This window comes from Neofelis nebulosa, chromosome 16, assembly GCF_028018385.1.
Source record: "Neofelis nebulosa isolate mNeoNeb1 chromosome 16, mNeoNeb1.pri, whole genome shotgun sequence".
Lineage (NCBI taxonomy): Eukaryota > Metazoa > Chordata > Mammalia > Carnivora > Felidae > Neofelis > Neofelis nebulosa.
In genome coordinates, this window is record NC_080797.1 from 63325313 (window position 1) to 64290760 (window position 965448).

General features: G+C 47.3%; 20 protein-coding genes and 11 long non-coding RNA genes across 59 annotated transcripts; 11 read left to right on the top strand and 20 right to left on the bottom strand.

Annotated features, from left to right (window-relative positions):
* The first annotated feature begins 3838 nt into the window (after positions 1-3838).
* On the top strand, positions 3839-136122 carry VPS53 (VPS53 subunit of GARP complex). Of its 2 annotated transcripts, XM_058705403.1 has the most exons (22): positions 3840-4012; positions 6050-6130; positions 15903-15952; positions 17619-17685; positions 40796-40882; positions 44327-44442; positions 46635-46754; positions 57001-57079; positions 59898-60041; positions 60496-60638; positions 63279-63420; positions 77206-77307; positions 84321-84415; positions 94276-94518; positions 97565-97712; positions 103861-103943; positions 104895-104973; positions 118244-118392; positions 122537-122606; positions 133428-133565; positions 135082-135186; positions 135692-136122. In XM_058705403.1, the coding sequence occupies exons 1-22, from the start codon at positions 3926-3928 to the stop codon at positions 135860-135862; spliced, it is 2499 nt and encodes an 832-aa protein (XP_058561386.1). In that variant the 5' UTR covers positions 3840-3925; the 3' UTR covers positions 135863-136122. The 2 variants fall into 2 exon arrangements, with proteins under 2 accessions (XP_058561387.1, XP_058561386.1); XM_058705404.1 differs by lacking the exon at positions 77206-77307 and having other exon boundaries at positions 3839-4012.
* LOC131498297 (uncharacterized) lies at positions 76827-79521 on the bottom strand. Its single transcript, XR_009255366.1, has 2 exons — positions 79309-79521; positions 76827-77125 (listed from the first exon to the last, which is right to left on the bottom strand). It is a non-coding gene; the product is annotated as an uncharacterized LOC131498297 (long non-coding RNA).
* On the bottom strand, positions 113160-118214 carry LOC131498298 (uncharacterized). 2 transcript variants are annotated; one of them, XR_009255368.1, is made up of 4 exons: positions 118025-118214; positions 117851-117937; positions 115896-116193; positions 113160-113781 (listed from the first exon to the last, which is right to left on the bottom strand). It is a non-coding gene; the product is annotated as an uncharacterized LOC131498298 (long non-coding RNA). The 2 variants fall into 2 exon arrangements; XR_009255367.1 differs by having other exon boundaries at positions 117851-118214.
* A 19307-nt stretch (positions 136123-155429) lies between the features above and the next one.
* On the top strand, positions 155430-161720 carry RFLNB (refilin B). Its single transcript, XM_058702885.1, has 3 exons — positions 155430-155776; positions 158527-158636; positions 160476-161720. Exons 1-3 carry the CDS (start codon positions 155561-155563, stop codon positions 160804-160806), a joined length of 657 nt encoding a protein of 218 aa, XP_058558868.1. The 5' UTR covers positions 155430-155560; the 3' UTR covers positions 160807-161720.
* Positions 161721-165816: 4096 nt separating this feature from the next.
* On the top strand, positions 165817-186179 carry LOC131497352 (uncharacterized). The gene is made up of 3 exons (XR_009254915.1): positions 165817-170811; positions 184702-184910; positions 185495-186179. It is a non-coding gene; the product is annotated as an uncharacterized LOC131497352 (long non-coding RNA).
* LIAT1 (ligand of ATE1) lies at positions 170807-174363 on the bottom strand. Of its 3 annotated transcripts, XR_009254914.1 has the most exons (3): positions 173734-174029; positions 172626-172752; positions 171254-171358 (listed from the first exon to the last, which is right to left on the bottom strand). XR_009254914.1 is itself a non-coding variant. In XM_058703560.1 (2 exons), the coding sequence occupies exons 1-2, from the start codon at positions 174263-174265 to the stop codon at positions 170898-170900; spliced, it is 681 nt and encodes a 226-aa protein (XP_058559543.1). In that variant the 5' UTR covers positions 174266-174363; the 3' UTR covers positions 170807-170897. The 3 variants fall into 3 exon arrangements, 1 of the variants encoding a protein (XP_058559543.1); XM_058703560.1 differs by lacking the exons at positions 172626-172752; positions 173734-174029 and adding an exon at positions 174049-174363 and having other exon boundaries at positions 170807-171361; XR_009254913.1 differs by having other exon boundaries at positions 171260-171361; positions 172626-174040.
* Positions 186180-209563: 23384 nt separating the features above from the next.
* RPH3AL (rabphilin 3A like (without C2 domains)) lies at positions 209564-346870 on the top strand. Its single transcript, XM_058702946.1, is given in 11 exon segments — positions 209564-210215; positions 210671-210768; positions 254424-254535; positions 260196-260339; positions 262293-262422; positions 290402-290488; positions 320891-321065; positions 341091-341204; positions 342948-343063; positions 343065-343094; positions 345670-346870. Coding segments are annotated over 11 exon segments (1476 nt in total). The 5' UTR covers positions 209564-210087; the 3' UTR covers positions 346012-346870.
* Positions 346871-375352: 28482 nt separating this feature from the next.
* Positions 375353-406527, top strand: DOC2B (double C2 domain beta). 2 transcript variants are annotated; one of them, XM_058702947.1, is made up of 10 exons: positions 375353-376296; positions 384466-384545; positions 385129-385155; positions 386643-386717; positions 389052-389161; positions 389342-389468; positions 392117-392274; positions 402634-402715; positions 403638-403734; positions 404412-406527. In XM_058702947.1, exons 1-10 carry the CDS (start codon positions 375924-375926, stop codon positions 404546-404548), a joined length of 1266 nt encoding a protein of 421 aa, XP_058558930.1. In that variant the 5' UTR covers positions 375353-375923; the 3' UTR covers positions 404549-406527. The 2 variants fall into 2 exon arrangements, with proteins under 2 accessions (XP_058558930.1, XP_058558931.1); XM_058702948.1 differs by lacking the exon at positions 385129-385155 and having other exon boundaries at positions 375359-376296.
* A 14945-nt stretch (positions 406528-421472) lies between these two features.
* Positions 421473-476183, bottom strand: YWHAE (tyrosine 3-monooxygenase/tryptophan 5-monooxygenase activation protein epsilon). 3 transcript variants are annotated; one of them, XM_058702951.1, is made up of 7 exons: positions 475997-476183; positions 434771-434970; positions 430442-430548; positions 429575-429781; positions 427075-427211; positions 424137-424183; positions 421473-422474 (listed from the first exon to the last, which is right to left on the bottom strand). In XM_058702951.1, exons 1-6 carry the CDS (start codon positions 476058-476060, stop codon positions 424176-424178), a joined length of 723 nt encoding a protein of 240 aa, XP_058558934.1. In that variant the 5' UTR covers positions 476061-476183; the 3' UTR covers positions 421473-422474; positions 424137-424175. The 3 variants fall into 3 exon arrangements, with proteins under 3 accessions (XP_058558934.1, XP_058558933.1, XP_058558932.1); XM_058702950.1 differs by lacking the exon at positions 424137-424183 and adding an exon at positions 451260-451354 and having other exon boundaries at positions 475997-476158; XM_058702949.1 differs by lacking the exon at positions 424137-424183 and having other exon boundaries at positions 475997-476181.
* Positions 466321-471018, bottom strand: LOC131497045 (uncharacterized). The gene is made up of 2 exons (XR_009254735.1): positions 469190-471018; positions 466321-468964 (listed from the first exon to the last, which is right to left on the bottom strand). It is a non-coding gene; the product is annotated as an uncharacterized LOC131497045 (long non-coding RNA).
* Positions 476184-486805: 10622 nt separating the features above from the next.
* LOC131497044 (uncharacterized) lies at positions 486806-504126 on the bottom strand. Of its 3 annotated transcripts, XR_009254734.1 has the most exons (4): positions 502908-504126; positions 490578-490733; positions 488448-488556; positions 486806-487190 (listed from the first exon to the last, which is right to left on the bottom strand). It is a non-coding gene; the product is annotated as an uncharacterized LOC131497044 (long non-coding RNA). The 3 variants fall into 3 exon arrangements; XR_009254733.1 differs by lacking the exon at positions 486806-487190 and having other exon boundaries at positions 487591-488553; XR_009254732.1 differs by lacking the exon at positions 486806-487190 and having other exon boundaries at positions 487591-488556.
* A 4691-nt stretch (positions 504127-508817) lies between these two features.
* On the bottom strand, positions 508818-534847 carry CRK (CRK proto-oncogene, adaptor protein). Of its 2 annotated transcripts, none has more exons than XM_058705739.1 (3): positions 534445-534847; positions 522947-523482; positions 508818-511469 (listed from the first exon to the last, which is right to left on the bottom strand). In XM_058705739.1, exons 1-3 carry the CDS (start codon positions 534683-534685, stop codon positions 511332-511334), a joined length of 915 nt encoding a protein of 304 aa, XP_058561722.1. In that variant the 5' UTR covers positions 534686-534847; the 3' UTR covers positions 508818-511331. The 2 variants fall into 2 exon arrangements, with proteins under 2 accessions (XP_058561722.1, XP_058561723.1); XM_058705740.1 differs by having other exon boundaries at positions 511327-511469; positions 523117-523482.
* A 3969-nt stretch (positions 534848-538816) lies between these two features.
* LOC131496827 (uncharacterized) lies at positions 538817-540729 on the top strand. The gene is made up of 2 exons (XR_009254652.1): positions 538817-540061; positions 540286-540729. It is a non-coding gene; the product is annotated as an uncharacterized LOC131496827 (long non-coding RNA).
* A 437-nt stretch (positions 540730-541166) lies between these two features.
* MYO1C (myosin IC) lies at positions 541167-565538 on the bottom strand. 4 transcript variants are annotated; one of them, XM_058702534.1, is made up of 32 exons: positions 565325-565538; positions 557448-557603; positions 557216-557331; positions 556452-556650; positions 556291-556371; positions 554732-554911; positions 554552-554650; positions 554242-554355; positions 554084-554155; positions 553681-553800; positions 553475-553557; positions 553148-553253; positions 552950-553030; positions 552557-552648; positions 550037-550131; positions 549910-549956; positions 549721-549801; positions 547379-547484; positions 547152-547269; positions 545948-546061; positions 545792-545868; positions 545372-545440; positions 545189-545273; positions 544934-545093; positions 544567-544650; positions 543755-543848; positions 543605-543660; positions 543343-543478; positions 543195-543265; positions 543008-543105; positions 542834-542933; positions 541167-542378 (listed from the first exon to the last, which is right to left on the bottom strand). In XM_058702534.1, the coding sequence occupies exons 1-32, from the start codon at positions 565397-565399 to the stop codon at positions 542352-542354; spliced, it is 3192 nt and encodes a 1063-aa protein (XP_058558517.1). In that variant the 5' UTR covers positions 565400-565538; the 3' UTR covers positions 541167-542351. The 4 variants fall into 4 exon arrangements, with proteins under 4 accessions (XP_058558517.1, XP_058558519.1, XP_058558518.1 ...); XM_058702536.1 differs by lacking the exon at positions 565325-565538 and adding an exon at positions 564359-564509; XM_058702535.1 differs by lacking the exon at positions 565325-565538 and adding an exon at positions 559489-559665.
* Positions 565539-567567: 2029 nt separating this feature from the next.
* INPP5K (inositol polyphosphate-5-phosphatase K) lies at positions 567568-586018 on the bottom strand. Of its 4 annotated transcripts, none has more exons than XM_058704619.1 (12): positions 585847-586018; positions 583937-584044; positions 583513-583621; positions 579463-579579; positions 578972-579147; positions 578345-578456; positions 577587-577696; positions 570672-570858; positions 569662-569799; positions 569315-569398; positions 569042-569146; positions 567568-568840 (listed from the first exon to the last, which is right to left on the bottom strand). In XM_058704619.1, exons 1-12 carry the CDS (start codon positions 585897-585899, stop codon positions 568781-568783), a joined length of 1359 nt encoding a protein of 452 aa, XP_058560602.1. In that variant the 5' UTR covers positions 585900-586018; the 3' UTR covers positions 567568-568780. The 4 variants fall into 4 exon arrangements, with proteins under 4 accessions (XP_058560602.1, XP_058560606.1, XP_058560605.1 ...); XM_058704623.1 differs by having other exon boundaries at positions 583513-583614; positions 585847-586005; XM_058704622.1 differs by lacking the exon at positions 585847-586018 and adding an exon at positions 584177-585748.
* Positions 586019-586250: 232 nt separating this feature from the next.
* On the top strand, positions 586251-587296 carry LOC131497921 (uncharacterized). Its single transcript, XR_009255214.1, has 2 exons — positions 586251-586504; positions 587050-587296. It is a non-coding gene; the product is annotated as an uncharacterized LOC131497921 (long non-coding RNA).
* On the bottom strand, positions 587190-628493 carry PITPNA (phosphatidylinositol transfer protein alpha). The gene is made up of 12 exons (XM_058704624.1): positions 628230-628493; positions 624505-624535; positions 619450-619595; positions 615057-615148; positions 610936-610943; positions 609806-609880; positions 607510-607593; positions 605542-605619; positions 605281-605391; positions 604380-604502; positions 590828-590896; positions 587190-589798 (listed from the first exon to the last, which is right to left on the bottom strand). Exons 1-11 carry the CDS (start codon positions 628247-628249, stop codon positions 590852-590854), a joined length of 813 nt encoding a protein of 270 aa, XP_058560607.1. The 5' UTR covers positions 628250-628493; the 3' UTR covers positions 587190-589798; positions 590828-590851.
* Positions 628494-638948: 10455 nt separating this feature from the next.
* Positions 638949-679370, bottom strand: SLC43A2 (solute carrier family 43 member 2). 4 transcript variants are annotated; one of them, XM_058705618.1, is made up of 14 exons: positions 679260-679370; positions 678186-678383; positions 669247-669454; positions 667902-667957; positions 666451-666527; positions 652221-652313; positions 650693-650826; positions 650407-650609; positions 649806-649952; positions 646553-646691; positions 645123-645252; positions 642978-643051; positions 641552-641675; positions 638949-641037 (listed from the first exon to the last, which is right to left on the bottom strand). In XM_058705618.1, the coding sequence occupies exons 2-14, from the start codon at positions 678343-678345 to the stop codon at positions 640876-640878; spliced, it is 1707 nt and encodes a 568-aa protein (XP_058561601.1). In that variant the 5' UTR covers positions 678346-678383; positions 679260-679370; the 3' UTR covers positions 638949-640875. The 4 variants fall into 4 exon arrangements, with proteins under 4 accessions (XP_058561601.1, XP_058561600.1, XP_058561599.1 ...); XM_058705617.1 differs by lacking the exon at positions 679260-679370 and adding an exon at positions 678781-678895 and having other exon boundaries at positions 638949-641021; positions 641605-641675; XM_058705616.1 differs by lacking the exon at positions 679260-679370 and adding an exon at positions 678781-678894.
* Positions 679371-686645: 7275 nt separating this feature from the next.
* Positions 686646-698448, bottom strand: SCARF1 (scavenger receptor class F member 1). 2 transcript variants are annotated; one of them, XM_058705266.1, is made up of 11 exons: positions 697984-698448; positions 697594-697655; positions 697242-697343; positions 695848-696373; positions 693413-693631; positions 692875-693003; positions 691962-692065; positions 691355-691475; positions 689908-690029; positions 689677-689823; positions 686646-688767 (listed from the first exon to the last, which is right to left on the bottom strand). In XM_058705266.1, the coding sequence occupies exons 1-11, from the start codon at positions 698199-698201 to the stop codon at positions 687908-687910; spliced, it is 2610 nt and encodes an 869-aa protein (XP_058561249.1). In that variant the 5' UTR covers positions 698202-698448; the 3' UTR covers positions 686646-687907. The 2 variants fall into 2 exon arrangements, with proteins under 2 accessions (XP_058561249.1, XP_058561250.1); XM_058705267.1 differs by having other exon boundaries at positions 688522-688767; positions 689677-689786; positions 697984-698440.
* A 107-nt stretch (positions 698449-698555) lies between these two features.
* On the bottom strand, positions 698556-702245 carry RILP (Rab interacting lysosomal protein). The gene is made up of 9 exons (XM_058705268.1): positions 701752-702245; positions 701584-701677; positions 701393-701499; positions 701056-701301; positions 700607-700734; positions 700095-700217; positions 699333-699416; positions 698966-699052; positions 698556-698934 (listed from the first exon to the last, which is right to left on the bottom strand). Exons 1-9 carry the CDS (start codon positions 701977-701979, stop codon positions 698829-698831), a joined length of 1203 nt encoding a protein of 400 aa, XP_058561251.1. The 5' UTR covers positions 701980-702245; the 3' UTR covers positions 698556-698828.
* A 744-nt stretch (positions 702246-702989) lies between these two features.
* On the bottom strand, positions 702990-735112 carry PRPF8 (pre-mRNA processing factor 8). Its single transcript, XM_058705265.1, has 43 exons — positions 734985-735112; positions 734671-734781; positions 734010-734178; positions 732470-732634; positions 732173-732391; positions 731833-732045; positions 731581-731706; positions 731395-731500; positions 730306-730496; positions 729781-729900; positions 729501-729690; positions 729246-729365; positions 729002-729136; positions 728515-728644; positions 727917-728113; positions 727187-727393; positions 726896-727059; positions 726617-726743; positions 726285-726477; positions 725822-726009; positions 725418-725656; positions 725037-725183; positions 724636-724846; positions 724316-724432; positions 712549-712796; positions 712268-712447; positions 711938-712073; positions 711649-711818; positions 711380-711509; positions 711109-711255; positions 710458-710618; positions 710078-710269; positions 709527-709764; positions 709267-709395; positions 708036-708149; positions 707783-707956; positions 707291-707484; positions 706333-706572; positions 706097-706238; positions 704053-704193; positions 703778-703917; positions 703471-703673; positions 702990-703326 (listed from the first exon to the last, which is right to left on the bottom strand). The coding sequence occupies exons 2-43, from the start codon at positions 734768-734770 to the stop codon at positions 703172-703174; spliced, it is 7008 nt and encodes a 2335-aa protein (XP_058561248.1). The 5' UTR covers positions 734771-734781; positions 734985-735112; the 3' UTR covers positions 702990-703171.
* Positions 713006-723312, bottom strand: LOC131498231 (uncharacterized). The gene is made up of 2 exons (XR_009255347.1): positions 713338-723312; positions 713006-713084 (listed from the first exon to the last, which is right to left on the bottom strand). It is a non-coding gene; the product is annotated as an uncharacterized LOC131498231 (long non-coding RNA).
* Positions 735113-740987: 5875 nt separating the features above from the next.
* On the bottom strand, positions 740988-747485 carry LOC131497254 (uncharacterized). Its single transcript, XR_009254840.1, has 3 exons — positions 747056-747485; positions 742676-742828; positions 740988-741068 (listed from the first exon to the last, which is right to left on the bottom strand). It is a non-coding gene; the product is annotated as an uncharacterized LOC131497254 (long non-coding RNA).
* A 2865-nt stretch (positions 747486-750350) lies between these two features.
* LOC131497493 (uncharacterized) lies at positions 750351-754594 on the bottom strand. The gene is made up of 2 exons (XR_009254988.1): positions 753149-754594; positions 750351-752898 (listed from the first exon to the last, which is right to left on the bottom strand). It is a non-coding gene; the product is annotated as an uncharacterized LOC131497493 (long non-coding RNA).
* A 289-nt stretch (positions 754595-754883) lies between these two features.
* TLCD2 (TLC domain containing 2) lies at positions 754884-757765 on the bottom strand. Its single transcript, XM_058704311.1, has 4 exons — positions 757279-757765; positions 756810-756892; positions 756524-756606; positions 754884-755960 (listed from the first exon to the last, which is right to left on the bottom strand). The coding sequence occupies exons 1-4, from the start codon at positions 757446-757448 to the stop codon at positions 755508-755510; spliced, it is 789 nt and encodes a 262-aa protein (XP_058560294.1). The 5' UTR covers positions 757449-757765; the 3' UTR covers positions 754884-755507.
* Positions 757766-758736: 971 nt separating this feature from the next.
* Positions 758737-764463, bottom strand: LOC131497370 (uncharacterized). 2 transcript variants are annotated; one of them, XR_009254922.1, is made up of 2 exons: positions 763403-764463; positions 758737-761364 (listed from the first exon to the last, which is right to left on the bottom strand). It is a non-coding gene; the product is annotated as an uncharacterized LOC131497370 (long non-coding RNA). The 2 variants fall into 2 exon arrangements; XR_009254923.1 differs by having other exon boundaries at positions 763352-764463.
* A 4392-nt stretch (positions 764464-768855) lies between these two features.
* WDR81 (WD repeat domain 81) lies at positions 768856-783421 on the top strand. Of its 3 annotated transcripts, XM_058705024.1 has the most exons (10): positions 768856-772809; positions 776903-777010; positions 777271-777461; positions 777580-777770; positions 778084-778249; positions 778338-778503; positions 779174-779860; positions 780536-780681; positions 780962-781141; positions 782178-783421. In XM_058705024.1, the coding sequence occupies exons 1-10, from the start codon at positions 769134-769136 to the stop codon at positions 782496-782498; spliced, it is 5832 nt and encodes a 1943-aa protein (XP_058561007.1). In that variant the 5' UTR covers positions 768856-769133; the 3' UTR covers positions 782499-783421. The 3 variants fall into 3 exon arrangements, 2 of the variants coding, with proteins under 2 accessions (XP_058561007.1, XP_058561008.1); XR_009255298.1 differs by lacking the exon at positions 782178-783421 and having other exon boundaries at positions 768859-772809; positions 779174-779874; positions 780962-781094; XM_058705025.1 differs by lacking the exons at positions 780536-780681; positions 780962-781141; positions 782178-783421 and having other exon boundaries at positions 768860-772809; positions 778338-778448; positions 779174-779618.
* Positions 783422-784181: 760 nt separating this feature from the next.
* Positions 784182-791933, top strand: SERPINF2 (serpin family F member 2). Of its 3 annotated transcripts, XM_058705032.1 has the most exons (11): positions 784199-784302; positions 784668-784876; positions 785482-785551; positions 785726-785764; positions 785885-785947; positions 786244-786445; positions 786931-787074; positions 787189-787392; positions 787895-788037; positions 789934-790138; positions 790806-791933. In XM_058705032.1, the coding sequence occupies exons 3-11, from the start codon at positions 785486-785488 to the stop codon at positions 791216-791218; spliced, it is 1479 nt and encodes a 492-aa protein (XP_058561015.1). In that variant the 5' UTR covers positions 784199-784302; positions 784668-784876; positions 785482-785485; the 3' UTR covers positions 791219-791933. The 3 variants fall into 3 exon arrangements, with proteins under 3 accessions (XP_058561013.1, XP_058561015.1, XP_058561014.1); XM_058705030.1 differs by lacking the exon at positions 784668-784876 and having other exon boundaries at positions 784182-784302; XM_058705031.1 differs by lacking the exon at positions 784668-784876 and having other exon boundaries at positions 784235-784349.
* SMYD4 (SET and MYND domain containing 4) lies at positions 788413-859859 on the bottom strand. 3 transcript variants are annotated; one of them, XM_058705026.1, is made up of 11 exons: positions 859617-859859; positions 858354-858499; positions 840208-840352; positions 833871-833960; positions 831217-832351; positions 818021-818203; positions 816949-817112; positions 814881-815013; positions 813928-814044; positions 813614-813737; positions 788413-788787 (listed from the first exon to the last, which is right to left on the bottom strand). In XM_058705026.1, exons 2-11 carry the CDS (start codon positions 858485-858487, stop codon positions 788514-788516), a joined length of 2499 nt encoding a protein of 832 aa, XP_058561009.1. In that variant the 5' UTR covers positions 858488-858499; positions 859617-859859; the 3' UTR covers positions 788413-788513. The 3 variants fall into 3 exon arrangements, with proteins under 3 accessions (XP_058561009.1, XP_058561012.1, XP_058561011.1); XM_058705029.1 differs by lacking the exon at positions 788413-788787 and adding an exon at positions 797219-798166 and having other exon boundaries at positions 859617-859858; XM_058705028.1 differs by lacking the exon at positions 788413-788787 and adding an exon at positions 811571-812261 and having other exon boundaries at positions 859617-859856.
* Positions 798878-810000, top strand: SERPINF1 (serpin family F member 1). The gene is made up of 8 exons (XM_058705033.1): positions 798878-798983; positions 802894-802982; positions 804776-804974; positions 805633-805788; positions 806197-806400; positions 807469-807611; positions 808959-809169; positions 809613-810000. Exons 2-8 carry the CDS (start codon positions 802902-802904, stop codon positions 809870-809872), a joined length of 1254 nt encoding a protein of 417 aa, XP_058561016.1. The 5' UTR covers positions 798878-798983; positions 802894-802901; the 3' UTR covers positions 809873-810000.
* Positions 859860-859998: 139 nt separating the features above from the next.
* RPA1 (replication protein A1) lies at positions 859999-939086 on the top strand. Of its 2 annotated transcripts, XM_058705978.1 has the most exons (17): positions 859999-860154; positions 878658-878708; positions 880222-880300; positions 880962-881070; positions 892211-892299; positions 915656-915748; positions 919310-919445; positions 921071-921173; positions 923275-923343; positions 923483-923675; positions 923835-923974; positions 924697-924845; positions 927276-927408; positions 930672-930848; positions 933062-933169; positions 936463-936549; positions 938063-939086. In XM_058705978.1, exons 1-17 carry the CDS (start codon positions 860122-860124, stop codon positions 938168-938170), a joined length of 1857 nt encoding a protein of 618 aa, XP_058561961.1. In that variant the 5' UTR covers positions 859999-860121; the 3' UTR covers positions 938171-939086. The 2 variants fall into 2 exon arrangements, with proteins under 2 accessions (XP_058561961.1, XP_058561962.1); XM_058705979.1 differs by lacking the exons at positions 859999-860154; positions 878658-878708; positions 880222-880300; positions 880962-881070 and adding an exon at positions 883597-883703.
* Positions 939087-965448: the final 26362 nt, after the last annotated feature.

A 965448-nucleotide genomic window follows, 5' to 3' on the forward strand; every position in this document is an offset into this window, starting at 1 on the left:
AAATTGACAGGCACATGAATTTGAAAGACCTCACTGGATGTCATTAACAAAGGCTATTTTAAAACTACTTAATACTTCCATCCTAGTGAGAAACATTATGAAAATTTATTTGGGGGTTACTGGATTTTCTCACTTTATTTTGATGCTGTCCTGAGAGATGCACCCCATAAATCCCCTGTGGCCTACTGTGCTCCTCCTTTAACAACCCCCCCCCCCTTTTCCACTGCCTATTACAGGGTAGGGCTTCCAAGGTATGTGAGTAGGCTTTAAGTATTAGAGACTGAATTTATGCATCAGGTGTAATTTCAAGTGAGAAAATGTTTTCTGTAATACTCTGTCATCAGCTATACCCCATCCCACTGCATCACAGGAAAAAAATTGTGAGAATATCACATCCTCCTTATTTTCATATCCAAATTTCTCATATATGTAAATATCCATATTTTATCTTAAAACCATATAATCTGTCTCTCCAGACTGCCTCCTTCCATTTCCCTCTTTCGCTTATCATAAGTAAGTCTAGCCTGTCATTACTTAACGCCCTTTTTTTAAATGTAGGGTCCACCTGTATCTCTGCTCTTTTGTCTTCCTACACTTTTTGTACTGGACAGCTTTCTTAAACCCAAGCTTATATTCATTACTAGTATCTTATCTGCAAAGAGGGAGAAGGTAAATAATTGAGTTGGGAGCTTCAGAGTAGGGAAGCAGGGGGAATGCAATTGAGTTGACAATGCATAAAGGACAAGCAGTGGAAACTGGATACCATGAATTTGGACTGGAAACCGTCATCCTTGTTTCATGACCTGCCACAATTATGCCCACTTCTCAGAAGCAGAGGAAACGAAAATGAGGGGACTAGGGCTGATAACAGGCATGCTAAACTTGGTCATGTCATTTCTCTGCTCACAATCCTTCCAAGGCTTCTCATTCCTTAACATGACCTTCAGGAGCCTCCATCATCTGGTACCACCTATTTCTCTAGCCTCTTCTTTACCATTCTCCCCTTGGCTTTCAAAGTCCCATCCCCCGGGCCAATTTCTTCCATCCTCAAGGCTTCTGCACACACCATTCCTTTCATCTGTCACCTGCGATTCCTCTCACCACCCACCCTTTGCTTCAGCTTAAAATTCATTTCCTCAGAGATGCCTTTCCTGACCCCCAAATCCAATCAGAATACTCTTTCAAAATAGTCTTTCAACGTATGCTTTGTCTTTCATTATGTTTATTTGTATGAATACTCTTTTCAGACATGGAAATAGCTCTGTGGAGGCAGGCACTTGATCTATTTTGTTGACTGCTAAATTTCCAGCACCTAGCCTAGTGCCTATCACCAGCAAGAACAGCAGGAACATGCATTCATTCATTCAATACATATATTGAGTTTATTGAATGAGTGAGTGAATGTTTGGAAGAGTTAGCTATGGGATCTTGGACAAGTTATTTAATTTTTTTTAATGTTTATTTATTTTTGAGAGACAGAGAGAAAGACAGAGCCTGAGCGGGAGAGGGCAGAGAGAGACAGAGGGAGACAGAGAATTCAAAGCAGGCTCCAGGCTCTGAGCTGTCAGCACAGAGCCCAATGCGGGGCTTGAACTCAAGGACCGTGAGATCATGACCTGAGCTGAAGTTGGACGCTTAAGTGACTGAGCCACCTAGGTGCCCCACAAGTTATTGATTTTAACCACGTCTCCATTTTCTCATCTGCTAAATGGGGCAATGATACTAACTTCCAACCTCAGAATGCCATGTGGGTTAAAAGAGATAATGCATGCCTAGCATGGTGCCTGGCATATGGTAGGGGCTAGGAAATGTTAGCTCTTATCATGATTAAAAAGCTCTATGAGCAACCAGAACTCTTGTATATCACTGGTAGGAATGCAAAAAGTATACAGCTATGTTGGAAACACGGTTTACCAGTTTCTTACAAAGCTTAACACAGACTTTCCATACAACCCGGCAATCCCACTTCTAAGCATTTACCCCAGTAAAATGAAAACTTTTGTTCACACAAAACCTGCACATGACTGTTCACAGCAGCTTTATTCATCATTGCCAACAACTGGAAACAACTCAAATGTCCTTCGACCAAAGAATGGAAAAACAAATTGTGGTATAGCCGCACAGCAGAATAGCACTCAGCAAGGAGAAATGAACTACCGATACATGTAACAACATGGATGAAATGCAACAGCTTCACGCTGGGCGAAAGAAGCCAGACTCCAAAGGTGACATGTGGTATGATTACATTTATATGACATTCTGAAAAAGCCACACCGTAGGGACCGAGATCAGGTCAGTGGTTGCCAGGCAATGGGGTGGAGCATGAGGGAATTTGGAGAAATAATAGAACTGTCTTAGGTGTTGATTGGGATGGTAGTTACATGACTATACGCCTTTAACAAAACTCATGGCGTTATAAACTGAAAGGTGAATTCTACTGGATGTAAATTATGCCTTAATACGAAAGATGGCAAAAAATTCCAATCAGGTGGATCAAATTTTTCCTTTCAAAAAAAGTATTATAAAAGTACTACAGGCTATTGGTAGACATTCTGGAAAAATATAGAGTGTACTTTCCATCACCTGCAGAACAGTAATATTTCTTTGATGTCATTTTTATATGTGCAAAATACACATACATGGGGGCTATACTGTACATTTTTGCTCTCTCAAATGTACGTTTTACTTCCTGAAACATATTAAGCACGTTTTTCCATGACATTAAGTAACTTTCAAAACCATAGTTTTATGAGTCAGTACTATTCTATCGTATAGCCGATTTATATTTTTAAGCCTTCTCTTATTGTTAGAAATTGCTTTCACGTTCACTACAATTTTGATAAAATTAAAAAAAAAAAAAAAGTTCAGCGGGCCCAAGGACTCTTCCATTTTGTAAATGCACAATGTTTAACTGGTAAAACAACTCCTCTGGTTGGCTACAATTGTCTCATTGTTTTAAGCGTCTGGAGGAAAAGCAGTTCCACAGGAAGATCTGGCCTCTCTTCCCATCGTGGTGCATGAGGACTAGACACCCTAATATTACCTGTATTACTAGCTTAAATTTGCATAGCGCTTTTTATATTTAACGCTCACCACATCCTTGCAGGGGAAGGGGCAGATGCAGTAATTTGCCCAAGAACCCACAGCTTATCAGTCGTGGACTGGGACTTAGACTCCAGATATTCGGAGTCTCGGAAAGTAAACATTTCCCCAGCGGCGGAGCGCTAATTTGGCTCTTCCCCCTTCCTCCACTAGGGAGAGGCTGCAGACACCCCCAGAAAACTCTGCCTAGAGGCTTGGCACACGGGGAACTTAACTCTGTCAAGTGGACGCTGTCCCTCCGACAAATTGTCCTTGGCAACATCGCCACTTACCAGCTGGGGTCATTTCTCCCCCGGTGGCAGGGGGACACCTACTGCCACTGACCAAGGGGGCCCTGGGAGCGGTAGGATCGCCGGCTTCGCGGCCTGCGAGGGTTGCTGTCGGTCGGACGCGACGCTGTCGGGGCTCACCCTCACTGGGGGGTCCTGCCGGGGGTGGGGAGGCGGCCAGGACCTCCCCAAAACCGGGGCCTCCGTCGGGGGGGCCGCCCTCGGCGAGGTGGAGCGTGCCCCCACACCATCTTAAGGAGAGCTGAGGACAGGCAGGGGTTGCGGGACCACTGGACTGCCCGGGGAAACTCCGGGGACGTGACAGGAATGCCTCCTCCGCGGTCGCAGAGGTCAGTCCTCCACTATCCCAGAGTGCCCCGGATCCCGGAAGTGCCCTGCTTTCCGGAAGTGCCCGGCAGGCTGAAGGAAAGGAGGTTTGCCTGAGCGCTGCAAAGAGAGGGCTGTGGTTCTGGAGCGCGGGGGCGGGGGGCGGGGGGCGGCTGGAGGTGCTACTCGGGGTTGAGGTGAGCGTCGGGAGGGAGCTGGGCGGAGGGATGATGGAGGAAGAGGAACTGGAGTTCGTGGAGGAGCTGGAAGCCGTGCTGCAGCTCACGCCTGATGTGCAGCTCGCCATCGAGCAGGTGAGCGTTCCGTGCCCTGACCGGGCAGGAGAGCGGAGGGTGGGGAAGTCTGGGGGTGGGACCCGAGGTGGGATGGGGAGGAAGCAGTCTTTAGACGGAGAGGTGGGAGCTAGGCGCCGAAGGGAAAGGACAGGTTTGGGGGGAGGTGGTGATGGGAAGGGGTTGCTGAATCCAGGGGAGGGAGAGGACCCTTTCTAGGCCTTGATTGTCTTTAGAGGATGAGGCGTCCTGGTGAGTTTGGGCAAAGGAACCGCGCCTCCTGAAAGCATGAACCTGGAAGAAGGGAGTTCGTGGATACCAGCGTCAGATGTGGGGGATTATTTACCAGGCTGGTGTGCCGCTGCTCCCGCTTCTCAGTCTAGCCTCTTGTGAGGGACTAGGAATTGAGAAGGGGAACAACTTTAACACCTGCAGCGGGTCACAGAGCAGAGGGGACAAGGTTGAAAAAGGACCCTTTACCGTACTTAAATGGTTGAGAATTTCTGCTGTTGATTAATTTGGATTAGGTTGAAGAATATTCCTAGGAGGCCTTCCTTCCCTTCCGGAACTCTTTGGTTGACTAAATTCTCCTTTCAATTTTACTGGGTTTTTAAGAGTAATTGTATTGGAAATAGTGACTTAGACTTCTGTGCAGGATTTTGCTTCTGATAAAGGGAGAGGATCTCCGTTAAAGGAATTGGTGTAGGGGATGAGATTTAAGAAAAGGAGGGTTGTGCCATATTTAATGACCACTGGGAAGTTTTTTGAAATAAACCATTACTACTACCATTGCTAATAGTTAATATTTTTTTGAGCATTAATACTGATTATAGGTCTGCCACTGTACTAACTTATTTGTATTGTCCCATTTATAGATTTTTGGATGTGTGTTTTTCTACCAGTGGTTGGATTACCCCATACAAAGGACACTTGGCACATCCTAAGGATGCCAGACCACTGGGCAAAGGTTTTGTTGTTCAGGCCACAGCTCCCCACCAGCCTCCACCTGACAGAAAAAGACGTACATTTCATTTTCTCTTTGGACCTAATGGGCCCTAATAGAAGAAACAAACAACGCAGTCAGTTACGGTTTGGCAAGGATTTTAGAAGAGTGTATTTTTGCTGTTTCTTAAGAAGACTGAGTTCTAGCATAGGTTTATCTAATGAGCAGACATCAGAAAAGAATTGGCTTCCCAGAATGACTGTCTTGAGCTGGTGAAATCCAGTACCCAGGGCATCACTCCACTGCTTTCATAATCTACCTTGTTACATGTTATTCAAGTTGTAGCTTTTGAAGGGAGTTATTTTTCAGAGGCAGTGTTCTTTCTTCTGCTAAAGAGATGGACAGTTCCTGAATGCAAGCTCCATTTCCTGACACTGTCTGAAGCATAAAAATTGCTTCAGTGCAAAGTGAATTCCAGTACTAAGCCATCACAGACATATGCATAAGTCTTTTACCACACCTTCCTTAATACAGCCATGTCATCAGCTGGTTTAATCTGATAGTGGACAAAGCCCATTTATTTTCCCTTGTCTGTGGAATTTTGTTGATATCTGTGGAACTTGCCACTGTTGCACATTCTGTTAGTTGCACCAAGATGTTAAAATTACAGATGTTAGTGAAAATCAAAGATTTACTTTAACAGGTATTTTCCCAAGCAGTCGTTGGGTGTTAAGCCTTTAAAATGAAAAAAGGCTGGGGCGCCTGGGTGGCGCAGTCGGTTAAGCGTCCGACTTCAGCCAGGTCACGATCTCGCGGTCCGTGAGTTCGAGCCCCGCGTCAGGCTCTGGGCTGATGGCTCGGAGCCTGGAGCCTGTTTCCGATTCTGTGTCTCCCTCTCTCTCTGCCCCTCCCCCGTTCATGCTCTGTCTCTCTCTGTCCCAAAAAAATAAATAAAAAATGTTGAAAAAAAATAAAATAAAATAAAATAAAATAAAATGAAAAAAGGTATGTTTCTTGCTTTCAAAAAATTTACCATCCAGTAGGAAGGAAAGAAAGAATACATTAAACAAGACAGAAAGATGACAGTTATTTTTTAATCCCCTGTCTTTATACAGGTGTTTCCAAGCCAGGATCCTCTAGATCGAGCAGATTTCAATGCCGTGGAGTATATCAATACCCTGTTCCCAACAGAGCAAGTGAGTATAGGGTTTCCTTCATTTCAGTGGCCTCTGGCTCATCCCCAGTGTTGTGATTGCTGTGTTATACTGCATGATCTAAGGAGACTTGATAAACAAATGAGAGTTAAATTCAAATCATTGTAACCGGTTGGGGTTTGGTGGGGGGTTAGCTTATACCAAATACTGTTGTGTGAGAGTGGAATTCTTTGTATTGTGAGCATATTATTAGAAATTGTAATGGGGCGCCTGGGTGGCTCAGTCACTTAAGTGTCTGACTCTTGATCTCAACTCAGGTCTTGATCTCAGGGTCATGAGTTCAAGCCCTGTATTGGGCTCTGTGCTAGGCATGAAGCCTACTTAAAAACAAAAAAAAACAAAAAAAAAAAAAAGAAGAAGAAGAAAGAAATGCTATCTTTAGTCTGTAAGAGTCCCCTACATTTTCTGTGGTAAATTGGGAGGTAGAAAGGATTTTTAAAACTAATCGGGAAGAGTGGGAGTGAGGTGGGGAGGATAAGCCTGGGGTCATAAAGCTACTCTCACTCCTATTTTGAGATGCGAATTTTCAGACTTTGTTTTTTATTTTGTTGTGTTGGGTGGCTTACCTATACAGATGGGTTTTTCTTACACAGTTGTTTTTTGGGTGTTTAGGTGAGAAGTAGAGAATTAGAAGCATCAGAGTCAGGAGAAAGCTAGAGTTCTTTTTGGTAATTCATTTATGAATTCAGCAAACGTTCCGTGGGCACCCGACAGGTACCGGTCACCAAGCTAGGCGCTGGGGGCACAAAGAAGAATAACACCCGGTCCATGCCCTTGAAGTGTACATGATCAAGGGCGGGGGGCTGGAGGAGAGACACTGATGAATGCTGTGGGGGAGGTATTGAATGGTTTAGTGAGGAACAAAGGAACATTCTTCCTAAGAAAATCAAAACCTCAGAGAGGAGGCAGGCCTTCTGCCAAATCTTAAAGGAGTCATTCCTTCATTTAGTCACACACATTTTTATGAAATGTCTACTAAATGCCAGGCACTGTTTAGAAACTGGAGGGAAATGGTGTGGCAGGCAAGTTCCTAGTCTTGTGGAGTCTAGGGTGAGGAAGAAGACAATAAACAAACCAACAAATAAATATATAAGAAATTATCAAGTGTCGTGGATAGTATGGTAAACAGCAGGTGCAGCGGGGGTGGGGGGCTCCTTTAGATAAGTGGCCGGGGAAGGGTCTGTGTGAGGTACTTCCCTTTAAACTAAGACTTGATACCTATGAAGGAGCCAGGCCTGTGGCCGTCTGGCGGAACACTACCCTAGGCAGAGTCAACTGATGGGCAAATCTAGGATGACAGGGAGAGAAGTTCATTCTAAGCACGGGACAAAGGCTCAGAGATGAGAAACACAGAGTGTGCACAGGGAACAGAGCCTCCTAGGAGATAAGGCTGACGGGGTTGGCAGAGCAAGGGTCCTGAAGGGACCGTGTTCTCTAGGCTTGCAGGCTCCGCATGCCTCTCAGTGAAATATTTTCCACACAGCTCATTGTCACTGGGCCCAGTTTTAGGTTTGTACACACCCTCAAAATATTAGGTACATACTCTAGTAGCAGTCTTAAATAAATTAGGTTTTAGTAGTGTTTGTTACATAAATAATAAAAACAGAGGTTTTTGTCATGTACTGTCAATAAATATACTATATCCAGCCCCCCCAAAATAGAGATTTTAATGTTTTCTTTTCACACTCTAATGGGCATTATTGCAAACCCCTTTGGGATGTCCACACCCTGCGCTGGAGACAGTGACTCTAGGCAGTGGCTGTTCACTTACGGACTTTAGATAGCCTGGGGGGCTCAGTCATTTAAGCATCGACTCTTGATTTCAGCTCAGGTCATGGTCTCATGGTTTGTGAGATTGAGCCCCATGTCGGGCTCTGTGCTGACAATATGGAGCCTGCTTGGGATTCTCATTCTCTCTCTCTCTCTCTCTCTCTCTCTCTCTCTCTCTCTCTCTTTTTCTTTCTGTCTCTCTCTCTGCCCCTCCCCTGCACATACCTTCTCTTTCTCAAAAAAAAAAAGGACTCTTGACAAGGTAATGACTGGATCAGATTCACATTTAAAATATTCCATCTGGCAGCAGAGCAGAGGGTGAGCCAGGGGAGACAGAACTGGAGGCAGGAAGACCAGTTGGCAGATCACCTACAGGGGACGATAAGAGCCCGAGTGAAGACTGGGATTCAGAGAGCAAGTCCACAGAGCCATTTAGGAGTCCGAAGACTGGTTGAAAGGATGTGGAATCTAAAATTCCTTCCTTTACCCACCAAAACACACTTCCTCTGCCCAGTTTTCTAAGAAATCTGGGCCTAGCGGGTGAACAAGACAGATGGGGTCCTTACCAACCCAGAGCTTCTGGTCTACCTTCACAGGTAATAAATACACCATTAACAGATTATAAGCGAATTATTATGGCTCTACAGTAGCCTGTTGGTATAATTATGATTTGCTGCTTGCTCTCTAAAGACCCCTAAGTTCTGCTACAACTGTGATAATAGTTAACGTTTATTGAACACACAGACACCGTTCTAAACGTTTAATAGTGGTGTTATGAGAATAAGGAGGCACAGAGGGAGAAAGAGTGCTCAGCCTTGCCATGAAGGAAGCGCACCAAGTACTGTGGGAGCAGAGCACACGCCGCCTTACTTAGTCTCAGGGACCCAAAAAGACTTCCCTGAAGAAATGGCATTTCAGCTGCACGTTATACGCCAAATGAAGGATTTTTTTTTTTTAATTAAAAAAAATTTTTTTTCATGTTTTATTTATTTCTGAAAGGGAGAGACAGCAGGAGCAGGAGCCTGAGACAGGCTGTCAGCCCAGAGCCCAACATGGGGCTTGAATCCATGAACCACGAGACCATGACCTGAGCCAAATTTGGACACTTAACCGACTGAGCCACCCAGGCGCACCCAAATGAAGGATTTTGAACTTTGCTCTCTAGCCTGGCAGAAGGAGTGGGTCAACACCAGATACCTTTAAGCTAATTTGGGGATAAGGAGGAAGAGCAGGCTTTAGTGGTAAATAGAGTAGGAGTGGGGTGTAAGGGCAAGCTAAGTTTTGAACATTTGGGGGCCATTCCGGTGGAAGTGTGGATTTGGATATTTGAGTCTGGAGCTCATAATTCTCATAATTGTTAATATTTTTGGCATATATCCTTCCAAACTTTTTCTTTTATTTTTTTAATTAAAAAATTTTTTTTAATTTTTATTTTTTGAGAGACAGAACATGGGCACAAGTGGGGGAGGGGGCAGAGGGAGAGAGGGAGAAGGGAGAGAGAGAGGGAGGAAGGGAGAGAGAGAGAGAGAGAGAGAGAGAGAGAGAGAGAGAGAATCTTAACCAGGCTCCACACTCCGTGCAGAGTCCAATGGGGTGCTCAATCCTGTGACCCTGGGATCATGACCTGATCTGAAATCAAGAGTCGGGTGCTCAGCCGACTGAGCCATCCAGACTCCCCCTTCTAAGCTTTTTCTAATGAACATATTTGGGGCGCCTGGGTGGCTCAGTCAGTTAAGCATCTGACTTCGGCTCAGATCATGATCTCATGGTCCGTGAGTTCGAGTCCTGTGTCAGGCTCTGTGCTGACACCTGGGAGCCTGGAGCCTGCTTCAGATTCTGTCTCCCTCTCTCTCCTCCCCCACTTGCCTTCTGTCTCTCTAAAAATAAATAAACATTAAAAAAAATTTCTAATGGACATACTCATTTTTTAAAATAAAGTTGGAGAAAATGGTGTGATTCTGTGTGATTGTCTTTTTTGAGATTTCACAGATAGCCTTTAGAGCTCATTGTTTAGTGTGAAAGAGGAATTCTAGGAATTAGCTGGAGGTAGAAATTTGGGAACAACTTGTATAAAGACAGCAGTTTTAGCTGTGAAAATACCATTTGCCCCACTGTATCAAGAATGCTGACTCATCAAAGCAAAAATAACTGTTAGTTTTGGAAATTACATAGGAAACCACCAGGTTCTCACTTCTTCCTGATATGTTTTTATATGTATTTGATTTTAAACTACTGAAGGTAGCAACTAGACATTTGTCATTCCACAGATGTAGTTATATGTCTTGTCTAATCGTACCTCCATGTACACGATAACGTGTAGTGAAGTTTCTTAGCAATGTAAGAAAATTTATGATACAAGGTTGCTTTTATTTCCCCGACCCCAGATTTACACTTAGCAGTTCATTTTCCAGCCCAGATTCCCATGGTCTGTAATGACAACGTAATAGAAAATAGTGGCATGAATCATAATGTCTTTCACCTGTTGCTAAATCTTGGGCAAAACCCATCTCTACACCTCATGGACCTGCAGCAGATACTTCTGAGTCGAGTTTAGAATATTTAGGGGCGCCTGGGTGGCTCAGTCAGTTAAGCGTCCATTTTCAGCTCAGGTCCTGATCTCACGGTTGGTAAGTTCAAGCCCCATGTCAAGCTCTGTGCTGACCTCTTGGAGCCTGGAGCCTGCTTTGAATTCTGTGTCTCCCTCTCTGTCCCTCCTCCATTCGTGCTCGCTCTCTCTCTCTCTCTCTCTCTCAAATAAACATGAAAAAAAAAACTTTAAAAAATTTGAAGTAGATGTCAGTGTATCAAGAATGAGTTTAGGGTCACTCTAAGGAGGAGGATGTGTATGCGGTGTCTGTTGAGTAGGAGCGGCTTGCGTGTCAGTGGTTGCCTGGAGATATGTGCCTGGAGGCAGGACATCCCCAGGTAGTTCTAACTTACTAGGTCCATGTGGCAGGAGCTCAGCTTGCTATATTTATAGGGCTCTTAGGGGTAGTTCTGAAGAGTAGCCAGGTTTGGTAACAAAGATCTGGAAAACTTTTCTAGTCTCCTAGTAGAAAACTGAAGATAATCATTTGCCATGTTTTCATTAAAGGTTTGATTAGGGGAATCTAGGTAAAATCTATAAAAATAAATATAAAACTGATACAATTAATAACTTTGACAGAAGAGTCATGTGGAGCTGTTTCTAAAGATTTTTTTCTAAAGAATTTTGAATGACCCCCCCCCCCCAATGCTCTGGATCTGTGTTGTTAAGTGAAAACAGTAAGATGCCAAATTGTTTCTCATGCCAGTTTAATTTTTTTAAGCCACATATTTGCTTAGAAAGAACAGTAGAAAAATATACCAAAACGCTAATGGTGATTATTTTCTGATGGAGGTGCAGTGGGAAGTTCTGTATTTTCTGTAATTAGCAAGAATTGCTATTAGAATCAGGAAATACTTTTCCATCATTAAAACATTTTTAAGTCATACAACTGTACAACCACCTTATAACCAAACTAGATGGGTGATTCTCAAAGAGCAGATGTATCACCTCCACCCAGGGTCACCAATCTGGATTCCTTTGGGGCATTTCCCCAACACCAGGGGAGTCCCTCCACCCCGTGAGGATTACTAACCTAGCAAGGAGTGTGCCACATCCCTTGGATATGTGGGATGCCTAAAAGTTAGGTTGAGGATCTAACTTTAGAGGTAGCATGGTTAGGGGTGCCTGGGTGTCTCAACTGGTTAAGTGGCCGACTCTTGATTTCGGCTCAGGTCATGATCTCATGGTTTGTGGGTTCGAGCCCTGCATCAGGCTCTGCGCTGATAGGGCAGTGTTTGCCTAGGGTTGTCTCTCTTCCCCTCTCTCTCTCTCTCTCTCTCTCTCTCTCTTTCTCTCATTCTCTCACTTTCTCAAAAATAAATAAACATTAAAAAAAGAAAAAAAAAGCATGGTAGAGTAAGAAAGAGCAGAAACCCAAGAGTCAAGATTGACCCCAACCAAGTCCAGCCGTGCTGAATGTTATATACACAGCCTTGGACAAAACATCCATCCTTTCATAGCCTAATCTCCCCCCCTTCCCCCCCCCCCCCCCCCCCCACTGAATAGAAAATAGCATGCCTAGTGTGGTTGAGAAGATTAAGGGAAATCATTTCTGTAGAACATCTAGAAGAGTATTGTGTAATGAATCCACATTAAACGTTAGCACCCTTTCCTTGCTGGGGAACCAGCAGAAAATCTGGAAGATGAAGGGAACATGGTCACCAATCGGTCTAGGTAGCATGTGGTCAAACATGATCATTTTATATTTTTAAACATTAAAAATTTTTTTTTCAATGTAACTTATTGTCAAATTGGGTAACACAGTGTGTAAAGTGTGCTCTTGGTTCTTGGGTTAGATTGCCGTGGTTCATTGCTTACATACAACATCCAGTGCTCATCCCAACAAGTGCCCTTCTCAGTGCCCATCACCCATTTTCCCCTCTTCCCCCCACTACCCCCATCAACCCTCAGTTTGTTCTCTGTTTTTAAGAGTCTCTTGTGGTTTGCCTCCCTCCCTTTCTGTAACAATCCCCTCCCCCATGGACTTCTGTTAAGTTTCTCAAGATACGAGTGAAAACATGGTATCTGTCTTTTCACTGAGCATAATACCCTCCAGTTCCATCCACGTTGCTGCAGATGGCCAGATTTCATTCTTTCTCATTGCCAAGTATTATTCCATTGTATATATAAACCACATCTTTATCCATTCATCAGTTAATGGACATTTAGGCTCTTTCCATAATTTGGCTGTTGTTGAAAGTGCTGCTATAAACATTGGGATACATGTGCCCCTATGAATCAGCACTCTTGTATCCCTTGGATAAATTCCTAGTAGTGCTATTGCTGCGTCGTAGGGTAGTTGTATTTTTAATTTTTTGAGGAACCTCCATACTGTTTTCCAGAGCGGCTGCACCAGTTTGCATTCCCACCAGCAGTGCAAGAGGGTTCCCGTTTCTCCACATTTTCGCCAGCATCTGTAGTTTTCTGAGTTGTTAATTCTAGCCGCTCTGACCGGTGTGAGGTGGTATCTCAGTGTGGTTTTGATTTTTTTTCCCTGATGATGAGTGATGTTGAGCATCTTTTCAAGCATGATAATTTTAGAACATTTCTTTCCGGTCTTTTAATAGTTGCATTTTAGTGTTTTCCTCTTACTAGCATGTTACCGTAAACGATCTTTGTTGTTTTGGAGCCTTCCTGCCCAGCATCTCCAGTAGTGTAAAAGTCCACCGCATCAATTTGGCTTGATTTATTTTAACTTTTCTACTGTGGCCGTTTAGGCCATTCCCATGTTATTGCTCTTTTAAATGCAGTTGGACATCCGAAGGCATAAATATTTTGAATTACTCTTCCTAGAAAAATTGTGATGGCTTAAGCAAGACCTTCATGTTTAAGGAGTTAAATTTAAGCATTGGTTAGTGTATGTAGCACCCCAAATCAATATTTACTGTTGTGGAATAACCTCCAAGTCATATTGTTAAGTGAAAAAAGTACGATGCGGGACAATGTGCATTGTATAAAGAAAGGGACGTAAGTTATGGACATGCTTTAAATTTAAATACATAGACTGTTTCTAGGACAGTACAGAAGAAGCCAGCTCGGAGCCATTACCTCTCAGGAGGAGAACTGGGGCGGACGGGCAGGACAGGGAGAGAAGAAGCCTAGCTTTTCACTAATTTATCCTCTTGTACTGTTTGGCTTTTTGGTTACGTACATGTTTTACCAATTTCTTTTTTGTTTGTTTTTGTTTTACCGATTTCAAATAAACTATAATTTTTAATTTTTGGTATAGTTATCCATTGGTATAATGAATTTATGGCTACCTTTCACCCAGATTCTTCAGATGTTAACATTTTTTTTAATTAAATTTTTTAAAATGTTGTATTTATTTTTGAGAGAGAGAGAGAGAGACAGAGTGTGAGCAGGGGAGGAGAAGAGAGAGAGACACACAGAATCCAAAGCAGGCCCCAGGCTCTGAGCTGTCAGCACAGAGCCCAACACAGGGCTCGAACCCACAAGCTGTGAGATCATGACCTGAGCCGAAGTCAGATGCTCAACCGACTGAGCCACCCAGGCGCCCTAGATGTTAACATTTTTTAAATAGTTTTTTTACAGTACTCCCCCCCCCCCCACCAATTTTTTTTTTTTTTTTTTAAGGAAGAGGTTATGCCCAGTTTACACATGAAGAAGTATACACTCAGGCTAAACAGATTGCCCTCTATACATAGAGCATGTTTGTAGTGGCAGCACTGTGCCCAATGTAGGTCCTCCAACAAACTCAGCTCCTGTGATTACACTGGTGGTTTATACCCAGTCCGGTTTTGGGGTAACTTGACAGCTTCCTCAATTAAAATAGTTACTAAAATCACTTCTGTTTTCTGACATTCATTTTCACCTTAGTCTGGATTTCTGAAAATTCTCAGTAACCAGTGGCTTTGTCAGAACAGTAAACAAAGATGTAAATGGCCTGGTCTGACATCTCACTTATGACCTGGTTCTTTTACCAGGCCTGCTCTTGGCAGGCTCCTGGCCTTCTCCTGCCACCAGAGGCTGCTGGTAATAATTAATAAGCACAGTTCCTGCATCACCCTTGCTTCCTTCTGAGGTAAAATAGCTGTTGAGGGGAAAGGAAAGAGGACTTAAAAAGTTGTTTTTTGAAAACTTGAGTTAAAATGGTGTTATAAAATTGTGCAATCTCTATTCCACTAGGGGGCACCATTTCCTTGCATTTTCTGCTGGCTAAGGTTGGAAATAGTCCACTTGTGTGTCATTGTCCTAAAACACGAAATAACTGTATTATAATTACAATAGCAGCGGGTAGCCAATATAGAGCAGTTAGAAAATACAGGTAAAAAGAAGAAAAAATTAGAATCCCTTCTCAGATTGAAATTACTGCTACTGATTTCATAGATTACAGCTACCAGTATAGATTCCAAAGCTACCAGTGTTTTTCCTTCGATGTTTTTTTCTAATGGATCTACAAACTTCGAAAAAATAGATTTATTTATTTATCAGCGTATAACATGATGTAGAGGAGTACTCAAGTCTTAAGTGTACAATTTGATGAATTTTCACAAAATGAATACAGCCAGGTAACCGCCATTTAGAGAATAAGACATTCGTGCGACGTCTTTAGATGGACCCCTCTTGCCTTCTCACAGTAACTACCTTCTCCAAAGATAGCCGCCATCCTGGCTCCTGACATGAAAGAATAGCCTCACTCATTTTTGGACTATATAAAAGGAGTCATACGACATACGTCCTTGTGTCTGGCTTTTTTGGTGCAACATTATGTTAGTAAGATTTATTCCTCTTGTTGTGGGTTGTAATCTTTCATTTTAGTTGGTGTATTTTGTTATATGAACTTGTCACAATCCTATATGCCAGGGGTCAGCAAACGTTCTGTAAAGGGCTGGATAGGAAATATTTTAGGCATTGTGGACCATTCTGTCTCTGTTGCAACTATTCACCTCTGCGTTTGTGGCTCAGAAGCAGCTGTGGATAATATGTAAATGAATGGGCATGACTGTGTTCCAATAAAACTTTATTTACTAAAAATAGATACCAGGCTGGAATTTGTAGTAGTTGCCAACAACTGTTATACTTTTTTTTTTTTTTAACTTTATTTATTTATTTTGTGAGAGAGTGCAAGTGGAGGAGAGGCAGAGAGAGAGGGAGAGAGAGAATCACAAGCAGGGGACACGAGACTCGATCCCACAAATGGCAAGATCATGACCTGAGCCGAAATCAAGAGTTGGATGCTCCATCCACTGAACCACCCAGGCGCTCCATCCCAGTGAACCACCCACTCTTTTTTTTTTTTTTTAAAGTTAAAATTGTATCACACTATGATTAATTTTTTTGAGCTGTCATAAATAGCCTCGATAGCTCATTATTTCCCTGTAAAGGAGAAATTCTAGAAAGTGAAGTAATAGCTGGCACTTTTCCTTCTTTTTGTAGTCTCTGGCAAACATTGATGAAGTCGTGAACAAAATTAGACTGAAAATAAGGTAAGTGACACCATATGATTATTAATAGTTGATGAAAAGTATGCTGTTGATTTTAATCATATTCTAGATCACACTTATCTGTTAGAACCCTGAAATCTCAAGTTTGCTGTTTATGACAACTTAAAAAAAAATAATTCCTTAACTGGATTTCCATATGAACCTTGTGGCAAAGAATCGGATTTTTTTGGTCAGTCTTCAAATTATTTCTAAAAAGGGAAGGAAGCTTTAACAGGCTATTCAAAATGGTTGGTTACAAAAGGGGGTAAAAGCACTTTTTCTCTATTTTAATTAGTTTTATTTCCTTAGCAGATTGACCTTTTTTTGTACCTCCGAGTCTTAGATATGAGGATGGGTTTATATATGAATCCCTGGGCCATATACCAGCTATCAATATGGTCAGATGTGCTCATTGGCGTCTGTGGTGACCGAAAGTTAAATATTAGGATTAATCTGGGATGTGCTTGCCAGAGTTAGACGTCAGGAGTCCTTCCTGCCCAGTAGCCTGGTTCTGGTTTATCCATGTCTGGATTTCCAGCTGTGACACATGGCACATGACACATGGTTGATGTCAGTACTTCAAATATCTTTTTTTGCATTTGTTTTGTTTTGTTTGATTTTTTTTTTTTAAACGTTTATTTATTTTTGAGACAGAGACAGAGCATGAACGGGGGAGGGCCAGAGAGAGAGGGAGACACAGAATCCGAAACAGGCTCCAGGCTCTGAGCTGTCAGCACAGAGCCTGATGCGGGGCTCAAATTCACGGACCGTGAGATCATGACCTGAGTCGAAGTCAGATGCTTAACCGACTGAGCCACCCAGGCGCCCCGTTTTGTTTGACTTTTGATGAAGAGAAGCCTCACTTTGAATCCAGGAGATGATTTCCTTTTTCCCTTACGACCTTCGGGCCTTTCAGTGAAGACCTTTGCCATGAGTGTGTTGTTCAGTCGGGTGCCTTAGGACGTGCAAAGACACCTCTTGCTTCGGCTTTGGTGGGCTTCGGCTCTAACAGTTCTAGCAGAGACTACTGAGTTGGCCAGGATTTGCACAGGAAAAATGGTCCAGAAATCACTGCACAACAACATACCTTTGAAACATTCTCTGAACGGAAAGTGGAATTAAATGGGTATGAATGTCTCTGGTTGAGGTGCCACCAAATGGCCCGTGTTGGAACTGGAGTCCACAGATCCACCTCCTACACAGGTCGCAGTCAGGGCCCAGAGGATGAAGCACCGATCCCATATAGCACCCCGGCTCCTTAGCCCTTTAAGGTTTCTAAGGATGTGCCTGGGGATTCTGTGGGGGGCAGTTTGAATTCTCTGACTTGTTCCCATAGAGTTTCGGCAACATCGCCATTCCTGGTTTTCTCCATTGAAAAATACTAAGTTATGTTGGTGCTTTCGGACAGCTCTGAATAATAAGCAAGAATAGGCTTCTTAAAAGGCAGAGACTACTCATCAGCCTATGCTGGACTCGGCTTCTTACACTGCCATTGCTGCCTTAGCTGGGGTCCGAGGCCTCAGTCTTCCATCATTCAAATTTGTGTGGTTCTCTGGATAAGGAGGTGCCCCCTGTGGGAGTTGATGGATAAGTTACCAGCTGTTTTTCTTTTGGTCACCCTAGAGTAGAGATTGTTTTAATGATTTGTATCCCTGAACTTTTTCACTAGGAGACTGGATGACAATATTCGAACTGTTGTAAGAGGTCAGACGAACGTGGGGCAGGATGGCAGGCAAGTAAGTAACTTGTTCCTCCATATTAATCATATCCTCCTGATTTCTTCACCACCCAATGACCAAGTGACCAGAATGCTTGTGGAGAGCACTTTCTGATCTGTCCCCCATGCGGCAGGAAGTGTGCATGACTTGTGTCACTACTGTCAGAGGTGGGCTGCCTAAACCAGCAGTGAGCTCTCAGTCAGCGTCCCTTGAACCAGGAGCATATGGGAGCACAGCTCACCCGGGCCAGTGCCATGTAGGCTTAAGTGAGAAAACTGAAGTCTCCTGGTCTCTCTCCACAGTGTCAGACATGGATTCATGTCATAGTTGTATAGTTCTTTTTGGATCTAGCTAAGGAGGGCTGTTGGAAGGGAATGGAGGGAGAAAGGGGTGTGTGGGGAGGAGGCAAGCTTCCACGACTGAGGGGCCAGCTGTTAGCTATTAACCATTTTCCTTTTCATTTGGATTCTCTTCTGTTTAGGCATCTTATTTCAGAAATTGCTGTCATAACAGAGATGCTGAGCATGCCTTTTCTGGTCTTATGTGCAGTTTCTGCTGTTCCCTTTTCAATACTAACTCCTTAGGTCAGTGTGTGCCTCTGTGATAGTTTCAGTTCTGTTATTTGTCCTCTTTGACATTTTTTAGTGCAGCTATTTTCTTAAAATATACATTATGCTACCCGAATTTTGGGCGGATGGGAGGTGTCATCCTACGTATAAATGTCCTGCTCTCTCTTATTCCTGGTTCCTCTGCTAGTAGCTTATAGGTATTATGTGTCTCTTTTACGTTTTTAGTTTTATCCATGTCTCGATTTCCCCTGCGTTTTATGACTAACTTTGCTTCCTAATAACCATCTTCCATTGGCCCATTTGTAAGTATCTCTTTCCTTCCTTGTTGTCATCAGCAGCAGTATTTGTATATAGACCTGTTTCCTAAGACTGATCCGATTTCCTAGTCCCTGCATCGTTCTTAGCCCTTATTGCTTTGTTTTTGTCTATTTAGGTTTCTTCTATGAAGCATGGCTTCTTTGGCAGGTGAGGCCTGTGTACATGGGGCCCTTAGAGGTAATAGAGAGTAACAGTGTAGCCTGCGAATACCCCAGCCTCCTTCTGCCCTTTATCTTTCCTTCTATATGTCTGGCCTTGTCATCTATCTCTTCAGAAACCTCAGTGGCCTCTGTCTACCAGATTGAATCCAAGTTCTTCTATTTGGCATTCAAGGCCTCAATCTGCCTTTCCAGTTTTGTGTCCTGCTGAGATCCTTAGAAGGCTTAGTGCTCCGCAAGCACCATGCTTTCTGAACCCATGCGTTTTACTTTGTTTTGTCTGAAATGCTCCCTCTCCTCTTTTTCTTCCAGTAACTTCATTTCAAAATCTACCTAAGACCCAGCTCAAACACTGCTTCCTCCATGAAATTTTCTGTTTAGCTCATCTGGATATACAGGAATTGGAATTTTAGACCTAGAAGGGACTTGGAACTCATCTGGTCCACACTTCTCATGAGCAGATTAATCTCGATACCCCTTAGCTACACGTATATCCTTTCTGCCCACAGACTCCCAGGCCTGTGCGTGTACTCTCCTTTGACTTACTAGCGAACAAATCTTTCCCTCTCAACTAGTTTATAAGCTCCTTGAGGCAAGAACTAAATCCTCCCCATCCTTGTATTTCTCTCAACACATAGTTCACGTGCAGTAACATTTTATTCAACGGTATTGAACATTTGGTCTATGTGAGACTATTTATTTATTGTAAATAAACAAAAGCCCTTTACCATGAAACATTTTGATCAGCGTGTGTCCCTATAAAGTTGTTTACAGCTTGATTTGTGTGTGCCCAGTCTCGAATGACTACTCTTTGAAATAATGACACACCTTTCTAGTGTGATTTCAACCTGCACTTCGAACGGCTCACTGAAATACTTAACGAGAGCGTCAGGTGTTTAAAATTCCAAGAACGTGAACCTAACGTGAAGGACGCATTGAGACTTTTTGTTGGGTCATGCCATGTAGAGGTGTATCTTGCAGTTAGTTATTTATGATCTGACCTGCGGTCACAAACTAGCAGTAGTGACAGGTCGGGCCCCAAATTAGACCGCCCGCGGGAATGTCGGCCTTCGCCACCTTCACGTGTTCATAGGTGACAGGTTGATGCAGCAGGGCCAGGTCCGGTTTCAGAGAGCAAGACCACATTTTCAAGAATGTTTAGATAGCATTTCAATCTGTGGTGGAATTTTGTGTTCGTCTCCGTAGAATCCAGACAGAGAGGAAGCCCAGAAGAAATAATTGCTTTTCCTGTCATCCCCTCCATCTATCTTTTCCAACAGTTTGTAATGCAAGCTCGAATAGAGACTTTTTTTTTCCAGGGAGCTTTTGAGTCCCATTCTTGTCAGCCCCTATGGGTAAAGCCTTGCTATCCAGCCCTGGCTGGCTGGTGGTTTGCTGAAGAGAGACTCCATTTGCCTGGCACAGACTTGGGAGAATTATGGATGTTCCAAAATACTGAGTTTTATAGGTCGAGAGGCCCAAGATTCCCCTCTTCCCTGGAACAGAGTAAAAGTTTGCTTTCAGAACTTGTTTCCTAAGCTCCTGAGGAACACTTGGGAGGAGAGCAATATTACGGGCAGGAGGAAATTTTCATTTTATAACTTTCACCTTGATTGTGTCCAACCAGAACCAGGGTGCTTTTTAATCTGTAAATGAGAGGGAATGTTTATTTCCCATTCGTGGTGTCTTGAAAGATTTGTTTTTAGCAAACATTTTTGAAAAGCAGTGTTTCTAACTATAAAATTATTTTTGGGGAGGCAGTGACTTAGAAATTGAAGACACAGGAAGGCACTTCCTGTAGTTTTTTGAGAATTCGGAACCAGCTGCCCGGTTAGCATTCTGCTACACATTTTGGAGAACTTTGGATCGTTGACCACCTCCTACGTGGCAGACGAACTGGTTTAGTCTGTGACCTCTTCTAACCAGACTGTGATGCTCATACAGAGTTAATACAGCACAGAATTCTCCCCATTTTCTTCTGCTGAAATCATCAGGCCAAAGCTTTAATTAAATGCCCACATGTTTCAAACTTAGTGGATAAGATGAGTCAATTCCACTAATACAGGATCTGATATGCTACAAGCCTTACGCAGCTTCCCAAGAATTAAAACAGACAGCTTGGCTGAGGGGGGGAAAGAGGTGAATAGAGGAGTGGGTTAGAAAAAGAGAAAGCTGGTATGTGACATTTCGAGAGTGGCCAAACGTTGACCAGTTCCCAGTAAGTTCAACTGAGAAGCACCGAGAGGGTTAGCCACTGGGCTTCTGTCTTCTTGAGTGGAGCTTGGCTACAGTGTTACTGTTGCATCAGAGCAAGACTAAGGTTCGGGAGGGGAAGAAATTGTTATTGCCATCTCCAGCTCAGCTCACCAACATTCGGTTTTTAAGAAGCTTCAAGTATCTGCAGTACAACCTTCCTCCCAGTTCAGGAATCCTTTCTATGGCATCTCTGACATTTCAGTGTCCTTCTGCCTCTGCTTGGACACTCACGATGATGGACAACTCGCTCCTTTGTTGTTCCACAGGAGAGGTTCGGTCTTTTCCAGTATCCAACAGCTTTAATTGTAAGAAACTTCTTTCCTTCTTAGACTGAACTGAAATAGTAAAATAGACCTCATTGTAACTTCTCATTGCTGAGTTCTGCCAGCTGGACCGGTGTGTAATCCCTTTTCCTTATTATAGTTTCTGAAATTTTAAATGGATATTATGTTCCTTTCTTACTGTTCCTTTTTCTAGGCTAACCATTCTTAGTTTCTTCAGCTTTACCATCTGATCCTTTTACGATCTGATCCTTGATCATCCTGGTTACCTTACAGTTTGTCAGCATCATTTTTTTTTTTTTTTTTGAGAGAGAGAGAGAGAATGAGAGAGAATGAATCCTGTCAGCATGGAGCCCCACATGAGACTCGAACTCACAAGCTGTGAGATCACGACCTGAGCTGAAGTCAGACGCTTAACCAACTGAGCCACCCAGGCACCCCTGTCAGCATCATTCTTAAAACATGGTTCCTGGCCAAGAGGACACATACTGTGTGGGCACACAGTGGGACAGTTTACCTCCTTGTTCTAAACTGGGGTTGTTAACAGGGGAACCGGGGGCTCAGGGACTGTCAACTTCCTGAAATTAACTATTCATTTTTGTATGGATAGACTTATTTCTGAAGAACAGATTCATTGATTTTTCAAAATTCTCTTAAGGAGTCTGTGACGCTTCAAAAGTTAAGGACCACTGGTTTAGACCCTGTTTTCCCATTCATTCATTACCTTGGATTTTGGGGTGAAATTTTGGGCCATGTCATGTTGTTGGCTTCTACGGAGTTGGCGGTTGTCTGAAATCCCCAGGTCAGGAGTTTCAGACAGATGCTCACAGCGCTAGAAAAGTAACCTAAATGCCTTCAGCAGGCCACTGTGCGTCCATGTGTATCCACCGGGCGAGTAAATGCCCTATCTAAAGGGGACAGCCACATCTCCGTTCTAACCAATTGTTGTCATGTCTGAATGCACACCTGGAGATGCCAGACCTATCAGGTTTTCAAGAGAAGCCGGAAATCCGGATTTTTGTGCGACTCTCCACATTTTTCAGTGTTGGCTTGGTGTTTTTCACAAATACTGCAAAGGCCAAACAAAACACATCTGTGCCAACAGTTCGCAACATCTGCCCCAGGGCTTTTTTCATATGAACTACTTTTCAACTTTCCTCTGTTTGTTTAAGAAATTCTTTTGAAATCAAGTGCTGAACTTTATGTTGTCCCCCCCATTTCATCTTGCTAGTTTTGCTTGATTACCCCAGCCAGTTGAGACCTTTTGGAATCTTGATGACTTCCCCTTTTTATCATTAGCACATTTGCCAGACAAATTCTGTGTCTTGGCTCACGTTGTAGACGAAAAGGTTGAACAGGATGGGTTCATAGCCACGTGGCACGCTATTAGACACTTTCTCTTTTCTTCCTTATCCTCATTTTGGTACAAAGTGCCAGGCCCAGAAAACAAAGAATTTCTTCCTGTCCTTGGTATCTGTCCAGGGCCATGTTTCTTAAATTTTCCATGTCTCCATTTTCCTCAGATAATGGGGGGCTAATCATACTTGCCTTCTCTCTTTTCATGGAGACATCGTATAGATTTATTAACTAAATCAGTAAAGCATGTTGCCTTCCAAGGAGGAACTGTTCTTTGCTTTTCATCCTCAAAATTAGGCTATCGTCTAATTCAGGCGTTAGAACAAAAATAGCTGTGCTCCCCAAGACCCTGAACTAGGTAGATGGCGGGAGTTCATAGCATAACATTGATCTTCATTTTGTGGGATTATGAATTTGTATTTGTCAGCTCTCTAGGGAGATGGTTTGAATTTGTCCCCTCAATCACTTCAAATTTATCCTCTCTTATCCTCTCTGAGAGGAAAATGAAGCCCATTGATGGAAAAAAATAAATGGCATTAGTATTAAAGGGGCTATAAATAGTTTGAAAAGAAAGCGGAGGGGGGCACTGTCACTTGCTTCCTCCTGCTGAAGCATACTAAATCTAAAGCAATTGAGCTTTTTTTTCTTTTTTAAAATTTTTAATGTTTATTTATTTTTGGAGAGAGACAGAGCATGAGCAGGGGAGGGACAGAGAGAGAGGGAGACACAGAATCAGAAGCAGGCTCCAGGCTCTGAGCTGTCAGCACAGAGTCGGACGCGAGGCTTGAAACCACAAACCCTAGATCATGACCTAAGCCGAAGTCGGACACTCAACTGACTGAGCCACCCAGGTGCCCGAGCAATTGAGCTTTTAAAGCATATGCTCGAATTTGTCCATTAGTGACCGAGAATGGTTAGGCATTTTTTTTTTTTTTTTTTTTAGTTTTTTTTGGAATGACATTTTCAAAATGTCTACAGACAACACTAAACTTCAGAAATTGCTGAGACCTGGGAGTGCCGGAAGCCCTGTGACCACCCACTGGGGCAGTGGAGTCAGGTTGTGGGGGTTCTCGGGGCTTTGCGCCTCTCCGGCAGCCTTCCGTTGGCGAGTGGTGCCTCTGGTTTTGATCGAGGCTCTCCACCGTTCTCCAGGCAGCATTTCTTACATCTGGTGCAAAGGTTGGCTTGCCTTTATTTGACAAGTCGAATCTGAATAAGTGTTCAGTTTTGCCTACTTGTCAAGCACTGCTGACTGTAGTTGAGGCAAGGACTTGTAGTGACGGTTCAGTCTGATCACCATGCCTCAACCCTTTTATGGCACGTGAGCCTTACCAGCACTTCTCGGCAGAGTGATTTGTTTGCTGCATATTGGAACCCTGGCCACTTGCCTTCTATGATCTCTGATTTTAAGACAAGCTGTAAGGAAGTCAAATAGCTGTCCTCGCTCTCCTCTGTGGAGAGCGAAGAACTAAAAAAGGGCGCATTTTATTTGAATTCACTAAGGATTGGGGTAATTGGACATTGTCACTGATATAACATTGGATGGCATCCTGGTCAAATGAAAACACCTGAGCTTTGAATTTAAATTTTGGCTCTGCCCCTGGGTGTGACCTTGGACAAGTTTCTTAACTTCTCTGAGCGGAGGGTTCTTGTCTGTGGTATAGAGACAGTGATAACTGCTTCAGGGTGGCGGGGCTCTGTGGTGCTCAGCAAATGGCCGAGATGGTGCTGCTGCTGCTGCTGCTGCTATGACGTAACCCCCTGGAATATCCCAATTCCGTGCATCCAGGCACTTGTCAAGTTCCTGTGACTTTTCCATCACCTCCACTCCTTTTCATTCCTAAAGCCCTGCTTCAGAGCCACTTCAAAGGCTCTGCAAGCCTCCCTACTGTCCCTCGGTGAGCCGGTGAGCCGTTGTCTGTGAATGAAAATTGCAGCACCGCTTACCTGTGGCCCAGAATACCTGCTGTTCCATCGGGGGTGGTGAAAGGCTCTGTTCTCTTGTCCTGGCCTTACGACCCGCATCAGACTTTTGCCAGGGCTGCCCCTCCCCCAGGGGTTTCAGGCTCTTGAGAGGTGTGTTCCAGCAGTGGTTCTCAGGGCCTCACGCCCTTCCTGCGGTGCCTGCTCAGAGTCCACCGACTCTGCTCCAGGAGGAGGCTCTCTCCGGTTTCCCACTCTGCAGCTTTTCTCACGAGCACGCAGCCAAGATCTCCAGAAAGAGCCGCAGAGCGGGTGCGAACCGTTCTGTGCAGGCAGCTCCCAGAGGTTCTGTACTGTCGTGCTAGCCCTGCACTTGGCCGTCAGTCATTTGTTAGAAATTTTAGCGGATTCCTTCCTGTCTGCTTGAACAGCTCGGCCACACGTGAGATGGTCCTTGCTTGTCCCGAGCTCTCTGATGGATTCAAGGAAAGTTGTGATTTTTTTGGTTTGTGTATTTTTTTTCTCACTGTTAATATAAGAGCAATGCTCTCTCTGGCTTTCTGCATCTCTGGCGAGGGCCCAGCTGACCAGTGGCTTTCAAGGTGGCCTGGTATGATAAGTTCATTAATAAGGTTTTAGATTCTACATTGCAACTAATCTTTAAGAATCTACCGCTTTTTGAGTTTTGATGTACTTTCAAGGAGGATTATCAACAAGCCCAGGGAAAAGGTGTTAAAATATTTCTTTCTTTTCTTTTCAGTTTTTTTTTTTTTGCCTTCTATTCAGATTTTATTTATTTTTTATTTTTTTAAATTTACATCCAAATTAGTTAGTATATAGTGAAGCAATGATTTCAGTAGATTCCTTAATGCCCCTTCCCCATTTAGCCCATCCCCCCTCCCACAACCCCTCCAGCAACCCTCAGTTTGTTCTCCATATTTAAGAGTCTCTTATGCTTTGTCCCCCTCCCTATTTCTATATTATTTTTGTTTCCCTTCCCTTATGTTCATCTGTTTTGTCTCTTAGAGTCCTCATATGAGTGAAGTCATAGGATTTTTATCTTTCTCTGACTAATTTCACTTAGCATAATACCCTTCAATTCCATCCACATAGTTGCAAATGGCAAGATTTCATTCTTTTTGATTGTCGAGTAACAACTCCATTGTATATATATAATACCACTTTTTCTTTATCCATCCATCCATCGACGGACATTTGGGCTCTTTCCGTACTTTGCCTATTGTTGATAGCGCTGCTATAAACATGGGGGGGGGCATGTGTCCCTTCAAAACAGCACACCTCTATCCCTTGGATAAATGCCTAGTAGTGCAATGGCTGGGTCATAGGGTAGTTCTATTTTTAGTTTTTTGAGGAACCTCCATACTGTTTTCCAGAGTGGCTGCACCAGCTTGCATTCCCATTTTTAAAATTTTTTTATTGTTTATTTATTTTTGAGAGAGAGTGTGTGAGCTGGGGAAGGGGCAGAGAGAGGGAGACACAGAATCTGAAGCAGGCTCCAGGCTCCGAGCTGTCAGCACAGAACCCGACATGGGGCTGGAGCTCGCAAGCCGCAAGATCATGACCTGAGCCAAAGTCGGACGCTTAACCAACTGAGCCACCCAGGCGCCCCACTTTTCTTTTTAAACAAATTTTTTAATGTTATTTATTGTTGAGGGAGACAGAGTGTGAGCGGGCAAGGGGCAGAGAGAAAGGGAGACACAGAATCCAAAAAAAGTTCCAAGCTCTGAGCAGAGCCCAACTCGGGGCTCGAACCCACGAACTGCAAGATCATGACCTGACGCTTAACCAACTGAGCCACCCAGGTGCCCCAAAATATTTCTGTCTTCTCTAACTACTTATCTGTGTGAAGCCGCATTTTCATCATATTTTTCAACCACACAACATATCACAGCAGAGTCAATACAGAGGCCTACAATGAGAGTCCAGCTGGTCTCTCTTAAAGTAGATGCTGAAGATATTCACAAAGGCATAGAAATGGTGCCATTTTGGGGCGCCTGGGTGGCTTGGTCGGTTGGGCGGCCGACTTCGGCTCAGATCATGATCTCACAGTCTGTGAGTTCGAGCCCCACGTCGGGCTCTGGGCTGACAGCTCAGAGCCTGGAGCCTGTTTCGGATTCTGTGTCTCCCTCTCCCTCTGCCCCTCCCCTGTTCATGCTCTGTCTCAAAGAAAAATAAACGTTAAAAAAAAAAAAATTTTTTTTTTAAAAAGAAAAAAAAAGAAATGGTGCCATTTTTGTGAAATTTGTTTTGTTTAGGGGGAATACAGTTATTTTTCATAAAGACATGTTACTTATGTTAACATATAATGAGCTTATTGTTATTTTTTTTTTTTAAGAATTTTTTTTTTTTTAATGTTGGGCACCTGGGTGGCTCAGTCAGTTGAGTGACTGTTGATTTCTGCTCAGGTCATGATCTCACAGTTTGTGAGTTCGAGCCTCGCATTGGGCTCTGAGCTGACAGCATGGAGGCTCACTCAGTAAATATTGAGTGCCTTCTTTATGCTGGACACTATTCTAGGCATTGAGGATAATGCAATGAACAATGCAGAGAGACCCTAAGTATGACATTTTTTCACTTCCAGAATCTGTGACTGTTAAGGAGTTATTCTTGTGACCTTGGCTCACTAAGCATGTTTGCCAGAAAATTGAAACTGAATTTTATTAAATGCCTTTTCAGCATCTACTGATATAATCACATGGCTTTTCCATCTAATTGATTAGCTTAGTTTGGGGTTTTATTTTTTTAACATTTAATCCTACCTGCTGAATCATTGTGTTATTGTCCTTTTAATGTGTTGTTAAATTCTGGCATTTGCATCTGGGATTTTCATTCATGTTCAAAAACTTCAGTCCTCTTGATGACTGAATAATATTCCACTGTATGCACGTACCACATTTTTGTGTATCTGTTCCTCTGTTCCTGGACACTTGGGTTGTCTCCACCTTTTGGGTGTTGTGAACAATGCTGTAATGAGTACTGACACACAAATATCTGTTTGAGTCCCTCCTCTCAATTCCTTTTAGTATATGCTTAGGCATTGCATTGCTGGATCATATGGTAGTTTTTAATCATTTCAGTGTATTTAATCTCTTTGGAAACATTTTTGTTCCACATTGTTCTGAACTTTAATAGATTTATTTTTCCACTAGACAAGCGTACATTCGTATTTTATCTTTATTTTATCCATACAGACTGTGTTTCAGATTAGCTGTAGAGTCATAAGCTTTTGTGTTCAGGACCTAATAATGGTGATGCTGTCCCCTCCAAAAAAGAAAACTACCACGATTATTTCCTTTAGCTAAGAAGTCCAGCAGTTGGACTCTTTCCTCCCTGACCTTAGAAACACATCAAGTCCCACTTGTGTGCTGCATGACTATTGAAAATGGTTTTAGGAAAATAGTGTGCCAAGAAGGAACACTGAAGTTTATTATTCTTCTGAGCCATCCCCATATAAATTGGCACTCCTCAGGAGCCAAGAAAGAAGGTCAAGCATAACTTTTGCCATCTGCTTGTTTCCATGTTAAAGGCAGTCACAAGTTTAAACTAGAGTCTCTACATCTAAAGAGGAAAATGCCATTCATCACTACTGTAACTGCTCTGGCTATTACCCAGGTTACTCTTGCTTTTGACTGCTAGTAGTTAGTGACTTGGGAAGGAAAATTCCATCCTTAGTTTGAGGTTGCACGTTAGAAAAATTGCTGACAGGGCAAAGCTTTCTGGGTTTCAGATCCTTGACACAGTAAGTCATTCAAATATGTTTAAACAATGGATGGAAATTTGAAACTCTGTCTTCATGTAAGAACTTGACCTCCTTTTTGCTCTTCCTTTTTTCACCCATGGAAATACAGGATTTAGAACAGTGGGAGTTCAGTGCTGTGGTTGTTCTGTCATCATTTCCATTTATAAATCCCAGTGAGTCTGTAATATAGCTATAAAATGTCTTGTGCTGTAGTTTGGGCTCTGAGGTCTTCTCTAGAAGAAGATTAATTTTGTAAAATTAAAGATAATGCTTTTCTTAGTCTGTTTTGGTTTGGTGTTCTATAGTCTTCTAGATTAAAGCTCTGAAACGTAAGAAACTATCATCCTCCATACAGTATTGGGTCACATGCCAGGATCTTTGATTTTTGTTTCCATGTTTATATTGTAAACTCTGAACAGATGTTGTGTTGGTCTCTAAGTGTTGCATGTGATACCTGGAGTATGGATGTTAGGCAAAATATATTAGTGCTACTTTCATAATGGCCTCCAAGCATAAGGGGGACATTTCTTGGGAGATGTACTTACTGACAGGTAAATTTGATGACCCAAATACTGTCTTCTATAAAGAAAAGAGGTGAACTGAGGGGTCTTTATCCCATCTCAGACCGAATTACTCACCTTTGTCCCCTTGTCATACCTCTGAACTTTTCTTGTTCTCGGTCACATAAGAACAGTAGGGACGGGTAGCCAACGCCTACTCATATGGTAATATCATTTATGTAGGCCAAGTGCTACGCTCTTTTTTTTCGTTGAATACTTGGAGATTCTGATCTTTGGAGATTTCTGGTGACTGGATGAGCATCTTGTGGTCAGGTTCCAACACATCTGTCAGCTCTGGAGTTACCCAGACCTCTAGAATTAAGAGTGTATTGTTGTAGGAGAAATGTGTCTTTCTTGATTGATTCACTATAAGCAGAGACATGTTAGAGTTGCTTTGACAGAAGGTACATTTTGAGTCATTTGTCTTGATCTATAATGTTGATGTTTTATTACAATATAAGCATGTTTGTCTTACATTCTACAAAATATTTGCTGCAATATTTCCAAATTACTTGATGTAATATAAAATGGGTATAATTCTCTCCATTTTACAGGTGAAGAGGCAGGCTCAGATGATAGGTTCTGTGACTTGCCCCAAATCACAGTCAGTGAATCCCAGGTCCAGATTTTCTGCTTCCCAGTATGCTGTGTACTTGTCCATCCCAAATTCTCTTTTGAAATAGTGACAGGTTTTTTTTTCTTTTTGAGAGAAAGAGAGGGTGCAAGTGAACCAGGGGCAGAGAGAGAGAGAGAGAGAGAGAGAGAGAGAGAGAGAGCATCCGAGGAGGGAGTGAGAGAGAGAGAGAAGCGGGTCTCACCCAAAGTGGGACTCCTGTTCACCCACAACAGGGCATGAGCTCACCCAGTGTGGGACTCAAACTCATGAACTGTGAGATCATGACCTGAGCCAAAGTCAGATACTTAATGGCTAAGCCACCCAGGTGCCCAACAATGACAAACTTTAAAAGCGGATTTGATAATCACTGTTCACAACCTGAAAAGTTAAGTGGTTCCCAAGGGAATCCTAGCAATGACAGTGACCCATGGCCTTGTTAACCAGCTAGGCCCCTCGCAATGACAGTGACCATGGCCTTCTTAACCAGCTAGGTCCCTCGCAATGACAGTGACCATGGCCTTCTTAACCAGCCAGGTCCTTCACAGCATGATGAGGAGGCTAGGCAGAGAGAAGTGCTCAAGGCTGAAAGGAGAGAGCTGAGTGATCTGTGCACACCGGTAGTACTGGAGAGAGGCAAGAGAGATGGGAGGAGATCATTCAGATGGAACCCCAAGGGGGTCCGTGGCCTAAAGGGCTTTTGGTACAGAAGGTACCTCCAAAAGTCAGCTGAAGGAACATCCAGTTGTCAGCACAAAAGGTCGTTTTCTTCTGAATGAAGACTCGTGATATAGATGGGACTTTCTAAGTGACTAACAAGTAATAGTAAAATATGGGGGATTAGAACTTAACATGGCAACTGGGAAGTCCCAGCTGCTTGTGGGAAACCGTCCTTTGTTAAGCTGGGACAAATTGTTCCTTTAAGTGTGCCCCATTTCCTAAAATATTGAATTTCTCTACCTTTTATTCAGCTGAGACGTTTGTTTAAACACTTCCTTGGCGTTGCCATTTGGAGTTTTTGCTCTCAATGTGCTTGTCCCCCAGGGTTATGTTTCCTCAAAGGGAGCTGAGCTCGAATGCATTCACCACTCCCAGCTATTTCGGGGCTAACATATTTTAAGTTATGGGTGATAACAGATACAAGCAGAACTTTCAAAAGTAAATGTTTAGTCTTGTTTGGGCACTGCTGGATTTGTGTCCTAGTCTTGCCTTGTGATTTTAACTTCTGGCTTGTCTCCTAAAAACAATAAAAAAGATCTCTTTGGTTCATGTTTTCAGTGGCTGTGGTTTGCAGAAATCATAAATAAAAGTGACTTAGGTGGAACGGAGCATTTTAACAAATAAGGTGCGAATTAACTCCTTTTGCCCTTTACATTCTTTTGGTTCACAAACTTGGAAAGAAATCTGTTTTTAAATAAAACCCCTTTATACTCAAGATTTCTGAATGAGCAGTGAAGGAATTGGTGTTAACGCCAGTGATTCTCATCTGATGGGTGCCCATCCAGCCTTTGACCATGACTGCCAGACCTAGAAGATATGTGGTGTGTTCCAGGGTACAGGGAAGCTGTACACGTGCGCCCATCCATAGCCATGAGATTCCCGTAGCCTCTGCTGCTGTTTGGCACCGTTATTGGGAATGGGCTGCATTGTTAGTATTGCTGAGGCTTCTTAAAGCACCTCTCCTCCAGCTGAGGATGCCCTGTTTCCATAGCAACAGCTCTTCATGATGCCAGGGTGGCCAGCAGTATCAAAACTAGGGACATGCCATAAATAAAGGCTACTTATCTACCTTCAGTAGATGCCCCTTGCTTTCCAAATGATTCTGGCATTCTTTACTCATACCTCTTTGTATCATTCTCACCTTACAGTTTTTTCTATTTCTTACATGTATTCCTTACAAGCTCTTTATTTTTATTTATTTATTTATTTATATTTTTAAAAATTTATATCCAAATTAGCATACAGTGCAACAATGATTTCAGGAGTAGATTCCTTAATGCCCCTTCCTCATTTAGCCCATCCCCGCTCCCACACTCCCTCCAGTAACCCTCTGTTCTCCATATTTATGAGTCTCTTATGCTTTGTCCCCCTCCTATTTTTATATTATTTTTGTTTCCCTTCCCTTATGTTCATCTGTTTTGTCTCTTAAAGTCCTTATATGAGTGAAGTCATATGATATTTGTCTTTTTCTGGCTGACTAATTTCACTTAGCATAATACCCTCCAGTTCCATCCATGTAGTTGGAAATGGCAAGATTTCATTCTTTCTGATTGCCGAGCAGTACTCCACTGTGTATATATACCACATCTCCTTTATCCATTTATCCATCGATGGACATTTGGGCTCTTTCCATACTTTGGCTATTGTTGATGGTGCTGCTATAAACATTGGGGTGCCTGTGTCCCTTCGAAACAGCACACCTATATCCCTTGGATAAATACCTTGTAGTACAATTGCTGGGTCGTAGGGTAGTTCTATTTTTAGTTTTTTGAGGAACCTCCATACTATTTTCCAGAGTGGCTGCACCAGCTTGCATTCCCACCTTACAAGTTCTTTAAAGACATGTCCCCCATTTAGTGATCTTTGATTCTCAGCATCTATCATAGTATATATAATCTTACTTTTTATTGAAGGAGTGAATAAAAGATTGAAACTTTTTTTCCTGGAGAATGTTTCATTTTCAACATGGTTCAGAGGAACAGTTTCCCTGATTCTGCATATGCCTGCAGATGTTGAACTTAACCAGCTTACTTGCAAACTCTAAAGGATGGGTTAACAGCCTTTGGCTATTGAAGTGATAGTCACATTTGAAATATTGTACTCTTCATCTGGGGGATCTGGGAATGATATTAATAGTGGCCTTTTAATGAGCCCCTTTTATGAGCTGAGTCCCCCGTCAGGGTTCTCTCTGGTGCAGAAGACAAAATCCCAGTTCAAGCTGGCATAGGCCAACAGGAGGATTATTTGAAAGGCGCTTGTGTCTTGTTTTGAAGAAGTTGAAGTCAGACCATGGAATAGCAGTGTCGCAGCTCACCTTGTCAGACCAAACAGTTGAAGCCCGGATCGGAATAATGCACCCAATTTTTCTGTATCTGTCTCTCTGCCTGTGTTTACTTTATCATCACTACCTGGAGACCAGCCTCTTCCCCTTTCTGGGGAACCTCGCTGCTCTCTAACTCAGCTTCTCATTTGGGGCTCCCGCCAGGCAGAGATGACCTCTCTTTGCCAGTTTGTTCTGGAAAGTCACAAGAAAACTATCTGGCTCAGCTTGGACCAGGCCTGCTTCTGAGACAGCCGACTCTAAAAGAACACAATGAGAGGAAGATTCCCAGGAGGAACGAACTGGGTAAACAGTTTCAAAGGTGTTCATAATAAGCCCTGCATTCCTTCCTAGCAGAAAGGCTTTGAGGTAGGAGCTCCTGTTCTAGAAATGATGAGCCTGTGCCTCCTGGAGGTAAAGTGGCTTGTTAGAGATCACACAGTAAGCTGCAAGGGCAACACTCAAGTCCCAGTTTGCTTGTTCGAAAACCCTTGCCTTTTACTAATACAGTGCATTGCTTTTCCGAACAGAAGGAAAGGAAACGGCAGACAAGTGTGGAATTGGACAACAGAAATGATAGCAGAGTGGTGGGAAAATACAATCTTCTTCCCAGGAGCCTTGAATATTAGCACCTTAGTTTTTCAAGGAACATAAAGCCCTACTAGTTCTTCTGAAAATGAGCAACGTTTTCTTCCTTCCGGCAGTGGTGATAAATGGGATCTTCGTTCCAAATCTCTTAAAGGCTGCCTGTGAACCCACAGGATAAAGGCAATATAATTCTCTTATAACAGAGCAAACTCCAAAATTACATGCATCCACGTGCCAAACGGGATATTAATTTCTCAAGGCATTTCCATTGGATCAAATCTCCTCTGTCTATACAGGTAGCGCGTGATGGTTCTGGACAAAAAATTAAAAAGATGAAAGAGAAAAGCAGTGGAGTCTGTGGTGCCAGGTCCCATGCTGCTTATCTTCTGTGCACATGACCCAGCGTGGCTTTGGTAGCCTGTTCAGAGTCTACTTTAGGAGGCAAGGAAAATTAAGAATAATGGGTACAGGGAATGGTGCACAGAGATAGCCTGATTGGTTCTGCTCAGTCTTCAGAGCTAGCCCGGTAGGTTGCTTTGCATCTCCCAGCTGTAGAATTAGGGTTTCCAAAGAGGACTGCTGTAGTAACTGCTGCTTAGTAATACCCTCGAATGCAGGCTGTAGCCACGCTTTCGATCTCAGTTTAGAAATTCCGGTAAGGGTAGGGGCGCCTGGGTGGCTCAGTCAATTAAGCGTCCAACTTCATCTCAGGCCATGATCTCGTGGTTTGTGGGTTCGAGCCCCGCATCAGGCTCTGTGCTGACAGCTCAGAGCCTGGAGTCTTTCAGTTTCTGTGTCTCCCTCTCTCTGCCCCTCCCTTGCTCGTGCTCTGTCTTTCTGTGTCTCTCAACAATAAATAAATGTAAAAAGAAAGAAAGAAAGAAAGAAAGAAAGGAAGGAAGGAAGGAAGGAAGGAAGGAAGGAAGGAAGGAAGGAAGAAGAGAAGAGAAGAGAAGAGAAGAGAAGAGAAGAGAAGAGAAGAGAAGAAAAGAAAAGAAAAGAAAAGAAAAGAAAAGAAAAGAAAAGAAATTCCGGTAAGGGTAGATTGAAAGCAGACATGTTTGGGTGATTAGTTCTGTTTTTAATCTACATACAGCTTGGAATGGGAAAGTAGCCACATTTTATTTTAAAGAGAGTCTAGGGACAGTGCCAGAATCTATCTCTCTGCACATTTTCTGATCAGCCAGGTAGTAAAAATATTTTAGTGTTACTTAAAAATAAAATCCTGATGATTCTTCCAAATTACAAAATGCTCTTCCTGTGTAATTGATTACTAGAGATTAGATATCAAACAGTAGGGTGTGTGTTGAGAGTGGACTTGCTTAATGGAAGAGGCTTCAGAAGAACCCTGTTCACTCTGGAAAATGAATTGTATTAAATTTCCTCGACTTCAGTACATTGTTATAACGAGCAGAAGTTTTCCAGCCTGGGGAAAAAAAAAATCTGGCAAACAGTTTATCTTTCTTTCAGACTCTGAAATAGAAGATTGTGTGAGTCTTACTTGTTTGCTGGAAGAAAAACGTGGTACCTTCAGCAGAGACCGTTCTGGTAGGATGCCAGATTAAGAATAAAAGAGAACTGTGGATAGAGACTCTTTCTCTGAGAAGGGATCGTGCACGCTTCTTCAGACCCTACTTTAAGTATAGAACCCGGTCCGTTTTGCCTTTTTACCTGAAAGTCTCTGTCTTAGCATATTTGGCTGGAAGATGGTGCTTCTCATCCTGTTAGAGCATCACTAGGTGTGGCATGACCAACAATATCACAGAATTCTGTGCGGGCTGTGCCCTCAACTGTCAGTCCTTTCTGGTGGCCAGTCGCCTTTCAGGCAGTGCTTTTTTACACCATGAGCTGACATTTTTTCGAAGGCTGCAAAGGGTTTAGAATTTACTGACCCCTTGCAGTATCCTGGCCATGAGACTCCTTATTAGCCAAATAGATAACATTTACAGAAAGTGTGACGGTGTGTTCTTGAACCACTGCCGGTAGATGTGCCCGAGGTTGGGGAAAGGCGAGGGTGTCGGTCAGCACACCCCACTCAGAGTGGTGGTCTCGGCACTGCTACCCTTCCGACGAGTGCCCCACAACAGTTGGGATCGGTTGGCAAGTATCTGTCGAGTTCCACCTGTGCTCCAGCTCTGGTTGGATGCTCCAGGTGATGTGACCATATGATCAGTCACCAGAGTCACTTTGCAGCCTGAGCTCCTAATAATTATACCGAGACAGTCGCCATAAACTGGGCCTGCCCCTCTGGCAACCAGAATGGGTGATTGCCGGAACTATAGGGGATATAAGAATGCCATGTGTGTCATCGGTCTGTACTCTGGAGGACGCTTCTAGTCTTGTTTAGAACTCGTACACGAAACAATCCGAGAACAATATAAAAAGGTCCTTCTCTTCTGTAATTGTCCCATTACTGCCCCCCAGCCTCCCAAATCAGTTTCTCCTTTTTTGTTGAGTCGTTCCCACACTAGACCTGTGCAAGCACCTCTCATCTTCAGATCTTCCTCCCTTCACTCCATCGGTTGACCCATTTTTCTTGTCTTCTCATAGCAAACACTTTTTGAAAAACACTCTACACCAGGGGTCAGCAGACTTGTTTCCTGCTAAGGACCAGATAGTAAATACTTTAGACTTTACCAGCCATGTGGTCTCTTAACAATTCCTCGTCTCCGCTGTTGTGTGGTGAGGGTAGCCATACATGATACCTAAACGAATGGGACTGGTGTGTTCCAAACATTATTTATAAAAACAGGTGGCACACTTCCTCACGTCATCACTGTCCACTTCCATCCCCTCGACTCCACTGAAACTGTTCTGGGCGAGGTCATCAGCGACTTCCTTATTGTCAAATTCAGTGGCAATTCTCCATCCTAACTTACATACAATTTCAACAAAATAAGACACAATCTCTCTTTTCCTCCTCCTTCCAACACTCGTTTGGCTTCTGTGACACCACCGTCCCTCATTTTCTCTCATGTCACTGGTAAAACAGAGAATCCGCATCTTTTTCTCCCTTTTTCTTTTCTTCTAGACTGCTGACCATTGGAGTGCCCAAGGACTCAGCCTGGGCCATTTTCTCTTCTCTTTGCTGTCTTTTCTCTCTTCCTGGGTGAGTTCTATTTCTATAGACTTAACCATCGCCTATAAGCCGATAACTTCTAAATTTGAATCTCCAGTCTGCTCCTGTCTTTCAAACTCCAGACACAGATGTCCAGCTTGAGATGTCTTGGTGTCCCCACTGGACATCCAGTGGGCTGTGCACCCCTAGCATATTGAAATGGAACGCTTGATTTCTGATCCCACCACCACCATACACACCTGCCTGTCAAACCTGTTCCTTCTCCTGTCTTCCCTCCTTAGTTAAGGGACACATTCACTGGCTTTTTGAACAAAGACCAAAGAGTAATCCTTGATTCTTTCCTTTCTCTCATTATCCACATCCAGTCCATCAGTGAGTCCCGTGGGTCATATCTTCCTACAAATCCCAGTCACTCGCACCTCTTCCCCTCACCATTGGCCACCTGCTCTAGACCGGCACCGTTTTTCACCTAGAGCACGGCAGCCCTTCCCAGCGGTCTTTTCTTTCATTCCTGCCTCTGGATGGCCCCTGCCACCCCTGCCATGTAGCAGCCAGGGCCGTGTTTTACATATATAAGCCGTTTGCCAGTCCCTGTTTAAAGCCCTTCAGTGGCTTCTCATTGCATTTTGAACAAAATCCCGTGGTTTTACCAGGCCTTTGGGGCCCCCCAGGCTCTGGTGCCTACCTGCTTCTCCAAATTAATCAGCACTTCCCACTCCGATTCTACCGTGCCATCCACTGCCTTCCTTTGTGGTCTTCAAAACGCCAAGGTCTTTTTCTGCAACAGGATCTTTTATTTGCTGTTCTCTCTACTTGGAGTTCTCTTACTCCAGATCTAAAAATGTTGACTCTGCCTCATCCTGCAGGTCCCAGTTCATACACTATTTCTCAGGAAACCTTCTGTGACCACCCTGCTTATCAATTCCTTCATCACACCTGTCCCTCTCTGAAATTTTCTTCTTTGTTTCTTTATTCAGTTGTTTTTCCAGTATCTCCTCCAACCTGTTGCTTCTCGAAGTAAGTTCCTTGAGGACAGGGAGAGGGACCATGTGTGTCTCATCTCCCAGTGGTTCCTGGTGCTTGGAGGAGTACCTGGTACATGGAAGCTATTCCACAAATATCTGTTGAATGGTAGAAGAAGTGAATTAATGAAACGCTGACAGATGTAGTTGGGACCATAATTGCCGCAGGAATTCAGTGTCACAGTTCAGATACAGCTAGTCTTCAGTTACAAGACCGTGAAGGTCTGCATTGCTGGAAAATGAGAATTTATTTATGATAGAGTACGGATTTGACCCAGTATTTTTTTTTCAGTATGTGAGGATTGCAAACCTAATTTATTGTTGCTTAAAAGAAGGTCTGCAGTTGAAATGTTGGCACAGCCATAAACTACATAAATGTGTTGCCTGACTACCCTGAGAGCAAAGGTGGAGCGTGTGTGTGTGTGTGTGTGCGCGCATATACCATAATTGATTTTAAAATTCAAGTTAATAAACGTGTATTGAGTACCTACTGTATCATTCTGGGCACTGCCCCAGGTGTCCATAAGTCACAATGGATGAGATATGGTCCATGCCTTCTAGGATGTCATGGTCCAACCAAAAGACACCCTCACAAAAAACTTGTTATGAATGTTAAGTTTACATGAAGGATCACAGGCACCCAGCAGATGAATGAATTGATTGTACCCTCTGCTGCATATGTGTTTGTTTACATATAGAGAGGGTGTTGGAAGGGAAGGGGAAGTGGGGAAAGGGTGGGGAAAAAGTGGCATTTGAACTAAGTCATGGGAGATAACAAAGATTTGCACGCTCTCGGTAGCTGTATTGAACATTTTATTTTGAAATTTTACTCCTTTGGTTGTGAATGGGCATTTGATACTTTATTCCTTTTTATCATTTTAATTTTGTTAGAACTTGATTTTGGTTTCTCACAATCTTATGAAATCTGAAGCTGGGCAGTATGGTAGTAGGCAGTGCTCAAAAGAATCTTGTTCATATCCTGGTTTTGAGGAGGTGAATATTTGAAGTGAGGAAGAAAATTCTTGGGGGCTGGAGGGGTGGAATGAGCGGATGTGGATTCACTCAGGGAGCGGCTTAGGCTAGGAAGCATCAGATAGTGGGCAGGCCTGGTGGTTGTGCTGAGAGGGAAAGGCGTGGCCAGAAGGGAACGTATGCGCGTATGTCCCTGTATATCTGTACATATATGCATGCATGCATTTGCTTAGGTGGTCCCGAGCCCCGGAAATAAACCTAATATTTGTGCAGTTTTTACATCTGTTATGTCATTGAATCTTCCCAACGACCGTCGAAGTAGGTATCGTCATCACTACTCTGCAGACGAGGAAACAGATGCCCAGAGAGGTTGCGCACACAGTATGACAGCACAGGCGGGCCTCAAAGTGCTGCCTGCCGGTCGGAAAATACAGGGTTAGGGTTTTCTTACACCGCCACAGCTGTCTCAGGGGTGCTGGATCCTAGGATGTCAGGAAACTGAGTGGAAACACTGCTGAGTGAGAGGGGGCATCCTTTTGGGGCGAACGGGATTGAGAGGAGCTGCTCAGCATGATCCATTTGCATTCCATCCCCTCTTTTGATTGTTTCCTGCATTTTAGGTAACGTTTCCCAGGTTAGGAATTTTGGGCCCTGATAGCAATGCCGACTGTTGTCTTAAGCCCAGACTTTCTGACGATTCAAATCCTGTGTCCAGGTGGCAGAAGCTACAAGTACAAAAGCTTCTTTGCCTACAAACCCCTGTAGATACAAGTGAAGTGATCCCACAGAGCAAACACACGCTGACCCGGCACGCCCCAGGAGGTGCGAGCGGCTGCCTGAACGGTGTCCCCTCAGACTTGCAATAGGGCTAAAGACACAGCTTCTCAGAGTACCCTCTGGACATGCATTTTAGGAGCTGTAACACAGTCACATGTGAGGGCTCCGCGTACTTGTCCCCACATGTGAAACTCCTGTTTGGAACTATGCCACACACAAGGACAAGGAGCTCCAGAAGAAGAAAGGGTTCCCAATATCAGAAGAAGGGGACAGCCTGGGAAGCCTACAGAGGAAAGAAAGATACGATCCCTGCCTCCACCAAGGAAGGAATTTCCAGCAGAGGAAGCCAGCTCAAGTTTCTTTTGGGGGATGTTTTCTAAGTACAAAAGAAAACGTATTCATTCATGGTCTCGAGGTGGCTTTCTCATTGGGTACAGCTGAATGCAGAAGTCCAGTTAATTCTGTCAGGGCTTTTGTCATTCTCCCTTTCTCTCAGCTCTGCTTTCTTCCTGCCTCTGGAAGGCCCTCTCAGGAAGGCACCTCTTTCCCTATGCAGGCTGAGAGGGAACATAGCTCTAGGGTGACATTGGTCTTATCATTACATTCATAAAGGGCTTGTGAGGCCTGGTTAGGACAGACCACTCTTAAATCCAAAATAAATAAAGTGTGTTTGATGTAATGAAGTATGAGTTCTTCTGCTGGCTGCTACATCTTTTCTAAGTACATATGTTCTCCACATGTGTGCTTTTAGTGCCCTGACAACTCCTGAATGTTGCTTCCCCCTCCTCGCGGGAGCAACTCTGGTTTATCATACTTTAAATGTGTGGCATCCATCTTAAAGGTTTTTCAGTAGAAACATTTGGCGCACGGGGTGCCTGGGTGGCTCAGTCGGTTAAGCGTCCAGCTCTTGATTTCGGCTCAGGTCATGATATCATGGTTTGTGGGTTCGAGCCCTGCGTCAGGCTCTGCGCTGTGTCAAGTTGCAGAACTTGCTTGGAATTCTCTCTCTCTCTCTCTCTGCCCCTACCCCACTTATGCTCGCACACACCCCCTCTCTCTCTGTCTCTGTCTCTGTCTCTGTCTCTCTCTCTCTCTCTCTCTCAGAATAAATAAATAACTTAAAGGTTTACCGCAGTTCTGGAGTCCCCATGCACAGTTGATTTTGTTGAAGGCACAGTCTCCTGGAACTTTCAAAGTTCAGAGTTTCTCCCACATTAGAACCACCTCTGTCTCTCTCCGAGCTTTAAGGTTATTATGCACACATGTATGCACACACATGTGCCAACATGTACAGATGTGCATGTTTTATTCCTGTGTTGTCATCAGTAACATGGAGTCATCACTAAGATGGAGGGAGATAGTTTTTTGTTTTTTTGTTTTTTTGTTTTTTTTTAATTTTTTTTTTCAACGTTTTTTATTTATTTTTGGGACAGAGAGAGACAGAGCATGAACGGGGGAGGGGCAGAGAGAGAGGGAGACACAGAATCGGAAACAGGCTCCAGGCTCCGAGCCATCAGCCCAGAGCCTGACGCGGGGCTCGAACTCACGGACCGCGAGATCGTGACCTGGCTGAAGTCGGACGCTTAACCGACTGCGCCACCCAGGCGCCCCAAGAAGGAGATAGTTTTTAAATTAAAACTTTATGATTCAGGTTGGCAAGAACCTTGTGTATTTGCCTGTATCCAAATGCTAGAGTGAGTCCGTCTACTATTTGGGTCCAGTAAAACTGCGTAAGAACAATGAGTCAAGAGCGCGCGTTCTGGTAGGTTTCTTCTGAAGCTAGACTCGATTATAGTGCAGTGACTGGGTGCCGTCTTGTGTTGCTTCTTGTTTCTCATTTATTTCTTTTATTCTAGGCACTTGAAGAGGCCCAGAAAGCTATCCAGCAGCTCTTTGGCAAAATCAAAGATATCAAAGACAAAGCAGAAAAATCAGAGCAAATGGTGAGTTTAGGTTTCTTCCTGACTTTCTTGCAGTAGAAGAGGAAGTTCGGTTCTTGTCCAGTCACACTCATGAATGGGCTTTTTCTCCCACTTGCTGGCAGCCACAGCACCCACGTCTCGAAAGCAAGCCCTGTGCGTACATTCCAGATCAGTTCCAGAGGAGCAGCTAGACGTGCAGTGACTCACCATCCCTGCTGCCCTGCATTCACAGCCCTTTTTTAAATAGGAAAAGTTTTCTTCTTTCCCCAAAATAGTGTTCTAGTCATTTTGGATTCTTTTCTCGAGCATTTGTTTATATCACGTATCTCTCAGTTAAGATCCACGATATGTCATGAAAACTGGTACTGGAATTGGGAGGTGGGACGGATCCTGCCACAGTGCATGCTTATGGTTTTGGTGAAGTTGTCCTTTGACAAATCTGTGTCCTCCGGTGATGTGCTCAGGAGGCCCGCCCACTGACGGAGAACCCAGCCTCACCCACTCCTCCTCCACGGCAGGCACTGTAACATGTCAGCTCCCGCGCACACATTCTGGCCACATAATGTAATGTCTCTCAGTTGTCTCTGATCTCCAGTTTCCTCAGCTGTAAGGTAAGAACAGTAACACCTGCCTCAAAAGCTTGTTGTGGAATTAAACATATGAAGAGCACTGGGCATAGTACGAGGCTTGTGATAGGAGCCGTTACTGATGTCATTGCCCCCCTACTTCTTTTGGTTATAAAAACTCCCAAATCCATACAGTCTTTCCTCCCCACATCCTGTTACAATTTACTCCAGGAACAGACCTCATGTGTATCCTTCAGCTCTCTTCGGTGGCCATGTGGCAAGATAGGGAAGGACATGGAGTGGGAGGGGGGTGGGCAGTTTGATAGAGTAGTGAAGAGAAGTGAAGTCTGAAGTCAGACTGCCTGGGTGGGGTCCAACCCCTCTACTTACTAACCGTGTTATTCAGCCCCTCTGTGCCTCAGTTTCCTCACTGTAAAACGGAGATGACCGTCCTGGGTACATCATAGAATTGTGGGGACTAATTGAGATGACGTGTCACACATAGGCCCAGAGTGAGCATCAGTTGTTGCCGTCCCTCACCGTCAGCTCTTCCTGTTCATTCTCCCAGGCAGGTGGTGTTACAGACTTTAACTACCAAACCAAGAGTCAAAGGAGGAGATCTCTTTTCAGAGGGGAAAATAAATAATGATAATATTTGTACTTTGTCAGAGAATTAAATAGTCTTTGATAGAGGCTGTGTGTCATCAAGGAGGGATTCGGATTTGTGGTTCTTTCCCCCAGGATGCACTGCCCCCAGCACCATCCGTGGGCCATTGAAGCATGGAAGTTAGTAGATGTTTTATTTTAAAGCAGTTTGCTTTCCTGGATGGTGCTTTGCTAAAGGGAAGAAGAGGTAGGACCGAAGAGAGAACGGATATTTGTTGCCCTCCAACAGTGTGCCAAATACCGTGCCATGGATGTCCCTTTATAGTGGGACAAGTGATCTCATTTAGCCCTCACAGCAAATTTACGAACTAGGTTTTATTATTATTTGTATGATTACCCATCTTATCAATGAAACTGAGACTCAGTGAGGCCAGGCAGCTTCTGTAGGACACTGGACGTGCTGAGATTCAACCCTGGAGCTGCCTGACTCCAAAACCTATCGCGTCATGTTCTGTCCTTTTTTGGCTACCCCTGGGTAACAGTTAAGTACGTTAACTAAGGGTGTTCTGTTTGTGTCGCGATCTCTGTGACTTTGTCCTGAGCATCCCTTGCTTGAGCTGCCTTTAAGGGTGGTGTCTAGAGAAGCACAGGATATGTGATGGGGAGAGACGGGAGGTACTGGGAACAGAGAGACTAGTCACCTCTGGTGCAGAGCAAGGGGTGTCTGAAGAAGTAGAAAGGGTCAGATTTTGTGATGAGGCACTGGACGAGTACTCAGGATTTAGTGACTAATGATGCAGGAATGAGAAGAGTCATAGATGACTGTGACTTCTAATACAGTAGTTAAAGACCCCTGAGCTAACAGACCCAACAGAGCTAAGGAACCTCAAAAGAGGTGCCGGGATTTTTCTGTAGGAAAGAGGGTAATGATTTCAGTGTTGGAAGTGGGTTGTCAGATTCTGGGGCCAAACTCCCGTATCTAGTTCACTATACCACTCCTGATCTTCTTTTTCCCCAAACTCAGTTATTCTGTGAAGAATAACAGGTTCTTAATCTGTTTTCCGCCCTGGGCAATAGAAGTAGAGATACTGATAGCCTGAGAGTGACAAGAGAGAGCAGGCATGATGAGGAAGTCCCTGTGAAAGGACTTTTACTGCTAAGATCCAGGTCAGCTCAACAGGTTTGTGGGTGTTGAACTAAACTGGGAGGGTTATGATCTTCACTCTATGCGTTCACCCCGGATGATCGAACTCTGAAAAATCAGATCACGTGAACATAACTCACTACCAAGCTTTTAACTTTTTTTTTTTTAAGTTTATTTATTTATTTTGAGAGTCAGCACGCACATGCACGTGAGCTGGGGAGGGGCAGAGAGAGAATCCCAAGCAGGCTCCGTGCAGAGCCTGACTCAGGGCTCGACCTCCGGAATCACGAGATCATGACCTGAGCCGAGATCAAGTTGGACGCTTAGCCAACTGAGCCACCCAGGCCCCCCTCCTCCTAATCGTTTTTAACTATATACAGTAGTTTAGTGGAACATTCTGCCTCATTATTAGCAAAGCTGGAGAATTGTTCCCACCTCACTGCTGAATGTGCTTTTCTGGTGACTAAAATACACTTGTATTCCCAGGTACAGAGTTTCTTTCTCTTGGATCTTCTGGGTCAACACTGTCCGAATTCTACCCCCCACCCCCCCCCGGCCCCAATTACCTTCTCGGTTCCTGAAGACCTTACATCTCATCTAGAATAGTACATATTAAGTGTATTACATTTTAGTCTACTTGAGATTTGAGAGCAAGTCTTTCCTTGCTGGGGATCAGACAGTAAAGTCTATTTCCATGAATAAAGACCATCTCAGTAGAAGAGCCAACTAATACTGTCCATTGTATTGAACCTGATAGCCCTGTCAGAAGTCATACTTTTCTAAAAAAACAAAAACCTTGTTCAAGAGGAGATGCGCTGAACTTGGCTCCTGGACCACATGCTCCATACTAAATTGCTATTTGGATCACTCCACTTGAGGTGAAAAAGAAAGTTCATGTCGTTCTCGCAATTGAGGATTTTGTACCCCTGGGTAAAGTCTTCTGAAGAAATGCCTGATGAAATTCAAATGGGCTGATTGGAGGTTATTTTGATTATACATTATGAGAATGTCCGTGTTTTCCCCAAGGGCTAACCGGAGGTTTTTTCCCCTTGCTTCATTTGCCTTATTTTCTTACAGGGCTTCTTGCAAATAAATTTAACATCTTTCTTAACCTTCTTCCTTTTTCTCCTGCGGTTTTTCGATATTTAGGTTAAAGAAATCACCCGTGATATTAAGCAGCTAGATCATGCCAAACGCCACCTGACCACCTCCATCACAACGCTGAACCACCTGCACATGTTAGCAGGTGGCGTGGATTCCCTTGAGTAAGCAGCATCAACTTTCTCTTCGGGGTCCACCGCTAGTGAATGTGCCATGTAAAGAAAATGGCAGCATAGGGTTTGGTTTTTTTTTCCTCTTACTTCTCAGCCAAGTACTTCTGCCCCACTTCCTGCAGATTGGTCTCAAATGTTAATCACCATTTTGGCTTTGTTTGTTTGTTTTTGTTTTTGTTTTTTTTTAATTTTTTTTTAGCGTTTATTTATTTTTGAGACAGAGAGAGACAGAGCATGAACGGGGGAGGGTCAGAGAGAGGGAGACACAGAATCTGAAACAGGCTCCAGGCTCTGAGCTGTCAGCACAGAGCCCGACTCAGGGCTCGAGCTCACAGACCACGAAATCGTGACCTCAGCCGAAGTCGGCCGCTTAACCGACTGAGCCACCCAGGCGCCCCAACCATTTTAGCTTTGTGCCCTTTGGTGTTCAAAATGTAACAAACACCTGACGCTTTGAAGTGAGGTGCAAAGGAGTATGAAAGGGACCCAGACAGCACGTGGAGCATGACTCTAAGAATACAAGTCATTTAAACGTGTCAAATCTCTACCATTAAGGCCAGCAAGGTCATTCAGGACTGTAACGGCTCCCTGCAGCCTCTGCTTGGCAAGTTTTCCAACTTACGTTGGGCTGAGTCTCACTGCCGTTGGATGTTCAGTAGAAAAACAGAGCTTGGATTTATCATTCATCCCACCTTTTTTCTCCAACCCACTTTTTCTTTTTTTTAAGGTTTATTTATTTTTGAGAGGGAGAGAGCACATGCACAAGTTGGGGAGGGGCAGAAAGAGGGAGAGAGAAAGAATCCCAAGCAGGCTCCGCACTGTCAGCCCAGAGCCTGATGCCGGGCTCAAACTCATGAACCATGAGATAATGACGTGTGCTGAAATCAAGACTCAGACGCCCAACTGAGCCACCCAGATGTCCCCCAACCCACTTTTTCAAGGTCTTTTTCAAAGACTGTAGCATCCTGCATGGTTTTTAGAGGAGCTATAGGGAATGATGCACGAGGACATTAGAAACACCATTAAAACAAAGAGCTGGCTATTTACCGCAAGAAGCAATCCAAAGGCCTGTTTTACTAGCACAGTTCTGACATGCCGGTTCACTTCTGTGGTCTGTCTCAGGCTGAGAATTTCCCCCTGCCCCAGTGTCAGTGTAGTCTCACGTATAGACAGCGAAAGAGCATCTGCACAGAAATTTAGATGCAGCATCCAAAGTTGGGGGGATGAAGGGGTCAGACTCCTTCCTGGTCTCTCTAGGCATTGTGTGAGCTCCAGCGAACCCTGGCCCATCCTCCCGCAAGCAGTGATCAGAGAGGTGAGCCGGCCAGTGAGAGACTAGAGGAGCTGTTTCCTTGTCTGTTGCCCCAGATGCTGTGGTTCCCACCAGACTATCAGACCGGGCAGTGGTAGCAACATACCATGTTTGCTTGAGCTTGGTCCTGTCTTTTTAAAAGCCTCTTTTTTTTTTTTTTTTTTTTTTTAAATGCCTAAGGGAAGTCATAAATTATACATTATTTTAAAAGCTCCACCCTAGTGAAAAATTTAGAACTAACAGTTTGTCCTTCCTTGTGTAACTGTTGATTTTATTAGCCTTCTTTTATTTAAGCTTCATTAACATTAGTAGTAGTGAAAGTAGACCTATCTGAGACAAGAGTTGCTTAACATTGGCTTAAAACCTACAGATTTGAGTTAAATACATATAAACACCCTTTGTTGTAGGCTGGGATGATGTGTTCTGTTTGCCCCTAAGCTGTAATCCTCAGATAGTAACATTCTTATCCCTCATCTCTGTTAAAAGCCTGCTAATCCCATAACATCCAACCCAAATCCATAGTCTTCCTAGATTTCCCCTCCCCCACCCCTCCATCATTCCCACGTTCTTTTGTACCTCCTGTATTGCATAACTTGTACTTCTGTGTAGACTCAGTTTGTCCTACTTGGTTTTAGTTAGATGTGTACTTGGCTCTCTCTCTGTCTTACTAAACAATGTCACCTTGAGGATTTTGACTAGGTCTTATTTTTTTCACCAGCAAGGCACAGGACCTTACGTATTCAGTGCTCAGTAGTACATGGTCACCAGATCGAGTTGATCTCTATTTTGTAGTTCAGAGTAGATTGTCCTGCATCTGTGTCTTGTGTCCTCAGTGTTTTTCTAGCGTTCTCGACTTCTTATTTCCTTGCAGAGCCATGACCAGGCGAAGACAGTATGGAGAAGTTGCTAATCTTCTTCAGGGTGTGATGAATGTTCTGGAGCACTTCCACAAGTACATGGGAGTTCCACAGATCCGGCAGCTTTCTGAGAGGTAAAGTGTCCTTGGAGAAAACAATCACCTGCTTTAAGAAAAGACCGTGCTAGGATGCGCTTCAGCACTTAGCTCAGTATGTTCACTGCAGAATCTTGTAAGAAAGAACCTCAGATGTCATCTGATCTGTCTCTGTGTGACACAGATATCCTGTCTACCATATCCCTTACCGACTCCTTACCATATCTTCTAAAGCAATCTATATTAGATAGTTGTGGGCCCGGCATCCCAGGACGGGCAGCTGGAATGTTGTATGTGTAGACAACTCTTGGCTGTCCACATTTATGAGAAAAACTCTTCCAGTTGTCTATTTCCTTGTAACAAATCACCACAATCCTTAGTGGTTGACAAACAACAGTTATTTTACTCCTGTAATTTGGCCTTCCTCAGCAGAACAGCTCGCCTCTGCTTCACGCAGCATCAGCTGAGGTGGCTCAGGAGGGGCCTGAAGGATCCATGACTCACTCTCACGGCTGGCAAGTGGGTGCTCATTGTGCACTGGGAGTTCACCTGAGTTGTCCTCCATGGGCTGTTTGGTCTTCCTCATGGCCAGGTCCCAAGAGAACCAGACCTTGGAAGTCCCATAGCATCATTCCTAGTCACAAGGCTGCCAGGATGAGGGAGGAAGGAACATAGTCTCTTCTAAGCCACCTCTCCCAGTGGGGGGAATGTCAGAGTCCCACTGACAGAAAGGGCACGTGAAATGGGCAATATTGCCGTGGAAGTCTTTGGAAAATCTTGTTTGCCACTAGAACTTCAGAGGTGACAAAATGATGACTTAGCCTCTTCTTTATTCTTACCTCTGTTGAGTTCCAATCCCAGATTCAGAACCAGTAGAAAGAAAGGCTGATGCTTAGAAGGAAGATGAAGATTCTAAAGGGCAGTGGGAGGGGGGTGAGTTCAGTGTCTTTTCTGTTAGAAAGAGGGCAAGGAGAATACCGAGAAGGCAGAGATGATCATGATTGACAAATCCTAACCTTTCTTGCCACAAAGAAGAGACAAGGGGGCTGGAACTTAGCAGCAGCCATCATCTTCACTTCTGCCTTCTTAATGAGGCCTGATTGCTACAGGCCTCTTTTTCCTCACGTTTCTGTATTTGTAATCCTATAAGTAATTGTATAAGTGATCCAGGGGTATGTTTTCTTTATTTTAACAAAAGTCAGGCGTGCCTGGGTGACTCAGTTGGTTAAGCATCTGACTTCAGTTCAGGTCATGGTCTCACAGTTTGTGAGCTTGAGCCCTGCGTCGGGCTCTGTGCTGACAACTCAGAGCCTGGAGCCTGCTTTGAATTCTGTGTGTGTGTCTCTCTTTCTGCCCTCCCCCGCCGTCCTCAAAAATATACAGATGAAACCTAAGTGCCATTTAGCTGTGCCTCTACCTATACAGGGAGTGACTGTTATCAATTTAATGTGTATCCTTCTAGATCTTTTATCTGTGCATTTACATAAGTCTATAGTTTCAGTTTGTGGTTTTCTTTTCTTTTATTTATTTTTTTAAAGTTTATATATTTGAGAGAGAGAGAGGGTGGGTGGGAAAGGGGCAGAGAGAGAGAGAGAGAGAGAGAGAGAGAGAGAGAGAGAATCCCAAGCATGTTCTGTGCTGTCTGCACAGAACCCAACACAGGACTCAGTTCCACAACCGCGATATCATGACCTGAGCTGAAATCAAGAGCCAGATGCTTAACTGACTGAGCCACCCAGGCACCCCAGTTTTCTTTTCTTTATTTATTTTTTAAATTAATTTATTTGTCTTGAGAGACGGAGAGAGAGAGAGAATCCCAAGCAGGCTCCGCACTGTCAGTGCAGAGCCCGATGCGAGGCTGGAACCCACGAACCGTGAGCTCATGACTTGAGCCAAAGTCGGATGCTTAACTGGCTGAGCCGCCCAGGCACCCCTTGTTTTATTTTAAATAAATGGTTTCACACCATATGCTTCATTCTGAAACTTACCTTTTGGTTTTAACCTCTCGTTGTATTTTAGAGATTTTTCCACATCAGTATGTACACACCTGCCTCGTGCTTTTTAATTGATACCTGGAATTCCAAAGTACAATACACTGCAGATGATTTAACCATTCTTACATCACTAGATTGTTTGCTTCTGATTTTTTAAATCTACCCCTTTTTACACATCTGTAAATATTTCCCTAGGAGAGATTTTGGGTCATGGGTAGCGTACATTTAAAATTTTAATAATGACTTCCCATTTGCCCTCCCAAGAGACTTTTTTTATTTATAGCACTATCTGGACAGTATCAGTACCCATTTCCCCATACCTTCAACAATGCTAAATGGTCAGTTTTCCGATTTATTTAACTGATGGATGAAAAATAACATCCAGTTCCTTTCATTCTCATTTCTCTGCTAACTACTGAGAGTAGTTTTCATTTAATTATTGACTATCTGCATTTCCTTTGAAATACCTGTTTGCCCATTGCCTCTTTGAATATTGAGTTCTTTCTTTCTTTCTTATTGTTTTGTAAAAGTCTCTATATATTCTGGACATTAATGCTTTGTCAGATCTGGTAGATCTTGCCTGTAAAACCATCTGGATGTGTTACCTGTTTTCAAGGCAGATCTTTGACTCTCACTGTGATTTCTTCCGTGGTAATTGGTCTATTCGGGATTCCTACTTTTTAAAAAATTGTGTTAATATACACATAACATAAAATTTTAATCATTTTTAAGTACACACTTCAGTGGCATTAAGTACATTCACAATATTATATAACCATCACCACTTCTATTTCTAAAACTTTTTCATTACCCCAAACAGAAACTCTTACCCATTAAATAGTAACTCCCATTACCTCCTCTCCCCCACCTCTGGTAACTTCTGTTTTACTTTCTGTTTCTGTGATTTGCCTAGTCTAGGTACCTCATATAAATGGAATCATATAACATTTGTTCTTTTGTGCCTGGCTTATTTTACTGAGTACAGTGTTTCATGGTTCATCCATGTTGTAGAATGTGTCAGAATTTCATTTCTTTTTAAGGCTGAATATTTCATTGTAAATATATATGATACAGTTTGTTTATCCATTCATCTGTTGATGGACACACAGGTTGCTTCTACCCATTGGCTGTTGCATGATAGACTAGGCAAATCTACTGTCTGGCGTTTCTTATTGCCTATCAAAAATCTGGTCAATCTGATTCTTACTCCTTTATAAGATCATCTGTTTTTGTTTGATTTTTGTTTTGCTCTGGAAGCATTTGAGATTGGGGGTGTGTGTGTCAGGAATTTTACTAGGGTATAGGTCTCTTGTCCTTCATGTTACTCTGTACTTACTGTCTCTTCAATATAAAGACTTGAGTTTCAGAAATAGAACTGCCCTACGACCCAGTAATTGCACTACTAGATATTTATCCAAAGGATACAAAAACGCTGATTCGAAAGGGGCACATGCACCCCAGTGTTTATAGCAGCGCTATCGATAACAGCCAAATTATGGGAAGAAGCCCAAATATCCATCAACTGACAAATGGATAAAGAAGATGTGGTATATATATACAATGGAGTATTACTCAGTGATCAAAAAGAACGAAATCTTGCCATTTGTAATAACATGGATGGAACTAGAGTGTATTATGTTAAGTGAAATTAGTCAGAGAAAGACATATATGATTGCACTCATATGTGGAATTTAAGAAACAAATCAGATGAACATGGGGAAGGGAAGGAAAAATAAGATAAAAACAGAGAGGGAGGCAAACCATAAGCGACTGTTAAATACAGAGAACAAATAGGGTTGCTGGAGGGGTGTTGTGTAGGGGGATGGGCTAAATGGGGGATGGGCATTAAGGAGGACACTTGTTGGGATGAGCAGTGGGCGTTATAGGTAAGTGACGAGTCACCAAATTCTACTCCTGAAATCATTATTACACTATGTGTTAACTAACTTGGATTTAAATAAAATTTAAAAATTTTTTAAATAAAGACTCATAAGTTTCTTAAGTTGGGAGAAATCGTTTTCTTCTTTTTCTTTGAGTAGTTTCTATGCATTGTTCTCTATTCTCTCTCTTAGTGGAAAGAATTCCTATTGCACGAATATTGGAACTTCTAGATCTGCTGCCATATTTCTTAATTTTTCTTTCCTACTTTGCATCTCTTTTTTCCCCCTTTTAAAAAGGCTGAGTTCCTCAACTGAGCCTTACTGTTTTAATGTATTCCTCAGTCATGCCCATTCTGCTGTCTGGCCCAGGTGTTGAGTTTCTATTTCAGCAGTCCCACTTTAATCTTTAGGATCTCTACTTGATTCTTTTTTCATGGGCACAATATCCTCTTAAATCTCTCAGGGTGTATAGAGTCTGTGTATTTTGAAGCTCTGAGTTTCTGTTTCTGTTCTCTTTCTTTGTCCTCTGATAGAAGGTCTTCGGTTTGCTGATCATGGGACTCTCTTTCTTGGTATTAGCGTTCCTCTGGTGTTGGGTGATTTCTAGCCGAAAGCTCACTTTTGGCTTTCAGATTCCGTCGTTCTGATCAGGGATGCTCTTTTACTGCCACCCGCCAGTGACGGAGAGGGGGCTGTGCTGCTCAGCTAAGTGCCGCAGGTAGCTCTTCTGAGGTGAGGTGGGGCTGGAACTGCCAGGTGGAGAGGCCAGCGGCTGATCTTCTGGGCTCGGGGCTCCCTGCCCTGCCTGGGTGTGTCAGCCCTCTGGCCACTGCTGGGGTTCTCAGACGCATACCCACTCCTGACCTGGCCGCACAAGGCGGGGGCGCAGACCCGGACACTGGCTTGGTGACTCCTCCTGCAGGAGCCTGACATACCCCGCTGGCATTCACTTCCTGCTCTTGGTCTCCACTACCCTCATGTCTTTCATGTTCGAAAAGCAGTTTTCAGCAGTGATTTCCTTCTTCAGTCCTGTGCTCCCAGGCAGTCCAAAGAGTTTCTAGTGTGCCACTTCTTTTCTTGCCTGGTTCTGGATTTTTATTAAAATCTTGTCATTATGTCTAAGGATTTGGGGCACAAGGGGAGATTGCAGCAGGTACTCAGTGTGCCGTCTTCTAGTGGCAATGCCACAGAACCATTAGGGAATGGAAGAACCAAACTTGGCAGAATCCTAGGGAAATCACCACCCTTTCCCCCATCCTTCCTAACTCCTCCACACTTAGAACTGGCCGGTCGCCATATCACCCTGGGGTCACAAAGTAGCCAAGGGTGCAGACAAACCGGTCCTTAGGAGCTGCCAGAAAGAAGGAAGCTTGGATGGAGAAGGCAGACTTGTGCTCAGGGGATGGAGGAGGAGAAGGGAAGGCACTATCCCCTCCCTTCACCCTCGTGATAATCCAGAGTTGATCTTTTTCCCAATTCACTTTATTCTGTCCTTCATTTACCTAAAGGATGTATACTATGGACTTTCTATATCCTAGGCCCCATGCTGGGGTACTGAAGGCACAAAGCAAGAAATACATATGCTCTGCCCTCAACGAGTTCACCATTGTTGTGCGGAAAAGAGAGACACTAGTAGAAAATTTTAGTGTAGCATGCATATAACAAAACTGGTAGGTACTGCACAAGGAATAGCAGGACCTCAGAAGAGGAATTGAAAGACTCCGCCTTTGGGGGCTGAGGGCAGTGGTGACAGAAGAGTTCAGTTTTCATCTGGTCTTGAAGAATAGGTAGGATCTTACCACCAAGACAAGAAGAGAGGAGGAACAATAGGAGAGAGAGAGAGAACATCATGGTACTTTGGGAGACAATGGAGTGTGAAAGGCTACGTAGGTAGGTAGGGTCAGATTTTATATGCCATGCTAAAGAGCCCTTTATTTTGTGGACAGTGAAAAATCTTAAGCGGGGAGAGGCATGATCTCATTTGTGTTTTGTAAAAGTCTGATGGATTATAGGCACAAAGGACTGGAGATTGAGACTATGTTCTAGCCTAGAAAAGATAAGAACCTTACCAAGACAGTGGCCATGAGGTCAAGGAGATGTGTGGAGGGATTGGTTACCAGTTGGTTGTGTTGGATAAGCATTGTTTGTTGTTGTTGCTTTAATTCTTTTAGAGAGAGCTAGAGTGAGTACAGGCAGGGGAGAGGGGGAGAGGGAGAGGGAGAGAGAGAGAGAGAGAGAGAGAGAGAGAGAGAGAGAGAGAGAGAATCCTAAGCAGGCTCCACAGTCAGCATAGAGTCCGACACAGGGCTTGATCCCAAACCGTGGAATCACGACCTGAGCCAAAATCAAGAGTCAGACGCCCACCCAAGGTGCCCCTTGGGTGGGCATCGTCGATGGCAGAAATACGGCAGAACTGAATTCTATTCCTAATTGTCTGTAGGGACAAACAAGACATACAAGAGGATGCACTCTTTTAGGACTCTTCTTTTTAACGTTTTTCAAAGAGGTGGTTTTATACATTTGAAGGAACTTTGTGATCACTGTTGTAAGACATTCTCTTCAAAAAGAGAAAATCTAACATTCTAGTAGTATATTTCAGGGCTTCTGCCATTCATTATCACGTAGGATTGCTGCAAACACAGGAGGATTCATTTTTCTTTCAGTTCATTTTGCAGCTTCCGTTTGCAAAACTTTTGTGTTGGTGATACAGAATATGTGCTATTAAGTAACACCAAAAACAACCCAGGAGGAGAAATCTCTTGTTTTCAGTGCTTGACTACAATTGTTTTTCAAGAGGTACTAAAAGTTTGAGGAAAGTCCAGATTTCTTATTTTTAGCATCTTTTCTGGTGAATTCTCCTCCCTTATGTTTACATAAGTGATGGTGGAACCATCTGGAAGTGATAGAAGTAGCTGTTTGTGGGGAGGGGGGAAAGCAGCAGAGTCACACCCTATGTGTTGCTTTAGTTTCTCCAGTTTAATAGCTTGCTCTCTGTAAATCGCAGAAGTCGCATGAAAGGTTGTGACCTTTGCCTGTATGTTTGAAATATGAAGTTAATGGACCTTGATTTGAATATACCTGTTTCTTCCAGCCACCCTTCTAGAAAATGCTTAGGGGTGCCTGGGTGGCGCAGTCGGTTAAGCGTCCGACTTCAGCCCGGTCACGATCTCGCGGTCCGTGAGTTCGAGCCCCACGTCGGGCTCTGGGCTGATGGCTCGGAGCCTGGAGCCTGTTTCCGATTCTGTGTCTCCCTCTCTCTCTGCCCCTCCCCCGTTCATGCTCTGTCTCTCTCTGTCCCAAAAATAAATAAAAAACGTTGAAAAAAAAATTTAAAGAAAATGCTTAAATATTAATGTAGCATTGAAGGAAAGATTTTTTTTTTTAATATCGTCTTTATATTTCAAGCCTCCTGGTTCAAGAATATCCATGAAAGCAACTGTTTCTAGTAATCAGTCGATATTTCCTGAGAAAGAGTTGAAGATTCTTGCATTCTCCTGAAACCTGTAAAACCCTTGAACTAAAAAAAATATTGTAGAGGACTACAACTCACTTTTTATATGAGAGAGATACCTGGCAGGTTGGGGAGAGGGGGTGTCGCATGGTGTAGCAATGAAAGAAATTGGAAAATGAAAAGGTCTGACTGTGTGACTTTGACAAGTTCTTTCTGAAGTTTCAAAGGTACAAGGGCTGTGCTTGACGATCTCAAATTGTCCCACTGAATCACTCTGATTCTGGGGTGGGATTCTTTACAGAGCCTGTCTGTTTGGAAATAGAGCATCTGACTAACTTAATTAACTGTTCTGTCCAGTGCAGACTTTGGGAGGTCAGCTTATTGTGAAGTGCCCAGGGTGTTTTCTTTGGGACAGCCGTTGACAAGGTAATGGAAGCGTCAGGGTTACTTTATCCACAGATGTCTAAATAATTTTTATAATTTCCTGTATCCTTCTGCTACCACCCAGTGTGCAAAGGTCACCTTTGAGCAACCCCTCATCAGATGGTGTGGAGGGTACTAGAAGTCAGTTGGTTGACCTTCCTTTCTGATCAGCACGGCGACTCCTCTGTTGCCTAAGTGATCAACACCGAGTTGTCACCACCGAAGCAGACTGAGCTTACTTGGATACCAGGAGGAATTTTTATTTACCCTATTCTCTGTTAGTTGTAGGTAAATTTCTGTTCTCTGTTAGTTGTAGGTAAATTTCCTAGCCGCTTTTATGAAAATCATGGTAGTTCAACTCTTTTCTGCCAACAGAGTCTCAGCCAGTCTCTCTTTTTACGGAACTTACTTTCATCATTAGAAGAGGAACGAGTTAGGCCCAGGATGTGTTCTCTTAGGGTTGACTGCTTTCTAGGATCCTGTTTAGACAACTGAGCATAAAGACTGTATTACATCTCACCCTGAAAATGCATGGAATCGTGGTTTGGGATTGGCATTAATTCTACATCCAACTTGCAGCCCCCTGTGAAGGTGCCTGCCGAGCCCACTGGCGCTGGAAAGGTGGGCTCTGGGCAGCAGTCAGTCCTGGAGAGGACAGCGGAAGGCATCAGGTACAGGCCTGCATCCCACCCTCTTACTTCACAACTCTCCCTAGTTGTGGCCCGTGTTGGGGACATGACTGATTTACATGTGGCTCACTGGTGGCATAGCTAGGTCTGCGCTCCTAAGACGTGACTTTGAAACTGGATTGGAGAAGATGGCCAGGGGGTCTACAAATCACACCCTGGTTCTTCCCCTCTCTTCTGCGCTCTGGGAGTACCAGGCCTTATCATAGGCTCCGGTGGTCTTTTCAGGCACCCCGGCAAGAATGTGGAGTTCGGGGATGATGGGGTGGGAGGGGTGAAAGAGGCAGAGCTGGGACCTTTGTGTCACTGAGATGCTCAGGAGCCCTGAGAATATGACATGAGTGTCCCTGACTTGGGGTGGAGCTTCCCCTCCAGGGATTGTCCCCGTGGCTCAGGAGGGAACCGGGGCTGTCTGTGTGCTGCCAAAAGGCAAGCAGGAACAGCGGGGCCTGAGGCTCTGGAAGCTGCCTCTGTCTTGTGACCTGGCGCCAGGGGAGGCTGTCTGCCTGGCCCGTTATGTGGAGTCACAAGACTTTGAGGTACAGTTTTACAAAAGCAGGTTCTCTTCTCTCCTGTCAGACCTCATACTCAAGGCACGTTTCCCATTGTCGGTTGGGCAACTCTGGACGGCGGGCCCTGATTGTGATTTGGGGGCCGTCCCAGTAATAATAGCCTTATCTCTGTCACTGAGCAACTAAAGAGGCTGCAAACCCACTTACAGGAATGGTTTTAAAAATCTTGAAGATAGTGGAAAAGCCCTGGAAAGAACGTGCAATAAAGCATACTTACTCTGCCACAGAAAAAAACAGATTGTTTGGGGTCCTGCCTGTCCCCTCATTTAAAAAAAAAAATTCTCAGTAGGTTGCCAGCCACAGCTGAATAGCCAAAGAAATTGTGGTTTTGAGCTGTTCACTATTTCTAGAAACTTTACAAAGTTAATTCCAAAGCAACAGGGTGGAGACCAAAAAAGGAAGAACACTATTTTATGGTGCTTTTAGCAAAGGTGAAATATTTGCCTCGGGCTCAGGGCAGTCCAGCTCTGGGGGAATGGCTGGTGCGAGGCATCCAACTCCTGGCGGCTGGGACAGGATAGGATGTGATCGTTGCAGGAGGTGCTGACACGCCATTCCTTTCTCCTCCTGGCCGCTTCTCCGTCCTCCTCTCATTGAAGCCGACACCTATTTCTTGAGCTCCCGGTATACATGCAGACCACCAGGTTAAGTCCTGACCGCATCCCTCTTTCGAACTCGTTTTTGTTGTCCATCAGTCTTCTGAGTGAACTTCATCTTCCTTCCGTTGGCCTTCACTCCCAAGTGGTAGCTCATTTTATCTTTCGGATCTTTTTCCTTTTTCCTTTAGAAAACATTCTTTTCGGTTTTTTGTTAAAACTTAGGATCCTGGTGTTGGTTTCAGGGTTGAAAAAAACATTTCCGAGGCAATATGGAGCCCTCCTGCATTCTGTACCACAAGGAGCACGAGAGAAATTGTAGTGGTAATCCAACATGAATTTCTATTGGATTGGGCATTATAACAGAGCATTTTCCCACAGCATAACTACCCCCTGATGACACTTTATAAAGATTAACATATACTACCCCACACCAGGTCGGGGGTGGCCTCGAAGAACTTTGGGATATAGAAAATCCATCACGAGAATAAATCCAATGACTGAGTCCTGGTCATAAACCTGCCACTAACTAGTGTGTGACCTCTCTTATGTAGCCACACCTCCCCACTTCCCTGACGATCTCTAAAGACTTCTACAGTTCTGACCCTTATCAATCTTTGCATAATTACTTATGGATATATGATAATTACACCAGGCAATGACATGGTCTCTTTTCCCTCCAGAGTGAAAGCCGCCCAGACTGAGTTAGGACAGCAAATCCTGGCCGATTTTGAAGAAGCATTTCCTTCCCAGGGCACCAAGGTATTGTTTTGCATTTTCCCTCTAGTCAGACATTATCACCATTCTTGCCTGATTCACACTCACTACGGTTACTCTTCCTTTACCATTCCAAAAGTGTTGGCTGGCTGCCACGAGTCTGTTTGCTAAAGGTTCAGGGCAGTGAGACCGTCTCTGATTTTCACTATCCCAAAGCAATGTTGATCTTCATCTATGTTCTTCCAGCATCAAAAAGTGAGGATTTATTTTGGTTTAATTTAATGTGTGTCAAACCCAATATCTCGTCTGCCCAGTAAATTCCTTTTTTCTCATGGCTGTGTTAAAAAAAAAAAAAAAAAAATCTTCAAGCCGCAGTGTTTTTTAGGATCGTTACATAACTTGCTGGTTTCAGTTTGGTGAAAAGACAGCTGGGAGGAGCATCCGCAGGCTTATGTAACTCTGAGTGACACAGTTAGGAGATTCACTTTTAATGATCAGAATCCTGTTCTTTCAGATTAATCCCTTTAGCTCTCGCTGGTGGCATGGCTGTTTGTGTTGTGTCTGCGGAGCCCGCAGTATTTCGCTTGTGAGCTATGGTTACACTTCTCCCATAACAAGCCTTGCCTCACTTGGCTGTCATTGTGCTTGGGTAACTGCTTTTAGCTCTATCTTTCAGACTGTAGCAGATGTAATCTTAATGCTTTGCATGTGTTGGGGAGACAAGAACCTTCAGAAGCTTGTTTTCTCTATTATTTGAGCTATTTCAGGAGAAGGAATTATTCAACACAAATGAACCAAAGCACACACAGGCAAGCAGCATTCCTCACTGCACTTGGTGGGTGGAGATGGGGATATATGTTCATTTACGGAGCCAAGGAACGTTTCCTGGACCCGCTCTATAATTCAATAACTGGAAATATCTTAATCATTTTTCTTTGTGCTCCATAAAAGAAACTTAGGAAGTAGGTGGGAGTAGCTGCCCCAGCTTTGTAGATGACTTCCTATAGGAAACCTGCTCTTGATTTTAAAGTCTGCAAATATTATGGCTGCCTTCTAGTAATCAGATATTTTATTTGTAGAACATGTTCCTTTCAGGACTTTGTTCTCTTTCTTCACTTGATATAACGGTAGGATGTGGATGTTGGAAAGCAATCCTGTAAAAAGGGATTGTAAAATATTCACAACTTATAAGCACCGTTCTTAGTGTCCCAAGTCTGTTTTACTATATGCTCTGCTATCTAGCCCAGTTTCAAGAAGTTTCAGAAAGATATGAATGAAGACCAGCTTAATTATTTAGAAGAAACTAATCATGACCTACTTTATGTCTTTTTCTCAACTCCACATGAAGTTCAAATGGTTTTCTTTAACAACTTGCTTCCTTTTTCTGCAGCTGGGTAACTTAGTTTTTCCAAGTTTTCTTTTTTCCTTTTCAGTGGCTGTTGACTTTTCTTAAAGGCCTTGTGTTGCTATTTCTACTTCACAAATAGAAATTGAGATTTTTTTAAATGTAAGTTTGTTTATTTTGAGAGAGAGAGAGAGAGAAAATACAACTGGGGAGGGGCAGAGAGACAGGGGGTAGAGAGGGAGAGAGAATGCAGGCAGGGAAGGGGCAGAGAGAGAATCCAAGCAGGCTCTGCCCTGTCAGCACAGAGCCTGACACGGGGCTCGAACCCATGAACCATGAGATCATGACCTGAGCCGAAATGAAGTCAGATGCTTAATGGACTGAGCCACCCAGGCGCCCCAACACTTACAAAACTCTTGAACTTCAGTTGAGATAGATACACTGGACAGAGTTTACCCAAAAAAAATCATGAAGATTTGGAAGAACGTCAGCCATCGCCTAATTGAAGTCCATTTTTTTCATTCATTTTTCAGATGAGTTTCAGTAACTGTGCGAAAGCTACACAGCTGTTTAGCCAAGCCAAGAGTAGATTCCAAGTGTTCTTTTTGCTATAGTTCACTCAGCCAACCATGTTCATTCAGTGAGCTACTATAAAGAAAAGTTCAGCATGTCAAATTGCTTTCAGTAAGAACAAAGGCCTTCCTACCATGATGTATGAGTATGGCTCCTCGATAGCCCTTCTCTTGCTTTTCAGATCAAAAGGCCCAAACCATAATATTTACCTTTGGTTACCTGTCTGAGTAGTTGACTGTCAGCAAAACAAGTCTGGTGGTTTGGAAGCTGGTTTTAGATTTTAAATGCTACTGCACTGTTTGGCACAAATAAAGCACCTGGGAACAGGAATCTGAGGTTGGAGTCAAGGGGATGTGGCACATGTGGAGTGAGACTGGTGTCATTCTGAATTTTAAAGCTTTTCAGCAAGGTGCGGCGTCTGGGTAGCTCAGTCAGTTAAGCGTCCAACTCCAGCTCAGGCATGATCTCTCAGTCCGTGAGGTCGAGCCCCGTATCAGACTCTGTGCTGACAGCTCAGAGCCTGGATGAAGCCTGCTTCAGATTCTGTGTCTCCCTCTCTCTCTGCCCCTCTCCCACTTGTGTTCTCTGTCTCTCTCTTTCTCTCAAAAAACATTTAAAAAAAATGTAAAGCTCTTCAGCAAGGTGATTTCAGTTTTTGCGTTCAGAAAGCAGAATTCCCCGTGACCATTGCTGACCCTGTTTCCAAAATGTCTCCTTGCTGATTCACAGAGTAGCTTTTATATGGGCTACTGCAGACTAGCTTAACAATTCTTTCATCGAGTAACAAGTAACTAAAATATCCATCCACAGCAGAAGACTAAGTGTCAGGGGAGTGGAAGTAATAATAACTTCAAGAGAGAACTAAGAAGTAGCAGCTGTCAGAGGCCATGAGATTTAAAGGTTGTTTCTGGCCCTTGAACTGGTGTGCGTTGTTTGTTTTACCAGAGGCCAGGAGGACCCAGCAATGTCCTACGAGATGCGTGTCTGGTTGCTAATATTTTGGACCCTAGAATCAAACAGGAAATCATCAAAAAGTTTATTAAACAGCATCTGTCAGAATATCTAGTACTTTTTCAAGAAAACCAAGATGTAAGTATTAACCAAGTGAAATCAGATGTTACATTTGAATTTTATTGAAAATTAAATGCTCTGCTGATTTATATGTTGTTAGTATTACTGCCTTAAAACGTTGATGGTTGAACTGTGAGGGGCTGACTGGACAGTTCAGTAGTTCTTAACCGTTTTGACGTCTCTGACTCTTTGGAGAAATTAATGGGAGCTACAGATCCTCTCACCAGAAAAATGCACCCATGCATAAAACTGTGCATGCAGTTTCAGGAAATTTACAGACACCTGAAGTCTAATCGTAGACCAAGTTAAGTACCTCTGGATCAAGTGAAAAAGTAGCCTAGATTCTTTAAAACTGTGAGAAATGAAGAGACTGGTTTTGTTTTTCTTGGTTCTGTGTTTCTGCTTGTTTCCTTAAACTGTCAACACTGCTTCTAAGCACTGGGTGGCTTTTGTTCCCTCCCTTCCTAATAAGGTTGCCTGGCTGGACAAAATCGACAGACGCTATGCCTGGATAAAACGCCAGCTCGTGGACTATGAGGAGAAATATGGCCGTATGTTTCCACGTGAGTGGTACATGACCGAGAGGATCGCAGTAGAATTTTGCCACGTCACAAGGTAGATTCTGTTTTTAGGCTGGTTTTACTGTTAATTGAAATCAATTGAAATTGGTCGATTGAAATCAATCCCCTGGTCTCTAGGGGCTCCGTGTTGCCTCGTGCATCGGGTGCCACTTCCACCTTTTGTTGTTGTCGTTTGAAAGTCACCATTTTTTTTTAAACATTTATTTATTTTTGAGAGATAGAGAGAGACAGAGCACAAGTGGGGGAGGGGCAAAGAGAGGAGGAGACCGAGACTCGGAAGCAGGCTCCGGGCTCTGAGCTGTCAGCACAGAGCCCGATGCGGGGCTCGAACTCACAAACCATGAGATCATGACCTGAGCCAATGTCGGACGCTTTAACCGACTGAGCCACCCACGCGCCACTAAAAGCTACCATTTTAATGAGAACTTTTCCTGTGCTGGACTCTCTCCCTTTAGGAGACCCTTTTCCTGTTGAAAGTCAGATTTTATATACCCAAAACCAACCCCTAAACTCCAGCTGTGGCTGTATTTCAACTTCTTCAACTTCAGAGTTCCAATCCGAGAGGAGAGAGAATGTATGTGGAGGAAGGGGAAAAACTTCTAGAAAAAAAGGTGAAGAGGAGTACATGAGAGCCCTGGGCTAGTAGCCTGTAGCCAAAGCATTCGTTTTTCCCGTCACGAGTAATATATGTATAACACAGCAGCTGCATCTGCTCCTGTCTTTGCTCTAGCGCTTTCCTTTGGCCTAACCCTTGCCTCGAACACTCTGCCTTTTCTAGTTAACCTGCTTAAGGCTCATCAACCAGATTTCCCTGTGTTATTCATCACCCCACATTTTCTCCTGTGTCTCCATCACATATATCAGCATACAGTGTATATATCTGTCATCATTTTGCTTTTCTGACTTGCTACATAGGTAGCTCTGTAGGGTCAGGGCTAGTGTCTACCTCATTGACATAGTAGACACTCGGGAAATATTTGTCGAACACATTTCCTGCCCATAACAGTGTTTTTATAGTTTTTGGATAGTTAATAGTATCAGCATCTGAATGTTCTAAGCATTCTAAAGACCTTCTCTCATTCATCCTGTCTACAGTTTCTATGAATGTCACCCAGGGCCAGATAGCTCATTTATATTGACGAATTAAAACCCAAGAAGGTTAGATCTGTGTGTCCATGAGAATGCTAAAACTGTAGTCAAAATTTTTTATTCTGTATTTGCAGCTATACCACAACAGTGTTACCACCCGGTAACTGGGTTTTATTAGTTATCTATGCCCTTCTCGCAGTGCACAATTACATTAATTCCAGGCTAATTAAAAAAAAAAGTCTCATGTCTAAGCATAACTCGACCTTTAGAATAATTCATGGTAGGCATCTTTCTTAAAATCATAGAGTACAATTAAGTTGTATGCTTAATTAAGTTGTGTTTAAACACAATGGGGGGATTTCTTAAGGGATTTTGCCTGTTGATTTTAGTTTTTTTAATAGACTTCATTTTTTTAGAGTAATTTTAGGATCACAGCAAAATTGAGAGGAAGATATGGAGGTTTCTGATATGCTCCTGCCCCTGCCCATGCATAGCCCCCCTGCTACCTGTACCCCCCACCAAAATGCGCATTTGTTAGAATCGATGGACCTGCATTGACACATCCTCACCACCCGGAGCCCACAGTTTACCTTAGGGTTCCCTCCAGGTGTTGTACGTTCTATGTGGCTGCTGTTTTCAGAAGCACATTTGCAGCCATAGGTTTAGATAACCTTTCAATGTTGATTTAAGGACACTTGTGGTTGTCACTTTCTACGTCCTGGTTAGCCAAGAAAGCGAATTCCTTGAGAAATTGGTGACTGATTCTCTGCAGCGTCCAGTTCAGTGACTTTTGCACACTAACTCTGAAAAGTGAAGCCTGCAGGAAACTGGGAGTGAGCTAACGCCACAAATCCGTTGTAGCAGCTAATGCCAGTGCTGCTGCTGTTGCTGCCAGGCTTTCATTGTTGGAATTTTGGCCACCGTCCTACAGACACATAATTCTCAAGTAATCTCAGAGGCTCTTTGTTTCATCTTGCCATTTATTTGTATGGGAAGATGATCATAGCCCAGTACTTACTAAGAGCTCTCAGGTCACTGCTCCCTTGCGGCTCCCATCCTGAAACCGCACTGGAGTGGTACAGAAGCTTCGCAGGTGGGAACCACCGAAGCGTGGACACGTCACTATTCACACGGGGGTTCTGGTCTCTCACGTGTGTTTCCAGGGTTCCTGCTGTCTCGTTGGAGAGATGGTGGTTGAGCTGTTTGGAAGAGGGAGCTTTGTGATTCAGTAATTGACGGCTTGTGCCATTGTGTAAAATACATGCGTTTTTATAAAATACTGAGTAAGTGCTTTGTGGATATTATTAACAAGTTATGGAAAGATAGAAAAATCAGAGTAACCGTATAACCAAATCGATCTCCTTAAATCCTTGATTTATTTTTTGACTAGGGGATAATTTCCCCTTAAAATTCTTATTTAGAATATGTATTTCTGCTCCCCAAGCATTAAACTTAGTTCGTGACAGACCTCAGGATTTGAAATGACCACATGCTTTCTGTTTTTTTAATATAAGCTACAGCCATTTACTTTACCCTATCTTGAATGATCAGTTCTTCTGACAGCGTTTATCTCTTTGTTTTGAAGGACAGAACTCGCCAAGATTATGCGTACCAGAGCCAAGGAAATTGAAGTGAAATTGCTTCTTTTTGCTATTCAGAGAACAACTAACTTTGAGGGGTTTCTTGCAAAACGCTTCTCCGGGTGCACCCTGACAGATGGAGCTCTGGTAGGACCTTCCTGAGGGAGGCTGGGACATGAAGTCAGGGTGTGCGTGCTTGGGCTTCACATTAGTCTTTAATCCGGTGGTTCCAGCCGGTGGCTCGAGTGCTCAATCCCCCAGTCCAGATATTTCGCTCAACTCGTGTGAGTGGTGACACAGAGTACTCTGTGGGTTTACTGTTTCCTATTGTGCGATACTTCACGTCTTTAGAATGTTCTGTCATCATTTTACGATGTTTTGCTCCATTTTACAGACTAGTAATTTTGTGAGTCATAGAGGCCTCACTTACTCACAAATACCGTATTACTCTATCAGCTGTTGAGTTTTATTACAATTAGGGTATGTTTTTACTTTAGAGTTCGTTTTCTTTTTTTCTTTTTTAAATGTTTATTTACTTTTGAGAGAGAAAGAGACAGAGTGTGAGCAGGGAGGGGCAGAGAGAGAGGGAGACACAGAATCTGAAGCAGGCTCCAGGCCCCGAGCTGGCACAGAGCCCCTTGCGAGGCCTGAACTCATGAACTGCAAGACCATGACCTGAGCTAAAGTCAGATGCTTAACCGACTGAGCCACCCAGGCATCCGTAGACTTTGTTTTCTTAATGTCTCTGGTGAGCAAACCAGGTCAGTGTGTCCCTGTAAACCTCAAAGCCAAGTGTACAAACCCACATGTCAGGGAACTACTAAATGATAAAAACACAAAAGTATGCACGCAGGCCTGAGGCCCGTGCACCTCCATTAGGAAGGCGGAATGTAGTGTTGTTAGTTAACATCGCTTAGTGTCTGTGTAACCAGACACGAGCTCCAAAGCGTCTCTCTAAAAACTGTTTTTGGAAACCCAGCCTCCTTGCCAACACATCAGTGTGCTTTCTTCAGATTTCCTATCCATGAGGAAACCAAATTTTTATGTTTTATGTAATTTCTGTTCACATCGTCACATACACGCACACACACACACACACACACACACAGACTTTGAGCTTCTTGCATTCAGGAACCATGGTTGATTCATTTCTGTTCCCTGTCATGCAAAAAATACACAGACCTTGTGCAGGCAGGCAGGAGTGAAGAGGGAAGGACAAAATAGGGAGGGAGGAAGAAATCAAAGTTGAAAGAGTCCTGCTTCTTATATTCTTTTAAAACTGGTAACAACAGAGAACTGATGTGACTTGGTAGGAAAACCCTTGGACCAACAAGTCAAGAGATACTTGTGATCCAGTCCAGACTCTGCTAGAATTCAGTGAACTGCCTTCTCTGTTAAACGAAAAGCAGAAACTGTCCTTCAATAACATTGTGCTAGGGGAAACAAGACATCAAACCCAGAAGCCACAAAGAAAAGTACTAAAAGATTTCACGACATAAAAAGAATGAAAGAGACCATTAACGTAACTAATGGGTAAACAAGAAAGTAGGAAATAAAAATACAGTTTAAGCTATAAGACAAATGATTAATATCCAACATAAAAGAATTCTTCAATATCAGTAAGAAAATGGCAAGTAACCAATTAGAAAAATGAGTACAGAGCCTAGCAAGAAATTCACTGAAGAAATAGTTGGCCAGTAAACTTGAAAAAAAATAGAAGAGGATACAAATGTTCTTACATCAGGTTGGCAGAAATGTTACAAGACTAACAATACAGTGGCCAGTATGCAAATACGTGCAGCCTTTCTGGAGACCAAGTCGTCATTATGTAATCAAAACTTTAAATGCGCATGCCCTGTGAGGCAACAGCTTAACATCTAGAAAGGAGGTCTATAAAAAAATCTGTACATGTATCAGAAGATGTACCAAGAAAGAGGTGAACTGCAGCCTTAAAAGGGGGAAAAAAGTGGAGGTTTCTATGTTTCTATGTTTATCATTGAAAAATGATTACATAAAATGTAATATAGCCATACTGTGGAACAGCGGTAGAATGGGGTCTCGATCTAGATGTGCTGTCATAGAAAAGAAACCCCTCACATACACTGTCTAGTGGAAAATGTAAGCTGTAGCCCAGTACATATGGTGTAATTCCTCTTGATGTAAAAAACAAAAAGCATGCTTATGTATGTATATGTGTAAGAAAAAGGTCTAGAAGTGACAACAGTGGCTGTCTCTGGGGAAGGAAGTTGGAGACGGTGGAGAGGTCCCAACATGGGACTTGAACTTACAACCCCAAGATCAAGAGTCGCACGCTCTACCAACTGAGCGAGCCAGTTGCCCCTGCAACACTCAATTTTAAGGCAAGACCATAAGGCCCTACCTACTTAGGGAAATAAAATACAAGGGACCACAGAGCACTCTTTCCATACTTAAAAAATAACACTACATGTGTATACTCCTCTGCTTGTTACTTCATGTTCAAAATTGATTTCTTTTTAGTAGTAACGAAAAAAATAAGCCACGAAACAAATGAAAATGCCCTTAAATAAACTGCAGGTCACAAAAGGAAATAATAGGTAATAGAAATGTGACTGAAAGAAGAATGCATTTCTCTCCTGAGACCTCTTTGGTTGACCTCAGCAGCTCCTGATATTCTCTCTGCCCTCCCCAAGCCGTTTCTGGCCTGGTTTCAGACGGACACTCATCTGGCTCTGGGTTTAGCCCCACAGAGGTCTGCTTGCGCACAGGAAGCTTAAGCATTGAACACAGACCCCATCCGACAGTGCCCCACTGTGCACCCATGGCTTCCAGCCAGGCAGGGTCAGGGGAGCCAAAGGATGGGTTTGTCCAGCTGACTACGGGAAATAGAACCCCGTGGAGGCTGCTTGAATGACACCACTGCCACACAAACACCTGTTTTGCGCCATTCTTCTCCTTCTCTGACTGGGCCCTACTTCCTGCTGGTTTTGCTTTTACATTTAGGAGGCTCTGGGATTACAGGGAAACAGATGGCCCCGTTGTATCTGATGACCAGGAGAGCCTGTAAACTTGGAGCTGTCGCCTCTCATTCATGCTAGGAAATGCCCCACAGGTCCAAAGAGGCAGAGTAATGTGGGGGCCAGGAAGGCCCCCTTTGGACAAGGTGAGCCTAACAAACAGGATAACCCTGTAGAGACCATGAGAAACTGGGAGGGGCTGTGTGAAGACCACGCTTTTTTATAGAAAGTAGGTACAGGAATGCCAAAGTGGCAGTTGCCCGACTGTAAGCACCTTCTTTCTGTAGGGGAGGAGAGGGCTTGGGGGTGCTTGTCTCTCGGGGCAACATGTCCTCCCTCCACTGTCTAGGCTCCTGGGCTGCAGCCTTCTGTCTCCCTGTCTCCTGGCAGGTGCTGCGCTCTGTCGGGTTGGTCATGGTCAGATGGGAATGCTCGAAACTTTTTTTTTTTTTTTAAACCAATTTCTTCCCTTTTTTGTCTTCTGTTTTGAAAATTTTCTGGCATAATTGATTTATAAATTTCTCCAATTGTTCAGTTGTTGCTTCTTCTCCTGTCAAGTTTGCAAAGAGTTTCAGGTTACAAATCCTGGGCCAGAAAGTCCTGCTGAGCTATAAGCTCTTTATTCATCCCTCTCAATGGGGTCAGCAGTTTTCTCCACAGACTTCTCCAAACCATTCAACTCCTTTGGATCAGACTCATACCCCGGACCATTCTTTGTTTCAGTTATGACCCAGCAACCATTCTGCATTCCAAGTCCTGACAGCAGCTGCTCCATAACCTTTAAGGATTTCTGCTTAAAGATTAGTTAGTGGAAAGGCAACAACTCCAGTGGCCTCCTCAACAAGGCAGGCCAGGTCTTAGAGCATCGGTTCATTGCAGCCCTGCCTTGGGAATATGTAAATGTTGTGCTTCTCACTGTAGGTGATGTTCACCCTGAAGTGAGCCTGAGGTGCCATCACCTTGCTGTGGCCCAAGTGGGGCCTTCACCTGTAGCCCGTAGGTCTCAATGGCAGGGCCACTGGTAGATTAGTCATGGCCACTGACCATGCTCCCAACAGACAGTGTTGGGAAGGGGTGGCCTGGGCTAGGCTGGGCTGGGGGTCCAAGTGGCCTGACTCCCCAGTCTAGCTGCTAGGCACCCCACCTGAAGACTTGCTGCTCCCTGTCTCCTTACACCCTCCCTGAGCTATCTAGCTTTTTGGAAATTTTTGTGGTTACCATTACTTCAGGGCATCAGAATAAACTACAAAGTAAACCCAGGTATATCTTGATACCCTATAACATATACCAAATTTCATAGAAAGTCAGTGAATTCCTTGCAAAGTTATGGGACAGATAAGTCAGCCAAGGAGTCAGTTGACCAAAGACCCTCGCAGGCCCACCCATGCCTCTCACTGATATTCAGACCCTGTTAAGCCCCTTGCTGACTGATTAACAATTAGGGTGAGCTATAGCGGCGATGAACTCACCTGGAAGGACCTATCACAGTCCAGTGCCTCTAACTGATCAGTGTGATAGGTCATCTTTGGCTCTTTTTTAACAGATGCCACTTTGACATCTGTTAGAAATGTCCACTGAAAGAACTTTAAGGACAGGGTTCGTCTGGTTTTAGGTACTAACCCTAACACAGTTACAGCATCCTCTGCTGTAATTTCCTGGAGGAGGTGAGCTACCATTGCTTTTTGCTAATTGCCTAAGCTCCTGGCCCTTAAGAGGGATTCAAAATACTCTGTAAATTAAAATGCCTTGAAATTAAAAGCAAATGTCTGGATGTGACTTAACTGTACCTACATTCTCCAAAATCTATAAAGAACTTAATCAAACTCAGCACCCAAAAAACAATCCAGTGAAGAAATGGGTAAAAGACATGAACAGACAAGAAGACATCCAGATGGCTAACAGATGCATGGAAAGATGCCCAACATCACTCATCATCAGGGAAATACAAATCAGAACCATAATGAGATACCACCTCACACCTGTCAGAATTGCTAAAATTAACAATTCAGGAAACAACAGATGTTGGCGAGGATGCAGAGAAAGGGGAACACTTGTGCACTGCTGGTGGGAATGCAAACTGGTGCAGCCACTCTGGAAAACAGTACGCAGGTTCCTCAAAAAATTTAAAATAGAACTACCCAGCAATAGTACTACCAAGTATTTATCCAAGGGATACAAAAATGCTGATTCAAAGGGGCACATGCACCCCAATGTGTATAGAAGTGCTATCAACAATAGCCAAATTATGGGAAGAGCCCAAATGTCCATTGACTGATGAATGGATAAAGACGATGTGGTGTGTATATACAATGGAATATTACTTGGCAATCAGAGAGAATGAAATCTTGCCATTTGCAACAACGTGGATGGAACTAGGATGTATCATGCTAAGTGAAATAAGTCAGAGAAAGACAAATACTGTGTATGATTGCATTCATATATGGAATTTAAGCAACAAAAGAGATGAACATAGGGAAAGGGAAGAAAAAATAAGATAAAAACAGAGAAGGAGGCAAACCATAAGCGACTGTTAAATACAGAGAACAAATAGGGTTGCTGGAGGGGGTGTTGTGTAGGGGGATGGGCTAAATGGGGGATGGGCATTAAGGAGGACACTTGTTGGGATGAGCAGTGGGTGTTATATGTAAATGATGAATCACTGAATTCTCCTGAAACCATTATTACACTGTATGTTAATTAACTGGGATTTTTTAAAAAAAAGCTATATCAACATGCATTATTAGTGACTCAATGATTAGATTCAAGGTAAACACTGTATTTAGCCTCTACAAAAGCAAAGTAGACTGGGTTAAGTTTTTATAACTGGCTCGCTGTAGTATTTTTAATAAAATTAAAATTTTTAATAAAATTAAAAAATTCCCGGGGCGCCTGGGTGGCTCTGTCGGTTGAGCGGCGGACTTCGGCTCAGGTCACGATCTTGCTGTCCACGAGTTCGAGCCCCACATCGGGCTCTGTGCTGACAGCTAAGAGCCTGGAGCCTGTTTCAGATTCTGTGTCTCCCTCTCTCTGACCCTCCCCCGTTCATGCTCTGTCTCTCTCTGTCTCAAAAATGAATAAACGTTAAAAAAAAAAATTAAAAAAAAAAATTAAAAAATTCCCCATTGCATAAGTTGCCTTTCTAAATAGAATCATCCTTTGCCTCTAGGGGTCATTTCAATATACATTTATACTGGCCCAGTTTTTTAAAGTACATTGTAAATATACAAGCTGTAGATGTGATTTTTAATCACACAGTTTAAACATAACGAGAGCCCACACAAAGCAGCTTGCCCTATACCTCAGTCTTCCAGCAACTTAACACCTGTGTCAGGAGACTGCGCAAGTGGAGGAGGGCAGGGTCTTAGTGGTTCTGCCACAGTACAAGGACCTGGGTCCTGAGCACGGAAGGAGCTCTCCTTTGATGTTTCAAAATGTTTTATAAATGCTTTATTTGAATAGCATCCTAAGAGGATATTATCGTCTGCTTGTTTGTTTCTGATAAGAAAGCAATACACGGTCAAGATAGAAAATGTAGAAATTATAGCAAGAATGGAGAAGGAAAAAAAACCGTCATTTATTTTCCCATCATTCAGAGGTGAAGATTTGGGGTTCATTTTCCACAGGCGAAATTGCACTTTTAAAATAGATTTTTAGGGGCACCTCAGTGCCTCGGTTCAGTGTCCAACTTTGGCTCAGGTCATGATCTCATGGTTTGTGAGTTCGACACCGCGTTGGGCTCTGTGCCGACAGCTCAGAGCCTGGAGCCTGCTTTGGATTCTGTGTCTCCCTCTCTCTCTGCCCCTCCCCTGCTTGCACTCTATCTCTCTCTCAAAAATCAAAGATTAAAAAAAAATTTTAAATATATTTTTAAATTGAAATGTAATTCATATAACAAAATTTCACATAATACATTTAAAGTATACGGTTCAGTTGTTTTTAGTATATTCATAAGGTTATGCCAGCATTCCAACTATCCAATTCTAAGACGTTTCCATTGTCCCCAAAAGAACCCTGCCCCACTCCCACTGTAGCAGCCACTTCCAATTTCCTCCTTCCCCCCCAACCCCAGCCCCAGGCAAGCACTAATCTATTTTCTGTCTTTATGGGTTTGCCTATTCTGGATATTTCATATAAATGGAATCTTGTAATATGTGGCCTTCTGTGCCTGACTTTCTTCACTCAGCATAGCGTTTTTAAGAGGTTCATCCATTGGGTAACACGTATCAGTATTTCAATCCTTCTTTTTTTTTTTTTAATGATTTAAAAAAAATTTTAACATTTATTTATTTTTGAGAGAGACAGAATATGAGCAGGCAGGGGCAGAGCGAGAGTGGGACACAGAATCTGAAGCAGGCTCCAGGCTCTGAGCTGTCAGCACAGTTATATGTTTATTTTGAGAGAGAGAGCAAGAGCAGGGGAGGGACAGAGAGAGAGAATCCCAAGCAGGCTCCACACTCAGCACAGAGCCTAACTCAGGGCTGTATCCCAGGAACCCCGACATCATGATCTGAGCCGAGATCAAGAATTGGCTGCTTAACCCACTGAACCACCCAGGCGCCCTTCAGTCCTTTTCATGGCTGAATCATATTCCATTGCTTGGGTAGATGCTTTAAGCCATTTATCAGTTAATAGACATTTGAGTTGTTTCCACTTTTTGGCTGTTACAATGCTGTGAACATTAATGGACCAGTTTTTGTGTAAATATGTTTTCAGTGTTCTTGGTAGTCTACCCAAGAGTGGAATCACTGGGTTACATGGTAACTCTGTGTCTAACTTCTTGAGGAACCATCATTGTTTTCCACAGCAGCTACGCCATTTTATATTCTCACCACATGTGTAGGGAGGTTTTGATTTTTCCACGTTTTTGCCAGTAGTTACTACTTTCTGGGTTTTTTTGTTTTTTAATTACTACAGCCATCCTCATGGATAGAATGTAGTATCTCATTGTGGTTTTGATGTGCATTCTCCTAGTGACTGATAACACTGAACATCTTTTCAGTGTGTTTATTGGACTTCTTCTTTTGAGAAATGTCTATTCAAGTCCTTTGCCCATTTTTTAACTGGGTCGTTTGTATTTTTCTTGTTAAGTTGTGAGAGGGTTTTCTAAAACAATATTTTCTAGATATAGTCTATGATAGATCAGCTGCATGGTTTGTAAATATTTTCTCCCATTCTGTGGGTTGTCTTTTCACTTTTTTGATAGTGTCCTTTGATACACAAAAGTTTTCCATTTTGATGAGATCCCACTTTTCTAGGTTTTTTTTTTCTTTTGTTCTTTGAGTTTTGGTGTCATCCTCAAGGTCACAAACATTTACCTATGCTTCATCCTAAGAGTTTTATAGTCTTTGTTCTTATATTTAGATCTTTGATCCATATTGTTTGTTTGTATATATGATGTATAAATACAATTTTTAATGTTTATTTATTTTGAGAGAGAGAGAATGCCTGAGCGTATGTGAGTGGGATAGGGGCACACAGAGAGAGAAAGAATCCCAAGCAGCTGTGCTGAGAGCACAGAGCCTGATGTGGAGCTTAATCGCACAAACCGTGAGATTGTGACCTGAGCAGAAATGAAGAGTTGGACGTCTAACCACCTGAGCCACCTAGGCACCCCATGATGTGTAAATACAATTTTAAAGCTTACTTTCCTTCGTTATGTCAAAGCTCAAGTGGTTTCTCGATCAGTATATAATACTTCATTATATAGATAGTCCAGAATTTCCTTAACTATCCTTTTCTTGTTGGACCCTTAAGTACTTGTCATTTTTTCACTACTATAAATAAGGTCATGGTGAACACAGTTTTGTTCACATTGGAGATTATTTTCTTATGATACAAGTTGAATGAATTACAGGGCCAAAAAGTAGGAGTATTTTTATATTTAAGATAGCCTCTGGTTTTTTTTTTTTTTAATTTTTTAGTGTTTATTTACTTACTTTTGAGAGAGAGCACAAGTGGGGGAGGGACACAGAGAGAGACGGAGGCACAGAATCTCAAGCAAGGATAGCCCTGTTTTAAACTGCTTTCTGTATTCTTGTCTCTTATAAATGCACCTGCCTAGTCTCCCAGCACTGAATCTTGATGTTAGTGACAGTTTGTTAAAATTCAGAAGAAATAGTTACTCTGCTTTTCGTGAAATTCATGGTGCTCATGTATTGATGCCTGATGTAAAGGGGTAACTGCCAGATTAAAAAAAGGCAAAGCAATCCGAAAATGTTTCTTTAGAGTAATACATGCTTCGCCTCCTAGGCACACACTCAAGAGAATTGAAAATTCTCCTGTGTTTGTACAAACACTTGTACGTGAATGTTCATGGCAGCACTATTCACGATAGCCAAAAAGTAGAAACAACCCAAATGTCTATTAATGGACAAATGGATAAGCAAAATATGGCATATCCTTACAGTGGAATATTATTCAGCAAAAAAAAAAAAAAAAAACAACTGAAATACTGATATATATTATAGGATTAACCTCCAAAACACTGTACTAAGTGAAAGATGCCAGACACAAAAGGCCACATGTTATATGAATCCATTTATATGAAATGTCAGGGATGGGCAAATTCATAGAGATAGTAAGTAGATTAGGAGTTACCAGGGATTGGGGGAAGGGAAGGATTGGAAGTGACAGCTAGTGGATATGGGGCCTCCTTTGGGGTAAAAACGGTTCTGGGACTAGATAGATAGTGGTGATGGTGGCACAGCTTTGTGAATATACTGAAAATCACTAAATTTTAAGTCACCAAAAATGGTGAATTTTATGTTAATCATGTATCACAGTTTTAAAATACTAAGCGTTTTAGAAAATACCGAGTTTAGTTATAAATCATCTTCACACTTCAGATAACTTGTCTACCAAAAAAAGAGAAGAGAGAAAATAGCTTATTAAAGCTCAAACAGAATAAAATATTTTAAAAGGACAACCTCTTCCTTCTTAGTTGCCCTAAATCCCTCTCCCCAGAGATGTCCACTGTTTAATAGCTTGAGACCCTCCAACAAGCATACACGCACAAACGCACAGGTTTCTTTGTTTTGTTTACAGAAAATAGAAAATGTTGCCTGTGTGTCCAAAGAAGATTTTAATGAGTGTTTCCCATCTGACCAGGATTTATTCACAAAGTTTTTCAAGGCCGCTGTTTGGGCAGAGCCTTAGGAAAAGATGAAAAATTGAATCAGACAGGTGCCTATGGTCTAGCGGAAAAAGGAGCCAATGTGTAACAGTCACAGTGTAAGATACGAGCACGGTGTACCAAGAGAGGTCCCAGTGATACTAAAGCAGGTGTGCAGAGCCCTGTGTTTACAGGCCTATCAACTGGAGCCTCCAGGTCATCTCTTTAAGGACGAATCAGGAGTGGGGCTGAAGTAAAGCATTTATGGAATAAGAAGTACAGAGATTGTGGAATTTTCGTCCTGTAACTGAAAGCTTTCTCCTCCAGGGAGAGGAAACAGATTGGTCTTAAATTTCAGAGTGCCTTCTCTGATCACTTGAAGTGTCCAGCTAGGGCCTCAGGAAAGCATTTGTGCAGCTGGATCCCGATGCAGACACACTACTGACTAAAGCCGCTTTCTCTCTTCCAGTAGTAAATTAGACAGGTTGGCCGGCCTGTACACCTTATTGTTTTGGAGGTGTTGGGAACGCCATGTGGTTTAGTTAGGAGGAATTAACTTTCTATCCGAAGAATTTTTCTTTCCTGTATGGACTTGAAATCAACTGTCCTCATGGCAAAAAGAATGAATTCTTGTAACATTGGAAAGTCGTTCATTTCTTGGCAATTTTTTTTGTTTTATTTAGCAGCCCCAGAGCTCATGAACTGTGTCATTTGAGTTATTTCTAATCTAAACCCAAACCTGTAATTCTTTATGGCCTGTGACAGCTGCAGAGCAGAAATGAGAGGCGTGGTGTGGTTGGCTCTGACAACAGGGCTCTTGCATAGAAGGCTTCAGTTGTGCTGGTGATTGCTGGCTGCAAAGATTTAGGCTTTCATCACTGCAGATGAATCTGAGCGCTGAACTAGCCCTCCAAACAGCAAGCATCTATATCCGCCCTTCAGGGCTTTCTCCTCCGTTTACCATAGAGGAAGGCAGCAGCTCAGCACCTGCCTGTGCCTTTGTAATTTGATGGACCCATTATTTTAATTTCCTGGAGATAGCCCAAAGAGGCAGAGAGTAGGGACAAAATCCTATTTGTGATTAAAGGAATTCTTTTTTTTTTTTTTTTTTAAGTTTATTTATTGGGGGGAAGGGGGAGAGAGAGAGAATCCCAAGCAGCCTCTGCCCTGTCAACGCAGAGCCCAACACTGGGCTTGATCTCATGAACTGTGAGATCATGCCCTGAACTGAAATCAAGCCTAACTGAGCCACCCGGATGCCCCTAAAAGGGAATCCTTTCTACCACACTTCGGAGCCCTGTGCTCCCACTTCTTCCCCGTCTCAGAGATGCTCCATTGAGAGGGGCACAGCCACAGTTCGACCCCTTTAAACACTAATGAGAGCCCCCACCTACTGAGCGTTCCTAGTGCCAGCCGTGGTGTTGAGCCGCTTGGTACACGTGTCATGCTTCACCAACACGGTCTCATTTGATCCTCACGCAGCTCTGTGTGGTGGGCATCGATACCCCTCGCAAAGGAAGAGCTGAGGCTTGGAGGAGCTGAGCAGCGTATCCAAGCGATAGAGCACAGACACAAACCCAGGTGTGTCACTCCCTTAATGGTGACACCAGCCATATGGTTGCTCTGGCCAAAAAGTGACTGACCCTTGATTCCTTTCTTTCCTTCACCTGTCCCCCAGTCCTCTTGGCTTTATCTCCTAAGTATGTCCCAAATCCGGCTGCCTGTGTCAGTCTCCACAACACTGGCTTAGTCCAGTCCTGGGTCAGTCTTTGCTTGGAACCCTTGGAACCAGCCTCTTAAACTGGTCTTCGTGCGTTACAGTCCATCCTCTCCACAGCAGTGGAATGATCTTTTAAAAATCGAAACTAGGTCACATCACTTCCCTGTTTAAAACCCCCCAGTGACTGCCCAGTTGCATTGCGAAGAAAATCTCACCTTTACCACGGCCCACGGAGGTCTGTGATTGGGCTCCTGCTGCCTCTCTTTCTTCATGTCCCCTGTCCTCCTCCCTGTCCCTCGGACTCACCAAGCCTGTTCTAGGCATTGCACGAGGTGCTAAGAGTGCTCTTTCCAGATCTTTGCCTGACTAGCTCCTTCTCATTCTGGTCTCTGCTCAGATATCACCTCTTTGAAGGGGCCTTGTCTGATCACCTGTATAAAGAAGCACTTGGAAATATTGTTTGAAAGATACATTGCTTTCTAAAAATAGCCCAGTTCTAAAAACAAACTATTTCGGGTTAAGTTTATAGGGACTTTTTTCCCCTTAGCAGGCAAAGCAGCCAAAGTTTGGAGTGTATACATTTTAAATGTTTACTTGGTAGTTACACCATATTGTTTCTCAGCAGGATACTGTAGAAGTCATTGTCCTACTAATGGTTACCTTAAAGCTAATGCATTGATCACAAGGTTTTTCTCATACAGAGTCTTTATCTAGCAACATAACAGCATCTAAGTGTTTGGGCCAAGAATTAAGTAGTTTACATGAGTGTAAACAGAATGGGCTTAAAGCCTAAACTGGACACTGGTGTGGCTTGTGTTTTTTGTGTTCAAATTGTTTATATTTTTCTGGATTGTTTTTGTTTGTTGTTGTTTTTTTTTTTTTTCCTTGTATCTTCATCTGATATCCTAACACTTAACAAAGTCATTTACTCTGTACAGTCCATGTGCTGTCCCTCTTAGCTTAGAGGGTTAGTTCAAGTTTCTCTGCTGATATATGTGAAAATGTCACATTTAGAAACACCCTCTCCACCTGGCTTCTTGTCTCCAAAGAGCCGTTCCTTGCCCCTTCCCCTGACCCCCAGCACCAGCCAATCCCTTTTCTCCTCCTTGTCCACTTAGTTTTCTTTCTGCTAGGACTCCCAGCTCCCTGACATAAACAACATATTCAGGTCAAATTTGTAAAAAAAATTCCAAAGAGCTGCCTCAGTTCTGTTGTTGCACTGGAATTATCATCACCATTGTCCCTTGTATGTGCCATGTGCCCCTTCTCCCCTTTTGCACACTTCCTCCCATCTGATCCTTCAGGTAGTCCTGTACCTGTGACCTCAGGCTGCTATGGCTGAGAGAATTTAGGGGATTGGCCAGCGCCGAAGAGTTGGAGCTAAAGCCCATACTTCCTGCCTCCAGCTTTCCCACTAGCCTGTGTTCCCACTCAGGGACATATTTTAACAGAGTATTCATCATCAGGACCTAGGAAGTAATTTTTCCCTAGGAGATTTTGTTGTGTTTCCGGTAATGGGACTTATTTGGGAAGAGACTCCTGTCTATAATCTAGAACACATAAGATTAGCTTTATAGTTTGTTCTTGAATTCCAACCCATCCAGCATTTTGATTCATTCATATTCGGGGAGCAGCTAGTCAATGCCAGGCACCAGACAGAGGGTGAGGAAGACAGACATGATCCCTGCCATTACAGAATCTAGTGGGGATAAGACAGACAACTGGGTATTTGCAATATTTTAATAAATACCTTGGTCTGGGGACATACTGGGTAGGATAGAAGCATGTAGCAGGGGCATCTAACCCAAACTTGACAGATGGGGAAGGCTTCCCAGAAGAAGGGACTTCTGATTTGAAGGCTGAAGGAGGAATGAGAGTTTTAGCCAGATTGGGTTTGGGGTGGGATGGGCAGTAAGGTTTCAGGAAGATGCAAGACAGTTTGAAGGCCAGGAGGTGAGAATGTGGTCCATGTCGTCTCCATTCTTGCTCATTACATCAGATTTCGTGATTCAGCTGTTGAAGAGACTAGGAAAAAAGATTGATGGCAAAAGGTATTGAGGGTATACTCAGGTAATACCTGTCTCTTTCTCATGTCTTCTTGACAGAAAAAACTCGAGTCTCCACCCCAATCGACCAATCCCTTCCTGGAAGATGAACCAGCGCCAGAAATGGAGGAACTGGCGATAGAGAAGGGAGACTTAGATCAAGTAAGTCCAGTTTGCATCTCCACATGTGACCTACCCAATGTTTGCTTCCGATTATGGGTCTGCTCGCTCTAAATATGGTCCTTTGGCTCTTGACCACATGCAGAGATGACAACTTTGGTGGTCTTAGAGAAAGCCTTTATCTGAAAACTGAATGGAAGAACAGCCCGTCCTGCCCACCTCTGTTCCCCAAGAGCTTCCCCACTGGAATGACCGACACGCACAAGCTTCATTGGCCCGTGCAGTGCAGCGGTGGGAACTCCGCCCTGCCTTGTCCATCACCTCCGGTGCCTGCCAGCCTAGCCCTCGATGGTGTCCTTGTCTGTCCGGTGACCACACCAGAAGCTCAGCAATCCCCCGTGAAGTTAGCAGCACCATCAGCTAGGAGAGGCCTCCACTCAGTGTAAGCCAAGCACTTGAGGTCTGGAAGCCATCGGGGCGGCCTGGAAACATCCAGGTGACCAATGGCATATTTGGAGAGTTACTTTTCAGAGCACACTAACACTTTCATTTCCTTTGGATTTTCTTTCCAACTCTAAATTTCCTCTCCCTCCATCCTATAGAATGGTGTTGCTGTTTCACTGCCATTTTATGGCAGAGTGGTTAGAGCAATAAATCAGACCTCTTCCTGTCTGGATTAGCGATCCCTCCTTTTTAATTTTCTACACTTGGCTGCTCGAGGATTATTTTATAGTGTTGTTTTGCTCCAGACACCGCCGAAAGGGGGCTGGCTGGGAAGACCAGCCTGGGAAACCTGTAGCCATGCACTTTGCAGCTAACCCTGCATTCCTAGCACGGTGAGGGTAGGTGGACGATCGTGGCAGGAGCCGAGAGAACAGAATTTCCAGGAGCAATTCCGAAGCAATGTGGTGGAATGTGTCTGGTCCACTGATTAAATAATTGTAATAACGTGGATACTTCACATTTTCATGGGCTTTATAGTTTCAGATTCTTCTACATGCTCCGTTCCATTTCCTCTTCCCAACCCCTGCCTCTCTCTTTGTAGGGTTCTATATATGAGCTGTAGTGCGTGCTGCTCAGAGAGGTCAAGTGATTTGCCCAGGGGTACAGCGTTTGGGCGTGGAAGAGCAAAGACCGAAAGCAAGGTCTAGAAGTCAGAGACTAGAATTCCTTTCCTGGAGCTCTTTCACTACACCGGGGTGTCTCAGTGAAAAGTGGAGAACACAGAAATGAACCCCATGAATACAGGCGGATACATAAACTGGAAGGATACCTCAGGGCTATATCCCAGAGATCTGTGGGATTAGGTATAACTGATTTAAAGCCATCATATCAACTCTTGTGGGAGAAAACAGATTTCTTCCAACTAAAGAAATGCATCTCTCACATTTGGAGAGGAAGGACCCCGATAGGAAGGAGTCTGGACGTAGAGTTCGCTTTTCTGGTGTGTCCTCTACCCACACTCCGTCGCCTGCACCCGTTTGAGCTTTGGGTGGTAGTTCTGTTTTCAGGGCTCTGTGTCTTTCAGGGCAGCTGGTGGCTGCCATGAAAAGTTATCCCTTTAGCCAGTCATCTCTGGATGTCGTTAAACTGGATTATGACAGCAGCCCCTGTTACTACGAAATCGGTTTGGTAGATACGATATGATTTGTCTCCCTCGTGGAACTGTTTGCTCATCCTGGAAGCCAGACGTTATTGTTGTAAGGACGAAGACTGCTCATTCCAAGGACACAGGACACAGATCCAGGGGGTAGGGCAGAGCCAGACTCTGGTCCACTGTTAACTGACCATGTGGTAGGTTTTTACTGTCTCTAGACTTACCTAGTTTTTTTCGTCTTTAGAGAGAGCCTGTGGTTTTCAAACTATATTCCTTGGTGCCCCATCCCATGTCACTGGGGAGTTGGGAGGAGATCAGGGCTCTGAGTCCCTCCAAAACAGAGCAGTTCTGTTCTGAGTCACATCTGTCATGGAATCCTTTCAAACCAGGGGTTTGAGATCTGTTTAAAAAGAAAGTACCAAAAACCCCTAGGCTAGATGACCCACCTGCAGTTTCCTTGGCCATTGCTTGTCAGTGAGGACACGTGTGCACCAGTGACTAAGGCCTCCTCACATTCCGTCCCCAGCCTCCTGCGGCCTCCCCTGCCCATGTCTTGCTGGTGGTCCATTAAGTGGGAGCTCCAGGATCTCCGTCTTCCCAGCCACTTACTGGCTTCTGGAGTTGGGTGCGCAGGAAGCGCGGGAGCCCATGGGGCCTCAGGGAGGAACTCCACAGGGTGTTAGGTGAGCCGAGCCTGCGGTTGTCTGGGGTTACCCAACTCACTGCGTCACTGCATAAGTAGACAGTTGGCCCGCAAGGTCTAAGGGCCTCTCCCTGCTCGCTCCTGGAGTGTATGCTGTTGAGAAAGGGGTGTGAACTCGAGAAGAGGTATTTAGTTTGAGCAGTCAGTTGCCATCCTACTCCCAGTGTTAAAAAACGGCATCCGAAAGGGGACTGAAGGTGCCCAGAGACAGAGAAGAAGCGAGGAATTTCTGGTTTAAAAACATACCCTTCTGGTGATCCAAGCAGTTAGATTTAATCTCTTTACACTGGATAGTAATAAAAGGAAATGGGGCCAGCTGCACAGCTCCTTACTGTGACAACAGTAACCTTCTATTATTCCATCTAACTCCGGGAGGAAATAACTTAAACATCTGCGGCTTTTGGACAGAATTCACACACTCAGAAATGCAGCCCGAATGCTACTGCTAAATGACTTAGTATGTACTTTAAGCTGAGAATCAACCCTTTGGGGAGCTGGCCGGTGCGAAGGGAGACGCCAGTTTGAGCTGAAATTCCAGCACCTCTTATCTAAATAGGAGCACAGTCATAAAGCAGCTATAGGCCGGAGCCAGCCCTGTGGACAAAAATCAAAAAGGAAACTTTGGGCAGTCCCTCCCATTATTCCCCTTTTGCTTCCAACTCACACTAAAAACGCTGCAAGGGACCAGGAGGCGAGGTGTTGGGTCTCCGCTCCCTGCCAGGAGCGGCATTAGTGGGCAGTCACCTGCCATAGGGTTGGGACGCCCGCGCGGTCTGACGATGTTCTGTGGGGTCCGAGTGTTGTTCCATGGGGCCTCATCGAGCACATGGCCTGTGGAAGACTGACCATGATGAGATTGCTGGAATAGCATGTAGCTGTTTTCTTTTATCCCTTAGACTCTGTCTTTTTATGCGTATGCCGAGCGAGCTCCTCAGACTCTCCTCGACACAGATTTTTATCATATATTGCTTTTGCACGCACATAAAAAGGAAAATAAGAGCGAAATAAATAGGTTAAGATACTCCTAAAACAACTTCACAGTCAGAGTCCAAGTCTCCTGTACCACTTTTTAAAAAATCTTTGTATGCTGGGGCTCCTGGGTGGCTCAGTCAGTTAAGTGTCTGACTTCAGCTCAGGTCATGATCTCACGGTTTGTGAGTTCGAGCCCCGCGTCAGGCTCTGACAGCTCAGAGCCTGGTGCCTGCTTCTGATTCTGTGTCTCCCTCTCTGTCTGCCCCACACTGGCTTGCACTCTGTCTCTCGAAGAAGAATAAGTGTTTTTTGTTTTTTTTTTTTAAAAAGCTTTGTATTTTTAAATAATTATAAAGTCATAAGTAGTTGCAGAGTGCAGAGAGGTCCTGTGTACCCATCTCCTCCTAGCTTCCCCCAGCGGTGACAGCTACCATAACTGTACTGCATTATTAAATCTGTGAAATTGATTCTAACCCCTGTTGTACTCAGGCTTGGAGGTCTGCATTTTCCCACACTGTTGTCATCCAGGCCGTCCAGAGCACGGGTGATGTGCCATTGCTTGAGTGCTCCACCACCATCTCTGGGGTTACCTGCCAGGCCGTCCACAGCCATCTCTCAAGCTTTTTACCGTTATTTCTTGCTTTTTAAAAAGAAAATACCAAAATTAGAGAAAAGTCTTAAGAATATTGCAAGAGGGGCGCCTGAGTGGCACAGTCGGTTAAGCGTCCGACTTCAGCCAGGTCACGATCTCGCGGTCTGTGAGTTCGAGCCCCGCGTCAGGCTCTGGGCTGATGGCTCGGAGCCTGGAGCCTGTTTCCAATTCTGTGTGTCTCCCTCTCTCTCTGCCCCTTCCCCGTTCATGCTCTGTCTCTCTCTGTCCCAAAAATAAATAAAAACCGTTTAAAAAAAAAAAAAAAAAAAAAAAAGAATATTGCAAGAACTCTCAAGTATCTTTCACCTGGGTTTACTAATTGTTAGCATTCTGCTACATCCGCTTTATCATTTCCTTTTTTTCCTTCCTATTTCTGTCCCCCTCTGTCCCTCTCTCCCCACTTCTTTCTCTCTCTCTCTCTCTTTTGGAACAGTTTAAGTTAGCTGATATCATGTCCTTTACCTCTAAATATTCCTGTGTGCATTTCCTAAGAAGAAGGTCATTCAGTTAAATCACCACAGATCGAAATCAGAACATGTGTTTCAGTGCAGCACTATTACCTAATTTGTAGAGCTGAAATCTCATAATGTAGCCGTTCTAAGGTGATAACTTAAACTGTTGTCAGTAATTGGAAAATTGCACATAAATTAGTGAACAAAACCAAATTCAAAATATACACGTTGATTTAAAACGTGACAACATCTAGAGTGCCTGGATGGCTCAGTCGGTTAAGCATCCGACTCTTGATTTCGGCCCAGGTCATGATATCGTGGTTTTTGGGATTGAGCCCCATGTTAGACTCTGTGCTGGCAGCATGGAGCCTCCCTGAGATTTTCTCTCTCTCTGCCCCTCCGCTGCTCATTCTCTCTCTCTCAGAATAAATAACCTTTTTAAAAAATGAATTTAAAAAATATGACAACATTCTGTATTACATAAGTTATATTCCAGTTTATAATTAGCAGAAGGTATCCTGCAGATGTATGAATATTTTGGTCAAGGGAAGAACATGTAAATAAAGGGGATAATTATAATCCTTATAATGATTATATTTTTTTAATAAAAAGATACTTGGGTGTTGTAGCTATATTTCCTAATTCTAAAATCAGGACACCTAGTCTTAAAAAAGTTAGACAAATCAGACTTGCCTCTTCATTTAAAAATCACCTTATTGAAAAGAATAAAATACTAAAAAATAGGTAACTGACATGGAAAATGTAGAACAAATAGGTAAGGACCACCGCCACGCAGCCATCATACTATGTCATGGATCCGCCATGTTAAACTGATGGACATGTGGGAAAAACTCCTGGGGCACCTGTGAAATGAAGGTGGAACTTTGGATCCAGAGTTCAAACTCCACGAACCCAGTCTTGGGAGCCTGTTGTAGTCTCACTCTGAGACCTGACTTTGGCAGTGGCTTTGGGACAATAAGGGAAAATAGCCCAGATTTTAGGAAGCACCAGAGTTTCTAAAAATCTTGCAAAGAAACAACAACAACAACAACAAAACAAAAACAAAAAAAAGTAAAGACATGGAACTCTCAAAAGGTGAAAAGGGAAGAGAGCTAAATAGGAAATTGAATGGGATATGTCTAGAGTTGACATTTAATTTTTGGTGTTCATTTCCAGTTTTTACAGATGCTTTTAACCATTAGAGTGTTTTATTTTTAAAAATTACTAGAAGGGAATCATTCTTTCTGTCTATCATTAGGGGCTCAGCTTTTCCTGTATTTATTAAAAGATATGAACAGCTCAATTCAGCAAGTATGTTGTGGGTATCAATTTATGCCCAGTTTGTACTTTAGTATCAACCCCAACAAGGCGTCAGGGTCCTTTTGTTGGTGTTGGACAATAAATAGAATTGACGTTTTTTAGGAATAGAACAAAATATGTAGGAAGATCTTCGCTTATTTTTTTAGAGATTTAGAAAAGGAATTAGGGAGCAAATATAGTTTTTTAATGCTTGCCTACCTACATGGTCTGTATGTCAGTGGTTTTTAAGTATCAACTGGAGACCAGTGCTAGCCCTGTTTTACACTGGTCCAAGGCAAAAAATAAAGACAAAACTGCCTCCTGCCTGCCCAGCTAGCAAGCTGGTATAGGGTCACCAACTGTCTGAAAAGGAAGGACTGCCCTCATGCTGGTATGTTCTCCCTATAAAATGTTTGGGTATAAAATACTCTTTTTTTCAGGAACCTACCGAGAATGGAGAGTAGCAAAATAAAAAGTCAGCAACGCTATATTGGTCCCTTATGCTTCTTTTTCTTACATTTACTTGTCAGTGAAATTCATCAATCTAGGAACCATTGCAGGAAAGCAATGCTATAATAGAAAATTCTAGTTTAGGAGATAGGAAGCTTCACTGTGTGCCTTTGGGCAGGCCGCTAGAACCCTCTGAGCCTTCCGTTCTTTGGGCGTAAAGTAGTAGTATTAATTCCTACTCTGAGGGTTGTTGTGAGGAATAGATGAGATGTTACTTCATATTAAAGCGCTTGGTCTATGATAACCGTCAGTAAATGGAGGCTATCAAAAATAGATCACATGGGCGCTCCTGGGTGGCTCAGTCAGGTAAGCATCTGACTCTTCGTCTTGGCTCAGGTCATGATCTCACGGTTTCATGAGGCGGAGCCCCACATCAGGCTCTGCACTGACAACATGGGGCCTGCTTGGGATTCTCTCTCTCTCCCTCTCTCTACCCTTCCTGCGTGCTTGTGCGCGTGCGCTCTCACGCTCTCTCTCTCAAAAAAATAAAGTTAAAAAAAATAGATCACATGAAGGCACTTTATAAATTTTAAAGCACTGTACAAGTATAAGGTACTGTTATTCTCCAGGATTTAAAATTTTAAAACATCAGTGAGATGATGAATAGCTTCCAGATCAAAAGCGCGTGTGTTATCAAAGTAGCAATAAATCTTTCAACATGCGAAGCAAGTCAGTGATGCTAACAAAACTGGCTCATTGTTCACAAACTGGCATGAATCATAATGCAAGACATAGTCCCAGTTTAGTTACGTGGAGTGCTTTTAATCTGTGTTAGGAGTGAACTTTGAAGGGATGTTTTCTTTGAAACTGCTTGAAAACTTGCAAAGATGGCTCAAGTATAGGTTTCTTCTTTTTTTCCTTCCTTTACAGCCAAAGAAGCCTAAAGCCCCAGACAATCCGTTTCATGGCATTGTTTCCAAGTGTTTTGAGCCTCATCTCTACGTGTATATTGAGTCCCAGGACAAGTGAGTGATGAATACTTTGCTGTTTTCTACTGCATTTCTCCCTCCTCCGGTCACGGGTGGGCCTCACAAGGGCATGACTCCTTCCAGAGGCTGAAGGAGGGACTTGGCATGGCTCCTGTGACGCCCTCTGGAAACCTGCTAAGGATATTTTTTATATGTTACGAATGTTATCACTCATTGGGTTCGTAAATCTTAGAAGCCTGAATCTGACTCAGGTAAGCTCCCAAATGTATCCCAACAATCCCTTCCCCTGTGTGCACACGTCAACCCACAAGCCTTGACAATGTCAGGTACTGGAAACCAGAGAAAGAAAGCCTAATCTCTACTGTATATGTTTTCAAGTATCATTTGCTTAAGTTTTCATTGCAAAATAATTTAGACTTACAGAAAAGCTATGCAAAATTCTCATACGCCCTTCCCCCAGAGAATGCTACCATTTTACATTACCGCGGTTATCAAAATCAGGACAGAAACACTGTGGCATGAATGTCCATTTTCTGGCCTGAGATCCCATCATGCATTTAGTTATCAGGTCTCTTTAGTCTCCTTTAACCTTGAATATACTCCCTCAGTCTCTCGTTAGTCTCTCATGACCTTGACGCTTTACAGAGTACTGGCAGATTACTTTCTGTATTTGTCTGATGTTTGCTCTTGATTAAATCCGGATTATTGCATCGCAGGCAAGTATACCATAGAGGCGATGCTGTGTCCCTCTCGGTACGTCATAGCGGGAGACACACCATGTGGACCTGTCCCCTCAATGGTGATGTCAGCTCTGATCACTTGCCTCTGGTGGTGCTCACTAGCTTTCTCTACTGTGCAGCTACTATTTTTCCCTTTGTGATTAGTAAGTATCTCACGGTGGGACACTTCGGGACTACGTAAATACCCTGTTTCTCCTCACACTTTGCCCACTCGTTTTGACATGCCCTGATGATTCCTGCCTGAAGCAATAATTTACTGTAGCATTTGCCAAATGTTCATTTTCTGTTTCCATCATTTCTCCCGAATTAATTAATTGGAGCTATTCTGTAAGGAGGCGCTTCAGTATGGATTCAGTATGGGTGGATTCTTCACTTCCTTTCATGGATTATCAACCATTTAATATATATACTTTTTACAAACTCAGGGGTTCTCAGAAATGTCCACAAAGCAGCCCACCACAGCCAAGTTTCCTCACCCCCAGGGAAGTATGTTCAACCTCCAGTGTCCGTAATTCACGCAAAGGAGGAAGAGCCCTCCTCATCCCTGAATCTCTGTCCCCAGCCAGAGGAACTGTTGAAGGCCCTTCCACGCAGGAAGGCAGAGTTTGGAAAGGTCAGGTTTCTGGAGACAGGCTGGCCCTGGCTCTGAGAGGAGGCCTTGTAGCCTAAAGAACACACTTGTGAGGACCAGACGGTGGCTCATTGCAGGGAGTGCAATAGCGTCTGTGAGAAATTTCTCAAGAGGAGTTCTCTGGGAAAGCATTTAGGTGCTGAGATTTAGTTTTTTGGTTTTTGTTTTTAATCCCCCCTGTTGTGTGGGTTAGCAAATTCTTGTTTCCGAATATGTTTTGGAGGTAAACCGTAAGATTAAGAGATTATTTCAAGTGGAGTCACTACACAGAACATTATTATTATTTGCCTATTTGATTTTATAGATCGCGTCTACTCTTCCCCTCCCAGATTACAAAATGTTTCATGTTAAAGCCTTAGAAAATAAACTTTGTAGAAGAGCTTCTGTGCTAACAAAAACAACCTCCCGCCCCTCCCACGCCCCCCCAGAAAAAGAGTTGCTTTCACATTTCACCTTGTAGAGCCAGTCTGCCTCCTCCTCTCTATCCATTGGGCTCATGTCCGAAGGCACACAGAAAGGCAGTTATTAACTATTGCCATTTGCTTCTTCGAAACACCATTTTCTGTGTTTAAAAGTTTTTTCTCAGGATGTTAATAAGACACCTCGAGGGGCAGGGGAATGATCAGTTATTTGCCTATTAGATTAACAGATCTTAGAGCAGACCACTTGGATGACTATTCTTGGACAAAGCCCGTCTTCTCTCATCAACCCAAACTCTTTATTTTTCAGAGGGTTTCAAAGCCATCGGGTCCCAGGTTTAAAGTGCATATCGGAGATAACCACATACGTTCCCCAAATCCACCTGGTCTGGAGAGTCATTTTTCTGAAATATTACAATCGTGGTATCTACTCTTTTCACATGGCCTTGATTCATATAAAGTGTACTCATTGTCCGTGCTATTTCAGGCAGAGAGCCAGACCTCCCTTCCATAGGGACTCTCCATTTCTCTGTGAAAAATGAAGTGCTCGCCACTCATCCTGCCGTCTGGCCTCACTGGGATGTTTCCACAGTGCTGGGGAAGCAGTGGGAGCTGCTCGTAGGAGAACTGCGTAGGTTGTGCTCTTGTCACTCCAGAATAAGCAACAAAGGCTTGAAGTAGAAAATAGAGTTCAAGAAATCCATTTCCTCAGCTTTTAAAGCAGAGAATCGGGCAAAATAATGCCTAAAGCTGTGTGGTGATTAACCTTTTTTGAGTCATAGATCCCCTTGAGAGTCCGATGAGACTGTAGACTCTCTTGCCAAAAAAAAAAACGCAAAAAACAAAAAAAATCACATAAACCCCCCACTATTTTGAGTACAATTTCAAGGGGTTCTGCAAAGCCCTTTCTCCCTTTTGTCAGAGAGTCTTAAGGCTGGGGAAGAGACTCAGGTGGGGACTGATTTTGTACATGTTACATTCTTGTAGCTCTGACTCAGAAATCTGCAAGGGAGGAAAATCTTAGACCATTCACAAGCTCCCAGATGACAGAGACCCAGCACGGTCTTGTGGAAAGAGCGTGGGCCTGGATGCCAGACAGACCTGGATTTGAGTCAGAGCTCCGCACTCACTAGCCTGGGACCTCAAGCGTGGTACTTGACCTGTCTGAGTTTGTTTTGTCCTCTCTACAGTGAAGTTAGTACTGTTCCCCTCACAAGATTAGTGGCGAGGGTGAATCGAGGTGACGTGTTGGCATTTGGCATAAGTGGGCAGGAACTGTGCCTGCTGCCCCCCGCCAGTGGTCTTGTTCCGGACTCTTAAGCGGTTGTGTGGCCCGATCAGTGTTCCCAGCTTTTCACTGGGCCTGGCATGGGGTCTGCCGTCTCCTCTCCCCAGCCTCCCACCTGCCCAAGGAAAGTTCTGGTGGCACCTGCCCCCACCAAAAGCCAAACAGCGGTGGGAGGACTGCAGAGCCGGCACCTGGTGAGGGGGCAGGAAGCAGGATATTCCCAGAGCCATCTCCTCAGCAGGCTGGGCGAAGCTGTCCTTCTGTGCATTAGGTGGCTTTCTCAAGTTTTGTTTATGTGCAAGAAAGAAGTTAATAATAGAACTTTTACTCTTGGGGATGTAGTGATTTTCTCTTGGAGATTTCCCCACGTCAACACTTCCTCCAGATCGTAGGTGAGAGGGCCCCATTCCCCCTTCATACCTCAGTGTGCGTTTCCTGTAAATAAGGGCACCGTCCACCTAACCACCATATACCTGCGAGCATCAGGAAGTTAACTTGATCCGCCATTACCATTTAACTCACGGACCCCATTCCTCTTTACCAGTTGTCCCGATCAGGTCTTTTCTGGACCCAGAGTCCGTGCCAGGATCACAGGATGCATTTATTTGTCACGTCTCTTTGATCCCTTCCATCCAGAAAAATAACTCATTCTTTCTTTATCTTTCATGACCTTGAAATTTTTGAAGAAGCACAGGCCAGTTTGTGGAATGTCCCTCAGTCTGCGTTTGGCTGTTTCCTCATGATTTATGATTTATGCAGAAGTAGTGCCGGGCTCTTCTCGGTAATTCATGTCGGGAGGCACACTGTCAGTTTGCCCCACAGCTTGTGGTGTTCACTTTTATCACTTTAGATGGAGTCCGCCGGGTTTCTCTATTTATTAATAAGTCATTAATAATTAATAAGTGTCAGGAGAAACGTTGAAACCATATAAATAGTCTTTTTTCATCTTTCACCTCCCCCTGATACTTGTCTGAATCATTTATTACTAACATCGTTGCCAAATGGTGATTTTTCTAATACTGCCATTTCTTCTACATTTATGAGTTGGCATTATATTTTAAGAAAAAGCTTTCTCTCTTCCCCATTTATTGTATCAGCACCTACTCGTCGATTCCTATTTTATTCAATGGGTTATAGCTGTTATTACCTTTTTTTAAAGCTTATGTTGGAATAAATTTAAACCTACATAAAAATTTCAAAAGTAGTGCAGATTTCCCGTATTCCCTTCTCCCCAAGTTCTCCTAATGTTAACATCTTACGTAACCAAAAAACATTTCTCCAAACCAGCAAGTTAACACTGGTACAGTACTCTTTCCTAAACTCAGACTTTATTTGGCCTTCACCAGTTTTTCCACTGATGTCCTTTTTCTCTTGCAGGATCCATCGTTATTTTAATGCTCAAATTGTCCCTGATTTGGCCAATGGAACCCCCCCTCCGAGCTGGTTTTTCGTGCTTTTTGCATATTCCTGTCATTTCTGGGGCACTTCCTTTCTGGCACAACAAAATATACCAGGCCCATCTTGTACTTTCCCACCCCAGCCCTGGAGTCATCTGTTTTTCCAGGATCCCTTGTTTCTTTGATGGGGAATGATATTTAGAAACTAAGTTCCGGGCATCAAGTATGTTCATTACTCCTCGGATGTCATGCTTCTAGGTCCTCGCAGCTGAGAGAGCTGAGAAATAGTTGTATGTATACACATACATGTTTAAACACATGCATCGGTATCTGTTTTTATACCAGCCTATATCAGAACCTGTGAATCTATGCTGGAAACTCTAATTCTGCTCTAACACCACAGGATTTATCTTAGCCTCCCCCTTTCCTCGTCTATAACTACTTTCTGCAACAGTGAGAAACTTGGCGCCCCCCCCCCCCCCCCCAGATCTTCCGTGTGTTTACTGATTTGCTCCATTTACCTGTGTGTGATCCATCTCCCAGTTGTGCTCAAGCCATACCTGGGCTTCCCAACCCCACTGGCCACACCAGAGCCAAATCCTTGGCCCCATCCTAAGGGCAGGAGAGGGAGGGGGTGCAGATCAGTTTGGGTACCCTCGGTTTAACAAGTCCTGTAACTTCCTGGGGACCTGAAGCCGCTTTGCCCATGCTCACCTCCTTGCCAGCTTTGACTGACTGCCTCTCCCCGTGCCGTCACCACTCTGCCTTCCAGTTGGAATATTGTTGCTAGGGATGCCGACTGCAGATCCACCGGAAGAACTGCCCTGCTCGTCCTTTACTAATACTGCTCTGCATTGGTCTTTTCTTCCTGGGTCATTTCATTGATCAGCAGAACCCCCAGCAGTAGTTCGTGTGGGCCCCTGACACATTCTCGTACATCTTGCTCAGAAAGCTCAAGCTACAGGGGAGGGGGTAAAAGATACCATCCACATCTGTGACATGTTCCTTTAAGCCAGAGAGCAAGTGAGTCGGCAGCAAGCACAATTCCATCTCTCTGTGTAGCACTTTAGTGTTGCAAAGTCAGAGCACAGTAGAGTAGATAGAGCTGGGCTTGGGAGTCAGCCATCCCCAGGTTCAGAGTCTGGCTCCAACAAATTCCGTGACCCAGGGCAAGTTACAGTCTTTTTCTCAGCCTCAATTTTGTCATTTATGAAGTGGAGATAATAACGCCTTCTCTTCAGGGCTGTTGGGAGGATTACGGGAGATTGAATTTCTGATGCACCCAGCACAGTGCCTACTTTACAGGCTTATGGCCTCTTGGGAGTCGGTGGTACCCGCTGTGAAGACATGAAGCTGGCAGCGCTTTGCTGTGGGAAACGCAGAGGAGCTTGTAAACCAAACCGTAGGTCGGGCTTTTCCAATGTGTGACTTCCGCCTTAGGCACGTCCCCTCCTCCTTACATCCTCCCTTCCACACATCATAATCTGTGCTCACTTCCGACTCCGTGCCTTTATTCTCACCTGAGTCTGCTGCGAAATTTTCTCTCTAGCTGCCTCTAGTTTCCTTTGTCTGAAACAAATTGTTCCTCTTGTCTGTACTACAAGATTAGCATGCAGTTGCTGTCTTGAAATCTAAATATCATGAGCATGAGGGTCCTATTCCCCCAAATAAGATCAAAGCTTCTAATAGGCAGATGCGTGTCTTAACCCCCACACCCAGCAACACCTTAATCAGAGCTTGACCCTTCATAAACTCGTGCTTGATTGTACTTGCTTTATGGTGTAAAAGACGCCTCCTTGTGATTCCAATCAGCAGGTCGGTATGCTACAACGTTCCTTTCTCTAGTAGTCCTGCCAGAAGGTCTCACCAAAACTCAGGCTAGTGTTTGGCACCTGGAAGAAACGACAACCTTTGCTTTTTTTTCTTCAGTTGAACTCACTTATGTCTCATATGCATGGCAAACACAGCCCAGAGCCTTGCACGTGCTAAATGCTCAGCTGGAAATCGATGGACTGAACCATCTATGCTGTGACATGTCAGTTACTCGTTTTCCAGTGTCTCATGTGGCTTAGAAGCACGCAGGCGCAGAGAGTGGAGATTGAAGGGAGGGAAGCTTATTCTAACGGATTATGTCTCACCTACACAGAGAGCAGTGTCAGAAGTGACTCGGGAGATGGCCTGCAAAGTATGGGTGGTCTTTTAGAGGGTTTTTTTTTTTTTAAGTGGAAATTTTCTTTATGCTCTATGAGTTTAATTAGTTTATAATCTTATTGATCGAGTTGGCTCAGAAATATAAGGCATTTGAGTAGGTATTCTGACTTCAGCTGCTAGCGGAATTAGATAAGTGGTTAAAGTAAAAAGCACTTTGGTTTTTTTTGTGTTTTTTTGTTTTTTTTTATTTTTTTTTTAACGTTTTATTTATTTTTGAGACAGAGAGAGACAGAGCATGAACGGGGGAGGGGCAGAGAGAGAGGGAGACACAGAATCGGAAGCAGGCTCCAGGCTCTGAGCCATCAGCCCAGAGCCTGACGCGGGGCTCGAACTCACGGACCGCGAGATCGTGACCTGAGCTGAAGTCGGCCGCTCAACCGACTGAGCCACCCAGGCGCCCCAAAGTAAAAAGCACTTTGGAGCTCTGGCCCCTCTTTTGGTCAGCAGTAGAGATTTGGAGGTTAGAATCTCTCCTAAGAAGACTCAAGTGGAACCCTTTGCTTTCCTATTACATGCTCCCCTCTACTGCACCAGCCCCTGCCCCGTCTCCACTCTCCTACCCTTCCATTCCCATCCTTCAGGAACAAAGCATGGGGGCTGATCAGCTGCATACATATTGGACACCAACATAACTGAAAGATTAACCTCACACGTAAACGTGACAGGTGGGCCTGGGGAGAGCAGAGGTCCCGGAAACATTATCCGTCCTCTCAAGGAGGATATGATAACATATGAATTGCAGACGATTCTCCTCTGTAGCAAGCACCTTTCACCTTTTGTACCAACTTCAGCTTATTAGAAGTGACTGGCCAGAATGCTCTCTCAAGACAGATTCTGAAATTACACCAAAGACCAATGAAAAAGAGCCATTCTTGAGAGCATTGCCGGCTGTGGGCCCAGGATGGGAGAAGGTCGTCATGTTTCTTGAACATTTGACATCCTTACACTGTATGGTAAAGTGTTAAAAAAAAAAAAAAAAATGATAATACAGTGTCAGTGTGTTGCAGATGACAGAAGTTGAAACTGAGACAGAGGAATGGTGTGAGTAGGGGTTGTCTGGGTGAGCCCTGAGTTGCGCCTGAGAGAGGTGGCAGGAGAGCATCTTGGCCAGGGGAGGCATCCAGGCAAAGGTTCAGAGTCAGGGATAGAGATGGAACAGGGGGAAGTAAAGGGGAGTCTGGCTAGAGTGGAGGGTCACTGAGGAAGAGAAGTGAGAGACTCAATGGAAAAGGTGGGGCAGGAAGAGGTGGTGAGGAATGGGGGTGGTGGCACCGCAGCTTTCGAGGTTAACTAACAAGGTCCTCCCCTGCTTGCTAACCATCCTCACAAAGACCCAGCCTAGGCCTGAAGTTCTTTGAGGGCAGAGTGGCTACATCTGGATGTAATAAACTTTCAATAACAACAACTCCTGAGTAAAATGTCAGTTTTCTCCTCTGCTGTGTGTGGTTCTTATCTTTTTCTTCCTGTTATATAAATACATTTTGAAAGCACAGCCTGGGTGGCTCAGTCAGTTAAGCATCCCAACTTCAGCTCAGGTCATGATCTCACGGTTTGTGGGTTCAAGCCCTGTGTCGGGCTCTGTGCTGACAGCTCAGAGCCTGGAGCCTGCTTCAGATTGTGTGCCTCCCTCTCTCTCTGCCCCAACCCACTCGCATTCTGTCTCTGTCTCTCTCAAACGTTAAAAAAAAAAATGAAAAGCACAGCTGGATTCTTGTAGCCTTGGACAGCAACCTAGAAAGATGTAAAATGTCAAGGGGTGGAGGGACCCCTCCCATTTTTCATACAGCACGACTGTGCAGGAAGCAGTGAGTAGAGCCCCACTGGATCGTAGCTACGATGACTCAACACGACGGAGCAAACTCAGTGATGTTTGAATGGGGAGTGGGGGGACAGCTGCAACCATGCTCACCATCGTGACCTGCTACAAGCCGGTGGCTGCCCTCCCCTCCCCTCTCCCAAGAGCTTTTACACCTTTGATTCTGTAAGTTTTAAGGAGAAACTGCATTAAAAACATCAAGAAAGCCTTAGAATATTTCTTTACGGTTTCTCTTTGTTTTGGCATCTACCTCGTGGGTAGGTTAGTGATACCAAATATTTCCTGACATCATAACCTTTTTGTGTTTTCAGAGGCAGTAAGGTAGAGGGGTTAAAAACATGAGGTTTGAGCCAGGCTGTTTGGTTTTGAATCCTGGCTCCCCCCACCCCTCTTGCTGTATGACCTTGGACAAGGTCCTTAACTTTTCTGCACCTTGCTTTTTGAAAATGAGGACGGTAATAATACGTACTTCATAAGGTTATTGTGCAAATTAAGTGAAATGCAATGAAATAACACTTACAAACTGCCGACATGGTGTGTGCCTGATACATCATAAGCGTTCAGACAATGGTCTCTATCATTATTTCATTTGGGGAAAGACGAAATGATACTTACATGGTAGCAGATTCTAGGCTCAGCTCTGCCACTAAATTATGTGACAAACTTTATAGACCTTACTTTTTTCATCTCTTAGAGAGTCCAGTAATACCTTACCTCTCTCACAGAGGCTTGGGGTCAAATGTGATCATGAAATGCCTTGAAAAGTATAAAGCAGGGGCTTCCTGGGTGGCTCAGTCAGTTGAGCGTCCGACTTCAGCTCAGGTCATGATCTCATGGTTTATGGATTCGAGCTCTGCATCAGGCTCTGTGAGGAGAGCTCAGAGCCTGGAGCCTGCTTCAGATTCTGTGTCTCCCTCTCTCTCTGCCCCTCCCATGCTTGCTCTCTGTGTCTCTCTCAAAAATCATAAACATTAATTTAAAAAAAAAAAAGTATAAAGCAGCACACAAATGCCTGTTATTCTTGCTGCTGTTACTGTAAGAGGGCTGGTGCGATAAAATGGGTCCAATTTTATTTATTTTATTTATTTTTTAAGTTTATTTTTGACAGAGAGAGAGAGTGCGAGCGTGAGCTAGGGAGGGGCAGAGGGGGAGACACAGAATCCGAAGCAGGCTTCAGGCTCCCAACTGTCAGCACAGAGCCTGACGTGGGGCTCGAATCCACAAACCGCGAGACCATGACCTGGGCCAAAGTCGGACACTTAACCGACTGAGCCACCAGGCGCCCCTGGGTCCAATTTTAAATGTAAAAAGCATTAGGAATGATTTACTCATGGCAGTTAAGCACATTTGCTTTATCTTTCTTGAAATAACATGGCAGGTTTTCTTCCTTCTAGAAACCTTGGAGAGCTGATAGATCGGTTCGTGGCCGATTTCAAAGCCCAGGGGCCACCTAAGCCCAACACTGATGAAGGGGGTGCTGTGCTCCCCAGCTGTGCTGACCTCTTTGTCTACTACAAGAAGTGCATGGTGCAGTGCTCTCAACTCAGTACTGGGGAGCCGATGATCGCTCTGACCACCATTTTCCAGAAGTACCTCCGAGAATATGCCTGGAAAATCCTCTCTGGCAATCTGCCCAAGTGAGTGCTATTCTTCCTGGTCCGAGTGGTGAAGTAAGATTCTGAATATGCCTAAATATGGGAATCTGAGGAAATCTACTCCGAAATAGTTTACTGAACTGCTAAGAGCCTCAATGAGGAAAATACCCTTAGGCCTGAGTTCCCAAGGGCCTGAGACTATTTCCTATCTAATGGGATTCCACAGCTGATCAAGACTGTTAGAGGAAATGCCCACCGTGGCCACCAGCATAGGTCAGATCTTCCCACAGTGGACTCAAGGGAGTCCGTTCCATTATGTATATCTTTAATTGACATGGTTTCAACAATAGGTTGTTAGCAAAAAAAAAAAAAAAAAAGGTAGGGCGCTGGTAGCAGTAATTTTTAAACAGCATGGGCAATTTCATTCAATGATTGCATACCCTGGGGTGATAAGCACATGGGAGGCAGTAATCTGCTTTTCCCTCGAGCTGAGTGCATTCCAAAGTCTCTCTTATGGTATCTGTGTCTTGCTATACTGGACAGAGTCTAGTGTTTAAAGATCTGGTAGGATTTGGGGGAAGGGCGTTGCGTAGCACAGCCCCTAATTATAGTGACTTCATTGTATTTATTCTGGGACATTAGAATATTGTTATATTGCTTACTAATGGAAATTAATGGTGTTTGACTAGAGCTTAAAGATTTTTGGTTCCATAGCAATTTCAATTATAATAATGCGATCTAAAGTGATGCTTTGGGGGCGCCTGGGTGGCGCAGTCGGTTAAGCGTCCGACTTCAGCCAGGTCACGATCTCGCGGTCCGTGAGTTCGAGCCCCGCGTCAGGCTCTGGGCTGATGGCTCGGAGCCTGGAGCCTGTTTCCGATTCTGTGTCTCCCTCTCTCTCTGCCCCTCCCCCGTTCATGCTCTGTCTCTCTCTGTCCCAAAAATAAATAAAAAATGTTGAAAAAAAAAATTAAAAAAAAAAAAAAAAAAAAAATAAAGTGATGCTTTGGAACTTAGTATTTATAAATCATCCCCATGGCCAAATTCAATAATTCTGGAATTAGTTGCTGTTGTTTTCACTAAAATGTATTGTATATGGGAGTTTTATGTTATTTGGAGGAAAGAAAATAAAATCCTTATGCTGTAGCCAGAGATTGGAAGTAAAAGATATATTTCGCCGAGAATTTCTTTGACCACGGTAACATTTTTTTAATTTTCAATAACTTTTATTCTGATCGTCAGAATAATATAAATTTATTATAGTTTAGAAAACACAGAAAAGCACAAAGACAGAAATAAAAGTCAGCTATCATCTCACCACCCAGAGAAGACAAATTCAAATTTTTGGTATATGTTTTTCTGTTGTTTACTTACATATGTAACGTGCGTGATTTTGTGCTCTTGCTCGATTCGCAGTGCTGGGACTATACAGCCTGTAGTTTTAAACCCTGCAGCTTTCACCTAACATCATCCTGTGAGCATTTTCCCACGTGTCCCAGCAGGAAACAGTGTACTCAGCTAGGGTGTTGTTACCAAAGCATCTATTCACAGAAATGGGGGCACGGTGAAAGGCACCAGCAGAGGATTCTGAAGCATCCAAATACCAAGGGGGGGGGGGGTGGTAATTGTTAACTACTTTAAAACTCCCTTGAGCGCCTGGGTGGCTCAGTCGGTTGAGCGTCCGGCTTCGGCTCCGGTCATGATCTTGCAGTCTGTGGGTTCGAGCCCCGCGTCGGGCTCTGTGCTGACAGCTCAGAGCCTGGAGCCTGCTTCGGATTCTGTGTCTCCCTCTCTTCTGCCCCTCCCCCACTCATGTTCTGTCTCTCTCTGTCTCAGAAATAAATAAACATTAAAAAAAAATTTTTTTTTTTAATAAAAAATAAAAAAATAAAAGAACTCCCTTGAGAGCCAGGGCTATGGACAAAAGGCTGCCCCACAGAAGAGGGCCACGGTGGCAGAGCTGAAGCACCACACTGAAGCAGAGGGAGCAGGAGGCCTTGTTAGTACTCAGCCTTCTCTCTCCCCTCTACCTCTCAAGCCTGGGTGATAGGTCTGTAGAGGTCAGTCTCCTGAGCCATAGAGGAGGGAAGAGAAGAGCAATGAATGGATCTGGGAGGCCACCAGACACCGTCCAACACTAGCACATCGTCATCGAAACACTTCACGATGTCGTGATAATCCAGCATACAGAAGAACCTCACCTCACTTCCGAACTTCTAAGTGATCATTTAGGTTGGTTTCACTACTTTAGTTATTTTAAGTAACACTCAGAAAAGCATCCTTGAACAGCAGTGGAACCACCGGGTCAAACAGTGTGAACCTTTTTTTTAAGCTCCTGAAATATGCCTCCCGAAGTTTTTACAACTCAGTACTCTGGACCCATAGTGCAAGAGAGGGTCAGTGTCCTCACAACCCTTGTAAGTGCTGGAAATTAAGATATTTTCAAATCTTTGATTCCCAGTAAGACTTGGCAGTTTTAGGGTTACCTTTTTTAACGTTTTATTTTTACGGTAAATGTCATTGAGTTCTTTTAAAAAATTTAGAATCTCACAGTTGAAATAGCAGGAGGTTTTATAACTGTATTTTTATATTTTGTGGACACATGATTAGATCAGTAGGAAGGTGTGAGATAGTCAGGCTTTGGGCAGCAGCCATGCTTTAACATTCACTTTGGTACCCCTCCACAAGCACAGCGTACACATTCCTGTGCAGAAGTTTCCTAACTGAGAGGGGCAATTGGAGAACCAGCTTTTGTGCTACAGAACTCTCGAACTTTCCAGATCAGGAGATTCTAAGCTAAGCAGAGAAGTCACTCAGCCGCCTTCTCTGTGAGTATGAGAGTCATCTTCGTTCATGTGACTGATTATTGGCTTGCTGTTGGAATCGTCTCTTCCTACTTCTGATGGTCAGAGAATTTAAACAGATGATAGTCAAGGTAAGGTCAGTAGGAAAAGGACTCAGTGTACGTAGGTTTGTTTGGGCCATGTCCAGCCTTTCCTTCCCCCTTTTCTTTGTCTTAAGATGTGCAGCTACCAGTTTAGGAAGCAAATAAGTCCCAGCCTGACCGGTTCCTGTTCCTTTTCCTCAGAACCACAAGCAGCAGTGGAGGGCTGACCATCAGCAGCCTCCTCAAGGAAAAGGAAGGCTCAGAAGTGGCCAAGTTCACTCTAGAGGAGCTCTGCCTCATCTGCAGCATCCTGAGCACAGCAGAGTACTGTCTGGCCACCACCCAGCAGGTGAGCTGCCCACCACCTCCTTTTCCTGACCCATTTGGGCCTCCTAACTCAGTGGCTGAAACTGTGGGCCCTAACAAGCCGTGTACAACCTTGGTCAGCCACATAAAGGTGGGTCACAGAGGAAAATTTGCAGTCCAGCCGAAAGACGGCCCAGGCAGCCATCTTACAGAAGAGCCTTGTTAAAAGGAGACTAGGCAAGAAAGTATGACTGGTCTCCCCCAGAGTGGTTTAAGTTCCTCAGAGGGCATGCCTTCTTGAAAGTAGGTCAGTAGCACTGTCTCCCGTAGGAGAAAAGTAGCAACAAACTTAACAGTGCTAGGACCCGGCCTTTGGTGGTGATGAGTCACAGCCAGTGATCCCATGCTCAGAAGTGTTACTGGGCTAAGCAAAATCCTTTGGGCTTTCATGTGTCTCCTGAAATGCACATAGCATTCTCAGCCTGCCTAAACAAACAGCCATTGTTTGGACGCTGACGTTCAGGAACTATGAAGCAGGAAAGGGTGATGCCTCTGCTGGAGCTCCCCATTAGCAGAAGGAAGACCCAGAAGAATTTTCCATTCAGCCTTAGACGTGGGATTAGAAGTTCCTTTTCACATTTGGTCTGGAATTCACCTAAGGCCAAGAGAAGGAAAATAATTGGAGAAGGTTCTGCTCTTCCCCCCCTTTTGGGCTTATTATTTACACATGTCTGGATCATAGGAAGGTAGTCATAAATTATGGTTCAGACGGTACAGCTTGGAGTGCCTGTGAGCCAGAGCAAGACTACAGGAGGCCAGAATAAGAAGCGTTCCCCCCAAAACTTCACTGTAAAGGTTTGGCCTCAGAGCCAGAGACGGCAATCCCTTTAGCCCCAAGAACCCCTAGGGCAGGACAGCAATATTGATGAAGACCTCCAAGGCAGAGAGGTCCCAGAGTTGTGTGGTGAAGAAACACCATTTAACTGTTTTGCATGTGTGCAGAAAAGGAAGGCATACACACATGTGAATAGAATTTTTAAGATTATTTGTTTATTTTGAGAGAGAGAAAGAGCGTGTGCATGCCTTGAGCGCAGAGCCCAACACGAGGCTCGAACCCACAAACTGTGAGATCATGACCTGAGCCAAAATCGAGTCAGACGCTTAACTGACTGAGCCACCCAGGTGCCCCCAAAATAGAGTATTTTAAAAGTAAAATAACCATGGTACCAAAGGGGGAAAAATACAAAATTAATGATTCTTGGGGCGCCTGGGTGGCTCATTCAGTTAAAGCATCCGACTCTTGATTTCGGCTCGGGTCATGATTTCACAGTTCATGGGATCAAGCCCCACATTGGGCTCTGTGCTGACAGCATGAGTCTGCTTAGGATTCTCTCTTTCTCACTCTCCCTGCCCCTCCTCTGCTCACGAGCTCTCTGTCTCTCAAAATAGATTAATTAAAAAAAATTTTTTTAGCCTTTATTCCCTCTTGAGAGAGACAAGGCATGAGCAGGGAGGGACTGACAGGAGGACACAGAATCCAAAGCAGCCTCCAGGCTCTGAGCTGTCAGCACAGACCCCGATGCAGGGCTCAAACCCACGAACTGTGAGAGCATGACCTGAGCCGAAGTCAGAAGCTCAACGAGCTGAGCCACCCAGGCGCCCCAATAAATAAATATTAAAAAAAAATAACTCTTAATCTCACCACCATCAAATAATCATATTAGCAATTTGGAGTATTTTCTTTCAGTCCTTTTTCATGAACATAGTTTTGTATGCTACAATCATTTTTTTTCTTTCTGAGAGGCAGTTTATTTAGTTAGTTTGTTCATTTATTTTGAGAGAGAGAGAATGTGTGTGTGGGGGGGAGGGGCAGGGGAAGAGAGAAAGAGAAGGAGATAAAGAATCTCAAGCAGGCTCCACACTGTCAGCGCAGAGGGACACGGACCCTAAGATCATGACCTGAGCCAAAATCAAGAGTCAGATGCTTTACCACCACAATTTTGTATGCTATAATCTTAATTTACTTCACTCTTACCCCTTTGCTGTTTTTATTGACATCACAGCATTAGCATTTCTCCTGTTGCTATGATATCTTCATTACTAACAATGTTATAGTTCTGTAATATTTCATTAAGGGACAATACCATAAATGATTTAACAGGATCCTGCATAATTATCTGTGCTGTTTCAGGTTTTGCTTCTGTAAGTAAATTCTACAAAGAATATCTAATGTGTTTTGCATTATTTTTCTAGAACAGATTCTTTTTTTTTTAATGTGTATTTATTTATTTTGAGAGAGAGAGAACACACAAATGGGGGAGGGGCAGAGAGATTGCTGAGACAGCGAATCCCAAGCAGGCTCCACACTGTCAGGGCAGAGCCCAACACAGGGCTCAATCCCTCAAACCAGAGATCATGACCAAAGCAAAAATCAAGAGTCAGATGCTTAACCAACTTGAGCCATCCAGACACCCAGATTCTTAAAGGTTCTAGAAGTACTAGTGGGCCAAAGACCATTTTGATGACTCATGATAGATGTAGCCAAATTTTTTTGTTATAAAAAAATTATTTTTGTTGATTATAAAAGTCAGTACATTCTTAGCACCTATACTGTGATCTCTAAATACTATTTTCCCCTAAAAGAAACCAGAGATTCCTGCAGAAATGAGTAATTCCAGGTCTGGGACACAAAATGTACAAGATGAGCCTGGAGCATCATGTTGTACAAAAAGCAAGAAAAAGATCAGAGACTGTGAGAGTCCTTTCAAAAGGATTCAGGAGCCATAATGGGCTTATTGTACAGAAAGATGTGTGCAAGTCCTAACTACCAGTACCTGTGAATGTGAGCCTATTTGGAAATAGGGTCTTTGAAGCTATAATCAAGTAAGGATCTGAAGAAGAGATTATTTTGCATTTAGGAACCCTAAATCCAATGACTGGCATCCTTAGAAAGGAGATGGCATCCTTAGAAAGGAGAGGAAGATCTAACAGACACAGGCAAGAAAGCCACGTGAAGACAGAGGCAGAGATTGGGGAGATACGTCTATAAGCCAAGGAACACCAAGGATTTCCAGCAACCAGAAGATAGAAGAGAGGCGTGGGATAGTTTCTCCCTCAGAACCTCCAGAAGGAACCTGCTCTGCCAACACCTTGGCTTTGGACTTGCGGCCTCTGCAACTGAGAGAATAAATGTCTGTTCTGAGCCACCAGGTTTGTAGTAATTTGTTCAAGCAGCCCTAAGGAACTAATACAGGAGCCTGCCTGAATACACTCTGCTGGTCAAAGGTGGGTTGTAGAAGCATCAATGAGAAGTTGACGGCAGTACATTGAAAACATCAGCTGTGTTTAAATCCATGTGGTTACAATGATTTGTTTTGTTTTGTTTTGTTTTGTTTTGTTTTAAGTTTACTTACCACCTTCGAACACACTAAGGAACCACTGGCGTGAATTGAAAACTGGTACAGAGAAAGTTCTTATCCTGTCTTTCCTATTTAACTTAGACTTCAGGATCATGAAATCATTGACAATGGGAAGTATCTCTTTATAGCAGAAGTCTAGCTAATAAGTGAATGTCATTCTTTTATACCTCCTAATGAAATAATGGATCTAGGCATTGACTGTCAATGGCTGCTGACATCACAAAAACAGAGACAAGCGAACATCGTGTATCCGCTGATAGAAATACACAACACCATCATGAAGTAGTTTTCTAAAAAAGAAGAGAAGGAAAAAAAGAACCTGAATCTGATCAAGCTTCTACACGAAACTACAATTCAAAGAAAATACAAGGAACAAGGAACATGTTAATTAATACCCTGTGGCTACAATCAACAAAATCCAACTGTGGGAAAACTACAGAGCAGACAATCCAGTTTCCTTAGAAAAAAATGGCAGGAAGAAGGCAAGAAGAAATGGAAGGAGATACCTTAGAGACAGGAATCCAAGTGGTGCAGGGCGCCTGGTTAAGTGTCTGACTCGAGTTTAGTTCAGGTCATGATCTCACGGTTTGTTAGTACAAGCCCTGCATCAGGCTCTGCGCTGACCGTGCAGAGCCTGCTTGGGATTCCCTCTCTCCCTCTCTCTCTGGCCCTCCCTCCCTCACATGCATTCTCTCTCTCTCTCTCTCTCTCTCGCCCTCCCTCCCTCACATGCATTCTCTCTCTCTCTCTCTCTCTCTCTCTCTCCCCCCCCAGTCTCTCAAAATAGATAAACTTAAAAAAAAAAAAAAAAAAGATCTAAGTAGTGAAGAATTCAAAAATAAAACTTGGAAAACAATGCCAATAATGTCTCACTATTGGCTCATTAATTGTAACCCTTTTACACTTAACGCCTGCATAGGGTGTTGCTTTCACTCATCCAAAGAGATCTTTATGAAGCCTTTACTATGTACCAGGCATAGTATTTGGTGTTAATTAACAGAAGTGAACAAAGTAGATGGTTTCTTACCGTCAGGGGACTTAGAACTAACGGAGAAACCAAGATGATAATAATAAGCCACGATGTAACTTCAGTCTTGTGGTGAGTGCTGGTTAGGGAGTTGCTTACTCAAGTAGCTGCTCAAGGAAGGCCTCTCTGAGGGGAGCTGGTATTGAAGCCGACACCAAGGGTTGGGAGGGGGACTGCCAGGGGAAGAGTGAGGAAGGGTTGGGAGGTGGGGGTGGCGAAGCAAGGAGCCTGGTTAGGAGGGGTGAGCAAGGCTGTTTCAGGGAGAGGAAGCGGAAAGTGTGAAGTGTAAAGGCCCTGAGGGGGAGAGACTGGGTGCGTTCCAGAACCTTAAGCCTTCAGAGTAAGTGAGGCCAAGCAGGCAAGGGGGAAAGCCAGAAGTGGGCCGGAGAGCCAGAGAGGACCCAAATCACGGTTAGAAAGTTTAGATTGTATTTTCAGCGTAACAGAAAAAGGCCGCTGAAGAGTTTAAGCATCGTAAGCCTGCGCTGTCATTTGCTCCACTGGCCCCTTATAAATATGTGAACTGTTTCCAGCTTGTCACTAACATAAGCAAGACCACCAGAGTGTATGCTTTAAGAAAAGAGGATCTTGGGGTGCCTGGGTGGCTCAGTCAGTTACGTGTCCAGCGGCTCAGGTCATGATTTCCCGGTTCGTGAGTTTGAGCCCTGTGTCAGGCTCTATGCTGACAGCTCAGAGCCTGGAGCCCGCTTCAGATTCTGTGCCTCCCTCCCTCTCTGTCCTTCCCCTGCTCGCACTCTATCTCTCTCTAATATAAGTAAACATTAAAAAAAAAAAAAAGAAAAGAGGATCTTACCTGTTTTGTTCACTGAGTAACTCACTCTGTTACAGAGCCTGGCACAAAGCAGGTTTTCTGTAAATTTTGGTTGAATTAACGAACGCTGCAAAGAATACTCGCGTATCTCTGTATATCGTTCTCGTTATTCATTGAAATATATCTCTAGGTGTGAAATTGCGGTTTTAAAGAGTGTGTGTATTTAAATTTCTGCTTTTTAAATAAATTGCATTCCGGAAAGTTACACTAATGTACACACCCCTAAGAGCATTTTTAAGTTTAAGACAAAACATTCATTATTAGAGTTTGTGTACTCAATAGCTTTGGGAGTGCTAGATGAGTCAGTTCCCAGGATGCTTGGAGATGTTTACAATTCCCGGTCAGTTGTCTTCTTCTTTGAGGCGGTTGGGAGCATGGCCAGTGTTTGGCTGTAGGCTGATGAGGGCAGCCTGTGCTTTTTTTGTTGTTTACCTGCGTATCCCCAGCACCTTCGCATAGTGGGTGGCCCATAGCAGTGCTCTCAGTGAATACTTTCACTGATTTTACTGCCACTTAACCACCAGAGGCTTCCAGTGCTGGTGAGCAAGCCTGCAGTTCATGGAGCAGGGAGGAGCCTAAAAACGGGGGTCTTTTTAAAATTAATGAAGTGAATTGCCAGTGTGTCATAAGAAACGAGTGCAGCCCAGTGCTAAAGGGCACAGGTTCTAGAGGAAGTTTGACTCGTGGCCCTACCACGTACTGTCTTGGGGAGGTCACACCTCCACTTTCTCTTCTGTAAAATGGAGATAATAATAGAATCTTCCTCCTTGGGTTGTGAGGATTAAATGAGTCAGTACATGAAAAGTGCCTGGAATTGTACTGAATCATCAAACTCGGTACATGTTAAGTATTCTTATTTATAGCACTCCTTTGGATAATCGTTAAGCATGTTTTTCTCTCTTACTGTTAATAGCTAGAAGAAAAACTCAAAGAAAAAGTTGATGTGAGTCTGACTGAACGAATCAATCTGACCGGAGAAATGGATACGTTCAGCACGTACGTACCTTGCACATATTTGCTTAAGGCCTGCCCTTTACCCCTCACAAAGCAGAATGTCTCAGGCTGTCGGCCTTAGGTCACTACAGAACTTCAGAGGTCCCCCGGGCCTCCTGTTGCATTAGGATGATTCTCCAGTAGCCACTAAGAAAAAGCATTAGAAGTTGGTGCCTCCCACGCTGCCTTCTCATGAGCAGTCATTTTTAGCATACGGGGCCTTTACTGTTGCACTACTGACAATAACAAAAAGAGAAGTCCTCCCTTGGCCATCCTTGTAGGAAGGTCAAGTCCAGGGCCTCCTGTCTGCCCCCCGCCTACCCCAAATCCACAAAGGGCAGCCCTATCTGCAGTGTCTTCCAACAGGAAATGTGAGCATCTTGACTTAGGTGGGGGTAGGGGTGGGGTGGAGGGTGTCTGTCCAAGAGGTTCAAACTGGAAAGCCTTCTCAAAGTAGTCCTTTTGCCAGTACGGCCTGCAGTTCATTTGTTGTGGTCAGTAAATAAGACCGGGGCAGGCCAAGCTTCAGCCTGCACATCAAGCACTTACCGAGGAAAAGTCAAGATTCTCCTCCTAAGTTATTTCCTCTCCTTTTCTCAACTTTTTTTTTTTTTTTCAAGTTCTGATTTAAACATTTGGGGCAAATAGGTGCTTTTGAAGTAAGAAGTGAAGAGGGATTCTGGATGGAGTGATCAGGGGGACTAGCCATAGAATTTTGTGATCTGACTCAGTGGGCACACACCCAAATAGAGGCCAGGACACGGAGCAAGAAGGAAGGGCTGCAAGGCTCCTCCTTGTCATCCGTTCCCTTTTGAAATCAAGCTCGAGTTCTTCTGAAGAAATGATGAATCTAACTTTGAGACAAGTCCCTAAAAGATTTGGCAGGGGCCGTGTTGGTAATTGAGAAAGTTAGTCTTTTAAAGTCATGACCACAGTGATGTGTTTGACTTGCAGTGTCATCTCTAGCAGCATCCAGTTGTTGGTTCAAGATCTCGATGCTGCCTGCGACCCTGCCCTCACTGCCATGAGCAAGGTAAGGTTTGGGGAAGTGCCTCTTCTAGCCCTCCAACAGGGACCCCCGGTGGTTCCTGCCAGCCCTTGCCCGTAGCAGCTTGAGGTTCTTCACTGCTTCAAGTGTCAGCAGGGAGGAGGATGGAAGTCCTCTAGGAAATCAGTTTATCTTGTACTTTAGGTCAGTTGCTTGTTCTCTGAGAACGAGACAGGGAGCAGGTGTGTTTGGTAAGTCCAAAGGAGATGTCTTTGTTTAGCATCTGATACATGCTGAAAATGTTCATGTGGTCTCAGCAGAATGGGTGGTTTTGTTAGCGCTTATGGCAGGAACTTCTGGCTCTTTCTCAGCTCTGGTATCAGTACAGGATTATTTGGTCAGGTTGTGGACATTGGTTTTCTAATGTCATGGTGGCCCATCAGTCAGCCCTGGGCCCTCAGTTCCCTCCTTTAGCACGTGCTGCCTCATGTTACCATTTGCCTTTTACTTGTCTGTGTCTTTTCTTCCTAAAAGGATGTAAATTCCTGAAGTGCCTGGACATATAGGATCTAGAAGAGTCTCTTGTTTGTTGATTAGTTAAGTTGTAAACGGGCAGTTCTTTGTTGATTTTTAACCCAAGTAACATGATGCCGTCCACTCTAGAATTTCTAGAGCAGGGGTCAGCAAACTACAGCCTATAGTCTAAATCTTACCCATTGCCTGTTTTTGTAAATAAAGTTTTATGGGAACACAGCCATGCCCATTCACGTATATATTATCTGTGGGTGCTTTTGTGTTACAGTGGCAGAAGCAAGTAATGAATTAGTAAATAAGTAATGATACTATACAGCTCAAAAAGCCTAAAATACTTCCTGTCTGGCCCTTTACGGAAAATGTTTGCCAATGCCTGTTCTCGAGTTATCAAACTCTTGTAGCATTCTTAAACTCTGAAGAAAGAACTTCTCTGGAGAGCCTTCTGGCCAGTAGTAGAGTACAGTGGAAAAAACACTGGCCTCAGAGTCAGAGGGACCTAACTCTTCTCATTTTTTTCTCTGGGGCCATTGAGCAAATGACTTAACCTCTCTGGGCCCAAATGAACTCAAGTATGTGAAATGCGGCTCTGTGCCTCCCAGGATTGTCAGGACGGAACATGAGAATGACTGGCCTGGCGCCCGTAGATGTTGGTGCTCTTGTCGGGAGGAGTGGCCGTGTCACAAGGTTGTGTAAGCACACATTTGGTCTGAATTTGGGTTTGTAGTAGATTGTAAATATTTAACAAAAGTAGGACGAAAACCAAAACTTAAGCTGCAGGGTTTTAGGAAGCTGAGTGGGGAGTCCTGAATAGCTGATGTCACAAAGTTTCTATTCAAAAAGCTGATGCTTTCCACCAGTCAGATGTGCGTGTATATTTCCAGTATTCTCGGTGTTTATGAGCAGAACATGAGCAGGCAAATTGAGGCTAACCCATTTTCTTAAAGGAATATGGCTCTGAAGATTCATCTTTGGGCTCTGATTATCCCCTAGTTGCTGGTGAACATGCACCGTACCCTGCATCTGATCTGTTCCAGCTGCCATCTCCCCTGAACTGCCACACACTTTAGATTGGAATGCAGCTGGGGGAAGAATTTTTACATTTAACAAAGGAAGAGGGGATTTTTTTCCCCCAGTAAAATAACAGTTGTAGGGGGGTTTCACACTCCAGGTGTTGCTTATATGAACTGTCAGTTCATTAGTGGATTTCCCTCAAACTTCCCCCCACCCACCGCCCCGGACCACCACCCATTTCTCTCCAGACCCACACCAGCAAATATTAACAGAGACCATACCTCCAGAATCTTTTGTTTATATCATAGGAAAACCACAGACTAGGGAGCGCAGCAGCTGGGAAGCCATTGGTCTTTGTCTGAGCCTTCTGGAGTTCTAAGGAAATGAGATCCATGTGATGAAAATGACCAGATACAAACAAGCCGAGTGGTCACAAATTGATTCAACATACACTCTTTGTTATTTGTGCCTGCCATCCTGTTTTGTGTAGTTTCTTCCAGGATTTTTTTTCAAACTTCTATTTTGTGATCATGCTTATTTCTGTCTCTGATTCCACCGTTTTTGCTGCTAGTTGGACAGTTCAATTCAGACTCTATCTAGCACGGTGCTGGGAGTTACAAGGCCGGGAAAGACATGGACCTTATCCCAAGGTGCTTAGATTCCACAATGTGCGGGATAAGGGATGTATGAGATGAGAGGAATGCCCAGGTAACAGCAAAAAAGGTATGAGGAAATCAGTATGTGAGAGAAGTACAAAATGTGCCCTCTTTAAAAGAGGAGAGAGTTCATCTCTCTGTTCACATCAGGTGGGGAAACAAAGAAAGCCTTCCTAAGGAAGTGGCATTTGAAACAGACCACAAGAGATGGTGAAATTTAGAACGAATTTGCGATGAAGAGGGCATTCCAAACAGGGTGACAATATGAGTGAAGATTTATAAAGTTAGGAAAAGCTCTGAACTTTGTCAAAACTACCAATCTCGTTACCCATCTTTGGAGTTTCACAGAGCACTCTGCACTCATGCTTCCGTAGTCAAGATCGGAAACAGGAAATTGACTGCCCTCAAGGGGTGTCTATCCTGGTGGGGAGAAAAGTTCGAAGAATTGATGCTGTAAATAAATGGATTTTATAAATAGTGAGAAAACGAGTGTTGGGCTTGCCAAAGTGGAGTGGAGTTAGAGGATTCTGAGCTGGTGAAAGAAGGCTTGACAAAATGGGTGGAGCCAAGCAATTTAATTCTGTTATTCAGCTGGGAAGACACCTCATTCTTGTCGAAGGCACCCCCTGGGTAGCAGGTAGAGCTTCCATTATTTGTCCCTTCGCTGCCTTGTTCATTCTGCCACCCCTGTGCATATACCTGTACTCCAGCCTCCCAGCCACTCAGCCACTCCTGCTCCCCTGGATGCATTACTTTTTGGGGATGGGGCAGCTTCCATGCATTTCTCATTCTGTTCTTTCTGCCTAGAATTCCCTTCCCATTATTGCCTGCCCAACGAGCGCACCCTTTAAGATCTAGTTCCAATGTCTGTCCCCTTTTTAAAAATCAAGGTATAATTCGCATACCACAGAATTCACCCTTTTAAAATGTATAATTCAGGGGCGCCTGGGTGGCTCAGTCAGTTGAGCATCCAACTTCGGCTCAGGTCATGATCTCACGGTTCATGAGTTCAAGCCCACATTGGACTCTGTGCTGACGGCTCAGAACCTGGAGCTTGCTTCTGATTCTGTGTCTCCCTCTCTCTCTCTCTGCCCCTTTCCCACTTGTGCTCTGTCCTCTCTCAAAAATAAGTAAACATCACAAAATAAATTTTAAAAATGTATAATTCAGTAGGTCTTAGCATGTTCCCAAGACTGTGCAACCACCGCCACTAACTCCAGAATATCTTCATCATGCCAAAAAAAGAAACCTCCTACTCATTAGCAGTCACTTCTTATTTCCCTGGCAGCCACTAATCTACTTTCTGTCTTTGTATTTGCCCGATCTGGACATTTCACATAAATGGAATCATACAACATGTGGCCATTTGTGACTGGCTTTCTTCACATGGCCTAATGTTTTCAGTGTTACTCTATGTGGTAGCATGTATCAGGCCTCCTTTTTATGGCTGAATACTATTCCATTGTGCAGTTAGACCACATTTTGTTTATCCATTCATCAGTTGATAGACATTTGGGTTGTTTGCGCTTTTTTTTTAAGTTTTATTTATTTATTTTGAGAGAGAGAGAGAGAGAGCACAAGAATGGGGGAGGGGCAGAGAGAAAGAGGGAGAGAGAAAGAATCTCAAGCAGTCTCCATGCCGTTAGCACCGAGCCCAACTTGGGCTCAATCTCACGAACCACAAGATCATGACCTGAGCCAAAATCAAGAGTTGGACGCTCAACCGACTGAGCCGCCCAGGCACCCCAGGTTGTGTCCACTTTGTAACTTCTATGAATAATACTATGAATATTCACGTACAAGCTTTTGTATAGATATGTTTTCAGTTCTCGAATATATACCTAGGAGTGGAACTGCTGTATCATGTGGTAGCTCCGTGCTTAACATTTTGAGAAACTGCCGAACTGTGTTCCACAAGTAGCTGCACCATTTTACGTTCCCACCAGCAACAGTCAGGAGTTCTAAAATGCCTGTATCTTTACCAATGCTTTATTTTTAACATAGCCATTCTATCTCATTGTGGTTTCAGTTTGTATCTGCATTTCTCCGATGACTAAGATGTTGAGCATCTGTATATCTCTTTTGAAGAAATGTCAGTTCAAGTCCTTCATCCATTTTTAAACTGGGTTGTCTTTTTATTGTTGAGTTGTAAACTTCTTTTTATAGTCTGGATAACTATACTCCTTATCAGATATATGATTTGCAAATATTTTCTCCTTTTCTGTGGGTTGTCTTTTCACTTTCTTTATTGTATTTATTTATTTATTTGTAACATTTATTTATTTTTGAGAGAGAAAGACAAAGACAGAGTGTGAGCAGGGGAGGGGCTGAGAGAGAGGGAGACACAGAATCCGAGGCAGGCTCCAGGCTCCAAGCTGTCAGCACAGAGCCTGACACAGGCCTCGAACTCACGGACTGCGAGACCATGACCTGAACTGAGGTCAGACGTTTAACCGACTAAGCCACCCAGGCGCCCCTCAGTTTCTTGATTATGTACTTTGAAACACTAAAATTTTTAATTTTGTTGAAGTCCAGGTTTTATATTTTTTCCTTTGGTACTTGTGCTTTTGGTGTTCTAGCCAAGACACCATTGCCTAATCCAGAATTACAAAGATTTACACCTGTATTTTCTTTCAAGTTTTTTGTAGCTTCAGCTCTTTCCATTTGAGCCCTCAATCCATTTTGAGTTAATTTTTGTATATGGTGTAAGGTAAGGATTCAGCTTTTGTTCCTTTGCATGTAGATATATAGCTACCCGGTACCATTTGTCGAAAAGACTTTTCGTTACCCATTGGATGGTCTTGACACTCTTGTTAAGAATCAGTTGACCGCAGATGTACAGGTTTATTTCTGGACTTTCAATTATATTCCATAGATCCATTATGTCTGTCTTTATGCCAGTACCACACTGTTTTGATTATTGCAGCTTTGTTCTTGTTTTTGTTTTTTTAGGGTTTTTTTTTTAATGTTTACTTATTTGAGAGAGAGAGAGAGAGAGACAAAATCCCAAGCAGGCTCCGCATTGTCAGCACAGAGTCCGATGTGGGGCTTGAACTTACGAACTGTGAGATCATGACCTGAGCTGAAGTCGGACGCTTAACCAACTAAGCCACCCATGTGCCCCAATTATTGCAGCTTTGTAGCAAGCTTTAAAATCGGAAAGTGTGAATCCTCCAAGTTTATTCTTTTTCAAGATTGTTTTGACTATTTTGATCTCTTGCAATGTCACCGTTTTTGTCTTCCCCGCAGTGTCCTTCTCTGTGAAGCACCACAGTACCTAGACCATCTCTCTACTCTGTTATACAATTCTTTTTATATCTGTCTCCCCTGTTAAGCTTTGAACAACTTGAGAGCTGTGTCTTGCTCACTTTTGGATCTCCATGGCATAGCTTAACAGTAGTATTCCCTAAATGCCTTTGACGGTAAAGAGGGCAAGAAGAAGAAAGAACTAAAGTTTGTAGACACCCATTTGACCAAAGAATGGTGACAAAGTGAGTCACAGATAACCCTACTGAACGGATTTAGCTGGACAGAGCTGGTAGACATAGAGTGTCTCTTTAGGAAACGGCAGGATCAGAGACCCTGAAACCTTTCGGCGCATGCAAGTGCTGTTGAAGGTACGATGCTCCTTGATAGTACTCAATAGCAGGGCTCCTAACTTCCAACAAGTAGCATCCTGGAGCTGGTTGAAGGGAGGTCGGAAATAGGAAATGCCCACATCTAGCTGTTCGCCCCCTAAGCGTGGGCAAGAGCCCTGCTGCTAGAAAAGGAGAAGAAAACACAGAGTGGCAAAGTTTGGTAGAAAATACACAGGAACAGCCTAAAACAGGCCAGGCCTGTGTGAAGGAAGTAAAATATGGTAAGAGTTTAGTGGTCTCTCTGAAACGATAATTTTGAGATTACAGTAATGTGGATAAGTTATATCAAAATTTCAGACCATTTTTCCCTCCTGTGTTGCATTACTTTCTTAGATGAGCTCTGTGAGATAATAGTAAGTGGTTATTTACATGGAGCACTTTATCGGGAATCAGCACCCAAATGCAGTATCTCATTTAATTCTGACAATAAATGTATAAGGTACCTCTCTTTCACAGATAAGGGAACTGAAACTCAAAGAAGTTAAGTCCCTTGTCCCAGATCTCTTAGCTAGCCTGTAGGAGAGCCAGGATTCAAATTCAGGTCTGTCTCTCAGCTGGATTATACTACACCATACATACAGAATGAGCAAACGTGGAAACTGAAGCCAAATTAGCTTCAGTAACTTGCCTGAAAGTAGAAGGGCCCTAAGTCAGTGTGTGCCCGGGACTGCTGGGCTCACGAAAATCGTCATGCCTACCTGACCGCGAGTCTTCAGGCATTCACAGGCACCCTGTTGGATGTCTGTCTTCAGCTTTTCTCGATCTGACACTGTGACTTTCCTCCTGGGGACGAAAATGGGCTGAGCAGCCAACCCAGGCGTTCCAGCCTGGTTCGCATATTTGTCACTGAAAAGGAAGGAATTGTCTTTCTGGTGTGTGTGTTTTCCTTTTCATAATACGCCCAAAGCCACGTAGTAGCCTTGTAACGGTGAAGCCAGAAATAAAACCAAGTCTCCCCAGTTTTTGAAAAGGTAATTGTTTGAAGTGCTTTAGGAGAAATACGTTGTTTGAATGTAAATTCTATAAATCTTTAGCAATTAGCCATTGTAATTAGGCTTTACAAGTAGGATCTTTAAAAATTCTATGGCTTCCTTAAAAAGAGACCATTGGTCCCATGGTACCCTCCTCAAGGTGTCCTTTTTCCTGGGGCTACTCACATCACTTGGTTGAAAGAATCTTAACTCTCGGTCCAAAACCAAGCACACTTAGCTTTTGCCCATTAATAGTAGTTTTAGAAAAAAACGGAAAGAAGAAACTGAACAAATTAAATTTCCTTACAGTCTGGCATGTAATTTCTATTAGGTTTCAAGACTGAACGTGTGCTAATCTAGGAGGCTACATTACTATCCCCCAAAGACATTTTGAAATAGCTAGAACAGTCCTCAAATCTGTTCTCATTTTCCTCTGTCATTGAAATGTAGATCTATTACAGGAGGCCCGCAGAACTCCATCATAAGAAATCCTGAAGTTCACCTTCCACTTAACAATCTATGCACATCTTTCTTTTTTATAAAAGATTTCTTGGGGCGCCTGGGTGGTTCAGTCGGTTAAGCATCCGACTTCGGCTCAGGTCATGATCTCGCGGTCCGTGAGTTCGAGCCCCGCGTCAGGGTCTGTGCTGACAGCTTGGAGCCTGGAGCCTGTTTCCGATTCTGTGTCTCCCTCTCTCTCTGACCCTCCCCCATTCATGCTGTCTCTCCCTGTCCCAAAAATAAATAAACGTTAAAAAAAATTTAAAAAAAGAAAGATTTCTTTTTTCATTATGACCAAAGCAAATCACCTTTATTGTAAACAATTGTATAAAAAATACAGATTTTTAAAAAGAAGAAAATTTAAGTCACTCGTATTCTTTTTAATTTTTTTTTTAATGTTTATATTTATTTTTGAGACAGAGACAGAGCATGAGCAGGGGAGGGGCAGAGAGAGAGGGAGACACAGAATCCGAAGCAGGCTCCAGGCTCTGAGCTGTCAGCACAGAGCCTGATGCGGGCCTCGAACCCACGAACCACGAGATCATGACCTGAGCTGATGTCGGACGCTTAACCGACTGAGCCACCCAGGCGCCCCCAAGTCACTCATATTCTAGCCAATAGATTTATGTCAGTCTTTCTCTTTATGCATATAGTGTTTAAATAGAAGTTTATACTTTATATACAGCTTCATAACTTTTTTCTCATTTAGCAGGTTTTAATAGTTTTCTGTGTTGTTTAATCCAGAGCTACTGTATTTTTAGTGATTGCATAGTATTCCATAGGACAGAGTATTTATTGTTAAAACCGTAGCAACAGTTAACATTTACCATGGAATTAATACCTGACAGGCACTGTGTTAAGAGCACTTAACGTGTTATCTTTCAACAACTGTATGGATTACAGATATTATCACCCCAATTTGTATAGCCAAGAAAACCGAGGTTCGGAGAGGTTAGGTAGGTTAGGTAACTTACCCAGGTCACACACTTAGCGGCTTGCACAGGACTGGCAGACTCCACATTTCCTCACTTTAAGTATTCCAGTGGAGTCCTGCCCTTAAAATGTATGTCATCAACTCAATTTTGATCATTCTTTCCAATTATTCACGTTTAAAAACAGTCTGGTGACGGACAACCTCATAAATGCGCGTGTGTGTGCATGTGTGTGTCTTCTAAACATTTGTAATTATTAGCCCCAGATTAATTGCCTTAAAGGGAATTGCAGAGATCAAAAGCTATGTAAAATGCTAAGACTTTGGGTAGATACTTTCAAATTGTATTTAAGAAAAGGTTGTACAAATTCACCTTCCCATTGGCCTAGCAGTAAGTAGGAAAAATATATATTTATCTTCCGAAAGCCTTTATTACTCCACTTTCTGTTCTGGGTCTTGTTGGTTTTCCCGTCGGAGTCAAGGCGCATGTGTCCTCTTCCTCTGTACCGCCATCACCTCTGCCACATCACCTGCGTTCGTGCAGCCTCATACAGAGATTTTGCTCGCTCCAATTCCTTCCGCTAATTTCAAGTTCGTTTAGGGTGGTAACACTTTTTTGGAAAGCAACATGGTAAAATGGAAAGAACATGGATTTCAGAGTCAGACAAACCTATTTCTAGATCTCAGCTCTGTTAACTTCTCAGTTATGTTTCATTAGGCAAATCCCTGTCCTCAAGCTTCATTAGGCAAATCCCTGTCCTCAAGCCTGTCTTATCTATAAAGCAGGAGTAATAATACCTCCCCTACTGTATTATTGTAAGCAGGAAGTTCATGTGAAAATGTCAGTCACATGATGCCCGGTACATAGTAGGTGCTCAAAAAATGTTCCTTCTCCCTTTTTATTCCCCACACAGTGCTGGTCCAGTGTTATGCACACACAAGGTACCTGTAAGTGTCGCAGGTGCTTGTTGTAGGAGTAAAAGTAGCCCAGACAAGCTTTAGAGTATGTGTGTGTACCTGGGCAAAGGCCAGTGCTTGGGGCCAGTGGCCCAGCAGCCTACACCATAATGCTACACTCCGATTGCCTGAAATGTCCCCAGATTCCGCATGCCTCAGTCTATGTTCTGTATCTCTCTAGTTCCATGATCAAAATGAATAGGTGGGAATTTGAACTTGAGGAAAATTAGTTTCTCAGGAGGCCTCTTTCCAAGCTTCATATAGCAATAGAGAAAAGTTCCAAAGTAAGCTACTTATGGAGCTTTGCTCTCTGACTGGTGGATTGGTCAGAATTCTCTGCTACAGTGGGCCTTCTCTAGAAAGCAGTTATTCTCCCCAGCCTTCCTGTGAAGCATTAGCATCAGTCACACACTCCTTCCTCGGGTGGCAGAAACCGTGGTTGTGCCCCTGCCCCTGTAGCCTCTTCTGTAGCTAAGTGTGATCATTTCCTTGGGTGCTGCTTCTGTCAATCCTGTATCTTAGTTACAGCTTCTTTTGCAAACTGTTTTTCTTCTTGTTTATATAGTAGCAGTATTATGCAACCCCACCTACACTAAAAGCACAAGAGGAAAACTTTAAGTAGGGAGGGGTAAATTCTTTCTTTTAAGATTTTATTTTTAAGTAACCTCTACACCCAACACGGGGCTCGAACTCACAACCATTGGATCAGGAGTCACATGCTCCTCCAACTGAAGCAGTCAGGCACCCCTGAAGGGGTAAATTTTAAATGTCAAATGCAAAGTTTACCTGGAAAAGTCAGAATCTTATTTCTACTGATGGCTTTTCATGATGTTTGTTCTTCCAGTGCAGGCTAATTTTTGTTTCCTTTTTTGACAGAGAACTTTGCTTGATCACTGTATATTTCATTAGCTTCTCCCTGAGAAACGGGGCTTGGCTTGCATTAAGGCCCAGGAATTGCTTTTGTTACTTTTTTTTTTTTTTTTTAAACAATCGTCTTGGAAACAGCCTGGTGTCGTAGTGCTTGGGCTTTAGACAGACTTGGGTTGTCTCCACTGTGTTATTTACCAGCTGTGTGACTTTGGGCAAGTTACCTAACCTCGTTGAGCTTTTGACTTTCCTCATCACCAGATGAGCTCATGTGTGAATAGTAAATGAGATAATGTATACAAAGTGCCAGGCAAAGCAACCTGCATACGGTGGGTCCTAATGTCAGCGTCTTGGGCCATTCCGGTTACAACTTAAACCCTAAGTTGTCTGGGATGGGCAAGCATCAACCATCTAAGGCAGTGACTGGACAGAATCACTGCTAATTACATTTTGCAGATTTTTTTTAATAGTAAAGCCAGTGTCAACTTTCATTGTTCTCCAGTACTGTAAATTGTTTACTGACATGGGGCACCTGGATGGCTCAGTCAGTTAAGCGACTGACTCTTGATATCAGCTCAGGTCATGATCTTGCAGTTCATGAGATCAAGCCACTCAATCAGTGCAGAGCCTGCTTGGGATTCTCTCTTTCCCTCTCTCTCTCTCTCTCTCTCTCTCTCTATCTCTATCTCATAAATAAATACATACATACATACATACATACATAGTTTTCTTATGTCATTAAGCTGACTTAAATTTAAAATCCCAAATCTACTTGACTTTTGCTAATACTTTTAACTTGACGAGTGGAGTCATAACTGACTATTAAACCAAACCTGATCTTTTCACATATATTCCAAATGTGGATGTGTACTGACATGGCCAGTAAGAGGGTTTAGCTCACCAGTGAGAACTTGAAGTCCAGCGTCCCACGCTTTGTCTTGCTTCAGAGCTGCTTTGTAATCAATGACAGGGCACGTCACCACCTCCCTTTATGGTTGTCTTCTGTTAATGGAGAACTGTGATGTGTAGATAATTACTTATCAACTTTGTGAGATGCTGAAATGTAAAATGTTGCCAACCTGGACAACAGTAGTCATTACAGTGCAAGAGCTTGGTGGCCGGTAGAGGAAGGGGCATCGAGCCCTCTTCCTGGGTTGCTGTGTTTACACAGGGCCTTGGGCTCCACGTGGTGCTGCCAGCTGGGGAAAAGAAGGTGAGGTGCAGACATTAACAGCATCTGTCAATTTTGGCCTCACCCCATGAGCTCATTTAAGATCTCCTGAGATGCTTTTTGTTCAGATGGGTCAAATCTCTAAAATCACATGGGAAAAGAAGCCTTTTGAATAAGATAAAAAGATAATGGAGGAAAACATGACACATAGCCAAAGCATTAGAATATAAAGTCGGTTCATATTAGAACCTTCTACTGTTCCTCCATGGTTTGTTTCTAATTTTCCCCAGTAAAAAATTAGAGACTTTTTTCTATCTGGCACTTTGTTGTGAAACCTTGCATAAGACTTAATGTCGCTGGGCCTTGGTTTTCTTATGTGTAAAATGAAGACAGAAGTTCCTTCCTGCTTTTTTATATGCTTACACATACGTAAAGCTTTTAAAATATAAATATCTGCTGATTTGGGGGCACCTGGGTGGCTCAGTCGGTTAAGCATCCGACTTCGGCTCAGGTCATGATCTCACGGTCCGTGAGTTCGAGCCCCGCGTCGGGCTCTGTGCTGGCAGCTCAGAGCCTGGAGCCTGCTTTGGATTCTGTGTCTCCCTCCCTCTCTCTCTTTTTCTCTCTCTCTCCCTCCCCCCTCCCCCACTCACGCTCTGTCTCTCCAAAATGAATAAACGTTAAAAAAAACTTTTTTTATTAAATATCTGCTGATTTGAAGAAACATTAGAACAAAACATGGAGTCATTATAGCTTCCCAGGAGCTGGGGAGCCATCCATGTACAATATGATTCTTTTAAACAAGTTCCCTCAGTATTGAATTTTTCCTTTCCCCAAGAGCTCTATAAAAACACTAGTTCTCTTGCCAGAGACATCAAGGCCTCAGAACTACCGCCCTCCTTCTATGAACATATTATATGGTTTGTGTTTGGCTTAGGATCTTTTTAATAGCCCAGCTCCATTCTGAGAGGCTGACTCAGCAGAACTCCTCCAGCACATTCCTGCTCTTTTCAGGATTAAAGTGCCCATTTGCTGCCAGCTTCGGGGCAGGCTGGGAGCCCACACTGCCTCTCTTCTCCGGTACGCATCCAAGCGGGGAGAGGCTCCACGGCGCTCTTCTTGCCCTGTCTTTCCGGAGCATGTCTCCTGATTCTCCTCAGGTGGTTAGAGCTTGAGCCAGTCAGGTACCTCATTTGTGTCCGTGGCCTGCCCAGGGACCACTCAGGTCCTCTCAGTGATGCTGGTGTGCCCCCCGCCTGCCATTCACACTACCCCGGGTGCTTCCTTCCTGCCCTGTTCCACATGCCACTGTCCTACCCTCTCATCTGCCCCCTCGTACTTGCCAGACATCTTTCCTTTCCCTGGACTGAAACCCCAACATAATCTCGAAGGTTTTAGGAGTAAGGTTTGAATGTTTTGCTATGGAAGAGTTCAGTTACGTACAAAAGTAGAGAAAACAGTACCACAAACCTCATGGACCCATCACCCAGCTTCACCGATGTTTCATCTGCTCCTCCTAATCCTAGATTATTTTGAAGCACGTCTCACACGTCCCGGCATTTCTAGCTCCCTTTTTTCAAAATCCTCACCTCCTTACCGTTGACTTGAGAGAAAGGCCTAAGTAACTCTCGTCCACGTTTCATTTCACTTAGCCCAACCACCCCTCGATCTCCCAAGCTACCAACCTGCTCAGAAATGGATGTGCCTCCGCTGTTCTCCCACAGTCCTTTCCCGGTGCGACAGCGGACAGCGGTGCAGTCCGGTTCACCTGCCTGGCGAGGGTTCCATTACAAGTTGGCCACTTAGAGGGGCAGGGAAGGCTATTTGAAGCATGAGGGGGACAGTGTAGAAAAGGGTACCTGAGTCACATCTCACGGATAAGGATGAGGTGGGTCTGCTTGCTTTTATTCACCATCAGCCACTACAGACGAAGTAAGACAAACTGCCCAAAATAAAATGGCAGCTGTGGTCGCAAGCTCTTGCCTCACTGTCACTCCACCTGCCCTTCCCCAGCGACGCGGAAGACTGTCCTCCCGCGAAGGATCTAAAGACTTGTCCTCCCTTATCTCTGTTTGCAGATGCAGTGGCAGAATGTGGAGCACGTTGGTGACCAGAGCCCTTACGTCACCTCTGTCATCCTTCACATTAAGCAGAATGTCCCTATCATCCGCGACAACCTGGCCTCCACCCGGAAATACTTCACTCAGTTCTGCATTAAATTTGCAAAGTAAGTCCTGGAACATTCCCATCACTGGGTTATTCTGAGTGCCACACTTACCGCCAGCATGCTCACCACCCAGGTGTCCCGCCATCCAGCTGGAATTCATTCTGGTGCCTGTAAACAAACATTTTTTCGTGCTCCAAAGAAGGATAATAAAACGAAGTCCACTACTCAAAGTCATAGACAACAGTAACAGCAGGACAGTCACCAACCACATGAAGACAAACTCAGATGAACTGGGGAAACTATTGTTTTGAATTAGGTGGACATAACAGTGCCCCTGCCTCCCCACAGGTTCGGATAATTAAAATTATTTTTCACTGATTTCAGTTATATATTTTGTCTCTCCAACTAGATTCTAAACTATTTTTAGGGTAGGGACCGTCAGTTCTACTTCTTTGAAGCCTTCTCTTCCTCCTTCCCCATAGTACTTATTGCTGGGGCTGCCAGAATTGATCTGCTGCTGGACTTCCTGGAGTCCGGGGAAGGTACTAGAAATTGGGAAGAGCAAGTCAGGGAGCCCCACTGCCAAAGGACATGTAGTGAACACTGCACTGCTTGTCTTTCTGCTACGTCCTTGTGTGTGGCCATTTCTGGCTTGACGTTTGGAAGTGGGGATACGGTTTGGGCCTTTGCCAGTCAGCATCTGGCTGTAGCACTGTTTCCCCCGAGACGAGGCAACGGAGAGGGTCAGTGCCTCCTCCGACCAGCCAGCCAACACGCGTCTTGGCACACGCCGCCAGGAAGGGCTTCGAGAAGGTCAGCCTGTTCCCAGCTACTGTATTTAAGTTGTCCTCATCCAAGTCCCAAAGGGGGGTTTAGGGCTCCAAGTTTCTGTCCTCCCCAGATCTCTCCCGGCTTGTATTCAATTAAGGCCTTCTCTCTCTCCCTCACAAATAAACCCGAAGGAACAACGGTTATGGAGAGCTTGTGGCATGAGCTTCGTTTCCAGTTTGTCAAGAAAGGATCGAGTGGACTCCCCGGGGAGGCATTAACGTTTGCAATATGGTGGACGAACCGGGAGTTGACATTCCCTACACCCTCTGAGTGCTCATCGGTGTGTGTTAAAAGCATTGCTGATAAATCATGCTGTGACACTCCCTGTACCCTTGGTAGAAACAGTCTCTGTACAATTTCACTGTGGCCCAAAATCTCCAGTATGGTTGCACAGGGGTCTGAACTAATGTTAAAGAGAACAAGGAGTCATTTACTTAGCTAGTCCCAGTATCAGCCTCACGTTCTGTCAGAGCCCTTTGATTTTATTGCTAAGCTTCTATTGGATGAGCTAGGAAGACGATGCCCATCTCTCATATCTGGAAGTTTAACCTCTGATAGGAAAAGTGGTCTTCTGATTTAATCCATGGTACCCTCTCATCCTTGTAAATCCCAGCCAAAGACTAGAAACCTCAGAGATGGCGCTGTGAGAAGATCCTTCCCCATCAAAAGCAATGGCCGCCACTGCCCCTTGGGGCTGGAGCAGCCTTGGGCAGTTACCCATCACATTGCCAGCACCTCTCCCCACTATGACATGTCTCTGGTCCCTAAATTTTCCCCACCCCACCCTTGTAGACTAGCACACAGAGCCAATTCAAGCGTACAACCGAAGCCCTCTGGAGAGAAGTAACTTAGGTAATAAAATGTACCATTGTGATTAGTCATGAATTCAATGTCATGTTTTTTGTTTGGCCTGGCTCTGATGTAGAGCACTGAAGAATCCCTTCTGCATGGCCCCTGTTCTCCCTCCTGGTCAGCAGACCTCCCCCTGGATCAGATCTCTAGAGTTTAGGTTTCTTTCCCTTTAACTTCCTCTCTTATCGCATCGATGCAAGCCATACGTGTTTCCTTTTGCCTCCATTTGGTTTCTGAAGCAATAGCAGTCTTTCCTGTTTTGACATCACAGTCACAAGCAACTTCCCTCATCCACTAAGCCGATTCTCTTCCATTCAATAATGGGGATCGTAAAACAAATCTCTTAATAGTGGTTGAGAGGATAAAATGAGAGGTCTTGTGTAAACTTCCGTGCTGGTACCAAGCTGACATTCAAAAAGTGGTAGCTGCTACCATTTTAATTTGTTATTACTTATTATTTATTTAACATGCAGTCATTTGAGCACCTGCTCTGTCCCAGACATAGAATTAAGTGCTTTGGCTTAATAGACGTGGTCCCTGTTTTCATTTGCCGTACAGTCTAGTGGAGGGAAATAAACATGTGAGCAAATAGCATCATGAGGAAGTTTCTGCTAGGCTAGAGGTCTGTGAACTCTGTGTAGAAGATGGCGGAGGTGACTGAGGAGAGGCTTCATAAGGAGAGAGGTCCTGGAGCAGGGTGCAAGAGCTGTGTGGGTACTGACCCACAAGGCCGTAGGGAAGGGCATTCTGGGCACAGGGAGCCGTGTAAGCAGTCACAGAGGCAGTAAATAGCCTGCAGGATCAAGCCTAGGGGGCCACAGCTTAGCATGAGAGGCTAGGACAGAGAATCAGGACAGTCATGGAAGGTGTCGTCTGCAGCCATTTCAAGAATTTGAATCAGGGAAGGGGCTTGAGCATATGGCATCTGAAAGAAATCCCTTTGACAGCCGATGGTTACCAAAGATGAGGCCGAAGGCAGGGAGCCCGGTTAGGAAACAGTTGAAAGAGCTCAGGTGGGAAGAGGAAGAGCAGCAGTGTCAGGAGGCTGGGTGAGGGAGCGCCGGGGAAGGGCTGGGAACTGATTGGACATTGGGATGGAAGGCTGAGGGAGCCGGCTCAGGTCACTCCTGGTTTCTGGCTCAGGTGACAGGGTAACGAGATCAGGTCCACTGAGCCTGGGTTCCAGGGTGGGGCTGAGTCCTGGCCGTGCTGGAATTGAGGTGCCAGTGCTGTTCCAGTGAGATGGCCGGTACTTCGTCGGGTATTAGACATTAGAGCGGGCACCAAGGTACAGGAGACGGCGTAGAGAGACCCAGGAGGGTGGAGTCATGGGCCTGAGAGCAGCTTTTGAAGAGTAGGCGATGAGGGTGCTAGCCAGCCTTTCTCTTGACCTCCACATCCTGTTTTATTGTCGTACCTTCGAGGGCCCTGTGTTCCGCTGGTCAGTCCAGTCTGCATCTGCCCTTGATTATAGGCATTTCAAGTTCCCACACCTTCCATTCCGCGCCAGTACAACTCAGCTTTCCCTACTCAGGCCCTGCAGTTTGTTCTAAAAAAGGCCTCATGATCTATAAAAATTACTTCTCCCTTTCCCCAAACCAGTTGCCCTTCAGTCCCCAGTAAATTTTTCAGAGATCATGTATTTTTTCCCTTGTTCTGACAGTTACTCCGTTAGCAATTCCTTCCTATCTTTGCATTTAACACCCTATAACCACGTCACTATCATGTCTGTTAGGGTGATTTTCAGCTGCTAGTAATAGAAGCCTGACTTAAACTCACTTAAGCATAAGGTGAACTTTGTATTTCTTGTAACCAGGAGATCAGAGGTAGGACACATCCAAAGATGGTTGCTTCAGTGGTTCGGCAATGTCATTAAGGACCCACGTTCCTTATGCCCCTGCTCTCCTTGGGGCTGGCTTCATCCTTAGAATGGTGGTAAAATGGCAGCTCTAGATGTTTTATTCAAACACAAGAATACCCTGAAGAAGGAGAGAAACTCTTGCCCGGGCCATGCAGTGAAGTCCTTGCCTCCAGTCCGATTGTCCAGCTTGGAGTGTGTCCCCCATCTCAGGACCAACAGCAGTCAACAAGGGAATGCCATGCTCTGATTGGCTGAGGCTAATCAGAACTCACCTCTGCAGTTTAGGAGCGATCAGCTTTTCCCCATCATCTCAAGACCTGAGTAAAACCGGGACTTTGGCTGGAAAGAAAAAGAAGACAATGGATGCTGGGAGGCCACAGTAGCATCTACTTCAACTTCTCAGTTTTTGTATAGAAGGAAGTGAGGCCTTAAAAAAAAAGTTTCTGGGGCACCTGGGTGACTTAGTCGGTTAAGCGTCCGACTCTTGACCTCAGCGCAGGTCTTGACCCCGGGCTCGTGAGTTCAAGCCCCAAGTTGGGCTCCATGCTGGCCATGGAGCATACTTTAAAAAAACAAAACAAAAACCAATTTCTACAGTCCTTTACCAAAGAGAGAATGAAGCCTAATTTGTCCCTTTTTTTTTTCTTTTTTAATCCACAGCTCCTTCATTCCCAAGTTCATCACTCATCTCTTCAAGTGCAAGCCAATTAGCATGGTGGGAGCAGAACAGGTGAGATGAATTGGTATAGGGCCTTTTCCTTATGGCTTTTGTCATAGATCAAACACATCTTTCTAGTAGGGATTTATTCTGGAGAAATAAAATTGCTGATTTCCCCTGTTTGGGGGCAAAAGGAAGACCTGGCAGCTTAATGCATCCACTCATTTAAGACATTTTTGTTGAGCACCTACTAAGTACCAGGCATTGTGCTAGGTGTAGGTATACCACAGTGAATAAGGCAGAAAAGATCTCTCCTTCATGGTGCTCACATTCCAGTAAGAAGAGACAGATTAATATATGAGTTAACAAATAAAGTAGAAGATAATTTTAACTTAAGTAAGCTAAAGGGTATAAAACTATGTTCTGTGAAGGAATTCTCTTAGGGGCATGAGGGACTAATGACTTTTTTTTTTCTTTTAACTTTTATTTATTTATTTATTTTGAGAGAGAGAGAGCAGGGGAGAGGCAGAGAGAGAGGGAGACAGAGAATCCCAAGCAGGCTCCACACCATTAGCACAGAGCCTGACGTGGGGTTCAAACTCATGAACCCTGAGATCATGAACCGAAATCAAAGAGACGCTTAACATGCCTGAGCCACGCAGGCATCCTGGGAGTAATGGCTCCAGACTGGATGCTCAGAGAAGTCTTCTCTGAGACCTGGGGCTTGAGAGGACTAGGAGAAAAGGGTCCAAGCAGAGGAAGCAGAGAGACTAATTATTTTAGATCCCACAGTGGCTGGGCAGAAGCCACTTAAGAGTAGCAAGCAAAGAAAGGCTTATCTTGGGGTGCCTGGGTGGCTGAGTCGGTTGAGCACCAGACTTCAACTCAGGTCACAATCTCAAGGTTTGTGGGTTTGAACCCCACCTCGGGCTTGCTGCTGTCAGCTCAGAGCCTGGAGCCTGCTTCAGATCCTCTGTCCCCTTCTCCCTGCCCCTCCCCAACTTGCGCTGTCTCTCAAAAATGAATAAATGTTTAAAAAAAAAAAAAAAGAAAGAAAAGAAAAGAAAGGCTTATCTTCTTGGTACTGAGAAACTGTTCACCTCACCCAGGAAGCTTCCTTGATTCACCCCCTATGTTCACTTCAGTCCTTTGCTTCAAGACATCTCTTCACAGATTGTGTCACCTCAGCACTCATGAGTTGAGTTATATGCTACAGCAGAGTCACTTCTTTTCAGCTAGCACCTATTCAGACTGTCAGAAATTTGAGCAGCTTGAATTTGGAGAACGGTTTAAGCTGCTTTAAAAACAAAAACAATAAGGGGCGCCTGGGTGGCTCAGTTGGTTAAGTGTCCGACTTCGGCTCAGGTCACGATCTCAAGGTTCATAGGTTCGAGCCCCATATTGGGCTCTGTGCAGACAGCTCAGAGCCTGGAACCTGCTTCAGATTCTGTGTCTCCCTCTCTCTTTGCCCCTCCCTCTCTCTCTGCCCTACCCCACTCATGCTTTGTCTCTCTCACTCTCTCAAAAATAAACATTAAAAAAAACACACACACAGTAATATTCAGCACGCAGTTCTTGAAAAACACCTATTTAGATACAGACTTTTCATGTACTGATAAATAATTTTCATGTATTCATTAAAGTAAATCCTCTCTAGACCTCTGTGTAGCAACATTTAACCAATTTGTTACTATTTATTTATTTATTTATTTATTTATTTATTTTAATGTTAATTTTTGAGAAAGAGGGAGAGACTGAGCACAAGCAGGGGAGGGGCAGAGTGGGAAGGAGACACAGAATCCAAAGCAGGCTCCAGGCTCTGAGCCGTCAGCACAGAGCCTGATGCGGGGCTCGAACTCACAAGCCGCAAGATCATGACGTGAGCCGAAGTCGGACACTTAACCAACTGAGCCACCCAGGGGCTCCCCTCTTATTTTTTATATTTGAAAGAACACCCAGTTACGTTTATACTCTTTGTAAGTGGATGGCCTTCCTAGGTTATGAAAAGAAGCACTATGATGTAAGCATTGAGACCTTGGGTTCCGGAATCATGGAGGTCCGAAGCTGAATCCTATCTCTGCAACATAGCAACCCTCTGTCCTTAGACAAACCCCCCCAGCACTTTAGTTTCTCCATCTATAAAATGGGGATAATCATGGTACCACCTTACAGGATAGTTGTGACGATTAACAAGACAGTGCACAGAAAGTGTTTGGCGCAACGTGTGGCCCATGGTAAGTCCTCAGCAAATGCCAGCTCTTACTAATTTAAGCATTCTCAGACCAAGGCCATGGCTCATTTCTGCTTTCAATGCCCACCTCCCCTCGCAGTGACATCTAGTTGATACTTGCCACAGGCTATCTGGCTGACCAGCTTCAAAAGTCAGTCAAAAGTATTGTCTCAGAAAGCTTCCTGGGAGGTTGCATGGATTCAGACAGAGGCTGGTGGACTGTATCTGACGATAGTTTTGGTGTTTTGAAATTCTTGACTCCTGAATGTCATAAGCGTAGGACTGATTCTCTCCATTGGAAACAGTGGAATAATGCCCCAGCACGTCTCCAGCGTCACTGGCACGTGTTTACTGGGGATTCATTCTGTTCACCTCACTGTTGTGTATATTCAGAGAGGTTGTGGAGCACTGATCTGTGTGTCTGAGAGAAGCTTTAAATAGAGTTCTGAGGTACTATCTTTCTGTGTCTAGACTTGAAGAAGCCACTGGGACATAAAGTTGACTGGTTAGAAACACGTTTTCATGAGTTTGCAGCTTTGCCCAGGCCGTGCTAGCTGACTTAGTGTCTAATAACCATGATATTTTCATACTGTCACCTAAATCCAATATCATATCTATGTTCCTCAGATTTTCTCTTCTTTAAACGAATGTTAAAATAATCAGCTGAGACTCAAAGCCCATATCTTCAGAAAAATATCAGTTTGGCCAGTATTAACTTCTGCTTTGAGATGTGGATGAGAAAACCATCTGTGAAGCTGGAATTTTCCTTTATTTACAAGGCAAATAGGAGTGGGTGATTAAGAGAGCCCAGCCTGGGAGAGGGCATGGGTAGGAACTGCAGGGCAGTGTGAGCCTTGATGGAGTCCCACATGAAATTGAGGTTTGGCCGGGTCCATGCTTGCCCTGAGTATCTGGGCTTAGAAACCCAAGCAGCTGGAGGCGGGATTACTCAGGCAGCAGAACCATAGGAATCAGGTAGTTAACAAAGACTGAAACAGATTCTGACTCGGGTCCTGTATCGGCTGTAATCCAAGCTTTAACAAAAGCTGTAGAATTGAAAGCTAAGATTCAGCCTAATCTCAGCTGCCTCTGCTTTGCCACAAAGGTACTAGATCCTAAATTTAGATAGCCTTCAATACTTGTGCTGAAAGTAGGAAAGGGGACGTCTTCCTGCTCTTTATTCTCTTCCTGATTACTCCACGAAGTGAATTATTTATCTTTGGGCCCCAGAGCCCTCTTGAGCAATTGCAAGGGCACATGGAACTGAACCATACCGATATTTGTAATGCTTCGTGCTAGTTTGTGATTTTTCAGAGAATCTTATGGGATTTGCAGGGTCATTAATGAGTCCTGCAGCAATAGTAGCTGTGACTGAGCGCACGGTAGATGGAAATGGAATCCGTTTGCCCAAAATTACCATAGAGGAAGCATCACAATATGGTGTGGTAAAAAGGACCCTGAGACTTGGGGTCCAATCCTTCCTGTGCTCTTAATGGCCCCTGTGATCATGAGTGGTTGCTTCCCTGCTCTGGGCTCAGTTTCCTCATGTTTAAATACGAGCACTGAATCAGACCCTCACATGGCCCTTCTAGATTTATCGTATTACGGAGTCTGAAATATTTTGAGCAATAGATTGCCTGTGAAGCTATTTTCTTTTCCTTTATGTTATCTTTGTAATACCACATTGACTTAGTTTGTATTGTGGTAAACATACACAACATAAAATGTACCGTTTTAAGCATTTCTAAGTGTACAATAGAATTAAGTGCATTCGTGTTGCTGTGCAGCCATCCACCATCCACCTCCAGACCTTTTCATCTTCCTAACCTGAGACTCCACTCCCGTTGAACAGTAACTTCTCATTCCCTCCGCTCTACTTCCTGTCTCTATGAACATGATGCTTTAGGTACCTCCTGGAAGTGGAGTCGTACCAAGTCTGGCCTTAGGTGTCTGGCTTGTTTCACTTAGCGTGCCTTCAGGTTTAGCCATGTTTCAAAATTTCTTTCCTTCAGGCTGAATAATAGTCCATCATATGTACATACACTGTACTTTGACCACATTGAACTTTTTAAAAATGCACATAATTCAGAACCATCTGGAAAAAATATTTAAAGCGAGTTTTAGATTTTTTTCTTAAGCCCAAACACCAAGGAAAGGGGAAAAGAGAATCAGGTAAGCATAATGGCGGTTGGAAAAATGAGAAAATAGGATGGTTATTCTTGGGCACAGTTCTCAGTTAATCTCCTAAAAGTGGCAGGGCATTTGTAAGCATTCTTTAAAAAAAAAAACAGAAAAACAAGTGGAGGGGCCCCTGGGTGGCTCAGTCAGTTGAGCGTCTGACTCTTAATTCCGGCTCAGGTCACGATCTCACAGTTAGGTGGTATCGAGCCACACGTCAGCATGGAGCCAGCTTAGGATTCCCTCTCCCCCTCTCTCTCTGCCCTTCCCCTACTCCTACACGTGCATGTGCTCCCTCAAAATAGATTAATTAAAAACAAATTTTTTTTTTAATGTCAGTTCTTCCAAGACTAATCCTTAGATACAGTAAATCCCAGCAAGGGTTGGGTTGAGTTGGGTTGAGTTGGGGGTAGGTGGGAGTGTGGGTATAAATTGATAAGTTGATCTAAAAGTTAGATAGAGGGGTACCTGGGTAGCTCAGTTGGTTAAGCATCCGGCTTCAGCACAGGTCATGATCTCACGGTTCATGGGTTCGAGCCCCCCCATCAGGCTCTGTGCTGACAGCTCAGAGCCTGAGCCTGCTTTGGATTCTGTGTCTCCCTCTCTCTCTGCCCCTCTCCCACTTGCACTCTGTCCCTCTCTCTCTCTCTCTCTCTCTCAAAAACAAATATTTAAAAAAGTTTTAAAGTTAGGTAGAAATGCAAAAGACCAAGAATACCTAAAATGCTATTTTTAAAAAAGAACAGAGTTGGAAGACTTAAATCTCAGGCTCTCAAGACTTCTTTTATTTTTTTTTTTTTTTTCAACGTTTATTTTATTTTTTGGGACAGAGAGAGACAGAGCATGAACGGGGGAGGGACAGAGAGAGAGGGAGACACAGAATCGGAAACAGGCTCCAGGCTCTGAGCCATCAGCCCAGAGCCCGACGCGGGGCTCGAACTCACAGACCGTGAGATCGTGACCTGGCTGAAGTCGGACGCCCAACCGACTGCGCCACCCAGGCGCCCCTCAAGACTTCTTTTAGTAGGGCTGTGTGGTACAGGCAGCAGAGACAGATAGGCCAGCAGAACAGAATCTAGTTCAGAAATAAACACACACACATAGAGACACTTGATTTATGACCAGGTGGCACTGTAATTCAGCTGGGGAGGGATGGTCTTCTTGATAAACAGTGCTGAGTAATTGGATATCCATATGGGGAAGAAAATTAATCTTGACCTTTACCACACACCATATACAAAAAAATCCGTTCCAGCAAGGACATGGAGAAATTGGAACTCTCATACACTGCTGGTCAGAATATAAAATGCTGAAGCCATTGTTGGGAAACTTTGGCAGTTTCTCAAAAAGTTGAACATAGAGTCACCATATGACCCAGCATTTTCACTCTTAGATATAAAACCAAAAGAATAGAAAAAGTACGTTCACGCAAAAACTTGTGCACAGATGTTTACGGCAGCATTATTCATAGTAGCCAAAAGGTAGAAACAACTCAGACGTGTGCCAGCTGATGAGTGGATGAACAAAATGTGGTATAATCTCACAAGGGAATATTATTCAGCCGTAAATAGGAATAAAGTACTCACTCTTGCTGTAACACAGATGAACCTTGGAAACATGCTAAGTGAAAGAAGCCAGATACAAAAGGCCTTGTACTGTATGATTCCGTTTACATGAAATATCCAGAATGGGCAAATCTAAAAGACAGAAAGTAGATTCATGGTTGGTGAGGGCTAGAGGTGGGGAGGAGAGAAAGGGGTGTGACTGCAAAGGGGCAAGGGGTTTTTTACCTTACCACGGGGGGGGGGGGGGGGGGATGAGATGTTCTGGAACTACATAGTGGTGATGGTTGCACAACCTTGTGAATATACTTAACTAAAAACACTGAACTGTACTTTTAAAAGGCGAATATTACTATATACGAATTGTATCTCAGCTTTTAAAAAATCAATTCCAGGTAGATTAAAGCTCTAAAAGTGATAAGACAATAAAGCTTCTGGAAGATATAAGAAAATATCTTTATGACTTTGAGTTAGGCAAAGATTCCTTAACAAAACATTGAAAGTACTAATCGTCCAAGAAAAGATTATTTGGAATAATTACAATTCAGAACTTATTTTCATCAAAAAACAAGCTACAGAGTAGCAGATGATAGTTGCAATGCATACAACTAACAAAGTACTCATTCTCAATATATTTTTAAAACCTCTGACATATCACTTATATGTGAAATCTAAAAAAACAAAAACAAAAAGCACAGACTTGGAGAATAGAATGAGAGTTGCCAGGGGCTGGTGGAAGAGGGAATATTGGGAGATGTGGGTCAAAGGGTACAGACTTTCAGTTACAAGATGAATAAGTTCTGAGGACCTAATATACAGCATGGTGACTATAATTAATAATAGGTATTTTATGTACTTGACATGTGCCAAGAACAGGTTGTGAGCGTTAACACCACACACACACAAAAACGATTAATTGCCTTGATCTTGGTATCACTCCACAGTATATATCCATAGCAGGTCGTCACATTGTACACTTTAAATATATGTAATTGTATTTGTCATTCTTCAATAAAATTGAAAAAAAGAAAACACTAAAAAAAACCCCTAATAAATCAATTAGAAAAAGATGATCAACCAGTAGCAAAGTGGCAAAAGACTTTAAATAGGCAGTTCAAAAAGAAGATACCTGGAAAGCCGATAAATGTATTATTAATCATCCAGGGAAATGTAAATGAAAACCACACTGCTATCAGAATGGCCAGAACGTAAAAAGACTGGCAATACCAAGTGTTGGTGAGAATGCGAAGCATCTGAAACTTTCATACATCGCTGGTAGGAATGGAGATTGGCACGGCCACATTGGAAAACTGTTAGGCCATCTCTACTAAAGTTAAACACGTATCTGTCTACCCCATGACCCAGCAATTCTACATTGGGCAGATTCCACCCCGAAGAAATGAGGGTGTATGCATCAAAGACATGTACAAGAACGCTCATAGCAGGGTAATGAGCAGTAAACTAACACAGAGGGCAGAAGAGTAGTTACCTTTGTCGGGAAGGCGGGGAGAGCACTGACTGGAAGAGAACACGAGGGAGCCTTCTGGAATACCACAAATGTCCTCTATCTTTAATTAGACAGTAGAGTGTCTATGTATGTAAAAGTTTATGAGGCTATACACTTGGTTTTCCTATACTTTACTGTATGAAGCTTTCATCTAAATTTAAAAGGGGAAGAAAGGAGGGGCGCCTGGCTGGCTCAGTCAGTGGAGCATGCACCTCTTCATCTCAGGGTTATGAGTTCGAGCCCCGTGTTGGGCATAGAGATTACTTAAAAGTAAAATCTTTCAAGGAAAAGAAAAAGGGCAATATATGTTAACTAACTTAGACATAAATTTAAAAAAGAAAAGAAATGGCATGTCTCCTCACCTTGGTCCATTCGTTCCTTGTATCTTGAACTGTGCCACCTCATTGAAGAACTTAGCAGTGTGCACGTGCTTCTATGCCTTCTAGGCGTGTGCCTTGATCTTCTCTTCTTAAGGTCTTCATCACTAGTGCCAGTCACGATGTCCCCCAAGAGTTGTAAGAGGCTTCAGAAGTGAACCCTCCAAACTTTCTGCTGCTGGGTGATGACCTTTCACGGGCATGGGGTGCTGGCCAGCCTTACGCCCCAAGAGCACACCAAGAGCTATAGCATCCCAAAAATTTTCTCTGAGGCTCAAACAAATTTGGCTGATGGCCATCTCTTTCTCCAGTGCTTCATGCCTAAGAAGATGAACTGCTAGCTATTTTCGAAGGGGAAACCCAGCAGATTTTCATGATAAATGGGGCCTTTCACCTGCACTTCCTATAGACAGCTGCAAAGTCTCTGTCAGACTAACTCTTGCCTTTTCTGACTTCATTGCTTTTTGTAAAACCTGAGACCAAGGTCTCCATCTGTTCAGCTGTCTGGTGAGAACAGAATTTTATTGTGACTGGCCAGGGACTGAAAATGTCATCTCTCTCAAGATATGGGAGACCCAGAGAATTATGTCAAGTTCGTTCAAAACTCTTCCTGTCACTTAAGACTATACAATTATTTATGCATATAATATATCTCTGGGAAGTAGGAAGTGTAGAAAAAGTAGGAAGTATCCTCATGTGTTTTAAAACCTAATCGTGTTTTTCCCACTGACAAATAATGCTAAGACATGGCTTTGATTTTGACAAGCCTCTGAAAATTTGCTACATGGAAGGTAAAGTTGAATCCTCACCAAGCGTCAAATAGCATTCCATAAAACAAAAACAAAACAGAGAAGGAGTGACAAAAAGAGAAAATATTAATATTCCCAGTTAACAAAAGTATAGGAACTAGTGTCAGGAACACTGGTGTAACACGTAGCTGGGTCAAATCTTAACATGCTCTAGTTTGCTTTAGTTTTTCTTATAAAGGAAATCCTACAATTACTACCGAAGCCCGCTGTGGACTCTACCCTGCCATTCCCCTCCCTCCGTGCCCAAAGGTAACCATTATTCTGATCATGATTTTTATCATTCCCGTGTGTATTTTGGTATGTTGTGTGTGTATATATTCTCAAATGATACGTGATTTTGTTTTGCATTTTAAAACTTTATGCAAGTGGTACTAAATGTATCATTTCCCCACTTGCTATTTTTGCCTAACAATGTTTTTTGAGATTTAACCACATTGATACATGTTGTTTGAGTTCATTCATTTCAACTTCAGTATCTTGTTCCATTGCACGAATATGCCACTATTTGTTTGTTCGTTCTGCTGTTGATGGACATTTAGATTGTTTCCAGTCTTTTGCTTTTACTTTTTTTTTTTTTTTTAATGTTTATTTATTTATTTTGAGAGAGAGGGCATATGTGTGTGAGCAAGCGGGGGAGAAGCAGAGAGAGAGAGAGAGAGAGAGAGAGAGAGAGAGAGAGAGAGAGAGAAAATCCCAAGCAGGCTCCATGCTGTCCGTGCAGAGCCCAATGAGGGGCTTAATTTCATGAACCATGAGATCATGACCTGAGCTGATATCAAGAGTCAGACGCTTACCTAACTGAGCCACCCAAGGCACGCCCAGTCTTTTGCTTTTATAGACAGCGGATGCAGGGAACATTTTTCACGGGGGCAAGAATTTCTCTCAAGGATGTAAGTGTGAGGGCTGTGTTATGGGTTATGCACATGCACGAGCAGGAAATATTACTGAATTCCCCCCAAAGTGCTTTAATTTATACTCTTACCACAAGTGTGAATTTCATTGCACCGTATCCATGCCAACACTTGGTATTATCAACCTTTTTACTTGTGCCTATCTCATGATTATGAAATGGTATACAATTGTGGTTTTAATTTGCATTTACTAGATTACTAATAAGGTTAACTATCATTTCACTTGCCTTGTAGGCACTTCAGTTTCTGCTTCTGTGAGTTGCCAGTTCAAACCTTTGCTCCACTGTTGGTGTTATTATTGCTTTGGGGTTGCTGATCTTTTTCTTGTTGATTTATAGGATTCTTTATGTGTTCTGAATGGTATTCCTTTGCCCGTACCGCACATACGCTTTTCTAGTTTGTCTTTTTCCTTTGCTTATGTATCTTTGATATAGCCTCACTTTATTTTAAGCGATAGATTTTTTTTTTTAATTTTTTTAACGTTTATTCATTTTTGAGAGACAGAGCAGGAACAGGGGAGGGGCAGAGAGAGAGAGGGAGACACAGAATCCGAAGCAGGCTCCAGGCTCTGAGCTGTTAGCACAGAGCCTGACACAGGGCTCAAACTCAGGAACCTCGAGATCATGACCTGAGCCGAAGTCAGACGCTTAACCAACTGAGCTACCCAGGTGCTCCTAATTTAGTTTTTAACTGGCAGAAATTAGACCACATTTTTTCTAGCTTTATTGAGATATAATTGGCATATAACATTGTGTAAGTACAAAGGATACACAGTGTGTTAGTTTGATACGTTAATATCTTGTAAAATGATTCCCGCCACAGCGTTAATTAACACCTCCATCCTGTCACATAATTACCATTTCTTTTTTGTGGTGAGAACATTTAAGATCTACTCTCCTACCAACATTTAACTGTGTCATCTTGGTTTTTTCCTGGGTAATGGGAATTGTATGTAACAAATGTTTTTCCTTTTATATTTCTGTTGATTTTCCAAATTCTCTCCATCAAGAATGGAGAAATCAGGAAAATGCTTGCTTTTGCTTTTGGTTTTTTTGAGAGAGAGAGACAGAGCATGGGGTGGGGAGGGGCAGAGAGAGAGGGAGACACAGAATACGAAGCAGGCTCCAAGCTTTGAGCTGTCAGCACAGAGCCCCACGCAGGGCTCGAATTTGTGAACCACAAGATCATGACCTGAGCCAAAGTCAGACACTTAACTGACTGAGCCACCCAGGCGCTCCAGGAAAATGGTATTCATCAGCATAGGTATACTAAGTGCTGTGTCCCCATGAAGTGGCTAGTAATCTGCTTCATTCCCACAGCTGCTGCTGGACACCCATTCCTTGAAGATGGTCCTGCTTGATCTACCTTCCATTGGCTCACAGGTGGTGAGGAAAGCACCTGCCAGTTACACTAAAATTGTTGTGAAAGGCATGACCCGGGCAGAAATGATACTCAAGGTGGGTCTTGTGTCTTCCTCAGGGTTTCTATTAAAAGGAGCTGGTTATCTAGTGGTTTATTCGAAGGACTACTGGTTTTGAAAGTACAGATGAGGGCTGTCCTCATCAGCCCCAAAGGATTGTCCACATTCTTTGGCTGGACCAGATTTGGGCCTCATCAGAGATTGTTGAAAGTCAGTGGACAGTTACTCAGAGGATCAGTAATTCTTTGTGACAAATGAATTTTTCGTTGTAATGGGATTCTCTTGTAGGATTTGGCCAAGATTGGAAATTAGGTGGGGCTGTCGCTGTGAATCAGTGTCTGAGTCAAGGATCTCTTTACTTCTCAGCAGGAATTTAGCCCAGCTATCAGTTACTCACTTTCCCACATAAACCTCTTTAGCTTTCTATACCCTGCAACTTTCCAGGAACTCCAAGCAGATGTTGCAGTAACTGAATCTGATCAGCAAATAGGCTTTAACGGGGGCTTTAGGCCCCGTTTAACAAACTATTGTATGTGGGGGTGATGATATGGAGAATGTCTGAAGCCTTGAGCACCTGCATCTGATTTTCACCTGCACTTGTTGAGAACAGAGGGGGGCCTGTTTGGGGGAGGGGAGAAGGCTGGAGAACAAATGGAACCATCATGAAATGTTCCTAAAAGTACAGGGCCTGCAAGCTCGTCAGGCCTGCCTCCCAAACAGAATGGCTCGAACGATGGCGGGAGTGAAGAGTAGCTATGTCCCATCAGTGGGACCAGGTGAGGTTCCTGCACAGACCTTGAGCCCAGGCCGGAGGAAACTGGAAGCGGCCTAATCGGCTTCTTCCCCCAGCTGGCTCACTCACCGGAGAGGGGAGCGTGCAGTTGGGGAGCGATCTGCAGGGAGTGTCTGAGTGAATACTGCTTGTCACCCTCTGGTCCATTCTCAGGAGTTCCTGCATTCCAGAACCAAAGCGGAATGGATCTGAAGATTGTGATGCCCTCAGTTTCCTTCTGTTTGCAGATTAATTGACAGTTTAAGTGCATGTAGTTAAATGAAGTTCAGATTTTAAGTCTTGAAAGGCAACTTTGGGATTTTTGTCCTTGAGAAAATCCATTTAGATCTATGGGTTTCGTGAGTCATTCCTCAGGGATAAAGACGCATTGGGACAGTAGGAGCAGGTATCATGAACCCCCATCTCAGAACAGGAGGCTCTCCGGCACAGCGTTTCACAAATGGTCCCGATACTTAAAAACCACGTGGGAGGACCCCACCCCAGGTCTCTGAGTTCAGATCTTCAGGGGAGGCACCTAGAAATCTACACTTAAAAAGCAATCCAGGTGATATTTATGCTTTAATAAATTTAAGAAACATTGCTGTAATTGAACGTTGAGATGAAATAGGCCGTCGGGACATTTCTGAGTTTAGGGTTGCTGCCGCTTAAGGAAATCTTGCAGAATCCATTTTGTGGTCAGCTTGCAAGTAAGGAAAAATGATCCCCTGCTTTCCAGTCATGAGTTTTCCTGCAGGCCCACTCTTGTCTCCCTCCCCTGCAGGTGGTGATGGCCCCTCACGAACCGCTGGTGGTGTTTGTTGACAACTATATCAAACTCCTTACGGACTGCAACACAGAAACCTTCCAGAAGATACTGGACATGAAGGTTAGCTCGCTGTCTTGTTTTGTCCACACTTGCACATCCTTCTCACACGCAGTGGTTCCTAACCAGGGGGTTGGATACGGGCTCCTGGGGAGCTTTCTCAGAGTGCATCTGCCTAGCCCCAGACCACAAACCAGATTCTAAGACGTCTTCTGAGGAGAAGGACCCCGGACAAAATAACTTCCTGACTCTGCTGGTACCTCCGAGCCCCATGGAGAACCAAAGGCTCAGCAGAGGCTGGGGGCGGAAGGAATGAACTGTCCCTTCTCTCCGCCCCTTCTTTCTCTCCTTTCCTTTCACCCGTTTTTCCCGTTTTTCTTCCCTCCGCTCTTCTCTCAGGCTACTACCCACGGCAGGCAACGCCCCCGAAGGAAGTGTTCATCTTCAGCCTAGAGCAATTATGCTGTTTGCACAGCCGTGGCTAACAGCACACAAGATATTGCACTCTCCCCTAGGGACTTACTGGGGCCAGATGTCATGATTACCCTCCTTTCTCTTTCAACTTCAGGGGCTGAAGAGAAGCGAGCAGAGCAGCATGCTGGAGCTCCTGCGCCAGAGGCTCCCCACCCCGCCGTCTGGGCCAGAAGGCTCCGGCTCACTGTCACTGCTGGCTCCGACACCAGAACAGGAATCCTCTCGCATCCGCAAACTAGAGAAACTGATTAAAAAGAGACTGTAGGAGCATGCATGGGGCACTGTTTTCCCTGGCTGGTGCCCCTCAGCACCCGGCTGCCTGGAAGCACCCCCCACCAATCCTGCATTCCCCCTGACTCTCAGATCATCAATCCTGAAACCTCCTGGGACATTTGGGTTGTTCATGTGTCTTCTCTATGACCTGTCTTAATTCTTGTCCTAATCAAAAAGCCAAGCAAGGGCAGGGTGATAAAAAGGCTACAGAGTTGGTCTTTGATTCTATAGCAGAGGCAGCGGTGGGTGAAAGGGCCCTGCGGTTCACTTGTGTTCGTGAGCTGCTCGTCACTGGCTTTACAGCCTCACCTCTGCTGTCATGCCTTCTGGCACGTGGCCCTATCTGCCCCACCTGGCCAGACAACATGGGTAGAAGCCCTGGATCTCACCCCTTCCTCCACTTGCTGCTGTGGGAGGTTACCCCTGCAGCCAGACCCTAAGATTTGTGCTCCCTGTTCTGTGGGCTTGGCTCTGGGGCCTGAGCTAATGCAGTGGCACATTACAGCTGTAGGACATTCGTCTTGCCTGATGAAGGCAGTGGAAGTAGGTGCATTCTTCCTTCTAGATCCATCTCCTGGCATGTATTGTCATGCCTAGGCCAGGTTATCTCAGTAATCTCCGGTCCCCTCTCTGTATGTGTCTCAGGAGAAAGTCCCTCTGTGTGTCTCACCCAGGAAGACTGTATGTGCTAGGCCTCAGAAGCAGGTGCCCTCTGTGCCCTGGGGCTCCTTGCCTGGGTATGGGGGTACACCCATATCTGCCTTGGAGAGAGGATTCTGCTCGGCATACTCACCGCATGCTGTAAGCAGATTATTTTCTCCATTTCTTTATTCCCACTCTAGCCCTGACTTCTAGGGGAGGGATTGCCTTCTGTGAAAAGAAACTAGGAAGTTTTCCTAGAAACCTTGTCCTAGGCTTTCTCCTCAGATGATGCTGTGGGACAGCACAGGAGGCCTGGACCCTCTAATCCCCTTCCTGGCCATGTATTTTCAAATACATTTTCATGTATTTTCACACCCACATTACTTTCCAGAATGATCTGAAACAACAGAGGTGATGTGAGGTGCCAGAACGACATACCTTCAGAACAGAATGTTGACCTTAAACACCTGCTCAGAGCCTGCGCCAGCCCAGAACACAGCCTGACCCCCGGCCTGCCCGGCCTGTCCACTGGCTCTCAGCCAGCATGGCTTTGCAGAAGAGAGCTGCCCCCTAGAGCCGCTCAGTCCCCACATCATCCTGCAGCATGAGAACGGGCAGCATGTCAGGTAGCTGCCCTGACTTGCCTGGTTCAGTGGAAACCGGGCCTCAGTTAACCGGGACCACAGCCTCAGGGCAGCCGCCTTTCGTGTCTGCACTGTTCGGGAATTCTGAACAATGTGTTGGCCAGGTGGGGAGAGAGCGCTGAGGAGGAAGGAGGAGCTCTTTACAGAAAATGCACATAACAGGCCCTCAGGATAAAATTGGGATATCAAATAGCGCTCAAAAATGAGTTTTCAGGATAGAGGAAGTTTCCTGAAAATCCATAAAACTTGTGACAGCCATAAAGGAGGAAACTTTAAGGTTTGAAACCCAGACCGGGAACTGATTATTTTTCCCTTTCTTGTTTTCCAATGCAACCAGTCTGTGCGGCGCCCCTTCCCCTCCATCAGCCTTGTCCCAGACTCAGCCCATCGGCCGCAGCTTTGATCCCAGGCCTCACTTCTTCACCGGCTTCCAGTCTCTTCTTGCTAGTCAGTATGACTCGTATGTGCTGAGCGTCTCAAACTGGACAACACCGAGAAGAAAGTAAGAGGTGTGACCTTTGGCTGAGCTCTCTTAGGGAAAGATTGCTAAATGAGAAAAGTGCAGAAAGGCCGGGGAGGGGACGGGGCGAGCGCAGGCCGCACACTGCCCGGACTTCACTTTGCCGGGACAGCCGTCCTGCTGCCCCGGTGACGCCCCACAGCGCGCACTGAGGGAGGTTAACATTCTCTTCCTGCCCTTGAAAGAAGGGCTGATGGGCCCATCTCCAAACAGCACAGGCACTTCAGCCATCTGTCATCAACCTGGGGAGCCGGGAGAGCCAGTGGACTCTTGCACCTGGTTCTTGTCACTCTCGGTGTTTATAGACCCGCACTTCTCTCTCTGGTTCGTTCTGAGGAGTTGTTTTCTGTACGGCTCCGTAACGCATTGAGATGTCAAGCTGCTGTTTCCCCCCGTTGGTGGTCACAGCCAGGGAAGTTGCTTTCTTGATTTATTACATTGTCAGTAATCTCCAAGGAGCCCACAGATGTCAGTAGGAGTTATGCTAAATGTCTCGTTGATAGAGTCTGAATTCCGCGTATGCATCTTCTAAAGACTGCATGTTTCTCAACTGGGGGTACGCATCAGAATCACCTGGGGCCCATTTTACAAATACAGTTGCCTGGAGATTCTGAATCAGGAAGTCTGGAGTGGGGTCTGGGCATGTGGGTGATTGGAACATTTACCCTCCTTGTTAGAAACTATTGCAATAGAGCAACATTTGCTTTATCAAAGTGTTCCCGTAGCACGTTTTCGTGAAGATTTATTTTTCCCAACTCTCTAAGCAAGTGTAATTACTGTATCGTTGAGCTGGTACCAACATGGGAAAGACTCTTTGCTAACATCCAGGGGCTTTAATTTGAAGCTTGTGTTGATGACAGGGACCATGCCAGAATTGTGCTGTCCCCATACAGACTAAGATTCTTGCCGTTTTGACAACCTGGCCCCAAAGAGAAATTTGATATATGATTGTCACTTCAAAATAACATACATAAAGGAGATAAAAACAGTAACAAAGAACTCTGTTATTAAACTAAATTAGATATTGTGCCCATTCCTCCCCCCCACTTTCTCTAACTCTTAAAAAAAAAACAAAAAAAAAAACAAAAAACAAAAAAATCTTGAAGCCACTTTATGTGGTTAAAATACATATTGGTAATTTATAATTGATGAAGATCTACTTTTATGGACAGACTTCCTGATAGCTGGCTTAGGGGTGGCCAGGCCGGAGAAACTTCTGTCTGAATCATAACCATGTGATAGGAACCACAGTGGGTGGACAGTGTTTGGACCTCCAAGTTCGGTTCTGGAAGTGAAACTGTCGCCACTCCTCCCTCTCTTAAAGACCCAAGAACTAGTACCTAGGACTTTCCCCCCAGAAAAAGGTGCCTCCTTTCTCAAGCCGAGGATGGCTCTTGGGTGCAGATCAACCGTGAGTGAGAGCAGACTGCGAGGGAGCAGGGTGACAGTTAGGACCGGACAGGGCGAGCAAGCACGTCTGCGGCTGCTGCCTGATGTGGGGGTGCTCCTCCAGCCCATCCTGAATTGCTGTTGGACAAGGAAGCCTAGCTCCCTGTTTACGGAATGCTAGGGGAAATGCCAAAAGGTCACAGCTGGAAATGTAATTCCTCTCCCTAGGAGGAGAAATCTCCAGAATAACTGGCTGGCTGACGGTGAGAGCAAGTGTTTCACACTTCTCTACTCCAAGTCAGATTTCTAAAAATAAAATCATTAGAACTGCATCGGGCCATTTAAACAATAGCCTTGGAAACACGGACACATGAAAAGTTGGCATCCGGTTTATATCGTAAATCTCAATTTCCAGTCTGATCCTAGTATTTATCAAAATAGATAGCCTCCCAGACCCTCAAAGTTCTATACTTGTGGGAGATATCAATTTCCTTAAAATAAAGGGACTGCTTTTTTGTGTAAATATCTTTCATTTCCCCCATCTGGAAGTGATTTCGTGGTGCATATTGGAGCATAAAGTACTACAGTTAATTAAAGCATTACTGGATGTCATTTGCTAGGGTGTATTTCCTTACTGATGACAGAAAACAGAATGGACAATAGGAAAGAATCAGGAAGCCTGTGAACCTCGGGCCCTCCGCAGCGTCTCCCCTTCTCCCCGGTGAAGATGTGCCCCTTCCCTGACGGCCAAAGGAAGCAGTGCCTGAAAACAGACTCGTTCATCAGCACGGTCCTGGCACGTCCAGTCTGCTGGACACCTCTAAATACGCGTAGAGTGTGTTGCGTCCGATCTGGAACCCTTCTTGTGCTCTGAATTTCTGTCCTGTTGACTTTCCCTTCTCCACCTTACTGTTCCGGTCATAGCCTGCTTTTCCATGTGACTGCAGATGAGTTCTGTCCTGTACACAGTAAGTTAATCCTGTTTCCGTAATAAGTGGGTGGGCATTTTGCAGTGAACTTTTTGGGAAGTCTGGCGTTTCCTTCAGCGGTGGAAAATCTGTTGCAGCACTTCCATTAGGCTGGCTTCAAGAGCCTTACCTAGTTTCCATTCATTATTTCCACCCCCTCCCCACTAAACTGGGGCACCCAGAGATCAATCTGATGAGAAAAGAGACTTTTCCTTAGAACCCTCCAGAAGAGCAGTGCGAGGTGGCTCGCCTGCCCCGTTCTCGTCCTTGTCACCAACATAACCAGCCACTGGAGAGCAGCAGGGTAGGAAGAATGTGTCCATCTGAAACAAAAGCAGCCTGAGACTGGAAATTTCTACAGAAGGACCTGGTCTCCAGGTCCGGTTACGGCACTTTGACTTGACATTGGACGAGTCCTTAGTCCTCCGAACCTTAGTTTTCAGGATCTGTAAAAGGGGATTATAATTAATAGGACTGTGTAGGTCACAGGAGACCAGGTTGCGTGCTCTGTCAGCCATCAGGCAGCGTGAAAAACGAAGTAAATGTCCATTATCGCTCGCCAGGCCTGAACCACCAGTGCCCGGCCTGGCTGGATGGTGGGTGGCCATAGGGCTTGTTCTGTCCCTGGACTGACTTGAACAAAATGGCCAGGTGACAACATAACCATGCTGCTGTGTGCAGGCTGCCTCGGGGGTGAGCAGCGGAATAGCTAGTCTTTGCCTTTAAAAAAAAAAAAAAATTGTAATGTCTATTTATTTTTGAGAGACAGAGAGAGACAGAGCGTGAGCAGGGGAGGGGCAGAGAGAGAAGGAGACACGGAATTCAAAACGGGCTCCTAGGCTCCGCACTGTTAGTGCAGAGTGAGCCCGAAGCGGGGCTCAAACTCACGAACCGCGAGATCGTGACCTGAGCCAAAGTCAGACGCTCGACCGACTGAGCCACCCAGGTGCCCCAAGTCTTTGCCTTTTCAGGTCATGCTTGTGATATCCAACTTACTCAAGCGTTTTAAGACTCTCCGAACCCTCTATTCCCCTTGTCCTAACAGCTGCTATTTCCACAGTATTTAGGGATAACCCTACAGACAGAAAAGAGCTTCCTCCCTCCTGGTGGTGTTGGCTGGGTGGAAAATGTGGCACGTTTTCTCTGAAGGCAAATTAGAAAGGTTGCCAAAGGCTCCCTTCCAAACAAATTCTTTAAATACGCTGTCTGGTGTCCATAGACCAGACTTCAACTGGCCATTCATGGCAGGGACAGAATTCCTGCCTGCCCTCCTTTTTTTTTTTTTCCCTTTCCTACAATACCCAAAAAACTACGTAAGAATATCTTGGGACAGGCAGAGGTTCACCAGCTATTTGCATTACTTTACAGTTGCCTTTCAAAGAAGTTTAGACCTTTCCCAAGGCCAGCTGAATCCCTATAATCTGGGTTTTCAATCCGCTTTGGGGATATTGATACAGAGAATGCTAAGTGATAGAGGGATATTAAAGTTAAACAGGGTTCAGCGCTTTGTCCCCTAGGGATGTTTATCACTTAATCTCAGGGCTCTGGTAGCTTCTGCTCAGTAAGCAAATGGAATTTGTACAATTGCCGTGCCTCCTCCCATTTGGGGTCATTTTTCAAAAGTGAGAAATTAAGAACAGCTTCTCCACAAACTTTCCTTTGCTTCTGAGGCCAAGGAAATTATTTGCAAAGCGGGCAGCCACTTTCAGGAGAGCCAGGTGAAGTGATGGAGAGAAACTCTATCTTCTTGTGCATGTTTGCTCTGTGCTGATGGAAAAGAAAGGCGGTTCTCGGGGAGAAGGGAAGCAGACCAGCTGCTGGAGAGACCGCGTGCCCCAGAATTATTCCCAAACTAAAGCACTGTGGCTGGGCTGCCTGGAGCAGACCCTGAAGAGCATTAGCAGGCAGACAGAAAAATAGCCAATGTTGTAGAAAGAAAAACGTGAATTCACACACAGAGACACCCCACGACCTCGTGCCCATGCCGGTTGCCTCCCTGGCACGGCTCTTACAGTATTCATGCCGTTGGCACTACAGGTGGCTGGCTGTGCTGTCACAGGAGGGCGCCCACTGTAGGTGAGGTCCCAGCTGGGTTCGTCCGGGCCCTTGGCTACCCATACTGTCGGGCAGGCTGATCATCTCTTTGATCGTGAGGGGGACCAAGGGGTCTGCACTCTTCCGTGCTCTCTGTATCTGGACGGGAACCAGCTGCTGAGTATTTACTGCATCCTGAATACGGGGTGCTACCTCGTGGGATCAAAATCGCCGCTAAGCAGGTGTGGCCAGCTCCATTCTGTCGACGTGGACCTGGAGGCCTGGAAGGCAGATGCCACTGCCACGGCCAGCAGGTGGTGGTGCCAGGGTCTGACTCCTGTCTCGGTCCATCCATGCTCTTTGTGCCACACCTGTGGCTTTCAAATTCACGAGACACCATTTTACGTGGGACTCTCGCTCTACAGAACAAGTAGTTTATTAATACGTGTTACAAGTTCAAGTGACTTTGAAAGCAAATCAGAGAGAGAGCATTGAAACCACTGCAGTAAATAGAAAGCATTTTATTTTTTTATTTTTATTTATTTTTTTTTTTTAAATTTTTTTTTCAACGTTTTTAATTTATTTTTGGGACAGAGAGAGACAGAGCATGAACGGGGGAGGGGCAGAGAGAGAGGGAGACACAGAATCGGAAACAGGCTCCAGGCTCCGAGCCATCGGCCCAGAGCCTGACGCGGGGCTCGAACTCACGGACCGCGAGATCGTGACCTGGCTGAAGTCGGACGCTTAACCGACTGCGCCACCCAGGCGCCCCTAGAAAGCATTTTAAATCTCAGGTGATGGATGACACTTTATCAATCCCGGCATCCAACTTATTTCTGTGCTTGGCTTTGGTTGCACAGAATACAGAAAGCTTGATTTAATCCAGCTTAGAATTTGCAGCTAACACAGTTCTGTTTTAACAGCCCTCCTTGCAATCCCAGACACTCTTCAGTTACACAGATGTGACAAGGACTCTTGATCCTGAGGTCTACGGGTACGTGAGCAGCCCTAACGGCACAGGTTAACACACAAAGGGTCTGTATCATCGTACGTTTGCACCCGAGACACATTTGAGGATGCATGTTGTACTGTTACAGTCTTGAATATTTAGGTATTTTTTAATATGTTTATTTATTTAGTTTTGAGAGCGAAAGAGAGAGAGCAGGTGAGCAGAGGAGAGGCAGAGAGGGAGAATCCCAAGCAGGCTCCGCATTGTCAGCTCAGAGCCCGACGCAGGGCTCGATCTCACAAACCATGAGCCGAAATCAAGAGTCAAGACACTTAATTTGACTGAGCCACCCAGGTGCCCCAAATGTTTAGTTTTTAGAATAGGTTTTAAATATGCACTCTTAGGGGGGGCGCCTGGGTGGCTCAGTCAGTTGAGCGTCTGACTTCGGCTCAGGTCATGATCTCACAGCTCTGAGTTCAAGCCCCACATTGGGCTCTGTGCTGACAGCTCAGAGCCTGGAGCCTGCCTCGGATTCTGTGTCTCCCTCTCTCTCTGCCCCTAACCCACTCACATTCTGTCTCTGTCTCTCTCAAAAATAAACAAACATTAAAAAAACAATTTTTTTTTAAAATGCGCTCTTAGGCAGAAGTTAATATTGAACCTTTGTGGAGCTCCTTTGCCCACCAGAACATCTCTGAAGAACTCCAGATTCACCCAGAAGTCAGTTTGGAAGCTGCTACCCTCATTAATAGCTGCCACGCATGACTTTTCTGACCTCAGGGTGGAGTGGGGTGGGCTGGGGGGCAGCGTCACCTTTGTACAGGAGAGAGCACCGTTTCATTTGAAATTCACTACCCAGTCAACAACACACCTGACCCATCACCCAAATCCCATGTGGAGAACCCTGGAGGCCACCTCCTGGGGTTGGCCCTGCCACCTTTAGGAAGAACATCAGGGGCCCCTGGGTGGCCTCAGTCCAATGGGCGTCCGACTTCGGCTCAGGTCATGATCTCTGTTTGTGAGTTCGAGCCCCACATCGGGCTCTGTGCTGACAGCTCGGAGCCTGGAGCCTGCTTTGGATTCTGTGTCTCCCTCTCTCTCTGCCCTTCCCCGGCTCACACTCTATCTCTCTCTCCTTCAAAAATAAACAAAGGGAGGGAGGGAGCGGGGGGGGGGGGGAAGGAAGAAGGACATCAGAAGGCAAGGAGCCCCCCGTGCAAGGCAGCTGTGCTCTAAGAACAAAACCGTGCCAACTGGAAGGGACGGCGGAGGCTTGGACACCATTTGAGGGGAAGCCCATCCTTCTTTCAAATCTCCCACGAGCCCCACAGGTTACACCTGTGTATTGGTGCTTCCCCAACCCCCTGGGACTTGAAACCTAGAAATGGTAACATTTGTGCTTCTGTCACCTCACGCTTGGGCAAATGGGGTGCTAAGGCCAGAGGTGATGGGCGCAGGGACTGTGGCTGCTTCAGGGTGCCCCCACACACAGCCCCATTGCTGAGGGGATCGGTGTGGTCATTTGCTGCGCATTAGTTGTAGCGGTGGCTTGGCTCTGGGGTCGGGAAGCTCCAAGTCGGAGCGTCAGCATTAGGTAGCATGTTTACTTGTTTTTGGAACGTCGGTCAAATTCTCTTTTGCAGATGGGAAATTGAGGCTCTGAGCGTTTCAAACACTTGCTTTCTCCCCATTATGATCCCACCACCCTCCCAGCCCCCATGATACTGCTGTTGTTTTTGTTATCATTTCAGATGAGAGGGACAGCCTCTGCCTGCATCCCCCACACGCGTTTCCTCTTATAAGGTATCCAGTCAGCTACTTTCCAGAAATGTTTCTTGGAGGTCGCTGATGATCTTGCTAAACTTCCATTCTCTGTGCACTCTCCATTTATTTGATGAGTCCTCCCCACCCCTCCCCGGGAATTCTCCCGAAACCCCCGTGATGCCTTGCTTTCTTGTTCCAGTCCCTCTTGGTCTCCTTCACTGGCTCTTCTTGACCTGAGTGAGCCTTGACTGTGGTCAGGCCCCAAGGTCTTCACTCCAGATTCCTTCAGGCAATGTATTCATCACAGGTGCAAACACCTGCTGTGCCTTCGGAGGTTTCTCAGATTTTTAGCTGGTGTCCTTCCCCTCAGCCCACCTTCACGTCCCATCATTAGCTCCTGTGTAACCCCCAGGTAGGCTCAGCCTCCTTCCTGGAACCCCCCATGTCTCTGTGGCACCACCTCCCTTCCCTGGCTCCTGCATCACCAAGCCTTAGACTCAGTCGCACTTGACAACTCTCACTGTCAACCAATATGGTTACTTGATCCTTGATCTCTGAATTATTAATCAAGAGAAAATGCAACTTGCCCCAGCAAGTCAAGACTGTGGGCCCCCGGAAGGCCTGGGAGGTGGGGTTTCAGCATGGGGAAGCCCCTCTCCGTGGTCTCCGGACTGGGCCCAGGGACTTCCTCTTCGTTCTGAGGCTTTCTCAGAAGGAGCTGCTGTGAACCTCACTCCAGCCAGTCTCCTGTCTCCTAACTGGCAACACTGATGGTTCTGAGTGTTTCCTGGGCTGCTGCTTCCATTTTCTTTACCTTATAAAATGTTGCAACAGTAATACTCCTCTTTAAAGCATCATATCGGTATTGCTGTTAATAAGTTAAAACAGTGTGGCAAGATACAGGGGAGGCAGGGTTGGGTGGCTCAATCAGTTGAGCATCCAACTTCGGCTCCAATCATGATCTCACGGTCCATGAGTTCGAGGCCTGCGTCGGCTCTGTGCTGACGGCTCAGAGCCTGGCGCCTGTTTCAGATTCTGTGTCTCCCTCTCTCTCTCTCTGCCTCTCCCCTGCTTGCTCTCTGTCTCTCTCAAAAATAAACATAAAAAAATTAAAAACAACAATGTGGCAAGACATCAAAAGCCCTGCTCTCCTTCTAGACTTTGTCTCTATACTGTGGGGGGTGGGGGGAAGAGGGGCTTTTGCCAAAAAAAAAAAAAAAGTCAATAGTAAGCAGCTTAACAACAGAATTTAAGACATCTTGTTCTTCAGCATATAGAGATCTATTGATTTAAGTGACTGCCTGGTATTTTATAGTTCAGATATATCACTGTTGATTTAGCTAGTCTCCCATCAATCTATAAACAGGTGGTTTGTATTCTTTGGCTGTTAGAAACACCTCATCGGTGAGGCTCTGTGTAAGTATCTTTGCTTACTTGTTCTCGTCTTTTTGTAGGATACTCTTCTAAAATTGTCCTGTTCCCCTTTAAAGGATGTGCACATTTAGAAGGTTGCTAGCTCTTTACCAAAACATCCTCCACAGAGATGGTTTTGTTGCACACTGTCCTCGATGGTGTGTGTGCCCACTTCTCCACATCACTTGCCCTGGATATTTTTTCCTGCTCCTTGATCTAGAGGATGTGGTTGCAGCTGTGCCCAAGGAGACCCAGGAAGCAGAAGTTCCCCTTTGGGTTTTGTTGCATAAAACCAAATGTGACCCAACTGGTGCCGTATCATGTTGCAAGAAAGCTTTCTCATTAAGCGAATGACCTGTGGCTTCCTTCACGGTCAGGGCTGCTGGAGGACGTGCTTTGTTGGGTCCCTCATGACAGCAATGATTATCCTCTGTGCATGAGAGAGGTGATAGTTTGATGTTAAATTGGGCATCCTTCCTATTCCTCTGTACCTCTCCACTTTCCCCACCACTCCGGGAGCAGGCAGGGTGTCCTGTGTGCATTTTCCTCAGGTGCGAATGGGGGAAAGGATAGAGATGGAATAGCTTAAATTCCTAGCTTCAGACCTATATAGACTTTTGTGATTTTGTAGTAGAGAGGAAAGTCTTGAGTGGTCTTTAAAGCCGTGGTTGGCAATGCAAGAGTGTTGGGATAGCATTTTGTTTTGTTTTTGTTTCTTATTCTCTTTTGTAAAGTATTTTTTTAAGTTTATTTATTTATTTTAAGAGAGAAAGTGCAAGTCAGGGAGGGACAGAGAGAGAGAGAATGAGAGAATCCCAAGTAGGCTCCACATTGTCAGTGTAGAGCCCGATGCAGAGCTCAAACCCACGAATGTGAGATAATGACCTAAGCCGGAATCAGACACTTAACCGACTGAGCCACCCAGGTGCCCCTTGTTTCTTATTCTGAACCTGTACCTTTAATTTTTTTTTAAGTAATCTCTGTGCCCAATGTGGGGCTCGAACTTGCTACCCTGAGATCAAAAGTCGCATGCTCTACCAACTGAGCCAGCCAGGTAGGTGCCCCTACCGTTAAATTTTAAGAGCCAGGGCACCTGGGTGGCTTAGCTGGTTAAGCAGCTGACTCTTGATTTTGACTTAGGTCAAGATCTCACAGTTCGTGGGACCAAGCCCTGGGTCAGGCTCTGTGTGGCAAGCCTGGCATTTTCTCTCTCTTCCTCTCTCTCTGCCCCTCCCCTGCTCACACTCACCCTCTTGGTCTCTCTCTCTCTAAATAAATAAATAAATAAATAAATAAATAAATAAACATTAAAAAAATAAATTTTAAGAGCCAAAATTCTGGAGAACTTTGCTTACAATCCACGCCATCATCACAGGACAGTGGATTTTGACATAAGTATCTTTTTCCATTTTAAAGGAGGATTTTGACGGTCAGGAAAGGAAAAACTAGAGGGAATATGACTAGGCAGAGAGGCTGAAGGTCACTGAAAAGAAATCCAGAACCTCACCACTCTGGGCTGAGCCCTCTGGGGGTGGAAAAGACCCCCCATAAGTGTGAGGGAAGTCCTGATCCAGAAGCCATTACCCGGCTTCCAGTGATCAACCTAGGAGACCACAGACCCCATAGAGAAGCCCTGTGTTCAACAAGGCACCCGAAGGAAGAGAAACTGTGTGTGAGGGTATTATGTAGACAGACAGGCCTGACAGAGGTGCACCTCACAGAGTCCCTCACACTCCCATCGTGGGGAGGTGACGGCTCCCAAGCCCCCTGAGTTCCCAGAAGTAGTGAAAGGGCCAGCTCATTGGAAGATACCTTAGGCTAGGGCAACTGTGATGCGGAACAGGTGGCCTATGGATATTGAAAGCAGAAGGTAGCATTCCAGGGCCCAGGAAAACAAGCTATACTTTAGTGGGGGCCAGAGAGAGAGGAAGATGACCGTGGACCAGGCACTCATCCCAGCCACCCCATCCTTGCTGCCATGATGTTCTATAAACCCCTCCAGATGCCACCCAGGCAAAAGAGAAAGACAAGAATATTAATTACCCAAAGCCACTAGTCATTTCCAGAAGAGAAGAAACTACACTGAGTTAGTAAGACCGTTTTCCATTGAGAGAAAATGGCATAGGAGCTAAACTGAGTCCAGTTAAAAAAATTAAGAGTATTAACCTTTCGTCTGCCAGTGTATATAGTCACAAAACAATCCCCATTACAAGTGAAGAAGAAAACTAACAGCTTGTGGCCGCGTACTTGACATGGCATTTCCAGCCGAGAGCATGTCTAGACTAAGCCAGCCACCCTAACCTTTGCTTCCCTCGATCACCTTTGCAGGATGCATGTCCGGGAGTGGAACTAATTGACTCCAGTAGGGATTGAACTTGGAGCCCTGGCCAGGTCTGCAGCGCTCAGTGCTCTCTACCCAGTGAAGTTAAGGCAGAAGAGAAAGATGACCGCCAAAGCTCTGCGACGAGGTCTCAAGATCTAGTCCCAGACTGTTAGGCAAACTCAAGGAAACGTGACTGGATTCCAACATGCCCTTTATCCCCAGTTTAGGTAGTTTATCCTGGGTGTGGCCACCAGAAAGCTCCCCAGGTTGACCACGAAGCAGGTAGCATTTGGTAGAGAGGATGCGTTAGGGTCTACTTCTCGGTAATCAACAAAGACCATCAGAGCTCCCAGCCTTCACCTGTTGTTCCTTCTGCCTTCTCCCCGCCCCTTCCTTGCCTGCCTGTTTCATACTTGGTGTGCTAAGATCAGCACACATGCTACTTCCTCCGGAAATCTTTGCCCAAGCTTCGCCTCCCTTCCTCCCCAGGCCAGGTGGAGGCCCCTCTGTGCTCGCACACCCTGCCTCTCACAGAGTAAGCCCTTGGTAGGTGCTGGTTGAATGAATGGGTCTTGTGGGAGAGCAGGCTTACTCAAATGAATTCCAAGCGGATTTTGGTAAGAGCTACCAGCCTTGGGAGTAGAAGTGAAATGCATTCTGGTGGAACAAGGCCAGGAGATTGCTGGTAAATAGTATTTCAGTGAGGAGCCCAGAACCCAGATTTTTTTTTTTTAATGTTTTATTTATTTTTGAGACAGAGACAGAGCACGAGCAGGGGAGGGGCAGAGAGAGGGGGAGACACAGAATCCGAAGCAGGCTCCAGGCTCTGAGCTGTCAGCACAGAGCCCGACGTGGGGCTCGAACCCACAAACCGTGAGATCATGACCTGAGCTGAAGTCGGACGCCCAACCGACTGAGCCACCCAGACACCCCTGAACCCAGATTTTTTACTGTCCGTGTGGGATGGAAGGCCCGGCCGAGCTTGTGTTAACTGCTCTTTTGACTACAAGCGTATAGAAGGACAGGCAGGCATTGTGTCCTATGCAGAAGGCCTGTCTTGGGATGTGGAAGCTGATGGCGTCTGGCATTCTAGAAACTCCTGCTTCCAATACCACACACTAACACCAGAAGGCCCTTTCTCTGATACTTTACCTGGCGGCTCTGGCCTGAAAAGCCTGCCAGGCAGACAGACAGCCTTGATGTAAAGGAAGGTAGCTGATCTCCCTGGGATATCAGAGTCCAATTTTCAGTCTTCAAAAACAAGACGTTGAGATGGGATTTGGGTGATATTTGATGGTTGTCTGGTGGAGCAGAGGTCCCCAGCTGAGGCTAGAGTTGAGTATCTTCATCATCCCCAGGTCCAGACAACCTCTTTCCGTGCAGGACCCTGGAGCCTCTAAGAGAAGGGGCCAGAAGGACAGGCCTGACTGAGGGGAGAGAGATTTGGAATTCAAAGGGGGGTTTTGGTTTTGTTTGTTTGTTTTACTATTTGCCTCTTGGCCTAGCCCTTCAGGGTTCAAGTTTGAGTCCTAGGGCAGGAAGCAGGCATAAAGGAAGCCACACTGCTCCAGGACCGCACTACAAATATAGCCTCCCCCCACCGCCCGTGTTGGCAGCAGCAGCCCTCAGGGCTCCGGGTAGCGCCTGGTAAGGGGCAGCGGCATGGCTGATGGTGGTCTCCGCAAGGGCAGCCTGCTGGGGGGCCGTGGTGGGACACTGTCACATGACTTAGCAGAACCAGAAGCAGGGGCGGTAGGGGCAGGAAAAGGGAAATTAATAGCAGGCATCCCATGTGTATGACCAGATTTATTTATGAGCACATGAGAGACACCTTCAGAAGTTTCCAGAAATGCTTGTCCGTGCTTGGGGTCATCCTGCAAAAGTGCAAGGTCAAATTCCAGTTACCCCCCAGCGATACTGCCTGGGAAAACAGGAGACACACTTTCTTCACGACCTCTCTTCCCTCATCAAGTCCTTCCCCCACCCCTGGCTAATTTTCAGTAAAGACTCAAAACTGAAAAACATTTCTTCAAAGGCACATAAATGTCTTCAGCAAGTATCAAGAGATTCCAGTTGTACATAGCAGCAAACCACAGCCGCCTCCTGCCTGCGTGTATCCTGCTTTGAATTCGGGGGAGGAGAGGAAAGCACTTAGGGGCCCTGGCTCCCAGGAAGGACACCATGGGTCAGACCATCACTGTGGAGCCAACTGGCCGCCTCCACGGGCTCCCACTCACCATCTCTTCCCACACAGCCCGGGCAGGCCGGCGTCCCCGGGTGGTCCTGAAACACCATGGCGTCTCGAGGCTGCCTTTGGAGCGTGGCAGCGCGGACCGGCCATCTGTTGCCCAGGGACAGTGACAGCACACCCTTCTATCATGTCTTTCAGCCAAGGAGCCAAGGGGCTTAACTTCAATTGCTCAACTAAGGGCTCTTTTTCTGGGCTGCAAGTCCTGTCCAGTGTGAATACGCAGAACGGAGCCAAGAGTGCAAGTGTATTGACGCAGGTCCAAGGAGGCCATGTGCCCCAGCTCTCTGCAAAATCCCATCTGGGTTTTATTTTGCAGAGGCCACGGCCCTTTTCTGTGTAACTAGGGAGCATTTGGGAGCACAGCTCTCAGCTTACAAATCAGGAGCCCTCAAGGACGGAGTCGTATTTGGGGTCACAGGGCTCTCCCCCCAGGGGACACCAGCCTGACTCCATCCTAAGCTGCATGCAGTTTCTAGGTTAGTGTCGCCAGCTGTGCTGGACCAGGTGTCTTCCCACCTGACCAGGTGGTCTCCCAGTTGAAAGGTCACAAAAGGAGCTGAGCCAGGGGGGTCGGGTGGGGGGGCACCTGGGTGGCTCAGGCGGTTAAGCATCCAACTTCAGCTCAGGTCATGATCTCACAGTCCGTTAGTTTGAGCCCATGTCCGGCTCTGTGCTGACAGCTCAGAGCCTGGATTCTGCTTCAGATTCTGTGTGTGTGTCTCTCTCTGCCCCTCTCCTGCTCAAGCTCTGTCTCTGTCTCTGTCTCTGTCTCTCTCTCAAGAATAAACATTTAAAAAAACATTAAAAACAAACAAACAAAAAAAAACAGAAGAAGAGGAACTGACCTGTTCCCTCAGGCCCACTTCAACCTGAAATTGCTAAGCCAGAACTTGGGTGTCCCTTGGCTCTATGGGGCTCACACCACCTTTGTGAGTGTCAGGGCTCACCTGACCAATCCTCACCAATGCCTGTGCACACACTCCTGTGAGTATATCTTTTTATTCAGTTCCTTTTTTTTTTATTGAATATGGCAGGTCCCTTTCAATGTTCTTTGAAAACTCTAATCTTAATCCCAAAATACTTATGGAAATAAAGTTTAATTTAAAAAAAAAGCATTTTGGTTGATACAGGTGCATGTGAAGGAAAGGGAGGGACCTGATTCAACACTAAGGCAAATCCACTGCTCTGTGAATTCCAGAACTCCAGGGCCCAATGCGCTGGGACTGCAAGGTGGCACGGGGCACGGGGCACAGGCCAGCATGCTGGAGCCGTCGCTGTTTTTAATCCTCTGGCTGGCTGGGTTTACTGAAGACAGGCTGTTCCAAAACAATAAACAGCAGCAGTTGTGGGGGTCCTGCCCTGTTCTTGTCTGATTCAACTCTATTCAGCCATCAGCTTAATTTAGTGCAGAAAAAGGGAAAATGCAGGACTGGCATCATTGTTAGGCATCTTTTTTTCCTCAGACCCTGCTGAGAAAGGCCCCAGGCCAGAAGCCAAGTCCTCTGAGGACACCGGTCTCTGTGAACCAGGCAGGGGGACAATGGCCCTGGCACGCTCTGAAAAGACAGCTTTGAGAAGAGTCCACTCTTAAGCAGGCTCCATGATCTTGTTTTGTTTCGTGTAGCTCCCCCCTGATTTCTAGGTGTGCCCCAGCTATGCCTCAGAAGAAGGCCTCAAAGCTGGACTGGGAGGGGGCAAAGGTGGAATCCATCATCCCTCCCAAGTTTTGGTTAGAGATTTTTTAAAGAAACATCCCGTGGAAAGCAATCTGGAATAAGATGTAGGACAATGATGAGCCCAGGGAAGTGGGGATCTTCCAAAGGACCACAGTACATTTACAGCATGAACTCATTGCTCAGGGCTGAGGAAATACAACTGATTTCCAGTCTGAGCTACATGGCTCCCTTTGAGTTACAAAGGAAGTCCCCCTGCTCTCCCACCCAGAAGGACACGTGGTCAGGTTGAAGTTGGATAATTTCTGTTGTAAGAAAACCTCTGCTCATCTCCATCAGGAATGCCATGAGTCGACGGAGATGCCTGTGCAGGCAGGATGTTCCCCACCCTCTCCTTGGTCCCCATGTGGCTTCCAGTCAGCTCGGACTTACCTTGAAGCTCTTTAAGGATAGTCTAGCAAGAGTGTACAAACCTTGGGTCCTTCCTCTTTGTCTTTTGATTGGCTGGGAGCCAACGGAGGGTCAGAGTTTGGTGCAGCTTATTGGGAGAGGGTGCACCTGTTTCACGGGAGTCTGTCTGGGACCCTGGTCTCCAACTCTACTTCTCCATCAGTGTCCAGACCCGGAGCTGGATACCTCTTCAAGCCCCTCCAGTTTCTTGTGTGTGTCGATGCTGGGTTCCTCTGTGGGGAAGGAGGCCGTGGTGGGCCATCAGCTTATGCTTTGGGAACTCCTTGGTAGTTGTCCTGGGTGAGGGCCAAGGATATCCTCTGGATTCAGAAAGCCCTGACTGAGCTCTACTTGAAGAGTTCCTGATATCCACTGTAGATTTGAGGAGCTGTTCTTGGGGATCAGACAAAACTTTGGCAGGATTGAGGTCAGTGTGTGGATGCTTCTCGGGTCCACTTTGATGGCCAAGAGGACTATGTGAAATCCTGGGCCATCTGCTTGATGACCCTGGAGCCAGGGAGGAAGGGGTGCCTCAAAGGCGTCACTCTGATCTGCCTGGCTCCCACAAAGCCAGGAGGTTCAGATCCCCTGGCTCACTTTGGCAGCTTTGATGTCTCTGTGGATCTTCTGTCAGAATGTGGATAATCTAAATGCTTCAGAATTTCCCTCAGAGGGTGGCAGCGCTGGGCTCCCGGGTTTTAGCAGGTGCAGGTGGAGACCCCTCCCAAGCTCCCCACAACAGACCGCACTTCGATGGAGAGAGCTGGGGCACTGGCCTAACATGCCAACGTTCCACAGTCTCACACTCCACCTCTTCCTGGCCGATGACCTTGAAGGCCATCACCTCCTTGGAGCAACTGCCATCTTCCTGGACACCTTTCCTAACCTGACCAGGATTAGGGAAGAGTTCTTAGGATCTACCTGGGAATGCTGGGGGGTGAGTTCCCTCCAGGGCGCTGAGTCCTCCTACTGCCAACACCCCATGCTTGCCACAACCCCGAGAGGCACTGCCAACCCTTTTGGGATGCCCCACTTGAGGCAGGGCAGTCTGGGGTGTGCACATGGTGGGATCAACATAGCCACCTACTTGGCCCATCTCACAAGGCCCATTGCTAACAGTCCGTCGTTGAGCTAACACTGTGCTCCATTGACTTTGTAATCTATTCCCACGGGCCCTAAATGAAAGAATGACCTCCCGGTACAGAGGTACCTGCCAGGTTTCTTTTCCAGTGACGAAACCTTGGGGACCATCCAAGACAAGGTGCCTTGTACCAGCTATGTGACTTGGACCGAGTCAAGCCCCTTTTCTGTTACCTGAAAATGATGAGGTAAGGAGGGTAGGAGGGCTGAAGTTTGCCAGCAGACCTCTAACATCTACTCACTTTAGATTCTGACTTTAACAGGTCCCAGGCAGGACAAGTATCCTTTGTTTTTGCCAGGATGCAGACTGGCTGCCATCGTGGGGCATGCACAGAGCTCGCCTCTCCTCCGGCCAGGACACACCTCCGCCCAGAGCTGGCACCTGCCAGCTAGGTCTAGGCACACCTCCTGCTTGAGGCTCTGAGCTAAACACCCATCAGAAACTCCCAGGGTAGGGGGGCTGGTGGGGGTGCGAGCTTCCAATACGTAACTGATAATCACGGAGGTCTCTGTGAGCAAAAGCACTAGATTTGAGAATAGCTACAGCTGACAGCTATTGAAACGAGTTCCCACTCAGGGCCTCTCTGTCAAGCCAAAGGAGGGAGCAATCCCCCAATCTGGTTTTTAGAAAGGAACTTCCCTGAATGAGAAGCTGTGGCCCCCACCGGAGAGCCCCCGGCCCCCCGGACAGCCAGTGGGCAGCCTGCTGAGCTTGTCCAAGTCCTTCAAGGTTCCGGTTCGCGCCCACTGCAGAATTTCCCTGTCTGGTGTGGTCACAGCCTGTTCAGCAGAGCAGCCAGGCGAGGGGGGTGGTGTCTCCCCACCCCCGAATCTCCTGAGGGTACTCGGAGTAGGTCCTCTTTCCCTCCGGGGCAGAAATGAGAGCCAGAGACACACTGAGAGCCCGCCCTGCTGAGCCAAGAGGCGGCTGGAGCCATACGAAGAGCATTAACTATTAATAATTTCCAGTTGTTTGCTCGCTGGGTTCGGCCGGCTCCCCAAGGAGCCTGAGTCTCTACAGGCCGGGACTCAACTCTGGCTCCCCCGACCGCCAGGACTAGCGCCCGCCGGGCTCTGCGGGGCCAAGGCCAGGGAACAAGGCGCCATCGGGAGCCTGGGGCGAGCAGGCTCCAGCACCTGTAGCGGGGCGCGGGGCCGGTCGGGGCCGGGGCGCCTTTCCTCCCGCTGCGAGGCCCGCCCGGCGCTGCCGGCACGCCCGGATCGGCAGCTGCGGGCGGGCCGGGCTGCGGTGCGGAGCGCCGCGCGGGCGACGCAAGGCGGGAGCGCAGCGGCCCCTGGCGCCGAGGCTCGCAGCTGGGTCAGTGCGGGTCGGGCCCCGCGCGCCGGGCGGGGCGGGGCGGAGGGCGGGGCCCGGAGCGCGGCTGCCGGCGAGACCCGGACGGCGCACGGGCAGCCGGCAGGGAGGGCGGCCGGGCGGGCAGCGGCCCCGGTCCGCGTGTGAGCTCCTCGCGCCCCTCGCTCGCCCGCGGCCCCCGGCCCCCGGCCCCCGGCCCCGGCGCGCTCACAGCCATGGTGGGCCGGCTGAGCCTGCAGGATGTGCCCGAGCTCGTGGACACGAAGAAGAAGGGCGACGGCGTCCTGGACAGTCCGGACTCGGGGCTGCCCCCCAGCCCCAGCCCCAGCCACTGGGGGCTCGCGGCGGCCGGGGGCGGTGGCAGCGGCGGGGAGCGCGCGCCGGCACCCGGGACGCTGGAGCCCGACGCGGTGGCGACCCCAGCAGCCCCGGTGAGTGGCTCCGCTCCGGCCCCTTCCCTCCCCATCCCACCCGCAGCCGGTTCCCGAGGGGCCATCGGCCAGCCCCGCCGGCCCGCTCGGGGCGCGCTGTCGGCGCCGCCACCCGCCCGTCGGGACGGCGTGGCCATCGCCGGGAGCTCGGGGCGGGAGCGCGGCGAGAGCCTGGCCAGCTGGAGCCGGTGGCTGGAAAATTGTCATCGCCTGGGAGGCGCGGGAGCCCCGGGAGAGGCGCGCCGCCGCCTCCTCTTTTCGGGGTGGCGGCCCCCGGGACTGCGAGTCTACAACTCGGCCACATTCCCGCCCGGGTCCGGCCGGAGAGGGGCCCGGGACACGGAGAAGGAACCCCAGCCTCCTCCGTACTGCGGGCCTGGCACCTCCGCCCCCCGCCCCCACCCGGCTTTGCCCCTACGGGGGGGGGGGGGCGCCTCCCGAGGGCCTGGCTCCTCCTGGCTGGTCTTGGGGGAGAAGGGTGTGCTTCAGCTCCCTGTTTCAGGGAGCAAGGGGGCGGGCAGCCTTTGGGGACCATGTCAGTGGCGTGGAAGACAGCCTTTGAGAAAAGTTACCCCATGAGCTTCTGGCCTCCTGGTGTCCCCTCCCCCACCTTGTCCTGTCACCTAACGCCTGTCTGACTCTAGATGGGTGGGAGGAAACTTTCAAAAAGGAGTTCTTTTCTTTTATTTCAAAATTTGTATTTAAAGAAAAAAAACACCTAGACTTTTTTGCCTCAGGAATCACTCAGGTGGTGTTTATTGCCTTTCCCTAGAGCTCATGGGAAGCCACATCCTGCCTAGAGCCAAGGCCCAAAGTGGGGCTCTCAGCCCCCCTCCCTTCCCCTTGGGGATGGGTATTTACAGCCTCTCCCGGTGGAGTTGTCAGTGGCTCCTGCTGTTCCTTAAAGACCTATGCACTTTCATGGGCGTGGAATTCTTGCCCCACTGACCCTGTCTCAGAGACCTCCGTGTACTCTCTCATTTCCGTTGGAAGGCAGCACTTGCTTCAACTTGGCCTTCAGAACCCTTGCTGTCTGGCACACCCCTGACCTTAGGCAGATACATGCATTGGTGCCTCCGATGCTGCTCCCTCTACCTGGCATGTTTTTTCCCTCCGGGCCCATCCCCTCCAACCTCCCCCAACACCCAGCTGCCTTTTTGACCTATCAGAGCTCTGCTGGCCCTTCAAGCGCAACTTGTCACCTCCTCTGGGAAGCCTTCCTGGATGCTTCCCTGAGCCAGGCCAAATCAGTGGCGTGGTCCCCGTTCCCTGGCGGCACCTTGTTCAAGCGTCTGTTGGAACTCCTGCTGCGTGCACCGTCCCCAGCCTGGACCTGGGCCAAGGGGTGTGCTCAGGGAGTGTCTGTTGAGTGGGCAGGGTGAGGCAGCTGAGAAGGCAAGGCAGGGGCAAGAGAACTGAGTGCTTGTGTGGATTCCTGGCTGCAGTGTGAGTGTTAAGAGTTGAACACCTCCACTCCCCGTCATCCTGCGTCCTGCGGCCCTCAGCACTGCCTGAAGGCGCTCCCTGGGTTGAGGAGAGCTGGGGACAGAGTAGGCCTCCCTGCCACCACTTGGGGGCTGTTTCCGCAGCTCTGCAGCAGCCAGTGCCCACACCTTCCCCTGCCCCTCCTCCCCCCGCCCACGGACCTTAGTTCCCATCCACAGCCCCTCCCCCAGCCAAGGCTTCTTAAGCTCTCCACCCGAGTTCAGGAGCTGGACCCTTTGCCCCTCCCTCACCTGCCATGGTCCCCTTTGACTTTGGTGTTTCTACCCTACACCCTCACTTGACACTCTGCCTGGGTAACATGATAACAGTCTTAGAGCCTACCTTCTAAAAATGTCTGCTTCCTTCTCTATCCTGGAAGAAGTGGGGGCCGGGCCGCCACCTCCACATCCTGGCGGGAGTGTGGCTCCTACTCTCAAATTAGGCAGAGAAAATGACAGATCGCTTGTAAACCCGGGACTCCAAAAGGCTGCTTCCCGTGAACACTTAACACAGAAGCCCAATTCCAGTCAAATCGGGTGAAAACTAGCCCCTGTGTCTAGGACGGGACTGTCCCCCTTACTCAGGCTACTTGATGAATCAAAGTTCGGGGCTTGGTGCAGGCTAGAAGCCCGTTAACCTCCAGGAATGCCGTGCTCTGGTTTCTGAATGGTGGAAGATGGGGTCGAGACCTTTGGGGTGTTCATCTTCCCAGTGAGTTTATGGATCTCTGCATCTTTGTTGGGTGTAAATGTAGCAGTCCCAGAGGCAGAGAAGGCGGCGGGGAAGTTGGAATCTTCCAGTGTGAAAAAATTCCTGGTAGAGTTTAGTTTAGTTTTGTTTTGGCCTTTTCTGAAGTATTGCTGAGACAATGACAGCGTTGGGGGACACGTAATTGAGGGTTCTGGTTAGTGAGGCCCCAGTTCATCGAGGTTTTCTCATCGCCTTGCCGTGCGATGACGCAGCAGCCCCAGGGTCTGACCAAGGTTGTGACACTGAGCTCCTCAGCCTTTCACAAAACCTCAGTGATGGAAAGGGGCATCCCCTTGGTGTGCAGATAAAGTGACAGGGCATGGGATGTGACCCAGATCTCCTGGCTCCCCATGCAGAGCTCTTCCCGTGCTGTGGGGCAGCCCTTCTCCGACATCGTTGCCAGGAGGAGGACACAGATCACAGTCGGGTCCATCAGCAGGAAGCTCAGAGCCAGGACCTCTGTGGGGGACGCGTCAGACCGGCCTGTGGTCTAACTGCCTTCTCCATCCTCACAGAATCCAGCATCTCTCCCCAGCCCCCTGGCCTTCGCCTGCTCGCCAAGGCTCTGCCCCCTGTCCTTTGGCGAAGGAGTGGAGTTTGACCCCTTACCACCGACAGAAGTAAGGTAAATATAGCAGGCCCTGGTCTGATTGGATTTTGTCACTTTTCATGTTTTGGTCCAGAAAGTAATGCTTGTTATTTTAAAAAAATGAGTTAACCACAAAAGCGTGCCAAAGACTTTTCATAGTTTATTGGGTACCATTTCGGATTTCTTTGTGTATTCTCACCAATTAAATACATAGACACAGCTCTTAAAATAAGAACAAGATCGTGTTATACATAAAGTCCGCCCCTTGCTTTTTGCATTTTGTGTATCATGACCATCAGATATTTACAATTTTGTAATAAAATAATTCTTCTTTCAGAAGCTGCTCCCCCCACCCCCATTCCCCACCCCTGCCTCAAGGTGCAATAACCTTGTCTCCAATTACAATTTCACTTGCAATCTGAAAGTACCATTCTTCCTTTGGGAATTTATCTCATCCAGGATTACCTGGGGGCAGAGATTCACTGAGAGCCTCTGTTAAAGATCTGTCTTTTCAGAGAAAGGAATTTTACTTTTGGTAGCTGGTGGGTTTTTTGCTGGAGTCTCAGTTCCCTTAATACAAAGGGCCCTTTTATGGGGAACAAAGGCGGCTCACCAGTTTGGAGGTGAGCGGTTCAGTCCTTTATTCCTGGGGAGCTTGTATTTTGAACAAAATGAGGACATGACTTCATGACATTAGCTTCCACCAGCCTCGAACCTACTTGCCTAAGGAGAATGCGTGTTTTCATCCTCTCCATTGAAAAGAATGCTAATTCTTACCCCCTGACCGGTGGGTAGGGGGCACTGGTGTGGGTAATGCTGTGTGATGCTCATTCTTATTTCAAGATCTATGAAGCTGCCATAATTACTCAGTAAAATGAACTAATGCTTTGCTTACATTTAAGAAAAAAAAAAAAAGAAAAAAAGGTAGGTTCCAAGTTAGCAAAGAAGGACTTAAATTAAAAAAAAAAGTAGAATATGGATGTTAATTTATTTTATAGAAATCAAGACTGTAATTGGCTTTGATTGATAAGGTCAGATATCGGAGTCTCTGGTTTGAGGGGGTCTCCAAACCGAAGGCCAAGTTTGGACCAAGTACTAGTACTTGGTATCACTGAACTTTCAGAACCAGCATTCAGGATTCCTGGGTTCTGTCCTCCTCTCATTAAAGAACTGATGGCGGGTGTGCCTGGCTGGCTCAGTCGGTAGAGCGTAGAGCGTGTGACTCTTGATCTCAGGGTTGTGAGTTCAAGCCCCACGTTGGGCATAAAGCTTACATTAAAAAAAAAAAGAAAGGAAGGAAGGAATAAAGCAAGCAAGCAAGCTGATGGTGACTTCAGGGGACAGAGAATACAAACCGTTCACCCCTAGTAAAGCTAGAATCCACCTCGTTATACCACCAACAGCACTTGCTGCGTGTTAATACTCTGCTCCGTTCTTATTGGGCACCTTTTGCAGAAAGAGGAACCAAGGCTTGGGGAAGTAAGGTGACCAAGCTCTCCTAGCTTAAATTCACCAAAACTCTTGGACTCCAGGGGCTGCGGCCCGCAAAGGGAAATAGTGCATGCAGGGTAAACTTTGGGATCTGGCACACCTGCATGTAAACCCCAGCCCCACTCACTACTCACTCCCACTGTGACCTTGACCTCTGCACCTCCGTTTTCTCTCCCAGGGTAGTTGGTTCAGTTAAATTAGATCCTGGAAGTGAAGTGCTTAGAACTGTACCACACAGTAAGTGCTTCAGCTCCTTGCTGCTTCTGACCAGAGTAGCCACATCTCAAGGTTTGCACCACACGAGAGGATCAGGGTCACGGTAGGGACCCCTGAGCCCCAAGCTCAAGGGGAACGGCTTCGTGCTGCCTTATATCTCCCTCCCAGGTACACTTCCTCGGTCAAGTACGACTCAGAGAGGCACTTCATTGACGACGTCCACCTGCCCCTGGGCCTGGCAGTGACCTCCCGCAGCCAGACAGTCACCTGCATCCCCAACTGCACGTGGCGCAACTATAAGGCCGAGGTGCGCTTCGAACCCCGCCACAAGCCCACCCGCTTCCTCAGCACCACCATCGTCTACCCCAAGTACCCCAAGACCGTCTACACCACCACTCTGGATTACAACTGCCGCAAGACACTGAGGAGATTCCTGTCCAGCGTGGAGCTCGAAGCCACAGAGCTCCCGGGCAGTGATTGCCTCTCGGACGAGTGCTGACTCAAGCCTGGGTGGGGTTGGACCAGCTCCTCCGTTGCCCTCGAGTGTGGCTCGTGGCTCGCGCCCCAGAGGAGTCTGACCTAGAGATACCTCTAAGCCCAGCCCGGGGAAGGAAAAAAATGTCACGGCCTCGTATTAGAACCATTGAGAGAATTTGGTTTTTACAAATGGTCAAATTGTTTTCAAAAGGAGTATAGTGTTAGTTTGCTGCTGCCCGGTTTCCCCAAAGTCTCAATCTGATGAGAAAACAGGAAGCCAACTGAAGCAAAAGGAAAACGGCCCCAGTTTGAAATAGGGAGGGAGGAGCGAGCTCTTCTTCTATTGGTCAGCTGGCCTGAGGAAGACCGTGGAGAAAGTCTCTGGGATGGAAAAAGTGAGTTTGGAGACATTTCAGCCTGAGGTGTCTTCCCTGAAAGCGGTGCTAATTCAGTGAGCTGTGACATCCATATGGGTTCAATCTGTGGAGAGCCGAGCTTCATGCCATATTTTTTTTTCCGTTTCCATTTGTATTTCCTGTTCACCAAAACTCTCGGAATTCTCGAAATCTTTTTCATGATATCAAAAAACCCCAAACCACAATATAAGTTGCCTTAAAAGAAAGAAAGAAAGAAAGAAAGAAAGAAAGAAAGAAAGAAAGAAAGAAAGAAAGGGAAAAAGTTTCACCCTGTTCTCACCTCTTCAGGAGAGTCAGGTCAAACTGGCCAATTTGAGAGCAACGGCTTTGTTCTTATTCCTTCCACCCATTAGTTCCGAGCTTGGGCTCTGGCAAAGTGCCTTGAACCCTTGGCATCTGGTAATGTGTCCACAGGCTTGTGTAACTCTCCTGATATGTATTTTGGGGTTTCCAAATACTTTCCTATTTTTTCATAAGGCAAAACATAGCAGAGGGCCCTTTTGAGAGAAACAGCATTTTTTTTTTAATTTTTTTTTTTTAACGTTTTTATTTATTTTTGAGACAGAGAGAGACAGAGCATGAATGGGGGAGGGTCAGAGAGAGAGGGAGACACAGAATCGGAAGCAGGCTCCAGGCTCTGAGCGGTCAGCACAGAGCCCGACGCGGGGCTCGAACTCACGGACCGTGAGATCATGACCTGAGCCGAAGTCGGACGCTTAACCGACCAAGCCACCCAGGCGCCCCGAGAGAAACAGCATTTTTAAAGAATGCTTAGGGAAACTACTTTTGGGGATTCCACGAGGGAGTTTTGCTCACGGTGGGAATGGACGGCCACACCTAGGACTTGCCGCTGTCTGGGAGGGGACAGAGGTAGATGTTTCTGGTAATCTGTTTCATCAGGATGGCTGTCCTCTCTCCAGGGATCCTGGGTCAACTGCTTTTCAGACTTTGACTGACGGCGTCCACACTGCAGAGAATTTCACCAGTACCTTAGGTCTAAGCCCAAAAGCAAGAAAATCACTCCATCCCCGCTCCGGGTGAAGGAAGGGTGACTTCAGGATAGGGGTTAATGTCACAAGTCAAACTCCAAAATCGGGCACTGTCGCGATGGTACATATTTCTCGAAAGTGCTTATTTTAGTGTAAGTGACAATCAGGGCATTAGGTGCGGACGGAAGACACTTCGTGAATTCGGCTGAACTGGCCTCAGAAGCAGAAATGGCCGATGGGCCGGAGGGTGCGGTGGGCCAGGCTGTCTCTGGCTTCGGCTCCCTGCCCACCCTGCCTCCTCCCTGCCCCAGCGTGTACTTCTTCCTGCCTCTCCCTGAGGTTTTTGAGTGAAGAAGGTGGCAGATGGCTTTTGATCTTCCACTATTGGAAAGAACATTCCACGGATATTTCCTTTGAATACAACCACATTCTCTCATGTGCTCGAGGGTTATAGGGTATCGTAAATCCGGATTCCCGCTGTATCTTTGGGTTTCTGTTGATGGTTTCTGTGTGTCCTGAGAGCGAAATTGACAACTCTGTAAGTACCCTGGAGCCACAGCAGGGACCTTTGTTCTGAGGAGAGCAGGTGTGCTGATAATCACTCTCCTTTAACGTTATCGGAAGCCTCTCGAGCCAATCTGTCCGGTGTCCTCTTCAGCTTTAACAATGTTTGGTCTGTCGTGCCCCTGTTGGGACGCATCTCTCGGTGGAACCTGTGGTCGGGTCCATGGTCCTGAGTGTGCCGTAGCGAAGTTGAGCCGGAACCGGTAAAGGGGCCCCCTGGGATTCCACACCCCGCTCCGTCATGCAGAGTAACAAGTGCTGTCTGCTTTTGGAAAATTACCTGGCATTTCTTGACAAACACGAATTTTCCTCTCTGATCTCATAATCTTATCATTGAAGACAAGTGGTAAATGTAATTTTTAAGTTATGTTAAGAGAATTCCCAAGGCTTTGCTCTGGCCCAGTGGGGACACTTGAATGAACTCAGAACAGTACTGTGGACAGCATAGCAGGAGAGACACGTGGGAGAACATAGCCTTTGAACACACCCGCGTTTTGAGATGTCCATACGAGATTTGTTTGTTTTGGGGGTTGGGTTAAGTTCGGGAAAATCATTCTAGGTGTGGAGAGAATCTGAAATGTATCAGTAAAGTAAGTAGAAGGGATCGATTGTGAATGTGTAATACAAATGGAAAAGCAGGTTTTAAGTTATTCACTAGGGAACCAACTGTAGTTCTGTCTCACCTTTTCTTTTTCTTCATACCTGCTTTCTGCAAGTTGCAAGAAAGGAAGCATATGAAGATGTGATGGGACACTTTGGTGAATAAATGACGTTGATCTTTGGTGGATTTGTGTTAGTTTACAAGGTGGAAGCAATGATTTCTAAAACTTGCTCATTAAAACCAAACATTCCTAAGCATATCTGAGAGATACAGTTTACTTATTAAGTAAAAAGTCTTTGGGGCACCTGGCTGGCTCAGTAGGAAGAGCACGCGACTCTTGATCTCAGGGTCGTGAATTTGAGCCCCACGTTGGGCATGGAGCCTACTTTAAAAAAAAAAAAAAATGTCTTTTTTCTCAGTCTCTTAACTTATAGCTTTCACGTAATAAAGCGGATTTGTATTTTCGGACAAAAGTTGTTTTCTTTTCAAATTCAGACCTGTTAAAAAGAATGATTACCTTTTCATTCAACTCTTTTCCTGTTTCTAACCTTAGGAGATCCAGAAGAGCATTTGACAAAAACTACTTTTTCAATTTATCTTGACATCTGTCCCGTTCCATTTTGCTTTGTGACTTCTTCATTTAACAATAAATTATCTTTAAAGAAACAAAACTTAGAGATGCCTCTCTTTTTTTAAAGTAAAATTGTGGGGCGCCTGGGTGGCGTAGTCGGTTAAGCATCCGACTTCAGCCAGGTCACGATCTCGCGGTCCGTGAGTTCGAGCCCCGCGTCGGGCTCTGGGCTGATGGCTCGGAGCCTGGAGCCTGTTTCCGATTCTGTGTCTCCCTCTCTCTCTGCCCCTCCCCCGTTCATGCTCTGTCTCTCTCTGTCCCAAAAATAAATTAAAAAAAAAAAACGTTGAAAAAAAATTAAAGTAAAATTGTAATGTTTTGGTGAAGAAACGTGAGAAGAACAGCTCCTCAACTTGAGAAATTTTAAGACGTGATTGTGCTCTAATCATATCACATTTCTGTCGGGAGAATGCATTCCCCTAGGCGTACAAGAAGATTTCACAGGGACCCCTCGGCACACGCGGTTTTAAAGAATTTGTTCCCAGATTCAGTGTGTACTCTTTCCTGAAACCCATCTGCCCTGCAGCTGTGACTGGGCTGGTCCTTCCTCCCCACCTCCCCTTTCAAATTGCCTCTCTCCCATTTTGCAGAAGAAATACATGTGTTAGTGTAACACATTTTAATTTTATGGTGGGATGTTGCTCTGGGCTGGAAAAACCCATAGGCACTAGACAAAGGGACAGAAACCTCGGTATCAGGGCACCAAAACCCCACTGGAGGGATTCATGTCTGTCATTGTACTACACATAATTTCGTCAAGAACGAAGTATGGTACCAGAAGCAAGATTGGCCTGTGTTGGGAAGTTCTTCCTTCCGACGTCTCATAAAGTGAGGCAGTTGAAGTGATAACTCTATTCATTTAATACCCACAGTCTCTTCAATCTCAGACTGTTGCCTTCCCTGAAGGAAAGTCCCTGTGGGCAAAGCGTTGATAAGAAGAGAGTTGATAGGAAATGTGAAGGCGTATTATTTCATTCAAGTGTCAAATTCACGGCAAGGCTCTGTGCCTTATCTGTTAGTCCTCCAGTTACAACTCAAGTATGTCCCAGGAATGCATGTTATCATTTCTATATTATCATACGTATGTATATTTAAAGCCAGTCTCTTTTTATTTTATTTTTTTTTTAAATTTTTTTTTTCAACGTTTTTTATTTATTTTTGGGACAGAGAGAGACAGACCATGAACGGGGGAGGGGCAGAGAGAGAGGGAGACACAGAATCGGAAACAGGCTCCAGGCTCCGAGCCATCAGCCCAGAGCCTGACGCGGGGCTCGAACTCACGGCCCGCGAGATCGTGACCTGGCTGAAGTCGGACGCTTAACCGACTGCGCCACCCAGGCGCCCCAAAGCCAGTCTCTTTTTAACAGAAATGAAGTCTAATTTGGCTGGTAGGGATGACAAGAACTGATATTGCCACTTAGGTTATATAGTGTAAATTTCCCATAAAATGAATGAGCTAATAGCAGTTTCAAGGTTTTGTTGGAAAAATATTTAAAGTAAGATTAAAGCTATAATTGTGTACGTGTGTGTGTGTGTGTGTGTGTGTAGAGAGAGAGAGAAGCAAATACATGTTGAAATTAATATTTCACTTTTCCCTCGAAAAGTATCTTTCTGAGAATATCAGATTAAGCTGGTATCTCAAGGGAAAAAGTAGTAGGTGTAATTAACAATATGATAAATCTTTTTTTTTTTTTACTTTAAGTTTGTTATTTTTGAGACAGACAGAGACAGCGTGAGCAGGGGAGGGGCAGAGAAAGAGAGAGAGAGAGAGAGAGAGAGCGCACAGAGCCCAATGTGGGGCTCAAACTCATGAAACTGTGAGACTGTGAGATCATGACCTGAGCCAAAACCAAGAGTCAGATGCTTAACCGACTGAGTCACCCAGGCACCCCTAATAATATGGTAAATCTTAGGAAGCCTTTTTGGTATACTTCCCAGAAATGCGAAAAATGAATGACCTTATTGATTAGGTAACAAATCATATTGCAAAAAAAACCGCCTCTTTTCAAAAAATTTTTAATGTTTTATTTATTTTTGAGAGAGAGAGAGAGAGAGAGAGACAGAGTGCAAGCAGGGGAGGGACAGAGAGAGAGGAAGACACAGAATCTGAAGCAGGCTCCAGGCTCTGAGCTGTCATCACAGAGCCCGATGCGGGGCTCATACACGTGAACCGTGAGATCATGACCTGAGCCGAAGTTAGACACTTAACTGACTGAGCCACCCAGGTGACCCTCAAAATTAAATTCTAATAATTTTGTTTTAGAGTATAATCACTACAAAGTGTTTTGTGCATAACACTACTTCCCAGAATTCTTTCTATGGACCAAAAGGAGGTTCTGTGATCAAATAAGTTTGGGAAGGCGTGCTGGGTGGCTCAGTCAGTTAAGCGTCCAACTCTTGGCTTCAGCTCAGGTCATCATCTCACAGTTCACGAGATCGAGTCCCACACTGGGCTCTTGTCAATGCCGACAGCATGGAGCCTGCTTAGGATTCTTTCTGTCTCTCTCTGCCCCTCTACTGCTCTCTCTCTCTCAAAATAAATGAATTAAACATTAAAAAAAATAAGTTTGGGAAAATGAAAAGCTGAAAATACCAAATATGTTCATTGCAGGGCTCTTTAGAACACCCACATTAGTGGGGCACCTGGGTGGCTCAGTTGGTTAAGCACCTGACTTCGGCTCAGGTCATGGTTTCACAGTTCATGGGTTTGAGCCCTTCATCAGGCTCTGTGCTGAGAGCTCAGAGCCTGGAGCCTGTTTCGGATTCTGTGTCTCCCTCTCTCTCCACCTCTCCGCCACTAGCACTCTGTCTCTCTCTGTCTCAAAAATAAATAAATATCAAAACAAAACCGCGAGTGTTTAGAACACCTGCATTAGTCAGCTTTTGCTGCTTACCAGCCACAAAAGCGCAGTGGCACACAGCAGCATTAATTTCTTGTGTAAAAGTTTGTAGGCCTGATAGGGCAGTTCTGCCCAAGGTCAGGTGTTGAGTTCAGGTTCATTCCACTTGTCTCTGAAGCAGGCTAGAGAGATTATCTGGGGCACATTCTTCTCATGCAAGAGGTCAAAAGATCCCAGAGGAGCAAGTAGAAACATACAAAACCTCTTAAAGTTTGCACTAGGAACTGCCACCCAGTCACTTCCATGCATGTTCTATTGGCCAAAGCAAGTTGCATGGTCAAACCTAACATCAGTGGGTCAGGGAACCATACTTCCCCCATGAATGTGGGAGGAGTAAATATTTGCTGTGCAATAAATTACCCTAGCCTTTAATATGATAATGTGGATGGAGAATCTTCAATAGGGAAAATCTAGTTTGCAGAATATTCTAAACTCCTTGGACCAGAGGACCCAGGAGCATTTCATGGACTAATGAAGGACTAAAAAACCTAGCACTAATGTTTTTTGAAATGCACTTTAAGAAATGCTGGTATAAACCATGTATGACAATCAGAGTCCAGTCAGCAAGGCCCAAATCATACTAGATATTTCCAGCAGAGGGGATTTCATACAGAGGATTGATCACACAGGTGTCAGCAGGCTAAAAGAACAAAAAGGGGACCCTGCAGTAACCCCAATTATCAGTCACTGTGTGGGGCAGTTCCCACTCGTAGATTGATCGAGAAATAGCACAAATTACCAATGCCATGATTTGCATACAGATCTCACAGGCACCGAAAGTATACTAAGGTAATATTAGGAACAACTTTATGCCAATGAATTTGACAGCTTAGTTAAAAAGGGGAAATTCCTTTGACAAACTTATCTTACCAAATTGACACAATGAAATAGAAAATCTGAAGAAAAGATACATCAAACTCTCTATATATAAACTTCTGTTCTTCAAAGACTCCTTTAAGAAAATAAAAGGTAATCCAGACAAAAAAAGATTTACATCTGACAAAGGACTTATATCCAGAATATACAAAGAGCTCCTACAAGTCAACATTGAAAGATGAACAACCCTGTTAAAAATGGGTGATGGGGGCACTTGGATGGTTCAGTCGGCTGAGCATCCAACTCTTGATTTCAGCTCAGGTCATGATCTCACGGTTTGTGGGTTCAAGCCCCACGTCGGGCTCTGCACTGGCAGTGTAGAGCCTGCTTGGGATTCTCTCTTTCTCTCTCTGCCCTTCCCCTGCTCACACGTTCTCTCTCTCTCTCTCTCTCTCTCAAAAATAAACATTAAAAATACATACATATTTTTTAAATGGGCAAGGGACTTGAACAGACACTTCACAAAGGCAGATACATGGATGCGAAATGAGCACACGAAAAGGTGTTCAACATCATTAGATGTCAGGAAATGCCAAATAAAACCACAACGAAATACCAGGAGATAGTTATCCAAGAGAAATGAAAACGTGTCCAAAAAGGAGCACACTCATGACAGTTTTATTCACAAGAGCCATATGAGGTAACTGCAATGTGTCCATTTCACAGTGACTGAAATGTCTGTGGCATATATTCACAAGATGGAAAACCACTTCATAATAAAAAGGTTCCAAGTTCCAAGTAGGCACTTTTTTGTTCGGCCCCAAAGCCCCCCAAACACCAGACTCTGAGACCCTGGCTTCACTCCTCCCACATTCCCTCTTGGCTGCACCCCAGGAGTTTGTTTTGTGGCTTCTTTGAATTGGCCAGCCACTGAATCCCCATTTCTTTGTGAAGCTCGCCCTTTGATGAGGTGAGCTCTACACCAGCACCAGGCCCGTCTCTCCAACAGCTGCGGAGTTACCCCGGCCCAAAACATCATCGCCAAAACTCTATGGATTGCGTGCTTCCCAGGGGGCGAGGCGCTATGCCAAATGCCCTACGTAATTATTGCATGTGATTCTCACGGCACTGAGGTAGGTATCTGCGTCCCTCTTTCCAGATACGGTGACTCATGCTTGGAGAGGCCATTCCGTGTGCCCGAGGTGACACAGCCCGCACATATAGTGGGAAAGAGAGAAATTCGGCTCTGACGTCAGAACTCATCATTTCCACCACTATGCCAGACTGTCTCATAGCAGAAAGGTGACCACAGGCCATCCCCACTCTCACCACCCACGGAAAGAAAGCTCTAATGCAAAGCGACCAAGACATCCTGAGGCCACAGACTCTTCCGTGCGCCGCACTCCCTCAGGCACACTGTGGCTGACCCGAAGACCACGGGAGGTGCAGCCCAGCTTTCCACCCTCTGCTGTCTTCACCTTGAGCACTAGGGTGTCGGGCAAGGTCCTGTGGCTGAGCATTAACACACGTCCCCTGTCCTCCTCCCCTTGGGGCCGCGCCAAAGCCCACGTTCCCTTCACGTGATTCCATGGTTGCCCTTCAACCTGGATGGCCACGCAGAGAGGGCCATTGCTGTCTGCTCGAGGGCCCCTGCCAGGGGGGCTCTCCAGGGGAGGACAGGCCTCTTCTAAACGTGAAAACTCTGTAAGCAGCCGTTTAAGGCAGGAAGAAGGCTGCTCGGTCAGCTGGGGCTAACAGGGACCAAGATGACCACTTGTGCTTAACTTTCAAAAAGGCATTGTGATGTTTTGTACTGGCTTTCAACTTTTCCTGAGTACACTGCAGGTCTTTAATTCCTCAGAAGACAGGGACCTGATCTTAGACCTCCGCTCTGACCCTCTTGGGCCCTACACTATGCTGCATAGAAACTACCCTATCCCTTGGACCCCTCGCGAGGGCTGCATCTTTGTGCCTGAGGGTGATCCCCGTGCCCCCAACGGAAGTAGGCCTCAAGGCCCACACGTTTGGCAGGCTGGAAATGACAGGAAATTAACACCACCACCACCACCCCCCCAGCACCACAGCTCAGCCAATGCCTGTGGGCAGTATAACAGCCCAGCTCCCTCACTCTCGGGCTGGATAAGCTCCCGTTACCCAGTATGGAAACTGGTTTAACAGTGTCCCTGGACTGATGGTCTTTCCCTCCTGTGCCTTCTCTACTGACCTTTCCTTTACCCCCCAAATAATCTAGTTGCATTTGGGTCTTTGTCTCGGGGTCTGCTTCTGGAAAACCCAAACTAACCCAACACATGGCCCTCGCTCAATAAATACTCGTGCGAGGGAAGGATATTAATTTAGGACGAGTAGCATAGTAAGGTCTTTTTAATCCTCCAGAACTTTGCTTAAAATCCCATTTTAAGGGATTAGAGGACAATATATATATATTTTTTAAGCGAGGTAAACTTGGTATATAACATTACGGCGTTCCAGGTGTACATTATAATTCAGTATTTGCCCACACTACAAAGTGATCACCACCACAAGTGTGCTTACCATCCATCACTGAGCAGTTGGGCCCCTTGACCCATTTCCCCCGTGCCCCCACCCCTTCCCCTCTGGCAACCAGCAATTTGCTCTCTGGGAGGACCATATTTAGAAGAGAAGCAATATTCCTTTTGAGACTTCTCATAATTATCTCCCAGGGTTGGAGTTCTGGAACTCAGTTATTTTGACAACCACATCAGGGCAGGGAGTGTGTGTAATTTAAAAAAAAAAAAAAAAAAAAAGGCTCCAGGATATTTGAGGCACTTTTCTCGGGCCCAGAGAAGCATGCTGTGTTTTACCCGTTAAATTAGCTTAAGATTTAGAACTGAGATCATCTACACACTTTCTCTTTCTGAGGGGAAGATGACAGACATCTGCGACGAGAAATTAAGTAAGATAGAGATGCCAACTTGTCTGAGAAAGAAACAAAAAATCCTGAAGCAGCTCTGTCCATTACACTGCGGAGGTTAAGGGACTGCGGTTCCCCCGGGCGATTCGGACGCCCTGGTGGAAGGAGAGAGGCCGACCCGCCCGACACACCAGACATCCGCTTCCTTCCGATGGAGGTCCGATTTCTTTTTATTATTCTTTTCTAACGGGTAAACCTGTGGGGAGGACAACGCGCAAGCCGGTCAGTGTCGGGGGTGGATGGTCACTCTGGCAGAGCCAGGTCAGAATGTGTGACGGTGCCTCGGAAGAAGGGATCGGGGTGGTGGGCTTTCCTGCCGTCGGGGCCACGGTCTGTCTCCGGGAGGTAGGGTCGGCTCTCCGGGTCGTCCTCAGCGCACGGGTCAGGGTGGAGGCCCTTCAGGGCCAAGAGCCGGTACCGCTTCCTCCGGTTCAGTTTATATACGCGAATCCTTTCTTTCTCTGCCTCCGGGTCGGCGAGAATTCCATCCCAACGCAGGCTTTCGTTGACCTGCTTGGCGAGGTGCTCTTCTATTTCAGCGACAGAGCGGAGACTTCGAGTGGAGGAGTAAGGGGGCGTGGGCTTGCTTTCAGCTTTGTCCTGCTTGCGCTCTGGCCTCGGGCCGGGATCTTTGTGGGGCCTTAAGATGTCGTGGAAGGATGAGGACAGCTGCTGATTCTTCAGGCCTCGACCCTGATGTTTATCTGCTGAGCAGATGAAAGGTGTTAGCGGTTGTCAGCCTGCCGCCTGCCCTCCGCCTGCTCGGTTGCGATGCCCGAGTCACCAAAGATGTGAGGGGGTGGAGGCCCCTGGGGACCTAAAGCTCAGCTAGCCAAGCCCACCAACCTGTACACACGCACTGTCTCTATGCTTTCCGTCAGGTCATTTTGCAGGGAGGAGGAACCATTTATTGAGCACATACTGTAGGCCAGGTCCTCTGGATAAAGTCTATCAGCCCTATTTTCCGGCTGAGGAAACTGAGACTCCAGAAGTCTTAACGGGGGCACCCGGGTGGCTCAGTCCATTAAGCGGCCGACCCTTGATTTGGCTCTGGTCATGATCTCATGGTTTGTGAGTTCGAGCCCTGTATTGGGCTCTGTGCTGACGGCACGGAGCCTGCTCGGGATTCTCTCTCGCCCTCTCTCTCTGCCCCTCCCCTACTCGTGCTCTTTCTCTAAATAAATAAATAAATGAATACTTAAGAAAAAAAAGTCTAACTCAAGCAACGTCACATAGTGAGTGGCAGGACCAGGATTTGAACACAGGCCTGACTCCCAGTGCCCTGTTCTTTCCACCATGCTCCACATGCACATCGAGGTACCTTCCGCTTCCAGGAGTCTCTACCCCTAGTGCAGACTTCTTCATGATGGGAGAAATGGAGAACAACAGAGACGCTCCCTACATCTGATTGTGGAAAGCAATATTATGCCAAGCCGGAAAGACTTCTGCTTCGTGGCTTGTACTGATATTTCTTATATTAATAGCATTTCTGAATTGTAGAATACTCATATAAAATACTATAAGTTACGGGTCTTTCATCAGCTCATCCTTCTACTTTTGGGGAGACAGAAATCCCTCCCAAAACAAGAGAAAATAAGAAAAAAAAAATCCCGTCTGGGCATTTCTGTATCTTCCTACTCCTCAAAAACAACTCGGTGTCCCCTGCTGACGGTATGAGTTACATGCCATTACAACGTCTCGAGTCAGAAGCTAAGCCAAAAAGACAAGAAGTTTCCCAGTTTGGTTTTGGAGATACACATGGGGCTTTTGGACCTAAACTCCAGAACTTCTTTCTTACCTTTCTGTGAAGATTCCACCCGCAGGAGCCATTATAATCTTCCCGTGGCTCCCTCCCCCAAATACAAGGACCACATGGGGAAGGCTGCTGTTCCTTCTGCCCCCAGCTTGCCAGGGGGTACCAGCTCTGCAGGCCAACGGGCCAGGGCCCAGGAACTTGAACCAGGGACTAACCATGATGCAGGTCAGGGCTGCTGTGCCAGGATCAAGGACGGTCCCCAGAGGGGGACCACACAAGTGACAAAGGCAAGTGCATTCCATGTCAAGGTTGCACTCTCCATAAAGTGGGTGCTCAGTGCCTCTGTTGAGAAATCGGGGGGGATGGGCGGTTCTGGGAGAGGAAATTTGTGAGATACAGGTAGCCCATGGGATTGTGGCATGTGTTGCTGTGTGTATGTATGTGAGGTGTCCATAAAGTTGGAGAACCTGAGGGCGTAGAGTCACATGCGTGCAGGAAGTGTCTGGGGTGGGGTGGGGTTTATGAATGTGTGTGTGTAGCAGAGGACCCATGTGTATGTGTAGACTGGGAAAGGCTGTGCCTGATGGGGTATCTGTACTTGAGTTTTATTTGGTGGTTATACTGATATAAGGGGGTTGTTGTTGAGGGTGTTGGGGAGTATAAGAGTATGTAGCAGTGAGCAGTGACTAGTGTGATGGTGTGTGTGTGGCTGATGGCTGGCCCTGGCAAAGGGGGGGGGGTGGATGGAAGACAGTCTGTGCAGTAAAGATACTTTATATGCATTTACAGGATGTCTAACATCTAGGGCAGGTGTCCTGAGCACGAGACAGAAGGCAAAAGCCTGCGTTTCTGAGCATGTTGGTCACTAGTGTCTTAGTATTTTAGGATTGGGGAAAGTGTGTGTGTGTGTGTGTGTGTGTGTGTGTGTGTGTGTGTGTGAAGATGAGGGGATCTCTGCAGGAGGGCTTGAAATTTCTGTGGGCAAGGCGGGGATATTTAAGATTCTGAGTTCCAGCTGAGGGATTAGGAAATTGAGAGGGTGTCCGTGCAAAGCTGAGTTGCTGTGTGGAGCTGGGACGCTCTGTGGGAATAATGCTGCTATGTGGGGGATCTCTGTGGGGTAGAGGGTCTCCAAGGCTGTAGAAAATTCTCCATGCAGGATTTGGGGTCTCTGTGGACACCTATGGTTTTTATGGGTGGGGCTGGGGCATCACTGTGTTGCGTTAAGTGGGAGGACCTCTGGGACTGGCGAGTTTCTGTTTCTGGTCTGAAGTGGTCCTGCAAGTAGATGAGGGATCTCTGGGAGGAGTGGGGAGAGGTGACCTTGGAGAAGAAACCCTGGCATGGGAGGGGCGCCTGGGTGGCTCAGTCGGTGAAGTGTCTGACTTCGGTTCAGGTCATGATCTCCGAGGTTGGAGGTTGGTGGATTCGAGCCCCACATCAGGCTCTGTGCCGTCAGCTCAGAGCCTGGAACCTGCTTCAGATTCTGTGTCTCCTCTCTCTGCCCCTCCTCCGCTCATGCTCTGTCTCATTCTTTCAAAAATAAATACATGTAAACTAAAACATTTTTAAAAAAAGAAAAGAAGAAAGAAACTCTGGCACGGGAGCTGAGGCTGCCGCGCTAGCTGCGCCTCTTACCGTCCCCCTTGCCCGACCCTTTCATCTTCTTCTTCCTTTTCTTCTTCACCTTCTGTTTGCTCAGTTCTAAGGCGTTGCCTGCTATGGGGGGCAGTTTGGCCCTCTGCGAGCTCGCAGTGTCACCCTCTCGCTCCTCCTCCTCCTCCTCCTCCTCGTCGTCGTCGTCCTCGCCCTCTTCGCCGTACCCGGATGCCCCGGCCCCACCGCGGCAGTCCATCCGCCCTCCCGGCCGCCACCTGCGCCTGGGGCAGCCCAAGACCCGCGGCCGCCGAGCTCGCGGCGGCAGGAGCTAAGCGCCAGCCCGGGGCCACGCGTCTCCATGGCGACCGCCCATCGCGCGTGCGCAAGCAGGAAGCTGCCGCCCAGGAGCCGCCCGTGGGAGTAGGCGTGCGCATGCGCTTTTCAGTCTGTGTGAGACCTTGGCCCCGTCCGCGGTGAGTCCGGGAGGAGGAGAGAGATTCTAAAGCTTGGGCTGACGCACGCGTTCACTTCTGTGCCTTTTAAAATGCTGTTGGTTGTCTACTAAATTTTTATCTCCCAGCTTCCAGTCTCGGTCCGTCCTCCCGGGCCTTGCAAGCCCAACGCGTCTCAAACAAACCTGTTTCCCCATGGTTCTCCTGGAACAGAGCAGCTGGACGGGCAGAAACCTTCCCCGACATTCTCCCTGTGCCCTTGCCTAGGCTGGACTCACGGTCATGCTTGGCACTTGAACTTCTGGACCTCCCACCTAAATGGTCTCTCTGCATCCAAACCCTCCTCACAAATTCTTTATCCTCAACCTGCTATAATGAACTCTTCAAAACAATTGGCTAAATTTCACTCTCTTGCTTAAAACCTTCCAGTGGGCCCCCCATCACAATACCTAGCAAGACTGAACTTTGGGGTGGCCGAGTGGCTCGGTGGGTTGAGCGACTGCCTTCGACTCAGGTCGTGATCTCATAGTTCCTGAGTTCGAGCCCCGCATCAGGCTCTCTTGGCTCCCTGCTGTCAGCACAGGGATCCTCTGTCCCCTGCCTATGTCTGCTCCGCCCTCGCTCTCTCTCTCTCTCTCTCTCTCTCTCTCTCTCAAAAAAAGACTGAACTTTAGCGTGGCTTACGAGGCCTGGTGTGATCTGCTTTTCTTGCCGAGCTTATCCACCACAGATTGTTTTCCAAAAATGAGTGTGAGAGTATCTCTCATCCTCCTGTGCTCTTCTAGCCTCCTACCACTTCCACATCAAGAGACAGAGTCTAAGTCATGCCCCTTCAATGTGGGTGGGTTGGTTGACTCACTTGTAACCCATGGAATGGGAGGAAAGTGCAGCTGTGGCTTCTTGGCCAGGTAGTGCAAAGTAATCAGCAGCATCCATGTTAGCCTTGGAGACCTCAGCCCCCTGGAAGGAAGTCTGATACCTTGAGGCTGCCATGCTGGGAAGAAACCCAAACTAGACCACATGGAGAGACGGTAAAACTATGTGAAGGAAGAGAGAGAGGCCCCAGCTGCTCCAGTCCCCCTTTTCCACATCCAGCCGTAGTCTCACTGCAACAGCAGACCGCCTCCCAACCCCCAGCCCAGGCCAGCCCCACGAAGCCAAGCCCATCCTGACGTCCTGACCCAAAGAAGTTGTAAGAGACAAAACGATTGTAATTGTCGACAAAACTAAGTTTTGGGGTAATAAGACATGCACCAATAGGTAACCGGCACATCAGTTTTTTATTTTAGCCATTCTAGTGATGAGGTTTTGGGGTGATGGTGGGGGTGGTGGCGTTCGGAGCTGACGACCCAGAAAGAATTCTTGAAGACGTCTTTGGTGAAAAAAGATGATTTTAGTAAAGCACGGGGACAGGACCCCGCGGGCAGAAAGAGCTGCGCTGGTGTCGTGTAGAGTGACTGCTTATATACTATGGAATTGGGAGAGGTAAAGACAAAAGGGAGGCCTCCAGAGGGACTTTGATACACTAAAGAGGACGCCTAAGATGCCTGAGGCCTTGCTGTTGTCTAGCTAAGGTTGTTTTCCCTCTAGTAAGACATTAACGTTAGGACAGTAGGGCGTTTCTGGAGAAGTGTTCTACTCTGTATTTGCCTCAAGTGTTTGTCAATGGGCGGCAGGTTATAAGGAAACTTAATTTTACCTGCCATTTCCTTCTTGCCTTTGTTCCCACATCACTATGGAGGGGGGATGTTGGGGCTCCAGGAATCTGAGTCTACAGGTTTCTGGAGATGAGGCTACTGATAAGATTGCCTTTTTCTTGTAATTTACTACGATATTTGTAAACTGATGGAGACTCATGTCCTGCGTGACTGTGCTCTGTTTTCTTTCCTTTCCTTTGTCCTTGGGCAGCCGGGGTGCCTGAGGAATATCACGCACCTCCCACCTGGGGGGAGGGCGGTGCTAGCTTGTGCTTTGCCCTCAGCTTGCCTTATGGTCGGTCATCACTAGTGTGTATGAAGTTGTATTTCTCTGTGGTTGTAAATGCCATTTCCCTCAGAAGCAATTTTTTATTTTTTAAATGTTTTTCTTTATTTGGGGAGAGAGAACGTGAGCAGGGGAGGGGCGGAGAGAGAGAGAGGGAGACAGAGAGTCTCAAGCGGGCTCCGTGCTGTCAACACAGAGCCCGACTTGGGGCTGGAACTCATAAACTGTGAGATCGTGACCTGAGCTGAAATCAAGAATCGGATGCTTAACTGACTGAGCCACCCAGGAGCCCCAGTGAGCACTTTTTAAACTGCTTATTGGCCATTTGTGTATCTTACTTTGTGAAAGTGTTTGTTGAAGTCTTTTCCCATTTTGTAATTGGAATGTTTATATTTTTAGTGTCAATTTGTAAGAGTTCTTTACATGTCTTGGCTATAAATCCTTTCTCAGTTTTATGGCTGCAAAGACATTTTTCCAGGTCTGCAGCTTGTCAATTATTTTCTTGTGTCTTTTGATAAGCAGACATTATGGGGCACCTGCGTGGCTCAATGGGTTAAGTGTCCAACTTTGGATCAGGTCATGATCTCACACTTCGTGAATTTGAGCACCACATCAGGCTTTCTGCTGTCAGTGTGGCGCCTCCTTGGGATCCTCTGTCCCCCTCTCTCTGGCCCTCCCTGGTGTGTGCTCTCTCTCTCTCTCTCAAAAATAAATAAACGTTAAAAAAAAAAAAAGCAGACATTTAAAATGCTGATGAAGCCATTTTATCAGGTTTTTTTTCTTTTAATATCCTCCCCAAGGAGTCTTTCCTTACTCTTACTCCTTTTTTTTTTTTTTCTTTCCTTACTCCTAATCACAAAGATAGTCTTCTGCTTTCTTCAAGAAGCTTTATGGTTCCCTGGTTCATTATTTTTCCAAATGGATTTCCAATATTTTCAGCAATTTTCTTTTCTTTTTTTTTTTTCCCAGCAATTTTCATTGAAGAGATACTTCTCTCCCCATTGACTTGACTTGGCATTTTTTTTTTTTTTTTTAAATATCAACTAACGTATATGTCTGAATCCATTTCTGGACTCTATTCTGTTCCATCAATCTATTTGTCTCTCCTCCCACTGATACCGCATTGTCCTGGTTATTGTACGCTTTACAGTAAATGTCGATGTCAGGTCATGTATGTTTTCCAGCTCTGTTCATTTTCAAGATTGTTTTGACTATTCCAGAGCTTTTGCTTTCCCATATACATTTTTAAATCATCTTGTCTATTTCCGTAAAACAGCCTGCTGGGATTTTGATGGGGATTGCATCACATCTATCAGGTTTGGCACGGCACTCTTTTACTCAGTAATGACAGTCATTAGTACTGATCCACACACAGGCATGTGTGGACACATTACTCCTCTGTAAAGGACTGTTCTGTTGTTCTGTAGGTATGTCCTTAGTCCTCTCAGACACTGGCAAGCTCCCTAATGTGTCCGGCACAACTCTACATACCGAGTGCTTGGAATCTGCCTTTTGCCTGTCTGCTTTTGTCCCTAGGAGTTAAGTGAAATGTAAATGACAGAGACCCTTTGTGCAAATGATCACCTGCCAATAGAGACGTCAGGGTTGGCTTTCCAGGTACTCTGCCCTATTCCCCCTGGTGCTTGTAGACAGGTGCTTGGAAAGGCTGGCTTCTCTTCCTTTCCAAGAAAGGCTGGCAGGTCTTCCTCTCAGCTGGTCCTCCATGCCTGGATGTTCATCTGGCAGGAGGCAGCTTGACCATTTTGATTCCTGATTTTAGTGAAGGTTGCATAGAGGTTATGTTGAGCCAGCCAGTCAGCTTTGAAAGAGAAAATTCACATCCAGGAAAGGAACATACTGTTGAATGATCATAAAAAGCTCTTGCAAGTAGAGATTGGGGAAGTATATCCCAATTTGACTGATGAGGAATCAGAGATGCAAAGTGACTTGCTCCATCTCTCTCTGTTAATTAGCTACCGTGTTGGGCCTGAAATTGTAACTGAACTAATGTGAGTTCCCTCCTTGGTGAGTTACAGGTAGAGACTACACCAGCTTGAGGTGTCAGAGAAAGGAAACTTTGTTTGCAGCAAATAGGGAGATCAGGGGAGTAAGTTCCAAAAATGTAACTTGGGAAGCTGTGACTTCCCAAGCACGAGTATGTGGGTTTCTTTTGTTTAGGGTAGGATGAATATTCAGAAAGAGGAGTTGTGTCATTGTAGGTAGAGGTGGGCATAAGGTCAGGGAAAAGTGCCTATGCATGCATTGTGTGTGATGTTAATGAAGTTCAGCTCCTTCTTGGGTGGATATTTTAGAATTACAATGAGGTAGAGACAACCGTTGGTTACTCCAGGGCCCATCTGCACAGTTGGGAGTCGTGGTTGAGCTCAGACTAGTCTGGGTGGTCAGGGCTGTCCTTTCAGTTTTTATCATGGGATGCTATGCCCGTGGGATTTTTTGCCTGAGTTAAAAGACAAGCTGGAAATTGAGTGCCTGGTTCAATCAGTACAGCATGTGACTCTTGATCTTGGGGTCTTGGGTTTGAGCCCCATGTTGGAGCTAGAGTTTACTTAAAGAAAAATAGGCTGGAAAGAAGACTTAAGGAAATGTGGGACAAAGGTGAGTGGGTACATGCAAGGGTCAGGTCTTGGGGTCTTGCTGGTGACAAAATCCACATTCCTAGTTCTATATCTCTTGCAGGAGATCAGTTGATTTTACAATGATGTTCAGTGACCAACAGAAGAGGATGATAGTATTTTCATTACTTGTTTCAGCTTCCTTGTTTATACTTTCTTCTTGTGGTCTCAGTGGCTGGTATTGTTTTGAGCAGGTAAGAGCTGAGCTTCCTTTTCAAGGGTCAAGTTTTCCCTTTGGCCAGCCCTGATGTGGGCATGCCTTGGAGAGCTTGGGACTTTATCCCTTCCTGCTACCTGCTTAGCCGGGTCCCTCCAGCTGGCTGGGCTGATGGTTCCCACTCTCTGCTCTGCCCTGCCCAGCCCACTTTCTCCATGCTGTTAGTTTTTTTCCCCCAAGGCCACTAGGCAGTTTCTACTCTTCAGCCGCACCAGCCTTAGACTTGGGCAAGTGGAGACCCTGCCCTGGGTCTTGTACTTCACAGGACCCTGTTCTGACTCTCCTCCAGCTGTCTCCCTAAAGAGCAGGAAGTCTGTGGAATTAAGTGGTTCTGCTAACCTCGTCCCTCTCCCCCGTCCTTTTTTTTTTTTTTTTTTTTAGTTTATTTATTTTGAAAGAGAGACAGCACACATGTAAGGGAGGGGGAGAAAGAGAATCCAAAGCAGGCTCTGCACTGTCAACACAGAGCCTGATGCGGGGCTCCAACCCACGAACCGTGAGATCATGACCTGAGTCAAAACCAAGAGTCAGATGCTTAGCCAACTAAGCCATCCAGGTGCCCTCCCCCACCCTTTTAGCCCATCATCTGAGTCCCTGGCACCTTGGACTTTATTGCCTAAATGGCCCCAGCCCATGTGTAGGGGCTGTCTGGGCCTCTTCCCTGGCCCTATCCTCCCAAGTAGCTCTAGGCCAAGGGCAGCATAGATGGAAACTCCTAAGCTGACTGAGGTGTCCAGACCTATGCATTCAAGGACCTTGTCAGTGCAGGATGGAGCCAGGAATGGTAAGAAGAGTGGGCAGACCACGGGCTGGGTGCAGAACCCCAAAGGCCCTGAGATTTTAAATTCAAATCTAGCTTTCCAGATTGTTATGAAGGTAGGAAATAGTGCATATTTTATTTAACAGTATGTTCATTTAATTTATAACTTTTAATATTTAGACATATGGTATGTGGGCCTCCATTTCCACTCTTGCCCCGGGCTTTACAACTGTTAAGAGCAGGTCTGCTCTTTTCTTTCCTCCTTTCATAACCCACTCTGACCGCTTCCTGATATTCAGTTGTTAAATAACAAAAATTCAACTGAATAAATGTGAAGAACTAATTGGTTTTATTAATCTATTTGTGAATTGGACAGCATCCCATTTAGTAAGTAGAGAGATGTCTGCTGAGCTGAGCTAAACAAAAGAAAAGTTTTTAAATGCAGACAGAGGGAGGGAAAAAGGAGAAAGAGAAAGGAAGAGAAGGGAAGGAAGGAGGGATGGAGGGAAGGAAGGAAGGAAGAAATTTATTAGCAAGAAATGCATTGTTTAGGCAAGATTGCCCTCCTAAGGCGGGAGGAAGGGGTCTATCAGTATATTTCCTAGTATTGACCAGGAAATTCCATGTGGCCTGGTTAAAAGCTACATTCCTGGGGCGTTGAAACTGCAGTTAGGTTAGGTATTAAGCCTTGGTTAGCTGACTTGGCCTAAGTGACACCATTTTGGACCTGTGGTTTTCTTTTTTACACGCTTCATATCTCATGTTATCTAAAAAAAAAAAAAAAAAATAGAGGAAAAACCCTACAACCAGTTATATAAATTGCACTGTATCCATATGGTGGAGTCCCTGGGAGCTTCTGAAACAGAATGAGGCAGTTTGATTTAGGCTGATTCGGGACAGAGGCCAAGAGAGTGCTCATGGAGAAGTGCAGAGCAGCATAAATGGTTTGCTAACACCTGTTACCCCCGCCCTCACTTCCCTTCAGCCCCACTGAGCTCCTTGCTGCTTCTTCAACATGCTGAGACTCTCAGCTCAGGTCTTTACACATGCTGCCCCCGGAACATTCTTGCTCTAGATGTCCTGCCTTTATTCCAAAGGGTACCAGAATAAGCCACCCGCAAATAGATCTCTTTAGAATATGGTTTATTTTGAGCTAAAGGCCATTGAGAACTAGCAGACACAGGAAAAGCCCTAAAAAGCTCTTGTAAAGGAAATTGACATTTATAAAAGAAATTTACATTTGTAGAGAGGTCTCCCTCTCCCATTCCAGAAGTGAACTCTTAATTCAGAGAAGTCACTGGCTGAAATAGACATAACAGACCTTACTAGGCAACCCTTGCTTACCATACTTCTGCTGGTCACCTTCCCATACTCCCTCCCACACGGAAGCCCAAAATCCCCTTTCCTTTGTTTAGCCTCAGATGGTATATAAGTCTCAAGCACCTGGACCCTCCTGAGTCACATTTTTTCTATGTAAACTCTGGTGTGCACCTAATTAAAACTTTTATTCTCTTGTTAACCTGTCTTCTATCAGTTTTTAATTCACAGGTCCTAGCTACCAAATCTTGGAGGATAGAAAGAAAAAGATGTTTCGTCCTCTACAATTCAAATATTGCCTTATCAGGAAAGCCTTTCCTGACTGCTGTCCCTGAGGGTCCTTTATTTTCTTTCAGAGCACTTACTGCCCTTTGACATATACATCTAGTTGTTTATGTGTGCCTCCTGTGTCTGTCTCTGCTAGAATATGAGCTGGGAGCTTTGTTTTGTTCACTGCTGGACCTCCAAAACCTGAAACAGTGCTTTACATACAACAAGCACTCAGTAAATACTTATCAGGGGGCCTTGGCTGGCTCAGTTGGTGAAGTGTACGACTCCCATCTTGGGGTTGTGGGTTCAAACCCCACATTGGGTGTAGAGATCAGTAAAAATAAATAAACTTAAAAAAATAGGGGCACCTGGGTGGCTCAGTTGGTTGAGTGTGTAACTCTTGATTTCGCCTCGGGTCACGATCTCACAGTTCCAAGATTGAGCCCCAAGTCGGGCGCAGTGCTGACAGCATGGAGCCTGCTTGGGATTCTCTCTCTCCCTCTCCCTCTCTGCTTTTCCTCCTACTGGTGTGCATGCACACTCTCTATCTCTCAAAATAAATAAATAAACTTAAAAAAAAACAGGTAAAGTGGTTGTCTCTTCAAAAGGGGGGAAAAGACAGTTTCACCTTATTTTCTTTTGTGATGCTTGACTTTGTGGCCACATGCATATAATACTTATTTTTCAAATGATTTCTTTTTTTAATTTGAGAGGTGGGGGAAGAGGGGCAGAGGGGGAGAGAGAAAGAGAGAGAGAGAATCTTAAGCAGGCTCTACACTCAGCATGGAGCTGGACTCTGGGCTTGATCTCATGACCCTGGGATCATGACCTGAGCCGAAATCAAGGGTCCGATGCTCAACCAACTGAGCCACCCAGGTGCCCCTCAAATGACTTTTTTAAAGTTCCATAAATTCATCAATAGGAATGAGAACTAAGAACTTGAAAAATGTGGTTGAGTCCCATGATGGGACTGATTTTATTTTACGGGAATGAAAAACAAGCAAACAATGGTCAAAGGTGACCACATGGATGGATGTCTGAAATGCTGAACAAAAACATTGCAAAAGAACACAGAGAAGCAACTTTGTAGAGACAGAAAGCAGATCCATAGTTGCCAGTGGGGAGGAAGAAGGGGGACACAGAAAATAATTGCTTAATGGATGTGGAGTTTTCTTTTAGTGTGATGAAAAATTTTGGAACTAGAGAGAAGTGGTGTTTGCACAACACTGTGAATGCACTAAATGCCACTGCATTGTACATTTTAATACTGGGAACTGTATGTTATGTGAATTTCACCTCAATTAAAAAACATAGAGAATGTTACAATTTACATAAAGCTGAAGGCATAAAAAGACAATATTATATATCATTTTAAGATGCACAGGTATATAGTAAAAGTATAAAGGAACACCGGGGAAACTGGAAACACTAAATTCTAGATACAGTTACCTCTGGAGGTTGGGAGATGATCATGACTGAAGGTTACAAGCAGAGCTTCCACTGGATTGGAAACATTTCATTTCTCTTCTCTTTTCAAATTTTTTTTAAAAAAGTTTCTTTATTTTGAGAAAGAGAGTACGAGAGGGACAGAGAGAAACAGAGAATCCCAAGCAGGGTCCATGCTGAGCAGAGCATATCCAAGTGCCCCATCTTTTTTTTTTTTTTTTTTCTTTTTAAAGTAATCTCTACATCCTGGTGCACCTGGGTGGCTCAGTTTGTTAAGCATCCGACTCTTGATTTTGGTTCTTGTTATGATCTCATGGGTCGTGGGATAGAGCCACAGAGCCTGCTTGGGATTCTCTCTCTCTTTCTGCCCTCCCCTCCCCCGCTTGAGGGCTCTCTTTCAAACATTTAAAAATAAATAAATAAATACATCCCACATGGGGCTTGAACTCATGATGAAGATCTTGACCATGATCAAGAGTCCCATACTCTACCGACTGAGCCAGCCAGGAGCATTTCTTCAGGTGAGTAGTGGGTACGTCATATACGTATAGTTTATATTATTCTTTATACCTTTCAGTATGTCTAAAATATTTTTTAAGTTTTTACTTTTATTTATTTACTTAAATAATCTCTACACCCAGTGTGGGGCTTGAACTCATGACCCCACAATCAAGATTCACATGCCCTTCCAATGGAGCTAGCCAGGCACCCCTGTCTAAAATATTTTCTAAGCAGGGTTGTCTGGCTGGCTCAGCCAGTAGAGTGTGAAACTCTTGATCTCAGGGTCATGAGTTCAAGCCCCACTTTGGGCATGGAGCCTACTTAAAAAAAAAAAAAAAAAAAAAAAAAAAAAAAAAAAAAAAAAAATATATATATATATATATATATATATATATATATATATATATATATATATTTTCTAAGCAATTCAAAACCTCACACAGCTCCAGCCTATCCATTTACTTAGGATCCTAGTATCTGCTGAATTGTGTTGCCTCCATTTATATGTTGAAGTCCTAACCCCAGTAATGCAGAATGGGAGTGTATTTAGAGATAGGATCTTTTTTTTTTCATTTTTTTAAAGTTTATTTATTTTTGAGAGAGAGAGAGCATGTGCAAACGGGAGGGGCAGAGGGAGGGAGACACAGAATCTGAAACAGGCTCCAGGCTCTGAGCTGTCAGCACAGAGCCCAATGCGGGGCTCGAACCCACCAACTATGAGATCATGACCTGAGCTGAAGTCGGATGTTTAACCGACTGAGCCACCCAGGCGCCCCTAGAGATAGGATCTTTAAAACAGTGATAAATAAAAATGAGGATATTCGAGTGGGCCCTAGTTCAATGTGACTGGCATAATTATAAGAAACTGGGACACAGGCATGCACTGAGGGACAACCATGTGAGGACACATCAAGAAGGCTGTCTACCGGCCAAGGAGAGAGGCCTCAGGAGAAGCCACCCTGTCAGCACCTTGATCTCAGACTTCTGCCCCCAATAAACGTGGGAAGTAAAATGCTGTTGTTTTAGCCCCCCGGTCTGTGGTTCTTTGTTGTGTTAGGCTAAGTAGACTCATATGGATTTTTGTCTCCCCCCCCCCACCCTGGTTTCCCACAGGCCACAGTTTTCCCTCTCCACTTCCCATCTTCCACCTTATATGAGGCTCACTGCATGACTTCCTGCTATGTTTAGCCACCAGGGCAGACAAAATACAGCACAGAAAAGGGTGGGAAGGCCCAGGGATCTGCGTTGGCTGAAAGACTCATCCTCCCATCTCCTGTTTTTAGCATTTTAAAAACCCATCTTCAGATCTGGACCTAGACCAGGTAGGAGCTGGGGTTCCAGGGGGAGAAACTGGCAGTGATCATGCCAGGAGCTTGGAGAGCAGCTTGGGGCTGACTGAAGACCTGGGGGATGTGGGAAGGCCCCCAGCTACCCACCTGTCCCACCCTGGCTGGCTGTGTCCTGTGCTGGTTACTTGTATGGGCTCTGGGACCAGATTGCTTGGATTTGAATCCTGGTTCTGCTGCTTACTTGCTGTGTGACCTGGGGCAATACTTGACCTTTCTGTGCCTCCGTTTTCTTATCTTTTAAATTGTGATTATGAGTACTCACATCCTAGAGTTGTTGAGAGGATTAGATGAGTAGTTTGAAAAACTTTTAACATAGTTCCTAGCGCAGCACGTGAGATAGGGAAATGGAAGACTGCATAAAAACCTGCTTTTTGCTCCTTTTCCTGCTTCTGTTCTTGCCAGGACCTGCACCCCCACTTTTATACACGCCTGAGAATGCAAATAGTGTATGTCGTCCTTATAAGGGACCAGGAGTTAATGATTTCTTTAGGATAGAACATGTCTAAGGAAGGGCCATGCGAGGGTGTCAGGAAGAAGCTATCACATGTGTTTTGCAGACCACCAGCACTGCACGTCTCCACATCGAGTCCCCCAGCTCCGTGGAGTAACACCTGGGCTCCCGTCTTTGTCCTAACCAGTTCCTGGATGCCTGAGAGGACAGACACACCAGACCACCGTCCTCAGCAAAACCCCCCAGACCCGACACAGAAAGGCAAGACTCCGTCCTTTCCTTTCTGAGTGTCCCACTCCATACCTGCCCTCTCTCTGTGCAATGAACGCTGCCTTCACCTTCTGCTGGCTCGCATTTGATTTCCATCCTGTGCTCGGCCAGGGCCCTCTGGGCTGGTCCTGCGGGACCCCCACTGGGTCCCCAGAGCTGGCCTGCCAACATCACATGTATAGTGTCGTGTTTTGTTTTGTTCTGCTTTGCTTTAAACTTCACGAAAGAGGTCTTCAGCTGCTTCCATTTTGGCTTCAAACTTTGTAGTTTATCGTCTTGCCATCTTGTCTCTTGGCTTAGGCGGAGGACCCTGCAGGCAAACCATCCCCTGATGGGAACCGAAACTACCCCCTCAGGCAAGGACTGCCCTGAGCCAGCAAGGCCCTGCCGGTGGTTCACTCTAAGACTGTGAATATTTGACCTTGACTGCCTACCTGCTCCTACCCACCCACTTTGCCCTACCTTTTCCTGATGGAAACCTGGAAGTATTTCTGGCACTTTGGCGACAGTATTTGAGACCCTAGTCCACCGTTTGCCCAGTGTTGACCTCAGAAAATAAATTCCTTTTTTGTTTCTTTTTTAAAATGTATTTATTTACGTTGAGAGAGAGAAAGAGGAGTGCAGGAGCAGGGGAGGGGCAGAGAGAGGGAGGGAGAATCCCAAGCAGGCTCCATCCTGTCAGCACAGAGCCCCACTCAGAGCTCAATCTCACCAACCATGAGATCGTGACCTGAGCCGAAGTCAAGAGTTGGATGCTCAACAGACTGAACCACCCATGTGCCCCCTTTTTAAAAATTTATCTATCTATCTATCTATCTATCTATCTATCATCTATATATCTATCTATATCTGCAGAGAGAGGGAGAGAGAGAAACTTTGTTTTACTACCACTCTGTCATCAGCGGCCTGGGCTGAACCTGGTCTTACTGACACCCCTAGAGCCAGGTGCCCTTGCACGCCCCCCATGTCCATGTCATTCAGATCAATATTTATTTCTCTAAACAAAATGGCCTGGGTGCAGTATCAGTGATAAGACATTCTCAACTCCCGGCTGATTCTAGAAATGACGTTTATTTCTGGAAAACACGATTTTCAGAACATTTTGTGCAATGTGTGGAGCCAATGAGAGGGACACTTGTCACCAGGCCTTAGCACTATGGGTGTTTTCCTCAGGATCTGCCTTGCAATCACAGTCACCCAATGAAGATTTCAGCCTGGCCCGGAGGTGGGTGCTTGGATACTCCTGGAGTATTTCCCTTCCTGTAACTACAGGGAGCTTTGAAATGACACCTGTCATTCACCGGGTAGCCCTGAGCAAATAGCCCTGACTACGACCACCGTGGCCTTCAGGTCCTGCACAGCCTGGGTGTCATGGAAACCCAGGAGAGGGCTCTGCTGGTGGAATGCAGGATCAGGGGTCTGAAGAAGGTTTGTGATGAATGGACTCTTCTCCACTCCTAGACCAGCAGCAGAAGCGAGGGAGCTGATGCATTTCAGTGTTGCCCTGGCACCAAGCAGACAGTGTGTTGGAATGGAGAAGAGCCAGCACTAGAGACGGCTCACATTGGAACCCTAGGCCAAGCACTTACTAGCTCTGTGACCTTGGGTGTGAGAAATAAGCCCACCGACTCAATCAAAGGAGGGACGCGGAGGCTCTGAGCACAGTGAAGTGAGGCTTTTAATCAATGTCCTTGCTAGAACAGGTGTCTAATGAACAGACACACTGGGGGCGGTTTCAGCAGACGATTTATTCCTAGCGTGCAAGTCCCTCCCCTGATTCCTCATTGGCTGAGTACCACAGAGGTTACAGCCTTACCCGGATGTCGCCTATGCCCATGTACTGCAACAAGTAGTCCGATTGGAACAAAGGTGCGTTCCCTGAGGTGATGCAGAGACTTTCAGTCCGTCTTCTCCTTGTTCTTTGGCGCACGCTCATTGCAAAACCAATAAAAATAAGCCCTCGAAATGGAGAGGAGAAGAACCAGGAAGTGAAGTGTCTAAGGGTTTGGGACTCCGTTGTGGGGAGTGCATACATATTTCCAGCAGGCTGTGAACCTACTGTTAGCTAGACAGCAGCGCTTTTATTTGGTACTTCTGAAAATGAATCATCTCCCTTACTTCTCACGTTGGGTAAGTGAGCTTAGCTGTTCCAAGCCCTGGTCCCCATACCAGTGAAATGGGGACAATAATGGCACCTCAGAGATAACGCACGGAATGTAATTACTCGGGGTTTGTGTGCTCCACGAATGGGATGATTTGTTATTTATTCACGCCTGGACCATTTTTGCTGTCTTTTCAGGTCGCTGGTCCCAGGAAGTTGGGCCCCCCCCCCCCCCCCCCACACACACACTTGTGGGTCTGTTTGCAGGGCCCCTTCCCCAGACTCTGTGTAATTAAGTGCTGGGACCCTTCTGTGACTGTAGTTTCCTCTGGAATGTTAAGCGATTACATCCACATTTTGCACCCTCCCCCCCCCCCCCCCTGCTGTTTCCAGAACTCAGAAGATCCACGTTTCTTTCTGTATTAGTTATTGTTAAGGACAGCTGCCATCTCTGTAGGACGCCTGTTGCCTCTCTAGGGCCTCCCTGACTGGGCAAAGGGAGATCCTTTTGTATGAGATCCAGGCCTTATTGGCTGACAGCTGACCTATTGCCCTCAGGCTTGCCTTTGTGGACTGATACTTAATGGCTGAGTCACAAGGCCTGTTTATTCTAAGGTGGCAGGGAGCCCTAAGGCTCCATCTTACCCAGAACATTCCTGGGAAGTGTTACAGAAAAATAAAGCTGGTTATTAGTTAATGGTGGTAAAGACAGATTTTTCAATAGTACAGCAATAGAGGAAAGAGTCTGCTTTAATATAGAACTGAGTTTGGTTCTGAGCTGTGTACGGGTGACATGGTCTTTTAAACAGAATGGGTCGTCTGCGTGGCTAGTCGATTGAGTGTCCGATTCTTGATTTCAGCTCAGGTCATGATTCCAGGGTTGTAGGATCGAGCCCCATGTGGGCTCTACCCTGAACATGGAGCCTGCTTAAGATTCTCCCCCCTCCTGTCTCTCTCTCTCTCTCTTTCCCTCCCCCGTCCCTTCCCCTGCTCACTCGTGCTCTCTCTCTCTCTCTCTCTCTCTCTCTCTCTCACTCTCTCTCTAAAATAGAAAATTAAAAATTAAAAAAAAGCGGGGGGAGAATGAGGGAGTAGGGACAGGGAGCAAGTGGAGGCTTGAGCAGAGTCAGAAAAGTAAAAAAATTACCAAAGGCCAGAAAGTGGTCAATATCAAAGTGATTAGGCCTTTAATTTGGCACTTACCCAGTCAGGCTCCTACTGTCCCACAGAGACTGGGACCCAGGGACCGTGTCCTTCCTGATGGTTATATTGCAAAGGATTGACTCCCAGGTCCTTGAGGAAGATGCTCCTGGGTTCTAGAAGGTACACATACATCTGAAAGGGACAGAGAAAGAATATACAATACCAAGTTTTTAAAATAAATGCTCTAAGAAAACGGAGGACAGGGGCCTACGGCAAATGTTAGGTGGCACTAATAGTAGATTCTTTTGTTTGTTTGATTGTTTGTTTTGAGACAGACACAGGGTGTGAGGCAGGGGTAAGGGGCAGAGGGAGAGAGAGAGGGGAGAGAGAGAGAGAGAGAGAGAGAATCTCAAGCAGGCTCCAGGCTGAATGTGGAGGCCAACACAGGCAGAGCTGATCCCACAACCCTGGGATCATGCCTAGACCTGAAGTCAAGAGTCAGACACTCAACTGACTGAGTCACCCAGGCGCCCGGACAAATGGCAGATTCTTTTGGCAGCCTTGAGCTTTTCAGACAGGAACTCAAGGGGCACCTGGCTGGCCCAGTCAGTAGAGCATGTGACTCTTGAGCTTGATCCCAGGGTTGTGAGTTCAAGCCCCACACTGGGCTTTGAGCCTACTTAAAAAAAAAAAAAAAAAAAAGGCACTTAAGGAACTCAAGGAGGGCTGGTCATCCGGGTGACATAGTGACCTTGGGCTGCTACAAGCCATACCAGATACTTTTTCAAGTCTCCGTGTGGAGGGAGTGGACAATCTTGTTCACATTGAAAATTGCAGTTCTTAGAGGCCAAGGTTGAGGCCTCGTCCAGAAGTAGGATCAGAGGAGCCTAATAAAATTTGGTCAAGGTGCGAGTCTTTGTCAATAGGAAGGTAGAAGTCAAGGAGGCTGTTCCTGCTGAGGTTACTAGAGGCTCGCAACTGAGCAATGTGTCTGTTCCAATGCTCTACATGTGGCGAAAGAAGAACCAAGGGAACAACGAATCAGGCTGGCCTCTGTAGAAGAACATAGATTCTCTCTTCAGTGGTCTCCTGCTAGTGGACTCCCAGCCCTTCCTGATAGGGTTCACCTTGGTGTGCATTGGAATCCTTGGGAGAGTATGTTAAAATGTGATTCTGGGGCGCCTGGGTGGCGCAGTCGGTTAAGCGTCCGACTTCAGCCAGGTCACGATCTCGCGGTCCGTGAGTTCGAGCCCCGCGTCAGGCTCTGGGCTGATGGCTCGGAGCCTGGAGCCTGTTTCCGATTCTGTGTCTCCCTCTCTCTCTGCCCCTCCCCCGTTCATGCTCTGTCTCTCTCTGTCCCAAAAATAAAATAAAAAATGTTGAAAAAAAAAATTAAAAAAAAAAAAAAAAAATGTGATTCTGGGCCCCACCTCCAGATTCAATACAGGGCCCGTGAATCTGCATATTTAACAAGCCCTCAGGTGCTTCTGACACAAGAGGCCACTTTTGAGAAATTGGCTTAAAGTATAAACATAGCCTCCCCAGGTGCCTCCCTGACTCTCTTGGTTAAGCATCAGGCTCTTGATTCCGGCTCAGGTCATGATCTCACAGTCATGAGCCCTGTGTCCGCCTCCATGCTGGGCATGGAGTCTTCTTGGGATTCTCTCTCTCTCTCTCTCTCTCTCTCTCTCTCACAAACAAACAAACAAACAAACATAGTCTCTCAAATAGATACACAGACAACCAGAAACCTTCTTCAGGCAAACACCCACAGTAATGACCTCTTGCCCAAGAAACTCCAACAGCATCATGCATTCCCCAGGCAGCACGATCCTACATACGCCATTTCCATATTGTTCTGGAACTCTCTGAGCACTGCCAATCTCATGGGAGCGAGTGCTTCTCTGACATCATCCAAGACATCCTGCATACTTCGGGCTTCAAGATTATTTTTTGTCTTTTAGCCATAGGGGCAGTTTCAATAAATGTCAGAGAGCAAGATGGTAAAGGCCTTGCAGATGGAAATTCTCGAGTCCCAGGAGACTGCTGAGAGGCACTCACCAGCTTATGCCATAAGCCCCCGTCTATGCCCTACACAGGGCTACCACACAGAGCATTTGTCCCCACCAGCACTCCACATTTTCTTCTACACTGGGTGGGTGCAGGCAATCTTATTTGTTCCCATTTTGCATGTCTAATTAATTTTTTTTTATTTTATACATTGTTTAATCAAAGTTTTATTGAAGTAATCTCTACACCCAACATGGGGCTCGAACTCAGGACCCCGAGATCAAGAGTCACATGTTCTTCCAGTTGAGCCAGCCGGGTGCCCTGGCATGTCCAATTACTACTGCTTGCAGGGTGGATTCCCATCTCCTCTATTTGACAACCCCAGGCAGGGGAGACGTTCCCCAGTCAGACACAACGTCCATCTGATGCTGGGTGACCCGGAGGCGTCCGCTCAGCCCATCCACCAGACATCATTGAGGGTCTTACTCCTGTCCCAAGAAAAGAATTCAAGGACAGACCAGAGAGTGGTTGAGCAGTGCGAGGGAAGGGTTTATTAAAAAGAGAGCACCTTCTGGAGATGTGAGAGCAGGAGAGCGCAAGAGTCAGCTGCACCCAGGGTTTGGGGGCTCTTTCATTGACGATGTTAACTGCGGGTAGAGTGGAATATTTATTATTTGGGGAGGGGATTTCTTTGGGAGCAGAGTCTTGCAATTTTTCCTCCTTACTTGGTCAGGGTCTCAAGGCCTTCTTTGTCTGGGGCCTGTCTGGTTTGATCTGGCTTCTTGTGGCCCTGCCTGTGGAATGCTGTGAGGGCAGGTTGCTAACTGTCCCGATAGCAGCCTCAGCCTCCAACTCCCCATTTGTTGGCCTCCAGGCATCCGGTTAAAAAGCCTAACTAACCACAGCCTCTGACACATCCTCATAATACAATCAGGTGAAAGAGACCTCAGCACTTCACAAAAAGCCTGTTCAAACATTTCATTTTTTTTTCCAAAAATTTTTAATGTTTGTTTATTTTTGAACGAGACACAGTGCGAGCGGGGGCGGGGCAGGGAGAGAGGGAGACACAGAATCTGATGCAGGCTCCAGACTCTGAGCTGTCAGCAGATCCCGACTCGGGGCTGGAACCCACGAACCGGTCACTCGCCCCGATGCGGGGCTCAAACCCACGAGCTTTGAGATCATGACCTGAGCTGAAGTCAGTCGCTTAACCGACTGAGCCACCCAGGCGCCCCATTTCTTCTTTTTTAAGTAGGCTCGATGTCCAACGTAGGGCTTGAACTCACAACCCTGAGATTAAGAGTGGCATGCCTTACCAAGTAGCCAGCCAGGCATCCCCATTCATCCTGCTTCTTAATAACCATCCAAAGGTTTCCATTCTGCTGGGTAAGTCCCATGACTTTTCCTTTCTGTTTCCTCTTTGTTTTGCTCCTATAAATATTTACTTGACTCGTCTTATTTCTTAATAACCATTTAAAAATTTCCACCATACTCGAACCAGTGCCTAGGCTCTGCCTTTCCCCATTCTCTCATTAATTAATCTAATGTTTTTACTAGTTTTTACTATTTTTTACTAGTGTCAGTAAGACCCATGAGGGGAAGCTGAGGCGGCAAATTTGATAAGGTTTCCAGAACCTGTTGCATCCACGCGACTCCTGAAACAGAATGCTACGGGCACCAGTGACAGTTGCAACAAAGTTTATTACAATGAGAGGCAAGGCCGACCGATCAGGACCAACACTCTTGATAAGAGTGTGGCTGACCAATCGGGACCAACACTCTTGACAAGAGTGTGGCCTCGAACAGCCGGGGTACAGAGTTTTTAAAGCCGATCACATCGTTTTATCATTATCTGGGAACAGAACAGAGAAACAGTTCCCAGACGAGCTAGAAACAGTTGCCAGATGAGTGAGAAACAGTTATCGAATGAGGTGATTATTTTAGACTCTCTGCCGCTAAGTTGCAACCAATGGATCTCTTTGACCTTGTCTCTGACGCTCTTTTTTGAGGTTTTGTTTCCTTCATTGGTAAAGCCTGATTCACATGAGTATGAAGTATGATTTACAAGAGTAAAAGCAAGGCTGTTATCTTTTGACCTTCAGCGTCAGAACAAAGTTGTTATCTTTCAAGCTAAGCCTTAGCCCTACAGTACAATTTAACCCTTACAAACCAACCCTCAGTTTTACAGCAGTGAGGTTCTATGGGGTGCCCATGTAACGGTCACTCCATTAACCCTGGCATTTATCATGATCTGAGTAATGGGCGGCGAATATCCGGGTCGTTGTAAAGCTGTCCCCCATGACTTGCTGCTTCGTCTGCGGTGCTCTACTTGGCATTCATAGCAGAGGACAGCCTGTCCCATTCTCAGGGTAAACAGACCTTACAGTGGCTTTTATCCAGTCCACCAGGCTGGCTGTTCCCTTGGGAGTAAGCTGTTTTGTGTCTGGGTTATGTATCAAGTAGGCTGTGCTGTTCCCTAGGGACCCGTGGGTCCTGCATCGACCCCAGCATGTTCTTCTACTCTGCAGCACTCAAAACCAAAGACAAAGCCCCCAAATTAGTTACTTCCACAATCCATTTTGCTTCAAGTTCCTCTGGAAGCTGACGACACCAACCTATAAAATTTAACAGCTCCTTCATACTATACCCCCGGTTTCAGAAGTGTCTCAGTTTTGCCCTCCCCCGACATTGACTACCTTCCTGGTAGCCAGTGAAGTCTTAGAAATCCTTTCTGTTGTCACTGCATACTTTTTCCTTTGGTGGGGGGCTTCGAGGCTAGTAGCCGAAATTTAAACTGACCCAAATCTGAGCTTAGCCTAGCATTAAAGTCCATCCCAGAACTCTGAATTTCATTTTAGCTATTACAGATAGTAACCAAAGGACTGAGTATTTTGCCTTTTTCTTACTAGTTTGCATTTCCTTATACATCCTGTGAACCATCTCCCTGGGAGTTGGAGCTCTCTCTAAATTCCATTGATAACTTTTACCTCTAGTAACTGAGCACAGCTACTGATTCAGACCATCGGGGACCACCTAGGAGTCCACGGTTCCTCACCCCCAGCCTTTTATCATTCTCTTCCCAAATTACACCCACGAGCCAGGGCCATTCTAGCAAATCCCACTTGTTTTTGACATCAACTGAAGGAAAATTTTGCTTCGTTTCCTTTTAAACACATAACACTTCTGGCACCAGATATATGGGTTTTTCCACACCAACCAAGTCTCCAATTCTCGGCAGACGCGAGCTGAGTGTTTTACAATTTAATTTAATTCTGACACTAATTGCCCAGAGGTAGCACAGACCTCACAAATTAAGGGCTCAATCCCACAAGACCTCTCTACCCCCACGCCCATTCAGACGCCAATACAGATCCAGGCCTCCCATGCGTTAACCTGATCAGTTATAAACTGGGCGGGGGGGGGGGGGGGGGGGGGGGAGGGGTCACCAATTTATTACAAAGGATATATGGATATATTAAAGGATACAAATGCAGGGTGCGTGGGTGGCTCAGTCGGTTGAGCGTCAGGCTCTTGATTTCGACTCAGGTCATGATCCCAGGGTGGTGGGATCAAACCCTGCATTGGGCTCTGTGCTGAGCGTGGAGCCTGCTTGAGATTCTCTGTCTCTGTCTCTGCCCCTCCCCTGCTCGTGTACTCTCTCTCTAAAACCAAAAATAAAATAGAGGGTACAAACGAACAGCTAGATGAAGAGATACATAGGGAAGGGGTGTGGGGAGGGATGCCGAGCTTCACGCCCTCTTGGGGCGTCACCTTCCCAGCGCCTCCATGTTTTCACCAACCTGGAAACTCTCCAAACCCTTTCAGTTAGGATTTTTGTGGAGGCTTCCTGATGTAAGCACGATTGGCTAAATCATTGGCCACTGATGATGAAGTCAGTCTCCAGTCCCTTTCCCTCTCTGCTCCCCAGAGGTGGGGCTAAAAGGGCCAACCCTCTAATCACGTGGTTGGTTCCCCTGGCAACGGGCTCATCCATCCTTAGGGCATCCTTAGGGGCTTTCCAAAAGTCACTCATTAACGTAAACTCAGGTGTGCTTGAAAGGGGCTTGTTATGGACCAGAAAAGATGCTCTCTCACTTCTATCCCTCTGGAGCTGTTTCAGGAGCCTGGGACAAAACCTAAATATCATAACAAAAGATGGCCCTAGAGTTCTTATCACTTAGGAAACATAGACGGGTTTTAGGAGCTCTGGTCAGGAGTCAGGAAGAAAACCAACATATGAGTTTCTTCTTCTTTTTAGAAAATATTTATTTTTGAGAGAGTGTGTGCGCACAAGCGCATGCAAGCAGGGGAGGGGTGGAGAGAGAGGGAGAGAGAGAATCTCAAGCAGACTCCCCGCTGTCAGTGCAGAGCCTGACACAAGGTTCGATGTCATGAACCGTGAGATCGTGACCTGAGCCGAAATCAGGAGTCGGACCTTCAACCGACTGAGCTACCCAGGTGCCCCTATATTTCTTATTATATCACAGTATCATGGTGGGGAAGACACAAATCTCCCATACAGAAGAATTCCAAATAAATTATGTAGCTACCCCACTCTCAAGGAGGAGGAACAGAACATCTCACTCCTTAAGTGTGGGCCCTGCATAGTGACCTCCATGGAGAGAGTAACTTTGGAGAGGAGAGAGTAACTTTGGAGAGGAGAAATCTGATGGACACCTCAGCCAGGTGATCAAGGCCAACAATCGACAGTGATAAATTATGGCAACAGTCATGAACCCTTGATATGATGGGAGGAAAATGGCTCTTTGCCTCTATGGTCCACCTCCTCAAACCCATAGCTCCAGTGTAGCCACAAAGATATCAAACAAATCCCAACAGTGGGGCGTCCTATAACATACCTGGCAAGTCCTTCTCAAAACTGTCAAGGTCATCAGAAACAAGGGAAGTTTATGGGCGCCTGGGTGACTCAGTCGGTTAAGCGTCCGACTTCGGCTCAGGTCATGATCTCGCGGTTTGTGAGTTCAAGCCCTGCGTCGGGCTCTGTGCTGACAGCTCAGAGCCTGGAGCCTGTTTCAGATTCTGTGTCTCCCTCTCTCTGACTCTCCCCCGTTCATGCTCTGTCTCTCTCTGTCTCAAAAATAAATAAACGTTAAAAAAAATTAAAAAAAAAAAGAAACAAGGAAAGTTTGAGGAACTGTCGTAGCTAAGAGGAGCTTAAGGAGACATGACAATTAAGTGTAAAATGGTATCTTGGATGGGACATAAAAAGGATATTAGACAAAAACTAAGGAAATCTGTGTAAGCTCAATTTTTCTGTAAATCTAATGCTCTTCTACAAATAATCTATTAATTAAATTTTTTTAAATGTTTATTTTTGAGAGAGAGGGAGAGCGTGAACAGGGGAGGGGCAAAGAGAAAGGGAGACACAGAATCTGAAGCAGGCTCCAGGCTCTGAGCTGTCAGCAGAGTCCGACTCGGGGCTTAAACTCATGCACTGGGAGATCATGACCTGAGCCAAAGTCAGGTGCTTAACCAACTGAGCCACCCAGGCACCCCTGTTCTGTAAGTTTAGACCAACTTGTCCATGCTGCCTGATCCCCATCTCTAATCTACTGAAAGTGTCATAGGAAACATACAGAAGGAGCTGTGGTTTATTGGATCACAAGGTCTCAAAGTGCCTTGAAGTAAGGAGAAGTGAGTTTGAGCTTCAGTCACTAATTTCTGCCAGGGTGTCTCTGGGCATACACATGAGCGCATCTATAACCTGAGGACCTGAATATCTATGCCACAGGTTATTACATCTGTCAGTGGCACTTGGAAATATATGGAACTCTATAATGAGGATGCATTATATTCATAAAGTCTTCCCCCTGTGGGAATGAATTTGTATAAGCCAATATCTATTCACCCTTCTCTCACAGATTCAATAGAAAAGAGACGTCTTCACACGCATGCAAATAGATTGCTGATTCTCTCTCTTTTTAATTTTTAAATGTTTTTATTTATTTTTGAGAGAGAGAGAGAGGAAGAGAGAGAGAGAGACAGTGTGCGTGGGGGAGGAGCAGAGAGAGAGGGAGACACAGAATCCAAAGCAGGCTCCAGGCTCCGAGCTGTCAGCACAGAGTCTGACGTGGGCTCAAACCCACGAACTGTGAGATCATGATCTGAGCCGAAGTTGGACACTTAACAGACTGAGCCACCCAGGCGCCCTGGGAAATAATTCTTAATAACCAGGTTGTCAGCTGGGGCTCCCCCAAGCCTTGAAATGAAAGCAGGCTCCGTCCCTAATTTGAGGCACTTGCTCTTTCAAGGCTCTCTGCCTCGGGCCTCGCCCTGTCCTTGGCTGTTGTGCACCCTTGAAACTCAACACTTCTTTGAGTTCTCCACCCAAATCTATGCACACAGAAGTGTCAGGTATAAATCTTTTCTGGGTGGTCAGCGATCCAGAGAAAAGTCAGGTCCCCCCACAGATGGTAAGTGCACTGTCACAGGCTACGCAAGCAGCATGTGGGCGACTCCTGGGGGGGACGGTTTTGGGCCCGGTAGGTGGGGTAGCACTTGTGGAATCCCTGCAGCTTTGGTCATTCAATCCTTACAGCAGGACTATTATGAGGTCTCTTTCCGGAATAAAGAAACGGAGACTTAGCCACTAGCTACCTTGGTGATTTCAATTTAAATTAAGCACAATTAAATGAAATTTAAGAATCCATCTCATGTGACTAGTGGCTGGTGGACAGCATAGCAGTACAACATGTCTTTAATTGCAGGAAGTCTGCGGGACGGTGCTAGCTTACAGAGATTTGCTCACATGGCCAAGATCACGACTCCCACGGGGAAGATCCAGATCCGAAATGGAAGTCAACCCCAGGGACTGGTGGGGGCTGCTGTGTGTCTGGAAACCAGGACTCTCAGGTTTGGTTATCACTCGACTACTGACTTTGGGATTATCTCAGGAAATTATTTCATATATATATGCATATATATGTATATATATGTATATATATACACACACATATATATGTGTATATATATATACATATACATATATATATATATATACACACACACATATATATGTGTATATATATATACATATACATATATATATATATATTCTTTTTTTTTTTTTTTTTTTGTCTAATGGCTTTCCTGGTAGAGTGAAGGGTCAAAGAGCTTCAGCGTGGCCCCTCCATTCTTCCCTGACCCCCACCCTGAGGCTCAGAGGCAATGAAAATGGAGAACATTGATCGCACAGGTTCTTGAACTGGTGGAGGCAAGACCCCAGGCCGATGAAAGCTTTAGCTTTTCGTCGCTGTTTCCCTCAAGGACTGGAGCAAGTTGCCTCCGTTTGCCCCTCCATCAATGGAGGATTCGTCCACTCAACAAACTGACGTGGAGCTCCGGCGGGTGCCGGGTACCGTTTCAGGCCTCCCACCCGCCCTCCCTTGGCATCCCGGGGTTGTTAGAACGGCTCGTTTTGGGCTTTGGGGACTTGAAGCTGCTTGTGGAAAAGAGTGATGCTTGCAAACCAACAACAAGAAGGGGCCCTGGAGACCCGTCCGCGGCGAACGTCGCGGTGCAGCGGGACCCTCGCCCGCCAGGTGACCTCAGGCCCGGTTCTCCCGCGCGCGCCGCAACAGGTCTCGGGGCGGAGAGGGGCGGGGCGGGGCGGGGCGGGCGCCTGGGTACCTGCGGCCGCCGGCAGAGGGCAGCCAGGGAGCGCGCCCGGCGGCAGGGCCGACCCCCGCCCCCCACCCCCCAGGTGAGTGTGGCCAAAGTGGGGCCGCCTTCTCGTCCGGGGCGCAGTCTCGGGGGGCCGGGGGGTGCGTCTGGCTCCCGGCGGGGCGGCCGTGGAGCGGCGGGCGGGGCCTGGGAGCTCTTGGCTCTCGGGGCGGGGGCGAGAGCCCCGGGGGCCGGCGGGGCGCTGGCAGGCCCTGGCGCCGCGCTCCCCTCCCCGCCGCGCTCGCCGCCGGTCTCTCCCGGAGCCCGGGCTGGACCCGAGCGGCCGCGGGCAGCGCCCGGGCCCGGGCCCCGGGACGGCGTGCGCTCGGCGTCTGGCCCGCTGCCGGCCCGGGGCCCTTCGCGGAGCGGGTCGTGCGCCCCGCGCTGGGGGGGCGGCGGAGGCGAGGCGGGGGCGGCCGCGGCGGGGAGGGGGAGGGCGGGCGAGTGCGGCCGCAGACGCCAGGCGGCGCTGGGGTGAGCGTTCCCCGCGAGCGAGTCAACAAGTGCCGTGTTTACCGAGCACCCGCCGCGGGTTGCGCCGCCGGTCGCCCCGCCGGGGCGCGCACGTGCGGCGGGAGGGGCCTCGGTGTCGCCGCGCCACTGCCCCTCTGCGCTCGACCTTGCCCTCGTTGAGGATCCCGCTCTCCGGGTGATAGGCTTGGGGCTCCGCGGTGGGCCCCGGCCCTAGACGTTTGGGCCCTCGCCCGTAGTTAGGTGGTCGGGAGTGGGATTCCCATGACACGTTGGTGCCCAGGAGCGTGTGAGTGCGGGATGGAGGTGTTTCTCACTGGCCAGACGGGATTCTTCTGTCACTCTGCCCACCTCTTTCGGCCTGAGAATCTTGCCCTGGGTTTGCTTTCTAACTCTCCGGAAACCCACTCCAGCCACCTGTTTTTCCCAGGCAGAAGACTTGGAGGAAGTGTTGAAACCAGGGTGCCTCGCTGCGTTCGGGATGAAGGCTCTGGGCTCATAGTGGTGCCTATGACACAGCACTATTGCGGCGGAAGCCCCCTTTCTTCCTTTCTTGGGCTCTAGCAAGGGCTCTGTTGGGAGATCTGGGACGTTTGTCCCTTGCCTGGCTGGAAGGCTGAGGACCTGATTTTCCCGTCTGGGTGGTCTGTGTACCCCCCCCCCCCCCCCCCCCCGCACCTCAACACCCCAGGTTGTTCTAAGGACAGGTGTGATGCAGAAGATGGAAACCCATCCTCAGTGAGATGAGGGCCAGGGAGATTGTGGTGACAGATCAAGTTCCATCTGTGCTGCTCCATGGGAACCTTTGATCTTCCTAGCAGCTGGGGGTTGGAGGAGGCAGGGGTGGCCCTGTGGCACCCTGCAGAGCTAGGGCTGCAGTCCCTCCCCACCTTCTTGAGAGAATGTGCCCCTACGGGGTCTCCACGCCCCTCATCCTCCTGCCTGTGACATCCACTTGGCTTCCCATCTCTTGGGGGGAAAAACACGCATCGGAGCCCTAAGCTTCATTTCCTCTTTTCTCTCGCTGTCACATTTTCCAGACAAGTGCTCTGCACCTGCCGCCTGCCTCTCAGCTCCACGCCTCCCCTCTTAATCCTCTGCAGCCTGGCGCAGCCTGGCCCCACCACTTTGCTGAAACTGCTTTCCTGAAAGTCATCTTGTTTCCAAACATTGCTCTTTTGCTGGCCTCGTCCTTCTGCCTGGGGAGCAGACCCCCGTGTGCTTGTGTCTTCTCCGCAGCTTCTTTGGTGTGATTTCTGGGGTACCCCACTCTCCTGGTTTTGTCCTTCTCTATTGTTCTTTCTCTTTGGACCCCTCTTCTCTCCTTAGCGGGGTGTGTTTTGAGGTGCTGTGCTTAGCCTCTGCAGGAGTTGTCTCCGGGAGCCCTCAGGGGAGCTGCCCTCTCTGGGTTCTGGCTCCAGTCCTGGCTCCTTGGATGCCCCGGGGACACCCCAAACTCGGCACCTTGGAGTCTGGCCTCCTCCCAGGCAGCTGCTCTCATTTGCTCCTCAGCAGTGGGGTTCCCTCCCGAAGTGTGTCTGAGCCTCTGCGGTCCATCTGCCAAGTCACCTGTAGACTGATGGTCCCTGACTACTCTGTCTCTGACCTTCCCCCGCTGAGAAATCTTCAGAGGCTCTGGGTTTCCTCCCGCACAAAGCCTAGCTCTTCTTCCCAGATTTGAAGGCCCCTCGGTCGTGTGTCCTCGCTCTCCCAAACCAGTTTCCAGTCGTGCAACTTCTTCCCTCCCTCTGTGGTCAGCCCTTTTGCCCTTACCCTTTGGGATCCTGCTCAGTCACTGTTCCCCTGGGAAAGCTTTGGGGAAAGCTGGCTGCACTGGGAGCCCCTTTCTTGGCCTTCCCTGTCTACCATGCCCTCATGCAGCTGTCTGCCTGCTGGTCTCCAACCCTTCGTGTCCCTGAAGATCCCCAGGACCTGGCACCCCGTAAACACTCAGTAAAGGAATTCCCACCCCCAGACGTCTGTGAATACCTCCCTGTCGTCCTTCAGGGTCTGGCTGAAAGTCCACCTCCATCCTAGACTGTTCCAGTGTTCCGGATTCCCATCCATCCACACTCCTGCTGGGTTATTGATGGATTCATTACAGTTTGTGCCACCCAATTTAATACTTTGTTCTCTGCCATTAGCCTCCAGTTGTATCATGGGCGTGAGAGATGCTTTTCCGGCTCTTGATCATAGCAGCTGTTTGTTGAGTGGTCATTAGGAATGGGGCGATGTGCTGATCTTTCCAGGCAGTTCCCTTGTGTGTGTTATCCTCTCAGTGCCCAGAGGGGTGGGCACTGCGATTATTGTCTCGTTCTGCCCCTGAGGGCTCAAACCCAGAGAGCTTCAGGGACCTACCTAAATCACACAGCTTGTAGGTGGGCAAGGGTGGAGGTTGGGACTCGGATGTCTGACTCCCAAGACTTTTCCAGTGCTAGGATTTGCAGTTCGGGGAAGCGTATGTATGCTTCAGTCCAGGGCGTGTTCTGTGTCCTCTTGGCACCTGGCCCAGGTGTGTGGGATGTGTTGGTGGCCTGGTCAACTGGTTGCTTGGGGACTCCAGGAAAGGACTTAGTAACAGAACAGATGGTTAATGGTGGGATAAGTGACTCAGGGAGGCTGTGACATCTGCCCCGAGGCCTTAGAAACAGCCTATGTGTTTGTCTCCGTGTGTGTGCGTGTACATGTGTCTTAAGTAAAAGTTGTGGTACAGAGAACCCTGCAGCGCCCGTGGATAGTTTGGGTCTTTTCGGTCCCTTAAGACAATTTTACGTGCTTTTTTTTTTTTTGGTAAACAAAATCAACCCCACCCTCCCAAACAGTAAGGCCTTCAACTAAGTTTCCGAGTCCTTCCTTCCCTCTGCCGGTCACTGTCATATGAAAATGAGTTCCTGCTGTGAAATACAGTTGCCATGGTAACCACTAGTGTGAGGCCCTGCGTCTCTTGCTCCTAGGTCTCTGCACTGTAAGCTTCCAGGGGCTTTTTCCGTCTTCTTCTAAAAACACACACTACTCCGTTTCACAGTCCTTTTGCGTGGACGTTACAACATTTTGTTTTTTCATGCAGTGATTTCTGGGCCATGTCGATGCTCTGGCAGCTTGTCACTGGCCTGCCGGCACATACCGTTAATAATAACTCGAGAACAGTGCCCCTGGTTTAGGTCATATTTTGAGTGGCATCCATTGAACAGTGGCTGTGGCCGCGGCACATCCTCGGGGCCTGGGGAGGCAGAGGGAGAGAGCGGTGTGGTGTGGTAGGGAGGGCTTTTGGGTGCAGGTCTGCTCCACTTGGAGGTGGTGAAATGGTTTGTCTTCAGCTGCTGTGTCCTGTGTTGGAGTCTTGCTCAGCTCTCCTGGCAGGGGCCGCCCAAAGCGGGGTGCCTCAGGGGTGCGAAGAAAGGGTGCCTTTGGGGGCGCCTGGGTGGCGCAGTCGGTTAAGCGTCCGACTTCAGCCAGGTCACGATCTCGCGGTCCGTGAGTTCGAGCCCCGCGTCAGGCTCTGGGCTGATGGCTCGGAGCCTGGAGCCTGTTTCCGATTCTGTGTCTCCCTCTCTCTCTGCCCCTCCCCCGTTCATGCTCTGTCTCTCTCTGTCCCAAAAATAAATAAAAAAAAAAAACATTAAAAAAAAAAAAAAAAAAGAAAGGGTGCCTTTGGCGTTTATCATAGCTACTGACGTTGATGGAGCATTTACTGTGCGCGGACACCGTTCCCTTATTTAATCCTCAACCAAGCGAAGTTAAAAGTGCTATTACTGGGGCACCTGGATGGCTCAATCAGTTAAGCGTCCTGATCTCAACTCAGGTCTTGATCCCAGGGTCGTGAGTTCAAGCCCTGTGTTGGGCTCTGCGCCGGATGTGAAGCCTGCTTAAAAAAAAAAAAAACAACTATTATTATGCCCATTTTATATGTAAGGAAATTGATGTATAGAGAACTTAAGTGCTTGCCCAAGGACACACAGCAATAGTCCTAGGAAGTGTGACTCCTATGGCCAGTACCCTTATTTGGTGCCACGCAGAAGCTGGAAGGACTATGTTGAAAGAACGAAAGGGTGAATTGGAGAGGTGGGACAGGTTGTCTTTCTCAAGATTGGAGGCCTAAAGCAGCAGTTTTCAAACTTTTTTTTTTTTTTTTCAGTTTACGACTTTTTATGTCTTACGGGCAAAAGACGGTGGTGAAAAATCATGTACTAGAATGTTTATAGCAGCACTATTTGTAATAGCCAAAGAACTGGAGAGCACCCAATGCCCAACTGGCAGTAGGACGGACAAATAAACTGGGGGGGAGTACACACAGTGGAACATTCTAATTTTTTTTTTTTTAACGTTTATTTATTTTTGAGACAGAGAGAGACACAGCATGAACGGGGGAGGGGCAGAGAGAGAGGGAGACACAGAATCCCAAGCAGGCTCCAGGCTCCGAGCCATCAGCCCAGAGCCCGACGCGGGGCTTGAACTCACGGACCGCGAGATTGTGACCTGAGCTGAAGTCGGACGCTTAACCGACTGAGCCACCCAGGCGCTCCAACACAGCGGAACATTCTAAGCGAGGATGAACAATGTGCAGCCACATGAAGCAACATGGCTGAGTCACATAAGCCAAGTAATTGAGTTTACTTAGCTTTTCCACAAGCAGCGAATGTTCAGACTGCACAGTTTTTCACCGGTGCAAACTGCCACAGAGACTGTCCCAGAACTTTCCACGTGTGCACACATGCCGGGGGTTCTTTAGGGCAGATCCTGAGCAATAGAATCCCTGTGCCATAGGGCAGGTGCATTTGTCATTTCAACGAATTGTTGTCCACTGTGACATTCCTTTCCAAGCCTCAGATCCCATGGCTTCATCAATCTGATCCCTGTGAAATTTCCTCTTGTCAGTTTCAGGCAGGCATTTTGGTCTCGCTGGCATACTCTGTGCCTTGGTTTTGTTCCATTGCTCTTCCTTCCTGATCATCACCCAACAATGCGATGGCCCGTCCCTGGTCACTCTAAGCACAGGCCAGATGGCCCCCCCTCCTGGCTACTCTGTGAGGGGACTCTTAGCTGGGAAGGAGGCCCTTGTAAATCCAAGATGCCACATTTCTGGGAGTCGTAGGATGTGTAATCAGTGAATGAGAAGGGGGTGGGGACCAAGCAAGAGGGAACTTTATAAACTCCGGCATCAACTCAGCTGCTTCGACAATCACATCCAAAGATGAAAAAGCCCTAACACATAAAGTAGTCATGAGCACAGCTATGTGAGTCAGGCAGGGCTGGGTATATATATATTTTTAAGTTTATTTTGTGAGAGAGAGAGAGAGGGAGGGAGGGGCAGAGAGAGAGGGAGAGAGAATCCCAAGCGGGCTCCGTGCTGTCAGCACAGAGCCCGATGCGGGGCTCTATCTCATGGGCTGTGAGATCATGACCTGAGCCAGAATCAAGAGTCGAAAGCTTCACCAGTGAGCCACCCGGGCGCCCCCCAAGGCTGGATATTGATGATCATTCACTCTCCTCACCAGGTAAACACACCATAACTTTGTAATGATGCCAACAGCCATTACTGCAACACCCAACCGATTAACTGCTCATGCTATACTAGGTGCTTTTACATAAGGTGCTCGCTCCGTAACGGCGGTCTTGCATAAGGTGCCCTGGTATTTTTAGCAGCATGTAACTGCCATACGAAAGGAGACGCTCTCCCAGCGAATGCCACTTACTTTACAGGCTGGCGTGGTCCTTGAAATGCCGATGTTTTACAGGCAGCTCATTGCTGTCAGAGGGTTGAGGATGTCTGTGCCGAGGGCTATAACACCAGCTGTCTTCTGCCATTTCTCCGGGCCAGCTTGACACCCCACAACCAACAGAAGGTGACACGCATCGCCTTGCTGGCCCCCAGGCATCACGGCAGTGAGAAAAGGGCCACTTCACTGACTTGGCAGATCCCAACAAGCCACGTCCTAGCTTAGCAAGCTCTCTCCAAACCCGTCAGAGTGGCGGGGGACAGGAAGAAACCAGAGCTGATGTGGCCCTGCTTGCACATCCCCAGAGCTTCCCGCCCCCTCCCTCCCGCCAGACCCTGGGCACCCACTCTCATGTCACCTCCCAGTTGTCACTAGAAATCCAAGGTTCCAGGTACAGTGAAATCAAAAGTATGGTGGGTCTGTATTCATGTCCCGGGGTTAGGGTCACTGCTGCCTTTCTTCTGGTTTTGCTAAATCTTATCCACACACACAGAAGTACACATATTAAAATTGATGAATTTTGACAATGCGAACACACCTATGTGACCAACACCCAGCTAAAGAAAACAAACATTACCAGCCTCCCAGAAACCTTCCTCGTGCCCAGGAACCCCCTACACTGACTTCCAACATCTTTATGTGAACGGAATCCCATGGTACCAGATATGCGTAGCCAGGAAGGGTGGCCGTGTGATACAAGAAAACTTTCCTCAGTGCATCTCTGAGCTCAGTTGGACTGAGACATGCTCTCCACATAGTGTTTTGCTTTTAAGGGCAGCTTGTGTAGGTAGAAATTCTTCCCTTTTTTGAGCCGAGATCTGCCTCTTGTTCTGCCTCTGAGTCTGTCCTTTTGGAGCCATTTCAAACAAGTCTTCCTTTCTACAAGGGGCAGGGTTTTCACTGATGCAAGATCCCTCTCATGCCTGACTCCTCTGGGCACAAATACTCTCTGCCTAAAGGCGTCCTTTGTAGACTATGGGCTAATGCGGGTCATGCATTCCAGAACCTAAAGTGTGCTGGGCACCTGGTTCATCAGCCAACCTCCTCAAGTTTTGCAGACCACGGCCCTCTGTCCCTGATGCTGCTTGACCATGACGTAACACTTCTTCAACATAATGGTCTTTTGAATTACAAAAATAATTCACGTTGATCGTGGAAATTTAGAAAATACACAAAAACACAAGAAAATAAAAGCCAGTGATTCCAAACCCCCAGAGATAACTGTTGTTTAATGTTTAAAAATTGAGATCATTCTATATTAGTGATTTTACAACCTGCATTTTGTTTACTCATCCATAACAATAGTGACTGACATATATGTAACACATTTTTCTTTGTTCAGTGTCCTCCTCCTCCTCCTCCTCTTCCTTCTTCCTATCATTATTATTAAACATAGAGAAGTTTCTGTGTGGTATTGTGGGCTGGATGTTTCTGTTCTCCCCAAATTCATGTGTTGAGGGACACCTGGCTGACCCAGTCAGAAGAGCATGCAATTCTTAATCTCAGGGTTGTGAGTTTGCGCCCCATGTTAGGTACAGAGATTACTAAAAATAAAATAAAATTTAAAAAGTTCATATGTTGATGCTCTAACCTCCAGTGGGATGGTATTTGAAGATGGTGTGCTCAAGCAGGTAGTTCCGATTAGATGAGGCCATGAGGGTGGGGCCCTCATGATGGGATTAGTGTCCTTATAAGAAGAGACCAGCTTCCCCCCTCTCCCTCTCCCTCCCTCCCACTCTGTCATTCTCTCTCTCTCTCTCTCTCTCTCTCTCTCTCTCTCTCTCTCTCTCTGCTCTCCTTGCACAGAGGAAAGGCCAAGTGAGCACACAGCGGTCAGGCCCCTGTCTGCCAGCCTGGAAGAGAGCCCATACCAGGAACCAAGTTAGGCAGCACCTTGATCTTGAAACTTCAGCCTTCAGAACTGCAAAGAATCAACATCTGTTGTTTAGGTTGCCCAGTCTCTAAGGCAGCCTAGCTGACTGATAACTGTGGCTAAGTCCTTTCATTTATGATTTCTTCCTCTGCTTGAGGGTTCGCAAGGACTTCCCCACCCCAAGGTCAGATAAATATCCACCTGTATTTTCTTCTGGTTCTTTATTTGGTGTCTGCTTTTCCATTCACCGCTCTCTTTTACGTTCAACTCTAATCCAATCGAAACTTATTTTGGTTTATCATGTAAGATAAGACCCTGATTTTATCTCTTTACAAACTGTCGCCAGTTCTTTCCATTTAATTTCTTTTCCCACCGGCTATATTTTAAGTTTAAGTGGATTTTTTGAGTATATGTTACGATCCTGTTGTTCAACAGATACAATTGCACACCTGAAACTAATATTATACTATGTGTTAACTAACCGGAATGAAAATAAAAACTTAAAAAAAACCCTGCAAAATTCAAAAGATACAAAAGACAAACAGTGAGATTCTCCCTCTCTTATCCCTTAGCTTCCTGGTTCCAGAAAGGTGTTACTAGGAGCTAGGCGTGACTAGGTTATAGATTTTGGTTTTGGACCCTAGGTATCCTTCCCCCTCCTCCGGATGGGGGCTTTATTATAGTGCACAAACGTGTAAGCTTCCAGGCTTTCTGTTTCTTCCATGACCTGTCTCTTTTTCCTCTACGATTACATTTTTTATTTTTATTTGTTAAAAAAATTTTTTTAATGTTTATTTATTTTTGAGAGAGAGAGAGACAGAGTGCAAGCAGGGGAGGGGCAGAGAGAGGGAGGCATAGAATCCGAAGGAGGCTCCAGGCACAGAGCCAGACTTGGGGCTCACACTCACATACCATGAGATCATGACCTGAGCTGAAGACACTTAATGGATTGAGCCACCAAGGTGCCACCAATTAATTTAATTTTAAAAATTAAAATAATTTTTTAAATTATTTAAAAAAAAATTTTTAACATCCGGTAGTGCAGATTCTTTGTTGAAATTTGCTTGGCTATGCTTGCCTGTTTATTCATTCTGTATGAAATTTATAATCATTTCATTGTTTTTCTACAAATATCAAGAGACTCAAATTTGGAATTATATTAAATTGTATAAAATAATAACTGCATCGAGTTTTCCTATCTAGAAATATGGTCTGTCCTGTATTTATTTATGCTTTCTTTCCAGTCATCTCTTCTTTTGTAGCATGCAGTAAAGTTTCATAGATTTCTTTATGAAGACTGTAAACATTTCTTCTTTAGTTTGTTCCTAGGTGGTTTATGTTTTTTGTTGCTTGGGAATAGGATCTTTTTTTTTATAAACATTTTATTTTCACCTGGATATGTTGGAATATAAGAAGTTATTAAAAAATTATTGTGAGGGGCATGTGGGTGGTTCAGTCGGTTAAGCATCCGACTTTGGCTCAGGTCATGATCTCACGGTTCTTGAGTTCAAGCCCCGTTGTGGGGCTCTGTGTGGACAGCTCACAGCCAGGAGCCTGCTTTGGATTCTGGGTCTCCCTCTCTCTCTGCCCCTCTCCCGCTTGCGCTCTGTCTCACTTTCTCTCAAAAAGTAAACATGAGAAAAAAATTTTTTAATTATTGTGAAATGGACGTATAAAAGAGCACATAAAACATTTTTTTTACAGTTTAAATAAGAATAATAAAGCAGACATATGCCTAGCCAGCTTAAGAAATAGAACACCTTTAGAAATTGCTTTTACACCTCTCCTTAAATGGATCTCCCTCTTTCCCTACCGCCTGGGGATGCACTAACCTGGATTTTGTTACAGTTATTAACCTTCTGTCCTTTATAGCTTTCCCATATGGGTTTATGTCCTTAAACAATACATTGTTTGCCTTTTGTATGCGTTCAAAGTTTTATCAATTGAATCACACTGGATTCCAAATTTTATTTTTACTTATTGATTTATTTAAAGTCTATTTATTTTTACACTTGATCTTAGCCAAAAGGCTGAGAAGCAATTAAAGTTTATTTATTTTTAATTTTTATTTATTAAAATTTTTTTTTCAATGTTTATTTTTGAGAGACAGCGTGTAAGTGGGAGAGGGGCAGAGAGAGAGGGAGACAGAGAATCCCAAGCAGACTTCACCCTGTTAGCGCAGAGCCCGATGTGGGGCTCGATCTCACGAACCATGAAATCATGACCTGAGCCGAAATCAAGAGTTGGACGCTTAACCGACTGAGCCACCCAGGTGCCCTTACATATATTTTCTCTTACATGTCTTACTTCTGTTAAGAGTGGAATTGCTGGGTCATAGGTTAGGCCTAACTTTTTTTTTTTTTTTTTTTTTTTAAGAATAAGGTCCATTCAGAAAAGCACACACATCCTTTCACGTCAGCCAGACCTGGCTTCTGTTGCTCACAACCACAGACTTCCGGTGGGTACAGCATGCCAGACCATTAGCCCCCACCTTTTAGTGGATTGTGTCCCTCATATTGCTAGCATCATCTTAGCAGTAGAATCTGCCTTTAACCAATCCCTGAGTTTTTACACGATCCCTTTTGAACCCTTGGATTCCTGGGCTGACAAGGTGAGCTCTCCAACAGGTAGTCACTTTATCTCTAATTTAAAAGTTGGTTACAAAGCTGCTTCAAACATTTGAGTTTAGTGACTTGTTGGTTTTTTTTTTCCCCTCTAACTTTAAATTTAGTTTGCAATTTTGCAACAATTTTCTCTCCATCCCCAGTGGAACGTTAATGGAGAACGCTTAATTTAGCAGGTGAAATGTAGGAGTGTGTATGATTTTCTGGACTTCGTTTTTGGAAACCAGGTTCATTTCTCTTGCTCCTCCATGTAGAGCACTGGGGGGGCAAGGTGAGGCCATTCAGGGTGGTGACCACAACACGAGGGCCAGACCCCGAGTTCTTCCACACCACCCCTCAGGGACCGTTTGCTTGAGAAGGCTCTACATCCAAATCGTTCTGCTCTAAGTGGGGCCTCATTTAAAAGTAAGAAAGGAAATGAATTCGCTTCTGGTTTCTTTTTTAATGTCATTGAATCCCACGGATTAGTGACAGGAAATGACCCAATTTCCACTGGCATCTGGGTTGTCACAGTGCTTGTCCTCATTAATGTCAGGGTCTGGGAGAGTATTTGATCAAGGGGAAAGTGCCATGGGTGAAGTTCGTGAAGAAAAGGTCAGAGATGAATGTGAAATTCTGTCTAACCCCAGATGATGAAAACCAGCCCAGCCTGCTGTGTCTGGGAGCAGCCACCCCAGTGGCCCGCATCTTCCCAGTTTCCATCCCACCGCCCTGCTGGACAGCCGGTTCCCGTCGCGATCTCTTTCCACCGGTTCTAACCCTGATGGTGGTTTTCCTTGTTTGCAGAAGCCATCACTTTGGGGTCTGATGACCCTGGCCTACACACGAAGAAGTTTCTCACAGTCTCCGGGCTTGTTAGGCCCTTACACCTGTGACTTGAGCTCAGCAGAAACAGGACATGGTTCTTTCCCTGTCTTGAGGGTACTGCTGAACAGGTGACTAAATTGCTTTGAGTATCTTTTTTTTTTTTTAATGTTTATTTTTGAGAGAGAGAGAGAGAGAGGAAGAGAGACAGAGTGTGAGTGGGGGAGGGGCAGAGAGAGGGGGAGACACAGAATCCGAAGCAGGCTCCAGGCTCTGAGCTGTCAGCCCAGAGCCCGATGCAGGGCTTGAACCTACAAACCACAAGATCGTCAACTGAGTCGAAGTCGGACGCTCAACTGGCTGAGCCACCCAGGCGCCCCACTTTGAGTATCTTGCTCGGCCAGAGCTGCAGGTGGTTGTGGGCGTGGTGGGTTTGCCAAAGACCTTTTTGCAAGCCGAGCGTCATACGAGGGCATCACACAGAGCAGGCCTTCGGTGTACATGGTTGATGACAGCAGTTTCTAACAAATGGATGTGAAGTGTCTTGTGTTCGTGTGCTCAGTTTACTGCGATGATTTTCAAACAGGTGGAAGAGGAGCACCTCCGATAAGCAGCCTCCTCTCGTGGCACACAAGCACGTCACGGGCCGGAATGGCCTCAGACTTTCCACAAGCCCATCTTCAGGTTTGGGTCGTACGATGAACGGGGTCACCCTCGACAGGGCGACGGGGGATAACTTGGCAAAGGAGGGAACTTGGGAGTAAGAAGGCCCTGTGTGGAATCTAAATTGCCTTCGCTGAATTGACACTTTGCATCCAGGTCACCCTCTGAGGTCAGAGCAGACAGGACAGGCCAAGGGACCAGCTGGACCTCAGCTGGGCCCGAACCTCACTTTGTGCAGACCTGTCCAGAGCATGGGCCAAGCAGCCAGTCAGGGGCTGCAGGTTTGCACTCCAGGGGCCATTGCCCTAGAGCAGGTTCACCGTGCTTCACTGTCGATGGCGAGCCCTGCTGACAGATGAAGAACGTGGATTCAGAGCATTACGGTTGGAAGGGGGGGAGGCGCGTGGGATGGACAGCACATTGAGGCAGCCCGGAAGGAGCTGCACTCAAAGGAGGGCTAGGTGGCAAGGGGGCGTGAGTGCTGGGAATGCAGGTTTCGTGGGGATAAGAAGGTAAGGCGGCAGGTGGGAATCCAGGCAGGTTCTCTGCAGGAGGCTCACCAGGCGCTCGTGGGGTCCTGACACACAGGCTGGGCCAGGGAAGTGTAGGGGATGAGGCCTCAGTAGAGAAGAGGGGCGCCTGAAGCTGGCCCAGAGCCAGAAGTGCTCAGCGTCTGGAGGATGTGGGTGGGGCCAACCTGAGCAGAGCAGAAGGGGATCGCTTCCTGGTGAAGGGCTTGGGCTCTGGGTTGAGGCTTGCAGGTTTCATCCTGCCTCCAATGCTCTCTCGCCTCGAACGTCTCAATGCCTTGAAACGTTGCTTTGCCTCTGTGGACCTCAGTTTCCTCACCTGTAAAATGGGAGTAACGAGAGTCTCCGCCTTGCGACGAGGACTAAATGAGAAGTGTTGAGCGAGCACGTAGGACAGTGCTTGGCACGTGGACAGTGCTTGTCGCGATCGGTAGTATTGATCGCCTCCCCGATTTGGCCTCACGGGTGTGTCTAGGCCTCGGGGCTGCCTGCAGGGGGAGGTTCACGCTCAGACACGAGAGCTGCTGCTTTGATTTTATCTTGAATCCGTGACCCATATGCTCGCCCTGTTTCTGCAGCTGCAAGGCTGAGTCAGATGTGTGGCTCAGGTTAATCATCAGATTTGAGGTGGCATCTCCTCTCTCTGCTCTCTGCCTGGCTTCTGTTCTCTTTGATCCCTGACTTGTTTATTTGTTATTGCATTTAGCCCTCAAGCTGCCTCAAGCCCTCCTTGAAAGAGGCAGTTATGCATCTTGAGTACATAAATATAATTTGAGATCATACGTGGAATCAGAGTCACAGTGTAAGGAGGTGTGCTCCGCCTGCCTGTGCCCCGCCCTCTCCTCTGTACCTGAGTCAGGGGATTGGTTGAGGCAGCAAGAAGGGCCAGTCCCTGGGACAGGTTAGGGTGCACCCCCCTCCGTAGCCCCACTGCAGAGAGAAAAACCAGATTCTTCTGGCTGTGGAGAGGCACCGTCAGGCCTCTTGGGGGTTGGTGGGACAGTGGGTGGAGGAGGAAAAGACTAACTCTCATCAAGCATTGCTGTGTGCCCGGCACTGCTCCAGGCGCCTCAGCCACTCGGGGCTGCCCTGGGAGGCTGCTCCGAGAGGTGATTATCCCAGTTGTGGGATGGTAGAATTCTGGGCAGTTCATTCTGTAAGTCTGGAGGAGGGCTGTGGATCTGCCATAGAATCAGCTTAGACCCGATGGTGGGCCATATGAAGGACCGGATGGAAGAGCTTCCCCAGGACTTCCTTGTGCTCTTCAGACTTGCCAAGACATATGTCTCAGTCATCTATTGCCACAATGTTGCTGCATAACAAACCACCCCAAAACCCACCAGCATATGGCAGTAAGTGTTAATTCCTCCTCACCTATCTGCGGGTTGGGTGAGGTTTGGCTGACCTAAGCTGCTCTCAGTGGGACTTACTGGCTTCAGGCTGTGAGTTGGGTTTAGGCATGTTCCGTGTGTCTCTCACCCCACTTGGACCAGTGGCCACCAAGGGCACGTTCGTGTCCCGGTGACAGGCAGGAAGGCAAGAGAGCAGGCTCAGTTGCACTAGCGCAGTTCAAGCCTTTGCTCACATCATATCCGCTGACATCCCGTTGGCCAATCCCAAGCCATGTGGTCAATCCCCAGCCAAGGGGCGGGGAAGTACGCTGCCCGCCATCAGGCCGTGGTGGAGTGTGGCTATCTCATCCTATCGCCGGGAGTGAAGAATTGACATCAATAATTCAGCCTACTTGGGGATGAATTTCACTCATTCGCTCAGGAAATTTTTTTTTTTTTGAAAGACTATAGTGTGCCACTCACTGTGCTGCCCCTGGGAATAGAGTGGTGAACAAAGCAGGCCTGGTTCTTGTCTTGTGGAATTATGTTCTAGTGGTGGAAACAGACACAAAAGAGCTACTTCTGTCCTGGATTATTTAATTACAGCTGTAATCATCACTACAAAGGAGAAGTAAAGAGCACAGGAGGGTAGGTATAAAAGGGCCTGACCTCATCCAGAGAGGAAGACATGGTTGAGCTCAGAAATGAAGGGGAAAACTTAATTAGCCAGAGGATCCTTAATAAGATTAACTGCTGACTTCTCATCAGAAGCCATGGAAACCAGGAGGCAGTGGGATGACGGTCAAAGTGCGGAAAGAAAAGACCATCAACTAAGAATTCTGTATCCAGGAAAAGATCTATCCTTCAGAGATGAAAGAGAAATTAAGACATCCCAGATAAATGGAAACTGAATTTGTTGCTATCAGCCCTGCCCTACAAGAAATGCTAGAGGGAGTTCTTCAGGCTGAAATGAAAGGCCCCTAGACAGGAACTGAAGTCCACAGGAAGAGATCAGGAGCACCTTTAAAGCCATAAATAGATTTTGTTTGTAACTCCTTCCTTCCATCTGCATAAAGCAATGGTTACAAAACGGTGTTGGCAGGGTAATAACATACAAAGATGTAACTTGTATGATAATAACAGCACAAAGGAGAGGAAACAGCTATATTATAATGAAGTTTTTGTGTATGTTGAAATTAATTTGGCATTAATTAGAACTGGGCCATTTTAAGTTAAAATGTCAGTTGTAATCTCCAGGACAATCGCTAAGAAAATAACTAAAAAATATGTAATAAAAGAGAACTAAAATGCCATGCTGGAACGTCCCTATAAGGCATTAATGCAAGAATGTAGGAGTAAAGAGACTATGACATATAGAAAACAAATAGTAGGGCACCTGGGTGGCTCAGTCAGTTAAGCGTCTGACTTCAGCTCAGGTCATGATCTCTCGGCTCATGGGTTCAAGCCCCGTGTCGGGCTCTGTGCTGACAGCTCGGAGCCTGGAGCCTGCTTCGGATTCTGTATCTCCCTCTCTCTCTGCTCCTCCCCAGCTCCTACTCTGTCTCTATGTGTCTCTCAAAAATAAATAAACATTAAAAAAAGAAAAGAAAAGGAAAACAAATAGCAAAACGGCATAAATCTTATCAGTAAATATGTTAAATGCAGGTGGAGTAAATACTCCAATAAAAAGAGATTACTAGAATGAAAAAAAAAAACCCCAGCTCTATGCTGTGTACAAGAGACACACTTTAGATTCAAAGATACACATAAGTGGAAAGTAGAGGAGTAGAAAAAGATATGCCACGCAAGCAGTAACTAAGAGCTGAAGTGGCTCTGCTGACAGCAGGCAAAATAGTTCAGACAAAAAAAGTTACTAGAGGCAAACAAGGACATTTTGTAGTGAATAAGGGGTTGATCAATCAGGAAAACATAATAATCATAAACATGTATGCACCTAACAACAGACCCCCCAAATCCATGAAGCAGAAACTAACCGAAATGAGAGGAGAGCTAGACAATTCGACAGTAATCACTGGACGCTCCAAGGTTCCACCTTCAGTGATAGATGGACGGGGCAGGCAGAATCAGCAAGGAAACATGAGACTTCAACAACACTGGAAACCAGGCAGACCTCACAGACGTCCGTACGGCGCTGCACCCGTCAACAGCAGAATACACATTCTTCTCAGGTGCGGGTAAAGTGTGCTCCAGGAGAGACCATATGCTGGGTCATGAAACAAGCCTCATTAAATTTCAAGGGATCGAAATCCTACAAAGTATGTTCTCTGACTGCAGTGGAATGAAATTAGAAATCAGTAACAAAAGGGAATTGGGGAAATTCACAAATATGTGGAAAGCAAACACTCCTAAATAACCGATGCGTCAAAGAGGAAGTCACAGGAGAATTTTGAAAATACTTCGAGATGTATGAAAAGGAAAATGCAACATACCCAAACTTAACAGTATGCAGCTGAAGCAGTGCTTAGGAGGAAATTAGTAGTTACAAATGCCTGTATTAATAAAGAAGAAAGACCTCAAATTAATAACCTTCTACCTTAAGAAACTAGAAAAAGAAGAGGAAACTCAATCCAAAGCAAGCAGAGGGAAAGAAATCATAAAGATTAGAGCACAGAAAAATGAAAGAATAGAAAAGGCCACCTATTATGTGGTGCCATTTATATGAAATGTTTAGAGTATGCAGAGCCACAGAGAAAGAAGGGAATTAGCGGTCCCTGGGGGCTGGGGGGAGGGGGGAATGGGGAGTGCTTGCTGATCTGGGGTGGGTTAGTGAGGAAGATTTGGGTTTTATCATCAGAGCAGTAGGAAGCCACTGGCAGGTTTGCACAGGGAGTTCCATTTCAGGGCTGCACAGTGACAACAGATTGGAGAGGGTCAGCAGTAGGTCTGGGGAGGCATCTGCGGTAGCCCAGTTGGGAGGAACCTGCATTTCAGGGAGGTTATTGTTCAGGGTCCCCTGGCTAGATGGAGCCAGACCTGGGTCCTTCTGGCACAGAAACCTCTCCACTGGTCACTGATTTGAATCCCCCTGGATGTTTTTTTTTTTTTTTTTAATTTTTTAATGTATATTTATTTTTGAGAGAGAGCAGAGGAGGGGCAGAGAGAGAGGGAGATATAGAATCTGAAGCAAGCTCCAGGCTCTGAGCTGTCAGCATAGAGCCCGACATGGGGCTTAAACCCACCAACCATGAGATCATGACCTGAGCCGAAGTCCAACGCTTAACCGACTGAGCCACACAGGCGCCCCAATGTTTTTTTTTAAATGTTTATTTTTAAGAGAGAGAGAGAGAGCGAGAGACGGAGGGAGGGGCAGAGGGAGAGGAGAGAGAATCCCAGGCAGGCTCCACGCTCTATCTTTTTTTTTTTTTTTTTTTTTAACGTTTATTTTTGAGACAGAGACAGAGCATGAACAGGGGAGGGGCAGAGAGAGAGAGGGAGACACAGAATCCGAAACAGGCTCCAGGCTCTGTGCTGTCAGCACAGAGCCCAACGCGGGGCTCGAACTCACGGACTGTGAGATCATGACCTGAGCCGAAGTCGGACGCTTAACCGACCAAGCCACCCAGGCGCCCCTCCACGCTCTATCTTATTTGAACTGTGAGATCATGACCTGAGCTGAAATCAAGAGTTGGATGCCTAACCGACTGAGCCACCCAGGTGCCCTGCCCCGGGTATTCTTAATCAACCCAGAGAGCGGCTGAGATCTCCTTGCGTAATGGGAGTGTGGTAGGGAATGGGCCTCATATTAATCAGGCTGACTAGGGCTAGCTGGTGGCAAACAGTAGACATTGAACAAAAACGGGAATTTTTGCCAGGGCACTGGAGTATCTCACTGAAGCACAGGCCCCTGGAAGGTCTGAATCAAGCACACGGACCAGAGACAAATGCAAGAGCCCCTTCTCTGACACGTGTCTGTGCTAGCCGCTAGGTCATCTCTCGCTTCCCTCACTGCACACCACCCTTCTCTTTCCTGGGTGTCTCTACAAGTGGAAAATGGCCCCTCCATTAGCTCCTAGGTTTACATCTTATTGTTCCAGAGAACAGCTAAGTTGAGACTTGAGTCTCTTAGCCCATTTCTCAGATTGTCAAGAGGAAGGACCTCAACATGCCAGCTTGGGCTGGGTGCACCCCTGGGGGGTCAGCTGGGTCCAGGGGACTGGTCACAGTGTAAACACTGGGCTTCTGCAGTCCCTCTAAAGGCAGCTGGGCAGCTATGGGAAGGCCAGGGAAGAGAAGGGACATTGGATGGGATGCCAGGTTATCTTATGACAGGATGTCCCCACCCCCGCCTTGGATGATTCACTGCCTAGGACTGGTCTGCCCCTCCAGGAATAAAACTACATGAGACCTTTTGTCACTTGAACTGGTTTGCAGACACAGCCCCCTGACTGCCTGCCTCCTCTCCTCTTTTGGCCTTCACTTTCAGCTCTTGACCGGGCAGGGAACATTCTAGAATTTGGAATTAGTCTTACCACCTTTGAGAATTCTGTCAGTTCCCCCAGAACATTCTAGAATTTGGAATTAGTCTTACCACCTTTGAGAATTCTGTCAGTTCCCCCAGAAAAGAACATTCTAGAATTTGGAATTAGTCTTACCACCTTTGAGAATTCTGTCAGTTCCCCCAGAAAAGAAAGTCCTAACCCATGCCCTGCTGACAAACTGGTTGAAAAGGACCAGAGTTATTTTCATTGTCTCACTTTCACCTGCTGTTTGAAATGAGTGGCCCTGATTCAGGTGTCCTGAAACCCTGGTGATTGTGGCATAAATGGGCCTCTGATTGGGGACGGGAAGGGACAGGAAACGCCTGTGCAGTCGGCAGAGACGTGTGTGAGGGTTGGCCGCTGTCGACCTGGCTCCGACCCACCCACGGTTTCCAGCCTCTGCCCCTGCTCTTTCCCTGATGTGTGGCGGCCTGGAGCCCCTGGCCCTTCCAGCCAGGGGGAGGCGGCCGCCGCCATTTCCAGCCCCAAGGAGTGTGACCGATCTGGATGGCGCTTTTTCTCTTGCTGTGAGAAGCAGGGAATTGAAGTCCTTCAGGCAGGCACTGCTCTCAGACATCTGGGGGGGGGGGGGGGGGGGGACGAGGAAGGACACTGCATGCAGATGGAGGCTCTGAGGCTCCTTTCTCTTTGAATTCCTGCGGCATTTAGAGGAAGCCATGCGGCGTGGCGTTTTCTTACTTACGGCTGGGTGCTGGTTGCCCAGAATGTTGTTTTCAGTGCTGATAATGATGTCAGCGGCATAAGCTGGGGGCTTACCGCTGATTAGCAGTCACGAACCTTCCATCTACTTTCTGTTACAACCAAGCGAAGCAAGTGGGGCAGATTGTTTTATGTGCATTTAGTAGTTGGTAAAACCTCTGGTTGCCCGGGGTGGGGGTGGGGGTGTGAGTAGTTCTTCTCCTGTACAGTCACTGCTGATCAGAGCTCGGACACAGAGCCGGGCTTCTCATCTCTGATCCCGGCCCGTGTTCACGGCGGGGCACGGCGGTGTCCTGAGTCCTTTCAGGCAAAGACTCTATTTCATCCTTCCTGGTTTTTCCTGTGTGCCGTCTACCCATCTCTCCACTTATGCCTCCATCTTGTTCCATAAAGGAATCAAGATGCCTACAAGACTAGAGCTTTCTCTATACATCTTGAATATAAAAGAAATACAGAGGTAGGTATTTATAATAAAAGCATAAAGTAGATACTATATGTCCGACCTATATGTGGATGTTTTATTTATACACAACATCTGTGTATATGTGTCTGTAATTAAATACAAACCCATAAAAATAAGATCAGGAAAAATGCAGATTCACTAGAAGGTCAAAACCAGGAAGAGAGTCGGACTACATACTCAGGCCATAGACCTGTACACAGTTTGCTACATCGAACCACAAATTTCTCTCTGAACTAATGAGCAGTCAAAGCAGGAAAATAATATTATTTGCATGGTTCATGTGATCTATAAGGAAAAGGATACCAGATGCCAAGTGCTTTTCCAGGCAATTAGATCTGAAGGAAATTTCTTGGCTGGGTGGTCATCTTCGGGACCCCGGGTGGCAAAGAAAATATGGGACGCGGGTGCCATTGCCGTCGCTGTCTGCTCCTGCTCCCGTGGCAGACGTCACTAATCAGTCATGGCCCTTTTCCATCCTTCTAGCATGTGCTCCGGGCAGCCATCACCAGTGATCTGGAGTCGACGTGCCAGATGAAACCCACTTGCCATGACCACACCGGGGGTGATGGCAGTGTCGGGAGTCAGGAGGGGACTCTGAGTAGAGAGCCACGTTGTCTTGACAAGCACTTCTGCAGGTGTGACACAGGCGGACCTGTCTTGTGTGTCCGTCGTCGGAGATAGAGTTGCTCGGTGCCAGCTGGAGTGACCCGTCAGTGTGATAAGAGGGGACAAACGTGTCTGGAAGGACACAGGGGCACACTAGGAATTTCTGACTCACTACAGTGAGTGACTCACTACGGTCACTCATGTGTTCCTCAGACATTTGGCAAATGCCTATTATTATCTGCCTAGAAAGTGTGCCTGACCTACTGTCCTCTCCCCTCCGGTGCCGGTCACTTCCTCAGAGACGCCTTCCTCGACTTCTCCTCTAGTTCAGAGCTCACACACTGTCCCACTCTGCACCTTTCTCTCATGGCCCCATCACAGCTTGGACTGATCCATTCGTTTGTGTTGATTTGTTTGGTGGCCTTGTTGCCCTTGAGTCCCGGTGTCTGTCTTGTTCGGCCCCAGTGCCAGCACAGGTGTGGCACGTAGAAGGCGCTCGGTCCATAATTGTGGAATGACTGGAAGAAAGAACAAAGAGGGCACAAGACGAAGCGGATGCGGACTGTCTGGTGGAAGTAAAGACGTGGACGAATACCAACATCAGGGGGCAGGTCCTCAGCTCTGAAGGGAGGGGACGGTGAGGAGCTAAGGGACCTCAGGGGAGGAGAGTCTGCTTCCAGAGGGACAGGATCAAGGAAGGCTCGGTGTCGTGTCTCACCATTCGCTGTGTTTGCAGGGATGCAGGGAGGGACATCTGGGGCCCTGGGGGCAGCCGGAGCCAAGGCAGAGAGGCAGAGCTGGAGGCGAGAAGGGGCCAGAATTACTTTGGGGCAGTGCTGTTAGGGCAGTGGCGGGGAGATGGGGAGCCAGCTGCTGGGGCTGTGCCCACGGGCTTCCTGAGGGGGTGGCGGCAGATTTGTGGCTGGAGCAGGGATGGGGTGGGAGGGACCTCAGGCAGGCAGGGCAGGTGGGAGGAAAGCTGGGGAAATTAGCCAAGTCGGCCCCAGGAGTGGTGAAGGCAGTCCCTGGGGGGACCTAACAGCCTTCACTCTTCAGTCTCGGTTTACATCCTGCCTCCCTGTGCCTGTCAACCCTGGGGGGCCACCCTCTGGCACGTTGGGGGGCCCAGGACCTCCTCTGAGCCCTGGCCATGCCTGCCACCCCCTGCTGGCCTGGCCTGGCTCTCCAGATGGGCTTTGTCCAGCTGGGTCACTGCACGATACTTTTCCAGTTTAAAATAGAATATGTATTGATCGTATTTGTAGCACGTTTTCTTTTTTTTAATTGCTCTTACTTTCCAGAAACAGATTTATTTTCCTAATTTCCCCCCTCTTCAGCTTTTTTAGGTGTTTTTTTTTTAGTCACTTACATAGGGAACTTTTATTTCCTGTGTATATCATCTATCAAATTACTGTCTTTCATGTATGAGTCATTCAGTTTATCCCTTTTGGCCTCCGTCTTGCAAATCTCATATACGGACTCACTGAACAATTTGGTACCTACTTTCACATCTAAACGTCCGGTGAGGTTGGGACTGGAGCGTGAGAGGATGCAGCCAATGGGCCTTTCTGCTTGTGATTCCCACGTCACAGGATGATGCTGGATTCAGAGATGCCGGAGGCTGCTCACACTCCCCACGTGTTCGTGTGGAAGGTTCTTGAGTTGGCATGCAAGGCTTCCTTGCCACGTTCCTTCTGGTGGTACTGGTCCCGAAGACCGGCAGACCTGGGGTGGTTAGCGGCGGAGCCTGAGCCCAGACGTAGAGCCTGGCAGATGAACCGGGGTCTGGGATGACCTGGGCCAGCTTCACGTATCCCGGGGCGCGAACGGCGGTGAGCCTCCCTTAGCGGTCTGTGTGGATGCCGGGGGAAAAGATCACTCGTGGTGACACCAGGGAGGCTGCCATACCATTCAGGGGCCGTGGAAGAAGCCCACTGTGGAGGGGCTCCCTCTGGGCATGGGGACGCTGCAGAGGAACCCAAGCAGACCTGGGAATGATCACGGGGCACTTCAAAGGGGAGCAGCCACCGCCCTGGCGTCTCCGCTGCTGGCACGGACCTCCACGGGGGCAGTTGAGCCCTGGAGCAGGAAGTTCATTTCCAGGGCGTTTCAGCTAACATGCCAAGTTCACTCAAGTTAGCGTATGTGTTTCTGTTCCTTCCCATTCCTGGAGAGGTGCCTTACTCAGGGCTCTTCATTACAGCCAACAAAGACCCAGCTTAAACTACCTGAAGCAAAGAGGAGACTCTGTGGACCTGGCAGCCTGGGAATCAAAATAGTGACTCAGGTATGGCTGGATCCAGTGACTGACGATGCCGTTTAGGTTATTTGTGTCCATTTCTCAGCTCGGCTTGGTTTCATTCTCAGGCTGTTTCCAAGTGGTGGTGAGATGGCCACCCACCATTCCAAGCCAACACTGTCCTCACAGCTTCCTCGCACAGGGCAAGAGTATGTTTCTTAGTAACTCTAGTGAGAACCCTGGCGGAGGACCCGGAATGGCTAGGGCTGGGTCATACGCTCAGTCCTGAGCCAGTCACTGTGCCCAGGGGGGGAGGGGGTATTCTAATCGGTCGGCCCCAGTCACATTCGCCCTGAGGAAGGGGAAGGAGGGGCTGTGTCCTATCCCCTGTTACGTCCCCCGCCATCACCATCATGAGAAGGACTGGGCATGGTTTCCTTGGCCTGGAGGAGGACTCATTCTCAAAGACAGGAATGCTGGGCAAACAACACGTCTGCTCAGGCCAGCCTCTGCCTTTGCACACGGGCACGCGGCTGTCTGGAGTCAAGGGCGCATCTGCGTAGCACCGCGATAACGTGCCTGTTGTCTTTGGGGGGAATATGCCCACTCAGGCCTCTTCGCATCCTCGGGTCTGGTTCATCCAAGCCAGCCTTGTGCCTGCAGCAAGCTGCTAGGAGCGTGTGGAAACCAGCCTCTGGCCACTGCATTGTCCCAGGTCTTTGCCCAAGATCGGCTACAGTAACGGACACCACTCCTCGTGGCTTTTTGGCCTCCGGTCCTGGAATTCTGGTCACAGGACTCACAAATCTGGCTCCACGTTTGACCCTGTGCCTGTTGAGGTTCGAATCTCCTTTCTGCATCTTGACTCCCGTCTGGGCATGGCTTGATCTTGGTGTCACCTACACTTTCCAGCCTGTGGTTCGGCCAGGGGAGGGGCAAAGTGGCCAGGCTGGACCCGCAAAGAAGGCTCCTGTCCTTCGTTTTTCCTGAGCTCCGAGCCCACACTCCGGGTGTGGGACCAGCTGGTTCCCAGCACACCTGGCTTTGTGGCAGCTGCTTCCCACAAACTCAGAGACAACTTATGTCACCTTCTCCTGTTTGATACCACCAGTGTCACACATCAGCCTTTTTCAACATTGTCAGCTGTTCTGTTCTTTTTTTTCTTTTTTCTTTTTAACGCTTTATTTTATTTTGAGAGAGAGAGAGAGACAGCATGAGCAGGGGAGGGGCAGAGAGAGAGAGAAACACAGAATCTGAAGCAGGCTCCAGGCTCTGAGCCGTTAGCACAGAGCCCGACGCGGGGCTCGAACCCACAAACGCGAGATCATGACCTGAGCCCAAGTCAGACGCTCAACCAGCCGAGCCACCCAGGTGCCAAGCTGTTCTTTTCTTGAAATGAAACCCTCCCCGAAAGTCTAATCAATCTATGAAGCGGGCCAAGAGCCATGTTGCTCTGGGTTGGGTTGGAACGCACACTCTATATTCCCCCCCATCCTACATCCCCGGCCCCGAAGGGGTATGTGACACCCCAGGGCTCCTTGGAACCCTGTTTGAGAACCTCCTCATGATTGTGGCCATCCATCCCTTTGAGTGGCATCTGCCTTTGCTCCCCAGGAGCGATAGGCTACTAGCTGTGGTGTTTTTCTTCCCACCACCACACTTTTTTCTGTCATTAACTTGTTTGCACCATGAAAAGGTCAAAAAGGAGATCCTCGCCATCTTCCTTCTCTCACTCTGGCCAGGCGTCGGTGCGTAACGGTCCCCGGCTACGCAGGGGCTCTCACCGTTATCCTTGTCCTCCTCAAGCTCCATTTGGGAGGCCATTCCATTTACAGTGTTGGTTAAGTTCTCTGTTCCTCACTTTGCCTTCTTCCTGGGGAACCACACCCAAAGTCGTGAGGTGCTCATGTCTCATGCATGACCACTGTCTAGAATGAACATTTTGGATACCTTTCCATGAAATGTACCCTTTTTTAACAACGACAAAAAATCCTTGAAATTCATAAAAGTGACCAGACTGCAAAAGTAGTACCAAAAAGATCATAAACATTCCCAAAGGAGGCCTCCCTCTGACAGGAAGTGGCCTGAGTCTGTTCAATTTTAGAAAAGACTGTGTGGTCCAGGAAGTTGGTCACCAGCAAACTGGCCGTGGGCTGGCTTCGTCCAGGCTTCCGTCTGCTCGGGAGAATCCAGGCCTTGGTTTGGCTGCAGCTGGGGCCTCCCCGGCAGCTGCCACTTATTGACTTAAGTCTGAGTGATTCAGATCTTCCTCGGGGTCGCCCCTGACAACATGTGGTGGGAGGGAGAGTGACCTCCTCCTGTCTGGGGCGCCAGCAGGGCCAGGCCCGGCGAAGCCCCTCTCCATTCCTGGTAGGTGTTTTGGGGTCTCTGGCTCCGAGGGGACAGGAAGACGACTTGTATTTCCTGGAGCCAGGGGCTCAGCTCATGCAGGGGTTTTCCCAGAAGCTTGCTGACTCCCAGGGCAGGGTGTGTGTCTGGGCCGGGAGAGTATGGCTTAATGGTTAACCGGAGACTTGCTTTTCCGGGTTTGGGTTGCCCAGGTCCTGCTGCTCCAGGGGTCCCCGCCCAGTGCTGCCTCGACAGTCACTGTCTGTGCCATCCTCCAAGAGACCCAGTGTACAGGGATCGATTTGGGGGCGGTAGACGGAAAGGATGTGTGTTTTGGTGGAAAGCTGAGCAGTGGCGGCTAAGGACCAGGTGGAGAATGGGGCCACGCTAATACAACCGACTAATTGGAACATTTGGTTTGATAAATATTTTTATGGCACATTATGCTGTATGTAGCCACCAGGAGAGAGGTGGCAGGATCTGTGTCCCCGAAGTACTCACATTTGGGGTCAACCAGGACAAGCCTAAAACAAGTCCCCAGATAACTGTGTGATAGGGTCAGAAAAACCAAGGGCCACGAGAGGCAAAAATAAACTGCCAAGGCAGTGTTTCTTAGGGTGTGAGAGGACTTTAAGTATATTAAACAGTAATATCAAGTTTGTTATATAGATAGGGGAGCGCCTGGTGGCTCAGTTGGTTGAGCGTCCAACTACTGATTTTGGCTCAGGTTATGATCCCAGAGTCGATCGAGCCCCGCACTGGGGGGCTGAGCCACACTCATTGTAGAGCCTGCTTAAGCTTTTCTCTTTCTCTGGGGTGCCTGGGTGGCTCAGTCGGTTGGGCTGAGCATCCAACTTCAGCTCAGGTCATGATCTTATGGTTTGTGAGTTCGCATTAGGCTCTGTGCTGACAGCTCAGAGGCTGGAGTCTGCTTCAGATTTTGTGTCTCCCTCTCTGCCCCTCCCCCTGCTTGCTCTCTCTCTCTCTCTCTCTCTCTCAAAAATAAACATGGAAAATTCTCTCTCTCCCACTGCCCCCCCTCCACTTGCTCTCGCTCACTCTGTCTCTAAAATTTAAAAAAATGCAAAAAGTATGTTATACAGATGAGCATTTAAAACACTTAATGCTTATTATTTTCATGTCGGTTAGAATATAACTGTTTCCTTCAGTTGCCTTCTGTTTATGGCAAATGATACGTGTTTCTGTTTATGGTGGAGATACAGAGTTTCCTTTGAAAATAAATTTAAGTGAAAGAGTGAGCTGATTTTAAGGAAGATATTAAGTAAAGAATAGTGCGGGGACCATGTGGAGATGGCAGGTGTCACGGGATGCCTGTGGTTTGGGAGCAGCGTGCTAGACGGATTCAGAGACCAGGAAGGGAAAGGGCTCATGAGAGAGTCAGGTGGGGGGAGGGGGAGGAATAGGATCCAGCTGGGATCCAGATAGGGTGAATCCATATCACAGATCCAGAAATGCGTGTGCAAATCCTGGTATAATTTATTTCAGTATCAGTCCTGTGGGGACTGGAGTGTGGGTTTGGATTATATCGGAGAAGACAGTGAATCCCAGGGTGGAGTCTCTGAACTTATTCAGTGGAGAGTGGGAGACATTGAAGGTGCTTGAGGAGGGGAGAGGTTCATGACTGCCGTTGAAGAGACTCACTTGTAGTGGGTACCAGGACTAGAGGTACTAGTCAGGGCACCCTGACGACCAGTCAGGGACCTAAGGAAAGAGAGCGTGAGAGGCCAAACTAGGGCCATGGCTGAGGACAAGCAGTCTAGCTTCCCAGGCTGTCTTCCGCCAGCTCTGGCCAGCAGCCTGGAGAAGCTGGAGAGTGGCGGGCCTGGGGTGGACGAATTAACTCTTGATCTCTGTGTGGGGAGGCAGTGGGGGCCAGACAAAGGTGCAGGTCAGAGGTCACGCGCAGAGGCCCGGAAGGGGGGTTCTGCCCACCTCTCCCAGTTGGTCCCAGTGGCCTCTTCTTGGTGTTTTCTGGCTGAGCGTGGAATGTTCTGGAGGAAACGGGTGGGGACGGCTGAAGGAAGCTCCTCTCCAGGCCAGAGTTCCCAGTTCCTGCGGGAGAAGGAAGCAGGCATTTTCCTGCCCTACAGCTTGGCCCTGGGCCGCCTGGCTGACAGCCCCAGGCGAGGGTTTCGTTCGTCAGCGGCCGGTCTTCTGGGTCCGCTGTCTTGTTTAACTCTCCCATTTCTCCCTTCTAGTGCAGGGGAGTTCACCAGGAGTTCAGCGACAAGCTTGGTTTAAAGAACAAGAGTTTTTGTTTTCCCCCTCGAGGACCTACGATGTACCAGGGACTGTGTTTGGAATTTGACCCTGTTACCAGAGTTCAACCTGGACAAGACCTGTTGGGGAAAGTATTATTCCCTGCTTTGTATGAAGGAGGGAACAGAGTGTGGGGAAATACAGCTCATCCCCAGTTCTGTAGCCAGTTAACTGCAGAGCCTGATTCCATACACACGCTGGTGTTGTCTGGGAATGAGACTGTGGACGAGATCTGTCACTTGGGAGAAGGACGTCCCTGTCTGTGCTCCTCTGCCTGTGTGTGGGGCAGCCCCCTGTGGTGTGCTGGGGTGCATCTGTAAAATGTGGGCACGGACAGCTCCCCAAACAGCGTTGCAGTGAGGGTTATGTGAGTTCTGATAATAGATATCAGCTGCTGCTACCATTATTACATAAACCCAGGGTTTATGCAATCCCGAACATCAATTTTACTGGAAGACATTTTGGGGACAGTATCACTTAAGGTGAGGGAGAAACACTGTTTTAATTTTAAAATAATTAATAATATGGCCTAGCATGGGAATTTGACATCAGAGGTATTTCACCTTTGGGCTGGTTGCTTCTGGCCACACTCCCGGTCCCTGGATGCCAGGGGGTTGGGGGTGGGGGATCTGTATTCACTTTCTTCTGTCATTAGCCTCACTTAGGTGAAGGCCTGAGAATCAAGGTGCACTCTGCTGTTTTCGTGGGCTCCTAGGAGGTCCCAGGATCTCACCCGTCCTGAGTTGGTGCCTGGGAGCTGTGGGTCCTGAATGAATGTGATCTTAACTTGCTATCCTCTGAATTACTTCCCAGCTCTCAAGTTCAGAGAGGCCTCTTCCTTTCTGGCCGTTCTACCAGGATGACTCCCTTCCTGGAATGCCTGCCTGATATCCGCCGACTTTTTCTTTTCCACTCTCCACCAGACTCTTCTCTTTGAGGCCCTCCGGGATTGCCGCAGAGAGAAATCCTAACTGCGCCTGCTCTTTGCTCTCACTGTTCTTTGTACGGTTCCAGCATTTATTAGAGTCATTGTCTGATTCACTCAGGATTCATCCTGCTCACGTGCAGTCTGCACGGGGTATTCACAGCGAGCCAAACAGAGGGGGCCCCTCTCCCCGAGGACCCTGCGGAGATTAACAAAGAAATAGATGCACACACTCAAATTGTGATACATGCGATGAAGAAGGAGAATCGGGAAGCTAGTGTTTGTTGACCTTGCAGCCTTCTGCAATAGGCTGTGTCCCCATGTGGGCCATGTTGTGGGGACGGAGAAGACGTTCATGGAATAAAGGCGCGAGCAGTACGCGCTTTCCTTGGTTGTAGTCGGGGATGACATCAAATCGTTAATTGGCCCCAAAACATTTGAAGGGTCAGATGCATTTTACAGATTTAATTTTAATCATGGGGGCAGTATCGAAAGATTCTTTCCCATTGACGAAGATTAGGGTATAGTTTTTTTTTTTTCTCTCTCTCTGTAGAAGAAAATTAAAAAAAGTTTTTTCCATTGCATTAATAGCATTTGATTTTTTTAAAAAAAACAGGATGGTATTTATTGGGTTCTTTTTAAAAAATATTTGTTTTTAATTTTTATTTTAGTGAAAAAGAGAGCAGGGGAGAGGGGCAGTGGGGGGAGAGGGAGAATCTTAAGCAGGCTCCATGCTCAGGGTGGAGCTCAACACAGAACTTGATCCTACAACCCTGGGATCCTGACCTGAGCCGAAATCAAGAGTCAGATGCCCAACCGACTGAGTCACTCAGGGGCCCCTGACTTTTTGTAAACACAGTTTTAAGTTTACAGAAAAAAATTGAGCAAACGGCATGGAGGGTTCACACATATCCCCTTACTGCCCCCGGGTTCCCATTATTAACGTCTTGCATTGATGACATTTGTGACAATTGATGAGCTGGTATTGAGACATTACTTTTTTTATTTATTTATTTTTTTTTTTAAATTTTTTTTTCAATTTATTTTTGGGACAGAGAGAGACAGAGCATGAACGGGGGAGGGGCAGAGAGAGAGGGAGACACAGAATCGGAAACAGGCTCCAGGCTCCGAGCCATCAGCCCAGAGCCTGACGCGGGGCTCGAACTCACGGACCGCGAGATCGTGACCTGGCTGAAGTCGGACGCTTAACCGACTGCGCCACCCAGGCGCCCCGAGACATTACTTTTTTTAAAAACAAATGATTGTCAATGTTTATTATACAAGTTATAGCATTATTATTATTATTTTTAAATTACATCCTAGTTAGTTAGCATAAATGCAATAATGATTTCAGGAGTAGATGTCAGTGATTCATTCCTTACATGTAACACGCTGTGGCTCATCCCAGCAAGTTTCTTCCTTAATGCCCATCACACATTTAACCCATCCTCCCCCGCCCCTGCCACAACCCATCCAGCAACCCTCAGTTTGTTTTCTATATTTAAGAATCTCTTGTTTTGTCCCCCTTCTTGTTCTTATATTATTTTTGCTTCCCTTCCCCTACGTTCATCTGTTTTGTATCTTAAAGTCCTCATATGAGTGAAGTCATAGGATTTTTGTCTTTCCCTGACTAATTTCGCTTAGCCTAATACACTCCAGTTCCATCCATGTTTTGCAAATGGCAAGATTTCCTTCTTTTTGATTGCCAAGTAATACTCCATTGTATATATATATACCACATTTTTTTCATCCATTCATCCATCGATGGACATTTGGGCTCTTTCCATACTTTGGCTATTGTCGATAGCACTGCCGTAAACACTGGGGTGCATGTGCCCCTTCGAGACAGCACACCTATATCCCTTGGATACATGCCTAGTAGTGCAATTGCTGGGTCGTAGGGTAGTTCGATTTTTAGTTTTTTGAGGCACCTCCATACTGTTTTCCAGAGTGGCTGCCCCAGTTTGCATTCCCACCAGCAGTGCAAAAGAGATCCTCTTTCTCCGCATCCTTGCCAACATCTGTTGTTGTCTGAACTGTTAGTGTTAGCCATCCTGACAGGTGTGAGGTGGTATCTCATTGTGGTTTTTGGTTTGCATTTCCCTGATGATGAGTGATGTGGAGGATTTTTTCATGCGTCTGTTGGCCATCTGGATATCTTCTTTGGAAAAGGAGAATTTACTATTAACTGAAGTCATAGTTTACATTAGGGATCACTCTCGGTGTTGGACCTTAGGTTTTAACAAATGTAAATGACAAATTTGAGTATATCCACCATGACAGTATCCTATAGAATAATAGTTTCACTGCCCTAAAAATTCCCTGTGTTCTACCTGTTCATCGTTTCCTCTCTCCCCCCAGACCTCTGATCTTTTTACGGACTCCATAGTTTTGCCTCTTCCAGAATGTCATGTAGTTGGAATCATACAGCATGTAGCCTTTCAGATTGGCTTCTCTCACTTAGCAGTACACATTTAAGTTTCCCCCATGTCTTTTCATGGTTTAAGCTCATTTTTACTACTGAATTTTATTCCACTGTATGGACATCCAACAGTTTATCCATTCACCTCTTGAAGGACATCTTGGTTGCTTCCAAGTTTGGGCAGTAATGAATAAAACAGGTATAAACATTAGTGTGCTCTTTTTTGTGTGGATATAAGTTCTCATTTCTTTGGGCAAATACCAGGGAGTATAATTGCTGGATCATATGGCAAGAGCCTATCTAGTTTTGTAAAATACAGCCTTCCAAAGCAATTGAGACAGTTTTGCAGTAAATAAGAGTTCCTGTCACGCTACATGCTTGTCAGCATTTGGTGTCGTCAGTATTCTGGACTGTGGCCATTGCAATAGGTGTAGGTATCTCATTGTTATCTTAATCTGGGATTCCTTAAGGACATGATGTTGAGCATCTTTTCTTAAGCTAATATTTGCCATTTGTGTATCTTTGGTGAGGGCTCTGTTCAGGTATTTTGCCCATTTTTTAACTGGGTTGTTTTCTTAGAAAAAATAGTGATCCCCATTTGGAATCTCACTCATCATCTCTGACTCATCTGAAAGGATCAAGAAGAAAGACTGTGTGTATGAGTGGGGGTGATTGACCCCAAAACACATACACTTCTGTCTAGTGTTAAGCAGTTGGGATACCCTTGAAATGAAGAGCTTTTGCTTAGAGTCCAAATCCTGGGCTTTGCCACTTACTGACTGTGTGACTTTGGGTAAATCATTTGCTTTTATGAACCTCAGTTTTCTCCCCTGTAAAATGGGCGTGTTAAAACCTGCTGTGAAAAATAAAGGAGGTGATTCTTTAAAGTACTTGGTACCAAGCTTGACAAACAGTAAACCCTCGATAAACGGTGGTTCTTCTACTAGATAATTAACATGCATACCTTTCATTTCTCCCGTGTGACATTTTATGTTTCCCTTGTGTTCTGGTCTTTGAGACCCCAGAGCCCGCTAGAACCCCACTTATCTTTACAGCGCAGAGTTAGGAAGTGTGAGCATATGGGAGGCACATCATGCCCTAGCAGACACCCACTTCCCAGATCTCAGCCCTTCCCTGGCCTCCCCTCACTTGCCTTGTTACAAGCCCCAGACTTGTTCCACTCACCTTCTCTTGGAGATTCCTTCTATGGGCCGTGTTCTCTGAGCTGCTGCTCTAAGCCTGGCTACAAGTGTTGACATCCTCGCTGCTCCTCATTCTGACTTCTCTGGGGATGAACCCCAGCTCCATCTTGTTTGAGCGAGTTCCTGCTATGGCAGTAAGGAAAAGTCAAGAGAGGTGGGAAAGTGCCCAGGCTGGCAGAGGCCTCCCGGCAGTGGCTCCCGACTGCCTGGCTCCTGGCTCCTGGCTCCTTTAGACATGGGCATTGGAGTTGGCTCGTCATAGGGCGTCAACCGATGGGCCCCTACAGCCCTGTCAGGAAAGCAGTATGGCCTTTCCCCTCCTGCTGGTTTCTTTCCCCAGGAGATAGACTTTCTTCTCCCCAGACTTCTGCCCTGCCCAGAAATGATGCTTTTGGGGCATTTCCCACAAAACAGCATGGAAAGCTCGGAAACCATCGACATTCTGAGGTTCTTTGTACAGAGGTCAGACAAGTGGCAGGACTGGCCACAGGCAGAGGGCAAATTCTGTGAAACACTGCTCCTTCCCGCCAGGGAAGCACAGTTCAGTAGTTACCATCATGGTGGGGAGGGGAGATAATATTATTCTGTTATGAACTGACCTCCTTCCGTCATTGAAAGAGTTGGATTAATACGTGTGAAATGAATAGAACTCACACAAGGTCGGTGCTAAATGAGGATGTCAGCGGTATCCTCATCGTTGGTTTGGACCCTTTCCCCGGAGCACCCCCCGCCCCCCTTTCCTATTCCCCTCCCTTTCCCCCATCTCCCCCTCCTTTCCCATCTCCCCCTCCTTTCCCCCATCTCTCCCTCCTTTCCCATCTCCCCCTCCCTTTCCCCATCCCCCCTTTCCCCCCGTCTCCCCCCTTTCCCGTCTCCCGCCCTTTCCCATCTCCCTCTCCTTTCCCATCTCCCCCCCTTTCCCCCATCTCCCCCCCTTTCCCCCATCTCCCCCCCTTTCCCCCATCTCCCCCTCCTTTCCCCCATCTCCCCCTCCTTTCCCGTCTCCCCCTCCCTTTCGCCATCCCCCCCTTTCCCGTCTCCCCCCCTTTCTCCCGTCTCCCCCTCCCTTCCCGTCTCCCCCTCCCTTCCCGTCTCCCCCTCCCTTCCCGTCTCCCCCTCCCTTTTGCCACCCCCCTTTCCCGTCTCCCCCCTTTCTCCCGTCTCCCCCCCCTTTCTCCCGTCTCCCCCCTTTCCCATCTCCCTGCCCTTTCCTGTCTCCCACTCCTTTCCCCCATCTCCCCCCCTTTCCCCCGTCTCCCCCCTTTACCGTCTCCCCCTCCTTTCCCGTCTCCCCCCTTTCCCGTCTCCCCCCTTCCCCGTCTCCCCCCCTTTCCCCTGTATCCCCCCCTTTCCTGTCTCCCCCCCTTTCCCCTGCCTCCCCCCTTTCCTGTCTCCCATCCTTTCCAGTCTCCCCCCCTTTCCCTTCTCCCACTCCTTTCTCGTCTCCCCCTCCCTTTCCCCATCTCTCCCCTTTTCCCCATCTCTCCCCTTTTCCCCGTCTGTCCCCCCTTTCCCATCTCCCCCTCCCTGCCTCAGACTGCTGCAGGTCTCTCAGGGAGCTTAGGCGCGTGAAGGTGCATTCTGGAAGCGGGCGATCCTTAACCCAAAGGGACGACCTGTTCAGTTTGGTACCGTGGCACTCATTGATGCCCCCTACCTGCCCGCTCCTGGGTACCGCGAATCGGAGGGCTGCTAATACTGACCATGACCGTGATGATGAAGGTGATGGTGGTGGCGATCATGGTGGTACAGTGACGGTGATGATGACCACCATCACGCACTGAGAGTGCACAGAGTTACAGGTCCTGTGCTGGATGTGTGACCCGCACCATTGAAATAGGCTTTCTCAAACTTGGGCGCTTTGATGTTTTCAGCTGGGTGATTTTATGTGGGGGGTGGGAGCTTCTCTGCGTGCTGCAGGACATTTAGCAGCATCCTGGTGTGGCCAGTGGCAACCGACCCCCCCCCCCCCATGCCTCCAGAATGCGCCAGATGTCCCTTGGGAGACAAAATCACCCTGATTCACAACCACTGATCTAATTTATTCTTCTCAACAGCCCCAGGAGGCAGCTCCTCATTTTACAGATGAGGCAGCTAAGGCTGGGAGAAATAAAGGAAGCTGTCCAAGGACGCCCAGCTAATAATTCACAGGGCAGAATGCAAACCCCAGACACCTGATCCAAAGAACAGACTTGTAACCGCTGCCCTTTATTACCTGGCAGAAAAGGCGAATTCAGCCGCCCCTCGGCAGAACCACCTGGGGTATGTGACCAGGTTGGGGCCTGCGTGGTCAGCCCGGGCATCCATTGCCAAATTCATTTGGAGCTGATAAAAACAGGGAGGTGGCTGCTCCGTTTTCTGATTTGGTTTGAACCCGGAGAGCTGGATGTATTTCCAGGGAGACTGTCTCCACAGGCCCCGGGTCTTTGCCGGTGACAGGAAGTTCCGCTGCTTCTCCCTCCTCCAGGCAGCCCTGTCCCCTGCAGACACCTGTGGGGAGAAGGAAAGAGCTTGGGCTGAGTTTTCTGCAAATGGGGGGCCTCCAAGGCTCATCGTCTGCTTTCTCCCACCAAGGCTGTGAATCTGGGTTTACGGTTTGAATGCCTAAAATCTTCATTTGCAATTTTTCCTTTTTTAAAAAAAAATAATAATTTATTTTGAAAAAATCAAAAGCGTAAAGCAAAGGTGAAAGAGTTTTATGGCGAATACTTACATGCCCACCACTTAGATTCTATTATTGATATTTCACTGCACTTCTGTTTCCCTTTTCTGGAACTCAGGTCAGCATCGTCTCTGCCCGGTGGGTCAGTGAGCACACTATGAATTTTCCATGAGGAGAATACATTAACAGCATAGACAGTGGTCATGAGAAAAAGATGATCTACATTAACCAGGTTGGTGGGGGAGGTTCAGGGCCATGGATGACCCTACTCACTGAAGCAAAACTAGTTAAAACAAGTTACTAAATAGATCAGAATGTTATTTAAAAACACCATCCTTTAGCCGCTCTGACTGTTGTGAGGTGGTATCTGAGTGTGGGTTTGATTTGGATTTCCCTGATGAGGAGCGACGTTGAGCATCTTTTCACGTGCCTGTTGGTAAATACAGATGCTGGCGAGGATGTGGAGAAACGGGAACCCTCTTGCACTGCTGGTGGGAATGCAAACCGGTGCAGCCGCTCTGGAAAGCAGTGTGGAGGTTCCTCAGAAAATTAAAAATAGACCTACCCTATGACCCAGCAATAGCACTGCTAGGAATTTATCCAAGGGATACAGGAGTGTTGATGCATAGGGGCACTTGTACCCCAATGTTTATAGCAGCACTCTCAACAATCGCCAAATTATGGAAAGAGCCTAAATGTCCATCAACTGATGAATGGATAAAGAAATTGTGGTTTATATACACAATGGAATACTACGTGGCAATGAGAAAGAATGAAATATGGCCTTTTGTAGCAACGTGGATGGAACTGGAGAGTGTGATGCTAAGTGAAATAAGCCATACAGAGAAAGACAGATACCATGTTTTCACTCTTCTGTGGATCCTGAGAAACTTAACAGGAACCCATGGGGGAGGGGAAGGAAAAAAAAAAAGAGGTTAGAGAGGGAGGGAGCCAAAGCATAAGAGACTCTTAAAAACTGAGAACAAACTGAGGGTTGATGGGGGTGGGAGGGAGGGGAGGGTGGGTGATGGGTATTGAGGAGGGCACCTCTTGGGATGAGCACTGGGTGTTGTATGGAAACCAATTTGACAATAAATTTCATGTTAAAATAAAATAAAATAAAAAACGCCGTCCTCGGGAGGGCGCCTGGGTGGCTCAGTTGGTTAAGTGCCAACTTCAGCTCAGGTCATGATCTTGCAGTTCGTGGGTTCAGGCCCTGTGTCAGGCTCTGTGCTGACAACTCAGAGCCTGGAGTCTGCTTTGGATTCTGTGTCTCCCTCTCTCTCTGCCTCTTCTCTGCTTGTATTGTCTCTCTCTGTGTCTCTCAAAAATAAATAAGCATTAAAAAAAAATAATAAAAAAAATAAAAACGCCACCCAGCATTGAATCTATGTCATCTTAAAGTATGGAAATAATACAAGTGTGGGGAGCCTGGGTGGCTCAGTCCGTTAGGCATTCGACTCTTGATTTTGACTCAGGTCATGATCTCACGGTACATGGGTTCGAACCCTTGGTTCTCTGCCCTTTCCCTGCTTGTGCGCTCTCTCTCCCCTTCCTCTCTCTCAAAACAAGTAAACTTACAAAAATAGTGATAATACAAGAGTAATAGTTTCAAACAATAAAAGTCATATAAACTGCTTGACATCAAAAAGGCCCCGTTTGTGAAATTCTTAACTATTGTTGTCTTCCTTTTGGGGAGCCCTCCTCTGTCTCAGAAATAAGCACAGACCCTGACAGACAGACCCTTTGGTTAACTCCTGCTCCCTTCAGCCCAGATTCCCTGGGGCAGGGGGACCCACTGTCACATCTTGAGCCCCTCCCTTTCCTGAGTGGGCCTCAGCTACTGCTTCAGGCAGGGAGGGGATGTTCCTCCAGAAGTCACTGTCCTATGAAGCCACATCACCCTGCATATCCCTTGGTATAAGTGATTCTAAACAGTAGACACCTTAATACAAAGTTGTTTGTTATTTAAGTAATCTCTACACCCCACATGGGGCTTCAACTCATAATCCCGAGATCAAGAATCACATGCTCTTCTGACTGAGCCAGCCAGGCGCCCCCAAAGTTGTGTTTTAATTATGCAAAATCTAAAAGCTTCTTATTTTGAGATCATTTAAACTCATGTGCAATTTGCAAAAATGGGTCAGAGAGTTCCTGTACCCCTTTTACCCTGCTTACGTAACAGTATGACCACTTCTCATTAATTTTTTCCTGATCTCTCATGACCTTCACGTTTCTGAAGATCACTGTCAATTATTTTAGAGAATGTCCCTCAGTTTGGGTTTGTCTGGTATTTTCTTAGGTTCATTTGGGGTGATACATTCTGGTAAGAATCTCACAGAAGTGATAGGTCTTTCTCAGTGCATCGTATCAGGAGGTACACGATGTCCCTTTGTGTTATCGCTGGTGATATTAGTCTTGGCCATTTGGTTAAGGTAGTATCTGCTGGTTTCTCCCCTGTAAAGTTACTGGTTTTTTCCTTCGTGATCAACTAAGACTCTGGGGGAGATACTTTGGGATGATGCAAATATCCTGTTTGTCCTCAAGCTTTGGCCTCCTAATTTTGGAATCCATCCACAGATCTTCCCTGTAACAGTTATTACTGAGATGTTTTAATGGTGATTCTTCTGTTTCCTTAATTATATATATATATAATTTTTTTTTAAGTAGGCTGCATGCCCAGCATGGAGTCCATCCTTCTGCATTTATTAATTAGAGAGCTCTTCTGCAAGAAAGAGCTGTCCTCTCTCCCTATTTATTTAATCAATTATGTATGTAAGGACTCATAGCTATTTATTTTATTTTATGGGTTATAATCCAATGCTATTGTTATTTATTTTGTTGCCCAAATCATTCCAGCTTTAACCATTGAGAGTTCATTATGAAAGTTTTTGCTGTGAAGGTTTTCAACCACTGCAGAGAAGCTGGACAAAATAATATAAAGAAAACCCGTCTTCCCTCCACTTGACATCCAGTAATTCTTAGCATTTGACCATATTTGCTTTCTGTCTCTCCCTCTGTCTCTCTCCCCTGCCCCTCTCCTGCAGTGTTACCACAAATGCACCATCTGGTGTGTGTGTGTGTGTGTGTGTGTGTGTGTGTGCGCGCGCACACGTGCGCGTGTGTTTTGAGGCTAATTTACAGTTAATCTGGCCCTACACCATCAGGGTTGATGGTAAAGTGTCAGTGGCCAGCTCTTTGCCCCCTGGAGACTGTGTACCTGGCTGTCTTGTTCAGACCCCAGGTTCATTCTTCACTGTGCCCCATGATTTTTTAAACAGCTTTTTGAGATGTAATTTACATGCCATATGGGTCGCCCACTTAAAATGTACATTCAGGGTTGCCTGGTTGGCTCAGCTGGTTATGCGTCCGACTCTCGATTTCAGCTCAGGTCTTGATCTCAGGGTTGTGAGTTCCAGTCCCACATTGGGCTCCACGCTGGGCATGGAGCCAACTGTAAAAAATGTACAATTCAGTGGGTTTTAGTATATTCACAGATGGGGCAGCTGTCATCACAGCCAGTTTTAGAACATTTGCATCACTGCAGAGGTAAACCCCATATCCTGTTACCTGCCTTCTTCCCCATAAGTCCAGGCAACCACTAGTCTACTTTCTGTCTATAGATTTGCCTGTTCTGGACGTTTCACGTAAATGGAATAATCTATGCAGTCTTTTGTGGCCGGCTTCTTTTAGCACTATGTTTTCAAGGTTCATCCATGTTGTATGAATCAGTACTTTGTTTCTTCTTATAGCCAAATAACATTCTGCTGTATGGTTTTACCATCGTTCACTAGTTGATGGACATTGGGTTGTTTCTACCTTTTGGCTATTGTGGATAGTGCTGTTACAAACATCTGTGTACAAGTTTTTTGGGGACACCTGTTTTCACTTCTTTTGGGAATATACCTAGCAGTGGAACTGTTGAGTTGTGTGGTAATTCTATATTTAACTTTTTAAAAAAAATTTTAATGCTTATTTTATTTTTGAGAGAGGGAGAAACAGAGAAAGAGAGAGAGAGAGAGAGAGAGAGAGAGAGAGAGAGAGAGAGAGAGAGAGAGAGTGTGTGTGTGTGTGTGTGTGAGTGGGAAGGGGCAGAGAGAGGGAGACACAGAATCCGAAGCAGGCTTCAGGCTCTGAGCTGTCAGCACAGAGCCCAACATGGGGCTCGAACTTGTGAACTGCAAGATCATGACCTGAGATGAAGTCGGACTCTTAACTGGCTGAGCCGCCCAGGTGCCCCTAACTTTTTTTTAAAGTAGGCTTTAGACCCAGCACGGAGCCCACCATGGGGCTTGAACTCATGACCCTGAGATCAAGACCTGAGCTGAGATCAAGAGTCAGATGCTTAACCGACTGAGCCACTCAGGCACCCCTAATTTTATTTTGAAGTAATCTTACTCCCAAAATGGGGCTCGAAGTCACAAACCTGGGATCAAGAGCCCACACGCTCCACTGACTGAGCCAGCCAGGCGCCCCTCTATATTTAACTCTTTGAGGAAGTGCCCAACTGGTTTCCAGAGTGGCTGCAATATTTTACATTCCCACCAGGGACGTAAGAGGGTTCCGATTTCTCCATATCCTCACTAACACTTGTTATTTCCCATTTACAAAGTTTTAGCCATCCAAGTAGGTATGAAGTGGCATTTCCTTGTGCTTTTGGTTTGTGTTTCCCTGATGGCTGATGATGTCAGACATCTCTTCATGTGCTTTTGGGCTTGGGTCTGTCTGCCTTGGAGAAATGTCTAAATCCTTTACCCATTTTTTAGGTAAGTTGTCTCTTATTGTTGAGCTGTAAGAGTTCATGATTTATTCTAAATACCAGACCTGTATCAGATACACGATTTGCAAATATTTTCTCCCATTCTCTACTGTTCACCTTCTTGAGATGTCCTTTGGTGCACTAAAGGTCTTCATGTTGATGGAGTCCAGTTTATGTGGTCTGTTGTTGTTGTTGTTGCTCATGCTCTTGGTGTCACCTCTAGGAGACCAGCACCAAGTGTGAGGCTGTGAAGACATACCCCTGCATTTCCTTCTAAGAGTTTTATAGTTTTAGCTCTTTGATCCATTTAGAGTTAATTTTGTTAATTTTTTTTTGAGGTTTATTTATTTTGAGAGACAGAGGGAGCGAGTGGGGAGAGGCAGAGAGAGAGGGAGAGAGAGAGAATCCCAAGCAGGCTCTGCACCGTCAGCATGGAGCCCAACACAGGGCTTGAACTCATGAACCGCGAGATCATGACCTGAGCTGAAATTGAGAGTCTGGCGCTTAACCAGCTGAGCCACCCAGGTGCCCCTAAAGGTAAAATTTTTAAGTGGTGTGAGGTAAGGATCCAATCTCATACTTTTGCCTATGGCTACCCAGTTGTCAGAGCAGCATTTTTTGAAAGAGTCTCCTTTCCCCACTGAATGGGGACATCCTTGACACCCTGTCTCAGATCAGTTGATCCTAGATGTATGGGTTTATTCCAGGACTCTCAGATCTACTCCCGTGCACATGTTTTGAGCATCGTCCAGGCACGAGGCTTGTCCTGCTCTCAGGGAGCATCTGGTCCGATAGGAAAGGTCAGATACATTCATAACCACCGGAAATTGGCAAGTGTTGGGAAGGGGTAAAATGTAGGTGTTTGTGAAGATGCCGGAGAGGGAGCAGTTGCTTCAGGCTGCGGCAGTGGGTGTGGAATGGGGGGGCAGGTGCAGGAAGAGGGCTGCCTGGAGGGAGTGTGGGCTTAGACATGGGGGATGATGCCAGTTGTTTCTGTGTGTCTGCAGACAAATTTGGCAAGGTGGGGCAGAGCCTGTGGATGGCCGTGAACTTGCAGGTGAGGATGTTGGGCTCGATTTGGAAGTGTCTGAGTAGAGCTGGGCCATTGCAGGGCTCGTCTGTGTGGAGGAGCTTGGAGACGGGGAACCACTTAGAATCATAGGGTGACTGGGGTTTGGGTGAGCACCTGGGTCAGGCAGTGGGAATGGTGGGGAGCAGGGGCCATCAGAGATGGCCTCTGGCCGTCTACCCTACCCTCGGGCCGTAGGGTGAGCCATAGCAGCACCTGCGGGCTGCTGTGGCCCACGTAATCCTGAGCCTTCTCAGAACTCCTGTTTGGCCAATTTCTGCGTGTCTGAGTTTCCGTGAATTCCTGGCACACTCCATAGTGCTGGGAGCAGGGGAGATGGTTGGAGACACTCCCTGGTCTATTGGTTTCATTAGACGCCATACGCCATAGCCCGGGCTCCTTGGGGAACAGAGGTGACAGAAAGTGCCAGGGGCCAGCTGTGTGGCCCTGAGGCCGCACCCCTCAAGCGTCAGTCTCAAATTTCCTCTCTGGAAAGGGATGATGATCAAGCCATCCCCTTGGGACTGGGATGAATTTCAGTTGGTCAGCCTGTGGCAAGTACCCACAGGTAGGTTGTGCCCCATGAAGCCAGCTGCTTTCCCTTCCCCATCCGAGAGCTCAGGGCCAGGCTGAGTGTTTGCAGGTATATTTTAATTTGCAGACTGCTCCTAAAAGCCTCAAAAACTACGGCAAGATGCCGGTGGTTCTGTTTGACCTTTCCCCAGCTCATCTCCTCTGTACCGTACCGCATTCTGGGGTTGGTCCCCTCTCTCACTGCCTGATGTCCCTCCCCCCCGATTGCCCAAGTCCTTGGCAGTCCTTACCATGGGCATTCATGACAGGCGCCCCCACTTGTCTGGGGTCTTAGCCTCAGCCAGGGGAATGGGGAGTGCACAGAGAAGTTGACAGCTGGTGCTTGGCAGTGCAGTACTTAACCTTGGAGTTGGAACAGAGAAACGTCTGTTTGTGTTTCCATGAACGAGAGGGGACAGCTGGCTGGCAGATAGCAGGCTAGGTCAGCTGGGGGTTGCCTTGGCTGCTGGCTTCAAGCAAATAGCCGGAGCCAAGGTCCCCGCCCAGGCTCTGGTGAAGTGGGCGGGAGAAGCATGGAGAAGTGCCTGGCAGAGCCTGAGAAGAACGGCCAGGGAGCTGGTGTCCTGGTGGGGCCTTGTGGAGGCCCCTAGGGGTGGCAGCAGTGTGGAAGCCCCGGGGACCCGGAGGACTGCCCCTGTCAGCACACCTGAACATCGGGACTTGACCAAGCAGGTGAGAAGGGCTGGACCTGCCTTTTTTCCAGAGGCTTCTCTGCTGCATGGAGAAGTTTCTACTGGGTTCCTCCAGCAAGCTACTCCTAGGTTCGAACTAAAATCAGATTTCCTTTGCAAAAATTGTTTGCCTAGGACTTTTCACACACACACACACACACACACACACACACACACACACACACTGCACACTTGGAAGCAGGCTCGTATTCCTGCACTGAAAGATAAGCAGCACTAACACCCCTCACCGTGCACCCCAAGCCAGCAGCCCCTGGGGGGGGGGTGGGCATTTTCTGAGCACAGTCCCTGGGGGCCACAGACATCCGATTACCTGAAAACTTGTTTTCTTCTGGTAACCTTAATCGAGCTCCAATTCTGTTTCCTGTTCTTTTTTTGTGCCATCGACCCTTTTTCTTTTCATAGTCTGGTGAATCCTGTGGAACCTTTCTCAAGATAATGATTTTTAATGTACAAACAGGATTACACAGGAGCCACTTATACTGACTTATAGTTCTCAGAGTATTTTTAAAAAAACAAGTTTTGACATAGTAATCCGTGTGCTTCATTTTTGAGCCATTAGGTAAACCACCTTACAGCAGGTCTAATAACTATTTTAATTTTATTTTTTATTTATTTATTTATTTTTTAATTTTTTAATGTTTATTTATTTTTGAGAGAGAGAGTGAGACAGAGTGTGAGCAGGGGAGGGCCAGAGAGAGGGAGACACAGAATGGGAAGCAGGCTCTGAGCTGTCAGCACAGAGCCCCACATGGGGCTCGAACTCACGGACCGCGAGATCATGGCCTGAGCTGAAGTCGGACACCCAACCGACTGAGCCACCCAGGCGCCCCATAACTATTTTAATTTTAAATATAACTTATGTAGTGATGAACATAAATAACATTTTGAGATATCTGTAACTCTGTGATATGTAAATACCGTTGATCTATTAATGACCAAGCCACAGGTACTAATAATTTGACTCTGATGTGTTGCCTACATTCGTAGTGAAAGAAAATAGACAATTTCAGTTGCAGGTTAATGGAAATAAAGGTATAATTTATTCCCACCCGAGGTCACAACTCCCCTGATAGAACTCCCAAGAGAAGCAGTGCCCAAAGGAGATGTTTTCTTGAATCCGCGTTTTGCACCAACCATGACAGCTCTCTTAGATTTAGACTCGTCTCCTAGTTCTCAGCACCTAGGAACTCCAGGGTGCATTTTAGACCAACTTAAGCTTCTGTGCGTACACACTGAAGGGCCCCCGAGTCTGCTGTCCCGGTCCCCCAGGGGAGGGCCCCGGTTTCCACTTTCCCCCTGTGTTACCTGGTGAATTGTGTCCCCCAGAGGGGTATGTTGAAGTCCCAACCCTCAGAACCTTAGACTGTGGTCTTACTTAGACATAGGGGCATTGCCGTTGTCATTGGTTAAGGTGAGGTCATACGGGAATGTCCTTGGTCTCACTCCAGTGTGGTGAGAGGCCCAGGGAGACAACCATACAAATATACCTGGGAAGAAGGCCACGTGAAAATGAAGACAGATTGCAGTGATCCAACTTCAAGCCAAGGAGCGCCAAGGATTGCTGGGCAAACACCCAAAGCCAAGAGAGAGGCATTGGACAGATTCCTCTCCAAGTCCTTCGGAGAAAACTGGCTCTGTCACCATCTTGGTTTTGGACTTCTAGGCTCTAGAACTGCTCAAGCCTCCCAGTTTGTGGTAAATGGTGGCAGCAGCACTAGGAGACTCTAGCCTGTGGTCCGATGGGGAATGGGCCGCTGCTGGGGGCCTGGCAGCCGACCTGGGAGGCTTCCTGTGTGTTTGCGGGTTGAGGATGCAGCCCGAGGGGATCTGGTTACCCTGGAGCGGGTCTCCGCCCACTTTGACCGCCTTGATCTGGGACCTGTACCTGCCTGGTTTTAGGCCTTTCGGAAATGACAAAAGCGAGCTGTGCCTCTGGGGACGTGTCGGCAGAGCTTGTGGCTGTTAAAATTGGAGGGCTGGCACTCGGAGTGAGAGGGGGGAAGAAGTGGGTTGCTCCGCATCTCATTTCGGTTGGAGGCCTTCCATAGCACTTCAACCTGGGAAAGAGAGAGTGGCTTCGGTGAGACAAAGAGACAGGCAGGGGGTTGGGCCCCACAGAGTGGGCATCTTGGGTGAGGATTTCCTTCCTTGCGGAGGCCTCCTACCACACGAGGCCTTCTGGGGGCACAAAGAACAGCCCCCCGCTCCCCCTGCAGCAAAGTCTGATGCACGGTCAATGCTCAATGCTTGCTTGGCGAATGAGTGAAGGCAGCGAAGCCAAAAGTAGCCGCTGCTTGCCTTTCTGAGGACCCCAGCACGCTCCTAGGTCTGTGATTCCATGGGGATGTGCTCCCGAATGGGCCACAGGGGGCCCAGGGTTGGCTGTCCCGGAAGGCCACCGACGAGAGAGAGGCTGCAGGAATGGGAGCAGGGGCCACGGGGTCTTAGCGAGCCCCTCCCAGGAGGAGGAATCCGAGCGGGAGCCGCAAGGACAGGTAGGGTGCCTCACTTACCCGAGAAGAGGATTACAGAAATCCATTCACCCACGATGTCAAATCGTTCTCCTCTGACGCGTGAGCTCTGCACCTCCACGATCGGTATGTTGTGCTGTCGTTGTGTCTACCACTTACCCAACTTCTTATTCCTGATCTGGCTCTAAACCCTTTTCTAGGTCTTTTGTCATTTATTTTCATTGCTTTTAAAAAAAATGCTTATTTGTTTGTTTCGAGAGGGAGAGCGTGCATGCGAGCGGGGTAGGGGCAGAGAGAGAGGAGGGAGAGAGGGAATCCCAAGCAGCCTCTGCGCTGTCAGCACAGACCCTGATGTGGGACTCGATTCCATGACTGTTAGATCATGACCTGGTCCAAAACCAAGAGTCAAACACTTAACTGACTGCACCCCCCCGGGCGCCCCGGTCATTTGTCATTTGTGATGTTGACTGTGACGTTGTGCCTGGGTGTGCTCTTGTTGAGTTGACCACTCCTCAAGAGTTGGGGTCCTTTCTAGGTTTCCTACCATTCTAGTTGGCGGAAACCACTTTGCAGAGTGGGCCAGAGGCAGGGCAGGTGAGGCCTGTGCGGTGGGTGGGCCTGCGTGTGGTTAAGGAAGCCCGAGGTCGCAATGTGGGGCCTTCAGTTCCAGGCCGGGGAGGCTGGGCAGTATTCCATGGGCCGTGGTCAACTCTTGAAGGTTAGTATTAGGTCCATAAAGGTGCAGTGACACCCGCCATGCTCAGAGCACCATGCTAGCCCAGGGACACCGAGGCACATCCTGGGGGCTGTGGCCTTCATACGGGTAACAGAGGTAAAGACCCTCCCCCTCCCAGGATACAAAGGGGAATGAAATGCTGTGGGGAGAGAGGGAGGGGTGGATTCTGAACAGGAGCTAGGTGGGGAGGAGTTAGAGAATTCCCAGAGGAGGTGGTTACTGGGCCTCTGCAGGCAGGCAACGTGCAGGAACGACGTTTCACGTGAGAAGTTCTGGAGACAGAGGTGAGCAGCCAGAATGTGTCCAGGTGCCCAGTGACTAGAGCATGAGTTTTGTGGAGGGTTGTGGTGGCAGGTGAGGCTGGTAGGGTAGTTAGGGTCACATCATGGATGACCTCGAGTGTGGCCTTGGTCTTTTCCTTTGGCAGTGGGGGGCCATTGAAGGTTTGTTTTTTTTTTGTTTTTTTTTTTAATTTTTTTTTTCAACGTTTTTTATTTATTTTTGGGACAGAGAGAGACAGAGCATGAACGGGGGAGGGGCAGAGAGAGAGGGAGACACAGAATCGGAAACAGGCTCCAGGCTCCGAGCCATCAGCCCAGAGCCTGACGCGGGGCTCGAACTCACGGACCGCGAGATCGTGACCTGGCTGAAGTCGGACGCTTAACCGACTGCGCCACCCAGGCGCCCCCCATTGAAGGTTTTTGAGCAAGGGAATCACAGGGCCTGACCTAAGCTTTAGGGACGACCTCTCTGGCTGCAAGTGAAGGGCGTGAAGTGGGCCCCAGGAGGTCCCAAGGCCAACTGGGAAGGTTTTGCCACAGTCTGAGCAAGAGAGGAAGAGGACTGCATAGGCAGGGGAGGGAAGAGTCCCTCAAGGAAGCAGATCTGGCGGGATGCCTGCTGACAGGGTGGGTTCTAGGGACGTTTGTCAGGCAGTCGCTTCCTCAGGGGTCCTGTCTCATCTCCCAAACCCTCGAGCCCTGCCTCATGCATAATCAGCCCAAGACGCCATAGAGAGGTTCCTTCTGGTTTCAGACAGGCCTTCGAGGCTTCCTGTCTGGGTCTTTCATCCTCCGCTGTGGCGTGACAGGCGGAGGAAATGCGGATGTCTCGGCTCACCTTATCTTGCTATTAGCATGTTTCCCGTATCATGGTAACAGAACAGATGTCAGGGCCTGTTGCTAAGGGTTCCCTGGAATATTATTACCTGGGTGTAGAACTGAGGGCTCTTATAACGGTGTCTTGGAGACCTCGGGAGGCGCCGGCTTGGTGGCAAGTATTTTTTGCTATTTCTCCCTGCTTTTCCTTCCTCCTTTAGACCCTCGTCTACTCACCTGCCACCCTGGCCCATCACGGCGAGCTGTCTTGGGATGGCAGACTGGGCAGTAGAGGGTGTACAGGCACTCTTCCCGCCCGCCCAGGCCAGGCATGAGGAAAGGATCACAGCCGTCTGTCCTCCAGAGGCTGAATGCAGGCCCTGAATCCTGCCCAGTTCAGCACTCTCCGTGTCGGCTCAGATTTGGCACCGGGATGAAGCCTCTTTTCCAGCCCTGCGCAGGCTGCCTGCCAAGGCTCTAGGCCCCTCCCCAGTCCCCTCTCCTTACTCTGACATGTGGGTGGGGTGCAGAGCGGTCTTGTTTGCCTCTTGTGGCACCAGTTTGCCTTCCTCATCTGGTCTTTTGGCCTTTCCACTGCTCACAGGTTTGAAAGCCAAACTCGAAACAGCTCTGGGAGGGTAGTTAGGGTCAGATCATGGATGACCTCGAGCGTGGCCTCGAGGTCAGGGTTGGGATTTTATTTACCAGATAGCATTTGTATCAGTTATATATTTGTCACGATAATGCTGCGTAACAAGCACCTCCAAACTTGGTGGTTTACAACATTTATTTATTGTTCCTGAGTCCATGGGTCAGCCAGGGCTCTTGGCTAGACCTTGCATTTCATTCATCCTTGTTCAGCAACTCAGAGAAAACCTCCTACGCCTCACGCACACGTTCTTTTGTTCTCTCTTGGTGGCTGTTTGGAAGCGGCATCCTGCTCTTGCTGGCAACTTGTGCTTGCCTTTGCACGAGGTGTCCCCTCCTAGACCCTGTGGTTTCTTTCAGCCCTTCCATTCTGCCGGCTCCGTTCCCACTGTTCTCTCGGTATCATTTCTTCTCTCCCACGAGGCTGTCTATCCACAGCACACCCGGGGGCACCGGGGGGCGGGGGGCAGGGGGGATGGTCATCGTCCCAGCTGTATCAGTGGATGCTCCCTGAAACAAAATCAAGGAGTTGGAAAATGCCAGGGTCTAAAGGTGGGAGACATAACCACCCCAGGGAAAGGTGATTAGCTTTGGTAATAGTGCAGGTGCCTGTGTCCCCACCCTGGCCCTGGCAGGCAGAGCAGAGGACCCCGTGGGTGTGTGTAATCCTTCTCAAAGGGCGGGTTGCTTTGTACCTCCCCGCCCCCGCCCTCTCGGAGACAGCTGCAGCCGCAGCGTTTCCCAGTACTGTGTTAAAGCACGTGTGAGTCTGGAGGGACGGGGGGTCTAACAGCAGTGTTTTCTTGGATTAGTGACGATTTGTGCTGCTGTGTGGAGTTCACGGCAGTGCCCTTTCATTTCCTCCTCACCAGGAGGCTGTGGTGGAGTTGGAGCCCCCCGCCCCTTTTTGGAGGAGAACATTGGCTGGAGGGGGGGCGGTGTTACATGACTACCCGGGTCACTCGGGGCTCTGTGTTCACTTCCGTGTTCACTGGATTCTGAGCACACGAAGCGCTTTAAGGCTTCTTTCAAGTGGATGCGAATGTTTGTGGAGCAGAGGCCTTTTTTAGTGATTAGAGGGCTGTACGTGTTATACATTTTTTGTTGTTAATGTTTATTTTTGAGAGAGAGAGGGAGAGAACAAGCAGGGGAGGGGCAGAGAGAGAGGGAGACACAGAATCTGAAGTAGGCTCTAGGCTCTAGGCTCCGAGCACAGAGCCTGATGTGGGGCTCCAACTCATGAGCCGTGAGACCATGACCTGAGCCGAAGTCGGACGCTTAACCGACTGAGCCACCCAGGCGCCCCTGGCTGTGTGCATTATAAAACCAGCTTATTGGAGATTTCCAGACAGGTTCTTTCATCTGCCTTCTGGGACCGAAAATCCAAAATCCACATGAGACCGATGGGAAAGAGATGCAACTCTGTCACTACGAAAAGTGGTGAACCATTCTAGAAGCACCTCGGAGAGAGCAGGCTGAGGCCTGCAACTGACAGCTTTGAGCGGCTGTGAACAGTAAAAGTTGTCTCAAGAATATATTAGCCAAAAGTATACTTTCCCCTTTGCACACCACGTGCAAAGGCAAACACAAGTCACCAGCAAGAGCAGGACGCTGCTTCCAAACAGCCACTGTGAGAGAACAAAAGGAATCGATCCTAACGAAATAATCAGAGACAGGCACAGAGGTTTATCTCGCAGATACGCATTTTGGTGTTGAATATAAATATAATAGAACAAAACTGCAAGTCATCTGTGTGCTCCCAAAGAGGAAAATGACAAAATATATCCAGAATGCTAAGTTACAACTAAAAATCATGGTTTTTTGAGGCATTTTAATAATGTGAGAAAGTACCATGTGATAAGAAAACAGCAAACAGGATGTGTAGCAAGAACCCAATTTTATTTGGAATTTCTACAGAAATATCCAGAACAAAATCGGGAGGCCTTACACTGAGATGTCAAGAGTATTCATCTGGGGTGGGTGATGAGTGAGTGCAGGCTGGTTTCTGTCCTGTATTCTGCAGTGTCCAGAAGGCGACTGCGGTTGCATTGTGGCTTGTCCAGTGGAGACAGTCGACAGTGACTAACACCCAGAGTGACAAGCTTTGGACTTTAGGGAGAGACAATTGGAACTCTCTGTAAAAACGAGTTTGTTTTCACAGATCTGCCTCAGAAAGTTGCCTGGGGCTTATGAACCTCCTTCCCCATGGACTTTTCTTTCTTTCTTTCTTCTTTTTTTAAAGAAAGGAAGATCTTTTTTTTTTTTAATTTTTTTTTCAACGTTTATTATTATTTTTTTTATTTTTGGGACAGAGAGAGACAGAGCATGAACGGGGGAGGGGCAGAGAGAGAGGGAGACACAGAATCGGAAACAGGCTCCAGGCTCCGAGCCATCAGCCCAGAGCCCAACGCGGGGCTCGAACTCACAGACCGCGAGATCGTGACCTGGCTGAAGTCGGATGCTTAACCGACTGCGCCACCCAGGCGCCCCGGAAGATCATTTTTTTAATGTTCATTTATTTTTGAGAGAGACAGTGTGAGCGGGGGAGGGGCAGAGAGAGAGAGACAGACAGACAGACAGACAGACAGACAGACGGAATCCGAAGCGGGCTCCAGGCTCTGGGCTGTCGGCACAGAGCCTGATGTGGGGCTCGAACCCACGAGCTGTGAGATCATGACCTGAGCTGAAGTTGTCGGATGCTCAACCTGCTGAGCCACCGAGGCGCCCCCCACCCTGTGGAATTTTCTGAGGAAATGCATTTCCTGTTCCCTGTTCCCTGTCCCCCGAAGGGTCCCCTGAGTCCAGGATGGAGACAGCACCTGGAGGCCCAGTGTCCCAGCGGGGGCTCTGTGGCACACTGGCCTCTGGGTTAAGTGGGGAGGTGGCTCGGCCGTCGGAGCCACTGGGTGCTGACTACCCAGCGGGGAGTCCCGAGGAACAAACTGTTTTGTGAGCGAACAAGTCGCAGAGCACGGGCTGCCCTGAGCTACTCTGCCTTGTTGTCTGAATCTCTCCTTGTCTGGGAACGGCCGTCTCTCTGAGGAAATCAGTTCCACCGAACAGCTAGTCCATGAGCGCCGGCTTTGTGGCAGGCCCTGTGCTGGGCCCTGGGGACAGAGAGGGGACGAGGGCACAGGCCTGTGGGGAAGGAGGGGGGAGCGTGTTGTCAGTAAAATGGGAGCCTGGGTTCCCAGACCTGACGCCCACCTCCCCCAGGACCAGTCTCCCTGCTCAGCAGGACACACACGCTCGTGCACACACACACACACACACACACACACACACACGCGCACACCACATACACCTCTCCTTCAGGCTCTTCCCCCTCACGGCTGGAAGGACTTCAGAGGGAGGCCTGGCCCCAGCCACCTATTCTCTGCTTGTTCAAGAGCAGGCCAGGGCTCCATGCAGCCCTCTCTCTGTGGACCCTGCTGCCTTGCTTCCCTCTAGGCCGGAGTCTCGCTTTTCCCTCCAGTATGTGTGGTTTGCATTTCCTGCCTTTTCACTGGCCTTCTGTAAGGCCCTGTTCTGTTCCATCAGTTGATTTTTGGCCGGGACAGATTGGCACTTGTTAATACGTTCAACTCACATGGTAGTGCTCCTCGGAAGCCTTAAGGACCCAGCTCTTAAGAGGGCATGGGCTTTGGGAGGGGCCTCCTCCTGGAGCCCCCGCTGGAGGGGAGCAGAACCCAGGCGGTGCGTGCTGGCTGGTGGTGAGCACACAGCTTGGCAGAGGAGCCCCCTGGATGAAGAGCGTTCGGGAAGCCGGGGACAGGGGTTGGCTGGTGATGCGAGGGAGCCGGCAGCTGGCTCAGACTGAAGAGATTTGGAAAGCCTGAGCTGGCTCTGTTGGCAGTTTCCTAAAATGTGGCTCCTCGAGCTGCCCTTCCTCTCTCAGCGTCTGTCCCAAGGTTGCTCTTTGTAGATGAGGGACAGCTGTGCCTTGCGAGATGTGGGCTGCGGCCTGGGCAGAAGCCCCAGTTCTCCCTCGGAGACACCCCTGTGGACAAGCCCAGCCGCAAACTTGGCACCGTCTAAGACCCTGCCGGCCAGCGTTCACAACCCCAGGGCCTCGAAGGTGCCATCCGCTCATCTTCCCTGAAGCTTCCTGAGCACAGTGACAGGGGTGGGGGACAGGGGGATGCCTTCCTTCTCCCGCCCCACCCCCTCAGGGACTAGGCTGGGGTGGGGCTCAGTTCCCACCTCCCAGGTTGGAGCAGCCACCTGCCTCCTGCCCCAGGACCCTTCTCCAGTCCCCCATCTGCCACCTGTGCCTCCCTCTCGCAACTCGCAACTCGGCAGGGTGGACTCAGGTGGCAGGGTGGACTCAGGTGTCGGAATTGCCCAGGGCAGTCCCTCCAGCCTGTCTCCTCCCCTTCGGGTCCCTCTGAGAAAACGGGTCCAAAGAAGACAGCTGACTTGTTCCCGGGCTTTCAGGACGTGTGCATAAAAGCCAGACTTTGACCGGGCGTTTCTGTCCAGCTGAGTCTTCTTTCCCCCTTCCTCACCACCCAAAACGCTTCCCTCCGCCCTACGGCAGAAGGTGACCCAGTGCAGAGAAATTAACATTGAAGTAAGGGTTAGTAGACCAGCGCAGTTAGCTGTGTGACCTTTTCTCTTAACCTCTCTTGTTTCTCTTCTGTCCTGATTAGATTTAGGGAGAACAGAACAGTACCTGTGGCGACGGCAGAGTTATTTCTGCCAAAGTTTTGAAAAGAAGAGAAGAGTAAAAAACCAAAAAACAGGAAAAAAAAAAAAAAAAAAAAAGAAGAGGAACAGAACTCAGACGGGTCAGAGGAGAGAGAAATGTTAGCTTGGGGGCTCTCTTGCAAGTGATCCCCAAACTCTGGCACCCCTAGGGAGTGACCCACAGGAGACAAAAGGGCTTCATCCCCTAAAGGCTGATTTCAGCCTGTGAGGAACTGTTGTTGAAATCTTGACCTCTGTGGTCTTCTCCTGGGTTGTCCCCACCTGTCCCCACCACTAAAGGAGGTGAAGGTGGGCGCGTGAGAGCCTGGGACCCCTTCCTTCTCCTCACCTCCCCCTGCCCAGCTCCACACAGTTTTGGTCCAGAAGATGGAATAGCCACCCTGAGGTTCCCTGGCTGGCTCCACCCCCTCTGGGGGTCACCCCTCGTGTGCCCCTGCTTCTGTGGGGGTGTCTGTGGTAGAGCGGAAGGAGAGGCTCAGGACCCTCCAGCCCTGGGAGCATTGGCCCGGGACGTGGCGCCCCCTGCAGGCTGTGGCAGGAGCGGTGGCTCCTCGACACCCTGTTTGCCCAGACACAGTCCAGTCCATCTGGGTCCGGGAGACCCCCATCGTTTCCATTTCTTGCAGCTCCCAAAGTATTTTTTTTTTAAGTTCGTATTTATTTATTTTGAGAGAGACAGAGAGAGAGAGAGAACGAGCTCGAGCGAGCAGGGGAGGAGCAGAGAGAGAGGGAGAGAGAGAGAATCCCAAGCAAGCTCTGTACCTCCAGCAAGGAGCCCAGTGTGGGGCTCAAACTCCCAAACCGTGAGATCATGACCTGAGCTGAGGTGGAACGCTTAACCGACTGAGCCACCCAGGTGTCCCCTCAAAGTATTTTTTTAAAAAAATAATGAGCAGGCTAATGAATTGTAGTATGTTCTAAATGTTTACTTGGAACAGAGTAATGCTTTTCACACCCACGTGGCAGTGTGATTGTGCTAGTCACAAGATAACAGAAATTTCAAAAAACAACAAAACAAACCATAGAGCACTGAAGGCCGGAGGTGGGACACTGGTTTATACTTATTTGATGAGTGTCATTTTGACCCTGTGTGTGTTTTCCTGGATCATATGTTCGCCTCATTTGGGAGAAGATCAAGGCTTTTGATTTGAGGAGGACTTTGGTGATGGTGGCCTCCCAGTGCTGGGCCTGGCCATGGGGTCCCTTTAGGGTCTGGAGGTGCTCAGGTCTCTCTCCCCAGGTGTCCCACAGTGGAACACAGGTACTTGGATGTGCTGCGCGGGATAGGGAGACCACTGCATTCTAGGTCATGGGCCTGGTCTCTATGTGGGTCAGTTAGCTACAGTCCACCCGCTGCCCCCTGCTGGTCATCATAGAAATCTGTGACATTGGTCTGGAACAGTAGTTCTCAAACCATGATCCAAGGATCCCTGGGGATCCCAGTACCTTTCAGGAAATTCACAAGGTCAAAACTGTTTTCCTGATAGTAATAAGATACTGCATCCTGTTCTCTCACAAATGTACTGAAAATGAAAAGTTCATTAATGCGGTTCCAGATGCCACAATTGAAACTAATCTTTAGGAAACTACCATCTGTTGAGTTCTGGTACAGTATGAAAGAGTATCCACAATTATCTAGGAAGACTATTGAAGTACTCCTCCCTTGGGACGCCTGGGTACCTCAGTAGGTTGAGCATCCGACTCTTGATCTCGGTTCAGGTCTTGATCTCAGGGTCGTGAGTTCAAGCCCTACCTTGGGCTTTGTGCTGGACATGAAGCCTACTAAACAGATAGGTAGGTAGGTACATAGATTAAGATATTCCTCCCTTTTCCACATGTAGTACATATCTGTGAGGATCTGGATATCCTTCCTGCAGTTTAACAAAACCACATAATTACAAAAGATTGAACAAAAAAATCAGATATGAACACCCAGCTGACTTTTGTTAAACCAAATATTACACAGATTTTTATTTTTATTTAAAAAAATTTTTTTTCACATTTATTTTTGAGAGAGAGAGACACATCACAAGCAGGGGAGGGACAGAGAGAGGGAGGGAGACACAGAATCCGAAGCAGGCTCCAGCCTCCGAGCTGTCACCACAGAGCCCGACGTGGGGCTTGAACCCACAAACCATGAGACCACGAGACCATGACCTGTGCCGAAGCTGGACACTTAACCGACCAAGCCACCCAGGCGCACCTGCAGATTTTTTAAAATGTAAAGCAATACCATTCTCACTAATTGCTTTTGTTCTGAAAAAATATATTTTTAAATAAAATATAGAGAAGGAGCCTGGGTGGCTCAGTTGGTTGAGTGGCTGACTTTGGCTCAGGTCATGATCTCATAGTTTGTGAATTAGAGCCCCACATTGGGCTCTCTGCTGTCAGTGCAGTGCCTGCTTTGGATCCCTTGTCCCCCTCCCTCTACACTTCCCCCTCTCGTGCTCTCTCTCTGAAAAAGAAATGTAACATGTTTGAGAGCGAGAGAAAGAGAGAGCGAGCGACAGAGCACAAACGGGAGGGGCAGAGAGGGAGACACAGAATCCGAAGCAGGCTCCAGGCTTCGAGCTGTCAGCACAGAGCCTGAGGCGGGGCTCGAACTCATGGACCGTGAGATCATGACCTGAGCTGAAGTCAGATGCTTAACTCACTGAGCCATCCAGGCGCCCCTAAATATAAACACACACACACACATACATACATACATAAAATATGTGAACATCTAATGGGTTTATTGTTTTTTGATGAATTACAATTAAAAATTTTTTTAGTTTTAATTTCTAATGTGGTAAATATGAATAGATAAAGCTCACATCATTTGCCATTGGAAAGAGTTTTTTATAAGAGTTTAATGAGGTATAGTTCCTATACCATAAAATTCACACTCTTGAAGGTTACAATTCATTGGTTTTAGTTTACTCTCAAAGCTGTGCAACCATCATCGTGACCTAATTCCAGAACATTTTCATGACCCCCCAAAAGAAACCCTGAACTGAGTAGTAGAAACTCCTCATTCTCCTCTGGCCACCCGCACTCCAGACCCTGACAGCCATGAATCTACTTTTTGCCTCTCTGGATTTGCCTGTTCTGGACATTTCTTGTAAATGGAATCGTACAATATGTGGTCTCTTGTGACTGACTCTTGAAACTTAGCATAATGCTTCCAGGGTTCAGCCGTGTTATAGCCTGTGTCAGTACTTTATTCTTTTATGGCCAAATAATATTCCAGTGTGCATGGATATGGCATATTTTATCCATTTATCAGTTGGTGGACATTTAAATTGTTCCCTCTTTTTGGCTGTTGTGAATAATGCTGCTACGAACACCCATATAAAAGGTTTTGTGTGGACATATATGTTCAGTTCTCTTGGGTATATACCTTGAAGGAGTTTCTGGGTCACATGGTAACTCTGTTTAACATTGAAGGCACTGCTAGACTAATTGCCAACCTCAGTAACTTTTTTAAAAAAATGCTTATTAATTTTGAGAGAGAGGGAGAGAATGAGCATGAGTGGGGAAGGGGCAGAGAGCGAGGGAGAGAGAATCCCAAGCAGGCTCCTTGCTGTTAGCACAGAGCCCCGTGTGGGGCCCCATCTCATGGACCGTGAGATCGTGACCTGAGCCGAGATCAAGAGTCAGACACCCAACCGACTGAGCCACCCAGGCGCCCCCAACCTCAGTAATTTTTAAGAGTATGAAAGATTCCTGTGTTTGAGATCTACTGGTCTAGACCCATCTAGATTGGCCCAGGGGGGTGTGGATAACTCAGTGCAATCCCTCATCTTTGCTCTGGGATTGAGTTACTCTCTTTTCCATTCCCTCAACACACACACACACACACACACACACACACACACACACACACACACTCCCTTCAGAATACATGAGCTAGATAATCCTCATGCTAGATAATCAAGGAGCCGGTCTATCCTTGGTGGCAAGGAGAAAGGTAGCTAAGTTGGGCTGCACCAGTTAAACCACCAGGAAGTTCTGGAGCCGGGGTGCCTCCCTGCAGGATGCCCGAGGGTGCCGTTGTCATTGTAGTCCTGGTGGACCGTGCCCCCTACAGTTGTGCAGGATGGCAGTCCGGCTGCAGCCGCTGCTCCCTGCCCTCCTTCCTGCTCTGGGGAGCACTGTGATGGTCAGTAGAACATGGTGGGGAGCAGAGCCCGTGAGGGTGGCCAACTTTCACTGCACCCATGGGCCTTGGGCTGCTGCGATGGGACCCCCAGGTTGGGGGGTGGTGTAAGGCTTGCCCGGGCTATCTAGCTGTGTGCCCCCCTGGCCCCAGCCCCTCCTGCTAGGCACTGTGCTCAGTCCAGTAGGGGCTGTACTTGGGAGGGGCAGGAGTCAAATGCCCTCAGGGCCTGCCAGCCAAGTTGAAGATTACTGAGATGTGCCTCTTCTCCCTTTTCTGCTTCTAACCCCGGATGTCTGGCCAGTCATGTCCAATCTTATCACTTAGCTCCATGAGCCACGTAGTTATCCCTCCCAGAATTAGGAGAAAGAGGAGCTTTGAGGGAACGGTATTTAGCCGGAGAAGGGATTCTGTGGGCGATGCGTCCGCAGGTGGCCTGGCACGGGGACGCGCCGGAAGTGCCAGCGCTTGGTGCGCCATCTCCTCCCCAGCTGATGACACGCTCCTTGTCTTTCCCTCTTCTCACCTCAGATGTGACTCCCTGCCCCGGCTGGGCACTCCAGGCCATGGCCGACACCATCTTCGGCAGCGGGAACGACCAGTGGGTTTGCCCCAATGATCGGCAGCTTGCCCTGCGAGCCAAGTGAGTCCCCCAAGGCCCCGCCAGGCCTTCCCTTCCTCCTCCATCCCTGCTCCCCTCCATTTTTGGACAAGATTCATTATCGGGGACCCAGAAAGAGAAGTTTGGAGACAAGTGCGTGACTGAGGCACACCAGGCCCGAGCTGGGCACCTAACAGCCATTCACTCATTTAACTGCCACGTCGGACTTACCCTCATTTCTTGGATGAGGAAAACGAGGCTGGGCTCCTTGCCCAAGGCACTCACCTTGTGAGTGGCAGGCCTGGGACCCGCACCCAGGCTCCCCTGACTCCCATGCCTGTGTTCTTTCTATCACAGCAGGCTGGGGGTGCGGGTGTCAAACTGCTTCCTCTGCCTTCTCGGTTAAGAATATAAATCCCCCTGTCACTGAGCCTTCAGTCCCTGAGCCCCTGCCCCCGTCACCTCCCTGCCCAGGCTGAAACACACAGCCAGCCTCAAGGCATCCCTGGTCTCCTCCCTGCCCTTAACAGGGCCTCTCTGATGCTGGTGTGTCCCCTGAGAGCCCCAGTTTTCCTGTTACCCTCAGCCTGGTGATCCCTCAGATCCAGTTAGATTGGGCCATCTCTCCTCAATGTCCCCTTGTGGCTGGAGACCAGAGGCTCCCGGATGCCTGTCCTGCCTTCCAGTCTTCCCTATCCATCTGAGGACTTGGCGGTCCCCAGTGCCTGATAAGCCCAAGAATGCCCCTTCGATCTGTCAAACAGTGTCAGTTATGGGAGCCGGCATTTCCCCAACGGGACCAAGTTCAAGAAATGTGCAATTAGATGTTACAGGCCTGCAGGGGGACAGAGCTGAAACATCAAAGAGGGATAGAAAAATTAATCCGAAACGCCCGAGAAGAGTGGAGCCCTGCATGATTTGCAGGAATCTCCGTGCAGTAGTTAATTTGTCCCTCTCACTGGGGTGGCTCAGCTCCTTTCAGCCCCTGCACAGCGCCCCCCACAAGGGAGAGACCAGGGATGAAGCCAGCCCCTGTCCCTCTCTGCTTCGATGCCAGGCAAGACGACGTGTCCTCCCTGGCAGCATATGAAGAGAGCTGTGCTCTTGTACCAGGGCCTGGTGTGACCCCTGATGACCCCTCTGGCATTTCTTTGAGTTTTCCCTGACCTTGTCTTGTGCTCAGCAGCAGCCAGAAGCTGTTGTAGCGTCTTTTAGAAGAGCAAATGCTTTTATCTCCTCCCCAGGGTGTGCTGCCTTGTAATACCAGGCTCCTTGTAATGCCAGGCTCCGTAAAGAAGAATACCACAAATCCTGCAACTGGGCGCTGTGCCCTGACGGTTCCTCTGGGAGGCCCGGGGAAGTTACCACCCGGGCATCAGCTCAGGTCTGTCCTGAGACATCAGACATTTTCTAACCCCCTACCAGGTGCCAGGCACTGGTTGCACAGCAGTGAACAAGACCAATATGGTGCTTGGTCTTAAGGCACTGATAGGGAGAGGTGAACATTATACATGAAATTACCCATGTATAGCTACTTTGACAGTGGAAGCAGGCAGTGGGGTGAAGAAGGCAGGTGCTAACTTAATCCAGGGATTTGGAGAGGCTTCCCTGAGAATGGTGATGTTTAACTTGAGTCCTGGAGGAGGGGTACATGTTAGATGGAAATAGGGGGAAGGAGCTTCTAGGCAGAAGGAATAGCATGAGCAAAGGCCCTGAGGTAGAAGGAACATGCCATGTAGAGGGCCTGATAGGAGGCCACTGTGGCTTGAATGCAGAGTGAGGTGCTAAAAGGGGGGAAAGGAAGTTGGGGAAGTGTTCAGGGGCCAGATGGGGCAGGGCTGGTCCCCTAGACTCACATTCTGGACAGGGAGACAGAGGGTCTCCCAGCCGGCCTTGAGGTAATGTTTAAGCCCTGTGACGGAGCTATGCCTGGGCCTTCTGGGAACTCTGAGAATGGACTCTTGACCCACCTTGGAGCGAATCTTCACCATGCATCTAAAAGAAGTCTTGAGGCACCTGGGTGGTTCAGTTGGTTAAGCATCCGACTTTGGTTCAGGTCATGATCTCACAGGTTGTGAGTTTGAGCCCCACGTCGGGCTCTCTGCTATTAGCATGGAGCCTACTTTGGATCCTCTGTCTCCCTCCCTCTCTGCCCCTCCCCCGCTGTCTTTCTCAAAATTAAATAAACATTAAAAAATAAAAAATAAAAGAAGACTTTAAAAAGAATAGGAGCGACCCAGTGGAAAGGGGGATTTAGGGAGAGGGGCAGGCGCTGCAGGTGGAGGGCACAGTGTGAACAAAGGCCTGGACACAGCGTGCAGCCTAGAACGCAAGGAACTAGGAACAGTTGTTGGTGCACCGTGTGAGGCCAGGCCAGCCGAGAGCTGAGGCCACCGTATGGGGGGGATGTACAGATGGGCGCTGGTCGCCACTGAAGAGTCTTCCTCGGGGCTTACAACCATGCCTATTATCTGGCAGCCACGAGTTGGCCACCTTTGGTGGTGTGAAGGGCCATTCCGGGGAACAAGATACTCAGTGGCAGCCAGGGCCATAGGCACGAGCTGCAGCCTGACTGGACAGAGGCAGGGGCCCGGGGAGGAGGTTGAATGAGAGGACATCTTGTCAGGGCTTGGTAGGTGACCAGATGGAGGCAGAAATGGAGGCCTGGAGGATGCCCTAGGGAAGCCTGGCAGGGGGCTGTCAGCAGCGGCTGGCCATGGGCTCCTTGGATCTGGAGGCCAACCAACCTCTGATCACCTTTATGGTGTATTTTATTATTATTATTTTAATGTTTATGTATTTATTTTGAGAGTGTGTGTGTGTGTGTGTGCGTGCGTGCACGTGTGTGTGCGTGCACAAGTAGGGGAGGGGCAGAGAGAGGGACAAAGAGAGAATCCCAAGCAGGCTGCAGGCTGTCAGCGCAGAGCCTGATGCGGGGCTCAAACTCACAAACTGTGAGATCATGACCTGAGCTGAAATCAAGAGTCGGAGGCTTAACCGACTGAGCCACTCAGGCACCTCTGACTTGCCTTTAGAAAGCTATCTAACTACACTCGGTCTCTTTACTCCACTGAGAAATGGGGAGCCTGCCTTATAGAATGGCAGGAGGGTCCGGCGCGAAGAGGTCTGCCGTGCCCTGGGCGGAGCCAGGCCCAGAGCTAGCTGGGTAGGAGTTGCACCCTCCAGGATGGATGGCAGTTGCTGGTGCTGTGCCCTCCCGCTTCTGTGTTGCTTGGCTTTTCTTTTTCCCATGCGGTGGGAGGCCTGAGCTTGGGGGCCCTGTTTTCCAGGTCTCCTCCCTGGGCCCAGTGAGTCACACACCGAGGGTGTCCTGGCCAGTCACTTGAGTCCTTGAAATGCTCAGGTGGAGAAAGCCTGCAGGTTGGGGTGAGAGAGTGTTGCCTTTCAGGGCCTGAATCTGCCCAGTGCACAGAGGAAAGGCGGGCATGTGCTCTTGCCCACTCCAAGGACTGGACTCCCTTCCTCTGCCCCCCAGTCCTGCCCCTTTCCTATTGTTCGCTTCCCCCAGCCCCGTGAGGACCGCTTGAGAAAGTGTTGGTCTAGGGCTGTGCTTCTTTTTGTTTTTTTTAATTTTTTTTTTCAACGTTTTTTATTTATTTTTGGGACAGAGAGAGACAGAGCATGAACGGGGGAGGGGCAGAGAGAGAGGGAGACACAGAATCGGAAACAGGCTCCAGGCTCCGAGCCATCAGCCCAGAGCCTGACGCGGGGCTCGAACTCATCGACCGCGAGATCGTGACCTGGCTGAAGTCGGACGCTTAACCGACTGCGCCACCCAGGCGCCCCTGTGCTTCTTTTTGAATTGGAGACATAAGCCGTCTAGAAGTCTGGAGACCCTCAGTACAGTATATTGTTTTATTTTATGTCTTTGAGCCTTTGCACGCATGGGTCCTCTGCCTGAACGCTGTCCCCCTCTTTCCGTTTGGGGAAGCGCCTGTTCATCCTGCACAAGCCCTGCCTCTTTGGTCAAGCCATTCCTGATGGTCCTACCCGTGGTGATTATAGTAATCATCATTAACCACCACTGATTAAGCAATTGGGCATCTGCTGTATGCAGAGCGCCCTGTCTACCCTGCCTCGTTTAATCTGCATGGCGCCCTTTATAGAGGCAGATCGGGACATCCGGCTGTGAACAGCTGCCTGCATTCTCACCGCTGGGAAGGGAGGGAGCCAGAAGGTAAAAACCAGCAGACTCCAGTCTGAGTCCTTCACCTTAACCAGCCTGCTCTACTTGCGGAGGGAGGACGCGCTCTTTCGCCCTCCTGACGCTCACTGTGCCCACCGTGCAAGAACTGTTGGTTGTAGCAGCCTGGGTGGGGCAGTGATATGAGACCACCGGTGTCTACCTTGTGTCAGGGAACCACCCGGAAGGCGTCTACATCCTCACCCTCCTTCTCTGTGTCCTGCATCTAAGACTCTTGCCTGCTGTCACTTCTTTTTTTTTTTAAAGTGTGTTTGTTTTGAGAGTGAGTGTGGGGGGAGGAAGAGGGAGAGAGGGAGAGACGGGGGTGGGGGGCAGAGTGGGGGAAGGGCAGGGAGAGAGAGAAGAGGGAGAGAGAATTGCAAGCAGGCTCCGCGCTGCCATTGCCGAGCCCTGTGCGGGGCTCGAACCCATGAATTGTGAGATCGTGACCTGAGCTGAAACTGAGAGTCGAACGCTTAACCGACTGAGCCAGCCAGGCACCCCTGCTGTCACTTCTTTAGGGAAGCCCTTCCAGAACATACCCCGACTAGGTTAGTTCTCTTATTTATACGTCCTCCTAATGCCCGCCTGCGTGTCCCACCCAGCAGCACATCCCTAACACCTAACGAGCCCCAGTGGACACCCAACAAATATGTGCTGACTGCATAGCTCTTCTTGGTTTTCATTAAGTAAATACTGGTGTAACTGACTGGGCATCGGTGTCCCCAAGCACGTTACAGTTCTTCGAGGTGGCCACTTGCCATCTTGCCTGTCTCTGTGTCCCCAGCACTTGGCTCAGAATGTCTCAGAGACGCTGGGACCCTGGGCAGAGACTTGGGGCTCGGTCTGCTGCCGCCACTCCCTTTCCATCCAGAAAGATGGGACGGGTGTGAATTCTTGCCCTCAGCCCCTGGTCACAGCTTCAGGAGGCGGCGCTCTCGCAGCCCATGGCCGTGGAGACTCTAGGGTCCCCCGGCTGTGCCCCAGCTCTGCCCCACCACCCGGCCTGCCCTCGCCACCTCTCCTGGTACACTGCTGTGTTGCCCTCCTGCCCTCGAACCCTCTAGTTTTCAAACTGCTGTGTGCATCTCCTTTTCTCTTCAGGGTTTGTTTTTAACCTAATTGCCACTCTTTCCTATCCCGTGGTCAAGTTCCATTTCACTTATACGCCTCAGATCTCAGTCTCGATGATCTTCCGTGTTCCTCCCTCGGAAGCCTCACATGCTGTGGCCGTGGCCTTTCTCCATCTGTCCGGAGGCCACACTCCATGCTCCTGCCTCCCACGGTGCTAAGCCAGCACTGCCGTCTGTGCGGGACCCAGTGGCTGGCAGGTGTCAGAGCCAGCTTTCAAAGCGTCTGCCCTGTTCCCTGAATCCTTCCTCCTGACACACGGCTCCTGGGCCGTCCCCAGACTGTTTCCAGGGGGGCTTCGTGACCTGGCAGGGCTGCCTGGGGTTGCACTGTGGTGGCCTCAAGGCCGGCTGTGTTCTCTCTCCAGGCTGCAGACGGGCTGGTCTGTGCACACCTATCAGACGGAGAAGCAGAGGAAGAACCAGTGCCTCAGCCCCGCCGAGGTGGAGGCCATCCTGCAGGTGATCCAGAGAGCAGAGCGGCTGGATGTCCTGGAGCAGCAGAGAATTGGGTAAGGGCCGCTTCTGAGCTGGGACGGGATCCAGGAGAGGGAAGCAGAGGCATTCAGTGTCAGATCAACACTCTGGGTCCTCGTGCTGGCTTTCACCATGCAGAGTGAGTCTGCTCTGCCCCAGTGCCCCCGGGGTATAGATGCATAACCCAGCCCAGCAAAGCGTCAGAAGGCCCCTCTGTAAGAAGTGCTCCCTGGACCCGTGAGCCCAGGCACATGTGAGCAGAAGTGCTCTCTGGAGGGCGCGTAGGTAGAGGCAGCTTCTGTGCAGTCTGCTCCCCCTTGGTCCCAGGCAGAGCCTGATCACCTCAGGGGAGAATGTAGGGTTGCCATGAGAGAGAGGCCTAGGTGTTTGGTTCTGGGCTCCACCTGTTAGGAACTGTATAACTCCCGTGGAAAGTGACTTTATATTTCTGAGCCTCAATCTTTTCCTCTTTATTAAAAAAAATTTTTTTAACGTTTATGTACTTTTGAGAGACACAGAGAGACAGAGCATGAGTGGGGGAGAGGCAGAGAGAGGGAGACACAGAGTCCGAAGCAGGCTCCAGGCTCTGAGCTGTCAGCACAGAGCCTGACCCGGGGCTCGAACTCATGGAGCCGTGAGATCATGACCTGAGCTGAAGTCCAATGTTTAACTGACTAAGCCACCCAGGCGCCCCAATCTTCTCCTCTTTAAAGTGAGGGAAAATGGCATCCTCCTCACTGGGGGAGGGGGCTGAGACAACGTATCTGCAATCTGTCCTCCATTTGTTCGTTCAGGAGTTTCCACTGAGTGTCCCCTGGGTACTGGAGATACAGTGGCCGATAAGACCGAAGTGGCCACCAGCCTCGTGGGGGTTGTAGGGTTGCCATGAAGGGAGGGAGTCACAGTGGGCTGAGGGGCCTGGGGCCCTGAGGAGAGTGACCTATCCTAGCAGGGCTCAGGGGAGTCTCCCGGACACTCGGCATCAGAGGTTCAGAGAAGATCACTTTTTCTTTCTTCCTCCAGTTTCTTCATGCACCCACTTGCTCAAACCAAAACCTCTACATCATTCCGGATCTCCCTCTTACCCCCCACCCTCACGCCCCATTTCCAGTAATGCCAGTCTTGGTCCCCCCTCACTGGACCTCCCACTGCCTCCTGCTGGCTTCCTCACCTGCACAACCCTCCCCCCCCCCCCCCCACCTGCCAACCCCAGTCCTGGCTCTCCACCCACAGCTGGAGTGAGCTTTTAAAAATGTCACTTGGATCAAATCGCCCCTCTCCTTAAAACTCTTCAGAGGGTTCATATTGATCTTAGAATATAATCCAAACTCTATTTTGTGACCTATAAATCCCTTGTCATCTGTCCCCTCCTCGCCCCTCCAGCCCCCTTTATCCCAGGCTCCTGCTGGTTCACAGGGAGGTGGTCCTACCAGCCATCCTGCTGTTCTAAGATGCCAAGGCCTTTGCCTTTGCCCTCCTCCTGGAGTGCCCCTCCCCCGCTCTTCACCTGGTTTGGCCTTGTCAGTTCACACGTTCTCGTTCTCGGAGAGGCCGTCACTGATCACCATTGGACATGCCTGGGCATACGGTCCCCCTTAGACTTCTCCCCACACACTTAGTTGATTTTATAGCACGCCCTCTGTCTGAAATCAGTTTGCACGTTGACTTCTTCATGGACTTCCTCGCTTTACCGAACATAAGTTCTGTGAGAGCAGGGACCGTGTCTGTCTCTGGCTTGTTTGCTTCAATATTCCCAGTCCCTGGCACATCGTAGGTACTCAATAGTTGGCGAGCAAATGAATGATTAGGAGCTGGCCTGGGAAAGGGGTGGGGCAGGGAACAGTACCCCAGGTGAGGGAGTAGCACAAGGGGCAGGATACAGCGCTGGGGCCCCGTGGCAGCCACACCCGGGCAGTGGTCAGGTTGGGCACAGGAAACATCCCATCTGACTCTGGTCACATTCCATCTGACTCTGTCCTGTGCTGCAGGCGGCTGGTGGAGCGGCTGGAGACCATGAGGCGGAACGTGATGGGGAATGGCCTCTCCCAGTGTCTGCTGTGTGGGGAGATGCTGGGCTTCCTGGGCAGCTCCTCGGTGTTCTGCAAAGACTGCAGGAAGGTAAGGCCCTGCTCTGCCTACCCAGTCTGGCCCTGCTCTGCGGGAGTGTCTACTGCGTGTGTCTGTGTGTGTCTTTGCGTGCACACAGTATCCTGTGCTTGTTGGCAAGAAGAACTGAGGCCTTAGGTCAAATGACCTGTCTTCTAGGGCCACCTGTGGGGAGTGGACCTCTGGATTTCTCAGGCCTGGGTATGAATTCAGTTCTTCCACTAGCTGGATGACCCCAGAAAACTTGTTTAATATGTTGAGTCTCGTCTTCCTCATCTGTAAAATAGGGATAACGATAATATGTACCCTAGAAAGTTGTGAGGATTATTTATTACATGCAAAGCTCTTTAAAACCTTATTTGGCACATAAGTACTCAATAAATTTTATTAGTCATTTTAAATAAATAAAATCCACCTCAGGGCCAGTGTGCTAGGATAATACTTCTTATTCTGTTGATCTGCTCTCAATCCCTGGCCCCTCAAATGAGAATGATTTTTGCTGCAAAGTCAAATGGATTTTTCCCTTATCTTATACTCCACAGATTATTCTAAATTGTGCCACATATTAAATTGGTTCCTATTGAGTCCAGGACTTCTTTTTTTGTTTTTTAATTTTTTTTAATGTTTAGTTTTGAGAGAGAGAGACACACACACACACACACACAAACACACACACACACACACACAGAGTGTGAGTTGGGGAGGGGCAGAGAGAGGGAGACACAGAATCCAAAGCAGGCTCCAGGCTCTGAGTTGTCGGCACAGAGCCAGATGAGGGTCTCGAACTCATGAACTGCGAGATCGTGATCTGAGCCGAAGTCGGACGCTTAACTGACTGAATCACCCAGGCGCCTTGAGTCCAGAACTTCTTAAAGTAACTGTTTTTCCTGGCGTTTCTAATTACCTTTCTTTTCTTATTGACCCAAGGATAACGTGCCTTCCAATCCTCAGGATTATTTAGCATCTCAGTTTTACTCTCTATGGCATGGAGCCTACATTTTTTTCCTTCGAGACACTTAGTCTTAACTCCAGGCCAGACTAGTTGCTGCATAGCTGTCATCATGGGACTTCCCTTGACTGCCTTCCTAGGTTAGAGACACTTTTCCTAAGTTACTATATCTTCCTCTTTCTTTTGTTTTTTCATTCTAGTTTTACTGGCACCCATCTTCCATGTGTTTTAAGCCTAGAGTTATTTTGGTCAACAAGACAAAGATAGAAACTTCTCTCTTGAGATTACACTGGGTAAGGGAACCGAAAGCAAATAATGATCAAATAAGAATATTTCAGGACATAATACATACTGGGAATGTATTATAACAGGATATAGAAGATCGGGGATGGGGTGGGGTGGGGTGGTTAGAACAAGAGGACTGTAGAATATAGAGAAGTCAAAGAAGTAAACATGGACTTGGCCACATTTTGAGTCGCATTCAGAAGCTGGACGAGAGAACCAAGATGCAAAAAGGTCAATACACCAAACTAATAAGTGGGAAAGCCAGGATTTCAGATAAGGTCATTTTTCCCCTGTCCGTGACATGTGGTGAACTGGACTAAGGAGTGTGGATTCGCTGGTGAAGGGTCCCAAGAACAGTGGAGATGCGGCAGGGCAGGGGGTGGGGTGCACTTGTGTGTCAGCTCCCCCTTAAGCCCTTCATGGCCTTGGACCAGACACCAACATAGGTAGTAGGCAGAGGGACTCAGAACGCCTTGTTCCCAGCCCTTGGGCAGGTTCGGTTATATTCTGTGACTTCTGCCTGGGACAACGGGGCCCAGCAGCCTATTTCCTCTTTCTGCCCCTCTACCCCCACAACTGCTATAAATGTCCAGGTCTGTGGGGCCCTGATGAGGGGGCAGAGCCTTGTCTCTTCCCCTGGAAAAGTCTGGGACCTCTGCTATAGAGGCCGGCTCCTGCCCTGACTGCTGAAGAGTCCTTGGAGAGCCATTTCCTAGGCAACAGTGGCGTTCCCGGGGAATGACCTCAGCTGCATGGGGGTGGACAGGGTACAAAATATTCTTCTAGATGCCCCGCCCCATGGTATCCTGGAGCACTGGGCTGGTCCAGACACATTTCCATTTGAAATTGTTCTTATTTTGCAGCAGGCTGATGACCTGGTTTTGGCTTGGGTGGTGAGGCGGGGAGGCCTTTGAGTTCCTGAGGGGAGTTGCTCCCGGGTACAAGTGGAGGAGAGGGTGCTAGCTGGGGCCACAGACGAACGATGGGCATTTGGAGGTTTTCTTCATCCATCCTTGAGAAGATTGTGTCATTCGCTCATTCATCCATCCATTCATTCTCCAAACAGTAGCGGGCCTCCTACGTGCAGGCCATTCTAGGTGCTGACAATAACATGAACGAGAAAGGCAAACAAACCCCTTGCCCCCGTGGAGATTTTTTCCAGGGGTGGGAGAAGAGAGACAACAGACAAACACACCGTGAATTAGAGCAGGGCAGTGTGGTGGAGTATGACCATGAAGGCCTCTCTGAGCTCAGAGCTGAAGGAGCCAGCCCTGGGAAGATCCGGGTGGAAAAGTGTTCCAGGCAGAGGGAGCAGCAAGCATGAAGTTCCGGAGGTGGAAACCAGCTGGGGCATGTTCAAGGAACTGACGAAGGCACCTGGGGCAGAGGCGGGCGTGCCGATCCCACAAGAGCTTCGAAAGTCAAGGTCAGGAGTTGAGATTTGGTTCTAAGTTTAATAGGATGCCAGTGGAGTGTTTTAAGCAAGGGTGTGATGTGATCTGATTTGTCTTTGTACGTGATGAGCCCAGCTCCTGGCGGCTCATCCTAATCCGTCTGGCGAGTGGGTTGCAGGGGGAGATAAAGTGACAGTGGGAGACCTGTTAGGCACTGCCTGTCATTAGGGATGAGACAGTGGGGTTGGAGATGAGGCAACGCAGCCTGGGGGTCACATATTTTCACTGTATCTAAGCAGGTGGGGACGGGTTACAGAGGGTGATCTAGGGTCCCGGGAGGGAAAGCAGGTCCTAGGCTGCAGATGGGCCGGAGCAAGAGGCCACTCCGTCTGCCCTGTGTGATAAAGGGGCAGTGGTCCTCCTGGGCTTGCCAGTGAGTGCCGTTCCTGTGCACATGGGCGTGGGTTGCCATCCCAGCTCGACCACAGCACCGGGACCTTGCACAAGGTCTCTAGAACTTAACCTCTGGGCTTCTGTTTCTTCACCTGTAAATGGGGTAATAAAGCTTCTTACGTCATCATCGGGTGGGTGTGAGGAGGAGGTGAGCTAAGGCGGCGGAAGCCCTTAGCAGAGTGCAGGATCCATTTCAAAGACCCAGTAAAGGATACCTGTTGCTGTTATTCATCCACTTCGGGGTCCTGGCTGTTCAGACCCAGGATGGAGCTGACCTTCCACATATCTCAGATAGATTTAGTGACACCCTATGTCTCAGCTCAGGCTGCCAAAACCAAATGCCACAGACTACGCAGCTGCCCTAAGAGAAATTTGTTTCTCACAGTTCTAGAGGCTGGAAGTCCAAGATCAAGGTGCCGGCTGATTCACTTTCTAGTACAGACTCTCTTCCTGGCTCGAACACTCCTGGCTTCTCACTGGGTCCTACCTGGCAGAGAGCGAGCTCTGGCCTCTCTTTTCTCATAAGGACACCAATCCTACTGGATCAGGACCCCACCCTTATGACCTCATTTAACCCTAATTACCTCCTAAAGACCCCTTGTCTCCAGGACAGTCATATTGGGGGTTAGGAGAGCTAACTGATGATACTCTCCATCAGTATTTGAATTTTTAGGGGATACAATTCAGTCCATAGCACCCCACATTTTCCTTATTAGAACTCATGTTTTCTTGTACTTAAAATTGGAGCTCCCACAATTAGTCATATAGTTTTGATAATTCATATAAAAGTTTCCAGATGTCTTTGTAGCTCTTCAGCGTTGGATGTCCTGAGCCAGCAGGGAGATGCCTTGGTTTCTGTCAAGTACTTCATATAAATGTTAACACTCAATCACTTACACAACTGGTGTGGGCTAATTTGGGGTTAGAGGAATCCAAAAGGAGAGGTGTCTAGAACAGTGACTTCCCTCAGGTCCTGACAGTCAAGGTGGGCAGACTGTATTGTCTAGAGTGATGCTCAACACGGCTGGACCAGGGTTCCAGGAGGAGAGCAGTGGGGAGGTCTGCCTGTAGGAGCTGGTTCCTGGAAGCTGACTGGGCTTCTGAGAGGCTGAGAGCAGAGTGAAGGGCATTTCGAGGAGGGGAGAACAGCACAGCAGAGGCACATAGCTGGAAACAGGCTGGGCAAGGACTTGACGATAAGGGTGCAAGCCCCGAGGACGAGGAGAAGTGGGCTGAAAGAAGGAAGGATGTAGGAGAAGGCATCAGATTTGACTGGGGAAAGGGAGCCTTGGGGGAGGGACAAGACAAGATCCTGGGGACTCGAAGACGTGGGGGCAGGGCCGAGATCTTTGGGAGGAGATGGGGCTCATTAGAAGGAAGAGGTGTCTTGAGGGCCAAGCTGTATTTGAGCAGAGTAGGCAGGTCTATATGGCCCTGGGTCCCCCGGGAAAAGGCCACAGAGGTGCAGACCCCCTGCCAGGGTGGGGCCACTCTGCCAGGTGGTGGTCACTTACAGCCAAGTCCCAAGAGAATCAGGAGGGAGGTTCAGACTTAACCTTAGAGCCCCTGTTCTAGTTAAAGGTTTAGTTAAAGCTTTGCAGGGGCTCTACAGTGTCTGGGAGGGGAGGGACGATGTCCTCCTTTCACTTATCCATCAAATATTTATTGTAGGTCTGTGCGTACAGGCACTGGGGATACAGTGTAAAGACACACAGACCCTATCCTCTGGAGGGGGTGTTAAAGGATTATGGATAATTAATTACAGTTGTGGTTGGGGTTACTGAGGCAGCCCTGGGGGACTGAGAGAGCTCTAACAGGGCACTGGACCTAATGAGGGGCATCAGGAGCCCTCCCCTCTGGGCTCACCAATTTCTAGGGAGCTTCCCCTGTTTATTTCCACATCCACTGGCCACCCTCTCGCCTTTTGCCTGCAGCCCTGGGTGCTGGGAGGTGTGCGGGCGTGGGCAGGCTGCAGAGAGGGGATGCTGGGGAGACCTCCGACACGGGAAGTGTTCAGATCCAAGCCTGGGGGGCACATGCGCAGGTGCTCCTGGCCACACGGAGCTGTCCCCAGCAAGAGCCCTGACGCATTCAGCAGTCACAAGCTAATGAGTGTGCTGGTAGAACCCATGCCGGTCCTTGGTGCAATGTCCCCTCCGTAATTGGGTCTGCACGCCCAGGCTGCCAGCCCTCATTACCAGAGGGCTGTGGTGGGAAGGGAAAGGGGCTGGCTGGTTAATTAGAGAGCCCTGGTGCTTCTGATTGCTTAGGCGCTGAGTCAGCCCGCTTTCGGTTTGATGGAGAGTCTTCACCAACCATGGCGGAGCGGGGGCGGACAGGGCTGCGGGAGAACCCACCTGAGCCCAGGACGGCGTTGTCACTGTGCAGGGGAAGCAGTCACGGTTTGTCTGGTCTCGGCCAAAATGCGGACCCAGAGGGGCTTGCGCATGAAACAGAGGTCTCTGTAATGTGTTCGCTGAGTCCATGTGAAAGAGGGACTCTTTCTACTTTGCTTCAAGCCCTTAGGGACAGTCCAGCTTCTTGTGGGGTCAGGCATCCTGCACAGGATAGGGAAGCCCGGCAGGAAGGGGCCACGCCCCGAACCCGATTCCTAGCCCCCCCCCCCCCGCCCCGCCCCTGCTCAGGGCCCTGAGGAGGTGTGTCCTTCGGGGGAGCTGGCAGTGACCCCCACCCCCTGCACTAGTCCCCATGACCTCATCCAACCCTGATCACCTCCCAAAGGGCCCCCTCCAGACACCATCACCGTGGGGGTTAGGACGGTGACGCATGAATTTTGAGGGGGCACATTCAGCCCCTGGTACCTGCTGAACAGAAACCCTGAGGGGTGGGGGCACTGACCTGTGTGTAACAAGGGCTCCAGGGGATGCTCATTCTCTTTGGGTTTGAAAACCTCTGCTCTAAGGTCCCAGCCCCAGGCCCGGCCCAGGACCTCTGCCTGTCTCCCTCTCCTTGCCCTCCCCCACACCTCCCAGTCCCCACATCCCCCCACACCTCCCCCCCCATACCTCCTCACCCCCACACCACACACCACACACCACACACCACATGCCCTAGCTCAGGGTCTCCCGCACCCTCCCTCAGGCCATCCTCGCTCTCGCAAACCATGGGCCCCGAGGCCGTGTCTTTCTCACTTTGTGACGTCCTTTAGGGTTTATAAAGCTGTTTCGCAAACCTTTTTGAGCCTCAGGACAAAGCCGTAAGGAGAGCAGGGGGCTTCGTCTGAGGTCATGCGGCCCAGTTGGGTGACCCAGCCAGGCAGTGGGGAGCTGGGTTCCCCGGGGGTGTTCGCTGCACCGTGCTTTGCCGCTCCTTCATTTCTTCAGACCAAAGCAGCCACATCATCTCCCTTCCTTGGAGAAGCAGGGCTATCTTTGTAGAGAACACAGAAGAAGAAACATACTCAGTGGTTAAATATCAGAAACTTTCTCTGAAATCAGGAATAAGACAAGTGCTGTGTATCTTTATCCAACATTGTGCTAGAAGCCTGGCCAGTGCAATCAGGCAAGGGAAGAAACGTATGGTACAAGGACTGGAAAAGAATAGCTAAAACCGTCATTATCTCTGAATAACATGATTATGCAACTAGAAAAATCTGAAAGAATCTAAATACAAATGGTTACGGGGCGCCTGGGTGGCTCAGTTGGTTAAGCGTCCAACTTCAGCTCAGGTCATGATCTCATGGTTCACGGGTTCGAGTCCCGCGTCGGGCTCTGTGCTGACAGTTCAGGGTCTGGAGCCTGCTTCGGATTCTGTCTCCCTCTCTCTCTGCCCCTCCCCTGCTCATGCTCTGTCTCTCTCTCTCTCTCTCCCTCTCAAAAATAAATGAAATTTTAAAAAGTAAATAAATACAAATGGTTACAATTAGTAGGTGAATTTATTAGCAAGGCTATTGCATACAAGTTTAATATACATGTAAAAAAATCAGTATTTCCATACATCTGAGGCAAAAATGAGAGAAAGTAAAAAGTCCAATTTATGACAATAGACGCTGAGATGCAAGAGGGAAAAGAATGGTCTTTTGAATGAATGATGCAAAGCTATTTGGATATGCATATGGAAAAAAATGTATCTTGACTTTTACCTCATAGTAGGCACAAAAGTCAATTCTAGATTGAATATAGATTTAAATGTAAAAGGTAAAATTACAAATACTTGGGAGGAGGGGCGCCTGGGTGGCTCAGTCACTTCAGTGTCGGACTTCGGCTTAGGTCGTGATCTCATGGTTTGTGAGTTCGAGCCCCACGTCGGGCTCTGTGCTGAGAGTGATCCTGCTTTGGCTCCCCTGTCCCGCTCTCTCTCTGCCCCTGCCCTGCTTTCTCTCTCTCTCTCAAAAATAAAATAAAAATATTAAAAATAAACGCTTTGGAGGAAAGATAGGCAAAAAAGGATACAGGGGAAGTCGCTTAAAGTCAAAGAGGGGGTGCCTGTGTTAGCATGGAAGATGCCTGTGGGGACCCTGCGTACACCCGGATGGCCCTGTCTGGGGGCCATCCTCCCACCTGGACTCTGCCCAGTGCCAGCAGTGTGGCTGGCTGGCTGCCCCGACCACCACTGGGGGAAACACCTTTTTGAGCCACTTTCCCAGGAGCTTCAGGGGCAGCCTGAATGCTCTCAGGATGTTCCCAGGGCAAAAGCTAAATACCTGCGGCTGAGCTGGGCCCACCTCGGCCAAGGGCCCGTGCGAGCAAGAGAAGAGCGGCCCTCTCGGAGACCCTCCCCTCTTTTGGAGCCAGCTCAGCGCCCTAGGCCTGTCCTTGCGAATGAAAATGGACTTGCATGAAGCGCTGCCTCTCTGCAGAACTCTGTCCCTCATTCATCCTGCTGCGTGTCTTGGGTTGGCGGTACCTGTGATGAACGAGGCAGGAGGCAGCCCGCCCCTTGTGAGCCCTGCTGGTAACACTGAGCATCAGTACTTGCCTCACTTTCCCGTGCCGGACACGGTTCTGAGGGCTTTTCACGCATTAGCTTATTCAGTCCTCCTAACAACCCTGTGGGGCAGCACTGTTATCGTCACCCTTTTACAGGTGGGGAAACTGAGGCACTGAGCGGTTAAACCCTGCCCAGGGTCACTCAGCTAGTTAGATGCGGAGACAGGATTTGAAACCAAGCAGGCTGGTTCTGAGCATCCTGGCTGTGAACTGCGGTCCTACATCCCCTCTGTGGAGTGTATGACCTGGACAGGTGAGATGGATGGGAACGACTAAATACAATAATTTCAGAAAGCTGCAGGCAGAAACGGGGAGCGCGGAGGGAGGGAGTAAGAAGGAGCGACTTTGTTTTGGATGCACAGTGTGGGCCTCTATGAGATGACATTTGCACTGGGACCATGACGAGAAATTGAAGTCGGATCTAAAGAAAGTGTCCCAGGCCAAGAGGGTGTGGGGACGAGGTGCTGTGGGAGGAAGTGCAGGGCACAAGTGAGAAACGGAAGGATAAAGGCCAGGGATCTGGGGAGGCAGAGGGCCTCACAAATGACCCTTCAAATCTCTAGTCTGGCCCTCGTTGGGCCCACATAGTGGGGGGCTGCCCCCACTCCCGTCCTTGAATTAACTTGAGTCCCTCAAAATAGGGGGCAATTAAAAACCATGCTTTTTAATTTGTGGTAGAATGTACGTAACATAAAATTGATGATTTTAACAGGTTTTTAAAAAATGTTTATTTAGAAAGAGAGAGAGAGAGCACATACGTGCCAGTGGGGGAGGGGCAGAGAGAGGCGGGGAGAGAGAGAATCCCAGGCAGGCTCCTTGCTGTCAGCTCACAGAGCCCAATGTGGAGCTCGAACTGACAAACCATGAGATCATGACCTGAGATGAAATCAAGAGTCGGATGCTTACCCAGCTGAGCTACCCAAGCACCCTAATTTTAATCGTTTTTTTAAAAATGTTTATTTATTTTGAGAGAGAGTGCGTGAGCAGGGAAGGGGCAGAGAGAGAGAGAGAGAAGGAGGGAGGAAGGGAGGGAGGGAGAGAATTCCAAACAGGCTCCACGGGCAACACAGAGCTTGACCTGAGGCTTAATCAGATGACCACGAGATCAGGACCTGAGCTGATATCAAGAGTCAGGTGTTTAACCGACTGAGCCACCCAGGGGCCCCTAACCCTTTTTAAGTGTATGGTTCAGGGGCGTTAAGTTATCCTACCATCACCGCCACTATCTCCAGAACTTTCTAAATCTTGAAAAACTGAAAGTCTGTACCATTAATCACTAACTCCTATGCGCCCCCCCCACCACCCCTCTGCCCTGTCCCTGGCATCCACCAACCTACTTTCTGTCTCTATGAGTTTGGCTACTCTAGGTACCTCGTATAAGCGGAATCGTACAGTGCGTGTCTTTTTCTGACTGGCTTCTTTCGCTGAGCATACTGTCTTCAAAGTCCATGCATGTGGTAGCATGTGTAAGAATTTCCTGCCTTTTTGGGGTGCCTTGGGGGCTCAATTGGTTAAATGTCTGACTGTTGATTTCAGCTCAGGTCATGATCTCATGGTTTGTGCGATGGAGCCCCATGTTGGACTCCATGCTGATCATGGAACCTGTTTAAGATTCTCTCTCTCTCTCTCTCTCTCTCTCTCTCTCCCTCTCCCTCTCCCTCTCCCTCTCTGACCCTCCCCCACTTGCATTCATGTACATGCACATGCTCTCTCCCTCCCCCCCCCAAAAAAAAGAATTTCCTGCCATTTTAAGATCAAATAATATTCTGCCGTGTGTACGTAACCCATTTTGTTGATCCGTTAGGTCGACGGGCACGTGGGTTGCTTCCGCATTGTAGCTGTTGTTAATAGTGCTGCTATGAATATGGGTGTGCAACTCTCTCTTCGAGGCTTTGCTTTCAGTTCTTTCCAGAAGTGGAATTGCTGGATCACGTGATAGTTCTATGTTCGATTTCCTGAGGAGCTGGCAAACCGTTCTCCATGGTGGCTGCACCATTTTCGCAAATCCCACCAGAGGTGCGTGAGGTTTAGGAGGGGGCGGTTTTTCGCAGAGCCTGTCTCCCTTGTGGACTCCCAGTGAAGGTCGTCCACATCCACGTGTCCCCGTCCCCGACTCCCTTTCCAAACCCAGCCCCCAGCGGCTCTGTCCCGCAGTGCAGCCACAAAAGCAGCAACCGTTTCATTCCATCCGAGCTGCCTCCAGACTGGCCTCCCCGTGTCCTCTCTCCTCCTCGACCCAGTTCAGATGTGGAAGACGTGCGTTTGTGTGCCTCATTACAAAGATGGATTTTTTCATTCAACTACTCATGTTTCCTAAATTCCCGGGGAAAGTCACTTCATTCGTCTGCCCCGCAGGCCTGCTCTGGCTGCCGATGCGTCACCCAGGCTGCTTGGCAGGAATCGACTTGGCTGCCGTTGCCAAGATCGGAGGATTGGACCAGACACCACGCAGCATCTTGGAACATCTGCCTTGCTCCGCAATCTAAGGAACAGAATATCTCCATTAAGGCACACTTCTCTCTGGCCGTCCTGGAGGCTGCGCCACGACTTTTCTTCCCCGAGCCTAGCTTCTTCCTTGCCGTTTTGTGCAGTTCAGAGCCCATCCTGTTCACCCTGTCTTGCCACTGACCTTCAGGGTCATCAGGACAAAGGCAGCAGAAGAGCTGCCGAGCGAGAGAGCGAGCGAGGGTGGCCCCTGGGAACCACGCAGCCTCCTGACGTCAAAGCCCAGAGCATCCCAGAGAGACACCGGGGTTATGGCCATTGGGTGCCTTCCTGCAGCCCTCCGGAGACTCTCCCACTTAGTCCACCTTCCTGCCGAGCCCCGCTCACCGCCGGCGACAGATAGTGCAGCACCCAGAGAAGCGTGTAGGCAGAGGTGTGGGGTGATCAGGAGCACAGGGCCCCGGGAGAGGCTGCCGAGTGCAGTGGGTTCTCAGCCAGGCCTAGACCTGGGAGGGTGGGCACTGAGGAGCCAGGGAGCTCTGCAGGGGCAGGGTGAGAGGAAGAGCTGGGGCTGGTGGCTGTAGCTGGTGGGGGGCGGTGGGTCAGGGGAGGGTGGTGGAGGAAGGAGGAAGAGGGGGGAGGGAAAGAACGGGGCCAGGCTGCTGAGGATCTTGTAGGCAGCAAAGCCATCAAAGGGTGCACAGCAGGGGATGACACCCAGGCAGGTCTTTGGGGATGACATCCAGGGGCAGATTTGGAGGAGGGAAGATGTAGTGGGTTGGAGAGCCTGCTGGATGCTGCATTACTCAAGTAGCAATAGCAAGGGCCTGAATTCAGAGAGGGACAACCAGGATGGAGACTCAAAAGACAGTTAATGAATTACAAATAACAAAAGCCGCCAGTGATTGAGAGCTGGCTTAATTACCAGCCACCCTGGGAGGTCATGATCCCCACCCTGCAGGTGAGGAAACAAGTGTGTGGAGGTTAGTCCCTTGCCTGGCCACATGAGGGTCAGTGGCAGGGTCTGATGGCCTTGCCCCATGTGCTGTGCCTGTGCTCAGGGCCTGCCGTGCAGGGTGTGGCTGGGGCGGCAGCAGGCATGGGGACGGGCCGGGGGGCTTGTTGATGCAGAGGGGACTGAGGTCACTTGGGGAAGCCATGGGGACCTCGTGGTCTGTGGGCAGGATCCCGGGCCGTGGATCTGAAGAGGGTCCCTGGAGGGAGATGGGCAGTCCAGAGGTGGATGTCGGGGGTGGGAAGTGGGGGGCAACCAAATTGGTATGGGAGAAAGTGAAGGCCTGGGTTGAGAAGACGTGCACGGCGGGAGGGTAGGGGGGGCGGCTGTATTCTCCCCCTGAACCTGCCTAAATGACCTTCTGGAGACATTTCTGCAACTTCTTGTTCCTACATGGGTGTCATGCTTGTGAAATGTCAGGGCCTGTCTATACAGCAAGTGAACCAGGGTCACTGGGCACCTGCTACATACAGTCAGGTCACCCAGGTGTGAGCGGAGTTACACTGAGAAGGATTGATCCATATAAATGGCAGGGAAGCTGCCCAGTAGGGTGTTGGGGGCCTAGAAGGTTGGAGAGAGCTGGGCCTCCAGGAGGGGTGGTTCTCCCCTGCCCAGCCCCTTAAGCTGTGAGGGAGGCACCACCCCATCCTCCTGACTGGCCCTTGTGGGGCCGCCTTCAAAGGGCCACAAGAGCTCAGGGCTTTTCATCTGAGTGCTCCATCTGAGAGCTGAAATTTGGTGCCTCAACTCGGGCTTTACCCTGAGCCCTGACTGCCAGTACCGGCACCTCCGGCTTTACCCCGACTGTGTTTCCAGAATTCACGACTCCTGTCCTGTCCCGAGGAGCCCTACTCCAAGCATCCTGGGGCCCCTGCCTTTGCCCTGTTCCTCTCCTGCACCAGGGCCCCGAGCGCTGGGTGGCACTTGATGACCTATTTTTTTGTATAATCTTTGAGCTAAAATGGTTTTCACATTTGCAAATGGTTGGGAAACAATCAGAAGAAGAATATCTCGTGACACGTGAAAATCATGCGAAATTTCAGTTTCGGTGTCCGTGAAGTCTGTTGGACAAGCCACGCCCACTCATTTACATATAGCTACTTTGGCTTGACCGTGGCACGGTTGAGTGGTTGTGACAGAGGGCGTAAAATCTTTGCTTTCTCACCTTTTACCGAAAATGTATGCCAACCTTGTCCTAACCCGTTAGCCCCGACCCAGGGCACCAGGCCACTGGCGTGAGAAGGGGTGTGATTTCCTTCCCCTCCCTGTTACGTGTTGGTGGGGGCCAGAGTTGTTGCTGGGGCTCCAGAGCCCTAAAGAATATTCAGTAAGATGGTATCCCCTGACTTGCATTGGTCCTACTTTCGTGGCATAGAGGTTAAGGGCCCTGACTTTGGGCTGCCTGGCTTGGGCAAGTTTCCTCTCTGCCTCCGTTTCCTCCCCTGGAAATTGAGAATAACAAGGGCCCCTGCCTCACGAGGTGATGAGAGGGTTGGAATGAGTGAAGTATATGGTTAGCTCTTAGAAGCAATGCCTGGCCGTGTTCTAAAACTCAGACGGTATAGAGCCTGCAAAATTCACCTCTGCCCAGCCCCATCCTTGAGCAGCCTGGGTGTTTGTGTTCTGCACCCTTCTGTGTCCACATGCATGTGAGCACACACAGATGTACGTAGGTACATAACTTTATTTTTTTAATGCTTCTTTGTTTTTGAGGGAGAGAGCATGCGAGCGTGAGCAGGGGAGGGGCAGAGAGAGAGGGGGACAGAGGATCCGAAGCAGGCTCCAGGCTCTGCGCTGACAGCAGCGAGCCCAATGTGGGGGGTTCAAACTCACGATCTGTGAGCTCATGACCTGACTTGAAGTCGGACACTTAACCGACCGAGCCACCCAGGCACCCCTACATATGTAACTTTAAATGGGACTGTAATAGGCTCTTTACTCTGTAATTTTCCCTTTTTTTTTTCCACTTAATAACATCAAAGATTACCCCCCCCCACCCCCTCCACCCGCTTCAGGTCTATACCTGGCAATCTAATTCCATCTTTAGGAGCTGTATGATTTAAGGGAATTTTTCACACTTCCCTGTGGCCCCTCTGGGGCTGCTCACACACCCGCTGGGGATCATGACCGGGGCAGGACGCTGGGCCCACCCCTCACTCCGGACATCTCTCCCCCTGCTCCCCGTTAGTTCTGGCCTCTTCTGTCCATCCCACCTCTCCCAGGGCCACGTGCCGCTTGCTTTGCGGCTTTGCCGGTTAGCTCCTTTGGCTTTCCTCTGCTCAGGCTCCCCCCCCTCCCCTGTGCCTGAAATCCAGTCAAGGCCTTAGGTCAGGTTCTTTCCCAGAAGGGAATCAGAGGATGGACACGGCTTGTGGGCTGGGGTGGGGCCGTGGGGCCTAAATCTGTAGGTGAAGTACGTTTGGCGCTACCCGCCTACTGTTCGCTCACCTGCAGCAAGTGGACCCCGCATCGGAGACCCAGCCACAGCCACAGCTCTGTTCTGATCCCTGCTGGGATCCCGGGTAAAATTCCCTTCCCCCTCTGGGCCTCTGTCCTCCCTTGTGAAAGGAAACCGTTGGATGAAAGGGTCTCTCGGGCCCTTCCAGCAGTTTCCTCCTGTGAAGCCCAGGCTTAGTCAGCCCTTGTCGTGTTGCCACCCCAGAACCTGGTCCCCAGGGGCTGCGCTGGCCTCACAGATCAGGGAGCGGCAGCCGAGAGCTAAACCTCATTTCTCAAGCCTCCCGAATGCAGTTCGGCTTGTTGCTTTAAAGCCGTCATCAGTTTCTTTCCCTGCCTGCTTTGGCTCAGACTATGATTGCATCCGTGTCCTCTTAGCAGGGGGAAGCCAGTGTGGGGGTTGGCATGTGCTTCTGAGAGCCCCTCTGCCTCTGATGTTTCTCTGACGCCATATGCCCCTCACGGCAAGCCCCCCACCCCCGCCAGAAGTAGGTACGCAAAAGACAGTGATTATGCCCATTTTCCAGATAGAGAAATAGGCCAAGAGAGAGCTACTCTCACTGCTTGGTTCAGAACTTTGCCCACACATCCTGTGGGAAGTAGAGAGAGCTAAAGACATGTAGGAGACCCCCAAAGGAAGGTGCTGCCTGGTGCCAGCTTGCCAATGGGGTACCAAGGGTATTGACTAAGTGTGTAGCCCTTAGAGTGGGCCATCCATAGTAGGGTGTAGCACCCATCCCCAGACCCGCTCCCCCCGCCCCCCCCCCCCGAAGCATACCCATCGCAGAGTGAGCCTGAGGCCTCAACCTGCTTTGTCACACCTCTGAGGTATCTGGGTGGCAGGACGTATGTAGGGGGTCTGCCGGGGGTATGGACCAGAGTCACTGTGAGGTCAGCTCCTCATCGAGTGGGTGAAAGCTTCTGCAGGTTTGGGTTGGGGTGTTGGGGACCCCCTGGCCAGGCCTCTTCCCCAAGGACACACGTCCAGCAGCCCCGTGGGCCCCTTGCCATCCGAGCTCAGTGGCTCTTTGGCCCGGGTCTGGTCAGCGTAGCTTTGAGAGAACGCTGGCAGCAGGAAGCCGTGTTGGCAAATCTGTTCGGCGGCTGTTACCAGGAACAGTAATTTTGTGCAGCCTCTTGTCCTCTGTTGTGGTAAATAACAGATAATGACATTTCCAGGCAGTGGTGTGGCCCTCACCTCTCCGGCTGCACCCTGCAAGCTGCCACACTTCAGACGGCCTGTGATTCTTCATCGCTCTCAAATGGCCTCTGTTTTCCTCCTGCGACATTTCCCTCATGGCTATTTGGTATTCACTGACCTTAACTCGAGGTGGATTTAGCCAGTCCTCTGTTCCCCCACGGGGGGAGCCCAGGGCGCCTCTCGTGCTGATGGGAGCAGCTGAGGAGAGAGTGGGGAGCTGACTCTCCTCCTGTGGTTCCCATTAGGCTGGGCTTCTGAACCAAGAATCGGGCCTTTGTCACAGGGGGGCTGGGAGGCTCTGTGACTTCCCTTCCAAACCCTTCCCTCACCCTGTCATCCCACCCTCTGTGGGAGGGATGGTCTCCCAGGTTACAGATGGGCAAACTGAGCCTGGGAGGCCTTCCAGAGACCCCTTCCTTCAAGGTGCAGGAACCACATCTGCCTTGCTGAGTTTCCAGGTGCAGACAGGAGTGTGGATGGGGCCTGCCAGGGAGAGAGGCCTGAGCGCCTGGCACTACGGAGCCTCCCCACCCAGCTCCTGACGGCCTGCCCTAGCATCTCATTTGCTTTCCAGATCATGCTCTGCTTCTCTGCTCGTTCGTCTTGCTCAAGTGTGATCGGTGTGCTCCTTCCTCCCTGTGCCTTCCGTGGCTCCCTACTGCCTGCGGAATGAAGTCTCACCGCCCCCACATGATGTCCAGGGCTCTCAGTCCATTCCCTGGGCACAAGCTGCTGCCTTTAGCAGCATAAATGAAATACCCAGGGATTGGGCCTGACTCCACCTGGCCCAGACCGGTGACCACTCTCCTTGGCGCTCTGTTCCTGCGCATCGCCAGGGCCCCTCCTTGATCATTAGTGCTGCTGTTCCTTGAAGCCCTAGGATGTTTGTCTAGTCTGCTGTATTTTTCAAGGAAAAAAAAAAAATCAGTCCCAATAACAGGTATTTTTTGGCTTCAAAGATATTTGCTGTGTCCCAGGCACTGGAGGGAGAGGGTATTTTCACACAAACTGACCTTTAAGATAATCCCGTAAAGTCAGAGAAGGCAGTGCAGACCCCAGGGACAGGTGGGCTCCTGAGGGACTGAAATGTGCCATGCTGAGTTAGTGGGGGCAGGGCTGGGGGATGGGTGGGGTCTCCCGACTTTAACCAGGAGGCAGTTGGTGCTGACTTGGCTTCTGGCGGACCCCCACCAGCCTTCCCCAGCCTCCCCCAGCCTTCCCTGCTTCCTACCCTGGTCTCTTTGGCTGAGCAACGAGTTTGTGGGACGGCTGGCGGTTGCATCCAGCTTCGGGCCCCATGGCAATACTCCGGGTCATCTTGTGCCTTCCCCAGGTACTGGCCTCAGTGGCAGCCTTTTCCCCTACCCTGCTCTCCCTTTCCACCAGCTCCGTCACTGAGAATCCAGGTGTTCAAGTCCCCTTCAGATTGAACAAACATTTATTGAGCACGTAGGGCACAGTCCGGGTTCTGGAGCTCCCACAGGGAACGAGGCAGGCAAAGCCTCACCCCTCCTGAAGCACCTTCCAGGGGTGGTGAAATCGACAGTAGACAGCACACAGATCAATATGGAAAGTTCGCTGGTCTGTGAGACCTCTCCACTCCCCTTGAGTTCCTAAGCTCCAGCCCTCCCTCTTCTGTAGGTTGCCTGGCCTTCCTCCCCAGCCTTGGTCCTGTGTATCAAGTACCTCTGGACAGCTCTTCCAAGGGAGTCCGCTCACACTTCAAAGATCAGCGTGTCCAAAGCCAGTTACCGCCCCCCCCCCCCCCGCCCCTCACCACGCCCCGTTAACGTCACCACTGCCCACCAGCAGCCTCAGAATGACCCTGGAGCCCTTCCTTGCCTCACCTCCCTTTTCCGGCTAGGAGCCGGAATTCCATTAGTCATCCGGGAATGGTCTGGAAAAAGAACCTTTGCTGAGACTTCAGAGGACAGATGGACCAGGAAGGTGACCGAACCATTCGGTAGAGGTACTTTTTCTGAAACCCAGGTCTGATCTGTCCCCTCTTTGAAAGCAGTGGCATCCCAGCCTTGGGGCACACTGTGCTTGTCATTCAGGCCCTCCCTCCTTTCCCGGCCAACTTCATTCATGCCAGCTACCTGCTAAAGTTGGGCATCTGAATGGGAACGAGGTCCTTTTTCTCCAAGGACTCATGGTCGGAGGAGGGGGGCACAATCACGGGAGAGACGATTTCAGTATGATGCAGTCATCAGTCTAGAAATGTCAGCTCATTGTGCACAGGAGGGAGTAACTAGTGCTCCCCTCGGGGGTAAATCCAGGAAGGAGCCTTGAGGGAGGAGACGTTCGCATTGTGCCTGAAGGATACACAGAAGTTCTCTAGGCACAAAGGGAGCCTGGGAAAAAGCATGGAGGCGTGGAAGTATCCAGGGTGTTAGGAGCACACACTGAGGCATGGGGGTGGGCTTGGAGGAGCTGGAGGGTTAGGTGGGGGCCGAGGAGCGGGGTTGTCAGGTGTACCTGCGGGTGTTTTCCTTTCTTTCCGCCCCTCACCTGGAAGCCTCGCTGTGCGGGCAGCCTGGTCCGGGACCTGGTGGTAGCGGGGCCTTGGGAAGTGCTTGCTGAATGCTCCTGGCCTGTAGCTAACGTTGCTGCCCACCAGATTCTAGGGAAAGGGCTGGTGGAGGCTTAGCAGGAGCCTCTTGCCTCGCCTTCCCATAGAGATTTCAAGCCTTCTGCAAGCGGGGCTGTGACTTCAGCATCTTTGGGGTCAGGCCCACACTGGTCACGTGCCCTGGGACCACAGAGTTTCCGAGCTAGGATCTGTGGGGCAGACCTGGCCAAGGGCTCCTAGCGTGGCCAGTGCTGATCACCTTGGGTACCCTCCTGTAAGGTGTGGCTTTGTGGCAGCCCCCAAGGAGCCAGGCCTATTTGCAGCCATTAGTTCAGGGGCTGCTGAGAGGCACAGGACATTTTCAAGGTGCTGGAGGTGAGGACAAAAAGGGGAAAAAAAAAGGTCCAGTCTCTTCCTCAGCCACGTTCCTTTAACAGAACCCGAGCCAAATTTCTTTTTTTTTTTTTTTTTTTTTAATGTTTTTTATTTATTTTTGGGACAGACAGAGACAGAGCATGAACGGGGGAGGGGCAGAGAGAGGGAGACACAGAATCGGAAACAGGCTCCAGGCTCCGAGCCATCAGCCCAGAGCCCGACGCGGGGCTCGAACTCACGGACCGCGAGATCGTGACCTGGCTGAAGTCGGACGCTTAACCGACTGCGCCACCCAGGCGCCCCAACCCGAGCCAAATTTCTACCAGGTGGCAGGCATGCCCCCCAGTCAGAAACTGTCTGTGAGAGGCCTGGGCCCAGGGCTTCTGGGCAGCAGAGGTGGATTCTGCAGCCATGGCTGGGCCGAGGGAGGCCAGGACTGGCTTTGGGACTTCCAGTTCCTCGTGTTTGTTCCTGGCATGGATGCTGTGTATCTCAGAAAGTGAGCTGCCGTTTGTTTTCAGGCCACCGTTGTTCATAGGACCACTCTGTCCACTTGCTCTTTCCCAGTGACGTCCGTTTCCTGGGCCCTGTAAGTAGGGGGTCGCAGAGGGCACGGGCGAGCGGTGGGGCTGGGAGCAGGACCCCAGTCCAGACTGAGACAAGTGTGTGACCCCACACCAGTTACCTAAGCCGTCCGCCCCACTCCCGTCGTCGTTAAATGAATAATCCAGGTAAAGCACTCATGCCGTGCCCAGCATGCACTGCGTATTATATAAGCTTTTGCTTTTGTTATGACGGACCTGGGTCCGTACCCTGGCTTTGCCACTTCCTTGTAGCATCAACCTGGCCGAGCTACCCAACGTCTCTGGGCTCTCGATTCCTCATCCATGACATTCAGATCATAAAACCACCCTCACAGGACTGTGTCGAACGTAAACGAGATTGAATATGATAACGATAATGCGTGTTGAGCACTGAGCGTGGAGCCAGGCATGGAATAAAGTGCCCAATAAATGGTGGCTATTATCGTTATTATGAGTCGTAATTCTAAGTAACCACGCAGCAGGGAACAAGTTGGATGTAAGTCGGCTCCCTCTACCACCTGGGCCTTTCCCTGCCCCGACTCCCTCCTGACAGAGGGGAGCTGGAGGCTGCAGGCCACCGTGTGACATGGCAGTCCTGAGAGACCCTTGGCCAGAGCCCCTTCCCTCCTGGGGATTCAGGTGGAGCACAGTGGACCCGTGGCTCAGAGCCTGGGGGACAAGATACGCTCAGGCACGGCTCAGGCGCCGTCAGTTCCGGGAACCCAGGCTGGCAAGCAGGGCACGGAAGCAAGGAGGTCTTCCCCTAGGCTGGAAGGAGCGAATGAGGGCTCAGGGATTGAAGTTGCAGGACTTGTCAGAGCCAGGCAGCGGGGAGCAGGCTGTGTTCAGAGCTTACGAAAAGCTTGATGGTAGAACTCCGTCGACCATACGTGTCCTCCTTTTCCCTCGGGAGGTTGGCTCAGTGCCGAGTGAGCTCTGAGGTGCACACCAGGCCCTGGGGATTTTCGGAGGGTTGTGTTCAAGGACCCTGACAAAACCGCTCTCAGAGGAGTGGAGGTCTTACGCACGCTGCTTCCCACGTTTGTCTGGAAAAGAGATACAAATTGGGCACTCCATCTGGGGCCTGAGAGGTGATGCTGAGGATAAGCAGGACCAGGAAGAGTCAGTGGGGATGAGGGGCAGGTGGGGCAGCATCTGGGCCCTCGCAGCCAGCCTGGCAGCTTTATCTTGCCCGAAGTAGCCCATTCCCCCATCAGACGCGCTCTGTGGGGCACAGGCACAGAGATGATCCCGAGCCACATCCGAGCATGATGTCTTATCATGTGCTTGTGAGTGTTAATAATCCATAGCTTTCTCTGGTGTTTTCTTCAAACCCCGCTCTCCACTCAGCGCTCCATGCTGTCTGGCTGGAGTGAGGTGTTTTGGAAGCTAGTCCTGAAATTTGTGGTGCTTCCTTTTAGCTGGGGGCCGGGGGTCAGTGGCTCATTTGGTGGGGGTGGGCCTGCCCAAAGCCAGCCGTGCAGCCTTCCGGAAGCCTGTGTGAAGAGCAGAGACCCGGCCCCGCGTGGTCACGAGCCTGCTACCCACAGCCGGGCTGGAGACTGCTGGTGTTTCCCTGGCCCGGCATTAGGGTGGGAAGCACAGAGAAAGCTGCCTTCCTTCTGAAATTTTTCTCCAGTCGCTTCCTGGCTTCTGTGTCAGACAGAGCAGCAGATGGCTGGCATTCTTAAGGCTGCACGTCTTTGGGCCCAGTGGCTCGGGATTTGCAGGCAGTCAGGGCTAAGGTCAGTGTGCCCTCGGACCCACTGGCTCCCAGGCCGTGTCCTGGTGAGCAGGAAGGAGGTGGCGCCCGGCAATGCCCTCTCCTACTTGAGGTTTGACCTAGTCTGTAACTCTGGAGGAGGGACCAGCTCTGCCGTCACTGGGGGTTGGGGGTGAGGTAGGGGATAAGTGTCTGTCTGGGCAGCCACTTAGGGCTCATATAGCATGGGGTTCACATCCCAGCTCCCTGCGATCAAGTTACTTAACCTCAAGCCTCAGATCTCTCGTGTATGGAACAGGGACAATAACATCCACCTCCTAGGCTATTACGCAAATTAATAAGATTCCACGTAAGACATCTAGCTTGGTGTCTGGTGTGGCATGAGTGCTCAGTAAAGCGTGTAAGTATTTATAATATGTACATCAGTATCTAAGCTATTTAAAGTCATCTGGCAGCAGGACCTGGGTTCCAGATACTGAATCCATGGCAACAAGGCCATTTCTAGCCCCTGTACTCCTGGCCCATGGGGGCTGCTGATGCACCTCCAAACCTGGCCAATGATGTCTCTGGGGTTTAGCCCGGCTGAGCCTGTGATCAGTCACTCAGTGACTGAGTGACACCATCTGGGAGAGGCTGGGGGACAAGGCTGACCATCTCCAGTTGAGCCGTAGTCAACCAAAAAGCCCTGTCTCCTGCCTATTTGTACATGTGCTTTTGGCTTCTTGAATCCATCCTGACCCACAAAATAGAGATCTGGTCAAAAAACGAACTTGGGGCTAGTGATTTCCCTAAGCATTTAGCACAGGCTTCCTTTAAATAGGAGCTCTGCTTATCCATTTAAAATAGATTTTGACTTAGCACAATTTGATTTACATTTTGGGCGCTATCGTTCCGTATATTTTTCTGTGCATATATTGGCTTCTAAACACACGTAGGCACTTATACATATTTATATGGTAGAGCATCACACTATGCATGCTGTTTATAACATGCTTTTTAAATTTAACTTCTTGTGAATGTTGTTCCATTTCAGTACAAATAACAGCTTCGCTGTGATTGTCTTCACTTCCACTTCTTCTGGTTTGCATTGTCAGCATTTCTATCGCTGTAGCTTTCCGCAGAACACAAGCAGATCGCTCCTTGTTGCAGACGGGGGCTCTAGCCCCGGGAGCACGTTGTGTGGTGAGGGGCACACTTGCGGGCTTTCCTCTTTACGTTGCTTCGTGCAGGTGCTACAGTCATTCGTGCGGAACCACTCCTGCCCCTGCTCCCCGGGGTTAGCTCGGCCGCTCCGTGAGCATCACGGCAGTGTGGGTCCTGATGGGGGCGGCTTCACCTCCAAACCACCTTCAGGTGATGATTGGAACTGTCCAGAAGGTCCTTTTCCAGATGAGTTTTACCAGTTCGTAAACTCCTCGGTTCAGGGGGACACTCACTGAGTCATTGAGGACAAAGGGTCCTGCTGTGTTCATCCTCTTCCTCCCTAGAACAGAGCCTTATACCCAGTATCGAACGTTTGTTGAATTGAAGCACCAAATATTTTAAAGTGAACTGTCTTCAGTATTCATTTCCGCAGCACAGTGTGCATTCTCTGGCTCCTTGCATGGAACATTTGGGTCCCTTTCCGTCTTTTTTTTCCTTGACTGAGCATCACAAAAGTGGCTTTCTGTGTGACATCTGATCATACCACAAAGCCCTCAGGACCCGTCTTGGGGAGTGTGGCTGTTTCCCGCTTGGCAGATGCCCCCAGTCCTCTGTTCCTGGGAGGGGTTGGAGAGCGTGCCCAACAGTGTCGTTCCCGCCCTGCGCTGGCACTGTGTCCCTCCCGTCTTCTAATTGGCAGCAGCTTGGGGACCCCCGAGAAGCACGGGTTCTGCCTGAAAGGGGTCGGGGGTTCACAGTGAGGATGAGAAGGCCTGACCTGGGAGTAAAGTGCTTGAGCTCTGGCGCACGTGGCCTCACAGACTTTCTTGTACTTCCTGTTTCTTGACTGCGGTGTGGGAAGGTAAAGGTTTGGATTGCAATGTGGGGGCTCCAGGGAGTAGAAGGGGTAACCAAAGTGGCCTGGATTGTGAGGATGTCAAAGAGGGCACCTGATCAGACCTTGGAATGGGTCTGCAAACACAGGTGGCCGGCAGGATGTACCCTTGGGAAAGCAGGCGGAAGCGGTCACGTGGAGGGCAGGGTACACATCCCTTCCCCCCATCCTTAACAAAGGACCCTCTGCGTCATCTTCTCTGTGGCCAGGCAGGCCTGGATTCATGCCCCATACCCTGAGAGTGAGGCCCACCCGTCCAGCAGTCCTACCCCAGGCACTCTACCCCATGTATGGGCTCTCCCATTGCCCTGCTGGTTAGCATCACTTGGTGTGGATGGGAGCACACCCTGGCTTGTGATGCTGTTTCCTGTCTCTGTGTGTCTTGTGTCCCCAGCAGATTGGCACATTCTAGAAAGGACTATGTTTTGTCTTCCCAATTATAATACTAAAAGTTATACCTATGTATTTGTTCATTCATTCATTCATTCCACAAATATTCATTGTGCCAGTCACTGAAAACAGGAAGGTGAACAGACGTAGACATGGCCTCTGCACTTAGGGATCTGACAGCTTAGTAGAGGAAGTGACAGTCACCACATAACTGAGGGTAAAAATCTTGACTCTGACAGTGGAAGAAACAGAGGCAAGAGCCTGTTATGGAAGCTCCAATGGGGTGAGAAGGCAGGGAAGGCTTCCTTGAAGAAGTGGTACTTTTGCTGAGGTCTGAAGAATGCATAGGTTAACAATGAGAGTGTGTGGCCAAGTGCATCCCAGACAGAGGGGGCAGCATATGCAAAGGTCCTGTGGCAGAAGAAGCAAGTGAGGACCAGGGATTAAAGGCAGGTCCTTTGGGTCTCAGAGCATGGAGAGTGAGGTAGTAAAGCCGGGGAGAGTGAACTGAGGCAGACAAGGAGAGTCCAGCCTCAACAGGCACCGCATACCACGTGAAGGCAGGCGGTCTTCATCCAGAGAACAACAGGAAGTCTTTGGAGGCTTTTAAGCTGGCAGGGACAGGAGAAATGACATGATTAGATTTGCATCTTGAAAAGATCACTCCTGCTGCTGTGCCAGGAACCAACTGGAGGCTGGCCAAAGTGGGGGTGAGGAGATCTGCTGGGAGGCCACGGTGCAGTCCGGGCAGTGAAGACAGCCACGGTGTGGATCATGGCGGGGTCGGGGGGGTGGCGGGCGGTGGAGGCGAGGCAACGGCGTCCAGTGAGATGTAGCGTTCTTGGAGGTGGATTGTTTGGTGGGAATGAGGGAGAGTGAGGATCGAGGATGATTTGCATTTGGGCTTGTGTGACTGATGGGTGCTGGCACCCTTCACTGAGGCAGGTGTGCAGGAAAGAACTGCGGTGTTGCTGCTCTTGACCACGTGGTGTTCTAAGCACTTTCATGAGTCATCTCCCTCCATCTCCCAACTGTGGCAGGAATCCGCCCGGTACCACCATTTTACGGGCGAAGAAACGAGGCTCAGAGAAACTTAGAAACAAGTCCAAGGTTGCGTCTTAATGGCAGGCTGCACCTTCTTGCCCCCACAGCCTGTGGACTGTGCCCTGAGCCACCCCGTCTGGGCTGGAATACATATTTGCAAAAGGCGGGCATGGAGGGAAAGGAGAGAGAGCAGGTGCGGCTGAAGGCCTGGAGCTTTGTTGCTTCTGCTCTGAAGCAGGCCCAGGAGCTAGGCGTGTTTTGTTTAATGCTCAGAGGTCCAAGCTGCAGGAAGCAAGGGACAGCCGAGCCTGGGAAGCTGGTGGTCGCACCCCTGGGGCAAGCCCATCTCCAGGCCCCGAGACTGTCCCTGACATAAGGGTGCCCTATGCCTTTTGCATTGGGTTGATGTCATGGCTGGCTCACCCTCTCTGTCACTGGCTTTTTCAAACACCACCTGCCTAATTTCCCTTATTGGAACCCCAGAACAAAGACCAAGCCCATAAGGAGAAAAGGTGCATTATTTTCTTACTGATCCGAGATTTAATGGAGCAGCAATTATGTATGATTTGAACTGAAACACGTTATCCTTTTGCTGGCCCGGATTCCCCAGCCAGAGACACTGCAGGCGCAGGAAGGTGACCGAGAGATGGCAAGAACGGACTGTGGGCTCCACCAGTGATGGCCTGTGGTAGCCCGAAAACAGGCTTGTGTGTCCTGTCGTGCCACTCCTGATCGCCGCCCCTGCCCTCCCGACACACACACACAGCATTCCAGAGGACAAGAAGCAAAGGGGACATTTGGGATGTACAACCCATCCCTCTTCCTGCCCTCCAGACTGGTAATTGATGAACAGCCTTTGGCCCAGCCTCTGGAGGGCAACGGGCCCATGCTGCTCCTGTCCCCAGGCTGGGTGCTTCTGTGTCCCGAGGTCCACGGGTAGAAGACAACACAGCTGTTATGCCTATCCCCCGATGGCACGGATGTTCATTCAACCAGACGATAGGTCTCGAGGGCATGTGCGTGCCCATCCTTCAAGGCTCACTTCAAGTCCAGGTGTTTGCTCCTAGAACCAGTGTCATGCAGCTGATAAGCAGTGTGGCTGCACCCCAATCCCAGCAAAGCCTCGTCCCAGGGTCACCCTTGTTGCCTTCTCTGTCTATTTGAGAGGTATCAGCCACACTCCCAGGGATATGAACCAGCTCCCTGGAGAGCCAGGACACCAGCTTGGCACCCAGGCAAGGGAGGGTGTTATCCAGCTCTCCTGAGGTCTGGGAGAAGGGATGCTCACAGATCCTGATAGTCCCTAGCTGGCTGTGGGGCCTTGAGCAGTCTTGAACGCCTCTGAGCCTCAGTTTCCTTATCCTTATAATGGAGATCATAACACCCGCCTCCTTCATACTTTGTCACCAGGGTCCCAGTGCCTGGCACATGCAATTGCTCAGGAAATGGTAGCAACTGGTCTTCTATTCTCTCCTTATGCCTAGCACCTTCATCTCGTTGGGAGGGCAGAGGGTGCTTTGAGGTGAGTTGTCATCTAGCACTATAAGCATTAGGAAAATCTCACCTCTCTGAGAGGGCCACACATGTGCCATTTATACAGGATGGTGGGAATTAGCAAGGGAAGCAGCCAGCTGGCTTCAGTGCTTCCTTCCTGTCTCTTTACCCTCAGCAAGAGAGGCCCATGTTGTTGTTTTGAGGCCCACCGTCTGGGCTTATGGGGCCCCCTGTCCTAGGGATAGAAGGGTTGAGGGTGAGTACTGGGAGGGGGAGGGGAATCTCCAGACCAGGTCAGGGACGGCAGCTCAGGGCTCCTGGGAGACAGGCTGCTGGCCCCTGGTGACACTAAGCCCCAGCCTGTTACAGATCCCAAACCCAGACCTGGTACAGAAGTAGCTAGACCCCTTACCCCTCCAAGGGATCGTGGGCACCCAGAGGGAGAGCAGCACAGCAGTGAGCACCCCAGATGGCACTCACTGACCCCTTCCCAGCTGGACTGCACCACCAGAGACCCCAAGCTTAGGACCTTCATAAGAGCCAGGGAGGAGCCCCCGTTGTGGCTGGGATGGACTTCCTGCCAGCCCAGACAGACAAGAGCTTGAAGCAGATTACATTTTATAATAAATAAAAATGACGTTTCTCGTCCCTGAGCATTGAATGGTAGCAAATGTATACCCCCCACCAATGTATCACAGCTTTCCCTTTGCTGAGAGCTGGCTCCCTCCTCCCCGCGGTGCTGGGCTCAGCCACCTGACCGGGTGGTGACGACATGCTCTGGGAAGCCAAGTCGGTGACATTTTCCTCTCTGAGGAGAGTGTGTTCCTTGCTCAGTTGGCAGCCTGCGGAAAAGGCCAAGCTACAGATCCAGCCTTCCCTCAGCGGCGGGAGGCAGGAGAGAGCCCCCGGCCCAGCAAGGACCAAGTAGCTTCCTCCTGGCAGAAGGATTGATTAGCCGGTGGGACAGTCCTCTGGAGGAGGATCCGCTGTGCTGTCGCTGAATCATACTCTGCCTGGGTTAGCTGGAGACCCGTCTCAGCCCCACGAAGTCCCCCGTGCCTCCCCGGGAATTTCTTCTGGCGTTGCCCGCCCCGGCCTGTTGCTGTGTGTTTCAGAGAAGCCAAATATATGTGTAGAAGTTATACTCTTTTTTTAAAATATAATTTATTGTCAAATTGGTTTCCATACAACAGCCAGTGCTCATCCCAACAAGGGCCCTCCTCCCTGCCCATCACCCACTTTCCCCTCTCCCCCACCCTCCATCTACCCTCAGTTTGTTCTCAGTCCTTAAGAGTCTCTTATGGTTTGCCTTCCTCCCTCTCTGTAACTTTTTTTCCCCCTTCCCCTCCCCCATGGTCAGAGTGGCTAAAATGGGCAAACCAGGAGGCTACAGGTGCTGGTGAGGATGTGGAGAAACGGGAACCCTCTTGCACTGCTGGTGGGAATGCAAACCGGTGCAGCCTCTCTGGAAAACAGTGTGGAGGCTCCTCAAAAAATTAAAAATAGACCTACCCTATGACCCAGCAATAGCACTGCTAGAATCTACCCAAGGGACATAGGAGTGCTGATACATAGGGACACTTGTACCCCAATGTTTATAGCAGTGCTTTCAACAATAGCCAAATTATGGGAAGAGCCTAAATGCCTATCAACTGGTGAATGAATAAAGAAGATGTGGTTTATATACACAATGGAATACTACTTGGCAATGAGAAAGAATGAAATCTGGCCATCTGCAGCAATGCGGATGGAACTGGAGGGTATTATGCTAAGTGAAATAAGCCAGGCAGAGAAAGACAGATGCCATATGTTTTCATTCATATGTGGCTTTTGAGAAATTTAACAGAAGTTATACTCTTAAGCAACACTATAGAAGGAAAAGCACACAGAAACTAGCTTCTGGCCACTTCCGCGTCTGGGGAAAATTATGTAATAGCTCTAGAGTCAGATCTGAGTCCATTACTTACCTGCTGCATGAACTTGGGCAGATTTTCAAACTGCTCTGAACCCCAGGTTGCTCACCGGTGAAATGGGCCTAATACTTCCATAATGGGGTTCCTGGAGTCATTCCGCGAGCAACATGGCATAAAGCTGTCACTGGTGTTTCTCACCAGACCATCTTCTCACCTTGTCAGGCACACAGGTGAGTTTTTTGTGAGGTTGTATACAAATGCGTGTTTTCTCTGTTGACTAACATCACTTCCTGCCCACATTACCAGGTATCGACACAATCTGCTGATGAGTTAAGGCCACAACGTACTCTGTTACGTTTGCCTGGATCTTCTGCTGGCGTCGGGCGTTTGGGTTGTTTCCAGTTTTTTGCGGTGGAAAATGATGCAGCTGTGAATACCAGCAAGCTTAGTTTTTTTATGTGATCCTAACAGAATGTAATGAGGGGCAGGGTGAATTTATATCATGGCGATCCGTGGCTGGGTACGTCCATTGTGCCCCAGAGCCAGCTATGGGTTTCAGATGATCTGTGCCCTTTGAGTCATGTACCCTGACAGTCTGAAACACCATCCCCTTGGAAGGTGCCAAAGCGTTCCTTTGCTCGTTTTCACAGCCCCTCAGCTGAGGAGGAAGTGGCTGAAGTATTTACACTCTCGTGTCCTCTCTCTTGTAGAAAGTGTGCACCAAATGTGGGATCGAGGCTTCCCCTGGCCAGAAGCGGCCTCTGTGGCTGTGTAAGATCTGCAGTGAGCAGAGAGAGGTAGGATGCCCAAGGCAGCAGGTGGGGGTGGGCTGGGGCGGGTCTGAGCACACTTGCATTTGGGGAAATTCATGGTTGGTCGCTGGGAGGGGCTTCCCTAGAGGCCAAGGAGGACCTACCACGGGCGGCCAGGGAGAAGGGTGGAAAGCTCGCCTGTTCCACAGTGTAGCGGTGGCATGCCTTGCCTGGGATCTGTGGTTTCAGTGGGAAGTCCCTCACTGAGTGTAGGTACGCATAGCATTTTTGTGAGGCTCGTATTACAGTGATAGTAATGGCCGTCCTAGGTTGAATGTTCACTGTGCACCTGACACTGCGCTAAGTTCTTTATAGATATAAGTTCGTTTCGTCCTTACACAACCCCATAGGCGGGTGCTCTTATTATCCCCTTTTGCCGATGGGGAAATGGAGACACTAGAGATTAACTTGTGGGCACAGCTGCCAGTTAGTGGGAGAGCTGGAAATCAAACACAGCCATGGTCTGCTGTGATGAGCCACCCCAAAGTCCCTTCCGGTGCTAAGTTTCTATAATTCTGGTGCTGACCCCGTTTTAGGAGAAGAAATGGAGGCTCAGTGAACTTTCTGAGGGGGCTCAAACCATATCTCCAAACCCAGGACTTTCTTCACGGTACCAGGATCAGGGTCAAGGCAGGAGGACATCGGCAGGCAGCTCCTCTCTGTGGAGGGTCACGGGACGGGGATCGTGGTAACCAAATGAGCCAGGCACAAGGGAGCACACCCCTGGTTTTCCAGATGTGGATTTATTTTTTCACTTATTTCACTTTGCAACTGATACACAGTTTAAAAAAAAATTATTTGTTTATTAATTTATATCCAGGTTAGTTAGCATTTAGTGCAACAATGATTTCAGGAGTAGATTCCTTAGTGCCCCTTCCCCATTTAGCCCATCTCCCCTCCCACACCCCCTCCAGTAAGTCTCTGTTTGTTTTCCATATTTAAGAGTCTCTTCTGTTTCATCCCTCTCCCTGTTTTTATATTATTTTTGTTTCCCTTCACTTATGTTCATCTGATTTTGTCTCTTAAAATCCTCATATGAGAGACGTCATATGATTTTTGTCTTTCTCTGACTAATTTCACTTAGCATAACACCCTCCAGTTCCATCCACGTAGTTGCAAATGGCAAGATGTTGTTCTTTTTGATTGACTAGTAATACTCTGGGGTGTGTGTGTGTGTGTGTGTGTGTGTACCACATCTCCTTTATCCATTCATCCGTCGATGGACATTTGGGCTCTTTCCATACTTTGGCTGTTGTTGATGGTGCTGCTGTAAACATTGGGGGGCATGTGACCCTTTGAAACAGCACACCTGTCTCCCTTGGATAAATACCTAAGTAGTGCAGTTGCTGGGTCGTAGGGTAGTTCTAGTTTTAATTTTTTGAGGCACCCTCCGTTCTGTTTTCCAGAGTGGCTGCACCAGCTTGCATTCCCACCAGTAGTGCAAAAGAGAGCCTCTCTCTCCGCATCCTGGCCAACATCTGTTGTTGTCTGTGTTGTTATTGTGAGCCATTCTGACAGGTGTGAGGTGGTATCTCATTGTGGTTTTGACTTGTACTTCCCTGATGATGAGTGATGTGGAGCATGTTTTCATGTGTCGGTTGGCCATCTGGATGTCTTCTTTGGAGAAGTGTCTATTCATGTCTTTTGCCCATTTCTTCACTGGATTATTTGTTTCTTGGGTGTTGAGTTCAATAATGATACACACTTTCAATCTATGGATCCATAAAACATCTTCAGTTACGGGGAATTTTCAGCCATGCTGTCCTTGAACGTTGCTATCCTGCTAGTCCGTGTCTTCTCTTCTGGAGGTCCTGTGGGACACATTATAGAGCCTCAGTCATCCTCTCGTAGCTCCCAACTGCTCTTTCCTGTTTTTTTTCTTTATCTTTCAGGCATACTTTCTGGGTAGAGTCTTTAGTACTGCCTTCCATTTCACTAAATCTTTGAGACTGTCTCCCACCTGTTGGTTTTGTTAGTTGTCTTCCCTAATGTCCACTTTCCTCAGGCATTTTGGCATTTGGGTTTGTACGCTCGTCTTGAGTGGGAGTCCGTTTCTCCCCCTGCCCCCACCTCCACCCAGCTGAGATTCTGTTTCCTCCACAGGTCCTGGGTCCGCCCCCCCACCCCAGTGCAGAGCCAGATGTCCTGGGTTAGCGATGGGCTACGTGACCCCAATGATGATGGGATTATATACAGAGCTGATCATTACTGCCATGGGCAGCGTGGCCAGGCCCTGGCTGTGTGTGTGTTACTTCCAGCTTCCCTCAGTGTTCACATTCTTAGTCTTGGACAAGGGGACAGTCTCCACTTTTTTCAGCCTCCTTTCCCAGGCGGGAAGTCCCTTCACCAACCCCCACCTTCAGTGACTCTGACTCTAGTGTCCCACCTCTTCCTGTACCCTGGAAGGCTAAGCTCCCAGCTGCCTCCACCTGCTTCTGGACCCAGAGCTCAGCAGGCTGTGCCTTCAGCCCCTCAAAATAGTAACTATTTGGAGTTTCTGATCCATTTTGTGTGTGTGTGTGTGTGTGTGTGTGTGTGTGTGTGTGTATACGTGTATATACACGTACACGTATATATACGTGTATATACACGTATATATACGACGTGTATATACACGTATATATACGTGTATATACACGTATATATATATCAGAAACTCCAAATATATATACATATATGTTTTGTATATAATGTATACATATACATGTGTATACATAATGTTTTATAAACATTTAAAAATTGTTTTAATATTTATTTTTGAGAGAGAGAGAGAGAGACAGAGTACGAGCAGGGGAAGAACAGAGAGAGAGGGAGACACAGAATCCAAAGCAGGCTCCAGGCTCCAAGCTGTCAGCACAGAGCCTGACGTGGGGCCTGATGTGGGGACTGCAAGTTCATGACCTGAGCTGAAGTCAGACGCTTAACTGACTGAGCCACCCAGGCACCCCTAAACATTTTGTAATATTTATTTTATTTATTTTTTTTAAATTTTTTTTAACGTTTATTTATTTTTGAGACAGAGAGAGACAGAGCATGAACAGGGAAGGAGCAGAGAGAGAGGGAGACACAGAATCTGAAACAGGCTCCAGGCTCTGAGCTGTCAGCACAGAGCCCGACGTGGGGCTCGAACTCACGGACTGTGAGATCATGACCTGAGCCGAAGTCAGACGCTTAACCGACCAAGCAACCCAGGCGCCCCTGTAATATTTATTTTTGAGAGAGAAAGAGAGAGAGAGAGAGAGAGAGAGAGAGATAGCATGAGTGGGGGAGGGGCAGAAAGAGAGAGGGACAGAGGATCTGTAGCAGGCTCTGTGTTGACAGGTGTGAACCCGATGTGGGTCTTGAACTCAGAAGCCTTGAGAGCATGGCCTGAGCTGAGGTTGGATGCTTAACCGACTGAGCCACCCAGGTGCCCCCATATATATTTTATTTTTAAATATGGATAAGTTTACATTTTGTTTTTAGAATATTTTCATCGGTCACTGCTGTGTTTTAGAACAGGGAAGATAGGGGCGCCTGGGTGGCTCAGTCGGTTGAGCGGCCGACTTCGGCTCAGGTCACGATCTCGCGGTCCGTGAGTTCGAGCACCACATCGGGCGCCTGTGCTGACAGCTCAGAGCCCGGAGCCTGTTTCAGATTCTGTGTCTCCCTCTCTCTGACCCTCCCCCATTCATGCTCTGTCTCTCTCTGTCTCAAAAATAAATAAATGTTAAAAAAAAAAATTAAAAAAAAAAAAAGAACAGGGAAGATACTCAAAGTATGAGCTAACATTCTGTCTTGTCTAGAGGTCCCTGATTTCTCACCCTGAAATGGAGATGATACCACCTGTTGCCTAGAGGTGCTGTGGGAATTCAGCAAGGTCATTAAAGTATGCAAAGTACACAAGACGTCTGGCTTAGAATAGGTACTTCATCATATCAGAGGCCTCTCTCTCACCCAGCCAGAAATTCTCACTTTGAACCCGAAGTCCTTCAGGTGTCTTCAGGGTTCCCTTTTAAGATGCAGAAATCCACTGCTGAGAGAGAGAGAGAGAGAGAGAGAGAGAGAGAGAGAGAGAGAGAGAGAGAGGAAATTCCTGCTAAGTGTCTGGTGGCAGATTCTTAGCAGGATGAAATGGTGGTCAGCTATGAGAGGACAGAGAGGAAGGAGCTGTCAGGGAAAAGGAGGTGGAAGACGAATTTAGCAAACGTAATGATTTAGCTGGGCGCTCCGGAGGCAGCTGCCCCTGCCCAGCCCCCCGCAGGTCACCCTCACACTCCCTAACCATCCTGAGCTGCCACGTGCGGGGCCCTCCACCGGCCCGTCCTAATCTCCAGAGCGCTCTGGTGCCCAGAAAAGTCTGAAATAGCTTAGGATGAATTTTCTTATCTCTTCTAAGGCAAAGAATATGAGGCTGTGCATTATGCTATCAGTTTGTCCTTGAATTTCTAGAGGCCAGTAAAACTTAGCGAGAGGAGGCCACATTCCCCGGGGCGCCTGGGTGGCTCAGTCGGTTGAGCATCCGACTGCGGCTCAAGTCATGATCTCGTGGTTCGTGGGTTCGAGCCCTGCGCTGGGCTCTGTGTTGACGGCTCAGAGCCTGGAGCCTGCTTCAGATTCTGTCTCCCTCTCTCTCTCCGCCCCTCCCCTGCTCACGCTCAGTCTCTCTGTCTCTCTCTCAAAAATGAATAAGAAATATTAAAAAAAAAAAAAAAAAGTCCACATTCCCTCTAGGCCCACTGTCGACATTTAGGAGGTGCGGACCGGCCATGAAAGCGCACATGTGGGTGCATCGGGTGCCAGTGTGTACCATACCCAGGTGCTACATTTTCCTGCCTGTTTTGGGGGTGCGAGAGTGACAGGGTAATTGGTTTCCTCGTACCTTTTTGTCTTAGAAAAATTATCTAATCACAACAAAGAGATAGTTAAATAGAAAGAGCATTTAAAATGTCATTTTAAGTGACACAGAGAGCTGGTTCGGAGTCTGTGACAAAAATCGGGAGCTCTGTCCTGCGGCAAAGCCACATCCTGATGGAAGCACTTGAATTCTCTGACGGAAACTTTCATACCGCTGTGCCCTAACACTCCCATCTTTCTTTCCTTTTGACACTTCCCTTCTGTCCTCTCTGGCTGTAATTGTAAGTATTTTCTCTGGAGTGAGCGGAACGCTGGTTCTGTGTCCCTGGGGCTCTCGGGCTGGTGTCACTGCCTGCTCTGTGCACTTCAGCGGTACGGCAGTGTGAGCTTCAGCCCTTAGTCTAACGCATTTATTCATCCGAGCATTCAACACACATCTATTGAGCATCTTCTCGTGGGACAGGGAGACCACAAACACAGCAAAGTGAATTCTGCCGTGTCACAGATGGTGAAAACGTGCTAAGGGTGAAGGGGAGGGGGCTGCAAACATTGGGGGCAGCTGCCATTTTGTATGGGGGTCAGGGAAGGGCTCACTGATGAAATGACACTTGAGCAGAGGTCTGACGCACGCTATATGGATATGTGATTGGAAAGCACTCCACAAGGAGGGTACAGTGACTGCAACCGCTTGAGGAACAGCAAGGAGACCAGTGTGACTGGCTTTAGCCAGAGTTGGAAGAGGAGCTCAGAGACATGGCAGAGGGTTACACCGTGTTGGCCCTTGTGGACTCTTGTAAGGACTTCGGCTTTTACCCTGAGTGAAATGCAGAGCCCCTGGGGGGTCTTGAGTAGCGGAGAGACAGGACCTGAATCCTCTCCCTCTTTTTTAACTTTTTTTTTTTTTTTTTTTTTTTTTTTTTTTTTTTTTTTTTTTTTTTTTGGGACAGAGAGAGACAGAGCATGAACGGGGGAGGGGCAGAGAGAGAGGGAGACACAGAATCGGAAACAGGCTCCAGGCTCCGAGCCATCAGCCCAGAGCCTGACGCGGGGCTCGAACTCACGGACCGCGAGATCGTGACCTGGCTGAAGTCGGACGCTTAACCGACTGCGCCACCCAGGCGCCCCCTCTCCCTCTTTTTAAAGGATGCTCCGGCTGTTGTTTTGAGAATGGTGCACTATAATGTCCGCGTCAGGGTGATGGCATTTCAGCTCTCGCATTTAACGTTACCCAGATATTTAAGTCCTTAACTGTTGTTACTCTTAGAAGGTTTCATTTTTTAATTTTTTTGTAAGGTTTATTTATTTATTTTGAGAGGGAACAGGAGTGAGCAGGAGCATGGGAGGGGCAGAGAGAGAGAATCCCAAGGAGGCTCCGCGCCATCAGCACAGAGCCCAATGCGGGGCTCAAACCCACAAACTGCAAGCTCATGACCTGAGCCAAAAGCAAGAGTCGGATGCTTAACCAAATGAACCACCCAGGTGCCCCGAAGTTTTCTTTTTTTTTTTTTTTTAATTTTTTTTTTAAACATTTATTTATTTTTGAGACAGAGAGAGACAGAGCATGAATGGGGGAGGGTCAGAGAGAGGGAGACACAGAATCTGAAACAGGCTCCAGGCTCTGAGCTGTCAGCCCAGAGCCTGACGCGGGGCTCGAACTCACAGACCGTGAGATCATGACCTGAGCCGAAGTCGGACGCTTAACCGACTGAGCCACCCAGGCGCCCCAAGTTTTCATTTTTTTTTTTAAATGCTACATACATTTTACTCTTTTCTGATTATGAAATCAATATGGATCATTGACATTTACAGTGTTATCAAAAAGCACAAAGAAATACATACACCCGCAAATCCATAATCTTGTCATCCAGAAGCAATCACTGCTAACATTTTGACGTGTTTTCTTCTGATCTTTTTTCTTTATATTACTAACCTACATTTCAAAATTAACGTATAGTAAGTCGTTTTCAGCATAATCGATAACTCCTTATAAACATTCTGTCATATGGCTACTTCTAATTTAGGATGTCTAAGTTATTTCCTTTTTTTCCTTCTTACTAACCACAGAATATCTGTGCATAACTCTTTGCCTACATTTAAAATTATATCCTCAGGTGGGGCACCTGGGTGGCTTAGTTGGTTAAGCATCCGACTTCAACTCAGGTCATGATCTCGCAGTTTGTGAGTTCGAGCCTCACGTCGAGATCTGTGGTGACAGCTTAGAGCCTGGCCTGCTGCAGATCCTGTGACTCCCCTCTGTCTCTGTCCCTCCCCTGCTCACACTCTGTCTCTGTCTCTCAAAAAATAAATAAATGTTAAAAAGTTTTTTTTTTTTTTAATTATATTCTCAGAATGGATTCTTGGAAGAGAAGAATAAACACCAGCATTTATATTCCCTCTTATACACTTTTGAGTTACTACTTTTGATTTATATCATAATTAGCTTGTGTGTAATTTTAGGTCATCTTAAATATGGGCCCGTGGATGGTATGCTTTCGGAATCTTTTGTTATCCAATACTAGCTCTTGCCTTTATACCATAGAGACAACTTCACTGGTAATAGGACTGATCATACTCTTTCCCATTCACAGTTCTGTGAGTTTGCCCTGTTGTCTGCCAACCGCATATGAAAAGAATCACCATGAGGGAGGGTCAGCAAAGGTGACAACTAGGGTTGGTGTCCAGGGAACTAGAGATAATAGAGAAGCTAAAAGAGATATAAATATGGGGGTTTTTTTCATTAGTTAAGTAAAAGAGATAAGAGAAAGATCAGAAACCAAATTGAACAAATAGGACCTTTGAAGAAAGAATCAGCAAATTTGAAAAAGAACCACGGAACCATTTTCATTTCTAAAAATGAAAAATGTTATTAATAAATTTTAAAACTCAATTGTGCTCTACTTCAGTAATTTTTTAGAACAATGAACCTTGTCATTCCCATTAACAGCCACGTATGTTTCCTTATTTTTTGGTTCTTATTGATTGTTTTTAAATTTTTGATCCCTGGTTAAAACTCCCAACAGCCTGGAGCACTGAGTCCCTATTTCTACTGTGCCAGCTGTCGTGAATATGATGTTTTTGTGACCACACAAAACTACAGCCCTTACCCAATTAGCCTTTTTTCAACTTGCTGCCATGGAAGCATTTGCTCCCCGGACTCCCCGCCCCACACCGTTCCCATTCCCTCTGTGAGCAGAGGGAATGACCAGTGAAGACCAGACCACCGTCGGCAGTCACTTTCCCGATTTCCTTGTGGGCAAATTAATAGCCTCTGACATGTGTTCAAGATATAAAGAAAGGGGGATGAAAGAGCTGGGTGGACTGGTGAAATAGCACATCAGGCACCACCACAGAACTCCAGGAAGGACATCGTGAGCCAGGAGACAGTTTCGGGACTCGGGGAGACAGCTTAGGCTACAAGCCCAGGGAGCCCGTGAAGGCAAAACTGAGAAAAAGAGAAGGCGGGATGACAGGATCCGATGCACAACAGACAGTTTTCAAGGCAAGCTCAGAGACATGGGGGAGAAGTCTGAAGCCAGACTTGGCTCATTTTATTCTTCTTTAAATAACCTGGTGGTGTGTATATGTATGTATTTGGAAATTAACATTTTTGTCTGGATATGCTTAGGTCATTTTCATTGATTATTTTTCTAGAAGAGGCATATTTGGGTCTTCCGTTCCAGCAAGGGTTTCAGTTATGTGTTTGCTGATTGCTTTGTTCCCAGCTCTTCTGGTTTCTTCTTGGGGGCACTTCTGATTTGAAGGGTGCATTTCCTTCAAGATACAGAATCTTCTGTATTCATGATCTTCTACCAAATCATTTCCAACTCCTCCATTCTGAAGAATCTTAAAGCTTTCCTTCCACATCACCGATCCTGGTTTTTTGGGGTTTTTTATTGTTGTTGTTGTTGTTATTTGTATGACTCTGGTGATTTCCTGTGTTTGTCTTTGTGCGTACGAATGTGCAACATCCACCTTCAGGTGCTGTGAGCTCTGCAGACTAGGATTTACCCCAGGCAGCATGCACACTGCTCATAACCCCTTTCCTGGGTCTGAGATCTTGCTCCACGGAGGACGCACCATGGCGCTCCTGGGACCCAGGCTTGTGGCCATCGGGACCAGGAAGGGTGGAGACATCTACAGGCCTGGTTTGGTTCTTTCTGCCTGTCCCTGCTCCCACTGCTGAGCCTTCCTCAGGGAAACGCACCTTTCCAGATGCAATTCACCATGGCAGCTCCTTCCCACTCACACCTGGTTCTCTTCTGGGAGCCTGTCTCCCATGTATAAAGGCAGGGCTGGGGGAGTGATGTGCTCCTGTGCAGCACTAGAAACCCACAGACATGCCACACCAGGAAGGCTGCCCAGGGGGCTTTGCACCCTGCCCCCTGATCCCTACCAGGCAGGAAAGGCTCTGGTGGCCCAGGGACGCACACTTTCTATCTGGCCCACTCTGTTGTCGGAGGGGAGACCAACCACCTGTAGGCTGACTGTCAGATCCCTCCTGTGCTGGTGTCCTTGTGCCCTTTCTTCACGTGCTTTCATGACTGTGTTAGTGCAAGGTCAGGAGGGGCTGCATGGGGGCTTCTCAGCACATGATGTTGCAAGCCGGAAACTATTTCACTGCTTGTTTAGCCTTTAATCCCAATTCATTTAAAGAAAGAGTGACTCACTCAAAGTTCTACTGTAATCTGTAGAAAAGTTAATTAGAATCTAAATTCCCCAGGATTCCAGAAACCATTCCTCGAGCCTCTTTGTAGAGGCTGTACCTTTGGAATAAGAAGGCTTCTTTGAGGACGCAGGCGTTCTCTGAGGGGGCTGAGCTAGAAAGGGGAGAAGACCAATTTGTAAGCAATTGAAAGCTGATTAATACAATTAGAGCGTTCACTTTGCCTTCCCAGTTTCATGCCGCATCCTGATTATAACTCAGCGGAGTCCGGGGCTGCACCAACACTTACTGTGTTTCCTGCAGTGCTTTGCATATAAAAGGTGCTCAGGAAACGTTTGCTGATTGAAAGAGACATTTGCAAAAAAAGGAAAGCCGGTTCCTTGTTCAGACCACTTTAGACCCTTTCCCCAGCAGGGGGCTTTTGATTTCCCTGCCGTCTCCTCACAGCTGGCCCTGGCTGGGGTCCCACACTGATGCCCATCGATGCTGGGTCTGTATTCTCATCTCTTGGCCCCTCCCTCCCATTTGATGATTGACTGAAAAGAGCAATTTTTGAAGTAGGAGAGTAGCTTCACATGATGGTCTTTAACTCATCTCCAAATTGCCTAACCCGGAGGGTGACCAGTATGACCCAGTGGGGCCCCTGGGAAGGGTCCACCTTGGCACAGACCTACAGGAGGCCAGGAGAAGCAGGGGCCCCTTCGCTGCAAGCCAGCACCAACAGGAAGCAGCCTCGCCAGCCCAGCCCGGAGGCCTCGTGGCACCTGCCTTCCAGGCAGGCAGCCTGTGCTCACTGCAGGCTGCCATCTGCCTCCCCACGCTGGTCCTCTCCTGCTCCTGCTGTTACTTACAGTTTTGATTTTTGCTGCAAACAGCTTTGCCAGAGGGCCCTTCTGGAGGCCCATGAGTGCGCTCAGGAGTGGGTGACTGGCACCGGAGCAGGCGGGCGGGCAGCTGCCTGAGCGCCCCATCATCTGTGTCTGGCTCTGGGCTGCTGTCACAGCGTCCCTGGGGGACCCGGGTGGTCCTACTTCCTCAGCGTGTTGGGCACCTCCCACACTCCGTGGCTCTGCCAAGCGGACCATCAGCGTAGGCTCCTGGCCTCCCACGCATGTGGAAGCGGCAGGGGGAGTGGGATCGTGGGGCCCTCCAGCACGCCTTCCTCCTGTGGGGGCTGGCAGAGTAGTCTCCCGGTCACTTTTCTGCCACTTATTTGGGGTGCCTATCTGCGCCTGTATCTGCGCACCGGAGAAAGAACTTTCCCCTCCGAGACGCTGCCCAGTCCGAGAGGACTTCCTCACCACTGTGCTCCAGTCCACTGGGCCAGTGGTCCTGCCCATGCACTCCACAGGAGTCCAGCCTGGCGTTGAGCAGTGGATGTTAACCGAGCACCCACTGTGGACCAGACAGGGAATATTAATCATCATCCTCTCAGGAGCCCAGTGCGGTACTCATTTTTGCCCTTATGTGACAGATGGGGAAACTGAGGCTTAGGGAAAGGAAGTCACTTGCCCAGAGACACCAGGTGGTAATTGATGGGGACACAATTGAAAGCAACACTTCTAACAGCTCTACTTGCTGTTCATTCATTCGTTCACTCATTCATTCATTCATTCATTCAGTGGTCATTGAGTATTTACTATGTGCCAGGCACTGTTTTAGGTCCTTGGCAAATAGCACTGAACAAAAAGCCAAATACCTCTACCTTGAATTTACGTTCTAGCAGGGGCAGGAAGAGGAGAGAGGGAACAGACAATAAAAATGATCAAACTGATCAAGAAGCAAATCATATAGGATGTCAGATTCTGAATGGGGAAGAGAGTAGAACAGGGCAGAGGGATCAGGAGTGTTGGGTGCAGGGTGGGGAGGGAGGCTACAGGGTTAAAAGTAGACCAGTCCCCACATCACACGCTAGTCAGGATGGCTGATATTTAAAAAGCAGAAAGTAGGGGCGCCTGGGTGGCGCAGTCGGTTAAGCGTCCGACTTCAGCCAGGTCATGATCTCGCGGTCCGTGAGTTCGAGCCCCGCGTCGGGCTCTGGGCTGATGGCTCGGAGCCTGGAGCCTGTTTCCGATTCTGTGTCTCCCTCGCTCTCTGACCCTCCCCCGTTCATGCTCTGTCTCTCTCTGTCCCAAAAATAAATAAAAAAACGTTGAAAAAAAAATTTTTTTTTAAAAATAAAAAGCAGAAAGTAATAAGTGTTGGTGAGGAGATAGAGGGATTCGAACCTTGCGCACTGCTGGGGGGAACGTACAATCGTGCAGCCACTCTGGAAGACAGCTTGGTGGGAGCTCCACAAATTAGTGACCTACCAGTTCTACTTCTGGGTATATCCCCTAAAGAATTGGAAGCAGGGATTCAAGCAGACCTCGCACATCAGTGTTCCTTGTGGCATTACTCACATCAGCCTAAAGGTGAAGCAACCCAAGCGTCTACTGTTGGATGAATGGATAAACGATATGTTGTACTTTCCGATTATTATTCATATTATCCAGTCTTAAAGAGAAATGGATGGGGCGCCTGGGTGGCTCTGTCGGTTGAGCATCTGACTCTTGATCTCAGCTCAGGTCCTTATCTCAGGGTCATGAGTTTCAGTACCGCGTTGGGCTCCATGCTGGGCGTGAAGCCTACTTTAAAGGGCGGGGGGGGGGGGCGGGGAATGGAAATTCTGTCACACGCTACAACATGGAAGAACCTCGAGGACGTGACGCTAAATAATAAGCTAGACACGAAAGGGCAAACATTATAGGATTCCACTTACACGGGGTCCCTAGAATAGTCAGATTCATAGAAAGTAGAATGATGGTTGCCAGGGGCTGGAGGTGGGGGGATGAGGGATTGTTCATTAACGGGCACACAGTTTCAGTTTGGGAAGATGGAAGAGTTCTGGCGGATGGTGTAGCAGTCACACAATAATGTGAATGTTCTGGATGGTCCTGGACTGTTCAGCTAAAAATGGGTGGAAAGGTGAGTTTTACATTACGCACATTTTACCACAGTTTAAAATGTGGCCAGTGGTGACTGGCCAGGGTGGACCTCTTGAGAAGATGAAGTAGAAAGGGTACAGCAGAGAGGCCGGCGGCCCTCTCGGAGAGGGGCTGTCCAGGATGGGGACACGCTGTGCTGTCGTGTTGACAGAGCGGCATAGAGCCGATGAGATTCCCCACCTTCCACGTTCAAGGTCCTGGGTTCCCCTGAGGCGGGGGGCAGGAGGCTCTTTGGCCGTAGAGACTAGGGAGATGGGTTGATGTGGCCTGATGTGAAGCCCTACTAGGAACGTGGCCCACAGCTTCTAGTGTTTGGCTCTGTTACACCGCTGGGTGCCCCCACCCAACTTACTCAGCCACCCCAGGGTGCTCAGTAGTCTGTGGGGTTAGGGACTCTGTCATCTGTGTGACCAATTTTGAGTATGACGAGGTGCAGAACCGCTTCACTGTCCCTATGGATGTGTTGGTATAACAGTGTCATGACACCACAGCCCAGCTCACCCCACCCCTCCTCCCATATGGGTCCCCTCTGTGACCTGGTTTTTCCTGCTATGATACCCTCCTCTATGTGTCCCAGGGAGGTGAGCTAGGGAGAAAGCATACAATTTGGTCAGTTTCCTGCATTAATTTGAATAAAAATTTGGATAATCGGATTTTCCTGCCCGTTTTCCAGATGCCAGGTGACATTGGCTGGCACAGTTGTGCCCTTCCCCCTAGCCAGCTGTCTTGCGGATGGAGACTAGGGAGTAGAGTGTGACTCCATCCTTCAGGAAATATTTATTAAACTCCTAGGTGGTGCCCAGCCCTGGAAAAACACACCCATCTCCTCTCCTAAGGAAATAACTCAAGACACGTGACCTACTACAGTGCCAGAAAATCCCTGTTATAAAAAAAAAAAAAGGTGGGGGGTACCAGAAAACAACTTGTTTTGTTGGGCTGCTCCTCTGGGCCAGGCGTGGGGCTCTGTGTCTCCATTTTCCACCCAAATGGAAGCTCCAGGACCTTAAGTAACAAGTCTAAGGTGACACAGCAAGGGCATGAAGAGCTGGGATTTGAACCTGGGCTGTCTGAACCTTGCCACTAGACCAGCTTCCCGCTCCCAATTTTCCACCAAACCTGTGACCACTGTTCTCCAGAATAGGCCCTCACTCCTTCCTAATCCAGGACAGCTCGAGGGCTGGAGGAAGACAGGATGGATGAATAGGGGTGGCCCTCAGCCTCCCTCCCCTTCGTTGCCAACGTAGTCATCCCCCATGCTCTGGGGGACTCCTGGCTCCCTGACCCCCTTCTTCTTGCTTTGACTTTGTAAGTCATTACATCCCAGACTGGGCCCACGTACCCACAACAAAGCCCTCCTGGCCCTGACCATTTTCTAATAACAGTTTGTAGCTCTGAACCTGGCTTGGGGTCCCAGCACCTGGTTGTCCCCTTGACTCTTAAACCTGCATCAACTTAAGGTCATGTCATGTCATGGGTCAGGTCCTGATGCTCCCTATCTACAAACTAAATCAGAGCAGCCCCTTCAGTAGGAGTCCTGGCTGGTTCATTTCCGTGCTGCACCTGGCACCTCATGAGTGTCATCTCCTGTGCACGATGCTCGACCTCACACCCTACTCCTAGCCATACGACCTGGAGAAACTCTCACAAGGCTCCCCAGGAGACATGGCCAAGAGTGCCTATAGCAGCATATTTTGTAACGGCAAAAAAACCTGGGGACAACCCAAATGGTCTTTTATGGTACAATGGATAGGTAAATCATGGTTGTGGAATAATACATAGCAGCGAAAAAAAGAACTATACCTAAAGTCATCAAAGGGTGAATTAAAAACACAATGAGCAAGGCTCCTGGGTGGCTCAGTCGGTTAAGTGTCTGGCTCAGGTTATGATCTCACAGTTCATGAGTTTGAGCCCCATGTCGGGCTCTGTGCTGATGCTTAGAGCCTGGAGCCTGATTTGGATTCTGTGTCTCCCTCTCTCTGTGTCCCTCCCCCCTCTCAAAAATAAATGAACGTTAAATTTTTTAATTTTTTAATTTACATCCAAGTTAGTTAGCATATAGTGCAACAATGATTTCAGGAGTAGATTCCTTAATGCCCCTTACCCATTTAGCTCATCCCCCTCCCACAACCCCTCCAGTAATCCTCAGTTTGTTCTCCATATTTATGAATCTCTTATGCTTTGTCCCCCTCCCTGTTTTTATATTATTTTTGCTTCCCTTCCCTTCTGTTCATCTGTTTTGTCTCTTAAAGTCCTCATATGAGTGAAGTCATATGATATTTGTCTTTCTCTGACTGGCTAAGTTCGCTTAGCATAATACCCTCTAGTTCCATCCACGTAGTTGCAAATGGCAAGATTTGCTTCTTTTTGATTGCCGAGTAATACTCCCTTTTGTGTGTGTGTGTGTGTGTGTGTGTGTGTGTGTGTATACCACATCTTGTGTGTGTGTGTGTGTGTGTGTGTGTGTGTGTGTGTGTGTGTGTGTATACCACATCTTCTTTATCCATTCATCCATCAATGGATATTTAGACTCTTTCCATACTTTGGCTATTGTTGATAGTGCCACTATAAACATTGGGGTGCATGTGCCCCTTCGAAACAACACACCTGTATACCTTGGATAAATACCTAAGTAGTGCAATTGCTGGGTCGTAGGGTAGTTCGATTTTTAAATTTTTGAGGCACCTCCATACTGTTTTCCAGAGTGGCTGCCCCAGTTTGCATTCCCACCAGCAGTGCAAAAGAGATCCTCTTTCTCTGCATCCTTGCCAACATCTGTTGTTACCTGAGTTGTTAATGTGAGCCATTCTGACAGGTGTGAGGTGGTATCTCATTGTGGTTTTGATTTGTATTTCCCTGATGATGAGTGATGTTGAGCATGTTTTCATGTGTCAGTTGGCCATCTGGATGTCTTCTTTGTAGAAGTGTCTATTCATGTCTTTTGCCCATTTCTTCACTGGATTATTTGTTTTTGGGTGTTGACTTTGATAAGTTCTTTATAGATTTTGGATACTAACCCTTTATCTGATATGTCGTTTGCATATATCTTCTCCCATTCTATCGGTTACCTTACAGTTTTGCTGATTGTTTCCTTTGATGTGCAGAAGCTTTTTATTTTGGGGCGCCTGGGTGGCTCAGTCGGTTAAGCGGCCAACTTCGGCTCAGGTCATGATCTCGCGGTCCGTGAGTTCGAGCCCCGCGTTGGGCCCTGTGCTGACAGCTCAGAGCCCGGAGCCTGTTTCAGATTCTGTGTCTCCCTCTCTCTGACCCTCCCCCGTTCATGCTCTGTCTCTCTCTGTCTCAAAAATAAATAAACGTTAAAAAAAATTAAAAAAAAAAAAAAAAAAAAAAAAAAAAAAAAGAAGCTTTTTATTTTGATGAGGTCCTAGTAGTTCATTTTTGCTTTTGTTTCCCTCGCCTCCGGAGACTTGTTGAGTAAGAAGTTGCTGTGGCCAAGATCAGAGAGGTTTTTGCCTGCTTTCTCCTTGAGGATTTTGATGGCTTCCTGTCTTAAATTTAGGTCTTTCATCCATTTTGAGTTTATTTTTGTGTATGGTGTAAGGAAGTGGTCCAGGTTCATTCTCCTGCATGTCGCTGTCCAGTTTTCCCAGCACCACTTGCTGAAGAGACTGTCTGTATTCCATTGGATATTCTTTCCTGCTTTGTCAAAGATCAGTTGGCCATACGTTTGTGGGTCCATTTCTGGGTTGTCTATTCTGTTCCATTGATCTGAGTGTCTGTTCTTGTGCCAGTACCATACTGTCTTGATGATTACAGCTTTATAGTATAGCTTGAAGACTGGGATTGTGATGCCTCCTGCTTTGGTTTTCTTTTTCAGGATTGCTTTAGCTATTTGGGGTCTTTTCTGGTTCCATACAAATTTTAGGATTGTTTGTTTTAGCTCTGTGAAGAATGCTGGTGTTATTTTGATGGCGATTGCAAAAAAATATTTTTAAAAACACAGTGATCAAAGAGGAAAAAAGCAAGTCACCAAAGAATATACAGTGATTCAAAAATATGATGTTCAAAAACAGGTAATAGTAAATATTTACTTTTTGGAAATGCACACATAAGTTTTTTTGTTTTGTTTTGTTTTGTTTTGTTTTGTTTTGTTTTGTTTTTAATAGAAAAGGAAGGGATTATTTAACACAAGATTCCCAATGGTGACCTCTAGAAGACAGGAAGGGTTTATAGAGGCTTCTCAGATTGGGTAATATTTCATTTCTCCATGAGTTCACAGGTGTTTACTTAACTATGGTTCTATGGTTCGGTTTGTTTTTTTGTTCTGGTTTGTTTTAAAGAAAGACAGAGAGAGAGAGAGAGAGCGAGAGAGAGAGAGAGAGAGCACACATGCAAGCAGGGCAAAGGGCCAGAGGAAGTGAGAGAATGTTAAGCAGGTTCCACACCCAGCTTGGAGCCCTACGTGGGACTCGATCCCACAACCATGAGATCATGACCTGAGCTGAAATCAAGAGTTGGATGCTTAACCGACTGAGCCACCCAGGTGCCCCAACTATGGTTCTTTGAAATGTACTTTGTTGTCATGTACTTTCGTATACATGTTAGATTTCACAGGCACACACCTTAGAGATAACAAGGGATCACTAAAATCAGACCCAGAAAAGCTTGAATCAGTGGTAGGAACAGAAACTTCAGGAATCTCCCAGAATGCCGGGGGAAAGGGGGGCAGGGAGAGCTGAAAACAATAAGAGAAACATTGGTGAATCTGGAAGACAGACAAGGCAACAGAACCTCAGAATTACAGGTTTTCCCCAAGAAGGAACAAGACCAATTGGAAGTGAAGCAATAATCAAATCCATAACCCAGGAAAGCATTCCTGCAAGGCCCATGAGCCCTGCCAGGTCGCAGTCAGCCCAGAAACAATTTCACGTTGGATTTGGAATATGTTTCTGAGACTGTGTTTAAACATAGGCATGTTTGTTGTTCTGGGAATTGAATCAGAATCACAAAGGTCCTCTGAAAAGACCTGGCTGGGTATAATTGGCCTGTCCAATTTTCTGATTCCAGCTCTATTCATTCCCTATGTGTGGCCCACTCCATCTGGGGACAGAGGCAGGGACACAGCCAAACACCACCGTAACACGTTTGCCCTCTCAAATCTGTCTTGGAACAGGGAAGATAGTTAAATATTTGGGATTCAGAGGGATTTCATGCTGCATGCAAATGAAGCGTAAGAGGAGGCCTGCATGCAATGTTGGCAAATCAACTAATTAAGGACAATAGTACAAGCATCATTAGCCTACATGGATTTGTTGAACTCGCGAGACCATTTGGAATACAGGGAGAAGATGGCCTGTGGGACCCAAGGGAGAGGGAAGACAGGGGTCCCTGTTCTCACTGGCGTGCAGGGGCCTCTCCACATCACAGGTAATGGGGGAGGGGGGCACCCAGGCCTGAGCTTAGGCCGTGAGGAAGGGGTGAGGCACACAGCCCCGCAGCCATAGAGCACCACTGTCGGGAGCCACGTCTCTCTGAAGCTGGCAGACGCCGCTCCCCGGTAATTGTGCGGAAGCCTCACGGGAGCGAGCCCCTCGCCAGGGGTTAATGGAAGCCAAAGCATTTCCTTTGGTTCTGAAATAATCCAGCCAAGGTGTTTAAATTATCTGTCAAGAAAACAGATAGCACCCTCAGAATATTTCTTCTCGCTGCCTTTTTTCCATTCTACCGTGCTGGCAATTGCTCTCCTCCCCGACTGACCTGGTTGCTCAAAACCCACTTGAAATGAAAAAGAAAATCCGCAAGGGCTCCCTGGGCCCAGGGAGGAGCTGCCTGCGGTGGGGTCAGAGGAAGGGTCAGGTGGGTGCTCTGTCTTCGCTGGGGCTTAATTTCCAGCCCATCTCCGGGGTAGGGCAGGCCCGGCCCCAGTGTGGGGAGCCAGCCGGCCTTCAGCAGAACCCGGAAGCAGGAGGCTTTCCAGGCAGGAGGAGCTGGGGCCTAGAGGATGGGGGCGAGGGGGGACTTTCTCCCTGGCTCACCAACATACACACACACAGAGTCTCAGTCTCTCTCTCTCTCTCTCTCTCTCTCTCTCTCTCTGTCTGTCTGTCTCTCCCCCGTCTGGAGGTTTTTTTTTCAACGTTTTTTTTTTTTTTTTTTTTTGTTTTTTTTTTTTTGGGACAGAGAGAGACAGCATGAACGGGGGAGGGGCAGAGAGAGAGGGAGACACAGAATCGGAAACAGGCTCCAGGCTCCGAGCCATCAGCCCAGAGCCCGACGCGGGGCTCGAACTCACGGACCGCGAGATCGTGACCTGGCTGAAGTCGGACGCTTAACCGACTGCGCCACCCAGGCGCCCCCCGTCTGGAGGTTTTAAAGTATTTTAAAATGGAAACATGCAAAAATACTCTGGAAGAGGTCCCCCTTAGCTTTCTGCTAACACCTTGGTTAGGAGGATAAGTGGAGAGCCCAGGGCAGGAGGGGAGCCTCTCAGAGCCCTTTGTGGGCTCAGGATTGCTTACTTACCTCCATACCGCAGACTGAAGGTTTCTCCCCAGGTGCTGGGGGGCGCGGGGGGTGGGGAGGTGGATATAGGGAAGCCATACAGAATAGCTCTCGAAGGCAGAGTGGGAACACAGTCTCTGGTGCTAGAAAAAAACGGAGCCAAGGACCTCAGCCTGGTGGGGATTTCTGCCACGGGCCACTCATTTGCAAAATCATTTGATCTTTTCTTTCCTTCCCTCAGTCTTAACAAGTAGAGGTACTGAAGAAATGTTATTTAAGTGAATTAATATCTACTCACTTCCTCTTCAGAGGCTGGTTGTAAGCTTCTTCTTTCTGAGGTAGGGGAAACAAGCCAGGAGCAAAGATGGCTGCTCTAAAGAAAAAACGACAAGAACAAGGAGAAATTTCTCTTTCCCTTTTTTTTAAGTTTATTTATTTCTAGAGAGAGAGAGAGAGAGAGAGAAAGAGAGAGAGAGAATCCCAAGAAGGCCCTGTACTGCCAGCACGGAACTCGATGTGGAGCTCGAACTCACAAACCGTGAGATCATGACCCAAGCCCGAAATCAAGCATAGGCTGCTTAACTGACCGAGCCACCCAGGCGTTCCAAGGAGAAAATTTAAATTTGCAAAACAAAACAAGAAAGAGAGAGACAGGGAGTGAGGGAGGGAAGGAGGAAGGAAGAAGAGAAAGAAAAAGAATACTCAGAAAATCATGTATTTTGGTAGGATAAACTTTTCCTGTAGTTTTAATTCTGCTGGTTGTCTTAAATGGACAGATAAGTGTGTAAATGCATATATAACTTTTTAAAATATTTAACGCAATATTTGTCCAATTGCTTACACTACAGTAGAAATAGTGTCCATTAACTGCCCTGGCCACTGAGAATGAGGAGCCCAATGCTTCCCGCCCCCCCCCCCCCCGCCCCATCCCGCCCCCACTCACTTTTTGCTTTTGTTGAGACAATCTGGAATTTGGGGTCAGATTATTTTTGTTAACTAAGTATTTTATATCTACATTTTAAGCATCATTTCCTATTTACACTGGTTATTTAGACTAACTTCTGTCTTTATTTCATTGATAACTGTTAATTTTTGGTACCACGGGTTCCCCATTCAGGAGCTTTTTTTTTTTTTTTTAATGTTTATTTATTTTTGAGAGAGAGAGAGAGAGAGAGTGCAAGTAGGGGAGGGGCAGGGAGGGGGGGTGGGGGGCGGGGGGGGGCAGGGAGACAGAGGATCTGAAGCAGGCAGAGAGCCCCATGCGGGCTTGAACTCCGAGACCAGGAGATCGTGACCTGAGCATAAGTCGGACGCTTAACCGACTGAGCCACCCAGCTGCCCCACCCCTTCAGGAATTTTTTATTTTAATCCATCTGTTGATCAAGTGAACTCTACTTTCGGGCAATATTTTAAAGACGACTGGATTCATCGTTCATATTTTTTTGCTGATGTGGTCCACAGTACCTTTTTCTAGATGAGAACTGAGGCCATTCTCCTGATTACTGAGGCAAATAGAGATTGCCGTTCTAAGCATTAAGGCTGACAGCCTTCCTGGGCTGCCTCCATGTGGGAACAGGCCCTGTGACTTGCTTCCTGCCCTCACTCACTGCTCGCGATGAACAAACACACACGGTCAAATCCATGCCACAGTCCCACACACAGGATAAATGCTGAGTCTCCTTTCTCCTTGAGTAGGGCAGCAGGCAATCAAGCTGTTAGCCACAACTTCCAGATAGGATGGTCCCAATCTGGTTTGAGCAGCAGCATTTCTGGCATGAACTAGAACTAAAAAACGACTGTGTTCGTTACATTAGCACATCTCATGTCAACTTGTCTTGCTCAGTATCAGCTTGTCGCCCTTGGCTGTAATTAGGGCTTTTCATACTCAGCTGGTCACCACGGAAACCTGGTCAAGGGTACTGCCCAGCAGTATTTGAGGGCAGCCTCCCTCCAGCAGCAGGAGGCCCCAGGCACTTCCTGTTTTCTGGGGGACCCAGCTCTGCCGGCCTTTATGCTTGGAAGCCCTGGTTCCCTTTGAAAAACTGTCCAAGTTTCTCCCATTGTCAAAATTCTGACTCTTGGACATTAGGTGGGTACACTGACATCCAAGGGGCAGCATGGCTTTCTTCAGGGATGGAAATCTCAGTATTACGAACTTGTGCAGGTGTTTTTAAGCTAACCATAACTTGGTTCTTTTCCTATCTTGCTCTACTACAGAATTTTAAAAAAAAAATTTTTTTTAATGTTTTTATTTATTTTTGAAGGACAGAGAAACAGAGCATGAGCAGGGGAGGAGCAGAGAGAGAGGGAGGCACAGAATCCGAAGCAGGCTCCAGGCTCTGAGCTGTCAGCACAGAGCCCGATGCGGGGCTCGAACCCACAAACTGTGAGATCATGACCTGAGCCGAAGCCAGACGCTCAACCGACTGAGCCACCCAGGCACCCCTACTACAGACTTTTTAATTACTGCTTTCTTTTCCTTTCCTGAGCTACCAGTTTTTCTCTGTTAAGTCACATCCAGGGTCAATATACCAGCCATAGATTGCCCGACTCTGCATGTATCCACCTGCCTGTCATGCAGCCCAGGACTTGAATAACGTTGACATCCAGTTACCAATCTGTTATCCTTTGATCTTAATCAAAGTGATACATGTAGTTAGTTGAAAGAAAAATTCACTCATTCTGAAGAGCTTACCCTGGAGAAGGGCAGCCACCTGCCCAGCCTCTCCGTCACCCAGCCCACCCTGTACAGACCTCCTGTTGTAGTTCACATGCTCACCACTGCCTCGACTTCCACCAGGTGAGAACTTCGGGCACTGTCTATTGACTGCAAGCTCTGAAGGGTGATGAGCTGACTAACCTGGGCCACTCTGATTCCCCCCACTCCTAATTTTTGATACTTTTATTATTTGCAACTGAAAATGTGTTGGAGTTTGACGGAATTGGTAACTGTATGTAATATTTGCCTCTTCCTTCTTCCATCAACCTTTCGTGTGAGCTGTGGGCACGAATGCCCTTGTTCTTCCCTCGCCTGCTCTCACCTCCTTCCTTTTCTAGATTATACCTTTACTGACTAGATTGCCAGAATTGTACATTGAGATTGTTCTTTAGGGGTGCCTGGGTAGCTCAGTCAGCTAAGTGTCCAACTCTTGATTTTGGCTCAGGTCACGATCCCTGGGTTGTGGGATCGAACCCTGCATCAGGCTCTTTACTGACCATGGAGCCTGCTTAAGATTCCCTCTCCCTCTCCTTCTGCCTCTATCTCTCTTAAAAAAAAAAAAAAAAAAAAAAAAAAAGATGTTCTTTAGCCATAATTGATTTTCCCATGCTCTGTGACTTGTGCCACTTCTTAATTTCTAAAAGTGACTAAATGGCAACATGGAGAGTGAATGCCATTAAAGAACAATATATTGCCTACAGTTCTGAGACAGAGGGGCATGCCATGCCACACAGGGTCACATGTGGTCAGGGGGCAGAAAGGAGTGAAGGAAAAGCCGAGGCCAGGCCTTTATTGGGGTTTCTATGGGAAAGACAAGGCAGGGCAGGGTAAATATCTGAGGATTGGCTAGTTTAAGTAATTTAGGCAAGCACTGGGGCATAGGGGTCTTCCCTGGGTGATTTAGGCAGAAGAATATTGGCTTGGTGAGTGAGAGTTACGTAAGGAGGTGATTGGTAGTGTGGACTTGGGATTGAATGGAGGTTTAAGATTTTACTTTTGGGGGGACGCCCAGGTGGTTCAGTCGGTTAAGCATCCGACTCTTGATTTTGGCTCAGGTCACGATCTTACAGTTCATGAGATCGAGCCCCACATCAGGCTCCATGATGATGGTGTGGAGCCTACTTGGGATTCTCTCCCCCCACCCCCCCCCACCGTCCCTCCCCTGCTCGAGCGCACGCGCTCTCTCTCTCTCAAAATAAATAAATGAAATTTTTTTTAAATGTTAAAAAATAAACTTAAAAAACGATTTTATGTTTGGTTTTTCATTTTTTAAGTAATCTCTGCACCCAGCATGAGGCACCAGAAGACACATCTTTGGCCATTAATTTGGCCGTGGGAATAATGGAGGCCAGATCTGGTGCAGGAAACAGACATGTAAATAGGCAATCTTCACGGTGTGTGCCGTGCAGTGGGAGACGTGCGTGGTTCTGTAGAAGCCCCTGGATGAAAGTAATTTCCTAAAGGTTGTATTTCTTTGTCCTAGCCTAGGGAGGGAAGAAGGAACAGCATGTACAAAGGCCTGGAAGCAAGAGACAGCTTTGTGTGGTCGGGGAGTTGAGCGTGGCTGTGTCGGGCGGATCCTGAGCGTGGGGTGGGAGGAGACAAGAGAGGAGGCTGGTGAGGGAGGCAGGAGCTGGCAGAGTTCTGGGGTCTTGTTGGCCATGCTGTGCAATTTGGCTTTGATGGTGGAGCTCTGGGAGGCCACTCTGTGAGTGTGCATGTGTGTGTGTTCAGGGAATGGGTTAGGGAAGGCTGTGTGGCCTGCCAGGTGGGTTGGCCCTTTAAGAGACCCTTTTTATTATTATTATTTTTTTATTTTTTATTTTTTTAAAATTTTTTTTCAACGTTTTTTATTTATTTTTGGGACAGAGAGAGACAAAGCATGAACGGGGGAGGGGCAGAGAGAGAGGGAGACACAGAATCGGAAACAGGCTCCAGGCTCCGAGCCATCAGCCCAGAGCCTGATGCGGGGCTCGAACTCACGGACCGCGAGATCGTGACCTGGCTGAAGTCGGACGCTTAACCGACTGCGCCACCCAGGCGCCCCAAGAGACCCTTTTTAAAAGGGCCAAAGTGGGGGCGCCTGGGTGGCCCGGTTGGCTAAGCATCAGACTTTGGTCATGAGCTCACGGTTCGTGAGATCAAGTCCCATGTCAGTCTCTGTGCTGACAGTGCACAGCCTGCTTGGGTTTCTCTCTCTCCCTCTCTCTCTGCCCCTCCCCTGCTTACTCTCTCTCTCCCCCTCTCTCTCTCAAAATAAGTAAATAAACTTTTAAGAAAACAAATAAATAAAAACAAAATGGCCAAAGTGTTAGCAAGAAGACATCTCTAGAACAGTCCATTTCCTGTGGCTTTTCAAGGTTGGGCCAGCTTGTTAAGCAGACAGAACACAGTCTCCCTGAAGACAGAGTCCGAGTTCTGTCCCCTGAGAATGATTCCTTTGCTTTGCCTTCTTCGTCTGTTCATTCACTCTGTCAGCCAGCAACGTTCTTGCTGCGCAAAGGCTCCCCACTGGGCCTGGGAAGGCGGCGATGGCTCGCGGGGGTGGCTCGGGCACAGCCTTGCCCTTGGGCTCACAGCTTCCTGACCGGGTAAGATGCCGGGGCAGCAGGTCCAAATGGCCTCCAGGAGCACAGCAGAGGGGCTCTGGTTCTGCACGAGGTGGCACAGAAAGCTTCCTATGGGCAGTGTCACTGCCTGGTGGGAGACAAGGATGAAAGACACCTCAGGTGGAAGGCACAGCACGTGCCACAGACTGTATCCCTGCTCCGATCCGGGTGTGGACGCCTCACTTGGATTCATGGAGGTACACTCCGGAGTTGCTTGGGAGACAGGGAGAGGCGGTAACACGCGGACGGGGTGGAGCAAGGGGCAGGGACAGAGGTCTTGGAAGGCGTCCCTTTGCATCCTCCCCAGTGGCCTCCCTAGGATCCTCCTCTTTCCAGAAGGGCCTGGCAGTCACTACCTTGTCCAGCCACAGCCATTTAGGAAATGGCAGTGATTAGCGATTGTTATCGTGGTAATTAAAATTCCCTGGGAACAGCTTGGCTAATATCCATCAGTATCTGCAGTCAGGTCGGCCGTGAGCTGCAATCCTAATGAAAACCTCGAAGCAGAGCACAAAGCAGTGCCACGGGGAGGATTGAATGCCGCTGGCCACCCCTGCAAGGGCCACGGCGGCCGTGTGGACCTTTTCTTATTTAATGGCATTTTCAAGGCTGGCTGCTTTGCTGGCCTTATCACGGCAAACCACACATGGGGAACAGAGTGGGGCTTTGCAGAATCCCACAGCTTCTCTAGAAAGTGAAGGTTTTCCAATTTGTGGAGGGCTTTTCCCGCTGCTGTTCTTGGGGAGGGTGTTGGGCCAGGCAGGGGGCGTCGGGCCTGGATGCACAGAGCAGAATCGCACGATTAAAAGCTACTGGAGTGCATTTTGCAGAGTGGGGACAGGCACCGAGGCGAAAGAAGGTCTGAGGATGTGCATGGATTGGCATGGAGGGGAGGAGGGGGGCAGCTCAGAAGTCAGCCCAGCTGGGATCCCTCATTCCTCGCCTCGGCGGTCCTGCTCTCCCATGTGGAAGGCATTTTCCAAAATAGTGTGTTTCATGCACCCCTGCCCAGGTGTGCCCTCCACATTGGGCAAGGCACCTGTGTGCTCTGGTCCCCACCCCACCCTCGTGGGGCCTCAGGAACGGCAGCTCCTCTGTCTGGAGGATCACTGGACTTCCTGGTCTTCTGACCTCTGTCCACTGCGGCAACATCAAGCCTTCCGCCTGGGTTGCAGGACCAACATGAGAGAAGCAGACAGACCCCAGGCCCCGTGACAGTGGACCCACTGGACCCCAGGGAGATGCTGCAGGCCTGGCAGTCCCGTGGGGTCGTTGCCCTGCTGAGCATAAATATCAGGGTGAATTATAAGAAATTAATGGGGGGATTTATAGGTCAAAAATGATTGAATACCAAAAAACTTTGCATGTTTGTGCATTTCAGACTCATACTTTGGATCTTGGGCTGTTTATCCTATTTCCCAAAAGCACTTTACTGATCGGTATTTGTTTAAGCCTGGGGTAAGGGCGGAGGTGGATCCTTGCGGCAGGAGGTGAGGCTGAGGGCCTGGGGCCCTCTGGCCATGATGTTCCGGGGGAGTCAGGGGCAGCCGGGGCTATCAGTCTCGCTGGTGCCTGAGGAGGGGCTGGGAGGTTAGGTCGGGGAGGTTCGCTGGAGCTTGCTCTGCACCGGCACGCCCTTCTAGGCTCCTTTGCTTGATCCCTCTTTTAATCTGAAACAGTAAATCCACTTGATTAATTACAAGAACTTGGGTGAAACCCTCAGGCCACTTCTGCAGGAAGGTGACAACTCTATGGATTGGGACACTTTCCAGCAAACTACCCGTAGCTGCCAATCCAGCCAGTCAGCCAGTGTTTATTGAGCACCTACTATGTGTCAGGCACGTGTTAGGAACTTGAAGACACAATGGTGAGCCAAGTGCCCCGGCCCTCCCTCCTGGATGGTAGAGCCTCGTGGACTCTACCAACGAAAGGGCCAGCCACAAGGTAGACACAACCGAAGTGGCCAGCAGGGGATGAACGACTAGATAAGAGGCGATAGATGGCGTACCGACGATAGAATACTGTTCAGCCTCAAAAAGGAAGGAGGTTCTGACACATGTAGCAACAGAAATGAACCTGAGGCCATTATGCGAAGCGAAAGAAGCCAGTTACAAAAAGATCAATACTATTCCATTCGTATGAAGTACCCAGAGTAATCAAATTCTCGGGAAGTAGAATGGTGGCTGTCAGCGGCTGGGGAGACAGGGGAATGGGAGTTGCTGTTTCATGGGTGCAGAGTTTCTATTTTACGAGATAAACAAAGTTCTGGAGATTGGCTACACAACGTGCACGCACTTAACACTACTGAACTATACACTTAGAAATGGCTAAGATGTGGGGCGCCTGGGTGGCTCTGTCTGTTAAGCCACTGACTTCGGCTCGGGTCACGATCTGACCGTTTGTGAGTTCGAGCCCCGCATTGGGCTTTGCGCTGTTAGTGCAGAGCCTGCTTGGGATTCTCTCTGATCGGCAAAGTGTTCTCTCTGCCCCTCCCCAACTTGTGCTCTCTGTCTCAGAGTGAATAAATAAACTTAAAAAGTAGTTAAAAAAAAAACGGCTAAGATGGTAAATTTTATGTTATGGATACTTTCCACAATTAAAATTTGTTTTCATTTAAAACGAAAAAGGAGGGCGCCTGGGTGGCGCAGTCGGTTAAGCGTCCGACTTCAGCCAGGTCACGATCTCGTGGTCCGTGAGTTCGAGCCCCGCGTTGGGCTCTGGGCTGATGGCTCGGAGCCTGGAGCCTGTTTCCGATTCTGTGTCTCCCTCTCTCTCTGCCCCTCCCCCATTCATGCTCTGTCTCTCTCTGTCCCAAAAATAAATTAAAAACGTTGAAAAAAAAATTAAAAAATAAATAAATAAATAAATAAATAAATAAATAAATAAATAAAACGAAAAAGGAGAGAAAGGAGCATGCACACGCAGGGGCCAGAACCATAGGCCCAGCTCCTCCAAGATGAGGCCCCATGAGGATTAGGAATGGGTCTGGCCCCGTGAAAGTCCCGAACGCATCTCTATAGTGTTTCTGGGTCTCTCCCACTGAGAGCCACACAACAGTGAATCACCCACAATGTTGTCCTCTCCACTCCCCTTCAAACAGGGCACCTGAAGGGGTGTGCTCTCCACCTGTGACGGTGTGCCCCAGGGGTGACAGTGAGGTCCCCATCTTCCCTCCTGTGGCACCTATCTGGTGGCCCCAGGTCCTGACAAGCACCTCCCCCACACCCCATGGGAACTGCTCCCGAGCTGGGTCCCTAGACCAGACCCTAGATCCCAGCAGGAGGTACAGTGCAGGGTTCCCACCCTGAAGACACTTAGCACCCCACTTCAGACTCAACTTTTCTTCCTGGAGGGTGGTCTGACGATATGTACCATCGTGTAAATGTATACACATCCCTTGACCCAGCAGATCCACCCCTCAGAGTATTTTCTAAGGCAGTAAACGACATCTGTCTGACGTGGGTGCAGAGGTGATGGTTGTGGCACTGCTCACAAGAGTGAAAATCCGGAAACCATTTAAATGTCTATCAGTGGGAGCGCCTGGGAGGCTCAGTCGGTGGAGCGTCCGACGTCAGCTCAGGTCATGATCTTGCAGTTCGTGAGTTCGAGCCCCGCGTCGGGCTCTGTGCTGACAGCTCGGAGCCTGGAGCCTGCTTCGGGTTCTGTGTCTCCCTCTCTCCCTGCCCCTCCCCCGCTCATGCTCTGTTTCTCTCTCTCTCTCAAAAATACATAAACATCAAAAACTAATAATAATAAAATAAATGCCTATCAGTGGAAGGCTGGTTTGATTAAGTTTAATAAATCCAAACTATGAAGCCATTAAAAAGTGACGGTGGACAGTTGCCATGATCTATAGTTGAGTGACGGGGGGTGGGGTGGCGCAAACATGGGGTTGCATGTATATGATCGTTCAAAAAAAAAATTGTGTATATGGCAGGGTATACAGATGGCTCTTGAGGGCTTGCTTCATTTGGTCCCCCTGAGGCCCAGTCCGTGTTGGGAGGCAGGAGGCGGGTGTGCTCAGGGGAGGGCAGGCAAAGCCGGTACCAGTGGGGTGCACAGGCTTCACTTAGCACAGGGAGGCCGAATGAGCCCCTCGCCAGCTCCCCCATGGCCTCTTGGGCTTGGGCGTCTGTTCTCAGGAAACATGCAGCAGCTCCGCAGAGTCCATGATGATGTCTGACCTGCTGAGGATTTATTCAGCACTCGGCCACATTTCCTGAGCATCCCCTTTGCATCGTAAACTGTGGGGATGAGACCCTGAGGCCTTCAGTGTCTGAGGCCAATAGAACGGTGGACTAGCCTTGGGCAAGTTGCTTAAGTTGTTGGAGCCTCAATTTTCCCATCTGGAAAGTGGGGATAATAGCAAAACTCCTCAAAGAACTATATCCCCAGATAGATGCCTTTGGGAATGGGGAGGAGACTTTAATTTCGCACCCAATGAATTTCGCACCCAGGACCACGTGTACCTGCTACCAATTCACATAAATATTTATTGCAGGAGGCTCCGTGAAAGGATCAGAAAGGGTTTTTGAAAGGAGGATCCATGAGGCATTCATCCCACCAGATGGGTGCTATGTTATTAAAGAGCCACTCAAAAACAGGCCCTTCTGCATAGGGTAGCTGGGAGGGAGAGGGAGTGATTCAAGCCAGGGACAGGGTTCGGACTCAGTCCCCCCATGCCTGGCACTTTGAAGCATGAAGAGATGACATACGATAGTTGAGTGATGTAACTGTTGCAGTTAAGTGCTGAGTCTATGCAGATCAATTAGTAGGGTTGAGCTTCTCTGGGAAAACCTGCTGAGTAGATCCGAAGCAGAAAGTACTCCACATTCTTTGGCCCTGTTGAAGAATCCTGAGTACATCGGTGTATTAAAGGCTCTGAGAAGTCCTGCAGTGATGCTTGGTTTAACCTAGTGCTTCCCAAGTGTACATGATCAGAAACCTTATTTTATTTTATTTTTTTGGTTCGGCCATGTCAATATCCCACAGAACTAATATACAGAGGAAGTTTGAGGATTAGGAAAATCTGTCCTAGAGAGAATCAGGGCACACTCTGGCCTTCTGATTTGATTGATGAAGTGCAGATTCTGCCTCAGAAGGTCAGGGACAAAGCTTGAGATTCTATGTATATAGTTTTACATTTTATTTATTTATTTATTTATTTATTTATTTATTTATTTATTCATTCATTCATTCATTCATTCATTCATTCATTCAATCAATCTCTACACCCAACGTGGGGCTCGAACTCAAGACCCTGAGATCAAGAGTCGCATGCTCTTCCAACTGAGCCATCCTGGCCTTCCGATTCTCTTTTTTGAGCAGGGAACTGGTCCACTTTGTCAGATGGGGGGGGGGGGGGACGGTGACAATGATGGTTGGTTGTGCGCATCAGGTCTGTTGAGTGACTGCGCCCTGCCCTACACTGGCCAGCGGGGCCTTAACATTCGTTTGAGAGTCTAGTCCTCATGGCTGCTCCGTGAGATGGATGCTGCTGTTCCTGCATTCCACCTCCTGGTGATGAAACTGGGGATCTGGAAGGTTGACGTGTCCAAATCTCACAGCTGAGGGATGACGGATCCAGGGTTCAAACCCAGGGCTGTCTGCTCTGAACCGCCAAGGCTCGCTCTTCTCTAAGAAGGTCACATTTCTTCACACTCTCCCACTCCTCTTACTAAATACCCTGAAAGTATTTCCTTCAATGGCAAAGAGGTTATAGAGCGCTTGGTGTTTTGTGAAGTAGGCATTAAGGGTTCAGGAATCTCAGTTGCTGCTCTGAATTCTAATCTGGGGCTCTCTGGAGCCTGGGCCCTCCCTGAGCCTTCACAGAGCTAGACTCATCCCTGGGAAGCTCTGGGTCCAGTACTGTGCTGTGACCCAGCCCCCCGCCCCCCATGTCTTCTAGCCTCTTGTCGCTTGCTCTGCCCCAGAGCCTCAAGGGAAGGGGCAGGTGGCAGGGAGACAGGTGGCACCCCTTGAGCACCCTCTAGATGCCCACCAGGCTGAGCACTTTCCAACTTTGCAACAGGAGAGGCAGGCGGGCCCGTGCGGGAGCATGGTGCAGGGAGCTGCTCTGTGTCCCTCGCTCTAAGCAAATATCACCCCTGCCAGGTCTGGAAGAGGTCAGGGGCCTGGTTCTACCGAGGGCTCCCTAAGTACATCCTGCCACTGAAGACCCCCGGCCGGGCCGATGACCCCCACTTCCGACCGTTGCCCATGGAGCCCACTGAGCAAAAGCCCAGAAGCACCGAGACGAGCCGCGTCTACACGTGGGCCCGAGGGAGAGGTAAGTCCCCCTCGCTCCCTCTCCCAGGAGAGCAACTGTCACAGTCCAGCTGTCAGCCAGCCGCCAGTGCCACAGGCACCAGGCCAGCGTCTGCCACACCCTCCGCGTGGCTCATGCTGGTGCTCTGTCCCCAAGTGCCTCCAGCTGCCCCACCGGCACCCATGTGGGCACCTTAGCACAGTGACAGCTTGCAGGGGGAGGGTCCGCCAGAGGCTGATTCCCAAACAGGCACCAGTTTGGGGGTGGGGATGCCACGAGCCCTCGGATCTTTGCGGAAATGTGACAGCCGTTGGGGTTTTTGGCAAAGTATCGAAATGTGTCTTTCCGAAGCTGGCCTGTACCCTCTCTTCTCGGACCCGTCTCGTGTCCCAGGAAGGGCGTCCCGGGACGTCCTTGGTCCTAATGAGCAAAATGACTTTGCGCCCAGGGCACTTTGGTATTTGTGGAGGCCGCGCTGCCATGGCCAGCATCAGAAGGGGTGCTCGACCCCACTGGTGATAATGGCACCTGCTGCGGTAGGTGGCCCTCCATGGCTCACACGGCACTTTTACGTTCGTGATTTTGTTTCAAAGTTGCAGAGGCAGTCCGGGCAGTGATTTAGTAGCCCTGTTTGTTAGACGTGTAGCCTGAGGCCCAGAGGGAAGGATGGACTTCCTGAGCTGCTATATGGCGGAGCTGGGACCAAAAGGCAGGGTCTTGTGCTCTGGGCCCTGTCAGGGTACCTCTGTGCCCCTGTGGCCCAGGGAGGAGTTGCAACCCGGAAACAGAATGTTGCTTTGAGGGGTTAGGGAGGGGAGGCCCCAAGGGCCCTCCCCGCCCTGTCTGCTCAGCATCCGCACGGCACACATGTTCACACGCACACGTGTGCACACACACACCCCTGGGAAGGGCAGAGCCCCCATTCCTCAGCCACGCAGACACAGATGGCCTTGTAATTACGTGGGCGTGGCGGCCAGTGGCCCACACGCTTGCCGTTGGCACGGCTTATTAACTGCCTTTGCGCTGCGGCCAGGCCACGCCATGTGGAGGCCCCCATGTGAGCTTGGTGTCCCTCCGAAGACTGGGTCACAAGCCTCCAGGCTCCCAGAGCACGAGGCAGCACATCCTTCACGCCAAGGCCCCGGGCCAGTGCATCACAGCCCTGTGATGATCCACATTTTAGTCCCAGGCAGGGAGAGGTGGCCCAGCAGATGACTTCTGTGTCTCACCGTGGGCACCAGAAAAGGTGAGGGCTCATGGCCCCAAGCTGGTTGGGGAGGCCCAGGAGGTGTCTGCATATACCCAGGGAAGGCGTACATCGGGAGTGCATGGGGTACATGTGGTGGGCAGACTGAACTTGAGGAAACCCACAGTCCTGCGAGGAAGGAAGAATGGGAGCTGGTGGAGGAGGCAAAGGAGGCACAGCTGGGGATGTAGGAGGAAAGCTGAGAGGTTCTGCGTCACAGGGGTTTGTAAGCAGGGGCCACAAACAAGCCGACTGTCCCTGAACTGCTTCCGAGCCTGATCCCATGGTTGTCCTCACCGATTAACCTGTGCAGAAGCCAGGATCTGTGCCTTCTGGCTGAGTTTGGGTCCCCTAGCCATCCCAGAAACGGCTGTGTACTCACCGAGGCACTCGGGTGGCTATGGGATAGTTGTGGGAGATCAGAGTCCCGAGCCAGTCGCAGCCATCCGCACAGCTGGTCCAGAGCCTGGGGGCAAGGGGAGGTCAGCCCCACGCCAGCCCTTCTTTGGCTTCCTCCTGGTCGGTATACATGGCCTGGAAGTCAAGTCTGCAGCAACCTCGGGGGAAAGGTCTGCCTTACCTGTCTGGGAAGCCCCCCAACCTGTCAGGGGGCCGCTGCCTCAGTCCTGGTTCCTTCTCAAGCTGGGCTCGAGGCTGTCAGACTCCTAGCCGCAGACAGCCCCCAGTCAGCAGCCTTGCAAATCTGGCATAGGGACGTCACTGGACCTTTCCTTCCAGACCACTGATGATTGGGGAACCATTGAGCGTTTCTTGAGCTCCAAGAGTCGCCTCCCCTCCCCAGCCCGACCATCAGCAGTGCCCAGGTGCTAGGCAGCTGGCTGGGGTTAGAACTATAGTCTGAGGTCTAGTGTAGAGCCTATCTGGGAAGCCCAGCCCTTATAGCACCCCATTCAGCCACAGCTGAGCTCAGGGCCAGGCAGAAATGGAGTGGCCAGCATTGGGGTGTGGACTCCTCTGCCTGTTTGAATCCATTGCTCATTTTGTATTAAGTGGTTTATTTTCTCCTTGATTTATAGATGCTGCTTATAAGTTAGGGATGTTAGATGGCTTGCAAATGTTTTCCTCCTTGACTTTCCGTTTCTTTCGACCCCCGCCTTTACTCACACTATTCTGCCATTCAAAAACGACTTCTCTTCATTTTTGTCAAGTCAAGTGTGTCTTTCATTGTTTCATGGTGTCTAGGTTTCCCGTGTTGCTTCGAAATGCCTTCCTCTCCAAAGTTAAAAAAAGATACGCTAAATAAAAAACCTAATGAGAATAAGGAAATTACTTACATATGAGGAAATTACCAAAGAAGAGACAAAACCCAACACCAAATGTTATATTCACTGATAAAGCACCAAAGCTGTGTTCTATCGAAATGCAAGTCAAGAATACCCCCATCACCACCATCATTTGACAGTATTTTGTAGTATTTAACTAATGCAATAAGGCAAGAAAATAAAATAATCTGTTACTGTTAGAAAAGAGAAATTTTCTTACTTACAGATGATATGCTTATATGTCAAGAAAACCCAAGAAAGCCTGCTAAAACACCCACTAGGATTAATAAGAGAATTTGGGAACTGACAGGATGCAAAGTAAAAGTACACAAGTACAAATCAATAGTTTACTCTGTGCTGACTAATCAGAAGGAAAAATGGGAAAATTCACTCATAATTGCAGCAAAAATTACAAAATGCCTAGAAGCAAATTTTGAAAGAGAATTACAGGTCCAACATGAAGACAATTATAGAATCTTACCAAAGGACAAAAAGTAAGACACAGAGAGGCAGACAAAGATTTTGGTCCCTCTAAATTAGTTAAGTGTAACAATTCCTATCTGATTCCCAGTGGAGTCTTTAGAAAGACTCAAATGTTCCGTTATCCATTGGAGAAATAAAATGTGGCATAGTCATGTAGTGACATATCAGTCGGCCTTGGGGCACCAGAGTGGCTCAGTGGGTTAAGTGTCCGTCTGACTTCGGCTCAGGTCATGATCTCTCGATTAGTGAGTTTGGGCCCTTAGTCTGGCTCCGTGCTGACAGCTTGGAGCCTGGAGCCTCCTTCAGATTCTGTGTCTCCCTCGCTCTCTGCCCCTCCCCCACTCACTCTCTGTCTCTCTGTGTGTCTCTCAAAAATGAAGAAACGTTTAAAAAAAAATTTTTTTAAGAAATATTAGTCAGCCTTAAAAAGGGTTGAAATACTGACACCAGTTACAATACAGATGAACCTTGCAGACTTTATGCTAAGTGAAAGAAGCTAGAGACAAGGCTATGTAGTATATTATTGTAATTACATGAAATGTTCGAAACAGGCAAATCCATGGAGACAGAAAGTAGATTCGTGATTCCCAGGGGCTGGGGAGAGGGCAAATGGAGTGATTGCTGATGGGTACAGAGAACATGTGATGAAGATGTTCTGGAAATGGACAGTGGTGATAATTGCACGACTTAATGAATGTTCTAAAAACCACAGATCATACGCTTTCAAAGGGTGAATTTTATGGTCTGTGAGTTATATTTCAATTTAACAAAATGTGTTTTTTTATTTTATATTTTTTTAACTTTATTTATTTATTTTGAGAGAGGGAGAGAGATGGGGGAGAGCATGAGCAGGGGAGGAGCAGAGAGAGAGAATCCCAAGCAGGCTCCACACTGTTAGCCCACGGCCTGACACGGGGCTTGAACTCACAAACCGTGAGATCATGACCTGAGCCGAAATTGAGGGTAGAGTCAGAAGCTTACTCAACTGAGCCACCCGGGTGCCCCAAAAATGTGTTTTTCTTTTTTAAGAATTATTTTATTTTGCGAGAGAGAGAGAGACAGCTCAGGTGATCAGGGAAGAGGGACAAGGGAGACAGAGAGAATGTTAAGCAGGCCCCATGCCCAGTGCAAAGCCTGATGTGGGGCTCCATCCAATGACCCTGGGATCATGACCTGAGCGGAAATCAAGAGTTGGGACACTCAACTGACTAAGCCACCCAGGTGCCCCAGAATGTTTTTGTTTTTTTTTTTAAAGAATGGCAAGGTAGTTTATTCATTTTTTTTGCATAAACTTTTTTTTTTACTTTATTCTTTTTTTAATTTTATTTTTTATTTTTTAAAATTTACATCCAAATTAGCATATAGTGCAACAATGATTTCAGGAGTAGATTCCTTAGTGCCCCTTACCCATTTAGCCCATCCCCCCTCCCACACTCCCTCCAGTAACCCTCTGTTTGTTCTCCATATTTATGAGTCTCTTATGCTTTGTCCCCCTCCCCATTTTTATATTATTTTTGTTTTCCTTTCCTTATGTTCATCTGTTTTGTTTCTTAAAGTCCTCATATGAGTGAAGTCATATGATTTTTCTTTCTCTGATTGACTAATTTCACTTAGCATAATACCCTCCAGTTCCATCCACGTAGTTGCAAATGGCAAGATTTCATTCTTTCTGATTGCCGAGTAATACTCCATTATCTTCTTTATCCATTCATCCATCGATGGGACATTTGGGCTCTTTCCATACTTTGGCTATTGTTGATAGTGCTGCTATAAACATTGGGGTGCCTGTGTCCCTTCAAAACAGCACACCTGTATCCCGTGGATAAATGCCTAGTATATTCATTTTTGTGGGGGGAGGGAGGGAGGGAGAGAGAGAATGGGGGAGGAGCAGGGACGGAGAGAAAAAGAATCCCAAGCGGGCTCTGCACTGTCAGCACAGAGAGCCCGAAGCTGGGCTTGAACCCACGAACCGTGAGATCATGACCTGAGCCGAAAGCAAAAGTCGGATGCTTCACCAACTGAACCACCCAGGCGCCCGAAGAATGGCAAGTTGTAGAAGGAGCTGCCTGACCAAATAAAGCTTATTCTGAAGGTACTATAATCAATACAATTGTATAGCATTGTCACCAGAATAAATAGAATATTTACTTATAGAATAAATAATAGATTAGTAGAACAGAATAGAGAAATAAGAGATCTAAGGACGTATGGAAGCTGAACATAGGTAGTTTTTCAATTCACTGGGAAAATAACAGGTTTATGTCACAACTGAAATTAGCATAATTAGATTTCCACCCCGTTCCATGTGTATTCAGAAACACGCTGCAGGTAGATTAAAGATCTAAATGTTAAAAATAACACAGAGAACGTATTAGAGAAAGATCAGAAGCGGTTTTGCCGCTATGTTATCTCAAAGAGAGCCGGCGAGGCTGAGGCTGTGGGACCTGCAGCCGGTTGACTGACTACCTGACTGGCTGCCCTCTCCCTCTTCTTGACACGGGCTGTTGATTTGGGCCAAGAACTTGCCCACAGACCCCTTGGTAAGCCCTCTCCCAGCTCATTTATGGCAGGACATCCGTTGTTTCCCCAGGATGGGGCGGGGAATGGTGCGGCCTGAGTGGCCCCGGCTGCGATCTGCGTGCCTCTGGGAGACTGCGCAGTCCCACCTGCTCAGCCTAAATGGAGAGCGCTCCATGCTGCTTCCCCGGGCAGGCTACTGCTCCAAGTTGACGGCAGCAATGAATGCAGCCAGCTTTGGCACCCTCCTGGGTCTCTCTGTTCCCCTGTGAAATGGAAGGTGTAAGATGTGGGACCAGTACTATGGGTTCTTGGGTCTTAATCCCTTTAGAGCCGGGCCCACGTCTTCCGTAGACTTCTTTCCTTTGAGCTGGATCCCCACCGTTGGGCCAAGTGCAAAGATATTTGCTGGTGGTAGGGGTGGTGGGTGCCATATTAACCTGGCATATCTGGGTAATAAGAGCTTCCTTTTTTTTTTTTTTTTTTTTTGCCACATGCTAGAAAATTTAGGGAAGGCACCTGTAGCTTTGGTTCAGCAGCTCGGTGATGTCAGGACAGATGTCTTTATAATTCTTGCTCTTTCCCTCGTGGTCACAAGATGGTTGCTGCGGTTCTAGCCATTAGTCACTCACTACAAAGAATGGAAGAAAGGTCAAAGGGAGACTGGGCATTGGATGAGCCTAATTCCGTTTAAGACCTAGACAGAGAGCCGAACTGATCTGACTGAAGTCATTACCTGTGGAAATTATTCTGATAGGATTTTGTGCTTCTCTGCCTCCAATGGCAAGGATCCTTAATATGATGAGGCTTCTTATTTTCTTCAGCCCCCAGTGCTCTGACTGAGGCAACATTGCCCTGGACCTGCTTAATGGTTGGTCTACACCAGCTTGCCCCTCTGGGGCTGAGCCCCTGAAATTGGGGGCCTGAAGCCCTGAGTCTAGAGTCCATGCATTGGTCAAAGGGCTTTCTAGGATATGCGCACTTTTCTCAGATGGGAGCCAGAGAGCTGGGGTTCCTGGGAGACCAACCCCCGGATTGGTAAGGCTTTGCTTACCTGCCTCTGCCTGGGAGCCTGGGGCTGGGAAGGTGGGAGGGCACCCCTTGTGTAAAGCCTTCATCACTGCCCTGTGGCCTGGCCAGACTCTGGAGGACTTTTCATATTTCACTTCCACCCTAGTCGCCATAAAGCCTTACCCACAGGGTATAAACAGCCATTTCCTCCATACTCCATCCCCCCAGAGATGGCAGAGAAACCTTGATGGGCCAAAAGGCCCCTGGCTGAGGCACAAGCAGACCTCTACAGCTCCCATGGCTGTGAGGCAAGTTAACTTTCCCGCCTCCGCTGAGGCCAGGGTCGCCGTCCCTCTCCAGGGTCCTCCTACCTCCAGCCCCCTAGCATCCCCTACGAACAGAGCACAAGCTTCCTAGATGGATTTGAACAGATTTACACACAGGTTAACTTCAAGGTCTGTTCCAGAAAAGTACTTCAAGGTTTTGGATTTGTTCCAGTTGGACAGTTTTGAGAAAAACAGAGGGGTTTCATTGCTACTTCATTGGTTCACTAAATTTTAAACAATTTTTTTAAAAAATCCTCAACTGTGGTTCTGTTGGCAGTCTAGCGAAAGCAAGCTTCAGGATTGTTTGGGTTGAACAGTCTGGTTCAGATCAGGCTACACATGTTTACCCTGGGCCACCCTTCCGGAATGACCCCGGCTGACCCACCCGTGCCACCACGTCCAGTATACTGGGTGCTGTGTTGGCAACAGCCAGAGTTCTGTGGCTCACGGTCGTTATCTCATCTGATGCTCAGACAGCCTGTGGGGCAGCTGCGGACAGCAAAAGTGGTTCTTCGTGATGGACGATCCGACCTATATAGGCTGCAGCCCAGAGGCGTCTGAGTCCCAGCCCATCCCCCTCCCCTCTGAGTTCAACACAGAATAAACCGTTGCCCAAATCACCACATACGCACCAGCTGTCCCCTTTCAGACTTGGCAAGAGGATTTTGGTCACCGGGAACAGAGACCACCACCAAAGGCAGCCCCTGTACAGGCATAGCCACCAGGCTGCTGGGAAGGTCTGTCTCCCAGAAGCAGGGAAGGAGACAAGGCTTGCAAGACCTGTGAGGTGGAGGAGTGTGGCAGCGGCTGCTCCTCCTTCTCAGGGAGCTCTTGGATCAGCTGGGTCCCCTAGCCTCACATCTGCATGCCCTTCCTCTGGCCCCGCTCTCGGGACCCCGCGTCCACACTCAGCGCAGAGGTGATTGGCCCGACTCATTCCTACCCGGGCTGTCCCTTTTGCACCTAGCCTGTACCCCATCAGATATAATAGGTGGCGTGGCTAGCTAGGACTGCCCTCCCGCAAAGCAGAGCTGGGACAGAGCAGGGGGTTTGGGTCTCTTGCTCAGGAGCCACTGAACCCCAGAATGGGGTGTTTTGTGTCTGACATGGTAGCAAGTTCCCTGTCACCGGGAGCATTCAAGCAGAGGCTGGATATTATAGTAGAGCATATTAGATACTTTATATTATAGAGGATACTGTGCTTTAGAAACTGGGGGAAACTCACTAGGGGCTCGTTACTGTGTGTCCAGAATCTGCCCCCATATTGTGACCGGGGCTGGGGAGATGGGGATGCATTCTACGGCCCAAGGTCAAGAAATCCACATGACCCTCCAAAGCGGTGAACCAGAGACCTCTGTCTCGTTAGTGCGGAGCTGCAGCCGACGGGGCTAATAAGCAGTTCCGTGGCAGCCGTTTTTCCATCAAACGCATATGCTGTTTCCTGACTTCTTAACGCAGCGTGCTATTTATACCAGTAGATCCATTCATTCTTAATGAGCCGCGGTTGTGGATTGTAAAATGTTTTATTTTCATACAGGATTGCTCACTGCCCAGAGCCAGCTGTTGCTATGCCACCTTCCTTCTTTCCCCGTTCCTAAGAAATTGGCATTTTGGAAGCTCCTCAGAGCGCTCAGCTGCCCTCTCCCACCTCCTGCTCAGCCCCCAGTGTTTCCCCAGCAGACTCTGGCCTTGGCATTTCTGTCACGTTGGCCTGGACGTGGTGCGTGAACTCCCTGCAGCCTTCGGAGCAGCTGGGAGTGTGTGCTATGGGCAGAGGGGTCAGGCTGGCTGAGGCGTGGAGGAGGCAGAGGACAGCAGAGCAGGAGGGCGTCCGTGTTGGGAAACGGGATGCCATCTGTCCGCCAAGGGTTGGACACGCACCGGTGTTAGAGGTCGCAAACTGGTGAAGCAGTCACTCGATCTGGCTCCCTGCTTTATGCTCACCGATAACTTTTTTAAACATGGAAAATCCTCATTAAAAAGAACGTGGGGGGCGCCTGGGTGGTTTAGTCGGTTAAGCGTCCAACTTCGGCTCAGGTCACGATCTTACGGCTCGTGAGTTCAAGCCCCACGTTGGGCTCTGTGCTGACAGCCCAGAGCCTGGAGTCCGCTTCCGATTCTCTGTCTGCCTGTCTTTCTGTCCCTCCTCCACTCACGCTCTGTCTCACTCTCTCTCTCGAAAAAAAAGTGAAATTCTGGCTTCTTTTTTGAAAATCAGGAAGTCTGCCAGTACTGCCCCCCTCCCTGGAAAAATCGGACAAGCTGAGTCGCAGCTTCCCCTTCACCCTGGCCGCGTGGTCTCTGGTTTGCCACAGTCCCCACCCCTCCCTGTTGTCTCTTGATGCTATGATCATCACGCTTACAGGGTTATTAAGAAGAAAGTGAAATAGTTCTGGTTTCCACATCCCTATGAAAAGAGAGAGAATAGGGCTTAGACCAACAGGAACATCTGTTGCAAGAAAAGTGAGCATACCTCTCTGTGGAAATCGATACTCGTATCCAGAAACGTCGTAAATGGAGCAGAGCAAATATCATGTCCGGCTCGCCTCACCCACTGGCCCCTCCAGCTCACCAGTGGAAGACAGAGCCTGAGCGTGTCACATCCGCATGTTCCCGCTCCTGACCCTGACCCCAGGCTAGGGACGCTGGTTCCTCTTCCTCTCTGAGCCCTGGTTGCCCCATGAGTGGGATGGAGAGACTAGGGGGCCTGGACAGAGTCTGTTCTCTTCCAGCTTTTATCTTCGAGCTCCAAATCCAAGGGAATGAAACTTTCTGGAGAAATGTCTGGCAGGTGGTGAGCCCCGTTTCAGCACTGGCCCTGCCCCTGCACGCACGTGCACGCGTGCACACGAGCCGGGAAGGACTGTTTAGAGAGGAGGGTGGGAGAAGCCGTCTTCCCACCACCTGAGAAGGGCACTGTGGGTCCCTCACTGAACCCCTTGACTCAGGTCTGCATGGGGTCGGTCTGCTGTTCGGGTCCAGGAAATAAATAAACCAGAAAGAGGCACAGACAGTGCTGTCTGGGGCTTCCACCAGCCATTTGGGGAACTGAATGCCATCCTTCTCCAAAGGCAGGAGAAGGCAGTGGGGAGGGTGCCCAGTTGCCCGAGCCCATGTGGGCCCCACTGGGGCAGACACCCAATGGCCAGCCAGTCGTTGGGCTTCCCATGTGGCCGCCAGCGCTCCGTGCTCTGAGGGCCGGGGTACCGTCTGCCTGTAGGTCTGTGCAGTGAAAGAGGCATGCGTTGGGCCTCAGTGGCGAGTGGCCAAATAAAACCAGCAGCTGTTGTAGCTGCGTGGATTGCGTGGTTGCTCACTGCAGGCTGTGCTGGGTGCCGTGCATTCCTCTGACACAGGGGGGCGGGGGTGGGGGGCTGGACTGCTGTCCCATTTTATAGTAGGGCACGGAGAGGTCAAATAACTTGCATCATAACCTCGGTGTGGGCAGAAAGATCCCCTCGGCCTTTGGGAAACTCTGCCCTTTCCCAGGGAAGTGGAGACCTGGCCACCTCTTATGTGGCTGTGTTTTGAAAGAGAAGCCCATGCATACTAATTTGTCTTGACCTTCAGAGCCCTTGGTGAAGCCAAACTCTAGTCCAATGCCAGTGTGGGTGAATGGGGGCGGGGCATCCCCAGAACAGAAGCCCTAAGCTTCGGCAAGCTGTGTCGCCCCCACTCCCACGCCCCACTCCTGCCCCAGCAACCCTCCTGCCTGTCCTGGGCATCCTCATTGGCTTGAGGATTGATTTCCCAAGAGCAGAAGACCCTCATTAGCCACACCACAGAGGTCAGGGCCGTGGCTGTCGCTTCTCATTTGCCCAAACCCAGTGACGGTCTCAGCTGATCGGGTGATTCCAGCTGTAAGGTACTGGGGACTCCCAGCCCCCACTCCCATGGCATCCGAGCCGACAGGAAAGCAGGGCCCTGTCCCCCGAGCCAGCCTCTGGCTTCAGCTCGAATGACGTGCGCAGAGCTCCTGCCGCCGTGGGCCAGGCCAGGGCTGGGCTCCACCTCACGCAGTGATGCACACCCTCCCCAGCCGCTCACCTGTCTCACCATATAAACACCTACAACTCAATTCTGCCCACTCTAGATTTCTCAGCCTTTGGGGACCCGGGTAAAGTGAACCACCCTGGGCCCGCCTGCCCTGTCAGACTCTAGTAAAGTCCAAGGAGATGGCATCGCGGCTCCGCTCAGTTCAGAAGCTCTCTCCTGGGGCCGCCTGTCCATCATAGGTCAAGGCCAGCCTCGCAGGCAGGACGAGTTGATTCCTGACTGCTGGTCTGGGAGTCACAGCAAAGCTAGGAGAGTCTGTCTGCCCGGATCTCCATACAGGACAACAGGACCAGGCCTCTCCTGCCTCACTTGCCTCTGGGTCCCCCTAGGGCTCAGGTAGACCTGGCAGCCCATCCCCCACACCCAGGTTCTGAGCACAGACCCCATGTCCCTGAGCTTCTGCTCAGGTGAGGGAACCAGAAGGACAAACCCAGAAGCTGAGAAGGCTGGAGCCTGAGAGAATGGAACTGAGAGGCCTGGGGAGAGAGAAAGGGGAAGAGAGAGAGAGAGAGAGAGAGAGAGAGAGCGAGAGAGATGCAGACCCAGAGACAGACAGACAAAGATGCTGAGAGATGAGACTGGAGAGAGAGAAACTGACAAAAACAGAAAAAGGAAACGAGAGAAAACCCCAGGAAGACCCAGAACACAAAGACATACGACACAGACAAGACGGGGAAAGAAAGATAAGGGAAGCAAAGGCAGACGGAGATTTTTTTAAAACATCGGCAAAAAAGGAGGCACAAAGAGACAAAGTAAAGACAAAGGCCCAGAGATCCACAGAGACAGAAGGAGAGAGAGAGAGCTGTGGTCAGGGACAGAGCAAAGCCATACTTTGCATCCCAGCAAAGGCAGGAGATATGCATTCACTTTGTTTCTTCTCTGCCGTAAATCAGCAACAATAACCTGCCGCAGAGAAATAGTGCGGACCTCGTGCCCTAGGTGCCTGAGCCTGGAGCCTTTCTTTGAGCCAGCGGGGCTGTCCAGGCCCCAGAGAAGCCCACCACTTGGCCTTTGCCCTGCCCGTGGGACACACCAGCCCTAGCATTTCTGTCTAAGTTGTGCCCATTTTTAAGTGCCACCTCTTCCGAGATGCCCTCCCTGACTTCCCTTCTCCCTGAACACTGTCTGCCTCCCCTAGAGAGTATCATGTTCTCGCTGGAGGAAGCTGTCCTTATCATCCATCCATCTCCTGTTCTACCTGGAGCTCCTCCAGCAAGGGCAGGACTACAGGATTTCGGTGCTGGCGACCACATCACTATCGATTTGAAGACTCGTCTTCATTATCCAGTGCCTCCTGTCTGTCTGTGAGTCCAAAGGAGGGAGTTAATTAAAATCAATGGCGAATGAATAAAGAAGCACAGGAAACCCTCCACTCCCTAGTGGTCAATTCCCAGCCTGGTCTGGGCCGTCTCTGCTGATGTCCCTGGTGGCAGCTCGGAAAGGAGACCAAGGAAGGAAGGAAGCCCCCGGGTGTCACACACTCACCCCGCCCTCTGAGGTTGTCCTGTGATATCCCCACCTCACAGATGAGGAAATGAAGCTCAGGCTGGTCAGGTCACCGAGATCTCCTGGACTCTGGGGTCCAGGAGGGAGGGAGGCAGGCTCTATACCTCTGTGACTTCACAGGACCCATTCCTTTGAGGACAGGCTCCCCAGCCTTGAGGCTCCCTTTCTCCTTGTCCAGGCTCTGACTCTCTGGAGTCCTAGAGGGAGTTTTCCAAACAAAGGAAGAACCTGTTCCTGTGGCCTGGCCTTGGATTTGAAAGAACAGAGTCTGTGTGAACAGGGCATCCCACCCCCCACCCCCACCCCCACCCAGGCCCCGCTCACCCCTTGCCCATGACAACCAGCCTCCGACAGCTCCTCCCCTCATTAGTCTGTCCCTGGCTCCGGCTGAGGCCGCCAGCAGCCTGGCTTGTCCCACTTGAGTGTCCTTCAAGGGGGAGGAGGCTGTGAGGAGGCGCCTGCTCTCGGGAAAGTGCGCCCCTTCTGGAGCCGGAGTTGGCTCGCCACCACCTTGCTGACCACCGGTTGGTTCTGCTGTCTCTGTACGATGCTGTACCCTCTCCTGGGGGGTGTTTTCAGAAAGCACTCAGCTACTCACTTTGTGCCTGCTTGACTCAAAGCTCAGTGTTGGGGGCTGAGGGAAGGAGTCAGATGCAGATTAAGACGTGGCCCCACCCTCAAGTGTTTCCTGGTACAGGTGGGGAAATCAAGGCAGGCACTTGTAGGAAAAGAAATGCAATGCCAGGCGGTGTCCGAGAGGGGCCAGAAGAGCCTTGCCAGCAGTGGTGGGGAGAGTGAGCAAAGGCCTGTATTCCATCTCTCCTTCTCCGGGGCTGGAAAGACTTTTCCAGTAGAGGCACAATTTAGATGAGTTCCTGGAGGATGAAGTAGAATCTAATTTTTAAAAATATGTATGGTCTCGAATGGCTTTTTTTTTTTTAATATTTATTTTTGAGAGAGAAAGAAACAGAGGGCAAGTGGGGGAGGGGTAGAGAGAGAGGAAGACACAGAATCTGAAGCAGGCTCCAGGCTCCAAGCTGTCAGCACAGAGCCCGACGCAGGGCTCATACCCGTGAACCGTGAGATCATGACCTGAGCCGAAGTCAGACGCTTAACCGACTGAGCCACCCAGGCACCTGTATAGCTCTTTAAACTTACAGTGCCTTTTGTCCTCCTTGATCTTTTTTTGGGAGTTATTATTGTCTCCATTTTACAAATGAGAAGATTGGGGTTCAGAGAGATGAAGGTCATTGCCCAGGAGTGTCCAAGGCAGGGCCAGAACTCAACCCTAGATGTCAGGAGTGAACCAAAAGTCTCTCACATTGCAGCGGGCATGTTGGGGAGATAAGGGGAGACCTGGCCTGCCTGGAGGGCAGGACTCCTGAGGGAGCAGAGCCCTTAGGGTGAGGCCAGACTGTGGGGTGCCCTGCCTGCAGGGTGGGGAGGAAAGAACAGAGATCTCAGCAGTAGGTAGGCCTGGGCTCAAATCCCAGCTTGGCCTGCAAAGGGCCCCTGAAGGCGTCTAGTGTTCCCAGTGTCCTGTACATCACAACCTAGGAAGCTCAGCCCCTTGGAAGAGGCCAGGCCACCCCCGTGAGGTTGGCCGGGGCACCGAATACGGTGACCCTGGAGGCCAGCCCTGCACCAGGTGGTGCGGGCCATGAGTTCAGGATGACCCCCTCAAATAAAAAGCCCCTACCATGTTCCAGGCACTGCCTGTGTTACTTTGCTAATGCTCACAGCTCCGAAAAGGACCCATCGGAGCCCATCAGAGTGCATCTCCACCAGCCCGTACCTTCCTCCTGGTACCACCAAACAGAGCCCCAGACTTGGTGGGGTGGGGGGGGGGGCATCTCAGGGGGATTTCAGCAGCCTGGCCTTGTTTGCAGGTGAGGCAGCCCTCGCCTGTCCCAGCAGGGACAGTTCTGCGACCGCCCTCTGCAGCCTGGTAGGCTGGGTAAGGCTAATTGGGGATGTCTGTGCGTTCCCCAGGGCCTTAGCATCTTTCCTTTACGTTAAAAAAAATTATTGTGTTTTTAGTAGGCAAAATTTTCCACCATCTGCTTTGCCTTGGCAGAATGTTTGCTGAAAATATCTCTCTTCCTCTCTAATTCCCCGTAGTTTCTGGGGGCTTTGGGAGCCTCCAATAGAGCAGCAGCTCACAAGTGCCTCCCAAGCTCACGGGCTGTCCTTGTGCCAGGCAGGCGGGTGTTGTGGCCCAGAAGTCCCATCTCCCCACCTCTCAACCAGAGAGGGACCCTGGGGTCTCTCCCCTGATGATACAGAGCTGATCTGAAGTTGAATCCTAGGATTCAGACCCAGTAGCTGCCTGGGTTGGTCTCTGTGTGATGAAGTCCTGAGAGATGCCCACGGTCACAAGGAAAGGTGGTGGCAGAGAAGAGCCAGGAGCCAGGTGCCCCCACCCAATGCAGTGCTGTGAGGTCAAGCGGCCAGCATCCTGCCTGTGCTCTGGACCATCCCGGGCAGGATGGCTTCACAGGACGGCAGCTGCCACACATGTCCTTTGAGGCAATCAGGAAAGACTTTCCAAAAGGGAAGACTTCCCCCACCTCCATGTACCCAAACTCTAAGTTTCCATGGTGACAGTCAAATTGCAAATCCATCTAAGAGTGAGCCAGGGAAAAAAAAAAAAAAAAAAAAAAGCTGGCCTATCCCCAGAGAAGTGGGCATGGCTGGCGCTGGGGCTAGCCGCTGCTGAGGACGAGAGCCGAGCAGAGTGGGACAGCCCTTCTGGGGCATGCTGGGAAAATCTCAGGGATGCCAGTTCCCCAAGCAAGTGGTCCGGGGTCTCAGGCCACCGTGGTGGAGGAGGCCATCCCTCCTCCCTGCCTCCTGGCAGAGCCCAAGTGAATCCATTTGGCGACTCCTCCTCCTTGGGAGACTAGCGGGACAGTCTTCTCTCTGGTGTTTTCCCATCTTCAATCTGAAAAACGAGGCGTGGGCTGAATACAAGCACTCATCGCCAAGCCATCCTAGACTGTCTTTGGGGAATTCGAAGGGAAAAAATCAGCCTTCAGACACAGTGTTTTGTTGAGGATGGAAGAGCGAGGGCCAAAAGATTTATGAGCCTAAAAGCGTTGTTAATAGACCTGGAAGATTTACGATCACAGCTGCTACGCGGCGAGAAGGGTGGCAACGGCAATCGAATGGCAAATTAGCCAAGGTTTGGGTTTTATGGTGACAGTCGGAGGGGGAGGAAGAAGAAAAACTTCATCCCTTGCTGCTGGAGGAATATTTGGGCAAATGGCGTTTGCGTTGGACCCTGTCCAGGGACATTCTCAGCAGTGTCCTTTTGGTGTGTTTCTTTCCTACTGACAGGAAATGCCAAGGCCAGGCGTGGACGCTGCTGGCTTCTTTTGGTTTCTTTCTTTCAAGTAAAGTTTATTACGGTGGATTAGAATGGGATCGGGTTTGCACTGCAGAGACCTCTTCTAAGCTGAGGCCTGGCCCCGGCTCAAAATCCCAGATGCAATGAGCAAAGATGCGCCAGCCAAGGGAGACACAGCCTGAGGGAAGGAGTCTTGTCAGCTGGCCGGTTCTCTGCTCTGTGACACCTTAGTAAATTCACCTGTCATCTGGAACCATTCCCCCCTTTCCATGGCTGTGGGCATCGGGGGTCCATAAAAGGAGACGAAGAACAAGTCAACGGACTAACTTGGGAAACATTTAGTTTTTTCTAAACCCTGCACAGCACAGGCACATGGGAACTGCGTAGCGCGGTGCCTCCCGAACTCTGCCTCCAAAGATTGGATGCTTTGGACAAGACATACCCCTCCCCACAAAAGCTGCTCTCTCAATGTACCACGGCATAGTCCTTCTTACAGTTCAGGCTCACTCCGGGACTCATGTGACCCAACACTGTGCACGTATGACAGATGACACACCAGGGGGGAGGGTAAAGAAGTGGGATGAAGAGCTCACCACCATACATGATCTTGCGATTCATGGGTTCGAGCCCCACATCGGGCTCTGTGCTGACAGCTCAGAACCTGGAGCCTGCTTCGGACTCTGTGTCTCCTTCTCTCTCTGCTCCTCCCCCACTCACGCTCTGCCTCTCTCTGCCTCTCAAAAATGAATAAACATTTTTTTTTAATTAAAAAAACAAAAAACTCACCACCATAACCTGAGTCCTGGACACCCTTTCCCATCGTCTCCTTTGGAGCTCTCGGTATTTTGTGCCCTTTGTCATCTGTGCATTGGATTGAGGCACTGTTTCAAGATCAGGGAGCCACAAGTCCCCCAGGCCCCCGCTGCCCCAGCCCCATGCCCCCTCCCTGCTGGCCCAGAATTATGAAGATCGTGCATATGAAACATCAGAGAGATGGAACGTTCCAGGTCAAGAAGAATGAGATTACCCATAAGCATCTCTGCCAGAGACTTGGGGAAGCCAATGTGGAGATCAGTCCCCGCTCCCCTCAGGGACTTCCTCTCTGCTCAACAGGCTGCCAGACCCCCTGCCATGGAGGGGCAGAATCCTCCCTGATTCCTTTGCAGCTGCCCCAGGGGAGACAGGGAGACACAGGGAGCTGCTGGCTGCTTCCTGCCCACTTCCCACTCCCTTTGTCTGGAGACCCGCAGGGTTGGTGTTTAGTCACTTTAGTCAGGCTGACTGAGTCAAAAATACGTAAATGCTTATAAATCCAACGCCCATGAGGTTCGGTCAGTGGAGTCGTGATCAGAGAAACCCAGTCCGGGACCTGCAAAGCAATGGCAAACTCCATTAGGCCGTTGCATTTCTCAAATACTATGAAGGGGCATATGGACCACAACCCCTCTGAGTTCCCAGCTCCTTTTGAGTCTACGTCACAAAAGCCCAAAGAGCCAAAGCAGAACTCTTTCTTGAAGGCCAGGAGGGAAAGAGAGCAGAAAAAGGAAACTCCTTGAGCAGATAAAGGAAGGAAAAGCTGGGAACTGCCACGTTGACGTCACTCTCGCCCCACCCACATGGGTCAGGCTGTGCAGGAGAAGTTCACCAGCCTCAATCAGGGGTGCACTTTGGCCCCTGCCCTCCAGGAGCCTGGGGGTCCGCTGGGGGAAAGACACACGCACACCGAAAGCCGAGAGTGGCTATACCAAAATGCGTCAGGTATTCAGCCAGTCAGGCGCGGGTGATTGGGGGAGATGGTGTCCAAAAGGAGCCAGGAGAGGGGTGTCCGGCTGGCGCAGTCAGTAGAACATGTGAGTCTTGATCTCGAGGTTGTGAGTTCGAGCCCTACATTGGGGGTAGAGATTACTAACTAAATAAATAAAAAGGAGCCAGGAGAAGAGGCATGGGCAGGGCGTTCTGGGCAGCGGGAAGTGAGTAACCACAGGAGGTACCAACTGGCAGTTTGGTAGGAACTCTGAGTGGTGTGGAGAAGCCTGGGCAAGAGAGCAGATTGTGCAGGATGCAGCTAGAGAAGTAGACAAAGATCAGGAGCATGGGCTTGCGGGTTACAGGGAACGCCTAAAGAGGGACGAGCTAGGATCTGTGTGTTAGCTGGAGCATTCCCCTCTGCGCAGACGGACGTGCCTGAAGGAGGGGCCCGGGTGGGAAGTTATTGAGGGAGACCAGACCGGAGACCCTGAGGCCCTGAGCTAGGCAGGGGCCGTGACCGATGGCGAGAAGGCCGCTGATTGGAGAACCATTTAGGAGGTGAAACTGGCAGAATGTGGCGATGAGGGGGAGAGAAGAGCTCTGCTATGGAAGCTGCAGGGTTGAGAATCTCTTGATTATGGTTGGCCAGCTCCATCCCTCTGGTTGCCGAATTCTGTGACCCGTGACTCCCTTTGCTGAAAGGTGACCCAGGCTGAAGGCACAGAGGCTTTCCAGAAGGCCTTAGATCTGGCTAGAAGCTACATGGCTTAGGTCCTGCCGCTGCTGCCCCGCCCCTGTGCCCACTCTGGGTTTCCCTGCGTGACCAGGCTGGTCTTCCTGTGGGCTCTTGGTGCCACCTCAGGATCCCCCTCTGCAAGTTGCTCCTCAAGCAGCCCAGCTGGTCAGACGCAACCTATGAGCCACCGCTGGCATAGACTGGTTTTATTTCCAGTCCCGTGTCCTGCCAGACAAGCCCCAATGGCACGGGGCTGATTGGCAGATAATGCTGTCTAGGCACCTGGCATAGTGCCGGGCAGAGGGCGCCCAGCCCCTCCAACCCTGCCTCTGGAACCAGGTGTCTTGTACTCTCTGGCCAGGCACACTGACTCTTTAATGTTTATTTATTTTTGACCGGGGCGGGGGGAGAGGGGGGGAGGGGCAGAGAGAGGGAGACACAGAATCCGAAGCAGGCTCCAGGCTCTGAGCTGTCAGCACAGAGCCCGACCCTGGGCTCGAACTCTGCACGGCGAGATCATGACCTGAGCCGAAGTCGGACGTTCAGCCGACTGAGCCACCCAGGCGCCCCAAGGCACACTGACTCTTACCCCATCCACAGAGTCAGTCACCTGTGAGAGCTACTTACCTGTGATCCCAAACCTTTCTGTGCTGTTGTACTTGGTATTAGAATTACATCATTTAATTAAATGTTACATAAACTGATGAAAAGAGCCAGAAAAGACAGTCATTTCATTAAAACCAGGACTTTGGAAAGTCTTGATAGAAACTACTTGCTTAAAAAAGCTATTGAATCAGGTGTGGGCAGGACGACTGTAAAAGGCAGGAGAAAGAAATGGAAAAAACAGAGATGGATTCTGCACTCCTCCTGCTTTGCCAGTGTCTTTAAGCTGTGCTCCAGTTTAAAGAAACTGAACCCGGGGATCACAGTGCAGTGTGGATGCAGCTTAGACATGGAAGATTGTGTGGGCCCATCTCAAAGAAGCACCCACCCCTACATCAAAACATTGGCGGATGGACGTACGTTTCTGTGCTTAAAATGAAAATGGAGGGGTGCCTGGGTGGCTCAGTCGCTTAAGCGTCTGACTCTTGATTTCGGCTCAGGTCACGATCTGGCAGTTCGTGGGATCGAGTCCTGCATCAGGCTCTACACTGGCAGCGCATAGCCTGCTTGGGATTCTCGCTCTCTCCTCTCTTTCTACCCTGTGTGCATGTGCACACGCTCTCTCAAAATCAACTTTAAAAAAATGAAAATAGAATGTTCAGCCTCTGAATATATCCTGTATTATGACTCCCACTGTTGATTAACCAGCCAAATATGGTCCCATTTAGTCCAGAAAAGATTTCTACCACAGTAGGTGTCCGCCATGAGAGCTCCCTCTCCTCCCCTCTCCTGGGACTCCAATCCCATCAGCCTGGCTCCCTTCTGCACTCGCAGGGCCCCAGTGCGAGTTACTGGATGAACTGGGATGAGAGCCGAGGCCTGCTGACTTCCAGTTCATTTCTTCCAGTAAAATCAGAGTGGTCACAAACACAGGGTGTGGAGCCAGCCTGCTAGGGAACTAATCCCAGCTCTCCCACTTACTGCCTTGAGCGAGAGCCTCGGTTTCCTCACATGTGAAACGAAGGTAACCCTGTCTTCCAGGGGTTGTTGTGAAGCATCCGTGAGTTAGCATATGTGAAAGTGCTGGCAGAGGGGAGGCCTGCCCTGGCCCCTCCAGCCTGCATGCCTGCTGGTAGTGACCAGTAGCGGTAACCTCCTATGCTGGTGTCTGTTCTTTCCAGTGGTTTCCAGTGACAGTGACAGTGACTCGGATCTCAGCTCCTCCAGCCTGGAGGACAGACTCCTTGCAGCTGGGGCGAGGGCCCCCAAAGGTGACAAACCCCAGAGGGAATCAGGTAAGCATAGCCAGTACACTGCTCCTTTCCAAAGCCCCGGGTGCAAGTGGCTTCCTCGGGCTATGGCTCCCCAGCAGGTGTCTATGGAGTTGTTCTAGATCAGGGAGGAGAAGTGGGCCTGGGGCTGGGATGCTTCAAGCTGAAGCGTTAGCACCACTGCAGAGCAGGAGGAAAAAGAGCCCCAGGTGTATGTGCAGGGGCGGGGCAAGGAGGGCGGATCTAGCCAACCTGCCTGCACACCCAGAATTCCTCCCCAAGCTCACTGCAAGCTTTCCCAAAATGAGACTGTACCTTGTGAGTGATGACGGTTGCAAAAATCAGGTACGAAGTTCTTTGGGCTCAGCTCTGCCATGAAACTACAGTGGGGCCCTAAACACATACCTTGACCTTTTGGGCCTGTGTTTCCTTCTTTTTATTTTTTTCTTGAAGTTTATTTATTCTGAGAGAGAGAGAGCACAGGGGTGGGGGGAGGGGAGGGGAGGGGGGAGGGAGAGAATCCCAAACAGGCTCCACCCTGTCAGCTCAGAGCCAGATGCAGGGCTCAAACTCACAAACCATGAGATCATGACCTGACCCAAAGTCAAGAGTCGGCCTCTTAACTGACTGAGCCATCCAGGTGCCCCCTCTGTTTCCACCTATTTAGCAGGTGGTCCCCAAAATTTCTTCTGAGTTTAACATCTTGGAGCTCTCCTCTGTGACCTTGTCATGTGAAAGAGCCTTAATGGCGTCTTGAGGCTGGTGCATAGAAGGCCTCGGGCATATTTTTCTTTCCTTTAAACACATAAAAGGCCTTCTGGGGACCAACGTCATTCAGAGTTACTCCAGAGGTTAGAAGTGGGATATTTGAAAGACATTTCAGGAAGGCTGGTTTTAGGGCATAAGCAAAGAGCTTTATAATAACTGCCCCAAACTGGAATGACATGCCTCCGGTGCTGTCCTGGGGCCAAGGCTGGGTGATCTGCCAGGGCTGATAGGGAAGGAACTCCCGGTGGGGACAGCAGTTCAGGCTAGATCAGAGATGGCAGGTGCCTGGCACACGCACTTCTACTCCCACGCCTGTGCCCATGGCAGACATTACTAGTGGATCATGATACTCTTTCCCACAGAGCCTGACATGGCGTCAGAATCCTCCTTGGCACAGTTATCCAAGTGTTCAGTATCAGTAGGTGGAAACAGCACAGGAGACGACCGGTGCTGGACTGGATGATCTCTTAGGCCCCTCAGGCTAAAGATTCTATCTTTTAAAAGTGTAAAGGAGGGGCACCTGGGTGACTCAGTCGGTTAGGTTAAGTCGGTAGAGCATGCAACTCTTGATCTCCAGGTCGTGAGTTTAAGCCCCACATTGGGTGTAGAGATTACTGAAATAGATACATAAACTTAAAAATAATAACCCCATCGGGTTAACGGAGGTATATGCCCTTCCCCCTCCTCATTCTATGAAGTCAGGAAGAACTCCTCCTTGTTGCCAGTTTTCATATGGGTGGCTTGTTCCTTACTGAGCTGACCCAAGGGCCCATGCAGTGGCCTTTATATATCCTGGACCATTCAGCACTGGCCAGAAGGTGGGGTCACTCCAGAACATGACAGGCACGTGGGGGCGGCAGGTAAGGGGCTCCGGGCAGACAATCCCATAGATACCCATCACAGTTTCAAATGAGAAGCTTTTACGTCAGCTCCTTATCAGGCTGACATCATCCCGGTCTCAGTTCAAGGTCCAAAGAGCCCACCCGTGGTCTCTTCCAGGCGGCAGCACGGAGTCCCCCAAGATGAGGCCCGCCTGCCAGCCCAGCCACCTCTCGGAGAGCCAGAGAAACCTGGCCAGTGAGACCGGGACTGGTTCTGCAGACCCGCAGCTGGGCACCCCACCCTGGCCAGACCCCAAGGGCCCCGGTGAGTACCAAGCCGCTCCTTCTAACCCAGCCTCCTCCTCTCCCTCTTCCGCTCCCCGTGGTCCTCCTCCCTCACTCAACCTGCCCAAAGTAGAGAGTACTACACGACATTTGCAATTCTGTGTTTATTGAGCACCATGCCAGGCACTGGGGGGAACAGAGGTGAGCCAGACCCCACACCTGCCTGCAATGAACAGAGAGGGACCCAAGATAAGGACAACCACCCCCTCCCTTCTTAGTAATCATAACAATGGTTGTTACCATCCACTGCTTTGTACATGTAATCTTTCAAAGCATTTCCCCATCTCCACAGAGGCCTTAGTAACTCCCATTTCAAGAGCACCTACTGTGTGCCAGGCACCCCAGTCCTCACCAAGCCCAATTGTGTGCCCAGTGTGGGCAGATGGGAGACAGTCCTTGACCTCCAGAAACCTAGCATGTGGCTGAGGAAGCTGAATCAACTCACCCAAATCAGTCCAGACCTAAATCAGAGGGAGAATTCAGGACCCCTGGAGCTGGTGGCATAGAGCCTAGCCTGCCCTTGCACCCCTAAGGTCCCCTTGCATTATTTTTTGTTTTTTTGTTTTGTTTTTTTTTGTTTTGTTTTTTTTTGCACAAGAGCCAGGGAGGGGCAAAGGGAGAGAGAGAAAATCTTAAGCAGGGTCCATGCTCAGAGTGGACCCCAACACGTGCCTCAATCCCGCAAACCTGAACCGAAATCAAGAGGCAGACGCTCAGTCGACTGAGACATCCAGATGTCCCTAAGATCCCCTTGCATTCTACTGGAGTAGTGGATGGCAGGCTTATTACCCCCATTTGATAGGTGTGGAAACCAAATGTAAGAACCCAAGCTCCACCCTGCCGTGCCCACTGTCCCTGTCTGGCCAACTAGGGATCATCATGCAATGGGGGGGCGGGGGGGCACGTGGTGAGAGTCCTCAGTTCTGCCCCCACACCCAGGGTTGCCTGGCTGGCTCAGTCAGTGGAACATGTGACTCTGTCTCAGGGTTGTAAGTTCGAGCATGTTGGATATAGAGATTACTTAAAAAATAAAATCTTGGGGTGCCTGGGTGACTCAGTTGGTTAAGTGTCCGCCTTTGGCTCAGGTCCTGATCTTACAGTTTGTGGGTTCGAGCCTCACATCCGGCTCTGTGCTGACAGCTTGGAGCCTGGAGCCTGCTTGGGATTCTGTGTCTCCCTTTCTCCTGCCCCTCCCCTGCTTGCGCTCTGTCTCTCTCAAAAAGAAATAAACATTAAGAAAAAATTTTTTTAAGTAAAATCTTTTTAAAAAGGAAAGAAAGAAGCCCCAGCCAGACCTGGCACCTCTGGATCAGCAGACCTGTGGGCACGCAGCGCGTGTGTGGGTCTGCAGTCCGCAGTTAGCTCCATGCAGGAGTCTGCATTTAGGGGTGCGGGAGCCAATGTGTGCTGACAGCCACCCTCCAGGAGACCTTGTGGAAGCTCCCACCCACTCCCTGTCTCCCCTCCTCCCCTTTCTCCTGCCTTGATGGTGCCAGAAAGCTACAGGGCAGGGCATGTAAGAGAGGTGGCGGGTGGGCGGGTCTCTGGGAGAGGGAGGCCCTGTGGCCGTGGCTGTGGAGTGGACCCTCTCCCCTCCTTCCCGCCTCCTGAAACCCTCCACAGAGGACAGTTTGGAATCAGCCATATTTTAGTCCTAGCCCTGCCGCTCCCAGACATGTGAACTTGGCCAGACCATAAAATTCAACCCTATGAAATTGCATTTTTATAGATGAGAAAGAGCCAGATATCAGCAATCATGTGACTCAACCTAATATTTGATCTCTCTGTGCCCAATTCCATTATTGCTACGGGGCGGGGGGGGGGGGACCCCCCTGTGCTCCATGCTCCTCATGGGGTTGCAGGGAAGGTGAAATGCAGTGTCCGTGTGGAGTGCCTGCCCTAAGTAGGTCTTTGACACAAACCTAGCAATGGAGGAGGCCATGTGGCCCAGAGCATAGAGAGCCTCCAGGGCTTATGATACAACCCAAAGAGGATTGGTCTACAGGGAAGTTTTGGGGTTTTTTGTTTTTTTTGAGAGAGCACAATCGGGGGAGGGGCAGAGAGAAGGGGACAGAGGATCTGATGTGGGCTCTGCGCTGACAGCTGTGAGCCCGATGTGGAGCTTAAACTCACGAACTGCGAGATCATGGCCTGAGCCGAAGTCGGATGCTCAACCGACTAAACCATCCCAGACGCCCCGACAGAGAAGCTTTATATTGCCATGCCCATTTGCTCTTTCTGGAATCTAAGATCACCTGTGTTGATTACCCTGGGTGTCGATGGACACACTGAAGCACAGGGAGTAGATGATTTGCCAGCAACGATGCAATGAAACGGAGCAAAGCTCTGGCCAGGGCACCAGCCCCCAGTCCTCCCTGGCAGATCCCTGTTTAGTTTCAGAAAGGGAAGCTGCTTCAGGTGTGGGGTCACTCCAGCAAGGAGCCTGTCTTGCCTGCGGTCACCTCCATCTCATTCCCAAAGGTCAAGCTGTCACTGGGGAAGGCCTCTGCCTCCACTTACCCTAGAGTGGCCTTTTTTTTTCCTCTCCCCTAAAGGCAAAAGGCACACCTGGGCGAGTCCCCGCTGCTGACATGACCTCTGAAGTTCCTCTCTGTCTGCCCTGGCAGAGGCGTGATTGGTGCGTGGAGCAGATTTTCCAGTGGAAGAGTTTGAGAGCGAGAGAAAGCTGGAAGGGTCCCCAGACCCCTCCCGGCTCCTTCCTGACCGGTCTCGGAGCCCTCAGCTGGCCAGCCCTGTTGGATATGACCTCTGACTCAAAAAACCAGTGTTTGTGGGGCTGGGTCTGCTTCCCCCCTCACTCAGTGCCTTTCTGCACCCTTCTCTCCTGGGAGCCCTCCTCACCCACCCGCACCCCCCAGCCATTCCGCTCACCATGACCTTTATTTATTGTCCTTTGCCTGCACCCTCCCTCGGCCTACCTCCACGTTCATTTTAAGTTTGTTCTTGTCTTGTGTTGGGGTGCAAGGGCCTTCAGGCCCTCCCATGTGCACTGTGGCTTTGGAGGGCACTGGGCTGGGCTTTCTCCATATTTGTATTAATGGAAGCAGAGTCCAACGTTGCCCTTCAGAGCTGAGCTTGGCCCCTAGAGACAAGCAGTGGGTCCAGAGAGTGTGGGATGAGAGGCTTGCCCACCCTCCCTCTGCCTGTGACTCTGGAAGGTGGGAGCAACATCCTCCCTTCATTCGGGGCTGGCCCAGACACTATGGTTAAAACCTGGTTCTTGCTTAGGTTTCCTGGAACCCTCTGTTGGCCTCCCCAAGTCTTGCTCAGCCTCTCTCCAGCTGGTGGAGCTGGGAAGGGTTCCGGTGGATACTGTGAATTCACTCATTGAAGACCAGCCTTCAGCGGAGTCCCCAGCTGGGGTGCGAGGCTCCCCTGAGCCTTTAATTCACTTCTCTTCAGTAGGTTCAGTTTGGCCTGAAAAATAAGTAATTCAGAGTGTGAGCAACTGCTTCTGGAAAACCCTTCCCTGAAGACAGAAGGAGATTGAGTGAGAGAGAGAGAGAGAGAGAGAGAGTGTGTGTGTGTGTGCATGTGTGTGCGTGTGTCCGCTTCTCTCATCCTTCCTGCCACTCTCCCACTGGCCCCCATACCTGGTTCTGGAAGGGCCTTCTCTCTGGGCTCTCAGGCCCCCACAGTTAGCTTTTTTGCCCTTGCTGCTGGCAGACATAAAAAGACTGTTTCCGTGTGACAAATCATGCTTCAGAATTCAATAAAGATTAGAATTTGCATTGAGCCAGTGTGTTGATCAACAGAGCACAGTCGCTTATGTTTTTGAGATGCATTGATCGAGAAATGGATGGAAAGGAACATAGTATGTTGGTCACTGGAGCACTCCCTAAGACACAGTAAAAGGAATGAGCTAGATCTATGTGTGTTAGGAGAGCTCACAAACCTCATGTTGAATGGAAAAACAAGGCCATTGATGTCTAAAAAAAAAATTAAGTATACATATAATCAAAATGAGCTGTGTAAACTTTTTTTAATTTTTATTTTTATTTCTGAGAGAGAGACAGAGTGTGAGTGGAGGAAGAATGGAGAGAGAGGGAGACACAGAATCCAAAGCAGGTTCCAGGCTCTGAGCTGTCAGCACAGAGCCTGATGTGGGGCTCCAACCTGTGAATCACAAGATCATGACCTGCGCCGAAGTCGGCTGCTCAACTGACTGAGCCACACAGGCGCCCTGACTTGTACAAATTTATATGCACATATGTAAAATGGACAAGGACTTGTAGTTAAATACAGTGGACCGAACACATTTGTATTTCCTCTGCCCCCAAAACTCCACCAAAATGACCTAAAGGACTAAAAATGGCATAGATTGCAAAGCCAAAAAGGAGAGGAGAGGGATGGCAGCAGGTGAGAGGTCTGCAGACTTTGGAAGATGGAAGAGGGTGACTCGAGTGCCAGCTTCCCAGCTCCCCCAGATGTCTACAAGGGAGAAAGCCAACCATGAATAAGCCCCATTTGCTTGCAGAGTCCCCCAGATGCTCAGAACTTGGAGGGACCAGGTGTCCCTCAGGTGGAAGTTGGGATGCATATGAGAATAGTATTGGTTGGAAGAAGCTAGACCACCAGGTTCCTTCTCCCAGCCTATGTGGCCCTTCCCTGACCCTGGCAGAAGACGGGTTTACTGCGGGCCAAGATTGAACTAGAAAGATTTGGGACCAGGGGGCCCAAGCCCAGCCAAAGGCTGGAGTGAGACAGCAATGAGTGGAGAGATCCACAGTCCCCTTCCCTAACTAACAGCTGGTTTTTTCTCCGTCCACCCACCCTGAAGGCAAGATGTGATTGAATTCATCACTGGGAAAGTCACTAAAGAGAAAGGATGGACAGATCCTAATGTTGGCGATCTCCCATCCTCTTCCCAGTCACCACCGGGAGGCTCCTGTCCACAAGCACCACCCACACGTACGGTTTCCTAGTAGTTTGGCTGTGTCACACTCAGCTGGAACCGCCAAAGGCACCAACAGTTGACCAAAACCAACAACCAAAAATACAGAGACTCCAATACATAGCAGAAAGGGGACAGGGACTAACCCTGAAGATATTCACCCATGAAACAGGGAAAGAATGTTATTTTTTAAAAAGGAAGTGTTAAAGCTCTTGAAAATTAAAAATATAGGGGCGCCTGGGTGGCTCAGTCGGTTGAGCGTCCGACTTCAGCTCAGGTCACGATCTCGCGGTCCGTGAGTTCGAGCCCCGCGTCAGGCTCTGGGCTGATGGCTCAGAGCCTGGAGCCTGCTTCCAATTCTGTGTCTCCCTCTCTCTCTCTCTCTCTCTCTCTCTCTCTCTCTCTCTGCCCTTCCCCTGCTCATGCTCTGTTTCTCTGTCTCTCAAAAACAAATGTTAAAAAAAAATTTTTAATATAATAGAATTTAAAAATGTGGGGTGCCTGAGTGGCTCAGTTGGTTAAACGTCTGACTTCCGCTCAGGTCATGATCTCACGGTTCGTGGGTTCCAGCCCCGCATGCAGCTCTGTGCTGACAGCTCAGCTGGAGCCTGCTTTGGATTCTGTGTCTCCCTCTCTCTCTGCCCTTCCCCTGCTTGCTGTCTCTCTCTCTCAAAAATAAATGTACATTCAAAAAATTTTGTAAAGAATTTAAAAATGCATTAGAAGGGACAGAAGATGAGAGGAAAATCTCCCAGGAAGTAAAACACAAAAAAAAGACATGTAAAAGTATAGGGGAAAAGTCAAGAACATTGGACAACCCAAAGTAAGATCCATGCGGGAGGTCCAACTTCCAACTGATAGGAATTTCAAAGCAAGAAACAAAGGGGAGAGAACTGTTGAAGAAATTCTATCCACCCCCTGAGGTCTCGCTAAAACAGGTTCTCGCTCACCCAGCCTGGGTTGGGCGCTGAGAGCGTACATGGAGCGATCTCCCGGCTGGAGGACCACGCTCTGAGTAGCGCTGGTGTAGGGCGTTGTTGGTCACCACTGGCTGAACTCATTGGAATTACCTGCGGAGTTTTAGAAGCACATCACGCTGGACCGGCCCCCACCCTGGGAGATTTCGTCAGCTTGGGGCACAGCCTCGACGTTATGATTTTGGAAACCTCCCCCACGTGACTCCAAGGTGCTGGCAGAATGGAGAACCCTTTCCATACAGACGCTCTTCCCAGTGGGCTCCAGGAGACGTGTACAGAATGTTTAGAGCTGTACCTTTTTATCAGCCAAAAATTGGAAGCGCCCCAAATAACATCAACAGACAAATAGATACAGAAGCTGGGATACGGTGGAGTCAATGGCATATCGTGCAATAGTGAAAGCCAGCACTCTGAGCACAGATGACTCTCATGAACAACCTGAGCAAAGAAGCAGATGGCAGGAAAATGTGTACGTTACGACACCATCTATATATAGATTGTAAAACATGGAGAAATGACATATATTAACATATATTTTATGCAGCAGAAGAATAAAGAAATGCACAGGAAGGATAAACAACAGATCCCAAGGTACGTCTCAAGAAGAAAGGGCTAGCTAAGGAAGGGTTTCAACATATTGGTAATGTTGTTGTTGTTGTTTAATTTATTTATTTTGAGAGAGAGAGTGTGAGCGGGGCAATGGCAGAGAGAGAGGGAGAGAGAGAGAATCCCAAGCAGGCTCCGCACTGACAGCACAGAGCCCGACGCAGGGCTCAGTCTCACGAACTATGAGATCATGATCTGAACCAAAATCGAGAGTCAACCGCTTAACCTACTGAGCCACCCAGGCACCCCTATTGATAATATTTTAATGTCCCTGATGAATAGACAGGTTTGCAATATTTATATCATAACATTTCATTAGATATCATATTTTCATTGTTTTTATACATCTTAAATCTTTCAAAATAAAACAATTTAAGGAACTATAGCAAGCGTTCTTATCATGAAGTTTCAGGACATCAGGATTAAAAATCCTAAATAAAAAACATCCTCGGGGCGCCTGGGTGGCGCAGTCGGTTAAGCGTCCGACTTCAGCTCAGGTCACGATCTCGCGGTCCGTGAATTCGAGCCCCGCGTCGGGCTCTGGGCTGATGGCTCGGAGCCTGGAGCCTGTTTCCGATTCTGTGTCTCCCTCTCTCTCTGCCCCTCCCCTGTTCATGCTCTGTCTCTCTCTGTCTCAAAAATAAATAAACGTTAAAAAAAAAATTAAAAAAGAAAAAATCCTCAAACTTTCCAAAGAGGGAAAAGAAAAAAGTCACATACTAAGGAGCTGGAATTTTAGATGGCATTGAAATTCTCAAAGCAGATTTTGAAAGAACATCTTTCTGAATTCTGATAGGCAATGATTTCTTTAATGTTTATTTCTTTTTTTTTTTTTTTTTTTTTTTTTTTAATTTATTTTTGGGACAGAGAGAGACAGAGCATGAACGGGGAAGGGGCAGAGAGAGAGGGAGACACACAGAATTGGAAACAGGCTCCAGGCTCCGAGCCATCAGCCCAGAGCCTGACGCGGGGCTCGAACTCACAGACCGTGAGATCGTGACCTGGCTGAAGTCGGACGCTTAACCGACTGCGCCACCCAGGCGCCCCTAATGTTTATTTCTTTATTTTGAGAGCGAGCGTGCACACATGAGCAGGGGAGGAGCATGAGAGAGAGGGAGAGACAATCCCAAGCAGGCTCCACTCTGCCAAGCGCAGAGCCCGACTCAGGGCTCAATCACAAGAACTGTGAGAGCACGACCTGACCCGGAATCAGGAGTTGGACGCTTGACCAACAGAGCCACCCAAGCCCCCCAGAAATGGTTTCTAATCTAGATGTGTACCCAGCCAAATCTCAATGATAGTAGAATGAAGATATTTTCAGACATTGTGAGTTTTGAAAAAACTGACCTCCCATACATTCTTTCCCAGGCAGCTGCTAGAAGATGTGCTCCAACCAAACAAGGGAGAAAAGCAGACTGCCGGGGACACAGGAAACTGGAGAGCCGGCACGGGAAAGGGGCAAAGAGAGTCCCTAGGACAATGGCGGTGGCTGTGTGGCTGGGCTAGAGGCCAAGGCCAGCCAGCCCAGATTGGAGCATGAGCACAGAGGAGGTATACAAGGATATACAAAAAGATAAGGAGCTGGAGCACCTGGGTGGCTCAGTCGGTTAAGCGTCCGACTTCGGCTCAGGTCACGATCTCGTGGTCCGTGAGTTCGAGCCCTGCGTCAGGCTCTGGGCCGATGGCTCGGAGCCTGGAGCCTGTTTCCGATTCTGTGTCTCCCTCTCTCTCTGCCCCTCCCCCGTTCATGCTCTGTCTCTCTCTGTCCCAAAAATAAATTAAAAAAAAAAAAAAAATTTTTTTAAAAAAAGAAAAAGAAAAAGAGAAAGAACGACTGATGTAGTGGAACCAGTTTACCCGCATTTCCTTGGACTTCCATCCCTAGACTGACCCAGGCTGGGAAGCCACAATGAGGACGGGGCTGGCAGAAAAAACACAGCCCCCACAGGCTCGAGGAGACAAACCTCAGACAGAATCCTGCTGCCACATCAGCTCCTGGACAGATGCGCCTCTTTAGCCCTGGAGGCAAAAGCATCCACGGCCCAGCAGGTGAGAGCCAATGCACAACAAAGTGGGGACCGGATCTTTCCCAAATGAGAAAACACCCACTTCCTGGCCTTGCATCTCAAGGCTCCCAGAAGCCTGTGTCTGTCTCTGCCTGTTTCTCCTTCTCCCGTGGACCATCTCTGTGTTCTGCCTGAGTGCAGGGTGCTGCAAGCCTGGGACAGGGAAGCGGCAGGGCAGACTCAGGCTCCGGAGAGAGGCCCAGCAAGGACCCTCTCGCTTGCCTCACTGACCCCGCCTCCTCACACCGTTTTGTTTGCTGACAACAAGCAGAGCCCCCAGTTCCACTGAGCCCCGGCCAGGGAGAAAGGAAGCATTTTGCTGCATAATAACCATCGTGGATACCATTTCTTGAGTCAATCACCTGCTATCAGCTTTAGGGATCTTCACCCACCTATGAGGCAGATACTTCTATTGTGCCCATTTTACAGAAGAGGAAACTAAGACCCAGAAGGGTCAAAAGAGCCCATATTTGAATATGGGGCCATTGGATGCAGGGTGGGGTTTGCTGGTGAATCAGGGTGCCGAGGGTCAAGCGATCCAGACACAGGTAGAAGGGCAGCCAGGCTATGTCAGCAGCACAGATCCAAACTTCTAGATGAATAGGGTAAAGCCAGCCCCTTGTCCCTCTGGGGCTTTCCCCCACTGCTAATGTAATAAATGAGAGCAAATCTCAGTCACTGCCCGGAGATTTTGCCCCCATGTTGGACACTGCCTCGTGCCCACGGTCCAGGGTGGTTGAGAACTCCGGGTGCTTTCATGGATCTTCCCTCACAGGGACACCCAGGGTGGGTTCAGTGAGGTGGCCGTCTTTTCAGGCCACAAGATATAGGCAATGGCAGGGGTGGGTTTGGCTTAGAAGGTTTCCAAGAGCTCCTACTTATCAATCAAGTAGCCTCTCAGGGCCTTTGGAACCAGGGCCTGGCTCTGGGCTGACCTGCAGCTCCTCCAAGGGCTTTGGGAGCTAACCCTGAACTTGGCCCCTGACCTCCGGAAGGGGAGGCTGCCATTCCGCAGCCCCCAGCACATCTCACCACCCCTACAACTGTCTTGTCTTCCCATGCCACCTGCCTTCCCTTCCTTTTTTTCTTTGTTTTTTCTTATCGTGGCAAAATACACAGAAGTTTACCATTTTAGCCATTTTTAAAATTTAATTTATTTTTTTTAATTTACATCCAAGTTAGTTAGCATATAGTGCAACAATGATTTCAGGAGTAGAATCCTTAATGCTCCTTCCCCACTTAGCCCATCCCCCCTCCCACAACCCCTCCAGTAACCCTCTGTTTGTTCTCCATATTGACGAGTCTCTTATGTTTTTGTCCCCCTCCCTGTTTTTATATTATTTTTGCTTCCCTTCCCTTATGTTTATCTGTTTTGTCTCTTAAAGTCCTCATATGATTTTTGTCTTTCTCTGACTAATTTCACTTAGCATAATGCCCTCCAGTTCCATCCACGTAGTTGCAAGTGGCAAGATTTCATTCTTTTTGATTGCTGAGTAATACTCCATTGTATATATACACCACATCTTTATCCATTCATCCACTGATGGACATTTGGGCTCTTTCCATACTTTAGCTATTGTTGATAGTGCTGCTATAAACATGGGGGGGGGGCATGTGTCCCTTCGAAACAGCACACCTGTATCCCTTGGATAAATGCCTAGTAGTGCAATGGCTGGGTCATAGGGTAATTCTATTTTTAATTTTTTGAGGCACCTCCATACTGTTTTCCAGAGTGGCTGCACCAGCTTGCATTCCCACCAGCAGTGCAAAAGAGATCCTCTTTCCACATCCTGGCCAACATCTGTTGTTGCCTGAGTTGTTAATGTGAGCCATTCTGACGGGTGTGAGGTGGTATCTCATTGTGGTTTTGATTTGGATTTCCCTGATGATGAGTGATGTTGAGCATCATTTCATGTGTCAGTTGGGCATCTGGATGTCTTCTTTGTAGAAGTGTCTATTCATGTCTTTTGCCCATTTCTTCACTGGATTATTTATTTTTGGGGTGTTGAGTTTGATATGTTCTTTATAGATTTTGGATACTAACCCTTTATGTGATACATTGTTTGCAAATATCTTCTCCCATTCCATCAGTTGCCTTTTAGTTTTGCTGATTGTTTCCTTTGCTGTTCAGGAGCTTTTTATTTTGTTGAGGTCCCAATACTTCATTTTTGCTTTTGCTTCCCTTGCCTCTGGAGATGTGTTAAGTAAGAAGTTGCTGCGGCCAAGGTCAAAGCGGTTTTTGCCTGCTTTCTCCTCAAAGATTTTAATGGCTTCCTGTCTTAAATTTAGGTCCTTCATCCATTTTGAACTTATTTTTTGTGTATGGTGTAAGAAAGTGGTCCAGGTTCATTCTCCTGCATGTCGCTGTCCAGTTTTCCCAGCACCACTTGCTGAAGAGACTGTCTTTATTCCATTGGATATTCTTTCCTGCTCTGTCAAAGATCAGTTGGCCATACGTTTGTGGGCCCATTACTGGGTTCTCTATTCTGTTCCATTGATCTGAGTGTCTGTGTTTGTGCCATTACCATACTGTCTTGATGATTACAGCATTGTAGTATAGCTTGAAGTCCAGGATTGTGATGCCTCCTGCTTTGGTTTTCTTTTTCAAGATTGCTTTGGCTATTCGGGGTCTTTTCTGGTTCCATACAAATTTTAGGATTGTTTGTTCTAGCTCTGTGACCATTTTAGCCATTTTGAAGTGCACAGTTTAGCAACGCTAACTACCTTCACACTGTTGTACAACCATCACCACCATCCATCTCCAGACTTTTTCATCTTTCCAAATTGAACTGTATACCCATTAAACACCTGTTCCCCATTCCCCTCCCCCAGGCCCCGCTAGCCAGCATTCTCCCCTCTGTCTTTATGAACTTAACTGTTCCAGGTACCTCATATAAAGGGAATTATACGGTATTTATTCTTTTGCATCTGGCTCATTTTACTTAATGTAATGTTGTCAAGGTCCATCCACGTTGTAGCATATGTCAGAATATCCTTCCATTTTTGTGGCTGAATAAATAATTCCAATTATACAATAAGTCCATTGTATAGCTGTATCACATGGCTCATCCATTTATCTGGGGAAGGACACTTGGGTTATTTCCACCTTGTGGCTATTGTGAATAATGCTGCTAGGAACATTGGTGGCCAGGTGTGTGTTCGAGACCCTGTTTTAATTGTTCGGGGCATGCTCCCAGAAGTGGCATTGCCAGAGCACGTGGTGGTCCTCTGTGTAGGTCTTTGAGGAACCACCTGTCTGTTTTCCACAGCAGCTGCACCGTTTTCCGTTCCCACCAGGGGTACACGAGGGGCTGCCTTTCCTTCGAAGGCAGTATGCTCTCCTCCAGCATCTCTCTGCCCCCTCTGGCTCCTAGCATGGGGAATGGCAGTCACCCAGAGACCCCGGCTGCTCCCGAAGGGCACGGTGCTGGCCTCACGACCGTGGTCACACGACCTGCATGGTCACACAGAGCCCCACGCTCAGTGTAATACGCTGCTGTCACTGTCTTCAAATTCAAAGTAATTTTGAACAATGGGGCGCCTGGGTGATTCCGTTGGTTAAGTGTCTAAGTTCAGCTCAAGTCATGATGTCTCAGTTCATGGCTTCCAGCCTCATGTTGGGCTCTGTGCTGACAGCTCAGAGCCTGGAGCCTGCTTCAGATTCTGTCTCTCTCTCTCTCTCTCTCTCTCTCTCTCTCTCGTTCTCTCTCTCTCTCTCTGCCACTCCCCCGCTCACACTCTCTCTCTCTCTCTCTCAAAAGTAAACATTCTTTAAACAATTTTAAAAAAATAATTTTGAACAAGGGACCACACTCTCATTCTTTTTTTTTTTTTTTTTTTACTTTTTTTAATGTTTATTTATTTTTGAGAGAGAGAGACAGAGCACAAATGGACCGTGGGACCATGACCTGAGCCAAAGTCAGACACTTAACCGACCGAGGCACCCCACCCCCACATTCTCATTCTGCACTGGGCCCTGCAAATTATGTAGCTGGTCCTGACTGGCCTGGCTCTTCTTTCTGGGTGCAGACCATAAGTACAGCCAGGTCCTCAGTCAAGGCCTGATGAAGCGAATACTTAGACTCTCCACCTGGGCTGGAGGCCAGAGCCCCTGACTGGGAATGTGGGACACAGGTCTTCATCCTGTCCCTGCTGCCAGCCTTCTGCCTTTGTCACTCCCCATCTACGAGATAGGAGAACTGAATAGTTTTCTTTTTTTAATCAAAAAAAAATTTTTAGCGTTTATTCCTTTTTTTTTTTCAACTTTTTTTTTTAATTTATTTTTGGGACAGAGAGAGACAGAGCATGAACGGGGGAGGGGCAGAGAGAGGGAGACACAGAATCGGAAACAGGCTCCAGGCTCCGAGCCATCAGCCCAGAGCCTGACTCGGGGCTCGAACTCACCGACCGCGAGATCGTGACCTGGCTGAAGTCGGATGCTTAACCGACTGTGCCACCCAGGCGCCCCTAGCGTTTATTCATTTTTGAGAGACACAGAGAGACAGAGTATGAGTGGGGGAGGGGCAGAGAGAGAGGGAGACACAGAATCCCAAGCAGGCTCCAGGCTCTGAGCTGTCAGCACAGAGCCCGATGCGGGGCTCAAGCTCACAGACCGTGTGATCATGACCTGAGCTGAAGACAGACGTTTCACCAACTGAGCCACCCAGGTGCCCTAAATAGAGTTTTCTAACAGTGCTCCCCAGACCAGCCTGGGGTGGGGGTGGGAGCTGGGGCATAGGAAATCCCAGGGGGCAGTTTGGGACCCATACCCACCCCTACTGCCAACATAGGGACTCCCCTCTTACCTGTTCTCTCTGCTTGGTTCCACAGCAGGAAGGAATGGGGGTCGGCTAGAAAGTGACCTGTCTGGATCGCCCACCCCAGGCTGCCCACGCTCGCACTCTGCCCCTGGGGAGGAAGGAGAAGCCTCCAGCATAAGGCTGCCAGGTGGAGGGCCCAGCTGTGGGAGGGGTGCCCCAGGTACCAGCCAGAAACACTTACCAGGGAAGATAGACACCAAACATCATGAACACACACACACACACACACACACACACACACGTGCGTACACACATGGAAAAATTCAATTGTTTACAAACTGACCAGTTGTTTCAAATTGCTCATCCTAAGCACCACCAAAGGCTCTTCTGCACAGGGGAGGGATGAGACCAAAGGAAAACCCAGCACTGGCCTTGCCAAGACCGTTTGGGGACAAGGACCCCGCCAGGCAGGCGTTGGCAGAGCCCCTGGCAAGGCCGTTCCCTGCAGAGAAGGGCCCCGATGCAACTGGCTCGAGGCTCTGCAGACCGTGGGCCTCTGACCTGCGCGCACCAGCCCCGCCCCCAGGCCACCTGTGCAGAGTCAAGGAGCCTGCGGACCCATCAGTACCCAGGCCCAGGAGAGGGGGAGGAGGGAGGGTGGGCCGGTGGGAGGGGAGAGCCCCAGGAGGCCCGGACAAGCTGCCCCTGTCCTCTTCACCCAGGCAGGCAAGTGTGAGAGCAGACCAGTGCCAATTACTGCAGAAATAATTCAGCGTGCTCACCCCCTGCCTCTCAGCACACACTCTTTGGGGACATTTTAAGTCTGACTGTACCTGCTGAGCAGCTGACAAATGAAGCCTCTCGCTCGCTCTGCCTCCCTCCTTCCCGACTGCTGTCCCTCCACCCCTCTGCCGAGGCTCATTGCTGGCGGGGGAAACGGGAAACGGAGGGCTGGGTGTTCTCATCCTGCGCCCCTCCTCCCCGTTGCAGGGCCTGCTCAGACCGGTGCCCTGTGCCGGCTGCCTGGGCTCTGCTGCCAGATGAGGGGTGGCAGGGCTGGGTTCCCTGGAGTCCGTCCTTACGGGCAGGAGCTGTGGCTTATTCAGCTTTGGTTAGCTGTCAGGAAATATTGCCGGATTGCTGGATGGGTAGCCGGGCAGGTGGATGAGTGGGCAGACGGGTGGAGGGAGGGAGGGATGGAGAGAGGAATGGAACAGATCCCAAACGTGGCCTTTCCCAATGCTTAGGGCTTTCCAAGTCTAAACAGATGACTCAACACAGTTCCCTGTGAGGCACAGCTGCTATTATCTGAACGGTCGGCCCCACAATTCCTCTTGGGAAAAAACTGTTTTGGTTTCGGAAAATACTTTTAAAGGATGACTGCGGATGATCCCAAGAATACGCTCCACCAGGGGACCAAGGCCGCAGAAGAGATATCGGAAGTGAACAGGTATTGGGACGCCTGGGTGGCTCCGTCGGTTAAGCGGCCGACTTCGGCTCAGGTCACGATCTCGCGGTCCGTGAGTTCAAGCCCCGCCGTCGGACTCTGCGCTGACAGCTCAGAGCCTGGAGCCTGTTTCAGATTCTGTGTCTCCCTCTCTCTCTCTGCCCCTCCCCTGCTTGTGTGTGCTTGCTCGCTCTCTCTCGCTCTCTCTCTCTCTCTCTCTCTCTCTGTCAAAAATAAATAAATAAACACTAAAAATAAAGAGAAGAAGCAAACAGGTATTTCGAGTAGGGAGAGAGGTCAGAGACTGAAACCAGAGCAGTGGGGTGAGGCGGGGAGGGGGGATGCCTGGGTACAGCTCCCCCTGCCCCCCACTCGGCCACATGACCCCACCCACAGGGGTGGCTGAATCACTAGTGTGCATGTTCCGTTCGATGCTGTTGGTGCCACAGGGATAAAAGCCACTCCTCACCTCACCCTGAACGTCCCCCGTGTCACCTGCATGCCCAGATGCTTATGGAGATGGATTTGGGTGAAGAAGGGCCTGAATTTCACATCGGAATCTCCGTGGTTCAGAATCCTGAATATGGAAACTTAAGGCCGCCCCGCAACGGGGCGTTGACTCAGCCAAAGCAAGACCTCAGAGCCAGAGGGATACCGACGCTCGGGATTTTGCGTCGGTGCCGCTAAGGTACCGAAGCGGGCTCCGGGGGCTCCTGTCCGGGATCTGAGGAGTGTAGAGGCTACGGGCCAGCGTGACCACCCGTCCCAGTCTCCCCACAACTAAGGGGTTTCCCAGGACGCAAGATGAAAATGCCAAAACCAGCAAAGTTCCCAGGCAAGTTGGGAAGAGCCCATCTCTGTAAACAGCTGGCATGTGGCTCACATGAGCCGCGGCTGGCTGCTAGACAGCTCTTCACACCGTTCCCTCCATTAGTCCTGACAACACTGGGAGAGAGACATCATTCCTCCCACTTCACAGAGGAGGAGACCGAGGCTGGGAGAGCTTAAGTGGTTTACACAAGATAACACAGCCAGCAAGTGGCTGAGCGAGGATGTGAACCCACGGCCCCTGCTCTTAAGCGGTGTGCTCATGTCCATGGTCTCCTGAGGATGCTCGACTTGTGGCAAATGGAAATCAGCATCTTCAAGCAGCCTCAAGCCACCTCACTCCATGCTGTGGTCCAGGGCCTGGGTCTCCTCTGGAACGATCCCCATTCCTGCCAGTGGCTTTGCCTTCCTCGGGCCCCTAACTGTGGATCCCAGCAGCCCTCTGCCACCCCCAGCCATCAGCCCAGCAGGGCCCCGTGGAGCTCCAACACACTTAAACCTATGGAGTCAGAAGCAACAAGAATGCCCCCTGCTTCCTGGATTGGTTTTTATCCCTAGCCCTGTCCCCACTGTATTCCATGCCCTGTCCCCTAGCTGACGGCAGAACCCCTCTCTCCTCCACTCCCAAAGTGGGAAGCAGCATTTCCCGTCCCCCCCCCCCACCCCCGCCCCACCCAGCCCAGGGATTTCCAAGCTGGGAATTCAAACAGCTCAGCAAGGAATAGGCTCAAACAGAGTCTGCTAATGGAAAGAACAAGATGATAAATTATTCCAGGGAAAGAGTGATTTTCCTTCTACTCTGCTTGACTCAGAAAACACTATGATCACAGTAGAAATTGGAGGTGTCAGAGCTGGTATCTGGGGAAAGAGAAATGAAAACATTCTGCTTTCTGCTGTCAGTGCAGCCCCAGGGGTGAGAAAGAATGCGAGGTCAATCCCAGGCCCGGCACACGGCACACGGCTGCCCTGAGCAGGCGCGGCCTCCGTTGAAGCCCCAGGCAGCAGAACCTGGCCACCAGCTGGCTGAAGAGGCTGGGGAGTTCAGGGCAGAAAGCCCAGGCCCCGGAGTTAGACAACGCTGTGTTCTCTTCTTAGCTCTGGCACTAGCTGGCTGTGTGACCTTAGGCAAATAGCTTAACCTCTCTGAGACTCTGTCTCCTGGAGATAACAGGATTACATGAAATAATGCACGGTGCGTGCTTCAAACGTTGCCTGGTTCGTGGTAAGAGCAGCAAATGCCCTGGCTTAGCCACTCTTTCAGGTTATGCCCACTCCCAAGATCAGAGGGGGCACAGAATAGCTACCAGGCTCTGGGTGCAAGATCCAGCAGGGGAGGACACAGAGTGCAATTGGACCCATGACCCTGGGGTACCAGGCCCACCCCAAGGGCCAGCTCGCAGAAGGAAACTCGTGCCCATGCCCGACACTGATAATTCGAGGGGGAGGGGGCTGCCCAGACTGACCCTCCACCTCCTGCCAGCCAAGGCCTTCATGCTGTGAATGCCACTCTCTTAAGCTTCCGGATAATTGAAGTTCATCCGGTCCCCTAGCTGTTGGGGTTTTGTTTTGGTTTTATGATTGCTTTTTAGCCACTTTTATGGCAATCTTCCTGCAATGTATTAGGAACGCCCTTTTTCTCCAGATCAGCATGTAAGCGCCCTGTCAATTTCGCTGGACTAGAGACATAAGACCTCTTCGTCCCCACACTAAATGGCCCTGGGTCACTGGGACGGCTGCTTTCCCCCTAAATGTTCTTGTTAACAGGTCAGCCCTGCGCCCCCAACCCCTGACAGTCGACAGTCGGAATCTGCTGCCTGCTGCCCCCCCCCCCCCCAGGGATGGTGCAAGGGAGATAAACAAGCTTTACCAAGTCATTGTTCTTAATTTGCAGTAAGGCCAAAGCTTGGGCTCCCAACTGAACTCTGTTCTAAAGGCAGGTTTTTTTTGTTGGTTTTTTTTTTTTTTTTTTTTTTTTTACTGTTCAGAGGCCTTTGATTCTTTCTCTTCCCCAGAACTGGCTGAGTTCCCAGGGTTGAAGTTGCCTTGAAGTCTGCTGAAGGAGAAAGGGAGTTTCTGTCCATTTTGTTGTCAACTCAATCCAGAGTCTGAGCTGGTGGCATAAAGATTTCAAACATCCTGGGTAGGATTTCCTCAACTAGATTGTTTTCGCAAATACAAACATGAAACTGGGGAGGACAGCTACCGAAGAAGTCCCGATTCCAGGCTTGAGGTGTGTCGAATGGTGGGCACCCAGAAGAGGCCCAAACTTTAGGGGGGCCACAAACCAGAAACATCTCCCCTGGATTTGGGGGCTGGTGTGCAGTTACCCACATTTTTATTTTGCCAAGTAAGAATATAAAATCTGGGGCACCTGGGTGGCTTACTCAGTTGAGGGTCCGACTTTGGATCAGATCATGATCTAATGGTTTGTGAGTTCGAGCCCCACATCAGGCTCTGTGTTGACAGAGCTTGGAGCCTGTTTTGGATTCTGTGTCTCCCTCTCTCTCTGCCCCTCCCCCACTCATTCTCTGTCTCTGTCTCTCTCTCTCAAAAATAAATAAACATTTAAAATTTTTTTAAAAAAATCAGAACCACCAGGGACAGCTCAATGGCTCAGTAGGTTAAGTGTCCGACTTCTGCTCAGGTCATGAGTTTGAGCCTCGCGTTGGGCTCTGTGCTTACAGCTCAGAGCCTGGAGCCTGTTTCTGATTCTGTGTCTCCCTCTCTCTCTGCCCCTCCCCTGCTCTCTCTCTCTCTCTCTCGCTCTCTATCATTTTTTAAACATTAAAAAAAAATTTTTTTTTAAATCAGAACCACCATATAAGACCATTCTCATTTCAGAAAAAAGATCACAAAAAAGGCCATCTTTTTCCAATTAAGTGGATTTAACTTTGTATAAAACTCACCGTGTTGTCCTCTGCTTTTCCTATTCTGCCATGGCTGGGTAAAGGCTTCGTCACGAACCTGTCAGCTTACCAGCCCGTGTAAAGCACCAGCCAGGATCCAGACTCAGGAGCTAGATGTCAGAACTCCTGGGTTCAGGTTCGGGTTTGGAGCAGCTGCTGTTGCATGGGATGGGGCTGGGGATCCCCGGGCCAGCTGGGGCGGAGACACAGCCTGGCTTTGCATCCAGAGCCCGCCTCTCACTAGTTGTAGGGTCCTGCAGAAGGCCCACGTGCCTCGGTCTCTCCCACCTAAAATGGCAGGGACCACAACACGCACCCCTCGTGGGTCTGTCATGAGGACGTGTACCCGGCACCCAGAGCTTGCTCACTCAGTGAGCAAACTGGCTCCCCACCGTTCCTTGCAGGTCTGTGTATGTTCAAATAAGTCCGGGGCCAGGAATGACCTTGGGGACGGGAAGCATCCAGGCCGGGGAGCAGAGACGCAGTGGACGGGACTCCTGGCAGCGCAAGGTCGGGCTGACCCTACGGCTCCAGCAGCCCAGCGAAGTCCCCAGAAATCATACCCAGCCCATTTCCCCTGCGCTGAAACCTGACTTAACAAAGGCCCTCAGCCGGCGCCTGGACAGAAGAGAGGAGTGTGGGTAGGGGTGGGGGGGCTAAAACCCCTCCCCCCCCACACACACACTGACATTCTCTGTCCTCTGAGCAACAAAGGACCTCTGAACACTGACTCCGGTCCTTTGAGCATGCGTGCACTGCACACGAGGGCATGAACATGAATGTGTGCACCTGCACAGGTGTGTGCAGATGTGTGTACACGCGTGTGCGTGCGTGTGGTCACGGGTGCAAGTGTGGCTGCGCATGCACAGGTGCTGGTACAGAAGTGTGTTTGTGGAGACCTGCATGAGCACAAAAGAACTTAAAAGTTGGTTCTGATCTGTCTCTCTTTCTCTCTCTCTCTCTCTCCCTTTCCACTCATTCTTCCCTTCCTTTTTTTCCCCTTCTCCCTTTGCTGGAATAAAAAAAGAAAAGCCGCAGAGGGGACTAGAAGAGGGCCGGGGGACCTGGGGGTCACACAGACCTGGGACTGAATCCCAGCTCTGCCATTTCCCATCCCAGGGACACCAAGCCTCAGTGTCCCATCACGGGATACGGGTGTTTGCCTGACACCGCGAGCCACAGGCAGATTCGTGCATTCAGATGGTGGGACCGAAGCATCGCAGGCTCTGGGGTCAGGAGGCCGGGTTCGCAGCGCATTCTGTAGGTTTCTAGCAAGGTGACCTCGGGTGGTTTCTCACCCTCTCTGTGCCCAGTGTCATTGTCTCTAAGAGAGCTCAACTTACGCAGGGGCTCTGAGGGTTAAGTGAGCCGTGTGTGTACGGAATGCTGTCAGAACAGCGCTAGGCACGCAGTAGGAGCTTTATGACGGCAGTTCTTAAAATGTGTATCGAGAAGCATTTAGAGAAAAAGAGAAAACAAAAAAAAACACTTAGACTTTTTAGGAGGCACGGAACTGTTCTAAAATTGGATTGTGCTGATGGTTGCACAACCCTGTAAATTTACTCAAAATCATTAAATCGTACACTTACCATGGTCGTTTTAGAGTGTATAAATTATACCTCAATAAAGCTGTTTTTTTAATAAAGCATTTAGAGCCAAGTTGCAGAATAATACATGCCGTATTGGTGCCATTTATAAAAAGTTTTAAACTCTATAAAACAATACTTCTTGAATATAAATATGCATAATAAAAATATCAAAGGCAGCCCCAGGCAGCCCCACATCAGCTGCATAATTAAGCTTGCCCTTGGGGCGCTCATGGGACCCAGGAAGAGGAAGTTATATCTGTGATATTTTACAGTGTTGATATTTTTATTTATTTTACTTTTTATCTTATTTTGGAGAGAGAGAGAGCAGGCTGGGGAGAATGGCAGAGGGAGGGAGGGAGGGAGGGAGAGAGAGAGAGAGAGAGAGAGAGATTGAGAGAGAGATTGAGAGAGAGATTGAGAGAGAGAGAGAGAGAGAGAGAGAGAGACTCTCAAGCTGGCTGCCTGCTCAGTGCAGAACCGGACTGGGGGCTCCATCCCGCAACCCTGGGATCATGACCTGAGCTGAAACCAAGTGTCAACACTTTAACGGACTGAGCCACCCAGGTGGCCCTTATAGTTCACTTTAAGTTAAAAACCCTCTCAAAAAAAAAAAAAAAAAAAAGATGAAATGTTCATTTTGTTGAGGATGGTTTTGGGGTTTGTTATGTTAATCTCTACACTCTTATGTATTGAAATTCTAAATACTGAGGGTTGTATAAGTAATTAGGCTGGGGGGGGGTCAACACACTGAAGCATGCAGCAGGGGGGCAGGGCATGGAGCATCCTTTGGTCCTCTCTCCTCAACCAGGGAGGTCCTGTGGTTGTCTTGGCTGTCCTCAGTCCCCATGGGGGCAGCTGGGACGAAGGGGCCCCTCAGCCTGTCCCCCAGGCTCCCAGACGCCCTGGGTGCTGGCAGACAGTTGGCAAAAGGGCCTCAGACAGCCTCCCTGATTTACCAGGCTCTCCACGTCTCTCTGCTGATGGATGACCTGTGCTTTTCCTCTCTCCTCTCTCTAAATGCTGCTGTCTCCAAGGCCGCCCGCCCAGAGTGGGAGGGCACGCAGGCAGGGAGGAGCTGGGCCGGCTGGCTGGCGGGGCCTCTGCTGGTCTTCCTGCCTCCTTCCGCTCAGCTGCCCTGCCTGGAACCCCAAGGTGTCGCCCACAGGCGGATCTGGGCCCCGTTCGGCCAGGACCACCTATGTGCTCAGACCCCTCCCTTCAGCCATTGTGAACTCCACCAGCCAGGGGCCAGGCACAGTGCTAGGTGCCTGCCTACAAGGAGCTCCCTGACAATAAACAACAGGACCGGACCACAGAGACTTTAGTAGAGGCTCTCTAGGAGACCGTCTTGAGCCAAGATCTAAAAGGTGAGAATGAGCCCCCCATGAAGTGATTTGGTGCAAGAATATTTTGGAAGAGGAACTGGCTAGTGCAAATGTCCTGAGGCAAACCCACACTCAATGTCAGTGGGCCTGTTCAGCAGAGGGTAGGATGAAGGAAACTAAATGGATTTCTCCTCAAGACTAAGTGCCCTCTGCCAAGGCCCTGTGGGAGGGGGTCAAGGTATAGTCACCATCAGGGCCACCAGAACCCAGGCAGGGCCAAGGGAAGAGCCTCAGGAAAACTCCACTGGCTTAATGGGTGGGCTTTGAGCCCTGAGCCCGAGGCTGGGCCTAAAGGGACCCCAGGTAGGGGTGCTTGGGTGGCTCAGTCAGTTAGGCATCCGCCTCTTGATTTCAGCTCAGGTCATGACCTCACACTTCATGGGATCGAGCCCTGTGTCAGGCTCGGCACTGGGAGCATAGAGCCTGCTTGGGATTCTCAGTCTCTTTCTCTGCGTCTCTAAATAAATAAATAAATAAACTTAAGGAGAAGAAAAAAAAGCAAAGTAATATGAATGAATGAATGACCCAGATGGCAGAAGAGGGGAGACCCATGCTCCCAGCCCCTCAGGCAAGGGGAAGTGCAGAGCCTCAAGCCCTGTCCCTGACTCAAAGTTACTGTATGACCTTGGACGGGTCAGGTTAACCGCTCAGGCCCTCAGATTCCCTGTTAGTAAAGACATGCCGTGCTTGTGGAAGTCCTACCTGCCCCCCAGCTTCAGAACCCTGGGAACATGATTGATTCCCAGGCCCCACTCTGGGCCTGCAGCCTGGGCTCCCTACGGGTGGGTCCTGAGACTCTCCCAGAGGGTTCCAAGTCACATCAATCAACACCCCCACACCTCGAGGACCACAAAGATGGAGACGTCCCCTCCAACTCCTCAAGAAATTCGACACCGCAAAAATAAATTAAAAACGTTGAAAAAAAAAATTTTTTTTTAAATTAAAAAATCCCCCGTTCATGCTCTGTCTCTCTCTGTCCCAAAAATAAATTAAAAAACGTTGAAAAAAAAATTTTTTTAAAAAGAAATTCGAGGGGCGCCTGGGTGGCGCAGTCGGTTAGGCGTCCGACTTCAGCCAGGTCACGATCTCGCGGTCCGTGAGTTCGAGCCCCGCGTCAGGCTCTGGGCTGATGGCTCGGAGCCTGGAGCCTGTTTCCAGTTCTGTGTCTCCCTCTCTCTCTGCCCCTCCCCCGTTCATGCTCTGTCTCTCTCTGTCCCAAAAATAAATAAAAAACGTTGAAAAAAAAAATTAAAAAAAAAAAAAAAAAAAAGAAATTCGACACCGCTGGGGAGACCGACTCTTAAACCCAAATCACGCGATGTGTGATAAGCCCGGTAACATGTCACAGGCACGGCCACAAGGGGGTATCGTGGAAAGAACACCTGCGTCGGCTTCAGGGATGAACAACACCTGAGCAGGGCATTGAAGGCAGCATAGGAGCGTGCCGAGTGATCGGGGAGGGGTGAGGGCAGCGGGCAGAGGCACGGCAGCCCCGCCGATGGGTATGTTTGGGCGCCAGACCGTGCAGCGGGAGAGGCGCTGGGCGAGCCGGAAGAAGCACTTCATTGTCCCAGACTCTGGCTCTACATACATGTGCCGTGAAGTGCTCCCCACACTTGCCCAGAAGCAGGCGGAACTGGCGGGTCAGCAGCATCCAGGGGCAGTGTGACACTCAGCAGGGCAGCAGGCCTCTACCCTCCACCCCTGTAGGGCCCCCCTGCACACCCCAAGCTCCAGCCGACTCAACCACAAACAGTTGTGCAAACAGCCACACTCTCCCACAGTGACGACGTTAGTGCAGACCGGGCCTCCTGATAAGACAAACTTCTGCTTCCTCCACCCCCTTTGCTGAACTCTTTCTCAGCCTTGGGTTTCAGGGACCCAGCAGGTGGGGGCAGTGGAGGCGGGGCGGCTGCTGCCGACCCCACTCCCCCACTCAGACCCTGGGCTCTCTGGGTGAGCCCTAAGGCCTGCCCTACAGTAGTGCGGGCCCCAGGGCAGTTGTCCCACGAAAGGGGAGGATGGACCCAGAGCTGGTAAATACCATATGGAGGATGTGAAACAAACCTCATTCTGACTCGAGACCCCCCCCCTAACACGTGCAAAGAGCTGGGTTATCTTCAGCTTAAATATGTGTGGCAAATTTGGCCTGTCGATGGGTGTTGTAACTGTCACAGCCCGGGGTGACAGGGCTGAACACATAGGGGCTGGTGATGGTCAAGGGCATGGATTCTGGAGCCAAACCAGCCTGGGCTCAACTGTTGGTCCTGCCTCTTTTTAGCTGTGAGACCTTGGGCAATTGACTTAACCTCATATGCTTAATGAGAAGTATTTTATTGTAGTAATTATATGTTTATTTCGATGCGCAGTAGAGAAATGTAACCAGCACATCAATTTCCATCACAGACACTGTTGTGAGGACAAAGCACGGCTGAATATTTAAAGCACTTTTTAAGCAAATTGATTTTTTTAATGTTTATTTATTTATTTTGAGAGAGAGATCATGTTCACAAGTATGGGGGGGGTGGGGTGGGGGGGGCGGGGAGAGAGAATCCCAAGCAGGCTCCACGCTGTCATCCTAGAGCCTGACTCAGGGCTCAGTCCCACAACCTGTGAGATCAGGACCTGAGCTGAAACCAAGAGTCGGACTCTTAACTGACTGAGCCACCCAGGTGCCCCGAAGCAAGTTGGTGTTTAAAGAAAAATGTAAACAACGCAGGCCCCAGCTGAGAAGCTGCCTCACAGGTGACAGAGCTTAGGGAACGCCAGTTTAGGGGACCGCTTGGCTCTGCGTGGGACTCCCACAGGACGCCAAGGGTTTTCAAACTGTTCTTCAGACCCGGAGACCCCAGAAGGCTGGGACAGGTGGAGACGCATGGCCTGTCAGGTGACAGAGTAGTCAGGAGCAGCAGGGGAGCGTGGAGGATGCTACTGTGTCCTGTGAGAACAGGACCAGCGCCCCCGCCTCTGGTGTCTGATCCCTGGGCTGCACGTGTGATTTAGGAACTGATGTGGCCACAGGGCATGGCAGGGCCCAGGGTGTGGCCATGGGAGAGTGTGGCCGAAATGAAGCCGCCAGGAAGGTGGTTGGCCGTCGAGGGGTCCAGGACTGGGTCCATTGTGTTGCCAGGCAAGGGCATCGGGAGCCATTAGAATGACGAGGGAGGGCAGTGTGTGTATCAGTGGAGGCTGGGATGCAGACTGTTGGCAGGAGCCTCAGAAGGATTTGGGGGACTCCACTGCCAAGGGATGGAAGAGGGCGGTGAAATGGTTGGGGAGGCCCGGTCATCCGAAGTCTTGTTTACAGAAAAGCAAGAATCTTTGAGACACAGGGACAGGGCTGAGAGGGAAGCCAGCAGTGGGAGGGAGCCTGGGGCTAGGGAAGCTCAGAGATGCTTGAGCACCCAGGCCCCAGGCCGATGGGGACAGTCCCGCTGGGGAGTTAGGTGGTACTCAGCCAAGGCCTCAGGAGCCGCGGCCTCTGCCCAGAAGAGCCCCTTCCCCCACCCCCTGCCCCGGAAGTCACAGTGCCCTTCTGTGGCGAGTCTTGCCTCGGTTGGTCCTGGTGCCAGCTCCAGGCTCCCACCGTCCGGCCATGGAGCCAGGATCAGGATTTGTCTCAGGGGATGGAGACACAGGCAGTGATGTTTTCAATAATTATAATTGGTTTATTGAGGTGTAATTGACATATATTCACGTAGGGGTACAATGTCATGATTTGCTATTTGTATATATTGTGAGATGATCACCACAGGAAATCTAGTTAACATATAGTTAGAATTTTTTTTCAAAAAGAAAAAGGATTTTTTTTCTCGTGATGAGAACTTTTAAGATCTACTCTCTTAGCATCATTATTTTTTAATGGTGCCATTAAAAAAAAGTTTACATTGCGGGCTTATTTTTTTCCTACCTTTTTTATTGTGGTAAAATATACGTAACATAAAGCCTACCATTTTCACCATTGTTAAGTGTCTGATCAGTGGGTTAAGTATATATTCACAACGTTGTAACTATTTCTAGAACTGTTTCGTCTTCCCAAAGAGAAGCTCCATACTCATTAAATAATAACCCCCCGAGCCTCTGGTAACTTCTATCTACTTTCTGTCTCTCTCAATTCACCTATTTCAGGCCGATTTTTTTTTTTTTGGGGGGGGGGGGGCGAGGAATTAGTAATGCATGTAGGTAGCAAAAATGCACAGAGCAGAAAAGTTTCCCTGCCCCCCAGTTCCCTTCCCAGATGAACTATTTTATCAATTTCTTTGCTCTTTCGGGGGTATCTTAGGCATATATGAAAATATACATGTGTTATATATCCTTTTATTTGCATGCTGTTTATGCCTCTTTTTATTTAACCATACTTCTGAGACGTAAAGTTTTCTAGCACATCAGAATATCAATATAGCTCCCATATCAGTGTGCACACAGCTGCCCTGTCCTTCTTGATGGCTCTACATTATCCCACCATATGGGGGACCCATTCTGCATTCCACCTACCGTGCTATTGATGGAAACTGTTCAATTCTGGGGACACCTGTGTGGTTCAGTCAGTTAAGCATCTCTTTTTTTAATTTTTAATATTTATTTAGTTTGAAGGAGAGAGAGACAGAGCATGAGCAGGTAGAGGGGCAGAGAGGGAGGGAGACACAGAATCGGAAACAGGCTCCAGGCTCCGAGCTGTCAGCACAGAGCCCGACGCGGAGCTGGAACTCAAGAGCCACGAGATCGGGACCTGAGCCGGACGGAGTCGGAGGCTTAACGGACGGAGCCACCCAGGCACCCCCAAGCATCTGACTCTTGATCTCAGCTCAGGTCACCATCTCACAGTTCGAGCCCCATGTCGGGCTCTGCACAGACAGTGCAGAGCCTGCTTGGAGTCTCTCTCCCTCTCTGCCCCTCCCCCCCTCGTCCCACTCATTCTCTCTCTTTCTCAAAATGCGTAAATAAACTTTTTAAACGTTAAAGAAAAAACTCTTCAATTTTCAATTTGCTCCATTTATCTGTTGACAACACACACCCACCCTTCATAGCAAAGGTTCAACAGTAAAAGCCAGAAGAAGAAATTAAATACAATGAGATGCCCTCTCTCACCAGTCAGACCAACAAAAACTCGAGTCTGGCAACACCAAGTGTTGACGCGGATGCAGGGGAAGCAGAACTCTCACACACAGCGGGTGGAAACGGAGATGGCCACTTTGCACTACTGGGTCAAGCCAGGGATACGTATGTGCTTCTGCCCAGCAATTCCCTCTCCAGGAAACGGTTAACGACACTGTCACAGGTGGGCCAGGAGACAAGAATAGCCACCATAACAGGTGTAGAGTAATAGCAAAGCATGGGATTCCACCTAAATGTCCAGCGATAGGAAAACAGAGAAACAAGTTGTGGTGTGTTCACAGAGTGGAATATTGCACTGTGATGAAAATTAAGTATAGACAGCCACATGCATCGGCAGGACTAAATCTCACAAACAATGGCACGTGATAAAATCAGTTGAATGAGGATACGTACCATATGATCCGTTTATATGAAGTTTTTAAATTTTTTTTAATGTTTATTTTTGAGAGAGAGCGAGCGGGGGAGGGGCAGAGAGCGAGGTAACACAGAATTCGAAGCAGGCTCCAGGCTCTGAGCTGTCAGCACAGAGCCCGACGCGGGGCTCGAACTCACAGACCGTGAGATCACGACCTGAGCTGAAGTCAGACGCTTAACCGACTGAGCCACCCAGGCGCCCCTGAAGTTTTGAAACATGTAAAACAATACCACGTATTGTTTACGGATGCATATGTCTTTAGTAAAGGTAAAAATGTGTGCATGGGGCGATGATTATCGAATTCCAGATAGTGACTGCCTCTGGAGAGAGCAGCAGGATCGAGGAGGACTATCGGGGCATTTCAAATGCATCTGTAATTTTTTTTTAATGTTCATTTATTTTCGAGGGAGAGAGAGAGACAGAGTGAGGACAAGCAAGGGAAGGGCAGAGAGAGAGAGGGGAGACACAGAATCCGAAGCAGGCTCCAGGCTCCGAGCTGTCAGCACAGAGCCCGACCCGGGGCTCGAACTCACAGACCTTGAGATCATGACCTGAGCCGAAGTCCGACGCTTAACCAACTGAGCCGTCCGGGTGCCCCTATAATTTTTGCTTTGATTGTGCTAATTCTATTTTAGCTTCTTTGAGGAGCCTGTAATGTTTCGCTTGTAAGCTGGCTGGTAGTTCGGGCAGTCTTTACATTATCCTCCAGGCCTTTTTCGTACAACTGAAATATTTCATACATTTTAAAAGTAGAATGAGTTAAAATTGGAAGCCACCATTTGCACTGTTAATACCTTTTGGATTGCATCATTAATATAAAGCTGTTTGAGGGAACATTTGTGGCTGTTGACCTGGGTTTCAAAATTGCCAGTTAGGGCTCCTGCCCATTCTAACCCACTATAATGCTGAGATAGCCACCCCCCCCCCCCATCCTAAAGACATTCAGACAGGACCCTGGGCTCCAGCGACCCCCAGGCCTCTGGGGGCAGGGTGGTGAGGGCACTGCCTTGTCTTCAGGCTATACCCCTTTTCCTCCCGCAGGTCATTTCCGGAGCAACCCCTGAGGATTCAGCGTTATCCTTTGCTGGCATCTGATCTCCTCCCACAGGCAGCATGATCCCAGACTAAGCCCCTCCTGGCAGGTGAGCTCTCACTAGGTCTGGTTGCCATCCGTCTGGTCCGTCCGGCAGCACAGGCCACACCCTGCAGGGAGGGAACGTGTGAGTGCGAGTCCTGGCCCGGCCCCTTGTGACCTTGGACCAGGCCCTCCATTTCCACCAGCCTGTTTGCTCACATGGGACGCGAAGCGGGAGGGGGAGGGGCTCACAGATCTGTGGTCCGCACACCACTGCACAGGTGTCCCAGAAGGGGAAGACGATGACCGTCTCTGAGCCACTTAGCCCATCACGACAGCTCCAGGAGCGTTTGACGTCTGCAAAACAACATCACCAGGTGTCAGCTTTTCCTCACGGTAGACCTAGTCCTAGTAAATGTACTGTGACCAGTGTCATGTGTTTATGAGAATGGGCATAATAAATTATCACGTCAAGTTCGCCCCTCGGCAGCCACAGGCTACAACCGCTAACACTTCCGGTGACTCGTTTCCTCGGACTTCTACCAGGCTTCCTGAGCCGAGGCCACTGTGTGGGGCAAGGAGGAGGCAGCGATGGGCCGGAGTGGATGGCTCCCACGTCCCTTCCCGATCTGCCCTCTATCCCTGGAATCTAAAGAAAAGGGGGGCTTCATTCATCACCAGGCGCCCTGCAGCACGTAGCACGGGGCCTGTCACAGAGCGGGTGCTCAATAGATACTTGGTAAACAGTGGATTCTCAGGAGCCCCTGGAAGGCCTCTCCATCAACCAGCCACTGTGCTTAGAAGTCCTCCATCAGCCCCTCCTCTGGGTAAAAAATTCCTATGAATATAGAGAGGGTTCTTTTAGCACAACCTTCTCCTCCTCCAGTAATCAGAGGAGAGTGGCACTTGGGGGTACACGTTAGGCCAGGCCAGGGAGGGCCCTTCCTTCCAGGGCACGTGGATACCAGCCAGAGATGCCAACCAAGGACATGCGGCCGAGTGCCGAGTCATTTCCTCTAAAATCCCCATCGCGTGCTGGAAGGAAAGGCTTTAACTGGTCATTCTCAGCCAGGAAAGAAGCCCCAATGCCCAAAGTGGTGTGTGTGGGACTTTGCCAAAGCACTCTAGAAATTCCAACACCCACCCCCGCCTGGGTGTTGCACAGTGAACAGCGTGGAGGTAGCAAACCAGGTTGAGAATCACTGTATTAAACCTTAGCACCTTCTCACCCAGCGATTCCCACAAAAATAACTGTGAATAAAAATAATCCAGGGGCGCTGGTTAAGATGCAGCCTGAGTCTTCACGTACATGCGTATCTGAGTCAGGGGGTGTGAGATAGGGGCCTGGAATCTGCGTTATTAAGATGCATCCTGCCGGTACAGATGGCTGGGCCATCCTTCGAGGAACCCGCTTCTACTTCATCGCACAGGGGCCTTTGGGGGGAGAGGGGGTGCTCAGAAGCCTGTTGGGAGAAGCAGGTGGAGAGGAAGCGTGGGCCCAGGATTCCTGAGAGCTGTGACCAAGGGCAGACGGTCCCACTTAACTTTGCCAAGGGCCGGTCCAGCTGCCAGCATGGAAGGCAACATGATTGATGGGGCCTGGACATGTCCAGCCGCCTCAAGATCCCCATTCGTGCCAGCCAGCAAGTACATTCGCCTCCGCCTGCACTTCCCCCCATAGTCTCACCTGGTCTGGCAGCAGACAGGAAGAGGGCGGCCAACTGCACTTCACTGGCAGAGAAACTGAGGCAGGCACAGGGCATATGGAGATGGTTTGCACCAGGAAGGCAGGGGCAAAAGAATTACGACGGACTGAGTGCCTGTTGCGTGCCATCCATCCCCATCAGCATTTCTCACACACTTGTTCGTGGCCTCCCCCACTCCACCACTGAGGGACCTAAGTTAAGCAACTTGACCAAAGTCAGACACAGTTAGGGGCCAGGAGACACTGGCTTTTGAGTCCAAATTTGCGTGACTCCCCAGACCATACTCTTTGTAGAAAAATGGTCACCTGCCCGGATAACACCAATTCTGTCCCTCCAGGGGGACCCTGCCCCTTCTCGGTGGGGCTCATAGCTGGATGAACTCAGACCGTGGAGTGGCTCTCCACTCTGCCACCTGCCAGAGGTTGGTCCCACACACTCCTCCCCTTTCTCCAGCAGGCATCCCGGGGTTCCCCAACTCAGTGCTTTGGAGGCTGGGCCTTCCACCCCACTTCTTCCAGACTCTCCAAGAGCCAGCACCTGCAGGGCCAAAAGCTGTGAGCTGATCCTCCAAAAAGCCAGACCCACAGAAGGTCAAGAGGCCAGAGGGAGAGGTCAGCCCCCTTCTGTCCCCACTCCCAGTGAACACAGGGGTATACCTTTGATGTCAAAAGGGCACAGGGTCAGGGTCAGGATATCCACTCTCATTCCCAGACCCTTGACTTCCTGAAGCCTCAGTTTCCCCGGATATAAACAGATGACAAATACTCTCTTGCTCCTCAAGTGAAGGACTTATGAAATGATGGCTCAGTGTCTGTACTTTAATACCCGTATCATTACATAATCACTTTGTGATGCAGCTACCTCTGGCATAGAAGTCACTCCGTGCCTATTTAAGAACTAATCCCCTTAAGCATTCCCAGAAATGAGAAACCCACTGTGTTAGGCTTCCAGGCTTTCCTGGCCTTCCCTTGGCCTCTGATTCTTGGAAGGTTGATTTTTTTCTCCTACCGGGTTCCCAGATCGTCCTTAGGGAGCCCCCAGGCTGGTTCATTCCTATTGTAACCACTGAGGCTTGGCCGCCTCTCCCCCCACCACCCCCCCGCCCCGCCCCGCCCCCGCTCCCCTAGCTCTGGGAAACGAGGTTTTACCTGTGTTTCCAGCTCTGCTCGGACCCTTCAAGCTTCATAGGGGTGGAGAGGAAGAGGCAGAGGAGGGGGTGCGTGGAAGCTTCAAAAAAGTCAGAACACCTGGGTTCTACTCCCAGCTCTGCTACAAGCCAGCAGTCACTGTGGGTAAGTCATTGTGCCTGAGCTTTAATCTCCTCGCCTGAACATGGTAACAGTATGCCCTGTCTACACCATGGGGTAATGTAAGGGATCAAAGCGATGGCAGCTGGAAACGGTCTTGATATAGTCATGCCGACTATCACCACCCAGTGCAGAACTTACCACAAAACAGCGTATGGTTCTCCATCATTTCTCACCAGTGAGTCTTGTCTCTCAAGGGAAGGGAGAAGAGAAAGCCAACCCTGTCGAGCACCTCTGATCTGTCATGTTCTATGCTGGAAGGGGCCTCCCCATAATGCTGTGAGGTTGGAATTAGCCCCATTTCCCAGATGAGGAAACTGAGGTTCAAAAAGATCAGATGATCTGTCAGGATGTAGCAGCTGGATGTGATGAGAAAGAGCCTCCTCTCTCTTCTCTCTGTTCCCCCCACCTCTTTCAGTGGGTTATGGTGGAGGGAGGGACACAGGCTTGGGGCTCTCCTCATTCAGACTCATGGAGGGGACCCAGTCAAGAAGATAAGCATTTCTGATATGTCAGAAGCCAGGCAGTAAACAGGATTCTGTCCAGGCCCAGGGCTCTCTGGAGACACACCTGTATAAGCAGCAGCCATTCCCAACAGAGCTCTGTTCCCGGAAAGCTCTGGGCTGGGCTGCTGAGATTTGTTTGGTTATCTGACCATGTGGGAGGCTTGAGCAGGTGGGCAGGCCACGCCCTGCCTCCCCACTTCTGCCTCATCCATCATCACGGGGCAGGTGTCTTCTGCCCAGGCCATGTCTGCCCTCCCCCCTCGGGACCAGTCTGTGGTCAAGGTTCTCACCCATCCTATCCCCATGGGGAGAGTGGGGCGAGTTCCTCAAACTACTCACTAACCAAGTGAGGGACTGACTCCGGGTTACGGAGAGTGTGTGCTTGTATGTGACCCGAGAGGAATTGTGAACAGCAATGACCTTGGGCCACTGAGGATGTACATGCCCTACCAGCGTGTGAGCAACACACGTTGCTCACACACATTCCTAGGAGCGTGGCTGTGTGTCCTGCTAGATGGGGGTGGGGGAGGATGCCCCGAGTCCCCTGATCACTTCTCTGGGTGTGTCTGTGTGTGTCCTGTTAGGCAGGTGTGTATCGGGGGGTGAACGGCACCCGCAACCAACTCTGTGTGGGTACATAACGTTTGCGGATGTGTCCTGCAGGTGTGAGCCAGCGGACGCTTCTGCCAAGCGTCTGCACACGCTTCTGTGTGCTTAGAGTGACTTGGCACCCCCGCGTGTGTCCTGTGGGAGGGAACGGAACCCCACAAGGGCTGGGACAAGCGGGAACGTGCGAGTGTGCGTCCTGCGGCTCCCTGCTCAGCCTCCCGGCGGTCCTGCCCGTGTGCGCGAGTGGAAGGCGCCCGGGGCCCGCGGGTGTGCGCGCGCCGGTGCCAGTGCGAGTGAGTGCGGCGCCGTTCGCTCGCTCCGCTCCGCGCCCGCCCGCGCAGCCCGCACACTCACACTGCTTGGTTGCTGCCGGGTGACGCGGGCTGGGCCCGCCCCCCGCCTGCCGGCCCCTGGCACTCACTCGCCGGCCGCCGCCGAGCAGGCAGCAGCCGCGTCAGGGCCGTCCGGGGGGCGCCGCCGGCGATGCCCGCAGCCCTCGCCGCGCCCCGCCGGGCCTGCTGAGCCGCCCCCCACCCCCCGGGCCGGGGCCGCGCCGGGCCGGGCCGGGCCGCGCCCGGGCGGGGCCGCGCTGCCTGCATGACCCTCCGGCGGCGCGGGGAGAAGGCGACCATCAGCATCCAGGAGCATATGGCCATCGACGTGTGCCCCGGCCCCATCCGGCCCATCAAGCAGATCTCCGACTACTTCCCCCGCTTCCCGCGGGGCCTGCCCCCGGACGCCGGGCCCCGCGCCGCTGCGCCCCCGGACGCCCCCGCGCGCCCCGCCGCGGCCAGCGCGGGCCGCCGCAGCCCCTCCGACGGCGCCCGCGACGACGACGAGGATGTCGACCAGCTCTTCGGAGCCTACGGCGCCAGCCCGGGCCCTAGCCCCGGCCCCAGCCCGGCTCGGCCACCCGCCAAGCCGCCCGAGGACGAGCCGGACGCCGACGGCTACGAATCCGACGACTGCAGTAAGTTTCCAACTCGCCGACTTCCCGCCCCCTCCCCCGGCCCGGCCTCTCGCTCGCTCCCCGACCTCGCGGGTGCCCCGGCCCCCTGCGGTCTCCCCTTTCGCCGGCATCCACCCCCGCCGGTGGCGGCCCCTCGCCCGCTCCGAGCGCTCTCCGCGCGCCCTACAGAGGCAGCCCCGAACCCCTCCCTGACCCACACTAGAGAGGTGGGAAGTTTGGGGGCGCCCCCTGGGGGTGTCCCATTTCCGGGGCCCGGTTCTCGGAGCCCGCGCCGCGCCCCCTCTCGGCCCGCTGGCGGGGAGCTCCGGCGCGGGCGGCGGCTTTTGTTCCGGGGAAGGGCGGAGCTGCGCCCCGGGGAGACACCAGTTGCTGCCTGCCGCGCGGTCCTCCCCGCTTGGGAACCCGTTGCGGGGCCGGCCCCGCAGCCGAGGGGCCGGGCTGGGGCGGGAGGTGGAGGGGCCCGGGGCCGGGCCGGCCTCCCGAGTGGGCCCGGCGGCCCGCAGAGCGCGGCGGCTTCGCTGGCGCCCGGGCCGAGCACCAAAGGACCGCGGGGCCGCTTGTCCTTTGGAAAAACCTTGGCGGTTCTTCCTCCTGTGTCCGTGGACCCCGCCGCGGAGCTCTCCCGGGCCGCCGACCTTCGCCCACCTGTTACGCCCGCTTTCCACCGCCAGGAAGGGTCACCCAGCACGCGCCTCCTCCTCCCGGGGCTGAGCCTCGAGCCCCAGGGAGTGGGCAAGCGCGGGGGTCCCCGGGCCGAGGCCCGGCCGGCGGGAGCTCCTCGCCTTTCCCGTCTCTGACGGTGCCTGCCGCGCCCGACCCGGGACCTTAGGGGAAACCGAGGTGGAAGAGGTCGCCGCCTGGCTCAGAAGGGGTTGGCACGAGACCGGGGTGGGGCTGGGGGGCAGCGCTGCTCGCTAGGGTCCCCAGCCGAGCTGTAGCCCCAGTCGCGTCACTGTGAGACCTGCCACACCAGCCCTGCCAGGGATGTGGACCTTTCCACGCAGGGGTCGCTCGCAGGCTTCGCCAAGGCCCGCTCAGCTGAGTCCCCCCACAACCGCGTGCTGCGCCCGCGAAGGTGGCTGCGCCTGGTTTGGGTGCTCACAAGGGCCTAGGGCCGGCGGCCTGGAGTTTCCCCAAGCATAAAATGTGCCTCTGGAAGCTGAATGTGGAGGTCGTCAGCACCACTGGGGGAGGTGGCCCACCGCTCATTGTCCTACCTAGGGAGGCCCTGGAGGAGAGAGCTGGAGGAGGCCCCACCTCCATCCTCCAAGGGGAGGAAAGTGCTAGGTACTTTCAGTGGGCCTGGACCGCAGCACTCTGGTCGGAACCTGGTGTATTGAGGCCTTGCTGTGGGGCATGGACGTGGGAAGCAGTCCTCTCCGCCCCCCCCCCCCTTCCCTGCCAGCTTGGGGAAATTGGGTCGTGGGAGTTGATTGTCCTCTGCCCTGAATCTTCCCCACCCTCAGCTCCTGGCACCCTGGGCAAATCCCAACCCCTTACTTGCCATGCATCTGGGAAGGACCTAACTGGGACCCAAGTCACCCCTTTGGATGCCATGAATCCAAAGCCACCTCCAGAAGAAGGGTTAGGGAACCTGTTGCCCTTCCAACATCTTTCCTGCTGTGCCAAGGGAGTGAGCTGGCAGGGCAGGGCTTCCCATGAACTTCAGGGAACCCTCCTGGTGCCACCAAGGGCCCTCTGGATGACAGACTGTTATGAGGTGAGAAATCTTGTCATTTCTTTGGGCTCTCCCTAAGCCCCGAGGCAAGGTGGCCCAAAAGTCCCAAACTCAGGCCAGCTGCCTCATCTCCAGTCCATCAACTCAGCAGCCTGTCACTGAGCACTGTCCCAGCAGCAGAGAGTGGGGCAAAGGGAAACAGGACGGGGTCATGGGAACCAGGGGGCTCACGTGTCCCAGCAGGGGACAGACTCAGTTGAGGTGGGCAATGCGAGGCCATCCTGGACACAGCCTTGCCAGCCTGAACTGTGGGCTGGCCACACCCATGACACCAGGCAGTCTGTTGAAAAGAGCTAAGGAGGAGGGCATATGGCTGAGCCACGGCCAGCTTGGGCCCCCTTGTCCCCTTCCAGGAGCAGCCCACCCCAGACTTGGATCCCATCAGTGGCCGAGCAAACATCCTAGGCATGGGAACACAGAAAACTCGGCTCCTTCCTGTGGTGGGACCAGGCTGGGGGTGGAATCACTCTTCAGCAGATACCCGAGGCCGAGGCCCCCTCTCAGCCCTACCAGCCAGATCCCTAGAATAAGCCTAAGTGATTCAAGCCAGATGGTTCATTAGGGCTTTAGCCAGGGTTATGCTATTTGCTGCCCTAATTATTGGATTATCTCTGTTCTAACAAAAAGAAATTAGGGCGGTTGCTCTGTTGTCCAAGGCTGAGAATGAAGTGCTGTGTATTTATTCAGCCTTTCCCCCTCTTCTCTTTAAAGCCCATCCTTTATTAAGGCACCTCCAGGCACAAGCACAAAATTCACATGTTCCAAACTGATCTAATAGGGGGCGATGGTGGGGAGAAAACGCAGTGCACGTTGGAGTTACAAGCGCCCTTCCTCCCACGGGTCCGAGGTGTGGCCTGGCCAAGCTGGGCTGGGCTGCCTGCTGCCCTGGAGAAGGGCCCCGGGCCCCGCCCTCTGCATGTGCTTCTCCCCTGCCGACGCCCTCCCACCCACTCTCCACCTGGGAGACCCAGGCCCTTCTTCAAAACTATAAAGACTAGAATGTCCAGGTTGCAAGTAACAGCAAACTCAAAGTGCCTTAAACAGTGAGGACAGTTGAGATCGTGGGACCCACAGGTAGGTTTACGCAGTGTCTCATCAGCAACCTCGGAGGTGATGGTTCTGTCCCCCTTTCCACTCGGCCATGCTCTTCTCTTCGTAGGCTGACCTCCCTCCCGGTGCAAGGCGGCCGCTTCAGGTCCAGGTGTCACATGTAACAAGAAGATCCTAAATTTGACAAGGGCGTGTTTCCTTGCCCGTATCTCGGCTCGAGGGTGAGGACAGCTCTCCCAGAGTCCCCAGGAGACCTGTCCTTCTGTCTCATTGGCCAGAATTGCATCACATGCCCGTGCTCACACCTGCCCCTGCATGATTCGCCCTCGTCTGGGTCAGGAGCGATGCCCCTGGAGGCCTGGAGCGAGGATGGAGTGGAGGAATCGCTGTCCCGAAGGCCCTCAGCTGGCAGCGTTTCCTGGTCCCTGCTGGCTGTGACTCCCCTTCCTTTGAGCCCAGTCATGTCCTGCTCGCACCATATTTCTATGGATTCAACGTTACAAGACCAACTGTACGGCCGGCACTGTGCTGAGATTCACGAATGCCCGAGACACAATCTCTGACATGAGGGATTTCACGGAAACCGAGATGCACAAGTAGCCCCGCAGTGACAACAGGGAGGCAGGAACCCGAACGAGAAACGCTAGCATGCACAGAGTTTACCCACAGAGAAGGCTCTGCTCTGAGGCTGGGAGAAGGGAAGAAGCAGGCTGGCAGAGTGGAAGGAGAAAAGAGAGATGCTCCCGGCAGAGGGAGTGCCGTGTGCACAGGTAGAGAGGGGTAGGAAACACAGCCCGGCACAGGTGCCTGTCAAGTGGCTCAGGACAAGGTGGTCATATCACAGAGGGCCTTCAGTGCTACACCAAGGAGGTTAAACTGAGTCCAGGAGGCAGTGGTGAACCTTTGAATAATTTAAAGCAGGAGAATGATTAGACTTATAAAGGTCCTAAAGTTCTAATCCTCTGCCCCAGAGCTGCTGGGAAACAGAGACTATGGCTCATTCTTCTTTGTACTTCCCGAAGTTCTTGGCTCAGTGCCTCAGTTTTCCCAACTAGGAAATGCTTTCAACTCGGGCTTGACCATTTTTCTGTGGTTCTTGCAATAGTTTTTTTTTTTTTAATTTATTTATTTTTGAGAGACAGAGTGCACGCAGGGGAGGGGCAGAGAGAGAGAGGAGACAGATCCAAAGTAGGCTCCAGGCTCTGAGCTGTCAGCACAGAGCCTGACATGGGGCTCTAACCCACAAACCGTGAAATCATGACCTGAGCCAAAGTCAGATGCTCAACTGACTGAGCCACCCAGGTGCCCCTTGCCATAGTTTTTTAAAACTATTTGAGAGGCTGACATTTTTCTTCAAAAAGAAAAAAAAAAAAAAAAAAGAACAACCAGGGAAGATTTCCTATCCCCAAGGGTGTACGGGTGAGGAAAGTCCAGGTGCAAACCAAGGTCAAAATGATGCTGTCAGTCTCCATCAGCAGAGCAAAGGGATGTTTGGCCTTAGAGGAACTGACAGGGGCTTGAGCCTGATTTTCTCTGAATTAGCCCCATTAAAGCTCTATAATTATCGACAGGCGGGTGACAACTCTCAAGGGCCCATTAGTGACCAACCCTCATTATTTTTCCAAGGATGTAAACTTTAGCCAGGACACGTGATTTGAGTGGGTGGAGGGCAGGACCCAGCGGCTCACACAGACGAGCACCTTCACCTGCCCTTAGGGCCCTCCTCACCTGCACCGTGAGCCGGCTCCTGGACGGCAGCCCAGCCCTCCCTTGTCCCCGAGAGCGACTTGGCTTTTCTCTGTTTCTCTGTTGCGTCCTCCTAAGGTTTCAGCCACGCAAAGTGGCAGACAGAAAAATTGGGGGAAACCATTAGGCTTTAATTTTTTTTTTTTAACGTTTATTTTATTTTTGAGACAGAGAGACAGAGCATGAATGGGGGAGAGGCATAGAGAGAGGGAGACACAGAATCTGAAACAGGCTCCAGGCTCTGAGCTGTCAGCACAGAGTCCGACGCGGGGCTCGAACTCACGGACCGTGAGATCATGACCTGAGCCGAGGTCAGACGCTTAACCGACTGAGCCACCCAGGCGCCCCACCACTAGGTTTTAAGAAAGGAACTATCAGGATGGAAGTGAAGAGGCCTGGATTCTGCTTCCAATTCTGCTGTGCAACCCTGACCAGGTCATCTCCCCTCTCTGAGCCTCATTTCCCTGAATGGGAAATGAAGACTTTGGACGATAAGATCCCTGCCCAAGAGATCTCCACCACCAGCAAGTTTCTACCAATGGTGACCACGCTTCTATTTACAAACTATTCTTTTTAAAAAAAAAAACATTTATTTATTTATTGTGAGAGAGAGAGAAAAAGAGTGCATGTGAGCAGGGGAGCAGCAGAGAGAGAGGGAGAGAGAACCCAAGCAGGCTTGACTCGGGGCTCAATCCCACAAACCCTGAGACCACGACCTGAGCCGAAATCAAGAGTCGGACGTTTAACCGACTGAGCCACCCAGGCGCCCCTAAAAACTATTATTTCTTACAAAGCTTCCGTTGGAGTTCAAAAAAATTCATCAACCCTGCAGCCGTGGGGGAGGGGGGACCACACTGGGTGCGCTGTTCCTTCCTGGGAATTGATAACAGGTGCTGGTTTCCCCGGGCAGTGTCAGCTGTCCCTAAACAGGGATGTCTGGAGAGCCGGTGAAAGGGGCTCTTCTCTTCTGGACCTAAGTTCCCCAGTGGGGAGCAGGTAGCCCCACCGTCTGGCTGGCTGTCCTTCTCTGAGAGTGGGCAACGGGCAGAGATCGTGGGGTGTGCATTTTAACACGTGGGCATCACACCCAATCCCCGCTCCCTTGAACAGCTGGAGAGCAAGTTGGTTGGAACGGACCGGCCATGTGGATTGAACATCTGCTCCCTGCCGGTGTCACCGGCATGGCTGAGGCAATGGTCCCTCCTCTCTGGAAGCTCATGTCTGGCGGGAGACTGGACCTGGGGAGGCCTGAACCGAACAGCAGACTGATTTCCTGTCACGTAGAGCCAACAGCGTTGGAGGATATTCTAAAAGCAGGGACCTGGAGAATCCGGGGCCCGTGGCTGTGTGCGCTGTTACAGGCGTGGTGATACGAACCTCGCTCACAGCACCCCCACCCGCCCAGCTGCACAGATGGGAGCCAGGATCCAGGCCGCAGCCAGATACAGTTAGCACTGAAGCACACGGACTGACGAAAGCGCCTTAGGCGCCACTCAAGCCCTGTTGACTCATAGTTTGGACACAATTCTAGTAAAGATTCTCCCCTGGTTTCGTGGAACAGACAGGGGACTATTGAAAAGGAGGGAGAGCTGTGTGTGCCACCAGAGGCAAGTATTCTAAGAGGAGTTTCAGGCTGATGGCCAAGGAGGAGGCAGAAAAATGAAGAAAACGGTATCTGTGACCATTTGTATATCCTGTCCACAAAGGCCGGGAGGGGAGTGATCCAGTTTGGAACGAGTTCATTCCAGAAGGCGTCTCGGAGGGGCAAGTACAGTTATCTAGAAAGATCGCCAAAATAGATCTGCTCTTTCTATAATTACATACTGAGCATTTCCGGTCCCCTAGGGGCTGCGTTAAGGCACAATGCTGTGAGGTGGGCTCTGTTGTGTCTCCATTTTGCACATGAGGAAACTGAGGCACAGAGAGGCAAGAAAAGCTATCTAAAGTCACACCGCAAAGAAGCACAGTACAGCCAGGACTTGAACCCGAGGTCCGGCGTCAGAGGGCGGGTCTCCTACCCCACGTGCGCCCCTCCCAGGCAAGGACAGAGACTGGGCTGGGTGCCTTGCCCTGTGTTAGGAGCTAGGGGGCAAGACAAATGCGACTCAGTGCCATCATCTCAAAATGAAGGGCAGCTGCACACGCATGGCCCTTAAGTTGCCCGTTTCTCTGCCAAGCCAAACTTAGCCATGCCCCGGCCCCTGCACGAGCCCAGGGGTCTGCAGGCATACGGTCCCTGTGGATCTACTCCACTCTGCCACCATAGTGCCAAAGCAGCCGTGGACAAGATGTGAAGAGATGAGCCTGGCTGGACTAGGCCAGTGGGCCATAGTTCGATCTAGAACCGTGTTGGGTGCCGCTGGCCGGAAGAACAGAGCCCCGCCCTCCCCCTAGCCTCACTCCACCCACTCAGCCCCCCGGCCCCCGGTCGGCCTGTGGTTGGAATGCCTTTCCCCCAGCGCCACTGTGTACGCCAACCCCTAATCATCTTATATGGCTCAGGTGAAGCATCACCTCCTCCAGGGAGCCTTCCCTGGTGGCCCCAGTTCACATCCTTAGACCCCTATTGCTCCTCGCTCACCAGACTCTGTTAGGATAGGATTCTTTCCATCTGTTTCTCCTATTAAGCTCCGCTTTCCTTGGGGCAGGAGCACCGCCTTATTGATACCCTCATCCCTAGAAACCAGCTTATCGTAATACTGTTTGGTAAAGAATGAATGAATGAATGAATGAATGAATGAATGAATGAATAGCGTGCCAGTTGACCGGCCCGTGTCTGGGTTTCTAAAGACATCCTGTGAATTTGCATCTTACTGTCCAGAGACTCACCCCTGGAGGCCTGCTGCTCACCCACAACCCCCGCTTTTGTGCCAGGAGCCACGTCAACACAGGAGGCCACAGCTGCTGTGTGTGATTGTCCCCCAGGGTTGCAGCTGCACCCAATTATTGCCAAATGCTCTGCCCAGCCCTAGAGAGTTGCCTGCTGCCTTTAAAAGGCTTGCAGCTCAGCAGCGCGAGGATCTAGGTGGCTTCTTACTCCTGCGCAGGGCCCCCCAGGGGACCAGAGAGACGGGGGAGCCGCGGCCCCAGGTGTTGCTGGGGAGTGGGGGGGGGGGGGGTCAGCCAGTCAGCCTGGCCGGGACCCACAGCCTCTCAAAGCCGTGTCTCCTCTGACTTCTCCCACAGTCCTCGTGACCCTTCACGGGTGAGAGAAACTGACGCACAGAGCCAAGACTGGCAGTTGCACGAGGACAGCAGGAGGACAGGAACCTTTAGCTGAGTGCCCTGTACCCTGGGCACACTGGGCCCAACGCCGGACCAGCCCCAGGCCCAGCACCACAGCACGGGGGTCTGGGCTGTGGGGCCTGCCACCTGGGTTTGACTCCTGGGCCTCTACTCGTGGTGACCAGGGCTGACGTAGCCTCACTGAACCTCGGCTCCTCTGTTGTCTGGAATGTGAGGAGGACATTGCTCGCTTCCTAGGGCTGGTGGGGCTAAGAGGCTGGGTGGAGAGATTGGATGCAGTAGGTTCTTGGTCGATGGCAGTCACTGTGGGCACCTGGTCCCACCACCCAGGGGTGGATGATGCTCCGCCACTGTGTGGCTAGTGCGTGACCCGAGCCCCCTGTCCGCAGCTGCCCTGGGCACGCTGGACTTCAGCCTGCTCTACGACCAGGAGAACAACGCCCTGCACTGCACCATCAGCAAGGCCAAGGTAGGCCCCCGCTGGCTCCCGCGGTCCCCGGGGTCTGGGGCCCTGGCTGGAGTTGGGGGGCGGGGGCGGCTGAGATCCAGAGGCCCATCCTCCCCACTGTTTCCTGAATGGGCCCTGTGGCACCTGCATCGTGGGTGCAGGGCAGGGAGGGAATTCTGGCCTAAATCCTCTCTGCTGCCCCAGAAGGCCTTGCCGGGCCAGGCACTCAGGGAAGGAGTAGAACAAGGAAGCAGAAAGCGAATGAGAGAAGGAAGGCACAGGTTGGGGGCGGAGCTGGGGAGGGGCTGTGGAGGGAAGGAGGGGAAGCGGAGAGATGACAGGTATGTCCTGCTAGACCGAGAGGGTTTGAATTGGTTGCCTGTGGCCCCTGAAGTTCCCAACACCTGGGCAACCCGACGAGTGGGTGGGCACCCATGCCCTGCTCCAGGCAGGGGATTCATCTCCCGTGGGCTCAGCGCCCAGCCTTGCTCTCCTGTCTCTGGGTTGGGGCTGGGGGCGTCTCCCGCCTCGGGCTGGCAGGCATCAGCTCTCTTCTTAGCCATGCTGTTCCCTCCACCCCCGCATCGATTCCTCTGGGAGGAAGGTGCCAAAGTTGATGTTCTCCCGCAAGGTAAGGGTGGTAGTACAGCCTAGTGGGACTCCCAGTAGAACCGTGGAGGGGCCTGGGCCCAGACCCCTCCCTCAGTCCCAGCCCGGGAGCTTCTCTGCTCCTCAGCACCCTCACCCGTGGCTCTGCCCACCCCGAGGGACAGGCTGCCTGTCTCAGCTGTCACCTGGCCTGAGCCAGCACCCTTGGACTGCCATGCAGGGGGAGTAGTGTCCACTTTGGGCCCGGGGCCCTGATTGGACACCTAGAAGCCCGCATGTGCCATCCTGGCCCCGACCCCCCTCGGGAGCTGCCCGGGCTGAGATGCAGGGGCTCCAGACCTGCCCTTAGGAAAGGAGCTGAGAACCTGGTGATCCGCAGCCATGCCAACGTGGGGTGCCAGCCGCAGGGCCCGGGCAGGTCCCTTTCCCTCTCCTTCCACCCAGCTTTGTAGAGGTGGCTGGGCTTGGGAACTGGAAGCAGGCACCTGCTGCCAGGCCACTCTGGTCAGAGCCACCTAGTCTCTTCTCTCTCCCGGACACCAGCCCCTTCTGTGCCGTGTGCCCTGCCTTCCCTACCAGGGGGGAGAGGGGTGATTGGAAGCCCTGACCTCCAATCTCAGCCCCCCTCCTCCCCAGCTCTCCAAGCCAAACCGGGGGGGCCGGGGGGGGGGCTGGTGAGAGCCTCCATCCTCCTTGGAGGTGGGCCTGGTCGTGAACGGCCGTTCATCTGTGATGCCACGGGGTTGTGAGCTCAGCCCCACACAGGCCACGGCTGCCTCCCTCCATGCCCAGGTGCCACCGCGGAAGAAAAAAAAATACAATTTCCAGAAACCAGAGCAGTCATGAGGTCTGCTAAGACCCTGTCTGCTTATGGTTCCATTGGTTCCCTGGCTGTGCACACTTGACTGAAGGCTCAAAGTTAGCGAGGGATGCCATCTTGTGGAAGGACCCTCCAGGGCCAGCCAGGACGTGTGGCCTCCTTGGATTCGGGCAGGCAGGGAGCGGTGGCAAATCTGGAGCAAAACCGAACCTGGTCTCCAGGACCCAGAACATTTTCCTGTGGGAAAGAGGGAAGCCTATAGATGAGCAGATAGAGGGTCACGTGGGCAGAGGGTCAGTGAGGGAAGCCATGGGTTCGGGGAGCAGGAGAAGAGGCATCCGGAAGAAGGAAGGGCCTCACCAAAGCAGGATAATGAGGCCCTCATTCAGAGAAGGGTGAGTCACCTGGCCTCCATGATCTGGAGGAGAGAAAAGCTGGTCTGACAAAGACTGCCCGTGACGCCTGCCCTGGGCCAGGACATGTAGGGGGAGGGGCGATTGCTCTGGCGCTGAGCCATCCTCCCAGTTCTGAGGGCGTGGGCTCAGGGGTCTCTGCAAAGAGGGTGGTGAGGGGACCCAGCCAGGAGGCCTGGGCACGAGGGATGCCTGCCGACCCCGTGCCCGGAGGCCCTGGCTGCTCTGTGTCTCCAGCTCCCGCTTCACACCTTTGGCTGTACCCCCTCCACTCAGGGCCTGAAGCCGATGGACCACAACGGGCTGGCGGACCCCTACGTCAAGCTGCATCTGCTGCCAGGAGCCAGTAAGGTGAGGGGGTCCACCCCAAGGCTGCCAGCCGGCTCCCCCTGCTGCGACAGGGGCCAACGCTGGGCTTGGAGCACCCAGTGAGGCGTAGAGCTCCCCTGCCCCCTCACACCCCAAGCAAGTTGATGGAACCTCAGTCACTTCCCTCCACCCAGAGCCCCCAGTCAGCCCCACAGCCTCGTGGTGCGCCGAGGAAAAGGGAACTCTTTCTGGAAAAGACTTGCTATTAAGCCCAAAGCTCAAGGTGACCCTCCGCACTAGGTAGAAGGTCTAGACTTTCTTACGTCTTACAGTTCAGTGTCTTGTTTTTAATTTCACGGGAGAGAGGGTTAGATCATCTTTTCAGAGTTGGGTGTGGGACCCACAGACTTTTCAGGGGCAGGCTGTGTGGACCCCATTGCTGGAGGGGGGCGGGTAGGTTGACAGACTAGCTCTGCTTCTAAGAGGACACCAGCGGGAGGCTGGGGCACACGGGAAACGGGGCACCAGAGCACGAGCAGCAGAGCCCGAGGGCTGGTGGTCTTGTCCTGGCCTCTGCTCTAAGAAACCAAGAGTTTGGAAAGGACTTCCTGGCCTTCAAGTGGCCTGCTAGGAAGAGACTGTGATGGAAATGCCCTCCGGGGGAGAGGGCTGCCCTCACCCCTGACTCTTCCCAGGCCAACTAAGCAGGGAAGAGGCTGAAGAGCCATGGGCTGCTAGGGCCCGAGTTGGGTCTGAGGCCCAAACCCCCTACGCCAGCGTGTAAGGGCTGAGGCTCCCCACCAGTCCAGGAGGGCCACCTGGCAGAGGCGATTAGTCCCGATTCAGGAAAGCAGGGCTGCAGGGAAAACAGCAGTGGCCAACCACCTGTGCCTGGAGGCACTGGGCCACCACTCCAGGCCTCAGTGTCCTCCTGTTACAGGTAGGGCCTTGTGACCAGGGGAATGTCCCCAACTCAGAAGCGCGATGGCTGTGAGTCCCTAGACTCACAGGAGCTAGAATCAGTCGTACCAGGAGGCTGAGTCGTAAGGACCTTCCCACACACACAGGAGCTCCCGCGTAGGGCACTATTTTATAAAAAGCCGTCGCCTGATCAAGAAGGCTCCTGAAAACCATGCTGAGAAAGAGGTATTATTGTGCCCTATTTTGCAGTGGGAACTTGACGCTCCCAGGGGGCGAGTAACCTGCTGGGCTCCACAGAGCTTGGGCAAGGACAGCTGGGATTGGAGCCCGGGCCCGCCTGACCTCCTAGCCTGGCTGCGGTGGCCAACCTCAGGGGGAGCCCGTCTTGGGGCTGAGTCCCAGGTGGGCAGGACAGATAAGGAGTATAAAAGAACCAAGAGCTATGGGAAGCAGAGGGAGGAGTGGAGGCGATGGGGCAGCCCGGACCCGCCACCCCACAGGCATTTTCTAGGAGATGGTGTTCCAGGTACAGGGAAGGGCCTGACCGAGGCAAGGAGGTGGGTGGGAGAGAAGCCGGCCCCGTCGCCAGGCTTCTCGGCAGCCCAGTGCCAGCACCTCCTGCAGAAACACAAACTCGGGGCCTGGACGCCGGGAGCCCCCGTTTTAGTTTCCTAGGGCTGCCCTAGCCAGTTGCCACCGACTTCCTCGCTTGCAGCACGCATTTCTTCTCTCCCAGGGCTGCAGCTCCCATGGGGGTGACACCCAGCGTGGCAGGGCTGCGAGAGAGGCCATTTCCACCCTTTTCCAGCAGCGAGAGGCCGCCCGCCTGCCATTCCTCCCTCCACCTCCCACACCGGCGTCCGCCTGTGACTTCTTCCCTCCTCGAGTGTTGTTCCCCCTGCCTCCCCCTGCCTCCCCCTGCCTCCCCCTGCCTCCCCCTGCCTCCCCCTGCCTCCCCCTGCCTCCCCCTGCCTCCCCCTGCCTCCCCCTGCCTCCCCCTGCCTCCCCCTGCCTCCCCCTGCCTCCCCCTGCCTCCCCCTGCCTCCCCCTGCCTCCCCCTGCCTCCCCCTGCCTCTTTCAAGGGCCCTGTAATCACATTGCATTGAGCCTGCCCGGATCACCTGGAAAATCTCCATGTTTTATTTTTTATTTCTAAAGCTTATTTTTTGAGAGAGAGCTTGCGTGTGCACATGCACACATGAGAAGGGGAGGGGCGGAGAGAGGAGGAGGGAGAATCCCAAGCAGGCTCCGCGATGTCCTCACAGAGCCTAGAGCGGGGCTTGACCCCACAAACCGTGAAGTCATGACCTCCCCCCACTGAGCCACCCAGGCGCCCCAACCTCCATGTTTTAGCCAGCCAATTTAACAGCCTTCTTCCCCTAGGCCTACTCAGTGTTGGGGACCCAGCAGGCCTGGACTCCCTGACACTCACAGCCTCGTTTCTGCTCTCACCAGGCAAATAAACTTCGAACGAAAACTCTCCGAAACACTCTGAACCCCACATGGAATGAGACCCTCACTTACTACGGGATCACAGACGAAGACATGATCCGGAAGACCCTGCGGTGGGTGAGGGCCCCAGGCCCCTTCCTCACCCACGCCCTGCCCCAGCCTCCCCCTCGGGCTGGCCCTGCCGCCCACATCCCCAACCACCCTGCACATCCCTACGACTTTGAAAGCAAATGGAGAGCACCGCCCACCTGGCCCCCACCTCATATCTGAAGAGCTGGCTTCTTGTCCTCCAGGATCTCCGTGTGTGATGAGGACAAATTCCGCCACAATGAGTTCATCGGGGAGACGCGTGTGCCCCTGAAGAAGCTGAAGCCCAATCACACTAAGACATTCAGCATCTGCCTGGAGAAGCAGCTGCCGGTGAGTGGGGGATGGGGCTCCACAGGCTATCTGGGCTCCCCCCCTGCTTGGCAGCTCAGGGCCAGTGGCATTTATTGAGCATCTACTATATGCCTGACCTGGCTTCAGGTGCTGGGGAAGCAGACAAAAATCCCAGCCTTCATGGAGCTTGGACAGGAGCCGGATTCAAAACGAGGGGAGTTACCCAAACAGCCTAGGTTAGACAGTGCTCAGGGTCACAAAGGAAAGCACGAGTGGTCAGTGGTTTAGATGGAGGTTTGGGGAATATTCCTGGCAGAGGGAATAGCGGGTGCCGGGTCTGTTAGAGGCACAAGCAAGAGGCTCACTGCGTGGATCAGGGAGAACAATGGGACTGGGTCCTAGGAGGGGAGATCAGAGGTTGGTGGGGGAGGAAGCTGGGAGGGACTCCTCACCGTGAGCGAGATGGGCCGGGGTGGGGGCGGGGGGGGGGGAGATGCCACGCAGGGGCTAAAGCCTCTGTTTTAACAGGCTCCCGGGGCGCAGGCTCCCGGGGCGCAGGCTCGGAGGGAGAGGGGCTGAGGGTGGGGAGAGCCATGGGGGGATGAGTATGACCCAGTGGCGGGGCGGGTGGGGTGCACAGGGGAGGGAGGAGTGGGTGTGCTGGTAGATCAAGCATCCCTGACGTGGGGGGTCGAGCGCCTGGAAAGATCAGAGGTCACTGTGATGTGGAGGGCCATGGGAGGAGCCGCTGGGGATGCTCCAGGAGCACGACAGGCGTGAGGTGCCTGTGAGACACCTAGAGGAGCCTAAAACTAATCCTTTCCTAGAAATGGTGAAAACCAACTTTGCCCCCTGCTGTCCGCTGCAGCTGAGCCCTCCCAACCTCTGTCCATCTGTGTGTCCCTTTCCCTCTCCTCCCTCACTGCCCCCCCAATCCCCTTCCCAGCTCTTGGAGGCCTGGCCTTCACCCTGTTCAGAAGAGCTGGTGGGAGGCATTGGCCAGGGGGCCCCAGGACCCTGAGACCCTCCAGCAGCCTAGTGTTGAGGGCACAACCCTCCTTTTAGGGCATTTTCCCCCCAGAGACCTGGGCAAGGGGAAGGCTCGTCCCTGGTAGGGCCCGGGCCCTGGGACAAATGCTCCGTGCAGGCTGGCCCTAGTCCAGCCCTGGAAAAAAAAAAGTCAGCCTGAGGCCAAGATCCCAACTCTGCCTTTTGCATAACCTGATCAAATTTTATTCCCTCGTCACATTCTTTCCAACTCCTAGACATTTGAATGATGGATGGATATAACCTTTTTTATTTGATTACGAGTCACTAGCCAAAACCCACTTTTTCCGAATGATCTATGTCACTTCTAAAAGGCAACATCAACCCCTAGTATGGCTGTGTTCCTGAATTGTGAACCCTGGCATGATAAACCGCTGTGTGGGGATGGGAGCGCGCAGGGATGTGGGTGCGTGTGCAAGTGCGTGTGGGCACGTTCTCAAGTAGGTGGAGCACATGCGTGTGTTCACGCACGTGGATGCGTGAGAGTACGCGCGTGCCTGTGCTTGGGGCGTGATCAGGGTGTCGCCAAGCCTCGCTTGGATTTGCTAGTCGCTTGCTGGTCCGGCCTCAGGCACGCGGTAACCAAGGAATGCGGTTTAAGATCAGTGCTCTGGCAGTAAAGACACGCTTTGATGGCACATCTTAGGTTTTACGTGGTCTGTGAACATTATTCGTTCTCAGTAAGTACTGAACAATACCCGATCCAATGGTCTTCCTATGAAACAACCCAGTGTATAATGAACCCCGCCCCCCCCCCAAAAAAGCAGCTGAAAATCTGCTCATCTATATCATTTCATGTTCACCCGTCACCCAAACTAGCACAAGTCCTCTGTTTACTGAGCCCATCACACACAAAGCACCAGGCCCGAGTGGCAGACGGTTAAAACCCCCGGGCCTGGTCTGGGCCGTTAATAATGGCCGTCCAGCACTGTGTCGAGAAAGATGCTGAGGCCTCTTCTGAGCTTAGAGTAAGTTCGGTGGCCAATTAGTCCTGTCTGCTCTGGGTGTGGGAGTTAGAGGAGGTGGCCCTTCCCTCACCTCACAGGAGTCCCATCTCCGGAGAGGTGTAGGCATGAACCCTTGCCAATGAGGAGCCACACGGGACGTCACTTGAGTGACAGGCAGAGGACCGTCGTGGGCAAAGGGATGTGGCTGGGACTTCAGTGAGAGGAGCCTACCAGAGAGGCCCAAGGAGGGACCCTGGGGCCTCTAGCTGGGTGTGTCCAAGTGGATGGAGGGTCGGGAGAAGAAGTTCCAGAAGAGCGGGAGCCGGACAGTGGGAACCGTGCTCTCAGGAGGGTGGGGAGTGGAAACCCTCAGGCTAGTCGGGGCGGGGGTGGGGGGGCAGATGGGGAGACCTACAGTTGAGGTCTGATCCCTGAAGCAGCCCCGGGCAGGGGCCAGGGCAAAGGAAGGGACCCCTGTTCCGCTTGGGGTCGGGAATATGTCGAAGCTGTATGTGGGCTCTCCCCAAGGGGGCTGCCCCCTGCACCCTGAAGGCTCCAGGAAGTACCTTCAGGGGGGCTGAGGCCAGGGTGACCCCTCCCCACCCACCGGGCCAGCGGACCGCTTCAGTAGCCCCTGGCTGCGGGAGAGAGTGGGAGCGCGTGAGGACGGCCAGGTGACTGCCTGCCCCGCAGGTGGACAAGACAGAAGACAAGTCCCTGGAGGAGCGGGGCCGCATCCTGATCTCCCTCAAGTACAGCTCGCAGAAGCAGGGCCTGCTGGTCGGCATCGTGCGCTGTGCACACCTGGCCGCCATGGACGCCAACGGCTACTCGGACCCCTACGTGAAGACGTGAGTGAACGGCCCGGGCCAGCCGTCTCCTTCCCCCTTCACCTCACGGGACGGGAGCGCGGCGTGGCAAGCGCTAGAGCGTCTCCCGAGGCAGGGTGGGCGCCGCACCCCCAGGAGCGTGTTCTCTTCTTGGCCACTCTGTGGGTTAAGTCTGACCAGCCCCGTCTCCCAGATGAGGAAGCCGAGGCCTGGAGAATCTGAATGGCTTCCCGGGTCACGCAGAGAGAGCGTGGTTGTCTCCTGACACCCTATTCGGGCTTGCCCTTGACTGCGGCCTCAGGAGGGGCCGTTAGCAGGTTGGAGGAGGGGCCGGGCCTGGCACGGGCATGGAGATCCAGAGCAGGAGCTCTGCCGGGACTTTGGGCTGCCCGTGTGTGCCCAGCCCCGTGCTGGTGCCACAGGTGCCCATCAGGGTCCACCCCGCCCTGCCAGGGGGGCCCATGGCGGTGCTGGATAGAAACTCTAACTCGGGGCGGGGGGGGGGGGGGGCGTGCAAGGCCATCATGCATCTGTGCCAGGCTATACAGTGACCGTAACTTGGAGGGGAAGGCAGGAGCTGGTGGCCCTGCAGACAGGGAGGAAGCGGGACAAACAGCGAGCACCGTCCGTGCTTTGGGCCTGCTACAAATAAATGATGGACGTTTGCTTTCACAGTGAGAATTTCTGGAAGGGTGGGACGCGGGCAGGAATTTGGCTCAGCAGAGGGGAGGCATTCCTGTTTAGGCAGAGGAATAGAGGAGATAAACCTAGAAGAGGGATGAGCCTGGCCTGAGGGGACAGTGAGGAGCCCCAAGGGCCATGGGGTGCCTTGACACCATAGGGAGGCCAGGCCTGCCACAGGCACAACTCTGGGGCCGCCTACCATTCCCATCGGCCTCCATTCTATTTCTGTCACTTTTAAGGTCCTATTATAGGGATGCCTGGCTAGCTCAGCCAGTGAAGCGTGTGACTCTTGATCTTAGGGTTGTGAGTTCGAGCCCCACGTTGGATGTAGAGATTACTTTTAAAGATTTTAGGGGCGCCTGGGTGACTCAGTTGGTTAAGCATCCCACTGTTGATTTCGGCTCAGGTCACGCGTGCTCTCATGTTTCATGGGATCAAGCCCCGCTTTGGGCTCTGTGCTAACACAGGGAAGGCAGCTTGGGATATTCTCCCCCTCCCTCCCCCTCCCTCCCCCTCCCTCCCCCTCCCTCCCCCTCCCTCCCCCTCCCACATAGTCTCTTGCTCTCAAAAATAAGCAAGTAAAATGGGGCACCTGGGTGGCTCAGTCAGTTAAGCATCCGACTTCAGCTCAGGTCATGATCTCACGGTTTGTGAGTTCAAGCCCCGTGTCGGGCTCTGTGCTGACGGCTCAGAGCCTGGAGCCTGCTTTGGATTCTGTGTCTGCCCCTCCCCTGCTCATGCTCTGTCTCTGTCTCAAAAATAAATAAAACATTAAAAAAAAAAAAAAAGTAAGTAAGCTTAGGTTAAAAAAAACTAAGATTTTAAAGTAAGTAGGATTTTATTTATTATAAAATGTGGTACAGCCACTCTAGGAAACCATCTGCGGTTCCTCAGAAGTTAAACATGGAGTCACCACGTGATCCAGCAAGTCCACTGGAGAGCTGGAAACACACGTGCACACGAACACTGGTACATGAATGCTCACAGCAGCATCAGTCACAGGGGACAAAAGGAAACCACCTAAATGTCCGTCAGCTGATAAGCGGATAGACCAACAGTGGCATAGCTACACAAAGCGACGGGATTCAGCCATAAAGCTATGGCTCTGCTAGAACCTGTACGAACCTTGAAAAGACCATGCAAAGATTATGCTAAGGGAGAGAAGCCAAACACAAAAGAAGCCACACGTTGTAAAACTTCATTTATACGAAAGCCTTAAATAGGCAAATACGGGAGCTCCTGGGTGGCTCAGTCCGTTAAGCGTCGGACACTTGATTTCAGTTCAGGTCGTGATCTCACAGTTTGGGAGTTTGAGCCCTGCATCGGGCTCTGTACTGACAGCGCAGAGCCTGCTTGGGATTCTCTCTCTGCCCCTCCCCTGCTTGTGATCTCTCTCTGTCTCAAAATAAATAAACTATGTGTATATATGTGTGTATGTGTGTGTGTGTATATATATATATATGTGTATATATATATATATATATACATATATATATATATATATATATAGGCAAATCCACGGAGACAGCGAACAGATTAGATTGGTAGTTGGCGGGGCTGGAAGGAGGTTGGGGGGAGATGGGGAGTGACTGCTAACAGGTACTGCATTTCTTTCCCAGGTGATGAAAATGTTCTAAAATTGACTGTGATGGTTGCCCAGCTCTGAATATACTAAAAACCATTTTTTGTACTTTATTCTTTTTAAGTAGGCACCATACCCAACATGGATCTCACGACCGTGAGATCAAGTCCTCTGTTCCACTGACTGAGCCAGCCAGGCGCTCCCAATTGTATGTTTTAAAACAGCGCGTTATATAACGTGTGGATCATATTTTTTTTCGAGAGAGAGAGAGAGCACGAGCAGGGGAGGGGCAGAGAGTGAGAATCTTAAGCAGGCGTCACGTATAGCACAGAGCCTGACAATGGGGCTCGATCTCGACTGTGAGATCATGACCCGAGCCAAGATCGAGAGTCGGACACTTAACTGACTGAGCCACCCAAGCGCCCCTGAATCATATTTTAGTAGAGCAACTATTTAAAACTTCAACGCCATCAGGCCCAGCAGCAGGGCCAGGTATAATGGGAAGCTGACCTGGGTCACATGGTGCAGGGGCTACTGGTTTTCCACATAAACAGTGATTTGAGGGATGCTGGACTCTTGATTTCTGCTCAGGCCGTGATCTCACAGTTCATGAGTTCGAGCCCTGTGTCAGGCTCCATACTGACCATGCTGAACCTGCTTTAGATTCTCTCTTTCCCTCTCTCTCTGCACGCCCCCGCCCAAGGCTGTGCCTCTCCATCTCTCAAAATAAATAAGAAAATAAGGAAAAAAACCAGTGATTTGGATCCCCACCTCACTCATTAGCAAAACCGTGATTTCCAGTAGATTAAAGACTACTGTGAGAGGAAATGCCATAACCATCCAGAAGATAATCAGGAGACTCTCCATAACCACTGGAGGAAAAGTCAGCCATATCCAGTCAACTAGGCAAATGTGGGCCCCCTGTAGCTGCCTTATCTCCCTCCCAGGTTTGTATCCTAGAAACCCACGTACGGGTGAGAGGCTGATTTTTGCAGCATTGCTCGGCATAGCAGTACACTCGAAATAGCCACGCGTTCATCAGCAGAAGAATAGATTAATAAAATGCGGCATATGCGTGTATTGAAGTAGCGTGCAGTTAAAATGAATAAATTCAGGCTAGATAAATTAACATGGACAGCTATCCAAACATGCTGATCCCCAAAGCAAACTTGAGAACAGTGTTTCTGAACATCTGTAGATCTCAAATATACAGCACGATACTGTTTCTGGACATTTGTAGATCTCCAGCCCTGCAGAGAATGTCCTAGCAGTGGTGGTCTCTGGGGAGGCAGGGAGAAGGGGGAAGGGACTGGGGAGGGCAACAAAGTGCCTTCACTTGTATCTGGGGTGCTAGAGCTCCGGTACGGGAGGAAAGCCAATCCAAAGCCAAAGTGGCGTGAAATCTGAAAATCTGGCTCTGTGTCCACCTGCCAAGTTGACAGGAATTCCGGGTTCCTATGATGGATTAAAAGTCAGATTTAGTGAGGTATAATTTACACGCTGTAAGTTTCTCCCCTTTTGAAGTTTAACTGCTACATACAATCTTGTTCTCACCACCGCAGTCAAGATAGGGAATACCTCTGTCACCCCAGAAAGTTCCCCCAGCCCTAGGCAACCACGGATTTGTTTTTATTCCCAACAGTTTTGCCTTTTCCAGACTCTTTTTTAAAGTGCATTTATATTCATTTTGAGAGAGAGCGCGCGAGCGAGCACATGCATGCACAGGAGGGGCAGAGAGAGAGGGACAGACGGAGTCTCAAGCTGTCTCGGTGTTGTCAGCACAGAGCCTGATGCAGGGCTCGAAGCCACAAACGGTGAGATCATGACCTGAGCTGAGATCAAGAGTCGGATGCTTAACTGACTGAGCCACCCAGGCGCCCCTCCACACTTTCTTTTAAAGGTAACCTTTCAGCATGTTGCCTTTTAAACCTAACTTCTCTCACGTAGCATAACGCATTGGAGATTCACCCACATGATCACGAGCACCCGTAGTTTGGTCTTTCTTATTACCAGATAGTCATTCATCACCTAGAGAAATCACAAGTTGTTGCTCAGTTCCCCTTTACCTTGAAGCACGTTTCGGTTTCCTTTTTTTTTTTTTTTTTTTTTTTTTTTTTGAGTGTAATTGACCCACAACATTACCCTGTCACCATACAATGCTATTACAATACCTTTGACTATATTCCCTATGCTGTGCCTTTTGTCCCTGTACTCATTCCATACCTGGAAACCTGTGTCTCCCACATCCCTTCCCCAGTTTTGCCCGAACCCCCACCCCTCTGGCAGCCACTGGTTTGTTCTCTGTGTTTATGGGTCTGTTTCTTTGTTCACTTGTTTTATTCTTTAGATTTCACATGAGTGACTTCACATGGTTTTTGTCTTTCTCTGACCTATTTCATTTAGCTTCGTACTCTCTAGGTCCATCTATGTTGTTGCAAATGGCAAGATCTCCTTCTTTTTTATGGCCGAGTGATATTCGTGCGTGTCTGTGTCACCTCTTTATCCATTCATCTATCCATATCTTGACTGTTGTAAATAATGCTGCAATGAACACACAGGTACACGCATCTTTTAAAATTAGCGTTTTCATTTTCTTTGGATAAATACCCAGTAGTGGAATTACTGGATCATCTACTATTTTTTTTTTCCACATTCTATTTATTCGCTATTGAGGGATAGTTGACACAGGATGTTACGTGAGTTTCAGGTGTGCAACACAGTGATTCAACACGTGTATATATTATGCTTTGCCCACCACAACTGTAGCTACCCTCTGTCACCATACAACGCTATTACAGTATCGCTGATTATATTCCCTATGTCGTGTCTTTTATTCTCGTGACTTACTCGTTTTACTGGAAGCCTGTATTTCCCCCTCCCCTGGGTATTTTCTGAGGAACCTCCATACAATTTTCCACAGTGGCTGCACCAATTTACATTCCCACCAATGTGCATGAGAGTTGCTTTTTCTCCACATTCTTGTCAATACTTGTTATTTCTTGTCTTTTTTATACTAGTCATTCTGACAGGTGTGAGATGGTATCTCGTGGGTTTGATTTGCATATTTCTGATGATGACTGATGTTGAGCATCTTCCCGTGTTTCTGTTAGCTAGCTGTGTGTCTTCTTTGAAATAAAAAAAACAATCTATTCTACCCACTTTTAATCGGCTTTTTTTTTAGTGTTGCACAAATTCTTCATTTATTTTGGATTTAACCGTGATAATGGATATATCATTTGCCAGTTTCTTCCTTTCAGTAGGTTGTCTTTTCATTTTGTTGATGATTTCCTTTACTGTGCAAATAATCTTTATTTTGATGTAGTCCCTATAGTTTATTTTTGCTTTTGTTTCCCTTGCCTGAGGGGACATTTCTAGAAAAATGTGATGGAGGCTGACGTCCGAGAGATTACTACTTCTGTTTTCTTCTAGGAGTTTTATGGTTGCAGGTCTTATATTTAAGTCTTTAATCAATTTTGAGTTTATTTTTGTACAGGGTGTTAAAAAAAAAAAAAAAATGGTCCAGTTTTCCCACTATCACTTATTGAAGAGACTATCTTTTCCCTACTATATATTCTTGCCTCCTTTGTTGTATATTAATTGACCATATAAGCATGGGTTTAACTATGAGCTCTTCAAGGGCACCTGGGTGGTTCAGTTGGTTAAGCATCAGACCCTTGATTTCACCTCAGGTCATGATCTCACGGTTTGTGAGTTTGAGCCCCATGTTGGGCTCTGCACTGACCGTGCAGAAACTGCTTGGGACTCTCTGTCTCCTTCTCTCTCTGTACCCTTCCCCTGCTCGCTCACTTGCTTTCAAAATATTTCAAAAAAGAAAGAATTATGGGCTCTCTGTTCAGGTGCTTAACTGACTGAGCCACCCAGGTGCCCCTGTTTATCTTTTTAAACAACAGCCCTTAGTTTCACTGGTATTTTCCTGTTCTTAAGTCTTTACTTCATTTATTCTACTCTGATCTTTATTATTTCCTTCTTTTAACTTTAGGCTTTGTTTGTTCTTTTTCTAGTTCCTTTGGGTGTAAGGTTAGATTGTTTGAGATTTTTCTTGTTTCTTGAGGTAGGACTGTATCTCTGTCAATTTCTCTTAGAACTACTTTCACTGCATCGCAAAGATTTTCGACCATTGTGTTTTCATTTTTGTCTCCATGTATTTTTTTAATGTTTGTTTATTTTTGAGAGAGAAACTCAGAGCATGAGCAGGGGAGAGACAGAGAGAGGGAGACCCAGAATCCAAAGCAGGCTCTAGACTCTAAGGTGTCAGCACAGAGCCCCACACGGGGCTCGAACTCATAAACCGTGAGATCATGACCTGAGCTGAAGTTGGATGCTCAACCAACTGAGCCACCCAGGTGCCCTGTCTCCATGTATTTTTAAATTTTGTCTGATTTCTTTGTTAACCCACTTGTTGTTTAGTAGCATGTTGTTTATCCTCCATGTGTTTGTGGGTTTTTCCAGTTCTTTCTTTTAATTGATTTTTAGTTTCTTATTGTTGGGAAAAAATGTCTGATGTGATTTCAGTCTTCTTAAATAGAGAGATTTGTTTTGTGGTCTAACAGGTGATCAATCTTGGAGAATGTTCCAGCTGGTCTAATGTGCCATTCAAAGACAGTTTCCTTATTGATTTTCTGCCTGGATGGTCTATCCATTGATGTAATTGTTGGGGTATTAGTCACCTACTATTATTATATTACTGTCAGTTGTGTTCTTTATGTCTATTAGTATTTATGTCTTTTATGTATTTAGATGCTACAATGTTGGGTGTATACATATTTGTAACTCTCATATTTTCTTGTAGGACTGATCCCCTTATCATTATATACTGCCCTTCTTTGTCTCTGTTTTAAAGTCTGTTTTGTCTGATGCAAGTGTTGCTACCCCAGCTTTCCCCCCACCCCCACTTCCATTTGAATGTAATTTCTTTTTCCATCCCCTCATTTTCAGTCTGTGTCTTTAAGTCTGAACTGAGTCCCTTCTAGGCAGCTTATAGATAAGTCTTTTTTTTTTTTTTCCTTTTTTTATCCATTCTGTAACCCCATGCCTTGTAAGCATTTAGACCATGTAAATTTATTTATTTTTTAACATTTATTTATTTTTGAGACAGAGAGAGAGCATGAACGGGGGAGGGTCAGAGAGAGGGAGACACAGAATCTGAAACAGGCTCCAAGCTCTGAGCTGTCAGCACAGAGCCCGACGTGGGGCTCGAACTCACGGACCGCGAGATCATGACCTGAGCCGAAGTCGGCCGCTTAACCGACTGAGCCACCCAGATGCCCCTAGACCATGTAGATTTAAAGTAATTATTGATAGGTGTGTACTTACTTGCATTTTGTTCATTGTTTCCTGCTGGTTTTTGTGAGTTTCCAGTTATTGATGAACTGCATAGCACTGCTATTAGGTTTTTGTGTGGATCTACATCTTCATTTCTCTTTCCCACCTCCAACTTTCTTCAGTACGTATCTTCTAGTGTTCCTATAACGAACTGGTGTTTTTTTATGTAATAAAAACCACAACTGAAAAAGCCAACAGTGATATATCACACTTGCTGCCTTTCAAGCCAGCAAGGATTTTTGTTTTTTTTAAATAACTGGAAATCTGTACCTCTTAATTCCCTTCACCGGTTTTACCTGTCCCTTCCTTCCTGTCCCTCCCCTCTGGCAACTACCAGTTTGTTTTGGTTTATGAGGATGTTTCTGGTTTTTTACTCATTTGCTTTGGTTTTCAGATTTTGCATGTAAGGGAAATCATATGGTGCTTCTCTCTCTGACTTATTTCGCTTAGTATAATACTCTCTAGGTCTATCCATGTTGCACAAATGAAAAGCTCTCATTTTTTAGGGTTAATATTCCCTTGTGTATATATAGAACAAATATATATATACACATACACACACCCATATACATACATATACCACATTTTCTTTATCCATTCATCTATCAGTGAATACTCGTGTTGCTTCCATAATTTGACTATTGTAAATAATGCTTCAGTAAACACGGGAATATCCATACCTTTTTGAATTAGTGTTTTTGTTTTCTTTGGGTAAATACTCAGTAATGGAATTACCAGATCACATGGTATTTCTACTTTTACTCTTTTGAGTAACGTCCATACTGTTTTCCACAGTGGCTGCACCAGTTTGCATTCCCACCAACAAGGAATGGGTTCCTCATCACATCTTCAGCAACACTTACTTCTTGTCTATTTGACGCTAGCCATTTCTGACAGGTGTAAGGTGGTATCTCCCGGTGGTTTTGATTTATACTCCCATGATGATTATTGATTTCATGTATCTGTTGGCCATCTGTATACTTGCTTTAGAAAAATGTCTACTTAGGGGCGCCTGGGTGGCTTTGTTGGTTAAGCATCCAACTCTTGATTTCTGCTCAGGTCATGATCTCATGGTTCGTGAGTCCAAGCCCTGCATCGGGCTCGGCGCTGACAGTGCAGAGCCTGCTTGGGATTCTCTTTCCCTCTCTCCCTGCATCTGTCACTCATGTGCTCCCTCTCTCTCAAAATAAATAAACTTTACAGGTTTTTTTAAATCTTATTTTTAAAGAAAAATGTCTGTTCAGGTTCCCTGCCCATGTTTTAATCAGATTATTTGGGGGATTTTGGTGTTGAGCGTGTAAGTTCTTTATATATTTTGGGTATTAAGGGCACCTGGGTGACTCGGTTAAGCATCCGGCTTGGGCTCAGGTCATGATCTCATGGTTTGTGAGTTTGAGCCCCACATTGGGCTCTCTATCAGTGAAGAGCCCACTTCTGATCCTCTGTCTTCCTCTCTCTCTGCCCCTTCCCTGCTCTGTCTTTCAAAAATAAATGTTAAACATTTTTTAATATATTTTGGGTATTAACCCCTTCTCAGATCTATCATTTGCAAGTATTTTCTCTCTTTCAGTAAGTTGTCTTTTTCATTTTACTAATGGTTTCCTTTGTGTGTACAAGCTTTTTATTTTGGTATGGTCCCAGTAGTTTATTTTTGCTTCTGTTTCCCTTGCCTGAGGAGACCCATCCATAAATATATTGCTAAGACTGATGTCCAAGAGATGATTGCAAACCAGCAAGGGGTTTTAAGGCAGCCATACTCAGCTTTGTTGAGGATACGATGCATCATCCATACAGCCTTTCCAGAGGACAGTTTGGCACAATGAAGCAAGAAACTTGATATGTGTGTACCTTTGGGCGGGTAATGTCACTTCTAGGAATTCATGCATTCATTCAGCAGGTGTTTGTTGACCTACCCAGTGTACTGAGCCCCAAGCAGGGTGCCAGGAAGCTGGTGGTGAGTGAGACAGATGTAGTCCTCACGCCCAAAGAACTCTCAGCAGGGGAAGGACAGTTCTCACTCAAGTGTCTATGCAGGGACAGGGTGAGCAGTTCTGCAAAGGAACTCCTGTCCTGGGTTGTGAGCACCAGCCCTGTGCTGAGCAGCTGTGTGGCCTGGCAAGTCCCTACCTCTCTGAGCCTGATGAAAGCAGTCCTTCTGTATCAAAGTCTAGGTATTAGTTCCTTATAAAGGAACTGGCTCCTACGCCAGGCTTCACTCTCCCTACAGAAAGCACTGTTGTAACTTCCTCAAAGCTCCAGTGAGGCAGAGGCAATGGTTGTATAATCTGGGAATAGACTATTATGTTGTATACTATATATAGCACCTGTATAATTATATACTATACTTCACATACTTTAGAAAGATGATATTCATAGTATGTGAATTGTATCTTGATAAATCTGCTATTTAAACTAACAAGGGACCAATGCTGCTAAAAATGTTTTTTTTCTGGTGAGAAATGTAAGCTTTATGAACATTAGACTTCCAGAAACCAGGAAAAACCTCTAGGGGAGAAGGGGACTCTGTGGTTAACTTCCGAAATGGGCGTGGGGACAGAAGTCTAGGTGACAAAGGAACCGTTTGCTTCTCCTCCCACGGCAGAGGACCACTAACCTTGGCCACAAAGTAGTGCTGGGGTGTCCCACAGTTAGTATGAATGGGGGGCCCAGGGATGTCTCTCCAGAACAAAAGGCTTTTCCAAGCCCTGCTGGCTCTGTCTGTGTCCTTAGCTTCTCCCCACCCTCTGCCCATTTGTTGGTTCTAATTCCAGATACCTGAAGCCAGATGTGGACAAGAAATCCAAACACAAGACGGCAGTAAAGAAGAAGACCCTGAACCCCGAGTTCAACGAGGTATGAGGGGCTGGTGAAGCTGCTGGGAAGCTGCTTGCTCTCCCTCAGGGCAGGGTTTGCCGGAGAGACTGGCTTTTCCAAGGGTTACTGTGGAAACTGAGGGATGGAGAGGGGCCGACAGGAGAGCCCCTAACCATGAGAGGTGGGGGAGAGGCAAGGCCAGGCTGGACCAGGCCAAGGTGGTGCAGGTGGAGATGCAAGGAATCCTGGAAAGCTCTTCAGAGGATCCAGCTGATTGGGACTGTGGCCATGAGGATGTGGAGGTGGAAGGGGGGGACCCGACAACAAGAGGGGAGGTACAAGTGAGATGGAGGAAGCTCTGGTGGGTGTGAGGATTTGAGATGTCCCAGGGCCTTGAGAAGTTCTGCTCCGGGTGGATCCCAAGGTCTTCAGCTCGGGGGCAGGGGCATATGGAGAGGAGCAGAGGGGCCTAGGGAAGAGCCCGCGTGACTGAGGGGCAGGCGGAGGAGACCAAGGAGATGCTTTCAGAGAGTGAAGGGGATACCAGATGTCAGATGATCCCTGAAGCTGTGGGGGAGAGACTTTCACAAGGCAGGGAGTGGTCAACAGAGCCAGACCCAAGAGCGGTCAAGCATGCTAAGGTCGCCAAGTGTGTGTTGATTTGGTGATGAGGCTCCTGGGGATCTGGAGAGAGCAGCTTCAGTGACATTGGAACCAGGCAGGTTGGAGAGCAGGGGACCTTGAGGACCCCAGCCAGGTTCTCGGGCAGAAGTGGGTGGAATGGGTGAGGATCTGCCACAGTCTACCACTGAGCACTGATCACCCTCCCATCCACCCCTCCCCCTCTCCCTTCCTTTCTCCCTCCATTCATTCACCCCTCACCGCACCCCAGAGCCTTCCTGGCCACTGGCCAGGTTCCAGGCCCCGTGGTGTTGGCCCTGACTCTTCTTCTGACCACCAGGAATTCTGTTACGAGATTAAGCATGGGGACCTGGCGAAGAAGACCCTGGAAGTCACTGTTTGGGATTATGACATTGGAAAATCCAACGATTTCATTGGTAAGAGGACACAATGAGAATGTCCTTTAGCCACATGCCTGTTCTGGGTTCGCAGAGGACAGCAGCCCTGAATCCAGGCCACAGCCTCTGCTTCCTAGCCTCTATGGCCCCGGCTTTCCCCAGACTATCTGGCCCCAGGCACAAGGGGCCTCAGACTTTATCCAGCCTGACTCCATGTGACAGAGGAATAGATAGGCCCAGAGAGGGAAAGGGGTCTGGGAGGGTCACACACCAGCCTGTGTGGAGCAGTGGTGAGAGGTGAAGATGGTCAGTGCTTTGGGCTGGACTCGGAGCCCTTGGGGCCCTGAATTCCTGGTGGGCGTCGGCATCAGCGTCTTGGCTGTGCATAGTGGAGCTGCCTCCATCCCTCGGCTAAGACGTGACCACACCTTACCCCCAGCACTGCTCTGGCCCTAGAGAGGGGAAGGACAGGATCCCAGGGCTCTGGTTTCGCAGTGGGGATGGGGGTCAGGCTAAGAGTGTGGTGTGGTAGTCAAACCACTGCTCACCCTCAGAGCCCAGTGGGCAGGGTGGAGGGTCCAGCCCTGGAGGGGGTGGTTTTGGGGTGGGGGGCACTGGTTCAAGAGGGTTAGTCTTATGGGAACCCCTGCCCCCAGGCCCTTGGGAGTCAGAAGGTCACCATGTCCCTCGCTACTCCTTTGGCTCCCTTCTTGCAGGAGGCGTGGTTCTGGGCATCAATGCTAAGGGCGAGCGCCTGAAGCACTGGTTCGACTGCCTGAAGAACAAGGACAAGCGGATCGAGCGCTGGCACACGCTCACCAATGAACTCCCAGGGGCTGTGCTCAGCGACTGACCAGCCCCCACCTGCTGCCGCACCCGCCCCTGCCTGTCACCTGGCCCAGCACCAGCCTGGCCCTGGGCTTCCTCAGCTGCCACCAAGGGCCTTGGCCCTCATCTTGGGGGAGATCCAGGATGCTGCTCAGACACAGAGCCACTGCAGCCCCCGCTTGGAGGCTGTGGAGGACCTAGCCACTCCAAGGGAGAGCAAGGCCAGAAAGCTGGGCCTGCTTCCAGCCCCCTGGGGCCCAAGAAAGCAGGAGATGGGAGAGGACCTTGGCCTCAGCACCCACCCCAGGGAAGGGAAGGGGGCCACCCAGGGGCTGAGGACCCTATTTGAGGTCAGTAGTAAGTCACGGGGACCCCAGGTGGAGAGAACAGGAGTGCAGGGGCGCCTTGGCCTTGGTGGGGCCAGGGAGAACTCCTGAGGGACATTAGGGAGAAAGGGGCATGAGGGGAAGAGTTGGAGAAGTTTATTCCCAAAAGGAAGCTCTTACTGCAACCATTCATCTCTGGCATTACTGGGCAGATGGAGAAAAGTTGACCTGAGAGCAAGAATGGTCAAGTCCCTACAAGCTCACTGAACATGGGCAATTGGCAAGCACTTCAATGATTCCACGAGCTGCTGGAGAAGAATGAGAACCAGGGCCTACCCTCAGAGTTCCTGGTCTAATCAGGGAGCTAGAAACCATTACAACAGGGAGTGAGGAGTGCCAAGGCCAGGTTGACATAACTGGTGAGTGCCATGGATTCTGACTCTGCTGGGAGGTTGGGAGGGCTTCCTGGAGGAGGTGATGCCTCAGCAAGGCCTTGAAGGATGAATGGGTTTCTAGGCAGATAGAGGAAAGGCAGTGGGTGCAGTGGAAATGATCTACAAAGGCCTGGAGGGGAGAGTATGGTGATTGGGTCAAGGATCACTGTGCAAGACGTGGGGTCTCACTCTGGAGACAGGGTTAGGACAGGCATGGGGGTAGGGGTGATGTCACCCAGCCCTGCTCTCACCCCATCCCTTCCTGCCAGGCTTACCCCAGTTCATAGGGGGGAAGTGATGGGTCAGGGTCAAGTTCAGTCCTCAGACCCAGTTCTCCTACCTTTAATCTTTCTCCTAAGAACCTGGAGGATGGATCCAGCCTCTCATTATTACCAGCTTAAGCATGAGGCCAGCTCTAGTCCAGAAGAGTCCCTCTTCCCTTCTTCACGAAGCAAAAAGTCCCCATCCTCACCCTCTTCCTTCACCCACCCCCCACTTCTGAGTTCAGGGCTAGGGAGTGAGAGGCCCAGATGAATGTCCTACATCTTGGCCCTACTGTGGCCACTGATGTTCCTTTCAGAGTGCTGGGTGGCAGTCCAGGGCCTCATTTCTGGGAAGACCTGTGAGGCTGGCTCCTCTCCCTCCAAGGGCTGAGACACCCTGCTTGGTGGGCCTTGTACGCTGAGTCAGGTTGAGGGCACTGGAATCTTGGGGCCCAGGTATGAAGCCCCAAACTTTTCCTGCCTACCCAGGGGCCTTCAAGGTTGCTGTATGAACTAATGCAAAACCAAGGAATTTGTGTTTGTCCCATCACTGCGCTGATGGAGGAAACAGAGGCCCAGAGAGGGAAAGTGACCTGCCTGAGGCCTTCCTGCCCTACCACAGCTAGCAAAGGCCGGGCTTCATGGCCCCTGCCTCACCCCCAGCCCAGAGCTATGGACACAATGGAAGTAGGGTGCTTGACTCCTACACAAGAGGTCCATCCTGTAAGCTGCCTGCCTAGGGCTCACTCTTGCCTGCTGCAGACACAAAGCACATCACCATCTGAGGCCTGAGGTGATGATTCGAATTCCACCAAGTGCCCATCAGCCCTTTCCCACTTTGCAGGTTGAACAGGATTCCAGCCCCCAAACAGTAGCTGGAAAACTTTTGCTGGTCACGGAGCCTTGGTTTTCCTGTCTTTAAGGTAGCTTTGTGTATGTTAAGGGTTTTACGTGCACTGTCGTAATGAATCCTCACACTTCTATGGGGTGGGTTTGTCGTCCTCATTTGACAGATGAAGAAGCTGAGACTGTGTAGTCAGTCAGTGGCACACAGCTGGGAAAGGGCAAACCAGGACTCAGCCCAGGTCCTGTGACTGCCACATTGTCTGGGACATGGTGAAGGGTTAGGACCACAGCAGTCCTGCTGCCTCAGCTGCTAGATAGCTTTGAAATCACTTCTGCCATTCAGAGCTTCCCCAGAGGTCCCCACAGTCCAGGCCGAGAGCTCAGCTATGCATCCCTCCCTGGGCTCTGAGTCCATGGGCCAGGCCGTGCTCCTCACAGGGGCTCAGGCAAGGGTTCCTCTTTTAACCACAAGGCTGGCGTGGGGGAACCTTTGGGGAGCAAGCAAAGAGATGGCCTATTTTGGAGGGGCCTCCTGTCTGGGTGAGCCCTGGGCATCTTCTTAGCTTTTTCTTAGCTTTGCCTCTTGGAGGGCCTCATTCAGAAAAGAACCCCACAGACTTTCTGTGAACATACTGAACTGAATGGCAAGGCTAGAAGGGGCTGGGAGTCTCAACAACTACCTTATTAGACAGTGGGAAAACAGAGGCCCAGCAAATGCAAGGAGCCCACTTGGGGCTCTTTACTGCCCCAGGCTGTACAAGGGTAGACTTGGTCCTGAAAGATGGTCCCTCGTGACCAGGGACAGTCAGGATAAAAGATGGATATTCTGGACAAACAGCCCCAGTGGAGGGTGGGGTGCTTAGGAAGGAGCCCCCCTCTCCCCCCCGCCCCCGCTTACCCCCAGGGAGGAGTGAATCTTCACCAGGACCCTGGCACGGCTCTGGACCCCTCGCAGATTGTATCTGCTGAAGAAAAAGCTCTTTGGGAAGCTGCAGTATCATCTCTGCCTTTGGCCCCAAACTGGCATCTTTCCTCTGGTCTAAGACTGGAAAGTTGACGCCCCTCCCTACCAACCACCACCACAAAGTCATTCCAAAGTTTGGTGTCAGTAACCAGGAAGTCGCCCGACAGCACGCTGCATCCTCCTCCACCCCCACCTCCCACCGCCACCACTAGCCAATCAATCCCAGACGGGCCACGTCTTCCAACCCTGAAGCGGTAACCTCCTGACCCCTAGCGGCAAGAGCGAGGAACTGCACCTCCCGGCCCGTGCATGTCCTGTTTCTTCTCAAACCGAGAGAACCTCCCGATGCATGGACTCTGGCTGTCGTCGACGCAGACTCTCGTGCACTGCTTAACACCGTTTTGCTACCATGTGGTGGCTGCAGAAAAGGTCCTTAAACTGCAGCCCCACACACACAATTTTTGTACTTTCGTCTGACCTACTCGAAGGTGTCCTTTTTAAGTCTTATTTGTTAATATTTATAACGACCTATAATCCAAAGTAAATGAAAATGTTCACTGCAATTCAATTGGCTTGGGAGACTCCTTTAAATAGAGTTGATAGGACCGGAAAGAATGAGAGAATGGCAACTGAGGCTCATTCAGCACATTGTCTCCTTTAACTCTTCACAACTCATCAGGTTACAGACGGGGAAAACTAAGGCTCAGGTTAAAATGTACTGAATCACACAGGACACAACTAGGATTCATCTCATGCCTCCCAAGACTTTACAGCAGGATCGGCATGCCATGCTGTCACCCACTCATTCCACAAACAGTTGTGAAGTATTAACTCCACCACCAGGTACTGGTGGGTCAGATTCATCATCAACACAGCCAACAAACAGTAAACATAGCATGTTCAAAGTTGACAATAGGGGCATCTGGCTGGCTCGGTCGGTGGAGCACACAACTCGATCTCAGGCTCATGAGTTTGAGCCCCACAGTGAGAGTACAGATTACTTTTTTTTTTTTTTTTTTGACAAAAAGGACATAAAAGGAGTAAGGTGGGATGGGAGGGAGAGGTTGGGCTTAAATAAGGTGAGGTGGCCCTCCAAAGAAGGTGACTTTTGAGCTAAAATTTGGAGGGGGCTGAGGGAGGGAACTATGGAGATACTCAAAATGGAATGAGGGTATTTTAAGATTTAAGTGATCTCCACACCCAAAGTCGGGCTTGACCTCACAACCCCAAGATTGAGTCTCCCACTTCACCGACAGAACCAGGCAGGTGGCACCAGGAATGGAATGTTTTGGGTGGAGGAAGTGGCCAGTATCCCTCGGGGTGGGGGCAGGTGTGGCATGAATGAGAATAGCAAGGAGACCAATAGGGCCAGAGCAGGGTGGGGCAAGGGAAGAGCAGTAAATGGGAGCACAGGACAGAGGACCAAGTAGGACTGAAAAACTCTGTGTGAGATGGGAGCTTATTTCATTTCTAACGGGCCACCTACTCAGAACAAACCTACAGTCTCTCCTCCTAGATACTCCAGCACAATGAAGGTAGCAAACCCCACACAAACCCTCGGCACAAAGGAAGATAGAAAGGTCATGGGAGGAAAGACAATTAATTCTTGTGCTATTTCAGGAGGGGAGTCCTTAAGAACTCTAGGAAAATAATAGGGACTAGAGAGAAGGTGCCAAAACTATAATAGCAGCAGCAATAATACCCATATAGAGAGCTCTCACAAAGTGTTGTACTCATTTAATCCTCATAATTATGAAACTGTTTCCTCATTTTATAGATGGGAAAACTGGGGAACAAAGGACAATTAAAGGGTAGAGCTGGATTTGGACCCAAGCCTTATGGCTCCAGAATCCATACTCCTAATCTCTACACTATGCTGCTGTAAGAAGCAAATGGTGTTGCCAGGTCTGGTGGAAGATGCCCAGGTCCCACTAGGTTTCTTGTAGATTCAGCCTTATTCATGCTCACCCCAGCAGGGTTCTGCTCTGCTGGGAAAGATTTTCTAGGGCTCACTCTCAGGGTCCTGTAATGCTCACCTTTGCCCAGTGGGTTCCTGTCATAGGCCCCCAATTCCCTTCTGTGTGTCTCCTGACCACAGGCAGGCAAGATCTCTTCCTGGAGAACATGTTGAACTGGGAAGCACTTATGTGGCTTTGAACCAATGAAATTACCTTATAAGAATCAGAAAACTGAGAAACCAAGATCTTGCTGAGCCTCCTGCACTGCACCTTCCTCCACCCTGTCAACACACATGGATTTATCAGTTAATAAATGATGCAAAATTGTGGCCTCAGCCCCAAGTCGGGGTGGCTTTTGAGCTGAGCTACCCAGAAATATTTTCTGACTCTTATTTAGCTTCTCAGGAGAGAAATGGTTCGGATTAGAACTCACCTCCTTAGATCAAAGGGCCAGGGGATAAAACCATGGCTATGGGCAAGGAGACAAGGGACACCGGGTCAAGCATCATCTGACTCTTGAGTTTGGCTCAGGTCACAATTTCATGGTTCATGAGATGGAGCCCCATGTCAGGCTGCTCCAGGCTGATGGCACAGAGCCTGCTTGGATTCTCTCTCTTTCTCTGCCCCTCCTCCCGTACTGTCTCTCAAACATTAAAAAAAAAAAAAAAAAAAAAAAAAAAAAAAAAAAAAAAAAAAAAAGACTGGTAAACAACCAAAACACTAAAGAAACAAGGAACCTAAATTCCATTATAACCTAAATTCCATTATAGCCTAACTGAAAGCTAGAGAGTCATACAGTCATTTCCATTTTTAAATATAAACATGGTGAGAGCTTGGAAATGTAGGAAAGTGAAGGAACAAAGCAAAATTGAGTGTAGAGGGCAGTTCTTTTCAATTATCTCACTGTGGCAAAATATAAATAAAAATTTTCAGTTTAGGACGTGGGGGCAACCTGGCTGTGCCATCTCTCACCTTACTGATCACCAAGGTTGATTCAGTTGACCTGCCTGGGTAGGCAGGTGTCCTCTTCCTCCATCACCACTCCATGTGTATCCCTCCCAAAGCTGTGCACCCAAAGAAGACAACCTTCCCTGATGGAAGAGAACCATTCTCTGTCAAGGGTATAGGAGTAGCCACACTCACTAGAACCTTCAAACAAGTTTTCAAGGTCCATTTGCAGGAAAACATAAGGTAGTCAAGCTTCCAAGACTCCAGACACAGCCAAATGAAGCACTCCATGTGGCAGTCTGCCTTTTTTTAGAAAAAAAAAATCATTTTAACCATTTTTAAGTTGGCAATACACTGGCATGAAGTACATTCCCAATCTGGTGCAACCATCACCACTATTTCCAGAAGTTTTTCATCAGCCCAGACATTGCATACTCATTGAACAATGTAACTCCCCATTTCCTCCATACTCAGACCCTGGTATGCTCTATTTTACGATCTTTACGAATTGCCTGTTCCAGGTACTTTACATAATTGGAATCCTGTATCTGTCTTGTTATGACTGGCTTATCTCATTCAGCATATTTCAAGTCTCCTCCATGTTGTAGTCTATACCAGAATTTTGTTCCTTTTATGGGTGAATAACATGAATATGTTTTATCTTTTCATCTGTGCTTTAAGTATATTCTATGCCCCAAGTGGCACTTGAACCCTTGACCCCAAGATTGAGTCACATGCTCTGCCAGCCAGGTACCCCATCCATTCATCTGTTGACGAATACTTGGGTTGTTTCCATCTTTGGGTTCATGCAAATAATGCTGCTAGGAATATTGTTGTACAGATTATCTTTAAGTCCCTGCTCATACCTCGGAGTGGAATTGTTGGGACATATGTTTGCGGAACCACCAAGCTGTTTTCCACAGTGGCTGCAACGTTATACATTCATTCCTACCAGACATGCACAAGGGCTCCATTTTCTTCACGTCCTCACCAAACCTTATTTTGTCTTTGTAATAATTATCCTAATGGGTGTGGAGTGGTATCTTACTCTGGCTTTCACTTTCATGTACCTAATGATTGGGGATGTTGAGCATCTTTTCACATGCTTATTGGACATTTGTGTACTTTCTCTGCAGAGATGTGTATTTAAGTCCTTTGCCCATTTTTGAATTGTTTACATTGTTCAATTGTAGGAGATCTGTGTTCTGGATACTAATCCCTTATCAGATGTATGCTTTGCAAATATTTCCCTTCATTCCATGGGTTGTCTTTTCACTTTCAATTGTCCTTTGATGCACAAGGAGTTCATTTTGATTAAGACCAATTTATTTTGTTGCTTGTGGTTTTGTGGTCATTATCTAAGAGTTCATTGCCAAACCCAATGTCATGAAGGTTTTCCCTTAGGTTTTCTTCTAAGAGTTTTATAGTTGTAGCTCTTGAGTTTGTTTTCAACTCATTTTAATTTTTCTGTGTATGGTAAAGGTCTTAACTTTATTCTTCTGCATGTGGTTGGATACCCAGTTTTCCTACCATTTCTTCAAATTCATTGATCCTTTCTTCTGCCTGCTCACAGCTTGTTGAACCCCTCCAGTGTTTCAGTTATTTGTGCTTGTTATAGTTGCCATGTTTCACATCTGTAAGCTATTAACCCCAAAATACAGTGGTATAAATTTGCTTTAAACAAGTGATATGCTCTTCTAAAGATATCAAAAGAGGGGTGCCTGGGTGGCCCAGTCGGTTAAGCATCCAACTCTTGACTTCAGATCAGGCCATGACCTCAATGTTTGTGAGTTCAAGCTCGCGTGGGGCTCCACACTGACAGCACAGAACCTGCTTGGGACTCTCGCTCTCCTGCTCTCTTTCTCAAAATAAATAAACTTATCCTCTCATTTAAAAAAATATATATATCAAAAAATATTTACTTCCACTCTTCACTCCTTCCTAAACATCTACATTTCTATCTGGTTATTTCTTCTCAGCCTGAAGAACTTTCTTCAGCATTCTCTGTTGTGAAATCTCGTAACTAATTCTTCATTCTCTTTTACCTGAAAATGTCTTTATTTCACTTTCATTCTTAAGGATGTTTTCACTGTAGAATTCTGGATTGGCTGTTTTTCTTAGAACACTGTGTTCCGTGGTCTTCTGGCTTCTGTTGTTTCTAATGGAAAGTCAACTGTTTAAATTATTCCCTTGTATATAATTTATCTATTTGTTGATAAGTATGTATGCTATTTCCAGTATTTTTATTTTCAGCAGTTTCACTATAATGTGCCTGTTTTCTTTGTATTTATTTTGCTTAATTTTCCCTGGGTTTCTTGAATTGCAAATCTACCTTCTACAAAATAGGAGCAAATTTTAGTCATATTTCATTTTTCCCCATTCTGTTTTGCTTTCTTCTCTCCTTCTAGAACTATACTTACATGTATGCTAGCCTGTTTCATATGATCTCACAAGTGCTCTAAAAGCCATGCTCATTTTTTAAAATATTTTTTCTCTCCTTCAGATTGAATAATCTCTATTGAGCTAACTTCAAATTCACTGATCCTTCCATCATTTTCATTTCTTATTCTCCTGTTAAGCCCATCCAGTGAATCTTTATTTCAAATCTACTTTTCAGTTCCAAATGCCCATTTGGTTCTTCATTATAGTTGCAGTATCTGTAGGAATTTCTTTTCATTGGTCACAAACATATTTCCCTTTCCTTCTTGAACATAATTATATCAGCTTTAAAATCCTTGTTTGCTATGGTAGGACAATAAAACTGCTAATTTACATATCTAGGTCATCTCAGGGATAATCTCCATTGGTTGTCTCGAGTATGGGTCACATTTTTCTGATTCTTCATATGTGGAGTTTTGGATTATATCCAAGTTTATTGTGAATGATTTGACTCTAGATTGTTATGCTCCTCTGAAGACTTAATTTTTATGTTACTTGGCTGAAATCATACTGTAAATTCTGTATCAGCAGTGGGTGGCAGCTGAAATGTCAGTGCAGTAAACAAAGAGATTTTTAGATGAGGAAATTATTTGGGCCTATTTTTTAATGTTGACTTTGTTTCAAAAAGCACAACATGGCATAATCTGCATAACTATTCTATAAATTGCTCAGAGGAGTCATTTCAAAATGCCAACACTGTTGAGAAGTTTCCAGCCATCAAAAAACAAAGAACACAAGTTCCCAGCTGTCAAAATTAATTCTTACTGAGTTTTCAATCTCTCCTAGAGAGAAGATTGGGCAGCACAAATGCTATTGTCCCCTCCTGCCTTCTTTTGGATTAAATGAATACTTTTTAGGATTACATTTTAGTTTATCTACAGATTTTTAGATATAGCTCTTTGCATTATTTGCATGTAGCACTTGCATTTAAGTATTACCATATATCCTTAATCTTTCAAGGTCTTAGAGTTAATAGTATCAAGTAAAATGGAAGAAATTTGCATTCAAATGGCTCCATTTACCACGCCCTGGCTGCCTTTTATGCTATAGTAACCATATGTATGATGTACCTACATGTTATAAATCCCACAAAATTTTTGCCTTAAACACATTATGAGACTTTTTAAAGATCCTGAGAAAAATAGGTCTTATATTACCTTCATATTTACCATTTATAGCGTTCTTCCATTCCTTCATGCAGATCCATTGTGAATGTCAGCTGTTCTTTCCGGTCTACAGTGCCACAGAAGATAAAACTTTTGGTGCTATTAACATTCACTTCATCACCCCAGAACTTTCAGGTATGGGTTCATGAACATAAATGCAATAAACAAAACTCTAGCAAATCAAATCTAAAAATATTTTTATAAAAATATGTAACAACTGGAGTTTATCCCAGGAGTGAAGGGCTGGTTTAATATTCAAAGAGCAATCAATATAATTCATTATATTAACAAACTAGAAAAGAAAACCCACACGATCACCTAAATAGATGCAGAAAAGGCATCTGACAAACCCAACTTACATTCTTAATAAGCGAGCAAGTTTAGTAGGTTGTAAACTCAACCTACTAAAGAGCACCTATGAAAAACTTAGAACTAACATTGTACTTAATGGTGAAACACTGAATGCTTTCTAGGAACAATACAAGGATGTCTACTCTTACCACTTCCATTCGGCATGGTACTGGAGGTTCCAGCCAATGCAATGAGGCAAAATAAACAGTCTCCAGACCGGAGCAAAAAAATGAAAACTTTATATTCACGGACAATATGATTATCTATGAAAAAAGTCTGAGATCTTAAAAACAAAAACAAAAACCCTGCTAGAATAAGGGAGTTTTAGCAAGGTTACAGGATATATATCAATACACAAATATCAAATTTTATTTCTAAATAATGGCAATGAGCAATCAAAAATTGAATTTTCAAAGGCAGTCACTTACAAAAATATCCGTAATTATTAAATATTTAGAAATGAACCTGACAAAGAAGTGCAAAGTCCTATATTCTGAACAGTACAAAATATTGCTGAAGTTAAAGAATGCCTAAACTATTAGATATACCTTGCTCATGGATCAGAAGACTCAGTATTATTAGAAAAGACACTTCACCAAAGATATACAGATGGCAAATGAGCACATAAAAAGATGCTCAACTTCGTTAGTTATTAGGAAAATTTTAAACATACACACACACACACACACACACACACACACACACAAAGATGCCACTACACATCCGTAAGAATGGAAAAGTTAAAGACTGACAATACCAAGTTCTGGAAAGAATGTGGAAAACAGCTTTCAGACACTGCTGGTGGAAATGTAAAATGGTATAATAACTTTATAAAACAGTTTGAGTTTCTTAAAAAAGCTAAATATACACCTACCATGCCATCCAACCATTCCACTCCTACTTACCCACAAAAAGGGAAATATATGCCCACATAAAGACTTGTACACAAACATTCACAGCAGCTTTATTTGTAACAAAAACTGGGAATAACCAAATTGTCCATGAATAGGTGAATAAACAAATTGTGGTATATCATATAACAATGGAATGCTTCTCGGCAATAAAAGGAATGAACTGATGCATGCAACACGGATGAATCTCAAAACAATTATGCTGAACTGAAGAAGCCAGACACTCCCTCTAAAAAGAAAAGAGAGTACATACTATAGGATTCAATTTATACAAAATTCTAAAAAACGCAAACTAATGTAACAGAAAGCAGGTTAGTGGTTGATTGGGAATAGAGGCAAGGAAATTACAAAGTAACAACAGACACTTGTAAAGGTGAAGGCTATACTGACTATCTTGATTACGATGACAGTTTTACAGGGGCAAACATATGCCAAAGCTTATCAAACTGTAGTTTAGTACATGCACTTTATGTCAATTATACCTCAATAAAGCTGGAGTTTTTTTACTTAAAAAGTTGTATCTTTCAGAAATTTTCTAAAGATAGGCAAGTACACATACAGCATATTCTTCATTTTACACACAAGATTATACAGGTTAGGTATCTTCCTTTTCTCAGTTAACATATGCAGACATCAGACATCTTTCTGTATTAGAAGAAATGGTTTATCTTTAAAAAAAAAAAACATGGTGTACATAGTAAGGATATACCATGATTGATGGGCATTTAGGTTATTTCTAATATGCTATTATAATGCTGAAATGAACATTTTTGCATATACTTGTGACCATACACACACAAGCAAAGGATGCAGGTGTTTAAAACTTTCATTTATACTGTCAGATAATCCTCTAAAAAAACATCTCAGGGGGCACCTGGTTGGCTCAATCAGTAGAGCATGTGATTCTTTCAAGCCCCACTACTGGGTGTAGAGATTACTTAAAACTAAAATCTTAAAACAAACAAAAAAACTGTCTCAGAATCTACATCAAACTGTTGGAATTAATAAATTAATTTAACAAGGTCATGGACTATGAGATAGTATACAATAGTCAATATTAAGCAGCAACAATATGAAAATGAAAAAAATTAAATACTATTTACAATAACATAAAAAAAAAAAAAAACCACCTAGGAATAAGGCCAGTAAAAGATATCAGACCTCTACAAAGAAAACTACAGAATTGGAAAAAAAAAAAAAAAAATTAAAGAAATGGAGGAATATACTCTGTTCATGAATCAAAAGACATAATTGTGTAAGGATGTTAATTCTCTGAGCACTTATTTATGGAATAAAATGCTTACCAAAATCACAACAGGTTTTGTTATTGCTGTTCTACTACTGAAATTGCCAAGCCGATTCTAAAATATATATGGAAATGCAAAGAGCCAAGAATAACCAATACAGTCTTGAAGAGAAAAAACTGGAGGATTCATGTTACCAGATACTGAACATAAGTGTACTGGCACTAAGACAAATAGACCAACGCTGGCGCTTTTGAATATCCATACAGGAAAATATTACTTTTAACATCTCCCTATTACCATATACAAAACAAATTCTAGGCGATTCCAGATCTAGATGTGATAGATCAAAGCTTCTAGAAAAAACACATAAAAGATTAATGATCTTGAGGTTTGCAAACATTTCTTAAATAAAACCTACAAAGCACTTACCTTAAAGGAAAATATGGATAAATTAGACTAAATTAAGATCCCGTTTGTCAGAAGACATCAATATAATGAAAAGGCAAGGCATAGAATGATAGAAGGTAACTGCAGTAACAACCCCAAAAACATACCCTATTCCTAAATATACAGATTTCTTACAAATCAATAAGAAAATGACAACCCAACAGAAAAACAGGCAAAAGGTATTTAAGAAAAGAGGATATCCAAATGTCCAGTAAACAGATTTTAGTGCTCAGTCTCATTAGTCATCAGGAAAATGCCATTACAACCAGAATGACCACTACATATCCACCAGAAGACTACAACTAAAACCAGTGACCATTCCAAATGCCACTGGCCATGTGGAGCAACTAGGACTCTCACACTGCTGGTAGGACTGAAAACAGCACAACTACTTTGGAAAACTGTTTTTGCAGTATCTACCTACAAAAGCTGAACATACGTATTCCCCATAACCCAGTAATTCCATTCTCAAGTATATATGCTACATTGAAATTGCATACATGTAAATGCCAAAAGAGATGTACAATGTCCATAACATCATCACTAGTAACATCCCCAAATTGAAAATAATCCAATGTCCATCCATAAAATACATAATGGTATACTAATACAACAGAAAACACTATTATTCAGGATATATTACTATTATTACATGGAGTAATCTCACAGAATGTTGAGAGGGGGAAAAATGCTGTATGATTCCATTTACATCAAGTTCAAAAACAGGCAAAACCAAACAAAGGCTATGATCAAGACACTGGTTTCAGTTGGAGTAAGGGGGGGAACTATATGACTGAGAAGGGGGCATGAGGGAGTCTTCCAGGATGCTGGTTTTGTTCTATTTCTTGATGCGAGTGATGGTTACACAGTGTATTCCCTTTGTGGAAATTCATTAAGCTGTAGGCTTTTGATCTATTTTCTTTATACTTGAATATGAAATTTGCTTTAAAAGAATGCCGACAGTATAGGAGAATGTTTCTCTACATACAATTTACATATAGATTATTCTAGAAATCTAATCATCTTTGCCAATTATAATCTTTACCAAAGGAAAATTAGCATCTCTTACATGTTTTGACTAACATTTTAAAGAGGAACAAGGTTGGGGGCGGTGGGGAGGGATGCTCTTAAAGTTGTTTCTTCCTAGAATTCCATCAAAAGCAAATGCTGAGGGGGCTCAGCAGTTGCTAAGACCTGTTATCAACGCTACAAATGTGCTATTAATGGGAAGGAAGACTTAGGTTCTGAAATAAGCCCTATCCCAAACCTGTAAGCACCAGAATTTTAAATAGCAAAAAAAGGGTCTTTGTGAAAGACCTAGAAACAAGCAATATAGGGTGGAAGCAGGACTGCCAAGAGTTTCAACACAACTGGAAGCATGGTCAATGGCAGCTTTAGAAGAAAGTAGCCCCCGAACAGGATTCATACTGCCTGGGTTGTACAAGTACACATTACTTCAATTATGAAAGAAAGTAAATGTCCAAAGAGCAAGGCACTTTTATTTAAGAGTAACAGTTTTCAGCCCTCCCTCATACATAGCAGGCCTGTACCTACAACCTGGCAGTCAGCTGATCATACAAGAGTGCCAACCCAGGGTCTTCCCTGAAGTAGTAACTGAGACAGCACAGGGCTCACCTCTTTATATATTACAGCTTTTGAAAGGCATTTATCAACTGAAAAACAAATGATCTCAGGAAGGTTAAAATGTATTTTTTAAATGATCACTGTAAAATAGAGAAAACACAGTATTTCAATAAAACATTAAGAGTTTTGATAAAGAGCAAAAAGATAGAACGGCTTAATGGTTAAGAACACAGCCTCTGTAGTCATACAGACCTAACTATTAATCCTGTTTGAATACAGTTAGCTGTGTGGCTTTGGGCAAGTTCAACTTTTCCCTGGTTTACTATTTGCAAAACGCAGGTGACAACTCACCAAACTATTGAGTATTTATGTGCTAGATCACAGACACTGTTTAATAATGAGCACAGTGCCTGCATATGGCCAATACTAAACACTAACTACATATTATGTACCAACTACAAGATTAGTACCTCAAATGACATATATATAGCAAGACAGGGTTAATAATTACCATTTCCCAAACAAAGCAAGATTCACCTTTAAAATGCCATTTTTCAGGGCGCCTGGGTGGCTTAGTTGGCTAAGCACCCGATTTCAGCTCAGGTCATGATCTCACAGTTCAGGAGTTCAAGCCCCACAATGGGCTCTTGCTGTCAGCTCAGAGTCTACAGCCTGCTTCAGATTCTGTGTCTCCTCTCTGCCCCTCCCCAGCTCATGCTCCTCCTCTCTCTCTCCAAAATAAAAAATAAATGAAACGCCATTTTTCAGCATGCTCCAGCTCCTACAGTCCTACTACAATCATTAGTATAGCAGCCAATTTGGTGTCTTCCTTATTAATAGCTCTCAAAGTGGCATTTGTCTGAGGCAGAAGCCAAGTTAGATGTTTTTACATTTATCCCATCACCTTCCCCTTACTATGATCTCACTTAAAATCCATGCTTATCTTCCTAGAAGCAAAATATAACTCTGGAGGATTTGCTTTTCTGGCCATCGGTTCCAGAACCCAAGCACAGATACATTCATTGGTGCTCCCAACACTTTAAAAAAGCTTTAGGTTTAAAACATCTTTTTCAAACCCAAGCATGGATATAGACACATATTTAAAAAAACAAAAAAACAAAAAAAAAAACACTTTGGGTTTAAAACATCTTTTTTCAAAGCAAAGCACTAAGAATTATAATTGAAACAAATTGCACTTGAAGTGTAATGGTAACTCAAGTTTCTCTTGAAACCAATTGATCCTCAGAGCATTCAACCAAGAGCTGAAAAACTCCACCTTTCCAGACCACAGACAGAAGTGGAAGCGATACTGTCCTTACAAGGGCTGTCCCCTTTCTGCAGTCTTCCCTGTCTTCCAACTTCTGACAGAGATCCAAAGACCTGTACCCATCACCACAATCCTTCCCAAGTGCCTTCATTGGTTTTTCTCTCCGTATCAAGATCACCACATTCTTGAGCATGCTCCTGGCATCCTAAGTTTGTGGACTACATTATATAATGAAGTCCATCCACAGAACCAACTAGAGAACCCTTTTAACTAAACAAACTCATGTGATGATTGATCTAAGTTGACAAACATCACCTGCACAAGCCATGCCATGTTGTAAAATATTACCTATGTGTTTGACTCAAATCCAGGCATTTGTGCATTCGTGTTTAGTATGGGAACAGACTACAAAATGCTGAATGCCATTATCTTTAACAATGTGTAATAGAGGGGTGCCTGGGTGGTTCAGTCGGTTAAGCATCCAACTTCAGCTCAGGTCATGATCTCACAGTTCGTGAGTTTGAGCCCTGCGTCAGGTTCTGTGCTGACAGAGCCTGGAGCCTGCTTCAGATTGTCTCCTTCTCTCTCTCTCTCTCTCTCTCTCTCTCAAAAATAAACATTAAAACACTTTTTTAAAAAATGTGTAATACAATTTTATGAATTCCTTCAGTTTTGATCTAGATGCAGCAGGCATTTGGCCACTTTGCCACTGGAAAAAAACAAAAAAATCAACCTGAAAACCTCTTGGACGTAACCCCAAATGTCTCCAACTATCTAATGGAGGAGCATTAACACAAAATCTTAATTACTTATTCTAATTATGGGCATACACATATATTTTCATAAGATAAAAACTACTAAGACACATCACTATCCTGTTAATTTCCTAAGTCTTCTCTACCGAGAAGCTAGGATATATACACTTGTTGTGTCAACACCTCATTTAGTAGCAACAAATCAAGTGTGATGATGGAGCTGATATACTGCTAATGGGGAAGAGGGGGGCTATAAAGTGGAACGACCCCTTTTGGAGGGAAATGGACAATGTTTACCAGTTGAAAAGTTAATGTTCTCAGACACAGGAAACCTAGAAATGTATCATACAAATACACATGCAAATATTTAAGTGCAGTTACAAGGATATTTAATGCAGCACCATTTATAATAGCAATGCTGGAAACAATCTGAATGTCCAAAGGGAGTCAACTAGTTAAGAAAAGATCAGGAGTACATCCATGTTACACTGTCATTCAAATTAAATCTAAATGCGGAATACAGAATGATCTGTATTAGCTAAATACCTATCCACGCTGTATAGACTATTTTTCGAAAAAAACTACTTAACACTGTCTCTAGTAAGGGGAACGGCTACAGAGTTCTACCACGTGTACATGTACTACTGAGAATGAAAGTATTCTTTTCTGCTTCTGCCACTGACCTTTGGAGTGGTAGTGGGGGCTAAGGTAATTTTACTTCAGACTAAGTAAGGAGGATTATTAAGGACACATTCAGCCTTATTTAGTTGTATAACCCAAAATTCCATGCCAGAAAATGATCCATAATTACACCTTAAGTATGAATTTGTACTTTTATGATTAAAATAAATACCGTGTTACTACCTGGTTGAGAGGACAGTAACGAAGTGACTTGGTGTTTCTTAGTGTTCTTCACAACCAGGTTACAAGTAAAAAAAAATTCTTTTTCTAAAAATACACATCATCTTTGGGGAAACAGACAAGTGATTTACAAAGAAAAGGGAGGGGAAATCTTTCCACATTCAGGAAAACAATACTGTCAATGTTTGGACTAGAGATTTTATTTTAGAAAGATAAAGGATGGAGGCGCAATAATATTTGGCATTTTTAATTTAGGTTTGTTTTATTTAAGTTTAATGTTAATTCCATGCTGTGTTTCAGTAAGAACAATACAGATTCTGTATCTGTGGCTCCAGTCAGATATCCAGTAGTACAAATTAGCTTCAAGTTACACATACTGAACAAAAGAGGTTGAGCGAGCGAAGTAGGGAAGGGGGGGCCCGGGGGGGAGAGGGAAGGAGAAGAAACAAAGAATTGAACACGCATGCAGGCTTTTCCATACCACCTTCAATGCTAACCTGCTTTAGAGGGAGAGTAAAAGTAGGCAAGAATGAGCAGCCACGGATTGTTGAACTGTTACCAGCACCATGCTTTTCAGCAACATTTCAGCAGAGTTTGAAACACTTTTTACAGCAAAACCATTACAACTCTCCGAACAACTTTTAACCACCTCAAGCTAACACCCAATTAATTTTAAACATTGGTATAAAATTCAATTTAAACAATTAGAAAAAGGAAAAATAATACCACAATGCCTCATAGTGTGATTAACCTCTCTCTTAGATGCTCGCGTCACCTAGAAGTCTAATAGCTTTCAAATATCATTTCCATTTCTAATGGTGATCTTGCCCCACCTGGCAGGAGACAATACAGTAATGCTGAAAAAGCCTCTATGCAGTCCTGTTAGTGTCTTAAAGAACCTAAAAGCTGGGACCAGTAAAATCCACAGAAATTCACTCTTGCCTTTAAGAACTTTTGAAAACGGTTTTAAAAAAAAAAAATAATAACCAACAGGGCAGGAACCTAAATTCTGAGACCAAATGTAAAAGTCAGATTTGGTGGTTCTCAGTGACAATGGGGGAATTTCCAATGGGGGTGGGATGGGAAGGAATGGGGTGGTCAGAGATGGTTTCTCTTGTTGGCTTTTATGTCTCACTGATTTTCATCTTCCACATCCTGCAGCGCTTCTTTATTCTGCTCTTCACCTACAAAGAAGAATGAGTTAATTATTGCATACTGACTAGTCAGGCTGTTGTGGTCACAAACAAAGGCATCATTCCAAGCATAAAGACTCCTTCTATTTGCTACAACTGGTATTAACCACAGACAGGCAAAGGACTTCTACCACCCTTAACACCTGAGACGCCTAAGCCAAGAGGTGCTGCTGGACCATGGTCCTGAATGGTAAACAGGATGAAAAAACTGATGCGCACAGTAAAACTAGTTTTATGCTAAAATAAGCTCTTAAAAGTAGACAGCCAAGGTAACCATAACTATTAAATGATTTTCAAGCTTTCATGTATATCTTGGGTCAAAATACTCTTTCTCAATAACCTCACCTCTTCAAGAGACTCAACAGTACTTTATAGTTGTTGGTTTGTTTTTTGTTTTGTAAAATCTACCCACAAGCTCCATGAGAAATGCTTCAATAAAGAGAACTGAGCAGTAAAATGCTCCAAAGGAGGTCTATAGTTTTAGAGGGAGAGTTTTGCTTTTTAAGGTATCTTACATTTTGTATCTTGGCCAGTCACACCAAACCATAAACCAAATTCCTTACTCCAAAGTGAAACAGCATGCTCAAAGTAAACCAGACCACTGAGGTTATTAAAGAAGGGCATTTGGACCAGTTCTCTCATGCCATTTTTCTCTTCCCTTAAAACATGATGATCGGCCTCGGGAGTTTCAACTGCACTATGACATGCAATAAAAAGCCAGCCTATTCACTGGAGAATCATCTACCTATTAATAAGCATTAAATAAGTCACAGCCATACTAAAGAGAACATGCAAGTTTTTGCTAAAATAAAATAATAATAATAATAAAACAGGTAAAAGTTACATTCTTTTGTGCTTTAACAAACCACTACAATTCCTATGTAGTTACTAGTTTGAATCAAATTTCAACAGGAAAAAATAAATACCAATTAACTAATCCAATAATCATTCCAGTTCAGACAATCCATCCATTCCCATTGCTTGCTAAATTAGTCAGGATGGATAAACGACACTAAGACCGGCTGACTACCAACATGAAGCATTTACCCCGAAGAGTGTTTTTAAACAGCCCTTGATATGATAAACAATAAATGCTGTCATGGCAACAAGGATTAGGTGAATGTAGTTTTAGAACATTTACAATTTTCTTCTCTAACAGAAATGTTTGATACTGATATGTGACTCTTAAAAAGTACTTAAGGTACATAAAGATTTGACTCATATATAGAAAATGGACATGCAAAGACAAAAAAACATTTACCAAGGAAAGAAATGATGGACCACCCAATCAATCGTTCCCAAAACAATGTATTCAAACTTAGAAATGATAGGAACATTCACGCTCATTTTTAACAGCAATACACTGCCAAAATATGGTTAACATACAACAACAGAACACACTCTAATTCACTTATAAGCAACCATTAGATTTGCCAAGAGTTCCAAGTAACTTTGGCATAGAATCTTGTCAGGTGAGTCACACCCAACCAGAGGTAGACAAGGGTAGCAGATCATAAATGTCTTAGAAGATTTCACATCCTAGAATGTAGAACAGGCAGTTTTGTAAGCAAAAGGATGATAATATATGCAGGCATGATTAGTGAAGAACCAAAACTAAAAAGCAGAATTTGCTGTGCCATGATAATGACTTACAAAGTAGAGTTTTTAGGAAAGGAAGAGTTGGATTTTCCTTTAGGAATCTATATTGTAAGGAGAAAGGGAGGGAGAACAATCATATGAAAGCAACATTACAAGAAAAATAAACCAAGACAGCAGGACAAAAGAAAACATCAATGATTTAGGGGAATCAGATTTTGGTCTTTTTACTTTGTATAAACTTCATTCTACAAAGTTATCTGTTCCTTTTACCTTTAAAAGGATGAAATAATATCCTCTTAAAAGGTATACAGAAGAGGAAAAAATGTTTCTTTGGGTATGTATTTCTTTGCCCATTGTTTCTTGATTTTGAGGGAAGACAGGAATAAGGCAGAGAACACACATTTTTTCTATAGACTTGTATATGAAACGTCCTCTGAACATAGATTAAAAGGACTTAATGAGAAAAAGTGGTCTGTTTACAAAGACGTTCCAACACAGAAGTTAACATATTCTGCAGTTAAGAAAGTATAAAAGCGTCTCAATAAAAGCTTGTGAAACACATACATTTCTTCCTTCATAAAAAAATTAAAAAGGAGAAAACTAACTGATGGTCCGCTAAATCCAACATCCTAGAAAACTGCCAATTCCATGACTGCAATTCTGCATGGATTAAGTCACAAAACCAATTTAATAAAACATGTAATACTATACCTTTTAGGGAAATGGCAAATAAATTACTAGTACCCACAACAATTTGTAAATTCAGATAATTTGTTAATTTTACTAAAAATGTCACGAGACTACTAGAATTTTTTGCTGTTAAACTAGCAAGTTTCATCATTTCAAATACTGTCTTTAATGAAAATTAAATGAAATCTCTTAAATGAAAATTAGTCTGTCACAACCAAATTTAATCAATTATTCAGTCTACAAAGTGGTAAGAATTGAAGCAACTGGATTTAACTAAGATATACATAAACCTGTTTTAGGATTAAAGAGAAATCTATGCTGAAATGTAATAAAACATCTCTGTACAAAGAACCTTTGCAACTATGAAAAGTAAGTAGTTTCAAGAAAATATCCTATTGTAAAAAGTGATCTATTTCATAAAATGCCTGATAACCAAGGAAGAGAGTATCTTTGGTTTTATATAAAAACAGAATGGGAAAACATAGTTTACTTTGATTTATCAATTACTGGTTATCAATGATAAAGAACAGTAGTACTAGAAAATATAAAGTTCAGGGGAGCTTGGATGGCTCAGTTGGTTAAGTATTCGACTCTCGGTTTTGGCTCAGGTCATGATCTCATGGTTTGTGGGTTCAAGTGTAGATCCTGCTTGGGATTCTCTCTCCCTCTCCCCTGCTGTGCTCTCTCTCTCCCTCTCTCAAAGTAATTAAACTTAAAAAAAAAATTTTTTTAGAGAAAATATAAAACTTTATTTCTGTTTAATTTTGTAATCTAGCAAGCTTAGTTATAAAAGCTGGCATAAAATGTCTTTTAAAAAGCAATGTTTCAACCCAGGTCACCTTGTTTGTTATTTTCACCCTCAGAAAAATGTCCCCAGAGGTATATACCTTACTTGGGTCAACACCGCTTACCAAACTCTCCACGTTTCCTTTTATCCCCTCAAACAGATACTAGTCTTCTCTGAGCTGAGGGTGACTATGAAGAGTCCACAGCTGTTTGGCCATTCTTCTGAGTAGTTATTGTTTAGAATACAACAGAATTTTAAAGCTGGAAGGAACCTCAAGTCATTAGTTCAGAGATGGTAAATTGGTTTTGAGTCCCAAAGACTGGTAGCAGTTGCCTGAAGTGCTGTGTTAAAAAGTAATCTGTGGCACTGTCTGGCTTTGCTGGAAAAGTGTGCAAGCAGGTCACACGTGCCACACATCTCAAGCCAACCCTAATCAAATATCTAAATATTTCACAGACCTAGTGAGCTTTAAAGCTGAGTCACCTAATTCTCACTTTAGTACCTAAGGTTAAGTCTAAAATCTCACTCTATCCTTCCATAGTAAGGACATTTAAAACGAAAACCCATTTTCAGAGGCACTTTTAAAGAAATATAATGCTTCCAAAGACAGTACAGCATGCTGGTGTGACCAACAGACTACAGTTAGCCTCAAGCAATGCAACCTGTATGTTTCATTTTGGTAATATACTCTTATAGGATCTGCAGTTGATATTGACAAGCTTTCTTTTCCCCATACCACCACCAACTGTAAAGCTATCTCATAAAATGGTCATGTCACACTGGTTTTTGCACCCTGTGCCCTCCTCCCCCTGACTCTTCAGTGATCTATCATGGATAAAATGGATTCTCTGGAATAAGCACAACAAAATCTCCTTTAAAATCAACAATTATGACAAATTTTGGCATTTAGAATTTTAACCCCCTGGCCCAATCACAAAAGTAAGTTTTGTAAAATACTATTTATAACTGAAAACTAAAACCAGACATCTTAAATAAGGACTAATGGCAAGACAGGACGTTCCATTTGCTCTAGAAAATCTTCTTTAGATAAAAGATTTCCACACAGAGAAGACGCTTCATAAATATTTACTGACACCATCCAGTTTTAACCTGAGGATACCAGTCGGCCAAAGTAGTGATCAGGACATTCAAATACAATTATCTTCGATCTCTAAAATTGAATCTGAGGAAGATAAAATGAACTGCTTCCTCCCTCAATCTTCCACAACAGTGAGAGAAGTTAGCGAACATTAGAGGCAAAATTTTTAAATCTTTGAATACAAAAAAAGATCCCCTTTTCCAAACAAGTCTTTTACATTATCATACAGCCCAAAACGGAAAACTGTACTTTTGAGATCGTTTGCTGTAAAGGCAATAATTAAAATTTGATAACTTTGTGGACGATAGGCTGAGTCTAAATTGCAGCTTAATGTGAAAAAATGCCAAGAAATGTCTAAGAGTAAAAAGACCCAACAACTCAAAAAGATGCATTCATTAACTTCCAAGTTTCCTTACCATCACCCTGCATGTCTGAAGTCCATAGTGTCAGATTATCACGTAACAACTGCATGATAAGTGTAGAGTCCTTATAGCTTTCTTCACTCAGCGTATCCAGTTCTGCAATTGCATCATCAAAAGCTGCTTTTGCCAACCTAAAAGCATTTACATAAATGTATTACAAAAATAAGCCCAAAAACAGAATTAGAAATAACATGTTAGAAATCAATCTTTTTCTTTAGTTATCCCACAGTATGTAATAGTGACACTGAGTAACTTGGGTTTAAATACCAAAATAAAAGAAAAGCAAGTGTAACTGATAAAAATTAACTTTCTATTTTATTTTGTAATGTAGCAAATTTGGAGGTAGTAAACTTTTGGGAGCACTACTTATTCTTTTTTTTTTTTTTTTTTAAGCATACTCTCCCCTCAATGTGGGGCTCAAACTCATGACCCTGAGATCAAGAGTCCTCTTCTCTACCAGCCGAGCCAACCACATGCCCCTGGAGCACTGCTTCTTACTATGCTTAACAAGCCTATCAGTAAACAGAATACACAAACCAAATTCTATCCTAAACCACCGCCAAAATACATGCAATATAAAGGTATTACCAAGTTCTAGTCAACAACTCACTTAGACAGTATCTCAGTTTAATTTCAATAGAATTTAATGTTAATAGAAGTGGGGGGGGGGCAGTATAGAACCCACAGAAATGTGATCATATAAGCCATCTGCTGCAATTTAAAAGAAATAAAATCAACATTTACTGAGTATGGTATATAATGAGCACCAAGTAAAGCAGGACACTGGTGGAGAAACTGAAGAAAAAGACGATCTCAGTCCACAATGAACTTAAAACATCTAGGAATAGAGGACTGACACATAAAACTATTATAAAAGAAGTATGCTACTCTGGAGAAAGTGCTTCGGAAACCCTAGAGGATGAGGAAATGGGGATGGGAAGACAAATCTGAACTCATCTTCAAAGTAGGAAAAGAGCATGAATGGCACGCTTAAGACTAAAGCAAATGCGTAATAGCAAAGACATGGATAAGACTTAAATCAAAGTGATGTGTGGGACAGCCTAAACTAGAGAATAACAATGAAAGAGCACAATACTATTAGCTGACAGATAGCTATAACTTCTTCATTAAAACCTGTATATGTTTGGACAAATTCAACTAGGCATTTAGAATGCTTTTATTTTTTTTTTTTTTTAAACTTTTTTTTTTTTCAACGTTTTTAATTTATTTTTGGGACAGAGAGAGACAGAGCTGAACGGGGGAGGGGAAGAGAGAGGGAGACACAGAATCAGAAACAGGCTCCAGGCTCTGAGCCATCAGCCCAGAGCCTGACGCGGGGCTCGAACTCACGGACCGCGAGATCGTGACCTGGCTGAAGTCGGACGCTTAACCGACTGCGCCACCCAGGCGCCCCTAGAATGCTTTTAGATGAATAAATAACGGTTTGCATTTAAATGAATCTACCTCCCATCAGGAAAATCTCTCATGGAATATCTATCTGATTCCTATATACTCAAGAATAAGTTACAAACAACAAATACATTATTCCAATTATGAGGTACCTAAAATAGGCAAATTCACAAAGACAGAGAGCAGACACTGTGAAGGGGCAATAGTGGGGGGGATATGGAGAATTAGTGGTTAGAGTTTGTTTCTAGTGATGAAGTTTTAGAAACAGTAGTGACAGTTACACAATACTGTAGGTGTACTTAATGCCATCCAATTATACAACAAAATGGTTAGAATGATAACCTTCATGTTGTATTTTGTAGTAATTTTTACAAGTAAAAAGCCACATACATAAAGATATCCTTTAAATTTCTATCTGTTTCAAAAATTGCGGGGCGCCTGGGCGGCTCAGTTGGTTGAGCATCTGACTCTTGGTTTCGGTTCAGATCATGATCCTACAGTACATGAGTTTGAGCCCCACATCAGGCTCTGCTCCCACACTCACAGTGTGGAGCCTGCTTAGGATTCTCTCTCTTCCCCTTGCCCCTACCCCACTCACCCTCTGTCTCTCTCAAAATAAGTAAATAAATTTAGGGAAAAATTTGGGAACAATCTGAAATACAAATGGGCGAATTGTTAACATACAAAGCTGGAGAACTGTTCATATTAAAATAGAAATTACAAAATATGTACAACTAAGAGCACACCTATATTAAAAAGCATGCCTACAAGGACTAACAGCTAATAAAAACATTAAAATAACTCTACTACAACTCCTCTCATTTCACTCTATCACTAACAAGTTAAAAAATTTTTTCAACCTATCAACAAAATATTTCCACATCAACATCCAAAACTGCTATCCTAGCAAACTAGGTAAGGTCTGTCCTAAATCATCCAAAGCAGTTTCATTAAGAGCCAAAAGAATTCTTTAGTACATGGCCAAGGATACAAAGGCAGTCCCAGGAAACAAAACAGAAACAATTGTCCTTTGTAACTTTTTCACTTTCATAGTGAGAGCTTTTGTTTCTCTTCCATAACTTACCTGCAGGCACGGTCAGGGGAATTAAGAATTTCATAGTAGAATACGGAGAAATTGAGAGCAAGACCTAAGCGAATAGGATGCGTCGGTGGAAGTTCTGTCATTGCAATATCACTAGCAGCTTTATAAGCCACTAGGCTGTTCTCCGCAGCCTCCTTCCTGTCATTTCCTGTGGCAAATTCAGCCAGATACCTGTGGTAGTCCCCTTTCCTAAAACAAAACAAAATAAAACAAATAGAATTAAGAAAAATGCTTTTTAAATGAAAGTAGACTGTTACAATTTTTCTATATTCTATAAAATGAAGTATGTGACAAAAATATATCAATAATTAACAAGTATAATTCAGTAATTTCACAAAGTCTCTTTCAGGAAAGACTGACTAGTCTATCTAGTTTTCCCCCTCAGAGTTCGTATTACCAAACAGAAGCAAAACACTAGAGAAATCAACTGAAAAGCCTCAAAAATGAACAAATTTGTCAATGACTAGAATTAAAAATGAGAAGTGGTTCCCCAAAAAATGGCATGACAGTTTGTTAATCATGAAATAAAACTTGTACATAAAATGTTAAAATTGAGCTATGTAATAATGTATTACTATACAGCTGGGGGCTAACTCCACACAAAAATGCAAACAGGTAAAATAAAACCTAGTACTTTCACAGTAGTCTGACCATCTTAAACGCAACAATTGTTCACTAGCAGTGAATCTGCAAACGATTACTCAAAAATTAAGTTTTGAAAATCATTCTTCCCGTGTAACTATTCTTCTAACAAGCTATTATTAAAGTTGAACACCTACACAGAGAAAGTGATAATTCTAAGGGAGCCAACATTTAATCTCACATTTTCCCTTCTAGTATAGAACCTACATTTTATAATAGAAAACCTTGGACTCGCCAGTGTTAGCTGCTGGAATGAGGTGTTTGTCCAGTACATCCAGAATGTCACAACAGATTAACTTTAGCTCAGTCTCAACCTGGAAAAAAAAGTCAAAAATTGTTTAAGTCTAAGAGATTACATAAATTATGACACATTCTCCCTCTGGTTTTAAGGAAGAGAGCCATAATAAACAGAATATACATCTTTCTCCAAACCTTCTTCCTCTCTCTTGATTAAAAAAAACAACAACAAAAAAAAAAAAAACAGAAAAGTTATCTCCCAAGTTACAGAAATTACCTTCTTTCTTTCTCCATGCTGTTAAGTGCTTTAAAAAAAAAAAAAAAAAAAAAGGGCAGGAGTGCCTGGCTGACACAGACCATGGAGCATGGGACTCTCAATCTCCGGCTTGTGAGTTCAAGCCCCAGGTTGGGTATGGATACTACATAAAAATAAAAATCTTGGGGCGCCTGGGTGGCTCAGTCGGTTAAGCGTCCGACTTCAGCTCAGGTCACAATCTCGCGGTCCGTGGGTTCAAGCCCCGCGTCGGGCTCTGGGCTGATGGCTCAGGGCTCAGAGCTCAGAGCCTGGAGCCTGCTTCCGATTCTGTGTCTCCCTCTCTCTCTGCCCCTCCCCCGTTCATGCTCTGTCTCTGTCTCAAAAATAAATAAAAAACGTTAAAAAAAATTTAAAAAAATAAATAAATAAAATAAAAAATAAAAATCTTGAGGCACCTGGGGGAGCTCAGTCTACTGAGCATACAACTTTGGCTCAGGTCATGATCTGGAGGTTCATGGGTTCCAGCCCTGTGTCAGGCTCTGCACTGACAGCTCAGAGCATGTAGCCTGCTTGAGATTTTGTGTCTCCCTTTCCCTCTGCCCTTCCCCTGCCTGTGCTGTCTGTCTCTCTCTCAAAAATAAACAAACATTAAAACAAGAGACAGAGCTATGATGTGAACACAAGCAGGCTAGAAAACCTAAGGTCATGGTTTATAAGGGATGGAATAAAAATTCAATCCCAGGCAACTGGCCTCCAGTGCTCACATTCCTAACCACTACTGTGCTCAACAGCCATAAGTGGCAGAGATCCACAGCCAAATTATAGCACTAAAACTCTGTATACTAAAGTAAATATTGCCACTCATCTCAATTTATCATACCAAAGATGAATATCCCAAATGAACATACATATATCTTAGTCTCTATTTTCTATTAATTCATGGTGACACTGGTGAACCTTTCCAAGTTCTTCTTACGCCCTCTGGAACCTCCTTTCCATTGTAAAGAATCCTCCCACTCTCTCTTCTCCTATAATCTCATCCAAATCCTAAATTAAACTAGCTCTTTCCTGAATGAACTACCTCCCTCATGGCTTTTCAAGTAGCAGTTATTCTAAGAGAAAAAATTTCTGAATTCTCTTAGCTCCCCACTAACTCAGTATGACTGGCTGCTGTTACTCCAAACAGCTCCTCTCTGGAAGCTCATCCTCTGTGACCTAATTTTTCAGTATCTGTTATCAGTGGATCTCTACAGGCCTTCCAACCACATTCACAGGCTACCTCTCCAATTCCTGGTATCACACCAAGGTATTATCACCCATGTTCCTTTCAATACAGTTCCTTGATCTCAACTCCATGACCTATTTGTCAACATCTCTAACTGAGCTGCTTTATCCAAGAAGTCTTAAATTCTATTTCACTACTACATTGTAACTTCCTTCCTTACTTCTTTATTCCTGTTATTCCTAATTAGAGACACATCAAGACCTCCAGCCTCTTGAATCTTTCATCTTCCCCCAATTTATCAGTCCCTCTCTTTGCTTCCTGCTTCCTTTCCTACTTAGCCCAAATCCCACAATTTAGCACAGAATTCTGCCACTTAAGCTTAGCTTTCTCATTTCATCATTCCTCTGAGACACCAAACTTTTCTACTGACAATCCATACTCTTGTTGCAATATATTTGACATTAATGGGCACACTGATATCAGCTTACCACCTGTTTTTAAAAATTATTTTAAGGGGCGCCTGGGTGGCGCAGTCGGTTAAGCGTCCGACTTCAGCCAGGTCACGATCTCGCGGTCCGTGAGTTTGAGCCCCGCGTCAGGCTCTGGGCTGATGGCTCGGAGCCTGGAGCCGGTTTCCGATTCTGTGTCTCCCTCTCTCTCTGCCCCTCCCCCGTTCATGCTCTGTCTCTCTCTGTCCCAAAAATAAATAAAAAACGTTGAAAAAAAAATTTTTTAAAAAAAAAAAATAAAAATTATTTTAAGTTTATTTATTTTTGACAGAGTGAGAGCATGAGCTGGGGAGGGGCAGAGAGAGAGGGAGACACAGAACCCGAAGCAGGCCCCAAGCTCCAAGCTGTCAGCACAGAGCCCGACACGGGGCTCGAACTCACGAACTGTGAGATCATGACCTGGGCCGAAGTCAGATGCTTAACTGACTGAGCCACCCAGGCGTGCCCCTATATCAGCTTACCACCTCTTAAGTCACTCAAAACCTCAGTCTTCCCATCTATGAAGTAGACTAATACCTATTCTTTACAGGGTAATTTAAATAAATACCCTATGTTGCACAATTATGTGTATTAATAAATATCTCCCCACTCAAGAACAGCGTCCAACAAAGGTGGAGATAATAAATGTAGTTGCCCTTTTCCCTCTCCCTACCAAATTCATTCCCCATGCTACTTTTTGAGTGTTCCTGTAATTTCCCTCGCTGTACTCAAAATGTGTTTATATGCCTTTCTCTTCCACAAGAATCACTTTCTCAATAGTAGCCTGACATTTTGGACTAGATCATTCTTTGCTATAGGGGGCTGTTCTATGCACAGGGTATTCAGCAAACAGCATCCTTGTCTCTACCCACTGGATGCCAACAGCGCCCTCCAAGTTGTGACAACCAAAAATGTCTTCAGAAATTGCCAAATGCCCTCTGAGCAGTAGAATCACCTCTGGTTGAAAACCACTGACCTAGATCAATGGCTATGGTACTTTTTTGACCAAAACTCACAGTATGAAAAATTCCATTTATATATAAAATACATGAAACAATAACTTCAAGAAATAATGTCCAATGCCTTTAACATTTCCTACTCAATTAAGAAAACAATGACTAGACTGAACCTCCATATGCAAAGTAACCTGTATTTGTCTCATCTTTACACCCATAGCACCTAGCAAACTGTGCAGCACATAAGAGGCACAAAAATACTTGTTACATTGTCCTGAATGGTTCTTTCAAGTCACTCAATGAAGTATTTTGCAGTTAACTACAATAAAAACAAGATTAAATTAGTTTCTACTTGTTGGTGCTCAAAAGTGAGCACCTTCTATAGCTTCCAGAGAAAAGTTCTTCACCTCTGTCCTGAAATACTGTATGACCTATAATCTGGGTTAAGTAAAATATGCAAATCCATTCAAGTATAAAATTTATATTACACACGTGTACTACAGTGTGACCTAAAATGTTCAGGGGCACCTGGGTGGCTCAGTCAGTTAAGTGTCCGACTCTTGATTTTGGCTCAGGAGATGATCTCACCGTTCATGAGTTCATGACCCATTATCAGGCTCTGCACTGTAAATGCAGAGCCTGCTTGGGATTCTCTCTCTCTCTGTTCCTCCCCTGCTTTTATGCTCACTCACTCTCAAGATAAATGAACTTTTTAAAAATTCTTAAAAAATTAATAAAAGAAAATGTTCAAAACCTGGGACGCTGGACTGGCTCAGTCGGAAGAGTATGTGACAATCTCAGAATCATGAGTTCAAGCCCCACACCGGGTTTAGAGACTACTTAAATAAAATTTTACTAAATTTTTTAATGTTTATTTCTGAGAGACAGAGCACAAGCGGGGGAGGGGCAAGAAAAACAGAGAATCCAAGCAGGCTCCAGGCTCTGAGCTGTCAGCACACAGAGCCCGAAGTGGGGTTCAAACTCACAAGCCATGAGATCATGACCTGAGCATGACATTGGACGCTTAACTGACTGAGTCACCCAGATGCCCCGAGCTTTAAAATAAAATATCCAAAACATGAGGCATCTTTCTTTTTTTTTTTTTTTTTTTTAATTTTTTTTTCAACGTTTTTAATTTATTTTTGGGACAGAGAGAGACAGAGCATGAACGGGGGAGGGGCAGAGACAGAGGGAGACACAGAAGCGGAAACAGGCTCCAGGCTCTGAGCCATCAGCCCAGAGCCTGACGCGGGGCTCGAACTCACGGACCGCGAGATCGTGACCTGGCTGAAGTCGGACGCTTAACCGACTGCGCCACCCAGGCGCCCCAAGAGGCATCTTTCTTTAAAGAAGCCTAGGATATGATAATCTCACCATTTGCCGGTATTCCCGAATCATTTTTAGTTTGTCTTCTCCTCCCTTGTTTTCTTCTTTCTGTTCAATGCTGCTGATTATTCTCCAGGAAGCTCTTCTGGCTCCAATCACATTTTTATATGCAACAGATAGGAGGTTTCTTTCTTCAACTGTCAACTCCACATCCATCCCTGCTACTTTCTTCATCGATTCCACCATTTCTATAAGGGAAAAGTGAAATCAGACCTTACAAAGTAAGTTTTGTTGATACAAAATCCCTTCACAATAGGTCTTTTTTTCTGTCAAACTAGTATAAAAAGGTAAGAATTTTAACAAAAATAACTAGAATCATTAAACCTGAAAGGAGTAAAAAACCAAAAATCATGTAAAAGAAAGTACACTAAGAGCCTAGAACAAGAGAATCTGTAATAAAAGATCTATGGAATCAAAACCTCATATACCACCTAACTCAATACAGCTTAGAAGCATCTGTCTCATTAAATAAGGGAACTAGGAAAGCACATCTGCCCATTTCCCAGTAAAAATAATTGAGCTGGCAGTTTAAGACAAAGATTAAAAATCTGTAGGCTCTAGGGGTACCTGGGTGGCTCAGTCGGTCAAGCCCCCAACTTTGGCTTAGACGATGAACTCACAGCTTGTGGGTTCAAGCCCCACATCGGGCTCTGTGCTGACAACTCAGAACCTGGAGCTTGCTTCAGATTATGTCTCCCTCTCTCTGCCCCTCCCCCACTCATGGGCGTGCTCTCTCAAAAATAAGCATTAAGAAAATTTGTTTTAATTTACAGGCTCTAAAATATTTTTTCTTACAAATAAATTCTATTTCAAAAAATGTCGTGGGAGAAAAGAATATTCATTCATATAGCAAACATACGCATTTGAGCATTTGGTTAAATCACAAACACAAACCAAACGTAACTTTGGATGTTTCCATCCTTCCACCTTTAGAAAGAAATTGTCCATCTCCTACACATTCATTAGCAAAACTTTTGATGGTTCCTATTTGTTACCACTAGGTGGCGGGCTAAGAAAGGGGCCCAGATAAACCTTAGGAGATCCCCAAGTTTAAAGAAAAACACAGGGAACAACAATGCAGAGAAATGCAAAGAACCAAAAACAGCTCAATGAATACTAACCCAATAAATATATTTACTAAAACTATGCTTTTAGATAGAAAAGACTAAATGCCATAAAATCTTTGGTCATAAGACCCCAAGAATCTACATTTTAACAAATACCCTTAGCATACATTAACACTCTAAGCATAAGCATATTCTAAAATATGATACAGATGGTAACTTTATGAAACACTCCTTAACAGTTAAATTATGTGCTGTCCCAGGAAAATAAGTTTTAAAAAATTACACTTTAGGGAGGACCAGAAAATTAATAGAAACATTAAGATAGTAAGGTCTTTGAAAAGTTTGGTAGTTCTTATAGTTAGAAAACCCTGTTAAGACTCAGTAATTCCACTACTAGAGATTTCCCAAAAGAAATTAAAATGTATCTTAACAAAGACCTTCACACAAATAAATGGTCACAGCAACTTTATTCAAAACGCTAAGGTGAAAACAACCCAAAAGTCTAAGTATACAATGGAGTACTACTCAAGAATAAAAAAATAAACTACGGATACAAATAACAACATGTAGGGGGCACCTGGGTGGCTCAGCCTTTTAAGTCTGTTAATTTCGGCGTGGGTCATGACCTCACAGTTCTTGGGACTGACAAGAAGCCTGCATGGGGTTCTCTCTCTCCCTCTGCCCATTCCTTGCTCGCACACGTATGTGGGCACATGCACTTCCTTCTCCCCAACCCGCACAAAAACAAATTTTAAAACAAAAAGTCACAAGATAGATGAATTACAAAATCATTCTAACTGAAAAAAGCCAGACCAAAAAAGACTATATAATTCACTCAAGCCAAGTCACAGAAATTGCAAAACTATAAAGACAACAAATAAGTGGTTATACCAAGGTATGGGGTGAAGTGACGGGCTTGTGTGTAAAGGAAATTTGGGGAGTAAGAAAATTGCTCCACTGTGGTGGTTACACTTATCTAAACACTAAATTGTACAATATAAACCCTTGAATCACACAAGAGTAGGGCACCAAGCACAGTCAGAAATCCAAGTATACCTTGTAGCTCCCCAAAAACTTTACTAATAGCCGAATGCTGACCAAAAGCCTTGCTGATAATTAACACATATTTCTGTATGCTATATCTATTATATACTGCACTCCACAATAAAGTAAGCTAGAGAAAAAGTTATAAAGAAAATTCCATACGAGAAAATACATTCACAGTACTGTACTGGTTCACTGAAAAAAAAAAAATCCACATGTAAGTAGACCTGCTCAGTTCAAGCCCATGTTGTTGTTCAAGAGTCAACTGTATATGTAAAAGGGGTATATTTTATCATATATAAATTATACTTTAAGTAATTTTTTAATGTAATTCTGAAGCATGAAAGAAATAGTAGGGAGCACAGTAATAAAACCAGTAATTCATTTGTGGAAGCCTGAAAGCATTCTTTTTTTTTTTTTTTTTTTTTAATTCAGTAGGCTCCATGCCCAACACAGGGCTTGAACTCACCACCTTGAGATCAAGAGTCACATGCTATAAGGACTGAGCCAGCCAAGTGCCCCAGAACATTTTTTTTTTTTTAAACTACAGTTATTAAAAAAGGTGGCGGGGGGGGGGGGAGGGGGGGCGCGCCTGGGTAGCTCAGTCAGTTGAGCGTCTGACTTCGGCTCAGGTCATGATCTTGTGGTCTGTGAGTTACAGCGTTGGGCTCTGTGCTGACAGCTCAGAGCCTGGAGCCTGTTTCCATTTTTGTGTCTCCCTCTCTCTCTGCCCCTCCCCCGCTCATGTGCGCACGCGCTCTCGCTCTCTCTCAAAAATAAACAAACATTTAGGGGAAAAAAGGGCTAAATTCAGGGCCAGTGGAGTCAGAGGGTAATTTCAAGATCACTTCCATACAAGTTTATTTTCAAAAAACTAACAAATTAAACATTCCTCAGAAGTGAATCAGTAATTAGTTTTCTATATTGGCCCCAACAAAGCAATTTAAAAATTAATCTAGCCACACCAAAAGACAATTATTTTAAATTGTAGGACTTTGCAACTATATGGAAAAACTATACACAAAATACCACCAAAAATTTAACAATGATAGGTCTGAGTACTGTTCCAGATAATTTGCATTTCCTTCACTTTCTATGCTTTAAAATTTTCAACATTTTAACAATATTTTTACAGTAAGAAGAGGGAAATAGATTTTTAAAAATTTTTAAAAATTTTTAAAAATTTTTGAGAGAAAGGGAGAACGTGAACAGTGGAGAGAGGCAGAGGGGGAGAGAGAGAATCCCAAGCAGGATCAAGGCTCAGCATGGAGCCCGTTGCAGAGCTTGATCACAACCTGAGCCAAAATCAACAGTCCAACATTCAACCAACTGAGCCACCCAAGGGCCCTAGGGAAATGGAATTAAAGGACTCAGTGATAGTCTACAATCCGATTCAATTAAGTATATCACTCCTTTCATTTTAGAAAGCCACAAACTATGCACAAAAGACTATGGTACAATTACAGAAGCAGCAGTTACCCAGTGTTATTAAACAACAGCTTCATTGATCTTCACCTATATGATTCACTCATTTAAAATGTACAATGTATGGGAATGCAAGCTGGTACAGCCACTCTGGAAAACAGTATGAAGGTGCCTCAAAAAACTAAAAATAGAACTACCCTACGACCCAGCAATTGCGCTACTAGGTATTTATCCAAGGAATACAGGTGTGCTGTTTCAAAGGGACACAGGCACCCCAATGTTTATAGCAGCACCATCAACAATAGCCAAAGTATGGAAAGAGCCCAAATGTCCATCAGTGGATGAATGGATAAAGAAGATGTGGGGTGTGTGTGTGTGTGTGTGTGTGTGTGTGTGTGTGTATACATACACACAATGGAGTATTACTTGGCAATCAAAAAGAATGAAATCTTACCATCTGCAACTACGTGGATGGAACTGGAAGTATTAGGCTAAGTGAAATTAGTCAGAGAAAGACAAATATCATTATGACTTCACCCATATGAGGACTTTTAATCTTCAAAACAGATGAACATAAGGGAAGGAAAACAAAAATATAAAAACAGGGAGGAGAACAAAACATAAGAGACTCATAAATATGGAGAACAAACAGAGGGTTACTAGAGGGGGTGTGGGAGGAGGGATGGGCTAAAATGGGTAAGGGGCACTAAGGAATCTATTCCTGGAATCATTGTTGTACTATATGCTAACTAATTTGGATGTAAATTTTTAAAAAATACAACTTTTAAAAATAAATAAAATGCACAATGTAGTGGTTTTTAGTATATTCACAAAGTGGTGCAACGATGACCACAATCAGTTTTAGAAGTTTCATCTCACCTGAAAAAGAAACACTCCATACCCATTAGCCATCACTCCCCACATATACCCCAATTCTCTCAACCCTAGGTAACCACCAATCTCCTTTCCATCTCTACGGATTTACCATTCCGGACATTCCATATAAATGCAACCATGTTATGTAGGCATACCTTGTTTTACAACTGCATTGTTTACAAATTGAAGATTTGTAGCCACTTTGTACTAAGCAAGTCCTCAGCACCATATTTCCAACAGCATCAGTTCATTTCATGTTTCTGTGTCACACTTCAATAATTCTCGTAATATTTCAAACTGATTTTTCATTATTATTACATTTGTTATGGCGATCTATAATCAGTGATCTTTGATGTTACAATTGTTTTGGGGCACCACAAACCGCACCCATATAAAATGGCAAACAATAAATGATGTGTTCTATCCCACCAACCTGCTATTCATCTTCAGTACCATGTCCTGTCACCCCACACTCCACTATCTCTCCCTCTCTCCTCAAGCCTCTCTATTCTCTGAGACACTACAATATTGAAATTAGGCCAGTTAATAACCCTAAAATGGTCCCTAAGTGTTCAAGTAAAAGGAAGTCACACAACTCTCACTGTAAATCAAAAGCTAGCAATGATTAAGTTTAGTAAGGAAGGTATGGTGAAAGTTGAGGCAGGCCAAAAGCTAGGCCTCTTATGCCAAACAATTTGCCAAACTGTGAATACAAAGGAAAAGTTCTTGAAGTTGAAATGAAAAGCACTACTCCAGTTAACACATGAATAGTAAGAAAGCAAAACAGCCTTATCCCTGATACAGAGAAGTTTTAGTGGTCTGGATAGAAGATCAAACTAGCTACAACATTCCCTTAAGCCAAAACCTAATCCAGATCAAGGCCCTAACTTTCTTCTATTATATGAAGGCTGAGAGAGGGGAGGAAACTACAGAAGAAAAGTCAGGCCAGCAAAGGTTGGTTCATGAGGTTTAAGGGAAGAAAGTCCTCTCCACAACAAGGTGAAGCAGCAAGTGCTGTGGTACAAGCTACAACAAGTTATCCAGATCTAGCTAACATAATTAATGAAGGTGGCTACACTCAACAGATTTTCAGTGTTGATAAAACAGCTTTATATTATTAGATGCCATCTAAGATTTTCCCAGCTAAAGAGAAGTCAATGCCTGGTTTCAAAATTTCAAAGGATAGGGTGACTCTCATGTTACGTAGGGCTAAAGCAGCTGGTGATTTTAAGTTGAAGCCAATGTTCACTGACGATTCTGAAAATCCTCAGCCCTTAAGAATTATGCTAAATTTGGGTGCCTGGCGAGCATAGTCGGTACAGCATGCAACTCTTGATCTCAGGGTTTGAGTTCAAGCCCCTCACTGGTTGTAGAGATTACTAAAAATATAATCTTCAAAAAAATTACGCTAAATCTACTCTGCCTGTACAGTGTAAGAGAACAAAAGCCTAATGATAGCACATCTGTTTACAACACAGTTCACTATTTTTAGCCTACTATTGAGACCTACTGGCTCAGGAAAAAAGATTCCTTTTCAAAATATTACTGCTCAATGACAATGGACCTGGCCACCCTAGAGCTCTGATGGAGATGGACAAGATTAAGGTTTTCACATGCCTGCTAACACAATATCAATTCTGCATCCCAAGAATCAAGGATAATTTCAACTTTCACTATTATTAACAAATACATTTCAGAAAGAAAAAAAAAAAAAGAAATACATTTCAGGGGTGCCTGGCTGGCTCAATCAGTACAGCATGCCACTCTTGATCTTGGGATCATGAGTTCAAGACCCATGTTGGGTGGACATTACGTAAATAAACTTTAAAAAAAGTGGACTTAATCAAAACCAAAATGAGATATCACCTGTCAGAATGGCTACTGTCAAAAAGACAAAAAATAAGAAGTGTTGGTGAACATGTGGACAGAAAGGAACCCTAATGCACTACTGGTGGGAATGTAAATTCGTGCAGCCACTGTAGAAAACAGCATGGAGATTCCTCAAAAAATTAAAAATAGACGGGGCGCCTGGGTGGCTCCGTCGGTTGAGCTGGACAACTTCAGCTCGGGTTATGATCGCACAGTTCATGGGTTCAAGCCCCACGTCGGGCTCTGTGCTGACAGTCAGAGCCTGGAGCCTGCTTCGGATTCTGTCTGTCTGTGTCTGTCTGTCTGTCTCTCTCTCTCTCTGCTCTTCTCCCACTCATGCTCCGTCTCTCTCTCTCTCAAAAATAAAAAAATAAACATAAAAATTTTTTTAAAAATTAAAAATAGAAATACCATAGGATCCAGTAATTCCACTACTGAGTATTTAACTCAATGAAAATAAAAACACTAATTTGAAAAGATATATGCATCTCCACTTACCACAGTATTATTTACAATAACCAAGATATGGAAGCAATCTAAGTGTTGATCAAGAGATGAATGGATAAAGATATAGTGTGTACACATACATTCCATGGAATACTACTCAGCCATGAAAAAGAATGACCTCTTGTCATTTGCAATAATATGGACGGACACAGAAGATATTCTGCCAAGTGAAATAAGACAGAGAAAGACAAATACTGTATTTCACCTATATATGAAATCTAAAGAACAAAATAAAAGAACAAACAAAAAAGCAGGAACAGACCCCTAAGTACAGAGAACTGGTAGCTGCCAGAGGAAAGGGAGGTAGGGGATGGACAAAAGTGTGAAAGAGAGTGGGAGGTATGGGCTTCCAGTTATGGAATAAGTCAGAGGGATGAAAGGTACAGCACAGGGAATACAGTCAGTGGTGTTGCGATAATGCTGTATAGTGACCGAAGTAGCTACACTTGTGGTGAGCATTGTATAATCCATACAGTTGCTCAATCACTGCTGTAAACCTGCAATTAATGTAACATTGTGTGTAAACTCTAAGAGCCAATAAAAAAAATAAATAACATAACAGGGGCTCCTGTTTGACAGGATTGACAGGGAGGGGCTCAGTCAGTTAAAGGCCCAACTCTTCATTTCTCTTGATTTCTGTTCAGGTCATGATCTCACAGTTCGTGAGATCAAGCCCCGCATCAGGCTCTGAACTGACAGTACACAGAGCCTGTTTGGGATTCTCTCTCTCTGCCCCTCCCTCGCATGCACGCTCTCTCCCTCTCTCAAAATAAATAAATCAACTAAAATAATAAAATAACAAAGTAGGCCTGAAGGTTGACTCAACTGCTGCAATCTCAACTGCTGCAATCTCCTGATAAAACTGACAAATAAGGGAGTTAGGTTGCTTCTTATGAATGGAGCAAAGAAAATGGTTTATTTTTTTTAATGTTCATTTATCTTTGCGAGAGTGTGAGTGGAGGAAGGGCAGGGAGGGGGACAGAAAATCCAACGCAAGCCTGATACGGGGCTCAAACACACGAACTGCAAGACCATGACCTGAGCCAAAGTTGGGACACTCAACCGACTGAGCCACCCAGGCACCCCAGAAAATGGTTTTTTAAGATGGAATTTACTTCTGGTTAAGACTGCTGAAATGAATCCAAAATCTATAAAGAACTTATCAAAATCAACACCCAAAAACCAAATAATCCAGTGAAGAAATGGCAAAAGACATGAATAGACACTTCTCCCAAAGAAGACATCCAGATGGCTAACAGACACATGAAAACATACTCAACATCACTTATCATCAAGGAAATACAAATCAAAACCACAATGAGATACCACCTCACCTGTCAGAATGGCTACAAATTAACAACTCAGACAACAATAGACGTTGGCAAGGATGTGGGGAAAAAAAAGCACCCTTTTTCACTGTTAGTGGGATGCAAACTGGTGCAGCCACTCTGGAAAACGGTATGGAGTTTCCTCAAAATATTTAAAAATAGAACTATCTTACAACCCAGCAACTGCACTACTACGTATTTATCCAAAGGATACAGGCATGCTGTTTCAAAGGGGCACATGCACCCCAATGTTTGTAACAGCGTTATCCACAACAGCCAAAGTATGGAAAGAGCCCAAATGTCCATTGACAGAGGAATGGATAAAGATGTGAAATATACACACACACACACACACACACACACACACACACACACACACACACACAAATGGAGTATTATTACTCAGCAATCAAAAAGAATGAAACCTTGCCATTTCAAACAATATGTATGGAACTAGAGTGTATCATGCTAAGCAAAATTAGAGAAAGACAAATAGGACTTCACTCATATCTGGAATTTAAGACACAAAACAGATGAACATAATGGAAAGGAAGCAAAAAACCATAAAAACAGGGAGGGGAACAAAACATAACATACTCTTAAATATAGAGAACAAACAGGGTTGCTGAAGGGGTTGTGGGTGGGGGTATGGGCTAAATGGGCAAGGGGCATTAAGCATGACACTTGTTGGGATGAGCACTCGATGTTATATGAAGAGGATGAATCACTGGATTTGACTCCTGCAATCAGTATTGTACTATATGCTAACTAACTTGGATGTAAATTTAAGAAAAAAATTTTAATTGGAAAAAAGACTTCTGAAATGACATTAAAGCATTTAAAATAGTACTTAGACTTAGTTGATAAAGCATTAGCAGGATTTAAGAGGCTTGACATTGACTCCCAATTTTGAAAGACATTCTACCATGGGCAAAATGCTATCAAACAGCACCCCATGCTCCTGAAAGGAAATCAATCAATGCAGAAAACCTCACTGTTGTCTTTTCTAAGACACTACCACAACCGTCCCTACCTTCAGCAACCACCACCCTGATCCGTTAGCAGCCATCAACAAGGCAAGACATTCCAGCACCAAAAAGATGACTCACTGAAAGTTCAGACACAGCATTTTTTAGCAATAAAGTATTTTTAAGGTATATAATTTTTTTTGACATAATGCTACTGCATACTTAAGGACTACAGCATATTGTAAAAATAACTTTTATATGCACTAGCAAACCAAAAAATTCATCTGACTTGATTAGGATATTCGCTTCATTGGGATGTTCGCTTTACTGCAGCAGTCTGGAACTAAATCCACAATATCTCCAAGTATGCTTGTAATATGTTGTCTTTGTAACTGGCTTCTTTCAATTAGCAGGTCTCAGGGTTCACCCAGAATGCAGCACCTAACAATATAGTTCACAAACTATATGGATATACCACATTTTATTTATACATTTACCAGTTAGTGGACATGTGAGTTGAATTTTCACTTTTTGGCCACCATGACTAACGCTGCTATGAATATTCACAGAAGTATGCTTTCAGGTCTCTTGCCTATATTACCTAGCAGTGGAACTGCAGGGACATCATAGTAACTTTCTGAAGGAACTGCCAAACTTTTTCCCAGGGGCTGCACTATTTTTACATTCCTACTGGCAATATAGGAAGATTCTAATTCCTCCATACTCTCACCAATATTTGTTAGTTTCTTTTAAAAAAAAAAGTTACCTCAGTGTGGGCAAAGTTGTACACATCATGGTTTTTATTTCTTTAATGGCTAATGATGTTGAGCATCTTTTCATGTGCTTACTGGCCATCTGCGTACTTTCTCTGGAAAATATTCAGATGCTTTGCCAATCTTTAATTGGCTTGTCTTTTTATAATGGAGTTGCAGATGTTATTTACTTTTAAGACCCCAACTCTTCCCTCTTAGCCCCTCAACTTCCAGAATCTGTCCATTCCTGAAGGTAGTAGATTAAGGGAGAGTAGTAGCCATGAGTCAGAAAAGCACTTCCTACTACCTCTAGGTGTTCTATACAACCAGCGTTTTGTACCAATTTGAAAATTATGACTATAATGAAGCTCTCGTGAAAACCTTGGTGTCATCCTCACCCTTTTAACACCAGCAACAGAAACATGATCCTACCTATAAAGTACCCCAAAACTTTACGTGAAAACTGATTTATCCAAAACTGGCCACACCTTCGAAACCACCATCAGCAGGATTAGCGCAATTATATTCACATAAAATGCTCAATTTAACTAGTATTTCACAAAGTCTCCTCTGCAATAATTATTTTCTCAATGTGATCTAAGCACTTCTGGGATGGGGGATGGCTGTCAAATCTGTTTGCAGCAGGTATGATCAAAACTTATGAACCAGTGAATAGAGTGTCACTGTCAAAGACTACGTGTGGATGCAGAGGCAATTTGGTACAAAAACTCTGGACAAAATTTGGGAGACTTCCAAGTAGCTTGGGGACAATAGGTAGCTGACTGAAAATCATCAAAGAAACTGAAATTTAGAATACTAGCAACAGAAAGGGCACAGTAATCAAACATACTAATAAATGCCTGTTTGGGGGCATCTGGGTGGCTTAGTCAGTTAAAAGCATCTGACTTTGTCTCAGGTCACGATCTCACAGTTCATGAGTTCGAGTTCCGCTTTGGGTGAACTCGAGCCCTGCTTCGGTCTGTCTCTCTCTCTCTCTCTCTCTGCCCCTCAATCATCTGTGCCCTTTTTCTCTCAAAAATAGTAATAATAATTTATAAAGTTAAAAAAAAAAAAAAGCCTGTTTGGTTCCAGGCCATTTCCCCTTTACTGTGTAGTAATAGCCTAGTTAGACAGCAATTACTTTAAACCAGCTTGCCTGTATTTGTTATGGGACTATCCTGCCAAAAGAAGTTCCCTATTTTTCACCCTGACTTTAATTTAGCTTTATTTCTTAGTTTTGCTCTTTGAAGTATTTGTGTAAATATATTCATTCAATAAACCATTCACAAATAAAACACCTCATGCCAGGCACTGTTCCAAAAGCTCTGCAGGTATTAATGCATTTAATCTTCTCAACAATCCTTTGAAGTAGGTAGCAGTATTATCCCCATTTTATAAGGAAATTGAAGAACAGGGAAGTTAAACTTGATCAAAATCACAAAGTCAGTAGATTATAAACCCAGGCAATCAGACTCCAGAGCTGTACTTTCATTTAATCATACTACCTCAGATTTGAATATTCATTTGAATTCATCTGGATGGGGATCCTTTGGTCTTTTCCTCCCCACCCCCCAACCTGGTCTTTTTTTTGTTTGTTTTAATTGAAGTAAGAACAGATGCAATAAATGGATGCAGTGACAAGAGACACAAGCTTAATACATTAAACTTTGGCTTATTCTTGCTTAAAGCACATCCTTTTCCACCAAGTTAACCCTCCAGAACACTATCTCCAAAAAGCTTAATGCCCATGCCTAGCAGAATAACTCCCATGCCACTAAGATTTCTACATCAACGTCCCAGTAAACATGATTATCCCAAGATGTCCCCAACAGCTGGTAAAGCAAGTTTCTGCTGAGATTCAATAGCCCTGTAATCTTATAAAGACAAAGTACAAATCTACAAGAGGGCATGTTTCCACCTATTAAACTGACTAAAAATTACCACAATGCCTAATTCTACAGTTCCTAATGAGATCCAGGATCAGAACAGAAGCAAACTGTTCAGCATCCGTCATGGAAAAATGAGCAGGCACTGTACTAGCTGACAGAATTAATGTACCTTGTACTGAAGCATACAGGGTCATAACCATAATTATTCCCAAAACGGAAAAAATACTTGCCAGTGGTTACAAAACATAATCCTGACTTTAAAACACAAAAACAGGGGCGCCTGGGTGGCTTAGTCACTTAAAGCAACTGACTTGGGCTCAGGTCAATGATCTCACAGTTCATGGGTTAGAACCCCGTGTCGGGCTGTGCTGACAGCTCAGAGCCTGGAGCCTGCTTAGGATTCTGGGTCTCCTTCTCTCTCTGCCCCTCCCCCACTTGTACTCTGTCTCTATCAAAAATAAATAAATGTAAAAAAAAATTTTTTTAATTCAAAACCAGACAATTTAACTTAAGTGCCTAAACTCTCAAACACCACATTCAACGAACTTTCCAAGTTAAATGCTCATAGAAACAAGAAATTCTTAAGTCCAAGAACACTGAAAGTAATCATCCCAAGAAAAGAAAAAGGCCATAATAGCATCAGACACTGCCTTACAAAGGTTCTGTCACTCAAGGTTCTGGAGAGGTACTGGGTTTGCTTTATGTAAAGGTCGATCAGTTGGCCCATGACTGTTCTTCTTTGCCTAGGAAATTATTCACTCTGAATCAAACTCAAACATCTCATTCTATAAAGCCTTCCTGTGCTTCCCAATCCAAGTACACATTTCTCTGTACTGAAGATCAGTGTTTTTCTCCCCATCAAATATAACCTTCCAGTCAATCAATAATTTAGAAAATTCCCTTCCTGGGGTGCCTGGGTGGCTCAGCTGATTAAGCACAGACTTCAAATTCAGCTCAGGCCATGACCTGACAAGTTCATGAGTTCGAGCCCCACATCGGGCTCTCCTGTCAGTGTAGAGCCCACTTAGGATCCGCTGTCCCCGCCGCCCTCTGCACCTCTCCTGCTCACACTCTCTCAAAAATAAACACTTAAGGGGCGCCTGGGTGGCGCAGTCGGTTAAGCGTCCGACTTCAGCCAGGTCACGATCTCGCGGTCCGTGAGTTCGAGCCCCGCGTCAGGCTCTGGGCTGATGGCTCGGAGCCTGGAGCCTGTTTCCGATTCTGTGTCTCCCTCTCTCTCTGCCCCTCCCCCGTTCATGCTCTGTCTCTCTCTGTCCCAAAAATAAATAAAAAATAATAATAATAAACACTTAAAAAAGTAATTTTTTAAAAAATTACTTTCCTAAAAGGTCAAGAAATGTGTTTTTATCTATGTATTTCCAGAAGAGCATAGTATCTAATGCCACAAAAGGAACACAAACATGTGATGAAAGAATAAAGACAGTAAGACAAGCTATATTAAATAAAAAGACAGAAATAGGCTCTGGTGGGCTTGACTGAGTATGTCAGAGGTAAATGAAATCTTTAAGGATTCCTTCTAGATAGGACCAAAGATTCTGTAATCATCTGTCAGCAGTATTTGGTAGAAAACTTACTTATACCTGTCCCTAAAGAGGTCCCTGAGACCCAAGGTATCATCATCCTGAAAATCTGAGGTCTGTTCTTTAAATATATAAAGGGAAATTTAGTATAGTGTCTTATGTTATCTCACTTTGGTAAAGTGCCTATACATTCAAATAATATTCCCAACTAACAAGACTATGGTATCTTCAGGGATCCTATATTGAATCCTGTACACGAAATGACCAAAGGAGAACCAACACCACTGCACATTACAAGAGTCAAAGCATTTAGGGATATTGTGAGAACCTGGTCTAGAAGCTCCACTACTTATCATCAAGAGAAGACAAACAGAATGAGTAGGATTATAACATGTTTTAAATGGAAAAGTGACTGGTTGGTGTAAAAAACAAGGGTGGGTGGGAAATAAACTCATCAATGCAATCTATAAAAGAGGGTTAAAAAAAAATGCCACTTTTCCCAGTCAAGAGCTCCTAGGGTGCATTTAAGAGGACAGTGAAAGAAAAATCCTAGCTCTGTCCTTTATCTATTTAAAAAATAGTCACACTGGGACGCCTGGGTAGCTCAGTCGGTTAAACGTCGGCTCAGGTCATGATCCCACAGTTCGTGAGTTCAAGCCCTGCATCGGGCTCTGTGCTGACAGCTCAGAGCCTGAAGCCTACTTCAAATTCTATGTCTCCCTCTGTCTGCCCCTCCGCCGCTTGCACTCTGTCTCTAACACTGTCTCAAAAATAAATAAACATTAAAAAAAATTTTTTAAAGATAATCACACTACTAGGTATTTACCCAAAGAATATAAAAATATTAACTCAAAGGGATACATGCACCCCTATGTTTATAGCAGCATTATCTACATTAGCCAAATTATGGAAACAGCCCAAGTAACCATAGATTGATGGAGAGGGAGAGAGGGAGAGAGGGAGAGAGGGAGAGAGGGAGAGAGGGAGAGAGGGAGAGAGAGAGAGAGAGAGAGAGAGAGGGAGGGAGGGAGGGAGGGAGGGAAGGAGGGAGAGAGGGAGAGAGGGAGAGGCGCAAAGAAACTAAGTGTGTGTGTTTAATATTAGTCATAAAAAAGAATGAAATCCATGGGGCACCTAGGTGGCTCAGTCAGTTGAGCATCTGACTTCAGCTCAGGTCAGGTCATGATCTAGTAGTTTGGGAGTTCAAGCCCCGTGTCGGGCTCTGTGCTGACAGCTCCTAGCCTGGAGCCTGCTTCAGATTCTTTGTCTCCCCCTCTCTGCCACTCCCATGCTCATGCTTATGGTCTCTCAATAATTTAAAAAAAAAAAAAAAAAAAAAAAAGTTAAAAAAAAAAGGGAATGAAATCTTGCCCCTTTCCAACAACATGGATGGCACTAGAGAGTATTTATGCTAAGTGAAGTCAGTCAAAGGAAGACAAATACCATATGATTTCACTCATATATGGAATTTAGGAAACAAAAGAGCAAAGGGGGAAAAAAAAAGAAGAGGCAAACCAAGAAACAGACTCTCAGCTATAGAAAACAAACTTGGGGTGCCTGGGTGGCTCAAGTTGGTTAAGCGTCCGACTTCAGCTCAGGTCATGATCCTGTGTTTCTTGAGTTCGAGCCCCGCATAGGGCTCTGTGTTGTCAGCAGAGGCTGCTTCAGATCCTCTGTTGGCCTCTCTGCCCCTCCCCCACTGTCTCAAAAAATAAACACTTAAAAGATTTAAAAAAATAAACCAATGGTTATCAGAAAGGAGGTGGGGGTTGGGGGGACAGGTTACATAGGTGATGAGGATTAAGGAGTGCACTTGTGATGAGCACCAGGTGATGTATGGAACTGTCAAATCACTATATTGTACACGTGAAACTAACATTACACTGTATGGTAACTGGAATTTAAATAAAAGCTTTTAAAAAAATTAAAAAAAATAAAAGATAAGGATGGCTACCACCAAAAAAGCAGGAAAGAAGTGCTGATGAGGCTGTGGAGAATTAGACCCTGCACTGTTGGTGGGCATGAAAAATGGTATAGTTGTTGTGTGAAACAGTAAAACATTTCCTTCCACAAAACTTGTTAAATACAATTACCATATAACCCAACAATTTTACTTCTGGGAATATACCAAAAAGAATTGAAAGCAGGGTCTTGAAAACATTTGTACACACATGTTCACAGCAGCATTATTCACAATAGCTAAAACATGGAAACAACCCAAGTGTCCATCAGTGGATGAATGGATAAGCAAAATGTAATATATACATACAATAAACTATTATTCAGCCTTAAAAAGGGAAGGAAAGGGGCACCTGGGTGGCTCAACTGGTTAAGGGTCCGACTCTTGATTCTGGCTCAGGTCATGATCTAAGGGTTCTAAGATTGGGCCCCTAGTCCTTGCTAGGCATGGAACCTGCTTAAGATTCCCTCTACCTCTCCCCCTCTCTCTCTGTCCCTCTACTGCTCCTGCTGGCCTGCATGAAGGCAAGTTTCCCAAATCACTATGTCACATGGAAAGAATGCAAAGTTATCTTAGGGATGACTCAGAACTATAATGGGGATGGGGGAAGATCAGGAAAAAAACAAGGTACCTCTGTAAACTGTAAAACTCTCTAAAATTCACATTGGTGTAATTATAAAAATCATCTCAGTAAACCTCTCTCTCTAGACTAATTATTAGTTCTCAGGAATGGTTGTTTGAAACTGTTAGTTTGGGACCTATCAAAATATATTTTATATGCATATATCTGGACTGATCAATAGAGAAGTTATTACTTCCTGAGATAAAAATATTTTAATGTTTATTTATTTTTGAGAGAGAGCGAGCATGCAAGCATGCGCGTGGTCGGGGGAGGGGCAGAGAAAGAAGTGGGAAAGAGAATCTGAAACAGGCTCCCTGCTGACAGCAGAGAGCCCAACACTGGGCTCAAAAACCTGTGAATCGTGAGATCAAGACCTGAGCCAAGTCAGGCGCTTAACCTGCCCCTATAGTTCTTTTTGCTAAATAATATTCTATTCAATAATAGTACATCTACCAAAAGAGGTAATTCTACTGTACAATTATAAATGACAGTGTAAGACCTGTACATTCCAATAAAATGCCACTATCTTTCCCTTACCTTGAATATTCTTTCATCACATGACTATTATCTTACAGACACTTATTTTTAAAAATCTAAAAATAAGGATAAATACCACAGAAAAGACTTACCATCATGGAAAGCCACTTGCACTAGAAGAGAACAGCAAGAAGAGAACAAAACATCCTGCAGCATTTTCCCAGCTGCTGCGAAAAAGTATTTTATCCTTTGATGATAAAAAGAGGTAAACTTATTAGAAGGAGTGTGTCAACAGTTTAAATTTTAGGAATGTCCCCATCTTATGATTATCAGAGATATTAACACTGAGGGGAGAGACCCCTGTATGAACATGAATGACTCTTGCACCATATGTAAAAAATATATATATTTGCATCTTCTGGGCTCAAAAAGGAGGAAGTACAGCAGCAAAGAAAAACCTGATGTCTGCATGGGGGGGGGGGGGGGGGGAGGGGGAACACCCAAGTGAATAAAAACCAAAAACCCAGACCTGCTTCAGCAAATACATTGGAAGAATAGCTAAATTAAGGACCAAAGGGAGAACTAAAAGACCTAAAATAAACGCCAGAGAACTTAATGTAACAAATTAAACAAACCTCAGTAGTTAGGAGGCACCTGGGTGGCTCAGTCAGTTGAGCATCCTAATCAGGTCATGATCCTGGGGGTCATGGAATGGAGCCCAAGTCTGGCTCTATGCTGAGCGTGGGGCATGCTTAAGATATATTCTCTCTCTCTCTCTCTCTCTCTCTCTCTCTCTCTCTCTCTCCCTCCCTCCCTCCCTCCCTCTGCCCCTCTTCCCTGCTTGTTCCAGTATGTGCTGCACGCTCACACGCGAGCTCTCTCTCTTAAAACAAATTTCTAATGTAAATCTCCACACTTAATTTTAAAAAGATGCAGTTTAGAAATAAAGGAATGAAGAGAAGGAACTCCACCAGAGAATCAGTCTACACAGAAATGGTGAAGTATCACGCCTCTTCATTCATTCGTATTCTGAAGCTACCAGAGAAGTAAAATGTCCTTCATTTGGCATGCACATATTTAAGATAACAGTCAAAGGATGATTTTACTCATCTTCAGAAAAGTTAGCATATAAATTTCAAACAATCCCCTAAAATTCTAGAAAGCAGAGTAGCCTGGATGAAATCTACTTAGCATCTCAATTTGAAAACACAAAAGAGGCTGTAAACAGGTTTAAACCTTTTCTAAAGAATCAATAGCCTGGCGGGGAGGATATGCTTGGGAACAAAATTACTCCCCAAATTTCAGAGACTTCACACAAGGTTTCTTTAGTGAGGAACTATGCCTTTTGATAGTTGAGGATTCCTGGTCAAAGCAGAAAAAGGAAAAACAAAAAATCAGGAAAGGGGTTTTCACTGCCTCTACAGTTACGCACGTAAGTGCTGCTCACATTTCACCGATAAACAGCTCACATGGCCCTTCTGCCTAAGTACAGAAGTTGTGAAAAGAGGGGAGGAAGCACTAGTGTATCAATATAAAAGAAAAAGAAAAGCCAATGAAACCACACTAAAATAAAAAAAAAAAAAAAAGGCTGTCAAGTCAAAGCAGACATTATTTTTAAAAGATACACATAGTGGGGTGCCTGGGTGACTCAGTGAGCTAAGCATCTGACTCTTGATTTCTACTCAGATCATGATCTCACGGTTCATGGGTTCCAACTCTGTGTCAGGCTTACAGCTGACAGCACAGAGCCTGATTGGGATTCTCAAAATTAATAAATACACCTTAAAAAAAATTATATATGTCAAAGTTCAGGTATTATGCTTCTTTTAGAACTGATGGACTTACACAATATCCAAGGAATGGCTGAAATTATCAGCCAAACGAAATTTGGACCATCTCTAAACAGCCAATTCATAGATAATTCAATGACAATCAATACTCTGCCTTACAGATTTATAAAAGATCCAAATAACTTGGTAGCAAAGACTCTGCTGTTAATACTTAGGAATACACCAGGGTGCCTAGGTGGTTCAGTCAGTTGAGCACCAAACTTCAGCTAAGGTCATGATCTCGTTCATGGTTCCTGGGTTTGAGTCCTGCATCGGTGCAGAGCCTGCTTCTGAGCCCCTGTCCCCCCTCTCTCTGCACCTCCCCTGCTTGTGTTCTCTCTCAGAAATAAACTTTTAAAAATGAAAGAAAAAAACATTTAGGAATACATAGATACACATATTTCTAAATACCATGCACTTTATCACATCGACAAATACTCCACTGGAGGTACCAGTTCTGTACCATAAAGCATGGAAAATAAATTTTCATTTGACAATCTTAAGGGAGAGTACAGTATCAGTTAACCATACAACAAATTCAGTATAATCCCTATGGAACATGATTTTTGACATAACTACACTCTAATAAACCTATGAGATTAAATTGGTTACAAAACATTCTTAGCTAAACTAACTTATAATGGTTGTTAAACATTAAATCCCTGCCAAATTTGACAATTTTAACTTTATCATAAATAATTCGACTGCTTAAGTCTACTCAAAGTTTGTGGTGCCATCATTTTAAAGTCTATTTGCACCTGAGTGGGCTTCCAAATCACTAAGGAATTCTAGGAGATGCTAAAACATAGTTTAAGATTTTGCATTACTCAAAACTGTAATTCAATCTATAAAAAAAAAAAAAGTCTTGGTGCACCTGGGTGGCTCACTTGGTGAAGTGACCAACTCTTGATTTCAGCTCACGTCATGATCTCGCAGTTTGTGGGTTCAAGCCTCATATCTGGCTCTGCGCTCAGTGCAAAGAGCCTGCTTGGGATTCTCTCTCTCTCCCCACCCCCCGCCCCTCCCCAGCTTGCAAGCTCTCTCTCAAAAATAAATACTTTTAAAAAATAAATTTTTAGAAGTTATAAAGGAAGGAAATTTGAAGTAAATAATTTTGCAAGATTTGAAGCATCTCCTGGGATTTTTAAGCAAGAGTTTAAACGGCTTCAAGTGGACAGAATTAATAAATTAACTTAGAAGTCAACAGAAGTATACTTTGTGTTGGAGGAAATAGGATTTTTAAAATAGAAAATATGTCTGGGAAGCCTCTCTAAAGAGGTCCTATTCAATTCTAGTAACACTTCCACAATTCTCACTTGTACTCTTAGTAAGTGGACCAAAACACACACACACACTTTGAGAAACATAGCATGCTAGGAAAACACCACCTTTACAGCCAGAAAGACTCAGATGAGACTTTCTTCCTGCCGTACGTATTTATTTACAAGCTATTTAACCTATGTCAGGTAATCTCTATAAGACTGTTTCCTGATCAGAGATACCCACCTCTCATTAGGTTCTGAGAGTTAAAAGGAAGACTGCATAGGCAAATTCTGTAGCAAGTAACAGAACTCAACAGCATCTTTTTTTTTTAATTTTTTTTCAACGTTTTTTATTTATTTTTGGGACAGAGAGAGACAGAGCATGAACGGGGGAGGGGCAGAGAGAGAGGGAGACACAGAATCGGAAACAGGCTCCAGGCTCCGAGCCATCAGCCCAGAGCCTGACGCGGGGCTCGAACTCACGGACCGCGAGATCGTGACCTGGCTGAAGTCGGACGCTTAACCGACTGCGCCACCCAGGCGCCCCAGAACTCAACAGCATCTTAAAAATCCTTTTCTTTGCTTGCCTGTCTTCCAAGATTTAAAAAAACGGGACAGAGGAATCCAGGAGGATGTAAGCCCTCAGAGGAATGTTAACAATGTGCTTGATGCAGTAATGAGCTAAATAAAGAACACGGTTTAGAACCTAAGCCTAATAAATAGAACCTTTTGCATCATCTAACTCCATCTCCTCTTTCTAGCCCAGATAACTCCATTCTTAGGCCTCACATGCTTAATTCCAATACTGCACTCTTGATTACATATCTGAAAGAACCTTCCTCTCTCACTACCCAAATCTTATCCACTGGATAGCTCGCCTATTACTCAAGCTTTCCCTAATAATTATTCACAATGCTATCCTCAATTCCCCTTTTCTCAAATTCCTGTATCACATAAGCTAGCAAAATCATTTTGTTTTTAGCCACAATTCTCCTTAAAGTGGACTGTAAGATCCTTTACGTTGAGTATTATAGTACATTCTTTTATCATTCACAAGGGGAAACTCATTCTCAAAACTCACTAAATACCTATTGATTAAAAAGCCCAAGAATGGATTTACAGGAGAAATCCTTAGGAATGCTTTTGAAGGTACCAAGAGAGGAATTCCTAATTATATCAAATGATCAAAATGTAATATAAAAATAGATATTGATACAGGGGAAAATGATAGAAATCAACAAATGAAGGGAAGAAACATTAAGAAGCCCATAAGGTATGCAGTGCCAACTCTAAAACAAGATAAATAGTATTTTTTAAGTCAGATTAAATATGATTATTAGCATTTACAGCTAAATTTAAATCTAAAGTTATGCTACATATTCTATCATCTGCAAGGCAGAAAGTAATCCTTTATTACTGCATTTGGGCAAATATATCCACATAACTAACCATTACTCATTGTTCAAAGCTGGACAAAAATTAGACAAAAAAAGCTATGCAGTACTGCTACATAGCTTCCAATATTCTCAAACTCAAGATCCCTGACAATTACTTAACTGCTGAAAAAAACAGTTGAGACAGCCTCTCTCTAGAAGGGAACGTTACAGGTCATCTAGTCAAAAGCAGCCATATACCCCGAGATACGCATTAGGTTTCGAGTACAGACCAAATGTCTGAATTTTTTTTTTTTTTAACATTTATTTATTTTTGAGACAGAGAGAGAGAGCATGAACAGGGGAGGGGCAGAGAAAGAGGGAGACACAGAATGGGAAGCAGGCTCCAGGCTCTGAGCCATCAGCCCAGAGCCCGACGCGGGGCTCGAACTCACGGACCGCAAGATCGTGACCTGAGCCAAAGTCGGACGCCCAACCGACTGAGCCACCCAGGCGCCCCCAAATGCCTGAATTTTTAATAAGCACACTCAGTTACTCTAATTCAGTCAGGCATATGAGAAACAATGATCGATTCCAGTGGTTCTCAATGCTGTTTGCACACTGAAATTCTTTAAGGAGTTTTTCTTTTGGGGCACCTGGGTGGCTCAGTGGGTTGAGCGTCCAACTCTTCGCTCAGGTCATGACTTCACTCAGGTCATGATCTCAGTCTGTGAAACTAAGCCCTGCTGTGGGCTCCTTGCTGAGAGCTAGGATTCTCTCTTCTCACCCCCTCTCTCTGCCCCTCCACCACTGGCCCACGAGTGCTCGCTCGCTCTCGCTCTCTCTCTGTCACTCAAAATAAATAAACTTTAGAGATGCCTGGGTGGTTCAGTCTGTTGGACATCAGACTTTGGCTCCGGTCATGATCTCATGGTTCATAAGTTCGTGAGTTCGAGCCCCGCATCGGGCTGTGCTCTCAGTGCAGAACCTGCTTCAGATCCTGTCTCCCTCCTCTCTCTCTGCCCTCCTTTGCTCAAGCTGTCAAAAATAAAACATTTAAAAAATAAACAAACTTTTTAAAAAAAATGTTTGAAGGGGAACCTGAGTGGCTCAGTTCGTGAAGCCTCCAACTCATGATCTCCCGGTTTCTGAGACTGAGCCCTGCATGGGGCTTTGCACTGACAGTGGGGAGGCAGCTTGGGATTTTCTCTCTCCCTCTCTGCCCCTCCCCCACTCTCTCAAAAACAAACCGTAAGAAAAATGAAAAAACATTAAAAAAATAAAAATCCTTCTTAAAAAATGTTGAACATTTCTGTAATTTAACAAAAAGAAAAAAAAATTTTAAGTTTATTTATTTTTAGAGAGGGAGAGAGGAGTGAGCAGGGAAGGGACACAGAGAGAAGGAAAGAGAGAATCTCAAGCAGGTTCTACACTGCCAACTTGGACAAGAGTGACCAGGGGCTGAAACCCACGAACCCTCAAATCATGACCTGAGCCAAAACCAACAGTCAGACATTTAACTGACTGAGCCACCCAGGCACTCCAGACGTTTTTGTTTTAGTCGTTAGACTGACCTAGAGTAACACACCATTTTTTAAATTTTCATGTTAGTCTGGCTAAACCCATCATCCAATTGGTTTCTAAAGTATTTTTTAATATCTACAATGTTTTGGTGAGAAAAAGGTATGTTGCTAAATGATATGTATGTTTCCATGAAAAAATGTAATACAGATGTGTACATCCACTCTTTTAGGAAACTTTCCATATTAACATCCATACGATCCAGATTTTTCTTAGTGATGTATCAATGGTGGAATTGGCAGCATTTTTCTTTATTGGTGTTATACAAAGTAATAATGTATGTCAAATCAATAGCATGTTGGGGTCTATAAAATGGAAGTATCTTCCTGTGTTTGTACGTGCATGGACACTTGAGCAAAGACAAAATTCTCGAAGTATATTCAAACCATTAACAATAACAATAATTACTTCTGGCAGTACAGAGAAGCTGTATCTATTTGACAAGGCTGTACTATTGGACTTTATAACATTTAATTTTAGCTTTTGTAATTAAAACAGACATGCGTTTCACATTTTAAGTAATGTTTAAAATATTTAAATACATGAGTTCTTGTAGTGAAAACATTATATGCAGTGAGCATTCATGAACTCGTTGTACTGTAAAATGAAAAGCTCCTTTCAGAAAAGGATGGTACAGAAGCCAAAGGCCTCAGGTTTATTTACCTTTTTTTATAATGTTTATTTTTGAGGGAGGGAGAGAGGGCATGCAAGCAAGTGGAGGAGGAGTAAAGAGAGGGAGACACAGAATCCAAGGGAAGCTCCAGGCTCAGAGCAGTCAGCATAGAGCCGGGAGGAGGGGCTCGAACTCATGAACCATGAGATCATGACCTGAGCCAAAGTCAAACACTTAACTGACTGAGCCACGGGCACCCCAGGTTTGTTTACTTAGACCAGTAAATTCCACTCCTCAAAATCTCTCCTAAGCAAATAACCCAAATTACAGAAAATGCTACATTGAATGTAAGTATTTCATTGCAGTATTACTAGCAATATACTAGCCAAAAACGTTTGTTACTGGATGTTACACAGCCAATAAGAATATTTACAAAATAGTTCGTGATATAAGAAAAATGTCCATAATACAAAACTGTGCAAAACGAGATAAAAAGGTATATAAAAAACAGGCTCCGGGGGCGCCTGGGTGGCTCAGTCGGTTAAGCATCCGACTTCGGCTCAGGTCATGATCTCGCGGTCCGTGAGTTCGAGCCCCGCGTCAGGCTCTGCGCTGACAGCTCAGAGCCTGGAGCCTGTTTCAGATTCTGTGTCTCCCTCTCTCTCTGACCCTCCCCCATTAATACTGTCTCTATCTCAAAAATAAATAAACGTTAAAAAAAAAAATTTTAAAGCATAGGAAAGAAAACTGGGTAACAATATTAATGCAGTCTGATAGACAAGAATAAAAAGTAAAGACAAAATGACTAAAGAAATGTTGGCAAATAACATTCTGAATGGAGGAAAACTAAATCAAGAAAGTCATAAGCAAGTTGTAGCAATGACGAATAAAAGACAAAGGCATAAAGGACCATGTTAATGGCTATCTGTTAACTGTCAGGAAGAGGAAAAACCAATTTAACAGCAAATAGTCTAGAGAAAAAAACCAACGTCTCCTGTGGCCGTTCCCCAGTGCCCCCAAATTACATGCCTTACAAATCACACACTGAAAAGATACATAAAGAAAAAGAAAAGGGGCACCTGGGTGACTCAGTTGTTGAGCATCGACTCTTGATTCCTGCTCAGGTTACGATCCCAGGGTCGTGGGATCGAGCCCCGCGTCAGGCTCTGCACTCAACACGGAGCCTGTTTGGAATTCCCTCTGCCCCTCTCCCCATCTCGCTCTCTAAAACTGAAAAATAAAGAATAAAAAGAAAAAGAAAGAAAAAGGAAAATAGAGGGCCGTATTACTGTCTCATTAAGTTCCTACAGCTTCTTTCCTATCCAGCCCTTTATAAAGTGTTAGTCTAGCAAGAGGTTACAAACAGTAGTTATTTTTCTTATGCTCAGCATTGTTTTATTTGCTCTATTCCTTGATTAAATAACAGTTGAGGGCACCTGGGTGGTTCAGTCTGTTAAGCATCCGACTTCCTCTCAGGTCATGATCTCTCAGTGAGTTCAAGCCCCATATGAGCTCCCGTGCTGACAGCTTGGAGCCCGGAGCCTGCTTCAGATTCTGTCTCCCTCTCTCTCTGCTCCTCCCCTGCTTGCCTTCAGTCTCTCACTCTCAAAAACAAACATTAAAAAAAAAAAATTTTTTTTAAGTAACATTTGAACATGTTCAATGGCCATATTAAAAAGTAGAAGGTTGGTGGTGGTGCCTGGGTGGCTCAATCAGTTAAGTGTTCAACTTCGGCTCAGGTCATGATCTCACGGTTTGTGGGTTCAAGCCCTGCATCCGGCTGTGTGCTGACAGCTCAGAGCCTGGAGCCTGCTTCAGATTCTGGGTCTCCCTCTCTCTCTGCCCCTCCCCTACTCACACTCTCTCTCAAAAATAAATACTAAAAAAAAAAAAATTTTTTTAAAGGTAGAAGGCTGAACAGTAAGTTAAGGGTTTGTTAGATTCCAAAGCTAGAAAGAAACAGAAGAATCTCACAATGAGGGAGGGGAAAGAGGGAGGATATCAGTTCTTTAAAATAAATACAGAATTATAAGAAAAATTCCACATTTATAAATGGGATTCTACTGGCTACAGGTGAGGAACATATTACTACCGTATAATCTAATAAATCCGAACATTTTCTTATAACTGTTTCAAGACCAATTCTCTTCTGGGAAGAAAAGTGAGCATAGTGGCCTTTTCCATTCTCTTCATTCAAACAACTAGCAAAAAAAAAAAAAAAAAAAAAAATGGGGGTGGGGGATAAATCCCAAGGCATCTAGCTGGCTCAATCAGTTAAGCATCCAATTCTTGGTTTCAGCTCAGGTTATGATCTCATGATACTTGAATGTGAACCCCTCATCTGGCTCCATGCTTACAGCACAGGGCCTGCTTGGGATTCTCTCTCTCTCTCTCTCTCTCTCTCTCTCTCTCCACTCTCTCTCCCCTTCCCCTGTTCGTGCTCTCTCTCAAGATAGTAAGAAAACTTTAAGAAAAAAATGTTTTAATAACAAAAGGGTAAATTCCACTCATTTTGTTTGAGGGAGGGGGAAAATGCCACCTTTCCTCCAAAATTTTCTAAATTTATCTGCAGTACCTATGTTGCACAGTTTCAGAAGTTATACTATCCAGTGACCCTTAAAATGCTGCATTAAAATAACTGCAAACAGGGATGCCTGGGTGGCTCAGTCGGTTAAGTGTCCGACTTCAGCTGAAGTCATGATCTCATGGTTCCTGGGTTCGAGCCCCTGCATCAGGTTCTGTGCTCAGGGCCTGGAGCCTGCTTCAGATTCTGTCTCCCTCTCTCTCTCTGCCCCTCCCCCGCTTGTGCTCTGTCTCTAAAATAAACATTAAAAACAAACAAACAAAAAGCTGCAAACAGCAAATTTGAATCAATTATTGAGAGAAAAAAAGACCTAGAAAATTAAAATAGGTAAAATCTATTTAACTACGTACAAAAAGCAAAAACAACCTCAGAAAATATTCATGTACAATACCTCAGTAACCCTGGTACTTCCTTAAAACTTGATGCCTCTTTGGGTATATTAAGAGCTCACCTTCCAGACCTTCCAACCACCACTTAACTTAGGTTGTACCATATGAAATGATCATTTTTACAGGTGAAAAATGATTGAAATTGAGGTACAAACTGCCAATTATAAAATAAATAAGTCATGGGGCACCTGTGTGGCTCAGGTTGATTTCTGCTCAGGTCATGAGTTCAGGGTCATGAAATCAAGCCCAGCGTCGGGCTCCTGTCCCTCCCTCTCCCTCTGTCTTTACTTTGCTTATATGCATGAGTATGCTCACTCTCTCAAAAACAAAAAGGGGCGGGGGGGGGGGGGACCCTGGGTGGCTCAGTCAGTTAAGCGTCTGACTTCGACTCAGGTCATGATCTCGCAGTTTGTGGGTTCAAGACCCATGTTGGGCTCTGTGCTGACAACTCAGAGCCTGGAGCCTGCTTCGGATTCTGTGTCTCCCTCGCTCTCTGCCACCCCCCCCCCGCCCACTCTTGTTCTGTGTCTCAAATAAACATTTAAAAAAACTGTAAAATAAATAAGTCACAATGCTATAAAGTACATACAGCATAAGAAATATTGTCAATAATACAACTTGGTATGGTGACAAACTACACTTATTGTGGTGAGCACTGCACAATGTACAGAATTACTGAATCACAACGTTGTACACCCAAACTAGTATCCCATGCACGTTCACTATACTTCAACTAAAAATTGACTGAAATTGGCAATTTCATATAGTTCAACCTCATAATTCATTCAACACAAGCAGAAATATAAATGCAAATTTGTCCTCCCTGGGCTTGGACGTAGTTTGCGGTGACATGGCTACACGCACCAACAAAGTCGGAATTGTCAATAAACATGGGACATGTTATGGTGCCTCCCTCAGGAAAATGGTGAAGACTGAAATGAGCCAGCACATGGGGCGCCTGGGTGGCTCAGTTGGTTGAGCGTCCAACTCCGGCTTGGGCCATAATTTCACATTTGTGGGTTCAAGCCCCATATCAGGCTCTGTGCCGACAGCTTGAAGCCTGGAGCCTGCTTTGGATTCCTTGTCTCCCTCTCTTTCTCTGCCTTTCCCCTGCGTGCACTCTGTCTCTCTCTCTCTCAAAATATAAAAATAAAAAACATTAAAAAAAAAGGTTTGGGGAGGGGAGCCTGGGTGGCTCAGTCAGTTGAGCGCCTGTCAGTTGTGCTTTGGATTCTGTGTCTCCCTCTCTCTCTGCTCCTACCCCACTTGCACTCTGGTCTCTCAAAAATAAAATAAATTTTTTAAAAAGAAACAAGCCAGCACACAAGTACACTTGCTCCTTGTGTGGCAAAACCAAGATGAAAAGATGAGCTGTGGGGATCTGGCATTGTGGTTCCTGCATGCAAACCATCGCGAGCGGGTGGTGCCTGGAACTACAACACCATGTCTGCTGTCACAGCAAAGTCAGTCATGAGAAGACTGAAGGAGCTGAAAGAAGCTCCACCATTTGAAACATTGCTAGCCTATAATAAATGGGGCAATTTATACAACAAAATTTAAATAAATAATTTATGTAGAAATGCAAATTTTGAGAATGGAAGTTTTCTATTCAATGAAATCAGTAGCTAAGATGGCTGGATCAAAAAACCAAAGTTGTAGATGTAATCTAGATCTGAATTTAGATTCATTTCCTAGCTCTCCATCCACTTGTCACAAGGCAAAGATTTTAAAAGTTGCAGGGGCGCCTGGGTGGCTGAGAAGCGTGCAACTTCGGCTCAGGTCAGGATCTCAGTTTGTGGGTTCGAGCCCTGCCTCAGGCTCTGTGTCGACAGCTCAGAGCCTGGAGCCTGCTTCCGATTCTGTCTCATTCTGTCTCATTCTCTCTCTGCCCCTCCCCCACTCACTCTGTGTCTCAAAAATAAATAAATGCAAAACACACACAAAAAAATTTTTTTTTAATAAGCTGCAACCTCAGAGGCCCCAGCTGAGCTTCTGACTTCAGCTCAGGTCGTGATCTCACAGTTTGTGAGTTCGAGCCCTGTATCGGGGTCTGTGCTGTCAGTGTGGAAGCAGGCCTCCAATCCCCTGTTCCCCTCTCTCTGCCCCTCCCCTGCTTGCACTCACTCTCCTCAAAAGTAAACATTTAAATATATATAACAAATAAATAAATCAACAAAATAAGTAGTTTCAGCCTGCAAATTCATTAAATAACTTTCAGAAAAGAAATCTCTCAGGGTGCCTGGGTGGCTCAGTTGGTTGAGTGTCACACTCTTGATTCTGGCTCGGCTTGTGATCCCAGCCAGGGTCGTGGGATCAATCCCCAAGTCGGGCTCCACACTATCTGTGGAGCCTGCTTAAGATTTCCTCTCGGGGTGTCTGGGGTGGCTCAGTCAGTTAAGCGTCCAACTTGGATTTCAGCTCAGAACAGGATCTCCTAGCTTGTGAGATCGCCCCTTGTTGGGCTCTGCAGACAGCAGGAAGCTGGCTAGGGATGCTCTCTGCCCCTCCCCCCATTCACTGTCACTCTCACAGACACACACATGTGCGCGCTCTCTCTCTCTCCCTCAAAAGAAATAATACACTAAAAAAGGTTAAAAAAAAGAAAGAGAGAAAAGACTCACTCTCTCCCCACTAGCTCGCACACATACTCTCATAAATACTAAAAAAATAAAATAAAATAAAATAAAATAAAATCTCTCATTATACAGATGATAAAAACAGGCCTTGAAAGTAACCATGTCTCAAGAGAGTGATCCACATAAAATCTGAACGTAACAAACCTCCCCCTAAATTTAATGACTTCTTGTCCAGTGCTTGTTCTACTATCTCTTGTTGCCTCTCCACTGGAAAATATACTCGACCTCCACACCCCTGTCTCCTTCATATGAAAGAAAATGCTAGGGGCGCCCAGGGTGGCTCAGAAAAGCTAAGCATCCAACTCTTGGTTTCTGCTCAGGTCATAATCTCACAACTAGTGGGTTTGGGCCCACCATCAGGCTCTGCACTGGCAGCTTGGGGCCTGCTTGGGATTATCCCTCTTTCTCTCTGCTCCTCCCCAACTCACGCGCAGGCACTCTCAAAATTAAACAAACTTTTTTTTTTTTTTTAATTTTTTACAAACGGGCGCCTGGGTGGCTCAGTCAGTTGGATGTCCAACTCTTGATCTCAGCTCAGGTCATGATCTCACGGTTCGTGGGTTTAAGTCCCACTTTGGGAGAGCCTGCGTGGGATTCTGTCTCTACCTCTCTCTCTGCCCCTCCCCACTCTCCCTCTCAAAAGAAAAAAATGCTAAACAGAGAAATTAAGTCAAAAGACTCTTCAAAGGAACTTCTAAGTTACAAAATTAAAATCTATGGAACAGAAATAAGAGCTTCAAGGAGACTGGACTAATGTTTACATACAAGCACAGAAGCTATCAGCCTGGGAGTGCAACATCCGTCCCAGTGATGTTACCTATTTACTGCCACCTTTCCTAATGTTCTTAATCCTTACCTGTAAAGTAAGTGGCATATCTACTTTCCAGGGGGTTTTTTTGAGGATTGAGAGAAATAATAAGTACCTGGCATAATTAATAGATGTTATTAGAGAATTTTATTATCACAGAGTCAATGAAAACTTTTTAAAGCTTTTCAGTTTGTTAGCACTACTTGACCATAGCAGTCAATAAAGTACATTTGTAGTTTTCTAGTCCTTGATACAGGACAGGGACCAGCAATAGGTATGGTGCCTTTATTAAACATCACTGTTGTTACTAATTCAAATTAACTCAATTACACATACTAACAGAAGAAATAATTCTAAAAACGTTTATACATTCACTGCAATATAAACTCCTTGAAGAGACCCTTTGTCTATTTTGTTTAATGATGAATCCCAAGTGTCTAGAACAGTGCCTGGTACATAGTTGGATCTCATTATGTATTTGTCAAATGCCTTTGGAACTTACTTTTAACACTCTGAATACTAAGGCTTTCAAAACACAATAATCTTGGCATTCAAGTACAATTTTTTTCTTCTTGTACCAGCCTAAAGAGAAGCACCTCTCACTCTAGAATTAACTCCTATCTTCCCTAGAAACAGGCAAAAAAAAAAAAAAATCTTGTGTAAGCCTTCTGAAGAACTTTAAAACGTTCCCAACTAGCTTCTGTTAGGTAGAAACAGGACAACTTTGGGGTGCCTGGGTAGCACAGTGTGTTAAGCGTCAGGACCCCTGGTCTCAGCTCGGATCATGATCTCACTGAGCCCAGCACTGGGCTCTGCACCGCTGGCACGGAGCCTGCTTGGGATTCTCTCTTCTCTGCCCCTTCCCCACTTGTGCTTTTTCTCTCTCTCTCAAAATAAATTAACTTTAAAAAAAAATTTTTTTTTAAACAGGACAACCTTCTACCCAGATTCTACAATTTTGACTGCAAAGAAGTACCACTCTCATTAGTCTCACGATTGGGGGAAGTGGGAAATTCCCTCTGACTCCATCAAAACAGGAGTTTTCTCTTCCAAGAGTTTAAGAGGATATCCCCTCAGGCAGCCAAAAATGTTAAGCCTTGGTAGAATCAAAAAGATGAGGTGCAGAGAAAACAGAGGTAGAAAATAAGAGATTTAAAAGAAAAGGGGCGCCTGGGTGGCTCAGTTGGTTAAGCGTCCGACTTCGGCTCAGGTCACGATCTCACAGTCTGTGAGTTCAAGCCCCGCGTCGGGCTCTGTGCTGACAGCTCAGAGCCTGGAGCCTGCTTCAGATTCCGTGTCTCCCTCTCTCTCTGCCCCTTCCCCGCTCATGCTCTGTCTCTCTCTGTCTCAAACATAAATAAAAACATTAAAAAAAAAAAAAAAAAAGAAAAGAGAGGGGTGCCTGGGTAGCTCAGTCGGTTAAGCATTCAACTTCAGCACAGGTCATGATCTCACAAGTTCGTGAGTTCGAGCCCCGCATCAGGCTCTGTGCTGACAGCTCAGAGCCTGAAGCCTGCTTCAAATTCTATGTCTCCCTCTCTCTCTGCTCCTCCCCCATTCATGCTCTGTCTCTCTTTCAAAAATAAATAAAAACATTAAAAAAATTTTTTTAAATAAAAAGAAAAGAGATTGGCAAGATAAGCGACCTAAGACACTGACATATGGGGAAAAAAGGGGAAAAAAGGAAAAAAAAGGTCAAGGTCTAAATCTTTTGTCATATTTTTGCAGAATTAGAAGACACCTTTGTTTTAGAATACATCAGGGGAAAAAAGCACCAAAAATAACCCTTGTACTGATACAGCTTAAAAGAAAGGTTACACCATTCAAATTTATTACTAATTTCACTTATTCTTCTAAGTCTCTGAACAGCCAAGAAACCTTCACCAAAATTTCAGCAGTTTTAAAGCTGTGAAACCTATTCTGCAGATTTTGTATTAATGAATTCCTTTTGGAAATTCTAAAAACAAAGTCATAACTGGGGCGCCTGGGTGGCTCAGTTGGTTAAGCGTCCAACTCTTGATTTCGGCTTAGGTCATGATCTCAGGGCTCATAAGTTTGAGCCCTCTGTGCTGACAGCGTGAAGCCTGCCTGGAATTCTCTCAGCCCCTCCCCCACTCACACACACGGGCTCTCTCTCAAAATACACATTTAAAAAAATAAAATCATAACTGTCAGTGATATTTCCTAGTCAAAGAACACACAGGGTTTTGAAATTTTCATGATATTCTTCTCATAAAGTTTTACTACTTAAAACAACACATTATAACAAATAAATACAATTACTAAACCACCAAGGTACAAGTAGTATTAATTGGTAGCATTTTATTAATCAGAACCCATTCACTGCCCAAGGCTTACATTAAGCCTTTAGAATCACATTTCACAAAACTGGTTATAGGTAGTATATACACTATATGTACCTACTATAGATAGTATCAGTATGTTCCTAGTGAGTAATCTTGAGACTGCTAGCAAAAATATTTTAATCCTAAATTATATTTTTATTCTATGGAATCTTTCATTCCAGATCTACCTACAACAGGTGTTTTATTTGTCAGAGAGACATGAACATTCTCTTGAATATTAACCTGGAATTAGTATCAAAAGAACTACAGACCAGCTCAACATGGCCAAATTATGTATTATATTGCTTCGGAATAATTTGGACAACCTTCACTTTTAGGATATGCAAATGTTCAGATTTGAGTTACAATTAAGGATTTTCAGAACTAATTTCTCTTTATGCAAATGTAACTTAGAGACTAACACCACAAGAGTACACTTGCTAGGAAAAACTCAAAAGAGATAATTCATCTTATAATATGACCACAGTATACCCACAGCAAAATTTTACTTCATCTTTCACACCGGAAAACAGGAATACTCTGCCCTTTAATGAACCCACAATTTCATAACCCTGTAAATTAGCAGGCAAGGCAAGTAATCATTAATTGCCCTTCTACAGACAAGGAATGCAAGGGTTCCAAGGCCTTTGCACTATACCACATCTGCCAAAATATGAAAATAGTCATAAATTTCAATGCAACGTGTCTCTTTGAAATTTCACAAATGAACATTAAACATATTTCATATTGCTTTAGCTGGATAAAATCCTGACCTGATCACAAATCAAGCTTACCAATGACAGATCTGCCCAGCTATTGTGCTAAATCGTTTGAAGAAGGGCTACAAATTGAAGATTAAATTTAAAACAAGATAAACCAGGATCATGGTCATGTTTTCTAAACTAAACAATTCAGTGTTCTAAACAGAATGGTCATAACAAGGTATGGGGTTAGACTATAGAAGCGTACTTGGGGAAAATCGTCCAAGCTTAGGACAGACACTGCTACTAACACCTAAGTCAAGTATTTTTAAAGACTTTTTTAATGTTTGTTTTTTTTTTTTGGGGGGGGGGGAAGAGAGAGATGGAGAGATAGAGAGAACAAGCGGGGGGGGGGGGGGGGGGAGAGGGGGCAGAGAGAGAGAGACAGAGGATCCAAAGCAGGTTCTGAGCTGACACAAACTGACATCATGACCTGAGCTTAACCACTGCATTCATCAAAAACACAGATCTACTCAAGACAGACAGACATAAAACTAACATATCTGGCTTTGACACTATCAGTCAGGTCCACCGGTTGGTGGTTTGTATGAATCTAAATGAGATGAGTAAGAACAAATGGTCTTAAGTACAATAACCGTAAGGCAAGTTTGCATCTCCGAACAATCCTAGTTTATGCTTACGGTCTTAGCACTATTATGAATTGCTACCCCTTCGTTTCAAGGTATCCTGATTTGAATGATAAATTATGATGGCCCTTTAATTATTATGGCAGTTATTATGACCCAATTATTATGTAGTCTAACATGAATATTTAGTTAATGAGTTCAAACCACAGAATTATGTTGGCAAACCAATTTACTGTTAACTGACCATTTCAGAAACAGTATACGTTAACTTTTTGCTACTGTTCCTCACTACCCCTTAATGGATTCTGTATGACAGCTCTCTAGGCTAGTATCTGGAACATTTGCAAATCATTTGTCAACCTCTCCCCCTCCTAAAAGTGTTATGACTAAATCATTAACTTAAAGGCTGCATCCATCAAGACAAAAGGGGGGGGGGGGTGGACAGAGGTTTTAAATAAAAGCAATTTGCAGAAATGCCTGGCCATACCCCAGCAGACTCTACAAACCGAGGAAACCAAGGAAACCGTATGCAAACACAAATTTTGAGATTACCTAAAATCCCTCATTCTAACTTCATTCACTGTGCCTTAAAATGAGATTTTTTTTAAGTTTATTAATTTTTTTTTAATAATCTCTCCACCCAATGTGGGGCTCAAACTCATGACCCCAAGATCAAGAATCACACACTATGGGGCACCTGCGTGGCTTACTGGGTTAAGCGTTTAAGAATCCAACTTCGGCTCAGGTCACGATCTCACGGTTTGTGGGTTCGAGCCCCATGTCGGGCTCTGTGCTGACAGCTCAGAGACTGGGGCCTGCTTCAGATTCTGTGTCTCCCTCTCCCTCAAAAATAAATAAACGTTGGGGAGCCTGGGTGGCTCAGTCAGTTAAGCGACCCACTTCAGCTCAGGTCATGATCTCACGATTCGTGGGTTAGAGCTCCATATCGGGCTCTGTGCTGACAGCTCAGAGCCAGAAGCCTGCTTCAGATTCTGTGTCTCCCTCTCTCTGCTCCTCCCTCTCTCTCAAAAATAAACATTAAAAAATATTTTTAATAAGTAAATGTTAAAAAAAATTAAAGAGGGGCGCCTGGGTGGCTCAGTCGGTTGAACGTCCGACTTCGGCTCAGGTCATGATCTCGCGGTCTGTGAGTCTGAGCCCCGCGTCGGGCTCTGTGCTGACAGCTCGGAGCCTGGAGCCTGCTTCTGATTCTGTGTCTCCCTCTCTCTCTGACCCTCCTCCACTCACACCCTGTCTCTCTCTCTCCTTCAAAAATAAATAAACATTAAAAAAAAAAAAATTAAAGAATCGCACGCTTTTCGGACTGAGCCAGGGAGGTGTCCTAAGCTGGAACTGTTTTGAAAACACGAGGTTTCTTTAGAAAAGCGTGAAGATGTTTTATCTACTATTTATGACCGATACAAGTCAAGCACCAAGACACATTTGAACTACTAAAAAAGTAAGTATACAGCATTCCCAGCTTACTACCTTAATTAGTTACACACAGGTCTCTTTTGTGGCTTAGAAGTGGCTTAGAAGAAATGAGAGTACCGGTCTAAAGATCAGCAGACAAGTTCTGGCTTTGCCATTTACTAGCCAAACAGTCATGTGGTAGAAAAAAAAAAAAACATTAAATCTCAAATTCACTTTTCTAAAGAACCATAAAATGGAAGCAACATTATCTAGTTCACTGATACATGATATAAGTAAAAAAGTTTGTGAAAGAAGTTTGTGAAATGTGAAATTCTAGATAAATGTGTTCTATAAAGTCTAAAAGTTTAACCTTTACCCTACTCCTGTCATTGCTGTTTAAATACACACTCGTCTTAAATATAAAGTAAAAAAAAAAAAAAATTGCTGCAAAATCAGCCTTACAGCCTTCTTTTTTAAAAATTATGCTTTGGGTTAGGGGCGCCCGGGTGGCTCAGATGAGCGTCTGACTTCGGCGCAGGTCATGATCTCACGTTTCATGGGTTTGAGCCCAGAGTCGGGCTCTGTGCTGACAGCTCGGAGACCGGAGCCTGCTTCACATTGTGCCTCCCCCTCTCTCTGCCCCTCCCCTGTTCACGCTCTGTCTCTCTCTGTCTCTCAATAATAAATAAACGTTAAAAAAAATTTTTTTTTTAAAAATGCTTTGGGTGGCTCAGTCGGCTAAGCATCTGACTTCAGCTCAGGTCATGATCTCGGAGTTCGTGAGTTTGGCCCCCCATAGAGTCTGGAGCTTGCTTCCTATTCTGTGTCTGCCCCATCACTGCTCATGCTCGTGCTCTCTCAAAAAAAATAAAATAAAATAAAATTTATTTTTTTATTTTTTTTTGAATTATGCTTTTGGGGGCACCTCAGTGGCTCAGTCAGTTAAGCATCCCTCTTCGGCTGAGGTCATGATGTGGCTTCTCATGAGTTCCAGTGCCCCATCAGGCTCTAAGCTGACAGCTTGGAGACCGCGTCTCCCTCTCTGTCTCTGCCCCTCCCCCGGTCACACTCTCTCTCCCAAAAGTAAATAAACATTTAAAAAATTAAAATAAATAAATAAATCATCAAAACTTTCAAAAAAATTATGCTTTTGGGGCATCTGGGTGGCTCAATGTGTTAAGCGTCTGACTTCAGTTCAGGTCATGATCTCGCAGTTTGTGAATTCGAGCCCCACACTGGGCTGTCACCACAGAGCCTGCTTCAGATCCTCTGTTCCCCCCCACCCGTCGCCCACTCGTTCTCTATCAAAATAAATAAACTTTAAAAAATGAAAAAAAAAAAGTTTTTTTAATTATGCTTTCAGGGGTACCTGGGTGGCTCAGTTGGGTTAAGTGTCCAACTCTTGATAACAGCTCAGGTCACGATCTCACGGTTTCCTGAGCTCAAGCTCCATGTCAGGCTCTGTGCTAAGCCTGCTTAGGAATCTGTCTCTCCCTTTCTCTGCATCCGTGCTCTCTCAAAATAAATAAATTTTAAGAAAATAAAAATAGGGGGGCGCCTGGGTGGCGCAGTCGGTTAAGCGTCCGACTTCAGCCAGGTCACGATCTCGCGGTCCGTGAGTTCGAGCCCCGCGTCGGGCTCTGGGCTGATGGCTCGGAGCCTGGAGCCTGTTTCCGATTCTGTGTCTCCCTCTCTCTCTGCCCCTCCCCCATTCATGCTTTGTCTCTCTCTGTCCCAAAAATAAGTAAAAAATGTTGAAAAAAAATTTAAAAAAAAAAAAAAAAGAAAAATAGGGGCGCCTGGATGGCTCAGTTGGTTAAGCGTCCAACTTCGGCTCAGGTCATCATCTCACAGTCCGTGAGTTTGAGCCCCGCATCAGGATCTGTGCTGCTATCAGTTCAGAGCCTGGAGCTTGCTTCGGATTCTGTGTCTCCCCCTCTCTCTGCCCCTCCCCCATTCACGCTCTGTCTCTGTGTCTCAAAAAAATGAATAAACATAAAAATAATTTAAGAAAATAAAAATAAATAAAAATAATGTTCTCAGATCATCTTCTTAAAGTATTGGTAACTCATTTGTAAAATTAGATACATTAAATTACCAGACTGAAATTTCACTTTCTATATTTCACTTGCTATATATACCAGGTTAAAGTCTAGGAGTGTTTTAAATATTTCATATTCCTTTGAACAAGCTTATTAGACAATTATGAAAACTCTGCTTGTTTGCACAGACTCTCAACGTGTTTGTTTGTACTTACTGAATCCAAATTTTGCTCAGATTATGTGTTCTAGACCATACTAGAATTCAAATGGAGACCTTTTCAAATAAAGGTGAAAAGGATGCCTAGGAATGTCCGCAATAGTAAGAATTTACTCCCATCATCTCAAATTACAATGATTTCATTATATTCCATAGTTTGGGAAGCCAACAAAATAAACTGAAATTTGCCCACTGTGCACAATACTGTACAAAAGCCTAAAGTAGGGGTGCCTGGCTGGTTCAGTTGGTGGAGCATGCGACTCTTGATCTTGGGGTCATGAATTCCTGCCCCATGTGGGGTGTACAGTTTACTTAAACAAAAAAGTATTTTAAATGTTAAAGTAAACACAAAAGAGCATCCGATTTAATTAAATATGAAGGCTAGGGCACCTGGGTGGCTCAGTCAGTTAAGCATCTGACTTCGGCTCAGGTCATCTCATGGTCCGTGAGTTCAAGCCCCTAGCTGGCTGGACTCTGTGAAGACAGCTGGGAACCTGGAGCCTGCTTCAGATTCTGTGTCTCCCCCCCTCTCTCTGCCTCTCCCCCGCCTGGAGCCTGCTTCAGATTCTGTGTCCCCCCCCCCCACCCCTCCCCATTTGGGCTCTCGCTCACTCTTGAAAATAAACATTAAAAAAAAAAAAAATTTTTTTTTTTAATGTTTATTTATTTTTGAGACAGGGAGAGATAGCATGAACGGGGGAGGGGCAGAGAGAGAAGACGACACAGAATCTGAAGCAGGCTCCAGGCTCTGAGCTGTCAGCACAGAGCTCGATGCGGGGCTCGAACTCACAAACCGTGAGATCACGACCTGAGCCTAAGTCGGAGGCTCAACCGACTGAGCCACCCAGGCGCCCCACAGAAAAAAAAAAAAAAAATTTTTTTTGTTTTAAAATTAAGGCTAAAGGTTACCTGTAGAAGGGATTTTTTTAATTGCGTTATCCAACTCTGCTTGTATTTAGGCAGGGAGAAAAAAACATTCAATAAAGTTAACTCCCATTAACTGAAATAGCAATAATAAAAATTATTATTGCCCTACATAGAATTGATAGTAACCTGCTTTTTTTTTTTTCAACGTTTTTTATTTACTTTTGGGACAGAGAGAGACAGAGCATGAACGGGGGAGGGGCAGAGAGAGGGAGACACAGAATCGGAAACAGGCTCCAGGCTCCGAGCCATCAGCCCAGAGCCTGACTCGGGGCTCGAACTCACCTACCGCGAGATCGTGACCTGGCTGAAGTCGGACGCTTAACCGACTGCGCCACCCAGGCGCCCCGATAGTAACCTGCTTTAAACTCGTTACTAAAGTTACTCTTTATCCGTTTTTCTCTCCCTAACATCTATTAAGGAGTTTATTCACAACACGTTCCCACCTTCACTGACTATAGAATAAGCTAGAGATGAGGCTCTGGTATTTTAAAAAGGACAGCGCTCAAGTAAATAACTCAGAATAGATGCATTCATTCACAAAGAGAATGAATCACAAGTGACCATCTAAACTTTACCCCTACCCCACAAGGAGCCAATCATCACAGGGAAAAGGTAAGAAAGGACAAAACCAGCAACTACCCCACAAACCCAATGTACTTTATGCTGACCCCTCTACTCTGAAAAATGTGAAAAGCACTTTTTCCGCTTTTATTTTTCCTTTTCTGTACTACTGTGGTTTGTGTATATGGGAATGTTAAGACTTGGTTCAGAAATGCTTAAAGGTAACAGGCTTGCTTAAAACTGCTACAGATGTTAGAAAACCTATGTCTTAGACTACTAAGTGATGCCGCTAGGTTTAATCTCCAAGGTGAACACTCCTACCCCAAACTTCAATATTTCCTATCTGCAACCGCCAAGTGTCCTTTTCCTGAACACAGCTTAGCTCTTCCTCCAGTACCATTAAATAATCCATATAAATTGATTCCAATTCCCCAGAATATAATTAAATGATGCTACAAAAAAGTGTTAGGTTCAACAGAGTATGCAACATAACAGATACTGCAGGAACCAGAAAAGCCAGTATTTACTTCCAACCCAAAAACAAATCATTTAAATGCACTCTTCTTCTACTCCCCACACCACATATTGTTCAGTGACTAAAACTATGAGGAATTTTTGTCACCACAAAACTGAATTATTGCACTCAACAAAGGAGTGGACACAGGTAGAGGCTACTTCCTGATGACTGCTTTCCTCTTCTTCCCAATGAATTCCTCCCTATCTTGTGCCCAGCAGTCACAGGAGTTCCTTCCCACCTGGTAGATCCTATTTCCTTCCCCCTTTATATCCTGAAGGAGACACTTAACGTTTAAATAACTTAATGAAGTGGCTCTCTCTAGATAACACTATGTTCAATAACCAACAGGGCTTTGGTTAAAACTCCTCACCACCCAGCTCCAATATTATCACTAAACCATCACTTGCTTGGAAGCTACAATCATGAGCTTCCAAAATCAGTTTTAAAACAAATTAAAAACAAAAAGCTTCTTCCACGCCCTTTTTGGTTTTGGCAAAACCTAAATCCTAACTTGAGAATTTGAGCCTAAATCCTTACAGACCAGAGAGCATTCAAATATAATTTCAAGTTTCCCCCCAAGGACACTAATAGATTGAGAGGAACCTATCTGGTGCCTAAGGGGGATGAAGAAAAACTTCCACAAGGAGCACACCTACATTGTTTCACTTTTAAACACGGAAATAAAGACAAATCTGACCTTGAGCTGTACTTCCCCATCTTATTTCCCTCTCCCTCCCAACAAAAACCTTGTTCAATACAAATAGGTATGTGAGAATTTATGAAATGCAATTGGAGTTCCTGACCTTTTCTAATTTTCAAATTCTTGAATCCTAATATATGATGATATACTGAGACTACCCCTGAGGCTATTCACATGACCAACCTGGCATTCAAGGAAAGCATGGGCCCTACATAACATTTTGAAAAATAAGTGGCTTCAGTAATTATGAAAAAATCTGAAGATCAATGGTTGTTTCCAACCTTGTCTCACCCCTGAACAGAATTAAAACCACAGAAACCACATGTAAGGTTTTTTGTTTTTATAATACTACAGGTTTAACGGATGTGGGGTAATTCAAGTTACCTAGGTCCAAAATGGAGGAGGTAAGGGCAATTTTAAAGAGCAGCACCCTTTGACGACTAAACAGACACAATGGACATTTCGATCAAGTTCTAAAAAAATGACTCAAGAACCTTTAGGGGCAAAGGAGCAATGAACAAAGAACTGTTCAAATCTGTACACAAAGCCATTTCTTTAAAATAGAAAAGAGAAAATACGATCTGCTGGGATGCCCTATGTTCAAAATCCAATAACCAAACCCTCAGCTGAGGGCTTCGGGTAGATTACGACCTCCCCATTAAATACAAACACGCATTCCAAGCCGGGGGAGTCAACCAAAATACAGTTATTAAACGTTATTTGAAATAACTTTATTTTCCAACAGGTCTTTTCGTTTGTCATAATGGTAACTGTAAACAGTAAAGTCATCATTTTTACAAACTGGTAAACTGAGGCACGGGCATTTAAAGGACTAAGAATCATGGTCTCCTTATTTCCTGTTCAATGCTTTATCCACCAGAACCTGCCCCCCCCCCGCCGTCCCCAGCTAACGATGCCAGAAAATGATTACAGAACTTGCGAGCTCTCCAGGATAAGTCCGAGGAAAGGGACCGTGAGCGAGGTTTTTCTAGACCTCCCCAGAAGAAAGCAAGGTTGATTGAATGTAAAGTCTAAAAATCACTCAATACAAGGTGTGCCGGCCTACGGAAAGGAAATCCGATCGCAGCATCTCGGCTGGCCTCCGCTCAAGGATGAACTGCAGTGATTCCCACTCTGTCCTTCCCCACCCCTCACCCAAGACGGCCCTCCACCACAAACCCAAAGCCCTCCGCTCGCAAGGATTCTCCTTTGTGAGACTCCACAGCCGCCGCCCCACATTGGGCCTCCGGGGAAAAGCCACCGCCCCCACCCGCCATATTTCCCTCAAAGGCGCCCGCGCTGCAGCTCCTGGTGCCACTCTCCCCCATGTGACGGGTGTTTCTTCTCCCATCACCCCACCCAATTGTTCGCCACATCCCAAGATGGCCCAGAGGTTCCCCTGGGGATTGCTCGCGCGGAGACAGCACCCGCCATCTCCTCCCCCTCCCCCGCCCCGGGACTCGCCCTCCCCCCCCCAGCCGCCATTTTACAACCAACTCCTCCACCCTCTCGCCTCGGCCTCCAGGCCCGCGAGTGTCTGCAACTGAGGACGCCAAAGGGGTCAAATTCCTGGGCCTGGAGCCTCCCACCGCTCCGGGAGCCCACAGGCCATTTCCTGCTTCCCGAATCCACATCCCCGGCCAGGTTCGGAGACGATGCCGCCATTTTGTCTCCTGCTCCCGGCCTCTGTGGGCGGCGGCAGAGGGTCCGAGAATTCCAGCCCCCCGTAACCCCCCCAACTCACCGTCGTATCGCTCAGCCTGCTCGGCCAGCTTCGCCTGGTACACCAGATCCTCCCGATCATCCATAGCGGCAGCGGCTCCGGCAGGGTCTGCGCGACGGATGGAAGCGGATAGTGTCTCCGACTCTCTCAGCCTCTCGCTCCGTGTCTGGGCAGCAAAAATGGCGGCGCCTCAATCCGGGACTTCCGCCTGCGCACGCGGACAACTGCTCAGCTCTATGGCAACCGCTCCCTGGCAACTGGCGCGGGGGGGGGGGGGGGAGGGCGGGTCCAGGAGCTCAAAGCCCGAAGAGGCTGGAACCAGCCAGAAGCCCCTCCTCCGTGGGCTCCGCAGGCGTTGGAACGTTGAGGCGGGAACTGCGACGGCTGGGAGGGAGAACTATCCCGAGAGATTGAGGGAAGAGAGAGACCGCGCGGGGGAGGCCGCCTGGACGGCTCCTGAAGCGAGTGAGCAAGGGAGCCTGGGCTGTGACCTAAGGCCGACGCCTGGACGTGCGGGAAGAGAGCCAGAGGCTGTAACGGTTTTTATAATGGCAGGCCTTCCTCACTGAAACCAACTTCTGTCCTACCTGCTCCTTTTTCAGCCAAACCCAGTCCTGGGACATTTTCACACCCTTTTGACACCAGGGTTAAGAGTGGGATTCTACTATAATTGGTAGGGGAAAGAGGCCTGCAGATTTCACACCTCAACTTCATCCTTGCCTTTTGCAGTCTTTTTCTTCTTCCTTTTTAGTCTTCTTTTTCTCCTTAGGCCCACCGTGGATAGAAGCGGGAAGTTGTTAGAGAAATCTGGTCTGGAGTGCAAGGTGCAGAAGAGTGGGACCAATATTAAATCGAGATGGAGGAGGCAGGACTGGGAAAGAACCTGGCCTGTGTTTCTTCCCAATGGATTCCCAGCACCTTGTACTCAATAACATATTAGTTGCATGACTGAAGCTCAGGTCAGAATACAAACTCTGTGGTGGGATATGCAATAGATGTGGAATAAAAAGTAGATTGGAAACAAATTATGAAGAGTCTTGTATGGTAAACTAGGAAGTTTGCACCTTTTTTTTTTAATTTTTTTTTAACGTTAATTTATTTTTTGAGACAGAGAGAGACAGAGCATGAACAGGGGAGGGGCAGGGAGAGAGGGAGACACAGAATCGGAAACAGGCTCCAGGCTCTGAGCCGTCAGCACAGAGCCCGACGCGGGGCTCGAACTCACGGACCGTGAGATCATGACCTGAGCCGAAGTCGGACACTCAACCGACCAAGCCACCCAGGCGCCCCTGCACCTTATTTCGTGGGCACAAGGGAGTTATTTTTTGATGATTTTACGTGGAGGATGATGCCATCATGGATACACTTTGGAAAGACTAATAGAGATTGCATGGCAGGCCTTGCAGTCCCCATGATCCCAAAACCACCTGCACTGCCCAGCCATGACCAACCCCACCATGTTCTTCCACCTCGCTGTGGGTGGGGAGCCATTGGGCCACGACGCCTTCCAGCTGTTTGCAGACAAAAGTTCCAAAGACAGCAAGCAAACTTTTGTGCTCTGAGCACAGGGGAGAAAAGATTTGGTTATACAGATTCCTGCTTTCACAGGATTATTTGGGATTCATGGGCCAGGGTGGTGACTTCCCATGCCAAAATGGCAGTGGTGGCAAGTCCATCTGTGGGGAGAAATCTGATGATGAGAATTTCATCCTGAAGCATACAAGTGTTGGCATCTGTCCATGGCAAGTGCAGGACCCAACACAAAGTTTTTCATCTACATTGCCAAGACTGGATGGCAAGCATGCGGTCTTTTGCAAAGTGAAAGAGAGCATGAGTATTATGGAAGCCATGAAGTGCTTTGGGGCCAGGAATGGCAAGACCAGTAAGAAGATCACCATTGCTGACTGTGGACAAATCTAATAAATTTAACTTGTGTTTTATCTTTTTTGGTTTTGATTTGTGTTTTATCTTAACGACCAGACCATTCATTCTATAGCTCAGGAGAGCACCCCTTCACCCCCATCTGCTCCAAAAATCCCGTCATCTTTGTGCTCTCACCACAGTTCTATGGGTTCCATATTTTCCTTACTCCTCTCCATGTCTAGCTGGATTGCAAAGTTAAGTTTATGATGATGAGAGGCTCCTGGCTGGCTCAGTAGGAAGGACATGCAACTCTTGATCTTGGATTGTGAGCTAAAGCTCCACACTGTATGTAGAGATTACTCAAAAATAAAAAAAATCTTTTTAAAAGGTTTATGGGGTGCCTGGGTGGCTCAGTCAGTTAAGCTTCCGACTCTTGATTTTGGCTCAGGTCATGATCTCACAGTTCATGAGTTCAAGCCCCACATCGGCTCTGTGCTGACATCGCCAATCCTGCTTGGGATTCTGTATCCTTCCCTCTCTCTGCCCCTCCTCTGCTCACTCTCTATCTCTCACTCTCTCTCAAAATAAATAAAAATAAATTTTAAAAATAAGTTTATGAGGGGTGCCTGGGTGACTCAGTTGGTTAAGCATCCAACTTGGGCTCAGGTCATGATCTCATGGTGTGTGAGTTTGAGCCCCACATCAGTCTCTCTGCTGTCAGCACAGAGCCCACTTCAGATCCTCTGTTCTCCTCTGTCTCTGCCCCCTCTCCCCGGCTCATTCTTCCTCTCTCTCTCTCAAAGTAAAAACTTAAACAAATTTTTTAAAGCATAACTTTATGATTATGAAATAAAAATTAAAACAAAAAAGGTTGCACAGCTGTGATTAAAGAAAGGCTACAATAATACAGGTAAGAGTAATAGATGGTTGCAGTAAAAATAGGAAGGAAAGGACAGATAGAAATAGTCCTGCAGAGAAAAGCCTCAAGAGTTCATAGCTGGGGGCACCTGGCTGGCTCAGTTGGTAGAGCATGCAACTCTTGACCTCAGGGTTGTGAGTTTGCACCCCACATTGGGTGTAGAGATTACTTAAAAATAAGATTAAAAAAAAAAGTTTGTAGCTGTTCAGATGTGTCAATTTTGTGAAGAGGAAAAAAAAAATTAAAATTGACGGGTAGGGAAAGCTGCTGACGGAATGAACGGAACATAAATGAACAGAGACGTGATGGAATGAACAGAGACATGAATTCCTTTTTGTACATGTTCTAAGGTTCTCACAGATCATCAGGTAAAAATTACCAGCATGGAATTGGGAGGCTGCCACAGAAGCAACTAGAGAATGTGTGCAGGTAGAAGACCAGAGAAACCTTGAAGAAGACCTGCTTTTAGGAGATATTTGAAAGCAGGAGACCCAACGAAAGAGATTGGGTAGCTCCTTAGTGCCTTTGAAACGAAGCCCCTTTACACTTTAAACATACTTATCAGGGGCACGCCTGGGGGACTCAGTCAGGTAAGCCTCTGACTATTGATTTCTGCTCAGGTCCTGATCCCAGGGTCGTGAAATCAAGCCCTGAGTTGATCTACACACGGAGCTTGAAGCCTCATGCTTAAGATTCTCTCTCTCTCTCCCTCTGCCCTTCCTTCCATCTCTTTCTCTCTCTAAAAAAAATAAAAATAAAAATAAAAAACAAACAAACAAAAAAAAACAACTTATCAATCTTAATGGTAAACGTGAAAATCAAAAAGACCTACTAGGTTCCAGTCCCAATTCTGTAAATAAATAAACATGTGACCTTCAGCAAACATCATGTTCTTCTGTAAGTTAAGGAACTGGAGATCGTATGATAGGCCACAAAAGCAGTCTTTTTGTTTTTAATATTTATTTATTTTTGAGAGACAGAGACAGAGTGCAAGTGGGGGAGGGGCAGAGAGAGAGGGAGACACAGAATCCCAAGCAGGCTCCAGGCTCTGAGCTGTCAGCACAGAGCGGGATTCGGGGATCAAACCCACGAACCATGAGATCATGACCTGAGCCAAATCAAATGCCCAACCAACTGAGCCACCCAAGCACACCACAAAATGAGTTTTAATAAATGCTGAAAGATTGAGGGGCGCCTGGGTGGTGTAGTCAGTTAAGCGTCCGACTCGCTCTCAGCTCAGGTCATGATCTCATCATTTGTGAGTTCAAGCCCTCCATCGGGCTTTGCACCCTGCACTGATGGTGCAGAAACTGCTTGGGATTCTGTTTCTCCTTCTCTCTGCTCCTACCCTACGGGTGCTCTCTCTCTCTCTCTCTTTCTCAAAAAGAAATATATAAACTTAAAAAAAAAGTTAAAAGAATGCAATCATACAAAATATCTTTTCCTATCACAATGGAATGAAACTAAAAATCAACAATAAAAAGAAAACTGGAAAATTAACAAATATGTGGAAATGAAGTAACACTTAAATATTTTTTTTAAGTTCATATATTTATTTTGAGAGACAGAAAGAGTGCATGTGCTTAGCAGACGGGCAGAGAGAGGGGGAGAGAGAGAATCCCAAGCAGGCCCCGTGCTGTCAGCGCACAGCCAGATTGGGGGCTCAATCCCAAGAACTACGAGCTCATGACCAGAGCCAAAATCAAGAGTCAGACACTCAACCGACTGAGCCACCCAGGCGCCCCTGAAATAACACTTTTAAATAACTAATGGCCCAGGAAGAAATCACCAGGGAAATTTAAAAATACCTTGAGATGAATAAAAACAAGCACACAGTATACCAAAACATGAGATGAGTAAAAATAGTGCTAAGAGGGAAATTTGTAGCTGTAAATGCCTACATTAAAAAAGGAAGATCTTTTGGGGTGTCTGGGTGGCTCGGTGGGTTGAGCAACCGACTTTAGCTCAGGTCATGATCTCGCAGTTCGTGAGTTTGAGCCCCGCGTTGGGCTAGCTGCTATCAATGTGAAGCCCACTTCTTCCCATCTTCTGTCCCCCTCGCTCTCTGCCCCTCCCCCATTCGCGTTATCTCCCTCCCTCTCTCTCTCTCTCTCTTTCAAAAATAAATAAACATTTAAAAAAAGGAAGATCTCGGGGCGCCTGGGTGGCTCAGTCGGTTAAGCGTCCGACTTCAGCTCAGGTCATGATCTCGTGGTCCGTGAGTTCGAGCCCCGCGTCGGGCTCTGTGCTGACCGCTCAGAACCTGGAGCCTGTTTCCGATTCTGTGTCTCCCTCTCTCTCTGACCCTCCCCCGTTCATGCTCTGTCTCTCTCTGTCTCAAAAATAAATAAACGTTAAAAAAATTTAAAAAAAAATAAAAAAATAAAAAAAGGAAGATCTCAAATTAATAACTGTACATCTTAAGGAACTACAAAAAGAAGAATCAACTAAACCGAAAATTAGCGGAATAAAGATTAAAGTGGACATAAATAAAATAGAGAATAACAAAAACTAGATTGGCTAAGAAGAAAAGAAGTCTCAAAATTAAAATCAGAAATGAAAGTAGGGACATTACTATAAAACTTACAGAAAGAAGGATTGTATTATGAACAATGCTATGCCGATAAACTGGATAACAAATGAAATGGACAAATTCCTAGAAACATAATGTGATATCATGATATAGTAAAAAGTACATGTTTGGCCTTTGTCCTTAGTTCCTTGAACAGAGCTCCTAAAACTCTTGTAACTTCCCAAATAATCCCTGTGAAGAGCTTCTGTTATTTGTTTTTTTTTTTAAATGTTTATTTATTTTTGAGAGAGAGAGAGAGACAGAGCACAAGAAGGGGAGGGACAGGGGCGCCTGGGTGGCGCAGTCGGTTAAGCGTCTGACTTCAGCCAGGTCACGATCTTGCGGTCCGGGTCCGTGAGTTCGAGCCCCGCGTCAGGCTCTGGGCTGACGGCTCAGAGCCTGGAGCCTGTTTCCGATTCTGTGTCTCCCTCTCTCTCTGCCCCTCCCCTGTTCATGCTCTGTCTCTCTCTGTCCCAAAAATAAATTAAAAAACGTTGAAAAAAAGAAGGGGAGGGACAGAGAAAGAAGGAGAGACACAGAATCCGAAGCAGGCTCCAGGCTCCGAGCTGTCAGCCTGTTAGCACAGAGCCCAACGCGGGGCTCGAACTCACAAACTGTGAGATCATGACCTGAGCCGAAGTTGGCTGCTTAACCAACTGAGCGACCCAGGCACCTCCCTCTCTCAAAAATAAATAAACATTAAAAACATTTTTTTAAATAATGAAGTGGGGAACTGTCCTATGGAACTGAGCCCTTAACCTCAGTCCCCGGGGTCTGTAGTAACTCTGGGTAGTGTCAGAATTGAATTAAAATTTAGGATACCCAGTTGGCGTCCACAGATAATTGGAAAATTGCTTGGTGTGGGAACCCACACATTTGGTATAAGAAATATTGTGTGTAGAACCAGATCATACTACGTGCAAACTACCAAAACTGACTCAAGAAGAAATAGAAAATAATCTTCCAACAAATAAAATCCCAAGACTAGATGGCTTCACTGGCGAATTCTGCCAAGCATTAAAAAAAATTTTTTTTTTAATGTTTATTTATTTTTGTAGGAGAGAGACAGAGCATGAGCGGGGGAGGGGCAGAGAGAGAGGGAGACACAGAATCCGAAGCAGGCTCCAGGCTCTGGGCTGTCAGCACAGAGCCCGATGAGGGGCTCGAACTCACAAGCTGTGAGATCATGACCTGAGCTGAAGTCGGACGCCCAACTGACTGAGCCACCCGGACGCCCCTCTTTTTCTTTTCTTTTCTTTTCTTTTCTTCCTTTTTTTTTTTTCTGCCAAGCATTTAAAGAATTAACACCAGACCCTTTGAAATTCTTCCAAAAAACTAGCTGAGAGAGCACGTCCTACCTCATTTTGTTAGATCAGCTTTACCTGGTTCTCTAATACCAAATCTGGACAAAGACATTACAAGAAAACTACAGACCAAAGTCTTTTATAAATAGATGCAAACCTCTTCAACAAAATAATAGCAAACCTACCACAGCAGCATAGGGGCTCCTGGCTGGCTCAGTTGATGGAACATGGACTCTTCTGGATCTTGGGGTTGTGAGTTTGAGCCCCACATTAGATGTACAGATTACTAAATACATAAACTTTGGGAAAAAAAGATTAGCAATGAGGAAAAGCCATTGGATATAGGAATTAGGTCATTACTGACCTTCAAGAGCAGCTTCTAAAGGATGTTGGAGGCCACACTGCGTTTGACTAAAGCATAAAGAAGGCAAGAAAGTGAGAGCAGTAAGGGTGGGGTTCTCTTGAGAAGAAAAGCAGTGAAAAGATAGAGAGTGGTCATTTCACAGAAATAGTAGCCAACAGGGGTGACCAGATTGGCCCCCCTTTTTCACCCTACAAAGCCAGCTGTGCTCCCAGGATGCTACAGGGCTATCATGGACATGCAGAGGTTTAGGGGGACCTCATTGTCACCACTTGGTACTCTCTCCCGAGCAGTGTCTCCCAAGACTGGCTGAAGTCTATCTGAAGGTGCCTCTTCCTAAGAAACTGCTGAGAAGGTGGAAATCTTAAACCTAGATGGATTCTTTGACTGTACTGCCTGTCCTCTCAACAAACAGAACTAAGAGAGACAGAAATTATTGACAAGGTAACAAACACATAAAGAAATATTTTTAAACTTAATTTCAGCATAGTTAATATATAAGGTTATATTAGTTTCGGTTGTACAATATAATGATTCAACAATTGTTACAGCTCAGTGCTCACCTTGATAAGTATACTCTTCTTTTTTAATTTTTTATTCACTTTTTGAGGGGGGGGGAGGGGCAAAGAGAGAGGGAGACAGAATCGGAAGCAGGCTCCAGGCTGTCGGCAGACAGAGCCCGATGTGGGGCTTGAACCCACGAACCATGAGATCATGACCTGAGCCAAAGTCAGACACTTAACCAACTGAGCCACCCAGGCACCCCTGGTAAGTGTACTCTTAATGCTTAATCCGTTTTACCTATTTCACCCATCTCCCTACCCACCTCCCCTCTGGTAACCTTCAGTTTGTTCTCTACAGACAATTTTGTTTCCTAAATTGCATCTATGAATGAGATCATATAGTGTTTGTCTTTCTCTGACTGGTTACTTTACTTCGCATTATATTCTCTAGATCTATCCATGTTGTAACAAACGGCAAGATTTTATTATTTTTATGGCTGAATAATATTCCATCCGGTATATATACCACATCTTGTCATTCATCTATCGATGAACACTTGCGCTGCTTCCATAATTTGGCCATTGTAAATATCGCCGCAATAAACAAAGGGGTGCATATAGCTTTTTGAATTAGTGTTTTGGTATTCTTGGGTAAATATCCAGGAGTGGAATTACTGGATCACATGGTAGTTCTATTTTTAATTTCTGTGAGGAAGCTCCATACTGTTTTTCACAGTGGCTACACGAGTTTGCATTCCCACCAACAGGGAAAGAGAGTTCCTTTTTCTCCTCATCCTCACCGACACTTGTTTCTCGTGTTTTTATTTTAGGCATTCTGACAAGGGTGAGGCGATATCTCATTGTGGTTTCCCTGATGATGAATGATGTTGAGCATCCTTTCATGTGGCTGTTGGCCACCTGTCTTCTTTGGAGAAATGTGTGTTAATGTCTTCTGCCCATTTTTTTATTGGATTATTTGGGATGTTTGGGTGTTGAGTTGGTACAAGTTCTTTCTGTGTTTTGGATACTAACCCTTTATTGGGTATGCCATTTGCAAATATCTTATCCCATTCAATAGATTGTTATTTCATTTTGATGGTTGGTTGCTGTGCAGACCAATTTTTGATGTAGTTCCAATAGTTCACTTTTGCTTTTGTTTCCCTTGCTTCAGGAGACATATCCAGAAAAATGTTGCTACGGCCAATGTCAGATAAATTACCACCTATGATCTTTTACTAGGATTTTATGATTTTAGGGGCATAGGGGCTCCTGGGTGGCTCAGTCAGCTGAGCATCTGGCTCTTGATTTCAGCTCAGGTCATGATCCCAGGATTGTGGGATAGAGCCTGCTCAGGATTCTCTTTCTCTCTCTCTCTCTCTGCCCACCCCACCCCACCCCCAAAATGAATAAGTAAACTTTTTAAAAAAAGGATTTTTATGGTTTTAGATCTCACTTTTTTTTTAAGGTCTCACATTTTTTAAATGGTTTCAGGTCTTACATTTAGTTCCTTAATCCATTTTGGATTTATTTTTGTTTATGGTGTAAGAAAGTGATCCAGTTTCATTCTTTTGCATGTTTCTCTAACTTTCCCAACACCATTTGTTGAAGGGACTGTTTTTTTCCCACTGAATATTCTTGTCTCCATTGTCAAAGATTAATTGACCATATAATCACGGTTTGTTACTGGACTCTCTATTCTGTTCCATTGATATATGTGCCTATTTTTGTGCCAGTACCATTCTGTTTTGATTAGTACAGTCTTGTAGTGTATCTTGAAATCTGGATTGATTACTACAGTCTTGTAGTGTATCTTTTTTTTTTTTTTTTTTAATTTTTTTTTTTCAACGTTTTTTATTTATTTTTGGGACAGAGAGAGACAGAGCATGAACGGGGGAGGGGCAGAGAGAGAGGGAGACACAGAATCGGAAACAGGCTCCAGGCTCCGAGCCATCAGCCCAGAGCCTGACGCGGGGCTCGAACTCACGGACCGCGAGATCGTGACCTGGCTGAAGTCGGACGCTTAACCGACTGCGCCACCCAGGCGCCCCAAGTCTTGTAGTGTATCTTGAAATCTGGATTGTGATACCTCCACCTTTGTTCTTCTTTCTCAAGATTGCTTTGGCTCTCCGGGGTCTTTTGTGGTTCCATACAAATTTAGGATTATTTGTTCCAGTTCAGTGAAAAATACTGTCACCATTTTGATAGGGATTGCATTAAATCTGTAGAATGCTTTGGGTGGCATGGACATTTTAACAATATTTGTTCTTCCAACCCATGAGCATGGAATGTCTTTCCATTTGTTTGTATCATCTTCAATTTCTTTCATCTATGTTTCATGATCTTCAGAGTACAAAGTTTTTCACCTCCTTGGTTCGGTTTATTCCTAGGTATTTTATTACTTTTGACGCAATTATACATGGTATTATTTTCCTAATTTGTCTTTCTACTACTTCATTATTAGTGTGGAGAATGCAATGGATTTCTGTATATTGATTTTGTGTCCTATGTGTGACCTTACTGAATTCATTTATCAGTTTTAGTAGTTGTTGGTGGAGTTTTTAGGGTTTTCTATATATACAGTATCATGTCTTCTGAAAATAATGAAAGTTTAAAGGTAGAATGTGAAGGGGCACCTGGGTGACTCGGTTGGGCATCCGACTTTGGCTCAGGTTGTGCTCCCCTGGTTTGTGAGTTTCAGGCTCACACCGGGCTCTTCGCTGTCAGCACGGAGCCCACTTTGGATCCTCTGTCCCTCTCTCTGCCCCTCCCCCACTGGTTCATGTGTTTTCTCTCTCTCTCTCTCTCTCTCTCTCTCTCTCTCTCTCTCTCTCTCTCTCAGAATAAATAAATAAATAAATAGGGGGCACCTGGGTGGCTCAGGTCATGATCTCACGGCTCGTGAGTTCGAGCCCCACATCGGGCTCTGTGCTGACAGCTCAGAGCCTGGAACCTGTTTCAGATTCTGTGTCTCCCTCTCTCTAACCCTCCCCTGTTCATGCTGTCTCTCTCTGTCTCAAAAATAATAAAACTTTAAAGAAAATAAAAAAAAATAGTGAGTTTTACTTTTTCCTTCCTACTTTGGATGCCTTTCATTTCTTTTTCTTTTTCTTTTTTTTTTATTTATTTGTTTTTGGTTTTTTTGTTTTTGTTTGATTGCTGTGGTTAGGACTTCCAGTACTATGTCAAAAAAAAAAAAAGGAGAAACATTTTTGATATAGCATCTGGGACTATATATACAAAACAGATATAAAAAAATCATGGTGCATGCATGGGGGCGCCGGGCTAGCTCAGTTGGTAGGGCATATGACTTTTTTTTTAATGTTTATTTATTTATTTGAAAGAGAGAGAGAATGCAGGGGAGGGGCGGGGGCAAAAAGAGGGGAAAAGAGAATCCAATGCAGGCTTCGTGCTGTCAGCACAGAGTCCTGATGGGTCTCAGTCTCACGATTCCCTGAGATCATGACCTGAGCTGAAACCTAGAGTTGGACTCTCAACCAACTGAGCCAACCGCTCAGGCACCCCAGTAAAGCATGTGACTCTTGATTTCAGGATGAGGAGTTCAAGCACTATCTTGGGTGGAGAGATTAATACTTACAGAAAATCATGGTGCTGTATTGAGGTGGTTCTCAGAGTGTAATACTGAACTTCGCACAGCTGCTGTGTTAACGGATACTTCATACTCCATTGAAAATCCTTTAAAACAATCACCAGGTCATTAAATCACACCCTTAAGTATGAGTCTCCCAACTTTATTGAAATATTTCCTTTAATGGAAACAAGACCTCACTTGACTTGTCTTGAGTAGTGTATCCATACATGGCAGTGTGCTAAGCACTACAAGAAGGAAATAGGACATTAAAAAATATGATTAGTCATTGCCTCCGGGAGCTTGCAGTTTAGTTGTTTGTTTTTTTTTTAAGTTAACATTGTGTTTTTACTTGTAAAAATAGGCTAATTATTTTATTTTGAACTTTTTAAAATTTGTTTAAATTTTTTAAATGTGTGTACTACCTTAAAATTTACAATTTAATTTTTAAAAATTAATTTTTTTAAATTTACAATATAAAATTTATGAAGATACCCATGAAAAACTCTCACAATGTATGATTAAGTATAAAAGCAATGAAATCACATATTTAGTATCATCGTATTGTTAAAAATACAATTATATTTAGAAAACAATAAAAATACACTAATAGAATGTTGAAATCAGTTTTTAAAAAAATTTTTATGTATAGGGGCACCTGGATGGCTCAGTCGGTTAAGCATCCGACTTTGGCTCAGGTCATGATCTCGTGGTTTGTGAGTTCGAGCCCCGCGTCGGGCTCTGTGCTGACAGCTAGGAGCCTGGAGCCTGCTTCAGATTCTGTGTCTCCCTCTCTCTCTGCCCCTCCCCTGCTCAGGCTCTGTCTCTCTCTGTCTCCAAAATAAATTTAAAAACATGAAAAAAATTTTTTTACGTTTAATTATTTTTGAGTGAGAGAGAGAGAGAGAGAGAGAGAGAGAACGCCAGCTGGGGAGGGGCAGAGGGAGACAGAGACACAGAATCTGAAGCAGTCTCCAGGCTCTGAGTTGTCAGCACAGAGTCCAACACAGGGCTGGAACTCACAAACCACGAGATCATGACCTGAGCCGAAGTCAGACGCTTAACCGACTGAGCCCCCCAAGTGCCCCAAGAAGGTTAAAATCAGTTTTTTAGGGATTACAGGTGTTTTATTTTCAGCTTTTGCTTTCATTTTTTGTTGTATTTTCATAAATATCTTTAATTATGTATTGCTTTTATTTTTTTTAACTTTTTGAAATTTATTTGTTTTGAGAGAATGAGAGAGTGCAAGCAGAGGAGGGTCAGAGAGAGAGGGAGAGAATCACAAGCAGGCTCCGTCCTGACAGTGCACCACCCAAGTGCCCTGGATTACGTACTACTTTTAAAGAGTAGAAAGGTGAGGGCACCTGGGTGGCTCAGTTGGTTAAGCCTCCGACTCTTGATCTCAGCTTAGGTCTTGATCTCAGGGTGGGGAGTTCAAGGCCCTTGTTGGACTCTGACTGGGCATGGAGCCTACTTAGAAACAAAATAAATAAATAAATAAATAAATAAATAAATAAATAAGTGAACCAAAAGAAATAAAAATTACTTTCTGCCATAATATTGTTCTGCAGACTCAGACTGCTTTTTCCATTCAATATATCATATATATATCATATATATATATATATATATATGATATATATACACACATACGTTTTTTTTTTTGTTTTTTGTTTTTTTTTTTTTGTAAACTGTATGCCCAACATGGGGCTCAAACTCACCACCTTGACATCAAGAGTTGTGTGCTACACTGACTGAGCCAGCATGGTGCCCTTCAAGAATATTTTTTCAATAGTACCTATAAAGCTACTTTTCTCTTTTTAACACCTATGATATTCTCTTGTATGGGTGTTACATTATTTAATCAATCTTCTACTGATAAATATCTAAGCTCTTTAAAATTTATTGCTGTTACAGGGGCACCTGGGTGTCTCAGTCAGTTAACCATCTGACTATGATTTCGTGGTTTGTGAGCTCGAGCCCCGAATTGGGCTCTGTGCTCACAGCTCAGAGCCCGGAGCCTATTTCAGATTCTGTGTCTCTCTTTCTTTCTTGGCCCTGCCTCTTCCCCACCCCTCAAAAGTAAATAAACATTAAAAAAATTTTTTTTAAATTACTGCTGTTACAAATAATACTGTAACAAACCCCTTTATTTATTTACATATATATATATATGGGTATGTTTACATATATATAAGGGTATTTACATATTTACATATATATAAGGGTATTTCTAGGAAAGAAAATTGTTTTTTTTATTTATTTGTTTGTTTGTTTATTTATTTATTTATTTATTTATTTATTTATTTATAAGCAATCTCTACACCCAATGTGGGGCTCTAACTCACGACCCCAAGATTAAGAGTTGCATGCTCTATAGACTGAGCCAGCCAGGCTCCCCTAGAAGGAAAAGTTATTATTATTATTTTCTAAAGGTTAATTTGTAAGTAATCTCTACACCCGATATGGGACTGGAACTCACAGCTCCAAGATCAAGAGTCTCATGCTACCAACTAAGCCAGCCAGGTGCTCGTTTGTCTATCCTTATTTCAACATGACATTATTTATTACAATAGGTTTACAGCACACTATCATGTTGGTAAAGTAAACATTTTTTTCAAAATTTCACTCATTTTGTATTATAAGTCTCCCAGATGAACTGGAGAATCAACCTGAAACATTCTCTCAAGATCCGTTTTGAGGGGCGCCTGGGTGGCTCAGTCCGTTAAGCGTCTGACTTCGGCTCAGGTCACGATCTCACCGTCCGTGAGTTCGAGCCCCACATCGGGCTCTGTGCTGACAGCTCAGAGCCTGGAACCTGTTTCAGATTCTGCGTCTCCCTCTTTCTCTGCGCCTCCCCTATTCACGCTCTGTCTTTCTCTGTCTCAAAATAAATAAATATTTAAAAAAAGAAAGATCCGTTTTGAATTTTTTTCTTTATTTTAGAGAGGGAGAAAGTGTGTACAAGTTGGGGAGAGGGGCAGAAGGAGACAGTGAAAGAGAGAGAGAGAATCCCAAACAGGCTCTACACTTGGCCTGACACACAGCTTGATCCCAGGGGGATCATGACCAGACTGAATTCAATAGTTGGATGCTCAACCTACTGAGCCACCTAGGCGCCCCTCCCAAGATCCATTTTGATTTTGATTGGGGTTCCCCTGAATTTATAGATTAATTAGGGGAAAGTTGGGAATCTTTTTTTTTAATGTTTATTTACTTATTTTTGAGAGAGAGAGGGAGAGAGAGAGAGGAGATAACAAGTGGGGGAGGGGCAGAGAGAGAGAGAGACAGAGAGAGAATCCCAAGCAGGCTCTGCACTGTCAGCACAGAGCTGGATGTGGGGCTCAAACCCACGAACCATGAGATCATGACCTGAGCTGAAGTCTGAGGCTTAACTGACTGAGCCACCCTGGCTTTCCCTCTGGCTTTCCCTCTCTCTTTCCCCCTGGCTTGGGTTTTCAGAGTGAACTACTAAAATTTTTGTTTCGTAGTACCTGGGTGGCTCAGTCGGTTAAGCGTCTCTTGGTTTCAGCTCAGGTCAGGATCTGGTGGTTCTTGAGTTCGAGCCCCACATTGGGCTCCGTGCTGACAGTGTGGAGTCTGCTTAGGATTCTCTCTCTTCCTCTCTCTCTGGCCCTTCCCTGCTCACTCTGTCAAAAATAAATAAATAGGGGCGCCTGGGTGGCGCAGTCGGTTGAGCGTCCGACTTCAGCCAGGTCACGACCTCGCGGTCCGTGAGTTCGAGCCCCGCGTCAGGCTCTGGGCTGATGGCTCGGAGCCTGGAGCCTGTTTCCGATTCTGTGTCCCCCTCTCTCTCTGCCCCTCCCCCGTTCATGCTCTGTCTCTCTCTGTCCCAAAAATAAATAAAAAACGTTGAAAAAAAAATAAAAATAAATAAATAAACTTTTTAAAAAATTTTAAAAAGATAAAATTTTTGTGTCTTCCTTTACAGTAAGATAGCTCCTATTTACTTCTCATTTCTCCATATCTATGTAGCTTCAGATAAATGTTGAATATGGGATCAAATTGGGCATTTGTTAAATTCCATATTTTAATGGGAATGTCTAATATTTCACCTTAATATTTAAGGTGAATTTAATATTTCACATTAAGAGTAATGTTTACTAATGGTTTGATAAATAGGCATTTTTTTAAATCAAGTTAAAGAGATCCCTCTACTTCTAATTTGGTAAGACTGTTTATTAAACACTAAGTTAAGGGACACCTGGGTGGCTCAGTCGGTTGAGCATCCGACTTCCGCGCAGGTCATAATCTCACAGTTTGTGAGTTCAAGCCCCACATCAGGCTCACTGCTGTCAGCCTGTCAGCACAGAGCCTGCTTCTATCTGCCCCTTTCCCCCTTGTGCTCTCCCCAAAAATAAATAAATATTTTTTAAATAAATAAATAAAAACTGAGTTAAAAAGTGAATGTTGGGGCACCTGGCTGGCTCAGTCAGTAGAGCATGCTGTCTTGATCTCGGGGTTGTGAGTTTGAGCCTCACATTGGGTATAGAAATTATTTAAGGAAATAGTCATTAAAAAAAAAGTTTTTACTTTATACTGGATGCTTTTTCAGGCTCAATTTTTATAAAGTATGTTTTTTTTTTCCTTTAATGAGTAACTATAGTTGGTTATATTAGTAGATTTTCTAATGGACTCATATTTACATTGCTGGAATAATTTCTTAGTTATATATACATATGGCAGGCAGCCCGTGACTGGCTCTCTTCAGGACACCTGTGTAAATATGTTGGGAGTGTTCTTTTTTTTGTTGTTTTAATTATTATTTTTTTTTTTTAGGAGAGAGAGAGAGTGCAAGCAAGGTAGAGGGGCAAAGGAAGAGAGAGAGAGAGAATCCCAAGCAGGCTCCATGCTCAGCGCAGAGAGCTGGGCACGGGGCTGGATCCCATGGCCCTGGGATCAGGACCTGAGCCAAAATCAAGCATCAGATGCTCAATGGACTGAGCCACCCAGGTGACCCTGTTGGGAAGGTTCCGAAGGGCTTCCCCTCTTGGTAGGTTACAGGCAAGTAGTTTTAGCCCAGAAACTTATTGTCTTGTCCATTGACTGTAAGGAAAATACCCACGTTTATATTGTGCGGAAAGATGGGAGTACAGGTGGCTTCCCTGGCACCTCCTCTCTATCCTGCCATCTCTCCTCAACCCTTTGGTCAGGTGCCCAGAGAGGCTTGGGCACATGAGCAATCCACCACATCACGTCCTTCTACATTTGTGGCTGATTTCACTCAAGATTCTGCTACCCTCCGGGGCACCTGGGTGGCTCAGTCGGTTGAGTGTCTGACTCTTGATTTCAGCTCAGGTCATGATCTCTAGATTCATGAGGTGGAGCCCCCCCATCGGGTTCAGTCAGCATTGATAGCAGGGCCTGCTTGGAATTCTTTCTCTTTCCCCCTCTCTGCCCCTCCCCCGCCAAAATAAATACAGTTAAAAAAAAAAAAAAAGATTCTGCTATTCTCCAAATAACTAGGAAAACCTATCACTTCCAACCCTCACAAGATTGTATTACTTAGGAAGAAGAAAAGATTATCTTGTAAGTGGTTTGAGGACAGTAGCAAATTAGAAAGAAGTTAGGTGTACACTTTATGCCATTCACCAATTAGTTTTTAAATTTAATGAAGTAAGGTTAAGAACCAACTTCTATAAATATTAGTATAAAATAAAATCAAATACCTGTCAGATCAATGGAAGAAGGTTTTTTAGCACTGAAAGTAAAAATTGACTATTTGAAGGGGATCCTGGGTGGCTCAGTTGGTTAAGCAACTGATTTTGGCTCAGGTCATGATCTCACGGTTCATGGGTTCAAGCCCTCATCGGGCTCTGTGCTGACAGCTCAGAGCCTGGAGCCTGCTTCCGATTCTGTGTCTCCCTCTCTCTCTGCCCCCCCCCCCCACTCTCTCTCTCTATCTCTTTCAAAAATAAACATTAAAAAATGGACTATTTGAGGGGCGCCTGGGTGGCTCAGTCGGTTAGGCGTCCGACTTCGGCTCAGGTCATGATCTCGCGGTCTGTGAGTTCGAGCTCCGCGTCAGGCTCTGTGCTGACATCTTGGAGCCTGGAGCGTGTTTCAGATTCTGTGTCTCCCTCTTTCTCTGACCCTCCCCCGTTCATGCTCTGTTTCTCTCTGTCTCAAAAATAAATAAACATTAAAAAAAATTTAAAAAAAAGGACTATTTGAATAAAGAGTAAATGCAGTAAATAAAATATGAAAGGGGTATAACCTGAGACACCTGGGTAGCTCAATCAGCTGAGCATCCAACTCTTGATTTCTGCTCAGGTCATGATCTCAGGATCTGGGATCCCGCCCCATGTTAGGGCTCTGAGCTGAGCGTGGAGCCTGCTTAAGATTCCCTCACCTTCTCCCTCTGCCCCTCCCCCACATGGGTGTGTGGAAGCTAGCGCATGCACATTCTCTCTAAATTAAAAGTAGTAAGTAAGTAAAAACAAAAAAAAAATAAAAGGGTATAACCTGCTAATTCATACATGAGAAAAGTCAAAGAGTTAATAAAGAAATATATTCATTCTCACTAGTAATAAAATTTACAAATAAATTGAGTTATACTTTTTGAAAAGTTCATCAATTAATCTTTAATTCTTTTTTTAAAATGTTTTCATTATTTATTTTGACATATATATATTTATATATTTATGTTTTATTTATTCTTGAGAAAGAGAGAGACACAGCATGAGTGAGGGAGGGGCACAGCGAGAGAAGGGACACAGAATCCAAAGCAGACTCCAGGCTCTGAGCTGTCAGCACAGAGCCCGATGTGGGGCTTGAACTCATGAGTCGTGAGATCATGACCTGGGCCGAAGTCGGACACTTGACCGACTGAGCCACCCAGGCACCCCTTCATTATTTATTTTGAAGGAGAGAGAAAGAGAGGGGGAGAGAGAGAGAGATAGTGAAGGAAGGGCAGAGAGAGAGAACAAGAGAGAATCCCAAGCAGGCTCCACCCTGTCAACACAGAGCCTGACACTGGTCTCAAATCCCCAAACCATGAAATTATGCCCTGAGCCAAAATCAAGAGTCAGACACTTAACTGAGCCACCCAGGTGCCTCAAGATTTTATTTTTTTTAAGTAATCTCTATACCCAACGCTGGACTCAAACTCACAACCCAGAGATCAAGGGTTGCATACTCTACTGACTGAGCCAGCCAGGTGTTCCTCATTCATTTTTTAAATATCATTGAATATTCAGTCCGTGGTCAATTTCCCATGGTTGTCTCAAATGCTTTTTTTTTTTTTTTCCAATTGGTATACCTGAATCAGGATACAAACTAAATTCACACAATACATCAGTGAGTAGAGCTCTTAAGTCTCTCTTTATCCACAACAGATCTCCCTTCCTGTCCTTCTTCTTTTTCATGCCATTTATTTGAGAGAAACTGGGCCATTTGTCTTATTTGAGAGAAACTGGGCCATTTGTCTTATAGAATATCTCACATCCTGGATACGTCCTCACTTCCTTATGGTGTTATTTAACTTGTTCCTGTATTCCTCATATTTCCTGTAAACTGATAGCTGGATTAGAGTAAGGTCCTTTTTTTTTTTTTTTTTTTTTTTTAATTTGAATGCCTCAGAGGTGGTGCCTGCTATGAGCTTCCTGTTGTATCACATCGGTGACACACAATGTCCTATTCACTTTTGGTGTGGCTATCACTGATAAGAGACAAATACTTGTATCATACTGAGAACAATGTTTTCTGTTTTTTAAATTTTTCTTTTTCATTGAAATATAATTGTTATACAACGTACAATGTTATGTTAGTAAAAAGACAACCACAAAAAAAACCCACCAATGTTATATTAGTTTCAGGTATGCAACGTAGTGATTTGACAATGCATTATTCATTGCTCACCGCAGTGGGCGTTAATCACAATCTGTCACCGTACTGTGTTATTACAACATTATTTACTATACTGCCCATGCTGTACTTTTCATTATCATGACATTTCGTTTATTACTGGAAGTTTGTATCTCTTTTTTTTTTTTGAAGTTTGTATTTCTTAATCCCCTTCACCTATTTTGTCCCTACCCACCTCCCCTCTGGCAACTACCCGTTTGTTTTATGTATTTAAAAATGTGTTTCGGGGGGCACCTGGGTGGCTCAGTCGGTTGAGCATCCGACTCTTGATTTCAGCTCAGGTCATGATCCCTGGGTCGTGGATTGAGTCCCACGTCGGCTCTGTGCTGTGCATGGAGCCTGCTGGAGATTCTCCTCTCTCTCCACATACCAGAAAAATATATAGCAAATATTAACAGTGGTTTTCCTCGTGTAATCACATAACTGGTGGACTTTTCATCCCTTCACGTATTACTATTTTTTATCATAAGCATGTATTAGTTAATAAATATAAAATAATAAAATACAGTGTACACTCAAAAAAAAAAAAAGATTATCCTCTCTCTCCCTCTGCCCCTCTCCCCTGCTCTCTCTCTAAAACAAACAAAAAAGTCTGGTTTTTTTGTTCGTTGATTTGTTTTTTAGATTCCATATATAAGTGAAATCGTATGTTCTTTGTCTTTCTCTGCCTGACTTATTACCCTTAGCACAATACACTCTATCCATATATGTCACAAGGGCAAGATCTCATTCTTTTTTATGGCTGAGTAATATTCCACGGTGTATGTATACACCACATCTTCTTTATCCATTCATCTACTGATGGACACTTGGGCTGCTTCCATATACTGGCTATTGCAAATAATGCTGCCATAAACATAGGGGTGTGTATATCTTTTCAAATTAGTTTTTTCATTTTGAGGGGTATATAGTGAGTAATGGAATTACTGGATCATATGGTATTTCTATTTTAATTTTTTTAGTGTTTACTTATTTTTGAGAGAGAGACAGAGTGCAAGTAGGAGAGGGGTAGAGAGAGAAGGAGACACAGAATCTGAAACAGGCTCTAGGCTCTGAGCTGTCAGCACAGAGCCCCACACGGGGCTTGAATTCACAAACCACGAGATCATGACCTGAGCTGAAGGCAGATGGTTAACGGACTGAGCCACCCAGGCACCCCTAGTTTGAATTTTTTTTTAAGATTTTATTTATGTAAAACTCAAACTCACAGCTCTGAGGTCAAGAGTTGCATGCTCCACTGACTGACCCAGCCAGGTGTCCTTCCATTTTTAATTTTTTTGAGGAAACTCCATACTGTTTTCCACAGTGGCTGCACCAATTTACATTCCCACCAAGAGTGCAGGAGGGATCTGTGTTTCTACATCTTCACCAACACTCATTTCTTTTCTTTTCTTTAAAAAAAAATTTTTTTATGGGGGCGCCTGGGTGGCTCAGTCATTGAGCATTGAATTTCAGCTCAGATCATGATCTTGCAGTTCATGGGTTCAAGCCCCACATGAGGCTCCTGTGCTGACAGTGAGGAGCCTGCGTGGGGTTCTCTCTTTCTCTGTCCCTCCCAACATGTGCTTTCTCTCTCTCTCAAAATAAATGAATAAACTTAAAAAAAAAATCTGGACAGCAATTAAAAAAAAAGATTTTATTTATGTACTTTTAAAATTTGTTTTATAAAAATTTTTTTAATGTTTTATTTATTTTTGAGAGAGAGCATGCGCGCAGGCAGGGGAGGGACTGAGGGAGAGGGGAACAGAAGATTCGAAGCAGGCTCCACACTGACATCAGCAATCCCAAAGTGGGGCTTGAACTCACAAACGGTGATATCATGACCTGAGCTGATGTCGAATGCTCAACCAACTGAGCCACCCAGGTGCCCCTATTTGTGTGTTTGTGAGTAATCTCTACACCTAATGTGGGGCTTGCACTCGTAACCCCGAGATCAAGAATTGCATGCCGCACTGACTAAGCCAGCCTAGGCACCCCAACATTTGTTATCTCTTGCTGAGACAGATATTTTTATTTATTTATTTGTTTGTTTATTTTTATCGGAGACAAATATTTTCAAAGCGCTTTACTGAGATATAATATACACCCCATAAAATCCATTAGTTTTCAGCGTAAAATTCAATTACTTTCAGTGTGTTAACAGAGTTATGTAGCTGTTGCCACAGTCTAATTTTAGAACACTTCCATCATGCTGAAATGAAACTTTGAGCCCATTTACAGTCAGTCCCCATTCCTTCTCCCAGCCCCGGGCAACCATTAATCTATTTTCTGTCTCATAGATTCACCCTATATAAAAACAAATCATGTTTGTGTGCTCCACTGTTTTCGTCTCTGTTAACTCTCAGTCGGTTTCAGAATTCGGTTCAGACATTTTATTCATAAAAAAAATTTTTTTAATGTTTTTATTTATTTTTGAGACAGAGAGAGACAGAGCATGAGCAGGGGAGGGGCAGAGAGAGAGGGAGACACAGAATCGGAAGCAGGCTCCAGGCTCCCAGCTGTCAGCACAGAGCCCAATGCGGGGCTCGAACTCACACACTGTGAGATCATGTCCTGAGCCGAAGTCGGACGCTCAACCGACTGAGCCACCCAGGCGCCCCTGGTTCAGACATTTTAACCTCACTATGCCTTTTTCCTTCCCTTGCTCCTGTTTCTCTCAATCCCTCATTCATTGACGTTGATTAATTTCTAAAAAAATTTCTTAAGTTTATTTATTTATTTTGACAAACAGAGAGAAAACACGAGTCAGGGAGGGGCAGAGACAGGAGAGAGCAAGTCCCAAGTGAGCTCCATGCTGTCAGCGCAGAGCCCAACATACAAACCGTGAGATCATGACGCAAGCCGAAATCAAGAGTTGGATGCTTAATTGACTGAGCCACCCAGGTGACCCTTTTTAAATATTTTTTAAAGCTTTTTTAATTTATTTTGTGTATGTGTGCACACGTGCACACAAGCGGAGGAGGGCCTGAAAGAAAGAGGGAGAAAGAATCCCAAGTAGGCTCTGCACTGTCAGTGCAGAGCCTGGCACGGGGCTCCATCTCATGAACCCTGAGATCATAACCTGAGCTGAAATCAAGAGTTGGACACTTAACCGACTGAGCCACCCAGGCACCCCAATTTTGATCAATTTTTAAGAACAGTGTCTCTAGTTTTGTGCTTAATTTCCTTGCTTTGTGCATTTTGTGTCGTCTTGTATCCCTCAGTAGCCAGCTCTGTGCTCCCCTAAATTACCAGGGCTGGCTGGGCTTGCCCAAAAGAACTGTTGTAAGATTTGTAAAATAGGTCCCTCTCCAACACACAGTCTTAAAGGCTTGCTGCTTAGCAGGCAAAAGGCTGCTATGTTTGAACTTAAAACTATGCCCCCTGCAGGCAGGCAAAGCCAGGAGCCAGGCCTGAATCTTGGCCATCAGAGCACAGATTGGATTTCAACTCCACTCCTCTTTGTCCCACAAGTCCTTCGTTAGGGCCTAACTTGTATATTCACATGCAGCAGCACTGCTAATAAGACTAGACATTTGGTTCTCCTTTACAGTAGTAAATAGAAGTTTACTATTAGTCATTTGACAAACATTTGCTGAGTGTTTCCCGTGTGGTAATTATGTGAGGTGCTACAGATAAAAGCGAATAAAATAGGCACAACCCCTGACGTTAAGAAGCCTGCTGTCAGAGTCTTTTCATTCCCAGTAATCTTTTTCCATGGGCCTTTCTTCTCAAACAGTTCCCAAGGCCCAGTTCCAAACACCCACTTTGGCAGGTGCTAAAAATCATGCTTGGGGCGCCTGGCCGGCTCAGTTGTTTGAACGTGTGACTCTTGATCTTGGGGTCATGAGCTCAAGCCCCATGTTGACTGTAGAGATTACTTAAAGAAATAAATATTTTTATTTATTTTACTTTTATAAAATAAAATAAAGGGAAGCTATTAAAAAATAAACACTATGGGGCACCTGGCTGGCTCAGTCTGTAGCACATGCAACTCTTGATGTATTTACAGCTCATCTCATCAAGAGGGGGAGTCTATTTCCTCACTCCTTGAAACCTGGCTGGCCTGGAGACTCACTTTGATCGATAGAATGCGGTGGAGTTGACATTGTGTCAGTTCTAAGGTTAGGCCTTAAGAGCCTCCATAGGATTCTTCCTGTTCTTTTGGAATTCTGTCAGTAGCTATGAGACCCGGTCCAGGCTACCCTGCTGGAGGATGGAAGGTCACACACACAAAGCAGAGATAAACTGTGTGGGCTGAGGGCCATCCAAGACCGGCCAGCCCCCAGTCAGTCAGAAGCTAAGCAGACCAGGGGCGCATGGGGGACTCAGTTGATTAAATGTCTGCCTTCGGGTCAGGTCATGATCTCATGGTTCCTGGGTTTGAGCCCCACATTCACGGTTCGTGGGTCTGAGCCCCGCATAGGGCTCTGCGCTGGCAGTTCAGAGCCTGGAGCCTGCTTCGGATTCTGTGTCTCCCTCTCTCTCTCTGCCCCTCCCCTGCTCGCATTCTGTCTCTCTCTTTCAAAAATAAATAAGTGTTAAAAAAAAATTTTTTTTATAGAACCTGAGCAGACCAGAACAGTCCAGCTGAGCCAACCTACACTGCAGAACTATAAGATAAATAAGTGATTGTTGTTTTAAGCCACTAAGTATTGACATGGTTTACTTTGCAGCAAAAGCTAACTGATACAGTAACTTTCTTACGTCCATTGGATTATTACTACCCGCTGCTCCCACTTGGCTTTTGATGACCTCTGGCCTATCCCGCTTTCCATTATTTTGTCCAAAATAATGGTATCTGGGTGTGTACAAGATGCCATTGGGTATCTGTTGTGTGTACAAGCAGAGCTGGGTACTGAAATACACCAATGAGCCACCTTGGTTATGCAACAGGCACGTACAGGTAGTTTCAGTTCAGTGTGATGCTACAAATGTAAATACATATTGCCAACAAAGGACCTGGGACAGACACCTAACTAGTCAGATAAGATAACTAGTCAGATAATTACTAGTCAGATAAGACCAGTAATTGAAGGTGAGGGAGAAAGTGAGTCAGAGAGAGGTATAGACTGTACACAAAAGCCCGGAGGGGCACAGAGGAGGGTCAGGTAAAGAAAGGTCAAGAAATTCAGTATGGCTAGAGCCCAGAGTACAGGAGGGAGAGCAAGGAGAGGCAGGGCTGGAGAAAGAAGCAGGAACTAGAACACAAAGAGCTCTACCCGCCTTTACAGAGAGTTTAGCTATCTGTTGCAGGGGAATCTAATCTAACATAGTATGAGTGTAGGAAGCTCACAGGACTGCAATGTGACAGAGGGACTGGAGGGGTTGAAACTAGAGGCAGGAGACCAGTTAGGCGGCTGTTGCGGTCATCTAGATGACAGAACGTGGCAGTTTGAACTAAGGTAGCAGTAGTGGGGACGAAGTTAAGTGGACTGATATAGATGCTTAGGAGTTAAGATTCCATAACTGACTAGAAATGCGATGATGAACGAGAGGAAGGAATAAAGGGTGGCCCCAGATTTTTGGCTTGGCCAAATGGTGATAGAATTGAGGTTAAGAATGTGGGTGAGGAACAGGGGAACAGAAGGGGCAACTGTGTCCAGTTCAGTCGGTGGAGCATGTAACTCTTTTTTTTGTTTTTTAAGTTTATTTATTTTGAGAGAGAGAGAGAGAAAGTAGGGGAGAGAGAGAGAGAGAGAAAGTAGGGGAGGGAGAGAGAGAGAGCGAGTGGGGGAGGAGCAGAGAGAGGGAGAGAGAGAATCCCAGGCAGGCTCTGTACTGTCCATGCAGAACCTGATATGAGGCTCAAACTTACGAACCATGAGATTATGACCCAAGCCGAAGTTGGATGCTTAACCAAATGAGCCACCCAGGTGCCCCTGGAGCCTGCAACTCTTGATCTCATGGTTATAAGTTTGAGCCCCACATTGGGTATAGAGATTACTTAAAAATAAAATCTTAAAAAAATTAGGGGAAGAGATGAAGAATTCAGTTTAGAGTATGTTAAGTCTGAGGTGCCTTCAGCACATCCAAATGGAGATGTCTAGTAGGCAGTTGGATATATCTAAGACCTGACAAACAATAATTTATATATTTGCTCATTATCTAACTTGAAAAAAAAAAAAAAGATAGGAGGTATCTGATAGTTGAGGAGTTTAGGGACTAGAGGAGGAAGGGAAGAAGAGAGCTTTGGGAAAAGTGAGAGAACCGGAAGCCTAGAAGGTAGTGGTCAGAGAGTAAAATGTCTAGGATCCCAGGATGTAAAAGTACAAGATAATGAATTTGAAGTACTCAGAAAAAAAAAAAAAGAGAGAGAGAGAGAGAGAGAGAGGCCAAGGTGATGGATGGGTCACCCCAGATGATAGCAGGCCAGATGTCAAAACCTTTCATAAATGAGAGGAAGGTAAACCTTTCATAAATGAGCCACCTGGGTGGCTCAGTCAGTTAAGCGTTTGACTTTGGCTCAGGTCACGATCTCGCGGTTCGTGAATTCGAGCCCCGTGTGGGGTTCTGTGCTGACAGCTCAGAGCCTGGAGCCTGCTTTGGATTCTGTGTCTCCCTCTCTCTCACTGCCCCTCTCTCACTCACGCTCTCTCTCAAAAATAAATAAACATTAAAAATTAAAAAAAAAATGAGAGGAAGGTTGGTTTGATGACAGTAAAGTGGGTAAGGGGCAGAACAGGATGGCAAGACCTTCAAAGATGGAGTGAAGTCCAAAACGGGGCACGTATGTTCAGAGAAGACTCGGCACAGCTTGAGGATGCCAGGAACAAAATGAAGGGTGACTGGGGGACTTACACTTGGGGCAATTAGCAAAATGACAAGAATGTGAAGTATGGTATGAGTGGGTTGGCCCCAGATGTCCAGGTACAGATTGTTCATGCTTTGGAAGGAATGCAATACCCCTTGAGGAAAGAGCAGCAGCCCGGCACAGTGTTTCTCTTTTAAAGGGCAGCCGGGGATAGAATTGCCAGGTTTAGCAAATGAAAATATGGATGCTCAGTTAAATTTTTTTTTTAATTTTTAAGTTTATTTATTTATTTTGAGAGAGAAAGGAGGTACAAGCAGGGGAGGGCCAGAGAAAGAGGCAGGGAGAGAGAATCCCAAACAGGCTCTGCACTGTCAGCGGGGCTCAAACTCGCAAACCGTGACATCATGACCAGAGTCGAGACCAAAAGCCGAACGCTTAAACGACTGAGCCACCCAGGCGCCCCGCTCAGTTAAATTTCAATTTCAGGTATTGCATGGGACATACTTAGACCAATTTCTACAAAGTTTTGGCATCATACAGTCGTAACAGCCTGCCAGCTGGTTAGCCTCTCAGCTATCCAATTCAACTCCTTTGTATTAGAGTAGGCTAACTGCTACAACTATTTGATCTTAAAACATAAAATGGGTTTTTAAAAAAGAATTATTTTTAATGTTTATTTATTTTTGAGAGACAGAGCGCAAGCAGAGAAGGGGTAGAGACAGATGGAGACACAGAATCTGAAGTAGGCTCCAGGCTCTGAGCTGTCAGCACAGAGCCCGACATGGAGCTCGAACCCACAAACCGCAAGATCATGACCTGAGCTGAAGTTGGACACTTAACCGACTGAGCCACTCAGGCGCCTCAGGTTTCTTGATTTTCGAAATTTATTTTTAAAAATTAAAAATATTTTTAAGATTTTATTTTCTTTTTAAAGATTTTTTCATTTTTTTAAATTTATTTGAGAGAGAGAGAGAGAGCACCAATGGGGGAGAGGGGCAGAGGGAGAGTGAGAATCATAAGCAGGCTCCATGCTCAGCCCAGAGACCGATGCCACACCCCAGGTACCCCTGAAGATTTTATTTTTAAGTAATCTCTATTCCCAACATGGGCCTCAAACTCACAACCCTGAGATCGAGTCCCATGCTCCACTGACTGAGCCAGCCACGTGCCCCCATATAATGGTTGAACAAAGCTTATTTCCTACCTAGCTGGTAACGAAGCTGGAGAGGCCCTTCTACATGCAGTCACTTAGGGGTCAGGGGGATGAACTTTCTGCCCTGGGTGTCATCTCCATTCCAGCCGGGTGGAAATGGTGAGCATGGAGGAGCACCTGTAGGGGTTTGTATAAGCCAGGCCCGAAAGTGGCGTAGACACTCCTGCACACAGTCCGTTGGCTGATGTCAATCACATGGTCCTACGTAACAGCAAGGGAGTCCTGTTAATGTAGTCAGGCAGTGTGCATAGAAGAGAACACAGATTGGAGCGAGTAATCTCTGCCATACCCCTTAGGAGGTTTATCTGTGGATCCCCTAGGGGGTCATTAAGATTCTGGTTCAATAACCATTGCTTTTGGAACAGGCCCCTCCTCTCCCTCTCAAAAACACACCAAGTCCTGATTGCTGCTGAAAATGTGATTAAAGACAGAATGAAAGATTATCACATTCTTTCCTTTTTTTCCCAGATACGGTGGTACTTAGGATAGCCAAAAGTGGCACCTATCAAATAGATCTCACTAAAAGAAATAGGAAAAGTCTGTTTTGTTTTTCCAATTCTAGCTGCTAGCCTGTCAAGTTGGTGCTATATCTTTCCATTACGATGAAATTTACCACAAATCATTCCAAACAACAAATATTTTCCCCCAGTTCTTGCTTATGTAAATGTAGGTTGTCATGACAACAAGAAGACGGCCTTGATCATATGGCAGAGCTTGCTAAGAAACAAGAAGCAACTAGCTGGTTCAAACATAAACCTAATCCCATAGGCATGCTTAACAAGGGAAATGAAAAACTGGGGCAATTTTTTATTCAAAAGAAAAAGTGAAAGTAGAGGAAGAATTTGATTCTACTGAGAGAAAAGATGTGGTCAAAAAATTTAAATAAACCACTTCCTCTTGTTACATTCTTTCTTTGGGGATGAGATCTGGCTTTCTTCTTGTTTCTTGCTGTATCACAAGGCTCATAAAAGGATTTGGGCCCCAGACTCGGCCAATTTTCTCTTTACTTGCAATCCACCTTGACATTGGAATGGGGTCACGCCCTTTACTATATACTTTACAGAAAGAATTCACAGGGACCTCACCCATTAGCTGCTTTCTTGACTTGCTGCCTCTACGGTCTATGTTATTGAGACCTAAATGGCAAGATAAGAACTAATTACTTTGAATAATGTTTAGGATATATTAAGCTACTTTCATTAGAACTGGCATTTTATTTATTTATTTTTTTAATTTTTTTTTTCAACGTTTTTTATTTATTTTTGGGACAGAGAGAGACAGAGCATGAACGGGGGAGGGGCAGAGAGAGAGGGAGACACAGAATCGGAAACAGGCTCCAGGCTCCGAGCCATCAGCCCAGAGCCTGACGCGGGGCTCGAACTCACGGACCGCGAGATCGTGACCTGGCTGAAGTCGGACGCTTAACCGACTGCGCCACCCAGGCGCCCCAGAACTGGCATTTTAGAACAAAATAATTTGCACATAACCTTGACATTTTTGGTAATGGGATTCAGTCTTTTTGAAAGTATTGCTAAAACGAGATATTAAAAATAAGCTACAACTAGCGAGGAGCCCCCCCCTCCCCCCACGCCCTGCACTGCTTGGCAGGAATGCAGATTGGTGCAGCGACTATGGAAGATCTTATGAAGGTTCCTCAAAAAGTTAAAGGTGGGGGGCACCTGAGTGGCTCAGTCAGTGAAGTGTTGGCCTCTTGATTTTGGCTCAGGTCATGATCTCACAGTTTGTGAGTTTGAGCCCCGAGATGGGCTCTGGACTGGCAGCATAGAGCCTGCTTGGGATTCTCTCTCTCTCCCTCCCTCTCTGCCCCTCCCCCACTTGTGTTTTCTCTCTCCCTCTCTCTCAAATAAATAAACATTTTTTTAAAAGTTAAAGATGGAACTATCCTACAACCCAGTAATTGCACTACTGGGTATTTACCCAAAGAGTACAAAAACACTAATTTGAAGAGATATGTGCACCTCTACGCTTATTGCAACATTATTTACAATTAGCCAAGATATGGAAGCAGGACAAAACAAACAAGTGTCCATCAACAGATGAATGCATAAAGATGTAAGACATATATAATATATACACATACATATATAACCACACAGGAATATTATTCAGCCATAGAAAATAATTAAATCTTGCCATTTGCAACAACATGGATGGATCCAGAGAGTATAATGCTAAGTAAAATAAGCCAGTCAGAGAAAGACAACCACCATATGATTTCATTCATATGGAATTTAAGAAACAAAACAAACAAGGGGGGGGGGGGGAAGAGACAAACCAAAAAACAAACTCTTAAGTATAAAGTACAAACTGATGTTTACCAGAAGGGAGGTGGGGGGGGGGGGCATGGGGGGAAATAGGTGAGTAGGATTAAGAATACACTTGTCTTGATGGGTTTTAGTCTAATATTAAAACGAACCTAGTCTTTGAGCATACACAAGACCAGGGAAACCAGAGACAGCAGCTGAGAGGTAGTTGGCTGGGCCCCTATTCCCCAGCACTAAAAACTCTGCTGAAGGAAACATTCTTCATTCAATAAATGTGTATTATCGGCTGTGAGCTAGGCTCTGTGCTGGGCTCTCAAGATGGAATGACCAAATCATGCATAGCTCCCGCCCTGCTGGAGCTGACTTCTAGTCTAACAGAGGAGATGGAATGAAATGACCACAGAAATATACCACCACAATTTGAGATGAGCACTGTGAATGTGAATGATGTGATTGATTACAAGATTTGTGGGTTTGGGGAAGGCATCTCTGAGGAAGTGACATTGAAGCTGGAACCAAGAGAGTAATAGATCAGAGTTGGGGGAAGGGAGGTCCTAGAATGGGCAAAGGCTTCTTTATCCGAGCTGACTTGCTCCCCATCCCTTTTTAAGTAACCTCTATGGCCAGCGTGAGGCTCCACCTCAAGACTCCAAGATCAACAGTCACACACTCTACCAATTGAGCCAACCAGGTGCCCCTCATCTGAGAAGCTGAAAGGAAAGCCTGCCAGGAGCACAGAGAATAAGATACGCCAAGGAAAAGGTCAGCATTCCCATGTAGGCCATTCTATGGAATACGGATTGTATTTTATGATTAAGAGGAAGCCATTAAATGATTTTAAGCAAAGGAATGCCATGCTCAAGTCTGCCGAGGACGATCATCCTGGATGCTTTCTGAAGAACAGACTAGGGAAAGTGCATGGCCAGGGGAATGTTGCAGTGGTCTACAGGAGAGATGGCTGCTTGGGTGGTGGTGGTAGAGGCATGCAGGGAATATTTTAGAGGCAGAGCAGACAGGATTTGGTGATGATGGGGATGTGAGGAAGAGAGACATCTATAAATGGGCTGCCAACTGAAACATTAAAAAGAATAACCCAAACTATTTACTGAGTACCACGTACAGTTCTGCATCAGAAAAGGGCAATCAGTTGAGGAGGCAAGAGGGGTTATAATCTACATCACACTCTTGTTTGGACTTGTGAAGCCACGAGCCTGGCATGGGCCATGTCCACAAAGAGGAAGGAGTGCCTTCTTACTGCCCACCAAGCTGGTGTCTGGTGACCTTGACAGAACACTTTCAGAAAGCCACCAGCAGCCTCCATGGGGGCAATGGATGTGGGTTTTGTCCTGCTTCTCCTAGAATGTAAGATTCACAAGGGCAAGGATCTATCCTGTAGGAACTACCACACTTAGAGCTGCTATAATCTGATCAAACCTAGTCACAGAAGCACTCAGCTAGCCCTGACAGCTCAACAGCCTGCAAAATATGAAGTCAATCTCTCCCTTTAGTGACAACAGATGAGTACTTATTTATTTATTAAAATACTTCACATTTAGAATAGCTCCCTTCTGTGGCAGTAGAGGTATCCTTGGGTTCATGTGATACTCTCTCAAAACAAAGATTACAAAACGATGAGTGAGGTCAAGTAGGTAATCTTTAGACACCATAGCGACACCAGCCAAGGCAGTCAAGACTTTGTGTTAGGGCTCCCAGCTGTTAAGGGCTCACGGGAGCCCTATGGTCACACTGGAGGTCTAAGGGGAGAGAGGTAGCATTGAGTATACAAACCTGCACAAACACAGTAACTTCAGGAAGCTTAATCCTGCATTACATAGTACATGAAGGTAGCCCAGAGGTATCCAACAAACAGTATTACCATACCCTAACATTGTACCAAGTTTTCACTCACAGTATTTTCCTGGCATAAAAGAGAAAGGAGGAGCCCATCTTACATCTTAACTCAGGTCTCTACTTTCCTAGTTTCCTTACTGGTACTCAGAACCTTGCAGAAGCCCACCAGGGCCACCAGCTTGAAATGAAGCTAGAAAACTCCACAAAATTGTCCCAAATTAAGGAGAGGAGGCTTGGAACAAGTCAACCTCCACAGGTCTGATATACAATCTCTCTCCCTCCCACTCCCAGAAAGCTAAAATGTCCAAAGTCTTCCCATTTCAAGTAGGAGGATAGAAAAAAAAATCTGTCCAAGTCAGTTTTACCTTTGACCATTTGGTCAATACTCTAGTACCCACCTTGCAGATTCAATGCAAATCTCAAATCTAAGAAAATCAGGCCAACTACAGAAATACTGGAAGCATCCCTTTGACCAGAAGCCAGGCTGGGTGCTCATTTTTTTTTGCTTGCTTTCATCCTGTATCCCTAGAGGATCCTCAACCTTTGCTCCCGTTATGAACCTCACTTCCTGATGGTTAGTTCTGGCTTGCCCTCCACCCATTTCTTTCTATATTCAGGGTATGTATGGTAGTAGAGCTCCAAATACTTGGTTTCCTCCTGTCAAACTCAAGAGGCCTATTTTTGCATTTTCTTCTACAGAGGGGGCTTCTTCTCTCTTCTTATCTGTAAAAGGAATAGAATTTAATCTGAAAATCAGGGTCATAAACGTAAGAGTAGGTATGGGCACTCAAAGTTATGTGAAGGAACCCAACACTCAACATATTAAAACAAGATTTTAACACTTTATTTTTTATTGATAAAAGTCGAAACACACTTAAATCACCTTGCTGTTAAGCTTGTATATGCCAAAGTTGGCTCCCTTTGGGGGAGATTCCTTTATTTAACTCCGGGTTGACAATCTGCTTTGTCTACGGCGGTAATGAGATGTTTTATTTTGGGTCCAAGTAATTGGCAAAGCTTGTCCTTTTCATTTCATTTTTTGAAAGTAATTTCTATACCCAACTTGGGGCTCAAACTCACAACCCCAAGGTCAAGAGTTGCATGCTCTACTGACTGAGCCACCCAGGTGTCCCTGTCCTTTTCATTTTAAAACTTCACCACCCATAGGACACAAAACTAGAGGACAATGTCAACCTGTTAGGTATATATAGTGTCATACTATGTGTGTCTCAATATATACACGTGCTTTGAGAAAGGATGGAAAAAACATAACGTTTAACCTTTTTTTTTTTTTGATATTTACTAAATTATCTATCCTGAAAATGTGCTACTTACATAAAAAAGGAGAAATTAAACTGTGTATCTATCCACACTAACATTCTAAAAACCTATTATATAATGTCTAAATTTCTCATTTGCTTTATAAAGTCCCCTACCATATCCTTACTTTCTCTACACCCACATATAACCATTTCTGGACAAGTTTGATGTTCTCTGTCCACATTATTCCAGCTTTTTGATCATTACATAATCTCTTATGTTCCTCTCAAATCAATTTATTTCATAACTTCTGGAGACCCTTGTTCAAAATATCACCAATGATTAACCTCATCTTTAATGAGTACCCACAGATTATACATAATTGTTCCTTTATCCGATTATATGATTGCTCGTAGGTTGTTGAATGTACACACCTCTTATTCCCTAAGCATAAAAGATTTAGCTCTTTTGTGAAAAATATTCAAGGATTACTTTCTTCAAAAGATCACCAAGCCAAACATTTGGCCATATTTTTATTTACTACATATACTATAAACATATACAATACATGCTACAAAAAAACATTTTTTTTTTAAATTTAACTGTCAAGAAAGTGTATAGTGTTATAATACAATGGCACATGTTCATATTTTATTTCAAATTGGTTTGCTGACCACCCATTTCAAACCATTAATAGTGAAATGTTACTTAAGGATAATTAAAAATTATCTATTTGCATTATTAACAATAAACAATTCCAACAAATTAATAAGAATTAACCACGTCAAATATTAGTATCCAAAAACTGGGCTTTTGCAGAAATGATTATATAAAATATAGCAGCCAATTACAGTTTACTTGCTCTGTGACAATGTACATATGCACTTGAATAGGATTCTAGCATTTGCTTTTGGAAGATACTTTTTAGAAGTCCTTTGATTTAAGGTCTAACAACTGACACACCCAGCCAAATCCAACCCAACAGTTCATATAATGGCTTCAGACAACTGATCAAACTGATCATTGAGAAATTCTTATGATTTGGGTAGAGTTGAATGTTCACTAATATTACATATGATGAAAAGAGACATATCCAAGCCAATATCAAAGTCAAAGGCAAAAGAAAATACAAACATTCAAATCAGTTTATGACAAGGTTTTTCTACAAGTATTTTAGATGTCATACTTTCAGGAAAACAAGATTTAATTTAATGTGTAATTGGATTTGGATTTTACAGTATCTATGCTCTAACTGAATATTTAAGAGTAGTCAGATGGAATTAAGTCTAGTATTGCAAATATGTTCATTTAACATTATTGAGCACCCACTACGTGCATTGCACTGTGCTAACTTTTAAAAGTTGAGTATTAATATGTTTATCAAGCATTACCTTAGTGTGAGGTAAAAATAAATTAGCGTCAACTCATTAGTTTGCTTGTGGTATGTAATCCTGTGTCAGCTGGCTTCCCTGTGCCGTATAATGAGCTTCTGCACACCCCTCATTCACTCACACAAACATCTGCACACCGACTATGCCAGGCATTGTGCTAGTCACTGGGATACCATGATTTGGTATAGTTCAAAGAATGCATATTAATCATTAACCTATGTAGAAACAATGAGAAAGATACATTACTTTTCTAAAATGAGGCCCAAAGCAAAATATAAGGTGTTTTCTATGGGTCATACCACACCATAGACCAGTAAGTGCCTTTCTAGACTGGGAACTAACTTTTAAGGTTTCATATTGTAGTCTAAATAGCCTAGATCATTTTTGGTCTCAGAAGTCAATTCTTTGGAGCACCTGACCCCACATAAACCTTCCATACTTGAAAGGATTTGTAAACTAAACTGGAACACAAAGAAAAAGAGCCAAAAATGAAGGCAGTTGATAACGTAATGCACTTCAAGCACTATTCTGGCTATGTAAAATGAATACTACATAATTCATGATTGGTTCAAATGTTTTTAAAAGCGCTAACCCTATCCCAAACTCATGTAATTTTAAACTGACTTGTATACAAGTTGCACATAAAGCAAAGGGCAGAATTTGGCCCTACAACCCTCTATGGAATATTCTAAGTGATTGGTCCTTCCACTCCAAGCAAGTAGAAGCTAAGAATTTCAGAGAGTTCCCTAATAGGATACTGGCACTCAGAAGAAATGGCCCTACTGGATCCCATTAGCCAGGAGTCTGTTTAGTTGTGGTAGCAGTGTGAACCTATGACCCCTTGAGGGAAGGCAGAAAGCTGGGAGTTTGGGTGTCCACTCAGTGAATCCAATACTGGCTTAAAGCTATGCACTGAATAAAGTGCTCTGCACATCCTGCTTGTCATCTGGAATGAAAAATACTTTTCTCAAGAATGAACCTGTTTGTAGGTTTAGGGGAAAAGAATGACAAGGATTTAAAAAATCCCAAGAAAAAGTATGAAGCATTGACTAGGAAGGAAGACAAATGCCTCTAGTAGTGTCCTCAGAAATCTCAGGATCTGAACTGTCAGAATGAGTCACACAGTGGTCATGTTCTATAAATGAAAAAGCAATCCCACTGGGTACTTCCTATTCACACGGTGCAATATTACTTCACGGGGGTGGAAGGGAACAGTCTATTGCCATTTGCTAGCATGGTTTCAAAATGAAAACAAAACCATTGAGTAAATCAGGGTAAGCAGTGTCCAATATTCCTCTCCTGTCCATCAGTTTTCCACAGGTTGATCTGCACTACCTGAGGGAAAGGAGGCAAAATACCCATCCCTTCTGATACACTCAGGCATGGCTGCTATCGCCTAAAATTGCCAATTCAGAAGTTAACACACGAGCCCTCCAGTTTCGTACCCTGAATATGGTAAATGAGACTAGAGATGGAGTAGTTCAGTCTAAAAAAGATCACAGGTAACAGAATGCTTATATAAACTAGACTGCTTTGACGTCTGTAAGAAAATCGTATAGATGACAATTGGAAAAAAAAAAAAAAAAAAAAGATTGTTCCCATCTGTCAGCAAAACTGTTGAGCTATACTCAGCTGAAGTCCTCATCAGGATTCTGTTGATCCAGCAGACGGACATGTGTGAATGGGAAGTGACCTCGTTTGCCATTACACTCCCCTTCCCACTGACCACTCACATTAATCTTCGTAACCTTTACCAGCTCACCGACCTGCAGGAGGAGAATAAGGAAAGCGCTTTATTTCCAGTTATGAATGCAAACTGAAAAACTCCATTCTCTGGTTAGGCATACCCTGCCCACGTGATTGCTCTAGGGCTGACATTATAGAAATGGCTATTTGCTGCCTCCCAAGCCCCAGCCACCAGACTGATTACTTGTGGTTAGTGCAGGCAGAAGGAAGAAGTGATTTTAGCAGTGCAGAAAAACACAGAGTACAGAAAATACAAAGGGCCCTAAACAATGACACTTTTTGGAAATTTTAATCATCTCTGGAAGAGCAATCCCAACCAGAATGAGCCGGTATTCTTTTTTCTGGTACCCACTGCCCTTAGATTCCTGCTTGCCCCCCAGGCCATGGCCTAGGAGGAGAGATCCCCCACCCCTACTGGCATACAAGCAGCAGCACAATCCCTCAACCCACTAGTGTATACATATCACTACCTACTAGTGCTTGCAGAGAAGATAATCATGGAAATCAACTTCATCTGGTCCCAGAAAATGAAGTGTTCTATCACCTTCCTATCAAGGCAAGGCTTTTCCCATTTGGGCAGGTATAGGCCAAAACTCCAAATTCCATCAGCTCCCTGCAAAGTCCCCATCTTCTTCATCAAGCTCTACTTGGCAGGCCACTGCCTGCCAGCTCTCCACCCCCACCCTACCATGTACTAACAGACCTTGTTGCTCCTTCAATGCCACTTGGTACCTATTCATTAAGGAGACATTACGTTTTCGTTTCTGTTATGAAAAACTTTCCTTTGCAACATCAACTATAAAGTTTTGACAATCTAGGATATACGTCTATTCTCCTATAAAACGTAAGACAAAATCAGTCTGATGAATGGATTCATCCTGTGGCAAAATATTGAACAAATGGTGAGATCAGGCCCCATATGACACTGGACTAAAGAACTTTACCCTTTAATTATCAACATCTGAGTTCTGAGCATACAAGAAGTTTCTAAGCATAACTGTTCATTTGGTTTTATTAAGTTAATAGCTACTATTTACTGAACTTTCATTAAGTACTGTAGAGGATTTTTTTTTTTTTTTTTTTTTAAGTAAGCTCCAAGATCCAACATGGGGTTTGAACTCACAACCCTGAGATCAAGTATCACATGCTCTACTGACTGAGCCAGCCAGGCACCCCTATTGTACAAAATATTTTATATAAACTATTTTCTAGTCCTTATAATAACCTTGTAAAACAGGAATTTTTCATTTTATAGATGATAAAACTGAGGTTCAGAGCAATTACAGGATATACCTGAGGTCACATAGCCAGGAGCAGGGCTGGGATTTGAGCCCAGAAGTATTGGCTCCAAAGCCAATTAATTTATGCTCTTTCTACCATAGCAGGAACTTTCAAATTATGCTCCCACGACCTTCAGGATTCCCTAAGAATGTCTGTAGGTCAACCACTTGCTTAAGTGAACTCGAGTTTAGGACCAGAGCCTTCTGCAAAACCAGCTTGATCTTAGAGAAGAAACAGATTGTCTACTGGTCTATAATGTCCTGAAGAACTATCTGAGAACTACAGAGGCCTAAGGTGGTTGTGGGGACCATAGGGTGCGGAAAAAAGGAAGACAGAAACTAGAGAATATCTGAGAAAAAGGGATAAAATATAAGGGTGAGAAAAGGCAGCAGTGTAGTCTGCTGATGTTGTAAAGATTGAGGCTGATGGTTTAAGGGGAGAAGAAAAGATGCTGCACGTCCATTCTTGCATCCACATGCACAATGCAGTCCCCCAAGGCTGCTAGCACCAGGGTTCTTTATTCCAAGCAATCTTTGAATTCAAAGTTCCTGATGTCCAAGCAAGCCAACCATGACAAGTCAAGATGTTCCTATAGCCCCCAATCACACCACTAGCCTCTTGCTATGCTAAGGTCAATTATACCGAGTGTAGGACTTCTTTTCCCCATCTTAGTATTTATTTGTATTTTCTACTAAAACACTCATGTCGTGCTAAGTGCTATTCTGGTAGCTAGACATAGGATAATAGACCTAGGGGATGTGTACACTCATGTCAAAAGTCTAAATTGCCACTCACATTAAGTTCCCCTCCAGATGGGGACAAGGGCCTCCAGTTTGAGAAGTTGGTTTGACAGGGTGCCTGGCTGGCTCAGTCAGTAGAGCATGTGACTATTGATCTCGGGGTAGTGAATTCAAGCCCCATGTTGGGTGAAGCGCTTACTTGGCATTGGGGGGGGTGGGGGGAAGCTAGTTTGACAATATCTAACACCCCTAACAGCTGTCATATCTGAATCCATCATTTTACTGATATTAAAAACCCACAAGAGAGACATGAGGAAACATTCTGGAGTGTTGGAAATGTTTTATACTTTCATGTGGGTGGTTATCACATAGGTGAATACACATGTAAAACTCCAAGCTGTATACTCAGGATCAGTACCTTTTACCAAATGATTTCATATATTTTTTTCTCCTAACCCCACTCCCTCAAATGATTTCATATTTAAATGAAAAGATGAAAATTTGTTATATTTTACCCGCATTTTCTGGGTTTTTGAGAAGATGGTTCTTCAGGGTATACCCTTAAGTCCACCATTCTACTTGATAGCAAAATCTAGGTTTATTTTATTCATTTTGTTTCAAGTTTGTTTATTTTATTTTGAGAGAGAGCAAGTGGGGGAGGGGCAGAGAGAGAAAGAGAGAATCTCAAGCAGACCCCATGCTGTCAAGCACGGAGCCCAATGCAGGGCTTGAACCCACAAACCCTGAGATCATGACCTGAGCCAAAACTAAGTCAGATGCTTAACCAACTGAGCCACCCATGCACCCCCAAAATCTAGATTTAAACACTTTTCTCTCAATGTTACATTGTCTTTATTTTTAAGCATTCAACATGCTATCTCAAATCGCATCCCACAGAGCTCTGAGAAGTGAAGGACAGGTTGAAATGTGGACTAGCCCAGCCTCTTGCTTTTATCAGTACCACAGAAACACAACAGCTCCTCCACAAGCAGGACAGAGCCTGCTGACCTGCCCTCAGACTTTTCTTCTTTCAGAGGTCAAACGGAGAAACATTGCAAGATGGTACTGGTAGGGGTGAGGGGTGGATTCTGTACAGATTAGACCTTGGGACACACCAGAGCCATCTCTAACGCACATGGTGTCTTGGCTCTACCCTACAGAGGCTCTGGAAAACCACACCATATTCTGAAATCCAAAACCTTTTTTTTATAGTTGATCAGGTTCTTGGCAGAGAGGCCCAAACATCAGGGAGTGAAACAAAGGCTACGGCACAACTCTAAAACAATTCTAACTTTTTTTTTTTTTAATTTAAATTCTGGTATTTAAGTGGATAAGAGAAAAATTGTAAGCAGTCAATTGGGCTAATTAACCTGTCCAAAGTGGCCTTTAAGTACAAGTACTTTGAGGAAGATCTTATCAAATTAAATAACCCTTTGTACCCTATGGAGTTTTTCTACTGCAATATTCAAAGCCCATGGGGATTCCTAGGGTCAAGAAAAGGCAAACCCCAAGGGCAACACGACTATCCTTAGATCACATGAGGCCCTAGTGCTTCCGTAGTCTGGAAGAATAGGTGGCTGTCAAGCCTGGAGGATGCAGGCTGGGGGAGCTCAGAAGGTGCCAAGGCAGTCTGGAAACACGGGCTACGCGAAGTGCAGTTCTTCCTCCAAATCAGAAACAACACGAGAATTCACGCTTCTCCTCCTGTTAGGCAACAACTCACTAAAGCAGGATTTCCAAGGCCACACCAAAGAGGATGAGGGGGATGGATATGGGTTCAAGCTTGGCATGCTATTCCAAAGACAAAGAAAGCAAAACAGAGTACTTGCTCCAGAAATGCTATAATCTTAAGATACAAAGGAATGTACTAATCAGTAAGTGCAGTAATAACTGTGTTCTAACACTACTGATTTCAAAATTCAAGTTATAGATGGAAAAAAACCCTAATTTGCCTATCAATGAATAAGAAAGACTTTATAAAGGATTTGAAGCACGAGACAGTTCACCTTTCTTTTTATGAGGCAGACTTCATCACCACCCTGTAAAGGAGAGACAGTGATGATTCTTTCACTGAGGTACTGTTCTATTGTCCAGTCAGTTCTCCTGATCCTAGGTCATGAACTTGGACGCAAGCCTGCAAGTAAATCATGGCATCATCTATAAAGAGGACTGAATGTGGTTACTTCAGTGTTTTCACTCCTAGGGAATTTGATGAATACTGGTTTCTTCCCTAGCTCTGTGTAGTTCCCAAGGTAAATCACAATTTTGGTACACATGAGTCAGATCTACAATTGGTCCAGGAGCAAAAGACTACCCAATCGATATTCACCAGTGAGTTTCCATTATAGTGAGAAAAATACTGGCACCCAATTAGCATTCATTTTTGGTACTCGCTAAATAGGAGACATCAGGGAACTGTGTGATCTCCTTCCTTTGCTGGTGTAACTCCAGGTGACTACTTTTCTAGTTTCGGTCCCTACTATCTAACAGGAAAGGCATCAACAATCACCAGTGTTCCTTTGATGCTAACTTGCTGTAGGATTCCAGTGAGATCTGACAAGAAACACATACAAATTCATATAAATAGAACCAGAAAAAAGCACATACAGAGATGGAATACAGAGGCCTTGTCTTCAAACATTTTTGAACACACCAAGAACACGTTTAGTAAATACTTCCAGATTTGGCTGGAGGAGAACAAAAGTTAAGAAAACGACAGCAATCTAAGACAGGGGTCAGCAAGCTACGGTCCATGAGCCAAATCCAGCTTGCTCCCTGTTTCTGTAAACAGTTCTCTCAGAACACAGCAAACTCATCTGTTGTTTTGTCTATGGCTGCTTTCTTGCTACAATGACAGTTGAGTGGTTGTGACAGAAAGCGTATGGTCTGAAAAGCCCTTTACTGAAAAAGTTTGCAGATCTCTGATCTAAGGGAATAGGTAATATTTAGGGTACATCTACAGTCTTGCAAATCAATGGAAACAACTGCAGACAGTTCGGCCTTAAAGATTCACTTGCCTCAGAGATGGACTGAAACTGCCATGGGCTATATTGGTAGAAAGTGGCAGGTCTTTGAGATTTAACTGGTAGGCTTCTGGATGAAAAGAAAAAGCATCTCAACAAATCCTGGAAAATAGGTCTCATCCTAATTCTAGTCCAAGTCAGAACAGATCTTCTCTAGCTCCACAGCCGATACTACCTAAAACTAAGTTCCCTATCCCCCTGGACAAGTTGGGGAGGTAACCACATATACTAGATACATTTTTAGCTAAATGTAAAGAATTTTCTTTTTTTTTTCTTTTTAAAGTTTATTTATTTTGAGGGGGAGAGGGAAGAGGTGCAGAGAGACAGGGAAAGAAAGACAGGAAGAGAGAGAATCCCAAGCAGGCTCTGTGCTGTCAGCTTGATCCTATAAACTGTAAGACCATGACCTGACCAGAAATTAAGAATCAGATGCTTAACTGACTGAGCCACCCAGGCGCTCCTCTTCTTTTTTCTCCCTTAAGGATTCTATTTTTAAGTAATCTCTAGACCCAACGTGGGGCTCAAACTCACAACTCCAAGGTAAAGAGCTTCATGTTCAACCAACTCAGCCAGCCAGGCCCCCCACGGATTTTCTAAAAACCAACACAATGGACTAGACCTAAGGTTCCCAAACTGTAGTGTCAGAGAGAGGCATTGCAGCAAATTCAGAGGGTGCTGCGACACAGTTAAAGTTTTGAGGGAAACAACAATACTTGACATCTATTATGCCACGTGAACTACTAGCTCAAGGCAGCTGACAATTTCTACACTAGACTGCATAACATTCCTTTCAAAGATGTCATCTCTTTGCAAAACCAGGTGGCAGCAAGCTACAATAAAAAACAAGTACCTCATGAAATAAGTGTGGAACAAGAAACAAGAATGGCAGTGTTCTAAATGATCTCAAGGTTTGGAAACAATACGGCATCTAATAGATGTACACGTCTTTTTTTTTTTCTTTCTTTTTTTAATGTTCTTACTTAGTTTTGAGAGAGAGGGTGAGAAAGAGAATGAGCAAGGGAGGGGCAGAGAGAAAGGGAGGCAGAGAGAGGATCTGAAGTAGGCTCTGCACTAACAGACAGCCCAATGCAGGGCTTGAACCCACGAACTGTGAGATCATGACCTGAGCCAAAGTTGGATGCTTAACCGATTGAGCCACCCAGGTACCCCTAGATGTACATGTCTTAATAGTTAAGTAATTGCAGTTATTTGAGATTAAAATTAAAATATTGTTTTCTTGGGGAGCGTGGGTGGCTCAACTGGTTAAGTGTCCGACTCTTGGTTTCAGCTCAGGTCATGACCTCACGGTTTGTGAGTTCAAGCCCCACATTGGGCTCCAGGCTGACGGTGCAGACCCTGCTTGGGATTCTCTCTCTCCATCTCTCTCTGCCCTTCCCCCGCTCTCTCTCTCAAAAATAAACTTAAAAATTTTTTTCTTAAATATTGTCTTCTTTCCACTATGTTTATTATTTTTCAAATGGGTACTAAGTTATTAGGATATAAAATTTTAACCTATCTACTAAAGAAATGCAACTGTCATGTATTTCTTTTGGCCTGGGACACTGTGAAATGTTACTGAGACACTATAGGTGCTACGAACCAAGAAAGTTTGGAACCTCTGGACTATACTTCTGTGTTGACAGCAAGTTCCCCAAAAGTAGAGATATCCAAGCAGATGTTTAAAAAATCACCTGTGAAGATACCAGAAGATCTGCCTTTAATGTCTGAGAGGCAAGATTAGTTTACCTCCAAAAGTCTTTTCCAACTGAGATTCTATGAGCTGAAATAAAGGTAATGTCCAAGAAGAATGGAAAGAAGAGGAAAAGTAGACATCTGTCTCAATAAGCAATACAGAAATCTGTAATTACAATTCCAGGAAAAGACAAACCAAACTGACACAGCAAGAACCTGCCACTCGTGTTCTTACACTTTCCGATCTCAATTTTTTTTTTTTCTAACACAGGAAAGTTTAAAAACTTAGGTTTCATAGAGTTCCACATGGGGAGATAGAGTTGGTGTAGCCACTAATGCATATAATCTGGGACCCAAAGCACATTCACTCCTTTCCTATCTGTGCCCTGAGGAACAGGTCCAAGTCTAAGAATACCTGAGAAGCTCCTTGATTACTCTCAAGTCTTATCATCTATCAAAGGCAAAATGCCAGGTTGAATCAGAGAATGAAAGTTACGTGATTAGTACATTTAAAGATAATTTGATTATTTTCGAGAGTCTATAGAGGCATCAAATTAACTTTAACAACTGCAATTCATAAAATAAGATTCATCCTGTTCCAGCTCCCAAGGAACCATTACACAAAAATCTAAGAACAAAAATTAAAGGTGCCACTGCACTACCCTAATGTTATTGCCAGTATCTCTCCTTTAAAACACTCTGCATATTTGTATGTTTAAAATCTCAGGAGCTCCAGAATGGAACAGAAGGTATCTGATTTAGTTATATTCCCCCCAATCGCTTCTCGGCCTTTTGGCTAAGATCAAGTGTAGTTATATTCCCCCCAGATATGACCAACTGACCCACAGAACTATAGTGGGCAGAGGAATACCCTTACTTTGGTGGTTAGCTGGAATCAATCCCTACTTTCCAAACCCTTCAACCTTACTAGAGAAATCTGGTGCATAGCAAAAGAGAAAATATCTAATAATCTTCCAGTTGAGGACTGTGGTCAGAATAAATGTACTAATGCAGAAAAATTCCGTCTTTAAGGTGAGGGCAGGTGGTTTGTGAACTCTGTTTTTTAAATTTATGTTTTTAAGTACAGAAATCCTTTCTTCAAAGAAAATCTTAGAGAGATCCAAATATGTAACACAGTTAAAAACAGTTGCTTTGGGGGGCGCCTGGGTGGCGCAGTCGGTTAAGCGTCCGACTTCAGCCAGGTCACGATCTCGCGGTCCGTGAGTTCGAGCCCCGCGTCAGGCTCTGGGCTGATGGCTCGGAGCCTGGAGCCTGTTTCCGATTCTGTGTCTCCCTCTCTCTCTGCCCCTCCCCCGTTCATGCTCTGTCTCTCTCTGTCCCAAAAATAAATAAAAAAAAAAAAAAAACGTTGAAAAAAAAAAAACAGTTGCTTTGGTTGAAGCCAGAGCCCTGCATCCTTCGATTCCCCCTCTCACTACGTACCTCTTGGGACTCTTATGACACTGAGAAGCAGTCTGAAGACTGCTGGTCTTAGGGGCGCCTGGGTGGCTCAGTCAGTTAAGTGTCCAACTTTGGCTCAGGTCATGATCTCGCAGTGCGTGAGTTCAAGGCCCACGTCCAGCTCTGTGCTGACAGCTCAGAGCCTAGAGTCTGCTTCAGATTGTGTCTCCCTCTCTCTCTGCACCTCCCCCACTCATGTTCTGTCTGTCTCTCTCGAAAATAAATAAACATTAAAAAAAATTTATGAAGGGGCGCCTGGGTGACTCAGTTAATTGAGCATCTGACTTTGGCTCAGGTCATGATCTTGCAGTCTGTGAGTTTGAGGCCCATGTCAGGCTCTGTGCTGACAGCTCAGAGCCTGGAGCCTGCTTCAGATTCTGTGTCTCCTATTCTCTCTGCCCCTCCCCCTGCTCGCTCTCTCTTAAACATAAATAAACTTAAAAAAAAACTTATGAAGACTGCTGGTCTAATACGGTATCTCTAGGGCCCTACCAATTCTAAAATGCAAGGATTCTAATTTATCAATTTCAAGTTAAATGTAAAACTGCACTAAAATGTACCTCGCTGGTCTACAGATCTTGATTTCTAGTGGGTCATATATAGCAATGAATGTTTTACTTTATTTTGTTTTTATTAAACCAGAATGCTAAGGTCAGAACACCACAGCCTCCTACTCTTATCTCCCAGCCTCACCTCAATAGGGATAAGGCATCAGCTTATAAAAAACTAGACATGGGAAAGGAGAACTGTAGACAACTGTCTCCTATACAGCTGTACTGTACTGAGAGCACAACTATCCTTGCATACAGTACAAGTGAGGATATGCTGTCAGTGAAATCACACAAAACCTACATTGAGAAGGGCAGTGGCACTGTTAAAAAACAAAAAGAATCAGAGATTAGATTGGGCATGGTAGAAAAGGTACCACATGAGATCTGGGTTCATTATAGCTCTACCTCCAATTAGTCTGAACAATCCAATCTGTCTAAACATCAGTTCTTTTTATATAACAGATAAAGATATCTAAGGTCCTTTCCAGCTCTAAAATTGTATGATGCTAAACTGACACTGTGTTTCTAAGCACATGAGGTATTTTGAAGCTATTACTGTGGGGTATCGAACTTGAAAGAGGCCATCTTCGGCAATCAATATATGTGGCTTAAAACCAGTATCTGACCAAAAAACAAAATTTACTGAAATCAGACATTATTTTCTTTCCTTCTTTTTTTTTTTTTTTTTTTATAAATTATTTTCTACTTAGTTATTCACAAGATTTATGTTTCATAGTAGGGAGAGCAACTCAACCACTTTGAGCACTAAAATCTCTTAGTCAAGGCAGGCATCATTAAAAACAATTCTCTTGGGGAGCCGGGGTGGCTCAGTTGGCTAAGCGTCCAATTCTTGATTTCAGCTCAGGTCATGATCTCATGTTTCAGGGTTCAAGCCCCACATTGGGCTCTGAGCTGACAGCACAGGGCCTGCTTGGGATTTTCTCACTCCCTTCTCTCGCTCTCTGCCCCTCCCCAACTCTGTCATTCTCACAATATTAAAAAAAACAACAACACTTCATTAAAAAGAAATCTCTTTCAAGAAAGGAAATGCAGGGGCACCTGGGTGGCTCAGTAGGTAGAGGGTCTATTGATTTTGGCTCAGGTCATGACCCCAGGGTAGTGGGATCAAGCTCTGCATCAGGCTCCGTACCAAGCATGGAGCCTGCTTAAAAGTCTGTCTCTCTCTCTCTCTCTCTCTCTCATTCTCTCTCTCAAATGAATGAATGAATGGAAATGCAAGAGCGCCTGGCTGGCTTAGTCAGTAGAGCATGTGACTCTTGGTCTTGGGGTTGTGAGTTTGAGCCCCGTGTTGGGTACTAAGATTACTTCAAAGAAAAAAAAAAAAAAAAAAAAAAAGGAAATGCAAATGGAAACAAAAGTACTGTGATAATTATTCTTTCCAGGGTCTTGGCTGGCTTGTTTCATGAATGCTATTTTCATACTCCAGCCCAGTGCTAACAAGGTCTGCAGTAAATGTCAAGAGTTACATCTGTCATGTATGTGCCCAGCATCATGCTGTATGTCCAGACTCAAAGTGGGAAAAAGTGGTGTGCCCTAGATAACACACATTCGTTTCTTGCCAAAGCAGAAACACAATACTTTTAACTCACAGCACAATCTCAAAAAACAAGCACTTTAAAAATAATTTTTCAGTAAAATCTGTATGACTCAGCTAACCCTCTTTGCATTCACTATTCAGAATGTAAAAGAAAAATTTCAAATCCAGTATGATCAGAAACTGATTCAAATAAAACCTAGCTTATTCTATAGGCTAACACTTCTAAGCAGCTCTTACTCCTCAGTGTATGAACATAACCCAAAGAAAACAACATTTAGAGATTTCAGTTTATAAGAACACACTTTGGCCCCTTCTCTGCTAGTCAGTACTCACATAACTTCAGTCTGTGCTTATGAAAGGTAGCTCCTTGCTTAAATTCACATTCTATTGTAAGCCCTGAAAGACAGGAGAGGATACCACTTTTGTACAAGCTTTTACACTAAACCACTAGCTCTGCATAACTCAGAAAGGCAGGGAGACAAAGCTATGAGTGCTAAAGAGAGGAATAAAAGAATAAACACAATGCAACGGTTGGCCAGAGGAGATGGGCTACCAAGATTAACTATTCACCAGTAAAAGGCAAGAATTTATTCCTCAGGAGGAACTGGCATCCCGCCTGTCAAAGGTACCGAACAACAAAAGCCAAGCAAACCTGCTGCTCCTTGGAGTGTATGCTTTTAGGTACATATCTCTTCTCCCCTGTACTATGCTACACTGTTCCTCCTGAATTCTTACTTTATGAACACAATCAGTCAATGCTAAGGAACCCCATGCCCTCTAAAGTAAAAACATTATGGTTTTGTGGGAAAACTCCATTTAAGTACTTTAATAGAGCCCATCTTATTATTTTCAACACCAATAAACAGAAAGAATCAGATTAGAATGCAGAGGAGAAAAAAATATTTTAGGTTAATTCCTGTGAATTTAGGCGGAGTTAAAGAGGTCAAAGTATGTTTAGTAGATCAATCAGAACATTCAGTTATACAATTTTAAGCTTACTCATTTCAAAATAGGTTTTCTACAAAAAAAGAGAAAACCCAACATTAAATGCCAAAATCAGTACTTAATGATTCGACATCTACAACATCACAATGCTGGTGCTTGTATTCAGCATTCCTATAAAGCTCTAAGAGGTCTGAAAGGGAGACCCTGTAGCAGATCTCTTCTTTCTACATTTTGCACATTATGTACCTCCAAAGCCAAGGCTGTCTTGTCGTAGGCATTAGGGACTCGCTTCTGGATTACCCTGGCATAAATGGGCCCATTCTGGAGGTTAGGGAGCGGAGTGTTGACGCTGGGTTGGGCATAGGGCCCAGGCTCCGGCCCACCCAGTGGCTGTGGGTGGGAACCCTCCTGGTTACCTCCAATCAGAGCCGATACTGAGGCGGAGGCAGGTCTATACTTCTCGACGTAAGGGACTGGAATCATCCCCCTCTTGCCTTCGCTGTCCTCCGCATTCCACCACTGCTCTTCAGGCTTATCCCGGATTCTCAGGATGTCTCCTTTCTTAAAGGGAAGATCTTCTTCATCATTCCCATTAAAGTCAAAGAGGGCTCGCACATACTCAGCCTCCTCCTGCCTGAGAATCACTCCACTACCCTGCCTGGATTTGGAAACTGGTTCTATCAACGTTGTAGTGTCCAAATAATGTATTTTGTAGAATTCCAGTAAAGCAGGCAATGAATCAAACTCTTGATCTCCTATTCGGAGTCTGGAGGGGCTCACCCCTGGAAAAAAAAACAGAGCAGGCTATTATTTAAAGATGTATTATACAGGATATGAAATGCAGATTTTAAGCATTTCCCAAACACATTTAGTCAGTAATCAGAAAAAAAATAAATAAAGTCTAGAAAAGATAATCCCATCTCCTTATGGTAAACTGAAATACTTTGTAGCTAAAACATACCCTCAAAAGATGCCCAGCACCACCTGCAGCAGAAAAGGAAGAGAAGGTCATAAGAGACCAGATCAGTCGGGGCATATTCTCATACTGGATAAAAGACAAAGCAACATCGAGACTTTGTTCATTTTCCCAAAATGTTCTGTGCTATCCCATTTACAGAGTAGCATAAGGCTTAACATTTTGTCAAAATTTTCTTTTCAACCTCAGGAAATGTAGCGAGTTCTTTTCCACAGGTCTCAGCAGCTTTTCCAAGAAGAGGTGGGGAGAACTTGCTATTTATCTATACCAGGCTCATACATTCCTTCTCTTCACATTTAGAATGTACAATTGCTAAGAAAAGGTTGTTTTTTGGTTTTTTTAAGTGAGCTCTCTGCCCAATGTGGGGCTCAAATTTATGACCCTGAGATCAAGAGTCACATGCTCTACTGACTGAGCCAGCCAGGCAGGCACTATCTCTTTAAAAATTGTTTTTTCATTTAACCTACTTTCTAGAGTGAGAGAGGGAGAGGGAGAGAGAGTGCATGTGCATGGGGGGGGGGTGGGGGGGGTGGGGCAGGGAGAGACAAACAGAAAGAGAATCCCACGCAGGCTCCACACTTGGCACAGAGCCTGATGCTGGGCTCGATCCCACAACCCTGGGTTGAGCTGGATGCTCAACCAACTGAGCCACCCAGGCACCCCAAGACTATCTTTTTTAATCTATGATTGCTGATTTCAATTTTATTTCTGACAGCCAAAAAAAAAAAAAAAAAAAAAAAGAAGAATCTTAATCAGGCAAAAGAATCAAGGAGCCTATAAAAAGAAACTAAAAAGCTGCTTAAAAATCAATTCCTAATGTCTTCATTGAAATAAAACATGCAAACAGTATTGTTCCCTTTGAGGCAAACAGGTCATGAAAAAAAGTAAATAAGGATGCTTGAAAAAATAAAGAAGCATTAAAATTCTCAACGTCTAGGGGTACCTGGCTTCCTCACTCACAGCACATGACTCCTGATCTCAGGATTGTGAGTTCCAGTCCCGTGTAGGGTGTACAAATTACTTAAAATCTTTTAAAAAATAAAAATAAAATTCTCAACCTCTGAGGACATCCTGAGGGTCAAGGAGAAAATGCATTAGGAATCTTTAAAATTCATATGATGCAAAGAGGTGTATGGCCCTAGACATACAGGGCATACTTCAGAATGTATTCCCTCTCAGGGCGCCTGGGTGGCTCAGTCGGTTGGGCTGCCAACTTCGGCTCAGGTCATGATCTCGTGGCCCGTGGGTTCGGCCCCACGTCGGGCTCTGTGCTGACAGCTCGGAGCCTGGAGCCTGCTTCAGACTCTGTGTCTCCCTCTCTCTCTGGCCCTCCCCTGTTTGCGCTCTGTCTCTATCTTTCAAGGGTGAATAAATGTTAAAAAAAAAAAAAAAAAAAAAAGAATGCATTCCCTTTATCCTGAGATTCTAGAATTGAATAAATTAACATAGTACCAGTTCAAATGAGAAACAAAGTTTCTAGTAAGGAGCACCTCTAACTTACACTCTGCTAAGTGCCAAAATATCAAATTGTCTTCATTGGATTTTTAACCTTTGGCTTCCTGATAAAGTAATAAATAACTCTATAGAAAACTGGATTTTGTGGAGGTTGGATTTTTTTTTCAATCAGCCTTAACCTACAGGCACTCAGCATTGAGTTATAACATCCCAGATTAAAAAAAAAAAATTAATGTTCATTCATTTTTGAGGAGAGAGAGACAAGAGTGTCAGCGGGAGGAGGGGCAGAGAGAAAGAGGGAGATACAGATTCTGAAGCAGGCTCCAGGCTGAGCTGTCAGCACAGAGCCCAAAGCAGGGATCAAACTCACGAACTGTGAGATCATGACCTGATCCGAAGTTGGACACTTAACGACAGGTGCCCACAACCTCCCAGATTTTAATATAGATCTGTGTGTATGTGTGTGTCATAAATTTATACAGGTTTTCATAGCCAGGTTGCTATAAAGTTTTATATCTTGCCTTTTCTCCTACTATGAAAAACATTTTATTTTATACAATAAAAACTTTCTCTCTTTTCAAAAACATGACTTTTAATAGCTACAAAGTATTCCCCAGGCGCCTGGGTGGCTCAGTCCCTTAAGCTTCTGGCTCTGATCTCAGCTCAGATCTTGATCTGCATCATCAGTTCGAGCTCCACATTGGGCTCCATACTGGGCATGGAGCCTTCTTAAAAATAAATAAATTGAGGTGCTTGGGTGGTTCACTCAGTTGGCATCTGATTCTTGATTTCAGCTCAGGTCATGATCTCATGGTTCATTAGTTTGAGCCCTACATTAGGATATGCACTGACAGTGCAGAGCATGCTTGGGATTCTCCGTCTCCCTCTCTTTCTGTCCCTCCCCAGCTCATGCACACACGTGCATTCTCTCTCTGAAAAATAAACACCAAAATAAATCAAATAGGGGTGTCTGGGTGCCTCAGTTGGTTAAGCATCCGACTCCTGGTTTCGGTTCAGGTCATGAACTCATGGTTTGTGGATGGAGCCCTGCATCTGGCTCTGCGCTTAACAGTGTGAAGTCTGCTTAGGATTCTCTCTCTCCCTCTCAGCCCCTCCCCTGCTCACACGCTCCCTCTTTGAAAATAAACTTTAAAAATAAATAAATACAGATAATGGAATAAATGCTGATAATGGATTTAAAAAATAAAAATTAAAAAAATGAAGTATTCCCAACTTTTTGCTAGTGAAAATGCTACTACAAGCAATTTTTTAAATTTATTTTCTTTTGAGAGAGACAGAGAGTGTAAGCAGGGGAGGGGCAGAGAGAGGGAGAGGAAGACTCCCAAGCAGGCTCCTCGTGGTCAGTACTCAGAGCCTGGTTCGGGGCTCGAACCCACAAAACAATGAGATCATGACCTGAGCCAAAACCAAGAGTTGGATGCTTAACCAACTGAGCCACCCAGGTGCCTCTATTGTGAGCATTTTTTTCTTAACTATTAATGAACTTTTTTCTCATTACTTCCTTAGGATAGATTCCTTGAAATGCAATGGCTGGAGCAAAGGGTAAGAACATTAAAGTTTAGGGGTGTCTGGATGGCTCAGTTGGTTAAGCTATCCAATTCTTTTTTTTTAATTCTTTTTTTTTAATGTCTATTTATTTTTGAGACAGAGAGAGACAGAGCATGAACGGGGGAGGGGCAGAGAGAGAGGGAGACACAGAATCTGAAACAGGCTCCAGGCTCTGAGCCGTCAGCACAGAGCCCGATGCGGGGCTCGAACTTCACGGACTGTGAGATCATGACCTGAGCCGAAGTCGGACGCTTAACCGACTGAGCCACCCAGGCGCCCCAAGCTATCCAATTCTTGATTTCGGCTCAGGTCATGCATGATCTTGTGGTTGTGAGAGCCCCATGTCTGTGGAGCCTGCTTGGGATTCTCTCTCCTTCTCTCCCTTGCACACATGTGCTCTCCCTCAAAAAAAAAAAAAAAAAAGAAAGAAAGAAAAGAAAAAAGAAAAAACCATTAAGGTTTATGTTGCCAAATTGCCCTCCAAAAAATCTGTACAATTTTACACTCCCACCAGTGGTTTATGAGTTCCCACTTCCCCCATACTCTTGCCAAAACAGCATTTAAAAAATCACTGCCAATTTAATGAGAAACGTGATCTCTTTAAATATCATCTTTGATTATTTGGTGTTTTTCAAGTTTACTATTTGTACTTTTTTTGGGAAGGTTACTTGTTCAAGTCCTTTGTTAAGGGAAAATGGTCAATTTCTGCTCTCCACTCCAAGAACACTGGTCCACCATCTAAAAGCCATAGTGATTAATATGGTGAAATAGCAATATTGTGGTAGCTCAGAAGTATAAATTAATTTGCATTCTAAAAGAAATGAGACCCAATTATTCTGTTGTTAGAAATCACTTCTAGGGGGCGCTTGGGTGGCTCAGTCGGTTAAGCGTCCGATTTCGGCTCAGGTCACGATCTCGCGGTCCGTGAGTTCAAGCCCCGCGTCAGGCTCTGGGCAGATGGCTCAGAGCCTGAAGCCTGTTTCCAATTCTGTGTCTCCCTCTCTCTGCCCCTCCCCCGTTCATGCTCTGTCTCTCTCTGTCTCAAAAATAAATAAACGTTGGGGCGCCTGGGTGGCTCAGTCGGTTAAGCGTCCGACTTCGGCTCAGGTCATGATCTCGCGGTATGTGAGTTCGAGCCCCGCATTGGGCTCTGTGCTGACAGCTCAGAGCCTGGAGCCCGTTTCAGATTCTGTGTCTCCCTCTCTCTCTGACCCTCCCCCGTTCATGCTCTGTCTCTCTCTGTCTCAAAAATAAATAAATGTTAAAAAAAAAAAATAAGAAAAAAAATAAATAAACGTTAAAAAAAAAAAATTAAAAAAAAAAAAAGAAATCACTTCTAGAATGACCAGAAAAAGTACATTTAAAATTCAGTAGTGAGGAGAAGTGAAGATAAACTTTGGAAGTTAACCTGAAGTCCTCAATACAGAATGAGTTCTGATGAATGAATGCCTTCCGTTTTTACATAAATGAATGAATGAACAGCTGTAAGCTAAACAAGCTGTAAGCTAAAACAAGTTAATAGCCCACATTCAGTAATGCTGTCTCTCCAACTCAAGATGCTGAAATAGATGTCCAGACCCAGGACTACATATCTATGGAGAACACTTAGCAGGCACAATCACGATAGTTCTGAGTGTTGAACTAGAAAGAGAATTTTGGTTATGAATACACCAGAGCACGGTGGTGCTATATTTTGGGGTTTCTCTTCACTAAAGGGGATCAATGAAGGGGAACTGTTCTTATTTAAGTCTGGTAGGCAGGGAGACACATGGTCATTCTGCCTATCACCACTAGGCTAATTAAGTGATCCTTTAGACCTGCATAACTGTTAAGGATTGGGTCAGTGTGAGCTCCAAGGAAACCTACTTAGCACTGCCTGTTCAAGAATGCCTTCAGGGCTGAGTGGTAGGGAGAACTCTCACACCAGCAGAGTATCCATGGCGTAGAAAATGGTCCTAATGACACCTGGGGAGGAAAGTTTCCTTGCTCGAGTTTACACGACTACATGCCAAGGTGCAACAGCCAAATGGTTTTCACTAGTTGCCTTTTTGGGACAGTGGTTGGAAGACGGTATATACTCAATAAATGTTAGATATTATTAATGAACAAAACTCTGAAGTGAGGTAAAGAAGTAAAATGAAAGTCTGTTCCCAGCTTTGAGAAGCTCACAGCATAACTGGGGATGTACAGGCATACACAGTGTAACCAAAGCAGTGTATCGCAGGAAGACGTTATTTCCCCCCTGCTTCCACTTTTTTTTTTAATTTGTAAATGTTTTATTTTTGAGAGAAGAGAGACAGAGAGAGAGACAGAGAGAGAGAGAGAGAGCACACAAGCAGGGGGAGGGGCAGAGAGAGAGGGACACACAGAATTTAAAACAGACTCTAGGCTCTGAGCTGTCAGCACAGAGCCCAACACAGGGCTCGAACTCACAACTGCGAGATCATGACCTGAGCCAAAGTCGGACGCTTAACTTACTGAGCTATCCAGGCGCCCCACCTCCTGCTTTCACTCTGAAGGGGAGTGGTGTTCTTACAAAAAACAGTAGCAACATCAAACTGTGTTCTAAGATACAACAAAATCATGATGAAAGATTTGATCATGCCTGAACATTTCCAAGGCACTCTTTTCACTCTAAAAAGGAAAGTAACCACTCCCTGTTATCCATTGTTATAGTTCCTCCATTACTGTAGTAGCCCAAATAAAATGTGTCCTGTGTTTGTGTTTCTTTGGGGGAAAAGAGTTTAGAAGAACAAATAAGACCACAAAACCAATTCCCTTAGAAAGATCGCTGGGAGAATTCTGAAAGGAAAAACTGGCAGCTCCTCCGCCATAAACATAAAGGTAGGAAGCTGTTCATTTCTTCTTCAATTGCTACATGGTGTGAAGTGGGCCCACTATGACTTCTTTCTTGGCTTGGCAACCCCGGCAGTCACAGAAATATAAGCAAAACACCAAGGGAAATCTTAGATATTCCTTACTCATAAATTTTTTTCTCTTCTAATGACACTATAATAATACCACAAGAAGAATGCCTGTTTTTGTGTACTGCTGAAGCAATCAGATTATATAGACTATCAAGTTTCATCGATCCAAACTCCAGAGGAAGGGAAGGGAAGGGAAGAGAACAAAGGTAAGTCTCAGATAAGCCCAAACCTCATTACAGCTGTGTGTTCTGGTTCCTTTTCCCTAGTCCATCTCCCTCCAACCACAAAGAGCCAAAGGCAGGAAATAGAAGGGCGGGAAAGGAAGGAGATACAGTCAGTCTAGAGAAAAGAACCAATGACAAGGTTCTCATTGCTGGAGCTTGGAAAACCTCACTGATTTGTTCTACCTAAACCTGCGCTGGTATTCTGAACGTGCAGTTATGAACACACACGTTCAGAAATCACAATCAATGCAAGCAATTAGATATTCTTTTGGTTTCTGTACATGCTCAACTCATTACTTCTAAGCATTTTAGCCCTTGGGTTACATCAGTTTTTACAACACGACTCCCTGAAGGTTATGTGGACACCCAAGAGCTCTGTGGGCTATGACAGGCAAGGTCACTTCTGACGTGGGTACCACCTCAGCAGCTCCATTATCATCGTCTCCTTGATCTCACAGCACTTCCTTTTTCCCTTTCCCTTTCCTTAATTCCCACTCCTTCTCTTCTGCTTATGGTATTTATAGAAATTGCTTACACACACCCCACCACCTGTCTAATACAAAGGGATAAAAAGGCTGCTGACTTCCATCTGAGAAGGTTTCCTAAAGAGGTATCAAATGTCTGGTCTCCTAAGCAAACAGAACTTTCTAAAAATGGTAGCTATTAGCTATCAGCCTGGTACGTTGCAGACTCAGACTGATTGGGTTTGATGAATTCTGGCTCTGCCATTTACTAGCTGTATGAGCTGTTATTTAACTTCTCATGGGGCCAAACACCTACTTTATTACAACAAAGTTCCTAAAAGTAGCTGGTACCTTACAGGTGCTTAATAAAAAGCAAATTCAGCTTAATACCCTGCCCAAACTTCTGAATTCCTTTAGAAATTTCCAATTAATCCCAAATCCAAAGTCCACTATACTGTTTCCCAGAAAAGGTTCTACAGACTCTCAAATGCTTCTCAAAAAGTCTTGTGGTCAAATATGTTTGAAAAACCCAGTATCCAATACCTACTAATTTCACGTAAGCATAGTAAAGGCTTAGAGCAGTCCTCTAGTAAATAAACCTACTTCCTTTTACCATGGAATCCTTTTCTTGTAAAACGTGGAAGTAACTCACTGAAGAACTTCCCCCCAGAACCACTGGATGGATGGATGCTCTGTAACTGACGAGTAAAACCTGAGGACCAGGTTTCAGAACCGCAAAGACCAGGTAAACAAATGAAACACAGATGGTGGATGAACAAAAAAAGGAGCAGTGGGTAATGAGCAGTCCCACAAGATCTCTAAGTGGCTTAGTGCAACACCACGTTGAAGAGGCAGCACAAACAATAACCACCTTAGCTTCTGCCCCTCCCCCCTCAAAAGGAGGCAAGCTTTTATGCTCCCTTCATCCACCAGAGCAACAGGTAGAAGGCTCTGAGTTAAGCAGGTAACAACAGGTGTCTTCTTTATTTCCATGTCCTGGATCCAAGGTCCTTTTCACACTTCTTGATGCACCCCATTCCCCTCCACCCAGGCACCTGCCAGTGTCCACCAATCCACACTGTGCCTACCTGTGAGCCTCTCAAAGCTGAGAGTTTTCAATTTGGCTTCAAGTCCTGCTCTCCCAACCTCATAAGACTAATATATCTAATACTTACTGAGTACTTCCCATATGTTGGCCCCATTCATAAGTATTTAATATACTAAACTCATTTAATCCTCACAACATAGTGAGGTATCATACTCTATGAGGTATTACTATTTCCCCCTTCTTCACAGATGGGGAAACAGACAGCAGTTAAAGAACTTGCCCAAAGTTATATAAGTAGTAAGTGGCAGGTAAGAAAGATTCAAATCCAAGCTCCAGGGCTCAAACTTATAACTACTCTCCCAGATCACACTTACTCAGTTTCGTTGACTGTCTACTGATCAAGGTCTAGTAATACCTCATTGTCTGAAGAAGAAACGTGTGAATCAGTGATTGCAAAGCCTTCCCAAGAGGTCAACCTTGAAGTCTAACCTGACCAGGTATGACCAGCAGACCTGACCAAACCTTGCCTTATGGCCCTGAGGCATAAGGCAGGTTGCTCTCAGACTACGGCAGCCTATGGAGGCTGAACAGCTAAGTTAAAAATAGGTTCACGGGAAAAGGTTGAGAACACCTGTTCCATCCTATCCCTATGACTCTAAAAACTAAGCCATTCTATACAATTTCTACCTATGTATTATGTCCAGAAAATATGCTATATGATCCTACGTAAAAAGCTCATTTTTCATGTTCAAATTACCAAATAAGGATTTTTAAAGCTTCATCATTGACTTTTAGATGGCAGACGTGTATTATCTAAATGCTAAAGCGAGTTTCTTCTTGTCATCCTTTCCTTTTGGTCTTTAAATAGAACCTGTAACCCCAGGACAGAGACAGAAGTGTTGAATCCTCTATGTGCATGGTTGAGATCTTAAAAGGAAAGAGAAAGAAGTACAGTATAATAACATAAGCTCTCTGGTCAGAATTCGAAGGTTCAAATTCTGGCTCAGTCATTTACTAGTTATGTGACCTTGGGCAAATTACTGAATCTTTAACTCTGTTTCCTCAGCTATAAAATGGAAAAAAAAAATATTTTTTTGTTAAAATGAAAACACTTTAATAAATAGAAATCATAGTACTTTGTTCTCAGATTGTTATAGACAGAGAATGAAATAAAGCACAGAAAGTACTCAGCAAAGTCCTTGGCATAGAATAACCAGTCAATAAATGTTAGCTAATACCGTGCATGCTTTTCTAAAACTCAAGAATTCCTGTGTAGTTTCAAAAGAAAATAGCTTGATGGGGGAGGGGGAGAACAAAGATTAAGTAATCTTTATAAAGACAGCAACTCAATCGATTGCTCTACGTGGAAAAAGTGGGCACGTTACCAGAAACGAGAATTACCACAATGCCCATGAATGTTCCACACCCCATCTACAAACCTTGGCAATCTTCACCTTCTCTCTTGGGACAAGCATGTGAACTCGTATCTGTTATGACAAGGTGGAGCTCAATATCAAGGTAAGTGCAGAGATACAAAGTCATAACACCAAGGTGTGGAGAAAGCTTAAACTAGCAAACCTTCCTGCTGCCATTCCCAAATTTTGCAAAACAGATACACAAACAAAAAGGCTGAAAATTAAGCTTTGGTGACAGTTTGACATCATATTACTGCATTGTAATGCAAAAACCTAGATACCAAGAAGGTGGTAAAAGGTAGACTATATCTGGTTTAGGGCAAATTTATGTTACATCAATATTCCTGTCTCATGTTATGCTATTAAACCAAAGAGACTGAGAAAGACTTAGGCATTGGTATGTGCTAGCAACAAAGAGACGGACTATCCTATCTCCCCCTTTCTGGCCAGAGTGAAAAAATCTGAATTAGGACTACCTAATTTGCAAGTCTGCAAAGCCTGGCTCCGGAGCTTCCTAATTCACTGAGACTGGCCCAGAGCTTGCCTCAACTGGTCAGGAGGAAACTGCTTCAATTTGGGAACAATGAAAAAGACAAAGCCTCTCCGTGCTGTTGACACAGATGATGGTAAGAGGATAGGAACCTCAGAATTACTCTGTACCTCACAAATCTCAAGTACTAAGTGCATAAATGTCGTTAACATTCTCCAAAGACATCGATAAGACAGTCACGTCTCAATGATCCTTGCTAAGGAAAACCTAGGTCACAGCCCCCAAGTTACTGAGAAAGGAGAGGCCCTGACTTACAAGACTGACAATGTTTAAGTCCAATGAAATTGCAAGGTCCCTTCACTTTGAAGGAAAAGATGGTTTCCACTGGCTTATTTCCTGGGGGGGGGGGGATGTCCTCCCCCAAATACCTTGAAAACTAGAACCCGTAATTGTGGAGAACAGTCTCTGGACGCTAAGATCTCTCGGACACTATCAGCTGGGCATCAACTTGTTCTGGGCTGATCACAGAGGGCTTACTTCTATCACCAAGGCGCTTAGCTCACCACCTTCGTCCTCTGTGGGGGAAGAGGGCAGTAAAAGTATTTTGGAAAAATGCCCAAGAAAGGAAAAAGCTGACCGGTTTCCTGAGGGTGTCTCCATCCCTCCCGGCTAGTATGTGGTGACTTCCTACCAAAGGCCAGCAGGGGAGAATAGCTCTCCAAACCAAACCCGGCTCTCTAACACTACAGGAAATGTTTCAAGCCTAAAAAGCCACTTGTAGGATTATCGGATTCATTCTGGGAACCGGTGCCAAGTGATGCCCCCGCAGTGCCAACATCCCCCTCAGCTCTTTGTCCCCACGTTGCCCGGCCCTGCCCTTGTGCCTGGCCCCGCCGCTAGCCCCACCCTGGGGCCGAAGCAGTTCCCCTTCCCCCGGGCTGTCCTCCCAAGTCACACCCAGAGGCCTGGGTCAGCGGCTCCTCCTCTCCCCACCCCAACACACGCCCGCTAGTCGGTGGGAACGAGCCCGGGCACCAGGCTGCCCCCCTGCCATGGTCGCTCCAGCCCTCTGCCCGTGTCCCTCGTGGAGGTCAGCTCGCGAGGAGCAGCCAGCCAGGCTGGGGAGTTCCGCGGCCCTCACCCCCGCCCCGGGCCTCCCGTCCCGTCTGTCCTCACCGGGCGGAGGCTGGGCGGGCGACGGTGGCACGGGCGGGCGCGGGCCGCTGCTGTTGATGATGTAGTGGGAGACGCGCGAGTTCTCGGAGACGCTGAGCACATAGTCCCCGGGGCTGGTGCTCGAGTCCCGCACCAGAAACACCCCGTGCCGCTGGCCCTGCAACAGCGCCACCGCCTCCTGCCGGCTCAGCCGCCCCCAGTACCAGCTACTCCGCTCCTCCGAGTCGAAGTTGCCCGCCATGGCCGCCTCCGCGCCTATACGCTGGGCCGCCGCCGCCGCCGCGCGCGCGCCCCTCTTGCCCCGGCGCCCGCCGCCCAGCGGACCGGCTCCGGTCTCAGCCTCACAGCAGCGCCTGAAATGGCGGCGGCGGCCGCGGGCCTTCCCCACCGGAAATGACGCGCGCTTTGCCCCCTCGAGGATGCCGGGAAGGGGATCGCCACCCGCCATTGGGAGAAGGGCAAAGGATGGCTCGAGCGCTCACTGCGCGTGCGTTCTCACGTGCGTCGCCACCTGGCGGGGATCGGGACTGCAGCGGATGGACAGGCAAAGTCTGGGACGAGGGGTAGGGGCTCAGCCAGCAGTCGGCGGAGGTTTGTGTTTGTGCTTTGCGACCCGAGGCTCTTCTCTGCACCAGGCTTCAAGTTCCTGGAAAGCCCGGAATTTCTAGGCGGCGACTCCGGGCCAGAACTGGAGTACAAAAGATGCATGTGGCCCCAGGGCCTGAGTTCCGGGAGACCCGTCTTTTTCTGGTGGTTCCTCCAGCTTTTGTCTATACTGGCTAAAGTTTTTTGTTTGCATTGATTCATTCAGCAAACAGTTACTGACACCACTGTGGGTGCAAAGGTGACCAAGGCTGGGCCTTGACCTCACCGAATTCACCACCAGTGGGAGGAACCAGGAAACAATGACAAAGGAATGCCAAGTGCTGTGATAGGGAACCGAGAAGGGACTCTAGGAGCACGGTGGGGGGTGGGGGTGGGGGTGCTAATCCAGTCTGTAAAGGGATTCAATATGAAGTGACTTACCAGAGGAGGTGGCTTGAGCTGAATGTTGAATGGCAAGTGGGGGAAGAGCATTCAACACAAAGGAAGCGGAATGTGCCAAGCGAGGTAGAGGTATGGAGTTCTCCGTACTGATTCAATCTCTCAAGTCATTTGCCCAGATTCTTCTAAACCCTAATTGTGGCCATGGGGATCCTGTACTTTCCCTGCTGTCATGAACATGTCTGTCTCTGTATTCTGCATCTATATCTGTATTCCTGTGAACAGCTGCTCACTCGTGCTCTATAGTCTTGCTGCCCCAAGTGCATTGCACATATCTGCCAGCGTCAGCTTTCTACATTACAGCTCTAAGTCTGTTGCCACCCTGTGTACAACTTTGAACGGTCTCCAGGTGTGAAAACTCGGTGTAGCTCCCAGCGTAAAATGGGGCCACAGTCTCCTCTTAACTGCTCCTGCGTGAACCTTGTGTTTCTTTTTCCTGGAATACCTTTTCAGTCCTTTCCAGATCTCAAACTCAAACGTGTCCCGGCCTTGACCACCCATCCCTCCCTCTCTGCATCGACAGCGCTGTGTCCGTATTATTTCCATTACAGTTCCTACCCATTGTACTGTAACCTTTCGTTTACAGATCTGTCCGTGTCCCACACTAGAGCTCCTCGAAGGCCAAGCATCTAGTGTAGGAGGCACTACACAAATGTTTTATGATAACGGCTCACATTTATCCAGGGAATACTACCTGCTAGGCAGAGTGCCAATTGCTAACCGCCTTTATACGGGTCATCTCATTTAATCCTCTTAACAACCTATTTTACAGCTATCTCCATTTTACAGATGAAGCTCAGGGAGGTTAAGTAATTTGTCCAGAGACACACGGCTGCCGAGTGAGGAGCTGGCATTCAAATCCTGGAAGGAACAGAGAGCTATGGTCCTTGTGCCACATCCTCAGGCTCCTGGAATAGGAACGGAGAGGGACCCGAGGCTGGGGGAGGATGGCAGAAATAGGCATTAAAAAAAATCAGCCTTTGGTCTTTTTTTTTTTTTTTCAACGTTTTTTATTTATTTTTGGGACAGAGAGAGACAGAGCATGAACGGGGGAGGGGCAGAGAGAGAGGGAGGCACAGAAGTGGAAACAGGCTCCAGGCTCTGAGCTATCAGCCCAGAGCCTGACGCGGGGCTCGAACTCACGGACCGCGAGATCGTGACCTGGCTGAAGTCGGACGCTTAACCGACTGCGCCACCCAGGCGCCCCTCAGCCTTTGGTCTTAACATGAACAGCACACCTCTTCCGGATCTACTTCACACACTCGTGGGCCTGCTCTGGGAAGGGAAGGGGAGCAAAGGCACCTTCCATGCTGTGGGTGACTCATCGTGACCCTGGCTTAGTCACAGCCAAGTTACCACAAGCCAGCAGCAGAAGCCATCCCAGTGTGAATTCTGGCCCTTTGGGAAAGAGGAGTGCCTGCTCTCCGCTTCTCCAGGATGGCGGAGCCTTGAGGCAAAGCCTTACCAGGAGGCTGCTTGTGGGCTCTGAAGCCATTTCTCCAAACCCTCTCTCCGGGGCATATGGATATTACAGAAAACGTACTTTAAAAGAAGAAAAAGGGAAAGGAAGGAAGGAAGGCACAGAGGAAGGAAGGAAACAGATCATAAACTGGATTATAAGCAAGGAGATCGACAAGGAGGGAGACCTAGACCCAAGGGGCTACTCGCGTGTGTTATTTCTTTTTTTTATAAATTTTTTTTTCAACGTTTTTTATTTATTTTTGGGACAGAGAGAGACAGAGCATGAACGGGGGAGGGGCAGAGAGAGAGGGAGACACAGAATCGGAAACAGGCTCCAGGCTCCGAGCTATCAGCCCAGAGCCTGACCGGGGCTCGAACTCACGGACCGCGAGATCGTGACCTGGCTGAAGTCGGACGCCCAACCGACTGCGCCACCCAGGCGCCCCTCGCGTGTGTTATTTCTTGAGCACAGAGAGGCCAACGAGGTAGGAACAGGAGTGGCCTTGGAACAAGGAGGAGGCGAACCCATCCTGCGCCTCCGTCCTTTCTCTTCTCCTCCTTGTCTCCCCTACATACATTTGGGATTTGTGCTGTAATGGTGGCTTTTGCACCCCTCCACCCCATTCTTTGCCCTACAAAAAATGTGACTTTCCTGCTTAGGAATGGTTCCTGGTGCCGGGGTGGGGTGTGGGGGAGTTACCTGAAAGAGAAGCAGAAGGAAAAAGGAAAAAGAGAAGCCTGCCCCATTCAAGAGAAAAACACACCTAAGTCCTTTACTCCCAACTCTCCTAACCAGAGAAAGGCATTCCTTATTTTAGCAGGGGAGGAGGAGCAGGGGATCAGTGATCTGCTTGTGTGCCTGCACTGAGTTACCTAAAGTAATCAGAGCTGCCTCGTACAGCTGTGCTGTGCAGGCTGTGCACTGCATAAGTCCACACTATTATGTAAGGAAGCCCTTGGAGTTGGGTTACTACTATTACACAGTTTGCCTTAAAAAAAAAAAAAAAAAAAAAAAAAAAAAAAAAAAAAAAGCAAACAAAGACGATTTGTACCAAAGACGACAAAAATATTTCTATCTAGAGCGAAAACTGACAGGATCACCTTGCAAGAGAGAGAAGGAAAAGGTGGGTGAGTGTGTGGAGACACAATTCGTATTAGTACAAAACCACCATTCTACCCTGTTCTCATCCATGTAGGGAGACCAGGGGGAAAGGAAGGAGACACAAAAATCTCCAAACCTCTGCTGGAGTTTCTGAACTATGAAGAGAAATGCCCCACCTCCCAGTGGGTAGCCCTTAGTTTTGCAGAGACAAGGACTGGTCTTAAAATGTGCAAAGATAAGATCTAGAGGCAGACACGGGGCGGTGCGGGGGGGAGGGGGGTAAGCTCTGTGAGGAATTGTGAGGGGATTCCAAGAGGGCCTAGGAGAGGAGAGTGTGCTAGGAACCGAGGCAGGAGGCCAGACCTTCCCAGGAAAGTCAGTGAGATGTTCCCATGTGGTGATGTGCTGTGGGACCGGTGAGAATAGGTTGTGGGGGGCGCCTGGCTGACTCGGGCTGTGGAGCATGCGACTCTTAGTCTCAGGGTTGTGAGTTTGAGCCCCGTGTTGGGTGTAGAGATTACTTAAAATCTTTTTAAAAAGAGAGAAAAAGACACGGGGCACCTGGGTGCTCAGTCGGCTGAGCGTCCGACTTCGGCTCAGGTCACGATCTCACAGCTCGTGAGTTCGAGCCCCGCGTCGGGCTCTGTGCTGACAGCTCAGAGCCTGGAGCCTGCTTCGGATTCTGTGTCTCCCTCTCTCTCTGCCCCTAACCCACTCGCATTCTGTCTCTGTCTCTCTGAAAAATAAATAAACATTAAAAAAATTTTTTAAAGACAGAGAAAGGCAGAATGCGTTGTATGCCTTGCCGCGAGGTGAATGCCCCTCCCCGCCTCCATCCTTTGGGAAAGCCTTTGCAGTGAGGCATCCAAGAGAAGGTGTCACCTTCGTTGTCTCCATCCTCTCCAAGCTGAGGAAGTCAAGAACATCTGAAGGAGGCAAGATGCAACCGTGCCCGTCTTGTCGTCTCCCCCTGCTCACCCGTCCCTGGCTCCTCTGATTCCTCTTCCTCCTCCTCTGACGAGCCTCCGCACTTTGCACTTGCCGTTCCCTCCACTGGCGGCCCACGGTCAGTCCCTCACCTCCTCCAGGTCTGTGCCCCGTGTTGCCCCCGCAGGGAGACCTTCCCTCACCCGCCCATTTGCAAAGGCGAATGGTGCAGCCACCTCTGCTTCTCCTCTTTCTCTGCTTTATTTATTTTTCTCCTCTAAAACGTAAGCTCCGTAAAAGCAAGGATCTGGGTGCTTTTTGTTCTTGCTATATCCCGAGCGCCTGGCAGAGAGCCTGGCACATAACAGACATTAAGTAAATACTGGTTGAATGAAGGAATGGACAGAGATTTGGGTGGAGACTCTTGTCTAGGGCCCCATGTAGCTTCCCACAGTTGGCACGCAACTCCTGGAGGGCACTGGACTTCCTGCAGGACGTGAGCTGGAGGTGCAGACCATTCTTGACTGCCTCGCCAGAGGCCAAGGCTCCTGGGCCGCACGTGGGTCACGTCTGCGACGCGGCCCTTGCACGCATCGCAGTTTGCTAGAGAAAGGCGTGTTGCTGGGTTCTAAAGCTGCTAATTGCACCCAGCACAATGCTTATCTTATCTGTCGGCTTCTTGCAGCCACTGCCACTACTGATAGAGCGGACAAATTATTGTGGTGCTTTTTTTTTCCCGTAGTTGGGGGAGTGTCAAATCTAGGTTGTGCGCACAGGATTGCGTCAAGCCCAAGATAGTCCCACGTTGCACAGTATCTCATTCATCGGGAACTTCTGCCCCGGGTGATGAATCTAAGCTCCTGGGCAGATAGCTTGACCCCAAATTAAACTTTTTCTTGCCTTTAACCCCTTCCTTTGCCATTCCTTCTGCTCACCACGCCTGTCCCACTTGGGAAAACTCTTAGCCATCTGCCAAGGAGTTCTGTGGATGCTGCCTGCAACACTCATTCCCTTTCTTCTGGAGGCACCACTCTGATGATCTCTTGGGAAGCCATCTGCCCCCGCTCTTGGACCATGAGTCAGGTGTGGTTCATGCTGCTGGTGTCTGGGCTGGGGTAGGGGATAGACGCATGACCTAGACCTGGCAGGCACCTATCGGAACAGAATGTGCTCTTCTCCCTAACTGCAACAGTTGGGTCAGGGAAGACCCAGTTCAAGGTCTTCATTCAAGTTGGTCTACTCTGCATTGGCTCTGAGACTTTTTTTTGGTCATTTTTTTTTAACGTTTATTCATTTTTGAGACACAGGGAGAGAGACGGAGCATGAGCAGGGGAGGAGCAGAAAGAAAGGGAGACGCAGAATCCGAAGCAGGCTCCAGGCTCTGAGCTGTCAGCACAGAGCCCGATGAGGAGCTTGAACTTGGAACGGCGAGATCATGACCTGAGCCAAAGTTGGACGCTTCACCGACTGAGCCACCCAGGCGCCCCCTGAGACTTTTGAATTACTGGGAAGGACGCTCTTTTTTCCTACCTCCTTATGCTCAACTCACAGAGTGAAAGCCCAGAGCTGCTGCTGACTGTTGCCGCCATGCCACAGGGCAGAACCTGCTTGACAGTGGAGCCACCGCAGAGGAAGGCTGAGCCAAGAGATGGTCCCAGACATGTTCTTAACGATGTTGTTTGAGCGCCTGCAAGCAGCCCTACCCTGGGACCATTAGGTCGCTAATGCTAATAAATGCCTTTCCTGCCCAAGCCAATTTAGATTTTATTTGCCACTTGCCACAGAATTTGGAGCCTATCCTTTGGGACCCAGCTCAGATGTCATCTTCTCTGTGAAGTGTTTACAGCCTTTCTCCCCCACTGAGTCCATCGCTAGTCAGCAGGCCCCTTGGGGCCTGCACTTCCCACACTGGGCTGTGTTTCTCTCTGCCGGGCTGAGGACCACTGGGCAGGGACTGTGTGAGATGCATCTTCCCCTGGCCCACAGCAGTGGGCCAGGCTGAGCAGCCCTTCGGTAGATAGTTAACGAAAAAGCAAGTCTGTGTTGCAGCTACTGGTTACTTCTGTTTTCCCTCCGGGAAGGCGCCCTGCCTTCCTCCTTCTGTGGACAAGGCAAAGATTCTAACACAAGACCCCGGGTTGCCTTTAGGGGTCCTGTCCCTTTCCTAACATTCGCAAGCAGACCAATGTTGGCAAACACATATTGCTTTATTTAGTGTTTCTCTGGATTGCAGAAGTATCAGCGGTGGGCTGAGACCCCCAGGAGGGCAGAGGCAGCTGGGCAGCGCTCAGGCCCTCTGGGGAGGTGGGGGGACACAGCAGAAAGAGGTGATGCCTCTGCAGCTCCTCCCAAGGCTAGCCTCTTCCCTGGGCTCCGCAGACAGGAGGGCGTAAGGGCCAGGAAAGGGCCTACATCCTTGAATTGGGGCCAAAGTATATAAACAGGATGTTTGTCATCCTAAGGCATAGACTCAGGTAGGACTGCTTCTCCCACCTGTTGGCCCCCAGGGTGATTGCTGGTTAGGGAGCCACACGCACCCTTAAAGACATGAACCTGTCCCTGGAGAGGCAGTGAGGTGTGTTGAAGACAGGACTGCAGTCCTGGTTTTGCCCCAACCTGCTGGATGAAGGGCACATCCCTTCTCTTGGGCCTCTGTCTCCTGCTCTGTCACACCAGGAAGCTTACACTGGATGATCTCTCGGCGTGTTCCAAATTCTGTGGTCTAAGACCCCTTCCCCCGCTCCAGGATGTCCTCAGGCGGGGGTGATGATTTTGAAAGGGTATTTTTAAGGCAGGAAGAAGGGGGCAGGCAGAGGTGGTCTCAGCCCCCAAGGGGATGGCAGAGTGGGCTGCAAAGGGTACAGGTGGGCAGGCAGGCAGAAAGAAAGGTGCCAAGGGAATGAAGAGGAGAGAGTGGCCTGGGCAAGGGAGAGGGCACCGGGGCCCAGACCACCCAACCCCTCGGCTACACTCCCTGCCCTGCTGGCATCAGGGAAAACACATCCAGTGTGTCTTGGGGTGGGAAAATAGCTTTTTTAAAAAATAGTTTCTTATAAAGCATCAAAAAATCTCAGAGAAAACCTCAGCAAAAGTTCCCTTCTCTCAAATATTTGGCATCGGCAGTGGGGCTGGCATGGCCGCCTCTGTCCCCGGCTTTCCTATTGCTGTGGCCCGGCCTGGCCCACTTCTGGGGCGGCTCCCTGGCCCCCGCTGCTCCCTCAAGAGAGGGGTGAGCAAAAGGCAGGAATTTGTCAGTGGGCTTCGAGGTGTCCCTGGGTCCCTGTCTAGAAGCTCGAGTCTTTGGTAAGTGGGAAGGGGAGGTGGGGAGAAGCAAAGCATTGGGAGGTGGGAGGGGGTCCAGTGGGCGCCTTCATCACCGAGAGTTCAGCCGTGGGGCCACCTATGGGGGCAGAGAGAGAAGCCCAAGTGGTGAGTAGGAAGCAGACCCAGGCGCTTTGGGTGCTTGTCTACATGGATTAGATAAATGCAGTGGCGGTCTGAGGGGTGGGCGTCTGGTGGCCTCAGTCCTGGAGCCTCTGATCCTACTCCCATAGGACTCCCCGTCCTGCCAGAGTGGGCCTTGTCTACAGCTCCCCTCGAGCCTCCCAGGCCTCCCCCACCTCCCGATGCTGCCATCTTTATGACCCTCTGCACCGTGGAGGCTCATATGGCCCCACTCTCTGGCCCTCGATGGGCAATGGGAAGAACAAGGTGGTTTGATGCCCCACGGATGGAGACCCATGGATGAGCTGCCCAGGCTCTGCCAAGCTGCCGAGAAGCACGGCCACCCGAGGCTCACCCGAGCCCCAGGGCTACTGGTAGGGAGGTGGGCTGTTGCCTGCTGGCCCCACTCACCACAGCCAGGTGCCCGTTCTTGGCCTTGGTGATGAGCAGTTCCGAGCCAGGCGTGAAGTCGATAATGCCATCCCTGCCGGGGCCCCCTGCAAACGTGATGCTGGAAGGAAGGGGGTGTGTGAGGGCTGTCTGCATACGCACACCTGGTCCCCTCATCACCCCTGACTGCCTCACCTGCCCTGGTTGATGTTGATGTTGTTCACGCGGTCAGCACTGAGGGCTGTCTTGGTCAGTGTCTCAATCACGTGGTCACTCTGCAGCACCACATCCCCCTGGGGGGGTCCAGAAGAGAGAGAGGTCAGGCCCTGCCCAAAGCTAGAGAACCCACCTCGGCCCTGCCGCCCAGGCCCCAACAGGGTACCTTCTGCTTATTGTCCTCCCGCTGCACATGCAGCACGAAGAGGCTGTCGCTCAGGCTGCTGACAGAGATTCCTGAGGGGAAGGGCAGAGGTTAGGGGTCAAGGGTCAGAGCAGGGGCCCTCCCTAAGCAGCCCTGGGCTCTCGCTCACCGGTCAGGTTGGTGTAGTCAATCCTCTGCTTGACTTTGGCGTCCTCCACGATGACCACGGCGCTGGGTGTCAGCAGCAGCTGCCGGGAGCGGGCTTTGTAGCCCTTGCGGTCGTATTTCACCACAGGCACCGCATACTGCGGATGGAAGGTGGGGTGAGGGCTCGGGGAGGGGCTACGGGGCCTCCAGGGCAGCCCCTCATTCTCTGCCCGGGCCCTGAGCAACCCCCATGCAGCCCTCAGGCCGCAGAACCGTGGTCTCACCTGGATGGGCTCAGAGCCCAGGGCCTGCAGTACCTTGGGACTGATCTCATCTGCACCTGCAACGCAGATGGGGGAGAGAGAGGTCAGGGGAGGGGAGAGGGGACTTAAGTCGGATGGTGCTGGAGGGTCGGAGCACTGAAAGGGGCTCACCAAGCCGTGTGCTGATGAAGAGCCTGGGGACACTCTGGGGGTAATTGTCCTTCTTGCCCTTGAAGATCTCACTAGCCACGGCTTTTTGCTGCAGCTGAGGAGACAAGGGCGGGAGGTGGGGGTTACAAGGGGTGGGAACCATCAGGGAGCGGGAAGGGGCAGGCCAGCCCCAGGAACTGAGACAGTCTCTCACCTTCTCTCTGGCCCCAGCACCAGGAGGCGAGGCCCTGCCACCAACCCTGCTGTTGGCCTCTCCCTCTGCTTTGCCCCCAACCCCACTAACAAGACACAAGGCTTTCCAGAAGGGTCAAGACAGCTTTTCCAGGGGCTAGGCTCGACCTAGGGGCTAACTCCCCATCGTATGAGGCCCTGGGGCCCCTGGCGTTCAGCTCTAGCTTGGCACCTTGAAGCTGGCTGATTGCTGATACTCGAAACTACTAACAGGTTATCTGAGCTGGTGGGTCTTTCAGCATCATCCAATAGTGACTTGGCCAACACAAGGCACATCAGACACCAACGTCCATCCGTGGAACCACGGCAGACGTTACCAACCGATCAGACTGAATCTGTAGCCTTTTCAACACAGGGCTCTGGGGAGCCTCTACCAGTCCGGTGGAGTGGGCCCAGAGGACGAATCCTATTTGCCACCCAGGAGCCACTCCAGCCTTGACCTCACACACGAGGCCAAAGAGGGCCCGGGATCCGTCTGACATCACACCGTAAACCCGGGGTGGGTGACGTGCTCCTCCCAGCACGCTGCCCCGACCTCGCTGACTAGTCCCAGTCCACGCCTGCCTCCTCGCTCTCCATACCTGCTGCTTCCACTCCGGGCTGATGCTCCGACAGTAGTTCCACACCATGTTCTTCATGCACAGCTCCCGCAGAAGCTCTGAGGCCTGAGGGCACGAGTGAGGTCAGGGCACCTACACAGCCCGGCTCCCTTCCCTCTGAAGACACTAGGCATATGCCCACTACTGGGCCTTTGCCGGAGTGACCCCCACCCCCTCAACCTGGACATCCCTTCCATTCCTGAGCCGTTTCTCTCAAAAGAACTCATTCTCCGTGGCCCAGCTCCAGTTCTCCCTCGGGGGACCTCCAATGCTTCTCCGTCCACAAGATCAGTAGGCCCCTCCGCTGAGTGCTTTCACGGTCCCCAGATCAGCAGGGAAGCCCACGGACCTCACGCAGGGCAGGTGGCGGTGTGGGCCAGGAAGTGTCCAAGACATTCCGGGGCAGATGCTTCCGCAGGTTGAGCAGAAAGGAGGTGCGCACGTGGTCCAGGAAGAAGGCATTCTCAGGGCAACGGGGTGCGTGGCGCAGGATGAATCCACGGATGAGCCTGGGGGTGTGGGCCCGCCAGGGGTGGGGGTGAGAGGCCTGGCAGCGCCCCACCGCCTGTTCTGCACCACCCCCTCGTGGCGCCCCGGTGCTCACCGCCGGATCGTCTGGGCGGCCCACTTTCTCTTGGCTGCCTTCCTCCGGCCCAGCGTTCCCCGCCACCACGACTGGATGCAGATGGCTGCGGAGACCACAAATGGCTGACCTCAATCTCCTCACGATGGCGGCCCACTCTAGCCCCAGACCCTGCCCCTTCTGAGGACCCCTGGGCCCCCGAACCTGATCGCTTCACACGGAGGAATTTCTGCCGCCAGTGAAAGCCCCTCCAGGCAGCCTGGATCTTCGTGGCTGTGGTGGGGAAAGAAAGTCACTTGGCCAGAGCCCTGGGGAACCAGCTGAGGGCCTGGCACTGTCAGAGTTCACTGAGGGGCACGAATGAGTGTGGCTGAAGGAACTACTGACTGAGAGGATACATAAGAGAAGGAGAATGCGATGCGTGAAGGAGTGAAGGAGGGAGCAAAGGAAGGTGGGAATATGCTCAGAGTTTGCATCCAGGAGCAGGACTGGAGCTGGTCAGGAGGAGGGGAGCTGAATGTGAGTGAACTGGGCTTCCTGGAGAAAAGGCCCAAATGCAGTGATTTCTTTCCTTCTCCCCAGAACAGACTCCACTGGGACAGGAAGGTGCGGCCTCTCTCTTACCCAGGCTCTGCCGCCGGACCTCCAGGGCGTCCTCTGTGGCAAACAGGGTCTTGGGGAAGCGGATGAAGATCTTGGTCCTGAGGAGGCAGCAGTGATCAGCACCTGCATGCTACCCCTTAGCACCCCAAACACTGGCTGTGGGCGGGTACCACTCACCTGCCCATCTTGTACTCTTCCGGCTTGTAGCCCAGGTGCCTGACCAGCACAGCCACCCCATCCTGGGGCCGTCCTGCCCATGTGGGCCATGTCTCTGGACACAGTGACTTGTACCTGGAGACAGGAGGAGCGGAAATGCACCCAGGCCCCACCCCAATCAATTCCCCCCCACCCCTGGGGACCCAAATCAGCTTTTCGGGGTACATGCTGGGTACTCCCACCCATGACTTGCAGCTCATGAAAAGCCTCAGAGGTCACTTTGTCACTATATCCATTTTATTTTATTTATTTATTTTTCGAGAGAGTGAGCAGGAGAGGGGCAGAGAGAGACAGGGAGAGGGAGAGAGAGGATCTTAAGCAGGCTCTACACTCAGCAAAGAGCCCAACACAGGGGCCCGAATCTCATGACTGTGAGCCGAAATCAAGAGTAGGACACTTAAACAACTGAGCCATCCAGGCGCCCCACTGCATTCATTTTTTTTTTTTTAATTTCTTAACGTTTATTTATTTTTGAGAGAGGGAGAGAGAGAGAGAGAGAGAGCGCGAGCGCAAACAGGGAAGAGGCAGAGAGAGAGGGAGACACAGAATCCAAAGCAGGTTCCAGGCGCTGAGCTGTCAGCACAGAGCCCGACACGGGGCTCGAACCCACGAACCATGAGATCATGACCTGAGCTGAAGTCGGACACTTAACCAACTGAGCCACCGAGGCGCCCCACCACTGCATCCATTTTAAAGAGGAGGAAACTGATGTATCCTCATCTGTGTAAGGCCACAGGGCTAGAAAGTGGCAGGGATGGAATTCAAATCTAATTGACTCTCCAGCCCCTTAGACCAACCACAAAGCTGCTCTATCCTTTCTGAACTGATTGGAAACTCTGTCCTCTTCATAGACTTTTACTATGCCACCTGGTGACAAGCATGTGGATGCATGCCTACGGACCCCTAACCAGGTGCTCTATGAGGGCAGGTCCCTGAGCGGGTGGGGTGGGGGATGGGGTTGGGAGCGCTGGCGTCCTGTCCACCTAGCTTGATATTAGGCCTTCAAGCATGGAGGGTCACCTGACATGCGACCCACAGCAGCTCAGAGACTCAGTGTCCTAGTCTCTGAAATGGGGCCAAGAATCCCTGTCTGCTCTCACGGGATCCAGAAATTTCCTACCCTCCTACCCCCTTTCACTGGCGCTGAGCCAGGCCACGCCCCCACCTCTGCAGGAAAGCTTCGTATTTGCGACGATAGGCAAAGCCGGCTCTGCGCACGCGCAGGTTCTCCATCAACCCCAGGTACTTCACCTGGTGCCTGATCAGCACTTCGTCAAAGCGGCCTGGGGGAGGGGTAACAGGGTGGTCAGTGGACTTTCAGGGATGGATAGCCTGTTGCCCCTGCAGGGGTGACCCAGTCCCCACAGGCCTATGGCGGGCAGAGGCACCTACCTGGCTGTTTAGCATCATTGGGCTTGATGCAGCGGACATAGGCGGGCTCTTTGGACTGCAGGATCTCCACCAGCTGCAGGAGGCTCATCTTGAACTGGGTGGCAACCTGGGCAGCCAAAGTGAATGGAAGGTTGGCCAAGGCTGTGGATCCCTGCAGCTGCCCCTCACTGGGGCAAAGCTGCTGAACCCTGCAGACGCCCCTTCCTGGAGCGGAGTGGCGCCAGTCCCCTGGGCCCTACTTGGGCCCTTCCTTTTGCTTCCCCAAGCTCACAGGAGAGGGAGGGACCAGACTGCTGGCATCTTCCAGCTGGGCTACAGACATCAGCTTAGGAACCTCACTCCTATCTAAAAACTCTGCTCAGGAGGCACCAGGCTGAGACTCAATCATTTTGGAACCTACTCTTGTGGGCTCAAGCCACACCCAATCTCTACATCCAATCTTTTACACATTGGCTGTAGAGATTACTTAAAAAACCAAAAACAAAAACACTTGTTCAGGTATCCCCACAACCCCGATTCTAATCTCCCTTTGATGACAACTCTTTCTCCTTCTAGAATTTCAGGGCCACCTTCTTTACCAATGTGTCCTAATGCCTATGCATCCAACCATTGTCTCTGCACACTGCTCATCAAGACCGTCAAGGATCTCAGGCCTATGGGAGAAGCAGACTTCTCAACAGATTCGCAATTCCATCAATGACAGAGGTGTATGCCTGGGGGTTCCAAAAGCATCAAGGAGGGGCAACTAATCTAGTCGGTGGGGTAAGGGGCATCAGGAAATGCCCCTTGGGCTGAGATTTAAAGGATAAGTAGGAGATAGCCAGAAGAGAGGAGAGGAAGGTATTCAGGCAGAGGGACAGCCTGAGCAAAAGTTTCATGTACCCAGGGAGCTATAAGCAGTGAAAGGATCCAGATGGGGAGTAAACAAGATAGGATTAGAGAGGCAAGCAGATGCAGTATCATGACAGGCTTGGAGAGTCACATTCGGGGGACTGACTTCTCCTGAGGGAAATAGGGAGCCAATGAGGAATCCGGAATGAGGGAACAGCAGGCACAGATCTGCATTTTGGAAGACCTCTAAGCAAATATATGGAGGGTGGGTGGCAAGGGCAGCCAGGAAGCCAGGAGGAGACCAGAGATGACACTGGCTGGCTCAGAGCACTGAACTGGAGCAGTGGTTATGGGGACAGGCTGAGGGGAAGGAGCGGAGAAGTACTCAGGCAGCAGGAACCAGCAAGATCCAGTAGTTGTCTGGATGAGGGAGATGGGGGAGACTGAAGAGTCACGGATGTCGCCCAGGTTTCTGGCCTGTGAGACTGGGTGGTGGGTGGTCCTCGTCCTGAGTTAGGGACACAGAAAGGGCAGGCCTGGGGCACTGTGCAATCAAGGGCCCATTTTAGACCAGTGGGTTGCCTGGAAGGCACTGGAGGAGATCAGTGGATATGTGAACCTGCAGCCTGCTGGAGAGGCCTGGACAGTGGTGCGTGTCCTTCCCCCGAAGGGGGGTATGTGTGTGCGGGGAGGGCGAGGGGTATGCATCAGGGAACAAGGGACTGGGGAGTGGGACACTGGGCAACCCATGGTTTCTGCACCCTCCCTGCCAGCGTGTCTCAGCCTGCAGGACTCCAGCTTCTACCTCAGACTGAGCCCGCTCCTGCTGGGACCCGGGGCCTCCTCCCGCCACACCCAACAGCCACACCTCTGCCCTCAGCTCACTGGAGCTCTCCCTGAATCAGGCACCACTGGCCGCACCCGCCTTTCCCAGCCTCTCTCTCGATGATGTCACTCTCCTGTCAACCTCCTGGTCTTTTTTTGGGTTCTGCGTGTCTGTGCTGGGCCTCCCTCTGCCTGCTGTGCTCTCCCATAGGTCCCTCTGACAAGCACATACTCAGTCCCAAGTTATCTCAGATGCTTCCTCTAGGAAGCCTTCCCAGACTGCTCCTCCCACTTCTACTCCCTCAGGCAATTTGCTGTTCCTTATTCTGTTTCCAAAGCACCCTGTGCACATTTCTATGAAAGCACCTATTCATTTTGGTCTCCTAAGTGCCTAGGAATGTCTCATCCAAATGTCTGCCGAGTGGGTGAATGCAGGCAAGTGCCGACGCAGAGACAGGTACAGTCCCCACAAGGACTCGGGGGTTCATGTGTGGGTCTACAGGTAGAGACAGGTGCACACATGGAAGCCAGCACAGATGCACCCACGGGCAGCCTCCTAGGCGCACACAAATGTGTACCAGTGAACACGTAGCTCACATGCACGCTGCCAACTCCCGGCTCACGCAGGCACCCATCCACACACACGTGCACACACGTGCCCCCTCAGGTCCCCACAGCCTCCACACCGTCTCTGGCCGCTTCTTGTCGCTGAGCTCACTCCGGTCGAAGCATTGGCTCATAATGGGATTTTCTGAGCTGCACATGGTCTGTGAGGGCAAAGCAGGGAGTCAGGGCACGGGGGCAGGTGGGACCCGTTCCTGGGGCAGAGGTCAGTCAGTGCCCAGATCCCGATCCCTCTCCCCAGTCTTTCTCACCTCCTTCAAGTTCCGGAAGAGAAGGTCATTGTTTTTATCCAGAAACCCTGGGAGGGGGGAGCAGACACGAGGTGAGGGCGAGCCCCTCTCCCTGCCCACTGTGGGGACCCAGCTCCACAATCCTCACCGGTCACGCTGTAGGTCACCTCTCCAGCATAGTGCAGAAGGCGGAACTCCCCACGGCCCAGAGATTTCCTGGTCCGCTGGTCAGCCAGCTTGTGCCTGGAGAACGAGAGGAAGCTACAGATTGCTGGCCTGAGCCATGGGCCTTCCTGCTGAAGAGGCTCAAGAGACGAACCGGGCATCCAGTAAGGAGCAGGTACGCCCTGGGCCACGCCACAACCCTCCATGCCTGGTGACAGACAGGGCAGGGCCGTCAGCTGTGGAGGCTCAGGGAGGCAGACGGCCTTTCCCAGGGTCACACAGTGCCAGGCCCTGGATGCAGGCCTCTGCGCGGCTGGGGCTCACGGGGCAGAGGTCTCCTTTCATTGCCTGTGGCTGTTATGTGACTCTGCTCAGAAGGCTCAGTGCTGCCCACTGCATTTTAAGAATGGAAATCTGCCCCAAAAGATTACTTAAGTGTATTTATACCCTTTAACCCATTGTCTACCTTTTTTTTTTTTAAGATTTTATTTTTTAAGTAATCTCTGTACCTAACATGGGACTCAAACTTACAATTCCGAGATCAAGAGTCACATGGTCCACCGACAGAGCCGGCCAGGTGCACCCCCGCCCCCACCATTTTCTACAACTATTCCAAGCAACTAACCAGAGATACAGGGAGAGATTTAAGGCACAAGGATGTTTGTGGCAGCCTTGTTACCCCAGCAGAAGCCTGGAGGCTGGCTAGGGGCCTCCAGAGGCTGGGTGAGAGCAGTGGAGTATCTGTGAGTTAGAGCCACTGGAGGAAGTGTTTTGAGGAAATTTTTCTGTTTGATGATACAGGAAAACACTCAGGATATAACATTATCCTGAACCTTATTATACACAATAAGTTTTCAACTATGAAAAAAAAACATATAGAAAAAGGCAGGAAGGAAATGCCTCACATTGTTAACAGTGATGACCTCTGGGTGTTAAGTTAGATAACAAGTGGCTTTTGCACACATTCCAATTTTTCTCTAATGAGCATCATTATTTTTACAATCAGAAAAAAAATGTTAATTTATTTACTATGAGAGAGAGAGAGAGAGAGAGAGAGAGAGAGGGGCAGCGGCAGAGAGAGAGGAGAGAGTGAGAATCCCAAGCAGGTTCCACACCATCAGCGCTGCACCCTGAGAACCCTGAAATCATGACCTGAGCCGAAGTTGGATGCTTAACTGACTGAGCCACCCAGGCGCCCCCAGGAAGCGGTTTTTAATGTTACGATTTTTTAATTTAAAGTTTAGTTATGTATAAATAAATTGAAAGAGAGAGAGAGAGTATGAGCAGGAGAGGGGCAGAGAGAGAGAGAGAGAGAGAGAGAGAGAGAGAGAGAGAGAGAGAATCCCAAGCAGGCTCTGCACTGTCAGCGCTGAGCCTGATGCGGGGTTTGAACTCACAAACCATGAGATCATGACCTGAGCTGAAATCAAGAGTCAGACTTTTGGGGTGCCTGGGTGGCTCAGTCAGTTGAATGACCAATTTCGGCTCAGGTCATGATCTCACGGTTTGTGACTTCAAGCCCCGCATCGGGCTCTGTGCTGACAGCTCAGAACCTAGTGCCTGCTTCGGATTCTGGGTCTCCCTCTCTCTCTGCCCCTCCCCCACTCATGCTCTGTCTCTGTCTCAGAAATAAATAAACATTAGAAAAAAAATTTTAAAAAAAAGAGTCAGACTTTTAACCGACAGAGCCACCCAGGTGCCCCTTAAGGTTACAACTAAGCAAAAAATAAAAATAAAAAAATAAAAAGGTAAAATGCTCGGGGCTTTGGCGTTCAACAGCTCCAGGCCTGAGTCCTAGCTCTGCAACTTACTAAATGTGTGATGACCTTAGGCAAATGACGTCACGTCTTGGAGCCTCAGTACAGTGGAGAAAGCACCACGAATGCCTCCTTACAGGCTTGCTTCAGGTTAGAGGAGGTGATGTGCACAAAAGATGCAGGGCAGAGGTGCTTGCTTCTTTCCTTCCCCTTCCCACCTTAGGGGAATCCTTAAAGAAAGAGCAACTTCCAGATAAGGAAGCTAAAAAAATCTTAACAAGTTTCATTCTCAAAAAAGAATAAGGAGAGGGGTGCCTGGGTGGCGCAGTCGGTTAAGCGGCCGACTTCAGCTCAGGTCACGATCTCACGGTCCGTGAGTTCGAGCCCCGCGTCGGGCTCTGGGCTGATGGCTCAGAGCCTGGAGCCTGCTTCTGATTCTGTGTCTCCCTCTCTCTCTGCCCCTCCCTCGTTCATGCTCTGTCTCTCTCTGTCTCAAAAATAAATAAAACGTTAAAAAAAAAAAATTAAAAAAAAAAAAAGAATAAGGAGGGAGCCATGCTCCTCTTAGCTTCTTACTTTGATGATGCACCACAAGCTGTGGCTTTGTGCGCCTGTCCTCAGCTTAGCAACTCCCCTGGTCATCCCTCCTTATGGCTGGGGTCTTAGGACTGTAGGGGGATCCCGCGCTTCACAGGCTCTTCCCCAAGCGAGCCCTTGCCCCTAAGCTGCTCGGCCACCCCGCTTACGTCAGGAAGTGCGGATGGTGCTTGACTGTGTCCTCCAACTTCTCCAGGAAGGTCAGATCCGTGGCCTCCCCAGGGCGCAGACATTCCTCATCCTGGGGGGGTGTGGCAGAGGATGAGGGATGTATCAGGGAAGGAGCCGGAGGGCACAGGAGACTCAGGGGCATCGTGCCAGGAAGCAGAGATGCAGCGGACAGGGGCAGATCATAGGGAGCCTCCCACAGACAGCTTCCAGACCAGACCAGCACCTCACCTCACCCTCCACACACAGCCCTGCCCTGTCCCTACTCAACACCAAACTCAGGCCCTCCGTGGACAGGCCTAAGAGAACAGGGAACGAGTTACATCCTCCCACCCAGCCCCCAACATGAGTCCTCGGAAGAGCAAAGGACTCACCAAAATGGAGATGATGCCCTTGAACTTCTCCTCCACCAGGTCACAGATGATCTTATTGTTGAAATACTGGACGGGCTCCCACTGAAGGGCAAAAGGGAAGGACAGCATCATCACGGGGTCCTAGCACCTTGTCCGGGGGACCCCAGTGCCTGGCTTCCTATGGGGTGTCCATAGGGACACCTGTAGGCTCGCACCCACCGCAATGCCCTCTGCCTCATATTCCTCCTGCTCCGACTTGAGGGTGAGCTCGATGAAGAGCTGCTGAAGCTTCTCGTTGCAGTAATTGATGCAGAACTGCTCAAAGCTGTGAAGGAAACAGAAGAGCCCACGGTAGTTCAAGGGGGACACAGGACCAGGACAGGGGAGAGATGCGGGGAGGACTCGGAGTAGCTAAGGGAAGGTACACAGAGCAGGACCCGAGGTGGCCGGGGACTTCATCAGGAATATGAGAGGCAGGGGCAAGAGGAGAGGGACCAGGACAGGGGAGATGGGAGGAGAGACGGGCAGGTGGACGGGGGGGCTGACCTGTTGTGCTGAAACACTTCAAAGCCATAAATGTCCAGGAGCCCAAGGACCGTGGTGCTCCGCCAGCTGGGGCTCTCAGCATCCTAGGGCCAGCGGTTCAACAAAGAGCGTGGGTCCTGGTGTTTGCCAGCACCCAGCCCCGGGCCTCCCTGGACTGCCCTCTCTGCTGCCTCAGAAGCAGCATGGGCCAAGGGCCACGAGCTCACCTTGGAGGCCAGCGACCTGTTGATCTTCCTGACCAGCCAGGTAAAAGTGCGGCTGTACACGGCCTTGGCAAGAGCGTCTCGTGCATACGCAGCCTGTTCCAAGTTCAGCGGGCTCAGGAGCTGCCAGCCAAGGTGAGACGGGAGATGATGCCACAGACCCCTTTCCATCTGCCTCCCGTATGGGCTCAGGCCGAGCACCAGAAAACCACAACCACTCTGTCCTCCCGGCTCCTGGTGAGCCTGGGGGGTGGGGCACGCCAGGAGAGGTCACAGTGGCCACATCAGAGGGAAGACGGTGTAAGGACAGGAGGCTGCGTTCCTGGAGGTGGGAGTCTCAGAAGAGGCCTTGGAGCACCTGCACCCCCTTCACCCCCCACGTCCTGAGACAAAGGCTTCGCCTCACCTCCTCCCCCTTGGCGATGATCTTCCTGTGTGTCAGGGCTTCCCGCAACGTCGAGCCTTCCACACCAAGCAGCTGTCAAGGGAGGGGGTGGGCATGGTGGGGGTGCACTCCTCCTCACCCCAGCCCCTCTGCCCTCGCCCTCTGCTCACCCCACTCACCCTGGTCAGATACTTGAGCTGGTTCTCGGTGGTGACCTGGGCGTTGCTCTCCTCATCAGCGGCAAAGTGGATGTTGCCCAAATGCAGGACGCTGGCCACAATACTCAGCAGGTCCTGGACAAACAGGGAGGGGTGGGTGGGGGTCACAGGAGGGGCAGAGAGCCAAGGAGGGCAACCAGTGAGCAGTCAGATGGAGCAAGGAATAGGTGGGGGAGTGTCTGAGAGAAGGGAGCTGTAAGGGCTGTAAAAGCGGACGGAGGTTTTCCAGGTGCGGCAGGAGGAAAGGGGGGGTCCCCAGCACGGGCCTCACCTCCACTTCATCTTCAGTGAAGTCGATGACTGTCAGAGCCTTCCTGACGACTTTCCAGTCACTCTTGTCATTGATGGACGAGACTTTGGCACACTGGCCCTGGGGGAAGAGCAGAGCTGGGTCACCAGCCCCAGCGCTGCGCTCCCTGGGTGGCACCCGCCCTGCCCACTTGCGACTCACCTTGATCAGGTACAGGTAGCTCTGGGGGTTCCGCTCCAAGCCCAGCCTGCGCAGCATCTCCTCCTCGCCCCCTTCCAGCAGCTGGTAGAAGACGTGGAAGTTCCTCTCCCCGTGGTTCTGGTGAACCACTCGGGACTTCTCCAGCAGGTAACTGAGGATGTGGCCACCCACAGGCGCACCCTGTGGGCAGGGCAGGACGTGGTGGCTGTTCAGGGGGCCTGGGGATAGGCTCCAACCCACCCTCCCCCGCCTTCCTCTGCACTCCTGGCCTCTAATTCTAGAGCTGTGATTAGCTGCATGGGCTCAGCCAGCCACCCCCTCTGGCCTCCGTGTTCTCATCTGGGAAATGAGCACGTCCAGCCCTATCTACCTGGCCACTCCACTTGGCTGTCCGACGAGCCTCTTACACTCAACAGGCCTGGAACTGCACCCTGTACTTGTGGTGTCCCCTCCTCAGACCAGCTCCTCTCTTCCCATCTTGGTCAATGGCCACTCCACCCAAGAAGTTTGCCCTCCTCTCGGAAGCCTCTTTTCCTCCCTAACCTCATGTCCCGCCACGCAGCCAATCCTGCTGCTTTAACCCTCAAAACATCCACAACTGTACACTGCCACCACACTGGTCCCAGCCACTGTCATCTGTCATCTCGGCTTAATAACCACCAGCCTCTGGACTGGTTTCCTTGTTCAGCCTGCTTCTCCTACCATCTACTCTTGACAAAGCACTAGATGGATTTGTTTGAGAGCAACGTCACATCATGACACACTTCTGTTCCAAACTCTCCAATAGCTCCCCTTCTACTCAGAGTTTCTTGTTTTGTTTTATTTAGTTTTGAGAGAGACAGAGACAGAGCATGTGGGGCGGGGGGGGGGGGGGGGGCAGAGAGAGAGGGAGACACAGAATCCAAAGCAAGCTCCAGGCTCCGAGCTGTCAGCGCAGAGCCCGACACAGGGCTCAAACTCATGAACCACGAGATCATGGCCTGAGCCAAAGTCAAAGGCTTAACCGACTGAGCCACCCACGCGCCCCTACTCAGAGTTGTTTTTTTTTTTAAACTTCTTACAAAGACCCAGAAGTGCCTGCACCATCCAGTCTCCCCTCCTATTCCTGGGCACCTTGTTCTCTGGCCTCCTTGCTGTCCTTACCAGGTACTCTCCTACCCCAGGGCCTTTGCACTGGTTAGTCCCACTGCCCGAACTCTCTCCCCTAGGTATCCGCACAGCTTGCTCCCCTGTCTCCATCAAGCTTTTACCAAAATACTACCTTCTCAGTGAGGTCTACCCTATCTGCCTTATTTAAAATAGCAACTGGCCCCACCCCTCACCTCATTTTACTTTTTCTATAGCACTCGTCACGTAAATTACATTTTTCTGTTTATTGTCTATCTCCCTGGAGGCAGGATTTTTGTCTATTTTGTTTCACTGCTGTACCACTGGCACCTGGAACAGCACCTGGCACAGAGTAGACGCTCAATAAATATTTGCTGATACCAAAGACCTGGCGAGTGGGTGCCTACTACCTGGGAATCCCATTCCCCCTGCCTTGACCCATCCACAGGTACCTTGAAGTCAAACTGCACATCCATGTACTTCCCAAACCTGCTGGAGTTATCGTTCCGGAGGGTCTTGGCGTTTCCGAAGGCCTAGGAGCGGAGGGGGGTATGAGGGATATCTGGTGTTCTCTCCCTGCCCCTCCCTCCCTGCAGACACTGCTGTCCCCTACCTCCAGCACCGGGTTGCTCTGCAGCAGCCGGTCACGTACAGCACCCCCCCTCTCGGGGGCTGGGCAGGTCTCAGCGTAGAACTGCAGCAGCCGCTTGGTGGCCTCTGTCTTGCCTGCCCCGCTCTCCCCAGAGATCATCACCGCCTGATCCCGGCGCTCGGTGCGCAGTGCCCGGTACACGGTGTCGGCCACTGCAAACCTGGGGCAGAGGCTTGTCAGGAGCTTAAGGGATGGGAGTGGGGCAAGGTAGGAGGGGGATGGGGCACAGGGATTCCCGTATTTCTCATATTTGCTTAGAATTCATTTGTGGGTGGGAGTTGGGCATACCCTCACAGATGGGGATTGGGGGACCCTCAGGACTGCAGGTCAGGGAAGGTCCTTCACCCTGAAATGGGGGTCACTTTGAGATGGAGGACTGAGGAGATCACTCACGGGTGGGGGTCCTGGAAGTCATTCAGGTAGAGATTGGGGTCGCAGAGTCACTGAGGTTGGGGAGCCATGCCCAGGTACAGTTGGGGGCAAGGAGCTAGGGGTGTGAGGTGGGGTGGGGGCTGGGGAGGCCCCACCCAGTTGGGGTTGAGAGATTCATCTCAAGTGGGGATCAGGGTCACTCTAAGGTGAGAGATTGTAGGACCCCTCACAGATGTAAATAATGATTCATCCCAGGTTGGAGGTCAGGGATATTCTAGAGTGAGAGTCATCTCAGGTGGGGTCATCTCAGATGGAGGGGGGGGTCACTCCTGGAGAGGCTGGGGGTCACTCACAGGTGGGGTGGCACCTCATAGAAGCTGACACCCCGGTAACGTTCCATGTGCTGCCGGCTGTAGATCTGTAGGTCCCGGTAGGGGTTGACAGAAACCAGGACGGGGCCAATATAGGTCTGGGGGTTGAGGGAGGAGAATCAGAAGTCTCTCCCAGAGGCTCCTGGTGCTTCTTTCCCCCTCAGACCTGTGTCTGCGCCCCCCAGAAACCCTTCTCTTCCCACTTGGGGCTCACGTAAATGAGGTTCTCCCGGAAGCGTCGCCGCAGGTTTTCGATGAAGGCTGCCTCACTGGTGAAGTTCTCCAGCAGCACGAAATCCTGTACCCCCACCCGGTCACGGGCCGTCAGTGCACTCTCCATGGTCACCCGCACCCCGTCACTGCCCAGGGCCTGCAGGGAATGGACCACAGGACGGTCAGAGCCAGCAGGGTAAGGTAAGGCTGCTTCTCTTCCACCTCAGCCTGTGGGACTAAGAGGGCAACCAGGGGCACATGCACCCAGGACACAGAGAACACCCAAGAAATGGACCATGCTGGGTACAGGGGCAGGGTCACAGGAAGCTGGCACATGGAACACTGAGGACATGGGTCATACAGAACAAGGACCATGTGGGGCACATGGCACCTGGACACAGGACACTGGGGCACAGAAGACCCTGAGGAATGTGAAGCAAGGCCACTAAATCCAGGCAGGCACTGCTTTTTTTTTTTTTTTTTTTTTTTTTTTTTTTTTTTTTTAACGTTTTTTATTTATTTTTGGGACAGAGAGAGACAGAGCATGAATGGGGGAGGGGCAGAGAGAGAGGGAGACACAGAATCGGAAACAGGCTCCAGGCTCCGAGCCATCAGCCCAGAGCCTGACGCGGGGCTCGAACTCACGGACCGCGAGATCGTGACCTGGCTGAAGTCGGACGCTCAACCGACTGCGCCACCCAGGCGCCCCACAAGCAGGCACTGCTTTTTGTGTAGAGAAAGAGGAGTCATGAGAAGAAACTCCCTGGAATAATAAAAAGAATGCTCTGTTGACCTTGGACAAATCCCCTCCTCTCTCTGGGTTGTTTCCTCCTCAAGGAGGAGTTGAGTTAGACCAGGTGACCTCAAGTCCCTTAGTTCTGGGCCACGTGTGACAGGTGCTTTGGAGGACAAAATGGCTCAGAGTGAATTCTGCAGTCAGGGTGGAGCCATCTCTGCCACCCTCACTCATCAAAATCTCCAGGAGAAGAGGGGCGCCTGGGTGGCTCAGTCGGTTAAGCATCCGACTTCAGCTCAGGTCACAATCTCGCGGTCTGCGAGTTCGAGCCCCACGCTGGGCTCTGGGCTGATGGCTCAGAGCCTGGAGCCTGCTTCCGATTCTGTGTCTCCCTCTCTCTCTGCCCCTCCCCCGTTCATGCTGTGTCTCTCTCTGTCTCAAAAATAAATAAAACGTTAAAAAAAAAAAATTAAAAAAAAAAAATCTCCAGGAGAAGAGAGTCAGGGACCAAGCAAGAGGCCACCAACAGACCACAGGAGAGGGATTTCCCCAGAGGGCCTCCTGTCCCAGCTGGACTCAACACCCACCCCAGAAGTTGCAGGGGAGGAGCAGGGGGGGGAGGGGGGGGGGACTCCTTCCCATAGCTGGGCCACACCCTCTCCTCCAGCTGCCAGCCTCCCCAGACACCCTCCTCCTGAGAGCCCCAGAAGCCTCAAGGGGGTGGGGGTTTTACCATGGAAAGCCCAGCTGCCTCCAGAGCACACAGGCTCAACGAGGCCCTCACCCCAGGTTACACTCTTCACATAGGAGGAGAGGGGGCTCTAGGAAATTGACGTCAAGAGTGTCAAGGGTCGGAGAACAGCAAGGTGGCAGTGGGGGGGGGGGGTGTAGATCCCACTGAGGCCATCAATTCTCCTCCAACCACAAAGCATCCAGATCTCTGGCCTGGGGCACCCCTCTGGGTCTGGCCTGCCTCTCCCAGGCTTGTCCCTCGCCGCCTTAACCGCCCCCCCCCCCCCCCAATGCTGTCCCGAAGCTGCTGCCAAATCTGGCCAAAGCTCCCGCCCCCTTGCCCTCTGGGTGACGGGTCTCTGTGCTCTCAGCCCTCCCTGAGAGCCGCCAGCCGGGCTCTGGGTCCGAGTGCCCCGCGGCCCTCTTTGCCTCCGCCTCTTCCCCCTGCAACTTTCCGGGACGTTTTTCCACCCGAAATTCCTGGGCCGCGCCCGCTTCCTGGCGGGGCCGAGGCGGCGCCGCGAGGCAGAGAGGGACGCTCGGGACCCCCGCCCTGCCCGCCACCTCCGCTCACCGACGCCCGGTAGCGCATCCTGCCCGGCCGGTCTGGCGCCCTGCTCCGCTGCCCGTGCTCTCCGCCCGGGGCTCGGCGGCAGCGGCGGCTGCGGCGTCAGCGAGGGAGGGGCCGGCCCGCCCCCCGCGCCGCCCCCTGCGCGAGCCTCAGAAGCGCGGGACTCCCCGGCCGCCTCCGCCTCCCACGGGGTTCGCACTCGGGGGTTCCTGCCCAGCTGGTGCGAGTGGGGTGGGAACTACGCGGGATTTCGGTGCGGGGGTGGAAATGGTGGGGGGGGGGGACGGAGCTCCCCGCCCGGGAGGGGCTCCGCCTGAGTCAGGTTTTCCAGGAGGGGCGTTGTTGGTTCCAGGGTGGGGCCCGGAACCCGCACGGCCGCCGCGTCTACACGGACCCGGAACTCACTTCCGGGCTGTGTCTACACTACACATCAGGCCAGGCGCACGACGAAGATTGAGGCCCTTGGGTCCCGAAGGAGGCAGGATTTCCATCTCCCCTCACCCCAACCTCAAGTCCCAGGAAAGTTAAAAATAGACCGAAATGTCCAAATACGGTCGGCGCGCCCAGGCGGGCGGAGCCTCCGTGCAGGACACTGTCCACCCCTATATACTCTCTGGGGGGTGGCCCAGTGTCCTTAAGGCCCAAGAAAATCTCTTTAGGTTCCGAGTCAGGACGGAGCGCACACCCAAGGGACAGCCACGGCCACAGGGAGCCTTTGCCGGGCGCGGTGTGTGTCTGGCCCCTATGGAGGTCTCATTCTTCCATCTGGGAAATGTACACCCGACTTCCAGCATTTGGGGCCTATACCCTTCTCCCCTATCCCAGACACCCTAACGAGGGCCTCTGTGCTTCGCTCAGGGGCTCCTCTCCTCTCCCTCTTGATCCCCCAGGACACTCTTCTCCCAAACCAGCCCCAAGCAGCCCCACCGTCGCTGGGGTCTTAAAAGGCACTCGAGGTGGGGCGCCTGGGTGGCTCAGTCGGTTAAGCGTCCGACTTCAGCTCAGGTCACGATCTCGCGGTCAGTGAGTTCGAGCCCCGCGTCGGGCTCTGGGCTGATGGCTCGGAGCCTGGAGCCTGCTTCCGATTCTGTGTCTCCCTCTCTGCCCCTCTCCCGTTCATGCTCTGTCTCTCTCTGTCTCAAAAATAAATAAAAAACGTTAAAAAAAAAAATTAAAAAAAAAAAAAAAGGCACTCGAGGGGCAAACTCTAGCTCAGATCCCACCGCTGGCAGAGGCGGTGATGGCTAAAAGGCTTTGGTGCTTGCAAACGGCTGGGCTATTTCTCACGAGCTGTATGGGAGCAAGTCGGTTTCCTAGAGCCAACTCTGCATCCTTAAAATGTGGCTAATACCTGCCTTAAAGATTGCTGGGAAGGCTAAGATAAAGCGCGAAGGCACCTCCCAGTCCCTCAACAAGCACTTCCCTCTCTCGGCCCGACATTCATTCCACACGTGCTTGGGACAGACCTACTAAGAGCCAGGCCCTGGGCCAGATAGGTCACACTTCCTATAGTGGGGAAAGCCCCTCAGGCGTGCCTGCCAGTTACAGACAGCTCTCGTAAACTTTACCTGTTTCCCACCTGACAGATAAGGAACCTGAGGCACAGTAACGCGGACTTGTCCTAGAGAGGAAAAGGCGGGGCCGAGACCTAAAGCCCCAGCATGCCCCTCGCACCCAGGCTCCCCCGAGAGGGGGTGAGGCTGCGGCAGGTGCGGGCTGCAGCCTCGTGAGGAGGCTCATTACCTCGAGAACAACAGCCCGGTCGGAGCCGCGGCCCGGGGGACCCCGCGGGGGGTGCACCAGCTGGGAGATGGGGCCTTGCGGAGGGGCCAGGGGACTGGGTGCGCAGCTGGGAGATGGGTGGGAGAGGAGGGGGGGTATTAAACGCCACCGACAGAAGCGGGCTCAGGGAGGAAGGGGGCGCCCTCTGCGGCGTCCCAGGTTTAAAATCCAGAAGGGAAGGGGAGCGGGGAGGGTTCTCAGCTTCCAGCCCCCTCGGGGTGGGGAGCGCCTTTGGATACTGGGGGAACGAGGTCGAGCGAGCCCCCACCAGCAGCATGGCTCCCTGCGGTAAGGGGGCGACAGGGCTGGCGCTGCGGCCGCTCGCGGACCGGGGAGGAGGAGCGGAGAACGGGAGGAGCCTCGCGGCCGCAGAGCCCGCCCCGCCCGCTGCCGCGTCAAGCGGCTGGAATGAGGGGAATCCGCGTGCGGAGGGGTCCTGCCGGCCACCCCCCCACCCCCCACCCGGAGCCGCGCCGCCGCATTCCCGGGATGCCCGCTGGCGCCCCCACAGCCGCCGCCCGGCGGCGGAAGGAGGGGGCGTCTTCGCTGCCGGGCAGGCCAGAGGGGCGGCCCCAGCCGGGGTCCCGGCCCCCGCCCGCCCCGCCTCACTGGACGGAAGCGCCAGCCCCAGGGAGGGGGTAGGGAGGCGGGGAACCGAGGGTGTGAGACACACAGCGACCAAGGCTGCAGCTCCTGGAGCTTCCTGCATTCTCAACGCCGACTTACCGTACTCCCTTCCATGCTCCCAAGCCAAGCCTTTAGGTCTGCGTTATTACCCCATTCTATAGGCGGGGAAACTGAGTCTGGGCAGGTGAATGACTTGTTCAAGATCCCAGGACTAGTAAAAGGAGGGGTGGGGTTGGAACCGGCAACGCCAGCACTCACTGCTTCTGCAGGGCTGCCCGCTGGCTGGTGGATATCCAAGCTTCCGCTTCTCTGCAAGGGTTAACTCGCTGCCCTGGCAGGCTATGACCTTCCTCAGTAACCCCGTGACTGCAGTGCCCAGTATACAACCCTATCGGTTTTGTGTGACTATTGATATGTAGGCCTTAGGAGCAATAGCTAGGGAGTACACCACTGCCTTGGGGCCCCCAGCATGGCCCTGCACCTAGGGGCTGGCTGCAGGCTGGCGAGAAGCCATGGACACATGAGTGACCCAAGACTTATTTCCCAAGACTACCTCTGGGTTTCCTCCCACCTGTGTCATTTCCTCTAAAGGCAGGGATGGGGCAGACCCAGCAGACCTAGGTCATCCAGTGCCCTTTACCTAGTGTGGGCCAGGTACCCTCAAGACTGGCCTCTGGAGGAGTGGGGAAGGCAGTGGCAGCCTCAGATGTTCAAAGAGCCTCAAAGGACCCATGCAGATCTGGAGAGAGTGTGTTGAGCATCCCCAGATTTCTGCTAAAAGCTGATTTCCAACGGGGCAGCCTCCTGGCCTTTTGGGGAAACAGACTCATAGCCTCTCTCACCCACAGTGTAGTGCTGGGCACAGAAGAGTTTATATTCAGTTTATATTCATTATGCTCAGTTTATATTTATTGGATGTATCTTAGATCTGGGCCCAGGCTGCCCCACCAAGGACTGTTCCAGACTAAAGGCAACTTGTGAGGGGCAAGGGAGATGAAAGGTGGGGACTAAAGGGCTCTACCCGATTGTTCACAGGGCCCCAGTCAAGAGCTGTACACTCTAGTTCTAGAATCATGGGTCTCTGGCCTGCCAGACACCTCTGCTTGGGGGTCCAGCAGAAGTAAACAGAGCACTTTGTCTCCCTGACCTATCCTCCTTGTTCAATATCCTATATGTAGAAAGGAGGAAGACACCTCCAGCTAGTCATCACCATCTGGCATCAAAAGTCCTGTTCACTTCCCTCCATTTCTCACACCAAGGAGTCACCACCTGCTAAAACCTTCCCTCTGCTCCCCCTTCACTCTTGTGCTCCTGGATCAGGCAGCAACCTTCACACTGCCCTCCCAGCCTTCCTCCCTCCAATCCATTTTCCCACAACAGCCTGTAGTATTTACAAATGCAAGTCTGATTAATTAACATCTTATGTGAACAGAGTGAAAGTTTATGGGGCACCCTTCCATGTGCCAAGCCCATACTTCACACCTAATGCTTCTTGCCAGGAACCTGCATATAGACTCCAGCAGCCCCCTCTGTCCTCAGCTCACCCCGATGTGCCGTGTTCCCGTGTGACCACAGGGGTGGCCCTCTCCAGTCCCTTCTTTCACTACCACACAGCCAGGAGGAACTGCCCCCATCCCTATCACACGTCGCTCTCTCCCTAAGCTTCTTGTCTTTGCACCTGCACCTTCCTTGGTTGGGCGCACCCTCCCTCTCCCCACCTGACTGACTCTTAGTCATCCTTGAAGACTCAGCTCAGGTATCACCTCCTTCAGAACCCCTTCCTGCCTCCCCCAACACATAGCCCCCTCCATATCTCATCGTGCTCCAATCGCCAGTTTCCTTGTCAGTCTCTCCCAGGAGACTGCTCCCTCCAAGGCGTACACCCCGGCTAGGCACACAGTAGGGGCTCAGTAACCCCTCGTGGACGCCTGTATGAATGAACGAATCACAGAGCCCAGAGCGTGCCGGGAGTTGAATAAGGCCGTGGACCAACCATTCATTCTCTCGTTCACCTCCGAGACCCCGGCCGCCGCACTCACCGGCGCCCAGGCGCGGGGAAGCTGGCACTGCAGGGCCCCGGGGGCGGAGTACGGGAAGGGGCGGGGCTCGAGCGTCCTCTCCGGAACCCAGAGGCAGCCCCGGCTGCCGGAGGGGCCCAAAGAGGGTACAGGGTGCCTGGATCCTGTGACCCCAGCCGCCCCTCCCCGCCCTCACGTTACCTGCAAGTAATCTAAGTCTCCACGAGGCCGAGTTCTGGGACCCCTCACGGGCCGGGCCAGGCCGCCCCGGGCCGACCCTCGCCCCCAGCGATCCCCAGGCCGGCGACCCCCGCCTTCCCGCACGGCAGCTCCGGGCTGGGCTCGGCTTTCGGCCACCTGCCCTTTCCCCCTCTCCCCCCGCCGGCCGACCCCTCCCGAGACCACGCGGCTGCTGCCCGCCGTGCGCCCACGCCCCCCGTACCCACCGGCTCGGCTCTTCGGGTGCGCAGGCGGGGGCCAGGCTGGGCGGCGTGGCCGGCTCCGGAGTCCGCGGCCCCGGCACGCTCTCCCCGCCCAGGGCCCGCCCGGGGCCGGGCCGCTGCCTGTCGTCATCCCGGGCAGGGCCCAGGCCCGGGCGCGCGCGCGCGAACCCTCCCGCCCCGCCCCGCCCCGGCCAGCCCCGGCCCTGGCCCCCGCCCGAGTCCGCCGAGACTCGGTGCCGCACACTCCGCAACCAGCTCCGGGGACGGGGCGCGCGTCACAGCCACACGCGGACACACGCTCGCTCTCTCTCTCTCTCTCTCTCTCTCTCTCTCTCTCACACACACACACACACACACACACACACACTCACGCAGTCTCCACACCTGGCCCACTCGCTGCAGCGCTGGGGTCGAGGGGATGCATTTCCCCATCCTAGGGCCGCTTTGCATCCTCAGAGCAAACCCGACCCCCGCCCCGCTTTTGCCAGGCCAGCTCAGCTCTTCCCCACTTGTGCCTACCTGTCTCCCTTCCCCCTCCTTCCCTGCCCAAGCTACCGCTCTGAGCTGGCCAGTCCTGGTTCTTTGGGCTGAATGAAGCGGAGGCATTAATTCAACCTGTACTATGCGTCTGGAGCTTTACATGCACCGCCGGTCCTTTGGCCCCAGAGCAGTCCTGTCACCTACGTGTTAGGGCCAGTTTATAGCCCAGTCTATTGAGGATCAGGGAGCTGGGAGAGAAGGGATTCAAACCTAGATCCCTGCTTAGAAAAACCCTGCTCCTAGAGGTGCTTAAACTCTTACCCCTTCCTTTCATTTACCCCTTCTTGTCCAGTCTGTTCCTGTCCAGCCAAAGATCAGAACCCCTCCCCACTGCTCACCTCTTTCCTGAGGGGCTTGCTTGAGAGGGAGCTGCTGGGCCCTGGGGAGATGCTGCCACCCTTCCTCCCGGCCCAGGGCATCCCAGCTTACAAGCTTGCAGGGCCTGTGGGGATGAACCACGCGGATGATCTCCCCAGTGGGTATCAGCTCCACTTGCAGTGCCATGCTGCCGATGGAGAGCCAGTGTGCTGAGCAAAAGCCTGCCTGCCCACTGGCTCTGGCTGCTCCCGGAGTCAGGAATCTGGTCTCACACTGGGATGGCCACTTGGTTCGGCTTCAACTCCGGCCCCGGGGGATGTGTCTGGTCCAGCTCCTCAGGACACAGCTGGAGCAGCCCAGGTCTGATTGGGAGGCCTCTTGGCCCAGCGGGTTGGGGCAGGAAGAGGAGGGGCCGAGGGATGGAGGAAATGCCTGTTGTCCCAGGTAACCAGAGGAGCTGATGCAGCCACCCATGGGGGACCCTGGCCTCCAGGTCAAAGGTTAGGAGGGTCCTTCGCCGCAGCAGCTCCATGGCCAGGCCTCTCCTGCTGCCCACTCACCGGTGTCAGCCGCAGAGCTCAGTGTTCCCCAAACCAGAAGCACATCCCGCCCTAAGCCAACAGGATCCATCAATAGGCACTGCCCCTCCTGCATGTTCCCCCAGCGTGCCTACCTCCCCACAGCAGCGGGCAAACCCCTTAAGTTTGAGAGGCCAGAGCGGCTGGGGGCTGGCCATGTTGGACAGAGGGGGTTTAGCCAGAGAGGCAGGACGACACTGGGAGGAGGCCCCTGTCCCACCGTCCTCTGGAGCCTTTAATGCTTGGGAAGTTGGTCCCCAGACTCCTTGGCTCTGGGCAGCTGTAGCCCTGTCGGCTTCTTACTTTTCCATAGCACCCTCAGGTGCCCCTCACCCCCGGTGTTCCTGTTTTCTTCTTTATTGTTGCTAAATCACAGCTGACACTTTCCTGGCCTGGGAGTGAGCCCTCAGGTCTTCAGCCGTTCCTTATCGGAAGTGAGAAGGGAAAGAGGATGGGGAAAAGTGACCTTTCCAGAGAGAGGCACTGGCCTGGGAGGGGTGGAGTCCAGTGGGCTGGTGCTGGCCTTGACAGCCCCCTGGATGGGCACCTTCCCCCCGGGGCACCCTTTCCTTCCCTCCCCACGGCTTCCTCCGCCCAGGAAAGGCCAGCAAAGCTTCCTTCCTTCCTCTGAGCAGCATGTCTATCTAGGGCAGGCTCATCCCCGGTGGCCACACAATGGCCCTTATCAGCTGTGGAGCCAGGCGCAGAGACCCAGCGAACACCAAGTCTCACATATTTCCTGTTTCCACCCAGCGGGTCAGGGCTGGGCCCAGAGCGACCATATCCTGACTGGGGCCAAGAGGAGGGAGAACACTCCCCCTTCCCTTTCCCGGCCTCTCAATCACTGGACTCACCCCCACCCCCAGGCCAGGAGGGGGCCCCCAACAGGAGGCAGGGGTAGGGATGTGTGAGGACTTAAAGGAGGGAAGGGGAGAGGTGGGCACATGGACAAGCATGCTCCACAGGCAGAAGGGGGGACCACAGAGACCCAGCCCCAGGGCTCCGTTAATCAGAACGAAGAGGTAGGCATGCTGTCGCTTTGGTTGTTTTTGCAATTGTTCTCACAACAATCTTGTGAATGGATTCATTCTTTGTATTTTACAGACAGCCGAGATTCCTGTGTGGGAAGAGGTGGAACTCGGATTCAAACCCGGGTCTTGACCTCATTCCTGGGTTTCTGGCCCTGCAGGACACCACAGCTGCCTGTGTAATTTTGGAAGGATCACGCCACTCCTTTGAGCTTTGGTTTCTCTGTTTGCCAAGTGACAGGTGCCGTGTGGCAGAGCCCATGATGGTTATGCAGGCACGAAGGCAGGAGGCGGGCAAGTGTGGGTGTCTGGGGTTCCTCAGGTGTTGAGTGTGTTGGGGCAGGAACAGAGGTTACCATGGAGATGTTGGGGGCAGGAGGGTCTGGGAAAAGGTGGGGCAGAGAGAAAAGATGGTGACATCTTTGGATAGCTGGACATGGGACCAAGGCTCAAGACTAAGGTGAGGAGGGATGAACCAGAGTGCAGAGTAAGCACCTTTTCTGAGTTGTCGGTTGCCAGAAATGCATTCTGCTTCGCAGCAAAGTAAACTAAGTGCCTAATCACATAGGTGGCTCGCCCCAACTGCACCAGGGACCCAGAGGGCCACCATCCTAGAACCTCATCCCATTCCCATCCCGGGAATATCTGCCACCCTCGGACACAGAAAGTCTAGTCTGGATCTACAGGGCCCTCGTCCCAGAGTTTAGAAAGGGCCCATTACTAGGTGCCACAGAGTCACACACAAGTGTAAAAGTCATGTTTCTAATTATCCTCCAACACAATAGACGCAGAGCACAGATAGCCATGGCCCGCTAGCAGCCAGGGGGACAGTTCTTCATGGTACACACGGCTCCCAGGGTGGAGTATGGATCAGAGAGCAACTGCAGCGTCCCTCAGTCTCAAGTCATAGGATGGGCATGATGGTCACAGAGCAGGCTCCCTGAGGTGTCTTCTCCTGGGAGAAGGGCCGTTGAATCACCAGTGGCTGGAGGCAAGTGGTGGGAGGTGGGACTGAGTGCCCAAACAGCACCTAGGGAATGCTCTCTGAACACCCTCAAGGTCAGATTCTCCAACATCTAGATTCTGGCTCTCTTCTCTGCCGGCCTCCGCTTCTGGGTGCTAGGGCACTCTAGAGAGAGGGCAGGTTTCTGGCCAGTGACCGCAGCAAGGGTAGGGGCAGATGAGCACAAATGGGCGAGGAACACCCTGGAAAAGTCTGTGCCTTCACAAGAGGACAGGTTGGGGCATGGAGCCTGACCCACCAGCAGAAGTGAACCTGGGTTCAATCTTCTGCTCCGGCCCTGGGACATCCTGGGGTGGGGGTACTGGCAGCAGGACAGTCATCGTCTTGCCCACAACATCTACATGAGAGCCTGGGTGAAGGGGCCCCTCCATCCCACCCACTTAGTCCTTGCTGAAAGCAGGGACCCCAGGCCCTCTGCCTATCCCTCAGGGGGACAGGCAATGAGATGCCAAGACTCCTGGAACCCAGGGCTGCTTGTGCCAACCAGTCTACAGAGCCTGTGCAAATGTGAGCATCTCTTCCCCCCCGCCCAGGCAGCCTGAGGCCCAGGATGGCGTGACAAGAATGCAGGCCTGTGCCAGATGGGGCATGTGCCTGGCAGGCCTGCTTGGGCGGAACTGGAAGTGTGTGTGGGGAAAATCAAGAAACGAGATGCAGGCTGGAGGGTCTTCCCACAGCCAGTGGACTGTCTCAGGTCTTCACTGCTGACAAACCAGCTGGTTGCACTCACATCTCAGCAACAAAAACCTGTATTCAAGTGGCCAATTCCAGAGATCTGGACTGGAGAGAGAGCATAGGAGTGTGGCGAGAGCTCCCCCTGGGAGGTGGAGGGTACCTGCTGCCTCTTCTGGGGGCTGGGCCCCCAGGGCTCCTGGCAGTGGTAGGCAGAGCTGGCTGCCAGCTCTGGCCTCCGCCCTGGATCCACTCTCATCCGGGCTCAGATATGTGGTTGGGCTTCACCCAGTAGGTCCTCTGCCAAGGAGGAGCCAGGCTGGATCTGCAGGGATAAAACAGGCGATGAGTAGAAGTGCGGGGGGGGGGGGGGGGGAAGAGCAGGTTTTCCTTTGTGCCTTTCCATCACTCCCATTCTCAAAGGATGCAGCTCCATGGTACAAGTGGGTTCCTAGCCCGTGCCCTCGGAGAACCGATGAGGAGCTCAAGTCCTCTGACAGTCCCCTTCCCCACCAGCATCCCGTACCTTGAAGGGTTTGCTTATCCCCACCACAGAATGTAGACTGTTGCTATAGTAACAGAGGAGAAACTGGTCCTCAGTCTCGGGGATATTGCTGACATTGAAGTATACCTGGAGGGGAGGATGAATAGGAATGGGGTCACCTCCCCAGGCTGGGCCCCACCCAGCGCTCAGCAACAAATCATCCCAGCCTCGGTTCTTTCCAAAGACAGAGCGGTGCTCAGGCAAGCCCTCATGCTGGAGACGTGGAATACCTAGCTTAGGAAAGGGGGCAGGTACCTGGCTCAGCCCATCGTTGAAGGAGACCTGGTTGTCCCTGACCCAGACATAGGACACGTAGTCATTAATGTGGCGCAGCCCCACCTGTGGGAGAGGGGATTGGGCAGTCAGTGGTCTGGGAGGACACAGGACCTATGGCAAGTCCTAAGGAGAGGACGGTTTTACTCCCCAGGCTGGCCATTGTAGCGTATGCACCGTCCCCTTCACTGCCAGCCCCTAGGTGGGCAAGGACCCCCATGGGGGATGAGCATGAGCTCTTCAGCCTGTGCCCAGCTCCCGTAAACCCTCAGGATGGATAAGCCAGAGCAGTATGGCTGATGGATGCCACGCCTTTCCCGCCACATCACCTTGTATAGTCCAATCCAGTCCCAGGGGCTGCTGAGAAAGTCTGGGGTCAAGGAGTAGCTGATCAACATGTCGTTTTCCATGGTCCACAGGCCCTCAGGTATCAGGGTGATCAATGGGGCAGACACCAATGGCTTCAGCTACACGCAGGAGTGGGAAAGGGGTTGAAATCCCATAGCATCATTCCTTTCTCTGAGACGAATGTCCTTGCTGGGCCCTTCCAACACATCAGGGTCAGTAGGGGAAAAGAGGGCACGCAAGGGGGTGGGCATCGAACTCTGCTCGGCTGCCCCGAGAAAGTATCAGACCCTGGCTGGCCACCTGGAGGAAGGGGCCAAAGGCTTGTTGGGGGTGGCTGGCCCTGCCAGGGAAGATGGGGATGGGGGCCAGGTGGGTAACCACGCAGAGAGTCAAGTGTTGAGGGGTGATGGTGGAGGAGAATGGGGGAGTTGATGACAGGTTTAAGAAAGAAGGCAGAGAGCTGCTCTCAGGCCTCTAGGGTTTGTCAGGAACCCCCCCCCCCCAAGGCTCTGGGGAGAACAGCTATAGGCATGTGGAGGGACACAATGGTATACAGACAGACAAACCAGTATGAAAAAGTGAAGGCTGAGGGCAGCCAGCGGGTCACCAAGGGAAGTCAACATCGCCTTGGTCATTCAATGGCAAGATGCAAGGATGTAGGGAGCTCCCTTTGCAACCTGATCCAGGTAGGTTTAGGACAAAAAGAAGTCCTACTTCACATAGTAGGTAATAAGCATAATGGAACTCATTAGCCCCAAGGGACGGTACCAAGAGGAAATGGAAACCTGTTCACAAAGGGTCTGGACACGTTTTTGACAGAGCCCTCCACAGCTTCTAAGAGCTGGGATACCTGACCTGGGAGGAGTGGCAGTGGTGTCCTCCTACAGGTCTCCCCTGGGACGTTTGCTGACATTAGAATCCAGGGCTGGAGGGTGTGGGAGGTGGCCCGGCACGGGTGCTCTGTTAAGTGCCAGGCAGCCCAGAAATTCACCTCCAAGTCAAAGGTGCTGGTGACAGGCTTATGGTCACTGATGCAGTACACCATGTGGCTGACGTAACTCCTCAGGGTCAGGCAGAAGTGGGGGGCTGGCAGTCTCGGGGTGTGGGGGTTGGCCTGGGGCCGCCGCTTCAACCTCCACAGGATGCGGTCGGTCCATGCGGGCTTGCGTTTTTTCTCACTGCCGGGGGCGGGGGGGGAGGGGATTGGAGAAAAAGAAGGAGGAGAGAAGGGTTGGCAGGAGAGCAAGAAGTTACCCCCCACAAGCTTGCTGGAGCCCCTAACACCAGGGGCTATCAGTGGCCCTAAGAGCCCTGGGCCACAGCTGGAGTATGGCATGGCAGCAGACTGGAGGGGGCCCAAGGGAATCAAAAGTATGTTGGCTTTTGTCAGGCTCCGCCAAGGACCTTCAGTCTGGTCTACGTTTGTATGACTCAAATTGTGATTCGGAACCGTTTCTTTTCAAAGCTTTTCTTCTTTCTTAAACAAAAGCAGCAGTAGCTCAAAAAAGCTGAGGTCTGGACTCGGGAGTCAGACATGAGCTTGACTTTGGCTTCCCCCTCACTAAAGGCACGGCCTCAGGAAAGGAAAGGGAAGCATTAGGAGAAGCTGTTTATGCCTGCCATCGATACTGTTTGTTCCACAGGTGGAGAAATTGAGATTTAGAGGGGAAGCAACTTTCCCAAAGTCACACAGCTACCGAGCATGGAGCCAGGACTCAAGGGCAGGCAGCATGACCACAGAGCACACGCTCTTCATCACACCAACCCCTCCTGGCCTCAGCCTCCTCATCTGTAAAATGAAGTTAATAAGGGTTGCTGACGTGATTAAATGAGATAAAGCACAAAAAATATTTAGCACGGCGGTAGGTACAAAATAAGCTCTCTGTAGTCACTGGCTATTATGACTCTTTGTTCTCAAGAGTCCTCCACTGAGGGACCTCTTACCTGTTTGCTTACAAGCTTCCTTGAAGGGCATGAGGGGCCGTACAGCCCCTGGAGACAAGAGTACTCTCCTCCCCTAGGTAACTGTAGTTGCCCCAAGACAGGCAAATCTCTCACTCCTAACACAGCTATGCCCAGGCAGCTACTGGTGTTCTCGAAGACTGGCTGGCTAACCAGGCCCTGCCCTCCAAAGGGGGACCCCGAGTCCTGGAACGGGGTGGGGTGGGAACAGTGGCTGTTCTGGGTTCCTCCCCCCTTTTATTTTTTTAATTTATTTAGAGAGAGAGAGAGAGAGAGTGAGTGGGGGGGAGGGAGAGAGAGAGAGAGAGAGAGAGAGAGAGAGAGAGAGAGAGAGAGAGAGAGAGAATCCCAAGCAGGCTCCACAATGTCATCACAGAGCCCAATGGGGGGCTTGAACTCATGAACTGTGAGATCATGACCTGAGCCGAAATCAAGAGTTGGACACTTAACCGACTGAGCCACCCAGGCGCCTCCTCCCCCTTTATTTTACGTATTAAAAAAATTTTTTTTAAATGTTTTATTTATTCTTGAGAGAGAGCGAGAGAGACAGAGCATGAGTGGGGGAGGGACGAGTGAGAGTGACACAGAATCGGAAGCAGGCTCCAGGTTCTGAGCTGTCAGCACAGAGCCTGACATGAGGCTTGAACTCACAAACCGTGAGATCATAACCTGAGCCGAAGTCAGACGCTTTACCAACAGAGCCACCCAGGCGCCTCCCCCTCCCCCTTTTTTTTAAATGAAGCCAGAGTGGTCAAGCCTGGTCAGATGGTTCCCTACTTTAAAAACTCCCCCCCCCCCCCCCATTTTAAAACCTTTAAGGAGTCTTCATGCCTCCAAAATAAAGCTCAAGTCCCCAAGTATGGCTTTCAAGGCGCTCAGGAGTCACACCTCTGTCCTACCTTGTCTCCCACCACTGTCCCAGACCGGCCTACCACAGTGACTCTTAAGCCTCAGGACCTTTACTCTTGCAGTTTTTGCTGCCCGGAACATACTTCTTCACAGGGAGAGGCCCAATTCCAAAGCAGTCTTTGTCATAAAGTCAGCTTTGAGCTCTCCTTTTTGCTTCCAAAGCATTTTACACCGGTGCTTCCCTAATTATGTTATACAGTGCGACCGTTTTGTTTCCCAGTCAGCACGTCGCTTAGCGTGAGCTCGGAAGGCAGGACTGGCTTCTCCTGTGTATTCTCAGCATTAGTACAGAGCCTGGCACATAGTAGGTACTTAATGGTGTATAGAACCCAAACTAACTAAAACCCCAAACTCAATCTCCTCAAAAATGATCATCTAATCCTAACGTATACGGTTTCAGATGTTGATAACCAGTTTGAAATGCTATTTTTGTCTTGTTTCATCCCGTTTTTAATTAATTAAAAATTAATTAATTAATTAATTAAGTTTATTTATTTTTTTTTTGAGTGGAGGGTGAGAGAGAGAGAGAGAGAGAGGAGAGAGAGAGAGACAGAGAGAGAGAATCTCAAGCAGGTTCTGCACAGTCAGCGCAGAGCCTCACGCTGGGCTTGATCTCACGAACCATGAGATCATGACCTGAGCTGAAATCAAGAGTCGGTCGCTCAACCAACTGAGCAACCCAGGCACCGCCCCCCGCCCCCTTTTACTGTTTTAAATGAACATTTCCGACGTACTGTTGTCAATTCAACAGCAATAGTCTTCCAGCAACAGAGGCAGAATGGTGTCCTGCTGGTAAACTCTGACTCTGGAATCAGACAACAGGAGTTGGGGGAAGGTCCTGCTCTGTTATTTAAGAGCTACATGGTTCTGGTTGGTGAACATGTGATTTGAAGAGCATGGCGGGCTCAGAGGGCAGGGAGGCTCCTCGCCCTCTCCCCATACCTTGCCCTACGCATCTTTCATCTGCCTGTTCCTGAATTACATCTTTTTATAATTAACTGGTAATTTAGTTTAAAAAAGAGAGAGAGAGAAAGCTATGTGCCCTTGGGCAAGTGACTTCACTACTCCAAGCCTCAGTTTCTTCAACTCTAAGATGGGGTGATAACAGTACCTACTTCAAAGACACATTGTGAGGACCAAATAAATTAATGTGCGTCAAGGGAGTGGTCAAAAAGTGCTAACTGGCTGAAGCACATCTGTTTGGGGCTCCTGGGGTTGTTTCAACTTTTCACTCTTCTGAGGACCGGTCAGAGCACATCAGAATGTGCTATTTCCATCCCAGAGACTATAAACAGAATCTCAGAACCTACTGAACCTACATTCAGTACCCAGCAATGCTTATACTTGGTGACGCGCCACATAAATACACCACTCTTCCTTTCAAAGTGTTCCCCCTCCTCAACTTCCCTATCATGGTGACTTCAAGATCTTCCCCAAGACCTGACCACAGCCTGTCTCCCTTTCTTCCTTTTCCATGGCCTGGCCCAGGCTTATCACTGGGCACCTGTATTGTTGTCTTTCAACAAAGATTTACTGAGCCCTTATTATATGCCAGGCAACTGGGGACCTGAAAAATGGGATTGACAAGGTCCTCAAAGAGCTTGTTTGACAAACAAAAGACAGGAAGCAAGTTAAATGTGCACAAATTAAATTCCCCCAGTTCTCCATTTCTAAAAATAACAAGAGCAAAACATGGGGTCCTTCTGTGTATTAGACACTGTGACAGGTGTCTCACGGACTGTTCTAACCCTCTCAACACCGGAAGAATGTCACAGGGCGCATTTTCCTCCTTCTACAAACCCTGAAGTTCAGAGGTCACCCTGTCCAGGCAGAAGTCGGAAGTTTGCCCAGGTCTACGAAGTCCACACTCCTTCCATGGCACTCCCCTGTGGCCAATTCCCAGCAGCCAGAACTGTCTCAGAGCATGCCATATAGAACTGGACCTCGCTTTTGCTTTTTGGCTGAATGGTGTGACTGAGTATAAGAAATGCTTCTGGATATTACTGTGTCCTAATTTTTGAAAAATTAAAACCGAATATAACTCTGCAAATTTCTCTTTAGGAGCTAGAAAATTGAGCCAATTTACTGACTCTAAAGTAGGGAAGTGTTCCATTTCTAGGTCAGAAGTGGACTTTTCCCTTCCGCTCCCTATAGATGGCTTCTAAGTGTCTCACTGAACTCTGGACATGAGTTTTGACTAGATTGAGCATAATAACCTCTGCTCATCGCCTAGTGGAGAGGTTGACCAGGCTCGTGTTGACTGTAACAAAATCCTATCGCAATCCCTGACTTTAACAGGATTTCCCGCTCTGGGCCCTTTCACCCTCCCCTGTAATGGAGCTGACCTCGTTTCTCATTACATCTTGGCTCAGGGACGCTGCTGTGGCTGGGCAGAGCTGTGTGCGTACTATGCCCTGTATACAACTCACTCGCAGCCACTTTGTATGGCTGGTCAGCCTCTTCTCAAGGTGCCTCTCATCGGTGCTGCTGATTGACCGGAACGTCTGCCCTTCTTTTTGCCAAAGTCTGCTGCTTCCTTGACAGCAGCTCTGACTGACTCCTCCTGGCTTCAGCTGTCTGTCTCCTTACCATTCGCTCAACTTCCTTCGGCACTTACAGAGCTCTAGAACCTTTTACTGGCCAACTCTTGGACTTGAGAGTGTTTATTTGGATCTCTTGCTATGGGTGGGTCTCTCTACTAGGCTGGCTGCTCCTTAAATAACTTATCTTTCTTCCTTTTGTCCTCTCAGGCTCCCGATTCAAACATACGCCAGGCACTATGCTACATACCAGAAACGGTCATAAATCAGCTCTCTTCAGGCATTCATAGTAGAGCAAGAAAAGCATACCGTGTCTTGAGAACAATACCGAAAGCATGATGTGTGCAGGGCTTTCAGGCGGCATGCCGGCAGGAGAGGACTCTCGGTGGGACGGGGGAGGGTCAAGGAAGGCCTTCTAACAGACATGATGTCTGAACTGAGTTTTCAAGGATGAGTAACAGTCTGGTTACACAGACACACGGCAAGTGCTCAGTAATGGCGACCACAATGTGGGTTGTATCTATCATGTGGAAGTACCTGCTTCCTTCTTAGCAAGGCTTTGCTATCCCAATCCCACCCTTTCTGCGGATTGCTATCCCAATCCCGCCCAATCCCCCAAGACCGGCTGTGATTGTGGAGGTACTGTGGGCTAGAGGGAAGCATCGTGGGCCACCAGAGTCCAGAGTCAGGTCTCAGCCCCAACTCTGCCACCAGTGGCTGAGCTTCCTGGGGAAGTCCTCTGAAGTCCTTTAACACCTCAGGGCCTCTCTAGCCAATCTCAGTCCCTGCTGACCGCAGCCTAGACTCAGCTGTAACAATTCCTAGTCTCCTGGTGGTTTCCCTACCATACCTCGGGGTGGGGACAGAGAGACACCTGGTCACATGGCCTGCCAGCAGCTCTCTTCCCGCTGCCAAGTGAGGATTTAAAGTCAATTGGCAGAGGGTCCCAGGCCCCAAGGCTTGGGCCTGTCCCACCGAGGCCTCCCAATTTCCATGATAGCTCTCATTTCCAATGGATGGCTGCGGAGACTGGCGTTCTCCGTGCCGCTGTGGCCCCGGGCCAGCTGGCCAGCCAGAACCTGCCCTCTTACCTCTTTTCCAGCCTGTTCTGTTGCCCAGGCTGGACTCTGTTTCCAGTGTTCATGGCCTCTTCTTGTGTACATTGCCCGGGCCATGACCCCACCCCGTCTTGCTCCACACTGCTGAAATGGCTCACCCTCTCCCCGTTCTGTGGAGGGGCCGCTGTGGCTCTGCCATACCCCTTCCGGCACAGGGCCGTCGGTTCTACCTGTCTCCCTGGCTGGCTGGGGAGATACCTGTTCACTCCCTAAATTCCAGAGGCGCTGCCCTGGAGGCACTTCCCGCCTCCCTCATAAGGCAGCCCCGCTGTGAGGAATAGATGAAGCCGCTGCTCCAGGGGAAACGAAACCCCCAGAACACGTGAGGGGTTCTTCTTTTTCTCTTCTTTTTTTAACATTTTATCTTTAAGTAGTCTCCCCGCTCAACGTGGGGCTCGAACTCACAACCCTGGGATCAAGTGTCGTACGCTCCAACGACGGAGCCAGCCAGGTGCCCCTATTCTTTTTCTTCAAAGAGATGAGAATCCTTGCCAAACTGGGCCAGGGACTCCATGCTGGAGCTGCTTTCAACCCTTGGCCTGAGCTTAAAGTTTTGGTGGTTACCTGGCCCTTTCTTGGCTTCTTAGAAACGTTTCTGGTAAAACTACCACCTGAAGGCACGAATCTAACAACGGCAGTCGTCACCGTGCTTACCAGGTGCCAGGCACCGGGCTAAGCACATGCAAAGTCTCGTTCAATCCTCAACTCCATGAGGGGGGGGTACTGTTAGCACCCCCATTTTATAGATGACAAGACTGAGGCTTAAACACCTGTCCAAGGTCACGCAGCTGGCGAGGGGCAGAGCTGTACCTCTGACTGCCAGCTGCACCGTCTCTATACTGTTTCCCATAAACTCCTCCCCGCCCCGACAATACTATTTCATTTTCCTAAATAGTACCTGATTCACCCACAGCTGGGGCAGGGACACTTCATACCAGTAACTGGCTGAGCCGACATTTCTGTCCCCCTGTCTGGGAGGGACCAGAAGGTCTGGGGAAGTGTGGACAAGGGTGCCCAGAATGCTGAAATACGGTCCCTCCCAAGGGAGGAATGAGCTGCTTCCCCGCTTCTTCCTGCCCTACCTGCCCTGCCCCCACCCCCACCCTGCAGCCTCGTCAGCACCTCCATGCTCTCCGAGGACAATCTGGGGCAGCTCCTGTGGCCAGCGCCTCATGAGGTGGGTGGGAGGTGCCATTCCCGAGGTGGTGGCTGGCCGGATCTGTTCCCGCTTTCTAACACTTCTCCTGTGAGGCAGCTCCCTCTGCCACTAGGGCCCGTACAACCCGACTTCCCGGGCCTCCTGGCCCTGCACTTCCTCCTCACAGGCTAATTCCAAATCTGCGGCAGTCTGACCCTCTCCTGGTGGAGCCCCCTCACCTGGTATCGTAGTTGTTGGAGTTCTTATCAAACTTGTAGGTGGGCGGGAAGAGCAGAGGGCCCTCCTGGAACTCCCGGAGCAGCGGGTCGTGTTTCTTGGCAATGCTGAGCTAGAGAGAAAGAACAGTCCCATCTCCTAGGAGTCCTGACCCAGTGGTCCAGCACACACTCCATTCAAGGGATGAGCACGTGCCGGCACGCTAGGCAAGAGTCCAGCAACACGTCTTCCCTTCCTCACCGCCGCCCCGGTGGCAACCTCAGCACCCCATCCCCACTCCAACCCCAGGAAAGCAGCTGGATCCCTTTGTAAACATCACGCGAGATCCCTAGTCCCGCGAGAGGCAGATGCCTGCCATTTCCCAGTCCTTGGACTCTAGGGAGCGGGCTTTGAATTGCATCTGTCTGGGAGACACTAGCAGACATGTATCACAGTGTATTTGGGTAGCCAGGGTGCCCCCAAAGGGGTAGTATCTCATCCTCCAGAAGGCAAGCAAGCCTGGGGATGGGAAAGACAACAGGGTATAGGAGAGTCAGCGTCTGGTGCGGGGCCACGGCGGGCGGAAGCCCTTCTCGTTCCCCAACTTATTTCACACCCGGCAGCTCCTCCAGGCGAAGACCAGGCCTCTGGGTGCAAAGGGAACAGGGACTTCAGAGGCTTGGAAATGGAGGACAGGTGCTCAGGAACCCGAGCAGTGCTCCCCACATTTGATGTTAGGCCTCCACAATGGGCCCCTCTGGACCCTTCCTTCATTTGATACCTGATCCTTCTCCCACAGGTCACTGTAGCACCGATTTTTTATGGATTCCCGAACAAAATGCAGCCCAAAGTCCTCGATCCGAAAGTTCATGTCTCCAAACCAGAGAATGAGGCTGCAGAGAGAAAAGAAGGCAGCTGAGGGCTATGATGAGGTAAGAGAAGACAGGAGCAATGGACCCCGGGGCCGCTCACTCCTCTGGCACAGAGCTCGAGGGGCAGGTGAGGCGCCAGATGCTGAGAGAGGAGCCAGTAATGGTAACGACGTGGCATGGGTCCTACCGGGCTGTTCTGACGGCCACTTCCTTGTCCTCCAAAGAGGCCAGCCCCTGGGGGCAAGTAGCAAATACAGAGCAGGCTCTAGGCCTCCCACTGCCCCCCTCAACTGGCCACCAGGCAAGGCTGAGAACCAGCTCCCTGTGGGTGACCTCAAGGAACCATGGCCTTCTTAATCTGGGGTGTTCAGAAGTGTCTAGAGCTCCTAGGCAGGCCAGGGAGGCAAAGCTGGATGGGAGAGTAGATGGAGCATTAGGGAAGAGGCTGGGAAAGGGGGGGAGGGGAGCAAAGCTGCCTGAGGAGGATGCTAGCCTGGGCTGACCGCAGGGGCAGCAGTTTGCAAGCACATGCTCACTCATGGTCCAGGATGTTTGGGATGTTCTGTCCCTCAAAATTTTGCATCTCCAGGATCCGGTCAAAGTGCTGCAGCCGCTGGTCATTGTTGGCCATGTGGGGGGGGAGGTGGCAGTTGATGATGCTGACATAGTAGCCATAAAGCTTCAGGCAGATGTTGATGCCCCCTTTGTTCCCCTGGTGGAACAGGTGGGCAGAAGGGTGGGAAGTCGCTCTGGGTGAGAATCACCTCCCCTTTCCCATGGCAGGGCCAGACACTCGGCTCCCTGGAGCGACGTCTCCATCTAAGAGCCCAGCTCACCCAGTCTGAGGTCTCAGGGGTGCTAAGCTCCCAGGGGCAGGAGAGCAGATATGTGGGGCACTGGCCTGGAAGAATGCTAAGATTCATTTCACCCCCTCTTTTATTTGCTCACCTCTAAAGAACCCAGCCCTCCCCAGCCCAGTGGCAGGAGGCCTCCCAGCTCACAACTCAGACCACAGCTCAGTCCTTACCCAGTACCCGAAGAGGCCAGTGGGGGTGGATTTAGTAGAGAGGATCTGGACAAAGGGCAAATGCTGATGCTTGGCAAAGAAGAGTAAGAGGAGCCCCTGCATGCGGACACTGGAGACCTACAGCACAGGGGGGGACAATGGTCATTCATTTCCCTGCACTGGCTGAGCACGACTCTGCCCAGCCCTGAGGTCAATGGTATCTCAGCTCCAGTCTCACTCCCCTTAGCTGCCAAATGATGCATTCTGGGAGCTGAGCAAGTTCCAGTTTCTGTTCTTGGCCTTGGGTGGAAGGCAGGGAAGACAAAGCCGCCAGGGTACCCTGCCATCAGGAGGGCACTGACTCTTCAGTCCCAGTCCCATGGAACCCAGGGGCTCCTCTCACCCATGCTCTGTGGGTCCTTTGGGCACTGTGGGCTGCTACCCCTGTGGGCCAGGGCCTCAGAGAGGAATGGCACAATGCAGGATAGTGGCTAAGGGCAGTGGCTTTGAAGTTAGCCAGATCTGGGTTCAAAGCCCAAGAGTATTTGATACTGGGCCAAGTCTCAGTCTATTTTATCATTGATAAAGCAGGAATCTATCTCATCTATCTCACAGATGCTGGAAGGATTAACTGGTAGCTGCTATTTTTTGGTTGAAGGATTTATTTTTTATTTTTAACATTTATTATTGAGAGACAGAGCATGAGCAGGGGAAGGGCAGAGAGAGAGGGAGACACAGAATCTGAAGTAGGCTCCAGGCTCTGAGCTGTCAGCACAGAGCCTGACGCGGGGCTCAAACTCACAAACTGCAAGATCATGACCTGAGCCGAAGGCGGATGCTCAACCGACGGAGCCACCCAGGCGTCCCGTGGATTTTTTTTTTTTTTTAAGTAATCTACACCCAAAATGGGGCTTGAACTCATGACCCTGAGATCAAGAGTCGCAGGCTCTTCTGATTGAACCAGCCATGCGCCCTTGATTTAAAGTTTTTAAAAGTAAATTGGGTGGCAGGGGGGTGGTGCCTGGGTGGCTTGGTCAGTTAAGCATCTGACCTCGGCTCACGTTATGATCTTACGGTTTGTAAGTTCGAGCCTCGCACTGGGATTGCTGCTGTCAGCACAGAGCCTCTTTTGGACCCTCTGTCCCCCTCTCTCTGCCCCTCCCCCGTGAGCATGCACATGCACATTCAAAAATTAACATTTAAAAATAAATAAATACATACATACATTAATACATAAATAAATAAAAGTAAATTTAGGGGACCGCTTCAGTCACTTAATCATATGACTCTTAATTTTGGCTCAGGTCATGATCTCACCAGTTGTGAGATCAAGCCCTGAGTCAGTCTCTACGCTGACAGCACGGAGCCTACTTGATTCTTTCTCTCTGCCCCTTTGTCTCTCTCCCTCCCTCTTATAACCATTTTATGAAATTAAAAAATACATATAAGTAAATTCAGGGAGGGGTGCCTGGATGACTTCAGTCGGTAGAGCATGTGACCTTGATCTCAGGATTGTGAGTTCAAGCCTCACGTTGGGCGTGGAGCCTACTTAAAAAAAAAAAAGAAAGTAAATTCAGGTAAAGAACATGAAAGAGCCTTCTAGGGTGCTAAACGTATTCTGTATCTTGACTTGTTGACTTGACAGGTGATAATATTGGTGCATATACACATAAAAATCCATAAAAAATACGCTTAATTTTGCAAACAGTATAGGTCAATGGAAAATTAAGAAAATGCTCCACAAAATAATTATACCCTGTGGTTCGTTGCATTTCCACAAAGGCAATGAGAGCAAGCACAGTGAACATGTGTTTACGGGCTGGGGAGAACGGCCACCATCTACACAAACCCTTCATACCGCATTTAACCTCTGCACCAATGTCCCTGTTCTGCAGATGGAAGGCTGAGGCTCAAGGAGACTAAGGAACCAGTAGGACTACTTGGATAACAGTATTAGAGGTCTGGGGTCACCAAAATCCTTGCTCTCTTTGAGGTGGGGTGGGAAAGGGCCCTAGCCAGTGACCCTCTCACTCAGCTTCAGGCTGTCTACACCTACCACCCGAGTAGCTGTTTCCGGAGCATGAGGTGCAGAGGCCAAGGAGGAAATCCCCGGGTGGGGAGTGTGTACTGGGGCCTTCCAGGAATTATGAAACTTGATGCCGCAGGCCAGGAGCTTTGGCACAGTGGAGGAGTCAAAGCAGGGAGAACCCCAAACCCAGGAACGAGTGAGGGAGGCGTGGAAACCTAGGGCTGGGTAGAGGTTGCTACAGATGTGTCCTCCGCCCCACCCTCCAGCCCCAGTCTTGGTCTCTCCCATTCACAAGCACAGGATAATGGACCGGACTAAGGAACCGATAAAGATCCAGGAAGGGCTGTCAAACTTAATCCTAATCCACAGAGCAGGTCTGGGCCACTGGGACCCAGCACAAAGGCACCAGTCCACTCTGTGAAGCAGCAGGGACTGGTGGGGAAGGGGGCGGGGGGGGGGGGGGGGGGGTGTGTGTGGCAGAGGCAGGAAAGCCTCAGACTGGGAGAAAGGGTGGGGCCACGGGGGGGGGGGGCGGGGGAAAGGCGGGAGAGGGGAAGTTCGGTTGGAGGAAGTGAAGTAGGAGGAGCTAAGGAAGGGCCTAAAGGGAGGCAGATAGGGGCTCTGGAGCAGGCAGAGGGCGTCAGGCCCAGGCTTCTCAACCTATAATTGGCAAACTCCTGCCAAAGGAAGAGGCTGCAAGCAGGACTCACCCCTTCCCCTCAATTCTTGGCTAGGGGAAGGAGGGACGTCTATCTGCTTTGGGTGCCAGCCCCTCAGGCAGTCCTCCCAAATGCGGGAGGCTGCATGGGTGGAATGGGTTGTGTCCCTGACACAAACTGAGCTAATTTCCTTGGCTCCATTCCATTCTACCAATCCTTTGCCAGTTAGCTGGGGCGCAAGGAGGCCTCCAATCTTGGGAAGAGAGTGGGTGGTGAGAGTAGTGGTTCTGCCCTCACAGAGGCTCTAGCTCCTCGTCTGTAGAAAGAGGCCTGAGTTTCATCTGGAGAAGACCAAGGGCTTGGGGGTTGGCCTTTTCTAGCCTCAGCAGCAGGACAAAACTTGTATTCCCTCCTCCTGGCTCTGCCCTCAAGAGGACTCGCATCTGTTGCCTTGGCATCTTTAGGCAAACTGGGGTAAGAGAATCAATTCTGAAGAAATCCAGTCGCCCAGGGAGAGGAATAGAGGAATTCTGGTATTTCCCAAAAGCACTGCATGAGGCGCTCTGAATGGGAGGATGCTTCATCCCTCAGCTGCGCAGGACATAAAGGTGAAGATGTAGCAATCTAGAGCCTTCCTGTGGAGTCTCCTATGGTCTAGTTTCCCCAAAGAATACTGGCCTTTCAGACTGAGAACTATTTTCCTCCCCATCTATCTCCCCTCTCCTAACCTCTGGGCCCCTAGAAGTTGAGGCACATGTCCTCTATGATCAGAGGACACCCTCGGATACCAGTAGGCTAGCCTTGGGATACCTGTCAGCCTCAGAACTCACCAATATAGCAATAAAGTATAGTAATCAAAAACATGGGTTATGAAGTTTGAAAGATATGGATTTAAATCCCAGATAGCCTGTGTGACCTCTGAGTCTTGGTTTTATCTGTAAAATAACCATATTTCAAGAGTTATGGTTTCTAAGTAATGTATATAGAAAGCTTATTTACAATGCTTACTACCAAGTAAGCACTCGATACATGTTAGCAGTTATTATTATATTTGGGGACTTTAGGCTGGGCATGTGAGTAGAGATGGAGGCTGGCGGTAGGGTAGGCACTGAGGTGTTAATAAGCTCCCCCCTCCACCCCCCCAGATTCTCCCAATCTGAAAAATATCAAGGTGTTAAACTAACCCCTGGGGTCCCAGCTCAGCTCCAGCTACATTGGAAAGACACAAGGCAGACAGGAGCACCAGGAAGCCAGGTGCAACTGAAGTTCAGGCCTTTAAATAAATGGAAACAGCATGAAAGCCTGAGTGGGAGACCAAAGGACTGGGGGTTAGTGAGGAGAGGGGAGATACATTTCCCAACTGCCCATGAACTTGTAAGTTACCTTGACGAAGGTCAGAGGGGAAAGCACATCCATGAAGAAACTGCTCCATGGGTCTTCAAAGGCAGTGTCAGAAAGGAGGCTCATGATCCCACAGTTCATTTCCTGCAAACTGCCCATCCCAGGTCAGAGGATCTCCCCCTGGCCTAGAGGGTACTGCCTCTGCCACAGACATTTAATACTGCCCTCAGCACTTTCAAACCTTGGGTACTCATGACCGTGATCTCTCCCTCCCCTGGCTGTTGATCGCCAACCCTTCGCCATCACTAACTCAGGACAAGAGACACTGACTGGCTGAAAGCTCCTAGCCTTCAGACTCCAGAGCAAGGGAGGACAGGTCACAGTTCCCCGTGGGGACGATTTGGGACTGGCTGGGCTTACCTATCTCAGATATGGGGAAGGGTGAGGGGGCATTGCAGACACCTACCCAATGACATACATGTCCACACTCAGGTTCTCTTTGTTGAGCTGAAGAAGATCACTGAGGTCTAGAGGAGGTGCTGCAGAGGCCACATTCCACGTCACAACATGGATGCTGTGGAAGGGATGCAAAGGGAAGTCGTGGAGGAAGGAGGGTAAGACCTTATCCCGGTAACAAACGGGCCGAGGCCCACTGACGGCCGCACCACGATCCCCTGCAATCGTAGTGGGAAATGTGTTTCTGCACCTGGGTGTGGGAAGAGGTGCACTGAACTGCAGGCTCTTCATCCTGACTTCCGTCCTGAAGCAGGACATTTCCATCCTGCTTTGGCTCCTCCATGCAGGCCCACAGCTGCCCACACCTGGCAGCATGGGTGCTGCTTACATCAGCAAAGCTGCTCAAAGGTTTCCGGGGCAGGCAAGGGAGGGGGTGGGGATGGGGTGGGCCGTCAGGAACTTAATAATTCCACCAGCCATTCACACCTCAGGGCTCCTAAAACCACCAGAAAGATTCTGGAGGTTCAGTTTTTACCTTGTAAGAGGGCTCGGCACTACAAGACAGGAGAATTTCAAAAATAACAGAGATAACAATACCACATTCCCTTCCTTCCTTTTTCCTAGGAGGTCCCTGGAGCATAACCAAATTCTGCCAAACATTTCAGGGAGCCCAAAGAGAAGATCCTAAATTACAAGGTTCTCAACATCTCTCTCAAGAGTCTACCCTCTTTTGGGAAAAGTCATCAGTTGGATAACATCCTCAACCTTGGCTTCACGCTAGGGAAGCAACAGAACTTAGATCAGCAGCTTTCAATAACAATGGATCACATCAGAGGCTCCGGGGAAAAGACACTTGCAGATCTCTTTAATTGAATAGTTACAGCAATACTCCAAGAGAGCCCGACTCTGCTCAGTACAGAGCTACAAACCCTGCAGAGACCAAAGACAGCCACCAATCCCTAGGTGAGTCCTAGGGACACTATGAGGAGAGGATCTGCAGCAGCTGCAAACCGAGAATGGGAGCAGCTACAAGGGGGTTGAAAGAGGTGGGAGAGAAGGGCAGGACGTCTAAAAACATCTCTTCTTCACCAGATCCTGTTCTTAGAGGTCCGTGTTCTAAAAAGCACAATTTGAAATTCTCGACCTTTTTAAAACAACTTCCTGCCCCTCCCTATGAACATCAGCAAAACAATACACAAACCACCTTTCTAGGCATTCGGCCAGAGATTCTGGGCTACGTTAGTTTAAGATCTCCCCCTGCTGTCCAACAAAGGATTAAGAAAAGCAACCCTTTTAGTGCAAGGCTCTTTGTTTTCCCACGGACCAGTTCTAAATGGATGGAGAACAAAAGTCGGGATTTCTTGCCCTCACTCTCAGATCCGACGATTAGCAGCAAATCCCTGCATTGTGACTTGCACTAAGTTGGTGATTAGTGGTGTTCTTTGCTAAAGAGCAAGCATGGGACCAGGCTATATCCCTTCGCTAAAGATCTTACCTAAATCTGATTTCGGATTTCAGGAGATCACAACGGGATCAGGTAGACCCTGTGATGTACGTGCTGATCAAAAGAACAAGATTTCTACTCTAGAGCTGACAGAAGAATGCCTTGTTATGTCTTTAACTTCAGACAGCCCGACACCGCTGCCTCCGCCAGTAGCAAACTGAGACACCTGCTTGGGGCACCCAAATAGGAACGAGCTCGGCGGCTTGAATTTGGAGGGGGCGCGGGGCTTGGGCCCAAAACAGCCCACTCGACATCGGCTTGGGAGAACTGGGGAGGGCCTCTGAACTAGAATCAGCCCTGTAGGCCTGGTCCTTTCTCTCCCAGTCTAGTTCTACCCCAGATCCGCAGCCCGGAATGGGTAGGAGGCAGTGATCCTGCCCGGAGCAGGCCGGCCTGCCCGCAGCCGCCTTCCTCACCTAAGCGTCTTGCCTCTCGGTTCGGTTAATTTCCGTGGGTTCACAGCCGCCATCGTCCCAAGCAGCGGCCCGGCCGCCTCGTGTGTCCCCGCCACAGCCGCTCCTGGCCCGATCCGCCTCCCTCCTGCAGGAGGTCCCGGCCAGCTTACTCTCACCAATTGTTTTCCTTCCGGATTCTGACTCTCCGCCTCAGCTTCCGTAAGAGGCGGGGCTTGAGGGCACGAAGGGCTCTGAGTGGCTCGGCCCGGGGGAAGAGGCGGGCCTCTCCAACGAGCGCGAAACGGCGAAAGGCTGCGAGGAGAGAGGCTTAGGGGATCCGGGCCGTAAGACAGGCACGTCTCTGTGTCGTCAGAACCCGACGCAACGATGCCCCGCCCGGCGCGCCGAGCATCTGTCACCGCCCACCCCGTGGCTCCCAGGGTGCCCCGCGCGAGGCCGGCCGGGAGGGGCTGTCTTCCGTCGGAAGCTGCTGCGAGGCCCGCACCGGCATCCTCGAGCCGGCGTGTCTCCCTATCGTCGGAAATGGGGTCTCTGACCTCTGCGCTGTGCCCCTCCATCTCCCCAATGCCCAGAGACCCAAAGGGCGAAGGTTGAGGGTGGGGTGGCAGCCCAGCCACTGTCGTGCCTGTAAACCAGTCTCTCTGCCCCTCATCTACAGGTAAACGCTTTCATGTTGGTCATTGAGCTCCTCCTTCGTTCCTCTCCACTCCCACTTTAAAGTGCTTCTCGCTTTTCAAACTCATTAGGTTATTTATTACACGTTAGACGCTGGAGGTTCCTGGACTCTTAAAAAAAAAAATTAGCCACCAAAGAATCAAAAACCACTCCCTATATTTGATGAATATCAGATGAAGATTATTTTGCCAAAGATTAACAGATTTTCTTCAGATAACTGGCTCTTAATCTTGTTTGGCAGTGGGGAGGACGGTGCATGGGATTCCTTTGAGGATCCGATGAGAACCATGACTCCCCAGAAGAATGCACAATTTCACAAACAAGTTTTAGGAGGTTCACAGACCTGGAACTTTTTTTTTTTTTTTTTTTAAATAAATGTTTTGATGGGTAGGATGGTTAAAAAGAGGGAGATGTGAAGAGGAGAGACCAAAGCAAAAAGGAAATACTACCAATATAAAGTGGCAGAATTCCTTTCAAATACGTGATGTCTGTGTAAGTACAATGACGAGAGGATGTTTTAATTTACAGAAATTGGCCTGCAAAAAATTTTGGAGATATCTTGTATTTTTTTCTAATCCTGGTAAAATGGAGGACATCAGCAGAAGTTGGAGCATATCTAAGTTGTAAAACGGACATAAGGACATCACCAATAAGCTGGACTCCAGAAATCTCTGTCTAGGATTTTATTAGACTGCTTTTCTCCCCCCAGTATACCTGTTTCGGAAGATTGAGACAAAAAGGCACAAACTCACATTAAATAAACAAGGTAATCTAATCAGTTCTACAAAGTGTATTTTGTAAAAGAAGTAGCACTAGGAACCAACCAAAATAAGTCAGGGAGTCCCAGCAGGGACTATAAGAGGACTTGGGAAGATATACACATGCCCACAATACTGACCCCGTCCCTGACCTCTCTCGACGAGAAGGCCAGAGCCCGGCATCCCCCCTTAACAGAGGCACTGCTGCTTCAAACTGGGACTATGACCCTGGAAATCTAATGGAAGCAGCTAGTCTGCAGGGGCACGGCACACCCTCAGGTACTATCCCTGGAGCTGAGCCTTGCATCAGAAGCCCCTCTCGGTGCTAGTCAGTTTGGGGGGTGGGTGAGAGGGTAAGGGGGATACTTAAAAGCCAACACTGTTGCCCAGCAGCAACACTATCCGTGGGGATAGAATAAACCAGGGACACCCCTCCTTATGTTTCTGTGGGTTGGAGCCCCAGATCCAGCTGACCTCAGGAAATTCTAGCTCAGCTCATGTGGATGCTTTCAAACTGGGGCAACAGGTGGAGGTGGGAGGAGCCAGAGAAAAGCCAGATAAAGAGCAAGCCCCCAACTCCACGGAGTTGGGAGTGGTATGTGTGGATCTTAAGAGAAGAGCTGAAGCAAGGAGACTAACATCTGCTGACCCTCAAACTACCTGTCTGCTGAGAACATCATGGTTCGTTTCTCCCAGGATGACCCACATCTGGACTTAGATGATGAATGAAGAAGGGAAAACGTTAAGCACAAATATAATTATAGCTAATACAGAGCTTGTAGGAAAACATTAACATTTTTCTCCAGTAGTAATGCTTCACTTTCCCAGTCAAAGGGAAGCTACCAGCAGTCGGGATCCTAATAACCAACTGAACTGCCCCAGATCCATTACTGTAGACCCCACAAGGTGAGGAGACTGAAAGGAAGGTGTAACAGGACATCTCCTGGTCCCAAAGAGGCCTCAATGAAGGTGGGAGACAACCACACTGAGGGGTCTGAGTCCATCCACTGTTGCCCCAACAGGGCCACAGGGAAGCATCCATCAGGATGTCACAGGTGCAATCCTGTGAAACATTCCCTTATTGCACTTAGAAATGAGTAAGGCAAAACAAACTGACAAGAACATAAGGATAAATGATCCCATCCTACTTCTTGCTCCCCCAACACAGATTTGGTCTCTTAATCAGCCACCCCACCCAGGCTGGCATGGGCTTGGATCACAACACGCTTGGCTAACAACATACCTCACAAGGCTTGGGAGATGTCAGATGACACCACAGCTATCTTGGATTCTCCCACCGGGAAGGCATGCTTGGGTTCTGCCAAGTCGTACAAAACCATGAAGCACTCAGCAGCTTCTACCTCCCTTGGAGTCGACTTTTTCACTGGCCTACTATGGTAGAGTTCTATACCACGATCACTACTTGCTTTTGATTGTCCAGGACAGAACTCAGCATGGGGGTGGGATGAGCTGAGTCCTTGATCCCCAAATTCCTTTCCGGTAGCTGGAGACAAGAGGGAACATGTTCTTCTGGGGAAAAGCTTTTTGCATGCTCGTTTTGTGCAGCAAGAAAAGATCAGGACCCTTCTGTCCTGACCAGCCTCAAAGACAGGGCAGGAATGTGAGAAAGCACAGAGAAAAGAGGATTATTGCTGAGTGGCAGCACCAGCCCAAAAGGGAAGAGGAGCATGGACATACAGAGCTCCTCAGGGGGGTGGGCACACTAATTAGTACATACAGGGCAGACTCAGTTCTAAGGGCCACACTGGACAGGTCCCTCCAGGTGGAGAGTTGACCCAGGCGTATCATGGGCTCTGTGAGGTTCAGACAGAGTGGGCAACAGGAGGGCCGAGAAGCCATAGGTGTTTCTAAGACTAGTGACCAGAGATGCGATGCCTGGGGCAGAGGTCATCTGAATTTGTTGAATTTTTAAAACAGACTGGCTGGGCCCTGGGTACTTCCTCCTCGGTGCTTACAGCACATGAACAATGGGTTACTGAGAGCAGAGATCAGTTAGGAAGCCAGACTGCTGTTCTGTGGAAATGGAGGAAAAAACTGTATTTCCAACTCATCTCCTCTCCCCAGGTGAGCACTCAAATTTGCAAAGATCTGCCCAGGAAGCGAAATACCTCAGTTTATCCCAAGGTTGAAAACAAACTTAAATCATTTAAATCACCACATCACAAAAGGCAGCTATTTTGAAAGACTAAAAATGTCACTTGGAAATAAAGGGAGGGGCACACAGAAATGGGCTGAGAACACAATGGCTGGAGAGGGAGGAGCTGTAAACACAGCAACCTACAGGCCATGTATCTCAGAGGAGCAGGCTCCCGTACACGCGGGCTTCATAATACCAGACGGTCTATTTGTTCACAATATTGAAGGGCATCTAGAATTAGCTACAGTAAGGGGTCGAAAGTTGCCTGAAGAATGGGCACAGAAAGGCTGCGTCCGAAGATGGCCTGTCACTCGGGAGGGTGGAGCTGCTGGGCCTTCCTGTTGACCACTGTCTTGCAAAACTAGAAAAGAAATACAATTATTAAGGAAGCAACAGAGGAAAATAGAAGCACACTGTAAATCATCATTGATGGGGCAATTTCAAAAGGATGCCGGTTGGGGGTTGGGGTCAGGGGAGGAAACTAAGGCCCAAGCAGCTGGCATTGCACCAATCCGCTTGATCTTACTGTTTTATCTCTCAGAAGTTCTCAAGCACATGAGGCAGGGAGAGCAAGCTGAGGTCCACGCTACTGCTAAGACCCCAGGCCTCCTCAGCTCCTTAGTGGTAGAGGACAACCAGATTTTATTTGATAAAATAATTTTCTCTCAGAGCCTGATGGGAAGCAGGGCCAGGTTTTCAATGCCATGACCAAGCCGGCTCTGAGCTGCTGGAGGTATGTAGGGCCCTGGGGGCTAAGAGAAGGACAGGGCTTGGGCAAGAGTGACAGCATGAAACAAGGAACATCTCATTCTGGTCCTATGACCTGGGCAGAAATACTCTCCAAGCATCTGAAAGATGCTGCCTCTTATGAGGACAGCTACTTAGTATAGGATCAGGAGGTCTAAAGAACAACGAAACGATGCCCCAGACACAATGATGGACCCTAGGAAAAGCTGTCTGGCCCGCAGATTTTCCAAGGGTGGGGCAGGTAATGCCGGCCTGGGAGCTAGGAACGAGCTCAGGGGCATAGGGAGCACCCCGGAATGCCAGCTGCAACTTGACACGGCTCTAGTTATGACAGGGAGAGGAATTAGTTGCAGATAAGCTTCAAATGTGTATCTACCAACACAGCCCCACTCCTCACCCCCAGGTCCATGTGTCTGTCTGGGCCGTTCATTATAAAATCACATATCCCTGAAATGTCCTAATAGTCACAGGATCTTTCAGTGGAGGGCTGAGAGCTGTTTAGCATGGCAGCCATCGTTATCAGTGGAGGGCAGGATGATGAATGAAGTGTGCTTCCTGACTCCACAGCGAGCTGCTGAGGCCCCGAGGACCCAAACTGGCTTTCACGTCTATGACATGCAAAGGGAGGGTATTTGGTACATACAGTGCAGAAGGGGGAGGGGTGGCTTTAGTCATCTGCGGTCATTCCTTTCACTGGGTCCTTTTGTCTCATCTGGAACAGAAAAAAACAGGAAAAACTGAAGGCTCTTGCTGCTGATGGAACTCCAACACAAATACATTCCGCCTTCTCTTCAGTCCTGCCAATGAAGAGGGTGGAGCATTTTTTGTTCACAAAGCTAATCAGAAGAAGAGAATTCTGCATACCTACGGCCAAAGCCCTACCATGGATAGCTCCGTGTCACTCGTCCCACTGTCCAGGATTTCTGTTCCTCGCCCTGCATCCCAGTGCTGGGGTATAGCTCTTAAGCTCCTCTCTTTCTTCATTCATTCATTCAACAAATATCTATGAAGCAACTCCTTTGTGCTAGAAACTGCACAAAACTGCTTCAGGCCTGAGGATTCAACAGTGAACCAGGGAGAGACCAAGTCTCTCCTCCCGGTGCTTACATCCTGGGGCAAAGTGAGGGAGAACAAACCAATATGTCACGTGGGGCCAAGGGCTGTTTGGATGGAGCATGACCCTGGAGAAGCGGGTTGTGGAAGGTCTCTGACAAGTGACATTAAGTAGAGACCGGCAGGAAGCGAGGTGGCAAGTCCTGTGGCTCCCTGGAGGGGGCAGGTGGAGGGAAGGGCAATTCCCTTTCCTGGGCTCTGCTGAGAGGCCCCGCGCCATCGGTCAGATGGGCAGAGCATGGCACGAGAAGGCAGGGCTTGAAAGTGCAGGGGGGGTAGATCTCAGCAGAAGTGTGACGCTGCCAGAAAACAGGATGGGGTCTTCTCTGGAAGCCCTGAGTGGCCCCTGTCAGCTGCACCTTCCAAGCAGAAGTGAACACAACTTCTCGTGGAGAGACCGCGGAGGTGATCTCCCTCAAATCCTTTCCAACTTGCAAGTTCCACCCTATTTGCAGCATGCCTACAACACACGCGTATTTTAACTTCCCATCAGGTATTTCTTCACTATCCATGAGTTTTCTGCTCAACTCTCATTCTTTATTCATTCAACAAATTGTGAGCACCTCAGAGAATGGGCCTCTGGAGTCAAACTGCCTGGATTGTATTCTGGCGCCATCACCACATGTGACCCTGAACAAGTTACCTCACGGCACTCTAAGCCTCAGTGTCTGTGATAATAAAATGAAGATAATAAAAGCGACTACGTCGTGGGGTTGTAGAAAATGAAGTAAAGGTATTCATGCAGAGTACTTAGCGCGGTAGAGTGCTGGCCCCGAGTATGCGCTCAGTCCACCCCACCTGGGATCTCTGCAGCACCCTGCAGCAAAGGGGGGGGGTGTGCCCACAAGCTCCGGGGAAACTGAACTTCTACGCTTCCTCCTCAGAGTTCTGTTTCGTTCGCTAAAACTTTAACACTGCCACGTCTGCAGAGATTCTACCTCAGAAGCAGCAGTTCTCCACTAGGACATATTTTCAAAATACTCTTCCCGCCACATTTGGAACTCGTGTCCATTTTTCACACTCCCTGCTTTCCCCCAATTATTACACTCAGTGAATCCATGTGGAACCTGGACATGGTTTAAAAAAAAAAAAAAAATTCTCCTGGAGGTTCCAATATTCATTCCCTGTTGACAACTTTTACTGGAATTACATCAAATGTCTCAGCTTGGTCTTTCGGGCCAGAGTTTCCTACTTGAGCAAAAGAATTGCCCAGACTGCTTGTTGTAGATTCTTGGACCCAAGACCTGATAAGTCAGAACCTACAGGAGACAGACAATAAGTGAGTCATCACATCAGTCAGTCTGTCTTACATGCCTCACTTACCATCCCCAGCAAAGATCCTCTGTGCCAAACAGGAAGATCCGTTTTCTGACACGAAGCCAGTATGTGCTTATTCCTACCTCCACCTGAGTGCCTAGCCCCTGTCGATTTGCTCTAAACTCACTTTCACAAATGATGACTTTTGATTTTTATTGCTTCTGTAACTTCAGTTATCTCTATCAATTAATGCCTGTTAATATATTACTTTATAGGAGTTTAACAAATTCAAGATTTTCCAACATGATAGAAATCTGTTAAGGATAAAGGCACTGTTTTAAATTTTTTTTTTTTAAATGTTTATTTATTTTTGAGACAGAGAGAGACAGAGCATGAACGGGGGAGGGTCAGAGAGAGGGAGACACAGAATCCGAAACAGGCTCCAGGCTCTGAGCTGTCAGCACAGAGCCCAACGCGGGGCTCGAACTCACGGACCGTGAGATCATGACCTGAGCCGAAGTCAGCCGCCCAACCGACTGAGCCACCCAGGCACCCCTAAAATTTTTTTTAATGTTTATTTATTTTTGAGACAATGCAAGAGACAGAGTGCAAGCAGCGGAGGGGCAGACAGAGGGAGACACAGAATCTGAAGCGGGCTCCAGGCTCCGAGCTGTCAGCCCAGAGCCCAACGCGGGGCTTGAACTCACGAACCGTGAGATCATGACCTGAGCCAAAGTCAGATGCTTAACCGACTGAGCCACTCAGACGCCCCAGTTATGTTTTTAAAAAGAGAAAAAGTTTACCTTGTAGTATTAGGCTGGAATTGGAAGTATTTGTGTGAACATACACGTAAGACAGATATGGAAATAACTAAAGATGTGAAAGTTCCTCAGCTCTGTCCTATGAGAAGGCCTGGGGGCAGCAACAGCCCAGCAGTAACAAGCACACACAGGACCCTTCACTGAAAGGAACCAGGGCTCCTTAGAGACATGGTCCCAGGGCTGTGTCACGGAAAGAAAAAGACAAACCCCTGATGCCTTGTGCTTTGAGTGGACAGAGGTAACCTGAGCAGTAAGTGGACAGAAAGACAGCTACAATGCAATGAAAGGACACCAAATCTGTGACATTCTGGCCTAAAATATATAAACTAGATCTAATCCTGCAGAATCATTGCATAAACCCAAACTGAAAGACATTTTACATGATGATTTCCCTATGCCTATAACCTTCAAAAATGTCAGGGTCACGGAAGTCCAGGAAAACTGAGGAATTGCATCAGAGTGACAGAGACTAGAAGGGTACAGTGTGTGACACTGGGCTGTATCCGCTCGAGAGGACAGAAGTCTCTGGGGAGCCTGGGTGGCTCAGTCAGTTAAGCATCCGACTCTTCATTTTGGCTCAGGTCATGATCTCACAGTGTGTGAGATTGAGCACTGTGTTGGGATTCTCTCCCTCTCTCTCTGCCCCTCCACTGCTCTCTCGCTCGCTCTCTCTCTCTCTCTCTCTCTAAGATAAATAAATAGGGGTGCCTGGGTAGCTCAGTCAATTAAATGTCCAACTTTTCATCTCAGCTGGGATCATGATCTTGCAGTTCCTGGGGCTGAGCCCTCTGTCGATGCAGAGCTGCTTGGGATTCTCTCTCTCCCCCTCTCTCTGCCCCTCCCCAGCGCTTTCTCTCTCTCAAAGAAAGAAATAAACTTAAAAAAAAAAAAAAAAAAAAAAAAAAAAAAACTTAAAAGGAATGAGGTCTCTGTGTAAGGGGGCATACAAGAGTTCTTTGTGTTTTTCTTGTCATTTTCTCTAAGTTTGAAACTCTTTCAAACTAATTTTTAACTTTATTTTTTTTTAATTTTAGAGAGAGAGATCACATCCATGCAGGGAAGATGGGCAGGGGGAGAGAGAGAATCTTAAGCAGGCTCCACACTCAGTGTGGACAGGGCTCTATCCCATGACCCTGGGATCATGACCTGAGCCAAAATCAAGAGTTGGCCACTCAACCAACTGAGCCACCCAGGTGCCCATCAAAATAAATTAAAAAAAAAAAAAAATTAAAGTATAGCTGATGTACAATATTATGTTAGTTTCTGTGTACAACACAGTGATTTGACAATTAGATACATTAGGAAATGTTCACCATGTGAGTGTAGTCGCCATTGGTCACATACAAAATTATTCCACTACTATTGACTGTATTACCTGTGCTGTATTTTTCATCCTGTGACTTATTTTTTTTTTTTTTAAGTTCGTTTAAGTGTGAGCAGGGGAGGGGCAGAGAGAGAGAGAGAGAGAGAGAGAGAGAGAGAGAGAATCCCAAGCAGGCTCTGCATTGTCAGCACAGAGCCCAACGTGAAGCTCAAACTCACAAATTATGAGATCATGACCTGAGCTGAAATCAAGAGTCAGACGCTTAACTGAATGAGCCACCCAGGCTCCCCGTGACCTTATTTTATAACTGTTTCACCCACCTCCCAATCCACCCTCCCCTCTGGGAACCGCTAGTTTGTTCTCTATATTTGAGGCTCTCTTTCTCTTGTTTGTTCATTTGTTTTGTTCTTTAGATTCCACCCATCAGTGAGATTATATGGTATTTGTCTTTTTCTGTCTGACTTATTTCACTTAGTGTAATACCCTTTAGGGTCCATCCATGTTGTCACAATGCAAGATTTCATTCCCTTTTATGGCTGAGTCGTTTGCCATCCATTTTATTTACACACACACACACACACACCCCACATCTTCTTTAGCCATTCATCTATTGATGGACACTTAGGTTGTTTCCATATCTCAGCTCAAAATAAATTTTTTTAAAAACACAAAAAAGAGGGGCGCCTGGGTGGCGCAGTCGGTTAAGCGGCCGACTTCAGCCAGGTCACGATCTCGCGGTCCGTGAGTTCGAGCCCCGCGTCAGGCTCTGGGCTGATGGCTCAGAGCCTGGAGCCTGTTTCGGATTCTGTGTCTCCCTCTCTCTCTGCCCCTCCCCCGTTCATGCTCTGTCTCTCTCTGTCCCAAAAATAAATAAAAAAACGTTGAAAAAAAAAACACAAAAAAGAATTCATTAACTGTTTGCTCACTAATGACCATTCACATAAATTTTCGATTTGAGAGAGGCTAAGATTTAGTACCAGGGGAGCAAAGCTCCTTGGGCCCCAACTAGATCCATGTATACCCTCAGAGTTTATTGCCTTGCTTTAATTTACTAAAGCCAGGTCCTGTTTCCTATGGCTTAGGATGCAACTTCCTATCAGAGACCATGAAAGCTTCCCTTACTCTCAGAGACAAGGTCACCTCAGAGGGTGCCACTGAAATAAAAATGCATTATTTCATTCTTCTAATGAAATGCTCTAAGAATGCTTATTTCCTGTTTCTTGGGGCCTGTATAACACTGAGAGGTTTTATCTGACGTTTGTTCTTCCGATCAAGCTACCAAAGGCTGGCTATGTAGACGCATATAGTCCAGGAATATGAAAATACAAACTCCAATCCTGGTTTGTTTGTTTTGTTTGAGAAAAAGAGAGAACGTGTGTGCACGCACACGTGCGCAAGCAAGGGAGAGGGGCGGAAGGAGAGAGAGAATCTTAAGCAGGTTCCACGCTGAGTGCAGAGCCTGATACGGGGCTCAGTCCCAAGACCCTGGGGTCGATCATGACCTGAACAGAAATCAGGAGTCGGATGCTCATCCGACTGAGCCATGTCAGTTGGACTAGGCATCCCCTGGTTTGTTTGTTTTTTAATTTTTATTTTAATGTTTATTTTTGACAGAGAGAGAGAGAGAGAGACAGAGCATGAGTGGGGGAGACACAGAGAGAGAGGGAGACAGAATCCGAAGCAGGCTCCAGGCTCCGAGCTGTCAGCACAGATCCCGATGTGGGGCTCAAACTCACGGAGTGCAAGATCATGACCTGAGCTGACCCCTCCCCTGTTTGTTTTTTTATTATTTTTATTTATTTTTGAGAAAGAGAGAGAGACAGAGCATGAGCAGGGGAGGGGCAGAGAGAGAAGAAGACACAGAATCTGAAGCAGGCTCCAGGCTCTGAGCTGTCAGCACACAGCCCGACATGGGGGTCTAATTCACAGACTGTGAGATCATGACCTGAGCTGAAGTCGGACGCCCAAACGACTGAGCCACCCAGGCGCCCCCCCTTGGTTTGTTTTTAACAGTGATTTTCTCTACGGAATAAGGCCAGGGATTGGAAGAAAGGAACTTTTATTCATCTATTTATTTTATTTATTTATTTGGACTTCAATTTTGTATTTTTCCATATTTATGTATTTTTAAGATTTTATTTTTGGGGCCCCTGGGTGGCTCAGTCGGTTAAGCCTCTGACTTCAGCTCAGGTCATGATCTCACAGTTCGTGGGTTCAAGCCCTGCGATGGGCTCTGTGCTGACAGCTCAGAGCCTGGAGCCTGCTTCAGATTCTGTGTCTCCCTCTCTCTCTGCCCTTCTCCCACTCATGTTCTGTCTCTCTGTCTCTCAAAAATAAACAAACATTAAAAAAAAAAGATTTTATTTTTAATCTCTACACCTAACATGGGGCTCAAACTTACAACCATGAAATCAAGAGTCACATGCTCTACCAAATAAGCCAGGCAGGTGTCCCTATTTTGTATATCTTTTGAAAATTTTTACTATTAAGTATGAAATACTCCTTTGATTAAAAAAAAACTAGTGAAAGTATCAATGTCAATATCCTGGTTGTGATACTGTACTATAGTTTTGCAACACATTGCCGTTGGGAGAAATGGATCTCTTTGCATTCTTTTTTTTTTTTAAGTTTATTTCTTTTAGAGAGAGCATGCATGAATGTGGCAGAGAGAGAAGGAGACAGAATCCCGAGCAGGCTCCGCTCTGTCAGCATACAGCCGGAGGTGGGGATTGAACTCATAAACTGTGAGGTCACGATGTGAGCCAAAATTGAGTTGTACGCTTAACTGACTAAGCCACCCAGGCACCCCACTCTGTATTATTTCTTATAACTGCATGTGAATCTTTTTTTATTTAATTTTTTTAAATGTTTATTTATTTTTGAGAGACAGAGAGAGACAGAGTGTGAGCAGGGGAGGGGCAGAGAGAGAGAGAAAGACACAGAATCTGAAGAGGCTCCAGGCTCCAAGCTGTCAGCACAGATCCCGATGCAGGGCTCGAACTCACAAGCTGTGAGATCATGACCTGAGCTGAAGCTGGACGCTTAACCGACTGAGCCATCCAGGCACCCCTACATGTGAATCTTACAATCATTTCAAAATAAAAAGTTCAATAAGAAATAAAGCTCGTAAAAAAAAAAAAAAAAAATCAGTTTAAGACCCTGAAAAGCAACCAGAGACCAAGCATTCCTGAAGGAACACAAACATGAGGCACATGCAAATTGTTTCTAGAACCTCTTTAGAAAGCCCTTTGCAGGGGTTCCTGGCTGACTCAATCAGAGGGGCGCGTGACTCTTGATCTCCAGGTCATGAGCTCAAGCTCCATGGTGGGTGCAGAGATTACTTAAATAAATAAAACTGAAAAGAAAATTAAAAAAAAAAAGAAAGCCCTTCAGAAAAGAAATTTGGTAATAAATAACAAGAGTCTTAAATTCTCTAATTCCATTGGTAGGAATTTATTCTAAGGAAATAATCATAATCCAAATCCAAATAATCCAAAACACTGCATGCACAGAGATTTTCATCCCAGCATTATTGATAACAGTGAAAACCTGAGAACATGAAGGAAAACCCAATGCAGGGCAATGACCGATCACAGAGCAATGTGTATGCTGCCGTCAGAACCCTGTATGTGAAGAAACTCTTGGTGGAAAATGTTAACATTTGTTATAATGTTACATATTTGTTATAATGTTCAGAGAAAAAAGTAGGCTATCCATTTGGCCTATGTCCTCTGATCATAACTAAGTAAAAGTGTGTAGAAAGGGGCACCTGGGTGGCTCAGTCAGTTAAGCATCCAACTTTGGCCTAGGTCATGATCTCACGGTTCTCGTGAGTTCAAGCCCCGCATCGGGCTCTGTGCTGACAGCTTGGAGCCTGGGGCCTGCTTCAGATTCTGTGTCTCCCTCTCTCTCTGCTCCTCCCCTGTTCATGCTCTGTGTCTCTCTCTCTCAAAAATAAACATTAAAGTTTTTTTTTTAAAAAAGTGTGTAGAAAGACTTCACATGTTTTGGAGGTTATCTTTAAGTAGAGTACAAGTCATTTTTTTTCTTTCTACTTTTCACTATTTTCCAAAAAAATGTTTAATGTTTATATATTACCCTAATATTGAAAAATGAGACTGTATTTGAAAAGAAAACAAAGAGGCGCCTGCCTGGGTAGCTCCGTTGGTTAAGCCTCCGACCTTGGCTCAGGTCACATGATACCACAGTTTGTGAGTTCGAGCCCTGCGTCAGGGTCTGTGCTCACAGCTTGGAACCTGGAGCCTGCTTGGGATTCCGTGTCTCCCTCTCTCTCTGCCCCACCCCTGCTCGCACTCTGCCTCTTGCTCTCTCTCAAAAATAAACAAACATTAATAAGTGAATGACTGATGAACAAATAAATAAATAAAAAGAACGTAAATAAATCTACTTCCATATTTCAAGATGTTCCAAAGTTCCAGGCGGTCTGCCCTGGGGTCACTCACTGTTGGGCAGATGAGAGGGAATTAAGAGTCCACGGGCCAACATGGTTCTCCACCTGCAGGGATCCCGCAGCCTCAAGAGCCGGAGGTAGCGCTGCCCTGTGCCAATGCTACTGGAATCTCACGCCCCTCTGTCCCGCGGCCCAGCGGGTAAGCCAGGCTCTGAATGGTTTCTGTTGATCAGCTTAACCCTCTAAACTTCTGTCTACCATAATCACAAACTGGAAACTTTGGGGTATAGTAGGCATTTCACTGCACAGGGACACTTATATAGTCTCAGGGGAACCAGTTCAGAGTTTAAGACTTAAAAATCTAAAAATGATGGTGAACCAGCAATCATCTGCCAGAAAGCCAAAGGATGGAGCAAGGGACCTTTGCATCAAGAGTCAGGAGACGAGAAAGGGAAAGGCACATTCACAGGTAAGCACAGGGACAGGGGGAATGACTGCAAGGAGGTTCAGAGACAGCCCCCAAAGTGGACCTGCGGAGCAAGAGGGTCATGCAGCCTCTTGGCTCCATCATGAAGGGATGGGCTATGGAGGGACCAGAGGAATCATGAAGCCCACAGGGACTTAGAAGGAACCCCCACAAAGGAAGGCTGGGAAAGAAAATGCTACAGAATCTTACTCATGCACTCTGACACAACAGTATCTTTGTTGTTTTTCAGCAAATGTTCTAGAGTCCAGCACATCAGGAAACAAGTTTTCTTAAAAGTTTTAAAATGAGTTCCCTTCTCCCAGGTGCATTATCTACAGAGTCATTGGCCAAAGGCCCAGGCGGCACTTGTATACTGAACTAGAAGGTATCCTCAACTTCTTTGAGCCTCAGTTGTTCTACCTATAAGATGAAAATACTATGGCACAGGATGACATGAGGATTTGATAACGCAATTCACGGAAAATGCTGACCACACACGCCAGGCGTACAGTAAGACCTCAACAAAATATTAGCTATTAGTAATGAAAATATTTTTTATTACCACCACGTTCAAGAGATAGTGAGTTCCCCATTATAGGAAGCAATCAAGCACAGGCTGGTGGGGAAGCTGCAGAGAGGACTCAAGCGTTGGACATGCAATTGGACTAAGTGAGCTTTAAGGAGCTTTCTTTCAGTTTCAAGATTATGAGTCTCTTTTTAAAAAAATTTTTTTTTCTTAGTGTTTTTATTTATTTTTGAGACAGAAAGAGACAGAGCATGAGTAGGGAAGGGGCAGAAAGAGAGGGAGACACAGAATCGGAAGCAGGCTCCAGGCTCTGAGCCATCAGCACAGAGCCCGATGCGGGGCTCGAACTCACAGACTGTGAGATCATGACCTGAGCCGAAGTCGGACGCTCAACCGACTGAGCCACCCAGGCACCCCTCAAGACTATGAGTCTCTTAAGAGAGCAAGAGCAAGGGAGAGGGAGAAAAAGAGAGGGAAGAAGGGAGGGAAAGAGGAAAGGAGGGAGGAAGACAGACAGACACTGCTCTCCTACAGGCACACATATCCTGACATGTTTCTTTTTAGGGCAAAGGACTGATCTCTTGATCCCTTGTTTCTCAAACCCTTGAACCTCACCCAAGAATGGTAAGTCCACCCTCCCATTGGGACCAGAGTTACAGTAGTGGTGACTGTGGCCTTACAGTGACCCCTCATAATTCACCGAGAAAATCCACCCACGTTAGACTGCTATGCATTATTCAGAGAGCAAGGGTCATAATTCCTCTTGCAAATTTACAGTTAACCATGGCAGGTTGTAAACATGCATCTATCGCTATTCCTCCCCCAAACCCCACTACGATGACAGTAAAAGAATAAGCAAAAGATATAAAACCATAAAGACAACAAAAACACAGGTGCCAACAGCAGAGAAGAGATGGCAACACCATTCTGGAAGATGAAACATGGATGGACGAGTAGTGACTAATTCGCAGAGCAGCAGGACTGGCACTAAGTACCTGTGAGGAGGGGAGCTGAGGAGGAACAGACCCACTTGTGCTGCAAGTTCTCCAGAGGCTCAGGAACCGGAAGCACCAGGTACCTTAGAGGGTGGGTGTGCAGCCAGGGTTGAAAATGGGTGACTTGTTTGACAGTGAGAATAAAAAAAAACCCAGTTTGGCCCTGGTATTCCCTCCCTGAGTTCTCACATCCAAGCAATCACCCCCCTTCCTGTCACATCATAGCAGCAGTGAAGGGCTCAGCAAGTGCGGGGAGGGGGGGGGGACCCTTAACCAGGGGGTTAAGTTCAAGCAATCCCATGGCATGCTCACTCTTATATGTGAATGAATGGCCGAGGACCGCTAGTCATTTAAGGAAAGCCACTAAGGCGAATCACGGAGTCCAACAGGAGAAGGGTGCTCAGGGGAAACAACACACGAGGGGCAGAGAAACCTCAAAAACCAAACACAAAAACAAAAAGCCAAAGCCTCAGAAAAGGAAGATAACGCACAGAGAAAAACAGAAAAAGTACTGAAGAAAAAGAACACGGCGCAAGAAATGCTTGAAAATGTTTTTAAAATCAATAGATGAGAGAGAAGCAAACATTGGAAAATATCTTCAGAAGGCAGATAAAAAAGGAGAGAAAACATAAGAAAATGAGGTCACTTCATTAAGTCTGATTTCTGACTCCTAATACAAATTCCAGAAAAAAGAATAAAGGAAACAGAGGGGAAAAAGTTATGAAATAGATATACAAACACATTTTCCAGAACTGAGGAGATCTTGAGATCAGAGTGTCTGTTGAGGGGGGGGGGAGCAAAATCGGTGAGGATGAACTGACATTACCTACGTTATCACACGGCACACGCCACACGACCAGACGGGATCACCCATGTAAAGATTCAAAAACAAAACTTAATGACACAGATACATAAAACTAAGCCAACTAAAGGAAGGGAGGCAATTACTAACTTCTTATCTTTTTTTTCCCCAGGTGTTTATTTAAATTCCAGTTCGTTAACATACTAGTTTCAAACTGTATTATTAAAAAACAAAAAAATTTCCAAGAAAGGAACAGAAATCAGCAGAAGACTAAAGTGCTCAGATGGGGAAATGAACAAAAAAGTTGGAATAATATAAACAGAATAATGAATTAACCCAAAATTCTGATAATGGAGGAGGGAGAAGAAAGTGAGTGATGGGTGGAGTACAGGAACTAAATCATAGGAAAAGTCGACCATTAATATCTAAAGTTGAAAAATTGAGAATTAAGCACCTAAGCATATTATTTGGAAATACTGGAGGTCATTAACAAAAGAAACACCCCGAAGAACTGCAAGGGGCTGCTTCTTGGGGGCAGGACTCCAGGGGCAGGGCAGAGGAGGACAGCTTCTTCCTCATAAGCCGGGGACACCATCTGAGTTTGAAAACTATAAAAATGCTTTTGGAGGTGATGTTTTTGTTCACGCAAAAACTGTGATGATGGTTTCACAGATGTATACTTATCTGAAACTCATCAAGATATATAGATTAAATATGTGCAGCTTTCTGTGTGCCAATCATACCCCAATAAGTTTTTTTTTTAATAAATATAACTATAAAAATAAAACTTTGATAAAAATATTTTTAGAAGAAGGGAAAAAAAGAGAAAAAAGACAAGTATGCCAGAGGTACAGTTGCTGATGAGGTCAAAAGATGTCCCACAACGACACAGACTTGGTTTTCCCTTTTTCTTCTACTACAAACTATTTAAAATTCCAGTTCTAAAATGGGTTTCCTGATTTTGCAGTTAGCCTGGAGGATAGCGGTCTTCTAAGGTTTTGGCACAATTCTCCACAGAATGGAGAAACACACAGAGAGGTGGGGATTAAAAAAAAGAACTCCCTAAAGGTGAGGACTCTCAAACTTTGAATCTCAGAGTCAGATCCAGGAGCTCCTCTGGAGAGTTCCTCCAGCTCCAAGAACTCAAATTCTGCCCAAAGAGTGAAAGGCTGTCTGCAAATGCCTCCATGAGCCCCGGTATACCTTGTCAGGCAGTGGGTGACGGAAGCTCCAGGCTGAACCCTGAAGTCACCACGCTCCTTTGTTTGGTAATTTCTTCCCTTCTTTTGTCAGGACTAGGGTGACAAAACACTCCAGCCTCTCTCTCATAGTCCCGGAGGTTAAAAATCTACCACTTCCTTGAAGATCCTTAGCAGAAGAATCAGGAATTGTGTCAAAAATCCTGCCACTTCCTTGCCAAATGCAGCTGGATGAATAACCAGAACATCTGCCTTCAACAGGAACTAGGGAAGGAAGAACGCCTGGGCCAGTCTGCACCCAAGACCAGCTCAGTGGAGCGGGAGCACCATGGACACCCAGGCCTGGGTCTCGCCGGAGGCACTACCGGGGAGCTGGGCGAAGCTGGGCAAAGCAATGTGTGCCCGACATCTGGCTCCATGCCAACCCACCCAGGGCAAGGAGGGAGAAATGGACGGCAGTTATGAAACAGAGCTTCCTGCCTTATTTTTAGCCCCGAGAGGGCAGGACGGCCCCAAATGGCATCTAAGGGAGGAAAAGCAGCCAAGTGATCCGGAGCTATGGCTCTCACCCTGCCCGTATCACCCTGCCCGTATCACGAGCTGGACTCTCGGAGCCTCGTCTGAGGGTGGCAACAACAGTGGCGTCTCCTCACCGGTATCACGAGGATCTCAGGAGATGGCGTATTTAAGAGCCCTTGGAATGGTGCCTCACACACAGTCAGTGCTTGAATGCTGTTTACTGACCATCTCCTCAGAGCGAGCCTCGCAGAGAAGCATCCCCGAATGAGGCGGCACGAGTGGTAGGCCTCCGGCTCCTTGGATCCACGCCAAGCTCCCGCTTCCCCCAAAAGAGCCAAGGCTCCAAACTCTAAATGTAGCTCAAGACCACCCTCTTCAGTAGTTAGCTGCGTGTGTGCGCTGCTGCCGTCCTCCGTGGGGGAAGTGCGTGGTACTCACGGATCCCACCAGCCTGCCTTCTGCCAGGGCCCCCCTCGAGGTCGCAGCCCAGCACGGCTCCCCCTACCCCTCCAGTTCCAAAGAACCACGGCAGCAAGCGCTCACTTGGCATGCAGCACACGCTGCCATATTCGTCTCTCCGAGTATGCCAAGGCCTCAGCTCGCTGTCTCTCCTTCCATGCCACCTGGCACCAGACCTTACTCACGTGGACACTGACGCATCCCTAGAGCCGCAGGCAGTGCCCTCGTGAACTGCCCCACATGACGGTCTCCTTCGGGGATCGACCGGGTGGAGAGCCCAGTCTCTTCCAGGCACCCACTCACCTCATCCAGCTGTCTCTTCGTCTCTTCTTCCATCCTTCGGATGTCGTCCATGGTCAGGTCAACCCACTTATCGAGCCAACAGAACAGCTGCCTGTGGAAGTTTGTAAACAGACGCCTTTCTTGCTACAGAGAGGAGGGAACCTAGTTAGAAGTTAGAACCAGAAGGCAGAGGCCACTGCTGCAGCTCCCCTCCCACGATCTCCGTGTCAACAACCCCACTTTCCAGGGGTGGGCGGGGAAGAGTGGTGCCTGGCTGGCTTACATGGGTGAGCCCTTGGGTCCCAAAAGTCAGTGATTTTTGCCCGCACATGACAACAGGTAACGTCTCAGGTAGGAGGGAGCCCCCCCCACAGCCTAGGCCCTGTGTCCAAAATGCTGGCAAGACGGGCAGCGCATGTGCTCACAGTTCGGCCAAGGCCCCCCAAAAACTGTGCCAAGTTTCCCTTCTTGTCTCTGGAGCCTAAGGCCAGGTTAAAACCGGCCAGCAGCTATGAAATGTGGCCCAGGAGCGAGGCTCTAACACATCAGAGAAAAAGCTATAAAAACGCCTTAGGTCTGTCCAGTTCAGGAATTGAGGGTGCTGGAGAATTTAGCTCATGGGGCCTCTTGCCTTTCGGCTTCAAGCAAAGAGAAAGACTGAGTTTTATTTGAAGCTCAGTCATAGAAAACCCCTTCCTGTTTCCTTTTTGTTGCTTCAGTTTCCTTCCCTGTAACATGTGGTGCTCCTGGACAGACAGCATTCAACTGTAAGACAGTTAAGTGAAAGGGGAAGTGGGGTCTGGGAAATCAAACCGAAATATTCTGATGTCACCCACCTGAGGATAAAAGTCACTTATCTTGTTGGGCAACCACCGCCCCCCCCCCCCCCCCCCACGGGAAAGGCCTTACCCTGGTCACTTACCTTATGTATAAAGTTTTCCACTTTGTTCTGCAGGCCCCACCACTTAAACTTGACAGTGACCAGTTTGTATGCACACATGTATGGGCAGTCTTTCTGATTTACAAGTTCTTGCTGTATTAGAAACACACATATAGGCAGGCAGGTAACTAAGAGGGCAGACCTCTGGCTCTCCCTCGGCCCACCCTAGCCATTCCCCTCCTCAATGGCAGAGGTCTGCCCATGCTGTGCCCTGCCCCCTGGTGGTGAGGATGTGAACTGCACCTTCCAATTGGGTCCCAAGGGTCCTCGGCCTGTTTTGATAGACTTAAATTTTGCTGGGTCTTCCTCCGCCTTGTAATCCTGAGAGAAGTGGTAGAATTGGAGTTGGGGTCGGAAGGGAGAGAAGGAGGGAAGGCGGGAGGGGGAGAGACACAGAGATTAGGTTTTTCCATCAGAATACACTTCATACCAGTTGAAGCTGCTGGTGTATAGAAAACATGGGAAAATTTTATAAACAAGATATAGAACCGTTTACATTTGCCTCTGAGGAGAGCTCTGTGTGATTTTCTCTGCCACAGTTTGTTTTCAGTTTTATGCGTATGAAAGTGTCAAGTCAAGTACTATCTGAGCAGGCACATATTTCCAGCTTAAGACAGAGATGTTCAACCTGGGATAAGCATCCGAATGGAAAGCTTTTTCAAAATACAGATTTTTGGGCCGCTGCACCTAAACCCCAGCAAATAAGAATATTTGCAGGTAAGGGCAGATTTTCTTTTTTTTGTTTTAAGCCTCCGCAGGTGATTCTAAAACCTGGCCATAGATGAGAACTGCTTGTCGAACCTGAAATCTCATCCAATCTCCTGCTGGTTCTGTTGTTTTTAACTGACTTGTTTTAATAAAATCATTACTGGAAACGTTCATTGTATGGAACCTATCCTCTTGTATACCATTGTTAGTCTCACTTCACTTATTTATAATGCGGTCAATGCTGTGTGAATTAACCATAACAGAAGTTTAATCTGTGGCTATTCTTCTGCACTGACTAATATGGGCTTAAGAAAAGCAAACTCACTCTAAGAGCTACTTAACGAAAATACCGAAGAAAACAAATCACACGCATACACACGAGTCATAAAGTATTTCCCCAAATGAAAATTATGTGTGCTTTAAAAAAAAAAGATCAACCTTTTGTGTCAACTATACTTAAATAAAAACAAATTAATTATTCATATCTCCCCCACCTCTGCTTATCTCCATGCACACAAAACCACCAGAGTTGACAAAATCCTCAGAGAGCCATAGTCTTTGTTAGCATTTCTGTTGGAGAAATATCTGGGTATGCTCAGTTTGAGAAAATCCATTAAGCTATACACTTAGGATATATAAACTTTGCTGTATGCTATACTTCAATAAAAAGCTTTTTGAAAAAGCCACTAACTTTTGAGGGTGGAAGTGAGGCTATTATGCAAGGAAGCATAGGATGGTTTTCATGTCTTTTTGGAGACATACAGATCAAAATATCGAAGCACAGACAGCGACTCCAAGAAAGAGGTGTCATACCCCTGGGATATGGAGAGCAAACACTTACTTCCCACCAATGGGCAGAGAGCCCAATTCCTCTGCCCTGATCCCAATATCCCCCGTCAAATAGGAAGAGTAGTGAATGAGGAAGAAACTAAACTTTCCTTCCCTAAACAAATACTTCCTGGGAACACAGCACTGAGCAGGACACACCTGGTCCCGGCTCTCTCCAAGTTCATGGTCTAGTAGTGACTGTCCTTTTCTGGGCATGTGCTGCCATGTGTGTTACTCTGACAAGCCACCACCAACTTCTTGCGGGGAGGGCATCTGTCTTTTCATTTTTCTGTTGGAATCCATAGAACACAGTCTTCCAAACATAAGAGGCAGGCAATAAATGTTTTTTTAATTACTGGGTTGGAAACATTAATTTGAAAACTAGTTTCACGCTAAGTGTCATTTCAGCTGAGCAAATTATCCTCGGCACCTACACCGTCCGGTGATAATTCCCAGAGGCTAAACAGGACACAAACATCCGGGCCACTATCTTCCTGGTGGAATCCCCAAGTCAAGACAGGAGAATTCTTAACACTACTTTACAAAAATAAAATAAACAATAGCTGAGACAGAACTTCCCTTTGAGCCAAGTTGGGTATGGTTCCCTGCTTTCTCTGACACTTGGAAGTCATTTCTGCACCTCAAAGGCCACCCACGTCGCTAACCAGTTCCTACCTTGCTAAGTACTTGGCTTCGATCTGCAATGTCTATATATATGGCTTCCACGTGTTTCCAGGCCTCAGGCTCCAGTTTGTGCACCTGTAGGAACAAGGACCACTGTGTAGGTTTTGTCAACTACAAAGCACCCTTTATTCAGAATGAACACCTAGGGGGCGCCTGGGTGGCTCAGTTGGTTAAGCGTCCATCCGACTTCGGCTCAGGCCATGATCTCCCAGTTCATGGGTTCGAGCCCCGCATCGGGCTCTGTGCTGACAGCTCAGAGCCTGGAGCTTGCTTCGGATTCTGTGTCTCCTTCTCTCTCTGTTCCTCCCCTGCTCATGCTCTGTCTCTCTCTCTCTCTCTCTCAAAAATAAATAAATATTACAACAGAATGAACACCTAGGAACAGCTATTCCTGTAGTCATCGATGTGCAATTCCTACCAGTAAGGAATTATAGACAAAATTATCCAAAGGAACAAGAGAAGGATTTTAAGTAGATATACAAGAGAGAAGTGACACTCTGATTTCAGCAGGCCAGAACACTCAGGGCTACTTACAGCACTAACATTATTTCTGTATGTTCCCCTTTATAAAGACTACAAACACTTGTGGACTTGTTCCCTGTTTAGCCATATACTGTTTTTTTTTTTTTTTAATGCTTATTTATTTATTTTTGAGAGAGAGAGAGAAAGAGAGAGAATGAGAAGGGGAGGGGCAGAAAGAGAGAGAGAGGGAGAGGGAGAGAGAGAGGGAGGGAATCCCAAGCAGGCTCCACGCTACCAGCACAGAGCCTGATGTAGGGCTCAAACTCAAAACTTACAAATCAGAGATCATGACCTGAGCCAAAATCAAGAGTCGGAAGCTTAACTAACTGAGTCACCCAAGTGCCCCTAAACTGCTTACTTTGATGCTTTTAAAAAACTTTCTCTTGCTTATCTTCCAGTCCCCTCCTGAGTAACACCACCACCACCAGATTCTATGCACAAACATCCATGTAGAGAGATTTTTCTTTTAACAAAAAATGGTAACACAAATACACAGTTTTGCATCATGCTTTTTTTCACTGAACAGTCTACCTTGAAGACTGTTCTCTATTGTTTTTTTTTAAGTTTTTGTGTGAACATGTTTTATTTTTTAAAAATATTTATTTTATTTTGAGAGAGAGAAAGAGCACGTACAAGCAGGGGAGAGGGGGGAAGGAGAGAGAGAGGGAGAGAGAGGGAGAGAGAGAGAGAGAGAAAGAGAGAGAAGAGACAGAGAATTCCAAGCAGACTCCACACTGTCAGCACAGAGCACGATGCGGGGCTTGAATTCACAAACTGTGAGACATGACCTGAGCCGAAATCAAGAGTCAGATGCTTAACTGACTGAGCCACCCAGGTGCCACCCCACCTTTTTAAAAAATGTTTATTTACTTATTTTGTGAGAGAGAGAACAAGCAAGGGAGGGAGGGAGAGAGGGAGAGGGAGAGGGAGAGGGAGAGAGAGGGAGAGAGGGAGAGAGAGAGGGAGAGAGAGAGGGAGAGAGGGAGGGAGGGAGGGAGAGAGGGAGGGAGGGAGAGAGAGGAGAGAGAATATTCTCTTTATCTTTTAAATATTTATTTGGAGAGAGAGGGAGAGGGACAACATATGAGCAGGGGAGGGGCAGAGAAAGAACTCCAAGCAGGCTCCAAGCTGTCAGCACAGAGCCCGATGCAGGGCTCGATCTCACAAACCCAAAGATCACAACCTGAGCCCAAATCAAGAGTCAGCTGCTTAACCAAATTAGCCACCCAGGCACCCCTATAATCTTTGTGGTTTAAAAATACAATTCCTCTGTGCCAAGCGTTGCATTTTAGACCAATCTCAGCTGTATGAGAAGGCCCTATAAGGAGTCTTGGAGGGGCGCCTGGGTGGCTCAGTCAGTTAAGCGTCTGACTTCGGCTCAGGTCATGACCTCATGGTTCGTGAGTTTGAGCCCTGCATCAGGCTCTGTGCTGACAATTCGGAGCCTGGAGCCTGCTTTGGATTCTGTGTCTCCCTCTCTCTCTGCCCTTCCCCCACTTGTGCTCTCTCTTTCCCTCTCTCTGACTCAAAAAATAAAAGAAAAACATTTAAACAAGAAACAAAAAGAAAAAAGGAGTCTTGGAGATCATGTTTGGCAAATTAGAGCAATCCCATGCTGGTAGAAAGGGTCTAGGTACAGGCTGTTGCCTTCATGGCCAGGGAAGATGGGACCACGGGGAAGGCAGTGAAGGAGAAGCTCTGGGCAGAACCTCAAACGCCACTCTGCAGCCTGCAAGTCCTTGGGCTCTTGGGAAGTGCTACTTACATTCTCCTGGGTGCCAAGATCTGGTTTGTGCCAGGTTTCAATTTTAATCAGAAAGTCTTCTTTCATGTATTCATTCTGGAAGGGGGAAAACACCTTACGATCACCAGCCTCAAAGGTGGAGAGTAACTATCTCCCGTTACCACTCGCAGGCGGTTGAGAGACTCCAGCTTGTCTTACAGTAACAGCCAACTTGACGAGGTGCCCACAACATGCTAGGGGCGCGTTATCTTGTTCACTCCTTATCCCAGTCTGCAAGGGCTGTAGTACTATCACCCTCATTTTACAGACGAGGAAAGTGAAGTTCAAAGCGGGGGGGTGACTTGCCCAAGGCCACGGGGACACTGACAGAGCTGGGCCTTAAAACCACATTGGTCTGACTTCAAAATCCACGTAATTAACAACTCGGTCATCCTGCTTTAAGCACAGGGTGCCAACGGTTAATGTGAGAAGGAATATTCCTAACCAACCAAATGTTCACCGGTGCCCCATCCTCCAGCCAGACTTTTGCCGAGGCCTGAAGTTCTCTTCTCAGCAAATGAACCCTTGGTGCTTCCTCCCTTGATGCTGTTTAAAACATGGTGCTACTTGGAGGAGGCACGCATTAACCCCGAACTCCTCAGCGGGCATAAGGTGGGCAGAAGCCGCCTCCACTGAGCAGCAGGGACGGACACCCGGATGTGGTGTCCAAGGGTGAAGAGAAGGGGTGATGACGGGGGGTGGACGTGGAAAAGACACCCCGTTGCCTTCACAATTTTGCCAACAGGCAGTGCCGCCTGGGGTCCACAGGTGCGCACGTGGGAAAGCCACGCTCAGTCAGCTGAACTGAGGTTTCATAAACCCTGAGAAGGCATGACGTGGGGAGGGCGGGAGAGAGCCTCGGGTCATCCTGTACACGTGAGACCCGTGGTCCTAACTGCCGGACCTACAAAGCCACATGCCAATGAAGCTTACGGCAAGAGGCCACTTTGCCAATTAACAAATTCCTCATTAGGAGCGAAAGGATTAAGCCTCAACAGCACCATGTCTCCTGACAGAGAGGAACACCCAGGAACCGCCAGTGTAGTGATATTTTAATTTCCTCTTTTCTTATAAATCATCTGCAATTCCACTCCCCCCTCGGAAATTCTTACCGTAATAACTGCTCCAAGGCAAGGACATGGAAAGAAGAGAGAAAAAGATTAATGAGGATCAATAAATATCTGCCCCTCACCCCCAGGGACCACGGTAGTAAAAAGTTCTCCACTCCCTGGGGCTTATGCCATGGTCACCCTTCAAGCCCCGTGAGTGCATCTGGTGCTTCAAATGTACCAACCCTCAAGGTTCACTCATACAAAAGTCCCAAAAGACCAAATCTGGAATGGATTCTTCCCAGCTGTGCAAGGAAAGGGGCCGGCTCTGAGGAGCTAAAGCCCCCTGAGACCCAGCACTCTGCCATCAGAGCGTCACCTCCCACCACCTCCCGGGGCACAGAGGGCGCTTGCGGCCAGACACTGTCTGTCGGCCTTCTGCACGCTTCCTGTCACTGTAACCAAATCTCGCGCCCTCTATACTCCTGCTCATTGTAATGAGACCCCTTCGGAGAGCACGGATCAATTATTTACCAGAGAAAATGGCTGCAGCTCTAATGTCACTGGGGAACAAACTAGCTCTCCTTCTGACAACAGCTCAGGTCACTGTGTACCCTCTGAATTTAGGAGCTATCTCAGGTTCTGATGGAGGTCACACGGCCATATTGGACAGCTTATGGGGCTAACAGTCAAACTCCATAACTCCAAAACTGAAACTGAGGTTACCCCTGAGATTAAAATGAGGAAACGCTGAAATATAACAGAGAAGGCCCACCTTGTATAGAAACAATCCAAGAGACTACTGGTAATTTCCCGGAGTCCGACGAAAGATACTTGCAAGAAAGCACCCGGTTAAGATTATTAACTACGTGGCCTGTCCTATTATCAGCTTGAAGGAAATCAGCTCACAAAAAAGGAAATGATAGGTATGATATCCACTGAGCGGGAGGCCAAAGAGGCCCGTTTGGCAGAAATTCTCCTGTGTTATACCGGAGGCAGTAATTCCAGGGCACATCTAGTCAGCCCGTCTCTACAGTGGAGACAGCGGTGTCAGCCGGGACTGGTTTGACGACACGAGCCACTAAGGTTCTCCAACTAACCACCTGATCCTGAATCCGTGTACTCCAAGCAATGTTCTAGTAGCCAAGCCTCCGTGGGGACAGAATATGCTCATCAATGGACACGAGAGTCCAATCACTTAAGCAAATGGACATTTCTACCGCGTGTTGGCGTACTGGGTAAGCGCTGGTTTCCCATGTAGAGGGGTCCCCAAGGAAAGAACACTCTAGTCAGCAAACAGGAATACCAGGTGTCATTAGTTAATTCTGTATTTCAATACAACTTAATATATCAGCATTTGGGGTTCTCATGCGTTAGTCTTTCTGAGACCCTGAGAAAAGGATCCACTCAGTTCTGACAAACTAGGTTTCTGAACCTATGAGGGTGATGACCCTCCCTGGCCTTTAATGTCAACTCAGGTGACCAAACAAGCTCCCCCAATCTTCTCTAGTCCTCCCTGTCCCTCCAAACACCTCTGCATTCAGAACAGACCCTTTTCTTCAAACCGCAATGCTAGCTACACTGGAAGAGTCTCGGGAAGCCCTTTGCAGTTGGGAAATGCGGCTCTCCAAATAAGACTGATCAGGTACTTTAAAACCATGGCTTACCGAGACCGCGTTCAGGCCCGGGTTAAGGTTAGAGGGAGAGGCAAGAGGAGAAACATTTATTTCCCTCTTCCTACTTTCAATCACAGGCCAAGCCCCCTCTTACCCCCTCCTTATCAGCAACAGGAGGAAAGAAACAGAGAGAAACAAGGTCAGAGGACGGAAAGAGCGGACAGTGAAGAGAGCATCACAAATCCGTTTTCATTCCACTCAGAGCAGGGGTCGAGCCTTCTAAAAGACACCCTATGCTCCTTTATCCATTCTCACCTCAAACTTTACTTCAGCCAGGCTAAGGGGTTTGAACTATTGATCTTTCTCCCACCAGAGGGAACTGGCCAGTATTTCTGGCTCCTTATTTCTATCTCTGAATTTCAAAAAACAATGTCTAACTAAGCAGATCTAAGATTCAACATATTCGTTCCGTATGATGGAGAGTTCTGGCTATGAGACCAGCACCCACTGAGGAAACCAACCTTACTCCCCTAACTCCCTGCTTCTCCTCTTCATGGAATATTTAGAAATTACATTCTTCTTCTTCTTCTTCTTTTTTTTTTTTTTGTTAAGGATCAGGACAATATGTGAATGGACACTTGGCATCTAGAAAAATGCCCGTGTCAGCTGTAGCACACTCTCCCCAGAATTACTCAGAGGACAGAGGCATCTCTGAGTCAACACAAGCTCTGTACGCAGAACACTGACCCAGGCATGAAAGAGTCCACATTATCTGTTTATCACTTTTATGCCATGTTGGTTAAGGTTTTTATGATGCATGCTCCATGCAATTCTCTTGGACATAAAGAAAATTCACCTTTGACCCTAGGCCAGACACACCCAGCCACAGTGGGCAGTGTCTTTTAAGAAAGTGTGTGCATGCCTCTTTTCCAAGAATTTAACAATTTTATGCCCTGCACTGTTTAGGGAGTTGTGGTATTTGCACTGTCAGCTACTGCAATAAAACTCTAAGTGTTACACATCCCGGGTTCTACCGAAGATTGTCCATCGCCTGAAACAAAGTTCTTGAACCTCCGTAGGGCCACTGAGGGTTGGAGAGAGCAATGACTCTGTGCTCTAGCCTTTAGTCACTCCCAAAGTCCACAGGATAAGGACTCCATGGGTGGAACATCCTCATCAGATACAATCTTTAGGGTGTGCCGGGTTCCAACAAATGAGACGTGTTAACTCTACACGTAAGTAGAGGCTGGCAGGAGGGCCCCACAGCCAGACTGTCTATGCCAACAAATGCAGGTTGGCCAGGGGAAAGGCCACTCAACTAACTCACAGTCAAATTCCAGGGGACCTCTAAGGACACCCCCCACCCCCTGCCAAGATTTGGATCAGTACTGGCTTCGGTCCTCCAAGAGTTCTACTCTTAAAGGGCCTTCAAGACCTAAGAATCCTAAAATGCTAAGAGTCTGAATTACTCAAAAGGAATCCCAGAATGTCTAGAAGAGAAAGTTCTCTGTGGAGGTTCAAGTCTTTCCTTTCCAGAAACTCCAGATAGCCAAGATTAAGACAATAATTCCACCCCTACTCATACCTTGAATACAGAATATGCTGATTTTGTGTAAGCCTTCAATTCAGGGCTCTTAGCAGTAACCACCTTCCCTCCTTCCTCCTTGTCTCCTTACTCCCCAGATCTGGCATGTATATTCTATGTGATATATATATATATATATATATATATATATATATATATATATATATATATATATATATATAAAATACATACCTATATAATACACACACACACACAGGCTTGACCCTCCCCCAGGGCAAGAAGGTCACCTTATAGGTCCTTTCCTATGACTGCCACCCTCAAGAGTTCCTCAGACTAAAAGCTGCTTTTCAAGCCAAACCCAAATATGTTATATTTAACTGGAAATTTCAGTGTCTAACAATAAGGGAGTGGTTTAAAAAGATCACAGTACCCTCACAGAATAAAATACTATTCAGACATTACGAATTTAAAAAACAGTAGACTACATAGTGATAGGGAAAATGTTCTGAGTAAAAAATGAACAATTTAACAATTAGTAAGATTTGATCTAAAATTTGTCTTTAAAATGTGTCTGGAGATGTGCATGTAAGCATTAAAAAGAGGATTAGATACAAAGACACTACACTGTTAACATGACTATCTAGAAATGGAAGAATCGTGGGTGATTATTTTCCTCTGTTTGGATGTATGTTCCACGATTTAAACAGAGAGCATTACTTCTGCAATCAGTAAAAACCATCATAATTATTATACCATCCCAACTAAGGCGGGCTGGTTCTATGCCATCCAGGCCGGGACTCCTTGGTGGTTCCCACCCAGCTGGCTGCCAAACTGTACTAGACAGCACGGACGCTCACCACCGGCCCGGAGGGAGTCCCCAGGCTCATCCTTTCACTGGCTTAATCTGGCAAATGAAGGTATGACCCCAAACCCTAATTCACTGCCACCCCTGGGCCTACCTGACCACACCCTCGGTCCACCTTGGGGCTCAAACTCCAGCTTCTGGCCAGGTCTGCACTTACCAGTTCTGCAGTAAGGGTAGGCATTCCATGCCTTTTCATGTATATTCAGGGCTCCCTCTGGGGCTAGCATTCGAACAAACGTGGGCACTTTGCTGTGGTAAGAAAAAGGGATTGTGAAGAAAAACGGAGAGGAGAAAAGACAGTGGGCTTTTATATCACATTCTTCAGGCCACAGCTTCTTCAGTGGGGTTGACAAGCAAATTTCCACGAGATAAGCAGGTTACTCTTGTGTGTGAGAGGCCACCTGTCAGAGCCTGATGCCCAGGCTCGGCTGGCTACTAACATCTACCCACTACTCGCCCCAGTACCTCACCACCCATCAGAACAGGACAGCAGGTGGGACCCTGGGCTACCTGCCATGGCTTGGCAGTCCTTACATTATCATTACCCATATTTTTTAGCTCACCAGGCCCAGGGCATTATACTACACCCTGCAAGGATGTGATAACTCCAAGAGTTCACCCGTCTAGGCTTATGGGCCAGAGTGACTGATAGGCTGACGAACTTGGAATATGGGATCCAAGATAATCTGATCTGCTTCGTCAGTTCTGGGAGGCCAGAAGGGCCTCAGGGCCATCTGACTCCCAGGACAAAATATTTCATCAATTCATTTTATCTCAGGTTACAGAACAGCAGGTACAGTATGAGCCCATTTTTGTTTGTTTGCCTGTTTGTTTTTAAAGGTGCATACGTTCCTCTGCCTTCGTTTTTAGCTGGTAATCCATGTAGTCTTTAGAGGCTCCAACGATCTCATCAGCTTTAGAGTCTGGGCCTAAGACAAAAGAGCTAAGTCCAGCAGAGAGCTGATTCAGGCACTCAGCAACCCTCTGAGATTCATTCACTCACCGACACACTCATTCAGGGAAATACTCCTGTGTGCCAGGCACCAGGACACATACAGAAATCACACAGACATGGCTCCTGACTTCATGGAGCTTACGTGCGAGCAGGGAGTCCAGCAAACCGGGCAGAGGACGGCACTGTACGTGTATATGCCATAATGGGTGAGCCCAGGGCTCTGGGGGGACAGAGCGCGGGGAGAACACGGTGTGGGAGGCATGGGACATGGGGAGGCTCCTCAGAGAAAATAAGTATTACACGAACACAGAATAGAGTGTGAGTAGGACTGAGCTAGAAAGAAGGTCAGAAGTGAGGTTAGAAAAGCTAGGAGAAAGAGAAGATTGGAGTAGCTGGTATAAGGTATGAGGCAGGAAATATAAGAAAACATGATGGGGCGCCTGGGTGGCTCAGTCGGTTAAGTGGCCGACTTCGGCTCAGGTCATGATCCCACGGTTCATGAGTTCGAGCCCCACGTCGGGCTCTGTGCTGACAGCTCAGAGTCTGGAGCCTGCTTGGGATTCTCTGTCTCCCTCTCTCTCTGCCCCTCCCCAACTCATGCTCTGTCTCTGTGTCTTCAAAAATAAATAAACATGAAAAAGAAAAGAAAAGAAAAGAAAAGATGCAAAATCTGGTCATAAAAGATCTTGTAAGTTACATCAAGGAGTATGGACTTTATCCATACTTTCGGGCATAGGGAAGCCATCCAGAACCTTTTTTTAAAAAATATTTATTTATTTATTTTTTGGAGAGCACAAGCAGGGGAGGGACAGAGAGAGGGGGACAGAGAATCCAAAGAGGGCTCTGTGCTGACAGGTTAACAACAGTGAGCCCAATATGGGGCTCGAACTCACAATCTGTGAGATCATGACCTGAGCCAAAGTTGGACGCTCAACCGACTGAGCCACCTAGGTGTCCCCATCCAGAACTTTTAAGCTGGGGAGCAACAGATCTATCTTTGGACAGAACACTGGAAGCAGAGAAATGGAAAGCAGGGAGAACAGTTAGGAGGCGCTGTAGTAAGAGATGATGATGGCTGGCAAGAGATGATGGAAGGCAATGGAAATGCTGGAGGTACTAAGGAGATGGAGTCAAAAGGACGTGATGTGATATGAGGGACGAGGAAGAAGGTAGTGGGCAGCCCATATTTCTGACCAGGGCAACCAGACGGCTGACAGGAAGGCTTTGATCCTCATGAGGGAAGGTGGTCACGGGATTCAGCACTGTTGGCTTCCATCTGGTTTTTGCAGTTGAAGTTAAGTCAAGAGTGGTGGTGGCAGCCCAAAGTTTACCCCCTCTCTTTTAAGGAAGAGAGTAAGGCATGTCCCACCCTCCACATGTACAGATCTCCCCTCTGACACTTTGGTTGGACCAACTGAGTCGTAAGAAACCAGCTGGTCTCTTCTCCCAACCTCACTATCTCTGCAAAGTCCTCTTTAGGAAAACACAGAGACGCTATGGGGAAGGCATATCCTGAGTCTTATCCTAACCAACGGCGAATGGCTCAGTAAGGATTGGTTGGCAGTCAACTGAGTAGGGATGGAAGACGACGAAGAGGAGACATGGAGGAGAAAGAAGACAACGGCAAGGAAATGGGACCATGGCAAGATTTCCCCACTTTACAGTGTTGCTCTCTTCCTGGTTCCAGCACTCACAAAATCCTGGACCGCTCTGGGCTAGCACTTTTACATCTCCAGAGCATCAGACTACATTAAGTCAGGGATTTCGCCAGACGAAAATGAAATTGATTTCATGTCTGGTCAGTTCAGCGACTGGAAATGAAGATTCCGGTTTACATTACATGGTAATGTAAATGTACTTATTGCCACTGAACTTAAAAATGGTGAATTTTTGGGGCGCCTGGATGGCGCAGTCGGTTAAGCGTCCGACTTCAGCCAGGTCACGATCTCGCGGTCCGTGAGTTCGAGCCCCGCGTCAGGCTCTGGGCTGATGGCTCGGAGCCTGGAGCCTGTTTCCGATTCTGTGTCTCCCTCTCTCTCTGCCCCTCCCCCGTTCATGCTCTGTCTCTCTCTGTCCCAAAAATAAATAAAAAACGTTGAAAAAAAAAAAAAAATGGTGAATTTTGTGTTTTGTGTATTTTACCACAGTTAAAAAACATAGATTTGGGGGGAAAAAAGGCATAGATAAGATTTATTTTTTCCAGTACTGGATAGTTTCTAAAACTAGCTTTGTTCAACTTCCATTCAAGCTTCCATGGTATGTTTACCATGGCTTTCAGTGCCCTTTGGGTCAGCTTAGAGTTTACTGAAATATGACTGTTTACTGAAATATATGATGAATATATATGAATATATATACTGAAATATATGATTCAGCAAATCTATGTGATTTGCTATGGATTTTGGTATACAAATAAGACTCACTTTTATTTTTATTTATTTTTTTAATGTTTATTTAGTTTTGAGAGAGAGACAGACAGCATGTAAGCTGGGGAGGGGCAGACAGAGGGAGACCCAGAATCAGAAGCAGGCTCCAAGCTCTGAGCTGTCAGCACAAATTTGGACGCGGGGCTCAAACCCATGCACTGTGAGATCATGACCTGAGCTAAGTCTGGCGCTTAACCCACTGAACCACCCAGGCACCCCTCAGACTCACGTTTACTTATGCCTTTGGGGCACCTGCGTGACTCAGTCGGTTAAGTGTCCGACTTCGGCTCAGGTCATGATCTCACAGTGCGTGGGTTCGAGCCTGAAGCAGGGCTCTGTGCTGACAGCTCAGAGCCTGGAGCCTGTTTCGGATTCTGGGTTTCCCTCTCTCTGCCCCTCCCCAGCTCACACTCTGTCTCTCTTTCTCTCTCTCTCTCAAAAGTAAGTAAACATTAAAACAAATTTCTTTTAATTAAATACGTATGCCTTTGATCCAAAAAGAGGTGCTTCAAGTTCTCTAGTAACCAATTCCCCAATATCAGAATTTAAAATACTACCTGCCCCCAATTTCACTTTTAGGAGCGTGTACTATAGATTTATACACATAAGTGCAGCAAAAGATCTGTGTAACATCTGGGAAGGATGACTGTCCGTCCAGCAGGGGAGGACTGGTGAAGCAGACTATAGCACATCTGTATGACCTAACACTGTGCTCTCTAAAAGAACAGGGTAGAATATGCTGACAGCCAAAGACAGCTATGATATGACAAGTAACAAAAGCTCCAAGTCCATATCTGTACGTATAGTTCGATCCCATGGATGAGAGAACAATAAAGGAAATGGAACGAACACACACACACACACACACACACACACACACACATCCCTATACTCACAGACCATGGAACAGCCTCCAAGAAACTAAACACTACCACCTCTAGGGACGAGGAACCTGGCAGGGAAAGTATTAAAAAAAAAAAAAAAATCTAAAAAATAAATTTAAAATAAACTAAAAAACCTTTAAATGAGCAAAGAAGTGTCCTTTACACCCACTCCCACAGGTGAAGCAACCCGCGTAACCAGCCGAGAACCCGGAACAAAACCCCAGCGATCCACTATCTCTGTTTCGATCCCTGCCTGCCTCCCGGCCCTGCTGCTCGGCCACATACCTCTGTAGGTGGTAGATCTTGTGTGTGTACTGGCCTTTCTCGCCATCCTTCTCGTAGGGCTCGTTCACCAGGACCTCCACGCCTTCACCACCACCCGTTTCGTTTTTACTGGCCTCGGCCACAGAATACAGCTGCCCTACTTGGTACTAGAGCAACAGAGAGACAGGAGTCATTGTCAGTGCAGAGTCTTCTCAACAAGCACACAGAGTCCAGCTGCCAGGAACTGTCCAGTGAGATCACTCGGGGATTCCTCTGCATCCAGGACCTCATTCTGCAGTTCCACTGGGACCTTGCCCAAATCCACCCACAGCGACTAAGAACGCTGCTCCGTGGCCGCTCTTTAGCTATCACATGTGTTTCGTTTCATCCTTCCCATTTTCCCATCTTCCAGCAAGGCTGAAGGAGCCAGGTAAATATACTTAACTTCTATCACATGTGTTTCATTTCATCCTTCCCATTTTCCCATCTTCCAGCAAGGCTGAAGGAGCCAGGTAAATATACTTAACTTCACACCACTATCCAGGAACCAGATTACAGAGTCCAAGGCAGCTTCTTCCCTGAACCTGCCTCTGGTATTAAGACCCTAAAACCAGATCTGGGTCGGCCACTAGAATCTCTTCACCCCATTCATTCAAACAGATCCTAACACAGGACTTCTTGTCAAAGAAAGTTGCCCCAGTGCTCTGAGAAGTCCACAACCTCCGCTGTAAACTGACTCATCTACCTGTTTTTTCTCCAGTGTCAGGCAGCTCGTCACCCTGCCAGCAGCTCAGAGAACAGTTTTACAGGCGACCAAACCTCCTGATGCTTTCCAGATTCCTGGTAGCGCTGGGGCAAGTGGCCTGCTTCCCATACTGGATGACAGAGATTCCGACCCCACGGTGTGTGCCTTTACTAGATGGCAAGAACCTGGTTTTCCTTTATTTGGTCATCTGCCACCCTATCAAGTCACCAGTCAAGGTTACCGGCCTCCTCTGACCCCCTCAGGACAACCCAGTGTTATGGCCAGTGACCTGGGCATTGCCCAGGCCTGGCCCTTCTGCAACCTTCTGAGTGAAGCTGTTTGGAGGGAAAAATAAGGCAAAAAGAACGAATGGCAGTAGTTAATGCAAGAAGTTATGTCTATACCGGAGGATGCATTTTCCCTCTTACTGCCAGTGCCACCAGGAACAACTATTCAGGGAGGATGAGAAAAAAAGGTACGTAATCACACTGCGGGTAGAAAGGTTTTCCTCACTCTCTACGTTGCTCCCCAGACTCCTTTTACGCCCGGCAGAGACAGACAAGGGGTTCCCTCCCTTCGAGATTAAAAGAGAGAGGCTGCGTCTCTGAGCAGCTGCCACTCGACCCACTCCCTGCAACAGCAAGGAGCAGAGGCAGCTTCCAGGGCTACTTCCCCTCAAACTTGGAAGCCCGCTCTACCAGGCAGCTTCAGAATGAAGCACTGCAGGGAAATTTCTGGGCAGAGTCTGGGGGAGGCAGCACACTAGGACAAACGGCTAGAGGCCTAACTTCCAAAGTAAAAACCCAGTATAAAATGCCAAAGAAAGGCCCAAGCAAGTGATCAAGGCTCAGTTAATCCCATAGAGAGAAACATCTGGGACAGAGCCAGTCACCTTGACCTTGCTAATCCTGAACAACATCAGTGCTGCCTCAGTGCCCCCGTAGAACACCAAGCTGTCTCTGTGCCTTTCCAAGTCCACCCCCTCAAGTGGGTCCGGGTTGGGCTAAAACAGGGGTTCCTAAGAAGGAGCATTAATTGTTTCAGAGAAGAGTCATAATAACATCTAACCACTGACTCAGCAATCCTGAAGGACAGGCTGAAGAAAGGGCCTGGTGGAGGGGACAGGGCTGGTGGCTGGTGGTGCTGCTTGGGGAGGGGCCCCCACGCAGACACTAATCCCCTTCATTTGGTTCCTCATCAGATACAGGAACCAGAGGGCAGGCTCTAAGAGGATCAGTCTGTTGGGCCGGCATCTTCCCCCTTTAATCTCTCTTGATATTCTGATCCTTTAATCCCAATGAGACAAGTGAAGGCCGTTCTGTTAATCCAAAGGGGTTAAGTAAGACTGGCCTTCAGAAGCTACAAGTGAGGGACACTTTTCATGCCAGAGGGTTCCCTTTGGCAAAGTGGCGCCACACCTTGGGAAAGCGGAAAGCAGCCACACTCAGATGGGGATGGGGGTGGGGGTGGCGGGCAGACCATTAAATCAGATAAAAAACCCTTATCCATCTGAGGAGTCCAGCCTCCTCAGGCCTAGGACAATGAGGCCTGCCCTTGTCCCAAAGAACTAAGACACTCAGCTAAGAAAAACAGACTCTACCACTTAGGCAACCTGGGAGTGGGAGCCCAGGAACATGCAGTGGGTGGGCCTGAAACACTGACAGGCAATATTATCATGAAAAACAGCACAGCTGTTGGCCCCATCCACGTGACTGTGCCAGGCCAGGTACCACAGGCGGATGGTAACATGCATTTCTGGAAATGGGAAGTAAAACAGCCCTGCCCACAGGGAAGAGGGTGGGCCTATCTAAGCCAGGAACCACCGGTGGACACACCCTTGTCAAACATCCAGGGCTTTCTCCGCAGAAGGCCTAGAAACCCTGTGCAGTGTTAACCCAAAGGCTCTGGCCAGATAGAAGCTAATTCCGCCCCAAAATATTGATTCACACCATCAGGATCGTTATAAAGACATGGCCTTCTCTTTTCTCCTTCTTCTCTTCCCCAACCTACAACAGAAAGCCCTGAGGAAGGGTGCCTGGCTGGCTCAGTCACAAGAGCATGCAATTCTTGATCCTGAGGCCTTGAGTTAAGCTCCACGTTGGCTATACAGATCACTTACATAAATAAATAAACTTTAAAAAAAAAAAAAAGGAAAGAAAGCCACGAGGGCCTCAAATCAAGGCCTCCAATTAGGAAGTAAATCCAACAGTCATATGATGCTGGGCTGTTCCCATGGGAACCATGAGTCATGATGGGTCTATTGATAAAGACTGAAAAAGTTGATCATTACTTGTTTCTTCTTTGGCTTCCCCATTCAAGATTTTCTGATCTCTGCAACTAAGGTTTAAGCCATCAGAAAAGCAGCTCCAGGGTGCCTGCTGGCTCAGATGGTGGAGCAAGGGATTCTTGATCTTGGGGTTATAAGTTCAAGACCCACACTAGGGCCACAGAGGTTACTTAAAAACAAAAAATCTTAGAGAAGCAGCACCTGCTTCACCCTACCCAAGCCATGTACTTGCTTTCTCATCAGTGGTTTCTAGCTAAGAAAAGGCTGACCATTCCCAGGCGGACAGATGAATCCTTAGCAGAGCTTACTTCCCAAGCGTCTGCTTAGACTTTAGGCTCTGTTCACCCTGCCCCATCACTTCCTCAATGCTGGGAAAAAAAAAAAAAAAAAAATCACAAGCTAAAAACTGCCAATTGCAGATGATCTCCAGGTGAGTTCCTCTTTCCCTCCACTCTTGGCCCCATCCTAAGTCACCTCCAGCCTTGCTGCAGAGTAGCCAATAGGTGCTCCTGAACAGTGCTGGCTCTCCCGGGTTGGCCACATTTCTCACAAATATTCCCATCCTTGTTCCATCAAGATACTCCCTGTAAAAAGACCCATTTTGCCCCTAAATGCTACACCGAGGTACTCCGGAGTTCCTGGGGGACATCTTCCTGACGGGGGGGGGGGGGGGGGGGGGGATCATCCTGTACAACAAAGAGAGGGTTACTGGACTCCCAAGAGCTGAGTTTCAGGGTAAGGGACAGGCCGAGCCTTCCTGCTTGGCCTCCTGATTTGGAAAATCATCACTTTTATTTTTCACAAAGACGGCAAAGCCCCCAAAGGAGGTGGGTTAACAGGAGGCCCCCAAGCCAACACCTGTCAGCCTAAGCACAGGGTTCCCAGGCCCCAGGTACACATCAGGTGCTTCCAGGGATAGGAGCATCTATCCTTTCCATGCCCTTTGCCCTGCATCCCCAGTCTAGTTTCTCTCAAGCTCCTTTCCTAGAGCTCCCAAAGCATGTTCGAGGACCACCTCTGGCTCCCACCCCCAGGTCTCCACAGCTCTTATCAGATTACAGCCCACCACTGGAGACGATCCTCTAGGGGGCCGATGCCTACCCACCCACTTTGGGTCCAAGAAGCTTGGATATCTGTCTCATCTAAAGTGTGCTGCAGGCTCTGTTGGCCTGATTTCATTTTTCAAAGGTCCATTTCATATTTGGAACAGAGTGTAAGTTATCACAGGAGCTTCATGCTGACACCACAGGAAAGACAGTGACTGAGGGCACCGCGCTGGCTGACACACTTCACCCAAACTGGAGCCTGGCTAGAAGCTGGGGGGTGCAAAGACCAGGCTGCAACAGGAGAAGACAGTGGAGGAGATTCAAAGAAAGGATGGAACAAGGGAGGCTCTTTGACAGTTTTCTGCTGTCCAAGACACGATTCTGAGTCAGCATGGCCTATGAACCTTCTTGGGGCAAGTCCTGCCAGATCCCCATACACAGGGACGTTGGGCCTAAAACCATAAAAGGACAGAGGGCAAGCCAAGCCCATTTGTTATTCCTTGCCCTCCGTAAAAGGGTTCGGGGCCTTGGTCTTCCCAGCGGTCACCTAGAGCATGGCTAGGGAGGGCCTCGGAGATTTCCTGCCCTACTGGTTTGTTGCACAACCAGACAGAGGGCCGTGCACGCTTCCCAGTCAAGTGCTGGAGGGCCCAGAAATCCCCTCACACACTCAGTCCCCTCAATAAAATGTCCCCCAACAGGCACAGTCTTAGCAGGTAAAAGGGGCTGGTTTAGTCTCTATCCAAAGTCTCCGTTCAAAGTTACCTAGCATGCCGACAGCTTGAGGCAGGTTGCAGATATACAAAATAGGTGCCCTCCTTCGACTAAAGGTGCCACTAGGAAAATTCTCATCAGATACTGAGTATCTCTAAGTTAGAACAACCATGAAAACCACACCAAGAGTGTGGGCCACTTGTAGCCCAACGTAGCTAATGGTCGCAGGCAATTATATGAATAAAAAGAAACTATGAATAAAAAGGAAAAAAAAAAAAACTTACCTCATCTACAGACACAGGCAGGATGACTCGGCTACAAGAGAGGGAAAACAGTATCAACTTCAGGCCTGAATGCTACCCAAGGCCATTACAGCACCACTGTAGAACAGTCTTAAATGTTCTGTTGCACATGGCATATGCTCACTGCCGAAAACCCAGCAGAGAATGGCCCCCTGAGTGCTATGAGGCAGGATCGTCTGTGCCCTTCAGCCCCAACTTAGAACCTGTGATTCAGTGCAAGCCTGTCCCCCTACGGGCTACTTCGCAGGCCTCTGACTCACATTTGGAGCTGTCTTCTTCTCCCTTTCCCCCACTGATATCTTTCCCAGCAAAACGAGGACCCCCCCCCTCCCCCCCTCCCCACCCCCGCAAACTCTGAAGCCAAGATAAGGAGTCAGACCTGAAGACTCGGGCCCTGGGGATTTCATCTCTACGGGCCCAACGTCCTGACGATGGCCCTCAAGGTAGAAAGCTAGGAAGGGACCAAGCTCCTTCAAAGCTTAATCACCCCAAGAGCACACACCAACCATCTCTGCTCTGGGGCAGGATATTGCAATACAAGCTACTATCACAAAGTCACCAAGAGAGGACACTCGACTTGTGTCTTAAACTCCAGAAGCTGTCCAAAGGCACCCCAATTGACAGTTTCCTTTTACTTCTTCTCCATCTTAACGACCACTGATTGTTGGAGGTGCCAACAAGCCATGCCCAACAAGTCATGCCCAGCCAGGTCGCACACCCGTCAGCATTCCACAGAGGTGCGAGGGCTAGTGGCAGAGCAACAGCCAAGCCCCAGCTGAAAGCCGCGCGGTCAGAGAGGTGAGACCAAAACACTTGGTTGTATTCATACAAACGAGGCCCGCTCCCCAGCTCAGGTTCTCAGTGCCCAGACCCCAGTTGGAACGCCCTGGAGCCTCCTGCACCTCGCACGCTTGGCGAAGCGTGAGCTGCTATGTTCTCCTTCCTAGGCAGTGCTTCCGACAACTGGGATCTGTGCTCCAGGCTGCTAAACAGTCCGCTCACTATTTTCCAAATCCACAAAGGTCCCCCAGGTAGCAAGAAGCACACAGGGGTCTGAGAAAAACATCACACTGAAGGCAAGGTGCGGGGCAGAAAAGGAGCAGGAAAAACAAAAGGGGCTTCAAGTGCTTACTGCCTGCTAACCCCCTCCTCCAGAATGACTCAAATAACACAAATCCTGCAGGTTACTGGATGCTGCCGCGAATGCCCTCCTCCCATTAGAGAAAGCCGACAGCGCAGAAAAATACTTTCAACGTGGAGGCCACAATTTCTGCACCCTCAGAAGAAACTTCCTAGAAAACAATACGCCTTTTATCTGCAAGAACAGCAGTAAGAATCACATCCAAGAATTTGCAGAAATCAAATCCAGGAGAATCCTGTTAGAGGAAGTGTCAGAAAAATCACCAGGGAGACCGCCAGACCCTGGGTAGGCACCAAGTCTCCCCCAGCTCCTGACGGGATGCTCTGAGGCTGCCTTACGTGACAGCCGCACACCCGGACGTCTCTCCCTGGCTCCTCAGGAGCAAAACCACTTTAGCAGCAATTGGGTGCAATTCCAAAGGATAGGGCCACAGGGGCAGTGCTGGGCTGAGACTGGAGCTGTGCTCACTTCAGTGTGACCTTCACTTCCACCCTTCCCAGAGCTGCAGCACTGCAGCCACGGCCAAGTGTCTCGGATGCCCCCCTCCTCGGCCCCTGCCCCAGGATGCACACACTCGCCGGAGCACACGCGGGGCACAAGTCAGGCCGGAAGGAAACGCAGATGCCAGGCAGGCTCCGCAGCCCGGGCACCCTGGACCTTTCCCTGGTAGGCTTCAAGGGTAGAAGAACAAAGACTGGGGAGGAAGGCCCTTTCTTCAAAACTCACTCAGATCTCTTCTGAAGGTCCCTTCCCTGCCTGACCTTCTTCACAAAACTACAGGTTTCTACAGACTCTGGAATTCACTTGGGAAGAGATAAAAAGACCAGGAGAATGGGATGGGATGGGAAAAGCCTGTTTTCTGGACGGTCGAGGTTAAAAGCCAAAGTGCAACATGCTCTCCTCCCATTGGTATCCCAAGGTTCTTCCTCCTCACCATACCAAGCTCCCAGCTCTGGCTGGATCAACATCAGACTGGATGTCAAGAACTAGAGGTGGAGGGGCTCCAAAAAATGCTGTTCAGATGAGGTGTCCAGCCGGGACGACAGCTTGGGTCTCTGCTCCCTTTGTTAACCAAAGCGCCACACTATGTCCTAAATGTCCTAAACACCTCCAAGGAGCAAGCCATATGGGATGGGGCAAAGTGCTTTCAATGACAGAGTGGAAACAGCCCTCTGCACACCTGCCTGGCTACCAAGTGAGTTCCACCAGTTGCTCTCTATGGGGACATCTCCCCCTTCTGGATTTCCTGGGCTTCTGACCCAATGCTGCCCACCCACCCTCTTCTCCAGGGAAGCACAGTTTCACTGTAAATTCTGCACACACGCATTCAATCTCTCCTCTTTGGGGGCAGGGAGGAAGTCCTCAAATGTTTACTTGGAACCATGAGCTTCAGTGATGGGTCATCTAGTGTTTGAAAGATTTAGCCATCTACACATCCCCACCTGTCATCCAATCCCCTGGATTTCAGGAGCAAGCCTTCTGCCTGCAACACCTACCAGAAGTCACTAGTTTTCCACCCCAGTCACTAATCGAGAACTCCCTCACCCTTCACTGTCTTTCCTCAAGTAATGGCTTTATGGGAACCTCCTTAATTTCTCAAAGCAATTTCCCTCTTTGCACCAAGACTGAGATTGCCCTAGAGACAGGCTGCCCCTGCCCCCTAACCCCTACTCCAATACGTTTATTTATTACATACATTCACAAACCTACTCCCTCTCCAAACTGTCCTCTACCGCGGTAACATCCCAGCCCTCTCCAGCACTATAACTCCCACAAACCAGCTCCTCCCCAATATTTTCTGGATGCCTTCCCCAAGTGTCCCCCAAGTCCCAAGCAAACATCCTAAGCTTCTTTCCAAGTACCTCCTCCCCTGCACCTACCACTTAGGCACCATGTCACGCCACCAGTGCCCTCTGCAATCTTCTTAGACCCTTCCTCTGTCACCCAAGCCTGGCCCTAACTCCCTGCACCTTTCCCTGTGTGCACTTCCTTACAATCCTCCCCATGCCTAAGGCGGCCACTCCTCATACTCCAGGTCCCCCTCACGCTCCTCTCCACCATCTCGGCTCCATTCCTGAAGCTGTCTTAACTGTTCCTCAGCCCCTGAAACCTACTCCTCCTTCTCCCGCCAGTCCCCGCGGCCACTCCTGTAGTTCTGGCGGGCCCCTTCGTCCCTCTGCCCCCACTGTAGGGCCACCACGCATCTCCATCCCCTCAAGCCCCTCCTCATGCCCTGCTGGCTCTCGCTGTCCCCTTGACCCCATCTCTGGCCCTGTCCAGCCCTCATTGTCCCTTTGGCCTCTTCTCTCAGGCCTATTCGGCCCTCACTGTCCCTCAGGCCCCACCTCAGGAGCTGTCCGTATCTCTCTATCCCCGTTGGCCCCACCTCAGGCCCTTTCCGGCCCTCACGGTCCCCTCAGCCCCTGCTGGGCCGCCCAACAGCCCATCCATTGCTCCCCATCCCCGTCCGGTCGCTGCATCCACTCCGCCAAGCCATCAGGCTCCCTGGTCGTCATCCCCGACTTTCCCTTCCTCCCCGCTTCCGCACGGCGCGCCGGACACTCACTACTCCTTGAGCAGCACCATGTCGCTCCGCAGCTCGGCGGCTGCCCGCTGCCCGCCCGGCCTCCCGCCCGCTTCCCGGCGGCCGCTCTCCCCGTGGCCCGGCCCGGCCCTGCTGCCTGCGCGCCTTCGTCGTGGTCTGCTCCGTCCCCGCCGCTCTCGCTGCGGTCGCCGCGCCGGCTTCTGCCGCCCCGGCCTTGCCGCCTCCCGCGCCGCTGCCGACGCCGCCCGGAGCTCCGGTTCCGCAGCGCCGCGCGGGGGCGGGGCGTCTCTGCGGCAACCAGAGCGTCACACGCAGCGGTGCGCGCTGACCTCAGCGCGAAGGCGGAGCCTTCTCGGGCCCGCCCCCTCCATCCTTAAGTGGGCCTCGGCGTCTGCGTCCTCTTCCGAGGTGGGCCCCCAGCGGGGGTCAAGAGCTCCCCGCCGCCCGCCCAGGGCAGTAGGCGAAGCGGACATCAAGGTGTCGCGTGGGGACCTAGGTGTGACTGTTTTGCACCTGTACGTTTGGCCCCCCTCAGCGGGGTGGGTTGAGATCAAGGAAACAGTTGTGCCAAGAAAATATTAAAAATAGCCAAATTTACATGCAACTGCTGTTCCAAGTGCTTGACTCCTCACAACAACTCTACCGGAAAAAGTTACCATTACTGTCCGCATTTACAGGTGAGGAGGAGGACGAGGCAGAGGCTAAAGGAATTGCTCAAAAGTGAATGAATGACTTGTTCAAGTGCATAGAGACCATGTGATGGAGATTTTCACCTAACAGTCTTAGTGTGATGTCATTCATCCAATAAGTGTTTGCAGAGTACCTGCTGTGTGCCAAAACCTGTGCTTTTTTTTGAGAGAATGAACCGAGCAGAAATGAGAAAAGGCCCGTGAATAGTGAAACACAAGCTTGATGGGATTACACTGGAGGTATAGTCCTCAAAATTTTCCTGGAAGAAGAGGGTTTGTTTGGTTTTTTTCACTTTGTTTTTAAGATTTTTTTTTTTTTTTATAAAGGAATCTCCACACCCAACGTGGGGCTCAAAACTCACGACCCTGAGATCAAGAGGCACATGCTCTATGGAATGAGCCAGGTCCCCCTCCCGCTCCTCTCCACTATCTCGGTGGAAGAGGCACTCCCTGGAAGAGGAAGTTCTAAGCTGAGGTCTGCAGAGAGCTTGGAAAGGGAGAGTTTACCAGGCAGAGTGCGGAGAGGGTTGGGGGCAGATAATGCAGTTCCTGACAGGTGATAATAAGTTGTTTGGAGTCCATCCTAAGGGGGCTGGGGCCTTTTAGGGGTTTTAAGCAGGTTTGGTGTTCGGAGGCTCACTCTGAGCAGTGGGTGGAGAGGGGATGGCGGGGGCCAGAGCAGAGGCAGGGTGACCAGTAAGGAGGCCTCTGCAGAAGTCCAGGTGAAGATGACAGTGATGGGAAAGGGCAGTGGAGGGAAGCAGCTCAAGAGGTAATATCAGCAAGGCTTGTTGACTAATTGGCTGAGGGAGAAAGGAAGAAAACCACCCAGGTTTCTGGCCTGGGAGCCTGGGTGGGCAGTACTGTCTTTAGAAGAATACCAGAAAGGTAGATTTGCACAGCAGAAGATAATGACTCCACGGTTGGGCTTGAGGGACAGCCAGGTGATGGTGGGTGGGCTGCCACTGTACGGATTTGGGAAGGGAGGGTGGAGTAGGTGGCATATTGCTGTCAAGCCATGACTCGTACCCCAGGACAGCTCTGAATATTGCCCATGTTGGCCACTCGTTCATCAAATCCTAAAGTAGGTGCGTGGACTGCTCCAGAAATCCAAGCCCCTTGAAGGAAGGCCAAGAGAAGAGATATTACCACCCGAAGTCCAAGTTGAACTGGACCCTGATCCCCTGACCCTTCAGTAGAGGGCTTTTTCTCCTACATAATAGCAGTGCATAGTTGTTTAACAATCGCCATGTGCTAGTTCTCTCCAGAAAGTAACCGAACCATGCCCTCTGGGAGCCTGAAGTCTAGTTGGGACAACTAGTGAATTCACTCAGTAAATACTGATTGAGCTCCTGGCCCTGTCCTGGGCCTTTCTCTCAGCACTTGGGACACGGGGGGTGACCTAGAAAAACCAGGTCCTTCCCTTGTTCAGAGTGAGGGAGTGGAGTATAAACAAACACAGAAATAACTTCAAGTAGTGATGAACATTCCGGAGAGGCTGAACACGGTGACTGTGGGCAGTGGCGGGTGACATTAATGGGGTGGTCAGGGAAGGCGCTTAGAGGAGGCGAGGTTTACACTGAGCCCTCCATGATGAGAGGAATTATTGCTAAGCAGACTCTTAGTTAACAAGAGCTGAGACAAAGGGGCTTGGAGGGCTGTGCTGGGCTCTGGGGAAAGTAAGAAGCAAAACAATAATCGAAATGCCTGAGAAACAGCCCCTGCTCTTGAATCGCTCACAGGGAGGAGGACTTGCAGTTTTGGAGAACTGTAACTCATGACACAAGGTAGCTTGTGACAAAGGGGAACATGTGTGACACAAAGAACAGGTCCAAGGAGAGGCCTCTCTGGGCTGCAGAGGCGTGGGAAGCATCCCGGGACAACAGGCACTTGAGCCACATTGGAAGAGGAAATGGCATCTCCAGAGGGAAACTATGACATGCAAAGGTGCAGAGGCAGGATGCTACGAGGGCCTCTGGTTAGCATTCGAGCGTGTTCTGCGTGGGCACACAGGTGGGACTGAGTGCCAAGCTAGAGAACTGTATCTCTGTTCCGGGGACAGGGGGCAGCCACCCAGGGCCTTAAGGAACCCCCAGTCCTTGTCACCCAGATCCAACGGTTAGAGAGATTTTGCCACTCATGCTTTATCTCTTTTCTGGAACATTTTATTTTAAACGTTTAAGTATTTTTTAGAGAGATCGCGCACGCGCGTGAGCGGGGGAGGAGCAGAGGGGAAGGAGGGGACAGAGGATCTGAACCAGGCTCTGCACTGTCAGCACAGAGCCTGATGCGGGGCTCGAACTAAACGCACAAACTGTGAGATCACGACCTGAGCTGAAGTCAGACGCTTAACCAACTAAGCCACCCAGTCGCCCCTTTTCTGAAACATTTTAAAGCAGATCTCAGACATCATACCACCTCACCCCTCTATGTTTTGGTATGCATTCTAGGAATAGGAATATTTTCTCGAAAACCCATGCTGTTATCATACTTAAAAAATTAATAATTTCTTTTTTTTAATGTTTGTTTATTTTTGAGAGAGAGACAGACAGACCATGAGCCGGGGAGGGGCAGAGAGAGACGGAGACACAGAATCTGAAGCAGGCATCAGGCTCTGAGCTGTGGGCACAGAGCCCTATGTGGGGCTGGAACTTATGAACCTTGAGATCATGACCTGAGCCAAGGTGGATGCCTAACTGACTGAACCACCAAGATGCCCCAACAATTTCTTTTTTTTTAATGTTTCTTTATTTCCTTTGAGAGAGAGAAAAAGAGATAGCATGAGTGGGAGAGAGAGCCAGAGAGAAAGAGAGAGAGAATCTTTAAGCAGTCTCCATGTCCAGCCTGGAGCCTGACACGGGGCTTGATCCCATGACCCTGGGATCATGACCTGAGCCAAAGTCAAGAGTCAGATGCTCAACCAACTGAGCCTCCTAGATGCTCCTTTTTTTTTTTTTTTTTTTAAGTAATATCGACCCCCAACGTGGGGCTTGAGCTCATGACCCTGAGATCAAGAGTCACAGGCTCTACCAACTGAGCCAGCCAGGCACCCCAAATTAATCATTTCTCGATATTATCTCCTACCCAGTTCATATTCAGATTTCTCTTATTATCTAAAAAATATTTTGCAGTTTCTTTTAGATAAGTTCAGTGTCTGAACAAGGTCTACATTTCCCCCACATTTTAGCTTTGCGGTGTTTCTTACATCTTCCACTCTAGCAAGCTCTGCTTCGGGTGTGTTTAAAAGTTAGCCCTCACATGCGGGTGCCACAGCACTTTCTAGCTTGGCCCCCTGGGAGTCCTCAGCCCTGCTGTGGGAGCAGACCTCCCGGTGCCCCATGCCTTCCAGTCCTTCCGCCTGTATGAACTTGGGCAAGGTACTTAACCTCTCTGTGCCTCAGCTTCCTCGGTTGTAAAACTTGGCAATGATTGTGCCTGCCTGCTAGGAATCAGGAGACGAGGCAGTGTCCTTGAGGCCATCTTGTGCAGTGCATGGCACATTTCCATATCATCATTATTGGGGAAGGGGTGTTGTGAGGAAAGAGGGATGGACGCCACCGCCCCTTAAATCTACCTCTCCGATGGCATCTGGGTGGCTCAGTGGGTTGAGCGTCCCACTCTTGGTTTCGGCTCAGGTTACGATCTCACAGTTCAGGAGTTCGAGCCCCGCGTCAGACTCCACGATGAGTGTGGAGCCTACTTGGGATTCTCTTTCTCTCTCTCTCCCTCTGCATCCCTCCCCCGCATCTCTCTCTCAAATAAGAAAATGAAAAATAATTTGAAAAACTACTTCTCCAGGCTCCAGGCTTAAAATCTCGAGTGTCACAGTGACCTCCTATCATGTCTCCTTCTTTGTTTCTCTCCCTCTTTCCATCTCTATCTGCACCAGAATTTCTGTCTTCTCTCCCTCCCATACTCCCTCACCAATTCTGTCTCTCCTGTCTCTTTGTATCTCTGTCTCTGTATCTCTCCGTACCTTTGTCTCCCTCTCTGTTCTGTCTCTCTCTGCCTTCTGTTTCTCTGTATCTTTCTGTCTCTGTCTTTCCTCTCTCTGTCTCTCTTCACTTCTCCTCCTGCCTGTCCTCTTTAGACCTCTCTCTGCCTCTCCCCAGCCCTCTGGTTTCAGTCTTTATCACACTGCTCTGTCTGGGTGATGATCTTCAGCCAGTGTTTTTGCCATCTTCTCTTCCCAGCGGTCTCCTGCCCCTGCCTGTGTGCTGTTCGCTCCACCTTGGACTTCCTCCTGCCTTCGTCCTCACGTCTGTGTATCTCAAAGTTCTGACCCCCGCCCAGGTCCTCCTGGCTGGCCGGCCCTGTGACTGCTTGGGCCACAGCCACACCTGGAACCCACCTCTGGGCATCTCGAGGAGACTGTGTTTCACTGTTTCCGTCTTCTGCTGTGTCCCTTCCTGGCTGGACAGGGCATGCTCTTCCCCTTTCTCAGTGTGTTTCAGCCCCTTTTCAGTTCATTTCTGTCTGTCTCTCTCCATTTTTAAATTTCACCTTCCAAATATTTATTGAGCAGCTGTTCCTTGCCGGGCACCATTCTGGGCCCTGGAGGTATTGCAGTGACCAGGACAGAGCATGGGGCAGCTTTCAAGAGGCATTCATTCTAGTGGAGAGACAGACACCGGACAAGAAAACAGACAAAGGCGTGACCCTGGCTGCTGGGCTGGACCCACTGGGAGGAGGAGGGTGTCGGCCAGTCCAGGCCATGGGCAGGCACTCAGCCAGTAAGGGCGGGCTGCTTCTGCCCTGCACTTTGCCTGACAATTCCCTGTCCCTAAATGGAGACTCGGCCCCTCTAGAAGCCAGACTACAGTGTTTAACCCACTTGCTCCCTCCACAGCATTCATTATGCACCAGGCTTGGGGGAGACAAAGGGAAAAATGAAAAGGTCCCAGGCCAGATAGGGCCACAATCTGATGCAAGACAAACGTGTCACCTGCTGGAGCCAAGGAAATAGACAAGCAGTTGTTTTTGGGCACCCGAAAGAGGCAAGGAGGCCCTGCACATTCTCCTCTCTCCTTACCTCTGGCGTGTTTGGTCTGCATACAGTGGAAAGCTATTTGAGCAGCCATGAGAGTTTTTAAAAAATTGTTTTGAGCCGACAATTGAAAATGGGAATTTAAAAAAAAATTTTTTTAATTTTTATTTGAGAGACAGAGAGAGAGAGAGCACAAGTGGGAGAGGGGCAGAGGAAGAGAGAATCCCAAGCAGGCTCCACACTCAGGGCAGAGCCTGACGCTGGGCTCGATCCCACGACCCCGGGATCGCGACGTGGCCAAAATCAAGAGTCGGACGCTCACCTCACTGAGCCACCCAGGTGCCCCGAGAAAGAGAGTTTTTAAAATTTTTTTTTTTTCAACTTTTTTTTTTTATTTATTTTTGGGACAGAGAGACAGAGCATGAACGGGGGAGGGGCAGAGAGAGAGGGAGACACAGAATCGGAAACAGGCTCCAGGCTCCGAGCCATCAGCCCAGAGCCTGACGCGGGGCTCGAACTCACGGACCGCGAGATCGTGACCTGGCTGAAGTCGGACGCTTAACCGACTGCGCCACCCAGGCGCCCCGAGAATTTTTAAAAAAATAATAAAATTTAGGATTTTCAGCTTCTCCTGAAAAAACTCAGAAGATCTGACAGACAACACTAGGCTCATTCCCACGTGGCCACGATAGAGTGGGGTCAAGGCTGCCCTTTAGATGGAGGCTGTGGCCTCCAGGTCCCCCCAGTCCCCCCCCCCAAGTCCTCCTGTGTCCCTGGCATGGAGGTCAAGGTCTAACAACGCCTGCATTACCAGAGACCTTATGCTGGCTCTACTTACGATAGAGAAATATTTCTCTGTGCTTTCTCAGTCGAACATGGGAAAAGGAAAGGTAGCAAAGGGATGTGTCAGAGCCTTATTTTGAATTTGCAATCCTGACAGGTAGGAGCTCCCACACACACCCAGGTAATATTCCCTCTCATCTTTTCCCCAGATGGCCCCTGAGGCCATGCACATCCCTTCCCTGGGCCTCAAGCCCCCTGCACACAATTAGGGTGAGGGGCCAGGCCATCCCTTCCCTCCCTGGGGTGGGGATCTCCTTGTGGCTTCTCCAGAGAGGCCCAGTGGCACTCTCTCTCTCTCTCTCTCTCTCTCTCTCTCTCGCTGCCACTGCCCAGGGCCCTGGCAGGAGGGCAGCCAGCATGGTGGGAAATCTTAGAAGGAGCACTCATGCCCATGACCACCACCTTAGTACGAAAGAAAAGAGACGAGGATGAGCTCCCTTTAGAACCAGAATTCACCAGAAGCCTTGGTCTTCCCACCCAAGAGGCCCCTCACTCTGTCCCTCCCCCACCTCTTGAAATGGCCACGCAGAAGGCCAAGCCAGCAAAGCTGGGCCATGGCAAGGGCACCATAGGGGAGGGGTGGGGGTCAGGGAGCACACTTCAGACAAGTGACACAGAATCTGAGCAAAAGGTAAGGGGCAGAAAGACGGGGGACTTAGGAAGAGACACAGGAGCAGAGGAGGAAGTAGTTGTTAGTCATTCTCAGCATACATTTATTGAGTGCTTACTGTGTGCCAGGAAGTAAGCCAGGTGCCAGAAACAGCAATAGGGCCGGGAGTCAGGGTCAGTTACTGAGGAGTGGTGTCACTATTGACCCTGGTTGACACAGGGAACCGATGAACCCTTCAGGCACCACTCGGGACCTAGGCCTTCCCAGCCATGGAAAGGGATTCAGCGAGGCAAGACCCTCTCCCTCTTCTCCAGCACACAAGCTCCTACATGCTCCTCAAAACGCGTTCACACCTGACGTGCCCGGAGCACATCTCAACTCACACGTGCACACACGCACACACTGAGGCACAGCCAAGCAGTTGTGCAGGAGGTGGTACGGAGGTGCCACCTACATGCAGTGACCCGAGTCACCCCGCTTAGCATGAACTGTCGGGGCGCCTGAACACCCACCACTTAGAAATTATCTTGAGACGCTTTGGGGCCAAGTCACTTACTGAAATGTGAGAAATAAACGAAAAATAACAATAAACAAGATGAACAAAGGGACAACTTCTTAAGGCTTTTGCTTTGAGAGGGGTTCTGACAGGGATACGGGTCAGCGGAAACGGACCTCACTTCCTTTAGTTGGCCACAAGTCTGTTCCGGTCAGAGTTGCCTAAGGTCAGAGTTGTATGGATGGGGTTAGGGTGGGGATGGTCTTTGTTCCCTGTGCTATCCGCAGTACACCACTGTGCATGTGCTTTATGCCCATGTCCACCTACCTCCCAGTGAGGGGATCACCTCCATTTTACAGGTAAGGAAACTGAGGCTCAAGACTTGCCTAAGGCCACGGAGACAGTATATGCAGTGGGGCCTCTAACCTCTGCTCCTCCTCTCACTGCCTCCTTGGCACGGGAAGATGGAGCCTTATCTGGGATGGGTCAAGAGGCTGGAAGCTGCCAGGGGCCCGGGTTCAGTCTTGGATCCACCCAGGAGGCTGAGAATGACTGACTTCAAAGGTGAACGTGCTGTGTGCAGAGACCCAGGGGCACAGGTGGTGGCCCCCTGCTGGCAGGGAGAGGCTGGTGCTGTGGCAGGCTACCCACGTGGAGGATGCCACACCTCCTTCTTGACACTGTGTCCTCACCCCAGGGCTTGGGTGAGTTAGGAAATGGGTGGAAACAGCCTCACAGAGCCTACCTGTTCACCCTGACCTTGCCCCCAACCCTGGGGGACCGGGGTGGGGGCTGCAGCCTATGGAAAACCAACTCTTTCACTTTGGGGGTCCTGGGCTCCTAATCCTCACAACCCCACGACCTATACCGTTTTGGGAAAAATGGGCTATCACCCTTGAGTTGGTCCCCTGGCAATTGGAACAGGTAAGGCGCCCCACCACCCCAAGAGCTTGTGAGGAGCCATCATATTCTCCTTCAGAGAAGAGGGGAGCTGGTGTTTAAACAGCCTCTGAAGCCCGATCCTGGCGAGAAGACTTCTCAGAGCTCTCTGACAGGAACCCCTGACCACAGAGTGCCAACCACTCGTCCCCACACCCCCACCTTACGTGTCTGCTCAGACTCACACAGGCTGATACAAGCGCATCAACAACTCCACGGAGCTGAATGTGCTGCTGCCTGGGGCAGTCCTGCACATATACCCCCAATACCAGGCGTGTCCCCATTTTCAGTGTCCTTGGGGCCCAGGGCAGAGTGATGCCCCCCTCAGACTGCATAGCCCAGGGGCCATGACGATGGGGGCTTGAGCAGAAGTTCCTTTGACCACACCGATTCTGGATACAAGAGGGAAAGGAGATGGAGCAAAACCAAAAGGAACCCACAGGGGCCTGCGACCATAACTGTGGGATTTAGAAGGGTTGGAACTTTCCCCAGCAGCGTTTGCAGGAAGCCAACCACAAAGGAATGACTAGACTCCCAGACAGGAGTCCAGGAAGACTAGACAGGAGGAGACCCCTGGCAACGTTCCTGAGGACGGCCCAGGCCCCTTCCTCTCTCCGACCAAAAGCGCAGGACCAGGCATCACTTCCTGCTCCTTCCCACCAGGAGCCTGGAGGCTGGGGGAGTGGGACGAGACCAGAGGGCTGTGGCCACTTGGTGTCCACTGCCTTTGACCAGCTCGTGGTCCCTTTCCCATCCCAGGGCACTCTTCTCAGGGTGGGGGTGACCAGAGATTTGCTCCCCCTTGTACCCATCAGTCTCCAGGGCCAAGATGACTCTACTAAGTAGAGCTCAATCCAGGCTCTGAGGAAGCTCTTGGCTCCAGGAAATGGAGACCATGCCTGGCTTTTTGCTTCCCTTCCCTGGGCTGTTGCTGCCCTGCTCCCAAGGCCCAGTGGGCCCTGGGGCTGATGCTCCAAATGGAATGTCCTGGTCTAGAGGGCGTTGGATGCTCTAATGACTTCAGGAGTCCTGGCTCTAACCTTAAGCATGTTACTCCACCCCCTGGGCCTCGAGTTTTCCAGCTATAAAATAGGGATAGTATCTAACTCCTGGGTTATTATGATTCAAGGATGATAACAGGAAAATATGTAACCCATCAACTCCGTACTGTCAGAGCAGAATGACTGGCCCCCGACAAGGGGGTGGGGGCGCAGTTACCTGACCCATCTGGTACTGCTCCATGCACTGTTGGCCTTGGACTCTTTTCCACCCTGCCCTCTAGTTTCTCAATGCCTGCTTCTTCTCACAAAGTGCCCATGTCCTGCAGGTGGGTTGGGAGAGATAGGCAGCAGCTCCCTTTGGCTGGGCCTGGGCGCTGCTGGGGACGACACGGGCCCTGTCTGTACAACCTCAATACGGAAGGGCCCTTGCTAATTAGCCATCTCCCCAAATTGTACTCATCTGTGTCCCTAGGTCTCGAAATTTGGGTGCCCCAGAATCACCAGGTGGGGCTTAGCAAAATGTAGATTGTCAATTCTCCGGGCCAGAGGCGACACCTGGCGTCGACCTTTGTAACAAGCACCCGAGGAGTTCCTGCTGCCGGTGGTCATTGGACCATCTGTGGAGGACATCTCTGACTGCTAACACCATACCCCACCTGGCCTTGGAAGCCACAGGTCCACGAACATGACAAAAGGACAACACCTGCCTGACTTTAACTCTGCATTTCCCAAATTTGGCCATTTATTTATTTATTTTTAAAAGAAAGCTCTGTGCCCAACATGGGGCTTGAACTCACAACCCCAACATCAAGAGTCACATGCTCTACTGACTGAGCCAGCCACGTGCCCCTGACCAGGAAAGTTTTTTTTTTTTTTTTAATTTGAATAATTAACATCTCACAGAACTAGTGTTCTGAAGAACGGTTTGGAAAATGATCTGGTTCTCTCTCCTTTTTAAAACTATTTGTTTTAGGGGCGCCTGGGAGGCTCAGTCAGTTAAGCGTCCGACTCTGGGTTTTGTCTCAGGTCACCACGATCTTACGGTTTGTAGGATGCAGCGCTGAGTTGGGCTCTGCGCCCACAACACACAGCCTGCTTGGGATCCTCTCTCCCTCTGCCCCTCCCGGCTTGCTCGCTTGCTCTCTTCCAAAAATAAACTTTAAGAACACTAAAAATAATTGTTTCAAACAAATATCTTGTTTTTTAATGTTTGAGTGGACTGGAATCTAGGAAAATTAGGTGTGTTCAAGGTGCTCGACCGTTAATGCAGGACTCGAATTTGGGCCTAGGTCTGTCCTTTACTCTTCCCCACCAGTTTCCCTCACCACTTTCTGCTTCTGTCTCTTTGAGCCTGAGGTTCTCCTGGGTCACGTTGTGTCCTGAGCTCAGGAGGAACCCTCAGGGCAGCGGATCCAGGAATAAGAAATCTGAGTCGGGGATGGAAGGGATCAGGACTCGCTGTTTGGCTGGGATAAACAGCGGAGGCAGTCTGGCCCACACTTCTAAGATGTCTGTACAAGCGCAGTTTGTTTGGGGGTGGGGTGGGGAGTAAGGTCTCTTCCTGGCCCCACTGTAGCTTCTAAGATGGCAATCACCCAGAGAGATGGGGAGCGGCTGGCTGGGTAGGACTGGGGCTGCTCAGTGGCAAGAAATCTTGTCTTGCCTTTTCTCCTCAAGCTCAAAACAGGCACGTGTAGCCATTAACCGAAATGCTTAGCAGGGGCGTCCCTTACCAGGAGGAAAATGGATTTATTGCTTTATAAAAAGGAGTCTGATAAAACTTAAAAGAAAAAACCCAAAAGTAGAAACCTAAAAATCAACCCACCCTGCTGAGCACTCCCAGGAAGTCTCAGACACATTTCTGGAGGCAGTCAGGTGGGGGGCTGGAAAGCCAGGCCCGCCTGGCAGAGGAAGGGCGGCCTCTTCCCGTAAACAGCTCCAGGGCCCTGGAGGAGTCTGCCGGCAGGGGGCGCTGTGGCCCCACGGCCTCAGACCAGCTCCAGGCCCAGAGTGAGGCTGCCTCCGGGACCCTGGGCCTGTGGCAGGCCTGGCTGGCTCCTGGGTGGCCCCGGGAAGATGAGGGCAGATACCCAGAGCCCACACCTTACCATCACCCCACCACACACATCCCTCACACGTATCACATGGTCACACATCCCACTTACACATGTACACACACACACACACACACACACACACACACTTAGGCCCCTCACCGTCCATCTCCCTGGCCAGGCCTGGACCTCCTCATCTGTCAGCAGCAGCCTGGCTTCCACCCCCATAAAAACAGCTGTGTGTGTAGGGGGTGCCCTGTTGGTGCTGTTTTAATTCCCTTCGGGTCACAGACTGGATGAAGGGTGGCAGTGGAAACTTGCTCCCTGCCCCGAGGGAGGAGGTGAGGGACCGCTAAGTAGCCTTGTCCTTGGCTCCTAGCCGTGCATGACTATCCAGCCCTCCGACCCCTCCCCAGGCTTTAAGCCAGGGGGGGCTTCTCCACAGGCCTATAACAGGAGGACAGGTCACGGACAGGCCACAGGGGGCTGGAATTACAAAGGAGTTAGCACCAACAACAGGAAGCGGGTCCTTCCTTCCTCAGGCAGCCTCAGACTGGCCAGGGGAGGAGGTTGAGGGGCCAGGCGAGGGCGCGCAGACAGTGCAAGCCTTTGTCCTTGGGCAGGTGTGGCCAGTGGGCATGCAGCTGAGGGGCAGGTGGCAGGCAGTAGGTGGCAGACCCCTCTGCTTTGGCAAGAGGCAGAATCCAGACACTTAAGGGAGAGAGAGCCTGCCTGCTGGAGGTCCTCCTTGCTCCTCCTGCAGGCACCATTGTGCCTCAAGGCCCCGGGGCCCCTCGACAGTGGCGGAGCAAAGCCCAGGCCAGCCCTTGCTTCCAGCAGTAGGATCATCGCACATCCGGGCCCTCTCCCGTCCGTCCTTCCGCTGCAGAGCTCCAAGGCAGGACCAGGGCCCTGGGAGGGAGCGTGGACTCCAAAATGGTGAAGGAGAGGATCCTGAGGGTGCACGGAGGTCCTCTGGGATGGGGAGAAGGACACCGGTGAGTCACTGAAGCAAGGGCAGGAGGCCACAGCTCCGAGGCGGCGAGCGCTACACGAAAGCCTCTGGGTTGGAGGAGCCGTTCAGCTTGAGGAAAAGCTTGTCATCCTCCCTCTTCTGCTGTAGCTGCCTCTCCAGCTGGCGCCGGTAGCAGACGAGGTAGAGGGGGAGGCAGAACCCCAGCATGCTCAGGGCAAGCAGCCCCACATTCACCTGGAGAAGCAGAAATGAGAGCTGCCGTCACATGAGGCAGGGGGTCGGGCAGGAGCTGTGGTCTTTGCAGAGCCCGGCTCAAGAGCCTTCCCCACACTCAGGTTTGGACGAGGGGAGGTCACAGGAGGGGAAAGGAAAAGCTGAAACTGGACGAAGGGCCCAGGGCCCGTGGCTCCACATTCCAGTATCAGGATTCCCAGCTGAGAAGCCTTCGGGGCCTGGGCCCTCCGCCTCTGACCTCCAGTTGTGAATATCCAGGGGTGGGGCCAGGAGTGGGGCACGCTCACAGTACCTGGTTAAAAATGCCAACCCTCAGGAGGAGGGCTACCCCAAAATCAGGTCCAGAAAGGATACTCTTCTTCTCCTACACAGCCACCGCTCACAGAGGGACCCTGAGTTCATCCTAACCGAAGTTCCAAACTGCCTCTCCTTGGGGCCCTGGAAGCTCCTGAGCAATGTCTCCCAGCTCTGAGTGGGCAGATGCCCATACCCCACTGCCCCACACCCTTCTTACCCATAGAGGGTCTCCTTGGAGGGGACCCATCATGGCCAGAAACAGGGGCTGCTGCAGGAGAGCGAAGAGTGCACTGACCAGCGACTGCAGTCCTGTGAGGCTGCCAAACTGGGTGGAGGGGTACCTGCCGGGAAGACAGGGGACCTGTCACCACAGGTGCCACTCTCAGGCTTTCCCAATGCTCCTCGGCCTCAACTTGGCCCCAGGTGTGCCTGCCTCGGATTAGTTTCTGCCAAGCAGTCCTGTGACTGTGAATTTCTCTTTCAGACCGGCGTGAGACCCCCGATTCTGGGGAGGACCCCACTCCACCCAAGCGTGCCCCAGGTCCATGGGTGTCTGGACGAGCTGAGTGGAAAGTGGTGCCAGCAGGACTCTGCAGCTTGGCAAACAGGCCCAGGGAGCAGGTTGGAGGCTGGCCCTGGCTCCGCTACGCCCTCATCCAGAGGAGCATTGTGTAATCACGGAAACTCGGCATCACACTCTTGGTGGACTCTCAGACTCTGCCAGGGCAGCAGCAACTTCCTCCTGGCATCGGGTGGAGTGGGGGACGACAGGCAGACCTGGAATGACCCCCGTGGGATGCTGATGGGAGGGGAGAGAAAATCTCAGCGAAATGTCAAGCTTTGTGGCCCCGGAGGTGAGAAGGGGCTTCCAGCGAGGAACAGGCTAGTCTTTGGTCAGAGACACACAGGAGACGGTGTTTGAGTTCCTTTTTTTTTTTTTTTTTTTTTTTTAAAGATTTTATTTTTAATTAATCTCTACACCCAATATGGGGCTCAAACTCAGAACCTCAAGACCAAGAGTCACATCCTCTACTGGCTGAGCCAGCCAGGCGCCCCCATGGAGCTCCATTTTTCAGCCAAGCCCCAGCCCAAGGGGGAAAAACAACTGTGGTTCCTTCTGGATGTGTGGCCTCTTGGAAAAGGAGGCAGGTTTCATTTTAGCCAAGGCCCAAAAAGGCCAGGAGCAGAACCAGGCCCTTTGAGACTCTGGGTGAGAACAGTCTGACACATTGTGGGCTCAGTTTTCCATGTCATTGCCCCTGTGGAAGGCCCTCTAGTTCTGGGCAGCCAGAGCCCTCCCCTGTCCTTCCCGTGAGCAACCAGGGGCAGTCCCGGGGCTCAGCTGAGCAGCCATCCCCGAGGCATAACGAGCTACACGGGAGCACTGACCCTGGTGGGGGAACTGACTTCGTGTTAGATGCCAAGGCTTGTGGGCACCCAACTGTCGGCCCGCTGACCCACCGCCCGCCAGGTGTGACCTTCCCTTGACACACCCAACAGAAGCCCCGGTACCCATCCCCTGGCACAAGAAGATGAGCCCAGATGGCAGGCTGGCCCCCTCCAGGACCTCGGTCCCCCCACGAACCTCCCTCAGGTCATTCCCTTACTGTCGGCCCAGGCCACCCCCGGCAACCAGCACTTACACGGCGGCATACAGGCCCCCGACGGCAGAGTGGATGAATCCTCGCACAATCGTGTGCAGGATAAAGGAGAGGATCTGAGAGAGGGAGAGCAGAGTGTGAGCAGAGAAACGTGAGGGTCCCCACAGTCCTTGGGGTCCTGAGCAATGGCAGCACTGGCAACTGGTGTTGGCTCACACCAGCTGTCCACGGGCCAATGCCCGAGTTGTCAGGGATTTTGTGAGCCAGCTATGAGACAGTCACTACTAAAAATTAAATTCATAAAGACTTAGAATTAAACAAATATATAAAAACAGAGGTAACGGATACTAAGAATTCACCATTTCTTAATTATTTTGCTATTATCTGTGCTCTGGGGGTTTCTACGTTTATAGTCTAGTACAGCGGGAGTACCGTATGATGGGGTGTCATTGCGAATCTCTTTCCAACTGCACATTTGGGGACGTCATGTCGCTTGAAATTAGCCATGGTGAAAGCATTTACACCAAGGAAATTGGCAAACACCGAGTCAGGGCTCCTCCTGCCTCCACCCAGAGTCAGCAGTTATAGATGTACTGAGACGGCACTAAATAGGAGGTCATTAATCATGATTTGATCTCCTGCCTTCGCTGACCTCAGGATGGTGCCCAGAGGTCTCTGTGTCCGGTCACTCAGCTCCTAACGGCTGATAGCTTTCCTTCTCCCTACCCGAAAGTTCAGCTTCTTAAAAAGGCCACTGCTGGCCGGCTTGGCAAGCGCCAAGAAGCATTTGTAGATAATTCCTGAGGAGCAAGAGAGCTCTGTCCATTTTGCCACAGCCGCTGGGACCCTTTATTCGCCCTTTGCACACGGCCCTGCCATCCTGCTTAGCAGCCGGGACCTGTTCCCAGGAATGTGGGCGGCAGAGGGGGCAGGGGCTGCTCTCCGCAGTGTTGCAAGAGGGCTGTGCCCAGCTATGCTTGCTCACACATCCTTGTGCAGGTTCCCCCCTTCCACTTCAAGTATCTTGTTGCCTTTTGATAACTTTTCTTTCAATAAGAACTAAATAAAGCAAAAAGCAGAAGACTGTCCCTAGTGAGCATTGCCCCTTCATCAGACAAGGTGGTCAAGGCAAGGATCTATCGACCAGCCTTGTAAGAGGGGACAGCCACCAGGAAGCTGGGAGGGCGTCAGGAATACAAAGACACTCTCACTGGGAACTGGAACAAGCCTCCAGTGGTTTACTCTGGTCTCACACAGAATGTCGGCACATGCACATGATAATACCCATGGGTGGTGCACAGCTGGGTGTTCAATGTACTTCAACACATGGCCAATTGCAAAGAGAGAGAGAGAGAGAGAGAGAGAGAGAGAGAGAGAGAGAGAGAGAGACTCTGGCTTTCCTTCTGGACCTGGCCCAAGATACTATCTGGACTCGAGCTAATCCATGTGGAAGCAATGCCATTATTCAGGTCCCTTCAAAGTTCATAAACTTGGGGATTTAAAAAATCGTCATAATAAAAATAAACAAACTTGGAGATTGGCACTAGAACACTTTCATGGACGTAAGGGTAGAGCTGGGCAGGTGACAAAATCTACTTTGCTTGCAATGTCTGCCAAAAGCCAGCTTTTAAAAGCATCAGAAATCTTGTGAAAAGGAATTAAACTTTTGAACCTGATGCCCAGTGATCATCACAGTCTTTCCCAACTCTCTACAACACAGATACCCCGTAGGCATTCTTGTGCCAGAGTAGATGGTCCCATCAATGCCACAGATTAGCCAGACCTCTTTGGACCTCAGGTTTCAACTGTGTGAGCAAAAGCAAAACAAGGAGCCATACAACTACCCCAGTTCCGTTCTACAGAACTACTACCGTTCTGGGGGACGGTATGGTGGTGGTATTCACGGCATGCAAGATGCTCAAAAGGCCATGAAGAAGGATATGCCTTCATAGAGAAGAGTCTTCTGTGAAAGGCAATCCCAGTTTCATTTAGAGCTCACCCCCTGCATTAAGCACAGAACCTGGCAAGTAAGAAGCCCTTGGTAAATAACAGCGGGCTGGTTGGTTGTTGGTTGCAATAAATGAATGAAAAGTCACCATGGTCTTTGTTGATGGCTTCCATGACACATCGCGTCCCTTCTAGTCTCACTGTCCCACATCCCACCCGACCTCTTCTCCCCATACCCACCTGCAGAGGCAGGTTGGGAATGAGACAGGTCACCCCAAAGCCCACAAGCAGCACATTTGTGAAGGCGAAGGCCCGCATGGCATTGGTGACTTTCTGGATCTGCCGGTCTCGCTTCTTCTTCTTCTCGCCCCTGTGGAGACAGAGCACACAGCGGAGCTGGGAGCTCCCTGAAGGAGGATGGGCTCTCCCAGGAAGTCACAGCTTGCAGGCGATGCGAGACTCGGAGACCACCCGAGCACATCTGAGGGACTGTCAGGGCGAGACCACCCCTAGGGACGCCCCCATTGCGCCCTCTGGACTGAGTGCTGGGTGTGAACCGCAGTGGAGAGGTTGGATGCAAGGTCATTAACACACTGCGCTGCCTCAGTGAAGACTGACGGGGAGGCAAGCAGCAGAGCACACCCAAGTCAGGATGTGGTGAAGCCCCGCTTCACCGTGGACTCCAACTTCACCCAGATCCCGCAGGGAGCTGATGATAAGCCAGATAGTAAGTCAAACGAGGGAGGGAGTGGATTTCCCCTTTGGGGGCAGGAAGGGGTGAAGGAGAAACAAATATGCAGTAGATGGAACCAGATGGCTTTAGGACCTGACCTAGGTAACGGAGCATTCTCTGTAGTTATTTCCTTGTGGATTCACTATTAGGGATCCCAGTCCCACTGCCCACACAGATAACCCACGGACAACTGTAGGCCATGCAACAATGAATGCCAAGTGCTGGAGACCCGGGGAGTCCCAGACCCTCCACTTCCTCACTATGTGACCCCCAGGCAAGCTACTCAAAGTCCTAACTTCAGTTCCCACATTTGAAAAGTGGGTTCAACACTAGTACGCGCCTCATCCCAGTGCCGGGAGGCTTGACTGAGATACTGTGCATCAAGTGTTTGGCATGGGGCCCAGAGCAATAAACAGTGGCTTATTATATTAAGGTGGAGTCATGAAGACAGCATTTAACTCACCCTCTGATCTTGGAGCCCAACCTTTATGAACGCGGGGCTCCAGTACCTTGTTTCATGCTGACAATTATGAACAGATCTAGCAGTTCTGCGGTTATAGCAGCCTACTACTACCACCGAGTGGAGTGAGCCTCGCAGGCAAGCAGGACTTTACCACAGTTTACCACCGTGCTATTCCTGAGTGGGTCCTTGGACACCCAGTGTCTGCACACAGACCTTCCTCCGGTTTCTCCCGTTCTTCCATCAGGCCCAGTGCTTTTCCAAACTTGTGGGTACCAAAGGATCTCCATAACGAAGTGATACACTCAAATCTGTGCTGAGCTAAGTGAGAGAGTGTCGGAAAGCCCTTACGAATAGCTTTGGGCACGACCCCCTCTTGCCTCTGCCGCTGACTTCAAAACCTAGGCCACCCACCCGGTTCTTGCCTAGCAGCTGACTCTGGGGCCAGGAGCTAGGGGACAGGCCCTGTCTACGCACTGGTTGGCGTCTTTCTCCTCAGGTTCCTCAGAGGCATCTTCACACTCCTTCAGCCTCCAGTCCATGATGTAGCCAATGACAGGGGCTGTCAGCAGGCAAAGCAGCTGGAGCACACCGAAGATGGAGGTGTAGAGGCCAACTGGGGAGGAAAATGGGCTGCATCGTGGGGGGCCCCTAGCAGAAGCCTGAGGCAGGTGCTGGGAGAGCCTGAGACCCCATAGGCCCTTCTGGGGTCTTCGACAGACCACCCCCCCCCACCCCTCACCGTGGGCCTTGAGGGGAGCCCAGAGACTTTGAACTCCAAAATCAAAGGTGGAGCAAGGGGCAGGCACCCTATTCTCTTCTCCAAATCGTCTGCTTATTTCCAAGAAACAGCTAATGAAATCCAGTATGTCACAACGACATCCCCCAGAAGCTCCAGGAAGCGTCTATGACTCGGGAACCACAAAATTACCAATGCCTGGGACTGAGGCTTTGTGTACGACTAGTCATTAGTTTTCTGCCTCTAGAAATATACCAGGAAGGCACCACTCACAGGGGCTCTGACGTAAGGGCTCCAGTCTTCAAAGAGCCTTAAAATTATGATGAGATTTTTTTTCAGGCAAATAGAAGCTGAGGGTTGACTGCCCCTCCCCCACCCACAGTTCTGGCCAAGAAGGATGTTTCTTGGTCAGAGACTGGCTGGAGGGGATGTTGCAGTGTTCTTCGAAAATCCCCCTGGCTTACCGGTAGCCATCACTGCATCAGGAAAGCAAAAGTAAAAAAGCAGAAAGGAGAGAGGTTAGCGGCAGAGATCTCAATGGTTATTATGGGGAGATGGGGCGTGGTAGCAGGCCAGCTCTGGGCCCAGCACACACATGCCATTTCCCACCAAGACCAGACTCTTAGAGCATCCAGGGGACGCCCAGCTTGAGTCAGGCTTCTGGGAGTGTAGGCGGGTGAGGCCCAGCACGGGCATCTGTTGATGGTTTCCGGTCTGCTGTGGCCTCAGTCACGTGCAGCCGGGGCCTCGTCACAGGCAGGCTGGTGAATCAGGCCTGCGGTGCTTGCAGAGGACCAGGAGGGGGAAGTGGCGTGGGTGCCGAAGACCCGGCCAACCAGGGCCCCTCATGTACACTGCCCTGTCATACTCTGTCACACCTCCTACTGCTCTCCAAGGGAAGGAGAGGTCAAAGAATCCGTCCCCACCTCCAGCCAAACACTGACACCATGGGTCTCCCTCCGACAGCCAGAGCTGTTCCCTTCTATTCCACCAGCTCCCTGAGCCTGAGGCAGCCCCTCTGGGGACAGCCGGGGCTGTGGGGGTCGGGAACAACAGCTCACAGGAGCAGAGTGGGGAAAACCGGTGCCCCGTCAGCTGCAGATTGGATTTCCTGGCCCAACTTCCTCTACTTCTTAAAGCTGACTGTTTGAATGTGAGAAACAGTTGGGAAAAAAAAAATCCTCTTGAGCAGCAAAAGATTTCTTAGAGAACTGGAGTGAAAGTCCACGACTCAGCAGCAGGGAGATTTGCCTTCTAAGAGCCAGTGGGCCCTCACTTCACTTCTCGGGGCCTGAGTTTATAACAGAGGGTGTTTAGACACGATAGATCAGCTTTCCCGAGTGCGGTCCACAGATTTTAATGAGCGTTATACCATAACAGTGTTCCTGTGGTGGAAGTTTGGGGAAAAATCATTGGACAAAACAAAGTTAAATAGGTTATGTTTTCCTATAGGGCTCTCTTAGGGCCTTTACTGTGTCAGCGTCCATTATGAAATTTTGCAAGGGCACATGGTAACTTCACCACAGGACATCCATTTTCACAGTGGAACCAGTGTTGTCCAGGTCCCTTTGTCATCTTTCCCTTTTGTTAAAGCTGTTTTTTTAATTTATTTTTGAGAGAGAGAGAGTGAGAGAGAGACAGAGGCAGAGTGTGAGCAGGGAAGGGGCAGAGAGGGAGACAACAGAATCCAAAGCAGGCTCCAGGCTCTGAGCTGTCAGCACAGAGCCCGACACGGGGCTCGAACTCATGAACTATGAGATCATGACCTGAGCCGAAGTCGGACGCTCAACCGACTGAGCCACCCAGGCACCCCTCTCTTTTTTTTTAAGTTTATTTATTTATTTTAAGAGAGAGAGAGGGAGAGCGCAAGAGTGCACATGTGCATGGGGTAGGGGAAGAGAGAGACAGGAAGGAGAGAGAGAATTCCAGGCAGGCTGCTCACTGACTCATCCCCTTTAAAAACTGTATTTCAGGGGCACCTGGGTGGCTCAGTCAGTTGAGCGTCCGACTCCTGTTTGTGGCTCAGCTCATAATCCCACGGTCGTGGGATGGACCCCCTCATCGGGAGATGGGCGTGCAGCCTGCTTATGATTCTCTCTCCCTCTCCCTCTGCCCTTCCCCCATTTGTGCGAATGAGCTCTCAAAAAATTTAAAAAAATAAAAATAAAACACACCAAAAAACCTATATTTGATTCCTTGTAATCCCTGGTGTAACTACCCCTAGGGAAAACCAACTAAACCAACAAACAGTTGCACACCAGTGAGAATGCCAATAAAAAGGATTTACCGACTGTGTTTGTCCAGCTTAGGGATGACTAAAGCTGACTCAGCTCAGGCCCTAAGGAAGTACTGATTTTCTTTGTAGAATCAAAACCTCTAATCAGCTGAAGACCTTCTGTGCTGTTTTAGAAAAGTGGTGTGTGCGTTATCAGCTCTGTTTACCGAACTTGACAAGCCTCGACTGGATCACACACACAAGGAAGCCGCCGCCCAGCCTTGCCTCCCAGTTCTGGGTACAGACCCTGAGTACCCAGCGGTGTGGGCCACCCCTGCCCCTTCGCACAGAGCCTCTCCACGGCCGTGCCTGCGGTTTCCCAGGGCAGGGAGACCCTTGGCAACGGGGCTGACTGCCTGTCTTTCAACAAGCTCTCAGGTGGAGTACTCCGTTCCCCACAGTGTTTTCATTCACAAACAGGCTTGCCAATGGCCCCGAGGCAATGAAAAACATATGCCCCACACCCTGAACACATGTAATTATTTTAGTCCCCCTCCCCCGCCTCTAAACCGGGAAATTCTAATGGCAACGGGAGAGAACAGTGGGGGCCGGCTGGGGTGAAATGGCTCTCATCAGCAGTGCATCCTTCGGAGCCTGCCATTTTCCGGACTAGTATCTTCCCGGCGGTGGGCTTAACCTCAGGCGGGTAGGAATGAGCACGGATCGCGGGGTGCCCTCTTGTGGGGAAGTGCATCGAGGTCGGGGGGGCCACCTACCTACATCCTGGTCACCGCTGACCAGGAACTTGAGGATATTGTTCATGGCGCCCATGTAGAAGATGAGCCGTAGCTGTGTGATGCACATGGTGACCAGGCTGAGCAGCAGGATGGGGCTGAACACACTGTGCATGAAGGAGGGGGCCGCTGCGGGGAGAAGACCAGGGGTGCTCAGGAGAACCGACGCCCCTACCCGCCCCGCCCCCGGCCCACAGCCTACCCACCGTCCAGGGGAAGCCTGATTTGCTGACCAGATCACCCTATGCTGGATGCAGGGATGGGCCCGGGGGAGGTTAAATGTGTGGGTGCTGGACTTGGGTCACCCAGGTGTGTGAAGTGAGTTGGAAGAATCCCTTCCCCATTCTGGGCCTCAGTGTGCTCATCTGTCAGCCCGGGTGCAGGGTGCCGCCTGCCCTCTGGGGATCAAGTGGGAATTAAGTGAGATGGCACCCACGAAGCCCTCAGTTGCTGCTGGCCCCGGCGAAGGGGTTTCCGGGATGGGTTGGCCGCCTCCTCCCCGCCGCCGAGGTGCGGGTTTGGGTGCAGACGGCCCCGCCGACGTCCTAGGCAGGCCCTGAAGGTGAGGTCACGAGGCGGGTACCTGCGGTGTCTGGCTGGCACTTCACCTCCAGGTCAATGGTGGACAGGCACAGCTTATGGCCCTCCTGCAGTGCCGCTTGCTCCTTGCTGCTCCTCATGGAGCTGCCCACGCTGAGGCGGCGCCCCACCGTGGTCACCTGCTTGTAGAACTGCTTCCCTGTGATCTTGTGGTCAAAGCCCAGCCAGCTGAACTTGATCTTCACCCTGGAGGCCACAGGAGAGTGTCCATCGGTGCTGCCCGCGACCCTGGCCAGGGCGGGGGTGGGGCGGATGGCACATCCACTTACGAGTAGTCCATGTCCTCCGGCCCTGGGAAAGGCTCCAGGGGCCAGTTCAAGAAGCAGTTGAGGAAAACCAATCCGGAGCAGCCGGCCCAGACCACGAGGATGATGATGAAGGAGGCACCAAAGTCATAGATGACCTGACAGGCACAATGGGGTAGGCGCAGGGCCAGGGGGCAGAGTTAGCAGAGGGAAGCCACGGCAGGCGGCGGGCAGGGGGCATCTGTCAGCCCTGCTCTTCCTGCGCTGAGCTGCGTAAGGAGGCACGGCCCTGCCAGCCTGGGTGTCTGGTCGTCAGAGGCCCCGCATCCCAGCAATCCCAGCTTGCCCTGGCACGTCGTTAACCCCCTGTGCCTCCAACTTGGACCACATGTCACCTCCCTGGAGAGGCCTTCCCTGACTGCTTCTGTCACTGTCACCTCACAAGTTCACAGTGAACAGCCCTGGCTGAGATTACTGACTTCTTGATTACTCTCCTAGTCTGTTACTAGTCCAGCTCCTTGAGAACGGGAACCTGCCAGCCTTGTTCACGGATGTGCCTTGAAGGGTGCACGTGGCAGGTGCCCCAAAACACCCAACGAGCAGATGGATGTCTCACTTTGCTCCTGTCTGAAATGGGCATAACACTGTCCTGTAGCCTCAAGGAGCTGCAGATGTGATCCCCAGAGTGCTCAGTACAGGGCCTGGCAGGTGGGAAGCCTGCTGAGCAAGCACATTAGCCGTTGTTGTCACTGTTACCATTTATTTCCAGCACAAGAGTTGCCAGAATCCTGGCAGACAGCTGCCCAGATCCCCAGGGAGGGGACCAGTGGTTAGACAGCAAGAAGAGGTGGAGGAGGAACTTGTAGACTTCTCCACACTCCGGAAGGGTGAGAACGCCTAGGAGGCCACAGCATGGCTCGCTCCACACCCTCCAGGTACCTTGATTCCCCGGTGGCCAGCCCGCGTCTACGACTCCTCTTTATCCATGGCCTCCCCGCCATGTATCGCAGGAAAGGGGTTTTGATTTGGTGCTGAGACCACAGGTGGGACAAGCCCCTTTCGAAGACTTGGCAGGGGCAACAGTATTTGGAGCGGGTGCCGGGGCTGACAGACTGTGAGGTGTTTGCTTCCTCCTGACCCTGCGTGACTTCCATGGGCTCAGAATCCTGCCTGGGAGGGAAACAGCTGAACCAACTTAGCCAAGAGCAGTGCTCTGGCTAATGAGGAGTAACAGCCCAACAACAACAGACCTGGGGGTGGGGTGACCTGGGACAAACCCACCCATCCCTCTTCTCTACCCCAGCCCAGAAATGCAAAGGCGGCCTGCGGTAACACCCTGTGTGATATGCTTGAATTTTCCGTCTCCCATGGCTCAGTGGTTTTCTTTTCTTACTCTTGTGGTGGCCAGGTGCATCCTCCCAGGTGTGGGTGGTGGGAGGGGCGAACCCCAGAACCCACAATTACTTCCCTCTTCAGAGGAGGCTGAAAGAGCCTTGGGAGAGGGCTCTGCTCAGACATTAGGACAAGAGGGTGAGGCTGGTCACACCCTCACCTTGATTCCTGGGAAGGTGACTGCTGAGGAGGCATAGGATCCAATCATCAAGGCAATAAACGTGGACCGAAGGTCACCAAACATGTTGGGTAGCTGAAAGACAAGAAGCAAGGGAGACCTGCTGAGGGAATGGGCAGCGGACTGGTGGGGGAGGCGTGGGGGAAGGAATCAAGGTATCCTCAGGTTCCATTTCTTATCAGCTCTCCTTCCTGTGTCATTGAGGGGGTGGTGTGGGGAGTGGGTAATTACGGCTTTTCATCTGGGACTTAGTTTGATAAGGGGAGGGGAGATTAATGCAGAACTCGGAGACCGGGTCAGACTCTGAGCTGTTGGACTTCCTGGCTGGTGAGTGTCCCTCCTCTTTGCTCATGCCAGGGGCCTCTGCGTCTTTGCAGGGTTTCATTGAGATGCCAGCGAGCAAAGTCGGGAGCCTCAGACATCCCTCAAAGGGAGCAAGCCTGTTAAAAATAAGAATCTATTTGGGGATGAGAGTGTCACTGTATACATAAAAATATCAGTGTCCCAGAAGGACCAGATGTCAGCAAAAGCTGCTTTTGGTTCTAAGACAGTAAGCTTCTGGAAGGTGCCAATCTGAATTCTACAGTTCCTCAGGGCTGACAGGGGAGCCAGCCTAGTCTGGGATTCCTGCTTCTGGTTTTTAAGTGCAAGGAGAGCCCTCCCTCTCCATCTCACATTTTACCCCAGTGATGGGCATCGGAGGAGACCGATGGCAAGAAAGACTCAGTCTCTTGTCCCAGCGAGGTCGCTCACACATCTCCTATCAGCTCATTCTGGGCCTACCGCCACAACTTCAAAGCTAAGACCCACCCAGCCCGCGATTCTACACAAATCCAGGCACAGTAAATGTGACAACACAGTCACAGAGGCAAACAGACCTAGGGCAAAGTACATCCTCCCAAACAGCCAGTTTGTATCTCCTCTCCCTTGCCTCCAAAGAGACGGAACTGCCATGCTGTGAAGCTCTCCCGTCCCACGTCCACAGTGTCCAGAGCATCGAGATCACTCTCTGTGTAGCTATCCAACCTGCTTCACTGAATTCAGGCTGTTCATATGGACCTAATCTATGACCCCCTCTCCCATTTGTCCAGAATCACATTGGGGTTTTCTTAAACACGGAACACTGCTGCCTGGGAGCCAATCCATTGTTGCTGAGTGCAGGCAGTTTGAACTGGCCTTTCCTGCCCCTCATCATTTCTGCCTGTTTTGCCCACAGTTAAAAATGAGGAAGGGACATCACCAAAATTAAAAGCTTTTGTGCTTCAAAGGGCACCATCAAGGGGCTCCTGGGAGGCTCAGCTGGTTGAGCATGCGCCTTCAGCTCAGGTCATGATCTCACGGTTTGTGAGTTCGGGCCCTGCGTCAGGCTCTGTGCTGACAGCTCAGAGCCTGGAGCCTGCTTCAGATGTTGTGTCTCCCTCTCTCTCTGCCCGTTCCCTGCTTGCACTCTGTGTCTCTCTCTCAAAAATCAATAAACATTAAAAAAATTAAAAAAAAAAAAGAGGCACCACGAAGAAAGGGAAAAGACAATGCACAAAAGAGAGAAAACATCTGCAAATCATACATCTGATAAGGGACATGTGTCTATACACTATGTATATATAAAAGACTCCTAAAATTCAATAATAAAAAAATAACCTATTTTTTATTTATTTATTTTTTATTATTTTATTTTATTTTATTTTATTTTTTAACGTTTATTTATTTTTGAGACAGAGAGAGACAGAGCATGAACGGGGGAGGGTCAGAGAGAGGGAGACACAGAATCTGAAACAGGCTCCAGGCTCTGAGCTGTCAGCACAGAGCCCAACGCGGGGCTCGAACTCACGGACCGCGAGATCATGACCTGAGCCGAAGTTGGCCGCTTAACTGACTGAGCCACCCAGGCGCCCCTAACCTATTTTTTTAATGGGCAAAAGATCTGAACAGACATTTCTCCAAAGAAGATCTACAAATGGCCAATAAGCATATGAAAATCCACTCAGTATTATTCATCTTAGGGAAATGCAAGTTGAAACCACAATGAGATATCGCTTCATGCCCCCTAGGGTGGCTATAATAAAAAATCAAATAATAACAAATGTCGATGATATATATAGGAAATCAGAACCCTGATCCACTGCTAGTGGAAATATAAGATGGTACACAGCCACTTTGGATAAGTTTGGCAGTTGCTCAAACAGTTAAACACAGAGTTACCATATGACTTAGAAACTTCACTCCTAGGTATATACCAAAAGAAATGGAAACAAAATGGACTCACAAAATTGTGGCAGCATTCAAAAAAAAAAAAAAAAAAATTGGGAGGCACCTGAGTGGCTCAGTTGGTTAAGTGTCCGACTTCGGCTCAGGTCATGATCTTGCAGTCCGTGAGTTCGAGCCCCGCGTCGGGCTCTGTGCTGACACAGCTCAGAGCCTGGAGCCTGCTTTGGATTCTGTGTCCCCCTCCCCCCACCCCCTCCCCCACTCGTGCTCTGTCTCACTCTGTCTTTCAAAAATAAATAAATGTTAAAAAAAAATTGTGGCAGCATTCTTCACAATAACAAAGAAGGGCAAACAAGGCCAATGTCCATCAGTAGATGAATGGGTAAACAAAATGTGGTCTATTTATGCAATGGAATGTTATTGAGCCACAAGAGGAAATCAAGTACTGATACCTACTACAACATGGATGAACCCTGAGAATATTATGAGAGATGAAAAAAACAAGTTACAAAAGACCGCATATCGTATGACTCCATTTATACGAAATGTCTAGAATGGGCAGATCCATAGAGACAAAAAATAGATTAGTGGTTGCCCAGGGCTGGGGTAGAGGAAGCTGGGAGTGAATAGGGAGGAAATGCCAATGGGTACAGGGTTTCTATTTGGGGTGATATAATTGATTACAGTGATGGCTGCACAACTCTGAATGTACTAAAAACACTCGATTGTACACTTTAGGTGAATTGTATGGTATGTAAATTTGTCTCAACATCACTGTTAAAAAATACATGAGTAAGATACATAAGATGATTTGGAGTCCCAGGATTAAAAAGGAAAATGAATAAATCTATAGTGTATGGCCAATAAGCCATTCTATGGCATAGGGCCAGGGTGGCCATCTAGGCTCCCCTAAGAATTCCAAGCACACAAAGAGCTCTTCTTCCAGCCCTGACATAGAGTGGACCCTCTGTCCACTCAGGCTTCTCAGATAGGATCAAAGGGGGATAGAGAGCATATTGAAATTCCCCCCAGCAGGAAACAGAGGCAATGTGAACACTCACGTGTGCCCGGGAACACCTAGGTGACTACTAAAAGTGCCTAATCTTACTCTTTGCACACCTGCTTCCCAGGTATGCTGCGGTTCAGAGGACATGCCTCTGTTCCTGAGCTCACATATTCGGGCTGCTCTGTGCTGGCTCACCCAGCAAGGCAACCTTGCAGCGGAGGCATTTCTGGGGTCATATCCGCCCCAGGGAGAATCCAAAGATCTGTTCTGCTTATATGGAAGGAAGGAACTGTTCCAACCTGGGATGCCACTCCAGCCATGGGAAATAAAGGAAGAAAGCGATCAAAGAGGCCTTGGAACCGAACCAGAAGAGTGCATGGAGGCCAAGCGCCCGGTACAGGAAAGGCTACTTGGTACAAAGTCAAGCCAGAAAAACACTCTTGTTGCCTGTAGTCACCTTGAAGCACAAAAAGGTATCTCCCAACTTTTCAACAGGGCTGGGAATACTCTTAAAAAGGAGACAGCTTGCTAGCTAGCCTTTTTCCTTCTTAAGCTCAAGTTTGCCTTAATCCTAACCTAGGCTAGAGGCCAACAGAACAATGGACTCGGGCTAGCATACAACCCTGGCCTGATCTTCTGGAGTCTTCTCCCCAGAAAAGATCCAGGGCAGGGAAGAACAGGAAGCTGAGAAAGAGGACTGACTTCCCATCTGCCCATGGATGAGGCCCTTGCCCTCATACCTAGACAAAGACAGTGGCTTTTTAGCTGCCCAACTTCTCCCTGCCTAGAACACTCTTAGCGACACCAAGAAAATTTGCCCCAACATGTTATTTTGGTCAGTAGGGCGATTCTTAGGGGGAGTATAGCCTCAGGTCAAACTGCACTACACAGTGTTCTCACCAACACCTATATCCTTTATTTTAAATTAGGGTTATTTTTTTCTGATTACAAAAGTAATGTATGTTCATTGTAAAACATTTGGAACAAAGTATACATAAAGAAAGCTTAAAATAAAAATTCCCCTGATATACCCATTAACTATTTTTTATATATTTCCCATTAACCTTTGTCTTATAAATAACTGTAGCTTTTAGGGGCGCCTGGGTGGCTCAGTCGGTTGAGCGTCCGACTTCGGCTCAGGTCACGATCTCGCGGTCCGTGGGTTCGGGCCCCGCGTCAGGCTCTGTGCTGAGTGCTCAGAGCCTGGAGCCTGTTTTGGATTCTGTGTCTCCCTCTCTCTCTGACCCTCCCCCGTTCATGCTCTGTCTCTCTCTGTCTCAAAAATAAATAAACGTTAAAAAAAAATAAAAAAAAAAAAATAACTGTAGCTTTTAAACAAAACTGGGATCATATGCTACATGTTGTTCTACAATTTTTCCCTTTTACTTGATATATTATGTTTTCTTTCTTTTTAAATTTATTTAAGATTTTTAATTTTTTTGTTATTATTTTTTTAATTTTTAAGTAATCTCTGCACCCAACATGGGGCTCGAACTCACGACTCTGAGATCAAAAATTGCATGCTCCACTGACTGAGCCAGCCAGGCACCCCTATAAACGCTTTCTAACTTAGTATTCACCTTCAACATAATTTGTAATGACTGTCTGGTATTTCCTTATCTGGATGGTCTATAATTTATGCAACCACTTCTCTGATGTTGGAATTCAAGTCCTTTTTAATTAACATTCTTAAAGATAAGCCTATGTGCACATAGCTATTATTCCCTTAAGGTAAATTCCCAAAAGTAGAATCATTAGGCAAAAGGGAATACACATTCTTAAGTTTTTGTGATATCCTGTGCCAAACTGCCCTCCAGAAAGTTACACCAAATGATAACTCCCACCAGAAGTACAGTAGAGTGTCTATTTCACTGTATCCACTCTGGCATTTCGTGTTATTTTTAATATTTGCCACTTTACCAACATCCTTGTTTTAAAATCCATTTCTTTGTGTATATGGATGAAATGAATGAGTAATATTTGCTTCAAAATAGTCTGGATGGTGGGTAGAGACAGGAACAAAGCAAGGCTGGTTGTGAGTTGATAATTGTTGAAGTTCAAGATGGGCACATGGGATCATTATACTATTCTAATACCATGTATATATTTAAATTTTTCCATGACTAAAAAATGAAACTAAAAAATTTACATTTATTGGCTACTAATGACTTTCAACATTTTCTATAATTTTTAAAATCAGCCATTTGTATTCCTCACTTGTCCTTTTCTCCTATGAGGATGTTAATCTTTTTATATTGATTTCATATAGGCTCTTTATATATTAAAGACAGTTACGGTTTGTCCATAGAGTGCAGGTATATTTTCCTAGTTTGTCATTTAACTTCTTAGTTACTTTACCTTCTTCTTAGTTCATGGTGTTCTTTTGATCAACAGAAGTATTTAAATAGGTAGTCAAAGTGTGTGTCAGCTTTTAGGGCCTACGTAGAATTTCTGTCAGATGAAATCTCTCTGAAAGAACATCAAGGGTGACCTTGACCAATGAACCCCAAAGTACAAACATCCTGACAATGTCAATGTGTGGTCACAAAAGAATAGCAAGCACAGGAGAAGAGAGGGTTTCCCTAAGGACGCTAATTATTTTTTAAGTGTTAATACTAATTGTGTTTTTCCTTTAAGCCACTTCCTTCCCTTCCTCCTAAAGCTGTCATGCCTGCCAGGAGATTTTCCCCATTTGCCATGCCCAGAAGCAGCTTGATTAGATGATTTTTCTTATTATTAAGTAATAATATATAATAATATGGCATAATTATATTAGCATAATAGCATATAATAATAAGACAATAGCATTATCATAATAATAGCAACCATTTTTAATACCTACTGTAGGTATTATCTTAAAAACCCTCAAAACAACCTTCCAAGGTAGGTTCCAAGGGTCACTTTTTTTTTTTTTTTAATTTTTTTTTTTTTCAACGTTTTTTATTTATTTTTGGGACAGAGAGAGACAAAGCATGAACGGGGCAGGGGCAGAGAGAGAGGGAGACACAGAATCGGAAACAGGCTCCAGGCTCCGAGCCATCAGCCCAGAGCCTGACGCGGGGCTCGAACTCACGGACCGCGAGATCGTGACCTGGCTGAAGTCGGACACTTAACCGACTGCGCCACCCAGGCGCCCCTCCAAGGGTCACTTTTTACACTCACTTGTTGGGTATAAAACTCTAGGATTAGAAAAGTCGAGGGACACCCTCAAACCGGTAAGGGTCAAATTTGGGATTCAAAGCAGGTCAAGCTTCCGTGCATAGCCACTGGACTACTCTGCCTCTTGGAAATCTGAGTTTGGTCCCCAGGGCAATTACCATCACCTCTCAAGCTTCTATTTGTTCCTTATTAAGCACTCTGTCTGCTCTCCCCACTAGAGTTTTTTTTACGTCCCTTCCAATGCTCCTTTTGGACCTACCTGCTCCTTCCCACCTCTTGACCTCCCCATGGTCCAGGGCCACACCTTCAAGTAGACTTGCACTTGCCCTTGGACTTTCTCCTATTTCCTCCTCATGTCTGTCTCCTCCCATTCTGGTCTCCTCCCTCCCACCCTCTCCCTCCTTCTGGCTCCAAATGACCTCATCTGCACATAATGGCTACTCAGAAGCCCTGATGATGGAGTGATGGCTGGGCACTGAGCAGAGTGCCTTAGTGCGGGCCTCAAGCGCTAGGTGGAGAGGGAAGAACGAGCTCTTCTGCCAAGTAGGAAGCTGGAGCCAGGCTACAATGACAGACGACAGGGGAAAACACTCAGCAGGAGCGGTTTCCTGATTCTGGATTCACAACTGCACTCACAGGTGGGGAGCGCAGGCCCCCTCCCCACGCTCTGGGTGCTTCCCATAGCCACTTCTGCTGTCTCTGCAAGGGCTGGGGCTGGAATAGCTCGCAGGGCAGAACCCACGGCCTAGCTCACTCTAGCTTACTCGGGGATACCAGTGGTGACTCATTCTCAGCCCCGTGGCTGCACTGTAAACAGGCCCTGGCTCTGTGACCTTCCCAGAGGGGAAAACAGCAGCTGCAGGCAGCCCTCCCCTGGAGTTCTGGCCACAGAACATGGCTACTGGACAAGAGGACCCAGAGGCCTAGGCTCCGTGATGGTGAGGACTGGCTAGCGTCCTTGCAGGACCTTAAGATGCCTCTCTACTCAGGGGCCCCAAAGACAGGCCTTGGCTGGCAGGCAGGGACAGAAGGACCACCGTATAGCCCCTCGAACTGACTTTCCAAATCCATGGTCCCCCCAAGCCCACCAGCTAAGGGTGCACCCTGGCCCTCAGGGAAAAGACACAAGGCCCCTTCCAGAGGTGGCTGGTGTACACACCCAGAGCCCTGTACAACTTGTATAGGCCGGGATCCAGGTACCAGTCTGGACAAGCAGACTCAGCAAAGCTAGGCTATTTCCTAACCCCAAACAACCGGGCAGCTCCAAGCACACACTGCCAGGAAAAGGTCCTTGTGGTCACCTTTCCGCTTCACTGCTGTAGGGGTGGGGAGGAGGGGTTCCACTCCCGAAACCACCTCATTTGCCTTCCCAGCCAGGGCCAGCCCTGCCGATGCCTCCACTACACCTTCTGTTCACCCCCGAACATGTCACATGGTGAACAAATTCATAAGGCAGAACTCTCAGATGGGTGAATTTTTCCCAGGTCGGTGGCAATCAGCTGGTTAGTGGGCTCTCAAGGCCCAGGATAGAAGCTAAAAGACAGAGCTGGCTCCGGGCACTGAAAGTCCTGCTCACCTGGCACTTTGGCCTCCCAAAGTGGGCTCCCAGAGAGCTGGCTGGGGTGCTGTGGGGATTTTCTCCTGGTGGTAGAAATGGGCCAGCTGAGCAGCAACGCCAAATTCCCATCCCCCCACCAGGGGGCACATGCTTCACTGCTGTGCCCGATTCCTTTGCCTCACCTCTTCTTGGTATTTAAAGAGGGATATTTATTCTGTTCTCCTCAAACTCTAGTCCCAACTCCCATGGGATCATTTCTTCCTCAGATTTAAAGTCAGACTTCAATGAATCAAATAGGAAAAGCCCACAGAGAAATTTTTCATTAAGGAGCCTGACAACAGTTTGGAACCACTTTGCTGCAAGGTTTCCAGCTCAGAACCCACTCCCGCCGACAGGGACAGGGGGCAGAGTAATGAAGTGGAAAAGATATGTTCACAATGTTGGTCGCATCTGCTCCCATCTCTAAGCAACCCCGGGCCCTGGATCGCAGGGTGGCAACCCAAAGATGCCGCCTCAGCCGCCGGCCGGTATTTACACTCCAGCCAATGAAGCGAGTTAAAGGGTTGTACAAACGCTAGACATTGGGCAAACAGACCAAAGTGTTCTGTCCAGATGTCCAGCGGGAAGGCTGGGCTCTGCACCTCGGGGAGTGCTCTGTTCCCATGGAATGACCTCACCCTCCCCTGAGGATGTCACGAGGTTCAGGCCCTCTGCTGTGGGGACCCAGGAAAGTCAGTTCTGGTTGTCGGCAGCCCACGGGCATGGAATTTCAGTCTTGCCCTTTGGAGCCTCCGCTCTGGAAGGAAGGATCACCCAGGAGTACAGGCCTCTCAGGCACTATTGACCATCTCGCCCTGGCCTGTGGGGAAAAGGCATTTTGCCAACTTTGGGGCCTCTTCTCCACCAATGGGGTGACCACTCATAGCCCCTGGTCATTTTTATTTATACCACAGCCCATACTACACAAAACTTCTTAGAACTCAGAAAGTCCCCAAATTAGCATTTCTATGGCAACACATTCCCCCAAATTCCCAGGTTATCACAGAGTGATTATCCACGGCCCCAAAGAAGTGATAGGAGATTTGATTTAGGAAGTTCCTAAAGGCGACCCTAAAGACTCCTTTGTCCCCCAGATTAGAACATGGGTGGGAGACAAAACAGAAAGTGCCGTTGTGCTGCTAGCTTGGCATCTTTGGGGGGCAATTTTGGCAGTTCTGCTTTTTAAAGGCCTGGGCTGTGTCAGAAAGAGATTGAGCTCTGCTCAGCAGAAGCCTCGGCCAGCCCTAAAACATTGCCCAAGAGCTCTGGCTCTGTCCTCACTGACCTGCTTCTCATTCCCCTTTTGGGGTCTATTCTGGAAAGGACAGCCACAAGAGCCCCCATCTGAGACCACATGGGACAAGAGAATGCCCACTGAGATCCCTTGGGCCAGGGGCAGTGGTGGAGGCGGGGAATGACTTAGAAAGTGTTTAGGGAGTTGGCCCATGTACCTAGGAGGGGGATCAGTAGGATGGGGGTGAGGGGATGAGGGGGTGAGGGCAGCACCTGCCTTCTGACAAGGAATAGTAACTGAGCAGCTTCTTGGCGCCCTGCACCAAAGCTTGTAAAGCGCCCGACAGTATATATTTTAGGTTTTGCAGGCCATATAGTCTCTGTACAACTCCCTCACTCTGCCCCTACAGCACAAAGGCAGCCACGGACAATAGTAAACAAGTGGGCACAGCTATGTTCCAATAAAAACTTTGTTTACAATCTGCACCCCACACTGTAGAGGCCTCTTTTAGGCAACAGGCTTGAGCAATGGAAACCTGAGTAAGGGAAAAGGGCGCACGGTGACCACTGGGCTGAGTACAAACAGGCCCATTAGGTGACCCACCTCAAAATAGCCATAACTCCCAGCTGACCAATGGGCCACTTACAACTGGGCACAGGTGCCGAAGAAGGAGCATACATTCTCATAACTCCTCACTCCCCACCTTAACTACAGCCCCCCACCACTGCCTCCTGGCAGATGTCTCTCCTTGGCTGTTCACCCACTGCTCCCTTGCAGTGTATTCAATAAACTCCCATCTCCTTTGTTCTGCCTTGGGTGAATTCTTTCACTGCCCTCGCCTCTGGCTTCCACCTGGCCTCTACCTGATCGGTTGCCCCACACCCACCAGTGGTCTGGATTTGGCCTAGGGGCAGCAGTGTGCTAACCCCTGCTCTAGACACAAGAATGGAGACCTTAGGAGACAAGCCACCAGCCTCCTTTAAACAGACAGCTGCTAACCAAACGCTTTAAGTAACAATCAGATGGTTTTCTTGCCTGGTCACTATGTATCCTATGTACCTTTGACCTCCCAGTGGGCGGGTGAGGAGCCAATGGGAGTGCTCCCGCTACAGTGCTTTTGGACTGTGTTAAAACACAGACCTGTTAGAGGCTGATGAGGGCAACAGACCCTCCCGCAGAGAAACGCACACACAATTTGCTTGCATACAACTTTAAGGGGGTGTACAGTCCTCCTTAAGTTTATTCATGATCACCCAGAGGCCTCAAAACCCTAGGGGAAGATCCCTTGCTCACTCCAAAAAGAGAGCTAATTTTTTTTATATACAAAAGAGCTCTTACAAAACACTTAAAAAAGGGGGCGCCTGGGTGGCGCAGTCGGTTAAGCGTCCGACTTCAGCCAGGTCACGATCTCGCGGTCCGTGAGTTCGAGCCCCGCGTCAGGCTCTGGGCTGATGGCTCGGAGCCTGGAGCCTGTTTCCGATTCTGTGTCTCCCTCTCTCTCTGCCCCTCCCCCGTTCATGCTCTGTCTCTCTCTGTCCCAAAAATAAATAGAAAACGTTGAAAAAAAAAATTAAAAAAAAAAAAAAAAAAAACACACTTAAAAAAGATCAACAACCCTGTAGAAAAACAGACAAATCGCACAAAGAAGCAATTCACAGAATACAAAAGACCACAAAAAAAGAGGTGGAAAGATGTTCTGCCTCGTAAACAATTAAAGGCAAATTTAAAAAAATCATGGTATATCATTTTCACCAGATCAGACTGGCTAATGTTTAAAAGACTAATAACAGGGCACAGGAAGGGGTGTGGAGAAAGGGCCACTCTTACTCCTGCTGGTCCACCAGAACCAGTATGGGGAAGACCAGCAATCCCACTTCTGGGAGTTTATTTTACAGAAATATACGTACGGGGGTGTGCACCTTAGCATCATCATAAATCAGGAAGGCTGGGGACCTGGGGCGTCTGGGTGGCTCTGTCGGTTAAGCATCCGACTTTGGCTCAGGTCATGATCTCGCGGTTTGTGAGTTTGAGCCCCGCGTCGGGCTCTGTGCTGACAGCTCGGAGCCTGGAGCTTCGGATTCTGTGTCTCCCTCTTGAGCTCTGTCTCTCTCCCTCTCTCTCTCTCTCTCTCAAAAATAAATAACAACATTAAAAAAAAAAAAAGTTTAGAAATACTGGGGACCAACCCAAGTGTCCATTAGCAGGAAACTGGTTAAATAAATCATGGTACATCTATATTACACAATATAGAACTATTTCACAATGAGTAGATCTCTAAAGTTTAAAACAATAAGGCAGATTTCTAAGTGCCAGCAGAAAAACATGTGAAAGATATATTAACTGAAAAAGGCAAGCTGTACCAGCCTTTTTAAAAAAATAACACGGGTATATACAGATTTGTTTGTTTATCTATAAGAGAGAGTGCGTGCGCAAGCAGGGGAGGGGCAGAGACAGAGAGAGAATCTCAAGCAGGCTCCATGCTCAGTGCTGAGCCGGAGGCAGGACTCGATCGCACAACTCTGGGATCATGATCTGAGCCAAAACAGAGTTGGATGCTCAACCAGTTGAGCCACCCAGGCACAGATTTTTTTTAAATACTGAAAAGATACAGTCTAAGCTGATGAAGGTGTACTTAGAGAATTTTACAGTATATATTTCCAAAATATTGACTTAAAAAATTTTTTTAACATTTATTATTTTTTTTTGGGGGGGGGGGTTTGAGCACAAGTGGGGGAGGGGCAGAAAGAGAGGAAGACACAGGATCCGAAGCAGGCTCCAGGCTGTCAGCACAGAGCCTGACTCAGGGCTTGAACTCACGAACCACGAGATCATGACCTGAGCTTTGCAAAGTCGATGCTCAACCAACTGAACCATCCAGGTGCCCTTAAAATATTGACTTGTTAACATAAAAACATTTTTGTTTATAATCATAAAAAACATTCAGAAAATAAATCCTTATAAGCCTACTAGCCTCCCCTAAATGTTCCTTGATAACAACCACAAGCTCATTTTAAAGGTTTTTCTTGGGGCGCCTGGGTGGCACCGTCGGTTAAGCGTCCGACTTCAGCCAGGTCACGATCTCGCGGTCCGTGAGTTCGAGCCCCGCGTCGGGCTCTGGGCCGATGGCTCGGAGCCTGGAGCCTGTTTCCGATTCTGTGTCTCCCTCTCTCTCTGCCCCTCCCCCGTTCATGCTCTGTCTCTCTCTGTCCCAAAAATAAAAAACGTTGAAAAAAAAAAAAAAAAAGGTTTTTCTTTTTTTTGTTTTAAGTAATCTCTACCCCCAACCTGGGGCTCAAACTCATGACCCCGAGATCAAGAGTCACATGCTCTACCAACTGAGCCAGCCAGGTGCCCCTAAAGGCTTTCTTAAAGGTGATTCATGGTGTGGTCGTCTTTATCCACGTGTCTTATGCTTGATTACAATAGAGCACCCTTCTCTGTCTCAGAGCATAAACTACTGATGTTCAAGGCCCATCTTTTGTTTTTATCCCAAAACTCAGAACTGCCATAACATAGGCACAGCCTGACTTAAGTAATGGAGATGATGCCAGGTTTTTAATTTTCATGTTGATAAAAAAAAATTGGTCATTTTCACTCTGTCAAAGAACAAACAGAACCATGACTCTTGTTTCACAATTTACACAACTTAGTGGGACTTGTGTACTTTGGACACTTTTGATATATTTCTTATAGTTTCGGTATCCCTGAGAATTTGAGAGAAAGAGGGATATATCCATTAAAAACAAAAAAATCTACCTGGTTAAAAAAAAACAGAAATAAAAATGCACAAAAGAGTACAGAGTAAATCTCCCTCCTGTCACAGAGGGCAAGGCAAGCAGAGTTCCCAGATTTGTGCATGTCACCCACACCCGAGTTGTCACCCACACCCTGAGCATCCCACATACACAGCCCTGTGCTGTGCCCTTCTCACACAACACAGATCTCTCTGAACTCCCCATTTCCATGTGCCTCCACCAGACGGTTACCCCTTCCCACCAGGACAAAGTTAATAAGGCAAAGTGAACAGGATAGGCCCTGGGCTGGGCCTGGCCATGGGCTCACAGCCTGCAGGTAGAGGGGTCATGGAGATGCCAGCTACCTATTTAAGCTCCTTCCAAGAAGACCAGCAGTCCCAGGGCCCCTCAATAGCATGACTCGACTCACTAGTAGAAAGGGAAATCAGAAACCAGAGTGCCCTGCGAATGGCAACAGTAGATATTACATCATATAAGTTTTTCAAGGGGAAACTAAGGCAAGCCAGACTTTGAAATCTCTCTGAGAAACGTAGTATTCTCACTTCTTTCCCATCAGCCAGCTCTGAAGGGCAAGCCTGCAGAGAGCTCCCTTCGTCTTCCTGGGGAAGACATTTTTGGCCTTCTTTGACTCTCTTTCTTTCAACCTGGACCTTCCTGCAATCACTCTCACCTCAAAAAGAAACACATTCTGTGGTGTTCTACTGCTATAGGTAAGGTAGGCGCTCAAGCATCCCAAGAAAATATCTCCCTCCTCAGGTCAGCTCGCTGTGCCCTGGCATGTAGAAAACCAAGAAGAGACGCAGCCGGGTACTCCCCTGAGTTTTCCATTCCATTCTGGACAAAGGCAATGGTGAAGGGCGAGGAGATTCCAAGGGAGGATTGTTTCTAGAGTGCACTATTAGCCAGAGTTGCCATGGAAAAGGAGAGGAAAGAAAGTGGGCAGCAGCTTTTTTCCCTCCTGCTCCTGTCTTCTCTGGGTACGTGGCTAGTGAGGTAGCTTCCTGGGTACCTAAGCCAAGATCAGAAGGCAGGGGATGGGCTCACTCTGAGAGCCGTGCTCTGCTGCCTTCGGGCCCACCTCCGGAACCTCCCAGCCCGGGAGGCCATGACTGGCTTTGCTGCTAGGCCGCTTCATCACCAGCAGCCTCTCCTGCTTGGGATGTCCAGGCGCAGGTAGGCCAACGGAAAGCAGGGCAACTGAAGCCAACAAAAGCTGCCTCAGATTCACGAGAGAGCGTTAAAAAATCAATACTTACTGTTAACGAGGTGAAAGTCATGCACATCCCACCAAAGCCATTCAGAGACAGGGCGATGAAGATGAGCACAGACAGAGCTGGAAGGAAACAGAAGGCTCATCAGCCGGGAACCACGGCTGAGCTTCAGGGAGGCCTGGCCCACTGCCTCGCAGAGAGCAAGCAGAATGGATGACGGGCCATCGGGGGCTAGCGCCGGACACCCGGGGAGGGGGAGCTGGAACAGCCTCTTCCTCCTCACCACCCTCCTCTTTGATTTTACAGGACTTGGACTCCTGCTAAAGGTCTGACGCCACCCCTCCTTTCTCCATTAACCTTAGAGCAAGCCAGAGGCCCAAAGAAGCTGTTTCACCGAAACCAAAAATACGGGTCTTCAAAAATCAGTAGATGAGCCCAGCTAAGATTTTGATGAAACCCAAGTTCTATTTTGGTGTTTGTTCTGAAAGTCTTTGAAGCAACAGCTCCACCTAAACAGGGTTGGGGACCAGTTGGATTCTAAGCCATTTTTTAAAAATGTAGGCTCTATGCCCAACATGAGGCTTGAACTCACTACCTGAGATCAAGAGTTGTACGCTCTTCTGACTGAGCCAGTCAGGTGTCCCAGCTTCTTTTTTTTTTTTTAATTTTTTTTTTAAATTGAGAGAGAGACAGGCAGAGTGCGAGCAGGGGAGGGGCAGAGAGAGAGGGAGACACAGAATCCAAAGCAGGCTCCAGGCTCTGAGCTGTCAGCACCCAGCCTGAAGCAGGGCTCGAACCCACGAACCATGAGATGGTGACTTGAGCCGAAGTCGGACGCTTAACCGACCGAGCCACCCAGGCGCCCCCTAGATGCCCCAGCTTTTAAGCCAACTCCACAGTGCTGGCCTAGGCTGCCTCAGGGGACTCAGCTCCCAACTTCTGGACACACCCCTCAGCTAGCCTGGTTCTTAATTTTTTTTTTTTTTTTCAATGTTTTTTATTTATTTTTGGGACAGAGAGAGACAAAGCATGAACGGGGCAGGGGCAGAGAGAGAGGGAGACACAGAATCTGAAACAGGCTCCAGGCTCCGAGCCATCAGCCCAGAGCCTGACGCGGGGCTCGAACTCACGGACCGCGAGATCGTGACCTGGCTGAAGTCGGACGCTTAACCGACTGCGCCACCCAGGCGCCCCTAGCCTGGTTCTTAGAAACTTGTCTGGGGTTGGCATCAATGAGGCCATCAGGGACTGGCTTGGCTTGTGATGAGATGGGAGCATGGTACATCCCAGGAGCTTCTCTCAGAAGCTGTCTGGGGGACTGCTGTCTTACCCAGCCACCCGTTTGAGATAAGTAACTGCGTGAAGGCCTAACAGGCATCCCCTCTAATTTGAGCAGTAAGGCCTGGCATGGCTTCCTAGAGCAGATGGACCTGTGAGCACCTCTGGGCACTCTCTCCCCAGTCCCTGACCAAAGAGTAGAGGAAAAGCATACTCACAGTTTGGGTTACTTGCTCCATATGCAATCAGCAAGCAGGAGACAGCAAAGCAGGCACTAAAACCAAGCAGAAATAGTACATTATTTATTATTGTTGTAAATAGTGTTATTTGGAAGTATTTACTATAGGTCAGATGTTTTCAGAAAATACATATACATTCTCTCATTTAATTTAACATTTCTAAGGAGTATAATTGGCTCCGTTTTACTCATGAAGAAAACTAAACAAAAAGAAAGAAATAAACAAACTACATTCTCAAAAGTCTCATAGCTAGGAGGTGTCTTAAACTGCAATTCAAGGCCCGAAGGCAGATCTGGTAAATACCACTGTCCCCTGTGCCTTCCCCTCCCATCGTCAGACTGGAGAGGCCAAAGCTCTAAAGTGAGAGAGAGCACAATCCATTCTCCAGGTTCCTCTGCCCGTTGCGCCAGGGGAGGAACAGAACCGCACTGAGCATGAGGGAGATAATGGCAGTTTCTGAGTCCTGGCTGCCTGGCTCCATCCTGGGGACAGAGGCCTCTCAAGCTCCAAAGAATGAGTGAAACTGATCCCCTACCCATGCCCTTCACGGTCACAGGCCTCACCCGTTGCAACCCACTGCCCTGCATGTGATCGTTCCCAGTGGTCCTGGTCTGGGGAGGACGCTGGCCTGAGAGGGCTAGCTTCTTGGTGGACTGACCCTGAGTCTGGCAGACTGGAGCTTTACGGACCATATCAGGAAGTGCACAAGATGAACCACTGCGGTGCCGGGGGGTGATGGAAACAGGAGGACTTCTGCTTTATCGCCTTTTTTTTTTTTTTTTCAAAATTTTTTTAAATTTCAATTTTAGCTAGCTAACATACAGTGCAATACTGGTTTCAGGACTGGAATTCAGTGATTTTTTTTTTTTTTTTGCAATTTTTAAAAAAAGAAACTATTTTATTTTTTTTAATCTTAGCCACTTTAATTGACACTTTTTGTACATGCATCATAAAGCACATAAAACATTAAAAATGGCATATGTGTATATAATTGATAATTCCATGCTTATATTGGACGTACACGTTCAAAATCTTTTTTTCTGATGGGAGAGGCCAAAAAGATGGTAGAAACCAGTGTTCTTAATGATAAGCAACTCCAAACCCTCCCAGGCGGGCCTGGGGCCCTGATCCTTTTTTATGCAGTACTGGCATGTCTCAAGGATCACAGGACCTACTGATTTGGTGGTGGAATGAGTAGGAAGCCCACTCCGGGTGGGCATTTAGGGAGGTCCACCGTGCATCTGATAGCAGGTACAAGGATTCCCTACAGTGGGGACCTCAGCCCCAGGAGTCCCACCTGCCCACCCCCAACTCCTGCACTGACCTGCCCAGCAGCCTGAGCTTCCTCGGGCCATACTTGTCCATGACGATGCCTAGAGGTAGGGTGATGGCGCTGAGCAGGAAGGAGCCTACGGTGAAGGCTAAATTTAGCATCTCATCCTGGGCCTTGCAGCTGAGCCAGCCATTCATCCAGCTGACCTCCTCGTGCTCCAGCTCTTCCGTGTCCCCCACTGTGCCGTTGGTGACATTCTCTGTGTGTGCAGAAGGAGGGAAACTTGACCACAGGGTTGAGGCCAGGATTCCCAAAGATCAGAGGGCAAATGCACATTCAGACCCCACTGGAAATGTCAGGGCTGGCTCTGGCTCCCCCACAGCAGGTGTGGCTGTCCATCTGGCCCAAGCCCCCTGGAGCGATAAGGTGGAGGCCCTGGTCTTTTGTGGAGGGCACAAACCCTTTGGAGAATCCAACGGAGGAGGCTCTACTCCTGCTCCTCAGAAAATGCATGTGAAGTCTTGTCCACAGTTTGAGGAGTTTTATGTGTCCCTTGAAACACACAAGCCCCAGCTTGGGAGTCCCATTCTAGAGTAACCTATGCTCTGGAAGAATAGGCCTCAGGACCCAGTGTAGGCTGTGGGGCCGCAGGTGGGCTAAAACCTCCTCAGCAGCTCTGTCCCTGGAAATGGACAGCAGCCAGTATGTAGGCGGTCGATCGTAGATCACTTGGCAAGCACAGGCTGCTGGTCTCACCGCAACACTCCGGTTCTCCTCGGTCAACCAAAGGGAAGAGTGAGCGGGTCTCCTTTACTGCTAAGTACAGGAGACTTCTCATACCTACACCTGCTACCTCTCCCGGGTATTTTCACAGCATCGACCACCACACATACTGTGTCACAGAATCCCTGGGAAAGGTTTTTTTTATTTTTTCAATTAAAAAAAACATATGTGTTAATGTTTATTCATTTTTGAGAGACAGAGAAAGACAGAGAGTGAGCGGAGGAGGGTCAGAGAGAGAGGGAGACACAGAATCTAAAGCAGGCTCCATGCTCTGAGCTGTCGGCACAGAGCCTGATGCGGGGCTCAAACCCCCAAACTGTGAGATGATGACCTGAGCCGAAGTCGAACGCTTAACTGACTGAGCCACCCAGGCACCCCAGGAAAGATTTTTTTTTTAATTTTTTTTTTTATATATTTATTTATTTCTGAGACAGAGACAGAGCATGAGCAGGGGAGGGACAGAGAGAGAGGGAGACACAGAATCAGAAGCAGGCTCCAGGCTCTGAGCTGTCAGCACAGAGCCCAATGCGGGACTCGAACTCACAAACCGTGAGATCATGACCTGAGCCGAAGTCAGTCGCTCAACCGACTGAGCCACCCAGGCACCCCAGGAAAGATTTTTTTAAAACAGTCCCAAGTTACTTGCTTTCACTCGTTGAGGTTCACCTTTCTTATTTTTCTTGCTGGGGTCAAGTGTTGCTGTCCCCTGTGGCCACAATCTTGAGCTGCAATCTCAGCCCTTAACCGCCTCTCCAAAATCCACCCAGCACCAAGACAACAAAAACTAGGGAGGAAGAAGCAATGGAGCAGCTGAGGGCTGGAGGGTGGAGTGCAGGCCGGAAGGTGGCACAGAAGCCCTCCCTCCCTGACTGCTAGTTAAGAGATGCTGACTAATCCCACGAGGAGCAGCCTCTGATTAGATGCGAGGTCACACCGGGAGAGTCAAGGAAACACCTCTCTCCAGATAACTGCCTGACTCCGGATTGCGGCCCTCTGGCGCCAGGGCTATAAAGCTGAGGGCTGCAAAGGCCTGCCCAGGCCTCTCAGGGCTGCCCCAGGGTCACGGAAAAGGATGCACTTAAGGTGAATCATGCTATATGCCAACCTCCTAACCAACAAGCCCTGCTGGGGGCACACTGGTTGAGGGTGAGGTGCTACAACCTGGCCTCTGGGTTCCAATTTTGTGTCTCTACTTCCTACTTGTATAACCTCAGAAAAGTGACTTAATCTCACTCTATCTCAGTTTCTTTATGTGTAAAATGGCATAACGTAATAGCAGTATCTACCCCCTAGAGTCTGCCCGGGAGATAAATGAGAAAATCCAGATAACGCTCTGGGGCTCACATGGCCGTAGAAAGTACTCAATGAACAATAGTTATGAGTTATTATTATTACTATCATGGGAGTCCTGGGAGGGTGCACCTGGGTGGCGGCAGAGCCAGACAAAATAACTGGGTGCAGGGTCCCACAACTGTGTGTGCGTAGCATGAATGTGCATCTAGTCGCCTGTTAGGCTGGGGGCCGTGTCCCCAGCACCTCACCCAGATCCTGGTGTACGGTAGCTATTTACTGAATGAATGAAAACAACGGAGTCAGATCACAACAGCCAAAAGGCCCCAGAGAGAAGAAAGGAACTAGGACATACGGAACCATGAAAATAGAGGGGACGTACGGAGATGATAGGCACATTGCTAACCTCCTAAAGCCACAGAAACAAGACCCAGCACGCCAGATTCTCCCCCCACCCCCAATCTCTGCCACTTCCAGTTTTCCAAAAGAGGCCCCACCATGTTGACGGCCCAAACACAGGACAAACAGAATCATCTGAGTCCATCAGCGTCCGGGTCAGAACCACCACACACCCTGCCTTAGCCAGCGGGCCCGAGCCGCTCATCCACTGTGGGATAGCCTCTGCAGAGGCGGGGCTGCCTCACAGGCTGGCACTGGTTTCTGGTGACAGCTCAGCCAGCAGCAACAGGAAGCGGGAGGACGGGGGTCCCCACACAGCAACAGCCATCCCCACGTTGGTGTGCAGATAGGGGCAAAGCAGCACACGTGTGACAGGCTGGATGGGTGCAGAAGGCCCCTCAGGGCCCAGGATCACTGGCTGGCGAACCCTGATTGCGGCCATGCAGGGTCTGGAGCCCATGACGGCACTGAAGGACACAAAATGGCCTGGATGTCTCAGTCGGCTGAGCGTCCGACTTCGGCTCAGGTCGTGACCTCACAGTTCGGTTAGTGAGTTCAAACTCCGCATCGGGCTCGCTGCTGGCAGAGCCCTCTTCAGATCCTCTGTCCCGTCTCTCTCTGACCCTCCCCTGCTCACACACGTGCGCGCGCTCTCTCTCTCTCACAAATAAATAAACATTAAAAATAAATAAATAAATAAATAAATAAATAAATAAATGACACAAAATAACTCAGGACTCGGGAGCACGGCAGGATCTGCTGCTACAGGCAGAGAGCCAGAGCTGGACCGGGAACTGATGGAGCCAGGCAGCACCATCTCTGGGTAGAGGCCCCAGGGTGTCCACCCTCAGTTTCCCCAGAGCTGGACTCCTAAATCCATGATGATACTCACCAACAGAGAGAAGATAAATCCCAAGGCAATGTACCCAAAGCAGTCTCCCTGATTTGCCATAACTGGGGATGTCCACGGAAACATCTCGAATTATTTAGAGATGGCTAGACAGAGAAGCTCATAAGGAGAAAGGCAACACCAGGGGGAAGGATATCTGTCCCCCGTCTTTCATCTTACAGTCACTGCACACAGGAGCAGGGACCTTACACACCTTGGGCCACCGGCTTTCTCTCCTTAAAAAATTCCCTGCCAACAGGGCTGCCTGGCCCTCTGCCCTCCTGCCTCTAGGCAGGGATATCCAGCAACAGATCAGCCTGGGGTGGGGGGTCCCAGTGGCCTCTCTTCGTCTGCTCATGAAGCAATTTAAAAGTGTCCCTTGCTCCTAGAGGGGGCTAAATCTTTGGTGAGCCCACAAGCTTTGTTGGCAGTAAACAGTCCACGTGAATAGTCACAGATCCAGGAGATGCCCAAACACAGCCACACCCAAGCTGTTCCTCTCCCTCTGCTCTCACCTGGGCCACCGAGGGCCAGGAAAGACACAAACAGATAAGCACAGAGGAAGTGTCAAGCCCTGGGGTGCCCCTCTGCTCCCAGCCTAGAGCTCAGGCCTCACTCCAAACCGGCCTGCTCTGCACCTCACTTGCACCTGTTTATCAAACAGATGTCTGTCTCTGCAGTGGGCGGCCAGGGTGGCCTGGCCCAGCCCAGCTGGGAAAGGTGAATCAAGAGGACAGGCAAGGAATTGGTGTGGCCCGAGTGTGCTGAGAAAATAGCTTCGAGGCTGCTTAGGGGCAGGGAAGAGAGAACAATGCCTGCACTGTTCAGCCCTCCTCCCAGAAGACTCGCACACAATCTGCACAGTGAAAGTAGGGGACAAAAGGGGGTGCTATGACCCCACTCAGGTTCCCCTGACATCTCTGGGTCAAAGAGGGAGCTCCCCCCGCCCCAGAGAAACAAAGGGAATGAGGAACAGAACAGCTGGCTGCATGATGCTTAAGGGAGCGAGGGACACGGGGCTGGAGACCCCTCCAAATTTCTGAGCAGCCCCCTTCTCTGACTGGCTGTTCACTGGGCCCTCCACCCAGGATGCAGGCCCCTGGACCTCCCTGCTGATGGTCCCTGCCCCAGGATCTCCTGTCTGTCTCCCAAATCCTTAGTCTATCCGGCAACAGGAAGCAGCATCTCAGTCCAACAGGGGGATGTAGGTGAGAGGTCAGTCTCAGACACAGAGCAAACAAAAGGCAGGACACAGACAGTCAGAGGGCCATCGTGGGGAGGCCAGGGCCTAGCCCCTTGCTGTGGTCCCGGACTGCCTGTGTATGCTGGCTGCTGTATTCAGTGGTATTCATTCTGTTTCACTCAGTGCCCTCTCACCCCCACCCAGATGCCACACGAGGACACCAGCAAGTTGCTTGCCCAAGGTCTCCCAGACAGTACATTATGGGGAAGCTGAACTTGAATCCAGGCTGCCAGACTCCAAAGTTCCTGCTTTTAACCTTCAGGCTGTGCTGATGCTGTACCACCTGAGTTAGAGGCATTTCAGAGAAAATATGCTGAGGGAATGGAGACAGCCCAAGGCTGTCACAGTGTCGGGGACAGCACCAGGTGGCTCTTAATGACACCCAGTGTGAATGGGACCGTCCCCAAGATCCTCCCTGAAAGATAACCCAAGCTGAACAGAACCTTAATGCAACACCACGACGGCAGGTGGGGCCAGCGGATGTGGGGGAGGGAAACTGGGTCACGAAATGGACAGGAGGAAGGCAGGGGTGGTAGGAAGGGACGCTGAGGGTGCCAGCTCCTTTCTGTGATGTATCCTGAGGCCGAGGGCACCAGCCTTTAGACCTTACCCGTTGCTACAGAATACTTTTTTTTTTTTTTAATCCAAAATACACTGGGTGGGGGGTGGGAGGGATGGAAACAGTCACATTCACAGCAATACAAGTAAAAGGGTGGGTTTTCAAAAGCTATCAAAGGCCAGCAGCCTTTGAGTGAGGCAGAGACCGTTAAAAGAGGGTCTCTAAGCAACAGGGAATGTCTCTTGTCCACATCTACAGCTTCAGCCCACCTGCAGGGGACCAGTCCTGGCTCTGCTTCCCTGCTGTGACAGCAGCACCTCTGCCCCTTCAGGGCCCAGCTTTGTTTCGTGAGGGGTTCAGCTCCCCTGCCACCACAGGCAGAGAGACTGCAGTGGTCAAGAGCACAGAACTGGGATCTGCCTCGGTATCCACGGAGGAGCTGCACTGAGACTTCCTCAGGCAGAGGCCGCGGCTCCACCGCCCCCCCACCCCACCCCATGCCCAGAATGTGGCAAGACCTCAACAATTTTTAAGAATCTAATAGGTGAACGTGATGGTCACCCTCTTCTGCCTCTGTCCCTTCTTCCTGCCTTGAGAATAAAATCCAACTTCCCGGGGCGCCTGGGTGGCTCAGTCGGTTGAGCATCCGACTTCAGCTCAGGTCAGAATCTCACGGTTCATGGGTTTGAGCTCCACATCAGGCTCTGTGCTGACAGCTCAGAGCCTGGAGCCTGCTTAGGATTCTGTGTCTCCCCCTCTCTCTCTGTCCCTCCCCTGCTCATGCTCTGTCTCTGTCTCAAAAATAAAATATAAAAACATTAAAAAAAATTTTTTTTTAAATAATTAATTAATTAAATAAAATCCAACTTCCCCAAGTGGCCTCCTAGGCCCAATGGGCCTTGGCTCCTTCCCACTCTCCTTGCCCCCTCCTCTCCCAACTCACCCCTCTTGGCCCTCTAAACATTAGAGAGGCCCTGACACCCAAGTTGAACCAGGTGCCCTCTGTGGCTCTCCTTCCTGGCACCTTGCTCTCCACTGGAGTTCTGACCCCCTCTTGGAATTATATGGTCTGTGTATTTAATGCTGGCAGACTACAGACTCCCTCGGGACTGCTCTACACCCCCAGCACAGCACCTCAATTAAATGTTTACTGAGCGTGGAGGTTAGATGAAGAGGAGATTAACAGCCCCCTGATCTGACCCTGTCCAAGAGGGCCATCAGATGACAGAGAGAACGAAGAAAGAGGTCAAGAGTGGGTAGGTACGACAGCCATCCGGAGGCCAGAAGGATGCGGTTCTGGAAAAGCCCTGTTCTTCCTGGGCTGGGAAGCCAGTCAGCTTCCTATCCACACCAGGAGGCAAAGCCCAAAGGCCCACCCCCAGTCCTTATCAATCCTGTCTGGTGGGCAAGGCAAAAAGAGCTGAGAGGCAACAGAGAAACGCGCATTTTCTTTCCTTCTCCCACCTCACTATGCTGGAACCCAACACCGTGTCTGTGGTGAGATTCTGGCTGGAGTCCCAAGAACCTTTCAACAGGTTCAGGCAAATTTTCTTTAGAGAACAAACCAAATCAAAGGTCCTAAAAGCAACCAAAAGCTGACAAATTTGCATCTCAATCAGATGTAGACCAGTATGTTTTTCACAGTCTAATTCAATAAATGGCCCAAAGCCTTCTCTGTAGTTCAGCCACCTACCAAGTTTGAAAATATTAGGCCTAAGCAGAAACCTTGACCCTAAATCCTCCAGACACTCCCAGTTAGGCATGGAGGAGACTCCTGGCTCCCAAAGGCAACAGGCTACTCGGACTCCAAGAAGCAAGGAGCAGCGAGGCCAGAGATAAGCTAAGTGGAACCGGCAGGCCTGTCCGTCAAGGATGCTGGGTCAGCAGGTTTGCCAGGTAGGCAGAAAAAACAAAATCAAAGGCAGGAGCAAAGGCACGGGATAAGAAGTTGATGTTCAACCTACAACCTGACCCTTCACCTTCACTTTGCTTTATAGAAGGGACGGGTCAAGCCTCTCTAGGGCTTAAACACCAACTCAGCACTGTGTCGGCACAATCTCCAGGACTCCTCCCATTTTAACGAAGGAAGAAGCCAAGGTCGAGGCAGGAATGAAATGACCAGCCTCGATGCTGCCAATACCATAAAATAATTAAGCAGTGGACAATCTGGGGGATAAAACCCTAGAATCAGACCTTCCACAAGAGGTCCAAAAAAAAAAAAAAAAATCGACCACAACAGTCCCCCAGTCTGGACGAGATGCTAATAGCTTCATCTGGGGATGATGATGTTTCTTGCTGTTCTTAAAACCCTCGCTGTACCTTGAAAGAATCCATCAAAGAGGCAAGCAGGAAGGGTCATGATCTAAAGCAGGAGGGCGGGGGAGGAGCCAAACACTCCAACCTGCTCCTTCCAGATAGTCCTTAATCTGCTAACATCTCTTGGGCAAAGCAGAAAGCTCGTTCAAGGAACAAGGTCTGAATGACTCTCCCATCTCCCAAGATTTCTTGCTGATGTGGGGAAAGTTCTGCCAAGAACCTTTAGGCTATTGGAAATATTTCTGAGTAGCTAAAGGCTAAAGGTTATAAATGACATACTCTCTGTCCTCTCTCCCAGGTGGCCTCTACATCTCCTCCATTTCTCCTGCTCTAAACTTGTCCCGCAAAGCTTGCCTAGAGACTGAAACACTTGGGGATCTCCTGGGACTGTCAGGAGAGGGAAACAAGGAGGATTCTACATGGGGTTCCAGGCAGCGTGAGCTGGTCCAAAGTTTTCTCTCCCCCCCAATTTAGAACTCTAGGAAGAAAAGGCATGCCAGCGGTGTGATTCAGAGGGACAGACTTAAGCTATCTCCCTCTAAGGGGACTCGCACAGGGGTTGGCTGACAAAGGACCTGGGAAGAGATATTCCGGAGTTCAACTATTAGATAGCTCCTGTTGGGGACAACAGGAGGGCAGAGGGAAACATTTCCTATCAAGGTTACCTAAGAAAGGGGATCCAGGGTAGAGGTGGGGACTTGGGTCCCACTTCTTGGCTTAATCTACTGGCCTATAGCAATTAGGATCCTTAAACGGGGTCAGGGGGAATGTGAGGGTAGGAGTGGGGGTTACACTCCTTGTAGACAAGCATCCTCAACCTGCGTTCAGCAACACCAATGATGCAGCAAAGGGAGAGGACAGAACTAGTGTTATATCCTTAAATACTCCCCTTGCCTTCCCCTACCATGATAGGCAGATAGAAGGCCACAGAGACATTCTCATGGCCTGTGGGAGAAATGTCCTTTGGAAAATCATAAAGCAGCAAAAACAGACAAGAAATTGTAGCTGACATGCCCTTAAGAGACTCCATAATGGCCTAAAAAACATCTAGATTCTAGATGAAACTTCGATGGGGTGGAGGCCAAGCCACTTCCTCTCTCTCTTGCTGCACCCCAACCATTGAGTCAGGAGTTCCTCTTTCTCACAGTCAGAGAGCAACATATTTAGTTCAAGTCAAGTGATACGCCAGACACGAGGAGGAGAGAAATCCAGCAAGGTTCCTAGGTGGCAGAAAGAACATCCCGGACCTGGAGGTTCTGGAACTACCAGAGTCCTCAACTGTGTGGCCTTGGACAAGTCAGCCGATCTGTCTGAGCCTCAGTTTCTTCACCCACAAAACAGGGACAATGATATGTACCCAGCTGAGCTGGCTGACGATCAAATGGGGCTTCTGCTAAATGGGAGGCGCTGCGCAGCGAGGCGGTATTGCGGGCCGGGTCCTCACTGCCATCTCGCCCTCTCCCAAAGCTCCCACTCCGGGAACCACCCCGAGCCCGAGACGCCCGTCTCACCTGGCTCAGTACACAGGTATGAGTAGAAGCCCTCCGACTTGAGCATGATGAGCAGCGAGCCCCAGCCCAGGAGGACTGCCGAGAAGAGGAGGTTTTCCAACACGGCCGTGCAGGCCATCCACCAGCGGCGCCGATGGGCAGTGGCCAGGGTGGGCGCCATGGCGCGGCGCGGCGGCCCTGCTCCGGCTCTGCAGCCACCTGCACACAGACCCCAGTCAGCGTCAGCGTCAGCGCCCGGCCCTGCCCAGCCTGTGTGGCCAACCCGGGCCGCTGCCGCAGCGCGCGCAGCTTGTCACCCCTCCGCGGCCCGGACCGTGGGTGCGCACAGCGAAGGAAGCCCCAGCCCTGCCTGGGTCCCAGGCCAACCTGTCCGCGGCTGGCTCGTACGTCTGCCCTCAGCTACGGGACAGCGGCCCCGGCCAGGCAGGCAGACCTCTCCCTTGGCTCATCCCGAGGAAACCTGAAGCATGAAAACAGGAGGGACTAACGCATGCTCAGGGACGTGGAATTAATCCTGGCTCTCCGCAGGACTGACATAGCTTGGGGACTGTCAGGGGAGGCACCTTCGGGTCCGGATACCTGGGCAGGGCCATACCTGAGGACTGCCACTCCCTGGGACCCTGACAGGCGCCCTCCCGCCCGCACTCGAGACCCTTCCCCAGAGCTGGTTCCTTCAACCACAAGATCAGCGCAGGGAATCCGGAACGGCCCGCCCCCGGCCCGCTCATAGGCTGGACGGCTAGGAACTGCTGCGCCATTGGCCGCTGTCTAGGTCGCTAGGCGCTGCGGCCACGCGAACCCCGCATGGGAGAGGCGAAGCCGGTTCAAACCGGCGGCGCGAGCCACCTGCACGACCCCCATTCCGGCTGCTTCCGCGCCATTTAGTCTGTTCCCATGGAAGCGGACCCCTCGTCCCTCCATCTCCGAGCTGCCTCCTCCATTCGTCATCTCTTCCCTGGCAGACCTTCATCCAATCTGTTTCCTCTCATAGTTATACATCTTCTCCCTATGCCCCTATTCGTGCGCTTTCTGTCCCCCTAGCACCTTCTCCCAGATCCCCAAGATCCAGCTCACCCGGCTTCTACTGGCGTGTATCGGGCCCGGCCGGCGCCTTTTCTGCCTCCTTTTATTCCAGAGCTTTTATTTCGACCCCAAGACGAAAACACTGTCGCACGCTGATTGGCTGAGTGGGGGCTGGAAACAGGCATTGGCCAATCAGCAGCTACCCGCCCGCCCGGCGGCGAGCAGAAGCCGGTTCCGGCCGGACTTGAGAGACAAACAAGAGAGCTGGGGGGGTGGGGGTGGGGGGGTTGCCGGGGGCAGCGGTGGGTTGCCTCTACTGCTACTGCTGCCTTAAACTGGAGTAACAGCCGGGCTGGGAATTCCCCGGGGCATTGCCCCAGCGTCTCTCTAGAGCCTTACTCCGAAGCTCTGACCCTGGGTTCGGTCCCCTCTGTGGATGTTCTGGTGGACTGCATGCCTGCCTCCCTCGCACACCCAGCTGGGCTCTTACACTCCGTTCTACTCCAGCCCGCTACATAGTCCCCAGCTTCCCCTCTGTCCTGGGCGCCACGTCCCGATGCCCTGGCTCCGTGTGGGTCGTTCGCTCCTGCCGTCTCCATTGCCTCTCCCACGCAACGCTGCCATCCCCGGCTGCCTCGGGCTTTGTGTTCTGATTTCTCGCTCTCCTGTCCCCAGTGTTCTCCATCCAGGCGCTGTCTGCACATCCCGGATCCCCGGACTCCTGTGCAGGCGTGCTATGCCTCTTCCCTGCTCTCCTGATTCATCGACCCTTCTGGGTGCCATCTGCCCGATCCCTAGAATATGCTCTTGGGGGATCCCTAGGTGGGAGTTTGGGGCTTGTCTATACCCTAGGACGGTTTTCTCCCATCCACTGATCCCTCGCCCACCCGTTCCTGCTGTCCTTGGTCCCCTTGGGGACCCCTACCCAGAGTTGCCTATCCCATCCCCATTGTCCTGCGCCGCCACCACCCCCTTACGCCCCATTCCCGGATGTCTCCTTTAAGGGCCCTCTCTGGTGACGCGGCGGGCAGCGCCTCGGGGAAAGCTCGTGGAGTGGGGAGGACTCTGGGCTTTCAGTCTGATCAGAGCTGGACCTGTCCCCAGGACTGCTAGGGCAGGGGGATGGAGCCCCGGCACTGGGGAGGTTCAGCAGCCCAGATGAGTTTCCCGGATCGTAGTTGCCAGCCCGATCTCTGAGGACCCTCGGGCTCCCCCAGATTCAGCTTGGTCTCCCTCGGTTCGCTTTGGGAGCTGGCTTATTCCAGGGTTCTGGGAGCCTCAACAGCCTCCCCTTTCATGTCCTTGAATCCGAGTGCGCCCCCTGCCGCCATGAACCCACCGCTGGCAACCTTGCTCACACCACGCCTGGCGCTGTGGGCTTGGGGGAGATACTGGCTGGTTACCTATCAGGCTACCCACCCTCACAGAATCTCACCCACTCACTCCTCACTTGCGACTGTCATTTGATAAACTTCAGTCCTTCTCTCCTACTTCCACCTGCCTAAGGGACGTCTTCAGGCAGCTGTTCGATAGACATCTCTGAACTGTTTCAAAAACCATCAAAAATGATTCACCCTCTACCCCCAAAACTGTCCCTCCCATTCTTTCTCAGATAATAGCACCACTACCATAAAACCATCTTTTCAACAAATATTTATTGGGCAACTGCTGTTATTCTCCCTCTCCTTCACCCCATCCCCACCCCACGAATACAGCCGTATCTCCTAAATATTTATCATCTGTGTACTGGCACAAGAACAGACACTCAGATCAATGGAATAGAATAGAGAACCCAGAAATGGTCCCACAAACGTATGGCCAACTAATCTTTGACAAAGCAGGAAAGAATATCCAATGGAATAAAGACAGTCTCTTCAGCAAGTGGTGCTGGGAAAACTGGACAGTGACATGCAGAAAAATGAACCTGGATCACTTTCTTACACCATATACAAAAATAAACTCAAAATGGATGGAAGACCTAAATGTAAGACAGAAAGCCATCAAAATCCTCAAGGAGAAAGCAGGCAAAAACCTCTTTGATCTTGGCTGCAGCAACTTCTTACTCAACACATCTCCAGAGGCAATGGAAACGAAAGTAAAAATGAACTACTGGGACCTCATCAAAATGAAAAGCTTCTGCACAGCAAAGGAAACAATCAGCAAAACTAAAAGGCAACCGACAGAATGGGAGAAGATATTTGCAAATGACATATCAGATAAAGGGTTAGTATCCAAAATATACAAAGAAGTTATCAAACTCAACACCCAAAAAAACCCCAAATAATCCAGTGAAGAAATGGGCAAAAGACATGAATAGACACTTCTCCAAAGAAGACATCCAGATGGCCAACCGACACATGAAAACATGCTCAACATCACTCATCCTCAGGGAAATACAAATCGAAACCACAATGAGATACCACCTCACACCTGTCAGAATGGCTAACTTTAACAACTCAGGCAACAACAAATGTTGGCGAGGATGTGGAGAAAGAGGATCTCTTTTGCGTTGTTGGTGGGAATGCAAGCTGGTGCAGCCACTCTGGAAAACAGTATGGAGGTTCCTCAAGAAACTAAAAATAGATCTACCCCACGACCCAGCAATTGCACTACTAGGCATTTATCCACAGGATACAGGTGTGCTGTTTTGAAGGGACACATGCACCCCCATGTTTATAGCAGCACCATCAACAATAGCCAAAGTGTGGAAAGAGCCCAAATGTCCATCGATGGATGACTGGATAAAGAAGATGTGGTATACATATACGATGGAGTATTACTCGGCAATCAAAAAGGATGAAATCTTGCCATTTGCAACTACATGGATGGAACTGGAGGGTATTATGCTAAGTGAAATTAATCAGTCAGAGAAAGACAAAGATCTTATGACTTCACTCATATGAGGACTTTAAGGGACAAAACAGATGAACCTAAGGGGAGGGAAACAAAAATAATATAAAAACAGGGAGGGGGACGAAACCTAAGAGACTTAAATATGGAGAACAAACAGAGGGTTACTGGAGGGGTTATGGGAGGGGGGATGGGCTAAATGGGTAAGGGGCACTAAGGAATCTACTCCTGAAATCATTGCTTCACTATATGCTAACTAATTTGGATGTAAATTTTAAAAAATAAAAAATAAAGTTAAAAAAATAAATATTTATATATGATATTTGAAAAAAAAAAAATCATCTCTGTCCGAAGGATTGCAACTGCTGTTCATCCAGCCTCCAATCTCAGCCCCTCAAATCCATTTCTTTACCCAACCCCATCCCAGTGAGCTGTGGGAAATGTAAATCTAACTTTAGTAAATGTGACTTCTGCTAAAATCCTTCAGAAACTCTACCATTTGTCCTGTAGGGTAAAGTTCAAGTTCTTCAGCCTGACCCACAGACTCCTCCCCACCAGTCTTCCACCCCCTAGAGGGCAGTTGATGCTTCAATCACAGGGAATTGCTTGTAGTTCCTGCACGTGCTGTTCTCTCACCACCTCTGGCCCTCAAACATACCCTCTTCTTGGATAGCACCTCCTTCAGGAAGCCTTCCCTAACCACTCCCAAAAATATTCACTATCTTAGTCTACTGACTGCACTGTTTTATAACCATCAGCTCATCTGTCTCTCCCTTTCCCCACTGACTGTGAACTATTTAGGTCTTACTCAACTTCAAATCACCACCCCCCTTAACACGGAAGCATGAAGCAGATGCACAATACTGTGACTGAGTGAAAACGTGAACAAATGAAAAGGGGTGGAAGGTACATGTTTCTAGGGACAAAGGATTCAAAGCTGGGAGAATGATGGTAATGACTATAATAATTACCCTTCATTGAGAATTAAAAATTTACTAGATGCTTTAGTTTGTGGCATTTAATCCCCTCTGTAACTCTGGGAGATGGCCATTAACCCCATTCTAAAGTCACAAAACAAGTATATCAGAACTGAGATTTGAATCCATAGCTATTTGAATGAAATTCTGGGTTTGTTTGTTTGTTTTCAGTCTTTTTAATGTTTATTTATTTATTTAAAAAAAATTTTTTTTGGGGCGCCTGGGTGGCGCAGTCGGTTAAGCGTCCGACTTCAGCCAGGTCACGATCTCGCGGTCCGTGAGTTCGAGCCCCGCGTCAGGCTCTGGGCTGATGGCTCGGAGCCTGGAGCCTGTTTCCGATTCTGTGTCTCCCTCTCTCTCTGCCCCTCCCCCGTTCATGCTCTGTCTCTCTCTGTCCCAAAAATAAATAAAAAATGTTGAAAAAAAAATTAAAAAAAAAAAAAATTTTTTTTTAACGTTTATTTATTTTTGAGACAGAGAGAGACAGAGCATGAACGGGGGAGGGGCAGAGAGAGAGGGAGACACAGAATCGGAAACAGGCTCCAGGCTCCGAGCCATCAGCCCAGAGCCTGACGCGGGGCTCGAACTCACGGACCGCGAGATCGTGACCTGGCTGAAGTCGGACGCTTAACCGACTGCGCCACCCAGGCGCCCCAATGTTTATTTATTTTTGAGAGAGAGAGTGCGAGCTTACAGAGGGGGAAGGGCAGAGAGAGAGAGACAGAGGATCCTCCCTGACAGGAGACAGCCTGTTACGGGACTTGATCATGACCTGAGCCAAAGTCAGACACTCAACCGACTGAGCCACCCAGGTGCCCCTTTTTTCAGTCTTTTTATCAAGGATGTTAAAACTCCAAAACCAGCACTGCTGGCAAATCATAAAGAAATAAAATCACTTAAAGTACTAGAAGAAAATGCAGATGATTGTTTCACTAGTTTTAGGGTAGAGAAGACCTTTCCACTAAAAATGACATGAAACTCATAAGACAAAAAGACTGTCTAAGTTAAAATTTTAAATTTCTAGGGCACTGGGGCACTTGGGTGGCTCAGTCAGTTGAACAGCTGATTTCGGCTCAGGTCATGATCTCTTGGTTCACAAGTTTGAGCCTTGGATCGGGCTTTGTGCTGACAGCTCAGAGCCTTGAGCCTGCATCAGATTCTGTCTCCCTCTCTCTCTGCCCTTCCCTGCTTGCATTCTGCTCTCTCTCTCTAAAATAAACATTAAAAAAAAATTTTTTTTTAAATTTCTGGGGTGCCTGGGTGGCTAAGTTGATTAAGCATCCAACTTTGGCTCAGGTCATGATTTCACAGCCCCACATCGTGCTCTGTGCTGACAGCTCAGAGCCTGGATCCTGCTTTGGATTCTGTGTGTGTGTCTCTCTCTCCGCCCCTCCCCCGCTCGTGTTCTGTCTCTATTTCTCAAAAATAAATAAACGTTAAAAAAATTTTTTTAAGGGGGCGCCTGGGTGGCTCAGTCGGCTAAGCATCCGACTTCAGCTCAGGTCATGATCTCGCAGTCCGTGGGTTCGGGCCCCGCGTCGGGCTCTGGGCTGATGGCTCAGAGCCTGGAGCCTGCTTCCGATTCTGTGTCTCCCTCTCTCTCTGCCCCTCCCCTGTTCATGCTCTGTCTCTGTCTCAAAAATAAATAAACGTTAAAAAAAAAAATTTTTTTTTTAAACTTTAAATTTCTACAGAGGGAAAAAAAAAAACCATAAACACCATTAACCGACCAATCACAAATTGGGCAAAGAATTCATATCCTTGATACACATAAAGGCAATTATAAATCAGTGAGGAAAAGAGAAACACCTCACCTGAAAACTGAGGAAAGAGGGGCACCCAGGTGGCTCAGTAGGCTAGGCATCTGACATCAGCTCAGGTCATGATCCCACTGTTTGTGGGTTCAGGCCCCTAATCAGGCTCTCTGCTGTCAGAGCCTGGAGCCTGGTTTGAATCCCCTGTCTCCCTCTCTCTCTGCCCCTGCCCCACTCACACTCTCTCCCTCAAAAATAAACATTTAAAAAAATATGGGGTGCCTGGGTGGCTCAGTCAGTTGAGCGTCCGACTTCGGCTCAGGTCATGATTTCACAGTCTGTGAGTTCGATCCCCGCATCAGGCTCTGTGCTGACAGCTCGGAGCCTGGAGCCTGCTTCAGATTCTGTGTCTCCCTCTCTCTGCCCCTCGCCTGTTCATGCTCTGTCTCTCTCTGTCTCAAAAATAAAAACATTAAAAAAATAAAATAATAAAATAAAATAGTGGAAAGAATATAATCAGATAGCTCATAGGAAAAAATACAAGTAATTATTAAAGATACAAGAAGCAGCTCAACCTTAGAATAATCATAGAAATTTACATTTTAATGATATAATTTTTGATGGCTAAAAAAACAAATGCAAAAAAACCCCTTTTATCTGTACAAAGATGTTAACTTTTTAAGAAGCTTTAGCATGTTATCACTTTATTATTTTTATTGTGCTAAAATAATGAGACACCTGGGAATGTAAGCTGGTGCAGCCACTCTGGAAAACAGTATGGAGTTTCCTCGAAAAACTAAAAATAGAACTACCCTACGACCCAGCAATTGCACTACTAGGCATTTATCCAAGGGATACAGGTGTGCTGTTTCGAAGGGACACATGCACTCCCATGTTTATAGCAGCACCATCAACAATAGCCAAAGTATGGAAAGGGCCCAAATGTCCATCAGTGGATGGATGGATAAAGAAAAAGTGGTATATATATACAATGGAGTTGTTACTCGACAATCAAAAAGAATGAAATCTTGCCATTTGCAACTACGTGGATGGAACTGGAGGGTATTATGCTAAGTGAAATTAGTCAGTCAGAGAAAGACAAATATCATGACTTCCTTCATATGAGGATTTTAAGAGACAAAACAGATGAACATAAGGGAAGGGAAGCAAAAATAATACAAAAACAGGGAGGGGGACAAAACAGAAGAGACTCATAAATATGGAGAACAAACTGAGGGTTATTAGAGGGGGTGTGGGAGGGGGAATGGGGTAAATGGGTAAGGGGCATTAAGGAAACTACTCCTGAAATCATTGTTGCAGTATATGCTAATTTGGATGTAAATTAAAAAAAATAAAATTAATAATAATAATAATAATAATAATAATGAGACACCATTTCAACCTATTAGACTGGGTGTGGGAACACAGTTCCTATCATCATTTGCGAGAATGCAAAACCACATAACTTTTTTGGACGGTAATTTGGAGTAAGTACCCAAATGGTTACTTTTTTTTTTTTTAATGTTTATTCATTTTTATGAGAGAGAGAGAGAGAGGGAGAGAGAGAGAGAGAGAGAGAGAGAACAAGGCGGGGAAGGGCAGAGAGAGAAGGAGACACAGAATCGGAAGCAGGCTCCAGGCTCTGAGTTGTCAGCACAGAGCCCGACGAGGGGCCGGAACTCACAAGCCGTGAAATCACAACCTGAGCCAAAGTCGGACACTTAAGTGACTGAGCCACCCAGGCACCCCAGTACTCAATTGTTTAATGTTCTTACCCTATAACCCAGCAATTCTACCTGTAGGAATCTCTTCTACAGAAAAAACTTCCATGAGTGCAAAAAGAAATACGGACAAAGTTGTACACCGAATCATTTATTGTATCAAAACAATTAGAAATGACCCAACTTCCCATGGGTAGGGGATGGTTTAAATAACCTGTGTTAGTTCCACATGATGGAATCCCATGCAGCCATTTTTTAATAAAAAGAGGTAGCTTTATAATTACTGACATCAGAAGATATCCAGAGCATATTTAAGTAAAAAACCAAATTCTACAACGATATGTGCACAGGAAAACCTCTAAAAGGAAGGATCTAAGCTGTCTGCAAGATTCTCTGAGCTCTGGGATGGAAGAGGGAGCTGCTGTTTCTGTCCTGACTCGGTAATTCAAGTATGTGAGAAAAGAATTCAGAACCAAAAGGCATTCAATGACAAGTAAGTCTGGCCCCTCCCCTGTCCCTCAGACTCCTCTGGGGAAAGGGGGAATCTCCTTTCTACTCTATACATATCTGTAATGTTAGTACTTTTTTATTTTTAACAACATTGTTTTTTTATATTTTTTTTGTAAAAAAAAAATTAAATCTAGGGAGAAAAGTAAAAAGAATGTTCACTATAGAACATTTACAAATTATACAGAAGTTTATGACGGAGGAAAATAAATATCAGCCACTATCTCATCTCCCAGGAAAAAAATGCCACTTGATGCTGTTCCCCCGAATCTTTTTTATGCATATACAAAAAAAAAAAAAGAGTTTGCAAAACAATCACAAAACACACACAAAACAGAAGGATTCTAAACATGTATCGTGAAGGAAAAGGAAATGAAATTTATAAGAAGAAAACGTACTTTTTTACACTTAACAGGAAAGCATAAACAGTCTCCCATATTTCCCATATTAAATCTTCTTGCACAACATGATTTTTCATGGTTGTTTAGGAAAGTATCATAAGCAATCTTGCTTTAGCCAATCTTCTATCATTGAATATTTAGGTTGTTTCCCATTTCAGAAAAATGTTCTCCAAATGAAGAAAAGAATAGCCTTTGGGGGCAAACAGAGTCCAGGACAACAGAGAAAAAGTCCCCACGGTCATCTCTTTCCCCTTCCTGACCACACCCAATGGGGGTCGCTGCCCAGGCCTTCGAGACCACTCCCAGAGCACTGCCAGGGCCCAGAGCCAACTGGCCTCCAACTCTGACGTTTCCCCACGAAAGGGCAGAGGCTCTGGTATGTCTTTCCTGGCCCTGGGATCTTTTTCCAGCAAAACACAATCTGAGCCAGGGGCAGTTCGTATGCCTACCCTCCATCCATAGTCTTCCTTCTCCCCCAATTCAAGGTTCTCAGGGTGCTGGTGGCCCAGAGATGGGTGCAACATTCTCATACTGGGGCTCCTCCTGCCCCTCCTCATCAGACAGCTTCTGGGGATCCTGTTCCTGGGGGCCACCCTCAGGGGTCAGCTCCTGGGCCCTCCCCGAGTTCTTGGTGCCATCGCCTAGTCCCCTGGCCACTTCCTCTGGTCCAGTTCCCGCAGACTCTAAGGCCCTAGTGAGCTCATGGTTCGGGGCTAAGTTGGGGCTCTGACTGGCAGTGCTGGAGCCCAGCCCGGGGCTGTCCTTATTTCGACTCAGGGCCCGGCGTGGCGGCTTGGGGATGGCACTCTTGACCTTGGGCTCTGCCTGGCCTTTCTGGAAGCTACCAAAACGACGGAGAACAGACCGGACGGGGCCCTCAGATACCTGGGGTGTCCCTGCCAGCATGTAGATCGTGGTCACGGAGCCTGAGCCCTCTGAGACACTGCCTTCAATGGCTTCCACACGCTCAGCCACTGTCCGGCCACCAAGTGGGAGCCGGCGGCGGCCAATGGCTGGATCCCTGGGGCTGGCAGCACCAGGAAGGGTCTCATCCGTTTCTGCTTTCTCCGGGCCCGAGGACTCCTCAGCCTCCTGGCTTTCCGGACTCAGCGGGGCCCCACGGGAGACCCTCTTGGGCTTTCGGAGAGGACTGGAGAGCTCCCCTGAGCTTTGGCGACTCTGTGGTGCAAACTTGGTGCCTTCAGCAAAGGAGACTGATGGCCGCTTGGCCCGTGCTAGGCTGGAAGTGCGTGGGATAGGGAATGGTGTGGAGGCGTCCTCAGGGGGAGGGATGGGACCTCCAGCCAGGCTGGCCTCTGGAAACTCTCCGTGGGCCACAGTGGCCATCCCTGGCAGAGGAGACAGAAGAGCTTGGCCAAAACTGGGCTGGCCACCCCAATCCGTCCTGTTTACTCAGTTTAGCATCTGCTGGGGATCCTCATCAGTGGGGCAAGGAAGAGGGCGAGGGTACAGAGACAGGAGAAGAGCCTACTCCTTCTACACATTTTTCTCCCCACCCCTTCCCACTTTGAACTAATGCCACACTCTAACCAAGCTAACATTCTTTCAGTGCCACACAGTCATGTCCCTCTCACCTTGGACCTTCAAGTGCATTGTTCCGTCCTCCTGAAACACCATTCCCATCCCTCCTCAACTTGCACTTTGTTGACTCCTGACTCCTGAGTCTAGCAGGCTCAGTTCCTTTTTTTTTTTTTTTTTTTAATTTTTTTTTTCAACGTTTTTTATTTATTTTTGGGACAGAGAGAGACAGAGCATGAACGGGGGAGGGGCAGAGAGAGAGGGAGACACAGAATCGGAAACAGGCTCCAGGCTCTGAGCCATCAGCCTAGAGCCTGACGCGGGGCTCGAACTCACGGACCGCGAGATCGTGACCTAGCTGAAGTCGGACGCTTAACCGACTGCGCCACCCAGGCGCCCCAAGCAGGCTCAGTTCCAATATCACGAACACGGAGACATCTTCCCTGCCCCTAATCACCCCTGACATGGCTGGATTATGAGCCCCTACGTGTATGTCCCCCCATCAAAGCATGCATCACCCGGTCCTACACGTGTCTGATTCCTGCCCACCACACTAGAAGGTTGGTGAGGATGGGAATCCAAGTTGTTCTTTACTATGTCCCCCAGCCAGCAACAGTGACCTGCACTTGAATGGGCAGCTGATACACGTTTGCTGAAGGAATAAAGAAGTAGTGGGCAGGGCTGCTCGGGGCCAAGCGGGCTGTTGAGGGGTTGGTTACCTTCTTGGGGTGGCACGCAGTAGGCAGGGCCCTCGTCCTCCTCGCCAGACTCAGGATCAGAAGAGAAGGAGTCGTCCGAGGCCCAGCCGGCGGAGGGCGGCTCAATGAAGCTGTGATTGAAGGGGATCTCCGGGTCGTGGTGTGAGACTGCAGGGGGCTCTGGGTCAGGCACGGAGCTCCATGGAAGACCTTGTCCCATCCCAGCCCCTGACCTGCAGCACCCACACTCACCTGTCACCCAGGGAAGCTTGTGGCTGCTGAGGGAACCACAGGGTAGCGCCGAGCCCAGGCTAGTCAGCGCCCCCCAGACCTGCATCTTCACCCTGGACACGGCGGCTTCATCTTTCGCTGGCCTGAGGGGAAAGGAGGGCAGTCAGTGCACAAGACCACCAGTTGGGGCAGCGTGGGGGCAGGAGAGAACGATGCGAGAGAGGCAGGCCGACACAGCGACTGTCTACCTCGGCGGTGCCCTTTGACGACAGAGTAAAACCCAAACCATTGAGCCTGAGATTTGGGCCTGTCAGAGAGGGCAGCATAGCTCAAATAGAACTGGGTAGCAACTCTGGTTCTGGCTTCCCCCTCTCCGGGCCTCAGTTTCCTCATCTGTAAAGTGGGGACAACTCCTAGCTCTGAGACTCTTTTTCAGGACCCAGTATAGCTCCAGGCACCTGCTGAGGTTCCCCAAAATGCAGCTTTGTGTTATCATCTGGCTGAGTCCCCAGCTCAGTTATGTTTCTGGAAGTGGCACCACCTCCAGGAAGCCTGTCCTTGACCCCATCCCCAAGCTGCTTCATTGTTACCAACCCTCTGACGGCCTTTGTCATTCCCGGCCTGGCCTCCGGTGAGTGGCTTCTTCCCCACCCCCAGGGGAGGGGCTATTGGGTCTGCTCAACTGTGAATCCCCCATAGCACAGAGGAGGACGTGCTCAAGGCTCAGTGCACGAAGTAATAAGAGAGCACCAGACAGAGAATCCAGAACAACAGAGCAGGGGCTTTGTGCGTGCTAGTGACAGGCTGGGTCACCTTGGGCCTCCATGTCCTCCTCTGTGAATTGAGAACGCTAATCCTCCTGCCCCCACATTCCCTGCTTTAAACCTTGCTGCTGTGAGTCTCCAAGGGATTTTGTAAAGGAACAAAGCCCTGTGCAAGCAACATTCCCCTGCAGCAGGCCCCCGCAAGCCCAAATCCTTCCTATTATCTCCTTTTCTCAGGAAGCTACTCTGCTAAACCACTGCTCAGACTTCTGTTGAACTCTGCTTCTGTTGAACTTCTGTTTATCTCTGCTAAACCACTGCTCAGACTTCTGTACTCTCCTTCGAGGGTGGTGGAGGGTGTTGAGGCCTCTTCTCTTCCCCTCCTTGCCCAGAGCTGCCCTGCTGCTTCTGCCTTCCCCTCATTCCCCCTCTGGTCCCTAAACCCTCGGCCTCCTGCTGCAGGTTTGAGATTTGCCATCCTGGTGCCCAGCGCCCACTGCGCACACGCATGCAACTCAGACACTCGCAGGGAAGGCGGGCAGCCGACCTGGTGTCTCCAGGCCATGGCCACTGCCAACTACCTCATGCCCTCTAAATGCGCGACAAGACCAGCCCTTCCCCGCCGCTGAAAGGAAACCAGATGCTACCTTGCTCCCACCCTGTGGCCTGAGCTGGGGGTGGGGAAGGGGTGAGCCGGCATTCACCTGTCCTTGGGGTCCAACCGGGCGGCCCAGCAGCAGCAGGCACAGAAGGCGATGCCCAGGAGCAGCAGCAGCAGAGGCACAAGGATGCCCGCGATGAGGGCGGCATCCTGACCGTGAGGCCCTGGGGAGAGCGGGGGATGGCCGAAAGTTCAGGGCTTTCCTGTCTTCCACACATCGCATCTCATCTCCAGCTCTGAGTTGCCTCCCCCCCGGAATTTTCCACCTGTGGGTCCCTCCCCTTCTTCTGAGAGAGACAGGCTCTGCTCAGCCTGGAGGCCCTCTCCCCAAGGCAGCCTCTCTGCTACCCTGTCCCCTCTTCATGGCCCATGTTCCACAAGCTCTTGCTCTCAACTGTCACGCCTGATACACATCCCGGTGTCCAGACCTGCCTGCTCACGGATGTCAGCCCTGGATGTGAGCCTGGTGTCTCAGCAGGCAAGGGCCGTATCATATCTTCAGGGGTCTCCAGAGCATCCATACAGATTTCAGGTATAGGGAATGTCTCTGAAGTGAGCCCAGCCTCCCTGGCAAGTGATACGTCCCTGAAGGCATATAAAGGGCCCATTTTCCCTGGTCACTGCACCCCACACCCTCCTTTTCACCTTACCCAGCTGGCAGGCCCCAGAGACAGGGTGGCAGGATCCCTCTGGGCATTCACAGGGAATAGAGCAGTTGTTGCCATAGAAGCCAGATGGGCATGAAGTGTTGCAGCTATGGGGTGACAAGAGAAACAGGCTGAAGGCTTGGTGAGAAGGGATAGGGGTGGGCAGGGGACAGGGGAAGGTGGATTTCTGGGCACTGCTCCCCAACCCCTGTCATGCAGACTTCCCTGGAGGATGCCCAAGCAGACTCCTCCAACCTCTGAGGACATTCTAAGTACCCCTGGCCATGTCTGGGAGAATCCCCTAGCCCCTAAGCCCATCTTCCAGAGAGGCCACCCCACAAGCTGCCCCTTGGTCCCCAGCCCCCCAGGGTATACCCCAGAGTATAGGGCAAGATCCACCCCTCATGATGCTTGTCCCTAGCCCATCCAACACTAATGTGAAATAAGCAAGATGCCAACGGCATCCAGAGAAACGTCCTCAGGGTCTGGAGGTCTGAGTCCGGCCCTGCCCCAAACTCTCTGGGCCTTGGTCCTCTCTTCTATGAGATGAGGTCTCTTCCATTTGATACTACATTCTGTCCTAGAGGCGGAAAACCTGACATTGGAGACATTGACCTTGATTATGTTTCACCACATGAAGGCCTCACGGGAACAACAATGGAGTTGGGAGTCCCACCCCTAAATAACTTCCCCGGCCTAGTTCCACAGCCAGGTCTTTGAGATTAAGATTAGATCACTCTGACCCTTCTTCAGAAGGTGCAGACCTCACAACAGGAGGACAACTTCTTCATTAAGAGCTTGCTGGGTGGGTATCCAGGAGGCAGGCGGAGAAGCCCCGAGAAGGGAAGTTTAGGAAACAGATTGCACTGACGCCTGACCGAGGCCCGTGCCTCCCTGCCAGGGCCCCAGTTCTCACCTGGGTCCCCAGTAGCCAACGTCGCAGACACATTCCCCAGTCACAGCATCACAGGCCCCCTGAACACAGGTGGGGCAGGTAGAGGTGCAGCCTTCCCCAAAGGTCCCGAGCGGGCAGGGGTCTTCACATCTGGGGTGAGGCGAGACTCGGAAGAGGAGGGCAGGGCAGGTCTGGCAGGGCAGACCACCCCCCCCCCAAAAAAAAGGTGCTACCCGTCTTCCCCCATGCTTCTGGACTCAGGGCCCCAACTGTCTATGCCTCAGCAATGAAGCTCAGGTGTTAACAGGGCCTTGAACCTGGGGCCAAATCCCATAGGTGACAAGATTACAGATCCCTGGAGGGGGAAGAGAGCAGGATACCTGAGCGGTGAGGGAGCTGGAAGAGAAGCCTGCCCGGGGCCTCATCAGCACCCCTCTCTCTTCCGTCAGTCTTGGCCAGGAGACAGGCCCCCAGTGGGGGAGGGGCCAGCTATCCCAGGGCTGGAATGAGGACCCTGAAGGAGGGGGGCCCCCCACCCTGAGCAGGCTGGCCCCCTCACCTGGGCCCCAGCCACCCAGGGTCACAGCGCTGACAGTGCCCAGTGTCTGCCTGACAGGCCTCCCCAAGCCGGCAGTGGGGGCACTGCTTCCGGCAGCTCTCGCCAAAGGTGCCGGGTGGGCAGGGCTGGTGGCACTGGGTTCCATTCCAGCCCGGCTCGCAGGAGTCACAGCTGCCTGTATCTGCAGAGCATGGCTTGTTCTGCTTGCAGTGGCCGCAGCTGGGAAGAGAAGGAGTCATGGGAGCACTGAGGAGCCCATGGATGGAATGCCCACCCAGGCCTCCAGGGACACTGGAGAGCATCCAGGACACTCAGGCAGGTCTCAGCTTCAGTTTCCCCACGTTGTACAACAAAAAGGCCGGACAGATGATCTCCGTAGGATTCCAGCCCTCTCCTTCCAACTTCCCATTCCAGGACCCATCCTTCCCAGGGTCCCAGGATTAGCCCAGGCAGAGCAGCCAAGATACCTTGGCCAACCTTCTCCCTCCTATCTTTTCTCCTCTCTTCCTCCTACCCGCGCCATGTCTGAGGTCTGGTATGAATGTGACTCTTCTATCTCATAACATAAAGATCCATAAAAATTAAAACATGTCTGTTTTCATCACTATAATTTCAAGTTTATCTTATGTTTGAAAAAAAATGCTGGGGCACCTGGGTGGCTCAGGGAGTTAAGTCTCGGACTCTTGATCTCGGCTCAGGTCATGATCTCACAGTTTGTGAGTTCGAGCCCCCCATCGGGGTCTGGGCTGACAGTGCAGAGCCTGCTTGGGAATCTCTCTCCCCTCTCTCTCTGCCCCTATTCCTCTCTCTCTCTCTCTCTCTCAAAATAAATAACTTAATAAATATATTAAAAAATGCTTTCCCCAGTTTTTTTGGAGATATAACTGACAGTATACAACTTAAAAAAAAATTTTTGTTGGGGCGCCTGGGTGGCGCAGTCGGTTAAGCGTCCGACTTCAGCCAGGTCACGATCTCACGGTCCGTGAGTTCGAGCCCCGCGTCAGGCTCTGGGCTGATGGCTCGGAGCCTGGAGCCTGTTTCCGATTCTGTGTCTCCCTCTCTCTCTGTCCCTCCCCCGTTCATGCTCTGTCTCTCTCTGTCCCAAAAAATAAAATAAACGTTGAAAAAAAAATTAAAAAAAAATTTTTTTGTTAATGTTTATTTATTTTTGAGACAGAGAGAGACAGAGCATGAACGGGGGAGGGTCAGAGAGAGGGAGACACAGGACCTGAAATAGGCTCCAGGTTCTGAGCTGTCAGCACAAAGCCCGACGCGGGGCTCGAACTCACGGACCGCGAGATCACGACCTGAGACCAAGTCGGACACTTAACCGACTGAGCCACCCAGGCGCCCCAACGGTATACAACTTTAAAGTGCACAGCATAATGACTTGACTTACATACAATGTGAAATGATTACCACAGTAGGTTTAGTTAATATCCCTCATCTCATATAGGTACAAAAAAGGGAAAACAATGGCTTTTTTCTTTGTGATGCAAACTCTTAGGATCTACTCTCTTAGCAACTTTTCCAACAAGGTTTACCTTATTCTAATTTCTTATTGATTCTTAACAGTTTCTTGACAAGGTTCCCCCCAGATAATTATTTGGAGTCATATGCTTGGATCAGACTCATTTGTTCATAAAATCAACTTAGCAGACCAGCATCAAAAAAAGAAAAAAACATTACAGTATATATACACATATGTGTGTATCTATACACACATATATGTATCTATACACACATATGTAATATATATTATATATATGAAGCAAAGATAAGTATATGTTGTTAAGCTTTTACCACAGGGGGGTGTGAATGAGATAGGGGGGATGTAACACGCATTTCTTTTTGTTGTTGTTTTGCTCATTTTATTTGTTTTTAAGTAAGCGCCATCCCCAGCGCCCAACATGGGGCTTGAACTCACAACCTCCAGATCAAGAGCCAAATGCTCTACCTACGAGCCGGCCAGGCACTCCTAAAACCCATTTCTTATTGTGGGTGGGGCCGCCCAAAGTTTGAAAGCCACGAGGTCTAAAAGGGACCCTGCACTCATTTCGTCACGTGGTTCGTCTTTTCTCTGCTTCTAAGTAGAGCTTGCTGGTACTCCTATTGTCCGTTTAACAGTAACCGGACGTAGGGTGGGCGAGGCCGGACCTAGGGGCGTCGGGGGTCTTTTTCCCCCTTTCATCCCGTCCCTGTATGTTTTTGCCGAGGGCACCGCGCGACGCTCCCCCTGCGCCCCCGCCCCTGCCGGGCCCATCCCCTTTCTCTCCCGTTCCCTTCAGCTCCTTCGCCCGCCCTCCCCGCGCTCTGTCCGCACCCCCACCGCCGGCGGCCCGTCCCTCTGCCCGGCTCCTGCGTGAGCCGCGTCAGCACCCGCCCCCCGCACGCCCGCCCCGCAGCCTAGCCGCAGCCCCGCGGCCCCCGCTCACCTGTCGCGGCAGTGCGGCCCGTAGCTGCCGGCGGGGCAGGGCAGCTCGCAGCGCGCGCCGCGGAAGCCGGGCGGGCAGGCGCACAGGCCGGAGACGGCGTTGCAGCGGCCGCGCACGCACTCGCACTCATACCGGCACTCGGGACCCCACCGGCCCGGCCGGCAGACGCAGCGGCCGGTCTCCTGCGCGCACGGCGAGCCGTGGCAGGCGCAGCGGAAGCTGCAGCGGCGGCCCCACCAGCCCGGCTCGCAGCGGCAGGAGCCGTTGGTCTGATCGCAGCGCGCCACCGCCGGGTTGCACTGGCACGGACGGCGGCAAGTGGGTGACCACCAGCCGGGCTCGCAGCGGCACGCGCCCGTCGCGGCGTCGCAACGCCCGTGGGGGCTGCAGTCGCACTGGAACTCGCAACGGCTGCCCCAGCGTTCCGCCTGGCAGTGGCACACGCCCGTGGCCGGCTCGCACTGGCCGTGCGGGTGGCAGGCGCAGGTCTCACGGCAATCTGGGCCCCAGTACTGACTCGGGCAGCCTGCAGGAGTCGGGTGGGGAACATAAAGGGGTCAGTGGGCTCAGGGCCAGGCACGGATCTCCGCCCCGCGCGCCCTTCCACAAGGAAGAGAGGCGCCAGGCCCACCCTCCAAGAGCCGGAGACAGACCCTTGAACATCTGGCAGCCTAACCTCCTGGGGCACAGCTCACTTCCTGCCTCAGACTCACGAACTACAGAAAGCCTTTGGAGTGGCCCAGACTCCCACTTCATACTCCAGAACACACTTAAAGTTCCTGAGTGGGAAAGGTTTGCCCAGAGTCACAGCAGTAGGATTTCATTCACGTCCCTTCCTCTCTCTCATGCCCATCCCCCCTCCCTCCACCCCCACCCCACTAGAGATGACAGAGCGTCCCAGTGTCCACCCCTGCCTGGATACTGACCATGAGGGTCACAAGAGAAGCCACATTTCCCCCCTTGCGTCTCCTCTCAGCCCTGATTCCTGGTGGCTGCTCTCTGGCCATCCTGCCCACCAGGACAGGGCAGAGCCCTGCCGGATATCTCGTTCCACCCTCCACACATGTATAAAGTGCACACGAGGGAGACGGAGAACGTGTCCATTTTGTGATCAACAGGGATAACCACCATCTTTTTTGAGAAGTTGTGGATGGTGAAGGGCCCAGAACTGAAAGTGTGGGTAGGGCTTTGTGGATATGGGTAAAAACCAGATGACTCAGGGCATCTTCCAGGAATGCGTCACTTCCTGACTGTGGGCCTCAATTTCCTCAGTGAGGCTTGGAGGGATTCTGGCTCTGCCGTTTTAAGATCACATTTCTACCCGCTTTGCCTCCCCGCTCCCCTCCCTGGTTCTGCCTGGCAACTTCACCCTCCAGATGAAACTCAGGACTCACGGGAGTTGCACTGGGCCCCAAAGAATCCAGGTTTGCATCGACAGAGGCCTGGTTTCACGCACACTTCATCTTCCCGGCAAGCATCCAGCCCCTCACAGATGGCTGAAAAACACCCCACCCAGGTGGGAAGGACGGTGGCATGGCACCACCAGGGGACACTCTGCCCCTCTCACTGGCTCCCAGCGCCCTGCCCCGTCAAGAGCCATTCCCTCAGGGCAGGGGGGGGTGTCAGGATGGACCCTAGCTCTAGGGCTCAGAAGGGGAAATAGGAGGCCCCAGGAGGGGAGGCAGGAAGGGTCACTGGACTATGTTCTCCTTTCTTCTCAGGTGGGGATCCGTTCTGGCTACTCACGGATAGTGCATTCTTGGTCTTTCTGCCTCCAGCCTGGGCAGCACTGGAGCTCAGCAGAGGGGCTGTGGGGCAGAGAGGGGTCAGCCGGGGGACAGACAGACTGGCTCCGCGGGTGGATCACTGTCTCTGGCTGAGACGTGGGAGGCTGCCTCAGCCCCATCAGGCAGGCCTAGCCAAGAGTCACAGCCACAGTGTCCCCAATTCCTTCCCTTTCCTTCCCTGGCCTTCCCACCTTCTGTCTTGACTACCCACCACCTTCTAGGCTGTCCCCAAGCCCCCCTCCCTTCAGCCCATGACCTCTTCCCTCATGTCCTCCTTCCCTGCAATGCCGCAATACCAGTTCAGGCACCCCCCCGCCCCCGCCCCCATCAGATTCCTACAAAGACCCACCTGCCGGCCATGCAGACATGCCGCCCGTTGGGGTCCAGGTTGGACCCCTGGGTCCCCTGTGTCCAGAGCAGCAACAGTGAGACCAGCAGCCTCGGCCCCATGGCGGCCAGTCCAGCGGGAGGGCTTGGGTTAGTCTGGCCCCCACGGCTCCCAACCCCCTCCCTGCTTCCTTCCAAGGCCTTTCCTGAGGAAACCAGTGCCGAGAGGCGGGCTGCCATGAGGCACCTCCCTGAGAGGGCGGGCGGGTGGGTGCTGGGAAGACCAGACGCCAGAGAAATGAAAAGGAAAGCCGAGGGCAAAGGCTGAGTCGGGGCTTTAAGGGGCTGGTCTCAGTGTGGAGGGGGCAGGAAGGTGAAGCTGCAAATCCCAGGGTACTGGGGACAGGCGAGGGTGTGGGGTGCGAGTGGGACCCACATCTTTCCATTAGGTCATGCTACCCAACTGAGGCCCTAGCTGGGAGACTCCTCCCCACCCACTAACAACCAACAAGACCCTGTGAGGAAACCTCAGCCTGCCTTTGGTCCTGGCAGAGTCAGGCGGGGGCAGACCAGTCACACACAGACATGAAGCAGTTTCTGGGTATCGTGGGCAGTGGCTTTATTACATTGGCTTAGACCGTTCGCATAGACCCTTGGGAGGTAGGTAGCCCGCTCTCCATTTTACGAATGGGAAAGCGGAGACTCAGGGAGGAAGCGCTTTCATGTGACCCCGGAGGCTTGGCACAGAGATACAGGGAAAGAAGGTAGGCTGAGTTCTTCATCATCCCCTGGCTCAGGCCAGGATCGCGAAAGAGCCTGGGGAGGGCTGAGAAGGAGGGAGCCCTGTCTTCATTTGAGGCCACACATCTACCCATAGCCAGATTCCAAAGTCAGGTCTCTGGGGCAGCTGAGACAAAGATGTTCATCGAGTGCAGAGCACGGCTGGTCAGGAGTTGAGGACTGTGGGGCTGCCCACAGGCTCCAAGTGGGGTGGCTGTGGGGTCTCCTCTTCTCCTCCTAGCTTACTGGGGGCCATGCTGCTGGTCTGGGCTTCACGGGCCTCTGTTTCACCCCGATAGGACAGGCCAAAGCTGGGGGGAGAATCAAGAGGCACGCTGAGCTTGGATGCCAGAGAGGTCAACGATATGGGCTGAGGGCAGGGGCTGGTGAGAAAAGGGATACAACAGGAAGAAAGGGCAGCGTGAGGTATTGAGGGGGCAAAGGGGCCGGGGCCAGGGCCAATGTGGGGCGGCATGCTCAGAGCTCAGGGCAGCAAAATGAATATCAGTGGAGCAGGATAGGGGGAAAGAACAAAGGTGGGGCCCCTCCTTCACCCCCACAACCTTTCCCCTTCCTCTTCTCCCAACATACAAACTCTGTATTCGGGACTCAGTGGGTGGAGGGTGGGCTCCCTTATCACTGGAGAGTAGGAGCCATGAGCTGTCTTCATCGTCACTGAGGCAAAGAGGAGAGAGGAGATGCAGGGGTCATTAATCAAGGCCCTAGGGGACACCAGGAGTCCAGCTATGTTCAGGCCTCTGCACAGCGCCCAGGAATGGCCAAGGGAGGACAGAGTGACCCTGGGCCTCTCAAGGCTGGAGAGAAGGTGGTGCTGGGGAGATAAAGGACATCTTGAGGCTTTTACTTTACAGCCTGACGGCCGGCCCTGACATAGCTGGAACTACAGTCTGAAACTTCTGAGAACAAACAGATCCAGCCAAGACAGGAAACTGAAAAATTCATGTGAAGAAGCAGCATTACCAGGTTTCTTTGCCAGGAGGTACAGTGAGCACGGCATGTGGGTGCAGTGCAATCCAGAGAGAAGGGTGGCAGGCTAGGGTGTGCCCAGGCCAGAATGGAAGGCCCAACAGGACAGGCTGGACGGCAGGTCCAGGGGGTGACCAGGCCAGAGTGGTAGGTTCAGCAGAACAGACAGGACAGCAGGCTCAGGGGGTAACCAGGCCAGGTTAGCAGGTTTAAGCCGTAACTAGGTGACAGGCTCAGGGAGTAAGGCTAAGGTGGTAAGCTCAAGGGGTGACTAGGCTGGGTTAGAGCATGACCAGGCTGGGACATCAGGCTCAACAGAAAGAGGAAGGGAGAGCTGGCTCAGTGGGAATGGAGGCAGGGACTTACCTGCTCTCTGTTTCCTCTGGAATCCCTAACATCTTGGCCTTGATCTTCTTCCGCTGCTTCTTGACAGCCACCTTCATGGCTTCAACCAGAAGCCCAGGGACCCGGTGGTCCGTGAGCAGCTCCCTGCAGAGGAGGGAGAGGGGCCGAGTAAGCAGTGGGAATGCCAACAGTAGGTCTCATCCCAAGTACCTGTGCATGTTGTCCCCCCCTTTTTAAAACACTCCGCCTTGCTAACACCCCTCAGACCTTAGCTTAGTTGTTGCCCTTTCCTAGGAGTACTTCTTTGACCACTGCTCTGACTCTTTGTACCACCTCCTCCCTCATTTGGAAGAAGTTCCTGGAGGGCAGGTGCTGTGTCCTCCCAGTGTCCCGCACAGTGCCTGGCACATGTCACTGTGGATATATCAGTGAGCCAAAAAATGAAGCTGGTGACTTGAGACTTGGGAACGGGTGTGAGTGGAGCGCCCCCTTCCCTAGCTTCCCAGACTCCGCCCACCGCCCACCGCCCTCACCTCTGGAAGTAGGCCAACTCCTCCTTCAGCAGGAACACGTTGGCTTTGAGTTCATTTCTCTCCTGAAGGATCTGCTCAAGTTCCTCTCGACTGAAGCTGCACTGTCCTACCTTGGAGGGGCGCCCTGGCTGAAGGACGGGTTTGGTCGATGGGGGTACCTCTGCTGGCGTTCCCCTGCCCCCCCCGGGGCCATCCCAGGAATGCTAGAGCAAGTGACTGGCAGGGAGACTTGGGAGGCGAGGGCACTGCAACAGATGACAGACCAGTGCTCTGGCTGAGAGTGAGAGCAGAGGCCGGCTGGGGGGGGGGGGGGGGGGGGACGGGGGACGGGGGACGCACACTTGTATGCCACCTTCCAATTTCCCGGTGGACCTGCTAACGCCGCACAGCAAACCTTTCCCGAGTGCCCACCAAGTACCAGACCTGCGAATACTACGACGGGCACTCACCGGGTCCTCAGGGGTCCCTGGGGCTCCCGTCTCAGCGGTTGCCCGCTCCGGCTCCTGCCTCTGCTCGTACCCGGCCCCCCTGGCCTGGTCCTGCGCCGGCTCCTGAGCCAGCTCCACTGCCCCCTGGCGCTGTAGCTCCCGCTCGCCCTCGCGGTCCCTCGCGGCACGCAGCTGGGTTTGCACCGCTGCCAGTTTGTGCCGCAGCTCTGAATTCACCAGCAGGAGGCGCTGCAGCTGCTCCTGCAGCTGGGGGCGGGGCAAAAGAGAAGGTAGGCGGGGTGTCGGTGGGCGAGGTGGAGAGCCCCGCCCCTCGCCCCTCGCCCCGCCCCGCCCTCACCGCCTCTGTCTCCTGGCTGCGCTGCAGCAGGTCGCGATTGTGCGCCCGGAGCTCGTCTCGCTGGCGGTCGGTCACCTCCTTGAGCTGCCGCAGAAGAGCGCGCTCCTCTGAGGAAGGGGCGAACTTAGCAGCGGCTTGGGGTGGGGGCCCTGAGCCGGCCCACCCCACACCCTGGTCGTGCCCGCACTCACCGTGTGGCCCAGAGTGCAGCTGTCTGCGGAGGTGCTCGTTCTCCTCGCGCAGCCGCCGCAGCTCTAGTTCGGCCTGCTGCGCTGACACCTGCAGCTGGGGAGTCCGGGCTGTGAGGGCTACGCTCCCACCAGCCCTGCGGGTGGCGAGGGGAGGGGGCGGTGACTCACTGAGTCCGGGTCGGGCCCCACGGCAGCCTTTTCCAGGAGCTCCAGCGCCCGAACCACGAGCGGCACTAGCCTGGCCGCCGCCTCCGGCCCGAAGCGGCGCGCCAGCTCCTTCAGCTCCGTGCCCAGGGCCCCTGCTAGATGGTACACGAGCTCCGCGGCCGTCCCTGACCCGGCGGCCACTCGAGGCCCGCAGCCAGGCACCCCGGGTATCGTCCCCCTGGGCTCCATGGTTCCACAAGGCCAAGGGCTGCGACACCCCCCTCCAACCCTTACTAGGGCAGGAAAAAGCCAACCAGTTTCGGCCCAGGAAGCACTTTAGGGCAGTAGAGGGCGGGGAAGAGGCGACAGAGGAGGAGCGATTAAGGGAAAAGGCGTGGGGAAGGAGGTAGTGCACTGGGTCCCCTGGGCCCTGTCCTGTTCGGATCCCCCAAGGTCACAGGAAGCAGGACTGCCTGCTTCCAGCCAGGCGTCCCAGGGCTGAGGCTCAGGGCTCTAAGTGGTCACTTTCGTCAATCCCTCCCCACAGCCTCCAGTCCAGGCTCCACCCCAGTGTCTGGTGTCATGAGGCTCCACTTGGCAGCCAAGCACTACAGGCAAGAGGTGAGAGGTAGGAGGGTTGTCCCTGGTCTCAGAGACAGTCATCTGTGAAGCCGCGTGCCTATTTCCCCAACCAGGAGTGACACAAAGCTTAAGGGGCTAGGCTGGGCACCACAGCTGGAGGGGCAAATCCACAAGCTTCCAGACTCAGAAAATGGCAGCAACTGTTCCAAAGGATGTTGAATAGGAGTGATTTGGAGACAGACAGAGAGAGAGAGAGAGAGAGAGAGAGAGAGAACGAATACGAGCGCACACACATGCAAGAGCAGGGATAGGCGGAAAGAGAAAAAGACAGAGAATCTTAAGCAGGTCCAGACCCAGTGCAGAGAGCTTGATCTCACAGCTATGAGATCATGACCTGAGCCAAAATCAAGAGTCAGGACACTTAACTGAGCCACCCAGGTGCCCTGGTTTGCAAATATTTTGAAGGGATGTTGACAAATGTGGTCAAGCAGTAAGGGTGTGAAAGCCCAACCCCACCTCCGTTCCCGGAATCTAAGGGATACTTACTTAGTCCCACAGCCCATGAAAAGGAGGCTCATGCCCCTTTAAGGTTGAGGCCAGCATGGTGCTATGAACAAGTCCAGCCTCCCTACATCCAGAATTTGAGCTCAGGAGGAAAACAGCAACAACTCAAAAACTCCTATTTATACAAAATTTATTATTACACTTTACTCAGGACTACAAGCCACCAGAGATCAATAACACAAGAAGCACAAAGACAGGAAAATGGGGCCAAGCTGCTGAATGTCACCAGCTTGTCTTTGGGGGTAAAAGACTCCAGCCTGTGGAGCGTCTGAAGCAGGGGGAGGTGAGGATACAACTAGGCATAGAGGTCCTCTCGATCCGCGGAGTAGACCTCGCCCTCTTGCAGGAGAGCAAAGTTGAGGAAGTGGGAAGGTCTGTGCACCTCGTGGTAGAACTCTTTGGGGTTTGCCAGCTGCAACTCATACTTCATGTTGGGATCATGCCGCACACCTTGGGGTAGAAGGAATGGTCTAGTGTTAACAAGGTGCACCTGCCTCACCCAGCCTGGACCCTGGCCATCTCCAAACCAGAGTCAAGCCCCAAGTGCTAAGGAGGATGGCCTACCCCAGCCCCACTTCCCCATGCTGAACTTACCCATAAAGTTGTAGTTCCATGAGGACTGGGCAGGGACCATAAAAAAGCCAAGGAAGCGGTCTGACAGCAGCATCTGGACCCTTTCATAATGCGAGGGTAGATAGCCCTTGGGATTGTTGCCCTTGTCTGTGTTCTGGCGACCCCATTCATAGCCACTGGGGGTCAGCTTATAGGCTGTCAGTGTGCAGGAGCCTGGTGTGAAGCTGACAGAGCGATGAAGACAGAGTCAGAGCTCAGGCCACCGTTCTGGGCCCTGTGCTGTAATGCCTGTCGCACCCCATTTCCTCCCAAAGGGGCCCAAGTCTACCTGCAGGTGATGATAATGGTCTTCTCACCATCCCAAGATGGGTTGTCAGCCATGATCTTAGCATGGGTGGTGACATCCTGGGGTGACAGCTGGGGGGACTCATTGGGCTGAGTGTGGATCCATCCTAAGGGTTCCATTTCCTATAGGCAAAGAGAGATGAAAAGTTATCTGGAGCCTCATCTGCAGACGGGAATCACCCCATGAGAACAACATGGCTGCCTTCCTTCCACCACTCTCACAGAAGAAAGCTCCCATTCTTCCACACCCCCACTGACCTTGAGGTACTCATGCTGGGGCAGCTGGCCAGGCAGATGCACGGTTTGGTGAGTGCCCCACTGCGGTACCATCACGATGCAGCGGATCTCCTTCACCTGGGGGTTATCCGGTGGGCTGACCCCATACAGGTATCCTGCAATCTGGAAACAAAGGGGTCAAGAACCAAAACGATTCTTAGTACCATTCCAGACTCTGGGCTATCAGCCCTGTGTTTCATTCCCTTCCCCAAGAACAAAGGAGAGCTTCTTAAAACGTGGTCAGAATCTCTTGCATCACGGTAGCCTAGGGTGCTTGTTCGAAATGTTAAACATGGCCCTCATCTCGGACTTATCACATCAGAATCTCAAGTGGGGTCCAAGAATCTGCATTGCTCACACACTCCCCAATCGATTAAACAGTATCCATAAATAAATGAGCACACCAACACACAGCTCATGAATTTTCACAAGATGAACACATCTTTAAGTCCACCACTAGGTGGTATTTTGAATTTTACACGGCCATCAACAAAGAGGACCTGTGTCCTATAAACCCACCTGCAATCTTCTATTAACAATCTTCTCAAATTCACCAACCTGAGGCCACAAATTGGGTATTGTATACAATATGAATTACCTGATTACTACTAAGGCTAAACATCTTTTCAAGGTAGTTTGTTTATTTTTGAGAGAGAAACAGAGTGTGAGCATAAGCAGGGAAGAGGCAGAGAGAAAGGGAGAGAGAGAGAGAAAATCCCAAGCAGGCTCCGCACTGTCAGTACAGAGCCCGACATGGGGCTCAAACTCACAAACTGTGAGATCATGACCTGAGCTGAAATCAAGACTGAGCCACCCAGGCACCCCCCTAATCATCTTTTCGTATGACATTTGCCATTTGTAGTTCCATTTCTGAACTACCTTCATATTCTTTGCCTATTCTTCTAGTTATTTTTTTATTTTATTAATTTTTATTTTAGAGAGAGAAGCTCCGTACTGAGTGTGGAGCCCCATGCAGGGCTCAATCTCACAACCCTGGGATCATGACCTGAGCTGTAATCAAGAGTTGGATGCTCAACTGACTGAGCCACCCATGCGCCCCTACAATTACTTTTAAAAATCAACTTCCCTGTTCTAGATTCTAATCTACCTTATTTTAGAATTATGCAAAATTTTCTTCCTGTTTTTAGTGTGTCTTTTGCAGCACCCTTTGTCACACACAAGCTATTGATTTTGATTACGGTTTTGTGTCCTTCTTAAAAAAATTTTAATGTTTGGTTTTGAGACAGACAGTGAGCAGGGGAGGGACAGAAATAGAGACACAGAAGCCGAAGCAGGCTCCAGGCTCCAAGCTGTCAGCACAGAGCCTGATACAGCGCTTAAACCCATGAACCATGAGATCATGACCTGAGCCAAAGTTAGATGCTCAACCAACTTGAGCCACCCAGGTGCCCCATGGTTTTGTATCTTAAGAAGGCTATCTTGGGGCTGCCTGGGTGGCTCAGTTGGTTAAGCGTCTGACTCTTAGTTTTAGCTCAGGTCATGATCTTATGGTTTCTTAAGTTCGAGCCCCACGTTGGGCTCTGGGCTGTGGGCTTGGGATCCTTTCTCTCTCTGCCCCTCCCCAATTCAGGCTGTCTTTATCTCTCTCAAAATAAATAAATAAACTTTAAAAACAAAAGGCAATCTCAGCATTACAATAATAGATATTTTCTTCTAATACTCTACAGCTTAGATTCAGGTCTTTACTCTACCTGCATTTTTTAAGTGCTGTGAGGCAGTGTTCTGACTGTTCCAGTGCCACAGAGCATCCTTAATCCTACAGATCTGATACACATTTATTATGTACACAGGAATCCCTTTCTGACTATATGCTATACTCTTCCAAAAACTTTTGGAACTCTTAACTGCCATAGCTTTATAACGTTTTAATATTTGGTGGGAGCCAAAACACTCCTTGCCGTTTCGGCCACTCTTATGTACCTTGCGTTCCAGGCAGTCTCAGGTGAGTTTTAGGCATGTAAAATGCCAGGCACACACTATGGCTTAGTTGAGCACACTTACTCACTTGGGCCCGCAGGTCAGATATGCAGATGAACTTCTTAAGCACATTCTTGGGAAGGATATAGGTATAACCAGTCTCCTTGATGTCATCAGATGAAACATAGATATGATTGGTCCTCAGGTGAAGGTTGGCAGCAGAGATGGCCCTACAAATGGTGAGGAATGTAAGCATTTCTCAGGCCGAGCACCACAGGCAGCATCAGTAGGCTTTGCCATCGCTACCTCTTCCCCTTACAGTACCTAACCCGCCATTCAGTCTTAGAGGAGAAAGTCTGCGTCTCATAGTTGCTGGTGGTAGAAGTAATGATCTCATCACCATGCTTGTTGACAGTACGAGTCTGTGTTGCTGTCAGCTGTGACTGTTCCTTGGTCTGCTTCTCGATCTCTGCTATCTGCTGCCGCTGCTGTGATGGTGCTGAGATCTCCATACCCAGGATGATGTCTCGAATTTCCGATTGTGTCAGTGATGCCACGTTCACGCTGCGGGGACAGCATGGGTCACACCACAAGATCCCTTCCCTTGGTCAACTATGCCTCAATGGCAAGAGTGTAACTTGGTAAGACAAGGGACTCCATACCCTTACCCCAGACGATCCTAAGTGTATAGTGGAGATGTCCCAATACCGGTTAAGATTTATCACAGCCCAGGATGGCCCTGAGCATGTACACCCTTTCAGCAACACTCAAACCTGCTCAGTAGCCATACCTCCCTCTTTTCCTTGACAAGAAGTGCCCTGGTTTATAGAACAATTCTCAAAAACAGAAACCCTTAGAACACGTTCTCAATCATTGCTGGTACTGTCAGTCACCTCAGTCATCCTGGGGGGGGGGGGTACCTGGACATCTATGGACATTTTTCTTCTTGGTTGCCAAAATGACAGGAAGAGGGAAGGAAGGGGTGTGTGTGCTGTTAGCAGTGGTACCTGGGGATGTGGATGTTAAAACTGCCTGTAACATGAACGGTGAAGAAATGCCCTGCTCAAAATGGCAACATGAAACAATGCCCAAGAATCAGACAGAAACCCTGAAACACTGACATTTTCTACATTATCTGAAGACACTATCTTTTTTCTGTAGGCATCTCCAGGACAATTCCTTGAGAAATTTCTGAGCCTTAAATGTTTCAAAAAACCCAGAAACCACATACCAAACCATTCATTTCACCCTTTTAGGATGTCTCCCAACCACCAGTGCTCACTTGTTTTTCTTGCCGTAGTCGGCCAAGATCAGATCTTTGAGCTGCACTTCCACTTTGATCCACTCCTCGTCAGTCAGAGTGGGCCAGATATGGTGTGGCTCTGTAATAGTCGTCTTGTCTGGCTTCAGGATCACCTTCGCCCGGTCATTGTTCACGTGCAGGGCACGCAGAATCAAGATGAGGCGGGAGAAAGCCTGAGAAGAGGTATGGCAACAAAGGGCGGGGGGGTCAGACACTGAGGTCCTCCCCGTTTCCTCGATTCTGTTCTTTCAGGGAACCCAGAAATTGATTTCAAACTCTAAGGTAGAGCCTCCACCGCTCTCCCAGTCAACTTTTTATGCAGAGCACAGAATTGCTGTCTCATCCACAGGCTGAAGATGTGAAAATGGCCCCATAGGGGACCTGGGGAAAACTTAAGGAAGGCACAGGATTGTCTTATGACCCCCAACCCACTCCTCTTAGAGTGACCTTCTTTGTTAGGCAGTTTCATACCGTATAAGATGAGATAGTCTTGAGCCAGTCATCATAGAGATTAAAAAGAACCATCTGGGGTTCAGTGGCTTTAAGGATGAGGTCCCCAAACTTTTCCACCTTGAGACAAGCCTGGAAAGGGAGCTGGAGCTCCGATCCTTTGATCACAATATTGGGGAAGTCCAGCAAGTGCACCTGAGACAAGATCAAGTCCAAGATTAGAAATAGCCTATACGTCTCAGCCCTCCTTTCTTCTACCTCATCCACCTCTCACCTCCAATGGGTCCAGCATGCCCTTCCTAGTGACAATGATCTGCTTGGGCTGCTCCTCCACAGGCAGAGATCGGATCAGGGCAGCCACCTCCTCAGCCGTCTTCCACTTGGCCAGCTAAAAAGGAAGAGGGGAGGAAGTGGAAATTGAGTGTCTATCACCACAGGTCAACTAGAACAAAACAGCCTAGGTCTTGAGATAATCAACCTATGTTTCTGTTGCACACCGCTACTGAATGTTAGGTACTTTGGAGGTGCAAAAGAAGTGTCAGATGGTTTTGCCCAAAAGGGTTTTTCAACCTAGCTGGCCAGACAAAACTCACACAAGATATACCACAAGCCGGTATTTGATTATATAATACCAAGTGTCTGGGACAAAATAAATTAAGGCTAAAACTGATAAAAAGCTATACAAAGAAACAGGTCTTAAGAGATAAGAAAGACTTAATTAACAGAGTAAAGGGGAGAGATCATTCTAGAAAGAAAGATACATGAGCAAAGCCACAGAAGTGGAAATGGATGTCAGAGTTTGGGGATACTAGGAGGAAGCAGGTTTTATTTATTTTTTTATTTTTTATTAAAAAAAAAATTTTTTTTTAATGTTTTATTTATTTTTGAGACAGAGAGAGACAGAGCATGAGCAGGGGAGGGGCAGAGAGGAAGACACAGAATCCGAAACAGGCTCCAGGCTCTGAGCTGTCAGCACAGAGCCCGACGCGGGGCTTGAACTCACAGACCGTGAGATCATGACCTGAGCCGAAGTCGTACGCTCAACCAACTGAGCCACCCAGGTGCCCCAGGAAGCAGGTTTTAAAGGAAGAGAAACCATGGGTGGACAGGTGGTAGCTCAGCCAAATTATCAAGTGTCTAGGAAGCCAGAAAAGAGTTAATTCAGCAAAAAAAGAGTTAGATAGATAGAGGTAGAGATTTGGCAAAAATGAGGTCTTAAGCATACTTGGTTCCCTTCAGAAAGATGATTCTTGGCAGTCTTGTTCAAGGTAGGTTAGAGATGGGAGATGCAAGAAACAGAGAGACCAACTGGTAGGTAATGAAGGACCTCACATACTGCTGGGCCCCCTGTAGAGTACTCCCCGAGTTAAGTAATTTGGAGCAAAGGTTCAAATGAGACACAATCTCTCACAGAGAGAAACAGGAGGATGTGCCCTGGCTCCCTGCTCCCCAAAGAAAAAGGGGCAGCAAGGTTCCACAGCCTCTCTACCCTTTAACCAGCTCACCTGCCCCAGACGCTTCTGTCCAGCCCACACAGATGTGTGGATTATCTTGAGGAACAGCTGCCCTGTGCGTGGATTGAAGATGAAGATGGCCCCATTGATAGGTTTGGTCGTCAAATTCCCTTCAAAGGTCTAAAGAATGAGATCATCAGTTAGTGCGGCCTAGACACAACCACCCTACCTTCCCATATGCACACATTTGCCTCATCACCCTCTCACAGGCATATATAGTCCCACATCCCTAGGTTGTTTCTAATTCTCACCTTGTGAATAGTCACTCTGTAGACATTAGTGTCATCCACAAACCAGATAATTTGGTTGGAGAAGAGCTCACCATAGTTCTGAGAGGACAGATAGGGCTCAGTGGGCTCAGATGAATAGAGCTGCAGCCCCTTGCGGATCCGTTCACGTAACACATACAAGGCAGGGTTTGCCTTCATGATCTTGGCCATGGCCTGCTGTATGAGAGGCTTGCTGCCTGGGAACCAGTTTCCATAGGCACTATGAGAATAGAAGAGGCAAGAAGAGTGAAGACCAGGCTGACAAGTGTCTGCCCATGTACACAGAGGCAAGAAGAAAAGGTCAATGACCCAGAAGAGGAAAGGGCCACACAGGCAAACTAAAAAAATGTGTACATTAAAGTATGGGGCCGACTGGGGTGCCTGGCTGGTGCAGTCGGTAGAACATGTGACTCTTGATCTCAGAGTTGTTGAGTTTGAGCTCCAGACTGGCCACAGAGTTTACTTAAAAAAATAAAATTTAAAAATAAAGTATGGGTCTGACATTACATACATGCTTCTGAACACCAACTTACCTATGCAGGTTATAGGCCAAGTCAATGGCAATGAGCACACCAGTGGGTGAAGGATAGATACTCATGTTGTCTGTGGTGTAGTCCAGGAACTTGGCCCGGGCATAGCGTTCAATGTCATGGGAGTCATAGTCCCCCCAGCGCAACTGGATATCAATCCAATACTTCTGAGTGGTGGTACTGTCCATCACATCCCTGAGGGTGGAGAGAGGTTAGGAATCCAGGCGTTTGGAAGCCACTGACACAACCAATGTCCAACAACTACATGAACTCTCAATCACTACATCTAACTCTCAAAAAAGAAAGGAAAGTTTCCAAAGTAGCACAGGTAGAACAGTAAACAAGCTTCTTGGATAACAAGGGCTGGGTTATAATGCACTTACTTGGAGTCTGCCAGCAATGAGGGCCGGGAGACATTCCACTTATAGGAGGCAAAAAGCAGGATATCTGCACAGGAAGAATTCATCTTATAGGACTTTCGGGGGTGAATTGTCTCCTTTTGTACTGTCTCAATTTCTAGTGCATCCAGTTCCTGATCAAATACCTGAAGGCAAAGGTAGAAAGGTTATGACTGCTTATGGGAGCCCACTTAGAACGAGACTTGTAAGAGTCCAGGTAATGTGGCACCTGGCACCACAATGCAGGTCTCCTCCTTGGTGCTTCCAGGGTGGACTTCCCATACCAAGAGTGAGCTTTTTCGTTTCTTTTCCTTTCTTTCTTTCTTTTTTTTTTTTTAAAGTAGGCGTCATATCCAGCATGGAGCGCAATGCAGGGCTTGCACTCATGACTTTGAAATCATGACCTGAGATTAAGAGTCCTTAACTGACTGAGCCATCCAGGCACCCCAAATACAGTTTTCCTTTTTTTCTTTTCTCTTTAAGTAGGCTCCGTACCCAGCACAGAGCCCAAGGTGGAGCTTGAACTCACAACCGTGACTCAAGACCTGGGCCAAGACCAAGAGTCAAATGTTTAACTGACTGAGCCTGAGCTGACCTGACTTCTCATGGTACCCTCTCCCCTCACTTCTGGCCCACCTGACACAAGTCCATCACAATGCTCTCGTGGATCTTCTGCCATAAGTGAGCTCGGAAGATCTGGATGAGAGAGATCTTCAGTGTGGGGATCTTGCCATGCATGAAGATACCTGTCAGGTCCAGCTGCACCTGAAAGCCTACATATACCTGACGGGAAAAAGAGACTGAAAGTGAACCCAGACATCAAGACACTTGTTTTCAGGATACAATGAAGGTAACAGAAACTCTTGTTTTTAGCTTCCTGTCTTCCAGGTCTAGCAATCACACTCACATTGGCTCGGTTGATGGTCGGGGACCACCAGAGGGTGAATCTACGATTGGGAATCTGGTTCAATCCCGATCGCTGAGCATTGGTTAGCTTCTTCCACTTCATAGACTCCTCAAAACCACTGGCCTTCTCCCTGGGAAAAAGAGACCAGGTAAAGTGATACCCTGCCATCTCCCAGAGCACTGGTCTCTGGTAAACGCCACAGAACACAAAGGCACAATAGAGATGAGCTCAGAGGGTTATGACAGGTAAGGGGAGAAGAGAATCCTCACCAGAAAAGCCCCTCCCAGGTAGGGAAGTAAGTGCCCTTGAAGAGTGTGTGTTCCAGAATGCCTTCCACACCGCCCAGGGCCTGGATCATGTCTGTACGGTAGTTGTTCAGGTTCCAGAGCTTCCCATCATGCCGCTGGTGTGTCCACCAGAAAGGGTTCTGCTTCAAGACCTAGATGGCAAAGCAAGCACCATCAAGCTTCTGGGAGCCTACTGCCCCAGCCAGATTCCTGGCACAGCTGTGGGTTCCTCTAATGCAGGGGAAATCTCTGTACTATCCCCTCCATGTACCTGGTACTGCTTAAAGTCAGTTCGAACACGCCAGCCTTTATCATACGCCAACGTGTGCCGGTCCTTCTGGAAAAGGGTGTTGATTCGAGGAATGCCACGATCCCATGAATCCTCTAGATCTTCTAAGGTCAGTCGTCTGTCAAAAAAACACTGAAGTCAAATATGTGCTCACACAAAGTTTATTTAGCATTCCTTCCTGGCCAAGGACCGATGGGTCAGATGTAGAACCTACTTCCCTGGTCTCCATTAAAATACAGCACGCTCTGTTCCTGACCTCCATGCAAGGCTGCACACCCCTGACAGGACTGCTATGCCTTCCTGGATGTGTACCTGTTCTGAGCAATGGCCTCTTGTCTCTTCAGTGCATACTCAGCCCAGACCCTCTGAGAATCAATGAACTCGCTCTCCCATGGTTGTATGTAGCGGTACAAGTTGGGAATCAGCTGGTCTTCTTCATGGCTCATTCCTGAACGAAAGTGTGTGATACCTACATCTGTCTGCTTGGACCACCTGTTTGGGGGCACAACCAAGATTAGAGAAAAAAATAAAACCTAGAAGTAAAGAAACATCCCCTTCCCTCAGGATCTAGAAGGTTTTCAAGCAAGTCCTACCTGAGGTCAGACTGGGGGATGAGTACATGGCCCATTGAGAGCATGCCAAGTCCACCCAACTCCTTAGGGGTATAGAACACAACAGGAGGGAAACGACTCGGCATCTTGGAATTGAGGCCAATCTTGATACGTGTCTGGATCTTGTTCTCACACTTCACTAGCAAGTCCAGGAGCTCCTGGGTGTTCACTACAGCTTCCCGAAAATATGTCATAAGGCCAATAAGAGCAGTGTTCCACTTATTCACAATCTGAAAACAGTGGAGAAAAGGTAAATTATAGGTGAGCCATGGGAGGGGACAAGTGGTGGGGACTACTTGGTCCAGCTGATTACACTCTTCCTAGTTCTCAAGGAAGACTTGAGCTCAGTGTCATTAGGGAAGTATACATAAGTCAAAACCACTGTGAGAATCTGTTTAACACCCACAGGAATGGCTACAGAACAATGACAACTGTTAGCAAGAATGTGAAGAAAATGGAACACTCCTCTACTATTGCTGGTGGGAATGTGTACTGGTGCAATCACTTTGAAAAACAACCTGGTAGGGGCACCTGGGTGGCTCAGTTGGTTGAGCGCCGACTTCGGCTCAGGTCACGATCTCGCGGTCCGTGAGTTCGAGCCCCGCATCGGGCCCCTGTGCTGACAGCTCAGGGCCCGGAGCCTGTTTCAATTCTGTGTCTCCCTCTCTCTGACCCTCCCCCATTCATGCTCTGTCTCTCTCTGTCTCAAAAATAAAATAAAACGTTAAAAAAAAAAAAAAAAAAAATTAAAAAAAAAAAAAGAAAAACAACCTGGTAGCTTAAAAGGTTAAACAGAATTACTGTGTGATCCAGTAATTCTACTCTTAAGTATATAACCAAGAGAAATGAAAACATTCATCTGCACAAAAATCTGTACCAAATGTTCATGAAAACATTATTCATAACAGCTAAAAAGTAGAAAAAACTCAAATGTCCACCAACTGACAAAGATAAACAAAATATGGTATATCCATATAACAGAATATTATTCACCTGTGAAAAGGATTCTTCAAGTATTAATACATGCCACAATGTAGATGAATCTTGAAAACATGTTAGGTGAAAGAAACCAGACCAAAAAAGGTCACATATTGTACAATTCCACTTGTATGAAATATCCAGAACAGGCAAATCCATATAGACAGAAAGTACACTCATGCTTGCCAGGAGCTGAATGGTGGGGAGCAATGGGGAGCAAATGACTGCTAATGGATACAGGGTTTCTTTCTGGGGTAATGAAAATATTCTAGAATTAGACAGTGGGGACAGGTGCACAATTTTATGAATATACCGAAAACCAAAGAATTGTACATTTCATTATTTTAATTTTTATTAAAAAATTTTTAACGTTTATTTATTTTTGAGAGAGAGGGTGTGTGAGCAAGAGAGGGCCACAAAGCAAAGAGGGAGACAGAGGATCTGAAGCAGACTTCGTCCTGTGAGCACAAAGCCCAACGTGGGGCTCAAACTCATGAACTTTGAGATCCTGACCTGAGCCGAAGTCAAGAGTCAGACGCTTAACCGACTGAGCCACCAGGTGTCCCAGAACTGTACTTTTTTTTTTTTTTTACAATGTGAATTTCATCTCAATAAAAAAATCAACTAAGGCAATATAAACACTTAAGAGCAAATACAGTAAGTAATCCTGGGGTGGGTGGGGGAGAAAAAGGGATGAGAAAAACTACTAAAAATTAATAGAGGGAATAAAAACTAATGGGGCCACAGAAATTGCCTTCTACTATAAACAACTAGAAAACTGAACAAAAGATATAAAACAGTATTTTCAGACAACTGACAAATAGACAACATAGGCCTAAGGGCCATGACCCTTGAGGAAAAGGAAACAAATGAAGTAAACTCCATGACTGTCCCCCACAACTTACTCTGCCGAGTTTCTAAGCTGCAGCATACACATAGAGGAGTAACAGAAACAGGGCCCAATAGTCTCGCTCAATTGAAGAGATCAAGATTAGAATTCAGGAGGCCAAGGCAGCTACAATTTGTGGGGCAGAGGTACTGGAGAGAAGCATGGTCTCCAAAAGAGATTTCTGGAGATCCATGAAGGGATTCCCCATGATTTTGGATGAGTACCAATGCGTATGGAGTAAAACTCCAAGAACACCCGAGATCAGAAAGCTGAGCAAGTCCCACGGGTCATATAAGGTTGGCAGCAGTTTGTGTTCCCACCAGCCAACTAGAGAGAACCTGTAATACATGGGAATTGGGTAGAGTCCCCAGAAGGTTATCAACCCAGCAGCAGAGGTTCATTAGCCCCAGAACAAAGGGTGCTATAGAGTTGCCATAACTACACTTAAAAGCAAGCCTTAAAAGGACCAAACTAACCCACAAGTTACTGAACTGCACACCAGAACACAACTCAATACTATTTAACAAAACATAACAAAACCTAGAAATAATGTAAAATTCAAAATTTCTAGCATGTAATAAAAACGATCATTCATGCAAAAAGAATGAATTACCAAAACCAGAAGAAAAATCAATCAATAGAAACAGACCTAGCAATAACACAGGTGATGAAATTAGTAACCAAGGACTATAAAACGGCATTTAAAAAATCTTATAATTACACTGGAGTATATAAAGGAAAATATGAACATAATAAGGAGAGAAGATACTAAACACCTCGATGGAACTTTCCAGAGATGAAAATTATAATATCTGAAATAAAAAAAATACACTGATGGAATGACTCTGTAAAGCTGCAAAAGAAAACAATGATTTACATTAACAGAAATTAGACAAAATAAACACTTTCCCAGACAGACAAAAGCAGAATGCCTTCACTGCCAATAGATCATTACTGTAAGAAATGTTAAAGGAAATTCTTTAAGCACCATGAAAACACCACCAGATGGAAATCTGGATCTACATCAAGTAACAGAGAATACCAGAAAAAGTATGTGAGTAAAATGTAAAGGATATTTTTGCTCATTTTGTAGTTTCTGTAAAAAAATAAAGTCTGTTTAGAACAAAATTAGCAACAAAGTAATGTATTTACAATACAGGTAAAGTTAAAACATATGACAAAAATACTACAAAGAATGAAGGGGAAAATGGAAGTGTAATGTGTAGTTCTTACACTATATGTAAAGTGATCTTAGAAGACTAATGGTGACAGTAGACCATGGTAAGTCAGTGATGTACAGAGCAACCAATTAAAAAAAAAAAGAAAAAGAAAAAGTGTAGGGGCGCCTGGCTGGCTCAGTCATTACAGCATGCAACCCCTGGTCTCGGGGTTGTAAGTTTGAGCTTCATGTTGGGTGTAGAGATTCCTTAAAAATAAATCTTAAAAAAAAAAAAATGTAGTTACTAAGCAAAGAGTGAAATAAACAAGCCCACTCAGGGTGCCTGGCTGGCTCAGCTGGTGGAGCATGAAGCATGCCACTCTTGACCTTAGGGTTAGGAGTTCAAGCCCTACGTTGGGTGTAGAGATTACTTAAGAAAAACAAAATCTGGGGTGCCTGGGTGGCTCAGTCAGTTGGGCATGTGACTGCGGCTCAAGTCACGATCTCACGTTTGTGAGTTCGAGCCCCACATCAGGCTCTGTGCTGATAGGTTGGAGCCTGGAGCGTGCTTCAGGTTCTGTGTATCCCTCTCTCTCTGCCCTTCCCCCGCTCGTACTCTCTCTCTCTCAAAAATGAATAAATGTAAAAAATATGTATTTTTTTTTTAAATAAAAAAAAGCTTAAAGATGAAAAAAGACACCCATGCAAACACAAAGTCTGAGTAGCACTACTATCAGACAAAGTAGACTTTAGGACAGAAAATATTACCATGAATTAAGAAGAACATTTCATAATGATAAGAAAGTCAATTAAGAAGATATAATAATTCTTGGGGCACCTGGATGGCTCCGTCAGTTAAGCATCCAACTCTTAGTTTTGGCTTAGGTCATCATCTCATGGTTTGTGGGTTTGAGCCCAACATTGGGCTCTGCGCTGACAGTGTGGAGACAGCTTGGGATTCTCTCTCTCCCCCTCTTCCCCCCCACCCCCACCAAAATGTTTGAAGACAATGTTAAAAAAAATATGTATATGTATATATGTTAACCCTAAATACATTTCATACCTAATTACAGAGCTTCTAAACTGTTTATATAAAGTAAAAACAGGTGGATGTTGAAGCAGAAAACTCAAAAATAATCATGAACACTACATATTCCTTTCAGGGGTATCAACAGAGTTGCTTGTATGTACAGAAGTATCTATGTGTTTCCACTGTAAGGCCCAATTCTGATTTCAGCTGTCTCTTTAGGTACATGACAACACTCCATCTGGCACACTCCCCTGGTCATCATTTGTATGCAGGTTCAATGTTCCTTGGACAAAAGGTCTGTCAGTTTGCATTTTGATATCAATGCAATGGCTCCCCTCTCCCCTAAGCCTAATATCTTAGATGAATTCCTTGTTGGTTTTCCATCTGCAAGCCAATACATTTTGCCCACCTTTCAATTATGTTCAACAAAATGTCCTGATCATTTGCCTTTTTATACAATTACAACCTATGTGAGTAATTTTGTTCTAAGTATTTTAAGAATTCCAGATTTCTGAACTTCAGAAATTCTTCATGCTCAAAAAATATACAATTTTCTTGAAAAATATCACGTGGCTTTATGCTAAAAGTTTGGATGTCTCTAATAAAGTTAACTGTGTCTCTGAATAACCCCTTCCACAAACAAAACAAAAAAACTCCAACCACAAAAAAATGGACCCGAAAGAGGAAATAAATAAATCCGCAATTATAGTTGGAGATTTCCAAGACTCTTCTCTCAGTAATTGACAGTAGACAAAAAAGTCATTACAAATATACAAAGACTTGAACAACACGATCATTCAACCTACTGGACCTAACTAACATTTATAAAACACTCTACCCAAAAGCAGAATACAGATTCTTTTCAAGTTCACAACCATAAAACAAGTATTAAGACATCTGGAAAAATGAAGACCATAAAAAGTATGTTTTCTGACTATAACAATTACTAGCAACTAATAACAAAAATATCTGGAAAGCCCTCAAATATTTTAAAATTAAACAGCATACTTCTATGTTTTTTTTAAAATTTTTAATGTTTGTTTATTTTTGAGAGAGAGACAGAGCACAAGCAGGGGGAAGGGCAGAGGGAGAGGGAGACAGAATCTGAAGGAAGCTCCAGGCTCTGAGCTGTCAGCACAGAGCCCCACACGGGGTTCAAAACCACAAACCACAAGATCATGACCTGAGCTCAAGACAGACACTTAACTAACTGAGCCACCCAGGCACCCCTCAACAGCATACTTCTAAATAACATATGGGTAAGATAAAAACTCTCAAGGGAAATTAGAAAATATTTTTAACTGAATGAAAATAACCCAACTTAATCAAAATTTGAGGGATGCAGCTTGAAGTAGTACTAAGAGGGAAATTTACAGCAGTGAATGCTTATATTTAAAAAGATCCCAAATTGATCTAACTTTTTACCTTAAACCAGAAAACTTTAAAGCAAATTACAGCCAACTGTAAACAAAAGGAAAAATACTATAAGAGCATTTTGAAAACAAACAGAACAGAGAAAAATCAATGAAACCAAAGCTGGTTCTTTAAGATTAAAAAAAAAAAAAAAAAGGCAAACTACAAAATACCAAATGATATAATCAAGATTTTAAGGTAAGGACTATGTTTTCTAGACAATTACTGAAGTGCAAGATCACACTGGCTGGAGTAACCATGGAAATTAGTCTTGAGCAAATAGCCGTCTTCAGATAGGCAAGATAAAAGGGACTTTCTAGAGTTAGGTAATAGCGTGAACCAAATCACAAAAGCTACACTGAGCATCTAGCTTGTACTCAAGATGAACCAACGGAAGACAACAGACGAACAGAAAGGAAGGCCATGGGCCAGAATGGGCTGGATCTGGGAGTAAAGTCAAACAGACTTGAGTAGGACAACTGTGAGGCTCAGTAAGCTCTTCGACTGTAATTGGCTCTAGGAACTGCCAGCTGCATGGTTTTTATCACAAAACACACCAGTTGTATTCTGCAGTTACCAGTGCTTTATTCCTGGAGGGGAGTAAGTCTGAATTCCCAAGAAGTACCACAGTCCTTTACGAATAACAGGAGTATTCTACATTCCTTTACAATAGCAGGTCCCTGGGCGGTTCAGTCGGTTAAGCATCCAACTCTTGATTTCAGCTCAGGTAATAATCTCACAGTTTGTGAGCTGGAGCCCCATGTCACACTCCACACTTGGAGCTTGGAATTCAATCTCCGCCCCCCAATCCCTGTTCTCTTTCTCTCTCAAAATCAGTAAATAAAACATAAAAAACAAACAAACAAAAAAGCCTTAAAAAAAAAAAAAAAAAAGAATAGCCAGAGTTGCTGGGGATTCAGGGAGGCAGGAAAGAAAATATATCAGTGACTACATGTGCTAGGTACCAAGGTTAAGAACTTTACACTCATTATGCCTTTAAGTCTTCATAAAAGAAACAAATTCAACTTCTACAACTTGCTCAACACACCTCATGACCCGAAACGAATGTGGAAAAATAAAAACTGATGTTAGGACAACAGGATTCTAGATATTTTCTAGGTCTTGTTAGTATTTTTACGGTAGCAAAAACACTCTGTATGTTTTAATAATCGATTATATCATTATACATTTATCCAAACCCACAGAATATATATCACCAAGATGGAACCCGAAAGTATACTATGGCTTTTGGATGATCATGATGCGTTAGTGTAGGTTTATTCTTGGTAAAAAACATACCACTCTGGTGCGTGATGTTAATAGGGGAAGCTTGCATGTACGGGGACAGGGAGTTCATGAAAAGTCTGTCCCTCCCTCTCAATTTCACTATAAAACTAAAATTGTTTTAGTTTAAAAATTTTTTTTTTAATTTAACGTTTATTTATTTTTGAGAGAGACAGAGGCATGGAGAGAGGGAGACATACATTCTGAAGCAGGCTCCAGGCTCCGAGCTGTCAGCACAGAGCCCAACATGGGGCTCAAACTCATGAATCGTGAGATCATGACCCGAGTCGAAGTCAGACACTTTACTGACTGAGCCACCCAGGTGCCCTTTTTTGAATTGTTTTAAAAAATTAAGTCTCAAAATAAATAATGTGAAATAGAAGTCAGAACGAAACTCAAAAAAAAAAAGAACAGAGAAATACATCTCCTGCCAGGCAAAGATGTTCTCTTGAGGTCTTTGCCTCAGGCTTTAGACTTCAAGTCATCCGGACATGGTGAAAGGGACACCTTGGTGAAGGAAACAGGGCCTGCCATGTTGGGAAGGCATGAAAGAGGCAGGAAGGCAGCAGTAAGGCCCTTCGGAACCTGAAGCTAAGTAGGCTGCACCTTGTAAGTCAGACTATCTATGCCCATCTCTGTTTTCCTGGTTATGCCTGGCCCTTATGAAAGCCCTGCTTAAATGTTCTAGCCTTATTTTCTAGCTCCCACTGGGACCGAAGAGAAGGGTCCCTGCCTGCACGCTTGGGCTAGTGTGCTGCACACACCCGAAAGCAAGGATGGTGAGAGCACCTAAAGTGGCAGTGGTGGCAATGACTGCAAGAGTCCAATTTTAGAGGACAAGAACAGGGCCACAAGGTCCAGCCACCTCTCACCCTAATGGATACTTCCCTTCATTATCAACCTTGGAAGTGTTACAAGAACTATTTTACCTTAACACACCTCAGGAAACAAATTCCAATATTCTACTACCTGATCAAAATCCGGATCCCTCTACTTGATGAGAGCAAACATTTACTGAACAATTTACTGAATAATTTAACTTACTACATTTGCTATTTCATTCTCACAATAAGCCCTCAGAGCTAGGTAATACATCAGTATTCCTGTTTTTTGTTTTTTCTTTCACATTTATTTATTTTTGGGAGAGAGAGCACAAGGCGGGGAGGAGCAGAGATAGAAGGAGACACAGAATCCAAAGCAGGGTCCAGGCTCTAAACTATCAGCACAGAGCCTGATGCGGGGCTCAAACCCACAAACTGTGAGATCATGGCCTGAGCTGAAGTCGGACGCTTAACTGACTGAGCCACCCAGGTGCCCCAGTATTCTTGGTTTAATTTACTTTTTTGAAATGTTATTTAAACCCAAGTTAACATATAGTATAATAATGGTTTCAGGACAATTTAGTGATTCATCACTTACACAGAACACCCAGTGCCCACCCCCATTTAGCACATCTCCCCACCCAACACCCCTCCAAAATTCTCAGTTTGTTCTCTGTTTTTTAGAGTCTCTTATGGTTTGCCTCCCATTTTTTTTAAAAAGTGTATTTACTTACGTAATCTCTACACCCAACATGGGACTCAAACTCACAACCCCGAGATCAAGAGTTCCATGTTCTACCGAGCCAGCCAGGCACCCCATCATTGGTATCCCCATTCTATAGAGAGAACTGAGGCCCAAAGTGGGTGACTTATCCAAGATCTCAACTAGTTATGTGACAGAGCTATGATCTGAACTCCAATCTGACTTCTAACCACTATAGTAAATCACCTCCCTAATCTCTGACATTACTCAGGCTCTCACCTCTCACACATCTACTCCCTTGATCCCTACAACTCAAGACCACTGGCCTCTTCTAGTCTCTTCCTACTCACTCCCCAGTAATCCAGGATCCCAATAGGGGCCAGCACTCTTGATTCTCCTGCATTCGATCCCTTACCACTCCACAACAGTCCTACAGCAAAACCCCAAAACCTGAACTACCAATAGAATATATCCACTTTGTCCATCCTGTCACTGAGTAGCTGAGTGCTTCTGGGAAGAACTCCCACTCACAGCTGTCTTCTATTTTCTTGAAACCCACCTGGAGCGCACAGTTTCTTCAAAAACTGTATCATACCCTCACCACTGTGACCAACCCAGGCAAAGCTGAAAAATTCAGTATTTGTTATAACTTCCCACTCAACCTTACATTCACATATACCCAGACCTCTTTTCTTTTAGGTTTAGAAGAGGGTTCCCTCTGCTTCCCCTTTACTCTGCCCCCACTCAACTCTGGGGAACGCTGCTCCATCACTTACTACACTGGTCTACTGCACCCTGAACTGCTCCTGGCTCCTTCCTAATCAGAACATTCTTCACTCAATACCATTTAAAAATACTGCCTTGACCTATATCTCCCTCTAGGTGGCATCTCATGCCCTTCCTCTTTTTCTAGCTCTGGCAATTTGACGGTCCTTGCTGTCTCCACTCCCCCACTTCCCATAAAGCCTCACCCACTGCAATCTGGCTTCTATCCCCACTATTTCTGAAACAGCTCTTGCTAAGGTCACCAATGACGTCCTGAATGCCAAATCCAATGGATACTTTTCAGGTCTTATCTAACTAAAAGACTCTTAGGCAACTGACACTGTTAAATGCCCGCCCCAATTCCTGACATCCTTGGCTCCCATGACCCAGCACTCTCCCAGTCTGGCCATGCTGTTGCTCAGTGTATCCTATGGTTCCAAACCTGTCCCTCTGCTCTTCTCATTCCTTACCCTGTGAAATCTTGCTCGCTCTTGAGTTTTAAACCACCTCCTAAACCACCAGACTCCTAAACCTACATCTTCAACCCAGATATCTTCTCCAAGCTTCAGACTGCAAAATATCTCCACTTGGACATCCTACAGGAGCCTCGAAGTTACCCCTGACTGCTCTCATTTTCTCACATCATTTCTCTCTCTGAAGCTTCAAGCTCAAAGTATTTTACAGCAAATCTAAGAGATTATCAATTTAATAGGCATCACTAGGGTGGAAAAAACACACACACGTGTGTGTATACATTTGTATATATACATACATACACACACACACACACACACACACACACACACACTCATCTTGGAATTGAAAACAGAGGATATAAGAAGTGCCTGCCAAACAGCTCCATCTGGATATTCTTAGGAACCTCAAACTTTTTATATCCTGAACGAAATCCATTTATCTTCCCTCCTAAACCTGCTCTTCTTCCTGTACTCTTCCAGTTGGCAGTGCCGATATCCACCTAGTCAGCCATGCCAAAAACTGAGTGTTATTTTCCTTTCCCTCTGGCGTCCCACCAAAATGAGGCTGATTTCACCTGCTAACTACTTCTCAGATATACTCCTGTCTCCTCACTGCTCTCATCTCTATCATCAGGACTTCAGCAGAAATCCCCAAACTTGATCTCCCACCCAATTTCTCTAAACCCATCTTCCCCACAGCTACAAGAGTGAAGGACCTAACACAGAAAGCTGGGAAAATCATTCCCATGCTTAAGAACCTCGTAGGATTCTTTAGACACCTGGAAGGCTCAGTTGGTTAAGGATCTGACTCTTGATTTTGGCTCAAGTCATGATCTCACAGTTCATGAGATCGAGCCCCACATCAGGCTCTGTGCTGACAGCACAGAACCACTTGAGATTCTGTCTCCCCCTCTCTCTCAGCCCCTCTCCCGCTCACATGGGTGCAAGTGCTCGCTTTCAAAATAAATACATAAACATTAAAAAAAAAAACCCTCACAGGATTCTTAACAAGCCATGCAATCTCCTCCATGATCTGGCTCTTGGTGATCTGTCTCGCCCCCATCTCCTAACAGTCCCTACTCCATAACTATACTCCAGTAAACCTTGAATTTGCACAGCTCCACACATTTCATGCTAGTTACCTCTCCATACCTAAGGCTGAAGGAAGGCCCTCCCTCATCTACCTCATCACACATTACTTCTTTCAGGAAGACTCTCCTCTCCTTCTCCCAGATTCCCAAATAACACCATAGCTTTATAAACACTACATCCTAGTATAGTTCTCTTGTCTATGGATCTTGTCTCTCCGACTAGGTAGGTGAGCTCGAAGGTACATGCAGTGTGCACAGAGCCTTGAACGCAGCAGTTATCAATAAACACCAATGGAATGAATGAGTTACGGAATTCTTGTTACCTGACCCTTAGACAGACCTGAAAAGGTAAACTCTCCCCTTGTACTATACTCAAAATGTGTAAGAAATTTTAAGAAATACTAAGGGGCTCATGGTTGACCTAGCCAGAAGAGCATGCGACTCTTGATCTCAAGGTGAACAGTCTGAGCCCCAAGTTGGGTATAGAGATTACTTACATAAAACATAAAAACGAAGATACAGAAATGTATCCTTAAAAGCACGGTTTGGAGCACAGCCTAATAAGAACCTGAATTTCTCTTTTTGGCATCATTGATGTTCTTGAGAGCGTCAGCCAAGACATTATGTGCACCTTTACGACACCATGGAAAGACAGCAGGAAGAACAAGGTGACGTTTTAAACCTCGCAGAAGCTTAGGTATGCACTGTTAACAAATCTCCAGATTATTTTTTCTTAACTTCCAGCTGCCTTCAGGTGGGTGTCTGGAAGCAACCGAAGGGGAAAATGAATACTAGTTATACTTGCTTTTTAACATACACAGTTACTGGTTAAAAAAAATGAGCTATATGAATAGACAATAAGCCCCCTGGGAAGATGTAAAAAACGTCAAGTTTTGTCCCAATTAAAGAATCCCACTTCTACTCTTACCTTAACTCAGTCATCACACGGACAATCCCTACAGGGTATTCTCAGAAAGGAACTGAGTTGATTTGACACTCTAAGGTTCTATATCATAAAGCATAGAAACTGGTACACTGAGCCAAGCTGGGAAAAAAGGAGAGCAAACCAAGGGAAGAGTTCAAAAGGATAGGAGACGGATAGAGGACGTGAAGGAGGTTGGGGCTGACTGACTTATATACCTTGGTGAAGGTGGTGGAGCCAGAGGCCATCAGAATCTGACGCACGCGGTTGTGGAAACGCTGCATTGACTCATCATCCACTCGCAGGAAACACTGAGCTGTCCGCTCTTTAGTAACCTAAATCACAAGGTCGAGGTTAATTTGTCTCTGATACTGTTACGGGAGCAAGGACCAACTCTGACACCACAACCCCTCACTAAGCCCTACCACCCAACAAAGCTCAAATGACTGATAACGAAAAGGTGTGATGTTCCTCACCCTATGTATCCCGAAGGTACGGGGGGTGGAAATGCTACTTCTAGCCCCTTTCCGGACTGTACCTCATTCTGTAGGTTCCAGACCCCATCCTTGTGAGTGAACTCCTCATAGCTGGTGCGGCATTTAGGCAGGATGCGGCACTCAAAGCCACACATGTTGAACAGCAGGTTGGGGTTGTCCTTACTGTACACAGATACGAAGCTGTTCTCCCACTGAACTGTAGTCACTGATCGTGGCAGACGGTTCTTGATGTCCCAGAACACTGCCCGACCCCTGCTCACAGGGAACATATGGTCACATTAGTCTCCTGGAACTTGAAGGAATTTCCCTCAGAAGGCCAGACGGACAATATCTTAACAGAGTACACTCCTCCCACACAGGACACAAAGTCATAAATTCCCTGTTTTCTGGGTCCCTCAGACCAATGTCCTTCCAGCTTCCACAGCCCCCAACTTAAACTCACAAGTTGACATCGTGCTTCATGAGGCGCATGCGGGCATCTCGGGGCCAGCACTTCTTGTTATTATAGCCAACGATATTTTCATTGTTGGGATCAGGATGCTCTGTCAGGTAACGCTGGATCAGGTCCCGAGCCTCATCTGCTGTGAACCTATACCAGCAAGATGCGTGGCTGAGACCCAAATAAACTGGAACCTCATGAGACCTACAGCTTTGTAGAGCCCACCTCCAACTCCCACCCTACTCACGGGACTTCATTCCATTTTAGAGCCCCGATCCAGCAGCAGGAACCTTAGTTCTTCAACTAAGGAACAAAAGCTGTGTCCAGAGGCTGGGCATATGTCTTGATGCCCTGCAAAGATAAGACTCCAGGCAAGGTCCTCACCTGAAGAAAATATGTATGCGATCGATGTATCTGCAGAAGAGACGGATGGGGTGGGCAGCCTCGGTGGCTATATCCTGGAAACTGAGAAAGTCATTTGGCATCTGAGGGGGCCCAGCCATCTCACTGGCCCGATGTAATCCCAACACAAGCAAATCCATCACCAGGCCATAGTACTGCACAATGAATGAGGCAAACTGCAGGCCTCTGATGATCCCGTAAGAATTTGTATGGTTCATGTCCTAGAAAGAAAAGATTTACAAACTCTTGGCAATTCTTAACCCAAGGCCATGTCTGAAGCCTCTCTGGGGGCTTATCCTCTTTTGTCCTCCCTTCAGCAAATCCTACCTCAGGGAGCCAGACACACCCCTTCCCCAATTCCTTGCTACCCTGCCCCTAAGACATACCTTATAGTTGATGACCACGTTGTTCTTGGCAGTCATGTAGTCGGCTATGTTGTGGTCTACGATGAGTCGCAGCAGCCTATTAAGCAGGGTCAAGTCGATCTTTTCATACATCTTCTCAAAGCGCGATTCCAGCATGACATTGCACTCACCCTCACTTGTCTCCCACACATCCTGCAGATTATTGATGCCTGAGAAGTAGTCAAGACAGGTGTCCAGCAGGTTAGAAATTCCCATCCCGTGGTAGCTACCACAGTCCATAACCTCATCACACTGCCCTCCATTCACACGTGTGAACTGATAGGAGTGCCAGCGGTGCTCAGTTTCACGTCAATACTATTTCCTTGGCACTATGCAGCAAGAGTCAGCTACACTGCCTGGATGAGAACTTTAATGTAGAACTCAATTCACCTCAAATCAACCCAACTCACCTCAATTCCCAAGGGCAAACCCAGAAAAACTTTACCTTGGCACCACTTGTAAACAAGCAGAGGGGGTGGTTCTGTGTCAGCAGGCTTGATCCACGGTGGGAAAAGGCGGCGCTTGTCAGCTTCATACCACAGGTACTGGTCGAGGTAGGCGTCAGTGATCTTCTCCAGTGGCTCCACATCATAAACCGGCACCAAGTGGCTATAGAGATCCATGAACTCAATGCCCACCTGCAGAACAGGGAAGCTGGCTTACACGGATCCACCAATCACTTACTACTACTCTTGGTAGCGACCCACTACTCTTGGTGCCATGAACGAATAGCAATAGACAACCTGGGGGGGGGGGGGTGGGAAGCATCTTACTCACTTCTTTAAAGGCTCTCTGAGTGAGGAGGTGACGTTTGATGCGGGACAATGCCTCATGGGGGTTGTCATAGGCTTGCTCGATCAGACCTAGCTCCTCCCTCTGAGACTGGTTTAACCGAGACTTCACACTGATAAGGAAACAGGAAAGATGAATGGAAAAACCAAGAAGGAAACCAAAACCAGAAACCACGGAAGCTAAACCTTCTTTCTTTGGACTGTGACAATGATGCTGTCCTTCCCGCTCTCACCTTCCCAAAGGAATCCACTCTCTACTCTTTACCTGTAAGCTTCTTTGAGCCGCTCCAAGGCCAAGATGAGCAACTTGGTATCATGCTTGTAGGAGAGTGGGGGGAACGGGATGGGTGAGAACCTCCGGCTCTCCAGCCAGTGCACAGTGGTGGTATACACTGCCACCGCCTCCTCTGCTGTGATGTACGGCCCATCCTGCAAAGGAGACATGATAATTAGCCCCCCAGTGTAGCCTAATCCCCACAGGACAAGGCATAGTCCCAATTCTGCGGTCTATTCTCCTGCCCACTCCCCACGCCCAACCCAGCCTAAGCTGCCCAACCTTCAGGTAGTTGTGCTGCCGCTCCTGTTCTGCCTTCAGGTAGAGCCGAGTGAGGCGGCCCAGGTTCTTTTTGCAAACAGTCTTGTCCACAGTGGCTCCACGGCGGATCCGTTCTCGGTTGTAGTGGGCAGTGTTAGTCCACCAATCAGCCTTGGCCTTCACATATCGAAGGATCATATTCTCTATGGGTGTTGGCAGCCCAGGTACCTGAAAGTGCAAAAGGCACAGTGAGAAAGTGACAGGAGCCACATAGCTCCCAAAGGGAGTCTGAGAATGATAATCTTTTTTTTTTTTTTTTAACATTTATTTATTTCTGAGACAGAAAGAGTGTGAGCGGGCGAGGGGCAAAGAGAAGGGAAGACACAGAAACTGAAGCAGGCTCCAGGCTCTGAGCTGTCAGCACAGAGCCTGAGGCAGGACTTGAACACACAGACTGTGAGATCATGACCTAAGCTGATGTCAGACACTCAACCAACTAAGCAACCCAGGCACCGCCCCCCCCAAAGTTTTTTTTTTTCTTTTAAGAGAGAGAAAGAGACAGACAGACAGAGAGTGGAAGAGGGAGACAGAGAAGCCCAATGCAGGGCTCCATCCCACAACCCTGGTTCATGACTGGAGCTGAAATCAAGAGTCGGATGCTCAATAGAGCTCACCAGGTGTCCCTGGGAGCGGTAACCCTAACCCTAAGAAAATGACGTTCCTGCCTTCTCAGAGTTGGGGTGACACCCACCTTCCAGGGAATGTTGGCCTTCCAGCAGCGCCAGGCTTCACTGAGGTGCTGCAGGATCGTCCGGGCCTTGTTCTGTTTAATTCCCTCAGGCATCATGTCCAGAATGTCATGCATCACAGCTGCCCGAAGCTCAAGGTCAAAATGTGACTCCACTCGCTGCTTTGTTACAGTCTTTGCCACCCCCTTAGAGTGTCGGCCTAGAAGTGAATTGATTAAAGGCAAGATTCATTGCTCTCAGTGAGTCTCTACCATCATGTCCCCTCATTAACCATGGGTACACTGAAATCAACAAGTGTAAACAAAGTGTCCACACACCCAGCACATGCAAAAAAGACAAGCTACCTCAGATAGTCACAACAATGCTTCTGAGGAATTTCCATCCTACAAATCCAAGATAGCCTCAAGGCCCCGGAGAGAAGCCCAAGAAACACAGTACCAAGTCAGAATCACTGAAGAGCGGGACTTAGAGGCAATCCAGCAGGAAGGGATTCTCAGTCTCAAACAAGGGGAGGGGACAGAATGGGAACATATGATCTACCCTTGAAGGGATTTAAAAAAAAAAAAAAAAAAAATGTTGGACACAGAGAAAACCACTCACCTTCAAACTGTCGGGCCAGGAGGTTGCCTAGCCACCGCTCCAACAAAGGGGTGATGCCACGCATGAAAAACAGCCAGACCCGCCAGCCTGCAGCCCAGAAGCCACAGCCAGGGCCCTTCCCTACAGGGCCCTGTGGCCCCAAGCAGAAATCAAGAAAGTAAGTTAGCAATTCTTTTAGAGAGCAATTGAAAACTGGGCACAGGTAGGGTCATGGGAAACATATCAAAGACAATAAAAGGAAAAGAACCAAAACTCCTGGACTTCAACATCTAAAATAGAATAGGTGAGAAATTCTAAGGTACAAACCAGTAACTGAAATTCCCTATTTAAAGGTGGACTTTTAGGGGAAGTGTTAAAGTACACACAGTGAGGGCAAGTAAGGACATACTTAAGGCCTCTCTCCAAACAGGTCCCTGGAAAAAGCCCTGACTAGACATAAAAATTAAAATGGATCGGAGAAAGTAAGTGCATGAGGGCAGGGTCCCACCGTGTTGAAGCGGTAATAGATGAGATGTTTCAGGTCCTTGCACATGCGAATCTGCCGCATCAGCTTGTACTTGTAGCGGTACATGCCAGTCAGCTGCCCCACATGGGCAAAGATATACTGCAACCCATCTGCCAGCTGCAACACAATTACCCCATCAGGCTTTAAGCTAGAGTCAGTTCCATGATGAGATCAGGCTTCACTGAGCTTCCCCCCTGGGGCAGGGATCAAGGATACCTAGCCTCACCTGGAAGGCATCCACATTGCCCAAACGATACTGCACATGACTGTCTACCACCAGCTTAGTTAAACGCAGAACTTCTCGACAGAGATGGAAAGCATTCCCAAAACGAGATTTCTTTCTTTCCTGGAGAAGATACCAAAAATAGAAAAAACATTAATTAGCAATGGTCCAAACTAGATGTACTCCTTCCCCAGAGGACAGAGCAAAACGAGTAACATCCCTCAAACCCAGAAGACACTTAAGGTGAAATGCAGACACCTTGGTGGTGAGGGTCTTGACAGGCTTAAGATTGAAGTTGTAATCCAGGTGCAGATAGTTGAGGTTTTTACGGTGAATGAGAAGGTTGAGCATGTTGTAGCCCTGGCGGCAAACCTGTAGCCCCACCTCCACCCAGTCCAGCTTCGTGGACTGAAAGAATTTGGTGGCTTTGAAGGAACGGAACAGGTATCTGGGGTGGGAATAAGAGGGAGAGTGAGAGTTAGCTCCTGATTATGTTTGGAACAAAAGAAGTCTGAGCAATGACCCTCAGGCACCTTACCTCTTCTTTTGGGCTTTAGGGGGCCGGTGCTTCAGGGCATTCAGCACATAGTACTTAAGCAGTTTCTGGTAGGAGACTCTCACTTTCACAGGCTGCCCAGCAGGACAATGCTCTCGATACCTGGGAAAACAAGCCAAGCAGAGTTAGCCTATCTCTCCTTCCAGTCCCTCTGGTAAAGGCTGCAATCCCACCCAGTTGTAGTGTTCTCTCCAATACATCCATTACCATCTCCCCAGATAGAAACCTTACCAGTTCTTTTTTTTTTTATTTTTTTATTTTTTTATTTTTTTTAAATTTTTTTTTTTCCAACGTTTTTTATTTATTTTTGGGACAGAGAGAGACAGACAGAGCATGAACGGGGGAGGTGCAGAGAGAGGGAGACACAGAATCGGAAACAGGCTCCAGGCTCCGAGCCATCAGCCCAGAGCCCGACGCGGGGCTCGAACTCACGGACTGCGAGATCGTGACCTGGCTGAAGTCGGACGCTTAACCGACTGCGCCACCCAGGCGCCCCAGAAACCTTACCAGTTCTTGACAAGGGGGATATCCAGGGCCCGGCGGGTGCGACCAGAGCGTAGGTTGAAGGGCCGTGGGGCCCAGAGGAGGGCAATGCCATTGGCTGTATTGTCTGTGTAGAGGGGTGTGTCCTTCAGGAAGGGCTCCACAAACTCTGGGAGCTCAAACTCCTCATCATCATCAGGCAACGGTTCCTGGCTCTGAAACGAGAATGCCCAAGGGTTCAGCTCCCACTGAACTTGGAAGAGAATTGGGATGAGAAGAAAACTCTCTGGGGCCAAGCACAGTGGCTACATCTGCCATGGAAACTAGGCTGCCAGACAAGAAAAGCCCTAAAGAGCCAGGGCAAAGGGGGCCAAGGGAGCAGAGAACAAGCCAGGGCCAATCAGGAAAGCAAGCATCACTCCTCACACCCCAAATGGCTCATCACCAAGGGCCTCCCAAGGAGCCCCAGTACCTTACACAATGCAATCACCTCCTGCCCAAGCTCCAAAACCTGAGCTGGGGGAAGGAGGTCTGTTAACACTATGGAACATGGGTAAACATCAAAAACATTATTTCAAGTATAAAAGGTCAATCACAAAAGATCACATACTGGAAGATTCCATTTATATGAAATCTCCAGAATAGGCAAATCTACAGAAAGATTAGTAGTTGCCTAGGCAAGGGAGGTTCAACAGAAATAGAGTGACTACTAATGGTGCAGGAATTTCTGGGATGATGAAAATGTCCTAAAATTGCCTGTACAGATGGCTGAACTACTCAGAATACACTAAAAACCACTGAATTGTACACTTTAAACAGGTGAGTTACATGGTATGTGAACTCTATCTTAATAAAAGGATTCCGAAAAAAGCCATAATGCAAACGGACCAGAACAGACTATACAGAAAGCCCCAATCACAGAAACACAAATTAAACACCAATAACTTGGTTTGAGCCAAGTGCCAAAGTGTCAAATTAGCTTCAAGCTCAAGGGGAACACTAAAGCAGATGACAAACATGTCTCCCTCTAGCTGATTTCCATCTAGTAACACTTAAGCCACAGTCATGAAATTTCTCTTGCAAGAACTAAGGTCAAATGTTCCCTCTTCTCACCTTGACAGAGTGCCTATGAGAAATTGGGTTGATTAAAGGATCAAAGTAGAAAGCTGGCAGATCAGGATCCTCAGTTTTGATGAACACAACGTTAGGAGTATGGTACCTAAAATGGAAGAACAATCAGCTCAAGTTCTCCTGACTCTCCAGCCTTCTCTTTTCCCCAACGTGTATTCTAGCTCTCACCAGGTGAGGTGGACATGGTGTGGAAGATTGTTGTACAGATACGGGAAAGCAATCTTGTATTCAGTGCGGATAGGCTGCCGGATGATGATCTTGTTAATATCATTGAATTCATTCCAGTCTTCATCCCTAGGGTACAAAATCAAGGATGAGCAGACCAGCTGGGGAATTTGGAAACTACAAACGTTTCTCAAGGATCAAGATTAGATCTTATTCAACCCAAAGTGCCTAAAATCCCCACTCTCTTCAACTTACTGGAGGTTGATGTCTCGAACAAGAGGTTCAAATTTGGGGCCTCCGGGAATGGCCATATTGAGTGCCTTGGAGGTAAAGAAGGCCTTCAAATCAAACAGATAGAAATAGTTGTCATCTACTAAGTCTGTCAGGAGCTGATTGGCCAGGCGATAGAGAGTGGACATCATGGGCAGTGTGAACTGCCAGCGCTGGTAAGTGGAGCCATTCACATACCTAGGAAAAAAAGACAGGCCTCTGTCAGTTAGGTATACCAGCTAGCCAAGCCATTCTACCTATTGCTCTCCCAGGACTCCTGGAATTCCAAAACTCTCACAGGACCAGTAACTTAACCATCACTCACTTCCGGCTGTCCCTCAGTGGCTGGTGGTCATAGAACCAATCCAATACAGGGGCATCCTCTTCAGGGTCCAGCTCTAGCTGAATGGCCTCCAGTGGCTCGACATCTAGGATGTTGTCAGCATAATCCAAAGGTGGCTCTTCATCATCAAAAGGGGGGAAACGCATCCTCTTGAAATGCCTCCTGTCTCTTTTTTCACGGCGCATCATAATCCACATTGACCTAGAAGCCAAAAATGTCATACTATGGTTTCTCTTCACTGTCCCCAAACCACCCTCCCCCCATTCCAGCCCTTCTTACCCCCACTGGGAGATGTAGACAGGCTCAATGACCCAGGGAATCTCATTGACAAAAGAAATGGCTCCAGTGATGTGGTACAGCACAGGCACATCTCGAATCTGCTCCCAAGGCATAGGCATGTTCTCCAGGAGTTTCAGTACTGCATGGGGCATATACTTTAGGGCACTGCAACATTAGGGAGAAAGACGATTGCAAGTGACAAGGTGTTCTGCTACCTGTGCCATGCAGAGAAGCCACATGCTATCAGAGTACAGCATTCCACAGGAAAGCCTGCCTTGCAGTCCAAACTCCCAAACTTAGCACACAGGCCTTCCTTGACCAGGAGCCCTGCCTCCTCCTCTCCAATTGTGCCACTCTTCCTCTTAAACTTCACAGTCCTACAGTATTGGGTTTCTTTTCCTCTAGAGATAGTTTTCGGGCTGTCACACGTTCTACGTTCTGTGTACCTTCCCATAAATAATAATAAGAGGCGCCTGAGTGGCTCAGTTGAGCGTCCAACTCTTGATTTCAGCTCAGATCATGATCCTAGGGTCATTGGATTGAGCCCCATGTCAGGCTCTGTGCTGAGATTCTCTCTCTCTACCCCTTTCCCCCGCTTGCAGTCTATTGCTCCCAAATTAAAAACATAAATAAAAGAAACCAATATTAAATAAAATTATTCATCTTAAAAAAATAATAAAATATTTGTCGTACTTTATTGTAACCATCTGTCTCATATCGGCCATGCCACTAGACTAGAAGATCCAGAAAGGCCATTACTTCCTATTCACTGCTCTATCCCTAGCACACTTCTCAAAAAATACTTTTTATAGATAAACAAAACATATGGCCCTCTTTTTTTTAGATGGCCACCTTAGACCATTAAGTGGCTAACATTTTTGTGTCCAAATAGAAAGGAGATTTGCTAAGGCACTTATACCTGTATTTACTCAGCTTGGGAGCAGAGAAAAACAAGAGTATAGAGGTTTCAGGAGTTAAATATCCTGAACCTCAGGATTCTGGTCACTGAGGAGTCACTAACAATAAGAATGCAGTGGCCTGTTCTGGGTTTCAACCCCTTCAAATATAGGGACATCTTAACATAGCTTCAACAGGACAAATTAGAGGCAGATCAAGAAAAGAAATCAGGGCAATCAAGGGAATAACTGCAAGAGGCGCCTGGGTGGCTCAGTCGGTTAAGCGTCCGACTTCGGCTCAGGTCATGATCTCGTGGTCTGTGGGTTCGAGCCCCACGTCTCAGAGCCTGGAGCCTGTTTCAGATTCTGTGTCTCCCTCTTTCTCTGACCCTCCCCTGTTCATGCTCTCTCTGTCTCAAAAATAAATAAATGTTAAAAAAAAATTTTTTTAAGAGAATAACTGCAAGATCTGAAAATTATCACAGAATCCTAGTTTTCTCCCTTTGCTTATAACCACCAAGATGGGCTGTCATTGAGGATTCCTGTCCCCAAATGAGAGCTGCTATCCAGGACTACAACCTATGGGACAGGAACAAAGGAGAGGGGCCAAACTGTAAATGACATAATTCCAAGAGGTTCCTTACCCCAAGTAGACCCTTTTGTCATGGCGGAACTTCCTGTTGGTCATGTCTCCATGGTCTCGAATGATCTTCCTAACGTGTTCTGGGGGCATGTCTTCCTTCTGAGCATCCACAAATCCAAACTTCCGCTTTTCTGCATAGCGCTTGGCCTGTAATTGCTGCCATTTTCGGGCTACAAAGACAACTCAGTTTAAAGACCTACACAGCCTCAGCCTAACCATCCCCACCTCTTGCCCCAGGGTAAGCTCCCGTCAGGATGTATGAGGAAGGGGCAGGCATACAGTAGATGCACTCCTTGCCAATTCTCTTACCTCACTCTGCTTTATTTTTTCCTTTATCTCCTTCATCACATTTATGACTGTCTGACATTCCTGTTACACATGTTTAAGTTTTTTATTGTCTACCTCACTCATTGCAACTTAACCCTTATCAGAGTAGGGCTTTTTTTTTTTCATTGCAATTGTATCCCCATTGGATCAGTGCCTGCAAATAACAGATACCTTTAACTACCCTATTAGATTAAAAAACAAATGGGGTTACAAGTGAGCTGACACCTCATGCCGAGTTAACAAAACGGGGAAAAGAAGCAAACCCGCTGCGCGCACGCGCACACCCGCCCTAAGCCTCCCGGCCCGCAGGCGCCGTTCCCGCACGCGTTCTTCACCTTTCTCCTGCAGCTTCTCCTCCGACATGTAGTCTGGCAACGGGGCTAGAGGGCCGGGCACCGGGTTACCCGGCCCTCGGTAAGGAAATACTCCGGCCATTCCCGGAGGATCTGGGGGGGGGGGGGGGGGGGCAGAGAAAGAAAAACTGTATCGAGCTATAGGGCCCCGGGCCCAGCAGGAACGCGTCAACACCCCCGACCTGCAGTTCCTCCTTGCTCAGAGTATGCCCAGCCCGGCCCAGCCCAACCCTCAGGACTTTCAGCCCGACCCCCTCACACCTCCCGCAACACAGCCCTTAAAGCCCGCCACGAACCCCCAAAGGCCCCCACACAGGTAGCCGCTTTCTTCGCAGCACAATGGCGGCAAGCCTACGTCCGCTGTGCGTTCCCAACGCCGGGAAGTACGCAACTCTCGTTCAGCAGTCGATCCAATAGGCGCCCAACTGCCCAGACGGATTAGAGAGCTCACCAATTAGAGTTGCACATAGGACCAGAGGGGGCGGTCCATAGGCGGAAATATTAAAACGCAAGAGGGTGGGGTCGGGTAGGCGCAAGCCCTGCCTCCCTCCTTTTTCGGGCTGCTTTTGGGACCTGGGGTATACGGATCTAGACTTTAATCTGCGATTGGGGTCCATCAGACTACGACAGACCTTAGTTTTGAAAAATAAATTTGTAACAATCTGCACGTTATACTGTGTCTAGTTTCATAAATGTAGGTTTGAGGTCCGCTAGCTCGGAGTCCATCCTTCTTTTGTTCATGCATGCATTCATTCACTAAGCCATCTATTGAGTGCTCAATATGTATCAGGGGTTGGAAACAGCAGGGGGGAGGGGAAGCCAACCTCATGGAACTCACAGGGTAGCGGCCAAAGGATCCAGGATCTTACAATGCAATGTGATGGGAGTTCAGGGGCAGGACATTTTAACCCTGCCAGTGAAGTCAAGGAGTTAGTCAATGCACCTAGAACAATAAAGAGGCCATGGAGATCAACACTGCTGGGTGACCTTTCCCCTCCTTCTCCTTTCTTTCTTTCTCTCTCTCTCTCTCTGTCTGTCTCTGGCAATGATCACACTGTGTAATATAGTGTATTATATACCACTGAGTATATACTGGACATAAATGCTTCTTGATTCCCTCAGGCTCTGCCTATGTCTTGCTACTTGGATTGCTCTCCATCTCCTGCCATCCTGGTTTCACTTTCTATCTCTCTTATTGCATCCTAACAACCTTAAATCTGACTTAGTCAACAGGTAAGTTTGTTTGAACTCACACAGTTTACTGTGGAGTATGCAGAGGAATTGTAACCCATACAACCTCTCAAACTGGTTGAAAATGTAGGACTCAAAGGTGAAATGATTAGAGAAAAATGCAAAGGAGAGTCCAGACAAGTAAAGATTAGTAAAGATTTGATGGAAATGGGTAGATGTGAGGGATTTGATGGGGGTAAAGAAAGAGGAAGGAGAAAGAAATCCCAGGTGGTGGAAACTGCTAGAGTTGAAGTTTAGAAAGGGGAACCAGGGGCGCCTGGGTGGCTTGGTCGGTTGAGCGTCCGACTTCGGCTCAGGTCATGATCTCACGGCCTGTGAGTTCGAGCCCCGCGTCGGGCTCTGTGCTGACTGCTCAGAGCCTGCAGCCTGTTTCAGATTCCGTGTCTCCCTCTCTCTCTGCCCCTCCCCTGTTCATGCTCTGTCTCTCTCTGTCTCAAAAATAAATAAAAACTTTGAAAAAAAAATTTAAAAGAAAGGGGAACCAATAGGGGTGCCTGGTGGCTCAGTCGGTTAAGCATCTGGCTCTTGGCTTTGGCTCAGGTCATGATCTCACAGTTTGTGGGTTTGAGACCCACATCAGGCTCTGCCTGCTTGCGATTCTCTCTCTCTCTGCCTCTCCCCAGATAATGTGCACTCGCTCTCTCTCAAAATAAATAAATAAACTTTAAAAAAAAAAAAAGAGGAACCAATATGGCGTACTCTGAAAACAGCCAATCAATCTGGCAGCAGTAGAAATTCCACTCTTGTCATTATTATGTTCATCATTGTCATTGTTGTGGAGTCCTTCCACCTGCATAAGGTTGGGTGGGAGGTATTGTTCTAAACCCTGGTAATATCCTAGTGTTATGGAAACTGGTCTGGATCACCTGACAGAAGAACCAAGTGGCACTTGGAGAGCTTAGAAGGCAGGAGGCTTATTTTACACCGGTGGGCTCAGAGGAGATCATTCTCCAGAGGTCTGAGCCCAGAACATCAATAGAGGGGACAAGTTATAATCTGTTACTTCTGCATTCCTCATTAGTAGTAATTTGGAGCCTGAGGCAAGCAGGGTGGAAGAAGAACCCAGAAGGGAAGTCTTCAGGCAGGGACTGAAATTCCCTTATCAGTACTGTCAGCCATCATTTAACAGACTTTTCCCAATCACTAGTATTGTCTATAGTTTTGTCAATAGTACCAATGTCAACTTCTGGTTTCAGTTCTGCTATTGTCATGTAAGAAGTTTGCTACTGGGTGAAAGGTAGCAAGCTACTGGGAATTCCCTGTACTATTTCTTTATTAAAAAAAAAAAAGATTTTATTTTTACGTAATCTACATCCAACTGGGGCTTAAACTAATAACTTCAAGATCAAGAGTCATGTTCTCCATCAACTGACCAAGCCAGGAGCCCCCGTACTATTTCTTTAAAAAAATTTTTTTTAAACATTTATTTATTTTTGAGACAGAGAGAGACACAGCATGAACGGGGGAGGGGCAGAGAGAGAGGGAAACACAGAATCAGAAGCAGGCTCCAGGCTCTGAGCCATCAGCCCAGAGCCCGACGCGGAGCTCGAACTCGCGTTGGACGCTTAACTGACTGAGCCACCCAGGTGCCCCCCCGTACTATTTCTAAACAGCATTATTAAGATATAATTTGCATTCCATAAAGTTCACCTCTTGAAAGTGTACAATCCAATGACTTTGGGCATATTTATAGAGTCATGAAATTATCATTACTATCTAGTTCCAGAACATTTTCATCATCCCCAAAACAAACCTCATAGCCATTAGCACTCACTGCCCATTTCCTCCTACCTCCTACACCTCAGCCCTAGGCAACCACTAATTTATTTTCTGTGTCTATAGTTTTTTGCCTGATCTAGACATTTCTCATCATTAGTATCATAGAATAGTGATCCTTTGTGACTGGCTTCTTTTACTTAGCATGTTTTTGAGGTTTGTCCTCAAAATATACACATACATACATACACACACACATATGTATACCTATACATGCATATACATATATACAAAATCTTCTTTGGAGAAATGTCTATTCAGATCCTTTGCCCATATTGAAATTGAGTTGTCTTTTTATTATTGTGTTCTGGAAGTTCTTTATCCTAGATATAAGTCCTTTACATGATTTGCAAAAATTTTCTTTCATTCTTAGGGTTATCTTTTCATTTTCTTCATGGTGTTCTTTGAAGAACAAAGGTTTTTAATTTGGATAAAGTTCAACTTATCAAATCTTCTATTGCTTATGATTTTGGCATCAAATCTTGGAGAAATTATTGCCTAATTAGGGGCACATGTGTGGCCCAGTCAGTTAAACATCAGACTCTTGATTTTGGTTCATGTCATGATCTCATGATTCATGAGTTCAAGCTCTGAGTTGGGCTCCTCACTGACAGCGCATTGTCTCACTCCACAGAGCCTGCTTAGGATTCTCTCTGTCCCTCTGTCTCTGCCCCTCCCCTCTCCAGTGCATGCTCTCACACGGGTATATGTGAGCTCACGTGCGTGCTCTCTCGCTCTCTAAATAAACCTAAAAAAACCTGAACAATATTGAAAAAAAAATGAAAGAAATTATTGTCTAATCCAACTCACAAACATGAACTCCTATGTTTTTTCCTAAGAGTTGTATAGTTTTAGCTCTTACATGTAGGTCTACGCTTCACACTGAGTCACTGAGTTCATTTTTACGTGTGGTGAGAGATAGGAGTCCAAATGCATTCTTTTGCATGTGGATATCCAGTTGTCCCAGGACCATTTGTTAAAAAGACTATTCTTTCCCCTTTGAATTGTCTTGGCTCCCTTGACAAAAATCGGTTGACCATTTGTTCGTTCCTTGACTCTCAGTTTTATTCCATTGATCTATATGTTTCTCTTTATGCGCTCTCTGTGCTATTTTTGCACATTTCATGTGAGCCTAACATTATTTTTTAAGTTAATAAATAAATAAGCGACTTTAATCCTCAAAACAACCTTACAAGATAGATGTTATTATTATCCCTATTTTAATGATGAGAAACCCAAGCTCAGAATGGTCGAGTAATCTGTCTTGGGTTACATGGCTAATTACATGAAGTATGTGTAGGTTCTAACCACTTTATATGCATTAGTTCACCTGATTGTCACAATAATCCAACAGGGTAGTTACTCTTATTAGCCTCATTTATAGATAAAGAAACTGACAACTTGCTCACAGACAGTAAATAATGTCCCCACAGAGAGTAAATAATGAAGCCTCCGTCTCACCCTAAGCGACTGGATCCAGAGCTTATAGGCTTTTTGTTTGTTTGTTTTTTAAGTAAACTCTACCCCCAACATGGGGCTCAAACTCATGACCCTGAGATTAAGAGTTGCACGCATTACCTACTGAACCAGCCAGGTGCCCAGGGGGCTTATGTTCTTGACCATACAGCTACATCAACTTCTATGGTCATGCCAAGAAGCATACTGTTGGATGGGAAAATTTGGGCTAAGTTGTAGCTGGTCTTGAATTCCAGAGCTCAGGCAGCACTTTGACTTTTTACCAATGATTCGATCTATTTGCCAATGTTTTCCAAGCTTTTTCTTTTAAAGCTGGAAAACAGGGGCGCCTGGGTGGCTCAGTCGGTTGAGCGGCCGACTTCGGCTCAGGTCATGATCTCACGGTCCGTGAGTTCGAGCCCCACATTGGGCTCTGTGCTGACAGCTCAGAGCCTGGAGCCTGTTTCGGATTCTGTGTCTCCCTTTCTCTGACCCTCCCCCATTCATGCTCTGTCTCTCTCTGTCTCAAAAATAAATAAATGTTAAAAAAAATTAAAAAAAAAAAAAAGCTGGAAAACATTTGTGCAAATTAAGTAATTTACACTAAGTGGGCAAGAGGCATTAGGAGGATGCTTGTTGGGATGAACACAGGGTACATCCTTACATGTAATTGATGAATCACGAAATTCTATTTCTAAAAACATTAAAAAATAAAATAGTAAAAAAAGAAATAATTTACAAATGAAGAAACTTTAAGACTTAAAGAATTAAGAACTTCTCTTAAGTTCTCTTCACTGGTCAAACATAGCTTGAGTTAGTCTGATGGAGCTCAGTTGAGTAGCAAAGTGACAAAGCCGGGAACAGATCTGAAGGGACAATATTGGCTGCCATTATTATGGACCCATTCATTGCAGCCAAACCAGTCTCCTCATTGTTTAAGGAGTTTAAAACTGGACTTGAAGGTGACTGTGGGTCATATAAATGAAGGAGTCCTCTGGCTAGAAATACACAAGTGTGAAGTCTAGGAGCTCAGACCAGACAGACCAAAGCTGATAGATAGTAAAGCCATGAAAAGAATAACAGAAAAGCAGATGAGAAAGCCTGGACACACAATCTGGAACAGGAGGATGCCAGAAAAAGCTGGGGAAGTAATAGCTGGAAAGATTGGGAGAGGCCCACAGGAAGGAAGAGCTTCAAGAAAAGGAAGCCCTCTACCATGTTAGATGATGCAAGTAGAGGAAGACTAAGAAAAGTCACGATCTTGGCAAGAAAGAATTCTCTGACCTCGGAGAGCAGTTTCAGAAAAATTATGGGACAATAAGGTTGCCGGTTGCCAAGGAGGTTCCTACGGAGACAATGGGTATCAACCATTCATTTGAAAATTTGGGCATAAAAGAAAGACAAGAATTTGGGCTGTAGCAAGAGGGTTGAGAAAAACAGAGATAAGGGGCTCCTGGGTGGCTCAGTTGGTTAAGCGTCTGACTTCGGCTCAGGTCATGATCTCGCGGTCTGTGAGTTCAAGCCCCGCGTTGGGCTCTGTGCTGACAGCTCAGAGCCTGGAGCCTGCTTCCGATTCTGTGTTTCCCTCTCCCTCTGACCCTTCCCTGTTCATGCTCTGTCTCTCTTTGTCTCAAAAATAAATAAGCGTTTAAAAAAGAGAGAGAGAGAGAAACTGAGATAAGAGGCAAGGTAGATTAAAATCATAGAACTGGCAGAGACATCAGAGATCATCTTGTCCAAACTCCTATTCAATCCAGTAAGTCTTTCCAAAGCATACCTGCCCTTAAAGATTTATTTCTACAAAAGTTGAATACACACCTCCAGGTGCTGGCTTTGCCAGGGTGCCAGGGTACAGAAGACAGCCAACCAGACCCAGGCCGTGCCTGCTCAGAGCTTGCCTGCGGATATTAAACAGCTAGTTATACGATGAATGTTTGTAGTTTCAGTTTTTACAAAGTTATATAGTCTCATAGAATCTGTGACAAAGAACAGCTGCCTATGCTTCCCCTGCCCATTTCTCCTTTCCCAGCTATCAATTTTAGCTGATTAATTTGGCATTTATTCTCATATCTCCAAACAAATGTGTATTGCTACTTTTTGACTTTTTGCTTTTATTTTTTTTAAGTCTATTTAATCATTTTGAGGGGCGCCTGGGTGGCTCAGTTGGTTAAACATCTGACTTTGGCTCAGGTCATGATCTCATGACTCGTGAGTTCGAGCCCCGGGTCAGGCTCTGTGCTGACGGCTCAGAGCCTGGAGCCTGCTTCGGATTCTGTGTCTCCCTCTCTCTCTGCTCCTCTTCAGCTCACTCTCTATCTCTCTCTCAAAAAAAAAAAATTTTTTTTTAAGTTTTTAAATTTATTTTGACATAGAGAGAACCAGTGGGGAAGCGGCAGAGACAGGGGAACAGAGGATCCAAAGCAGGCTCTGCACTGACAGCAGAGAGTCTGATGTGGGGCTGAAACTCATGTACCGTGAGATCATGACCTGAGCCAAAGTCACACACTTAACCAACTGAGCCACCCAGGTGCCCCAATTTTATTTTATTTTTTTAGAGAGAGAGAGAGAGCACGTGCATGCACCAGTAGGGGGAGGGGCAGAGGGAAAGGGAGAGAGAATCTTAAGAGAATCTTAACACCCAACGCAGATCCCAAAGCAGGGCTTGATCCCACAACCCTGAGATCATGACTTGAGCCAAAACCAAGAATCGGTTGCTCAACCAACTGAGCCACTTGACTTTTTGCTTTTAGAGATTATCCACTCACTTCCCACTGTAGAAAATGGAGATCCAACTCCCCCTAGCCTCCCATACATATGTATGCCCTTCCCACCACCTCATCCTCCCCGCCTGCTTATATTATAATTTTGGCAACATTAACAAGCAAGCTTATGTAATTTTGCATGCAATATCAATAGCACTACATAGCATGTAGTCTGTGTTAGACCCTTGTCTAAGCACACTGCACATGTCAATTCATTTAATTCTCATGATAATCCTATTACTGTCATTCCATTGCACAGATGAAGATACTGGGACTCAGAAAAATAGGGGGGAATCTATACCTCCCCTGAACCTTCCCTGTAAGTTATTACCCCTCCTATCCCCCCGTTTAGTGCACTCACCTCCAGCTGCCATTTGTGTGTCTATCATCAGTAATTTACACAAGGTTTTAATGTAAAACAAAACAAAATAAAAATAAAACCCACCAAACAAGAAAACTTTATTGTGCCTGTCTATGCAAATGGTACCCATGGATCTGCGGCTCATTCATGTAATAAAGTATGATTGCATTTCCTTTCCTGAGCAACTGTTCATTTTGTCTATAATTGACAGATGCATTTGCTCAATTTTCTATAAATTCTCGCAATGTTTCCCCTGGCTCCTCATTAGTTTTTAAATCTCTTCCCAAATATTCAGACATATAAGATAGTCTCCCAAAAAAGTATCTTCTGGAGATTTATGACCCGCTGTAGAATGCACCTGTTTCCCTCTCTACTTGCTTACCATACAGCTCTCTTCCTAGGATCCCCATTCAACATTATCCTGCGAAGTCCGTTCTTCTCTTTTATGTTGAATCTCCTGTTTTCATTATCCATGTATTCTTCTTTCTTGTTTAACTCCCTCTTTTTGGTGGAGTGTATCTTCCAGTAGCTTTCTCTGAATGGTGCATGGAAAATAAATTTTGGAGGACAACCCTCGCACTCAATTGGTAGTTTGGCTCGGTATCAAATCCTAGTTTGAAATAATTTTCCTTCAGATTTTTGGTGACATCACTCCATTACTGTTTAGTTCCCATGTGCTGTTTAGATGTCCAAAGTCATTTTTTTTTTTTTTAATGTTTATTTGTTGGGAAGCCTGGGTGGCTCCGTTGGTTGAGTGTCTGACTTCAGCTCAGGTCAGGATCTAGCAGTTCATGAGTTTGATCCCCACATTGGGCTCGTTGCTGTCAGCTCACAGCCCACTTCATAACCTCTGTCCCTCTCTCTCTCTCTCTCTGTCCCTCCCCTGCTCACGCTCTCTCTGTCTCAAAAATAAATAAATATTAAAAAATTAAAATAAAATGTTTACTTATTTATTTTGAGGGAGAGAGTACGCAGATGCATGAGACAGGGAGGGGCAGAGGGAGAGGGAGAAAAAGAATCCATGCTGAGCATGGAGCCCAACACAGGGTTTGGTCTCATGAATGGTGAAATGATCTGAGCTGAAATCAAGAGTCGGACATTCAACGGACTGAGCCACCCAGCCTGGTGTTTGTATATAACTTTTCCCTCCCCACTGGAACATTAATCTCAATGTCCTGAAATTTACCTATAATGTTGCTTGATGTGAATCTATTTTCTTTCACTGGTCCACGGACCCATCAGTATGTAGTACCTGCAACACGTGTTCTTTGGTTTTGAGGAATTTTCTTTTATTACTTCATTGATGATTGTCTTTCTTTCCTCAGTTCTCTCTTTCTGGGATTCCCATTATTATTACTATTTCTCTTTTAATTATAGAATTAGAGAGCGAGAGAGCATGAGTGGGGGAGAGGAGCAGAGGGAGGGAGAGAGAGAGAATCTTTTTTAAGTTTACTTTTGAGAGACAGCAAGAATAAGTGAGGGGCAGAGAGAGAGAGGGAGAGAGAGAGGGAGAGGGAGAGAGAGAGGGAGAGAGAGAGAATTCCATGCAAGCTCCACACTCCCAGCGCAGGGCTCAAAGTGGGGCTCAAACTCACAAACCATGAGATCATGACCTGAGCCGAAGTCAGATGCTTAACTGACTGCGCTACCCAGGCACCCTAAGAGAGAGAGAATCTTAAACAGGCTCTACACTCAGCACGGAACCCAACGTGGGGTTCAATCCCATGACCCTGGGATCGTGACCTGAACCAAAATCAAGTGTCAGATGCTCAACTGACGGAGCCACTCAGGCACCCCTATTATTTTTTTAAGTAAACTCGATGCCCAACATGGGATTTGAACTCATGACCCTGAGATCAAGAGTCACAGGCTCTACTGACTGAGCCAGCCAGGCGCCCCTTTCCATTATTTTGATGTTGGATCTCCTGGACTGGTCCCATGATTGTCTCATCTTTTCTGTCCTAATTCTGGGAGATTCACTCAACTTTATCTTCCAATTCCTCCATCAATTTTTCATTTCCAGTATCACATTTTTTTTTTATTTTTTATTTTTTTAAATTTTTTTTTCAATGTTTTTTATTTATTTTTGGGACAGAGAGACACAGAGCATGAACGGGGGAGGGGCAGAGAGAGAGGGAGACACAGAATTGGAAACAGGCTCCAGGCTCCGAGCTGTCAGCACAGAGCCCGACGCGGGGCTCGAACTCACAGACGCGAGATCGTGACCTGGCTGAAGTCGGCCGCTTAACCGACTGCGCCACCCAGGTGCCCCAGTATCACATTTTTTTAAGTTTATTTATTTATTTTAAGAGAGAGAGAGAGAGAGCACAAATAGGGGAGAGGAAGATAGAGGGAGACACGGAATCCGAAACAGAGAGCCTGATGCGGGGCTCAGACTCCTGAACCATGAGATCGTGACCTGAGCCGAGATCAAGAGTTAGAAACCCAAACAACTGTGCCACCCAGGAGCCCCTCCGGTGTCACAGTTTTAATTTCAAAATATTCTTTTTGGTTTTCTCTGAATGCTTTTCTTTCTTTCTTTTTTGCTAGTATGTTCTTATGTCTTGGTTGCAATATATTCTCTTGTCTATCTGAGGAAAACAATTAAGAGCTTTTCTGAAGTTTTATTCTCCATGCAGTCTTTGCTTTTTGCGTGTTTTCCCTTTCCTTTTTCTACATGTATCATGTTAGAGGCTTTACTCAAATGAGCACGATCGGTTCTTCAATTAAACTTGTAATAAGTGCTGGGGCGCCTGGGTGGCTTGGTCGGTTAAGCGTCCGACTTCGGCTCAGGTCATGGTCTCTCGGTCCGTGAGTTCGAGCCCCGCGTCGGGCTCTGTGCTGACAGCTCAGAGCCTGGAGCCTGCTTCCGATTCTGTGTCTCCCTCTCTCTCTGACCCTCCCCCATTCACTCTCTGTCTCCAAAATAAATAAACGTTAAAAAAAAAATTAAAAAAAAAAAACTTGTAATAAGTGCTTCCAGTGAAAAGTACAGAGAGATTTGACCTAATTATAGGGGGAGGGTCATGGAACTTTCATCGGAAAAAGACATGTTGGAAATGAGCACTGAAAAGTAAGAATGTAAAAAAAAAAGAGAGGGAGAGAGGGAGAGAGAGAGAGAGAGAGAGAGAGAGAGAAAGAAAAGAGAGTGTATAAGATACAGGGGGTGCAGCAGGAGGGCAGCCAGAAAGACAGGAGCAGGGGATAATGGGAAGCCTACCAGGCATTGGCCATTGTGCAAGGTCCTGAGAAAGAAGCATGAGACAAAGAGTCAAACAGAAAGTCCCAAGAGTCCAGAGAGTAGACAAGGGGAGATTATGCAGAACACGATAGGACAGCCTCTGAGTCATGCCTTTATCTTTATGTATGTATGTATGTATGTATGTATGTTTATTTCTTTTTTGAGGGAGGGGGAGGGGCAGAAAGAGAAGGAGACACAGTATCGGAAGCAGGCTCCAGGCTCCAAGCTGTCAGCACAGAGCCCGACCATGGGCTTGCACTCACAAATCATGAGATCATGACCTGAGCTCACAAAGTCGGACACTACTTAACTGACTGAGCCACCCAGGTGCCCGGAGTCATGCCTTTATCTTAAAAAGAAGGAGGAGCACCTGGATGGTATGAAGCAGGGGAATGACAGGATCAGCTCTGCATTTTAACAATCCCAGGCTGGCTGCTATGTGGAGGATAGTTATGAAGTCATCGTCATGTCATCCAGGCTAGAGATGGCAGTGACTTTGACCAGGGTGGGAAAGCAGGAAATAAAAAGGAATGAATGGATGTGGGATCCATGCCCAACTGAGTGATAATCAGATACGTATGTATGGGGTGGACATGGGGTGGCATGCTTGATTATGATTTTAAATTCCTGACTTCTACAGTGAGTTGATGGCGGTGCCATGCACGGGGAGACTGGGAGACTGGGAGAACACTGGGAAGGATGCAGGTCTGGGAAGAAAGATCCCGAGTTAGGTTCTGGACAACCCCTCGGATGTCAGAATGCAACAATCCCAACCTCCCTGTACGTCGTTTGTTTGTTCTCAGTCTCACGGTGATCTGTTTCTACATTTCTTACCCCTGGTCTCCCTCCGCCGGATGATTCTTTCTTTCCCAATTTCCCACTTTAACAAAATCCTGGTTGCAGGCTTCCCCTAGCCTGCGAGAGATATGGCTTGTTTACTCAATGTTATACTTTATAAGTTCTTGTTGAAAGGAGAAATAAAGAAACAGTGAAGCATGCCATTGATTGTTGGAGCCACAGAATAAAATGGCACATCTCCAGGGCACCTGGGTGGCTCAGTCGGTTAGGCACCTGACTCTTGGTTTAGGGTCATGATCTCATGGTTCATGGTTTCAAGCCCCACATCAGGTCCCACACCAACAGCACGGAGCCTGCTTGGGATTCTCTCTCTTCCTCTCTCTCTGCCCCTCCCCCACCCAATCATTTTCTCTCTCTCTCTCTCTTTCTCAAAATAAATAAAATAAGCTTTAAAAACGATGGCAATCCTCCTGGATGGTAAAACTGACAATTTCACTTGACATTTTGTAAAAATTTTTAAAATCACGGACCATAACCCCTAAGTAATTGCAAATGGTATTTTATATTAAAACGGATATGAATAGACCTTGAAGCAGGATGCAAAGTTCACCTGAATGTCTAAAATTTAATACACGTCAAGGCAGTGCTGCTGTAGCTGCCCTCCCTGGGCAGTGCCCCCTGTGTCCCTGCCCCCCCGTTTCTGTCATCTCCCTGGCTCCTCACCGTTGCTTGCTGTCCGGGAATCCTTTGGACTTTGTGAAGAGTTAGGGTTAGGGAACAACAGCAGAGTAGCAGCAGGACTTTGTGGCAGCCCAGTGCTTCAGGCCCCTCGGTCCTCCTGCAGCCATGCCCCAACCTGAGATCTGTGGCACACACCGCGTCAGTCTCTCAGCTCCCAGGATTGCACAATGCCAACCAGTGAAGTTCAAGGAGGCGAAGGGGTCCTTTGGAAGGTCAGATACTACCCCAGAGTGGGGAGTTGGGGGGTGGGCGGTGGTAGGCAGGGAGCCCTTTGCAGGGACCCTCCCGTCGCACTGCACAAACGAATTCCCATTCTTCTCCCCGCCCCCCAAAGGTCACGTGGCCTGCATCCTCAGTTGAACTCACTCGGTCTAAGAATCACTTCCGCGATAATAAGGGTTATTTGCATAAGGTCTGCTATGCAGACCTTATTAAATCAAATCTTATTCAACCTCCGGTGTGATAAGAGTGTCTCTGGTGATTAGGAGTCATTCTCCCCTTCCTGATAAAAGATGTGGGGGGTGGGCGCCGGGCGGGGTGGACACCTTCACACCTTCACAAAGGGAAATTTACAGGGCGCCTGGGTGGCTCAGTCGGTTGGGCGTCTGACTTTGGCTCACGGTCAGTGAGCCACGACCACGATCTCGCGGTCCGTGAGTTCGAGCCCCGCGTCCGGCTCTGTACTGACAGCTCAGAGCCTGGAGCCTGTTTCGGATTCTGTGTGTGTCTCTCTCTGACCCTCCCCCGTCTCAAAAATAAATAAATTAAAAAAATAAAAAGGGAAATTTACATTCTGCCTCTAGGCAGAGATGGAGAGGACAGAGAACTTTTCCTGTATCTGTTTCTCAATTGACTTCAGCTCAGAATAATCCTTATGGCACAATGGCGTGTCTAATAACCTTTCACCTGTGTCAAACCTACACATTCCTGCAGAATGTTCCTGCAGAAGATGTGGCAAGAAGGGCGGTTTCCCACCCGGTTAGAGGTGGGGAAAGAATATGCTCACACCATGGAGTTAAGTGGTGTTCTTATTTGCAGGGGAAAGCTGAAATGGACCTCTGAGAGGCAGTTGCTACATTCCTGAAAAGCACAGGGATCAATACCTGGTGAATATAAAAGTCTGGCTTTCAAACCGAAGCATTCTGACTTAGAAACAGCCACTCCAGAGGCAATTTATCTGATCTGATAGATCTTCAGTTGTCAGCTGCCTCCTATCTTTTTACCTTGATGTTTCTCCCTTCCTCGTGCTTTCTATAAAGAAAAAGACAACATAGTGTGTAACAACGAGGCCTGAACCAAAGCAGAGACCTGGATTCTAAGTCTGGCCGTGCCACAAACTGGCTGGGTGTACTTGGATGGGTCACTTAACTTTTCTAGGTTTCAATTTCCTGCAAATTGAAGTAGGAAGACTGAATAGTCTTGAAGGTGATGTATTAACAAAGACTCACTGTTACGAGTGAAAAAAACAAAACAAAACTCAATTCATACTCACTTAAGCAAATCAGGAGTTTTTTGGCTTGTGTAACTGAATTGTCCAGGAGAAAAGTTCTGGCTTCAGGCAGAGCTTGATCTAGACACTCAGATGATGTTAGAGATCTCCACCTCTGACCCCTCTTTTTTGTGGTGCCTTCATGTTCAGGGATGCTCCCTCACATCCTACTGGCTTAGCAATGTTAGCACATATAGTGCACGTAGCTAAAAGGTCGAGCAGAAGTCAAGGTGCTGAGGCTCATAAGCTCTGCTTATGTGTTAAGCATTCATTTCAGGGAAAGAGGATATGGTGTTTTGATGGGCTAGGCTTAGGTCACATGCCCATTGAGAGGGGAGTGAGAGAGGAGGGTTTTCTAAGGAAAATCTCTACACTGCTAGGCAGGCAAAAATAGCAGATGTTGACCACAGGTGGGATCATAGAAAAAAAATGGGTTTGAGTCCAGACCCTGCCACTAGCTAGCTAGTTAAACCTGAGCAAATTATTCAACCTCTCTGAGCCTTTGTTTTCTCAACTAAATAATGGGATTCATCTCTGTTGAGTGGGGTTAGATAGGATAAAGCATAAAAGGTGACTGATGACATGACGTGGTGGAGGCATGGCAAATGTTTAGTTTGGGAAGGTGTGACTTTAAGTTAGTGATTCTAATAAACATTTCAATGTAAGTGCAACTCTTTAAAGAATAACTTCCCCTGGGGTGCCTGGGTGGCTCAGTCTGTTCAGCATCTGACTTCCGCTCAGGTCGTGATCTTGCAGTTCTTGGGTTCAAGCTCCCTTGTCAGGCTCTGTGCTGACAGCTCAGAGCCTGAAGCCTGCTTCAAATTCTATGTCTCCCTCTCTCTCTGCCCCTCCCCCACTCGTGCTCTGTCTTTCTCTCTCTTAAAAATAAACATAAAAAAAGAGTAACTTCCCTTATATAATTTCCTGTCTAGTGAGGGCTCCTAATTTTCAGCCTGAGAAATCCAGATTTCATATACGATAAAGCCTTGACAATTCAGGTATAGAGATTTCTGTTAATTTTCTTGTTAACTCAAGATTAATTTGGCTAAAAGATTCTTTTGGTTTCAAACCTTGGCATTGACAAATCACTCTAAATTGTCTGATTCCATTCTCTTGCTCTAAGCCCATTCTATTGAATAAATTGGGTTTTTTTTTTAATTTAATTTTTTTTTAACGTTTATTTATTTTTGAGACAGAGCATGAACAGGGGAGGGTCAGAGAGAGAGGGAGACACAGAATCTGAAACAGGCTCCAGGCTCCAAGCTGTCAGCACAGAGCCCGATGCGGGGCCTGAACTCACAGACCGCGAGATCATGACCTGAGCCAAAGTCGGATGCTCAACCAACTGAGCCACCCAGGCGCCCCGCGGTTGTTTTTTGTTTTTTTTTTTAACATTTATTTATTTTTGCGAGGCAGAGAGAGAGAGACAGAGAGACAGAGCATGAGTGGGGGAGGGGCAGAGGGAGGGAGACATAGAATCCGAAGCAGGCGCCAGGCTCTGAGCTCTCAGCACAGAGCCCAAGGCCGGGCTCAAACTCACCAACCGTGAGATCACGACCTGAGCGCAAGTCGACGGTTAGCAGAGTGAGCCATCCAGGTGCTCTGGGTTTGCTTCTTGATAGTAGAGGATCTTCCAACACTTTAGGGCTTTGTGGGTCAAAAAGTTGGTGCCAAGACGAGACCTTCCCAAGGCAAAGCTTCCACAGTCCAGCATTTCATTATAAATCAGACCGCCATTGGAACCAAGAAAACATGACTCAAAGAAACCGCATTCATAAAAGACTGCAATTATGTGCATAGCAATTTATTAATTTATGATCAGGATAGTGTTTCAAGACTATAAAATATCAATGTCTCCCATCCCGGAAGCCACTCCCTTGTGCCAGAGGACAAATAATTCATCAGCCGATAGCTTGGTAGGCATGGAGTCAGTCTTGAGGGCCACTTCACTAGGCCATGGTGAGGTCTGACAGGTCACTGCCACGGTGACCCAACTCATTGTACCAAATGCAGCATTTGCCAACCTCTGCATTTTTGAGTTTCTCTTTTCTAGGGACCCAACTGACCATGCCTCTCCAATTCCCATCATCTATATCTGGTCCACACCATCTATAACTGGTCTCTGTGATGAGATATCTACTTAATCAATTACAATCATACTGCAGTCTTGCCTTCCTGAAGTTTCACTGGGTCACTGTGATGAAAATTTGCCTGATCCCAAATTCTTCAGGTGTTTGCTTATGTCCTACCCCTACCTAGTAGCTAATCTTACCCTTTCTGTACAAGTTTTACTAGTTAACCCACAGGAACAGCTATATTTCCATAATGGTCAAGGTCTTGGCACCTCTCACAAGATACTATCAATTAGTCACTTGAGGGGTACTCGCTTGAACAATAAACTTGTGTCGGCGGCACAAGAAAACATGCAGGGCTTGGAACAAATCAATATTGACCTCAACACATACTTAGGGAATGGATTTCTTCCGTGAGTTTGTCACATTTCTTTTGCTTTGAAAACTCAAGATAGTGTTTTTGTTAATGAAGGTATTCAGTTAAGATGGCGAATTGAGTTTTGAAGATACTACTGCTATCAAGGACAACCTCTCTGACACAACTCTGTTTTGTTTCTCTGTCTCAACTTCTATACCTTTGCCTCTCTGGCTTTTGTCTGATTACATTTGATGTCTCTGCTCTTATTGTCTGCCTGTGTTTGCTTCCAACGGTGGCAATTTCTTCTCACACTCTATGTGTTGTTCTTTCCCTTTGTGCTTTTTGGAAATTTTTAAGATTTTCAAATTTTGGGGGTGCCTGGGTGGCTCAGTCAGTTAGGCGTCCGACTCTTGATTTTGGCTCAGGTCACGATCTTGTGGTTCGTGAGTTTGAGCTGCTGACAGTGCAGAGCCTGCTTAGGAGCCTCTCTTTCCCTCTCTCTGTTTGTCTCCCAAATAAATAAATAAATAAATACATAAACTTAGAGATATAAATAAATAAACTTTTTTTAAAAAGATGTTTTAATTTTATAAAGTAATCTCTAGTCCCAACATGGGGTTCAAACTCTCAACCCCGAGGGGCACCTGGGTGACTCTGTCAGTTAAGCATCCAAGTTTGGCTCAGGTCATGATCTCGCGATTTATGAGTTCGAGCCCTGCGTAGGGCTCTGTGCTGACAGCTCAGAACCTGGAGCCTGCTTCAGATTGTGTCTCCCTCTCCCTCTCTGCTCCTCCCCTGCTTGTGCTCTGTCTCTCTCTCTCTGTCTCTCTCTCTCAAAATAAATAAACATTAAAAAAACCCAAAAAACAAAAACCTCTTGGCCCTGAGGTCAAGGGTTGAATCCTCTTCCAACTGAGCCAGCCAGGTGCCCCGCCCACTTTGTGCTTTAATGATCTCTGATGGGTATCTGTCATTATCCCTCCTTCCTTTTTTCCCCTATCTCTATTCTTTCTTTCTTTCTTTCTTTCTTTCTTTCTTTCTTTCTTTCTTTCTTTCTTTCGTTCTTTCTTTCTCTGTTCCCTCCTTCTCCTTGATTTTTCCTTTGGATGTTTTGTTGGTTTGGTTTGGGGCATTTTTGTTTGTTTTAGATTTTATTTATTTTTTAATGTTTTTTTAAATTTATTTTTGAGAGAGGGGGGGGAGAGAGAGAGAGAGAGAGAGCAAGTGGGGTAGGGGCAGAGAGAGGGGGACAAAGAATCCAAAGCAGGCTGTGTGCTGACAGCAGAGACCCTGATGTGGGGCTCAAACCCACAAACCCTGGGACCACGACCTGAACTGAAGTTGGACGCTTAACCAACTGAGCCACCCAGGCACGCCTAGATTTTTTTTTTTTTTTAAGTAATATCTACACTCAGCGTGGGGCTCGAACTCACAACTCTGAGATCACGCATCCTCCATCAACTGAGCCAGCCAGGTGCCCCTTCCTTTGGATGTTTATTTACTCAGTCTGCTCCCCTCTCCACCCACCCCTCCCCCTTCTTTCACCCTCTGTGGTTCTCCTCAGTCCCTTTGCCTATTCTTCTATGTCAGTTTACATCCCTGATTCTTATTTTTCCTCATCTTCCTACCAGTCTCTGCCTAACAGTTCCTGGCAGTCTCTGGCTTTGTGTTATACAGTGTAGCCGTTTGTCCTTTGTCTTTCTGTCCCCAACGCCACATATTTCCTACTTTCTTTTTCTGCCAGTGAATCTTTCCATTGAGTGCTTCTCCACCTTCTGTTCTTTTGCTTCTCAGCTCCCCTGACGAATCCCCCTCAGCCTCTATCTCCACCTCTCTCTTCTCTCGCTCTGCTAACCTCTCTAAGGGCTTCTGTTACCTCCATCTCTCCTGAGTGGGGTCGTTCCTCCTTGTCACTCACTCTATTTCTCTGTCTTTTTTTTTTTTTTTTTAATTTTTTTTTTCAACGTTTTTTATTTATTTTTGGGACAGAGAGAGACAGAGCATGAACGGGGGAGGGGCAGAGAGAGAGGGAGACACAGAAGCGGAAACAGGCTCCAGGCTCTGAGCCATCAGCCCAGAGCCCGACGCGGGGCTCGAACTCACGGACCGCGAGATCGTGACCTGGCTGAAGTCGGACGCTTAACCGACTGCGCCACCCAGGCGCCCCATCTATTTCTCTGTCTAAACCATCTGTGCCTTGCACCCTTGGGGGCCCTTCCTGTCAGCTTTTATACTGATTTTCCTCGTCCTTGTCCTCTTTGTTTATGACCATTTTACCAGTTCTGTGACTGCTTCCTGTCAGCAACCATGAGGGTCTTTCTCAACGTTTCCACCAAAGATTCCCTGTCTTGCCCTCCATCTGTCTTCACCTCTGTCTCTTCCATACAGGTGATCCTTTTATTTGTCCCTTGATCTATGTATGTCCACTTCTCCTATCCCTTTTGTCTTTCTCTAGCTCAGCTTTGGGGCAGGATTTTTTGGTTTTAATTTTCCTGTCTCTTGCTTCTGCTCATGTATTTTTTTCTGTGGATGATTAAGGGTCATCTCTTTCTGTCCATTGCTTTGTAGAATAGTAAACTTAATCCGCTCTACACTTCCCATAACCTGGCTGTTCTGCCTGAAGAAAAGAGATTTTGTGTGGTGAAAAACAAAAGCGCAGCAGAAGTGTTAGGGGAGAAAGGAGAGGGAGAGCTCGCAAAGGAATCCTGGAAGGGAGTCAGATACACCTTAGTCCCTCTGCAGCCAAGTGGAAGCCTTCCCTCATCTTCTTCTGCCTCTGCCCTCATTCTTCCATGAAAGACATGGCCTGGGAAAACCCTATAGTCGGCACCCAGATCAGGTGTTTGAGTCCCTGCCGTGGCTCTGGGCTTTAGTGCTGTCCTAAGAAGACAGACCTGCTGGGCACCTGGGTGGCTCAGTCAGTTAAGCATCTGACTTTGGCTCAGGTCATGATCTCGCGGTTCTTGAGTTCGAGCCCTGTGTGGGGCTCTGTGGGGACAGCTCACAGCCAGTAGCCTGCTTTGGATTCTGTGTCTCCCTCTCTCTCTGCTCCTCCCCTGCTCACACTCTCTTTCTCTCAAAACTAAATAAACATTTAAAAAAATTAAAAAAGAAGAATCTGCATTTTCTTTGAAAAGATCAGAAGATACTAAGAAAATTTAAAAGGAAGATGCTGGGCTTTTTAAAAATTATGAAGGCAGGGGCACCTGGTGGCTCAGTGCATTGAGCATCTAATTCTTGATTTTGGCTCAGGTCATGATCCTAGGGTCGTGAGATTGAGCCCTGAGTTGGGCTCTACACTGAGTGCAGAGCCTGCTTAAGATTCTCTCTCTCTCTTTCTCTCTCTCTCTCTCTCTCTCTCTCTCTCTCTCTCTCTCTCTCTCTCAGTGCCTGGGTGGCTCAGTCAGCTAAGGGTCGGACTCTTGGATTTCAGCTCTGCTTGTGATCTCACGGTTTGTGAGATGGAGGCTTACATCAGGCTCTGTGCTGGCAGCGCGGAACCTGCTTGAGATCCTCTCTCTCCTTCTCTCTCTGCCCCTCCCCTGCTTGCATGCACTCTCTCAAAATACAGAAACATTACAAAAATATTCTCTCTCTATGCCCCTCCCCCACACTCTCTCTCTCTCTTAAGAAAAAAATTTTTTTTGGGGCGCCTGGGTGGCTCAGTCGGTTAGGCGGCTGACTTCGGCTCAGGTCATGATCTCGTGGTCCGTGAGTTCGAGCCCCGCGTCGGGCTCTGTGCTGACAGCTCAGAGCCTGGAGCCTGTTTCAGATTCTGTGTCTCCCTCTCTCTCTGACCCTCCCCCGTTCATGCTCTGTCTCTCTCTGTCTCCAAAATAAATAAACGTTAAAAAAAATTAAAAAAAAAAAAGAAAAAAAAAGAAAAAAAAATTTTTAAAGCAGTAGAACTAACATTAAGTACAAACACAGTAGTGTGGCTTTGAGAACCAGAAATATCAGCAGCAATTGTAGTGGCCCAGTTCTTCTGTCTCTTGGTGACTATTATGTCCACCCCCACTGGCTACTGATAGCACCTGTGTGGCCTCCTCCCATTGCTAGAATTTGGTCACAGTTGAGGTCTTTCTTCCTCTGACCCCACCCCCTCTATGCCAGATCTCTCTGATCCTAACAGGACCTCACCTTTCTTCACCTGTTCCCATGCTAAAGCAAAGGATTTCATTGGTAGTTTCATTTAGCTTCATGCCTCCTGCCACCTCTTATTGGTAGAACTGGCTGTACCTCTTGAGTTAGTCTGCTGGATGAAGCGGTCATCTGATGATGGGATTCAGTGAACAATAGCCCAGGATCCCGGTTTCCCACCCATCATGAGCATCAGCATTTCTTCTTAGATCCTAGGAATGGGGAGGGGTGTGAGTTAGCCGGAAAAGGAATTGAGATACTGAAAATTCCTTTCGGTCCTTACCGCATCGAGGGACAGTGCACTGTAGACCACCATGTCCTTGTCCTGGCCATGTCTCCCCCAGGACTGGCCGGAGAGGAGCCTGACGCTTCTCTCTAGTCTTTCAGGCTGAGAATGGAACCATCCCTGGTGACAAGCTCACCATCACAACATCTCCTTGTGTCCCTGGTTTCCTTGTGCCCAGGGATGGGCGGGTGGTGCCGAGACCGTAGGACATCACTGACCAAAATACGGACACCCAGTATGACGCTCATGGCACCCACAGTCACCAGTCCAGTTCCACCAAGGATGACCAGAGCAGGAGGCACCTGGTGTTGCTGCCGGATCAGCCACAGACTTATCCACCCCAGAGGCACCAGGCGGAAGAGGGCCAGGGTGGCCAGGGTGGCCCAGCTGGCCATGCTGAAGGCCAGGGATGGGGCCTGGTGGGAAAGCAGCAGCAATTTTCGTAGGTGCAGGCAGGCAGAGTTCAGCTCCAGGAGCAAAGACACCATAGAGAGGCCTACATAGTGGCTGGACAGAATGGCGGTGCTGAGGCAGCTCACTACCTAGGGAACAGGGGTCAGAGGTCAGAGGACCTTCCAGGAACTGCTGACCATCATTGCCAACATCTCAGTCCCTAAGACAGGGGCTCCTAAGCATTTTGTGGTATGCTATCAAAAACCTGCCCTTTAGGCTTACCCTTACGTTGGGGGCCTAAATGGCATTAAAATAACTCTTCCATAATAACCCTCGGCCCAGAGGTTGTCTCCCCTGGGGCAGCAGCAGTGTCTGCACAGTATACCCCCACCCCGCCCCGATTTCCAATCCTGGGTTTTGATGCCCCATCCCCACTCCCTGTACTGGGACTCCCCCTTCTCAGAAAATCTCCCTATTCAACATTTCTGCAATCTATGAGCCACCTGAGGGAATCCAAGCTACCTAGGCAGTGCTCAGACTCCAGCTGTGGCTAGCAGTCAATCCTCTCCCCCAAACCAGCCCAAAGTTGGGAGGATCAAGCCCCAACAGGGTCAGAAACTCTGGAAAGTCACTGGACAGAAACCTGAAGAGAGATTGGGGGCTCCCACACCGAGCATACCACCCTTCCTGTCTCCCTTTCCCCAAGTCTCACCACCAAATGATGACAGAGAAGTTCCCAGGCCTGGCCCAAGGTCTGGTTGTACAGCATGTCAGCTCCATCCGCCAAGAAATAACCTATGGGCATGGTATGAGGGGGAGGACCATTAGGCCTCCCCAAGTTGTTGTACCTCCTGGAGAGGAATCTTCATCCCCTCCTTTTTCCAGGTCTTTAGTTTCCTTCAGCAAAGCTGCCAGAAACATTTGACCCCTGGGGACCTGGAATTACCATCGGAAGGTTGTTCCCCACCAAGCCTGCCCAACCTTCCCTGCAGACTCACCCACGGACACAGCCACCAGCACCAGGGCCCAGAACGGGTGGCCGTGAATCGGGTCGGCAGCCATCTGAGGGTACAGCGAGAGCCTGGAGGAGATGGGGGACCATAGTCGGCATCGTGCAGACTCAGACCCCATTCTCCCGCTGTGCACGCTCACCCACCCATTCACAGCCCCCACCCAGTGTCAGACTTTCAAGGTCCCGCTTCGAGGGAGTGAAGCCTACTTGGAAAGAAAAGAGAAGAGAAGAGAAGAGAAGAGAAGAGAAGAGAAGAGAAGAGAAGAGAAGAGAAGAGAAGAGAAGAAGGAGAAGAAAAAGGAAAAGGAAAAGGAAAAGGAAAAGGAAAAGGAAAAGGAAAAAGGGTTGTGTAAGGTCCTGCTTTGATTCTTGAAGGTGCCCGTATGGGTCTTTTAATCTCAACTTTCGACCGCTCCCCCTCACCCCGGTGCCTCCCGAACCTCTAAGCCCCGCACCCGAGCAGCGCCCCGACCCCTGTGAGCAGGCTGTGCACCAGGGAGACACAGATGTTCCGCCACTTCCAACGGTCCTGGGCAGCAGATCCCGGCGTGGGCAGCAGCTGCAGCGCCCAGTGCAGCCCCCGGAAGGCGGCGAAGGAGGCGCCGGTCACAAGGAGCCCCCACATGGCCTGGCAGGTCCGATTTAGTCCCTTGGGCGCCGGCGCTCTCAGCTGGGACGCACCCAATGTCAGCTGCGGGGGCTGTGAGTTGGTTTTCGCGCAAGAACGGGTCTTTGACTTCCCCAGCCCACCGCGCCTTTGGAATCCGCTTTAACTTTTCTAGGCTTCGACCACGCCCCCATCACTCGGCTAGGTGGTGATTGGAGCAGCCGGGGAGCCACGCCCCGGAGCTACAGCCAACAGATCCTGTCCCGCCCTAGGGTGGGTGGCGGGTTGGGGGCTCCTGGGGACCACGCCTTGCAACGGAGCTCAGGGGGACTTCCAGGCTGTCGACAGGGTTCTTCCCCAACTCCTGTGTCCCAAACCCTTCGGAACGCCCGAAATAGGTCGCTAAACTCACCTGACACCCCCAGAGGCCCCGCCCCATTGTCTTTCACCTCCTCTTCCCTATACTAACCTTTCACCTGCTGGTCATCCCACTCTTGGCACCCTCACCGACCTGAAGGTAGAGGCCAGCGCACACCCACTCCCACTTGCTTAAACATCGCCACCGCACTGCCCCACATCACCCTCAACCCGTCTCAGCTGTGGGGGTACCTCATTTCCTTCGAGCCACCCTTTCCACTTTGCGAGGTTTCCAGACCTTTAACACATCATGGCAACCCTATTAATCCCAATAGTCCTGTCCCCTTACACAGTGCCTTCAAATGGAACAACAGCTCCCATTTCGGAGAAGCGACCCGCTGGGGACTCCTCCCCCCAACCGCTTTTGGGGGCCCTACAGACGACCCTTGCTATTAGGAGGGGAGGGAAAAGGAAACCACTTAGCGCTCAAGTGTTGAAAAGCACCCCTCCCCCCAGGGCTTGGTACAAGTTAGGTGAATAGAATTCTCTCTTCCAATCTGAGGTGGCAAGGAGAGGTCACGCAGGGTCACCTCCAGGTTGGGGCAGAATCAAAGAGAAAATCAAAGACTGATAGGATTCTAGAACCTTTCAGCCTGGAGATAAAATCTTCCCCGACGCCCCCACCTTCCATCTCCTGAAGAGTGACAGGTTTTTACTGTTTTCCTTACTCCACACCACACCTCTTCAGCTGGCTGAAAGCCAGCAATTCAGAGAGCTGTTCCTCGTAGGTGGAGAGGGTAGATTCCAGCTACTTACTCCTGGAGAATGAAGTTCTTCACATTCTCACAACCCCTTTTCTTCACCAAAACCCCATTTCGTCCAAAGGGTTAGGGGCATCCCTTCATTCCTCCACACCCACCTCTCCAAGTTTTTAAAACAATTACACTGATTCTTTTAAATTTTATTTATTATATGAGAACCATACACAATGTAGAAAATTTTAAAATAGAAAAGCCAAAGAGGAAAATCACAATGATTTTGTTCCACCGTCCAAAGATAATCACTATCATTAACATTTAAGAGTTATGTCCTTAGTCTTTATCTGTTTTATATATACAAGAATATACCCGTATTAAAAGAAATTGAGATCACATAATAGACACTATTTTCATAACCTTTTTAATATTCAAAGAGCATTTTTCTTTCCAGTCAAATGTTCTTCTACATGACTTCTAATGGCTGTGCAGTACTCCACCATCTGGATGGATATACAATGATTTACTTAAGCAATCCCCCATTGCAAATTTTCATTACAGCAAAGAAGAAGTGAATTCCCAATCAGACAACTGCTTCTCATTTTTTCTATTGCAATGCTGGGGTGAGCATCTTGTAACTGAATCTTTAATGATTTTCTTAGGATAAATTCCCAAGTGTAGAATCACTAGGTCAAAGGCGATGGACACTTTTAGAGCGTTTGACACATACTACCAAACTGACATCCAGGAAGGCTATACCAATTCGCACCCCCATATGCAAGGTATGGGAGTGTTATTTTAGTGCTCCTTTGCCGATACTGGGTCTTCCTTTTTTTATTTTTTAAAATATAGTTTGCCGAGGGAAAAATGCTTTCAGCTATGCTTGTCTTTCTTTAATTACTAATGAAGCACACATTGTTTTTCATGGCTTTATCCATTTGAATTTCTTCTATGAATTCCCTACATACGTCCTTTCACAGCTGGTCCTTGCTCCTTGAGGCTGCTTTATATCACTCTATAGGGTAGGGAGTAGAAGTAGGAGGATGAAGCGACAGGACATTTTAACACAGTCTCCTATCTCAGGGAGGTAGTGACACTGGAGAGAAATAGCGAATGAAGCCAGTGGCTGGGAGCTTGTTCTTGGTGGAGGCTGGCCGTCCTCCCTCCTCCTGGGGTGCTCCTGGCCTTTACGGGTCCCCTCTGCGGGGTGCCCAGACAGGGCCCTGTGCTCTCCGGGCCTGGTCCTTCACTGGTCTTCTGCCTGCCTCTGTGTCCCCAGGCTGCTCTTCCTCATCTCTGCTCCACGACGGGTGAGGATGGCAGAGCCACAGACCCAGGGCTGGAGGGAGACACTGTGGCCAGTGAAACGGAGAGGGGAAGAAAGGACGGAAGCAATGTCCAGGGACAGAACAATCTTTGTTGCAGCCTATGAGTGGACCCAGTCTACCCACCCCCTCCGCCGAAGTCCCACACACATCCAGCCTAGGCTGCAGAAGGGTGGGTTCAATGATCTACTCTCCCCTCAATCCCTCTCATAAACGGAGAAAAGGACCCAGCTACCTGTACATCTTGTGCCCCACAGCGGGACAGCTTTCTGCAGCCCCTGAATTTGGCCACCTTCAGGCAGGGAGGCTGGGCCACGGTTGAACCACACCAGGGCCTGAGCCCCAAGAGTTACATGGCATCAGGAGCCAGGGGTGCTAGGTTTACACAGCTTGATTCCCCAGAGGGGGTCACATCCCACAGCCCATCTCGCCCGGTTGCTGGAGAGAATTTCCTGCCTCGTAAGCCTGAGCTGAGTCTCACAAATTATCCTGGAAGGTAAAGTGAGAGAAGAAACAGAGGAACAGCAGTTGGAACCCCATCAGGGGCTGCACTTCTGTTTTGGGTGGCAGAGGAAACCTGGGGCCACCTTTGTGTGGTGGGAAGTCAATGTAGAGACTGAGCTCCTCCAGCCCCTAGCCCTGGTCTAATTCTAGCCCCCTCCCTCTAATCCTCCCCCCACCTCCAGCTCCTGGGGTTGTGTTGGTTAGGGATGGGGGGAGGGGCAACAGCTTATATGAAAAGCTGTTTTGTTCCCACCCACAGGGAGAGGAGAGCCCGGGCTCTGAGTCTGCACAGTAGGCTTCTGATTCCCTCCTGCACATTCAACTGTACGATTCTGCATCTCACAGGTGTTGAAGCTGAGACAAGAGGCCCAAGGGTCCCACATATAGGTGATTTATCCCTGTAACTGGAGTCCAGGCCAGTCTGAGGAAATACAGGGAAAGCTAAGAGCATGGGGTTGACTACTCAGACGGGAGTTTCAGTATGAGCTCTTCCCTGAAGATGAAATTTACTTTGGACCTCACCTGGAAAGGCAGTAGGAAAGAAAGGGAGACAGGAAGGAGGGTCAAGAAAGACATCTGAGTACAGGTGTTGCCAGTTTTCTTTGCTCCCATTGTCTTCCCTTTGTCACACACTCATGTAGACCAACTAACCTTGGGTAGTCACAGCCATCTAGTCCCCAACCCAACGAGGGTCTCTAATCTACAACTGTTCTCTCTTGCTGGGCCAATCTGGCTGAAGGGTCTCCAACTGAACAAGGTTCCCTTTTCCAAAAGGCATCACCACTCCCGCTGTTCTGACCTTCCCAGCCCCAGTTCCGTCACCTTCCAGATGAGGGGGAAAGCAGCTCCTTCTCCTCTTCCTCCTCCTCCTTGAAGCCAGGGGCAGAGGGCAACAGTTCTTCAACTGGCAGCTTTAGCTGGGTCAGGACATAAAGCTTGCCACTGAAGAACTACTGCGGCTCAGCCAGTTGAGGATGTGGGAGGGACAGGGTCCTAAAAGGAAAGGGAAGAAAAATGGGAAGGATCTGAGCAGGGCCATGTCACAGGGACACTGTCCCACTGGCATCAAAGTCCAGCTCCAACAGATGCTCAACCTTGTAACAAAGGGTTCTTGGCTTTGACTTGGGCCTGCAGGAGCGGTTAACTTCAGTGAGAAGCAAGAGGCAGCTCTAAACATACCTTCTTGCACCTCTTTCCAGAACTGAAGGCTGTAGAGACCCAGGCCTGCTCTCACCCCACCCCCCACCCCTTGCCTCAGCTACCCACGGAGGGCCCCTCCTCTTCAGCATTCAGAGAGGGCAGGACTTAGAACCTTGGACACGTCCCACCAATCGCCCAGGTACTTGGTGAGAAGTTGTACCTTAGGTCCAAAAATGTGAGTTCAGTGCTCAGCCCAACTGACTTGTTCCCAAAGGGTTCAGCTAGAAGAGTTTTGGGGGCCTACATCTGGGGAAGAGTAAGGAAGTGTTTGGAAGGTCAGCAGAGGCTCCAGGGACTGTGAGGAGAGGACAGGGGACCAAAGGCTGGAGGGGAGGGAGGTATGGGCAGGGTGGATGGGCAGCTTCCCCAAGACTCTCAAATGCCAGGCATTCCGCTTGCGCATTCCGGGTACATCTGGTATGAATTCCAGGCTGTCTGCCGGCCCCTCCATGTCTGAACTTTGTTCCAAGTTCCAAGCCCCGCCCCCACAGTTCCAACGCATGAATCAGCAGGAAAAGCCGGGCCCTGCAGCATGGCCCAGGGAGGGGGCTGGGGGCGTGGCAGGCTAGAGGGCTGTGAGCTGGGGAGGGCGGGTCTGTGCTGACACTCAGTCCAAGGGCATGGCCCATGCCAGTGTGAGCGGCCAAGGCGGTCTTGCTTTCAGACTTCTATGCTCAGAGGATAAGAAAGACTAGGGTGGGGGTGGGAGGTTTTCAAATTACAAAACCCTCTTGGGAGACATGAACTTTGTGGTATCTTCCTTCCCCCAGGTGACCAGTCCAACTCCTTCCCACTCTCCTCTGTCTGAGCCAGCTCTGTTCAGCCCATAGGACTCAGCGGCTGCTCAGAGTCTGTGCCAAGCAGGTGCCCTTGGCTGCAGGGCGGGGTGGGCCCAGGGCACTGACCCTCTGACCAGCTGCTCCATCAACCCTTTGGCACCCTGACAATTCCTAGCCCAGTCTGACAGCCAGGATGACAGGCCAAATGAGTTGGAGGCTGTAACTAGGGCCGGAGGGAGGTGGGGGCGATAGCCTAGCGAGAGGCCATAGGGAGGGGCCAAGAGTTGGCCGAGAGGTGGGGAGAGAGGGAGCCCAGTGATGACTAACCCAGGCGCCCCACCCAGTCAGCCGGCTTCCCAGGCGGTCAGGGCCAGGCCTGGGCTAGGGGCCCCACAACCGGACATGCTGGGGGGAGGTGCAGAGGTGACCTTCTCTGGGCCCAAGACGGCCAGTTAGGCTGGGGAGGGGGGGTTAGAGTTTCCAGGTCCTCCTCCAGCCCGCTTCCCCCACCAACCGCGGTGAAACCCTAACCTTTGGGTTGCATAAGGCCCCCGCACCGCCGCCCCCTACTCCTCTCCCCTCCCCCCTTACATAACATCCCCTGGAGGGAACGAGAGGAGGGGCCGGCCCGCCCAGAGACCCCTTCCCTGCCAGGGCGCTCAATTGGCCCTGACCCACTGACTGCCAGTAAAGGAAAACTACCTCCTCACTACCCGCCGCGTCCAAACCCTCCGCAAGCTAGAAGGCCAGTTCTCATATCCTTTGACCGGGGGGCGCCCAGGTTAGCTGCCCCCAGCCCTCCAGCCCCTCGTCTCCCTTTTAGCCACTCTGCAAAACCTTCCGCCACTACTGCTGTCCTGGCTCCTCCTTTAAACCTCCTGCCACACTACTCCAGTCAGTTCAGGCCCCTCTGCCCCAAAGCTCCCCTACCCCCGCCGCCCCCTCTCCCCTCCCCCGGAAGGGCAGGGTGTGGCCACCAGGACCCTACTTTCCCCCGTTACCCTGTTAGCACGGTTGCCTCCTGTGCGGCGGAGACCCCAGCTCACACCCACCTGGTGCTGGGTGGGGGGGCTGCTGAGGGTAGGGGAGCAAATCAGTGCGTCCGTCCCCCACGGCCGGCGGCGCTGTGTCTTCCCTGCGCCCAGCACACACCGGCTCCAGGCTCCGATCAGCTGGCGGCGTCGTGACGCACAAGCTGCGATTGCACCGCCCAGGGCCAATCACCGCCCACTGCTGGGCAGCGTGACCACACCCACTCTGGGGCGCCAGCACTTCGCCCAGGTCCCGCCTCTCCGGCCGTCTTAGCTCTGATTGGCAAGGAGGCCACCCCTTTGCCTGGGTGAGCTGCGCTAGGCCACGCCCACCAACTCACGAGCTCACCAATAGGTGAAAGGGTGTGGCTGAGCCATAAGCCTAAGGCAGCTTGCTTTGAGGAGCGCTACGTCAAACCAGAGTCCTAAAGAGCAAAAGGAAGTAAAGGCGTGTGTGTTTGCGTTGCACACTGGTCAATGTAGTTCTCGGTCTGGCACCTCGTTCCCAGAATCCAGCGCGCTCTGTGAGTTGGCATTTTTAAACTCCTCTCCGAATCCATCCTGGCGAAGTCCTTAAAGGGCTACAGCCCCTCCTTTTTTGGGCCGTGCGTGCTTGTTTTACACTACCCCAAAATGGATTCGCTGACCTCTGTGTATGAGGCGATAGTTCTTTAGGGAAAGGTGGAGCAGGCGAAGCAGGAGTGGGTAGAACTGAAGGTGGAAATCAGCCTCCCGGGCAGCAGACTCTTCCTTTGGATGAGGACTCTTGAGGGCTTTTGGGGGAGGGAAAACTGTCCACCTCTCCTGGTCCCAGCTTTCACTGGAGAGATCTAGTCCTCCTCTCCTGGCGGGCTCTTACTAACCAGGAGATTTTTCTTGTAGAGTAGGTCTCGTCCCAGTCGCATAGAGGCAGAGCCTCTCAAGCAGCAGCTTCCTAACAAAAGATTCATAGTACAATCCTCACTTGAGGGTAGAAGCAAGACTGGTGGTGGGAAACTAGGGGATGGGTCTTGCCAGAGTGTCAACTGGTAAGTAACCCCATCCTCCGCCTAATACCCCTATTCTGTCCCGCCCTCCAGAAGCCTTTCACTGACTCGGGCCTACTTAGGAAGAGATTTCAAAGGTAGAGACCAATGGGGAGGCTGCCCCTTTCCCCAGGGGCCAATCAGAGCCTAGGGGGGCGGGGGATGGGCAAAACGAAGAGGAACCCAATGACTTGGCAAAAGCTGCTAAACCGCCTTTTTAAAGGGCCAAGTCTGGGACGCATCGCAATTTATCACCCCCACCCCCGCCCCGTTCCAAAAAAGAGGAACGTGTAGACAGGATCCGTGACTTTTCCATAGACTCCCAGTTGAGTATGAGGATACCGAAAAGGATCAGCCTGGGGTGAGAGACAGTTCCTCTGTATCAAATACAGGCTCCACCAAGTAATTGCTGTGGTTCCTAGGAACTCCAGAATTCCCAGCCTGTGTTCAGAACAATGTGCCTTTAAGGAAACTTCCTGCCTTCCACCCCAGTAACAGCTGATTGCTGGAAAGTGTGACCTCAGGGGACGAATCAGCTGTTACCACATCCTCCTCCTGGCCTGCCCTCCTCCATCCCCTTATCCCCACCCCACCCCCCACTCTACCTCCGCCCCAACCCTCCTGGGTCTTCAGGAAAGACAGGAGATGGAACCCCAAATATGGGGGACCTGCTTGTATGTTCTTTCCTCTTTCACTCCAAGACTATCTCCCCCCCCTCCAACCCCCCATCTGCTGTTTAGCTCTTCAGAGGTCTGAGCTTGGAACGAGCGGTATTTCCTGTCTGCACAGCCAGTTCACACTCAGCTCATACCCGCCTTCCCAGGTCTAGAAGGAGGCCAGTATTGGGGAGGCTCAGAATGGTGGCTGGCTGGGTGTGTGGGTGCTCCAGGAATGGTACTGGGAAAGGTCCAGCGAAGCTGCAAACCAAACCTAGAGGAGAGGAATAGCCATGGAAAGAACGCTTCCTGGGGCCAGAAACCTGCTCCGCAGGCCATTTGCCCCCTACTCCCTACTCAAGTTGCCTTATTCCTTCCCACACTGGGACTAGCTAATGGGACTCTCTTGGCTTCACCCGTTCACTCCACTTATAACTTAGATGCCACCTGGCCCTTTTTTTATTTACACTCTCACCCTCCACAGCAGGCGTGCTAATGTGGAGCCTCCCAGAGACTGCAAGTGGAATGCACTGATCCCAGAAACCAGAGGCTTTGGCTGGGAAGTCCTGCAGGAAGACCCAGGTAAATATTTTTACCCCAGCCCTGAGCAGGGAGTCAGGGTCATTCCAGGACAAGCTTAGTGTTAAGTCCCAGGACTGACTTGGCAAGGTTGGGAGAAACTGAGCAGGGCCTTGGCCAAGCTTGGAAGAAAGAGGAACTTCACCAGCTGCCCCCATTATCCATTATCCTTACAGTGGAAGTCTCATTCCCTTCTTATCCAAGACCCTCGGAGTAGGCCCATGTCCATTTTGTTCTGCTAACTCTCCATTCCCCCTCACCCCTCCCACCCCATTGGGCAAAAGCACAGGCTTTGAGTCCAGGGTTTCTCAACCTCAGCAGTATTGACATTTTGGGCTAGATAATTTCTTGTTGTGGGGGCTGTCGTTTGTAGCCTATTTTAGCAGCATCCCTGGTCCACTAGATGGCATTAGCAACACCCCCACCCTGCAGTTATGACAACCATGAATGTCTCAGGACATTACCAGATGTCCCCTGGGGGCCAAAATCTCCCCCAGTTGAGAACTACCGAAATCAACAAACTTGGATTCAAATTCCAGCTCTTACCAGCTCTGAACTTGAAGATGCTCAACATCTCTACACCTCAATTTCCTCATCCACAAAATAGAGTGAATAATAAATTCAGAGTTTATTGTAGGGATTAAAAAAGGATTATGTTGTTTTTATTAAAAATTTTTAAAATGTTTATTTTTGAGAGAGAGAGAGAGAGAGAGAGAGCGCGCGCACATGAGGGGGGAGGAGCAGAAAGAGAGGAGACAGAGGATCTGAAGCAGGCTCTGTGTTGACAGCAGAGAGCCCAGTGAGGGGCTCGAAGTCATGAATGGTGAGATCATGACCTGAGCTGAAGTCAAATGCTTAAACCTACTGAACCACCCAGGTGCCCCGAAAAGGATTATGTTCGAAAACACCTAGCACAGTACCTGGCCCACTGGCCCACAGTTGGCACACTAAATGTTAGCTTCCTTCACTTTTCTCCCTGCCAGATCAGCAAAAACTAACCTCACTCAGCATGGGCTGACTGCCGGGGCAGCTGCAACTTCCCTCTTTGACTATCCAAGCCATGACCTCCAGGAAACTCAATATTGAAGTTGGCGAAAGGGAGTGGCTAATTTGGTCCCAGATTCTCCAAAGCCCAAGGGTGCTTGGGTTGGGATTCCAGGGAAATTTGGGAATTGAGCTGTTACAGAGCATTGTATCAAAATGTGGCCTGCAGATTGCCTGCATCAGAATTAACTGGGGTGCTTGTTAACAATTCGGGTCCCTGGGTCTCATTCCGGACTACTGAATCAGAAGTACATCATAAAGTTTGAAAACCACTGTTTTAGGCCTCAGGTTGGGGAAGGTGTCAGTGCCCCAGAAATCTTAGTGCCCAGCATTGTAAGGACATCCTATTCAAAGGAAGAAAAGAATTCTTAAGGTTAGTTACACTCAAGGTCATCGTTGTATTGCAAGCCAAAACCACTAGAGGGCAGGACATACACGAACTTACAGAAAGAAAAAGTAGTGCCTATTCAGACTAGGTAAACAAACCCGAGCAAAGACCAGGTGGACCCAATTTTATTGGTACTAAGAAGCAGGCACTACCCACTGACCATCAAAACCCGTTCTCTGGCCTCAGGTACTCAGACCAAACTTCGGGATGCGAGACTGTCAAAGGACGCCTAATTTCTCAGGTGAAAAACTAAAACTTCATGGCCAAGGAGCACAGTGAACGTTGGTTTTAGAATGAGATAGTTTGGGTTTGAAATTTGGGTCTACCAACTCTTAGCAGTGTGACCTTGGGCAAGTTGCCTAAGGTAGTCAGCTTCCTCATCCTAAATGGTTATAAAAATAACTCCTTAAACAAAACAAGATATGCAAAGTGTTAGCAGGGTGCCTGGCTCCTAATCAGTGCTCCATGAATGATGGTTGTAAGTTATAACTGCCCAAGGCCATGTGAACAAGCACATCCGGGGCTCCCACTGTGTCTTCAAGAGGATGCAGAGGGAATCAGATCATAGCTGAACCATTTGTTTCCTCTCTAATTACGACTGTAGTTTTTTTTTTTTTAATTAAAAAACTCTTTTTAAGTTTTATTTATTTACTTTTGAAAGAGAGAGAGAGCATGAGCAAGGAAGAGGCAGAGAGGGGGAGAGAGAGAATCCCAAGCAGACTCAGTGCAGCACAGAGCCCGATGTGGGGCTCGAACCCATGAACCATGAGATCATGACCCGAGCCGAAATGGAGATGGATGCTTAACCGCCTGAGCCACCCAGGCGCCCCGGGACAGTAGTTTTTCTTGAGTGCCTTTATGGATTCCTCCCTCTACACCAAACTCCTACTTGAGGCAAAATCTCCTAGGAGTGAGACTCAAAAAAACAGAGCCAGTGGTTTTGCTACAGTGTCTTCAAATGGGTCAGAACCGAGACCCCCGGATAGTTTTGGCACCAGCTGTCTGGTTTCTGCTCCCTGTCCTGTGCTGCACCGTTCCCCTAGCCAAGGTAGCAACTGCAAGGCTCTGACCACAGCAGGCAGGCTCTGGCACCTCAGAGGCAGATCTTCAACTGGAAGTCTTGGGGGGAACCTTTCCTCCCAAGAACTACAGGCCTCTGGGCCTGGGCCACTTTTCTCCCTCTCAGATGGCTCAGAATTTGAAAGAGAGAAAGAAAGAGCCCTGAGAGGGCTGGGGGCCGGGGGGGGGGGGTACTGTAGGACAGAAAGTGTGTGCACCAGCTTCTAAGTTGCCATTCTGCCACTTGGGCAAGTCTCTTTGGCGGCTCTTGGTTATGACTTGTGAAATATAAAGAGTATTAACTGTCTTCTGTATTTTAGGGGTGTTGTAAAAGCCAAATGGAATGCTACTGATTAAATGTATTGGAAAATTAAAAGCTCCTTCTCTTGGTAGGCAGCATGGAGGCGCTGAAGGGACTTAATGTCAAAAGCCCGGCTCTGCCATCGGTTTCTTATCTGTAAAACCAGAGGGGCGGTGGTATCAGCCCGCTAAAGGCTGGGATCTCCGGCAAAATCCTTCCTAAATCCACGTCCTGGTGCGTGCAGGAGGAAGCAGGGAGGGAAATCTCATGGGCTGTTCAGCATCCCCCTCTCCTGCACCCCGAGAAAGCGAAGCCACAACTGCACTGGGAGGGAGGGCACGGAGGCCTGCCAGGCGGTGGCGCCGGAGGGAGGCGCGGTCCGACCGGCCCATTTGAGCCACGTGCGGTTGTTTCCGTGCCGGGGCGATCACGTGAGCCGAGTCAGCTGACCGGTCACGGCAGAGCCAGGCTCGGGCGCCCCGCAGCCCCTGCCCGGCTGTGCCCGGAGCGCAGGACCCTGCAGTGGGGTAAGAGCGTCCCCGCCCTCCCCTGCTCTGTCCCCGGCCCCTCCGCCCCCGCCTCTGCCTCAGCCCGGGTCCCTCGCCCGTCCCTACCCGCCCGGCCTGGCACCCCGGAAGCCGTCGCGGGAAGGGCCGTGGCCGGGCTCAGCCCCGCGCTGCCCCCAGGCGGCCAGGAGGGGATGGCCCCGGGGAGCAGGGGGCGGGAAGTCGCTCTTACCAACGGGGCCGAAGGCTGGTCCCCGCCCCCAAGCCCCGACATGGAGGAGCTGCTCCAGAGCGTGGAGAGGGACCTGAACATCGATGCCCGGCAGCTGGCTGCGGCCCCGGGGGGCACCCACGTGGTGGCCTTAGTGCCCGCGCGCTGGCTGGCCAGCCTCCGCGAGCGCCGGCTGCCCCTGGGACCCTGCCCCCGGGCAGAGGGCCTGAGCGAGGCGGAAGTGAGGACTCTTCTGCAACGCTCCGTGCAGAAGCTGCCCCCCGGCTGGACGCGCGTGGAGGTGCACGGGCTGCGGAAGCGGAGGCTGTCCTACCCGCTCCGTGGCGGCTTGCCTTTCGAGGAAGGGTCCAGCAGCCCTGAGACCCTCACTCGCTTCATGCAGGATGTGGCTGCCCAGAATTATCGCAACCTGTGGCGCCATGCTTATCGTACTTATGGGCAGCCGTATAGTCATAGCCCTGCCCCTTCAGCTGTCCCTGCCCTGGACTTAGTACGACAGGCTCTGCAAAGGGTCTATGGTTGTTCCTTCCTGTCAGTGGGTGAATTTACCCAGTGCCCATCATATACAAGAGATGGTCCCTGTCCCCCTCGGGGCAGCTTGGCCTGTCCCAGTCTTTTGCGAGCTGAGGCCCTGCTGGAGTCGCCAGAGATGCTGTACGTGGTGCACCCTTATGTGCAGTTTTCTCTGCACGATGTGGTCACCTTCAGCCCTGCCAAGCTGACCAACAGCCAAGCCAAGGTGCTCTTCATTCTCTTCCGTGTGCTGAGGGCTATGGATGCCTGTCACCGCCAGGGACTGGCCTGCGGGGCCCTAACTTTGCACCACATCGCTGTGGATGAGAAGCTTTGCAGCGAGCTCCGGCTGGACCTGAGTGCTTACGAGAGGCCCAGGGAGGAAGAGAATGAGGAGACCCCTGTATCGAGGGCTGGGCCAGGCACTGAACTTGGAGAGGAGGGAGGTGGGGGGGCTGGGTGTCCCACCTGCCGGGAGGAACTTAGAGGCCTTGTGTTGGATTGGGTCCATGGCCGCATCAGCAACTTTCACTACCTCATGCAGCTAAATAGGCTGGCAGGTCGGCGGCAGGGGGATCCCAACTACCACCCAGTGCTGCCCTGGGTGGTGGACTTCACCACACCCCACGGGCGCTTTCGAGACCTGCGCAAGTCCAAGTTCCGCCTCAACAAGGGGGATAAGCAGCTGGACTTCACATACGAGATGACGCGGCAGGCATTTGTAGCAGGTGGTGCGGGTGGCGGGGAGCCACCTCACGTTCCTCACCACATCTCAGACGTGCTTTCTGACATCACATATTATGTGTACAAGGCTCGGAGGACACCCCGGTCGGTGCTCTGTGGACATGTGCGGGCGCAGTGGGAGCCCCATGAGTATCCCGCCAGCATGGAACGTATGCAGAACTGGACACCCGACGAGTGCATTCCTGAGTTCTACACCGATCCCTCTATCTTCTGTTCCATCCACCCTGACATGCCTGACCTAGATGTGCCAGCCTGGTGTGGCTCCAGTCAGGAGTTCGTGTCTGCACACCGGGCACTGTTGGAGAGCCGAGAGGTGTCCCAGGACCTGCACCACTGGATTGACCTCACATTTGGCTACAAACTCCAGGGCAAGGAGGCTGTGAAAGAGAAGAATGTGTGTCTGCACCTGGTGGATGCCCACACACACCTGACCAGCTATGGCGTGGTGCAGCTCTTCGATCAGCCACACCCCCAACGCCTGGCTGGGGCTCCTGCCCTGGCCCCTGAGCCTCCACTCATCCCCAGAGTGTTGTTCCAGACCATCCAGGAGAGCATAGGCCGGGAGGACTTACCAGGACAGCTTACAAATGGGGTGGGCAGGCTGGTTTTGGAGGCCACTCCCTGTGAGGCTGGCTGGGCCAGGGAGAGGCCCGTGGCAGGGGAAGATGACTTGGAACAGGCCACAGAAGCTCTGGATTCTATCTCCCTCGCAGGGAAAGCAGGTGACCAGCTGGGCTCTTCCTCATCTTCCTCCAGTCAAGCTTCCCCAGGCCTCTTGTCTTTCTCAGTGGCCTCGGCCTCTCGAGCAGGCCGCAGGAACAAAGCTGCTGGGGCCGACCCTGGGGAAGGTGAGGAGGGGAAGATTCTTCTTCCCGAGGGTTTCAATCCTGTGCAGGCTCTGGAAGGGCTGGAGAAACTAGGCAACTTCCTGACCAAAGGCCTAGGGGGCCAATTGGAGGTGCCTGAGCATGCCCAGGTCCAGCCACCCGTGCAGCTGCAGGACCTCTTCCATCGGGACATGCAGGCGCTGGGTGTCCTGTTGGCTGAGATGGTGTTTGCCACCAGGGTCCGGACACTGCAGCCTGACGCGCCTTTGTGGGTACGCTTCGAGGCCGTTCGGGGCCTCTGCACACGCCACCCCAAGGAGATCCCCGTGTCTCTGCAGCCCGTGCTGGACATGCTCCTGCAGCTCAGTGGACCCGAAGGCCCTGTGACAGCAGGGAGGGGCAAGCTGGCCCCACTCTTTGAGTACAGGCCCATCTCCCGGGGATTGCCTCCACCCTGTCCGGCCCAGCTCCTCAGCCCCTTCAGCTCCGTGGTTCCCTTCCCTCCGTACTTCCCGGCCCTGCACAAGTTCATCCTCCTGTATCAGGCGAGACGCGTGGAGGACGAGGCCCAGGGGCGGGAGCTGGTGTTTGCTCTGTGGCAGCAGCTGGGTGCAGTGCTGAGTGACATCACCCCGGAGGGCCTGGAGATCCTGCTGCCCTTCGTGCTGTCACTCATGTCTGAGGAGCACACGGCTGTGTACACAGCCTGGTACCTATTTGAACCTGTCGCTAAGGCCCTGGGCCCCAAAAATGCCAATAAGTACCTACTGAAGCCTCTCATTGGTGCCTATGAGAGCCCCTGCCGGTTACACGGCCGCTTCTACTTGTACACTGACTGCTTTGTGGCCCAGCTGATGGTGCGGCTGGGCCTGCAGGCCTTTCTCATCCACCTGCTGCCCCACGTCCTCCAGGTGCTGGCTGGTGTGGAGGCCTCCCAGGAGGAAAGCAAGGGCCTGGTGGGGGCCACTGAGGATGAGGAGAGTGAGCTCCCAGGGGCTAGGCCCAGCCCCTGTGCTTTTGGGGAGGAAATTCAGATGGATGGTGAGCCTGCTGCTTCCTCGGGCCTGGGGCTCCCGGACTACACGTCTGGTGTCAGCTTCCATGACCAGGCCTACCTCCCTGAGACCGAAGACTTCCAAGCTGGGCTCTATGTGGCTGAGTCCCCACAGCCCCAGGAAGCTGAGGCTGTGAGCCTAGGCCGGCTGAGCGACAAGAGCAGCACCAGTGAGACCTCCCTGGGCGAGGAACGGGCTGCAGATGAGGGGGGTGCTCCTGTGGACAAGAGCAGCCTCAGGTCAGGTGACAGCAGCCAGGACTTGAAGCAAAGCGAAGGCTCAGAGGAGGAAGAGGAGGAGGAGGAAGGCTGTGTGGTGTTAGAGGAGGAGGAGGGAGAGGGGGAGCAAGACGACATCACCAGGGCGTCTGAGCTCACTCTCTCTGACACGGTGCTGTCCATGGATACTGTCGTGGCCCGTGGTGGCGACACAGATGGGGAGGAAGAGGAGGAACCACTAACTGAGCAGTCGGAGGGCAAAGAACAGAAGATCCTTCTTGGTGAGTTCTCAGGCCTCGAGGTGTTGTAAAACAGTCCTCTGGTTTGTTTTGTCTTTTTATCTTATCGTATTATTTATTTATTTGCATAATGTCTACACCCAAACGTGGGACTTAAACTCATGACCCTGAGATCAAGTCGCATGTTCTCACTGAGCCAGCCAGGTGCCTCAGGGTTCTGTTTTGTCTTTTGATTCCAATATAGTTAACATACAGTGTTCCATTAGTTTCAGGGGTACAATGTAGTGATTCAACAATTCTGTACATTGCTCAGTGCTCCTCACAGCAAGTGCACTTTAATCCCCATCACCTATTTCACTCATTTCCCCATCCACCTCCCCTCTGGTAATCATCAGTTCTCTATAGGTAAGAGTCTGTTTCTTGGTTTCTTCCTCTCACTCTTTTTCTCTCTCCCTTTTTCCTTGCTTGTTTGTTTTGTTTCTTAAATTCCACACATGAGTGAAATCATGTGGAATTTGTCTGTCTCTGACTGACTTGTTTTGCGTAGCATAATACTCTCTAGCGCCGTCCATGTTGTTGCAAATGGCGAGATACCATTCGTTTTTATGGCTGAGTAATATTCCGTTGTACATGTGTACCACATCTTCTTTATCCATTCATCTGTTGATGGACACTTGGGCTGCACATAGTTTGGCTCTTGTAAATAATGCTGCAGTAAATATCGGGGTGTGTGTGTCCCTTGGAAATAGTGTTTACATATTTTGGGAGTAACTACCAGTAGTCCAATTACTGGATCAGAGGGTGGTTTTATTTTTAACTTTTTGAGGTACCTCCCAAGCACCTTCCACAGTGGTTGCACCAGTTTGCATTCCCTCCAGCACTGCACATTTCTCCACATCTTCGCCAACCCTTAACTGTTTTTTGTGTTGTTGATTTTAGCCATTCTGACGGGTGTGAGGTGGTATCTCATTGTAGTTTTGATTTGCATTTCCCTGGTGATGAGTGATGTGGAGCATGTTTTCACGTGTCGGTTGGCCATCTGGATGTCTTCTTTGGAGAAGTGTCTGTTCATGTCTTCTGCCTTTTTTTAAATTGGATTATTTGTGGGGCGCCTGGGTGGCGCAGTCGGTTAGGCGTCCGACTTCAGCCAGGTCACGATCTCGCGGTCCGTGAGTTCGAGCCCCGCGTCAGGCTCTGGGCTGATAGCTCGGAGCCTGGAGCCTGTTTCCGATTCTGTGTCTCCCTCTCTCTCTGCCCCTCCCCCGTTCATGCTCTGTCTCTCTCTGTCCCAGAAATAAAAAAAAAAAAAAAAAACTTTGAAAAAAAAAAATTAAAAAAAAAAATAAATAAAATAAATTGGATTATTTGTTTTTTTGGCTGTTGAGTTGTATCAGTTCTTAATATATTTTGGATACTAAGCCTTTATCGGATATGTCATTTGCAAATATCTTCTCCCATTCAGAAGGTTGCCTTTTAGTTTTGTTGATCATTTCCTTAGCTATGCAGAACCTTTTTATTTTGATGTAGTCCCAAAAGTTTATTTTTGCCTTTGTTTCCCTTGCCTCAGGAGACATAGCTAGAAAGATGTTGCTATGGCTGATGTCAGAAAAATACTGCCTATGCTCTCTTCTAGGATTTTTATGGTTTCAGGTCTCATGTTTAGGACTTTAATCCATTTTGAGTTTCTTTTTGCGTATGGTGTAAGAAAGTGGTCCAGTATGATTCTTTTGCATGTAGCTGTCCAGCTGTTCCAATACCATTTGCTGAAGAGACTTTTTCCGGTTGTATATTCTTTCTTTTGTCAAAGATTAATTGACCATGTAATTGTGGGCTTTTTTCTGGGTTTTCTGTTCTGTTCCATTGATGTGCTTATTTTTGTGCCAGTACCATACTGTTTTGATTACTACAGCTTTGTAATTAATATAACTTGAAGTATGGAATTGTGATACCTCCACTTTTTCTTTTTCAGGATTGCTTTGGCTATTCAGGGTCTTTTGTGATTCCATACAAATTTTAGGATTGTTTGTTCTAATTCTGTGAAGAATGCTGTTGGTATTTTGATAGGGGTTGCATTAAATGTGTAGATTGTTTTGGCTAGTATAGACATTCCAACAATATCCATTCTTCCAATCCATGGAAGAACCTTCCATTCCTTTGTGTCATCTTCAATTTCTTTCATCCATGTTTTATAGTTTTCAGGGTACACGTCTTTCACCTCTTTGTTTCATTTTATTCCTAGGTATTTTACTGTTTTTGGTGCAATTGTAAACGGGATTGTTTTCTTAATTTCTCTTTTTGCTGTTTAATTCTTAGTGTATAGAAACGCAACAGATTTCTGTACATTGATTTTGTATCCTGTGACTTCACTGAATTCATGTGTCCGTTCTAGTAGTTTTTTGGTGGAGTCTTTGGGGTTTTCTATAAATAGTATCATGTCATCGGCAAATAATGGAAGTTTTACTTCCTTTACCAGTTTGGATGATTTTTATTTCTTGTTGTTGTCTGATTGCTGTGGCTAAGACTTCCAGTGGTGAGAGTGGAAATATTTGTCTTGTTTCTGACCTTAGGGGAAAAGCTCCTAGTTCTTCCCCATTGAGGATGACATTTGCTGTGGGTTTTTCATATATGGCCTTTATTATGTTGAGGTATGTTTCCTCTGGACCTACTTTGTTGAGGGTTTTATGAATGCACATTGTACTTTGTCAGGTGCTTTTTATGCATCTGTTGGAATGACCATATGGCTTTTATCCTTTCTTTTATTGATGTGATGTATCGTGATGATTGATTTGTGACTATTGAACCACCCTTGCATCCCAAGGAGTAAATCCCACTTGATCACCGTGAATGATTTTCTTAATGTATTGTTGGATTCAGTTGGCTAGCATTTTGTTGAGGATATTTGCATCTATGTGCAACAGAGATAATGGCCTGTTGTTCTCTTTGTGTCTTTATCTGGTTTTGGTATCAGGATAACGCTGCCTCATAGAATGAATTTGGAAGTTGTCCTTCCTCTTTTATTTTTTGGAATAGTTTCAGAAGAATAGGTATTAGCTTTTCGTTACTCTGGTTTTCATTCAACACTTCTGAGTACCTAGTCTTTGCTAAGCAGTGGGTGCAGCAGATTCACACACAGCACAGATGTGGGCCTGCCCTCCTGGAGCGCACCTGTAGCCGAGGAGATGCCACACTGTAGACAGTGTCATGTAAATGTCATGTTAGTGCTGTAAAGAACAGGACTGGCTGCTATGAGGGAATATAAATGGGGCTTAGATCAAGTTTTCAGGGTCCCATGAAAGTAGGGCTGGTTGAGGTCCAATGAATAGGAGATAGCAAGCAAAATGGTAGGGTTTACAGTGGGAAGAGCATACCAAGCAGTGGGAACAGCATGTGTGAGGCTCTAAGGTTGTCATGGTTCCATTGAAGAATCAGGGACTGAATTCTGCTCCTGAACCCAATATTGTACTGTATTTAAAAAAAATTTTTTTTAACGTTTATTTATTATTGAGAGACAGAGAGACACAGAGCATGAGCAGAGGAGGGGTAGAGAGAGGGGGAGACATAGAATCTGAAGCAGACTCCAGGCTCTGAGCTGTCAGCACAGAGCCCGACGCGGGGCTCAAACTCACAGACTGTGAGATCATGACCTGAGCCGAAGTCGGTTGCTTAACCAACTGAGCCACCCAGGCGGCCTTATCGTACTGTATTTTAACTAACTAGAATTTAAATAAAAGTTTGAAGGAAAAAAAAGAATCAGTGCAAACCTAGGAAGTTTAGACAGAGAGAGTGGAAGGAAGAAGAAGGAACACAGGCTGTAGGGTGAGGGAGCCAGGGCCTGGCCAGGCCTCATTTAGCAGCTTAGGAAGATTCGCTGAAAGGATGACCTTCCTGCAAGGTGTGCTGAAGGAGAGGAGCCTGGAGTCGCCCCAAAGCCAGGGCCACGTGGGGGCAGTCCCAAAGCCACAGGCCACCTCTGCCACTGCTAAATAGAGGATGGTGGTGTGGGGCACCCGGCTTTGACTGGGCCCCTCGGCAGGTCTGCAGCCAGGATAGGCCAGGAGAGGTGCCCTGGGGTGGGGTGGGAGGCATGGCAAGTCACCATTATCTGACGAGCTCAGGGCCCGTTCCTGCCCTGCAGATACAGCCTGCAAGATGGTCCGCTGGCTATCTGCCAAGCTTGGTCCCACAGTGGCCTCTCGCTACGTGGCCCGGAACCTGCTCCGCCTGCTGACATCTTGTTACGTTGGTAAGGCCTGTGGTTGGTGCTGAAGATGGGGCTTCGTCCCAGCCCCTCTGTCTATCTTCAGCCCCCTGCAGGGGATCCTTCCTACTTCCACCTCCTAGGCAGGTCCTGGGACCCCATCTGTAAGCTACTTCCTTCCTTGGGTAGGGCGTGGGGTGGCCCCCAGGCTAGGGTGACGAGGAGTGGCTACCACAGTTCCTGGAAGGCCGCCCTGCCTCCTGCCTGCTGTTAGCTACTCAAGGCTGCTGGTTCTTCCTCGTCAGGGCCCACTCGGCAACAGTTCACCGTGAGCAGTGGTGAGAGTCCCCCGCTGAGTGCTGGCAACATCTATCAGAAGAGACCGGTGCTGGGTGATATAGTGTCGGGGCCTGTGCTCAGCTGCCTCCTCCACATTGCTCATCTGTATGGGGAGCCTGTCCTCACCTACCAGTACCTGCCCTACATCAGCTACCTGGTCAGTTACTGACTGGCAGTCCCAGGGGAGGTCAAGGAGCTTGAGGGTGGACCTGGGATCCCTGGGGGCCCCACGGGGTCCGTGGACAGCCTGGCCCTCACCTTCTCTATGGCCCTAGGTGGCCCCAGGTGGCACCTCAGGCCCCAGTCGACTGAACAGCCGTAAGGAGGCGGGGCTGCTGGCAGCGGTGACTCTGACCCAGAAGATCATCGTGTACCTCTCGGACACCACCCTCATGGACATCCTGCCCCGAATCAGCCACGAGGTCTTGCTGCCCGTGCTCAGCTTCCTCACTTCCCTCGTCACTGGGTAGGCTCCTGCCCCACCCCTGTGGGAGTGGGAGTAGCTCAGCTGAGGGAGCTACCCAGGAGGGGCTGGGAAGCTTGGGGACGAGACCGGACTGGGTGTCAGGAGTCTTGGTTATCAGGATTCCTGGTTCTGATCCAGCTGTGTGACCCTGAACAAGCCACATCTTCTTTCTGTGCCTCCGGTTCCTCTTGTCTGGTTTGGATCAAATTTGTCTTGTAGTTCTTTTCACTTAAAGCTTTTCATAGATTCTGGGCAAGTCCCGCAGAGTTGTGGAGAGGTGGGGGGTGCTGGAGCTCATGAACTCTCTTTCCAGGTTCCCGAGTGGGGCCCAGGCCCGGACTGTCCTGTGCGTGAAAACCATCAGCCTCATTGCCCTCATATGCCTGCGCATTGGGCAGGAGATGGTCCAGCAGCACCTGAGTGAACCTGTGGCCACCTTCTTTCAAGTCTTCTCTCAGCTGCATGAGCTTCGGCACCAGGTAGGCAGACCTACCCCCCTTACCTGGCTGGGTTGGGCTGGGCAGGGGCCGTGAACTCGGCTGACTCCCTGGGCCTCCCTGCCCACAGGAGCTGAAGCTGGATCCCGTGGGCCGCAGTGAGGGCCAGCTGCCAGAGGTGGCCTTCTCCGATGGGCGGCAGCGGCTGGTGGACCCTACCCTGCTGGACGAGCTGCAGAAGGTGTTCACCTTGGAGATGGCGTACACAATCTACGTGCCCTTCTCCTGCCTGTTGGGTACTGCCCCATCACGTTCCCTCGCAAAGCCTCTGTGGCCATGTCTTTTCTCTGGGGAGGGCCCCATGCTCCCCTTGCCCCCAGAATCAGTAACGAGCATTCAGTGTTCTGGGTCAGAGCAAAGGGATTTGGCCTTGGACCTCAGAGTTCCAAGGTGCTGTATAAACAGGGACTGAGCATTAGCCAGCAAGGAGGCACAGGAGCTGGCCTAGAGTATCCCTGGGGATGGCAGGGCCACCAGGCTGACGTACTGACATCTCCCGGAGTTGTCTCAGAGGAATTAGCTGCCCACCATTTCTGTAGCCTCCCGTATGGGCCCGGCACTGCCGAGCAATTATGTGTGTCATCATCTTAAATAGGATGGGCAGCCCTGTGGTTAGATATGTCATCGTCCCTCTACTGAAATCTAAGCCCTGGGAGGGAAAGCACCCCCTGGCTTTTACCATTCTATTTCTGATGCCCTGCGTAACACCCGGCACACATAGAAGATGTTCGTGTGAATGGATCTACCTTTTTCTGTGGAAGAAAATAGGCTCGGAGATGAAGAGTTACTTGCCCAGAGTTGCACAGCCAGGACCTGCCCTGTTTTCTGTGGTTCCCAAGCCTTGGATGGGTGGTGGCAGCGGCCTTCCTCTTCCCTAATCTGAGGACCTCTCCCACTCCCATCCAGGTGACATCATCCGGAAAATCATCCCCAACCACGAGCTGGTTGGGGAGCTGGCGGGGCTGTATTTGGAGACCATCAGTCCGAGCAGTCGCAGCCCTGCCGGCGTGGAGCCCACGGTGCCCAGCGCCGGCCCTGAGTGGGACCCCCAGAGTGGGGGCTGCTCCCGGGACGACGGCCACTCGGGGACCTTTGGGAGCGTGCTGGTCGGGAACCGCATCCAGATTCCCGATGACTCTCAGCCTGAGAGCCCCGGCTTGCTGGGCCCCATCCCTGGCGCTGGCAGTGGGGGCCCCAGCAGCGAGGAGGACAACGCGCTGAAGCGGGAGCTGCCGCGGAGCGCCCACGGGCTAAGCGGGAACTGGCTGGCGTACTGGCAGTACGAGATCGGCGTGAGCCAGCAGGATGCCCACTTCCACTTCCATCAGATCCGCCTGCAGAGCTTCCCGGGCCACTCGGGGGCTGTCAAGTGCGTGGCGCCCCTGAGCAGTGAGGACTTCTTCCTGAGTGGCAGCAAGGACCGCACGGTGCGCCTCTGGCCACTCTACAACTCTGGGGATGGCACCAGCGAGACGGCCCCACGCCTCGTCTACGCCCAGCACCGCAAGAGCGTCTTCTTTGTGGGCCAGCTTGAGGCCCCGCAGTATGTGGTGAGCTGTGACGGGGCTGTGCACGTCTGGGACCCCTTCACAGGTGAGCGGGCCCAGGTGAGGCCTGTTCTGTTGCTGCCATGCCATGCCCTGCCAGGCCAGGCCTCTGGGTGCGGGGACCCAGGGTTGGGCGGTTGGGGTGTCTTGGTGTATGGTGTGGGACAACCCAGCGAGGCTGCACAGAGGAGCAGTTAGACCTGAGTTGGAATCCATTAGCCTTAAGTTTGAATCGGTTCTGCCAACTTATTTGCGGAGTTACCTTGCTCAAGTCACTTTGATGCTGGAAGCGTTAGTGCTCGCCATCTGTAAAATGGGAATCAGAACTGGTTTAGAAGATAATGCACATAGGGGTTTGGCTTAACACATAACATGTCATACAAGTTTGGCAGAGAGTTGCTTCATGATTTTTTGGCATCGTGTTAGGGAGAAATAAGGTTAATAAGGTTTTTAAAGGGGGAGGGGATGGAGTAGCATCGAGGTAGACCGAGGAGAGGTAGCATTTGGTCAGGGGGTGCTGTGTGAAGAGTTTGGGAACAGGAGCCTGGCCTGGTCATGGATGCAGGAAGGTGGGAGGGGGGGTCAAAAAATCATCTTTAGTATTTTCTTAGGTCCCCTGGGAGATGAGAGGCAGTTACAGGGTATGTCAGGGAGATAGGAAGGGTTGGGGTTCTTCCATCTGCTACTGGGAGCCTAGATCCACTGTGCCTTTCCTTCCCAGGGAAGACCCTTCGCGTAATAGAGCCATGGGACAGCCGGGTGCCCCTGACTGCTGTGGCTGTCATGCCTGCCCCCCATACCAGCATCACCATGGCCAGCTCTGACTCGACCCTGCGCTTTGTGGACTGCAGGAAGCCCGGCCTGCAGGTCAGGGGCGTTCGGTTCCCTGAGCCCTGGCTTGGATGCCCAGCAGGGAGGAAAGACCCTGAAGAGAGAAGCAGGGTGTAGTTTCTCTTTGGAGACAAATCACCCACAGCAGCAAATGCTGGGGGGTGGGACTCTGATCTGGGATGAAGGGGTGCCCTCCCCTCGATGGGGGATAGAGGCTCAGGCCTTTCAGCCGTGTGGGCTTGGGGTGAACAGGACCTCAGGGAGAAATGGGTTAGAGTGGGTGGCAGTGCTTTAGCTCATCTCCCTCTGTCTGCAGCATGAGTTCCGCCTGGGTGGCGGGCTGAACCCGGGGCTTGTCCGCTCCTTGGCCGTCAGCCCCAGTGGCCGTAGCGTCGTGGCTGGCTTCTCCTCGGGCTTCATGGTGCTCCTGGACACCCGTACAGGCCTGGTTTTGCGTGGCTGGCCAGCCCATGAGGGGGACATCCTGCAGATCAAGGTGACTGACGTGGTCCCCTTTTCCTCCTCACTGCCCAGCCCAGCCCCTGCTCCAGGCCCTCTTAGGGCCCACCCAGGACCGGCTCCCTCGTACATGCCCCATGGCTGATGGGCGGAGAGGGTTAGGAGCCAGCTCTTCTGCAGGGGGCCCTGGCGGCAGGCAGGCCACGGGGGCGGGAACCAGGGGGCGAGCTGACCCTGCTGTTCCCTGGGGATGTTCTAATGAGTAACCCTTGTCCATATTTGTCTTGCTTGGAGGATCAGGGGTCAGGTCCTGTCCGTGACCCAGTCAGGTTAAATAAAGCTCAGCTGGGAGGGTGTTTACTGCCCCCGGCCACTGAGCAGAGTCCATGGCCCGTGCTGGGCTGCCCTGGTGGGGGTAGGGACACCCGGGCATGGGGATCCTGCCCCTACCCCCGCCCATTCTCAGTCACAGACCTTGGGGAACTGCCCAGGGAGGGACCAGGAGGAGGAACAGGACTGTATGTGGGAGGATTTTTCCAGGCAACTGGCACTCCCTCCCTATCCTGACTGGAGCCAGGGGACACGCACTGCCAATACTAAGGGCAGGCTGCCCCCAACTCTGTCCGGGGCCCCAGGGCTTCAGGCACCTCTAAGTTCTGACCTTCCAAGGAAGGCTTTGGGGTCAACCTGGGTATTACCTGGCAATGCCACTTACTGGCTCTGTGACCTTGGTAGGATTACTTAACTTTTCTTAGCCTCATGTTTTTTCTCTATAAAATGGGAACAACAGCATCTACGTCATAGAGTTGTTATGAAAATTAAATGTGGTAATATGGCATGCCTAACAAAATGCCTAGATACAGGAAGTGCTCAAATGATAGTGATGACTAGGTTAAAGACACTTTAACATATTAACTAGCGTTAATGTAATGTGGCGGGGGTGGGCAGCTGGTCCCCTGCCCAGGATCCCCTGTCTTCCTGGGAGATAAGCTGCGAGTAAACAGAAGACCTTGGAGCTCAGTGGGCACATGGGAGGGCCCAGGCCCTGCTGAGGCTCTCTTCTCCCTGAGCAGGCGGTGGAGGGCAGTGTCCTGGTCAGCTCCTCCTCTGACCACTCCTTGACTGTGTGGAAGGAGCTGGAACAGAAGCCCACGCACCACTACAAATCAGCATCTGACCCCATCCACACCTTCGACCTGTACGGCAGCGAGGTGGTCACCGGCACCGTGGCCAACAAGATCGGCGTCTGCTCCCTGCTTGAGCCGCCCTCCCAGGCCACCACGAAGCTCAGCTCTGAGAACTTCCGAGGCACGCTCACCAGCCTGGCCTTGCTGCCCACTAAACGCCACCTCTTGCTGGGCTCGGACAATGGGGTCATCCGCCTCCTGGCCTAGGCCAAGATGGGGCTGGCCAACGAGGGTGGGCAGACATCCCCAGGGAGTCCATCCCTTACCCTTGTCTCCCCAGCAGCTCCCTCTGGGCAGGCCTCAGGCCCCACACTCTGTGCCCACATGGCCTGCCAGCCACAGTGAGGCAGGGGTCCAGGTTCCTGAACCGCCAGAGCCACCAGTGCTGCCAGAAGGGATCTCATTTGTGGCTTGGGGAGATGCTGCCCCGAGTCAGCAGGAAGCAAGAGAGGGAGCACAGGAAAGCATCGCTGCCCTCTCTTCTCCCAAGCTCTGCCCCCTGGGTCCACATGGGGACAGGGAAGCTCTGAGAAGGGGAAGGGAGACTGGCCCTGTCCAGCCAGTGTCCAGCCAAGGACGCCCCCCACCCCCCGCCACCTCCCCTTGTGAGCCCTCTGTGCCCCTATCTCACAAGGGCAGGGAAGCCGCTCCAGTCCAGGACACTGATGGTGCTTGGACTCCAGCCTCTAAGGAGGGCTGGTCCTGGTCCAGGAGTTAGGGGCCTTGGGGTGGGGTTTAAGTGTCCACCCAGCCAGGCCCTGCCCAGTATGGGACCAGTAGGGGAAGAAAGAGGGCAGGACCAGGGGAGGGAAGATGGACTGGTCCAGCTGGTGCCTGCCAGGAGTGACCCCATGCCTTGCCTGCCCATCCCTAACCACAGTGTTTGTGCCTTGAACTGAAGAGGCAGCCCCTGGGCCCAGAACCCTTGGGGAGTGGTCCAACACCCTGAGAGAAGGGGCAGGAATGATCTCTGCATCTCAGGTCTCTCCCAGGGGACAGGAAGACCCAGGCATCCCCGGACCCTCACATTCTGGAGCAGAGATGAGGTCTGAGCCTGGGCCCTTACTGCCTCTTCACTATTTGCAATAGATGTAAATATGACCAATAAATCTTTTGGAAGAGCCATGGAACTGAGTGAGGCTTTTCTTGATGATGGTTATCAGGGTGGGGAAAAATTGAGACCCAGCAGCTTCCAGGGCAGTGAGGAGAGTGAGAAGTAGGGCGGGAGGAAGGTGGGAGACAGCCTGATCATTGCTCTTGGGCACCACGGGGTACAGGGCTTCTGGTTCATGCAGCCCCAGGTCAGTTTCCTGAACCCTCAGCTTGGGGGGAGGTAAGGAGGCTTTGATCCTGCTGAGGGAGGATGCTGGCAGAGGCCGTGGCCCTCTCTCTTCTCTCCACCCCTTCCAAACCCAGACTGAAGGCAGCCAATCAGGATCCTGGGCTTGTAGGGCTTGGGGATGGGCATCTTATCTTGGGTTCCCCACATAGGCTCCCATAGCTTCCCCTTCCTTACCCTTAGGATGGGGGAGAGAAAAGGACATTGGAAGTGAGAAGCTGGAGGTGGCTCTGAGCCCAGCTGTGTCCTTGGGCATGTCGCATAGACTCTCTGAGCCCCACTAAAATGGGGATGAACCCCCACCTCATGGGGTTGGGGGAGGCCCTTCCTGGATCTGCCCTACAGATGACGACAGTCTCCTCAACCGTTTCCTGAACCTCCTTTCTTCAGACTCAGGTGGGACTCAAATCCATGAGGGCTCCAGGTAGCTATCTCAGGGTTAGATGCCCTGGTGGGAATGGGGCTTCCGGCCCCAATATCAATGTTTAACCGGATGTGCAGGTCAATATTTACCAGAAGAGAAAGCAATTTGAACCAGGGTTGGCTGAGAGCAAAGGTCCTCCTGGTGGGAGGGGAGGGCTCAGCTGGGCTGGCTGGAGCCTGGGCAGAGTGTGGGGAGCACCCAAGTGGGGCCAGAGGGACAGTGTGTGCAGCAGCGAGGAGCCTGCAGAGGTACGAGGGGAGGGGTGGCTCGGCCTGCTCTTTGGGCAGGAGAGGAGGTAAGAGCTGCCTACCTGGCTGAGGGGGTCTGGGGTGAATTTATTCAGGTTTCTTATTTCCCAGCTTCCTGGGTGATGAAGACCCAAGGTGGGGGTTCTGGCAGGAGTCTCCCTGGGACTTCAAAAACTAGAGGTCTTTTCTTGCCGGGAAGTTTCAAAAGCCCAGGTTGGAGATCAGAGCCCTGGCCAAGGGTCCTTGTGTGTGATGGGGGGTGGGGCCAGGGGTGATAGAAGGACTGGTCCTGAGATGGGGGTGGGGTTGGAGTGTGTGGGACCCGCTCTGGGACAGATCTAGACCTGCCCATCCCCACCCGCCAGCCTGGCTTCCCGGAGCTGACCTGGACAGAGTGGGGGGCGAGGCCTGTGCTTCCCGTAAGTCCAAAGGTGGCTCTGTTGGGAGCCATTCATTGGGCTCAGTTGCTGGGTCAACAACGTGGCTCTCCAGCCCATCTCACCAACGCTGCTGAGACCTCAGGGCCTCACGGGCCTGTCCACGTTGGTGGTCAAGACCAGACGAGCCAGAAAAGGTGGGCCACTGGACAGCAGGTTGGATAGGGTGAGCCCCAGTATGGAGGAGGCTTCGGGGCAGGCTTCCCAGAAGAGGGGCCCTGGGCTAGGCCGACAGCAGCCATGTGACTGAGTGCCAGGCATTGTAATCAGGACTCACAAAGACGGTCTTATTTTGGTCCTCACAATAAACAGTGGGAGGAGGTAGGGACTTCTGCTACCATTTGACAAGAAAAGGCAAAGCCCAGAGGGGTAAGGGAGATCTATCTCAGGTCCTCTGAGAAGAGGCAGGATGTGGATTCTAAACCAGGGCTGACTCACAACATGGGGCCTTGAAGAATGAGGACTGCTCTTGTTTCGATATTTCCCCTATAAACCTGAACATTTTCAGTGCACGAAATGGGAAAAACCGGAAAGTAAGAAGGGGTTAAAAGCAATTAGGGGGAGCTCCCCACCCCTGAGAGATGGAAACCAGGGCGAGTGTGTTTTCGGGTGGGTGTGCAGGCGCTTGCTGGGTTGACCCTCAGCGTAGAGGCTCAGGAGTTGCCAGGCCAGGCAACGTGTGGGTGGGATCCCGCGCGGGAGCGTGGGCGAGCTGGGGACGCAGGCTCCCTGTCCCGCACAGGAATATGGCGCTGCTGCTCCGGGGGCTCCTGCTGCTCGGCTTGTCCTGCCTGCAAGGCCCCTGCCTGGTGGTGAGCCTGGGCCTCGGTCAGGGTGGGGCGGGGAGGCAGGGGGGGCCACGCCGGGGGTCGGGTGTGTGTGTGTGTGGGGGGGGGGGGTCTGGGCGGGAAGAGGAGGGGGCTGAGTCGAGGGAGGCTTTGGCTCTGAGGGCGTTCCCTCTCCTCTCCTCATCCCTTTCTCGACAGTTCTCCGCGGCGAGTGCCATGGAGCCCTTGGACCAGCAGGTACTGGGGAGTGAGGGGCGAGAGGGGGGAGGAAGGCCTTGAGGGGCCTCACCTGTGGCTCTTGCAGGGTGGGGGACGTGTGGGAAGGGTCCCGCTCCATTCGCTTCCTCCCTTCTTCAGCTAATGAGCGGGCCGGCCCAGGAGAAGCTGCCCCCGCTTATCCTCCTCAAGTTGGGCAACCAGGTACAACCAGGTGGGGCTGGGGGAAGAGTGGGCGGGGTCCGAGGGAGGAGGGCCAATCAGCAGGGGCGAGGGACCCGGGGGCGTGGTCATGAGGCTGAGACCTAAAGGGAGAGGGTGGGAGGGAGGGACGAAAGGAAAGGACGGGGTCCCCAGAAGGCTATTGCCCACGTGACTCTCCCTCTCTTGTCAGGACTGGGACGAAGCCCCGCTGTTCCCAGGCACAGGGCTTATGAAAGGGATCTTGCAACACAGAGCAGACCCCTTGGCCCTACTGACCCTCTGATCTGTCCCTGTAGGAGCCCAGTGGCCATTTTGCCCTGAAGAAGGCCCCAAGAGACTGCAAGGGAGCCCCAACCCCGGAGGAGACCCGCAAGTTGGCCCAGGCCATGATGGCCTTCACCACAGATCTGTTCTCCCTGGTGGCCCAAAGGGCCACCAGCCCCAACCTCATCCTGTCGCCTCTGAGTGTGGCCCTGGCATTGTCTCACCTGGCACTAGGTACTGTGACCTCTCCAGGCCAGCAGAGCTGGGAGGCCAGTAGGAACTCCATACTCCAGAGTTTACTAGTGGGTGCTTCTTCCATCAGGGTCACTTGGATGTTTGGTAAAAATGCAGATTCCTTGGCACACCTCCAGTCTCTGTGAATCAGATTCCCAGGGATTGGGCCTAAGGATATGCTTCTGGTGATTTTTATGCAAGGGTTTGAGAGCTACGATGTCTTCACTGGACTGGATGCTCTCATGGTGGGAAACTGAGGTTCAGAGAGGGAAAACAACTTGGATGAGGTGAGGTCACCCAGACCGCCAGCAGCAGAGATGAAAGTAAAACTTAGGGAGTACTGTCATTCAGACCAGTTCAGGGATATGGGAGGAGAATGTGATGCCGTGGGCGTGCTCACCATGGGGGTTTAACAGGGGCTAGAGTGGGCAGCAGGGCGGGAAAGAACCCCGGCCCCGGGCCACAGCTGATGTGGTCCTCTCCAGGGGCTCAGAACCAAACGCTGCAGAAGTTACTACAGGTGCTGCACGCAGACTCAGGGCCCTGCCTCCCCCACCTGCTGAGCCACCTTTGCCAGGACCTGGGCCCTGGGGCATTCCGACTGGCTGCTAGAATGTACCTGCAGAAAGGTAGGTGCTGGTGGTTTGGAGCTCCCTAGGTAGTGCCCTGGGCTGAACGGGGTTGATGGAGATGGGCTTGGCCTAGGTTAGGGTTAGGAACAGCTTGTGGCCCCTCCTGTGTAGGATTTCCCATCAAAGAAGACTTCCTGGAACAATCAGAACAGCTCTTTGGCGCAAAGCCCATGAGCCTGACAGGAAGGAAGAGGGATGATCTGGTGAACATCAACCAATGGGTGAAGGAGGCCACAGAGGGGAAGATTGAGGATTTCCTTTCAGAGCTGCCAGATGACACAGTGTTGCTTCTCCTCAATGCCATCCACTTCCAGGGTGCGTTTGTCCTCTCCTCGGGTCCCCCACCCCTCAGCTGGTACCCCTGCCCTGTAGGCTGAGCTGGGCTGCGAAACCTTTGTCCTCAGGGTTTTTCTCCTCAGGGCTGGGCCAGGAGGCAGGGAGATCTCTGGGTTGTGGCTTGGGGGAGGGTGGGAGACAGGTGATGGTTTGCCAAAGAGGGGGCCAGGAACTGGATAGGGCTGTTGTGAAGAGAGTGCCCTAGCAGGAAACTGAGTCTGAAAGGATCGGCCAGGTGGGGGGGGGGGGGGGGGGGGGCCGGTGGGACGCTCCTGGGAGCATGGCAGGGCATGGGAAGAATGCAAGTCCAGATTTCCAAAATGCTACAGGGAAGACACCTTAGATCAGCTGGGTATGCACTGGCACAGTGTCCCTTGGGGATTTGACTCTACCTTTTGTCCCTTGAACGGGTTCTGGGTGGAATAGGGAAGAGGCTGGTGGTGTCCCAGTCTATGTGGCCCCTGCCCTCTGCTGGATATAGGTTTCTGGAGGAGCAAGTTCGACCCGACCCTCACCCAGAGAGACAGTTTCCACCTGAATGAGGAGTTCACGGTGCCAGTGGACATGATGCAAGCCCGCACGTATCCCCTGCGCTGGTTCCTGCTGGAGCAGCCTGAGATACAGGTCACCTTTGATCACCCACCCAGGCTGGGCCTGACTGCTGGGAGGCGGGGAAAGGAGGGGGCGGGGCTGTGGAGCAGGCTCAGGGGTAGAGGGGGCTGTGGCCCATCTTCCTTGCAGTCCTGTCGCTGAGACAGGTGGCTCTGGAAGGTCTCACTGTGCCCCGACCCAGTGGGGACTGAGGTTCCAGTCTCTTCGAAGTTCATTAATTTGGCAAAAATATGTGGGGGCATGTGCTGCATGCCAGATCCTGTTCTAGGCTCCGGGAGCACAAGGGGGATCTGGTCCCCGCTCTCGGGAGGGAAGACACAGAGTACACGAACAAACATAGTTTCAGAGAGTGGTGAGTGCTGCGAAGGAAAAAAAAAAAGTGATTGATCGGTGGCTGGGGAAGATATTTTAGATACAGTGGTCAGGGAGCGTTCTTTGAGGAGGGGCCTTGGGTCGAAACCCAGGTGATCTTTGGTGATAAGGGTTTATTATAAAGGCCCATGGGTTGTTGGGCAGCACAGGGGCCACTCAACAGCTGTAGAGCCACTCAGCCTCAGCATCCCCAAGCCTGGGCGATGTGACCTGGCTGTCACAGTGCTCCTTAAGAGAAAGGAGGGTCTGGTTGGAATGGATTTGTCAGTATCCTGCTGGAACATTCTGATCGCATGGAGTGCAATGCCAAGCTGTCTCAGGTGAGGCCTCCCTTGCTTCTGGCCCAAATGTGGTCCTCTTGGCTTGAGCGTGGATCCCAGGGCCCGTGAGCTGTGGCAGAGACGGCAGTGTTGGTTAGTTTCACAAGACGGCCCGGCACAGACCTCAGCTGCTTCTGTTAGCCCTCCTGAGAGGGGCTGTGGGCCTGTGGTTGAGGCGGACCCTTGGAGCAGCGTCCCGCTTCTCCCTTCCACCCTGACAGGTAGACCGTCTTGTTCACCTCCCCACCTGTGCCCTTCGTGCTGTTCCTGCTCTCTAGGCTGTGTCCTGCCCCTCCTCCTTTACCCTCTGCCTCTGTTCCTGGCCCTGGGGCCTCCTCTTCCTCATGCACTCTGCAGGTAGGCCCTGGGCAGCCAGAGGTGGGGCTGCCCCCGCCCCCCCACCAGGGCTCCTGCTCCCTGGCTGCTCTGCCTGGAGCCCGAGGGGGTCACAGCTGCCAGGGGCCATCGAGCCCAGTGCTTTCCACACTTGCGTAGCTGCAGAAACCCCACTGACATGAAATCTTACCTCAAACCACATACACACCCGGGCAGTCACTGTTGAAGGTTGGGGGGTGGGGAGGGAACCACCCTTTGCGGTGGCTCCTCTACAGAACCCAGGGTGGTTTGGACATGAACAACGCAGGCCATTGTACACATGGAGAAACTGAGAGGCCGACACGGGGGCCTTTCTCAACCCAAGTCACTGGTAGCAGGTGAAGAGAGAGAAAGTCACCATTTATTGAGCACTGCCTATGTGCTGATACTCTGTTAGAAGCTTTAAATGTTTATTTATGTTTGAGGAAGAGAGTGCTAGCAGGGGAGGGGCAGAGACAGAGGGGGACAGGGATCCGAAGTGGGCTCTGCGCGGACAGCAGAGAGCCCGATGCGGGGCTTGAACTCACAAACCGTGAGATCATGACCTGAGCCCTAGTCGGACGCCTAACTCACTGAGCCACCCAAGTGCCCCTCTGCTAGAAGCTTTAAAAGGCTCTCTCTCTCTCCTCTCTGTGTGTGTCACACATCACCCTGCAATGTGGGCAGGTATTATTATTCCACTTCACAAGTGAGGAAATGGAGGCTCAGGGAGGCCGAACACAACCTGAGAAGAATAGCCTGGAACCCCTGGTCCATCTGTCTCAGCAGCATGTGCTGGCCCAGACCCCATCGGGTCTGGGCGCTTACTGGTCCTCACGTTGTCGCCTTTCCTTTTCCGTAGGTGGCTCATTTCCCCTTTAAGAACAACATGAGCTTTGTGGTCATTATGCCGACCCACTTTGAGTGGAACGTGTCCCAGGTGCTGGCCAACCTGAGCTGGGACATCCTGCACCAGCCCTTACTGCGAGAGAAACCCACCAAGGTCCAGCTGCCTAAGCTGCATCTGAAATACCAGCTGGACCTGGTGGCCACCCTCAGCCAGCTGGGTAAGGAGGCTGGGCATGGGACAGCTCCCCCAGGTCAGGCTAGGGCATGGGACAGCCCCCCTTAAGTCAGGCTAGGGCATGGGACAGCCAGAGTGGGTGAGGAGGAACCCCCACCCCCACCCCAAGCTGGAAGTGGGGCACCCTAGCTTTGGGTCCCAGCCTTTTCTGGGGCTTCGGGAGGCAAGAACATTTCCTATGAGCCCCTGGACCATCTGTCCTGGGGTGGGCTGGGGTGGCCCAGGGAATGAGGACCTGCTCCATCCAAGACTGAGCATTGCAGAGAATCCCTGCTAGAGAGCCTGGGTGGCATGTGAGCCTTTCTGGCTGTCCTGCAAGGGGCACTGTACTAGGCACTGGGAGCCCACCGTGTACCAAGAGCTCCGTCAGATGGAGTGGACAGATAAGGAATCAGGTACTTACAATTCAGTATGAGTGAAAAGAGGGAGGGGCTTCTCTCCAGTTCACTGGATTTGGGGGCAGGGGATCAGGGAGGGCTTCCTGGAGGAAGGGACTTTTAAGCTGATACTTGGAGGTTAAATAAGAGTTAACCGGGGACCTGTGGGTTGGAGGTGTTCCCTGGCCAGGATGCCAGACACTCTCCCGGGTGCCCAGGCGGCCTGGGGGGGGCAGCAGGCAGCTCTGAGCAGCAATCCCCTGCCCTGGGCAGGCCTGCAGGAACTGTTCCAGGCCCCAGACCTACGCGGGATCTCTGACCAGAGCCTGGTGGTGTCCAGCGTGCAGCATCAGTCCACTCTGGAGCTCAGCGAGGCTGGCGTGGAGGCGGCCGCGGCAACCGGCACTGCCATGTCCCGCATGTCTCTCTCCTCCTTCATCGTGAACCGCCCCTTTGTCTTCTTCATCCTCGAGGACACAACAAGCATGCCCCTCTTCGTGGGCAGCGTGAGGAACCCCAACCCCAGCGCGCAGTGGGAGCGCAAGGAACAGCAGGATTCCCCGGACGACAGGGACTCCTTCCTGAACCAGAAAGCCTTCCCCCGTGGAGACAAGCCCTTTGGCCCTGACTTGAAACTTGCGCCCCCCTCAGAGGAGGATTACCCCCAGCCTAATAGCCCCAAGTGAGAGGCCAGCTGCCAGCATCCTGAGTCCCTGCCTGGACCAACTTCTCAACTCCTGAGACTCTTTCCAAACAGCTTCGTGGATTAGGGCAGGGGTCTGGGTGGGCGGTCTGGGAGCGGAGAGGAGTTGTTTTCTCCCCGCTCCTCTCCTCTCTCGGGGAGTTTGGGGTGGGTGGGGCCAGGATGTGGGCGGGCGCCAGGGAATCATGGGCCTGGATCCCACATCATTTCTTCCAAAGCGGCTAGGAGGCTGTCCTTGTTTGGGGCTTGGGCAGAGGGGCAGCTAGAGAGATCCACTTTTGTCAGGAAGGGAGAGAGGTTATTCCCTAAGTTGGCGGTGGCACTTCCACATTTGTTTACCAGAGGGGGGGTGGGGACAGGAGGGAATGGATGCCTTGGCTGGGGAGAGAACTGACAGACCCTGGGGGTGGAGCCTTGTCCCACTGTGTGGGTGGGAGTTGAGCCTTCCAGTCCCTGCTTCGCTCTTAACCTCCCCAAGGCCCTCAGCCCTCCGCCCACCCTGATGTTCTGTCACCTCAGTCCCCCCACCGCTCCTTGGACATACCCACATTGCCAGGACTCTCCTTCCCTCCGCTCCCTCCTCTACCCAGGTGTCTCAGGGGCTGCAGTGGGAGAGGAGGGGGATAGTTCCCTAAGGCTCTTTTGTAAAGTTTTTGTAATGATTTTTATGCCACGCGAATAAAGAATGAATGGCCCTGGCTGCTTTGCTGTCACTATTCTGGGCGTGAGTGGGAGCAGGAGGGCGGAGGAAGGTGGGAGGAGGCCACAGGCTGCACTGAGCACCCGGCTGGTGCCTGAGGGCAGGCAGCCCTCTCTGCCACGTTTGTCCTCTGACCACTCGCCCGCCCTTCTCCGCGCAGTCCCCTCTGACCTCGCCAGCCGTCTCCAGGGCCGCCTCCACGCCAGCCTGGCTCTGCTCTCAGCCTCTTCCCCTCTAGGGACCTCCAGCAGCTGGCAACAAGGGCGGCTCAGAAATAGCGCCGGCCTCCCAGTTTGGGAGAACTGGCAATTAGGGAGCTTCTGGAGTTTCTAATTACATGCGGGTCCTTCTGCCAGGAGCAGGCGCCCGCCAGCCGGGGGGCAGGCTGCAGGAAGCGCTGGCTCCAGCTGGAGGCTGTCAGCGCCCCAGATCTGGGGGGAGTGATTGGGCGCACCGCGGCACCGGCACCCGGCTGGGGGCAGCGCGGGTGTCCACGTGGGTGGGCCCTTGTCTGTGAGCGCAGGGTGTCTGTGCAGTGGCCGCCTGCAACCCTGAAGAACACTGGTTAAGAGCAAGTGCCTGGGGTAGACTCTTGCTTCTAACAAACCGGCAGTGTGGGGAGACAGGCAGTAAATAAAACAAGTGAAATAGATGGTGTGTCAGAGGCTGACAAGGGCTATGGGGAGAAAGGAAGCAGGGAAGGCCTCCCCTATAGGTGGTGTGGGAGCAGAGACTGGAAGCAGGGGAGGGCAGGCACCATGGAAATCTTGGGGAGGAGCTTCCCGGGCAGAGGAGGAGCAAGGGCAGAAGTGGGAGCATGCTCAGAAGGTTCAGGATGAGCAGGAGATCCATAAGGCTGGGGCGGGGTGGGGGTGGGGAGGGGTCAGAGGGGAACTGGAGACCGATGGCGTTAAGGCTTTAAGGTCACTGTAGAGAGTGTTGTTTTTATCTTTGGAGTAAGAAGTATTGGAAAGTTAAATCAGCAGTCTACCAACTTAATTTCACCTTCTAAATCCTTCTCCGCTCTCTCCTCCTCTCCATTCTGGCTTTAGCCACGGTTTGGATCTGGTCATCACTCCCACGGGTCACCTGCCCTCACCTCCTAGGTTCTCCCTGCTGCTGGTCTGACTGTATCCCCCTACACGTCCTTGTCAGAGCCTGTGTGTCCAGCAGTGAGTCAAGCTCTGGGGATACAGCAGTGAGCCAGCAGACAAGATCCCTACCCACCGGAGCCTAAATCCGGTGGTAGAGTGATCTAGACAATAAACAAGTGAAAATCTGGTGTTGAAATATGGTATGCAAAGTGCACAAGTCTCAACTGTACATGAGCTTAATGAATTTTCTCATGAACCCAATACCCCTGTGCAACCGGCACCTGCATCAAGAAATGGTACTCACTCTCCTGACTTCCAGGAACAGATTCGTCTTTCCTGGTTTTGAACTTCATATGAAGGAATTATAGGGTCTGCTCTGTTGGGTCTAGCTTCTTTTGTTCAACCTCCTGTTTGTGACATTCGTCTGTGTTGTTGTGGATGGCAATAATCCACTCACTGTGGAAGGCTTTTAAGTGAGGGGTGCCGTGGTCTGATGTTGAGTTCTAGAAGGCTCTCTTTGGCTGCTGTGTGGAGAACGGAATGTAGAGGGACAAGCGTGGGTTAGCAGGCAAGAGACACAGGGGGTGCGGGTATTTTGCAGATAGATGCTGTAGATTCTGTGGATAGATTGTATGGGACATGATGGTTCATAGTTCAGATTCCTGGATTTCTGTTTTGAGAAAATGGGTTTCACGGAGATGGGATCCAGAGTAAGGGACAGATTTTAGCATAGATCGGAGGTTTCTCCCTTTCCTTCTTTCCTTCTTTCTTTCTTTCCTTTTTTTTTTTAAAATTTATTTTTAAGTAATCTCTATACCCGACGTGTGGCTTGAACCCACAACCCCGCGATCAAGAGTTGCACACTCCACCGACTGAGCCAGCCAGGCGCCCGACTGGAGATTTCTAGTTTGAACATGTTGGGACTGAACTACCACATTAATGTAGACTAACATCGTCTACCTGGGACAGTTCAGGTTATGTCTGTGGTTCTACTTTTGTTCTGAGGAGTGTTTGGATGGTAAATTATATGTTCATCCTACCTACTCGGCATCCATGTGGATTTGTCAAATAGGCTATTGGGTATCTTGGTCAGGAATACACACTTGGAAGTATCTGGGAGCATACAGATGCATTGAAAGTCACAGAACTAGGGGAAATCACCTAAGAGGAGATGTCGATGGTGAGGAAAAGGGGTCCCTGGATCGAGCCAGCTAAGGAGACAGAAAAGATGCAGTGTGTGAGGCAGGGGTGGCAGGGGGTTGGTGGGGAGTGGAGTGGCGAATGGGGGTGTGTGGAGAGGCAGAGTTTCAAGAAGGAGGAACCATCTGCTCTGCTGCCTGTTGTCAAGGGAAGAGACGTCACTTTGGTGGTCAACATGAAGGTCACCCGTGAACTTGGCTACAGCTGTTTTGAAAGACAGGTGGGCACAGAAGCAAGTTTGAAACTGAGGAGGGAATGGAGCGGGACACCTCTCACGGTAATCGGAGGAGAGAGAAATCTTTCTTCGTGAGTTATCATGAAATCATTGGGACAGACAAAAGGTGTAATGAATTGCATAATGCCATTAAAATATTCTCAATATAGCGACAGCTTTACAAGTCCTTCCACGATCCCTCCTCTACTCCCATAACTGTCATCCTGAATTTGGTTTCTATTATTTTCATGTATTTCTTTTACTGTGATCACACGAATTTTTTTTTATCCTTGGGTAGTATATAGTGTGTGTTTTTAAGCCTTATGTAACTGTGTCGTGCAGTTTGAATGTTTCTGCAACTTGTATCACTTCACCCTCTGAGACAGGTCTGTGTTGATACAAATGACTTCCCTTCACTTTCTCAGGGCTGGAAGACTTTTCCATCTCTAGTCTCCTGTTGATGGACATGCATCTACTTTTTTTTTTTTTTTTTAATTTTTTTCTTTAATGTTTATTTATTTTTGAGAGACAGAGACAGAGCACAAGCAGGGGAAGGGCAGAGAGAGAGGGAGACACAGAATCCGAAGCAGGCTCCAGGCTCTGAGCTGTCAGCACAGAGCTGGTTCGGGGCTCGAACCCATGAACCTTGAGATCATGACCTGAGCCGAAGTCAGCACTCAACCAACTGAGCCACCCAGGCATCCCATTACTTTGTTTCTTTTTGCCACTATAAACAGTCCTGCTATAACATTCTTGACCATACATACTTCCTTGTGCACACATGTGGAATCTTGCCAACTTGCATGTTTAGGATTGGAATTGCTGAGTTGCCGATTGGGTCTCCCCATCTTTAACTGCCAGGGCTGCCCCCTATGGTTATGCACAGCTTTGCCATTTGTTGCCACATTGTTCTTAGAAGTGGTTGTATCAATTTACATTCTCGCATTCTCAGCTGCAGGGCATTAAGAGACCCTGGTTGTCCACATCCTCACCAACACTAGGTCTTGTCAGATGTTTAAATTTTGCTGATCTGGGAGTGCCTGGGTGGCTCAGTCGGTTAAGCGGCCGACTTCGGCTCAGGTCATGATCTCGCGGTCCTTGAGTTCGAGCCCTGTGTCGGGCTCTGTGCTGACAGCTCAGAGCCTGGAGCCTGTTTCAGATTCTGTGTCTCCCTCTCTCTGACCCTCCCCTGTTCATGCTCTGTCTCTCCCTGTCTCAAAAATAAATAAATAAATAAAACGTTAAAAAAAATAAATTTTGCTGATCTGATGATGAGTGTGAAACACACTCATCAAATTACGGTTTTAATTTGCATTCCCCTGATTACTGGTGAGAATAAACCATCTTTTTCATCAGTTTAGTGGCCACTTTGGATTCTCCCGTGAATTACTTGGGTCTATGGTTCTGTTGAGGTTTTAATTTTTTGTATTAATATGTAGCTGTCTCTATATTACCGTTAGTAATCTTTTGGGGTTTCTTTTTTGGTTTTTTGTCAGTTACCTGTGTAACAATTATGTTCTCCCAGTGTGAGCCTTTTGTTTTCATTTTGTTTTATGGTATCTTCTCATGTTTTCAGTTTTAGTGTTAAATTTACCAATCTTTTATAATTTGTTCTTCTTTTGGTGTCTTGTTTAAAAAAAAATCCTTTCTACCCAGAGATCACAAAGAGATCCATTCATACCTTTCCCTTTTTTTTTTTTTTAAGTTTATTTATTTATTTTGAGAGAGAGAGAGAGAGAGAGAGAGAAAGACAGTGCACGAGCAGGGGAGGGTCAGAGAGAGAGGGAGAGAGAGAGAATCCCAAGTAGGTTCCACACTGTCAGTACAGAGCCCGATGCAGGGCTCAAACTCACAAACCATAAGATCATGACCTGAGCCGAAGTCGGACACTTAACAAGACAAGCCACCCAGGCGCCCCTGTATTTGCTTTTGAAAGCATTAAAAGTATGTCTGAAAGGATACATAGGAAAGAGATTAACAGAGGTTTCCAGGGAGTGGAATGAGGTGACTGGAGATCAGATCACTGTGTACCTTTTGTTGCTTTTGGGTTTTGAAACTTGTGAAAAAAATGCTAATTTTTCTTTAATGTTTACTTATTTTTGACAAAGAGAGCATGAGCAGGGGAGGGGCAGAGAGAGAAGGAAACAGAAGATCTGAAACTGGCTCTGTGTTGACATCAGAGAGCCTGATGCAGGGCTCGAACACATGAACCGTGAGATCATGACATGAGCTGAAGTCAGACACTTAACCAACTAATGCCTATTCTTAAATAATTAAAAAAATGTTTTTAAATGTTTATTTATTTTTGAGAGTGGCAGGGGTGGGGGGGAGCATAGACAGAGGGAGACACAGAATCTGGAGCAGGATCCAGGCTCTGAGTTGTGAGCATAGGGCCCGATGGGGCGCTCGAACTCACAGACCCGTGAAATCATGACCTGAGCTGAAGTCGAATGCTCAATTGACTGAGCCACCCAGGTGCCCCCTATTCTTAAATAATTTAAATAAAAAATCATTAAGAAAGTTTCTTCAGGGGCGCCTGGGTGGCTCAGTCAGTGGAGTGTACGACTCCAGCTCAGGTCATGATCTCGCGGTCCGTGAGTTCGAGCCCCGCATTGGGCTCTGTGCTGACAGCTCAGAGCCTGGAGCCTGCTTCAGATTCTGTGTCCCACCCCCCCCCCCGCCCCTCCCCTGCTCATGCTCTCTCTCTGTCAAAAATAAAATAAATATTTAAAAAAAATTTTTTTTTAAAAAGAAAGTTTCTTCAAAAACAGAAATTGTTTTTCACATTTAATCCCTAATGTAGCTAGAGCTACTTTTTGTGAATGGTGTGAGATAGGGATCCAGTTTTAACTTGTCCACATGGATACTTGCACCCTTCCTGCGTTTCCATGCTTAGCTCCTTCTTATTCACCCTTCAAGACAGCTTAGATTCATATATTCCAACCACATTGCCACAATACCCTTCAGAACAGTGCTGTCCGATAGAAATACAATGCAAACTACATATGTAATTTAAGATTTTCTAGTAGCCACATTAAAAAAGAAATCGGTGAAATTAATTTTAGTAATATATTGCATTTAACCCAATACATATAATCGGTGTAAAAACTACTGAGATACTTTACAGTATTTTTTTTCATACGAAATATCCACAATCTGCTGTGTATATTACACTTATAGGATATCAGACTAGCCACATTTCAAGTGCTCTGTGGCCACATGGTTAGTGACTATTGTACTGGACGGCGGGGTTGTAGAGCCTGCCATCACAGAATGTGCCACATTATGGTGGAACAATCTGTTCTCGTAGCAGCCTCTTACTATTAGCCAGTAAGTTTCTGGAGTGTGGCACTGAGCCTTATTCATCTATATCCTTCTCCTCCTCTGCATACCTATCCAGCGACTTGCATAGAGGTACTCAACTTTTTTTGTTGAAAGGCTTGAACTCTGACTGTTGAGAGAGTTTTCTTATATAAAGCTGAACCCATTGGAAAGTTCTACCCAGGGGCTCTAGTTCTGCTCCCTGGAGCCTCACAGGAGGTGATGGTGTTTTCTGGAATTTTCTCTTCCCCAGCTAAATATTCCAGGGCGTTCCCTGTTCCTTCCCTGATCTCTTCTCTGGAATTTTCTCTTCCTCCAGCTAAATATTCCAGACGTTCCCCGTTCCTTCCCTGATCTCTTCTCCGGATGACCACTGGGCTCTCGGCCAGCACTCATACCTGCCTGGAAAGCGTTTTGTTACGTTATTTCCCATGTCAGTATTTTAGGTTCACAACCACATTGCAAGGTCCTAAACATCCCAGCTGCGCAGGGCCCAGGTGTTCCCCCATCTAGAGGACCTGTATTGTGCCTAGCAGGTGCCCAGCACACTCTTGGCCTCCCCTCAGGACTAACGGTTCTAGCACAGCCCAGTTCTTCCTCTGGTCAGATATTTCCCCCACCGCCCTTTCGGATCTTTAGAAATCACAGAATTCCAGGGCTGAAAAAGCAGATAGACATCCCAGTTCCATTTCTCCATTTTTCAGCCAAGGCAAGGCAGGAGCTGGGAGAGTTGTCTTGCCCCAAATCCCAGCTAGTGCCAGAGCCAAGGACCAGGAAAAACCTAGAGTCCTAGCACTGGGCAGGGTTGTTTTTTTTTTTTTTTCCCCTCTCTGCTCTAGCCTGCCTTCCGGGCCTCCTCCTGCAAGTCTCTTCCTTCCTCAGGCCTGCCTCCCACCCGAGTTGGCCAGGGTGCCCTCTGGGGGTGGGACCGCAGGCAGGAGGAAGGCCAGGGTCCCAGAGGACGGTCTGGTGGAGTCGGTGTGGGAATGTGTGTGTGCGTGTTGGGGGTGTGTGGTGGAAGGGCAGCAGTGGGTTAAAGTTAACACCAGGCAGTGATGCAATCACAGAATCCAAACTGAGTGCAGGTCGCTTTAAGAAAGGAGTAGCTGTAATCTGAAGCTTGCTGGGCGCTGGGTTGGGAGGCGGCTGCAATAGCTGTTGTGCTTGCTGGAGCCCCTCGGTGTGCAGAGGCTGGCACGGAGCTGCGGTGCACCCACAGGTAAAGCAGCTCCCTGGCTGGTGCGAGTGTCAGGGGAAGACTGGAGAGGCTCCCCGGGGTTGAGACAGGCAGGCAGCAGAAAAGAGGGGTGCGAGGGAGAGGAGGTGGGGAGCCAAGAGCTCCTGCAGCTTGGGCACCGGGGTGAGAGGATAAGAGAGGGCAGAGGGGGTTGGGGGCAGAAGGCCAGGGCCCAGTTATCCCCAAACCCTACTGCACCACTGGAAGAAGAGGCTGGAAAGACTTTTGAATGAAGTGGGTGGGAAGCAATGGAGGAGGGCGGTAGTGGGAAGAAACAGAGGGCTCAGCTGCTGGGCCGGGTCTGAGCAGCACCTCCAAGGGGCTCCGCAGACCTAAGGGAAGGAGGCTGTCCCGGAGCACTGCTTCCCTGGGGGTATTTACGAGGCAGCCCCCCGACCCCCTCCAGCCCAGCCTTGGCTTGGGCTCAGCTCCCTGCTGCTTTTCCAAAATCAATTGGTGCCGATTTCAGAGGCAACTTCCTACACTGTCAAGCAGCTGACCTGTTGAGCCCTACAGAAGACTGGGACGAGGGACGGCTGGGTCCTTCTATCCAGTCGCCATCCTTCCTCTTTGGCCAAATTAGCTTCCAGTAAAGGCTGGGATGGGAGACCAGTGGGGCTTTGGACTCTCGCAAACAATGACCACTCTTTAGTCCAGCCAGCGTATGGGGTCTGGAGAGATTGGCTGCCCGCATCCTTTGTGCTCCCTGGGGTACACCACAGCAAGGAGCGGGTCTGGGCCAAACAAAAGCCGCAGGCTTCCCAGAAATCCCATCACTGTCTGGCCCATGCCTGTCACCAGGAGTTCAGGGTGGGAGGGGAAGGGGGCCAGACAGTTCTGCTTCTAGGGCTGGCCCTTCTGGGGCGTGGGGAGGTGAAACTCATGGGCACTGTGGCCCCACTCATTCAGGCTCCCAGGCTTCAGAAGGAAGGCTTCCCGGGGACTGGCAGGGTCCCCATGGGTGGAATGGGCCTGGAGGGGACCCTCGGAACCTCTCTCCCAGGAGAGAGGGTGGTGCCCTTCCCTGTGCTGCCCAGGAGGTCCACTGCCATGTGGCTTTAGGCTGTGTGGTGCTGGAAGGAGGAGGGATGGTGTTTGTCTCACAGCTGGATTTAATCTGAAACACATGTATTGGCTCAAATTTATCCTCCCAGCTTGAAGGCAAGATCACAAAATCCCAGTTCCTTGTGTCTCTTGATTTGAGTAAATGTGGCAGCAAGGAAGGCCTGACCTTGGCCCAACGGGGAGCGTATCTACCTCCTCCCCATGCCCTCCCCTTCCTGGTATGACAGGAGTCTGGCTTGGATACTGCCCTTTGGACAGGATGGCATCATTGTCCCTGTACCCCTGGCCAGGCAGCGGCTGCCTGCCCTCAGCCCACAGAACAATCACCTTGGAGAGGGCAGTGAGTGGGCTCAGAGGGCCCCCCAACCCCACGCAGACTCTTTCTCCCTGCTCTCTCAGTGCCCTTGTAGGGGGCTCTCAATAATCTCTCCTCTTCCCTCATCCCCAGGGCTTGAGATAGAAGATTCAGAGGTGCCATTAATAGTACATGTCCCAGCGACTGGCTCTGGGCCAGCTGGGGACCCATGTGCCTTTCACTGCCAGGGTCCCTCACTTCTCTTCAGCCCACCCACATGGGGACAGTGATCACATGACTCCGGGGCTTAGGCTGACTCTGTAGGGACTCCTGTGGGGAAGGTCTGACCTTCAAGTGCATTTGAACTGTAAACTTAGCTTCCTTAGACACTATGCCAGGATGCCCCCCACCTCCCCCGGCCAGAGGGACTAGAGCTAACGGCTTATCCTTTAGCCTTGCTGCCTGTGAATCTCCTGGAATTTTGGGTCTCTGATAAACCAGTCTGCTGAGGCTCAGGCGAGAAGGCTTTGCCAGCTCTGGGGTGGGGCTGGCGGGTGGAGAGAGCAGCTGTGAGCCTGGATGGTGTTAAAGGTTTCAATCTGGTACCACGGAAAGCTTTTCCTGTTGCCTCAACGGAAGATTTCTTCCTGAGCGCCAGCCGCAGCTGTATAGGAAGGCAGCTGGCTGAGAACGAGGGTCTGTGGGGCTCACCCTGGGACGCAGCTCCCTATCAGAGTTTGGGAAGACAGCCAGGCTCGCTCCCACCCGCAGTCCAGCCATGAGCTGGGCAGACTCTGGAGGCGGCCTCTTTCATTGCTTTTCATCTCTACGGTGTTGTTTGGTGGATTATCTGGCTTGATTCTAAGGACTTTGGCCAAGAATCACACACCGCACTCCCGACTTTCCTATTTGTTCTGAGAAGTCAGGAAAGTATGTGTGTTGTGTGTGTGGGAGGGTATTTCTGGGTATATGAGAGGATGACAAGGAAAGTGCTCAAGACCCTTGGCCTGTGCGTGTGTCAGGGAGGTGAGGGGCAGGGAAGGCAGATTATAAATGGTTGACTTGGCAGTGTGGACAGAGGGAGGTCACAGACCAACCAAAGGTCCTAGCTTCTGAGGCCTTCTCCCACTTTTTATTTTTTATTAAAAAATTTTTTTTAATGTTTATTTATTTTTGAGAGAGAGACCCAGACAGAGAGTGCAAGGGGAAGGGACAGAGAGAGAGGGAGACACAGAATCTGAAGCAAGCTCCAGACTCCGAGCGGTCAGCACAGAGCCCGACGCCGGGCTTGAAACCATAAACGGTGAGATCATGACCTGAGCTGAAGTCGGACACCTAACCAGCTGAGCCACCCAGGCGCCCCCCTTCTCCCACTTTTTAAACAGAGGGCCTCTTAGAAGATCCTACCCGTGAAGCCCCCTTAGCTGCCTTCCGCCCCTCCCACCCCACACCCAGACTCCCAGGGGTGAGCTCACGGATGCAGCAAGTGCAGGAGGGTGAGGGATGGTGGCACGCATACAGCTCTGGACCCAGATTTCCTGTTTCCCTCATGGTCCAGGGGCCAGAGAGAGTGGGTCCAGAGGAGGCCACTGCTGGGGAGGTGAATGGACTTGGGGGGCCCTACTAAGAAACCGGTTGTTTAACCTGAAGCAAAGAAAGCCCTGAGGGTGTAAGAGCTATTTTTGAGCTGGTGGCTGGAAGAGGACCTGTCTCCCTAGGATGAAGGGGCGCCCTGGGGTTCCAGGTGTAGGGAGACCCACTTCAGCTCAGGGATTGCTGGAGAGCTCACCTGCCTTTGCCCTGTTCAGGTCTATGGAGACATTATCCAATTTAATCATCATCACAATAGGTAAGAACTATTTGATCTCCATTTCACAAGAGAAGACACTGTGATTTAGAGAGGTGTTAAGACAAACTGAGATTTGTACCCAGCTGTCTGACCCTAGGGCCAGTGCTCCTAACTAGGAGACTAAGAGCTCTCAACAGAGAACTGGGAAGGGAATGAGTCCCTTATGCGGCCACGGGTTCTAGACCAGAGGAATTCAAGGGGAGAGTCTGAGAACTTCCCTGGGGAAAGCAGGGGCTCAACCAGATGCCTCCATTCTCTGTATTCTGTCATTCTACATAAGGGACCTCGGTTCTGCCCCCTTCTGACATTACCCCAAATCCTATGTAATGAGCTGGCCGGGTGCCTCCAGGGAAATGCCTTGCTGTGCATTTGTGCTAGGCCATATCCACACAGAGGGGCCCACGACTCGATCTCCATGACCCTGGAGCTTTGGGTCCAAAGGTAGGTCTCCTGACACAGCGGAGGAAAGCGCAGGTTCACCCTGGGACGGTAGGCCGTGAGGCAGGTGGAGGAGAGGGGAGGTGATGAGAGGGAGGGACCATCAAGTTGAGGGGCCACTTCCAGCCTGGGGAAGTCAGAGCGAGGTGGCTGGTCCTATCGAGCTCCTGCTCCCTGTCCAGGGTGGCTGGTGGAGCAGGGCAGTGGGTGAGGGAAACAGCTCACTGCCCCTTGCTTTCTTGCAGGCCCCGGGATGCAGGCCCTCATGCTACTCCTCTGGGCTGGAGCCCTCCTCAGGCCAGGCAGCTGCCAGGACAACGCGGGCAGCCTGGAGGTCAGTGGGGGTGGGGTGAGGTGGGGACGTCAGCAATCCCAGCCCCTCCTTAGCAGGCAGCATGGGAGATGGGACAGACACCCAGGTTCTAGGCCAGGCTCTGGCCTTTACATATAGACATCAGCAAAACAGACAGAAAGCATCTTGCCCTGCCTTTCAGAGAACCTAGCAGAGACAGAAATAAGATCCCAGAAGGTGAAAGGTGAAGGCAGTCTAACAAACCCCAGGGACCAGGGTGGTCCCTTTGGTGAAGGCCTTTTCTCATTACCTTGTGGGACTGTGGGTCTCACTGACTGGGTGAGTTCCTGGATATTTGTGCAGATACTGACCAGGGTGCGGCAGAGATATGAGCGTGGAAGGCCTCAGACTGCAAAGGCAGATGCTGAGAAGCTAATACTGAGTGACAGTGAGGGACCAGGGCTGCACGGGCATAATGACCAAAGCCCTGGACTTCATTGTGAGTTCTGAGTTTGAGTTCTGGCTCTACCTCTCATTTAGCTTGGTTACCTTGTTCGTTCGTTTGTTCTTTCTCTTTCTTTCTTTCTTTCTTTCTTTCTTTCTTTCTTTCTTTCTTTCTAAAAATTAAAAAAAAAATTTTTTTTTAACGTTTATTCATTTTAGAGACAGAGAGAGACAGAGCATGAACGGGGGAAGGTCAGAGAGAGGGAGACACAGAATCCGAAACAGCTCCAGGCTCTGAGCTGTCAGCACAGAGCCCGACGCGGGGCTCGAACTCACGGACTGTGAGATCATGACCTGAGCCGAAGTCGGTCGCCCAACCGACTGAGCCACCCAGGCGCCCCTCTAAATATTTTTTTTAATGTTTATTTGTTTTTGGGAGACAGAATGCAAGCAGGGGAGGGGCAGAGAGAGAGGGAGACACAGAATCCAAAGCAGGCTCCAAGCTCTGAGCTGTCAGCACAGAGCCTGACGTGGGGCTCGAACCCGTGAAGCACGGCATCATGACCTCACTGAAATCAGACGCTTAACCCACTGAGCCTCCCAGGTGCCCCTAGCTTGGTTACCTTAGACAAGTCACTGTCACCTGAGTCTGTCTCTTTCTTATCGATAAAGTGGGTTTAAAAACACCTACCCTTACAGGGCCATTGTGGTCAGTCACTCACTTTCTACCTACTGAATACCTGCTCTGTAGGGGCTGGGGATGGGCGGAAACATCAAAGACTCAGTTCTTGCCTTCAAGGCACTCGGTCTTTTGAGGCATGGAATACATCAATAAGCAAGAAATAAAGTACCTCAAATGAAAAGAACTAGCACAGAGCCCAGTACATGGTAGGTGGTTCATATGTAAGTGGTAGCTGACTCTGTAAAAAGTTCAGAAAACCAAAAAGCACCTTCACTTTGGGGCAACGAGGGAAAGTCTGTGGTGGAGGAGATGATATGTGATCAAGGTCGTGAAAGGCAAGGAGGGTCCAGGTAGAGACCTGGGGAGCAGTAAGCAAGGGGGGACAGACAGGTAGCTTTTGCTCTGGCCTGAGAACAGAGTTCCTTGGAAGGCAGGAGGCTCTTCTTTCTCTCTTTTTTAAAATTATTATAGGCCTGAGGCTCACAGGTCACCAGTGTTTATATGTGGTCAACTGATTTCCATTTGGGGCTGTCTGTCCCCAGCAGAGAGCTCCTGCATGATCAGGGAGCACAGACACATTCCAAAGTTAGGCTACATGAACGGTCCTCAGGCGGGATGGCTCTAAGGGGCCAGAATGACAATCCCACTCAAAGCAACGAGACCAGTCATCCACGGCTCATGTCTAATGGCCCTTTTTACTCAAATCCAGGACTCCCCAGCTCCTGACACCACAGGGGTGCCGGTGGAGGAGGAGGACCCCTTCTTCAAGGTCCCCGTGAACAAGCTGGCAGCGGCCATCTCCAACTTCGGCTATGATCTGTACCGCGTGAGGTCCAGCCTGAGCCCCACTGCCAATGTGCTGCTGTCTCCACTCAGCGTGGCCACTGCTCTCTCTGCCCTCTCACTGGGTGAGTTCTCAGACGCAGACGGCCCCAGAATCCTCTGCGTGTACATGCCTAAGTCCTAGAGACTCTTCCCCTCAGGAAGGGGCGAAGAGGTGCTTGAGAGACTGGCCCCACTGGGGTCCCCTGCATGTGCACGTACAATCCCTTCCTTGCTCCCCGGAGGCGCTGAGCACTGCTGACTCAGGGGTGAGGCCTCGGGACCACTCATAGACAGGGTGACTTCAACACTCATTCATTCCTTCAAGAAGCTTCTGCATACCAGCCGTCCGGCTAGATTATGGGGGTTCAACCGCACACAAGCAGGCGTGGTCTCTGCCCGCCCTCGGCTCGCAGCTGAGTTCATATTAGCTGAGCTAATGAGTCTCTATTAGCTAAGACTAATAAACAGGTAACCACAAAACGTTCTGGTAACAGCTGTGATGGAGATGCACAGGGGCTTGTACCCCTCAGTCCTACCCTTATTGCGCTCTCTAGGCCTGATGACCTTAGCCTGCATTAGAAAAAAACATTTTTCTTCCATTGCCTTCAAATTTCTTGCCAGTCTAAGATGTTTCCAGTATGAGCAGTAAAAGACTAGAGTGTGGTGGCCTGTCCTGGGATCTGGCCTGATCTGGGCCCCGGTGGGCAGTTAGTGAGGCTCCCACCCATGTCTCTCTGGCAGGAGCAGAACAGAGGACAGAATCCACCATTCACCGGGCTCTCTACTATGACCTGATCAGCAACCCGGACATCCACGGCACCTATAAGGAGCTCCTTGCTGCCGTCACTGCCCCCCAGAAGAACTTCAAGAGTGCTTCCCGGATCATCTTTGAGAGGAGTGAGTCACCTTGCTAGCTAGGGATGCCCGAGGAATATGGAGCTCTCTCCTCCACATGGGGGCTTCATTCTAAACACCAGATCACATCTGCCCAGGCTGGGCCTGGCACTGGTGGGCAGGAAGGGGCCCGTGAGCTCAAAGAGGATCAGAAAGAGGAAGTGGCCTGAGGGAGACAGCGGGAGGGTTGGGGGAGGGCGGTAACGCAAAGAGAAATGGCAATGAGAGAAATTCGTTGTTCCCTGTCCAGCGCCTGGGGAAGCTGGCACAAAGTCCCGGCAAGTCACGGGAAGTCACTAGGCAGGAAGTCGGGGCCTGCTGAGTGGTAAACCAGAACCTGAGCCTGGCATGCTCTCAAACAGCGGATGCCGGTTAGCTCTCAGAGCACATTCTCTCTCCATGTCTCCCCAGAGCTGCGGATAAAATCCAGCTTTGTCGCGCCCCTGGAAAAGTCCTACGGCACCAGGCCCAGAATCCTGACCGGCAACTCTCGCTTGGACCTTCAGGAAGTTAACAACTGGGTGCAGGCCCAGATGAAAGGGAAAATTGCTAGGTCCACACGGGAGATACCCAGTGAAATCAGCATTCTCCTTCTCGGTGTGGCTTACTTCAAGGGTGAGGGCTCCTCCACCTCTTGTTTGGCCAAGCGTGGATGGTGGGTGTCTGAGGGGCTGGGGAAGGGCGGGACGTCAGAGATGGAGCTCAGCATGAACCCAGAGGCGAACAGCCAGAGGATGACCCGGGAAACACCCTTGCCTGAGAGCTCTGTGCTCGTCACCTAATCCCAGGCAAACGTGGGGAGTGCCTACAAAGCAAAGAGGCTTATGCAGAAAGACCAGCCCAGACAAGAGAGCGCTACCACTCTTGTGCCTGTTTGGGGCGGGCACCGTTAGATTTGGGCTGGAGTCACAGGAGGGTCAAAGCCCAGCTCGGCCTTTCCCGGCTGCAGAGCTCTGCGCAGGCCTCACAGCCTTCCCGGGCCTATTCCCTCACCTCTAACATGGGATGACACACGTCAGAGGCCCTCTGTCTGTATCGTCTCCTATCTTCACACCGACCACAGCACTGTGCCCAGGACACGGCAAGTATTCGACAAACCGTTGTTCGCCATGCGAGGCTGGCCCCATTCAGATAAGACTTGGGTGGGATTTGGACAACCTCCGATGCTTTACAACCAACTCTCGGGCGGTAGCAACAGTGGACCCCTAACCTTGAGAAAAGCCCTCCTTGAAGCACTGATCTCCAGAAGGTCACGTCAGACTAAGGGAGTTTGGTTATCACATCGCTGTACTGGCAAGTGCCTTCACCCCTCTGGGCTTCGGCGCTTTTTCAGATGTGAGGGGGTGATGCTGAGGTCCCTTACAGCTCTGACCTCCTTCGATGCTGTCTCCCAGACACCTCACTGCAGAAGTAGATACCAGTTTACTTTTCCCCCTGGGCTATCACAGGAGGATATTATTGTATAATCCAGACCATCAAATCACTAAAATCAATGTATTTCCTTCCTCCTGAGTCTATATACGGAAGGTGTTCAGATCCTAGACATATTGTGGTCCAGCCTGCACATTCTGGAGCGGTTGCTTTAGCCAGGCAGCTTCCCACAATATGCTTTGGTCTCACACCATGGTCCCAATGCCTGTCTGGTCTTCCGGGGCTCAGGGCACCCCATTTGTCTCATTCCAGGGCAGTGGGTAACAAAGTTTGACCCCAGAAAGACTTCCCTTGAAGATTTCCATTTGGATGAGGAGAGGACCGTGAGAGTCCCCATGATGTCAGACCCCAAGGCCATTTTACGCTACGGCTTGGACTCTGATCTCAGTTGCAAGGTCTGTAGGGGGTAGGGTGAGTGGTGGGTGCTGGGGGGACCGAGACAGGCAGGATGGTATAGTGGAAATAAGATGACCTTTGAGATGTGATAGCTGTCTAAATTCTGTGGGACTTTCAGCAAGTCAACAGCTTCTCTGAGCCTTTCTTCTTAAAATGAAGGACAGGTATTGAAACTTATCCTCTCAGGGTTTGTTGTAAGGATTAATAGATAATGGGAGGGCCGCCTGGCTGACTCAGTAGGTAAAGCTGTCGACTCTTGATCTCAGGGTCATGAGTTGAGCCTCACGTTGGGCATGGAGTCTACTTTAAAAAAAAAAAAAAAAAAAGAGAGAGAAGATAATGTGAAATGGGCCAAGAGTGGACAACTCAAATGTTGGTGTTTTCTTGTCTTTTTCCTCCCATCTTCCTCTCTCTTTCTCCTTTTCTCTCTTTGGGGAGATCTTTTATTTCTAGAATTCAAAGCAAAACTTTAAAAAACTGTCACAAACTCAGGCGCCTGGGTGGCTCAGTTGGTTAAGTGCCCCACTTCAGCTCAGGTCATGATCTTGCACCCTGTTGAGTTTGAGCCCCGCATCGAGCTCTGTGCTGACGGCTCAGAGCCTGGAGCCTGCTTCAGATTCTCTCCCTCTACCCCTTCCATGCTCTCTCTCTCAAAAGTAACTAAACATTAAAAAATTAAAAAACAAACTGTCACAAACTCTGAATTGCCGGCATTCTAAATCTTTCACATATACCAGACATCTTTTAATTCTAAATCAGTAGTTCTTAAACCTTTTTCTTTGGGTATCTGACAGAACGCCCAAAACACTGGAAAGAAAAGCCACGTACACCCATGCACACATTTCTGTATGTGGTTTCAGGGGCTGTTAGGACTCCTGATGCTGTTTGTCCCATGGACCTTAGGTTCACAACCTCTGCTCAAAAGACTCATTTTATTACTGCTTCTGTGTTGCTGTGCTCAATGCCCCCACCTTCTAGTCCAGGGCTCTGTACATAACAGATGATCAGTAACTATTGGCAGACAATCCTCAGGAGAAAATACGGACCTGGGATTCAATCCTAGCTCCTTAGAACCACAGGAGAAAATTCTTTCAGGACATAACTTTAGTTGGTATTAGGCTGAGGTAAGAAAAGACAAGAGTCTACTCTTTGGAAGGAACCAGAGTAGATATCTTGCTGCCAGAAAGCAGTGGCCTAGAGGGACAGTTGTTAAATAGATTAGGGGCCGGGGAAGGCATGGCCAGGGACCCAAACAGGAGAGGAGAAGGCAGCCTGGAGTGTGTGTCTAGCCCTGGGCTCTTGGGCTCCAAAGCACTAACCCCTGTGCTCCTTCTCTGTTGTTGCAGATTGCCCAGCTGCCCTTGACCGGCAGCATGAGCATCATCTTTTTCCTGCCTTTGAAAGTAACCCAGAACCTGACCATGATAGAAGAGAGCCTCACCTCCGAATTCATTCATGACATAGACCGAGAGCTGAAGACTATTCAAGCCGTCCTGACCATCCCCAAGCTGAAGCTGAGTTATGAAGGCGAAGTCACTAAGTCCCTGCAGGAGATGAGTATGTCTGCAAGACCCCCTTGCTCTTGGGGTGCATGGGGTTGAGCCTTGGAGCCTTCCACCTTGATAAGCAGAACTCAAGGGCTCCATGGCCCTTGAGTAGGGAAGCCAGGGATGACTGGGGAAGACTGAACTGCCTTCCTTATCAGACACATTCCTCAGCCCCAGAAGCATGCATCTTTTAATAGAACACTGCGTCTCAAGACAGGTCTGTTGAGCTGGTTTCTAATCTTAAACTCGCTTGCTGTGTGCTCTTGGGCAAGTCACTTACTCCCTACCCAGCCCAGAGGTCTGTGTACATACCTCACAGAATGTCCAAAGCGGTGTTCTACTCCCAGCTTGCCTGCCTTCTTGAGAATCAGGACTTAAGAATCAGGAGCATATTCTTCCTCGGGGTGTTGGGTAAGGCAGGGTTTTAACGGGAATCTCTCTCAATCTCTGCAGAACTACAATCCTTATTTGATTCGCCAGACTTTACCAAGATCACAGGCAAACCTATTAAACTTACTCAAGTGGAACATCGAGGTGGCTTCGAGTGGAATGAGGATGGGGCCAGCACTGCCCCCAGCACAGGGCTCCAGCCTGCCCGCCTCACCTTTCCCCTGGACTATCACCTTAACCAACCTTTCATTTTCGTACTGAGAGACACAGACACAGGGGCCCTTCTCTTCATAGGCAAAATTCTGGACCCCAGGGGCATTTAATGCTCCAGTTTCAAGTTCAAATATCCCAGAAGAGGAAAAGCCTAGGGGGTGGCTGATTACATATTACACGAAGGCTGCCCCTATCATGTTTCAATGTATACTTTGCAATAAATGTGCTTTATCCTTAACTATTGTTGCCCTGTTCCTCCTATTTTGAGCTATGTTAAGTTTAATATTAAGGTAAATAGCCCTTTAGTAATTTTCTGGTACTATAGTTATAGCCTGGGTCTGTCTAAACTCTGCAGAAAGTCACCATTAAAATTTTTTTTTTTTTAATGTTTACTTATTTTTGAGAGAAAGAGAGAGCAAGCAAGCAGGGGAGGTGCAGAGAGAGAGGGAGACACAGAATCCAAAGAGGCTCCAGGCTCTGAGCTGTCAGCACAGAGCCCAATGCAGGGCTCAAACCCATGAATCATGAGATCATGACCTGAGCCGAAGTCGAACGCCTAACTGACTGGGCCACCCAGGCGCCCCAGAAGTCACAGTTTATAAGAGTATAACTTATACTCAGTGGGGCATACTCTTAAATAAACAAAACTTTAGGTTTTAATGCAAGCACAGATAGTCCCCAGTCAAGCTAGTATCACCTGACAACACAGGATAACACAGACAGATAAGGGAGGTAATTTGTAACTTCAGGAAATATTTCATAAAGCATTTAAAGAGAGCTCCCAAGTACACCTAAAATGGGACCTGATATGTGAAAAATTCTAAATGTATTCTTTTTCGGGGAGTATGTCTATTTTACACAGTATAACAGGACCTTTTTTTAGGAACATGAGACATGTCAAGTGTTTGGAACAGAATACAGAACTGTCTTCAGGACTAAATTTTCAAGAAGAAAAATTTATCTCTATGAAACAAACAAACAAACAACAACAAAAACCTAACTGGCCACTGTCTTGCCACAGTGAATTAGTAGAAAGAATTTGGATAAATGAGATTCTGCCCGACCTTCATTCAAATGTTTGAATGCAAACTGTGTTCTAAACACTCAGTTTCCTGGGGTGCCTGGGTGGCTCAATTAGTTAAGTGTCCAACTTCAGCTTAGGTCACGATCTCATGGTTCATGAGTTCAAGACCTGCATCGGGCTCTGTGCTGACAGCTCAGAGGCTGGAGCCTGCTTCAGATTCTGTGTCTCCCTCTCTCTCTGCCTCTTGCCCACTCATGTTCTGTCTGTCTCTCTCTCTAAAATAAATAAACATTAAAAAAATTAAAAAAAAATTTAAACACTCAGCTTCCTGAAAAGCTACTGCCAGACATCTTCAGGGCTAATCGTTTCCTGATTATAATGCTGAGGCAAGCAATGGACACTTCCTGGTCATGGCCAGGGTGGGCAAGCTCTCAAAGCACTGTGGACCTGACATTCTTTTCCACTAACTCATCGAAACCACTTGGTCACCGATGGTGCTATATAGCAACCAGGGCTCAGAACAGAGTCTCCTAGCCTCCCGAACAGGATGGAATCTAGACTATTGCTACCTATCCAGGTAGAAAAGAGCCGTCATCCCTACCTTTTGTCCCTCAAGTTTGAAGCCACAAGCAGCAACGCCTGTACCCTCAGCATCATTTGAAGCCCCCCCCCCCCCAATGCCTCAGTACATATGCAGTCTGTATTTACCAGCTTGGGGAGGTCTGGTAGAAAGGAGTCTCTTTTCAGGCTTGCTAATAAACACAACTGAGAACGGAGGCGCGCATGTCATTACTATAAGCTCGATTTTATTAGTGTTTGGTCAGTGAGTCTGCCATGAGCATAGAATGAGAGGCAGATAATAAGGACAGGAAGAAACTGATCAACAATAAAGTGGCCCCATATTTATTTCTCTATTCACAATTTACACTGTACCAGTTTTAACAAACGATTCGAGAAAGCTAGATATCATACATGAAATGGTGACTCTAGATAGAGGTAAGGAGCCTCGGTGATTTCTTGGTTTGTAATTATTTTTCAATTACAATACAACTACCAACTACCAAGAGCTTAAGTTCCCACTGGAGTGGTACATAACATTTCATTACTACTAGAAACCATAGGAATGTTCCAGGGAAACAGACTATCATCATTTAGTGAGGTGGAGTCTAGCCAAAACCCCAGGCTAACTTCCAGATGCCTGCAGATGAGCTAAAATCCTTTTAAAGGGCTTAGACTCTCCAGACACTAGTTTTCAGTCTTTTCTGGGAACTGGGAGTTTTTATGGGAGGGTAGTTAACTATCGGAAGAAAACATTTGGACCCTGCACAGAAGGCCCTGCAGGGATGGGTGGTAAGTCCAATAAGCAAGATTTCATCTTTTGTAGCTCCTGGATCTCATCATTCCAAGGGCCATAGTGCACCATCAGAACCTTTTCTGCCTTTTGTATTGTATTCAGCGCCTCTGGTATTGCAAACCTGAACCACGGGAGGTAAAAGGAGTAAATCCACCCATTCAACCAAGCAAACTTTAATCAAGGGTCTATTCGCACCCTGTGAAAAATACAAAGTTATAGAAGGTCAATTTGTCTTCAAGGATCTTACAGTCTGGAGGGGTTGGTGAGAGACTTTCACGAACACACGGCAAGGCAGAGATTGAAAACAAAGTTATCAGAAAAAGCATGAAGGTTCCAAGGTCCTGAGAAATGGGAAAATCTCAAAGTGTTAATCTGGTGTTTACGCCATGGTTTACTCAGGAGCCTTCGTCTCCAGGTAACCAAGTCCATCCCTGACCTGCCTCTGCAGCCCTGTTCTCTCTCTCTCTCTCTCTCTCTCTCTCTGACCAAATAAATGGGTGACCTCTGTGTCTTGGGTATCAGATCCACAAACCATTCATAATCTTAGGATCAAGCTTCAAACACTGCCTCAGCCAGGGTGCACTGATGGCAGTTTTAGCAAGGCTGGAAGTAAGTATTCCATCTAGAAACAGGGCCTCCCAGTGATCTCAGCTGCCAAGATAGATGACATCAACCCTACTGTTCCTTCCGTGAAACCTCCAAAGCAGGGTTTCTCAACCTTGACACTATCGGCCTTTTGGGCCGGACAATTCTTTTTTTTTTTTTTTTTTTCAACGTTTTTTAAATTTATTTTTGGGACAGAGAGAGACAGAGCATGAACGGGGGAGGGGCAGAGAGAGAGGGAGACACAGAATCGGAAACAGGCTCCAGGCTCCGAGCCATCAGCCCAGAGCCTGACGCGGGGCTCGAACTCACGGACCGCGAGATCGTGACCTGGCTGAAGTCGGACGCTTAACCGACTGCGCCACCCAGGCGCCCCGGGCCGGACAATTCTTAGCTGTGGTAACAGCATCTCTGGTCTCTACCCTGAATGGTGACAACCAACTGTCTCCAGACATTGCCAGACATCTCCTGGGGGCAAAATTACTCCTGGTTGAGAAGGGCTGGTTTAAGAGGAACAGGATAGGGAGGAGGAAGAGCTCCTGGACTTGAAGTTGCGAGAGTGAGGGCAGTGAGAGAGGTGTGAGGAACCCAAGGACTGAGAAGAGGGGCCACATGCAGGTGGTGGGACTGCTTGGCAACTTCTCCCTAGGAATCTCCTTGCAGAGCTAAGAGCTTTCCCCATATCTCTCAGGAGGAGATTCTAAAGCTTCCATTTTCCCATGAAACAGAAGGAAAGGATCTCTCCTAAAGGGGAAATGAAGAAGTTTCAACATGCTTAATGCCACCACGGAAAAAAGGTAAAGGACAGAAGAACCTAATGAAAGACAGGGAGTGGCCTGGAAAGTGTCAGGAAAAAAGAGAAAGACTTACCCGTTGAAGAAGAGTTGGGCCAGTTTGAAGAGCTCATGGCCCATTTCGACACTGGACGGCCCATGGCGAACCTCAACCACTCGGAGACTCTTCTGTAGATGGGTAGCTGACTTTTGCCAGTCCCCTGCAGAGACACAAAAATCTGGTTGCAGGAGAGAATCACAGTCAACTGTGGATGAATGTTTTCAGGGTGTGGAAAGCTCAGTAGGAGGGAGAACAGCTTTAGCTGAAGGCTAAGAGGTAGGCTAGGGTCATGACCAAACACACAAGGCAAACTTGTTCCTCAGAGCAGAAAATGAAGACACAAGTCATACCTAAGGCGGCATAGGCCTGGGCCAGGTCATCCTCCATTTCTCCCACCAGACTGTGTTCTCCTGACAGGAAGCTCTGGGCGTCACGCTGGCACCCCAACAATAGCTGAATGGCTCTCTCTATCAATGCAAAGGAAAGTGGCCTCATTACCACACAAACCCAGTCCTGGAAATGTGGACCCAGCTCTTAAGTTCCATATTGGCTGGGTTGAATGTGGAAACCCTACTTTGTCTCCTTGGGTTGTGACCAACCCACGATGTTTGTTCCAGTAAAGCTGTTGTTCTCTTATGTTTTCTCTTTCGATAGAAAAAGGTGCTAGGTGAGGCCTCTCCCCATTTACTCTGGGTTTCCAACTTCAGTGGCCTAGATTCCACTTAGGACCGTGATTTCTCTTGACACTGAAATCTAGGTTAAAGGTCAGCTTTCACAAAGTTCAGTAAATAAATTCCTATGACATCAAGTTCGAAGGCAGAGTTTGCAAGGGTGATGTGGAATTCTACAACTGTCTCTCTGAAGAAAGCAGGATACTTCCATCCATTGGACACACGCTCCACTACTCTCTACAAGAGATGAGGCTCTGATGAGAGCAGAGAATCTCTTTAGAAAATTAAGTCATTAGGCCCTGGAATTAAAAATAAATCCACTGAACTTCTGGATATGCACAAAGATCATCGGTGTCAGAGATAACCCTTTAGTTATCATGGGGGTATTTTAACTTAGCTCTCTGATGCACAAGAGAACAACAGCTTAAATCCTCTGGCCCTTTTTCAAGGACACCACACAAATTCAGCTGGTTAGGGTTTGGTCTCATTGGCCTGCATAGCCATCTTGTGGCTGGCATGGGGATAATTAAATGTAATTCTTCCATCATCACTGAGTCTCCTTGAGTCCAAGGTGATCTCAGAATGAATAAAAAGGAAGGGGCTGGAGGACCAAAGCAGGGAGCCAGTCTCACCTGGTTTATCATTTCTGAGAAGCTTCCGGGCCATCCCAACCTGCTGCTGAAGGTCCTGTAACCGAGAGATGAGGTGATCTCTGCTGACTGACTCCGTACAGGACGTGCTGCCACAGATCAGTACATCGTCTCCCTGTGGAAGTCAGTTTTGTCTTCATTCCTCTACCACGGTCGGTTAGCAACATTGCATGTGCCTTACATTATAGGGTCACTCCACAGCTTCTGACCCCAAAGAGATGCCGGCAATAATACACCATGACCAAAGCCTGACTCACTTCGGTTTGACAGCAGCAACTCTACTGAAAGCAGTAGATGATCCCACCCTAAGATTTAATTTTTGCAACCAAAATTAAACTGGTATTACAATTCACAGTTTCTTTCCATCTCTAGACTCCTTTCTTATCTCTCTTTAGGGTCAGAGCTTTGGATGACAGACACATTCCTAGTGGTTATGAAAAGGCCATATGAGTACAGAGTTGTTGGGGGCATCTGGGTGGCTCAGCTGGTTAAGCATCGGACTCTCGATCTCAGCTGAGGTCTTGATCTCAGGGTTGTGAGTTCAAGCCCCATGTGGGGCTCAGTGCTGGGCATGAAGCCTATTTTTTTTTTTTAAAGGGGGTGTCTGAGTGGTTCAGTCAGTTGAGTGTCTGATTCTTGATTTTGGCTTAGGTCATGTTCCCACAACCCAGGGTCATGGGATGAATCAAGCCCTGCACTGGGCTCTGTGCTGAATGTGGAGTCTGCTTGGGATTCTCTTTCTCTCCCTCTGCCCCTCTCTCCGGCTCTTTCTCTCTCAAATTAAAAAATAAAATAAAAAGAGTACAGAGTTGTTGAATCACTTTGTTGTGCATCTGAAATTAACGTGACATTGTGTGTCAACTATACTTCAATTTAAAAAAAGCAAAAGCCATAAGAAAACCAAAGGAAGAGGTGCCAGGCGAGGCCTCCCCACATTTGACCTTGGGTTTGTAACTTCAGCTTTCCAACACAACCAGCTCTACATTACACTTATGGTTCCCCTAAGAATACTGTGTCCTCTGGCAGAGGAGAAAATCTCTGAGGTGAACATTTGCTGGTTTTTTAATGCCAGTATCGGCGCCCCTGGGTGGCTTAGTCGGTTAAGCGTCCGACTTCAGCTCAGGTCATGATCTCGCGGTTCATGGGTTCGAGCCCCGCGTCGGGCTCTGTGCTGACAGCTCAGGGCTTGGAGTCTGCTTTAGATTCTGTCTCCCTCTCTCTCTCTGCCCCTCCCCTGCTCGTGTTCTGTCTCTCTCTCTCTCTCTCTCAAAAATAAACATTAATTTTTTTTAATTAAAAAAAATAAATGCCAGTATCTACACCCTCATTTGGCAATAGCAACGTGATTTCTCCTGAGGATCCTCTCCTACCCTCCCCCACTCAGGACCCCCGTGGCTGAGGGGGTGGTCATGTGGCTCCAATCTGACCCATTCCTCTGGGCCAAATGGCTGGAGGAAAACTATGTGACTGATTTTCCACCAGCCACAGGGATCGGGCCAATGAAATGAAGCACAATTTTGGCCTATACTGCTGTGAGAGGAGCGCATTTTTTTTATCCTCCCGGACCAGGAGGATGTGAGGCTGGAACTGCCGGTAGCTATCTCGCCACCACCACCAGAGGGAAGTCTGTCCGAGGATCGCCTCGCTGAGAAAGTGGAGCTGAGGGAAGGAGGGAGGGAGAGAGAGAAATCGGTCTTGGTGACATTATCTGAGTCCCTGGATCCAGTTGTTATCTGAAGTACCCCCATCCTGGGACCTTTTAGTGATTTATTGAGCAAATACATGCCCAGTCTTTTTTTCCCCCCTTCCCTCTCCCTCACACCAGTTTAGGTGGGATTTTCTGTTATTTGCAAGAGACAGATTACTAAATCCAACGTTTCCTGTGGTTCCTGTGGAGGGGTAACCAGTGTGCGGGGAAGATGAGCTGAAGGGGAAGAGACTTGCTCTCAGCCTCCCCTGAGAAGCCTCCAGGCTTCTCCTGAAGATTTATGGCCTCTGGGCTGGATGACTGACCTCCAGCCAAAGTAGAGAAGCAAGAAGAGAGATTTACCTGCATGAGCGCCCCGCAGCTCCTACAGCAGAACGCCTCCCACCGGGGCCCTGTGGCGGCTGAGTGCTTCTCGTTCTGACAAGCTGCGCAACTGCAGTCAAAGAAATACTGTGATCTCAGCTTCTGTTGCCTTTCGGCAGCACACATCCTGCTCTGGTGAGGCCCTGCAGAGAGACCACATGTGGCCAATAGTGAAGGCAAGAGGGAGTCAAGCACTAAACTTAAAAAACTTCAGTTTAGGGGCGTCTGAGTGGCTCAGTCGGTTAAGCATCTGACTCTTGATCTCGGCTCAGGTCATGATCTCATGGGTTTGTGAGTTCAAGCGCCGCACTGGGCTCTGCACTGACAGTGCAGCACGGAGCCTGCTTGGGATTCTGTCTCTCCCTCTCTCTGCCCCTTTCCTGCTTGCACTCTCTCGTTCTCTCAAAATAAATGAACAAACTTTAAAATAAAATAAAAATGCAAAAAAAAAAAAAAACCCTTCAGCTTAGCAGAGGATCTGGTCAATTATTCATCATGTGCCAGGTGCCTTTTACTCAAACATTTGTGGAACTAGATATAGAAATAAGCTTCTGGCGTGCCTGGGTGGCTCAGTCAGTTGAGTGTCTGACTTCAGCTCAGGTCATGATCTCACAGTTCGTGGGTTCGAGCCCCGAGTCGGGCTCTGTGTGGAAAGCTCAGACAGAGCCTGGAGACTGCTTCAGATTCTGTCTCCTCTCTCTGTCCCTCCCCCGCTTGCATGCATTCTGTCTCTCAAAAATAAATAAATGTTAAAAAATATTTAATTAAAAAAAGAAAGAAAGAAAGAAGCTTCCAAGTTGGAAGGATAGGAAGGAAAAAAACCCAAAAAGTTATTCTGAGCCCATTTTTGGCAGAGGAAGTTTATGGGATTAAGCAGTGAGATACGTAATAGCTTAGACACAATAGGGCCAAGGAAGGAGGCCAGGAGGCCTTTTCTTTTTCTGGCCCAAGTATGCACTGCCTTCACCTGTCCATTGGTTTGCCCATTCTGATTCACCTTGTCCTTTCCTGCCAGAGAAACGTGGACAGTGGCGAGGCAGGGAGGGCTCACCATAGCAGTGGAGAATCTCTTGCCCTTTTTCAATCTGCTGTGATGCCCGAACGGTGGCGACGGTGCTAATGAAGGACACGCTGGTGTTGGGGCTGCAGGAATGGTTCAGGAGGCTGATGACAGGGAAGATGCCTGTGGCAAGGCGGACCTGTCTGCTGTTGGTCACGCTGTTCTCTTTAGATCCTGAAAGAGCAAGAGGAAAGGAAAAATGTGTCAGGACAGTAGTCTTGGCCTCACTGTCGATTCCTCAGAAGATGAGCTGGGCAACTGGGCCTGAAGCCCCGTCTGAGTCATAGTTCCATAGCCGGATCTGATACATATCAGATGAAACATGACTCACAGCAAACTCTCATCCTCAGGAAGCAAAGCAAACGAACACATGAAAAGTCCACTGAATCCCGGAACCCAACTATTGCGTCTCAATACCAGAAAAATCCAAAGATTAGAACTTATTATTTTTTTTGTTTATTTTTGACAGAGAGAGAGGGAGAGACAGAGCATGAGCAGGGAAGGGGCGGAGAGAGGGGGAGACACAGAATCTGAAGCAGGCTCCAGGCTCCGAGCTGTCAGCACAGAGTGCTATGCGGGGCTCAAACTCACAGACAGCGAGATCATGACCTGAGCCAAAGTCAGACGCTCAACTGACTGAGCCACCCAGGCGCCCCCAAAGATTAGAACTTATTAAAAAAAAAAAAGAATAAAAAAGGAATTATCAGCCGGGAGCCTTCTAGGTAGACAGTTTCATAATGTTCACCAGGACACAGAAACCAGAGTGCCTGGTAAGGTGATTTCCCAAAGACTTTTATAGTCGATGCCGCTTTTGTTTAACCGGTCTCTGGTTAGTTAATAGAACAAGTCACCCGATCACTATCCCAAACTAGACAGGCTGATAATACATTTAAAAAAATCATGTTCCTTATGCTTACCTATTCGTTCTGCCCCCTGTCCCAACTTTATGGGAAATCAGTCATTGAAAAAAAAACCTCTCTGGAAAAGCTCTAATTCAAGACAGCCACATGTCCCACACGATCTCTTCTTTGAAACACAATTAGCCAGCAATTTAACTACGTGATTGAAAATTAGGAAGGAAGGAAAAGGCCTCTAAGCGGGGAGGCTAGTTCTGCACCAAAGCTCGCGACTGATACTCATAGATGAGTTCTTTATGCTCTCATGTGGTCCTATTTGCTCTTGTTTTAGCCACAGTTTTGGCTGCCTTAGTTATTCAGTTTCTCAGCCCACAGCAGCCCAGAAACAGAGAACTAATAAGAGGCAGGTTTTATGACAATGGCAAAGGAGACAGGTGACAGACAGGAGAGGGAGGTAGAAAACTTATATAAGAATAACAGCCCAAGGGCAAACAAAAACACTAGTACCATTCAAGTTTTACTACCGGTGTAACACTTCCCTTAACCAGAGGTTCCTAGACCGACGGCGTACCTACATGGGTTTTGCAATGGCCATGCACGGCTCGGGAATATGTGTGCAAAGGCAGATAACCCTGGGCATCCAGAAAGGCTTAAATTGTGTTCAGTGGCCTTGGTGTAAGCGTGAGGAAATCGTATTCCCAACGAAACCGGCTGAAATATGAAAGCTGCCGGTACTTCAAGGGAAACCTTCAGTTTTCTGGAAACCTGAAAAACCATCGGCTAATTGCGGTATCATGGCCTATGCCAGGAATCCCAACACACCAGTTGCCGAAGAAATGAAGCAGTCTAGGTGCAAATGTGATGAATAAAGAAAATATCATGATCCATCATGTGAAAATGTCTTAGAAAGGAAAACGTTAAATATAGGAATAATGTTGTCTCTCTGCAGACAATCCTATTATCTGTTGCTATGGAGGGCAAGAAAAGAACAAGTAAATAAAATTCGCAGGGAATCCAAATGACTCAATTTTAGTCACCAGTTCTACAAATTGTATTGAAATCTTTCATCAGAGCTTGTCTTCAGTATTTAGCAGATTTTAGTTTCCCTTCCTTTTCCCCCTGGCCAATGCCTACCTTCTGGTGTATGTGCTAATGAGCAGTAAAAATGCTAAAGGGTAGGCAGCGAGAAGGAGCAGTACAGGGCACGAACAGTTTGTTTTCTGAATAATCAGCCTCTGCATAATTAAAAGTTGACTTGCATTCCCAACTACTGATAACTGGCAGGCTATATTAGCACAGTTGTTAAAATTTTCCCAGAAAAAATTATCACAATACGGTGAGTAATGGCAGCTTTGTGAATTATTTATAGATTATCCTCTAACATAAGTAGGTCCAGGAACTGAGTGGGGTGAATATTTATGTCGGAGTTGAGTCTCCCTCTAATTATTTCTAAAAATGAAGTATTGATTTTAAAAAATTACCCAATATTTTACATTAGTCATCTGCTAGGAGAGATAATGGAAAGTGAGAATATATATGTACCTTATCAACCAAATTTAATATGTGACATTTGTGCATAAAACGAAAACGAAAACAAAAGAGGGAGTGATTCTTTATTTTACCAAAAGTTTACCTTAGTAATATCCCTAGTGCATTTACAATGGGGTTCAAGTACAGAAAAAGAGATTTGTTCCAGACTTCCAGGCTATACCTATTCCGGTAGGTATTTTATAACAAAAGAAATTTGTGTGTATAGCACACAGATAATCAAGGATCCAAACTGGAGGTAGATTCCTTGGTTGTTGAAGAGTGAAAGCAAAGGGCAGTGAATTAATCTGAACCTGCATGGAACCTCGTTAAGCCTTGTGATGAATCCAGATACCTCTGGAATCTGCCATTCCCACTGAGATAGAACCACACATATCAGGGTCTAGAATATCATCTGTGGCCAGTTCTGTGCCTTAAGATAAGTACCAAAGAGAGGTTTCTGATGAACTTTGATTAAATAGGATTCATACAAAGATAATAACATACTTTTTCATAGGTTTTGGTCAAAGTCTATCCTAGTTAACACTTTAATCCTTCTGTGCTACTGATGAAAGAGCTGCTAATGAAATTCAACGAGAACACTAAACTGAGAGGTGTCAGAACCCCAAAGAAATAATAAAAAGAGATATAACAAGATTAGAAATATGAGCAGACTAAAACAAAATCAGTTGGATTCAAAAATGAAAGTGAACATCACTGGTAGGCCGGTAACTGGTACAACTTTCCTGGAGGGCAAATTCCCAATATGTATCAAGTGCCTTAAAAATGTTCATATGGGGCCCCTGGGTGGCTCAGTCCCTTAAGTGTCCGACTCTTGATTTTGGCTCAGGTCTCGGGATCTGCACCAACAGCACGGAGGCTGCTTGGGATTCCTCCTCTCTCTCTCTCTGCCCTTCTCCCACTTGAGTTCTGTCTCTCAAAATCAGAGACAAATGCTCATACAAGTAAAGTTCCCATTGTTTGAATTATTTTTGTTATTTAGAAAACTAATCAACATTACAAAAGGAACACATGGTAGTCAGAAAGAAATTACAAAGCGAAAATTGTAGAGAAAATAAATCATCTATAAGCCTACCAGGCAGAGGCATTTTCTTGTAGTCCTCTTTCTAGCCTCATGCATGAAATTTTTCGTGTCATTGGCCACGTGGTACGCATAGCGATTTATCGGCTACTTCTTTTCACTTAACATATCATGGCCATTTCTTTTTTTTTTTTTTTTTTTTTTTTTTATTTATTTTTGGGACAGAGAGAGACATAGCATGAACGGGGGAGGGGCAGAGAGAGAGGGAGACACAGAATCGGAAACAGGCTCCAGGCTCTGAGCCATCAGCCCAGAGCCTGACGCGGGGCTCGAAGTCGGACGCTTAACCGACTGCACCACCCAGGCGCCCCTATCATGGCCATTTCTTTATACTCTAACCTAAAATCCTTATCACAGTTAAAACAAACAAACAAACAAACAAACAAACCCCCCAAACCCAACAAAGCAACTTTGCCAATCTGACAGGGAAAAAATGGTATCCAGTTTTAATTACAATAGAGACATGGATTTATTTTTATTATTTTATTATTTATTTTTTAATGTATATTTATTAGAAAATGTTTATTTATTTCTGAGAGAGAAAGAGAGAGCATGCACAAGCAGGGGAGGGGCAGAGAGAGAGAGAATTTCAAGCAGGCTCCTGTCAGTGCAGAGCCTGGTTCAGGACTCAAGCTCACGAACCGTGAAATCATGACCTGAGCAGAAATCAAGAGTCAGAAGCTTAACTGAGTTCACCCAGGCATCCCACCGCTATGCATATTTTTAAAGACTTATTGCTAAAGATTTGATTTTAAGATTTGCACAGTTGTTAGAAACATTCTCTCATTTTGTCATGCACATTTTAGTTTTGTTTATGTTTGTTTTTTTTTTTTTCCTTCCTGGGGGTGGTTTGCTGTTAAAATAACTATTTCATTTGCTTATAGTGCTGTGTGCCAGCAACTTTGCCCAGAGTTTACCTGAACACTTTTTTCTGCTGGTCTTGCCCCGGATTACTCACATGATTGCATTCGTCTGGCACATAGTCTTTTACCCTCAAGAAGGCTAGCCTGGGCTTGTTTATGTGGCTACACAATTATTCCAAGAAAATGACACGGAAGCTACAAGGCACCTTAAAGCTTAGACTCAAAAGTCACACAATGTCACTTCTACTGCATCCCATGGGTCAAAGTAAGTTACAGGGCTGGCCCAGATTCAAGGGCACAGGAAACAGACTCTACCTCTTGATTGGAGAAAAACTAATGTCAGTGGCAAAGGGGCAAACATAGGGATGGGCAAAATTGTTGGGGTCATCTTTGCAAACAGTCCTCCCCAGAGGCCTGGAGGTTCACCCAGCCCTCTCAGTATCCATATAAGAATACTGAGTGAGGGGCGCCTGGGTGGCTCAGTTGGTTAAGCGTCTGACTTCAGCTGAGGTCATGATCTCGCGGTTCCTGAGTTCGAGCCCTGTGTCGGGCTCTTCGCTGACAGCTCGGAGCCTGGAGCCTGCTTCAGATTCTGTCTGTCTGTCTGTCTGTCTGTCTCTCTGTCTCTCCCCTGCTTGTGCTCTCTCTTTCAAAAGTAAATAAACATTAAAAAAAAAACAAGAATACTGGGTGAAATTTCTCTGACATATCTTTCTAGATATGTCTCCTGAGGTAAGGGGAACAAAAGCAAAATAAAAAGCTTTTGCACAACAAAAGAAAACAACCAACAAAACTAAAAGGCAACCCACTGAATGGGAGCAGATATCTGCAAATGACAGATCTGATAAAGGTTAGTATCCAAAATATATAAAGAACTGATATAACTCAACACCCCAAACAAAAAATCCAAGTAAAAAATGGGGAGAAGAATAGAGATTTCTCTAAAGAAGACATATGGAAGGCTAACCGACACATGAAAAGATGCTCAACATCACTCGTCATTGAGGGAAATGCAAATCAAAACCTTACACCTGCCACAATGGCTAAAATGAAAAACTCAAGGATCAACAAGTGTTGGTGAGGTTGTGGAGAAAAAGGAATCCTCGTGCACTGTTGGGGGGAATGCAAACTGGTGCAACCACTGTGCAAGACAGTTAGGAGGTTCCTCAAAAAGTTAAAAATAGAACTATCCTATGATCCAGTAATTGTACTACCCAAGGAATATGAAAGCACTAAGTCGGGGCGTCTGGATGGCTCAGTTGGTTAAGTGTACCCGACTCTTGATCTCAGCTCAGGTCACAATCTCACGGTTCGTGGGATTGAGCCCCATGTCAGGCTCTGTGCTGACAAGAGGAGCCAGCTTGGGATTCTCTCTCTCTCCCTGTCTCTGTCCCTCCCCCATTCTCTCTCTCTCTCTCTCTCTCTCAAATTAATAAACTTAAAAAAAAATTTTTTTTAAGGTTTATGCATTTTTTAGAGACAGAGACAGAGCATGAGTTGGAGAGGGGTAGAAAGCAAGGGAGACACAGAATCCAAAACAGGCTCCAGGCTCTGAGCTGTCAGCACAGAGCCCGATGAGGGGCTTGAACCCATGAACTGTGAGATCATGACCTGAGCTGAAGTCGGATGCTCAACCAACTGAGCCACCCAGGAGCTCCTCAAATTAATAAACTTTTTTAAAAAAGTTTAAAAAAGGTTTTTAAAAACAGAAAACACTAATTCGAAGGGATATATGCACCCCTATGTTTATTGCAACATTATTTATAATAGCCAAACTATGGAAGCAGTCCAAGTGTCTATGGATAGATGAATGGATAAAGAAGTGGTGTGTATGTGTACACACACACACAATGGAATACTGGAATATGGAATATTCAGCCATAAAAAAGAATGGTGTCTTGCCATATCCAACAACATAGATGGAGCTAGAAAGTATAATGCTAAGCGAAGTATGCCAGTCAGAGAAAGAAAAATGTATGATTTCACTCGCCTGTGGAATTTAAGAAACAGAATAAGTGTGAGGAGCCTGGGCAGCTCAGTTGGTTAAGCATCCAACTCTTGGTTTTGGCTCAGATTTGTGGGTCTGAGCCCTGCATCAGGCTCCGTGCCTCAGTGCGGAACCTGCTTGGGATTCTCTTTCTCTCTCTCTCTCTCTCCCCCTCTCTCTCTGGCCCTCCCCTGTTTATACTCTCTCTCTCTCTCTCTCTCTCTCTCTCTCTCAAAATAAATAACCTTTAAAAAGAGATTAAAAAAAAAGAAAAACAAAACAAATGGACAAAGGAAAAAAAAGAGACAAACCAAGAAACCAACTCTTAACTATACAGAACTGATAGTTACCTGAAGGGAGGTGGGTGGGGGGATGGGGGAAATAGGTGATGGGGATTAGATTAAGAGTGCACCTGTCTTCATGAGCATTGAGTAACGTGTACAATTGTTGAATCACTCTGTTGTACACCTGAGATGAATACAGAACTCTGTGTTAACTACACTGGAATTAAAAAAATAATAATACTGAGTGAGACACAGAGAGATTAAATAATCTAAGTTCATATGGGAAGTTAGTGGTTAGATTCAGCAGAATGGAAACTCAGGTCTGTTGCCTCCAGTCCCATATTTTCATCCCTTCAAGGACCTCTTTTACCTCCATTCTCTATCTTCTTTATTGATTCTGGTGTTTTTGATATTTGGTATTTAGGTTAAATCTAGCTATCTTTTAATTATCAAAATTAGATACCAATGCTTTAAAAAGCTTCTCTCACCCCAAGACCATATAAGTGTTCACTTATCTTTTCTGAGATATTTTATGGTTTAATGCTTCACTATTTAAACTTAATGATTCAGAGAAAGAATTTAATACTTTTTTAGGGGGGCTATCATATCAGTACCAAGCCCTTTCAGTATGTATGTATATATGTATGTATGTATGTATGTATGTATGCATTCTTCTTCTTAAGAGTTCAGATTTTATTAAACAGGTTACAGAAGAGGTTTAGTCAAAAAAGACCAACTACATCCACATGATCATCAGACTCTTCTGATTCTTCTTTTTTTTATTTTTATTTTTTTTCAATTTTTTTTTTTCCAACATTCATTTTTGGGACAGAGAGAGACAGAGCATGAACGGGGGAAGGGGCAGAGAGAGAGGGAGACACAGAATCGGAAACAGGCTCCAGGCTCTGAGCTGTCAGCCCAGAGCCTGACGCGGGGCTCGAACTCACGGACCGCGAGATCGTGACCTGGCTGAAGTCGGACGCTTAACCGACTGCGCCACCCAGGCGCCCCAGATTCTTCCTTTTTTTAAATGTTGATTTATTTTTGAGAGAGAGAAAGAGAGCGAGAGCGAGAGTGAGAGCGAGAGTGAGAGTGAATGAGTGGGGGAGGGGCAGAGAGAGAGGGGGACAGAGGATCTGAACCTGAGCCAAAGTCGGACACTTAATCAACTGAGCCACCCAGGCGCCCCCAGTCTCCTCAGGCTCTTCTTTCTTTGTTTCCACCTCCTTCTCTTCAGATGGGCAGCAGTGGTGGCGGGGCAGGACCTCCTGCGGGTGCAACGCCAGCTGCTGGGGCAGGTCCATCAGCTCCAACTTCTCAAAGGACATTTACACCCTCTGCTCTAATGGGGGCATTGACCTTAGCCTTCCTGACCACCGCCAGGTCAGGTCATACAGGCTGAGGGCAGGGGAGATTCAGGCCAGCTCGGACACCGAGGTCCTGGGAGGGCGAGTGCCAAGCAGACGCTGCAGGGCGTGCTGCTCTGTGCAGGAAGGGAGGGCCTCACCCCAGCTGCTGCCTTAGCTTGCTCGGAAGGACCCAGTAAAAGAGTTCGGTACTCTTACAAAAAGGCCATTCTCATCGCTTATTCGAGATGAACTTTAGAATCACTGTCAAATTCCAGGAAAAATCCAATTGTAATTTTGTGTGAAATTGCATTACGCTGATTTGGGGAATGTGGGGGAACTGCCATGTTTAGTTTTCAGTCTTTCCATCTAAGGATATGGCCTGTCTCTGCATTTACACAAGCCTTCTTGTACATCCCTCTAAATTAAAATATCCTTTCATTTCTGGAAGAAAGCCTACTTGGTCTTATAGTAGTGTTCCGTCAGTAAACTACTGGATGTGATATGGCAGTGATTTTTTTTCAGGGTTCTAACAGCTATATTCACAAGTGAGACTAGTCTATAGTTTTTCTTCTTGGCTTTACAAAATGAGTGGGAAAGGGTTCCAGATTCCCCCATGCCCTGGAACACTTTATAGAGTATAAAAATGATCTTTTCCTTAGAAGATCATTTTTTCTTTGCTTTCTTTATTAAAAAAAAAAAAATCGTGGCTAGGGGTGACTGGCTGGCTCAGTCGACTGAGTGTGCCAGTCTTGATTTCGGCTCAGGTCACGATCCCAAGGTGGTGGGATCCAGCCCCCTCTTGGGCTCTGTGCTGAGCGTGGAGCCTGCTTAAGATTTTCTCTCTCTCTCTCTCTCTCTCTCTCTCTCTCTCTCCCCCCAACCTTCCTCCACAGCCCGCGCACACACTCTCTAAAATTAAAAAAAAAAAAAAAAAAAAAAAAAAAAGTGGCCTAAATATGGTCCTTAAAAATTTTAAAGAACTTATCCGGAAAAGAGTTGGTCTGGCTTGTTTTTATGGAAATATTTTCATAATCTTTTTCAATTTCTTCCACAATCACTGGACTTTTGAAGTGATCTCCTCCTCAGAAAATCGAGGCAATTTATATTTTCTACAAAGTTTTTCCTTCCTTTTATTTTGTAAGTAGGCTCCACACCAAACACAGAGCCCAATGCAGGGCTTGACATCACGACCATGAGATCAAGACCTGAGCTGAGATCAAGAGTTAGAGGCCGCCCAGGCAACCCTACAAAGTTTTCTACTTAATGTTTTCAAGTTTAATAGTCTAAAATCATATTAAATATTTGCTTAAAGTTAAAAAAATTATATTATTGGCTATATTCACTGTTCCTAATTTTGTGGGCTTTTTCTTTTCTTTTCTTTTTTTAATGTTTATTTATTTTTGAGACAGATAGAGAGAGAATGGGAGGAGGGGAGCGGCAGAGAGGAAGAGACACACAGAATCTGAACCAGGCTCCAGGCTCTGAGCTGTCAGCACAGAGCCTGATGGGAGGCTCGAACTCAGGAACCATGAGATCATGCCCTGAGCATTAGCTGGATGCTTAACTGACTGAACCAACTGGGCACCCCCCAGGCTTTTTTTTTTTTTTCTAAATAGATTTCGTTATTACATTTGTCAACTCTTTGTTTATATCAGGAGTCTGTAAACTATAACCTGTGGGTCATATCCTGCCTGCTGCTTGCTTTTATGCAGACTGTGGTCTGAGAACTGTCTTCACCTTTTTAAGTGGTTGGAAAAAAATGAAAAGAATAACGCTCATGTTGTGAAACATTATAAGAAATACAAATTTCAGAGTCCATTATAAAGTTTTATTGGAACCCAGCCATACTCATTCAGATGTGCATTGTCATTTGTTGCTTTGGTGCTACAATGACAGAGCTGTGTGGCTGCAAAGGAGACATGATGGCCTGCAAAGCCTAAAATATTTACTATTTGCCCCTTTACGGGAAAAGTTTGCTGAGCCCTGAGATAAGGAGAACAAAGGCAAAAGAAATGTAGATAAAATTATATTTCCTTACAACTTGCAGCTCATTGACAGGCAGAGTAGGACAATCCTCAAGGAGCCCACAACTGCCTAACGGTAATGCTTTGCTAGAGGCAAAAAGCAGCCTTAGCGTGAAAATAGCCAGACCTCCAGGATTCTGTAAATTTCCTTTAACATTGGAAAATCCTGTCGGAAACTTCCTTTATCTCTAACTTAAAAGTATACAATCAATTTAAAAGTAGTATATAATCAATCCCTCCTCACAATCCCAGTGTAGTTCTTTCAGCCCATGGGTCCTATCCCATGCTTTAATTAAAAACAAAAACAAAAACAAGAACACACCTTTTTGTGCTGAAAATGTCTCAATTCTTTTTTGACCATTGGTTCCTGGCCCACATCACATCACCCTGGTCTATAGGACACAAGTTTTGATGGATATTATGTACTGAATCCCCTAGTACATTAGTTATCTTGGCTTCTAGATCCTTATTATTTTATTGTATTAAAAAATTTTTGTTTAACATTTATTCAATTTGGAAAGATGAAGAGAGACAGAGCATGAACAGGGGTGGGGCAGAGAGGGAGCCACAGAATCTGAAGCAGGTTCCAGACTCTGAGCTGTCAGCACAGAGCCCGACGTGGGGCTTGAACTCACAAAACACGAGATCATGACCTCAGCCGAAGTCAGACGCTTGACTGACTGAGCCACCCAGATGCCCCTAAATTATTTTTACTCATTTTGAAAGATTCGTTTAGAGTTTAGCCCATTTATAATTACTTAAAAACTCATTTTATCATCTTTATCATCTTTTTGCTCAGTTAACTTGTTTTTAAAAAATCTCCCGGAGAATAATAAGGAAGTATACAATCCATTTTAAATTTACTAGAGGGGCGCCTGGGTGGCGCAGTCGGTTGAGCGTCCGACTTCAGCCAGGTCACGATCTCGCGGTCCGTGAGTTCGAGCCCCGCGTCGGGCTCTGGGCTGATGGCTCGGAGCCTGGAGCCTGTTTCCGATTCTGTGTCTCCCTCTCTCTCTGCCCCTCTCCCGCCCGTTCATGCTCTGTCTCTCTCTGTCCCAAAAATAAATAAAAAACGTTGAAAAAAAATTAAAAAAAAAAAAAAAATAAATAAATTTACTAGAATAACGTTACTACTGTGTGAATCAGTGTTTTTAATTTTAAAAATATAGAAAAACTTCATGGGTGCCTAGGTGAATCTCAGCTCAGGTCTTGATCTCAGGGTATGAGTTCAAGCCCCGTGTTGGTAGGCATGAAGTCTACATAGGGAAAAACAAACAAACAAACAAACAAAAAACCCATATAATCTTTATACACACACACACACACACATAAAGAAGTTCAAAGAAGAAAGTAGCAATCACCCATATTTCCACTTTCAGAATTGATTACTGTTAAGATTTTGGAATTTTTTGCATTTAGTCATTTTTTTTTCTATTTTTAAACATCATGTAAATAAGAATAAATTATGCATAAAATATAGAACCTCATAGATAGGGGCGCCTGGGTGGCTCAATTGGTTGCTACCCAAAAGTTTATTCTGAACTTATGAAAATTTTTACTGCAAACTTGCTATACAAATAAAAGCCTGACTATAATGAGATGTCACGCACATGGAGCAAAACATTTGGGCTAAGATTGTTTGATGGTGCGGAACAGGCCATGGAGGGAAGCGGATGGAAAACTCCTCTACCATTCTGGTTCCGGGAGTCAGTCTGCTATTGTCTACCCAGACAAGAGTTTCTACAGTTCTTAGAGCTACTGACATTTCTACCTTTTTTGTCTGTTCTACTAAGTACTTTAGGAGCATGACACAATAAAATCAGGAGTTGGTAACTTTCTGCCATTATAATCTGGAAGCCCCCTATACTATATTTTTATATTTGCAAAAACAGAACTCAATGAAAATAGTATTTTTTAAAATGCCAGGGAATGTACCCAAGGGAAAACAAAATTCTGGAAAAACACTCAACAGATGTATTTTAGAAGGTAGCAATGGCTCAAAGAAGCAAAAGAAAGCAGAGAAGAAAACAGAGACTAGCTTGCAATAGGATTTCCTAGTATTATGGGATGAATCCAGTGCTATTTTTGGATGTTCCATGTACTTCAGGATGGGGAAGAGAGTCTTCCTCCAAAACACCTCTACTGAAATGCCTATACATCATAACACTTGGCAGCTGAATTAAAATTTAAGATAAAAACATGCATACAAAAGGTTGACAAAATTCTAGATTACCTAATATGAGAAGATCAAAAGAATTGAATTGAAAGACAGTATCTGTTAAAATGGAGATCGTACGATAGAAACGCTGGAAACACCATCTCTTTTCTAATAGTATCTGTTGTCAATACAGTGTCACTGTGATGCTGGGCACATCCAGTCTCTCCATCTGCCTTAAACAGCCTTATCTATAGGGCATGTTTCAGGCAAGCGGGGTGAGGCTGGTCTGTGTCTAGGGGTGGCCCCTAGATTATTGGCCATGCACCAAAGGATCAACAGTTCATGGTAGTATTGTGTGAAAAGTTGTGCTTGGCCAGATCGCTCTCTTGGAAATTTAAAACAGAAGATTGGGGGAAATCTGTCAATTGGAAAGGGAAGCGATCGAGTGGCTGAGTCACATGAATAAGACTTTGATATGCTAACTCAACCATAGACCTTCTTTCTGCAGTCTTCTTTGATTACTATTTCCTAATAAACTCCCCCTTAGCAATTGGGTTTTTAAGGTATTTTTACAAACTACAAAGGTATTCTTCACAACTCAGTAAAGTTAGGTGGGATTAAACTAACCATTTTAGTGCGGTGTCTGGGTGGCTCAGTCAGTTAAGCGTCCGACTCTGGATTTCGGCTCAGGTCATGCTCTCATGATTTTTGAGTTTGAGTCCTGTGTCTGTCTCTGCCCCTCCCCTGCTCGTGCTTACTCTCTCTCTTTTTCAAATGAATAAATAAACTTAAAAAAAAAAACAACCCATAAACTACCCATTTTAGCGATGAGAAAACCGAGGCAGAGTGGAATCAAATAATTTGTTAAGGCCACGTAGCTTCTCAATGCCATAATCACGACAACACGAGGTAGCCAGCGGTGTTTTCCCATCAGACCGCTGATTTGAAGGCTGCCGTTTCCACTCACAGTTCTTTCTCCCCAGATATTAGCTACATCAAGGACAGTACCGTAAGGCAAGAACAGCTTCCCTCCTACCTGTGTGCTGAATGGTGGTGATCGCCTGAGCGTTACACTGCAGCTGCAGCACGTGTTTCAGCATGGCCACTCCCCAGACATCCAACTCTGAACCCGACCCAGGAGGCACTGCCGCCGCTGGCTTGTAGCAACTGGCTGCTTCAAGTCGCCTGCATAGTGCAGAGACACTTAGAGCACAGAGAAATCTGTGCTCCGGGCTATGGTTTCCAGTATGTGGCAGGAGGTGGAAGACGGCATTGTAATTACTTTCATATTTCCCATTCAGATCACATCCTGGAACTGGGGGCTCGAGCATTTTGCCTTTGTTCTCACTCTCCCCTCCCAGGTCACAAGTGAGTGTTTGCACTAGAGTCTCTCTTTCAGGTGAACGTGTGTCTTTGTTCCTAATCTCACCACAAAGCTTCCTTATGACGTTGCTTGCATCCTCAAATCTAGCTACGAGAGTGGACCTCAGGGCAATGTGGCAGAAGACACCCAGTGTGAGAAGCAGCCCCCCTAGAGAACACTCCACACTATGGTACAGGTCCCAGGCCTGCTGCATACAGTCATGGCTGCAGTATTTGGCATAGCTGCACCCATCACAGGGAACTGTGGCCAAAGTGTGGTCCAAACATCGGTGACAGTAGAGGTCCCCGTTGGTAACCCTGGTATCCCACTTGCTCTCTAGGTGACGTAGCGGTGGCATCTCTCCCGGGTGAAGGACGCTCACAAAAGCGTCCTCCTTCACCAAGAGCTCTCCTGGGAGAATATCTTTTGTGGCAACCAAATAGCGGCCTCTTAAGGGGTCTGTGCGTAAGCTGACAGATGACGATGCGCTGGGGACTTGTCCATTCTCTCCCTTTAGGTCCATATCCTCCAAGGCTTTGGTTAGAGCTGCTGGGAAGGTTTCTGTGAGACTCTCCTTTTCTTGTGCCTTCATTTTCAGACGACAGAGGTTTGTCTGCAGAATCTGAAACTGGGCAGCTGCGAGGGTTGGTTTGGCAGCAAAGCTACTTTCAAGATCACTGATGGTCTGGCTCGCCTCCTGTCGTCTCCCCAGGGTCACCAGACATTCAGCCTTACGCAACATCATCTTGGGTTGCAGTCTCTCTGGATACCCGTGCATCTGCGCTCTCATGATGTCTTTAAGACACATCTGCAAACAGAAAGGAGATCCCCAAATGACCCTTGGTCCCTACTTTCAGTGTCTATTACAAATCGTAACAAAAATCTACAGGAAACTTACGAGATTATTACAGATGCAGCAACTATAACCACGTGCTAATTTCTTTAAATCATATTCTACCGTGTGATGTTTTGAGTGATTAAGTAATACTTGCCAAGGATATTGTGTTTGTCTTATTGAATATTCCTGTTTTGAGGAAGAAAAGTCTTACACACAGAAGTCAGACAGATCCGCATTCCACTATTGACTGCCTCTTACGAGCTGTGGGACCCTGTGTAAGGAACTTCATTTCTAAGTGTCTTGGTGTTCTCATCTGAAAAATAGGGACAACCTTACAGGGTTGTTTTAAGGATGAAATAAGGTAATACACCTAAGGTTGAAAAGAATGCGTGGGGCATCGTATGTGTTCAATGTATGATGATCACTGCTGCAAGAAGGGAATAGAAATAACCAATATAGGGAAAGTTATGAAGGGTTACATATTACACAAGTTCTTGCAATTGTTGTCCTCAATTGTCCAGGACTTTTTTGCTCAGGGTCTGGAGTTAAATTCTTGCTTGTCTCTTTTAGTTCAAAGGGCAATAGGTATGAACTTGTGAGTATTCAAAAAGTTCTTAAAAAAAATTTTTTTTTTAATGTTTACTTATTTTTAAGAGTGAGAGAGAGAGAGAGAGTGAGCAGGGGAGGGCCAGAGAGAGACAGAGACACCGAATCCAAAGCAGGCTCCAGGCTCTGTGCTGCCAGCACAGAACGTGACACCGGGCTCGAACTTAATGAGCCGCGAGATCATGACCTGCACCGAAGTCAGAAGCTCAATTGACTGAGCCACCCAGGCGCCCCCAAAAAGTTCTTAATTGTACGGAATATTTTACATTTCTGTGGTATTCCAAAAAAGGACATGCCAAAATGACGTTTGAGAGCTTATCCTTAGACCTCAACTAGGGAATGACAAGAAAGTCGCCCATATAAAGCCCACTTCCTCATAGGCATACACAGGCATTTCAGCGCAACTTGGACTTGCCCTTTCAAAAGGCATATTGAGGGTGAGCTGCATTATTGAAGGGATAATCTTGAACATGCTCTACTCATTAAAAACAAACAAACAAACAAACAAACAAACAAACAAGTAAATTGTTTGCAAACACTTGGAACCCGAAGTATTATTAGCAACATATCTCACTGCTGATCTCAACACTGAGAACTGCTGACCCACTGGATATAGTCCATGGCCCTGTGCCACGTGCCATGACTCTTTCTTGTCAACCAATACTGCCCCACATAATCACCTGTGATAGGTAAAATGAATCAGGAGAGAAAAAAATGAATCGGGGAAGAATAAATTTTGGAGGATACCAATTTTCTTCCAATTCAATTGACTGCAGCATGGCCTAGGTTTAGTGCTCTAAGGTAGGAGCAGAGAAGACAGTCTAGTCTTCCAGGGTACCCCCTCCAGATCCTCTCCAATCACACCATGCACCCTGATACTCACTTCATGCTGACCCAGGTGGAAGAGGGCTGCAGAGCGATTGGCATAACACAGTGAAATGTCTGCAGTGTGAGGCCTTGAATGTGATATTCCCTGCAAAACAATGAACCGGTTAAAAGTATAAATGGGGATGGGGCGCCTGGGTGGCGCAGTCGGTTAAGCGTCCGACTTCAGCCAGGTCACGATCTCGTGGTCCGTGAGTTCGAGCCCCGCGTCGGGCTCTGGGCTGATGGCTCGGAGCCTGGAGCCTGTTTCCGATTCTGTGTCTCCCTCTCTCTCTCTGCCCCTCCCCCGTTCATGCTCTGTCTCTCTCTGTCCCAAAAATAAATAAAAAACGTTGGAAAAAAATTTTTTTATAAAAATAAAAGTATAAATGGGAAATAGCATTAAAAAAAAAATCTCTACACCCAATGTGGGGTTCCAACACACGACTCCGAGATCAAGAGTCATGTGCTATACCAACTGAGCCAGCCAGGCACCCAGAAAACAAGCATTTCTAAAGGTTTTGGGTTTTTTTTCTTTGTTCCAGATAAGGGCTCTGCTATGAAAGACGGTATGAAATTCGGAAAGTTACTGGATCTTTTTGTGCTTCAGCTTCATTTTTAATTATCTCAGAGGAAAGCTGGTGAAGATCGAGTGAGGAAATAAATACTCAAAGCACTTTGAAGATAGCAGCATCAAACACCACTTCAGCCACAAACAATCCTAAAGGTAAATGAAAATGGAGGAAAATATTGCAAGCACAATCCTGCACACAACAAAGGGTGAGTGGCACAAATAGAAATTCACAAAAGAAGAAACACTAATGATACTTATTTCTTAGAAAACAAATAGTTAATTTATTTGTGGATAGTAAAATATATGCAAATGAAAGCACACAGGGCTCCTTTCCTTCTACCACCAAATTGGCAAGGATTAAGAATTATCATAAAGGTAGCATCTCAAATCACTGGAGAAAAAAAAGGGATTATTCAATAAAAGTATTGTGACAAGTAGGAAGAGAAATAAAGTTGGCCCTCTATTTATGATAAACCTTTAATTAGGACAAATTCTCAATGGATCAAAACCTTAATGTAAAAAATGAAACTCTCAGAGCACTAGAAGAAACTATAGGAAAAATCTAAAGCGATGTTGAAGTGAGGAATCCCTTTGTAACTATGACACAAAACCCAGAAGTCACAAAAGGTTAATAAATTTGAGTACATAAAATATTTCTTGAGGCACCTGGGTGGCTCAGTCAGTTAAGTATCTGACTTTGGTTCAGGTCATGATCTCACCGTTTGTGAGTTCAAGCCCCACATCAGGTTCTCTGCTGTTAACGTGGAGCCTGCTTGGCATCCTCTGTCCCCCTCTCTCTGCCCCCCCCCCCAAATAAATACACATTAAACAACTATTAAAAAAACACATTTCTTTACAGCAAACCAATAAAAGCAGTATCAAAAGGCAAACATTGAACCGGAAAAAATATCTGTAACTCATGTGACAGGCAAAGGGCTCATTTCTTTACTTTATGATAGTTCTTGCAGATCAATAAGATGATGACCAATAATTCAACAGGAAAATAAGCAAATGATATGAATAGAGAGTTCTAATGGGAAATAGAAATGGCTCATAAACATATGAAAAAACGCTCAGCCTCATTCATAATCAGCAAAATGCAAATTAAAACTCTACTGGACCTTGAAAACATTATGCTAAGTGAAATAAGCCAGAAACAAAAGGACAAATATTGTATGATTCCACTTACATGAGGTACCTGGAATAGGCAATATCATAGAGACAGAAACAGAACAGCGATTGTCTGGGGTGAGGGGGAGGGAGGTATGGAGAGTTACTGTTTAAAGGGCACAGAGTTGGTTTTGGTTGATGAGAAAGTTCTGGAAATGTATGATGATGGTTGTGATGTGGGAAACAAAGGCAAAAGGAAAAAAATTAAAATTTCCTTACTACTTACTGCCCATTGACATGTCCTGGAGACAGGCCGAGCAACCCTCCTCTAGGAACTCAACTGCCTGGATGCTAATACTTTGCTAAGGGCAAAAGGCTTAGCTTAGCATTAGCCCGACCTCCAGGATCCTGTAAGTCTTCTTTAACATATAAAAATTCCTTTGGAAACTTCCTTTCTCTCTAACACCCCGAGATATATGTTGGCAATCATCCTCCAAGCTTATGGCCCACTGATACACATCTGAAGGACCTCAAGACTGAGTTTTTACTAAACAATAATAAATTACCTTCTCCTAACAAGAGCTAGCCCCCTCAAGGTCCTGGAAACCTTGCTTCCACATTCCTTAGAGACTTACTCTACCCCTCAGCCCCTCCCAACTTGAAGATACATAGTCAAGTGCTCTTCACAACCCTAGTGCAGCTCTTTCTGCCCACGTGTCCTGTCCCTGTGCTTTAATAAAAACCACCCTTATTGCCCTCAAGATGCTTCAATTCTTTCTTGACCATTTGCTGCAAACCCCAACATTGCCACATCAGTTAAACAGCACTGTAAGTGTACTTAACGCCACTGCGTTGTATACTTAAAAATGGTTACAATGGAACATTTTATGTAATGTATATTTTACCAGAGTAAAAAGTTTCCATCTGATAAATTGGAAAAAAAAAAAAACCCCAACTATACTGAGAAACCATTTTTTAGCTATCAGATTGGCAAAGATAAATAAAGCCAATAGCACATGGAGTCATCAAAGGAGTGGGAAAATGAGCATTCTCATATGTTGCCAGTGGGAGTATAAGTTGGTCTCATGATTATGAAGGGCAAGTTAGCAACATATATATGTATTTCATATATATATCTATATCATTTATATCTCCATTAAACCAGCAACTCCTCTTCTAGGAATTTATCCTACAGATATAATCTTTTACCCCAATGCTTAACCGACTGAGCCAACCAGGAGCCTCTCTTTTACCCCAATGATAGGTACAAAATAACATACATGCAAAGTTTCTCAGCATAGAGTTGTTTGAAATAGCCAAAGATAAGGAACAACTTAGATCAATTACATATTGATCTATAAGATGCTGGCTAAATAAATTACTATACATCCATATTAGGTAATACCATGCAGCTGTAAGAATGAGGAAGCTCTTAATGTTCTGAGGTGGAATGATCTTCAAGATATTATTAAGTGAAAAAAGCAGGGGGCTGAACAGTGTATATTTATGTAAAAAGTGTATGTGTGTGGGGGCTCCTGGGTGGCTCAGTTGGTTAAGCGTCCAACTCTTGATTTCGGCTCAGGTCATGATCTAGAGGTTCATGGTATCCAGCCTGGAGTAGGGCTCTGTGCTGACAGTGTGGAGCCTGCTTGGGATTCTCTCTCTCCCTCTCTCTCTGCTCCTCCCCCGCTTGTATGTGCGTACACACTCTCTCTCTCAAAATACATAAACATTTTTAACAAATAAAAATAATTTTTTTTTTTAAAGTGTATGTGCGTGCAGGAATGGGAGATTGTTTGTATTTATTTATATATGCTAAATACCTCTGGAAGACACATTTAACAGTGCTGGGTTCTGGTGTTCGGTAAAGTGGTGGCCAGGAGACAGAAGAAATAGACTACACTGTGTATATATTCTTGTACCTTTTGAATTTTAACTATGTAAACACGTTTCATATTAAAAATAAATAGCTAAAATAATAACAAAATCTTAAAAACTAGTATTGCTGAGGATACAGAGAAATGAACATTCCCATATTCTACTAGAAGGGTTGTTAACTAGTTTTTTCCTAGAGAACAATCCAGCACCAAGTACTAAAGGCTTAGAATAATACATGTAAATTGACCCAGCAAATTCTCTTCTAGGAATTTATCCTAAGGAAGTAATCAGATGCGTAAAAATATTTACATAGAAAGACACTCCTTGTAGCCTTGTGATACCAAGCAATCTGTCAACATTAGGAGATGTTAAATCAAGCATAGTTCTCTGTAATGGAACACGAAACTAGCCATAAAAAAATCATGTGCTAGTGGAAAATTTAATAACACGAGAAAATGGTCACAATAAATTGTTGAGGGAAAAAAGCAGATTACAAAACAGTAAGTGCAGCATTATCCCAATTTTGTAAAAGAAAAACATATTTTCAGAGGAAAAAGTGTCTGGATGGATATAAGCAAAAATGTTAACAGTGCCTATCCCTGACTATGTGACTTTTTTACTCCTTATGCTTCTCTATATTTTCCAAGTAACTTACAAAACATAGTACTTTTATAATCAGATAGAAACAACAAATATTACGTAAAAAAAGAGAAAATAGCAGGTTTGTAGAAAATTGCAAAGTACCATAATCCCCAAAATACTAGCTTCATGAAATAGGAAGGCTCATCTCCCTTCACATACAGAGCAAACCTTAATTTTTTGTCTGATTTCCCTTTTTATTTTACTTGTTTTCCTTGAACAACTTCCCATATGATCACATTTCTGATGCACATGCATAAACTTGAAGAGATTAGCTCTGTAAAAAGGAACTATTAAGCCACTTATCAGTGGATCGTTACTTAATTCTTCAGGAATCACGAATTCACATTATTCAACTAAATACTTTATAACATTACAATTTAGGGCTCTTATCAGTTATAGAGGCTATTGTTAGAAGTCTGAGAGTTGTTGGAAAACTAATTCCAAATGTTAAGCTTAGCCCTGTTAAAGATTCAGAGTAAAGGTGTTTACCCTTCAAATTTATACTCATTCTTTTATTAAAAAAAAATTTTTTTTAAATGTTTATTTATTTTTGAGAGACAGAGTGTGAGTGGAGGAGGGGCAGAGAGAGAGAGAAAGACACAGAATCTGAAAAGGCTCCAGGCTCTGAGCTGTCGGCACAGAGCCCAACATGGGCCTTGAACTCACAAGCCGTGAGATCATGACCTGAGCTGAAGTCAGATGCTTAACCAACTGAGCCACCCAGGTGCCCCTACACTCATTCTTTTAAATATAAAAGATCACAGACGTGGTGAGAGGATTGGTACATTCATGCTTTAAGCCCATATTTATCTCTTAAAAATTATGGACGGAAGTCTCTCAGGGATCTTGTTTCAGTTTCTATGATGGAAGCAGGACAGTAAAAGCTGCAGATTGTTACAAGCCACTCTTCCTGATCAAAATCTAGCTCAGTGATGCTTAGTTTTTATTTTATTTTATTTCATTTTATTTCATTTCATTTCATTTCATTTCATTTCATTTCATTTTTTAAAGTTTATTTATTTCGGGTGCCTGGGTGGCTCAGTTGGTTAAGCATCCAACTTTGGCTCAGGTCATGATCTCATGGTTTGTGAGTCTGAGTCCTGTGTCAGGCTCTGTACTGACAGCTCAGGGCCTGGAGCCTGTTTCAGATTCTGTGTCTCCCTCTTCTCTCTGCCCCTCCCCAACTCATGTTCTCTCTCTCTCTCAAATAAATATTAAAAAATAAATATAGGCATACCTCATTTTAATGTGCTTCACACACATGGCGTTTTTTTTTTTTTTTATTACAAATTAAAGGTTTGTGGCAATCCTGCATTGAGCATGTCTATCAGCACCATTTAATAGCCTTTGCTCACATTGTTCATTGTGTCTCTGTTACATTTTGGCAATTCTTGCCATATTTCAAACTTTCATCATTATATTCATTACGATGGGCTGTGATCAGTGATCACGACTTGCTGAAAGCTCAGCTGACAGCTTTTTTTTTTAGCAAGAGTACTTTTAATTTAAGGTATGCACATTTTTTTGATATAATGCTATGGTACACTTAGTAGACAATAAATAGTGTAGTGTGAACATAACTGGGAAGCCAAGAAATTCATTTCGCTAGCGTTACTGAGATATTTGCTTCATCGTGGTAGTCATCTCCTAGGTACTGCTGTATCTGTTGACAACCTTCAAAATGGGATTTAAATAGGCTGTGGCAGTTGGGCTTATTTTCCTTTCCAAGTTAACCTAAGTCATACCGGTTGTAAGCGAACACTGTGGCTGACCAAACACCTAGCTGGCCTCTAAATTGGGACTATCAAACCAACGGCCTCATCAGTCATTCTGATACAAAGGGCACACAATTCAGTGACAGCTGACAGACCCGGGCAAGGCAGAGCCATAGGTCCAATAAGCCCATTGCTACAGGGTATCTGAGGGAATTTAGGAATAGAAGTTTCTTGATGGAATTCAGGACACGTATATGCCTTTGTTTTGGCATATAACCAACGGCAGAATTCTGCCAGTTTTCTTTTTCAAATTCAGTTCACAAATTGTAAACAAGGGAACCACTGGCTACACAAGTCAGCAGTAAGGTTCTGTGACCTGAAGAACTACGCATCGTGGAATCGTTGGTAGCCCCTCCTGCTGAGATGTGGTGCCTTACCTTAGAGTACAGCACTGTGGCTCCCATATAATCCTTCTGCTGAAATTTTTTGTTTCCTTCTTCTCTGTAGAAAAGGGGAGCGTTGGGGTCCTTTTCCACCAGGTAGCCTCTAGACAGATTTTGTAAAAACATCTCATCCTCGGGTCTTCATGAAGAAAGAAACAAAACAAAAAAAGCACACATTTGTTATTTCAAGGGAAGTACCTTAACCACTGCACTTGAAACGTCGTGAGTACCTACCTGCAAAACACTGGGACACATGAGGTTGTCTGTATCGTGTAATGTGAATGGGGGGGGGGGGAATCTTATGGCCTCAGAGGCATAGATACCAGAATTTCTATTTAGAGGACAGAATGCTAATTATTTATTTTATAATTACCACCCCTACGATAATGTATCATAAAAAAGCTTAGGTGTGGAGAATAACATAATACATAGTTTTGTATTTGCAGAGTATTCTCCACTTAAACTGTGTTGAAAATACTTGAGTGAATGGCTGACAGAAGGAGGAAAGAGAGGCAAAGAGGGAGGGAGAGGTAGGGAAAGAGAAAGAGAAAATGAAAATGAATCATAAAGTAAATGTAGTAAAGTATTAACATTTGGGGAATCTGAAAGAAGATACTGAAAAGAAAGTCACAGGCCCCAAATGGTATCACTTGTTAAGGACCCAAGTCAGTAAACCAAGACTTAATACCTAAGCTGACTGCAGTTGCAAGACCCCAGAAATGTAACCTTTAACCTCCAGATAGGAATTTACTGGTCAGCACTAGTAAGTTTACTGACAGACCCCTTCCATTCGCCTTAGGAGGGTAACCTTGCCTAAAACAATGGATTCTTTGCTAATAATTTCCTTTTTCTCCACACTCTCTCTACCTTTATTTTTTTAAGTTTATTTATTTATTTTTAAATATTTATTTATTTGAGAGAGAGAGAGAGAGAGGGAGAGAGGAACAGAGAAAGAGGGAGACAGAGAATCCCAAACAGGCTCCCACCATCAGCGAAGAGCCCCACAAGGGGCTAGAAACCACAAACTGTGAGATCACCACCTGAACCAAAACCAAAAGTCAGGCGCCCAACCAAGCCACCCAGGCATCCCTAAATGTTTGTTTATTTTAAGACAGAGAGAGAGATAGGGGGAGAGAGAGAGGGAGAATGAATGAGGATCTCAAGCAGGCTCCAAGCTATCAGCAAGGAGCCCGATGAGGGCTCAGATCTCACGACTGTGAGATCAGGACCATGATATGATGACCCTGAGATCATGACCTGAGCCGAAATCAAGAGTGGGGCACTCAACCGACTGAGCCACCCAGGCACCCACATCCTCCCTACTTTGAGCTGTCAGTGCAGAACTGGGCGAGAGGCTCAAACCCAGGAACTGTGAGATCATGACCTGAGCCAAAGTCGGAGGCTTAGCTGACTGAGCCACCCAGGCGTCCCTACTTTTAAAAACCTTCCCTTTTCCATAGCCCTTTGGAGCTCCCTTCTACTTGCTAGTTGGGATGCTGCTCAATTCATGAATCAATTAACAAAGCCAACTGGATCATTAAAATTTAGTTGGTTGAGGGGTATTTGACTTAGGCTCAGGTCATGATCTCGCAGTCTATGAGTTTGAGACCCACATCGGTTTCTCTGCTGTCAGAATGGAGCCTGTTTGGGATCCTGTCTCTCCCTCAATCTGCTCCTCCCCCATGCTCGTGTGTGCATGCGCGCTCTCTCTCTCTCAAAAATAAACATTAAAATTTTTTAAAAATAAAAATAAAGTAAAATAAAATAAAATAAAATAAAATAAAATTTTCTTGGTTGGGGCATCTGGGTGACTCAGTCAGTTAAGTGTCTGACTCCTGATTTTGGCTCAGGTCATGATCTCACAGTTTGTGAGTTTGAGCCCTGCATGGGCTCTGTGCTGTCAGCTAGGAGCCTGCTTGGTATTCTCTCTCTCAATCTCTCTCTCTCTCTCTCATAAATACATAAATAAACTTAAAAAAATTTACTTGATTGAATTTTTGTTACTTAACAAAGTATATTACTTTGTTATACTTAATATACTTAACAAAGTATATACTTCTTAAAGGTGTATACTTTAAAAAATATACTTAACAAAGTATATTACCCAGCGATTATTTGTACTATTTTTACAAATTTTATTGTAAAAATTACTATTACTATTGTAAAATTACTATTTTACAAATAATTCTGAAATTATTTCAACCTGAAAAGGCTAAGTGTCTAACTCTTGGTTTAGGCAGGGGTCGTGATCTCACGGTCTGTGAGTTTGAACACTGCATTTGGCTCTGTGTTGACAATGCGAAGCCTGCTTGAGATTCTTTCTCTCTTTCTTGTTCTGCTCCTCTCCTGCTCTCTCTCTCAAAAATAAATGAATAAACATAAAAAACCCCACAAATAAACACACACACTGGCAACGGAGAATACACCATTCTGCCAACAAGGAGAAACAGAATACCCTACACTCTCTCTTTAACTGTAAAGAAAGTAAAATATGCATAATGTGAAAAATAAAAATTCCCTTTTTAAAAAATTCTTTAGGGGTGACTATGTGGCTCAGTGGGTTAAGCGTCCAACTTTGGCTCAGGTCATGATCTCACGGTTCATGGATTTGAGCTGTGTCAGGCTCTGTGCTGACGGCTCAGAGCCTGGAGCCTGCTTCAGATTCCGTGTCTCCCTCTCTCTCTGCTCCCCGCCCCCCCACCCCTTGCTTCTGCTCTCTCTTTCTCTCTCAAAAATAAACATTAAAAAAAGTTTTTGTTGGGGCGCCTGGGTGGCGCAGTCGGTTAAGCATCCGACTTCAGCCAGGTCACGATCTCGCGGTCCGTGAGTTCGAGCCCCGCGTCAGGCTCTGGGCTGATGGCTCGGAGCCTGGAGCCTGTTTCCGATTCTGTGTCTCCCTCTCTCTCTGCCCCTCCCCCGTTCATGCTCTGTCTCTGTCTGTCCCAAAAATAAAAAAAAATAAAAAAAAAAAAAAAAGTTTTTGTTTATTTTTGGGAGACAAAGAGACAGAGTGGGGGAGGGGCAGAGAGAGAGAGAGAGAGAGAGAGAGAGACACAGAATCTGAAGCAGGCTCCAGGCTCTGAGCCGTCAGCACAGAGCCTGACGTGGGGCTCGAACCCACGAAGCGTGGGATCATGACCTGGGCTGAAGTCAGACGCTCAACCAACTGAGCCACCCAGGTGCCCCCCAATTTTGTTTAATTTTTAAAATATGTATTTATTTGAGTGAGTAAGCAAGCAAGCATGAGTGGGGGAGGGGCAGAGATAGCAGGAGAGAGAGAATCCCAAGCAAGCTCTGTGCTGTCAGTGCAGAGCCTGACACAGGGCTCAATCTCACAAATCATGAGATCATGACCTGAGCCCACTCAGAAGCTTAACTGACTAAGCCACCCAGGTGCCCTGAAAACTAAAAATTCTCTTAAGCATCTCTTCTCAAAGAAATTGAGATCAGAAGTGTAGAATGTTTTTCAAATTTTTGTTTACAAAGACCCATAATAAGAAATATCTTTTACACCGTGATTCAGTCTGATGTGTCTATGTACATATGTATTGAAATTTCACAAAACATTATCTTTACTATGTATGAGTTAACATCAAATATTTTATTAGTATTTAGATACAATATAGAAAAATATCAAAATAAATAATATAAAAAGGAAAATTAGAAATTTTAATTAAAAAATTTTAATTTAAAAGGTGTGCTTGCCTGTTCTAAGTTTATTCCAGTCTAAAAACAATACGAGGATAATACCCTATGCATATCTGGTGAACCATAGAGTCTGTTGTGGTTTTTTTTTTCCTGTTTGTTTTTGTTTTGTTTCAAATTAGGGTAAATCTGAAAATCCTAGTTCAAGCAAAAAAGATTGTGGTGAATAGTAATTATAGCAAAACTCTTCTTGCCTAACAATGGATACTCTTTTATCTTAATCCAAAATGATGATAAATTCAGTGTTGTGTAATTGTTCTTTAGTGCAATTAAGAACTAAGCTGCAATAATTCATTCTTTTCTTCAGGCACCAAGTTAACTCAGTAATTGATTCAAAGTTTTGAAAAGCAAATGGATGTTCTTTTTCTTTTTCATATTCCAAATTTTCTTCTGGAATAGTATGATAAAAAATTTGAGGAAGTGAGATAAAACAATTTTTCTTTCTTAAAAAATATATTTATATATATATATATTTTTTGAAGATTAAAACATTTTTTTAAATGTTTATTTATTCTTTGAGAGACAGAGTGTGAGTGGGGGAGGAACAGAGAGAGAGAGAGAGAGAGAGAGAGAGAGAGAGACACAGAATCTGAAGTAGGCTCCAGGCTCTGAGCTGTCAGCACAGAGCCTGATGTAGGGCTTGAACTCACAAACCGTGAGATCATGACCTGAGCTGAAGTAGGACGCTTAACCCACTGAGCCACCTGGGCACCCCTATTGTTTTTGTTTTTGTTTTTGTTTTTTTGAGAGAGAGAGTGTTAGAGGGAGAGAGAGAATCTCAAGCAGGTTTCACACCCAGCATGATCCCACAATCCTGAGATCATGACCTGAGGTGAAATCAAGAGTTGGACACTAAACCGACTGAGTCACCCAGGTGCCCCAAAACAAATAATTTTTTTTTTTTACATTTATTTATTTTTGAGAGACAGAGCACGAGTGGGAGAGGGGCAGAGAGAATGAGAATCTGAAGCAGGCTCTAGGCTCTGAACTGTCAGCGCAGGGCTCGAACTCATAAACCGTGAGATCATGACCTGAGCTGAAGTCAGATGCTCAACCAACTGAGCCACCCAGGTACCCCAAAACAATTTTTCTAATTATTTTTACTGTGGTAAAATACAAGGACAAAATTGACACTTTAACTATTTTTAAGTATACAGTTCAGTGGCATTAAGTACATTAACAATATTACACAATTGTCACCACTATCCATTTCCATAACTTTGTCACCATCCCAAACTGAAAACTCTGTCCTCATTAAAAAATAACTCCTCAGGGGTGCCTGGGCGGCTTAGTGGGTAAAGCATCTGACTTCGGCTCAGGTCATGATCTCATGGTTCGTGAGTTCAAATTCAATGTCAGGCACCCTGCTGTCAGCACAGAGCCTGCTTTGGGTCCTCTGTCCCCCCTCCCCCCCCGCCCCTCTCCTGCTTGTGCTCTGTGTGTCTCTAAAAATAAATAAATAAACTTAAAAAAAATAATAATTTGATAACTCCCCATTCCTCCCTCTTCCTAGCCTCTGCTAACCTCTATTCTATGTTCTGTCTCTATGAATGTCTACTCTAGGTAACTCAGATAAGTGGAATCATATAATATTTATCATTTTTATGCCTAGCTAATTTCACTTAGCATACTGTTCCCAGATTCATCCATGTTGTAGCATGTACCAGAATTTCATTTCCTCTTATGGATGAATAATACCCTATTGTATGTAGATACCACATTTTGTTTATCCATTCATCCGTGGATGGACAACATTTGGGCTGTTTCCATTTCTGGCTATTATGAAAAATACTGCCATGAACACTGGTGTGCAAATATCTGTTCGAGTTCTGTTTTCAATTCTCTGGGGTATCCATGCAGAAGTAGGGTTGCTGGACCATATATTAATTCTAGTTTTAATTTTTGAGGAATGACACTGGTTTCCATAGTAGCTACACTATTTTACATTCCCACTAGCAGTGCACAAGGCCTCCAGGTTCTCCGCATCCTCACCAACATGAGCTATTTTCTGTTTGTTTTTTCCTAGTAACCATCCTAATGAATGTGAGGTGGTATCTCACTGTAGTTTGGATTTGCATTTTCCTAGTTATTAGTGATGTTAAGAGCACCTCTCCAGGGGTGCCGGGGTGGCTCAGTCAGTTAAGCGTCTGACTTTGGCTCAGGTCATGATCTCACGGTTCATGGGTTCGAGCCCCACATCAGGCTCTGTGTTGACGGCTCGGAGCCTGGAGACTGGTTCAGATTCTGTGTCTCCCTCTCTCTGCCCCTGCCCCACTCATGTCTGTCTCTCTCTCTCAGAAATAAATAAACATAAAAAACAAAAAAAAAAGAGCACCTCTCCATGTGCTTGTTGGCTATTGATATATCCTTTTTGGAGACATCTCTATTCAAATCCTTTGCCCATTTTTAAAATCAGGTTGTTTGTTGTCTTGTTGAGTTTTAGGAGTTCTCCTTATCAGGTACGTGATTTGCTAATATTTCCTCCCATTATGTGGCTTGCCTTTTTAAAAAAAAAATCTTTTGTTTTTATTTTTTTAAGTAATCTCTCCACCTAACATAGGGCTCAAACTCATGACACAAGATCAAGAGTCACATGTCCTCTCTACCCACTGAGCCAGCCAGGTGCCCTTCTGTGGGTTGCCTTTTTTACTCTGTTGATATTGTCTTTTTATGCACAAACTGTTTTAATTTTCAAAATTGTCTACTTTTGTTGCCAGTGTCTTTGCTGTTATAGCCTAGAAATCATTGCCAGCCAATATCATAAGCTTCTACCTTAGGTTTTCTTCTAAAAGTTTTATAATTTTAGCTCTGAAGTTTAGGTCCTCGGGCTATTTTGAGTTAGCTGTTATATATGGTATAAGGTGAAAAGTCTAACTCTGTTTTTTTCATGTGGATGCTAATTAGGGAGCAGACAGAACTGAGTTCCTTCTTCCAGTCTTGCCTTCTGTCTCTGGAGCCCTACTGAGGGCCTCTCATGGAGTCAACTGGCCATGCATCAAGTTCCACAGAGTACAGAGGATTGAGAATGGAGCTGAGACACAATAGTGTGTTAACTCCCACACATCTGTATATACATGTTTTTTCTGAGCCATTTGAAGTAGGTACAGTCATCATAGAAGTTCACCTCTATGCATTTCAGCAGACCTCTGCTAAGAAAAAGAACATTCTATACCTAAAAAAGTTTTTTGGGGGGTGCCTGGGTGGCTCAGTCGGTTGAACGTCCAACTTTGGCTCAGGTCATGATCTTGCGGTGAGTTGGAGCCCCGTGTCAGGTTCTGTGCTGACAGCTCAGAGGCTGGAGCCTGCTTTGGATTCTGTGTCTCCCCCTCTCTCTCTGCCCCTCTCCCACTCACACTCTGTCTCTCTCTCTCTCAAAAATAAACATTAAAGGGGCGCCTGGGTGGCGCAGTCGGTTAAGCGTCCGACTTCAGCCAGGTCACGATCTCGCGGTCCGTGAGTTCGAGCCCCGCGTCAGGCTCTGGGCTGATGGCTCGGAGCCTGGAGCCTGTTTCCGAGTCTGTGTCTCCCTCTCTCTCTGCCCCTCCCCTGTTCATGCTCTGTCTCTCTCTGTCCCAAAAATAAATAAATAAATTTAAAAAAAAAAAAATAAAAAAATAAACATTAAAAAAAAAAAATTCAAGACCTATTTATGATATAGACAACTTCCTTAAATTAAAAATGGGTATGTACTATAAACCTATGGCAAATATCCTAAATGGCTGTTACTATTCAATACTGCACTGGAGGTCTAACTAATGTTATAATCAAAAGATAAAATGAGAGGTAAAAATATTGGAAAGGAGGATTACTATTTGCAGATATAGCTACTTACCTAAAAATTCCAAGTGAATTGGCATAAAAACAATAAAATATTGTGAAAATACAGTTAGGCAGCTGTAGGATACAAAAATTCCTAGCCTTTATACACCAATCGTCAGAGAATGTAATTGGGCGAAAAAAAAGTCTTATTCACGATAACAATAATCTTACAATAAGGAAGAATAAATCTAAGAGGGAATGTGCAAGACCTATACAAAGAAAATGATAGAACTTCACTTAAGGATATGAAGGAAGCCCTAAGCAAATGGCAAGACATACCTTTTACTTGGAGGAGGAAATTTAACATTGTAAAGGTGTCAAGTCTCCCTAAATGAATCTGTAAATTCAACACAATCTGCATCAAACATCCAACAACATTTTTTAGAAAGTATTTATTTATTTTCGAGAGAGAGAGAGAGAGCACGTGTGCAAGTGCAGGGGGAGGGGCAGAGAGAGAGAGGGGGACAGAGGATTCGAAGCAGGCTCTTTGACGACAGCACAGAGCCCGACGTGGGGCTCGAACTCACCAACTGTGAGATCACGACCTGAGCTGGAGTCGGACGCCTAACTGACTAGGCCACCCAGGCGCCCCTAGCCAAGACATTCTTGAAAAAGAAGAAGTATATGAGTGTCTGGGAACTTGGCCTACCAGACAGCAAAGCCACATCTATACGAGCCTTCCATGGTTTCTAGTGTTCCTTCCTTCCACTTCTGGTAATAAAATCTCAGGGAGGAAACCATTTCTTGTGGCTGAAGTGGGGAAGACCCCAATGTGGCAATAGGGTTGAGCATCGTGCTATAGCCCTGGCCAATCAGAAAGGCCTCACACTTGTGGTTGAAAGGATGCATCAGGCAGTCAAAATTAGGTTGACTGAAGTCCAAAATTAGGTTGATCTAGACCTTTTCTGCCCAAACTCTCAGGAAAGATGGCCTCTTTTCTTGTGGTTGTTAAGCTTGCAGGACGTGTCCAAGGCTACCAGTGTTGATTATGCCCGCCAGGTGTGCAGTTTGTCTGCGAGATGAAGAGCTACAGTCTGATGACATCTGAGCCCCTGGACACAACTCTGCTTGCAAACAGATCTGCCTTGGACATCCTAGTTTCATAGTGCATAAATTTCCTAATGTGAGCTGGGTTTCTGTCACTTGAAACTGAAAGAATTCTAGTATGATACTATAAAGTCACAGTAAAAACCCTTTGGTTTTGACATAGAAATAGAGTCTAGGAACAAACTTGTGGCAAGTGGGAATTCAATTTTTAATGAATATGGCGTTTTGAGGCACTAAGGATATCACAGACTATTCAATAAATGCCTAGGAAAAATCATCTGGAAAAAAGTTAGCACATTCTCTTACATCACATACAAAAATAAATTCCAGTGCTCGCTTCGGCAGCACATATACTAGAATTGGAACAAAAATAAATTCCAGATGGAGTTTTGAGTGAAAACTAAAACACAAAACTACAAAAGGAGTTAGAAGAAAATAAAGACTATTTGCAAGACACATAACTCAGAAACCAGAAAAAAAAAAAAAAGATATAGGTGTATAGAAGTTAAAGCACGCACAATTTATATACAATGCAAAAACACTGCAAGTAAAGATAAATAATAGGTTGGGGGGAAAATTAGTCACAAATATAGCAAAGAATTATAGGACCAGATTTTTGAAGATCTCTTATAAATTCATAAGAGAAAGACAGACAACCTAGAGGGAAAATAGGCAAAAGACACAAATGAACAGTTTGCATAAGAAATATAAACGGGTTGTAACATCAGAAATAATGCATTCTTTCACTAGTAATTAGAAAAATGCAAAAAAACAAAACAAAACAAAAACAAGATATTTTTGTCCTGAAGTTTGGCAGAATTAAAGACTACTGCTTTCTAGTGCTGGTGCGGATATAGGAAAGTACCGGTAATGTCTTTTTGGAAGACAATTTGTCAGTATTTATCACATTTTAAAATGCCCTGGATGGCTCTGCCGGTTGAATGTCCAACTTCAGCTCAGATCATGATCTCATGGTTCATGGGTTCGAGCCCTGTATCGGGCTCTGCACTGACAGCTCAGAGCCTGGAGCCTGCTTCGGATTCTGTGTCTCCCTCTCTCTCTGCCCCTCCCCCACTTGCTCTGTCTCTCTCTCTCACAAAAATAAATAAACATTAAAAACAATAATAAAAAAATAAATAAAATGCTCGTAATGACTGATACAGCTATTTATCTTCTAAGAATATATGTGTACAAAAACATACAAAAAAGTTGCTTACTGCAGCATTGTTTGTAACAGTAAAAATGCAACAACTTGGAAATAATGTAATTGCCCCTCAACAGGGAAAAGAATAACTACATTGTGGTATAACTACATAAGCAATATCATGCGCTTGCTAGAAAGATTAAGGTGTGACATCGGAGAAAACCTCCTAGAACAAAGCACATAATATGACAGAATAAAGAAAAAGAAATGTAGATATATCTACAATTGTATGAGAATACACAAAAAGGACCAGAAAATTCCAATAAACTGTGGCTGTTTCTGTAGAATTGAATGAAGAGACGGTAAAGGGGAAACCTTCCTGTTAAACTTCATTAAATATCATTTAAAACACGATGAGAATGAATTTGCATCTTGTCAGCATTTATCATAAAGAAAAACAAGTATCAAAAAAAAGACACCCCAAAACAAGTAAAACGCTAATTGTACCTGGTTAGTACCTGAATTGGCAAGGCTCAACACTGCACTCATCATTTCATTCAACTAAAATCTGAGTGCCCGCCCTGTGCCAGACTATCGGCAGTTGTTGGCACAAAGATAAAGACGTTAACATTGAACCTGAAAGGTGTTTATGTATCTGCATGTATATGAGGCTCTCATGTATGAGTCCTATTGAGCATAAATACGTGCCAGTTGGTGAAGAGCTTTAGACATATTTCCAGATTGACATTCAATCAGTATTTATTAAATGCCTATTTTTTTGTTTTGTTTTGTTTTGACACAGCACTGCTCTTGTCTACACAAAGACAAACACAGACAACATCTTTGCCCTCATGGAGTTTATAGTCTATAGTGAAGACAGACGTCAATCAAATGATTACACGAACCTGGAAAGGAAAGCTACGTGACGTTGTTAATACATACTGAGCTGGGACTCAGGAGGCTTTCCTGAGGAAAGATCTGGCTGACCCTGAAGGATAAGTAGAACTTAATTAGGGCGCGGAGGAGTAGAGAGAAGCCAGGGAAAGCATTTCAGGCAGAAGAGATACAGGAAGTAAAGGCCACGTGACAAGAAGCACAGTGTACATTAAGAACTGAAAGAAGGTCATGGGGCGCCTGGGTGGCTCAGTCGGTTGAGCGTCCGACTTCAGCTCAGGTCACGATCTCACGGTTCGTGAGTTCGAGCCCTGCGTCGGGCTCTGGGCTGATGGCTCGGAGCCTGGAGCCTGCTTCAGATTCTGTCTCCCTCTCTCTCTGCCCCTCCCCTGTTCATACTCTGTCTCTCTCTGTCTCAAAGATAAATGAACATTGAAAAAAAAATTAAGAAAAAAGAACTGAAAGAAGGTCAACAATATGCTGGAAATAGGAGTGTGGTAAGAGGAGGCCACGGGCGATGGGCAGACTGCAATGTCTTACTGGCTACATTAGGTTGAGAATTTTAGTTTTTATTGTAAGAGCGAAAGAAACCCCTGAAAGATTTTAAGTGAGAGCAATATAATCTGATTTGTGTTTTGAAAAAGGATTTCTGTTGTGGTGTAGGAAATAGTTTGGAGGGAGGCAAGTACGCATTTGGGGAACCAGTTGGTAGTATTCTAGCTACTGATAGTAATTTGGATTAGGGAGGTAAAGGGAACGTGTTGGTTTTTTGTCACTGCTGTAACAAATTCCTACAAAATTAGTGGCTTGATACAAACAAAAATGTGTTCTCTTACAGTTTTGACATGGGTCTCAGTAGGCTAAAATCAAGGTGTTGGTAAAGACATGTTGCTTTCTGGCTCCAGGGGAGGCTCTGTGGCCTCACCTTTTCCAGTTTCTAGAAGCTGCCTACATTCTTTGGCTCGTGGCTCTCTTTCTTTACCTTCAAAACCGGCAATCCTGCATCTCTCTTGACAATTCTTTCATAGTTATATCTCCCTCGGACTCTTCTGCTTCCTTTCTCCACTTTCAAGGATTCTTGTGATTACACTGGGCTAATGGGTAATCCAGGCTACTCTGCCTATCTTAAAACTGGCTCGTTAGCAACCTTAATTCCATCTGCAAACTTAATTTCTCCTTACCATGTAACCTAACACATTCACAAATTCCAGGAATTAGGATGCAGACAACTTTGGGATGTATTATGTAGTATTATATATACCACACAGGCAAAGAGGGAGATTATCACAGTTTTTTGTTTTTTTGAGAGAGGGAGAGCGCATGAGCAGAGGGGGAAGAGAGAGAGAGAGAGAGAGAGAGAGAGAGAGAATCCCAAGCAGACTCTAGGCTCAGCATGGAGCCCAGTGCAGGGCTCGATCCCATGACCCTGGGATCATGACCTGAGATGAAATTAAGAGTCAGAAGTTAAATCAACTGAGCCACCCAGGCACCTCTTATTATAAATGTTTAAATATTTGTTTTGTGGTTATCTTGGAGATTAAAAAATGAATCCCTGAGTTATTTACTATCTTCAGTTAGTACTTTTGCCATTTCCCAAACAATAGAAGAACCTTACAACAATTTACCTCCATTTGCCCATCTTTCCATTTGTACTACTATCATGTGATCATGAGTTCTTATTTTATATTTAATTTAATTATTTTTTAAAACCTTATTTATTATTATTATTTTTTAGTAATCTCTACACCCAATGTAGGTCTTGAATTCACAACCCTGGGATCAAGAGTTGCATGCTCTACTGACTGAGCCAGCAAGACACCTCTCATGAGCTATTTTTTTGTTTGTTTTTTTTTTTAAGATTTTGTTTTTATTTATGTATTTATTTTTTTAAAGATTTTATTTTTAAGTCAATCTACATCCAACATGGGGCTCAAACTTACAACCCCAAGATCAAGAGTCACATGTTCTACCAGCTGAGCCAGCCAGGAGCCCTGTGAGTTGTATTTATCTATTTAAAAAAACAATTTTTTAAAGTTTTTATTTTTTATTTAAAAAAAAATTTTTTTTTTTAAATTTTTTTTTCAACGTTTTTTATTTATTTTTGGGACAGAGAGAGACAGAGCATGAACAGGGGAGGGGCAGAGAGAGAGGGAGACACAGAGTCGGAAACAGGCTCCAGGCTCCGAGCCATCAGCCCAGAGCCTGACGCGGGGCTCGAACTCACGGACCGCGAGATCGTGACCTGGCTGAAGTCGGACGCTTAACCGACTGCGCCACCCAGGCGCCCTAAAAAAATTTTTTAAACGTTTATTTATTTTTGAGAGAGAGAGAGAGAGAGAGAGACAGAGCATGAACGGGGGAGGGGCAGAGAGAGAGGGAGACACAGAATCGGAAGCAGGCTCCAGGCTCCGAGCCATCAGCCCAGAGCCCGAGGTGGGGCTCGAACCCACGGACCGCGAGATCGTGACCTGGCTGAGGTCGGACGCTTAACCGACTGAGCCACCCAGGCGCCCCCATAAAGTTTTTATTTTTAATTAATCACTATACCCAACACGGGGCTCAAACTCACAACCCCGAGATTAAGATTTGCAGGTTGCACCAACTGAACCAGCCAGATGCCCCTCCCTGCCATGAGTTATTTTAAAATATAGAATGGTTCATAGGTTCTTAGCTTTAAGAACTGAAGTAAGGTAGTGCCAATTCACTAAGATAGGGACCACTGGAAGGGACTGTGAGTTTGATTTTGAATATGTTGAATTTTTTTTTTTTCAGCGAGAGAGAAAAAAAGAGTCAGAGATGGGGGGCGGGGGGAGAGAAAGAGGCAGAGAGAGAATCCCAAGCAGGCTCTATGCTTAGTGTGGAGACCCACATGGGGCTTGAACTCACAAACCCATGAGATTATGACCTGAGCCAAAATCAAGAGTCAGGCGCTCAACCAACTGAGCCACCCAGGTGCCCCTGGATATGTTCAATTTTAAGTATCTTTAGGACTTTTAAGTAGTCAGCTGGATTTAGAGATTTGAGTCTCAGAAGGGAGGTGAGGGCTGGACATAAAATTTTAAGGATAATCAACATACAGAGGAGGTAACTGATGTCAGGGGTGTACATGAGACTGTATCAGTTGAGGATACAGAGTGGAAAGGAAAAAGAGCCTAGGTTGGAGTCTTGAGGAACTCCAATAGTAAATGACCAAGCAAACCCTCTTCATTTATATTCCTTTCCATGCACCAAAACTTCAAATGATTCTTGTGGATTAGGACATCTTGCTGTTAGTAAGCCATATCCAACTACCTTGGGATAACTCTGCTACCATTACTATTTTCATCAATAGTTGTCTATCATTTTTAGAAACTCTGTAGAAGGAATCCACAGATCCCATAAAGATTTAGACATTATTTTTCAAACTGTAGGTCATGACTCAGTGGGTCATGAAATCAGTTTAGTGGGTCTTAATTAGTATTTTTTTTTAAAATTTTTTTTTTTAACGTTTATTTATTTTTGAGACAGAGAGAGACACAGCGTGAATGGGGGAGGGTCAGAGAGAGGGAGACACAGAATCTGAAACAGGCTCCAGGCTCTGAGCTGTCAGCACAGAGCCCGACGCAGGGCTTGAACTCATGGACCTTGAGATCATGACCTGAGCTGAAGTTGGCCGCTTAACGGACTGAGCCACCCAGGCGCCCCTTAATTAGTATTTTTTAAATGAGATAAATAGAAAGGAAAATATCAAGGTACATCATACGCAGTAAGCATTTATACTCTCTACCATGGTGAACTTACCCAGTCTGCAGCTCAAAATACCATGTATGACTCCCAAATTTCTATCTCCAGCCCAGCGCTCTCTCCTAAATGTTGTGCTGACTTAGACACCTCCACCTGGATGTCTACTAGACATCTCAAACTGAACTAGGAACCCCTGATCTTCTTTTCCAAAACTGTTCCAAAGCAGTCTTCCCAGGTGATGGTAATTTCATCTTTCTTAGGCCTAAATCCCTAGAGTCACTTTTTACTTCTCTCATCCTCTAATGTATCACATTCCATCTTTCAAGGAATGCTATGAAGTCTACTTTCAGAATCCAACCATTTCTCGTCAACCCCACCACCACCACCCTGGTCCAAATTATCGTCACCTCATTTTTCACCTGGATTAATGCGACAGCCTCCCAACAGGTTTCTCTAATTCCACCCTTGCTTGTCCTATAGTCTATCCTCAACACTGTGGTCAGAGTAATCCCTTGAAACAGGAGTTAGGAAACTTTGTGGAGAGTCTGAGAGTAAATATTTGGGTTTTGTGGGCCAAGAGGTAAAATTGAGGCTCTTACAGAGGTAGTTCTATAAGAAAAGAGAAAACAAATTTCTATAAAATTTTTATTGATACAACTTAAAAAATAATTGAGTATAATGTCTTGTAATACCAGTCTACTTTTTTTTTAAGTTGGTTCCCCCCCCATCCTCTGGCCGCCCTTCCCAACATCAAGAGTCACAAGTTCTTCTGACTGAGCAGGCCAGGCACCCTGCGTAATATTGGTCTACTAATGAGAATGGATTTTTTTTTTAATGAATTTTACTTAATTGGGATTCCAAGCCAGTGTTCCCAAATCATCAAATCAACTGTAAATGCTTATCTGTAAAAACCATTCTTAGTTGATGGTCATATAAAAACAGGCAGCAGGACGGATTTACCCTGCAGGCTGCAGTTTGCTGACCCCTGCTTTAAAATATAATCAAATCATATCGTTCTCTCAAAACCCTGGGAATTAGTTTTCTACTGCTGGGTAACAAATTACCACAACTTCAGCAGCTTAGAACACCCGTTTATTATCCTCACAGTCTGTTGATCAGAAGTGCAGGTGAGTCTGGCTGAGTTCTCTGAATAGGGTTTCACAAGGCTGAAATCAAGCCAGTTCTTTCCAGTTGTAAGTCTGAGGTCCTCACTTCCTTGCTGGCTATCAGCCAGGAACTACTCTTAGCTTGAAGAGGCTGCCTGCATTCCTTGTCATGTGGTCCCCCTCCATCTTTAAAGTCATTAAAAGCACATGCGTATCTCATGGTTTGAATCTTTTTGATGTTCCTTTATGCTACCAGCTGGGAAAAACGCTCTGCTTTTAGAGGGGTCACCTGATTAGGTCAGACCCACTCAGATAATTGTGTATCAAGGTCAACTGACTTGGGAGTGTTGGGGAGGGGGCATCATCTTTAGAAGTCTGCCTACCACACCTTGCAATAATTTCCTACTCAGAGTAAAAAGAAAAGGCACGTACGAGGGCCAATATGACTTGTACCACTTGCTGTCCCCCAACCCCCATGCATGTCTCATTACCTCTTTGATACTGTTTCCTGCTCCTCTCCCTCTGGTTTACTCTGTTCATGCACACTAGTCTTCTTGCTGTTGCTTAAACATGCCAGACACATCCCACCTTGGGATCTCTGTCTGGAGTACTCTTCTCTCAAATATCTAATTTGTTAACTCTTGTATCTCCAAGACTTTGCTCAACTTCCACTTTTTCAATGAGACCATATCTGATCACACTATTCAGAGGTGTTTTTTTTTTTAAGTTTATTCATTTATTTTTGAAAGAGAGAAAGAGTGAGCACAAATGGGGGAGGGTCAGAGAGAGACAGGATCCCAAGCAGGTTCCGCACTGTCAGCACAGAGCCTGATGAGAGGCTCGAACTCATAAACAGTGAGATCATGACCTGAGCCAAAGTCGGACACTTAACTGACTTAGTCACCCAGGTGCCCCTGATCACACTGTTTAATACCACAACCTGCACTCTCACTCCTGGCACTGCCTATTTCCCTTATCTTGTTCTATTTTTGTTTTTTTTTCTACTATACTTAGCACCTTTAACATATTATATCCTTATATGTGCTTATTTATGTTTATTGTCTGTCTCTCCTTGCCACAATTATGCTCCTCAAGGGTAAGGCTCTGTGTCTATTTTGGATTCACTAATGTATTTTTCTTTGTTTCTTTTTAAGTGGTAAGGTTCTTTTCTTTTTTTTCTTTAAGTTTATTTATTTATTTTGAGAGAGAGTGAGCATGTGCACGTGGTGGGGGGGCAGAGAGGGAGAGAGAATTCCAAGCAGCCTCTGCACAATCAAGAGTCTGTTGCCTACCTGACTGAGCCACCCAGGCACCCCCTTTTTAAATTTTATTTATTTAGGGGCGCCTGGGTGGCGCCTCAGTCAGTTAAGCGTCCTACTTCAGCTCAAGTCATGATCTCGCGGTCCGGGAGTTCGAGCCCCGCATCGGGCTCTGTGCTGACAGCTCAAAGCCTGGAGCCTGTTTCAGATTCTGTGTCTCCCTCTTTCTCTCTCCTCCCCTGCTCATGCTCTGTCTCTCTCTTCTCAAAAATAAATAACCGTTAAAAAAATGTTTTAAAAGTAAATTTTATTTATTTAAAAATAATTTTTGGGGCACCTGGGTGGCACAGTCGGTTAAGCGTCCGACTTCAGCCAGGTCACGATCTCGCGGTCAGTGAGTTCGAGCCCCGCGTCCGGCTCTGGGCTGATGGCTCGGAGCCTGGAGCCTGTTTCCGATTCTGTGTCTCCCTCTCTCTCTGCCCCTGCCCCGTTCATGCTTTGTCTCTCTCTGTCCCAAAAATAAATAAAAAACGTTGAAAAAAAATTTAAAAAATAAAAATAAAAATAAATAAAAATAAAAATAATTTTTAATGGTTATTTATTATTGAGAGAGAGAGAGAGAGAGAGAGAGAGAGAACATAAACAGGGGAGGGGCAGAGAGAGAGGGAGACACAGAGTCCAAAGCAGGCTCCAGGCTCTGAGCTGTCAGCACAGAGCCCAGTGCAGGGCTTGAACTCACAAACCGTGAGATCATGACCTGAGCTGAAGTCGGATGCTCAACTGACTGAGTCACCCAGGCCCACACACCACCCCCCCTCCTCCTTTTTTAAAGTAAGCTCTACTGCCCAATGTGGAGCCTGAATGACCTTGAGATTAAGAGTCACATGCTCTACTGACTGAGCCAGCCAGACACCCCTCATTGATGTATTTTTTGTTCACTAAGCATATAGCACAGTGTCTGACACAAAACAGGTAATCAATAAAAATTCGCTGAATGAAGTTTTAGGAAACTCTTGTTGTAATTTTCTGTATACGTATGTATGTACTAGGTTATGATATAAAATAGAATTTCTTATTGAGGATGGTAGTCAAGAGAGTTTGAATATATGACTCCTAAAGTCCTTTCTAAATGTGAGCGCTTATAAATTTCTATATGCAGCTAGTAAATCCCCACTATATCTTTTGGGAGATGGCAAAGTTCACAGCCTACTTTCCACAGCACGGCATTGCTTACTGAAACCAAAACACCAAAAAAGCTATCTTGTCTGTTCTATAACAGTAGGTGAGGGAAAACTGGAAATAGCAAGAACTGCTGAATGCTCCAAAATGTAAAAAATCTGAACTTAATCCTTCCGTGAAAAAGAGATAGAAATTGAGAGAAAATGGCAAAAGAGAACATTTTCGAGACCAACATTTCCCTGGTTAAAGCTTTCATTCACTTACTGAAGAAGCAAAGAGGAGTGAAGAAAGATATCGCTCAAAGTCTCTGCGGTAGAGATTGTGACCTGAATGGACTTCGGGAGCAAAGACCACTTCTGAAATACATATGATTTCCACTCATCCACAGGCAGATCCATCCTACTTTAGGTCTATAAAATGAATAAGAAAATAAAGAATTCAGATTTCTACAAATGCACAACCCTAGAAAAATCAAGATTTCACTCAAGCAAATGGGAAACAACCAAATCAATTCTTGTGGTCTTTTTCTGTACTTTACATGCTGAGGATCTATATTCTCTCACACTGAACATCCTTTTATTCAGAAATATTTATTGAAGGCCTACTTTGTTCCACAAAGGACGCTTGCCTCTTAGACCTCCATCTCCCAAGATGCTCAAGTCAGAAACTGAGACATCCCAGGTTTTTCTCTCTCCTCAGCAACTATTAAATTAACAAATGTTTCTATGTATAGTTCAGTTTTTTTCTTTCAATCCTCAGGTCATTCCTTTAGTTCAAGTCCTCACCATCTCTTGTCTGGCGTAACTAGTTTCCATGCCCTCAGTCCCCTACCCGGCTTTCTAAATTCAATTCATCCTTCATATTGAGACAGATGTCCATCCTCTGCCTTAAATTAATCAATGCTCCTCCAAGCATTTAGGGAAGCCCAGTACAAATCCTTCACTATTTGACCTGGGGCTTGTTTTCTTCCTTTTTTTCAAAATTTATTTATTTATTTTGAAAGAGCGAGGAGGCGAGGGGCAGAGACTCCCAAGCAGGTTCAATACTGTCAGCGAGGCGCTTGACAAACGGCTTGAACTCACCAACTGTGAGATAGATCATGACCTGGGCCAAAATCAAGAGTCAGATGCTTAACTAACTGAGCCACCCAGGCACCCCTACCCCTGGCTCATTTTCTAATGCCTAAGTCATCTTCCTCTGTAACCCACTATCCTGGGCTACTTAAAGCTATCCCCAGCTTGCCAGGCTATTCACCTCTCTAGTTTGTGCATAGGCTTCGCATTCATCCAGGCGCATCCTTATCCTCACTTACAGTCCACCTGACAAACCTGCACACACCCTTCAGGGCTCAGTTTGAATGGCACCTCCTTTGGGAAGCCTTCCCTGATTTTCCATCTGTGATCGCAGCACACTTTGTGTCTCTCCTGAGGCCCATATCATGTCTACATGGAGTGAGGACCCCTCACTGTGGTAACTCCCTGGACAGACCATACTCTCCTCTGAGGGCAGGGACTGGATTCTATTTACCTTCAGAGATCCCCACTGTGCCAAGCTCAAGGTCTAGCACCGGCGGGAGCTCCGCCCTGGGTTGAGAAAGTAGTCAAGTTACTGCTTGACTATGGCCAGCAGCAGGGTTATCAAGGAACAGCTCTCTCTTCCAGTCGGCCCGCCAAAGGCCGAGCCAGGCTTTCCACCGAGAAGCCTCTCGGCAAGCTTCCGGAACTGCACCTCGCGCCCTTGGTTAGCGCTCGCGTCATCCTCCGCGCGCCCCGCGGCCCAGGCCCCGCCCCTAGGCCGCTTGGGAGACTAGGTCCTGAACCAGTGCTCAAGCGTGTCACGTGGGCTGCTCGCAGCTCCTCGGCCAACGCGGTGGCTGCTCCGCCCTTAAGCCCGCCTCCGTGCCCTGCGCATGTCGGAAAGCGGGGGTGGTGCCTGTAGCTCCTTGGCCCAATAGCTTTGGAGCGCGCGGGGCCCCGGGAGTGAAACAGGGGCTGCGGAGGATCCGTCGCGCGGGAGTTGGTGCGGCGGAGGCATGGTGGGCCACCTGAGCGAGGGGGCCATTGCGGTGAGGAGACACCTGCGGGCCAGCGGGCCCTGGCGTAGCTGTGGGCCCTGGCCGTGTCGGGGTGGAGAAGGCGAGAGAGGCTGGAGGCTATGGGGAGAGAACGCGGGAGAAGATAACGGGGGTGGGACAGGAAACCGTCGGGTGACTCCCTAAAATCATCACTTTCTCCTCGAAGGAGTTCTCCTGTCCTCTTTTAAATATGCCCGTGTTTTTTGTACTTAAGAAAACGAAGCAAAATGAACTTGTTTGTCCCCCATCTCCCTCCTTTGGCTAGTCTCTGTCTCCTTCCCTCCCCTTGTCCACAGCAAACTTCTCGAGAGTTGTCGTTTCAGCACACCTCGGGTTAACCCATTAACAGACTCCAATCCATCGTTCCCTTCGATCGCTATAGAAAGAACGCTGGCTGAAGTTAACAGTGCCTCCTAGTCGTTAAATTTAACAGCCACTTTTCAGTTTTCAACTTAACCAACAGAGTTCTCAGCAGCGTTTGAGTGTGTTGAGCATTACTTCTTAACTTAATGTTTTGGCTTTTTTGGCTTGGCTTGCCCGATCTTTCCTCGTCTTGTTTGCAGGTCCCTCATTGTAGGTTGTTTACTCAAGGTTATGTTCTAGGCCCTCTTCTACCAAGACATACCATTACCATCTATATGTCAGTTGCACACACGTGTCTTTGTCCGGACCCACCTTTTAAAACTTTTGGTTTATTTATTTTTGAGAGACAGAACGCTAGCGGGAGAGGGGCAGAGAGGGAGAGAGACAGAGAATCCCAAGTAGGCTCTGGGCTGTCAGCACAGAGCCCTATGCGGGCTCATGCGGGGCCTGGACTCACAAGTTGTGAGTTGTGACTTAACGAAGAGTAAGTTGCCTAACAGAGCCACCCAGGCACCTCTGGAGCCACCTTTATCTGAAAGACAAACCTCTATTTTCTGTCTGCCCACCCGATACCTCAAAGAGATTTTAAATTCAACATATCCCAAAGTAGATCCATTATTTTAGTAAGTTGGGGCCTCTTGGTGTTCCCTAAAGGGATGAATGGCACCATTATCCACTAAGGTATGCTAGCCCGAAATTGGGGAATCATTCTTCTTACAGACTCCCATCACTTTAGATGTTCAGTCCATCACCGAATTTGGTTTTACCTCCACACATTTCTCTTAAATACATCTACTTCTCTTTCATCCACTCTGGCATCATCATTTCTTGCCTGGACTACTCACTTCCACCCAGTGTACCCCCCCCCCCCCATTCCCATCATTGCATATTCCCTCTTGTTCTTGCTTCCTTTCCAGCTTTTAAAAAGTTTTTTTTTTTAATTTTAATTCTAGTGTAGTTAACATACTTCTATTAGTTTTAGGTGTACAATATAGTGATTCAACAATTCTATACATTACTCAGTGCTCATCATGATAAGTGCACTCTTAATCCCCATCACCTATTTCCCCCATCCCCCCCCCCACCTCCTCTCTGGTAACTGTCAGTTCTCTATAATTAAGAGCCTGTTTCTTGGTTTGTCTCTCTCTGTCTCTCTCTCTTTCTCTTTCTCTTTGTTTCATTTGCTCATTTGTTTTGTTTCTTAAGTTCTACATGAGTGAAATCGTATGGTATTTGTCTTTCTCTGACTTATTTCGCCTAGCATTATACCGTCTAGCTCCATCCATGTTGTTGCAGATGGCAAGATTTCATTCTTTCTTATGGCTGAATAATATTCCATCATATATATACGTACCGTATCTTCTTTATCCATTCATTTACCAATGAACACTTGGGCTGTTTCCATAATTTGACCATTGTAAATAATGCTGCAGTAAACATGGGGTTCATATATCCTTTTGAATTAGTGTTTTCATATTTTTTGGGTAACTACCCAGTAGTGCCATTACTGGATCCTAAGGTAGTTCTATTTTAACTTTCATACTGTTTTCCATAGTGGCTGCAGCAGTTTGCATTCCCACCAACAGTGCATGAGGATTCCTTTCTCATCTTATCCTCATCCAGGTGTGAGGTGATATCTCATTGTGGTTTTAATTTGCATTAACCTGATGATGAGTAATACTAAGCATTTTTGCACGTTGGCCATCTGTATGTCTTCCTTGGAGAAACATCTGTCCATATCTTCTGCCCATTTTTTAATTGGATTATTTGGGTTTTGGTGTTGAGTTGTATCAGTTTTTTATATACTTTGGATACTAAGCCTTTATGGATGTCATTTGCAAATATCTTCTCCAATTCAGTAGGTTGCCTTTTAGTTTTGTTGTTTCCTTAGCTGGGCAGGAACTTTTTGTTTTGATGTAGTCCCAATAGTTTATTTTTGCTTTTCTTTCTCTTGCCTCATGAGACATAGCCAGCAAGATGTTGCTATGGCCTATGTCAGAGAAAATATTATTATTTTAAAGTACCTGTGGGTTTTTTTTAAGTTTATTTATTTATTTTGAGAGAGAGAGGGAGAACGAGTGGGGGAGGGGAAGAGAGAGAGAGGGGGACAGAGGATCTGAAGTCTCTGAGCTGACAGCAGAGAGCCCAACGTGGGGCTTGAACTCATAGACTGGGAGATCATGACCTGAGCCGAAGTTGGACCCTTGACCGACTGAGCCACCCAGGTGCCCCTATTTATTTACTTTTGAGAGGGAGGGAGAGAGATAGAACCAGTGGGGGAGGGGGAGATGGGGCAGGGGACACAGAAGATCTGAAGTGGGCTCTATGCCGACAGCAGAGAGCCTGACGCAGGGCTCAAACTCACAGACCATGAGATCATGACCTGAGCTGAAGTCAGATGCTTAACCAACTGAGCCACCCAGACGCCCCAAGAAGAAAAATTTTTTTATTTCAGTTTATTAACTTATTTGTTTATTTATTTAGAGAGAGTGTGCACTTATGTATGAACTGGAGAGGGGCAGAGAGATCGGGAGAGAGAATACCAAGCAGGCTCCCTGCTGTCAGTGCAGAGCCTGATGTGGGACTTGAACTCACAAACTGAGATCATGACCTAAGCTGAAATCAAGAGTCAGACGCTTAACTGACTGAGCCACCCAGGTAACCCGACAAAATTTTTGTGTCTGTGGTGACTGAGTGTGGAGCACCTTTGCCAACTCTGATTATCAGCTAAAGCAAGTAGTATCATTTTAGTTCAAAGGACACCGGCCCAAAGGGTATGCAACTGACACATAAATAGGAGAGACATTTGGGGCAAGAGCTAACATCATAAAAGAAGAGATTATGCATGTAACTACTGTGGTAAACAGGATAAATAGCGTTTGTATCTTAAGTTACTGGGTAATATAAGGAAAAGAGAAGGGAACTAATATTTTTGCCATTTCCATTGTGCCAGATACTTTATGTATAATACTCAGTACTTACAGTAACCCCATAAGGTAGATTTTTGTAATTACCTGCCTGCATCTGCACTGAAATTAAAGTGCAGAGAGGTTAAATAATTTGTCAATGGGGTGAAGATTTGGATGGATGTGCCCTTGACTACTACATTCTGTTGCTTTGTATTTTTTAAAATTTATGTACAATTGACACACAATATTCTATTAGTTTTAGGTGTTCATCATAGTGATTTGGTATTTTTATAGGTTAGGAAATGATCCCTATGATAAATCTGGTTACTGTCTGTCACCATACAAAGTTATTACATTGTTACTAAATTCCCTGTGTTGTATATTACATCCCCATGACCCTTTTTTCTTTTTTTAAATCTGGAAGCCTGAACCTCTTAATCCTCTTCACAAATTTCACCCACAGCCCCAATCATTCCTCACTCTTGTAATCAGTAGTTTGTTCCCTGTATCTGTCTGTTTCTATTTTGTATTTTATAGATTCAGCATGTAAGTGACATCATGTTATTTGTCTTCTCTGTCAGGATTATTTCATTTAGCATAATACTGTCTAGGTCTATCCATGTTGTCACAATGGCAAAATTTCTTTTTTATGGTTGAGTAATATTCCTCTGTGTGTGTGTGTGTGTGTGTGTGTGTGTGTGTGTGTGTGTCTATGTTTATGTCTGTGTCTTTGTTCATCTGTTTATGGACATGTGGTTTCCTTCCTTATCTTTGCTATTGTAAATAATGCTTTTTGAACATAATGGTGCATATGTCTTTTTGAATTGGTATTTTTATTTTCTTCAGGTACCTACCCAGAAGTGGAATTGCTGGGTCATATGGTAGTTTGATTTTTATTTTTTTGATGGGCCTCCACACTGTTTTCTGTTGTGACTGCACCAATTTACATTCCCCACCAACAGTGTACCAGAGTTCCTTTTAGTCCACATCTTTGCCAACACTTCATATTTTTTGTCTTTTTGATAGTAGCCAATCTGTGATTTTGATTTGCATTCCCATGATGATTAGTGATGTTGAGGATCCTATGTATCTGTTGGCCATCTCTACGTCTTTGGGAAAATGTCTATTCTAAAGTCTTTTGCCCATTTTTTAATTGGGTTGTTGCTTTGTATTTTTTAAAATATTTTTAAAATTTATTTTGAGAGACACAGACACACAGACACACACAGTGGGAGGGTGGGGGGTTGGGTGGAGAGAGAATCCCAAGCAAGCTCCAACCCAGCATGGAGCCCAGTGTGAGGTCGGATCCTACAAACTGCGAGATCATGACCTGAGCCAGAATCAAAGAGTTGGATGCTCAACATACTGAGCCAAGGTGTCCCGAGGCAATTTTATTTTAAATGTACATATCATGTTATATGTCCCAGAAGATTTAATCTTATATGCACTATTTATGATGACACAAATTAAACAGTAATAAGTTAATATATGCATGTGGTTTTTATTATTTTTTAAAATTTACATCCAAGTTAGCATATAGTGCAATCATGATTTCAGGAGTAGATTACAGGGATTCATCCCCTATGTATAACACCCAGTGCTCATCTCAACAAGTGTCTTCCTTAATGCCCCTTGCCCATTTAGCCCATCCCCCAACCCCTCCAGCAACCTTTAGTTTGTTCATTGTATTTAAGAGTCTCTTATGTTTTGTCCCCCTTCTTGTTTTTATATTATTTTTGCTTCCCTTCCCTTATGTTCATCTGTTGTTGTTTTTTTTTTTTAATGTTTATTTATATTCAAGAGAGAGACAGAGTGAGAGTGGGGGAGGGATAGAGAGAGAGGGAGACACAGAATCCAAAGCAGGCTCCAGGCTCCAAGCTCCAAGCTCCAAGCTGTCAGCACAGGGCCTGATGCAGCGCTCGAACTCACAAACTGTGAGATCATGACCTGAGCTGAAGTTGGACGCTTAACCGACCGACCCACCCGGGTGCCCCTCATCTGTTTTGTATCTTAAATTCCATATGAATGAAGTCATGATATTTGTCTTTTTCTGACTAATTTTGCTTAGCATAATACCCTCTCGTTCCATCCACATAGTTGCAAATGGCAAGATTTTGTTCTTTTTGATTGCTGAGTAATACTCCATTGTATATATATATATATCACATCATCTTTATCAAAATTCTTCTATCGATGGACATTGGGCTCTTTCCATACTTTGTTGTCAATTGCACTACTATAAACATTGGGGTGCATGTGCCCCTTCAAAACAGCATACCTGTATCCCTGGGATAAATACCTAGTAGTGCAATTGCTGGGTCGTGGGGTAATTCTATTTTTAAATTTTTGAGGCACCTCCATACTGTTTTCCAGAGTGACTGCACCAGTTTGCATTCCCACCAGCAGTGGAAAAGAGATCCTCTTTCTCTGCATCCTTGCCAACATCTGTTGTTGCCTGAGTTGTTAATGTGAACCATTCTGACACGTGTGAGGTGGTATCTTATTGCGGTTTTAATTTGTATTTCCCTCATAATGAGTGATATTGAGCCTTTTTTCATGTGTTAGCCATCTGGATGTCTTCTTTGGAGAAGTGTCTATTCATGTCTTTTGCCCATATCTTCACTGGATTATATGTGTTTTGGGTGTTGAGTTTGATAAGTTCTTTATAGGTTCTGGATACTAACCCTTTATCTGATATGTCGTTTGCAAATATCTTCTCCTATTCTGTTGGTTGCCTTTTAGTTTTGCTGATTGTTTCCTTCGCTGTGCAGAAGCTTTTTATTTTGATGAGGTCCCAGTAGTTCATTTTTGCTTTTGTTTCCCTCACCTCTGGAGACGTGTTGAGTAAGAAGTTGCTGTGGCTAAGATCAAAGAGGTTTTTGCCTGCTTGTTCCTCGAGGATTTTGATGGCTTCCTGTCTTACATTTGTCTTTCATCTATTTTGAGTTTATTTTTGTGTATGGTTTAAGAAAGTGGTCCAGGTTCATTTTTCTGCATGTTGCTGTCCAGTTTTCCCAGCACCATTTGCTGAAGAGACTGTATTCCATTGTATATTCTTCCCTGTTTTGTCAAAGATCAGTTAGCCATACATTTGTGGGTCCATTTCTGGGTTCTGTATTCTGTTCTGTTGATCTGAGTGTCTGTTTTTGTGCCAGTTCCATACTGTCTTGATGATTACAGCTTTGTAATACATCTTGAAGTCCAGGATTATGATGCCTCCAGCTTTGGTTTTCTTTTTCAGGATTGATTTGGCTATTTGGGGTCTTTTTGGTTCCATACAAATTTTAGGATTGTTTGTTCTAGCTCTGTGAAGAATGCTGGTGTTATTTTGATAGCGATTGCATTGAATATGTACATTGCTTTGGGCAGTATCGACATTTTAACAATATTTTTTCTTCCAATCAGTGAGCATGAAATATTTTCCATTTTTTGGTATCTTCAATTTCTTTCATAAGCTTTCTATAGTTTTCAGTGTATAGATTTTTCTCCTCTTTGGTTAGGTTTACTCCTAGGTATTTTTGTGGTTTTTGGTGTAATTGTACATGGGATCAATTCCTTGATTTCTCTTTCTGCTGCTTCATTATTAGTGTATAGAAATGCAACCGATTTCTCTGCATTGATTTTATATCCTGCAACTTTGCTGAATTCATGGATCAGTTCTGGCAATTTTTTGGTGGAATCTTTGGGTTTTCCACATAGGGTATCATGTCTTCTGTGAAGGTGAAAGTTTGACTTCCTCCTGGCCGATTTGGATGCCTTTTATTTCTTTATGTTGTCTGACTCCTGAGGCCAGGACTTCGAATACTGTGTTGAATAACAGTGGCAAGAGTGGACATCCCTGTCATGTTCCTGACCTTAGGGGGAAAGCTCTCAGTTTTTCCCTATGGAGGATAGTATTAGCGGTGGGTCTTTTGTATATGGCTTTTATGATCTTGAGGTATGATCCTTCTATCCCTACTTTCTTACGGGTTTTTATTAAGAAAGGATGCTGTATTTTGTCAAATGCTTTCTCTTTATCTACTGAGAGGATCATGTGGTTCCTGTCCTTTCTTTTATTAATGTGATGTATCACATTGATTGATTTGCAGATACTGAACCAGCCCTGCGTCCCAGGTATAAATCCCACTTGATCGTGGTGAATAATTCTTTTAATGTGTTGTTGGATCCGGTTGGCTAGTACCTTGTTGAGGATTTTTGCATCCCTGTTCATCAGGGAAATTTATCTGTAGTTCTCCTTTTTAGTGGGGTCTTTGTCTGGTTTTGGAATCAGGTAATGCTGGCCTCATGGAATGAGTTTGGAAGTTTTCCTTCCATTTCTATTTTTTGGAGCAGCTTCAAAAGAATAGGTCTTACCTTTCTTTACATGGTTGATGGAATTCCCCTGGAAAGCTATCTGGCCCTGGACTCTTGTTTATTTGGGAGATTTTTGATTACTAATTCAGTTTTTTTTACCGGTTATGGGTCTGTTCAGATTTGCGATTTCTTCCTGTTTCAGTTTTGGTAGTTTATATGTTTCTAGGAATTTGTCCATTTCTTCCAGATTGCTCAATTTATTGGCATATAATTGCTTATAATATTCTCATATTATTGTCTTTCTGCCGTGTTGTGATCTCTCCTCTTTCATTCTTTATTTCATTTATTTGGGTCCTTTCCTTTTTCTTTTTGATCAAACTGGCTAGGGTTTATCAATTTTGTTAATTCTTTCAAAGAACCAGCTCCTGGTTTCATTGATCTATTCTATATTTTTGGTTTTGATATCATTGATTTCTGCTCTAATCTTTACTATTTCCTGTCTTCTGCTGGCTTTGGGTTTTATTTGCTGTTCTTTTTCCAGCTCTTTAAGATGTAAAAGTAGGTTGTATACCTGAGACCTTTATTCTTTTTTAGGAAGGCCTGGATTGCTGTATACCTCCCTCTTATGACTGCCTTTGCTGCATCCCAGAGGTTTTGGGCTGCGGTGTTACCATTTTCATTGTCTTCCATGTACTTCTTAATTTTCTCTTTAACTTCTTGGCTAACCCATTCATTATTTAGTAGGATGTTCTTTAATCTCCAAGTATTTGTTGTCTTTCCGAATTTTTTATTGTGGTTGATTTTGAGTTTCATAGCATTGTGGTCTGAAAATATGCATGGTATGATCTCAATCTTTTTGTACTTGTTAAGGGCTGATTTGTGTCCCAGTATGTGATCTGTTCTGGAGAATATTCCATGTGCACTCAAGAAAAATGCGTATTCTACTGCTTTAGGATGAAATGTTCTGAATATATCTGTTAAGTCCATCTGGTCCAGTGTGTCATTCAGAGCCATTGTTTCCTTGTTGATTTTCTGCTTATGTGATCTGTCCATTGCTATAAGTGGGGTGTTGAAGTCCCCTATTATTATGGTATTATTGTCAATGAGTTTCTTTATGTTTCTGATTCATTGATTTATATATTTGGGAGTTCCATGTTGGGGGCATAAATGTTTGTAGTTGTTAGATCTTCTTGGTGGATGGACTCCTTAATTATAATGTAATGCCCTTCTTCATCTCTTGTTACAGTCTTTATTTTAAAATCTAGATTGTCTGATACAAGTATGGCTATTTGGCTTTCTTTTGGTGACCATTAGTATGATAGATGGTTCTCCATCTGAAGATACTTTTTTTTTTTTTCTTTTTTTCTTTTAATTTAATTTTTTTTTTATTTTTAATTTTTTTTTTTAAATTTTTTTTTTCAACGTTTTTTATTTATTTTTGGGACAGAGAGAGACAGAGCATGAACGGGGGAGGGGCAGAGAGAGAGGGAGACACAGAATCGGAAACAGGCTCCAGGCTCCGAGCCATCAGCCCAGAGCCCGACGCGGGGCTCGAACTCACGGACCGCGAGATCGTGACCTGGCTGAAGTCGGACGCTTAACCAACTGCGCCACCCAGGCGCCCCTTTTAATTTAATTTTTTATTTTTTTTTAATTTACATCCAAATTCGTTAGCATGTAGTGCAACAGTGATTTCAGGAGTAGATTCCTTAGTGCCCCTTTGAAGATACTTTCAATCTGGAGGTGTCTTTAGGTCTAAAATGGGTTTCTTGTAAACAATATAGAGATGGATCTTGTTTTCTTATCCATTCTGTTACTTTTGATTGGAGCATTTAGTGCATTGGCATTTACAGTGAGTACTGGAAGATATGAATTTGCTGCCATTGTGTTGCCTGTGGAGTTGGGAGTTTCTGGTGGTGTTCTCTGGTCCTTTCTAGTCTTTGTTGCTTTTGGTCCTTTTTGTTTTGTTTCATCTTTTCTCCCCTCAGAGAGTCCCCCTGGAAATTTCTTGCAGAGCTGGTTTAGTGATCACAAACTCCTTTAGTGTTTGTTTGTCTGGGAAACTCTTTATCTCTCCTATTTTGAATGACAGCCTTGCTGGATAGAGAATTCTTGGCTGCATATTTTTCCAATTCAGCGCGTTGAATATATCCTGCCACTCCTTTCTGGCCTGCCAACTTTCTGTGGATAGGTCTGCTGCGAACCTGATCTGTCTTCCCTTATAGGTTAAGGACTTTTTTTCCCGTGCCACTTTCGTAATTCTTTCCTTGCCTGTGTGTTTTGTGAATTTGACTATGATATGCCTTGTTGATGGTTGGTTTTGTTGAATCTAAATGATAGTTCTCTGTATCTCCTGGATTTTGATGTCTGTGTCTTTCCCCAGGTTGGGAAAGTTTTCTGCTATGATTTCATGCGTGTGGTTTTTAAATGAAATAGAACAGGAAGGTGTTTGATGAAATTATTGATGTTTGGCCACACCCTGCCCCAGTTCCGTTCCCTAGAAACTTTTAAAAATTCATACTGTATTGAAATTCAGTGTGATTTACACACCATAAAACTGTGATATGTATAATAAATACATATAACAAAGCTCAACATGTGTGCAGTTTGACAAGCTTTGGCAAATTCCCCACCCTGTAATGCCAACCTAGACAAACCAGAGTTTTAACTTCTGTTTTTTATCTTTATAGGTTAGTTTTAACTATCCTAAAAAAATTTTTTTTAGTGTTTGTTTTTGAGAGAGAGAGACAGAGTGTGAGCAGGGGAGGGGCAGAGAGAGAGGGAGACACAGAATCCAAAGCAGGCTGCAGGCTCTGAACTGTCAGCACAGAGCCTGATGCGGGGCTCAAACTCGTGAGCTGTGAGATCATGACCTGAGCTGAAGTCAGACGCTTAACCAACTGAGCCACCCAGGCACCCCTAGTTTTAACTGTTCTATTTTTTTTTTAAGTTTATTCATTTTTGAGAGAGACAGAGCAAGCAGGGAAGGGGCAGAGAGAGAGAATCTCAAGCAGGCTCTGCACTGTCAGCACAGAGCCCAATGCGGGGATCAAACCCATGAAACGCAAGACCATGACCTGAGCCAAAACCAAGAGTCGGACGCCCAGCTGAGCCACCCAGGTGCCCCTTGACTGTTCTAAAACTTCATATAAACTTGTGTCTGGCTTCTTTGTCTAGCAAAATGTTTTTTGAGATTTATCCATGTTGTTTCAGTAGTTTGAGCCTTTTTTTGCCTTTTATTGTGAATAATCAATTTGTTTAATTTACCTATTGTTAAACATTTGGGTTATTTTCATTTTTTGGCCATTACAAACGAAGATGCTGTGAACATTCACATACAAATCTTTTTGTAGAAATATATTTTTATTTCTCTGGGATAAATACTTAGGAATGTAATTGCTGAGTTACATGTTCAGTGAATGTTCATAAGAAATTGCTAGACTGTTTTCTTTTTTTATTTATTTATTTATTTATTTATTTAATTATTTTATTTTATTTTATTTTATTTTATTTTTTTATTTTTATTTTTTAATATATGAAATTTACTGTCAAATTGGTTTCCATACAACACCCAGTGCTCATCCCAAAAGGTGCCCTCCTCAATACCCATCACCCACCCTGCCCTCCCTCCCACCCCCCATCAACCCTCAGTTTGTTCTCAGTTTTTAACAGTCTCTTATGCTTTGGCTCTCTCCCACTCTAACCTCTTTTTTTTTTTTTTTCCCTTCCCCTCCCCCATGGGTTTCTGTTACGTTTCTCAGGATCCACATAAGAGTGAAACCATATGGTATCTGTCTTTCTCTGTATGGCTTATTTCACTTAGCATCAAACTCTCCAGTTCCATCCACGTTGCTACAAAAGGCCATATTTCATTCTTTCTCATTGCCACGTAGTATTCCATTGTGTATATAAACCACAATTTCTTTATCCATTCATCAGTTGATGGACATTTAGGCTCTTTCCATAATTTGGCGATTGTTGAGAGTGCTGCTATAAACATTGGGGTACAAGTGCCCCTATGCATCAGTACTCCTGTATCCCTTGGATAAATTCCTAGCAGTGCTATTGCTGGGTCATAGGGTAGGTCTATTTTTAATTTTCTGAGGAACCTCCACACTGCTTTCCAGAGCGGCTGCACCAATTTGCATTCCCACCAACAGTGCAAGAGGGTTCCCGTTTCTCGACATCCTCTCCAGCATCTATAGTCTCCTGATTTCTTCATTTTGGCCACTCTGACTGGTGTGAGGTGGTATCTGAGTGTGGTTTTGATTTGTATTTCCCTGATGAGGAGCGACGTTGAACATCTTTTCATGTGCCTGTTGGCCATCCGGATGTCTTCTTTAGAGAAGTGTCTATTCATGTTTTCTGCCCATTTCTTCACTGGGTTATTTGTTTTTCGGGTGTGGAGTTTGATGAGCTCTTTATAGATTTTGGATACTAGCCCTTTGTCCGATGTGTCATTTGCAAATATCTTTTCCCATTCCGTTGGTTGCCTTTTAGTTTTGTTGGTTGTTTCCTTTGCTGTGCAGAAGCTTTTTATCTTCATAAGGTCCCAGTAATTCACTTTTGCTTTTAATTCCCTTGCCTTTGGGGATGTGTCGAGTAAGAGATTGCTACGGCTGAGGTCAGAGAGGTCTTTTCCTGCTTTCTCCTCTAAGGTTTTGATGGTTTCCTGTCTCACATTCAGGTCCTTTATCCATTTTGAGTTTATTTTTGTGAATGGTGTGAGAAAGTGGTCTAGTTTCAACCTTCTGCATGTTGCTGTCCAGTTCTCCCAGCACCATTTGTTAAAGAGACTGTCTTTTTTCCATTGGATGTTCTTTCCTGCTTTGTCAAAAATGAGTTGGCCATACGTTTGTGGGTCTAGTTCTGGGGTTTCTATTCGATTCCATTGGTCTATGTGTCTGTTTTTATGCCAATACCATGCTGTCTTGATGATGACAGCTTTGTAGTAGAGGCTAAAGTCTGGGATTGTGATGCCTCCTGCTTTGGTCTTCTTCTTCAAAATTACTTTGGCTATTCGGGGCCTTTTGTGGTTCCATATGAATTTTAGGATTGCTTGTTCTAGTTTCGAGAAGAATGCTGGTGCAATTTTGATTGGGATTGCATTGAATGTGTAGATAGCTTTGGGTAGTATTGACATTTTGACAATATTTATTCTTCCAATCCATGAGCAGGGAATGTCTTTCCATTTCTTTATATCTTCTTCAATTACCTGCATAAGCTTTCTATAGTTTTCAGCATACAAATCTTTTACATCTTTGGTTAGATTTATTCCTAGGTATTTTATGCTTCTTGGTGCAATTGTGAATGGGATCAGTTTCTTTATTTGTCTTTCTGTTGCTTCATTGTTCGTGTATAAGAATGCAACTGATTTCTGTACATTGATTTTGTATCCGGCAACTTTGCTGAATTCATGTATCAGTTCTAGCAGACTTTTGGTGGAGTCTGTCGGATTTTCCATGTATAATATCATGTCATCCTCTTCCGTGGGCCTCTCGTCTGCGCTTGGCTCCGGAGACTCCGTTCTGCTAATCCTCTGGCGGTTTTCTGGGTGCTAGACTGTTTTCTAAATCGATTGTGAGAATTCTAGTTGCTCCATATCTTTGCCAACACTTAATTTTGTCAGTCTTTTTAAGTTTAACCATCCTAGTGAATGTGTAGTTTTATTTTGTAGTGGAATATAGATCTGTGTTTTTTCTCTTAGAACGACTTTGTTTTTTTTCTCTCCGGTAAAACTAATGACATCATAAAATGAGTTCAAAAGTGTTCTCTTCTATTTCTTGACAGTTTATGCAAGATTAGTATTTTTTTCTTTATTAAAAAAATATATTTATTTATTTTGAGAGAGAGAGAGAGCACACGAGCAGGGGAGGGGCAGAGAGAGAGAGAGAGAGAGAGAGAGAGAGAGAGAATCCCAAGCAGGTTCTGCGCTGTCAGCCCAGAGTCTGATGTGGGGCTCGATCTCATGAATCATGAGATCATGACCTGACCAAAATCAAGAGCTTGGTGCTTAACTGACTGAGCCACCCAGGAAACCTCCCCCCACTTTTTTTTTAGTAGGCTCTATGCCAAACATGGGGTTTCAGCTCATGACCCTGAGATCAAGACCAGAGCTGAGATCAAATTGGATGCTTAACCCATGAACTACCCATACGCCCCCTCTGTTGGAATATTTTAAATTATAAAATCAGGTTTTTTTTAATGGATATGGTACTGTCTAGATTCTCTGCATTTTGTATGTCAGTTTTGATAATTTGTGTTTTTCAAGGGACTTAGCCATTTTATCTTTTTCATAAAGTTGTTCCTAATATTCCATTATCTCTTGTATATATAATCTAACGTATATGATATATAGTGATGCATTTTTCATTTCTGATATTGAGAATATTTGTTTCTTTTTCTTGGCCAGACTAGCTGGAGTTTTATCAATTTTATTGATATTTTCAAAGAACCAGCTTTTAGTTCAATTGTTTTTTCCTGTTGTTTATCCATTTTCTATTTTGTTGATTTTTTGCTCTTTTATGGTTTCCTTCCTTCTGTATGCTTGAGTTTAGTTTATTCTTTTCTGGCTTCTTCTGGTAGAAGGTTATATAATTGATTTTGGATTTTTTTCTTCTCTAAGGATTAAAGCTGTAATTTTCCCTTGAAGCATTGCTCTAGCAAATCCTATAAGTTTAGATAGATTGTATTTTCATTTTCATTCTGTTAATAATACTTTCTAATTTCTCTTGTGATTTCTTTCTCAATAGATGGGTTATTAAAGAAGTTTACTGTTCGCGGGGCACCTGGCTGGCTCAGTAGGTAGAGCATGTGACTCTTGATCTTGGGGTTGTGAGTTTGAGCCCCATGTTGGGTTTAAAAAAAATAGAAGTTTACTGCTTAGTTCCCAAGTATTTGGAAATTTTGTAGATATCCTATTGTTAGGATTTTTAGTTTCATTCCAGTGTGGTCAGATAACGTACTCTCTGAATTCAGTCTTTTAACATTCATTGAGACTTGTTATATTGCCCAACTTATGGAACCTTGATGAAAATGTTCCAGGGGCACTTAAAAGAATGTTTATTCTGCAATTGTTAGATGATCTAATTAGGTCAAGTTGGTTAATAGTTAAATCTTTTATGTTCTTCTACATATATTTTTTTTTTATCTCTTTGCTTTTTCCATCCTGAGGGAAGGAAGTTGAGACCACCAATGATAATGATGGACTTGTCTATTTCTCTTAACTCTGTAGAGTTTTGCTTCATGTCTTTTGAAACTTTGTTATTAGGTGTATATATTTATCATTGTTGTGCCTTCTTCAGGAATCAACCCCATTATTAGGAAATGTCCTTTTTTATCCCTGGTAATATTCTTTGTCCTGAAGCCTTCTTTGCCTGCCAGTAATGATGCAGCTTTTTCCAGTGTTTAATTTTTAACCTGTGTCTTTATATTTGAAGTGCAGTTCTTGTAGACAGCAGATAGTTGGATCTTATTCATTTTGACAATTTTTGCCTTTTACTTGGAGTACTTGAACCATTTGTACTTAGTATAGTTACATGTTTGGGTGTAAGTTTTTTGTTCTGTTACTTGTTTTCTCTTTGTCCCATCTGTTGGTTGTTGTTTTGTGGTTTAGCTTTTCCTGACTTGTGGATTATTTGAGTATTTTTTATGATTTGAATTGATTTCCACTATTGATTTATGAGCTATACTTTTTTTTAAGGAGTGCTTTAGAGCAGTTCATCTTAGTTTGGACAACCATTACAAAACACTTTTTTTTTTTCTTCAAGTTTTGTTGTTCTAAGTATTTGCTTCACCAAATGTGGGGCTTGAACTCACAACACCCCTATCAAGAGTCACATGCTCTTCCAACTGAGTCAGTCAGGTGCCCCTATTACAAAATACTTTAGACTGGATGGTGTAGAGAACAGATTGATTTCTCACAACTCCAGAGGTTGGGAAACCCAAGATTGAGGTGTCAGCAGATTCATTTCTGGGTGAGGGCTGTGTTTCTGGCTTGTAGCTACCATTATCTCACCATGTGCCCACATGACTTCTTCTTTGTATATGGGAAGAGAGAGCTCTGGTATCTCCTTTTTTTTTTTTTTTTATGTCTGTTTATTTTGAGAGAGAGAGAGAGAGAGAGCATGTGTGTGCGTGCAAGCTGGGGAGGGGCAGAGAGAGAGCGAGAGAAACCCAAGCAGGCTCTGTGCTGACACCCCTGCTGCCATGCCCAAATGACTGAGCCACCCAGGTGCCCCAAGGTGTCTCTTCTTCTAAGGGCATGAATTCCAATGTGGGGGCTCCACCTTCATGACCTTATTAAAACAAATTACCTCCAAAGGCCCCACCTTCTAATGTCATCACATTGGGGGTTTGGGCTTCAACATATGAATTTGGGGAGGTGGGACACAAATAGTCTAAAACATGGTGGTTCTCTTCTTGTTTTTTTATAATTTATTTTTTATTTTTTCATTTTATTTATTTTGAGAAACAGAGACAGAGCACAAGTAGGGGAGGGGCAGAGAGAGGGAGAGAATCCCAAGCGGGCTCTGCACTATCATCGCAGAGCCCTATGAGGGATTCGATCCCACAAACATTGAGATCGTGACCTCAGCCAAAATCGAGAGTCAGATGCTTAACTGACTGAGCCACCCAGGAGCCCCCCTCTCTCTTTTTTAATTGAAGTATGGTTGATACACAATGTTATATTAATGTTTTAGGTGTACAGCACAGCAATTGGACAAGTCTACATGTTATGCTGTACTCACCATTGAATGTTTTGATCTTAGAATACTTGTCTTTCATTTTTTAATGTTTAGCGTGCACAAGCGCGACGGGAGGGTGGGGGGCAGAGAGAGGAGGGGACAGAGGATCTGAAGTGGGCTCCTGCAGGGCTCTAACTCAGTGAACTGCGAGATCATGACCTGAGCAGAAGTCAGATGCATAACTGACTGAGCCACCTAAGTGCCCGTCACTTTATTTTTTTTGAGAAAAGATTTACTCAGTTCCAAAGTTTGAATAACCAGTTTGTCATTTGGCCTTTCAAGTAAAAATGATGTTCCATGAAAAAAGTGGCTAGTTCAACTCACAGCTCAAACAGTTGCACAAGTGGTGACAGCCAGTACTCCAGTATGTGGCAGAAGTACTTTTTGCCTACTTCCCATGTTGTTCCACAGAATATTTAAAATTTTCTATAAAGAATATGGAGTTGTTTTGGCAGATTGTTGATTCATTGACTTACAAATCAGCTGATCCCTTGGAGATTGGAATGGGTCCAGAATAGCTTTTACTTTGGGTCTAGTTTAGTCCTGTTTCTGAAGCATGACCTTTCTGGGGTTTCTACTGAAAGCAGCAGGTGTTTATTGAGTTTTCTGCACTCAGGCTGGTGAGAGCTCAGCTGTGTTCTAGCCTGTGTGAGCTCCACTCATTTTTCAGTTTATAGCTAATACTTAATCTTTGCCTGGCCATGTGGAGTCTCATTTTGTGTATCCACAACTTAGAAGTCAGCCAGAGACTCCTGGGAACCCCTGTGTGGGTTATTGAGGCTCTAACTCTGTGTAGCTTGTCATCTCTGGTATTCTGCATCCACGAAATCCAACGAAGTTGCCTCCCTGAACTCTGCTCAGTAGGACTGCCACGTTCTTCTTGGGTTCCCTCTCCACGCTGTGATCCAAGAGTGCCTCTGTGCAGAAAGCCAGGAGGATTGTAGTGTTCCCCTCATTCGTTTCTCTTTTTTCAGGGACCACAGTCTTGCTCTGCCTGTTGTCCAGTATTTGAAAAGTTTATGTATTTTTGTCCAGTTTTTTCGTTGGTGGTGCTGTTTATTTCAGCATGGGCAAGAGCAGAGGTCAGAGAACCAGTATTCACTGCTGTTGGTTTTTTTCTGATGATTACCTTTGTTTTTTAAAATTTCTTAAACGGATTTTTTACTTTTTTATTTATAAGTAGGCTCCAGGGCCAATGTGGGGCTCAAACTCACGACCCTGAGATCAAGAGTTGCATGTTCCACTGACTGAGCCAGCCAGGGACCCCTCTGATGGTTACCTTTAAATGGTGGCTTTTTAAAAACAAACTAAAAACCTGATTGGTGGTCTGTTTTTTGTAGATACTATTTTCATAATTGCTAATAGAGACATGAGATTTAAAATCCAAATGGTTTTGGGTGCTTAGGTGGCTCAGTCAGTTGAGTGTCCGACTCTTGATCTTAGCTTAGGTCTTGATCTCAGGATTGTGAATTCAAGTCCCCCGTTGGGCTCTGTGCTGGGCGTGAAGCTTACTTTAAAAAAAAAAAATGCAAAAGATATAAAAATTGGATTCAGTGTGAGGTCTCCCTCCCACCTATGGCCCTACTCGCCAGTTCTCTCAAAAGAGGCAACCAGTGTTACATACACATCTCTTTAAGGCTGCATAATATTATTTTAAAGATTTCCCATACTTACCTAATTATTATTTTTTTTATTTTTACATTTATTTATTTATTTTTGAGAGACAGGGAAGTGGGGGATGGGCAGAGAGAGAAGGAGACACAGAATCCGAAGCAGGCTCCAGGCTATCAGCACAGAGCCCGACACAGGGCTCGAACTCACAAACTGCAAGATCACGACCTGAGCTGAAGTCAGACGCTCAACCGACTGAGCCACTCAGGCGCCCCTCTAATTATCTATTAATGGGCCCTATAGGCAAATTAATGTGCTGTTCTGAATGAGCACACATGTGATGCCTGTATTTTGGATGCAGTAATTGTATTCTTGTTAAGCCAAGTATTGCACTTTTATGCTTTTATGATTTTATCCAAGTGATAAAACTTTACTAGAATTTCAGATGACATGCTCCGAAAAGTCTCTTTAATAATGTTATCTGTGGTTTATTACAAATACCAAACTGTAAAAATATGTCAGATTTGGTCATAATTTGAATGTAGATCTCATTCTGTGTTTACTCTTTCAGGCCATAATGCAACAGGGAGACACTTCCATAAAACCTGTCCTCCAGGTCATTGTGAGTACCTGTATATGTTTTATGTCAAGCATTTTAAAAACTTCTGTGTAATTATACATTACATTTGATGAAGCACATGTCGATTTCATGTCCATTTTGGGAAATTCTCTCCCTCATCACAAAAAATAGGCCTGTCCTGTTGTAACTGCAGGAGAGGAGCTAGGGCTGGGTTTTTTTCTTCTTCAATATAAGTTAGCCAGAGTTAGACTTGGGGATTTAGATTTGAGCCTTCGCCTTTCTATTCTTGCCACAATTGATGGAGGCTGTAGTGCTGCACATCATTAGTATTGCCTCCTTACTTTTTTCTTCCTGCCCTGAGGTTTGTCTTTCTTAAATCTGCCTTATATGGGCCTACAATGAATGTGTCTGCTTAAAATTCTTCATTAACCCTATCATTCATTTAAAATTAAAAAAAAAACTTTTTTAAATGTTTGTTTATTTTTGAAAGAGAGAGACAGAGTGTGAGTGGTGGGGGAGGGGCAGAGAGAGAGGGAGACAGAATCTGAAGCAGGCTCCAGGCTCTGAGCTGTCAGCACAGAGCCTGACGCGGGGCTCAGCCATGAGATCGATCATGACCTGAGCCAAAGTCGGACACTCAACCAACGGAGCCACCCAGGCGCCCCCATTTAAGGGTTTTCCAAAATTTTTTTTTAAGTTTATTTATTTATTTTTGAGAGAGGGAGACAGGATGAGCAGGGGAGGGGCAGAGAGAGAGGGAGAGAATCCCAAGCAGGCTGTGCACTCTCAGCATGGAGCCCGATGCAGGGCTTGAACCCACAAACTGTGAGATCATGACCTGAACCAAAGCCAAGAGTTAGATGCTTGACCGACTGAGCCACCCAAGTACTCCAAAGGTGTTTCAAATTTTAGTGGGAATTTAAAAAATGAATAGAAGCAGGATCCTGGATCATTCTGTGGATTCTGAGTCAGTAGGCCTGGTGATCTCCTTGTGACTCCCAGACTCGCTGCTGGTCATCATAAGGCCCTGTTTCTGTATTTCACTTCCTGTGAGAGCAGCTTCTGATTTCCTGTAAGTTGTGATAAATGCCTTGGCTGTGCCCCCATGTCATGTGCACACATCTCTTATATCTCTTTGCCTCTGTCTCCACCACACTTGTAAGCCCCATCAGGGCAAGGATTTTTTTGGTTTTTTTTGTTTTGTATTTTTAACATGTTTTCTACACAGCACCTTGCATTGTTAGGTGCCTTATCATTCTTTTTTTTTTTTTTTTTTTAATTGAATTTCAATTAAATTTGAGCTGGGGAGAGAGAACACGAGTATTGGCAACTCATTTTATTCTCATCTGTGTTGTGCTTAATAATGTTAGAGAGAAGCTGGTGGGAAAATCATCATATCCAAGTTTCTTTTGCTTGGACGTAGGTGTCAGGAGAATGGGCAAGCAGTTCATTATTTGCTGAAATAATGACAGACCCACTCTCCTGCCACTTAGATGTAATTATCTCTGGGGACTGGGGAGACAGTCTGTCTAATGAATCATGTTTTCTATCTTAGAACATCCGTCCCATCACTACAGGGAATAGTCCACCCCGTTATCGACTGCTTATGAGTGATGGATTGAACACTCTATCCTGTGAGTATGATGTATAAATCCAGGAATTTGTATTTAAATAATAAAATCACATCCAGCACTTTGATTGCAATAATTTGGGGCATTTCAGAAGTGTACATTTGCCTGACCGTGCACTTCATTCAGACAGAATTGCAGCCGGCAGAGAGCATTCTAACAATAGACTGGATCTAGTGGAAAGCTGCCACTTGGCTTAATTAATTTTCTCTAACTGGTGCTCTGTTTTCTTTGATTAATTTCCCTCAGGATGATATTGACATTTAGTGAATATAATGGGTTAGCTGTCCTATACTTGCCTTTTTAGGCTTTTATTTCAGTGTTGGAAACTTCACAAGCAAGAAAGACATTTTTCAGAATATGTGCTTGCTGTCTCTAGTCACAAGGTGAAGAACGTAGAAAAGATTTTTTTAGTCTTCATCATGAAACCTGAATGATGGAAAAAATGATTCTGGGCAATTTAAGAAATACTTACATTTCAGAGTAGCAGCAGATGTTTAATGCATAGTAAATCATACTGTTTTTCACTGTGCAGAATCTGAATAGTTTTAGTTTCAGAAACATTCAAGGCATTGTTTTTCTTTGCTAGTCCACGTGTGATCAGTGCTAGTTCAGATTGTTATGACTGAAATGTTGTGGGAACTAAAGACATCTTTGTGCTTTTCAGCTTTCATGTTGGCAACACAGTTGAACCATCTCGTTGAGGGAGAACAATTGTCTAGCAACTGTATTTGCCAGATTAACCGATTTATTGTTAACACTCTGAAAGATGGAAGGTATGTGGTGGGTTATTTTTGCTTTTTAGAATTTTCTTTGGTTTTATTGTGTTTTGGAACGGGGACTAATTTTTGAACAGAGAAGTCCTTTGGATACCAAAATTCACTTAGGAATTTCAAAAACAATGATGAGCTTCCAGCTAAGAGTTTACAGCTATTGAGATTTGAACTCGGATGACTAAAACATGGCACCAAAGGGAGAGAAATATGGAAACAAATTGGAAATTTCAAAGCAGGAGATTAAAGCCAAACAGAACTCTTATTTCTAATCTCTTCAGAAGCACTGTTTTTAGCATTCTCTTTTAAAGCATCTTTTAATGAAAAGGGGTCACTTATAAAGAGCAAAAGAGGTGTATTTAATTATGTAACACTGCTCCTTTTCTACAACCTTGAATCTTTCATCGTAAATTATTCAGCCAATACAGAGCATGGTGAGGACTTACAGATGCTACACGCTAGAGGTGCAGCGGTGAGCACACTGTTAACCGTTGCTAAAATAGGACCTTTTTGTTGGGGAGAGGCTTTTAAGGTCTTTATTTTCAGTCACAGAACACCTGAGAAACAAATATGGCAAGCATTCCCATCTTAAGGGTATGTCAGTGTATGTTACAGTAGTATTAACTGTACATTTCCAAGTAACTTTTGCTTTATATTTGTTTGCTATATCATTGTCCTTCTTTTAACTTTCAACTTCTGTTCTTTTTTTTTTTTTTCTCATATATGAAATTTATTGTCAAATTGGTTTCCATACAACACCCAGTGCTCATCCCAAAAGGTGCCCTCCTCAATACCCATCACCCACCCTCCCCTCCCTCCCACCCCCCATCAGCCCTCAGTTTGTTCTCAGTTTTTAACAGTCTCTTATGCTTTGGCTCTCTCCCACTCTAACCTCTTTTTTTTTTTTTTTCCTTCCCCTCCCCCATGGGTTTCTGTTATGTTTCTCAGGATCCACATAAGAATGAAACCATATGGTATCTGTCTTTCTCTGTATGGCTTATTTCACTTACCATCACACTCTCCAGTTCCATCCACGCTGCTACAAAAGGCCATATTTCATTTTTTCTCATTGCCACGTAGTATTCCATTGTGTATATAAACCACAATTTCTTTATCCATTCATCAGTTGATGGACATTTAGGCTCTTTCCATAATTTGGCTATTGTTGAGAGTGCTGCTATAAACATTGGGGTACAAGTGCCCCTATGCATCAACACTCCTGTATCCCTTGGATAAATTCCTAGCAGTGCTATTGCTGGGTCATAGGGTAGGTCTATTTTTAATTTTTTGAGGAACCTCCACACTGCTTTCCAGAGCGGCTGCACCAATTTGCATTCCCACCAACAGTGCAAGAGGGTTCCCGTTTCTCCACATCCTCTCCAGCATCTATAGTCTCCTGATTTGTTCATTTGGTCCTGATTTGTATTTCCCTGATAAGGAGTGAAGTTGAACATCTTTTCATGTGCCTGTTGGCCATCCGGATGTCTTCTTTAGAGAAGTGTCTATTCATGTTTTCTGCCCATTTCTTCACTGGGTTATTTGTTTTTCGGGTGTGGAGTTTGGTGAGCTCTTTATAGATTTTGGATACTAGCCCTTTGTCCGATGTGTCATTTGCAAATATCTTTTCCCATTCCGTTGGTTGCCTTTTAGTTTTGTTGGTTGTTTCCTTTGCTGTGCAGAAGCTTTTTATCTTCATAAGGTCCCAGTAATTCACTTTTGCTTTTAATTCCCTTGCCTTTGGGGATGTGTCGAGTAAGAGATTGCTATGGCTGAGGTCAGAGAGGTCTTTTCCTGCTTTCTCCTCTAGGGTTTTGATGGTTTCCTGTCTCACATTCAGGTCCTTTATCCATTTTGAGTTTATTTTTGTGAATGGTGTGAGAAAGTGGTCTAGTTTCAACCTTCTGCATGTTGCTGTCCAGTTCTCCCAGCACCATTTGTTAAAGAGACTGTCTCTTTTCCATTGGATGTTCTTTCCAGCTTTGTCAAAGATGAGTTGGCCATATGTTTGTGGGTCTATTTCTGGGGTTTCTATTCTATTCCATTGGTCTATGTGTCTGTTTTTGTGCCACAACTTCTGTTCTTAATCTTGGGTGTCTTTTATAAATAGTGTATACTTTTATTTATTTATTTTTTAATTTTTATTAAAAAATATTTTTTAAATGTTTAATTATTTATTTTGAGAGAGAGAGAGAGAGTATGCACAAGCAGGGGAAGGGCAGGGAGAAGGAGAGACAGAATCCCAAGCAGGCTCTATGCCCTCAGCACAGAGCCTGATGTGGGGCTCGAATTCATGAACTGTGAGATCATGACTGCGCTGAGATCAAGAGTCGGACACTTAACCGACTGCACCACCCAGGCGCCCCAGCAGCATATAGTTTTAGAAATCATTTAAAAAAAATTTTTTTTTAATGTTTTATTTATTTTTGAGACAGAGAGAGACAGAGCATGAACGGGGGAGGGTCAGAGAGAGAGGGAGACACAGAATCCGAAGCAGGCTCCAGGCTCTGAGCTGTCAGCACAGAGCCCAACACGGGGCTCGAACTCACGGACTGTGAGATCATGACCTGAGCCGAAGTTGGACGCTCAACCGACTGAGCCACCCAGGCGCCCCTAGAAATCATTTTGAGATTTAGTGGGTGAGTTTATTCTGCTTAACTTATTATTGATTTCTTCTAATTTTTGTGTTTTTACCATGTTTTTTGCTTTATTTTTTTCTTGCCTTCGATTGATTGGATTTTTCCTTAATCCTCTTTTTTGCCTCTGCTGGTTTGAGAGACATTCTATTTGTGCAGTGTTTTTGTTTGTTTGGTTTGTTTGTTTTTTGTGGGTACTCTCACATTTAAAAAAAATCCTGGGGGCACCTGGGTGGCTCAGTCAGTTGAGTGTCCGACTTCAGGTCATGATCTCATGGTTCGTGTGTTCAAGCCCCGCGTCCGGCTCTGTGCTGACAGCTTGCTCGGAGCCTGGAGCCTGCTTTGGATTCTGTGTCTCCTTCTCTCTCTGCCCCTCTTCCGCTCACACTTTGTCTCTCAAAAATAAATGTAAAAAAAAATTTTTTTTAAATCCATGTGTAAACTAACAGAAATTCTAAAATAGGTCAGTATTTTTACCATCCTCTCAAATAAAACAAAGATCTCAAAATGATCTGTGTTTAGTGTTCAATTTTGTTTTTATTTCTTCTGATTAGCATTCTCTACACAGACAGCCGTTACTTATATTTACCCATAGTTTGTTAGCTCCCGTTTGTCTCCTTCATCACACTCCTTCCTTTTTAGTTCAGTTCTCATTTTCCTGAAGAATATCTTTGAGCAGCTCTTATGGAGAAAGTTTGTGAATGATAAAAATCTGTCATCTAAAAATGTCTGTTGCCGGACTCCTGGCTGGCTCACTCAGTAGAATGTGTGACTCTTGATCTCAGGGTTATGAGTTTGAACCCCACTTTGAGTGTAGGGATTACTTAAAGAAATAAAATTTAAAAAATAAAAATGTCTGTTTCACTCTCAGTTTAACTAAGTATAGAATTCTAGGTTGACAGTTAACTTAGTTGCTGTTACTATTTTCACCCTAATAGAATTTTGTGTTCTTGTCCTGGTGCTTTGAAAAAAAAAAATTTTTTTTTAATGTTTATATTTATTTTTGAGACAGAGAGAGACAGAGCATGAGCAGGGGAGGGGCAGAGAGAGAGGGAGACACAGAATCCGAAGCAGGCTCCAGGCTCTGAGCTATCATCTCAGAGCCTGACACGGGCTCGAACCCATGAACCATGAGATCATGACCTGAGCCACCCAGGCGCCCCTTGTCCTGGTGCTTTGTAAAAAAGACTTTTGTCATACGTACATTATAAAATTCACATAAATAAAAATAACTGTAATCCCACTGCCTAGAAATAACTATTAGTAACATTTTGTTGTATTCCTTCCAGAATTTTTCTGTAAACATGAGTACTTATAAATTTGTATTTTCCTTAAAAAAAACTTCATAATATAGTTTTATAAAATTCTTTTTTAAGTTTATGGTTGTTGTTTTACATGTTCCTAGATAAACCTCTGTGTCATATATTACTTAGCATGTCATTGTATAAGTTTACTTTAATTTAGTTAACATTTAATATTACACAGTATTTCACTATTTAAAGTTTTTCACCAGTGTTCCTTAGAATATATTTGTAGCTCTTTGTGTATTCAGATTTTTAGAGAAGATGATCATTTTAATAAAAACAACACACAGAATCACCAATTCAAGCAATGCAAAACAAGGTACAAAGAAGGGGAAAAAATGGTCTAAAATTGATACAACCTAGAAATAACCATATTATGATTTAATGAGCATCATTCCAAAAATCTCACCATGCATATTTATCAATAATTGGTGAATCGATGGAAATCATCTTGGTAGTGGAATGACAATATAAACACTTACTGCTCTCTTCCTTCCTGTATAATTGGGTCCAAAGCCATTAGGTGGGGTCAAGCAAGGTAGGTGTTTACAGGGGAGGGGTGGTGGTGGTGGTGGTCTGGAACCAGGTATTAGCCCAAACAAAGTGAGGAGGGGGTCTTTGTGGGCTGGACAGGGTGCTGGAGCCCCAGCAGGTAAGGAGAACACACACGAGTGGAGAATGGCTGCGGCCCAGGATGGGTTGTCGGAGCCTGAGTAGGGTGAGGCAAGAATCTGTGTGGCCGTTGGATCCTGAGCAAGGGATGAAGCCATCTGGGAGTGTGGGGGTCAGGTGACAGCAGCATGTTGTTGGAGACTGGGTGGGATAAGGAGGGAGGCCAAGCAGAATAAGGAGGGGGTCTGCAAGAAGTGGTGATAGCCCAGCATGAGTGTCAGAACCAATGGGGAGAGGAGGGTGCTTGTTTGTAATGGGATGGTGGTGATCTTAGAACTAGGTATGGAATTTGAGCATCGGGAGGAGGATGTCCGTGGGTGCAGCAGTGGCAGGTGGTGACATATGAGGGGAATTGATTTAATAAATATGTTGAGGGCAGTGAGAGCTAGCCAAGGGAGAAATCTGTGATTCTGGATTGGAACTGGAGGTTTCAGAGTGAACTCAACGTTTTTGATAGGTAGATGTAGATACAGATATAGATAATTAGTTTGGGGTTTTAAAGTTCTATTTTATTGGGTCGCCTGGGTGGCTCAGTTGGTTAAGCATCCAACTTTGGCTCAGGGCATGATCTCACAGTCTGTGAGTTCGAGCCCTGCTTTGGGCTCTGTGCTGACAGCTCAGAGCCTGGAGCCTGCTTCAGATTCTGTTCTCCCTTTCTCTCTGCTCCTCCCCCACTCATACTCTATCTGTCTCTCAAAAATAAAATAAAAACAGGGCACCTGGGTGGCTCGGTCGGTTAAGCGGCGGACTTCGGCTCGGGTCATGATCTCACGGTCCGTGAGTTCGAGCCCCGTGTTGGGCTCTGTGCTGACAGCTCGGAGCCCGGAGCCTGTTTCCGATTCTGTGTCTCCCTCTCTCTCTCTGCCCCTCCCCCATTCATGCTCTGTCTCTCTCTGTCTCAAAAATAAACTTAAAAAAAAAAAAACAAACCCTCAAGGGGTAGGTGTTAAAAATAAATAAATAAATAAATAAATAAAATTGATAAAAAAATAAAGTTCTATTTTATTTTATTTTTATTTTATTGTTATTCAATTTATTTAAACTAAAAACAAAAACAGTTCTCCCATTTCTCCCACCCCCTTCCCCTTGCCTCTAACAACCACCAATCAGTTTGTTCTTTGTATCTATGAGCTTATTTATTTCCACATATGAGAGATCATATGGTAATTGCCTTTCTTTGTCTGACTTAGCATAATGCCTTGGAAGCCCATCCATGTTTTCACAAATGGCAAGATCCCCCTTTTCTTTAAATGGCTGAATAATAGAGAGAGAGAGAGAGAGAGAGAGAGAGAGAGAGAGAGTGTGTGTGTGTGTGTACCACAGTTTGTTTATGCATTCATCTATTGGTGGACACTTAGGTTGTTTCCATATCTTGGCTATTATAAATAGTGCTGCAGTGAACATGGGGGTGTAGTTATCTTTTCAAGTTACTACTTTTGTTTTCTTTGGATAAATGCCCATAAGTGGAATTGCTGGATCATATGGTAGTTCTAGTTTTAATTTTTTGAGGAGCTTCCATACCGTTTTCCATAGTGGCTGCACCAATTTACATTTTCACCAACAGCTGTACGAGGGTTCCCTTTTCTCCATATTCTCGCCAACACTTGTTATTTCTAGTCTTTTTGATAATTGCCATTCTGACAGATATGAATGAGGTGATGTCTTATTGTGGCTTTGATTTATATTTCCCTGATTCATGAAGTAGAGTATCTTTTCCTGTACCTCTTGTCTAGGTATGTCTTCTTTTGAAAACTGTCTCTTCACATCTGGTTGGTGTAGGAGTATACATATATTGTGCAGTGTGTGTGTGTGTGTGTGTGTGTGTCTGTCTGTCTGTCTGTCTTGCCTAGGTCTGTCTACCAAGAAAGCTTTGGAGCAGCGACAGCGCAATAGCTGTGAGCCCACTTAGCACATCTTGGTTTCTGAATGCCAAAAAGAACCAAGGTTCCTTGGAGGATGGCTTGTTATGGGCTTGGAAATTATAAGTCGAGCCTGGACTATCTTAATGTGTCAGTTGGTAAGGAAGTGCTCAAAGGGAGAGGGGACCCTGTCAAAAGGCTGGCAGAAATCTTACACTTGCCAATCTAAGATAATTTATAAACCACAATAAAAATGCAAACAGATTACAACCTGTTGAATAAAATAGGAGTTCGTAAGTCTGTACTGAATAAATGAATACATGGGGGGAAGATAAAGGTTCTTCTTAACATAGAATGCCATCTAATAAATGTAGAAGGAATGATGGAATAGAAATTTGCCATTTGGTAATCATCACAATATTAGTTCATGCAGGAAACATCAATGGGTGCTTTGACTGCTCTAACAAATTAACACAAACTTAGTGGTTGAAAACAACAGAAATTATTCCCCCTGGAGGTTGGAAGTTGAAATCAGTTTCACTGGGCTGAGATCCTGGTGTTGACAGGGGCATGCTCCCTCTGGAAGCTGTCTGGAAGAATCCATTCTTTCCCTCTTCCAGCTTCTGGTGGTTGTTAGAATTCCTTGGCTTTTTGGTGCATCAGCCCAGTCTCTGCCTCCATGGTCACATTGCCTTCTGTCTGTTTCAGATCTGCCTCCCTCTTAAAGGATACATGTCATTCCTTTTAGGGCTCATCTGAGGATTCAGGAATAATCTTGCCATTTCAGTCATTAACTTCATCACATTTGCAAAGTCCTTTGTTGTCCCGCTCACAGGTTTCAGGGGTTAGGACGTGGATATCTTTTGGTGTGGGGGATTCAGTCTACCGCAGATGCTGAAACAAGTGGTGAAAGTTTGCAGAGTGACAAGCTTTTTTATGGGGTTAAAGTACTTCCCCACAACATAATTACTAATTGTAAATGGAACAGAGTCAACTTCATAGTGGAGGAACCTGGCAGACAGTACCTTATTCCAGTGATTAAGGTTAACATTACCAGTAATGGGACAAATAGAAATCGTGTATTACCTGATAAGATGCAATGAGAATAACACAGCATCACTAATAGTATATTTTTGCGAAAGATACATAATCTATATCTAATCATGAAGAAACCTCAGGTAAATTAAGGGATATTCTACAAAATAAGGGACCTCTGATTTTCAAATCTCAAGCATGAAAGTAAAAAAATTGTGTACACTGAAAGACTGTTCCAGATTGAAGGAGTCTTAAGAGATTTGATAATTAAATATAACAAGTGATCCTGGTCTGGATTATTAAGGACATCGTTTAGACAGTTGATAAAACTTAAAGAGGTTCTGTGGATTATGGAAAAATTCTTTCATTATGTTTCAAGTTCAGTGACTTAACCAGGCTATGTCTTTTTTTTTTAATGTTTATTTTTGAAAGAGCAGAAACAGAGCATGAGTGGGGAGGGTCAGAGAGAGGGAGATACAGAACTTGAAGCAGGCTGCAGGCTCCAAGCTGTCAGCACAGAGCCCGATGTGGGACTGGAACTCAAAAACTGTGAGATAACCTGAGCTGAAGTAGGATGCTTAACCTCTTAACTGACTGAGCCATCCATGTGCCCTTTAACCAGGTTGTGTCTTAATGTCCATTGTTCTTCCTTTTTTTTTTTTCTGGTCCATGGTATGCCCTTTCAGTCTGCAGATTTATTTCTTTTCAATTAAATCTTTCTGTGTGTTATTCCTTAATGCTGTTTTCTATTTCATTTGGTTCTAGTTTTTATTTACATTGTGGATAACTGTCTTCCCTTTGTGTCTTCAGTTTGTTTTAGTTTATTTTCTAATGCATATGTTGGATTAAGTCAAGATTTTCCAACATACTAGTAGTTCAGTTTTTAGCTTTCTCCTTGCTGTCTCTTGGTGTTTATAATCTTTAAGTGTTAGATGTATAATGGTATTACTTTTGTTCTGTTTTTGTCTTAAGTTCCTTTTTCTTCTCAATCTCTCATCTCATCTTTTGAGTTTTATTTTATTGAATAGTCTTATTTTCCAAATCTCTCTTGGGAAGTATTATTCCCTTTCTTGGCTTATGCTTTCTTCTAGATTGGATTCTCTAACTGTCTCTGCCTTTTTTGTTCCTCGTATTTTTATACGTTTTTGCATGTTGCATTGTTGCCATGTCATTTCTTTTTATCTTTTTCATGCTTAACGTGGATGGTTCTGTCAGACTTCATATTTGCTCCGACATAGTTTAAGCTGGATACATCTCTTTGCCAACCTTCCCACTTGGGATCTATTATCTTCCACTCCAGGCTACCTGTGAGTGTTTGAGTGGTGCTTTTTATCCACTTTTCTGTCCTCTGGGGTATGGTTATGGGAGAAGATGGAGTGCTGTGCTGGGGTTGAGTGCAACAACTTAGGCTTGGTTCTCTACCGTCAGGGATAGAGTTTCAGTCCCACGGGCTTTGCTTCATTCTACCATCTCAGGATGGTGGCATGTCTTGTACTCTTTCCTGCCTCTGTTGACAATCTGTGTCCATACATCCCAGCTTATTTACCCCTTATTTTTTGATGGACATTTAGCTTTATTCCAAACTGGGCTTTAGCAATCATCCTTGCAAGTTTATCTTTATGTGTTCGTGCTATTACTTCTGAAGAGCAGATTGCTTGAGTTAGTGTTGTGGGGGTCAAACAACGTCTCTTAACAGAAAATATACCAATTAATACACCCAGTAACTTTGTGTAAGAGTGCTTCTGAATAAACAAATCCAAGGAAACAAATTAGTGGTTCTGCACGGGTGGGGAAATGGAGTGGTGTGTGAATGATATCTCAAAAACCTGTTGAGAAAGAAAGAAAGAAAGAAAGAAAGAAAGAAAGAAAGAAAGAAAGAAAGATCCCCTTAACCTTGTCAACATATTGGATACTAATTTTTTTTAAATGTTTGTTTTTGAAAGAGAGACACAGTGCGAGTGGGGGAGAGACAGAGAGACAGACAGAGACAGAATCCAAAGCAGGCTCCAGGCTCTGAGCTGTCAGCACAGAGCCTGACGTGGGGCTCGAATTCACGAGCTGTGAGATCATGACCTGAGCCCAAGTCAGATACTTAACCAACTGAGCCACCCAGGTGCCTGTATGCTACTAATTTTTAAAAATAATTGTTAATTATCATTACTTTAATTTACATTTCCATATTTGTGAGCTCAAATGTCTTTTCAGGTACTTGTTTATTCTTTGTAGTTCTTTTCTGAATAGCTTTTTATATATGTACTTTGTGCATGTTTTTGTTTCGTGGGAGATCTTTGTAAACCAGGGATATCAACTATTTTTTAGCTGTTTCAAATATTTTATCCCACTTTATCATAACTTGCTTATGGTGTCTTGTGATACAGCATTTAAAACTATTTTTAATTTTTTTAATTTTTAAAAATTTTAGAGCAGGGAAGGGCAGAGGGAGAGGGAGAGAGAGAATCTCAAGCAGTCTCCACGCCTGGCACAAAGCCTTACACGAGGCTTGAACTCGTGAACCGTGGGATCATGACCTGAGCTGAAATCAAGAGTGGGACACTTAACCAGCTGAGCCACCCAGGTGCCCCAGTAAATAAACTTTACAAAAAAAAAAAGAAATGGTATTTGAGATGAGAGCAAAAAATGAGTACTAGCTGACGGCAGAATGAGAGAAGGTCATCATAGTCAGTGAGCAGCATATACAAAGGCTTTGTGGCAGGAGAGAGGGTGGCAAGAGAAAACATGGCATATACCAGGAATTGAAAGCAAACAGAACTGCTGGAGAGCAGTGTTTCTGGGAAGCGGTATGAGATGAACTAGAAAGAGATTAGCAAGACCAGATCCCACAGAGCCTGTAGGGCGTGTGAAAGGTTTTAGTTTTGGGCTAAGGTTCTTGGGAAGTTATTGAAAGGTTTTAATTAGAGTTAAAGATAGGTGGGGCGCCTGGGTGGCGCAGTCGGTTAAGCGTCCGACTTCAGCCAGGTCACGATCTCGCGGTCCGTGAGTTCGAGCCCCGCGTCGGGCTCTGGGCTGATGGCTCGGAGCCTGGAGCCTGTTTCCGATTCTGTGTCTCCCTCTCTCTCTGCCCCTCCCCCGTTCATGCTCTGTCTCTGTCTGTCCCAAAAATAAATAAAAAACATTAAAAAAATAAAAAAATAAAAAAATAAAAGAAAGATAGGTAAAAGAACTATAAGTTCTTAGATCATAATTACATTAAAAAATAGCTACAGTTGTAATGGTTTTCGCTGGGAAAAGGTAATTGTTTAGATGGGTATATGTTTCTGAAAACAGATCATCTGTTGTGCCATACATTATTGTGTTTAATCTAAATTCTGATTGTGTCATTTACTCCTTGATGGTACGGTTTGTGGTAAGGGCACTGCATTTTAATTAAAGGACTAGATGGAAAATGAAAATCCTGCAATCATAAAAAGCCTTGATAATGATACAGTGAAAGATTAAGGGAAATATTTACATAGGAATTGATATCATATATTTCTCACGTTATTCAGTAATGAAAACCTGTTGACAAACGGAAATAGTTTTATCAAAATGATTATTGGGGGAGAGCTTTTTAAGTAGCTTGTCATTTGAAGGGTTCTGAATTGATTTTTTCTAACTTGTTTCTATTTCTTTGCATTTGTAGGAGAGTAATTATTTTGATGGAGTTAGACATTTTGAAATCAGCTGAAGCAGTTGGATTAAAGATTGGCAATCCCGTGCCCTATAATGAAGGTAAAAGGCTTTTTTTATAGGTTGTAGCACTCGATAGAATACCTCTTTATAGATCCAGAATTCTACCTTTTGGTTTCAGTTTGATTTGTTAGTCTTACTAAAAACTCATGATTTGGAGGTTTAGGAACCAGGTTATTCTTTCAGGTTTTTTAGTACGGAAGAAATGATGGTAGGACTCCAAAAGGAAAACTCTCTCTGTTTTTCTCAACACACAACTTCCTTCATACTTCTGGCTTGTCTGTTACCAAAAGTGTGGGGTTTGTCTCACACTAAGCAATTCTCTAATTCTCTGTGGACGAGAGCCGGTTGTCCTACAGTTCCAGTTGAGTTCTGATACTACCTATCCAAAGTTAGCTTCAGATTCCATAGATAAAGACAGAGTCCCGCAAGGCTGCCTCCGCACCCCTCCACCACCGCCAAACCCCAGTTCAGATGCCAGTCAAAAGTCTAGGTATTGAAACACTGCTCTCCAGCAGTTCTGTTTGCTTTCAATTCCCTCTGCTTCTGACCAACTGGCTGTAATTGAAGGTTCCCACAATCCCCTCCTCAGGTTCCATTAGATTAATGAGCTAGAGCGGTTCACAGAACTCAGAGAACAGTCAGATGGGAGAGGTGCATTGGACAAGGTGTGTGGGAGGGGTACAGAGCTTCCGTACTCTCTCGAGGTGCACTGTCCTCCCCGTGCCTCCATGTGTTCACCAACAGAAGTGCCCCAAACCCCATCCTTTTGGGTTTTCATGGAGGCCTCCATAGACATGTTGGATTACATCATTGGTTGTTGGGTGATTGGTTCCACCTCCAACCTCTCTCCTTTCCCCAGAGGTGGGGAGTGGGTGCTAAAAGTTCCAACTCTCATCACATGGTTGGTTCCCCTGGCAACCATCCCCATTGTTAGGAGCTTTACAGAAGTCACTGTGTTGATACTTAGTGTGGTTGAAATGGGCTTTTTATAAATAAGATACCCTTAATTCCTCTTATTACTTAGGAAGTTGTAAGGGTTTTGAGAGCTCTGTGCCAGGAACCATGAATGAAGGTCAAAAAAATATTTCTTATGTATCACAATATCACAAGCTTGCATTAGGAAAAGAGGGAAAATGAAAGAATAGAAAAAAGTCCCACTTACAATAGATTAAAAATAACAAATACATTGAAGTGTTAATGAGAAATGTGCTTTCTTTTTTTTTTTTTAATTTTTAAAAAAGTGTTTTATTTAGTTTTGAGAGAGAGACAAACAGGAAGAGTTGGGGGGTGGGCAGAGAGAAGGAGACACAATCTGAAGCAGGCTCCAGGCCCCAAGCTGTCAGCACAGAGCCTGTGTGGGGCTCAAACTCAACAAACCATGAGATCATGACCTGAGCTGCAGACGAAAGCTCAACCGACTGAGCCACCCAGGTGCCCTGACAGATGTACTTTCTTAAGATCATTCTTATGCACATTTTTGGTTTTATTTTATTTTTGTTTTTAAAAAATGTAAAGCAGGGGCACCTGGCTGTCGGTAGAACAATCAACTCTTGATCTCGAGGTTGTGAGTTTGAGCCCTACGTTGGGTGTAGATGTTATTAAAAATAAAATCTTCAGGGGTACCTGGGTGGCTCAGTCGGTTAAGTGCCTGCCTTCAGCTCAGGTCATGATCTCACAGTTCATGAGTTCAACCCCCACATTGGCCTCCACTGTCAGTGAAGAGCTCGCTCTAGGTCCTCTGTCCCCCTATCCCTCTCTCTGTCCCTGCCCTGCTCATGCACTGTCACTCTCTCGCTCGCTCTCTCAAAAAAAAAAGTAAAAAATAAAATCTTTAAAAATAAATAAAAAATGTAAAGCGTGTAATCGGTACTCTTTTGATAGCTCACCACACCCAGTAGTTTTTAAAATAATTTCTGTGTTTATTGCCAGGCCATGAATAAACTCCCTGAAGGTGCAGACCATATTTTGTTCTTTGTTGTGTCCCTCATGCCTAACTTTTATTTTTATTTATTTTTCATTTTTATTAAATAAAATGCAAAACAGTGGCCACCCACCTTTTTGCACCTCTGTGATCAGAGGCAGCTTTCAGAGCACAGATCCCCAGTATTTGGAGGACAGGGTCCTTTTTGCCTACCTCGTTTCTCCAAAACTGTGTGCACAATGCTTTAGGAAAATGTGCACAGGGGCTCCTGGGTGGCTCAGTCAGTTAAGCATCCGACTTTGGCTCAGGTCATGATCTCACGGTTTGTGAATTCAAACCCTGCATTGGGCTCTGTGCTGACAGCTCAGAGCCTGGAGCCTGCTTCGGATTATGTGTCTCCTTTTCTCTCTGCCCTTCTTCTGCTCACGCTCTGTCTCCCTCTCAAAAATAAATAAACATGGGGGAGAAAAAAAGGAAAAGGTGCACAGCTAGCTGCCTGCCATTTAGCTGAGGGCCCAGAGGTAGGTAGCTGTTACTGTGCTAAGAGCTGAAATTGACTGTAATTTGCCATCCAGATCTTCTCCTGGAAGTTGCAAGCCTTCAGGAGACTCCCAAATTCCAAAATAGTTGTATCAGACAGATTCCGCCAGTGCAATTATAGTTTAGGTTAAAAGATAGATTCCTGGTACTTCCTAAACAGTGATTATCTGTTGATAATGAGTTTTATTTTCTTGTGAAAATATATAGAAAAGCACAATGAAATCAGAATGATTTAATTACTTTAAACGAGAGACAATGATAATTCTAGAAAAAGACGAAGAATTGTAAATCACCCTGTTAAAGGAAGTGGCTCATCTGTCCCTCTACCAAGTCTAATAAAAATAAAATTAAAAATAATTAGTTAAATAAAAAGGGGTGCCTGGCTGGCTCAGTCGGTAGAGCATGTGACTCTTGATTTCAGGATCATGAGTTTGAGCCCTATGCAGGGCATAGAACCTACTCTAGGAAAAAAAAAAAAAAAAAAAAAGTAAAGCCTCACTGTTCACCAAAATAAATTTCCAGATTTGTTTTTTTGTTTTTTTTTTTTTTAATTTTTTTTTCAACGTTTTTTATTTATTTTTGGGACAGAGAGAGACAGAACATGAACGGGGGAGGGGCAGAGAGAGAGGGAGACACAGAATCGGAAACAGGCTCCAGGCTCCGAGCCATCAGCCCAGAGCCCGACGCGGGCCTCGAACTCACGGACTGCGAGATCGTGACCTGGCTGAAGTCGGACGCTCAACCGACTGCGCCACCCAGGCGCCCCTCCAGATTTGTTTTAAAAATTAGAAAATAAGGGTGCCTGGGTGGCTCAGTTGGTTAAGCGTCTCGCAGTTTATGACTTCAAGCCTCGCATCAGGCTCTGTGCTGACAACTCAGAGCCTGCAGCCTGCTTTGCATTCTGTGTCTCCCTGTCTCTCTGCCCCTCCCCTCCTCACACTCTGTCTCTCTCTCTCTCTCTCTCTCTCAAAAATAAACATTTAAAAAAGAAAATGAAACCATCAAAAATAATAAAGAGGATGGGGCTGCATACGGATTGGGATAATTCACAATGAATACATGATTACATTGAAATAAGATTTCATATGGTAAAAGTAGGAAGGTATGTAAACTTAAACTAGGATAAAATACTTATGGAAGATAAGACTGATAGAGGCACCTGGCTGGCTCAGTCAGTAGAGTATGTGATTCTTGATCTCAGGATCATGAATTTGAGCCTCACATTGGAGGTAGAGTTTACTTAAAAACAAAACAAAACAAAAAACAAAACAAATAGCCAATACATAACAAAAAATATTTAGCCTTACTTGTTGTTTTTGTCTTGTTCCTGGTCTTAGGGAGATAGCATTGTCTTTTTCCATTAAGTATTATGTTAGCTGTAGGTTTTCATATATATATATATTTTTATCATTATGAAGATGTTTACTTTTAATTCCTAGTTTGCTGAGGGTTTTTATCAGGAATAGAATGGTGAATATTTTGTCCAGTGTTTTTTTCGGTGTCTATTGATGATTGTATGGTTTTTCTTTTTTATTGGTTAATATGGTGAGTTACATTCAATGATTTTTGAATGCTAAACCAATTTGTGGTTTCCGGGATATGTTATGTCATCATGATCTATTAATACTTTTTATATATTGTTGGATCTCATTTTCTGAATTTGCTTGATTTAACAAACCAACTTGATTTTGTGTAGAATTTTTACATCTATATTATGAGGGACATTTGTCTATTATTTTCTTGTGATACCTTTTGTCTAATTTTGTTGTCATAGTAATCCTGGCCTTACAGAATGAATTAGAAAGTGTTCCCTCTTGGGGCGCCTGGGTGGCGCAGTCGGTTAAGCGTCCGACTTCAGCCAGGTCACGATCTCGCGGTCCGTGAGTTCGAGCCCCGCGTCGGGCTCTGGGCTGATGGCTCGGAGCCTGGAGCCTGTTTCCGATTCTGTGTCTCCCTCTCTCTCTGCCCCTCCCCCGTTCATGCTCTGTCTCTCTCTGTCCCAAAAATAAATAAAAAACGTTGAAAAAAAAATTTAAAAAAAAAAAGTGTTCCCTCTTAAATTTTCTACAGTAGTTCATGTGGAATTATTACTTTTTACTTAAATGTTCAGTAGAGTTTACCAGTGAAGCCATCTGGGACTGATATATTTTTTAGAAAGGTTTTTAAACTACAAATGCAATTTCTTTAACAGATACATATAGGGTTATCCAGATAACCTATTCCCTTTTGAGTGAGCTGTAGTAGATTGTGTTTTAAGGAATTTGACCATGTCATTTAAGTTGTTGGGTTTATTGGCCTCTATAAAAGTAAATAGTCTTGGGGTGCCTGACTGGCTCAGTCAGTAGAGCATGTGACTCTTGATCTTGGGGTTATAAATTCGAGACCCACTTTGGGTGTAGAGATTACTTAAAAACAAAGTCTTTTAAATAAATAAATAACGGTAAGTAGGCTAAAAACCCCAATTAAGTGGCAGAAATTATCAGATTGAATCAAATAAATGTAGTATTAGCCTTTTGGTGTCTGTGAAAGGCTGTAGTGATGTCATTTCTCTCATACTTGATATTCATAATTTGTATTCTTTTTTTTCCCCATGATCAGTCTGGCTAGATGATTTATCAATTTTGTTAATCTTTCCAAAGAACCACCTTTTGGTTTCATTGATTTTTTTCCTCTTTTTATATTTTCTATATTACTTTGATTTAAAAAACATTTTTTTTTTAAGTTCATTTATTTATTTTGAGAGAGCACAAGCTGGGGAGGGGCAGAGAGAGAGGGAGAATCCTAAGCAGGCTGCACGCTGTCAGATGACCTGGGGCTCCATTTCATGAAACTGTGAGATCATGACCTGAGCTGAAGTCAAGATTCAGTGCTTAATGGTCTGAGCCACCCAGGTGCCCCTATGCATTGATCTTTAATGTTTCCTTTCCTCTGTTTATTTTGGGCTTAATATGTTCTTTCTCACCATTTCTTTACATGAATGCTGGCTCATTGATTATGACCTTTCTTCTTTTCTAAAATTAGAGGCATTTGGTGTTACGAATTTACCCCTAAGCACTGCTTTAACAATGTCAAACACATTCTGGTGTTACAAGTTTTATTCCATTCAGAGTACTTTCTGGGGTGCCTGGGTGGCTCAGTCAGTTAGGCATCCTACTCTTGATTTTGGCTTAGGTCGTGGTCTCACCTTTCGTGAGATTGAACCCCAGGTCGGGCTCTGCTGACAGCGCAGAGCCTGCTTGGGATTTTCTCTCTGCGCTTCCCCTGCATGGATGCACACGCACGCTCTCTCTCAAAATAAATAAACTTGAAAAAAAAGTCAAATGGTTTTGTGTACACTTTAAAACAAAACCAAGTAAATAACATTTCCCTGCCTTATTTTTCTTTGGCCTCTAACTCCTGTCCAAAGGCAGTCTTTTCAAATTTTAAGCTATTTCTTCCATATTTTTCCCCATATTTATTTCCATATTTTTAAATAACATTTATGCTGTTCTTTCTTGATTTTTCAGTGTAGACATTTGTTTACTGACTTCACACTATGGTGAAGTCAGTAACATATAGTTACTGTATTAACATACAGTGTTCTATTATTTTCAGGCGTACAATATAGTGATTTCAGGTGTAAAATATAGTGTACAATTCTATACATTACCCAGTGCTCATCATGATTAGTGTGCTGTTAATCCCCACCTCTTTTATCCATCTTCCCACCCACCACCCTCTGGTAACCATCAGTTTGTTCTCTATAGTTAAGAGTCTGTTTTCTGGGTTGTCCCTTTTTTTCTTTATTTGTTTTGTTTCTTAAATTCCACATATGAGTGAGATGATATTTGTCTTGCTCTGACACACTTATTTTACTTAGCCTTGTACTCTCCAGCTCAATCCATGGTGTTGCAAATGGCAAGATTTTATTTTATTTTTTTATGGCTGAATAATGCCACCTTTTCTTTATCCCTTCATCTATCAATGGACACTTGGACTGTTTCCATAATTTGGCTATTGTAAATAATGCTGCAATAGGCATAGGGGTGCATGTATCTTTTCGAATTAATGTTTTCATATTCTTTGGGTAAATGTCCAATAGTGGAAATACAGGATCATATTGGAGTTTTATTCTTTTTTTTTTTTTTTTTGAATTTTTAAGTTTTATTTTTTACGTGTTAACATGCTTATTAATGCACTTTATTTTTTTAGGTTTATTTATTTATTTTTTAGAGAGAGAGAGAGAGAGAAAGAGAGAGAGAGAGAGAGAGAGAGAGAGAGAGAATTCCAAGCAGGCTCCGTGCTGTTGGTGCAGAACTGGACACAGGGCTTGACCCCACAAACTGTGAGATCATGACCTGAGCCAAAATCAAGAGTCAGATGCTTAACCAACTGAGCCCCTCAGGCGCCCCAGATGCAGACTTTAATCTGATAAAGTCTGCCCCTAATCAGACTGTTGATTATTTCCATTTGTAATTGGTTAAATCAGAGAAAAAAATTTAATTAATTTTTAATATATGCCATCAAAAATAAATATTCACTTAATGTGATCGTATCTGTTTTATGATATCAAAACATTTTTTCCTCCCCAAGTAAAGATTCTAAGTAAATATGAGATTTCTTCTAATGAAAAAAGTTACGCCTTATCAGCTGTTGAGCTTGCAAAACAATACAGGGGATTGCTACCAGCACACTTACTGTAAGAGGAAAGTATGTCCAATGAAAAGGAAATTTAAAATATGACATTAAACTTGTATAAAAATTTTAGCAACGCCTTTACTTCATTTACTTTTAACTTTTCCATAAATACCAGAAAAGAAATTGGACAGTTTATAATGAAACGTAGAAAAATTTCTTTTTCCATAAAGCAAACTTACTCCTCGTCTTTCCCTGTGGCTCCTTCTTCCAGTCCTCCTCCACTGTGCTAAAGAGCTATTGAGTTCTTCCAGATTTTTGATTAGACAGGTGGTTTCCAAGCCGACTGGGCTTTCTAGGTATATAGTTCCTGCACGGGGTTTTCCAGTCACTTGTCCAGCTTTGAAAATATCTCGGCCCGTTCATGTTCCACATGCTTTGTTCATGGGATGGGTAGAGCTTTGAGAAGCACAGTATCCCCCAGTGTGCACTGCTGAAGAGCATTGTGAGCAGAGTAGATTTTTCACTGATTAAAATACTTTAATAAGTAGGGATCCAAAACGAGCCTGGTCACTCTCACTTTAGCTATTTTTTGCATTGTATTGCTGTTCCAGTGACCTTCCCCATTGATACTATGTGGCTTTGGTCACCTCCCAGCTCTCTTTTCTTGGCACTTGTTCTGGTAGTTCTATTTTTAATATTTTGACCCTCCCAATTGTCTTCCACAGTAGCTGCACCAGCTTTCAATCCTACCAACAATACATGCAGATTCCTTTTTTCTCTACGTTCTCACCAACACCTGTTGTTTCTTGTGTTGTTGATTTTAGCCGTTCTGATAGGTGTGAGGTGACATCTCATTGTAATTCTGATTTGCATTTCCCTGATGATGAGTGATGTTGAGCATCTTTTCATGTCTGTTGGCCATCTGAATGTCTTCTTTGGAAATATGTCTTTTCGTGTTTGCTGCCCATTTTTAATTGGATTATTTGTTTTTCATTATCAGTTAATTTTTTAAATGTTTTTTTAATGTTTTTATTTGTTTTTGAGAGAGACAAACAGAGTGTGAGCAAGAGGGCCAGAGAGAGAGAGGGAGGCACAGACTCTAAAGTAGGCTCCATGCTCAGAGCTGTCAGCACAGAGCCTTACATGGGGCTCAAACTCGTGAACCATGAGATCACGACCTTAGCCGAAGTCAGACGCTTAACGGACTGAGCCACCCAGGTGCCCCATCAGTGAATTATTTAACTAAATCTGAAGAGATGATGATCAGTCATGAATATTTGGAAAAGAATTTCTGACACAATTTATGAGAAATACATATGTTTAAGGAAATGTATGGAATAATTTTAAGAGCTTATATAATTTATTAAGTTAATAGTTTTTATTAGCTATTTTAATTATAAACATGATGTTTAAAAATTTTAAATGGGAGTGCCTGGATGTCTCAGTTGGTTAAGTGTCCAACTTTGGCTCAGGTCATGGTCTCACGGTTTGTGAGTTCATACCCTGCATCAGGCTCTCTGCTGTCAGCATGGAGCCCACTTTGGATCTTCTGTCTCTCTCCCCTGCACCTCAAAAATAAATATACACATACAAAAATTAAAAATGACTTTTCAGCTGGTCAGTATAAAGGATGCCAAAAGTTGTATATATGACTTACCTTATTTAAAGTTTTCCATTATGTGGGGCGCCTGGGTGGCGCAGTCAGTTAAGCGTCCGACTTCAGCCAGGTCACGATCTCGCGGTCCGTGAGTTCGAGCCCCGCGTCAGGCTCTGGGCTGATGGCTCGGAGCCTGGAGCCTGTTTCCGATTCTGTGTCTCCCTCTCTCTCTGCCCCTCCCCCGTTCATGCTCTGTCTCTCTCTGTCCCAAAAATAAATAAAAAACGTTGAAAAAAAAAATTAAAAAAAAAATAAAGTTTTCCATTATGTATTTCTTTCTCTTTCCCAGTTGATTTCACAGTAGGAAATTAAATAGGTGTTTGGTTTTTGTTTTTTTTTTTTAATTTAATTTTTTATTTTTTAAAATATACATCCAAATTAGTTAGCATGTAGTGAAACAATGATTTCAGGAGTAGATTCCTTAATGCCCCTTACCCATTTAGCCCATCCGCCTCCCACAACCCCTCCAGTAACCCTCAGTTTGTTCTCCATATTTATGAGCCTCTTCTGTTTTGTCCCCCTCCCTGTTTTTATATTATTTTTGTGTCCCTTCCCTTAGGTTCATCTGTTTTGTCTCTTACAGTCCTCATATGAGTGAAGTCATATGATTTTTGTCTTTCTCTGACTAATTTCACTTAGCATAATACCCTCCAGTTCCATCCACGTAGTTGCAAATGGCAAGATTTCTTTTGATTCTTTTTGATTGCTGAGTAATACTCCATTGTATACATACACCACATCTTTTTTATCCATTCATCCATCCATGGACATTTGGGCTCTTTCCATACTGTGGCTATCGTTGATAGTGCTGCTATAAACATTGGGGTGCATGTGTCCCTTCGAAAGAGCACACCTGTATCCCTTGGATAAATGCCTAGTAGTGCAATTGCTGGCTGGTAGGGTAGTTCTATTTTTAGTTTTTTGAGGCACCTCCATACTGTTTTCCAGAGTGGCTGCACCAGCTTGCATTCCCAATAGGTGTTTGTTTTTAACTTAGAGAAATAACTGTTCTGGTTAAAATTAAACCGTTTCTGTTGGTCCTAATAAAGAAAGGTGCTTAGGTGGTTTCTACTAAAGTACACTAATTCACTGTCTAAATTTAAACTTATCAAGCATAATTCTTCAATTTATCATTAATCAAAAATTACTAGTCAAGCTTTTGCTTAAGAAAGATAAATGTGATCCCAGTAATTTTTGTGCTAGAAGCAAACTGCATCCTGTCCTTGTTTTCCTATCTGGGACTCAGTTCTGGTCTTCACCTCAGTGGAGTTAATGGAAAGGAAAGGAAAGTTTGAGATGCTCAGGCCTGCTGCACAATCACAGAACGTTAAGAGATAGAAGGAACTGTTATAGAGATCAGTTTAGAGATCAGTTTATGTGTTAATCATAAGACAGAATGAAAGTGAAGGAGGTGATAAGTGACTTGGACAAGATTGCAGAGCAAGTTAAAAATTACACAGCAGGTGAGTCGCTTCAACAGATGAGACTCATTATTCCTGATTTCCAGGTGAAGATGCTTTCCACTGTACCCAGACCTTCAAAGATTAACCTTCATATCAAAATTTTTGCCTATTACGAAAATTGTATTTTAGTTAATAGAGTGTGTGAGTTGAATCTATTATAGGAATGTTTCTGTGTGTATATATAATCAGAAGTAGTCTAATTCATGTTAGTATATTTGTCCATTAAAACATGTATAATTTTTTTTTTTTTAATTTATGTTGAGAGAAAGAGTGTGCCTGCACGAGTGGGGGGTGCAGAGAGGGGGGAGAGAGAGAATTCCAAGCAGGTTCCATGCTGTCAGCACAGAGCCTGATGTGGGGCTCAAACTCATGAACGATGAGATCATGACCTGAGCCAAAATCCTGAGTGGGACGCTTAACCAACTGAGCCACTCAGGTGCCCCCAAACTTGTATAATTTTAAAAATGGAAATATAATTAAGATAATCAGACATCTGTTTTTTATAAACATTAATTTCCTTGCAACTTTTGAATAGATAATTACATGTTTCCAAAGTGAAAAGTACAAAATTATATATTTAGGGAAATCTTACTGGTACCCCTGCCGCCGGCTAATGTCATGTTTGTATCCACTGCTGACCTGTATAGGTAACCAATTTTAGTAGTTTCTTTTTATCTTTTGGGTGTTTCTTTATGCAAATATATACCAAATAAAAATATTATCTATTTTTATTCTGTGCTCCAGTTTGCTTACACAAAAGGTAGGATATTGTGTATATTATCTTACCTTTTTAAAAATTTTCTATGATTAAAAACATTTTTTTAATGTTTATTTTTGAGAGAGAGGGAAAGAGAGAGAGAGAAGCACAGAATCTGAAGCAGGCTCCAGGCTCTGAGCTGTCAGTGCAGAGCCTGACACAGGGCTTGAACCTATGAACTGTGGGATCATGACCTGAGCCAAAGTCGGATGCTTAACCAACTGAGCCACTCAGGTGCCCCTTCCCTTTTTTGATCCTGCTTTAAAATTTTTTTTTTAGCTTAGAGATATTTCCATGTATATACACTTAGAGATCTTCCTTATTTAAAAAACAAAACAAGGGGCGCCTGGGTGGCGCAGTCGGTTAAGCGTCCGACTTCAGCCAGGTCACGATCTCGCGGTCCGTGAGTTCTAGCCCCGCGTCAGGCTCTGGGCTGATGGCTCGGAGCCTGGAGCCTGTTTCCGATTCTGTGTCTCCCTCTCTCTCTGCCCCTCCCCCGTTCATGCTCTGTCTCTCTCTGTCCCAAAAATAAAAAATAAATAAAAAAAAATAAATAAATAAAATAAAAATAAAAATAAAAAACAAAACAAAACAATTAAAGAGTGTTCTGTTGTGTAGCTGTTCCATAGTGTAACCAGCCTTGTTACATTATGGCTTGTTTGCATGCTGTAGCAATGAAAACAGTACTGCAGCGAGTAACTTTGTGGGTATATTGACAGAGGTGGTTTGGTTGCCAGAAGTAAGATTGCCTGGATCAGTGGATAAAAGCATCAGTGGTAGGTAGATATGGTAGGATTCCCCTCTGTAGCATGGTAACATTCTGCATTCCCACCAGCAGTGCATGAAAGTACTAGTTTCTTCTCAGCTGTACCAACAGAGTGCGTTATCAATCTTTTGAATTTTCACCAGTCTCGTAGACGAAAGCTGACATCTCAGTGTAGTGTTTAATTTGTATTCTCAGCAAGATGAGCATCCTTTTAAATATTTGAGGGCTTTTGATTCTCTGTGAACTGTGTATCCTCCATTCTTCTTTTGGGTTGTTCGTCTTTTTCTTCTCCATTTTTAACAGTTCTTTAAAGAGTAGGGAGATTAGTCCTTTGTCTCTGATATGAGTTATAAAAAGCCTTCTTGGTTATGGTGGCTTTTTGCCACAAGCGATTTTTTTGTTGCTGTTTTTATGAGGTTAAATTTTCCAGTCTTTTTTAAATGACTTTGGAAGTTTGAACCATCATTAGAAAGGTCTTTAGGGGTTCCTAGCTGGCTCAGCTGGTAGAGCATGCAACTCTTGATCTTGGGGTTGTGACTTCAGGCCCCAGATTGGGTATGGAGCCTACCTAAAAACAATTTTTTTTTTCATAAAAAAAAAAAAAAAAAAAAAAAAAACGAGGAAGGCCTTCCTTACTCCAAAGTTATTAAAGTATTCACTTTTTTTTTTTTTTTTTTACATATATTTACTTTGAGAGAGAGAGGTCAGCAGCGGGACAGAGAGAGAGAGAGGGAGAGAAAATGCCAAGCAGGCTCTGAGCTGTCAGCACAGAGCCCAACGCGGGGCTCTAACCCACAAACTGAGATCAGGACCTAAGCTGAAGTTGAACGCTTAACCCACTGAGCCACCCAGGGGCCACCACCAACCTTCTACCTTTTACTATGGCCATTGAATATGTTCAAATGTTACTTAAAAAAAGATTTTTTTTTTAATGTTTATTTTTGAGAGCGAGAGAGACTGAACGCAAGCAGGGGAGGAGCAGAAAGAGAGGGAGAGAGAATCTGAAGCAGGCTCCAGGCTCCGAGCTGTCTGCACAGGAGCAGGATATGGGGCTTGAACTCACTAACCGTGAGATCATCACCTGAGCCCGAAGTCTGACACTTAACTAAGCCACCCACGTGCCCCCATGTTTTATTCTAGTATCTACACAATTACATTTTCTATATTTAAATCATGATTGCCACTTCTGTCTTAAAATTGGTTTCTTGATTTATGGTGTTTTGAGCTTCACTTTTCATGTAATTTGGAATTGATGGGTTTTCTGTGCTCCTTCAACTCACTAAAGATGTAGTCTCTATGTGGGGTGTTTGTGTGTAGAGTATGTATTCATTCTCCTTTATGCTCTGTATGATTTTTAGAAGTGGGAAAATTTGGTTAATTGTGCTTCTTCCAAAAATGGACCCTTCTAGATTTTAATGTTTACCTATACAAAACATAGTAATTTGGTACTTTAGATTGGAGAAGGGGGCACCTGGGTTAAGTCGGTTAAGCGTCTGAGTCTTGGTTTCTGCTTTGGGTTTGTGAGTTAAAGCTCCACATTGGGCTCTGTGCTGGCAGCATGGAGCCTGCCTGGGATTCTGTCTGTCCCTCTCTCTCTGCCTCTCTCTCTCTCTAAAAATGAATAAGTAAACTTAAAAAATAAATAAATAAATAAATTGGAGAAGGAAAGCTGAAGCTTATGTAGGTAAAGTCCTAAAATCTTAAGTTGGAACATCACATTTGTTTTGCAGTAGTAAAGTTCTGTTAAAATGAGCACATTGGTTGGGGCGCCTGGGTGGCGCAGTCGGTTAAGCGTCCGACTTCAGCCAGGTCACGATCTCGCGGTCCGTGAGTTCGAGCCCCGCGTCAGGCTCTGGGCTGATGGCTCGGAGCCTGGAGCCTGTTTCCGATTCTGTGTCTCCCTCTCTCTCTGCCCCTCCCCCGTTCATGCTATGTCTCTCTCTGTCCCAAAAATAAATAAAAAAATGTTGAAAAAAAAAAATGAGCACATTGGTTATCTTCTCAAGCTTTCAGGACAAAACAGTGTTCAGCATCTCTATGAAATCTTTGGATGCAGAAGGGTTGAGGGAGAGATCATTGTGCCCAACTTTATCACCTTTGTCCAGATTTCTAATGTTTTTTATGTTGTATTTAATTGAGTGGTTGCTGTGGACATTTTGTGTTTCAGGGGAAAAGTATTTGAGATAAAGCTGGAGTTGAAAGGGTTGAAAGGTAATTATCGCTTGGGGTCAGGACTATAGAACTAGCGGAAAAACTCCTTTGTCTCAATAGTCCATTCCACTCGCTCTTCTTTTTCTTCAGGGCCTGTTAAAGTGCAGAGGAATGAGGGAAGATTTTGCTGTCCAGGATTATTTGCTATTGAATTTCATTGTAACCAGATCAATAACACTTTGTTACTTGGACCATGGTGGAAATAGCTTTGTTACAGTGGCTATTGCATTGTGTATTTCACACAAATGGTTTCTAATTGTCTATTGTGAAGGCAAGGAAACTGTTACTAGTGAGGAGAGAAGTAAAGTTAGATTTGTATCCTCCAAGCACTTAACCCAGAACCTGTGACATATCAGGTGAGCTGTGAAATTAATTGACTAAACCCAACTGGGAAATAGGCAGAGGAATTACAAAATGTGCATTGAAATTGTTTGGAACTAGTACCACATTAAGTACAGATACTTAACAGAATTTTCCAAACATGAGAAATAAAACTTCAAACGTAATTCATGTTTCATATAATACTGGATTGGATGATTTTAAACTCCCATATCTATCACTATATATTTTTGTCACTATGTATATTACTACTGTGTACCTACAGTGTTTATAACATTATTTTACTTAGACTTAAGTTTCTTATATGATACATAGTTACTAGCATTATTTATTACTGAAAGGTAGAAGTTGGAACTTTTTTCAGCCTTATTCCGATCATATTATGCCAACAGGAATTTTTAACTAATGGGTTGACTTTTTTTTCTTTTTCTGGTTGTTAAGAGGTACTTGCTAGTAGAAATTGAGTTTTTGTTACTCTGTATATTCTGTGGTTGTTAGCTAATTTTTCTCAGCTGGTGGCTCATTTACCACCATATATTTTTTAATTTTTGTTTTAATGTTTATTTACTTGAGAGAGAGCACAAGCATGAGTGGGGGAGAGACACAGAGAGGGGGAGAGAATCCTAAGCAGGCTCCGTGCTGAGTGGAGCCCAGTGTGGGGCTTGATCCCATCATCTGTGAGATCATGACCTAAGCCAAAATCAAGAGTTGGATGCTCAAATGACTGAGCCAACCAGGTGCTCCTAATATATATTTAAAAAGAAAGTTTTTAAAATAATCTCTGTACCCAATGTGGGGCTTGAACTCATGACCCCGAGATTAAGAGTAGCATGCTCCATGGGACACCTGGGTGGCTCAGTCGGTTAAGCATCTGACTTTGGCTCAGGTCATGATCTCACAGTTCGTGGGTTCGAGCCCCATGTTCGGCTCTGTGCTGACATCTCAGAGCCTGAAGCCTGCTTTGGATTCTGTGTCTCACTCTCTCTCTCTGCCCCTTCTTCCTCACGCTCTCTCTTTCAAAAATAAACATTTTTTTAAAGTTATTAAAAAAGAGTAGCATGCGGGGCGCCTGGGTGGCTCAGTCGGTTGAGCGCCGACTTCGGCTCAGGTCACGATCTCGCGGTCCGTGAGTTCGAGCCCCGCATCGGGCCCCTGTGCTGACAGCTCAGAGCCCGGAGCCTGTTTCAGATTCTGTGTCTCCCTCTCTCTGACCCTCCCCCATTCATGCTCTGTCTCTCTCTGTCTCAAAAATGAAATAAACGTTAAAAAAAAAAAAAAAAAGAGTAGCATGCTCCACCAACTAAGTCAGCCAAATGTACCATTATAATGATAATAAAAATGATAGGTGTAAGTGCAAGTAACTTGAGAAGCTAGAGTATTTCTTTCTTTTTTTTTTTTTTTTTTTTTTTTTTTTTTTTTTTTTTTAATGTTTTGTTGAGAGAGAGAGACAGAGTGCGAGCAGGGAGAGGGGTAGAGAAAGAGGGAGACACAGAATACAGGTTCCAGGCTCTGAGCTGTCAGCACAAAGCCTGATGCGGGGCTTGAACTCACGAACTGTGAAATCATGACCTGAGCTGAAGTCAGATGCTTAACCGGACTGAACCACCCAGGTGCCCCGGTAGAGTCTTTTAATGTCCTATTTCCCCCTGGTTCAGAGACAGTGGTTAAAGCTAGCACAGAGCAAAAGAGTCTAAGAATTAGGACCTTAATTCATCTTAGTGGGATGGTTTCATTTGCAGGTGGCACAAAACAGAAGATTAGCAGTTGATTCTCTGTATTGCTGTTTGGGGGTATAATTTCAGTTTTTAGAAAGATTTTCATTTAGCCGTGGACTAATTTCGGGTTTTGTGGTCAGCAGCTATGTTGCAGCGCATTAAATTGAAGGGCGATTGTTGCAATTTAGAATGCACCAGGACTCTTGTCATCCATTTGGTTTCAGGACTGTCTCTTGTCTCATGTGCCAGATTTGCAAGTGTGGGCCAATGCAGGAGTTTAAGATTGCCCTAACAAGATTAGTGACTTAGATGTTTCGGTTATTAGTTATGTTCTATATAACTAGAGTTTTGGCTGCCAGAATAGGTTGCTTACAATTAAAAATTAACTGGATGGTGGTGAAGTGGGTGGATCTGGTCAGACAAACGTGGATCAGGACTGGATTGTGCCTCCTCCTAGCTCCGTGTGACTTTGGGCAAGTTACTTGCTCTCTTTAACCCAGTTTTTTCATCTGTTAAATGAAGATAGTAATAGTGCCTTTGTCATAGTCCTGAAGATTAACCGTGTACCTGGTGCATAGTAAGCACTCAAAGATTGTAGCTATTATTAATATAGCCTAATTGGTGTCTTGTTAAATACACTGTGCTTTATTGAGTCTGAGAATCCAATGATTGTAATTGACTGTACCAGTAAATTATATACTGATAAGAAATTATATTGGGGCGCCTGGGTGGCTCAGTCGGTTGGGCGTCCGACTTCGGCTCAGGTCACGATCTCACGGTATGTGAGTTCGAGCCCCGCGTCGGGCTCTGGGCTGATGGCTCAGAGCCTGGAGCCTGTTTCAGATTCTGTGTCTCCCTCTCTCTCTGACCCTCCCCCGTTCATGCTCTGTCTCTCTCTGTCTCAAAAATAAATAAACGTTTAAAAAAAAAATTAAAAAAAAGAAATTATAACAATTAGATCGCCCATTGGATTTTATCTGGGATCTGCAGTTTGCCTTTGGGATTGATCACCTTGTCGTTTTGAATCCTGACAAATCCCTTGCTTCCCACCCTTTATACTCTCCTCTGGTTCTCAACCTCATCAAGTTCAAATCAGCCATCCTTTTTAGCTCCCATGGAATTGTTTTGTATCTGCTTCCTTACTAATCTCCCTTAAAATGTAAAAAGTACATTCTGTCAATTTTTTATTAAAAGAAATATGCTTTGGGGTCACCTGGCTGGCTCAGTTGGTGGACCACGTGACTCTTGATCTTGGGGTCCTGAGTTCAAGCCCAAGCTCAAGGCCTAGAGCTTACTTGAAAAAAAGAAAAAGTGGGGTGCCTGGGTGGCTCTGTCACTTATGTGTCCAACTTTTGATTTCAGTTCAGGTCATGATCTCACGGTTCAGGGGATTGAGCTCTGTGCTGACAGAGCGGAGCCTGCTTGGGATTCTCTCTTTTCCTCCCTCTTTGCCCTTCCCAAGCTTGTGCACATGCGCTCTCTTTCCCACTCTCTCTCAAATAAATAAACTTAAAAAGAAAAAAAGCATTCGGGGCACCTGGGTGGCCCAGTCAGTTAAGCATCTGACTCTTGCTCTTGGTTCAGGTCATGATCTGAGTTTGAGCCTCACATCAGGTTCTGTGCTGATAGCTCGGAGCCTGCTTGGGATTCTGGCTCTCTCTCTGCCCCTTCCCCGCTTGCACTCTCTCCTGCTCTCTCAAAATAAGTAAACTTAAAAAGAAAAAAAAAACCACTTTGATGTGCTAGCATAACTGCTGTAGCTTCGTGTATACTGTAGTTCTGTGTGGCGTCAGATTTAGTACCTGTAAACACACACAAGACATTTATTACACTTTTTTTTAAATGTTTATTTATTTTTTGAGAGAGGGAGAAACAGTATGAGCGAGGGAAGGGCATGGAGAGAGGGAGACACAGAATCCGAAGCAGGCTTCAGGCTCTGAGCTGTCAGCACAGAGCCCAGTGCGGGGCTCAAACCCACGAACTGTGAGATCATGACCCGAGCTGAAGTCGGCCGCTTAACCAAATGAGCCACCCAGGCAGGCGTCCTTTGGTGTTGGGGATTTTTAATAAGCAAACAAAATTACACAAAATATGGGTGCCTGGGTGGCTCAGTTGGTTAAGCATCCGGCTCTTGGTTTTGGCTCTGGTCATGATCTGGTGGTTTATGGGTTCAAGCCCCGTGTCAGGCTCCACAGCTGGCAGCGTGGAGCCTGCTTGGAATTCTCTCTCTCCCCCGCCCCCACCTCTTCCCCTTCCCTGCTCATGCTGTCTCTCTCAAAATAAACAAACTTAAAAAAAACCCACAAAATACTGTTGGTTACAGTAAACCAACTAGAGTAATGGCTGCTGGAGAAACAGCTACCAGAGTACTGGGAGGGACTCAGCTGGCCTTTGTTCAGAAGCTCCCGCTGAACACACATAAAAATCCTAGTCATCCATGTTTAAATGTCTGCCAGTCTAAATTTAGATAATTAAAAAATATATGTATTTCATTTGCAGTTGCTAATAATCTATCAAATCTTCTCTCTCCCAACCCCACTTTTTACCATATGCCTTATACACTCTCCTTTCAAATACCAGTTTGGTATTTAAGTTGTTCACCCCCATTTCCAGTAAGGATAAGAAAAAAATAGAGAAATGCAAAGTATATAGCTAGACAACTTACCCAAATATAAAATATTTCCAAATAGTTGAAATAAGAGGGGAAAACATTGGACTCCCTGCTGTCAGCCCAGAGCCCACTTCAGATCCTCTGTCCTCTTCTGTCTCTTTGCCCCTCCCCCATTCATGCGCATGCTCTCTCTCAAAAATAAACATTTTAAAAAAAGGTTTTTTTACATTTATTTTTGAGAGACAGGGCACTAGTGGGGGAGGGGCGCACACACACACACACACACACACACACAGAGGCTCCAAACTCCGAGCTGTCACCACAGAGCCCTACATGGGGCTCAAACTCACAAACTATGAGATCATGACCTGAGCCGAAGTCGGATGCTCAACTGACTGAGCCACCCAGGCACCCCGAAAATGAATTAACATTTTTAAAAATCCCTAGCATGAAAAAAAAAAAATAATGCTTTAACTCATATGTTAAAATATCTAAAAAAGTTCAACCTAGAATAGGTAAATAGGCAAGTTATATTATTGAAAATTATGGTAAAATACTCAGAAAAAAATTTACATCTTTTAACTGCAGTTTGGTGGCATTCAGTGCATTCATAGTTGTGCAAGTATCGCCACCATCCATCTCCAGAACTTTTTTTTTTTTTAACATTTTATTTTAAGTAATCTCTACACCCAGCATGGGGCCCCATCTCACAACCCTGAGATCAAGAGTCACATGCTCCACTGACAGGACTGACTAGCCAGGCGCCCCTACAGAACTTTTTCAGTCATCATCTCAAGCTGAAACTCTAACCATTAGACCATAATCCCCCATTCCCTACTCGTGCCAGTCCCTAGTAAACACTGTTGTGTTTTCTGTTGCTGTAATTTGATCACTCTAGTTACCTCATAAAGGTTAGTTATGTTGTGATAGAAATTAAGTGTTAAGAGATCAGCATGATCCCATGACCGTGTCCTATTCAACAAGATACTTGAAGAAGCAGGCATGATACTGAAGAAGGGACTTGAGATGTGTTTGAAACAGTGGAACTAGGTGGAGTGGAGTTTGTATATTTTTATGGCTCCATCTTTAAATATTTAAATCTTTTGATTCTTTTGAATATATTTCTTGAAGCACATAAGTATAGTTTTATTTTTTCCAGTTACTTAGCCCCAATAAGTATAGTTTTATTTTTTCCAGTTATTTTTCCCTACCGATTTAAGAAACAGTTTACTTTAAAATTTCAAAGTGTTCCATCACTAGATACATTGTCAAAGAAGGGCAGTTTTACCATGCAATGACACTTGGTAAATTCAGAGATGATGGAAAAACTAAAAAGTATCACAAAAACTCATTATCAATAATCTAGTCTCTTGGGGAACCTGGGTGGCTCAGTCAGTTAAGCATCCAGCTCTTGATCTCAGCTCAGGTCTTGATCTCAAGGTCATGAGTTCAAGCCCTGTGTGAAGTCTACTTAAAAAAAAAAAAAAAATCTAGGCTCTTTTTTTCTATGTAAGTAAGGTCTCTCAGAACAAAAAGAAATAAAAGGCATCCAAATTGTTAAGGAAGAAATAAAACTTTCCTAAAGACTCCACCAAAACTACTAGCATTGATACATGAATTTGGTGAAGTCACAGGATACAAAACCATTGTACAGAAATCTGTATACACTAATAATGAAGCAGCAGAAAGAGAAATTAAGAAAACAACCCCATTTACAATTACACCAAAAATAATAAAATACCTAGGATAGACTGAATGAAAGAGGTGAAAGACCTGGATCCTGAAAACTATAAAACCCTGATGAAAGAAATTGAAGATGACACAGAGAAATGGAAAGGCATTCCATGTTCACGGATTAGGAGAACAAATATTGTTAAAATGTCTATACCACCCAAAGCAATCTACAGACTTAATGCAATCCTTGTCGAAATACCAGTAGCAATTTTCATAGAACTAGAACAAATAATCCTCAAATCTGTGTGGAATGTTTACAAAAGACTCTGAATAACTAAAGCAGTCTTGAAAGAGAAAAAACTGGAGGTATCATGATTTCAGACTTCAAGTTATACTACAAATTGTAGTAATCAAAACAGTATAGTACTGGTACAAAGATGGACACACAGATCAGTGGAACAGAAAAGAAAACCCACAAATAAACTCATAAGTATGTGATCAATTAATCTTCAACAAAGGAGGAAAGACTATACAATGGGAAAAAGACAGTCTCTCCAACAAATGGTGTTGGGAAAACTGGACCACTTTCTTACACCATACACGAAAATAAACTCAAAATGGATTAAAGACCTGTTGAGAGACCTGAAGAGAGCATAAGCAGGAATTTCTTTGACATTGGCCATAGCAACATTTTTCTAAATGTGTCTCCTGAGACAAGGGAAATAAAAACAAAAATAAACTGTTAGGACTACAGTTTATAAATAAAAAGCTTGGGCATACTGAAGGAAATAGTCAAGAAAACTAAAAAACAATCTAGGGAATGAGAGAAGATATTTGCAAATGATATACCCAAGAAAGGCATAGTATCCAAACTATATAAAGAACTGGTATGTACAACTCAACAGCCAAAAAACAGGCAGAAGATATAAACAGACATTTCTCCAAAAGAGACGTACAGATGGCCAACACATGAAAAGATGCTCAACATCACTCATCGTCAGGGAAATGCAAATCAAAACTACAATGAGATATCACCTCATACCGTGTCAGAATGGCTAAAACCAACAACACAAGAAACAAGTGTTGGCAAGGATGAGGAGTAAAAGGAACCCTCTTGCCCTGTTGGTGGGAATGCAAACTGGGCAGCTACTGTGGAAAACCTTATGGCGGTTCCCTCAAGAAGTTAAAAATAGGGGCGCCTGGGTGGCGCAGTCGGTTAAGCGTCCGACTTCAGCCAGGTCACGATCTCGCGGTCCGTGAGTTCGAGCCCCGCGTCGGGCTCTGGGCCGATGGCTCGGAGCCTGGAGCCTGTTTCCGATTCTGTGTCTCCCTCTCTCTCTGCCCCTCCCCCGTTCATGCTCTGTCTCTCTGTCCCAAAAATAAATAAATAAAAAAAAAAAAAAAAAAAAAAAAGTTGAAAAAAGAAGTTAAAAATAGAAGTACCTTGGGATCCAGTAATAGCACTACTAGGTATTATCCAAAGAAATACAAAAACACTCATTCAGAAGGATACAAGCATCCCTGTGTTTATTGCCGTATTATTTACAGTAGCCAAGTTATGGAAGCAGTCCAAGTGTCCATTGATAGATAAATGGATAAAGAAGATGTGGGGTGTGTGTGTGTGTGTGTGTGTGTGTGTGTGTGTGTACGCACATATATACGATGGAATGTTATTCAGCTATAGAAAGATTGAAATCTTGTCATTCACAACAACATGGAGTGAGCTAGAGAGTATAATGCTAAGTGAACTAAGTGAGTAGGAGAAAGACAAACACCATATTACATCATTCATGTGTAGAATTTAAGAAAGAAAAATAAAAGAAAAAAAAGAGACCAAGAAATAGAATCAACCACAGAGAACAAATTGATGGTGACCAGAGAGGAGGTGGAGGGGGGAATGAGTGAAATAGGTAATTGGGATTAAAGAAAAGCAATAAGCAAGGTCTCAATGTTTCCCTCCGTAGGAAGAACTAAAGAATAAGAAATTCTGTTTTAACCTTTTTAATTTTATGCTAAATTTATTTTACTCAAATGGCACGGTTAGCTCTTCGTTTTGTTGTACTAGTTAAGAGAATATTGGCAGAAGGAAATGAAGTCAGGGTGTAATAGGCCCGTTCGAGGTACAGCCTTGGGAAGCCCAGCAGGAATAAGCCTAGTGATTGGAGAAGGCAGAGACAAGGTGGTGGGTGGGGAGCCTTTTCAGCAGTGCTCACCATGTTTGTTTGTAGGACTTTCTAGGAAATCTTTTTGAGCTGTATTTGTGTGAACAGCCTAAATTAGTGCCCACCACAAAGGCAAAATCAAATTCCATAAATCTATTATTTTTTTTACATTAGGTATATTTTGCAGTTTTAACATTTTTCAACTCCTAAAGCACTTGTAGAAAGGGTGAAGGGCAAATAAATACTCTCGTGGTATGGTATTTCTTATTTTCTGCTTGAGAGACATGTTCGTTTCCCCTCCTTTCCTTTTAATCTTCCTGTTTCCTTGACACACCTGCTTCTGAACCCCATCTCATCTCTCCCTGCTGTGACAGTTCACTAGCACTTCACGGTACCTAAGCCTCTTTCAACTCTCATTTTCCACCAACTGCCGGTTTCAAAATAAGGTGGCTTTGTTTGGGAGGGAAAGGGTAGAATCCTTTCTGAATGTCTCCTTTTCCTTTGAAGCAGGAGCACTTCAGAGACAATTGAACTGCTTTTAGGTTTTTCTTACCACCCAGCTTTTGCTTCTGATAGATCCTGCCGTGAACACAGTTCTGTTGATGACATCGATTTGTTGCTATGGAAATAGTGGTAATGTCACCGATTCAGCCCAGTGACTTGACTTCAGGTTCAGGCAGGAGAAATGGGCAAGGCCTTAGGGGAGAACCTCATTAAAACTGAAAGCTATCAATTATAAACAGGTGAAAGGTGAATGGAGCCAACCTTTCATATAATGAAAACAAAAGTGAACCCCTAGCAAATTGACTGCATGCAGTTGAATGCAACAGCATGAATTCTGACCCATGAGAGTCTTTAACGAAATAAAAAAATTACACTTTCTTGGAGTATTTCTTCTGCTTAAGTGTAAATCTTTTAAGCTGAATTATTTGCACTAAAGTTGTCATTTTTTGGGTTCCCAGGACACGGGCAGCAGCAGGTAGTTCCTTCTCCGGCCTCAGCAGCCAACCCGCCAGCCAGCAAGCCCCAGCAACAGAATGGGAGCTCAGGGATGGGTAAGCTACTACTGTGTGAGGACACGTGGCGATTATATGTATCAGGCTTCTGAGTAGTGTTTAAAAATTTAACCTGGGACTAGAGGGAGTTTTCAAAATGTCATTCATGCTAGTTGCTTCTTGCAAAGGATAGTTCCAATTCTTACAGTAAAGTATGTGATTGAAAAAATGATTAAAGATAGCCTTTTAAAGATACTTCATATGCCTGTTTTAATCAGAATGATACACTGTTCTCTGTTAATAGTTTATCTGGTGGTTTCTCACATCTTACGTTTTGCACTCTCTTGACTTGTGAATTTACATATCTTTTAAATTTGCACCTTTTAACTGTTTGGAATCCCCTTAACTGAATTTCGCTTGTCTCTCTCCAAGTTTCCCATTTGGGGCCCTCACGGGTATTTATCTTAATGTGAAGACGGTATCATTTATACCGGTCATAGGTTCTGCTTCTCAGTCTCATGGATGAGAAATCATTTCTTCCTTTAACTCTCTGCAGTAGGTCCTGAGAGGCTATAATGGAATCATTTTGTTTACTTTCTGGCCTTCACTTTAGGAACTACTATTGAGAATGATGATGTGTGGAATTTGGTTGGATTTATTTTTAGAGGTCCTTTTTTTCTGTCACAGTGTCTCATACACCCCCTCCTCTCTTCCTCTCAACTATTAATTGCTAATTTTAAATGCTGAGATTTTAAGAAAAACAAGGTTAAGGCATCACTAAGGTGGCTGTGAAACTTTCAGGACATGGGACTTCATTGTTCTTTGATGTTTGTATCTATCTTGCAATATCTGTCAATCTACCTTCCATCTAGCTCCCCTGTATACGTGTATCTATTTATACACAACTCTCAAATTATGTTCTGTTGAAGGAGGTAGTGGCATAGATATACTAACATGGTAAATAATGTAAAAGTCACTTCCTTAAGCCTGAAATGCAAATCGTATATTGTTCCTTTCCTTCTTCTCACAGATTTATTTTCCCAGTTGTCTGTCTTTGGCTTATATTAACATTTATTTTTTATTTATTTATTTATTTTTTTAAATTTTTTTTAACATTTATTTATTTTTGAGACAGAGAGAGACAGAGTATGAACAGGGGAGGGGCAGAGAGAGAGGGAGACACAGAATCTGAAATGGGCTCCAGGCTCTGAGCTGTCAGCACAGAGCCTGACGCGGGGCTCGAACCCACGGACCGTGAGATCATGACCTGAGCCGAAGTCGGATGCTTAACCGACTGAGCCACCCAGGTGCCCCTTAACATTTATTTTTAAAAGTCAGTTAATGCTTTTTTGGGGCACCTGGGTGGCGCAGTCGGTTAAGCGTCCGACTTCAGCCAGGTCACGATCTCGCGGTCCGTGAGTTCGAGCCCCGCGTCAGGCTCTGGGCTGATGGCTCGGAGCCTGGAGCCTGTTTCCGATTCTGTGTCTCCCTCTCTCTCTGCCCCTCCCCCGTTCATGCTCTGTCTCTCTCTGTCCCAAAAATAAAAAAATAAAAAAAATAAAAAAACGTTGATAAAAGTCAGTTAATGCTTTTTAAACACACATCAGCTGGGTGGTGAAAGAAAAAAAGACTGGGTGTGTATTGAGGGGAAGCGTGTTTTGTATAACTATCTTCTTGATGATATTACGTATGCATATACACATGTATTCTGCGAAGTTCACTTGCTTCCTTGCATAGTCTTGATGCAATTATTACTGTTGTATGTGTAGTTCTCTCTTGACTCCTCAGTTAGAATAGGAAATGTTAAGATCTAGGACAGTCTGTATGGTTTTTATTAAATGCTGCAAATACTGGGGCACCTGAGTCAGTTGTGACTGGGGCTCAGTCAGTTGTGTCTGTCTCTTAATTTTGGCTCAGGTCGTGATCCCAGCGTTGTGGGAAGGAGCCCTTCATCGGATTCCAGGCTGAGCGTGCAGCCTGCTTAAGGTTATTTCTCTTCCCACTCCCTGGCTCATGCACATGCTCTCTCTAAAATTTAAAAAAAAAATTTTTTTGTAATGCTACAAATACCTAGAATAATGTCTTACAGGTTGTACAAACTCAGTAAATAAATGCTGAATAATGATAGGTTTACATCTCTAGCAAAATTCCATTCTAAAGAAATGTTTTGATAGAGAAGATTTGAAGTAATTGGACTAAATTACATTTTCTGAATTTGGAGGTTGAAACTTTATAGAAACTGTGCATATAAAGGAATTCCTGTGTTTATAAGCTTTAATTACCTGTTTTTTTCCAAGTGCACAGTAGCTGCTTAGGCTTGGGTAAAGAGGCAGAAGGGATCTTGGTTCCCAGCCACCTGGTTGTCTTGAACCAAAAACTGATTGTTGCCCTTTGCCCCCAACTAAACCCAGTCGCATAGACTTCAGTGTAGACCTTTCAGTCCTATAGACCAGTTGAGAACAGTGCGTTTTCTGAAGATGTTTTGAGGTAAAATATTTGTGATAGGTATTGGTGTCCTTCACCTCAGATGGTTCATCTACTGTGTCCTTCACCTCCTAACCTTTTCTTCTGCTTTTTTTTCTTAATGTTTATTTTTGAGAGAGAGACCGAGCAGAGGTGGGGCGGAAAGAGAGACACACACACGGAATCCAAAGCAACCCCAGGCTGAGCTCTCAGCACAGAGCCCGATGCGGGGCTCAGACTCATGAATGGTGAGATCATGATCTGAGCTGAAGTCGGACACTTAACTGAGTCACCCAGGCGCCCCGCTTCTGTTTTTTTTTTTTTCTTATACATGCAGTGACTTGCCGTTGGTTTGACCAGTCAAGGATGTTGGTTGCTTTTCTTTCTCTGACCCATTATCTCTCCCGTTGATACAATAAGGTAGTTTAAGAAGGATGAGTCTCAGTTGAGCATCCAACTCTTTTTTTTTTTTTTTTCAACGTTTTTAATTTATTTTTGGGACAGAGAGAGACAGAGCATGAACGGGGGAGGGGCAGAGAGAGAGGGAGACACAGAATCGGAAACAGGCTCCAGGCTCTGAGCCATCAGCCCAGAGCCTGACGCGGGGCTCGAACTCACGGACCGCGAGATCGTGACCTGGCTGAAGTCGGACGCTTAACCGACTGCGCCACCCAGGCGCCCCTGAGCATCCAACTCTTGATTTCGATTCTTGATCTTACAGTTTGTGGGTTTGAGCCCTGTGTCGGGCTCTGCATTGGCAGTGTGGAGCCTTCTTGGGATTGTCTCCCTCCCTCCCTCCCTCTCTCTCTCTCTCTCTCTCTCCCCCAAAATAAATTTTTTAAAAAAGTTAAAAAGGACAGGCCTCTGAAAGAGCAGTGTCTGGACTCACTACTATTATCATCTTGACCTCAGTCATAGCTTAAGTCAGCAAATAAAGTAGTAAGCTGCTGTGTGCCCAGCCTTCATTCTCCATCTCTTTTCTAGCTGCCTGTTTTGGTCTCTGATGTCCATATCTCTTGATTGATAAAAAGGAAAAACTCGTTGCCTTTCATTTTGTATGATTTCATGAGCAACACCTCAGTAATTGAGAGTTATTACAAAACTTACATAAAATTTATGTAGACCAATGATTGCCCTTCTTTCTGTTTGTTTTTAAAGGTTCCACTGCATCTAAGACTTATGGTGCCTCAAAGATATTTGGAAAAGCTGGAGCTACCAACCTAGCGAACACAGGTTCTGGAGGAACACAGGTCAAAGTGGTACCCATCGCCAGCCTCACCCCTTACCAATCCAAGTGAGTTTTTCCATAGAGTACGTTCAGAATGTACTTACAGTATGATGCTAGGGGTTATTATGGGCTCTTGCATTATGTATATGCGAACTTCAGGGCTATCATACATAAAGTAAGTTTCATCTCTTTTTTTCCCTCCAGAGGGGGAAGAGGGTACAAATTGTGGCAACCATTAACTCTCTTATCATAAAAGAATGGCAAGAATGGGGCTCCTGGGTGGCTTAGTCGGTTAAGCGTCCGGCTTCAGCTCAGGTCATGATCTCACGCTCTGTGAGTTCGAGCCCCACATTGGGCTCTGTGCTGACAGCTCAGAGTCTGGAGCCTGCTTCAGATTCTGTATCTCCTTCTCTGTTTCTGCCTCTCCCCGGCTTACTCTTTCTCAAAAATAAATAAATGTTAAAAAAAAAAAAAAGGCAAGAAAAGCAATCTACTGTAGATTATGGAGTTTCATTAATTTTGAAAGAATTTGATTTGAAAAATATTTAATGCCTTAAATCCATTTATCATCAGGAGTAAAAAATTAATATTTGTTGTAATTCAGAAGACATTTCATCTTCTCATCATATAAATAAGTGACTTTTAGTCTAAAAATTGTTAGTATGATTTAGGTGACTAAAAAAATCTGTACTATTAGTATAACTGCATTACTATACCCTGAATGGATATTTCTTTTTTTTTTTTAAGGTGTATTTATTTTTGAAGGAGAGAGAGAGAGACAGAGAGACAGAGAGAGACAGCTCATGAGTGGGGGAGGGGCAGAGAGAGAGAGAGGGAGACACAGACTCCAAAGTGGGCTCCAGGCTCTGAACTGTCAGCACAGAGCCCGACACAGGGCTCAAACTCACAAACCATGAGATCATGACCTGAGTCAAAGTCAGATGCTTAACCAACTGAGCCACTCAGGCACCCCTGGATATTTCTTATATATAATTCTTTTCCATTTGATTTTAGCAGTTGAGAATGAGTGAATTCTCTTTTCAGAGTTCTTTCAGCTATGTTTTTATTCATTCTTCAACTCTTTGCAGTGTAGGGGTAAGGAGTAAGGTAACTAATGTGCCCAACACGTGCCAACCAGGATAGGCACCAAGACTGGATATTGATTGAATCTTGTGCCTCCTTTTTTTAGTGGCCTCTGTCTGAGGTCATAGTACTTTGGTGTGTTTTCCTTTGGTAGCTCACCAATACCGTGTTCCATAATTTTGTATTTATATTCAGTGTGTGTTAGAATGGAGACAGAAGTTTGACACCAGTTTTATCAGTTCCCATAATTGAAAATAGTGGCAAAATATAATTGCTGGTATTACTGCATTTTCTAGCTTAGAACCTTTCATTAAGGGGATACCGTTGCCTTGGTGATGCTTTTTGGAGAAGGGAGAGGGTTTATAAATTTACTAATTTGACAGGAGAATGAGTTAGTGTTAAATCATCTCGTATGTTTTACTACTTACTTATTCTATAAACTGTCAAACCTGTATGTCCTCTTGGGGTTTTAATTAGCTGGATTAAAATACAGCTTATATTGAAAAATGGAATATGCATAAGATAAAGACTATAGGAAGATAATAGGGCACCCTTTTAGACATTTCCCACGTAAGACTGAGCACTAACATAATCTGTTTGGTTTCTAGGTGGACTATCTGTGCTCGAGTTACCAACAAAAGTCAGATCCGTACCTGGAGTAATTCCCGGGGGGAAGGGAAGCTCTTCTCCCTAGAACTAGTTGATGAAAGTGTGAGTATTTGTCAAGTGGGGAAATAGGAGGAGCCTAAGAAACAGAGGGCTCATCTCTGTGCAGGCCTATGAGATGAGGAACAGTAGTAAGCCAAAAATAAACATGATTGTTATTGTGGTTTTTCCTGTCTGTATTCTTTTGATGGCTCTCTATGTGCAAAGGGTTAAAGGTCTTAAATAAAATCCTTCATTTTACTTTATTGAAAAGCAATTTTTTTAAATTATTGTTTTTAGATAGGCTTCACACCCAACAGGGGCCTGGAATTCATGACCCTGAGATCAAGAGTCACATGCTCGGGGAACCCAGCTGACTCATTCGATGGAGCATGTGACTCTTGATCTCGGTGTAGTGAGTTTGAGCCCCACGTTGGGTGTAGAGATGAGATTACTTAAAAAAAAAAAAGAAAAAAAAAAGCCACGCGCTGTACCAACTGAACCAACCAGGCACTTCTAAAATCCTTGATTTTAAATGAAAGCATTTGTAGAAATTTGTTTGTTTGTTTGTTTGTTTGTTTGGGGGCGGAGGCAGGTGAGCAAGGGGCAGAGAGAGAGAGAAGCGGGGCTCATGCTCAACCAATGTTGGACTTGAACTCACGAACCGTGAGAACATGACCTGAGCTGAAGTCAGATGCTTAACAACTGAGCCACCCAGGGTGCCCAATAATTAGTTTTTTAAATGTATAAGCAGCCTCATGAGCAGTAGAAAGCAGAGACACTCTGTCTGACTTGTTAGCAGGCTAAGTTGAAGCCCTGAGAGGTGATGTCTGGTTATGAGCAAAGTGTTGCTTTGGGCCACAGCAGAAGGCATATAACAGCCACCTTGAAAAGTGAGTGGTTGGGGCGCCTGGGTGGCTCAGTCGGTTAAGCGGCCGACTTCGGCTCAGGTCATGATCTCGCGGTCTGTGAGTTCGAGCCCCGCATCAGGCTCTGTGCTGACCGCTCAGAGCCTGGAGCCTGTTTGGGATTCTGTGTCTCCCTCTCTCTCTGACCCTCCTCCGTTCATGCTCGCTCGCTCTCTGTCTCAAAAATAAATGTTAAAAAAAAATTTTTTTTTAAAAAGAAAAGTGAGTGGTTTTGTGGGAGATGGATTCTGGCTGTGCAAACTCTATACTTAAACAAAACCAAAGCATGATGAAGAGACAAAACATCCAAGTTGTGGAATCTCTCGACAGTCTCGTTAGCTGTTTGTTAGTTTTATTTATAATTCCTAGTATGTACTTCACACATTGTTTTCAAGCTGCTGCCTACATCCTATTGGTTCAAACTTCTGCAAGGGCGGGGGAAAATTGGTGGTTTGTTTTGGGTTTTTAGTTTTTGGAAGATGGAGTGATATCCCAAATGTATTGACTGTGTGATGGCAGAATCAGTATCAGAACCTAATTTTTTACCAAATTATTGGTCTGATCTGTCAGTTGGCAAAAATTTGAGCCTTTTTTAAGTTTCTTATCCATCTATAGTTTGTTTTTGTTTTTTAAGTGAAGATTTTATTTTTAAGTAATCTCTACACCCAGCGTGGGGCTTAAACTCACAACCCCGAGATCAAGAGTCACATGCTCCACCAACGAGCCAGCCGGGTGTCCCCATCTATAGTACTTTGACTGACAGAAAAGTAAAGTGAAAATCAAATCACAAGCAACTTGAAAACGTGACTTATTGTAACATTTTGACAGTGACTCCCGAATGTATCCCTCGCTTGACGCCAACGTGAGGGCAGCTGGTGATTCATTTGGCTCATCACGCTTCCTTGTGGGCTTCATTCGTGTCAGTGTTCAAAATTTGTTTTTATTTCTGTTGTCAGAATATTAAAATCACTAGGTTCATCGTGGGTTTTTTTGTTTTGCCTTGTTTTTAGGGTTCTAATTTGAGGTTCATAAAGCACCGTAACAGGATCAGCTAGTTAAACCCAAGTTGTTGGCTGGGGTTAATAGCTTGAATGTGTGACCACAAAATACGTGTTTCTGGGGCATCTGTAGACCTCTCACACATCCCATTTGTGCTTGTGTTACTGCTTAAAGATGTCATTTTGACACCACGGTGTCCTGCTTTTCAGTGGTAAAACCTGATGGACACAATTCTAACCGGTTCTTGCTTGTTTCTGCAGGGTGAAATCAGAGCTACTGCTTTCAATGAGCAAGTGGACAAGTTTTTTCCCCTTATTGACATGAACAAGGTATGGTGGTGTCGCGTTGAGAACTGAAACAGTTGAGTGGCATGGGGGACTCTCGTCCTTCGGAGAACGGCGTAGTGGTGAGGAATTTGTGGTTTAATCTGATAGACTGCCCACGTTCCACAGCTTGCCTCTTTTGCAGGTCTATTACATCTCTAAAGGCACCCTGAAGATTGCTAACAAACAGTTCACAGCTGTTAAAAATGACTATGAGATGACCTTCAATAATGAGACTTCCGTCGTGCCCTGTGAAGATGGTCATCACTTACCAACAGTTCAGTTTGATTTCACAGCGATTGGTGACCTGGAGAATAAGTCTAAAGATTCTCTGATAGGTAAGCCTGCAAATGAGAGCAAAGAGAGTTGGGATTATTAGTTTTTGTTTGCAACATGTAAGGGAAATGTAAGGCTTAAGTGCTCGCCATTCAACCTTGGATCATGCTGTAATGGGAGCTTTGACCGTTTTTTGCTAACACATTGTGCCTGTATTTTAGACATAATTGGGATCTGCAAGAGCTATGAAGATGCCACCAAAATCACAGTGAAGTCTAACAACAGAGAAGTTTCGAAGAGAGACATCTATTTGATGGACATGTCGGGGAAAGTGGTGACCACTACTCTGTGGGGAGAAGATGTGAGCATTTGTACTGAGCAGTCAGAGCGTGTGCAGAAGGCAGAGATGTAAAGAGCTGGGTGGCTGTCTTGTCTTAAGAGTTGTGGGTTATGCTAAGCGAAATTAGAGAAAGACAAATATCATATGATTTCACTCATATGGGGATTTTAAGAGACAAAACAGATGAACATAAGGGAAAGGAAACAAAAATAATATAAAAACAGGGAGGGGGACAAAACAGAAGAGACTCTTAAATATGGAGAACAAACAGAGGGTTACTGGAGGGGTTGTGGGGGGGTGGGGATGGGCTAATTGGGTAAGGGGCATGAAGGAATCTACTCCTGAAATCATTGTTGCACCATATGCTAACTAATTTGGATGTAAATTTAAAAAAATAAAAAAAAAAAAGTTGTGGGGCCTTGGCCATGTAGGCCCTTCCTAATGAAGGATTGAGCTGTCTAGGGAATATTTGAAATTCTTTATTTGATTTACTTTTGTGAGGTATGCTATGATTTAAGTTTTATACAGAGAGGTGATCTTTCTTCTAACCCTAGATTAGTTTTAATGTATCTTTGAACAGATTCCTGGGAGTGAGGTTAACTTGGATAGATTCCATGTACTATTTTATTGCATTTATTCTACTATTGACTGTGTTCCTTGTTTTCTATAAAAATGTTCTGTGTGTTCTTCCTGACAGTGACACCTGTTCACTGTATTTGATTGGTGTTTTTGTTGTTACCCAGGCTGATAGATTTGATGGTTCTAGACAACCTGTGATGGCTATCAAAGGAGCCAGAGTTTCTGATTTTGGTGGACGGAGCCTCTCTGTACTGTCTTCAAGCACGGTCATTGTGAATCCTGACATCCCGGAGGCCTATAAGCTTCGTGGATGGTAGGTATTTTGGGGCTAAACCAAGGGGTCATTTGAGCCTGGCCTTTGAGAAGAAGTGGCTCTTTTGGTTCTTATGATCAGTATGTGAGCTGTCTGCAGAACAGAGGGCTTTGTTACCGAATGGAGCAGTTCCTCTATTTCTCGGAGGCATTATGCCTTCTGAGAGGATGGCTTTAAAGCCCTTAAACTGACAAGCCTGTAATCCCATGACAAACCCAGAGATTCCGGAGGAGGCAGTTAGCATGGACGTGCCGCATGCTGACCTCTATCCTGCCAAAGTAGGGTGGGGCCAGGCTGTTCCAGCCGGGACCCGAGGGACCGTAAGCTAAAGCCAGCTTTCTTTCCTAGGTTTAAAGCTGTGGGCTTCTGTGGTGTGGGCGAAGAGTGTACTTCCCTGTTCTGTCCAGTTGTTGGTGCTGAGCACATCTTCCGGTGTGTTCACTGGACTCTGATAAAGTGCAGTGGAAACAGTGGGCTCTTGTTGGCACTGCATTGTTATTCCCAGGCACTCGGATGAGAGCCTGTTAAGGTTGCACTCTGTCTGGCTTTTTAGGGTGTTAAAACTCTGCCTTTAAAGAGCACTTCAAACTGAAACATAGTGTGCAAGAATTGATGTGGTCAGGGAAAAACACTTCAGCTTGAGCTTAAATAATTTGTGTAGCTGTAGTCCCAGGGGATTGTATTGGTTTCCACCTATGTCTTAGGGTTTTAGTGATTAAACAATTCGCTCCTGTGACATACTTCTCGTTTTTATTTTGAGTGTAATGTGAACCAGTAGTAGCACTAGTGTTTGAGTAGTTTCATGAAACATCTACTAGAGTGTTCGTGACACTTAAGCCAGCCTCCTGAGTATGGTCCACACGTATCTGTATTTAGCTATTCTGGTAGCTGGCATTGCATTATAAGGCAGGTCCCGCTCATAGTCTGACCAGAAATAACCACAGCTGTGGTCTGTCCTTCTCGCTTGATTTTCTTTCAGGCTCTAGAGCTTGACCCCAGGTTAATGGCATGCCCACATTAAGGTCTTCATATTTTACTTGTCTAACAGTGATCCTGGTCAACATAAAAAGGCACGGCTGTCTCCAGAATAAAATAACCTGCCGTTGATCAAAGAGAAGTTCACTGCACACACTCCACCTAGGCATGGGTTGGAGATGTTTGATCTTGGTTGTAACAATGTGGAGGGGTTTTTGTTGTTTTCTTTTCTTTTTTCCAATGTGGAATTTTTTTATTGTAAGAAGGGCTGCTTCAGTCTTTGCTCTGCTGATTCCTGATGAGCTATCTTTGGTGGCAAATGTCTCCTTGGAGTTTTTGAAACCGTAAACTGGTGTAGATAGTGGTGAAATGGATTTATGGACCTTGCTGTGCTTCTGTGACGGATTTAGCCGCTTCCCTGACAGAATGTGAAGGCAATTGTCTGCAGCTTAGGGCAGCACCCATTCTGTGACATGGTCCCTATTTAAGGAGCCTGCTCTCTCTCTGGTTAGCTTTCACTTATCCTCCTTTTAGATGACATTGGCATGTTTTTAATCTCAGACTGACTCCTCCCTCCCTCAAGTATGTTTCTGAGCCGTTTTCCTTCATGTCAGCTGATACGTGTTCAGGAAATATAATCAGTTTTAATCATAATGCAACACAAATTAATGTTAATTTTAATATTGGCATAGGTAGAACCTCACTAAGATAAATCTACAAGAAAATAGATAATATCTTAAATTACTTCGGGTTACGTAATCTTTAGATTCTCTATCAGGCTTATAAGATCTTTTACCATGAAATTTTTTTTTTTCCCACAAAAAACGTGACAGTCAATATGCTGACTGTCACTTTCTATACTGATACAGTTCAGTGATGATAAAAATGTGGCTACTTGCTGAGAATGAGCATCAGTAGCCTAAAGAACTGTGTATAACAGATGCTAATTTAAGAAAAGGTTCTGTGATATTCTGGCACTGTCTTTCTTGACCACTGGGGGGCATCAGAGCAATTGAGATGAAAAGAGGTCATTCACTTCCTGCAGTTGGCTTAAGATACAAGGAGGAACATAATCATTTCAGCCCATGTGACCACGACCTATGAATGTAGGACAGGTGGGGGGGCTAGTGAATAGCCTCTGATGTCTAGAAACAAGTAGCATATTCAGTAAGTATAATAAAGGGGGCGCCTGGGTGGCGCAGTCGGTTAAGCGTCCGACTTCAGCCAGGTCACGATCTCGCGGTCCGTGAGTTCAAGCCCCACGTCGGGCTCTGGGCTGATGGCTCGGAGCCTGGAGCCTGTTTCCGATTCTGTGTCTCCCTCTCTCTGCCCCTCCGCCCTTCATGCTCTGTTTCTCTCTGTCCCAAAAATAAATAAAAAACGTTGAAAAAAAAAAAATTAAAAAAAAAAAAATAAGTATAATAAAGTACCTGTTGTTCTTTGTTTATTTTTCAGGTTTGACTCTGAAGGACAAGCCTTAGATGGTGTTTCCATCTCTGATCTAAAGAGTGGAGGAACAGGAGGTAGCAACACCAACTGGAAAACTCTATATGAGGCTAAATCAGAGAACCTAGGCCATGGTGACAAGGTAGCCCACATTCCTAACTTTCTTCACAAAAGCATATGGAGTGTGCGGAAGGATGAGTTTTCCAACCTGATTTCTGGTACCACCTGTCAGACATTCATTCAGAGCTGTGATTCTTACCTGGAGGTCTGACCAGAGCATGGCGTGACAGTTGAGAATCACCAGAGTGAGGGAGTCGTGCTTACTAATAGGCTATGTCATATCCCTCAGGTATCCTGCGGCAGAAAAACATTAGAAACTCTGACTTAGAGAGTTAATTCTTAGAGGGATCCTGATGAAGTGGTAATAACTTCGGGTCTATGTTTGTGTTTGCTGATTGTGCCTGCAAGTTGAAGTGCCCACACACCAAGAAGGTGGGTTTTGAGGTTATAGCTAACACTGAGCACTAGTCAGGCTCAGGGTCAGACATCAGGCAGTTCACACGTGCCCTCACTGGCTGTACAGTATTAAACTCTCACGGGCTGAGATTTTGCCACTGTTCTCTGATGGGAATCGGCTCTGGTATTTGACTTTAGTTGCAGCTTCCTTTCAATGTTTGTATGTGATGACTCTCTTCCTGTCTTGATCTAAACCTGTATTCTGCCAGCAGTTCATTATTTAAGTCATTTATTTCTCCTTTATGCTCCCCAAAAGAGCAATTCCTACTTTTATTGTTTTCATATTATATAATACAGTTTTTATTCCTTCCCCCTCGTTTCACTATACTCCCTTATCCCTCATTGTCGTCAACGGCATCTGATGATGCTGTCATATGGCATCTTGAGACTTAAACATGAGACAGATAGGTATTGTCTTGTCATAGGAACAGCCACTGTTCAGGTTCTCTTTTCCCAATTTTCTTCTTAGATCTACAGGTAGACTGTGTGTAATAAATCAGGCCTGTGGGCACCTGGCTGGCTCAGTCAGAAGAGCAGGTGACTCTTGATCTTGGGTCCTACATTGGGTGTAGAGATTACTTTAAAAAAAAAGAAAGAAAGAAAAAGAAATCAGGGACGCTTGGGTGGCTCGGTCAGTTAAGCATCTGATTCTTGATATCAGCTCAGGTCATGATCTTACGGTTGTGGGATTGAGCCCACGTTGGGCTCTGCGCTCATAGCACATAACCTGCTTGGGATTCTCTCTCTCTCCTTCCCTCTCTGCCCCTCCCTCTCTCTCTGCCTCTCTCTCTCTCTCTCTCTCCATCTCCCCCCCTCCCTCCCTCCCTCCCTCACAGTAAGTAAACATTAAAAAGAAGAAGAGGAAGAAGAAAAGAAAAATCATGACTGGAGAGTACCCATTTGTACCTAAACTTTATTCTTTTAATTTTTTTTTAATGTTTATTTTTGAGAGAGAGAGAGTGCGAGCAGGGGAGGGACAGAGAGAGAGGGAGACACAGAATCCGAAGCAGGCTCCAGGCTCCGAGCTGTCAACACAGAGCCCGACGCGAGGCTCGAACCCACGAACCATGAGATCGTGACCTGAGCCAAAGTTGGACACTTAACCGACTGAGCCACCCAGGCGCCCCTGTACCTGTACTTTAAAGTCGTGAATTGGGGCGCCTGGGTGGCTCAGTCGGTTAAGCGTCCGACTTCGGCTCAGGTCACGATCTCGCGGTCTGTGAGTTCGAGCCCCACATAGGGCTCTGTGCTGACTGCTCAGAGCCTGGAGCCTGTTTCAGATTCTGTGTCTCCCTCTCTCTCTGACCCTCCCCCGTTCATGCTCGCTCTCTCTCTCTCTGTCTCAAAAATAAATAAACGTTAAAAAAAATTTTTTTTTTTAAATAAATAAATAAATAAAGTCATGAATTGAATCTGGACCTTACCTAAAAATACAGAAAATTCTATAGGCATTCTCCTAGGAGACTTATTTTCTCTAGAGCCTTCTAGATAGAGGGCTCAACAAATCTCTTTAAATACCCATATTATTGGGTTTTGCCTTCTTTGTTCTAAGACATTGGGAAGCCCCAGAGATTGCTGACCTGGCTCCGAATTCAGAATACACCCAGAGGGAACTGCTCACCCCTCAAAATTATTTACCCTGTATCCTTTCTGTGAGAGTTAAAAAGCAAAACCAGTAACAACAACATAAAGTCCAAGCACATGACTTAGTCCTTTGCTACATTTACTTATCAGTGATTTCTCCACCCGGATGGCTTAGACCAGGGGCTGACACACAGCCTCACGCACTCATTTGCATATTGTCTGTGGATGCTTCTGTGCCACAGCAGCAGAGTTGAGTAGCTGCAACAGGGACTCTGACCAAAAGGCTCGTAAAGCCTAAAGTATTTCCCATCTGGCTTTCTACAGAAAACGTTTGCCACTGTGACCTAGACAAAGATGAAGGTGACTCCAGGCCCCAGAAACCACTACTATCGTTCTTAATGTGGGAGGATGGTTGAACGTCGCTGCGCTAGATTTTCCTGCCTTGCGCTGTATTTCCTAGATGTTAACCTTTGGAGGGTCAGAGGAACGGGAGGAACAAATCTGTGTCTCCTGACATCTTTATTTTTCATATAGTCTTTTTCTGTTTTTAATTAATTTAGTCTACTTTAGGATTCACTTTTCTCATTAAAGAATAATGTGCTTTATTATTATTATTATTATTATTATTATTATTATTATTTTAATGTCTAATTTTGAGAGAGAGAGAGAGAGCTGGGGAGGGCAGAGAGAGAGGGAGACACAAAATCCAAAGCAGGCCCAGGCTCTGAACTGTCAGCACAGAGCCTGACTGCGGGGCTCAAACTCACAAACCTGGAGATTTTGACGCAAGCCGAAGACGGACTGAGCCTAGTCACCCTAGGAATAATCTGCTTTAAAGCTTAGTTTATGGGGTGCCTGGGTGGCTCAGTCGGTTAAGCGTCCGACTTCAGCTCAGGTCACGATCTCGCAGTCCGTGAGTTCGAGCCCCGCGTCGGGCTCTGGGTTGATGGCTCAGAACCTGAAGCCTGCTTCCGATTCTGTGTCTCCCTCTCTCTCTGCCCCTCCCCCGTTCATGCTCTGTCTCTCTCTGTCTCAAAAATAAATAAACGTTAAAAAAAACTTAAAAAATAAAAATAAATAAATAAATAAAGCTTAGTTTATTACCTTCGTTGGTTTTGCAGTCCACACAAGTGATTTCAGAAACTATAGCATGAATCGTTCCCTGTAATCACATTGTGATCTTAAGGATTCATATATGTGAACACTTACCACTTATATGTCAGGGCAAGCTTGGGCTGCCCCTGAGTCCCTCTTGAATGTAGGCCCTGTGTTCCAGGTCTCTCATGTCACTCTTTTCTCCTGAAGGCCGACTATTTTAGCTGTGTGGCGACAGTTGTGTTTCTTCGCAAAGAGAACTGTATGTATCAAGCCTGCCCAGCTCAGGACTGCTTTAAGAAAGTGATTGATCAACAGAATGGATTGTACCGCTGTGAGAAGTGTGATAGTGAATTTCCCAGCTTCAAGTACCGCATGATCCTGTCAGTAAGTAAAATGGGTAGTTGAGACACTATAGTGTTTCTCGAGTCCCTACCATGTGCCCGCCCGCCACGGTAGAGACGAGGGCCAAAACAAGATCTCTTGTGGTAGGAAGCCTGCAGACGAGTAAGTGCTAAAGAGCTTCTTATTCTACAAGAACAAAAGTAAGGGGCCTTTAGCTCAACTGAATAGCAGTCTGTTTTCTCCTACCAAAAGCTTTTTTTCATACCAGAGAGTTGCATTTAGATGCCCAGCTGATTTCAGTTGCTGTGCATGTAGTACAATTACAGCATTGGTGACACTCTCCTGCTAACTGTTATGAAGATAAATTAATTTGAAATGGCATTTCTGGAGAGCAGTAATTATACAGCCAATGCGTATATTTAGTTATTTTTCTTGTAGATAATCTATTCCTCTTAGCCCTCGGTAGAGCTGACTTCTCGGGAATGTGACTGTGTGCTGATGTGGGAGTGTGGCTTTTTTACATTGTAAGAATTGTTTCTTTCGGTTTTAAAACCTTTAAAGTGAAGGGTGTGCTTTAAAAAAATGATAATAATGATAATAAAGGTATAAGAAAAATAGGCATTCTCCTATTTTTCTAGAAGGTGATTTGGCAGGAACATATCAGGAGCCTTAAAAATATTTATGTTTTCTGGCACATTAAACACTTGGAGAGAATTTCTTCCAAGAAATCATCAGAGATGTTACAGTTGTGTAAAGTTATCTGTTACTCTGTTATGTTGAAAAGTTCAATACAACTTAACTTCCTTAATATTATAGTGGTTAATTCCGTTATTTTATCTGTGGAGTGGAATACCACGCAAGCATCAGAATTTGCCATTTATTTGACAGTTTTCCACAGTTAAAGTATTTGAAGATGACATGAATAAATGTTCAGGTTATTAATTGAAAATGGCAAATTTTAAATCATATGTTCGATATAGTCTTGAGGTATGTACACACACAGAAAACAGACTTGAGCGGGCAAATGCCATACTGTTGATAGAGGTTATATCTGGTAGATTTCTAGTTTCTTCTGCATTTTCCTTTTTTTTTCCCCCCTGCAGTGAAAACTCTTGTGATAGAAAAAAAATTTTTTTAATCTTTTCAGATAAAAAAAAAAAAATTTTACTTGTCCTTTCTATATTCTAATTGCCCCTCAAAATGTTAGTTCAGCAGGAAAGTTCTACATTTAAGCTTTATATTCCTGTAAACCATAAACTCCATCGAACCAGAATGGAGAAGGTTGTCTAGATGGCTGATCAGCCTTTCTGTGAGGCTCTTAGATAGTGGAACCCCAGGGCACTGGTTTCACAAGGTGCGGACCCAGCGTGTTCCCTTCGTTGTGCCATTCTCAACCCTGTTGAGGGTGCTCTGCCTCTAGGATTTTGGCACGCGGTAAGCAGACTGTAGGTGTGAACTGGGATGAGACACATTCTCTTGTGTATGTGAGTGTTTGTAACTTTTCTTGTCCCCTTACTTTTCCATCATAACTTTGATAGTAAAGCTCCATGTATATGCCAAGTGAAAATGTAGACTCATCAAATGACACCTTAAAAAAAAAACCAAAAAAACTGTGCTTTCTTATTTCTACTAAGACTTTTACTTCAGCAAATGGATTCTTTGTGATCCACTTTCTTCCTTGACTCTCCCCTATTTAATTTTACATCATGGTCCAATTGGAGACAGTTGATCCAAGCTCATTTCTTTTGCTAGGCAAGTTTGGCCACTGGAGGAAGGCCCCTGACTCAGGCTTCTAAATAGTCTGGGGTGCTCAGCAGTGACTGAGAATTGCCTTATAGAACTAATGACTGAAGGATGTGTACAGCTTGAAATGCAGAGAACCTGCCCTCACTCATTGGAGGCTCATTCAGAACCTTTAGTCCAGAGGCCATTGCGGCTGGAGGGGAAGGAACTAAGTCCAGGGTGCCTGGATTCCATGTCTGCAGGAGAGTTTAGTTGGGTTGTTATCTCCACTGAGATCTGAAACCACATACCCACAGCATATCGTGTTCCTGCTGTGATCCAGACTTATATTTTAAATTCTTTCTTTGATATTTTTCACACTCTTTGGAAAGAATATAGCATATGTGGTAGTAATGGGGTTTTTTCCCCCTGGGAATTATTTTAATGAATGGAAAAAGTTAATCTTCTAGTCTCCTGAGTGTGTCTTCCTTTTATTATTTCTTTGCTAAATTAATATGTAATGTGTTTTTTAGGCAAATATTGCTGATTTTCAAGAGAATCAGTGGGTCACCTGTTTCCAGGAGTCTGCGGAGGCCATCATTGGACAAACCACTGCTTATATTGGGGAGTTAAAAGAGAAGGTTGGCCCCCTCTTTTATTATTAGTGTAACAGTTGCCAATAACACCCTTTTGCTCGTTAAGTTTTTTAAATTTCTCTTGGGTGTTGTATATAGTTTCTCAGTCTGATGATTATTTGAGACTCATCTGATTCTGTCAAATTTGTCCACTTTGGGTGTACCAACAATGAGGTAATCAGGCAATGTATATAAAAGTGTTTCAAGGGTGCCTGGCTGGCTCAGCAGAGTATGCAACTCTTGATCTCAGGGTTGTGAGTTCAAGCCCCATGTTGGGTGTGGAGCCTACTTTAAAAAAAAAAAAAATTAAAAAGTAAGTGCTTTAAAAGCAGCTTTTTACAAGTGTAAACCACTTATTTCTCCTGTTACTGTTAGCACACAAAAGTTGGTGTGCCCTCAGTCACTTGACATCTTCTGAAGAAACCTGAAGTACAGATGTGCCCTTTTAACATACACCATCCTGAAAAGTTGAGTCAAATCCTGGTTTAAATTCAGATGGAAGGTACTTGCTACTTTAGGTCTTCAGATGGAATTTTATGGAACTTACTTTCATAAGGTAACTTTATGTTTCATTTTGATAAATGCTTATTTTCACATATTTGGTTTATTTAATGTAGGGAATAGATTACTAATTATGCTAAATGTAGGAAAGATACTTAGATAAAATGTGTAAAGATGACCAATGAAAGCTGTGTTTTCTGGGCCCTACAAATTAGCATCTATCTGTGTATTTTTCTCCGACTTCTTCCAGATTGGTTAGAATACTTGTAAAAACCACTAAGAATAAAGATTTGTCATTTGTTTTGGCACATTTTTCTCTTATTCTTTCCTATCTTCAGTTCTGTCCATTCGGCTCCCCCCTACACACCTCTTTTTTAAATTGTTTGTGAGATCTCTGAAAATAATGCCAACAAGCCCTTTTATAGAAATAACTGGAATTGACTTTAAAATATGATGGTGTCTTTTATCTGTTTTGCCTGGTTCTTTATTTTCATATCAGATTTTAAGGCTTGAGGCAGCTTTTCAGGGTTTTTTATGAGCTTATTACATTTGACTGTTTTTACTGCTGGTGAATGAGGACATATAGAAACTCTTCCCTCAGGAACCATGATATTCTTGGAGTATGCACTCCAGCCTTTCCCTAATCTTAGAAGAATAATGACAGCTGATTTAATTTTCTTAGGATTTAACACATTGTTTTATTTACATATCTGAAGGCCCAGAGGACTGCAAATTTATTTTATGCACATTTATATGCATTAAATACTTTCTGTGATCCCTCTCTGTTTACCAGACTTTTTTTTTTTTCTTCTTTAAATAAGTGTAATTAGTGGGCACCTGGCTGGCCCAGTCTGGTGGGGCCTGTGACTCTTGATCTTTGGGGTTGTGAGTTCAAGCCCCACACTGGGTGTAGAGATTACTTTAAAAAAAGGTGGGGGTGGGGGCAGTGGTGCCTGGGCAGCTCAATTGGTTAAGAGTCCGACTTCAGCTCAGGTCATGATCTCATGGTTCATGAGTTCGAGCCCCACGTTGAGCTCTGTACTGACAGCTCAGAGCATGGAGCCTGCTTCAGATTCTGTGTCCTTCCTGCCCCCCCCGCCCCCAACTCATACTCTCGCTCAAAAATAAACATTAAAAAAATTTTTAAAAAAACAAAAAAGGGAGGGGCACCTGGGTGGCTCAGCTGGTTATGTGTCCGACCCTTGATTTCAGGTCAGGTCATGACTCATGAGATCGAGCCCAGCATCAGACTCCATGCTGTTTAGCATGGAGCCTGCCTGGGATTCTCTCTCTCCCTTTCTCCGCCCACCTCCCTCCCTCCTTCCCTCCCTCCCTCCCTCCCTCCCTCCCTCCCTCTCTCAAAATAAATAAATAAAATTTTTTTAAAAGGTACAAAAGTTTAAATAGTATTTGAGGGGTAAGATAAAGAAGGAGAGAACTGTTTTTCATACTTTCCCTAGTCTTTACCCGCCCCACCTCCCTGGCTTCATTTGCTCACAAATCTCTGTAAATGTAGACGTTTAAACCATGTATGGCAACTTGAGCTTTTTTCTTACTGTCCCCTCCCCCCATTCTTAATTTACCATGAACATGCTGAGCCTCAGATGTATTTCATCACAAACTTTTTTTTTTTAAGTTTATTTATTTATTTTGAGGGATGGGGGGCAGAGGGAGAGAATCTCAAGCAGGCTACACACTCAGGACAGAACCTGAGGTAGGGCTCGAACCCACCAACCCTGAGATTATGACCTGAGCTGAAATCAAGAGTCAGACGCTCAATGAACTGAGCCACCCAGGTGCCCCTATTCCATCACAAACTTTTAAAGTTTAGAAGTGTGCTTTTTGGGGGGGCGCCTAGGTGGTTCAGTTGGTTAAGTGTCTGACTTCTGCTCAGGTCATGATCTCTCAGTTTGTGGGTTTGAGCCCCGCGTCAGGCTCTGTGCTGACAGCTCAGAGCCTGGAGTCTGCTTCTGATTCTGTGTCTCCCTCTCTCTGCCCCTCCCCAGCTCACATTCTGTCTCTCTGTCTCTCTCTCTCTCTCAAAAATAAATAAACATTTTAAAAAAAATTTTAAGTGTTTTTTGGGTTTCGTTTTGTTATATTATGTTGAAATATGCATAACCTAAAATTTACCATTTTTAAGTATAAGTTCAGTGCATGCATTAAATAGTAACTCCATTTCCCCTTCCCCCAGCCCCTGGCAACCATTCTTCCTTTTTTTTTTTAATGTTTATTTATTTTTGAGGATCTGACAGAGGATCTGAAGTGGGCTCTGTGCTGACAGCAGAGAGCCTGATGTGAGGCTCAAACTCATGAGCTGTGAGATCATGACCTGAGCTGAAGTCAGACCCTTAACAGACTGAGCCACCCAGGCGTCCCCCCACTCCCTACCGGCAGCCATTCTACTTTCTGTCTCTCTTAATTTGACTACTGTAGGTAGAGTATTTTAATTGTTTTAATAAAATTCTACCCAAACAGTTTTATGTAATGAAATATCGCCTTTAGATCAGTCATTCCTATTCAAAGCACTGGGGGTAATTTTTTTTTTTTTTTTTTTTTTTTTTGAGAGAGATTTTTCTCAAAAGTCTTTTCAAAACTCTTTTTTAAAAACAAAATCCTAAAGATTTTATTTTTAAGTAATCTCTACACCCAATGTGGGGCTTGCACCTACATCCCCAAGATCAGGAGTCACACGCTCTTCCGACTGAGCCAGCCAGGCGCCCCTTCAAAAATCTTAATAGGTATTTTCAAATGGTCTGGTAGCTTCCATGCCTAAAGTTTTACATTTGTTTTTGCAGAATGAGCAAGCATTTGAGGAAGTTTTCCAGAATGCCAACTTCCGAACTTTCATATTCAAGATCAGGGTGAAACTAGAGACCTACAATGTAAGTGAGGTCACCTGGGATGCAGGCGGGCTAGCAGTGGGAAGCTGCTGTTTGTCACCCACAACAACAGTGCAGTGACAGCTGTCACATCATTGCTTGCTGTGTGCCAGACTCAGTACTCAGTGCCCTGCGTTTATCACCCCTCGAGTCTGCCCAGCACTGAGGTACTGTTATTATCTCCATTTTCAGAGGAATAACCTAACTTAGAGAGGTTGAGTGTTTTGTCCAGTGTCTAGCATCTGGGGAGAAAATGTTTATGGTCCTTTCAGTTAAAACCTGGGGGGTTTTGTTTGTGTATTGACAAAGAATGGTAAGGTGTTTAGTGGATTCACATCTTCCATGAGGTTTAAGCTCCAAAGTTAGTGTATGAAACAAAGAACACACATAGTTAAAATTACCTTGAAAATTCCTTTAAGTTGCCTGTAACATCATGTAATTGTATAGTCATAATATAACAGCATTTATTGGGCACTTATTATCTGCCAGTTACTGTCCTACACCTTTTACTGTATATAGCATCTCACTTGGTCCTGCCAGTAACCTGGATGTATAGGAACTATTGTTATCCCTGTTTTACCACTGAGAAACTGTAGGCTTACAGAGAACAAGTCATTTGCCCAAGTCCTGTGCCAGCACGTGGCAGAACTAAGATTCCAGCCCCCAGCTTCAGAGCTTTGTTCTTAACTCTGCTTATAAATCGGAGTAGTGATTACTGAGCACACACACTAGAGCGTGTGAGCCCCTGCACTACACTGTGTATCCTTTCTGGGTATCACATCATGCTTCCTCTAAAGACACTGCACAGTCCTGATGAACGAGTGAGGAGGGAGGCTTCTGAAAACATCTCTGCTTATTTTGGGGTTTCCCCATTCTTTTTCACTATTAGACCTTAACCCTGATGGATGTATTCTGCTAACAGATGTGTTCGTTTCTATGGGCATTAAATGAGTAGGAAGGCAAATGTCTGATAGAGTGTCTGAGGTGAGATCCAGGGGCCATTTGAAGGGTCATTCAGCCTCTCATGGTATGGACGGGAAGGTGAGGCACAGAGAGGTGGTCTGTTGCAGAGCCGAGATGGGACCCAGGCCAGGTGTCCCTCCTCTGCCTCAGGTGCCTTTGCTTTCACACCGCTTGCAGAACTAACTGTGTAGCTTTAAGCGCCTCACTCATCGTCTCGGGGCTCCTGTTCCCACCTTGGCAAAGAAAATAAATCGGCCTTGATAAGCCCGCTTAGGTCCATCCCATTTGGATTCTAGGTTTCTGAGTGCTCGGGAGCATGAGGGAAGGATGAGGGAAGGAGAGGGGCTTCTCCCCACTCTCCCAGCCCCAGAATTCTGGACTTGGCTCTCACTTGTGACTTTTTCTGTATTGGAATTACTGAACACTAAATCCAGCATGCCTCTGTGTTTTCTCCTGCCGGGATCATTGAAACCTCTAAAGCAAAGGGGGTTATCACCACTGCTCCATGCCACGGGCTTTCCTTCGTTTACGAACTGCTTTTCTCTTCTCAAAGGATGAGTCTCGAATTAAGGCCACTGTGATGGACGTGAAGCCCGTGGACTACAGAGAATATGGCAGAAGGCTGATCATGAACATCAAGAGAAACGCACTGATGATGTGAGCAGAGCAGTGCTGATTGGGCGGAAGTTTGAAAAAGCAGAGTTGAAATGAAACAGACTCCTTCCCGCAGCCCCCCCCCCTCCAACCCCCCTTGTGACAATTCCACATTAGCTCCCCAGTGCATAGAGCCTCTCTGCGGCGGACTAGGCGCTTCCTCTCTCAGGCGCATCTTGGAACCCATTGGTAGGCAAAGGACAGTGTGCTCAGGTGGCTGAGGTGTAAACTGTGTCAGACCTAGCGGGTCAGCTGGCGGGAGGTGTAGTGCCAGTCCCTCTGTCTTGAGGCTTTTGTCAGTGATATTAAGATTTCATTATCTTCAAGCAGGAATTATGTCAGAAGTAATTGACCCTAAATCTGCAGACAGTGAAATAAATTATGTAACTTGGGTTTCCGCCTCTCCAGTGGTGACACCTTCACAACTTGGGTTCCTTCTCTGGAGGGAGAGCCGAAAAGTGGCTGTGCGGAACCTGTATTTTAGTGTGTCTTTCTAGAATTCAAAGGCTTTCCTTTCTAGAGGTGCCACAGAGTTGTTAATGCTTGGAATGGCAATAGGGTAGAATTATTAATCAAAGACATGTCTTTTATATCTGAAGAATATCCTTCCTTCGGGGTTTAATAGATGAGTCAGATGGGTCTGATACTAATCAAAATTGTCTCTTCTGAGGAAGGCTGATAAGCATTGACTTGCTGTCCCCCAGGGACATCCAGGCAACTACAAAGCATTGCTTTAGTTTTTACTTCAATTAATGTTGCAGTTTGTTTGGCGAATGTATACTTTTTCTACCTGTACATATTTTTTGCGTTTGTAGGTTTCATTTCTTGATTAAAGCTATGTTAAATAGAAGGGATTTTGAAGGAAGAAGCTCTTTGTTTCCCCCTGCTTTGTTTTAATAAACAGAAGCTTCTCTGTGTGTGAATCCTACTTTCTTTGAATGCAAAGGGTTCTTGTAACTGGAAAGCAATTAATTAGCCTTCATAATAAATGTTCACTTGGGGGAGATGTTAACTCATTACAGACTCACAGATTAGTCCAAAGCGTAGAGATCATTCTTCCTAATGTTTGCAACCCTAAGATGCATCTTTAAAAGAGTGAAAAAACTAGAAACAAAAAGCCATTGTACCCAGGAATGCCGATGATCTGGCACTTTGGGATTTTATTGATGTTTACACAGCAGTCTAACACCAACCAGGCTTTGAAATGTGTACAGACAGTGAGCCAGTAAGAAAACAGTAATTATGCGACTGAGCTTTTCAGTCAGCGAGAGCATGCTTGCTCTGTGTGTTCTTAATCATATTAATTATCTATCCGGTTGCCGCGACCCACCACTTGGCATTTGCTGCACATCCCTCCCCGAGCACCCAGGCAGTGTTGCAGGCAGCCTGCAGCGGGAGGACCTGGTTTTTGATTCGTGCCGGTGAGGCGTATGGCGGCCCTCTGTGGAGGTGGAGAACGAGGCTGTCCTGTCGGTCTCATCTTTACCTGTCCTCTTTTGGGAGGAAGCGGCCAGCTCTAGGCGAGATGACTCCTGTTCCTCAGCACAGACAGAGAGGGCCTTTCTCAGGCCCACTGACTGTTTGGACACATTCTGGTCTCAGAGGACGGTCGTCGGGCTGTACTTCCCTTTTTGGCTGGGGCCTCAACCATTTTTATGGAAGCTCTTTTCTGTCTGACCTTGCTTATAAAGCACGGACTAGAAAATTACAGTCTTCAGCACGATTCTGGATTGACAAATTGTGGGTTGGAGGTGGTCATCTAGCGTTCAGCCCAGTAACCAGTCTCCCATCTACCAGTGCCGGGTGCCCTGCCCTCTGCTCACGGGCCCTGCCCGTGAAGAGCGCTGACCTACCACCTTGCCCTGACTCAACACCATTGTATCAGTTGCCGCTCGCTCGTCTCCGTGACCACATGATCAAACCAGCAAATCCATGGAGTTGTTCTGGGGAAGGGCAGCCTTCTGGAGGGAGGATGCTTAGCAGATTCCCCTTCTAAAAATCAGATCACCAGTAGAGGAGCATCAGAAATTGGCTCCACGGTTACGCTCTTAAGAGAAGTGGGTCCCTGAGGATTGCCTAAATAGATTCTGGCCCGCAGTTCTTGGAATTCTCTTGGATATGGTTTACCTCGAAAGGCTGTTCATGTTCTATTTCTCTTCGCTCCGAGATCAATGTTTATTTTGCGTACACCATGACATCAGCGTTAAGCAATTAGGGAAAATCTAATCATTTGCCTTCATTTTAAATGGTTCTTGGATTCCCTCCAGTATCACTGTGAGAGACAAAAATAAATAAATAAAAGGATAATAATCTGATTTCTGTCCATATTTTCAGTGTTTTATGCTTTCCATTAAAGCCTTGCTAATCTCTAGTGTGCTATTCTTTTTTGAACTGCAGGGTCAAAATTTCCCCTTCCCCTGCTTTTTTTTTTTTTTTTTTTCCCTGAGTGGCCTGTCTTGGAAAAGTATAAATAATATTGATCGTGGTATTTACTACACTAATGAAACCAGTGGTTATTGACTACGTAATTAATATACTGTCTAAAAGTGAAGTTTGGCAGCCCAGTGTATAAAGGTTTATATTGACTTGTGTTTCTTTGGCAATATGCCTTCTAAGGTTTTATTTATAGAAAATGAAACAGGTTGTTGAGTCTCCTTTCCTTTTCACTTGTTAGAAGGCCACTGCTCCCCTAGTAAATTGATTGTTTCCTTATCTCAGAGAGGATTTCTCTCCCCCACCCCCCCCCACCACCTTTTTACGTGGTTTGTTAGCTCTTAGTCTTATAATCCACTCTTTATTGAAACACTTTTGGAAATAATCAGCTTTTCTCAAAAAGGTTAGAGTATAGATGTTTTATTTTCATTGAGAAAACCTCAACTAAGTATATTTGTTATTAAGCTGAGAAGTGTTGTTAATGTCTGTTGAAAAGGAAAGGAATGAGGACTCTTTGGACCATTATCTCTTATGTAAGTAATCTGTGTTTGTTAGAGAAAAATAACTTCTAGATAAGAAAAAACAAAATTACCCATAATCCCACAAATCAGCAGTAGCCACTTGTAGAACTGATTTTTCTATGCATATGTGCATAGAAATGTGGTTTTAATTGAAATAGGATTACACTATGCATACTATTCTGTAACGCTTTTCCCCTAGCATGATAGGATGGACATCTTTGCTATTTCAATAAAAATAAAAATAGATCTGCATAATTTTAACTGGTATTTGGCTATGTGGAAGTATAAATTTATTGAGCCAATTCACTTGCTGGATGCTTATACTTTCCAATTATTTTTAAACTTTATTTTTGTTAAGATATGATTGGCATAGGAACGCCTGGGTGGCTCAGTCGGTTAAGCGGCCAACTTCGGCTCAGATCATGATCTCGCGGTTCATGGATTTGAGACCCGCATCCCCATGTCGGGCTCTGTGCTGACAGCCCGGAGCCTGGAGCCCGCTTTGGATTCTGCGTCTCCCTCTCTCTCTGCCCCTCCCCTGCGTGTGCTCTCTCTCTAAAATAAATAAATATTAAAAAAAAAATTTTTTAAAGATACGATTGGCATATAACATGTGTTCATCTTAGAGTTACATATACTTCCTAATTGCTATCATAAACTTAGCTTTTGATGGGCAGGAACATTTATCCTTTGTGGCACTATGAAAATGTATGCCTTCTTGTTGTGTTAGCTTTCCTGATGGCTTTCTCCGTGTCTTATTCCAATGATAACTCCTCTAACCCTGTGTACCATCAAAGACTGGCAGGTAATTTGAGCAAGCCCTAGAATCCTCTGGAGCAAAGGCAGGTAGATTAATGTAGGGACAGGAGGGGAAAGGAAGGCTCCGAAACCATAGGCGGCTCTACCCTCCCTCCACGGATGGCAGCTGTGAAGAGGCCCCAGATCCTCCAGTGTTCTGCCAGTGTGGCAGAAATGGCCGCTTGAGAACACATTTGACTTGCTTCGTAAATCGGTGTATATCAATGATTCTTCACCCACAGCTATTAGTTAATGATTTTTAAATCTTTTAATTATATTTGTGACGACGGCTTTGTTGTTAAGGAGAGTATGTAGCACTTGTCTTCATTGATTGCCTTATAAGTGATTTGAAATCAAGACACCTTGTCCCCAGGAACCCTGGTCTGTCTGGAGCAAGGCTTGGGGCTAAGTAGTAATATCACAAGTCAAATTAAAATTCAGTAAGTGGAGGGGTGTCCGGCTGGCTCAGTCGGTAGAGCATGTGACTCTTGATTTCCGGGCGGTGAGTTCAAGCCCCACATCGGGCATAGAGATTACTTAAGGGGATAAAAAAATTTTTTTCAGTAAATGGAGAGATCACTGGAGACTGGAGTCTTCAGGAAGGACTTCACAAAGAATTGGGTGATTTCAGACTCACAGATCGTAGCCTTCTTCTAGATCAGGGGCTGTCCAATCTACGTGGAGGAGCATGTGTCGCACCTGGCAGTGGTGGTTCTGTGTGACGGCAGATGAAGCACGTACATGCCACGAAAGGTAGCTGGCATCTGAGTTCCTTCTGTGAATAATGTTTGACCGTGGCGGTGGAAGGGACTAACGTTTTCTATTGCCGGCTCCCTAACTCTTGCATCTGACCTGTCAGAGTTTGTGATTTGCCAGTGAACTCGTGGGTGTACTTGAGACTTTGAACCAACCAACGGGCCATTTTCACAGCCTTTCAGCTTTGCGAGGCTCTTGATGACTATCCCCTTGCACCCCCCTGCTTCTTAGCTGTTGATAAACCTCAAAAGGTATAATCTTCAAGGAAACAGTTTTCTTTTTTTCCAGCCTTGACTGTAGACCACATGAGAAACTTAATCCCACCTGCCTTGTGAGAAGTATTTATATCCTATTCAAAAGTTATCATGTAAACTTTTAATAATTGTGAGCCATTCTTATAAAACCATACCTGCTCCCTAGTGTATTACCCAGTTGGTAATTGGAAGTTTGTGCTGTCATTAAAAATGACAGCTTCCTCAGATAACATTCTTGGTGCTTGTAAAATGCAGATAACTCAGCCTATATTTATCTTGTGTGGGGGGCAGCTTCCTTTCCATGGTTAGGTAACCTGGGGCTGGTGCCTGGGAGAGCAGGGGAGCTCACCGCAGGGAGCGAGCTCGTGAATGCCCTGCCCCGAGACGAGTCAGAACAACCAGGACTTTTCAAAAATAAGCCCCAATTGGACTCTCCTCTTTCCTCTCACAGTTGACACTGCTGTTCATGTTGAAGTTTATTTATATCTTCAGTCAGCCATGGAGCAGAGGTCATTTCTATTGGCCTAAAATTTTAGAGGCTTATATGTTTGCCTGGGAAAGCTGATCTCCCCAGCACTTAGGCTTGAAATGCAAAGCCTGTCTTCTGCAGGAGGCTTGCCGTCTCCATAGCACCCCTTCTCCCACCACCACTATTTCCTTCTCCACTATTTATTTAAAATTTGAATAGCTTTAGAAGGTGCATCCCTGTAAATGAGCTCTCCTCCTGTAATGGGTCCTCTCCAGGCAGCAGACCTTCCATAAAGGAGCCACTAATTAAGCAGAAAACGGTTTGTCTTGCTTAGCCACGTTCCATGAATCTAGCAGTCAGTTTAGAAGATGGCAACATCCTTCTTTATAGCTATGATTTTTAAGAATACTCTTCTGTCTCTCCGCCAGTGGTTAGGGTCTGTGTGTGTGTGTGTGTGTCCCTGTTCCTGTCTTGCTCTCCATTTTTGAGAGGAAGATCCGTTTCTGTGGACCCTCATTTTTATGAAAATCCTTATTAAAGTTACTCTTTCAGGATCAAACCCACGCCGAGCCTTCCTGGTTGGAGAGTGGTGCTGTGGGGATGCGCGTCGATTTGCAGTGGAGGCACGCGCAGGCTTTCAGGGAAGATGCCTGTCAGTCAGATGGGTCTCGGGTGGTAAGAGGCCTGCACGGCTCTCCCCTCAGTCCGAGGGGGAATTGAAGGTGTTAGCAGGCTTACCCGGCCGCACCGCTCACGGCCTGGTGTGCATGCCGCACATGCCTCCTAATAGAACCTTCGGCTTCTGGAGCCAAGTCTCATTTTGTGTGTGTGATTAAATTGCGGGTGGCTAGGAAAAGCAGAGCCCTCTTAATTAGAGAGCGACATTCTCACATAGTAGTTGTGCTCCGTTCGTGGCATAATTGTCACAGCAAATTACCAGTTAGGTTAAATATTGAGCTGGTAGTTCTCAGAGCTTCAATTATTTCCTCCACCCCGCCCTCCCCGCCCCCTCCTACCCTCACCATCACCTGCTATCCTGCACTTCTAACTTGATCTTCTGCCAAGTGGTAGCTTTTAAGTGAGGCTTAGAGAAGATACACTTTACAGCGGGAGCAATAAATCTGGCTTTGGGCAAGTTGTAGGATGCCGAGAACATCTGAATGAGGGGTGCAATTTTTGCTTGGTGTGCGGGGGGTATGCTGGGTCATCTTACAGGTCTTCTGACTCCAGCTATAAAACCACTAGGTGAGTCCGTATGTCTAGCATGGGTGTCTCTAATGTGAAAACCCTACATTTGAGATGCCACAAGAAATGCAAAGGAAATGGAAGAGCTGGTCCCTTCTCTCTAAATTTTAATCCATGACGGGAAACCCCACAAAATGGAAGCACGCTTTTTATAAACAAGCAAAATCACACAGAGCAGACTGAGTACACGGTGTTGGAGAGGAGGAAACGGAATCTGGTAGAGGCAGTCACAAAACTTCTGAGTTGTCATTGCAAAGGTGCCAAGAATGGCCCGGCAGGGAGAAAGCAGAGGGACTCTTCAGGGTGGAGGAATGGCACACGGCACAGGCACGGGAGTAGGAGAACGTGAACCTGGCGTGGGTGATCCCCAGGAAATTAGTTTGGTTCCAGTGGTAGACTTTGGTCGAGAAATAAAAAAGGAGATGGCCGGAACATCAGGAGCGCAGCCTGGACCTCGATTTTCTTGGAGCTTAATGCTTAAGCCCTTTGGAATGCAGGTCTCAGCGAGTGTCCTTTGTCTTTAATTGCCCTTTGAGTTGCTCCTAGAGCCCGTGTTCTGGCAAGCCAGGTACAAGGGAAGATTGCTCTGGTGCAGCCTGTCTGCTTAGCCAACTAAAGAGCTGAAGAAATCCTGCAGGGGCTGTTATTGGAGTGTTGTGCACTCCATTCCTCACAGGCTTCATGCTGGGCTGCTCATTTTCTCTGGACAAAGATAGACTGGCTCCCTCTCTTGTTGATAGAATGAAAATTCTCTCTTGCGTTATGGCTCATGTGATAACTTTGGTGGCGGTGCTGTGGGGATAATGAAGAGTCTCTTAATGGCTCTAGTTAAACCTGGTAATATCGCTCTATCAACCTTCAGCCGGCTGTGGGAATCTAACCCAGATTCGTATTCCTAAACGTCTAAAACCTGCCACTGGCATCTTCAGAGTGCTAATAAGGAGCTGGCCGGCTCTCGGCTGTTTCCTGGAGCATATGTGGAAGGCAGTGCTCATTTCCTGACTCTAGAATGGTGCGTCTTCCAGTTCCAGCTCCCCAGCCCAAGGTCAGTCTCCTCGGATAAACTTGGGAAGTCCAAGTCATTTCGGCTACAGGCTCCCCCTTGGCCGTCTCTTGCTGCTGGCATGCTGGTTTAACGCCCCCAGTGGAAGAAATACTCCTTTTATTCTGGAAAATGGGGAAATGAATTTGCTTCAGGACCTGCCTAGGTCTAACGAGTCCAGTCTGTAAGCAGGCCTTGCTCCGTGTCTGAGGCGTGTGTGCACATGTATGGTGTGCGTGTGCACGTGCGTGTGGCACGTGAGCGTGGGTGCCCTTGGCTACAAGAAGATGTGCGTAGCAATGGCTGCTGTTCCTTCACGCTGGCCCACTTCAGCCCTGCTCTCAAGAGAGCTGGTGGATGTGGCCCCCTTAAAACCCTTTTCCTAACTGAAAATGTCTCCTAGTCACCCCCAAATGGAGAAGTAGGCAGGTCACTGTCAAGGCAACTTTTTGGTGCACATCAGGCAAGTGGAAGCCACATGCTGAGGCAGAGGCAGGGGAAAAAGGGAGGGACTAGGAGAAAAAAGGCACAGGTGGGAAAGAGGTTATTGTTAACCCAAATTAAATAATGGGAATGACAATTACGAACAGCAACGAGGGCAATGATTGGGCAGCCGAAACTACACAAGACCATGACTAATGGCTCTCCTGGGAAACGGGGCTCAACCTCCTCTCCTGGAAGTCCGGGAAGGGGTCTCTCCACCAACCAGGGGCGGAAGGCAGGGCCTGCCACTGCCTGATTTAGCCTGGAAGTTGAAATCGCTGAAGCGGTTTATAGAAACACCGGAGTGAGCTGTGGCGCACAATCAGGACGCAGGATCCAGAGATGATAGCATAAATGTTTCAAATGTGCTCAGGGTAATTAGTTTTGAATTACCATGTGCATATTTTAAACATTTAAATGATCATCCAGGTTTTCGAAAACAGTTTCACGCGAATTCGCGTCGCTCCCCCTCCCCCCACCCCGGGAAGGCAGCCGGGCGGCCGCGCTCGAGATGGAGCCTGGCGGAGCATAGCTCTGCGGCTTGGGCGCCCAGAGAGGGGCGGCGGGGGCGCGCTAAAGCCTTGGATAAAGGGGGATTAGGCTGCAGCCCCGGGTCCTGGCTCAGCCAGCTTGCCCAGGACTTTCCTTCATCCGCGCCAATGTTGTCTGTGCCAGTTTTTCAAAAACGATTTGTTCAGCCTCTAAGTTTTCCATTGTGCATGAAAAGGCAATTCCATTTGGGGTGTGTGTGTGTGTGTGTGTGTGTTTCTTTGGTTTGGGTTTTTTTTTTTTCTTTCTTTCTTTCTTTTATGAAGCTGGACAGTGGGGAGACTTGAAAGATGACTAGCCAGGTAAGAACCACGTGTGGTATTTTAAACGGGTGAACGTGTTCCCCAGTCATTCAGGGCAAACTCCCTTCCCGCAACTTCAGTCTCCCTGATGTTTGGCCCGGAATGTAAACAGCAATTTCCAAAATCCCCAAGTCAGTAGAGGGTGGAGAAGGCAAAGGTTTTCATGCCACAGCTCTGGAGCCTCCCTCCTCCTACAAGTCATTGTTAAAGGGGGCGCCCTCCGGCATCTTACAGAGGCTCCTTCGAGGCTCTTCCGGCTCTGGGAGTTTAAAGCGAACTCTTTATGAACTTTATGAACCTGAATGTAGAGTAATGGCTTGGAAAAGCTGCCCCGCATCCTTTCTTTCCTGTCAAATGTTGTTTCTCCAGCAGGGGGAGCTGGGAGAATAGAAACTCTGAGCCAGTGCCTAGGACCTTTGAGTGGGAGCTATCTCTGCTGAGATCCTGATTGAATGAAAATTGTTCATTATGCAAACTGTCTGGTTCAACACACAGAGGCAGCCCCCAGGCACAAACCCCAAGTAGTTGCTTTTTCTCTCCCCAGATTAAAACATATGAATTGCTTTGATGTAATCTTATAACAAAGCCTAATAGAAATTTTATTTCTTCTGAAGTTGCCTGTCATTTCTTATTGCCCCCCTTCTTCTGTCCTATTAATACCCTTACAGTCAGGAATCTGCAGCTGAGTTTAGATTGTGTTTGAGGATGAGAGCAGTGTGCTTTTCTCGGTATGGCCCAGGTTATTTAAATACAGTTACACCGCTTGCAATATGTTTAATCTCTTGGTCCCCCCACCCACCCCACACACTGCTATTTATCATTTTAATGGAACGCTACAGAATATCACATTATGCAATGTGTTTAAATTGATAAATTGTATTAGAAAAATATTGGATAGGATGTTTTAATGGTAAGTGGGTTTTTGTAGAAATATTTTCTCATTATTAGATCGGCTGCTTGCAGGGTAGAAATTGTAAAGATTTGGGAATAAGCTATATTTATGACCTATTCGGCTAATTAAAATTAAAGCATAATTTTAGCATGAAGTTCCTGCAAGACTTTGCAGAGAGGGTGGAGGAAGAAACTTGCCCAAATCCAGTTACTTTTAAATGTCAGTTGCCATAACAACTTCACATGAGCCATATTTTTACTTGAAAATTCCTTTTAGGATTCGGTTGCTATAATAATTTGCCTCAGCTCTTTTTAGGAGGCATATTTCCCTCTTTTCCTTTTGTGATCATTTCAAGGCTTTCATTACTATAACAAAAATGACCATGTAAACCTCAACTCTTCCTTTTTGCACGCACCAGGGCAGAGTGGCCCCCCCAAAATAGAAGTGTGGGCTATGGGGAATTCTTCTGCAGGGAAGGCTCTCTCGGGTCACCAGGGGAAGGGGCCGAGTTCTAGGGGTCCATTGCTGCGGGAGCCAATGCCCTTCTTGGTGGAAATTATTAAGCCAACAGAATTTTTTAAGTGTGGCTGTTCACCTTTTCTGTGTCTTTAGGTTTTGCATAAGGCAAAGACCAGTCTGACCCTCTCAAGGAAGGATGGTTCCGCTCACATATTCTGAAGGCCTATCGGCTGCCATCAACTTGTTCGGTGGAAATACTGGCATTTGATGACTAAGTGAGGCAATCCCTGAAGTATTTTCTTAGAAGCAAAGTGGTAGCAGAGTCAAGTTCAGTGCCCTTTCTTTCGCTGTTCGGCTGTTAACCTTAATTCATTAGACAGTATGACCTCAGAGAAGCACCTGCATCTAAGATCTCTTCTGGCCACAGACACACCAGGGGGGACTAATTGCTGCCAGCCTTGGAGCTGTGTCTGGAGCCTTCCAGATACGTCTGGAGCAGGCGTTGTCATTGTCGAGGGCAAGCTCACGGTCCCTCGTGAGAAAAGTCCCTTATGAGAAAAGGTCTCATAAGTGGGCAGAACATTTAATTTCCAAAGACTCCTGGTTCCACCTCCTTGAAGGAGCACGGCCGTTGTGTTCACCTCCCTTGGCCCTGGCAGAAGCTGTAGTCAGGTCTCTGACCTGACCTGCCACAGCTTTAGCGGCCATGGCCCCTCTTCCTGGGTCTTGCCTCGGACTTTCTGTTTCCTCTCCCATCTCTTCACACCCACTCATTGGTGGGATCTCCACCTGTCACATCTTTCCTAGGACTCTGAAGCTTGCAAAGGGACGGTGGAATTCCTGCAAAGAGGGGCGCAGAGAAAGAGGCGCCTTGGTTACAAGCCTGCCTTGCCCCGAGATTCCCTGTTGGGCAGACTCCTGGTGTCCCTACCTTGGCAGTGAGGGCAACATCTGCCCCCGCTCCCGCCTCATAGGGCGGAAGTGATGATCAAATGCAATGGTTTGTGGGAAAGAGAAAGCATAAAACATTCCATAAAGGTACAACAATAATTGGTTAAGTGGACGACTCTTGATTTCGGTTCAGGTCAGCTCTCTCTCTCTCTCTCTCTGTCTCAAAATAAACATTAAAGAATTTTTAAAAGGCACAACAATAATTATTATTATATTTTCTCCTCTGGGTGATCCAGACTTTGGAGGTAGGGAGTGCCTACTCTAGAAAAATCAGCTGGGCTGGCAACATGACTGCTCTTTTCAAACCTCGGTGATGTGCCTCTGCAAGATAACTTTGGTGAAGGTTTGCACCTGTTTGGGGATGTTCAACATTTTGGTTGTTCTGTACACGTCCGCTGAAATGTAATACTTGATATTTCTCCGGCACTGGTTGTGCCTTTTTTTTTTTTTTTTTTAAACCAAGTGTAACTGAACTGTATGTTCAGGGAAATTGAAATAAAACATTATTGTTTGGTTTAGATGTGAAACTGAAGTCTCTGCTTCATTTTAACCCTCCTCTGAGGTCTTTAGTCCTTTTCCCACTCTCCAGCCCCCAGGCATAGGACTGTCCCTTCACGTGTGAGGACAGGTGGCATGGCAGGTGCTGGGGACACAACATGTGGTCAGACAGACCTAAATCCCACATCTTCTACCTACCGGACCTCAGAATTCATTCCCTTGCCTGCAAAACAAGGTTGAGAACAATGCGTGCCTTTCAGGCCTGTTGTGACAAGTAGAAATAATATACATAAAGCCCCTAGCATATAGGGGGCTAAATTCAAAGACTGCAATGCTGGTTACTCCCCAGGCTTGTGGAAGCACTGCAATTCCTCCGGTCAGTCTGGCCCCGCTGCCGGCGCCCTGTGACCCCTGGGGGGATATTTTCATCCCCTCAGCTGATGAGAATGAGGCAGCTTCTAAGAGCCCAGTGGTGACCTTCATGTCTAGAGTTCCTGAAGGCAAATCTGGGACCCTGGGTGTGGATGGCATCACAGGTAGGTCAGTCTTGACTCAACCGAAGGAAAGTGTTTTCTCGGGGCGCCTGGGTGGCTCAGTCGGTTGAGCGTCCGACTTCGGCTCAGGTCATGATCTCACAGTCTGTGGGTTCGAGCCCCGCGTCAGGCTCTGTGCTGACAGCTCAGAGCCTGGAGCCTGTTTCCAATCCTGTGTCTCCCTCTCTCTCTGCCCCTCCCCCAGTCTCACTTTGTCTCACTCTATCTCTCAAAAATAAATAAATATTTTAAAAAAATTAAAAAAAAAGAAAGTGTTTTCTCATTATTAGAGCCGACCAATGACATAATAGGTCACTCTAGAATATAATGAACTTCCATCCCTTTTCCACTAAGAGACGGCTGTTAAACATTTGCAGAGCCCCTGTAGGAGAGGAGCCCAGTGCTTGGCCCTTGCAACTCAAGGCTTCGGGCCATGGACCGACAGCGAGCAGGGACACCCTGGCTACAGCATTTGGCCCAGCACTCCCCTTCTGGTCCCCTGGGATGCCTTGTGGGCACAAAGCTCTGCCGTGGTCTGCCATCATAGAAACTGCCTCACAAGGTTTTTGGGGCCAAGTGGCCCTCTGAGACAGGAAATGGTTTTGAGAAGAGAGGCCTGGCTTTGAGGAGAGGCTCGGTATCCCTGTGGCTTTGTTACAGAGCCCAAATTGCAGGCATCTCAAGGGTAGGCAGAGGGTCCAGGGGGAGGTGGCCTAGTCCTCGAGAGATGGCTTTGTCCTGGGAGCAGTTCTCCAGGTGGCGTTGGCTGTCATGGTGGGTTGAATGACAGCTCCCCAAAAGATATGTCTAAAGGAAACTGCGAATGTGACCTCATTGGAAAAAGGGTCTTGGGGCACCTGGGTGGCTCAGTCGGTTAAACATCAGACTCTTGATTTCGGCTCACGTCATGATCTCGAAGTTTGTGAGTTCGAGCCCTGCATCGGGCTCTGCACTGACAGTGCGGAGCCTCCTTGGGATTCTGTCTCCCTCTCTCTCTCTCTGCTCCTCCCCTGCTTGGGCACACACTCTCTCAAAATAAAATAAAAAATAAAGAGGGGCACCTGGGTGGCGCAGTCGGTTAAGCGTCCGACTTCAGCCAGGTCACGATCTCGCGGTCCGTGAGTTCGAGCCCCGCGTCAGGCTCTGGGCTGATGGCTCGGAGCCTGGAGCCTGTTTCCGGTTCTGTGTCTCCCTCTCTCTCTGCCCCTCCCCCGTTCATGCTATGTCTCTCTCTGTCCCAAAAATAAATAAAAAACGTTGAAAAAAAAAAATTAAAAAAAAAAATAAAGAAAGAAAGAAAAAAAAGGTCTTTTCCGACGTAATGTGTTAGGGGTCTCTAGGTGACATCTTCCTGTGTATATGGGTGGACCTGAAATCTAATGACATTTGTCCTTAGAAGAGGAGAGAAGGCCGACAGAGAAGGGGATGTGAAGACAGAGCAGAGACTGTAGCTACAATCTGCATGTGTCTACAAGCCAAGGAGCACCGAGGACAGCTGGCCGCCACCAGAAACAGAGAGAGGCACGGAACAGATCTCCCTCAGAGCCTCAGGAAGGAAACAACCTTACTGACACCTGGATTTCAGACTTCTGGCCTCCAGACCGGACAGAATAAATTGCTGTTGTCTGTAGCCAGCCAGTTTGTGTCGTTTGCCCCACAGCCCTAGGAAAATAATACAGCTGTGGTTCTGCCATCTTGAATTCTCTCACGCCCTTTCAGCTGGGTCAGTGAGTGGCGCAGTGGGGCCCCTCATTTCCATTGTATTCTGGGACCAACTGTGATCCCTCGTTCCTGGGGCTGTTCAGTTAGTCTCCTCAGCTCAGTGCTCCCTCTTCTCTGTCCCCAAATACTTCCTGGTGTCCGCTTTCTTCCACACCAGGTACAATGCTGTTGTATTGTTAATGGCTGGGGTTTTATTGCTTAATGATGTCTGAGCCACAGCATGAGGGAACACGGGGCCATTAGCACAAGGCCTGTGCCCCATGCAAAAAAAGGCACATCCCCAACCAGAAGAACATTTTTGAAAATCACCTAAAAAAATAAAAAAGTGGCACCGAGCACGCAATAAACAGCTTTCAGCCACAGTCTGCCAGCCACAAATTTAATCTGTTTTGACCTGGACACAGCTGTTTCCCTCTCTTTTCTTCGGCGTCTTCTTGTGAACTGGCAGCGGCCAAGTGCCCATTGTCATTGGCAGTGAGTTTCCATGTGGAAAGACACTTTAATGAGAGAGTTGGCACCACGTCGTCCTATGCCTTGGTGGGTATTGTTCTCTCAGCAAAGTTTTTAGCTAACGAGTTTGGGGTTTTTGATCTCGAAAACGCTAGGGAGATAAGCTGGAAGGCCCGGCAGTGACATTCCTTTGGAGACTAACAGAGCCAACACTTTTCCAGGAGCTGCAGATCCACCCGCCAGGGGTCTGGAGGCAGCCCCTGCAGCAGGGGTGGGGACGCTGGGCTCTCCCCTCCCACCCACCGCAGCCCCCACCCTCGCTCCTGCTTTCTCCTGGAGAGAGCACCAGAACCCCTGGGTGTGCTTCTCTGAGCTATGGTGGCCCATCCTGCTTCGGCAGAAGACGCGTTTCTTCTATGTGCAGCCCGGGATTAGCATGGAAATAGAGACATCATTCTTTAGGGGACCTCTGTTGACATCTCCTTCACACATCAGTATTGGGGAATCAGTCCCTGGGCTGTGCTCTGAGGAGAGAGGATACATTCATCCTGTCTCCTGGCAGGTGGTACCCAAGGAGCTCCTGCATTGGACCCTGTCGCTACAGAATGTCAAACATTCTGGTCGTTGCGGATTCTCCCAGCCAGGCTCCGATGTCTGAGGAGTAGCGGCCTTCCTCATTCTCAGGACTAATATGAACCTTTCAAACCTTTTGCTTTTTTTTTTTTTTTCTTCCCTTTTAATATTCTTTTCTGTCTGTGTGAAAGCACCAAGCACTGAATGCTGCTAAAAATGAAGGGAGCTGTCAAAAAGTCAGAAAGGAAGGGAAAAATCAAAGTCACCCCCAGCCGCAACGGCTGAAAGGTGCGTCGTGACCTGTCCCCACCGCTCTGCGGGACGGAGTGCCTGTGCCAGCCCAAATGCCACCGATCCACGGCCCTGCGTGGTGGTGAGGAGTGTGGGCACCAGGGTACTCCCCAAATAATGCAACGTTTAAACTGCTTCCATGTCCCTTTCACACACCTCTGCTTCACTTCTTAATTATTGGCAGCGTTTGACTTCCAAGGAGGCCTCTTTGGCCCATGGAACCCATTACCCCCACCCCCCCACCCCCGACCCCGTGCACGTGCTGTGGCCTCACACAGAGGGGTGACACATTTTGTGGCAACAGATTGTGATTTGGGGGCGAGGGTTGTGATCCCCAGGGCGGGAGAGATGCTGGGAGAGAGGCAGTCTCCTGCCCTGGACAGCGGCATCTTTAATGGAGTCCTCAGCCGTGGCAGAGGGAGGGGCGCTGGAGGGAGAGGCAGGAAACTGCGGCGCGAAGTGTAAATATGATGATTGTTGTCTCTTTCACGGGAAGTAAATAAATCAGCCCGATGTAGATTGGAGAGGTGGCTGGTGATGCTGTGTACTTACACAGCGTCTCGAGCCTGGCCTCTTCAGGGCCCTTCAGACGTTGATTCATTACGCCGTCCAGTGCCCATGGAGGGCGGAGGTGGGAGAGTTATTATCCTTTCTCTAAAGCGAGGGGCCGAGAGAGGCTAAGAGGCGGTGAGTGGGGAGTGGAAGACGGCAGTCCCAGCCGCACATCGCGTGCCTCCGCCACTAGATCATGCTCCACTTAGAAGCAAGTAATTGTCAGGTAACCTATTTTTCGGGGGCTAATTTCAGCATATGAGGACTTTGTCTCCTCCGTATATTTCTTTGCCTGAAAAATGTATGAGTTTATGGAGAGGGAAAGGACGATGCTAACCATGCGCCAAGCTTGTCTGGGAAAGGAGGGTTCAAGCGAGAGAGAGCAGGAGGATCTGACCCCCCACCCCCACCCCGCCAACCCTCAGCCCCCAGCCCCACGTGGATGAACACTTGAAAGGGGAAATGCATTGTACAGGCGGAATCCTGAGGCTTATGGCCTGGGGTTTCGTGAAAATACGGATCCGAAATTGTTTTCTCATTAGGAATATGTTGACCAAGTGTCGTGAGGAAGGGCTGAGCCGGGGAGAGGTAGCCAGATGCTTCGGCCTGGCCCGTGGGTTCTGCTCAGCAGCCCTGCTGAGGCAGTGGGACAGCAGCAGCTGGGGTTTGCAAATGGGTGGGAAGTGCCTGAGTCTTTGTCATCCCAGGCCTGGAGTTCAACCGACCGACCGTAGCTTGGGAGAGCCAGGAAGTGAGGAGAGGAGGAGATTCGGACACAGGAGGGGCGGCGCATGGGAATAATTCTCTGCAGCTCTGTTGCCTGTACTGGACCGTCCAGGACTCTCGGCAGCCACCTAGCTCTCCTGGGTTCCCCGGGAACAGGAGGTGAGAGCAGACGGGTTGCGGGTGGGGCTCCATCATGTGCGTTACCAAGGAGCAATTGAACAGAGGAAACTGCCTGCCACGTCCCCGAAGGCCAATGTCCTCCAGCACCAGCAAGTGTGCAGCCAGCACCAAGTGCCACGCGTCAGGGTGGCTGTGGCTCGGCGCCTCACCGATGGCATGGCAGATGGGTGCAAACCAGCACCCCCAGGCGCCCGAAGGAAGACACACCTGGGCACGCCCGCCGGGGCATCACTTCCACCCCTTGTGTGTCCATGAAGGGGAGAGGAAGCTGTTCCAAGCCTCACCCCTGCTTACTTAGCCCAAAGCAGCGGGGCCCAGACTGATCCCGGCTATATCGGGCAGGCCCTGTGGGGACGTAATGGTACGCGTTTAGCGCCGTGGCGGGTACTCGCCACCATTATAGCTATCTGACGTGCACCGCTCCTGCTCCCCTCTTCCACTCCTTCCCATCTTCGCTCTCTCGTTTTTTCCTCGCTCGCCTCTCTGCTGAATTCTGCATTGACATCAGCACTTCCAAAAACAACAACAAAGGAAAGTAGGTCACTGGCAGTTCCAGGTCGGAGCTGCGCCCTGGTGTCAGCTGAGTCAGGGGTGTGCCCGTCTCATGGACCGAAGAGGACGCCCCAAACTTTGTGCCGGCTGCCTTGCAGGTGGAGTTGGTCCCCACCCTGTGTTCTTAGGTGGAAGGGTAGGTATGTGCACGTGTAGTGTGTGTTTGCACACCTGCTCCACGAATGGAGCAAGGCTGGGGTTCCTGTACTCAGGGCAACACTCTACTCTGTCCTGGTCCCAGTGTTGGGATTTAAGGGACCCGGGGTACGCACACCTGGTCTTGTGAGCGGGAGGCCAGCCTGCAGATAGCCAGGTTTATTTCCATGCATGTATGTGCACAGGCCCGGCAGCTCTGTCTTCTCTGACCTGTTCCTCGGGGGCTTCACATGTAATATTTCCTCTGCTCTCTATGGTCACGGAGCTCCCAGTTCTACTTGAAAGATTACCCAACACGCTAATTGGGACTCCTGCTGTGATTAAAAGGAAATTTCAGATTAGAGCCACCATGCCATAGAGCTCAGGAAGAAAACAGCTCTTTATAAACCCAGCAGGAGCAGACTTTAAGGTTGTTTTTTTTTTTCTGACTTGGAAGGAAACTGCATTTTGCTATTGTTTTGCCCTCGAGAATGAGTCAAGTACAAATAGCCACCAGGTATGGTCTGAACCATAAAGAAAGGGGCACTTGTGAGGAGACAAAATTGCAGCTCTCCCCCCTTTCTAATACAACAACCATAAAGGAGTTATCTCTGCAAGCCTAGATCCTGCCTCGGCCAGCACCTCTGGTCTCCTGACTCGGGAGACGCCTCCATTCATTCTGGGTCAGGCTTTGCCGGGGATAAAGCTTTTTTTTTTTTTTTTTTTTTTTTTTTTTAAATTTTTTTTTTTTTCAACATTTTTTATTTATTTTTGGGACAGAGAGAGACAGAGCATGAACGGGGGAGGGGCAGAGAGAGGGAGACACAGAATCAGAAACAGGCTCCAGGCTCCGAGCCATCAGCCCAGAGCCTGACGCGGGGCTCGAACTCACAGACCGCGAGATCGTGACCTGGCTGAAGTCGGACGCTTAACCGACTGCGCCACCCAGGCGCCCCGGGATAAAGCTTTTATGAGCAGCCGAGGCTGAGGAGCACATTTCAATCAAGCTCCCTGAAGCGATTAGCTCTGGAGGTCCCCAGAGGTGGCTGGGGGCTTGAGGGGGTTAAGCTGTGGTCAGTGAGAGGCAGGCACAGAACAAGGATCGCACTTCTGAATGATTTCACTTGCGGGGCTGAGCTCTTCGCACGGATACTTTTAGATCTCGTTACCGTGGGCAGCAGCAGGAGCACACTGTACTAGGCCCCCTGGGCACCTTGCCTTTTAGAGCAGCACCTCTTGTTTCAAAAGGGAAAAAGTCCTCCCGACTCCATTTCTGACCATCAGCCCCAGCCCCCAGCCCCAGTCAAGATTTGTAAACTTTTGTTTTTAATGTTTATTTATTTTTGAGAGAGAGAGAGAGCACAAGCTGGGGAAGGGGAAGAGAGAGAGGGAGACACAGAATCCGAAGCAGGCTCCAGGCTCTGAGTTGTCGGCACAGAGTCGGATGTGGGGCTCGAACCCACGAACCGTGACATCACGACCTGAGCTGAAGTTGGACGCCTAACCGACTGAGCCACCCAGGCACCCCAAGATTTGCCAGCTTTTTTTTTTTTTTTTTTTTTTTTTTTTTTTTTCAACATTTTTTATTTATTTTTGGGACAGAGAGAGACAGAGCATGAACGGGGGAGGGGCAGAGAGAGAGGGAGACACAGAATCGGAAACAGGCTCCAGGCTCCGAGCCATCGGCCCAGAGCCTGACGCGGGGCTCGAACTCACAGACCGCGAGATCGTGACCTGGCTGAAGTCGGACGCTTAACCGACTGCGCCACCCAGGCGCCCCAAGATTTGCCAGCTTTAATGTTGAACCCAAACCCTCCTCAAAGGGAACCATTTGGCTTTATGTAAATAAGTGTCTCCTCAATATTGCCTTCATCAAAAGACCCGAGAAAAGAACATCAGTGTTTGCTGATGGAAAAATAAAACTGTCTTTACGGGTAACTGGTTATTTTTGGCAGATAAGTGTCTGCAGATAATGGAGAGGCAGGTAAGAAAGAGGAAGGGAGCTGTTCAAAGAGGCTCACACTGGTAAGCAGGCTCCATGCCCTGAGTGGGGCGAGGTTGGGGCGGAGAGTTTAAGGCAAGGACTGAACTTCCGGCTCCTGCAAAGCCACCATTCCCAGAGTTTCCCAAAGCAGTGAGCCTGCAGAAAGAATCTGGAGGGCCTAACTGGGGTGGACAACGTTTATTTGGCCAACTGGAGACACTGAGAAGCGGCAAACTGTTATGCACCAAACATTAGTTTATGAACGAAATCTCTTTTTAGGACACCCCCTCCCTCTCTCACCCAAAAACAGGGACACAGTTTCAGAATAAAGGATTATCTTTAGATTGAATAAATTTGGCTTAATGAAAAGCTCACTACATTAATATTTCATTGCAGATCGGTAGAATCGGGATCCCAGGCCCCTCTGGTCTTCCAACTGGTGTCTGGAAACCACCCGCTGCCGCTTCTGCCCTGTGGCCGCAGCTCTTCGGAATAAAGAGGAAGCAGAGGGCCTGGGTTTAAAATGCTGTTGCCGTCTTCTTCCAGGTTTCACCCCCTTTCCCTTGTGTATGTGAGAGAGAGTGGGGAAGTAGACAATTTGGTTAGAGCCAAATGGGTTGAAAGGACAAATTAGTCAAGAATGACTATTTCCAGGGCCCCTGGGTGGCTCAGTCTGTCAAGCGGCTGACTTCGGCTCAGGCCATGATCTCACCGCTCTTGAGTTCGAGCCCCACACGGAGCTCTGTGCTGACAGCTCGGAGCCTGGAGCCTGCTGCGGATTCTGTGTCTCCCTCCCTCTCTGTCCCTCCCCTTCTCATGCTCTGTCTCTCAAAAATAAATAAACATTGGGGCGCCTGGGTGGCGCAGTCGGTTAAGCGTCCGACTTCAGCCAGGTCACGATCTCGCGGTCCGTGAGTTCGAGCCCCGCGTCGGGCTCTGGGCTGATGGCTCGGAGCCTGGAGCCTGTTTCCGATTCTGTGTCTCCCTCTCTCTCTGCCCCTCTCCCGCCCGTTCATGCTTTGTCTCTCTCTGTCCCAAAAATAAATAAAAAACATTAAAAAAAAAAAAAATAAATAAATAAATAAACATTAAAAAAGAAAAAAAGAAAAGAACCAGTATTTCCACCACAGCCTTCGTGGCTTTTCCTGCCCAGGTTGCCCTTGCAGCCAGTGACGTCATCCCAAAGGCAGAGCGCCACCCGTGGGTCAGGGTGGGAAGCTGCAGTGACGCCGAGGACTACCTGAAGGTGTGCTTAGGCAGTGTCTAAGCCCCAAGTCTGTAACCTTTCCCAGAGTCTGATGAAAAGCTCTCTCTAGGGGCATCTGGGTGGCTCAGTCAGTTAAGCGTCCAACTTTGGCTCATGTCATGATCTCAGAGTTCACGAGTTTGAGCCCTGCATTGGGTTCTGTGCTGACAGCTCAGAGCCTGGAGCCTGCTTCGGATTCTAGGTCTCTCTCTCTCTCTCTCTCTCTCTCAAATAAGTAAACATTAAAAAAAGATGGGGCGCCTGGGTGGCTCAGTCGGTTAAGCATCCAACTTCAACTCAGGTCATGATCTCACGGTTCGTGAGTTCGAGCCCCGGGTCAGGCTCTGTGCTGACAGCTCAGAGCCTGGAGCCTGCTTCGGATTTTGTGTCTCCCTCTCTCTCTGCCTCTCCCCCACTCATGCTGTCTCTCTCTCAAAAATAAATAAACATTAAAAAAAAAAAAAAAAGGAAAGTCCACCTAAATAGGTAAAGTAAATATCATTAGCTAAATAAATTTAGAATAGAAAAGACAAAATAACATGATGTTATACATGAAGTTACCATTGGGGAAAACAAGGTGAAGATATATGGAACTTCCCTGTATCTTTTTTTGGCGGGGGGACAACTTCCTATGCACCTAAAATTATTTCCAAATAAAAAATTTTTTAAAATGGAAAAAAGTTGGGACGCCTGGCTGGCCCAGTCTGTATAGCATGCGACTCTTGATCTCAGGCTGGTGAGTTCAAGCCCCACACTGGGTGTGCAGCCTACTTAAAAAAAAATAAACAAAAAAGGAAAACAGTTTTCCTAAAATAAATTGTAAAAAGTTATAATATCACCTAGGATAAATTAATATATGAACCAGTGGTTGCCTGTTCATTTCTTCACCCAATTTCCTATTAGTTTAGAATTGGATACAAAATTTTAAAATTCATGAAAATATTCCAAACAAGCAAAGCAGACATATTTGACGGAAAATTATTATGACGATTTTAAATTAATTTTCCAAATGAATGAGAACAATGGAAAGAAAACACGGATTCCCAGAACAGACTTAAGGCTCACGACAAACTATGAATCAAGGCTGGAAATCAATGATCAAAAATGCTTGAAGCACAAAGAGTTGTAAAAAATGCAGCCACTTGAGGGGGCCCACCAGGTAGCTACCTGCTTTCTGTTTATACACAGGAACCCCCAGGGGGAAGATTGTCAGCTTCCAGTATCCCTTTGCCCACTGTCTTCCTTTTGCCCCCCAGCATGGCGCCTGCAGGGGGAAGGACCATGGGGCCAGGTCTTCGGTCTCTGCTCTCACTATTGGAGTCCACTGCACTTTATGGGTCCTTTCAAAAACAGGGACCCAGCTACAGCTGTCAAGAAACTGTTGAGGGCGTCTGGCTGGCTCAGTTGGTGGGGAAAGCCACTCTTGATCTCAGGGCTGTGAGTTCAAGCCCCATATCGGACGTAGAGATTATTTAAAAATAAAATCTTTAGGGGCGCCTGGGTGGCTCAGTCGGTTAAGCGTCCGACTTCAGCTCAGGTCACGAGCTCGCGGTCTGTGAGTTCGAGCCCCGCGTCGGGCTCTGGGCTGATGGCTCAGAGCCTGGAGCCTGCTTCCAATTCTGTGTCTCCCTCTCTCTCTGCCCCTCCCCCGTTCATGCTCTGTCTCTCCTGTCTCAAAAATAAATAAACGTTAAAAAAAAAAATTAAAAAAAAGAAAGAACATGTACTTGTTAAAAAAAAAATAATAAAATAAAATAAAATAAAAAATAATAAAATAAAATCTTTAGGGGCACCTGGGTGGCTCAGTCAGTTGAGGGTCCAACTCTTGATCTCGGCTCAGGTCATGATCTCGCGGTTCGTGGAACTGAGCCCCACATGGGGCTCAGCTCTGATAGCGCAGAACCTGCTTGGGATTGTCTGTCTCCCTTTCTCTCTGCCTCTCTCTCTCTCAAAAAAAAAAAAAAAAAAAAAAATCATAAAGAAAGAGAGAAGGAAAGGAAGAAAGAAGGGAACGGTTGAAACCACTCAGGCCATCGTGGGAGTTTTCTGCCACTGCACCCCTGTTGTTGGTGGAAAGGAAGGCAGAGAGCACAGGTTCTGCCAGCTTCTTCAGTCACCAGGTTGGTGACCCCAGTGACCTAGTTTGGGAAAGTTTAAGGGCTCAGGAGAGCAGAGAACTGCTAAGAAGAACTTCTGACTTCTTCTCCAGGACTTTTGCAAATCAATTCTTCTGAGCTTGAAGTTCCTGGGGGTGGGAAGGACGTGATGCCCCCCCCCCCCCCAGAGTGATCCCACTCTTAGCCATGGGTCACATGGGATGGGACCTTCCACTGGTGGGAGAAGGCAGCACGGGACCGTGCTGGGGAAGAGCCCCTGCCTTGGACTTAGAAGCACAGGTTTGAATAACCAGGAGGGCCACTTCTCCATCTGTAAAATGGGGGTTCCAATCAAACCTCCTCAGAGGTGACACTTCCCAGTTAGTAATGAGGTTGTGTCTCCCAGGGGGCTTTAAAAAAAATCAGAAATAGTGCCCAGTTCCTGAGGAGGAAAGATCTGCAGGAAGACAGGGCTGTGGCCTGGCGGGAGCCATGTCAGCAGCTGAAGTGGGTCAGAGACTGAGGGATGAAGCATCTGTGAGTGAGAAGGCCAGTGTGTGTGTGGGGGGAGCAGAGGAGGCAGCTCCTGACCGGGCCCTGGGGAGGCCGCTGCCAGTGCTGAGCCCAGCGTGAGGCTGGGACCCAGAGGAGCTGGATCCCAATGCCCCGCATGCACCGCCTGTGAGGCCAGGAGGGTCATTCTGTGGGGCGGTGGAGCAGAGACCGAAGGACAGGGGGACAGATCTGGGATTGGGGGCAGCTCGGAGGCGTGGTGGTCACGGCAGCTGCACCTATGGCAACTTCCGGCAGAAGCCAGTCCCCACCCGTCCCCCTTCTGTGGGCGTGGAGCTGGGAGCAAAGTGGGGCCCACCCAGGGTGGGTGTGAGCCTCTTTCCCGTGAACTCAGGTCACGGCTGGCAGGGACACAGGTGAGGAGGCGAGCCTGCGGGGGCTTCTGGAAAGGGGGCTGGTGTCGAAATTTAGAAAAGCCTGTGTCTTAGGCTTGCAAAGTGCCAGACGCTTGGTGGCACTTTAAATGCTACAGATAAAAAGTGCGAGACTCTCCAGGTGGCAGGCGAGACGAGGGGTCAGGGAACTGGGGCCTCTGAGGCTCAGACGCCAGGATGAAGAATAAAAACACCTTGGAGACCCCTGTGACCCGAGTGTGGGGGGAGAATGTCAATGCAGCCCAGCTGGCCGGGAGCTCAGAGCTCGGAGGCACGTGCTGGACAGGCACAGGGTCGGAGATTAAGGGCTCTTGGCCTCTCCAGAACCTCCGTGGTACTGGGAGCTGGACAAAACCCTTCAGGGTCAAGGCCCAGTGGGAAATGTGGAGGCCCCATGGCTCAGACCAGAATCTGCTCCCTCATCCCTGATGGATGGTCACCAGTGGGTGGGGAGAGGCGGCCCTCTGCCCCTCTCCTGATCATCCCCTGTGTCATCAAATAAAAGGGGCTATCAGCCAGAAGACAAGCCCCTCGTGGATGGGCATTCTTGTTCCTGGCATTTCAGGGCCTGTCTGGGCCTTGCACGTGGTTGGAGATCAGACCCATGGACGGGGTGAAGGTCCCACGCTCAGCTACACAAGGGACCGGGACAGGACGGGGTGGCCACGCGATGCGCGCGTGCCTGCGTGTGCAAAATGTCTCTGCACCGTCCTGTCTGCGTCTTTCTCTGCCTCTGACCCACTGGTGACATGACTGCCCCCTAGCGCTGTGCTTCTTCATGTCTCCTAGTGACACTATGACACTATGTGTGCACCCTTTGGGGTCTCGCTCAGATTCCACCTTCCCTTGCCCACCCAGTCCACGCCCGACCCCTTCCCCTGTCCCCATGGGTCCCTCTCTGGACTTGTCCTGCTGGCCCCTCCTCAGCACGAAGGTCTTACTTGGTGACTAACCCTGTCCTCTCTCTCTGGCTGGAAGGTTAGTGGCCACTTGGGGGCTTCACATCTCCATGTCCAGTCAGCTGCCACTCAGAGCGCATCGCTGTCTTGCCAGTGACCGTGCCCGAACCTGGGTGGGGGAGGTCTCATGATGTGGAGCCGGGGGCCTCGGAGGCCTCCCACCTGTTTAGACCCGGGGCACCTGCGTGTCCTTCTTCCTTACAGCCCGCCTCCTGGGATATGGTACTTACAGAGCTTGAAGAGGTTCCTACATCTCTCGCTTCCTCTCTCTTTTCTGAGGCCCTGAGAGGAAGCAGCAGAAGCTGTGGCTGGCAGGGTCCCCCTGGGATGCCTGGGTGAGGGAGGAGGGGGTGGCGTGGAGTCTCAGCCAATTTGGAAAGCGCTGTGACCCAAGCACATTTTGCAGCACTAATGTCAAATTCTGCCATTCGGGCATGCCATTAGTGTGCACACTGCCACACAGTAATCCGCGACACAAAAGGCACAGCCTTCCCCCCCCTGCCGGAGCTTAGAAACTAACAGCTCTAATGAGCAATGAGAGCTGAAATGAGAGAGATAGGGGGCAGGCCGCATCAGAGCAGGCTGCTGCCGGCTCTTGGAGGAGGCTGACCCACTTCTTTTGGAGGTAAGGGGCCTTGTGGACCAGCCCACCGAAATGCCGCTTGAGTTAGCCACTGCCGCCTGCACAGGGGTCTCTTTGTTCTCACCTCTCCCTCGCTGCTCTGGGAGGGAGCCCTGTCAACAGAGCACATGGCTACTGACTTCGCTTTCCCCTGGGGCATCCTTGGTCCCTTCGCCCAGGGAACGTTTTAGGGCCATAAGCCTCCCTGGGTCCAGCGGTCCCTTTGTTTTTTTTGTTTTTTTTTTTTTTTCAACATTTTTAATTTATTTTTGGGACAGAGAGAGACAGAGCATGAACGGGGGAGGGGCAGAGAGAGAGGGAGACACAGAATCGGAAACAGGCTCCAGGCTCCGAGCCATCAGCCCAGAGCCCGACGCGGGGCTCGAACTCACGGACCGCGAGATCGTGACCTGGCTGAAGTCGGACGCTTAACCGACTGCGCCACCCAGGCGCCCCCAGCGGTCCCTTTGAATGAGACAGGTGAGGACAGTCTGAGGGAGAAGGTACAGGTGGCCGTGCCTTACGCTGAGCCCCCCTTTTGTTCCTGCCTTTTTGATGGTGTGGGGAGTTCTTCAGCCAACAATAGATGTTTATGTATGTTTTCTTAGGGCCTATGTTTATTCACAGCCTGCAAAGGGGAGACCATGAGACTTATTCCAAAAGTGCAGTGAGTTAAAAGGGACAATTAGGGGAGCAGAAAGAGATATCGAGCATGGAGCTGTAAAGGATATTTTAATGCACAATCAAAGAGTTCTTGAGATATTTTCCAAGTCGACAGAAGGTATAAGAAAATTGGCCGATTACAAGCTGATAGTGGGGGATTGGTGACATGGGGTGGAGGAACGGGCTAAAGTCCTACGTAGAGGAAGGTGAGCCCAGAGAGCAGACTGGGAGGACATGAGCCAGAATGTAGGTACAGCCAGCTCAAGAGGTTCAACAATAGATGTTGGCCTGGACGCCACCAAAATGGGCACTCACCTCAGTCAATCAAAGAATATGGACAGAGAAAGGCTGGCATCCCCTGGGTCAGTGTGGAGTAGGGCCCTGCGGAGCTGGGTCCCAGAAGGGACCGGTAGGGACAACCTTGGGGGGAGGGGGTGGTGAAAATATCACAAAAGATTTGCTGCTGCCTCCAGGGAGCCCTCCCAGCAAACGTGTCCTCTCCAACCCCCAGCCCTACATCTCATCCTCTGAGAAGCTTTCCTGGCCACCCCCGCCGGCCCTCTCGAACTCGCCCGCAGGCCTTCTGGAACTGCATTTGCCATGGTGGCAGAGTGCTGGCTGATTAGTTAGGTGACAAGTTAACATTTGCTTAATGGGATTCTTGGCTCCCTGGTAGTGAACAGCACCTACCAGGAGAGAAAAGGGAAGATGCAGTCCGGGGGGAGGTTGGGGGGCTGGTTCTAGAGATTGCTGATGGTCAGCCAAAGCAGGCACAGGTAGACGTGGCCGCGGGGGTGTTGGGTGGCCACGCCTGGAAGCAAGGGAGGGGCTGAGGGCTGAGCCCCTCACGGATGGGAAAGGGGGGGCACGGGAGATGAAGCGGCTGCGGGATACTTTCTGAGCTTGGAAGCAGCAGGTGTCTGGGAATGGGACTCCGGCCCAGGCAGATTTCCAGGGAGCACTCCAGCTTGCTGGCACGAGGGAAGGATCTGGCTGAGCAGAAGAGGCAAGTTGGGATGATGAAACCCACTGTTGAGGAACATTGGCAAGCATGCCACGAGTGGGGACCGCGTGCCTGGAGAAACGCTGGGGGGCAGGGGGGGTAGGGAAGAGGACTGCAGAGGGGGCCACACCTCCACTGCCGAGCAAATCCAAGTCCCTGAATAGGATTCCCCCCAGCCTTCCCATTGCCAGTCTTGCCTCCCATGCCCCCCCACCCAGGGTTTCCAGCCCTTGACTCACAGCTCTTTGCTGATACCCCAAACCAGCATGGGGCTGCTGTGGCCCTCCAGCCCTCTGCCTGAAATACTCCCCCACACTCTTCTTTGGCCACCTCCTCATCCTCTGAGAGCCACGGGGTGTCACCTCCTCCTTGAAGTCCTCCTAGACTGTCCTCAGTTGA

Excerpts from the sequence above, each read along its gene's own strand:
- VPS53 (XM_058705403.1), top strand. The coding sequence starts at position 3,926 with ATGATGGAGGAAGAGGAACTGGAGTTCGTGGAGGAGCTGGAAGCCGTG. Across the intron at positions 63,421-77,205 it reads CCCTGACAGATGGAGCTCTG|AAAAAACTCGAGTCTCCACC; the intron begins GTAGGACCTTCC and ends TCTTCTTGACAG. Across the intron at positions 103,944-104,894 it reads GAAATGGATACGTTCAGCAC|TGTCATCTCTAGCAGCATCC; the intron begins GTACGTACCTTG and ends TTTGACTTGCAG.
- RFLNB (XM_058702885.1), top strand. The coding sequence starts at position 155,561 with ATGGTGGGCCGGCTGAGCCTGCAGGATGTGCCCGAGCTCGTGGACACG. Across the intron at positions 155,777-158,526 it reads TGGCGACCCCAGCAGCCCCG|AATCCAGCATCTCTCCCCAG; the intron begins GTGAGTGGCTCC and ends CCATCCTCACAG. Across the intron at positions 158,637-160,475 it reads TTACCACCGACAGAAGTAAG|GTACACTTCCTCGGTCAAGT; the intron begins GTAAATATAGCA and ends TCTCCCTCCCAG.
- LIAT1 (XM_058703560.1), bottom strand. The coding sequence starts at position 174,265 with ATGGACTGCCGCGGTGGGGCCGGGGCATCCGGGTACGGCGAAGAGGGC. Across the intron at positions 171,362-174,048 it reads AGGGTCGGGCAAGGGGGACG|CAGATAAACATCAGGGTCGA; the intron begins GTAAGAGGCGCA and ends TCATCTGCTCAG.
- DOC2B (XM_058702947.1), top strand. The coding sequence starts at position 375,924 with ATGACCCTCCGGCGGCGCGGGGAGAAGGCGACCATCAGCATCCAGGAG. Across the intron at positions 385,156-386,642 it reads AGTTGATGTTCTCCCGCAAG|GGCCTGAAGCCGATGGACCA; the intron begins GTAAGGGTGGTA and ends CCCTCCACTCAG. Across the intron at positions 392,275-402,633 it reads TCGGACCCCTACGTGAAGAC|ATACCTGAAGCCAGATGTGG; the intron begins GTGAGTGAACGG and ends TTCTAATTCCAG.
- YWHAE (XM_058702949.1), bottom strand. The coding sequence starts at position 476,060 with ATGGATGATCGGGAGGATCTGGTGTACCAGGCGAAGCTGGCCGAGCAG. Across the intron at positions 434,971-475,996 it reads GCAGGCTGAGCGATACGACG|AAATGGTGGAATCGATGAAG; the intron begins GTGAGTTGGGGG and ends TTTCCCTTATAG. Across the intron at positions 422,475-427,074 it reads TTCAGACATGCAGGGTGATG|GTGAAGAGCAGAATAAAGAA; the intron begins GTAAGGAAACTT and ends TCTTCTTTGTAG.
- CRK (XM_058705739.1), bottom strand. The coding sequence starts at position 534,685 with ATGGCGGGCAACTTCGACTCGGAGGAGCGGAGTAGCTGGTACTGGGGG. Across the intron at positions 523,483-534,444 it reads GCCCGCCCAGCCTCCGCCCG|GGGTGAGCCCCTCCAGACTC; the intron begins GTGAGGACAGAC and ends TTTTTTTTCCAG. Across the intron at positions 511,470-522,946 it reads AGACAGCCTTGGCTTTGGAG|GTCGGTGAGCTGGTAAAGGT; the intron begins GTACATAATGTG and ends CTCCTCCTGCAG.
- MYO1C (XM_058702534.1), bottom strand. The coding sequence starts at position 565,399 with ATGGCACTGCAAGTGGAGCTGATACCCACTGGGGAGATCATCCGCGTG. Across the intron at positions 547,270-547,378 it reads CAATGATGCTAAACAGCCAG|GCCGCTTTGACGAAGTGCTG; the intron begins GTAGGTGCCTCT and ends CCCCTCCCCCAG. Across the intron at positions 543,106-543,194 it reads GGGAGGACAATAAGCAGAAG|GGGGATGTGGTGCTGCAGAG; the intron begins GTACCCTGTTGG and ends GGACCCCCCCAG.
- INPP5K (XM_058704622.1), bottom strand. The coding sequence starts at position 584,301 with ATGCTGCCAGGTGTGGGCAGCTGTGGGCCTGCATGGAGGAGCCAAAGC. Across the intron at positions 579,148-579,462 it reads CTGGCCTCTTCGGGTACTGG|GGGAACAAAGGGGGCATCAA; the intron begins GTAAGGACTGAG and ends CTGTTCCACCAG. Across the intron at positions 569,147-569,314 it reads TCAACGATGGGCTGAGCCAG|GTATACTTCAATGTCAGCAA; the intron begins GTACCTGCCCCC and ends CCTCCCCTCCAG.
- PITPNA (XM_058704624.1), bottom strand. The coding sequence starts at position 628,249 with ATGGTGCTGCTCAAGGAGTA. Across the intron at positions 619,596-624,504 it reads TGCCTGTGTCTGTAGATGAG|TACCAAGTAGGGCAGCTGTA; the intron begins GTAAGTTTTTTT and ends CTGTTGCTCTAG. Across the intron at positions 615,149-619,449 it reads AAGATCTACCACCTACAGAG|CAAAGTGCCCACGTTTGTTC; the intron begins GTATGTGGCCGA and ends TTCTTACCACAG.
- SLC43A2 (XM_058705618.1), bottom strand. The coding sequence starts at position 678,345 with ATGGCGCCCACCCTGGCCACTGCCCATCGGCGCCGCTGGTGGATGGCC. Across the intron at positions 649,953-650,406 it reads GTGCCAGCCAGACACCGCAG|CGGCCCCCTCCTTCATGCAC; the intron begins GTACCCGCCTCG and ends TTCTCCCCGCAG. Across the intron at positions 641,038-641,551 it reads TCCAAGGAGACCCTCTATGG|GTGAATGTGGGGCTGCTTGC; the intron begins GTAAGAAGGGTG and ends CTGCTTCTCCAG.
- SCARF1 (XM_058705266.1), bottom strand. The coding sequence starts at position 698,201 with ATGGCAGCCCGCCTCTCGGCACTGGTTTCCTCAGGAAAGGCCTTGGAA. Across the intron at positions 697,344-697,593 it reads AGACCAAGAATGCACTATCC|CCATCTGTGAGGGGCTGGAT; the intron begins GTGAGTAGCCAG and ends GGTGTTTTTCAG. Across the intron at positions 696,374-697,241 it reads TGGGGCCCAGTGCAACTCCC|GCTGCCCGAGTCAGTACTGG; the intron begins GTGAGTCCTGAG and ends CGACTCCTGCAG.
- RILP (XM_058705268.1), bottom strand. The coding sequence starts at position 701,979 with ATGGAGCCCAGGGGGACGATACCCGGGGTGCCTGGCTGCGGGCCTCGA. Across the intron at positions 701,500-701,583 it reads GCTGCACTCTGGGCCACACG|AGGAGCGCGCTCTTCTGCGG; the intron begins GTGAGTGCGGGC and ends CCCCTTCCTCAG. Across the intron at positions 701,302-701,392 it reads GCAGCCAGGAGACAGAGGCG|CTGCAGGAGCAGCTGCAGCG; the intron begins GTGAGGGCGGGG and ends CCCCGCCCCCAG.
- PRPF8 (XM_058705265.1), bottom strand. The coding sequence starts at position 734,770 with ATGGCCGGAGTATTTCCTTACCGAGGGCCGGGTAACCCGGTGCCCGGC. Across the intron at positions 729,691-729,780 it reads CCTAAAGCCCAAAAGAAGAG|ATACCTGTTCCGTTCCTTCA; the intron begins GTAAGGTGCCTG and ends TTCCCACCCCAG. Across the intron at positions 724,433-724,635 it reads TCTGGAACCTACAGAATGAG|GTTACTAAAGAGCGGACAGC; the intron begins GTACAGTCCGGA and ends CTTGTGATTTAG.
- TLCD2 (XM_058704311.1), bottom strand. The coding sequence starts at position 757,448 with ATGTGGGGGCTCCTTGTGACCGGCGCCTCCTTCGCCGCCTTCCGGGGG. Across the intron at positions 756,893-757,278 it reads GGGGTCGGGGCGCTGCTCGG|GCTCTCGCTGTACCCTCAGA; the intron begins GTGCGGGGCTTA and ends CATCTCCTCCAG. Across the intron at positions 756,607-756,809 it reads GCTGGTGGCTGTGTCCGTGG|GTTATTTCTTGGCGGATGGA; the intron begins GTGAGTCTGCAG and ends CCATGCCCATAG.
- WDR81 (XM_058705024.1), top strand. The coding sequence starts at position 769,134 with ATGGCCCCGGGGAGCAGGGGGCGGGAAGTCGCTCTTACCAACGGGGCC. Across the intron at positions 777,462-777,579 it reads TGCCCTACATCAGCTACCTG|GTGGCCCCAGGTGGCACCTC; the intron begins GTCAGTTACTGA and ends CTATGGCCCTAG. Across the intron at positions 781,142-782,177 it reads GGGACATCCTGCAGATCAAG|GCGGTGGAGGGCAGTGTCCT; the intron begins GTGACTGACGTG and ends CTCCCTGAGCAG.
- SERPINF2 (XM_058705030.1), top strand. The coding sequence starts at position 785,486 with ATGGCGCTGCTGCTCCGGGGGCTCCTGCTGCTCGGCTTGTCCTGCCTG. Across the intron at positions 785,948-786,243 it reads TCCTCAAGTTGGGCAACCAG|GAGCCCAGTGGCCATTTTGC; the intron begins GTACAACCAGGT and ends CTGTCCCTGTAG. Across the intron at positions 787,075-787,188 it reads TAGAATGTACCTGCAGAAAG|GATTTCCCATCAAAGAAGAC; the intron begins GTAGGTGCTGGT and ends CCTCCTGTGTAG.
- SERPINF1 (XM_058705033.1), top strand. The coding sequence starts at position 802,902 with ATGCAGGCCCTCATGCTACTCCTCTGGGCTGGAGCCCTCCTCAGGCCA. Across the intron at positions 804,975-805,632 it reads TCTCTCTGCCCTCTCACTGG|GAGCAGAACAGAGGACAGAA; the intron begins GTGAGTTCTCAG and ends TCTCTCTGGCAG. Across the intron at positions 805,789-806,196 it reads CCGGATCATCTTTGAGAGGA|AGCTGCGGATAAAATCCAGC; the intron begins GTGAGTCACCTT and ends ATGTCTCCCCAG.
- SMYD4 (XM_058705026.1), bottom strand. The coding sequence starts at position 858,487 with ATGGATCTGCCTGTGGATGAGTGGAAATCATATGTATTTCAGAAGTGG. Across the intron at positions 833,961-840,207 it reads CCACAGTGCTGTACTCTAAG|GGAATATCACATTCAAGGCC; the intron begins GTAAGGCACCAC and ends ATTGTTTTGCAG. Across the intron at positions 813,738-813,927 it reads CCAGGCCTATGCCGCCTTAG|GGGACTGGCAAAAGTCAGCT; the intron begins GTATGACTTGTG and ends GTGTCTCTGCAG.
- RPA1 (XM_058705978.1), top strand. The coding sequence starts at position 860,122 with ATGGTGGGCCACCTGAGCGAGGGGGCCATTGCG. Across the intron at positions 881,071-892,210 it reads AACACTCTGAAAGATGGAAG|GAGAGTAATTATTTTGATGG; the intron begins GTATGTGGTGGG and ends TTGCATTTGTAG. Across the intron at positions 927,409-930,671 it reads ACCTAGGCCATGGTGACAAG|GCCGACTATTTTAGCTGTGT; the intron begins GTAGCCCACATT and ends TTTCTCCTGAAG.